This window comes from Nesoenas mayeri, assembly GCF_963082525.1.
Source record: "Nesoenas mayeri genome assembly, chromosome: 7".
In the NCBI taxonomy this organism is placed as follows: domain Eukaryota; kingdom Metazoa; phylum Chordata; class Aves; order Columbiformes; family Columbidae; genus Nesoenas; species Nesoenas mayeri.
The window spans coordinates 31,678,786-32,745,167 of record NC_137551.1 but is presented as its reverse complement, the minus strand read 5'-3'; the positions used below and the strand labels follow the sequence as shown (position 1 = coordinate 32,745,167).

The 1,066,382-nt window shown below is 37.7% G+C and overlaps 9 protein-coding genes and 1 long non-coding RNA gene across 10 annotated transcripts; 3 read left to right on the top strand and 7 right to left on the bottom strand.

Moving 5' to 3' along the window:
* Positions 1-33,918: 33,918 nt before the first annotated feature.
* On the top strand, positions 33,919-81,736 carry HSPA12A (heat shock protein family A (Hsp70) member 12A; the record flags this gene model as incomplete). Its single annotated transcript, XM_080348267.1, has 13 exons — positions 33,919-33,949; positions 35,187-35,294; positions 42,971-43,056; positions 45,318-45,445; positions 51,959-52,145; positions 53,049-53,153; positions 55,706-55,822; positions 73,390-73,561; positions 76,156-76,242; positions 76,800-76,904; positions 77,919-78,177; positions 79,864-79,967; positions 81,102-81,736. The coding sequence occupies 13 exons, from the start codon at positions 33,919-33,921 to the stop codon at positions 81,734-81,736; spliced, it is 2,124 nt and encodes a 707-aa protein (XP_080204393.1).
* An 18,114-nt stretch (positions 81,737-99,850) lies between these two features.
* Positions 99,851-112,997, bottom strand: LOC308042670 (inactive pancreatic lipase-related protein 1-like; the record flags this gene model as incomplete). The annotated part of the gene is made up of 11 exons (XM_080348256.1): positions 99,851-100,022; positions 101,758-101,869; positions 102,992-103,121; positions 104,148-104,266; positions 105,669-105,788; positions 106,019-106,138; positions 108,296-108,404; positions 109,430-109,564; positions 111,412-111,537; positions 111,988-112,142; positions 112,949-112,997. 11 exons carry the CDS (start codon positions 112,995-112,997, stop codon positions 99,851-99,853), a joined length of 1,347 nt encoding a protein of 448 aa, XP_080204382.1.
* A 3,331-nt stretch (positions 112,998-116,328) lies between these two features.
* Positions 116,329-131,754, bottom strand: LOC308042669 (pancreatic lipase-related protein 2-like; the record flags this gene model as incomplete). The annotated part of the gene is made up of 13 exons (XM_080348255.1): positions 116,329-116,392; positions 117,279-117,446; positions 118,455-118,566; positions 118,852-118,981; positions 119,734-119,852; positions 120,974-121,096; positions 121,179-121,295; positions 121,915-122,023; positions 123,695-123,829; positions 125,256-125,381; positions 126,929-127,083; positions 127,888-127,936; positions 131,749-131,754. The coding sequence occupies 13 exons, from the start codon at positions 131,752-131,754 to the stop codon at positions 116,329-116,331; spliced, it is 1,413 nt and encodes a 470-aa protein (XP_080204381.1).
* Positions 131,755-143,260: 11,506 nt separating this feature from the next.
* LOC308042668 (pancreatic lipase-related protein 2-like) lies at positions 143,261-159,057 on the bottom strand (the record flags this gene model as incomplete). Its single annotated transcript, XM_080348254.1, has 12 exons — positions 143,261-143,473; positions 144,256-144,412; positions 146,202-146,313; positions 147,210-147,339; positions 148,836-148,951; positions 151,274-151,396; positions 151,486-151,605; positions 152,732-152,840; positions 154,202-154,336; positions 155,199-155,324; positions 157,457-157,611; positions 159,009-159,057. The coding sequence occupies 12 exons, from the start codon at positions 159,055-159,057 to the stop codon at positions 143,261-143,263; spliced, it is 1,545 nt and encodes a 514-aa protein (XP_080204380.1).
* Positions 159,058-179,834: 20,777 nt separating this feature from the next.
* Positions 179,835-200,920, bottom strand: CCDC172 (coiled-coil domain containing 172; the record flags this gene model as incomplete). The annotated part of the gene is made up of 8 exons (XM_080348253.1): positions 179,835-179,903; positions 181,077-181,164; positions 192,542-192,644; positions 193,614-193,715; positions 195,669-195,834; positions 197,209-197,325; positions 200,561-200,646; positions 200,842-200,920. The coding sequence occupies 8 exons, from the start codon at positions 200,918-200,920 to the stop codon at positions 179,835-179,837; spliced, it is 810 nt and encodes a 269-aa protein (XP_080204379.1).
* A 23,543-nt stretch (positions 200,921-224,463) lies between these two features.
* Positions 224,464-367,020, top strand: GFRA1 (GDNF family receptor alpha 1; the record flags this gene model as incomplete). Its single annotated transcript, XM_080348218.1, has 9 exons — positions 224,464-224,503; positions 225,585-225,887; positions 227,188-227,271; positions 312,530-312,869; positions 329,843-329,952; positions 335,102-335,236; positions 339,711-339,889; positions 365,206-365,262; positions 366,871-367,020. 9 exons carry the CDS (start codon positions 224,464-224,466, stop codon positions 367,018-367,020), a joined length of 1,398 nt encoding a protein of 465 aa, XP_080204344.1.
* Positions 367,021-427,665: 60,645 nt separating this feature from the next.
* On the bottom strand, positions 427,666-912,582 carry ATRNL1 (attractin like 1; the record flags this gene model as incomplete). Its single annotated transcript, XM_080348357.1, has 29 exons — positions 427,666-427,790; positions 478,168-478,282; positions 549,028-549,135; positions 645,887-645,965; positions 662,747-662,808; positions 713,791-713,948; positions 715,187-715,265; positions 715,880-715,974; positions 740,861-740,913; positions 768,501-768,594; positions 791,032-791,169; positions 793,851-794,069; positions 796,542-796,730; positions 798,801-799,014; positions 807,158-807,339; positions 808,632-808,764; positions 814,758-814,876; positions 817,067-817,275; positions 819,180-819,264; positions 829,222-829,376; positions 832,932-833,115; positions 838,580-838,835; positions 850,494-850,581; positions 851,550-851,724; positions 864,438-864,646; positions 867,683-867,811; positions 868,670-868,783; positions 870,755-870,838; positions 912,281-912,582. The coding sequence occupies 29 exons, from the start codon at positions 912,580-912,582 to the stop codon at positions 427,666-427,668; spliced, it is 4,152 nt and encodes a 1,383-aa protein (XP_080204483.1).
* Positions 912,583-972,922: 60,340 nt separating this feature from the next.
* Positions 972,923-1,002,427, bottom strand: TRUB1 (TruB pseudouridine synthase family member 1; the record flags this gene model as incomplete). The annotated part of the gene is made up of 8 exons (XM_080348005.1): positions 972,923-973,335; positions 974,707-974,763; positions 975,874-976,013; positions 977,240-977,312; positions 982,898-982,979; positions 996,081-996,136; positions 999,806-999,898; positions 1,002,283-1,002,427. The coding sequence occupies 8 exons, from the start codon at positions 1,002,425-1,002,427 to the stop codon at positions 973,121-973,123; spliced, it is 861 nt and encodes a 286-aa protein (XP_080204131.1). The 3' UTR covers positions 972,923-973,120.
* Positions 1,002,428-1,030,640: 28,213 nt separating this feature from the next.
* On the bottom strand, positions 1,030,641-1,064,005 carry FHIP2A (FHF complex subunit HOOK interacting protein 2A). The gene is made up of 17 exons (XM_080348034.1): positions 1,063,802-1,064,005; positions 1,057,062-1,057,140; positions 1,054,970-1,055,139; positions 1,052,752-1,052,856; positions 1,052,285-1,052,407; positions 1,047,701-1,047,994; positions 1,046,690-1,046,886; positions 1,045,409-1,045,523; positions 1,045,227-1,045,303; positions 1,044,929-1,045,121; positions 1,043,539-1,043,708; positions 1,042,525-1,042,668; positions 1,040,725-1,040,815; positions 1,038,953-1,039,096; positions 1,036,131-1,036,271; positions 1,034,961-1,035,064; positions 1,030,641-1,034,864 (listed from the first exon to the last, which is right to left on the bottom strand). Exons 1-17 carry the CDS (start codon positions 1,063,844-1,063,846, stop codon positions 1,034,759-1,034,761), a joined length of 2,298 nt encoding a protein of 765 aa, XP_080204160.1. The 5' UTR covers positions 1,063,847-1,064,005; the 3' UTR covers positions 1,030,641-1,034,758.
* Positions 1,063,796-1,066,045, top strand: LOC308042532. Its single transcript, XR_013922371.1, has 3 exons — positions 1,063,796-1,063,919; positions 1,065,252-1,065,390; positions 1,065,994-1,066,045. It is a non-coding gene; the product is annotated as an uncharacterized lncRNA (long non-coding RNA).
* Positions 1,066,046-1,066,382: the final 337 nt, after the last annotated feature.

Sequence of the window (1,066,382 nt, the reverse complement as noted above, 5' to 3'; positions counted from 1 at the left end):
TAATGGTGGGACATGTGTTTCTTTCAGGAGAAAATTTAACTAGAAAATATAATGAATAACATTAATCCATATTTTCACTGCTCTGCTTTCTGGCTCTGTAGTGTACATCCAATGGTCATTATATTGTCATAAAAAGAACTTGGCATGCAGGACAGTTGCTGGCTAGGTGGTAAGGTGGTAAGCCCACAGGGTAATTTCCAGAGGAGGCTTTTTGAGGTGATTTTCTTTGAAAAAGTAGTGTTCCTAGTATTATGAATGTAGAGCTATTTCATTGCTACTTGGAGTCAAAGAGCATGAAGCAGAATGCTTGCTGTTTCTGTATTTCTAATTTCTGCAGCCTAAAAGAATTTTAGCATTCTTTTAGTAATATTGACTGGTTTTGGAAAGTTGTTGACAATGACAATACACGGACTTTTTGCCAGATTGTTCCAATAGGAGTATTATGATTAGGCAAATGTGGACTGCTAATACCATAAATACCAATTACCAATCTGATAGTATCAGATCATAATTTTCTGCATTCTGTCCTCTGTATATTTGACTTGGTGTCTGTTGTCATAAAATACGCAGATTCTCAGCAAGTTTCAGAAGTGAACGTATGTCTGAAAAAGTAGGTGACTAGTTTCTGTTGCAAGCTGAAAAATTTTATTTGCTCTTCATGTTATAACACACAAATTAACTATTGAAAAAATTTATGCCTCAAAGATACATTTTAAACATCTTAAACTGCAGTTCCTGGAAAGGTGGAGCTGTGATGAGGAGTTATTCAAACGATGAAAAAAGTAATATAATGCAGAAGATCATGAAGGTAATTTTTAAAGACAGTTACTGAAATCAGTCTCGGTTTCCCTGTTTTATTGTATCCACATATTGCAGCACATCAAATAGCCTAAAATGTATAATTCATGAATCTTAAGAAGGATGCTTGGGGAGAAGAAGCCGCTCTACTAGCACATTTCCTCTGCTCTGTGCTGTTCTGGGAATATGCCCAGAAACTCATGCTGCTGTAGCCTACTCCACACTGTGTAGGGTTATATTAACCTGCAGTATACATCAATCCAAGCATCCTGCCTTGTCATTTTAAGCAAAGTGAACTGAACCAAGGATAGAGAATCAAGTTTTGCTCTGAATTTCCTCTTCATTTCTGAGACTCAGAAATGTTTCTTCACCAGTTTACTCCTTAAGCATAAAATGCATGCTCGAGCTGAATATTCCTGTTGCGAAAGTTTAGTTGCTTCCTTTCGTTGTGACTGGCTGATTGATGTGCATGTTGTTCTGAGAAGTTCTTTTGTTATTTCTTATTGATTGTTTTAATTTTTTCCAGCATTTTTTTTTTATGGAAGAAGCGTAAACACTTTTATTGAAGTGTTTTGTATATAAATCTGCAAGAAAGTTATGATTGATTTATTCAGTCTGGCCAGCAACTGGAAGAAAAGCCATGCACAAATAGGAAGAATTCTGCTCTTCAGCAGAAAGCCTCACTGCTCAGAGCAATTGCTTTTGCTTCCACAAGGTAGATCTCAGTGTCGCTCAGCACTGGAACTTATTTTAGGCTATAGCTGTCTGTTAGGAATAGTCATGACCTTGGAGATACAGTGTGTTTTAGCAGTCCTTCTTGCTCTTACCGACTTGTGCATTACAGGAGGGTAGTACCAGTCACCTTCTTAATAGAGTCTTTTTAATTCTTTTGCAGTTTAGGACAGGAACAAACTGTGAGGCCTGATCAATGACCCATGAATCCAGTGAAGATTCACCCACTGACCTGCAGTTAGCAACAATTCAAGCCTTTAATGATTCTGTATTTTTCCACTCTTTTCTTGTTTTCAATCTTTTATTACTATCTCTGTATCAGATCTGTAGAATCCATCTGTTAAAGCTAAATACAGTGGCATGAGGTCTGAAAAGGTCAGGAGCAGAACAGATTTCTTTCCTCCAGATGGAAGCTTTAAAACAACAGGGCATAATTACATATAAATGCGAGAATGCTCAGGTAACTGATCGGATTTTATCTGCCTGATCCTTGCATGATGCGAATAGAAGATCGACCTGTCCCTGAACTCTCTTGGCAGCTTCACGGAATGACTTAAACGAGATCAGCTAAAACGATTATACTAGATGGGTTTTAATGATCAGTCAAACCAATTTATCAGCTTGTTTCTCATTGGTACTTTCATTCTACCACAATACACAGGCTGACTTTACAGACTGGCTGTATCTTGTTGACAAAACAGTTAAAAATTTTAGAGGTACATCTTTTGAGTTTAATTGATAAGTTCCTTCATAAAATACCTGTGCATGTGACATGCATGTTGTGATATATCAGCAGTAGGCAATCATTGAGTTAAGCTGCCAGAATGCTTCTTGACTTCTTAAAAATGATTTTTTGACAACGTTAGGTTAGAATGTTAGAACACTGACAAACAGGTTGATGCCTTCCAAGCTCATTAAAACATCCATTGTAGTAAAGACAGAATTAAATATGAAAAATCTATTATAAAATCGGTTTAAATATTCCCATCCTGATCTTAAGTATCTGGAAAGATGAGAATGAAAAACGCAGAGTGCTTTATTGTCTTCATTTAAACTTTGAGGGGTCTGTTGAGGAAAGAGGATATTCCAGCTGAACATAATAGAGTAAATTCCAGAATGATTAGAGACTGTGATGTCTAATTAATTAGCTCTTGTGGTAGTTAATTAAGTGGTCAAGAGTAGTATATGAGGCAATAAAGTCTGCTTTTAGCATTTACCAGAGCCAGCCTTTATTTATAGGGTAGTGATAGTGATGTAATTCTCTTATATTGTAAAATGTGCATAGAAATGTGTTCATTAATACAGTTTAAGATTTGTAACATTTTAAAACATGAGAATAATGGTTAAGCCCATGGAAAAATCTTGTAGTTGGGCAAAATCATTACCTATAGACCTATGTTCTGAACTACTCTCACAGAAATATATGCTTGGGATTTAAAATTCCACTTCCCATCAGTAAAATGAGCAGGACTTAGCCTAGAGGCAGAAAATCTTCTATCTCATAAGGAAAAAAGATGGGAATTTTATGTTATTTTTAATAGCTTTCATGTTATATATAAGAATAATAATTTTAAAAAGTCAACAGGCTTGTCTCTAGGATTGCTTCCTACATTTCTTAATCTAAAATTCTGTTTAGTTTGGTTTAGTTGTTTGGTTGTGTTTTTGTTGTTGTTGTTTGGTTTGGTTTTGTTGTTTGTTTGTTTGTTTTTTTAGTGAGTCCCTAATGTTTAAAGCTGCAAAGGCAATTAAATCTGTGAATAGAAACTGACATAGCATCTCCAGGACTTTTTTTAAGATTGCTTGGGATATCACTGTAAAATCCTTGACATAAGTTTTAAATTTCTTGCATGCATTCAGGAAGCTGAAAATACTGAATATTACTGATAGCAATTTAGATGTCACTGTTGATTAGGTATCTTTCAATTTTTATTTTTGTGGGATGATAGCATGAAGATTGTATAACTTCCTGTGAGTGCCATCTTATTTGACAATAGGATTGGTCATAGGTACACAGTCTTGGCATCTAATTTCAGTCTCCTTATAAATAAATGGAAAAAGGGAGATTCTGACCTAGGTGTGCTTCATCCTCCAACATTGCGAAGGACAGCCAGATCAGATACTTAAGGCCCCCTCATCTCTCCAGAAGAGTCTCGGGCTGTAGAACAACAGATTGCACCAGTGTTTAGTGTCTTCACGTTTGGACCTGTGTGAAGCGTGCAGCCATCATGTAGTTAGGACCCAATCGGGAGTGGGCTGAGTACACACGCTTTGCCAGCCCACGTGCGATGCTATAATGCTGGCTTGCTTAATTGGGTTGCACATCAGATGGCACACTTGGGTCCTTCAGGGACAGAAGGCAGAGGTCTACAGGGAGAAAAAACAGGAAGAAATGAAGTGGGTGGAAAGAGCAAATCAGGTGCCCATCACCCTACAATGACTTGTATGGAATGGGTAAGTGCTAATAGGTGATACCAATCCTGTACCTTTTCCATATAAAGACTTTCCCAAATATGTGTGGTTTTTCCATTTCTCTATCCAATACAGAAACTGCACAATGTTCCCTTTTCACTTATCTTTTTATTGAGATCTTCTGCAGCTTGTGGTAATACACTTCTTTTCTTTCTTCTTTTTCTATTATTCGCAGTTAAAGACTTGTACTGTATCTCCAAACCTTTCTGATAGATTCCATAGAAAAGAAAATGATTCAGGGGAAAATCTTTGAATGCTTTTTTTTTTTTTTGAAAAATATTAGGACTAAAGCTACCTTAAAACTCCCTGCAGTTTTAATGAGAGTGCCTGTTAAATTTTCTGAGTATAGAAGAATAATTTGCTAAACAAAATCCCTGCAATTGTACCTTGGTTGCCTATCTTTTTTTTTCTTTTAAACTTCAGAATAAATGAAAAATTGATCTGTATGGTCACTGAAACATTAAATTGTCTTATCTGTCACTTGTTCAACATTGGCTTCTTAAAAGGGAAAACAACAATCACAATCAGCAGTTTCTCAGTGCCTAGAAGAAAATAGAAGCTATAAATGGACAGATGAATTATGTGCTTCCAGTGGTTTTCAAGGGAAGCATTTACTGAGGGAGAAAATTGTTTTAATCTTATAACAAGTAAGGAGTGTAGAGTTTGTAAAAACATGGAACACCTACACATAAACTTAATTTTTGTTGCATAGGAACATATACAAAGTAGCTTTCAACAAAAATGGTTGGGGAAACAAGCTCTTTCATTGTCTGGTATGCTATTTTATATCTTTAACAAATCTCTGTGAAGCACTCAGGGAAACCTAAACACAGTGGGTTAGTTGAGTGTTCAGCCCTTACAGTATTCAAACAAAATAGGAGTGAATCTTCTTTTAAAATGGAAATAAGTATAAATTTGAGTCATGCGGTGTGTATCTTTCCTTATTTTATAGAGTAGAGGAAAAGAATAGGAGGAAGCCAGAATCAAACCCAAACATAAAACAGCCTCCACATTCTTGTTTTTCATTTCCTTGTCTTCTTTCTATTTCTAGATTTTGCTGAGGATCCACTGAAGGAAAATACATGGTTGCAAACCTGCCAGTAGGAGGCATGGATATCCTCTTTCTTTGATTAATTAATCCTGGCGATTAGAGCACCCTCTGCCTCATATTTTTTTTTTCTCTTGTCCAACTGTTTTACATTCAATAGCAGAATGAAACCAAATAGATTTTGGGGAGCGAAAAACTCAGAAAGCTTTCAAGAATTAAATTTTTCATTTTCTCTTGGAGAAACTAAGTACATAAAATACAGGACATCCAAAATAAAATAAACTATCTGTTAATAAAGGCAAATGCAGCATTTGAATCCTTTGTTATGATGGGAAGGTAATAAGAATCATAATCTGATCATTAAAATTAAACTGTTTTTTGACTGCAAATCTAGAAGTTAACTTTTTAATCACCATTGTGATAATGTAGTGCCCAGTGTAGTAAAGAGATTTTCTTATGGCTGCCCTCTGTGCTGGTGGGGAAGAACTGATTAATCTACTAGAAATACTGGGGGGAGAGTGGAGGAAGAAGAGAGACGATTTTGGCACAAGATGACTTATCTGCCAAATATTTCCAATAACATTTTCCCTTCTAAGTGGAAGCATGTGGATGCATTACTCAAAGGTGGACTGGAAATGCAGATCCCATTCCTTCTTCCCCAGATGTTAAAGTAGGTGCATAAGACCAACTATTGGTAGAGCTGTGAGGAAAACCTAAGAAAGGAGAAGTGAACTGGTGGGAATGTTTTTAGAAGAGGAGTTTTGTTTCAGAGAAGTCATAAAGGTTTCCTAAGCCCTTCTTGCATGCAAGATGCAACTTTACAGACAGCCAAATGCCAAGCTGGTTCACATCTGTTTTGTTTTGGTGAAGTAGCATTGTGAGAGGTGCCTGAGACTCCACTCATATAATCACTTTGAAGACCAAGTTCAGTTCCTTAAGCGTTAGTGAAATAACTGTAGCAAAAGCTGCTGGTAGCTGGTGATAGCACATGTGAAAGTGTTTGCACTGTTCCAGAGGCAGTGAGTGGAACATTATGGGCAAAATGTGAATAAAATCAAAGAGTTATGGGAACAGGAAAGCTCAAGTTCTCCAGTGAAAACTGATAACTAGAGATTCAGACCTCGTGTGGAATTTTGACAGCTGCTATTATTCCTGAATGCCTGGGTTCATTTGACCATAGGAAAAACGAAAGGGTAAACAACATCTGTAGGGGGTAATTTTTATTTCACTTTGATCAGAAGCAGCAGTCAACAGCAGTAGTTGAAAATGCTGTAACTAGAGAGGAAACCACTTTTTGAAAGCAGATACATGTTCTGGTTTGCAGAACAGTATTGCCTATAGACTGCTGTAGAAGCTTAAGCATGGACTTAATTCATTACCTCTCTGAATAGTCCTACAGTTTTCTCACACACTGTGTGTGTTGGGCAGTTATTGATATCTACCTGTTATTGAAATTTACTTTGACTTGTTAAAATATTTTATTCTTCTCATTTTCATCTCTTTTCTAGGACACATTTGCACTGCTTAGTACCTTATATGATGAACAGCAAAACTTATACATTTCATTTAAAAGGTTTTACCATCAATGAGTACTTTAAGTTTGAAACAGAATGTCTGTTTGAGATTTATCCACTGTCACATGCGAAATAACTATTATTTAAATTGTATTTGATTACTTGAGATAGGGTGGACTGTATATGTTTCATATGTTTTTTTTTGTTTGCACCTCTAGATGTAATGAAATTAAAAAAAAAAAAAAAAAAGCACAAAGATTTTCCAGCCTGGCAGATGTTTAGGGTTCAGTACCTAAAGAATAAATGTCATTGTGCATTACTAATAGAGAGCCAAGCAATGTAATAGAAATGGCCAGTCTTTAAGATCAGAAGTCTTCCTTTACTTGTAAGGACTGTGGTTTTCTTGTGTAGTAGAAGATTTAAAGCCTTAAAGAACAGATGTCTGTGTTCCAACAAATATGGTACTCTAAAAAAAATGTGGTTGTCAGTGAGATTCTGCCAAAGGGAGTTCTATCAAATAAACCATAAGATCCTGATTATTGTAAAGGCACAGCCTATCTTATTTTTTTCCTCAGCCTTGTTTTACTGTTTTTGGGATGTATATTTGTGAGGAAAATTGCTAAAATATGCTCATTTATTATGCCTCTGTTTTTTTCAGTGCTATTCTTGGTTTTATGGAAATCCCACAGAGGATCATGTGCATTGGTGGAAGCCTGCTGCATCTGTCGGTGTGGAATAAATGGTACACAGGACCACACGGAAGCTCTCTGCACAGAGGTATTTCTCAGTTATTGGTCTTCCTTGACATAGTTCTAAAGGTGTTGAAAAATAAGGCCAGAGAAAGAAATGTTAAGAATAACCAGAATTGTTGTTATCGTGCCTGTCAGTGAAATGCAGTGGGAAGGTTGATGATGAGGATGGGAATTAAACTTGTGGAAGAATCTAGAAAGTCAGAGTTTATAAATAACTGCAGCCTTGAGGTTTTTAATGTCAGTCACTGAGAGTGGCTAAAATGTTTACAATGCTTTTTTTGGGTGGATGACATTTAAAACCTCAGCAATGAAATAGCCGCCTTTTTCATTTTAAGTAACTGCATACAAACAGGTATTTATGAAATGTAATTTTTGATTGCCACAAAGAGAGACTTGTAAGTAGGCATAAATTAGTTCGCAAGTGTTACCTTCACCATAAGTACTTCCTTGTTGCCTTTATATTCTGTAAATTGAGAAAAAAAAAAATCAGAATTCATATGGTTATTTCCACGTCTTCAAGACCTGACCAATAATAGCATAACTGAAATGATAAGGTCAACAAAATGTTTCTTGAGGAAATATCAGCCAGGTCTCTGAGTTCTCATCATATCTCTTGCAGAAATTTAATAAGAAAGCTAAGTCTAGAAATACAGACTTCTTAAGTCTCTGCTCTTCAGACACGTGAGATTGCACATGCTAGGGCACACATTTCTGTGCAAGGCTAGGTGATAAGTGTATGTCCAGTCATTAAAGAGCTGAATCCTGCAGCACACAGCCTTCAGAGGGGAGCAGGGCTCCTGTCAGCACTGGGGCCTGCTAAGCAGCACATTCTCCAGCTGCCATGCCAGTACTGTGACCTTTCTTTTGCTCCTTGACCCACACATCAGATGCAGCTGTTCAGATAATCACAGATCAGAGTGACCACCTGCATCTGATGTGTGAGATCCAAAACTGGGAGAGAAGCCATGGTACTGCCATATAGAAATATGCAATGCCAGCAGTGACAGAGTGGGATACAAAAGAATGAGTCAGTGCATGAGACTTGACAGGTCTGCTTTGTAGCACAGCTGGGGATTCACCAGATCCCACAGCACAGAGAGTGGGAAGGGAAGTGCTCTGTGTGCTACCAATTCCCCCTCTTTGCAGAACAATCCTTAGAAGTCTGTTTCTGCGTGCATAACTTACCAGCCTACCTAATGAGATTTGCACTGCAAACACCACAGCTAAATTTGTCTTACAGATAGTGTGGAAAGCACTTCAGCCTAAGAAAACATGATTGTTAGCCTCTTCCTCTTTTATTTCATAGAGAGCTCTTGCTAAGTGTTCAGGTTTTGAGTCAATGTTATCAAAGCTACATGTTTTGACAGGTTCTCTCCTGTGTGTGTGTATATGGAAAGGTTCTTCATGTACCTCCTAAGTTGAGAGATATAATTTGAACAGAGAAAATTATGGTTCATAAAGTGCTCTTGTTAGGTGACATGACTATGCTTAGTCCACTGCAGGACAGCCTACACAGAGAAATGCATATTTCCATACAAATTACAGTATACTGCAGCCAAGAGATCAATTAGAATGTCTGCGACCAAGAACTCTCAAGTGTCTCCATTCAGTCTGCCATTCAAATGAGACGAGAAATGCGTTCAATTGGTGTAAAGAATTTGAACTCTTTCAGGGAATGTGTAGAGACTGCTGGAAAGTGGCATTCCCTGCGGGGTGGGACTTGCAGATTCTGTGAGATCCAGCAGGGAATTTTAAGGGTTCTGTAACCTAACATTTTGTCTCCCATTGAGAGAAAAATTGCAGAACCTGCTGAATATTGTGGAAAGGATGAGGATTTTTCATTGGTCAAATATAAATGACTGCGCTGGCTCTGTCATGTGTTACATTGGTCAGCTTGATAATCTCAAATCTGTGCTATATTTCATTTGAAAGGAACTCAAAGCACTTTGCAAGCTACTTTTGCAAATACAGCACCAGAATCTCTGCTTGTTGAAATGCAGATCTGCTGGAATGAAACGTCACAGGAGTGAAACGTCATAACTGTTTAACTATGCACTGTAACAGTTCACAGATTAAGGTGGGAAATTCAGGTTTAACAAACCTTGAAAATGTAGAAGTATTTTCAGGGCAGCAGAGTGTGATATTCTTTACTCTTTTGATAACTGCCTCCAGAAATTAATTTGACCTGAAGTTGTCAAAACCTGTGTTTAGCCATTCGAAATGCCTGCCTTTCATCAAGATGTTCTAAGATCCCTCCCTTCAACTAGAGCTGTAAAGTCCAATTCTTACTGAAGTCAATGAAAAAACTCCCATGGTCTTCAGTAATACAGCAGCAGAATGCAGTAGAGGACGTGAAAACTACGACAGCTTTCACTCAATAAAAATACTTACCAAATGCAGTCATTAAAATGTAATGTAATTTAAATGTTAAAAATACCTCTAATAGTTATTTCTCTGTAATATAGTTATATGGCAGTTAATAATATCATAAATAGTTTATACTTAAAATAGTGTGACTTTCATATACATTATAATTTTCTTTAAATATATATATTTATTTTTTTTTTTTTTCATTTTCATCACTGAGGAATTTGAAATATTTTTGCTCCATTTTGAGCAAATGTGCTTCTCCCAGCAGCTGGTGAAGCATTTTTTTCATGGCTAGCTTTTCCCATTTAAAAATATTTTTTGACTGTAGAAAACATGTTAAACTTAATAGAAAAATTTCCTGTTATAAATGTACGGAATAGAAGAGAACTACTATTCAGAGGCAGGATTTGCTTCATTTGTGATTTATTAAGGGTTTCCCTAGATGCAGAATCAGTAAAGTAAGTCTCAGAAATTGTTGAGAAGGGGCAGAGTTCCCAGGTGTTATCCTTTGGAAGTTAGATGTCAAATGCTCTGATAAGCTTTTTGTGTTGGTTGCCATCCCCAAAGTTTCATAATATTTTAGAATGCCTCTTCTTGCTCATTTTGGTAGCCATTTACAAAATAGCTGGGTTTAAAAATGGCATGATTTCTTGAGGTCTGATTTTGAACAATCTTCTACATAAGGGATCTTGGAGCTATTTTCTGGTAGGAACTGGCTCAGGTTTAATATTAAACATAGGTTTGCAGTGAGTTCAGCCTAAACTTCTTGGAAACAATGGCTGTTTAGCAGTTCAGACAAATAACTGGGGTCAAAATCTTCAGCATTCACTCCAGACCTTTCATGCTACAAAAAGTTGTCAAAATCTTCTAAGAGCTATGGATTGGTTTTCTTGGAGAAGTCGGAAAAGAGTGAGTGAAAGACTGCGGGCATCTGTCTCCCAGAGCTGAAGGTGTATAGTGAGCACCTAGATTTACCCAGTAGATGGTGTATGCAGGATGTCTTAGCTTGGTGTGCTCACCCATCTCCTGGTACATGTAGGTGGTACCTGCACGGCTGATTTTACGCCGTTGTAAAGTAGTGCCTCAGTGCTGTCCCCTCCCCACGGCTGCCCGGGCTCGGCTCCAGGAGACCGGGCCATTATACAAAGCCATAGGACGCCCTCCTCTGGATTGCTGTGTCCAGCTGCACGGACTGCATTCAAAAAGGGACACAGAAACACAGAATAAGGGAGAGGTGAAGGAGAGTCTTTGAAAGACTGCTTCATAAATTGTATTTTTTTTGACATAATAGAAAGTGATGTAATACAGTACATATGGCATAACATACTAAATAACCTATGAAATATTCCAGTGTATCTGTCCTCCCAGTATGACAGCTAAGGGCTACATGATGAAAAAGGATACTGAGTATAAAATGTAAATTGATATGTTGGTGTATCTATAAATTTATGCATATAAATGAGTTTTACAAATTTATATATAGGTGTATATATAAGTGCAAGAAGGAAAGCAGATTTTATTTTTACTAGATCAGGAAGATATGTATTAGTGCATTCCAGGACATAACGTAACTGCACTAATGATTTGGTCAGGAAGACCTTTTCCATAGACATGCAATAACAAATACCTGGTATGAGCTTTGAATTCTGTCTTCTCCAAACAAGTTGCTTATTTGAAAGTAACAACTGAGTGTGTCCCTTAGAGTTGCTGCTGTAATGCTTGTGAATAAAAATAAAGACAGGCTCTTAAAACAAGCTATTGCTTGTTCACTGTGCAGTAACAGCTAGGAGTCTATATCTCAGTTGAATTCCGAAAAAGGTACCACACCAGTGGGATACAGAACACCAGGAGTGTTCCTCGGGGCTCAATTCTAGAGCCAGTTCTGATCAATACACTTATGAGTCATCTGGATGCCGGAATGGAATGCACTATTAGCAAGTTTGCTGATGATACCAAATTGTTGATTCTTTTTGAGGGACAAGATGCCTTGCAGAGGGAATCTAGATAGATTAGAGCACTGGGCAGTGATTAATTGCATGAAATTTAACAAGTCTGAATGCCAGATTTTCATCAAGGATGGAGTAACGCTGGGCACAAGCATAAATTGAGAGAGGAGTGGCTGGAGACCAGTCCTGCAGAAAAAGATCTGGGGCTCCTGGCTGACAGCAGGCACAATAGGAGCCCACAGTGTATCCTGACAGCCAAGAGGGCAATCTACATCCTGAGGTGCATCAAACACAGCATAACTAGCTGATCAAAGGAGGTGATTATCCTGCTGTATTCAGCGTTGGTGTGGCCTCGCTCTGAGTATTGTGTGCCATTCTGGGCCCTGCAGTTTAAGAAGGATGTTTAGGTCCTTGAATGCATCCAGAGTAGCTGAGGACATCGGCTTGTTTGGAGGGAGGGAGGCTGAGGGGTGAGCTCATGGCTCTCTACAGCTCTTTGAGGAAGGGAAGCAGAGATGGAGGTGCTGAGCTCTTCTGCCTGGGATCCAGTGACAGGACATATGGGAATGGTTCAAAGCTGTGCCAGGGAAGGTTTAGGTTGGACATGAGGAAGCATTTCTTTACCAAGATGGTGGTCAAATGCTGGAACAGGCTTCTTGAAGAGGTGGTTGATGTCCCAAGCCTGTCAGGGTTTAAGAGACATTTGCACAATGCCCTTTATAACATGTTTTAACTTTTGGTCAGGCAATTGGACTAGATGATTATAAGTCCCTTCCAGCTGAAATAGTCTGTTCTCTTCCATTCTATTATACCGTCCTAGATAAAGTGCTACCTACTGCTCTTCACTTTCTTGGCCAGCATTGACTTCATTGCACTATGAAGCCAGATGAATTTTTTTTTTTTTTTTTAAAACAGCGTTTTCTATTAAAAACAAGATTCCAGGGAAGAAAAAGAAACAGTGAGTTTCTTCTGTCAACTGCTTATCATTGGATTAGTCAGGACCTTGTAGGAACGTTTCAAAGAGAGGGAATGACTGGCCCCCTGTGAATGTTATGCTCACAGTAATCATGTTGTGTTGTGGGTGTTTGTTTGTTTGTTTGTTTTCTGTAGTAGAGTAAGCAAGGCATTGTCTCACTGTTATGTATGTTGAAAGATCAACCAGCAAATGCACTAAGTGTTTTATTTCACTCCTTTCCGCTAAAGTTAAGATTCTGAAGAGCTTACCTTTTCTCTGAGCAAAGCAACAGAAGGTTGTGAGATGCTTTCAGTGGGTGAGCCCACTGGGATCCATAGCTGAATACTTAGGGGTAGGACAGCAATGTATTGTTAGAAGATATAGGATTGAGAGAATGACTAGAAAGCCATTTGCTCTTTCTCAAGTCTAAAAAGCAACTGAACATGAGATTGATGAAGTTATATTCATAAACACACATGTATAATAATATAGTTATTCCAAGAACTCACTCCTGTTGGATTAACTAAAGACAATGGAAGGGTGGCAGTGGTCTGCATTAGATACAGTCCACTATTCAAATAATGCAACCAAAATATGGTTCGTTTTGAGTGATGTTATTGAACATTTTTTAACTCTTACAATTTGAAGGGGGAAATCACATGATTTGTTTCTTTTTTAAAAAACTTTCAATAAATACCCTGAAAGCATAAAGTTGGTACATTATTAGCGTAATAAAAATTAAAGCTATGAAAGATCTGTGAAAATATCCTAGGAGTAGTGCATTAGTATCGTAATAACTGTTGTCGTTGCTATACTGAGCCACACGATGGCAGTGTACTGTTGGATAAAGACGAGGAAGCTGCTAAACTAGTCTGAAAACCAACTTCACAGATTATACTTTTACCTAGTGTTACAGAAACTTTCGTCTTTTGGGGTCATGAAATCCTAATTTTAGCACAAGAACGGTTTTCCCAAGGGTCTGGTTTAATATATCTACAAAGAAACTCATTGGGAAACAACACAAGCTCCTTTCCAAAACCCTAGAGCACGAGAGTAAATTGGAGTTAAAGCTTCTTCTCAATTCCAGACACCATGACCTTGTGAACAGTAGATCATCTTTGGATTCCAAATATAATTCCATGTCCCTGCTCCTACTGAAGCCAATATTAAAATAATTGTTGTATTTAGTGAGAATTGGATTAGCCTTATAATCAGAGACAACAAAGAAAGATGACAATTTTAATGTGTTTTGTAAGAAGCACCACAAAATGGCCTTTGAAAGGTCACTTGGATAAGTCTGGCTTGATGCATGTGACTCTTTCAAAAGTTGGGCACTTTGGATTTGTCAGTGGCTGGTGGCTCTCTCGAGGTGGAGAAAGAGGCAACAATTAACTTACTGACAGATAAGAAGGAGAAATGGAGTGTCTGAGCGGTTGGAGTTTGATCTTTCCTCAGTGTCAATTAATGATAACTACTAAACTGAGTGTTTCTTGGAAGCTAAGTTTTTGTACCTGACCTTTTGCCTTGGTCATTAACTGCCAAGTCAAGCACCCTCTGCATTAGTTCCGGATGTTCCTGTAAAGCAAAAGAAGTCTGTGTGGGGGAGAATGATACTGCAAAATTGCTCTGTCCCATTTATTTACTTATTCTTAAGTATTCCTATCCATAATCCACACCATAGTTGTAAAACAATTTCAGAACAAAGTAAGTAAAAAGTGGAACAAGGTTTTAAATGGGAGACAGTCCATCCTTCCCAGCCCACATTTGTTGAAATTTAACTTGCTTCCAGTGTGTAAAGAAGGAGTGTCATGGTGTGGTCTGATAGTCAGTTGAGTTCTGGTAGATCAAGGGCAAAACAAATTCCAGAATTAGGACTCCTTCCCTTCCCCCTTCTGAATGGAGAGCTGTTAACTTAGTGCCTGCTCAGTCTTGGCTGTCACACAGCTAAGTGAGAGGGGCTATTCCTAAGGAAACCAAACTGATCATTTTCGCTGAGATTTCCGAAGGTGGGTAAAATGTTTGAGCTTTATACCCTGTCGGGTTTTGGAGCTTGGCTTTCTTTAGAAGCCATAGAAAAAAAACCAGTTTTGTGGTTTTACAAACAATTCTGTAAACACAGATGGTAATCACAGTTGCAGTCAATATTAGGTGTGTGTGGAATATCTTACAGTGAACACCAATTGCTGATTTTCAGATCAGTTGTGCAGTTCATAAAGTTGGTGACCTGCTTGGGCCATGCCTTTTCCTGATAGAGCCTTAGGCACAGGCTGCAGACTGGATGAATAGTTGACAATAGCAGCTCACTTCTATCTGCTATTATTTCCTAGGTGATATCCCACTGTTTCATAAGGTGCATGATAGGCAAGCTCAAGATCTTCCAGAAAAAATGGTTTCAGGAGAAAGCTGCCACACTGGAACAATTCGGAGATGTGCCTGTTTAATCTAGCCTTGTTTCTGAGATGTAATTTTAAAATTCTGTTCCTCTGTGCTTCTTAAACTTTTGCTTATTTCTTGATAGCTGCTGAATGCTCTATTCACCAATGACAGCAAGCGTTTTGGTTGAGATTGCTTTAAAATTTAGTGATGTTAACAGGATATTCAAATTATTCTTTCTAAAGCTACTTCGCATTTGTTTTCCTTGTGTGATGCTGGGAAGTTGTTGCTAATCTAAAATGCAATCTTTCTGCAATACTAGTGTCTGATTTTAGATATGCATCATATTTCATGGTGCTATTCATCCAAAATACTGTCTTGTGTTTCTGTAACGCTGGGAATAGAACAATGAACTTGCTTCAGATTTTCACTATTGTAATTGTAAGCAGAACTTGATTGATTTTCTCTGCAAAGTTAAGCTTGCATATTAACTTGGCTGAAGAGAAAGGTCACATCAAAGGGCACAAATTAATCAGCTGGGACAGCGTCATTAGTTATGCAGTAAGCACTGGTTGTGTGTTTCTGGAGCTCCTGTCATGACATTTTTTTAATACATTGTATGTCATGCATGGGGATCCTCAAAAAAACAGGTACGATGCAAATAACGCTGAAAAGGTATGAATATTTCGTCTGTGATTGAGTGCTTATGGGTTTTGTAGAGAGCACCAAATTAAGCCTCCAGGCAACTTGATTTAGGCCTAAGAAGAAAAGATAAGCTAAGGATAAAAATTTATTGTAAAATTCAAGCTTTGGAATACACAAGATTTGGTCTGATCTTTTGTTGTCCTTTTGAAATGTCAGGACACATTCACAGTCTTATGTTTTCTCAGATGGGTTCAGCTTTTATTTTAGAGTTTTGTTGATTGTTCTTGTATTTGGCTGCTGTGTGTGGCTTTGTTTCTAAGATTTTTCCAGTTCATTGCCAACATGTTGGCAATTGTGGTTTTGATTCCTTATTGGATCTATGGTATCTGTTTGGGCCTGAAGGGGCAAATCAAAGTGATATTTACCCAAATATGGTACTGAGTTCAGGCTTGTCTGTCAATTCCAAGCCTGGGTATGGTTGTTTTGTAAGGAACTGATTTCCATTTTGTTCTTGCCCAAGTGCGTTTAACTTCCATTTGTGTTAAAGAGGGTCATGCAAGGTTGTTGAAGGACAGAACAAGCACTGCACAAACAAAACAGATAATGAGACTGGAGTTCCTGAAGATGATATTGTGCCATTCTGAAGATGTCCTTGGCTGTTCCAGAATACTTAGATAGCAACAACCACCAGGAATGCTTTTATCATCTGTGTTTGCCTAAGAGTCTGCAACCTTTCCTTTGAGATGCCAGCCTTACACAGTTTTCTGTGCCTCCATCACCTCTTGAGTAGATTAGTGTAGTACATGGTATCTTGAGTAATACCCTGCAATTGCTGGAAACTTTGGCTGCCATGAAAAGTGGTTGCTGCCTTACTTAAAGAGAATGATTCAAGTGTTCAAAGTCCTGAACACTTTGAATCTAGCGTGATTTTGAAATCAGCTGTCTGGATGTCTGCAGAAGTTGATATAATGGTAGGAGTACAGGCTTATAGCCTCACCTTTCCTCCCTTCCCTATTTTGGACCTTGAGGGAGTTGGATACAAGGAGTTAGGGAACCTTGACCCAATGGACATGTATTTAACTTGCATCTTTTGAGTTTTTGAGTGTAATATTTTTCTGTTCGTATAGATTTTCCTGCAGAAATGATTTATTTCAGTAGGAAGGAGGGAGGAACCTCTACTGGGGAAACAAAATTCTGCGAAGAGTTGAATTTGGGCCATTTTGGCAGCAGCTTGTAGGTTTGTGGGAGTGGTGTGCCTGCTGGGTTGTGGAAATGGCTGTCAGGCAAACAACTACCAACTTGTGGTCAACTTTTTTGTCTTGTACTGCAAAAGTACACACTTTAGGGCCCCCCTTGGTTACTTTTAAACTTAAATCCACATTGGGCTTCAGCTTTGTATCATAAGCCTGTTTAATTTAGGCATATAAATTAAATCTGGCATCTATGCAGTACCATGGTGTATATTTCAAATTATACTATGCTGCAGAACTGAGCAGTGGAGACAGCCTGGCTAGCAGTTTACCTGAAACCAAAGACACTCGGCAAATATGGATCCCTCAGCGGGTTCATACTGTTATATCTCTCTTTTAAAATTCAAGGTGGGTGTCTCATATGGCCACTGACAAACTTTTTTGAATTCTCAATAGATTTTGTATATTAGAGAGATTTGAGATCTCTCTCTTAAATATTTTTAATGTTTAATGCTTTCCAGGCTTATCTTTTTGCTCTTCTGTGACAAATGATATCACTCACATTAAGATATTTAAGAGACCTCTTGCTGCGCTAAAAAGAAATCCAACTGGCTCAGGCCTAGACTTTTCAAGGTATTTGAACACTTCAGTGCTTGGCCTTGCTTGTCTCCAATGAGCCTTGTAGCTAAATGCAGTTATCAGCTCTAGGATTGCTCCAAGCAGTTTACAGAGAAGAGCTGGGGAACCCAGAGCAGCCCCAGAGGTGTCAGCTGTGTGGAGAGAAAATTTTACTACCTAAGACAGGAACATCAAGAACCATGATGGGACTAAGACGGTCTTCGAGGAAGTAGGCTCTTCCTTTGGGATTCCTAAACATGAAATTTCTTCTGGAGTTAGAGGCATGTCTAAATCACCATCATGAGTGTATGAAGAAGAGATGTGAAGAAGGTGGTAGATATGCCTGCAGAATGCTGATACCCCCTGAATATGGTTTGGAAAGATCCTGTACCTGCATTTCTTATTGAAAGAAAAAGTTAAAGTCTCCTTGTTAGAGCACCAGAACACCTGTTTGTTTGAGAGAAGGGAAAAGCAAGCATCTCTCTCTTCCACCATATATATCTGGATAGCCAGTCAGGCTTAGGCATGCTCAAACCCTCTGAAAGAATCAGAAAGCGCTAGCAGTGAAAACACAGAAAGTCATACTTCAAAAATCCTGCTTCAGATTCTGAGGCAGCTTATTAGCTGTGAAAGAATATCAGCATCTGCCAGTTAGCAGTAACACAGGTACATACAGGCTTAGAAATATGCTCCAGTAGGACTTGGAGAAAGCAGTGGTCCCTAACTGGTGAACAAGCGCCTAGAAAGAAACCAGTCCATACCTCTTGTCTAGTGCCCCTGCTCAGATGTACAGGTTCAGAAGCACCAGCCAAATTACAAACAGAAGAAGCTGTAAGAAGATTTAGCAGTGAATGGAAAGGAGTTCTGATTATAATTACTCATATAAATTTTATTTTTGTCTAGAAACTGTACCACATTGAGAGGAAATTCTGCTATGTATCCATGTAAAACTTGTTCATACATAACATGCAAGAAGATTTCACATGTAAGTACAACTACTTCTCTTTTTTTGTCTGTGCGACCTGTATGTATTCAGTCATTTCAAGTCTTTGAAATTTCAAAGTGCCTCTAGGAAGGCACAGTTTTGAGAGAACTACCTCAAGGCAAAGTTAATTTTCTTTCCAGCAGAAAAAGAAATCCTTGTAATTGCATAGAGAGTTTAAAATCTTGCAAAAACATGGATACACAGAAACATCTATTACAGGGGAAAATACTTGTGCCAGTAAGGTTGTCAAAGGATGTAGAAATTGAGGTAGCTTTTCGGCTGGCTCTGAAAAGCAATTTTATAATTATCTCCTGTGATTTTCACTGAGGATTAGGTGCCTCTGTGAATTTGAAAATCATGATAGGCATCTAGCTATTTCTGAGTGCTCTAAATGCTGGACATTTGCTCTTTCTGATGTTGAGCAGCTGCATCTCAGAAAAAGCAGCAGTAAGTTAGACTCTTTGAAAATCTAAAATTAACCATTCAGAATTAGTGAGTGCTTCTAAACTATTTTTTCCCCCACCTTAAGTCTTGAGAGATACTGAGCCTTCACAATACTCATGCAGTGCTATGGAAAATGAGTTATGAATGCCTGTGAAAGTTATCTCCGGTGCAAAATCAAGATGATGACAGTTAAGTGTGCTGCTTTTGTATTGATTAAATACCCAGCACCGAAGAGTCTGAAGAAGGAAGGGTGACTATAAATATTCATGGCAGTGTTTGGATTGCTTACATGTCCATTGTCTGCATGGTCCGTTTATGATTGGGAAAACAATTTTAAATTAATGCCATTCCAAACTCATGTATTAGTAGAAAGTGCCCCTCAGATCTTGCATCAGTGAACAGGAGGATCTGTTTGATACAAGCTCCCTGTTTTCCCTGTAGCTAAGTACAGTATTTCATGTCTTATTAACATAATCTATCTCCAGTGAAGTTTATAGGCCTTGACAGATTAGCACCTCGGGTGAGAAAAAGGATGACAGAGAAAATTTACTTTTACAAAGTCAGGCTTTCTGGAGCTGTTCTTGGACAGCTTGACACTGAAGGCTATAAACATAGACTGGAATCTGAAACCTTTTCTGCAATGACCTTGTTTTAGAAAATACTATTCTTATCTGCTCATGCTTATTCTTCTCTCAGCAGTCACCCCTCACAGTACACTCCTCACCATGAGCTCCTTTTGTTTCTTGAGCAGTACCTTCCTATTTACGTTTTGTTTACTACCCTTTTTTATTTAAGTCATGCATCTGAAGACCTACTTTATGCTAGTACCAGAATTATGTTAGTGAACCATTTGATTTGATACAGGCTTGTCATCTCTGACTGCTTCTTTTCCATGTTTTTGGAAGAAGGCTTTTCCAGGAGGAGCACTGCTCCTGCATTGAGCACTGCATTAAATTACACTTTAATGGCAGTAGTTTTGTGCATTCAAATTTAAAATTGCCCATTCTTTATATTAGTAAAAGAAGGTCACTACTTTCTAAATAACAGAGCAGTCATATGCAAGCTTAAGATAAAGGATTGAAAATACAGACTCAGCCAAAAGTACAGTCCTTTGGAAGAGAGATGTCAAATGGATCTGAACAGTATTTTTACACATATTTCACTGTTTATAAACAGTGTCAAGTACTTCTTTTTGTATGAAATTTTATGCTGCCATTCTAAACAAACCAAATGCAGCTTCCTGTGGTGATGGCATTTTTTATTGCGCTTGCACCCTGCTCATATGACACACATTTTCTGCCAAGCTGATTTTAAAGAATCACCTACATTTGCTTCCACTGTCCTGTGTTTCAAAACTAGGAGACCTTGGATGAACAAAGATCATCTGAGCAGTGGACACATTAATCTCAGTGCATTTGCTCTATTTGGGTTTCCAAATGTCCTTGCTGAGATCTGCTGGTATTGCAAGATCACCAAAGCAATCTAGTCTCCTTTTCAGCATGTTCTGTCCCCGCACCCCCCCCCCCCCCCCCTTTTTTTTTTTAGTAAAACACAACGAAAACCAAAACCACAAAAAACTCCGAACAACCAAACAATAAAAAAACCCAACAATGTCTCAAACTCCTATTGTGTAGCAGATACCTTAAAACATCTGAATCCAGAGTCTATGACGATCATTCTGGTGATGGAGTCAGTCACAGTTTCTGTGTAACAGCACAGATGAATGAAGTGCTAGCTAAAGAATATCTGTATTAGAAACATTGGCATATGTTACATCCTCTATTATATAGTCCCTAGATACCAAGGCAGTTGTCACTTCACCTCAGTGTTTCAGGGCCTGAATTAAAAGTATTGAAAGTGTTGGGAGATTTTCCATTGATTTGAGTAGATTTTGAACCCAGCTGAAAGAAGCTGCAACCAGAGTTTGCCATCCTGTCTGAAATACAAAAAGGCATGGAATATTTTTGTGGTCAGTGACAGTCCTGGTTTTATAAGGTACACATGCATACACAGTATACTAAAATAATCAGCTGTGTCTTTTTCTAAATGGTAATCTTCACCAAGAAATAAAAATCAGATCTTTTATTGCAACTGATAGGGTCAATATTATGTGATTCTTCTTTTGTCAATGAAAAAGCAAATTAGTATGATTTCATTACGTTTCTTCAAAGGATTAAAGCATCATTCTTATGGTAGTTAAGAGTGACAGCATTTAAAGGAGTATTAGTTTTTCTCCTGAACAAATTCTTGGTTTATTGAATTACCAGACTTGGGCAGTTAAGTAATAATTTAGGCTGAACACTTAAAGGAATGTCACTGACATTCTTTTCTTCTGGCAAAAAAGACTAAAATAATAAATCATTATTGAAAATACCACAGGCAAATCCAACAGATTTAATAAGAGGAAAGGTGTTCCTTGTGTTGTATGTGCCAATTTAAAGATTTTGGTTCAATTTTTTCTGTTTAAATGAGGATGGACAGATAACAGACTTCCCCAACTCACAGCTTTATGCTTCATCAAAGCAAGAGTTGAATCATGGTTTCTGATTTCAATTACATTTTAAGTCAGTAGAGTTCTTCCATATTCTTTTTATTTTTTTCTTTATCTATTATTGAATTCTGAAGTCAGGGACAAACTGTAATCTCATTTACATTTGTGCAAACACAGGAAATAGCTTATTTTTGCTTCTATTTTTGATGTAGCTGTTGTAATTAATTCAGTATTTCTTCATAGAAGCCAAACGTATTACATATTACAGTGATGATAATCCCGTTTAAGATTAATTTATTTTCTTTAAAATAGTCATGTCTTTGTTAGATGACTGTTGGATTGTTACTTTGATTTTTTAATTACTTTCTAGTGCTCATGGAAATTCCTCACCTTTGTAGGAATAATATGAGTTACTGATTCATAGCCTTTATTTTAGTACACTAGACATCACGTTTAGAAATCTTCAAAAACTTTTTTTGATGACTTTCTTCGGGAAGATTTCACAGTAAGTGATAAGAGTGATATAATCGTATTGAATTGGCATCCCTTTAGTGACTAGGGAGAAAAAAAATGATCAAAGATCTTATGCAACCTGTGGTGAGATAAATTAGATATTGAGCAGAAAACCTCACTCTGTTCATTTGGGATATTATGTACTTTCACATATATGTGTGTGCCCTAATTAATGATTGCAAAAATAGAAGTATGTGGTAGTTAACAAAGAATGTACAGAGAGGAGTGGCACATTTAAGATTCTGAGAAAATGTTGGTGATACTTAAGACACCATTCATTTCAGGCATTTTAACCAAAAAGTTTTTTTCTTCTTCTGTGTGATTTACTATGCTTTGTTTACCCATGATTGCATATATGGTACCATTTGATCTTGTAAATATAATTTCTTATCAAGTATTCATTTTTAAAAAGTTACGCTTTGAAAAAACTCATGTCACTTATATTTGCAGATAGATGTTTCAAGAACATTTCTAAGGCATATCTGTATAAAACACCTTTTACAACAGTTTAACCTTTTTGAATAATATTCTTAGAAGTAAAAATCAAATCATATAATGTTCATATGCATGAAATGTTGAAGGTTATAAAACCTATCAAAATATGTTTAAAATGTTAAGAACATTGTCAGTCATCACCAGGCACTTCTTATGAGTGTCAGAGGGCTTTTGGTCATTTTTCATTTCTCTTCAAAATCTAAGTGTCTCAGTCCCGCTACACTGTTAAATGTTGAATGGAAGTTGGAGGTCAGTGGAATTCATTAAAATTTACTCCAGTAAGTAATCAGTTTGTTCAGCCTTAGGTGGAGGTATAGATTCCTCTGCATACTGCAAGTAGTTTCTTGTAAAACTGATCATCATCTTCTTTCTCTCATTTACTCTATGACTTTGCTGGCTACATTTCTTCACTTGGCCTTCAAGCTTCTTTCATTCCTCTGTAGATGTGTCTCAGTGTGACCGCTTCTACCTCCTAGATACAGAGTGAGGTGGATGAAATCTAATGTGCATTATAGTGCCCACTCTTCCAATTGATTCCCTACTAATCTGGAGGATCTGAGTTGACATCTTTATTATATTTGTATATTCTCTACACAGTTTCTCAAACATCTTAGGAAAAAAACCCTTAAGCTACCATGTACCTACATGAAACATAAATGACTGTTTCCTATGAGTAATCAGTCTGTGGAAACTGCATATAATTCTAGTTTTAAAATTTTCCCCTTGGATGTAATTTGTTTTGAGTATCGTGTCAATCATCTGTTGCTTATCTTTCAGCATGCTGCCTCTTCTTTTTAGTATTTAATTGGACCACAGGAAGCTTCAGAAAGCAGGCAGGTAGGAGTGTGGTAACTGTCATATGTTCTATGTATTTCTGTGATGACATTTTTACATATCACAGGTGCACGATGAGAGAATATACTCCTATGCCTCTTGTTGAGTCTGATTATTTTTTGAGTCCTTTCCCTGTGACATTGTCAAGTTCAGTATACTCAGGCTAGTACAGGATATTTTTAAGGAACATAATTATTACTTGCCCTGCAATTAACATTGCAATTTTGGTAATGCTACCTAATTCAGTGAAGCAGTCTGCAGAGCACAGGTATGAACAAGAATACCTAAACATGCCATCTGGGGAGTACAATATATTCTCTGGAACAGAGGCCATAAGAAATAAGGTGGGCAGAATTTTGTCCCGACCACCTGTGGTTCCTTGGTTTTAGATGTGACTGAGCCATCTGCCACTTTTATTGACTTCAGTGGGTGATAATGTGCTCATCACTTACTTAAGCAGTGTGTATGTTCATGTAAAAAAACTAAGTTCATTGTTCGATGCATATGCAGCTTTGTTTCTTTTGGAAGCAATAAGAAATGTGTGGTAAAAGGGGCCACTAAGGATGCACAATCTGGTTGATATTTTAAAAATGCCTTGACAGCGTAGTATTTTTTTACTATATATATAGATGGATGCATATTTGGAGAGTAATATTCAGATGATGGCGTGATCACATCGTGTTACATAATAAATCTGTTTTCTTCTTTTTTTGTTGTTGTTTGGTTGTGGGTTTAAAATAATCCAGAGTAGAGGAAGGACAGTGAATTTAAGGAAGAAAGGAGTTCAGGACATACAGTATGAGTGGAAACTTTTGGGGACTGAATTCATCTTTTGGTTCTGTGCACACAGAGCCTCATGCAATCCATTGGGATCCCAGAGAAGAGTCTTGAACATTATGCTGAGGGGACTGTTGGACACACTGTTCAGTGTTCAACATATCTACACAGTATAGTTTGTAGAAGAAGTGGGGAAAAAAAAACCAACAGTATGAGCACTGGGCTGCCATTTCTGCATTTGAAAGTGCTCTCCAGTGAGTGAGTTGCCAGAGATTTGTGAGCACCAGAACCACTGTCCACAGCCCAACACATTTGCTGAAAAAACATCCTGCTGTGAAATGCTGGAGAATTCTATGCAGACTCTGTTCCGAGAATGATGCACTTCCAGTAAATGCTGGGATACCAGGAATGAGAAATGTATAAAAGACAGGTGAAAACTTTATAATCTGTTCATTTGGAAGAAACCCTATATATTCTTATGTGCTCAGTAAGCTGCTTTATTGAAAGGGTATGACAGTGATGAATAGTTGTTCATTGTTCTTGTCTTTAGAGAGATTTTTTGAGTATTAATATAAAAGGCTGTTTTTAGGAAAGGGAAAGATAGCAACTGCATCTAGGGGAACAGATTGGCAGTTGACTCTGTAGTAAAAATAATTTTGAAGTTTTTAGTACATGAACCAATAAGCAGAACTAGAGAGGTTAAAATGCATTAAGCTGACAAACTATACAGCTGTAATGAGGGAGGAGACTGCAATAACAATTATGCAGGCTACAAACCAAATTCAGGTATTGTATGTTTAATGATCTTCCAGAAGGTGCATAAGAGGAAACTTTGAAGTATGAAACCATTACCCTAGGAATTTTATTGGGCAGATGGACATAGTGCTTGATGAGTGATTCCTGAGCTGCCAAGATATAGGGCATGCTTACCTTCTTTCTCTTGTTTTCAGTGTGGTGTGTTTTTTAAAGGTACAACAACTCCCTGGCACCAGTATTGGGCTGGGTGTTGGGCTTCAGTGACACACTGATCTCTGTGTCTCTAATCACATCTGTACATCTTGCTGTCAGGTGCACTGATGACAATACTCACACGCCTATATTCCCTCCAGATCTCTGAGCCTAGTGTTTACAGCTCAGTGATTCTCAGTGCTACCCCATCAGCTAGACCTTCATAATCACATATGAGAAGCACATCACTCTTTTCACTGACTAGCCACAGTTTTGGATAGCTCTCACAACATGTGAATATGGCCCTGAGAGGGCACTGTGGTGATCTTCAATTTTCTCATGAAATTTTGATTGATGCCAATGGATGACATAAACATGGGAGCTCTGCTAAAATCAGAACTGGGTTAGACAGCTATTTTTATTCTACTCTCAGTTTATGCAAGTTATCTGAACCCCTTGTGTGGTGAATTGAATAGTGAGGCTGCAGCTTTCTAGGGATCACCTAGGATAAGAAGTGTTCTGCAGATGCAAAATACAGTATATTAAATCACTGTTCTTGATTGTGCATGAGAGGGGTTCAGTCCCAACTAGATGCTTGAGACGGATCTTAAAGCAGGCACCTGCTCCAGGCTGCTGCAGAAATCGTACTTCTACCCATAGTCAGGGTAATACCATAACAAGTGCTGGGTTTGGTGCTTGGATATAACACTGATGGGTGCCTTGGTTGTCTGAGAGAATAATACTTGGATGTTTCAGAGTCTATAAAAGTTTCTTATTTTCTGCTACTACTCCCTTGCAGTGTACTAAGTCAGCTGATGTTAGTTCACTGAGTAAGAAAAAAATCCTTTACAGATCCACACTAAAATTGATTATTGTGTAGAGGACAAGCTAATTAGCTTTCCTAGGTGTTGGTAAGAACAGATATTCGGAGAATGTAGGTGACCTGACTTGTGCCATCCTTTCCAAATCTGTCTGTCTGCAGTATTTTTACATTTTAATAATTATATTTAGACTCATTTCCTGTTATGCTTATAAAATCTCAACCTTTAAATCCACAGATTCCAAACAACCTATCAAAATGACCATAAAAAATGACACTCTTCTTAATCAGCAAGTAAAAAAAATAAAGTCTCTTTGGTGCTGGAGCACACTCATTTGATATGGTGACCTTTTCTAAAAGTTTTTGTTTTCTTTCATATGAAATACACTTTTTTAACTTGTTTCTAAGTGAGAGCTGTGACAAGGGGAAAAAAGCATTTTTGTATTTTCTATAATTTATTTTTGTCTGTATAATTTATTTTGATCTATATAAAACAACACAAAATTCATGGTGCCTCAGCCCATCATTTCATTAGTCCTTTGTTTCATATTTCAGATTGAGAATCTAATTTTACTTCAAATGCATTTTTTTACTTGGTTCATCATTAGGTGCTCAGCTTTCTGAGAAAGGGTCTTATTTCTGAAACCTGCAGTCACATGCGTTCAGATATTCTCCTTCTGCATTATTCAAGACACCTACAGCTGAGTGTGTAACTTAGGCAACCTGGCTTGATATTGAATAACGTAGTCACTGCCTTGACATTCGGAAAGATGTCTGTACCCACCAAATGCTATTTTTACGTGCGTTGCCTTGTTGCTTGAGGGATCATGGAAAATTAGCCTGCATGAAGCATTTTTTTCCTGAAAGTAAACAATTTGGATGTGTATTTGTTTTTGTTGATTGTTTTTTTTCCCTTTGCTTTTGTTAATTATATCAATACATTTTAAAATTATTGCTATTGAAGTCCATTTAATTTGAAGCAAAAGTTTCTGCTATTTAAGTCTCTTGTCAGGAAACCAAGTATTAGAGTTGTTTGGTTTCTTATTTCCGAGTCTGATTAATGACAGCATAAATATTCAGCCTGACTCTAAATACGTAATTAAAGCTGACTATTGCCCAGATGTTCCCCTTTGTTGCCTGGCGTGGAGCAGAGGGAAGAGCAGGAAGCAGCAAGCCCAGTGCTGGCTGTTCCAGTGCACGCTGGCCTCGGGTTTTGGCAGATCGTGTGAGCGATCCCTGTGTCACAGAGTTTTTGCAAGGATATGAGCTTTCAGCTGATGTGAATGGTAGAGTGAGCTGCTGTTCCACTGTTCCTACATGTTCTTTCCCTGTCTTCTCAACAGTTTAGAAATTCCTTTTGTGCTGCACCTTTTGGGAGGTGGAGAGCTGAGGAGTTCAACTTTTCCCTTGGACAAGACAGTGGATTTCAGGGAGAGGTCATCTTTTTAAAGTGTACAGGATTGGTGAAGACCTTTGAGATTGGTCAAGTGTGTAGATGTGAAGCAGTTTACTGCTTTAATTTTAACTTTTGTGCCACACCTTCTGTCCTTAAAGGGAATAAAACTATGGAGAACAGAGCTGATGGCATGAGAGAAGGAAATCAGAGAACAAATAGAGGCAGGTTGCTGAGTAAGCACCTGCAATCTGGATGTTTTGCTTCAACATTCCCCAGTCCTTGGACCTTTCAAAGGGATCATGCCTTGTGTGAGCAAGAGCTTTGGTGAGAGAACTCAGGATAAACTGTCTGGATTTTACATGGTGATGAATGTTCGAGTGACCTCCTGAGCCTCAGAGTTAGCAAGGAACTGAGACTGTGCTTGGAGTTGATACCCTTAGTTATTCTATGTGAGCTGCTGGCAGAGCTGTCAAACGTGAATGGCTGCTGAGACTGGAAAGCAGAGTCAGACCATGAAGCATAGGAGGAAAACAGGAAAACGTTTTTTCTCCTCCAGAGTTGTTCATGGGAGGATACTAGCCTTGCTTTTATTCTGGAGTTTGTAATGCCTTCTTATTTAGTTTGGTAAACTCTGAAGTGACAATAGGAGTGTCTCTCTCCCAGGTCCTGGAGAGAAGTTAATTAGCTAGATTCTGGCACTGATGGCACTGCAGAACGACACGGGAGAGTTCCCTCTCAAGGCAAATAAAAAGCACCCCATTCTCTAAAAGTTACCCCGTGATTCATGGTTTGGGGGGACTCGTTAATGTTTTCTGACTGTTAAGGTTAGCTGTACCTACACCCTCCTGACAACCCAAAGGCAAACAACCAGCATAACCTTTGCAAACCACATCATCATCGCTCTGTCCCCAGCAGGACTCCAGAACCCTTTTTCTGCCGCACACGGATGAGGCAGGGTGTCACTTTCGGCCAGGGAGGGGGTGCTCTTTTTATAGCTGTCACCGTGAGGGGTTTTCTGCTTCAGTAGCCTTGAAATCCGCAGCTGGGGCTGGGCGGGGCTGCCCTCAGCCCCCCTCCCCGCGGAGCGCCCCACCGCCTTCGAGCTGCAGCCGCAGCCCGGGCTCCCTTGTGCGGCTGCGGGGAGCGGGCGGGGAGGGGCTGCGCAGCCCCGCAGCCTGGGCGGGAAAGCTGTCAGCGCCGGCCCGAGCGCGGAGGCTTTCCCTTGGCTCTCTGCACCATCTGCAGGAAGGCGCGGCGGGGTGGGGACGAGAGGAAGGAGCGGAGCCTCCCCCGGGTTGGATAGCGCAGCTCCGCCGCCGGCCCATGCCTCGGCGAGCGCAGTGAGCGGGGCGCGGAAGGCAGAGAGCCGCGGGGCGGCGGCGGGCGGCCGGGCCATGTCGGAGACGGAGAGCGGTGCTGCAGGTAAGGGCGAGCGGCCGTGCTGCGCGGCCGAGCGCGGCTCCGCGCCTGCCGGGCCCCCGTCGCAATGCAGGAGCGTTGCCGGCGGCAGGCGCGACATAGCCCGGGCGCTCCTCTGGCACGGCCCGGCGGGGCGGCCCCGGCTTATCGGGGGAAGTGATCTGGAGCCAGAGCCCCGTCCGGAGGGGGGGGAGGCGGGGAGACTGCAGACAATGTCCTGGCGTCTGAGCCGGCCCCGCCGCCCCGGCTCTGTTCGCGCTCGCCGGGCGGTTGCGGCATGGGGCAGGGCCGCTAGCGCCCTGGTTTCCCCGCCGGGGTGTGGGGGTGCCCGTGCGGGGCTTCGCGGGCAGGGACAGCTGCGGCAGCGGGGGGTGGCTTGCTGCAGAGCTCAACCCGGCGAAGCCCGCCGCCTGCTGCGGAGCAGCCGCGGCTCATCACGTGTTGTCCCTGGGGGGAGCCGATGCAGCAGAGCGGGAGGGGATCCAGGTGAAAAAACAATGCGGAGGCATCGCTGGGGCGGGGGCGGGCGCCCTGCCCGGGCACCGGTGCTCTGCGGCGAGCGCGGCCCGGAGGCGCAGCATCGCTCCTGGCGGGGGGGGGAGAGCCTTTGTGGATCCGCCCTCCTCGCGGGTCGGGGTCTCCCTTTCCCAGCAACGGCCCCGGAGACGGGGATGAGGGCTTGCGCTGGAAAACAGGGGCTACTGCTGCAATAAAGGAAGGCACCATTTTTATCAAGTAGCCTGATGCACTGGCAGCTCGGTGGGAGAGACAGCGCTATCTGGGATAGGAGACTAGCTTTAGCATCCTGGCGCAGCCTCGGGGACCAGAGAGCGCCCAGTGAAGCACAGGGATGGGATAAAACCCGAGTGGTTCGGTGTTACTGTATTAACGGGTGTGCGACTCTCTGACTTTGCAAACTTGACGTATGAGTTGAGGCGATCTGAAGCTTGTTTTGCTTGAAATAATGATTCAGAGGTTTTGGTCCTTTTGTGATTACACTATGCCTGATAAAAATAACATAGCCTTTGGAGGACAGGGGTGGTCTCTCCTTGTGTGGGAAGGGAGCTGAGGGAGGGAGGAGGGTTCCTTGGATACAAATGATATGGGTGACTAACCCTAAGGGAACTGCAGACAGCCTGATTTCATTTGATCTCTCCATCCCTTTCTCACTGACTGGTTCAAAGATTTGAGAAAACTGTAATATTGAGCCTAAAGTGCTAGCAGTAACGTATGGAGAAACTTAAAAGGTTGAGTTTATACAGATCATAATGGGTTTTGGAGAATATTTTGCATAAAATAGCTTAATTTTCAGTGCAAGCAGAGTAAGAGAGTCATAAAGTATGCATAAAAAAACCCCATAAAAGAATACTTTGAAACTAGTTGAATCTTTAAGACAACCGGCTCTACTGGATTCCATCCCCCACTCCAATCTAAATATTTTCGCAGTGCTTCCTAAATAAACTCTCTAATGTCTGTTTGTTTTGAAGTAACCTGTAACAATTTTCTAGCATGCAGCTGACAAGAACAGACTGACAGGTTCGTTTGTCTTTAGATGACAAGTTATCATGTGTTTTGTTTTCTGCAAAGTTGCAAGGTTAGTCCGCTGCAATACTGAAATTAAATAACTTGTGACATAGGGAAAATCTTTGCAGGAGGGGTTTTGTTAGAAGGCACAAGACCGTGTAGTAAAGCAATGATCTGTTATGCCAGAAATCTTTATGTTCTTTCCATGCACTAGAAAGTTAAAGCTGTCAGAGAAAAAAAGGCTTCAGGGATAAACTGTGATTTACTGAGTGTTGTTGATTTGACAGTATTGAAGCTACAGTCACTTATTGCAGCATAGCACAATGCGTAAAATAAATGTCTATATGTAAAACAGCGACGTGTTGTATGCAGTGCCTGTCAATCATTTTTATAGCTTCAGCTAGCACAGCATTGCGGTATCTGCAGCTTGGTTATTATGAGCCTGGATTAAGTTGTTCATACCCAGGAGCTGTTGCATATAAAGCTTCTAATTATACTGACTTCTAGCATTTTTAAAGCCATTGGCTCGTAACTGGGTGACACTGATTCAACCAACAAGTTTTGCTTCATGGTACTGTCAGCCTAGGAGCTGTTGGTCTGAATATTTAGTTCATTCCCACTGGGACAGCAGTTGATGTTCAACGGAGCTGCCCTGCTCTGTACCTGCAAAGCTTCCCCAAAGCTGCAGTCAGCTGTGGTGAGGCTGCAAGAGGTCTGGTCTGTCCAGAGGCTGATTTAGCTGATGTATGTATGGTGAAAGGTGGCTCTGTCCTAGTCTAGAGGGTGTGACTGGTTGGTCTCTCAAGTGCAACTTCCATCAGGAGCTGGGAGAGGCTGCCGTGGTCTTGGATGGCGGCTCAAGTTAGAGCAGCCTTCAGGAGGCCAGTTCTGTGCACGAGGACTAGAGTGCTGCCTCAGCAAAAAAGACCTGGTTCCTGCAAGCAAATGTCAAGATTTAGGATCTATTTCGCATTCTGACCTTGTCACTGGTGGTTAAGGTTATATATGAGTTGACTGATGTCTTGTCTTGTGCTCTTTTCTGCCAAGTGGTGTGATTTTTTATTTTTTTTTTTTTTTCCCTTAAAGCTACAGGTCTGATCAAATATTTTTAAATTTCCAGTTCCTTATTCTTCTAAGCTGTTCTGGGTGATTAGTTACCTTTTTGCTGTCCTCTACTACAATTTCACATATTCTATCTATAATTGCACCAAAGAACCATCCCTTTAAAAAAAAAAGATACACTTTTTGTTTTAGAACAGTAACAGCCAAAGGATCCCATCACCTCCATTTTTTGTACCTGAGTTGGTTCTGCCTTTTGATGATGTGTCAGATGGGATTTCATGACTGTTGACTTGAAACAGCACACCATTTATGATTTTAGAAACTTCTCTTTATGGCTGTTCTAATCTGTAGGTATTGTGAAGGAGGAAATTGGCTTTTCTGGATATTTAAGAAAGCTGCGCTGGCTCTCAGTAAATGATAAGGGAAAATGTGAAAGGAATGAAAACCAGTGCACTCACATGATGCCCTTCTGTGTAGGAGAACGAGAACAATCATGACTTTAATTAGGTATGAAGCAACATGACCTTTTGGGGAAATTTGGATGTATTCCTTTTTTTGTTTTTTTGAGTACAGTAGATGTTGACATTTTTCATATGCAACTTAGTTAAATCTTTAGAATATTTTCCCTATACATAAATGGCTTTGGTTGCTTACATATTCACCTTCTAAATGGCACTTGTCACTTTTCTGTTTAGCAGCCTTGCTAGTTGAAAATAGAAATGGGTGAAACACTAGGTTGCATCGCTATTATGCAGGCTTGTTTAGCTCTATTGCTTCAATGATGAAAGAGGGAGGTACCAGGAGGGCTTGGAATCTGCTTCAGGAATGAGCTCTGAAGTTCATCAGTTGTGATTGTAAATGGTATGTTTGGTTCACAGATGTTTTACTGAAGAGTGTGCAGCTGTTTGGTGATGTAAGGTCACAGATGTTGGTGTTGTGCTGAGGTAATGTTGCTGCCAAGTATTAACTTCAGTGATCTGAAACACCTGTGACATACCTGCACACTTCATCTTCTTCACTGTGACAAGTGTCCTGGGTCATTAAACTGAAACTGCCTCTTCTCAGTGACCAGGCACATTTGGTCTTAACATTCCATACCTCTCATTGCTCAAAATATGTCAACTACAGCCCATGTGCTGTGCTGTTAAGAAACATAGTGATATGCATTTTAAGTAAACAAATGCAAGTTATAAATTTTGCCATAACTGCTAGTAAAGCAATGATGTTTCAGTGTTTTAAAATTAGCATGGCAGTGATAAACTGTGTAAGTAATCGTTATTAAAACAGGAAATTCCTTTAAAATCTGTCTCAGAGGGATTTGAGAAAGGTTTTCATGTAAATGAAAATGCAGACAATTCTAGTGAAGTAAGCAAATAAATAAACTATAAACTAAATACTCAGAAGATGGAGGGCAGCACTCAGGCTAGAAAGCCTTTGTTCTTTACTAAGGACTTAACTAAATATCCTTACTCAGGCCTGCGTCAGGGTGTGTCAAGGACATCCAAGAGCGGCTTTATGAGCTGCATTGATGTGCCCCATCATAGGCACGCTGCTGTGATCTGGTTGTGTGTGAGAGGCATTTGATGCTCGCTGGCCCACATCGGTAGCTCTGTTGTGATTGATTTGCTGGGCTCTGGGCACATGGATCGCTTCTAAAGGCATCTTAATTTACAAGAACAGGAGACCTGGTGAGGGCTTTCCTTCTAGCTGTTTTTTTCTGTCACTAGTTCTTCAGTGTCTGAGTCAAGACTCTCAGGACATGCTCTGCAGATGCAGTTTCCGAGGAATGTTGAGAGTGATTTCTAGTAATTGTTATCAGTTGGAGTCCAGAAAGGAGTGTCTATGTGAATGGAGTTTCAGAGTAGTGATTTCATGTCATTTGAGGGAGTTTATTCACTTACTCTGAAGAAAAACTGTCTCTGTTGCAGGAGCCTACCCAACCGGCACTAGTTTCCTTGGGGAGGGAGGCAGAGAGAAAATATTCTCCTTATGCTACTTCATTCTCCTGTATGAAATTATCTGGGAATGCTGCTTTGATTTGTCAATTTCTGGATACATTTTCTGTTCCTAGTGCTCTTCAGGACCACTTGAAGCAGTTTCTCTTGAAGGGTTTTACAGTCTCGAGTGCTCCATGTCCACCTCTCCTGCACAGCCTTTCGTCGCAAGGTTCTGTGCATTTACATTTACACTTTCTTTTTTCTTGTTCCCTGGGAAGCCTGAAGAGTGAGTATTTGGGTGTCTCTCTCCTCCTAACAGTGATTGGACTATTTTTCTCTTTTAAGGGATAATAACATTAAAATCACAGTTTCTTTATTGTGTTCATGCCACCTCCTAGTCATTGCTTGGGAAAGGAATTCCCATGGAAATTCAGTCTTGTGGATTTCAGCATTATTTAAGGACTCTTGATGCTTAAAGCTCCATGCTTAAAGATCAAAATACCTGTGGTTCCACTAGGCTGACTGGAAACTAGCCTCATTCCCTGGTGCCAAACACATCTAACAAATTTAACATCTCTTTCTCAAGTTTCCATGGATACCTTAGTAGAGCACATGCTGTAATCAGAACGGCAGGACATGCCATTTACAAAAGCGTTCAGTATTGTCATTATGGAACCGCTGCATTAAAAAAATCAACCTTTTGTGTTAGTTTTGGTGCTTACTCAGCTATGCTTCTGTTATGATTTTAGCCACAGGAACTCCTTTGCAGGCCGTACCATTTGCTTGTCACCTTGACACTGTAACTTTTCAGTTGGTTATCTGACTGGTTGGTGTTGATCTCTGTGCAATGTGTATGCATAGTCATGGCGTTTGAATGTGAGCGGATGAATGCTTGTATAAAAACCTCTGGAAATGGATTTTGGTCAGCGACTGCATGATTTTATGACCCATTCTTCAAATACTAAGTATCTGCTTTTTTCTCTCCATAGCTTCTCTGCTCACAAGGTGTTTTCTTTTAAGCCAGATAGCTGATCTGTTTTCTAGATCATTAAATAAAAAGAATAAAGAAACACAAAGTTATTTTTGATGTAGCTATGAAGTGTCACTCAGAAGTTAAATCAATAGCCATAGATTATGGATTCACAGATGACTTTGCCAATGAATTATCAAATTTGGCCCCATCTTTTGCAGTTTTGTAACAACTAATATTCTCTTATTTTCCTGTCTTTGAACAAAACCAGATTTAATATCCTTGAGAAATATAAAGGCATTATATGTAACATCACTAATGCTGACTGCTATGTAAAGCAATAGTTATTCTAGCTTGGCTATTCTTTTTATCCCGTCTCCATCTTTCTGTGGGTCTTTTTTGGGGAGGAGAAAGAATCGGGGGCAGATTTGTTTTCTGTTCTTGTCAAGACTCTAAAAATGTTTGAATCATATTTTGGATTCCTGAAGATTGTCAAAATGAAGAAGACAAACATTATCAGCTGGTTTTCCCAATTCATGTTTCAAGAAAAAGGAGTCACTGCGTTCATCCAGCTTGATGCATTGCACGATTCTTCATGAATCTAGCAATACTTAATAATTAAATTAGTGTATTGCCTTCTAAATAAACCAAGTGCCCCCAAATTGTTATCATGTGTGCTGGATGCACAATCTAGAAAACCTCAATGGTATTTTTTTTTCACTCTTTGAATAATATTCCTTTGAATATCTTGATCTAGAAAGGTAAACCTAGGATTGTATTGCTTTCAGGATACAATTGCATTTTGAGATCGTTCTTAAATAGAAACTTGCAGTAAAATAGGGGTTTGTATAACTCTAATATTATGATCTTACTTTTTTGAAAGAAAAAAACCCAACCAACCAGCCCACTCTCAGCTAGTAAACGGTGTTTTTCTCAAAGAAAGTGATTAGCATCAGACATGTTCTGGTTTATGAGTGTGGTCCTGGGAATTAGAGCATAATCTTATTAGTGCCATTTCTGACAACCTTGCAGTGAGCCATGTAGATGAAGTAGATGGTGACAGATGTAATGGTGAAGGAGAAGCAGCAGGAAGCCTTTTCTAGGAAGGTATCTTCACGTCTGTATTTTGTTTTCTGTTCTTTATGTCTTCCTTTTTGGAAGCAAGAAGGGAGGAGATGAGAGATACAAGAAAATATTGCACAGAGGCAATTCGTGCAAGACAGTCTGAAGGAAGCAAGTTAGTAGAAGAGCTTGTTGAAGCAAGAGAAGGTTAGTTAGTGCATACTAAAGGTGTCTGTTACAGAACTATATTTGTGGAATATTTAGAAAGATCCCGGAGGGTTGTTTTCTGCCACTTCAAGCGTCAAAATCTGTTGTTAACCCACCTGTCTGATAACATGCAGCCTGCCCTCTCTGACATGTAAACCGGGCTCAGTTTTGTCTCTCCTGGCAGTGATGCCTGTGGAAGAGCTGGAATCTAGGAAGAGAGTGATCCCTGCAAGATGCTGCTGCTGAGTTCCCCAGACCCCAGGCTCTGGGATGTGAGCAGGTTCTGAGCAAGTGGGAACCATGTCAGGACTGGGAGGGAAGAGGGAGCTGACTGATGGCAAAAACTGGAAAGCTCTCAGGTTATTCAATATAGAACTGGATTTAAGACTTTACAGTGTAGATGGTGAATGGATTTGAGTTTAAGGCATCTTTAAGGTCAGATTTAGCTATTGGTAAGGACTTGGCTGACGCTTTACAGGCCCAGTTGTGAAGTAGCATGGAAGTGTTAATAGGTCTGTTTTAGTCCAGCTTACCAAGCATTAGAGAGGTCGGATCAAATTTAGGTAAAACAGTTTCGCTTGCATTCTGTCAAAAAGAGGAGAAGTAAACATAACCCATTTGGCATTTTCAGAAGGTTATAGCAGGTTCTTCTGTTTTTTCTCTCATCTTAAGGTCACAGAAAATAAGTGGTGTCTCTTGGTTTCCCTTTGCTGGTGAGGTGCAGGAAAATTAATATTATCCACAAAGTGAGTGTTGGGATGAACCTGGTGTTGTTTTTTCATGCTCTTAACAATAATATTAAAAACTTAAATTATCTCAGAAATCTTGGAAACATAGCGAAAAAGTAATTCCTCCAGCCAACCTATAGTCATTAGCGGAGGCGATGTAAAAACATAAATGAAAAGGGTCAAAGTTGTAATGAGAAACATGTCTTGCTTTTAGGATTTTATCCAAAGGATTGGGAAATTACTTAGGAAATCACTGCGCTCTAGTTGGTATCAATGCAATGAATACCAGCTCTATGTATGACCAATTATTATGAAAGGGTATCAGGAAACTTGGATTTGTGTCAGAGATTAGCTATGGCTGTATTCATAGAAGGGAAGTGTACTGCAGTCTTCTACAAACCAGCTGGATGCCTACTGGCATTTTAAAACAAAGAACTCTGATTCCATTGATGGTAATAGTAGTGGTATCATTGATTTCAGTAGAAACAGAAGGTTCTTCTGATATGAAATGTGAGATCTTTTTATTAAGAATAAGAATATTTTAAGTGTTTTTTTGTATTTGCTTCTTTCTGTCTCTTCTTGTTGTTGTTGCTCTAAAATTATTTTCAAAGGCCATCTTTGTATTTGCAGTAAAATGCTCTAGGTTGTCAAATTACATTTGGAAGCTGTGACCTTTTGTTCTTAATGCAAAGCAAAACCTCAGCAATAGGAAAAGCTGAATAAGGTTTTCATCAACAATGCAGCAGTTGTCAGCTAATAGCAATATGGTAAACCCTTCCTTTCCTGTTGTGTGAACATCATTAGCAAACTTTACTTGCAGCAAAATTATTATCGATGCTCAAAATGATATACAACATTTTGAATAAAAACCCAGTGTTTTTAATCCCACTGTTTTATTGCTTGATGGCTACCCCTATACCCATATTTCACTTGGCACTTGGTACATCATCTTTTTTTTTTTAAATCCAGAGATATTGCCTGAATGGAAAATGAAGAATTTGGCAAAGATTTTAGTATGACCAGCAGCCTGAGATCATAGCTACATATAGCAATCACTCTCACCAGCTGCTGGATGGCTGGAAATTCCAGAAAAATGGCCATCAGATATGTACCAGTGTTTGATCTGTGAAAATGATCAGTATGTGCACAGTAAATTCAGTCAACTTGGATTTATTGGACCCATAAAGATCGGCTGCAATTGTGGCATTTTTAGTAGGTCTAATGCATCCTGACTTACCCTGTGCATCTGGTTCCTCCGCCTACAAATAACTGAGAGGCTGAACAGATTTGGCAGATGGAACAGTGGATATGCATTATAGAAATCAAAAAGAGTTATTGCAGCTTTTCTTTTGAGGCAAGGGTGTTGTACTGCTGGAATACTCGGTGGGAAGTTTGGGAGAGCCTGGAAAAGAGTGTGATATCCAGCTCTTCTCAGTCTCTTCTTCTTCTTGTTGTGAAAGCACTTCTTAAATGCTAGAAGTATGATCTGAAATAAGGAATAGTAGTGATCCTGTTTCTGATTCAGAAAATCATGAGAAGAGTTTAATTAGCAAGAGTTTGTTTTGTGGCCACTCTGACAGGATAAAAATGAACTTAAGATATGTTAATTTGGATATGACATACGTATTAGTGTTCAGGCATGTTCTACAGAGAGTTGATTTCATGGTGATGCTGCCTATTTTTTGTTTTGCAAAACAGCTGTAAGGGATACAGACCACGACGTGTCCCTTTCACCATCACTTGGGCGTGAGGTCTGCGAAGTTTCAAGAGGAGTACTTCTCTCCAGCCAAGCCTTCTCTTTTGTAGGCATGATTGTAAGGTACTTCAAGATGTGCCTGAAAAAGTCCATGCTGGAGTTTCTGATGGCAGACTTGGGGCTTTCTACCTTTTTATTTATTTATTTATTTAAATTTTTAAGGGTTTTTTTTTCCATACGATAAATTGGTGACATGAGGCATATTCAAAAATTTCTTCCCTTTTCTCCCCTGACTGCATTTCTGCGCTTTGTGCTGTTGAGCAGCATATCCTGCTACCTAAATTCCTGCTTTTACTTGTTTTGTTAAATTCTTACTTAGAGACAATTCACAGTTAAAGAAACTTTAGTTTAGCTGCTGCCTTTGTTACTTGGGCTACAGGGATCCTTCTGTAAGCAGAGTATCCACTGCCATGGCATGGTGCTTCACCATTGAAATGAACAATTTCCCTAATATGAAGCAGAAAATTTGCTGATTCCTGATGTAGCTGAATTTCATAAGGCTAAATACTTAAGAAAAGCTGAAGAAAAAGTGATAAATTTTATAGAAAATGATTAATTTAATAGAAAAGAGAAGGTTTTGTGTAGCTACTGAAAAAAAGATTTTAGTACCAGCTTAGTGACTTGTGGCAGCAACGTTTAGCAGTCGTCTTTCTTAAAGCAGGTTTAAGCCTGCTGTCTTAAAACTGATTATCTGGGACTATAGGGTTCCATGTCTGATACTTTCAGTGGTTCACTAAAACTCATTTATCTGATCCTGAATAGGGTTACATGACAGGGGCTCCCAAACAGTCAGAACAGACTGGTAGTCTTCCAGAGGAGATCACCTTCTGTTAACTGATCTTTCTAATTAAACAGTGAGCTTGGTCCTGCTCTCTGGATCTCATAGAAAATCAGATTCAGCTGAAAATACTATTTTTGAAATGCTCACAGTACATCAGCTAAGGTTTTATAAATGCTGTGGACTTTGCTTTTACTCTGTGTTCTGTGACACTTAAAAGTTAATCCTTCATTGCATTTTGTCATCAGTGAAGTTGGAAATCTAGATTGTGGTTGATCATTTACTGAAAACCAGAAAAAGCTAAACTGATTAGCCCTTGCAGCAAACTACAGAAAATAAACTCTTGCATGTGTTTAGATGAAAAGAAGTAATTTAAATTAAATCTGCTAAACCAGCAATTGCAGCTAATATGATAATGGACATGATTCATTACTAATACAGTATTTGCTGATTTTGTAATTTAACCAGTTCTGTAATTGTTTGGGAATTTGCAAATAACCCTTTGAATGTAAAGAAACAAAACCAAAACAAACAAACAAACAAAAAACTGAAGAAGAGTCTTCTCTATTTTTCCTTTCTCTTTTTGTCACCTTGAAAATGCACAAGGTGTTCTTTGGCAATTGCTTACATTAGCACTAAAGTCAGAAATTGTAACAATGTGGTCAGATTCATTCTATACACATTTAGTTAGATTATCAGAATCCTTGAGATAGCCAGTTATATTTCAGGTTAATGGTTATAAGCATCGATGTGCTCATAATGTTATACATAAGTAGATGAAGGGATTTATATTCAAATAATTTGCGTTAAAGATAGAAGATTAATTTAAATATTGATGTCTTTGAGGACTTACTATTATTTGGATTCTAAATCAGATTCCTTCATTTGTTTTGGCATGCAGATTGTCAATAATCAAATGTTTATTTAACGCATGCTGTTTAGCTCTGTTTTTTTCATAGTGTGTAGTTTGACACAGATAGAGATCGTTGGTAAACATGGGAGATAAAGCTGGAACTTGAGCTATGTGGGACACAACTTGATTGTGTTTTTTCATTACAGAAGACTTAATAAATCATCCTGGTTTTAAGAACTGTTTAAATGCCATGATGCTATCCAGAGCATCTTTTAAAATTGTTAAGAAGCGGAATTTACTCCCAAAGGCTAGTCATCACTTTTTGTTGCATGATTGCAAATCAAGTTCTTTGCAACAGTTTTCCCATTCTCTGGCTTGTAACAGATGCTTATTTTCATCAGTCCTTTAGAAATATGAGATTTTTATATATCCAGCTCTTCCTGGAATATCCATGCATTTACTGCTCTTCAGAACAGAGCTGTAGAAATTGTGACACATGCATGTTTTTCTTCCCCAAGCAAACGCTAGCTCAACAAAATATAAAAGCTCCCATATGCACGAGTGTATTTTAACGCCTTTCAATTTAGATAGGGTAGATAGTAGAATGTTACAAATTTCCTAATTTCATTTGTTTTTAAGAATGATTTCACTGCTTGTTAGAAGAACTCTTGGCAGTAAATCCAGGGTGACTGGCTTGCAAGCCATTTTCTGTAAATGCCAACTGCACTGATAAATACCTTTTTAACTTCCCAGCATTCTGCACTACACTCATTCATTTATTAGTTCTGCAAACTCTCTGGTAGTGTCAGGGCCTCTTTTAACAGCTGAGTTGCAATGTAACAATTATGGCTGCCCCATTATTGCACATGATAAGTTAGTAGTCTCATAAAGTGAGTTGCAATGTAGTGCAACTGCTGCTTGTGCCAACATGATAGCAACTCTCCAGAATCACTGCAACAGGACATGTTGGTTAAAATTTTGGTTTGCTACAGAGGCTGTAGTATTGCCTGCTATGGTTTCCTTCTCTTGATCCAACAAAGCTCTAGGCTGGTGGCACATAGGACTCATTGTAGAATTCTTTTGCTTAGCTGGCTATTTGCAGGAGCTGCAGTGAATACAGTGCAGAGTGGTCATGGGTTTAGAAGGATTTTTTTTCCTCTGGTCAAAAAATACTGGTAGATCGCAAAGAACTTAACCTTCTAGCAGAGTTGAGCAAGTTGATGAGAATTAGAAAAAGTTAAACCTTCCACAAACCCAGCATTTATGCCCAAGTTTTCAAGACCATTCTGAAACGGACAACTTATTTTAAAAATTTTGGATGAAAATGTCTAAATCCATTTTCTGTTTTCAGCAATATTTTTTAACGGGTAGTTAACACAGACCTGGTCTCTGCTTAGCACTGTTAGCAAATATTTTTATACTTGTGCATACAGTAAGTGTCCATGTACACATTTGATACCTGTGAATAATCAGAAGTTAACTGAGTCAAATAAATTACTGATAGAACACCAGCCAAGTTAGCTCAGTTCCATTGGATGAATATGCATATTGCGTGGGTTATTTAAGGACTGTTCTCTCTCTGAGAGACAAAAATTGTGTATGCTGTAACACAGGATTTTCTGAGTTGCATATAGAGCTATAAATAACCTCTCAAGGTACACCCAGGCTGATAACTGAAGACAGGTTGGAAAACAGATCGCTGATACATGAGTGCTGAAGCAGGTAATGAAAAGAATTGGTAACAAAGAGAAACAGTGAAACATATAGATAGTGATTGGAAGTCTACGCTTTTGTGTTTCAAATCCAGCATCAGAAGTGAGGGAAATGTACCGGTTTCCAAAGGTGTTGAGTCAGGATTGCCATGTTCTGGTCTGCCCAGGAAGTATTGAGGCTGGTCCAGTCAGGAATCACAGCAGGATGCAGGAACCTGCTTTGTTACTAATTACTTTTTTTTTCCTATGCTGAAATACTGTTCTTTAATTTTATGAAAAACACCATGTTGATGGTACAAAAATTAATCTGTTTTGAAAAGAGGAGGAAATTGCACAGAGGGGGCTGATAACAGCATCTGAGGCTGATAACAGCATCTGATCCAAATATATCTTAACGAACCGAGCAGATTCTGTGCCTGGCACACTTGGCCTATGGCTTTTTGTACTTCACCACAAGAGGAGTAACATAATATATTCTTGAAGAACTTGTATAGGAAATGTGAATATTTTCCTTCTGCAAGTGCTTCTGAAGAGCAGGGTGAACATGCATGTTATAACTTGAACAGAAATTAATGTTGTTACAAGAGCAATATTAAGATTTGGAGGAAGATTTTTTCCTGTGGGCAGATTATCCCATAGTTGCCTGCTGCAGAGGTTTTGCATCTTCTGTGGGAAACAACATATACTTGATTACCAGGAACAACAGGATTCTTCACTAAGTAGTTCTAAGGTCTTTTCTTGGAGAGCAGCTCCTGTGTCATCTTAGTGCTCTGACTTGTCAGTCATGTCTAGGAATTAGATGTGATACATAAATATGCATTTTATTGTGCAGTACATCCAAGTAAGTGAGAAAAATGTTTAAATGTATGTAATATTTATTATGGATATTAATCTTGAGAGACTTATTAAATAATTCTGCTTTTCATCTAATGAGGTTATGTTCTGCAGTAGAGAATTCGGTAAACTCAAGGCTTAAATTTGGGGGCAGAGGGGCATGACCATGTACGGGGGCTGTGGTATCTTTTCTATGTTGCGTTTTGATAAACTGTGGCACTTTTCGTAAGAGAATATATTATGTATAAATCCTTCTGAGTCATCAGTGCTTAATTGTTTTAATAAGCTATTTCCTTACCTATCATCAGTGGGGTAAATATAAGAAGGATAAATATAAATAGTGCATTACAGTATTTGCAACTTTTTTGGTATATTCCTTTAAATGAAACTTCACTATTGAATGCAGGGTAGAAATATTTCTTCAATGATTGGTTAATAATACTTTTGTTTTTCTCAGCTGGATTCTGTCCTGCAGTAATATTAACAGCTGCAAGATGTTTCAGTCCAGCCTGCATTGAAGAATAAAAACAGAGACAGTATTGGGAAAGTTTCATAATAAAGGTTCATGATGGAATAATTGCAATTTATTCCTTACTGTGTTGTCAAATTGATATCAACTCCTCTTTTTCTCTTCAAATGAGTGGGTTTTTGATCTCACAACTTCTGTTTAGTTTCTACATTCACACATTTAAGTCTTAGGCTGTTAATTTGCTGCTTGCATCAGGTATGAGTTCTGATTATATCTAGGAAGACTTTAAAAATTATGGATGGTAATGTAATAGAAGAATGGAAGCTAGTCATTAAGGTCAGACAAACACTTTAAAACCAGAACTACAGTTATTGTGTCATAGTGTGTTTTAAGGGCAAAAATTATATTTTATGTGGCAGTTGTGGAATTAATTTTCTTTTTTAGCATATTTTTTACAACAGGAAAATAGTGTAGCAGTATGCAAAGCAACTGGTCTATCCTGTACATTCTGCTGGCTGACATTGACGAATTTTTGTTTCCTTTCAGATGCAGTTTCCTCATCTACGTACTCATCACCAGCCAAAAGTTTGGGAGACCCTGGAATAACTCCACTGTCTCCATCACATATTGTGGTAAGAAATGTACTCTTAATATACAGTATGTGGACGTTATTTTCTCTTGAGTGTTTGGTGGGACATAACTTCTTTAGAAAGTTGTCATTTCCTTGCACAGTAGTCCTTTTTATGCTATCCACAGTCTTAAGGGAAATTTTGATCACGCTGAAGTAGCTGACAAAGCTCTCGTTCATTTTACTGGAGTCCTGGTTTTGCCTTTATTTTTTTATTTTTCCTGTGTGCTGAGCTGATAAATTTGCTCCTGCACATTTTTATATCAAATGTGGAGGCTTCTTGATCCTCAGGGTTCACAAATTCTGTCCCTGTGTTTATCACTGATTTAGGCAGCCCCTGAAAGGTCTCATTCTATTCAGAAGAAAAGAAGGATATATATGATATTCAACAGTAAAATATAGTAAAATATAACTGTTTTAGTTTCTTAAGGAAAACAGCCACCTCTGTAGGTTTTTAGAAGCAAGCAAATGTCCCATAAAGATAGTGTGTTTTAATCCTTAATACATCATGTTCATTTCATTGACAAGCTACCATTAAAACTAAGTTCCATCTGTTTTTCAGATCATCTGCATCATCTATAACACAGTATATACACAGTGTATTTCTTGATATTGCAAGGGGTCACGTTCAGAACACATTGCTACCCTTGTCAAATTTATTCCCTAGCTTTCTGAATCAAGTTCAGAGTTGTATGACATCCGTCTTAAAGATTTCCAGAGTTCTCTCTCATAAATGTTTTGTTTTATTCCCTTCTTTTCCATATAGTCTAGAACTTACCCCTTTTTCTTCTGTCATACTGATGAATTTATATCCTCTTTCAGTTAGACTTGCTCCTTAAACTATTTGAGGAAGACATGTAAATAACATATTGCTCTAGTTGAAAAGATTACTTAGGAGAATCCAGACAAGTCTTTCATTATTTGAGACCAAACCTTATTACTCTCATTTCTCCATTTTAAGTAGTGGGCCTATGGCCATGAAAAAATGCAGGGAAACTACAGAAAAGTGCTGGAATTAGCAGGCACAGAGATAATGGAGGTATGTGAGGAAGATGATGGAGCGCTGCATGTAAAGAGAGGATGTTTGGCAGTTCCTCTGTAAAAGACAATAAAGGTTGCTTCAAAATGTTATTGGGAGTACAGGCTGAGCAGCAGTGGTGGATTACTCAGACATGACCTGGTTAATAGTAGGTCAACAGGTCTGTTCCACGGTGAGTTTGCCAAAATGCTGTGTGTGCAGACGGGTGTGTTGTCTCCCTTCACCACCTCCACCCCTGTAGCATGTGGCCCTTTTGCCAGTGTTCCCAGCTTGTTCTCTTCCTGTCCTGCTAAGCTGTTCATGCCACAGCCACCATCAGCATGGGAACAGTAGTTCCTTGCTATTCATTACCTATTTAGTCCTGTAGACAGGATTTGTGATAGGCAACAGAATACTAGAGAGTGGTACAATTCCTTTTTTATTCACATTGTGCTCCATATCACATTATTATGATTTGAGCCATAACCCTTCTACCACCTCTAGTTTATGTTCCCATGTTGTCCTTGACTCTGCTTTTCAGGGGTTGCAGGTTTGCAGGTAAAAGACTGGGAAAAGGATTCAAATTCACTAGAAGCATCTGAACAGCTTTCCACATTCTAGCATAGGCAGGAGGAAAGAATGCATATAGTGCTTACAAAATAAGTGTTATGTAAATTCTTCATAAATAAATAATTATCATGGGTTATAACACTTATTGCTGTATTTTGGGTGGTTCTGTCTCCACTAGTTTCAAATGGTGGAAGTACCTTATGTTCAAGGTTACGTACGTAACTCCTAAAACCACCAAATAAGTCCCAAATATTGATGGATAGAAACATATACTTCAGTTGGTCAATGTAAGAAAAACAAACAAACAAACCCACAAAAACAAAAAAACACCACAAACAAAACCATCAAACAAACAACAATCACAAAAACCAAACTAACAAACAAAAACAAATCACAAAAAAACGAACCACACCAGTTCCAACACAAATAACCTAGTGTTTGAAGGAAACTCTTGATTCAGAAGTTTATGTACAAAAGGATCCAGCAAATATATTGAGTTGTATTTTAAATTTCTGCTTTCTTTTAACAACTTTGGGCACAAATGCAGCTTTAGGGAAGTCCTTATTTCCACTGAAGAGATCTGCATGTCTCAGAGAGCAGAAATGCTGAAGTGTAAGACAGGTTACAGTTACTCTAATTAGTGACTCAGTGTCTGTTTTGTTTCTGCTGTTTAACAGAAGGACTCTGATGCAGATGATGCTGTAGAACAGTTATTTCTTGTTGTTGTGGCTATTGATTTTGGCACAACATCCAGTGGCTACGCCTACAGCTTCACCAAGGAACCAGAATGTATTCATGTAATGAGGTAAGGGCTGCAATGCAGCATTTAGTTTTCAATCGTGATAACATGGATTGTCTGCAGTAGCTATAGATGTTTTCTACAGGAGCCTAAAGTGTCTAGATTTGTCTAGTGTTGCCACAGTGTACATCCTCTCATGGTTTCATGGTTATAGATTTTTGTTGCATCTTATTGTATTCTAATTTATTTAATAATCATGAACACAGCCACTTTCTGTATTCTGCTGAGTTTACAAGATGACGTGAGTAAAAGGAGGTATCAGTGAGTATTTAGAATTGTTCAGGGAGCAATAATAATTATTAAGTTAGGATGCCCTAATCTCAGTGATCGAGAGAAACTACACATTTATTAAGGGTCATGGCATTTCCTAGGAGTTGCCATGGAGTTGCCGTCCCCTGGAATCATGATTGTATGCAGTTGTGTGTATGATGCTTAGTTATTTGCACCCAGTAACTGGTAGCTCTTGTGGCTGATTTAAGCTTTTCAGCACTAGTTTGAATGAAATATCTCATAATGAACTAGTGGTGCTGGTAAATAAGCAATCAAAAGGCATGAATGTGAAAATTAAGGTTTTATGTGAAATCTGTTCTGTATTATATGTATGTAAGAGACAGATTTTAGATGCTGTTATGTAGGGGGGTTTATTTTTTATTTCTTGATTAAATCAATGCAATATAAAGCTATGCATATAAATCTTATGTAATCCCATGTAAAAACTATTAAGGCAGGTACATGAAAGGTTTGCCATACAAACCATTTTTATAGTGTTTTTTTTTTTAAGTTTTTTATAACTAGAGACCTATGCAGTTCTTATTAAACTACCTTTAAAATGACTATATTGTAACAAGACCAAGCTACAGATAATTTCAGAGATAAACAAGGTATGCATGAAAAGCTTAGAATTTCTTCTAAATAAAGCTGCTGTTACAGCATTAGGTAATGTACTGTTTGTAGCACTGTAATGCTGAGAACGAAAGGGCAAAATGAGTAACTTGCTGCAATGCAGTGTGATACAGGGTTATTTTTCTAATCAAAGGTGCTAGCTGAATGCAGCTCTCTAAATCTCAGCAGACAGTACTGATTGTGCAGTCAGCCTGCAGAGTTGGGTTGTGTACAGTTTCAAAGTATTTTGGAGCTCTAGTGCAACTGGGTGATGTGAAATACTATCTAAAGGAATGTAAATTTTGGAATGGTATTAGGCCATCCAGTTACAAACACACCATTTTCGGTACTGACAAGTGATGCTTCAAGGCCTTTTCTGCATCCCATTCACCTACTGTTCAGTGAACAGCACAGCTACATGAGGCTAGAAGTCAAAGGACAAACTGTGTGTTTCTGTCTCAGACACATTACAGGGTTGTGGAGTCAGAACCCATGTTTATCAATTCCTATTCTCTTTTGACAACAATCAATCAGATTTCTTAAAGAAGTTCGATAAAATGAGGGAAGACATCTCTGAAGCTCTGCCTGATCACATACTGTGGTGTTCTTATAATCTCCCTGAAGCTGTTAGTGTGTGAAATCCCTGCTGGTTTTAGGGATGTCCTTTAAGCCATTCAGACTCAAAATTTGATTTTAGGACTTGATTTGTCATTGGATTTGCACTATACAGCAACAAGTGACAGACTAGTTTCTCCTTCCAGAGTACTAGACTTCCTGCTGTAGATTACTGAGACACTGAAATCTGGGTGCTGTGTGGGCGGCTGAGAGTGTTGCAGATCCTAAATGACATTTTACTTCTTATGGTTCAAAATGCCACATTTTATTCCTTATGCAATAATGGTAGCATGTTTGTGATTTCAGACCTGTGTAGATATTATATGAGATCCTGAAGTAAAAGGAGATAAACTAATTTACTTACTTCCAGAAATAAGGGAGGAACATATTTTGGGATGGGAATGTATTCAGTTTTCCAACTGAAATACCAACAGGTATTTCAAACAATGGAAAATATTTTAATACCAGAATTATTATTTCCTCTCTCTCCCAAATAAATATTTCTTGCAAGGAAGGATTTTGAGGAAGATGTACTTTAAAACTGAATTATGAAATTTTATATATATATATATACACTCTCTCTATATATATATTTTTTTTAATATATATACTTTATATATATATACACACTGTATATATATACAGTATATATATATATGACTGCACATGAAATAATGAAATTGAATGAAAAGAGTGGTATATGAAGAAAAATAAGGCTTAGGTAGTTCAGAAGATATTAAGAAGTTTGAACTTTGTATATAATGAGGCTTACATGTAGGATAATTTACAAACATTTCAGCAGAGTAAATGTAACGTCCCGCATGCACTGGAGAATGTTTACATTAAAATAAAGCATACCAGTGATGCATGGTCCTCTTTGCTTCCTAACATTTTTTCCACCTTCCCTCCTTAGAGTTGATCCTTTCCAGACATTTAGATTTCTGACTGCCTTTTAACAAGGTTACTTTTCTGTAAATGTCTCCATGAAGGGTAAGATGGTTTTATTTAGAAGGTCCTACTTCAGGGAAGAGTGAACACACAGGGCTATAGTACCAAGTTTGTAGTAACTGCAAAGTCATGATTCTATTTGTGTAATTAGTAGACGAACAGAGTTTTGGTTTTGACTGTGTGTGTTTATTTGCTGTGATGCTCAGTAGTTAAAAAAACAAACAAACAAAAAAGGATTTACAAGTGTTGACCAAACAGAGTTCTTTAAGCATGTACCTAGTTTTAAATGTGTGAGTAGCCTCACTTCAGTAGATTAAAGCATGTGTTTGGAGGTGGTTGTGTGTTTCTAGATGATCAACTTTACCTTGATTGTCTGACATTAGTTACTTTTTTATCAATTTTAGTCCCTGCTTCACACCTGTCATCTCTTACTAGTTCCCCATGGCTTCTGTAAAGATAGTTGTGGTTACCTTCAGACTCCTGTTGCAGTGTTGCAGAATAGAAGTGTATGTTACAGTGAGTGCTAGTTTCTGTGTACCTTGAGACTGTGAGTAAGTGTATATGAACAGCATTGCCATGAGTTCAGCAACCACTTTGGCAGGCAAGCAGTGCCAGAACCCTAATAAAATACAGTTTGATGCTGTAGAATGAGTTAATAAAGTCTCCTTTGAGGGGAATACACGGGTTCTTACACAGTTTTGAAAAACTATTGATTGATATGCACTTAGGTGAAGTCATAAATGTTTTGGCTGCTGGTTAAATGGCAACAAACTGAATGTATGTATTTCACAAATGGAGGAAAAAAAAAAGGAAAACGCATGTGGTTATGATACAAATCGCAGCCTGTCTTTAGAAGGAGGGAGCATCTGGTATTTTTTCAGTGTAACTTTGCTTCAACCTTCAGGTTTTTCCTTTTCCTTCTCTTCCCTGTTTGGTTCGAATTCTTGGCAAACACATGCTTGCCTTTCTTCTGCATACACACTCTAGCAGCGTTCAGCTGCATTTTGATGACCCCACTGCTTCATTTCCTGGACTGTTATGCTACAGCTCTGGATCAAATTCTCATCACTCTGCATGGATCACTCTCTTCGCTCTGTCTGTCAGCCAGATTACTGTGCAAGGAAGGACATTTCTCTCACCTTCATGTAACCTTGTGAGCCTTTCCACACTAACTTTCCTCTTGTCTCTATTTTCACTTTTAGTGTACAGTCAGATCCTCTGTGCCTGTCAATGAGTCTATACTGCTCTGTTGATCTACTCTACTTTATATCAGCCTAGGAACTGCTCCCATGCAGAAATCTACCTTGGGTTCTGCTTGAATAGATTTTTAGCTCTGACTCTGCTTTGAGAAAGTACCTAAAGCATGCATTTAAAATTATTCAGGTTGGAAAAAGACCCTAGAGATCATTGAGCCTACCACTGCCACTACCATTAGAGAGTACTGCTGGCTTGTATGAGGCCATGCTCTTAGTAGGCATTTCAATTTTTTTTCCCTTAGGAGCAGCATTATTACCATCATTTTGCCTGTGTTGGGACCATGAAGGAAAACTGCAAACAAAGGTGTTGAAATCCTAGCTCTGCCTACTAGAAGCCTTCACTAACAAGTGAGGCTGGGGCTTCACCTGAGAAAGTGTCCCAGTCAGGAGTTACCATGCACACACCTTTGTCTGCAGCTGCTTCTCTCTAGAAAAGATGTCACACAGGAATAGTTTTAAAACTCTGATTGCAAATGGTAAAATCGGGCTTCCCCTTCTGTTTCCTTCTTGCTCTTTCTGTGACAGAACAGTAATACAGGCTGAGAACTTTAGAACTTACTGAGCAATTACTGTGTCTAGTTTCCATCAGAAACTCATCAGGAGGTGAACGTCCATTTCTCTAGGTGGCTTTGAAAATTTCAGCCCATACCACTGAGCATCAATTTGTCTTCATTTGAACTGCACTTTAAGTGTAGTTATTCTGAAAAGATAAAATGTGCCTAGCTATAATGAAAAATAAAGAAGTATTGTTATAGCCACATCCTATTTATGGAATTTCTCACTGGTGACTCAGAATGAATCATTAATGATTCCAAGCAAAAATGATACCAGTCTGTCTCCTCTCTGCTTGCAGCGGGTGTGTGGGATTTAACATTCTGATGAAATAACCTGTGTTTTCTGTTCCTGGGCTCTGGGACCCCAGCCTGTTCACATTGGAACCATATGTTTGCTATAACACTTACTCAAAGACTTTGGAGTTGACCAAGTATGTTCCTAGGAGCAGGCTGGAAGAAATGACCTGGAGCAGAGCCCTTGCCAGCTGATAATAGCTCAGGGGCTGAGCAGCTGGACTAAGGAGATTTATGAAAGCTTTTTTTCCGAGTGGATGAAGGTGGAAGTCATTCCACTTCTCATTACTGTTTCTGCTTTCAGAGCTGTGGAATTGCCCTCTATACTGAATTAAATTCATAGACGTGTGGTTATTCCCAGCCATCACTTCTGCTGGTGCAAAAAGGGGCAGATTTTACTCTGTTTGATTTAGCTGAATGATCTGAATGGTTCCCAGCACTTTAGAAGATCTTTTTCCTTGTTCCTTTGCCAAGTATTAACCCCTTAGATTTAAATTCTCCATGTCAGTTGCCTCCCTAGGTCTGGGGGTCGATTAATTTTCAGTTGGTTCAACTGTTTCCGAGACTGAAATGGAAAAGAAGATATTTTTTTCTTCCTACATAATCTTTCTATGTCACATAAACAAGTACCACAGAACAAAGCAATCGTTTTGTGCTTCCGAACAAGACATTGGCAGTAGTGTATTATGGAAGTGTGTTTTGCTATCTTTAGAAAAAAACAATCAACATGTGGTTTAATAATGAGTGCAGTTGCCTTTGTGATTTTAACTTGGCTCCTGTTTGAGCTGCATTATGATTATGGCTAATAGCATAAAGTAGATTTTCCACTGATGCTTTTTTAAGAAAATGTTCTTCAGTGTTTGTTTCCCATGCTGAAAGTACTTGTACGTGGGGTGAGTGGAACAGAAATGTGAATTTCTTGTTCTTCCGTTGTGCTTTTTTTTGTGATGGAGAAGACAAGAATGCTCACAGCTATCTCTGTGGTACAACTTTCTACTGTCTGACCTTGTCAGCTCCACATGCCCCCTCCAGTTCCTGCTGCATGTAATGGTTGTTTCTATAATGGATGTTCTCACTAATTTCCTTATCCATTATGTGAAAGAAGCCTTGTGTTGCTTTCATCTTCATACCATTGAGCTTCTTGGATCTTCCTGAAGATACCTTTACAATCCTGATAAGATAGGATAGTTTTATTGACTGTTTTAGTGGATGGTGGTGAAGAAAATGTTTTGGTGCCTATAAGATACCTGGTGGTTGGGGGAGTCTGCTTTCCTTTTGACAGACTAAAATTTTTACAGCATTTTGGGCATTTAAGACACAAAATTCATTCTTTTCAGGTGAGTAGAAAGTGCAATGCAGAGAGCCCAATATCTGCAGTCATGTCTTCAGAGTTTCAGGTGTCCAGGAAATTAGGCACGTGAAGAGTGTTGGTTGAACTGGCTTGTCTTGCTTCAGGGAGGATTCTGTGACAGAGACAGGGATTTAGTCGACTTCTCCACAGTGGCATTCAGCTGATTTAAACAGGTCTCTATTTCAAAATGGCCATTTTGAGGATCTGGGTTTTCATTTGTAGTATTCTTGCATAGTTACTTGATTTTTTTCTTTCCTCTGCAATAGTTATTACAAATGTATGTTTAGTTTTAAAATATAAATGTAATATTGTTTCCTCGTTAATTGTGTGTGGCTTACTTTAAGGAATCTGTGTTCTTATCAAAGACAATATGATTATCTCCTTAAAAATAATACAACTAACTGCAAAATTTATTGAATTGTCTGAAATTAAACTTACAGTCCTCTTTTCTTGGATGTGAATAAAACCACTTGATATTGTAAGGATCGAAATTAGTATCTTTGGAGGGGAGAGCAGTGTGTAGAATCTGCCACCAGATTGTTTTTCTCATGATACACAATTTTTTCTGCTGCTCTTAACTTTAATGTAATTCACTGAAACTGTTTCACTTTTTGGATAGACGATGGGAAGGTGGAGATCCAGGTGTATCGAATCAGAAGACACCAACAACTATCCTCCTGACACCAGAGAGAAAATTCCATAGCTTTGGGTATGCAGCAAGAGATTTCTACCATGACTTGGATCCCACTGAATCAAAGCACTGGTTGTATTTTGAAAAGTTTAAGATGAAGCTACATACCACCAGTGTAAGTAATAACCAGCTCTCCTGAATAATTGTGCATCTACTACTCAAATCATCTTCTAGTGCTAGATTTTGCCTAAAGATTGTGAACTAGATGTAAAGCAGCTCTCTTTCTGAGTTTAGAGAGTAAATAAGGTAAATTGAACTTCTCGGTTAACATTATGATTCATTTTGCTGCTCACTCCATTTGGCAAGTATATTTTGCCAGCCTTCTTTCTAGATCTTAAAAGTTCAATATCTGCTTTGCTTAGATCTCCATGTCCTAATTTTCCTGAGTGAGATTCATACCTGTCTAGGGAGTCTCCATGAGGTTCGTTTGTTCTATTAATTTACTCAGAAAACAGAAGTAGAATAAAAGAGCCATACTGTTCTCTAGTGCAGACGAGCAAATTTACCCAGAGATCATTTTCACAACTGCAGGTGCAAATCATGCTGAAATTTGACATTATTCCTACTGATTATATTTTAGTCTTTAAACTAAGCTATTCGTGAGTTTTGGGACTTGGCCAGTACTTTCTGTATTGAGTTATTTTCTTGTTTCGTGTGTTGGTGGGAAGCCAAAAATCTATGCTTTTAACCCCTTAACTTGGATTAAATTTCTTACATATGCAGCTTTGTTGCAATTAATTACCAATACATTTGTTGTAATTATTTAATATTTAGTCCATATTTCTCTTTCTGCTTGCAGTTATTTGTAGACATGCTAGGTATTTCAAAACAAAGTCTAAAATAAGCAGCAAATGTCATAGTCCAGGAAATACAAGTGATTATTTAGATCCTCTTCTGAACAATTTTGTCACTTTTTCCTAGCCAGGTGGATAAAGAATTCCCCTTCTTCAAGCAGTGGGAACTGATTTCATGTTTACCTTTTCCTTTTAATAACATCCAGTTATTTTCTTTCACGTAGAATCTTTCCATGGAGACAGACCTGACAGCTGCAAATGGCAAAAAAGTCAAAGCACTTGAGATATTTGCTTACGCTCTGCAATTCTTTAAAGAACAGGCATTAAAGGTAGAGTAATGCTTCCTTATCTTGATTTTCTATATTTATAACTGGTATAAATGTGAGCTTAACACATCTAACCTTGCCAAGCTTTGACCTCAGCAGTATTTGATGTAAACAAAGCAAGGCAGCTGTAGAAACTAGGCAGGCTGTGGACTCTGGAGAGCTCACAATAGCCTGAAGTGATTTCCCCTTGTACAGAGAAAGCTCAATTCAATAATATTAAGTATATCACTGTGATGCATAGTGCTGAGTATCTTCTTACTAGCTTAAATATTTTTTTTTTACTGTTTTTTTTTCATGAAAAAACATTCATTCGAAAAGAGAATTTAAAAGTGCAGGAGCTTAAGCTCAGGAATTAAATTTGAGACTAGGTCCTGTCCTCATCCCTTACACTCTGCTGCTGGGATAGTGGGTTGTTCTGTGTTCACTCAAGGTTCTCTCATGTTCCAGAGTTGGCCCTGTGAAATGCAGTAGCCTGGGCACCTACTAATGTCTCCTGCCCTAACCTGACTTTGTCTACACTGATTAAGCAAAGAGAAGACAGATGAGCTGGATTTATTTTGTAATAAAAAGATTATTAAAAGGTCATTTTTTAATTTGATGACTGGAATCTCACTATAAATCGGAGGTGTACAAGCTGGCTAACCTGGTGGAAATGGTGTAATTATGCCAATGCGATGCTCTGTACAGGCTCCTTGGTTGCACTGAGCGGTTCAGTATATTACCATATGCCAAATTCTGCACTAGCACAGATATATAGCCTCCATTACCTGAACCAACTCAGGTACCTTTCCACAATGCTCCCTTTATTCTGTTCTACAGTGTTAAACTGTGCTGTGTGTGCCGAAGAGCCACAATTAGACTATGGTATGTTGCCCTGATCCTGAATGCATGTTTATGCAGAAAATCTAGCAAGCAATAGGCAGAAACAAAAAGACATGTTTTGGGGTTTCATTTGTGAATGTGTTGTGATGGACTGCCTCCATTTATCTTGCCTTTTTTAAAATTTTCTTTGTGATTTTTTTTTTTCTTTTTTCCCTAGTGTGGTTGGTGTTGGTGGGAAAAATGCATTCTATTTTCCATTTCCCATTTGAAAAGTTGCAATACTAGTATCTTGTAATATTCTTCTTGGGTCACAAGGTTGTTTTGCATATTCTCCTGTGAAGTACATGTCCCCAGTAAACAGTTGTTGGGATTTAAATTATCATATAAACAGTCAAATGTCAGGTAAACACACATTGCCTCCAAATGGGCCGCTATAATGTCAACATAAGCATACTATCATAGTTGCTAAGTCAAATCGGAATATTTATCCATGCAAGCATTATTTAAAATAGCCTTGTTGTTAAGAACTAACCTACTTTTTTGAATGGGTTTAACTTATTCTCTGTGAGCTGTCAGTGTATTCTTTATGGCTACAGAGAAACAATCCTACCATTACAACTCAGATGCCTCATCTTGTCTCAGAGACTTAGTTAATTAGATTTTAGAGTCGATTGTGGAGTCACAGACTTGAACCTGTGTGTAGTCTGGGGAAATTCTTAGTGAATATGAATGCTTTTGGGTACATTCCCATGTATTTGCTGTGCCGCCTGTTCAGGACTACATCCTTTCCTGATGGTAATAAATAAATCCCTGTGATTTGTGAGTGTATGCTGAAACTAATTAGACGAGCAATGTAAATGAACTGTTACTAGGACTATAATTTGTCCATTCCTAGTGCCCTGTGCAGTATAAAGGTGCTACTTTTCTAGCATGGATTTTTGAACTGCAGCATAGCTAAACAAACACAACACCTTGGCACATTCTGAAGGCCCGTTGTTCACCTTTCTAAATTTCCATCCAAACAGGGAAAGGTTCAGATAGGACATATGGTAATGACATTTCACTTGGAACCTTTCCCAAAACATGTCAGTATATCACCTAATTTGCAAATTCAATACAGACTTTCTTCTTTTTAAGGAAAAAAAAAAGGCACAATAAAAGAACTAAACTAGGCTTGAATGTTTGCTTAAAGTAAAATTTTCAAGGACCAATCAGTCATATTTTTTAAAGGGTTTAACTGTAACTTCCCCTTGCTAACTGAGTTGTAAAAATTTGATTTAAAGGTAAGTGGTATATAAAGAAGTCATTGAAAAGTCTGGATTGTAAAACACAATGTTCATCAGTGATACCTCAGATATTTTCCTGTGTATTAATCCAGATGCAAGTGTGAATTATTCAATCTAACAGTAAATCCCACACTATGGGTAAGAATGTACATAAATGTTCTGCAATATTCAGCAGTGCATGAGCTGCTTTTGGAAAAACTAACTTCTACTTCATGTTGAGCAGTAAACTTTTCTATAGGCCTCCTTGAGCAGGCATCAACCCTAATCCCAGTTTTTGGCATAGCAAAGCATTCTTGACAGGTTGGCAATAATTCTGATTTGTAGCATAGATGTAGCAGGAAAAAAATTGAAAGGAAAAGTTTGTTACTGGAGCTAGCAGAAAAGAATGTTTTCTGATAAACCTGACAACCATCATTTTGCATTCACCTCTATTTTCCTTTTATTTAGGAGCTTAGTGACCAAGGAGGCTCAGACTTTGAAAACACTGAAGTAAGATGGGTCATTACAGTGCCTGCTATTTGGAAGCAGCCTGCAAAACAGTTTATGAGACAAGCTGCCTACAAGGTAAGGTTATAGGCTGAATGTAGAAATGCTTCTCTAAAGCCCTAGTTGATAGGCTAAATGATAAAATGTATTTGGGACAATTAGCTCTAGTATAAACTGTATAGAAATGATATAAAAGGAGTCAGACTAGAAACATTGAAAGAGAAGTTGACTCTACCAAGCAGTAGCTATAAGTCAAATATATTCACCTCTTAAATGCCTTTTTCTTTCTATTTACTTTTATATATTGTTGTCCCCCGCAGACTGATGGTTTAGTCATCTTGTACACTGTATTTCTGCTGAATCCAGTGCACATGCAACAGATGCAGTTTTGAGACCCAAGGGAAAGCTGATTTTAAAACACTGGACACAGTTTTGTTTTCTTACTTTTTTTGGGTCATCACAGACTTTTAAAGTTAAAAAAAAAAAAAAAAAAAAAAAGAAAAGAAGAGGAGGGAAAGCAAAGAACCTCCTTGGTGGGACTTTTTTCCAGTTCTCAGTTTCCCACAGTAGGAATGAAAGGACTGTGAACCGGATAGTCTGAATGTAAAATTAAATTCAAATGCTATTTTCACCAGTAAGAGGTTTGTCTGCATTTAACTCTTTCTCCATCCCTCCCCTCCCCCCATCCCCCCAATTATGTGCACTTTCCATATGCATATCCTTTATTTCCAATTCAGTTTGCATCTTTGATACACGAGATGTACACATTCTTTTAATCAGGATATTCATTTTCTGGTGTGTTTTATTTATTTTTGGTCAGAGACTTGCGTAACCCATTGGCAGCAGCTATGTGATGCACAGTTTGTAGAATATCTTGTAGTTCATGAGTAATTTGCAGAGTGCTCCTGGGAAGTCCCCAGATATTTCTAACTCTGTTTCTAACTATCTCTAATGTTGAGCAACATTTTTCTCAACAGTCTTTGTTGTGGGATTGCTTATGCTAGTGCCAGAAGCAAAACACTCTTAAAGTTCTGATGGAAGGACACATTTGTAGGTAAATCTGAAACACTAGAGACCCGTTCATTATCTTTGTATATTGTTGTCTGCCTGCTGTCTGTGTGCATGTGTGCTCGTGAACCGGGAGCTGTGTAAGGAGCAGGGCAGGATAAGGTAGATCTCTTGGCATTTCTCATTTGTGGCACAATGGAATGTTGTTGATTAGTGTCTGTGTCTGTTTCTGTGATCGTGTACTTTTATCGGCAGGGTTGATAAATAGTGAGGACTGACAAGGCTTTTAACTTCGGCTGTGTGATCAATTGCAGCAAAACCTAAGAGTTTAGGGAAATGGCTGATGTTTACTTGACACACATGGTTGTTTGTTGTTTTTTTTTTAAGTCATGGGGATGAATAAAGAAGCACAAAAACTGAGAGTTCTGCATTGCCATTCAGTCTTTCAGATTCCTATTGCTGGATCCAACATCTTCCTCAAACCAGTATGTACAGACGGATCAGAAGTTGCAGCCCTTGTTGCTAGCTATTGGGACATCCAAACATCATGAAAATGAGAGCTCTTGTAAGAGTAATCAGGGCATCGAGTAAAGTGTGAAAAGGCAGTGGTAGAAATTTTGTTACTGGAAACACACTGAGGTATAACCACTAGTGTAAACTGAGAGTTAACTGGTAGAAAATCTTTATGAGCTGTGGAAATCTGCTTGAATTATCTGTGGCAAGCTCTAAGAGAACAAAAATATTAATGGCTTCAGTTATTGGATCATAATCATAATCCAGCCTTTCTGGAATGGTCAAGTGGTTATGTAGGCAAAGGTAAATATTACATGGAATTACTAAAATAAAATAAAAAGTGTTGTAGGTCTGCATCTTCATTCAACATCCATGAGCTTTTGTACAGCCTACAATCTTAATGCCTCTCTGACATCCCCCATCTCTGTTTTTCCTTAAAACATTGCTAACCTGGAAAATTTAATCTGCCCAAGGGCTTTTGCAATTCCTGCTTCTAGCTGCGGTGCTGCTTTCTCATTTGAATGAGTAATCTGGGTGTTCCCTTCAGCTCACAGTTCTTCCTCTCTCTTTCAAAATCCTAATTCTGTCTGCATGACAGCTTTTCTGTCTGTACATACTGCTGAGCTTTCATCAAAGCTGTCGCTGATTTTGCATCTTGGTTACTGCAACATCATTTCCTTGGCTTTGGAAACCTGGCCTGTTCTAAAGTCTCACATTTGACAGGGAATCAACCTATATTTGACTCCATCAGTGTTATCTCAGGCATAAGCTGCATGTCCTGGACGTGAACATCTGTAATGCTAACTCATTTTCCTTCTCTGAGACCCTCTCTAAAATGCCATTTTTTTCATGCATACAAAAGTTTGACCATGATTGACCTACTGATACGTGAAAACTACTCCTTGTTGCTTCTTGCTGTTACCCTGCCTGCCCCATCTGTATTCATCTGCTGTACTTTTTGCATCCTTAACTCTTTTTATATTTGAGCTGTTACCTTATAAAGCAGGTTTATTCCCATTTGTCTTCCTCTCTGGGGCCTCCTGAGAGACTAAGTCTGATAGGATGTAGAGAGCTGCATGTCCTTAGAACCTTACTTTGCCGAATCAAAATTACTCCCCTCCTGAATAACAGTCCACAGGTGCTTCTTCCTGTCCCTCATGCTAAAGTCCTATGTATCCAGAGATTGTTCTAAAGCTGTGTACACATGTGGAGGTCTGGTCACATTTAGAGAAAGCTCTGTGGCAAGAGCAGAGGATCATCTCTGCAGGACCCATTTTGACTAAAGTTTCCTTTCCCAAAGCTTGTCTGCTGGGATTACTGTACGTTGCATCTGTGTTTGTTACATCCTAAATAATGAGTCTTAGGATGCGTCTGTCAGGTTTCTCATTTCCCTCACCAGTGAAATACAAGGCATCACAAATAGTGTTAACTTTTCTTGTTGCTGTGTCCTAGTTGTTCCCTTTCAAATTCTTTGCTTTGGTGAAGTTCTGTCAGAAGTGCTGTGTTTACCAGTCTCGGAAGGACTCCCTTTCTCATGAAGAACTCTCATTGTGAGTAACAAATTCAAGTTGCTGATACCTTTTCTTATTTTAGAGACCTTGGCAGAGTGGTATGGTTGGACAGCCTGTGGGAGGACTCCATCCCACTCATGTGGGTGGGACCTGCCCTTGTCCTTGCAAAAGCAGCCAAATGCAACATGTGCTGGGCCCAGGGTTTAGACCCCAACATGAAAAGATGGCTTAGGTGTGGAGACAAGCCACTTCAAGCTCATGAACCTGGCCCAGAGCTTACAGCCTCATCAGAGTGACATGTAAGCATGGACACAAAACCAGGATCCCACCTCTGAGGTTGTCCTGACACAAGAAAACACATTGTTTTGTTAGTCTTGTATTACTGCTGAAAAAAAGAAAATCTAAAATAAAGTATGTGTCCTCTAATGGACAGGTGAAACTCGAAAAGTACTCAAGAACATTTTTGTAGAAATCCATTGGATCTAGGTAGGCATGAATTGTTGGTTCAGTCTTAACAGCACTTTGCTGTCTTAATATATTACTATGACCGGTAGTTTTAATCCCTTATCCAAATGAAATTCAGGCACTGTAGATTGTTTATTAGAGGAACACAAGATCCGATATTCTTGGCAGAGGGTTTCTTTTTAGTAAAGGCATTCTTCCAGCTCATCTTTCAATACAAATTCTTCAGGCACACTAAGTGCAGAGCAGAATCTGCAGGCTGGAATTCCATGAACATGCCAATAAGAATAAGGTTTTAAGAAAGAGTTTGGAGTGTGACAGGAATATGTGAATGCAGAAGCTATAAAATAAGAAAGCAAAACATGGCATATGAAGAATACGTAGGGCAGAGCAAAGGAAAGGGAAAGATAGTGCATTTTCATAAACTTGCCCAAAACATTCTGTAATCTTAAAAACACCAATTAGCTGGGGATATTGAGGTTTCTTTTCTTTTAATATGAACTATTGGTTTTGAAATGGAGTTCTGCATCTCTGAAGTAGATTTGTATTCCAATTACAAATAGCAAATACAAATGTTTGCATGGTAAGCTTATATAAATAAACATAGAGGCAGTCTAGGTTATAGGGTTAAGCATGTGAGCCTGGAATTCCACAGGCTTTCTTTAACCATCTCTGAATCTTTATTAATGTTTTCACATCAATTTTGTCATGGAATGCTTGTCATGAGAATTGTTTAACACATTGTGTTCTGGGGTTACATTACATTACATTGATCAGTACTACCCTGCTCTGTAGAAACCTGCAGAGAAAAGTAAACAATCTGGTCAAAGAGTCATGTGATGGCACATAAAAACTCTTGCTAATAAAAATATGACATGAAGTACATTTGATTTTAAAAAGATGACAAGAGAGTTTTAACTAGATTGTTACCTGTGAAGGTGAACTATTCTTATTCCTTTTCAATAATTTTCTTTGGCATGTAAAACACATGCAACTGAAGTTTATTTCTCTAGGCACATGTAACAGACTTCTGCTATAAACTACTTTAGGCAATAATGTTCAGGCATAAGCAACACTGGAAAGCTGGTGATTTTTTTGAAATGGTACTTTTTAGTGGAGGCATACAAGGCAGAAGTGTGTTAATATATCAACCATCCTGGTTATTTGTAGCTTCTGGGGTTCTCTTGAGTCCATGTTTTCACTTTTGTGATATTAAGGTCTTTTTAATCATAAGGAATAAAATGTTTATGAAATGATATGTTGGGGAGGATTCTGCATCATGTAGCTGTGTTTAATTAGGAAAGGATAACTAACTGAGGAGTGAAGATTACAGAGTGGGAACTCAGCACAGTGGGAAATGTGTACTAATGGATCTTGATTACACATTTCAGTTACCTAGCCAGGTTCACATGAAAGCACAGGTGTTTGACAAAGCCATCTGCTCATCCAGTTTTGTGCATTTCTGTTTGTCCACTTCCATTGCACAAACTGGAATATTTGGAGGCTTTATTTTTCTAAGCAAGTAAACCAGGAGATTTTCATAGCATTTTAGATAGGAGTAGGTAGATGGATCTGTGCCTGTCTTATGAAGCTGTAGAACATGTTTCTCAGGATCTTAGAAATTACCTGAAAGGGCACTGGATCTAATAGAAGTAGCCAAAAATCAGAATCTTCCCTCTGCCTGGAGGGAAAACTGTGCTGGATGGGTGTTTCCAGATAAAAGAAGAAAACAGTCTGAAAGGCTTTAAACTACAATCAGGAGGAGTCGGGGGAGTGATAGACGTCTGCGAACACATATAAATCAGGATGGACAAGATATAAAGCTGGGTAGGACTGTTTGTAATAAATTCCTACAAAGGACAACGAAGGAGGGTAATAGGTTGGCTGAAAAAGCATCTTAGGTGCCAGTATTCAGTTACAAAGACAAATAAAGGAAATACAAGCTGGAAATAGAACTATAGTGAAAAATATTAAGGCTAACTGAGAAAGACCAAGGCATAAAATAAGATGTAACTAACGATAAATAGAAAGCATATAATTTTCTCGATGAAACTGCTGTCAGTCAGGGCCACTTATGTGTCTCTAATAAAATCACCCTGAGCCATGAGGACCTACAATGAGGATATTTTGAAACAAAGCGAAGGGGAGAGCCTGAGACACTAAGAGGTTGCTTAAATAGGAGGAGAGTCAGGCTTTGCTGTTATGGTAACTGGTGCATGCCCATGGTACAAAAAGCATTTCTACAATAATGTAACATGAAAAATTGAAAAGCTTATGAGAATTTAATGGCTCCATTTTTCTAATGTGTGCTAGTCATAAAACTTGCAACTAATGTCCTCTTGCACCTTGGGGGATATAGTGTAATGCAGAAAAAAAGATCTTGGTAATGCCATTCGGAGCTAAGCTTTCATTTACTGCACAAATGGGATCTGTGGCAACAACCACTTGGGAGCAAGCTGCAGCAACATCACAGTGGTGGAGGTATGGATTCAATGGCACTGTGATCCCATTTATCATCAAAATGCCAACACAGCCTCTCCCTTAGCAAGTTATCATTCAGCAATATGTGAGTCAGCTTTAATAATGCTGGTTTGGAGTTATTTGTGGGCCAAATACTGGTGAAAATTTTGGAGGAATGAAAGGGCAGAGGTTCTGAGTTCACATCCTATTGATGTAGGTTTCAGTACAGGGGAGGAGAGAGAAGGGGGCTTATGGCAGACATATAGTCTCTGTGACTGCATCAAAAAGCATTCTCAGAGTGGTGTGTTTGGGCTTTTGGGTGCTGTCTTGTGCTGCTGGGAGATGTGGCAGCCCTTGCCCATCTCTGCACAGTCTGTTGAAAATAGATGTGAACTCCCAGTGAGCCAGCACTGTGGCTGTGGTTGGTGCAGGTCTGAGCCCAAGCGCTGGAGCTTGCTGAAGTATGTGCGTGAAGAGGGGAGTCAGAGACTGAGGGGCAGAATAGGCAGTGGGATGTGGCAGTTCCTCCTGACCCTCTTCCCAGACCTTTCCACAGGTGCAATATACACTCCTTCACACTCTTTTATCTCTTTGATTTCTGTCTCTCGCCTGTGCCAAGATAGAATGCTGATTTTGTCCTTCCACATTAGCTCTCAGATCTGCAGAGCTCTGTAAAACCTGAAATCACCTCCATGGGAAGTTCAGCACGAATAGACTTTTCCTTTGAGAGGTGAAAAAATGACCAGCAGTCCCTCAGAAAATAACTATGTATTGTTTTCAGTGAGAGCATAAGTTTAGAATAAACAGCTTGTACACATTTCTGGGCGGTCTTCTGTGTGGGCAGCGTGACAGTTGTAAAATAGTTCAAGATTGTCCCAAGGACCTTTTTCTTTGAGTCATAGAATGTGTCTGCTAGGTTTAGGGTAGGCTGGCATTCACCTGTCAGGGCTGTCACAGTACAGTTTGAAATTATAAACTTTCTGGGGTTTTTGAACTAAGACAAACCAATTAAAGGACTTCTCTGACTGAGAGAGGATGATATTTTGGAAAGCTAGACAGGAAGAAGCCCTTTTTGACAGCATTGTTTTCTGCAGGAAACCTTACGTACTTTAGCATGTGGACTAGAAGTATAATGTTAATCCTGGTATCACTTATGTAGTGAATACTGTATTCTTTCAATGTTCTGCAATTCTGTTAGTGTCACATGTAGGGATTTGACAATATTTCAGATTCTCTGTGCTCTCATTGCTCGTACTGCACAGGAGAGCCTTGTTTCCCTGAGCACAGAGCTCAGAAGCCCTTGAGATTATCTGCTGCTCTTCCTTCTCTGGATGACATTATGCATTTTAGGAGTTTCAAAGGTTTGTATTATATGTTATATTTAGTAAGTTTTATTGTTTTATAAATTAAAAAAGGGAAATTATAATACAAAATCCGGAAGACCCGATGAGTATGGGTTTTAATAATAGAATCAAACAGTGCTTACAGTCCCAAATAATTTCAAGTTCAGGTTGAAAATACAAATAATAGGTTATAAAAATAATGTATAAAATATAAAGTATAGTAATGCACTAGTAAAGCAATCCGTACTCTTAGCTTTGTAACAGCAACCCCAGGAAGAATAAATTTAGGCAGTCTGACCATGCTTAGCAAAGGCATTTATCTTAATAAGACAGCCTAGTCATCTATAACAAATTGGTTCATCTAATCAGTGACCACACAGATGTTGCAGTTCTGACTGTAGCCAATGCAGCTCCACAAAATTCATTATTCAGAGTGTGCTGAAAGTGAAAGTCGCACTTCATTACAGTTCCAGATGCCCTGTTTATCTTCTTGCTTTTCAGAATGGGATAATGCCATCATTTCTCAACAGCCATTAGGAGTGAGCAGTGTTACAAACTGCACTTTTTTTCTTATCATAGGAGAAGCTTTATTGATAGGTTAGTAAACAGAAATGAAATACCAAATCAGTTCTGCTTTGGTCCAAAGCAGCTTGCTGAGTAGCAAGATCAGGTATGTACATGACTGATAGCCAGTGTGGTTATTCAGAATCCAAGCACGCCTCATCCCAGCAAACTTCAGCAACAGCTCCATTGTAAACCTCGATATTGAGCTGATTACTAGAAATTGATACCTTTGCTTTAGTGAACTGTTTCACAAAGTTTGGTCTAAGTAACTTGCAAAATGTTATATGGGAAGCTTGTAGCAAAGCTGAATGCAAAAGAATTGAGCTTCAAATCTAGGTCTGCTATTTTATTCTCGCATTTTTAAGCAGAAAACCATTTTTTCTCTATAACCAAACATAGGAAAATGAATTAAGACATTGGACTGAGGCAGATTTTTGTGGGTTTTTTTGGTGCAGATTGTATTAAAGTAGTAAACTCAACTTATGCATCCTTGATGCATTAAACTAATTGCTTTCCATATATTGGACCACTTTGTAAAGTGAAGGATGGGCTGGTGTTTAAGGCTAAATGGCTGCTTAGGACTGTCATGCTCTTTATATTTTCAGATTTTAGAAGTGTAGTTTTCAGATTAAAAAAGAAAAGGATACAGTGACAAATGTTTCCTTTTGATCTCAAGACACTTAAATAGAAGTTCTAATTGCAAAGATGGCTGAACTCCATAGGGAAACCTGTGAGGCCCTGACTAACTGGAGGCTTGTTATGGTGAGTCTGGTACTGCTGTCAAACTGTCAGACACGATGGGCTTCCTCTCGCTCATACAGGCAAGAATTTGACATGGCATTCACAAAGACAAGGAATGAGAAAGTGTGTAAGTCTTTGGTGTTTGGGAAAGATTCCTACCAGCAGTTCTGGTCTTTCTTAGTGTATAATATCTGCACCATTTTAGAATCATGGATGTATTCATTGGAAGTGTTTGGGGATCATCTACTCTGACCTTCCACTCAAAGCAGGGTTATTGCCAACACCTGGTCAGCAGTGGCTTTGTTCAGCTAAGAATCTCCAAGGACAGAGATGCCTCTTCTGAGCAGCTGTTCCAGTGCTACATCACCTTCCTAGTAAAAAGAGGTTTTCATAATACCCAATTGGAACTTTACAAGCTGCAATATGTGGCTGTTGCCCCTTGTTATATCTCCTGGAAAGACTGAGAACAGTTGTACTCTGCTGTCTTTGTAACTGCCCTTCAGATAGCTGCAGGCACCTATTACGTTGCTTCTTGGCTGCCTCTTTACCAGACTAAACAAACCCAGCTCCCTCAGGCTCTCCTTACCAAACATCTTCCCTGGTAGCCCTGCTTGAACCCTCTCCACTTTCTTCATATCCCTCTTGAACTGAGGGGTGCAAGAGTCTTCATTTTAGAACTTTTACAGAGCTCGTTCTGTAGCCATTACTCATGGAATTTAGCAGTCATGAGTACTCACATCTTTGTTATTTCTCAGTGTAAGTGCTGTAGTAGAGGGCTGTGATTCTAGTGGTTTCTTTGGAATTAATAATAGTTTACACAATGATTACATATTTTCATCCTAGCTTTTTGAAGTTGCTATCCAAGAGTTTTTTCCACCATAAAACTAAGTCTAATTATAAATAAAATGCTAATCTAAATCTCTTGCCCCTTCAACACAGATGTTCATGCGCAAACTCTTAAATGGGAACTAGCGTCACTATTACCTGGAATTAATTTATATCTTGTCTCGTGAAATTAACCAAACCAGCTATATAGATGCAAGTGTGAAGTACGTTATTATTGTCATCTATCATTTCACTTACAAACTCTCTTTACGGGAGTTCATAGCTTGAGAGTTCTGCCTTTGAAGTGTGAGCAGCACTAAGTGCAGCCTACGGGAAGCCTGTGGGAAGACTGTTTATTATCTGTGGATTAGTTACTTTGTATGAGCTGCTGGTATAGGTGAGCCTGGAAATTCAAAAAGCACTGCAAAGCCTACACTCTGGTATTTTAAAAGCAAGGAAAATTATGTAAAATGTATAGTAACAGTATCTACTTCATCGTGGCAGAAGGCAAGATACTTGGGGTCTCAGAGACATGTCTTGGGATAAACTCCAAATCCTAAGGACAATTTAAAGGCTCACTTTTACACTGGGGTTCATCCTTGTATTGACATTCCTGTTATTTAATCACTTATGCTAGTGCAAAGTGAATATATGAAAATTGTTACAGGGGTCTCTTAACTTCCAGTTTTGTGCCCCCTTGCCTTCCACTTGTCATAATTCAAAATATATGTTTCCTTTGTCTACAAAATATAGTTACTAGTATTTCACTGTAGTCTGAGATTTCATTTATGCTCTCTTAAGCAGTTTTCTTGCAGAAAGATGGGTGTCTTTGTCCTGTCATTTAACTGTACAGATGGGGAAGCTGACACTGAAGGAATTCTGCAGCTGTGATAATTATCCACTATGTTCTCACTTGTGAAATGCAAAATATCATCAGTGGCACCTGATCAGAATAGGATGAAGGACAGCCTATGCCACAAACTTGATTTTATCTCAACAGGACACAACAGTGTGAGAATGTATGCATTTATGTATGTGTGTTATATATATGCATGTATGTATAGCGAATGTTGTTTAAAAGAAAGCAAAAAACTCATGGTTCTGTAAAGCAGAAAGTACTTCTGTGACAGTGTAAATGTCAAGTCTTTGCAGGATCAACCACCACCCGAGCATTGTCGTGACTAGATTTTAAAAAAGAAGGAAAATTCTTGGTTTTTGTCTAGGCTCTTAAATCCTGAGGATGAATATTCCAAAGGAGGGGAGCACCCAGCAGCTCTTCCTCTTGCCTTTGGCAAACCCAGCCTCTTCACATGGTCTCTAAGAGGAACCTGGGTGCCTTTGAAAATTCTGTTTGTTTTGTGGCTGTTGAGCAGTTTTAAGAACCTGTCTTTGAACTGATAAGTGGACTGAGCTAAATGGGCTGTCTGACCTCACTCTGTTCTGTTTATTCACTATGCTTATTGTACTGTGGTACTCTTCATCACTCCGAAGACTAACAGCAGAGCATGAAAGTACATGAAGGCATAGTGATTTTCAAACTTTTTTGTGAAGGCTTCTGAAGTCTCAAGACTTAAGATGTAGCAAAACTGCATGTGCTGTGCTTTTCATGCAGCTTTGTGATATCCACTAGCCCCACTCCCTGCCAACCCAGTTCCCCCTTATGTGCCTCTTTGTGATAATGCTGAGAGTCCTTTCCCATGTTGCTCATCTTCTTTCCTGGCATGCTCTGCCTCTGTAATTAGATGTCAGTTGTTTATTTGTGAGATCCCAGTTTGATGCCATAGAACTGGAGAAAGTGCTAGCTAGTGAAAAAAGGAGAGGATTAGAGAAGAGCTCACTTACCAAGGCACTAACTGATGGTGTTATCATGAATCCCTTGACACAATGAACTGATTAGTTTAAACAGTGTAAATTCCACAATGCACTTAATTTCCAACTGCTGTTTTGTGTTGCCTTGATTCAGTCGCACAATACTTTCTTCATGGAGGCTGTGCGGTGCTTAACTTGCAATCATGGCTTTCTTATTGTTACTAATTATAATAAATATATCGGAAAATAAAAAAATGTTAATGTTAATTCACAGCTTCTGTTTTCTTGGATGAATTATGTTGTCCTGCAGGGCTTTGTTTCTTAATGAACTACATTATCTTTACAGAGCTATTTCATGGAATCCAACTTTTAAAATTTATCACTGGTGCCTACAAAGGTGGCTTCAGTGGTAGAACAAGTTTAAAAGGTTCTTCCTGCCACTCAGAAGAATGGATCATTCCACTCATCTCATCTGCAGTGTTGCTTCAGAGGTGATTAAAGTAATGTAGTTGGTGGAGGTGGCAAACTGCAAAGCAGAATGGGCCCCCGAGGCTGGGATGTAGCTGGTGCTGAAGCTTTTTGCACTTGTTAGGTGTCTCATGCAGAAGTTGAAGCTTGCTGTTTGGTGAAGAGGAGCGTTTGACTGGGACACTGAACTAGAGTTCTGGGATTGTGGAATTCCTGCCTTATTGTGGGTTTCTGTGCAGCATTAACCAAGGCTTTTAGTCTCTATGCCTTGTTTTTCCAACTGTCTGATGAAGGTGGTTCTTCTCTTGCACGTTTATTTATGTAGTCTATTTATGCTACATTTTTGTATCTGGAAATGTGAATTTGTGAATGCAGTGCCTATGGCACTGAGGCAGTACTGAACCAGGTCTTATTTGCCTACAGAGTTTATCAAAGCAGCAAACTAGAATTCATCCAATCAGACCTCATTCTTGGTTTGTTTTTCTTTCTGAAAGATCAAATTTAACTGCCATGAAAGTAATATACTATGTTACTCTATATTTAGTTTACAAAATGTTTTCCTTTGGTGGCTTTCAGTGTATAAAGGACAAAGGCACTAGTATACATATTTTACAGATTGGTAATCTGAGCTAGTAAGGAATACAGAATCTGCCAGGATCATCTTACTGGTTAATAGTGCAACAGAAAGTAAAATTCACTTCTGAGTGTAAGCACAGCTCTTAACCAGAGAAAATGCACTATTTAAAATTTGTGAATATACATTGGAATAACTTACTTGTTACATTTGACCCTGAAAGTGATGTATCAAATGTTACTAAATGGGTAAAAAGTGGGTCCCTGGACCAAAGGGGAATTGAGGTGTCAAGAGTGGGCTCTGTGCTCCTCTTGCAGTGGTGAACAGCACCATACTGCAAGTTAACGTGAGCGTTAGAACTGAAGTAGACCCAGCTGCAGTTTGCTCTGACCCTGACTCGAGACTCTAGTGAAACAGAGATCAAGACCAAACTGCCATCACAGATCTGATTAACCCTAATCTGTGCAGTGCTCCTTTGCACCTCCATTATTTCTAGTATGTACTGACTTTTAGCCATTTCTCTTATTTTTTGGACCTTTTTCAGAGGCTGTGTTAAGATGTATTTTCACTGTTTTTTTGCCGTAAGGAAGATTCTGAGTTTATAATATTATGTAGAGTGGCACTAAATGCTGACACTTCTAAATGTGGTGGCTTTCAGAGATGGGAGCTTGTCATCTAGGTCTACGTCGTGGCTTTTATTGCCTTTTAAAAAAGCTCAAACTGTGTGGAATATTGTACTATAGTGCTGTCTTTAAGGCCCTGTACATTATAATAATAAAAAAAAAAAGTACGTTGCTTTTTTCATAGTGCATCATGGCATGTGAGGCTGGGTTTTAAAAGTAGCATCTTTTAATCTGTCGTAAAGATGATTCTGCATGTGGTGAGGATCATTTAGTTCTCTGGAAATGCTCAAACTGCTTTACTGAGCCGCACTCCAGACCTCAATATTTGCTAATGATGAATTAGTCTAACACTTGGCATAGGATGCTGTTCAGGGAATCAAGAGTGCATTTGTGGTCAGCTGTGGCTCTTGTCTGGTGACACAGCTCTGGCTGTAAAGCAGAGCTAGTGCGCCAGGTTGAGAATTCACCTGCATCTGGATGGTAAAGTTATTTGTGCTCCAGTACGTGAGGCTTTGACGCACTTTGAGGTTTGCTGTGAGCAGTGCATCTTGGTGAATGAGCAGCAATGCATTGGCTCACAGACCTGTTTTACTGGGGTGAGTGAAAATCTGAGAGTTCTCTTGTCAAAGCATTAAATCCTAGTCCTCAGGCATATGAGCAAAGGGAGTTTGGGGCAATCTTTTAGCATAGTTCTTTTCATAGTGTTCTTTGCTTCTGCCAGGTAGATAAGTGCAACAATATCCTGCAAATAAACTCATTTTTTAAGAACTTTCTGATGCTCAAAGGATTTTTGTAATTCCATGATGGATTTTCCTCATTTGCGTTTTTGGGAAAGCTGCTGTGTGCTACCTTTGTGTTTCATAAGTGCTGACTGGGTTTATGCTGCTAGGGAGTAAATGGCAGAAAATCTCCTTACCAGACTCGAGTCAAGACATGGCTCTGTTATGAAGCCAGCTACAACTCCCCTAGGCAAAAGCAACGTGACACATCTGTCCCACTGCCAGAATGATCTATATGACATGGTGTTGAATACAGAGACATCGTTTAGATCTGTCCCGTGAACTTGTGAGTCTCTCATCTTAGTTACAGCACTACTTGGGCAGCAGTGCGTGAGGACATGGAGTGAGGCAGATAGACAGGAACAAATGTAAAATATAGAAAATTCACAAACTTATACAGTTAATGTTTTTAGTGAGTGCATCGCTTTTTTGTGTTGACCTCCTGCTGTTCTCACTGTTCTTTCTCTGCACACTTGATATTTTTTTCCCATCTGTCCATTTCTCCTTGGCTGTAGTGATGCAACAGAGGTACTGGCTCCCAAGTCTTCATCTTCCGAGAGCTTGTATTAAAGCAGCCTCATTGCTCCATTCCTCCCTAGCAGTATGTGTGTGTTCATGTTTCTTTCTCATCTCCCCATTTTCTCTATGCTATATGTAGATATATATATTTGTACAGTAGTGTGCTACCTGTGATCTGAGTAGAAATACTGCATACACAAAGTATGAAATAGGGTCAGTAGTGATCCATACATATATATGTAAGTATAAAAAAATATATGTATGTTGGATATATATGTTGGATGTCTGCTACCATTCACTGTACAAGATTCTTTGTATGTTGTTTTTATGATGTGAAATAACACATTCTTCATTGCAACTGGCCCTTCAAACTCTGTCAGAAAACCTTCTTAACAAAAAAATACCAATGTTTTCTTCATGAAATTCTTTTAGGATCAGCTGTGCTTTGAAATGTTAAAAACTGTCATTTCTCTTGAATGTTTTCCTCAGGAGATATTTTGAGCATGTTAAAATAATATCTAGACAGAAAAAGTAGCAAGAATAGCATCTGCTATACTTGGAGGGTCTGAGAACATGGGTCTGAGTCCATCCACTGCAGGTCACTGCCTTTCCCCCCTGACATGCAGGCTGCAATGTGAAAAGTTCATGGTACAGACTACTGCTGGAGGAGGGGAGGAAGCAAATGTTGTTGTTAATGGTTTACTGTTTTCTTTTAGATGAACCCTTGGAAATTTGTACCAAAATAGCCCCCAGAACAGATGACTTTGCAATTAATACAATCTTTTTGCCCCTCAGTGTATTCTCTGTATGTGTAACTGAGTTCTCATCACCTCTGCAAATACCTTATAATGTAGCCTTTGGATTTTAATATCCTTAGCAACAAACTATATTTTTTCCCTAAAATATAATTTTCTCTCTTAGTGCATAGGTTAGACTCAAGAGTAGGATTTGCTTTGTCTGTGCTACTAGCATATGCCCAGTACATGGAGCAGATTGAGCATCCACATCACTGGACATTAAAAACCCCTACATTTGCTGCTCAGATTCAGAGCTCTCACAGGATGTGATAATGGTTTTAATGTATGTGAAAGCTGCAGCAGGGTAGTAGGGAGCTATTTGTTCTATTTGTTCTCTGTGCTCTTGCTGGATAGGGCAAGAGGTGCTGGCCTTAAAATTGCAGCAAGAAAGATTCAGATTAGGCTTTTAGGAAAAACTTTCCAAAGGCAAAAACAGTAAAGGGCTGAGATAGTTCATGTGCAGAGACCATACATTTTTTGAATTCTTTAGCAGATTAGATAAATATCTGTCAGGGATCAAGTATTGATTCGTATCTTGAATGTTTTCCTTTCAAAAGCAACAAATTATAGCTTTGTGTGCAGAAGAGCTCAGCTGGCAATAAGTGATGTTTAAGTAAGCTGGCAGGAAACCAGCCCTGATTGTGCCTAGTACATCAAGAGAGTCGGGGTTATTCAGCCTGGAGAAGGCTCCAAGGAGACCTTTTTGCTGCTTTTCAGTACTTAAAAGGGGCCTATAAGAAAGATGGGGACAGATGTTTTAGCAGGCCCTGTTGTGACAGGACAAGGGGTGAGAGTTTCAAACTAAAAGAGGAGAGAGTGAGGTTAGACATGCAGAAGAAATTTTTTATGCTGAGGGTGGTGAGAGCCTGGCCCAGGTTGCCCAGAGAGGTGGTGGATGAACCATCCCTGGAGACATCCCAGGCCAGGCTGGACGGGGCTCTGAACAACCTGATCTGGGTGAAGATGTCCCTGCTCATGGCAGGGGTGGCACTGGGGGAGCTTTGAAGGTCCTTTCCAACCCAAACTATGGTATGATCCGGAGCAGCTGAAGGAAGGATTGGGTTTATACTATGGCACAATGCAAGAACTTGATCCCCAGCCTGTACCTGCCAACATGGTTGCATGCAAGTGGTGTGATGGCAGGAGAGTCTGGCTTGGACCTGTGCTGAAGCACAGGATTTTGCCCAGCAGCAATAAAGGATATAAAGTGACCGTAATTCCAGTCTTGAGGTATACTTTCAAAATAATAAGCAACCATGATTAGTTTAACTCTTACTTTATTATTTTGGAATTTATTTGTTGTTAGTTTTCCCTTTTCATTATTAAAGGAAGATGCTTTGTATGAAAGATGGTTTTTGTTATTTATTAAAATGAAGAGGGTAAAAGGAGTCAGTAAATGTGAAGGACAATTTTGTTTCTCCAAGTTTTACCCCAGTATTGCTTTTTCAACAAGCCTTACTTTCCGTATCTAGCTGCAGGTGTAAACTAGCCAGCAATTCCCACAGGGTGGCTGTGTAAAGGAAGCCAAATTCCAGTCCTGGTCCACAGTCTTTCCATGCAAGTCTGCCTTCTTTTCGGGACATGTTGGAGCCACCACAGTGCCCATGTATGAGCTGAAGTGAGGGTTTGCTGGAATACTGACCATAGAATGAGAAAAATGTTCATTTACTTGTTTGCTAGCATGATTTAGTGCTCAGGCACTTAACAACAGCAGGTAAACCAAAAGCTGGCCAGAAAGAGTTGAAGGATATTTCTATCTGTTTTAACAGAAAGTTGTACAGTAGGGAGAAGTACAGAACAAAAGGAATGAAAACACAGTTTTAGCGACTGCTCTTTGATATTTTTCTCGAAGCCCAGCTCTAAGAAAGATGCGGTTACATGAGAACTTGTGGCTTCGTGAAAGTCTGTGTGTCTGGAGGCTGAAAATCTATAAAGAAAATAGAAAGAATGGCAAATGTTGCTTTTATACTGTGAGATTATTTTTAGGCTTGTTCTCGTTACATTTTAGGAAACCTGCCCCTTTGTATTTTGAGTCCTTGAATATGCTGAGCATTTTGAAGATTGTTATAAAAGTGACTGTGCTTAAAAGCAATGGATTTTGAAATAGCAAATGTTGGTTTTGAGTCAAAAGATGCATTACTGGCAAAGTGAATCGTATATTTCTACTAAGCTACACAGTGTGAGGAGTCCCATTTCAGCAAGGACTGTGTATATCTGGCATATAAAGAAAGGCACACTTAAAATAGCTTTGTGGGGAGAGGAGGCCAAAGGTATTCCTTCATTTCTTAAAGGAGACTACAGCCCCTCTGAGCAGGTAGATTCACGGGTTAATCAGGAATTCAGGGTTTAGGCCATTCATTACAGGTTTAAAACCAACTTTCTTCCTTTCTCCACTTGTCATGCACACAGCTGCTCAGTTAGACATTGGCATGGTAAGTGCATGCGTACTTCCCTCTTACAGCCTGTGAAGTTGTGCTGTACATTGTGGCAGAACGATTCCCAGATCAAGACCTTTAGGAAATAGCGTTGAACTCAGAGGGCTGACCTAAAATGAAACCCCGAGCTACGGAAAAGCTTGTTCACTTGCTTAAGTGTCTGATAGGCTGCAGTATTTCCCACCCCACTTCTCTGATTGATTCTCTCTCGCAGGCAGGAATGGCATCTCCTGAAAATCCTGAGCAGTTGATCATTGCCCTGGAGCCTGAGGCTGCCTCCATCTACTGCCGAAAGCTCCGCCTGCACCAGATGATAGACCTGAGCAGTAGAGCGCCTGTCAATGGTTACAGCCCAAGTGACACCATTGGAACTGGATTTACACAGGGTACTTCTATTGACTCAGTTCTTTAGATTCTTGTGCCTAGGTTCGCTTTGTCCATGAGGGCTGTTTTCTTACCATTTCTTGTTGTCTTTGCTCTCTTGAAATGTTTCAAGCCAGCATCAGTTTGCTTTTATAAACTGTTTTGCTGGTTACTGTAATTAGGCTAGTTTAGGCATTGATCCAGCAGACATGTTTGCACACACTTGAATTTTAGCACACAGGTAGCTCTGTTGCCTTGCCTTGTCATTGAGAGTGTTTTAGGAGAGGTGTAGTATTTTCACAGCAGTGTTTCTCTGGCTTAATTAAAATCAGTGCTTCATGTTGAATCGTTTTTTTAAATTTAATTTGTTGAAAACAATTATGTGTTTAATTAGCTACATAATTGAAGCAATGATAAATAACTGGATCTGCAATGAGACTTTTAGTCTGAGGCATTCCAGAGTTTTGGCAAATGCTTTTTGATGCCATCTTTAGGAAATATAATCAATTATTTTCAGTACTCAAGGGAATACAAAGTACTGAAATACAGCGATGAATTTACTTATAGAAAAGCAACTGGATACAGCACTTCTGATTTTTTGACCTAGAATTTGTTGCTAGTATCAGTGTTTGAAGACTGACTTACAATAAGGGACAGAGATCGGACCACAGTGTAAGTCACTTGCCAAAAGATTCTTCATTACCAAAGATTTTTGAGCTTGGTATGCTGCGTGAGAACAGAGGAAGATAGGAAAAAAAATAGGAAAACAAAGGAGTAAGGTGTGATTGCTACATGATGGATCAGATTTCCAGCCTGTGTGAATTGTAGCAGTTGCACTGATATTGGTGGTAGTGTGTCAGTCTCTCCCAAAAGGAATTTTTCAGAAGAATTTGTATTTTATCACATTTACTAGGTCAAAACAGTACAGGCAAATGGGAGATGTAAGCTAGTAAAGCTATTTCTGTACTTACCAGAGGGTATTTTTTTTAGTTAGACAGAGTCATCATCTCTCAAATCCATGCCTCTCCTAGCCAGCACTTGTCAGATGTGTTCAGTGTTATGGAGGCCCATGCAGAGCACAGGACACAATCCCTTTACAGGACACAGTCCCTTCAGGGCCCTTTTGCCATCTGTCCCCCTTGTTCATGTCCTGAACCCATTCCAGTTCTATGTGATTTTATATGAACTTGCTTTCAGGCTACACAGGGATTTGCTGCTGGGAAAATAATAAAAGAAAAGAGTTTCTCTGTTCAGCTAAGGTTTTGAAGCTGGGCAGAACTGGCAGATCATGGATTTCTGCTGACAGGCTTATACTTTGACAAGGGGGTACCGTTCTCCTTCTTGTCTTTGTATAATAAAAGCTATAGGGGATGAGAAAGGTTTCATGTCAAAATTAATGAAAACAAAGTTTGGAGTGAATTAACTTGGGCTTCAAATTAAAATTTCATAAAGGCATGGCAGGCACCCAAGACAAGCTGAGAACAGATTAAGGAGAAAAACCCTTTAAATATAAACAGAGAGAAGTGCTCCAAGGACCATGTTGTTGCTGTGAAGTCAAACCAAGAATGTTACTGTTCATAGCAGCCAGGATAACATTACTTCAGTTGTAGTTAAAGGCAGGGTCTTGTGTTCACTTCTGGCCCACAGGTGTGAATGACAGGACTCCCATTGACTTCTATGGGCTCTGTGTCAGGCCCTTACTTAGACCTAGTGCTTTTTCTACCCTTGAATGCTTCATCGATTAAGGTCTTGCTGTGTTCTGCTAAGTCAGCACAGCAAGGCTGACACAGCTTGGCTGCATCATGGGGTCTTCACAGGGAGGATATGGGTGCCGGGGGATGCTGGTCTTTTTCCAGTGATGGGCACTGTAGAAACAAGAAGGAAAAGGCATTCAGTGATTTGCGTGCTGGTGCTTTCAGAAGGAAATATTTTAACACAGGATGCCTCTCTTCCTCTGTAGTGTTTTACAGAAATGCCTTTGAAGGTGAGCGAAGGTTACACAGGGAATGTAGGGGTTGATTAAGAAGCTTAAAAGCAAAGGTTCTCACTACTCTGTTTTATTTTCATGGACAGTTCTGCATCTTTTAAATGTATAAGTAACAATTAAGTCTTATAAGTTAACTTATTGTTATCATATCATAGCTAGGTTATGCTTAATGTTTTGTTGGTGTATATTTGAAATATTATGTGCACCTGCCTTGGTGATCATTGTGACCTTAAGAATTTGTAAATCTATGAAGCAGAGATTTTGGCTGCTTGTTTTGAGACAGACTGATGTCCTGAAAGGCTCAAGAGACGTCTTGACCTGAGCACCCAGAATCAGTAGGGGCTTTTGGAGATTTGAGGATTGTCTCCCTGGTCCTGGGGCTGCCGCCTGGTTTTTATTGAAGTGCTGTTTGGTTCCAGGTGGTGCTTTAAAAAACAGAAAATATAAAAAGAAAGGAATAAGACCTGTTTGTAGCTTTCATGTTAGGTTATTGGTTTTAATCCAGTTACTATCAAGGAAGATTAATGTGGCTGAAAAACATATCAGTCTACTTGCTCTTGTTTTCTGCAGCTGATGATACCACCTTCATGCTTTCTTAAACTCTGTCATTTTTACTCTTTCAATGACTAGCTAAGGAACTCGTCCGTCGTAATCGACAGAGTCGTACCTTCATGGTGGAAAATGTCATAGGAGAGATCTGGTCCGAACTGGAGGAAGGTAGTGTCCTTTCTTGAATAAACTTTGCTCTCACTGTTTTTTTATTGTAGGTGAGCATTGTGTTTCTTACAAATATGCTGTGCACTGTGTCGTTCTCAGAGTGATTGTAAGTAGGAAAAGAAAAAAAATGCAAGTTGATGTGCTGCTCTTAGTTATTGCAATTCTGTATGCTGTAGCAAAAGGCGGTTTATTAAGGAGATGATAGAGAGGAATCCAGCTTTTAAAATGCAACCAGAATATTTTCCTCTGAATAGACCTTATGAATATGTTATCGTATTAATTTGGTAACCCACTAGAATGTACACCAGCAGCATGAATGATTCCACTGATCTACTTTTCATACAGGCTACATGAATAGCTTTTGACGTCTGAATTTCATGTTATCAATTGTCACATTATAGTTATTAATAAAGATCAGGTCTTCAGTGTAGACATTCATGACTTTCTGTAAGTCATTCTCTCTCATGGTGATAATGCCTCTGTGAAGCTTTCATTGCAATATGCTGTTGTGGTAATGCTGATGTAAATATAATTTACCTCTTCCTTTGGCAAACTAGGAGACCGTTACATCGTTGTTGACAGTGGAGGAGGCACAGTGGATATAACTGTCCATCAGATCAGGCTCCCTGAAGGACATCTTAAGGAGCTATACAAGGCAACAGGTAATGTCACTTTCACTCTTTGCTTTATTTATGCAATATTTTGGCTTGTCCTGAAGGAAATATATACCTTTATTATTCCCCATATTTTCCTAACAGTTCTTCCTGAAACAAGACCAGCATTCCAAATTAATATAACCTAGGTATGCATCAGCAGACATGGGGAAATCACTTAATGCTTCTGGTGCTTTTGTATGGTAAACCTCATGCTGGGAGGGTAAGAAACTGCTATCTCCTGTGTTATTCATTCCCATTCAGGCCATGACCTCCTGCCATGGTCCCGGTCTGACTTCTACTAGTAGAGTTGTCATCTTCCTCCTTTGAGAGGTCTCCTGTGTATTGCTGCTCTGTTCAGCATCCAGAGATGTACTGTGAGAGTAGCTCAGTGTCACAACAAGATCCTTGTGAAGTGACTGTTGGCAGAAGTTTACCTGGATTTAAGGGGAATCTTATGTATTCCACTAATTTCACAGGAGGTGTAACAAAGAGGGTCTATCATCCCCTGGGAAAAAATGTACAATAATTGGTTTGCAACAAAGATACCACTCATGGAGCTGCACTTTGTATTTGCTTCCTGAACTCAGTTCCCTTTGGCTTTGTCCTATGGCTAAACTGTTAAGCACCCAACTCAGCCTATTATGTGTTGCTGTGTCTCTATGTTAAGTTATTCTTCATCTATATAATTCATCACTGAGCCTTCTCAGTCTTGGTGGCTATAGGATTACCTCAAGAAACAACCTAGTAAGAGCATATGGGACAGTTTCCTCTGCTTTTAATAAGCATGTTTCTGGTTTATAGCGATAGTATTACAGTGGCCATGAGGGTATAGGAATAAAAGTGAGACAAAGGTAAGATTGTGTTCTGTATTAGACCAACTGATATATTTAGAAAAGAGACCTCTTTCTGTAGACCTTCTACTATAGCAATCCTAGTAGTGTCAATCTGATGTGTATTGGGTCAACTTGAAATCTAGTAAACAGTTCAGAATATTAAAGCTGTGTTTTGTTTGCAATACAGGTGGACCATATGGTTCTCTAGGTGTGGACTATGAATTTGAAAAGCTCCTGTGTAAAATATTTGGAGAAGATTTTATTGAACAATTTAAAATCAAGCGTCCTGCTGCCTGGGTAGATCTGATGATAGCATTTGAATCACGTAAACGGGCAGCAGCTCCAGATAGGACCAATCCTCTAAACATCACCCTGCCTTTCTCCTTCATTGACTATTACAAGAAGTTTCGAGGCCACAGTGTAGAACATGCCTTGAGGAAAAGCAAGTGAGTAGACAATTGAACCCAAATGGATGCTGAATTAACTACTGATAGCAAAGACAAAGAATTAAAATTAATTAAATGTAGACAGAAAGATAATTATGTAAAAATGTAATATACAGATGAGAAAATGGGATTGCCTGAAGTGCAGTTTCCAGAATGAAAAGTTCTGATTAATCTCTAGCAAAAGCTTTTCTATACAAGATTTGCACCCTCCTGTGCTTTCTATGACTTTTGTTAGGCCACCACTGCGTCGGTTTCTGGAGTTTTACCATATATTTTAAGTCCCTTGCATGTTAATTAGGAAGGTTAGATGAAATACAAAATTTGATGTTTAAAAGTAAGTTACCTGGAACCTTATTTTTTATAGACCTGGGCCCTGGAACAAATCCAGGATGTTAAGTGAGCTGTGTAACTGTATTCATGGCTTCAGGAAACTTATTAACAATAGAAAGTCATGGGTGAAAACATATACTACTACATAGAGCTGTGCAAAGGGAAAGCATTCTTTTGAAGTGATGGCAGGCTTTCTTTTCTTCTAGTATTTTACCAGTTAAATAATTTGCTTGATAGGTGGGGAGACATAATCCCCCTCAGAGATTTTAATTCATGATAGTCTGTATCAAGAAGTCACCCTAAATAACAAGATCACAGGCTGCTATAGAAAAGGAAGTGAGGAGAAAGTGGAAGTGGGCTTATTGCACCTTTTGAAACCATATACTACAAGAGACCTGGAGTTTAATGGCATCTAAGGCAGTGAACAAGAGAGCCTGCAATTCTGGGGCAGAATGCTTGGGACCTGGGTGCAGAAGATGTGATATCTAGTACCTGTACTTTGGGTTCATTCTGCATTTTTTTAATCCTGTGAATGTTGAATGTAGCATGCAGGCTGAAATTTCTGCATCTCTTCCTAAAGTTATTGGCAAATGCACTTTTAAGCCTAAATGACATGGAATCTAGCTCAAAGTCACTTCCTAAATGAGCCTGAGGTTCTGAAATAATTAAAAATTTCTAGAAATAGTCCCCTTCACAAGATCATCTTCTTATTAATAGTCTTAATGGTGAATCTTAGAGGGAATGCTAAATGTTCCCTTCAAATAAAATTAAATTAATTGGATAATGGGATAGAAAGAGTATAAAGGTAATGTCTAATGTGCATGAATAAAAGGAGATTACTGAGCTGTATGGATGTGTATCACTGATGGAATAACATAATGCCTGTATTCACTTAACAAATGTTATGCCTCATTAAAAATGCTCTGCTCCCTTTTGCCTCCTGAGGCTTCCCATCCTTGCTTGTTTTCTTTGTGTGTTTCCAGTGGCTTTGGCCTTCTGCTGCTATAATCTAAATGTTGCCCTTCTGGGGATGAACCAGTGCTGTTTCAGATGAGTGGGCACTGGATTGACTGCCAGCTGTTGCAGGAAGCAGCTGAACATTGGTAATGCTACAGAAGGCAATCAGGCAAAGAAAACAACAATTATACAAGCAAAAATAACAATTCTCCCTTGAAATATTACATTGCTGCAGTTGGTATGGGGTTAGAGTGAGGTGAGGCACTTTTTTCCATGCAAAATGCATGCAGATTCTGTAAACTCATTCATTCATTTATTTAGTGTGTCTTCTGAGTGCTTGACTGTTTCTTACATCTCGACAATAATGTTTTAATGTCCTTCTTAACTGTTCTTTTCCAGTGTGGACTTTGTGAAGTGGTCCTCCCAGGGAATGCTGAGGATGAGCCCAGATGCAATGAATGCTCTTTTCAAACCTACAATTGACCAAATCGTTCAGCACCTCAGTACGTATCTGCATGTAATTTCACTTTATGGCTGAGCTAAAACTGAAGCTTTGCTTACCTGTTTCAAACCAGTAACTGGAATTAAAGTCAAACACCTCCCTAGTACCCACAAAACATGGGCAAGGAATTTAGTTCACCTTAACCTGTATTCCTACCTATTATAAAGTTACATTTGTTCATGGCTGTCCAAATCGCTGACATCTCTAAACTACAAATAATAAATGATGCATCTTGGTAAAAGTACTTCCAGGCATGGTTTAGAAGCACTGAATTTATTTATCCAGTAACTGGAAGTGACATAAGTTTATTGGGAAATTTATTATTTAAAGTCTTCCTTGTGGAAGACTGGATTTGTATCAAGTATAAAGTATGTACAAAGGAAAGTATTACTGTTCTACATGTTAAAAAGCACTAATTGAATTTTATTTGGAGTGGAGTATCCAGGTTTACTGAATATATATGAAGGATTATTAGATAAATTTGAGAGTCACAACTTAGCTAGTACAGAACAGTCTGTATCTGAGCAGGGAGGCAGAGGTCTAGAATCAGTTGAAATAAGGGTGAGCTTACAACTGAACTGTATGATTTTCTTGAAAGTAGGGGATGTGAGCTTAAGCTAAGAAGGAACATCTGTAAAAATGTAAGGAGGTATTATTTTGCAGATGGTACATATTGTGGTTAAGATGTTAGGATCAGAAATAATAAGTGAATTTAAAACGTGGTGACTTATCTGGAATGCAATGAAGGGTATATGAATTGGTTAGGTTTGGGAATATCTCAGTGGTACTCCAAGTGGCAAGATGATCTCAATTTCCTTACCACCCATAATGCAACTGGCAGGATTTCTTTGCAATAAATTTGTGTCTCCCTTTACTGGTAGAAGCTAAATAAAAATTCTGGTTTAAATGCCACTTCAGAAATGTTGTATTCTGTGAGGTAAGTTTCCATTCACAGTGAAACCAAGTATAGAAGAGGCTGCAGAAATGAAACTGGCATATGTGGCTATGTGGGCATAGATGTGACAGTTTCAGATCTTGTGCATGTGCATGGGACATTCAATGCATTCAGACATTAGGAGTTTCACCTGCATTGCCTTGTCACATTCCCTATTGAATGGGCTCTGTTTCTGTTTAGGTGATGTGTTTGATAAGCCAGAAGTGACCAATGTCAAGTTTCTCTTCCTGGTGGGTGGCTTCGCTGAATCCCCCTTACTCCAACAAGCTGTCCAGAGTGCTTTTGGTTCAAGATGTCGGGTCATCATTCCTCAGGATGTGGGGCTCACTATCCTCAAAGGAGCGGTTCTCTTTGGTCTAGACCCTGCTGTCATCAAAGTGCGGCGCTCACCTCTCACCTATGGTGTGGGCGTGCTCAATCGCTTTGTGGAAGGGAAGCATCCACCAGAGAAGCTGCTAATTAAAGATGGCACACGCTGGTGCACTGATGTCTTCGACAAATTTATCTCAGCCGACCAATCTGTAGCCCTTGGAGAAACTGTGACACGCAGTTACACACCTGCCAAGCCTTCTCAGTTAGTAATAGTGATCAATATCTATAGCTCAGAACAAGATAATGTCAGCTTCATCACTGAATCTGGAGTGAAAAAGTGTGGCACCCTTCGCTTGGATCTCACGGAAACTGATGCTTCAGTGCCAAACCGGCGGGAGATCAAAACAGTTATGCAGTTTGGGGACACTGAAATCAAAGCCATGGCCATTGATGTTGCCACCTCTAAAAGTGTCAAAGTCGGTATTGATTTCTTAAACTACTAGCAGCCCATTTTCCCCACCACAGCCTGTTTGTGAGACTGATCTTCCACTGTTCCATTTTTTGACTTTCACATATGGTGTAATCAACTTGAATTTCAGCAGGCTATGTGAGAACAGCTAGTAAGGTGGGGTATGTCATGTGTGTGCCCTTTGATGACCAAAGACTGGATTTTGAAAGACCCTTAAAAAGTTTTGAGAGCAGAAGTTCCAGAGGTAGTAGAAGTTCCCAAGTTACTCAAGCATGCTTAAAGATCTACCTTTATTAAATAAATACTGATTATTGTTGGATCTTGAAGATTAGTTAAAAAGATAAAAAATCGTAATCTCTTTACATTGTTCTCGTTCTTCTTCCTCTTCCTCCCAAGAAAAACTCTCTAACCTATGTGGTTGTTTTAGCAAATGTATCAGTGGAGTATCTGTTTAAACAGCACCATCCTCTGGCAATGGGAACAAATGAGTCTACAGTATTCTTTTGTATGTTTGATTTTGCCCTGTGCTTTCAAAATTTTAAGTGCTGAAAATCAATGACTTAAAGAAAGGGGAACCGAGTTTCTTAAATTCTGACACCACTGAAAAGAAAATCCTCAGAAATCCTTAAAATTAGATTTAGGAAAAATGCATATTTTAGGAGCCTAATATTGATTGTTCCAGGTTGAAAACAAGGCCTTTATTGTCAAAACTCTTAGAACTAGCAGTTGGATTAAATAGCTAGCATTGCCTTTATTATACTTTGGAATATTTTTAAGAAAAAAGCTATTTCCCGTTTTGGGTCTTCTAAACTTATTATTCTCCATTTGAAATTATAGAATCACAGGATAGTTGAGTTTGGAGAGGACATCTACTGACTGTCTGGTCCAACTGCTCAGCTCTAAGCAGTGTCAACTAGAGCAGAATTCTCTGTATGGTTTTGAATATCTCAAAAAATCAAGATGCCTAAACTTCTCTGGGCAACCTGTTCCAGTATTTGACAACCCTCACTGCAAAAAAAAAGGTTTTTTTGTTATGTTTAAAGGGATTGAGTTTTAATTTGTGCCCATTGCCTCTTGTTCCTTTACTGGGCCCATCTTCTTGACCGTGTTTTATCAGGCATTCATACACATTCTAGCATGCCCCGAGCCTTCTGGAGGCTGAACAGTCTCAGCTCTCTCCTCTTCTCCTCATGCGACAGATACTCCAGTCCCTTAGTCATCCTCCTGACCCTTTGCTGGACTCAGTCCAGTATGTCTGTGTCTCTGTTGTACTGAAAAGCACAGAACTGGACCCAGCACTCCAGATGTGGTCTCACCAAGGCTGATAGAAGGGGAATAATCACTTTCTTTGACCTGCTGGCAATGCTCTTCCTAGTGCACCCCAGGAGGCTATTCAAGTTCTTTGTTGAAAGGGCATGTTGCTGGCTCACACTCAACTTTGTGTCTACCGAGATCCTGAGGTGTTTTTCCACCAACCTGCTTCCCAGCCAGTTGGCCCACAGCATGTACTGGTACACAGGGTTGTTCCTTTCCAGGTTCAGGACTTTGCACTTCCCCCTTTGTTGAACTTTGAGGTTCCTGCCTGCACATTTCTCCAGCCTGTTGAGGTCCCTCTGACCCATCTGGTTTATGAAGCACTTCTCCAAGTGATTACATTTCATTTCTTGTTAATCCTTGTGTTAAGATTTTGAAGTACGATTAGATAATGGCTGTCCAGGAAGATTTAAACAACTTAAAAGAGAGAAAATGTCCAGATCAAAAGTACCATAATATATTTAGAGTAACAAACATTCTAATTGTGTAAAATATATTTCTGGGCTGAGTTGAATGGCCAGTGAAGTGGAAGGCAGAAGTCAAGAGAATGAAACTACAAATAGCATTAAATAAAGCATTCCTTACATGGCTATGAGCACAGAATTCTAATGCAGGTGAAATGCAATGATGGTCATGGTAGCATTATTTTTTCTAAATACTAACTTTCTGGAAATGTCTTCCTAAGCATATTCACCTGGAAGATACCTTCTGCAACCAAAACAGTTTTTATTTTGCAAAATGTTACAACTGGATAATTTCTGAAACCTGCAGTCTGTATCTGCCGTGAATTGACAACTTCAGATGCAAATCCAAATCCCACTCCATACTGGCAGACTGATATTAATCTGTAGAATCACCCTAAGATGCTGATACTTTCAGAACATCTATGCATAGATGCCTGGTTACCTGCTGGAATTCATTTAACTTTGAAACTTTGCAATGTTAATTGTTAAACTAAACCTTCCTTTCTTTAAAAAAAAAAAAAAAAAAGTTGAGCAAGAGTTAAGTCCATTACTGGGACTTTTCGAAAAATGAAAGCTTATCAATTATTTCACTAATTTACATTCCAATCCTGTGTTTAAGCATTCTGTGTTTAGCCCGGAGTTCTCCCACAGGAAAGAGCTGCAGAACTCATCTACTGCATTTTGCCATTGAGTTTTCCGTGTCTTCTGCAGGATTCCCTGGTTGAGTGTGAAATCTATTCTGCATTCAGCTTTAAAAAGAAAAAAGACTATGGAGAATGCGAGTCACAGTATCTGGCTGGAGACTTTCTATAATTACAAAGTGTGCTTGCTGGCATTCAGTTTCCTGCTGCCTGCTAAATGCTTTAAAAGCTAAATACTGGGATTTTTTTGTGTGTTGCTTTCCATGGTTTACAAACAAGAGAAACTTTAAGATGAGTTATGAACAACATAATTTTATGTATATACAATATTTAAATATTGTACAGACTCTTTCTTTCTACAGTGCTATTTTCTTGTATAAAAATGCTCTTTGCCTCTGTTGATTTCATTCAGCTCTTAATTTTAAATAACATAGTTTCTCAATCAGCTTCTGTAATTATAGGCTTTTAAAGATGGTAAGATATGAAATGTAAAAGGCTGATCTTATAATAATAGGAAAGAAATATTGATGTGTCAGAATACAACATCCTTCCTACAATGTAAGTCATAACCAGTTAAGCATATTACACAGATGCTCTAGTATGTTGCTGGGATTTTAATTTCTTTGTTTCAGATGGTGACCGTTCCATCTCCAACAGTTCATAATAATGGATGAATCCTCCTGTAAAACCAAGCTAAAACTTTGACTGTGATCTGGAGATACAGCTTTGCTAGGTTTTGGAGTTTTATTAAGAATCTTCCTAGTTTAAAATAAACACAAAACTACTTTCTAAAGCCAGGCAACACTGATTTATAGTAGCTGCAGGTAAGACCCCATCTCTATCTACCACTACCACTTCAAAATTCATAAAGAAAAGTAGGCTTTGGTGTCTTTGCATGCTGCGTTAAACTGAATGGGTCCAATTCTGCACAGATTTGTTTCTGATGGCCTTAAGTTAACACAGAATTTCATCTAATAAATGGCTGCAACTTCCCCCTCTTCCCACACAAGAGGAAAACTGCAAGATCAGGTGGTGCATGATTTTTGAACCGTTTTTAGCTTGTCTGCGGGGAATGCTGAGGGTAGTTTCTGCATCTCTTCCAAAGCATAGTTACCTGCACAGTAGTGATTCTCTGTCCTTTCTTATTCCCCTTCTGTAAGATTTCATCTGGATCCAAGCAGAGGTTTGTTGCTGAAATGACTTTACTAGAAATGTAAAATATGAAGTTTGCATATTTTTGCACTTCCTCCTTCAGTCTGATGAAAGCACTATGAAGCTTATCTTTGCAGAGCACTGAACTACTAAATAAACTCTCAGCTGTCCTTGTTGCCCCTGTTCAATCTAAGAATGGAAAATTAGTTTGTCTCCGTAAGGGATTAGAATAGTGAGTATTATGCTGTGATCTGTAGTCTATAAACCAGTTAAACAACTTTACATTGTAAGTGGCATGTGGACGCCCACTTTGATAAAGGATGTTAGGCTGTAAAAATAATATGAAATTTACTAGGAAACGAGTCATTTTTAGAATTGTAGTTCTGATATGTTTGCAGGAGACTCCCTGAAGAGCATTTTCTTGGTAGGGGTTTCAGATGACATTGTGCAAATTGATGCTGAAAAGACAAGGCCTGCTATCCTTAGGAAAAACAGAAGATCTTGGCAGAAGTTTTTTTCTAAGCAGCAACTTGCAAGTTCAGGTCCAAGTTACTTAAATCTAGGCTGAAAGTTAGCAGCCAATTGTGATAGAATGATTAATTGTGCTAGAATATGCTGAATGTGCAGTGATGGTTAGGACAGTTTACATTGGTATGGATATACCAATATTTATATACAGGAGTTTTAATGCATTATTATGAGAAGGCTAATTATATATTGCAGAGATGTAATCGCCAAGATAAACTGCATATTTATGATACGAAGTGGCTTAAGCGGATTAATAGTATAAAAGTTGTTGGGCATAACGTCACAGTACTCACCTGCTTGAAATAATCTTCAACTATATTATAAAACCAACCATTGTGGTCTTGTTCACCTCTGTGCAAGATAAATTCAGATTTCACTGATGTTTGGAGCTGTTCACAACTTGTTTGGATTGTATCTTGAGTGTTGTGTCTTCAATCATGTCAAATAAAATAGAGTAAAACTAACTTTTCATTTTGGGTGTTACTACTTTTAAGAAAATTACTATTAAAAGGAACCAAATTTATGCTGAAACTTTTTGAAGCTTTTTGACAAGAGGCTGCTTCATTTTTAGTTCACTTGTGCATTTTCTAGGGGAACTCCATATGTGTCTGAAGTAGAAGTCCACTTCTGGGGATTACTCAACTTCACCAAAATTGGTATAGCTCTGAGTAGGGCATCTGTTGGAGTTAAGATCGAAAGACTATGAGCAATACCAAAAGCAGATTAGGTATTTTCTGTAGTGAAGCTCAAATATAAAAATTAATATATCAAAAAATGTCTCTTAGGCCTTGTCAGCGGCTGGTTTATTGCTAAAATTGTAGCATCAGGCCAACAAGCTAGCCAATAACCAGGTACATTTGCATGAGCGTACAGGTTTATTGTGTGTATATCTAGATCTAGGAATGTTTAGTAAGGTCTTGCTGCACTGGAAAAAACTCTTATAACTGTTTGTGCGAGATTATATTTCTGTGCTAACCGTTGCGGGTCACGTCCCTCTAAAATTTGGCAGTGTGTATGTGACCTACAGTGCTGCTCAGATGCCAAAATTCAGAGGATGAACTGAGATGCATAGCAGCCACTACACCCCAAGTATTTGCTGCAATGAAGATGTTTTACAAGTGCTTTATGACTATAATTATAAACACCATCCTAATAGGCTAGGTACTGTATTTAACTTGTAATGAACTTGATTTCAGCTAAACATTCAATTAATGTTACTAGTACAATGGGAAATATAATTACAGTCTTCAGGGACACATTAAGAACCAAATTTTTCTTTCAATGTTCTAACACATTGCTCTGGTTTCTAGGGGAGTTTCATGTGTGTGAAGTTTGTATAAAACCTTCATTGGTTCTACTAAGATCACATAAATCCTTACTGAAATTTGCAGACGGTGTTTTCATGTTAATAGCCATGGAATAAAACAACTTATAAAACAATCTCTGAGACAGCACTGTCCAAATTCCCCTAGGAGGTTCTCTCAGTTTCCTAGGCAGCTCCATGAAGCATCACCCAGACATCTGTCTTAAGGAGAATGGATTCAGAGTCCCCTTAGTGCTGCCTGATTTTTCAAGAGATGCAGCTGGGGTAAATCGGTGAGAACTGCAGATGCTTTGTGTAACTGGGATTCAGGCCTGTTGTTTGCCAGTCTCATTAGGTAGTGATGGTGGAAAATGTACTTACTTTTTTAGGAATAAATTCTGGTTTACTTGTTCTCATTCATCCCTTGCTCTGTCCTAATGTTTTTGTGGTGGGACTGCCATAGAGTGACAACAAGGTGTTGGAGGGACAGAATTTTGTGGTTCTCTTCCTTCAAATTAGAGAACTGGACATGGATATTCAAACAAAGGAAGACGTGTGCTCCAGCCTGTGCAGTTTCACAGATCCAAGGAGCAATTTCTTGAAGGAAAAACTGTCTTATGACATCTTGAAAATGCATCACAGCAAATGTCAGTAGTGCTGAGTAGCCTCTAGGGAGGTGATGTATTTGTGATTACAAGTTCATGACAATTCTATTTTCATACCTGTGACTTAACACATGGATGTGCTCATGGATAGGCCTTGTTTAAACACACAAACGGCTTCATTGACTTCCTTAGCTATATGCTCAGAAATCTGGCACAAATTCTGCTATACTGCTACATTGAGGTATGCAGGCAATGCAGGAAGCATATTCCTCATATCTTGGAAAAGCTAAACACAGAAGCTGTAAAACAGCTACAGCAGCACCAGTAGTTTTCCTAATGTGTAATGCAGCTTTAAAATGTGAGTCAGTGTCTAAGATTTTTCTTCTGGAGTTCCATTAATCTGAATTTAGAGCTCTTAGGAAACAAACTGATCATTCAAAGGAAACATTAAAGTCTAAATTCCCAGAGAATACACTTTTCATTTCTTTTGAATTTCACTGCACTAAACGTTTATGTTTTAATTGTCGAGAATGTGAAATCACTGTTCTAATAGTAAATACATAGTAGTAGTAAATTGTATCATGTCTATTACATGGGAATTTAACTCCTACCTTTACAACAAACTGCACTGCAAACTTAACTACTAGCTAGTGATGAACACATGACATCCCTCATATTTTAATTAATCTTAAATTGTAACTTTTCTATACCTTTCCTCCCAGTTCTTTGGACTCCTATGAAATTCAAGACCCTGGTTTCCATATTTGAAGTTCATTTTTTCAGACTCCTCCATTGAAATAAGTTCAAACGATTGAATATCTTTTCTTGGAAACATAATGTCAAAATTCAGACATGCCTTGATTCTGGAATGCATCAACTCAAGCTGAACTGCAGTCTGGGTTTTTTTTCTTCCTCCATGTTAACCAAAGGTTGTCTTGCGCTGAGATTTTTCATTGCATTTCAGTCTTTAAAAGGATGTCTCAGAACCCCATTCTGCATCGATAACCTTTCAGTGCTATAAATCATTCCTTAGTTACAGCTCTTAATTCTGTGGCTATTCCTTTTCTTCCTAGGTTGCTTCATGGACCCCTTCCCAGCAGCCAGCATCAGTGTCTGAACACAACAGCTATTTTCACAGACCGGCAGTTTGAAACAAGACTTCACCTGTGTCCTGTTGTAACTCTTGTTAGGCAGCCAGGAGGCAATTTCCTGTGTGTGAATTTTGACAGCGCAGTGGAAATGACATGAACACTTACGTGAGGAGCCTTTCCACTGTTTAGGAACTGGTTAGGATCTCATTAAATTCAATAGAAAGGTTCAGGCTGACTTCAGGGGAGCTTTGGGTCTGGCTGCTAGTCAAGCCCTCAAATCCTTTGTAGCCAGAGAAATACACATTCAAAAGTAAATAGGTTCTGAGGAGCTAGCGAGATAAAAAAAAATATTAGCATCATGAAGGGGTTTATCTAAAGTGTCTGAGCACATACCTCACTGATACAAAGGGGCTAAGTACAGTATATTAAGTTAGATAACTGCAAACTTTTTCCTGCAAACCAAGAAATTCTGTGTCATCTTTGTTTAACATACAGTTGTGTAGGTGCTGGCTGTAATTTTGAAGTAGTATCTATTTCCTCATTTTTCAGGGACTGTAATAATAGGGAAAAGTTTACCATATATGCTGTATCCCAGGAGAACTGCCTTTGTGCCCTGTGCAGAACTCATTGAACTAGGACATAGTGTTCACTAGCATCTGATGGCAAATAATTGTTTGAAGAACTTGGTAGACTGCAACCACTGTGATCCTTCTATCAGTATCCACAGGTGAGCTTACCTAAACATGGAGGAATGAAAAATACCATATAGGCTTACTCTGGGAATGTTGTGTGCTGGAGCAGAGCCAACAAGTGAAATGAGGGTAATACTGCATTGAGTGTAAGGAAACCAGAGAAGCTGGCTGAAGAGGTGCGTTACCAGTGTTTGGATGTGGGAGGACGGAGGCATTGGTGTGCTCGAGCAGCAACGGAAGACTGGGGAGGGTTTCAAAGTAGAAAGGAGTGGTGAGGCTGACAGCTGTGAATGCCAGAGTTTGCTAAACCATAGTAATCTAAGGAGTTAGAAAGGTGACTCTCCCTTTCCTAAGGACAACAAGGAGTATTTCCTTCCCTCTGAGGAATAAGGTCTGCACCTCTTGTAGGAACTTCTGTTTGCCACCAGCTGATGAGAGCAAACACCAGACTGAACATATCCTCTTCCTCTGTAGTACAAAGAACAACCCCAACACTGACCTGATGTTTCCCCCAGAGAAGCACACTGCACCATACACATGCCATTGCTGTGTATTTCCAAACACGTACCAAGGTTGCAGCTAGAGCACTGCAGTATAATGTATTGTTCACAGAGCTCTTACTTTTGATCTAGTGACAATCATAATGGATCTGTTCTCTCAGCCCATTCCCCACTCTGATGCACACACTGGACGCCTATTGACTCTTCAAAATTAGTGCAGTTGAAGGAAGTTAACTGTGAGCACAGCTGAATGCAGCAGAAAAGATGCTGGTCCTCCATGACGTCTGCAGGGTTTCCTGTATTTAAGCGTGTTTCTTTGCAAGCAACATTCTGGCATCTTCCTTCAGTTAATTTTCTCCCTATATTCCTCATGTAAGCAGAGGCCCCAGGTGGCAGTAGCATCTGCAGGCTGCTGGGAACACATGGGTAGCTGCCTTGTTCATGAAAAAGCCCTTGGCAAATATTACACAGGTGGGCAGGAGGATGGATAATTTGTCAGCTCATGGCAACAAGGTCAGTATTTAAGTCTCATAATTGTGTAAGGCATTTAAAGAATCAGGTAATACGACCGAAGGTGTACTAAGACACTTTTAAATTATTTTGGTAGATATTTTATTTTGTCTTAGGGGTGAGACATATGAGACAGAAGTTCAAAAAGTACTCCATGCTTATCAAAGATTCTACAGGACTGAGAGGAAGTGCAATACACTGATCGTATCCCACGGAAGCATTTATAATTTCTCTCCTTCAGAGTCAGGTAATATATAGCACTAATTGTGACTTTAGATTTCTCTACCTCTCTGCAGTTCCATCCACTATTTTTTGCTGATTGCAATTTCAGCTCTCTCAGAGCATCCCAGGAGATGCATGTACCTAGAAAGGACCTCAGACAACAACTACCTCACCTTACTGTGGCAGAACAGTGTTAGTTCTGCCTAAGATACTCATGACTTTCTGTTTAATCTGGTTTTAAACCTTCTGATGCTGCAATGGTGCTGCCTACCAAGGAAGTTTGTGTTTTGCTGTCCTCCCCTTTCTAAAGTTTTATATAATGTCAGCTCTGACTCTGAGGCTGTTTTACATGGGAACATTTCATCCTGTTCCTACTTCTGACAGCTTTTGACATATCTGAAGACTAGTGTCATGCTTGCCCTGAATCTAATTCTGTAATTAAACCCCAGCTCTTACAGTCACGTTTTGTAGACCTGTGGTTTGTTTTTTTTTTTATGGCTCTGTTGGCAGCTTTGAGGGTTACATAGTAGATGCTGGTTTCTTTCAGATAAACATCTTGTTGTTGGAAGGACATTTGGAAACGGATGCAGAAGTCGTTCTTTGTGCACACACATGGAGGACTTGTGTTGTGTATAGCCCACTACAGCCCTGGTGAAGCATCAACAAACAGCGAAATATGATGTGAGTAGTTGAGGCACGTTGTGTTTTTGACTTTTGCAAACATTGGTTAAAGGCCTTCTTGCGTGCAGTCTGAGAGGTGAGTGTTTAAACCATGGGAGCTTGTTACAGTAGTTAATATTATATTAGCTGGGCGTGTTTTTGATAAATTGCAATTATGAGGTAATCACAAATCATGGTTATGAAACATACTGCAAGTTTTATACTCATTTTGCTTTTAGAATTTGCATTGTTAAAGCATTTTCCTTGAACTCCTGTACTGTTGAAGTTCTGGTAAACTACTTGTGGTTTACTGATCTGGTGCATCACACTTTTTAGCTACATGAAAAACGTTTCAATGAAAACTTCAAAGAGGATGAGACATCTCTAACTTCCTGAATGACTTGCTAGGGAAGTTTAGGTGGGATACATTGAGCTTTTAACTGTGAATATAAAATACAATAAAATACTCCAACTGCAGAGAACCGAGCTCCACTCTGAGATTACAAACTAATCTCATCTCATACTCACCTCGACTTTTGACTAGGCGTCAGCACTTCTGGTCTTAAAGTTTCCCTTACACACCCCCATCATTAAAATTCCCAGCTCTTCTTAAGCAGCTGTTACAGGACATACTGTATTTGGAAAATGAGGATCTAAATGAAGAACATTGGAAGACGGCATTTTACACTCGGTCTTTTAATTGCTATTTTAGTCTAAATTGATGGATGTGGAAGAATCACATGCTCTCTTAGTAGATTCTCAAAGCTTCATCTCCTAAATCTATATGACTGGTATGATGCCAGCAATATATGGGAAACCCTATGTAGCACTATTTCCTCTCTGTTCTACTGATGGAGAAAGCAGAAGTGCTGTAAACAATAAAACAGCTCACTGTAGTGTAAACTCTGTAATACGAGGTTTGTTTCATTTGCCCTGTTCTGCTCCTCCACAAAGGTGAAATGAAGAATTTTTCACATTGTCTCCATACCCAGAAACCATCACAGGAACAAGAAGATTATCAGATCAGTATGAGCATCTTGGTGTGCTCAGAAGTTCTGCCCTATGGATATGTGGGGTCTGCAAATGGCCTAGTTGGGAGTGACAGAACAGCTGGACCTGTTTTGGACACCAAAGCAGAGTAAAAACAACTGGTGAAACTCCCCAGGTTTCTTGAACCCTTCTGAGGGCTTTTTGCATGTTAAGTTATATTCATCTTCCCAGAGTACTATTAGCATATTCACCTACATTTAAATAGTTGATTTTCTTGTTAAACGCCAAGTCTTAATTTTTTATTCTTTCAAAATTATTGAAATCTGTGACAAGAGGTAGTGATCTGAGGAAACGTTTGGTTTCTGGTTTGTTAATCAATTCCATAATATCTCATTCTTCACAATTGCTTTATTTAATAGCACCAATTTCTGCTTTCAGGTCTTGACTTCCCTGTTAAGCATTTAAGTTTCAGAATTTTTTTTAATCTTTTAACCTTTATCCCTTTGAATTTTTTTTTCTCAGCCTATAATTTATTATACAGTCTGCTGTCAGAGGAGGAGGTAGACTAGGTGATTTTTACTGTACTGCAAATTATAATTATTATCGTTATTTGCATTAGTAATGGGTTCATTCTTATCACTGAAAACAATTCCATTATCTGATCAGACAGTTATCTTCACACTGTCCGTGATCATATATTTTCACTAAGCACCTCTTTCTCTGTGGGTCAAAAGGAGAATTATTCTTTAGTGCAGTCACTTCTCTCTTCACTTTTAACATTTTCCTCAGTTAAGAAGAAGTTGTTAATCCCCTACAATCCCCTACATTTGCAACAAAAATATGCCCCTTTCTGCTACCATGTCACCATCCCTTCAGACCCAGCAAGGAATGGCACTTTGCTGCTATGAACTGCCCTTCAGTGTCCTTTCTGTCACAGCCACAGGGTTTGTAAGTCTGGTCCAGTGGGAGGAACTGAGGCTGATTCTCGTGACCCAGTGAAGACATTTTGACTCTGTTTTGAATTAAAGCAACAGCTTAAGGATCTACAGTCCCTCTTTAATGAAGTGGAGAAACCTCCTTTCCCAAACTTGCCCTCCCTACAATCTCTGGGAGACGGTTTGGAGATGGTTGATTGTGGACTGAGGTTGAAGGGAGGTAAAGCACATCCTCGTCTCTGACTCCCTGCTGAATTTACCCCTCTGCAGAGATGTAAAATGGTCAGATGGCACTAATTTCCAAACTGCAAGCAGAGGGGAGATGAGAAAGGTTGAGACATGAGGTCGGGCCACAGACCATCCCAAGGGACTGACAGCAGCCTTGATGAGAACTGGAGGTGGGGGAGAACCTCTTGCATGTTTCCTTCCTGTTGATTTTTATTGCCTCATCAATTGAGAGATGGTTGGTGTTTGAATAAGGAATTAAGGACTGTAAGAGAAAGGTTGGCAGCCTAAAACAAGAGTTTGGGGTTATTTTTAAGCAGCTCCCTTGGAAGTTTCTATAGCCTGACTCAAGCTGCCATCAGCAAACAGTGCTCAGTGTTCAGAGGAGGGGATGGCTTCTGCTCTTCCATCGTCTCGGGCAAATCATAGACATGCTCATTGTGTGTTTCGTGTCGCACATAATTAAGATGATTACTATATTCCTCTGCCACGAAGAACGCCTTCTGAGTGAGAAATGGTACCGCTCTCACGGGAGACCTCACTTTCCAAAGAGGATAATCAACACTCCCAGGGGAATCCAAACCCTGAAGCTGCACACCCCAAACTGAGGCACCCAAGCCGCCAGTATTGTTCATTGTTGTTATTTTTAATGAGAGTGAGACTTAACGCTTATGCAAAATTATATGTAAAATTACAGTAATGCAAATTATTATGTGAAAAAGTGAATTGCTTTGGATGTTTAGATCCCTTTTTTTTCCCCCTTCACCTCCCTAATTGGTTTCATGTGAAGCAATTATCCACATAATGCAATTAAAGGTAAGATTTTTCACAGGACATGTACTGCAACAATAATTACATGGACCACAGTGCAAAGAGGGCCCTGAATGCAACTTTTGTCTTTGGGTCTCACTTAATATGTGTCTTCAATATGCTAACAAATGTAGTAGCCACTCAATTGTTATTGTGTAATTGAATACAACATTTAGACTGATTTAAGGAGTACTTTGCTTCTTGTTTCTGATTGTATAGAGGCACAATTTAGAAGTAAGTGGCATGTAGGCCGCTATTAGTATTTTTTTCATTTAGGGCTGTGGGAGGATCACATCCATCTTCTCCTTTCTGCCTCTGCCCCCTACTGAAGCCTTCTGTTTTGACCAGTTATAAATACTGAGACAATTTACCCTTCTATTGTCTTCAAATTTGAGAGGCTTTGCAGAGGATAAAATTGATTTTTACACTTTTTTTTTTTTTTTTTTTTTGCAAAAGACAGCGTTTTCTTGAAGTAATACCTCTTTTGTTGAATACATTGTTTCCAATTTTTAAAAGGAAACAGATTTTAATAAGTTTGGCCTTGTTTTTTTTTTTTTTCGATTAAATACAGCTATACACACTATATATTTCTGAAGTGTGAGGGTGTGGCTAAATAGCTTGTGATTTACACTCAAATTAAGAACAGAATACATTTCAGACATATCATAAAATTCTGTTTGCAACCTCAAATTCTATTTGAGGACACATGCCAGAAAGGTATGGAAGTAAATATGTGCACATAAACACTGTCAGCTGTGGCGAGGTGATGAAAGCTCTAATATGACAAACTAAATCAAAAAAGACCTCAAGAGGTTCAGGAAGGCCAATTCATCAATGCCAAATTAAGATATGCTCAGATATTTCTTGAAAGATAGAACCTCATTATCCTACTGATTTATGGAGCAAAGTAATGACTATAGACAGCATTGTCTAAAGACAACAATAGGCACTGCTATGTCTCAGTAATAATTAGTCACATGAAATCTTCAAATTTTTTTTATTGTTCTCAGATGATGTGTAATATAGGAGAGAAACGCATTGCACATGGCAATCTAAAATGTAATGAAAATATGTGGCCCAAGTTGCTCCCATATTTAAAATTCTGATTGCAATGCTGCCCACCAACAAAATAATAGTAATTTCTGGCAGGAATTAGAAAACCTCAACTACAGCACAAAGTGTTGTTCACCAAATGACTAATTCCATACCTACAATTATACCCCATTTGTTTTCTTATGCTGACAACAAAAGATACATTTTAAGATATGCGCTGTGCTACTCTTCCTTTATTTATTAAAGTGAGCTTTTTAAAAGCTACAAAATGATGCAGATAAAAATCAAAACATTTTTACATTTAAAGATTCAATCAAAGACTTGCCATGAATGGTGTGATATTAAAGTTAAAAAAATAATCAATTTAGTGTGTATTTTTGAACGAGATTTGTCACAAATAGCATTCCCAATAGATAAGAATGATTATATGGTAAAGAGCGTAATTTCTATATCTCAGGCACTATGCTTTTGTCACCGGCATCGTTAAGGAATTTGACACGTTTGCAGGAGAACAATATATGTCAACTGAAATATATACCAATTAGCCATAAATGGGACACCAAAATGAATGATGCATGTGCATGCTATACTTACAAGTAATAACATGTGGTTTAAAGTCGCTTGCGTTTTCAAACAAGAATTCTTTTTATGTTGTCATTTAAAAAATATAATATTTCAAAAGGTCAGGAATGAATAGCGCCATTAGCATTAAAAGCTAGCTAAGGGAAAGTAATTTGTTGTTCATTTAACATTGCATTTTATGTAATAGCTTTGTAAAGTGTTTTGGTGGGGGGAGAGATTTTACTCTGCTAAAACAAGATGACGGCAGCTCCAGTTCATTATTAAAAGGAGATTTTTTTTTTTATTATTATGCTATTGTCAACTTTAATGTCTTGATTCTGTTAGGTGTTTGTTAAAATTACATGGGCTGCTGAAGCGGCTATGGCAAAGGATAATGCCGAGAATATCTTGACTGTCAAAACAATTGTGGAGACAAGAATCTGCTTATGCTAAGGTAAAGGAACAAAAGACAAAGGAGAAACTCTTCTCCTGTGTTAGGAAGTTAATAGCCCTGTTGAGGTTTCCTCAGCAGGAGTTACTTAGATCAGGAAGCCAAATTCCAGAAGAGACAAATAGTCAAGGCAGAAGGAACGAGTCAACGTCAAATGGACGTGGGATACGTGGAAACCCAACATCAGACGCTGGCTCTCCTGTCTGTGCTTATGCATGCTGTGGGTAAACCCGTAACTTTATCTTGTGGAGAGAGGATCTGTGTTCCTCCTTGGACTGAATGACTTGAATCGAGTGTGAAAACCTGCAGATTCTTGCAGCCGGATTCTCTACCTCCTGCACAGCTGCGACCCTGCAGCTGCTGAGAGCAGAGAAGGATGGGCTTTGCAGGACTGACCCAAAACTGGGCTTACTGCAGGACAAACAGTTCACATCCTTGAATTTATCAGGCCTTACCTTCTTATTCTACCACTGCAAGGTTGACTATGGATGGGAAAAAACGGAGCCAAAATAAACATTAGCCTATACCCATCATGGACAGCACAGGCTGGAAACAAAACACACAGAGCAAATTGTTCTGCTCTGCACTTGCTGCTGCCATAAGGAGCTGCACAGAGCCGGAAGCAGTTTCGTGGGGGGGAAGACACAAGTAGTATCATCAGGGTGGAAAACATTTGTTTTTCCCTCTTGAGCTGGACAAGACATTGGCTTGACATTTTAATACCCCACACATCTGTGACAGCATAGCAAGGCATGTCCCATTTACCAATTCAGATACTTATTCCCTATATCTTCCCTAAGGCAATGTTTCATGGACTCAGGAAATAGTGGTTATTCAGGTGAAAATTTGGTTCATACAATGCTTTTGGGCACCACAATTGGGTAGTGCCTTTTAATCTGGGCAAGAAGCACAAGTGCAATATAGAAGGTTTTTAAGCATAAAAGCAAGCCTGCACATCTCTGACTAAAACTGAAATTGCTGGGGGATATTCTCTTCTCTTGAGTTAGACTAAGGAATAGTTTGGTTTTCACATAAGGAATTTACTCCAGCTCTGGGGATGGCCATAGGCTGCCAATCTTCCATCTTTTTCTAGTCTTCACAGCCCACTCTCCCACCTGTCACCCTGCAAGAGTTGGCAGAATGCACTGAATAAATTAAACTGCTTTTTCTCCTGTATTAGAAGAGTAGTGCTCCAACACAGAATAAATTAGTTTCAACCTCCACCATTGCAAGTGGAATCTGAAGTCTTGCTAAAGTGTTGGTGCCCTTCAGGACAAGATATTCTGGGGGAAGAAAGGTCACACAGAGAGGCAGAAAGAGTGAAGTGTCCCACTTTGGGTGACCTCAAGAGAAACTGCTGAAAAGGTCCCAAGGAGTGGTAGATCTCCAGGCCCCAGCAGCTCTTTGGGTTCTTCATGGAGGATGGAGTTCCTCTGGGAGCAGAGGAGATGCTCACCGCTTCTCCAGAAGCAGCCTGTAGGAGCTGATACACGATTATGTCGGGAGAGAAATGAATTTGTGGACTATCCACACTTCAGCTGAATGTGTTTATCAAAAAGCAAAGAAAGAAGCAACTCCCTCATTACATTTCCTGTTTTGCAACTTAAATACATCATCTGGCAGTCTTGTCCAACATATGGAATTTCAGGACACTTTGGTGATTGTTGTAATTATAAGCACGTTAGTGAAATTTCACTAACAATTGAAATTTGCTATGCAGCTTTCTCGAATTAGTTCTGTCCAGATCACCTGGTCTAAGCTTAGTTCAGCATTAACACACCAAAACACGTTATTGGTTCTCCATCATGTCCACTGTTCCATCTCTCACAGGTAATTAAAACTAAACTTCCAGCCTCATTTTGTAACCACTCCCCCTGCTCTCTGTTTCATCTTTATTTCACCCTATATCTGGTTTTAGCCTTCAGTCTGAAATTATTTTGAAATTAGGGGAATTTTTCAATGGGTTTTTGCTCATGCACTCCTAAATCTGCTCTAAAAATTCTGTCTATAAACAAGTATCTACAGACACCTCCCTCCCCCACCCCAAACCAGCAAAAAAGCCCAACACTCCAGTATCATAACTGCAGTGAATGCAGACTCCAGTGTTTAATGCATGACTAGCTTTTATTGGTAATAAGGTTTGGGGCATCCATGTGTGCTGTTAGCAAGAATCGAGAGTCAGCAGAACATCCTCCCTCACCTTACTGGAACTGCAGAAACGGAATCTGAAAAAAAGGCAAAAATATATCAGTGCCTTGAGTTCTCAAGTTTTGTTGGCAGTATACAAGCAGTTTTGGTTTAATATGTCAACCTAATTAGTCAATTGATACAACTGAACACAACATACTTCAAGCTCCTAAGTTTGAAATATTACTGCTGAGGAAAGTATTGATGGACTGTATTAATTCTGATTGACTGCATTATTTGCTTTTGGTTTACAGGTTTCTTTGGTTGGTTGGGGTTTTTTGTTTGTTTGTTTTGTTTGTTTGTTTGTTTTCTTCATATTTTGTGCTACCATCACTATTTGGATGATCACAACTACTTGTGCAAAGGGCATGAGTCAATAGAAGAGTGAGTTCACATGTATGGGAACACAATCAGCAACATGCTTTGGTGAAAAGGAACTACAGCAGGACTTAAGAGCTCTGCTTAACAGTAACACTGCTGGGCTATGAGCATTTTGCTTTGCTTGAAACTGTTTCTGTCTCCTATGTTGTCTTGTAAGCAATGACATTTTAACTATGAGTTTGTATATGGGCCTAAAACATACCGTACCTCCTCTTCTATATACCCAAATATAGGGTGAATAAAATAACATAACTGATCAAGCAAATGAGAGTTTGTTCTAAAAAGTCCAGGAAAATGAGTAGCACTGGCTGAGTAAATCATGCTTTTATAATCTGAACATCCACATTCAAAGTCTAGAGAAATACATTCTAGACTTTTTCCCTTAACATTAGGTGTAGCCTCTTAGGCACAGCTTCCAAGTATTAGTCCTGCTGATTGGAAGAGTAGGCTTATTATCACTGTTCTCTTTTGACAAGCATGATCTCAAGTGACCATCAATATCAATGGAAAACCAACATCCTAATGCAAGCTCAGACACAGATAACCTGTTCTTGTAGACAGTAGGAGCTTGGCAAGAATGCTGCTGATAATCTAAGCCAGCACTAATTTTTCTCATCCAAAGGGTCATACAGGAAGTTGGCTCTTCTGAAGCCTGTATATATTTTAGGTTTTCCTTTGAAGCTATTTAAGGCAAAGGGTTGAAGTAGTAATGAATTGAACTATGGATGAACAGTGTCTTGAAGGAAATAAAAGCTTTTCTTGATAGTTTTTGAATGCTTTAAATAGATTTTCTCATGAAAATGCTTTTACACCACATGTAATTTTGCCACCTATCCTCCCAAGTAGCTTTCAAGATTTTCACAAAGGATATACTTACTGTGCTGAATTTTCTCCAGATTGTACTGTGATAGTTGCAGCTCCTATTTTAGGAAAAGCTGGATTTATCACGTTGTTGTTCCAGAGAAATTTAACCCTTGTAATTGTTCCAACGTTGATTTCTACATCAATGAAGCTTGTGTAAGTTTTGTCTGGTTTGAGGGTTCCCCTGTAAAAAATAACATTTTATGGATGTGAGACATGCTGGCATTTAATATGAATTACTAGTCCTGTCAACTGAGTGGCTGTGAGTTATAAAATCATAACGTTATTGCCAATTTTCTAACATTATTTAGCCTGAAACAGTGTTTGTCAGAAGAAGCAAAGGCGGATAGGCCTGATGTGCTGCAGTCACACTTCACAATGAAGAACCAATTACAGGATGAACCCTGTGGAGAAGGAAGAGCTTGCTCACTGTTACTTATGTAGGCACCTTTTTTTGTTTTGCTTTGGGTTTTTTTTCCACATAAATGAAATTTTCATTATAATGTTAATTAATTTATATGATGCAGATATTGGGTCTGTTTAGGATGGCTGAAAGGATTATCCAGCAGCTGCTCAGCCCGGCTCTGTAGCAGAAATTCCCACACTTGCAGCACTGTGACCAATGCAAATGTGCATCTGCTTTTGCATAACTGCAGTTTATAATATGGCTACTTATTTCATATCATATCAATACAGCAAGCTCTAAATGGCAGCAGTTTGAGACTGATAATGACTTCATTACAACATCTCACTGAATATGAGCCAGTGCTTCTCCGATCCTCTCCTTTGCCCCCTCTCACCCCTGTGCTCTGAAGGTAAAAGGCTACTTTCCTAAATTTACCCCTGCTCTATAAATTCAAGAGGTATTTGAATGTGTGATGCATTTATCACTGCAGAACTATTATTGTAGACATGACCTGAGAGACACAGGAGTGAGGGAGGGGAAAAAAAGCAGTGGACTCAGCAGAACCACCCAGAAGAAACCTCTACAGTTTTAACAATCTTCATGAGAAAGAGAGGATTTTTATTCCTTCCCCTGGTTTTGCACTTTCTCATTCATCTGCTTTCAGAGGAGCATGTTTATTCTTCTCTGTATTATAAAGCTTATGGTAGTAGAAGTAATGAGAGACAGGACAAAATTCCTTTGCATTTTAGTTTCTTTGCCAGATCCACAGTGGTGCCTGATAGGTTAGAGCAAGATTTGCTGGGGGAAAAGAAAAGAAGTTCCTTTCCAGCAATTGAATTGACACAGGCCCTGCAAACAGCAACTAGACAGTGCTGGAGTGCATTTAGTGCGGGCAGACTGATCTCTGGTGAATGCATGGATTCCTGCAAATGGGGATCAACTCATAGCAGGCACCTACCACCAAGGATGAAGATGGAAAGTCCTTCTTGGAAAACTGAAAGTGACATAGTTGTCAATAAACAAAAACCCAAACCAAAAAATTACCTCCAAAACCCACATCAAAATGCCTTCTGTGTATTTTTTCATCATTTCAGATATTTTGGTTGAAACAAACAAGAAAAATGCACATGAAGCAAGCAAGCATCATAAGTGCAAGCAGGTGGTTATGAGCCACGAAAACCTAGTAGTAAAACATGAGGTAGCTTTAGCAGCAACATTTTATAAGCTTGTGAAAGACAAAGAGGTCTGAACTCTGCTAGAGTAGATCCAAGCAAGACTTTGGTGGTACAGCAATCAAGTGATATCAGATTCTAATATTTTAAAATCCTGCATGCTAAACTTTTGCTTTCAAATCCAGAGTGAGTGAACTGCCACTGCGTTTACATCAGGGAGCTGTATCTGGGGCTAGAATGTGATCTGTAAAATAGGACCAGTTTAAACAGAAACATTAATTGAAAATTTAATTAATATGTTCTAGAATTGAAGGGTTTTTTCTATTGATATTTGAACTTACTTGATGACCTGATACTGCCTTGTGTTCCCACCACTTCCATACAGGGCAACTTTTGCATATCCTGAAACTTGATGGCTTCCAGAGAGTGTCATGGTTACTTTGTACCTCCAAACTACATAGAAGAAATACAGTAAGTTAGATTGCACCCAGGAAGAAAGAGTCTCCAAAATATCAAGATTTAGTTTTTTTGGTCTATACAGTGTGTTTGACAGCAAAATAAAATTATCACTGCCTTGCCCTTTCAGCTCAAGGCTGCATCACAGACTGTGTGTACTGAAAGAAATTCACACGATGCTCCCTCATACCCAAATCTTTGTGCTTCCTACTCTTCCTTGGGTTATAACCATGCAAAACAAATACAAAACACCTGTGAGTCAGATCTGTTATTGTGTCCTAATGAGATCAACCTAGGAAATGGGTGTTACACTCTGGGAGGGGAAAAAAATATACATATATAGTTCATAACATGGTAAACACGGTATAGATCTCTGCATTTTGACCACAAAGTTTTTTTATATACAGTGAAGTTAGAAAGAAGATGATGTTATGAGTAAATACTAATACAAAGCAGAATGTGAACCGTGTAAAAGGGGCATAAAAAAATTCTGAAGCTCAAGGAAAATAATTTTTGTGGAAATTTTCTTTTAGTGCACAGTTTGCAGAAGCAGCTCTTCTCCCTCTGAGTCTTGTTTACAAAGGCAAAGGAAGAACCATCTCATGAGAGATGACATTTAGGATAACCTGGGTTGTAAAGGAGGTCATCTGGTCCATCCACATCTCAAAGCAGGGCCAGCTGTGATCAGCTTGCTTTTGGACTTTGTCAAACCAAGTTTTAAACATCTCCAAAGATGGGGATTTCACAGCCTCTCCAGACACCTCTTCCTGCATTTAGCCACTGTCCTTGTGACAGTAGTTTTCATACTATTTAATAAAAATTTTCCTTGCTGCAACTTCTGTGCATTGCCTCTCCCCCTTTCTCCATGCACCTTGTAGCTCAGTCCACTAAACATCTCAGTGACCTCCTTGGACTCTGTAATTTTTCAGCATCTTTCTTGTACTGGAGGGCCCAAAACTGGGCAATACTATTGGAGCAGAAATAGGAAAAGGCATGAAGGACTCAAGAGCCATTGCACTATTATCAGGTCTGTTCATCTGCTAAAATTAAGTGGAAAACAGGAAAATAAAAAGGTTTGTTTATAAGGAGTAGGAAGCAATAGAAGCAATTGAAACTCACGAGGAAAGTCCTTGACATCTCCAGTATTCAGATAAAGTTTGGTGATATCATTTGTAACTTGCGATTTGAATCTATCTGCATAGTGACCCATATTAGGGCATCCACCATGTGGGCATGGGAAGCAGTTTCCCTAGTGAAAACAAATGTATCTATTAATAACATTATCCAGACAGCCAAGGAAAAAAAATAGTTACAGGACTTATTTTAATATACCCACCTGACTGACCCTGTATCAAAGCAACAACAAATTTCAAGTAACCCTGACAGTTGAGAAAGATCACATAAGCTAGCCAGCTTTCTCAAACATTCTGATTTTTCAGGGCTATATGTTTTTTTCTCATGCCATTTAGCTCAATCCTGCTACATCCGTGATGTCCTTGAGTAGTCTTGAACTGGAACAGGGAGGAGATGTCCTTCCCAGCATCTGAAGATCGTTATCTCCTCATACCTTCATGTGGGGTCAAGAAAGGCTTTGTCTTGAAAATGAAGCTCATTTTGGTAGCAAAAGCTGATTTCCACTATGGTGACAGAAGCAGTTAGTTACCTTCTCCCAAAGTGATCTGAGAAGTGGGATCTCTATGACCTGCTCAGAATACATAAAGGTCAATCTGAGCACTATGTAAGGTTATACCTCTGTCTGTAGGATGTGACAAACCTGTTCCATAAACCATTGCACTTTGTCCCCAAGGCCATCTTAAGCCACCAAAGTATTTGACCGTGAGGTGATCCCATCATGCTATCCCATAATATTTTATTTGTTCTGAAAATAAGATATTTAAGCTATGTTTGAAAGCTCACCTGCTACAGTGTGGGATTCCACTCATTTCTATTTGATAAATACATTTGGTGATTGTGAGGGCAGGTTCTCCTCCTGACCTTTTCCTCAGGTGATGCAGTAAAGCAGTCCTGGGGAAGCCTCACCAGCTCCAGTAGCAGCTCCGGGCTCTCACATCGTCACAGAACCAGGGATGACCCTGTTTTGTTGTTACTTTTTCCTACTTTGACCCATGAGCTGTAATACTTTAGGATGGCTGACACTTCCCTTACAGATGCACTCACTGTCTGTAAGCTAGCATAAATACACTGAATTGTAGATGTATAGATAAGAGCTGCCTTCTTTGATATGGTCCACCCAAAGGCTCTAAGAAATACTTACTGCTTCAAAAGTATCATATGAAGCACAAGCATAGCCTAGAAATCCATCAGGGTAAACAATACTGTCAGAGTAATACTTGTAACTCCGCAGATGATTGCAAGCCATAAAGTCCCGAGTTCCTGTGAAAAGATGCTTCCAGGTTAGTTCTTTCTTTATGTTACCATTCTAGAAAACATACTGGCACAGTCCTTGCCATGGCATTGAGATGCATCTTTCTTCCTCAAAAGCCTCATCACAATTCTTGTAGTATCAAACAGAAGGTTTGAAGCTTACTTTTGCAATGAATTGATGCTCTAAGGGATGTCACTGAGTCAACAGGTATAAAATACAAATTTGAAATGCTTTGAGGAGACCAACTGTGCAGTTCAGCCCAGGCCTCCCCTCCCAAACACTTACTCAAGCCATCTGACCGAGTTTCACAATGGAAACGAGAACTGCATAAAGCAGGTCTTTTGTAAGCAACAGTTGCATTACCATAACAAAAGAAAACCAAATGAAAAGTATTTAACACTGAACTTCCTAGGGAAACGTTGATTTGCTCCAGCTGAGGACTTCAAAACAAAATTATTATGATTTTGGGGGTGCTTAAGGAAGAGAGACTCTTGAAATTAAAATAATGAATATATTATTTTCCTTTGTGTTGCCTTTATTATCCTGACTTTAGGTTAAAAAGAAGATCATATACAACACAGTTGTTCCTTTGTGCTTTAATTGCCCATTATTGATAACAAGTTTACTCTATCAAAAAAAGGTAGTGCCTCCAGCTGCATTGAATAAAACCTGGAGAAAATGGCTAGTTATCACAAATAAGTTCTCGGGTTCCTAGAGCTTAAGGTCTTTGCAGTAATGTAAGAAAGAGCTCAGATAATATACTAAAAAATCTCTACAGCATAAATATTCTTGTTTTTTTTTAATGTTATGTTAGATTTAACTTTATAAAGACACAAAGAAATTTTGTAACAGGGCTTTTATTGGAACCATGTAAAATAACAAAAAACAGTGTGCTTGAGCAGCTTTGTGCCAATCTTTTTTTAGCTGACTAAAAATAGACACAATGACATTGCTCTAGTGCAATGCAGACTGTAATAGGTAATTAAAAAAAAATAATTGCTCTATCTCGGAAGAATTGCAGCTGAAGATCTGCTAACAGAAGTAGCTGTCAGCATCAACACCCCGCTCCACCCAGTACTGCTGCTGGGCAACTAAACAGAAACAAAGTGAAATGTGTTGTTACAGATCCTTCAAAATTTTTGGCACAGTTTCAGTAACTTTTGTTTTTGCTCTTAGATACTTTAAAGGAGGCGTATTTAGCAGAGGCAAACCCTTTGACATGTTTATTTTTGAATAAGCTCTGGAAAATGGCATGTTTTGAGCTTATTAACAGTTTCATTGCAGTCTACAGCTGCCATTGCTGATGAACGCATTAAAAGCTAATGTAAACCACCTGAATTAAGAGAAGTTAAGTGGTTACATTTTGAGGGTGACCTTTCTCTGAATTTGTAATGTAATCAGCCTACTTACCTTCCCAGATGCCATCGAGATCCACGATCTGTGAAATAGGGTTCTTATCACAGCCTGGCATTTCCCTCCCTCCATTTGGATAAAAGTCAAGATGTCCTATAGGTGTGCTCATGCCAAAACCTGAAACATTTAAAGCAGGGGTAAGCACATTTTAAATTAACGTTATCTCATACCTATAGCTGCTGGCTTGAAGTTTATGTGTTTGGTGTTTTAGAATGTGAGTTGTTAGTGACCAGTGTGGCACATCTGTTCTGTATCTATGCGTCACCCAGCATAACAGAGTCTTTATGAATGATCAGAATACTTGAGTGTTAATAATGTGTATTACTACAGTAAAGCTGAATAGTTACCTAAGTAGGGGACTGTGGGAGCTGTATCTGTGTGGATAACATCCACAAACTCAGCATCAGATCTGTCCAGTCTGACTTCAATTGGTGTGTCTTGAAAATAAGGTTGAGCAGGGTCCAGTCCTGAAAGAAAAAGACTAGTATTATATCATGTATCATTCTACATAATACTATGATTGTATATAATGAACACCACATATATAGTTGCCTCTGGTTCATTGTATCTAAGTAGTATAGACGTTAATAAAATAACAATATATGCTCTCTCTTACCAAGTGACTTTTCTCCCAGGAAAAAGGATTACTTGCGTGAAGTCTGTCATGTTTTACTGCTGTACATAAATATTGAATACTCTTCTTAGTTTTGTTCTCTGGGAGAGTATTAGAGGCTTTAAAATATTGAAAATGGTGTCTCTGCTTTGTGAGGTCTCTGGATTTTTTTTTTTTCTTTTAGAAATTAATACATATAGCAAACAATATGCCTCTTGGTATTTGAAGAGTCAGTTAAACAATTGAAGAAAGATGAGGTATTTTCCTTGAAGAACAGCACAGGGATGTGTGGATGGTTGTGCAGTGGCCGTATTGCATTGATGCTCCTGCTGCAGGCAGAGGGCTGAGACAACCTGTGCTTCTATGGAGCTTTGCATTGCTTCTTGGCCATCTGCATTTTCACTATTTAAGTCTTGCAGTGTTGCAAAATGGTTCCTTCAAGAGTCATTTGCTTTCAGCTAGTGTGGGTAGACTGCAGGTTACAAGCCAAATAACATTAAAAAGGAAACCTTGCTATTGGATGAAAGGGAAGATGAGAATGTTTCTGGCAAATAGTCACAGAGGCTTGCTCCATTGTATCTTGTGAGACACAGATGCTATTTATGGGACCAGTGGAGAACTTCCACGGTCTGCGTACTCAGAGCAACATGTAGACAGCTATAAAACAAACAAGAACCGAAAACTCTCTCTCTGACAGAACTGAACAGGAAAACCTGGTTCAGCAATAGCGAGAGGTTTCCTTAATTTCTCAGGGCATAGAGTAACTCACAACAGGGAGACAACAGAGCAATTAGTTGCCTGGGAGGCCGAACTGAATCAGTACAGCTGACTGAAAATTAAGAGAACAACATCATATTACTTAAAGACATTTAAACTTGGAAATGTGGAAGCACTTGAAAGAGAGAGGCTGTTACGTAGAAACACAGTGAAAATGGGGAGGGGGAGGCAGGGTGCTTTCTGATCAGCCAGCTCTGATGTTACGTAGAAAGTAAGAGTGACTTAATGTAGCTCAAACTAATACAGGGTGTATAAATATAATGCCTGTGGCCTCCCTCAGAAAGAAAAAGGGGATTAAGTTGAAATCTGACTGTTTAAGTATGAGTGCACTTTCCTAATAAGTCTGTTTGAATCTGTACAGACAATATAATCCTATATGACTCAGTTTTTGCTGCCAAGGAAATACAGGTTTTTAGTGTATTGACAGTTAGGTGAAGAAATTAAACTTTCTGAAGTTTACTGGAAATAATAATAATAATAAATCATAGTTTAATTACTGTTAATGTACTCTAGCAGGTGAAAAGTTTATATAGACATAGCAAAGCAAGGTGATAATGGGAGATACATCAGGAAGGTTAGCATACTGCTTCTGAAATGTCAGGTTTAACCCATCCTTTTCTAGAAAATGATAGTTGTTGGCAAAACTACAGTACAAAATCACTAACTGCTCACTGTTGTGCTGCTTCTAGCATTCTTTGTAGGGACCTGCAAGCAGTGGGTGATGTGCATCAAATGGGCTACTGTGTAACAGGCTAGATCAATGAAATACGAAAATGGCAGTAGAAAGCTGCTATTAAAAAGAAGGTAGGAATTATAATCCTGATCTGTTTTATTACATTAGTGCTGGACAAATCCTTATGAAAAACAGTCATGGCAGCTAAAGCTCATTCTGGTTGTATGTTACTTATTGTGAGTTCATTTGTAGCAGTGACAATGAGATATCATTACGTCAAAGCATCGTTCCCATCTTGCTCCAAAAGAGCGCTGGTCTGGGTAGTAACACTGTTTAGTTGAAGCACCAGAGAGCAAGCTCTGTAGATATTGCCACAACTGTCAGTGTATATCAGCAAGTCAGCTGATGTATTTATTACAGGTGGCCGCAAGTTCTATATTGCCCAAATTACCCTTGACTAAACTACAGCAGTCAGATATGATTGTAAGAGAAAATGAACAGCAACCTTTTGTTAAGCAGTGGCGCTTTTAGTTTGAGCTGTGACTTAAGTCACTGACTTACCAGTTATTCTTCCGATTCCTGGCCGCCTCTTGCCAGCCTCACCTGCCGCATGTGCTCCAAGGCTGTGGCCAATTATGTGAATATTGGATAGGGAGGCTCCATATTTTTCCTAAGAAAACAGGAATATAAAAAATTACTTTATTTTCATTAATATTGGGAAGAGTAAAAAGGGGCTGAAAAACTACTTTTAATTTGACTACAGACTCAAGAACTCCTATGGGATTTCAGCATCTGTTTGCCAGTTTAGGTACTGATGTCCCAAACAGAGATTTTTCAAAACTCCTTATTCAGCTACTGTCCTCATTTGGACAGTCTTAGAACTCTGTATAGCTCTGCCTAGAGAGCCCTGTGAGGCTCGGTATCCACTGTACATCCTAGACCCATTGAGATTCAAAGGATGCTTATCTGGCTTGCAAGATTCAGCCAGGCAGGAACCCCTGACAGATCAGGCACTATGAGCAGCTGGAGAAGGACATGAGAAGAGATGTCTTCAGCCTTTTTGGAGAGGAATTCAGTGGCTGTGCCACAGATGTAGGGTGTGAGACACAGGTCAGAGCACTCCTAGCACCAGAGTGCTATCCATTTGAGTATTTTAGAGTTCTCTTATCAGAAAATGTGTGTTGAAAAGACTTAGGTTAAAAGACTGCTTCAAACCAAGGGCAGCTTTTGTAGCTTTAGGCACTGTGCACACTGCCTTTCCTCTGAGGTCCTCTTTGTCCCCAGCTATTGTTACTGGAGAGCAGTTTGTCCTTCAGCCGCTGTTGGCTACCAGCTGTTTTTCTGGCATTCCTCAGGTTGTTTTGTGGGATTTGTCACAGTGAAAGGACAGTTTGCTGTGTCCATTATTTCTGAATATTTAAAACTACACATCACTTTACATCTGTTAACATCTATGGAATAACCGTTTGGTTGTACTATGGGAAGGTCTTGTAGCACTTCATATTCCTAAATTGGCTAACCCTGCTTTTATGACATAGTTCTCTAACCTTAAAAGTCTTTTTTTCAGCACAACTTCTAAAATAATCAGTGAATATAAGAAAATGTTTTTACCTGATTATATTAATGAAAGTTCCTGAGTTGTATTTCTTTCAAATCAGCATTATGACTATAGCTTTATAACCAGAGGATTCTTACCATGAGAACATTGATAAAATAAGCTATTTCCGCGCCTACAACACGGATGTTGTTTGATGCCTGAGTGTATTGACATCTTGAACCTTTTTTCCAGTCTACGCAGATGCAGTTCACATCTTCCGCACTGAGCAACCTCTGTTTTGTAAAACAAAAGTGAAAACCAAAGAGTCCCATAGTAAATACATTCTGGAATTGATTCATGTTGTTTATTACAGCTCAACTCATAAATGTTTCAGGAATTTGTATGAGAACATTTTAAGAAGCAAAACCTCAGCATAAACTTGTGCTCATGCCTGCACACAGGTATATGAGCACTCACCCAATATTGAAATAGGGTAATATCCTGTGATATTGGCCACACCATCATTTCGAAAACCCATAGCAGTATTTTTTTTTCAGAAGGGAAAACAATATGCTGATACTTTCAAGTTTTTCATTTCAATCAATACTTGCATGCAGCACGAAATTACAGCTCTACTCATATACTCATTGACTTAAGTGATTTAAAAGTGCTTCTTAAATTCAAATTCAGATACAATTAATACTTGATGATAAAAATCAGAAGTGTTTTTCTGATACCAATTTGTGAGAAAGAGTGTCTGTGTTTTTATGAGAGAGTGCATAAATTGCTGGTATCACTGAACATGCATTTCAGATTTATGGCTTTATTTGGGAATATGGGAATGTTTGGCAGATACTTTGCCATAGAATCTGAAGTTTTCTTTCCTCTGAGATAGATTGTTTGGCTAAGGGTATGTTGCTTTATCAGCTTTGTTGTATTTATTCTTTGTTTGTGTTCAGAAATTATAAAGCATCTAAAACAAGATATGACTGGCAAAGGACATAAAAGGCAATGAAAGCATCTGTGGCTGTATGTCAGAAGTTGTAAAATTAAATGTGTGGATACAATTATTACTTAATGGGAAAGTAAATAAAAGGTAGGTATAGGAGGGCTGATGTAGTCACAATACCATTTGCTCCAGTCTTTACTGAAAAGATTCACTAAGACCATACTTATGTAACAAATTGGAGTATTGTGATAAAACACAGGCCACTGTAATAGAGAAAGAATTTAAAGATTTATCTCGTGTCTCTACATCCTTGTGATAATTGATCAGAAGGGCTTGAGGGACTAGCTGAAGCAAAATGCGAGCTATCTTGTTGATTGTGAGGGTCTAGAACAAAAAAAAAATCTCTAAGGAAGGAAAAAGGGATATGAGAATTATAAAAACATCCATCTGCTTCTGATACATCGAAAAAAAATAACTAACAAATCCAACAATCATTCCTCAATGTTCATAAGGTGATAATCCCAACAAGAAACTGCCAAATAAATTTATTTTCTTTTGACCTAATAGCAAAGAGAAGCAGCTAAAGGGATGCAATAAATGTGAAATAACTTGATTTTTAGTGACTTTCAGATTGTTTCTCGTAGTATTCTCATAAATAAAATAGGAATATAGAATGTGAACAAAATTCTAGTTGTGTGAATAGTTAGTTGAAAGACCATATTCTAGAAGTGTCATGTGCCGTCAGCTGGTACTTTGCTCTATGCGCTGTGTGCCTTGCAGCTTCCATTAGCTGCTACTGCAATTAAAAGCTTTTTTTTATAGGATTTGAAAAGACCATAAGCGGGATTTGCAACTTTGTATGGGAGCAAGATCATGAAATAACTTGGAATTAGTGCAAAAATCAATAAAGCAGAGCACTTTACTTCATTCATGGTTCCTAGCAAGTCCTAGATTGAAAGTTTTGCCACTCACTTCACTAAAGAGATGAATTTGATGCATTTTACTTCATGTTTTCCTCAAGGTACAGAGCTATGTATTTAAGTTGCTAACCATTTTAAAATAAGCAGCCTTTCTTCCCCTTTTCCCCACGAGAGAAATAGGTTAGAAAGAGAAAACAGACTATTTATAGGAAGGTCTTTATAAAAGCAAACTAAAGAACTTAACAGGACAGGATTTTCCTGTGGTACCTACCTGACACATGTCGTACAGCCAGTTTTCATCTCCTTTATCTATAAATCCGTGTACAATAAATCTGGTCATCCTGTTTGCATTGAAATTCGAGAAGCCAATTGTTCTGTCATCAATTGCAGAGATCTCCTGTTGTAAATATTAAATTAATAAACATTTAAATCTGCTTCCTGTAAGGAGTTTATCAAAATTGCTAAGACCTGAACTATGCTCATCTGTACAGGTGTTTAATGTTATGCAATATTAAACTCATCTGCAAGTGTTCACATGACTATGGATGAAGTCTCTATCTCCATTCAAACAAGCTTTGACACTTATCTTAGAGCAGCCAAGACTTGACTCTGTGTGTTTTCATCTTATCTATAGAAAAAAATACCCATTGTTTTTAACAACACACAGTTTCCCAGTACTTCTCAGTGGCCATACAGAAAACATGGGAGAGTGCTGCTTTGTGAGGGCAGGAGGAGAAAGAGAATTTTGCCCCAGAGACCCTGCCAAGGAACTGTAAGAGGTTTTTTCTCTTGAAAAAAAGGTGGAGATTTGATCCTTTCTGGCACCTTAAAGGAAGATAGCTCTTACCTGATAGTCTTGAGGATTTTGTCTTGTGTACAGGAGGAAGCGAGGGCTTATCTTTTCTGGACTCCAGGGTAACTTATAGATTGGTCTTTCCAGAGTCCCAGACCATGGTACATCATCTGAGAAACATCCAATCCTATCATAACAAACTTCGTCACCTGTAGCACACGGATCAGATCAAGAATATGTGAATTAGCAAAGAAGTGGAGCACATTACTCATAACTCACAGTGTCTCTTCTCTGGAGGTCTCTTGAAAATCCTGTGGTTTACAGAAAGCAAAGACCAGCAGTTGCTGTCTCTCAGATCTTCAAAGGCTATATTTTACCCCAAGGAAAGAAGTCATGCTGTTGCTCCTCAACAAAATACGCAGTGGAGTTCCTCTGCGGCTACCCTGTCCCATAACTTCAGTATCTTTACCCAGCTGTGTTTTGCCCAAGGAAAAGACAGCTGATGAGTTTCTCCTAATTACAAGCCAAGATGTTGAAAAAAAATCAGCAATAACTCAAGACTCTGCTCAACAGCTGACTACACTGTACACAAGAAGTCTTCTACTATACAAGCCAGTGGCTTCTGCTGAACATAAAGCTATCCTGCCATTTGCCTGTCCCCACCTTACTGCTTCCACATTTTGTCTACTCACTCGTCTACTCACTCGTCTACTCACTCGTCTACTCACTCGTCTACTCACTCGTCTACTCACTCGTCTACTCACTCGTCTACTCACTCGTCTACTCACTCGTCTACTCACTCACTCTTCCTTTGCTTTGAGATAGGAAACACAGGACTTCTTGCATACTCCTGGGGTGGGTTTTCGAGAATGGAGAAGAGGAAAGAAAACATGCAAAGACACTCATCTCACTGTAATCTCAGTCAGTGGGTTTTGAGGAACCGTGGTGTAGAATAATATCCCACAAAATATAGCAGCATAGAAAGGCTAAATAAATATTAACTCCATATACTTACCTTCTGCTGCATTGAGCAGAAATAGTGCAAGTATCCAAATTCCAAGCATCTGGAAGAGTAGAAAAAGAAGCAATTAGGATTTTCTAACTTGCTGGATTACCAAATGCTTTCTGGTGCTGAAATTTCTCGAGGTGAACAGAATGCTACAGCTGTCTTCTCTACAATAGGTATCTATGACTGCTGCATATGTGAGACATGTATGACCCAGCTTGATGTTTGCTCATCCCCCTAGAGATTGTGGGGCTTCTAAAACTACTAAAGTGTAGCTTAAGTTCAGAGTGATTTTTGTCCTGTTGAAGCTGTGTAGTAGCTACTTTAGAGCTAGCATAAAGATACCTATGTGACCTGCCATTCCCCTTCGTACTGCTGTATCTTGGGAAGCCCCATACCTGATGAGGTAAAAGAAAACCACCAAAGCCTGAACTACTCACAGTGCAGCCTTGGAGCTCCCTGCACTAATGTATGAACTTTACATGTACTTTTATAGTCTGCTTTGTCCTTGGAATTGTTCCCAGAAAGATAGGAAGGTTAATTTCAGATTATGTAGCTGAAAAACAACTTCAATGAGAAATTTCTTTGAGAACTCCGAAAATCCATGGACACAGATTTATTGAATTGGTGTGCTGGAGCCCAAAATAGGATATTTGGTCCGGAGGTAGGGTAATTCACAGGCAGCAACACATCACGAGGGGGACATTAAAGAGAATTATGTAGGTCTGTGTGGCAGGACATTTAGAGGCTTGTCTTGGCTGAGAAGGCTTTTGTTTCTAGGGTTGTCTAGCTGGAATGTAGGAGGTCTACTGGGGGAATTAATAGGGAACCTCATCACCTTCAAGTCCCCTTCCAAGTGACTTTAGATCTGATCTCCTGGTGTCCCTTTAATTTTCTTGTTGAAATAAGAGGATGTAGAGCAAGGGTGTCAAACTAATTTTTACTGGGGGCCACATCAGCCTCCTGGTTGCCTTCAAAGGGCCAAATGTAGTTCTATGATTGTACAAATGTAGGATTCGTTACATTTTATACAGTTCTGAAATTACATTTAGCCCTTTAAAGGCAACCATGAAGCTGATGTGGCCCCTGGTGAAAAGGAGTTTGACACCTCTGATGTAGAGGGACAGTTGTCTATCCCTTTGGATCCTTTTTATTCTACCCATGTAACCCAAGTTTTGAGAAAGCCCTTCTAAGTGATGAACAAACATGCTGGACATGCAAATATTAATAACATACAAAGAAATAGCAACATGGCTGCTTTGTGTAGTGATGTTACAGAACTCAATAGGTTGTTCTACCAGACACATTAACTAAAAGGTGAAGAACAGCCTGTGCAAATGAACAGGACCAGGTCTGGGAGCCCTTGATCCTGTTCATCTCTACAAGTCTCTAAGGGAATTCCAGAAGAAAGGAGTATTCATTTAACTTTTCACCTAGAAAGCTTTGCCAGCTTGGTTATGCTTTTTGGCTGTGGCCACACATCTTTCCAGAGTTGATATGCCTTAATCTCCACTTCTGAGAATGGCCAAATGGATACCAGCTGTGTGTATAGGTAATATCACACTGCTATCCTCCATGCTGTTGGGGTTTACTTCTTTAAATGTCAGGGAAATTTTTTTGATTTCTTCCAGAACATCACCTTGGATAATAATTTAGAGCTCAGTGCTCCTCTTCTTAATTCAAGTAGCATTGTAGTTTGTAAATATGCTCCTTTCAGTGATACAGGAGAATAAGTACATGCCCTAGTACCCTGGCAAGCTTTAATACTTACTTAAAATGAGGGGGAAAGAGTCTTTCCCATTTAATTTAAGTGCTGGTGAAAAAGATTGGAGTTAGGATTTTATCACAGTCTGCTGCTCTTATTCAACACTGTAATAGCACAGAGCACACTGATTAACTAGACAATTCCTTAGGCTGTGGTCAGATGGGTCTCAGCTCCTTGCTTCTCCTTTGGGCTGGGATGCATGTCCTTCAGTATGATGCAGGCTGCTCACTATGCCTGGAAGAGCCAGTCTGCTCCATATGGCCTCGCAGTCAAGGGCTGTTGAAAGAAAGATGGCTTTCAAGAAAGCAAGCAACAAATGAAGGTCTAGCTGTGTTTCAGCTGTCCTGAAGAAGCTGTAGTCTGGAATAGGAAGCAGACAGAGGTGAGGACTGGATTTCCCATGCTGCAGGATGCCGTGGCTCTCTCCTGGGACGTGGCATGATGCTTCCCAGCATTGTTCATGCTTCTCTGGCCACCTGTCAAGTCCCTGGGGGGACCTACAGTACTCAGGATTGCAGATCTCTCTTGGCTGAACCTCAGACTTGTGTTTAATTATGCTTCTAATTTCATACAGGCTTGGTTAGTGTTTAGTCAAGCATTTGACACTGACTGTTATTCTCTTGTAAAAATATTTCATTTAGCTATTTATGTTCATTATAAATATGTTCTTAATATTGTATTTCTGCTTCTAATTCTTAGAAGTTCATCTGCCCAAGTGCTTGTACGTCATTTATCAAACATGGGGAGACACAAGTGAATAAATTACTAACTCTTTCATCCTGTTCATTAACTTATAGTTTGTTTTTTATACATAGAAAAATATCCACTGCCTTGGTCATTTAAAACTTTAGGTGGCTCATTTGTGCCATGCTTTGCAGAGCTGTAGTGTTTGTTTTAATGTGAAATAGTTAATTCCAGGTTTTGCAAAGCCTGGAGTTATTCCAAGTCAGGGTTTCTCTCCAGGATTGTCGGCAGCCGCAGCAAAGGTATGTGTTTGAAATTATGCAATAGGCAGGTGCTATGATTTAGCCTTTTAGTTTGTTCTGAAGTGGGGAACACTTGAGGTTTGGCTTTGCCTGTTGTTTCTCTAATGTGCAGTGTACAAAGGGCTGTGCTGACCTCCTGAAGAAATACCCTGTTCTTGTCCTGTTCCTGCCTCATCCTACAGCATCTTCTGAGGGCAGTGCTCTTGTGTGGGCTTGGAAAGTTTTTAGCAATAGCCTAGGCTGTGGAAAAAAGGCTTTTGGGACCATTCCCAGCAATGTGTGGACATAATGTGCCACCTTGAGAATGTTTGACAGACAGAAAATTTGGCAAAGTATCTGTGTGGTGGGAAACGGTTCTTACCGGCTGTTCTTGAGGCACTGGTAGAGTAAGACTGTGTGGTGTTATAAATGGATGTTACCACATGTGATTTTTAAAATTGCTTCTATAGTTACAAGCACAATACATTTGGTTCAAACATGGAAAACATGGACAAGTGTGTTTGCAAATAATTGAAAAAATAAAGGAAGCAACAGGCAGTTTGAGTTTTGCTTTAATAACTTTGTGTACCAACATTCCCATGCACAGGATTGATGGTTTGCTCAGCTGCTGTGTACAGGACAGTTGTATTTGGTGACCTCTAGCAAGGTGTAAGTAACTGGGGAACTCCATATGTGACAGTCCCACGGCCACAGAAAGTTGACCTGGGAAGAAAAAGAAACCTTGAATCAAGATTTGTTTATTTTTTTTTCACCAAAGAAAAATGAAAGATTGTCAGCTGTCACCTTGGAGGTTGTTAATTCGATCCATAATCCCACTTAAGCCTTCCTAAAAGCCTGCTGTATAGAATATTAGCACCTGCATGTTAGCAGCAACAAGGTGAATTTCTGTTTCTTGGGGACCAGCTGTAAAATTTGAGTTTTAATACATGAATTCAAGTAAGCTTTAGATTCACAACTACAGAGCTCTAGGACCTCACCCTGAAAGGGATTTCACCATCTTCTCTAAATAATCCATAACAATGCCAAACTATAAGGAATTTTCTTTTCTAATAGCTAATCAATATTTCTGCTATTGTAAAATACATCAATTAAACCTTGACTTAAACCCAGTGGATATGTGGATTAGTTGGCTGTGATCCCTTCTAAATATTTTCTGCTGTTTTTGTGGAGTTAAGGCTGTGTGCATTGTTCCTGAATTATACTCTCCAAACTCAAAAATGACCCTACTTCTGGTTACAGTCTCACCCCAGTTATTCAGATTAGAATAGTTATTCCCTGGATCTTCTATACAATAGTCCTGGTAATGCATCTGGGAAGGAGACTTGCTTTATCTTGGTTTGTAGTTGTTTTGCTGTGGCATGGTACACACCCCGAATTATTTACTGTTGTATTCTTTTCCAGAGTTATTCCCTTCTTTGCATTCGAACATTTGTCCCAAGCATAATGTCTTGTCCTTGTAATTATGGCAATTTACATTGTTGATTGCAAACCGTACCTCCTATTTTCATGACCATTTTTTCAATCCTGTCTCCCAGAGTTTCTGCACTTGCTTTCCCATCCCTTCTGACCTATAAAAGGGTATACTTACGTATGTCCATCTTCTCCATGAATTATATTGACTGTTTCTGCTCCCAGCCTTGCCCAGAGCAGAGTATATACAGTTTTATTCCAGAAAAAATCCATCTTATTAGTATTTTTTGGGTTAACTTCAACATCAAGGTATTTTGTGTAAACTTGATCTTGAGAGAGGACTCCACTGCAAATAAAGTGAAGACATCAGTGCTAAATGTTTAGAGGTTACTGAGCTAAATCATGTTGTCCGCAGGTTTGGGGGTTTTCCCTTTGTTACAACAGAAATTTGCACATTAGCTGTGCTTTGCAAAAGCAGAGGACACTGGACCAGGACTCTGGGGTGTTCTCAATGGGGAGAGGGTGAAAAACTAGACTAAAACTTCAAGTGTGCCTGTGGCAGGAGACCACCAGGAGATAAGGGGGAGGCTGGGGCTGCCTCCAGTGCCCAAGGGTGTGGAGTTTTGCAAGTATCGCTGCCAGGAGAGCTCCAGGTGACGCTATTGAGAAGGATTTTACAGATGAGCTGGGAACTTCTATGGGGCTTTGGTTTGCCCATGCATGGAGGATGGTGGGAGAAGACATGGAAGCACTTGTTTCAGAGCAGGTACAGAAGACAGTGAGAGCTGCTACTTTCATAGTCAACTGGAGACAATGAGCTGAGAATGAAGCCCACTGGCCAGACCCTATAAATGTGCCGTTTATATAGTAGTGATGGCTTTTAATATATCCTAGGGAGGAAGACAAGTATCTACTTTGCAAATTTGATAAGCTCAGGCACAGGATTGCCTTGCATGAGATCATACAGCAAGTCATTGTCAGAACAGGGAGACTTGTCAGCATGTGGAGTATGTGACGTGTGTTGCTGTGCTAGTGTGCGAGCAGTTGTGCTAATGCAGATATTAAATGGGTAAGAGCTGTATGAAATACATGCATTCCAGAGGTGTATGTTTATTTTGTGAAGAGTAACTCAGAGAAACACAGAACTCATAAAAAGGAAGTTACTTTCATTTCCTTTTCATAAACATCCATCTCCCCTCATGGATCTTATCTATGTGATAACTTTTTTCATATCTGACATTAAGTGGAATGTCTGCAACAAAGAATAAGTGTTTGTACCACCTAAATATGTGGAAAACGTGTAGATTAAGGTTAGCAGCATTAAATGCTGTAGGGAAATATTAGTTTCTCTTACCTGGCAATTTCATATTCCTTTGTGTTGCCCTCTGTGTCATGGAAAGCTAGATATATGCTCCCCCTTGTTTTCTTGACACCAGACAGTTTGATAAATACTTTTTGTCTCCAAGCTGCATAAAGAAAAGCAAAATAAAACTAGATTGTCATTGGTATGAGAGATCAAAATATGCTAGTACACTGGAAAGTTTGTTTGTTTGTTTGTTTCCTAACTGGTATTCATTCATCTTAGCAAATGAAAGATGCGGTAAGCCTGAGTTTTGATAACAAATGTAGAATTTTTGGTCAGAGATGTTAGCCATTATTAATAGAAGCAATGGCAATGCATGGCTGTAAATCATGTAAAGGCAATCACTTTTCAAACATATGATTGACTACAACAAGCCTCCTTCACTTACTAGTAAAAGGTGGGTTTGCTGCTGTATTTAAAAAATACTTTTGGTTTACCATCTTCAATCTATCTGGGAATCTGTCGGCATAATACCCCATCATTGGACATCTCTCCTGGGAACATGGGAAGCAGTGTCCCTGGGGAAAATAAGATCATCAGTTAATGAGGAGAATTATTTTTCATCTTAGCTCCAACAAAATGAAGGCTCAAGATGTTGTCTTGATCTTGTTTCTGAGAACAGCTCCTGCACCCATACGTACCAAGCAGGTGTGGAATGAGCAGGTTTGATATCTATTTGGATGATGGCCTGAAACTCCCTAGTTCAAGTGTATTTTGGCTTGCGTCTAGGACAAAATGTAAGCCCATTTTACCCTCTGAGTGGAAGGGAACTTGCCTGTATCCACTTTGCAAGGCAATATGGAGGGGGAAAAAAGGAACATAATTCATCAGTGCATTTAATTAGGTGCTCAAATCAGTACCCAGTCTAAATTAAAGAAGAGTCAATGATTTTGGAGACTCCAAATGTCTCTTCAGCCAGGAATTAGTAGTGTAGATACATCTAACTTATGTGCTCTTTGCATAAAGATTTAGGCTGAGAATTTTATGAGGTGTGTGGTGGTGGGTGGTTGTTGTTGGGGTTTTTTGTTGTTGTTTTGGTTGGTTTTTCATCCTATTTGGTGATATTACCTGTGCTTCAGAATTGATTTTCCAGAGCAGAATAGCTGATGGAACCACTGTGCCTCACCATGTGCATCCTCCTACCAAACCACACCACGAGCGCCCAGCCACCAGCATCCAAGTGCTCTGTGCACATAGCAGGACCTACCATGAGTGTAGAGACTTGGATTATTTTCTTTAGAGCTCACAATTCCAGGGCTGATATACTTACTGCCTTAAAGAATTCGTATGATTCACAGAGATATCCAAGGTATCCGGTGGGATGGAGGATACTTTGACAATAAAACTCATGGCTGCGTGAGTGATGACACCCCCCAATGACTGTAGCGTCTGCTGGAAGAAAGTTTATGAGCATCTGTGAAATAACCTCCTGTTATCATATATAGGAGTTGTGCTTGCCTCACCATGGAAACGACTGAGGCATGGAACAGCAGTAAGGTCTTATAATAATTTTCCATCTGAATTTCCACATTTCTAGTTCCAGTAGAATTTACTGTTTTATTTGGAGAACCTTGTGTCAGTCACCCCAAGATTTAAGGTGAGATGGATAAATCTGCTATGGCATAATAGTTCCTTATAAGACAGCCATATGTATGTATATATAGGAGATGTCCTGGCAAGATGACGTTAATTACAGTTTTAAAAGGCTTAACAGAGCAAAGAGGATCCACCAGCCTTCTGCCAACCTCTCCAAAGCCTGCAAAGAGGGAGAAGTCTCAGGTGGAGAGGTGAGCCATATACTTTCCCTGGAAATACTGAGAGCTTTTGCCTAATTCATGCCTTAAAAGTGTCAGATGCTCTTTGCAGCATTGGCAGGAAAACAAAGGTGGTGGTGTCATGCAACATGTTTGGTCATGCAACATGTTTGGTCATGCAACATGTTTGGTCATGCAACATGTTTGGTCATGCAACATGTTTGGTCATGCAACATGTTTGGTCATGACACTGGCCTACCTCAGCCTAGAAAGCTTCCTGCTGGGGTTGTTGGGGTGTTAGATTTGCAGGCTCCCTGCCTTTTTGTGTTCTGCAGGTCCAGTTTCAAACTACAGAACAAAGCTTAGGCCTCTGATGAGGACAGGTTGAAAGAGTTGGGCTTGTTTAGCCTGGAGGAGGATCTAGGGAGACTTTATAACAAGCCACTTCCCAGTAGCCTTTGGGTACAGGAAGGCTGCTACAAGGGTATATAGTGATAGGACAAGGGGTAATGGCTTTAAACTGAAAGAGGGTAAATTTAGATGAGATATGAGGACGAGATCCTTCCCCATGAGGGTGGTGAGGCACTGCAACAGGGTGTTCTGATCCAACCTTTTATTGTGTCTTATTTTCTTTCTTATGAGTAAATAGGCAAACCCCAATTTTGTTTTGCTGTTGTCTCCCGAATGGACAGTTGCTTTCACAGTTCACTTCCAGGTTTGAACAAAGTACTATGTGTGTTGGAAATATATGTTTACCTGCAATGATAGCTTCCAATTCACTTGGTTTCATGTCTGGAATTAAATCAGTGCATCCAGGCATGAAAGTTCCTCCGTTTGGGTAAAAGTCCAGGTGACCACTGGTGTTATAGATTCCAAACCCTGAGGTGATACACATGATGATGTCAGTGTCTCAGTGACATACCCATCCCTGCAGATATTTTACTGACATGTGAACACATACCGAAGGCAGGAAAGTGAGCAGCATTACTGTGAATAACATCCACAAAATCTGCATCTGAAGGATCCAGTCTCACCTCAGGAGGAGTACCTTCAAAATAGGGCCCGGCAGGGTCTAAGCCTAAAAAACCCCACATTTATTGGTTGAGAGAGGGAGAGAAGTGTTGCACAGATTAATGTGTCTTTTGCCAAAGTAACAGCCGACATTCAATATTGCATGAGGCATGTTTAATAATAATGATGTGAATATTAAGCTAAACTGAAAAAATGTGCAATAATATGGTTTTGTGAGCCTTTCTGCAACCGTATTCCAACAGAAATAAAATATTTTCCAATAGACTATATAATGGCATCATATTACTATGAAGGAGGCATTTTATTACTTGTTAGCTTATTACTGGCCTGTAAAGCATTATGAATAGGAAAAACCTACGATTCTTGATAAGTTGCTTTGTCATTCTGTAGTGCTTGATGTAACCCAGTGAATGGCAGTAATGTTACAAACATACTAACTGTTTGTCCTTTCACTAAAGTCTTCCACAGAAGAGTTTTTAACCTAACTAGAGAAAGAAGATGTAATAATTACGCTTGTTTCTGAGAAGCATAAAGTTTACCTACTCTCATGCAAAGTGTCTGCAGCTCTGCCAATAACTTAATTCCAGTCTACAGACCAGTGTGTTGCAAGTTTCTTGCCTTTAGAAATGTGCTGTGTTATCTCTGTGCCTTGGTGAACAACCTACCTGTTATCCGTCTGATGCCTGGGATCCTTCTTCCCGCCTCTCCTGCAGCATGTGCTCCCAGACTGTGGCCAATTAGATGGATGTTGCCAAAGGAGTATCTGAACTCTTCCTGATCATTAAGGTGGTGATGGAGGGGACAAGAACACAGGCTTTAAACAGCAAGCAAAGAGGGTGTCTTACATTAATGGCCTTTGGGAACATCTGGACTGACTTCCTGCATAGTGAACAGGGTGAGAGTTCCTTGAGTTAATTATTGTTTAAATCACACTGAGACTTGATAGACCATGATCCAATCTAGAATTTAAATGTGATGATGGATTCACTGTTGTCGTGTTGGCATATGGTTACTGTATTCAGTTACCCTTGGTGACAAAATATGAACCTTCTTTATCAATTGGATCAAGCCCTAATTTCATATTTCATCGATATGATCTATTTTTTCTTTAATTACTCTTATGGAACCCTTTTAAATCCCATCTGTTCTCCATGTGTCTCTTAGAAAATGTGATTGTACCACTCAATAATACTTTCACTGACGAGCCTAGGTGGGATGACATTCATTCTCCTCTTTGCCAAGTGTCACCTGTACAAGACCTGCGCTGCTGAGATATCACACATTCCCACACAGGTGGGAATGGAATTTATTCGGCGTATGTCACTTGCATGCAGTCTATGTCCCAACCATGGTTTTGTTGGGTTTTGTAATGACCAAAGACAACCAGGATTGGTTGCTAATTGCTTGAGGTTTTTACACTGTTTTGTTTTGTAATGTGTTTTACTGCAGTACTTACATTTACAGCACAGCTTAACTTTTCCTTATGTCAAACTCCAAAAGTTTGCCAATTGAGGGAAAGAGCAGAAAGTCTAAGGATCATTTATACATTTTTGTAACAGAATAAAGAGAGACCTCGACTGCAAATGATGCAGTAACAGACACTCAATGGGAAACTGAACACATCTTCAAGTGATCCAAGATTTGTACACAGAAAGTACAAAAATAAATGTGTGAGGCTCAATATGAATCTCCTAAGTGGAAACAGGAGCTTGTATCCCAGCAGATTCTGGCAAAGTGGTTCTTTGGTATCTGAGCGCTTGTGAAGTTGGCACTTAGCTTTGGCTTTGAACTCTGTCTTGCAACACTTACAACGAACACCTACTGATCAGGATCAAGTTTGTAGCCAGGCAGGGTTCTGATTTTTCTGCAGTTCTAAGTATGTATGAGTCTTTCTGAAGTCAGTGGGAAAAGCTGATACTCAAACTTTGCAACCAAGTTCTATGCTACATGTGTAAATGTGAACACTTGCCTTGAGGAATATGAAGTTCACGACTTGAAGGCAACTGGGTAGTTCATCATGTCTGTACACAGCAAATATGACACTATCGAGTGAGCTTGCTCATCTCCGTGGTGCTAAACTGAGAGGCTAATTTAGTCCTAGCACATGTATGTAACTCTGGCACAACTCTGGAAAGCACTGAACTCATATGCCTTGCCTCATGTCCATTACTGTATCATCATAAGGAAATGTTGCCACCTACTGGTCTATAATGAGTTGGCACCTCTCTCCGACCACATTAGCTTAATTTGCGTCTTTTGTGGCTGTGAGAAGTCCTTACAGAGTTCACAATTAGTATAATTAACAGGGTCTCAACTGCATGTACTGCACAGCTCTTCCAGAAGCACTGGCTGACCATATTGGACAGGGTTCAAAACCAAAGCAACAGCGTTATAAACCCACTACATTCACTTAGTAACTATAGGTGGTAAAGCTGTGGTATTTACCTGTAAAATTTTTATGAAATAAGCAACCTCAGCCCCGATCACGCGGATGTTGTTCACTGCACTGACATAGTTGCCTTTTGCACCATCTTTCCAGTCAACAGCAATGCAGTTGGTATTTTCCACTTCTAGTAACACCTGATGTGGGAATACATAAAGCAAAGTAATTAAGGAAACAAAGTAGCCGAGATTCAACTTAAAGCAGAATAAGCATTAACAGATAATATAATAATGGAATTTTTCATTCTTTACTAAACAGGGCTCTTAAAACATGCATCTGCTTACAAAACAGAATGTAACAAGCCATTCATCCAAAAAGTATAAATTATAAAAGACAACAAAAATGTTTTTGTTTATATACATATTTGAAATAATTTAGAAAACGCACAGTAGTTTCTGTGTGCACTATGTGAGTTCCCTTGAGGGATGCTGGTAGTTTAACTGGTTAGCATAAGAAGCAGACTTAGTTGCCAGGTGCCTTTAGAACTCATAAAGTCACATCAGAATGGAAAGGTTGGATATAGCTGAAAGTTTCTATTTCATCAAAAAAACTAATGCATTGGTTACTTTGGTACTTGTCACAGTCTTGCAGAGATCAGTTTTAGCTTTCTGTGACTAAGGGTCACTCAAGGTTTGAGAAATAACAAGGAGTGGAAATGAAAATTAATCTATGATAAGCAGGTAAGTGACAAGGAAAACAGAAGCTTGAAGCAATAGTGTTGAATCCTGGACTCCCTTCTCTCCTGTAGGCACAATAACTTTGCACTGTGGAGAGGCAGATAGAATTGCTGTTTCTTTTCCGTGGAAAAAATTAGAAACCTAATATTCTAGATTAAGAGTTTTCATAGATGTATGAACAAAATAATGCTGCAAGTCTGTGACTGAGTATTCACTGGTGGCCTTTTTCTAGCTTGTCCTCTTCCCTGCCAGTGTGGAAGAAGCAGAAATATAGTAGATTTTGCTTCTCTATTAGAGTCAAGCCTGTTGCTGACACAGGATTGTTTTTTGTGGTAGTTTCCATGTTTCGTATTTGAAATCTTTTTTCACTGCGCTCTGTAATCAAATGAAAACGGTTCGTGGTTTTGTTGTTGTTTTGTTGTATTTATGGGTTGCTTTTATTTTTATTTTTTTTTTCTTTTTAGGACCTGAGTAGTGGTGAATCAGAGTACTATTTGTAGACTGAGGCTTGACTTTTACTACTCAGGAAAGATTATTGGCTGAAGGATGGTTCAGTTGCTCCTAATGGGAGAAACAGTGAACTGGTGTGTCTAATCAGATATTCTGATAGCAGTGTTGATGCTGGTATCATCTGCATTTGGTTTGTTGCTTTGATCTGATCTGCAGGGTTTGGGGGTGGAGACTCTCTAGAGAAGCATAATCTGAGAGATGACCAAGAAGCCTTGACTATGCTGCATCTTCCAGAGTGGGAACGTTTTGACCAACTCTTGATTGATATCTGTTGCTACCTAATGAAGTGTAAAATGGAAGGTGAACATTAGCGCCTAAAGGATACTGACAGGTTGTAGTTACAACTGCTGATGGAAACCAGAGGATACTCTCATACCAAGCACATCACTACCACCCAGCCTTTTTTTCCAGTGCTGCCAAATCCATGAATGATGAAAGAGGTATTTCTACGTGTGGAAAAATGTGAGTTCTTGATGGTTGAGGGGTTTATTGCTGAGATCACCTGTGTGGTTTGAAAAAAAAAAGAAAAGCTTTATTCATACTTTCAAACATTTTAAAAAAACTGAGCTAGGTTATTTGCTCTGTAGGAATCAAGGGGCTACTTTGAATGGACAAACTGTGATTTTTTTTTTTTGAAACCCAGGAACCCCTGTATCCCACCTTTCTCAGTTCTACTATGGTTTCCAACGAAGTGGTGCTCGTGTGGTTTCTGCAGCTCCTATCTATTTTGCTTAATGCAGCAAGACACCCCTCCCACCATCACATAGAATATGAAAGAACCTAAAAGGGCCACTGAGTTGCAGGATGCCTGCTGGCCTGAGCTGGATGAGTTCCTTCAGAGAACAGCCCATCAGCTCCACATCTACTGGTTCAGCTTCCCTTTTACTGACCTGACCTTTGGCTTCAATGTGTTACTCTGCATCTAAGCTTTTTTTTTTCTGGATATGTCATGTTTTAGTGCCTGTTTTTTTTTGTCATTAGCTACTCCAGCAAGGCTGAAAGAATTTCATGTAAGAACTGAGTACAGTAAGGGTGAAGCTGATCTTCACACATTGCTGTAAGATGCTTAATTATGTGTTTTCCTTATTCTCTGAGAACATCTGAATGTCTGGTTTGTTTTCAGACACATATAGGGTCTGTGACGCGAGCAAGGGAGTTCGGGTGCGGAAAGGCTATGCCCTGGATCACAGATACATTTAAGTTCAATGGCTGGGAAGTAGTGCAAGGTTTGTTTTGACTTGTACCAACAACAGAGGTGTTGAGTAACCTGCTGTTGGATGTATCTTGTGTGCTCACATGACCTTGCTCTGCAGATCATAAAAGGTTATTACATGTATAACCTTCTTAGAGAGCCTGAGTTGGATTCTCAGCGTGGCAATCAGGATTGCTGTAAAGCGATGATGCCTGTAATGGCAGTGATGGTATCGTAGCTCATGCCAGAGGAATCCTAAGCATCCCAGTACAGCTCAGGGGATGCTGGGTTTGGGAGCCTGAAAGGGACTTAGCAGCTTCATAAGCATTTGCTGAAGTGGTATGGACCCAGCTCCTGATCTTACAGGTTCCTTTGCATTACTCTCCTCAGTATTTCTGGGCGTAAGCAATTTGAGTAATTCTGTCTTATTTTCAGAGTGCAGAGAGACAAGTAAGAATGTCAAATCATTCAGATGTCAAGGTGGAATGTGGGTTTGGAAACTGCATAAAATCAATTTTCTTCACGTTCTTATTTTTGAAAGTCACAATACCTTCCTAGCTCAGCTTCCCTTTAAGATGGCAGTAATTGCTCTCCTATCTGAATACTCACAAGGCTATTTATTTGAACAAGTCTTCAGGTTTCCTCAGAGACCTAAACTGCATGCGAAAGGTAGTCTGCCATAACCCATACCCTTGCACAGGAAAATGCCAGGAAAGCTGTTGTGTCCTACAGTTCATTCACTTTCAACCGTACTGTTGAACCATCTTCTTATTCTGACTTGTTTGCCTGAGGTGGATTTTTTAACAAGACAAAAAACATTTGTAGATTTAGTTCTTGATTTTAAAAATAAACGTCACCTGTGAGTTATTTCCTGTTTCTCTGGTGTAGAGAGAGAAGCTGATGTTCATTTTTTCTGGTGGGTCAGGCAAACCTGTCAGATGTCTCCCTGGTACCCCAGACCAGGGTGGACCATCTGAAAAACAGCCAAGCCTGGCGTAGCAAACCTCTTCACCTAGAGTAGAAAAAACAACTTGTTTATGTGTCGGACTCTCTTGTTGTAGTCTCAAATACATCGTCAAGCATATTATGAAGAGCAGAAAAGTAAGGATTTCATTTTATGATTAATTTTGAAACTGAGATTCATTCTTATTTGCTTTATGGATATTGCCTGAAACAGGTAATAAAGGGGAGCTAAATAATTTGAGGATAAACCAGGTAAAGACTCAGACATTGTTTTGACACCATTTTATAGGGTTGCAAAGGGTTAATTCAATTTCTTTAAAAAAACCAAATGTTTTAAGTACTCGTTAGAATTGCTCCTGCATACTTCTTCCTCCAAAACATCGTGTCTCTGCCCATAGGAATGAAGGATATCTATGTGGTAACCTTGTACTGTGAGTTAAATGATAATTTATTTCAATATAGTAGCTTTTTCTAGATCAAACAGGTCTCTTGCTCACTTACACTCACCTTCCATGTTTTAGCACTGTCTGTTGGGTTAAGCACCCTGTTGCTGAGTGGTTTTTTGTATACAGTAGTCATGTAAAGGCAGCTTGTGCTTGATAGAAGTAGGACACATGACTGAATTCCTCTGTGATTTTTCAGGATAAACCTATGCCTCTTGTATTCTTAATAATAAAATTTTAACATGGGGGATCCTTTTAGCCTTAGTTCTATCCACAATAATAGACATTGTCATACAATAATGTGCAAATCATACCACAACTTCAATATAAAGAAAAATACCAACCATCATCTATGTATTATTTTGTCTGAATTTACCTTCTAGTGGTAATTCTTATAGGTATTGTCTCACCTGCTACTGTGCCAAGGAGATAAAGTACGATAATCCATATTCCAACCACCTAAAACAAATTGAGTATTACAGGTTAAGCATTTCATTTAGAGCCATTTGTCCTTTTTAAAAGAGCATAATACAAAGAGACACCAAGGGACCATAAGCCAGCAACATGCCCTTGCAGCAGAGGCAGCCGGCAGCATCCTGGACTACATTGGGAGGAGTGTTGCGGCAGGACGAGGGAGCTGAACCTTCCCCTCAGCTCAGTTTTGCTGTTCATCATGTTTCTTGCACAGCTAATACTGCATGAAGGTGGCTGAGGGAGTGAATTTGATCGTGAGGTCCTGACTTTTGCCAGTATGAGGAGGCAGGCATGAAGTCTTGTGCAACAAAGACAACGATACCTGTAACGTGGTAAAGCCTGCACGCTTGACAGAAACTTCAGGCTGTTTGTGCTGCTTTTGCTCAGGGCTCTTCGCATTTCTGTACCTTCTTATCCCTGACTTTTATTTAGATTCCTTTCCTCATTTGGCTTTTCCATGGAAGGGATTCCACGTATTTCACTGTTCTCCTCATTTGCCTCATTCGCTGCTCTCAATCTCCTCCTCTTCTAGGTGTTACGGCATCTGCCTCCCATTTTCCACATACTGCTTTTCATGTAAAGCAAACTTTTCAACCTGTCACCCCTGGCCACTGAGATAGCTTATTAGAAGTAGTTAAGAAAAAAAGTGTTAAGTTTAGTAGGTATGATTTTGCTTTGTGGGAAGCTGTCTCCAAGGGATATTTTTAGAGCTTTCATGATGTGAGAAATCTAGAAAGCCAACGCTTCAAAGGTCATGGATGCTACCAAATGCTCTTAGAAACAAAAAAAAACCAAACCAAAACAAAAAAACATTTGAGAGTTTCAAAGAATTTGTCCTTGAAGGTTGCATGTCAAATGATAGACATGAGCGGCATATGTGATCCATGTATATGCTTTTTTTGATGGAAGTTTGATTACTTGGCTGTAATGATGTGATTTCCTAACCAAGCCAAATGGGATAGGTCAGAATGCAGAGAGCGTCTCTGAGCACTCTCTAATCAGCTCTGAGGTTCCTGTGTGGTAATAGCTCATTATTTATGTGGTAGGGTAGAGGAGCAAGGCTGAATATCTGAGCAGTGAGCTGGAGTTGCAAAGTGCAGAGCTGCGAGCAATTGCGAAATTTCCTTGGAAATACAATTCTATTTCCAGTTCTAATATATCCATTGCTAAAGTCAATACAGAAGAAAACTAGTTGCTCAGGGGAAGTGGAGAGGAAGTCTGGAAAAGGATCAGGATTTATTCTAAGCAGCTGGTGACAGATGAGAACTGAGAAGTCCTGTTAGCCAAGAGGAGCACCTCTGTTCAGCTGGAATATCTGTCAAGAAATACCCATCATCATGATGAGAACCTGATGACAGTGTGGGAAAATCTCAGATGATGTCGCTCACCAATGGAATTGGAGAGCTCAGAGGGATTTGTTGATGTTTAATGGAGAGCTCTCATACTCAGGAGTTGTATAGTCCATGTTGGGAATATTACAGCAGGAAGGACACTATCATTTCTTTTCAGACCCAAAATCTGAATGGCAGCTAATGAGTAATGAGTTCAGAAAATGTGGGAGGTTGTTGCCAAATAAGTGATCAGTAGTTTCCTTTCAGAGCTTCTTCCTTTGAAGGCATAAAATAGAAATGAATGTGTAGCTAGGTAAGCCATGAAAAAATAGAAATTAATGTGTAGCTAGGTAAGCCATAAAAAATACAGATTTGTGTGTGTGTGTAATGTTGATTCATCCTGTTATTAAGAGTTGTAGTTTGGGTAGGAGACAATTTTTTAGTGGGTAGGTTTTCTATATTGGTCTATGTTCGCTTAATGACAAAGATTGCAAATAGATTAATTATGTATTTGTAAAAAGAGTTGAGGCAGCATGCTATTTGATGGGGGAAAATTCTTTCACTGGGCATTTGAGAGGCTTAGTGCTGAGCAAGAGAAACTGGAATGACTTGTTTGTGAATGTGATCTCAGCCCTGCCAGTATTGCGGGCAGGACAGCTGCTAAATGCTGAGCTCAGTAGTTATACTCAATGGACGAAGGGCATGCACTTCTGAAGCAAAGCCAGCACTAAATATTTCTAAATTGCTGTGCAGCTTAGGGGGGGGAAAAAATACATTAGGATGTCAGTCTAACAATATCTGCAATTTTATTTTTAAAACCTACACTGGAGCGGTATTTGTCCTTTACCATAAGCCATCAAGTAACCTTCTGGACTCTTGCTCAGTCTGTGATACATGGGCCACTAGTGAATGGTTTGTGAGTTACGAGAAAATCTGCGTAAGGACTGTCAGCAGAGCATTTCTAAGTCTCACACATGTACCCCTACACCCTGCTCAGGACATGCACACAAACATGCACTCACAGTCTATTCAAGAGGAGCAAGCCCAGATCTCAGGGTTTTTAACTATTAGCATTTTTAACCTAATAACCTCACTGCAGTAAACAGTTTAATTTTTTTTTAACGTAAACCCAGATATGTTATTTATGTAATTTTTAAGAATTTTACCCACCATTCTTTTATCACCCTTCTTATAACTTTCTCTGGTGAGCAGTAACAGGATACAAAACAGCCACTGTTTTCCTTAATGAAGATGGGGTAGCTTTATGCTGAAAAAAAAATAATAGAGAAGAGATTAAAAACCAACAGGCCAACTTGCTAAAGTGAAAGAAACTGGAAGCATATGAGAGGATGCAAAAGGGTAATATTGGTAACTGGGAACTGATAGCTAGAAGTCACACAGATTTCATAAGGAAAACACAATCCCACCATGTACGTAATAGCCAGTAGAATTAAGACATGAATTAAGAAGGAATATTACATGCATGGGAGAACTAAAAAAACGCAATGGTTTTGGTCCATTACTACATGAAGTGGAGCAAAAGGCAATGACGCAGCTGAAGTGAAACATTTACACTTTTTGTTTCTGCATTTACCAAAACAAGCTTATGTTGTTCACATCAGAAAAAAATTCATGTTGATTCTTTGTTGGGACAATAATTCTAGATCTGCTGTAGAATAGCTGCTGGAACTACATATCTTAAAATCATTGGACTTTGGTATCTTATAGGTGAGATCCTTAAAAAAAACCCCACAACTATTAAAAAAAACTATTGCAATCTTTTTGTTATTGATTAGTAAGGAAATTCCAGAGATGCAGTTGAAGAAAACTGATGTGCTAACAGGTAAGAAAAAAAAGAAGGATGAGTCACCTGAGGAATTTCAGACCCGTGGAGTTTCAGTCCAGTGTCAGCCTGAGGCAGAATAATGAAACTCTCCCCAGGGTACTCAGTCATGAAAGGAAAATTGTGGAAAAACTGTTAAAAGATTAAGTTGTGTAATTGAATTTAGTTACACGATGTGACAAACTAGCATGACGCTCTTATAAGATCAACATTGCAAGTCTCATCGTACTCCTATTTGATAAGATCTGCTCTATTACTTGATAGTTTAGTTAAGAAATTAAAATTATGTACGTGCACTATTGCAACAGTTAAATAGATTAAAAATTTTATGCATGGATTAAGTAGATTAAAAATTGAGTAATTATTTCATCTCAGACTATAACGGCAAAGAACTAGAAGGCAACTCCTGGATTTACGAATACAGGTCTTGCTACTGTGCATCATATCATGATCGAACTCTGATTGTGTTTCTTTCAGCTTTTTTTGACCCTATAGTTACTCACTACTCATAGTGGATCATCACTGATTAGGGTTTCAGAGGAATCAGTTCCTGGTATCACGCTGCGTGCCAGCTTGCAACACTGGTATTGCTTGCTGGCAATGAGCACATACTGAAAAAATACCGACATTTAGACTAAGAGATTAGTAAATACAAAGTACAGGTCATAAATGTTAGATTTCTTTCCCAAGCAATAAGAAATAAATGCTGTCACACTGCATATCCTGCCTACAGAATGGAGGTGAACATCTGAGGAAGCAATAACTGAAAAGGCCTTTGAAGGCTTGCTAATGTATTATGAGTGATTTCTGAAGTGTCAAGGAACTTGTTAGTCTTTGTTTCCACATATCAAGATGGAAGAATAGTATTTTCAGTATATATAGCATGCAATATATAGATGGGGGTATTATTTAAAGACTATGGAGGTTTCATTGGTGCTACATGCACAGTTGAAGGAGGATACTGAGGAAATGGAGAAGGTGATTCTTGGATCATCATAAGGATGGAGAAGAGGGAGTGAAGACAAAGAAGTGAAGAGAGGACTTTTTAGCATTGTAGTATGAAGTAAATACAGAGTGTTTCAAAAAGATGGACCAAATTGTGTTCTGCAATTGGTTTGAAACTGGGTCCATCTTTTTGAAACACTCTGTGTAACTGAGACCAGAAGAGGACAAGTGATACTTTAAAGGGTAATGGTAGAACAAGAACTGGCCTTGAAAAAACTGAAGTCTAGTGTGTTGTCCTGAAATAGCTGTCCAGCTGGAGTCACAGGACAAAAAACACCACTAGTTTTAATAAGTAGTTTTATCATGTTTTAATGTGACTGTGAGAAGTGGCATGGATGAGGCTCAGTGACCTAGATGGTGCCTTCCACTTCTTCATCCTGTGTTGCAAAGAGGCCAAACGGGAAGTTAAAGGGCCACCTCAGCAACCTATGCCAAGGTGGGGAATGTTAATGTCATTATGTTCCAAATGAGCAGTGGTAGAGCAGGAACAGAGCATTTTGCAGAAGCAATCCCCAGTGCTAGCTCATTTTCCTCTGTTGCCAGAGCTGAGCGTGGCATCTTCTGTCTCAGTCTTTTGTGGTCTTTCCAGTTTTCACATCTCCCGTTCCCTTCTATATTGACATTTAGTTCTTTATCTTCTCAAGTCTTTTCCACCCCCACCTCCACCATTTGTGGGATATTTTTTCCATCTTTTCTTGCCTTACCAGTCCATCCTTCCTATATTTCCTGTATTGGCACTGTCCTTAAACTGAGAATATTTTTGTCAATTCTGTCTTTCCAGTGTTTTATTTTAGCCTTTCATATTTTTCAGTAGTTTGACACAGCCCTGGTTAACAGTGTAAAGGCAACACAAAGGAGAAGAAACCATTTAGAATTCAGTGTATAAGCCTTGGGTATAGAAGTTAAAGATTCGGTTACCTGTTCTGTCAGCAAATTCTTGCATGGCTTTGAGCCTGAGGTATTTAGAGAACACTTGGTGATTGCACACTCAAGCATCGTAACATTAACCAAAATTGTAGAAGAAACTAAGGTAAAAATATTGCAATTATATCCTTATGCCTCATAAAGGGGATCACGTACATATTTACCAATAAGCAAATACCTGAAAGTACCTTATAATTGTTTTGTTTGTTTTCTTTGAATGTAATTTTGTAGAGGTTGTCCAGCCCATTCTTCACACATATACAAATAAAACCATATTTTCCAGGGAAAATCCCCATTCAGTAGCTTAGACACAACTTTTGTTTGGACTATCGAATACTGAAAATTGGTAGCCCAGTACTGGACAAAGTGCTGCTGATATGGTGTGCTAATTCAAGTAGCAGAGTAGTTGGCATAACTGATAAATGACTTAATCTCATCTCCAGCTTCTCCCCATAAATAACCCATAGTAAGGTGCTGATAACAAATGAAGGCTCTTTGGCACTTCTTCAGTACAAATGAGTAATAATAATAAAAGAGCATCTTGGCATTAGCCCATGTCCTTTCCTGCTAGTTCAGCAGCTTTTAGGTACATTTTTTTCCAGAAGAAAACTGATCTGGAATAGCTCTGAAACCCATAAATTTATCATCAGATAAATCAGTTTTGTAGTGAAGCAAAGATGTCCTGAACCTTTCGCAGATTTTCTTCTCCAAACCACCCAATAAGAATTAATTACCAAGGCAAGGCAGGACTCAAATATATTGTCTGGTCTGGGTAATTGAGTTTTCTGAGCATCTACTGACCTCTTAAACTGAATGGGAGACAGTGAACTAGGGCATTAACTTGAAGTAATGACTCAGAATAGTGATGCAAATTATTTTCTTTAGGTGTTTAATGTGGGAAGCACTCCAATAAATGTTAGTAAGTATGCAGAGTTGTGCATATATTTGTTTGTCATTGGTGGACGCAGTAAAATTTGGGCTTTTAAGGTATTTAGGTCAGTTGCTTAAAGGTGGTGAACAACTGAAAAAATTGTGAGGAAAATCTATTAAGTATCAAGTTTTTGGCTTCCCATTTCAGGACTTTGTGCAGTGTCTGCTCTGGCTTCTGAAGTAATATGATTCTCAGCTTGACCCTACACAGGTATTCATAAATTTGCATTTATGTTTATGGGGACAATTATAATTTAATCTGACTACAAGCATCATAAAAAGCCAAGAAATGTGGTTCAGTTTTGGGAGGTGACTGTGCCAATTCTGGGCTAACTAGGGAGCCTTCAGCTGACCTGCAGCCTCTGTCTGGCCACTTGTCTGTCCTTCCAGGAGGACCTTCACTGTTCCTCTTCAAGATTAGGATACTGTCAAATGCAGTCAACTCTAAGACCAACACTATATTCCTTTTGCCATTTCTGAAGTGCAGAATAACCCTTGCTGATAACTAGTTCAAGTTCCTCTGTATATTGTAGTCTACCAAAAGACATCTCATTTGACACATTCTTCCCTATAACAGCTCTGTAATTCTTCCTAACATATATTCTCCCTTTAAATTTGCAGTACCACTAATAATGCTTAATTTTGTAACCTAATTTATCCTCCTTTTACATATCAGTTATTTGTCTTCTCATGCATTTTCTCCTTTTTTAAAACAAACAAAAAAAAAGAATCCAGATTCTATCTGCACATGCTGTCATTATTTACTTCCTTTGTAAACACAGGGATGTATTCAGTCTTAAATTACTTTAACCTCACTGAATCCAGCCTGTTTTCCTAGCTGCATTACATTATCACAACCCAGAAATTCTCATCTCCTAATGGAATTTCCTGGAATTGAACAGTTTCAAGCCTTGTAGCTGCTGCCAGAGTCTCCTCAGGATCCCTCTGAGACCTGCTGTTCGCTTTCTGCCTGTTGACTCAGACCAAGCCTATCTTGTTTTAATCAGGAGTCCTTACAGACCTTCAGCCCCAACCAGCAGTTAATAAGGACACTTGCCCAAAAACTCAACCAAGTTTTCAGCCACTTACCGCTCTGAATGCAGAAGGGGCTGTTGCTTTGTGAGCTCCGTTCAGATCAACTCCCTGTCAAATCCTGGTTGCTACCGGCTCTTTTCTCTTGGAATCAGTCCCACGACGGTGGGTGCGGACCTGCCCACATGGTGTCTAATTATAGGCTTCATGTGGGTGAGTGAGAACCTTTGTAAGAATGATACCCTTATTGCTGGATGTAACAAATGTTGCCTTTTCTTGTCTCTTGTCATAACTAATTAATCAAAATTTTCACCTCTTAAAGTTTTGTTATGGATTTGTAGAAAACCAAAATGAGGGCACTTCAGCCCTCAGAGGGGTTATTTTATGTGACATTCACAACAGTCAACATGAAACTCTTAGCTGAGTTAGCTGGTTGTTGTAAGCTCCTGTTACAGGCAATGGGCTAAGCCTCCTCCGCAGGGAAGTTCAGAACAGTAGCTTAATTTCACTGCTCTGTGTCACCCTCTGGAAGTCACCAGCTATCTGTTTGTTATCTGTCTGACGTGTGTGCCCTGTGAAGCAAAATCTTGTACATTTTCATTTAATCAAGGCTGTTTATATCTTTTACAGAGAATAGGCCAGCTTCTTTTAAAATGGGGGGAGTAACAAAAAATTTTGTTACCACTTAGGGAGAATATAAGTGTCTGAGCATTTATTATCTTTTTCTAGTGAAGTTATTCAAGCTCTGTCTGCCCATTACCATTTTTACTAATCTACATCATCTTAGGCCATGTAGGATTCACAGATGAGGTCTCTCTGTACCAAGCTTTCTCATCAGTTGGCACACTCTGAATATAACTGACATCTGCTGACAATATTGTGATCCACTTAGAGCAGAGAAACCGCCGGCGCTTTCATTCAAAACTGTGTCAGGAGGAGAAGAATAGGATGCTGATAATCACATCATTCATCTTTTTATCTGTAATGGCTTTGTGACTTGTCCATCATGTAAATCCCAGGTTCTTTTCCGTGCTCTGAAGGTTGTGGGGCACAACTGTGTCACAACCCAGGTCTTTCAGTTCCTGGGCAAGACCTCAAGTCACTGCACTGCTATCTACAGGATGGGTGCTGTCATAATCACCTGTTCAGGCAGCTGCATGAGAGTGACTGTAATCCTTGTACATGGAGTGATTCAAGTGCCTAAGGGAAGGAAGTAACAGGGGTTGAATCTACTGTTCATATATGAAGACAATTTGTGGTCTTGAGATACATACATTGCCTGAGAGAAGACGTAATTTCAGAAATAACACCAAAAAATGTTGTTTCTGTATGCTGAGCTGTATGTAACACACGTGGCCAGCTAGCTGTTTTAAAAAGCTAGTCAAGAGTATCTGTCACTCCTTGTGGCATGTGGCACCTACATGAGTGTTTGGATCTGGGTCTGATTCTGTTGGTAGAGTGATGAACACCTGTGCCACGTATGATGATAATCATTAGAAAGAAATCTCGGAGGAATCTGGAGGGAGCAGTGGCTGCTCAGCAGCTGGATCTTATCTTTAATTACTGCTTACCCTCAAGACATGTATGTAACTTCAGATAAGACAGAACAGAGCTACAGTCTAGTCTATGTTCACCGACTGGCAGACAGAAATTTAGCAGCAGTTATGGGACCTGTATTTCCTCAGAATGATGTAGCTCAGTAGATAATTCTGGGGAGGAATGATGTTGGAGGACCCATGGAAAAGACATAAGGAATGTCATGTGCCACATTTGTCAAAATATTGGCGTGTAAGTTAAATGGAAAGCAGCCAGTGCTTCTATTAATAATGAAACGTCTTCGGAAATCGCTGAACATCTTTGTGTGAAAATCAGAACCCTTTGAAATATTTTGGGTTTGGTGTTTTGTTTTGTTTGTTTGTTTTTAGTGGGACTGGGATTGCTGGTTATGCTCCAATATTTTGCTGTACTTTCCACAGAGATAGTTCTTTGAGTGTTAAAACAGTGCCACCAAGGCCCCCTGCCCTGCAACCAGTGCAGTTACAAGCTGAAACAGAAGTACTTGCTTGCAATAGTACCTTTGGGGACAAATGTATACAAATAGATGAAAGCTGCATTTGGCAAGAATATAAGATTACTGACTTCTGCAGTTTGCTTTTTGATCTGCTCTGTATGTTGATAAGTGGCAATCTGGTTGCTATAGGGTGACCATCCACATTTTTAACACAGAGATTCACTGTCGGTGTATTTCAGAGAGAATACACAGCAGTGCAGATTAATGTAGGCCAGTACGACAAGTTGGAATTAACAGTAAATTAATTTCTAGCCCATGGCATAGAGTTTTTGAGGTCTGTCTAGCTCTTTTAGGAATGGTCAGTTTTTCTGAGTCTGATTTTATGTTCTAAGAAGAATGGTTGGTTTTTATGGACAATAAGAGAATGTTGGCCTTTGCTGTTGATTCTGAGAATATACAAGTGAACACATATAGGTAGTTTTACAAATGGCAACTTGAGAATTATCAAGGACATAAATGCGTTCTGACAGTAGTGGCCTTCACATAGGTAGGAAAAAGAGGATCAAAACACTCACTGAGAATCATGTTCTCCAAACGAATCTCAGCAACTGTGTTTCAAGTGCAGCAGTATATAAATTACCAAGGCTTTCATAGCAATATGAATTAATAAAATCGTAAAAGCAACATTTTTCTCATTTCAGTTTTACATTGAGGATGGTTAATGAATTTCTTAGCTTGGATGGAGGTCATCTGGAAGTAGCTTTGTGTATTCTGTCCCCATGAGAATTACTAATGCGTGTAGACAAAGACCACTCACCTTCTTGAAGGATCCTACCTTTAGTGGCAGAGCTATGAATAAAAGACTTTCTTGATATTTCTATTGTCTAACTCTAATGTGTTTATTCTGGTAAGGGAAAAAAATCTTACACTGAATAGAGGCAAACCCAAATATCATTTCCAGGATTGCACAACAGCAATAGAAGGAATATTTTGGAAGTGATAAATATTTATGACCTTCCATGATACATGCTGTCTGCTAATTAAATCGGTCAGAGCAAGCAAAGTTAATGATAACTTGTTGTTCTGTGAGCTAGGGACTTATGGAGCATTGTATCATTTTAAGGAAATAACACTTAGGCAGAATTTTAGAGCAGATGATGACAGTAATGGAAGATAAAAGAGTCAGTAGGGACAGCCAGGCTTTATTTATAAGGAATGGGCAGAATTAAAGGCAAGAGGACAAAGTCAGTTATTCCGAATGCTTGATCTCCTATTAATGCTAGAATATTAAACTTATTTGAAAGAAGCAGCTGATATAAAAGAGAATAACTGTAAATTTTGCCTTGGAGAGTGAAAGGCAAATGCAAATCTTCTGAAATATTTAAAACAAAAGAACGTCTCCAAACAGCTCAGCTACAGACCAGTGGCTCAGAACAAAGCCATTGAGGGCTCTGAACATCTCCCAGGTGGGATGAAAAGGGGACTGTCACCAACGCCAGCCTGTATGTTCACATACTGCTTATGTTTCCGGTGTTGCAAGGCACTTGCACATCCAGATCCAGCCCTGCGGGAGCTGGGAGGAGAGCTCTGTTTTGCTGCAGCACAGCGATGTAGGCGGGCGCTGTTTGTGCCAAGGCTGGCGAGGATGGGTGTTCTTTCCGGAAGTTTTTAGATCCTTGATAGTTAAAGATCAAATCCTTGGCTCTGTTTTATCTTGGAAATATGCCATAAAAATAGATTTGGCATGATATTGTCTTCTGCTTCCTATTTATTGGAAACAGAATAACTTAAAGCAGCTTGGAGACTACTTGAAATTACGAAGTCGCTGATACTATGTTACTGCAGAAGAAGAATAAGAGCGACACAAGTTTTGTGGAGAGGACCTGTAGATAGTTTTGCTGAAAGCTCAATGTTTGCTCTCCCAGTGGTAATTCACCTTTGGTTTTTAAAGAATAACTCAAATAAATGTTGGGAATGCACAAAGATTTCATTTTTACTTCTGTCCCAGGAGCATGCTAAACATAAATGTTAGAGCCAGGGGTTACATAGAATAACCCAACTGCATGAAGGTCTCAGCAAAATCACTTTCTAAAGATTCCATTTTACCTTCTGTATAACAGTCACACATTTGAGAATTGGAGCCTGCTGTATGAAATACCAGTTATTTTCACTAAGGGAACTAGATGGGACTGTAGGTAAATAATTTCACTATAAAAATGTCTGGGAGGAAATGCAGGAGAAGGAAGTGAGGTGATGCCCCTGCAAGGATGCTGACTGGGAAAATAGACTTGCTTGCAGGAGATATGATCTTACAGGTGTGTTAGTAACTGGTATGACACAACTGTGGACTAGAAAAAACTAAAACTAGATCTCAGATCTACCAGAAGAATCTTCAGGATGCATATTCTCAGGCATTGAGCCACTACAATAATTCACTTACTTCTGGTATAGCAAAGATAAAGACTCTGATCCAAAATAAGGGTAAAGGGAGAAGTCAGAAAAACTTATCTAAATACAACTATGTAGAAAAGAATTAGTGCTGCTTGGAGAAATAGAAGCCTGAAGTGAGAAACAAAAACCGATGAAAAATCATGTGCAAACATAGGAAATACAGATTATCTGGAGAAGATAAAAAAGCCTGATGTATTTTGCCTGGAGAAAAAGATAGTTCCCATGGAGTTTCTATAAGGAAAGATGCTGTCAAGTGTCTGGGCTGTAAAATGATATAATTGGAAAGACGATAATCTTAAAGGCAGAATGAAGATAATGAGGAGCTTTTCTGTATAGGAGCCTTGTCAAGCTTCGTATCTAATGAAGATGAAAGATCAAAAGGACTTGGTAGGCTTATTCCTGAAAATCTGTGGTTCATTTACAAGGATTTTATCAATATGTTCTAGGGTATCAGAGTAGCATGGAAAAAAAATCTGAGAAGTCACAGAAATAAGATAGATAGGATCAAAAGTGGGAAGAGAGATGATTGCGTAAACTGTTGAGGTATCTGCTTATTAGTTCTATTGAATTAATTTTAATTATTCTCATGCTGTTGGTTCTGGGCTCACAAATAGTTATGAGGAACATTTTGTGCTTTTTTGATAAGAAGAAAGTCTGCTGTGCAATGCTATATTTATTCTTTTATTCTTTTTAATGAAGAACTCTGACAAAAATGTTCCTTGCTTACTGCATTAGTATACCTGCATTTATCACTTTATACCAAGAATATGTTTTCCCCTAAAGCTATTTTTCTGACCTTACATATAAAGTAAATACAGATGTTGTAAGTGGAGAAGAGAGGTAGCATTTTGGATTACTATTATTGCTGTTCACTTGTTCTAGAAAAGATTTAAGGGGTTTGTTTTTATGTGTGTTTGTTTTACTTTGCTGACTTGCCAAAAGAGTGTCATGAGAAAGAAAAGGGACTGAGGCTGAGTGCTTCGTAATGGCTTTGTGAGTAATTTACCTTTGGCATAATTTTTGCCATGAACAAAAGCTTAAAGAGTAATAAATGAAATTTGTATTATAATTTTGAACCACTCGTAGTGTTGCAGAATATTTAAATAATGTAAAAGACTGAATGCAAATCATAATATGTCATTACATACTCTACACAAATAAAGTATAATTGATTTTAAAAAAACCCCTACTTTTCAACGTGACAGCCCAACATATAAAATGGTGCATCTCACTTGACTTTTTATAGATGCAATTTAAGCTGCTCTAAAAAGCTGGCTTACCTTGTTGTGAAGATAGGAAAGGATTACCTGTTCCAGTTTTTGTCAAAGGCAGATTGTGTTGTGAAATATCAAACCCTCACAGTGTTTGGACTGGCACCATTGATACAAAGTGATAGTATCCAAAGGTTTCATACAAGTATTGATTTTCATTTTTAAACACAGAAGGAAACAGGAGGAAGATTATTTGCCACCAGCAATAGGGAGCTGCTGTCGATGTGCTGGGTGGTGGTGGTGGTGTTGTTTTTCATCTTGAGCTCTTAAAAGTAAACGTCTCACTCTATCTACAGATGTATTAGCATAGAACTGCAGTGCTGATGTTTACTATATGAAAGAATGAAAATTAACTCAAAAAAACAGTATATGGCAAAAATGCAAAACAGGACAATGTAAGGGGAAGAAATTAGTGCAATCTTTTATTTTTAGCTGAAGTGACTGGGTGCAAAAGTTGATATTTTTAAGTGATCTAATGAGCTGAACCACTTTTGTAGCAGAAATCATCAGCCCCTATGAGCTGCTATGTTTTGTCGGAATGCTGTTGAAATCAATAGGTTAAAATGAAACAAAACGAAAGCTTGTATTTTTTTAAAGTAAGACTTATTTATTATTCATTAAAAAATCAAATTAATATTTAGAATTCCAGAAGTGGCACACCAAGCATGGGAGGCAGGAGATGGGCTTTAAAGAAGTTTTGAGTTCAACAGGACATTGCATCTGTCTTGTGAGAAGCGATGGCCTGGATTGCACTGCTCACACTGCTGTCTCATGTCATCAAATCCGATGATCCAACCAGGGCCTGGCTCTGCTGAACGCTTTTTCCTAACCCCGAGGAAAAATATTTACAATTCTTTTGTCTCAGTTCCTGACTGTAAGAAAGGGAAAATAACTCTTCCTTTCCCCCTCCCAGAGTCTCCTTTATTTGTGCAACTCTGGGGCAGAGAGCCATGCCTGATTTACGGAGAATATTTAATATGATATAATTATGAGATACAGATATTTCCTAAATGTGTAGAAGTACCTGGGGGGTTGTTTGTACTTCCCCTGTGTAGCACAGAACAGAGGAGTCCCTACACACTCAGGAAGGGGTCTTGCCAAAGGAGTTTCCTTAAGGGGTAGAGGAGGATGAGTTCCCTGCTCGGGATGGTTTCTGGATCCTGTTTCGCATGGGTGGGGTTGCTGAGGGTACCGAAGCGGTGAGTCTGAGGAGTTAGAGAGCTGATTTGTCAACTTTGCTGCAAACCTCCCAAGCAAGCTCCTCTGGCAAACTTCATAAGAGGTGACTGGATTCTGACATCTCAAAATTATTGCTGCGTAATTTGAAACACACCTGTTCCTCACTTGCATTTGGCCTTGTGTAATGCATCTCATTAGTACTTTGTGGTAAACCTCACTGGAAGTATTCTAGAATAGCAAGTTGTTAGGATGGGACAGAACGGAATTGCCCAACATGATTCACACACAGGGTTTCTGAGGTCAAATGATAAACTTCACATTAGATTGAAAAATTAGCTGTATATCTTAGTGCACAATGGGCAACTAAAACTGTAAGGATTTTTTTGTGGAGCTTGCACTGAAACAAAACCAGTCTTATCTTATTTTTGCTGATGCTGATAACTTCTAGTAGTCTGTTTTTATTAACCAGTATAATCAAAAAGCTGCCAGATTTGGGAGGAACAATGCTATATAGTAATGTAAACAATGCAGCTCAGGTGTGACTTCAGTGGCTTCAGAAAGGCAAGGCAGAGGTGGAAAACTCAGCTTCACTGGTAAAGAGAAAATAGTTACTTTGAAGGCTGCCAGGAAATTGAACATTCTCAATAGTGCAACATAGTTTTGATAAATATGATGCCTGTTTCAGGTATAGAGAGAATCCCAGGCCACCAGTGTTCAGCAGAGCTGAAGAGACCACATCAACCAGTTCTTCCCCAGGAAAAAGGCAATAGTCAAATGTTTTCCTGTGCATGACCTGTACTGCTTGACACACAGTGAGCTTTGGTGGTGGAGTTTCTCAGGGTATACTGTACAGCTCAGTACACAGTCCCAGCTCCTCAGCAGTCTTTGGATGTGCTGCTAAAATACTGTTTGACTGGGATCTTCAACAAGGAAGAACATGTCAGGCAATGCTGTTCAAGTTCAGATTATTTTTATTTTTAAAATTATTCCTTGGACTCCTGACAGAATTAGATGCTCCTGAAAACATCAAAGTGTCCTTTTTTGTGAACAAGTAAGCAGGCACTATTAAAGAATTTGGCTGTCTGTCCCCCTTTTTTATATCCCACCCTTTTTCTTTTATCTTATTTTTCTTCTTTCTTTTTTCTGTGTCGTTGTTGTTTCTTTTTGGGTGCTCCTCCTAAGGTAATTATGTTTTGAAGGAGAACTGTCTGGAACCTTTTTTTCTGTTTTAGTATTTTTCCCCTTGAAATACAATCCCGCTGCATGAGTGTGCTACTAGTAAAATACTTGTTAGCTGTCATTGTAACTGGAATTCACGGAAGTGTAACTTCTCTATATGGATAAAAGCTGATAAGACCAATTTGGAAGCAGAGCTTTTGTAGAGAGCTGGGCAAGTGTTTCCTGTTGCTGGTGGAAGAACTGTGCTCTTGCAGATGCTGAGGGTTGCCACAGTGGATAAGCATAATGTTCCTCTCCAAGCCTCAGCAAAGCTCCAGGGTTTGCCACGTGCTCGGCCGCACGGTCCCACGGCCACAGAACACAGACCTGGTGAGGGAGGAAGAGTTTAAGGAAACGTTCTTTAGTTCAATGGAGCATTTTCTAAGCAGCAGTGCAAGACAATCAATATAAATCCTATTTTTATTTCATGTTAGGTCAAAGCATTCTAGTAGACTGAGAACATAAAGTATGCGTTATCAATTTTTTTTAAGAAGAATTACTAGTTAGTTAGTAATTATTAAATGTTAAGATATTTGCCTTTATGCTCAGACTCCGTTAACATTTTAATTTGGACCAGGAGTGAGCTTTCGAAGGGAATCTCTCACTTAATTTTCCCCACTAACCACAGTTTACATGACAGAGTGGTGTGCGGGCATATCAGCTGGATTCATTTCGATTAAAACTAAAGTGAGGGCTGTGCTCCAGAAGGGTGTAACTAATGTACTGCACATGCCCACGGGTGCCCAGTTCAGTCAGGTTGGAGTCAGCCTAAAACACCCTGCTAAGGCAAGGGCACAGTTGCACTATGCAGAGTTGTTTTTGATGTGCTGCAATTTAGAAGGAAAACTTGTACCTTTCTTGCAAGCACAGGGTTACACCCCCTTAGAAATTGAGATTTGTTATCTCTGTTCCTTGAGGAAGTCTGGCTGCAGTGCTGAGCTGGTGGGAGTGACTGGAGTCAGCCAAACACCCAGGTAATGCTGTGAAATTTGGATTAGGCTCTTATTTTTAATACTTAAACCCACTTGCTTTCAGGGGCATGCAAGGATTCGTTTTCCTTTTTTTCGCAGACCCACAGAATAGCACACCATTAGACTGCATACTCACACATTTCCATTTTCCCCAGATATTATTGTGACTTTTTCAGCTCCCATGTAGCCTCTGTGACCTACGTGCTTCTTCCAGAGAAACTCAACCTTTGAAATGTTCCCAGAAACTTCTGCATCGATGTAGTTCAAGTATGTGGTGCCTGGTTTGAAAGTTCCCCTGTCAAAACAAAAGCACAGAAGTGATACTCTGTGTTGTCTACAAATGAGGAAAAAAATGCTACAGTTTAGGCAGAAAGAGAGATGAGGTGATGGGATGCTATGTGAGTTGAAGCTTTGAAAACTATAGTTATAATTTTTTTTTGGAGGCCAGGCAAAATTTTAGCTCAGAACATGTTCTTGGATAATATGTTCCTTGAGGAATGCAGAAGTGCAGAGGGCTCTTGATGCAGACACTCATGTAGATCTGAGGCTTTCAGCTCAGACAGTAGGGGATCGATCATGTCTGGGGTCCAAAACCACCAAGTTTTGTCCTCTCTGCTGAGTAGTTATTCAAGCTATGTGGCAAAATCCTATCTAAAGTCCTTGGAGCTTAGGTTTTTGGGGTTTTTTGTACATAAAATATATATGTATTTTGGACAAAGATTGTAATGGGCTACAATTAAGGGAAGATTAAAAAAAAACAAACAAAAAAACCCACCAAACCAAAACCACATAACAAGTATACATATGCACTTTTCATTCAACCTTTTTTTAAGGATTGGGAAGGATCATTTCATTGACATTTTGGTTGATTTCTTCCTCCAAATCAGTATTGCATTGTTTTGCTTTCTGCGAAGCTGTGGTGGTGTTGAGGCCAACCTCATCTCTGTGTGATTCATCCTGAATAGCTGGAGGAAGTTCTGAGGACTAAGTATCTTCTTTTTTTTCTGTGGTGCAGTTGCCAGCAAGACAAGTTGGTGAAAGCCACAGAGTGTCTGAATTAACCCTACTCAAGAAAGCTGAGAAAACATAATTCCTACTTATACAGGGAGGTAATTCTGGATTCTGTTACATGCTTTCAGCCCATCAACCCAATGGATGGGCTTGTTGGGACCTAAGAGATAGCTACTCAGAGAAATATATAGAAATATACAAATGACTTAGTTGCTTAGGTTTCTGTGCCCTTCAGGATGATAACACTAGTTTAGTTAGCCCAGCCTTTGTTAGTATTACCATGGGTTTATCCTAGTCTGTTGTTGTTGGTGGTAAATGGAATCTGTCTTCAAGTAAGTGCACATCAGAAAGTTCTCTTAGTGTTTCTGCTTGCTTTCAACCACGAAGAAAATGGTAAATTATAGTTTGCATTCCTGCCTTCTGCGGTATCAGGGTTCATTATAACAGAATGCACATTACAGTGTGACATTAACATAGAAATTACCTGTAGGTGTTTCGCTACAGTAGTGTATTTGCAACCAAAGGTAACCCAGGTAAAAACCTATAACAGGGCTGTGGTCAAACACAGCAGAGGGTGGTTTTGCAGTATTTAAACTGTGATCTTGACAAGGTTCAGTTTATGAGATCTGAATTCACATCTACTCGAAAAAGCCAGGTTGAGGGGACAGGAATCCCACACTTCAGCACAGTTCATAAACAAGCTGCAACTGTGTTATATATTCCCTTGAGGAGGGAATGATTAAATGACCATACATCACACAGCTCTTGGTCTTCTCAGAGAAGATCACCAAATGATGTTTGAGCCCAGCAGTAGCCACAGAGCTGTTTGCTGTTGCCCACTTTGCTATGTTAACCATCATCCTCAGAAAAGAAAATACAGAGCAGGAGACCAGCAAGCAGATTTTGACCACAATTTGTAGCATGGGTGACTTCAACCACTTAACAGCTACTTGTATTACCAGTGTAAATCACAGATCACATAGAGCAAGATGAGACATGTACAAATACTTGTGTATAAATTCAACATGATAACAATGATAAGGCCATTTTTTCAACAGATGTGTTAGGCTTACTTGTCAATTGTATATTCTTTCCTGATTCCATTAGTTCCAGTCAAGGCTACATCGATATTTCCCTTCATGATCTCTGTTGCAGATACTCTGACATGTATCTCTTTTCTCCAGCCTTTGAAAATAAAAATAGATTATGTTTGTAGGGAGATTCCTTTACTAACGGTTAAACTCCTCATATGTTTCAATGTCTTTCAGGTAGAAGATTGCACAAATGTGCTTATAAACAAACAAAACGTCACTCTTTATTAAGGCATATGCTAGTTCTGTGTGATTCTAGTAGCATTAATTTCCTTGACAAGCGGTCTAAGTCAGCAGTTTGTGGATGTTGAAATGAGAGTATTCATTCAGATTTAAGAAAGGACAAGTTTGTCTATACTTATTTTTTAAGATTTTTGTTCTTCTAGAATGTTAAAGAAGTTTTGTTTGTTCTTGATTTTTACTTTCATACTTTAATGCCTAGTGAATAACGACCTCCAAGACTCTCTCTCTTTATTGCCCTGGCAGTCATCACATGTAATGGATTACATTTTATATATGAATTTTCTTCTTTCCTAGTTCTGTGGTTGCTTCTACGTTAATCACAATTAAAACTATGCTTATTACTACCTGCCATTTTAACTTGATGAAATTTTCAAAAATACACTGAAATCATCTAGTTTTATAATTTTTCGTCATTAACAATCTAAGTTTTTCATTTGGAATTTTGAACTTTCAGCACAACATTCCTTCAACCTTCAGCCTGATAGAATTTTTCAAGCTATCATCTAATTTAAAAAAAATACAACAGGGTCTCTAGGTCAGAGATCAGCATCAGCTGAGCTGTTTCTATGATTATCTCAGCCTTTCCCAGATAACTCTTGTACTGCATATCCCTAACACACCTGAAACTCTGCATTTTATACTGAGTGCCACTCATTAGCTCCAGCTGCTCTCTGTAGAAGTGAAAGATATCTGTTCACACATAATTCATTGCCAGTTCAGAATTCACCATCCAAAAGAAGCACTTACGAGCATACGGAGGGCAGGCCCCTGTGTTCAAATAAATCTTTTGCTCTTCTTTTTCAGTTTTATTTGAAAACCTATCAGCATAATGACCCATCAGTGGGCATCCTTCCTTTGGACATGGGAAGCACTTGCCCTGGGGAAAAATAACAGTGTGTGTTACAAGATGTTTTAATCTCACTCCTTAAATTTTAAGAAATTAGGGTTTTTTATCTTTTTCCTAGCTTTTTTTGGAAAGGGTACTTGCTTCTGAGTTCAGATCATGCCTTCAGCATTTATCAGTGTGGTGAAAAAAGGAGCTGAGATGGTCAGTCAGCTTATTTCTTCTAGTTGAAAATCAGAGATAAACAGGTTGGAAATTTGGCCTCATATCTCACGCTTTTGCAGAGACCATAAGCAAATACCTTAATGCATGTTTTACCTTACTGCCTGATCCATAAAATACAGGTAATATATCCATTTTTCATAGGTCCATTGAAAAGTTGTCTGCTAATTATTATAGGCTGGGTAACCATATTTGCAAGGAGGTCTAGCTGGATTATCAGACTTGTATAGTACATATATTTAAGCTTAGGAATACTGAAGTTTCTGGGTTGTGTTCGATCTGTTTTTCAGCCTTTACTCCCATGCAGAACCTTAATGAAATTAATCTATCTACACAGAGCAAACGTTCAGATCAAGGCTTTGACATCCACTAAAACAAAAAGCCAAAAAAGTGTGCATATTTTCATTGAAAGTGATTTAGTTGCAGCTGGAAAAAATAGTGTTGTTATATTTAGATTAATGTTGGTATTTGGGAAGTTCTATAGGAACTAGCATTTGTGGATCGGGCTATTTTGGTGTCAGGCAAATAAAAGGCTAAATGATCATCATCACTTGTTTATTATGACATTGAAAAAAACTTTCCCTTGCATCACTAAATTGCACAAGCTTTAGGTTTTCAAGTCCTGAATTACAAACTTCCAAGTTACATGGCAACATTGCTACAAACATTAACAACTTATCTGCAGTATTGTAATTGTTTGTTTTGGGAGTATGTGGAAATAAATTCAGACTTGTCTTCCTTCTTGACCAGTCCTCAGTTGCTTTGCCAGAATTAGTCCACTAGAAGTCCAGCCATGCCAGGCATGAAACACCAGGACAGGATGGCACCTCTTGCTTGTGTCACCCAAGGGTTGTGTGGGCAATTCTGTGCTGTAGAAATAGCTCCCCTGCAAATGTTTATTGTTTATAATGATGTTTTATGATTTCTGAAATCCAGAGTCTGGCCTCTTGATGATAGGTTTCACCAGCTTAAGATGGAATTCCTTCAAGCAGACTTGGTGTCCCTTATTACTACTGACCTATGCAAAAGGTGAACCCAGCCAGTGCCTTTCATTACCCTCTTACTCAACTCTTCATCTCTCCCTTCATAACTCTTTTTGGTGTTTATATTTACTGCCTTATTTTCTTTGTTTGGAGTTTGCTGCTTTTATGTTTTGCCTATTTTTTGAGTGTGGTCTGCATGAGGGCAGTCAGTGGGTCTGCACAGGCTCCCTGTATCCTGGATCTAGCATATAGAAGTTGTCCCAGAAAATATTAAGAGAAAGGCAGGGCTATAATCCCTCAGATAAATATGTACCCAAAACTTACCAATACAAAAGCTCGATATGTTTTGCACTGATACCCAACAAATCCATTGGGAGTGATAATACTCTCAGCATAATAGCGGAGACTTCTTTTATGTCCACATGCAATAGACCGATATTCTGGGGAAAAAGCCAAAGTAAAAAAGATTAAAGCTACATATTAACATAAAGACTATGTCAAAACACTTGTGGGTCCTTTTGCTCAAAAGCATTTATACATACAGTGAAGTCACAGATTTTTAAAAAAAGTTTTAAGTGTGAATTATTTGATTTTATAGTAAAACATGTTCTTATGGCTACATATATATTTTTTGATGGGAAAAAGCAAAGTTCTTCTGTGTGCCTTGTGTTCATGCTGAAGTTCACAGATGTGGAGATGCACCAAGGCGGACCTTGTTCAGCCTCCTGTCCTGCTGTGTGTACTTAACTGCTTTTATTTTAGCATGAGGACCAAGGAGGATCTGGGAGATTTGCCTTTGATATTTCAAATACTGGAATAATTCATAGCTACAGTGTTTGAAAAGCATATAGTAGTTACTATGAATTAGTTTTCATTTGCTTACCATTATTACAACATAGTGTTTTGTAAAACCACAGTTTCTACTCATTTCTAGGATGAAAGATAATTGTAGTAATTATTTCAACTTCAGTGGCTTTCAGTGTTTTTAAGCTCTAGAAAATCTGTGGTCGTTTGACAGTGGTGATTCTGCGAAATGCTCTGAAAAGCAAGATGTTTGCCAGCGTGTCCTTGATTTTGTCAGAAATATTTGAAACAAGTACATTTTCCCATCAGAGTGATGTTTATAAGCAGTCAGTGCAGGAAAGAAGAAAGTGCTATTTCAGTTATATTTACAGGTCTCTAGTAACAAGTGCTGTCGTCTTTGGCTCTGGAGTCTCTCCATTATCAAAGTACAATATACCAAAGGTAGGTTGTATAAAAATAGGCTTTGCTCTGCTTCAGCATGTGTCCGGGCTCACCTAATCACAGGAGATATCTTGGAAGGACCGAAGTGATTAGAAGCTGACAGAGTTTATAGTGAAATTAGAATTTCACCTGCTGTTCATATATATGCGTCTTAAAGACAGTAGTTGTTATTGATGAGGTGGCACACATTGTTCTTTATTAAAAAAAAAAAAAAAAAGAAAAAGTATAGCAAAATACCTCTGAAAAGTATTTCTGTCTGTTTTTCTTGAAAATAATGTCCATCACTAAGGCTTCTTGAGTATGTTTTCTTTATAATTCCTTTCTCAAATCTAATTCAGAAGGGTCTGTGCTTTCAACTTTAAAATCTCAGCTCTTACTGTTGGCTTGCTTTGTGCTAGTTCCAAATTCACCTAACATCTATATAATGGGAACATAATACTCTTCTCACTACTGCATCAAAAGCTGAAGAAATAAGTTACTAAGTAGCATTTCTAAAGCACTCCATAAATGAAACCACTACATTACATAAATGTAAATATTATCAAACAGAAGAGATATGCACAAAGGAAGGTTTAAACAAAAGGCAGGAGTTGAGGCCTCAATTTTTGGCAGCTGTATGAACAACCGACTCCAGCAGCTCATGTTCAACAGAGCTGAGCTTCTTCTCCACAAAACATGGCAAAGAGCCACATGAAATGCCTGTGGATTTATTTTTTTCTAAAAATGAATACATTTTTATGGAGCCTGATTGGAAAGTGTTTTACTTCCAAGTGACTTTGTGCACAACCAGCTTTCAGCCCTCTTTGTTACTGAGTTCTCCAACCAGTTCTAAGACAGAGCATCTTTGAAAGCCAATTGCTTAACTAGCAGTAGGAATTTCAAAATGTTCAGCTGTGAATAACAGATATTCTTATTTTTGTAGGTTAGGCACAGAAGACAGGATTTTGGGGACCTATTGTACTGGATCCCAGGGTAATTCTGATTAACTGCCCCACTTTCTTTGAAGAAGATGAACTGTCAGTGCAGCAGTAATTTTATCATCTTCTACATTTTTAACCTTGTGCTGTTCCCTTTGAAGACACTAAAGCTGTTAATGGCATGGATGAGTAAGTCTAACCCCAGTAATACTGGGACTGATGTCTTCCTAGGGACAAGGGAAGCTTAGATTTTAATATACTAACTTTTGGATTATCCTTGAATGAAATTTTACTGGTCCTTCATGTGTGGAATTCCCACTGAGGTCAGTCTGTCATCACAGGTTGTTATAACAGGTTGTGATGAACAAGTCTGTATGCTTTAACTGAAGTTTCTACCTGGAATTTGCCTCGGTTAGTATATAAAAGAACTGGAGGGTATTTCACAGGCAGCTTTAAATGTTCTATTTTTGAGCATTCTCTTTCTGTTCCAAATCTCAGCTATAGAAATAATATATACATTCAAAAGGCTTTTAACTTAGCCTGGCCTGTATTTCTAACTGTAGCTTATAATGAGGTATTACTTCTTCAAAATACATTTACCTCTCATTAGGTCATTGATATCCCGAGTTGCAGGAGGTACACGAAGCTGCTTGCATCCTGGCATCTTCTTCCCTCCATTTGGGTAAAAATCCAGGTGGCCAGAGGTCTGAAGAATCCCTGGAGCTGAAATGTACCATGAATTGAGGCTGATTACCCTCTGACATGCTGTAGCCATCCCCTATGTTGGTGTTAACCTTTGTGTAAAAACTTACCAAAGTCAAAGAACAGATGACCAGCGTGAGTATGAATTATATCAACAAATTTTGCATCTGAAGGATCCAGCCTAACCATAGTGGGAGTATACTGGAAAAGAGGCCCAGCTGGATCCAAACCTAAATAAATGGAGATAAGTCTGATTGAGTAAATAATACTGTATGTCACTGCATTTCTACCTTTACTCTATGTATGAACATCCATTTTGTGGTCCATGACAACCAGCAAAACAAGCAGGGTTTTGCAGAAAGATGGCTAGAGGCACTGCAGTGCAGTAAAAGGGTGGTGTGTCTTTGGCTTTTGGGGAACAATGGCTTTTGACTTTTGGGGAACAATGTTATAAGAAGTAGTCTGGGTTTTTTTCTGCATGTTAGTGAATGATATGCTACTGTGTAGATTTGTCTGAGGATTTTATTTGGCTAAAGATCTATTTTTATTTCCAAAAGTGTTTGGTTAAAGATGTTACCCCTTTGCTGCAGTGTCAGTGAGCTCTCTTTGGGGCTAAAACAAGACAGTTCTGACCCCAGATTCTCTGAATAGCTTCTGTGACTTCTTACTGTGTACACAGCTTAGTAAAAGCAACGTCTGTGCAGAGAAAAGAACTGACTGGAGGGGGAAGGAAAAGAGAAAATAGCCTTTAAAAAAAGTGATGTCTGAGTGTGTCATGATGCTGTGTCTCTGTGTAGCTATGCAACTAAAAGCTTTCTGCCTTCTCAGGGTGTCCATGGCTATTTACTGTCTCTTCCTGACATACTAGATCTAGGGGTTTTTATATTTTCATTTCAGATTTTTCAATCTTTTGAACAGCTGAAAAGTCACGTTAGAGTGGGCTTTTAAAACCGAATATGACAATGAGTTGCTAATGTTTTGCAAGTCTGTTATTCCACATCTAATACAATATTTTGTTCCTGTTCTTTCATATCATTAAAAATCATAACCAAGTGCTCCCTGGGACTTGTGACCGGTGAAAAGTGGTCTCTATTTAGCCACAGTTGGGACAGTTAAGCCTTTCTTATCTGTTGCAGCTGAGCCTTTCTCAGGGCTATGGATATTGACATGTGAATTACATGGCATGTAACAGGACATGGCTTCATTTGTGTGCCGTCATGCCAGCTGTATACTGTTAATGGTGACCAAGCAGTCCACTGCAGTCTGTACTATGTGTTTATAAGGCAGCAGTGATTCTTCAGTTCTCTTAAGCCACACAAAAATGTAAAGTCTCATCAGTTGGAATAACCTCAGTACCTGTTATCCTTCCAATGCCGGGTTTCCTTCTCCCTGCCTCCCCGGCGGCGTGTGCTCCAAGACTATGGCCGATGAAATGAATGTTGGCAGGAGAGTAGCCATAATCTTTCTGTGAAGATGTATGGAAAGGAAAACAAAATAAAACCAAAAAGAGTGTTAAGTGGGGGATACAAGCCTGTGGAACTGCATCATAGCCCCATGCTGAGAGGACATGATGGCGGGAGGTGGAGGGGAGTGCCTCAGGTAGGAAGTTTCTATTGCAGATGGTGGGATCTGTACCAAAAGAGGACCAGGTCCCAACTCATCCCATCCCCTCTTGTATCATGTCTGCAGAAGGGAGTAACCTCTGTCAGGAATTGTCCCTCATGGCAGAAAAGAAGGAAAAAGGAATTTCTGCACATAGCTCCTCTGCATTTGTACTGATTCCTTATCCAAAAGGTGCCTCACCCCTGAATCTGTCTATCCAGTTAGGATAACAGTCTGTGGTGGAGTTTTCAGTGCCTTTGCTGGCAGCAAACCCTGTGTGTGAATCAAGCGGCTGTCCTGCCATGGAGATCACAGTATCACATTATCACAGTATGTTTGGGATTGGAAGGGACCTCAAAAGATCATCTAGTCCAATCCCCCTGCTGGGCAGGAACGCCTAGGTGAGGTCGCACAGGAACATGTCCAGGCGGGTTTTGAATGTCTCCAGAGAAGGAGACTCCACAACCCCCTTGGGCAGCCTGTTCCAGTGTCTGTCACCCTTAATGAGAAGTTTTTTCTCAAATTTAAGTGGAACCTCTTGTGTTCCAGCTTGATCCCATTACCCCTTGTCCTATCATTGTTCGCCGCCGAGAAGATCCTGCCTCCATCCTCATGGCACTCACCCTTTATATATTTATAAACATTAATAAGGTCACCCCTCAGTCTCCTCTTCTCCAAACTAAAGAGACCCAACTCCCTCAGCCTTTCCTCATAAGGGAGATGCTCCACTCCCTTCATCATCTTCGTTGCTCCACCAGGCAGCTCCTGCAGGATGGGGAGGACCACGCCAGGAGTGCTGCAGGAAGCCTGACACTGGTGGCTGCAGGAGTGTCACTTCTCTGTGCTGTGACTTTGCTCTTGCAGGATGCAGTGTGCGTGACCTGCAGATGAATGTTTTAACCATACTGGCTTTCGATTGCTTCTCTTTACCAATTTTTCTGGACAGTCTCTAATCTGATGTTTTAGCCAGTAAAAAGCCGATCGTGAGCAAAACTTTCAGAAACTGTGGCCTGTAAGCCTTTAGGGACCTGTGTATCTGTGGTCTGACACTAAAGTCAGTATTTCCATTTGTGCAGGATTAGAAACTTTATGATGTTTTCAGCTGTGTTGTTGAGTACCTCTCTATTCCTGACTCTCTTACATCAAACTTAAAGGTGCCACCCTGAACGCAGCCTTTACCATGCAAACTATGTGCCGGCGTTCATGTTCCACGGGTATTTTTACCTCAAGAAAGTTCACCAGATAGACCAGCTCAGCCCCCACAATGCGGACGTTGTTAACGGCTGTGGTGTACAAGCCACTGGAGCCACCTGTCCAGTCAGCCAAAATGCAGTTCACATCTTCAGTGAGAAGCATCAGCTGGTGGAAAACACAAAACCAGAATGAAACAGGCCTTAATAACTATTGTGGTGGGGTATATGCAAACAAAGTTTTGTTTTGTTGTAGTTGAGGACTCACTTTTTTAATGTGACTGGTAAAGACACATCTTTAGTGTCTTAATTCCTACTAATACTGAAGAATGAACACAAGGAGGCAGAGTGGAGGCAGTGATTTGAACGCTGTAGCAAGACACACAGTAGCCTGCTTCAGATCTGTTTTCCATTCCAGATGCCCTGGTCAGCTTTAGAGTGTCAACATATTTTAATGACAGTACGCCAGTTAGAAAAAGAGCACAGTGTGACCTCTTTTTTATTGTCTAAGCTTATTATTATATTATCAATATTTATATGCTTGGGTCATCTGAAATGATTCACAAATCTGTGATCATGTGCTTGAATTTTTCAGCCCCAACATTCATATATTTTAACTAAAATATTCTATTTATAGACTTCTGGCAATGGAACAAAACAATTATGTTTTTGAAATGTGCCTAAATAAAATGAAAACAATCTGCTGAACAAAGCATTTTGTTTTTATTGGATCAAATGCCTCGCTCAAATTGAAGTGTTTATTTTGACCTTTTGCTGAGGTGAGAAAAGTGACTTTTTTTTTTCCCCTTTATTATTGCCAAGGAATTGAAAAATCAATTCATTATAGCTTTCCCTGTGGAGGTGAATGCAGCAAAAGGTCACTTAACAGAAGGCTGAAGTGTGCTATATTCCCCTGAATTAGCAAGAGAACAGAGGTGTAAATTTTATGTGGGGATTTTAAGGCAGTTAATGGGGGGAAGTGGATATTCGCAATTTCAAACACAAGTGAAGTGACAGTAGTTGTACCATACCCTGCACATATTTGCTATCCAGGGGAGGTCCGGTCCAGCAAGGTGGCCATGTATAATGAAGCGAGTTTTCCTGTGTGGTCGGAAATTTGTAGTTTTGATAGTTGAAGGATTTGTAGCAGAAATTTTCTGTATTAAAACAAAAAATAAATAAATAACCAACAACCAACACAACAAGACTGTGACTGCTCCTGCCTGTGTACATTTTGATTCAGGGTCCCAGTGGTTAAGGCACAATTCTGGACTCTAAAGAGATGGGTCTTGTTCCTCAATCTTAAACTGTCTTGCTAGAGGATATCAATTAGTTGCTTCAACAAATTATTCACTGCCTCTAGTTAATCAAACTCATGATATTCGTATTCTTTGCACAATGCTTTAAGATCTGCTGATACAACATGCCATGTAAATACAAGATTTTATCAATCAACCATGGAGATAGAAAGATAGAAGCTTCTGCAAGGTATTATGTGGTTGACTTGGAATCCATGCCTATTTTTCTTTCTTTTTTCTTTGAAGACCTTAATCATTAAGCTTGTTTATATTTTATCCTAAAGATATTTGAGATAGCATGAAAAAGCCCACCAAGCTTACAACAGCAGAGGCTGGAGGCATTTTGAGGCATTATTTTCTTTTGAAAAAATCTGAATACTGGGTTGTTTTAAAAATTGGTTCTTATTTTTTTTTGTTGTGGTTTCATAAGCTTAAAAGGAGATGCCATGCACTAGTTAGCATATATCTCACCTTCAGTGAAAAACTGATTAAATTTAAAACCTTATAGGCACTCTCAGCTAGAGATGTCAGACTTGTTTTGATGTGCCTCAAACAGGAGAAATCATTGAACATCTCTGTTTGTGACTGCCATTTGTATATGTATATGTATAAAATAAACTTTTTTCATGTGCTGTAAGCCAACAACAGCAACAAATTGTACACCTCACCTCATATTTATTGGCTTCATTTTTCTTGTCCAAGGAGCAAGAAAAATGAAGCCAGTTAACACTTTCTAATGGTCATTTCTTTCACCAGACAAGTCCATGGCTCCACAAAACTGCTTCGTGCTATGGACGAGCCCAGCCCAGACACTTCCAAGGGCTCCAGCATCCTGCTGGGAGCTTTCCCCAGTACTTGCTTGGTCCTCAGAGGAAAGGGCTGACTCACTGCAGGTGTCTTCAGGGTGTTCCCATTTGATCCACTTAGCTCCCTTTAGCTACTTCCATTTGTTCCTCTGCCACAGTCAAGAGCTTCCTCTTGCTGCAAATACTTTGCAGACATTGTAGATAACCGCACCTTTTTACTTCTTTTCTTCCATACAGCTCCAGAGTCTGCTGGCTCTATGCTTCTCTACCTGATGTGTTTTCATGCGGGACAACAGGATTCAGATCTCTGTAAGAGAAGCCTCCAGGCTTTCTCCATGCTATATCTTACCAAATCTTTTTATTTATTTAGCTTTTTAGTTTGCATTTTCCCTAAGTCCTATTCTTCAAAAAACTGTTTAATATTTGGTTGTATGTTTCTTTTTTTCTTTTTTTCTTTTTTTTTAATTTAATCCCCATTTCATTCTCTTTTTGGTCGTTTCCTTCTTTTTCCATATATGGTTTCATTTTTTTCCTTTGTTTTTTTTCTTTAATCTCCAGTTTCCCTTTTTAAGCTTTCCTTTCACTTTTCATCCTGTTTTCCTTTCCTTGTCTGGTGAAAACACACACTTGCTCTCCTGATCACTCTTAACTATCTGCTTGCTCTTAGGGCTCAGTGTTGGCCACCACATAAGCAGAGCCTCTAAGGGCAACTGTCTGTAGTTCAGATGACCAAATAATCACATCTGTGAATAACATTCCTGAGTTGTGTATATGGGCCTGAAACTTGTTTTTAGTCTGGAGGCACACAGGAACCAAAACTGAGCTTTCTTTTTCTATTGTCTTCCCTACCTTTGGCTTCATAAAGCTAAACCTGAAACTGAATTTGGGTCATTTACTTTAGAGAGGTATTGATATATAAAATATATCTGAAATATCTCAGATGACTTGTGTTAGAAGGCTGCAATTACTATGTTGTAAATATACCTGGCTCATCAGAAAGCTGAAAGGAGGAAAAATATATGAGGTGGAAGAAAGTTAGAATGGACTGTTCTTGGAGTCTGTAATGTAGAACTGGGGCTTTTCCTGGGAGACTTGTGAGCAAAAACACAGGTGAAAAAAACCTGTATGTATAATTTGTTGAATGCGTAGTATACCATCAGTTATTAAAACAAAGCGGTTTCTTACTTGATAGTTAATGATGTTGTCTTTAGTGAAAAGGAAAAAACTGGTGTTCACATCTTCTGGAGAGCTGGGCAAGCCTGCCAGTTGTCTCTCTGGGATCCCAGACCAAGGAGGAATATCTGTAAAGCATCCAAGCCTTTCATAGCAAACTTGCCTTCCTGGAGTATGCAAAGAAAAATGTCAGTGTTCTGGCAACGTAGCAGGTTAGGCTGCTACCACTTTACAAGAAGCTGGCGGAATAGTGTTTGTACCAGGGAAGCAGAAAATGGCTATTTCAGATTAGGATGGCAAATGTGTTCATTTTTGGTTAAAGGGCTCAGTTATGCCCTGTGCATGTAGCAGCGACTTGAACTTCAAGACCAATTCCTGTTGCAAACATAGGGTAGAGCTCAGTTTGGTGAACTCATGACTTATTTTGTTAAACATATTGTTGGTCATCAGAAAAAGACAACAAAATCTTGATCCTTTATGGATCCAGAGAACAAAAGAGCTTTTGCTCCCAGAGCAGAGCAGTCCTTCAAATTAACGCTAATACTCCAGGGATTATCTAAATTGTTGTTTGTTGTGCAATGATTCATGAAGGAGTAAAACAAAACCAAAACATTAAAAAAGCTACCTCTGGTTTCGCCACAATGTGCATTAAATATCTCCCATATTTTTTTTATCACCATGAGATTTTAGTGGAAGCAATGAAGTAGAATTTGAGTGGAAGTCTAGAGGAAAGCACAGCCTCAGGAAGTGTGCTCTGTGACTGAAGGGCTAGAGTTTCCCAATTTCTGTTGTGGCTTTAATACAGTAATGGTGAAATATGACATATGGGTGTTGCCGTTAAATAGACTTACCAACTATTATATCACAATGATTGCAAAATTCCATATAAGTTTTATTGCTATTAAAAATATACTGAAAACAACGAGAAACGGGTTTTACCCAGAGTAGGTGGCAGATTCGTACATCATGAGACTCTGACTTTTCTATTCATTACTCTAAGAAACTCAGTGGTAAAGTGATATATACTGGAAATACATCTAGAGAAAGAGAAGATTTAATTGTGGAGTTATAGCTAGAGACTCTGCAAGTGTTGCAGTGATTTCACAGGGGTGTTTACTCCGATACAAGCAATCATTTAGATTGTGGATTTTTGTTCCTCTCTGCTCTTTCTGTCCCTGTTGAATTATTCTTTCCTATGAGGAAAAAGGTTTTTTGGACCAGGAGTATTTTCGCATTCTGTGCATAGAGCTGTGAAGAGTATGTGCCTAGGCTGGCATTACAAGTGCTGTACCTACCAAAAATGTTTTTTAGAAACAGTTACTATGTAAAAATACCTTTCTAATTCCCATTCTGTTTGCTACCTGTGGTACCTGCAAAAACATCTACAGAATTAAATAGGAACAGGTTAAATGTGGGAAAGATATGGAGTAACTCAGTGTTCGTAACAAACAATTGTGTTAAATCTGTTCCAAAGCACATTCTTTTTCTAAAACACAGATATTCTAATGTAAGCTGCACACAGTAATTGTTACTGTTTATAGGTTTTATCAGTTATGCGTCTCACCTCTGGCTGCATTGAGAAGAAGAAGAGTGGTGATCCATACTACAAACATCTAAAACAGGTAAGAACAAAATTCAAATATAATTAAAAATGGAACCTGAAATTCACCTAAGGGTTTCCCTGACCCGTTAAAAGTCTCAGTGGCCATAGGATTACTTCAGTCATTTACTAAGTTGGATCCAAAAGAAACAATATTTCCTTAAAGAAGCAAAGTTTCAAGAAAATACCTTTGGCATTCTTTCTGTTCGCCCAGGAGATTTGGCATAAGTAGGATACCTTCTAAACATCTCTTGAAGATTGTCCTCCTGACCTTGTCAAACGGAAGCTTTTGCAAACAAATGAAATTCTTAAAGGATTTGCAACAACATATTTTTACAGAGTGAAGTTTCTTCTAGCATTTAGTAGAAAAGTTACTCATAGAACTGCTGTTCAGTGATTGTATTTAAAAGAACCCAGGAAAAAAACATAATTTGTGTTTCTCAGTCATATAGATAGGCTTGAAAACTCATTTTTATCATTGCTATCAGCCATATATGATTATCAGCCCTGATCTGCTTGATCACTCAATCACCAGCTGATAAGTAAGCATTGGAGAAAATGGACTAGTAATTTATTTCGAGGTGAAGTAGGGAAAGTCTTTTAAGTGTAGTCTCACTGGTACTACTGGTAACTTACCTTCAAAGGGAAGAAGATCATTCTTAGAAAACCCTAATATCAGGCCCTACTCCTCCAGTGAGTCCTGCACAGGCAGAGCCCTGCATCCCCTTCCTGCTCTTCCCACTCCCAGTCTTCCCAGCGCTCCCAGTCCTCTGAAGTCCATAAAACACTCTTAGGAAGAAAGAGTTCACTGCAGGGTCAAGCATGTCCTGCCTCCATCTCCTCTCCTCCAGCCACTCACCAAATACCCCACACCTTATCACGATAAACCTTATTTCAGTTCCTTAGATGTTAGCTCCAGTGAATCCCATTTTACCTTGGCAAAGCTCCGAGCAAGTTCTTTGGGTCCACCTCTCAGTTGATTGCACCAAGCCTTGCAGAAGTCCTCTGAAGAGCCTGGGAGGAAGCAGGACAGCACTTTGTCTGCCCTCTGAGGACATGTGGCGGAGGGACGCTCACCCCACTGCTGATCCTCAGCACTTGGGTTCCCAGCTGCATCTGTGACTTTATTGGTTAGTGCCAAAAGAGATCTTCTGTCAGGTATGCTTCACCTGAGATAACATGAACCAGGTCAGACCAGTTGCTGCACGACTCCACCTGTTTAAATGCAAAGTGTCAAATAGGGTGTTATTTTCATCCATTGGTAATTATTTTTAAAGCCAAAAAGTACTGGGAAGTATGATGTAAATACTGAACAAACACGCAGACTTTCAGGATTAGGAACAAGGCTCTTGCCATTGTCTGGGCTGCTTGTTTCTGTGTGATACTGAGCCGGGATTCAAGTGTCTTAGCATCAAACCAGACAGCAAAATCATCCTTCCTGGAGCTGATCCCTTCCTTAAATAATTTACAGTCTTAAGCAAAATTCTTAAATTTTTGTTTGATAGTTAAGTCTACTGTTACAACATCAAGACATAAACAAGGTGTTTTGGGATGAGCTAGCATGTATGTTTGCAAGGTTTAAGCTGTTACCTGAGAAAAGGGTAGAAAGAAGAGAGAAAGATGAAAAATTGTATAAAAATTTAATTGATCAGTCATCTGTAATTTGTTCTTCTTTGAGTTCTCTGATCTGTAATTTTGTTAGTGGATGAATTACCTGAGTTCTTTGAAAATATGACATAAATGCTTTTCAACAGGGGGAACAGTTTCTTGGGCAGACTGTTACAACATCCAATCATCACTAATTGAATCTTCATAATTAAATCATATTAATTGTGGTAATTTTAGTTTTTAGTGTTTTGATAATGATGTCTTTTCACTTTGTACTGTATTGTTGTCATACTATTATGTTAGCATTTCTGATTAGGCTTTCCTTGAAATCTGTGTTCTTGTATTGTAGGTCTTTCCAATGTAGATGATTCTATGTAGATCCAAATGAGAAACTTGCATCTCAACATTTCAACGTTAAACCCTTTAAGTACATTGAGTAACTCTTGGCACCTCCTAAGCCAAGGATGTACAGAAAGGGGAGACTCCTTTTTGGTATAAACTCTTCCGCTGGCTGATGACTTATCTCACATCTAGCACATGCAAGGATGAACTCGGTTAAAGTGACTTTTAAGAGTGCTAGGTACAAAACTCATTGGTTTTGTTTGTTTGTTTTCTTAGCTAGCCTTGAAAGCTTAATTTCTTCAGATGCAAATTGTAGAAGCAAATAGATCTTCCATCTCTGTGTTCCAGAAATGTAGCAGAAAATTAGGAAGGAGGGTTAGTACGTAGGTGAGGGAGTTTGTACTTTTCATTTCTTCAGGACTAAGTCCAGTAAAGTGTTGAATTCTTCACATTAAAATGAATTTGAGTTATCTTCTGCTCACATAATTAAAGACTTTTGTTAGGGTGCAAATTGGTCAGTTAACCAGTCAGCGACAGAATTCAGCAAACCAAAGTCCTGACCATGTGTTCAGAAGAAATGGTTAAAAGAAGCACACACATAAAGATCTTCTTCAAGGTTATCCTAGGTCATCCTGGCCAGAACTGGATTCAGTGATGGCTAATAGGTGCTCAGAACTATGATACTACAGCATATGCTCAGATCTGGTGATCAGGAGCTCAGAGAGTGAAGTTTCTGGACAGGGACCTACCGACCTACCTACCTCTGCATGTTGTGGGCAGTGTAATTCAGTTTTGGGTAGTGTATGCATAATTTTTATTATAAATAGTAATGATAATGTAAAGGTCTAATTTTCCAGCACATCAGTTGTAAGGCCCTGCCTGAGGATAACACTTCTGAATAAAAAAACCTTAGATACCAGCAAGTATTCTTCTATTTTTTTTCCAGTCTGTTTGTCTGCTGAAATAGATGTGAAGAGATCCAGCACCTAATGCTTTTATTTATGCCAGTCTCAATGGGAACACTCATAGAATAAAATACTTCTTAGCTAAAGAAAGAACACCAAATGTTAAGTTCTACTTGCTTTCCATTTTAATACCTTTTAAATTGACAGCTGTTACATGACTTATTAATACCTCCCATGGAAGACCATGTCTTTTTCCTGTACTTCTTGAGGTGAGCCTGGAGATTTAATGAGATTTGATCTGTAATGCTCCTGACCACGTATGGTCCCAGAAATTAAAATAGAGTGAAGAAGCCATTTGAGAGTATTTACTCCTACCTGCTCTCCTCATAGCAATTACATGCATAATTAGCCATCCTTCAATCACTGGGATAGCTGAGTAGGTCTGAAACATCCCACTACCATACTACGAAGTTATTTAATTCAGTATCAGTTTAACGCTTCTGAAGATCCATATCCTGTCAACATAAGATAGCAGAGATAAACACCCTCTTTCAGCCATATTCCATAACACCAACATTAGATTGGAAAAAAATGGGGGAAAACCAATATTTTCATAGTGCTTAAGTTTGATAAAATATCCCTCTCCCTGGAACAGTTTAGAGGAGAAAAGCCTTCAAGTAATAATAGTGAGTTAAGGCTTTCAAGCTTGAAGATGTATTTTATTATGGTCACATAATAATGGCACAATTGCTAGTAACCATCTGGTTAGTAATAGATTATGCTTGTCTCTACAGCAGCTACTTGCAGACTGTAAGAATCTCAGCTGCATATTCGAAACAGATACAGTAGCTCAGAGTCACTGATTGAATTCAAGAGAGTTAGACTGATTTACACCAGGTAAGATCTGGAATTTGTGCTTTAAAAAAACAAAATCAATTTATTCCTGTGGTTATGTCTTAGTTTGTATCAAACAGAATTCCAAGTTGGTTTTCATAATTTCTGTGATAAAACACTCTTGTGCTTGATGCATATTCTGAGGACAGCATTGAATTTAAAAGTACAAAATAAGGAACAGAAGAATGTGTTATAAGCAGAAAAATTTGAATCTCCAGCAAGGTATTTTAAGGCCTATGGACACTATGTGTGTTCCTCTAAACTTCCAGATGTAAATTAGTTAACTACAGTGCAAAAACAAATGAAAGAAATAAGTAAATATTTGGACTTTTTCCTAAGCAATTACCATTTCTTTCTCTCTCTCATCAGCCATCTAGCATGAAATGGTTGCTTTTGTACTTTTGACAAGTTAGAAATTATTTTAAGGCAATTAAATACCATATAATATAGATTTCACAGATTAATGAGAGAGCATGGAATAAAGAGTCTAATCATTGCTGTTTTACACAGCCCTATAGAAGGCTGTGGCAAATGAATTGTAATTGTTCAGGATGAATTTGGTTATATGATTTAAAGATTATTTGAAGTGATGGGATAGAAAATCTGCCTGAAGGCCTTTGATTTTATATTTCTGAATTCTAAAGCTAGTAGTTATTAGTAAAAGGGGAAGCCATCCTTTATGAGGTAATTGGGACAAAGCCCTATCTGATAGCATTATTAATGAACTGCAGTGCGCCTTTAGAAGCACTATATGTATTTATATAGATATATCAGTTGCTGCTTCTGTCTGAAATTAAAGAAGACATTTAATATTAAAAAGGTAATATCAGCTTGCAGGGTGGCTGAATTATTTTCTGCATGTTGATAAAATCATTTTATGTATTTATTTGGGAAAGATAATACTAAAGATAGACACACTCTACAAATTCTAGTCCCTCGCCAGATTTCCTCTGTATTTCAGTCTTAATCAGGTTTTTAATATTTTCATATCTCATTTTTCTCAAGCCGTTAAATGGCTGTAATTGTCAGAGCAGAACACTCCATGTTTAAAAATGGATGATAAAATCAATAGAATGATTTTAATTTATGCAAGCTATTAGCTGCTCTTAAATAAAAACAACTAATAAAATAATTAAGTGACTTCGTATTGGGCGTTTGATGTGATATGTGCCTGGTTTCTGTGGGTTTGATTGTAATGTTGCAAGTGCTGCTTCTGTTCCGTCACATTTCCTTTAACTTCAGTTGAGTACAGGAGGTTTCTGTCAAGGTGCTGTTATGTTTGAGTCACTATCTTTAGGTTCTTAACTATTTGTGGTGTGGTAACTCATGTAATGGTTTAATACAAGTGCGTATTGTTTTTATAGTATCCTCTACGCTTGCAGCCTGAGCATGGCTTTGAGTTTGTCGCTGATTTGTGTCTTGTCTGGAGGGGACGTTTGGATTTGGAGCTGTGCACATAAGGCACATGGTGATCTATAGATGTTTTCCTCAGGAGGACCCGTGGAAGGGGCTGAAATAAGCAGCAGCAGTTCATGGATGCTTCCTGAGGTCTGCTTGGTGCCTCTCATGGGCTTTTCCACTCCCTGTACAAAGGGGTGATTTACACCTTTTATCATATTTGCTTGTGATACAAAAATTCCTGTAAACAGAAAGGCTTCTTTATTATGCTTTTGAATACTACTGTTTCTTCAGGCAGTTTGGTTTTCAGTGTAATTTGAGAATACTGTCAGATTTTTATTGATTTGTGGGCCACTATTGGAATTAAATAAGGTTTTAATAAAAGCACTACCTTGGCCCTTACCTGTTTTCTGAAAGTCCCTCAATACTCGTTAGAGAGGGGCCAGCCGATACAGCATGGGTTATTAAGAAAATTAAATAATTTATAGCATCTTCCTATAAATTAAGTAACAAAAAGGCTGCAGGATCTCATCCATTTATTTTGCAGGCCAGCTAAATCAGTATGACTTACAATATGATCTCAGAAAAAATGAGCATTGCCATTTCAATTTTAAGCCTTTTGGCTTTGCAGTTACAAAAATGCAGATAATTTTGGAACAATGTGAAGAAAGCAGTCGTGAGGAACAGAGAAAACTCTTTAAGTGGCTATCCCAAATAAGAGTTACGAGGCAGGGTTGCGAAGCACAAAGTCATTTTAAGGCAAAGGAATGTGGGAGGGGGATGTTGCAATCGGCACAGCCTGTAATGTATAAAGACATTACCACACCAATTAGGCCTAGTAAGTGTAACTCGAGTATTTCATAATGTGAGTCCAACCCAGCCTCTTTTTAAGTCATCTGAAATTATTGCCATTGTTTTCAATTAGCAAGGGTAGAAGCCGTCATTGCAGTATTGATTTCCGTGTATATATAGCTATGGCTTGTATTTCAGGTGCATATAGATGTCTGAAAAAAAATGTCAGATTTCAGTAACATTTCAGTGATCTGTTGCTGGATGGGCACTAAATGCCAAGTGTGAAGAACCAGAGAGTAAAAAGCTTTAGGACAGGTTTGTGTGAGGGGTCATGCTTCTGAAAACCAGTTGGGAGGTCTGTGAACACGTCAGTTGTGGCTGATGGTAGCATGCAGACCTTGGGTATTCATGGACCTGTGCCTGTTTTGGGATTATTTAATAGATAAAGCTTATGAAAATAAATGGCTATTTAGGCATCCTTCTAAACTGCATTGCGTGCAGATGCGTTGCTCACATCAAATGTGCTCTGTATACATCCTTGTCTCCTCTCTGAGAGAGAGGATGCTGGGACTCTGCTCTGGACCTGTGAACCATGGACTGGTTTGAGCAATGCTGGTATATGCAATAGAGATGGCACTGATTGTTCTTGTCATTTGAAATGCTACGCAATATATGTAAATGGCAGGTTTTAAACAACCATTATCTGATTTCTGTGACTACCAATCAGACTACAGTTTGAGTTGATTGAGATCAATGTAAAACATCTAACGATCAAAGCTAGAATTGTCAACAGCTACAAGAGGGAGAGAGCCACACGATGTCTGGGCTGCAGGCAGGATCAGCCCTGGTAACTTGGGGGTAACTGCTGGGGTTTATGTGCTGGACACATAGTCTCAGCAATGTGGACGTGCTAAGACTGGCTCTGTGCCCAGGCAAAGGGGAGCATTCATTGGGGATGAGAATTCACCATCAGCCAGGCAGGTCAGGTTTGGGAGATGCAGTTTTCAAAGTCCTCAGTGCTACTGGTGGTAGGAACAGCAGTCAGAGCCTGCATCAGATGTGATAAAAAGTCAGGGGTCTCCAGACAAACTGCTCCATCACCTCCAGCGGCTGGAGACCTGAGCCCAGTGATCTCACTGGCATCAGAGCCTGGCTGGAGAAGATGGACCGTTTGGCCAAGAAATCAAAGGCCATCCTCATCGCGGGCAGTTTCATGGGTTCTAAGAGAACAAGCTCTTTTGTTTCTCTGAAAGACTTCCTGCGAGCCTCAAAAACACACTTCAAAGGGATTGTTTTTCATGGCCTTCATCTAGCTGCTGTCACTCCTTAAAGTAAAATAAGTAAAATTTACCAGGTAGGGTAGGTAGTGCTTTCTCTCTCTTTTTTTTTTTTTTTTAATTTGCCATTTATAACACAAAATCAAGCCAATAAGGAAGCTAAAGGCCTTTTTAACCTCTTTAGTATAACATTTCTTATAATAACTGCAAGTGCATTCACTGGCATAAAATATTAAATATAGTGGAAATGGCACTTCAGGAGTCCTCTGTTTTGTTTTTATAGATCTTCTGTGCTGCACCCTTTATTGCAGTAGGGTTTCATCATTGAAACATTTCTCATATTCTGCAGTAATACCTTACAAACTCCTAAAATTGAATAATCTAAATTATTATTTCTTATGCACTATGCACCTGTGTGCCTTTTAACATATTTACTGAACAATGTGTGAGTCTGTGTGATATATGAGTGAGATATTTATTGGGCATAATTTTTAATGCCATTGAAATAAAGTAATTCAAGTGATATTATAAAGATAGAGAGTTGTCTTCAGACAAGTTTGGAGTCTGTAGACAGAGAGTGATTTAAGTATCTGTTGTCAAGATTTACACAATCCTTCTCTCCATTATATAAATGTTGATTACAGGGAACTCTGGGACCCAATGAGAAGCAATTACAGCCCTCCCAGTCTGCAAGGAGCATGTGCGAGACTGCCACTCACAACGGGCAAAAAACTCATGGCATGTTTGGTATTTCATTACAAGATAAACCGATTTCTTTCATTAATGAACTATTCCCCATGCCCTGCCCATAAAGAAAAAGTACTATCAGTGAACAACTTCAGAACAGTGAGCTGCAGAGGCGTAAAAGTCCTGGTGACTGAAACTGTCTGTGCTAAAAATGTTCACATACCTCCATTTGATGAAATATATATGTACATATATATATATACATGAGAATTCATCTAGATTACCAGCTGCAGGAATGCTTTCTGGTTCTCAGGCTCAGTGCTCTGGCAATGCTCTCGTTGTACACAGAGGTGAGACCCAACATGTCCCCTTCCTGTCACAGAGAAGCCTCCATAGCCACAGGGAGACAGAAACTGGAGTACCTGCAGTCAGCTGGGAGAGAACAGTACGGTGCATCTCAGACTGCCTCAGTCTTTAAACCTAAAGACAAAAAACCAACAGCTTTAATTGCATCACTGACTAGCACCACTAGTTCATTATTGCCTTAAATAGTATAGCTTCTAAACAATTCATTAATTATTAGCTTGCCTCGTTAGTTAATCCCATTAGACTGATATATGCAGGCATTTTATCGGTAATATTGAAAGTAAATTACAAGGAACGCCGCTTTTCCAGTTGCATTTTAGATTGCGTAGCAGATCAATAGGTGACTTGAAAACACTCTTGCTTTAGTGTAGTGCAGACTTGGCCTCCTAATTTGTTGTGTTCAGATGAGAGGGCATTTGGTGATTGAGAATGATTCTTTTGCCAAATGACTTTTTGGGGAAGAATAAATTAAGCAAATAAAATGGTAGTACTGGGAATACACTGTTTTTATTACCCGTTTGCGATATTGATGTTGTTATGAAGCTTAGCTTGAAGCAGGAGTGCAAAATGCCAGGTGCTGCATGAGTATTGTCAAGATATTGCAGATAGTCACTATTGCTTTAATTTAGGGAGATTAAGTCAGCGTTTCTTATCTCTGGAATTTGCATTAACCCAAAGCTTTATACCTGAGACATGATAGGACTTCACGGGGTTCACAGTCTGTGAAACACTGGGAAAGGGACATGGAATTATCATTCTATTAATACTGTCATTTTCAGACCAATTCATTAGGTGCCTAAAGGGAAAATAATTGAAAATGTCTACTTAAAAATAATTTGCAAGTAGCTTTTATTATCAGATAATTTCAGAACATTATCTAAGGGCCTGAAGTACTGAAACACTTAATGAAGGTTTAGGAAAGATAAAATGTAACGAGCATGTATTAATCAGAGCAAGATGCTCTTGTGAATTGAACTTGATGGTTTGGATCTGGAAATGTATTTGGAGTTTCCCATGAAGCCAATAAGCTAATTACAGTTGTAGAACACCTCCACAGCACAAGCATTCTGCTATTCAGGACAGGATCAGCAACCATCTGTACATACCTTATGCAGAAGAAAAAAGCTCAGAAGTTAATAGAGAGGGTCATGAAATTAAGCACAATTTTGCATACACCTTTAAACTTCATTTTATAGTGTCATTTCCATCATCCTTATTGCCAGTTACTTGGGTCAGAGCAGCACCTAGAGGTTAGTGCTACACAGACATGAAAGGGAAAGATCTTGATCCTGGTGCAGCAAACAGCTGAAATAACAGGAGGGATGGAGGAAGCAGAGACTGACAGGGATGAACCAAAGTAAGTATGAGCTGGCTGACAGCTGTCATTGCTGCCTGCCCTGTGACCTGACAGGACTCAATGGGACTCTCTAGGTAAAACGGTGCTGCAGTGTCTCTTACAAGGATTTAAAGGAATCAGAGATGACAACTGCTCTGGTATTTTTGTCTCTTCATATTTACTGCTTAGTTACATTTTTTCCGTGAAATTTATTCTAGTTTATACCTGTGTTTTCACATATGAGAAGTTAGAGCTGGTTGAATTTTTTGAGAACTGGAATTAAGCCTTAAATTACATGAGCTACACTTTCCTGCTACCCATGAATGATAAAATGGTGATGTCTGACTCCCTTGTGGAAAATACAGTGAGAGAAACTGTATGCTCACTTGCTTAAAAGAAAAAGTCCCTGAAAACTACCATCCTGATAGTGAAGCAGATCCTGTTTGGAAAAAAAAAATTTAAAAACGTGCTATTCAATGGAGTTCGCTTTCCACTGAAACACATTCTGCTTTCTATTTGAAACAAAATAAAAGCTGGGAATTTTGGCAAGTGGATAGCAATATTTGCACACAACCATGTGTTATATATACACAAGTTACTGATGCATGTTTTTACTAGAGTTTAGGATCTAAGTTTGTATCAGCACATTTAAGATCTTTGAAGTGGCATATACTGGGATCTTCTGTCAGAGTAGAGAATTACAATTTGTGTAATTTATACAATTTATTTATAATTTATACAATTATGTAATTTATACAATTTATTACAATTTATGTAATTTATAATTTATGTATCCAGCAGGGGGATTGGACTAGATGATCTTTTGAGGTCCCTTCCAATCCCAAACATACTGTGATACTGTGATGTTATTTGAATCCTCAAAAGGTGTGAAAAGCTCTGTGCATTCAGTTCAACAGGAACAAATCAGACCTAGTGTCATATGCCCTTCAGTTATGTCTGATTTCTTACGTCATATTTGAGTATTTTCTGAGAAGCACTAGTATGAACCATTTGGTTTAAATAATTATACTGAAGATATATTATAGTTAGAGACAACTGTGTTAAAAGGGTTTTCACTGATCTGTTGGTTGAGGTAGTTTCCCTGGAAACTTGAGAAGGATCCTTCTCACTGCAGTCTTTTTTTTAAAAAACAATAATTATTATTTATTTGTGCTATTTTGTTTGATAAATAACATATACCAATTGAACAAGCGTTGATTTTCACTGTTTCTGGCATAGTTACAGTCAGGAACCAGAGTTATGGTTTCAATTTCTGAGTGTGAGAGACAGATGACAGCTGATACTCATAAATATCCTCCAGTGAGAGTCTGCAGGTTTTTTTTTAATTGAAGATTTTTCTTTACAGCTGGTTACCTAAGGAAAGCAAATTAACATAACTCTTTCACACAGCTTCACAACTTTGTTGTGTTCTGAGCCAATACCAGTGTTGACGTTTGCTCCCTTCTCCTGTGATGCACGTCCACTTACTAAAGCCACTCCTAGTCCTAGAACTTGAGTTCAGTGTCTTCTCTGATCACCTATCCCCTTCCTACCCATCACCTGCAGAACATTCCTTTGCTTCAGTTCATGTGTAGGTGTCCTAACAACGCACTCAGCTCTTTTTGCTTGTTCTCCCCTCACCATGCACTTGGGCTTCCTGCTCGTGACTGAAATTAGATTTTTAGCTCTTCTGTGATGCCGTGTAATCTGTCTGTGCCATGAGGCCCCAGTTCACTTCCAGGTGCCATAAATAAATACGAATGCTCTAAATCCTCGTGCATGTGGGGTGGCGCCAAGGGACCTGCTTTAAAGTCTCTGAACCTCAATGGGAAATGCTGCAATGGAATGTTGGAACTGAGCCACCAGAAGAGAGCTAAATCTGAGCCATTTTGGTGACAATATAGATTTTTGAAATCTAGTATGTTCTTCTGAGCTTGATGGTGATGATGTTCTCTAGTGGAAAAGTTTGAAAAATCAGTTAGTGGGAGCATTTGAAAGATGCCTAAAAAACCCTGGTGCTGAGGATACAGGTAGGTAAGGCAAACAAACAGAAAAAGAAAAGATCCCTAGAAGAAGTGAGGAAATTAAGAAAACTCAGAATCAAAAATTATTTTTGAAGGAGCCAAAAAGGATCAAGGGACTGGAAAAATAGGATTAGAATCCATTTATGTTTTTGTCTCCTTCTTGTGGTAGGGATCAGGTTAGGGAAAGCTAAAGCCCTGACAGAATTAAACCTGGCCAGGGACATTGAGGGCAACAAGAGAATCTTCTATACATACACCATATATGTTTAGTTACAGAAGTTCAAGCGTGCATATGAGACAAGGCTGAGTTGTATTTGTTTTTTGGAAGTTAATTTCTGAAAAACCTCTCCACTCCTCAGAATTTCCTGCTGCACTCAGCTTAGTAGCTTCTCCTACGTAAAGTATTTCTGGTTAAAGGGAAAAGCATGGCAGATTTTTTAATGAGTGTCACAACTGTTACTGTTAATCTCAGACCATTTTCTCATGAGGCGCAAGTTCGTACTACCACCTAGTGCAATTCATGTTTCAATGCAACAGCATTATACAGTATGATGTCTTTATTATTAATTAATTCTTCTGAATAATTAATCTAGCTGATATTGACTACAGTAATAACTCTAAAATAATGGAAGAAACAGAACATCATGATCGTTCTACCTCTAAGCCCTCAGTAAATAGTACACTGACTTCCATGCTTCATCTGCCTGTTTTCTCACATGCATATGGTAATTTCAAAATCGTAATCATTCCCTAGCACAACAATACACACCCACACTCCTGCCAAGTTTACAGCTGTGGGTTTAGATGAATGAACAGTGGTTGGTTTGTACAAGCACCCTGATAATATTTGAAGTGTGATTTGGAAAAGGAGAGTAGATTGTCTTGATCTCACGTGCTGTGGTATGTAAAACCACAGTAAGTTCGTTCTTAGGTATTGGAGTTCCGATCTTAGCAAAGAATGGTATAATACCTAGTGTGTGGCTATGACTTTGGTGCCATTCTACTTCTCTTATGAAATAGTCCTTTCTTTTTCAAAGCTATGTCCAATAAACATCCTCAAATGATACACAGATTATTTAAATAAAATTCTGAAAGGTTGTAAGGTTGGTCCTTAGTATACTATTTAATAACGAATATAGAGAAAAACATTGTTCATTTACAAAGGGCTTGGGTGTTTTTTTTAATATCAGAATCTTCATTTTGTCCGTATTAATAAATTATTTCAGTCAAAGGTAGATATTATAATCTTTTTGTTTTTTTTTTAAAAAAGGAGTGAGCCAAGTTTATGTTTTATTATGTTTAATTCCCCAGCCCTGTTTTAATGCTGTGTCAATAGGGAAAATATACATATAGTTAACTTAGCGTGCAACAGAACTTTCTCTAATAGTAATTGTATTTGCCCTTGCTCGAAAGTAAATAATGTATACTTATTTCATGTAAAGAAGTAATACAAATATATTAATAGCAGTCCTCTTCATGGGCTAGCTAAACTCCAAAAGAACTAAATACATTTTCATTTCAATAAGCAAGTGTTTTTTCCAGGCCTTTTCTTTTTCTGTATTTCCTTCATTTGAAAGATTCAGAGCTAAAGAGACAGGAGGGATCAAACTCCCTATAAACACATAAACAACTGAGGAGTTCCACTCATTTGGAATTCCAATGTGATTTTAGTAAAGGGATCTTACCTACATGAAAAGCCACATGTTTAAAGCTTCGAGAACAGACTTAGAGGATCAGATTTGTGGTTGATGGATAATTTCTTCAACTTCAGTGAGACTGGGAAGTGCTTGAATATGAGCAGAATGCAAATCAGTTTATTTAATATTTATATACTTAACATACTACAACTTATTGTTATAAGCTGTATGTACCTTTTCTGACAGAGTAAATTCTTTTAAGAGAAACATCAAATACGGTGTTACAGTTTGTCTGTCATACCAGCAATGGCTCTTTCTATAAGGTTTTAACCTTGTTATCGTGCTTACCTGGAAGGTAGGAGCAGGTAGAGATTTATCACAGGAGCTGTAGAGGAGTGAAAGATTATGACTGATGGTCTTAGAGCTTTGGGTGAATTTTCTTTAAGATTTTGGGCATTGCTTCCAAATTTCAAATGGAACCTGCAGTTAGACGACTATTACAGCTATTTAGAATGGTGCAGAAAGGGCAAAGATTCTCAACATGTTCTTTCCCTTTTGCATTTGGAAAGAAGCATGCTAATGGACTTATTACAATGAATTCATTGATAAGCAAGGAAGAAATTAGCCATCTGCTACTGAGAAGGTTTTTTATAAATTATCAAGTCTGGATCATCCACACCTGGAAGTCCATAAAGAAAAGAGCTTTTACTGAGGCATTTCACATGGACTAGTCAGCTCTTGAAATGAATTTTGCAGTGCTGGGGAAATTGCAGAAGGAAGAAAGCTGTGAATAGCTTACAAGTATTTGAAAAGGACTTGTAGCTAAATGGGCTGTTAACCTGACTTGAGCTCCAGGTGAAACAGCGGGAAATGGCGCAAAGGATTTCAGTGATAGAATTAAATGCTAGGAATACAATTAATGCTAGTCAGCATGATTGGATAGAAAATAGGCCTGATTTAACTCTTCAAGAGGTTACAGGTGTAACCAGACCGTGTAGATATCATATGCTTTAACTGCTGGAAGCCATTCAGCTAACACAATACACTACTGGTCATTTAAAATAGTTGGCCCTGTAGCACATACAATCTATAAGGAAAGAATTAAAATCGGAAACTGTTAATTGTCCAGTGAAGCTGTTTACAATTGCGTCTTCCAAGGAAGAGTGCTCAAACCAAAGTGATGCTACCATTTAATGTGTAACCTGGACTGAAATATAAAATCACCACTCATAAAATATACAGATGACACAGGGGCTGACAGCGTGATAGATAATGATGCTGAACTCACACAAAGTAACAGAGGTAGTTCGGTAAGCACAACCCATGCAATTAGCTACTGTTTTGATATATTAATATGCAAGCTCTATATCTGAAAAACTGCAGTTTATAATTATAGAGGGGAGGACAGCATCCTTGAAAACAGCAACTTTGAAAAGTTCTTATAAATCATCTTGAACAACTGAGTCAACACACACTTAATGTGATGTCTGAAGTAAAAAGGATTAACAAGAATTTGTAAATCTATGTGTGGGAGCAGGAAGGCAATTTTATGTTTTATGTAAGCACTGATGAAGCCAGTACTAGAACATTGCTTGCAAGTCAGGTGTCAGTATCTCTAACGGTGCAAGAAATAGAGAAGGTATGAGAAGGAAACCACAAAGATTATCTGAGCACTGAAAAAACACCTTACTTTGAAGGGCAGAAAGAATACAATTTGTTAAGCTTATCAAAAAAGGGCCTGAATGGTAACTTGTCTGCAGCACAGAAGCACTAATACAAGAAGAATATACTATGTATTAAAAGGCTTTTTAATTTCAGGGAAGAAAGCATAAGAAGAAACAAAGACTAGAAGCTACAGCCAACACATTCAAACTGTTAATTAGACCAAGATTAGCGTGCCAATTCGTCAGCAGAACAGGTCTGATACTTCTCCCCTCTTGAAATCTTCCAGCTGAAGCTGAGTTCCTTTTAAAAAGATGGATTTTATCCTGGCTAGATTAGTGGTGTCAGCCTCACAATATGATGCTTCCTCCTTGTATATAATATAGTCGATATATTCCCACACTACGTGATATTCTATTTCTGCACATAAATTGTATGTCCTTAGAGCCAACAGAAGCGTTTTAAAGGTAGTGTACAACATAATTAGGTATAAAATTGAGGAAAAATAAAACATATAGTATTAGCGAAAAGGTGGTTTCTGATTACAATTGTAAAATGCAAATTGTCATGCAAGAGGGAACATTTTGTATTAATATGGCAAAATCCCACTAGATGGCACTGCAACATCCCTTTAAAATGCTCTCACTTTGCTAGACTGATTATCTATATTTTTTAATCAAGACTGAAAGGAATTTATGAAGCATAGCATGAAGAATCCAAGGAACATAAAATTCTGCCATTAAACAGGATGAATTTTCTTTGTTTATTGTACACAACGTACTGTTCACTGTTTAGTTTATGATTATCTGATTTGTCTTTATGCACTTACATGTTCGGAGGCTTTGTTTACGGGAACTTAATCAGCACCAAATTATATCAAATGATCCTTAGAATATGGAATCGAACATCATTCCAAACTATAGTTTGATTGCTGGCTAGATCTTGTTCATTTCCTGCTAGAGTAAAAGTAGTTGAATTACAGTAATTCTCTATTTTAAAGTGAAATAGAAGTTATGGGCTCCTCTCTCACTAGGATGTGGCATCAAGACTGCTTCGAAGTCTGTCAGTACATAATAGTAGGAATTATTATTTCAGAAAAAACCCAAGAAACATGCTGTTTATTTTTATAGACTCTTTTCTGGCATTTCAGCTACTTAATAAATTATTTACATGTAAAATTGATCACTGTAAAACCATTCCTTCCAAACAAGTAGCTGTTAACTTTGAATACTGAAGACATTAGGTGGAAAGAAAGGAATCAAGTCCCACTTCATATTTCCAAAGGAATTTTTAAGCTCCTCAGCTATTAAGGCTGAGAGACTTGTACTGCTTGGAGTGACCAGTGGTGAAACTGGTAATATCTGGGAATTACTGTATAGATCTGGTTGAAGAAATGCAGAAGGTATAGAGTTCAATATAATACCGTCTGGTATTTTAAAATTGAAAGTGATGTAGTATTATACTTTCTGATACAATTTTAGTCAAAAAAATAGAAGAAATATAAGCTTTGCGCCGATGAGAATCTCATGCTGAAAACACATTCAAACCCTACATATATCAGCAGGGTGACTGGAGGAGACTGCGAACATATGGATGTGCCTTGAGTTTGACCCTTCAGAGAATCAGAACTAGCATGTCCCCTGCTTGGAACTCGAAGTCTGTGAGTGTTTTTGACAGTTTGGGCTTTAGGAGGTTCACCAGTGAGCCAGGTGAGAATTGTCCTCCTGTAGATGAGGATTTTATTAAATATAATTGTTTTTCAGCCAAGAGTATAGACATCTGAATTTACTCTGACTTCATATTATGGTATCAATTAGACCAGAAAGCAGGTACACACACAAGGGAGAAGCTCATAGAACTCTTCAAAATTATAATGTACTTAACCCCCATTATATAGTAAGATCTAACACTGCATTTCAGTGAATATGGAGCAGAAATGTAGTGAATGGCAAATCCAATGGCAGTACTGTGTATTCTATTGAAGGACAAGGAGGATTTGCTACAGATAGTAGTGGTGCTGGTCAGGCATGGCATCCTTAACTGGGGAGACAGTGCTGGAACATCTTCTCGTTCTGGTCTTCCCTCATTATCATTCTTGTAGGATGTGTGCTCTCAGATTCCCCACTAGACCTTGGTAGCAGGGATTGACCTTGCAGTTACTTTTCCAGTCCATTTTCGATGTATACATGTAATTTGGTCACAGGTTTTAAAAACAAATGTTGTTTTTCCTTGGGGTCTATTTTTTCTAAACTGGTCAGCTGCCAAACTGTCAAGCTCTACACAGGCAACCAGCCCTGTAGCTGGGGACTGACACTTGCCTCTGTGACTGAGGACCCCGTAAGCTGGATCAGCTCAATGGGGATGTGTGACCTGAATTGATATTTTGCCCCTTGTGTCACACATACGGAATTTTTCTCACTGACTCAGTCTGTCATTCTGTTACAGACACATTTTTTTGTGTGTGGGGGGGACTTATTCTCTATTTCTTTTCTTCTTTATTTTATAGTGTTAATTTGGGACCATCACAGATTCAATCACATTTATGTCAACCAGTTAGAAATAATTTGTGTGGGTACTGTTGCATTAGCTAACTATCATTTTATTCTATGGTCAGATATTGTAGTGGTTTTCTTGGTACTCTTTGAATTGGCTACTAATAATAAATACCACGAAAATGTGGTAGCTTAACTAATTTGATTCTTTTTATTTCTCCTAGTTGTAGCTGTTTCTTGCTTCAAGAATAGGTACACACCTGGGTAAGCAACTTGAGGTCATAGGAGGGCTTTTTACATAGTTAAGTCATATCTCCATATCTGCTGGTTTGTTGGCTGTTTCGATTCTTGGGTCTTTTCCTCCTCAGCATGGCCTCTGACCATCACTTTGGCTTAGTACATCTTCCAGTTTCTTTGACTCCTGATCTTGGCTTGTCCTTGCTCTACCTCCAAACTGATTTGTAAACCCATAATAGGTTTAACATGCTTTTTCTTTTGGGCTTCTGTGGCCAGATCTTACTCATCCTGGCTGGTAAACTCTTTTTGAAAGTTCAGTGATTTTTCCCTGAGCCTTCTCAGGCCCATGGCCTGGCTTAATTATATTTCTGTTAGTTTTTTTTCAAAGGGATCTTGGAGTCTCCTTTGCAATAATTTGTTTATGTTAGGCTGCTATTGAGAAGTGTCTTTTACAGAGCACGGCTGGGAGCTGAGATTTGATGATAAAACCCCCAGCTGCTCAGCTGTGTCTCAGGTTCATGGTCACAGCAGAGGTGCTGTGGTGTTGGTGTGTAAGCCTGAGACAAAACTGCAGTTCATCAAGTCTTTGCGTTTGGCAAATAACATTCCTTACCAGGTAAATTTAGTAATCTTAAGTGTTTCTCTGGGTCTCTGCAAAAATGAGTTGTTTTTTCTATTGATCCTAAAATGAAACTGTTCCCAGGTCCAATACAGAAGCATGGCTAGTTTTCCGTACAGCTTTTTTTCTCAAGAATAACAACTTTTTTCTTGGCTCATCTTCCTCTATCTCACTGACTGTTTCAATTATTTCAATGTGTCTAATTAATCATTTTTTGGCCATAAATAGGGACAACTACTTCCTCTGGCCTCAGAAGTTCTGTTAGACTCTCATATGTAAGGCATATAATATCACAGAATCACAGAATGTTAGGGGTTGGAAGGGACCATCTAGTCCAATCCCCCTGTCAGAGCAGGAACACCCAGATGAGGTTACAATACATAATCTTTAATTTTAAAAAAACATTATTTACTATGTCACCTGTGAAATAATTTATTTATTCATAACAAGTATGTGTGCATTTTCATGGCAATTTCACAATGTTCTGTTCCTTTAACATATTTATTATATATGGCAAAAAAATTGGTTCTTTTGCACTCATTTTTTAAAAGATTAATCATCCCTGGTTTGGGAATTTTGAAGAAAACCCACAAAACACAAACTTTTGCTTCATTTTTAGTTTCAGTCTTCCAAAGAGAACTGTTACATTGGTCTCAAATTACGTTAGTCATAAGACAATGGTGACAAATGTATTTTTATGCTTGGAGAAATTAGCGTGTTTTACATTCACTCTGCAGCAGCTGGTTTAGTCTGGCATTATATTCTTTTCAGAGCTGTTGAGGGATTTGTTTAGCCCAATAGGATTTGTATTGATTTCTGTTTCACTTTTTTTTGGTGAACTTTATTCTTATTTTGTTGTTATATTGATTTTGAGAGCTTTAGCCATTTGAGTTATTACAAATTTTGCTATATTTATGTTGTAATTCTACTACAATAATCAAGAACTTAGACCTTTATGGCTATTAAATACAAAACATGCCCCTAATTAAAAAACAACTTCCCCCTCTGCCAAAACTGAAGGTGCAGCAAATTTCCTGGAATCTGAAGTATCTCTGAAAATTACTTACCATATTTCTTTTTCCCAGATGTTTTTTCAGGACACTCAGGGACATTAATTTATATTATTTATTGATAGTTATTGGATGCTATTGTTCATAGCAATAGCTGAAATGTAAATGTAGAATGCTGGTATAAGCCAATGAGTTCTGTTTTATGTCATGTCTAAGTATTTAATATACACAACGATATAATATTTAATATACACAACTATATAAATATGAGACCGTGGCAAAAGAGATGCAAGGATTCCTGTAAATTAAAGCACCTATAAGTGGATAAACCCAAAGCTTAAAAGTAAGTTTTCCCTGGTTGATTAACGAACACACTTAACCGTAGCAAGCTCCCATAAATGAGTAAAATGATCAGGATAAACTCAGCCATCCTAGCAAATCCCCAATTTATATCTGTTTCCAGCAATTAAGCCTAGAAATAGCACTGCTTTAGCTGTCTGTAGACACTCTGATATGCAACTGTATCGTGTCACAATATGCTCTGAATTTGATCAAAGCCCACAGGCAGTGGTTGCCTCACTTTTAAAGAGTCAGATGGTCCCAGAGAAGTCAGAGGGAGTAAGTTCTTTGAAATTAAGCACAACCTAAGAGGATCTCTCTTAAGGAAGAGACAAAAAAGCCTTACAAGGATGTCAGCTCCAACAGCTCTGGTTATTAAAAATGACAGTTCCAACCTCTTGGAATTATCCCACTTAAGCCAGTGGATCGGAATACTCTTTGGTACCAGTGCTGCAGACCAAACCTTGCCAGACTTCAAACTGCAGCTGTGTCCCAAGAGGAAGAGCTTTCTTCATCACAGGCAGAATTTGGTCAGCTCCCAAAAGTAATTGATTTCTCCCTTCTTAATAAAACATCTTTTGCAGTTTTATGTGTGGCAGATACCCTCTGTAGTTTGGAGAGCTCTGGGTGTAAACAAAGTAGTGAAGAACAATTATCCATCCCACACCCCCGGGTGGAAATCAGATTGAAAATTATTTGCTCACACAGTTGGATGTGATGAGACAATGACCAGAGCAGACTGCAACTGGGAATGTTTTCATGTGGTCTCATTGTATGCACTTAAATCATAAAGTCAGTTCCTACTAGTGGGCTGGGAACTGCTGCAGCAGTTGTCTGTCCTACATGCTTGAATGAATAGGGTTCCTTATTCAATGGGAATTCTGCCCCAGTTCTCTAGAAATGTGAACTTTTCATTTACAATACAGTTTTATCTTTGCTGTCAAGTGCTGAAGATAGAACTCAGTATTCTGTGCGTTGTGGGAGAAGAAGAAAAGAAGATTTCTGATGATCAGAATGCAAGTGTTAAGTAATGGACTGGCTTAACCAGCACTGGAGGCATCTGCTGCTCAGGAGATTTGGAAACTCTTCTGGACTATTAAACAGCATTGCTGGAATTGAGCTGGTTCATAGAGCTTGTTACAGGATTGCATTGTCAAGTTATAAACTAAATAGCCACAGCTCCTGTTAAGTATTTCTTGATGGTAATAGCAGTCTGTCTCTCAAGACCACAGCACTACATTAAAAATAGGAGAGCGTTCATTGTAAAAAACAGGACAGAGAACAGAGCCAGTAATATAGGAACTCGCCTGTACGTGTAGCAGACTATGTACTGTCCATTCATAGACACAAAGAGGAAACTAAAGATGGATGGCGGCTGAATTTGTAGGAAAAACATAAAAATCTCACCCCTTTAAAATCAACAAAATTTTATTTTAATGAAAAGCAAAGGCAGATACAAACTGTGGTTTAATGAAACAAGCAAACAAACAAAAAAAATAGAAGCAAACCTGATAGAGCCTGAGTAAAATGGTTTAAATATACTCAAAGACTAGCTTCTGATACTCCATATCATAAGTGACATACTCTTCACTTGTTTGAAGACCTTTTTTGTGATAGATTCTGGAAAAGAGAAATAATTTAATTCTAGAAAATGAAATCTGAGTTCACTGTGTTCTTTACAGTGATATTATTACATATATATATGTATATTAAAAATATATAAAATATTTTTAATATATAAAAACATATATATATATAAAAATATATATTTTTATATATATATATTTGATAATTATATTGTATCACTTATACTCCTCTAACAGAAACTTGAAACTGATCTTGAAAGTGAGTAATACAGATTTCCCATGACTGTTATTCTGGTACGGATGTGAATAACAGCTACACCTTCACACAGCTCAATCAGAGGGTCTGAAATGAACCTTAAAAAGCCTTTTATTTTCCCCAAAAATGGGACTGGAAAATATTTTTTATCTTTATATTGTTACACAGACTGGCAATCAAGAAATTGAAGTTAGCGCTGACATTTAGAGAAAAAACAAATTTTAATAAGTTTTTGTAAAGAATTTAGCTCCTAGATGTGTAATCTTTTGCAGCTTTCAAGAAGTTAATGATTAGTACTTGTCCCCCAAATATGGCTTTCTTGTGCTAAAAATGTATCTTTAAATTATATTCTGTGCTTCCCTCTTCTGTGAGAAATTATATTCCTGGATATTTGGAAATAATAGACTAAAACAAATAAGAATTGGAGTGCACCTGCAATGCAAAGATATTTGTCTGTGTGTATAGTATAAAAACCTGCTTATCTAAACCATTGCTGAACATCTTAAATTCCACCTTTAAAACTAAAATTATCAAAAATTTAAAATCCTTCATTAAAATGGCATACCATCTGCAGAATTTCAATTTCTGTTCGAAGAGTCTCACAGATACTTTCCCAATCATCATCTTTGCAATTTTCCAATTCTTTCTTAAGCCTGTGTCCAAAAACAAAATAAGTTTTGGGGTTAGAGAATTGGTGCTTGCGAAACTATTTTTTTCAGCTTTGGTCCCAATTGTCCACTTGTCATATGCGAGAAAACCCTCACTGATCTATCTGCATGATCAGCATTTTGGTTTGCTGGTTTTGTATTATAATTGGCACTTCACCCTGCTGCTCTCCCACAATATAGTGCGATTTCATTTGGCACCAGCAGTTGTGAATGCAACGTGAGTAACCAGAAAACGACAATTTGGGTTTTTGCAAAGTGTATCTTGACTAAATACTTTGTTAGACAAATTTCTGGACCATGTTGTTTTCATAAACCATGAAAGATTTATGGCCTCATTAGTCATCATTTCCCTTATTAAACAAGTGAATTTAAACGTTGATACTTAGGAAGGGCCATATGTTACTATTACTACTCTCCCTCAGTATCTGCTTGTAGCCGCTGGTGCAGACAGAATGTTGGATTAGATGGATCTTCTGCCTGACCCTGTGCAATGTTGCTCCGAACCCCTCTGCAGATTTCTTTGCTGTTGTTGTCTCCCCATTTCTCCCATTACTCTTCAGCATTAACTGACTGTTTCCCAATAGTCCCAGCCAGGAATTCTCCAACTTTGCTACAATAAGGACTAACGTTAAAATAGTGATTACTGCATTAAAAAGAGCATCGACTTTTTCTCAGTTCTTTCAAGATTATATCATAGCCCAAATGAAACTAGTAGCAATTTTCTGTAAAAATACTATTTAAAATTATTTTTAATGTAAATTACTAGTAGCTTAATTATAAAATCTGTTAGGAAATCAGACAGCATGGGGAGCAATCTCTGCATCCATGGGAAGTGAACAGCAAAAACAATTGTAGCGTGCAGTTTGCTCTTCCTAAATGAGTGGAGATGTTCACTGCAGCAGTGCTTGCAGGGCTAGAACTTCCTTTGGCTCTTTGAGGCATAAAGCAGTTTTTACAAACAGCTCTTGGCTAAATTTTGCTGTATGGAAACAATTAACAAAACAAACCTTAGCAACAGGATTCTCAACTGCTACAGCTCCTGAAACACTGCAGCTCCTCTCCAAATGTTTTCATAGAATGAAAAGAGGCAGAAGACTTGACTTACCTAACACTGTCTACAAACCAGGCTCACAAATTCAGAGTTTTGAGACCCAGAAAAAAATGCAGTTTAATTGGGAAAAAACCTTCTGTAGAAAAACACTTTCCAAGGGGAATATCAGTGTTTGGGAAACATATAAGACATTGGTCCTGCAAAAAGTAGACACCTAAACTTTGTGCACCAATGACTGTAGTAGTTGACGTTAATATAATACTTGGTAGACCAAGAGAAATCTCTGCCAGACCTTTAGTAGTCTAATGAATACAAGGTGATGAGATTATACTGAGTCTTTGTATGGCTGTCAGAAGAAAAGCACAATGAGAAAGCTGAAGTTGCTTACCCTTAATTCAGTTTCAGCAAACAAGGTGAATATTGTGGGACATACATATAGACCGGAAAAAAGGAGAAAAACTATATATTCTGCTTCTAATTAAACAGCTAAACTGATGCATCGCAGCAGGATCCTGTTTATTCTGAAGTTGAAAGAGCAGATAGCAACCATTTTTTCTTTTATATGAGGAAATAAATAATTTAACCCAATTATATAGATAATGCACCTCTTTAGCTGTACTACTGCAGACGGAGTTTGTTCTCTACACAAGCAGATAGCTTTATTAAGAGTAAAAGGTATAGCTTCATATTAGAGGAATAGCATAATCACTATGTGTGGCATTAGAATAGTAGTATAAGACTGGACCTTAAGTTAATTTTGCTGTTCCTGTGGAAAATGTAAATATCTTACCATCAATATGGACACAGTATGAGTTCTGTGTGTTTGTATTATAAAGGAGTAAATCTTTCAGAAGTAATTCTCCTGCATTCATAGCACAGACAAGCATTCAAACAAAAGGAAATTTTGAACCACACTTTAATAAATGAAATATTCACTGTACCAGAGTACAGTGCTAGTTTACAGACCATTTTCATTGAGAGAAGTTCAATTCAAGGTCTAAGATCAGCTTTTGATCTTGATTAAATCAACTTAACTTTGTTGCCTTGCCTCCTCACTTTTTCCTTCCCGTGTTCTCTTGTCAGTATGATACTAGAACCCAAGTTTGTTTAAAATAAAGTCCTACTTTGACCAATTTACTTCAGCAAAGGACACAGTCTGTTAATCTCAGAGAAAATGCTCTCCCATTGTCTTCCACATTGTAAAATTGATGCACAGTCTGTCTGCAGGTTGTCAGGCTAAGGATGATACCAGTCTGTGTTAGGTGTACACTAAGGATAGAACAACCAGAAGATAAGCAGTAAGTGTTGCTCATCTGTGTCTTGGGATTGTGAATTAAATACTGTTGATGATGTGCTTTGAAATGGCAATGCCTATGAATTTTAAAATTTTATTTAAAATATTTTCTAAAACTTTCAAATGTGGTGACAGCACAGCTCCTTACATAGCATGGGGTAGTGGTGATAAAAGATATTCATTCTGATGTGGTGTTTAATTTTCACATTAATCAATTGATTCTGCTTTCAGGTCTTCCTTCTTTCTTATTTAGAAGCTAGATAATTACAGTATGTGCCAGGAATATTATACTCACAAAACAAGGTCTGTCTGTTAGGTTATAGTCTACACAATTAATGCATTGGAGACGCCTGAGTTACTGAATAAATGATGAAGTTTTACCAGAAGGAATGTGAGACAATGGAACTATTCAAAAAATGTTTAACGTGTAAGCAGATTTAGCTTTTTCATTTTACATTTAAGATAAGGAGGATATTCATATTCATCCTTCCACTATCAGATTGAATGTGCAAACCAAGTATTCATTAAACTATACTGTCTAGATGGAGGACAAGTTTTCTGTCACCTTTGGAAGTGAAAGAGATGTACCTTTTGCCAGAACAAGGATTAATTTGACAATTATACCCTCCTTATGACTATGATAAAAAGCAGATCTCTTAATAAATATTCGGGAAAAATGACATCAGTATTTGTCTCTCCTTGTCCATTGTTTTTGTCTTATTTTTAGAATGTTGGTCTCCTTGATGGCAATAAGTGTATATTTTAAAAATGTCATTGCACTGGATTAACGGTTTATTGGTAGTTTACAGCATTACAGGTAACAAGCTCTGATGAACAACTGGAGTTGGAATGCCTTGTTTGTGAAAAGAGGTTTGACTATTCCTTTGACAAACATCCAAGATAAATGGCAACAGTAAACCTGAGCCTTATATCAAGTAGATGGGACCACAGCATCAGCATTTTTGGATGCTAGCTTGCCTTAGACTGAGCTCTCAGTGGTCCATTTTCCATTACTTTTGAATGGCGCAAGTGACAAAGAGATGAAGGAGGAGGAGATCACAGAAAATGATTGATTTTGCAGCTTTGAAATGAGCACAGCTATTAAATATCATTGGCATTTGTGGCTGAAACGCACTCTTCTTGATTTTCAGCTGTATATGCAGAAGGCAAATAGGAAAAATAATTGTGAAATCAATACATGCTGGTATTATGAATTGAGCTATGATGAAAATAATGTTATTGTCGAACAGGTTTCTCTGAAATCTTTGAATGTTCAGATTCAAATTACTGGATCAAGAGTTCAGTAGCCAGGATGTGCATTCCAAGAATAATTTTAGGTAAAGAGGCCTCAAAGAAGAAATAGTTTGTGCAGAAGGCAGGGTGAATATTATGGTCTTCTATAGAGTCCTAACCCTATCTGGTTATTGGGGCTGCATTCATTCTTGTTTGCCTTGTTTATGACCACTCTTTGATTTATTTTTTTTTTAACCATAAATATGAGGAGAAACACTAGAGCATGCTATAAAACAGAATTGCTTGACACTGATATACAGGGCATAGAATTTATGGTATGAAGTGAAGTTCTGTAAGAAGTTATATATGAACTTGAGGGTATGTATGTTGATTTTCCTGGATTTTGTCATAAAGATCAGGAGAAACATTTATCGAGACTTTATTGAGTCTGAAGAAAAGTATAGAAGACTTTGGCTTCTTGTCTCACACCAACGTAGAGCTAATGCATTGAGGTCATTCAGTCTCAGTTCAGTACCAGTACTGATTTAATGTCTATGTTTCTATAGTGAGAGCAAGATTTTGCTGGCTATTTACAATTTACTGACACTACTAAACAGAAAATGCTATTGACACAGCTGAAGAAGTCAATAAATTTCAGATTATTATCAATTGATTGAGGAAGGGAGAAAATGAGTCTTAAATGGAGTTCAGTATCTCAAAACAAATTCAAGCACTTGAGCTGAACAAATAAATTATAAAAGCCTGTGCTTCATGGAGCAGAAATAGAATAAAAATTAAGAAAGTGATCTAGTAGTGATAATAAATGCTAGCAAGAAGATGAAACATGCAAGTGCACAGGGTACTAGGCTACATAACAAGGGTAATTAAATGTAAATTAAAATAAATAGAAATACCTTAGGTAAAATAAGAAAATTTCAGCTTTTAATGTTTTGGATCAGATCAAATGCTGATTGTAAAATGCATCACTATCCTTGATTAAAGCCTGCATTCTGCAGATGTTTTCAGGCAACTGTTTATAAAAGTAGTTCTAGGTCTTGGGTTTTTTTGTTATTGTTTGGTGTTTGGTTTGTTTGTTTAATTTCTGTTCCCCAAACACATAAAACATTACAAGAAGTTTTAAGTAATATATTATTATGGTTGAATAAGCATGGAAAGGTTAAGGCACACTGAATTAAATTGCACATTTAGAGTGCGATTTGCTTTTGTGCAGATAGAAAAACAAAGTTAACTGGACTGCTTTGCATGGGAACTGTAAGTACAAGTTACATACGAAAAAATTTAGAAGCATCAGAGACATCAAATTGTTTTTAGGGGTCAATAAGATTCCTATTGAAAGTCAGGGAAAATAAATATGGGATAAATATGGGTCAATGATCCTTCTTTTTCAAATATATTGATTTTTCTGTTGTACAGGCAAAATTAGATCTCAATCTGGATTTATTAATACGTCTACCATATTGCCAAAATTAGTATCTCTGGTCTCTACTGCTTTGCTTCATGTGAACTATATAATTTTCGCAGAGCTAGAAAGGATTTTATAATGTCCTTGTTTCCATCTGCATTGTGGGCTCTCCATTCTCCGGTCATCTTCCATGCTGAATGCATCCTTCTTGAAAAGTAGGTGAGAGATTTGTTCGGAGTATTCTTACACCCTTCTGGTTTTTGTTGGAAATACCTCTTGCTTTTTTCCACAGCTATATTTACTTTTCATGTTTATAGTTGTCTTTTGATAAGGTGGCATGCTCAGGCCTCTCTTCTCTGCTTCCAGATACCTATTATTGAAGTCCCCAGTTGTGTACAAGTACATAACCTGTATATAATTATATTCATCCTCTTTTTCAGTGAATCCAGCTTACAAGGTCTAGAGTTTTTAAATTGTTTTACACTATTATCTTAAACCACTATTTCAGAGTAATTTTTTGAGTCATTAAGCAAGACCAGCTGTAAGTGTAGTTCCTTTTCCAGCCCCAGAATTTCCTTTTTTCAGACCTATCAGTATTGTTACTATTAGTAATTTCCTTAATTAATTTTAATATGTCTTCCCCAGGTTAACTAGTAGTTTCCCATGTGGGATAACATCAAATACTTTAGTAATGTCTAGATGGATGGCATTTGCATTTTCTTTGTCTAACCAATGGGCTGTCTTATCAAAGGAAGATATCATTAGTCAGATTTGATCAATTTTTTTGTAAATCCATACTGCAATTTACAATGGAAACCTATTTTAACTACTATTAAAAACTACTACTACTACACTACTATTAAAAAGCAAATCTTAAAAAAATCGATGAAGAGATTGTCATTAAAAAACTCATTTTGAACCCCATATATTACTCCAGAGATTGATATTTCTTGATTATAAAATTTAACATAAAATTAAATTGCAAGTAGTTTTTAAGCCACCAGAAACATGCACAGCCTTAGGCAGTCTGCTGTTAGCATGAAACATTTGTTCAGCTCTAATGAACATATTTCCTGTATGATGTTTTCCTTCCTAATTTTGGTGATGAAGTTTATTTTTCTGTATTTTGAAGTATAAGAAACAACACTATATTTTTAGGAATTAAGCAAGTATATAAAGCCTTGAATTATTTACAAAGTAAGCTGACTTCATGCATTTCCCTTTTGTTACTGCTTTTCTGAAGTAGAACATAAATTCAGGTTTCAAAGATACAATTTATCTTTAGACTATCTTTAGTGTGAAAAATATCATTTTTAGGTAGAAACTGACTGTTCTTAGTCTGAATAAACTGTAATTAAAATTACTTCTAGGTTGCTTTACATAAGGCAACACATAAATTTAAAATTAAACTTTGAAAGAAGATAATTAATATAGTAAGTAATTAGAATGAATATAATAGTGAAATGACATAGCTAGGAATTCGCTGGTATCTGTTAGTCTCTGCTGGAGTCCTGTATTGTTCCACTGAAGTGATGCTACTTGCCAGGGAAATGTGACTCAAGAGAGTTGATGCCAAAGCTCTTTCCTGCTGTTTTGTGTTTGGGGTTGGCTTTGGCAGAGCAGACGATTAAAATGAAGCTTTTGATTTTAATTGTAGCTCTTTTCTGAAAAAAAGCCCTCTTTTCTTAATATTTCTCTGAATTATGCACCTGTATAATGAAACACAATTTCCAGGGTGCCTGCTTCGAAGAAGAGGGTACACTGTCATATCCATAATTGTATCTGTGCTTAACATTCAAATTTTGGTTAGCTTTTTCCTGTATCTGATATGTGCTACTACGAGCCTATAACAGCAGCACCGACAGCTGTTGGAATTACTGATGTATGATTCTCATGACCTTACGTAATTCTTTGATGGATTTGAGAGAAATTTTATGAAACTGCAGACATAGTATAGGGCATTTCTCTCAGATCAAAGATGAATTGCTGTAATTTGAATTAGCTGGCTACACTCTTCAGCTGAAATGCAATTTACTTTAAGATATATACTTAATTGTAATGAAGATTCTTGCCTTACCAGCTACTTTTGATATTGATTTTTAAGCTGGGACTAGGTATGTGATACAATAACAGACTTACAGGGTGATCTGGGAGCTACATATGTCAGGTTATTGATGCTGACTGTTTCTCACATTTGTTCTAAGGAAGCATTAAAAACATCAGTATTTTTACTGTGTAAAGAGTGGTGTGATTTCCTGCTCTGTAAGAAAAAGAATCATATTTTGTGCTTATTTCCTAGGAAAAATATGTATTTTTGATCCACATTACTTGTGCCAAAATATTATTGTCTTTATACATACTAAATATTATTTTAAGTATAAAGTAAAATTATTTTCTTGCAATACATTCCATATGGGGGAAAAAAGCTTATCTTGCTAGGTAAAAAGGGTTGTTTCTCAAACACAGTGTGTTCAATCACATTGATTTTAGCGAGACCAAAGCTATTAAGAGATACACTAGTGTATGTAAGATCGCATTAATTGGTACTTGGCTACAAAAGGTCCTTTGCAAGTGCCAAAGGCATATCTAGACTGTCAGGAGGGCTTCCTGGTTCACCCCAAGTGCCCAGTTTTTCTCACTGACACTGACTGATTCTTTACTGTCAGATTCCTTCAGAAGGCACCCATAGGAGTGGCCAGGATAGTTTGCTCAAGATCTGCTCCAGAGAGACTATTGTGCTCTGCTGTGGCAGCTGTGGTCCCTCAAACGCTCCTGTGGCACCTCATAGGGGCTGCGACACATGGGGCAGCTGTTGTCATTTTGAGCCATCACTCTGTGGCGCTGGGTGTAACTCTTTGAAGGATTTAATGCATTTTGAATGGAAAGTATGTGTATAGACATGACATTATATCTTAATGTTGCAAAGACACTACAAAGGGACTAGAGTAGACATGATCTCACCAAATGCTAGGAAGTGCGGAGATGATGTTTGTTGCAAATAATGCTGCCTCTGAGCAGTGTAGGCACAAGCCAGTTCATATGTATTGATCTATGGGCTGTTTTCTCCCCTTGTGCATTCCACAGTGATAATTGGTTCATTGGATACTTCAGACTGGAAGAGATGTCAGGAGGTCACCTAGCCCAACGTCCTTCTCAAAGCAGGGTCAGCTACAAGGTCAGAGTAGATTACTCAGGGCTTTATCCAGTCAAGTCTGAAAACCTTCAAGGATTAAAATGATGCAACCCCTCTGGGCAACCTTTTCCTTTGCTATTCTATCCTCATGATAAAAAAGTATTTCCTTAGATTAATTCTAAATCCCTCTTATCTCTTCTGCTTTTTGCCTTTTCTTCTCCCACTGTGCAGAGTTGTGCACATCCTTACTCCATATTCTTGATGACTTCTTTGTAGGGACTGGAGGGTGATCAGGTACCACCAGAGGATACCTGCACTATTTATAGCACATAATACTTTAAATTCCCTTTGATTGTCTTAATTCAGTAGTCCAAATCAAAAAGTCATTAGTAGGTTTTGTTAAAAAAAAATAAATAAATTGATAGAGTTGTATGAATCTGATAAGGTTTGGGATAATTCTAAACACCACAGTGCTATGACATGCAGAAGTAGACAAATGAGGATTGCCTGCGTGGCTCTACTGAAAAGCAGAATCTATTAGTGCTGACATGGAAGTACAGTAACACAGCTACATTGCTTCTGGCATCCAAGATAATTTGTTCAGGGCTATCTCTCTCTATAAAGCATTGAGGTTTTCTGAGCCTACATGAGCTCAAAAGCAAGTTCAAGATAGAAGTATGATCTAGGAAAATTTGTCCTAGATTTTGTCCAGTATCTGAAATGAAGAATATTTCCATGTGAAGAAAATGTCTTCAACATATTATTACACGTCAAGGAGAAGTTGCTTTTTGTGATGGTAACGTCAGCTGTAGGAGCACTTTACATTTTGCAGTACATGCAATTATCAAATCATAGAATCAATTTGGTTGGAAGAGACGCTTAAGATGACAGAATCACAGAATGTCAGGGATTGGAAGGGACCTCGAAAGCTCATCCAGTCCAATCCCACCGCCGGAGCAGGAACACACCAAGATGAGATTACACAGGAAGGTGTCCAGGCGGGTTTTGAATGTCTCCAGAGTAGGAGACTCCACAACCTTGCCTGGGCAGCCTGTTCCAGTGCTCTGTCACCTTCACTGTGATGAAGTTTCTTATCATATTTAAGTGGAACCTCCTGTGTTCCAGTTTGTACACATTGCACCTTGTCCTATCATTGGTTGTCACTGAGAAGAGCCTGGCTCCAGCTTTGTGACACTTACCTTTTACATATTTATAAACATTAATGAGGTCACCCCTTCAGTCTCCTCTTCTCCAAGCTAAAGAGACCCAGCTCCCTCAGCGTTTCCTCATAAGGGAGACGCTCCACTCCTTTAATCATTGTGGACCATCAAGTCCAACCATAACCTAACTCTAGCACTAAACCATGTCCCTAAGAGCCTCATCTTTTCACTTGGTTTGTTCAGCCTGGAGAAGAGGAGAACTCATCATGGTCTACAGCTTCCTCACAAGGGGAGGAGGGGCAGGTGCTGAACTCTTCTCTTTAGTGACCAATGACAGAACCCAAGAGAATGGCAGGAAGATGTGCCAGGGGAGGTTTAGGTTGGACATGAGGAAAAAGTTCTTCACCCAGAGGGTGCTGGAGCACTGGAACAGGCTCCCCCAGGGAGGTGTCACGGCGCCAAGCCTGACAGCATCCAAGAAGAGACTGGACAATGCCCTCAGACACATGGTGTGAACTCTGGGGTTGTCATGTGCAGGGACAGGAGTTGGACTTGATGCTTGTGGGTCCCTTCCAACTCAGGACATTCTATGATTCTATGATCTATACGCCTTTTAAACCCCTCTAGGGATGGTGGCTCAACCGCTGCCCTGGGCAGCCTGTTCCAGTGCTTCATAACCCTTTCCATGAGGAAGTTTTTCCTAATATCCCATCTGAACCTTCCCTAGCATAACTTGAGGCCATTTTCCCTTGTCCTAATCTAAGCTTATATTGGCCACAAAATGATGCATTTTATGAAGTTGAAAAATCTCCTAGTTCTTCTTGCTTTGGTGGTAAATGACACATACTAGTTTTGTAGTTAGTGGAATTTAACATATTTTATCCACTGTTGTGTTTTCCCCTGGATAAAACCAAAGTATTGTTCCACAAAACTGTGAGTTAATTTCACTACATAGAAAGACAGATATACATGGATTCAAATGATTTGCCTAGGATCTCATAGCAATGAGGGGCAGAGCTGGGCATTTAGAGTAATATAATGTTTGCTACTTCTATAACAGGAAACCTGTTATGGAAAACTAATTACACCAATTTAAACATTAAGCAGTATCATGGCAGTAAACTACTCCAAGGGCAGTATGTTATTTAGAAGGTAGCTGACAACCTCAGGTATCACAAAACCCAATATATCACGATGGAATGAATAATGTAAAAGACTGAATTATAGCATGCTGTCTTACAGAATTGCTGATGTTATTGTTATTTACACTGTGCCTTCTATGTATATGTTGAATACAAAATTTTTGCTGCTGTGTGCAGAGTTGTGAGCTAACTAATTTTTATGTTGAAGGAATTTTGGCCATGTCTCAACACCATGTAAGAAGTTGTAGAGAGTTAGTAATAGGGCTGATATATAATTTTCTTTCAAAAAATGATATTCAGCAAAAAATGGGCCATTACCAAATCGTCTCTCAGAAAAATGCTCAGGGTTCTCTGCAAAATTTGATTTTTCTATTGAAAGCTTTCAGAAAAAAAATAAATTATACTTATTTTAGTCAAAACCTGAGAAATAAATGTACAGAAAAGAAAACATTACGTGTTTTCTCTAATGATCTTTGTTAGAGAATAGTTTGGGCCAGCTTTTCTAGGAGAATTTCCTTTGTGTTTTCTTTTAAATATTTTTAAATATCCACAGGCACTTTCATCTGGGTCACGATAAAATAGGAGAAAGATGGTTAATTTGGTGATATGGGGCTTTCTGCGTGGGAAGTTATTTTGTTGAAAACATTACATTATTTGCTGTATAGTGAAAACATATACATGAGATGAGCAAAATGACAAGAAATGAGTGGTTACCACTTAGTTCCTAGGAAACAATATTTGCAAGGTCTTCTGTCTTGGTTAAATCTTCAAAATTTTATTCTAAACTAGCTTAATTAGAAGGCAAACTAGGACTGATGGGAAGGGTCGCAGAGGAAACAAATCTATGTTTAGTAGTTTCAGTACAAGGCCACCTGACACAAGGAGGTTCCTGTGGCAAATCCACCCCATTGCAATGAGATTTTTACCTTAAACATTCCGGATCATTCTGAGGTTTTTCAGTGACTTGGACTTTTTCTGCTTCTAAATCCTTTGTCATTCTTTCGGCTTCCCTGATTACTTTCTCAAGGTCTAAACAGAAAATAACAATTACCTTATAAATATATATTAATCATCCATATTCAAAGACTTACTACATTTTCTAAATTTATCTTTTCTAATGCCTCTTTGTGAAGCTGTTCATAGGGTAAAGACATCCAAATAAAGACATGAATCATTTTGTTATTGTAATTGGTATGCATATTGCAATCTTCTAGAAAATTTTATTCCTTTTCCTAAATAATTTATGACCAAATTTATGGTCTTTCTTAGCTTTCTTACTGTCACATGTTAATTAAACATTTGTAAAAAAGTTACTAAACCACTTCTAGGTGACATTTTTATCCAAATTTCAAAATCATCCTTATGGCCTGTGATCACCTTTGACACAGAATCTTTCTTGATTCCCTCTATATCCATCTAGTTGTTTCTTTTATGTGGTTTCCTGCATATTCAACAAAACTTTATCGTGTAGACTTCCTTATTTTATTTTTTTTTAATGCACAGACTTTCATATACTAACACATAAATATCAGTTAAGAGATGACAGTTGAATTTACTAGTCAGAGGTTTAGCACCTAGGCCAAATCTGTCTTTATCAGTCCAAGCCATGTTGCTTGTTACACATTTAAATTTTAATTACATTCTTTATTTATAAGTTAATGAGTTTTAAACAATATTTATATTGATTTTAAGTTCACTTTGAAACACTAAATTATCCATTTAAGTATATGTCTTACCAGCAAAAGTAAAAATTCACTTCTCAGTTACAGGTTATGATTCAGCACATCTGTAGACCTCAGTATCACTAACATTTAAAATAATTCATATTGAAATCCATAATATTTGTTATAACCATGTCTATAACAATATATAACAATATATTAAAGTCATCTTTCCATTGCTTCCTTTTTTTCAGAAAAATAACTTGTCAGAAAACATTTTTCAGAAGCATTTGCCAAGCCACAAATAATCATCATAACAAGTGATTATCAGGCACACCTTTGAGTTCACTTTGGAGGGTAAATAAATACTGCTTTAATTCGTTCTTCTCCAGCTGGAGTGCATTTAGCTGAACATTTTTATGTTCCATTGACTCCATTTCTAAGAAAAAGATATATTTTCAATTAAAATGCATTGCAGTCCTAGCTTTCAAGATATAATCTTAAATATTCTTAACTACTTCTACCAATCTAGTAAAAAATAACCTTAAACATAAAACTAAAATCTGTTGTGTAAAATCCAGTTCACAGGAAATTATATGTCCTATAATGAATACATATCTATGAAAGAATGTTTTTTTTAATGTTATCAAGGTGTTTGACGTACTTTTTGACTGGGCACAAAAAGAATTTAAAATGTTTTGCTTTAGGGTTAATTCAGCTATAAAGGAAGATGATTTATGGAACAGGTGATGAACAAACACCTCTCAGCAGGACTAAAAAGAGTGTATTTTATTTAGTGTTATGGACATTTGAACCTGACCATTGACAACATCTGGAATTAATTTTAATTGTTTCCCTGACAACTGGAGGTCCTCATGTAATTTTCTTGTTATGAGTTAAACTTGTCTAGTGTCATCAGTGTGCTCGAGAATATAGCAGATAGACAGACAAATTGTACTTTAAAAAAGATGCGATTTAAAAGGGTGGAATCAAGACAGTAAAAAATCCAGAGAAGAACATTAGTCACCTTTCATGTCCTATTGCTCTAACCTTTCAGAGACCATTTGACTAATGAGATCTGCCTGAATATGTAAAAATTAATCCTTAAAAGTATCAAGTGCCTCCCAATACAGGCTTGTTTTTCAGTTGTAGATGAGAATCAGAGCCACAGGAAACACAGAAAGAAGGTACCACCAAGAAACTCAAATGGACAGTCAGAGTTCAGTAACTTTACACCAGAAATAGGGAATTCAAAGTACTGGCACTTGACTTGTAGAATCACGAGACTGGAAAGGACTCTGAGTGGTCATCTACTGCATTCCTCCTCCCAGAGGCAGGATCAGCTGTTCCTCTGGGATTTCTGACAGATGCTTGTCTAACCTGTTCTTAAAAACCTTTGGTACTGCAGACTCCTATTTCCTTTGGTGATGGAACCTCCTAAGGCAGAGTGTTTCAACTGTTCACTGTTCTTCCTGGAAAGATTTCTGAACAACCAGCCAGACTCTCCCTTACTGTGGTTTGCACTTTTAACTTTGTATTCAGCTCACTATAGGTGTGGAGAATATATTAATTTCCTTTTTACAGAGGGCTTTAAATATTTAAAACTGATATCCATCTTCCATCAGTCTTTTCCTCCATAGGTTAAATGGTCTGCATTCTTTAATTTCTTTTTCTTCTCTTGTTCTCCAGATCTCTGATCACCCTCACTGGTCCCATGTGGATTCTCTCAAGCTGGTCCACATTTTTTCTTGAAGTGCAACATCCAAAACTAGATGTATAGTACTCCAGCTAAGAGCTTAACTGCCCTAAATAGAGTGAAGGATTATTTTGCACGTCTCAGAGGTCGGAGTTATGTTTATATCTCAGTATGGTGTTGTCATTCTGATGTCATTGACTCATGTTCAGCTTGTGATCTATGATGACTCCTATTTCCTTGCTGAAGGATTGCTTTTCAGTCTGGCTCTCTGTTCTGAGAAATCTCATATTCTCTATCTTAACTCAAAGATATAGTTATACTGTAGCAATAAAAGACCAATCTTACAAGGCATCTGTGCAGATAATTCTTTTGAGGCTAAGGAAGCTTGCGTAGTTCAACCATTGGTGAATATAAGTATTGCAAATCAAATACAGTACATTATGTATGACAGTGCACCCATGCGCTTGTCGACACTAGACATTGGGAGCCACTTGTGCAGTTTTGCACAAGGACAGCCTTTAATTTTGCTTGTGTAATGTGGTATTTCAGACAATGTTCTCTCGATTTTTATTGCTAAGAGGAAATTCCAGACAGCAAGGGAATGGAATTAAAATGATTGTTTTGCACAGCTATGTTTTACTGATTTGTATTCATTCTCAGGTAATCAAAGATAAAATAGTTTGATATAAGACTTACCATTTTTCAACAGAGCTGCCTCTTTCTCTAAGTCATTTATTTCAGTCTTGACTTTTTTTTTAATCAGAAGATCTCTATTACTTGTTAGACCATACTCATTGGTAAACTCTGTTACTTCTTTAGTAAAATTATCTTCCTCTTCAGCTACTTTTCTCTTTGCATCTGTCTGGGAAAAAAAGAAAAAAAAAAAGGAAAATTTAATGTTTATGTGAAAAAAAGAAAAGAAAGTCTTTGTTAGCTACACAGACTGAAAGGCACTGTGTTTGTTTAGACTTAAACTTGTACTATAAATATATTTACTTCTTGTGACTTAGGAGGACATGAACATGGTCTACAGCTCTATAATTTTGTCTGCTTTAAGCTTTTTTTTTTTTAAGCGAAGGATGTATTCTTAATAATAATACATTTTAAAAAAAAATCAATAAATTACATTACAGACTTGTGCCGGCGGTTTTTCTATTGAACTCTTTATTGAAATTAGTAGAAAGTTCTGTTTAAAGTCAGTAGCATAGTGTGGCCAGTCTTTTTTTAGATTGGTATTAAAAGAAATAAAGGTGTTCATTCCTCTGCAGAATGTAGACTTTACCTCCCTCAGTAAACTACCAAGAAAGCTATAATTGATAGGAAGTGACTGTTTCATTTTCTGAAAAAAAATATTCAATAGAGCAACACAATATTAAATTCCTTTAAAAATATTAATTGATTGCTAAATTAAATAAAAAGAAATCACCCCTATGTACAGGAAGACAGAAATGATAACCTATATATCCAACTTGACTGGTTACAATTAATAGAAACTCCACACTTCTTCAAAGGATATTTAGCTTTTATAGCTAAATATTTTTTTCTGCGATTCTTAATAATATTTATTTTTCTTTCTTTCTCTGTATACTTAGGTTGGGAATGCGTTGGATGCTGAAGAAATGCTGAGAAGACTAGTCATCTGTGGCATTTCTGAGTATCTACAGATCCAAGGATCCACAGTGAAGTAAGAGGAAGCCAATATTCAGGTTAGCACAAGGGAGAACTGTAAAGCTTGTTGTCTGCATCTCTTTATCAAGATCCCTAAAATGTGGTGTTGGCCTCCCTGAGTTTTTCCTTTGATCCTTCTCAACATGTTTTATTGCGGATGAGGCTGTCCAATTTAAGGTGAGACTTTCCTAGTTTTCTAAAGGAAATAATGTGTCAGAATTGGAGTAGAGTCATATAACAGCAGGCATTAGATAAGGAAATCAAGAATGTGAAATCAGCTTTTTAGAGAAAATGCAGCATATGTTGGTTACCTTTGATCATGGTTTAAATTAAAAGTAAGAATTTACATTGCTAAGTATGCTACAGTAAAACCAACTAACTAAACAAAAAACTCCAACAAACCACAAAACCACTACAACAAAATCTGAAAACCCAAACAAACAAAAAACTAAACAACAACTGGTTTTCCAGATTTAAAACATTACTTTTTCCATATTTTCAAATGTTAAAACTGTCTAGGCTCCTACAGCAGAAAAGAGCTGTCTGAATACCGTAGCTGGAAACGTACAAAGATTTTAAGAAGGCTGGTTTTTTGATTGATAAGTTCAGCTTTCTGTTTTTCTAAGCTGTCTTCACGTTTCTTCAGAACTTCTGCATAGAACCGTTTTTCAGACAGACGCTGAACCTTTCAAGAGGGAAAAAAAATGTTATAAAGATTATTGTTTTATTGTTTCATATACAGGATATGTACAATTAATGATGTTGCACGTAAGGATCTTGGTCCAGTTGAAACACAGCTGGCATATCTGCTGGATTAGTAAAAGCAATATTCTTCCAATATATCACTAAGCTTTTGAAAAGTATCCTTTCTTTAAACAATATATTTAGTGGTGGTCCACCTATCTAAAACTGCTTTTTCAAGTCTTTTCAGTTTAGGAGACATTTTTTTCAGGTTAAACCCAGGAAAAATATTGAGCACATGGGACATTTTAGCCAACATAGTACAGTGTCCTCCATCTAACTGTGTAAAGCTCATCATGTACTAAATCAGAGAACAATATCTGGAGGGCAGGGGTCCAACATCATTGTTCCAACTGAATGGCTGTGCACATTGTCAACTCTGCAACGCTACTGTTGCATAGGAGAAGGAGGGAGGGATATGCTCGTATTTTTCTGAGAACAATTTCTGGAATTCTTAGCCAACAAAGTCTCATGGAGATCAGCGTATTGGTTAAAGACAGTTTGACCATAACCCACCCAACCCTCAAACTTCTATTTTATGTATAGTTTTATTTTTATTACTTTGAAACAGTAATTTATCTGGTAGAAGGGAATACTGTTCGACCATTTAATTTTCAAAATTTTCTGAAGACCACCTCTCAATTTTCCAGTGCATTTACTGTATCATTATCTAACCTAGGTTAAGTTATATGGTGGGATAAACTGTAAGAGCAGATAAATAGGGAACAGCTGAGCGTTGAAGAGTATTAAAGGATGAGAATAATTCATCTGATGAAGTGGAGAAAAGGAGGTCAAGAGAATGACTCAGACCGTAATACTCAGAACAAGGAGGAGGGAAAGTCAAGTCAGTGGAGTGGCCCAGACTGGAAAGGCACAGGGCAAAGTAGCAGGAAGGAAATTGAATAGTCAGGCTGATCCATGACCATTTGTGTGTGCAGAAGCAGAAGAGACCAAATAATAGTGATATGACAGAGGTTAAAGTGAAAAGATTGTTAAATGAAATAACGTAGATGATTTTGGAGACAGTGTAGATGAAGTGCGTCTGATAAAAAAGGGGAAGGATAGTGGAATCAAGTGTCTTAAGACTAGAATGTGACAGCTGGAAAAAAATAAAAAAGACCAGATTTTTTTCCTCATCCCTGATATTTCCAGTATGCTAAGTGTTCAGGAAGTGTAGATGTCCTTATACTGTACTGATATTACTGAACATAACTAACTGCAGTGTAGTTTCTCCATCCGTAAGATACCAACTTAACCTATGCATTTGCAACAGATTTTTTTTCAAGAAACCATTAAGCCATGAAAAGCAAAACGCTATAATTCAGGTTCTAATTACATGCTACCTGATTTTACAGAATGGAGGAAAAAAATAGCGTTTCTTAGGAACCTTTGATTTGCCACAGGTAGTCTGTGTGAAATAGATGTCAAACCACTTTTGAACTCGGTCTCATCTGCTTGGTCAGGCTGCTGTGTATGCACGTGCTTGGATATGTGCGCTTATACAGAAATGTACTTATTTGGTGTGGGACAAACTGAACAGCATTAGCTGAACAGAATTATATTAACTATCGTAGACATATGTAAACTTAATTCATGCACTGAAAAATAAATTACTTCAAATAATTTCAATAGCTGTATAATCTTTAAACCTGAATATAGTCTGATTGAAATGCATTTTCCCATTCCACTGTTTTCTGTACAAATTCCTATCTATAAATGGATAAATGTCAGACTAAGCAAGCAAGTAAAATATATTTTTGTGGATGTCAGTGAGAATATTATTAATCCTGGTGGGTAAAGCACATAAGATTTAATTAGAACTAGTACTTCAGCTCTTCCCATTAGTCATTTACAATAATGGCTCTGCTCCTGGGACCTTCTATACCTACCACATAAACCCTGATTATAAATCACAATACATCAATAACAAATTAGTAGTATAAACATAAAATTGTGATGCTCATAAATAAATTTATGAGCATGACTACGAAGGGCTTTACCTAACATGCAACTCCCAGATATAATCTGTGTTGGTTAAATAAGTTATTATTTTAAAGCGCTTTTGGGCTCTGAGATTGTGGCATGCATAAATGCAAGCACGTAAATAACTGCTTGCATGATTATAAACTTAATTTGAAACAAGTAAATATTTGTAAATGAGTTAACTTTTATTCTGACCCCTTACAGTAATGTTGGTATTTATTATGTATATTACTTAGTCTTTTACAGAAGGTAGAAGAGCTGCTTTTTGAAGGATGAAAATCATTCCCCAAACATTTAATTTCACAACTAGGTGAGGTAATGCCCCAAAGATTCTTGAAGATATTTATTTAAGTGATAGGATACAACAGTTCTGCCTTCAAATGAACCTTGATGTGCTTTCCTGTTGTGCATACACATCCTGCTAGTGCAGATACTTAAGAGCACAGGGGATGATATTTAGACTTTGTTTTCAGGCACAAGCAAATGGATTTTTAAATCATTTGTAACCACAGGTGTTAATGGTGAAAAGTTCAGCAAAACCGGAAGCTTAATCTAAAAATGTTTGCAGTTTGGTTAAAGGCAAAGCACAGCAAAGTCTTAAAAACTTTAGATTCAGAAACTTTTCTCTGTCTTCAGCATCCCTAGAAAAGCTCTTCGGCCTTGTGAGCCCTAACTGTGAGCCCAGGCTTGCAGGAAGGTCTTTAGTATATGAATCAAGATCCTGTGAAGTAAACAAAGGGAATGTTTCCATATATTTTCTGTGAAAGGCCCTTAGTGAACAGCAGCGGGCAACGAAGGAGTGATTTTGGGGCCTCTGAAGAAACGTGCTGTAAGAAGGTACAGGATTGTTAGGACAGGGCTGCTCACACACACTGAACAGTTTGCCTGGCATCTGGTGGCCGTGTCTCACAGCTTTTTGGAAGTGTTATCTGGAAATATTCCTACCCCTGAGGTGAGCTGCTCCCTGGACACAGCCAGAGGCCAGCCCGAAAGGTGAGATTTGTGGGAAGAAAGCTGTTGATAAACCTTTTTTCACTACAGAAATGCATAGTATAAGTTTTCTCAGTGCTGTATTATTCAGCAGGCGAAGTTTACTCATTTAAAGGGTTTATGAATCTGTTCCTGAAAGAACAGGTCATCTGTTTGTAAATATAATGTATTTAATTATTATGTATACTATAAACATGCCTGCTTACCTTAGTTTCTAATTTCATTTTTGCAGTGCTCAGCTCTTCTTTTATTTGGTTAATTTTTTCATAACTTCTATTTATGTCGGATTTAGCTGCAACACAACAAAAACCTGTAAAAATGTGTGCTCAGTTTGTAAAAGTTACATTCTTACAAAAACATGGCTTTGGCAAGAAGCAGCCGGACAAGATTTCATGGACAAAACTCCCCTCATGACAGCGGAGTGGGGCCATTTTTGTCCCCCCAAGAAATGGAGACGCCATTAAGTGTGGTCAGCGCTGCCACAGACCTTGTTGGATGAGGCGCCTTTTCTCTCCCGCCTGCTTCTCTGTGAGCTGTATTTGCTGGAACAAAGCATCCAGGTTCATTTCCTTTCTTTTTGAGGAGCCTGTGGGCTCTCCAGGTCTTGCTGTCTTTGTGAAGAGCTGGGTGGTTAAAGCTGGGTTGCCCTGGAGGAAGGTCAGGCTGGACCTGGGCACAGCCCTTCCCTCAGGGCTCTGCGCCCTACCAGACCTTGGCTATTCCCTCTGTCCGGTCCCTCCCTGTGTTTGGGAAGGAAACTCCAGACCACAGAGGGAAGCAACAATGGTAGGTGGGATGCAGCTGAGGAGGAAGAGGTGACAGAGCGGGACGTGTGGACTGCAGAATATGGCAGGGCAAGAGTGAACCTTGGGCAGAGGGGGAGCCCGCATGGGAAACACGGGAGATGGAAATGAGGAGGAGGAGAAGCAGCGCAGTAGATTGCAGGAGAAAGGAGGTACTTGGCCAGGCAAAAGGCAGCTGATGCTCTGAACCTCGTCAACCTTGAGCACTTTTGTGAAACGTTGGTTCTGACTCGGGTCTGAGCAGTTTTGATCAAACAGATCTGACTTTATTTCTCTGGGACAACATGCTTTATATTGGCTTTGTGTTGTTTTTTAGCCCTTCCTTTTTCTATGGAGTGATCACCATCCTGCTTACATTTGTTTTTCTTTTGAAGATGGATGCCTAACCTTACTAGCTAAGAAAATAGGCTAAAATCTGCTATCATACAAAAGAAGATGGTAAATCCAACTGCATAAAACTTAAGTAACAGTGATCAGACTCCCCTCAGCTGCATTTCACTGTTAATATAAAATGACAGTGTTTCTGTTCCAGTTGGTCTCAGTAAGCAAAGATCATAACGTAGCCCGTTGTATGTTCTTCTGGAGCACATTTTTGTATGAGTTTACTATGCTCTGAGCTTCTGCAACTTTCTGGTTTGTACATTACTGAGTGGTATACCTGGAAATGTAAATACCCAGTTGGAAATACAACTCATATTCCTACATCTTGACAAGGATGAACTACATTCCCTGCAGGGAATACCTATGGGAAGCTGGCCTCTTTGCTTTGAGGCAGAAAAAGCTTGGAGGAATGGAACTTTATACCCTTCTAGCCTTTTTAACATTGAAAAATATTAGGATTATTGACAATCCTGTCTTGTTAAAGAGTTTTCCTCAGAGGAGGTACTACCTTAGAACATACTGCAGCAGCAAAATTAAAAAGAGAAAATCTTTGACAGCAAAAAGCAAAACAATATACGTGAGAGTACAAATGTCTTATTGGTGAAAAAGCTGTTCTAAGTTAGTAGAATGAAACTGAGAGTTCTGGAAAAATGTTATCTCATAGCATTTGCTGCCATTTTATAACCCATAGTGTGCTATAACATGGTGCTTTTTAAAGAAAAGACATTGCTCTAAGAGAGAAATTCTGGCTTCTGATGAAATTTTCAATCCTGAAACTAGCACATTATGTTGCAGGAAATGCAATTATTTTTTAAAATGGAACAAAGGGCAACTGAGGGAGAAGAGTTCACAAAAGTGAATTTAGAAAATGTTTCGAATGTGAAACTTCCTACCCAAAGGCCAAAGAAAAGCGGATGAGTCAAACGGGAAATTCGGTGATTGAGACAGTGATTCGTTACACAGGTCTGATGAGTGAAAAAGTCATTTTACAAAATTCAGGAAAATGAACTGCTCTATCAGTGGATCAAGGAGAAAATAAAATGAAAAGCTTTCTTTGAAGTTTTTGAGACTTGACTGCTTTTGTGTTTCAGACTGAGAAAGCTGCTGTAGGCTGAGATAGTGTCCAGTGTCACTTATTAAAGAAACGACTGTGTTTTGTGGAGGGTGCTTCAGTGCCTCTAATTATGGCAAAGGAGCTGCTCTCCCTAGAAAGAAGAGTCTGGCTCCAACTGCACTTCTCACTGTCTGAGAATGACCATTCAGTGCGATTGACAGTTCTGTAAAAGATTCCTTCAGAGACTGAAAAAATTCAAAGTGGGACAAGTATTTGACATTAAGCTTCCTGCAGATATTTACCATGTGCTTGATTTTTACATGGTAAATAACTCATAATAATAACTCATTATTGTACGTAGTGAACCATGCATGTGAAACTTCTACAAGTGCTTTCAGAATCAGGATCAAGGCCATTACTTCAAACGTGTGTAGTTGCCTGGCTCCCATGGAAATGGATGAGATGGAATGAGCCTAAATGCTTTGGAGTAAAAGTAAAATGTGAATTATCTTTGCTCAACTCCAGCTTTCGCAAAGTATAAGATCTTTTGTAAATCACTAGCTGTTAGAAAGGTGACTTTAATTTTATTTTGTTGGTCATATCAGTACATCCTAATCTTAATCTTTATCTGTATCTTAATCACTGTGCTGTAATCAGGTCATGTCTTTGTAGTGTACTTCAAAATTAGTAATTGCCCTTTGTAATCAGGCTGCTGTGCTAATAGTGAAGTTTCTTCTACAAGTTTATTCTCTGTTTTTTGTAGGAAGAAAAAACAAGGTTTTGTTTGTAATTTCAAGTCACTATAAAATACTTATTAGTGTGTTTTATTAGTGCAAACACATTTATTAGTGTAATTTATTTCTAAATCATATATGCTCAGATTGTTTCAAAATTGTTTTTCCTGAAAGCCAAAAATGAAAGAGGTGAAGGTAAAGAAGTATCAAGGTAAAGATTAGATGATATGGTCTTTACCATCAAAAATATATAGTAGAAGCTAGAAATTATAGGATTACAGTTACAAATAGATTTCTTCTTTTGTTCTTAAGCACTGTTAGGATTATTTTTTTCCATATACAAACTATACTGCTTACTTTTGAAATGTTGTATTTATAGCAAAACTTCTTCCTGAACTACATCTTTTTGATCTTCCTTTGCTCTTGGTGGTCTTTATATTTGCCATCTATTTTTGCAGTTTTTCTACCCTAGATGAAGGAATAAAGCCAAAGTATTCTGTGGCCTAAATTCACAGCTATAATTTTGTGTTTAGTGCTGAAGTCTTAGCCATCCTTTACCAGGAAATTGCATATTTGTGTGTGTGTATATGTATATATCTATATATATATATATAAATATATATATATATGAAGAAAGACAAGTAACCACTAGGAATGCAGCATTGAGCAGCAACGCTGATGGAGAGAGACCACAAACAGTGAGAAACCCAGTGGTTATTTGGCATAAGCATAAAAACCAGCAGACTTATTAAAAATTAATTTTATAATGTGGCTTTTATAATCAGAGCTTTAGCCCTACTATTTAAAACTTCATTGTTAAAACACAGCAAGCAGTGCGAAGCGGTAATATAATAAAGTGGTTTTAATGCAAATCAAGAACACTTTGTGTGGTTGTTCTCCCCCTCTCGCTGGCCACCCATTGCACCGCAGGGGATGGTGGAGCTGTTCTGCCTCTTTCATCGCACAGGACCAGCAGACTTGGTGGTCTCTGCATGAATATATTTAAGTTCCAAGTAATAAAAGGGAAAAAAAGGCAAAAAAGAAAAAGGGAACTACTTCTGAGAAGCTGGAGCATGAGAGCAGAGGAGTATTAAAATGCAGTAATAATCTATAATTTACAACCTATCTCTCATTTCCTGAAGAACTCAGGTTAAGCACAGACTAGTTATTATCTCTGGAAGGGTGAGAGCGAACCGCTCACCCACAGGCTGGAAGCTCTTCATTTCAAGTAGGCTGCTCAGCAAGGGACTTGTGAACAGACACTGTTTCCTCCTTGTAATGAGAAGGATATAAACTACAAAAATCTATATGACAAAATATGAAATAATGGAAAATATAGAAATAAATCCCTGGCAAATTATATGCAAACAAATACAGAGTGTTTCTCTGCGCCCCAAATCCCTGTTTATCTGTTTTTTTCAGGTGACAAAATTGTGAGTTAGTGAAAAGCTGTGTGTATTTATAATGTATTAAAAACCGCACTAAGAAGTAACTTTGTCCTTCCCCTGACACGTCTGGCTGCAATGGAGAATTAGCTGTACTCTTTTCCATTTTGGTAGGAATGTAAACAACTTCATAACAGATGTTCTTTATAAGGACAGAGCCTGCTATTTGCATTGCGATATCTCCGTTTGAGTCTTATATCCAAGATTTTGTTTAATTCCATCTGGAAAGTCTTCACTGGATCCCTTTAGATTCCAAATGTAGATTACTCTCTTAGATTTTTAAAGTTTTCTGTTGTCTTTGGTTATAATCACACAGCACTTGCTTTCTTTGCTGACTGGTAACTGTGCTGTTATATGGGTATACACATGGTTCCTCTGTAGTGTTTTGGAATCTTAAATACATTTCAGTTGTCTCTTTTACTGGATCTAGGAGTCTACCCTAAACTCTGTTATTCTGTAGTATTTGGATAAGCAACAAGTGTTCTCATTTTGAAACATTTATCTCAGCTCTTATTTATCTTGGCATAATGGTAGTAACTTTTCTAATGGAGAAAGAATTTTTCAGATCTGGAGTACATCTAAGAGTACAAAATACTGCCTTGCTTTGCATTACCATAGTCAATTTCCTTAGGTTTTTGGCGAGAAAAGTGCAGTTTGCTTGACATGAATATTGTTTATCACAAGGTTGGTACCCAGTGGAAGTCACAACAGAAAGAGTGAAAAAATGCTTTCTGGATTTTAATTATGTGTATCTTCCATTTATAAAAGAGATCGGCTTTTTTATTTTTTATTAGCAGAAATTTAAATGAATTATCCCTTATATTATAATGTCCTATGAGAAGATGGGTGGCAATCAATCTTCTGAATAAAGGACTGCTAAAGAAATGTTTTGAGGAATGGGACTTTCATGCAATAGATGTAGTCTTGGATTGAAATGCACTAAACAATCTGTTGAAAACACTTCATTTTAATCAATTAAGTATGGTGTGTTTCCTATAACCATATAATGCCAGTGTGCTAGCTTATCTCTTTTTGTCACATAAATTTGATCTTAATCACAGAAAAATCCTAATGAACACTGAAACATAGAAAGTAATAATTTTACAGTTAGTTCATAAAAGAAAAACAAACCTTTTTAAAAAATTCCAGTTGATTCTCAGAAGTTCATATACAATGCTGCTAAATTACCAGATAAGCAGCTGTCATCATTTCTTCTAAAATATATCAGAAAACTTTAACATGTTCACATTTGTTCTTTATTTTTACTTGATGCTGCAATTACAGGAAAAATAATGATAGATGACTGAAATTAAACTTCTCTATTTTCTTTATTCACAACAGGAACATTATTTAGTGCTAGATTAGATAACTGCTATACTTCTGCTGTATATATTAAAATCAAATGAGTTTCTCTGCATGCTGAAAATAACCCTCATGTGAAACCAAGGGTTGTCTGTTGCACTTTTAGGTTTCTCTGCTAATAGTTTGCATAAGATGAATTTTATGGCTCCATCCGTATTACTGCTTAAAAATATGACAGTTTCCTTAGACATTTGGAAGACTTGGATACATCCCTATGGTCTGAATTTAGGCAGCAGCAGGGATTATTCCACATTCCATGTAAGTGCCCAAACCAAGGCAGCACTGCCTGTTTGTGGAACGTCTATATTAGTTTGACTAAAACATATATCCTGCTCTTAACATAACTATTGAAACTGCATGGTCTCATAAAACCTCTCACCAAAATTGAGCCAGATGGTATTTTTTAGTGACAAACTGTTCTGTAAGAAATTTACTAAGAAATTATTTATTCAGAAAAAAAGCTGTTGTCCCTACACCTTCAAAATGATTTGAAGTTTTCAGAATACTTCTTTCCTTCAGAATATTGTAAAACTGTGCTCTCTGTTTTCCGTACAGCCCTTAATGAAGACTTAACAATGATAAATAATACTATATAAACCGAACAGCCTATTGATACAGATGTTATGCTGTGATTTCATCATTTTTAAAGATACATTAAAACCCCCTAACCTATAGCTGTGTTTCTATCCCTTCCATGTTACTTCCCACTGATTCTTCTGGGGCATTAGCAATCTTTAATCCTGAAACGTTCAAAGGCTTCGTGGCACACATCTGCAAACATATGCCTTGACTCGGTGCATAGGCAGGATAATAAAAGCATTAAATTCAAGTAGAGTAGAAAATCACAGATGCGGTAAGCCTGTATTATCAATTGTGCCACATTCATAAATTAATAATTTGCATTGTATTACAGTGACTTATTTTCAGAAGCATTAAACATGTCTATTCACAGAATGTGTGAAAAGTATGTAAATAATTCTTGAGGGTTGGTCTTTTTGCAGCTTGTCTTTTCAAAAAGAAGATAACAGAAGGAAAGTGAATTAGAATAAATAGGAAAAATGTTCCTTCCTTTAAAATAATTACATTTTTTCCTATTTTGAGAATGAAATCAGAATATTTAAAATACCCTCAGTAAGTTCTTTGAATACAAAATTATTATCCATAGTTGAGGCTGCAGAGTTTATGAAAGTGAATTACACTTTGTGTTCATGTGTATTCTCACATATGTTTTGACCTGTTCCTCAGAACTATGCTGCTCTTAATGAAGTTTTTATCCTTCTTTTCCTTTGCTAACAGAAATAAACATAGCTTAAATACCAGTTCAGAAGCAATTGTTATTGATTGTGGATGCTGTTAGGTCTTCCAAGACTGGAAAGAGAAATAAATGAAAAGTTCTTTAATCAAAGGATTTAATGATGGAGACCCTGAAGCACACACAGAGATTTGTAATCTTTATTTATAGGAATAATCCAGTAAGACAAGCTGAGCAGATGACGCTAGAACCCTGGGCATGGAGGGCTGGAAAGCAGAGCAGGAGATTGTTGGGTTGAACTCCCCAGTCAGGACAGCAGCGCCACGCTGGGGCTGGGTGACCCCTGGGGACAGGGAGCTGCTGCATGGGCACAACTTCTCAGGAGATCCCAGCAGATCATGTCCTGCCTGGCTCTCCCTGTCCCATCTTTATTATGTAGAGTAAGCACATCCAATTCCTCCACCCTTTCTGCATCTGTTGTATTTTCTTGTCTTTGTTTCCTTCCTCATATGCTCCATTTTTGGTGCTCTCAGATCCTTTTCTGCTGGGCAGCTTCTTGGCCAGACACTCTTTGTCCTGCATGTGTGCATTAGATTTACTCTAATTAAATGTACTGTGTTGCTCTTGTCCTTAGTGAATATTTCACACAATTTTTTCCCATTTGTCACAATATTCTGAATTCTGATTCTTTCCTCCGAAACAGTCTCCTTTCCCCTCTCCAGCCTTGGTCCCCTCCTCAAGACTATACATCAAGTTGCACACATTAGTACACTCTCTATTCCATCTTCCAAGATGTTAAAACTACTGAATAAAATTGTAGCTGGCTCAGGCTTCTGTGGGATCCCTTTTGTGAAGTCCTGAAGAGTAAATATTTGAAAGCTATTCACTGAGAGCAAGTTTTCCAACTGTAGACCACGTGGAAGTCACCACCCCTGGAGGTGTTTAAAAGACATATATATGAGGCTCTTATGGACATGGTTTAGTGCTAGAGTTAGGTTGAGGTTGGACTTGCTGATCTTAACAGTCTCTTGCAACCAAAATGATTCTATGATTCTATTATCTATGGAGATCCGGATCCCAGTTATGCCGGCTCAGACCAGAGGAGTAACAAGCTTCTCTGTAACAATGGCCAGCAGTAGAATCCTAAAGAATGTACGCAGAAAATAGGTACAAGATGACTCTTTGCCCAGTATGACCTTCTACTTCGCAGCAATTCAGATTTAGAAAATAGTTTGCTTATGAGAATATAAGATGGTGTGAAAATCCAGTGTTACTGTCAAAAGCCTTTATTAAAGTCAAGGTACAACACATTTGCTGTTTCACTTTAATCCTTCTGGCCAGCTGCCACATCAGGGAGGAAGTTAAATAGTGTGACGTGATTTGTTCATGATAAACCAAGGCTGACTGGTGGTTTATATACCTTTATTTTTCTTCCCGGTAGCTGCAGTTTAATTGTTTAATAATTTTTCCTAGGACTTTTCTTAAAGTTTAATCTTTCTGGTGCAAAATTCTGCCAAAGAATAAAGACAAATACTGAGTTTAGTCTGTTGTATTTCTCTGGGAACTTCCCAGTCCTCTGGAAATTCTTTAAGACAGGCTTTAGCAATTCAGAAATATCTTTGAATGTTTCCTGCAACTTATAAGCTGAAGAGGATGAGGTCCTATCAGCATGAACACACCTAAATGTTTAGTAAGTTCTTTCTGTATTGTGGTCAATACTCCGTACGCCTTGTTGAGTTGGTGTAATTACGCCTCAAGGCACAATTCACTTTTCTGGGGAGCGCTGAAGGAAATGTAGGATAGAAATGTATTGGTGTTCTCAGTATCATGTTCCACACCCTTTTCTAGTTCATAATGGATCTTCTCAAGAGTGACACAAAAATATCAGCATGGCCAAGAATTTCTCTGAGCTGCACAATTAAACCAAATAAGAAATGATTCTTCAGACACATTAGTAAAAAAGAGAACAGAAGTAAGAAGTAAGGAAACACAGAATAACAGGAATGAAATGGAGATTAACTACAATCTAGGTATGACTGAAGAAGTAAATTAATACTTTGTCTCATTTTTCAGTGGGGATAATATAGTGACTAAGAATAGCAAAAAGGGGCTTAAAGGAAGGAAGACAGAGCAATGGAAGTTTCCACTAGTGCGTTATCAGCTTAATATACCCACCTTACTGTGACTGAATGGAGAGGGTTGAACAATACTCCTTTCAGGGCACTGAAAGTATTTGCAAACGCAAATGCTGGTTTGCACAGAACACATTTGCAGGGATTTACATGTGTCTGTTCAATCCAGGGGTAGCTCAATACAGCTAAAGAATAATAAAGTTATTTTCTGTTTTCATAAAAGGGAAAAGAGGTGGTCAAATAAAATGCAGGCATAGTAGTTTGACCACAACACCAAGCAAGGTCTTAGAGTAGATTTTGAAGGAAAAAAATTATCAAGGAAGTGGAGGTAAATGGAAAGTGGAAAAAACTACAACATGGTTTTATCAAGGGCAGATCATATCACACTAACTTAATATCTTTCTTTGATAAGATAATTGTCCCAGAGAAGAGTAATGCAGTAGACCTAATCTACCTTGATCAAAATAAAGCATATCGTTCCTTTTGGGAAGTTATTTAAGGTGGAGAAGATGTGCTTTAATGCAAGAATTGTAGGGTGGATGAGGAACTGAGTAAAGGGTTACAATAAAAGAGGGTTCTGTTAAAAAAGGAAATATCAAAATGAAAGGTTTTTGCTAGTAGAATTCTTCTGGAACTGATCTTGGGACAGATTTAAGTAGTATTTTTGAACTTTGTAAAAGCAGAATAGATATGGCATTAAGAGATGACACAAAATTGGAATAGGGCTAGCATATCAGAAAAAAATAAATGACCTTATGGACTGACAAAATGGAAATGAAATAGTATAGAAAGCAGAAGTGGGTGCTTGGGTATTAACATGATGTTCTTTTAGTATAAGCTGGTGTCTTGATCATTTTTGGTGATAGGAAAGGGAAGAGGTTTAACACATTAGTTGGCTATAGGGTGACTATGAGCCATCATTATGTCACGGCCATGAAGCAGTTCAGGGTGTATTAGATGAAGGATTTTCAGTTAAGATAATAAAGTGTTAATATTACTTTACAAGACACTGGTAAGACAACTCTCAGAATATTGTTTAGAGTTCTCATGACCCACATCGATTCACAGCAGGTGCAGAGTGGGATGTTCAGGGGAAAGGAGTACCTATTTTCTCAGCTGAGATGAAAATAGCTCATCTGGCAAAACAAAGCTTGAAAGGGCATATGGTTATATCTTTATAAGTACATGTGGGGGTAGATGTGAGGGAAGAAGACTTTTATGTTAACGGATAACACTATTTCAAGATCAGATACATACAAACAATTATGAATAGATGGGGAATTTAAAATAAAGTTCTTGGCAATCTGTGCAAAGCTCTGGAGCTGCTTTCCAGACAAGGTCGTGGAGGCAGGGACCTGAACTACTTTCAGATGGAAATTTATAAATTAATGAAAGGATGTGTGTGACATGGTGAAGTGATCATGAGTCAGAATAAAAAGTTTGTGATGCAAAGCTTTGGATACTTACTGACATTGCCAGAGAAGTTTAAAGGGAAACTTATTTTTGTATTTTCCTTACATGGTCCCTAAACAGGAATGTTTTTAATGGGTCCATGTGTCAGTTCTCCTGCATGTACCAGGACTTTTATGTTCCTTCTTGGTGTGTAGTATAGGAGATAGGGGCTGCTCTTTCTTAAATGATAAGATTGGCAGCAGGTGAAAATGGGGCAGTTCGTTAAGATTTCAGGTGTTAACTAGGTATAACTTTATTAAATGCTCAGGGTTAAACTGATCACCTGATTGTAATCAGGAGGTAATTTTTCCCCTAAGTCATATTGGCTGGGGTTACGGAGGGTATTGCTTTCCTCTCCAACATAAACTGTCTAGAATGGGATGTGAATTTTTACCTTGGGAAGTTCCTGCTCTTGCAGAATGCTCAGATGTGGCTTGTCAGGAAATCTTGTGACTTTAATGTCTTGTTCTGTACTCTGGCACACTGGTGGTTTTCAGCCTTATTCTCCTGAGGTACAAGGGGATGTGATTATAATGTAGGACATTATTTCGGTGTGCTACAAGACTTGATTCTACCTTTGCTTCTTCAGATCTTTCAAGAATTTCCTCTGAATAAGAACTCCAGCATGGAGCTGAAGAAGAGGCAGTCAAGGAGACTTCATACGTATTGGTAAGTTTTGAAAAACAAAAGGTTGACCATTTTTGTGGTCCAGATATTTCCAAGACCTTACAGCAGAAAAAGTCATGTAACTGGTGATTCTAGTTCAAAGAATATTTTAAACTATGTAGAGGATATAATGTTTTGTTAAGTGGGATTCCCAGGGTTTTCTAGCTTAGGTGTTCCAGTAACACACAGATGCTTCATTTTATTAAATGATGGAGGTTCTTCAGACTTTATAAAGTCCATTCTAGAGCAACTGCAGACATTTTTTTTTCCTCCAATTTGGTTTCTTGACTGCTACTACCTGAAAAGGAATACTCAAAAAGTTAAAGTGACAGTGCTATATCTCATTAAGTGTATAAGGAGTCTATGGTAGTTAGGCTCCTAATTCACCTGTCATAGTTAAGGATGTAAACATACTGTATTTATAATGCTGAGTTCTAAAGATTGGTTTTTACCCGAATATGGATCCTCGGACTAGAGGCCATGAAAGACATAATGGTATTAAGAATCTACTAGGTAATTCAATGTGAATTACTGGTATACCTATGCTTGTAGTGGCTATGCTGACATCTCTCTTGCCACTGGTAAAACCAAGACACTCCATTTATCTCTGTATTTTTTCTTGAATTCTGAATAAGCGTACTCTGAAACTGTGAAGTTTATTTCTCATAACCTGTATGGTGATATCAATGTATCAGTTCTGTGGTGTGGTTTATCTCTTGCAAACCAGGAAGCTGGAGTTTGGAAGTTTTTTCCTAAACACGGATTACTAAATGGCAGTATACTCTATTGCTACTCAGTCTGTTGCTCTTCTTACATTTCTTGTCAGAGAAATAAAATAGCAAATTCATAAGTCAGGTCAAATCTAGTCTGTATCCATTTTCTCAAGTCCTATCTTGACATATTCAGATAAATTATTCTTTAGCGAAGAGATGGCCTGAAACATGTTTAGAAAACTAACGTCTCATAACTTGCCAGTCCTCCAAAATCCTCATGCGGTATTTGCTTTGAATTAAGCAAATGCTTAGTTTGTTCTTCATGTCGTTGTCTTTGTGGACCCCAGTGCTACAAGCCATGGAACCTTTTAAGAAATAGTTGGCAGTTGCACGGCATACATGACTTTCTAAATTCAGACCCCTTCTGGATGGAGAATGGTTACTCCCATATTTTTCAGTCCCTTTTGGTTACTATCTGAATCAGCAATAAAATAAAACTCTTTTTATTATCATTTTAGATGCATAAATCCAGCTGAAAATATTTTTTTCTAACAAATTGTGTGATTAAATTTTAGCTGAAAAGTTTATGGTGAGTCATTTTAAGTTAAATGTCAGATTGTTTTCATTTTAGCAGTTTAGGTAGCATAATACTATTCTATCCTACCTGTTCCCGATTATTGTTGTCATCTAAGCTACTGTTATCAGAAAGGGTGAGGGTGCCAGAGCCTGGCCCAGCCTGCCCAGGGGGGTTGTGGGGTCTCCTTCTCTGCAGACATTCCAACCCGCCTGGACACCTTCCTGTGTAACCTCATCTGGGTGTTCCTGCTCCGGTGGGGGGATTGGACTGGATGAGCTTTTGAGGTCCCTTCCAATCCCTGACATTCTGTGATTCTGTGAAATTTATTTTCCTTTGATGCCACACGAAAACTTTGATACCTAAATCGGGATTTGGGCAGCCTTTTATTAGGTCCCTGATATTAAAAAAAGAAAAAAGGTCCTTCTCCTAAACAGATGCCAGTATCTGTTGGCAGAATTTAGTTACTTCCTTGTCCTTTTACTGGTGTGCTGTGCACGTGTCCCAGGTCGCCTCAGCCTGAGTAGCAGAGCGTCTGGCCATCTCCTTTCAGCGTCCCTGTAATTTATATTTAAAAGTTCACCCACATCATGGAAAATGAGCTCTGCTATGTATAACTGAAGTCAGTACAATATTTCAGTGTTTATTTAAAAAAAAAAAAAAAGTACCATTCAAATGATTAAAAAAGTAAAAAGTCTTTAACAGGCAGCTCTGATAGTCCAGTCACATGATTTTTCAAACCATGAAGACCACTCTATTAGTTCTTTATCACAAAGCTCAAAGTGTAATAGGACCTTTTTAGCCCCCAGCGACTGGAAGATTTCTGGGCATATTCCAAATTTATTGGCCAAGTCTGGGCAAACATTGCAAGCCATGTTCAGTAAAGTAGCCAGGGAGTCAGTGTCCCCTCTCTGACTGACCAGTACTTGTCACCTTGGCCACCAAGTAGGCAGCTGGACATATTTAGACCTCCCTGTCATGTATTCATGTTCTGGTAAGCATGTTCCTGTCTCCATATGTCACAAGATTTTGGATACCAACATCTTGGCTGGATTCAGAACCATGACTAAGTCTTTTTTACTGATCTCTTCAGCGATTATGTTTCACTTTCACTTTAGGATTTATGTACTTGGGACTCCTCTTAGTTGAAATTATCACTTAAAGATGTTCAAGGGAGTTAAATAGACTGAGGGGAAACTTCTGTCTGCTTGACACTTCTTTTAAACACTTTTAGTCAATATTGATCAAGTGGGACATTCCATATAATGTGGAAATCTTACAGAAAGAGTTTGTGGTTATTTATGGAAATCTTGCAGGAAGAACACTTTTGGTTATTCCTCTAGGAGTAAAGAAAAAATATTACATTATCTTCCTGCAGGGATTACTTGTTGCCTTTTTTTTTTTTTTTCCATGGGATAACAGATGATTGAAAAATTAATTTTTTTCCTTTAAGAAAAGTTCTAAACCTCAATTTTAAATTAATATTGACTGGGCAGTCAGCACATTTTCATCTTTCCTTCAGTACAGTGTCTCTTTACTGAAGCGAGCTATTTCAGATGTCTGAGAAAGTATTGCTTAATGCCTGCGAGCACTGGCAGAAATCAATAACTTTTTGAAATTTGCACTATTTGTAGTTTGTTTGGTATATCACTTTAATTCAGTCTGTTTACAGTAGAATAAACGTGGGCATGTACAACTGCCACAAAGCACATAAATGTGTTGAATAATATTCCTTTAAATTGTAGAAAGAATATAATTTTGATATTTGTAATATTAACTGTATCTTTATTAAAGCTCTACAAAAGGGGGCAAATACAAAGTGTCACAAGAAATAGCATTGTTTTGGTGGTTATATACAACCTGCAGATAGTGACCACAATCACACTAAAAGAAGTTGTTCATATTGAAGATTTTTAAAAATAATTTATTAAATATACCATATATTGAAAAATGTGGTTTTTAGTTCATTAATTTTAGTTGGGCAAACAATTAGGAAAGCACTGCTGTCAGTAACATGAGCTTTTAATATTAAGAGCAGCAACACGAAAGGATTCCAAATTGTGTTTTGAGAAGAAAAAAAGGATGCTGAATTTGAGTGTTGCATTTTCCAGTAGACAGAGGCAGCTCTGAAGTTCAGTTTTCGTATTGCACAGGTATCTGCATCTCAAAGATGAAATTTATTTACTGTTGTTATAGAAATGTATGGACAACTCTTTGATCATCTATCTTCAGAGTCTATTTAGTGATAATGAGTGAAATAATAGTGAAATAATAGTGAAAATGTAACCATTTTCAACAAGTAAAATTTGAAGAAGTTTAAGCATCCCAATGTGAGAATTAAATTAAAACGTAACTGTATTCTATCTGAATGGGAACTATAAAAGGCTGAGTTACACTGATTATCTAGACATTTTAACATATTCCACCAAAAAGTGCAAAGTATGCATTTTCAACTAAAACTGTGGTGATGCAGGGGACTCGATACCCTGAGATGAACAGCTTGCTTCTTTCTGTTTCCCCTTGTGTTCTACAGGTCTCCATAAACTACTATGGCCCAGCTAACTACCCCAAAAGTAAATAATTTAATATGCCATCACCTACCAGTTTAGTCTGACATTTAGAATTAAGTTCTCTCTCTCAAAATGTTTTCACCAAAACTGTTTGATTCTAACGTTATAGTTCTAGCCAAGGCTGGAGCCTCCTTTCTAACTCTCTGTGACAGTGCAGAAGTAGCACCTGCTTCAAAGCATTTACAACATATGTAGTAAAGACCAAACTGGAAGGCAATTGTGATTAAGCAGTTTGCGAAGACAAAATCTGCATCTCAACGACCTAAGGATATATTCCAGGGAAATGAAAAGGTTTCTGTTCATGAGGATGTCATAGTTTAGGTCAGGATAAACTAAATGCATGCATGAGTTACCACATGATAGATGAAACTACGTGAGGTATTGTTCTGTTTGTTAACTGTGACTCTACTACAGAGTTTACCATGAATATCCAGAGTTACAGGAATGTGGTGAGCTCTGTTTCCCTTTGTCTTGCTGACAGGAGCAGTGGTTATCTACAGTATGAAGGACCAGGGTGTTATGTGCGGTGGTTGTGAGCTTGGTCCCAGCCAGCCCAGAAGGTCCTCCACAGTCAGGTATCCCTGAAAGTGCAGTTGCGCTCCCTTTTCTTGATGAATAAAGTAGGAAAAAGAACTCAAATGCGCTGTGCTGGCATCTGTCAGGATGCTCTGACTAGCTCAAGTCTCACGTTAGACAGAGTAGAATGTAATCAAGCTCAGAAATAATTATATTAATCACAGTTGCTTTGGATTTTTGTAATTCCGGGAGCATCATGCGTACATTTCATTCTGGCAAGGTGCCATTATTGTTCATGTTTGTGAGAAGCTTGCATTATTTTGTTTATAAATAGTGATCTACTGGATAATTAGCTAGGTCAGAAATGTTGAGGGGTCGCACTGTGAGCATGTAAGTAATTTGTTACAGCTTTGAATTTATTACGAAGTATTTACATTTTATCTTGACGTTTTGTCTGCAGTTTTTTTCTTTCATAAATTAATAACTCAGAAATTCCTATGAGAATAAGTTCATCAGAAACTTCCTTACTTGGGACTGCAAATTCCCAGCCTTTTTGCCATTTATAAAATAAATTGCATGGCTGAATTACTCATATGTACATCTACTGCTGTGTTCAGAAGTATGGCTTTAGAAATATTTTCAGGTATGGCAACCAAATAGACATTTGACAATCTTGTGTGCTGGATGCTCTTCCAATTTATATCACAGGATGAGCCATTAACCATTTCTAGGGTCAGGACACTGTCCTTTCAAGTGCTTTATAGACAGAGTATAGATTAACCTTCATGCTCTGGAGCATGTTATTCCCCTTAGTGGACCAATAGTTACTCATCAGAGTCCAGGAATACCTGAGCTAGTGTGATTTAAATGAAGTAAAATTGAAGCAAGGTGTAAATTAAAATAGGTGCTTATTTAACCTGCGGTTTTTTTCAAAGAAACTGCTAATCTCAAACTTTATGGCAAGTGTCAGAAAGGTGTCCCAGGACAACAGAAAAGATGCCTGTGTGTTCTCTTTAGTCTGGCTCCTGCATCCTGGCCATCTAGAGGGAGGAGGAACAAGAAGCTTCTGCAGTGGATGGTGAGGCAGGCAGGACAAAGTCAGCAAGGGCTGGAGAGATGGGTGCTGAGGGTTTCTCAGAAGCACTGAAGCTCCTCTGAATGTCTGACCAGACCCAAAGGCAAGCTTTGGAGGTCATGACAAAAGAGACTTCAGTAACTCCAGGAAAATCTGTGTAAACTTCTTCCAAATCAGGAAACCACTTGGAGAAAAAGACTCTTATTCCATCCATGCAATAGTGGTGAAAAGACTTGTTTTCAAACCTTGTATTTAGGGAGGCCCGCTCAGCTAAAATGAATTTTCTCCCTACTAAAATGGAAATCTCAGTCTAATCAGTTATTTTCTGTTCCAACAAAATATGGGTTTGAGATTAGAAGGCTCTGGTGTGTCTGCTTAAATAAAATGGCAAATTCACCTTCATATCCCTCACAGATGGACAATAGTGTGGAGTCCTTTATATTTGGTTACTTTTACTGCCAAGTTAGGATACAGTTCATTCAGGAATATTTGGGATGCAGTTACATGTAAATAAGCTGAGCAAGGATCAAGTTTAAACAGCATCCAGGAAGTGTGAATAGTTCATAATTTAAAAGTATGCGTTGTTGTTTTTCAACTGAATTATGTCTGCTAGTAAAACTGCAGGACAGAGGCAGGCATGCCATTGTAAAAGCTTTTTTACTGGTGTTACCAGCAGGTAACTATCCATCTAAAGAAAGTGCTGTAGATTTAACTGTGCACCACACGATTAAACCAGGAAAATTTATTTAACAGATAGAGCTGGAGTTGATGTAATGAACACTTGCAGAAAGGTGTGGAGGGAAGAAACTGCAAGTAACATCAGTTACGACTCTGTCTTTCAGAGTTGCCTTTCAGACCGGTCTGTTGTGTTCACTTTTCTGGTGTGTACAGTGCCCAGTGGGTATTCTGCTGCCATCAGAATTTTACAGAAGCAGTAGCAGAGAAGCCACATAATGAGATTATCTGGTATTTTAGTAGAACGCACAGGTCTTGATTTTCAACACTGTTTCCAGCTGATAATCAACTGGGTTACAGGAAAATTATCTATCTTGTCATAAGGTTCTTCCTAAGCAAAATAAAAATGCATCTGTTGATTAAGGAGCTGTTCTTCCTGACTCAAGAAATATCTTTTCATCCCATATTTATTGAATAGATTTTACGACTAAAGGTATAATTTTGAATTGTATTCTGGGCATTTATTTTTCCTGAAGTGTTTGCAGCTCTTCAGGAAACTGTGTAACCAAACCAATGATCACTTCGCCCACCCCCTCACATAATAAAGAAATCCAACACAACAACATACCAAATAAAAAAGCCCATGAAAACACTAAACACACAGTCTGTCCCCCAGCCCAAAGCCCAACAATGCAAACAAATCCCACCCCCCCAAAAACCCAACAAAAAATCCCAAACAAAAACCCAACAAAATCCACAAAGAAACAATAAAACCCCAATATCACCATACCTTTAGCAGAGAGACTGCTGCATGAAGCTGATGGCAGATATCTGAGAACAGTCAGTTTTGCTTTCTCTGTGGGACAAATTCTTAAGGCATTTACAACACTAGTTTCTACCACTTCCATTTTTCTCTTGATCTTCTTTCACCTCAAATATAAATCTCTTGAGACTTTTTGTACCCTAAACTTCTCACCTCAGAGACTGTAGAAATTAATACTGACAGAGTCACTAACCTTTTGAGAAACTTCCAATAATATTACAATTTTGGTGATATTCACCATCAGGAAAAAAAAAATCTATTTTACTTGTCAGGGCTAGTCAAGCAAATGTACAGAAAATACAGTTTCGAAAATTGAAGATGATATAACTTTGCCTTTGGTCACTAAATTCTAAAGTGACTTTAACCTCTATGCATCTTTTTTGACTTCCCTACAGAGGGCAGGAGTCTGGGCAGATTGAGTCCTACAGTTTAGAATAAGATATGTACAGTAAGTGAAAGCAAGATGTTCCTCGGTGACTTAATATTCTTTGCTTTGTAAATGAACAGCGAAAGGTGAATACCCCTCATTATCTAGAGCTGTGCACATCTGAAAATAAAATCTCTCTGCATTTTACACATCATTGTATACACAGACATTTTATCTCTTTCAATTAAACATGGAGGGATCAACCTACCTGTAGGTGAAGGACTGTGCAAATGCAAGATACCAGCATTTTCATTTTTTACATGGTTTTTCTCAGACGCTCTGATTTCAATGTTCTGAAACGTTAATGCCTTCTACAATTATGGTTTTAAAACTGCCTGGATGTTTTACTCCTACAGCAACAGACAATTAGAACAAGTAATTTTCTAGAGCTTTAGTTTTTCTGCAAAGACTATTAGGTTGACCAACATAAATATATTTTACACAGTATAAGGTTGGGTTTCCTGTCCTGTGTTTCCAGACTGAGTATTTTTGACAGGACCAAGTTGCAAATTTAAAAAGATAAAAGCGAAGTTTCAAGTTAACAAATTGAATTATGATCTTGGTTGAATCACATTAGTTGCTAATGCCCATGGGATGCTAAAGGTTGATACGGCTGGCATATGGTTTAGAAGCTCAAGTTTCAAATGATGCTGTTCCAGCATCTGAAATGTATTGCTCTAGATTTTATATGCACTTGAATTACTGCTACTTAATAAAATATATATATTTTTTTCATCCTTTATACTTTTACCTGTGTCACATCAAGTTCCTTTGCTGACTGTATCCTCTTGTGCTGTGGAACTGAGCGCGTAGTTTTGCTGCAGAGGCCGGGATCACGTCTCCCACAGCAGCATGAGTTGCCTCTGCAGACAGCTAGAGGGCTGTGTTATCCCATTTTTAAAGCAAAAATACATAAATGGATGGATACAACCGTTCTCAGTTTGTCTTAACAACTTTTTCCTTACCAGTTTGGGCAAACATCAGCGTCTATGCCTGTATTCATTTGCATAAGATACAGAACTTCACAAGTGGCTGCAGTTTTGTCCTGAGTTTTGAATCTTTAAGTGTACCTAGTATGTTGTGCTTCTTAACTACAAGCTCTCTGAATTGCATTGTACAGTTTCAGTGTTTATGTATCTATCCTACTGAAATCATAATCAGGTCACATGTTAGATAGAAGGAATTTTGCAGCTTTATTTATTTTTTTTGCCCCAGGTGGTCTGTGTTACAGAAACACAACCGCTAGTTTGGACAGGGAAGCAAGAGTTCAGCACAAACTTCCTGGCCAAGAACAGCTGTGGGAATTCACTACCAGGTCAGATCAAACCGGAGCTGGGAGGACACACGGGACTTTCTTTTCTTATACTTTCGCATCAATTAAGTCACTCAGTGATCTAGATTGTACTTCCACATGGTTTTTATTTGATTACTGTGTGAATTCTTGTTGCTTACTTTGCTTTTGTTTTATGTTTTTCCTGATACTTACCCAAAGCTCTAAACCCAAATAAATGACAGGTTCAGTAAAAACTCAATCTTGCTTTTGTGCTGCAAAAACCCATTCAAGGCTTCATAAGCCCCTCAAAATTGATTTTTGGAGCACTGTTATTTAATCTGTCTTTTACAAAACTTTAATGCCTTGAGCAAATCCTTCTTGCCTTATTCCCACCACTAGGCGCTTTGACTTCATGGTAAGCAGATAAACGTAAGACAAAAAAATGCAATTCAGATTGTTCCCCCAGTCCCTAGTAATTCTCTAACTTGTATATTCTCCCTTTCTCATTATTGATTAAAGCCTCCTGTGTAAACAGTACTTTTTGTGCTCCCATGGCACACAGACTTTTTCCCATCAGCTGCTTGCTCCCCCCCACCTGCTATATCTCACTCATTAGTTCAGCTTCAGCTTTGCTTCACCTATTTAATCCCCAAAGAATTATATTTAAAGTTCATGGCACTGCTCTTATTCTCAGCATACTTTCTCTTCACATATCTACTGGGCCTGCAGATAATATTGTGTAACTTTCCCTGGGCTCACTGTCTCCAACTTCAATATTTTCTTGCCAGGTTCAGTCTTTAAAAGGAGGTCTATGGCAGAAAGGGCAAAGGGAATCTGTGGGCTTGGTACCACACAGCCCTGACTGCAAGTGTGGTTTGATGCTGTATTCAGAGCATTTGGGTCCAGCCAAGGGGACAGCAAACTTAAAAGTGTCCATAGTTAGGGGTTCACTTATCTTGACCTACTCTGAAAAAGCAGTGTTTGAAACACTGGTTTTTTTTAAAGAAGTTTTAGTATGAGATAACCCCTCTATCCTGATTACTTCATCTTTTCTTTATTAAAGGTTTTCCATGAAAGAATACTGGCTCAAGTAGATAACTAGAAAGAAGCAACTAACATTACATAAAGACTGAAGTACTAGCAGTTAATGCTGGCAGCAAGTAGCTTGAAGTAGTTAGTACTGTCTTCCACATTATTTATATTGTAATGGCCTTTAAACAATAACTCAGTGGTGATTATGTTGTCATCTGTCTTCTAAGGAAATGTTTGCCCCTACCAGCTGTAACTTATATATTAGATTAATTGTTCTGGAACTTCTTTATAAAATTTGTATCAACAGAGTAGAAAACCAGCTTAAATATCTTTAAAATGTTCATGTTAAGGTCCTCTGTATGATTTGGTTTTTTAATTATTAATTTTGATTGTCTTATGTAGTGATTGTCAGATACAAATTGTAAGGTGGACCTTAGTTTGACTGAAATCAACAGCAAAGCATCTATTGACTTAATTTTACCCCAAAGGAAGTAAAAGGCAATTGGAAAAAAATGGGTGAAGAGCAGAAGGATCGACTCCAGCCACAGAGTGGCTTATGGATGTTGTTTGCCAACTTTAAAAATTCTTTAAAAAACCTGAAAATGACCTGTAGCAATGATTTGTGGCAGGGTATACTCTGTCTGGTAAGCAATACTAATACAACATGGCACTACAGTTCAGGAAAGCTGCCTGCCTTGAGTGTTAATGTGACACTTCGAGCAACTGTAGGTAGCATGGACTTTCCCCTTGATAGTTTTTTTTTTTTCAGAACATGGTTGCATTTGGAAACTTTTTTGGATTAAGACATTTTAACGTTTTTTTCACTTTGGGTGATAGTTTTCCAGAGGTGAGCCAAAATACTGGGGGGAGGAGTGCTTAGTGACAATATTCAGAATTTTGGATGCATGGTTTCCAGCTGTCTTGTTATTTCTGAACTGTCAATAACTTCTTTTTTAACACTTCAAACATGACTTCAGTTTCACTGTAATAGTAAACACCCCACAAAAGCTGTATTTTATAACAGTGAAAGTACCTATTAATATAGAGCTTTGCAAAGTGTTGCTTTTATATACAAATAATACTGTGTGTGTGCGTGTGTGTATATGTATGTATTTCGGACGTGGATGCTTGAATGGTTTTGTAAATAGTGTCCTGGTTTTCAGTCTTATTTTCACTTGCTCTGCTGTGAATGTTGTAGCTATTCCTGACTTGTAAATAACAGGAGAATAATGCTACTTGTGTATTACACATACAAATAACTTCCATACAAAGCTTATCATGTGCCATAATCGTGTCAAAATTATCAGTAAAGAAGTTATCTCTCTACATCACCCAGTTCAATTTGTACTGCAGTGTTCGGAAGGCCGACTTGTTTCACTAAATACCAGCTACTTCAAAAAAGTGGCAGGAGAGGAAAAAACAGATAACAAAAAAAAGCTTCCACTTGGGTCCTGTGAATGTCGTATTCTCTGTATATCCTGGCATATGCTGAGCTTTTAAATAAGTGTTTCTGAAGTACCTTACAACAGTTTAGCTCCATCTGCCATCCAGCTTTTGCTGTAAAAGTGGCCAGCCTGATCATCTTCCATCTCATGAGGCGAGGCAAACTCCTTTAGGCAAAATTTATTGTGAGAATTCCTTAAGTCAAATGGGCCAAATAGCTTGTTGACAAAATTGCCAAGTAAAGTATATACTGTTTTTACTGGTTTTTTTGGTCTTTTTTTTTTTTTTTAAACTTAATCAAATACATTCGGTTGCAGCTAAAACATAAAAACACCTGAATCAATCTCCCACATACGAAAACACGGAAATCTGGAAACTGATGCTATTTTAGGCTAATTGCATTTTGTTGGGTTTCGGGGAAGTGCTCCATAGTAGCAACTGTGGGAAAACCACTAAATAGTTCTCTGTTTGAACCATCTGTCACGAAGATGGGACATATGTTCGCTTTGTTTATTCAGGAGCCAAGTGGAAGCCGATACACTCGGCTCAGCCCCGGTCCAGGGCCGCTCCGCGCCGAGCTCCGCGGGGACGCGCGTCCCGCCTCCCGCCTCCCGCGGCCGGCGGGGCTCAACCCGCGCCGGGCGGCGCTTCTTCCGCAGGGCTCCGCGGGCGCGGGGCCTGCCCGAGCAGGGCTGCGGGGAACACACGGGCGCTCGTCCCGCCTCGCCGCTCCCCGGGGTGGCAGCAGGACGCCCCGGTACCCCATGGGGAGGCCGTGGCCGCCGAGCCCCGGTGGAAGGCGGGAGCGAGCGGGAAGCGGGGTCACCCCCGCCGGGCGCGGGCAGCGGCTCCCGCCGCGCTGCATCTCCCGGTGCTCGGTCAGTTGGTGGCGGCTTCCGCTCGGAAACGTCCCCGCCGCGCCGAGCGCCCCTGGGCGCTGTGCTCGGGGCGCTCCCGGAGCCGCGGCGGCTCCTCTCCGGTCGGCGCCCTCCCCGCCCCGTCCCAATTTTCCCCGCCAAAGTTTGGCAGCCGCTGCCGGCAGCGCGGCACCTGCCCCCACCGCGCCCCGACCCGGCGGCGGAGGCGAGCGCACCGCGCAAAACTGCGCGGCGCCCCATCTCTTCGCCCCGCCGCAAGCCAATAAATAAAGTTGCGGATTAAGAGGCGGAAGAGGCGAATTCCCCCGGGGGGGAGGAGAGATCGGGCAGCCCTGGGGAGCCGCAGCCAAAGGCTGTAAGTGCCTCCGGGGCTGCCAGCGGCTCGCCCCGGCTGCGCGGCCGGGGGCGGGCGGGCGCCTCGGATCTCGTCCCCCCCCCACCCTCGTGTGTGCTCTCGGTCCCTCCCTGGGAACAGGCGCTGCCCACCCAAGGAGGCGACCGGCGCTCCTGCCCCGCTGCCGCTTGCTCACTCGCACACACATATACCCGTGCGTGCGCCTCTCCCTCCCTCACTGAAATCAGTGCTTGTGTTTTCAGGTTGCTCAGACCTGAAATCTAAGGGAAAAGCTCAGCGTTTGCATCGCCGCTCCTGCCGCTGCTGGTGGTAGCGGTGAAGAGGAGAGAGGGATTTTTTTATTTTTTTTTTTCCTTTGAATTCAATGGATCTGAACTTGGAGTCTTCGGACCTCGGCGGTTTTGGAATATCTACATGCTGATTGTCTTTGTTGTGTCGTATCAGCTCGTTTGGGGAAACCATCCGGACACCAAGATGTTTCTCGCTATCTTGTACTTGGCTTTGCCCTTAGTGGGTAAGTTGCTGGCGTCTGATTTCTGTCTGTACATCGCTTCATAAAGCAAAGCATAGGGTTTATGGGATCAGATGCCTGACGGTTGTCAGTCTATTGTTTAGGGAGAACAGTGAAGTTTCCAGTAGTTTTAACAGCTCTGCTTCACATCAGTTAACCCCCGTCTACATTTAAAGCTCTGGGAGAGAACAGACTTAGATACTTGTTTGCATAGCTTCTTGTTAAATTGAATTCTCACAAGTTACAGGCAAACTTTTGGTTTTAATAAAATAAGGCTGCTTGGGGAGGGTTGGAGGGGTGACAAGAGCCAGCTGAAGGATTGTATCTTCACCTGAGCCTGGCAGGCTGCCCGGATGCGAGTGGTTTGCAGCCTGAACTGGTTTCCCTTCCACAGGAGAAGGTTGCGTTTCCATTTGTGCGTTTCTGAGGGAGCGTGACAGGGGGCACGATGGAGAGGAAAGAGTTAATGTAATTTGCTTTGTTCTCCTGCAAAAGCATCATACGTGGAGAGAAATGGAAGGGGGAGTTATAAATTCTACCTTTATGCGTATAGAATAAGCAAAAATGTGCACAGCCTTTAAAAAGTGACTGACGCAAAAAGAGGCTAATATCAATCAGTGAGGATACTTATCTATCTGAGCGGGTTGTTTGTGGATGTAATTGAAATTACAGCAAAGCTCTTGTGGAAAGTGAGGAAGAATATTTAACCCCTCAGTTAAACACTCAAATGGGAAGGTTATTTGTTTCACCAAAGCGGATCTAAGGAATAATGTATGCTCGTTTTGTCGGGCACATTAACCCTTGTGGGTTTTCTTTCCTTTTTGTGTTTTCTCATAAATCAACCAGCAGGCTTAAAAGATGCTGTTTTCTTGGGCTTCCACAAAAGTGGATCTAAAACAGTGAAAACCCCATGGGCCTTTTCCTAAGGTGTAGTCGCATGAAGCCAGGAGCTTTGCAAGGTGCTGACCTGGCGCTGGCTGCATGAAGAGGTGCCTTGTGCTTCCCAGATGTCTGCCCCGGAGCCCTGGTTAAATCAGCCTCATCCCTCAACGAGAGTTTCTTGGTTTGTGTCTCCTCTCTCTAGATGTACTTCTGTCCACAGAAGTGAGCGGGCTGCCTGGCGGGGACCGCCTGGACTGCGTGAAAGCCAGCGATCAGTGTCTGAAGGAGCAGAGCTGTAGTACTAAATACAGGACACTGAGGCAGTGTGTAGCCGGCAAAGAGAGCAACTTCAGCCGGGCGACAGGCCTGGAGGCAAAGGACGAGTGCAAAAGCGCCATGGAAGCTCTCAAGCAGAAGTCTCTGTACAACTGCCGCTGTAAGAGGGGCATGAAAAAGGAGAAAAACTGCCTGCGCATTTACTGGAGCATGTACCAGAGCTTACAGGGTACGTTGCAAAACACATAAACGTTACACTCCCCTAATGCAGTGTGTGATTTTGCTGCCCCTCACATCCGCAGCTAGTTACTGCCACTGAGGCTAAACCGAGGGTCTGACCCCATAATTCACATTCTGCTCTTCAGCTGCAAACTGAGGACCTTTCATCCGACTCAAGAACAGCTGCTGCTCGGTCTCCTGTTGTTGGGAAATCCACAATGAGGGTTTCCTCCAGGGGACCCAGCTGACCTTTCTAAACCCAAGTCAAAAGATAAGGGCACTAGCAAGTGCAAAAGCTACAAAAACAATCATTTGGAGACTTTTTCCTAAGAATATTTAAACTCCTTAATTAGGACTCACCTAACGAGATCACAGGACACTGGAACTAGATTCTTAGCTGTGTTGAAAGTTAAATGTAACATGAAGAGGAGCTGTATTTTAAGGCAAAGTTGATTCTTTTGTGTATTTGCTAGAAATATTCCCTTGGCATGCTGAGGTAGAAAAAAAGAAGTTTGTGCTTCCTAGAGCATGTAGAAGTCCCAGTTAGAAGAGATATGACAGTGATTGACTTGGGACTTCTGTTCTTGATGTCACTGGCAAATTTCCCATAGTCTACTGAGAACAGTCAGTTAGGTCCTTATATGAGATATATCATTTTTAGCTCTGCTTTGCTCTGGCCCTGGAACTGAAGATGCAATTTTTCACTTCAGTGTGGTCCCCATTTTAACCATTTTCTGTAGCTACTTCTGCCAAAAGGGAAGTAATCCCTTTTTGTTCATTTATCCAAGCATCACCTGGAATGTTTTAATGAGTCTATATGTATTTTTGTTCTGGCTTTCGTGATAAATTACCCTACATTTGGATGTTTTCTGCATCATAAAAAGTTTCCCTTCTGACAGCATCTTGTTAGGAGTGTTTTATTCCAAAGATGTTATGTTTTGGCTATTACCTGCGCTGCTCCTCCTCTGAAAAAAAAGCTGTGCTGTTAGTGTGAATGAAGAGGAACACCCCTGCTACAGCTTCTCTCCTGCTGGTGTGAGGTGGGACAGTCCCTGTGATGTCACAGGCTGTCTCTGCAAATTATGACCTTATCCATGGAGGAAGGAGAGAAAAGAACTATTGAGAGGGATAAACAACTTGCTTCTTTCAGATGTTTTTATAGATAATGCTTTGAGAACTAATAGTCACACAAATTAGAGGGGAGCACCTTCTGCGGTGGCAGAGTGGTTTCATTTCTGAGTGAAAGTAAACAACTGAATCTTATCTCGAATTCTTGTATTAAAAAAAATTCAAATATTTTTTGTCTTTAGGAAATGACTTGCTTGAAGATTCCCCTTATGAACCAGTTAACAGCAGACTATCAGACATATTCAGGTTAGCACCAATTGTATCAGGTAAGCAGACTTAAAATTCTTTAACTGAAACATGATTATAATCTGCTGCTTTGTAGCTGAATGATGTGACTTTCAAGCAATACTCTCAACTAAAAAGAAATGGTAATGGCTTTCTGGATTTAGAAAGTTCATGATATAGTTGGACCAAAGAAAACACTAATTGGTTTTGAAATAATAACTAAACCTGAAAGCGTGCTTGGCAGGATGGCAATTTGTATTCTTTTAGAGTCATTCTTGACAATAAATGCTAAATTTTCCTGTAGGTGGCAATCTGATTCCCTGCGTTCCTAATTTACAAATCAGTTCCTTTTTGGGAATGTGGTCAGTGCAAGTTACCTCCCATTGACATTAAAGAAGATCAGAAGATAAATCTTTCAAATGTTTGCATAAGGGAATGCTTTATAGTTTCATACATTTTTGTTTAAAAAAGAGATTTCAGAATTAAGGCTTGTCTTCTTCTCTGGAACTGCTGCCTGTTTAAAGAGCCTGTTCACAACTTCCTTCTTTTTCTAATTTTGCTCTGAATATTTTTTTGTTGCTGTGTGGCTGTCTTTCAGAACTTGTTTATAGTAATTTGAATATGTTGCTCTCTAATTAAACTATGCTGCTTGTTTTCTATAAACCCAAATTACACTAATTTCAGATCATATTTATTGAAGCAATGAATTTTGGGCACTGATAGGGGCTACATGTTGGAATTAGATCTCTTCTTTTGGAGCTTCAGAAAGTCTTATAAGGATGCAGTTTGCACTCAGGACCTTTGTTTAGTTACATGAAAACTGAATGTGTATAGTTCGATGTGTAAATCTGACAGTGTTGAAGCTATAGGTGACTGGCATGCCATGGATAAGCATTAGTAGATTGCCCTTTAAAAAAAAGAAGAAAAGAGCAAAGAGAGTGGCTTGACCAATTTTCAGAAGTACTTAGACTTTTTAGGACCTTAAGTCTCATTAAAGCCAGGAGGACTAAGGTTGTTAAGTATTTAATGGTACAGATTTTCAAAGGCATATAGACACATAAAATGTAGATAACTGCCCATTGGGATTTTCAGAGAGGACTAAGTGATTTAAATAGGTGTTAGATGCCCAGGCAGTTTTAAAAATTCTAAGTGCTTAATGCATCTTTAGATATCTTAATGCCTTTGAAAAATCAGCCGTTTAGTCACTTTTCAAAATGTGACTTCAGATCTTTTGAAAGCATTATCCTAGTTTGGTGAGCAAGTCTGTTGGAGATATAGTAGAGAACAAAGATTAATTTCTGAAGAATCTTTATTTTATTTTGTATTGCTTAAATACCCCAACTTAATACAAAGCGAAGACAAAATCAGTGCAGAGGAATTTCGGGCTGTTTTCTTAAAGAGTATGTTCAGCCTGCTGAGGGCTAAATTCTAACCTACCTTAGCAGTTTTATCATATCCATAGGAATACTCTATGAATGCTCTGCCTTTCTGTTATTTTTTTAGATTCCTTATTTGCTTGCAAAGTAATTATCTTTAAAATGCATTTTTTTTTTCTGTTTGTTCCATGCAACAATGAAATAAGATGTATTTGCCAACAAGCGATGTCCATCCTACCACAGTCATTTAGGGTGCTACTAGACCGGTTAGGATTCATTCTGTGTTACTAGTGCACTCCAAATTGCTTTTGACTTGGTCAGAAGTTTAAGGTTTACTGAGATGGGAAGCCTAGATTCACGGGGAGAGTCAAACAGAAGTTGTAATACAGCGGAAAACCACCCATATTTGGAAGTGTTGTCATCTGAAAGAAAAAGATGAGCAAAAGCATTTTTCTTATCGTCATGGTTACTACTGCATGTTACATTCTCTAAAGCTGTCTAGTCTTACAGGTTTTTTGCAGGGCTCTGCAAACACCCCAAACAGCAGAACTTGGTAAAATTTTTATATCTTGATTGGAACAAACAAAAAAAACCCACCCAAAAACCTGTACAAGCAGTGTTTGCAAAGGTTTCATAACTGGTGTTCTGCTAATGTGGTCATTGCTGTTTATAGATGTTGGTACAGTATTCACTCTCATTAAAGTTACTTGGGTGTAATTAAAAGGAGCGATTAACCTTCTCATCTCTTGATGTCATTGTGATATTGTGTGACTTGTTATATGTCAGGTGTAATGCTTTTGCCATCTTTTAAGTTTGTTTTTGAAACAGTATAGGAAATCACAGTAGTTGTCTTTTATGGTACATGGAAAAGGGAAAAATATTGGCTAAGACGACTGTTTTGTGTGTTACATAAACCTTTTGTAGTGTAAGTCAGTCTAAGAAATGGAGGACAGTTTTAAAAGTTGATCTAATTCTATACTGAAAGATATTCAAAATTGCATCCAGTATGGAAACAGGATGCCACTTTCTCATTAATTGTTCAAGAGTCAATATGTTGATTTAAAACAAAAATCAGGAAGATATTGGTAAACCTGTTCCTATGTGTGCAATTTTTCTTCAGTTCCCATTATGTTCATGGAACAAGAGATGCCGTTGTGTTAGTAAAGCGAAGCTTTGTTTTATATTTTCAAGTGTTCTGTGTTATTCTGGGACTAGCAGTATAGTTAGTCTAGAACTAGAGTGACAAGCTAAATGTTTTATATAAAATTCAAAATGATCAACAACACAGAAAAATTTAAACCCACAAAATTATTTATCATAATACTAGCTGTTGAGGTCACGTTATTGTCTATTTAGATGCTAAACTCCACGAATTTTGCATTTGAATCTCTACTAAATTTAGAAGGACAGTATAATTTTTGGAAAGTGGCTAAAATAAGAATGCAAGTTCAGTGTTTCATTTACTTGTGATGATGTATCCTGAGTATTTAAGGGTCTGATCTTCCTTTCTGTCTGCACTTTACTTTCCTAATCCATCTCCTCTAATAAAGTTAGTCCTCTGACACCTCACATGGTCAAATCCAGGACAGCAGTCTTTCTGGTTGAGTACAAGGCTGTCTTGTTTTTTAGTTTGGGCATGTCTACATCTGAATTTTCTGTAGAACTGCAATGTCTAATGTGGTGCTTCTGCCTCAAGGGTGTGAATTTCTTACTGGTAGGCAGCTCTTCAAATTCCTGAAGACTTGTGTGTGTATTTTAGAGAGTAACAGATTTGGGTTAGTTATTATGATGTAAAGATTTTGCTTAAACCTTAACAACTTCTGAGAGGTGAAAACATTTTAAGGCCATTGACTTCCGTCACAACTACAGTAAATGCAAAATCTGTTGATTTGATTTCAGAGGTGAGTTTCACACCAAATTAAGGATAGATGCTTGACTTAGTCACTTGTTAAAGCTACCAAGGCTTCTTACTACCTGGGGAGCAGTTTGCCTCTTGAAGTTTTATTGCATTTGACATTGACCCTTGCAACTGGAAGATATCTTATTATTTCAGTATCAACTGATACAGCAGAGTGGCCGTCTCTGTGGTATGTTGTAAGAAAATACTCTGCATAAAAACTGTAGCTTCACGTACCTGTGGAAATACAAAATAAACACTTCCGAAATCTGTCATTCATTTCAACACAAAATTGAGAGCCACTGAAGCTGAATAAAATGCCTTAAGCCATATCTGTGAAGTGGTGTAAGTAGAATACTTAATGTTTAAAAGAGTTGACTATTTAGATCAACGTATTTAGGATGACAAAATGCGCTCCTCCCATGGATTCACTTTTTTAAGTTACTTAGTCACAGGCTTATTATCCCGTTGTTCAGCTTTGTGTATCTTTTCTTCTTTCTTTTACATCTATTATGTTCAGAAATAATCTTAAAGCACAGGCCGCATAAATCACAATATTTCTTGCAACATACAGGTTTTGCTGGTAATCTGTGGAGAATTGGTCGGTTACTTGCTGCTAGTTATGGCTTGTTTCTAGTTGCTAAAGTGCAAGACAGGTAGAAATTAATTATTTTGCCAATATTTCTTTTTAGTGTAGTAAACTGTTTTTGCAAAGTGTCTTTTGTATCATTAACAAATGAGAGGAAGAAACCGGCTTGTATGGTTACATATCAAACGGAATATTTCGTGACTCTGCTCTTATGAGAGGCTGTTTACTCTTCAAAAAAATCTGGGAATGTTCTGTTGCAGGAGGTATATGGAAGCTGATATGTAGAAAAGGATGTATTTAATATTTATTATGATAAATTAGTTTATTAAAACCAAGAGTTCAGTAGACAGCACAACATGCAGGGCTTCTTACTGGGGTGTGACATTCCACACTAGAACATGGGTAGTACAGCACCATGAAGTTTAGCGTGTTCGAGTTGCATACTGAAGAAGCTTTATGGTCAATTACAATGGAACAATTATGGTCAGTAGGTGGCTTTCTACTGTGTTTAAAATGTTGAGACTACAGAAAGTTAGCAGTGCTGGAGTTCTCAGAAGGGTGTGTGCGCTGGTGAGGTTTAATGTAGGCAGTCTTATGTTCTGTAGGATTTCATGAAGTTGGGTCTGGGTCTCCCTCTAGGAACTCTGCATTTTTTAGGATAGAGTGGGTTAGTTGGTGGTTTTCCTTTCTTCCTCTGGGTTTTTCAAAGTCTTGGAGGCATCCTGTATCAATTGTGTTCACAAATCGAAAAGTCGATGCTGGGAAAAAACGAAGTCCGGTATGCAAAACTCTTCCTTCAACGTTTGACAGACTTTTATAAGGGGGGAGCTTCCCTTTCCCTGGCATGAAACTGGCTCCAAGTTTTGATGACAGCTGGGTGGTCCCTCCCTGTTGTTTTATCCTTCCTAGGCATGGGGTAGAGACATCAACGGAGAATGGACTGCAAGTGTTTCCTTTGCAGAAGGTGCTATCAGCAAAGGTGGGGGAGGAAGGTTGGGGTTTTCAACATGAATTCTCAGGGTCCAGAGAGACAGAACTTCCTTGGCTATGTGCGGAGGATTCTTTGTATCTTCTCTTTCTGCAACTTCTATAAAGAGAGGCTGTAGAACTAGAAAATACCATGTCATAGTGGATTAATTTCACCCAAACTTTCATCATCCCAAAATTCTTTTACTCAATAATTGAATGTTTTCCCACTCGTTCTTTGCAATTCTTGAACTAATGTAGGAGCTGTGTTCTGGTTAGCAGGTCCCTGACACTTTAATTATCATTTGCTTCTTTTTTTTTCCTACCTGGTAAATTACTTTTCTGTTGTAGCATCCATGTATAGTGTTTTAAAAATTTTTCATCAAAAAGATAAGTTAGAGCCTCTGTCCTCGCCAGCAGATTCACTGCTTTTTCCTTTGGGGTTTAAGGCATGTGAATTAGTGGCTTCTCCCATGAATTAATACTATATGACATACCCAATTCCTACTGCCTGAGGCCTCTAATCCTGGATCTGTTCCTAAGTCTGTGTATCTTTCAAATGGTACATACTATTCTAATTTAACACTATGTCTTTTTCGGACATTTCTGTAAGAATATTTGAGATGCTACTATTTACAATGCTTTTATTAGCTCTTACCTCCCATATTGTTGCAGTTTGTTTGAAAAAAAAAATGAGATACTTCATGTGAGTTACATTGCACATTCACCCGATTTCATAAACAATAAACCAGATCTTATTAAGTTAATAGGAGTCTTGCAATCTGATTCTGTTCCCATTGAAGTAAGCATAACACATCAAAATCTTTTTATTTGATTATGATGTATTCTGTTTCCTGTTGTGATTTATTTGGCTTAGTTCTGGTTTTCTGATGTGAGGTAGAGCTGTTTGATAACAGAAAAGTAAAAACATTGTTAATTTAGCCTACACTAGATTGTCACATACATAACTGTATTTTCCTTTGTAAAGTAATACATTAAAACAATAACCTTTGGACCAACATTTAATATTGGTTTTACAGTTACAAATCCAGACTAAATTTTTTTTCCCCAATAAGAATTTGTGGCCCTTTGCCTGTTGCAAGAAAAAAACCCCAAACAACACAGGCATCTATTTTAGCTGCATTTAACAAAATAGAAATAGTTTGACCAAAAAAAAAACAAAGTCTAATACGAGCATGTACAATGTTTGTGTTCTTTGACATTTCTGTCTGCAGATTTTCTTTGCAGAGACAACTAGGCTGGCTTCCAGTCAGATAACGAGTTATCAAGGGTGCATAGATACTAGTTGCTGATTTCCACTTCTGCATTTTCATAATCAGATTGGACTTGGTACAAAAGAAAATCACTTTGGTGACTGTTGGCTAGCAGTAGCTCTTTGAATTTCCTATTTTCTCCATTTCTTGAAGCTAGATCTGATTATGAGAGGGGAATTAAGTACTTTGCTGAAGTAACTGATTGACTAGCTTATAAAGGCAGTGCTTACGCACTTTACCTTCATCAGGAACATGAACAGGCCTTGAAACCCCAAACAGGAATATGCAAATATCCTCAATCTAGTCCACATTTCCTTCCTTGGTGAGATTATTTGAACTGTTTTTCTAATTTATTTGAAGATCTGTAAAACAGAAGAAAAGGTCTTTCTTCCTCAAGTATTTAAAAAGCGTAGCTTGGAGCAAATGTAGAGTTTCTGTTTGTCCCAACAGTCTGGGCAGGCTTTGTCAACCTGTTTCAACATGAGAAACAAGAAGAAATCCATTCCATGGAAGGATGAAGCATCTAATCATACAACACAGGGCATTTATGCATGAATATTCCACGTCTCCTTGAATGCTGGGAGTAGTAAGAGAGAATATTTAGGAGTCTTGAAGGAAACTCAAAGGAGAACAGTATTCTGAAGCCTCAGAGGAAAGTGTTGGGAGGTGGCTAGTTGAATAAGCACGGCCGGGCATTTTGCTTACAATATATAATGTATACAGTGAGCTACGTCTTTGTCTAGAGTAGCACCTTTGGAGAGTGGAATTGCTATCCCTCTAACCCGTGTTTTTGCAGGAGAGCCTCAGTTATGTTGTGGTGGGCCAGATATCAAATGCATAAATGCGTACGTGTTTTTGAGCAGCAAATTGTATAATATATTATTGTTTCCCATTACAGGCCAGCTTTATGGTTCGCATAAGTGCCACGCGACTTCCTCTGAAGTAGGAGCAAAAGTACATAGGTACTGCTAGTGATACTGGTGGGATTACAAGGAAAGATCAGGTACTTACTGGTCACTGAGTAGAGAAGCAGAATCTGCTTACCTATGGGGAGAGGTACCGCCATTTGGAGGACACGATGAGCAGGAATGAGCACCTACAGCTACCTGAAAGGAGGTTGTAGCATGGGGGGTGTTGGTCTCCTCCCAAGTAACAAGCGACAGGGTAAGAGGAAATGGCCTCAAGTTGCATCCGGTAAGGTTTAGGTTGGATGTTAGGAAAAAATTCTTCAAGGAAAGGGTTGTTGGGCATTGGAACAGGCTGCCCAGGGAAGTGGTGGAGTCACCATCCCTGAAGGGGTTTGAAAGACACATAGATGAGGTTCTTAGGGACATGGTTTAGTGACAGGGTTGGGTTAATGGTTGGATTTGATGATCCTGAGGGTCTCTTCAAACCAAAAAGATTCTGTGGGCTGCCAGGGGGCCTTAGAAACACAGAACTTGCCAGGAAGCTCCCAGTTTTGTCACCTATCTACAGACTTGGGTGTGTTGCAAGAGTAAGCAGTTGGACACACGGTAAAAATGAGAAAAAGCCCCCTCCGTGGTTCATATGGCAGAGTTTTGGTGCTGAGAGCAGTGTTGGGAATACTGTGGTGATGTAGGTGGTGTAAGGGCTGGTGTAGAAGAGAAACCTCTGCTGAGTAGGCGTATTTTTATGACAGTCTTCCTCAGAGGGCTCCTGAAGTGCCTTGTCTGTAAGCTGTGTCCACTGGTAATGTGCAGGGAGTGGTGCCCAAAAGAGCAGCATCCTGCAGCTTTCTGTCTCTCGATGGCACAGCAAGGCACAATTTATGGCAGGTGATTCGCACTCTGGCTCTTTATGTAAAAAACCGACCAACCAAACACCAAACTTTATTTTTATAACCTTGTTTGTGTTTGATTCTCAGCAATAACTTTGGCAGTGTTGGAAGAGCCAGTGGTATCTGTCAGGAGCTGACAGTATGTTAAAAACGTTAAGAGTAAAATGCCTGTGTGTGATGAAAAGAAATAAGAATTTCTGGATTGTAAGGCAGAACTTATTTGTGAGAAGTATCTGACATTTCTGATTCTAAGATGTACATTGTATTATTTTAACCTTAGAAAGGAATGTGTTTAAGGCTTTGATTTTTATAAATGTGAACGTTTTTAAATGAAAACTAATTCTGTAATTTATTTTATTTTAGTTTTTTGGTATTATTTTTATATTATTGCATTTTCTGTGGATGAAACTAATGCAGCAACAATGCTATCAGTATAGTTTGGACATCAGCACAATTATTTTTGTAATAGTTCTTTACTTACTATGATGCTTTGACAATTTTTGTAAGTGTCAGGCTGTTGTCCTGTACAATCTGCACTTGCCTGAAATTCAACATGAGAGACGCATGACACAAAGTGTAATGGCATAGAGATAGCTCTTCCTGCATAGAAATTTGCAGAAATGATGGGTTGTAGAGACAGCTGAAGATATCAAACAATTTGAGTAGGAACCTATAAATAAAGATGAATTTCTGCATTCATTGGTTATACGATTTTATAACTGTCTGGTGTCCGTAAAATGCATCTTCCCATTAAAGTTTTGTCATGCAGCCGATGAGGTTCAGAAATGTTAAAAGCTTCCACTCTCTTCAATTCTGCACCCTAAATGCAGTACTAAAGCTCAGTTCAGCAAAGCCAGAAATCATGGTTTCCCTGTTCCGCCTCCGCAGCAGCAGACAGCACCGTGATTCTCCCAGCCCCGCAGCCCCGCTGCTGACCCTGGGTACGTTTAACCCCCACAGTCATTCTGGTGCTGGCTGCTGGCGCTTCCTCGAGCTCATAACCACAACTCATTCCTGCCCTCATGTACCTTTTCCATCTACCACTGTCCCTTCTTTGATTGTCGGCTTTGCTGTCTCGGAACTGTGACTCCTCCACCAAATCACCTCTGGCTGTAGGACTTTGGTGGTTTCTTTCTCTGTCACTCAGCTTTCCACCTCAGCTACTCATTTATGTGAAATCTGACTAGAGTTTTTACCTTTCCTTTTTACAACAGGCTTGTCTTTGCTCTCCTGTCTTTGCTTTGTGGTCTGCCTCTCCCTTTCTTCATTGCCCCAACACCTCCCTGTCCTCCTTTGGTGAGGCAACGCCTTCTCTGTGCCTTCAAAGCTTTGCTTAGACTCTGCTTTTTTCCAGCATCCTCCAAATTGTTCTCTCACCCTCCCTGTAAAATGCTTGAGATGTGGCCTAATAAAAGGAATTGTTCCTGAGTAATGGAACTAATAAGGCTGGATGCCCCCCCTCTGCACAGACTCCCTCCCTCTTCTCTCCCTGTGCTGTCCCCTCTCCTTTGTAACTTCACCAGTCCTTAACTCTGCCCTTGTCCTCAGCAGGCAGGTCTGCTTGGGTCTAAAAACTGCAGTTTTTCATAAAAATTGTACGAACTTAATATCTGTTCCTCTGTGGAATTTATTCAAATATGTCCTACGGGTTAAAAAATCACTGGGAGCAGCAGGGGTGTGGAGAAGATAGAGGAGCTAATATTCAATTTACCTACATTTCCTTGAAAAATTAGGGTTAAAAAAGCAAATGTGGTTGCTCTCATGTCATTCAGCATTAGACTGTGACATATCTTATTCTAGTCTCATGAAGTATCTAGTGTGTTGTGCAAGTGGTATAAATAAACAAGCAGTGGACTTGAAACATACCGACAATTAAGTACAGTTGATGGCCGACAGTTGTATTAGATAATTGAGCATCTCAGGATTCTCAAAATGGGAAATAATTCATGCATTTAGGTTAGTTGGCATGAAGATTATTCATGCACATTTAGAAATGAAACAAGAAAGAGAGGACCCATCCAAAAGCTGTTATATATGAACACATATATCGTATTTGACTATTTGGATGATACCACATGGTATTTATAAGTGACGCTGCATTTTTTGGGTCATTGTCTTTTTCAGATGGAATATTTTTAGGATTAAGGATTAAGTTTGATTGATGTTTGTTGTGATAAGGCCATAAACAAAAATAAGAAAGGCAATGTTAGCGTTTGGTGGTAGTTTCAAAGAATTCACGTCCAAATATTCGGACTTCCTCAGGCTTGCCGCTTGCAAATAGAGGGAAATGTATTCTGCACAGCAATGGCTTTGCATTAATGAACGCTTAAGCAGCAGATTAAAATGTCTGTTTAAAAAAAAATAGGTTAGGATTATATAATAACACAAGTCAGGGATACTAATAACAGTGAAGATAATTTTATTGAGCAGATTAACTGCAATTAGATCTCAACTACAGAATATTTAAATACAGTACCAGATCAAAACCCAGTCCCTGCAGGTTTCCTTATGTTCCTTCACACCTCCAGGATCAGCCTCTGACAGCAAAGTAAATTATCCTTTTTATTGTTGTTCATTTTTTATTGCCATGGGAATGTATGTCATGTTATCCATTAGGTCTTTTCTCCTCATACGGAGTCATGAAACAAGGCATGATTGAAGACAGCAAGGTGTCTGCATTATTTGAAATTATATTAGAAATTGATAAATTTGCTTGTCAGATTTCTTTAAAGGATTGCATAGATAAGAACTCACTATAGTAGTCTCGTATGAAAAGTCATGAAAATTACAGCTTTATAATAAACACATATAGACTGAGAAATTGTGTCAGTTCTTTCTGTTGTAATCTATTTACTTTGTTTTAGGCTCCAAAATAGTGAAATGGAGACGCAAACTTGCAGTGGTTGATAACACTTATGACCTGATGAAGTAACCAGCTTTGATCCTTTGAGAGGTCAAACTGTGTGTGTTTCTAAGCAAACATTCCCCAAGGCTGCTGATGCATGAGGTGTCTCTTCCCCTTGCCAAATGTCCCACCTTTGCAATAGAAAATTAAAGGAGACTTGCAAAGAAATGTGGTGTGTTAGTGTATTTCATCTTGTCTATAGAGTGGCGTGAGAATTGTTGAACGCAGGATTTGGTGGTGGTGTTTTTTTATGTTATTTTTGTTTTTGCATGGTTTAAAAATATCTAGACAGTTCTGGGTTGGGTGGAGAGCGAATGTATTAAGTCGAACTGTGTTAATGTTTAGGGAGAAAGGCATACAATGTTTTTTAATTTTGTAAATAGAGAATAATTTGAATCTGACTTGGAGGTTCATTTAGCTTTTTAATACATTTCTGCTGTATAGCTAAAAATATCCTATCTTCATGCCCTTGACCTTTCTCTAAGAGCTGTGGGAAGATTAAAAAGCATAAATGAGAATAAATTTAGAATTAGCCTGTTTGAAGAAAAATGGTAGCAAATGCTTTAGCTATCCACAAAATGGTATTAAGTTGTTAGTTCTTCATGTCCAGCCTGGCAGAGCTGAGCAAAGCAACCTACTACTCCAGTAGGCTCTAGCAGTCCTAGAAATGGAAAGGTCATTCATTTTTGTTCCCACTCAGTCCTCCTCCTCCTTGCAGAAGCTGCCAGCAAAGGTGCCAATTATCATGATGATTTCTGTAGCTCCGATATCTCTGAACATACTCCTTTCCCCCTGGCTTGTGCTTGTGGTTCACTGTGTAGCTGTGTAAATACCTTTGGTCATTACCCTTTTGGACTGTATTTAACCTAGTGACTAAAGGTGAGGTGATCAATATATTAAAGACATCGTTAATGGTGCAACCACAGCCATAAACAGTGAATAATTGTGATGGCTGGGCTTTATTTATTAATTTTAAAAAGTGTCGGCATCTGGGCATCTGTTAGGTTATAGGGATACTTCAGAAAATAGATGATGTTTAGTGATATCCACTGCAAGCAGCCACTCTGCAGTGTTCTTAATTACCTACTTTAAATTATTCACTTAACAAGACAGAGAATGGTTGCACTTGTGAATCTGCCATCTTTAGGGCTTAGGTGCTGCATTGCTGTGCAATAATTATACAGTCTTTCATTTATGCTAATTGCAAGTAAGCTTATAAATTCCTCAGATTATTGAAAAGAGAGTTATTTCCTTCCTGCGTTTAGTCAAGGTTTTAAGTGTTTCATACTGCTTTAAAGAGAAAGTGGTAGCATAGAAATCATTCACCTATCAATACTTTGCCAAGCTAAGAAAACAAATGTTATTCTATTTTGCCTTTCAAAATTGTATTTGTAGCATTGCTACTGCATATACTAGTTTTTAATCATTATTTTAAATTAATTTGGTCATTTAAACATGTATTTAATCGTACACAGACAGACATAATGAAACTGAAACCCTACCTAAAAGATAATCAATAAGTGACTATACCTAGGATAGTAACAGGAGGCAAAAGAAATTGATTTTGTAAATGGCAGTGTTTTCTCTAAAGCTGTTCTCGGTAGGATCTTTAGGAAAAGAATCACAGATTTATGTAATGCAGGCCATTTGCAATATCTGGTCTAGACTGTGAAGAGAAATGTAATTTACACGTTACAGAATGAAGTATTTTGTCACAAAAAGAATAGAATAGAGCCAGTAGTTAGCCACCCTTGAGCAGTAATATGTGCTAATTGAAGGACTCAGGATTGCTTTGTAAGAGTCAATATTCAAGCTTGTAGAATACTTAAAGTGAGTAGTTTCTGTCTTTAACTGGAATGAGAAGCAGACTAAATGATTCTGGAGCTGGACTGTGGTGAGAAGAGCTGCTTCCCGGTGCATCTATTGGAGCTGTGCAACGTGCTGGGAACAGATAGCAGCTCCTGTATCGACGGAGCAGGTTGTGCTCCCCGGGCAAAGAGAGCGCTGCTGATAGATTGGGGTGACAATTCTTCATGTTCTGAGCGTGAATGCTGCGTGTTGAACAAGATCAGAGTCTCAAGGAGCGTGTCGTAAAGAATTTAAGGTTTATTACTTATCCTTCCTTGTGGTTTTCAGAATTTTAAAAGGATTTATAACATTTGAAATATGTTTAAGCTCAGAAAACCTTGATATTTCAGAGTAATACTTTACAAATCATCTTTTGCCCAGATTGTAGCTGAGTGCAGTGGTCTAAATCTGGGTAATGACTTTTTGGTGTGTGACATGATACAATAATAGAAAAGCATTTTAATAACATTCTAGAAATTACTGTGCATATTAGTAATGATTTACTAGACTCTATAACAGGAAAGCTAGAAAGGATTTTTAAAGGTGTTAACTTTTCAGATGTATACTATTAGTGTGCATTAAATGTATTATTTTGAACTAGTTATTTTTAAAGAGTTGCAAAAGTATTAAAATACTTCTCTGAATCACTCTACAGCTGTTTAGAGACAAGGTTTTGGATAGCTGCCCAAAATACTGTATAGTAGGTATTTGGGAAGAGAAAAGGGTTTCTTTGAGGTATTTTTACCACTGGGGGACTCCTGCTGTTCACATTTCTTCTGTGCAGTTTGGAGTACCCCAGATTTGCTTTAAATGATTGAGTTCACCTAAAAGGTGTATGTGCAGGTACTGGTATTGGAGGAGGTGCAGCCAGTGTATTTGTCATAGAAGGTTATGTTAATTTTATTTGGCAAATGAAGTGTTTATTTGTTTCACATTATAAAACGTGTTAACCCAGGCTGTTTCTCTTTGCATCTAGTGCTGCATGGTTTGTAGAAGATGTGGCTGAGTTCATTCTTTTGACTCTTTTATCCTTACTTGTTTTAAGGCTTGAGTGAATAGGTGCTGGCAGGACTCTAGCTTTTTTTCGTATGAAATGTAAAAGCTGAGCTAATGTATATTTGGCAGACACAAGCACTTGGAGGTCAGGAAACTTGTGACTTCAGCTTTTTCTCTCTTGTACAATTAGTTTCTGACACAGGCTTGAAATTACATTCAAACACTCCTTTTCCAGGATGTGATATGAATCAATGTTGTACCAGTGCCTAAGATCACCTTTGCTGATGTACTTAAAATCTGACTAATACATATATTAAAGGGAGAGCTAAAGTGCAGAGACATCTCTAATTCTGGGCTTGTCTCACTGCAAAGTTTCTTTTCATAAATCATTCAACAGGAGGTTTACTGAAAGGAAGGTTAAGAGGCTCATTTGTGTAAACTTCCAGACCTTTCCCCAAAAATAGCTCTTTTCCATTGGAAAAAATGCAGTTATCCCGATTTCCTGACTGTACTTTAGGTTGGTCATTCTGTGAGACTGCATTTTTCTTCCTGTTGGGAATTTTCAGAACTTTTACAGGTGGCATCAAAAGGGCCACCAGTTTGTGCCACAGTGCTTTTTAGAAAGGACTGTACAGAAGAGAGACGTGTCTGTACGTATCTGTTCATACAGCTGAACAACAGTGTGCAATTTGTAAAGAGCAGAACCTTCCTGCGTGTAACACAATGTGGTGGTGTCCTTAAACCATAGCTTATTAGGTCAGCGTGGTAAGATCAAATATTCTCAAAGCAGAACTTGTTGCCATTGGGCTGCAAGCTACATCACAGTTTATTTCCTTGTTCTAATTCTTCTGTCTGTACCTGCTGCATCACAGTGAAATGAGTTCAAAGGTATTGGTTGGTAGGAAAGCATCTGGCTTTCAGACCTCATTTGTTTTATTAAAGTTAATAAAGTGAACTGTTCTTCCAATAGACAGGCCACTGTTTTATTTGATAAAACAACCAAGGAAGAACCAAGTTGCATTTGTTTCATAAGGAAAATCTGTCTTTTGTTGTTTAGAGAATGCAGCCTGTGAGGACTGTCATACGGCGCTAATTTTTATGCTGTACTTAGAATCTAAGTACCTGAATTCTAGCAGTTTCTTTTCTTCATTGCTGACAACTAAATATTGAATAATAAATTGAAATATATTTTTTAACAAGTAACAACTGAAATGAAGCAGAGTAGTAGAAGGGAAGACGGCAATGTTTTGTGTGTGGATAAAACTAAAGTGTTTGTCAAACTCTAAACTAGAGAACTTCAGGTAGTGTAAAAGGCATATTTAAACAGAAAATCCTCTGATCATTTTCATGTGTATTCAAAAGCTAAGTACCAAAACTTGAGATTTGCCAACATTTTCCTGGGGGGAGAATGTGTATTGACTCTATTTGGTGTTGGAGAGGAAGAAATGACCGGTTTGCTTTCTAACATGGTAGAATTCCATAAACTCCGATATTATGTTATAGTCCAATATGATCAATACTAACGTGTAGTGAAGCATAAACATTATTCTAATTGTTGCTATTTTCAGTAGTTGTCAGTTGATCACTGATGGGAAACCTAAAGATACGTTATGGAGAAATTTAGTTCTATGCAGACCAGTCAAACTGCAGCATCCATTTTGCAAGCAAAATGATAATACTTAAGGACACTTGGCAGAGGACGAGAAGCGATATTTGCATGTGTAAACCTCTTTATTTAATCAGGCCACATTGTTCTTTGAAGAATATGTATTGCAGTAATTATACTAGTATGCCACTTCTTTTAATTACAGATCTTTTTTTTTTTTTTAATGTGGGAGTTATAATAGATCAGCTCCTGTGAAATTTGCTTCTCATTGTTTCTCCATTCATGTATGGTGGAAACAGTGGGGCAAAGTATATTTTGCATTATTTTGTCTATTCATACGGAAAGAATTTATTTTAATCTGGAGAATCTATATTCATAGCATTAAATTATGACAAATATTAATTGTAGACTATGTTTTATAGCTGACTGCAGAGAGTGTTTTATCTTGCTTTTCGTCCCAGGGTATGCATTTACATCCTACTATCAGGGTGTCATTATGAGTACTGAAGGCCCTCAGCTACCATTGAATCTCCAGTTGTTTTCCATCAGAGTTGGATGAAAATCAGCTTCAGTAGATCAGATTTTTAGTCCCTCCTTGGGCAAAATTTTTGTTAAGAGCAAATGAAGCTTTCCCAAGCTGCAGAATATAACCGCTGTCAACAATGACGTTTCTCTGTATATTCTGGATTGCAAATACACCTTGTCTATGTGACCTCAGGGTGTTTTGATTAATTGCATCTTTTAGAACTCCGTATGTGTGTTTTCTCTGCTTTATTCACGCATTAAAAGAACACAGCTATTCCGTTCCCTCTAAGTTATGTGAGGAAAGAGGATTGTGTTTACCCTCTATGGTATGTTTCTAAGCTCCATAACGTTTAAAAACATATTTTTTCATGCCTTTGGTCTAGTTCTAAATGTTATTTTTCATTAGTCATAAACATGTGGGTTAAATACTCTCAGAGGCTTTATGTAGGCTTTTATGCAGTAGACTGATGCCTCTGACAGATAATCCTAGAAAGATCTCTTCCACAAAACAGGACTTGTTCTTGATAATTATTCTCATACTACGACTACTGTGTCTTTGCTTTGAGCAATCTGAGAAGGAGACTACATCACACAGAGTCAGGGAAATTCCTTCCAAGTAGAGAAGATTTATCATGTGGGCAGCTCTTGAAATTAAAGATCTGTAGTTATTTACAATGCATAGGACTGCTGAAAGTCCTTAAAGACCCTCTTAGTGACAAAGTAGGTTTTTGTGGAGCACTTTAATGTCCTGTTTGTGAGGCTTTTCTTGCATCTTCTATGGACTTTAAGCACTGCGGTCATCATCTGACTCTTAAAATTGGTATTCACTTCAGGAAAGCAAGCAAGCTATAGACAGTTATTGTGTAAAAGCTATAAGCCTTGCTGTATCAGGAACAAATAGTACTGAGACCTTGTATAAAATTAATTCACAAAGATGATACCTGCATTTTACAGAACAGAATTGGTGGCTTTATGTTTTTCCCCTAAACTTCATGCTACAGATGGAGAGAATTATTTATGTAGAAAACTCAGTTTATAGCTCAGCAATCAGATAGCAGCTGTATTTTCCTCCATTGCCAGATCCTCAGCAACATCTTGTCCTGTTTGTAATGCCATCTAGTTTATGAAAGTTAGAAGGCTTCCAAACAGAACAAGCTGCTCGTATTTGTAACGTATACAGCTGCTAGATCCAGAGATGATGCACTGGGAGAACAGAATTCCCATCTTTGTTTAATTGATAATGTTGGCGCTTTTCACGCCACCACTCTGAAAAGACTGCAGCTTAGCAGTCACTCTTGCCTGGCTTTATGCTGGCGTGCACCCAAAGAAAAATAAGATAGCTCTCCTACGGCCGCTTCAGTTCTTCAAGATGCTGTAGTCAGTTGAAGTACATTGCTAACAAAAGATTTGAATTACAAGGAAAAGGAGAGTAACTGCTACTCCACCTTCTAGCAGTCTGGGTAGAAGCATTGAAAGTTAGAGCTTGTATTTGGAGCAATAGACAGTGCAAGGCATAGACCAGTTAGCCCCATTGACCACAATATTGAAAAAAATCACAGATACATATGAGGCGAACGTTATTTTTGATATGGTGAGGCAAATTTTGGTATATTTGTCGCAAATAAACTTTTTAAGTCCCTCAAATTTCCAGTATATAAATGCTATTTATAATATATTTCTCTTTGATAGTGGTCATTCGTGTCATTATAAAACTTGCCTTCATAATTTAAAAATAGATTGTGTAAAACTTTGATAATTTTTCAATGTTTGATTTAAATTGCAAAGTTCCATAAGCTTTCATTGCCCAGCTTATCTGTAGAAAATATATGCTTTATAAGTACCCAGTACTCCAGTATTTAAAAGGCCATGTGTAATCTGAGAAAACTCATGCAGGGAATCAACGGCTCTACCATAGGAATCAATCAGCATAGCACTGCAAACAAGGGACCTTTTGTATGTCTACAAGTGCAGAACAGCATGAATTTTACAACTGCTGAGTGTACTCCTAAGTTAATTACCATTCAGAGTTAAACAAAAAATAATTCTCTGTTAAAAATTTTGTTGAAAAAAGTTTAGTGGCATATAGCATCCTATTTATTATTTATTCAACTATAACCGAAAATGTAAGGAGAGTCAGATTTGAATTCCTGTGGCTAGAAGTTCATCTTTTCAATGGGACTAATTAGCTTGAGTAGAACAAAGTGCTAATGCAGCTCTCTGGAACCTGAGTTATTTTATTCAACCTATATTTGTGCTACATAGACACACCCTATGATGCCACAGTCTTGCATTTAATAGAATATCCATAGAATTGTTTTGGTTGGAAGAGACCCTCAGGACCATCAAGTCCAACCATAACCTGACTCTAGCACTAACCCATGTCCCTAAGAACCTCGTCTAAATGCCTTTTAAACCGCTCCAGGGATGGTGACTCCACCACAGCCCTGGGCAGCCTGTTCCAGTGCTCGACAACCCTTTCCAGGAAGAATTTTTTCCTAATATCCAGGAAATAATAAATTAATCCATTAATAATAAAGGGGTTGAGGGCAACACAAGACATTCATCGAAAAGAAGCAGTACTGTTGCTTAAGAGTTGTTTAAAAGAGTGCAGAATATAGTGTGCACAGCGCTTTTTTAGAGTGTATATTTAGTGTATAGTGTATATAGACTATATGGTAAATGGTATATCGTGTATATAATTTACATGACCTGTAGGAATTATACTCTAGTGGTGAACACAAGATTCCAAATTTAACTTGTTGAGTAAGAAAAGGTGCCGTAGGTGGAAGAAAGATTCTTCATGAAGTCCTGAACTGAGCGGATGGATTGCAAGGAGAAGGTGCTGCGTTTCTCCCTGTAGTTCACAGACCATCCAGCGAACCTACACTATGCTGACTCTTGCTGTGCAAACCTCAGCACCTCCAGCATCTTTGGTTGTGTTCAGGCTTGATTGAGATTGAATTTTCCAAATGTAAGGACAGAGGTGTTCTTTCTGTGAGGTATCTGACAATTCCATTTCCTTCCTCCATTGACTTTTAATTATGATTATATTTTTGCCAATATTATCGAGCTTTCAAATATTTTGCATTGTTTCAAAGGAAGTTTGCTTCTATATTAAGCTAAATAAAGCCTGTCAATAGCGTGCTCGATTTTTATTTCTCTTTGCAATCACTGCTATAGACTCAATTGAATTTTTACTACTCTCAAATTCTCTCTTTCAAAGTACCAGCTCCTCTCAGTCAGTGTCTGTTGTCTCCCTTACAGAGTTGTGTCTTGTTTTTTAACTAAAATCTTTAGAAATACTTTTGTTGCTCTTTCACTTTCTCATACCTACTTTGGAATTAGTTCTGTTTTTCTCAAGCATTTAACGGTCGTCTTGTGTAGTTATGCACACTGTATTATGTCTTGCCTTGTAAAGCCAGGAAACATAACCGATATGGACAAACCGAGCACATTACAATCACTAGGGCAGTGATATTGGGATACATATTACTTTCAAGATAAAGAATTGCTTTTTAAAGTCTATAAAATGGCTGTGCTTAATATTTTACTTTTCCCTAGATTTAACAAAAAAAAAAATCTATGTTTTCAAGGTAGAGAAATTAGTATCTGCATTATTTTAGGAAGAACTTGACCACAAAAAGTCTTTCTTTGACATAGACTGGAAAACAGATGGAATATGGGAAGGGTGCATGGATAATTTCCATTCCTTTTCTTTCCTTCTGTTCTGTTTCCAGTGCCAAGACATTTCGGTGTTTCTTTGTGTTTGGATGTTTATGAGTATTGTATTGCAGTGCTCAAGGGGCTTGACTGGGCATATCTTGAATTTAATGTCATTATTACTGTTACTAACAAATCCTTGAGTTTCCAAAGTTTCAGAAAGATAGCATGTTTTAGGATGTGAACACCTAAGAATGGAAAATAAAGAGGCAAGGAAAACTAACTTAATCGTAACTATCAGCACCTGAGGGGGACTGAAGGAGCTTTAGTCTTTGCTGAATTTGGTATTTCCTTGCTCAGGAAAAGCTGATTAAAAACTGTTGGGGTATCTTCTTCCCACAGTCTTACTGAAACCAGTTGCATCTCATGATATTACTGGACATGTAATTCATTTATTACCATTCAACAGAAAAAAAATTGCAGTTCCTCATAGGTTCTGCTAAATTTTTTAAACTTTCCAAGAATTTGTATTTCCCAAATCTTTGTGAAATCTGCCTTTGTGTCATGTCAAAATTAAGATTTTCCTGTCTTTCTTTAGAAATCTTCCACCTGCATTTTGCACAACAGTCTTCATTTTTAGGCCTGTTGCTGCATGTCGTCTGTATCCTGTTAAATATGTTTGGGTACTAGTGATGTATAAATTGATTCTCCCATTAAACGTCATGTGTTTGATAAAATATTGAGAATTTTTCTGAAGGAGAGTTGAGATATAAGTGTAAAATCATTATCAATGCAGTTACCACTCATACCAGTGTAACTTTCTGGATGTTGATTGGGGCTGGAGCTTGCCAACAAGAATTCAATACTAGAACTGACTCAGTATCTACGCTTTTATTGCATTTCACACCCAGAGATTCTGATTGCGCAATATTTTTTTTGCCAATTTAGCATAGTAATCATTATTTGTGTTCTTATAGATTTATTTTAAAAATAGAATGTTGAAATAAAAGCTAAGTAAGAACAAGACAGTATGTGCAGTTGGTGTCAATCACCATTGTATTTGAATTCAAACCTTGCTTGCTGTAAACATTAAATAGGACCTCTGAAATACTTCAAGTATTCTCCATAGGGAATACATAGATGTCACTTAATTGTCAGTTGTCTTGTAAATAGAGCTGAAAGAGCATTTCTCAGAAAGTTAGAAAAAAGATCTGTAAAGTTTAGCACCTTGAATACGTTGTTGACTTGGGATGTATCAGTTGTACTGGAGAACTATTTCTCTCTGACCTGTGAATTTGGAGAAAGAAATGGAAGATCCATTTTAAAGAAGAGGGTGCTTAAACAAGGTGGTCTTGTTACAAATGTGTATTTATATCTGCTTGGCTTTTTATTTTCATAGAGGATATAATATTGTAGTTTATCATTTAATGAAACACTTATATCTTTTTCAGTGACCTAACTTAGAGTAGTGCATGTTTTGGAAAAGATCTTATTCACAATACTTGCCTTTTTGAGGACAAATTGCATGAGAATCCGTACTGGTGTGCTGCATCTGTTATACTAGTGAAATTCGTACTGGTTCTCAAGTAGTGTTTGACTGTTGTGGATAGCTGCATTTACAGAAGCTCTTTTCATGACAGAAACTATAAACTATTGCCTTTCTGTCTGATGTGCAGCTGCTTCACATCTTCTTTGTTGGGTGTTTCTTTGATGCAGTTTCAACAATGATCGAATTTGTTGGTGACACAAAACCAGATGGGCCAAGAATGCTCTTGTGGCCAGGACAAAATGCAATGACCTTGAGACATTGGAGTGGCAGAGGCCATAGGGAGCAAAGGGAGATTAGCTGCTTAATAAATACAAAGTTCTGTAAGGCAAGGGGGAAGCAGGGTGAAGGATTGGCAACGGGAGGGTCTGGCCATATTTGCCACATTGAGAGAAACTCATTTTCCAGATTGTTGTCTCAGTTCTGTCCTGACACATCTTTTTTATGAAAACAAACATTTCAGACTTTGCAATCCTAAAATAGCACAGATGGAGTGAGAGGGAGCAGGGAGAGAACTAATCCACAAGATGAAAACTTTCGAGGATACTGCTGTAATATAAGTAATTTACATTTCAACTCTCAAAAAAAGTGACCTTGCCAAGGTATTTGGGGAAAAAAAAGTAATTTATATTGCTTTTTTAGACTCAGATAAGTCATCAATATCTGCTAGAGGGATGTAGTTTAATATATTTTTATATCCCAGAGAGTTTAACAGTACAGCCTAAATATTTGTACTTTAATTCCTTATGCCTGAGTTTCATGTACTGTAATTAAAAAATAATTCAATTTAAGAAAATCTAAACAGATATAAATTGTGTTATTCACATACTTCTACTAATAACATGCCCTGTTCCAAATTTGGCTTTTAGTTATGAACAGAAAAAGAATATTGCACTTCAAAGCACGCATTTAAAAACATCGCTACTAAATAGGGCTGTCTTGTAAATTTAATATGATCCATAACAATGACAGCCTTCCATAAATATTGTAAATGTATTACTAGTTCAAGGCTATTTTTTTTTTTTAACGTATATAATCTGTTAACAAATCAAACCTATAAGCATTGTAGCAAAAAGCAGTCCATCCAAATACAAGCAAGTGTACGTGGATTTTCTTTCTGTTTTCTCCATGATTCTTTGAGAGCACAGCTAGCATTTATAGCTTTTGTAAGAGATAGTCAGACTTTAAAGATTTAAAGAAGGAAAAGATAAAATTATGGCAGAATGGACTTGTGTTTTGCATTGTATTGGAAATGGGAAATGATCGAGGTCTGATGTCCTGAAACCTGTAAATTTCAAGGGATGCTGGAAAAAGTTTAGAAAATGAGTTCTGACAGTACTCGACTGAAATAGTGGAAAAATCTTCAATTGTATGTACTAATTAGAGGTAGAATAGACACTGAAGCAAAGAAAATAGCAAGTAGAGGCTTGTTCCTAATCATAAAAACTGAAGGGAGTCCAAAAGCAGTAAAAATGGCAAATCATTTTACAGCATGTATCGAAAAGCATGATAATTCAGTGGAGCAAAAATAGAACAATACTGTCGTAATTGCTTTCCATGAGGCAGAAAAAAGGAGACCTGAAGACCTAGAGAAATGAATTATACTTTTCTGTGCAGAAACTTTAATGTTACCAAGAAACACAGGCAGCTTCCTCAGAAGAAAGATATTTAGGAACCATTGAAAATCAGAGATATTTATTTGCAAACTAGCAGCCCAATAAATACAAATTAGCCTGATTAGTCTGATTTTTGACTACAGGTATTTTTAAAACCTTACTTATTTTTTCCAAATGTCTCAAAAGTTCTGCATTCTGAACTTTGAAGTATGACCTTAAACTTTAAACTAAGACTCTAAATTAAGAGACGTTAAACTTCCTCACTTTGCTACTGACTTCTGGTGTCCCTGTCAAGAAATCGTACAACCCTAATGGTTCGATATTCTCAGTAATGACATGTGGGTATATGGGAGCAATCTTTTGAAAATTTTGATGGGCACCTCAAGTGACAGACAAAGTCTTTTGTCAGTCCTTTTCTGCAGCAATAGTTATGCGACAGGATGAGATTGAACACTGATTTTTGTTTTAACTAGATCCGCAGTGAGATATCCTGCTTCGTCCTTTCTTCATTCAGATATGTTTTGTGTTTTCTCCCAAAGAAAATAATATCTATATATCAGTATATAAGCAAGTGCCATAGGCAAGGAGGGTTGCAGACAGTGGGGTGTAACAGTGTGGGGCCCTTTGCTTCACAGCGGTTTTGTCTGAGCTTACCTGACCCTCTTCGCAGTTAAACCGCTCGGTTTGCTCCTTTCCAGACCAGGCAGGAGTGGGGTCAGGGCAGGAGTTGGCTGTGTGGATCAGAACTTGATAAAACATGCTCATCTTCTCTTCTGGTGAGTTAATGTTGAGTATCATAAGCACTCGTGATCCTACATGAGCAAAATTATTCCTCTTCCTTGTTCACAGCCTTTATCCCTCATACCTAAATTACGTCACTACAAATGAATTCTATTTAATGTAACTAATTTCTGACAGGAACACCATAAAGTCATAGTGTAACAATCTGCAACAGGCTTATCATTCTTCTGTTGTGTCTTATTGTATTGTTTCCTTCTGAGTCTTATTTCCTAAAATGAACTGAAAAAGTGCTTGTCTTTTGGGGTTTATATTTGTATTATTTTGTTTATAAATGCATCCTGCTCCATAATCTTTCTTAAGAATGTTCTTGTGGGTGGAAAAATAGTTCAACATACTTATTAAGAAAAGATGAAGCAGCTTTATCAGTTGCCTAAAATGTTTATAATGTCTGGATATTCTATCCTGTCTTCTTAATTAGTTTTACAAATGACACCAATTTGCACACTGAGTTTGTCTGGATATTAGAAAGTATTCAAGTGTAAAATAAGCATTAGGCTGATGCTCCCATTCTATTATTTTAGAAATACCTTTCAGTTGATTCTAAGAAAAGTAGTTTGTGTGGGCTTCTTTATCTTAAGTTACAGCCTTTCTATCCCTGCACTCTATGATATGATTTACCATCAGGTTAAGTGGATTAGCTAAATTAATGCCCTAATGAGTGTAGTTTATTTTGGAAGATGGGTTATTGTCCGGTTTTGTTACCTTTCTAGATGATTTCCCATATTGCAATCCAATCATTACCCAGTTTTGAGGGACTTTTGAAATAGATTTAACGTGTATTGTGTTTGCCTTCATACATTTGAGCAATGTGTTCCTTTTTCCCCCCAGATTAAGTAGAGAAGCAATATAAGCATTCATTCTCATACAGCCTTTAAACGTAAGAATGGCCGCATTCATGCCAAATCAGGTTTTGGCCTTTCTGTGGAGACAATCAATAAAGTGATGGGATTCTCCTTTTGTTGCGTGCTATTAGCATTAGAAATTCACCCAAGGATACAGCTTAATGCTTGCTTACTTGGCAAATGTGATTAAACTCTGAGTTAGATAAAAGGAGAATGAGAATAATTGTATGGTAGAGGGAACAAGGCATAGTATGAACTACACAGGTCCTGTAAAAGAGCATGTGGAACTGTGAAATATGTGAAAGCTCAAAATAGGGCAGAGCTTGACATCAAGTACTACGGGAAAGCTTAGTCCAGGATTCATGTTGCTTTGGAGATAGAGGAAAGTTTTGTTCCCTTGTCCGATTTGCTTGCCCTTGTTTATGAGGTAGAAGGTTGATCTGTGCTTGGTTGAGGAAGAAGATAGTGTCTCAGTATGGAAGGCGGAGATACTCCTTAAGCAAGGAAGTTTCCTCCTAGTTCACCTGGTGAGTTCATCTGATCTATGAATGAACTGGTTGTACTACTCCAGCATCTTGTATCTCGTGGCTTAAGACAGAGATCTTGATACCCAAATATGTATCTAACCAGTTAATGGGGATTTTCTTAAAACTGGTGAGAAATTTTTTCTCTTTGGTTGAGATCATGTGGGTATTCTTTTCTGAGCTACCACATAAGGATACATGCCTAGAACATGTAGGGTGTGTGGTGGTTATGTTTTGGTTTTTTTTCCCCAATATTACAGTTGAACAGATGAGGTGTATTTCATGGAGAGCTGCAGCTCTGTTCCCAAATGTGAATGACTTCTGAGATTTTTTTCATGGTAAATCTCAGTTTTGTTAAATAAAGCAGTTTTAAATGTTTGCGTGTTCTCTTGGTCCTTATGGGAATGAACAGAGCTTGGGTGAGAGTGGAAATTAATTGCTTAGAGACAGAATGGGAATGTGTGAAGGTGGAAGCTCTTGCAGAAAATGGAAATTATTATCCTTCATGAAAATTGTACAGAGGTGTTATAAATATCCCATATAAATTTCTGCAGATGACACATGTCTGGGACAGATGAAGGAAATAAAACAAACAAACAAACAAACCAGCACAGCAAACACAAAACCAAACCAAAACAAACACCAACCAACCAAAACAAAAACCCCAAAACAACAACAGAAGAACACACAGAGAACTCTTTTAAAAATCTTGTGACTGTGTTGTATACGGCTGTCTGTGGTTTACTGAGCATGTATAAAGAAAGAGTTATTGAAATAACTTCAGTACCGTGACTTTGGGAAGGAGTCCAGGAATGGCTGTTTTGTCTTCAGCCATGTCCCTAGGCCTAGCATTCATCTTTGATATAGAGTGACCTATGGTTACTTGCTGCTAAGATCATCAAATTTCACATAGCCAGCATTTGTTTTAGAGAAAAACATTTTCAAAAGCTTTATTCAACATGCAGAACCCTTGTGCTGATGCTTTCAAAGTGTCCTCTTTGTTTTGAGACCAATAGCTTTATTGATATAGTAATAGATTTTTGGCCAAATTAATCTTAACTGTTTTATTTGTTCTAGTGATATTACTATTGTATGAGAACGAAGGAAAATATTTCATAGATTGGAGTTAGTTCAGTGCCCACTTCAAGGAAGGTACAGAGAGAAAAAATGGTATTTTTGGTTAGTTCTTGGGTAAGGCTCCTTCACTTGTTTGATCACAATTAAAATTTGAGGATAGTGTTGTAAATAGGAGGATATTTTTATAAAAACAGAAATGTACTTTTGTAGCACGAGTGGTGGTTGTACTCCAATATGTGATTTTTGATTTTTATTTTTTTTTTTATAAGACACATCTTTGCTTTCTGAGGGGTGATTGGTGGCGATGTACAGCAAAAGCTGTCTTGATTTACACAGAAGATTGAGACAACCTTTAGAGCTCATAGAACACGCAAGGCCAAATCTCCCAAAGATGGGAGGTGTACCTGGCTGTTAAGAAGGAAGCCGGCCTTGTGGACAAAGGACCAAATTAAACTCCCCAGCTATACTGCCAAACGTATCTCCTGGCTCGCATCCGATAAAGTGCTCGTTAAGCCAGTTGCACAGGTTGTCTCTTTGCTTACCTTCGTGCATGCTGATTATAAAATGTATGAAGTCCACTCTCCACCTTCGGTGGTTTCAAAACCAGTCTGGATAAGCCCTGAGCAACTTGGTCTGATACTGCAGCTGACCCTGCTTTTAGCAGTACTTTGTAGAGACCTCTTGAGAGCCCTTCCAACCTAAATTATTCTATGATTTTATGAACGAACAATCAACAACATTTGAGAATACGTGTATATTGCATTTGTTAAATAAGGCAAAACTGAGTTTTTCCTAAATGGTATCTGGAAATAATGTAAAGATCTCATTATGCTGTGATATGGCATTACTCTGTGTATGAATAACAGATTGTAATAGAAGGCCAATTCTTTGTGGGTAAAAGTCATTGAAAGTTTTGCCATCCACAGAGGGGAGGTTGAGGATTCTCATTCACAATTCATGAGTCATATTCTCTATTGCCTTCTGCTTTATGGAGTCACTGTCCCTGGGCACAATGGGCAGAAAACATTTTATCAAATCAGATTGGGCCTGAATGTTTTTCACTGTGCCTTCCAAGGACATTGCGGCTAAGAGGCACAGAGAAGAATGACTCATGTTTCTCCTCTTCTCACTGATTTGCTTTGTTTCAGAGACCCTTCAAAGAAGGGTAAATGCTGTGGTGGGAAGAACTGACCCACCAAATGGGTGGTGTTGACTTCAGTGTCTCCTTGCTGCTATTGTAGATCCTTGACATCCATTTCCGACATCCTTTTAAGATTAATAAATGAAATACCTAACTTTGGCAGTAGGCTATAGGCATGTTGATGTTTTTCCAACGGTTTGGGAAACTGGTGCATTAATTAAATTAATTAACTAGTGAATACACTTTTCATTTATATAGCCATCAAAATGCAGGCCGTAGTCGTCTATTTATTTACACAGTTGTCTGTGAACATGAACATCAGGATGTACTAATGATTACTGGGGACATGTGGTATGGGAAAGAAGATGCTTACTGTTTGTAGTCTATCCATTATTTATTTCCAGAGGCTATATTATCTTTTTTTTTTTTCCCCTACAGAGACTTTCTGTGTAATGCGTATAACCCAACATGCTGTAAGTTGCATTAGGGGTTATATTTAGTTGAGGTTGAACAAACAAAACTGAAAAGGAGATGAGGCTAGTTTTTTAAAGAGATATCTGTTGTGGGAATGCATATCTATTGGGATTCTTTCTAATTGGCTTGAGCCATCTCGACAGCTTTGGCTGTAATATATTTTATAAATTAGAAATAACCACAACCAAGAGTATAGACTGTATTTCTCATATTATCACAGTATCTATTTGTACTGTGAAACCATCTTTCTGAGTGCGAAACACAAGATATTTATCAATTTTGATGATGAAATCTAAGTGCTCTGCTGGTGAGCACCATTGAAGTGCAAAGAATAAATTTAGGTTTATTACTAAATGGCTTGCCGTGCTTTGCAAAATTTGCCATTCTGTTGGTAGTATTTCCCAGTCAGTAACACGATATGCTGTTAAGCATAATCTTATGAAAATTTCTCATAATTGGAAAGTCAGTAGGTTTGGGTTTGTTTTTTTTTTTTTAAAGACTGGAGCAGTTGTTATACTGTTATTTCCTCACATTATTATATGAGAACAGTTTTCTTATTGAGAGGAGTTACTAACATTGCAAACACTATAGTACTAAAATAATTTCCAAAATTTTTACTCTGTACAAGGCAGTGCTTTAAAAGTCCTGGCATAAAGGCAAGAAATTCTGTGTTTATAGCTTTCTTCTGCTGTTAGATGTAAGGCAGTTAGAGTGGTTGAGCTTAATATGTGGTTTATTGCTCTCACTATTTTAATTCAATCTTTGCTTAGAACATTGAATAAAAACCAAATAAAGTTGGTGTTTGGTTCAGCAAGTGTAATTGAAAAGTTATAAATACAATTGGTTTCTGAATGACACATTGTATAGTAGTGTGCTGGATGTTTGGCAGTATCATATAAAATCCAAACTTTGTATATAGTGATAGATTAATTCTGAACTTCTGAGTGAAGAAATTAAAAAGCAAGGCAGAGTGGTAATGTAGCTTGTGTCAGAATGAAAGGGCCATAGCCAGGCCCCTGAATGCTGAAATGCTTGCACATACATCTGCATATACATCAAATTATGACAGACCCAACAGCTGGTATTTTTAAGAAGTTTGCAATGTTGAGACACAAATAACTTTTTAGATGAGTTGTGGTTATTTGTTGTGGTTCATTTTCAACAAACACTGAGGAAACACTTTGAGAAACTTAAGAATTTTGAAAATTTTCTGTATTTGTCAATATATGCATAATTGCTTCAGTTACGTAGCCCTCGTTCCCAAAATATCTAATTGTCTCTTAAATCTGTAGTAAATATTTTTTGTTGCTTTCATTCCTTTTATCCTTCTTATTTGCTTGTCTGATAAGTTTTGGGAAGGAGTGGATTGATAATTGGAATGTCTGAGTTCTGAAATTTCTCAATGGATTAGTAAAAGTATCAGAAGTACTCTTAGATGTGATAAAACCTCCCAAGAAGTGACAACTTGGGCAGTCCTGAAACCCCTGTGGGTGCACGTTGCACACATGATTTGCAAGGTCCGCTGTCTCCCTTTCCTCATGGCATTTGGTACAAGTTAGATATTAGCAGGTCCAGCTCAACACTTTACTGTAGGAAGTTTTCCCAAGCTTTGCTGCATCACCTGCACTGCAGCTTTTCAGGGTTAGGCGGCCAGCAGTGTGAAGGTCACATCAAGAGTTTTCTCAGGCTGTAAATGGAGTAACAAAAATTTAACAATATAGAAGATGGCCGTAGCCTGAAGAATAGTAAAATCGATGTTCCTGTTACCTAAAAGTGCATATACCAGTTTCAACTGCAATATCTACTTCATTCTTACTTTAGAGACAAGGCAGTGATTGAGCTTTCGTAACTCTGGCCACTGAAGACAGAGTTCTCTGGGCCCATGACTCGATTTCTGCTTGAAGGTTAGTATGAGAAAGGAATCAAATTACAGAGGGGAGTTCCTAATGCCAGTAAAAAATCTTCAATTAGACAATATTGTCAGAAGGCTACGGAAGACCATGTAAACCCATGTGCAAACTCAATTTCTTGTTAATGACCTCTTGCACAATGGCTGTCAAGTGGACAGAGTCCAGATGGGCTTGTGCTTCCCCTGAATCTGAAAGCTCCATGAAACTTCTTTTGTCCCCGACTCTCTGAGTGTCTCCTCCTCATACTCCTAGACCTGTACGAAAGAACCAACCTACTTTGGTACCTATTTTTACCTTAAAACCTGTCTTCAGAGGATCAGCAGGACACCATTTGCTTACTCTGTTTCAATAGACTGCTCAGAAAAAGGTTGTACTCTCAAGTGTCAACAGGAAATGTTGTGTTGGATTTTTGCTGCAGCTCTGTAGGCCAAACTGTGCCTGTTACAGAAATACAGTAACAAGTATGTTGATATGAATGAACATTTTTGGTATCGGCCTCTGCCAAAGATCTGACAGATTTGAAACCTGTGATTCCAGAGTCTCCTAATGTATGGCTGCTTCAGTATCCTGCGTTTATAGGTGAAGGAAGGACTGAGAAAATTGTTAGTAACTCTTACACTCAACATATGTGCATCTCTTTGGGTTGGTTGCCCACCTATGGTGAATGAGAGTCAATTTGTAGTCTTGTATTTAAAGAATGGACAGATAAATGCTGCAACAGTATTGCAGAAGGGTTGGGAGTAGGTAACCTTTGATAAAACATGGTAAAAAGTTTCCCTTGAGTAATCAATATGTATTTACTGCCTTAATTTTGTCTCAAGTTTGGGTTTTTTTTTTTGGCACATCTCCAAAAGTTCAGCTCCTCTCATTTTTCAGATCCCCTTTATTTCCCAAATGCCTGTCTGATTTATATTGAACAGTTTTGGGGGAAAAAAAAAAAAGAAAAGAATCCCAAGTTCATATGCCACAAATGAAAAATTTAAGACAAAAGATTTTACTGAAGGAGGGAGGGAGGAAGGAAAGGAGAGTTTTAGTAATATGGCAAGGGGAAAAAAATTGAATTTATAAACCATTTCAAACTTAGTGGTGTAGGAATACATTTATTAATTTACTGTCAAATTGTTACTTGGAGTGTTATATCAGTGTTGGGACCAAGGAGGAAGAGTGAGGCTAATGGCATCACCGCGGTGCCACGGGGAGCAGAGCCGGGTTGGTGCAGCGGGCCCGCGGCGGGAGGGGGAGCTGCCCTGGATGGGAGCTCATGCATCTCGCTCCCCGCCGGAGGCAGGGACTGAAGCGTGACTCTCCTGAGGCAGCCTATCTTGCTTTGCTGCCAAATCTACTGCTTTTGGCAGTAGTCTAACACTTTTATGAGTCATCTATCATCCTACCATTTTTTTCAGTTTTTCTATCGCCACTGTAAAACAACAGATTTTCCCCTCCTCCTTTTTCTAATCCTGCCCTTGCTGTCTGTTTCAGACTGCTATATGAGCAACATGCATGTGCTCATCTGTTGCTGCCCAGTGATGGGAACTTCTCCCTTTGATACCTTCCCTAAATGCTGGATGGGGTCCATTCTGCTCAGCTTCTTCCCCATCCTTTTTCTGAGGAAAATAGCCAGCAGGTTCGTGTGCTGGAGCATGTGTTAGGGTATAGGTTAACTTGTACTGCAGTGAAATGTATCCTAGTCTATATGTGTGTATCATCCATTCAGCAGGGAAGGGGGCCATGGCGAGGGCAGACTGGCACATTGCCTACTGTTCGAATTTTGAATATTACTAGGTAGGAGCATGACTACTCAATGTCTTTTACGCACGTCTCTGGCTAAAGCCATGATCTAGCCCTTAAGCATTACGGGAAGCTACCAGCGTTCCTGCAATTGTCTGCGAAACTCTTGTTTTGATGTACATACCATATTCTTGTAAAACATTGAGATACAAGTTCAGTATTCATTTCAGCAAACAGGAGAATTGAATTCTCTCTTCGTTAGCAGTGCGTGAAACAGTGTCTGCTGGTTGGTTCAGGGCTTTGATTTTTATTCTAAACCCAGATGGAAATACTTGCATAAGTCCTACAGTAGTCCTTTGTGGGGGCTTCTTAGTTTTTGTCACCCCAGTTAATATTGCAAATTTAAGAAATCCTCTAAAATTAATCTCTTCCATTACTCCTGTTACTGAGTGTTACAAATATGACAGAAAGATCTAGAAAGCGCAGCTAGTGCTGCTTTCCAACAGGCTGTGAAGCTGCAGCGATTATTTGTGTGTCGCGTGTGTGTGTTTATCTCTTTTGGCTAGTGAGACCTTCCATGTTTCCCCATTTTTATTTCCCTTTTCCACACACTCCTTCCCAGCTGCCGTAACCAGCGCAGCGCTCGCCCTCTGGCCAGTACGCGGAATAAGCTGTTTGTGAGGCTGCTGGTAATGCCTCTCTGTGCGGCACTAGACAGGACACACGCAGAGACGCTTGGCATCATCTGCGCTCCGACTCGCTGTCTAGCAGCCTGGTACCACCTGGTACCCTCTGGTCCAGAGTTTGCTGCTGTAGCTGGTCCCCAGCACTCCGCAAAGAAACCCTCCCTGGGCCAAATGCATCCCCAGAGCAGCTTCTGCTACGCTGTTGTAAAAAGGGTACGTTTGGCTGGTTTATGCTTCGCGCTACTGGAAGAGCAGGACGTTGGATAGTATTTGTTGTTGGTGCATTGAAATTCTTCTTACAGCTGTAGCTACAGCTCTTGGCCTGCATGGAAAACAACAGTGATTTCTTAGGTTTTCTTTGCTCAACACAGCAGATCCCCCTGCCTGAAAGCCACCACGCTTGGGGTTGCCATGTCTCCTTCTACTCTCAGTATGATAGAGGAGTCTATGTGTGCCTAGTGCCCCGTACAAGGGGTAGAAACAGTTACCGAGACAAGACCTGAATGATACGGAGGTTGAAAAGGGAGATTTTTTACTCAACACGCTCGATTTTATGGGAATTGGAATCTATTTTACTTGTAAAACATAAATGAATTCCCTTTTCACTGTTGCCTCTCTTTACCCTACCAATGATTTACTCTCCATTTCAATGTTAAGTTGTATGATGCCTGTATTTATTTTTAATTATGCGTTTGTATGTGTTTTACTGCTGAACATGTATAACAGCCCAGTGTCTCCCCAGCTTAGAAATTCTGCCATCCAGGCTGTCACAGAGGTCCTTTCATGAGCCGTATCCTTCTCAAACTCCCTGCAATGGGTTTTTAAATGCTGGGGCCAGTGGACCGTAAGTTTGCGTTTGTTAGAGATGCCATTTTGCATTCACTGAGAAAGTGCTCTTGCGTTTTGACACCATTTCCTGTTGCCCTGTCTCCTGTTTTAAACCAGTGTGGAATATATTAAAAGATGTGTTTTCTGAAGTGTAATAATAGGTATATAATAGCCTAAATTACCAGGCTGCTTGGCTCTGTACACATGTGTGTCCATGTGTTTCATGAGCAAAGTGTGTATTCATCCTGAGATGCTTTCTGCTTTACAACAGCACAGCAATCAGCATAAAATTAATAAAGGAGTAGATTAGCACTGTGTATGCAGTAGTCAGTGGATTTTGAGTTCATTTCCAGTTGTCACACGTGTACCTGGTTTTAATATCTTTTGGTGACAGCTTTTATATTAGAGGTCAGAGTGAAATTGTTATCTGTTTCATCCTTCTAAAAGCATATACATGTAACATCCTTTGGACCAAATCCATTCTCTCTTTCCCATGGAGTGCAAGTGTTGAGAGTGTGAAAAACATCACAGCTGCAGCGTTTAGCTGTATAGGATAGATGCAAACAGTAGTGAGCTGGTGACTTCCATGGTAGCTACGTTCACAATGGTGAGGTGAAGATGTTGAGAAGGTTAGCAGTAGCAGTTAGTGAGCCTGAAAGCATACAAATTACTGGCCAGTGCCCCAGTACAGCATCCACATAGCACACATAGATATGTCATAGCTGCACAGCTGTTCCACCCCTCCTGTGCCATTACATGTGGTGAATGAAGCCTATGTAATCTTTGCATTGAGCTTTTCTTCCTCAGGGGAGTATCATTGGGCTCTCTGACCTAGCAGCCTCAGTATATACATTTTTTTTCTCAGCATTAACAATGCCCTGATGTCACATTTGATAATTCTGTGATTTTGGACTAGAGGCTGAGTGATAACAGTTGATGTCCTTTCTTTTTGCACCTACTTGACACCACAGTCCTTCCTTTGCCCATTACTTACCTTTCTCCTTCCTTCACATTTTTGTTTCTCAGTATACTTTAAAAAAAAGAAAAAAAAAAATCTACCCAAACTAAGAAGTCATAGGTACTTGCTATTTTTCTTTGGATTTTCCTGTTACTGGTATTATCCACACCTGGAGTATTGTGTTCAGTTCTGGGCCCCTCAGCTCAGGAAAGAGATTGAAGTGCTGGAGCGGGTCCAGAGAAGAGCAACAAGACTGGTGAAGGGACTTGAACACAGGACCTATGGGGAGAGGCTGAGGGAGCTGGGCTTGTTTAGTCTGGAGAAGAGGAGGCTTAGAGGTGAGCTCATCACTCTCTAGAACTACCTGAAGGGCAGTTCTAGCCAGGTGGGGATTGGTCTCTTCTCCCAGGCAGTCAGCAATAGGACAAGGGGGCATAGGCTTCAACTCTGCCAGGGAAAATTTAGGCTGGATATTAGAAAGAAATTCTTCACAGAGTGGTCAGGCATTGGAATGGCTGCCCAGGGAGGTGCTGGACTCACCATCCCTGGAGGTTTTTAAACTGAGATTGGACATGGCACTTAGTGCCATGATCTAGTCAATGGACTGGAGTGGGACCAAGGGTTGGACTTGATGATCTCTGAGGTCTTTTCCAACCCAGTCGATTCTGTGATTCTGTGATCCAAATGAGGCTACCCAGCTGGAAGATGGATTATAGGAAAGCACATCTCTGAGTGGAAGAAGGTGATGATACCAATGCAAAGTAGTTAGTAGCCATAGAGTGCTAGAAACAATTCTTTCAAAGGCCTGAGAGGTTGTTCTCACTTGTATTTGTTTGATTCTCAACTGAAAAAAGGAAATTCCTGCACTTCTCTTTAAATAAACTTTTTATCTGGAATGTCGTGGCTGCATGTCAGCCACTATAGCTAGATTTGTCTAACTTCTTGTCAAGTCAGGGTTTATTTGTACAAACCTAATTTTAGGGTTTTCTTTTCTACATAAAATGTAGGGGTTGTTTTTTCGCTTTGATTTAATTTGTCAGTATCATGTAGCATTTCTGCCTCCATCCCTGTATCCATCTCTAGTCAGTTTGTGGATGATGGCACAGATTTGACATTTGGGTTTTTTCATGGCTTTTAGGGAACTAAAAAAGGCTGACAGTCACTGGCTGATTGGTATGATAGAAGAGGTCAAATTTAGGACCAACATCACTTTGTGTAAAAGTAAATAAAGCATGGCTGAATTTGTCGCTGTTTGTGTTTTACTGAATTTGGACTTTGGTATACAAACTAATTAGAGGTAGAAATGCTTGATAAAGAATATGAATTGAACTCAAATATAACCCATATCAATTTTTATGGAAGTGCGGAAGTGATTTTTTTTTCATAGTTATGGATGCAAAAAGTGAATGCATAACAATGTGGGGTCCCAGCAGGAGCATAATTACTGAAAGTCTTGCAAAAAGAATTATTTTCAAATTGCGATAATTCTACCAATCCGACAGCATGAAAATGCTGTCATTTATTTTCCATAAATGTGAGATAAGAAAACTGATGGTTTTAATCTCCAAATTCCATGGTTTGAATCTCCAAGTAGAGTTCGTACCAGCGATTTAAAAACAATATCTGAGGTTTGTATTTTTACAGGGAAATTTATACTATGTTCTACCACAGAGCCAGAAACTCTCTTACACTGTGTTATTGTGGGTAAGTGGAATGTACATCACTCAAAAGAGAGAAGCGGCAATATATTTTATGGAGGTAAAATAATAATTTGACAGAGTTCAGTGGTTTCAATGGAATTTAACAAGGTTTAACAGTGGTTCAGTAAGTTCGTTGGCAAGGTTCATCTTATTAATTACTGCATGGAAGAAACATACAAAGGAAGATTGAGTTATTCTTGACTTAGAATGATTCACACAGAGACCAGAGATGCAAAAGGGTAAGGAAGACCCTGCTGTTGGGTGGCGAGGTTCAGAGTGGACCTCCTTGCTTTCTAAGTCCTTTGGGAGCTGATGGTGCAGCTAGGTCCAGTCTCCATTTCAGACTTGGAGAATGGTTTATGTCTAATGGAATTATCTGTACAATGTTTATTATAATTAATATTGAGTAGCTACATGGATTAGTAATGTTAATTAGTATTAATTCAGCATGCTATCGGTCTCTTATGGAGGATCTGTTGTGATTAAGGGATTTCTTCACCTTGGGCAAGGAAGGATCTCTTGGTCTCAGGTAAGGAATCTCTAACCTTGAGATGTGTCCCTGCTGAAGGGGAGAGTCATCTGGCATGCAATCCAGCTGCAGTTCAGATGGAGCTCAAATTGTGCCCACCCTGATGGTAATATTTATAGAATGAAGTAGTTGCCTATTAGTCAATACTACAGACAAGATATATGTCTTTGTTTTAATTCTGGTATCTTGTTCTATACTTTCCTGCATTTTGGGGATTCAAAACAAGCTTTCGAGGCACCTTAAGTCCTTTGTATGTGAGCCAGGAGCTTTCCAGCTTGCAGGTTCACCACAGGGCATGAGGCTTGTTGGTCTGTAGTGAGCCTGAACCAAAGTACAGCTGGGGTCAAGTGTATTTGTCACATGTGTGAGCAGATTTTAACCTTAGTCTGGCATCAGACAATGATTTTTGTCTTTCTTTTAAATAAATTTAAAATATGACGTGCACAAGTGTAATTTGGTTTAAAGATCAGAGGCCAATTTATGTTTGAAGTACTGGGGTAAATAGTTCTGTTTGCTTTATGAGTTACACGGAACCCTTTTACAGTTGTCACAAGGATAAATCAAGCTAATGTAAAATAATCCTTTACTTATACTGAATAACACTTTTTACTGTTTAACTTTATGGTAGTCAAGTCTTGGAGAGGAACTTTCTAAGTTATCCTTTAAAGGAAGGGAGCTAGTGAGAAAACTGAATTCTCTCTGGATTTAGGAATTCATCATTAGATGGTCTGTATTCATTTTTGTAGGAAGAGTAGTAATTTCTGGAGGAAAAGGTAGAAAGTGAATTAAAAAAAAGAAAAAAACAAACCACCAAAAAACCAACCAACCAACCAAACAGAAAACCAAAACCACAAAACACAAAAAACCACCATCACACACTTTGGGTCCCTAGTGATGACACTGAACTGTGAAGGCTTTCCACACATTGTGGGTAAGTGAACAAATAGATGACTGAAATTGTTGCAAAACCAGCGGCTTTTGCCTTAGAATTGGTCCAGAAAGATAAGAAAAGGTGTAAAAAGCACCTTATTTTGAAGTAGCATATTAATAAACTCTTGCCTGTTGATTACAGGGTAGAATCACTTTAAATCCAGTTTCACTTGAAGACACTGGCTGATTCTTAGAAAAGCAAACCACAAATGGTATTTTCTTGAATCACTCAATGATACCAAAACACAGATCAGAATTCCAATTTCTCTTTGTCAGTAACAGATAATATAGAGATAAAAGCTGTTGTAGAATGTGAATATTAATTTGTTAACTGTATTGAAAAAGCCCTTCTGACCACTTAGCCCTGTGTTTTTGAAGCAGTATTCTGGGAAGTAGCCGATTGAATCCCATTAATTTAAATGAGAGTCAAATGACAGTCTGTATGGACCTCTTTGAAATTTTGAGATTTGGTTCCTTGTGCTTATTTCTTTCAAACTTTGTTGAAGACTTTCATGTATTTAGTGGACTTTCAAAGGCAGACATATATAGTGCAGTTAAAATACTACAATTTAGTACTTGGACCGCCTAAGTTGTCATTTCCTGCAGAGTAAAAGAGTATAGTTAAAACATGTTGTTTTATTTGATGTTGCAAGATTTAAGGCTTCTACTCATTCACAGTGTAACTGGTGAAAACTTTATTGCCCATTGTCAAAAAAATCATTTTAATTTAATTTTTGAAACTTGAATCTAAATCTCAGATCATACTTCCTTTATAATTACACACACTTACTGGAACAGCATATGGTGAAAATACAGAGAACTTTGCAATATAAAAGAAAAGAAGATAAATGCTAGGCTTTTATGTTGATTGCATCTGTATGGGGGCTTTATAAGCTTACAATTTGAATCATTTATAGATACAGACTCGACATAGCTCTAACATAACTAGTACTGCAAGACTTGGGGTTTTTTTCCTTTCTGCTGACTAAATGACAGGCAAAGCAATTTTCAACAAATGTCTCCCAGGAGGCCGTCGTCATGGAAGCCTTGGAAAGTTGCATTTTAACCTTAGCACTGATGGCTATCCAGAAATTAGTTTGTTCGTGCCAAACGGTTCTGCACAAGGCACTTGCTCTTTTACTATGTGAGAAGAGAATACACGTTAAAACTTAACGTTCCCTCCATCTTCCTGGTTTTTTATCAGCTCTTTTTCATCCTTGTTCTTCTATGCTTACAAAGATGTAGCAAAGATGAAACAGCAACATATCCCTTTTTTTTTGGGGTGGGTGATCTCAGTTTCATTGTGGAAGGAGAAATTTGAAAACTCCCAAATGACTTCATTGTCTAATTGCCATTTGTACCTCTCAGAACGTCAGAATTTGATCGTTACGAGAATAAATTCTTCTTCATTATATCTAAGCTGTTCTCTCTTTAGTAGTTTGGTTTCTTTTAAAACTCTTATATATACCCTAGTGCACAACTCAGGTTGTAATGTTACTGCCTTCTGTAAAATCTTTTTTTAGTTGTTGTTTTATATATATCCATCAATCCTTTAGTGAAGGCTAAGAGCTTAAAAAAACCCCAAACAACAAAAACCAAAACCAAACCCCAGAAGATAAATGATCCCTTAAATTAAGCCTGAATCTAGATTTTATTCAGGATCAAGTTATGAATTATATGGTGTATGGGTCTGGTAGCTATAAAGTCTCATAGATTTTCTATGTCCTATTTGCTGAGACTTGTACTCCTAAAATTCTGGCAGGCAAAGTAATTTGGAACTGAAGGTGTAGCTTTTAGCTAATCTCTATTGTGAAGTGTAGTTAGAGATGGAAGATACATTTTGCATTAAATTAGTGAAATCTCCTTGAATTAATCTTCCCATGTGATCTGCATTACTTTCTCGGTAAACATTGTAATAACTTATAGGTAGAGATAAGCAGGAATTTGCACATTTTGTTATCCCATACATATGAAGTCTATGGTGATAGACTTGTCAGTTCTCCACATTATTTGTCACAAAATGAAAACGCAGTTTTGAGTTATTCCACAACTCAAAAAAATTGTTTCCATGCTCTTCACAAACGGCCTCTTGCTCTGTCCTGTGCAAGACAGTACATGGTACAAATAATGGCTTCAGAGAAGACTATGCTGGTTACTGCTTTCATCGTTCCCGTTGCAAGGAGTTTGTGTCTGTGTTCTTGCTGATCTTCTCACAGATGGTATTCAGAGGAAAGATCTTACCTACAAATAATGTTTTATGTTGGAAATTGATCCACTCCTTGAAATTGTTGACATATCACGTTGGCTCAGGAAGCTGATATTTTAAGATACTACTGCTGTTTTTTTTTCCTTAACCTCTCTCATTCCATGAGAGGAACTTTCAGTCATTCATCGTGGTTAGACATTGCTTTACCACAGATAAGACATTGGCCTCAGACTCACCAGACTAGATTCTTTTCTGAATTTGGCTATTAACAAACAATCTGCAAATTATAATTAGATCCATTTTAAGTATAGGTCAAAGTTGTTGCAGAAGAGCCAACCACTGTTTGCTTAAGTATTTAAATATGGATAAAGAAGTCTAATTTGAAGCTTCCTGCTTCAAACTAGAAGTCTTGACCTCTGTGGTTTCTTTGGTTTTATTTCCTTTTCTTCTTTCCAGTGTTCAGAGATTCAGCTACACATAATTTGCCCTCCGTAAAGTCAAATATTTTCAATTAGTCAGTTTACTTACTAAGGTTACTGATGCCCTTTTGACCAGTATTTTTTCTCGTTGGAGTAGTGCAAACATAAAATTGTCTCAAGAACAAGGGCGTTTTATAAGGATCAAAGCAGTGGCCTCTGTTGCCAGAATCTTGAATGATACAGGTTAAAAAGCAAAACCAACAAACAGCACACAAAACAAACACACAAAACCACAACCCGTGAACAACCATGGTATTGCAGCGACTGAGACCTTATGCTAACAGTTCACAGAAAGACTCCTTCACATGTCTGAAAGGTTGTAACAAAGTGATTAAGAACATAATTCACAAGCACCCAAATTCTCCAGGGATGACCACCAGAGAATTTCCCTTTCAGTTTGTTTCTTTTAACATCAATGTGTTTGTTTCCTGTACATGGTTTCTACCACCTGAAGAGTATAATTCACCAAATATGGTTGGGGAAAAAGGCAAAGTTTTGCTAATAAGAATATCACATAGACTATTAACTTAAAACTTCCAGGAGACATTATTAGTTGCAGGGATAAGGGTCAGGTCTCTTAGTGGATATATCTTCTGTTGGCTTTCAGCCTAACAGCTTTAGGGGACATTAGCTTGGAACTGAGCAATATAAGCAGAAACAAGTCTGTTGCTGCTGCCTGGTGGGAGCTCGCAGATGCTTGTAATAAAAATTGTTAAAAATTGTTTCATTAGTTTGCAAAAACAGATTTCTTGGAATATGGTATCTTCTTTTGCCAGGAATACTTTATTTCTTTTATGTTCTATATGTGACAAACACAAGTAGAAGCTAGCATACAATTAATTATGATGATTTATAGGCGTTAAAGTAAGCACTCAGCGTTTTTCCATGTGCATGCTGAAAACAGAAGATAATTGGGTAGAAAACAATATGGCTTTTAATACAACTATTCCTTTAAGTGGCACATTTTTCCAAAAGATAAAGAGATATAAACATTCTAGAATTACATAATATCACAGATATATAAGTAAAACTAATCAGATATGCCACGTGCCCTAATTTTGTAAGTGCAATAGCTCATTTAGCTGTTAGCAAAACCTTGCTTAGTGATGCATCAATAATTAGAAACTGTCACTATCTGTATATGAATAACACTTTTTCTCCCCCTTGTTATTTTGCTATTTGGAAAAAAAAAAATATCACGTATCACATTTCATCTGTCCTGGAGTACAAACATAACTGGACACTTTAGGGTGTCTATATAAAATCGTTGAAATATCAAAAAGTGTAGAGTTTTTATACTTAGAATAAAAAATGTGTTTTTATGCAGTGGGCATATGTGGAGGTTTGCTCTTGAGGTAACACATCTGCAAAGCACTCTAGTGTTTAATTAATATACTTAGTTTTCATGCAATTGTGGACATGTATTTTAGCACTGAAAAATATGTTGTTTTCTTGTTTGAAAGGAATATTTGTACTAAAACCTGCTTAGAAGGTCAATGGCAAGCCATTTACTGGTGATTTTTTAGCAGAGAGGCTTTTCTGAGCTCACAGCCGTTCATCCATCAGGGGGAATGGGCACAACGAAGGGCATGGTGAAGTTATGTCTGTCAGTAACCAAACTGCCAGAAATCATTAAACCACTGTAAGCATGGGCTGCAAACAAGATGAACAATCTTGCTAGAGGATAGTGTTTCAGTATCCTTTTCTCTGCACATCAAAAGAGTGTCTTTGCGAACCTACCCTGTTACAGATCACCTTTTATGAGGACACAATTCCTCTGTTCTCCAAAGCATGTGTTTTATGTGCAACAGCACTTTGTGCGGACCCTTCTTCACTGATTCTGTTGCTGCCTTTCAACTGAGCAGCAAAAGAGGGACATTGTATCTACATGTACAGATTTGGGGTCAGGTACACTGCATGAAACTAGTTTTAATTCATGTTTGGAAGACTATCCTGTTCCTTTTAAAATCTGTTACATGTAGAAAATAATTTCAACTAAACTGTTATTAAATTGGGGACATTTAAACCAAAGTTTACAGTAAACTTTCCAGCAGCTCTGTTACAGTGACCTACAGGTTTTAGTGACCTGCCTGTGGGCTCCAGGTGGAGTAGGTATGAGAGTTTCCTTTTTTCTTTGAGGACATGTGTAAGTGGATAGTGCTGAATGTTGTTTCATCCGTTTTTAATGCCTGGCTGGGCCATGATCATTCATTGGTGGGTTCCATACGCATCTGTGTAAAAATGGGGGAAGGAGTAAGATTTAACCTGAATGGCATTATGTGGATGACTCTGAGCCATAGTCTTCCTCTAAAAATGGTGGTGGTGCAATGACCTGCTTGCCCAAAGTCTACACATGTCAAAACCTGAGTGACAATTAGATAACTTGGGTAAATGGAGATAAAACCATTTATCTGGGAGGCACATAGAGCCTTGTGAACCCTCCAGGCTGGGAGGAAGGACAATGCAGAGCTGATTTAGCATATCTACATCTATCCAGATTTGTAAACAAAAACACTTAAAAAGAGTTCATTGATACTGTTTTTTTTCAGTCTACTCACTGTGGCTGTGTCTCTATGAACCAGTTTATTTATACCTGTATGAATCCCACATTTTGGTATTGCAGTGCACCAAAATGTACTGGGATAACTCCACGGTTTACTTGGAAGCTCAGAGCTAGTCCTCAGTGTAACCATTCTCATGACTTAATGCTTGTGCATTCAGAGAGTATATTGCACTACTTCTCTGAAGGAAGAATCAGCTCCCTATTCACTGATGTGCCACTCAGGTCGCTCCTACAAATATAGAAAGTCCTCCTTGAGAGACAGCCAGATAGTGCTATAGAAATACGGATCACCTAAGGTATGTATCAGCCAGTGTTTAGCTGTAAATATCTGGGGACTGCACAAATACTAGCTGGCACCAAACCAACACTTAAAGATTTGAGTTTAGTATGTAAACTAACTATTTCTAATTCTTTTTAAATGGAAATCTAAAATAATGAAATAATAGTGTAGGACTTGAGAAATTCCCAGTGCAGCTTACTCACCTGCTCCAAATTCCTACTGTCTTCAGGCTGGTGGGATTTCAAAACTTGATTCAAAGACCAGCTGCCTGAATTTGTAGGAAATGTACTAAAGGTGCGTGATGTCATGGACTCACATGCACACATATATATGTGAGTAATTGGATGACTGTAAGAATATGGACATAGCGCCTTTGTCTCAAGTGGTTCCATGACACACAGTGCCAAGACATTCACTCCCACTCATGGGCTCTGGAGAGGAAATTTCCTTTTCCTCCTGCTGTATGTATTGTATTTTTAAGCAGCGCTATTTGCTATTCACAATCTGTAAATATTTATGGGCTGTCAGAAAATACACCTGCTACTTATTGCTCCATGTGAAACAAAAGCACAGAAAAGAAAATGCTATAAAACAAAGGAGATGCTGAAACATATTTTATCAATTACTGATAAGTATTACACTAAAAGTTAGAATGAATTTTTTCAGAGGCAAGATTAAAAACAGATAGCAGGTAAGTTAAACTATGCCATCAAAGAGCCTGGCTCCGAAGGCTTTACTTAGAAGAAGTCACAAAGAATGACTGCAATATTCCTAAAAATGGATGACAGTTGAGTGGATTAGAAAAAAAACTCTTCTCAGCATGTTTTCAGGTATGATTATAGGTAATCCATGCAGACAAACCTGCTTGAGAAATCCGTTTTATTACAAGGCTAAGGGGATTTTGTGATCAAGTTCATATGAATTGGCCTATGACTGTGCACTGCTTTCTGTATTAATCTCAGTGATCTCTTTGTTTAGGTGGGCTGTGTCTACATTGTGTTCAGTGTGCAAACATTTGAATTAAGTTTGCATTTCAGTGTCGTGTAGCCTCAGTGGCTAGGAAAAATAGTCCAAACTGCAAAAGTACACGTGGAAATTTGGAGAAAAACCTTTTCTGAATGCTAAATTTGTCCTGTCTAGGCTACATAATTCTCCATACCAAAACTAGCTATTTAAGGCATTCAGGAGAAAATGTGCTTCTTTTTATTAATGAAATGCCTACATTAAGAATTCATAATGTTTACTAGGATGAAAATAGTTAGGTAAAATCAAGATACAATATTTTAAAAGGTATCTTCTCAGCTGGGAGTCTCATAAAAGAAACCTTTTTTCCTCCCCAGATGTTAACACGACCCATAGGTCAGAGACAGCTGTTTGCAGCCTCTGAAGTAAACACAGTCATTTCCTACGTGGGTCTTCTATAGAGGGAGCTGCTGGAGTGCCATTTTCTTGCAGTTGTTGGCATTTCTACTAGATACGGATAGTCCTGCTTGTGTTTTGTGAATAGCAGGAGACAATACCGTGTGTATCTTGTATCTCTTCCAATGGGAACATGAATGATTGCACTATTTCAAAATCTATTGTGCAGTAAAGGAGCAACAGTATGTTGTGATTATCACTTTCCATTGCCAGGAGCACCGTATAAACTGATTTGAAAACTTGCTTGAGTTGTTCTTGTCTCGGCTTGTAAGTGATTGCAGCGGCATCTAATAGCTTTACAGTAGTGCAGTGCTTCTGAAATGGCAAACTCCAGTCCAGGTCCACACCACCGGCAAATTTTGCTTGGAACTGCCTCTGTTACAAGTTTAGGATATCTGTGATTTTCCCATGAGGAATCATTGCCCGTGACGTGGGGAGAAGCTCATGCACAGTGCTGAAAGCTTTGATGTCACTTGATGTTTTTATTAATATTAGCAGGTCTGGTAATGTTGGACCTGGCTCATTGCTTCCCGCTGGGCAGACTGTGGTAAGGTCTGATCAAACCTTGGTAAAAATTAGTGGAGGCTGGTAAAATTAGCTTGTGGGCACTGAAAAATATTAATTGAGTAGTCTTCTAATAGTACATTGTAATTCAGCTTAAAGAGCTTAATCAGAATCTATTACATGCTGCTAAAGTTGCTCAATAATGGAGGGCTGATTCATAACCATCATAACCACTTCATTGCACTTTTAGTTTAGATCTGTTTTTCTTCTTGCTTTAGTGCTCAATAGAGTCTTCATAGCTAGAAAAACCTTTGAATTAAATGTTTATAATATTAAAATTCGGCATTTTACCTATGAAATAATGAAATAGTAAAAAACTTAGTTGAAGAGCATTGCACTTTAAGTCTTATTACTTGCATTTGTGCTGTAAAGAGGCTTTCTGACCAGTGTACTGACATATTCAAATCTTTTCTATGATCATGGAAAATCCTGGAGTTGGAATTTTTGGGAGAAGTATATTTCATGTTTAAGAATGTTTTGCTTACTGTATGGCTCTAAAAACACTGGCTTCCAGTAGTGTCTGAGGTATCAGGAGTTTGAAAACACTGCTAAATTTGTAGATTATAAAAATACTCATTTAGCTCCTTTGCAGAAAATCTTTTGGCCCAAATGAGGTGTGACAACAATCAGAAGTGTAGCTGGAGATCCCTCTGATGTCTCCTGGGGAGCTGCTGCTGAAGCTTAAGAAACTGCTGGGTTCAATTATTCTTATTGCTCCTTTGCTAGCTTTTACCTTTCCCCATAGTTGAGCTTCTGTAATAGGTCATGGGATGATTCTGATTCTTTTTCTGTTGACCTAATTTTGAATTACTCTTGCAGGGTGATTTGATATGAAAGACACATAATACATTAAAATGTCTCTTCTGTAGGGGGCATGTCAAGTGCCTTGTGGGTGACAGACTGTTAAGTCACTCTAGCTGCTTCTGGAATTATTATATATCCATGCTCAAATAATTTATATGGCAAATGATGATTATGTGGTATCGAAGTTGGCCTATTCCTGTAGTCCTTGCTCAAGTTTCACATCTTCAATTATTGGCTCAGTAGCAATGTCCAAATGGGCAGTCAAAAGACATCATCTTCAAGGGGTCTCAAGTGATGACCATGACCCTTGTTCTTTAGGGGAGACAGAGCTGTCTGATTAGCAGACCTTAGTTCAAGGCTTTAGATATGCCACTGATTTACTGACTGATTTCTCTATCTCAGCTTGTCCATCTGTTTTGTGGGAATAAAATAACTTAAGCTTTCCTCCAGATCAAATTGTGTGTGCAACTTTTTATAAAGAACTTTGAACATATGCAGTGCTATATAAGTAATGTACTGTACTACAGTATTACACTGTGCTGGAATAGATTAATTTAATTAATATTTATTTAAATTGTGGCTTAAAAGTAACCTCTATTTGCATAATTGATTTAAATTTTGCTTTGTGTGTTACTGTCATGATTTTTCTAAAGAAAGATTTATTTTTAGTTGTTAGTCAACATTGATTTTCAATGAAATACACAGTGAATTAAGCTGATTATTTCTGTTTAAGAGGAGAGGCTTGTGGGGGTTTTGTGTGTTTGTTTGCTTGAGGATTTTTTGGAATCTTTGAAGATGTCAGTCTTGTGGAATGATTTGCTTGTACTAGCTTAAAAGAAATAACTCTAGGCAGGAGCAGCAGGACCACGCTGGACGGAACAAGAAGTGCTTCAATTATGATGCTTACTTCCTTTTTCAAAATAAAGGCAAGCATAATGTTCCACTGTTTAACTGCAGGTGAAAGGAAGCAGAGAATTTTAAGAGGAGAAACCTGAGTATGTGTGACAGAGAGTTGTGTTTTGGAAGGGAAGAAACACAGATATTTTGTATATTCAGCATTGTGGTGGCATGTATGAGGTTTTCATAGAAGCAGAAAAACAATAAGTGGTAAGACAGTTTGTAGGAAACAGAAAGGAGCAGAAAAGGAGGGAGAAATGGTGGAAAAAATAAAGAGTGGGGATGTATAAGAGTTTGGAAATAAGAGTCAGGACCTTGAGCTTAGTACAGAAAGTAATGGATAACTTCATGTAACTTTTTTTAATGGGTGACCATAGTGATACAGTCAATGCGGGCAAGGAGGGTAATTATTTTAGCAGCTAAATTTTACATGGGAAAAAGACCTTAAATAGGAATTTACTGTAACTGATGCAAGTAATGTAAAGTCTCCGACAAAGATTTTAGTGGAAGGGGTGGAAAGGACAGGGTGGGTATTGGAGAAAAGTACTGATAGGATTTGATGATGGCTTGAGCTGTGATCAAGTGATGGAGAAAAGAGTTGAATGGGCCATGAAATTTGAAATCTAGAGAATTGAGAAAGAGAGTGGTATTGTCAACAGTAATGGCAAGGAGGTGAAAATTGGAAGAAAAGATAAGAAGTTCAATTTTCAGGAGGCTGACTTTGACATCAGAATTGTGTATTTGAGAAGCAGGTAAAGAAGTGAGATAGCCTGCAACACAAGGGAAATGAAAGATGCAAGTGAAGATTCATCAGTGTCGGAATGATGTGGAAGCTGAGGGCAGGTGAACTTGCTGAGAAAGGAGCAGAGCAGAGGACTGGGTGAAATTTTGCACTGGAGATCAATGAAAGCAAAAAGAAAAAGAAAGTGCTGAACTGTCAAATCCCCCAGTGGACAACCATGGTAGGAAAGAGGCGTGAACACTGAGCATTATATAGCTGCACAACAAATCAAATACACAAATGAAAACTTTATCAAATATGGAGTTTGGAAGGAGATTGTAAATGGCATATTTAGAATAATTATGAAGCCTGAAGACAAAAAGCCCCAGAAGTGCATATGCAAGATGAGAAGTATTTTATAAGTAGAAGACCTTCCCCATTACATATGTAACTAAAATGCTGGTTTCTGATATTTAGGAGAAGGAATCTATATTAATTAGTGGAAACCCAAATGGGATGTCCTGACATTCCATTCTTGTTGCTTAGAAGTGTCCTTAGATTTTGATATAGTTATTCTATGCAATGCATAGGGTTCATTCTTCAGGTCAAGTCTAACTTCATTCAAATTATTATCATTGTGTGAGCAGAAAAAGATGTCACATGTTGCTATCAACAAGCAGATTTAGAACTTCTGAATTTTCTTTCTGTGATTCAACCCCTTTATTTTCAAATACAAGATAGTATCAAATCTTGTATTCTACACTAGAATAAATCAGGACTCTCACTTAGCAATGTTATGATGATGTAAGAATTGAACGCTAAGGTTTCCAAATGTGAGTAGAGACTTTTTATGTTTCAAGTTCAGGATATCTTTTAAAATATATTTTAAAAGGTCCTTCACTTCTATAATGAGAAAATACTGATACTGAGAAAATCATGCTTCTTCGTCAGTGTCTATTAGGCACTTTTTGCTCTGCATAACACAGCCCACATCGCTATGTTTTAAAAACTCTTCCTGTGCTTTCAAAATATAAAAGCCTTTCTTTTCCTGATAGTTTACCATATTGGAGGGAGCAGCGCTGCAGTGCTGAGCTGAGATCAGGTGCTGCACTGGGTGTTGTGAATGAAAGTTGGGATTCTTTTGCTTTGCTGTGCAAACACAATGTTGGTGCATATGCTTGTGTGTCCTGGGTGCCGAGTTCCTCCATCAGTTCCTTTTCTCTGGCAGCACAGACGAGTTCCTGGGATTTGTAATAAATTGCAGTCAGTCTCCAGCTCCTTACATGCATAAGAATAATGTCATTACAGGCCTCTGAGAGAAATGTACATGTAATTTATGGAGCAAGTATATCTTAAAGAGCATTTAGATGATCACTTCCCGTAAGTCTCAGATACCTTATGGCAGAACTTTTGAACAAATCTAATAAATCCATAATTCCTTCTGAGATTCTAAATATTATTTTTAGTTTAAACATTGGGAAATAAATCATTATTTAAAGCTTATTAAAATGTTATATGAATATTTTTCAAATATAATTTATATTATCACTGGTGCATAACCTTTCAAATGAATAATTCACAGCAGCCAGTAGTCACTTTTGATAATCTATAGTGGTATATTATGTTGGTTCTGCTAAGAGATTAACACTTATGGCCTAAGGAATAAAACCGAAGAATTTAATCCATTTGTTTGCCTATTCACAGTGACAGATATGTTCTTAAATTAAAACCTATTAGTTTGAATTCTGAATCTTAAAATTGAATCTGTTTTAGCTCATTTTAGACTCTTATAAAACAGGATTATGATATATAACATATTGCAGGCGAAGAAGTATGAAGACTATTGATTTTCAGCACAGTTTTCCTATCACAGACCATGAAGAATGTTCCTAACAAAAATTTATAGGATATTAAGCAGAGAAGTGGTTTCAAAAGGCTACTGGAAGATGCAGGAAATAGGATAGACCCTGTCTGTTAATAACTGTATTATTTCAACTGCACTTAAAATGGTTTTCCCATCACACATTATGATGGCTCATCTAATACAAAAACAACCAAAAATGTAAATGCTATTTTAGTAGTATTAGTTGGACCCGATCCACATCATGTAATAAAAGTATGCATTTAACTATAAATAGTGATGTAGTGCCGAATTTAAGGAATATGCAGATGCTTCTGTGTGAGGGGACAGTGAGGTACTTAGGTCACTGAACCAAAAGGTCATTGAGGAAGCACAGTTCAGCGATTAGGAGGAGGCTTAGGGAAAGCTTTTCTTTCTGTTTAGATGTTAAGGAAGCTGCCTCATGTGAATTAAACCCCTTGTTTATAAACTCCTTCCTCCTCACCTTATGTTGTGGGCAATGAAAGCAACCCAGACATGCAAATATTGATTTGCTTGACAAAGTATCAAGGTGGATGGAGAGTCTTGCAGAAGGGACATGTTCAGAAGACATGGATGTTGATTAAGGTACATAAACTAATCATTAAACTGACTGCTTATTGATCTAAAAAGAGCTCAACAAACCAAAACAAAAACCTACAACCCAAACACTTATTTTCTTGAATTATGCACTTTTGAACAGACAAAGCTCTATGGTTTTCACTAGGAGGTAGCCTGTCTAATCTGTATTGTAATTAGCCCTCAAAGCAATTGCTTCAAACACTTCTGGTTCCAACAGTTAAGTGGCAAATTAGAGAAAAATACAAGACGATATAGTTAGTGGAGCTGCATCTACCAAAATTGGGTGTGAATTTCGTAAGTGAACTTGATCAGACATTTGGGGAGAGGGAACCTTTTAGGACATGCTCCCAGAATACAAGTAACTTTTAAGCGTAAGGGGAAAAAATGCAACTCTTTTTAGGCAATAGTGGCTATTAAACCCACAGACCGACAAATTATATGAAATGTGGTTTTGAGTTAACTCGTGGTGAAAAATGTTGCCCCTTTTTGGGACCTTACTGTGGAAACTATGGTACCTGATAGAAGATATATTAGCTTTATTTTAAACCTTTAATTTGAAAAAGGTGTGCTGCTTATATTCTGCAGCATAGAATTTGCATGTCAGTTTAGTTTTGGACAGAGTAGGTGGCCAAGTCACAGAAGAACCAGTTAGCTGCATCAGTATTGGAATTGATACACTGTGTGGTTCAGCAAAAGATCTTGTTATTAATTTATCTCTTCCTTTGTTAGAAATGCTTTGAACAACCTCAGAAACAGCCTGCTACAACAGGCTCCCACTTTTATTCAGTGAACAGGGAACAATCCCTGAAAGTTCCTTTGTATAGTATGTAGTGCAGCTATTACGTGACCCTGGGTAAAACGCCAGGATTGTACTTAAGGATTAGAGCCTGCTAATATTAATAAATCATTCAAAATGTAGGGGTTTGTTGTTGTTTTTTCATTTCAAGTAAATGCTGTGATTTAATTACAATAAAATATTTCATAAATGAATACATTTTCTTCTGTAAGTTATTACTTTAATAAGCAATTAAAAGGTTATTAAACAAGTTGAATATGTTTTCTGAACCAGAATTGGTATTAAATGTATACTTGAAAACTGCTTGCAGAATAGATGAAGCAGATACTGTTGCAAGTTTTTCATAAAGAACAAAAGCTGAAGTTTTTGTAAACTGGATCAGGTTAATTGGAATTACCATTGGATCTTGTCATTGTCCTGCCCCTGCAAATCCCCCTTCCCCAACCTGATACGATTTTGGAGCTGGTTGTATTCTAAAAGAGGAGGATTTCTCTTTAAAACAAACCAAAACTGTATTATTTGTGAATCTGGTCTAATGTGCCTAAATCAGAAGTAAATGTATAATTAACCTTTTTTTCATGTTAAATTAACATTAATTTTCTTAGGATTAGTGGGAAATATTATAATATAGGGCAGTTTTAGCATTCACAGTAACTGTCACTTGGGACCTTTAACACTCTTACAGGATTAGTGCAGCCAGTGATTTATCCTGTTACCATGCACACAGAAATAGTGTGCAGCTTCTGACCATCAAAGAGGTTTTCCTAATTATCAGCTTTTACAAGTGAGCATAGAAAGATTAGAATATAAATATGAGGAAGATGGCTTCAGAGTTCTTGAGGGAACAAGATAAAATGCACTCTTTCCCCAGTGAGTAGTTTGATTTTGAATGAAATTTTGCGGTATTGTTTGAGAATCCATCATTAGGAAGATAATTAATGAAAAGGCCTGTTGTTAGGCCTAAGTGAGTATGGTGTCTGTATGTCTATCTCTTTCTTTTTTCTTTTACAAGGGCATTTCTTCCTTGTCTTATTATTCTGAGCATTCTTTATGCAAGGAAGAAGATGAATAATTTTTGAAGAGTGAGAAAGACCAGTCGAACTTGAAAAGCACTGGTTGAATGTACACAGCTTTGATGATACTGAGAAACAGGCCAGCTCTGTTTAGGTACTGAAGTACAGATTCAGTGCTTAATTTTTGGAATCCAAGAGCCCAGAAACAGAATTCTTTTGCTTAAACACTTGAACCAAAATAGGAAACGAGAAAACAGATGCTTTAGAAGCATCATTCTGGTAAGTGATATCAGCTGCCAGAAACTCCTCCCCCAGCTGTGCTGTGATCTGTGTTTCTCTGAAGCCTGGCACAGAAAATTGTGGGTCAGAAGTTAACGATGGACATAGTTTGGCCGATCTGATGCTGCTCCCGCAGAACATCAATGCAGACAGCAACTATGGCTCAGCAGAGGGAATGTGCTGAAATCTTGTCTACTGTGTCACTTGATTGTCCATCCGAGTCCGTAGATGAGATGGAAATTTTTCAAACAACTGCACCTTTTTTTCTTACCTTTATTCTTTACTGGACATGCAGCAACTTATTGTCCATAATATACCAACCCTGACCTGCTCAGCTGGGGCTCCTTTGTGCCTCTTTACCTAAATATCAGCCCACAGAGGAGGAAATGTGGAACTGCACCACCCGAGCAGTACCTCAGGAAGACAAAACATGCTGACAGCCAATATGCTGTTAATATATCAAATATACCCTTTTACAAGCTGGTGAGCTCTGCTTCGTAACGCAGAAAGGAAAAATGAGTGGGGATCATGGCTGCTTCTTAGATGTGAAACTGTAGATTGTTTGGGCTGTTAATCCATGTCAGCCACCAGTCATCTGCATTCTCCTGGACACATTCCCTTTGGCATGCAGAGTTCTTGTCCGTGTAGATTTCAAGAATTTAACAGATTAGTCTGGGTTTTGTGGATGTCCTAGAAGTTTAGATGCTACTGTGTAGGCTGCCATATGTCTATAAATCTCAGACATCTGGCCGCCCAGCTGGAACTGGTGTGCACTAAGATCTTGTAGAACCACGCACAGCAAACACTGGGAGGAGCTGGATTCCCTCCCTCCACATGTGCTGCACAGTTGCCTTGTGCACAGAAATGTCCCGAGCTGCTGGACTGGTTCATTACACATGGCCAGGAGTACCTGCACTCTTGTTTTTCTTCATGCTTGTTTCGTTCTCTAAACCCTGCTCTTTTGTGCAGGACAGCCTGGATAAATTGAAATGGATAAGGTGAAAATGTTTATTCATATGTTATATATATATATATATGTGGGCTCAGGCCTTTGTACATGTAGGGGCTGGATTCTGATTTTTACAAGCGGACTGAATTCAGAGCAACTTTTGGATCTCCGTGCAGTTTTTCTAGATTTACATCTTAGCAGCAGCCATCAACCTAGGAACTGCTCAGTGGGACGTTTTTTCTATCCTGAACATTCATGTTTACCAGGAAAACTAAGAAGGCTGAACTTGTATGATGTGTGTTGAAAATAAGCCTTTTTGTGCTTAATGTGTATTGTAAAAATTGTTCAGAAGCAATTTATCTGTAGATTATCACTGCAGTGCTTTCAAGGACAGTTTCGTCTTGGGTTATCGGCTGTTGAAAGTGCCAGTTGCACAAAGGCAGTTTCGACTTGTGCACTCAGTTTGCTTTATAGTTGGATTTTGCACTGATGAACAGATACAATTTGCTTATTGTTTGAAACAGTTCCTTTTATGTAAATTTTTCATCTTCTCTTAGACTACCATTACATGCCAAACGAGAACTTGATCATAGGGCAAGATATCAAGATGTGAACTTGAAATTGAGTGTAGGGCAGCTGGGTTCCATTGTCTTTTAAATTACAAATTACATGGAAACCCAAAAGTGTTCAGCATGTATGTTCTGCTAGAAAAAGGCTGTAAAACCATATCTTTCTAGACAGATCCTCTCTGAATTCTGCACAAGGTAAAACCTACATGTAACTATGAATCCTGACAATAGGAAGCTGTTTCATATGCACAGAAAGTGTTTATAATTAATAATCTGTTTGATGGATTATTTAGTGCCAGACTGGATTGGCATCTGCACTTTGGACATGATGTACCTGATTGTACTAGCAAGTTATAACAACATGTATCAGCTACTCTAATTATCATATTGCCACTGTTTTCTACAGATGTAAAGATAAATAATTCAAGCTGACAAGCCCAAAGATTTTATTGGAATGACCTATGATATCCTAACTTCTCATTAATATACAGCCAAATGCACAATATCAATTAAGTATAAAATACAACCTCAGGGCTTCTTAACAGTAGCAGTTAAAATTAATAATGCAACAGGAGTTCTTACTATTTTATTTTCTGACCATGTTGAAGTGGAGAACTTTGCAGCATAAAAGCTTTCTTAAAATGTGTGTTTTTAAATAGTCAGTTCTTTTTTGTGTTTTTGATTTTTACATTAGTATGGAGTAGGAGTAAATAGCATTTAAAATGAAGCCATTGTTTATTCACAAATCAAATAAGCTACCGACAGCTGCCCCAGTGGCTTCCTCATTCACTTAAATTAATGCCTGAGGCCTTGGGGTGAATAGTCTTCTGGGGAGAATGTGGGCATTTATTTTCGATTTCCATTCAATGTTGGGTCTTTTAATGCCAAATCCTATTTAATGTGCACATGTTATGTTGAACTGCGTGCAAATTTATTCTATGGACCACTTGACAGAATTCATACTATTAAAGTCACATACAATTTGTACTCAAAAAATAAGGTCTTTACGTCTCTTTTGAACAAGCAGTGTACAATTCTGTCTTTATTGTAGTTTAAGATCTACATGGCACTGAGAGTAAGTCCTACACAATAGTACGTACTTTTTAACTCAGCTTGAGGTTTGATGTTTTGGATTTCTTCCAAGCCCTGTCCATTTAATCAGGATTTTCCTGTGCCCTCAAGTGTTGAGACAGTGCTGTGATGGATGATGATGCAGTTCAAGAACTTGAGGGGAAAGGCAGTTTTGCTAGCTTAAAGTAGCCTCCTTTTTTTCCCCTCCCCACTTCCCTTCCTTTGGTTTGAAACTGCTTAAATCTATTTGGATGCTCACATTATGTCAGGTTTGCAAAATTAATTAGGCCTTGTGTCCACATGAGGACTTAACACCCCATGACAAACAGGAGATGAGAGGATATAAGAGTGATAATGGTTCTGTAACCTATACATCAGCCTTCTCCTGAGGAAGTGGAGCACAGTTCCAGTTCTGCTCCAAGGGTTGCTTATGCATTTAACAGAAATAATTGAATCGCATGACTGTCACTATCCCGTTTTCTATCCTGGCCCCGTGTTAAAATGACCGCATTTTTTGCAGCATCCAGTTTATTAAGCAAGTTCAAATAAACTCCAGTAGGCTTTAAGCTTCTTAGGTCTGAGAGAGAGAACATTTCCTCTGCGGATCTTGAGGGACTTTGTTATCAGCTAAATGGAAAACTGCTCTGCCCAGTAGCAGTGCGGTTATGGACAACTGCCTAATAGTTTAGAAACATCAGAGTGGCAATATGGCCACGACCAAAAGTCCCAGGTCTAACCTCAAATATATGGAAACTTCAGGGCTGTAAATAAAGTGCTTATAGACTTTTTGTATCTCTCTTTTGTAGCAGCTCAGCAAAGGCCTGGAAATTCATAATTTTGGATTAAGTGCTTAGTTTCCAGCTAAGATCCAGCACAGATATGTTTGAAACATTACTGCAAGCTGGTTCTAGATGGCTGCTAGCAGAGAATTACATTTAAAGGTGATAAAGAAACCAAGGGCCAGAAGTCTGACCTTTAGACAGCCTCTCAGAGGGAATGTAATTTTTGTTCTTTGCACTTACAACTTTCACCAGCTTTTGTTTCAGAGCTTAGTCTAAAGCCTAGATTTGACACAAACTTTGAACTGGTAAATCTCAGATAGATTACTCCTTTTTTTGCTGCTCTTTTGCTTCTTTCTCCTATCTTCCATCTATGCAAATGCTCGAATTGCATAACCATGTCTGAAGTGGAAGGTGAAGTGTCCTTTTTAGGCTATTTCTCTGCCTTCCAATTTCTACCTTTTATCTGGTCCTTTTGGCATAGCTAGAGGTCGTATCTGCTCTACTGTTTAATGCTCAGTCCTGCTTTATTTTCTGGATTTAAAAAGGAGGAGTCTCAACCATTGTAATACTCCTCTGGCTCAAATTCTGTGTGCTTTTTTCCTTAAAAAAGTGAAGTTGGTGCTCACCTGTGCTTCAGTTCTCAGATTTCCCAGTTTACAGCAGCATCAAAATTATATGACTTTCGAAACCTTTGCAGAAGCCCTGCATAGTTCTTAACAGCATCCATGTTATGACAGGAGTGTTGTCAATTTTAGGGGTTTTTGCCACATTAGAAAGCTGTAAGTAGCAGCTGAGAGGTGGAGGTTGTGTTGTTTCCTCAGTTAGTTTTTGGTTTGGGGTTTTGATTTGTGTCAAACGCTTCCACCCCAGCAGCTTCAACAGGACAATTCCTCAGTTGCTTTATGTGCACTTCACTTTTGGAAGGTGATCTTTGTAACCATAAGGGCTGGGAAACAGTGGACAAATTTGTCAAGCCTGCATACGTGTAGGTGTGCATTTGAGCTCCTCTGGAGGTACTCAGATCAAAGAGATTTTAGGAGTTGCCACATTTCCCCAGCTACTCAGGATGAGCTTAGTTTCTTGACTATCTCTAGAAAAACCATTGCTTTTGTTGGGAAGTATGACACGAGATAACCTGGTATACCATTTTGCTCTTAATGTGCTTTTTATTTTCGTAAAAGCTTATATTCTGAAAGAATTATTGGTTGCAATTCCTCTCTTCCCAAAGAGAATTTCTAGCTCAGCCTGTAGTTGGAGATTTGTATGTACTTGCTAGAATATCAGTTATCCTTGTTTGCTTTTTTAATATTGTAACTGTGTCCAGGAAAACAGTAAAAGTGGGCAATATACAGTAAAAATCTGTACCTGTAAGAAAAGGGAGGAAAAAATAGTATGTTTGAAAAACTTTTTTAATGCATGTTTTGTAAATCATATTTGCGTATCAGCATGCTACGTGTAAAAAATCAGTTTGTAGTCTTTTAAGATATTTTTCTTTTAAGCAGTTTTTTCCATATATTATATGAATACTTATCTAAACATTTTATTGAGTGATCTGTTACCTGTTCATTGTCTTCTGTTTCTGTGTTTAGCTCGGTATACATTTACACATGCCATTTTCTACTTTAATCGCCTCTCCTCTGTTACTCCATTGCAAAAAACTCCATTCTTCAAAGCTTACCTGATTTGTACTTGAATTTAAGGCACCCTTTCTATTCTCGAAAGTTACTCTGTCAGCAGTACAGAGTTTTGGAACATAAATGTAAGAATAGTTACATTTATACAGTCCTAAAATGACATTCAGCCCTCCAGAGGCCACAGCAAGGCTGATGTGGCCCCCGGTGAAAATGAGTTTGACACCCCTGCTCTAACAGAATCAATGATATAGTGACGTTGTGCCCTTTGCTGGTGGTGTCTGCCACTGGGGGCACGTCTTCGGTGTTTGGTAGCTGAGCTGTGAGCTGCTGCCTTTGCAGTGGCCTTTGTGTCATTGTCCTGAAGGAAACCATAGTCTTCTGGTGGTTAAAGTTGATCTTTCTCTGCTTCCCTGGAGGACAGAGCTGTTTCCTTCAGGTGTGCCAGCTAGAAATATTTCCCACCTTAGATGGAAATCAGTAGAAATATTAAACAGTCTTTTATGGAAAGTGAGAAAAAAATACAAGTTGATGACACACCAGTGTTTTTACCCATAAAATCTATGGAATTATTCTTGACTTTAGTGAGGATTGGATAAACTCCAGGGCCTCAGTTGAAGTGCCTGTACACCTAGTTACTGTTTCAGCCCCTACATTTTCATCCTCTTTGAATCTGGAAAAAGAAAATTATTTATAACTATAAATCTCAAATAAGAAGAATCTTTCCGTACGTTGAAAAGATGTTTTCAGGATATGAAGTGACCGGCTTCCATTGGAGCTGGTTTCAGTGTCAGATCTGTAGTACATCTGGCTGGTACCATCATTTTGTGGCACTCAGTCCAGTCCTGAGTATGCCTAATTAAGGATAGACCAGATGATCTTGCAAGGTCGCTTCCAACTGTTCTTTTATCCCAGATAAATTCCAAAAGGAATTTACACAAACTTTTCTCTTCCTTGGGAGTACATTACTTATTTTCTGGGCTAGAGAGAGAGAGAATCTCTCTCTATTTGGCCCTTAGCCTTCTGTTCCCCAACCAGATGGCCTCTGCACCATGTGGGGATTCACTACCTCTCACCTGCTTCTTTGCTTGGGGGCTTCTCATGAGACAGGTCTTGTATCAGTTCACCATAGTATGCTGAAATTTAAAGTATCCGAATGGACTAGACTACAAAAAGAATAAGAAATTTATATTAGCTCATATCCTAATTGCCCCCTCATTTATGTGCACAAATGATAAATTCTGTCGTTTCTATTGCCTGGGATATTGATTTTCTTTTTAAATTCCTCTTTCAGGATACATATCTATTTTTCCTTCATTTCTCTTTTATTCACCTGTTTAAACACGACACCAAGAACCCCTAGGCTTGATACATGGAAAACAAATCCTTTGTGAATTTTTAATTAACCTGTCTATATGATTTGAACTGAATAAACAAAATTTTCCACGTGTATTTCCATTAACTGGCCTTTTGTATTCTCATAGATTTAAGCAAAACCTTTCTGGGAGAAGACTCAATTAGCAGTTCGATCTCTGTTTCACTTGAGCAGTTCAGCCATGTACTTCTAGAATGAAGTGCCACACACTGGCACTTTTGAGTTTAAGTGGTCAGGCTGCAAGGAGAAAACATGCTCCATAGGTAATGTCTGTACCATCTGTACCACACGTACAGATGTTGCACCTGTCCAATTTGAATTTAGTTTACATATTAGGTTGGATTTTAATTCTGTGTTTATCTGCAGACAAAAGATTTCATTCTAGAAGTACCACAAGAAATGTGTCTGTGGGTCCTTGGGTACACGGGAGAAAATGGGAGCGTATGTTGAACTTCCCTTATGCAGGAATAGTCCCTTCCAATCTGTATACCTTTTTCTGTTTGTCCCCTTTCTGAGGACATTGACATAAAAGAGAGAAGTCTATAAGCAGATGAAAACCCATAGGTGTTCTTCTTGGAAACACCTTTGTGTCAGGTAGAAATTGGCTTGTACAATTCTATGCAATAATAGATTGAAATGAAAACACGAATTTCTGTGAACACAGACTATGTATGCTGGTGTTAAACAGTCCTCTCCAATACACAGTTATATTCTTGCAACAGAGTGTAACACCTCATTTACTCAAGCGTAAATGTTATTTTATAATGGCAATAGGTGTAATTCATTCCAGTGTTCCTGTGTACAGATGTAAACAGATCTATTAATTTTGGTTTTTAATTCATCTTATGTTTTCTCTGCTGTATTATAATTTAAAAGCAATAATTGAGTAAAGATGTTGCTCTGTATTATTTTAACAGGCTGAGGGAAATAGCCTTAATTCCCAAGTTCCATATTCAAACAACATAGTGATAAATATGGTGGCAATATAATGAACACCAGTTGTTTTTTCTACTAAACATGATTCCAGCAGCGTTCCTGGACTGCAGTTAGCCTTTGGGTCTACAAATAAACATCCCACATCTACTTCAGATGTAGGCAAAATGCAGTTGACTAATTCTGCAGGCAGCTTATAAACATATTTTGATAGGTGTGTCCTTCTAAATCTTATATCAAATCAAATGTGTGTCACACAGCATGACCTAACATAGCTCCAAGCAAACTAGCACATGCAGAATTCACATATGCGTTCGCAGGAGAAATAGTGTCTTTGTTTGTACCTTGTCTGCCATTCTCTATCTTTTCATCTTTACCATAATGCTGAAGATGTTTACACTAGCAGTCCAAAACACTTCACCAATGTTGTTGGTAATCAAAGAGCTTTTGACCTTTCCAAAACTACTGTGGTTCACTTGTTTGTTTGTTTTAGGCGCTTTTAAATTCAACGTGAAGTGCACGTATTCACAGATGAATGGAGTTTGAATCTTGAGGCCCTTAACTAATTCAGAGTTCCCACTAACCTTGAATGCCTTTAGAAGATGTTTTTTGGAGTAAAGATTTTCTTAAGTAAACTGGGACCTGCTTTTTGCTAGACCTCTGAAAAGAAAGACTTCCTTTTATATATGAAGTGTTTTTCAAATGCCACATCACTAAAATTCCTACTGCTGTCCTTTGCTGCTTTTTCAAGCCTCTTGCTTAGCTGGAATGTAGTTACCATGATGAGAATCTATAAAAGCAGTACTTCGACGTGGCTTTTTTTGGCCCAGGAGAGGCTATTGTTGTACTAATCACCCTAGAACTGTGTCTGAGACTTTCAACCTCTTTGGCTGGTATTAAGCTGCTTTGCTTCTGTGAGCATCCCTTTTGGCGGGGAGTACCTCCACGTGAGCATCCCTGTGGGGTTACTGGGTCTGGTGGCTCTCAGTATCCAACACGCAGCTGTAAAACCTGCAGCCACTCTGCTGTGTAAACAGCATTACATAGTCGTTTCTGAACACTTCAGTTTATAACCTTTCTTTGAAAACCAACTCCCTTAATGATATTTAAACATGGATTGCAGATGTGTCAGTTAAATATAACCACCCCTTGGGAAATTAACAGTGGTTTTTTTCTTTATTCATTACTAAGTGCCCTCTGCCATTTTTCACGCTCTCCCTCCCATTGTCTCTTGGTCTCTCTGTATACTCCACACTGCAGCACAGACTGCTGTGTTTTGGTACTTACATTCTCATGAGGTCACAGAAGAAAAGCATTATCAGCTTACTTACTGTAGCAGCTGAACAATGTAAAGTCTCACTGCACCTAATCCTAGTTACCAAATGTTACTATACAGCAGTATGTTGAGTTTCGTGTTCCACTGTAGTGTTTGTGTATGTGAGTGTTTCCATGAGTTGAAGCATTTATGCACAATAAGAACTTGACCTGTTAAATGTCCTTTTGGTAAAAGTGTGCAAAGTTTCTTTTCTTCTTCTTTTCATTCCAAGTCAATGAGACCTCAACTGAGCAGTCTTAAAAATAAGTGGCAGCTGTGTAACCGTGAGTTTTGATCATGGCTGGAAATATGTTATGTCCTATTTTCAAAGTGGTTTGCCTTAGTTTTCAGAGCAGTTTTGTTTGAAAGACTGTGCTGGAAAGTAACACATCATGCAAATGAGAATATTGACTAGCATGCTAAGGGAGTTTTCAAATAATATTACCATAGAAGAATACTAGTGACAAATAGGATTCCGATTAACTTCTTAGGGTTTGTTGTAGGATCCAGAGGTACTGAAATGGCTTTCCCAGTTGCTAATGAACTTTGAGTATCTTTATACTATTAAGGCCATATTTCACTCATCAGGCACTCAGTTCTATATGTCTCTAGTTGACTGGGGCACAGACTGTTCCCTCAGTGCTGGAGCTGCTATATAAAAACATACAGAGTAGACCTGATGCCATCAGACCTTTTGGCAGCGTGTTGCCATCTGCAGATGCTGCATTTTGGCTTCACAAACCTTTGCCTATAGATATCCTTCCCCTGACTCCTCCTTCCCTTGAGTTCTCTCACTACAATGCATGGAAGGAGCTCATCTTTTTGGAGGTCTGTTCTGTTCAAATAGATTTCACCTGTTTTTTCAGAAGCCCTCTTAGATTACAGGCCATTGAGATTGCTTCTGGGCAATGCAGTGCAAAGCTGAATCTCATCGATCTCTGTTTTCTTCAGTGTCCTTTCATCTTTTTCAATCTATACTTCACGGAACCACATTTTAATAATGAAAAACATCACTTTGTTTATCAAATTAATGTAGACAGTGACCTGGCCCTCTTAACATTTGTGATATACTTAGGGCTCATCTTAGACAAATTCATGTTGCCTGCTTAGTAAATTAAGATTCTATAAAAGAAGAATTAATCATTCATAGTTGTTACTGACATATGCCTTTGTGCTTTCAAAAAGAACATGTTAAAATAATTCCTAATTAAAAAAAGTATCCATAAGAATATCATAAATCTATGTATGGCTAAATGCCTAGTGGTCCATACTACTTTGAAATATTTTAAATATATGGTGGCTAAAAGATAATATATGTATTCTCTAAACTGTACATTGGTCATTGATCTTTAACCCATTTTGAATTATAACTCCTACTGCAAAGTAGACTTAAAGGGTCTTTGTCCTGCTGTATAATATGTATTGGTTTACGGTTTATGAATCATTATTTTACCACTGGCTAGTGAAGCGTTTGTCCTTTTCAAGTTTGTTTCCTGAAAAACTGTTATGGCCATTTTAAGAAGAAAAGACTTAGCTGAGGTAAGAGCTCGTTTCAACTGTCCACATTTGAACAAAATTAATCTTGTTTTCCTCTGGAAATGTTACTGGGAAGTCTTTCAGACTTGGAACGTAGCTTTGACTGATGAATCACTAAGTGGATGAAAATATAAGTTTCAAATTTACTTGGGAAATCATTCAAGACTTTTTTTGGATTTCTTCTCTAAAATGCATGAAAAGGATTTTTTTAACCATGCATAAAGTTACCTTAAAAGCTTCATTACAATTTAGATTTTGGGACCCACAAAAGAATCGTCCTTTTAATACTACTTGGAAAAATGCCTAGGTCTGTTTACTTGGAATGTTAACTAAGACCTTAGGATATATCAAAATTCAAAATTTTGTATGGAAAGATTCTGTTATGATTAAGAAATTACTGGAGGACCTAAGAATTCTGGTCAAGTTATCTCTTAAATCCCTTGTGAATACACAGATTTCACGTGTGGTCTGAACAAGTCAAATACTTTTTCTGTGCCTAGATTCCATAGCTCTAAATTGTAAGTATAATGCTGCTCCTCTGAGCTATTAGGGGGATAAGTGATTAATTTATTAATATTTTGAGGTAGTAGGAAGAAATATGCAATGATTAAAAAAGCAGACTTGCTCAAACATCAAATATAAAAATCTGTATTTGGATCTGTTGATTTGAACTGTGATTTGCCTGGTTCAAATCAAATGTAAACCAGATTTTGCAAAAATCCATGGTGGACTCTCATCTTCAACTTGCTGGATATCATTAGCTTTTTTTTTTTTTGCCTTTTTTTTTTTCAGTAGTTTGTGTCAAGAGCAGATTTGATTTTACTTTAAAACAACTGTGGGTAGTTGGGCAAAATAATGACACAGGAAGACTCCAAAACTCCATGTCCTCATACTGAAACCTGCCTGCATTTGGTGATGCTCTGCGGGGCAGGAAGGTTGCAGAGTGTGCAAAGCAGCTACTCCAAGTGCTCAGATGTTCAGTGTACCGACATGGTGTCATCTGACTTGGTTTAACTGACATATTCCTTTTGCACTGTGACTTGAGATGACTGGATTGAGATAGCCATGGATTTATAGAAGTCTTGCTTTATGCCTTCCTGTGTTTGCTAAAGATAAAGTAGTAGGTCCCCTCTCTGCCCCCAAACGAAAGCGGTTAGAAGGGTGTATATGAATAGATGTCATCTTTCTCCATCTGCTACTGTCTTCTGGAGCATCCTCTGTGCCTCTGGTGATTCCATACTTCCCCCTCTTTATATTAATGTTCTCCGTCATCCTCAGTAGAGGGGAGAATCTCATTCCTTGCATCTAGTTAATTTTTTAAAAACTCTTTGAGTAGAAACATATGCAATTATTCATTTTTTGGCAGGCTAGTTGTTTATTTGCTTTTGTAAGTTTTCTGCACCCTTTAGATCTTATTTTACCAGATCACATTCATGTTCTTAGTCTCTATCTTTAAGCCTCAATTGCTCTCACTCTCCCCTACATACATATTCTGCCCAAACTGCCTCTCCCCGTGTTATCGCATCCTTCTGTTTTGCTTTTCATCATGTTCTTTTATATTGTGCTTTCCCCAAGCTGCCTCCTCTGCCTCCAAAAATCTTCATTTTCATCCTCTAGACTCTTATGCCTTGTCTTGCTTGTCATTTTTTGTTTGTATCTCCAAGGCAAAAAACCTAACTGTATGTTTACTAAAAATCAGTGGTTAAAAAAAGGGACTCGTGTGTATAACGCATTAATGAATTATTTTTCATAGTAGATTCATAAGTTGTTTTTTTTTTTAAAAAAAAAAAAATTCTAATCAATCCAGATGTTGTATAATAAGTGTGTTACATCTCACGCTTCTTGGTTTCTGAGTTAAAAGTGGTTGGAGGCAAGAAGAATGGTGTGAGATTTTAAAGATTAAACATAAGCTATTTGAAGAAAAATATTTGATAGATTCTTAACAAAATTAAGAAAATCATTCAAATAACATCATTTTAACTTAACCTAGCGACCTGTAATTTCCTTCCTCTGAAATGTGGCCCCATTACATTAATCAAATTGACATTGTCGTGATATATGGCACTCATTAAAAGGATGATTCTTTTATTCTAGTTGGTCTACAATTCAGTATCCATGCTATATATCTAGTGACAGTGCTGTACAGAAAATTAGAATTTTGTAGGGTTTTTTGTTTTCATGTTTGGCTGAGCCAAAAAAGCTTTTGTTGAGATTTCTCATTAATGTGTCGTTTCAATAACTAAATGGAGCAATTTTTGAACAAGACATATAAAACTGTGCCTACTACAAAATATTTAAAATATATCAAATAGTACTAGATCAAGCACCAATTTATTGTACTGTCTGTTGCTTGCTTTCAGCTATTGTGCTGGAAACTGATTTGAATAAATGTTTCTTTCTCCCTTTCTTTCTATGGGCCAGATTCATAAACCAAAGTTGATCTTTATAGCAATTTCCTTTACCAACTCAATAAAGCTTGATAGATCTGTTCCAGTGAGTAATTCAAGTATGTATCCAGGATGATTACTGTGGCACGTGATACCCATACCATCTTACATTCAAGCAACCACGCTTTAAAATTTTCACAGGCCACTACCTGAATTGTTGTTGAATCAAGAAATCCAACACATTTATCATTTTCAAAGCAACAGATTTGTCTATCTGTTATTGTATTTCTGTGACTGAAAACAGGACTTAATAAATATATTACAGAAAATCAGCAAAGATTAGGGCAAGTTTTAGAAGTCTTTCTGGTGAAGGTTTTGACCAAGTTTATTTTCCACTAAAAAGAAAAAAAAATCATAATGTTCAGATATAGAGTAATAGCTCTGTTCAGCCTCTTATGATTTATGCATGTGTTAGGAATTTAGGAATAGAACAATTTCTGCAGTGAATCAGAACTGATGCCCATCTATCCCTGTCTGACAGCAGCCGATAACAGCTGCTCTCCAGGACATTTTAGAACCTTTTTCTTCTTCGTTAAACTCCACTGTAGCAAGATAGGTGAGTATGTGGCATGGTGTCATTTAATTTGCCATTTGTACAGGTAGGGGCAAGGCAGGAAATGTTAATTAAGAACTAAATCTTGAATTCTGCTTATAGATTTAGTGTTTGTGTTTGTGTAGGGGCTACTCCATGGGTGCTAGAACATACTTTTTCCCCAACTGAATAGATAGATTTCTGTTAGACATTATTCATGTAAAGAAAAAATAAATATCAACCTCGTTTTTTCTGTGTGACGCTTTAAGATCTGTAGATTAGATTTTTTTGTCCTGTGTTGGTCTCTTCTGAAGATGGGAGAAGGCTATTAAATGGGACAGAGCTTGACGTCTTTCGATGAAGCAACAAAGTTACTCTGGATTTTTGAGAGTCCAATCACAAGCAGAGACTATAGTTCATTGTATACTCCAATTACACAGAGTGTTTTACCCTCAAAATTAATGGAAAACTCCAGGACCGGAATTTTACCATAAGTGTACACCATTGCTGCACACTGAAGTGTTGAAAGCGATTCCTTCAAAAGGCATTATCTTCCGTCACTCTTTGTAAGAATGATGGAGATGATGCACGTATGAATCATGTTTATTGCATAACGGTCAAGAGCCATTTGGGAACAAGGTACCGTTCTGCCAGGCTGTACACAAACACGGAATACAAGATAAACCCTATCCTGATGAACTTACAAAGTAAATCACTAGTATAGACAGAAGGACAAAGCATGCAAGCAGTGAAGAGTGTGATAACTGCAAACACTATTTTAGCTCTATGATTGATTGATTTAATTTTATTAAACTTGCATGTTAGTGAAGACTTGTTTTTCCTCTCTTAAATGTCCACTATAAATATGTTTAATCAAGGAGAGGGGAAGTAGAATGAGAAGACAAGTGTACCTGACATTGATAGAAATCCTGTCTGGAGAAATTGTTCAGGCACAGTTCATCTATGTAAAAATATGATCCTTGTAAGACTGCCAAGGTCATCGAGGCCTGTGGTGATCTGATGAGTAAATGCTGCTCACGCCTGGAGGCAGCTTTAGCTTCTGAACTCAGTTCTTCAAAAAATGTAAAACAGTTTTACATAAAAGAATGTTTGTCATTAGCCTGTCAAGGCCTTTTGCTCCTTGTTTTCTTGATGCCCTTTTCAACAACCGTATGCCCTTTTATGTACCTGTCAGCTGTCCTAGAGATGTACAGATGGCAGAAGGGCTGGTACCGGTTTGCATTCTGCCGTTTGGGAGGTAGCTCAGCTGCCCCATGGGATGTGAAGATGGGCAGACATAGCCCTTTTTAATGGCAGGTCATCAGCAGTCTTTTGTACTAGTCCGTTGTGGTTGGTACACCCATGCTAATGGTTACTCCCAGTAGATCACAGCAGTGTGGTCACCTTAATGAGATATGCCATCCTGATGCCTGTATGAAAATACATTGTAGCTCTAGATATTCATACATTCATGTAGAAACAGGACAAAGTCCATAATGACAGGTTATTAGAAAGATTAATCCTTTCATTGCTGGTCTTCCACCATCCCTGCTGATTTGCCATCAACCGTTAATATATGGAAATCCCCAGAATATTTGGTGTAACTTGAATGAATCTGTTTCTCTCCCAAACACACTAGGCACAGCCAAACAGTTCATGAAGAACATTTTGTTCACCATAACTTCTGGAAAACCTTACTGCACGCACTTTAGTGCAAATGTGTCTTCATTCTGTAGTACACCTTGATGTTTGAATTTGCACATGATTTAACATCCCTTCAGCATTCATATTTTCTTTGATCCCCTTGCTTATTAAAAAATGCAAATCTAAATTGTATCTTATTAATGTGCTTCTTTGTGCTAAAGCTGTGGGGGGTTAAAATCCCAGCTTTGGTAACGTATTTGGATTCTTAATGTGCAAAGTGCAAAGAGAGCTAGATTTTCTGCAGGCCATATTTTCTAATCAACTGTTATGAAAAAGATTTTTATTGTGCTTCTATTTCTTGCTCCCATGGAATTTACAGAAATAAAAAGAGTAATGACTTCATTGTTATACAAAAAATATTTTCAACCATAGATAGAGATCCCCATTAATTTGCTGCAATTTCTCAAAAATGACAATGAGGAATCTTGGATGAAAAGTCAGAAAAATGTGTATTTTAAATACATGAAAGCCTTTTAGCTGGTTGATTTGAAGTAAACAGTCATTTTTTGTCATGGACCTACGGCCTGGATTTTGTAGTAGTAAACAGTGGTCACTCATTTTTCCAGTTAAATATAGTAGCTTTTAGGTACTGAGTACATCCTTTCACTTTAAAAAAAAAAGCAAATGCTGTAAAATTACTGATGCATTTAAGGCCATTAAACTGCTCCTTGTATTTCCTTTTTGCACAACTTGACCTATCTCTTTGCCCTGGTAAAAGCTTTCTCGGTATCTTTAATGGCTTTTTTCCTTAGTCTTACTGCTTGTTTTTTGAATTACTTCTTATGCATCTGCTTAACTTATTGAGAATTTGGGGGACTGTTGTGCCTTAGAATTCTGCATTGCATAAAAATATAGCAAAATGTAAAGCACCTGTGAGATTGGTTAAAAGAAAGTAGGAAAATGTTAAACTTCATTTGATATAGTGCCAAGTTGCTCTTGACAACTTACTTTGCAGGACGCTTTACATACAAATTGAGCTTTTCCAGAAGCAGTCCGATCATTAATGAGTTTTACAGAAATATTTGGGTGAAGACAAACTAGAAAACTTGCTTAATTTTTTTTACAGAAAGGCAAAGCTGACCTTACAATTATGCATAGGAAACAAATAAAATACAAACATTTTATGCAAGTTGTGTATTTGTTGAAGCAGCTAATTATTTTGTTGATTCACCAGTAGCTGCCATTTTAGGACATGTAGATCCACAGCAAATTTTTTATTATAATAAACTGTGTTGCTTCTACTTTTCCTTCCTGCCCTTGTTGCTTCAGAAGCCTGAGAGATCTCGCTGTGGAATCCAGTTTACATGGTCTACCGTAATGTGGAGTGGATATGCTGTTATTGAGGTTATTCTAAGCTTTTGTAGACTCAGCGGGGAAGGGAAGTCTAAGAGCCATTCTAACATAGTAGTAGCTCTATCCCAACACTTTAATTTACCTTGAATAGAATTGCTGATCAGGGAACAACAAAGTCCTTAATCCAGGAACTTCTACTTACAGCAGGGCTTTCCATAGTTTTGCACTTGGGGGATCATTTAATGGCTGTGGCACTCATCTGAAGGCGAGGGGTTACATTTGATTTGATGTGGTATTCTCTGATCCCATCTCTTTTCAGCTCCCTGTGACTTGGGGGCTAAATGCTGAGCAAACTGACACTTCTTCCAGGATCCCTTCAGAAATGGAAACTGATGCCCCTGGCACTGTCCCTTCACTGCCTTAGTGTGATTTGATGGATTAGGAAATGCTGAGAGAGTGGGTTTGAGCTCCCCAGGCTCTGACTGACTGACGGCTCTGTGGGAATAGGGCTTTGGGGCACTGATTAGCTCCTCTAGTCCAGTTGTTTTCATTACTTACCTGAACAGATAGAAGAGGCCCTATTATTTGTAAGGCTCAAGAAGTCATCTAGTTTTGTTGAGGACAGATGCTATGAAAAGGTCCATTACTGATCCAACCGCAAAGTTCACATTGTAGTAGTCCTTGACTTTCTGGATCCACAACCATGTACCGCTGGGGATCATGACTCAAGTACCATCTTTGCTGTGGGCAGTGAGTGATCATGTTGGTGCTGTCCTGCTTCCCACTGTTGAGACTCTGGATTTGCTGAGTTTCTTCAGCTGTATCGCATTCTTTATAGCAGTAGCCTTAGCCACCGTTTTCCTAGCTCAAATAGTTTGCCCATATTTTGGCCAGAAGAGAGATCAAGAGGGGTTCCAGCTTCCAGCTTGGGTAAATAGGAAGGAAGGTAAGCAGTTTCATGCATTTGAGATTCAAGAGGTCCTTATTTTATTCCTCCTGATGATTGCATACAAGTTTAAGAGGGTGATGGGGCAACTGGATAGGTTGTCCTAGCCTGGTGGCTTTGTGGTCTCTTTTGAATAAGGACACTTTGCTATTAGCTTGGGGCTTTGAAGCTCTGGAGATGTGAGTGCACATTGGAAGATCCTGCTTTTGCTGTAGGTGGCTTTAATTTGAATAGAAAGGCTATCCATTTATATGTTCTATCATAAATGAAACAACAGTGATAAAATTTTGGCCAACTTTGCTCTGTTTCAGAGTGTGATTTATCAGAATATTTCTATAATACTTATCTGGGCTACTGTGTTGAGAAATAGTCACCAGAAATATGGTTGAACTTCCCAGTTGGGATGAAAGTTTGTTTTCCTTCTCCAGAGTAGCAAAAAACCAACCAGAGAGTGTCAACACCTTAGGCCTCGCTTCCTGCGTCTGTTTATTCCTTGATGATCTGTGTGTATTGGAGGTGAAAAACCAGATTTCTATCTTTGAGAACAACTGTTCTCTGTTGATAAAGGATCATCTAAGAATTATTCAACGTAACTTGACAAGCAATTTAGGAAGGCAGTTTTAAGATGCTTGACTTGTAACATATGGTATGTTTTCTATCACATGACTTGGCACTAAAACCAAAAATGTTAAGGGTTTATATTTCCATTTTAGTTTCAAGTGAAATTGTGTCTTGAGTAGAAAGGAAGAAAAACACACAGGAAATGTTAGGGATTTTCTTCTGAAAATGCTCCAAATGCCTGGTGAAATTAATTTTAGAGTACTAATCAAGCCAAAATTGTAGCTATACCATTAGCAATGTTTTTTGAGAACTCACAGAAGACAGAGGGGATACCAGGGGTCTGGGAAAGGACTAACATAGTACCTGCCTTATTAAAAAGATAAATTTTATGTGTATATATATATATATATATACACACACACACACACACACCCCTCCCATAAATAAAATAAAACTAGGAAAAAGAGTGGCCCAGGGAATTATGATCCAGTTCCCAAATCAGTGCTTGGAAGGATGATAGAATAGGATATTAAAAAAATTGATTTAAAAGCATCCAGGGGATGTAAGGTGATAAGGAGGGTCAGTGCAGATTCATTAAGAACAAATGTCAAAGCAGTCTAATATGCTTTATGACAGGGTAATTGTCAGTTGGTCTGAATTGTAGCATGGGATGTTTAAGTTAGATATTAGGGAAAAGAAATACAAATTTAAGAATAACGAGGCACTGTATGAAATACCTTGGAGACTGTAGCATCACCTCCACTGGTAGATATAGGTGGATATTTTGCAAAGGATGTGCTCAGTTTGGCTTGTCACAGGGCAATGAACAAGATAGCCGCTACAGTTCCTTCCAGCCTTGAATTCCTCTGATCTTGTTAAAATTTCACAGCACAATACAGGTTGTGAAATGGCTCAGTAAAATACTTGACAGTTGGGCTTTCCTGAATTTATTCATTAGTGTTTGCAGCAGGAAGGCACAACACTCCTCCGTCTGCCATTTCCTATGGAAATTAAGTATTTTTTTTTTTCTCACATATTTACATATAGTGTGTGAATGTACACTGTAGTCTCGGGTAGATAACTTTCATCTGCAAGCAGCTTGTCATGTTCAGCTATATAGTTCTGTGGTGGGTGACCACATGCAAGCCAGGGTATTATTTTCAGATATCTCTTTAAATCGGCAAATCTCTGTGTCCTTATGGAGCCTGTTGGGTGACAGTGAGATGAGTGTGACTGGAAAAGCTCTGCCTACGTGGATTAGATTACAAGATCATTTACTAGTTTAATCCATTTTTAACTGGATTTAAAAAAAAAAAGTCCTTTGTACCATATGTTTCATTTTGTCCAGCATTTGAGCAAAAGGCCCCAAAATACAAAACTACTGTGTCACAGATTCCCACAGGTGGGAGTTTTGCTTTTACGTCCTTTACTTATGCATTCTGCAAGAGCACAAAAATATGAACTTCATCCATTGTATGCAGCTAAAATATAAAACCAAGTTTTGCTTTAATCTTCACTGTTACAGTTGTCTCTCATCTCTTGTAAAATAAGGAGTGAATGAGCCCCATTTGGCTTAAAGTAGCAGATCTGTATCCAGTTAATTTGTGGATAAATATGCCTTTCTGCTATTGATGTTTCTTGATCCACACAAAGTGGTTATATTAATACTGAAACATTATTAATCAACAGGTAGCTCTTTAAAAATACATCACTAAGACTAGCCAATTACCTTTAAGTATATATCAAAGACGACAGAGCAATTTGACTTACTCTCATGGTCCATTAGAGAGTTTCAAAAAGTTTAATTATAAATATATTTTTATCTGCAGTGAAACTTACGAAGCTAATTTAAATTTCTCTTTCTGACCTCAAAAAATTTTAAAAAAACAAACTGATTCTTTAGTTTTTCAGTACAAAATATGCTTAAATCCATTTTAGTCTCTTGAATTAAAACTAAATAAACAGTTATGTCATACTATTTTTAAGATAGTCTACTCTGTAAGATCACAAAAGCAAGCTATGAAGGCAGATTATAGCATTGAAGTGTATAGTTCTGTTTGGTTTTATAACACTAATTAACTATTGACTTTCAATGAAATTGCATTATTTCCCCCTCTACCAAAGGAAAATCTGACCAAAGCATAAAGTCAATCTGTAGATTCTCAAAAATATGCTCTTTATTCAAAGGATATAGGCTGTAGTTTTGGGAAGCATACAGTGTATTTTTTATACTTTGCTGAAAGTTTAAATAGCTGTTTGAAAGATAAAACCCACTCTGACCTATTTGTGGAATCACTCCTGATGCTTCTGCTTCAGGAGAGGAATGTGTTGGCTGAAGTAGAGTATTGCATTGTGTTTTACAGTCAGATGAGAAACTGTGTATTTTCCTTTGAGATTATTGTACCATTCTTCATAAAAAATTTCTTATTTAAGTAGACTATTTCCCCTCTGGCTCATGTCCCTTGACAATTACCCAGCATAAGCATTCTACAGAGAATAGTGCGAGGTGTAAGCTGATTGTCATTCAATGCAAGTGAAATCTTTAGGTGAACATTAGTCACTCTTTTAGACATGCTAGCTTGAAGTGGAAGCAGTCAATTACAGAGTAGAGGCTTTATGGCTACATTATTACCATCATACTATTACGTTTTCGGCAGTAGCATTCTGTTTGATCGATCCGTGCCAAGGCATTGATGGATAGTTTTGTTCTTCAAATGTCAGATATGTGGGACTTCTGTACTTTATTTATTTACTGGTGCACTACTGTAGTGTGGCTCTCTCTCCTTTCTGCATCATTCTAGCTTTAACAACTTGTCGTGATTAATTTTATTTGAAGGTTTGGTGTTGATTTCAATAGTGTTTTTAATCTTTCTCATGCTTTTGAATTGCAGAGGAAGCTATAGAATTGTGTTGGATGTATATTTAATCAGATGTGAAAGTTTCAGAGTTGTATGAGGGCCTTGCAGAGCAGCAGTTCTTGCTGATTGAGAAACGCATGTGTAGTGAATGCTGAGATTCTGTTCTCAGTGCTTCTGTCTGTTGTCCTTGTTTGGGGGGCTTGGGCTCTTTATTATTTTATGTCTTTTTCGTATATCACAATAATTTTAGAACATCACTAGCTTCAAGATGCAGGTTTAGATTAGGTCACAGACTTTGATCTGAGTACTATTTTTTAACTAAATATATGCATTTGTAAGCATATTTAAAAGTAAAAATACTGCTATTGATACTAATCAATAGGTGTATATAAGCAAACTCTTTTTTGGTTTTGATGGGGATGAAGAAGTATTTAAATAGGAGCAGATATACATAGGGTGCTGTTAATCTCCTATGTCCAACAGGACTGAGAAGAAACTCCTCATCAGCCTGTTTGTGAGGGACACGGGTTCTAAGTACTTCAACTTTCTGCCAGGATTTTCCTAACAGTGTTACAGAATCCATTCTTCAAGAAAAAGAAGTAGAGAAAAATGGGAAACTGAGACTCACCAATGTTTTCTGCTCAGTTCGGTATACCTCAAGGTTTACAGGCAGAAATTAGCAATACAAACACTCCGCACCCATCCTACATCCATGGCTTTGGTGACATAGAAAGTCAGAACAATGTCATAAATTCGAGCTGCGTTTATGCAAGGAGGTTCAGGGAGCTCTAGTCTGCATGTTACCAGATCCCATAGTGATCAGTGTTTTGTGCCAGAGAATGACTCTACCACCGTACAGCTATGGTGCACTGTACAGTTGCTGTCTCTGCAACACTGTACTGGCTGCACCTGTAATGAAGGGAAAGTGATTAATATTGTTAATAGTTGTGAATTACTATTTCAAAACCATCCATTTAGGTCAATACTGCACAAGTGTCCAAACAGAATATGAGTTGGGATGTCAGTCTCATGATTTGCGTTCCTGGCAGCAGTAACACTTTTTACCTGATCAGGAGTGTTTATGTTAGGAAAAACAAACAAAAAACACAAACAAACAAAACACAAACAAAAAGCCTTGATTTTGGTAAATGTTATAGTTTTGATTACAGGAGTGCTAGACACTCTTAGTTTACCTCTCACCCGTGTCCCTCCAGTGCCTCTTGAACAGTGTTACTGGTGCTGGGTAGCTATTATATAATTTGCTACTCCAGAACTGGCTGCAGTTAAGTAGTGTGTGTGTATATGAAGTGGCTCTGAATAAAACAGACTATTTAAATGTAAATAATGTAGTCGTTTTACTTAGTGAGGATCATTCCTCACTAATTAGGAGGACATTCATTTTACTTTAGTGTTGAAACAATAATTATTTTTAGTGTAACACTAGTTGTTTCTCTCAGTTTTTTTCATTTTACTCCTACATAAGTGTGCATTCACATATTTGTAAACATGTACACTAAAGAAAAGCCAATACGTGCCATAGGTATTTTACATTTTAAAATGGAGCCAAGAAGAGTGCAAGCTGGTGCCCAGTTCGTCATAGCACTTAATGAAATGCTTAAGTTGATTTAAATGAATTAAGGCATAAAAACCTGTATCCAGGGTTTATTGAAGCAAATTGAAGTCAAAATACTTTTGTCAGTGGGCTTCAGATCAGATTCTAACAATCAGCTGAGACATGCAGGCAGAAATGCAAAGAGAGGCACAAGTGCTATGTAGTTAACAGTGAAGTCAAAATAATTTGATATCCTGCTTGCCTTTTTTTCAGGAAAACCTACATTTTTACATGTGGAAAACAGGAGAAATTGGGTGTTTATAAGACATGAGTAAAGGTAAACCAGACTAGTTTGGGGAAGCGGAATTAGCAAAGAACAGGACAAAGACCAGAACAGAAATAAGTTTTGTGTCTATTGCTACATGTCGTATGTGGCATAAGTGGAAGTGAAAGGGGATTTACGGTAGACAGTGGTCTAATTATTATTATGGTGTAACTTATTAAATAACATAATTATCTCAAGTTAATAAACAGCCAGTTGCATGTAGGTGACATATATGAAACACAGCTGTCTTACCTTCATTTTGTACTTTATCTTCTGCACACACAGTAGGATAGTGACTAGTGTAATAATTATTAAATGTCTAAGTCAGTATCATTTAAGTTACTTACTTCCCTTGTCCCATTACGTGCACCTGCCTCAATGCACACATCTCCATGATTGTTGGTGTTTGAAGCCTCAACAACGAGTCTTTAGATGAAGAGAGCAGGAACACGGGCTGCAGCTCACCTGAGCCTCCTGAAGCAGATCCATAGCAAAGCCATAAGCAGAACAAGAGTTACCAGTGCTGCCCTCTTCACATTATGGTGCATTCATTTCTATTCAGTGGGATTGCACTGGGACCAACTGATGGAGAAAAGAAGAGCAGCTGGTGGCAGATTAATGGAATGAGTCTCTTATTGTTTGTTAGATAGGCCAGATAACTGCCCCAAATGGTTTTCACTACCAGCAGGGAAAGGGGGGGTGATTCGGTGCCTCCACAGCTGCTGTGCCTTTTGCCATTCTCTGACTCTATTGCTCTCTCTGCTGCCATGATGGCAACCGTCACCCCACGCCTACTGCTGCTGTCACTAATTGAGCATCTGCCCTGATTCTGTTGCTGCTGCTTTCACTGTGATTTTAGTCTCTTTTTTATTTGTGCTAATGTACTTTTGTCATGACCACAGAGACATCTGTGGCTACCTGATAGGAGTTGCAGGAGAGCTTTAGAGAAGCTTTAGAGAAGGTAGAGCTTTCCTCTCCTTCTGCTGGAGAGAGTATCTCTCCCCACTCTCTGCTTTCAGATGTTTCCTGATTTATCTCATCAGCTGCTGTTGTCAGGCTCAATTCACAATCATTTCTCCAGCCCTCTGTCCTCTCTTGATTTTCCTTCCAAAAGAGTAATACCACAGAATAAGCAGGATAATTTTTCTACTGAGGTTTTATATACTTTGACTCTTTTTTTCAGGTTATAGCCATCAGGAGCAAGCTGCTGTCATAGATAAGCAAACATATACTCATGCAGTAGACAGTCAATGCGTGTAAACCATCCCTACCTACACTGGTATGGCTTGAGGCTAGAGTAAGCTATGCTTCAGCAGCTGTTGAATTAACAGGTTTTGTCTGTCTGTAGCGATCTCCTGAGTACAACTCCTATTCTTGGTCAATGGATTTTTTTGTGATCTCCATTTTTTTTTTTCAAATCTGAGAATAAAATAGTGTAAGTTTAGATATCTACAAAACATGACTTATGTTACAAAGAATTAGTAGATGGTATAGGACTAGCTTAAGAATAGATTGATGGGAGGAAGAGTTTTCAAGAAGTTAAAAAGCCATTGCTAAATGGAAGAGAGTAGTTAGGAAGGAAATAGGGGACTTAGGTTGCAGGAAGTGATAGATTAGATACCAGGAAAAAAAATTAGTAGAATGTATAGGGAATACTGGGTAGCTATTTGGAGAGGCCATGGAGTTACTGAAAAACACCTTAGGGCATAGATTAGGCAGATAATTAAGGTGGGAAGAGACCTTTGGAGGGCATTGAGATCTCACTCAAAGCAGCGCCAGTTTCCACGCTGTGTCTTCAACAAGGACACAGACATTGGGATTGAGTGCCCAAGTGGTGCAGTTGACACGTCTGAGGGACAGGGTGCCATCCACAGGGACCTGGACAAGGACCTTCTCAACTGAGAAGTGGGCCCATGTGAATGTCATGAGGTTCAACAAGTCCTGCACCAGGGTTAGGGCAACCCCCAGTAGCAGTACAAACTGGGGGATGAAGGGATTGAGAACAGCCCTGCCAAGAAGGACTTGGGGGTGCTGGTGGATGAAAGACTGAACATGAGCCAGCAATGTGCGCTTGTAGCCCACACGTCCAACCATATTTTGGGCTGCATCAAAAGGAGCGTGGCCAGCAGGTCAAGGGAAGTGATTCTGCCCTTTTGCTCTGGTGAGACCCCACCTGGAGTGCTGCATCCAGCTCTGGAGCCCTCACGTTCCCACCTTTGAGCTTTTTCCCTTTAGTTGACCTATTACTCTTTCTTTTGATGTTGAGAAAAAGTGTGATTCTCTGTATGGAAAAGCACCACTTTATTTTTTTTTAATATATCCCAAGACTTCTTTATGTGTTCACTTCCCACATTTTAACAGCTTTATTTTTTAATGATTTGGAAAAAAGTAAACCAGAAAAATACAACTTTATTGACAAACCAATTCTTGGCATGTAGTTGAAACACTAAAATAGCATTGGAAAATTTCAAAATATTAAACATCAAAACAGACCTTATGTTTACATTTCATCACTTACATCATGGCTAAGATTAAAGTAGGAGCAGGTGCAAAAAATAGTAATGAGGAGCTTAATATTTCGCCTAGACAAAAATATATAGGTTGTTAAAATGCTGTAAAAATCCTTCTTACTCATTCAAAATTCAGTTAAGAGTTCTAAAATTTTACTGAAAAATGTTTGAATTTTTTTGCGGAGCCTTTGTGAAAGTTCATTTATTTTAAGTGTCTTTCCTCCTTCCATTAGACTTATCGTCAATATCACACTGAGCTCAGGTATCTTAAAATCCGCCTTAAGTTAGACAAAAAACATCTGCATTATTTCTCATGCTTATTAATAAATATATAAGCAGTTATCTTGTGAAACGAGACATGAAGCCAAATAGTATTCAAACATTCTATGTACATATACACCTGTGTGTACAAATGTGTCTGTATGCATATATATATATTTGAGAAAGATCTAGGCCATTTTAAAGTAAGACTATACTGTGCTGTCAGTGTATATAATTGTAGAACACCTCTGATTTTGGTGCACCAATGTGAAGTAAGCAAAATCTCACATTGAATTTCGTTTCAACAACAGGAAGCTAGTGTGGTTAGAAAAAAAATACTATATTCAGAGCCAGAAACCTGTCTGCATTTGAAATCTGTGGTTATTTCAGGTTTCGATGTCATGGCTAAGAGCATATCTGGCCCCTTCTTTTCTATAACTGGCATGACTTCAGGAATAAAGCAGTTGTTAGCGAGCAGAGAAGGGACTTTGGAATTTCCTGCACTCCTGCTGTGCAGATTCAAATGCTAAGTTTAAATAATGGATGAAGCTAAGATTATTATAATTGATCATTGTATGATTTATATGGAGTAATTATAACTAGGTTGAGAAAGAATTTTCAAAAGCTAGTTTCCTGGTACCCGGAGCCATTAAATAACAGTGTGCTGCCAAAACAAAAATTAGGTGGGAACGTAGCCACCGAGTTCAGAATGTCTGTCCTCCACCTGATTTATAACTACCCTTATGATGACAGTATCAGTGGTATTTTCTTATTAGGAACCGTCAGAGCTGTTTGAATTGTTTTTCTTATCTTTCTAAGAGACCTCTGCGTTATTTTAAGCTTAGTCAAGCATAATAACTGGAAAACTGCAAAAATCTAATGTATAACAAAACTAAAAGGTGCAAGAGGTTGAAAAGGTTAATTAAAAGTGTAATGATCGCATTTACTGAGACAGTCCAATTAATCACTTTATTCCAGTGGTCATGTGATACAGAAACCATTGCTACAGATGATAAGTGATTTCTAGTGCCGGCATACATGGTCTGTGTTCACTAAAATGCCTATTTTTCTACAAATGGAAATGTAAATTTTTGATTTTAAGCTGCTTTTATTTATTTGAAAATAGTTTAAAATGGTAGCTAATGTCTAACCCTGTATCCTCACAGAATACTTCCTCCAGCTGTACTCCCTCTGAGCAGTATGGGAGCATTGCCCCCTTGATACTTGTCTTACAGCCTCATGGGAGGTTTGCTTACAGCTTAATGGGGTTGTAGGTATAGAAGAAATAAAGCACTAGAAATACATCATTATGTAATGTGATCTCTCTGAAACAGTCTATATGACCAACAAAGTGAATTCTCAAGTGTCAACAAGCACATCTAAATGTAATTTTACCACGTCAACTCGAAAAAGGAAAAAAAGAACCTTGAAGGATCAATTACGAGGGTCATAACCTTGTATTATCTGATTTGCTATAGTATTCACACAAGCTTTATTGGAATGGAATATAAATTTGAAAAATAGTGAGATTAGAAAGGATTGCAGTGCTAGAGCAAAGAGCTGGAAGCTTTATCCTGGTTTATTTTGCTGGGGCAGCACTTTAGAGGGAGCCCATTATAAGCAGGAGAACAGTAGTTATGTTAACACGGTAATTAATCAAGTCTGAGGAAAAGAGGAAACAAGTTGTGAATTCAATTCTGCAGTAATAAAAAGAAATGCTGAAAGTTGCCCTGTAAATTGGCATGACTTTGGTAAACAGTCTCTCACTGTGTCTTGAGAACTTGCATGCAGTAAATCACTTCTCATGGCAACCGTGTAGGTTTGAATATTTTCGCAGGTTTATTCCGTACTTCTATGTGTGCTAGTTCTTTCTCAATTCTGTTGACTTAGTATTTAGCTAATAATAAAATACCGAACTGTGTAACATGAGAGCATAGGCAGCAACACATTTCCACTTTGAATATTTTAAGGGGAAATTAATTAGAAGAACTCAGCTGAAACCGTGGCAATAGCCTTCCACATCACAAAACCAGCCTCTGACTCAGTACAGAGCATGAATTGTATGGAGAATGACTAAGATCTCTCCCTCAGAAAAAAAATATATTCTGTATATGGTCCCAGTCATGCGTAATCCATCCCTAACGCTAGTGCAGTGCAGATACGTTAAAATGACCTTTACGCCCTAAAACTCTTTAGGGTAGAACTGAAGTCATTGGTGCAGTAATGTGAGAAACAGTGACTGGATCAGTTTGCAATAATTGGAAGTTACTTTGTTTACCAGTCTCTGATTTTATTCATACATTTCTGCCTCCTATGTGAGATACCTTGGACAGCAGAAGTAAAGGCAGAATTAAAGAGCCAAATTCTTGAATTCAGATTACTGAAAATTCAAAATAACTTTAGTGAATAAGATTGATTTAACTACGCTGGCGTGAATATAATGTAAAACTGCTGTCCTCAGTGCCGTGTGGAAAATAAGGGACCCTGGCATAATCTTTCATTAGATTTGTAGCAGAAATGAAAGGTGATAGATCAGGATATTTGTGTAAGTGAAGACAGAAGGAATTTCAGCAGCAGACCACAATGTTGTTAACACTGAGGAGCAGGGTTTCCTTTTCCTCCCTGCTCTCATGGAACGGAAATGTTAACCAGTTCACTGTAGGGTTATAAGACTTTCCTCTCACATAACCTGTAAGTCGAGCAGATGTCTCTGAGCCAACCCACAGGGCTCAGCCACCTCTGAGTTTTATACTCAGTCTTTCCCCATTCCTCCCCAGAAAAGACTGAAAATATCAAAGGAAATCTTAAGACATAATTTCTCCCCATTTTCATCAACGTGAATCCAGCACAGGAGTCTTCCCTTGCAATTTTTATCTACAGTGTCTATGAAATGCACTCAGAAATGGTCAACTGAAGGTAGCAGGACCTAACTCTAAATGAAGAAAAGAGTTATGCCAAGTATTAGAGCCCAGATCCAGTGGTGAACCTGGGTAATGCAAAATGCAGCATGTAGGGCATGCGGCCCTCTTAGTAGAATTAAACTTCCAGGAACAGACCAAGAAATAGATTTATCCACCTAGAAGTCAGGAGCCTGCTTCCAGGTGACATCCTAAATCCTTAAAAAGATGCTCAGAATCCTTAGAAAATACACAGAGGATACTGTATTAAACAAACAATCAAACCCCAACAAAAAACCTTGCACAATAAATGTCAAGACGAACAAAATGAAATACAGAAACTGAGATTTCTTGAAAGACTTTGGACCTGAAGACCCAAATTCACAGCCCCAGGCAGGTGCATTTGTCCACACAGCAATCCGTATATGTTCCTGGGAGTAGACAGACACACTTCTTTTAATGCGCACCTAGAAGAAGATGTCATGGTGCTTTAGTCATTAAGTTAGTGATCAGAATAGAAGTGGGATGCCTCCGCTCTCTGCTGTTTGCTAGGGCTTTTCACAAAGCCTGGGTTAGGCAGTAGCTTGGTCTGGAGGGAAGGGGAGGAGCTGTGGTATAGAAAAGGTTATGTTTTTCTTTAAAAGGGATTAGAAAACACAAGGGGGATCACGCCTCTGCAGGCTTAAAATTAAGGGAGTCATCTTCAGGAAGGGAATCCTGGTTTCCAGTCATTGCTCTTGTAAGAGAAATAACTCCCCTTCCTGGGTGCCAGCCAGAACCCTGCAATCTACCTCCCAGGGAGAGCGCTCATCCTTGGGCTGAAGAATCATGCTCTCTCTTGTGTTTTGCAATATGCACCATTTCCTGTGCATGTTCTTGAGAGCACTCTACAGTGAGATGGTTGGAGAATGATTCTGGGAAATGAGAGCAGTGGTTCTGAGTCTCCGGGTTAAAGGAGGCATTGAACCAAAGCCTGCTAGATCCTGACTGATGATTCACCAGTGGAGCCTCATAAGAACAAAGGCCAGGGTGTTTCACAACAGACTTTAAGCATAGCAGTTGTGAAAAGCATGGTAGCTGAGTGATGCACACTTCCAAATTATGTCAGCTGGTTCACAATAAGCAATGTAAATGTTCTTTATAGGGCTCGGACAGGACACAGTCTTTACCTCCTCAAGCAGATTTGTAGGTGTATTCAGAAAAGAATTCTAGGGACCTTTGGAATTTGTGTTATCAGAGACTTACAAGATTGACCAGGAATGTAAAATGTTCCAGCTTTTATCTCAAGAACCTAAAGTCTTAGTTTAGGCAGTGTTGTTTGTTTAGGTCCTTTTGTTGCTGTAGCTCTGGCTGTGCCCTTCTGCACACAGGAGTCAGTCTCAACATCCTTGTCACCTGGTGTACCTACTGCTGCCATCAGTTGTAATTTTAGCATGCATCTTGTCATATTTGCTGGTACTCTGAAGACTCTGGATATTGTTGATAATGTAATAGCTTTAATTTTAAAAGGAAAGCACCTGCCTATTACAATTACAGAAAAGGTTTGAAGTATATCTGACTGTTCTCTAAATGCTGAGTAGAAGACAACTAGAACCTCAGAATAACATGTACGTGTATCAGTCTCATGACTTATTTTTTCTCTGCCATTTGGGATTAGAAATAATTTGTCCAGGAAAATGGTAGTTTTTTTTTAAATCCATTAAGATGCAGATGACAATATTTCCTATGTCTGCGTTATTTTTTAATCTGCTCTTCTTACAGAGCAGAAGTACTTTGATGAACCCCGTAGCAGCACTTTTATTAAAGTGGGATCACGGTTCTCCTCCTTATTCTGGTCGGTTTTTGGTTCCTGTCTGCCATATTCTACGCCTGTGTTGGAGTAGGTCCATACCCATGTGGTCACCTCTATCACTTTGTAATTTTGCCTTTCATCACATTAACATTTACCACTCTCTTTATAGCATTCCCTTCACTAAAACCCCTAGAAAAACTACTAATGCTAATTACTTGCAAATAGTAATTGTGATTTTAATGGCAACCTCAGTAAATTGCTTTTTATGTGCTGCAAGAAAATTGAACACTAAGTGTCCATTTTGCTGTTTAATAAGAATCTTATAGAACAAGTAATAGTTCTCTTGCTCCTTCCATCTAGTGGGAGCACGAATAAGAAGATCCAAGTATCCACTGAGAATCCCTTTTTGTGCACTGTGGGGTTAACAGCCAAAGGCTTGGTTGGTGCAGAAATGAAATAGAAATGGAAATGCAGGGAAGATGAAAGATTAAGGTGAAGAGACTGCGAAAGAGGGTGAAGCATACGGAAGATCACACAGGGCAGAGGAAACCCTATTAAAACTTTAGAAACATCCCTGGATAGAAGACTAGAGTGTTTGACTGGCTTCTTTCTTCTGTCATATGGAGCTTGAGTCCAGAACCGTTGCAGTTGTGACAGAATTGGGCCAGGGTCGTGCAGGTTCAGGAGATAAATGTCCAAGTGGTAACACCTGATATTATAATACAAGGCCTGTTGTTTCATCAGTAAAATTTATCAGAAAAAACCTCTCATTTTGTATGAACATGTTACATGTGCAGGAGAAGAGCTGTTAACTGGTGATCCACGTAGAGGTAATTTAGTGTCAGTGAGCTAATTATTGCCGTCCCAGAGTTTTTGTGCATGGTGTACAGCAAACTGCCTGGCAGGAGGACGTTTTTAGGTATCCTAACCCTATGGAAGCTGGGAGCTGCTGGTGCAGTTGCTGGTGACTTCTGATGGGACATCCTGGTGTTTGTGGATCTGCTCTGCTGTGGCTGGGAACCAGTGCCTTGGACATGAGGCATCACTTACCACCTGCCTGGAAGTACCTTCCCTTGGAGCCTGCAGTGATTTGGCAGAAGTGGAAAGCTGCGTGGTTTGGCTGAGATTGCCAGAGTGGGTCCAAGGCAAAGTGGGCTTGGGAGAGAGGAAGCGCTGGGTGGGGAAATGGTGGTGGGAAGGAATCGTTACTTCTCCCAGGGTGCTGCTCTGACCCCCCCGATCCATATCCAAGCGCCTCAAGAGAGAAGGGAACTGAAGAAGAATCTCCTTACACAGACCTTTCTCAAAGGATGCTGGCAGGAAAAGTAGCTCTGGGTTAGATCTATTTGCTCTTAACGTAGTCAGTACCTAGTTAGAGCCAAACTCCTGCCTGTCTTAATAATTCAAGCTTTGCAGAACAGAAGCAGGGTGAATTGTTGACCTTATGTATTACTGCTGCGTAAGTAATCCTCAGAAACATTCTCAGTATTGTTGACTGTTTGTAGTTACCACAGGACTTAGGAATAATGATGTTGTACTTTTGCAATAAAAATAAAGCATGAAGTGTGTTCTGGATTGTAAATTTTGCATTAAAACATGATTTAAAAGCTTGGGAGAAGCTGGCATTAATGAGAAGAGTTGGTTCAGACAGTCTTGTTTAATTCAAATTCAGTTGATGCATATCTTTTATGTGCTGTATTTTAGGCTTGGTTTTAAAAGGTAGAAATAATTTGTGTAATGTGGTGATAAATATGCCAGGAGCAATAGCTGGAGACATATGTATCAAAATAGAAAAGGCAAGTGGCAGGTTACAGCCAGGGGTAGTTCTGGAAAGAAAAATAAACACTAAAAGACCTGGTCCATGGTCAGAGTTGACATGTAGAAGAATCTGAATCTTGGGTAGGTACAAATTATATGAATGAGCGTAACTACTGTTTATGAACAATTTGCACTTAATTCAACTTTCATCCAAGATAATTTTCACTGCTGCTTGCGTGGTCAGTGAGTTGGCTTATGCTCTATTTTTAAAAAGATTGATTAACCTGTCCCTTTGGTTTTTGAGATGTTCATATTTACAGTGCTTTTTAGTTCTATATCAACATTTACTACATTTTGGACCCTTAATGGAAGATGTGGGTATGATTATCAGCAAAGAGGTGCTTTATTACATCTTGGATTTTCTTTTAAACAATGTTTTATAATACATCATACAGTAAGCTGGTGTCTGTTTGTATTAAAATGCCCCATTCAGAACTCTTCCACAGAATCTTGTTTTGAAGAGTGGAATTCAGCAGTTGACTCCCAGGCACAAATAACCATGTAATTACTCTGCAATCACATAGTAATTAGCATGTACTATTCATATATTGCATAATTATATGCCCTGCAGATTACATAGTAATTATATTTGTGTTAAACATATAATTCTATATACTGTATAGTTAAGATTATCATTGTATATTAATGTAGTACAACATTTTATATAAAAATGTTACCATTTAATGAGAGGGTTGTATTTTGGATATCTCATCTCTTCTGCATCTGGTGTTGCTTAAACTGTGGTAGGCTGCTATTATAAGAAATGCTTAGCTCTGTTAATTTATAGTCAAATGTTGCATGTTTCTAATTTTGTAATATGTGAAGAAGCAAAAGTTGCAGATTTTTTTGCAAGAAACTGGGATTGGGAAGGACTTGGGAGTGTGAATGTTAAATGTACAAAGGTTAAATGTATGAACCCACTGAACATAGTTCCAGTGTATCACTAGAGCGGAAAACAAATCTAATGCTACTTATGCATTGCATTATTTCTGGATAGGTAAGATAGGTGGGATAGTAGCAGGTGATGTGTTTGGGCACCAAGGCCCATCTTGGGCACAGCCAGTTTAGGCAGTTGTGGTACCTCAGTCCAGCACATTAGCCAAGCTGCAGCATCATTTCCTACCATGGAGAAAGATAAAATGTTGATGTCCTGATCCAGGAATAGGAGGCAAAGTGGTAGGAGAATGGAGAAGAGTGGCACTGAATTTTAGAAGGGCCTTGGACTGAGTTTTTGGGAAAAAGTGGAAGATCTAGGAAAAAAAAAAAAAAATATATATATATATATATATACACACACATATATATATTTTAAAGAGGAGCTTAGAGCTTTAGATCATTTGAGATGTTTTCTCTTTGGCCAGCCCCGCTCAGAGGTCACTGCACACTTTTAGAGATTTGCAAAAATTTTTGTTAAGCTTGCAAAGTCTTTAACAACGGGGAGTTAATGTATTTTCTTGAATCTGTGATGTTGGCAGTCCTAATATCCAAAGCAGCATTACAATTATTCTTAATTGAATTTTGCTTTCTAATGCCAGTTGCCTTCATTTTTAAGCAAAGCATCTGTTGGATTTTAATGTCTGGATAATATATTGCAAAATTGAATGTATAGTTATAGTCTTAACTTTTATCCGAGTTTATTTTTTTCTATAATTCCTTGTAGTGTGTGTGTGGAAGAGAGACATACTCCTTGTTTTAAAATGTTTCTTTCACAGTCACTTGTTAATTCTACATCAGCTTCTTCAATGCTTGTAAACTTCGTAAAACTTCCAGGGTTCAGGTGGCATCTATAGATCTTACAGAAGTGTCTTTAACTAAGCATGGAGTTTACAGGTGGCCTTAGCTCACAGTCGTGGGGCTGCATCTGCTTTTCTTTCTGTCTGGGTTGGCTGTTTTTATACCTCAAAAACTGTAGTAACAAGCATATGGCTTTTATATTCTGCAGAGTTCACAAATTACCTTTAAATGTTGTTACCTGCTGTAGACACTGGAGTGTCATTTATACTATTAAAGAAAAAAAAAAACAACAAAAACGTCAGAGCTTTACAAAACCAGAGTTAGGAGCCCATGTTCTCACTGTGTTCTTGTGCAGTCGGCCAAATGTATGGCTTCCCATTTACCAGTGATTTTTAATAGCTTTTTAGTGAGGCCAAGTCTTACCCAATGTTCATCCTGCATGTCTGCTACAAAGAAGGTCAAATACAGCCTGCCTGGTGTAATCATCGTTTATTTGCCAGCATGTTTGTGCTCTTGTTCACTTGTTAAACCATTAGTCTAAGAAACAGAAGGACTGGTCACAGTTTCTGGCACTGAAAGTTTTGTATGTAACAAATAATGTAATCAGGATCTCATTGACAGTGAAATAAACACAAAACATCTAAACACAATATAAATGTGACACATTTCTTACTGCTGTTGTGTTGTTTTTTCTAGTGGAGCCAGTACTTTCAAAGGGGAACAATTGCTTGGATGCAGCAAAAGCTTGTAACCTAAATGATACCTGCAAGAGGTTCAGATCTGCTTACATTACCCCCTGCACCAGCAGCACGTCTAATGAAATCTGTAACAAGCGGAAGTGTCATAAGGCCCTCCGGCTATTTTTTGACAAAGTTCCCCCAAAGCACAGCTACGGGATGCTCTTCTGCTCCTGTCGAGACGTAGCCTGTACAGAAAGGAGACGGCAGACTATTGTTCCTGTGTGTTCATATGAGGACAGGGAGAAACCAAACTGCCTGAATTTACAAGAATCCTGCAAGAAGAATTACATCTGCAGGTAAGATAGCACATGGCAGGGGAGTGATTAATGAGGTACCAGAGAGAACTTTTTGGTACTGCTGGATTTGCCAGGACTAAGGGTCAGAATATCTGCTTAGGGAAAAGGATGAGTCAAAGAATAAAGCAAACGCTTCTGACATCCTTAACAGAATAACAAAAGCCTGCATCTGGTTACAGTGTGTGCCTTCTCCAAACTGTTCACAGCTACTCCCTCGCATTAGGGAGGAATCTTTAAAATCCCCCATTTAATTTTTACAGATTTTTGTTGGAAACATTTTCATTAGGTGTCTCTGTGAATGGTATCTCAGAATGATTTTATGTCCCATTAGTGACCAGGTGAAAATAGAATCATTCATTATAATGGGATTTATTTTCATTGTAATCTTACATGTGAGCACTAATAACTGTGAATGCGAGCCACATGTTGGACTTTATAAATGATCACAATACACAGGCTATTCATGGGTTTTATCTTCACTGGGAAAAAAGGAGTCCATGTTTGTAGACTAGATCCCATGGTCTTTGTAGAGCTGTTTTAGCCTCAAAATTGGTTTATCATCTCTGCCCTGACACAGGTGCGGGGCCAATACAACGGGAGGGTCATTGATTCACTGACCTAATTCACAGTCTCTTTGCTCTGGGTGTTCGTCCTGGAGAGGCAGCGCAGATGCTGCTTCACAGGACAAACTCCATCCTTTTGCCTTCAGCATACACAACAGTGGCATATAGCACCTCCCCTGCCCTTAGGAAATGCTTTATTCCTACTTAGCATTGTGTATGTTTATACAAGAATGTTATTGTGTTAATGCCCTATTTATGAAGTCATGCCCAAGAATCTTGCTCGTTTCTAATGTGTAAATTTGTTGTAGATTATCCCGTTCTCTGAATTAGCAAGTAAGGAAATAAACACTATTGTAAAATGTCAAGGACACTGAAGACGTGATATAAATCTTAATAAGTACTTACATATGCCTGCTAAAACATTTACTTTGAAGTTTTTTGTGAGATCTACACTGCTGATCTTAAACATTTGGCCATAGCAACTCAGGTGTGCCTGAGTATTTTTCACAGGTGAGGAGGCAGCACCCTCACCTCCATGGCTCAGGGGAAACCTGGAGCCAGTTTCCTGCTGACTCAAATTAGAGCAGATTTAAATCAGAGCAGGGTTCTTCTTTCAGTCCAGTGAGTTGCATTTAGCACCTTTGGAGCTGATACTATGGCAATTTATGAAAGCTGGATACATGTAGTCTCAGAACCACCTGTTTTCCATTTCCCTGTTGTGCCATTAGTCTTTTTGATTGTGTATATTGTCTTCACGATACACAGGCCCCGTTAATAGAGTTACAGTATCTTTATTGTGTTTTCTGCCAAACACCCAGTGTGTTATAATGCCAATGAAATGGGAGAGAGGATTTTATAAGGACTGTTATTCAGGCTTTAGGAATTACTTAGTTAAATGAATGCCATTACTTCCCTCATGACTATGTTTTCCTTTGGTCAGCTTTGATATAATGTTGTCACAGCAGCTCAGTTTTTAGTGGCATTTTGTTTAATTTGACTTCACGAGTCTGGTGTTGTGCATTCTCCACTGCAACACTGCAGAGGAAGGCTTGGTAGAATCTGTGCTCCTGTTGCCCCAAGTCACAGCTGGCACTGGGGTGAGTGGATTTCTTTACAGGTGGCTTATTTGCTTTAAAATACCAAAATGAAAAGTCTGGACTCTTCCAAGGCTCAATGAGACCTGGCTGTGAGGGGGAAGGGCAGCACTGGCAAAAAGGGAACAGGTGGCCAAATGCCTGTGGGGTCTTGGGCAGAGTCAGCAAGTGCAGCACTTGAGTCGTTGTGTCTTATGCCTGGAGGTAAAACAAACCTGTTGTGTTCCTGAGAGTCATCTCTCATGGGTGTTTTTACCTCCTGGGCTGTCTGAATTGCTAGTGTTCCGTCTCTACTGCCATGGAAAGGAGGAATCAGCAGCAAAGCTATTCCAGCCTATCCATAATACGGCAAAAAGCATTTTGTCTCTGTGACTTGTGCGCTTAAAGGGAGTTCGCGTAATTTGTTACCCTTGTCTTATGGGAAAACATGGACTTGGGCGGAGAGGAAAGAAAAGGGAGATGATCTCCTCCCTGCTATTGAAAGTATCGACACTGATAAATATCAGTCTACATAATAATTGCATATAAGTTTAGAATAATTAAAAGCAGTAATCAGTAGGCATATAATTCTAGATCTGATAACTTCTATTTAATTTTGAAATCAGAAAGTGTATCTAAATTGGAGAACAATTTGAGAATATGGTCTGCCTACTGTGAAACAGAGTCATTTAGAAACTATTATTTGCGTGCATATTGTATCTATTAAATCTTCCTAATGCTAGTTAAGACAAGGGGGACAAGTTCTAAAATGTTTCTGAAAGTTCCTTGTTTTACAAATGCTGCTTACTCAGAAGTGCAAGGTTTGAATCTGCCCATATTCTCGATAAAATATCAACTTGGTCTGTGCAAATAAGTATTTTAACATACGATTTGGACAGTCTTTAAAAGCTTTGTCCTGGATACATATATCACTGAATCTGTTTTTGAAACAGAGTTGAGAGAGGGGAAGCAGTTTGGCCAAACTGCAGGTACCACTATAACTGAGATGGAAGGATGCTCTGCTTATTTTTTTCTTTTTTTTTAATTTATTAATCTATCTGTTATAAAACATAAACTCTCAGTCAAGGGAAAAGAGAACAGAAATGTCAAGAAATGCAAACAAGTTCTGATTTATGTAAATGGTCCTAATTTTTCAACTTCTTCAGAATACTGAATGGTTCGTTTTCATTGTAATTTCTCTGCTGCCTCTGCTTGTATCTCAGTCTGTATCCAGCTTTGAAAGCAATTGGAGTCTCCCAGGCCTGCCAGTCAATGCTCACTGAAAAGAAAAGCAAAAAAACCCTAAAGAACAAAAAGAAGCCATTAGAATTCCTTTTTAATATGAACATAAACAAAACTTCTAAGGAAAATCAGTGTACGGTCAAAGACTTTCACCAATGATGTTGTGTTGAAATAGCTCAAACCTCTGAGGAACCTCCTGTTCTGATCAGTTCAGCCACCAATTAAACTTCAGAAAGGTGACTGGCATGTTTTAAAAATATCAGTCTGCCGTAAATGCAGCACAGTGTGCTTCACTTTTCCCACTATCACATTTGACAGTATTTCAAATATTTTTTTTCTTTGAATAATGTTAGTGAGAGTCATTAGTTTGGTCTTTTTAAAGATCTGTGTTTTGAATTTGCATCCTTCCTCTGTCTCCTGGATGCGTTCATATGCACTGACCAGAATGATAATGATTACAGACACATTATTTATTAAAAGATCACTATCAATCCAGTCATGTGCCGCAAACATCTGAAAAGAGGGTGGCATTAAATGAGGCATTTTTTGTTAAAATAAGAGTCTAGTAACATGTTTCCTGTCCTACACAATTACTATATTCAAAATGGTTCGTCAAATCATTGAGGCTCATTTTTAAGTCAAAATAGACAGAAAGTAGTTCTTGACTAATTTCAGAAGACAGGCTCTAAAATAAATATTATTCTTAATGTTTTGCCTTTGGTTCTGTAAAAAGAACATTTTGCTGTCTACAGCTATTTGATACTGAAAAAAAAAAATGGCTGCATAATGTATTGAAATAACTTTTCTGTGTGGGATGTCTGAGAGATAATAATGAAATGTCCAATTAGGTTTCAGTAGATAGGTCATCTCCCTGAAAATGTAATTAAGATTTTTTTTTGCAGTGTGTATTCAGAGAACTAAATCTTTATAAATGTGCTTTCATTGGCGTGTTCTTGCCTTTTGACTGGTTTCTGGTCACCTGTTCTATCCAGTCTTAATTTTGTTGGAACCACCCGTTCAATTCTGTATGAAAGATACCTGCATCTGCAGCTAGAGGATCGTTCTGTGAAAATATGCAGACTTTTTCATCAGTGCATAAAAGTTCATCCACAGTAAAAGCTAAAACAAAAGCTCAACTGCTTGCTACGTTTCCTGAAAACGTAAGAAACTTGCCAAGAAATTAATTTTCCTTCTTTATATTTTGTTGAACGTTTTTAATGATAATTTACCATGGGAAGGAAGGCACTGTATCTGTGCTTCTTCTCCTTAAAGCATGTGCAAATTTACAAGAGCTTTACACCTGTGGCTTCTCTGCATAAGACTTAAGGGCTGTTCCTGCAACATGTACCACTACTGACTGCAAACCCTACACCCTCATGGATAAGACTGGCCAGAGGAAGGGATGGTTCAACACTGCAGGCAAGTCTGTCATGAGATGTCAATGTGCAGTCAGCCCTTTTTGTCCTGCTGTAGCAGAAGGGGAGCCCAGCGGCTTGTGTTGGATGGGAACCTTCTTCAGTTACAGCGTTAAGAATAGCAAGGAGTGTGCTAAAGGGATGTGTGAGGAGAGAGAGGAAGAAGAAATATGCCCTTTTCCTCAAATTTTCTATTCCTTAGACATATTTTCATTTCTTCTCACTTTCTCCCTTGCTTTTTTCTCACGCCTCTTCCCATTGCTTGCTCTCCTTTCATCTCCTCTTTCCAGATCTCCCAGTCATTACCTGACTTTCACCATCTCTCTGCTGCATTTGAGTTCTCTCTATTACTGGCACGTACTCCTCCATGTGTTGTTCTTTTCCTCCCTCACTATCCTGCCACAGTCCAGTGATCATCTGTAATTTAGTAAATAAGAGAAAACATAGGTGCTTCCTCCCTTTCAGAGCCTTGTAGCTTATACTGGTTACAATTCAGTTGTCCAGCTACTAAGCCTGACTCCTCAGTCTCAGGCTGCCTCTAACTTTACGTACTCTAAGGACATTTAGTGGCTATTTTCATGAAGGACACAGCCGCATTATACAGTTCTTTGTAACAGACTTGGATTTGCATCCCTCCAGGGTATTTATATCAGTTTGGCACTCAAAGCTCTCTGGCAGCTCCTTGAGATGATTGTTTTGCTGTGGTTATGCAAAACCAGGACAACAACATAGTTTTTGTAATGCTGTTAAGGACATGAAAACAGGGACACTCTTGATTTCTACAGACTTTTAGGCTATGCCTGTATTGTATGTTTGGAAACTCGAGTCAGGGAGTTGGTGAAAAACCTCATGTGCTGCCTGACTCACCCTGCACTAGATGCAGGATGTCTGCAGTGTAATAGGGTTAGTCTGAGCTCAGGCTACCTGCAAATCCTCCCAGATCTCTCTGTGTGTGACACTAATGCTTTGCCAGGAAAGGGCCTGTGTCTGCACAATAGCAAGTGGGATAGGAAAAAATTTAAAGCTGCCTTTTGGCCCCTATACTGCAGCATGCCCAAAAGCTCACCTCACATCTATAAGCATAGCCTTTATTTGAAGAATGATTTTTATATGTGTATATACAAGTGTATATATAGATATGCATACGTGCATATTATATTGCTAGAGGCATCATATTTATTTAAGGTGTTAATTCATTTTAATAAATTAATAATGAAAAATGATCACAGTTGAGAAAATTCAAAAAATGGGATCTGGGGGGAGGTGGGACCAAAGCTGTTCTGTAGAGGACACATGATGGTGTAGTGGGGTATGTATGTGGGAAATTGCTAGCCCGGAAGAAAAAATATTAATGCAGTCTCTGCAAAATAAGCAAAAACCCTCTCAAGTCAAGGCAAAGATAGAAAGTGCTGCAATACTGTATTATTTTCTTCCCTTCTTGTCCCTCACATGATCCATTACATTGATGTATTTCTTTAGCAGAGTGAAATAGGCAGAGTATTACTCTCCCCTCCACCCCCCATAAACAAAGGTAATTTTAAATTTCTTCAGTCTGAGTAAAACTCTGAATGAATCAAGCGGTTCCTCCTTAAAACATATATATAAATCCCTTTGGAATCCAAAAATCACAACACCCAGCAAAACAAGAGTGCTTTGTCCCTGTTAGAGTGTAGACGGATCTCATTCTGCAGTCCCAGGATCTGGTTGGCCAGTCCTTATTTATACTCTCTCTTTTCTACTTAAGAGGGTCTTGAAGATTAAACACTTGCCGGGTGATTGGCATTTCTTCAAGGGAAGCAAAGTTGCAAGGATATAGTAGTTAGAAAAATGGCCCAGCTTTATTCCTGCACCCAACTTTCCCATCACTTTGTGCTTTAACAGCGAAGAGAGCCTCAGCACAGGGGGTTTATGCTCCAAGAAGCAGTAACTAGACAGTATCTTTATGCTGAGCTCCCTTGTCAGGCGAGCTCAAAACTGCAAGCGGCTCCCTTCAGTCAGCCAGAACCTCTGCTGATTCCTGAAACGCAGCCCCCACGGCAAGGGAGCGTAATTCTTCCGTGCCCATTATCTGTAAAACACAAGTTATGCCTCAACATTGTCAGAGCTGTTTGGTTCAGCCGACTTCTGTTTTGCATGGTGAAGCTTTGGCAGGATCGCTGACGTGGCTGAGGTCCTGATAGTCCTTTCTGGTTACTGTTAAGGATACGAACAACCTGTGGCACTGAATATTTATTATTACCTCTCTACAGGGTTGAAAAAGTGAAAGAGAGAATAAAGTATGTGTGTGTGAACATACAGCAATCATAAAGTTGGATACAAATAGGCCATATTTAGGTACCCTGCCTTCCATATCAGTCAGTGGGCTGAAGTTCGTTCAGCCACCACTAAACTCTAGCTCTAAGAACATGCGGGAATTTATATCACGCAGATGTGGTCCCTCATCATCATTTTGTCTGGAAAGGCTTGTTTTGGTATTCTAAGAGAGAAAAGAAAACTATACTATAAGAAATATGACAACTACAGATTAGAAACACAAACCAGGAAGGCAAATGTGACCTGTTTTGTGTTTATATCAGGGGAAAAGATTAAACTGCATATGTTAGTAGTATGTTTGGTCAAAAATGTTGAAATCCGGGAAAGTTAAATTCATCATTAAACTTTAACAGAGATCTAAATTTGGAGCTACTTGTGTCCGTACGGTTAAGCAAGCACTTAATTGCTTTGCTGGATGAGGTTCTAGTAGGAATACTGCTACCACTGATTCGTTCAGTTGTTAGTTGAGATATTTTTGTAGGGAGCAGTTTAGCATCCACGGGCTTGCATGAGGAGTTTCTACCCACTAATCTGTTAAGTCTGGTGAAGAAAAGATTTTTTTTTTGATCCCTTTTAATGTACATCCAGTCATATTTGGCTAGCTTGCTGTTTCTGGAGCAAAGAAAGTGTGTATATGTTACAGAACAGCATTTTCTTTAATAAATCAAAACGTTTTCTCATTTACCTCAAAACATATATAAGCTATAGGCAAGAAGCTGCTGTATGTTTAATGTGAATAACAGAGCTATTATATCAAGTCCATTCCCACTGTATTTCCTCTGACATCAGTGCCTTCAGTGGATTTATTCCAGGTACGAATCTGGCTATTCCTGTTCTATGTAGGTAAATCTTCAGACAGTGCTAATTAAAAGAATGTCAACTGATTTTACCATTCCATTATGCTGGACTTTGTAAAGGTTATTTATATCATTCTACATCAGGTCTCAGTGAGAGAATATTTCTGGTGGCAGTTCGTCTATTAAAATAGCTGCAAGAAAATGTAAGCACTGCAACTAAAAATAAAACTTTGTTTCTCAACAGAGCAAGTGACAGCCACACGCATATTTTCAGATTTTAGCATTTTAATGTTTACTGCATAGAAATTGCATTGCTTTCATTATGTTTTAAGCACTACCATGTTACTAATAGGGTAACTACTGTTAAGTGGAAGCCAGATGTAAATGTATGAGTATCTGTAAAAACTGCTGGGCAGAGGTGGTGGTTGTTTCCTATGCTTGATTATCTGCTGGCTTTAAAGTATGTGACACAGAAAACATTTTCTAGTGTGTATTTACTGTTGAATATGGATTTTCTGTGTGAGCTGACTGTGACCCCTGCCTAAGATTATTAATAGATGACCTTACATTCACATGTTTGTGCTTACACTATATTTGTTCAAGCACACTCTATAAACCATTACAGCAAGTTTTTCTATTAAAAAGCACATATGACTAAGACCTCTGTTAAATTAAAGCCATATTGTTTGTATACTCAGTTCACTTTCTTTTGTAATTCAAGCATAAATTACAGTAATTGTCCTCTCTGTTGCAATGCTCCCATTTCTAATTAGGCATTGTGAAATGCTGGAGATACATCTCAGTAACCAACCATGATGCCAGTTGAGAACTGTCATTCTTCAGAATGGACAGTATCTTTCAGAGCAACTTCTGTAAACATCTGGATATATCACAGGCTGTCAGCTCAGGCTCAGTGGCTATGTTCAGGTTCTTTTGACAGTGGAGACAAAAAAACCCCTCTTAAGACAGCCACATCATCCCTAACTGGTAAAAATGGTTTATTTTGCAATATTGTACTACAAATCACTGGGTTTTGTACTAGCGTTATATATCCGTATAGCTTATAAAACCAAGTAAAATATGTTGAATAAGATCAGTGCTATATTGGTTTGCTGGTGCCAGAACATTTCTAGTTGCTGTTTGATAGGGTTATTTTGTGTATGGCAAAGAAAAGGTTCACGTAAAAAGAGACTCTAATCTGATTTTATCTGCTGTAGTTCTCATTTTATATTTGTTGTCTTACTCCTGAAGTCAGAACAGTTTTTAGAGTAGCTTCAAGATGAGTTTCAGCTATGCTGGCTGCCCACAGACCCTGCATGATTGAGTGCAAGGACACACTGGGCGCCCCTTGTTTCCTTCAGCCAGGTCTCTGACAAGGGGACACAGAGCTGCTCCCTTCAGGAATGTCACCCCACACATCACAGTACTACTGTGGGATTTTCCTGTGCAAAAAGCATCATAGAATTATAGAATCATTTTGGTTGGAAGAGACCCTCAGTGTCATTGAGTCCAACCATAACCTAACTCTGGCACTAAACCATGTCCCTAAGAACCTCGTCTGAATGCCTTTTAAACACCTTCAGGGATGGTGACTCCACCGCTGCCCTGGGCAGCCTGTTCCAATGTCTGTCAACCCTTTCCGGGAAGAATTTTTTCCCAATATCCAGTCTGAACCTCCCTGCATAACCTTAGGAAACCTGATGATCCAGTCATCTGCCAACAGAAACTTTTCTCATGAAGACATAACGCGTATTGGACTTCTAAGATTATTCTCTGTCTCCAAACTTTTCATGCTTGAGCCAGCAATATTCTATTATCGTTTATTCAAGTGATTACAGAGAATATTATTGGCATGGATGTCTTTCTCAGGTACTTGGAACCACATCCTTTCAGTGTGCACTCATGATACAGTTGTTAATAAACACCTAACCATCTAGTGGCACACTTAAGGACCTGCAGTGGCACTAATTTATTTGGCTTGCTTTTCAAGAGTGACAATGATTTTCTTATGTTTCCAGCCTGTAATTCAAAGACACTCCTGTCTGCCCAGCTAATGAAGTGAGAACAACTCTATCCGTAATGCACTAGTTCTTTCCTGAGTAACACGCTATCAAGAGACACTCTGAGGCTTGGACATCTTTAAACATGACCATCATTTATATTTAGAAGCTACAAATTAAACAGCATAAAGGAAATGAAATAAAATGGAAATATACAAAGACATGGTACTCAGAAGGCAGCTAGTGGATTTGTTCATGTTATTGGAGAGCTTTGGTACAGAGACAGACTAAATAGAAATCTTAGCAGGCTCCTCTGATAGAAATCACAGACTGACGGTTCAGCCTGTCATTTTGTAGAAGACTCTCAGAGAAGTATTTTCTTTGCAGCTGAGAAGACAGAAACACATTATGCATGCTTAAAGTCAATGGAAGGAAACAGAGCCCCGCAAAACATCTTTAATATAAGTTTGATTTCCTGTGGAATGCTTTCCAGATGTTCTCTCAAACAGACCTCTAAAAAATGGCCTGAGGTTTTGGGTTTTTTTTTTTTGCAAACAGAAAGAGAAAATTCTGTTTTGTGTCACTGCATCTGAGAATCCCTGTTCTAATTATTTATTGCATTATCTTATGCTCAGGATTTGCACCATAGTTTTTAAAATTGTTTTTATTACATAAAAGGTCAGTAGTGTAAAAATATTTATATTACCCCATTGCAAATAAATCATAGTTGTTTAGAATCACATTGAGCCTTTTCCTTAAATCCAAAGAACCCCTAATAAGTTAAATTAAAATTACTCTCATGCACGATCTTGAGTCAGCTAAAGGATTTAACTAACATTGATAAACTATGAGCTTAGTGTTTTGTTAAGTTATTTTGATTTTCTGTAGTAGATATTACGTAAAAAGGTCTCTAGTAGATGACACGAGCGATGGGAAAGGATAACATTAACAGAAAATAGTAGATTATTTATTTTGCTTTGCATGCAGTAATAAAATGTATATGTGGGGTATGTTTATTTTAGAACATTTGTTACTCAGAAAAATTAGTTTTGTTAATAGAATAATAGAAAGAATACTATGTTTGTACTGGTAATATCTTGCATTTTGCACAACTGAATTTCTAATAGTTTCGTCTCCATTTTCTGGGGTACTAGATGTTGAGAAGGGCTCTGGTAAACAAAAAGCCTGGATAATATAAGTACTGGCAGATATGGTGGGAAACACAGTACAGACAGTCAGCCACCAGTTTGGGCTGAGTGTGGGTGCTCAGCTGGAGGAACCAGCTTTGGGAGCTGTTGTGTCCATGCTTGATGCTCTGAGCAAGCGTTTGTGATGCTGAGACACATCAGAATGAATCTTGTGTGGCCTCTGGTTGTTTCTGTATCCAGTTATTCCACAATCCAAATTGGCTGCTTGTACATAATTGGGGATTGTCTGTATTTTACTTCCAGATGAACAACGATTTTTAGAGATAAATCGAATCCAGAATCAAATATTTGCATGGGCTTGGGTTGCCAGTCATTTAAAATAGCAAAACAGAAGCAAAACCAGATAAAAACTAGCTTCTTTCAGTGAGTAGCTGGTAGTGTCCAAGATACTGTAATGGTTTCTGCCGGTGTTGCAAAAAGATTTCAATATTCACATCTTGGGAGCCCAATGGTCTGCCATCGGATCTTGACTTCTTTACCCTTCCTTCGCACCTCCAGAAGGTACGAATGCTGAGCTGTGTTTCAGGGCGCAGCAGGAGCCAGGGGCTCCCTGGGGTCCATGGGGACCCCACTGGGACAGGCAGGGCTGGTCCCACCACACCAGCCAGGGAGAGAGGCAGCTCTGGGCATTGACACCTCCCTGGGGACAACCTGGGACATTGGCCCATGGGTGGACCTGGCTCAGCGGGGCCAATGGCCAGGCAGGGCCATGGGGGGCTGGTGACTGAGGTCCTACAGCATCACTGGGGCAGGGACTGAAGTTTGGGGGGCTGGGATGGGGTCATGGGCCATAGGCTGGGTAGGGGAAACCCCATGGTGGGCAAGGACATCAGTGACCTCAGGGCACAAACACTGTCATTGTTTGAGAAGGAGGGGAGCAACCAAAGAAAACTAAGCGTTGCTGTTTAATAAACATATGTAAAAATGGCCATTTAAAAAAACTGTCAAAATTCATACTTGCTCGCAGGTGCTCAGTAGCATGTGTACATAACTAAGGAGGTCTGAGATGAATTAGTATTACACAGCTCTGGTGCCTTTTAATAATAAGAAAAAGGGTCAAAGCTATATTACTAAGTGCTGGGAGGATCATCTGTCTTGTGGTAGAGCTGCTCAGAGGCTTTTTTTGGCTCATTGGTTGATAAGAGTTTCTTATGTAGCCTTTACTTCATTTTCTTGCTGCCCACTCACTGTGTGTTTATGAAATGAAGAGAAAATGAAAAGTTCCTCCAACAATGAAACTATTAGCTTGGCCACATACCAACCCCTCTTGCCACTGTTGCATCCCAGCAGAAATTGTACCACCCCAGCTATACAGGAGCTATTTGTAGCTACAGAGGAGGGTGCTGCATTTGACCCCCACAGAAGAAGAACAAGTTTTTTGGCTTGTTTTTTTTCGTATAATGGTGTCATTTGTCACTATGACACATATTCATTGACTTAGTCTGAATTTTTTCAGTGTCAGATTTATGCCTCTTTGCTGTTTTGAATATTGATGCAGCACTTCCCTTACGTGACTGTACTGTGTCTGCCAAATGATGTCTAGACCCTAGAGCAGCTTTGACTAATTAGTGTAGTCACCCCAGTCACTCAGCTTTGGCATTTACGTACTGTTTATATTGCTGCTATTGAGCCATAAATAGGTACCTAAACAACAAGCAGCAATGTAAAGAGAGGTGGGAGCGAGCATGTCCAGCTTTCACCTAACATCACTCAGGTGAGCACCGAGGAGCAGCAGCCGTCACTCCCTGCATTCGATAACAGGTCAAGGAGTTGTAACCACTCACTTGGACATTGCAGCCCAGATGTGTGTGGTCAGCAGGAGATTTGGATTCAGTGTCTCTCTTGGTCTGAAGATAGAATCATAGAATCATTTTGGTTGGAAGAGACCCGTAAGATCATCGAGTCCAACCATAACCTAACTCTGGTACTAAACCATGTCCCTAAGAACTTCATCTACATGTCTCTTAAACCCCTCCAGGGCTGGTGACTCACCCACTGCCCTGGGCAGACTGTTCCAGTGCCTGACAACCCTTTCCATGAAGAATTTTTTCCTAATATCCAAACTGAACCTTCCCTGGAGCAACTTGAGGCCATTTTGCCTTGTCCTAAATTGTGCCCACTGCAAAAGGAAGGCTAAGAGAGAAGATTTCTCTCTCTCGAGGCTCAGCCCCTGGGTACCAGCAACTGAAGATGCAAACAGATAGAAGAAAAGAAACCAGGGAACTCACCTCCGGCCTGCCCAGAAGTAGGGGGTGATTCTTGAGGAGGACTCATGTGTCTGGTTCCTAGATCTGCTTTCCAGTAGGCCACAATTTACACCAGATCCAAACTAAAAATGCAGTTTTAGAAATCTTCTGCAACTTCGCTATTCTATCATCAATTGAAATATTGCACCAGTACTGAAGCTGAATTGACCAACTTTTAAGAGGCAGAACTGATAAATATCAAAGATAGTTTCAGAACATCAAAGAACTTTTACAAAACCTTGAGGATAAAAAATAGTGAAGACCTAATCAATGTTTCGTATGCAATAGACTGTGCTAATATAAAACTAAATTGCCTCAAAAATTATATGCAGATAAAACACAATACTTCTATTAACAAAGCTTATTTGTAAGCAAATTTTGAAAGTTTTGATTTATCCTGCTGAGTATTCGAAGAACCACTGTCATAAGGAAAACAAATTAACTCTGCCTTCTTTGTATTTTTAACTGTTACAAATGATTTTACTGGTGCTAATACAAAGCATCAGAGAATAGCAGGTTTGGTATTTTTTGCTCTTCTTCTCAAAGAGACTGATTATTGTTTGAGCAGGTTTTCTTTGAATTTCCCAATAGGATTATTCCAATTTTTTTCCATCAGGGGTATACAAAATATTTAAAGTAATCTTTCCAGAAGATCTGCAGTTTACTTTGAGGAGATTTTCCAGGCCTAAGATAGGACCCATTTAATTTGTGGGTTTTCTGCCCTACAAAGAGACTTGTGGTTTTGGTTTTGGTTGTGTTCTTTTTCTTCCAAGGAAGAAGATTTCTTTGTGGTTCTATGCAATGAAAGGAAAAAAAAATCATTAATGCCGCTGTTCACAAAGAGGATTTTTGATTCTTCAACAGACAAAGAAATTAATAGTTCCTTTCAAAAGTGGTCCTGCTACATGCTGTGTACAATACAAAACTGCCTGTCTCTATCCAGCCATCTAGCAATTAGATGCACGTATGTACATTGCACATGTAAAATCGGGCACCCTTAAGGCACAGACGTTGCAAGTTCTGTTTGTCCTCTCCATAAATTAATACCCACAAACTGCTTCCTGCTGAAGGAACGCGAAGTTAACAGAGTATGAATATTTTTTATAGGACTGCTATCAGCTGATTCCTCTTTGTCAGCATCCCTAAAAGGATCTTCTTTTTTACCTAAACAGCCCACATGCAATACTTTAGGATACATGATCCTGTGGTTCCTAATTAGGCTAATTCTCTCTCCCTAGATAAATAGTAGGACCACTGCTTTGGTATTGCTGATGAGCACAATTTTATCAGTGCCAACTCTACTGGAAGTGTTTGGCGCTAGATCTTCAGTGAGTGTTAATCAGCAAATCTTCACTGAAAATGATGGAGTTATTTTGTGGCTGATGGAGGTCTGTCTCTGTTTTTATTTGCTGGCCTTAACTTTATCTCCACTGAAAATGAATCCAGATAAATATCAGGTGTAGTTAACAGCTCAGGAGAGAGTGAGAACTTTGATAGCATGAAGTTTGGATGACTCACTAGGGAGGAAGTGTGTGATGATGTCCAGTAATGCTAGGACCAGAGCTATCCGAACTGTATTTGGCTTATGAAAACTTAAATGTGCAACATTGTCAGATCATTACCTTTTATGACCACAAAAATTCTTCAGAAATTAACATAGAAATCAAGCTGTATGCAAAAGGGATCGGCAGAGCAATTTTTAGCCTCCTTTAGGGTTTACAAATAATAAACTCTTTAAGTAGACTGGGTAGTAAATGACTGGTATTATTCCATAGTTATCAGTCCTTAAAAACATTTAGAGAAGAGGAAGGTATTAAATGATCTCTGGACCAATGCACCTAATAATCTAAGGGAGAACTAGATGTTTAAGAATCGTGAAATGATTGCAAAAATTGTTTTCAGGATTATCAAGATCCTGACCTGACTGTATCTCCAAAAAGAATTATTTATGGTCATATAAATAATGAAATTTTAATCTGAGAAGCTACTTTGTTTTAGATATGCAAAAATACTGCACATACACCAGGCTTGCTCTTTCCACCAGTTTTTCATACTAGAGAGCTGTAACAGGCTCTCTTCTGTCCGAAAACAGACTTCATTGGAGTCGTAGTAGAATTTGTAGAAACCATAGAAACTGTCAACCGTCTTTGTTCATAATTGCTCAGAAGGCTGGATCTGAGCCACTATCTTAATAATTGACTCAGAGAGGAATCACTGCAGTGACATAGGGTTTCCTTGTCCAGATTTTGTTTATGGTGCTGCTACTTATCTCTTCCCATGCCTTGGAATCCATTTCTTGTCAGCCTGTCTCCTGGTAGATACAGTATTAGTTCACCAGCAAAGTAGAGATTTTATGGAAATTTAGAAGTTTATATACAAATATAGGGCATCTTGAAGGATTGGTAGAGAGCTTGGCTTTTTAAAGATATTAAAGGCAACTGGGTACAGATGTCCATCTCAAGGTTAAATGGTTAAATAAAGGAATGGAGGGAGTGAAAAGCTTGCAGTTGACTGTGATTTGAAGGCAATAATGGGTTTCCTGGTGTCAGTACAGTTAGTGAGGGATGTAACTAAAAAGAGGTAATGAGAACAGCTCAGATAAATTCAGGTACAGTTTGCATGCAGTCTATTTATAGGTTGCTTTCTCAAAGTAAGGCTGTGAACCTTTTGAAGTTTGCCCATCATTACTTCCAGGCCAATTAATGATGTACATCCAATCCCATTCTGAGATAGGTAAAACAATAAAGCAAAGAAAGATAATTAGTCTCTGGAGCATGTAAACAAATAAAGTAAATCACTTGCAAATCACTTGTTTCTGCTAACTTTTGTGTTTTCGTTGCAAAACTAAAAAAGAGCATTTATATTGCAAATCTACATAATGCTAGGGCAGTGCAGAAAAGGCATTGATTATAGTATTCTGATTTTGAGAGGGCTTTGCAAAGATTAAGCACCTGATCCTGAAACATCACTGTGAGTTGTTATATGGAAGAGAACGTTTTCATCCCTTTTTCATAGAAATATGGAATAGGGAGGTTAAATGATTTTGTTTGTGGAGATAAAGATCTAAATGAGACTTCATAAATAAACAAAAGTCACTGCTCCAAGTTTACAAGCCAAAGTGAAAGCACTAACGGAGCTGAGGAGAGCAGGACAAGATGGGCAGGAGAGAGGCTGTGGGATGTGGGACCTTGGCCCACCTCAGTGATGCCTCTCAGATTTATAGACCTGAACAGAAGCATTATTTGGCCTTTAAAGTGCAAATAACAAGAAGAGTTCCTGGCTGCTAGTTCCTTTGTTTTTCATTTTCCAACATAGTAGTAATCTGTTAATTGCAATACAGCTTCCCTCCTAGTCTTAAAGCACTTTCCATAAGATACCCGTCTTGCACATGGGGTATCTGAGGTAAGTGAAGATAATATGACCATTCAGCAGCAGAAGTCGATGCAGAGCACACACTCCCTTCTTCTCAGCCCTGGGCTGAATACTGTAGACTTCGGATAAATGCACATTTTACAGGAACAAATAGATTCTCAGTACCGTGGCTCCAGGGGTCTGTGGAGACCATGCCAGCTGGATCTGCCTGCTCCCCCAGTTCAGCCAGCTGGTTCTGCAGACCAGTCCAGAGCAGGAGCCCATCCCCTGGAAACCGCGGGCAGTAGCAAAGCAGGTCCTGCCTCAAGTCATGTAGTAAGAAGACTCTGTGAGCACAAACATACAGTTTTGTGTAATCAGTGAAACAGCAGACACTGTGTTCTGCCCCTGTAGAATGATTCCAGTATGAGTTCAGATCCAGGCAAAATGACTGCTCATATGATAAAATTGCTCTTTGTCTTCTTTTTGGCATGAAAAGGCAGAGCATTTCTTTTAATAAAGGGCAGGCATGTCCCTGTTTCGCTGTCCTTTTTTACTGTTTTCTTACACTTTTTTGTTCTGCCTTCAAAATATGGATTCTGGAAAGAGATGCGTCTTAGAAAGGAACTCTCATCAGCTGAAATGTGTCCAATATATATTTAAGTTAAAGAGTATTAAGCCTTGTCCAAAAATAAAAAGAGTGTAAAAGGTAAGAATGCCCGCAGGCTTGATTTTTAAAGATATGCATTTTTCTTCATGTTGCAGATCTCGCCTTGCAGATTTCTTCACAAACTGCCAGCCCGAGTCACGGTCTGTTAGTAGCTGTCTGAAGGAGAACTATGCTGACTGCCTCCTCGCTTACTCGGGGCTTATTGGTAAGAACACAGGGAAGGGTGGGGGTTTGCTTGGCCTAAGAAAAACACCCAAATGATATTTTGAAGGCCCAGGTGAAATAAAAGCTGTGGAATGTAATACTGTACAACATGATACTAAGCAAAATTCTCCACCTAAGTCCATTGGCCCTGTTTTACCTTAGAGAGGTTCCTGCAGTAAATTTTATATTGCAAGGAAATTAGGACGAAAGATAAGGAGAGAAAGGTGCTTGAATTTGAAATAAACAAATATAAGCTAAGCTTACAAAGTAAATCTTATGAAGGTTGTTGAATTTGATCAGGAGCATGAATCAGGAAGTTAAAAGGAACAAGTGAAACCACAGCTTGGTTGTGTTTGGTGTTATCTTCACAAGGTTGGGTAATTTAGCTCTTGGTCTTTTGGGAAAGTTTACAAGACATTTGAGAAATGAGACAATAGACCAGCCGAGCCTGGTTTCGCTTCCAGCTGCTGTTCTTTCCATGATGTCCACTCTAAATGTCTTCTGAGATGCCTGTCAATGGAGGTGAACCGAGACCATATTCTGAAATCCTCTTCCCTCCCCAGCATAATTCATTTTGTTTGCTGTCACCTTGCTGGCTGTCAACCGGCACAAAGATGCCTTAATGCAAGCCATCTTCCATATCCCGCATGTGGTATTTGATTTCTGGAAGAAGGATACCATCTCAGGAAGGTGACTTGTTGTAGAAATACCATGGTTGGGCAATAAAGAATAAGTGAATGTCAAAACTCTGAAACAAACAAATTTAAAGGCCACCAGATAAGATGTTTTTAAGCTTACAGCCTGCACCTGCTGCTATGCAGTAATATCCCTTTCTGTTGGCCGTGAAGGTCCCAGCTGAGGCCCTGAAGCAGATCCTGCTGTTAAATAAATGTCTCTGGAGATAATATCCAAAATAAAATATTTCTAAAATAGGCTGGGTTTGCTGAAAAATGACTGAAAGCTATATTCACTGGCTTATTGTTATTATTCTTATTACTCTAGCAGCTAGCAAGTGAAGTAAGTCCATGTGGCAACTGGTAAAATAAGATGTGATGGGTACAAAGGATATGCTTTTATGACTTAAGAGATGAAGACAGTATGCAAAGGGTATAACATATGAACAGTTATGACAGAATGTCATTTGACTGTAAAACAAAGAATTGAATAGCCTTGAAATCTGATCTAGTCAATGAGATTAAGAAGTCTCGCTGCTGGCAAACAGTAACTGTTACTAATAGATACTTCTGGCTAAGAGCTGCCAAGAAGTTCTTCCTGGACCTAGTGAATTTTGCTGGCAGTTTCGTTGGATCCATTTTTCAATTTAACCCCAAGGATGACCCAGTTCATACAGTCACATGTTTTTGTGTTGCTGTGGATGACCGTGATGCAAAACGCTGTCACACATCGCAAATGTGGAATGGATCCCTAAGGAGCTGAAATCAAAAGGAGATCTAATTTTCAAAGAGAAAAACAAACATTTTTCTTCCTGCTAGCCCCTAGACACATGCAAAAAGATAGGAACTGCCTAGTGTTACAAGACATTTTACTTCTGGTAGTAATTCTGATAAACCAAGACAATTACCAAAACAAAACTTCCACGTGCTAAAGCAGTAAATTCCTGCTTCTGGTACTAAGCTGATATACAAGTGGAGTAAATTATGTGAAGACTATCAAATTTGTAAGATGCTGAGACAGAAAGCAGAGGCACAATCTTTCAGATGTCTGCTTAATATATGTAAAACACAGGAATAAGAGACAGACTATGGGTAAAAGCTGTTACAGATCCATTCATTTATCAGAGCTTCAGGATCTTCAGGTGTTTTAATTAAGGTAAAATATTGTTCATTAAAATAAAATATTATTTCATTTAGCCATTTCATTAAATGTAGCAAAAATTGCACTTCCATAGAGTTTGTTCAGGAAATTGAGGATTCTCTGTGGAAGGTACAGTCAATGTGATTCTGCTGTCACATACAGTGATGTAAATCAGCGTTAACTTCACTGAAATTAGTGTAATCCCACCTGAAATGAATGACTGAAGTGGAAATAGAGTCAGGCACATTTTTGTATGAGGTGCTTTACCAGTTAAATGAAGAACAGTCTGTATAATAGGGTATTTTTAGGTTTGCATCAGTGTTATATATATAATTTTAAATACGTGCATATTTTACAGGAATTTTGAAAATCTTCATTCATCTCTTTAGGCTCCTTGTTGTAGCAATAGGGACAAATTAATATTAAAAAATAAAGGAAAAATATTAAAATTATTAAATGTAGAATAAGAGTGGAGATACCCACGTTGAGATTCAGTGCTTTGGTTCCAGCCTAGTTAAACTATCTGGACCTGTCTACATTCCCCTGTCCATTAGGTATTGCTCTATCTGCTGACTTCCAGATCTTCTGTAGGATTCACTTTCTGACACGTTTTCCCTTGTCTCAATAAATTCAGTTTCCCTGGGATTCCCAGGAATTCCGTGAGAGTTCATAGGAATAAATCGAGTCATTTCGAGCCAAAGGAACTTCAGTCACATGCCGCTTTTCCTGGACTCACCATCCACCTCCTTATTCTTAACTGACCCAAATTTGGGCAGCCTCTTGGCAGCTTCAGGTTAATTCTGCTTTTGTCTAAAATATGGAGATCTGACTGCCTGCTACTGAGACCACCACACAACTATTTGATAGAACAAGGAAAACCAAGCATGTCCGATTTTACTGCCAACCACTATGGTTTCTCTGATCCTTTAGTGTCCTTCAGCAGAATTTCCAAGATGCCAGCTAGCGGCGGGAAGGGGGGAAGGGGAGAGCACACACATTGCAGGGAAAAAAGAAAATCCACCCCAGGAAACTAAGCATATAATCCGCTTGGGTTCACATCTGCCCCCGGGTTTAAATGACAGGCTGATTTTCTACTAGCTGCTCTTTCAGCCACTCTGTTTTTGCTGGATATACAGTTCATGTGCTGTGTATACACTTTCCTTGTCCTGTCTTTCCTGTGTTCATCAACTCTGATCATAGCTTGATATCTGTTAAACTTTTAGCCCTTGTCTTGGCCCATTTTAATTCCTTCATTACCTCGCAGAGATAAGAAAGTCTTACCCCAGCGGCATTTTTAATTTCCTCAATACCTTTTTGGTATTTTAACCCTTCACTAAGCATTTGCTACTTAACTTTTTTTTCTTTTGAAGCCCACTCTTTTCTTTCCATTTGCAAAAATCCTCTTGATTTTCATTTCTCTCACTTCTTTTCAGATCATGTCACATGGTTGAAATAGTGTACTGAACCATCAAACCAATAATGGACAGATATTTTAATTTGTTTTATTTTAATTTGACATCATTCCTCTTCTATTTATCTACTTTCAAGTTTTCATTAACGGTGCAAATGATATTTGCCTATTCTACTAAATTCTCTACCTCCATTTAATAAATTTTGAACTGTGCTATTTACGCATGTGCTAATCTCATGTAGAGTTTGAGTGGTTATTACTGCAACTATCTGGTAAAAGCTGGAAATAGATAAAGGTACAGGATTACATTATAATTTTAAAACATCCCAAAACAAGACAAAAGATGCTTTTTGTGAGTTTGGCAGTGGAACTGCATTCATTTTCACATACATTACTGCCTTTCTCAGGCCAGCCCTTAATGTCTGTTCTCCTTTGTCCCCCGTGTCATGTATGAAGCATTTTGCATGTTGATTTGTTCAGTTCCCAGCACTGCCTGGTGACTGAAAGGCTTTTTGACGTCATTCTGTGATTTGTGTTATTTCTAATGTTCCTGTTTTGTAGCTTGGTGTTTGATAGCCCTTTCCTGTGTTACTGCAGACTCTTAGACTCTGGACCTATGGACCAAATTTTCTCTGCTAGTCTACATTTTGGGTCTCTAATACTTATCCTTCATCTATTCCATCTTCTTAATGACTACCTTGATGTCAGTTTTGAAGAGATGTGACCGCATTTCCACATGATATATAGCCTGTCCTAGAACTGTAGATTACAAAGGAACGTGTTTCCTGAAACAACTGTCATCAGTACAAGTCTGGGGTACCTGCCATTTTTTATTCCATTTTTCCTGTTTGGTCAGACAAATAAAATAAATGCTCAAGCTTCTCTATCCTTAGGGAAGTTTGAGATCTTTGACCTGCTGGGGCGATGCTTTCAGTGAGATACTGGTTTGAATAAGTGCTGATCATATAACTTGCCTGATCCAGATGAATGATAAACAGTTGCTGTATATCTTTTAGGAGACAAAATGCATTCTTTGGTTTCATTGCATTCTTGATAGCCTGGAGTTGACATATAAATGTGAGAGTATTTACCCAATGAAGTTAGAAAGAACCTTGTGGTTTTAAGTTGTTGACAATGCTTAGGAAAAAATCACTCTACAGAAAAAAGTAGTGGCACAGCAAGATTAATAGTAATTTATTATCTGCAAAGAATGTACTGTACCATTTTGTGCATGCTGGTTATGTTTTTGCTTTGTACATTGCCATAACCCACTCTCTTGGCAGGTCCCTAATGAGCACTCAGGGGTTAACACACTCCCAAGATGTATTAGGGCTCCTCTCAGCGTGATTTGTGTTCTCCTTGCATTCTAGGCTGGCTGCAGACTCAAGGAGGACACTCAGGTCTTGATGTCTAGTTTCAGCCATTTATTTACAGATAGGATGAAAAAGATTAAAAACACAACCAAGGAAGAAAAACTGGACTTTTAGAGTGCAGCTCTAAGGGCGCAGGTCTGCATATGTTTGATTTGGCAGCAGAGCCCTTTTAAGAGGTTCCCTCCTTCTCACAATCCATCCCTCCCTGTGCCGTGGTTTCCCACCTGTCAGTTCTGCTGATGCAGCTCTCTGTGGGAATGCAATGTCAACATATTTGGAGGAAAGTAACGGGTCTTCTATGTGTGTCATGTTACAGTCCCTCAAGTGGTCGCACTCAAACCATGCGAGGGTGTGAAGTGTGGCACAGCGCTGGGTGGCAAAGGGAGCCAGGAGCTGTTAATTCTGGAAGTCAGAGCCCTGCCAGGGCTCTGCATTGTGAATCCAGCTCTGAATACATGATTTACCAAGGGCTGTTTGCTGTCTTCTTCTTATGGAGAGAATATTTCAGTACAAAGGCTGCTCACGGTACTTTACTTCACCCTTGTTAACAGGTACAGTGATGACACCAAACTACATAGACTCAAACAGTCTCAGCGTTGCCCCATGGTGTGACTGCAGCAACAGCGGTAACGACATAGACGAATGCGAGAAATTTCTGAATTTCTTCCAGGACAATATATGCCTTAGTGAGTACAATATTAGAAGTCTTTAAGTGTGTTTTACTATGTTTTCTGGAATTTCTTTACTGTTTAAATACGTTATGATACATCAAGACCATCTCTTGCAGTCTGTAAGCATGGTTTTGCTGTAGGTGTAGGAATTAAACAAAGAAGCAAATATACCCGATACTGTGGTTTATGGCCAAGATTGCAAATGTGAGAAGCTCTTGGAAAAGAAATACAAATAGTAAAGTTGTATCATATAGATATTTGTTTACATCACAGATCATGCTTGGACCCTAACAGTCAGGCGGCAGCTGTACCAAAAAATTGCAGCACCTAAGGGGCTTCTGTATAATTTAAGAACTTCATATAAAAAAAGACATGTAGTTTATGATATGAAGGATTTGCTGTAGGTAAGTATAAATTGGATTGTGCTTTCAATTTATAGCCAAGCTTCAGGTTTTGTAGGCTACTTGATCTCAGATGCCTGGTTTTAACATAGGTCTGGATGGTACCTAATTTCAAGATTTTGTTAAATTATTGATTTTTTTTCAGTCAAACTCACTTCAAAATTAGAGACTGTTATAAATTCCAGAATAGCTCAGTGGAGTCGATTTTGGCAGGTTCTCCTTTCAAATTTCCTGTCTGCCTGGAGCAGCGTAATTGGATGATGTGGAGTGTGCATCAGAGTTTTAATTTTGGACAAATGAGGAGACCAAAAGAGCCTTGCGTCCCCAGCCTAGCAGAACAGAAGTTGAAAAGATACGTGATTGTCCTCTGAAATTGCATTAGAGGGGCAAGCCCAGGGAGGGAAAAAGATTACTTAACCTAGAGGACAAAGTTGGCAGAAGATCAAAAAGGGAGATATTTGCCATACATATTTAGGTTCAAAATTGGAAAAATGTTAACCATCAAACTAAAGTTAAGAAATAGGCTTCCAGCAGGGGTTTTGGGGGTAAAAAAATCTTATCGGTTTTAAAGGTCATATTTCATCAGCTAATTAAAAGAAGCATACATCATTGCTTTTCTCAAAAACAACAAAGGCACTTGATGATCCAGACTATCCCATCCAGCCTTATGTATTTGAGATAATGCTAATGCAGGGTTTAGTCTGTATTTTAGTATAATGCAGGGCTTAGTCTGTATTTTAGTGTAGTGATCTGAAAATTTCCATTGGTAGCTTCCCAACGGGCAGCATGTTGTGAAGACGTGGGGAGCTTTGCATACAAAGAGTGATTTCAGTTGCTATTTGATACACTGTTTCTTAAGCTTTGGAAGAATGAATCCATCACTCAATATCATGTAACTAAAAAACCCAACAACAACAACCAACCAAACAACAAACAAACAAAACAAAAAATAAAACAACACTCCCCCCCCCAAACCAAACCAAACCAACCAAACAACAACAACAACAAAACCAACAGGAAACAGGTCAGACTGTTATTGGGTAAAAGTTAGCAATATAGCATCAGACCATCTTCAAACCTAATGCGGCTGCCATTTACTGTAATAGATCAGATTTTATTCATTTTTGAATGTAGTAATTGCTAGAATGTTACAGGTTCTTTTTAGAACATGAAGTCCTTTCTTTTGCTATTGGTGTGAAAGCATTAATGAAAATAAATCAAAGACATTAGGGGTTACTGTGAGACAAATTATAGTCATCCTTGCTGTTAAAGATGTCTTCATGAAGAAATTGAAGATGTCTCTGATTTATAAAAAGTTTTTTCTCTTACAGAGAATGGGAAAAGTTCCAGTTATTTTTTCTAATTGTTATTGTCATTAATGGGCCTTGCAGTGCCTGAAGAAAATGTCATTTGTTTATCGGATGATATAAATGTCCCTCCCATTTCTTTTAGACAAAACGAAAATCCTTTTTTCATAGTGAGATCAAACTACGAATTTCTTGTTTGTCTGTTTTGCTAAAGTATACTTGCCATTCAAACTGGAAAACAAATCAGTGATTTGGGGCATTTACAGAAGATGTGGGAAACCTAGCTGAAATATTTATTCAAAACCCCAGTTTGTTTTTTATGTGAAGTGGAATAGCTGAGACTGCACCCTGAGGGCAGGAAACATAGGGTGACATTCACACCTGAAGCTGAGTTTGCCGTGTCCTACGTACACACCTGAAATCCTGGTCTTTCTCGCACCTCTGTATGCACTTGCCCTGAAATTCCACTCTAGAGCTGAAAAGCCTTTTGCAAAAGATGTTAAGTTGAAACTAGAGGGGATATTGTGATTTCAAAAGGTGGGTGTGAAAATTCCAGTCTGTTTTAAAAATTAGTCCTAACAAAGACAAACATTGCATTGTTTTATTTTTACATGTATTAGATAGTTTCTTTAGCTTGGCAGTTTTCCTGCAGAATATGTGTTTATATCGGAACTGTGAAATCGGACCAATCTCAAGAAAGCTAAACATCCCAATTAATATGCCCTAAATAAGATATATTCCACCCTAAAATTTGGGGCTGTGTATTACCTTTCTTATACTTTTATCATCTTTATTGGAATATGCAGGTTTATGGGAAATATTGCAGTGATCCAAATTGCTGCCTGTCCAATTAAGATTTGGCCCATTTTAAATTCTGGAAATCCATCTTAAGACTTTTTTTTTAGCTGCTCTGTGAATGTCATGGCATACTCTAGAATTCCTACTGAACTGTATGGGATTCAGTATATTTATCTATCTGTTCAAAGGATTTGTTTGCACCTGCTTTATACTGCAGTAAAAAGAACTGGTAAGTGGGAGGAAAAGCATAAAACAATGAGTTAGTTAATAAAAATTATTGAAAGAATCTTTACTAGAGCAGTTAAACACCTTTTGGTCATTATGTTTTTTGAAATATGTATGGCAACAAAATATAAAATGCATATTTATAATATAATTTGTATGTTTGGAGTATTACAAAAAATATGAGGAGGAATGGAACACCTCTATGAGGACAGGCTGAGGGAGTTCGGGTTCTTTAGGCTGGAGAAGAGGAGGCTCCGAGGAGACCTTAGAGCGACTTTTCAATGCTTAAAGGGGGCTTAGATGGGGACAGATGTTTTTGTAGGGTCTGTTATTATAGGACAAGGGGTAATGGTTTTAAACCAAAAGAGTGGAGATTCAGGCTGGACATGAGGAAGAAATTTTTCACCATGAGGGTGGTGAGAGCCTGGCCCAGGTTGCCCAAAGAGGTGGTGGATGAGCCGCCCCTGGAGACATCCCAGGCCAGGCTGGATGGGTCTCTGAGCAACCTGAGCTGGTGAAGATGTCCCTGCTCATGCAGGGGTGGCACTGGATGGGCTTTGAAGGTCCCTTTCAGCCAAACCATTGTATGATTCTATCATAGAATAGATAGGTTAAAAAGGACCCATAAGGATCGAGTATGATTTTATGAAATAACTGAAGACAACAAATTGTGAAGACTTCTATTACTTAGAAAACTAGAAGGACTGCATCTGTTCCTGTAATCCTCTTTGCAATAATGGAAGCAAAGAGTTACCGTTACTTTAGGAAATCATAGGAAAATATTGCTTTATGAATTGCCTTATTCAGGTGAAACCAAGAAAAATATCATTCCACTCTTCCCTCTTTTTCTCCATCAACTCAGCTGATTTTGGTGCTGATTTTGGTTACAAATTCTTCTATTTGCACATTGGAGTTCTGAGACCTAATATCAGAATAAAATACATCTTCTTTTCAGATGAGAATTAAATGTAAATTATTTTATAAGGCAAGGAATACTACTGAGAAGAAGTATTAATAACTTCCACATATTAGTCCCCAGTGAAATTGTTTGATTTCTTGTACAAAGAATTTGAAATAAGAAATCCCTAAATCCATGTTGAATCCCCAAAGACCTGATTAAAAACTGTTTTTCTATTTGTTTATAAAAAGCCCCAACCAATTTACTCTTGCTATAAACACACTCTTTAATCCCATGAAACTATGATAAGCTTTTTAACTTTTATATTCCAAAGTTTTAGTTTAAGCATACTTCCCTCACCTAATTATGCAGATTTTGATTGAAAACTGTAAGGAAAAGATTGTCTCAGTTAAACCATTTTGTAGTTACAGGCATATTAGTTTTACTACAACAAGCTGTAGAAATGAATTAATATTTTCCCTGCTCTCTGTTTTTATTTTGCTGTTACACCACCTGCCTGAATTAGGATATAACATTCAAGCTGTATTTTAAATCTTGAAAGTAAATTTTTGAGGCTTTTGGATGTTAACCAACGTGATTACAGTAAGTTCTAGAGCTGCTGTCAAGAATTACTGGGCACATTACAAAGAAGAGGCTGCACCAGGTAATTATATGACCCCAGACACTTAGTTCATGTTTCTGATATGTTCAAAATTAAGACACGTTTTTCAGCACAAAAAATGAGTTTCTATAAATACACATTTTCAGTGGAATAATAATAATCATCGTGATTAAAAAGTCAGTTCTGCTTTCTGCCATTTGTTTAGAAATAGAAAATTACCTGTAATCTATTTTTACAGAAAATGCAATTCAGGCCTTCGGCAATGGTACCGATGTGAATGTGTGGCAGCCAATCTTACCAGTACAGACCACGACAGCCACAACTACAACAGCTTCCAGACTTAAAAACACAGGTTCAGAGACCACCAACAATGAAATACCCACCCACAACGATTCACCAGCATGTGCAAACCTGCAGGTAAGAGCCTTGTACTTGTTGCAGTGCATAGATGAAAGTTTTTCATAGGAATGTGTACAGAGTAATCTCCTGCTGCATAAAGAGATTCCTGCTTAAATTGGCATGTCGGTTTGTTCCCATGTTGTAGTTATAAGCCAAATATATTGTAAAATATCAGATACTCTCGTTTTAAATCAGAAACATGCGTATTTCAAAGTTGACTGTATTGCATTTCTGACACAGAAACAGGGTGTAGTATTTAATTTGTTATCACAGGTTTGGATATGAATGTGGCACTCTCCAAACCCTGCCAGGATATGTCAGATTAAATTAATCCCCTGAGTAATCCAAATTCAGAGGGAACTCTTAATGTCAGCTAGTATGTACTGCTGCCGTCTTTCTTATGTTATTGGCAGTAAACTTTAGAGGTTTTCTGGCTGAGTAGGTCTGTGTATTCGAGAATATGTGGTGCTGCAAACTACATGGTGAAAAAGCTGGACAGAGATGGAAGCTATTTTGAATCAGGAACTTTCCTGAACTGGGGTCAAGGTCACACACAATGTGATTTTGGCCAATGGCTGTAGTGATTTTCTTTGACACATCAATTAGGCTATTCATGGTGCGTCATTGATTCTGGATTTAAAGAGGCTCATTGCTTGCTGAAGGCAGTAGATGCAGCTCTTAGAAAGTTTGAAGAACTTGGGCAGGAGACAACAGCAAAATCAAGGCAGGAAAGAGGTAACAGGAAATATAAACCGAAAACATCCTTAGGCCAGATTAGAATCTGGGATTATAAACATTTCTGATGTTTTAAATGCAAAACTAGGTCAGGGATAGATCAGATTGGCCTATTTATTTTTGCCTTTATAGAAGGAAAATTGCTACGTAGCGCAAATTAAAATGTCCGAGTTTTAAGGTCTCATCTGGTATTAAGATGCTTTTTTTTTCTGGATTCCTCAACTCTTCCACACTTGTAGCATTCACATTTCACTTAGTTATAAAAAATTGATTTTGTATTCTTCATATTAAACTGTATCAAAGTTTCCATGTTCACGAAGATGGACGGTTTGTATCTCTCAGAAACGTTGTACGTAATTTTTCCTGCACCACTCTCTCACCTTCTGTCCTTTTCTAGTTTCTCCATTTATTTTGCATTGGCAAATTGCATGTGAATTAACATTTCTTAGAGTCATTACAGAGTCACAAAGTATATCAGGTTAATGGTAGGTAGTGTTGAGTTTAGGTCCTTCTGTTTTAATTCTATTTTTCATATCTGTGCCTTCATTATTAGTTAAGATTTGTAAGTTATTGACAAGAGGGAGATAGTTTTTGGAATGTATTTCTATACGCAGTAGTCATTTTAGCAGATAGAATGTGCTAAAGAGTAAATGTAATCTTTCAAACCTGAAACTTGGAATATCTTGCATTTAAAGCAGGACCTTGATAGGCTATTATTAATTCACTTCATGTTATATTAAAATGTTGTTTTATGGGAGAGATCACATTTTACTTCAGTGTTTATAGAGTCCCCTACGGAGTAAGGCCTCCAGATGCTACCAAAGTACACATGATTAATAATGAACTGAAGAAATGGCAAGTGATCACAAATCCCATTGGATTTGGTTTGATTTGCAAATGTTGCTCAAGCCTGAGTGGATGTTCCAGTGTTTTGAAAATGAATTAAATTCTTCCCTGTCCTTACTTCTGTTACTCTGGCATATTGAAGTCACATCACACATGGGTTTATCAGCACGAGTTTAAAGCTGTTATGACTTCAAGTGCACCCCTGATATACTTGACACAAGAACTAAAGGTCTATAGGGAAAATGATCTCTGCTGTTTTGTAGAAGCTACAGATAAGTCTGCACCGAAAGGTCACTAAGTTATGTGAATCAAGCAGTTTTATTCTTGTGAAGTACATCATTCTGGTGCTCACTACTTACTTGTGTCAGAACTGAAGCACAGAGAACAAAGCTCTTACATTTTAATGCATTTAAAAAAAAAATAGCTTACAAATAGAGGAAAACCAAGCCCGCACTTTTTTAAAAAGAAACCTGTGTGTGTTGGACAGTATGGTGCCACTTTGCATGTGAGACTTAAACCTCAGTGCAAATTTTACAAAAGAACTGGAGGCATTCATATCGCACTTGGAGAAGGGTATTCATTCCAAGGCTCTCCTCCCATGAAAAATATGCCTTTGTAGTATTTTCAAAACATGAACCAGTGCGACCAAAAGCAATCTCAAGGGCTTTGTTATACACTTAGCAGTTGAGCTGAAAGGTTTCAAAAAGGCAATATAGCCTAAACAGTGTGAAAAGTAGAGTTAAAAGCATTAGTCTCAGCACAAGAAGACAATGGCAGAGAGGGGATAAGGAAATGATCATTGAGATGCCACAAGGCTGCACATCCTAGTTAGTGGGTTTCAACCTATAGTGGAGGAAGAAAGAGCAGGAAGTGACTGATTAGTATAAATTGCCATAGAAATAAATACAGTAAGGGAAGAAAGAGCAGGAAGTGATTGATTAGTATAAATTGCCATAGAAATGCGCAAATACTAACCTCCCGGGCTTGTAAAATACAGAGCACTAACCCAGTCTGCCAAGAGTGTCACCAGCTGAGCAATTTTTGATACATTTTTTCTGACTTGTTCAGAATGGTTGTATGAAAAGCCCGAATGGTTTTGTCACTGTGCCATGTTCTTCTGTACACATGTAAACCTGGGAATGGGAAGGGTTGTGGATGCTTAAAGAAACTATTAAATACTCTTTGTTTTCTTGTACTCAGTATTTATTTCAAATACCTGTTAAAGGTAGTTTTGTTTCAGTGATGCTGTTTAGAAATTGTTCTTCATTTCAACTTAGCATTGCTACAAGAATTTACAGTTCTCCCATTATGGTGGTATTTTCTTATTTCTTGTTGGTACAGAGAAATGTTGATTTCTGATGTATGCTTGTTTTATGTTTACATATGCATGGATTTGTGTAACATACTCTCTTTTTCTATGCTTAAATTAAATCAGGACTCCATCTTTGCCAGAAAGATGCTTAACTTTGTCAAGCACCCTGTGAATTATTTTATAAACCTGGCTTCTAACAAAGTTTGCTAAACACAGAGAGTAAATAGTAGTTAGTTTTATATAAAATGCTATATTCAAGTATTTTTTGAGGTGCTTGACATCTTGCAAAGTGTTCTCAGCACCACATAAAAATAATTTATAAATACTGTGATCAAAAAGGTGGACGAATGCCAACAGCATGTTCCTTATACAGGTGTATTTTATTAAGTAATTGCCGTTCCAGTCTTTTTTTTTTCTGATAGCTCCACTTTAACGTTTTCTATTTAACTGACATATTTGTTTATCCTTCATTCTGAATCGTAACTCGTTTTCAGTACACCAGTCAAAAAATGGTTATGGTCTTTCAGTCTCACGTTCTTGTGTATGACCACTGCTTGAACCGTCATGTTGGATTATTTGAAAGGGATAAAAGAATGAGCTTGGATGTGTGCTCACACCATGTATTCTTCAAGAAAAAAAGCTGCTTCTGCATTTAGGAGAGATGCATGGAACTGAAAAGATGATAATGAAATAAACTTAAAGTGATAGATTAGTCTAGATTAGTCCAATTGTTACTACATCAGCAGCAGAGATAAAGAAAAAAACTAAGACTTTCATACTGGGATTGCTATAATATTTTAGAGGACATTTTGGGCAAGACAGAAATGATGGAAGTCAAGCTAGTTAAGGACATTTAAGTCTGAATTTATGCATCAAAATCTATCAACTCCCTAGCTAGCTCTATACTTTTTTCCCCCCATGTTTATTATGATTGTCATGCTCTAGTTAACCTTATTTTAGCATTCAGATGGAATTTAAGGTTTTTGTGCTTTTGAAGAAGTGTAAGCAGCGGACGTACATAATTGAGATACATGGCCCTTCAGAGTCCAGTACATTAATGTCTTTGTACTCTCAGCAGCAAAATTAAAAAATGATGAGATAGGAATTTAAAAGCTCAAATATTTTGTGGGGAACAAGGAGAAAATGAGAAATCTAGATACTTAAATTTGTCGTTTCTTTCTATTTGCGTGTAAGGTTAGTGAGTGATGAGAACAGACATGGGTCATATGGCGAGCTGTTCTTCCACAAATTCACATAATGCCCTATAAACTTGGAATTTAAAAAAATACCTATTATGGTAAGCCTTAGGACAAAAAAAGAAGACAGGGCCCACAGTTCTCTGAGGAGACCAGGACTTAAACATGACTCAGACTGAAAATGGCTTTGCTTTGCATTTGTAGATCCATCTGCTGCAGATCTTCAGCACTGTGTAAGGATCTGCTAATCTGGTGTTTGAAGTCCTATCTGTAATTATTTAATGTAGCTTCCCGTGTGCTAAATATTATTATAAAGCTTTGTGTAGGTGTTTGGAGAGAGTTAAAAGCTTCAGTGCAGTGTTCTGAGGATCAAGATACAGCAGGTGTGGAGCTTCATGGACAGGTAATTGGGTGGTGGGTGAATATAAGCAGGAAACACGGGCAACGTGTAGGAGTGTTGTTGATGAGGGGATAATGCAACTGCTGAGACGGTTCACTGGGATAGGGACAAAAGGAACTTGATTTATCCCCTGAGCACCAGTATTAATTTGCCCGTATGCCTGGCACCCTCTTTCCCTCATCCCTTTCACACAGCCCAAGATCTTTCTGTTTCTTCTTGTTTTGTGAAAAAACAAGCACTGTCCTTTTCAAATGCTGTGCCTGCTCTGTCTCTCTTGAGAAGTCACATTGGACCTCTTCTTCTGGGCATTGCAGCAATGCAGAAAGTAATAGTCTTGGGCAAAAGATGGATAGGAATATAAAACTCCCAGTGCTGTGCCAGAAAAAGAATAATATTGACTAGATGTTTCATATGAAAAGATTTAAATTTACCTCCTGTATTTCCAGGATTAGCTCACATAATGGGGTCAGCCTGCTGGTACAAGTGATTTAGAGAACACCTATTGGCAGCTTTTCTTCTGAAAAAGCAACATCTTTAATTTGCTCTGGTAGCAATTCTGTTGTACCTAAAGAAGTCTTGTGTGCTTTACATGTTCAGATTAAAATCTGACTGACAGGGATAATTTCAAGTTTCATCTTTAATTTTATATTTCTAATTTGGGGAGCACTGAACAGCACTTCCTGTGTTTTACCAGAATGGAGAGTGCTTGATTTCACTGCCATTGATTTCAGTGGGGTTAATCCTTGTTTGCTTCAGCACCGTGCTGGAACAGGTGCTCAAAAACTGTAGATGCATGGAATTCCCTGAGACTGTATTAATTTTCTTCATGACTCTTGCACCTTTTGGACAGAATCAGAGAAGGTGAGGTCATCACGAGCAAGGGACAAGTTTGACTTTTCAGTCTGTATAACAATCTCAGTGTTCAAAGGCAGGAAAGTGGTCGGCAGTCCAGCTGATTACTGTGCAAACAGTGGACCTCAGTGCCAAAAGGCAGCTTTGCAGAGAACGTATGCATACATATATGCAAATGGAATCATAGACTGCTCCCACTTGGAGCAAGGCTGTGCATGGGTTCTTCACCATCTTTGCCAAAGATTTTCAGGACCACACATGATAGATTATTTTCAAGCTTATGGAAATCCTGCTGAAGTTAAAGATCTGATTGACTGGTGCAAAAGTAGTTGCAGTTTTGGACCATGAATTTTAAATCATTATAACTACGCTCAATCACATCATTATTAATCAAAATGGGAACCATTACAATCAACACATTTTCACCAATGAAAAGTAAGTTTGTTTATTCCTGTAGCATAAAAATCTGTGCTTCAGGATTCAACAAACTCTTGGAAAGCATTTTCTGCATCCTGCTGATTGTGGAACTGTTTTACCTGCAAAAAGTTGTTGAGGTGCTCAAAGAAGTGGTAGTCAGTTGGTGGGAGGTCAGGTGAATATGGCGGATGGGCAAAACTTTGTAGCCCAATTTGTTCAACTTTTGAAGCATCGGTTGTGCGATGTGCAGTTGGGTCTTGTCATGGGGAAGAATTGAGCCCTTTCTGTTGACCAATGCCAGCTGCAGGTGTTGCAGTTTTTGGTGCATCTCATCAATTTGCTGAGCATGCTTCTCAGTGTAATGGTTTTGATGGGATTCAGAAAGCCATAGTGGATCAGACTGGCAGCAGACCACCAAACAGTGACTATGGCATTCTTTTGGTGCAAGTTTGGCTTTGAGAAGTCCTTTGGAGGTTCTTCTTGGTGTAACCACTGAGCTGGTTGTCACTGGTTCATATGAAATCCACTTTTCATCGCACGTTGCAATCTGATCTAGAAATGGTTCATTGTTGTTGTGTAGAATATGAGAAGACAACACTTCAAAATGACTGGTTTTTTCATTTTTCAGTCAGCTCATGAGGAACCCATTTATCTAGCTTTTTCACCTTTCCAATTTGCTTCAAATGCTGAATGACTGTAGAATGGTCGACGTTGAGTTCTTTGGCAACTTCTCATGTGGCTGTTAAGAGAGTCATCTTCAATGATTGCTCTCAGTTGGTCATTGTTAGCTTGCAATGGCTGGCCACTGTGCTTGTCTTCAAGGCTCTCGTCACCTCTGTGAAGCTTCTTGAACCACCATTGTGCTGTACGTTCATTAGCAGTTCCTGGGCCAAACGCGTTGTTGATGTTGCGAGTTGTCTCTGCTGCTTTGTGTCAAATTTGAACTCGAACAAGAAAATCACTCTAATTTGCTTTTTGTCTAACATCATTTCCATAGTCTAAAATAGATATAAAATAAACAACAAGTAATAAGTCAGTAGCAAAAAACCATAAATTGAGAAAGCCCGTTAAGGTGATGTATAACATAACCACATTTATTGAAGAATGTATTCCAATCTCAAATGGCAAATTTCAGCAGTGCAAAAACCACAGTTACTTTTGCACCAACGTAATAGCTGATTAATTTCTAAGTACAGGGAGTCTTTGGCCTCTCTTTTGAACATCAGAGGAAGAGTTTGAGGATGTAGCCAAATATCACACTTTATAGGCTCAGATGCATCATCTTAGTGACAGCATTGTGATGAGACATCAGCCATCAGTAGTCAGTAGAAAATTGTTCTCATTTACCAGCCTTGGTTGAACTTCATAGTTGAACATCAGGCCCCCTTGCAAGATCAGTCACAATTTAAGGACTAAAATACAGGGTAAAATTCTCTGATAGTGTAAGTCAGCACATCTCTGTTGTTATTATCAGAGCTACACAGATGTACACTGGTTAACATTCAGTCTCTTTGGCATGTAGAGCTGCCCATAGGACTGGACCTTACAATTAATGCTCAATACTCCAATGAAACATTTTTAATGTTGGAAGTCAGGTGTAATAAACTTATGTTATTGAAAGACAGCAAAATGTGTTATTTTGCATATTAAAATTACAGTTTAAATTACGGTTTTTTGATTAGCATACTTTTCATTCTACAAAAATATTGTGCATGTATACTGCTGGAGAGAATAATACTTTAGAATTATTTCATCAATGATAAAATATTTTACAGTTCATTAAAAAAAACTTTTAATAGTCTGAGCATCTTTAGTGTATTATTATAATAATATGGCGCTTTATAGCAGACTGTAAAACTCCAGACTACCATTTTAGGAATCATGCAATTTTGTTTTATAGTTTAATAATTGTTCAATTGAAAATGAGTATGAAGTTACTAAAAACCAATTTAATGACTTACAAAAATACAGCTTTATTAAAATGTACTACACACCTTTACAGAAAATGGAAATTTCTATGGACACATTATAGTTCTTATCCTCAGAAAGAATTTTAGAAATTATTGCTACTGAAGGCAGATGTAGCATTTGCAGTGTTCCCCCAAGCCACAGTTGTTTCTGTGTTTCACATCAATATCCTCTTATAGGAATACCCCCCAAAAAAAGGAAAATTGCTAGAATAAACCTGAATGAGAAAATTGGATCACATCAGATAAGCCAAATCAAACTATTCATAGCCCATGTTATTACTTTATGTGGTTCTTCATCATATTAAATGAATTCCTAGTGTCAGCCAACTTTAGTTCTCAATCAAATATCTAGTCAATCATGTATTTCCCTTTTAAAACAGAGAGCTCACTATAGCCTGCAAAAAACAGCCATAAAATGGAGTACAGTACTGTAATTTAATTTTAAGGCATAACTACTACTAATAAAAATTCTAGGTCATTGCATTGTGATGGTAGATGTTTAATCATATTGTCTTTGGAAGTATAGTTCCTAATATATTGTGCATTTATGGGACTTGACAAAGTGCTTTGTTTAAGACATATTGCTTGCTAACAGCAAATATTGGGTTTTAGCTGTGACTCTGCTTCCATTTATACTTGTTCAAGTGAAAGTAGCTCTGGTTCTGCCAGCCGGCTGATCTGGTTGTGAAGCAAGTACAGGCAAAAGCGATCATGCCACCAGGTTTCTAATGGTATGGAGAACAAGAACAGAATCCTTGAAATCGTTAGTGCTTTTTTGGTTTAGCTTGCAGAAGTCATACTTACAGACCAGAATCCCATCATACTAGCTGTTTCACGGGCTCATAATGAAAAGGTACTCTGGAGCTTAAAAACTCAATGAATTACAGTGAACTTCGGTGAAGCTAAGATATCACCTCATAGCCTTTATTCTGAAAACCACACAGTGTATTTGAGTGCTCTAGAAACAATAAATATTTTACTATTATAAACTATGTTAATGGACTATGTTATTCTCAAAAACGTGTATCCACAGGGATACATGAAGAAAATCAAAGTAAGACTGGTACTATCTCAGATAATTAATACAATTGTCAAAACAGAGATTTTTCTTTTTTAAAGTCTGAAAATAGCCCAGCAGTTGTCAGAATAGCTCAAAATTTAACAAAAAAATCTTGATCAATTCTACCATTTTTGCAAAGAATTGTTATTTTCTAGGCAAGCAAAAGGATTTAGCGAGACTTTTATAAACTGAGGAGGTGTGGTCTGGACGATCGGGTAGTGAGGTGGACTGTGAACTGGCTGAAGGAAAGAAGCCAGAGAGTCGTGGTCAATGGGGCAGAGTCCGGTTGGAGGACTGTATCTAGTAGAGTGCCTCAAGAGTCGGTGCTGGGGCCAGTACTGTTCTATATATTCCTCAATTACTTGGATAAAGGACTAGAGTGAATTTAATGAAATATAACAAGGGCAAATGTAGAGTATTGCATCTGGGCAGGAACAACCCCAGCTTCCAGTGTAAGTTGGGGAATGATCCGTTAGAGAGCAGTGTAGGGGAGGGGCACCTGGGGATCCTGGTGGACAGCAGGATGACCATGAGCCAGCACTGGGCCCTTGTGGCCAGGAAGGCCAGTGGCATCCTGGGGTGTATTAGAAGTGGGGGGGTTAGTAGGTCGAGAGAGGTCCTCCTTCCTTTCTACTCTGCCCTGGTGAGACCACACCTGGAATATTGTGTCCAGTTCTGGGCCCCTCAGTTCAAGAAGGACAGGGAACTGCTGGAGAGGGTCCAGCGTAGGGCAACAAAGATGATTAAGGGAGTGGAGCATCTCCCTTATGAGGAAAGGCTGAGGGAGCTGGGTCTCTTTAGTTTGGAGGAGACTGAGGAGTGACCTCATTAATGTTTATCGATATACAAAGGGTGTCACGAGGATGGAACCAGGCTCTTCTCGGTGACAGACAATGATAGGACAAGGGGTAATGGGTTTAAACTGGAACATAAGAGATTCCACTTAAACTTGAGAAGAAACTTCTTCTCAATGAGGCTGACAGAGCACTGGAACAGGCTGCCCAGGGGGACTGTGGAGTCTTCTACTCTGGAGACATTCAAAACCCGCCTGGACATGTTCCTGTGTAGCCTCATGTAGGTGTTCCTGCTCCATGGGGGAATTGGACTAGATGATCTTTCAAGGTCCCTTCCAATCACTAGCATTCTATGATTCTATGAACTGAAATGTATTTTTAAACACTCTTATTGAAGCAGGTATTGGTGGTTTTGTTTTGTAGTGTGATGGTTTAAGACAAATTACAGTGTGGGAGGCTCACTCCAGGAGGGGGACCATGGTGTGTTGTGCACAGACATGAAGTTTGTCTCTTGTCCTGCTCCCTGAAATCCCCAGAGAATGGACAGATGGTCCCAGATCCTGGAGCAGGGTTGTGGGGCTGCCCACCCCAGTGTCTTTTCCCAACATCTTTTTTTATGAGTCCTTGAGTATATGAGTGGGTAGAAAAGAGCTCATAGATGACTACTGCATTCAAATCATGCTATAATTCTCTGATTTGCTGTCACTCTTGCTGGCTCTTACAGTCTTCTTGTTGCAGACATTTCTGAACATTTTTGCACTTCTTAATAATCAACAGGTTGTTTGCATAAAATAGCTATTTATTTCCTAGAGCACACCAAACCCATGCTGTTGTTTGGGACAAGCTGTTGATTGTTATTTTGCCTACTGCTACATCAAAGTGTTGATTAAAGTTCACTGTCTTATACTCACAGCTCTGATTTATTTTCAGTCCAAAATAATTTTAAAAAATATAAGAATTGGGTAGGATGTAGAAGCCACTGCCCTGTTGTGGCAGGTCCTGAGCAGTTATCAAGCAGAGTTCTCAACAAGCCTTGGGAACCTTGTGCAAATGTTTAATTGTCTATTTCTTAGTAGTTTCAAGTGCTCAGATTGTTTTGTTGCTGGTTTTAGCTGAATCATTGTGAAGAACATAGTAGAGTTAAAGCATTTGAGGAAGGTGTATGAATTTGAGTACTACAGTGCTCGGAGAAAAAAAGAAAGGATAACCTGATGTTATCCACTGGATGAAAATGGGCTTGGAGGCATTTACCATATTCTCTCCTTTTATGCATCTCAGAGAACTTGCCAATTGTGGAAGTGGATGTGGCAGCTTTGTTCATCCTCTTACCCTCAGTCTCATGGGAACATTACTTTCCCTGGCACAGAACTGTAACCTTTCCTCAGGAGGTGTAAACATCTCTGCAGCACCAGCAAAGAAGATCACACTGCTTTTGGAGAGATAGATTCCCTTAAATTCATACACAGATAGCAGCTCTAAGCATCTTTTTTAAACACCTTCCTGTACTCTTGGAAACGCTCCCTATTGGAAATAATAGAAATTGAAGAAATGCACTATTTTATCATGGAGGAAAGTTCTCCTTCAGGAAATAATAACTAAGACTAGTTCTGCCTATTTGTGTGACGTGAGTTGTTAGACTATTAGTCTCAATTTACTGGCATATCTACTCCATCTCTGAAACCTCACTTCCAGTTAACCATTAGCCTTTATTACATCCTTTTTCTAGCTTTTCTTTTTTTTTGGTCCTTTCTTCTTGCAGATCCGTTCTGTCATCTTTGAGCACTCAACTGCCTCATAGACTTTTTCTGATAGGAGATCATCAGTATACATTTTTCTGTATTCCTTCTAATGATGTTATGGATAAATGCAGATTTGCGGGGGGACAGAAAGCCTGCTCAAGCTTAACAGGAGTGACACTGGGCCCGTATGGCACAGGGGGAGTCACCATGCCACCGCTGGCTTGGCTGCCTTGGGAGCTACAGTGGGGAAGGGGGAAGGAGCTGGGGGCTGTGGCCATACTGGGGTGCAGGTAAGAGATTGGAGTAGTCCTGTATTTTGATTATGGAAAAAATGTATGAGGCAACCCCACTTCCTTATCCTTGATTAAAGAAGATACGTTGCCTTCCTGTGCCAACAGCACACCCAAGTACATGAAATATGTTTATTCATATAAAGTCATTTCAGTCTAAAGAGGCAATCACACGACGTAATGAAACTCTGCTTTTGTTTATACACTTGTAAAAATGGAATAACTCCACAGTTGTGTACATTGCAATTATCCTTAAGTGTACGTTGTAATTATCAGTTACTCCTTAGGTATCTAGACATCATTCTTTGATATTTCTATGTCACCCATAAACTAATGTTCTTAAAAAATAAGCTACTCAGACTGACAGTTATCTTGTGGCAGATGTAATCAAAAGCATTTCAGTAATAATAAAGAAGATTTTTTTAGGAATCATTTCTTCCTTGTAACCAGCAGCAAATTAAATATAGAAAAGCCCAATGGAAATTAGAATACAATAATAAGTAATCAATCTAAATCATACATTGGTGACAAGGCAGCATAGCTGCAAAAATAATATACTGTTGAAGAGCTAAAATTTGGACCATGTTCCGTAGCATGCCTAAATTTTTCAAGTAGTCAAAGCAAGTTTATAGGACAGAAAATGAAGCACAGCCTTCTAACCAAATTGGTTAACATATACTCTTAATTTTTAAAAAAATATTATTACAAAACTTCTGAATATAAGCATATTTTTGGTTCTGCTTTTAACCTTTCTGCTCATTTTACTTAAAGTCGTCACTGTACGTTGGTAATCAAACACAGGAAATAAATCACACCCTGTATCTCCTATCTTACTTTTTATCCCGATGACTTCTAATCAGCTGTTTGACCTGCATAATAGATCTATACATTACCTTCAAACCATCTACTCCACAACATTTTTCAACTTGCTGTTGAGTTCTAGAACATGAGATGTTGTTCCATTTCAGTTGCTTGCCTTCAAAATCAATAGCAGTTCAAAATGTTTATTGTAGTCTGTACTTTGGAGAATGAGAGCCTAACTATTTCGCACCAAATTGTAGTTCTGATCAGTGGGCTTGGCTTTATAATCCCACCTGAGGTTAAGCCCTCCTGCGTGCTTAGCTCTTTCTGTGAGCCACAAGTAAACAGACTCACTGTTGTCCATAATGCAGGATATTTTTTCATAGCTTCACTCAGCGTGTGTCCTAAAGAATTATAGGATTATCCTCCCTCATGTCTTTCTTAAAAAAGAATTAGGTATTCAGGGAAGTAATTTACTAAATACTGCATTACATGGTAGTACTTTATTTTTCCAGATTGGCATTTTCAGAAGCCTCAAGTTGTCCCTAATTCAAGGCTTGACATGCATTACCACATGCACATAAACATTTGGATGTACTGAATTCATGCTCAGATTTGAAATGTGTGCATTCACATTTGTTATGTACATGGTAGGTAAGACATGTACCAGGCAGGATCTAAATAGCTACCTGCAGTCATAAGTACTTAATTTGTGCAAACAGTTGGATTGTAAGTGGGCATGTAAATTAAGTGTGCACAGATGAAAGCAAAGCAGTTACAAGTATCTGGGAAAACTCATTCCTAAATTTGTGTCTGCACAAATGTAGAAAAGTAGTTTGCTCAGAACTTTCCTGATCAACAGTGTTTAGCATGTTTTTTTACAAGCGCTTGTCCTCCTCTAGACAAAGGTGTGCATTAAAAGTTGCATGTATCCAAATTAAATGGTTGAAGACCATTATATAATGAATTATATGTCAGTATGCTATTCTGCACACTTCAGTCACGTATGCACTGTAGTTATCTGGTTCTGAGGGCAAATTTAGGGATCTGTTCCTGCAGGCAACTGCCTGGATACAATTTCAGAAGTCAAATGCGAATTCAGAAAGAAAAAATGTCCCTTTTTTTAAATAATGATTTTGAACTTAATTAGTTCAACAAATTCTGGCAACCTTTTGTGGAATCATGCTCTCATCAAGGGTTGGTCTAGCCCTTTTTACTTTTAATTAAGATTTCCTGATTATTCCTAAGGATTCAGTCACGCTTATTTGCAGATGAGAAATTCAGATTGTTACAGGCACAACTGAAAATGCTTAGATAAAAAACACACCCTGTCTATACCCAGAGAGCAGCTTAGTGAGAATACTTAGGAATCATTAATTAAGGAGAGACTTTTCACCTTCAGGCTGATGGCTCAGATACAACATTGTGTTTAGTAGCAATACAACTCTTTGGTAAGTGCACTTAGTGGGAGAGCTCCGCTCTTTGGGAGCTGAACTGGTCACCCTGAGTCCACATCACAGAGATAGCCTCTGAAATACAAGTCGCGCTGGCTCATGTCGGTGTAACAGGAGACGGGACTCTGGTGTTTCATGAACATTTAAAGAGAGCAACTGGCAAAATTGCAGCTCCAAATAATCTCCAAGCCAGTGAGATGCATCTGCTCATATATGCTCTGTGAGTCCTCATTCATCATCTGTTGTTCTTTGTTATGTACAAAGCCTGTTGTAGTGCAATTACGTTCATCCATGCACAGCACATCAGAAATGCGATGTCCTCTGCTGTTCAAGTGGTCACTGAATGTGAGCAGCATAGTGATATTCCAGATCCCTTTTGAGGTTGCTGTTCTCAAATACCGGAGAGGCTAATCCCATCTTGGCCACTGAACATGGCATCTCTTCACCCCGTTATATTCCCTTCTCACTGGGACAGCTCAATACATGGTATCAGTGCTGGTGTGCATATGTGCATATACAATATGCATATATTAATATACAAAAGACACAGGCTGCATTATACTCATCCCTAATCTCTAGTAATGCTGGTTTACTGCTGACTTTCCACCCACTGGTCTGGAGTTTGGACTAACACAAGAAGCCATATTGTTGCTGTAGCTGACACACACCCAGATGTATTTTTTGGAATGCTTCTTCTCTGCAACTTGATGACAATGTATTGACGCTGAAACTTGCTAGTAAGACAAAGCTGATGCTTGTGAGTATTAGACGCATGAGTAGGTAGATCACACCCCCCCCCCCCATCATTTGGTGCTGTTTTCTACTTGCCTTAGCTCAGTCCAGAGCTATTCATAAAACCGTTATGCACTTGGGGGAAGTATTTGCTGCCAACTATCATCAATCGAGATTCACTTCAGATACCACTCTCTAGATGTTTTTTTAGGTGAAACCTTCCCATTTCTTGAGTCCCACTAAAGGATGTTAAAATTCAGTAGTGCAGGACACCTGCAAGTTTTCTCTTGTAGGGTTGACAATGAAATTAGAAAAATCTGAGGATATAGGACTGTCCGTTTTTAACAGAGCAGCTCATCTCACAGAAAGGGAAATGGAGGGCATGGGGAAACATCCTGAGTGCTTTGTGATGTTATAAACATGTATCCCATTAATTCCTCAGTCTCTTTGATAAAGTGCACAGGCTGAGGTGCAACTTAGTGCCGCTTTTGTGCATTGAACCTGTCGTCTTAAGAGAAGAAGTGCTCCAGAACCACCTCCTTATTTCAAAAAATACTACAGAATAGTTGTCAGTATTGACCTGAACTAGATTAAACTAGCTACCTTGGAACATAAGGCTGTGTATCCCATTAATAATCCCCTGAACCATCCAGTCTGCCACAACATAATGCTTCAAAAACTAGGCAAACTAATCACTATAAATCTTGAAAAGCTTCTTCCAGTTTAGTACGGAAACCTTACATAATACACCCAAAGTGATCCCGTTGATCTCCATTACTTGCATTAATTAGCATTCATCTATTTGTATTTTCTCGCTTATTATAATAAATGTAAACATAAATGAAAGCCTTCTGTCCTTCTGTGAATGATTTGTGTGATGAAGCAAAGCAGGATCCTGTGAATACAGTTTTGCATAATCTGATAATTATTTGCATAATCTGGTTATTATAGGCTCATATTTGTTTTAATAGGGTAATAATTGTTAGACATTTAACATTCGCAATACTTTTTGTGTCCAAGAAATTGTTTCAGTGCTGGAATAAAGTTCTCAGAACTTCTTGCTGAGCCCAAAGTTAAGGCCATGTATGCAGATGATATCGGGAGGTTACTTTTCATTTTCACATGTGCTGCTGCCTGGCCAGTGGAAGAATTCCCATTGGTGTGGTGAGATCAGGGCAGTAAAGAATAAGGCACCTTTCTAAGGTCAGGATTCTGCAGACTCCTCTTACACAAGAGTTTCTCTGCTTATTTGAATAGCTTCACTAACTACAGTGTAACTGTTGTGTGTGAGAGCATCATTCATGTGTAAATAATGGACATGAGGAAAGCCACTGTAATATCATCCATTTAAGTATAGTTCACTATAGTATAGTCCATTAGAATTAGTGTTAGGATTTAACTCCTGGTATTTTTGAAAAGGGATGATTTTTCTCTCCTTCACTCACTTCAGGGGGTGGAATGAATGTAGGATGCTACATCAAAGTCTCTCGCAAGTCTGGAGTTTTAAGATCCATACTGCAAGGGCCTTTTAATAATGTTTAGGAAGCTGGCAGGACAAACCAAGGTCTAGCTTAGCTAATGGAAATCTGAGGACAAGACCAACTGGCTTTTTTTTTCATTGATGAATTAAATCTGTTGAAACATATGCTTGTCACAGAAAATAAAATGACGACAATCAAAATTGTATGATATTAATTCACTTTTAGAAAGTAAAATGCTATCAGAATTTATTAACAAGGAATATTAACAGTGAATTTTTATACCTTTCTACAAAAGTATAAAGGCATGTATTCTAATGAAAAGAATATAGACAGAGCTTGCAACTATGCTTGAAGTTGTCTTACATTTAGCATTTTAAAAAATCCTGTGTTCAATGACTTTGAGCTTTGCCAAAACATTAACTATTTGGGTAAAATTTTTTATGTGTTATGTGTGGCTCTGGCTGAATTCTCAGGGAATAACTGCCTGTCAAAACTGTGGTATGCCATAATCTGGGTTTTTTTATAGACTCACCTTGTTAAATTTGATTGCATTATTTTTAAAAGTCTTTTTGATATTTTTATTCTGCATAGTCTTTTCAGTGCTAGAAAGGAACATGAATACTGAGGCAAGTGCTGCAGTAAGTTCACTGAAGTTTCAGCCCTGCCAGTTCTTAGGATACATCTGTGTACCTGCAGGTTTCAACTGCAGGATTAAAGGAACAAGGAGAAAATGATTTAGATTTTTATTTCAGTGGCACTTCTGGAGAGCAGCTTGTGCCAAAAATGCAAAATTTAACCAATTAATCCAAATCACAGATGTTCAGGATTGAATTACTTTAAAAGAAAAACAGTCTCTAAATCACGTCATGATTTAATGGGACTCGGGTACAGGCATAGCCACAATACTGCGGATGTAAGGAAATTAATACATTGGGCTTGAAATGCATAAACAAGACTGAGGAGGGGAGGGCAGAGCTGTATGATGGGTGCTCAACTAAGTGGCTAGTTTCTTCTACCTTTCTGTGCAAGGTTTCTTTAGTATTTGTAGTCTTCGCTTTTTCCTCCCTGTAATTGGAGCCAAGTCGCTTGTTATCTACAGTGTTTTCGAAACCCTTTTAATGCTTTCAGTGTTTTCTTTCTCTGCGTAACCATGCCAGTGCTCACAACACAAACACACATACGTATACGGCTAATAAAAAGTCGTGAACATTTTTAGTCACTTAACTAAAAGCAGATGTTCATGGTCATTCTCTTCCCTTCCCTTTTAGAACGTATGAGTGAACGCCGTGCTCAATAAACCAGCAATAATACCAGTTGCTTAAGGTTGGCATAGCACGAACGGCAGGTTCCTATACTGCTCAGTGCTCAAGCCCTGGTGCAAGCTGGTGTTCAGGCAAGCTTGCCTGATCTTTCCTCCCAGCTGCAGAACCAGAGGACAGCACCCCTGATCCTGCTGTCCGAGTGCAGAAGCAATGTGTAATATTGGTTTCTTAATCCTTTCCACCTACTGACAGCTCAGAGCTGGGGTCTCCTGAGGCCACGTGATGTGAGCATCCCCACTGAGCTCTCTCCCTGCAACTCTGCTTTCGGCTTGGGAGACCCCCAAGTTTTTCTGAGCAGTGGGTCTCAGCCACAGACTGTCCTGTCATCTGCTCGGTGTGACAGAGAACTCGCAGGTGAGCGACAGGCGCTGTGCACAGAGCAGCACATCGCAGCCACCTCCAGCTGGCAGCTGCCAAGGCTCACGGGGAGGTGTGAGATGCGGGGTGGAGGCATGGTAGCTGCCGAAGTCTGGTGCCTCTTTTCAAGGCTCATTAGTGCAATGCAGGGCTGGGCTGTTCTGGCTGAGCTGGTTTTAGTCCCTGAGTAGCCATGGCTGACAGCTGCTCAGGAGTGTTTACAGCACACTCCAGTGCACCACGTAGCCCAGGCTAATAGGGGAGGTAGGTACTTCTCCTGCTGCCAAGCAGAACAACTTTGTTTGCATATTTGGACATGCAAGGACACACACTCCAGCCTGGAGAAGTGTTGTGGGATCTGTAGTTCTTCAGCGACTTATCTTTGTTTCAAAATTAAAAGCTGAGTATGTCTTTTAATTGGGATTGTAATGGCTTTGTGTTCATGCTGCTTTTCTTTAGATGCTGTTCAGTGTGCAACAGCCAGATGCTACCTGTAGCTGCTCTGTATGGCACTGGGTTGGTAGCTGTGGTGAATCACTAGGGAAATGGGTTTGAATATTAAAATTCTAAACAACTTGACTTTGGATCACGTGGCTGTTCAGTTTCATAACTAAAGGAAAAAAAAAAAGAAAACCTGGGCAGTCTAAGCCATTGAGATATTAACCTAACAGAACTTATTCCATCTGTGCTTTTTAGTATTCTGTTTTCTCCTCTTCCCTTCTTAAGGCAAAAAAATTTGCTTGAGGCAAATCCATAAAAAGATCATATTAGGAGAATTGCATAATATCCCCTAAAAATAGGAAGCAAGAATCTAGGACTATAGAAATTCATTTTATGCAGATAAATAAATGACTGAACATGAAAACAAAATTGTTAGCAAGTTACTGTGCTGCCATGAAAGGTAAGTCAGTCAGTTCCGTTGCCTTGGCTGGGTGTCATATTTTGTGCTGTGCTCACTGGGAGACTAATTGCTTGAAATAAATATTTGAAGATCTCTGTGTCTGGTCCTTGTAAGCTGTTTGATCAGTTTGGTGTTTCTGACAGGATCTGTTTTTTATAAAACCTTTAAGATTGGTGTTAGGCAGTTTTTATGTCATGTTGTCCCAGCCATATAAGTGCAGTGAGAGATGAGCCTTAATTAAGCTTCATCTTTACTAACATAAGGATCTGGGACTGGTCTAGCAGGAATTCCTACAGTACAACCCATCTTTCCTTCTTTCCACACTTGTTTTGGAAGGATTAATCTCAGCTTCACCCCCAATCTAATTTTCTCTTAATTTTAAGATTGAAGAGGTTGGAGTGAGGAGGCTTTTCTCTATTTATATTGCACTTTATCAGCCTTTAGGACCACTTCTCAGAAGTGATATCTGCTGCTAAGTGTGTTTCCATCTACAGCTATCAAGAGACTGAAGTCTCTGCCCTGGACACCTGTTGGACCAGAGCTAATTAATTCCATCACTGCCCAGTGGTCTGGGCAAGAGACACTATTCCCATCCCACCTGGCCCTGTCCAGAAGAGACAGGGCAGTGCTACCTCATTGGTGACCAAAGAGCTGGAAGCAAAACAGGGACCTATATGTGTCCCAACCTTTCTTCCCAGAGGATTCCTCTTGCCTGCCCTGTGGTGAAGCCTTTTCGTTTCAACTCCCTTTCCTTCTGAAGGAATGAGTGGAGATGATCTCAGGAGACCCACCATCCCTTTTTCCATTTTCTGACTAGAAAACAAGAATCTCGGCTTTGAGGTTGCCCTCTAGCCCTTGTTTCTGATGCTCAAGTACTCAAAACCACCAAGAATCTATTGCCGACTAAACAGGTCTCTGCTGATTTGGATGGGGATTTCTGAGCGCTTGAACCTGTAAAACCAGAGGGTGGCTGGGCACGAAGGCAGCCCCTGTAGGAAAATGGGGACAAACTGTGTGATTTTAGGACAGGTTCAAAGCTACGGGAGACAGGAGCTTAGGGCTGATGGGATCTGAAGGGACTCACTGATAAACTGTTTATTGCCTGCACTGCAGCCTGTAATTCTCTGTGTGTGTTTCCCCAGTGCATATTTGGGCACAAGGGGATAATTGGTTTGTTTCATTTAATGTCTTCCAGCTGAAAGTACTTGTGATATGATTCTTACTGTACTGGGTGTTGTCTACATAGCTTCAGAAACTAGTGCCAGTAGTGTCTTGTTTTTAAAAGATACTTTCTTCAGTCTGCAAAGTGGGATGACAGCACTGTAATGCTTTTGTGCAGAATGACGACCGATAATTTCATGCCCCAAGCTTGTATCTTGAGGGCTGATTCAGCACGGAAAAAAAAAAGGCAGAAAAAAAGATCAGACTTCTTTTTTTATAGGATTGTGCAAAGCTGAGTGTTTTTATAGCTTAAATAGCTTTGCACCCTGGCTGGACAGTATGGAGTTCAAAATTACTCTGTGCTGAATTGGATCCTTATTTTAGTGGCCCGTGTCTCTGACCCACACTTTGCTTACCTTCCCTGTTGAAAGTAATTTATATTCCAGCGTGGCACAGTACTCCCGTGCTAATAAGAAAATACAATTGACAGTTGTGGTAGATAACACTCACTGCTTAGTGAGCACGGAAGAGTTAAAGTGATTGCATTTTTACAGTCTGTATATTGCTCTGCTTATTGTTTGTGTCCTGCTGCTGGAAAAAACAGGTTAGTTGCATAGTAAATCTCTCTAATCAACACAAGAGAAGAACAAAAAGAACAAGCACCCTCATTTCTTATAGCTACTTCAGAAGTGTGGTCATTCAAAGGATGTATTCTGGGAGATTTGTATCTCTTCTTCAGAAAGGCTTGTTAACATGGACATAACTAACCAGGCATCTCAGGAGAGGACAAAGCAAACTCATTAAAATTAGCTGAGAAAACAGCCCACATAGCAGGTATCTATTGTAATGATACTTGTGTTGTCTCTCACTGTGATATCTAATTCCATAAAGTACATAAGGCCCAAAGTGTCTAGCGAACAGAAAGGGATGGTTTCTGAGTTCAGATGCTCACCCTGTGCCTTTTTGAATTCAGGTCCAAGTTATTCCATTCCCTTTATGTGATTCCCCTTCCTTCCTCTCCCTCCGAATTACAGCTCACCTCTGTCTGGAGCCGTCCCCAGTCAGACCTTTCCTTGCTGTGAGTACATAGATATGCATGCTGTAGTGGATATATAAAAATATTGCTGGATGACAAGCCATAAATAATGTGTGTTCTGACTGCTGGTGAGATACCACTGCAGTGTTTAATGCATTGATTAACCATGTAGTGCTGTGATTTGTAGAAGCTGAATGCATAATTGCAAGGTAACATTTTGGGGAATATATCCGGGGCTATAGGGTCTGCAAAGGATGGAGGTAGAAGGATTTGGGGAATGGGAAGCACAGTTACTAGGTTTGGGAGGATCTTATGATGGTTATGAGATGCAGGACAAGAGAAGACTTGGTTAGGGTGTGTTTGAACAAGGACATATGATTGAACTCATCTAGGAGCCAGTGGGATTAGAAGGATTAGAGGTCCTTAGAGTCCTGTATCTGGAGGAGAAATATCTCTATCAGCAATATTCCTTTCTCCTTTCTCCACTTGCTCCTCTGCTGGCCCCAATTCTTCTTTCTTTCCCAGAAGTACATAAGTAATACTCTGCTTCTGATCATGAGAGTTTTTTTCTTTTTGGGACATGCGGTTGGTTTGTCTACCAGCTCTTGACTAAGTTGAACATTTCAGTTTGAATATTAAAAGCTAAAGTTTGCAAAGACCAAAACAAGGCTTGTGTGACTAACATACAGGATACTGAAAAGCTCATCAGGAGGTGCATGAATATGATTATCTCCAAATATCATCTGTTGCTTGTGCTACCACAGTGATAAGATTCTCAGTAAAAGCAGATATTCATTTTTACAGAATATAAAAGCTTAAGTAAGTGCAAGGTTGTTGGCAGTATGGGGGCAGCTGCTTCGAAGTAGCCCACATTACTGAATTATAGTTCCCTGCGAAGCCGGGTGAGTGTCAACCCGTCCTACATAACTTTGTTTTACAGGCAGAGGCATGTCACAGCTGAGTGTATAAGTCATTAGCAAATGCTATTTTACCTCAGTAGAAAAGATCTCATTGCTCTTTCCATATGTTTAACCAGTTATTTTAAGCTGCCTTTCTTTTACTGTTTGTTTTTTATTATTATTATATCTTTTATCAGCCTAGTGCTGCTTGCATTTTTATTTAATGATGAAATTCCCATAGATCTTTTCATCACCACATAAGAGCTTTACATTAAAATTCAATTAAAAAATAGAAGTTTGAATACGGGCTTATTAGCCATTTGTGTGGGCTATTTTACTCCTGTAGAATTAGGTCCTTCTAGCAGCTTTGAAGGTACCTCCTTGCCTGTACGTTAGACATGTAGGAGACCTGAGATGGAGGGTGGCAGTGAATCTTTGGCATCTTGCATAACGGACAGCTCTCATTTCCCAAATTTGTTGATGGCATAGATGTTCCATCAGGATTGTCTGCAGCTGTATGTGATGGGCACACATTTCTATAATGTAATCTTTTCTGACAATGGAAGCTGTTGTATGGTAAATATCTGATGGCTGAGGGTATCCTTCATAATTCAAATACATGTCTCCCAGCCTGGGTATGTTTCCACCAAAGCTACCAGCATAACCTCCAAGCCCTGATTTTTTACCTCTAATAAGGTATTTGCTCATTGTAGCACAAAACCAGCAGTTCTGCTGCACACAGAGTCCTTTCTACCTAAGAGTAGGGCAGGAAGAATTTTCCCCTTGTAATTACAGGACATACACTTTCTATAGCACTTTCTTCACACATAGGTGTTTGGGGTTTTTTTTTCCATTACTTGTGATTTAGTGATGCACTGTTGTATTATAGTAGTGCAGCCTATGCCAGCATTTCCATTATAACCCGTTTTTACAGGTTTATAACTCAACAGTAAAAACGTACTTTTCCAGTTTGAAACTTGGCATATAATGTCTCATCTCATCCTCAAAATGCTATTTTTTTCTTTCCCTCTGCCTTCCACCCCCACCAAAAGAGGCTGCATTTTTGCTGTGTTTTTAAATGGAAGATATTGTCCCTTCTGTTTTGATAAGAGAAAAGCCTGCCTGTTTACTAAAATTACTCTTGAATCCTAAGAAAGGACGACTTTATAATAGAGGATGCCTGTGAGTAAGTGTTGTTGATGTTAGAATGACTACGTTAAGTATATGGATACAGAGAGGTATTGCCTTCCAAATGAAAGCTAGGGAATATTGATCAAAATGATTGAAAAGCTTTTTTTTTTTTTTGTTTAAATGTTGATTTTGTTTCTAGCTGTTGATTTTACCCTTAAAATAGTGTTCTCAAAGGTAAGCATGTTTTAGCTGCTGCACTCTATTGCTTATCAGGCTGAATGAAGTAAAGGAATACTTTACTGCACATAGACGAAATAATGATATTTTTCCCTTTTTTACATTTGAGAGTACAGAAGGAACATAAATTCTAACTTTGGTGTTGAGACCAACTACCAAGAGTAGACTTGTAGTTAGCACACTGTTATGAATCCAGAGCAGGCATAAGCAGCAAAGCACAGTATTTCCAACAGATACTTGTGTAAACTAAGAAATATGAGGCTTGCATGGTCCTTACGGTTCAGACTGTCAAGATCTGAAGTTCTGAACCTGAGGCATCCTATGAAGCTTCACGTTCCAACGCAATGCAGTGTTTAGGCTATAAGAAAATCAGGATTGAAATTCCGTTTATCCTTCTTTACCTATCTTTTTGGAGCCATCCATTTAGGAGTTAAAATCTGCCCAGCTGCCATTAAAAGGAGTTTTCTAACCTCTGTGAATGCCACCAGCACTGCAGTCACAGCAGGAAGGCTTCACTGGCTTGCTGCTTCTTGTAGCAAATTTACTCCAGGCATTTCTATTTCCATTTAGATAGTTAAATTTATGCTTACCATAACCACTTTAATGTTACTAATTAGAAGAAAGGGTATGTAAGAGAGAAATTTCACAGAAGGCGTTTATTAATGAATTGAGCTATTATTTTGTCATATATTTGAAAACTATCAACATAGATACAGTATGCATTCTTCCCATAGCTAAACTGTCTTCCTCTTAAGTCCCAGCTTTTTAGTTTTTCAGTTGTCTCTAATAGATCTATTTAGAAATACAAAAGTATCATGAAAAGCAGGGAATGTGCTTCCTCATGAGAAGTTCAGTCCCCTCATTTGGATTCTAAAATCAGTAATTAGGTCGAAGACTATTTTGTATCCATAGGCAGCACCGGTGGCTCTCAGATATCAAGTAAAATAGCCGTACATGGAACTAAATTTTTGAGAGTATAAAATCATAATGCTCAGCACTTCCTCACATCAGCTCTTCCAAAACCAGTGGAATTCCACGGTGTAAAATGAATGCAACACAGTGAGATTCAGATCCTCATTTTTTGCAGGAAATAAATTGCAAGTCCAGCAAAACTTCCAGGAAGTGTCGGATGTGCTCAGTGCAGTCAGTAGGTTTGGTGGGTAAATCCAAGTTTTCTATGACTTGATTGTACATTAATTATTAGTAGCTCCTGTAAAAGTGCTGTTTGAGTTTCTGGAATATACAAAGAAAAAAATGATTCTGAGAATCACTGAAATACTTAAATCACCCACAGCACCATTTACTGCAGGTATCTTCGGCACCACGGGGATTGCTATTGCTATTATAGAAAAGCAGAAAACTCCCAGCCCAGTCATGTTCATTTCAGCAATGGAAATACTAAACACCTTCTGATGTTAAGACAGAGTGCATTCTGCTGTTTTCCTTTTCTATGATGCTGCCACCAGAAATGCTTCTTACTTGTGTCAGTGTGGAGAGCACCCAGTAATAGCAACAGGTGGATGGTCATCATAAGACATGGCTGAAGATATAGCAGATTCATTTTTTCAGGCTTTGATCACCTTAGATATTCCTGCATTTAATAATATTCTATGTATAATAATCAGTGAATGCAATGTAAACAAGCAGTTCAAGTTGACTTACAGGTAGATATGTTAAGAAGACATTAAATATTCTTTTTTGGTGACTTTTTAGAATTTACTCTGGAAGCCATGCAATATGTTAAATTTATATTTGTATTTTCGTAATGATACTTGGAGAAATTGCAAGAATCAGTAAGGTTAAAATACTCCTGTGTTGTACATTTTCCTGAAACTGAGGAATATGGTAGATTTTTTGTTAATATGCAGTGGTATTATGATAAGTATTAACTGTCATATTTCCCGTCTTCTCTTGAACATCCAGCACCACTTTTAAGGGGCCACAGAACATAACGGTCTCTGCAGATGATGGCACTCGTCATTGTAATTACTAAGTACCCTTAGCTGACTGTTTGAAGTTTTGCTGTGAATTCAAATCAGAATGTGAATGTTATTGGAAAACATGCAGTTATATTTATGGAATTTATTTGCTAATCATGTGCAAAACACTGTCAAAATTACAGGAGTATGACATCTCATGTAAATTTATCTAATTGTTTTGTGCTGCAGTAGGTATAAATTTTACAGGGAATAATTTTGTATTTGTTCATAGGCACAGAAGAAGCGGAAATCCAATGAATCTGTAGATACGGAGCTGTGTCTTAATGAGGTAAGAGTGTGGATCCTGTATGTTTCACAGCACAGGTGGCTCCCCAAAATATAGAATGTTCAAAGTCTGTCAAGATTATAATGGGTTTACCTCACACTAAAGTCTTGTTGTGTTTAAATAGCACAATGTAGTAAAGAATTATTTTACTCTGAAATCCAGAGCTGGGCTCAAAGTGGCCTCTCCTAACTTTATATTTTAATAGCTGTGTAATACATATGTAGGCAGGTCCTATGTCAATTACCATTGCACCTAGCAAATACAGTTAGTTAGTTAATAATCTGCAGGAATACAACATGATATGGCTTTTAACAAATACAGAGAAACATACTGCACATCATTCCGTGGCTAACAAAAATGACCAATTTAAGGCATGAGGTGATGTTCACAGCAGGAGATGTGATGCTCACACATCAGGAGACAGACTGTCAGCCCCAAGAGACATGAACCTCCCAGTGCTGTTTGAGTAGTCTGCTCAGCTTGGTGCCCTTCAGATGCAAACATTACATCAGTTTCCATGTCTGTCAGTCCAGATCCTTTGTATTGAGTCTCTCAGGAAGCTTAATAATTAGTGATGTACATAAATTATTTTTTGCAATGTGGAAGCATGTAACCTAGTCATTGAAGCAAGACCAGCTGTGCAACAGTAAAGCACCAAAAGGATGTGACCATATCGTTCAGGGTCTCGTTCACCATGCCAGATTTGCCCAGTTCTTCTATAAAAAGACAGTTATATAGTCAGTTCCTAGTTCTTTAGGTTCTATTACAAATTTCCTGTAGATACTAGAATGAAGCCTAATAGCATGAGGGAACAATGCAGTGAGGGTAACAGATCCATTGACATCTTGTGCTGGCCAAAAGGCCTTAAACAAGGAGGCCCTTGTAACTGTAGCCCAGGAACTGCTGGTCCATCTTATCCTGTACTCGCTTCTAGTTTAAATTGTTCTACTTCTGTGATTATACCTGTTTTGTTTTTTTTAACTGAAGATGATAACAATGACAAATATTCCTGCTACTCTGCATATGCAAGTTGTGTACTTGCATATGCATGCTGTTTAATTATTGGGCGCAAAGAAGAAAACAAATGTAAATAATGCAGCAATTAAGAGGAAAAAAAAAAACCACATGAAAAAAAACACATGAGAAAATTTTCATAATCTGGAAATTCTGTCTCTTCTGTTCCCATGGATTCAAATTTATTTATTGTTATCCAGAAGCAATGAATTGTCAAACAAATAGTTCTGTTGACTGTGCAGAAGTTGCGGTTTCTTTCCAGGCCCTGCGTTTGCTTTTAGAAATGAACAGGCATGATAAACACAAATCGCTTTAAAAAAAAAATTGCTGTAGGTTTTACACATGGAACCATTGCTAAAGTAGGGATTTTGAATTGTGCTGCACTGGTGGTTTTATCCTTGAAAGTAATTTTAAAATACTGTCATTTTGACATCTATTTTCTTATGCCTTTTGTATCTTCCAACCTGTGACAGTGATATATAGGTAACGGTGGAGGGTGGGACATGAACAAACAAAAGATGAATTTCAGTGTGTGGATTTAAATATTTTGCAATGACAATGTGTAATGGTGACCAAGGAAAGTATTGTGTCTTGCAGAATGCTATTGGGAAAGACAACACTGCAGGAGTCTCCACCAGTCACATATCTTCGGAGAATTCACTCGCTGTTCCTACAAGCACACCCCTCACGCTGATGGCACTCGCACTCTCACTCTGTCTGTCCCTAAGCTCATCAGTCTTCTTGTAGCTGCATAGAAAAGGACGTGTTAAAAAAAATATCTGTTTCCTGTCCTCTGTTCTTTATCTGGAATTCCAGGTCTGGGAGCTAAGCTGAGGTATTCCTGCTAGAACAGTTTCAGTCAGCTGGAATTTGTTTTTTCTCTCTCTAAAAAAAAGCTTCTTGTGATATTTAGAGGCTTTGTGAAATACTTGGTGCAGTGCTACATTCCAAACCCAAAAGGCTTTTGGGCATGCAGTGTTCTAAAGAGACAGTGTGTAAATTTGCCTGTGAAGCGACCTGGTTGGATTGTTTTAATACTAATTATTTTAATTCTGGCTTTTACCTGAGAAGGAGGATGGCAGTTTTCTTAAGATCCTGTTTATCTCATTGAATGGTTTTGTTTTTAAAATTGATTGAACTTCAGACTATCAAGGATGTCTAACAGTGAATGTTCTCCCAGAGAGTGGACTTTATGAAACTTCTTCATTTGATAAATTGCTACTGATGTTAAACTCTTTCAGTGTATTAGCATTTTCCTCTTTAAATGTTTATGTACTGTAAGTGATTCTGCGTTCCCTGCTGAGAAGCCATTATAATTCACATACAGGTATAATGTATGTCTTTCAGTTAAATTCTCATAGAGTGTGGCATAGAACTTTCTAACTGTACATTTATCTTTTAATTATAATCATCTAGCCTTAACAAGGGTGAAGATTATTTAAATTAACAAGAAGTGGCCATTGTGAAAGCTTGATAAAGATACATTTCTTTAAATTTGAGGATAAGCAGTAGAAACAAGTTTTGCTACAGGGTTTCAGCTGTACAGTCTATGGTCTTCTATGCTTCCCGTGATAATATAGTCCACTTATTATACTGTTTGTTTAATAAAAAATGACATACAATTTATTTGCTCTACTAAAACAGCATTATCTGTTTATACATAGCTGATAATGTCAGCTCAGAATGTTACAGGAACTCCATGCCTTCCCTTATCACAACATTGTAGAGGGAAAAGAGGTAGCAGGGTATCATTTAAACTGTGTTTTATTTCTCAGACTGCCAAAATCAACACAAAAGGATGGCTGATCCAATTACAAGGCAGCGTCATGCACACTCGCCCATGTGACAGGCTTTTCTCACCCTGGTAGTTCCTGCTGCAGACCTTGGCAACCTTGGCCCTGCTGACATGATGAACTGTTCGCAAGACCAGTTCCACAAATAGTTTTAATAGTTTGGATGGCAATATTGCCATTGGTTTTCATTCAGTGACACTGACAGCTTGTGCTGGCTCATGGTGATTTTCTGCGGTATCTAGAAGGAATTCTTTAAAGCTTTAAATGTCATCAAATAGGCAGCATTTCTCCTAAGGGCTGTCTTTATACCTTACTGTGATGGCTTGTTGACTGTTACAAGCAGTTATGTCTAAATCACCAACAGCAATCAGTTTTTGTTTCTGTTGAAAGCAGAAGAAAACTTCACCAAGCAAGGAGTTCATCATGTGGAATTTACAGATTTACACTGCGACTCACACAATTATGCCCTGTCCTGCTCTGAAATGTCCAGATCACTTATTTGCAATACAGCTATAAAGTGCAAATTACTGTTTTATAAACTGCAATGACGTTTGGGAGTCTGCAAGATACACGTCTTACTAAGAGATTATTAAACCTATTGACAAATTCATCTTTTGAGCTTTTTCTTACTTAATAATAAACATTTTCATAAATTTTGAAATTAATTTACGGACTCTTGGTTATGGTCTCATAATATAGGTTTCAAAGCACTGTGTATGTGATAGACTTCTACGATACTCTGTGCCACTGAACATAACAAATTAGACAATATTACTCTTTAATTCTGTGCTGATAAGAAACTGCAAATTACTTTCAAAGGCAGCAGAGCTGCTTTCAGAGAAGAAATATATGGCACATCATTACCAGCAAAGCCCATGTGGTTCCTGTTGCTCTTCTTGTAGAAGCTAATCAAATTATTGAAAACTAGTGACAACAGAAGAAAGATGACGAGATTCATGATTTTAAAAATAAATCAAATTCTTTTATGTCAAAAGGAGCTGATAGTATAACCTATTGAAATGCTAATGAACACAGCATTATAATTCAAAAGTCTGACATTATCCAATTAAAAATATTTTCAAAACAAATTCATAAACATTACAATTATTAAATCTCTCTTTGATCCACAAAGCTTTCTTTAAAATATCATTTGTATTCAGCACATTAAATATTTTAAGCAGTATCGGGAATTTTAATAACCTCCCAGTATAGTACACACTTTTTGAAGATTTTTCACATTTGGTTTGATTACAGCATCTCTGTTATATTTAATACCAATTATTAGATCTTTGACACTGTGTGATCCATAATAAAAGCTATTGATCACTTATACTGTAAACAACAACCTAATTAGGTTCTGATTATAAAATAAATTGCTAGTTATCAGTTTCAATGAGAGTTACCTTTGGAAATACAATTATGTGTGTAATAGAGGAAGAAATGATGTTTTATACAGCTAACCATGTTACCACAGGAAAAAAAACACACAGCACTCAAGCATTTTTTCCTGTGTAAATTAAAAGCACACTGAATTCTTAATTTAAAAGAGTAAATTGCTTATTAAGCAGGCAAGAGAGAAAAAAAGCTTAAGATTCTGACACTTAATACGGTTTTTACAGGAATCACCATGCAAATACTGGAAGATTTTTAGAAGCTGGATGTGGTGGGGATGGTGTCAATTTAGCATGGTGACCTTGTCAATGCAGTCATTTGCTACAGTACTGAAGTGTGCAAATTGTTCAATTTTTTGCCCCTTTTAGTCACTAAAATGCCATGTGTTGAGTGCCCATTGAAAAACTTTAGGCTGGGCTTTATATATTCTTTTAATACATTCAGTTTTTCAGTGTAACAATAATACAGGAACTGTCCAAATACAGGATGTACATATGGATGACCTATGTTTAAATTGTAAGTTTAACCAACTCAGTTGTGTGTAAATTAAATCATGGGCTATATATACATATATAAGTAATTTTTTCATTTAACATAATGGAGCAGACATTGCCATCAGTATTATTAGGAGTGTGTATACTCCACCATGTTAAATAATCTGATGTTTAAATTTCTTCTTCTTAAAAGTAATACACACAAAGATAAAATCCAGATTAACTGAAATATATGGTGAAGGTTTTGCAGTATTGAACATATTGAACTAATTCCACAAGCTAGTCTAGTGAAAGAGGTACTGAAGATGAACCTTTCACATTAGTAGTAAAAATCACAGCAATTGCTGCAATGCAGGGGAGCCAGTGCTGGGAGTGACACCCACCCATGGCAGCAGCGCCACAGGAGTGTCTGCGCAGTGATTTTGGTCACCAATGAGGGGTCCAGCCCCCATTTCACTTACTCAGCTCCATGAGATCCCGGCTGCTCCAAGAGAATTTGGAGGGAGGTCCCAAGCACTGAGCAGGAGCCGCTCGTCCATCTTCACTGGGCACCAGCTACTTCCCACCAAACAGCATCATTCCCACTGTGTCATTAGGAAGAATGAGGAGGAACAGGAATTCTTAATCATTTCAAAGTATTACGTAGACAGACTCTGTGTGGAGACCTATTCCCAGCTTTTTTTTTTTTTTAAATGAAATTATGTCCCAACCTTTTGAATATGAAGCTGTTCACAAATTGAGGGATGTTGCAGTTTGAATCAGCAGACTGAAAACACGAAAGTATATACCTTTGCTAAGCCTGTGCAGTGAGGTTGGAGATGAAGAAAACAGAAGGAATCACCTTGAAATCTCAATCTAGTTTTAATGTGTGATTGTTGGCTTAATCACAACGTCATTTCCATGGAGGAGAGATGGTGAGAAACCAGTGAAGGAGAAGAGCAAAACTCGGAACAGCTCCCTGAAGGGACATACAGCTTGTGTACATCAAGAGTCAGGAGTATCTAACACTTGGCTTGTAGTAAAAGAGCTGGATTCTGCTAGGAACAGCAGCTCCTTCAGAGCAAGCAGTAAGAGAGGGAGGAATTAGCAGTTATTTGTACAGCAGTTATAACTTTCATAAAATGCAACTGTCTTCAACACAAAGGTGGATGCACCTCACTGGAAAACAAATGTTCACTGACAGAATTTCTGCATTAAAACTATTCTGAGCTAAAGAGGCTTCTATGGTTCTTTTGTGCCCATAAGGTTAATCAGATTCTACCTGATGTCCCTGACATCAAATAGAAATATATTTGCCTGTGATGAACTTGGCAGAGAAATTAATCCAGTGACTTGTTAAATATTTCTCATCTTTAAATATTTGCTTTTTCTTACCAGCTCAGTCTCTCCTATGACATTTCAATTATCAGCTATTTCAGCTTCTCCTTTAACTTTGGAAGGTCATTTTCTCCATACTCTACCGTAATCCACTTTTATAGATTTGCCTCAGTGTTATTTTTTCTTCTTTAATTACAGCCTTCACTTCTGTGAAAAAAAATAAAAATGTGATCACAAAAATATCTGTACTGAACAACCAACACCTTTACAGGGGGAGGAAATTGCAAGTTCCTATTTTATCTGCTTAGCACTGGTTTGACTAGAACAAGCTGAAACATGATGTCCGTATTTCCCAGATGGAATTTGAAATTTAGTTTGGTACTGAATAAGGATATAAAAGCTTTAAACTCTCACAGTCTTTTAGAAATATTTAAATACTTATAATGTATTTTTCCAGTTAGAATTTAAGTCAAACAGCTGAAGTCTCACCAAGTAGTATTATTTTTCCAAGAGTAAGGAGTTTCAATGGCAAATTTTGATGGGTCCATTTTTAAGGTAAAATCAGGGAAGGTGGCAAATTCACATTTTTTGACTCAGTGTTATCTTGACTTTCATACACCCTTGTTCCATGTTCTCTTCGAGTATGTTTGCCTTACGGGAACAGTTACGCTTAATAGATGCATGTTAGATATTGTCATCTCAATAATCAGAAGCCAAGTCCTGCAACTCCTAATGAGATGCTCCATCTCTTTTATCATTCATAAAAGCCAGAGCAACAAATTCAAGATGTAGCCTAAAGATTATCTGAAGTTTAAAAGAGCAGAAAGTCAACCAATTTCTCAGTAGCACTTCTTATCAAGATAAATTGTGGTATTATAAATTGGTGCCATCTAGACTACTCAATAAAGTTCTCTGAGGACATTTAACCTGAGCAGCTGCAGTTTCTGCTGTTATATCTTTGCCAGGTGCCAATAGCTGGACTTTGCCATGGATCCACTTAGAACTAATTGCTGCCTAGGTTACAGGAGCCAAACCCAACCCCACTTCAGCAAGAGTTCCCCTTAGCCCATTCCCCCTGATCTAATGATTCCAACACACTTTAAATCTTTTGTGCTACTTTTTAATCTGTCAAAGGGAGAATTTCCTAGAATCCAGGAGAAAATGAGTCATAGATTTAAGGGCAATTCACTTCAAACTCCTCCTGCCAAAATATCACAATAATGGACCTCTTACAGACTAATGTTCTCCAAAGCATTGAATAGCCCCTATCCAGAGCCTTCAGTACTTAGGAAACTGAACAGGAGCTTTGAGGATTCAGCTTCCAGTATGTGAGACAATGTTTGTTTTCAGGCTTCTTCAAGCCACTCATTCTATAAATTGATGTTATAGGTAAACATAAGTAATTAGAGATGGTGGTGTGGCACTACACTACTCCTTCATGTCAGGCAGCTCATGTCAAGCAATTTTCCAGTATTGGTAACGATGCAGAGTTCCTTGGGACTCCTTCAGCTGGACATTGCTTTGACAAGAGATGACATTCAAAGTCCTGCTGCTGTTCTAAGTGGAAAAATATTGTGTCTTTTTATTTCAGACAAGAAAAAAAAACAGTAAAGCCCCCATTCCACCCTTTTCTGAGTTCATTCGCTTGATCTGCTTGCAAGCACCAAAGAGCTGGAATTAGTTGACTAATGCCACCCAGTTCTTGCTGCCGATCTCAATAACCTACAAGTCCATCACATGTCAGTAACCTGCATATTGGCACTAGCTGGTCCATATTGTACCTACTCTCTTTCATCACCCAGGTCTGTCTAGCCAGTACACAGTTCACTTAGACCACACTAATAAACATTTTCAGAGCTACAAGCAGATCATGCCAGCTCCAACTATTTAGCTGGTCTGCACAGAGTAAGAAGCTGATTTGGCCACTGCGCTTGTCCTTAGGTACGAAAGCTAAACCCCATAGATTTACTGATCCACAGGGAGATGTAAATGCTTTCAAGCACAGAAGCCAGCAAGTCTGCTGAAACTCTGGAGTAATTTTCAAAATAAAATTAAAACATCATTGTCCTCTCCTGATAATGTTTATGGAATAGGATATACTTGACAGAAGGCTGCTTCTGTTAAAAACAGGAGAAAGCCTGAAGATGCAAGAGTTCCTATTTAGGGAACCACCACTTATTGTAGCAGGTGATACTGCAGGGAGAACACTGCTGAGAAATGTAAATGTATGTCCTGATAGGTAGAAGACTTTTTAACTTTATGAATTGGCCCATTCTGTTCCCCCTTTTGAGAGGTGAAGCAATTCTCTCAGGAGTGTGCTAACCAAAATGCAGCTGATGGGAGCACAGCATCTCCTTCCCGCATCCCCAAGCCTAATTATTAATGACATCCTCTGCATGCTTTGAGGTGGGAAAAATACCCTTACATGGCCGTTAATTCAGGAAGAGTGTTGGTAAGGACTGTTAGAGGTGGAACAAAGCCCCACAAAGGATTGCATCCAGCAACAGGGAGTGCATAACCTGGACCGAGCTGAGTCACACACCATTTATAAAGAAAAGTGGTGGTAAAAATTGAAATAAAAACTATGGTCTTGGATTTTACATTACCTGCTCTCTGGGAGGGTCACAGTAGAAATAAGGCATAAACCCAGCCTCTAACTCTTCCCCGTATCCTTCATTGTTTCTGAATAAGAATAAAAATATAATATAATATAAAACGTAGGTAACAGAAGAAATTGCCTCAAAGCACTGCAACACTTGGGAAACTTAACTGGTGGCAATTATTAATCTCTGTGTTCTCCCCTCCCCCAAAATTATTGCTACTGAGTCTGCTTAACAGGGTTTGTATGATGTTTTGTGTAGCATTACTTAGTGCTGAAATTGTTAGCTATGATTAATACCACTCATGCTGGGAAGGTTTACATGTCTTTCACCTGAGGGTATGTCTAAATTTGCACTTCTTTTTGTGTGTAAAGTGCAGGCTGACAAGAGCTGCAGCAAAGAGGAAATAGCAGAGGAAGGCTCAGATAAAAATAATGTTTGTTACATCACATAATAAAGGGATTAATTGAAGGTATGCAGAATGATGCAGATAAAGGTAACAGCATTTGGACCCAGGAAGACTGGCATTCACTGTGAGCTGAGGATATCCAATGTTCGCCTTTTTTTTTTTTTAATTCTGTTTTCCATTTTCCAAAACTGTCCAGAACATGCTTCCATTTTCTGGAGTAAATTCTTACACAAATAATTATCTTCTTGTGTAAATTCTATGTTGTCTTATGGATTTCTGTACATGTTACTGCAGGTTATTATGTGTCAGGTCTTCAGTCATAATGGCTGGTAATTTGTTGTTAAAAAAAATAAAACCACTGTTCACTTGTTCCTCTTGACTTACTTAGACATCGCTCTAAGGACATTGCTCTTTGGACCGTCCACACTTTAGAAGTCAATTCACCATGTTTGGCATTTTCTGTTAGCATAATCCTCCTGCATTAGTATTGTACATATACAGAAAAAAATCCCTCTCAATAAATATTATTCTCTTTTTTTATTAAAAAGCATGGTTTTGTGAGAAAAATTTCCTGGTTGGTTGTTCTGGTTTGATTTATGCAAAAGGAAAAGGAAGCTTGCCTGGCAAAAAAAAAAAAAAAAGGGAAAACAAGCTTATTGAAGGTTGATCTCATTGTTCCATTTTACAGTCCACTATGAATTAAGAAAATAAGAAATAAAGCTTTTTCCCTTTAAATATCCATGCATTTGCTTGCTCCCCAGTTTCTTTGTGTTAGTGAACGTGGCCTGCAAAATGACAATGAGCAGGGAATATCAGATGGAAATGATAGAAAGACGAGCACAAGAGTGGCCAGCTGGCCCTATTCATACTTGTTCGCTCTCTGGCGCGCAAACGCCTCCACACCCATCCCACCCCTTCATCCTGCCAGGACAGAAAGAAAAGGCTCGCTCCTGTTTTCACACAATGGGAGCAAAAGAGCTGCAAAGGCCTCGAAGACAAAAGGGTCTGAGGGAAGGGCTATTTTAGGAAATGCAGCATCTGCTGGAAGGGGAAAGGGAAAGGTGGATGAACAAGCCTTCATGATGCATTTGCTCATGTTGACTAGAAAACCAGGAAAATTATTTCAGCACTTACTCATTCAAACTGAGACTTAACCAATGAATACATCCATCATGGGCAAAGAGCAGTCACACCTGCCTATGGAAAACTGCTGCACAGCAAAGGGCAGGCCAGAGCCTCCGACCACTTTAAGGTGAAACAGGTTCAGTTGCTGTTGTCTCAAAGAGGAGAAGCAACATCTGGGGGCAGGATGCAAGAAGAGAAAATCGGAGTGGTAGAAATGCACATTAACCCAAGATGAAAGGGCTGCTCTTTTAGGGCTGAAAAACACATTCCCAACTAACAAAGCAGCAGGTCACCATCCTACACACTGATCATGTTCTGGCAGCCCAGAAAGGGCTAGGGTTGCATGGGGTGACACAAGCTGGAGGAGATGTTCAGCTGTCCTGGCAGTGTTTCCTGCTCAGATGATATGTGTCCTTGGAGGTGGGAGAGAAAGGCAAGAGAATCTGGGAGCATTCAACAGCTCCATTTGGGTTCCTGGGCCACTTACGGAGGCTGTTTGGATTTAGGCGTCACTCTGCTGCTATTATGATCCTGTCCATGAAGTGCTGCAGGTACTTCAGCTCCTCAGTGCCAACTCAAGTGTCTAACCATTTGCAAGACACAAAGTTGGGGAATAGGAGGCACAAAAGCAATCAAAATATTTGACAGTGCAAACTAGCATTAGGCTTTCCTTCCATTTGTCTTATTTTTCTGTGCTGCCACAGCAAAAGCACTGCTAAAGAGGAGTGGAGAGAGAGAGGGATAGCAGTGAAGCCTCCATTCAGGAGCTCCAGCTCCACAACAAACTCACTGAGCAGCAGCCTCTGCGGGGACAGATGAAACCAAGCTGTGTTCGACAGCACTAAGCAGCCAGCTATGCATGACCAGATGGGTTCTTTTGTGTGCATCATCTGTGGGTTTGATTTTCAGGTTTTGTTTTGCTGATTTGTTTTTTCTTTACTTATAATTGTAACTATTCACATGTAGGTTCCTGTTGACAATTTCCCTCTGGGCTGAGAGATAATGGCAACAAGGCCACTTTTCTGGACAAAGCCCAAGTGGGTCAGTACCCGGAGTCTGCCTAGAGAGTGCACAAATATAAGCTATTATGCCACATTGCTATTCTTCTGCATGTATATGTAATAGTATCAATAGCATCACTCTCTTGTGACAGAGAGGACCAGTGTCCTCATGAGGAAACTGCATTTCCTCCCTGCTGGCCAGGAGGCAAGGTGTTAAACCAACACCACCCATCACATGTGGCAATTCAGCTGACTTTTGCAAGGTCACATTGTGCTTTAGTGATGCCCAGACCAGTAGGATTAACTACTTTTAAAGACATTTATAGAATAATTTCCATTAAATGGTTCTAGTTATATAGAAACACTATAAATTACACCCTGGTAAGAAGATAAAGCAAGCAGGTTGACATCTTCAAAGCAGGCATGGGCTGGATATGATAGTGGGGCAAATCGGCCAGCTGCCCAGTAGGAGTTCTCTTAGCGATGCACTTCCACTGTGCCATTAAACCAGTAGAGGGTCTCAGCTGTCTTGGACATGGAATTTGAAAGGTGGTGCTAACCATTTTCTAAGCATGATCCTCCAGCTCTCCCAACCGCTCTGCCCAAGCAATCGGCCAGCCCCAACACTTGATAGCTCCTGTGTGTTGGCAACAAAAGCTGCCTGTGTTATTGCCTATTTCATGCTGGATTCTGTTTTACATTCAGAGACAGGAGTATGATTTCCTGAAACAGTATTTTGGTAACAATAACTCAGCTGTTTTGGTGATACACACATCTTTTTTGGCCCAAAATACAAATTACACCCCCTAATTCTGCATCACTATATTTTTTAACCTGTATTAATTACAGGAAACTGCAAAGCAACAGCCAGAAACAAGCCAAAAATCAGGACTGGGAAATACTGCTCCAAATTGTGCAGAAGGTTCTGGGTGTTGTTGTGGGGTTTTTTTTGCTTGCTTGCTTGCTTTTTCCAAAGAGGATTCTAGAAAATATGTTGCATTGATGTAGAAAGCATAATATGCACAGTATTTAATAACCCATTTCTGTTTCGTAGCATTATAAAAAAAAAAAGGACTAGTAGTCAATTGCTTTGGAAAGACCTGGCATTCAAGCCTCAGAATTGCTATTGTATATGTTTTTTTCTTAAAAAAAGAACAACATTCTACCAAGATTCTCAGTGAGGTTAACTAAGCAGATGGTATTTCTCTCCGGCTTTGCTAGAGTGCCACATCTCTCTTGCTTTCAAAAGAGACGTTAACACAAAAATCTTAAAAGAGAGGCAGTTCCAAAAGTATGTCACAAAGTACACACACAGAGCTATACAGGCGTAAAAAACAAAAATTAAAATATAAATCTACATTTGTCAGTCCACTGCTGGCTTCTTTCTGGATTGGAGGGGCCTCAAAGGTAGTATTAACCTGGCTGAGCAGTGATATTTCCCTGCTCGGCAGAGGTCAGAATCTGGTGGTTATAAATACAGTTTAGCTTTTATTTGTCTCCAAAACAATATTTGTCAATACCACAACGCTGAGTTTTGAGCAGATCAATGGCTGTACACAACTCTCTGCCTGAGGGCTTTATTATTAATACAAATGTAGGTAGGCTAAATATTGAGTGACGTTATTAGAAAGGGCTTGTCCTTCCCTCTGTGACTTTGACTAATGTCAAATGAGCTTACAGCTCACATAGCCAGGATTCTGATCCTACTTGCAATAAACTGTCTCTCCCACTCTGCTCGTCATGGGAGTTGTTGAATAATCTAAGCAACATTATTCAAACCGAGTTTTGGAGTGCCAACAACCTGAGTTAGTGTATAGGAAGAAGTTTGCCTTCTCGAGTGAAAGGCTGAGTCATCTGCCTTCAACCTCTTCAGTGGGATGGTTTTAGACTAATTTGTGAGAGGCTCCAAAACTTCATTCTCCTTAAATGCAGCACATGGGGCTGCAGCATAATTAAGAACTAGCATGTCCTGGTGACTCTGATTTACATTAATGTCTCATTTCAAAGAAAAAAAAACCATCAAATATTAAAAGAAAAAAAAAATACTGCTGAAGCAGAAGGCTTTTCCACTTACAGCCTGGTACCTGTGTGACCTCAGACACAGCAACTCTTGCACACTGGGCTCTATGCAGATGTTATACTGGCACATTACCCTGGCTTGAGGTCAGTACACAAGACATCTTAGTGCAGCCCAGAACCTGCTGCACCGCAAATGCCACCACTTGCTACAGCCTCGTGGGCGTCAGCAGCAGCCAGATGTTAAGCTAAGGATGATGCTTTCCAGGCACACAGCTGGCTGTAGAAACAGTTGTCCTGTCAGGTCTGGTGGTGCCCAAGTATCTGATATGTGATTAGGCAACTGGCTGGTGAGCTCTGCTGTGTTATTCCTTTGAATAATATTTAACCTGAGCTCATAAAAGGAATCCTGTTGACCAAAAAAGAGATGAACAGCAGCATATAATGCCCACAGGTTGCTAGCACATTAAGTATTGCTGTGAGATTTCTTCCTGGAGCATACATAGATATATATGTGTGCGTGTGTGTGTATGTATATATATATATATATATGTGCATGTGTTTAGATAACTTTTTAAAACTGATTTTTATGATAAATGAATCAGTCTTCTGCTTGAAATGTAGCAGTGAGATTTTTTTATAAAAATGCCACTCAGTGTAGAAAAGGAATATTATTCTGCTGAAGAACACAACATTTTTGTAGTTGAGGAGTTTCTCTTATGATTAGAGACTTTCTACACTTGACAATAACTTAACTTTCAACACCCAGTGACATTAATTTCACTTTACTTCCTGTCTTAAGGTCAAAAACATTAATCAGGACTTCTATCATTAGCTCAGTTTCCTTTTCTATTAAGCGATTAGATTATGATCACTTACTATTAATGAGTCGTGAAGTTTTAATAAATTTTTGCTAGTGTGAAATTACTAAACAGTAATTATGGCATATCCTGTATGGATGGTTTGTTCCACAATGTACATTTTGCTTAATGTTAGTTAGAAACATCTACAAAAAACAACACAAAATAATTAACTAGTTACAGCTGAGGATGTGAAATGGCTTTTTTTCCACCACATTTATAGTCAATAAAAAGACAAAGCAAGTAATTTTTGTTGCCATTGCTGGAACTACTTTATTTCTGGACCTTATTATTTTTGCAGTTCTTTATATGAAATGGCACTACCAAGGCTGCTTACTAAACAGGAGATGAAAGGAAGTATCACATCTTTTAAGAGCTATTGTTTTAACTTGTGTTATATTTCTACTGTTCTGGCATTGAAACAACAAGGTTAAAAAACAAAAACCAGACCCTTTCCGTTTAGTACAGATGAAAAATAACACAGCAAGTCCCATTGCCAAAAAGTAATGTCTGAATACTGGCTTGGCTTTCCTGTAGCTTGCTGTTACTCACAGGCACATCTCAACAATCAGTGCCAGATGCTCATCTGGAGCTTGGCTGAGGTTTTTATTGGTTAACTGGCTTTTTTAAACACGCGACAACCAGAAACTGGACTAACAGTGGCTGACGAACTGGAAGGTAACTCTGAATATGGAACATAGCAAGAGGGTACATTAAAGAGAACAGAGGAGGTTGCAGTGATCACATTTTCTCTACTAACTGCCCCTGTTCCAAATTTTCTGGTTTACTGACATCAGTGCAATTCACTGAGAAGACTATATCTGATAGAGCCACTGCAGATGTACTCCCTCTTGTATTGAAGCCAAATTTTCTGAACCACCCAAATGGAGGAACAGAGTCAATTGAGGCACACTGGCTTCGTTGTGCAGTATTTCTGCAACACTGTACCCCCTCGCAGCAGTCAGGTCCTTAAAAATGTAAGATTAAATAGTTTGTTGCTATACTGATAGTAGCATTCATGGAATGGAAGTTGTGTTGTCTGTTGTGAAAGCCCTGACTTGGAAGCCATCTGGGTCAGTATCATCACTTTTCAGGAAATCTTAAACTGGTGCTGAAAAATTGAAGATGGATCCAAGATGAGCCAAAAGGATGAGTCTAAGACTCTGTGAAAAACATGGCTAATAATAAATCTCTAACAGTGCAATCTCATCACAAAAACAATACGTGTTGTCTCGAAGACTGACTCTAAGTACCTAGCAAGGGATGGAAAGTAGGAAGCTTTCCATCCGATAGACAAAGCTTTGAAAAGACTGGCTGGATGTTAAATTTAGATCAGTTCAGAATAGAGAAGTGTTGCATTTTCAGCAGAGAAGGTAAGTAAACGTAGAAAGAAGCACACAAGGTCTGTACAGTGCTCTCCACCATTGAACAAAATGTTCAGGAAAGTCCTACATCTTGCATAGTGCCATAAGACAATCTCTTAGCCTGTTATGGATAAATCCATTCCTCTTAGTTCTATCGTGTCTCTATTCTGACATCTCAAAGTGGCAGACCCAGTCTTTGTGCTGACTTTGAAGATTCTTCATATTCTAAAACACAAGAACAAGACACTGTTCCTCTGGTGGTTTCAACCACAGAGCAAGCACAGCAGATCTCAATGGAGAGAACAGGTGTATGTGTGGTAAGGCCAGCGTCGTGTAGGTCTGCAAAATGTCTCAGACTGCTTGATTCCTGTACCAGAGAAGGAAAACACCAGCAGGCCACAGGCAGAGACATCACTCCAACAAGAATTCTGTCATACCACTGTAGAACCACCTGACACGATTCACAGCTGCATTTCAGTTCCAATCAGTGTTACTCTCTCAGAAACTGAATCAGTCCTCGTTTTCCATTATGAAAATGGTGACTGCCCTGGATTAGTAGAAAAGAATGCTTTGCATAGGATTAAACGGAAGTAAAATCAAACCAAATCAGCTTCCTTTGTATTCGGCAAAAGCTGCGGCATTGTCAATAGCAGTTCTGACCAAAGTACATAGTGGCACCATACTGCTAGGACAAGGTCATAACTTTATTGGTAGCTGAGTGACCATCTGCCCTTGCAGATGTTAGAGTATCATCTCCTTGGAGAGTTATAAAGCAATTATCAGTCCATACTGGGAAAGCTGTTCGGCACCAGCAGTTACTGGGATCCCTGCCTGTGTGACTTCTAATCTGAGGAAGATTATTAAAACATTAATTCATATCTCTTGTCTTCATCTTCCTGGCCTGATTCTCACTATGTTCATTACTAGGTAATGTGCAGCTATATCATCTAAGTTTTATAACTCTCCGAGGATATTTTGGGTCAAAAATGAGGTTGAGATTCCAGGGCACAAGAGAAATATAATTTTTATCTGAAGAAACAACAGACTGTAGGGAGAATTATGACCAGCAAAAGTCGTCATAGCCAAATATCTACTGAAAGCAATTTTACTTTCATTATACCTGAAACTGAAAATTCATGAATATGCAGAAAGATCAGTAATTGCTTTGTTGGGATTTGCAAGGAGCCAGTGAACAGTGACTTGGATACACGCACTGTATGGGATTACTAGGAAAGCCCAGCCACGCATATGTGGACATCCAGTTAACTTCAAACACACAGTAATTCCTAGAATCAAATTTGTCATATAAAGATTAAGCAATCTCAGAAATGAGTGGGTGATTGGATCGTTATTAGCACCTTTCATTCACTAATTAAGGGTGCAAGAACTCCTTAATAAGTGTGACTGATGCTGTTACAACACAGCAGATGCCTTGAGACTTGAGGTACATGTCAGAACATTTGTATTTCTTTAGCCAGGCTCCGAAAAGGCCCCTTAGTTAAGTGGACGTCATGGAGGCACCCCAAAAATCAATCTAGGAAGCTCAAAACAGACTTTATTCTAACCAGAACTGTTTAGCAAAAAAACAACTAGAAATAGGGTTTATCAAAAATCAGCACTCCGACACAAATTCAGATATCAGTTAGGACTACACAGCCAATTCAGGCTCCAGGGATACCAAAACTCCAGAATGATGATTCAAAATGCACACCTTTCCACTTGTAAGAAGTGAGGACTCTCAAAAAGATCACTTACCAGTAAGGCAAGGTGTCTTAATCCTTGAAGGAGAACAGTCTTCTACTGCAGAGCTGCTGCTCCAAAGACCAGCAGCTTTATAGGGGTCTCCATTTATACCCTAGTTGAATCTGAGCTGTGGTCATTTATGGTAGTGGTCCAGAAACTTATCTCAACTGAGGCATTTCATTGGTCAAGGGCCCTGTCTGTCAACCAAGATGTGTGTACCTGACCATTGTAATCCATTGGCTGGTGCTTTTGGGGGGGGTGGTGCATCTGCATCAAAGCAGGTGCAGCAACAGGTGGGGCTTGGGTCAACTCCACAATGCCTTTTTCATCAGAGTCAAGACTTGAGCTCTAAGTTTCTCCTCAAACCATCTTGTGGTACCTAGAGACTGCTGGAAATGCAGACTTGGTCCAGTTCTCAGGGCTGTCAGTCACTGAGCAGGGGTTCAAAACACTAAAACTGGGCTTGGAAACTTAAAGCACCAAGGATGAGGGCGAGTCTAGGTACACACCTCCTTTCAAAGAAGGACAGACACCTCTCAGAGGCAACAGGCAGAACACATGTGAAAGATGATAAACACGACAGGCCTTTAATGGACAGTAGTCACCAGCCATATGGTGACATCTGGCCTGGGGGGGTGAGATTGTTCGACCAAGTAAGTGATGCTAAAGCAAAGTCAGAGCTCGTTTCAAAGCTCATTCCTCACATTTGACAAGGGTTTCTGTTGCCAACTTCATTGTTTTCCCTCCAAACACTAGTTTCTGTCTACTCCTTGGAAGGCTTTGTGCTCAATTACTTGATGGCAGAGTATCTCAAGGTTTAAAATAACAGAATATATGCTGTAAATTCACATTTTAAAACAGATTTCAAGTTTATAATATTCCCTGCACTTACTCAGAGAAAAAGCTCTATATTTTAGTCCTTTTCAGTTTTGAAACACTTTCAGTCCATTAGAGCCACATAAATACAAGGCACAAAACAATAACAGGCTACAAATCAATACATTTACCCAGCCAGACCTAAATAAATATGATCCAATTGCTGACTCAGAAAGCTGAGAACAGTCCAAAGTTTCCAGAGTAAAATGCCGATGATGAAATAATGTTCAAACGCGTGCAAAGAACCCTGACTCTCTTGTCGGGTGGCACCCTCAGTACAAAGTATTTATTGACAAGAAAGGCCAATCTTTTGATAAAGAAATTGAATGGTTAAAATTTACCCCAGTGTGAAGTGGGCATGGTTCTTCATTATTCTGGACAGTATGCTGATATGCTTGTTAAGAAGCATGAGACACGTTCAGTTCAGATACTCAACAGTGATTTCTCATGAAGCTAGCATTAGGCCTGGCAGGAACTTTATAAATAATACACAATAAAATCATAGTCTTCGCCTTGGAAATTGGTACTAAGCACACAGACATAAACATGCTCACTGTAATCACATATGATTGGTATCGCTGCAAGGGAACCTCAGAAAGCCTATAGGAAGAGACAAACCAGAAAGAATGACAACCTCTATTCATTTTGCCTTGTACAGCTTACATGTTTCTGCTCTGCAGCTGGTTTTCTGATAAACAGCAGAGGATGATTTGAAATATTATATTTCAAACACCTGGGAAAAAATACCGAGAAGAGAGTGTTTTGTTCCATTTCAAATTGTAAGCAATAAAGTCCGTTGGATTCAAGCCCCAAGTAGCAATTTAAAGTTCAAGTCATTTTATGCCATGATTTTCCTCTCTTGCTTAGAGTTATCGCTTCCTGATCCTGACAAAAATTAACATTTTATTGCATCGGCCATTAGTAATGGGCACAAGCATAGGATGGGATACACACATGAGTAAAGGACAAGAGGCAAAGCAGGCATAAGAGGAATAGTTCCTCTGTACCTTTGGGCAAGCAGGTACAGTCTGCTCATACCTATGCAGTTCATACTCATGTCTGCCCCTTCTTCTACACAATAAAATAATCAGATAGAGTAGATATTTCGCACTAGTCAAAGTCTATAAGCACATATCATAATAATTGGTGGATTTGGATTACATAATTCATCTGTGAAACAATGATTTTTTTTTTTCTCTCATTTGACCCTTTGTTTCCATGAGAAACGGAGGGCTGAAAGGGCTAGGAATTTTTCCATCACTTTTGGGGTTTAGAGCCCAAAGGCAGTGATCTGAAGCATCAGATCTCTCTCTAATGTAGTTGCCCCTACTCAAGTCTTGTGTTGTGGAAAAAAAAGAAGAAAAAACAAACCTAATCCAACCAACCACCACCAACAACAACAATGAAGGGGGAGGGTGGGGGGGTGTGTTCCCCAGGGTGCAAATATTGGACTGCTCTATGCATATTTGTGGATATACCTCCACATTTGATGTGGTCTGACCCCACTGTTTTCCCCACAAAATACAAAGGTTTTTCTCTGAGATACCCTGTCAGAAGTGGTCTTAGTAATTCAGTTATTTTCAGCAAAATAAAGACCTCTAGCTTTTTAATCTAGAGTATACTCATTTACAGTATTCATAAGATCTCATTCGTGCTAAAGCACACCACCACCTTTATGTGCTTATTCAGCTGTCTTGAGAGGCAGCCAAATGCTGTTAAATCCATTTTATGGATGAGGACATAAAGATTCAAACAGTCTAAATAGGGATTAAATTGAAGTTAGAAGCCAGCCTCTCAGAAGGTGATGTACAGTATTTGCTCTCCACCCTGCCTAGTCCCAAAGATGACTTAATTCAGGCAGCACCTTCATGCCGGACTCCAAAGCTCATTAAGCACTTTTGCAGGGTGGGAGGCTGCCTGGGTGGAGCAGAAAGGCGCCTGTCTCCCATCTAAAGTGCTATCACACCTCAGGGATACATGGAAAAACACATAAATTATGCCCAGGATCTCAATGGAAAACACTGCTTGAGCAGGGTGCTGTGCTGGTGCTGCCTCCTACTGCTAATTTCTGTTTCGCAAAGACCTCTACAAAATGTGGGAAACCCAGAAATCAGGCTCTGCTTGTCCCAAAAAGAGTTCAATTTCATACTATGCCCTTCAGAGGTGCCCAAACCACAAGGCTGTAGCCAAAGCGAGGTCCAGTGATGTTACATTCCTGTGCTGAAGCTGGTTTGGAAAGCAATGCTTGTTGAACTAGTTGTTGTTTCCTTATAGCTTGTAACCTTCAATGAATTTCTCATCTGAGGGTTTCCAGATTCACAGAAACCACATAGATTTTCCACTGAAATCAGGGAGAACATACGTACAAGTGTTAATCACTGTTGTAAATGGTGTACAAGCTACAACAGTGATTATGATCACTGTCTTTCTGCCTTCTCCTGGGAGAAAGAATTTGGATACATTCAAAGACAACTGACGCCTTCGTTCTTAATTTGTTTTATTTCCTTTTGCGTGACTATGCATAAGACATGGATTGTCTGCAGTGAATTGTGTCTCTGAAAGATTCCCTGAGTGGCTACATCGTACAGAAGATGCAGTTAAAGCATATTCTAAAATCATAGAACATAACTATCATCAGTGCATACTGCAACCACTTCAGGAAAATTAATTGGTAGCATATAATTCATGTTACATGACAGCATTTTGAAAAGGACAAGATAAAAGGTTAACTTGTGAAAATCCATTGCTAACAGCCCATTTTTGACTTCTCAGAGAAGTCTGCAGGCATTCTGGAGCCTGACCCAGCGACTGTCACTGAGTACGTACTATCCTTCTAAGCTTTGTACACCACAGACTCTCCTAAGCTAGTCATATCTCTTAAACACAGTAGATGAAATATGGCCCTATTGATCTTAATAATAACTTGAAAATCTTCACAAGCCTACATGTCTTTTGTCAAGACCGCGGCTGATGCCATCACAGCTTTAGGAAGGCGCACTGTGTCTATTGATGCAGTTCAGATCAGCGTATAGCAGCAATACTCCAATTATCTTGGAAAGAAATATACTGGGTGCTCTGTAACTAACGTGCAGCACCCCAAAATAGTCAAATACTGCATTTTCTTGTACAAATATTCTCCTAATGACCCAGAGGCACTAAGATTTTGGCTCTGCATCCATGATCTTTCTTCACAGGGAAATTCTCCTAGTTCTGGTGAACCATTGTGACCACACCAGGACAATTCCCACTATGAACAATGGAAGGCACTGAACTAGTGGAGTTCATCTGGATTTCAACAAAGCAGGGGTGTAGCATCATGCCTAAATCATCCACATCAGTGTGTGGAAGACAACACATTATGGGTCTGGGAACTTCTCAACATTGCGGAAGGCTGCCCTTTTAGTCATAGGATCTCAAATTCGCTATCCCTCTCCTCTGCAACACAGAAGGTTATTAGAACAATTTCCCTTCTGTTCATTTAATGAAACCACTCATCAGGAATAGTTAATTAAAAATCCATCCTTTGAACTCTCAATTTGGAAAAAGAAAAGAATTCCAAGTAGTTTAGCTCTCTCAGGAAATGAGGCGAGATGAAAGGAGTACGGGCACGATATGGAAATGCATTGATAAAGGACCTGTGGGACAAATGAAGTCATCAGCCCAAAGAGAGAAGAATCAGTGAGCAAACTCCAGAGTGAAGATGATTTTGGCTCAGGTTTGAGACATCTTAAATGCTTCTAATCTTCAGAGGTTAGGCATTCAAAGCTAGCTGAAAGCCAGATCTAGGCACCTGTTATCATTAGTCACTTCTGAGAATCCAGCCTTTTTCTGCCCTCTCCAGCCTGTACTTTCTTCTAGGCTTTGATTCTGTCATTTTTAAGGCTGCATGTTCCACCTGCGAGAATGTAACTGTGTGTTATGCACACCATTTGTCAGAAAGCTCGCCAATTTTTCTGTGGAAGAAAACCATGGATATAATAATTTTCAAATAGATTCTGGAAGTGACGCTAGTCACAAGAGTCAAATCAAGCCTAGAAGTCAAGGATAACTGACAGAAAATTCTTTCTACCATTGTTAATGGAAGTAAGTAGACAAATAGGCATAAAGGTCTATATAATTTGTAAGAGATTCAAAGCTTTCTTAAACTTTGCAGCTAAGAAAGAGAAAAATAATGCTAAGAGAAGCAGAAACAGAAGGTTGTTAATGGGTTTATCTCTACAATTTCTTACAGGAAGATTACATTTACCAATATTCTCCTTGTGAATTTAATTCCTTTCCCTGCCAGTAATTTTCATGGTATCTATCCCCAGGTATGGCTTTTTTTCCTGATTAAAAAAGTGCTTGCTGACATTGGCCAGTCTGTTGATCAATAGATGTATCCTTGTTAGCTCTCAGTTGTTACCCTCTTGTCCTGCCTGGAATCTGAGGTTCCATCGTTCAGCCATTCATTCTGATTCAAAGCAGCCCCAAATCTCAGCCAATTTACCTACAGATACAGAACAAATGGATCTAAAAAGATGTGACCTTCATCTATCAAAACAGCTACCATCTGGAGACCATAAATGTTGTGATCCTACCTAGCACAGACTACTGCAAAAGCATGCAAATTGAAATCAGTTTTGGTAACTCAGGTGTAATGAGATTCAACAATGTTTTAGTGAGATCACTGTTAAAATTACAGGTTACAAGATGGAAACTGAGCCATCATCTCCATTCACCCTCTGAAACAGAATAAAAGAAAAAATAAAAATTCAAGACAAGTCAATCTATACAATTATTCTTTCTATTTTACTCCTCTGTTTGTGATCTCAGGCTCTGTGTTTGGTGCCCCTGCTCTGTCACAGTGTGTCCAGATGTCTTATGTTTCCTAGCAATGCCTCCAACTCCTAGAAACCATGAGGTGAACATTTGAATTAGCACAGGTATTCTCCCAAGGAATGCCATGCCATGAATAGCCTTAGGAATCCGCGATGCACCCAGCTTAGGAAGGCGCGTATGCTTATTCACATGCAGCCGGCAGGGTGACATCAGGGTGACATCAGGCTGTGTGCAGTGAGACATGGGTCGACACACTGCGTGCTGGCTCAGCAGCAATCCCAGCCTTAGAAGTCCCCGCTTCCCAGCTGCTCGTTCTGCACGTCCCCTCCTGACCCCCTATTTGATACGCCTCATTGGTGTCACCGTGATTGTTTGCAGAGCTGAGCTGTAACCTGGATTCCTGAAATGAACAGCCCGAAAATAACTGTTAATAATAAACTGTTGGATCAACACAGCTGAGGGGTGATGAACTGCAGGAAGGTAGGTGGGAATTGGCCAGGGGGAAAGTGCATCTTTGGCCACCTTTGCTGTGGAAACCCGTTATCTCCCTGATTGCTCCTCTCAGTTACAGCAGGGGTGTGAGTGAAGTAGCATTGATGGGATATTAAGATATTAATATCCACACAGATATTAAGAAGCTGGTTCATGGGGACATTTAAACCTTTTATTGCTGTTACTGCTGTGAATTTAAATAGCGTAGCACTTTCTGCCACACTTTCTTATAGTACCTTTGAGGATGACAGGGAATTCAATGCCAGATGAGCCTGTGATCTCTGTAGTCCAGTGACTTCTTGTAAACACTGGCCAGCAAGACATTTCAAAAGAAAGTCCATACAGATCAAAGCTGCACTTAAAAATGAACCGGTCACCTGGGAGGTTTCTTACAAGCATCAGTGGTCTGAAAGTATCTTAAGATTATCACAAACACCATGATCTTTAAAGAAGGGCTCATACCTATTTTACCTTTTTTAAAAGCATGTGTTGTAACCGATACAAAGAATATAAATAATAATAAAACTATCAGTAACACTGAGGCCACATAAACTGGGATATTTCAGCTAATTTCAGATATTGAAGCTCAGGGACAGTCTTATGTAGTTGTATTCCCATCATTTTTCTTTGAAAACCATGGCTGTGGATGTGTTTGCATCCACACCTAACACCAAGGCTTAAAGAGCTAACAGTCCAAATAGACTAGAGAAAAGAGAAGAAATACGCTTATCCTTATTTTACAGATAGAGATCTAAGACAGGGAGAAATGAGGCACCTACCTCAGGTCATACAAAGAGTCAATAGCAGGAATTTAGCAAAGATTGTTTGAATCATGCCAGTGTGCTAATATCTTGACCTTTATACCAAGGCATTTACACTTCCATAGGAAAGAGTTATACAGACAGATGAGGAAAAGCAGTGTACAAATAATTATGTTTTACCTGCCCTTTCTTTCCTTGTCCCCAGTTACTTCTTGGACCCACAGCTTGAATCATGAATTCTCAAAGAATTTTCCTCATTCATGGAATTTGTACATAGAAGATAAAGAGAAGCTGGAAGAAAAAATGCCAAGATGATTGAGTAGGTGGAGGAGGTTTTCTGTGCTACTAATGTATTTCAATATACTCCTCATCTGAGTTCTGTATAGCTACTCTGAAGAAAGAAAGAAAAAGGCTGAATACTTGGCTTTTTCTCTAGGTCACAACTGCAGATGATAGGTGATAAAGAGAGAATACCCCAGCTCTTTAAACAGTGGCTGATAAAGAGATGGTTTTGTTAAAAATAACAGAAGAAAAACACTCTGGTTTATTTCTTGCCCTGAGAACTTCCAGATATTCCCCAGTAAGTGCAAAAGACCTCAGGAGACGTTGGCAGTGGTGACTGCAATGGCTGAGGGAGCCAGTGAGGATTTTTTAAAAGGCTTATTGGATTTAGGAGCAAAAGTCCCACTGGCAGGTATTGCATACGTTAAGTTTTCCTGAAATGCTGCACCGCAATTAACACCTGGAACAGCAGATTTTGTGCATTATCCTTCATAATTGTAGGTGATATTGGATTAGATTTAAGTTTTTGTTGCACTAAGATATTTTTTTACTTGTGCTGGGAACAAAGTTCTGCTCTCTCAGCTCTTCAGAGTCATGGTGTCGTGTTTCTAAGGGTATCAGGTGTGGGATAGCTGTGACTTGAACTGTGAACTCACCACAAACTCCCACTTCCAGCCTACCTTCAGTCTCTCTTTCTGGTAATACAATCTCTCCAGTGTCTCCTCAAAAGACAGTGAACTGAATAACAACATATTTAGCCCTCAGTATCAGGTAGACTGAATTATGTTGGATGCTGCTCTTTGATTCACAACTTTGCGTAGAGAAATTCAGCACTGGTTTTAGCCTGCACAATCTCTTTGTGCTCTCACTTGTGTGGATGGAAACCAGGAGATGTACAAAGGCAATCACAAGTGCCACTGGTTTGAATGGCTTGTTAAAAAGCTTACATCTGGCACAAAGGCACACGTGGAGGTGCGAACTGTACTGTCTGCTTCTTATAGAAAGCACATTTGGGAAAAGCGAAACCGATTGTAACAGCAGAGTGGCTGCTTAGTCGGTGTCTTGCCCTTCACGTGGGGAGCCATGGCTCTTTCTTGCCAGCAGTAATCTGTACACTGGAGAAAGCTTTGAATAGCTCCAATTCAGACACTGATCCTGCTAATCCCACTAATCCCGTGCCCTGATGTGCTACATTAGCCTATGAAAGGCAGACTTGGACTTTGACAACTGGTGGCACTCTGTGCTTCAGGGAAGGGGCTCATAAATCTCCCTAGACCCAGCCAAAAGGGGAACCGAGAGGTTGCAGCCGAAGCTATTGTGCCAACCTGTGAAACGAGCTCTCTGAAGGCCCCTGGAGATTGGTTTTGTTTGCATCCGTGCACCAAAAGTCGCCTCCAGTGTCTTTGGCAGCTCCTCATTTACATTGAAGAAACATTATTTCATGACACTGTTAAGAACAGTGAACCAGCACTGTCACTGGAGTAAGTATCCACTGGTGCACAGACGCTATCTCCATCCTTTGCTGCTTTTACATGGAGATGCACAACCAATGTGGACCAGGTGCAGTGGCTACAGTAGTGGACTAAGAAAAACATTTTCCTTTCTCTTTAGGCCCTCAATTGGCACTGCTAAGCACAAGTATGTATCACCTTAGCCCACAAATGCGGCGAGCTTCCAGTTAAAGATGGCAACGTCTGTGTGGGAACAGTATGTGAAAGAATCATTTAATCCTAAGGAAACTTCTGGGTAGCTAAAAGTAGTGGAAAGATGCTGTGCGTGGATGCACGTGTGTATGTCTGAGAAACAGCACAGTCTTCATACTGATAAACTTTAAAATAAGATTTACTCTGTGCAGGCAGCAGTCTCAGACATCAAAGCTTCAGGCTCGGTGCAGTGTCAAAAAACCATGAAGCTTTAAGACCCGACCAAGCATCAACACCAAGCTGAGGCAAAAGCTTTTACTCTCGATACCACTAACTGAACGGATTAGATTAAAAAACCTTCACAACTCTCTAAAACTGCTGGTAGAAAAATAAATGACTAAATGTATGTCTTCTCAAGTACGTCTTTATTTATCCTGCTGCACTCTACACATCAGTATTTAAACTCACTGCCTTTTAAGTGGAGGCTAAAAACAGCTGTATATGCACTAGTCAATGAAATAATGATAACAAATGCATCCAGTGAAGGAGACAAAGGTTTGCTTTTAATCAGAGAAACAAAACAAAGACCAAGGTAACAGTGTATTAGGCATTTTCTCTCACACTGCAGAGTGAGTTGGCCTAGAGCCAAGCAACAAGATGCAGCTCTTTCCTTCATGCATGTATTTTTTGCAGAACCATTGATGATCCACTCAGGGTTCTTTTACCAGATGTGTAACCACGATTGGAGAGGGAAGGTGTTCTCCTTCAAGCACTGTGCTAGAGCCTCATAACTCAAGGGCTACAGATCACTTAGGCTCTTCTGTCTGTATAGTTGAGCTGTGCCTAACGCTACTGTGATGCCAAAAGGTGGGATCCTTGTGCCAAACTCCGTATGTGGCTGGGAGAATCTCATTCAGCAATGAACATAAAGATCTAAATGGGAAATATACATAAATGGGGAAGGAGGGAAACCCTGGAAATGTTATAATTTCTCTTTTATACATCAATAATAAAACATGGCAAAGCTCCTAAAATGTTATTTAAGGTCTTTGCCTTAATTTCAGTGGGAGTTACATACCTCAGTGGCTTACAGAAACCGTGCCAGATGCCCACCCAAGCCTTTTATACAGTCTGTGAAACAGCTGGGAAATTACTACAAAGCCATCTTGTAGGCATTACAGTCATATATTCTCCTCCTTAAAGCTGCTTGTTTTCATCCTTAGATTTTGCCACCAAGTGAACACTTGAGGAAGACATGACCAGAGAACCTCAGTTGAGTGTTTTGAGCTTGGGACACACTTTGCTTCTAATGTTTCTCCGGAAAAGGGAGTGAAATCAGCTTTACCTGGATTCCATACACTTGTATGAGAAGGTGACTGAACTGCTAATGGGGGACACTGCCTTGCTTTCAGCAGCATACTCAGGTTTACAAAAAGCCTGCACCAGCTGGTGGACTGCAACTGAAATGATAGTTGGCATTAATGCTGCTTGTACAGCTTATCTACAGGTTATACTTTGAGAGGGGTTCATTATTTGGACTAGAATTGGGCTCCTAGTATTCTGCACATAAAAGGATTTCCTGCTTTCCATCAAGATTTTGCAGACTGATTTCACGTTAAGGGACACTAGTTACTCTTTCCCACAGATTCTTCCTCCCCTCCATGTGCTCACAGATAGCAGCCTCTCTCTGTGTACCTTTGTGGCAAATTTGCACACTTCAGTGCTTTGCACCCCCAACCTGCCCAGGGGAAATATGCAAAAATAAACCCCAAAACCAAAAAAAACAAAACAAAACAAAACACATCAAACCACCACACAGCAAAAAAAAAAGGGGGGGGGTGGCAAACAACAGCAAAAATTGATTTCATACAATAGAAAAGAAAACTGAATCTCTTCCTGTTGGTACATAAGCTCTGCTGCTCACCCAGAACAAGACAGAAGGGCAAACAAAGAGAGAGGGAAACAATTGAGTGAAGATCCCAGGTAGGAGGCTGGCAGCCTGCAAAAGTGTATCTCTCCTGCCACTTGTTAACACAAAGACCATTTAAGAGACACTGCATTGTTATTTCAGTAGTACGGCAGAAAACCAGGCTTAGTGACATGGAACAAGTTGTCAATAGGCCTACAGATCTGCAGGAGGACTTTAATTGGGTAAGAACACGTGTCAGGAGGGGTGGAGGCTGGGTGCTTTTTATTAGCAAAAGATGTTACTAGGCATGGTAGATTTTGAGAAGGAAAAACTTTTATTCCTTTGTCTTTTCTATCATAATAAGAAAAATTTACTAAACCACAAACAGTTCAGCTTTACAATGAAAGTGTGCCTTTTGTGTCATTTATACTACCCTACTGTGCTCTTATTATTAACAGTTTTGTGCTTAAGAACAGCACTTGGAAAAACATGCTCTTAAGAGCTTGAAAACACTCCCTGCAAAGCTTTCTTCCTTTGCTCCCTTCCCAGAATCCCAGTCAACAAGCGGATTTTGTATTCAGGTTTCTCCTTCCACCCACCCAGTCACTTTTGTAAAATATTAATTCCTCCTCGGGTTCCAAAAAAAAGCTATTGAAAACCAGCTTGAGACACTTTACTCCCTCTGGGAAATGCCATCCAAGACCCTTAGGGTGTCTGGAGAGCAGGAAGGCTAGGTGGTGAGAGGTAGGAGAAGCTATTGCCCTTTGTGAAGGAATGGTGAACCTGAGAGACTGTCGAGAAAATACTGTCAGGACATGCAAATTTGCCTCACTACACTGAAGTCTCTTGTCTCTAAGAAAAGCTGAGGAAATACAGAAGTCCTGACTCTCAGGAAAGGAGGAGCTTGCCTGAGCAGTTCACAGATCTCGTGCAGCTGAGGAACGATGAGTTGTCAGAAGCTCTAGATTACAGACCAGAGTAGGCATATTTTGACCTTCAGCCCACTATCCTGCTGCATGTCACGATAAGCATCTCTTCTCTGCCTTTTTCCTTTTTTCACCTTAAGTTAAATTACTTCCATCAGTGAAAAGTGCGGGCCTATCTGAACATCATGGGATGGACCAAATCTGGGAGATCTACCCTCCTCCCAAAAAGAGTGGCAGAAGTGCCCGGACTGGGAGTTGATGATCTCTGCCTATTTAAGATACAAGCAATAACAGTGGAAAGTTTTCCACTGCCATCCTACAAAGTACTCACAAGCAAGATTGTTTTGTTCAGCAGAGTGGTGCAGTTCTGTGCTCGTTCAGTTTGTGCAGCAGTTTTGGTGCACACCAGCTTTTGGAGGCTATTAAGCCTGAAACTCCAGTCCGGGTATGTACCAAATGTGTGACCACCATTAATGGGGATGTGATGGTTGCACCAACAACTGGGCCTTTGAAGAGCTTTTAACAAAGTGGCTGGTGGGGAAGTCGAGTCTAGGGGACCACAGAAGCTACATCCAAAGTAAAGCTTTCAAGCTGCACACTGTGTAGGTGTACAGGTTTCAGTCTACCTGATTCTGAGCTTGCCTGATAGATCATCTGACTGATCTGCCATAAGGATGCAAATCATTAGTTTACATAAAGCCACAACAAGTCTCTGGTGACACAAAGGAAGCCTGAGAAAGGATTTGAGGACTATGTAGTTTCCAAGTTATGTTATGTTTTGTTTTCTTTTCTTTTCAGACTACAGACAGGGAAGTCAGATGCTTCCAGTGCCACTTGAAATGCCAAGGAATGGTTGGTCTTGCTATGGTCTCCTCAGAGACTTGACTGAGTATGCCAGAAATTAACATGAGAATCTTAAAGTAAGACGAGCTAAGACGACTGCAATGAAAACACGGAATGGGCAAAGGACTGATGTTTTGGGGATCTTTCTTTTGATATTGTCCATCTCTCACAGAGAATTTCATAGTAAATGGTTCTTAATTTCCCAGATGTACAGTCATTTCCCATGAGTGTGTCTTTTCAGAGACTCAGATAATAAAAGTTCATATGCATGTCTGGGTAACGTTTTTCCCTTTTTAGAAAGGACTTTGGACATGGAGCTCTGAAGTTAAAATTGCGTGCAACTGATCAATGTTCATGGTTAAATATAATGAAATAAGACATTTCTCCTCTGATTAATTTCAAGTGCATTGTTAAAGGTGGTACAGATAATATCAAATTCACATTGCAAGGCAAAAGATGCAGCAGGATGTCTCTGTACTTTTCAGCTGTCTCGTTTGATGAGAGGGTAAGGATTGTTCCCCTCTCGGCAGGGAGGAGCACATCTCACATACATACAAAAAAAGAAGAAGGTGGTATTCTTCATGGTTCACCAATAGGGGACAGCCTTTCGCATATTTGTCAGATTAACATATTCTCGGATGGCATTTCCTGGAGGCACTAAAGTGTCTCAAGTTGTTTTTCAAGCTCCTGTGCACTGTCTGAACAGATAGTTATGAAATTGCATTGCTAATGCTTACAGTGGAGAGGCTTTCTATTATATGCTATAATGAAATCATTCAAGACACAGCTACAGATACTCACTGTTTGTAAAGGTACAGAACAGCTTGGTCTGTCCTAAGCAGAATGCCATGCTCTTAAATGATGGGGCAGCAACCAGAGAATATTTCATGTGATGGAGGAGCCAAATTTCATTGTGAAAGCACATGCCAGCTCACCTCAGCCGAACTGGTTATGGTGCACTCTACTTACAGCACATCAGAAGTATATCTGCCCTGTCTCCTCTAGCAATTTTCAAATCACCGTCTCTGGCCATGTCCCAATCCTTTTTCACTGTCTCCTTCCTATTTCCCCCAAAATGTCACTTGCCAGCCTTTTGCCAAGTATTGTAATACTGTACCCAGAGAAAGAGAAATGTTTTAGTCTCTCCTAAACTACTTCCCTCTCCTTCTGCTGTTTCTTCCCCTCCTCCTGAGAGGAGGAAAATACTCTAAAGACTCTAAGATGGTGATCTTAAAGCATGTGTGCTTGAGTTTAACAGCCTTAATCTGTCCCAAACTCAGAAGCTAATAGGGTTACAAATGTACACAATCTGCCAGATCAAGCTACTCAATAGGCAATTTCTCCTTCTCCCTTCCTCCAACCATTTAGCTATGTCCAAAGTCACCATTTGCCACTACTGGGTAACATGGTTCTTTCATTACAGCCATCCGTTTCTATTTGTAAGGTCACAGTTCTGCCTGGGAGCCGCTTACAGGCTCAAGGTGAATTTAAAGGGAGAAGGCTTATTGCTTCAATTTTGTATATATTTTTATGAAACCTATATGTCAGTAACAGTTGGTGCTTTGACTGATTAGACAGTCTCTAAGTACAATGATTAAATATGAATATCATGGGATATTTATTCAGACTTAATCTCCCTCTCTCAATCCTCAAGACATTATCTGTAGAGAGCTGCTAATGCAGAAAATGTTGTTGCTATCATCCCGTTAGCAATCTGAGCTATCCCATGTAAAATTTGATGGATATACTTTCTAACAATGGGGTGGGAGGTGGGCAGAGGGCAGGGTTTCCAAAAAGCAGGTTTGAAACTCCATGCATCAGAGTTGTCAGCTAACTGTATCAGATTTACTAACAAGCCTTACTGGGGCAGGGATTTCTAATTTATCACTGTCTTACACTGGAAGGGATGCTTAAAATACATGGACTGGGCTATTTTAGGTAAGACCTGCAAATTAATCTCCATCTTGTTGCAGTCTCTGAATCTTTACAGTGAGAACACCTGCAATGACTGTAGTTGACAACAGGCTGCCCGCTGGAGATTGGCAAATAGCAAATAGTGCAACACTTATTGCAAGGGAAAAAAACATGCAAGGTAATATCCCACTCCTGTAGTTCCAACCTATCTTAATTTCATAATGAAAAATACCCAGAATTTTAAATAATAAGTATCCACATCTATGATAGGTGGTCCACTACCTTTTTCAATGTAGTTCAGTTCAGCACCTACCAGTCCATTTCTCAGACAGGCTAAAATCTTTTCAAGTCTCTTTATTTGCCTAAAGACTTCCTACGGAAGGGCCAGAAACATTACCCAGAAAACTCCCTCTGGCCAGAAGTTTTGCCCCATCTGTGAAGAGCTGGTTTCATGGTTCCTCTCCGAGTGTTCTCCATCAGAAACCTGGAGCTGGCCAATGTGCATTTAGGGTTTTGCAGACACTTGCTTCCTTCCAGCCCCCAAACTCATTCATCAGGAATAAGTACCTATTCTGCACTGATGGAGAAACAGAAAAGATGGCCCCCAAACACCAAAAATGCCTTAAAGTTATCCTCAACTTATTTCCCCGAGTGCATTAGATGAGATTCAGGCTTTAAGTGCAGCACAAGCGCCAGTTCTCCTGTTCCTTCTCATCGCATTTCATCAGCAGAGCTTGGTGTTTGATCTGTTGTTGAGTGATTGAAGGCGGAAACAGTGTGGTCACCCTTGTGTTATTTAATGCTGTTTTTCCTCAGTTTAGCAATTAGCACAGTCACTGAGCTGTTTTACAGGAGGTGTTGCTATGCTGAATTGTTCTACAGCTGCACAGGATCAAAGAGTCACAAAGGGAGCCCAGTGCGTAGCTCTGCCACATGTTCCTTTAACTCAGCTTCAGTTGATGTTAATAGTTACGACTGTGGTCATTAACTCTCTTTCTGTCTAAGATTTTTTATTTCTTGCAACATGTCTGAGAGCTTTGTTCCGGACTAGCAAGCCATGACAGTGAGCCAGGGAAGATGAGACTGATGGAATATAGCCAGGGCTGTGGCATTGTCCTGCAGAAGTATTTTACCCAAGAAAGGAAAGATCTCTCACTGTTTCAGTTATCATTATTGCTAGTGTTCTTAAGAGCCCTTAAGGATGTCTTGCTTGTTTTCAAAAATCTAAATATGACTACATAGCTAGTGAGCCTTAACAATTATAGTTTTATAGGTGTATCCTAGGGAAGCATTAGCAGAATGGACCCAGCGAGGAGAAAACAAGTCAAAACTGAAAGCGAAAAGCTGAGAAAAGCAACACAAACCTCCTCCCTCCTCCCAGAAATATTATAGCCATACTCATGCCCATATTTTATCAAGTTTAAAGCTTCCTCCCATAATAAAGGTTTTGCATCAACAGCTCTCTCTCAAATTGCTGTAAACTTTCAAAGCCAACAATGATAAATATGATATCCCACTAGCTTTGGTGAAAGGGCTTTCCAGAGCTTTATGAGTAGGTGCTGCTGCTTGTCTCTCTCTACCCTCTCATAACTAGAGATCCAAAACACAACACCCTGGATAGTCTATGGCAGAAGGCAGGGGGGAGCATAATGCAGTGCTGGGGGTAGAGTAAGGAGAAGGAAAGGAAAACACTGTCTACTGTTACAAGAAGGACAAGGAAAGTGGGAGAGGGGTGATCTGACAGCACCAGTACATGGAGAGGATAAAGAAAATACATCAAAGTTGGATAAGATAATATACAACAGATAATATGTGAGTACAGCTATGAGCTACTGTTTTAATTGTTTTATTCTGTCAACATAAGAATGAATATATCTTTTACCCATTTAAATGGCACTATGAAGATTTTACAGAATTCTGGGCCTTCCTCAATTAACCCTATAAGGCAATATACATTCCAACAGCAGCTTTGAAGGTATGGCTTTTTCACTCTAATAAACTCTATTAAGCTTGTACAGGTCATGGAACTGTAAACATGACAACCCAATTATCATTCATTTTATCTTTCTCCTTCCTGTGTTTTCACCGAAGTCTATAGTCACTATTCCTTTACTCTTGTGTTGTGCCACTGGACATGATAAGCTTTGCTCTATTACTTCAAGGTCTGATTTCCCTTTTAAAGACACTGTATAGTCCTGAACACCTTGATAAGACTGGAAAGCCCAAAGTCTATGGCTGGGACTTAAAGAAGGAAGGTGTCTCCTTGCAGTCTGTAGTCTCATGCAGCTCATGAGGCCTCTCTTTGAGAAACTGTACTCCATTTCCTTAAATCTGAACAGTAATGCAAATAAAAAAGGGTTGAGGTTTTCTGGGGATGGTGCTAAATTCTCCCAGCAATAAGGCAGAATGTAAATGAGAGATTTTAGGGATAAATATTATTTGTTTTAGTAAAGTGATTCTTGCTCTTGCTCCATACCACTGTTTCTCCCACAGATTGTGTTAGTAGTGAGACTCATCCCTTCCTTGGGGATAACTTGTCACAGAGGATATGGATATGGAGACTATCACTTTTCCTCACTATAAGGACAGATGTTTGCTCTGACTGGCAGATATGAAAAATGAATTATTCTCCTCTCTGCTAAGATAGATATACTCCCTAGATAAATTTGAGTGTGATCAACAGATATCTTCTTTAGAAGATTGACACAGAACTTGAAAAATGGTGCAAATGTCCCCTGACATGAACGTCCTCTCTGCAAAGCAGTGACATAGAACAGGAAACAAATTATCTATATTCCTTGCCCATTCCATCATTTTTTTCTCTGCTCTACACTTTTATCAAGGCAATCATAAGATGAAGGCTTGAGACAAAGTAAAAACATGATATATTGCCAAATAGTTTCTGATAGTATTTTTGGCTTCTCCATTGTTCATTATTCCTTAGGAGGATCTTTGCTCCTTGGCAACTAGATGTTGAGAGTTACTTCTTTGCCATGCAGGGAATGAAGACTTCTGTTCGTAACCTCTTCTTACCTCCACAGTACTGGTGCAGCTCAGGGAATGGTGCTTCTTATTTAGCAGAAGCGCGAGAGGAAGACAAAAAGTGATCTGAATCCTGTTACGCCACTTGTGAGCCAGGAGAGCTTGTCAGAGCCCCACAGCCACCCAGGTTCTGCTCCTGAAGATAAGTGATCTTCTAAAACTATCTCAGGGGCTCCTCCATGGTCAGCATCCTCCACCAAACAGGAGGAGGCCAAAAGGTTACATGGGAAATGTCACCACAGCCATTCAAGCACTAACACCTCCTTCTGGCCTGAAACAGGACAGAACTTCCCCCTCCTACTGCTATATGAAGGAAGGAAATGTAATAAATGAAAGCTAAAAAAACAGGACATGTCAGACACCCCACAAAATCTGCTCAACTACAACAGTGGACATAATTATAAACCCTAAAAAAAAGAAGGGAGGGAGAGAGGAAAACCCAGTCAGATAATGGACCAATAACTCACCATTACTAAAAGTATATATACCATCTTGTTATTCAGTGCTCATTCTGCTTTTTCTCCAGCCTTCTAATGATTTGTCAGGTGGACCATCCACTGTGCAAGCAACTATATGTGCAGCTAGAGCTTCTTCAAAATGATATTTGAATCTTTTTTAATTTTGGCTTGATTTCTTGTCTGTATTATGATAGCCCCACTTCAATCCTAAATAGTTGTGGAAAAGTCTGCCCAGCATTTAGACACAGAATCCTATTTAAATTGAGTGTAACACAGGATACTGAAAACTGTTTAAATACTTTTTATGTTCCTTTGCTGCTTGAAACAAGACCTAACGTGAGTCTTTTTGAGTTTTAAACAGTTTTAAACTTATCTCATTAATGAGATGCATAACAGATGTGGTACTTGTTTGCACTCTCTGGATAGAGCTGTAACTAAGCACTGGTCTGCATAGCACCAAAACTTCCCCAAAATCTCATCTAAGTGGTGAAATTCTCCATCCCAAATGTGAAACCCTGTGAATGATACACCAGGGGAGCACTCAGTTCTTGGAGAGCAATATCCTACTCCTCTTCAGAGCTCTCTCAAGAACATACCTATCTGCAGCCTTCTTACCTCAGTGGCCGATGAGAGGAAAATCAGGCACTCAAGAGACGTAAAGGTTGAAGAGAGTGTGTTGGATTCACCAAGCTGCCAGGAGGGGTATTAATGTGAATCAACTCCACAAGAGCTTTTGAAGCAACTTGTTCTCTGACAGGCTGTGTACATCCTGAAATGACTGTGGCCTGAGTGTCTAAATTAGATCAGCTAATTCAAAGATTTGAGGGCATCAGGTTATTATAATTTTGTGAGGAGAAAGCTTGAGTACCACCTCCAGCAAAGCTGCATTGTGGAGATGCAGCAATACCACAGCAACTTGCACACTTAAAATAGTCTCATTGAAGTGCTGGAGCACTACCAAAACTCTGACTTAACAACCTCTCTCTCGTATTTTGTTTGCTCATCATTTCCATTCACTGTGCCCTGTTTCAATTCAGATTGCAAATACTCCTGAACATAAACTATGTCTTTATTTGTTTCTGACACTCACTGGGTGCCCAGGACTAATGATCACCACAGCTATTAACAACTCAGAGGATACTGAGTTCTGGCTGCACTTAAAAGAACCTCAGTATCTCAAAGTATGGAAATTCATAGTTGGGGCTTTCAAAATACTAATTAATATGTACCCTACTGCTACCTCCAGTCCCCATCTTTGTTCCATTCACACTTACTTTGTAAGGTGTGTTTATTTTTTCTAATCAGTCACTTTTCTCTGGTTGTGTAGGAAGGCTGTAGCAATACACTAAGGATATATTCCACACGGAAGATCCACTGTAGTTGTACCAATTATTTGTGCACCACAGAGCTTTCCTTTTATAATTGACTTCATGCATTCATGTCTTCAATGCTAAGTGCACAGCTTCATCACCATGCTAATCTTTGTTGTGTTTGGAAAGCAAGTGCAATAATTTCCCGATCTGGGCCTGGGAGGTTTATTTATGCAGACATACTGAGTCCTATATCTAATGACATTTGTATAATTGGTGATCCATACAGAGGGAGCATTACAGTTGTTGGAGCCCTGCATGGTAGCTTAGGCATGAGCTCCTCCCTGTCTCACTCACTATTTGCAGGGCTCCCAAACTTCACCAGTTTCCTCCAGTTCTCTCTCCTCCATGACTGGAAAGCCTCAGGAATTGCCCCAATATCTCCCTCTCATTCTGTTCTGTACAGACAAAAATCTGAGTGGGAAAGGAAAAATTGCCAAGCCCCTTATTTTCCTGATTGTGAATGTGGAGTATATGGTACTTATTTTTCTTTGGTCTGCATCTGGCCATAAAGAAAATTAGGTTTGGCAGAACTCTACTATGAGATTTAATGTAAGTCACCGGTAAAACAAACCTGTTTGTAAAAGAAATATGAGACGTAAAGTACATCACTGATAGATAAAATAAGCCTGTTTGTAATGGAGATAAAAGCTATTTATATTGCTGTGGTGCTGGGTAAACATATTTTGTTCAGTCAATAATAAAGTCACCAAACAATGCATTTCTGAATTCAGGTCAAATTTCCTAATGGTTCCATCTGAGAAAAAAAACAATATTGAGGCAGGACTCCCAGAAGAGTTGGTAGATTGTTTTGTTATCTTTTACCCAACACTTTAGCACAGATCCACTCAATTAATTTTTACTGAGGTCCACCTCCTCTGAGCACAAAGCAGTGTGCCATCTCCTGCCCTGCCAGGGTTTGCGCGCTGTTTTTTCAGGCAAGATGGATAGTTGCAGCTGTTCCCTTGTTTCCCCACCTTCCCACTAGATAGAATGCAAGATGTTAGAGAATGGTGAGGAGCAGGACATTTGGGGTCTCTTGCTTGAATCATATACCTGGAACTACGGTAATGCCTAAGGGAAATGTGCACAGGATCTGATTCAACCCATCCTGGCATGACCTCGCTTTAAGGGTTCATACACCCCTCCTGGGACATGAGGTAGTTTGTCCTCTGACAGTGTCCATGCATATGTTAATTCGAGCAAGACCTGCAAGGCAATTCCACATCCAGCTGAAAATCCTTGGTTTTCCACAGAGATTCACATGCTTTCCCTTCTTTCCTCACTCTTTCCAGGAGCACTAAAGTGTTTCACACAAGAGAGACAGGCTCAGTTCATGGTGTCCAGCTGCAGCTTCTCCTGGAAGGTGGTTTCTATGTCCATCGCACAAGGAAAGAGGTTAAATCCAGATCTCCATCTTGTGGTGACTATTTCTAATCAATGACCTACTGAATGAGAGGCAGATGGTATCTAAATCCCTCCTACCTCTATTAGTTAGCCAATACTTGCTTTCTGTAATCATTGTTTAAGGAATGACAGATTTTCATTTATATTCCATAGAATTAAAAAAATAACTAAATTTTATAAATTTTGATGATTTCTCACACTATTTGGTTCAATATTTCAATTTTGAAACAGCCTTAAATTGCACTCATCTTGACTTTTCACAGCACTTCTATTTATACAAGGCTAGATGCATTATAGAGATGCTTATAATAGCAATTTGCACACTTGTAGTTTCTGAATTTTGGAAGTATTCCTGTGAAATTAGCCTTACCTTTGAATTTTCTGGTTTTACTGATAGCTGAAAGCTTAAAAAAAAACCCCAAAAACTCTATACAAAAATCTGAGAATGTTTTCTAAAACAACCTTGGCAAAAGGAAAAACATATCCTAAAGGAACACTAGGACAAGTTGCAGGGATACTCAGGAGTTGCAAAAGCTTGTATTACTTTAATAATAATAATAATGATAAAGCTTCCTAACAAAATCCACTCCCCTACATTGACCAAAATCATAAGAAGTTTTGCTCTCCCCCTTTAGGTGCAATTTTCCAAAGTCTGTTTACTTGAAACATTTCTCCCAGCTTTGATCAAATGCCTGAGAAAGGGAGAGGCTGAGAGCTGAGATAGGCAGCAAGATCTCAGGGGTGCCCAACTTTGGCTTTGCAGGTTTGAACATTATCGTTGTCAGAATATTAATTAAGGACATTTCTGGAGAGCCCAAGTGGCCATCTGAGGTCTGGGGCTGGGCTGAGCATCAGCTGCACTACTAAACCCTTTGTGTCCATTAGCCTGGAGCTGCAAATGAAGAATACACTGGGCAAAACACTGACCTCAGGGAAGCAGGAGGGAAAACTCCCTTTTTCCTCTGAAGGGGAAAGGGCAGGTTGCAGGAGTTCACCTGGGATATTGTATTGCCTCTGGTTGTGAGATGGGAGGCCCCTTTTTCAAAGACAAATGTGCAATAGTTGAAATTGAGCTGGCAGAACCTGCCTGGGGAACAAACTCACCTTTTATTAAAACAAAAGAAAACTTGCCAGAGCTGCTAGGCTCAACACAGCTTGATTAAAGCCATTGGGGGATTTACCAATCAAGGAAAGGGCAGAGCATGGAAAAAATAAGAAGTGCTAGATCAGTTAAAAGCAGCTAGACAAAACCCTGAGGCTCTGCAGCTGGTCATTACTGATGCAGGAGATAGACTGCCTCATGGAGAAGGGATATAATGGGAGAAGTGCAACATATTAATCTGCAGACTTCAGCATTAGGGCTGACTAATCACACACAGCGCTGGCAGCTGTAGACTACAGACCACCTTCTCAGAGTAGGAGCATCGATATGGATCCCTGTTTGTCATCAAAACTACACATATTACACCATGTCTGCACGCCTTAAGCAATGCAGCTCACTACTACCTTTCCATGCCAAAGAAGATTAGTGAGAAAAGCAACTCAAGACTGTGTCCACACTAAGTGCAAATTGAACATACTGCAGTGAGCTGCTAATCGAAGCATTGCTCAGTACTTCGGCGGCAGGTTATCACTGGCCTTGCTGGGCAGGCAGCCCTGCTGGAAATCATTATCACTGGAGAGGCTTCAGCTAACAAATCTCTTCTAAAGGCACTTCAGTGAAACAATGTTAATCGCTAATTCTGATTGCCTGCTTCCCACAAGTCCACAGGACAGTGATGGTAAAAGGAGGATGCACAAGTGAGCTCCCTGAGGCAGGAAAGCAAAGGGTGTGAACACTTACCTAGGCACAGATAAAGGGATAAAAACATAGCTCTCTAATTCCTTTTCACGCTCTCATCAGTGGCACTGGGATAAGGAATTCAAGGATTCACCACACAGAATCCTTTTCTGCCTTATTGAAGAACTACCTGGCTCCCATTCAGGCTATAAATTAACACTGATTAATAAAAGCGCTTTAAGGCACTTGGCCACACACCTGGTCAGACCACAAGCTTTTGCCAGGATCCTGTACTTGCTATATAAGAGGGATGTAACTGAAGCCACCAGGTCCTCATACAGTCCAGATCGCTTTGTCCGTGCCTTTCATGAAGATGGAGTTATGCGATCTCCATAGACGCATTTTCAGGCCTCTCCTCTACCAGCAAGGACATGTGCCGCACTCAGTGTTACCTGCCTCCTAATCACGTCCAAGGCGCTCTAAACCTGTACTAGAAAGCTATTATTTTGTATTTGCCAGCATAACAATACAAAAGAATGGCGACAAGTCTTTTTTGCCCTGCCGCATTCATTTCGCAGCATTTTCTCCCCCCATTCACTTCTCCTTCTGCCTGCCATAAGAAGTGTCAGAAGACATCACATTCCAATGTCTAAATTAAATGTAGTAATCTGATCAGGATGAAATGCCAAATGAGTCACCTCCTTCCACAACAGCCTCTATGTCACCTGCCCTTTGCTCTGCTTCTTGGCTTTGGTAGTTTGCTGCTCAGCACAGTGTCCAAGATAATATAAAATGGACCTGATAAGAAGGGGCTAATGGATAAAAACTTCATGAGAGCTTTCAGGTAGAAGACTTTACAGTATAAGCAGATTTAAGTGATGACATTTGTGGGGAACCTGCCCTATACTCTTCTTTTTTAATGGGAAGAGTAAAGTAGAGTTGATAGGATAATTCTGAATTTTTCACTTTCTCTCTTCCAAATGGCACGTCAGTGAGACACTGACAATGTTCTCACCATTAAACCTGACAGAGAAATATATATTCCCTGATTCCAGAAGGCCGCAATAATATAAAAAGCAGTATGAATCTGAACCAGATGACCAGGTGGGGACCTGAACATAGAACAATGTGGGATCAATAGCTTTTAATAAACTTGCTGAATTTGGCACCGGTTGCTCCTGAGCATCAAAGAAGAAACTAATTTAAAGAAGGGATCTGGAAAACTTTTTAAAAAAAGAGAATAACATGACCTTTTTTTTCTGTATCTTGTTTGGGTTTACAGAAGTATATGGAATACTGGTGTGTGAATCAAGATATTTTAGCTATTCTTTACTTGCCCCCTATCTGAGGGCAGAGCTCAATTTCTATATGGGCAAGATAGCTTTTTGTAACCATTCATCTATTGCATAAGCTAAGTAAAGGTATATATATATTTTATATACATGTATATGTAATATATATTTTATATCTATACACCTATACATAATATATGTATTTATAATTCCTTCTCATGAACTAGCCAAAAGAAATAATTCTGCACTAAAATTTAATAAAGCTCAAAAAAGAAAAAGACCCCATCTCCCTACACACCTACTTTTTCTCTTCTTTTTTTGCACTGTATTAAGTTCAGCATAACTCACTGCTTAGGGTTTACCTTAGTAAGATACTACTGTACCCACCCCCCCCCCCCACCCCAGGGTATCCTGAAAAGTAGACGAGACCTTTTCCTCTTCTAAACCAAGATGTCCCCAAAATAAAACAGGCAAAAAAGCTCCCAAATCCTACCCCCTTAAGCATCAGGTTTTCTTGCTTCACCTACCTGTTCCACATGCAGCTACAAGTTCTCAAGTCAGTAATAAATATTAGCTGCTCTCAAGGCTAAAGAAAAAGGTAAAACTAGAGAAGGACTAGATGGTTGGGAAGTCTGATGAGAGAAAAGACTGACCCAGCAGAAAAATGGGACATTCAAGGGGAAGACAAGCCTTTCACACCGAATACAGGAGTTTGCCTTCGCTCTGTTCTTTGTTTTTTTCCCTGTATCTGACTGGCTTCCTAAGGGTTAAGCCATCTTTGGTAGCAGGAAGGTAAAACTGTCCTAAATGTCTTCAGAAATCTGCTTGCCTATTAGTAATTCCCCGGTGACAATGTAAAGAAAATCAAACACCAGACTTCACATCCTGAGCAAGCCTTGTTATGCATATTTAATAAAAGGAAACATACTATAAGATAAAAATGTGTGTCCATGGAAACTGCATATCTAGCTTTTTTTTGGAAAAAAAACCCCACACTAAACCAAAAACAACAACCCCCATTAAATTTTACATGTGACTTCCTTTCACATACACTCTCCCTCTACCAGTTTTGTGTTATGTATTGACTGTCAGAGATCTTCACTGCCTGACTGTTATTTTCACATCCCAGGGACGATCTCAGCATTGTACAGCTCTGAGATCTGTCACGTACTGTACACAGCCTGAGCTACACACAGGCTTTTCTGCACTAAGCAAACATGGGCTGCAACAAAGCACTGAGCAGGATGGCTTGCCCCTAGGATTTAGAATTCTTGAGTAATTTTTTGGTAAGGGGTCAGATGAGGGGAAAACCAAACAAACCAAAATTGCATGGGCAAGCCAGAAGCAGTCTGTGCTCTGCGAGGAGGGGAGAGGGAGCTGTGGTGCCAGCTCTCACTCCTGCCTGTCCTCACACTCTGCATGTACAGGAGAGACAAGAAACATGAGTATATACCTCCCCTGCAGACATAGGGATCATCCATGGGTGATTTTTGGAAGCTAGCTTGAGCCCACGATGCTGTAACCGTTGAAAGCTACAACCAGCAGCTGTCCCAGTGCTTTCTAGGGGATAGCTGAACTGCAGCTCTGAAAGCTGGGGTTCAAGCTCAGGATAGAGAACACAATAGGGGGATCAACAAACACTGAATCATCTTGTGGTTCTCTCACCTAAAGCCACCAGAGCAGTGCCCAGCATCACGAAACACTCAATAAGCTGCTATGTTTGCAGCACCAGCTGCTAGGCACTGTGAAGAGAGTTGCAGTAAGTAGTGGTTTGCAAGAGATGCATGTGCAGAGACAGACAGCTAAAGAGCTCTGTTACAATTAGCATAGGATGTACAACCACATTTTTATCAAAATGAAAACAATAGTTGGTTTCCTCAACGTTTTCCTTTTAGCAAACCGGCATATATGCCAACTCTACCAGTTGGCTGTAGTACGGCTCTGGGAGAACGGTGAGATGTACACAGTGGGCCATACTGAGTGATACACGGAGCAAAGGCCATCATGGAAAACTTGACCTTCTCCAATCTGTTTCCACATAGAGTTCCACTGTATAGACCACATCATCACTCAGCAACTCTGAGGATCAGGACCCTACCAAAGAAAAGCCTGTGGCAGGATCATGAGCTATCACCTTATTACCATTGTTTCCAATAGGGTCGCCATTTTCTCCTCTTCAGTAACTAGGCAATTAAATTTGGTTCCCACTGTATTTTTTTTGTAATAGCAGTGAAGAATTTCCACAGCAAGATCAGACTTTTAAACAAAGAGCATTAGTTTCCTACCTCGCTCCACAGAACACTGACAAACCCAACCTCCTCCTCCCCTCCACACCTCTGCACACATCTATTCTGTAACTGCTGCCTTTCATTTAACTTGCTCTTAGGGAAAGACTTCCCAAAGATTTTACTTGCCCAATTACTAGATGAACATAACCACACACAGCTAGCCTAATGCAAATAGATTCTCTGCTCCTTCATCCAGTACACTTGCTTCAGGCTTTACTACACATTCATAAGCAAATTCTGTTTCCTCCCTCCTTCCCTCCTGTGTTCGTCTTGAACTAGAGAAAAGCTTTTATCCTGTTCTCTTGTTATCATACCAAGCATCCATAAATTCATTGCACTACTTGATTCTCCTCACATTCCTGAAACTAAGCACCTGCGAAGTCTGCACATTGGAAATTGACTCCTGCAGGAAGAGTCATTCAGGAACAGACCTGCAAGCCCAGGCAGCAATACAGAGGCTACCTGTTATTATCTACATCATTCTGTTGTGCATTTCAGATCTCAGACCTCCCGCAGTCCTATTCCATCCTACTCTAAGGCTTTATGTCCTGGTAGAGAAGAAGACCTGGCCAACGTATGCATGTTCCGTACTGTAAGGTTTTCGTGCCCGATATCCACCACCAGATATCTGACAAGGCTGATTAACAAGGCCTGCATAAGTGAAGCACACACTGCTAGTAGCATGTGTTTTCATGTACTCCATAGTACAAGCAGGGCACATACTCTTCTCACTTCTAATAGGATGATTCCAGCATACTAAAGCAGCCACCCTGGCAGCTTACAGCCTGCAGCCCCAGATCAGTCCTCTGAAAGACTGATTGCACAAGTGCAGGGGTGTCCAAGAATGAGAAGTACCCAACCAACCAGGCTCAAGTGCAAGATTCACAGGTCACAGTCACTATCCACAGCATTTTGAGTCTAAAGATAGGGTGTGCTCCTAGGCCAGAGTTTCACAGGCGGTACTTTTTCAACATGTGTGGGAATTTGAGTGCATGAGTAGATTACTCACGGTTCTCCTCCTGCCAAGCAGAGCATGCTGTGGACTCACCAGAGAACAACAGCCTTGCTCCATGGTCTTGCCCCAGAGTTTGCATGGCCTGAGGGTTGTCAACAGTGCACTGATTTACAGGGAGGCCCATAAAGTACAGGAATGCTGGTAAAGTGGGCTGACACGACGACAGTTGGGTCCTGGGGGCAATGGTGCAGGGGCCACCAGCCAGCCAGATGTGTGTGCCAGGAAACCTTCCAGAGGAACGCCAACATGGGCCCTCAGTGAGGACAGCGTTTCTGACCACAGAAGTAAATTATGTGTCAGCAAAGGTAAGAGCACAAGCACATTTTTTATGAGAACTAGCAGTCTTCCTCTCCTGGCTATTCCTTCCCAGCTCTAGGTGGTCCCATGCCTAGTGCATGGACCACCCACAGGCCATACATGCTGGGCTATCCCAGAGCCACAGGCTTGATGAGTTCTGTCAACCTGTGGGAAAGAGATGACCAAATGCTTCCACGATGCTTGCAATAACAGTTATGCTCAAGTAAATCCGATCAATAAGGAGCATGTAGAGCAGGAGGAAGGGAAGAATGGTATTACACTGTCAGCAGCAAGGCTACAATGACACACATGAAGCTGCTGGGAACCCAGAATTTGGGACTATGGCTCAGCCAGGACACCTCATTCCACTTACTATTTCATTTGCTCTTTTTTTGCTATCTGTTTTGTTCCCAGCAACAAACCCTTCCTATGTGACTTGCCAAGTGTACATGCTAAACATATTTCTTCCTGTCAGGGTAAGAAATGGGTTAAGTAAGTTTAGAAGTGGGTTTGTTCTCCAGCTAGCATCTGTGTGCCCTAATAAAGTTGGATAACTGTATTACTGGGGTAGCTTGAAAACAGATAAAATCTGCTTTCTGTTTTTGCTAAATCCACGGCTAAATTATTTTTGAGGGGGATGTTTTCATGGGAGATAAAAGACTGAAATCAATGATAGCACTGTCTGAAGACTGAAGTTTCATTTTATCTCCACAAAAAAATCAGGAGTCAGCTATTCTAGTCGCTCTCTATTAAGTTTTGGTTCAAAAATGTCAGTTGTACTCACAGCAGTGCTGAAAAGACTATTTATCTGAATCTAACTGTAGCATAAAGATTCTCTTGGAATCTTTTGTTTATTGAATTAGATAAGCATACATAAGTAATGCTGTTTATTACAAGAAAAGACTTGTAGGTGATATGAAACCCAAACTATGATGTGTGACAAAGATTAATAACAGTAATCATAAATCGTTATGAGAATGGCATGAGGCCTAAAGTTAACACATACATACAATTAGATATCAGTCTGGTTTTTAGGTAATTGAGGAGAAAAGTGCCTGACAGTTGAAAAAGGAAAATTAACATCTCTTCCAAACACTTTTCGAGAACTGCAACAACAGCTTAATCCACTAAAATAATGAACTTCTGTGTCCAACCGTGGTGATGGGTTTGCATTACATCAAAATCTAATAAGAACTCTGAGAAGCAACAGAGCAGTACAAGATGGAAGTTAAAGATTTCACACTCTAAAGGATGCTTATTACATTGTTTTACCTTCCTGATTGTACTCTATGGTGACATCTTTTCCAGAAATACTAGCTTCTACAAAATGCCACCAAAGACTTGGTTTTGGCCCAGGTAACCAAACAGGCATCTGGCAATGGTTTCTCAGTTCTGGATCTATCTGGCCACTAGAGCCAAAGAAGATCGAGCAAGCATTAGGCAACATGGTTATCTGCAGTAATTGGGTGACTAGAATTGAATGGTCCTGGATTTGCTAGTCCTAAAATCCTAATTTTCCAATCAGTCTTCCTTTGCAGTTGGCTCTGTCTAGAGACTTCTGCAAGAGGAATTAGGATTAACTATTTTTTTTTTCATAGGCACTACACTCTTTAAATACAGATCTAGCTGCAAAGCGCAGTTGAGTAGAAATGAACCCCTGCTCATTTTCTCTTTGCAACTAACTTCTTTTATAAAGAGCTTAGACTCCAGTTCAGCTAAGCCTTTAATTGTGTGCTTAAAGTTAAGTATGTGCTTAATGTCAATGGGACATATGGGTAAGTATGAAACTGTGTGTTTTGTTGAATAGAATAAGTTGCTTCAAAGATTTAAATGTTTTGCGGAACTGAGGCCCTGGCAAAAAGAAAAAGCATTTAATGGGGTATTGAAAAGAAATAGGTTCCTAGTATCAGTTGGTAAAACTAGCATTTTAAAGTTCTTTCTCCTCATTGGTATAATTATGTCAATAACTCATTTCTGTTCATCCTAGAAGGAAAGATTTATTTGAACGTTAATTGAAATGTGGCAGCTTAAACTAAATAACTTAACTTTTTGCTTTTGGGTGTCTTTGATCAGAATGTCAAGGATATTTGGATAATTATTTCTATTACATCAGTGTTTAAGACCTTGCCATTAAAATACATATACATATCCTCTCATCTTCACTGCATATTTAGAATTACTACATTCCTGTAGATGTTCAGCCAGAAAAAATGATGAGGTGAGTATCATGCATAACAATGCTATAAAACCAACACATGCAGTCACTAGGATTTGAGGGCTATTGTGATGGTATCCTGCTGAGATCCTTGCCCCTGGTTTATATACACTCGTTACACAGCAGTGTTAATAATGGTTCTAAAGCAAGAGGAAAGGTATGAAATTATAAAATTCCTCTTGTTGCTGCTCTTGTTCTGGGAAATTTATCTTCCATGAGTTTCTGTACTTAAGCACTTTCTTTCACAAGTAGTTTGGTCATTGCCTTTACCATCATTTGCTCTGAAAGAAACATGACCCTGAATCAACTGAGGTGAGCAGTTTTTGAAAAGCTATACCTGGTAGACAAAAGTAGTCTGCCTTTTGGCAGCTCTCTTTCCTTTTCTGTCCCTGAGCTCAGCCTGTAGCAGAATGAGGTGTTACCCTGTAAAAAAGAATAAATGCTACATGCAGGGAGAGTGTTTCTTTCTTGCCTTATCCAAATGTGTTCTACTCTTGTCTGCCCTACAGCCATTGCATCATATTCAGCCTCTACTTGTCCTCTAAATCTTGCCAGAATCTACGTTTTTGCCTCTTTGACTGAAATTAATGACCACACCTATTCATCCTTCTGACATGTCTGTTCTCATTACTTCTTCATACTTTGACCCTTCCTGGTGTCATTATCATACTAATGTCTTTTACCTTGTGTGTCTCCAGCAATGGGAGCAGTTCTTTCACATGACTTAGTACAGAGTATTACTAGAGGGTCAAACATTTTCTAATGCCTCACTAATATTTTTCTTCATTCCCTCACACGATGAGCCAGAGAAATATGGAGCAGTGATACCAATATTTCAAGAAATGTCTCATCAAGACTCTTTCATTTAATGGCTATAGTTTTATGTCACAATCCTGGCTACATTTCAGTGGTAAAAAGAGAAAGTCAGTGGCAAGTTAAAAAGGGCAATAAACAAGATGTATCATAAGCAATACGCTGATAATTACGCTATTACTATATTCAATTCTTAGTGCCGCACTTTCCTAGCTTGTTATTTTCCTTCAGCATTTTGGGACAGCTGAGACAGTTAACAGATACTCATGTCACTGATTTTCTGGTTTCTCTTTTAAATTCTGATGAATAATATTTGGATTGCAGCTAACACTGGAGGTTTCTTATTTCTTTTAAACACTTCTCTTGGAGATTTAAAATGAATCAAGCACATATTCCTATAGGTCTTTCATTTTGTAAACATTTTCTCCTTCAAATAAAAATCTGCATTCCGGGTCATATTTGGAGATTTGTAATGTCTCTTTAATAGATTGTAAAACCAAAGGGATTGTTACAATAATCTATTTTAAATTAACTTCTATTTAGACAATAGTACATTTTTCAAAAAGATAATCAGAGGGGAGAAATTAATTCTGATAGTAGATAAATTGTTCTTGTAATCAATTACCCTCAGTTTTAAAACACTGTGTGGTTTAAGTCCATATTTGTTTAGCTTCAGCTTCCATCCGCTAGATACTGTTACCCATTTTAGTATTGCATTCACACTTCTTCACAAGCATAAAATAGCTCTTTTATGTAGATATTGAAGACTGCTATCAATTCAACTACTAACCTACTCTTAGATAAATTAGGTATACTAATTTTCTTAAGTTGCATGTTATTGGCATTTTTTTGTCCACAGGCTCAGAATAATTCTTTTGTTCCTCTCGGTACGTTTTCTGTTTTTCCAAAGTTTTTCTTAATGGGTGAAAACAAGACCTGGACAGAGAATGCTAGCAATTATCTCAGTCGTACCATGAACTCATCTCCCTCCTGCTTGACATTCGCTGCTTACCCATTCAAAGCTAATGTTTTTCTCTTAGCCATTATATTGAACAGGGAGCTCATATTCAGACACTACCTATCACAAATGTCTGAATCTTCATCAGTACCACTGTATTTCAAGGGTATTTTTCTGCCATTCTGTACGTGTGACTGGAATTCTTTGTTCCCAGGCATATGACTTTGTATTTGATGGTATTAAAATGCATATTGTTCAGATGAGCTCACCTTACGGAACGATGCAAATCTAGAATATAGAAATGATCTGTCCTGTCATTATTTACCACTCCACTAATTTTTATGTCATCTGCAATATTTACCAGCAGACATTTTGTATTTCCTTCCAGATCATTGCTAAAGAATAACTAGCATTAGGCCAAGAACAGATTACTGCAAATGGCTCCACAGGATGCAGATTTTCAATCACAGGGCATTTGAAATCTATCTACTAAATACATCTTTCAATCAAAGCATAAAAGGGTTTGGAATAAGCTCTATATATGCTATAACATGGTAGGGAAAGGTTAAGCTGTTTTAAACAACAAAAATCTGGCTGACCAGGCAATAGATTGTTACCATCTAGTAACATTTTAGACTATCCAGTCGTAAAGTTTGAACATCATCATGGGAATAAATACAAAACCACATTGTGTAAATCGAATATATCCAGTCCCTTTGAAATAATGCAAGACAGCTTTCTCCTTCAAGTGAATCTGAGTAGCTTTATGATAAATACAACATGATAATATTCGGTATAAGAGGTATTAATATTCTGAATAAAGGCATCTGCCTACTTTGTACCCAAAATACAAGAAAACCTTGGAGACCACTTTGACTCTGGAAGGGATACACAAAGGCAGCAGTATATATGCATCGCTCGTCTCAGCAATGGCCTAATATATATGGTAGCATCACAATAACCTAATTCTGTCCTTTCTTTTTCTTAGTCAGCACAGTACACAGTAATCTCACATGAGCCTGCATCTTGCAAGTTATGTTGGGTTTTGGCAGAACTGTCACTTCCCTTACAATACAATGCATTTTGGGCTTGGCTTCATTATTAAAGAAATAGTATTTGTCTAGGATTAGTCAGTCCAAATGCAACACTTTAGGTTATATTTTTAGTGATTTATCTGGGTCGTATATCAGTATGTGATATAGAACAAAACTGTAGCTTTATCTAATCTTGTAGTAGGAGGGATACAATTATTATTGCAATATGGGAATAAATCTAACAAATCATGTTCCCTCTGGCTTGGACATGGCTATTTAGAAATAATATTCACCTGAAAAAAATAATTGTCAAAGGTTTTTTATGGATTTCAGAAGTTCTTGCCAAGAAACTCCTCTATTTCTACTCCTCCAGCCTTCCAAGACCAAGACTCCATTCTCATCTTATTATTCAAGCAAGATTCTTATTGCCTTTTATTTTTGGCACTTCAAATGGGCAAAAAAATATTTTTTCACTTTTTTGCTCTGCGGTAGTTTAGTCAAACAGTTGTAATCTGTCTTGCCACAAACCAGAAATATTGGATGCTATCACATTACTGTTAAAGTAGAGGTCAAAACTTGCTCTTTGTGTTGGCCATCTGCATTGGTGTAGGGCTCTGTCATAATGCATACTAAATGGGGGTTGAAAGTCTAAGTCTTTGTACCTTATCACCATTGTTTGGTTCAGAAACACCTAAAGTCTTAACAGGTTAGATATATGCAATATTTCTTGCTTCTATTTTTACAGGTGTTACAGAATTCAATAATCTATATAGTAAAAAGGGGAATATCGCATTTGCAAGAATTCCTTCCCATATGGTGTACATCTAAAGAAAATTAATATCAGGAATAAAAACATTTTAAATGTGACTTCAGAATCTCCTGGTTTTAAGTGTTACAGACTTACTGCCAATAACACAATGTAGGTATTTAAGTATTCTTCAACTTTACAAGCTTTTACTATGTTAAATATTTTTACTTAAAGGCATAATATATATTTTAAAAACTCCAGCATGGGCAAACCATTTTATAGCTCTGAGCTTCATGGAATTAATAGAGGTTTAAAGGTAATAAGGCTCATCTGTTTTATGAAAGGGATGAGCTACCTTGACATACATGCTCATATACTGCAGGTACTAGAGTTTCCAGGTTCAAATAGAATTAGACAGATGGGGTGGAATTGGTAAGAAAACTGACTGAGTTTAGTCACATGAATTGAATTTTCTAAAAGTGGAAACATGAAATCACCCCTTCATTATCCTTGCGTCTGACAAAATACATTATCATATGTTTTTCCTTGAACAGTGTAAAGATCATTCAAAACAGATACAATTGCAAATCAGGAAAGATCACACTTACGTGGAGCCCTGACAATGTGATCTCATCAAGCTAGGACTTGAAATTGCAAGTGTCACTTCAGATAAGATCAGAGAATGCTTCCTGTCCCAATGATGTGACATTATCAGGTTTGAGACTGTAGCAAAGGCACATGCACAATTTTGTGAACTAACAAGGCAGATTGAGAACACACTGGTTGGCAGGATATTTTAGATCCTGAGATTGCCTTGAGCTGGGCATAATTACAGCTCATTTTTTGCACATGGGAAAGCCATCTCGAAGACGAAAAGAGCAGGGTACTCACTGAAGAAAGGAAAATGTTGAACTCTCAATTAGCTTAAGTTCAAGCACCCAAACTGTGTTTCACAGCGTATGGACAGCTTTTGGGTGAAAAAAGCAATCTTCTATAGAAAACGCTTCAAAACCTGTGCTTCTATTTGTACAGGAATCATTTAACATGTAGAATTCTACTTTTAGTTGTGGTGTATTTAAGCTTGCTTTAAAAAAAAAAAAAGTAGAAAATTGAGAGTTTATAGTTCATGTATTGCATCCTTAAGACAGGTCATTAGGAAATTATTAGTAGGATTTTTCTGTTCATTTGGACTCCTGAACTACAAAGTAAACACGGTGGTTCACAGTCATAAAGAATGAAGGACAAAGTGGCAGGAAGCCATCTTGGCTCTCTGTGTATTTTTGGCGCTGTTTAGAGCTTAGTACACAGCAATTTGCCAGGAACTGATTCAGAACTCGACGTTAGGTACCTATCCAAAACAGGATTTGTGCATTAAAAGCAGTAACTGGGAAGATGCTGGAGGTCACATGAGAATTTGCAATCTGAGGATGTTTCCTAACACTAAAAACCTCAAAGCAATTAAATGCCACTCCTGATCTGGAAATTCCTTAGCACCTACAATTTGCCTTTAAGCGAACAGATGCCAACTTACTGCTTATTCAGGAACATCTACTATTTGGAGTTAGATGTCCTTCATGGCTTTAACTCTGTCAGTTGGCTGAAGACCCCTGGAAGCCAGGGCTTAGGAGCACACCCCTCCGTAGAAACCATGGGAGTAGAAGATGCAAATTGGTACTATTTTCATTGTGGAAGACTTGACGTCTATCATGGGAAAGCAGCTGGAGGAGGCAAAACTGTGAAGTGCTTTTGCCTCAGTGGTATAAATAAATGTACTTAAGAATAAAACATTATTTAATCAAGCGTATACATGGTCTACTCAGAAACCACGTGATTTCACATAGCATGGGCTGCAGCATTTGAAATACTAATTTCTTGTGAAGAAGAATACGAAAGGTCACTTTGCCCAACGTATGCATGTAGTGTGATACCAAAATGATTTAAAAATTAACATTTAAATGGAGAGCATCCTATCCCCCACAAAACCAGCATTTTTTTCCAGTGACTGCCTAGCATATTAAGACCACAATGACTGACACCTTTCCATATGATGTCTGACCAAAACGTGAAACTATAATTTTAGTGTGTAACTAAGATCTAGTGGTGAATGCTGTTTAATATCATAGCTCTTGTTCCAGCTCCCTGTTTTTGCACAAATGTTCACATCAACTGGAGGAAAAAAATACTACATGTTCTTAACAAACTTTCTTGCATTGATTAACACAGTGTTTTATCAGACCTGAAAGAACAAAGTTAAATGAACAAGAAGTGAAAACTTATGATGGATGTGTCCCTCATAGCATTTAGATCTTTTCCACTTGATTAAAAATTCCTAGTTCCTCTTCACTGAATTGTTTAGTTTTTTAGCGTCTCTGTCCTGATTAAAACAAATTAGCATCAAAGATCCCCAGCTGAATGAGGAATCATTAATTGAGAAACATGCAATGCTCCTTAATTACCTTAGAACAGTCAGAGAACAAATAATCTTAGGTTTCAAAGGGGTTTGCACGCACCGTGCACCGTGGGCTTATTCTCTGTGTCTGCTGGAATAAAAGTAGACTTGCCTATACCATTGAGGGATATCAGTACAAGCCTCAGTAAACACATTGTAGATTGTTTATCTAAAGTGAAAAAAAAAATAGCAAGGTAATGGCTGACTGGAAGAGATAGATGTTTCAGTTTATTATGTTGATCATAGCTTTCAATTTGCTTTGCGTATGCCAACATTGACTGAAAAAGAATGAAAGCTGTTCATTATTGATACAAATTTAAATACTCCTAGAGGTAGAGAGTTTTACTCAGAAGTACGTAACAAAATGTCAGACATGTGGGTACAGAGAGCAACTGTGCAGCTTCAAATAGCAAACAAAAAGGCAACAAACTTTCATAAAAACTGGCTCAAAAGGAATCCAAGGAATATTTGCTATTCCTTAGCTGCTTGTTCTTTGGTACACAGTTCTTCTGACTGTTGTTTTTTCTAAGCTATGACTCAGATTCCACAGATCAGCACAGCCAGTGCCAGCCTTGATAGGAGAAGGAGTAACTGACTTTTTTAAGGGCACAATATACTTACTGATACAAATATCTTAACATTTGTTTTGCTCCACCAGCTCATAGAAGAAATCCTGCAGAAAAATGTCATTCAATAGCACTGAGTGTATTCCCGGGGTAGGGCTGTTATTTAAATCGCTTTGGCACTAAGACTAATCCAGTGAGTGTTGCTAGCTTAGAAACTAGACAGCAAAATTAAATGCTGTGCAGGACTACCTGAGCTAGCTGGGAACAAGCTGGCTTGTACCAGCGCCAGTATCCTGTGCTCTCTCACTGTGCTAATTAGCTCTGCAGAGCAGTAAGTGATTAGCAGGGGTGCAGTACAGTGCTGATGCAGCTATGCCCTTCTGGTACCCAGACTAACTCTTCTAGAGTCAGCTGGTGAGATCTGCACTGTACTCTGGTATGTGATATAGGTATATCTTTACAGTCTTGGGCATACAAAAGCCTGATGCAACGTAATAGAATGTACATAGTTGACAGAATGATAAGATGATAAATATAAAGGATAAATATAAAGGATAAACATCATAGTAATAAATTAAATGAGTTCCTACACCACAGGAAAGCTTTGGGCTCGCTGCCAGTTCCTATAAACCTGTGCCATTCTTCTGACATCATCAATGAATTTCTCCTAACGTACCTCAAAAGGGTAATCTTAAAATCTGTTAAAGAACTTGAGTTAAATGTTACTTTCGGCCTTAGTATTGTAGCACCTGAAGGACAAGAGTGGCATAGCCAACCTCTTACACTAAATCCACTTTGCTTAATCCTTCTTTGGTCCATAGCCATGAATTTCTGTCTAACTGGAAGCCTGAAGATTTCACAGATTTCATCTGGGCTCATTCTTCTCCTAGATAAGTAAGGATGGTATCCACTCATAAAGCAAAACCCCTTTTTAGCTACAGACTATGTAAAACTGGAAAGTCAGAAAAATCCTCAGCCCCCAGGAGGACGCTGCTCTCTTTTTGTAGGAAGATACCATATGGATTCTAAAGCAAAAACACAGACCTTGAGCCAAACTAACACTTCTCTAGGTAAAGCACATATATAAATATGTGTGTGTGTCAGTTTAGCACTTTGTCTCTCCTCCTGTGAAACAGAACTGCATCTGTATATCACACTCTTAACAATCAAGTGAGAAGACAGAAAGCAAAATGTCATGTTGTTTACTGGTTTAAGTTTTACTTATTTAGAGTTTAGTGATGCTGTTTTTGTTGTTGTTGAAATCATAATTTGTATGGGTACAGCCACTGATGCCCTTCCTCTTGGCCTTCATTTTTAGAGTCTATAAACAAAAAAGTTGACCTTCCCAGACAGCAAAACTACTGCTTGCACACTGCACTGTCACAAGAACACAAATAAAGAATCTTTTGCAATTGTTTGCCATCAAAGCAAGGTTTTGCAAAGCAGGCAAAAGCCAACCAAGCTTCAAAGCACTGCTTTTGGGGTGGTAATTTTTATAACAAAGGCAGTTTGTTGTAACAGAAGCTTGAGCAAAGACTGGGTAAATCACAAGTTCTAAATGCCTCAATTTTGAGTGACCATTAAGCCATACAATTTTAAAGGGTCCTTTGGAAAAATTGATTAGCTTATGAAATAAACTAAATAATAACATAAAGCCTACCATTAGTAATATCAGTGGCTTACTGGTGAGGAGACCATAAAGCTGCATGTTTTCCTTTTGATGGGACTGGGAGAGGCACAGTGGGAGGCAAGCCACGTAAAATGGCAATCAAGTTATGTAAGACAAGAACACTTATACAGTAGTATGATTAATTCACTTAAAATAACTACATTTCTCAAACCCTTGCCCATCCAACTATTGCACAAACAACTCCCAGATCTACAGTACTACAGAAATTAGGTGATGTAACGCTTGCTCTGGCTGGGGTTACCTGGATCTTGAAAAAACACAATACCTTGGATACATGTGTGACTCTGAGACCTCTGCTGACCATAAAAACCTGGACAGGCTAAAGGAGTGGGGTCATATTAAAGTAATATTTCTTGGATTTGAAGGCTTGCTCTTCACAAATAAGCACTAAAGCTTTGAAAACACTTGAATGAGGCTTGGGAAAGCAGGTAAAACTGCAGAGGTCTAAGGAAAAGATGGAAACTAAGGACACAATGTTTTGAGGGCATATGGTGCAAAAGAAGACAAAATACATAGTGGGGAAATGGGAACAAATGGTTGGATATAAAAACTTTCAAGGCCTGTACAGGAGACAGCTTTGTCCCATCAGAGTCAAATTTAACATATATACTACAAATATTAATGAAACTTACAAACTGTAATGGATTCAGGAATCACTGAGCAGCAGCTAAGGACAGGTTTGAAGCTTTAGAAGATTCCTGTGTGAAGTGAGCAGATGATACTACGTGTATGATGATTGTAGACACCTTAGGATTGCTAAAGAAACCAACCGCATAATTCCAAGAAGAAAGATAAAATGATTTGCAAAGGAATCAGGATCAGCCTGCAGCTGGAGTGGTTTCATTATGCAATTAAATCAAAAGAAAACGGAGAGAAAAAACAATGCAAAAAACATTATTTGAATGGCATGGTGGAGAGAATGGAGCAGAGGAGGAAAGTTAATGCCTGAGAAGGCAGAATCTATATCTGGAGGAACATTTTCTTGCAAATCTGCTGAAAAATTAGAATATTTTGTTTTCAAAGAAGGAAGTTACAGAGTGATGGACCTGAGTTGTTTGTGGAGCTGAGTTCTGAGGAGATCCAAGAGGCACTTACAACCCTTTGAGCTCAGCACCATGTGCTGACAGAGTTGCCATTAAATTATTAAAAGCGGAAAGAGGTAAATGAAGCCAAAGGCTGTGCAGAGTAATTCTGTTGATTTCAGATATATGAAAAAGTTTCAGAGCAATGGAAGGTGGTTTTCATAAACTCAATATAAAAGCTAGTGCAGTGCCTGTCTTAAACTCTATAAAACTCTCTCAAAAGGCTTTACTTTATTTTTTATAAAGGAGGAACAGTTGAGTAACACTGGTGGGAATTCTGGAAAAGTGTCCTACCAAATATTAAATATATTCATGAAATATTTGATAATACATAGCACTATAATCACAATGAATACACAATCACAGATTTTAAGAAATCTTATGATGCTATACCATGGACTCTGAGCTACATTGGAAGAATTTATAACTTCATAAAACATTTTTTAAAAGGCATAGTCATTATTTGCAGTGAAGAAGATGGAGCATGAACAGTGTGCAAAATCTCTGACCCACTTAATATAAATAAGGGATTAAGGCATGGAAATGAGTTATCCCTGATATGCCTCAACATGGTTAAAATGGTACAATCACTGACATTTTCAGACTACAATGAACATCAACATAGTGGAGCACCTTTGGGATCCTATGGTCTGGGCAACTGTGAATGAAGCAGAAGGTACTGTACAAAGAATGGCTACTTGGAGGAGAAAAAGCACAAATAAGGTAAAATCAGACATCTGAGAAGCCTGATTAATCAAAGATGTCAGCCGTAATCATTTAATATCTGCCAGGAAATGTTTACTTTTTTTTTAAAGTTATACTCCAAGTTGTGGAATAAAAATCTGCAACATCTATCACTATTAAATAAATCTGATACTAAATAACTTAATATCTAAAATATACTTAGCATTCAGACAGTGACTGTTATTTTTAGACCACTAAAGAGCTCTGAGTACTCTCTAAACATTAATTAATTAATCTTTGATATTCCCATGCCATTAGTAAGGTTAATTTTATCATTTCTAAGTATTCAGTTATGGAACTTCAAGCAGAAAAAATGATTTGCCATATTCTAACCATCTCTTCAGAAGCAGAAACAAAATTATCTATATTAATATATTTAGAAAGATTTTTGTACCCAACCATTTGGCTTTTTGTGCTTTGCAGAGCAGGAAAGAGGAGACTTTAGGACACAGACAGTTTGGGTAGAGTTCGGTCATAAGAACATTCATAGTGCTTATCCTAAACATTAAGTTTCAAAACTGTATTTATATTTCCTCAGGTATATTTTGTAGCTGAAATAATGAAAGAGCTTTAGGACTTCACATGAAAAAATAATTTATCCTTTATGTTAACCACCAGAAATCATGTCATAACAGTGACTTTTGGTAAATGCTCACCTGAAAAGGGATGTTAAAAAGACTCACACCTTCAGTAGAATTAGTTGTTAAAGATGTCTTCTAGATCTGGAAGTGTTTATAAAGAGCTTCAATTTATTCTTTTCTTGCGTCTTGACTAATAAAAGGTCTTTAAGAAAAAAGCATTTGCTAAAGTTGGAAAAGAATATAGCTAAGCACTGTTTGATGGTAACATAGAAAGGTAAATGGTTATTGTTAAATGAGTAACGATTCTCTCAAACTCCAAATACTTATAAGCTTTCTGTGGAATTCACTATGGCCTTAGTATATAAAAACTGTTACAGAAAAATACACTACAAAATAAATTATATAATAGGATGGAAGACACTTGCCTCACTTCATGCACTCAGTCTCAGACATGCTGAAAATACTGATAGCCAATTGATAATAATTGTTAACAGCTGATAATTGATCACATTCTCTATACAGTGTTTCAAACAGACTTCTATATCCTCATTCGGAAGAATAAATACATTTAAGGTTTTATTTCTTTAGAAATGGCGATTAGTATACACACGAATAACCACTCATTCTTTTAAAGTCTTCATACTATTCAATCTGTGAGAACATGTAAGGAAACTGAGAAAATGTTGTGATTTAGATCACCTGTGAAACCAATTACATCATTCCATACATATATATATGCTTCCTGTATGTTTTAAACAGGGTTTTTTTGTTGTTTTTTTCACCTTTGTTAATAATTTCCAACCTTGCTTTATTATTTTAGAGAATAAGAAGTTTTAACATCTCTGAAGAGGTGCAAAGAGATGGTTTTTACCAAAACATGGCTCACCTTCAATGCACACAACCAAGGAAGTATCAATGAAAGAAAGCCTGGGGTAATAACAGCCCTCTTTTATTTTTTTACAGATTTGTTCTTCTTCATTAGTATTTAACAAGCAAGAACAGCTGAAGAAAATATGGGAAGCTCTGGCCACCTGTAGAAAACATTAGTTTTGCTATTATTTGCTATAAGCACCTGAAACAGCCTCAGGTATTCCATACTTTACTCTAGAGAAGATCTGAAATAAATATCAGTAAAGTACAGCTTTTCAGGTAATGTGGCACCTTAGAGACAGAAAAAAATAAAGTTCATTTATTTCATTTTCCCCAGTAGTGTCAAGCGTTCTGGAAAGGTCAGCTTTGCTTAAGAAAACAGAGAAATTATTAATTACCTTTAACAGAGACTTTTCCTTTATTTTCAAGAAACCTTTCAGATGATTTTTTTAAAAAATGGTAATGAAATTAGATACATAATGATTTTATATTTTAGATTAATATTATGAAAGTTATTATGCATAAAGACTGAGCATCTGTTGAAGTGATCCCAAACTAAAATTCTTACCATCAGGATTCCAACTCTCTACATTGGATTATTTAGAAAATAATTACTGCTGCAGATTTTACACAACAAATTACACGTCCTGATCTGAACTTGTCCAAATGTTTTTGATTTCGGAAAATGAGAGGGGACTCAACTATAGAGACAGCAGTCAGCTATTAAAATTTCAAATTAGATGAATCTGAATGTTCCTAATTAATGGCATCTTCATGCCTTAACATATCTAGAATTTGTTGTTTGGTTTATTTTTTTAATAAAATTTTAATAGTGGCAACATATAGATAAGCATTTTTGTATACGTAAAATAGCATTTTATAGGAATGCAATGAATAGAAGTGAGTATTCTAAAGTGTTATGTATTTGTGTACAAATTTGATTTGTTTCAGGACTTTATATAAATATACAAGTACAGAGGGGAACTAAAGTACCTGCAAACTCATGCTACCATGGACAGTCTATCTTGTATTTTGAGCAGTAATTATTAGCTTCTGAATTTCCCTCAGCAGAATCCATGGAGTGGAGGTGGAATCCTGACAATCAGAACTTTACTGGGCCTTACTTTCCAGAACAGTGCTTAGTCGTTCATTTTTCATCCAACATAAATCACATCAATGGTAAAACAGGCCATTCAACATTTTCTGACTCTAAGAAAGAGTTCAAAAGTTAAACTGGAGAACAGAGTTTTTTAAAAATTGGCTTTTTCATGAAGCAATCATAACGTGACAGTTGATAAAACATCTCATCTGATGTACAGTAGTCATTATCAAAAAGTTTGCATTTGCCAAGAACTAACAAAATGTAGTTATCAGATACAGGATGCTATTTTTATACCTTTAAAATATAGAAAGCTGTAACAGTTACTCTGCAGCTTTGGTTTGAGGTGTGTTGGCAAACTTCTGGTATTTAAGTGTGGCCATTATATAAGTAATTTTATTTATTTATTTTATTATTATATGTCTTTACCATTTGCATGCAATCAGGGACCCTGGGAGAAGAAAGATAATTTAGGAAAAAGACATTCTCAGAGTGAATGAAAATGCTGAATGATCCCATGACAAACATGCTTTTCTTGTATAATAAAATAATGTTTTTAACTGTTAACACAATAAAATGGCTGATAGTTATTTGCCCATCTTCAAGGTTGTTATAAAATATTTTATTCCCTTTAAAACTCATACCTGCTTTTCAAGTAATTGCCAGACTCTGGTTGAGATATGGAGGAATATATTCCTTCATGGGTGAGTACAGTCAGAGGCTACATGGTCCTTCTGTGTACAGGGTTTCCAGTACATTCACAAAGCACACACTGTATACTTCTTATGTGAAATGTTTAGTCTGAGGATAATACAGAGTTTGAAATATATTCTAGAGAAGTGGTTCTTTCCTTTTCATAAGTGTATGCATCATATAAACTGGTTCCATTGGTTTATATTCACTTGAACAGGTCAACATTAAAACTGACAGAAAGGTTCGTTTTCGTTTTCAAAAGATCATGTTTTTCACTATGCTAAGTAGCACTGATTGAAAGTTGCCAACAGAAGCTTCAAAAAGGAATTTTGAAAGTTTAAGAGACTGAGGTCAGAATAGGCAATAAAAGTCACAAGATCATAATGGCATTATTTTAGGATAATCATCTTATTTTGAGATATGAAAATACTGAAACAATCATGCCAGCATAAGAAATAATTATACCATAATTCATGAGTGCATAATTTATCAAAACAATAGAGCAGTCATGGTTAGACACAACCTAATATTCCTGTATAAGATATAACTACATACTGTACAATCGTTCCTTTTTATAGTTATTTTTACATTTAGTCCTCATCCAAATTAAGCTGAGTACTTCTATGTATGAAAGGCGTTACAAAATAAACACAACTCACAACAGGGATTTATTATCGCTACCGCACCACCATGGCATGCAAGTAACTAAGTAGTCAACTATAAACAGTAAAATGTCATCATCTTCCTGAAATAAAAAGAACATGAAAAATACAGATATAGTAGTAAACATCAATTATCTTTTTATATCTTTCATATTTACCAAAAGTCTGTCATTACATGAGGTATCTATACCTCGGTATCACTCTCCTGCACTAGTATGGTGGCAAATTTGGAGTTGAGAAACTGTACTTTCAACAAGCTCATACAAAACTACTAGTTTCATATTATACTGCTGTCAACATGTAATGTGTAAATGAGAATATGACACATCTGCTACGTACCCCTTAGCGTTCCCTTACTCCTTACTATATTAATGAATTTTGCACAAATAAAAAGACTGAGAGTCATTGAAGCTGTTTGCTAGGTTATCTGTTGTGGTGACTGAGCCCCCAAAAACTAATGTCCTATAGAAAGGAAACTCTTTAATTGGATTTTTCTTGTTAAGTACTGATTGTTTGAGGTTCCATAGTGGATGCTGGATTTGAGAACCACTGTTGGAAGCAACTTGGATATCTAAATATTTATTTATATCATTTTTGTTATGCAGGGTAATTCCTTAAATGGTGTGAAAGTGAGAATAAGATGAAATTCTGCAGCTAGGGAAAAAAAAATTATCAGCCATCCATACTTCGTTATAAAAAGATGGGTCAAAGTGCTGACTAGGATTCATTTCTTCTGCTTGGAGGTCAGTACAATATATAGATACCAGCAAATTTCAATACTGAAATGGGAGCAGTAGAAAAACAGGAAGTTAAACCTTCCTTAGTTTCAACTTTCCTTGCAATTTTGGAGACTGTCTTGGAAGAAAAAGCAAACTTTATTGCAGAAGAAGCTTTTCCATGCTCAATTAACAGTGCTAATCAGTTAGTTGGCATGGAGGACCCACATGCACTCTTTGTAAAATACATAATTCAGAATAGACTCTTACATACAGAACCATGAAAGCCCAGCCATCACTCTGCTGCAGTTTCTGAGGATTTTGCATGGTAAAGTAAAATAATCATGAAAGGCTCAAATCAATGTTTTTAAGGAATTATCTTTCAAATGTTACGTGTGGTCTTCTCAGTTTATACCCATGATAAATTCAAAAGCTGCATACCTATTTCCGGCAATGACAAAAGAGCACCTAAATCCAAATGATCCTATTGAGTTCCTGCTTGCTGCAAAGATATCTTAATGCTGATTACAGGGAAAAATCTGTACAATTTTCATTGGTACATTAAGCTATAAAAAAATGTCCTTTAGTTCCCTGGAATTTGCTTAATTTTCAATCATACAATTTCCTTCTACATTACAAAACGATGTACAGTTTTTCTGAGTTCTGTTCAAGGACTTTCCCTGCTCTGATATGTTCAGGGTTAAGAATACTAGGTATTTTATTTAATATTTTGTTGATATTAGAATCCACTCTTTTTATTAAAGCTCATCAAACATACTCGTACTGCTTTGGGGTATAGTAGGCTGCGTGACTACAACAGAGCACAGCACCTCATATGTTCATTCATAGATTTGCCTCCATAAAAACTGAGGCTGTAGTATAGCTTTCAATGGAAGCCATTTAAAAAGAAAACATTACAGAATATACAATAGTAGTTTTTGAATCTCAGACACAAGTTCCTTGACGTGTTGAAAGATGATGTTTCCGATTTCTGACTCCTGAGCTCTTATCTTTACAGTCTGCAGGCTTCTGTTGTGAAATGTCTATCAGTGCACTTGCAATTGCAAGACCTGTAAGATAAATAAAGGGAAAACAAAATTTAATGCCCAGCTTTCCTGAGAAAGAGTTCCAAAGCAGTGTGCTGGTTCCTTTCATGCCAAGTTTTTGTACTTTCCCAGAAGTGATCAGCTTTATTTCAGAGTTAGATAACAAGTTAACACCCTCTAAAATGCTACCTGGTCGCAATGAAGAAATGGAAAAAAAACGTGAGTAAAGACAGTAGACTGGAAATCAGGATTAAGTCTCTTATTGATTTTTTGTGTGATCTTAACATCACCTCTCTTTATCACCATTTTCCTGGTTATATGGACCTGCAGCTCACTGACATTGATCTTCTCTTATTAAATGTTTGTGAGTTGCATTTAGAAATCGGTGAAACTATCCAATCAGAAATCTCCAGAGAAAGACAAAGTTAAGACAAAATTGTATCCTTGAATATTTCCCCTTGCTATATACACGGCTCCCTAATTCAGAAACATTCAGAGGTTAATATTTACCATGAATTAAAAGCTATGAAAATATCTTTCCAGAATGCCTGGATGTGTCAACAGACAGTGACTCATCATGGTGTTGGCCTGGGTAAATTCAAAATGTTTTCAACTCTTCTTTTTCAAACTCTGGTTAGATTGTCGATACTTTTGACCTGTTATAATCTTAGCAGAGTATTACAGAGGTCATAGACAGGCACGCTTAGGAAATTAGCAGTTTAAGAATTTACTTTTATATTTGATTGTTACTGCATACTTGCTAGAAATTACTGACTTGTGCTGAAATGCTGTGATTGACAACATATTTAATAAATGGTAGTTCTGAATTTTTAAATTCACAGATGCAATATCGCAATTAAATGGATCAGGAGCATTCACATCATTCATATCTTCTACTCCATCACAGTTGCAACAAAGGCATGACACTTGTATCTGCAAAAACACATCTATGTGTACCCATAACGCGGGTAGAGATGGTGCTGGTTCTCCATACTGCCCCATACATCTCAATCTCCAACCAGTAACAGTACTACTCCCCAAAGAAACCTTTGAAAATAATTTTCACTGTGTTTAACAGGCAGTCTCCATTTTTTAACTCAGGTCAATAGTACAGAACCCAATTTTGGCAATATCATTAATGCAATTCCTTGTTACAACACTTATCTAACTAAGGAATGGTGCAAAAAATATTTTTCACTTCCAAGTATTTCTACAGGCTTCTTTCTTGGTATATGATATACTGTCAGATTCGGTTCAGGTTTCCGGTATCCTGAAAACATCTATGCTATTGCACACTGTAACACTACCTTTTTTACTTCACAAAAATGTCACAGGAGTTAATTAATGTGCATACAGCTTTTTGAAAACGCATGTCACTATGGTGTAAAATGCTAAGTGCAATTATCATTGCTACATTTCAGGATATGTAAGAGCCAAGATTAATTAAGTTGTTTTTCTCACAGACACATATATTTACTGGCATGAGCTAGTGATGCCTTAAATTGAACTTCGATAAATTAAACTTTTGAAATCTTTGAGGCACCTTTAAAGTACCAGCAGTATCTGGTATCAGCAGGTTCAGGGATAAAACCTAAATGACATTTTGATGGTTGCTTACATATGATCCTGCCTTTAACAGCTAGGCTTAGGGAATATGCTAAATGGAATTAATATTATTAGGAAAAGCGGTTTTCCATTTTTATAAGATATTTTAAAATACACTTGGATGTATGATGTTAACTTCACTTTACATAACAATTAACAAAAAGGAAGAACTATTTCTTTCAAATCTAATGCTGCCTACTGGGATATACTGGCATGCTGTTAGAGTTCCATTAAAATCGGGTCACTACAGAAGATAATTTTTCAAAATGTCACACATATCATCTGATGAAATTCATTTATTATGTTTTCTACGCCCAGCACAGTTCCTTGTTATCAAAGCAATACAATTAACTGGGGGAATAATTCATTATTTCAGACTGGCAGTCTAAAGGAATTTCATTTACCAAGTCAAGCTGATGCACAGACACTGCAAGCAAGAAGAATTTACATCAAAATACAACAGAAGATTTGATAAAAATGCTGCAGCTTAAATATTCATTAAAAGCAAAAAAAAACCCCAAAACATTCCCTTTATTTTACAGGTTTAGTATCCAAACAACAAATGTGAATACATTTATAGTCATTACAGTTGGAGCTGTAAATTGTATAGTGCTCTATATCTGTTACCTTAGTTCATAAGCAATGTCATTTACCCGTCTTCCCTGAATGTTGCCACTTAAATATTCTTCCTACATCCAAACTGGCATTTTCCAAACAAGTTCATGGTCTCTGGTTGATTCTGACTCTTGAGTAAGGTGGCAAAAATCAGCAGTGGAATCAGTAAGTGTCCACATGAAGAATCAATGGGTCACCTCTAATAGTCTAATTTCTGGAAATTCAAGCCTAGCTGCATAACTGGACCTATTTTTAAGTTTATTTTGTTTCTCTACTAAATGTTATAGAAATAACCTGACCTAGTTCTATGCAGCAAAAACAATCTCTAGCTTGTTTTCAGGATATGTAGGGAAAGATCATTAAGAAGTGAGCCCAGTCAAATACATAAGTGGAAAGTATATATTTGTAAGAAATAATTGTATCCACAATGAGAAAAATACCAGAGAAAGCAATATGAACTTGGTTATCTTTAGCAGAACTATTGTCTTTCCTAATGAGAGTTAAATGGTAATAGTTTATTCTCAGGAAGTAAGTGGCTAATCATAAAATTACTGGTGTGTGAATTTTTTGTGTATTTTTTTTTTATACAATTATGCAAAACAATTAATAAGTACAGGAATAAAATACAGCACATCAAATGAGATTGCCTTGAAAAGCGCATTCCCGATTTATATACAAACAGCTCTTCAATTCTGCATTCAAACAAAAGCATGTGAAAAAGTCATTCATTTCGAGATGCTCTCCTCCCAGTCTCTGTAAAAACAGGCAGTACTATATATTTTAATTTTGCAGAAAAACAGCTTCATTAGGCGTGAAAGGTTAATTGCAGGTTTAAGTGCAGTTCAGGGAACAGTGCACGGGTCTGTAGTGAATAGCACAGGCTGCTACAGGAAGGCTGAGTGCTATAAACTGTTTGCCCTGCTGAAATGTTTTACTACCTCATTTACTAACTGTCTTCTTTTACTGCTTGTATTTGTAGTTCTTCTAAACCTTTAATAGCTACAGTTTTATTTCACTGTAATCAGATTTAAATGGAAATACCCATGCTGGGATATTTAAACGTTTTTCCGCTGATTGTATACAGCTACATTTGAACTGATGTAAGGCTACACTATCTCTCAAAGTAGAGAAAAAACGTACATTGAAAAAGTTAGTCTTACATGCTGTCGTGCATATTTAAAACTGTTTTTTCCTCCTCTATTGTTCATTTTAATGAGAAATGAATTGAGTTCTTACCACCCCTTTTGTTAAAAGTAAGGGAACAAAGAATGACCTCAGATTCATGGTTAGGCAGGTAACTGGAAATGCTTTTTTCAATTTAAATTCAATTTTAAAAGATATCATTTGGATAGATGTCTTCATTTGATTACATTCTACACATTTTCATTGTTATGCAGAATCAGAACATTCCGAAAGCTGAAGACAATAAAATAACTACAACTCAGGCAGATGAATTGGATCTGTTTGATATTTTAACCAAAATTATAGTAATTGCTTAAGGTGACCTTAAGCAATGAAAATAAAATGACAGCTGCCATACAGAGACACTTAAACAGAAAAGACCGGGTACACACTATACTTTTAAAGTAATAGCTTCACCCTTCAGCACCCAGCAGTCTTTGTGTCACTGCCATTTGTTGATTCTTGCTCGCCTAATAGTAGACAGAGTCCTTTTATCATAAAGGATCAGATATTTGAAGTCTTTCCATTGACATTCCATAAATATCTGTACAAAAGGATCTAAGCAGTTTGAAGACGTACTGAGTAAGTGATGAGAATTACAGACCAGTGCCTCATGAAACTGACCATAGCACACAGTGAAGCCAGTGAAGACAATTTCATGCTCGCCAATAAAACTACCAGTTATTATGTAGGGAATTTTAATGAAATCTGTCAGTTATCATTATTTCAAGTCTACAAAGAATTATAAAGAACTGTAAATCCACAAGGTGTATTATGTGTGTATAAATGACATTTCTATACAAAACTACTGTGTTAATAATGCAATTTGTACTATATATTCCTTAATTTGATGAAACAGATCACATTCACCATAACCTTTATGGATGCCAGAACTGCATACACTTATTCTTCATAGGAAATACGTATGTTAGCTATAGCACCTACAATGGCGGAAGAACATAACTTTCAAGAAGGTTGCTACTAGGGAAGTGTTTTTGAGTACCCACTGAAAAAAAATTACCTCACTTTCTATGACATATTTTGCTACAAATATTCTTATTCAGTTTAATTGTTTGGTAAAATTTTCAGGACTGTCTCGTACTTCCTATATTTTCCTGTGTTCCTAAGCAAGCTTCTTCCAAGTGGACTAACTCAAGATTGATTTTCGTGAATGAAAAGGCCAGAATGTTGTTTGTGCTACACACTCCTGTGCCATAGATCAAGTCATGTTGGGAGACATCCAAAAGGCACATAAAATGGACCAGAAGAAAATTTGGGATTCAAAGGCATGATCCACAAAACCTTCTCCTAACCACATATAAACCTGATACTCAAGTGCCTGCTTTCCAGGAGGAAAAATAAGAGTCATCTGAAGTTCAAGACTGTACATGGTCAGAGGAACCACTGTATCTCACAATAGGGCTAAGTTCATTTCAAAGTCAGAAAATAGTCAAATTCTTCATGTGTATCTGAGGGTCCTGAGCTGGCAGGTGTCCTTATACAATATCCAGAGATCACAGGCATAGTCACAGAGAAAAACAATCATAAGCAACTGCCAAGAAGAATAATTATCTTCATGATGTCTTCATCGTATAGAATGTTTTTTTATTTGAATTAGATTTGTTTTTTAATAAGGACAAGCTGACAGCACCGCAAAACAGGCTTCTCTTCCTTTTTGTTGCATGGATGTATATTTTAAGTTGACACCACTTTTACTATGAGAAAGATACATTAAACAAACTAAACTAACTAGGAAATTACTTTGGGCAAGTAACCCCATCATTTTTTTTCAGTAATAATGTTTTGCTAGATGGGAAGACAGCCAAGACTCCAGGAGGTATGTTTTCCTTTTCTTATACATATAACTTAATTAAATTAGTAAAATATGAGACAGAGCTTAAACCATAACAATAGCAAACTAAATAATAACAGTGTGGAATTAAATAGCCACACACTAGAAGAGAGGAGATGTCATGCTCCTTTGTATTATACCCTTGGTATTTAGTAATAACAGCTATCTACAAGGGGCTAAGAAACTCCTATTCCCAGAATAGAGTTATGAATTACTTGCTGTCAGTTTGTGGGAAATGCAGACTACACAATAAAGGATCCTTTACGAAATGTTCAGCCTTTTGCAATTTTTCTCATTTTGAAAAGGAAATGGCCCTACATATTTGTGTGAAATATTTGTCCTTAGAGGGGCCAGTAGTGATTTTTTTTCTTTTTTTTAATACAGTCCGGCAGTTTCCCCATCCCTTTCAGTGTGAGATATCTTTAGTTTAGTCTATAATCCAGGTCTGTACAATATCTGGTGCTCTCAACTATCCTGTCTGCCAGTGGCCAAAAGATAGCATGGGCTGTTTGGTCTCTGTGGCTATGGACAAGTGTGGATTGACTATTCACTTTGGGATGGCTCTTTTCTGCTCCACAGAGCAAACAAACACCCTGCCGACGACAGGAGTAATCCTCCCCTGGTCCAATTTGAGGCCATTTCCTCTTATCCTATCTCTTGTCACTTGGGAAAAGAGATTCACACCAACCTCACTACAACCTCCTTTCAGATAGTTGTAGAGAGTGAGGAGGTCTCCCCTCAGCCTCCTTTTCTCCAGGCTGAACAGCCCCACTTCCCTCAGCTTCTCCTTCACTGACTACTTTTAAAAGGAGCTAATACAAGATTATTGCATTCAGCTGGACTGTATCATGAAACCTGTACACCAATCCAACCTGTGTGGCTTGCCCAGGGAAGGCAGCAAAGACAGGAGTAGAAATGCACTTAACAAGTGGGAGAGGAAGATTGAGATAATTGCTGACCTGAGCTGGGAGACAACCTCTCATCTCAAACCACATAAGAGATGACAAGCAGGGAACGGTAAGTCATGGTGGGTCTTGAAGATGAATAGTGATATTTGAGGCAATAAAAAAAGGGAATGTGAGGAGCTACTAAATGTGATTTCTGTGATTAAAAGAAGTCAAGAAAAAGGCCTGAAATAAACATGGTAAAGACAGCAGTTGTTCAGCGTGGCAGTAATTCAGAAACTCGCTGCAGAGATCCTGGGCAAGGGCTTTTGTTTGGGCTATGCAGAGGGAAGATGGTGCTTTGGAGAGGCTGTAGCAACCGAATTCAGGAAAATGATGCAGTCCGGTGGTGAGGAAGCAGAGGAATGACAGTCAAAGAATACTTGGGCAAGAGTGGAGGGACAGCAAGGGTAATGTCATTAACATAGACTCAAGGGAAAATAATGGAATACAAATCAATATGAAGAAATGCAAAACATCGTGGAAATGAAAAGTAAATTACATAAAACTGGTTTGTAACCTATCCTGATGGTGAAGGGTAATCAGGTGTATGGAATACAGACTTCCATTACAGTCAAATACATACATTTTCTATAAATAAAGGAGAAAATTGCACTACAGATACTGACACATTATTTTGTAAAAAAAAAAAAATCTTTAAATTTAAAGAGTAAAGCACACCTTAAGCCATGATTGTTAAACAACATTACTAGGTATATTAGTTATTGCACCCTATTCCTTGGGGCTCCCTGGTAAAGTTTGTCACAGATTTGTCCAGTGATATTAAGAATATGATTGACTCCAAGGACCAAACAAAAACAATAATAAAAAAAAGAATTGCAGTTGACTACTGAGTCTGAAGATAAAACATTCTTCCCAAAACCTCTTACTAACTCACTTTAGATATTACATTAGGCTTAGGAAATGGTTACATTTGGACTAGTTTAGTAACAACTCCTAAAGCTGCAATACTCACCAGTACTAAATTACAATTAATAAAGTAGGCTTCACATTTAGTCAGGAACTATGTTCTTCTCACAGAATAGCAGAGATAAGAGAATTAAAGCATCTTCGTACTTTTATCTAAGAAGTTTTACCCTGACAGTAGTTACAAAAAAGTGATCTATTGTTAGACCATTATTTTATTCCATTACTGTAATTTTTGGACATTGGACCACAAAGGGTAATTACAGAAAACTGAGAATGCCCCTAACTATTCCATTGTCTTTCTCAACATGGCTTATTTTATCCAAAAATAGTGGCAGATTGTGTGATTTTTTTTTTTTACATTAAAAAATAAGCAACAAATAATAATTGCATGAATAATCATGTATGGGATCAGACTTTCTCTATCCTCTACTTCTTGCACATTCTCAAACAGGTGTATCAGTAGCAAAATACGTTTACATGTTTAGGGAAAAAAAGCAAATTTATAGGTTAACTAACATTTTCAGAAAGCTATCAATCAATGTACAAATGGCAAGTCACCTGTAATTCACAAAATAATTGTTTTTTTACGTTATTAGCAAAACAAGGGGTTTGGGTTTTAACTGACAGCTATTAAAAACACCTAAAAATGAAGAGTCAGCATAGAAGATGTGCAAACCTCATGCAGCTTAATTCTTTGATGCTCTCCCACTCCTTATTGCACATCACATATTAAAATCCAAGAAATTACACATGTTTCTAAAGTGGACAGTAATAATTTGAAACATTTGGATTATTTTTTTGCACAAACTATTACATTCTCAGTTTGATTACATCTCCTTTCCATTGAATCATTTATCCATATGTTATGAAAAACATCTCTATTCTTGTGATGTTGTGCAGCCATTTAATTTGTTTTCAGGAAAATCACTATAAACTAATTTGCTACTCTGCAAGAATTTGGTGTGATGCATTAATCATGCCAGAATCTAATTCAATCTTGTAAACCCATTTCTGCAGAAGAGAAAAAAATCTACTTGGGGTACTGAAGAAGCACTGCTTTCACTTACTTTTAGCAATACCTGGATAAATACAAACAGAATTATAATTGGTTTTGTTTAGAAGTCAGTATCCCAGTTGTGACCCAGTTTGGGTTAGTTTATGAACCTCTCTATAGTGATTAGGCACATTTGGATTGCCTTGTCCACACCGGTACACTTCAGGTTATTTGTACAGCACTATTTTTGTCTCTGTCTTCAGCAATCTCCTTTTATTGAGATGGCATATGCCAATCAGAGAAAAGTGAAGATATGAAAACTGTAAAAAACTGTGAGCTTCAGTTACAACATTTTTAAAGCTTTTTACCCAAATCCATTCCTGCAGGTTAGTCTGTCTACCCACTGTAATGCAAGCTAAACCCTTACTAAACATTGTGAGTAGGACGAACACCTGTGAAACAGAGATTTGTCATTTGTATACAGAGTGTGATCAGCACTCCACGAATACAATGCTGAACTATCATTTCATGCAATCAAACAATTAGAATGTTGGCACGTGTGTGTGCATATATGTGCATGAGCATCAAGGAAACAGAAGGTTCAAACACAAACAGGGAATCAGGAGAACATCTAGAAGGAGACAAGGCAGAGTTATTCACTGGGGTTCGCTTCTCTCCAGAGGGGCCTTACTTGCAGGGGGTGATTTAGAGCAGATCTCTTCCTGTCTTCAAAGGAAATCTGGGGTGATTAACCTCGCCAGGTGAAATTCAGCTTTTGTGAATAACTCCCTAATGTTCCATCTGGGTGATAACATATTGTCAGATTTACAGTTTTACTACTCTTCTCCTCAAGACAAAACACACAACCTTAAAGACAATAGGTTTAAGGGCCCAAGAGGGACCAATTCTACCCCCACTGGAGATAAACCAGTACTACCTACATCATCATTTATTTTTAAGGAAGAAGATCAGAGCAATAATCCTCAAAGATGCTGTTTCTTACTCTTGCACCTTTATTTTGCAGGTGCTGGATTTTTTTCCACTGTCAAAAATGTTATTTAAACCAGAAAGTGATGAAAATGTTCATACACACAAATGATTACAGTTGACCAGAAATTCAATAGCACGGCATCTTAATCAGAAGTGGGAATGGTATCTGCCGTGCTTTCCCATAATGCATTCTCACAAGTTTTGCTTTCCAAGGCTGACAAAGTACTGGACCTGTTTTCCATTTGCAATGTACTGCTGCAATATATCATTGCTCTAACAACTGTTCGGCTTGTAATTTGGTTCTGGCCAAATAACAATGCCAGTTTTTCAATAATCTGCTGATTTCCACAATTAGACATTCAGTATGTCCCCAGCTACATAGCCAGCAGACACTGTGATGAAAGAAACTTGGGAGTGTAACACAAAAGTCAATAGGACAGAAAGCGTACTGAGAATTTTGAACCATATTCTGAAATATTACTAAAGTGTCACTAAAGTGACAACTTCAGGGTCCTCAGGATCTCTAACCTAAGGGTATTTGTAGTTTAAGTACTTTTTAATGCCCTCAATTAGGAAAAATAAAAAGTCATGCATGCCTTGCTGTCCATATTAGGGTGGCTCCATCAGCAAAGCTACCATCAGCTTATTACAGAACATTGATTTTTATTAATTCTGGCAGAAAAGCTTGATTAAACTCTGAAAAGTTCAAACCATTAAAAAATAAACAAATAAACCAACCAAAAACCAAACCAACCAACAACAGAAAACCCCACACATTTAAAAACCCAAAGACATTATACAAATAGCCCTAACAGAATCCTGTTCAGCACTGAAAGGGAATAATTCTGAATGGGATTCCAGTATATACAGGCAAGCTATATAGCTACTCATTTATTCTTTCCTGAATCTTCTATATTATACTGAATTCACTATATTATGACTTTAACAGGCAAAATGACACACTTAGACCTAGAGACTGTCAAATGTATGGAAATAAGGTTCCATTTCAAACACTGGATGATCATAATTAATTACATACTTGGTCCTGAACAGTCAATATAGATAAATATCAGTAAAATTATACTAGCAGAGAAGCATTTCTATTTGTGTGATACACGCAGGTAGAAGAAATGCCTGAAACTGTGAGACAGTCATACTATGATTGCATATCACTACATATCACATTATATGCCCTAGGCACGCTTCCTAGTTCAGAGAGGAAAAACTAGAAAACTGACAGTAGATAGTCACAGTTGTTACCTACCTCTATGTGTACTCACACTTCAACAAGTAGCAATCATTGTCTCATTTATCAATCCCATTATAAAATTTGAAAGAACTATTTGGCTACAAAGATTACTGAACTATAACTTTTGTCATTTAAAGCATTCCTCTGGATGCCCCTTTTCATCTAGAGGATTCAACTGGAAAAACCTGAGAAAGATCCTCCTGATGCACCAAATTTAAGTTCGGTGTCTCTCTTTTTAGGAACCACATCCACAAGATATACAGGGGCTGTGAAATATTCCTCTCTTGGGATCAGATTTGGCATAAATCTCAGCCTGATGTGCACACTACCTTTTTATACAACAAAGTAAAATGTCAGTCATTTCCTTTTGAACAAGACATATGTTACTAGATGGATGTGAAAGTAAAAGGTAGAAACCAAGACAAAAATACAGTCCAAAAATTCTCATAAAGTCCATTTCCCAGCAACGTCAGCTCACAGAAGATGCACTCAGAATAAACCTTCAGATACTGAAGAGCTACTACAGCAGCCCTACCTCATCACTAGTCATGGGAGCAAGATGTGGCAGAACTGAAACAAAGGAGATGATGTGGCAAGAGATGCACTCTGCTTGGAGTTTTCCAGTGCCAGGATGGTTCTTGGAGGCAAAACTTAGAGCAATTCTGTGTAATGTTCTTTGCAATATTTTTATTAAAAACTGACATACTTTATGAAGCGCCACGCTGGCTTCATACTTCCAGGATGTGATTAGGACCTAGTTTTCACTTAGGTATTTTCAAAAAGTTTTTACTATGTGATGAAGGAGAAACAAACCTTCAGCAGGACATTAGAATTCTCTTACTGCAATTTTGTTAAATCTCCCATCTGTTTTTTAAAAGCAGGAATTATGTTGAGTCTTCTATTTTCTATTAACTGCTGACCTTTTCCCCCTCTGCTTTTTCCCCATATGCTTTTTGATCACATGTGAAAAACTTGGCTTCAGTTCTCTCATTTCCTGATTTTCTATATTTCAATTATACTTTAATGGCTATATATACAGTGATGATGATACAAGAGTGTGTTGTGAATGAAATCTGTTTTGTACTATCCCAGCTTCTGAGAACTGCTACAATTTGAGTTGCTTTCTTCTGTCGCCTCTGAACTGCCTTCTAGAATATAAAAATATAATAAACCCTGAATCCTCTCTTCCCTTTGCAGTGCAATCCAGCATTCTGTTTCCCATAATGCTGCTACATTATCATTTGCAACTATAAATAATTATCCTAAGTTATAAAGATAAAATATAAAACTTTAAAGCAATACCATTAGACACCACACACTTGAGACTCTGAAGCAGCCATAAACAAACATTTTCATACAGAACAGAAAAGAAGGTGATAATGAAAAGCATGGTTCCTGCTTAGAATTAGTTCATCAAAAGCTTTCTGCAATCTTGGATGCAAAGAATTGAAACAGTAGGTAATCAGTGGCAAACTGGACTTTGTTTCTAGTATGTGGGGCACCACATTTTATAATCTCTATCTCAAAAGCTGGTGGTGCAGGAAACAGTTGTGGGAATGGGATTTGGCAACATGTGAGGCTCAGTAGTAGAAGGTATTTTCCCCTCAAAGAGAAAGTGTCAGAGGGACTTCTCTAAACTTCTGTAAGGCCTGTGTTCAGATATGTAAACTTGTGAGTTTGTTTGTTCTGTCTCATCTGGACAAGCATTCAACAGAATGACATCAGAATACATAGGATTCCCAGCTTTTTCCTACACAATTTTTCATTGTCTTCCTTCCAAACAACTCTCCATTTTCCATTTTTATTTTTGCTTCTTGTTCCATTAAGCTTGAGTGGTCACTTTATTTAACTGCCTTTAGAAAGTACTTATTTTTCTCTACCTAGACTTCCAATAATCAGGAATTCTCTTTGTGAATCTGATGTCAGTTACTAAGACTACTCTAATAACCTTCCACATTCTTTCATCTCTTTGGGTGGTAATAATGTGAGGAGGTGGTGGTATGGCAGATTTTAAAAGCTGCAAACATCATTTATATTATCTACCCTTCTCCTGACTTCTCATTTTAGTGGGCAATTCTTTTCCAAGAAAAATACAAACATCTAGAATTCACAAAGAGAGATAGAAACAACTGTTCACATTTGAACTGTGGTGTAATTATTTCTTTACAAGTGATGAAGTAGATTGTGAATAGCCTAAATACAACCAGCCTTATTTCATTATTAGCTTCTGACGTGCTTTAAGAATTTACTTTCAAGAGCTTAAAAGCTGTTTGCTAACTAGCACACATTTTTTTGCAACTTTTCATTTTTCATGTGTTTAACTGTACTTTAATCATTCTGCAAAAATGACAGAAATACGTTTTTCTCACAGGAATGGCCTCAAGGATACAGCTCTCCTTTGTGCCAGTGTGAGATGTGCATGAAGTTGCTGAAGGTCCACAGAGGCTGAGACAGTGTTTTTAAAGTCCTCTCCAGATCCACCAGGGTGAAATTCAAGGAGAGGAACGTAGGGCCAGAAGGCTATTGCAGGAACAAACAGCCCTTAGGGTCAGGTACGTCACTGCTGTGTTCTACTGAAGCTGCATATGCTCCATAATTTAGACAACCTGGTACTTCATCTAGGATGAAGTCATGATGCAGTCTTCACCTGGCTTCCTACTCTTTGCCTTGCTGTTTACCCAGATAAAATCAACATATTGACAAGAGATGTGTCCAGGGAGGGAAAAATACTATTAAAATACTGAGCTTCTTATCTCCAAAGTGCTACACACAAATTAACTAATGCATGCTAATATAGTGATTAGCTTGTTTGCCTAGGTTTAATGCAATGACTATGTTTCTTAATGCCATCATTCAATGAGAGACGGTTTGGTATCACAACAAAGCCAGGACAGCTCTTCTTAAAGCATAATGAGCTTAACATTTTTGTATTCCCCACTGAAAATAATATAGGTCTATTTACAGTACTGAGATTATTTGCAAAAGACAACTACTTTTGGTGAAACATTTTGCGATCATGATGTGCTTTGAGTTACTGGAAGACTGTGATACTAGGCAAAACCATAATGGATTGTTCGCGATTTGGGATGAGGATGGAGCTACAGACATTTCACCTGAGATGACTACTGTGTTCTACATAAATGTCATAGGTATTGACCCCTCACAGCACCTTCTCAGGAGCAAACAGCATAGAAAGCCCCTAGAGAAAAGTGCTGTCTGCTCCATGGGGCTGTCCTTTCCCTTTGGGGAAAAAAGTAACAGACCAAACAGGCTTTGCTTGTGAGCTTCCCAGAGGACCACACTCCAGGGACAGGTACATGGCATGTACCACTCAAGGGTTTGGTGAACACATTCAGTATATGTTTGTACCCCTCTACATGTAAGGAGATCCCAAAGCACAGTGAGGCCACTGAAAGCCTCAAGAATATAAATAAGTTAAGAAAAATAGTAATAAATAAAAACAAAACTAGTAGCATCACAGGTATTTGTGGAGCTTTGGAATGACCACAAGAAAGCTGGCACAACATCTCTGGTATGATGTATGCTGAAACAGCTTGGAAAAAGCAATCTGGAAAAAAACTCAATACGAATAAAATGAATGAGCCTTTATTCCACATATGAAAGTGCTTCTGATACTGACAAAAGAAGGTACAATATTTATCATTCTAGGATTGCAGGGGACAAAACAACAATATTAAATCATGAGAGGTTTTATTTGTGAATTGGCATTGTTTTCCGTCCCTTGTGTTACCAGCATGATAAATGCTTTCCTTTGTGTAGGAAAGAAAAGGTTTGATACTGGCTGTACATTCAATATATTCATGCTACAATTTCCTGAGAGAGTTGCTTCAATCCTCATCTATAGCAATATTTACATTAAAAGTGCTAATAAGCATTTTGGCAGGGTTGTTGTTTTCCATTTTTGTTTTATCCTCATCCACAGTTTTATTTGAGAGTCCACTTCGTGCTATTTTATTTTCTAGGGTAGATGATACGAGATTCAGTTATCAGAGTTCTAAGGATAATGGGTGGGAATATTGCAGGAGCACAATGTGATCAAAGCAGATGGAAAAGCAATCCCCAAGTGACTAAGGGCAAAACTGTGCCAGTCCCAGAATTACAGAAAGAGCTGATGTGTATGAGACATATTAAACACTTGCATTTGAATTTTTAATATAAAAAAAAAATGTCAGAGCAGTGTCATGAAGAATCTGTTTGTCTTGGACGCAGCTCATCTGCTGGTCCTTGCTATGGATTGTAACTTTTACTTTTTATCCATCTTTAACTCCTGCTGAACACTCTAGCAGTTGCAGCGTCTGATATGAGGTTATGGATTTTTTCATCTTTTTCTTACATTTTATGTTTTCAAAAGCTAGCACAGAGCATTCCAGTGATCACATGACAGTTAACATACTTTGCTGCCAATATTTTCAAATGGAAGCAATATCTTTTGGTTTGCACAATTCAAGATGAATATGGCGCATCACTGTGACTCACCTTTGAGAGCTTCAAGGCTTGGCTCTGCCTTCAGTGCCCTAAGTACACATGGCTGAATTTTTTGAGCCAATATATACTGCACGTGTAAATAAATAAATAACTAGTAATTTGATTTCCAAAGATATAAAAGTATGACCCCAAGAAAGGATTATTTTACAATGGTATAACTCTGTGCATGCCCTGAGTGCTAGGGAAAAATTCCTAGAACACAGCCAATTTTATCACACAGGTTTCAAATATTAGGTTAGGTGCACTTAAGAATAATATTTAAAATCACACAGAAATGTATTTTATGTATGCTACATATTACAGTATGCATGGATAGAATGGCACTTCAAAATAGTGTAATGGGTTTTCATTTTCTTTTTCAGTGCAATTGCTATTACTGTTACTTGGAAATCTTCCTGTAACCTCTTCTCAGCCCAGCCAGGGATACAGCTCCCACTGTGTTGGGTGTAATGTGTGACCACTGCACCAAAGAGCTTTCAGCCTCAACAACTTTTTCACTGTGCTTCAATTTTCACGTTAAAATAAACATATTCACAGATCTCCTTAACTCACAGACTTTTAAAGTCGAGCCAAACATGAAAATTTAGCTAGACTTTTCTTTTATGCAATAACCTACTAGGTAATAAAAGTTCTGCAAATCAGCTCTTGGTTACCCTGTGTAGTTCAGAGGCTTCAAATTATATTTCTGACATCCTGTTACACAGCTACTGCTGAGCAGACCTTTGTAAATAGCTATATTAATGAGGTACAAGAAAGAACACAATCTACCTCACTCCTGCCTACCTACATTGGCCTTGCAGTTCTAACACAAGTATAAAAATACTATTTTACATTAAAAACTGTCAATATAAATACTGCATAGATCCATGGAGCAATAAGACTACATTAATCAAGATTTTTTTCAGAGAGAACTGGACTAAGTAATTGTGAAAACTAATACATAAGCTGAAAAATTCAGTGACTTGTATGGTTAATATTGATATCAGAATAAGTAAACGAGTTTATTTAAAAATAGATTATGCACAGAGTAAAGCAGAGAATACCGAGGTAAAAAAGATTTGTAGTTTTGAACAGATTGTAACATCAGCACAAAATTTCTGGGAAACTTTTAGGACTTGTGCAAACAAAGATTTGTGTAGAAAATCACACATACAGAAGTTGCAATGAAAAGTCAAGAAGTTTCCAGATTTTGATAGATTTAAGGCTTGATGTGTCAAAAGATAAGCCCTGACACTGGCAGGCCATCTCCCTTGAAAATTTAGATTCCATATACGGAGATCTTCAGGTAAACCAATTTCTACTTTCACCTCTGCCTCCAAATGCTGGTCTCAAAGGACTTCATTTCAGCCAAGACCTGTCAAAACCCCCAAATGCTTTTCATTACTGAATTCCTTCTGTATGTTCTCTGTCAACTGTGTTAAAATACCAAATTCACAACCAATTGATTTTCAAAAAGGGAGAACCACTTGACTCACCCACTGATTTTGTTATTTCAACATAGATGATTGGGGGCATATTTAAAACTGTTGTTTGAAGTCTTTGCTTCCTGTGCCACTCATGGGGTTTAAAGTAACAACAGGTTCAGAAGAAGTTATAATAAAAATCATGCTCAGGAAGATGACTATGAGATAGTAGAGGTGTGTCTTTTAAATCACTAATATTAAATTAAAATTAAATTAATATTAAATCATTAATAATGGTATTTCACTCATAAACATCCAGCACAGGCTAGGTGACCTGTTGTTCTTAATCGGTGCTATGAAATAATAAAATTATTCTTTATATTCTGATGTATCTGGGGGAATTCAGGACATTTGTACGATTCCTTTGAGAGGTCAGCATCGAGAGAGTAAAATACACAAAAACATAATGCTGGATTAAGGAGGTAACAATGGTTATATTACCTATAAAGTAGAAAAGAACCTTTTCAAATTGCCTATGTGGACAAGGAGCTCAGTTTGGATGAAGCAATTGCAAGAACACCTTAATGGGGGACAAGAAAGCAATTAACAATGAAAAGTCACTGATGCAAAAGATAGTCCTAGAGATTAAAATCTTATTGAAACAAATGCTTCTCCATTTGATCATAATGAATTGAGCTGAAAGAACTGCAAAATTCGTTCACCAAACACATCAGAATAAAATAATAATTTGTTACTCAATTACAGTACAAAGCTTTCTGACCAACACACTGCTGTACAGCATTAGATAAATAGAAATAAGAATCTTGGGTAAACTGAATAACACAATAGGAGAATTAGGCATAGTATTATTTGAAAGTGCAATGTGATAATTATGAAAATATATAGAGATATATCCATTTGTACAGTGCTTCAAAACACAGGAAGAATATGCTTTATCCCAAATGGATAAACAAAACATTCAGTGAACAGAGATGAAATGGATGTACCAGGAAGGACAGGGCAGGGGCGGATGATGCTAATAGTGCAGGGAAGAAAGGTGCTGCGGTGGAGCTAAGCCGGGCATGGGGCAACAGGGGAATATTCTGAAATGAGAGAAATTGCAGAGATGGAAGCATGAAAGAGCGAGAGAACATTAAGAGGTGAGGATTGAGAGAGGCACACTACATGTGTGGGAACAGACTGCTTAAATTAGAGAAATCCATCAGATCAAGGTTGATCGGGTCTTTGTAGTGGGGACAAAGGTCTCAAATTCATTCCATCTTCCTTGAGACACCTAGCTGAGGCATCCAAATCTGGAAGGTATCACATCAGATTTGAAAACTCAGTGTAAAGCATGTCCAAAGAGGAATCAAGATTGAACACAGTCTGAATTGGCCTTTGACAGAAGCTTTAAGAAAGAAACATAAGTGATCGATTTAGTAACACATCTAAAAATCATATACATAGATGATGTGAAACCATTGGATTAGATAGGACATCTAGAAATAAGATCAAAGAACAGAACAATAAACATAAATACCTTCAAAAATAGCTGTCATGGGGAATAGTTATTGAACACTTATTTTTCCCAATGCACCCTTAACAGGTCCTGTGTTTTTCACTGTTGCCATTTATAATAAAATGTAGTGATGACAAACGTAGACACAAGAATAGTCAGCAGTGGTGAAGATGGCACCCATAGGAAAAACAAATAAACAAAACCTAAACCAAGCCAAAAAAACCAAACACCTCTTTGTTTTTAAATGGGTTCTATTTAAATATTTTTTATTTATAGTTGCTTTGCCACTATAGCTAAATATGAAATTATACATTTGGAAGAAATATATACCAAAATAAAGCAGTGGCTTCAGAAAAGCTGTCCAATTAATAAGTCAGGTAAGGGGAAATTATTTGATTACATTTTGGAAGTTCTAAGGAAGGAAAGATCATGTCCTAAAAGGGCCCTTTAACCCTTTCAGCAAGAAAGATTTAACATTCACGTCTAAAGCCTGAACTCAGGGAACTTAAATAAGGTGAAATTAAAGGAACTTTGATAAACAAATGCTCAAAGTAGGTAAGTCAATGATTCATGTCTTCAACTCTCTGAAAATCAGGAATCAAGCAAATAGCCTGAAAGGTCAACAGACCTGGAGGCAGACCATCAGAAGAACCATGACAATAAAGCACGGGAAGGAAGACATAAATAGGAGCAATTACAGAAAAGCCAAAGTGCCTTGTCATGTATCAGTTATATGTACACAAATATATATATACACATATATAAAATTATCCAAATTGAACATATTTCACTAATAATTTGCTGACAATTTATACTGTCAACATTACAAACTGAAGAAGTAAGAAAAGATATTTCAGTACTTTCAGGGTGAAACAAATTATCTGAAAATATGGATTTCTACACTGTCTGGTATACAAAACTTTTTTAGCAAATGATAACAAACCCATGAAAAAAGCTTCCAGATGAGAAAAACAAAATAGAAGTCATCAAACTATCAACACATTTGGTGTTTGTCAGTTTGTAAGCAATCAACACAAATTCCACCTAAAATTAATCTGTAAATATCATACATTTTCAGGTCACCATCACCATCTACTTGCACTTCAGTCACAAAAATTTTGAAGAAACTCAGCTGTGTGTCCACACTGCAATAATGTTTTCTAACACTCCTAGTGATGTGCTACAAGCTGTATGTAATTAGGCCTGATGAACCTTGTCCCTTAACAGGGACAAAGCCAATGCTTAAAACTTAAATATGAACAGAAGACAGAAAAAAAGGAAGAAGAAAATATATTGCCTACAGAAAGGTCTTCCTAGGTTACGGACAGAGGTTTACAAGCACCAAAAGATACTAAAAAAGTTATGATTCTCATTAAAAAAAAAAAAGGGACTGTAGCCCTTCAGAGATACCTTCTCCATATCCAGTGATGTGCTGTTAAAAAAGCCCTGTACTCCATGCCAGGAGCACAAACCCTCTACAGAAACCAGACAGCGAACATATAGTATTACATTGTGGTTCTTACTGTGATAATGAAATTTTTAGACATTTTCTGCATGACTAATCTCTCTTGATTACATTTTGAAGTTTTTCAGTGAATGGCTAATTAATGATGCACAAGGCATCCTCTTTGAGGTTCTGCTGTCTCCTGTATGAAACGATTGCTGGACCTTGGTGCACAGGCCTGCACTGTCCAGGCTCATCCCTATTAGACCATTCCTGGCCTTCCCTTGGAGATGTGTGATAGAGATACAGTGAACCTCAACAGTGGACTCAGCACCCTGTGGAGCCATCAGCAGATGAACTCCCTTTCCTCCTCTTGAAAAAGGAGTTTTGAGAGGAATTGTTTCTTTCCAAGAACAGCAGCTTCCCCCGGAACCTAGATCAAAAAGGGAAGAGAAATGGGTGTTCAGTGCTGAAGGACAGGCTCTGCATGGATTTCCTATCTGTTGGACTTTGTTGCTCTTGATTTAAGAAATATTCCTCATATTGTCAATTTCTTCCTGGAGATATGTACACAAATGCTTACCATCAAGTCAACGCACCCATTGGATGCTTCAACTTCTACACAGGCATTTTGATCAGGACTTTAGAGACCTATCCTGTCAATGGGGGAAGTATCTAACCCTTAATGGAAGCATCTAATAACAGTTCTAGAAGATTCATATGCTTTCTTCCTTTCCTACAGTTGTCTCCCTCAAAAATTTTTGTGGAAAGAGATGATCTGCCCACAGGTTTCAGGACGCTTAACATCAGAACTGCAGAATGACCCTCAAGCATAGCCTGCATCTGTTTCAAAGCAATTTTCCATCAGCCTTGATGCAACTGTGGACACAGCAACATTTTCTTTGAAAATCTCTTTCACAAACTGAGAGTAATAACTAGACTGTCTAGACCAGAAATGCACAAAAAGGATGCGAAGCTCTTTATAAAATTTGACTGAAGGGAAATCAATATTCCAAACACACCCATAACAAAGGATCCATTACTGCTGCAATATATAAAACAGCATTGTGCTATCCAGCAAGCACTTGTAAGGCATGTATCAGGAGTGGGAAATGCTTTTTTTTCGACTTTCTGGGAATATACAGTGATAAAATAACACTGAAAATGTAAAATACTATAAAAGCACATCCATATGTTCTAAACCTTAAACAGAGTTATCCAACGTAGTATATTCTGACAGTATATTCTCCTGCGCTTTGGTCCCAGTGTGGTAAGATTTACTTCAGGCTTTTAATCTCATCATGCATACCCCTAATTGTTTAAACTACAATTATACATGTTAAATTGTTTTGCTTTCTACGAAAAATGTGCTTTGAAGAGACCAAATCAGAAATCATACACATGTAAAATAATAGAACTATTTCAATGGCACTAATTCCGAAAAAAAATTAAAAATAATCTTTTAATTAAATATTTTTTTTATTTATACAATATACTTAGGTTTACCCATTATAAACAATTCAGCTTTTAGCATTAAAATAATTCCATGTGTAATGTTTCCCACACTTTATTTGAGAACGTAAGTAAAATAAGAATATAAATCACTACAAAAGGACATGAAAACAAAACAAAAGGAAACACGATGATCTCTCAACATATAGCAGGGTACTTTCATAGTACATTGTTAATGCATATAGCTAAATGCAAACAGGCAATTCATGAACTGCCTAGGAGAAACCCTAATGCTGGGGCATTAGTAGTGGTGAGAACAAACCTTAGTTTGTTCAGAAACAGCATTTGCCCACAGAGGGCTCTGAGTGGAGCTCAGGAAGGTCCTTCCCGTTGTAGGACTGCAACAAGGCAGGTCTTGTGGCAGGGCCTTTGCTCAGTGAAGTCCTTGTCAAGGACAAGGTTCCCATGACTGCCTGCCTTAAACTCACAGATTCATAGACGGTTCATTACAAAACCAAAATGAGATGCTTCTTGATTGCACACTGTGGCAGACCACAAATTCACCGTGGTGCATTGTCTCAAGAAAAGATAAATGCAATAATTCATGTTTACATGGCAGCAACTTTCCACTGAGTTGGCCTTAAAGTTTTCTTTGGGGGTGAGACACCTAGAAAAGTTGTTAAAAATCAAATACTGTGGCTTGGAAAATGTATTCAATAAAATTGCTATTAAGGATAATTGAATGATATACCCAGCCAAATACTTCAAATTTGGTATTGTCTCTATTGTTGGGTGGCTACAGACATAGTAAATGTTTTGTGACACTTGGTAGGAAGGGGAGGGAAAAGGAGATATTCATGATACAGAATGAATGTGGAAACGAGTTGTTAGCAACACATTCCACACGTAGACATGCTCTGGCAGAACTGCAAACATTTTTACAGCTCTAAAACACTCAGATCTCTTCTCAGTTTAAAAATATGGCTGTAAACAACTACTTTACATTATTCTGTGAAACAACTACTGTAACAACTGCTTGGATTCTCACTGCCGGCAAAAGCTCAAGACACAGCGGTGAGGAGGTTCCTGCTTCAGTAAAAATCACAGTATTGCTCTTATGGAATTTCACAACTACCGCTCCTTCACAAAATGAAGAAAAGTCTTTCTATACTCTCACTGCTGAATCAGTTAGTGTAAATAGAGCAAAACCAGGGGAACTGCTTGGCAGGATTTTAAATAGTCTCTTATCTCTACACTGCATTCTCGCTTGTACTGCACCTCAGTGCATGTACAATGCTTTCGTGTCAGTCTTGCTCTCACTTTGTAATACACAAGTCAAACTGGTTGAAGGAGCCTAACGTATCTGTTTAAACTTTCCCATCTGGTAATTGCATTTCAACTTCTTTTCTAGCTGAAGAATTTATCTCATTGAACTTTTTTTTGTGAGGAATGTTATTTTAAATAGCACTAAATAGCATTACTGATTAATTCATATTTTCAACTCATTGAATTTCCATACTGCCCTTGAAATTTGTTCCATTATGAGGAAAAAAAAATCTTCTACAACATATTTTATTATGAAAGATAAAGTTGCAACGTTCAGAACAGCTATGTGTCGTATCTTCAGCAGATAATAATGGATGCTCTCTACTACTGGCAATGCGTTAATCCCAAATTTTGCTTGCTAGGATTCTGCTTCTCTCTCTGTCTAGCTAGCAAACAAACCATGAAGTCCTAATTGTTGTTACTTTCATTTCTTAGGTGTTGGAAATATATATACACACACAAACATAAATATATATTTCTGCAATTTTCAGAACAAACTTTGATTTAAAAGGATACCACTACTGTCTTATGTAAGGATTATAATTTCAGGAAATTTGTGCTCCTCAGCTGCAAAAGTGTTATTTTTTGATTTTTTATTGTTTGTAAAATGTTCCTTTCCTGGAATATATTACGTAACACTGACCAAAATCATGCAATAAAAATGTTCGTAAAGAAAAATATCATAAGATTGACACAATCTCTTTACATAGACAGAGGCATCTGGCCATTGTGGGGCATATTTTCATCAATAACAGAAGTTTACTGGCTGCATCTTTAAAACTGACAGTGTCTTTCAGGATCTATCAAATGTATCATGACATAAGCTATCAAAATGAATAAAATATAAAGTGTACACTTCTTAGAGACATCATTTCCAAGAACATAAACTTTTATCTTACTTTTGAAAGAATGTCAAATCACTTGGAGAAACACTTTAAAAAACATGATTTATAAAAAAGGCTTATTTTACAAGCCCAGAGAACTACATAAAAGTCCTTCAAACAGTAGGGCTATCACAACTTTTAACAGAGAAAGTAGTGAAACAGGGGACAGATAGGAGCAGGTAAGACAGAATCACAGTTCGTGTACTCAAAGGCATCTACATTTAGTAAATACTGTAAGAATTAAATATGTTACGGGTGATGAAACACTCTTGCAAGTTCCCAATTTTCATTCAACAGATCAGATGTCTGCAGCATAATAGATGTTGCCACACTAAGGTGCCAGCAGTAATCTAGTCTGCAGAACAGTGCTCTGAGGGTTCAGACAGGTTAAGACCTCCTGGCTGAACACATTGGTATGAGAACAGTCCAGTCATGCAAAACCACGTTGCTCTTTTAAGTAAATCCTTTTCATAATGTAGGAATCAGTGTACGATATTATCATTTACACAGTACTCAATATATGACATTGTTCTTACATTACCTCAAACATTAGAGCTTCTCAAGGTGATTTCCTATTAAAATTAGTAGTCACTACTAAGCCTGGACTTCCTTCTACTTGTATAACATCCAGGTTAACTAATACAAGCTGTGCTACCCTGGCTCTAAACAGTATCTTCTTCCATTCTTCCTATATTTGCTGGTCAAAGATACGTCTGCTAACTTCATTTTGCATTTGACAAGCTGAAAGAAAAGACAATTCACCTCAGTTTCAAAGGTTGTTTTTAATCTCATCCAACTTCAGCTGCCTAAAGTGAGGTGACCAGACTAAGCCAATCAGCTAGGGTCACTCTTGCAGACATCAGAGGAGCAGGGCCACCTTAAGAGTACAATTTAAAAGACAATCTTATTTCAAGATCATGTAGCAGAATAGGACAAGATGTCCTCTCCAAGTGTTTCATTCTTGCTGTTGACTGTTGAGGAAACTTAGATAACTTAGATTAGAAACCAAACTTCTAGATGAATGTAAGTGAAACAGATCCTGGTTATTTTGATATAGAATTGGTTAAGAACAGCTGTGAGAGCAGCCTTATAGAGACAGCATTAAAGATAATTCTTGCTTCAGGCAATTCACAAATTAAGCTAAACTGAAATCCCATTTCAGTTATAGAAGTACTTTAAAAGATACTTCTTGGGTTCATAATATACATTTTAATGGGAGAAGGGTGCCATGTGGAAAGACTTCATTTTGTTAAGAGATACTCAGTGCTCTTATCTTCGCTATGTACAATGCGGAAATTGAAAGCAAACATAAAGCTTATCATGTATTTTTGCAAGCAATTGTCATTTTAAATACAGAGAACTTTTTTAATATAATGATGGGATACAGAAATATTAAAGTAAGAGATCTCCAAGTAAAGGTTCTTTTAACTCAGTTAACGCCATCTAGCTGTATGTAGTTATCTTGCATTTATTGCTTTGCGTATATGGATCACAGCTCTTTAAAATGTCATGTATTATTTTCCAAAGAAATTGTAATTTGCCAAATACAACTGGCATATAAAATAATAGCTAATGTAATGGTATGATGAAATTGCTGTCAAGTTGTTTACCAACTGTCCAGTACAATCAAACATGGTCTTGTGATTATTTTCCTGTTCTACTTGAAAAAATAAATTTATTTGACTTCCAAATCCAGGCTTCTGTTCCAGTAGCCTTTGAAATTCTGGGAGTACAGAAGTATTTCGTAAGCTCCTTGGCCAAACAAAGGATTTCATGCCCTCAAAAGTGAATCTCATCAAAGTCTCCATGGCCAAGAAGTATCTGCTGATATGATGGGGGAGAAATCCTTCACGAGGATGAGAAGAAGGAGCATTATTCAGAGGGTGGCTCCACACTTACAGAGTAAATCAAGGGCATGCAGCTTTAGCTCACTCCTACTTAGACAGAACGCTGATGCAAAAAAACATGTACTCATCTAAAAATTTTGGTGATATTGTCACTATCTGTATGCTTTCTTCGGTGCCCTAAAAAATGAGATGTCTGGCTTTACTTTCAAAACTCTTCTCCATCAAGCTGACTCGTTCTTAGGAGTTCCCTACAGTCATCTGCAAAGCTGTCTTAATTATCTCATTTCAGATCCTGTCTTTGATATATTGCTTATAGAAAATTCATAGCTGGCCTGCTGCTCTCCTTTGAACACTGACTTTTTGGCTGACCAGTGCTGTCACATTGCTTCCTTATGCCACCCTGCCTGTCTAGCCCCATCTGTTGTCTCGTTTTAGACTTAGATTATAAGCTCTATGGCAGAGGATCTGCCTTTTCATTCTGAGTTCATTCAGTGCCTAAAACAATGCAGGCTTGACCCATGATTAGGGCTTCCGAGCACTAGAATAATACAAACAAGCAAACATTCTCATAAATAACCCAGCTGGAGTGCTGGATGCAGACGCTGCCACACAGACACCACAACATGGAAGAATCAAATTCCATCAAAACTAAATTATCCAACAATACTAGTCCATTTAGTCACCACAGTAAAATGTCCTTCATGTTTCTCTTGTTTTTCCATCTAGCTCACAGTTGTGCCTTTTAGCTAAATAATCTCTCCTCTGAATAAAACTTGTCAAGTTGCTGCATTTTGCTGTTTAGGTATTGGGGCTCTGCTTCCTGTGCCTTAAGGTAAGCAGGCTCAGAATGTCCCTTTCTCCATTTTACCTGAAGAAGTTGGAGTTTGAAACCAACTCCCTTAAAGCGAACTTGGATGTAAGGAGATGTTCACAACTTCCCTGTTTTAAGGTATCGCTGCCTTCTAGTGTGTGTTTCCATTCCTTGGCCCATACTTTGTTCAAAAAAGAGACAGAGGAACAGCATGTGTGAGTGCTTGACAGCTGCTCTGTGCAAAGTCTGGGACCTTTAATTTGAGCTACTTCCTGTGGTAGTTTTAAAATTCAGCCTTCCTTTCCTCCTTCTGTCTGCCTTGGTCTTGCCTGGGTACTTCTCTCTTAGCTACCTTGCTCATGGTTTCTGTCCAGGCCTGGCCAGGTTGGATTCCAAGTCTAGCTCCTCAGGCTTTTCTGCCGAGATCCTCACAACAGTGCATGGAACACACGTGGCCATCCAGTCAAACATCTACTATGTCGGGAAGACATAAAGATAATTAAGCCACTGCAAGCACATCCCAGAAGAGAATAGAAACAAAACACCATAAGCATGTCTCTGGATGCAAAAATTGATGAGTTCTAGAACATCTCCAAAACTCCAGGAATGCAGAAGCTGAGTCCATCGGGACTGATAGACACAACTGGGGAAGTTCACACCACTTACAGCTGTCCTTACAAGTTGCCTGCAGATTCTGGCAAGGGATGTGGCATGGTGATATTCTCATTCCCATTTTCAAGACTGCCTGTATACAGATGAGCAAAATTTGGGACAGGATTTCTCTTGTGGTTTTTAAAGTGCTGATTAGTTTAATTAACTTTTTCATGAAAGTAAAATAGGGAATAAATTTTAGCTTTATTCCTATGAGATCAGATTATTAATGGGTCTCACAAACTTAGATTTCTTCAAGCACCTCTCTTTCATATTGTCAGTATTTTGCTGATTTGATTACATAGAAGTGGCAGCATGATGACTGCTAATTAGAACTGAACTCTCAACTTATTACTAGACTGCTTTTTTTCTAGGTTTCATATTAGCAGGTCAGTACAAATAGATAATGTGCGTACAGCTGTGTTTACCTCTATTAATGAAATCACTCTAGTTCATACATGTCTCCTGTAAAATCTTTTAGCCTGAAGGATTGATATGGAAAAAAAAATGAAAATAGGGAAATCCAAAAGCTCAGTGGTAGAAGGAGGTTTTGTTGCAAATAATGTTCTATAATTCTGGTGATCAGTAATGTCCTTGAGCTCAGAATATTTGATGACATCATTAACAAGCAGTGGCATTACTTGTGTGCACGCATCAGCTGTAAATTGTGCTTTATGTACAGTCACTATGTTCCTCAGGATTCAGGACATGATCCAGGAGGTTTCAGACATACTCAGGACCAATCAACTTTAACACCAGCTGAGAAAGTTTGGCAGCCTGCACTACTATGACCACAAAACACAACTGTGCAGTGCATGCTGAAATAATCATGAGGTAAATACCTGCTAACTTCTCTTTTCTAGCCAAATACACATTACACATTAATTACAGTTAAGCCACCTAAACACAATTATCAAGTATTCTACAAAACCATGTAATTTCTATGCAGATGGTATTTGGCAAGGAAGTTCCATGAATCCACTGAGTTATTCTGTGTTGCCAGATATATGTGGACAATGCAAACCAAGCTATTAATAAACCAAATAACCCTGAAAGAAAATTTAATATTTTGATATTTATTGCTGCCACAGACTCACCTTCTAAGAATGCCATAGTAGTTCAAAGCATGGAAAAGAGTAGATTATGAAGGACATATTTCTTTATCTGGCATGCAGAATGCCTAAAGAAGCTAAGTCCAGTACTCTGGCTTCTCATAGTTTGCTTCTGAATTTTATAAAAAACCAATAATGATATGTCCAGGTGGCAAAAATTCTGTTTAACAGCTGCATCAACTGCATAAAACTCAAAAGCAGCATCTTAACAGATTAACAGTCTTCCATAATGTTATCTTTGTAGCATGCCATTTGTTCCCAATGATAATTAGGTATTTAGAGACACACATAATTAGAGAGAAATGACTGGATGATTTTTTCATTTGCTGAGAAATCTACTGTCAGGAAAGGAGATCCACTACGGGGACTAATGTGATTCTTGTGCTAGAATTAGTGTCAGAAGGATATGAAAAAATGTGGTTTAAACTACCTACATGGTAAAATAATGTACCAGTACAGACCTACACAGTTAATTTGTGCATGATACTTTTTTCTCCAAATGGAAAAATTCTGTTCCTAACATGTATTTCTTAAGTGCAGGGAACATACAAGATTTAGTAAAAGATTAACTAGAATATTTTATTTTGTTAATTAGATCTTTCCTAGTCTAACTTGGCATAACAGATAAAAACATTCAAGGGACCATAAGTTCTAGAAGGCATTTGTTTCTTCTTATTTTTGCATACCTACTGCAGGGCTCTCTTTCTGTTTGCCTTTGCTGCTGCATTGCCTGCACTAAAACACATCTTTACCTGTATATCATTTTTCCTCTGGATTTTATTTACCATGTCACTCACCAGCTAGCTTCACATAAGTACACCTCAAGCTACTGGAAAAGAGCATTCTCCACATTCACCACTAATATCATCCCATAGACTGAGTGGAGTGCCTTATGAGAGATGCTGCTATCATCCAAAGACAAATCATCTCTCTGACATATTCAGTTGGCTTTTACCCAGGGCTTAAAATCATACATCTACAGCACTAAAATGTTTAAGCTGGCCCTGCAGCATCCTTCTTCTGATAAATTGATAGCTCTTTTTGTTCAGCAACAAAAAACTCCACATTTCCTCAGTTACAGGTGCATGTGTAGCCACACACACATACCCCCACCCTTATAAGTATGTGTGTGTCTAACAGTATCCACACTCAGAAGAATACATTAAAACATGTGTAAGTAGTAATACCAACCATTCGAACATTGCAGCTGTTTGTACAAACATAGTTTTGTCCTTTCTTATGTCCAACCTAAGCAATGAACGTTGCAGGTGTTCTGCAGAAACATAAGGCAATATTACATTACTGAAGGCTGTACCACAATGCACTCACACAGGGGAAAAGAGCGATGGCTACAGAGCCAAATCTGGCAAAACATTCTTCCAAGAACTTGGCTTACCAGTTTCAATGATCTCCCTTTAAAGCAAACTCTGAAGGATTTTTTCCTGGCTTTTGCTGTTTGTTTGTTTTAAGGGAAAAAGGCTTTAAAAGTCTTCTAGCCTAATTGCAATGTTCTCCCCCAAACCCCAGTAATTGATGCTGGACCTATCAGCTGCATCACATAACTCTTCAATTTTACATTCAGGACCAAATATATGAATTGTCAACAATAACCCCATGGGTGAAAATTATCTTTTCTGTGATGTCCCAGATGGGGCAAATAAAACAATAAGGCTCCATGGCAGGAAAGCAGGGAAGGGGAAAAGGAAAAGAAGAAACAAATAGTTGTAGAGTGGGGAGCCTTGACTGGCCCTGCTCCTTCCTCCCCAGTGCTCCAGCAGCTCCAATGCTTTACAGTGCAGCCTGGGCTGCTGCAGCTGCGCTGGCAGCAATGTGAACCTGAATCTTTAAAAATGTTTGAGTTCAGTTATTATTTTGGCCTGTTACCATTTTTTTTTTTTCCCTATGAAATGCATCTAAAAGAAAGAAAACTGTGATGTTCTACAGTTTATGATTCCACTAAACTGGACTGAATTCAGGGAACAAAGAAATGGCACTTCTTTAGTTCATGGGGTTTTTTTTCCATGACCAAATTTAAAAGTCTTCTGTGAATAACAGAAGTGTTAGAAATTGCCTTTGAAAGCAACCATTTTTTTTTCTGCAAAAATCTTTCATTCCAATGTGCTGGGAAACTTAGCAGATAGCCCTAAGTTTGTCTAAATACATGTTTCATGTGTAACTACAAAAGCACTTCACAAACAAATCTTTTAACATGATAAAATAGGCAGCCATGTGACAGCAGTTGCATTTAAACTTGTTAATTGCTTCAAATAGCCAGCTTCAGCTACAGACAACCTTACATATAGTTACTTATGCCTTCTACACACCCCGAGTGAATCAGTAATAGAATTAGAAAATAAACGTCTGTTTAGTGTCTAAGAAGTCAGCATAAGTACAAGCAGTGTATTTAGAAATACACTCAAATGCTGAACATTTCTAAAATAGTACAGGTTATTTTTGTTTGTGTGTTTGTGGTTTGTTTTTGTATTTGTTAAACATCTGCTTAAGAGCACTTATAATTTCATAACTATTTTTTTTTATTAGCCAAGTTCACACAAAAAAAGTCCTTTATCTTACAGTGCCATACGTTCTGTCATGTTCTCCAATAATGTATATGCAGGTATGCGTAAACGAAAGTTAAATACGTGGAAAGAAGAGCTAACTTACCAATACCAAATAATATTGTCTTGTCTTTTTCCATTAAAATAAGAAAAATAACTGTTTCCATAAACAAAACATAGCAAATTACTTTTTTTTTTCCATATGTGTAGGGATGATTATGTGCAGCAATATCTACCTTCTCGGCAAAGTAGTCATTTTCTTGTCATTTCGAAGTAATATGTCATAACGTGCTCAGTCTGTTGAATGCTGCTTTCTATAATCACACCTTGAAGTGTCCTAAAAGTCTGGCAGAAGTCAGAATATTTTGTTCTGTGATATCGACACACCGCTCTACATGCAGCCAAAGAAGAATTAAAGTTGCTCATGAAAGAGTGGTATGTGTTGTTAAGGTTGATTTCATTTTCCATTTCTGCTTCTGTTGTTGTTCATAAGGAGAAGGCATTAGCGTGAAATATATTTGTAAGTACAGGACAGTGACAGAAGTTTCTTCTCAATTAAATATTTTTCCATACAAAGATCACATTTAATTTGAAAAAGAAAAAAAAGCTACTATTTTTTGTTGTACTACTACACCCATGTTGAACATCACAATTAAAAAAAGCTGTCTACTATAACAATTTGATTCCATGTTGGCATTTCAGTTTACAAATGGGGTATTTAACTTTACAGCCTCGTCTAACAATGCCTTCTCATTTAGTCAAGGAGAGACCCAGGAAATCGAACTGTACCATATCTCTCTTTCTTTGTGCAGTCAATATACATAAGACTGGATGCTTTTTTTTCTTCTTCGATAATGGGAAATAAAATTGGTTTCAATTGCATCTAAAATGAAGCAAACTACAAGCAGACCTGTAACTTCAAGCAGGTTCACTTCTTCCCATTTTAACCTTACCAGTCTGGGACAAGAAAATGGCATTAAAACATACACAGAGTTTGCAAGAAAGGCACATAACTATGGAGTCAAAATCAGCCAGCCCTTTAATTTGTGACAGGTCAGGTCACAAAATGAGCATAATTCATAGCCTTGCTTTCAAAACAAAGAATACGTTAAAGTAAGATTCCAGATGCAATAACAAGTAGTTCGCTTCTATTTCTTTAAACAGAGATCTATTTCTTTACCTAAATTTTTTGGCTAGAAATGCTGAAAATGTTTGGAACAGGAAAAAAAATGTTTCCTTTTCAGGCTCTGGCAGAACAGCTTTCCAATTCAAGAGTGGTAGAGTCATGCTACAAGTGGCATCCAAAAGCAAAGAAGATCAGAATGCACTTCATGAAGCGTTGCCAATGAGGTAATTCACCCCATATTTTAAAGCTGTTTCATTTTCTAATATATGATTTTGTGAGAAATCAATATTCCATTCTCTTCCTTGTACTTTGGAGAGTGCTTAGAACTACTGATTTGAAGGTGAGGCTTTTACTCATTACTGACTATTCAATGGGTCTCTAGTATTGCAATCCAAAAGATATAAATAATACCAAAAGAAACCCCAACTAACAGTTAAGAGCTCATAACTTCAAGTTATGCTTAGTTCAATCTTGCAAATATGAAGCAGGTTAAGTGCTCAGATGTGGTCGTCTTCTTCCACTACAGATTATTACTACTATGACCTGATTATTCTTTGGTGCTCTCTGTGACATAAATGTGGTATTTTTTTTCCACTTCATTCTATAAGAAAAAATTACAAGAACCTCAATAGCCCTTACAAACCTCCATATTTGCTGGCAACTTCTCCAGGAGCATTAAGGAATAAGTGGAAACAGCTTCCTTCAAAGTGAAGGACCAGACAGATCAGTGAGCCCTGCTGGAAAAACTGCACCAGGACTGCCAGTGCTCAGCTGAATAAACAAAGGTTTCAGCTCTCAAAGCGAGAAATGCAGCATTAAAACTCATACATGCAATTCGATATCAAAAGAAAAAATAATTTGGGCAAGTAAAGTCTCTTAGCTTTTGCTTGTCAAAAGGGAAAACAAAATGCATACAGCAGCTATTGTCATTAGGCAGGGAAATTGGAAGAGGAGAATGTAGAAGCGTCTTACCAAAAGCACCCAAGCAATGCAACACCACGTAAAGAAGTCTGATCAGGCACTGCACAACAATGGTTTTAGTCAAAACATGGAACAAACACCAAAAGGAAAGTACAAGCTGGTTAATTTGACTGTTTACAGAAATTGTTTCGTGAAATTTCTTGGGAGTTTTCTGAGGGTTTTTTATTTAAAAAACTAAATCTTTGCTGGCACTGATACCACTATAGTGATACAATTCCTCATGTGTAAAAGGTTCTGGAGATGTATCTATAGGTGTAAAGGCAGTCATAGCAGCATGTCGTGGTTCTGAAAGAGAAAGGTAGTACTTTGTCTCAAAATATTGTGCATTTGCTTACTTCAACTCTGTCCATACCAGCTGCACTGTGTGAGCACAAATCTTTTGGTTGTAACTCATCTTTTTAAACATAATTACTTTGCTAGTTTACTAACAGTGAGCATGTCAAGCTGTCATTTACATTATTTTTGTACTATCGGTGAATGTGTAAATAAATAAATTTATCATTAAAATTTTACCGCAATAATCATTATGTTTTGTCCCTTAGTCAATTATAGGACATAATGGGTTGCAGGGAGATAAACTTTTACTAGAACACCTGAAATATGCTAGAAAAAAAGTATACAAGTATATCCATAAAAAATGTTTAGAACCTGCTGAGTGAGATTTGATGGTGTAATTCCTCCTGTCTGGAGGAGAACACTGGGTGTTCCTCGAGCTTTGTGTAGCACAATGTCAGGATGTTGTCTGTTGTTGGCTGGTGTAGTTTCTTGGATAGCTGGGATATAATGGTGGAGTGGGACCGATTATTAACGCGGTCGTATTTGTTTATTATTTTTTTTACATTTTAGTCCACTGTAGGGATTTGTCTGGTTTGGGATATGAAATCCAATATGTCTTGCATTTTTCATAGAGACCGTCACAGCAGGGAAGAAGTGCAAAGTGGCCTCCTGTAAGTGTAGAAAAATTATTTGTGCTGAAGTTGGAAAAAAACAAATTCTAAATCTAATGCAGAAACTGAGCCTTAAATGCTTGACATGATTTCTGGTTTTTCATTTGACTATCTGGAGTATTTTCATATATCTAGTACAGAAGAAAAAAAACCCCAATAATTTATGATAAGAAAATGCAGGAGAATGGTGCTTTCTAAAAAAAATTCTTTTCATATCACTACTTTTGATCAATGGAGAAAAATCACAGAAAGCATCACTGAAGCATAATATTAATATTGGGGAAATGCCATTCGAATAAAGCTCTAGTTGCCTAATAATTGTTGAAAGTTCATCACAGAATTTCTTAGCTCTATACTGATACAACAAATTACCAGATTATACAGCTATATGTGAATCTTAAGAGACAATATTTATCCCACAAGTAAGGATTACCTGAATAATTTACAAATTCCCTTGTGAAGGAATTGCACATCCTTGTAAACAAAATGCACATCATACGATAATTCCTAAATTGCCATGCACCACTCTGCTGGGACTTCAGTCACACTTGCTTCCTAAGACAAATTCCTCTTCATTAAATGTAATTTTCATTGCACCTTGCTACAAAGTGCCATAATGCTGCAGAAATAACTGATCCCTGCTGGCTGATGGTACCAGACATGAATCATTGACTCTGCTGTGTATGGCAAGAGATGGGCATGTTTGTAGGAAGAAGGAATTAAAGCCTAAGGCCAAGATCTCTGCAGGAAATCCTAAAAAAAAGCCCAACTTGGGAAGAAGTGTGGAGTTAGCTTTCTGGTTTCAGTGTCAAGTCGTTTAGTAAAACTAAGATTTGGGAAGTAGAAAACAAGAATGAGGTACAGCCTTGATTTTCCTGTTACTCTGTAGTTCCTACATATTGCCCAACTTCAGATTTACAATGTCACATACCACAAACCTCTGATTTTAGATACACCAGTCTTTCAGCAAATAATTTTAGCTGTATCAGGCATCACTAATGAACAATGTAAGGAGGCTGGAAGTTCAGCATGTGAAAAGGGCACATTGAAGAAGAAACTGAAAGATAAACTGGTGTTCTTGCAGAAACGGTATTCAATGCTTGGTATCATTTTAGGAATATTTCCTTTCAAAATCCTCGATTTTTCCCTCCAGTACTCAGTATTCTATGCTCTTGCTGTACATGTCTTTGCATAAGCATAATGTACAGGACTAATTCAAACCCATCATGTCTAGAAAGCATGACCTTGACCAGCCTGGAGGAAGTGGGATTATTTTGATATAGAGAAAGGTGATAGAGGGGAAATATAAAAATATAAAAGGCTGCATAGAAGAGGAAGGAAGGAAATAATCTTTTTTCATGCTCATTTTAGGCATGATAAGAAGTAATGGGCTTAAATCGTAGCAGAAGAAATTTAGGTTAACCATTAGGAAAAAGTTCTAACAGCACAGGAAAAAAATTTCCTAGGTAAGAAGCAGAAACTCCTTTTTTGCACGCTTTTATGAACAGGTTAGACAAACATCTGCCAGGAATTGTTTACATGCAGCTGATACTGCCTTGAAGAGGGGAGATGGGACTGAATGATCTCTAAAAGTCCTTTCCAGCCTTATTTTTTTATGATTCTGTAATCAACATTGAAAGGAGCTTGGCATCAGTCCTGTTGAAAATAATGGGAGTTAGCAAAGTGTTCTGAAATGGCATTCCAGATTACCTCCAGTACAAACCAAGGTGGAACCGTGTGTGTTTTAGTGGAGGAAAGTGGGACCTCGAGCTCTAGTAGCTCCAAGAAGAAAAGGGGATAATTTATGCCTAGCTGTATTTGTCACACTCAGTATCTTGCATTACTAAGCTCTTTACAAAGCAGAAGAAATTCGATGCCTCTTTTGGGACATTCTTTAGATTCTGTTCCGATTAAAGCTGATGGGTAGCTGATAATGGTTTTTAGGTGGATGATTAACTTCTTTTAATGCATTGTTTCACACAAATTAGAGCTTTCTCTATTCCAAATATCTTTCTGAGCAACTATTCTTAAATCATCAGAAACCAGCAAATCAAAGGATATATTTTAATTTCAGTCTAACACACCATATAAAGCTACACACAACTCTTCTCCTGTGCCAGTCTGAACAATCCTCTAATGCAGCTCAGGATGTGGCTCAGTGTGCTGCCAGCCATGGTTTGCTGTTTTCCAGAAAAAAACACCCCATTATTTTCTTCCTCTCCATATAGAACTGCAAATAGAATTTATTCAAATGATATTTTTCAGTAGTTGGTATTTAGAATTTAATAATTACAATCTCTTGTATATCTCCCTTTTAAAGAAAATCCCATCTGAAGTTCACAATTATGCTTAGATCATCTTGCACTTTATGGCCAACATTCCTTTACTGCTTCCCCAGGAAAAGATGCGGTCTCCTCTTGAATGTAATGTGTTATGCTCTGATGGTTTGTTATGCTTTTTGCATATTGATACATTTTCAGTTAACCAAAATATATCTACAAAAAACTTCATCTCAGCTGCAATGTGCTATCTAAGATCATTTATCTATTTTCCTTTATGATGACTAATCAGTATTTCTCTACTGTGGACAAAGATTCCTGCATGTGAGTATATTTGATAGGAATCATTTATCTAAAGGAAGAATAATGGATTAATCTGCGTTTCCCTGGAAAACAAAATAAAACAGAATATCTTAGACATTGAGATACTGATTCGAAAATTCGTCAGCAAATACTGAAGAAGAATTAACTCCATCCTTAATTCAAACTTTCCTGCTGAGGCAATACAAGGAATGTGGAAATTAATGAATGATGTTATGCACTATACCATTATATGATTTTTTTTTTCTATGACACAACAATGTATCTGTAAACATTTTAAACATTAATTCAGTTGTTCCCACAACATCCTCACAAAGTAGTACTCCCATTTTACAGAGAGCATAAACACCATCCATCCACAAACAGATGGGGTCCGGTAAATCTACTTTAGATACAAGTTCCACTAGATGCAAGTCCTAGCAAGTATTTTCTTCTTTTTTTTGATATGATTAACTACAATCAGCCATCTAAAACTTCTGTGCTTACCACTAGTCACATGAAACATTTCACTACAGAGCAAGTTCTCCTGAATCCACTGTTGTGTGAATTTGAACTGAAGGGATGAGACACAGTGGCAGATACAGCTGCAAATACATAGGAAGGGCAAGGGTTGATGGGGAAAAGACAGCACAAGCCTGAAGTAGTCATGTATTGGAAAAGTGCCCTGAATGATGCTAACAGGGACAGGTCCAAAGCCTTGAACTGCAGTTGTGGATATCATGCTGGTATATCACTCTCAGAGGACAAGGATAATGATCACTGATATCCAAGTATAGTGCCTTAGTGCGTTTTCCTATGGCAAGGTCTAGGTATTTTAACTCCCACCTACAATCAGTTGCATTCAAAGCAAGCTGAGAACACCAATTACTTCACAGAAGATACTCAAGACTGTGTATAATTGAATCCTGAATTATAAGTAATAAATATGTGTATAAATAGTAGCAATTAAGCACAGAATGGGTGAAAAGGGTAGATACATTGTCATCATAAGTTTTCCATGATTGTGTCATGTTGAGTCACTCTCAATCCTAAATATAGTTTGCCATGGTGATTTTCTTTGTAATCTTTCATTTACACCCTAGCATGTTTTGAGCACTTAAGACAACGTTATTGAAATGAACGACTTAAAAGTGACAAGAGTGGTCTTTTTGTGCTACTGTTCAGATTCATGCTTTATGCTTAGCAACTGGGAAAATTCACTTAATATCAGCATTTTTCAGATGTTGGGGAGATTCTGATTAGACATGGGGGAAAATTTTTCACTGTGAGAACAGCCAGAGAATTGGTGGATTCCCCATAATTGGACACTTTCAAGATACAGCTGGACAGGGTGCTCAGTCATCTTGTCTAGACAGTGCTTTTGCCAAGAAAGGTTGGACAAGATGATCCTCGAAATCCCTTCCAACCTGGTATTCTGTAATCCAAGAATTTTAGAAAGATTGGATTTATAAAAAGGGATCCTTTTAAAAGTTATTCACATACAGGTGCTAGTTTAAAACAGTCCTCTTTTGGATGGATTATTTTGCCTACCAGTTTTCCATATTAACTACCTCTCAGTCATTTTCAAGCTCATCTTCTCCAGTACAAAAAATATATGCATTTTGCTGTGTGACTTACTTGCCAGGTCCAGTAATATTTATAGAAACTGAGCTTCATCTCATTTTATATTTTCCTTATCTTCATTTTTTTGTATTTAACTGTTCCTTGGATTTTTGTACTGAAAAAAACCCAAACAAATCAAACAAACAAAAAACAAAAATACAACACAATATTTTAAACAGGTTGTTTTAATTTTAGGGACCCTCTAATTCTGTATGCCTAAACTTATCCCTTGTTGTTTCAGCAGACCTTTGTCTTTGCTGCATTTTGTAAAGAAGAGAAGAAAAATCACCTTCCAACTTCCCTTCAAAATTTCAGACAGGAATAGCCCTTACATCAGGAAAGCCTGTCCACCTAGTGCAAGTACTACAGAATGTGTAGTGGTGCATCCCACAGAAATTCTCGAGCAGTTCTGCACTTAGATATGAATCATCAGGGTGTACGAGTTCTGACAGCCTTGCTGAGCTCAAACTCATTCCAAGAAGCAACATTTGCTGGGTTCTATACTCTTTCACATTTCATGTTCCACAAGACATCTGGATGTCCTGTTTAGCTGGTTGTATGTGTAAGCACAGTGCCACACCGAGATGCCCAGAAAGGACAGTGCAAAGAGATGCAGAACTCAGCCCTTGTCTTGTACACATAGTACTAACCTGGATCTACTATATTCCTACAGGACATGAGCTGACACATGAGATGTCTCTCAACAATACTCCCTATACCTCTCGGTTCCAGAATTATGAAGCAGAACTATCCAAGCCACACAAATAGGAGAAAGTGAGAAGCTGTCGCAGTAAAGGAAGATGTCAGAACAAGCAACCTCTCTAACAACCATGAGCTTATTAACATCAACCCTGCGCTTTCAGCTATGTGTAGGTGGTTTGAGTCAACATCTTTGCTGGATCCAAACTAGATCCTTCAGAAGGACATTTCTAGTGATTTCATAATTACGGGACAGTTAATCCACAACCAGAAAGGATGTGGGAAATAACTGAGTTCACTGATACAAAACAAGAAAGTAAGTATCCCATTAGGATTTCCTCAGTCTGCTATTCAATTTTATTAACAGAAAGTTTGGAACTTTAAACCCTACATCTTTTCCTTTCTACTGACAATAGGAATTGAATAGATAGAGCACTGGGAGTAGTTCATCTCCCATCATCCATCTTAGAAGTTTTTTACTTAATGATAGTGATATTAATTTATTTGTGTCCAGAAGCTTTAAACTCCCACAGCAGTTGCACAATATTGATTGAAAGGGGTTGGATCAAATTATTCTAGAAATTGAGCAGCTCCAAACTTTTAAGAGCTACTTTTAAGTAAGAACTGTCCCTATCATGCTTTTAAACTGCTAACAACAGAAAGCCCTGACATCCTTCTGTCAACATTTTTCTGAACCACAGATTGCTCATGCATTAGAAATTCACTTGAAATGGCATAAAAAGTCTGTGAAGTAAATGTATTCCTGAAGTCTGGGTCTGCAAGACAGTGTAATTTCAGAAAACATCATACAGGCTGAAAAGACAGCAGATGCAAGGACTGAATTTAACTACAGATGATAATTTATTTTCTCTGTAGTCTAGTAACTCAATAAGTCTTTAATGCTTTTGTAAATAAACAGATGGATGCCATCAAATGCCACAGAATGATAAATCTGATTGCTCTCTGTATAATTTTGGATAGCTTTATCCCAAAAATAGACAGTAGAAGCACCTTACCCTAGAGTGTGATAAAATAAATGTGAGAAGGTACATTATGGGCAATTGTATTGTCCCGGTGATGAATGAAACTTTCTGTGATGGTATGACTAGAGAATCAGGACAGGTCTCAATGCAACTCCTTCTAGTGGTAGATTTGAACAGATTTGACTTCTTTTGATTAAAAAAAAAAGATGATTCTTTTTAAGGAATTCAAAGTTAGAGGAAGGCAAAATAGGTGATGGGGCCCTTGATAAAATATTTAAATCACATATAACTTCATTTTTGAAAGGTTTATGGTTTTAATTTAACTGTAAGCCATCTGCTCCACCTAGTATGTGTTGACTGAATATAAAACCAGACCACCAATTTCAAATAGGAAGGACATTTATCATCCATTGGGTCACCTGCACAGTGATTTGTTCACTTTACCTAATTTTGTAACTCTAACTAGACATCTGTTGAATCCTCAAAAGTTTAACAGTACAAAATTAAAATCATCTGCTTGTTTTTCAGGTGGAACATGGCTGAATAAGATGCTCTGTTAAGGTGAATCTGTACATTTATTTGGGCTGAATGCAGATAAGACAAGCCCTATTAATGCATGTTTTCTATGCAAGAAACACTGGGTCTCTGTGTCAATATCAAGAGAGTGGAACAAAACACTGCTTAATAGCATTATCACCAATGTTGCCATTTGTGTAAAGTAAATCATACTGGTGAAAGATTATTTTTCCATTAGGTTTCTATTAAAAATGACATAAGTATCACATAACATCTCTCAGCAAAATTCTCAATTGAAAACTTCATATTTGTTAGTTGCTTTTATAACTTTTTTTTTTTCTTTTTCTTTCCTTCATTGACATCTGTATAGTAAATATCAACAGAAGAAAAGCACACTACAATTTCTTTCAACTATGGAAATCTTAGCCTTGCAGAGTGCCTAAGGGTCTGCCTGGGAGACAATAAAATTTGAAGACCTAACTTTACAGAATATTTTCTTCTTCCTGTTCATGAATTACTTTTCTTTGTATACCCTGTACTCTGACTTTCCAAATCCTACTAATCCTGTAGCCTTTAAGATCACCGAATATGTGAAAAGGAAAAAAAAAAAAAAACCACATCCAACAATACAAGTCTTCACAGCCTAAAAAAGAAAATAAAACCAAATGTTGTAAACTGCCATTTTGTTCAGAGGAAGTGATTATGGTGAGGATCTGTGAGTTGAAGCGGGCAAAATATTCCAGGACAGCAGTTCCCTACCCCTTCACATGGATTCATTGTGAGATCCCTCGGCTGCCCCTGCCATTTGACAAGGTAATGATCACAAGGTCCTGGCTACCATTAATCTCGTCCAGACCCTCAAAGGGACAAATCACTGCTACAAATCTGTCCCATTCCACATCAACACGAAAGCAATTGTGCAAGGTTACTGTTGATCTGCAATACATTAATCAAGAAAAATTCTTGACTATTACAGTGTAACTGTGCTACATGGAAGCCAATGAACTTCTAAAGGAAGGAAGTTATGCACATGTTTTAAATTTGGAAAGCCTATGAAAATGGATGAAAAAGTATCAAGCAACCAAGAAGGATGTGTTTCAGAGGTATAGACAGGTAAAAGTGAAATAAGAATTGCCAAAAGTCAAGCTGAGTTAGATCTTGCAAAAATTTATTATAGCATTATTATAGCAAACATCTAGATTTTCACTGTATAAATAAATAAGAAGGGGGAAAAAAAGGAAGACTAATTATGTAGGAATAATGAGGCAGACATAAAGTGTTTTCTAGATATTATCCCAGGAGTGAACTATTTGGTGGTTTTCAAGGAGGGAGATAATGTTTATCAAAGAAGTTACCCATCAACACTGATAATGGAATGAGGATATGGAAATAGAAACAACAAAAATTTTATGGATTGACATTAGAGTAATCAGAACACTAGTTCTGTAAGAAGAAAATGAAGGCTGGTAACACGGAAATTTAATGATCTGTCATGTCAAATGCAGTGGAATACAAATTGAGAACAGTAAGTATTGTTTATTTCATACTAAAAATTATATAGATTCAAGAAAGAAAAAATATTCAGTTATTTACTGCTCTATTAATCAGACTCAGCTATATGATACTTGGTGAGAAAGAATAATTAAAGGCAAGTAAATTTAAAATGGGTCAAAATGCATCAACACTCCATCAAAGATTGTGCCAGATGAACCTAATATGTTTCTACAGTAAATTAACTGATTTTCTGGGTAAGAACATACAGAAGATTATCTAGATTTCTGAAACCTATCTTATACTGTGGGAAGTTGTCATCAGACACAAAAGATGTGAAATTAGTACAGGAGTTATGGAAGGTGGACAATTGCATGAAGGAGCATGAACAAAGAGTGGTTTTGAAGAGAAAGAAGGTGGCTGCTGAAGGTATAGCATAGCAACAAGAATTAATCTTTTGACCATTTTTTTTAGTATTTTCATTAAAAAGCTTGGCATAAGAGTAGGAGCATGCTGTTGAAATTCAATCATGACAAGCATTGGTATGTATCATCGATACAGAGAAGGAGCAGAATATAAACCAGAAAGAGATGCATGACCACAAGAACTTGAGGAATACAAATGCACTCAGATTCAACAGCGCAAAATTCAAAGCTGTGCATTTTGGGAACAAGCAGAAACTTATACCATAGAAGTTCATTGCTTGAGGAAGAGAAGAAGGGCAGGGATGTAAGAAATTGGCTACAGAATGACCAACATGGAAGGGGGAAAAATGGTTCTTTTAAAAATAAGTGTTAAGAGACATAAAGCAAGGAAATGTTAGTGCCATTGGGCAAGGCCAGATGGGATTTCACATGGCACTCTGAGTAAAACCTGGTCATGCAAGGTAAAAAACCAGCTGAACTGAAGCTGAAACTGAGACAGTGCTACAAAGGTGTTCAGAAGACTGAAGAACATGTTTAAAGCAGACCTCATTTGCCTTAGCCTGGCAAAATGAAGGTGGAAAAGAGAGATGATTGTTATGTTAAAACATTGTGGGTGATAGATGCCAACAAGAAAACAGGAAAACTCCTGAGGACTTCAGCTGATGGTCAGCGGGCAAGTATGGCTGAAGGATGAGGTTTCTTTCAGGTTAGAGCCTTTCATTTCAAGGTTTGGCTTCTAGAGCATCTGTTCACAGCCAGAAGTTTAGAATATCAAATATCCATCATTGCCATGATGAGGGAGGAAGAAAATCACCAAATTTTCGCCTGAACACAACCTGAAAATGGTTCAAACAACCCCTGGGAAAAGTGGGGGAGATGTACATGACTGTACCAATATTTCACAGTGTTCAGAGCTTTTACAGCCTCGTGAGGTGCTCTTCATGCAACTGAAGCTGCAAAAGCCTCCAAAAGAAAATAAAACCCCTATTTCTGATACTCTGGAGAAACAGTGACAGTTTTGTTTTGAAGAATGAATAACTAGTCATCAAAGAAATGTTCACAGTATTTAACAGTTTTTAGTAATATGTCTCATTTTATTGAGTCTCTCTAGGGCAGGGAATATAGTGATAAAGTTTTAAAACAATAAGCTCTGCCTCTTCAGTTCTACTTTTTTTTCTGTTCTACTTTTTCTTTTTTTTCCTCCAGTTGATAACTTTTTTTGTATGCAGCGTTTACTGTCCAATCAATAAGTTATTTTTGCCAAGATTTGTGGAAGACACATTGCTAACATTATACTGCATGTTCTTCATATTAAAGTGCTTATGGCCTTTTCAAAAACATTATTCAGAATATAAACGAATTGAGGTTCTATGGCTAGAATGATGTAAAAACTAATTCATAACAGAACTACCTAAAAAGCTTTAAAAGACCAGACAAAATCAATACTCACCTCATTCTTCATCACTTACAAGGCTTACTATGCTAAAAACCTCAGTGCTATTCAAGTAGACTTTACCCCATGGGTTGCAATAATGATTTGGGTTTGGGCTGGAGAAGGGGTGGTGGTGGCTACTGGGTCTTATTTTCTACTTTGTGTTTGCTATTGCCATAAATATTTTTAAAGTAATCATCAGCACCATCTGCCACTTACCACTGTGTTCTTTTCCCAGTGTCAATACTATAAACACAGTCTGCTCCCTCATTTGATGCAGTGCAGAAGAATGGAATTAAGCCAAAAATAGGCACTCCAAAAATAGGCCTTACTCTTTAAAAGCAAGCAACTCCTTCAGTAAAATGGTCTTCAGAATAGATCCTGGGGTGTATTACAAGGGGAGTGGTTAGTAGATCGAGAGAGGTCCTCCTTCCCCTCTACTCCACCCTGGTGAGACCACATCTGGAATATTGTGTCCAGTTTTGGGCCCCTCAGTTCAAGAAGGACAGGGAACTGCTGGAGAGGGTCCAGCATAGGGCAATGAAGATGATTAAGGGAGTAGAGCACCTCCCTTATGAAGAAAGGCTGAGGGAGCTGGGTCTCTTTAGTTTGTAGAAGAGGAGACTGAGGGGGAACCTTATTAATGTTTATAAATATATAAAGGGTGAGCGCCATGAGGATGGAGCCAGGATCTTCTCGGTGGCAAACAATGGTAGGACAAGGGGTAATGGGATCAAGCTGGAACACAAGAGGTTCCACTTAAATTTGAGAAAAAACTGCTTCTCAGTAAGGGTGACAGACACTGGAACAGGCTGCCCAGGGGGGTTGTGGAGTCTCCTTCTCTGGAGACATTCAAACCCGCCTGGACATGTTCCTGTGCGACCTCACTTAGGCGTTCCTGCTCCAGCAGGGGGATTGGACTGGATGATCTTTTGAGGTCCCTTCCAATCCCAAACATACTGTGATACTGTGATTTCAGTTTCCCCCAAGTACTAAAGAGCTACTTTGCTAAGCACCTCCAGTTAACTAAAGAGAACTCCAGATTTTACTTCTTTGGAGACCATGGCACTGGACAAACCAGTCTCTCAGTGTCAATAAGTTGAAGTTACTGCTTAATATACTCTATAGTAGCTTAGTTTTAGTTACAGTCATTAAACTATTACAACAAACTTTTGATTTTCTCATATGATTTTAACTTTATTTTTTTGACCATTCAACTGGCAAGATATTGGTAAATAATATGGAGTATCCCTCAATTCAATTATGAAAATTACATTTCTATACTTGTTTCTATGTTTAGGAGTCTAAATAACCTACCAGTTATTAATATCTTCCTGTTTCTACCTCTACCCCCACTTTTCTTCTCCCAGCACTGATTACTCATAGCCTTTCTTCACTAAAGCCTGCTATATATAAGAATAATTAGAAATCCCACTTCTAAATGAAAGAACAAGAGAAATAAAGCATTTTTAGATAACTTCAGTACATCTTCTCTAGGTTAAGCTCTTCTCTTTCCCTGTTTCCCTTTTGCTCAGCTGAAGGCTTCTTTGTCAATAGGCATTAGTCCATATATGCCTTCAAAATGCTGCATGCAATACTCTGTATCATAAATACTTAACACCACATTTTATATAGCATGAAGTACATACTTAGTGTAAGTACTATTCCAAAAGATACCTTGCCAACACTTCTCTCTACCAGCTACTTGACATTATACCATACATACAGCTCTTGAACTTGTGAGTTGTTGTCTTCCATTTTGAACAGAGACCACACAAAGGACAAACAAGATTAATGATCTGGCCTAGTCCTCCGCTCTAAACACAAGTAAGCTTCAAGCCTTTTTTCTCTCATCTTTCTGAGTATAAGAAAAGGTCTACAAAGAGGTGAAATACTGTACCAGAATACATAAGTATGAGAAGACAAGAGGTTTAAGTGGACCTTAGCAAATGAGCCTCTGAAGTTCCCCCTTGACTCTTCAGCCTTGCTTCTACGGAGAGGCAGGAGCTTTTCACTAGGCACATGGATATACTTGCTAATGCAGGATCAGATTCAGGTATTTCCCTGTATTTCTCTTCTCTTTTCCCTTTGAATATATGAGAAATGCCTGACCCCTCAACATGCACATGTAGGCCCTTAATAATGAGTGTTCCATATATCACACTGTACTACTGAGTTTATATTCTCTTTTAACTTTTTCATTAATTAATACTTTCACTTCTATAGTATTCTTTAAATATGCCCCAACATGAGAAAAGGCCATAGGGGATTCAACACTAAGATACATAATATATGTGCTCACAGTAACCACCTTCTGTACATCGTAATGGCAGTATATTTTCATCAACGTCTTGAACATTTTTCTGCAAGAATATCTTCACTCATCCCTATAGTCCTACTGAATTTATTCTGCAAGTATGAAAGGACTGTGCAAGTAATGTTTTTGTAGCAGATAAAAATTTATGGGATTTACTCACCCCTGGTGTATGTCTGCAACTATTCCATGGCATACTGAGATAAGTACACGTAAGAACTCATTCCACATATGGAAAGTCCTAACCTATGGTTTTGTTTCCAACGGCCAGAACAACTGAGCAATATAATTAAATATAATGCTCTATTAAAACTACTCATTATTTCATGTTTATTTTAATGTGCCTCTTATGATATGTATTACCTTTTTTGTATTTTAATCTGAGAAAATTAGAAATAGAATGAAGAGAGCCTTGTTACTGAAAACCCCCATCCAGAGCTAATTGTCTTGTAGAACACTTAATGAGTCGTTATTCATTATGATGGTGAGTACAGGGAAGGCAGATGGCATGGTAATTTTATTGATTCTGTGATCCTACTGTAGCTTGCTGATTAAGTAGGACTGAATACCACAGTTAGTGTGGCCAGAATTATATGAAATTCTGTTTTGATTCAAGGATATTAGAAAGTAACTTTCAGATAGCACTGTTGGAGAGGGCTGCCTACCACGAAATTTTGCTGTCTTCATCTATCTTTTTAGGAACAGAATATTGCTTAGTCTTCCAGGATGTACATTCCACAACCTCCATTGTGAAATTATTTCCACTGAAGATGCTCTATTAAGTACTATATTTTATTTAGTTCTCGATTTTAATTTGCAAGTCTTATTTTTAACTATTAAGTTAGATTCACCTCACCTAGTCATAGCCATCCAGATGTCAGATGTCTACTACAGTTTAATACATATACATACACCTACAGAGACCATTCAGCTCACTGTCTTAATAGGGAAGCACATTTGCTGGGTTTTCTACCACTTTTACCTGCTTGGTAGATAAGGAAATTTTGCTGTGTGAAAGTAACATAACCTAAAAATAATTCACAAATTACATCCCTTGATTCTGAACTGTTTTGAAAAGTTCTAATCTTCTCATTTCTCCTTGTGCTTCAAAGCATTTACTGGCCTTATCCAAGAACAAAGCAAACATGCTTGAGTTTTATAAATATATTGTACAACACCTTGATACCTCAAAGTGTGGGATTTAGTTGGCTTTAATAATAATCATGACATAATCATAGTTATTGTAACAGAATTTATCATACCACCAAGCTATTATTTCTGTATAGCCCAATATATCACCAGAGCCGTATGAAGACCTTGATGGAGTTATTCTTGGTCTTTTCACTGCTGGTAATTCATTGGCACCTTTTTCTGCACTAAGTAATTTATATATTATCCTCTTATTCATTTTTTTTTCCTTTTTTTTTTTTTTTTTGTTTTGTTAGCTCTTGTTTCTTTTCAATAACCTTTGAGATATATAATTTAGTTCTTCCTAGAGAACTGGTTGCAGCTGCTCTCCTTTATATTAAATAAGTTTAAGTGATTTGAAGCATGGGGTCAGACGCTACAGCAATAACACATGAACTCTCACTTCCAGTGTGTGTCATAAAATCTGTAAGACATGTATGCACATTGTATATTATAATCTGCCCACTGGTGATTCAACAAGTGATTTTTTTCTGCTATGCACATACGATGATGCATGCATATTGATATACACATTAATCGTACAGAGATTTACTATTCTTTTTCAACCTTTGAACTTTGATTTGAAGCCTGTCAAGGTCCCTCCTGATGGTTTCCCTTCCCTTCAGCCTGCTGACCACACCAGCCACACACAGCTTGATGTCATCAGCAAACTTGCTGAGAGTGTGCTCAGTCCTACTGTCTGTGTCACTGATAAAGATGTTAAACAGCACCAGTCCCAACATTGACCTCTGAGGAACATCACTCATCACTGGTCTCTACTTGGACATTTGGCCATTGACCACAACTCTTTAAGTGTCAATTCCTTAACCACTTAGTGGTCCATCTGTCTAATCCATGTTTCTCCAATTCAGAGACAAAGATATCATGCAGGATGGTGTCAAAGGCTTTGTAAAAGTCCAGGTAGGCTATGTCAGTTGCCCTTCTCTTATCCACCAATGCTGTAAAACTGTTGTAGAAGAGGCCACCAAATTTGTCAGGCACAATTTGTCCTTAGTGGAACCATGTTTGTTGTCACCAATCACCACCTCCATCCACTTCCTTAAGGTCATTCTAATCTATAATGTTGTTCTAGTTTCTGCCTTAATCTAACAAAATTTCATTTAAATACAGTTGCTACTCTGGAGAAGTATAACTGAACTGTAGGATCCTCTTTAAGTTACACCTAAAAGAGGATATAAGGTCTATTGTGCTACACCTAATCTAGTACAACAGTAACATGTATTGACTTCTAGATTTTTGGGATGCTTAATTCTACAAATCGTTCCTTCATTGGAAAAGTGTCACAATGAATAGAAGTGTTTTGTTTTGTTTTTTTCAGTAAATACATTGTTATCAATATTTCATCCAAATCTACATGACCAATCTGTACAAAACGTATCTTAAACCACATATTAATTTTAAGCCATTTAATTGTGTCAGTCTAGCTGTTACTTGTATATTTATAGGCTTAGCACTTAGAACTAAATGCTGTTGAAAGCCTGTAAAGTTCTGAGTATTTTCTGCAGGAAGCAGAGAGCACTCAGATCTCCACTGGGACATATGGTCTCTCCTAGAGAAGTTTTTGCCTTGCATAGCCTTTGGCCAAAGCCCACCATCTGTGGTTTCAACTTTTCTTCCAGCTGCCAATAAAGGTGAAGTATAGAACATATGCTGCAGAAAGAGTAACCTTTTCATTAGTTTGTTGGTTTTAATATTCAGAGAAATTTTCCAGTAAAATATTGTTTAATGTAAATCTTGGAAACAAGTAAAACTCATGTTTGATTAAATTCAGATCTTAAAAATACAGGATTACAACTCTAACAACTTCAGTAGAGCACAGACTAGTTATTTGTGGAGAGAATTAGCTTTCTTGATTTTGGAGAAAGTGTAATGCAGAACAATACAAGCATTTCCTTCCTGTATTTCAGACATATGTATATAAAAAATAAACACATAGTATCTCATTATGAACTGATAACCAGTACCACTGATGTATCGTTTAAACAAATGCTTGATACACTGTCAGTGTTATCCTAGAATGATCCTAATGAGCTTGAAAATGCAAGTACCAGAGGATTCTAAAATTACTTTGCAAGACATAATTACTGAATACACCACCTTCATCCAGCTAAATATCATTGTTTTAACCTAGCTTAGGTCATAAGGGAAACCAACTGCACAGCAAACATATGTCTGCTGCACAAAGCTTCCACATAATTTCAAATAACTTGGCACAGTTCACAGCATCTGCTCCCAGGAAGCCCAGGAAAGCAGCAGCGGGTAGTGCTGCAGGACAGGAATGAAGTGAATTAGTAGAGCTACAGGTATGCCAACAAACTTGCATAATCACTTCTGCCTAGACTATGCATGGTTACATACAGTGAAAGCAGTCCATGAGTACCAAAATTCATTACACACAAGAAAAAATGATTATAGCAATATAATCTAATACAACCTAATGGTTGAATCAGCATGCTGCACACCTCAAGCATTTATTTTTGCGTTTGACCCTGAACAAAATGAAAGTTGTGAGACTAAAAATTTTAGATATTTTTGAAATACTAAATGGTGTATTTTATCTTATGTTGAGAAACATTCAAAATGACACATCTGCTGGGTTGTTGCACCCAAATCCTATTTCAAAAAGCCTATTCCCTCCATATTTTACATACAGCAAAGAACAGCAATTACTTTAAAAAAACCTTGTATATACTAAACAGAAGCTGACTATGAAGTAAATAGATAAATACATTTTTATTGTCGAAAAGCACATCATAGGTAAATTTGAAAACAGAAAAAAAAACCTTTAATCTTCAATTTCAACAATTACTTTTGATTGCTTTCTATAAAGTTTTTCCTTGTAAGACTATAAACACCTTTGTTTCTCTTTCTTTCCCTTAAAACATAGCAGAGAGTAGGCTAAACATCCTTCCTCTCTCATTGCTCTCTTCAGAGCACTTACATCTATATACTTCTTCCAGGAAATGTATTTGACAAGCATCAGTAACACTTTTATTATCATAGCACTTCCAGAAATGATATTCCAAGCCATAAAGAGCATTTTAAGAACAAAGTCCTCATCTCAGAATGCAGGGAAAACAACTAAATGCATAAATAAATAAATAAATGCCTCTCCCCACCCAAAACCAAACTAAAAAACCCAAGTAAATAACAGATAGTCATCAGGCCAAACGAAAAAGAAAGGACACTCAGCTGAGTTTATTTCCAACATAAGTCAACTGAGTTTGCCCTCATCATCATTACTCAATACCTTTTAATCTCTTAAATGGATTATTGAAGGTTAAATGGATTTTTTTTGGCTTTTAATAATAAAAGTTAGCCTTAAAGTATATTTTCTGGCTCATTTTGGGCACATTGTTCATTACAAACATGTTCGTTTTGGCAACAACTCCAACAAATTCTGAAATGGTAAACTGCTCACCTGTGCAGTGCCACGTTACTGTCTAATCTTTGTTGTCATGACCATTTTGTATCATATCATTGTAGGTAATGATTTAAAGTATTAAAAACATGTATTTAGGTACTTCCTGTCTAGGAAGTATTTTATATCAGCGGTTGTAATGGTTTTGTACAACAACCTAGCATAGATCAGATAAGATAGAGTGCCACGACAAGTGCTTCCAGATAATGCAAATGCTGTTCTAAAATGGGCTGGGATCATCTCCAAAGTGAGCACCTTCCTAGTGAAGCAGACACTCAAAAAATCCCAGGTTTCATCAGGCAGGCATTCTGGGAAATGCTAATATTTTAATTGAATCCTGGACAGCACAGCATTGGGATTCAAGGTGCAAAGGAATTTAACTGGAAGTTAGTGCATCAAACATTAACTTGGTCTGAGAATGCTCAATTCCTTATACGGCTTTATTTATAACAACTTGAACTGAAACCATAGAAGTGGCTGCATATATATTTTTTTTTTTCCCAACAAGGTATGCACTTATTGTTTCAGGAAGTGCTAATGAGATATGTCATGGTACACTAGCCTAGTTTGATCACTAGACTTTTATTTGGGATACCACATCAAATTTCAAAAAACAATTCCTCAATAAATATTGTCCCTAAACTTAACATCACCTTGACTGAGTAGCCACTCATGTTCACCTGATGTGCCATTATTTTGGAGCTGTGCGGGTGCATTTGTCCAAGTGGACTGCACTGCATTGCATGAGGACAGATGTGATGCTCACCAACATGAGCCTTACCTGACTGACCAGGCGGTGGGACTCCTGATGGTCCTCTGGGCAGACATAAAAACACCGTGAGGACTGCTGCTCTGTTTCCTGAACATGGCTCAATGGCAATCGGTTTAGGAGCACCCTGGAAAAGGAAGATACCCATGTAACATGTGAAGATTCCATTATATTTTTACTCATACATCTTTAATTTAAGGTTCACTGTAACAGTAGGAAAATATTTTTCTCAATTAGTTCTTTGCATTTGAACAGGTTGTCCTACCCATGTTAATTGACTTAAAAATGGGCTTCAACAGCCCACACTGAAAACCTAACCAAACAGAAAATATGAAATTATCACAAAGACAACAAAATTATAGTTTTATACTTACTAACTGTAGCATTATCAATTTCTTAAAGCTTAGAAAATGGCAAAATCTTATGGTATACACACTGGTAGCTCAGACTACCAGAATTTCCCCCAATCTAATAGGAAGCACCCATGTGAAAGAATTGTGCTTCAACAGGAATCATTACCTACTTTTTCTAATGCCAGAACCATAAAATGAAAGCAAATCTATATTATATACAGATACGCAAAGATAGCAAATCCCTCTTGAGTTTCTCACACCAGTAAGTCTGCCTTCTCTGTGTCTGCCCTGGTAAGCAAATTATTTCTGTGAGGCAGGACGTTCCTGAGTCTTTTTGCATGTGCAGAAAACAGGTGTAGTGTTACTATACATAAACAAGCTTAAAAACTCTAAAAACATTGTTTGTGCCACTATCATCTTACTTTGTCTTGTAAAAAGCTACAATTGTAGAGTTTTCACTGGTGGAAGGTATGTGCTATTACCAAGCATCGGCCTCTTAGTAGCTACACACATCTCTTAATTTGCAGTTAGCTCTTGATTAAATGGTTGCTGCCACATTGTTCTCAAGTTAACAACACTGAGGACAGTAGGAGCTCCAAAACAGAAAAGCAGTCTACAAAGCCATAGAGAAATAAGTCTCTAATATGACAATTTACAATATTTCCATATTTCCATGTTTCTATGTTTTGTGCTCACTAATAGATAGGCATTTTACTTCTGCGAGCTTAAACATTTAGTCAAGCATTAAAGATACTTCTAAAACACATCAGGTCAAACTCAGCATAAGCTTTTGTTTTGTGTGTTTGGTGTGGTCTTTTTTTTTTGTTTGCAACTTTTTAGAATGTCTGTCATGTTCCAAGGCAAAATAACAGTTTGATGTTTTGATTCAAAATTCAAAGCCATAAAACTTACAATTTTCACGCAAAATGCAATGTATATGTAAATGTCAACTGATTCAAGTATACCAAGAAAAATGGTAGTTTAGCCAAGTTAAATACACTGCAAAGTACTAGATATAAGGAAAACAAAGGCTTTTCCATCATGTAAAACAATTATAATTTTCTGGTTTTCTGCCTCCAAGTAACCAACATTTATTACTGCTCAGTGAAGATAAGGAAACAGAGAATACAGCAATAAATTGAACAATAGATAAATATAATAATTTTTTACTTTATGGTCGTATTTGAAAGGCATTTCTGTAGATTTATTTGAGGCGATAGCATTAAAAATAACTTGGGTGAGGAATGTCATCTAATTTAAAATTTCCATGACATAATGAATGACAACTTATATTCACTGAATCTTACCAAAAGATAAAACAGAAAAGCAGAACTCCAAAAGCCTCAGCTAAATAAAAACCAAAACAAAAAAAACCCTTTGTAAAAAAACAACATAAGAAAAATGTTCTCAACTGGGTGCACTGGATTTGTAGCATTTAATTTTTGTTTTGGTTTGGTTTTTTGTTGGTAATATGTTGGCTCAATGTAAGGCAAAAGAACAGATGAAGAGAACAGATTCTGAACTTGTGTAAGCTGGTGTATATCTGTTGGCTGCCATGGATCTATTATCAGCAAAACATTTAGACAGGCATTGCTGTATGATATGATTCTATACTAAAATCAATGCAGAAAAGAGGGAAAACAAAATAAGGACCTTACTAATATTAGCAGCATTGATTGCACATGCACAAAAATAACACCAGGGTAATTCTTCTGATCATGACATTTAATATAGAAAAGGGTCTTGATGGGATCATTCAGATTAGCAGCTAGTCTGTTCTCTAGGCTGTTTCAATCTAATCTGACAAGCATAGGCATGAAATAATACAACCCAGCCCCGACAGCAGTCTGGTGTAGACCTCTCTGCTTACTTCTCCCACTACTACACACTTTCATTCACTCCTACCTATCAAAATCCAAGACTTTCAAACTGTCACACACACATCACATCTCCCCTTGGACTTAAATACGTGCCTCTTCATTCCAGTACTTAGAACTATCATAGAATCATAGAATGTCCTGAGTTGGAAGGGACCCACAAGGTTCATCAAGTCCAACTCCTGTCCCTGCACAGGACAACCTCACAGTTCACACCATGTGTCTGAGGGCATTCTCCAGTCTCTTCTTGAACACTGTCAGGCTTGGGGCCATGACACCTCCCTGGGGAGCCTGTTCCAGTGCTTCACCACTCTCTGGGTGAAGAACCTTTTCCTAATGTTCATCCTTCATGCCAGTTCAGTTCATCTCACTTCGACCCCTGTGCTTTGGCCATGCTCCTGCACCTTCCATGCAAAACAGACTGTCCAGCTCGAGGGAAGTTCCTGCAGCAGGAGCTGTGGACAGAGCAGACCAGGTGCTCTTCACGTCCATGGACAGAATGCTGTAACTTGAGGTAGTGGTCAGTCAGTGACTCCTATCCACTCACTAATATGGTAAATAGAATTCACAAATAAATACCTTTGCATGGGGTGTCACAGATCATCTTCCACTACATGCTAGAAAAACAGTACCTGAATCCTTACACATTTGCCATTAAAATAGATGGTATTACTAATGCAACCGATAGAGCATTTAAGTCCTTTTTCCTGATTTTTCACATCAGCAAATTAAATAATGATTCTTTTCTATTTGAAAAGGCAGGCAAGATGAAATCTTCATTTTAAACTGTAATTTAGAATACAGTTTATGTAGATACACAACTGAAACAAACAGATTTACCATTATGTTTTTTAATTTGATGAATAATTACTTTATTATAAATCAAAATAATGATACTTCCTATTGCTGTGTAATATAAAACCTTTCATTAACAGACCCTGTCCTTTTCTGTTTGAAGTTTACACTAATGCTTTTCAAAACACAAGTGAAGGAAATTATTTCTGATAAATATTTTTCAGAGGACCTCATCCAAAAACTAAACACAGTAAGAATTTTCTGTTTGTGCTTAAAAAAAATGAGGATTCTTTACAGAACATTATGACTGAAAAAGCAGATGTATTATCTTACCTCACATCATTCAGATTCACTAGCAAAAACCCCCATGGAAGCATAGAGCAAATGATAATAACTTAGATACCCTGAGGTTTGTCAGTTGTTTAAAGATAAATACATAACCATGAATCAAAGTTATTTCACAGTGACATAACATGTTCTCTGAAATGTGCCATTTATCATGCATTTTCCACAGGTTTTTTGGAAGAGATAAGGCACATGTTTGTTTGCCCAAAGCACTTAGCTACCATGATTTACTTGCTAGAGTTATCTTCTCCCCCCCCCCCCCCCCCCCGTACAGAAAATGACTTACATTTTTGCCAAAAAACACAAATGACAATCACAAAGTTAATAAAACTTTATCAGTGAAAGACAGTATAAACACACACTTTTTTAAAAACATCTTTTATATTCTCTTTCTTGCACACAATATGACAGACAGAAAAGATGTATGTCAGTTGGGAAGGTGAAATAGAAAGGGGAAGAAAACCAGGAAGGAATAAAATGGTGAAAGAATATATATTATTATTGATAGCAAGAGGAGTAAATCTGTGGATGTAGAAAGAAGAAAAAAAGTGGAATGAGTAGGAAATACATACAAGAATAATAATAAAATTAAATTAGATTTTTTTAAAAAAAAGAAAGAGAGAAGGTTTTACCCAGAATTTAAATGTGTAGCCATATATTTATTCACACAAAACAAGCAACAGAAGTCATCTTCCTGGGGTCCCATATTTTTATCAGAAAAAATGTTCTCCATTGTCCAATTTTTTGTTATTTTCTTGAAAATCCTATAATCCTACAAAGACCTCGCAAAAGTCCAGCTGCCTGGATAAGTTTGTGAGGAATTACCAAGCTTTGGGAAGATTCTTTGCTCATCCCAATCTCTTTCTATAACAAATAAATTTTGGCTGGATTGCCGCCCCTAAGCCCCCACCCCATAACAACATACAGATGACAATACTACCATCATTGGCATTACAAAACATATGTCAGTATATGCCATATTAATACCTGTAGTAGAAATATTTGTAAGCAATTTAGCACACCTGCTTCATAATGACAAGAATAACCAACTGCATTGTGTTCTCTGGCTGTTTATGAATAACACAAATGAGCAGCTTTAAGAGTTCAGAGCCAGAAGACGCTGGGAAGTGATTCTGTCATTCTGGCAGGGCAGGAGGGGCACCAGAAGGCGGCAGCACAAAGAGGTGAGAAGAGCAGGAGAGCGCAATGATGACTAAGGGGACATTCATGGATCCCCTAAAGGGGTTCAGAGCCTTTTTGGGGGAAATTCACTGAAACTTTAGCATCAATACAAACCTATCAATGAAAATATTTAATACTGAGAATACAGAAAGATGAAAAGCATAAAGTGTTTTGGCTTTATCTGTATTCCAAGAAGTGGTGTCTCACAGAAGTGCTACAAAAGTTTAGATTTTCATACTAAGTAATATATCTCCGTGTATTTTCTGCTCAACATTCTAAGCTAGGTGCATCCAATTTTTAAAAGTGCATTATTATACTATAAGACAAATAGATCACGTAAGACTAAATGGCTCCAAACTCATGCCAAAAAAGCAATTAGAAAATTGAATCAAGGAATTAAGGATTAATGTGAGCGTGTTACACCTGTCAGCAGTAATAAGTATTTTGACAAGAAGAGAATAAAGTTTGACAGTGTGCACAAATACAGATCTGATATATAAATCAAGTATTAAAATGCAAACAACTATGCATTAATCATTGTAATGATTCCTAACTAATATGGTCTTAGTACTACTTACAAGAATTAATTATGAATAAAAATTCATCTCTTAAAAAAAAGCTTGACTTATACTTTTTTGTTTTAACAATGATGAGGCCAATATAAACTTAGTTTTTTAATCACATTATTAAAATAGAATTAATCTGATGAATTCCACATAAACCAAGCTTGATGGCATGGCAAACAAACAACCAAATCTGTTGTTGTGACAGAATGAGTAGCAGACTCAGAATGTAAATAGCCACATTTCTAGAGTTCAATGTGCAAGACTTCAGAGAGGAGAAAAGAAATACGACTGTGTCCTCTGAAGAGGTAAGGAATGTAGAAAAGGAGGAAACAAAATTTAGCCTGTTCTATTACAAATATGAACATCTTCATTTTCTTTTAGCTTCAGGTTCTTTTATTGAATTCTCTAGTCATTTTCTGAGTTTCTCGATTTGTTTGTGGTAAGCAAGTCTCAGATTCAGAAAAGCACTCAAGTACCTGTAATCAGTACTGCTGTTTTCTCAGACTATCAGTGCTATACCACATTGCTCTTCTAAATGTTAACATATTAACTAACTCTCATTAACATACTTTTGAGCATGAGCTTCCCAGACACCCAAAAGTTTTGATTATTTTCTCCACAGAGTTATGCAATGAGTAATGAGCCTTAATGACAGTGCAACAGGGGGGGGGAAGTTTTTAAAAAAAAAAGCTTTCCCCAAACATCATTTATGTGCCAGGAGAAATATACTGCAGGAAATATCACAACAGAATAAACACCTTTGGAGTTCTGAACTTTGCTTTGTGGATGGCAAAGGAAACACTCTTGGGTTTTACTGAAATTATAAGCATCCACTAAAGATTTTCATTTAATCCCTCCTGTAAAGAGCCTTTTTTGTAATTACTGAGTGGAAAGCTTCACCTCATCTAAACCTAGAAGGCTGGATCAGAGACGGAATGTTCTCAACGCTTTGGGATTCTACACTGCACCTTCTTTGACTGAGGATTTCTCAGTGTTTTCTAACTTTGGTTAAGGAGGTCCCACTAACCCATGCAAGGTACATAAGCATGTTACCTACGGCAGTAAATGCTGGAGACCATTTTGGAATATGTTACAGTTCTTCCAACTATACTGCAAGAGACTTGAGGTAACAGCCTTGCTTCTACAACTGAGTCATTCAGCTAGCACTGATTTACTGGGACTCTACCAACTCTACTCGACCTTCAGAATGAAATTTTGTCCCATTGTTTTAGCAGAATATAAATACCAGTCAATTTCCATGTTTCAAAACAGCCATCAAAATCTTAAAATATATTGGTACATTATTTTCCATATGAAAAACAGTGGGAATCAATAATAAAATGAACACATTATGATTACCAAGTGGAGATTATGGCCCCAGTGAGCAAAAATGCATTGTTACCTTTCAATTTATTGTCTTAGCTCTCTATCTCAACTCAATATGCAGTGATAGGCTGCATTCATTTTTGCAGTCTTCTGAGAAGAATGTAATTGTTAGTTATCAAGGGTTATGTACTAATGTTAAATTTATGTATTAATCTGAAAATGTTTATGCTCAGAAGAGCCATATTTTTATTATAAGAACTATATTTATCTGCAACAAAGTTACTCTCAGTTAATCTAGTAAGAGACTTCATTTCAAAACCTAATACTATGTCATATAGCATTTCATTAGCAAGAGAGTTATGAATTGACATTCTGATTAAAACTGATTTATTAAGACAAAGCTATAAGAGAGACCTGCAGATGCATTTATTTTCAACGGGGTTTCCAGAAAAACTTCCAGTTTGGTTTCCTATTCAGCTTTTATGCTACTGCCTAGAGGTTGCTGCTTCTGAACTGTGACACTGGTGTGAACCATCCTGCAGTTTTCTTGACTTTCACAAGTGGTTGAACAGAACACAAGACATGGCAGTTAAATCAAAATATCATGTAGCTGCAAGGCAGGTTGCATTTAATTTCTTTTTCTGTGTGCCCATGTATGCAGTTTCCTGTCTCTTCATACTGTTAAATGAACTTGGTTTTACTTTACTGTTCCATCTTGCCCACTAATAAGAGTAATTTCAGGTTAATCTGTGAAATATTGAACATAGCGTACAGCGGATGGTGTGTGTAGTAGCTGTACTGGCTCACTGCCAGGGGTATCCCCAAGAGCCTCCAGAACATTCCCCTATTAAGCTGTATGCGTCTGATTAAAGGCTGGCAATGCTAGCGTCCAGCTTGTGAAAAGACATTTATCTTGGCAGGAGCTAGCTAGATCCTGTTGGGAAAAGCACCTGAGACCCTATGTCTGTGGCATATACCAAGCATCATGTCTCCCCAGATACCTTCCTGTAAATTGTTCCTGCTGCCGTCTCAAATTCTGTAAGTCAAAGCGGTGCTGTGCAGTGAAGTGATGCTAATGGACATTTGTTTCCCAGATGGGTATATCTGTTGTCTCTCCAAGGATTAAAAACATGAAGAGAAGAATTCTGTTATTCCTTCACAAATTTATTTTAAAGGCTTTTGTCTATGAACATTGACATTTCATTGGTGACAAATTACTGATAGTCCATCACTGTTTGAACTTGGGCTGATCATTTAAGACCAAAGTTTCACTGCCATATGTCACAGCCAGTTAACTTAGACTGCAGAGAGCCTGTCAAAAGAGGACATGGTCCCTCCAGAGCCACTGCAAGCTTTTCAGGGCGGGAAAGATGAAGTACTAGGGGCAGTTTAAGTTCTGTCTAACTTGCAGAGTAACAAGAGGGGCTACAGTGGCAGGCAGGGGCATGTTGAGCTAAGGATGAGCACAGTAGAGGTTACTTTTGTCAAGGGCAAGCAAACCAAGTCAGCTACAGATTTCTGAAATGTCCTTTGCTCAAGATGGATCATAAAATTTCAATTGGTCATTGTGACAATGAATCTCGGCCAGAAGTTCTGACTAGCAGGTGGCTTTTGTAACCACAGAGACCTCATCTTTGTAGCTCTGCAGCATCCCAGCATCATTAAATAAAAGGTTTGATTGTTATTTAGGAGATCTAGGCCAGACTTGAGGGTTAGGAAAGGCAAGTGTTCTGAAATTATTATGCTGTATTTTGCATTTCTTGCAAAGCTGGAAAGAAAATATAGTACAGCATATGTCATCCAAAATACACTTTCAGTGAACTTTTCTTCAGCAATGCCTTTTAAAGTTCTCTTGTAACCTCCTGGCCATATGCAGGATGTCTAGTGAATGATAAATTAAAGCGCTTATACCTGGAATTGTAATAATAAAAAAGAGAACTAAATCAAGATGCATTGTGAAAACTAGCTGTCAGCAGAACGGATTAAAGTGCAAACTTGGCAATATTCTTAATACAGGAAAAAAAAATGCTAATGGCACCAGAATAACAAATTACTTGATATCGTGACAGCTTCCACAGATCACAGCCTACTGAATGCAGAGAAGACACGAACCAAATGTTCAAAAGCATGACGTATCTTTTATTTTGATTGTCCTTGATATGGTCCAAGGACAGCTGTAAAATGTGTACACAATAGCTAAAAAAATTCTGAGACAAATCATCCTACTACTTAAGACTTGTAAGTCTATGGAAGTTTTCATCCTAGTGTGTGGATATTGCGGATGAGATCGTAGCTGCTCCAGCAGTAGGAAGAAACAGCAACAAAAGACTTCTCTATCACAAGGAAAAGGTACGAGACAGCAGCAAAAGTAGGGAATGTAGTTTCACGCTATTACAGAGTAGTAGCAACTGCATATACTAAGCTGACTAGCAGTTTTGGCAGTAGTTACTGTCAACGAGGTGGAAATGGAGAGGGCACCTGGCAGGCTTGTGAAAGCACAAGCCAGAGCTTTGCAAAGGTGTTGCAAGAGGCATCTCTCACTTCCCTCTCTTGAGGACCTCCATCACCCACTCTGCCCGTTCATCAATTTGAGAGCATAATTGAGTATAGTCTTTCCCTTGAATCTTATGAATTAATTCAAATCTCAAATATCTTCGTGATAACCTTCCAGCTGCCTAAATCAACACAATACTTGAGTAACAGAACAATGCTGATTTACACCAGCTGCAAATCTGACACTATGTTATTGTTCCTTAACGGTCTCCTTGAAAAATCCTGCAAATAAATTCAAACTCAAGTATTATCACTTAATGTTACTTTCCAAGATGCTTCCCATCAAGATTGTTAGTGCTTGCAGTGGTCACAAACATATTAGGAACTTCACTGAAAATGCACAATAAATGAAACTTACAGGATCTAATCTGACAAACAATTAGACACATGAGAATTACTGCTTGGAGAAACTGTTGCATTAAAGCAAACAGGATTACTCGCATGAATGAAATTATTTATCCGTGTTACTCATGTTAGCTTAACATAACTGATGGAATATTTTTCAAAAAGAGACTTTTTTTAGTGTAAGAAAATCAGAAAAAGAGTGCTCCCTTAAAACATTACAAAAATCTGCATCATTTTAACTAAATCAGCAAAGATTTAATGTATAAAGTATTTGCTGAACTTGGATTTGCTGAATCTCACTTACTTACTCAACTTACATGGAAAGTAAATGTTATTTTTTAAAAAAAGAAGGACGGTATTGCAAGCCTGCTCAGCCCCTAGAGCACTGCTAACTGGAAAGCAGTAATATGGAAACATAGTCTAGCTCAGTTTACACTTCTGTTCCATAAGTGTCTCCCAGAGCACAGTAGGAACTTCTAATTATTTTATTTTAAATGTTATATTCTTATTATTTTCTTCACTAAGATGGTACACAGTCACCACCAACAAAAAAATCACTATTCACTTTGAATTCAAGTCTCCATCCTTACTGCATCAAAGTACAGAAAAACTTGTTATTTTGCTTCAGGAAGTGTTTTCACCTTAAATTTTATATTGTACAATTTAGCAGCAGAGATAACACTTTAGAGATCTTTTCTTAAAAAAAAAAAAAAAACAACAACCAAACCTAAACCAACATTTTCACAGCAAATTGACCTCTATTTTAAAGAGTTTCCTTGAAAATTCACAGATTTGTAAACCTTTCATTGGAGTTCACTTCAAATCCTTGCATTCCATGAAGCTTTGTACTACATTTCATGTATTTTTTCACATCTAACCAAATTATTCCTCTTCCCTCAGTTTTCTGCAGCTTAATCCACTGCCAACAGTAGAACAGAGGAGCGTTTGTCCTGTACTTCAGTCACAAGAGTGGTACAACACATTTACTTTTGTCCTATATGGAAACTCTCACTTATTTTAGCAGTCACCACTATTAGGCTAATAATCTTCTATTTCACCCTTATCTTCTGGTTCCTCTTCTCTTTTCCTACACCTTCCCAATATTTTTCCCAGTCTTAGGGTGCTCTTCCCATGGAAATAAATGCCACTGACTACTTCAATAAGCAGAAGGAGCAGGATCTTATTTACTTGAACAAGGGTTGAGATTTGAGATCAGGCAGATGTTATTTCTGAAGCTGAAAGTATTCATGATGATTGTTACTATAGAAACCAAGCTTTGTAAAATATTCCAAACAAACACTTCATTATTAGCCTGCGCTGTAACTACAGCACTCAGCATTACGCTGCACCCCACAGTAAAGTTATCAACCACGCATGTTTTCTTTCTGGTTATTTGCTTTCAATAGTAACTACAAGACAGGATTTCTATAGGTCTTAAAAGATAATGTATCACAATACCAGCCATCCATAAAATGACACACACTGTACTTATTCAGCACTAAACTCGCATCTCTTCCATCTCCCCCCTCCTGTGGGCAGCCACTCAAATCAGTGTTTCCCTGTTCAGCAACAGTGAAAAACAGGAACCCAGTCCTAATTCCTGTGGCTAGATCAGCAGCACAAAACCAGCAGTGGTTACTAAATGCCAACCCCAGCCTCTATAGCAATTAAACCATTCTTCATTCTTAGCAGACTTTGTGAAGCACGTGCGTCACTCAGAAAGCATCTTTCCATGGCCTGCCATATCATAACCAGAGGTTTCAGACTCGTTGTTTTATTTGTTAATCATACAAGAAGAGGAGTAAAGATTTGAATCTTGGCTCCAGTGAAGCCTGTGGGACTTCAGCAGTGTGAGGTCCCTGTCCCTGAGCACATCCCCAGGGATGGAGCAGGTCACAGCTGTCACTGCCAGGTGACTTAAAACACAACAGCCTGCACCATGGGCAGGTAAAGTCCCCTTAGCTCAACCTGTGCCTGGTACTTTAGCCACCTCTCTCTCTTGCTACAATTAAACTGCCCATAGACAGACAACAGGGCAATCTTCTAGTTGAAGTTAAGCAGGTGAAAGCTGTCTTATTATACCATACGGAAATGAAAACCATATTTAAGACTTCATAAGCAATTATTCCTTCTCTGAAGCCTTTCCATCTGCTTTCACAAAGAAACCCCTAAAAAGGCTAAAATGCTACTAATATTTCAAAATATAGAGACCTTCAAGACAGGTATGGTAGCACATTCTGATTATACTTAAAATTACAAAGCTGTTTTCATTCTCAACTTATTGTCACATGCTCATAACCTCCTTCAAATTTATATACTGTGTTTCTGGTCAAACAGGACATTTTTTCTCAAGTCTTTCAGAATCTTCTCAGCTATCTTTGAGATGTGGGACAATTCACATTTTTTTCCTAATTTCAGTCCTATTTGAGGCTTAAAATTTAATTTAAAACTTGGCCTTGTCTCAGGTTACATTGAAGATTCCTGCCTTTCATTTTTGTAAAACAAAAGTGTTTTAAAATATAACTATACAATCAGAGCACAATTAGATTTCCATAAGAATATACAGAAGTATTGAACTACATGTGCCACATCTATTTTAGTGTACAATACTGCCATAGTGAGGAAAAGTATTAAGCAAAAGAGCACAGCTAAGGAACCAGTTAAAAAGTTCTAGTTGTGCTGATTTGTTCTGTTTGCAACTGTATGCTGAAGGTGATAAAATATCTATAAAATATTTTAAGTGTGAGAAATGTGTGGGGCAAAGGATATTCTAGAAATGGGTCACAGACAAAGCGGGCATGTTTTATGAAGACAGAGCTACAATTCAGAAGTGTCTGACCACCTCCTTAACTGAGCAACTTAACATTTACAGCTGCACTGATTTAAGGCAATCTTCAGCACCTGCCTACAGCAAACCAAACCCATTTCCCTTTACATGTAGCAACAACTTAGCTTTTTCTTGTTTAATTTTTCTTAGTTTTTTTCTTGCTATATTCCATGTAGACAGGACATGTTTTATATGTGTGTATATACATATATATATATAAGGGCATTTATACACACATGCAGATAGACTACACACAAAAGTACATGCCATTATTTCTAATAATGCTATCAGAAATCTCTGGAATGTTATGCTGAAGCAAACATGTAAACATAATTATGTCAAAGACCTTGAAAGATAAATCCTCCTCATTCCCATACAGAGAATTTTCTCATAATTCCCCAAATATCGATGGAAATTAGTTGCACTAAGATGTGCTGGAGCCATCAATGTATTTAAGAATTTAATAGATGTCTTCTAGTTCTCTTTGATCATAAATTGCCAGAATGGTTTCTACTGGCTCCAGTTTCCTTGTCCCTGATTCTTCTGCTGCAACATTTCTGGATGACTTCCAGTTCAGATTGTTGCAAAGTCCTTGTTTTTTGCAGAATCACCTAGTGTTGAAATTTGCAATTCCAAACACTATCTTTTTTGGTCTGTTTATCAGCTAACACTCTTTGCTTAAGCAATCTTTGCCCTTCACATTCCAATTGGTTTTGTCCCTATTCAAACTTCTATGAATTTACCATAAGTAATATAACTTAATATATGAATATTTTTCTTCATTTAAGAAAAATCTTATATCTGTGTAACCTTCAGTTATGGGAAGTATCTGAACACACAGATAATTACAAGCTTAATTTGGTGGATTAACATGTCATACATTTGATCTTTATATTTTTGAATTTTATTTTTACATTTTCTTTATATATTTAAAACATTTTTTCATGTCCACATTAAAGTTCTCTTTGCATAGTGGTAATTTTCCTCCAGTTTGCCTGGTTTTAGTCATTAGAGTTTCCTAATTTTCAGTGAACTGCTGAGTAAGCTGAAGATGTTAATTGGATATATCACTTTATTTTGTCTTGTAAGAGCTTCTTATTAATGGCTGCTCATGTAGATGATATAGAAGTTAATCAATTTCCATCTGTCCTTCTAAAAGATTCAGTTAGATCCCTAATTGACCATCTGTAAACAAACCCTTGTTCAGTAACAGGGTCCAGCCATTTATTGTGAGCTAGTGAAGGCTGGTAAGGGTCTTACGCTACCACTCAGTCCTGCTGTAAAATCTTGACTTCCCCGAAAATACAGAAAGTAACTGGAAAAAGACAAGTGACTAAAAATCTAGACTGTGGATCACTGGTTTCACTCTAATTGAGTCATTGTTATTGTGAGAAAACACCAACAATTACAGGTATCTGTTGCTCCTTTGAAGTGTCAGGTAGTTTAGCAATAGTAAGGGATAGCATAGCTATCAGAAGTGAGGATAATGAAGATCATACACTCCTACAATGAAAGTAATAGAGAGAGTCTCCTTAAAATTAAAATTACTTCCTCAGTAGGCATCACTCATTTTTACCAAACAGAAGCAGCTCAAGGGTGCTGCTCTTGGGGAAGGGAATACAGCTCCTCTGAGGCACTGTCAGTCCTGTCATCACAGCTATTTCTTATCCTTCCCTGTTCTGTTTGGTACCTTGCTACAACTATTGAAAATTACGGGTATTACTTACATTCCTGTTAATCCATACCAAAGAAGATTTTGTGTGATGACCACAAAGACTGGACCATCTGCACAAAACATGTACATGGAAGTGGCTGCTTTTACATAGCGCGTCACGTGAGCAGAAAACACAACAGAATCCATGTAACTTGGCATTATATGACTTTAGAGGCAATATTCACATTTTCATTTAGTGCTAATATCTCGGTGATAATATTTTATGCTTTCCACCAATATTTCAACAAGGGATCATTGTGACTCTTATGTTCAAACCACTTTATTTTGTCTTTGATTCTCCAACTATTAGAACTGTTTTCTGGACAGCACTTCTATGTAACTGGATCCCTACTACACAGTCTTCAGTTGTTAATCAGGATCATTAGGAAATGAAAAGAAAATAATGACATAAAATGAACTTGTTAATCACCAAAGCCTAGGAAAAAAAAAAATCCATTAAGGAAGAAAGCAGAGCCACAAATCAGAGATCTACCCTGAGAACTTTCATCTTCCTTTTTCTGCAGTTCTACTTTTCTCTGACTCAGTGATCTCCCTCAAAATCCAGTTTTGTTATAACACATCTATTTCATATTGACTGCAACAGATTGGATAACATGAGACATCAAATCTTCACAATTTTCCAGATTTTTCTGAAAGTAAACTCATCAAATCCTCTAAAAACATGTTACCAGGATATATAAATATGGCACCTACTGCTGTCTTTCCTTTTCATTACTATGCACATGCAAATTATTAATATTCTCCCGTATCCCACATAGGACATTATTATAACTTGCACACCTCTGTTTGCTTGTTCCATACTTAGAAGAAAACCAAACCAAACCAAAACACTCTTTTGGAGACCTAGCCTCACTTAAAACTGACTTAAAAATATCTAAACATATTTTGCAATAGTTTTTCCTAACTCAAAATGCCAAGTCTTTTTTCTGTTCTTAAGATCTGGGATTCACGTAAAAACTCATGATATATATGCTTGATATTCAATTTAGCACCAGTGAGCACTTTTGGGTCTGCTATATCCTGTGATCCTAGGAGCTGGAAATTAAGGGGTTGGATAACCTAAACTGGGAGATTCACACCTTTCCAATAAGAGACACAGCACCTAATTCAGGACTTCAAATTTAGACTAATACAAATGAAGGAACTGTCTTTACAATCTAAGAACAGGAGAACTAAACCCATAACAGAGTTTTTAATTTCTATCTTTTTTCTGCTGTGAAACATGTGTCGTATGCATAATGTATGGCAATGCGATCTAGAGAGATTTTATTGATGGTTGTTTGGAGTGATCTATATAACTCTTATATTGCTCATTTATGAGTAATGCAGTCCTCCCAAACTCTTGCTCACACGCATATAAAAGATGAAAACATTCAATGAATACCACTTTAGGAAGGCCACATTATTCTTGAATGTCAGAGCTTATGCAAGTCATGCTGAAGAAGGCATAACACTAACTGACATCACATGATTACACACTCTAAATACATTATGCATTTTAGAAAAGAAGCAATTTAGAGAAGAAATGTGAAATTTTTCCTCTTATGCTAGTTTTTGTATACTTTGAATCTAAAACTGGTGCCATAGCTTCCATCAATTCAACTGCATAATGCTGAAAAATAGAAAACCGGACTTTAAAATTTTCTGAGTTTATAATTTCATCTAGCAAGGACTATTTTTACTGTCTGTTTTGCATTTAATAAGAGGGATTTTTATAACATATATTTGCAGTTCCTATTCTTTTTGACTGTACCAAGCTTCTAAAACAGGTATCTAAGTCCTTCACCATCAACATCTCTGCAACATGTAATACTTAGAGGCAAATTTTTATATGCTCAGCTTTTTGAATATTGAAGAACTAAGGATAAAAGGTTATGTGTGGTTTGTGATTGTTTTTTTCTTAAATTTGTTTGTTTGTTTAGTCAGTCACTACAATTTCTCTAAAAATTATAAATATCCCCAATTTAAAGAAGCTGTATTACGCTGTTTCCAAAGGCCTTCTATGTTCTTATTTAAATATAACTTATTTGATGTACGGGAATATAACTATATATTCAATAGTTAAGTATTCACCGTGAAACATTCAGAAATAAATCAATGTCTATTATTTCATTAAAGATATGTTTTCAGTATGTTAAATACCAAATAGAAAATTTCAAATATTGATTCATTAAGTCTCTAAATTACCTATAGACCTTTCGGTTTCTTCACAGGATATGGTTTGTAAATCTTTGGGATATACATCTTAAATTATTCATAATCAATACTAAAATCAAAGACTTGGCAGATAGCTCATTCTAAAACCTGTAGCCATGCAATTCATGTTCTGCCGTAGTGGTCAGGTCAGAGTAAGAAAACAAAAATGAACCGATGTAGCTAATTACAACCTAATTCCCGCTTCCCAAACTGAAACAAATGATTGAACCGTATCTGCCACATTGAACTTAACATCACCCAACCACATGAAGTTGCACCAGCACAATGACCTGTAAGAAAACAGACACTGATTATGAATAAGCCCCTGGAGAAGTGTTTTACAGGTTTGAGACCTGCCTATTGCATTATTTTGGGCAGCTCTTAGGAAAGATTTGAAGGTACGCAAGCACAGGACGGTATTCTTTTAGATATGTGTGGTTTAACACTTCAAAATCCTGAAAGTAATTTCTCTCGTTGATGGAGATTTCCTGTCTCTACATTCAATCTCATGATGATACCTATTGCAATACAAATCAGACAGGTTTTCTCCCAATCAGCTCATTTACATGCACAAACAGATCATCACAAGTATGTAGCGTGGCTAGTAAAATAAAAATTATATATTTATATAAATTAGTTTTGTCTTGAGAATGGAGTAAGACTGAAGATAGAGGCAAGGCCAAATAATTGCATGAATGTTTCTACCAAGAATGTAAGAAATAAGGATAAAAGTCCTACTTCATTTGTTTAAAAATAACAAATAGTGCCCAGGTTTCCCACACATCGTACCACCATATGACGGACAAACATTAACTGTTAATGAATATTTAATTCCTTCCAAGTGGGATGGATCACCTGTTATACACTAATGTATAGAATGTTAGTGGAGGTTCTTTCCTAGAGGTTATAAAACTACTGCTACAGGGATAAGATCTTCCATGGTTCCCTGTTGCCTCAGACTTTATCAGAATTTAATTTAAGCAACAGAATTTCCTTGCCTATATTTCTGTGCTGCTTTATCTTGGAGGATCCATAAACTCACTGAGCTTCTCCACCTGGGTCAGAAACCATTCCAATCACTTAACTGACTCCATGCAGAGAAGTCCTCACTTGGAGCTACGTGTTCAGTTACTACCTACACTCTGCTGAAACTGGAGTCTCTTAAGAGGGGCAGCTCATCTTCATCTAAATCCCACACAGGGGTCTGATTTGTTAAAAATTTGTGTTACCTCATGTTAAAAATGGACTTTTGTATAACAATCTTTTAAGTTAAAGTACTCATCCAGGACGTGGATCTATTTTCCCATTAACTGGGGGCACTCAAAAACAACTTCACCAATTTTTTGGAGACAGCTTTCCCACAAGGGTATGCCAAGGGTATGGCACTGGGGAAGCTTATCATTCTAGCAGCAGGACACACAGACCGACACGGTAATCACGACTGCTTGCAAGATTTACATTAGACATCAAGATAAAAATTAGCCTCTTTTCCTACTTTTTTTCTTTGGAATGCTGACATTATTGTAATTATTTAATGGCCCACATTCAATCTCTATTTTTTTAATTAAATAATGACTTCTAATGACTTGAAGTCAACTTTTCGTACCAGTTGCCACTGCTACTGATAGTTTTTGACTGCTCATTCATCTGTAGGCACACAGAGGTGCATATGGAACCCTTAAATGAGCAGCCAATAGTAAACTTAGCTCAAAAATTATTTGAGGGGCTGGGAGGTAGGGGTGCTTTTCCACTAGTCCTGATCAAATGCAGAACGCAGAAATCAAAGAATAGATGAAAAAAATACAGTTAGCTCTTTGGTACTAAGCAAAATTAAACCTAAACTAACACCTTCATTATACTACATCCATTACAAAGACCAAAATGATGAAACGTCGCTTTCATTCAGCGCCTATGTTCAGCATGAATTAAAGATAGTACTTTAATATCATTTACAAGTATAGGTTAGCTATTATAACATAATTTGTTTAAGTCACTCATTACTAATAATTAAATACAAAGTAATAGTTCAACAACTCCATTGACAGCATGATAAATTACAAGAAACCAAATGAGTAAAAGGTACTATACATGCTCTCACACAACTAGGAAGATTGTAAAAATAACAGAAATCTTTAATTAACTCAGGAAATTAAAAGGTGACTTTAATAAAGAAGCCTAATAACAAGACACAATCAGATGAACTCACTAGCACATGTTAATCAAGAACAAGAAATAATTCCAGGTACACAAATGACTAGATGCTGATACATAGCCTAAATTAAACAAAAGACACATTTTTAACTGGTTTTCACATAAATGATGAATGTATGATATCAAAGACTACAAACACATGCATTGACCATTGGTGTCTAATAAATAACTGGAAGGTGATTCCTTAACGAGCAAATGTTAAATGACAGTGAAACTACATCGACTGATTCTGCAGTCTGTGCCATATAAAACATACTATAGTTTCAGAGCCAAAAGTCCTATGTTTACATGTATATAATAAAAAAAAAAATCTTACAGACATTTTCTGGTATGTTGGTTGGTTGTTTTTTATGTTTGGCTGGTGGGTTTTTTTGTGTGTTCTGATAGTTGTCTAATCATAATTCCTTTGGTTTCAGCAAGCATATTTACTGAATGTTCAACACAAGAAACTAGTATTTGTGGAAAACTCACTGTACATATTCAAATAGGTATTTTTGTAGAAACAGAAGCATGACTCTCTCCTATCCAAACATACCTAAAAATACTAATATTTGCAATAAATGTAGGTCCTGCAATACTGATAGAAAATTTTACAGTCATTGAGGTGTTTGAACACATGACATTGCTACTTCAGTGGTATTCTTACTTGATAATGATGGAAAACAAGATATTTCAATTAAGGGTCCCTACAATTAATTGAAATTAGAGCATTTAAAACACAGATTCAAAATATAGGTATACTGAATTTAACGGGCAAAACTATGACTAAACTACTCATTGAATAACATTAAATATTAGTATTGTCCTTCTTCATCCACATGGAAAATGTTTGGAAAAGATCAGACTCTCTAGTTTTAACGCAACTATCAGTTTTGAGCAGTTTACACTTCCATGGTAGATTTCCAGTTCCAAACAAAGGTAACTTTTTAAAATTTAGCCCAAACCTTATGAAATTTTTAAGAGCTGGAGCAGTCCAGTAGCTACTTTCAGTGTCAAAATGCAAATTCAATGAAAGTAATAGAGATTATATTTCAAAAAGTGAATTATATGTGAAATATGTTTCAATATCATACGTAAATATGGCATTGATAGTGATAAACTTCCAAGTGAATTTTAATATTAGAATATTATTTTAATGAACAGTTACAAATGATCCCTTGGTTTTCCTAATCTCAATCCTTATCCAATTTAAAAATTCTTCTGCTTTTGTTCTTCCTGCAAAACGTGTTGCGTGAGCTATGGAATTAAACTTACTCAATTTATAAACCATGTTTGTTAACTCATTCAAATGAATTTGGCAATGTACAGTGGTACCACATTTACTCTCAGCAGCCATGCCTTGTCCCCCCCACCCCCCCAGTTTATTCATTTCCTAAAGGAAATTGCAAGTTAATAGAAAAAGCAGCACTGGAACTGCCTCACATCCTATAGTTATTAATTAAGTAAAGTCTGGTTCAGTAACTCTAGATACTAAAAATACAGAGTTAAACAAAGCTCGGTGCTTCTTGAAATGAAGTTTCAACTTCAGCAGTCATTCTACAAAATTTATGCATTAAGATCTATATCTCTCTTTTAAGGAATTTTTCACAAAATCTCTGAGTAAAAAAATAACAACTCTTGACCATATTTTCTAAAGGACCCATGTACAAAACACAATACAGAAGGGTCAAAATATGTTACTGTTGTGTAGAAGCCATTAAAAATATGTTACTGTTGTGTAGAAGCCATTAGCTCTATAATTCTCCTTTATTCCAATATGCAGATTATTACCTTGCAATTAATAAAACAAGAAGGTGCACTACTTGCTTCATTGATAATATACAGTAGTCAGTAAAGCTTAAAATGCACTAATGTGATCTGATATCTGTAGATATTACAGTAAAATTTATAGTTGCATTTGATATTGAATGTTAAGTGAGTAGGTAGCATGCTGAGAAAAATACACATAAACTCAGATTATAGCAAGTCTATTCCTTCATAGTGAACCTCTTCTTAAAAGTGAACAGGTTATTATTAAAGTGATTTTTTGGAATCGAGGACAATAACAGGTTCAACAACTATGTCGAATACGTTTCAAACTCTGAATGGAATTAAATGTATAAAGAACTTATTGTAAGTTTCAAAGTTGGAAACAAATGATGTCAGAAATGTTAGACAAAGTAGGAAATATTGCTGAATTTAATCTGTGAACAGGTACTTTACAGGCAACATTTGAAAGTAAATCTTTTTGTATCCTACGGAGAAATTGAGTTCCCTGTTCCTTCAGGCACCTTAATGGATGGGAGCATCTAACTGAAAACCAATGAGAAGGAACGAGAAACACCCCAACAGCCTGGATTTTATGAGATTAAATGAAACTGCTTGTTACAGATGGACTGGCATTCACCTCTGATTAGGCAGTAAATATTTAGCTTGTTTTGCTCTCATATCTGCTTTTTATACTCAAAATATTTGTGTCCCATGAGAGGACATTATTCAACGTTAAACAACAAGTGATGTTTGCAATGACCTGTCTTCAGAGAATGAACTGTGCCCTCAGCATCACAGCTGACACCTTGAGAAGGGAAGAGGAGAAGCGATTATAGAGAAAGGAGAACACTCCTTATGGGAGCACAGAGGAACAAAATACCTGGCAAGTGAGCACAAGACAGACACAAGGCAAATCCCCTGCATTTGCCCCTGAAGTCAGAAAAGCTGCCTGGGCAGCACCAGCACTTCCCCTGTTCAAAAAGAGCTGCCAGCTTGTGCTCCTCATCTTCAGCTAGAGGGTTTTGGGTCTTTTATTATTATTATTATAATTTTCTTCTTCCTGAGCAGATCACTCTCTCCAACCTTCTCTCTAGCTATCAGCACCTCCATCTGTCGGTTTCTGTAATAACCAAGAATCTGTGCTTTGGCAGGCCAGCTCCTGCAGAAACACAGCCCATGCTGCTGCCAACCTCACAGGCAGTAACACACATGGGACTGCACTAATGACACCAGCTCAGGGTTTATGGCAAGAAAGAAAAAAATGGAGAATGAAAGATCACTCGTAACAATAAAGCACAGAATTTACATGATTGCCAGCATCAAGATTTCCATAACTATTCTCTTAAATGGAAAAAAAACTCCAAAGAAACAACACAACCACAACAATCTCTAAGCCATTAAATATAAAACTAAAGCAATAAAAAGTATTGTATTATTAGCAAGTTTTCTTGTAGAAGTTTAAAACCTAGTCCATCAACTTGGCTATACCTAATTTGTGTGTGTTTATGAAAAGGGATGAGCAATGAATCACCACATTTGAGATTTGCTGTTGCTTTTCTTGTACTGAGAGTTTTAGCTCCCTCCCCCTTTTTCCTTCCCCTCAAGCAGATGCAAACAAAAATGCTGTGTATCTGCAACTCTTCCCGTAATTTATATGGTCACCTATGGTAACAGTGTACAGCAATTATGAGGCCTTTTTGCTCGCTTTCTTTTATAGAAAAGCTCTTTTAATGAGCAGCAGATATACTGAATAGCTCAAATAGTACAAGAGTAAGTCCATTAGCCCAAATTAATTTCCATTTTTTCATTTCTTACAGACACATTCGCTCTACTGCACCTGAGCTCCAGTTCCCTTCTCCCCCGTCACACATATTCAGATCCTTAGGATACTTTTGAAATTATTTTTAATGACAGCGCTGAAATTCTTGTTTGAAGGCTAAAGGATATATCCCTGTCTGCAATGCGTGCTGTGCCATCCTGCGTGTGCTGCTGGTTCTTCACTGTAAAAACGACTGAAAATTTTGTCATACAAAATCTCATACATTTAAGAGAGTCATTTTAGAGCACAGTATCTCCTTTAAAATTCCAAGTGCCCTAACTGCTGGGCTCTTGGGCTGGGAACTGATGTCACCTTCTCATCTCTGCATCGCAGCCCACTGCCCTGCTGGGTTACCCAGCACAACTCGTTGTGTAGTCATACCCTGAGAGCTGGACTGCTGAAATGATCTACCTTAAAAACAACCCCAAAAAGTAACAGCAAGATTTTTAAAGTAGGATAACTCTTTCCTGATTCATTTAACAGAGTGACTGTTTTGGGGAACACAAGCAGAAGTGTTCAGATAAAGGGGGTAATAGGGACCTGATGCAAAGGTCCGAGAGTGCAGAGTACTGCCACTAAGCAGCTGAGAACATCAAACTATATATTCCTTTGCTAGCGTGCCTCTTTGCTCACAGGAGCTAGCTTCTCTCAAACTAACCATTTATGTTGGTTATACTAATCAAACTTAGAGTAATCATTTACGACTTGAAGACTGCCATTTCTTTCTTCAGACTGAAAGAGGGGCTTGTTTGCCTGAAAGCTTGCCTGATTTTCATTGCAGAAATATATTAGTTAGTCAATAAATGGCTTTTCTGGGAAATCTCATTTTCCTGCAGAGTATGAGATTAACAGGCTGGTGAGTTAAATTTTATGTAAGCAGGATATGTTTCTCCTACCTCTTAACCATCTTGTCCCAGTTCTCTCTAGAAGACTAGGTCCGTTGCCGGAAAAATGAGTACTATTTCTCTCCCAAAGTGAGGTTGTTTGTTTGTTTGTATTTGTTTTTTCCTTTACATTTTTTAATCAGTTCTTTGTCTTCCTTGACCTAAAAAACCCCTCAACTTTACCAGTGAAGAAAACCAGAACTCAGAAGTAACTCCTCTCAGTACTTGCTTACAGAAAGGTATAAAGCACTACAAGCTTCAAAGCCTCTTGGCATTCCCTCACTTTTTCACTCTTCTGCAATTAGAAGCAGGTTCCTAGGTAGTGCTGTTTTGGCAGTGATTGCATAATGCAGACACATTTAAGTAAGGAAATAAATTAGGCACAGTCTGTCATAATAACCTTCAGTTATGAGTGAAATAATTAAGTTTTTATTGGTCCGGGACATGCTGGAACAGAAAATGTAGAAATGGAAAGGTATCACTATCCATGAGGTTTTTGGAATCATAAAGCCTTCTACAATGTCATCTCATTGAAGTTTCATTATTTTTTAAGACATTCTAAGAAATCAAGTGTCTCCACCTTTTTTTTTTCCCCAATTCCTTAAAAAGTTTAAAGGTTAATTTCTGTCCCTCCCCATGAATGTTCAGGAATCTATGTACATGACTCCGAAAAAGAATAAATGCCTAATTCTTCCTTCTTTGATGAGATATAACCCCCAGTCTTACCTTTCTTATAATTTTGAAGGGAACGATAAGAGAAGTCAAACAGCTAGAGTAGATTAATAAACAAATTATTTACCATGATGGGAAGGTTCACATTCTCAGACCCTCCTATTTACACTGCTCATGCTACATGTATGTGTATAATGATACAGTGGGTATTTCTACCTGAACTTTATAGATCATGAAAGAGGAAGGATAAAACTGTTACTCAGCGTCAATACCTGCTGCATAATACAACTGCTTTTGCCAATAGAACAAAGCGTAACAGTTTGTTAGTGCAAGTTGTAACCAAGAGTCAAGAAAAACAAATACAATTTCAATCTGTATATAAGTCAGTAGGTTGCTCAGTTTTACTAGCGCCAGACCTAGGAAAACAAGCGTATGTACAAGGGAAAGCCCATACATACTGATGGGTAAACCTGTCATCGAAGGGACAGATGTTCATCAAGGATATTCAGATACTACAGTGATTGTGAATGAAGATTTGCAGCAGAAATGAGGCAGTGCTTAAAAGGAACAAGATTATCAGTCACAGAGGCAGCAAGAGGTAGATGGGAGCTGGGGGAAACTGCTCAAGAAGAGCTATGTGGTAGGGCAGGAAAAAGTCTTGAGAGGAACTACTCTCATTGATGAGGACATGTTTAATCACAGCGATGGTTGACAAAGAAGCAGCTTGGACACCAGGCTACCAAATATGGTGAAAGAACCAATGCAGTGAGTAGAATAAGGCAAAAAATGGATGCTGAGGAGATAAACCCAGGTGAATAGCCTTTATCCACCAGTTAAAAAAAAAAGCAACCCAGTACAATTAAAAGCATTCAGTCCTTTAACTTGCTTATTACATCTACAATATGCCCCAACAGGTTAATGCACTTCCTCTCAGTAAGTGTATTAAAGCAAAAGAAAAGGAAGATGGAACAATAAATTCACTCATATAGATATGATACAAAATTACTTAAAACAGCTGCTGATGTACTTGTGGAAATGACTGTTGCCATGCTATAGAGTAATTAAAAGAAGAAAGGAAGAAGGTGCTACCAAAATTTTGCATTTCTTGCAAGGTCATTTCTGAAAATTGCTACTATAATCCAGGTAAGATTACAGTCCTTAATTTTGTTTTTGTTGGTTTTATTTTGTTGTTTGTTTGTTTGGGTTTTTTTTGTTTGTTTTGCTAGTTTGTTCACCTTTTCTTATTTATGGACAATACTCAGATCAGTTTTATTTAACTCTTTCTCTCAGACAAAATGATGTGCCATCTAAACATATTAACATAAATTTCACTGTAAGAGGATTAAAACCAAAGTATTTTTAACCAAATTAATTTAGGTAAGTACATGAGATAAATAAATCAGCACCCTTCAACTCTCAGAAAGCACTTCAAGCAATTTCTAGTCATTAAAAATACTTTTAGTTCCAACATTTTGGCTCTTAGAACAGTCTTAATGGTTATATGACAGTATGTTCTACTACTGGCTGCATGGCTTTTATTGCATGCCCCGATCTATTTGATGATCATGGCAGCTTTTTAGAGAACTACAAAGAAAAGCTGAAATAATGAATTATTTTTTCAGACAAGTCTAATAAATGCATTAATCAAAAATACCATAAATGCCAGAAGCTCTCATAAATCCTACATTTTACATATTCCTCTTTCTGAACATTAAGCCAATGGAAGAATAATCCTGAAAGGGGGAAAAAAAAAGTGCATAATCCAAAAAAGAGAACTAAAGCACTGCACATGCATTTACAAAATCTCACCAAATTATTTATCTGATCTCATCTACTGATTTACAAACTATTACTATTCTCCCATGACTTGTTTTCTGACAGCTTGTAAACATCTCATATAGATAAATATGATTATATTTGATTTCTGGTTAGATTATAAGGTGTTCTCATATGACAAGATACAGTCAATTATTTTTCTGTTGTGCTACTATTATGAAATATTAGTAGGTTTTAATAAACTTCTATCAGAATAAGAATCACTCCCCAATCTGTTTTCCAGTGACTTGCAAATGACTGATCCTGAGACAACAAGGAGATGTTTCAGAGTACAACTTGAAATGTATCTATTAAACTTACAATAATTTTCCTTTTTCTGGTGATATTTTTTAAGAATAAAAGTGATTTGACCTGCTTTCCATCAACTTCTAAAGCTTCCTTGAAGAAAAAAGTCCTCATTGGTAAGTGTGGAGAATATAACTACACATAACATTGTAGATTCGTTAGCAAGAACTCATTATGCATTTTTATGAGGTTCCAAGAATATTACGTCGGAAGGTGAAATTATAGAGCTGTCAGTTTATGTCTGTTGGATCTTGTACTGATGTTAGTATGATGTTATGAAGTTTCAGGAATTCTTTGTGGGGTTTCCATAGAGCTGTGCCAAAGCTTTGTTCTACCTATGGTGCACATGCCTGCTAATTTGCTTCACTTTCTAACTGAAAGCACTGAATTAAATAAATAAAAAAATTAATAATAAACCAGTAAAAGATGTTAGATTCATAATACACAATTAAAAAGTTGGAGCTTTGTAGCACAAATCAGAGAAAGATTTCCAGAACCCTTGGTAACAGTGGTGCATTAGATTGCCATAAGTTACCAATTGACTGGAGCATAGAGTAGCTATTGTTTCTCTTACAGTATGTTCCTCCTGCAAATATATATGTATATACATATATATAAGTATGTGTGTATATATACACGTGTGTATATATGTATATACACACATATATATATATATAAATATAGACAGATAGTTATTTTAAACCTTAGAGATTTCACAGAATTCTTCAATGACTTTCATACTCAGAGAAGAGTTTAGTAATTTTAAATGCATGATTCTTGGTGTAAAATGTGAAATCTATAAAAAAAATTCCTTGGAGTACTTTTAGGAGTACCAGTGTAACACTTCTTACAGTGCTATTCTAGTACAATAGCATCAAAAGATATCCCCAGTCCTTCCATTTCAAAAGAGTGATAATGAATGCTTCTTTACAGTTCCCTGTTTTGTAGAATAACCAATGGCAGAAATTGTCACCATACACTTGATGCTTCATCAAACTTCCAACAGAGCTCATTTTATATACTTGTACTTTTTTTTCAAAATGTGTAAATTTCATAATTTTACTTTTAATTAACAATTGAAAGTTCATGAAGTTCAACAAGGCCAAGTACAAGGTCCTGCACATGAGTGATGGCAATGTCAAGTAGAAATACAGGCTGGGTGGAGAATGGATTTAGAGCCACCTTGAGTAGAGCTTGGGGTAGTGTTTGATAAAAATCAGAATGAAGCAGCAATGTGCACTTGCACTCCAGAAAGCCAACTGCATTTTGGGCTTCATCGAAGGAAACATGACCAGCCGGTCAAGGGAGGTGATTCTCCCCCTCTACTTTGCTCTCATGAGACCCCAGCTAGAGTATTGCCTTCAGCTCTGGGGTCCCCAGCATAAGAAAGACATAGACCTGTTGGATCAAGTCCAGAGAAGGCCACGAATATGATCAGAGGGATGGAAAAGCTCTCCTGTGAAAATAGGCTGCGAGAGTTGGGGTTGTTCAGTCTGGAGGAGAGAACACTCTGAGAAGACCTTATAGCAACCTTCCAGAATCTAAAGGGGATGTACAAGAAAGCTGGAGAGGGATTTTTTACAAGGGCATGTAGTAATAGGACAAGGGGTAACGGCTTTAACCTGGAAGAGGGTAGATTTAGATGAGATATAAGGAACAAAGTCTTCCCCATGAAGATGGTAAAGCACTGGAACAGGCTGCCCAGAGAAGCTGTAGATGCCCCATCCCTGGCAGTATCCAAGACCAGGCTGGACGGGGCTTTGAGCAACCTGGTCTAGTGGAAGGTGTCCCTGCCCATGACAGGGGGTTGAAACTAGATGATCTTTAAGGTCCCTTCCAACCCAAACCATTTTACAATTAATTCATTTCCCTATATATTTCCCACTATTAATATAACAAATAAAAAGGAAAATTTCCCCCAACCAGCCTTTTTCATTAGTATAGGTTTAATCTTCTAACAAGCAACTCTGATAAGGCAAATTTTTAGCTAGTCTTTGAAAAGAAACACAGCATCTATCGAATTTTACTTTTTTTTCCCCACATTTTGTTGAAGCATCAGTATGGAAGATTAGGGTCTGAGAATTCAGGGAATACTGTAATTTGACTATTGCATTATGTTCTCAAGTTAAAAAGTGTGTATTCATTACTTGAACAGTTGCATCCATACTTTATTAAGATTTGATGGATTTAGAGTGACAGGATCAATATGTCAGGAGAAATTCATGCATCAAGGGGCAATTTCAAACAAAAATTTGCCTCTGGATTCATTACAATCTTGAGCATGATGTTTTTTCCCAATGTATGTCCAACTGCATGTTTTTCTGAGGAACAATAACTAACCAGAAAAGCAGCTTGGCTTCACAGATCAAACTCGGGGCCTCTGTCAGTTGAGAGATGAAATGTTGTACTTTCGGTCAGTACAACCTATGTTTATAGGGACTTTTCAACTCAAGCTTCAACTCCTGTATCTGCTACAACAGCAGTTCCAATGGGACACAATCCTTTCAAGCTGAGATTTATTTCACTTCATTCTAATTAACTGGATTGCTATCTATTCATACACATCTGGTAACATAAGACACCAAAAAAATAAAAGAGAAGAGGTTTCTGTCATCGTATCGTCATCTGCAGAAAAAGCCGTGATGCTGTCTAAACATAGTGTGCTGTCAAAGATTTAAAATGTCAGAGGAAGATGGTGAATCAGACTATCAGATTGAAAGAGAGTGACATGAATTAGGAAAAGGGGATTAATGTACATTGCAGAGTTAACTGAACTCTGCTTAGATTATCAGAGAGAATCTAGCATTTAATTTTGAATAATACCATACAAATAGATAGTAGACAAGCTCATATATAGAGAGAGAGACTGCGGCATTAGCCTGAAGAGCAAAGCATACACTTAAGAACATAAATCACTACTCTAGATGCAATATTGACCAAATTACTATGAAAATTCAGTTTCAATTTCCAATGAAATGAACAAATTAAGTGGCTTTTTATGTTATTGTCAAACTTGGAGGAGGAACACATAATGAAGTGTGTTATAATATTACTTGTAATTTTGTAATATTTTTTTCCAACAGCATTGCAGGGAAGAACAGGGTAAATTTTTATACCAATTTCATTGATCTTGGAAGAAAAATAAAAAGGCAGCAGTATCATAGGGTTATCACTAATTACTTTAAATCTCAGGAGGTGCAGGGCAAGAATTAGAAGCAGCCTATCATAATCCCATTGTAACTTCTAATATGTATGGAGCAACTTTATATATAAAAGCAATATGCGAATCTTAAAAAGAAAAGGAAAATTGAGGAAGAGAGGAACAAAGAGAGAGATTTTGGTTTTTACTTAAAATGAGTCAGTATTTTGCTCTGATGTCAGCTTATTTTGTTCTAACAGATCTCTAGCTAATGCAGGGGGAAAAGTTTCACACTACTGAGTTTACTATCACCTGACTGGATCAATCTCAGTAAATTTTGCTCAAAAAAGTCTCTGCTCTGCCACTTAATTATTCTGTGACCCTCACCAAGTAACCTCACCTCTGTGTGTTGCTATTTCCTTCCTCATTTCTACTCAACTATAAAGCAAACATTTTAGTGTAAAGAATCTTCTTACGACAAGCTTGCACTGCGTAGCCCAGTGGAAATTCTGATTTGACTTGGGACTGCAATGTGTGTAATAACTCGAAAAAAGAATAACCAGAGTTCATGGAATTACACAGCCACAAAGATACAAAAAAGCAATGAGAGAAAAGAACTACTACATTAATCTGATTTTAAAAATCAAATGACAAAATCTGGATTGTGCTGTAAGTGGTGCTGAATAAATGCACTTTGCTGAAAAACTAATTTATTATTCGATTATTCCTATAAGCAGGCATGCAGGTTCTTAATGATCATGTCCTTCCAAGATGACACAGGATAACTTGACTTTTTTTTCATTCTAAGGACATTAGCCTCACCAATATCTGTCCCAGATGGAGGTCTGGTGGCAGATGTCTGCTTGTATGCAGAGATTATTGATCTCTGAAATCTGAGCTCCATATTAAAGACATTGAAGATTAACCTTTCTTTTTGGGTGAGAAAATAAGCTCTCTTTCAGAAACAGAAAAAAAAAGAAAAAAGGAAAGAGAAAAAAAGATAAAAGACCACCAAACAAACACAAGCAGCAACAACAAAACCCCACAAAACAAAACCAAGAAACACCACCAACAAGACTTTAAACTACTGTGGCCCTAATGCTCAATAGAACTTACTCTACCAACTTCCCTTTGATAATAAAAAGCTTCACTGTCATCTTACAGAGGGTTCAGGCTAAAGAGTACCATTTTTTACCTGAAACCTTAGGAAAGCTTTACTTAAAATTTGTGTTTTCATAAACAGATTCCCAGCAGGATCAGAGTTACAGTTTTCTGCCTTGGACCTCTTGAAATTTAGCAAATCTAAAAGGTCTGCTGTTCCTTACAGCAACATTTCTAACTCATCGCTCCTTATTTTACTCATCCTATCTTTAAATCTGGCACACATCAGGTTGCTGTGAAGGGGCTGCCATGAGATCATGCAAAACGCACCAGTGATGCTTAATGCGTGCAATGGCAGAGGTACAGGAAATAGCTAATTTCTCATTTTCTGCCTCTTCCTCTCTTTCCTGTTAAAATTCTAATTATATGGAAAAAATTGCATTTTACTGACATTGTGTCAAGTAGTCATAACTGTTACCCAATGTACGTGTTTGACTCTGGTTCCCAAATAATAATGTTAATGAGATAACACAAAGCAGAGGGAGCGTGGGCTGCCAAGCCTGTGCAGCAAGCTAGAGCAAAATTTCTAATGCAAATGATTTCTTCCTGGACACAACTGCATTTGATTTAAAGATTTCTTAGCAGCCTCATTTTCAAGCTATATCGTCCAACACACTGCTTATGTCATCAGCATTTTGCACAAACTTGCTTTCTGCCAATGAAAGCCTCTCTTTGAAATGTTATTACAAGAACTAATCCTATTTGCACCTACGACTGTAAAACTCTGCCTCGTGATAGAAATACATGGAGAGACCCAAATAGACAAAATGCTGAGTACTAGGGAGGTCAGCACTGAACTGGGTAGCATCTCTGAAAGTAATTTCACACTACTGGGGAAAAAAAAAGTTTTAAAAATAACGGCGTCATGATAGGAATTAAACTCATATCAACAGGCCACTTCACATGTTCCTTCAACACTGACTTGTGCCAGACTCCATATTTTCAAACATCATTTTCAACTACTCACCTCTCTCAAACAGCAGCGCTTATATTAGTTATCTTGGGAAGTTATTCTACCATATTGCACTATTATATCCAACGTGCACCTTTCCTCCTCAATAAGAGTGTGATTTGCCCTTTTAACGTCTTTGGATTTAACTGTAGCATCATCCTCTGTTCTTTCACTGAGGAAAATAACTGAAGTAGATCTTACTGGACAAAACTAAACTCACATCAGAGTTTAATTTCTAAAATAAACACAAAAAATTATATTGCTTCTTATTCTACTTTAATCATATCCACACCAAATGCCTTCAGGTTAACTAGTTTAAGGAAAAACAAAAAAAGGATTTATAGTAATTGCACAATCTGCTGGGCTCTTTGTAATTCTGTCTCTAATGGCACTTGGAGGTCCCTTGGCTCCTAGAATTCTGTGCAGACATCAGGGACGAGATTAAGGGACGTAGTCCTGTTGGTGAGAATGCAAAACTGAACGGAATCAGCTACTTGCCATCCTTTTCAGTTGTTTTATACATGGAGGGTCAAAAGAACAAACTGCAAGTTGCATAGTATTTGCATTCTATAATGAACTGCTGGAGGCAATTGGGATGTTGTAATGGTGAAGACAACCTAAACAAAACATAATTTAAAAACCTTTTTTGATTGTGTTGTTTTAATACTGCAGTTAACCCCAGAGACACAGAATACAGACCTGTTCTGACAATGCCTTTCCAACGGCCTTTTCATCCTCGAAGATGCATACTGTGTGTCAGGCAGTTTGTTAGTATCTATGTTCTCTTTTCTGATTTACAATTAATTTATTTTCTCTCCAGGTAGGTTAATGTATTAATAACAGGCCTTATGATGTTCTATATCCTCTTCTTCCTCTTGCTATATGATCCATTTCAACATTCGGTAACCACTGGGATTTTCCAACCACTGTCTCTGGGGTTCCTTCTATCAAACTTTGCATTACATAGGCAGGAGCTGCACCCCTTTGTGTAGGGTAAAATTCAGCATTAAAAGCAGAAATTACATTTGTTTCTTACACATGAATAATAAAAAAATAATTATATCATTAATATTGCAGTGCTTTTCCTTCTACTATGGTTGAATTTTCCCAGATTCAATGATTACTTTGGAGATAAAGTGAATTTAGCTAAAATAAAAACCAACCAAACAAAAGCCACAAACAACCAACCGAAACACACCACACCTCAAACAATTATCACCCTCCACACCCCAAACAAAAATGGATGAGCTAAACAAAACAAACTCCCCCTCACTCCCCCAAGCTGTATAATTTAGAATTTTCAGTATTGTGCTTTATTTCACTTTTGAGTAGGTTTCTCTGGAAGCAACAGTGATTTCCCTCCAGAAGTCTTTACTACCAATTTTTGTTTGTTTTCAGTATTGCCAAATAATCGTATTCTATTCCAGAATTTCCGTGAGGAACTGCTCTGGACAAAATACTTACCTTTCACTGCTCTCCCTGGAAATGAAACAAGATGCTGCCTACAAGTGGCCACTTCCATCTCCTGCAGTTCTCAGTGAACCTGTTTCCCCCTCTCTTCAAAGCACAGGAGACCACCAGCTAAGGGCAATGCAAGAAAAATCGAAGGTACCAACCTTTCTAAAGGAGGACAAATCCTCATGAGCTTTCAGACAGGCCAGATTTTTTTATATTTCAGCCTTTCCTGACATATTTCTGACTCATCTGTTTAAGACTGACATGACTGCTGAGCACAGGAAGCATTCCTGATTTGCCTATCAGGAACTTGACAATAAAAGGAATTAAAATGCAGGATTGAACAGAGCTGGTGAAAAAGGGAATGACACACTAGAAATACTCTGTAAGGCACTAAGAACATAAACCCACATTTTACATGTAGATATAATTTTTGTATTGCAAGATGAATGCAATACACAGAATGCGAAACTATTTTTCTTTGATTGAAGTTATTAACAATAATTCTGTATCAGCTTTTATTTTTAGCAATGATGACCTCAGAACCTTAATCTTCTTTTTTTTTCTGCAGCTTTATAGTGTAAGCCAAGACAATTGAACCTTTTTAGTAGTAGCGCTGGGTGCTCAGAGAGGAACTCTCAAGTACTATTATCCCCGATACCATCAAACACACTATAATTTGTGCTGTGTGTAGCAGTTTTGAAATGTGTCATGGAGATGGAGTGATTCATACTTTTTACTTTTCTTGACAATAGATGTTAATATTTTCTGGTATTTAGAGTGTCAGCTTTTTGACAACTTACATTGCATTTTGGCTTTTGAGTTTTTTTTTGTGTTATCTGAAAACTAAATTGTATGACTTGGTACAAAATAAAGCCTATCACTTGACTACCACTTCTAGCCCCTCTTCTTGTGGATACTTTTCACAAAGTGAATACCTTGTGAGGAGACAATGAAAACCTGGGGGGAGAGAAGGAAGGGAAGGGGGTGAAGGAGAAAAATGGCAAAAAATTAGGATCATGAAAACATCTGGATCTCAACATGAACAATGAATTTTGAAGATTATGTTCTTGGGGGGGGCGGAGGGGAGGGAATATCTAATTTGTGATCATTTAAAAACATTAAACGTCTTGTTTTCAGAGATATTCACATCTATGACAATCCTGCTAAGCAAGCGCTAGATACAAGCTAAATCATAAAACAACAAAAGGTCTTCCTCTGGCATCCTACTTGAGAATATTCAATATTAATGCTGAAATTGCTGGAGTAATACCCAAAAATTTGGTAGAAGCTTCAATGGAATGGAATTTCTGTAGATACACAATTTCCCCAGTCAACTTCAGAGTACCTTTGAAGGACCCATGCAAAGCCTCCAGGTAGCCTGGACTATATTTCAAAAAGAAAAATTAAACAAAATCACAATATTCATGTCTTAGTTCTGGTCTTTTAAAAATTATGTTTTACCCTCTTGCTCGGAAGCGTCAGTATGGAACAACTCAGGTTTTAGGCTCTGAAGCATATAGCTTTTTGGAAGCATTTTTGAAGAGCAACAGAATACAGAAGTTCATACAAAGGAGGAAGTATCAAAACGTGACACTTCTAATACAGAGGAAGTAGCATGGCGTGTTATAAAGCTCAACACACAAAGAATTAGAGACTTATTTCAGAACTACAGGATGGCCTCATATACCCTAACAGGAATCCAGCTTCAAAGCTGCCTGTGACATGCCAAGTGCATGTTGGACAACAGAAGAAAGGGACAATGAAACCAGCTGAACCACTGTGTTTGGTACCAGTGTCAAGATTGTTTTATGGTTAAAGCTTTCCCTCTATAAAGTGTCTAGGAGCAAATCACCTCTTTCAGGCTCTTAAAAAACTGTTACTCTGATGAAGGAAAATAATTTCCCAAGTCCCAAAGGAAAATTATCCTCTTTATCCCATATCATGCAGCAACAGCAATTAATGTAAGCATAATGGTTCTACCTATCAGAAGCAGGAATATTGGACATTTATGAATAAAAGGTAATAATGTGACCACATTTACAGTAACAGATTTCCACAATAAATACACAACAAGGTAAAAAAACAGACCAAACATTCTCAGGAAGGGAGACAGACATAATAGGAGAAAAGAATAATTACTACAATCAAAATTGTCACCTGATAATTTCTCTGATACCTGCTATCTAACAAGTGAGGTTGTAAAAGTGAAGCTAAAGAGATGAGGCATAAGCAATAGCACTGCTTGGAAGAACAACCCACAGATATTCATTAGACAAGGTCAAAATCACAGGATAGGGCTAAACAAAAGGCCTAGATTTCCCAGAAAGATAAAAGTGGGTTGAGCATGCAGTTCCAGATACAGGGGGAGAGGTAAAAAAACAAAGTTTAGTAAGATCTGGTGGATCAGTGACTACCACATAGCTCCAAGAATTTAAAGGTATTACTGCCCAGAGCAGAAAAAACCTCTAGACCATTGCTGAAAGTATAGAAAACAACTGAAAATTTATGTAGTTAAAGCGTGTCCTTGTGTCTGGAAGAGTGCCTGTAAAACATGCAGCAATTTGAAAACAGCCTCATGTCTGACAATAGCAGGGTCTGTAGCACTTGAAGATTTTATTAACCATGTCCACTAACAAGAACTCTGAAGAATAAGATGTTACAACAGAAATACTGATGGTACATTAACATTCTTAGACACCTAACTCTGCAAAATCAATTCTGTAATTTGTCTAATTTACAGAAAAATCCCTAGAATTGCCCAAGGGAGTTGTTCTGTCCAGGTTTAAGCTCACTCAGGGGCTGACATTCTATGTTTGTAATTCAGCAGTGGTGGAGATGATGCTGTAGGTACCATGCCAGCTTCATGCAATAGTGGAGTTCTACCTAGTGAAAATCCTGTGAACACACATGATTATTTGGGCACAGATGCCAAAGGGAAGGCAGCTGGAGGAAGGGGAAAGGGAAGAGAGAGGAAAGAACTGAGCCTTTTAAGAGGTCTTAAGTAATTATAGAATCAGCCAGGAGAATTAAGTACCTGCAAAGGCTACAGGGGTTGATCCATTCCACCTAACTTAGATATCTTCCTCTTTCTGGTGATTAAGGAGTACCCAATAGAAAACAAAGCTTCATGTACCTACTTGAAATCCAGGCAAATTAGCCTTTTTTTGAGCACGGGTGGCACTGCTGTAGATCTGGCTCTCAGCTGTCACCTCACAAAGAGCATGTCCCAGACACCAGCCTGGGGACCACCGTCCACACCACCGCCAAGCCCTGGACGGCAGGAGGCAAGGCTTGGTTCAGCTGAGAGGAAACTAGGGGTTTGCTCCATGCACGTATGTTCCAGCATCTTAGAATTTTATTTGTCTCTCATTAAATAAAACAAACAAAAACCAACTGACCAACCAAAAAAAGGCCCAGAAGCGAAAAATGTGACTCTTTTCTTGCCAGCAAAATTTACCACCCTAACTTATACCAGGAGATTCTCTGCTGCTGCTGGGCTTCTGTGCACTGGCAATTACAGTGGCCCAGCATCAAATAAGGGAATATATCACGCTCATACAACATAATATATTGACATGATAGCTGTAGCCCTTTCCTGACACCTAGAGTTAAACCCATCAGACTGAAAGGGACCTAGAACCCAAATATTTCTGTGTAAATGTTTTAACAATTAAAGACAAAAGTCCAAAGTAACATCACACCTTGGAACTTATAGTTCTGACCTGTAAAGCTAAAAACTGCTGCAGTTTTTTTCTAACAGTCTCCCACCTACACAAAAGCACCCATCTGCCTCAAAAGGCATTTCTGAAATCCCACAGACACAAGGTTACCTATAACAAAGTTAACTATAACATTTGTCATACATGTCCTCTGATGCCAGCAGCTTGAGCTGCAGTTGCTTTAGGCTCCATTTTCATAATTTTCTTCAAGTGCCACTTCTGCAGCAAAGTCTAATCTCACTTTTCTACAATAACTACTACTATTTGTGGTATTATGGTCTCCATATCTGACTCATCCTGCATTAAAAAAGGGCAAAACTTCCTCATTCAATAATTCTTACAACAGGCTCAGCTGCTTGCTCTTGAGGCAGCTCTTCTTTCAGAAAGATATGCAGTTTTGATCAAAGACTTCCACTAATGGAAAATCTATCATATTCCCTGAATGATGCATTCCAATAATAAAATACTTTGGCTTCTTAAAATGGGCATCATCTTTCCTGATCAAATTCCTTGACTTTCAGGCTCAGCATCTTGTTATGCTTTGTCTTCATGATAAATGAATCCCCAATACCAAGCATCTACTCTCTGTGGAGTAGATATGTCACCCTTTACACTTTTCTTTGACAAAGAAAAACAAACAGAAGAAAACAGAAGTGAAAAGAAAGCCCCCATATGAATCTGTTTAAGGCTGGCTCAATGTTTTTAACAAAAGATGAGTTCAGGTCTTATCTTGAATACAAAATAGAATTTTTCTACATCCAAATCAAAAGTCAAGCACAGAGGCTTGGATTTGAAGGAAGACATTCCCTACACCACCCCTCTAAAAGAAAATAAGAGGGAAGACTACCTAATAGAGGTTGTTTCCCATGTCCTTTCTACATTAAGATAGACCTGTCAGAGGTGATTGAAGTAAAGAACTTCTATGAACATGCACAAAACGGAAAACCCTCACACAGCTTTAAAACTAGAAATTACCCTCTAAAGTTCTTTTATATCATAAATTCATAGTGCATTTAATTAGTTGAGTATTAGTAAATAAGCATGGTGAATTTCTACCCAAGTTAGAGGAAACCACACTAGTGACCAAGGAAGTGAAACACACAACATTTTCCCCATTGAGGATTTACCAACAAAGCAGTGATACTGATGCTTAACATGCAATGAAAAAAAATGTGTAAGAGGAATTCCTAGGATCTTGTGGTTTAATCCTGACTTTTTGGGTGCAGCAACAGATCTTTAATAGAGTGTGGTAGCTCTAGCAACAGAACAAAGCACTAAGCTGAACTGAAAGCCACATAGCTAACCAGAAAAGTTTGCTGGTTTATATTATATCTTCTGTGAAGCATCTCAAACAATCACATAGAAAACAAAATGGCTCTGCAATAACAGCATGTACTTTCCTGCTGACCCAGAAATAGATGTAGCCCCAAACTTAGCGAGACTTGCACAACCACACTCTATGTGACATGGAAGAAATATAAAAATCAGAAATGCTGATCAACTTTAATGGTGGCCAAAGGAGAGGAAAAAAAACTGACTTGATCTCATTTGGGGGCACAACCACTGAAAAAACACATTGTTTTGGTCAAGCCAGATATGTCTTTTGGTTCTTTGTCTCTCACTAGAGAAATACCCAGGGCCTCTTTGCCATACACACTACTCAATAGCAAAGCATTGGTAAAGGTTTCATTTATTAGGGCAGTAACAAAACACCATTAGTACATTAATAATCAATTGTAAACAATGGAGTTGAACTGTCCAGCGTATAGATATCTGAAGTTCTAGTCATAGCTTTGTTAAGGTATACACACATTTCAATAGTCTCAATATATTATTTTCTAGTTGGAAGCAGGTTATATTAACACCGCGCACACACACATACATATCTCAATATGGATTATTTTATATTCATCAGCTCAGCACAGAGACCCTGCAGTACCTGACACTTCCAACAGTCATGCACAATTTTTACCATCAATTAAGGCCAAGTAAGGAGTCGGGGGAGGCGGGGGGGGGGAAGAAGAGACACAGGGAGATGCGAGGACAAAATACAAGCAAGCAAAATCATTGAAGACAAGCTAGTGTCTCCCAGTTCTTCAGGTCAAAAGCTAATTGTTGTTGAGACAGTGTCCATATTATCATTCAGAAAAGTCTATTTCTTGGCTAGAAACAGCTTATAGAACTATGTTTGTAAAGCTAAATGGGGTGGGAGGGCAAGAGGAAATAACTGTTGAAGAAAAACTTTCAGAAGTCATAGAGGACATTTAGGAGTAAACTAATATATCCTCATCTGATAAGGCTAGGCTTACCTAGGCTGCCCTGGTGCAGGATGCTTTTTTTTGATTAAATAGTTTCTGTTCAAGTCTGTCCTTTGAGAAGTCTGTCTGGTGTCTATACAGAAATATTGTAAATGTCTGAATTCTGACACACCTACTGAGTAAGCATAGTTGGCACAAAAGGTTCTAAGGTGTGGAAGTGGGTATGAAAACAAGAATTACAGAATTCTAACCAGGACAGTGAAAATCACTATGCCTCCCTCCATGTGGATTGATTCCAGGAGAGATAAAAGCAAAGTAAGCCCTTGAACTTTGTTACAGAATTTCTCTCTGTGTAGTCATCATTTTTTGACAGAATTACTTAGGTAATTTTGGTAGAATTACTTAAGTAACGAATGTTAGCTAATGTGTCTGTGTACAGACATGCTTTGAAGGCCAGCCTTACCAAACACTGTTACATGAAATCTGTGGTTCAAATCATATTCTAAAAGGCTAAGCAGACTCAGTCTAGCAGAACTACATTTTATTACAAAGTGAAAATAAGGACACTTCAAGAAGTGAAATAGTTAAATGTATAATCAAGTTTCAAGTATATTGAATATTTAGTAAGGAAACTTACAAAGTCACTAGATGTCTTCCTATTGACTTCACATAGTTCAATATGTTAGACTAAGAAATCCATCCGAATGCCCACGTAGCCATGGTTGACCTTATTGCGAATGTCAGTTCATTGACTCACTTAGCGAACTCTTGCCATTTTAAACTTAGACAAGTCATTACCCATGAAGAAAAACAAAGATTATTACTTAACTACCTGTTCAGCTGCAAGTACAAGCATCATATTATAATCTGATGAACCAAGCATAAATATTCTCTTTTTAGCTACACATGGTATACAAAAATCCCAGAGGTGCTAATTTCACTACAGAAAGTACGCAATGCAAATTTGCTAATATAATTTGCAAATAGAAAGCAGAAAAATATAAAATTGTGTGAGAGGCTTTTGGGAAACCGTAGGAGACTGGTAATGGGTACAAGGCATGTGACATCCCGCAGTAATGAGGCAGGCTGGCTGCGTGCCAGTGTCAGCCACTGGAACCGCACCCTGCAAGAATTCAGCTGCAAATCTTTGTTTCCTTTATGTCTTTCATATCTTTGCAATTCTCAAGGCAAAAGGCAAAGACAAAGTCTTTCAGCTGGAGTTCTTTCATCCAAGAACATTCTTCATCCAAGGCCAAAGGTTCACCACATCCTAAAAGGCCTTTGGATCTGCATGTTCAGTCATCTTCATCCAAACGTATTTCTTTGGGAGCATTATTCAGTCCTTGTGATCGATCCTAAAAGAACACCAATAAAAACTATCTTCATTCCTTCAAATACAATCTTCAATGGTTTTATCTCTAGGACCACTGTATGAGAGTATTGTGTCAAAAATTTCAAAATGGTGATTCAGAGACACTCAATTAAAACCACAGCACATTGAAACCCTTCTCCTATAGTTTTTGAGGTTTTGGTCAATCCTTTAGGTTTCCAAGATGAAATAGAGTTTCTAGAAAACCACACACATATGAACACAATATTTTTCACTTGTGTTTCCAGCAGTTTAGGAAGACTACCTTCTAGCTTTCCATGAACAATATATCTAAAGTGATAAAAAACTGTGATGGAACACCCTGCCTGTATACTACAGTGCTACAAAGTGTTTTAAATATGAAATTCTAGAATATGAGGAGGTTCCTGTATCTACTGAAATTGCTTTACTGGAGTAGGGAAAAGCAGAGTTTCCTCTGTGAGGAAACAAGACAGTTATTTAACAGTGCATGATAATGTAACAGGAAGTAAAAGATAACCCCTCCAATTGCAACTTACGATTGCCTAAAAAAAAACTAAAAAAAGAAAATAAAAGGGAAAACTGTCAGCTAATCTTGGTTTCAAAACCAATCCCACCACTCTCTAACTTGGTCATCAGTATTCCACGTCATCTATCTTGCTTAACTTTCCTCCATCTCTTTTCTTTCTCTTCTGGTAGCCTCTCTTCAGGTCATCAATCCCCTCTATGATTTTAGCCTTTGCCTTTCTCCTTCTGAATCATTCACAACTCCATTTTGGTCTCCGTAGTCTCTCTACCAGTTTTGGGTCTCCTGTCCCTTTTCAACCCACTGCTCCACAGTCACTTCCAGTTCCTCTTTGCCTTCGTTATTTTGCAGTATTTGCTTTGCATCTTGCTTTCACCTAAAAACTAGCCCTTTCCTATCTTCTCAACTGTTTTTTTTTGGCATGCTCCCAAATTTCTGCTATTGCACCATCCTGCTGAACAACTGGGTCACAAACTGTTTCTAGAATAAGAGACCAATCCTGTCTTGCTTCAATATTGTAACAAGACTAAGTTGGAGGTGCACTGATCTTCAGCATAATTTTAAAAGCACAAAACCTTCTCTCTGCAAGCAGTGCTGTCAGTTCTCATCATTTTATTACAGTACTTGAAATAAATTTATTACTAACAAATCTGCAGCTTCTGAAGGAAATACATAAGAAACCTCTCTCAAAAGAAAGTATCAAGTTTTGATGGTTACAAGCAAAGCATGAAAAACGTTCCTGTCTTAACTTAGTGAATCACACGTGAGAAAGGGTATAATTCAACCCTAATATTTTAGTCTTACTATTTTTAAGCCAGCTGTATAACTACTAGCATTCTGACTCACAGGAACAGGCATAAACCCCATCTGAACAGAAGAGCAGACTGTGTAACAGCTTCAGTCCACACCTGATTTGAACTGTTCCAAGTTAATACTACACACTGTAAGATCAGAATATTAAAGGAAGGGAAGAAAAAAAAAGGAGAGCTAATCTCAAGCAGTTGCCACATGAATGCCGTTAAAATGTCACTCATCACACTGAAGTTGTAATGGTGTCTCAGTAACTTCTATTCAATTTTGGATAGAAATGGCCAGAAGTGACAAGTGTTTGGTACTTAGCAGATTTGAAACCAGTAGCAAATGGAGGAAAAGCTCAATTTTCCTCATCAGTTTGAGAGATTTGTTCCTATCAAAGTAATTTCTTGATCTCAAATTAGTAGCTGTTTCCCCTGTAATGGGAAATGGACAGGTCAGATAAAGGATACTAATGAGGATTACTTTTTCCTTGGATGGAATGTAATCAATATTCCTCCTTAATTATCTCAAAGCAATATGATGGGAAAGGAAAAGGGGTTGTGGCTCTTTTACTCCACTCAGCCTCCAAAAAATCTTTAATTGCTATGTTTTGTATTTTCTAGAATTAATATAGTTAAATTGCCCTCAGGACTTTTCTGTGACGGTCCTATCTAGTTTTTCAATGTAAGAGTAGATAGGATTAAAATTTTGGCTAAAAATTCTTTGACATCCATCTTCTAATGTAAATTATACCCCCCCTCCTCCCATTAGGCTAAGTTTGCACAACTGGCTTAATTACTTAAATGAGATATTTCTCCATCAGTTCTGTGTTGAGGTAAATGCAAAGATACTGATAGATTTAGAAATCAAATCCTTTATAATATTAACTTTTTGAAAGATGTTAACAAGACATATTAGCTGAAACAGAAGCTTCCTATTGACTCTCTATTCTGCCTCCAAGGCCTGACCAAAGCAGATCTCAGACTTTAAATCTGATAAAACTCAGAAGGGATTTGGTTTGTAAGAAAAAAAACAAAAAACAAAAACCAAACACTCTAGGCATCAAAGTTTATTAATTCTTTAGTGTCCTCTGTTCTTTAGCTTTTAATGTGTAAACTAGATTTCTGTGCACCAGAGTCAATAAACAACTTCTAGCTGAAAGGGGACAATGAAACAAGGTACCATGTATCTTCTTGAAAAAGCAAACATCAAACTTGTTTTAACATCAAGAAAAACGTTAAAAGAGAAATTAAGGTAGAGTGTGCCAGCAACAGCCTGGAGGAAGACTGAAAGCAAAATGAGGGAGTGTGCTCTTAGGTCAATTTTTCCTAACAAAGTTCATGTCTATCAGATCTTGGACCTAGTATATTATGCAATTAAGGATCATTTTCTGGATGTTCAGGCCTTCCCAAATTTATTCATAAACAGAACTAAGATATTACTTTCTGTTCTGGCACCTGACAGTAGGCAGTCCTAGTTTTCCCCTGCTGACTTCTGAAAAATGCAGTACAAAAAAAATAATAACGTACCAGCAGTGAGCTTGGTGTTGGTTCAATGTTTTCCCTGCAGTGGCAAAATACCATGAAGTGCTTGGAAGCACTCAAGCAATTTTCTCAGTGTTCAGTTCTCAGCACTGAAGCTCGCTGTGGGTCAAGTCAATGCTAAGACAAATCTAAGCTGTACAGCTGTTGAAATACTTAAGCCACACCGGATTTTAAAGTGATGTCATAGCAATGCAGTTATTACTTGCCTGCCACAGGATCTGCTGATGGCAGTTGAAGTTCTTATTCATCAAGGGGCCCCTATAATTGAAACAATCCATCTGCTCTATGTACTTTTTCTGCCTCTACTGTGATTACTTACTGCCTTATGATATTTGCCAGTGATGTCAGGCTTACCAAGCAATCGGTGGCCTGTTAGATCTCCTGAGAACTGCACTGTACTCCTCTGATGGTGCATAGGTAACTAAAATAATCCACCTGTTCTAAGCTTTCCCTTTGCAAAACCTGATGGGACATGATATTTGGCAGTGACTGTCATAACCAATCAAGCAATAGCCAGACTCGTGCATATTTCCTGAAAGCTGCTGCTGTTTTTCATCACAAATTCCAGATAATTGAAATAATTGACCTGCTCTAGGGCCCTGCTTTGACTCTAGCACTTTCTACAATGGGACATTTGCCTGTTGTCATATTTGTTTAAGGGCTGCAGCAGAAAGAGGTTTTGATTACTTTTTCACAAGATGTCATAGCATCACAAAGTGACATTATTTACACAGTTCGTATTACTGAACTTCCAGATACTCTGCTTTCTGTGTTCACTCCACAACTCACAAGTACATGTGCTGTGCTGCATCTGTCCAAGGGCTGGAAAGGTACAAGAAGAGTTAATGAGGGAAAGCATGCAAGCTAAAGTTTTGCAACCAGGCTGATAATGGGAGTCTTATTACTGCTCCCATATAATGAGTGCCATATAATTCAAACACTCCAGTGCTCTGCTAGTTAAATGGACTTCTATTAAGTTTTTTTTTCGCAGTTAAGGAGCCTACAAATGTTTTACAGAGGGCCAGGTACCCTGACTTAGGTTTTTTACCACTTATTACATAGTTAAAGGACAGACTTGCCTGTTGATTGATATAAAGATTTTTAGAATAGTTCAATTAAGTGTACTAGCCATAAAAAGCTTTTATGTGTTCATCTACTGTTGTGAGAATAGGGGTATAGATCTTACTTGCAGTCAGATTATATTGCTCCTTTTTATTTGAGACGCACAAAAATACCACATTCACTCACAAGATCACATGCCGCTCCTGAATTTACAGTATTCATCTCAAGGATGGACATTATGCTGTGTTCATCGCTCTGCTTAGCATCTGAGCAGGTCACAGAGTGACTGACAGTGACTGTAGAAGTCTAGCACATCCACAATAATCTTGCAAGTGTCAGTCAGATTTTCAGCACTTTCATTAAGATCTAACATTTCTGCAACTGCACTTTAAGGGATTCTATATTTTGCCCTGCACAAAGTACAGCATACAGAAGTACTTTTAAAAGACCTCTTATAACATACCATCCACCTCTAAAAAATGCCAAACTTTCCTAAAGTCCGAGCCTTTCTTTGTCTGTAGCTTTTTATTTTCAGCTCTTTATCTTCAAATGGATAACACTGAAACGACTGAAGAGAAATGCTGTTTTTAAAGGGAGAAAGCCAATTAAATAAAATTTTGGATTTTATTTATTTTTTCTTTAATTTGGATGAAAACAAAACCAACCCAGAAAACTGAAGTGAACTGCTAAGAATAACAGAGTTTGCATGTGATAAAAGGAATACATATTTTCATTTTACACCAAGCTCCCCTTAGGAAAGAAAGTGCTAAGTGTCTCTTGATGAGAAAGGTTTGATGTGTACTAGTATAAAGATAAAGTCAATTCTTGACATTCCAAAGAGATTTATGTTTCCATCAAAAATGAGAGCCAGCACCTGCATATAGAAATATAGTGCATGTAGTCCCTTCCAGCCTTTATGTCTCAGTAGAATCACAGCACATGCAGCCCAAGCCCTATAGCACTACTTGCACACTCTCCCCTCACTGAGAAATATCTTAATTATAAGCAGGAAGTAATTTAGTTGTAAAGTTTTAATTTCCACTTTATAGGGGAAAGTTTATGTAGGAAGACTTGATATACTACTCTGGTGAGTGAGTGAGTGTCAATCAACGCTTACTCAAAGTAAAGAGTCTACAGAAAGGACACTCCTGTATATGTCCACACAACTGTGGGGTAGTGGAAATCAACTTTTTGCTTTTTGATGAAATAGCTTTTTTTTTTTTTTACATGCATAGATGATAATTGAATGTAGGGAATTCAAAAGGGTGACTTTACAGATAATTAGCCCTGACTAACAAAAGAAAACAATGGAGCTTTTTGTCAGCAGTGGGGTATAATAATGCATCATTAATTATACTGGCAAGTCAATGAAAGGTCAGAAAACACAACATAAAGGAGGAAGAAAGTAGTCTGATACCCTGACAATGTTGCTGTTAGAAAATGTAGTGCTTACATAGCACTCTTGGGATGAAGGAAATAATTTTTCATTTAAATCAGGTGAAAATATGGGCTCAGATTCAGATGCGACTTAAAACCACGAACATGAAATAAAACAAGGTGATGGGCCCTGATTGCTCCCAGTGCCAGGTCTTCTAGGAGGTAGATTTGCCATTTGTGATGCTGCGCCCCACTGTGAATAAAGATGCTTTATTTGTACATTCTTATTTAACCCACCATTAAGAAAAAAAGGAAATCTTAGCTTTGTTAGCAGCAAATAACATTTTTTCTTAAGAGAATTCACTTTTAGCTAGATTCTTCCCTGTCCACCAATTTGCTTTCCCCCCCATTGCTATATTCACAGACCAATTTACCAGCGAATGATAAATAGGAGCGAGTTTTGTGGCTTTTTACATGCATTTCAAATACCCTAGTAAATAAAAGACAGAATAACTTACATGATGTAATCTCTGCATGCAATATATACTGTTTTTCCTAATTCTTTCCATTTTTTCTTAATTGATTAGAAATACACAGCCAACCTCCAAGGCCAAAAGCTTCTGAAGTAAAAAGCATGCAGCGTTCTAATGTTTATCACTAATGGAGTCAACCATGCCTCTTTGCCAGGATGAAAGAGGCTTGCAAATACATTTCAATACTGCTGTTTCCTTTTCCAAAGCAGGGCTGAGACTTGGCAATGGGTGCAGATGGGGGAAGTTGTGCCAAAGAACATCTCAGGGATGCACCTTCTCATTTGCAGGCTGGAACTGGCTGAGGTGATCTATTGGAAGGGGAATATCATGGTCTAAGTTGACAACATGTACTTTCTCAAGTTCAGGCTGCTCCTTCCACATGGGAAGGCTTGGGGTCTTGGAGACAGGAAGTGTGTCATTAAAAAACAATTTACCCCCATCTCCTCATACTCAGATATATTCCTTTTCACTGCAAAAAGGAACACAAAATTCAGTTAAATATTGAAGTGATTAGAATGTTGACAAAGAACAGAAATACACTGGGGAAAAAATATTTTCATTTTTCTTTCCAGCTCAGTTGTGTACACACACAAACCTCCCTTGAAATACTAAATTCAAAGCCTGAAACTGTCTCCATTCCTCATGTTGTTTTATCTTTTCACATAATTACAGAGAAATTGCTAATGGTCACACTGAACACTTAAATTAGATTTATCGATAGGGCAAATCAAACATTAACAGCAAGTTATGCTATGCAGGATACATAGTTCAATATGGCACTACACCAACACAATTGGTAGCTTAAAGGTGAGCATTTAATTACATTAACATTTTGGAGAGGAGGTGAGTGGAAGAGCTGCAATGAGACTGTTTTTGAACAAACACTGATAAAAATATGAAGGAAATAATGTTGGAAGTTATATTAAACCAGAATAAGGAAATTTCCAACTCCTGGATTTTAACTTGGTGCAAATGTAAGCAGAAGTCAACTTGAAAACTATGTTAACCTCTCTTTTACTTTATGTTTCTTTTTACAAATTAAGTTGTGGGTGTTGTGGTTTTTTTTTTTTTAACCTGTGGTTTTGTCTAACTGCACACCTCTTCTAATGGCTAATGCATCTTTCTTTTCAAGCCTCTCCAAGCTGCTACAGAAAAAGTTAGATACCATTCACTGTTTCCAGCCTTCTGCTTAGGCAGCAAATGCTAGTCTTAGACAATGGTTATCTTGAGTAGCTATAGCATCATTAACTTGTCCCAAATGCCCCATTTTTAAAGATTGTTCTTGTTAGGAACAATTTCAGAAGAGAACAGAAGAGCTGAAAAGGGCTGAGTGTTTTAGATGAGTCTATTATAGTAAAATTGAGCATCCCAATCAAGTTCCCTGGTATCTAAACTGATTTATTGCATTCTAGCTCTTCTGCGTTAAAAGACATTTGACAAAAGGTATACATCTGAAATTTTGTAGTAGCTTTTCATGCTAAACCTCCCCCATCTCCACAGGTCAGATTTCAATTTAGATTACACTATTTACTAGAAAAATAAAAAAATCTTCTACCTTAGTTCTATAAATATATATCAATGAGATGTGTCGAATATCTTACACATTCGATCTGCTAGATGGTAATTAATAGACAGTGGAGGCCATTTTGAGATAATCCTGTTTCTGAGGGGCAGAGCCCCCGTCTTCCCTCCAGCTTCTACTCACAGTATCTCAGTTTACAGGGAGAAAACAGGGACCTGGATGACTTCAATGTACCTTACACCTCCCTGAAGCAATGACTCATAAGATGAAAGTGATCTTATTTAATCAGTAAAATTCTTGTACTGTATTCAGTTATTTAGTGACCAAATAAAGAAGGCACCTCCCACATCACATATATAATTATAAACATTGAAAAAGTTTTCAAAAAAAAAAAATTCTTTCAGTACAAACTGCTGAAGAGAACTGGAGGTAACCAGAAGAATTCACAAGTGCTACTCAGGGACCTAAATAAAAGATACAATCCTCTTGATTGCCACCTAGACAAGACTAGAATTAGTTTTTAATTCTACAATTCTCTCAGAAGCAACAAGTTCTACTTCTTTCCATGAATAAAGTATCCCTGGCTTGACAGCAAAAGCCAAATGTCTAGCCATGCTAATATAGGATAAGGTGCAAAATTACAGTTCCATGGCCTTCATTCCACTAAAGAATTTACTTAAATAGATGCTTTCAGTGTCAATCAATGTTATGTTTTCAGGATCAGATTCTTTCAGACAGACATAGCAGCTTTCTACTTCCAAAAGAATACATGAAATGGAGATGAGATCAGAGCTTCTTTATATACACCGCCTTGTTGCCACAAGATTCACAGAGGCGGGAGATGCAGATTCAGCTGCCTCTGACAAAGAGTTAATAAACTTTATGTCCCCACAAGTCGTCAATATCAACTAGACCATGGCCTAGTCTAAAAGGACATGCTTGCCATCAATTTCCCAACCCCCTCACAACAACAAGAATTTAAATTGAACGCATTGACTTGAGGCAAGTCATTGCTTACTGCACTGTAAAACCCAGAGAAATCTGCATGACATCCAGCTTTGTCCATATATCACTCTGCCAGCCATGGACACATGAAGTCCTCTCCAAATATCAACAGCTACAAAATCCAGCAGTGCAGCACCCTCCTCTAGGCTCCCAGATCTACTCTGGAAAAGGGGATTGAACACTGTCACCCTGGTTAGTCCTGTTCCCCTCCTTCCCTGTCCCTCCACGGGTTGCCCAACTCAAAAAGTGATTAATTTTCACTACAGAGTTGGTTATAGTCACCTTTTTAAAGTAAAATTCTGATGAATTTTGTGGTTATTGCTTTTAGGTGTTCGAGAATCCAGACAAACCCAGCTCTACATCCCTGTAACTGATCTATATAAGACTCAATATTCATTTTTAATTTCATATTTTCAGCTTCAGTCCAATTCTTAAAAATACTCCAAAAGATACTTGGTGACAATGAGAACCCTGAAGAGAGCAAGACAGACATGGAAGAATACAGAGAATTCATTCTTTTGGAAGATGGTTATTGATTCTGGTTCAGTCCATTCCAAAGGTCTCCTATCACAGTGGTCTTCAGGAATACACCCGTTAAAGGACTGGATTTGTTCATAAAATTCAGTATTTTTGTTTTAAGTATTTCATGAAAAAAAACTTTTAATATATTTACAAAGCAATAATTACATTTTCCTGATAAATTAGTGTATTAATGAAAGCCTAATTTACACTTATTCTAAGAAAACTGTCACTTGACAAACTTTATCCAAGACACAGAATGACTGGCAGGTTTTATTTTACCAAGCTGCGCTAGGAAAAGGAAGTCATACAAGTTTTTCAAAGGACAAATAAAATATAACCTAAATTTACATTTTAAAATATTTCCCCGATTATATGAGTTAGCGAATAAGTTTGTCAGTATTACTAGATTACTTTGCATTTTGTAAAGTCTACAGCCAGTGTTGTTACTGTTTATTCAAACAAAGGTGATCAAGGCCATTCTCCTAATTTGTAAGAGCAATGCTGTGCCTACATGGGCAAAGTAGGGCTCAGGGCCAGGACTCATGTTTATTGAGAGGAGAGCTCATTTAATGTTTTAATTTTATGTAATTAAATTTATGTCAACACAAATCGAAATACATAATATAGGTTCTGTTACTGCAGTCAGAGACAGGTGAGTTGATCCTTGCTTTCCAGGGAAGCCCTTTGGACCCGAAGGGCCCTCCAAACTGATGAATCTGTGCACAGTCACTGTAGTCAGTAGAGTTCACCTATTCAGAGCATCTGTCCAGAATGACCTGGCAGGAGGAAGGAATTACTTCTTGCAACTTTGACATTTAAGAAAGCCTTATTTAAATGTGAAGAAAGATGCAAAGATGTATTAGATGGTCTTAGAAGTACATTATCTGATGGTGCTTTTCATCATAATATTGTTGATAATTACTACCTCAAGTCTTTTCAGAAGTGGCTACATATTCCTGCATGCACCCAAATAGCTTTCAAGAGGGAACACAAGACTAAACATTTTATTTAGAAATACTGATAACTTATGCATAATGATAAGTTTAATAGAATTAGGATATGTTGTACGTTTTGCAATTTAGCATACATAATTTTCAGTTTTGCTGGTAATTCAGAAAGCTTTAACTCTTATTTAATTAGTCTAAGCTTGGTAATTCAGCCACTGAAACTAGAATGTTTGAGTTATTTTAATAGAAAGTTAACAGTTAATTCTCTGAACAATAGAGCAATATAAAAACAAACTTGAGTAACACTATGATTAATTAATTGATTAGCTAGTTCCTGTTGAGAAATTATATTCAATAAGAGTCTGTAAATACAAATGGCTATCAATTGCCACTTTATGAAGTGCCAAGAATAATGGGTTCAGGTGCATATTAGAACTAGTTGTCATGAATGCCAATTTACAGCAGAAAAATAGTTTGTTTATCACCTAATTTAATTTCAGACAGCTAACTTACTTGTAATAACTCATTTTAGTATTGAATTTTCAATAACTTGAGTGTTGTTAAAAGCAGCAGCTTGTTGTAATAAGTTTGCAAATTCAAATTCTTCTGTAAATAATTTAAAGGAGCCTATAACTCAATTTCACCATTGATTACTTAGAAAATATTTAGCAATTGTATTCAACATCCAGAAAACCCCATTCCTCCCACTGGCATAATCTTTCGTTCCAAATGCTTTCCTACTACTGCAGGATTAGACTTGACTCTGAGCTTTTAATAACATGGAAAGTTGCAGTGTCCAATGCTGCTCAGGCCAAATCAATCAAAATACTTTGTGGGGTCTCTTAGGTCATGCAGGCTAGCAAATAAACTACACATACATTTAACCACACTTTGTTTTAGCACATCTGGAAAGTTTGATGCCCAGGTGCTGAAGAAGAAAATGCAGGGAACAGAAGGTTCATAAGCACAGTGAAAAGACAAAGTTGCTCTAGTTTGGGGCAAGGAAGAAGTTTAGTTTATCCTATACTTTCTCCATCCTATTTGTAAAGTCTTTCAGGTTATATGACAGTAATTGTGAACAAGGATATTTTTAGGAAAAAGCAATCTATCTGGAGCCTTTGAAAAACAATGCAAAACGTCAATTTCTTACTGGGTCCTAGGAAGCCGTCAGCTGCAAACTATTTAACACTTACCCTTTCAGATTTCAAAACTGAAACTTCATTAAGCATTACCCAAGTATAAATATGCAGTTACATTATAACAATAAACTAAGATGACATAATTAAGAGTTTATTAATCTGCATAAAGCTTTACATCTAGGAATCACGCAAATCTACGTCTACAATTGTAATATATGTTCTTGCAACAGTTTGCAGTTTCCAGAAATCGATATACTATCAGCCTTTTTCTTTACTTCGGAAACAAGGCATAGAAACCAATCATGTTTCAGCATGTTTGCCATAGGCATCTGACAACGTCCCCCAACTTGTGTTCGTATCTAACACCAGCGAGCATAAAACTTACCGCCAGTTTCATTCAACTGCAGTTGCCTCACACCAGCATGCAGTATGTTCATTAGCTGATGCAGATCACTTTATTTCTAAATAAATGTTGTATTAACACTCACCTGCAGCCTGTGACTTCAAGAAAGATCAACCATAGTCGCAAACAAGCAGCAATAAACTAAAAGGTTTCAAAAGCCTTTTCAACTTTCCTTTAATAACATGAATTGATTTAATAAAGAAAAAAGTTGAACAGCAAAGTCTTTGAAATGTCACCTCAAATACAGGTCAGATTCCTACTTACTACTTTCTCCTTTACAGCATGAAAGGCTGGCTGTGTTTAGCCTCATGACTTTTCTCCTTATGGGAGCTCCCATGGATCATTTCTGTTGGCAAAAAGGAATCCATTGACTAAGCCTATCCTATAGCTAAGAGACTGAACTTCCGCTGGGACAACACTGCAGGCTGAACACAGATATTGACCAACCTAGTTAAAAATAAAAGAGCACACAACCAACACTACACTAACATCATTGCTTATTAGATCTCACACAAAACTTTTTCATAAGTGAGGAAGTATTCTAGCTTTAGCTTCAAGTCAGACTAATGGCAGAACATTCTACTTCGAGTCAAACATTTTTATTTTCTACTCCCTGAGAACATTTAACTGTTTTTTTCTGAAATCCATTTGTTCTTACTGTTGCAGGAACAGCTTAGCATGACCAGCTTCAGGAAGTCACTGTGTTCTCTACACAACCATTTTGGAACACCCTAAACTGCTGTCAGCGCATAGCGGTACAAGGACAGATCACATAAACCCATTTTGGAAGCAGAACAGTGCAGAATAGGTACGGCTGAACACTTTAACACTGCAGACATATAACTGAATCTTCTAAAAATTCAATTCAAAAATGCCATCAAATAGAGAGTTATTTAGACCATGTTCAAGGAACCTTTGGTAATAACAGAAATAACCCTTTGCCTGGAGGATAAACTTTGGAACCAGATTGTTGCAGTGTTTTACCGTATTGATCCACAGTGATATCGACACAAATTAAGAGGCAATCAGAGATGGGAACTTCTCAATCTACTTTCATTACCAAAGCTAACACCTTGCATACATATGCTGTCAGGAATCAAACCATTATTTCCAACCCTGGCAGCAAGTATTTGATACCTGAAAGGCAGGGGGGAAATACGGCATTTGAGTTTTTCCATTTAGAGGGAGGGAAGGAAAGTATTCTCAACTGAGAGTTTATATGTTTATTATAACCACACTTGGAAGGTTCAAAACCTATCTATTTTCATTGAATCAAGATAACAGGGTAGCAGACTTAAAAACCTCACCCCCAGTATGTCATAGACTTTATAAAACACACTTAATGCTTCAATTTTTAAAAAGAAATTGTTTGGAAGAACACTTCCATAAAGAAACATGGCCGTACTTAATTCAGTTGAAGTCTGTGCCTCATCTTAAATCCTTACAAAATTAGAACTACAGGAATCTGCAATTACATCAGAATAAAAAAGGTAGTATTCCAAAGGTTGCAAGGTATTACCACGTAACTGAAAAACCACAAGTGGAACTTACTTTCAGTTCAACACCAGAATTGCTTGATTCAAGTAATAGCATATGTTAAAATATAGGCAGCTTATAATAAATTGTACTTCTGATGAAGTAGCAACTACTATTTCTATTGGCATCCTATAACAACTGATATTTGACTCCATACAATCCATTACTTTAATCATTACATGGTAATAAAGCCTTTCTATAAAACTTTCAGATGATAAATAAGAAATTGTTATTTATCATTAAGAGACACTATGTAGCAAGACAACTTTAAGGAAGATGTATGCATCACAGTACAGCTAAATGGAAGGTCCTACCTAGACTCAGGATGTTATTCATCCTTAAGGGGGAACTGGGAAACAGTAACAGATGAGTGCAGTGATGCTTTTATACAACACATGTACACATGGCTCTGGATTCAGTTCTGAGTCAGGCATCTAAAAATGGATTACAACAGCAATGGGCATTATAATAGCAAAATCTTTTGGGAGAAATTTATCCCAACGTCTCTTTGGCATTTTTAAATTGACAACATATTTCTGAATGAGTTCTAGTTAAGCCTTGTATTTTTAGGTGAAGCTATAGCAATTACTGGGCTATATTGTATGGCTTCTGTTATGCTGAAGGACACATCTAGATTGAAGACAGAAAGGGCCAATATAAATACTGTCGTTTACAAGTAGGTCACTGGATGGGCAGCAAAAAAATCCTGGGCTTGCTTCCAATGCTTTCTTGTCAGTTTTCCTGTGTGTAAAGGGGGATGAATATCTGCTGTTACACGAGAAGCATTTTTATACCTAAAGATGTAAATAAACATCATTTACTAATAGACTGTTTCAAATAGCTACAAGGCTACTGAAATATTGAATTACTATAATATTTGTCTTCCCCCAAAAGTTCTCATCTGCATTGTACACAATTTGCTATTTAAATAATGCAAAACTATGTACCAGCAGAAGGACACTCACACTTCAAAGAGCATGACTCCATACCCCACAAATACCACTTACATTATACCAATAACTCTTCAATAATATTGCAATAACCTCACTTTGTTAATTGAGACACTTAAACCCAAGATAAACAGGAGCCTTGCCAGCTTTTTAAAAAACACGTTGTGTCGCATCATTAGTACGGTAATAACTCAGCTTCATGTTCTAAGGAAGGAAACAAACTATAATAGTGTTGATTTTCTCTGAACACGCAAACACATCAACAGAACACTTCAGGTAGTGCTCATACAATAGAAATACGTGTTCCACTACAAAGAATACCTTTAATTCATTTGAAGTCACTCCTTTTAATTTTGATCTGTGCTCACTTCATGTAACATACATATTTGTACTATTACCTGAATATGTCACATATAAATACCTAATACAACACTGCAAGTAATCCTAAAGAGAAATCAAACAGGGCAGTACTATAGTTTTCTTATGAGTGAACCTAGATTGTGTGTGTCACCAGAGATGTCGTCTCAGTCCTGCACTAAGCAGCATAAACTGGTTTGTGTCCGTCTTTTTCAAGCTGATGGCCCTTTGTAACAGTAGACGGCACCCGTTCTACACTTCATTTGTGTGTACGTTCCCAGCACTGTAACAACAGTTGCTCCACAGCTTTCTTACCACCACTCCCCTCCAAAAATGCACCACCTGTCTCACTCACCTGTTTCACATGCATTTTGTGATCACACAGGTATGCTTTGCATAAAGGGCACGTACATTTATGTTTCCCCCTTTGATACTTTGCAACAGTTGTATAGATATGTTACTTATTGCAGCTACTGCAGTGGGCAGGACTTGGCTTATGTCATAGCTTTAAATCACTCCATCACTTGCCATTTCTCTTTGCATAACTTTCTACCCTTTTATTTATGGCAGGTAAATGGAATCAAATGTATTTACCAGCTACTCAACCTATTCACGGTTTTAGAGACTGGGACCTTGCAGTATTAATCAGCTATTTGTTATTGACCCTCAGACCACTGTAGTCTTGAAAGGGAAAGATTTTGATCTTTGCTCAATGTGTGAAGTCTCATTCCCATTGCACAGATAGTTTCCAAGGCCCCTATATCATAAGGTCAGTGATGCATACAAGGCTTTATAAGCAACAAAGAACTTTTAGATACCTGAGAACAATTGTTTTATTTGCAGTCTATTTAAAAAGACAAAGCTGTTCCTGTTTGAGTCACTGTGGAAGTGACCAAATCAAACTGCCAGTCCCTTACTGACAGCGGGAAGGACAACACAACAAGAATGCACAGGCTTGCTTTAACTCCCATGAGCATTCCTTTAGTCCTTATCAAAGTAAAAACTAATGCAGACTGCCCACTAAAGCCATCAATTTTCAAGAGTTTCCTCTGCCTTAAAACTTATTTTACAAGCAGCATTTTAGTCTAACATTCTGTGACAGAAGAGCTTATAAAGGAGCGTAACATGAGAGTTCATTTGGCCTTACATCTCTGGTAATAGGCACTGTATGAAATATGAACTTTCTTATCTGTGCTATCTTATCTTTTGCTTGAAATATGGCTAATTACTGTCATTTGTTAAAGATGAGACAGTTGAGTACCCTTCCTTGTGTCACATTGACTTTAACTTGCTTATGATCGCGTGAAATTAGTGACAGTGAATTTCTGAATATAAATTTTAGAAGATTCACTATGTACCTCATAATTGTTAATACTCTGCCTTCACTGAAACTTCCAACTGAGGAAAAGGTTACCAATACTAATGCTTAATAAATCTGTTATCACATTCATTGAAGATTAAAATATCCAAAGTAGATCAGTGGTCTATATTAGTAAGATCCAATCACATACAGAGGACAGTTTCTCAATTTGCAAGTTGAGTAATTAATTACTTTTGTTTTAAGTATTTGTACTTAACACTAGAGAGTCACTTTCCAAAATAAACATTTCTCCATTTTCCAAAGCAGTTTGATATCATGTGATCAAGAGTTTGCTCCCAAGATACAGATACAATAATCACACAAGTAATTCTGTTTGTAAATTATATCAAAGTGCAACTGAGTATAAAATCGATCCTGCTAAATTTTATGAACATACTTAAAAGGAAGTAGGCAGGCGCAGTTAAGTCAGATGGACTACTTTTAGAAGGACTGCACGTGAATCTGTTTGAAAGATTAGGACATGCATTACAGTATTCACAGCTGCAAGTTAATATATAGCAATGATTGACTTACAGATAGCAATTTATCTGTAAGATGAGTTGAAAAAGACGTGATGCTAGTTACATGTGAACAAACACAAAGTGATTGCTAAAACTAATCAGAAGACAGATTAGAAGGATACTACTAAACATAGGTGCAGACTCCATGACCACATCTTTTGTGAAAGCAATTAGAACATCCTTTTAACACAGTGACTCTTTTGTTCATATAGCTTAGTGATCCAACATGCTTAGGAGAAAGGTATTTGGGATGACTCACACCACAGTACCCAAAAGTACAAAATGCCACAATCTGTGCTTGACAACTGGAGCCAGTAATAATATACAGTTTATGCTATTCGGATGTTTGTCTGTATCAATTATATTTGTTAAGAGACCCATTGACCTTAAATATGCAGTCTAGACGCTTAAAGGACTAAAAGATGTTAATAAACCACTGAAAGAAGATGATACCTTTATGATGCGGCAGAGATGAGCACACCTATTCCAAAAAGCAGATACTACCTATTAAAGTGAAACTTTAACGTGATTAAGATGAGTGGCCAGCCTATTTCCTGAAAACCGAAATAAAACAAAACAAAATACCACAGTGGGGAGAAAAGTTACATCTACCTGGAAAGCTTCAGAGGAGACACTAGCAAAAGAGTCCTAACACACATGAAAGAGAGATGACTTTTAATAGTGGGCTCTCTTAAAGTGCTGTTGGCACACACAAATAAGAAAAACTATGATTGACATATTACCAAGAAAAAGAAGAAAGAAGGAAAAACCTAGCAGACAAAATCAGACATGAAAAGAAAAACATTTTCCTCATTTACTCTTAGTAATAGGTACTTGAAATCTATTTTTCTTTTGTTTCCTCTTTGAAGAACTAAAACAGAATTGCCAATTTGTACAGCAAGCAGCTTTAGTACAATTCACTTTAACTTCACTGAACTCCGGCCAGACCACTCTGTGCTAAAGAAGAAAAAGGGGGATTTTTATTTCCACAGCTCACCAAGTTTCCAGGGCTGCTTTCCATGGGCAACCATTACTCTCCACACAAAGTTCTTCAGAATCTCTCAGCACAACTCCACAGCTTTTTTAGAAGAGCCTGCAAATTTGTTATTTATTTGCACCTTTTACAGCTGCTGTTTCTAATTGGCTAATTGGTCAAAGCTGAGGATAAGTAAAAGCCTGTGAGTGGGATCTTCATTAACCCTTTCAGGTTTGTTATTCTGAGAACTCATTTTACCACAAAGCCTCTTAAAAAAAAAAAAAGCCTCAAAAAAATGAACTAATCTCACCATACATGAGCTGCAAACTCATAACTGTATTTTGTAACTGCACATGCACTGCCAAAATTTAAACATAATCTTAAAAAAATACTGTGCATAGCATACAAAAGTATTCATTGCACCTACTAAAATGTAGAATTTGGGAAAAAATACGGAATTTACAGGATGACTCAGGAAGAAAAAACTCAAAAATTATGTCTCACCAATAAATAGCAGCAGAAAAGCAGACACTGACCAGTCTTAAATGCTTCTACTGAAGGAAGTACCTTCACTGCACTTTTTTGATTAAATTAATGTCACAGCTGCTCTAGTTTATGTGAGAACTTCATATCCAATATTCTATGCACACAGAAAAAGCCTGAAATCCTGAGCAACACAGACTTTGGTTTTTGCTAATGATTTTCACCTGGTTGAGTTAGTAGGGAGTACACATACTACCCATAGTAAAGAAATAATGAGCTGAGGACCACTTAAGCAAACGTAAACACGTCCACAGGACCAGATAGGATACTGAGGGAACTGACCAATGCCATTGAGAAAAAGCTATCAACTTCAGTCATGGTGATCAGAGGAGGTTCCTGATCTCTGTAAAAAGGCAAATGTTACAGACATCTTTAAGAAGGGGAAGAAGGAAGACCTGCGGATATTCAGCCTGGCCAGCCTGCTTCCCTGGGAAAACTATAAAGGAAATCCTCCTAGAAGCCCTGTCCTGGCTTATGAAGGATAAGAATTTTGTTAGGAACAGCCAGTATGGATTTATGAAAGGCAAAGCTTGCCACATCAACCTGGTTACTTTTAGTGATGGTATGACTGGCTCAGTGGGATACAGCAGTGGGTGGCATTAATCTCAACTTTAGCAAGACTGTTGTCAAAACAGTGAGATACAGGAGGCCTGGAAGTTAGGAGGAAAGCCTGACAGCACAGGATTTGTTCAGTCTTAAGAGCAGATGGCGAAGGTGGGATCTTATTGCTGACTCCAATTATACAATGCTTTTCTCACAGGGGTAAGAAAACGAGCAGCAGAAAGAAGCTGCAAGAAAGCAGATTCTGATGAGATAGTAAGAAAAAGCTTTTCACAATGAGGGCAGTCAAACATTTGAACAGGGGCCAGTGAGTTTGTGGAATCCTCTTCCTTAGAAATATTCAAACAGAATGGTGCTTGGAGAATATTTGCGTACTGATTAAAAGCTGGTCAGAGTTAAAGCTGGGCAAGCAGAGGTGAGTAGGGAAAAGCATTCAGAAGACCCTACAGTTACACAGAAGATGTACCAAACAATGACCAATATAACCCATTGTACAGAAGAGCTTTTGAATTTCTTATTCAGGTCCAGCACTCATTAAGCAGCATTTTTGAGTAATGCTTTCTGCCTCTCTCCGTTGATTTAAAGTTGTTGCCCCACATTCTGGAAGATAATGAGTTGATTTATACTATTTTCACCTCTCACATAAGCTACAGTTCTATGATACACTTGGACGTTTTAAGCCCTTTGAAAAACTATCTGAAACAGTAACAGTGCACCTCAGTAGCAAAGGCTGTTGCAGAGATTGCTGTAAAAACATCAGACCACCCTTTGCTTTCTGTGCTGGGTTTCTAAAGAATATAAATTCCAGGTTTCAGACCTTGTCCTCAAAATACTCATTGGCTAAGACTGTACATCTAAAACACTGCATAAAGGTCTGTGATTAAACTTTTTCCTTTTCTCATCTTGCACAATGAACTCTTTGGAACAAGACCAATTCTAAGTATCACAGGAAACATAAGTTCCTTAGGATTATGTAAAAAATGTTACTGAAATATTACTTGGTCTGCAAACTTTCACAAACCTCCTTATCATTTACCCCAAATTCTAGACAAGTTTCTCTGACTCCGCCCGCTCTCACATAAATGCAAGGCAAAACAAATACATCAAACGAAAGAAAGCCTGACATCACCCACTCCTGCACTAAATGCACTGGTATTATGCCATTTCCTCTTGTGAATATCAATGGCCATATGCAGTGCATATGCAAATTCTAGCACTATGTCTAAGAGGCTTTGCAAAATATGGTTTGGGTTGCATGCAAATTTTATCAACATGTTACTCAGCGCAGAGTTCACATTAGGAGAAATACAGGAGCAGTTTTGTGCCATTTTCTGGATGTGTATTTTGTGCGTTTTCTGGATATTTAACTGTTGCTCCTAATGCTTCTTCCTGTATGGCCCCACATTACTTATTGCTTTTCTTCGGGGCCCTATATTGTTCGTGCACCCCTTCCAGGTCTCCTCTTGCTTCCTTTTCACCTTGATCTGTTACATCTTCATATAATTTAAAGAAAGTCACTAATAAGACAGACATCTGGGTTAGAGAAGATTATTTAAAATCTTCTTTAGCTATTTATTTTGCAAAATAGTGGCAAACTGTTTATAAACTGTTGTTAGATCATAACAACACTGCATTTTGCACTCACTTCAATGGATATTGTCCATGAAAGTTTCCTACTAGAACAGAAAGAGATGCTGTAACTATCTTGGTGAAAAAGCAAATTAAATATTCAGATTGTAGTACTACTTCTACCACTTAATTGTACTGGGAAATGAGAAAAATAAAACTTGTTTTCAACTTAAAAAAATATATACTCCTGCAATTACTCTGCATTTAAGCATACACACAAATTCACTATTCCTCAATAAATCCATTAGAATAGGTGTACTATTTCAGTAGCCTAGTTTGTATCTGCTCTAGCAGATACAAAGATCTGCTCAAGCAGATACAAACTGAGCTGGATTTGGATCTGGTGCATCTCTACCTTCCCTGAGTTCAGCAAGTGAGTGATGGGAGAATGTCATTCAAATAACATTCATGATTAAGCCCTGAAGGTACATAGAAGCAAACGACAGTAAGTTTTGCAGATCTTTTTAATGCATATTCAATTTATGATGTTTGGCTGGTGCTGTTTATATAATGGCAATATATTTTATTTCTTTTAATATTCTTCACGCAAAAAATTGAAATATGTACTTTACGGCATCCATGTACCCAGAGGAAAATGATCTCACCGGATCTCATTGCCAAAGTCATGTCAGTGCCTCTTGGTATATTTAGTGGTGATCTTAGAGTGTCCTACACTTGTGTGTTTTGTGCTGCAAAACACAAATTATGTTTGTGAGTCACTGGATAATGCCTTCCTTGTCTGCACATAAACTGATATTAAAGTGTGTTCAGAAGGGTACATTTGATTCCTCCTGATCCTTACCATTTGAAAAAACTTCTCAGCATAAAATAGATTGCTTGTCTACTTTTCCAAAAACCCAGTGGCTTTTCCTTTAACAACCAGTAAGTTTCTTGTAGAACAGAATAACTTTATTAACTCCAGCTGGTTCAATATTGATACATCTTTTTCAAAGGCCTAAAGAGTTGAGACAAGAAGCTGACAGCAAGTGCCTTCAAACTTTTCAGGTTCTTACTGAAAGCTGGATAATAAAGATAAGAAAAAGGTCATCTTGCCAAGGATATAATGTAAGGAATAGCAAGATTCTACCCTAAAACATAATTCCAATGACCTGAATATATACCAAAGATTAAAAAAGGAAAATTGTATTTCATTCATATCTGTTAAAAAACTTTACTACTTCACACTAATGAACAATAACATTTTACAGTCTTTGTTATAGGAAGCTCTAATAGATTTGTAAAGTACACTACATTTTTAACTGGAAGTGATCACATATCACAAATATTGCTTACTTTTAAAAGGAATTCCTTTGTGAAGATGGGTCTGATAAAATCTTACTGATGTTCCCAACTTCAACTGCAGTCTAGCTGCCTTTGTAACTTCTGCTTTACTGCAGCTTCTACTTTACTGCAGTATACCATTCATAATCTTTTGATTTCCAAAAGACAATGTACATGGACAAGGCTCTTTCAGGACTGTTAAAAGAATCATACTATTGGGCCCTAAATCCTGATGGAGCCCCCTCATTTTGAAGTTCTAATATTACAGTATTTTCTATGATAAGAAAATTCTTGAGATTATTACTGAAACTAACACTGAAAGCTTTTTGTTTCTACCTCTGCTTTGCCAGTGAATGGAATCCATCCTTTATAACTTACATACCCAGCCTCCTCATAGCCTCTTGGAAATTTTGGGTTCCTCACACCAAAGAAGTAATCTAATCTACCTGCAATTACTACCATAGCTTTCCAAACAATCTGTGAAAGAGTAAACTGTGAAAAATAGGCCTCCTCCTCTTCCACTGAGAACACAGGGAACAAGAAGGAATGCTATGCAGCACACATATTAAATTCCCTCAGCTCTGATAATGGGTACATAATAAGAGTGGGACCCACATGTGCCTTTGGTACAGTAGAGCAGACATCAGAACAGTGATCTTGATCCAGGTAAGGAGAAAGCCATGCTTCAGGCTCTACTCAGTCTAGTAGGCTCATCATCTCCCTAAACAGGAACATGCTCCATCCGTCTTCTAATTGAGCCACAACGCAACCAGAAATTCAAGAGCCATGATACCCGAAGCACAGCAGGCAGAACGAAAGTTAGACAATGAGATGGAAAGAGAACATTCTGGAGCTCTGGATCCTACCCATAAGGAACATTTCACATTTGCCCCTTTCCAGAGAAGCGCCCAGGTCACATGAGCAGATTCCCTCTATTCTGTTCTCCTTTCACCACCCGATTAATCCCACAGGATACCTGGGGTTACTTGGGTATAGTCCCCCGCAGGCTTAGGGCTTTCTTACCTCATGGATAAATGCTATTTTAATTATATTTTTGTGCAAGATTTTGCCATCATTGAAATTAAGTTGTTGTCCTGACCAGACATAATATTTCAGCCTTTTCTGCAGACTCAAGCAAAATTTAATTAATAGCTCTCTGAAAGCTGAGTCTGTAGACCAAGTAGGAAAGTGCCTGTTGAGTTGAACAGTCTTGGAAAGCAAGCACATTGGATGTCTCTCTGGAGTTTAGGTGAGGTTTAAGCACCTGCTGACCAGGGCAGGTGCATTGCCTTCGATACAATTAATTAATGAGTATGAATTCAGACTCAATTTAGTTTGTCAGAAATTATGGAACAAGAAAACTTCAGTGAAAACTGCCAGAACCTGTTAGATTGTCCAACACTACATGCAGGCCATCAAGTTCTATGAAGCAAAGAAAGAAGCATCCTGTCTTCTCTGGTTTCAAATATATATTGTTGTTGGCAGGAAGAACTAAAGCTCAAGTACGGAGCTAGGGAATGGCACACAGTTAGACTCTCTAAAGCAAAGCCAAGGACTACAGGTTGCCAAATATCTAACACTATACAGTAGCCAATTCCAGCTAGAAACATGGGAAATAGCTGATGAAATAATACAGTTTCTGTATCTATTTTTTTTTCTTATTCTCCTTTCCTTTTAAAGAGAGAACTGTCCTACTTTAAAGATGAGAAGTAACTTTTGAGCTAAAACCAAAAGAAATACTAAGAAAATATATACACAACGAGAAAGAGTAGCCTGTTAGAAAATGGCATGTGCAAATCAGGTGCACGGAAAAGCCCAGTCAATCAAACTGAGGAAATACTCACTCTATGTGCTTTTTAGTTATGTTCAGTTTAAACAATTCTGGAAAGAATCTCATTATCATGGATTTGCTATCCAAAGGAAAGATTCCCATAAGCAAGCATTGCTCAAAGACAAAATTAGAGGTACATACTATATGTTTTGCATTCACTAAATTTTGTATCTATCTACTTTATGAAATAGGATGTTGGAAAAATTGTATTTATTAATTTTTATGAAGATAAGACCTGTACAGTGTCATTCAGACACAACTAAACACTTCTGCTTGAAAACAACCAGAATATTTATTTTGATACTTTCAATTTGCAACTATGTGCAACACAATAATTTAACAATTTCTATTCACAGCATGCCAATACCACTGAAACACCTACATTTAGCTAGTCAGCCAAAATTCCTGCTAATTGTTCCAATTGAGCATTAAATTTGTTGGCAATTTTGTTCAACACAAATCATATATTTATATCCACACAATTTCTATAGTCATCTGATTATGCAGCATATGTGCCAAATAAATTTTGTGAAGTGGAAAGACACATTTTTGTCAAAAGAACTTAACAAAATCAGGTTTTCAGAACTAATTGTGAATACACAGATCTTAGAGCTCATAAGCTAATAAGCAAAGGCTTTACACGCTTATTAGTACGAAATACTAGGACATCAAGCTGCATGTAGAAAAATCTCCTATACATCATGCGCATTCTTAAAATGTTTGTTTGCTCATGAAGGTAAATTAACTCAACAGAAATAAGCAAGCAAACAAGAGAATATGGGGAATAAAAATGTGTTTTCTGTAAATGTAGAGACTGGCACTTTCCAGAACCAATTTAGAATATTTTTCAAAACTTTCTTGAATTTAAGGACTATGTCAAAACATCAAAAAGTTTTGAGGTGTTAGAATACATTTTAGCAATAAACATACACAAAAATATTTGGTCTAAATGAAAAAATGGTGTGGCTATTCCCAGGCATCACTTCTAAGACTATTTTAGATCTTCCATATGCCGAAGTAGAAGACTATTACTTATAAATCTTAAAACATTGTTTACTCGATTCTGTGCAAGAAATTGAACATTGAATACACTTTACATTGAATAGAGTTAGTATACATAACACACACAAAAAATCATAGCTGTGACCAGTCTGCATGAGCAACTAGACTAAGTATTTGTTCAGAATCACAGGCTCAGAACATTCACAGATTGCTAGACATAAATCTAGAGAGAAGCAACAAAAATCTTATGCAAATGTAAAGACATTTAATTGGGTAGAGCTACACTGTTGCACAGGACCACTGAAAGAGGAATTAAATAGTGTGAAATCTAAAATTCTTACTGAATGAAAAACAGTTCATTATATGAGGAATAAGTTACTGAAGGGACCAAACAAGGCTGCTTTCAGATAAATGCTTTTCTCTAATGGAAGAACTACCAAATGCAAATTTTCTGTATGAAATAACATCCCTCACACATGATATCACAAAAGGATACCCAGGGTGAATAGATCATTTGCAAAGAAGAAAACAGATTTGAAGGTAGGATTTAAAATACAGTGGCTCAATAGTTTAGGAGAAAGTTTTCCAGATGAATGGGACTGAAGGAATGGGCAAAGAATGGAGTGAGCCATCAAGGTCAAAGTGTAGCAAAAATATTGGAGTTCTTGAGGCACTGGACTGCAATGATGTTTGAGTAATACAGAAAAATAGAAAATCTGATCCAATACAGATTCTTCTCTTCAGTGTCAGGTGTATCATCAGACTACATTTCTCTGAGATCTAGTAGGGTAGGATGCATGGATTTCAAAAGACTATAAAAATGGTAATGCACTGGTTAAGATAAAAATAGTTGCACCCATGAATACAGACTTCAAGGAGAATATTGAAGCTATTCTGGAATGGATTGTAGATCCTATTAGGCAGACCTAAAGTCACAGAGATACTGGGGGTCAGAGATGACTTAGCAGTTTCTGAACTTGGAAGAAAACTGAGGATGTGAATCATGAAAACAGCAAAAGTGAAAAGAAGCGTCAGAAATATTCAGTAACAGAAAACTAATGGTGCAGTGAAGGTAATTAAGATGTTCACCCAACAGAAATGGAAAATTTTCAGAGAATATGCAGAAGGGAGAGCTAGGTGGCAATCAGAATAATAATAAAGACAGCTGAAAGGAGAGAAGCTAATGGAGCTATAGGTACATGGTACCTGAGAAATGTTTGTTAACCTGTTCTAAAGAGCTTCCAATAAAAGAAATTCCACCACCTCCCCAGGCAATTGCTTTCAGTGATTCAGTTTTATTATGGGAAGAGTTTCCTGATATCCAGCCTAAATCTCCTCTACTACAATTTAAGTCCATTACACCTTTGCTGCCTACAGTGCACACAAAGAAAAGATTGTTGCCCTCCTGATTGCTACTAACCTTTTGCATATTTGAAGGTTATTATTTTGACTCCTTTCAATAGTCTGCTCCAATTTCCTTGACTTTTCCTTGTAGTTACATTTTCTAAGTCTGATTGCTCACATTGTTCTCATCTAGATTCTTTCTCCTCTGGTCCTTCTTGAGCTGCAGTGCCACAGACCAGACAGTTCTTTATGAAGACCTTCCCAATGCCAAGCAGAGTTTGGCTTACAGACATAACATATGGACAATATTGCTAATCCAAACTTGGAATTAGCAAGGGGTAAAAAAACTCAGCTTTGCTAGGATAGAAAAATATTAGTTAGGAAAGTTACAAACTCAGTGTTGAAAGTTCTAAAAACAGCAACTCCTCACATGTATATCCAAAGCTTTCTAAGGGACAGGTTACAAAAAATGGTGCAGTCTTTGTTTCTGAATGACATTGAAAAGCATGAATGGGGCAGGTTTCTCTAAATTATGTTTCTGGTCCCTTGAGTCCAGCTACAGCTTTTGCAGTCCCTGGAATCATGCAGAACACCCTGCAACTTGTTCAATGTGACTATGACTGAACAGGTTCACAGGTTTATACTACACTTGGCATTACACCTTCCTCAGCCCTAACCATGACAAAGATGGAAACATCGATTAGCCAGTGAAATAATCCTTCCACATTCAGGAGAATGTCTGGCTTTCCCACAAGTCACGTGGGATAATGTCTAGTTACCCCAGCATAACAATAAATAATCAGATTTGACTACATCTTCAACAAAAATTATAATAAGTTATTAATATTGGACACAAATAACTTCTCTGAAGTTCCCAGAGTTCAGTTCCCCAATAAGCCTGTGTGAGCATCACCTGTAACTTTGTAAATTATATAGCATTACTTCTTAAGTAAGCAAGAAGTGCAAGTATACTGGTCTTCAATAGATCCTGTTGCCAAATATGTATTGCCTTTACGGTCACCAAAATCAAGATAGGTACAGTTTCGTCATTCTCCTCAATAAATTATTACTTTCTTAAGAGGGGACTGAATTTATCCTCTGACATTGAGACCAAAATTAGAAAACAAGAATATCAAAGGGCAATGTGATGACCTGTAACAAAGAGCTGGGGAGAGTCTGTTCCTTGGTATTAGACATTATGTCATCAAAATAATGCAGGTGTAATGCTGATGATGCACACAACTAGTTTCCTTTTGTACAAAATAATAAAGTATGCTTAGGCTGCAGTTTCAAGAAATACTCACTGCATTATTCAAATTAAACAAAAAATGAACACAACTTAACAGACTTTATTTGTAAAGCAAGCTAAAAGATCCTGAAATCTTATTGGCAGGAGAAACCAGCAACACAGCTGATTGGTATAAACACAAACATCTGGTACAGGATTTTAAATTGTTTTAATAAGTCACTCTCATTTCCAATAGCCATTCTCGGTATAACAATAGCTACTGGTGTCAGTTCATATCTTCCAATTCCTTTAATCAAATAAATGAGAAATGATGGCCTTATCTTTACTTCGTAATTATCAGAAGTGCCTGAAAATCAAAACTTATTTAAGGTACCCTAAATATTACTGCTTGCTAGAGAAACAAAGTTAGATTTCATTTTTAATTCAAAAATCTTTAGATCATCTTACCTTGTCGGAAGTAGAGAACAATCTAGTATCTTTGACAATTCTAAAGGAAACACAGTAACTTGATGGAAAAATGATTGAAAGACTTACTGCATGTTTTTCTGCAGAAATAATTATTAAAGCACATCGATTTGAAAAAAAAAACAAAAACAAAAACAAAAAACAAACAACCCACATCCAAGTTATACTGTAAAGATACCATAAGAGGAAATCTGCACTTGGTTTTTATGCAGGCAATAACACATCTGCCTCTACTCCAGCAGATGTAACCCAGTAGACGCTGCTGTCCAGAGATGTAGCATAACCACACATTAGAGTTTACAGTAGTGCCCACTTTATCTCACAGGCCTAAAGAAAAAATCTGTCCATGTTTCACAAAAATTCATGGGCTCTGAATGAGCTGAAAAATACCCAGAAGTTAGACAAAGCAGGACAGAAAAAAACATTTTCATTATTTTTCACTCAACATATAGATTAACTAAAATGACTGTCAGCAGTGCAGTGGAAGTGAATTTTCAAGAGTGATTTATATTGTGTGGAAAAAAAATTTGCCTAAAGGAGCCTTAGAATATGAAGATAGCCTAAATGATTTAGCTTTTGGGATATACTGAGCAGCAAAAAGCAACCAAGTCTGGAAATGGCTTAGATGTCTAGAAAAAAATAAATTAAAGGAATAAAAAGCATTTTAACATTGAGGGCATTGAGTGATAAGAAGCATTGTTTCTGTTGATCTATGATCCTACTTTAGTTTTTTATGTTTCTGATATTGAAAAAATTATGGTGGTATCACCAAATATCTCTCTTGTCAGGGTCATATAATCATAGAATCATAGAAGAGTTTGGTGTGGAAGGGACGCTCGAAGGTCATCTAGTCCAACTCCCTGCAACAAGCAGGGACATATTCAACTAAATCAAGTTGCTCCTTCTGGTATTTTCTTACTCTGCTCCTTAACAGCCTGTGCTATGTGAAACTGCTCGTGGGAGGACCAGCCTCTTCTCTGTATCCATCCTTGCCCGTTCTGCTCTTGGGACACAGAGGTTCTCTGCCTTCCCGACTTCCCTTCCTCTCCTCCACTGGAGGAACTTTCAGCTGCTCTTTTTTCTTCCCAAGACTGAGAAAGAAGAGTGAGGGGTGGGTTCCTCATTCCTGAGTAGGGAAATGGCAACCGTAAAGGAAGCAGAAGAAGACGCAGATTAGGGCTGGCATGGGTTAAATAGGACAACTGTGTATCATGAATATCATGCCACAGCAGGAATAGGTTTTGCTTCACAAATACAGATTTAGGATACTACCATGCTATCAATATCATTAGCAAGACAGTCATTGATGTGATACCAAGAGGGAAGGAGAGCAGCGGAAAAACTAAGTTTGATTTCTTCCATGTTAAATTTAAACTGACAATAAGGTACTTAGTAGTTGATATGAGGCCAACATGACAAAATGGATGACAAGATGAGATTTGTTAATGTCATGTTGTGAATCAGTTACATAGAAAGGCAGCCTGAAGAGGTAAAGATTGATGAACAATATGGTTTAAATTGGGAAGAGCAAAGGCTATTGCCAATGCTTGAAAACCCACTAAGACAGCAGGAAATAGGAGCAATATGATGCAGATTAAGGTTTTTTGAAGGAGTTAATATCAAGACAGAGTTATTTTGTTGGCAAAATATTAAGAAAGATAGTCTGGCTGGTAATGACTCCAAAGCAGAAAAAGAGCCCAAAATAACAGAGATTCAACTCTCTGTTTTCAGGATTTTATTTTAATCTGTTGCAAATTACAGCTAACTGAAAATAGACCCAAATATTATCAGTTGCATTATAAGTGTCTTAGCTAGGCTATCATTTCAAGTACTGCAAGCATACTCTTACCTTTTTTAGATATGTTCTCCAAACAATGGGCAAAAAAATGCCTTACTACTGCAAACTAAAACTCCACAGTGAAACAGTTGCTCTGGATATTTACAAATAAATGCAAATAATAAACCAAAAGCTAACCAAATGGCATACTGGAATTACCATGTAGATACTCATATGAATATTGACATGTATCAGCCTATCAGTATTAATGTAGAACACCAGCTGTACAAAACCACCATTATGTAAGCCAGATTACATCAACGAACAGCAGTCTTACAGTTCAATGACACTACACTGTGCCCAAAGGACCCGTGGATCAATATAATGTCATTGGAAGTGCCGGAGTTATTACAATGTCAACAGAAGTATGAGGTGAGGGGATGCAATGCACCACCATTGAAACTGGAACCCCTGGTATATCAGTGCAAGATCTCTGTAACGGTGGTGGAACATTCTGAAGAGAATTACTGCCTGTTGCTCATTTTTACCAAAAGACCTCTAACTTTAAAAGATCGCAATGGGCATCGAATATCACAGAATTATTAAAATTATTTAACGATTCTAACTTACTACAACAAAATTAAGTTATAGCTACATCATACTATCCTATTGTTTAAGCATTGTATCCTGGAAGTACATGTGTGATCCAAATTCCCTTCAACCTGAAAGAGAGCTGAGTATGAAGAAGAGAATGCCAACTAGAACTTTTAGTGTCCTTTTGCAAGTGGAGGAGAGACCTGGGATAGATGATAATATAGCTCTTTCTTACAGAATGTACATCAAAGGACAATCAATACCCTCAATCACATTCATTTAATCCTCAGCACAATGCTTTGTTTTGATATAGATCAGTATATTGTAATTCCAAGGAAACTCTGAATGGACTTCATTCTGTGTATAACTATGTATTAATTAGGAAAAAAAAACCACTATGGATACTGAATACTAAACAATTACTAGAAAATGCTAGGCTAGGAAGAAAAAGCTAATAAAAACTGTAAAATAGAATTAAAATATTTTAGCATCTACTTATTTTAGTGCTAAATGAAAGATATGAGAAAAGAAAATGTGGCAGTTAACTTGTGATGTTTACTTCTAAAGTGTAATTAAATAATCAGTATGTGCAGAATTAGAGGTTGGATGCCTGAGCTCCCACTCATTGCCTCCCTCTGAAAAGACAACAGAGAAATTGCTCCCAGATATCAGCATAGAAACAATGAAATCACATTCAAAGAAAGTTAACTTTTAACTACAGTGCATTGTGTCCCCAGCCTGAGGAGCTCAAGAGGTCTTCTGTTCCAATGTAAAAGGAGACAGAAAAATGGTGATATTGGTGAAGAATGTGAGGTTCTAGGATTTGATCAGAAAATAACAAAGCTTGAAATAGATATGGCATTTTTATGCATTATCTTTCCAAGTATTTAAATTACGTCAGCACGAACAGTTGTGATTGCTTCCTATACAGTAGCAGGACAGAGCGCTTCAATTTGCTAAGTACTCCAGAGCTGATTCTTTTTCTTTCTGCTATGAATCTGTTTTTCACATTGCTCACTTCTCCATGAACCTTAGAGATTTGATAGAGTGTATTTAATCTTCCTTTGAAAGAGGCTATTGAGAAAAGTAAGAGAAGCTTTGAATTTAAGAGGAATTGGCAGCAATGAAAAGAAAAGTACAATCTTGAAAGATTTCAGAGCTATCACACCTCATTCTCAGGTCCCACCATAAATAAGATAAAGTAATAACTGTAAACACAATATTGTAAATAAAAGTAAAGGAATAGAGGATTATGAGCTACCAAAAGCCCAACCTAGATTAGATATTCATTATTATCCACATATTGTAATTCGTCCTCTATTTTCAGGTGAAACTTCCAGAATCCATTTCATGCATTATTACACCATTCCAATATCACATTGCCTTGCATATTATTATTTCTTTCCCAATGTACTGCAATTACAATAAAAGAATGCAGTAATGTATAATAGCCATTATCTACAAATGAAAATATGCAGTGTACTCTGTATTCTTTAAACCTGCACATATAAAATACAACACTGAAATACAACTCACAGCTGCCTTATTTATTTGTTTGTTTGCTGTAATCTCTGTTAATTAAGACAGATGTTAACTAGGGGGCATTGTGTACCTGAAGGATTGAGCATGAGGTTTGCTCCCTCCTTAATGCCTGCATCTTACAATCCTTCAGCTCACATCCATCAGAGAAGGACCGCCAGGTGAGCTGACTGTCACTCCAGCCCAGGCTAATAGATTCTCCAGTGGCTTTTGTTACAGCTCATGTCATGCTATTAAAACTATGCACCTTGAAAATGGCATAACATATGTAGCTGAAACTTGTCAGCTCCAGGTAATCAGATGCTGTTTGGTTTCAGAAGCAGATGCAGATGAGACTAGCAATATAAATATGCAAATCACAATGGTCCCTTGTCAGCACCACTGTTCCTACCTCTAATGGCCTTCGTAGAAAGTCTGTTTGCTCAGCTCCTACTTCCAGTGCTACATCGACAGAAGCAAAGGGGCGGCTGGCCATCTGCTGTCGCTCCCGCATAAGTTGCTGATGAGGAAAAAATGATGTTTTAACAAAACATTAAAAAACGCACCAGATATTAGTCTGCCCTGCTATACCTCCCATTAAAACATAAGAATGCAAATAGCATGCAAATAGTCATACTTGTAATTTTAAAATTGAGAAAGTTATACTAAATTATCATCACCTATATTTACTCAAGAATGGAGCCTGAAGGGCTTATGTTGCCCAGAAATGGTCTTTCAGCTTGAACTCTGATGAAATCTCCAAATGAAAGCTTCCCTAACTGACTGTTCACTCTAAATAACTTTGCTATTTGTGCAAGTTGCAAGCAAATATGCGAAATGGTTGGTAAAAATGGCTGAATTCTAATTCCACAGATAATGCATGCATTAGAACACCTGCCAAGTTCAAGTCCACTTGGCCTTCAAATTTTCATACTTCACTGCTAAACCAGATGGAGTTAATAGTGTCAGGACTCATAATTTTATGCAGTATCTTTTCTGCAGTTACTTATATATGAAGAATAATGTGTCAGAATTGGGAAGCCTGCATCAGTGTATTTGAATACGATCAGCTATGCTCACAGAGCTTGCATAACCCTTTCCAATCATACCGGCGTGCACAGGAGTCCCAAGCAAAACCACAAAGCTAACTCATATTTCTTCCTCAATCTGTAATTATAATGCTTATTAAACCATGATGAATAAAAATGATGACCAGCACTAGATATTGCGGATCTTACTTCACCGGTTCAGTGCAACTAATAAAAGCGTTATTAAATATTTAAAGTGAATGAGTTGTGCAATTAAAGTCGTGTGCTCCTTCAACTGGGCAGGATGTCACAGCATCTTGAAGAGACAAAATGCTCACAAAAACGTTTTATTAGAAAAGATCTAAGTTTCATTTTCTTAGCATTTTTTCCCTATTATTTCTCTGAAAACTTGAAACATTAGAAACTGGCATTTGAATGTAATTCACACTAGCACTGTGACATACTGTTCATAAAAACCTTTGAAAGAATAAAAGGTATTTGCTGGTAGCTTACTAATAGACACTCTTGATTTAGGGTCTGTTACAAAGCAACAAACTTGTTTTGTAATACTTTTCATGCATTTTTTCTTCACTTGCACTTTCAGATAGTCTATAGAAATCTAAAGAAGCACTCATAATCTTAAAATTAAAATCATTACAGTAGTTTCCTAATGCATACCCACTACATCCCTAAGGCCTGGTTTTTATAAGCATGCAGCATATTTGTGACTAAGTGCCTGCACAAATGGGCTCCCAGTATATCATACCAAGAGGATAATTGATATCTCTCTGGGTGAAACTGTATGTTTTACATACAGAATAAATAAAAGCCTAGTATGAATATCTAGATGGTTAAAAATGCATCTTTAACCCTTCATTTAAAAATGAAACTGATGCTCTCTGTATACTTACTTACTTACATCAGTACTGATTTGCATCAATATGATATATTCATAGATTTTACAGCCAGAAAGAACTACTATGACCCTCCAGTCTCACCAACTTGACAAAGACCACAAAAATTTAAAGCATAAAATACTGAGTCACTACATGCTAGAATTACTATATCTAGCTCCTTTTCTTCCTAAAATAATAAAATTGAAAGAAAACAATGTTATTAGAGTGATCCTGCCATATGGAACTCATTAGAGTATTGTACGTCTACAGAGCTATTGGCAAATGCTTACTTTTTAATGGGAAACCAAACATTGTTTTAAACAAACAGAACTGCTTGGGGAAAGTACTTAAATGAGCAGAATAAGCTATGCTGCAAATGAACAAACCATTATTTAAAATATTTACTTAATACAGACTATAAAGGAATGTGTATTCAATATGCTCTCTGTTTCTTAAGGCTAGCAGTTTTCTTCACCTCTGCTCCTGGTCAGGCATTCAGTAAAACCCTTTCATTCACAAGGCAGTCACTGTAATTTTGATACCCTGTCATTTCAGAAAACTACTATGAAGATTCTTAATTAGCTCTGTAAACAAGAATGAAATCTTTAAAATGGTCGGCTGCCCATGAAGCGCTGCTGAGTTTGGCAGCTGAGCACTTGCTCATCAAAGACAAGTTCCCTATGCAAATACTGCTTCTTTCTGTTCAGCATTTTAAAGCTCCCTGTAAGGTGCAGAACAGGAAATATAAGATGCAATGAGGAGAAATGCAGGAAGACATGATGATGTTTAAAATCAGTTTTGTGGCTGGAAAAGGTCACTGAATCACACTATCTGCAACTGTCCACAGATCAAGACTGGGACGAAGGAAAAGTTCCAGCTATAGAAAATCTGGTGAGTTAGATTATGGCATGGCAGGTGACACTGAGGTGTGACATCCTCTGCTCCAGTCACATGCTGCTTTATGTAGCCCATACAGGTATGGGGGAATTCCCGTAATTCAGCCATAGGCCAAAAAACAAGGAAACTCTCTGATCATGGGCATTATGGGAAGAGTGAAAAAGCTCCTCCTTACCTTTTTCTCAGCAGTCAAAGAGATTAAAAAAACTACACAGATTTAACAATAGCTGAGGCAGAACAAACATAGGATAGGCAGAATAAACATAGGATAGTGGGAAGTGAAACTACGTTGGTGTTACTTATGTAGTCATACAAAAAAAATACTTCATTTAAAAATCATACAAACAAAAAAGAAATACATACTTCTTCGGTAATTAGGAATATTTACTTTGAGAAAAGAATAGATGAAGACTATTAACATGCGATATTTGAATATTTCATGACAAATTTAACCTATAATATTAATCTTCATATTCAAATATTAAGCACACGCCTAAATATTCACTTAAAACTATGGGAAATTCAAAACATCACTTTCTCAGCATAGGACTGAAAATGTATTTGTTGCAAAGTTCTTATTGAAGTAGAAAAGTTTCAATTTTGTTAATTTTGGATCATAACACTTAGACTTATTTTCAAAGTATTTTAATGTCCATATTGTATTCATTTAAAATAAAACATTCAATGCAAAATACATATTACAATGATTCAACATTAACAGAATACAACATTTCAGAAATCCCAGGCTGCCATGTTTCAAATCTTTTCTATTTTAGAAAGTGTTACCATTTTGCTTCTTTTTGCTATTTAGAATACCTTTTTTTTTTATTACTTGGTCTCTCATGTGGAATAGAATACTGTTTTTCTGACTTTTCAGTGCTTTTTCTATGCTTTTCTCTTCACCTTCCAGTATAAATGTCCTAGAAAAGCCCTAACTGCAAAAAATGTAATAAAGTACATGAGAGGGTAGGAACTAGGACAGGTGTACTTCCTCTTTGTTATACAGTAGTAGACATTCTTGAGGGACTGATAGATTAGGAAAGCTGAAAAGGATGAGAGCATTTTAGTGCCATAATAGGATGAACAGAAAAATCCTTTGGAAGCTCTTTCAATTGCTGTTTGGCACCTTTCCGGGCTGATTTAGCCCACTGGCAAGCAATGTGCCTGCTGGAGTGCGCCAGAAAACATGCACAGACAAGTGTGGATGCCCAGGTTCGTGGGGGTTAGAGTAAGCATCAAGGGTGGCAAACATTTTTAGAAACGTTAGGAAGACTTTTGACCACCAGATCAAGAAAGTTTTCCTTTTGGTTGTTCAGAGCCAAGCAGTCTCAGTGCACCATTTCAGAAATAATGAAGGATATGGCAGTGGAAATGGGGCCCACTATTTTAACTACAGCAAAAACTGTCTAAGTTTTCCAGGTTTTCTTCCTTCACATCGATTTTCTTTTTTGTTGTTGTCTTTTTTTTTTCCTAGATCAGATCACTACCAACATTGTACCAGGATATCCATGACTGTGCTAAGGTGAGTATTCAAAACCATGAAGAATGGTAATTCTACAATCTCTCTGGTAACTCCTCTACAGTCCTGTGCTGCACCACCCTCCTAGTGATGAAGATTTTCCGAAAGTCTAAACTGAAATTCCATTTCTGCTTATTCATCATTGAGCTCTGAAACTGCAGTTACAAATTGGTCTCCTCCTCTCCTGTTTCTATGCTGGCAACTGATGATGTGAATAATACCACTAACAAAACTGTTAGTAATGCCACGCATTAAATCTGAGTTTTATAGGAAAAGTGTGTGCAATGAGGAAAAAGGTCAAAATCTAATAGAGAACTGCTGACTAATTTCTGATCACATTGCATTTGATGAACTCCAAGCATTAAATATATGTGTGTATGTATATATGTAGACGGACAGCCCTGCAAAAAGAGTCTCTGTAAGCAGTGCAATTCAGTCATTCATTGGATATTTTTGAGGTTTCTTATTGCCATAACTAACCAACAGAAGAAATCTAAATGGGTTTAAATAACTATACAGATCTGAGTTTACCACAGGCATTTTAGTTAGAAACACATTTTAAATCTCTTCAAAAATCTTAAATTCTCATTCTCATAGCAATATTTCAGTGAAGCTCTGATTATTTGCTTTAATTTGCACAATACAAAGATTGCCTTCTCTGTAACTTTTCTCATCATAACTCTTGGTGTTACAAATCTCTTCAAATTAAATTAGCTTTTTACATAGCTAGAAAGGAGAGCAATTTCTCGTTTACATGTTGAATAACCTATTTGACTAGGTTAATTTCCAAATCAGCTGATTTCACTGGAAAGGCATTTCATAGTCCTTTATTTGGGGTGGTTTTTAGGTGAAAAAAGCTCACCATTCCATGATCGCAGGAGACAGAGCAACTTTAAGAGATGGACAAAAGCCAGATTAGGAAACCGAGGATCAGGAATAACCATACCCGCGACAGTGGTCTGACAATCTGGATTCATTCATTCTCTCCCATCAGGAGAGAACAATCCTAAATAATCCTGGCTACTTGCTTTCTTTGTGTCTCATTTCCCACTCTGTTAAGTGGAAAGTGCCCTAGACAAGAGCACATTCAGGTCGGCAATGAGATTTTACAATAACGGACATAGTCTAACACGCTATTTGCACTGCAGAACAGATTCTATGGAAACTTCCTAAGATATTAGGGCCTATTGTATGCCACTTTCTTTTAAAATTGCCTGAAGAAAAAGTGCTCTCAGGTGTGTGCAAAGGTCTGTCATGGGAAAAAATGAGAAGAGTTATACTTCTTGTCCTAGCTTTATACTAAATAAAATGAAGGGTTATTTAAACTAGACATAGTCCAGCAAACAACAGCTAAGACATACTTAAAATACAGTGTACACATCCCAAAAAATAACAGTTCCAAAAGGTCAAGTTTTTATGTATCCCTTTTGGAAACCAAATACCAGTCGTCTGTAATTTCCCTTGAACAAATCAAAAATGAGAAAAAAAGATGAGCCCTGAAAAGGTCATTTTGTTGCTAGATCCAAGGAACAGACATTTAATGTATTGCACATTAGCAAGCGAAGAGAAAAATGTGAATCTACTGTGACTTCAGGTTTTGGACTTTTTTGATTCTGGCATAGAATTCCCATCTCTAAAGCACTCAGAATATGAAAAACTACTTATTACAATGGAAATGACACACTGGTTTCTGCTTATTTGCCAGTAATTTATGGAGCCTCGTGTTACAATAAAGTTGTGATCAATTCTTCAGAATTTTTCCCTAAAGATTAATTTAGCATGGGAAGATTTTTTTTTTTGGGTGCTAAGAATCAACAATAAGCTTGGGATTCAATTCACTGCTTTCAAATTTAAGTGCTAAACAAGACCTAATCCTATTATCTCTTTCACTTAGATCACTATGAATCCAGGCTGCACATTTACACCGTTCTGTAACTATAATCATTTTAAAGGTTCCTCTTGAGGTACTCAAGTCTTTCTGTAGGCCTTGCTAACCCCAGAACTGTACTATTTTTCCTAATCAAGTGGGTTTTAAAAATCGTTTCAGCAAACTGCTGATTATTTTGCTGTCAGCTGGCAGAGCCACTTTCAATTAACAGAAAATTTCTAAAAGTACTTATTCTGCAAACGAATTCTGTGTACAGAGGAAAGGAGAACCAGATCCACTTATTATATATGTTAAAATGTTTCCACATAAGACATTCTACTGTATTTGCCCAAGGACAGTTATTTATAAATGAATATATTAAAATATGTGTTAAAATAAATTATTTCAGAATATGAGAGATACAGGTATTTCATTATGCAAACTGCTCCTTGGGACTCTTTCATTTACAATTGTGTCACGCAAATAATACTTTTCAAATGTCTTCTAAAGAATTACTAACACTGATAGTATAGCACATTCAATGTAAGTGCCATCTTTGTAACTTGAATAGACTCAGTATGAAGCTACCTTACATTAACGAAATCTTAGTGCATCCTATCCACATTATTAAGCTACTGCTTTTGAAAAGAGCAATCATGGATATTATCCATTATTATCACATTCGTTAAAAACGGCTTTATTTAGTTACTTTAGACAACAGATGTCAAGCTGATAATTCCCAGCTCTGAAGTAAAGTTTTAAGCTGTTCCTATAGCAATTCAGATTGCTTTAAAGATAGTAAACACAGTCTAATAAAAGAAACCGGGAAAAAGTGGTACTTCATGAGATCACTTTGTCCACCTCTGTGCATCGGTCTTACACAAAGGCAGGGTGCAGTGTGATTATGATCCTTATAGCAGATGTATATGCTTCTTAAAAAGGCCCCAGTGATGGAGGTTCCATAGTCACTCCAGAAGTCTGGAGTGCCTGATGATCCTCTTACCAGAAAGGTCTTTTCTAAACTCTAAATTAAATCCCCGTGCTGACTGTGAAGCCAATTTCTTCTTGTCCTGTCTACGCTGGCGAACATTTCTTGTTCACAACTGAGAGGAAACCCCCACCAAAACTCTCTTCTCCTTTACAGGAGTTCTTTATAAATTTCAAGTTTTCCTTTAACCTTCTCAACCATAAACAAATGTGGGTATGTAAATATTCTCTCCCCACTCCTGCTCTGGTTTTCAGTGCTCCCCTCCACACTCTCCAAGTGCCAGACACTTCTGCCGAAAGGCGGTGCATGAACTGTACACAGCAGAATAGAAGGGTCACTGTGCAGTCCTTACAGATCTTTTTGTTGATAGTATTATGCCAGCATCTTTGCTACAACAGAAGTATGTTGGCTTATATTCATTTCTGATTCATGATCACTTCATTTTTTAATATTACCAAGCTCATTGCCCATTTCCTCCTACCATTTTTTTGTTGTTTTTTTTTTTTTTTGCAGAGGTTACTTCTTTCTCAGTGCAGAATTGTGTATTGGCCAATTAAAGAATTGTGGAATTGTAGCTTTCCAGACAACTGCTTCAAATTCTCTCATTTTCTTTTGTACAAATTATAATTCTCTCCTATAGTTTGTTTGCAGCCTCTCTTACTTCATCGACAGTTACATGTGCAATAGCCATGGTCCACCTCTTAAACAACACCTGAATCAGATTCCAGCAGAAGCCCACTTGATGTACTTTTGCCTTTTCACAATGAAAACTTATAACTAACTACTCCAAGAATACAATTTTACGTTCAATTCCTTTTTGTCTAAAAGGTCTGCTAGTCTGGTGTATCAAGAAATTAAGTTTGGCTTTACATGATTTCTACCTGAAAAAACAGCACTGATGGCCACTCACATCTTTGCTTTCTTCTAAATTCTTATAGATTATTTTTAAAAATTGTCTATTCCAGTACTTTCCTATGAATTAGTGATAAATTTGCTGGTGTCTGGTTGCCCAGCTCTTCCTTTTTCCCCTAATTTTCAAGACAGGAATTACAATTACCCCTTTCTTCAACCCCACTTATCCCAGCTGAAGTCTCAGAGATAACCCTTTCAGGCTCTGGGATCACATACATGCTTACCCAGTTCTCTATATGTTCTAGAATAAATGTAATCAGGTTATCCAGTCTGAAAACCTTTAGCAAGTATTCTCCAACCCATCTTTCTACATTACTGCTTGATATTGTATCCCTTTTTCATTGCAGTACTAGCAGTACTACAGTACTAAAGTACTAAGAGACTTCTACAGAAGCCTTGATTTAAGTGCTTTTTTAAAAAAGACTATTTTCCTAGCACATAAAGAGTTAGAAAGATTTGGTGTACATACTATTAAAGAGAGGTTCAGGTGCAGGACAATTGTATTTTCATTGGCAAATAATGTCAATGCATCTTTTAACCTGCAAGACAACAAAAAGGGTAGACCCTGGATTTGTTTCCTATGTGAACTAATGTGAAAACGTATGGTCCAAATTAGAATGACTGAATTGAAGCTATTTGTTTCTGAAACATATCTGGATGCTACACCACATACACTTCAGATTCTCAAAATCTTAAGAATTTTTTTCAGATAACATTGCATCCAAGGTTTATATTTATTTCTCTTCACTATTTTCTTTCTACTTTTCAAAATTCAGTCGTAATATATAAAAGTAAAAAAAAAAATATGAAAGAAGAGAAATAAAAAATACTGAGCAAGAAAATGGGGCTGTATTCCAACAAAGGTGAAGTTTGTTTTTATTATTACGTTGAATTCTTTAAAATAACCTATTATTTGAGACTACTAGTAGACTGATAAAGTGACAATATTAAAAAAAAAAAAAAAACAACTTTTAAGTGCAACATCATTGCCAATTATACAGCTATTCTGAAGCGGTATTTTAAAAGCTACTTACAGCACAAAATGACATTACCATTAAGGAAGGTAAACTGGTGATGTACCACGACTGACTGATTTATAGCTTTAAATGCTTTCAACCATTATTTCTTTAAGTATTAAGCAGAATAACCATCATTTTCACTGCCTGGCAAAGAGGACCAAAAAGATGTACACTTACAGCAGTCCTGCCTGTCTCACAGTGGAAATGCCCTGATCTACATGGATCCTCAGCATAAGGAGCTGAACAGCATTGCTGCAACTTGCACAGGCACGCCCCGCTGCCTTCTGCTACTGCAGTGGGGGAATAAAGCTCTTCTAGACACTCCTTGCAAAAGCAAAACCTGTGTTACTTGGTTACCTGCCTTCCTTTTCAGGAAAAAATGAGCCTCATCCTGCCACTGATAGCCTTTGTTTTTCAATAGCCTCATCCGGGAGCTCAAAAAAACAGCACTTTTCACATCAACAATCCAATTATGAATCATGAGTAAAGCCATAGTTTTAAGTGATAACAAGGACCAGGAAGTGTGAAAAAAAAGTCTTGTTACTCAGAAAGTACAGAAAACCCTTATAACAGATCCTGTCTATTTGGCATTTTCAGTGAAAATTGTTTTAGTCCATCAACATAAAACTAGGATACTGATCTGAAATCTGGGTGCTTGACAAAGAGATACTCCAAACTTCACAGATTTGTGCAGCACACCTAGTGCTTTCCAGTCAGCAAGAACATGGCACACGCTGCTGGTTGGAATGGCCTGTGGCCACAGCCAACTTGTTTTGTGCCGGGAAGAGAACGGCTTTGGAACAGATGCAGTTCTGCTCCCTGATCAGAGTAATCATGTGAATTAATGCAGCTCTCCTTTCTTCACATTGTTTTTAAGTTTGAAACAACTGTTTTAGCAGATAGAATCACATGTAAGATGTTACACCGTTTAATGGTGGTTGCCCAAGAATACTTGAACAATAAGTTGAGCGCAAAGCTTTCCACTCCTGCTATAGACCTAAGAAAGCAACGCCAATGACCATCCCTTACTTTTGAAAGAAACCAGGAAACTAAGGCAGTTTGCACTGAATTCAAGTGTCTTAAACAGAAAAACATCAGTAACAGGTAACTGCAGAGATAAGGAAGTCTGAAGCTTGTAACATTCTAATGGAGAATTATTTTAAGAGTTGAACTGCTACCTAATAAGCTACAGCTACTGAAGGGACCAGAACCTGTCTAATCTCCTAAAATATTTAAACTACATGAGAATTTCAGAAATAGAGGGCTTTCACACATTAAGCACCATAATCCTACAGTCTAAAATTCAGTTCTGAAATAAGAAGCACAACACTAATTCCAAGAGACTATCTTGGAAATATCCGCAGTAGCAGAAGTCAGGTTGTTATTCCCTTTATCTTGATAATAATTTTATGCACAATCCATCTGCCAACAATACAATCAGATTTTCCCAGTAGTGTTCCTACAAGGAACAGTCTGTGTGTGTACATACTATACAGATCAGAAAAAAATACAGAGAAGAAGTTAATCCTTCACTGCTGCCACACTGAGACTTTCAATGTAAGTGACAGAGAGCGTAAATCAAAGTACTCTGGCATTTTGAGCTCCAGTAAGACTGTTTCAAGAGGGAGAAGTGGGACGCTTTAGAGTTCATCAATTATATCACATCAAATTAGCCTCCATCACTGGCTTGGCTCGACAGCTTTCATCTATTCTAATTTACAACAGAGAGGACAGCCAAGTACAGCATTGTGGCAATGACACAGGTAAAGGGAAGCACAGCACTTTGGCTTCGCAGGAGTGGCAGGTTTTTCTGGACAGCCACTTTGGCTGGATCAAAATCTCCAGCCACGTTTAGTTTCCTTCATTTGCTTTGATCTCAAAACCCTCATTCTCATTTAAGGAGGCAATGCGCTAAACATGTTTTTAGCAGTCCTGCAGTCCCTGCCTTTCTACAGACATTATTCTGTATATACCTACCTTACATAGTGATCTATGCTTGCAGTTAGATCCTTAAAATAGATGAGTACTGGAATGCCATTGTAACTGTAGGTGGTTAGGACATAGGTTGGCAATTTTAAAGGAATATCACTATCAGTAAATTGTTAGCGGTTTCCTTCTGACTGACAGACTTTAAATTTGAATTTGCCATGGTTATTTCAAGACAATGACAGTGTAGTAACTTAAATCACAGTGCAGCAGAAAATCATTGAAGAATCTTACATAGATATCACTTTACAAAATATTTTGTATTAAGAATTTATCCCTTTGCTATGGATGCAATCACAAGCCTTCTCCATCATTTAAATTGAACTTCACAGGCTCAGGTGGATTCAAATGCAAAACAGGGCTTGTGCTGGTCCTCTGCATAGTGGTGAATTTACTCAACAGGGATAAAAAGCCCATTTTAGTATTTCTACCATAATAAATACTAAGAAAGAAACCAAAAGAACAAAAAGACTGTTTTCTATATAGCATCCAGATTCCCTCTTCTCCCAAAGAAAATTTTCTTAATACAGATAAATGAAAATAGGTATTTAAAAATTCACATATTGCAATGATTACTTGACCAGAATGAGCAGACTTTCAAAAGTATATTTCCAGACTCTTCCATCAGAGTTTCCGTGCACATTGGCATTATGTGCAAATCGCCTTTACCTGTTTTCTTCCAATATGGCCCATTTCCAAATTAAATACTGCAAGCTTTAGGCAAGTCAAGGTCATCTTTCTCATTCGTTTACTTCCTCTCCAAGATTGACTTTGCTGGTAGGATTTTTAGTGAACTACTAATAGGCTTTTTATGGCAGTCTTAAGTTGTTTTCATAATTGTATAAGATTGAAATGCTTAGTGACAAGTAAATTATTGGAATACCTGACTGCTAATTTTTAGAGACCCTCACATGATGCCAGGAGTGATAAATACTAAGTAAAAACTTAGAGAAAGAATTGTCTTTTACCTGGAATCTTATACAGTTTGTATAAAGAGCCAATTAATATAACAAAATGTATTCATTAATTTCCTCTTGCAAACCTGAAAACAAGAGACATTTTTATATTCTTCCACAATATGCCCCTTTTTGCAAAGGAATCTTTTACCTACATTAGAGAGCACCATAAATTTTTCAAGAGTGTGGACTTGTTTTCTGTTATTTGTTCCAGCTGGAGTCATATTGGTTTAAAATGTCAGGGAACCTGCTATGTGTTAATGGATTTTTATATGGGCATCTGCTAAATGCTTTAAAATTTACACCACCATAATGTATGAGACAGCTGGAATTTCATTAATTGAAATTTATTTACCAAGAAAAAAAACAACACCATCCTTAATTGGGAGACAAAAGAAAACAAAGATATGATCTATGAGTCAAAGGTGCCACACATCTCAGTGATTTTCCTCTACAGACCTAAATTTATCACAGTGCAAGCAAAGCAAGGACTCACCCTCAGGAGCTTCTTAAAAAGAGCACGACAACTATGATTTGGCTAATTAATTTTCCCTACTTATTTGCAGTTGAGGGAAATAATCTAGTATATAATGTTCAAACCCTTCAACATAAGTTTTTATTTTCTTACTTGGGGCTGTGGTGGTTGCTTGAATTTTAAGATGGAAAAAGTAATGTCTTGATTACATGAACTATTGTTATTAAAATAGGTGTATTTTAAAAACACACATGACTTAAATATGATAATAACCACTACAGAGATACATTTATATTCCCTTTCTCACCCAAAGGGGACCAACAAACCTATCTTCATATCTGGGTAAGTATCACACTCACCATCAGATCTAGCACGGTTTCTATACGTCAAATAACATCAGGTAAGTCTAACGCACTGCAGAGGAGGGAATTATTTTCTCTGAAGCAAAGATCTGACACCTGTCAGCAAAGGTGAACTGAATGACCACAAATATGTGAAGTGTAACAGTGGTGGAGGGGTGTGATGATCTGAAAGGATTCTCTGATCCTTCCCTGCCAGACATGAATAGAGGTGAGTACAGCAGTCATTAAAGGTACTGCAAGAAAAACTTCTGGAGAATGCCTCCATTCCAGTTTCCCTGCCTTGGTGCAGAACTCTTTCTTCATCAGTGTTCATTACTTCGGACAGTGCTTGAGAAAAACTATCCGGATTTACACTGCGAGTTGGGTACACTGCCAAAAGGTGCCTATGACCTCAGCTAATGCCATGAGGAGACAAGAAATACGTTTTTCTTTACTGGGTTAGATTGAGTTATAATATAGGGGGTTTTTTTTGAAGCTTCTCATCCAGTAGGAAGCCTGGCTTTGGTTGCTCAATACGGTTGTTCCTCATGCCCCAACTGCAAGAGAAGTGCCGTGTGGGGCACTGATTTGGAAAGCCCAGACTGGAATCAGAGACCAGACATCAGTACAGGCAGCTTGGCATTGTTGCGAGATGAGTCTGAAAGACTGGCATCAGTTATACCTCCAAAGAGGTCCTAACAAATAATTTGGTAATTGGTGGTATGGTATGTGGTATGTGGTAATTGATTATATTATTTTTTAAACTTATACATGGTTCAAAGTGGCAAGAATTATATTGTCCACAGATTATTTCTCTAACATGATATGAATACTCAAATGGAGTAGGAAAAAATTTAATACTTTTGTTTTCTGACAATATACATGTTTAGAATCAAGTTACAATTGCCAATATCTGTAAATCAAATACAAAAATCTACCCTATATAAGTACTCCAAAATGGCTATTTAACATACACTGGTTTGGACATGCTCCAACACAAAAGGTGGGCAAATATAACATTACTAACTTTAATTTCATATAGGGATACTCTTGTACCTACAAATAGTTTCTTTTAAGACTACTTATCAGAAAAGAAAAATGAATAATTTTTAAAATGTATTTGAATATTTGCCTTGTTTTATAATTTATCAGGATTTTGATCCTCTTCCATTTCAGTTCGGATGAATGAATCTTATGATTTCAACAGTAAAGATTTGCTTGCAGTTATATTTCACTGGCCTTTAAACTAACATGCATTCATTCCTGTCCTACAGGCAAAAGTCATTTTTGAATTCCTCAGTCTTTGATGGAGGGAAATTTTGACCTAATTCTCTGCAGCTTTCAAGGCAAAAGATGTCAACGAATTTAAACATGACTTTCAAAATGAAAGTGCCATAAAATGTGCTCCAATACAAATAAACAAATGATAATAAATAAAAATAAATACATTAAAATGTGGTGGATGAAATTATTTTATTTGAACGTGTAACCAGCCACACCCCATATATGTAATCTTCCATCTACTGTACCAACAATTTAGATACATAGTGACTATACCAATTAAAGCAATTTGAGAGTATATCTGTTTTCCTGTGTTATATAAGGTGGTACCAGAGTCCTCATGTTTTATTGAGATAGGCAAAAATTTATAAAATTTATAAAATATAGTCTATCATCCGGTGTTGAAAATAAAATAGCTCCTGTTGACCTGTTGAGCACCCTGTATTTCTTACAAGCAGTTTTTGTATGCTCCAGCATGGATTTTAGAAGTGGTTTTATTATAAAAACTCTGGCTTCTTTGATTGCACAAGTACAAGTTGTACGATTTAGTGCTCAACTCAGAAATGAATCGTGTTTGTATCTGAATTAGTCCAGAAGAAAAATATCATTGGAATTCACAGATGCAGGAGCACAGATTCATATACACTAAATACTCCAGCTACTTAGGCCTCTTTTCTTCATTTATATTCAATGAGTCAAGGCTTACTGAAGATGAGTGTCTCTACTTTTTATGTCCCTGCATTCTAACCACATTAGGTACACAGCAGAGATCAGGTCCTTCCCTAATCACATCCTACCCAATTTTCAGAAAATGAAACATGAAACATACAAGGTGAACTACACCGATAGTGAGAGTTCGTGTCACTCAGATTGACGAGGCCCAGGATCTGCTAAACCAGAATCACATACGTGAGAAAGAAAATTAACGATGAAAAGCAGAGTCAAGGAAAATGCTCAGTAGAAGCCATGAAAATCTAACATTTTTTTCTCAGATATTTACTTCCTAGATCACAAAAAAAAATATGTGATGGTGTTTCCCCATATGATCTATGAAAAATAACCATTTCTAAATTCCCAGTTAATGACAATTCCTGATTTTCTTCTTCCTGATAAATTGTAACTTCTGTTTCTGCAATTATTTTTGCATTCAATTACACACAGACAACATGGGGACCTGGATATTATTTTTGAGTTTGATTCACCTTGTCTTGAGTATTAACGTAATAAAATGCTATTAACTAGTTACAGGGCTTTGTGTAAAGGAACACTCTCCAGTATCTAGAAGTAAATAAACCACAATGAAACCTCAAAGAATAAAAATGTAGCCTTGATATTTTCATCCACTACCTATATTGTGCATCTAAATAGGATTTTTTTGTTGTTTCATTAGATAATAAAAACCCTTTCATATTCATCTTTAAAGTAAAGCATACATTGAATATTCACAATATGTAGGAAACTATATACAGTTACATAGATGGCCACACCAGCAAATGTAATAATTACACCAGCATTTGCTTCAAGTACAAGTAGGAAAGAATGGCAGGATATCATTATTTCTTTTTCCCCATGGTGTAAAATGGGTTGTTTCAAACACGGAAGTTGAATATATTTAACATGACTTTTTTTTAGTAAGTGAAAGTAAGGCTTTACACAAAATGAATGCAAACAATTTACATACATATAGATGTCCCAAATTCCATGTATTCTATTTAATTCCACTGCATATTAGGCTTTCACTGCTGAGTGAACAAGACTTTGTAATACAGCTGGAAAGTCAACAGAAGAATCATGTTGGCTACAGTCTGCTAGACAAGCCAAGATACCTGTAAGCCAGTTTCTTCTGGAAAAAGAATTGCCAGGTCACTCAGTGATACACAATGGAGAGCAAAGATAGACATGGAAAGCTGGAGCTAAACCCTATACCACGTTCTTGTGTGGTGCATGACAGTGGGTAGGAATGTCAAGCTTTCAGCCAGCTAGCCTGTAATAAGTAGAAATGCACTCTTTTGGACGGAGGGATCACATTTGCTCTACACCGTACAGAACTGGCAATTGAACTGCTGGAAGATATTGTAGTGGGATGTAACCCAGGTTTGGAGCTGGACACAGATAATGGCAAACAGCACTTCATGCTACCTGGAATTACAGCTTTCAGAAGGTATAGCAGCCTTCTGAACGTTTCAGAGATCACTGTTCACCTGACCTGAAAGAAAATAATTCAATTTTTCATTCACTCATTAGAAATCTTTCCTGAAATCTCTCCTCACACAAAGCTGACATTTAGATAAAGTAATATTTTTGAAAAGAAAAACACACTATTTAACCTTAGTAACAAATAATGAGGAACATTTTGAAGTCATTCAGAAACATTTCTGATCCTAATGTACATCACGGAATAACACAAACTGATAAGCACAAAATAAACAAATCTGAACTGTGTGGCATAATACTTAGCTGAGAGGTGACACCCTGTCTGCTGAATTTACTCTTAGATTTTTTTGCTAATCTTGTATTTCCAGACAATGTTTTGGCCCTTTTTCATACACACTGCAGATTGGCAGCTGTGACTCAGCTGGACAAAACAGCTCTCATATTTTCTTCTCCTGGGGCACTTCTTCTCCAGAAGCAAACTCATTTAATGTCAACTCAGTTGCCACTGGCAAACTCACCAGCAGTGCAGAAGAATCAAGCTGTGATGTGATGAGATCTAGCACTCCCTGAGCACGTCATTTATTTTTGTGATGAGGCAAAAATAGAGGCTGGACGTACAGTTTACTGTATGCGAAAAGGACATCTAACGCCACTTCACCCGGACATAAATTACATTTACTTTTCAGAGAGTAAACCTCTATGCAAAACCTTGCTGTGTGCAATGCATTGTGTTCTGTCAGCTGCATTTCTCAAAGTAAATTTACTTGTTTAAAAGAAACGTCATCAGCAATGGTACCTTAAATATATGTGACTCAATACAGACTGCTCTTTTACTACTTTCGTATGATTTCTTATTAAAGGTCCAATTATTAGCCATATTAACAAACCAACCTGCATACCACATTGACACAAACACCTCAAAACAACTTGGCATATCACTATTTCTGGTAAAACTATACAAATCTTTGATGCAAAAGTTTTCAGACATCAACCAGTCTTGTTAAATATCTGCCACAGAGGTAGTTTTGGAGAGTTGTGTTTAAACCTGATACTGCAGACCGTTGTGTGCTGTTAGTCTAAAAGTACCAGTGCATAACACGGAGCTTGGCCACTGTGTTTCTTAATGCAAAATGACATGGAACATTATTTGCCACATCAGGAAAAGCTGAAACTATGCCCTAAGGCAAAACATACTGAGTTATAATTATTCAATTATGATGTTTAAGATCATCCACTGTTGTATGAGCACTGTGAAAATGAGGCATAATGAAGTGGGTTACGCCAGGTCTGACATTTCACTCTTCTTTCTGATCATGCTGACTTTGGGGATTTAGCTCAGCTCTGATGTATGGTTCTATGTGGCTTATTATTATTATTTCCATTTTGATATTAAACTAGAAAATGTCTGAATCTGTTATGGAAGTGTTTCATGCTATAATAAAAAATATAATAACAATCTACCCAAAAGAAACACACCTATACTTAAAAAATATTTAAAACCTAGGGAGCTAGAAAATTAGAAAAAATGTTCATTCATTATTACTGTCAATAAAACTAGCACAATACTGATACATACAAGACTGTCCAGTTTCTTCTTATCATGCAGTACTATGTATAAGATCATTGGGAATGCTACCAGGAAAGAGATTATAACCACAAGAATGTTTGTGCGAAACAAAAGCAATAACAAATAAAAACTGGATGGAAAATGTTTACAAGATTCTCTCTCAGCTGCCCAGCTCTCTTGTAGCCCCTTTAAAATGTATTTAATGTTGTATGTAGCAGAACTCATAAGCAGCAAGATGCCTTTCAGCTAATCGCTCTTACAAAATGGATTTGGGGAGGGCAAAGTCTCCCCCAGCTGGGGCGAGGACCCGGCTCTGCCGCCCGGGCACAGACCTGCAGGTGTGGGGAGCTTGGGGGGTGCAGGAGCGATCCCCCCACTCCTCGCTGGAACCCACACTGTCCCTCCTGTCCTACTCTTCCTGCAGATAATACAGTAACTTGAGTTTCTGCCATGATGCCCCTTGCCTTTCTCTTCTCCCTCAGACAGGGCAGACTAGGGATGGTTTTGCTCTTCCCTTCAGAAACAGAACCTGCCCTGTGCAGGTTTTCTTTGCTCTGCTTCCTTGGAAATCAGTTATTGTGAGTTTTCAGCAGCCAAGAAGAGGTGTGAGGAACACCTCTTCCCGTGCTCCTTCACATTGCCTCCTCCCCAATGGCCTCCTAGAGCCACAATGAGAGGCAGCAGTGGTACAAGGAGACCAAGCTGCCCCCTCAGGAGTGGGAGGGTGTTTGAGTTGGTCCACCAACTACTCCCTCAATTTAGGAATACAGACAAGAAGAGCATCCTTTGTTTGACCCCACTTGGAAGATGTGTGTTGAACAGTGATGATAGTGTATTCAGAGAGAAAAAAAGGAGAGAAGGAGGGGAGGAAGGAGGGGAGGAAGGAGGGGAGGAAGGAAAAAAATGGGGGGAAAGGGGGGGAAAGGGGGGAAAAGGGGAGGGAAAGAAAGAGGAAAAGGCAAAATGTGAAAGAGGAAAAAGGAAAAAAAAAAAATCAACAGAACAAAAAGAGATTTAATCACCAATGTAACAATGGCTTGACTAGCAAAAAGAGAAAAGCTAAAATTTACCATTCTTCTCCTGCAACTATTGTGAGGGGAAAAGGGAAAAAAAAAAAAAGAAAAAAGGCACACATTCATAATAATCTTTTCCTCCTCATGGATAATGCTCAAATAGGAAATAATTACACTGCAAATATACAGACGATTTCTGGAATTATAAGCTTTTCCCAGGACCCATACATAGGCCATGCCACAGCAGTAAACATTGCTCAATCCATACAGATGCACACACAGAGCAGTAACTCAGTAACTCTCCAAAGAAAATAACATTTTAGAAAATTTAATCTGGTTTCTTCTTAGCTGTGGGGCAAAAATTATGTGGATTTTATTAGAACGGTGAGATAAATTAAAACTACAATAAATACTAGTAGGTGTCTCTTATTGAAGTAGCACATAAAGGGTGAGGCCAAAAAGGGGGCTAAAAAGCAATTTAGCTGAAGAACAATGATTTCAGGTATTAATTTACTGCTGCAGATACGAGCCTACAACTAGCATGAGCACAGAACACTTCCTATGCAAACAGGCAAGACAAGCTAGTCCTATTTTCCTTGGACATGTTCAATAAAAGGCAAACATAATATCACGGGATGAGTAAAAATCTACTCACCAATTTTTATACCCTAATGTTTTAGAAAACTACAAGCATTCAAAATCTAGCACTTATGGTACAGAGAAACCAACTGAGACGTGTTCTTAAACATGACAAAATACTTCCCTCTGACATTATCCTGTGAAACATTTATTCAGGGTCTGCGGCTTTTGATAACAGCTCAGCATACTGCTGCCGTTCTCCGATTTATTCTTCAAGTTTTTGATCTGCCTGCCGATTATCTCTGAGCCAGTGGTTCAGGATCTTAGTTTTTCCATCCTGCACCTTACCATCAACCAGTTCCTTAAAGGAGAGAGGTCTCAGTGGATGATCCCAGATGATCCCACCATCCTAGATGTTTTTAGTAGGACCAAGGCTGCTACAGTAACACAACAAATGAAAGCTGTTATGTTAGAATGCACTGCTTTCAGGGATGGAAATATTATTTTGTTTTTATATGCAAGCAAGAAATAAGAATCTCCTAACTTCCACCAGAGCTTTTAACCATAGAATGAAACACAGTGTACTTATTGATGGACTGTGCTACACAGAGTATCATTAAACAAAAGTGTTGCAAGCAACTTGAATGCCTCCTTATTTTGGCATTTGTTATGCAAAAGCAGGGGACTGATTAAATCCCTGACTTTGAGAAAAAGATTAATTTGCATCTGCTTTCACTTTGGGAATGTGCACAAACTCTGCCATGAAGAAGGTGTGGATGGCCCCCATGTTAAGGAGGAGTGAGCTGAAAAGAACACAGAAACACTGGAATTCCATTCACATCCTGGTGTTGTGTAAAGAACTAAAATGGCAGTAGCACAGATGGTGTGTCCTTGTACTATCCATTTTGTGAGACAATCAGTATCTTTTTGGAAAGACTTGCAGACTCCAGAGGAATTTGTATGAAGTGTAGCAATTCTAAAGTAATTAGACCAATAAAGGACAAATAATAATCCACAGAGGCAGTCCTCCCTCACATCTTTGTAACTAAGAAAAAACCAAACAAACAAACAGAACCAATGAAAAAAATCCCACAAAACACACCAACAAAAAACCCTAACATATGAATATGTGTAAAACTAGCATAAAAATCAGCATCGGGGCCTCCTTATTTTGAAAAGCTAGAGTACTAATGCAATGGCAGGCATCAGAAAAAGGAGTAGATTAAGACTCTAATAATAGATCTGTAATTTTTATTTTGGTAAAACCAAACGATTAAAATTTCATTTGAACTCCACTGTAAAATATCATTTGTTCTTTTTCATTAGCTTTGCCTCAACAGCAGCAGCAGAATGGGAAACACCATGTGAAGGCAAATTTCAAGAAAGAGAAATTCAATCCTTCTAATAAAACCAAAGTAACTACCATTTCAACTAACATGTCTGTTAACAGAGGCAGAGCCCCTCGTCACGGATGTTGACTGCACATAATCTATTCACTTTAAAGCTGAATTAAATTGTATTACTATTTTTATATACAGTATATTGCCTAAATGAGCCAGGACTTCTCTGCATTAACTGCTGTGCACACAAAGGAAAGAGGGAGTATATGGTCCAGAGAGTTTATAATATAATTTGTTAATTTTTGATGAAGAGCAAAAGATAATCTGAATGAGGCATACACACATTCAAAAACAGAAAGCATTTAGCTATATAATGCAACTCCTATTACAATTCTCAGTCTGCCTTCAGAAAACACCATTACCAGATACACTGAACATTGCTATAAACTGACAGTAAAGAGGATAAAATTCTCTTTAGGTATAAATGCCTGCACTACTACTAATGTCAATGGAATCGTGCCCATTTACAAGGGGATTTCAATCCACTGTCAAAAAAAATGGTGGCAGCAGAAAAAAAAACACAGCCAAACAAAAACCACACATACAAGCAACAGACTGTAAATTACTGATATCCATTAAAAGAATGTTTTTTTCATATAACTGCAAAACTGCTTTTACTTCAAAATAAAGTAGTAATTACAATTACTGCTAAACTGCTATTTTCTGGACTTCAAGTCTCACTGAAGGTTCTGTGTCTATAAAATCTGTGATGCTTACTCATCCATCTGTGCTGAACACTGGGGCACTCTAAGAAAAAACAACTATTTAAAGCATAAGAATGTATGATTTTGTCCTCTGTGAAACTAAAGAAACACAAATAAAGGTATTTAATTACTATAAATTAATAAAATACTTATTTCCCTCATGCATGATATGCATACGTATGCTTACTACAAAGATTTATAACTAGAAATGTTTTAAGCTGCAAATCAAAACATTACTTACGAGTAGAAATACTGAGTCATGTCCCTTTGCCCTATTGAGATCTTTATCTGCTCGCTTTGAAGGACATCTCTGAATTCAAACCACAATAATCTAGCCATATACCAGTCATTTCCTAAGTTACTAAGCACATAATCAGGCAAAAGACATTGTCTCGAGTTCCATATCCCAACACGCTACATTTATATCATGTATTGAAAACACTGAGAACAAAAGGTAGATATTACTTAATATTGAAGCTTAGCACTTGATAGTAACTATTACCGAATTGTATTTATTGTAATGCCAAAGCTAAACAAGGATTCATCACTATTGAATTTTAAATTTAATACTAGACTTGAACTCTCTCATAACTCAATAATCAGATTCCCAAATGAACAACTAACGCAGGAAGGGAATTGTAACCACTACAGAAACCTTGTAACTACTGAGATTGTCAAAATTTCAAAATCTGATGAAATATTTTTGAAACCGAATCTGGGTTTTAAAAGTAACTCCATTATTAAATGAAAACGTTGCTGGTCTGGTTCTACTCCCTCATGGCAAATAGCAATATTTCTTTCAACTGACTAAAATATATTCTCAAGATGAATTGTAAGAAGTACTAAGTTGCTTACATGGTCATTATTCCCACTAAGTAATCTCATTTGAGCAAAAGAGGAAAACATTATATTTTCAAGAACTGCAAAAGTAACAGAAATTTTTAAAACTATGAAAGATAGAATTGGATCTAGTACAAAAATATTATTTTAATAATAAAGCAACCATTCTTTCAGCATGTGCATATGATAGTTTTGAAATTTATCTTTAAAATTACTTTAAGATTTAATAATTATATGTAAGTGAAAATGAATGTGCAGTGTGCTGTGATAATGCTACCACTGGGTGATATCATCTGAGTCTATTATTCAGCAGAGCAGAGAAATATCAAGAAATAATTGGCCTGAAAACTTTCATTTTAATTGCTCTGCACAGTCCTGGAAAGCAAGTTTGATGCCTCTAATATCAAGGAACATATCCAGTTCTGAAAACAAAGCAAAATGGATCAGGCTGGTCATAAAGAAATTGGACATACTGAGCCAGGGTATGCTAAACCACCTTAAAGACAAATGGGAAGAATTTAGTATACCAAATGACAATAAAAGAAACAGCTCACACAGTCTTGTTTAGCATTAAAAGAAAATTTAGACTTGGGTTGAATACGGGGGAGTTGTTCGAGGTTGGAATTCAAGGCTGGAGTAAATCAGGGCAGCCATGAGATATGGGAGAAGAAGCTTGTGGTGAGGAAAAGCACGAGAGACTGGAGGCTTTCAGTCTACGCAGCAAAGGATCAGTATTCTGCTGCCTTCTGAACCACACGAGTGACTACACATAACCGAATGTGTTGTTATATACAGATGCATCTTTCCTAGTAGCCCCTTTGTCACATTTTTCCCCCATCTCCAATTAACTTTCCACTTTAGAAAACCAACTAGAGTTAAAATATGCAAAATCTACATACACACAAGCTTCGTTTTATGTTCTTAAAAACATCCTGTGAACTTTTCAAGATACATTTTTAAGTGTCTCTTTAGTCCAAGCTACGGAACAAAACATTTTTCTCCTTTTTTCAGCTGTAATTTTGTAGATATCATCACTGCCCACCTCCCCCAGGATCAGACTGATTTAAAGATATACCACAATCTAACTGCAGACTGCTCAAGTTTTAAAATTCTTTGTGTTAGTTCTATCAAACTTCTCATCAAATGTCTAGTCTGTGGGAAGAAAAAAAAAGTACTTGGCCAATTTTCAGAAGCTTAATGTCTCTGGGGTAATAAAGAGATGTTTAAGTCAATCAGTTCAATAATAAAGAGCTAGCATCAATGAGAACTTCAAGAGTGACTCTTGTCTCTTCATTATAAATACCAGATCTGTCTAGAGACATAATTTTATTTCATTATATGTTGTTTGCTATGTCAGAATAAAAGCATTAGCTTCAAAATACTAAATGTGGGACTGAGTGATTAATAAATGTGCTTTAGGTTTCACTGTGTGAAAAGTATTGTTGCAATTGTTTTTTCATCTCAGAGTGCCTGTTGTGTGAAAGCTTGTTTTGTGTGTCTAGAACCACTTATACAAAATGCATTTTTAACTACCACAGTTGATCATAAAGGGAAAGAGGGAGAAATAAAACGATACATTATGCAGACAACTTAGAGATTTCTTTTTCTTAATACAAAAGAAAACAATGTTTCTTTGCTCGCTCACTGAATTCTACAAAATGGCATACGGTTGATTTGAGAAACTTAATTTTAAACTAGTAACCATTTCACATTCTAAATGAAAGGATAGGTATTTTTTTAAGCCTACTGGACAAAATATATTGGTTTTGATGCCTTGGAAAAGTGGATCCTGCCAGGAACACCAGATAACATCTGGGGTTAACTGCCAAATACAATGCAATGCTTATTAGTATCCAACTCAAAATCTCATCCCCTGTCCCGGGCCACATTATTCATTTGCTTAAGCCAAACAGGCTCTTCATCAGCTTCTGTCTTGCCTTATGTTCTCATTTCCCTGGAAAGGTATGGTAATAAAGGTCCTTCTAACAGATGTTCCTTTAGACTCATTAACTTCTGAATCTTGTCGTTCATTTTATCCACCAAAAGTTGCTTTATTACAACAAACAACTATGGGAAAATAGAAAATCACAAAGAGCTTTCATCATGACACTTAATGCCAGATACCAATACCAAGTGAATGTGTGCAGATGCTAATAATTATAAAGTACGATAATTAGAGATTGTTTTAAGTGATGAGGGAGTTCCCCACTCCCCACGTCCCAAGGGACAAAGATATCCTGTGTGACTTCAAGCAAAACACCATAAATCATTGCTTACCAAAGATTCAAATAGCAACTGTCCTGGTTACTTACAATAACTAAAGGCGCCAAGCACTTTGATCCTACTTGCTGGAGGGAAAGTTATTTAGCGAGTTAAAATAACACTATAGGACTATACAAATAGTACTATAGGAACCAGCTTCAAGGAAAACACTGAAGTCTTGATGATTTCATGAAAAATGCATGAAATAAAGCCCTAAGAAGAAAGAAACACAACTATGAACAGGATTTACTTTATGATACATAGAAAATGATAAATGGAAGACTTTAGATAATATAGATAAAATTATTATAATGTTTTGCTTCTGTGGCAGACCAGTTAATTTAGATTTAGCTGTTGAATTACTATATGAATTTCTGGTACTGAGGGACAGTACACTTCATTTAAAAAAAAAAAAGTAACATCACTGTAAAGTTATGTCACTACTCTTCGTTATCATGTGCAAACTCTAAACAGTTCAGTGTTAACAAAAGTCCTGTGAACTTTCTAATATTTTAACATAATAAATGAGGTTTAAGGAAATGTAAAATATCTTCCTAGCATAAAGACCTCTAAAATCACATTTGTACTATTAAATCTCAGATTAAGAAAAAGCCACGTAATTTTGTTTGAAGAGAGACAGAACATGAAGCCAATACTTACATAAAAAAAAACAACAAACACCACAAACACCACAATGGTATATTTTCTGACTAATCTACATAGTAGATTTGGAAAAGTTATTACTTGAAAAACAAAAAAAGTTTTAAAATGCAATATGCCAACAGATGAAATGCAGCTACAAAAGTAATATCTGTAAATTGCTTCAGCTCTTCTCATTAAAATCAACACTAATCACAGTTTAAAAGTTCTAGTTCTGAAAGCACATACTGTCAACCAGTATTCTTGGGATTGTGCTCCGTAAGAGACTTTGATGAGATGGGAAGAACAGTGTCAGGCTATATCAGCAGAGATAAACTATGACCTCTGGTGAAACTATTCCATGGACTATTGAATTGATTGTGAGTCTGAGATTTTACCTGGAAACACAGAACGAAATAAAAAAAAGTCTTTTCAGCATGTGATTTTAGTAACTTCCTTTTCTACCATGTGCTTTGGTTTTATTTACTATCTGGAATATCTTCCAACTGTAGGTACCTGATAGTTTTCTAATAGTTTAATATAACAAATGAGTTTTGTGAAAATCCATCCTTAAGCTTGGAAGAAGCTACAGCATACACTTGGTACACCAGTGGGACTATTGCATTTCTTTCAGAAGCAAATGAAAGTCTGTTGAAAGTAAGAAACAGTTTTATGGATATTTGATAATTATGAGTAAAAGTGGAAAATACCATGTAGGCAAACGTCTGTGATGCATTTTGGAGTCATACAGTCACTTCTGTATGCTGATGTCTTACTAAACAATCAGCTTACAGTTTGATTTACGCATTTACATCAGCTGAGCATTCTTGCAATGAGCAAGGCAGTACTGAATTATCCTGTTACTAAGAATCACATGCAGTAGCATTTCTCACTTGACTGAGGTAGAAGGAGATTGTGAGCCAGTTCCTTTCCTTTGTAACATACACACTCATCATACAAAAATCCAAACTCTTTTTATATCTTGGTTGATCATCAGATAGCTGGTAAGACCATTTGGTAGAGTTAAGATAAGCAAGACAAATGAGTACTATGTCCTAGGGGTAACTCACACTCTCTCAAGAGATCAAGTTCATGGAATTACAAAAATGTTATGCCTGTCAATGACACTATTGTATGTGAATAGTGCTAAGAGAAAGACTGAAATAACCCATTCTTTCACTATTCCTGCAAAATATCTGACAGTTGCATTCACTACACAGATGCGTACTTGGTCATATACAGCTGGGTTTATTTTTTTGTTATTATTTTGCAGGGAGAGTATAAGGATGACTTATTTCTAAGTATTTTGTCCTACCTTCATTTCAATTAAAATACAACGCATTCAATTTTCCTAGCCAAGAAAAAGATCTTCAATCATTAAAAATCTAACAGATCTCGCTTTAAGGACATTTTCATACTATTTAGTCTACTTTCCTTAAATCAACGTATAGTAATTACTTATAGTTATTTCCTCCTAGAATCATTCCAAGCAATGCTCTGCCTTTCTTCATGAGTTGAAGGGTATGAAAACAAGGAACTAGGAAATCAAACACTCTATAGTATGTGGAAATTAGATAATTACTTGAGCTTCTACTTAACTGTATTCACTAATTCTATGTATCACTTGCTATAACTAAACCCTGATTTTCAAAGATGGACTTCTGCTCCCATTCTAAAACCTTAATTCACTTCAACGTGCATTACAGACATTCTGCATTTTGCAGTATCTAACCTTCAGATCCAGAATCCCACCTTCCCACCTGCATCTCATGTCATGATTATGAATTTTTGATTTATTTTTTTTCCAAGAAACATAACTGACTATCTTTACAAATGAATATTCATATCCACAGCCATACACAATGCTTCAGAATACATGGGCAAAGAAATGAAGCTGTGTCAGGAAATAAAGAAAAGGTGTTCAGATACAACCAGACAAAATTACTACCAATTTGATTCAATTAATATACCGAAAATGTTTTTCTTGGTGGCGCTTATGGACAGTTGCTACAAAATAACTTTCTAGTTAGGAACCAAACTTTTAGGAATTATTTTGTGAGTGAAAACAATGGAAACATACCAGCCGGACTGCGACCTTGAATATAAAATGTTCACAAACTAAAACATCCCTAGCAAGGCACTGTGTTGTAAATGGCAGCACCTAGCTAATGGTAACATCTTTGAGTAGCATTTAAAAGCCCCAAATTTATTCTCTCATCACTAGGTGTCTTACAAATAGAAGAGCAAGCTTGCCATATAGGCATAAATCAAAGAGAACAGGTGAATAACACAGGATCAAAAGTAGGTCAGTCATGGTTGGTAAATGGACAGCAGGTCGGCAGTTTTACCAGAACTGAGTCATGAAGGAATCAAAGTAAAGCAGAGCTGAAAAAGTATATATAATATAGAACAACAATGTGACCGAGGGGTTGTTCAATAGAGACTCCTTCTTATGGTAGGATAATTGTAGAGACTAAGAAAACATAATAAATGTACATAAATATATGGAATTCTTATTCTACTCAAAATTTCCTGCTCTTTGCTTAAATGTAAGGGTCACTGATCAGTCCCCAGTCTTACACATACACAAAATAACAATTTAAAACAGCAAGACTAACTACTATTCAGTATGTATATTGGTACACAAAAAGGAAAAGAAAAACAGCTGTCTACGTTTTTTCACTTTAGCATCATCTTTTCATGCTGTGTTACATATAGGGCAAATGTGTGTGTTAAATTTCATTTTCAGGGATAAATGCGTAATACCAGTCATTGGGCTGTTATCTTCACTGCCTTAAAAAAACCCAAAACATAACTCACTGATGGGCCAAAAAAAAATCTAAGACACTGTTAAAAATCAGGCTGTGAAAAATCACAGAAATTTCCTTTAGAGCACACTATATTTTGTAGCAGTAGGTACTATGTTTGGTAAAATTCCAGAAACTTAGTCCATCTGCATAATTTCTTTTCCCAGTTACAGACTGCTTAAATAGAAATATACATTCTAGCTTCCAAAACAAAAAGGCAGAGATTTTCTCAACTAGCCCATTAAGCCAAAAACCTTGTAGAAGAATTTATCCAAGGAAGTCATTTTAATGACAAAAGCAACCTTACAGACCAGTTCAGGTATTTTAAGGGCTAATTTTGAACTATTTCTGATATTTGCATAAAACAAAAAAAAATTCAGTAATAAATGATTGCTATGCCAAGGGAGAAATTATTTCAGAGTAAGGTCATTCTATTTATTAAACAAATCATTTGGACTGTATTGACCAAAAAAAAGGCGGCTTTTGCTGCAACTCATTTTCTTATTGTTTTAAAACTGGCTGCTAAACAGGTATGGCAGTAATAGGATTAAACTATATTTGGCTATCCCTAATCACAGCTAAATCTTACTCCCCACTCATCTACTTGTCATGGGTGCACACATATTAATCTCTCAGATTAGTTGTCTGAGGAGTCTAGGTGCCTAATTTCAGAAAATTAGGATCATACTGTTAGAGGTTGGTATATAATCTGTGATATTATGTTGCCTGATATAGGCAGAAGCCAAAGTACCACAGTGCTGGCCCTGGGATAATTGCAACCAACAGTAAAGATTCTAAGAATAAAATAGAAAAACTAATAGAAATCAACATGAATACAAGTTAAAACATATTCCAAAAAGTATATTATCTCACAGTGTGCCATACCAGCAAGTAGCAGCACATTATGTGATGCGTTATAGTGATATTAAGCGCTACCAAGTCCTTCTATCAAATAATATTGCTACAAGTTCACAAGATAAATCACAAAAATTAAGCATTAAAATGAACATATCAAATCATACATATTTGAAAATAAAGTTTAATAATTTTATAAAGTAAATATTTAGTAAATATTTACTTGGGTAAAACTAATTGTTGACTAATGCTAAAGAAAATATTAATGACATCTTTCAAACCAGGTGGCTGAACTCCAAGACCATTACAGAAACGTAGGTTACTTAAAATGAAAGATGATAGTATTAAAAGTATACATGAAGACAATTCCATTAGCTTCAAAGAAGTAACTTCTGTGGTGTGTCAGTTTTCATTCAACAGTTAATATTTGACTACATTAAATTAAATTGCAGGATGATAATGCACTCGCAGATCTTAAAGCTGTATCTTTCATGACAGTGAAAGCAAACAATTATTTGTTTATAGTTCAATCTCTACTTTGTATATGCTCTTTATAATGCCAGTTCCTTATGAAACACAGTGTGGACAGCAGCTAAACAGATCTTCCCCTTTTCTGACAAATGAGTTGAAGACCCTATGATAAAACAATGTCACTCCTGAACATATAGCTATTTCAAATATTTCTTCAAATATCTGTATATTCTATAAAGCAGATAGGAATTAGGTGACAGCTGTTACAAAAAGTAGCTCTGCTACTATTTTTTGCATTTCTCTTTGCCACGTATAGGCAAGATCCATTGATGTAACCACTGGTTTGTAGGAACTGGGAATGAAAATGCTTATCCTCACAGTAACTGGTTTCCATGCTGCAGAGCACACCTTCAGTGCAGTAAAGAGCTTGTACTGAAGTCTTTAAGTCCATGCAAGTTTAGGTTATACGCATCTTAAGCCTGAAACAATGTTCTATGTTTGACACTGTTTTTATCCCATGAACTGGGATCTGTACTTTAGAAATGGGAGGGGAAAAATAAAAAAAAAGGAGGAAAAAAAAAAGTATTTTTTTAATAGCAGCCCAGGTGGATTATGGAAAGGAAGAGAACAAGACACTGCCTTGAAGAAAAAATAACAACATAATATGACCCAGTAATCCATTCTCATTGCTGACTTTGTAAAATGAGATGAGTAATTTGGCCATAAGTACATGAAGAGATTTTGGGCCTGGTGCTACTGTAACTGAAGTGTATATTTAGAGATATTGTGCTCAAACAGAATACGCTCTAGAGAAAAAAGTTTCCAGTTGGGAAATGTTTATTCCATGTAACTTTACATAATCACCAAAAATCATGGAACAGATTACCTGTATAGTTTTGGATGGTCTTTACTTTCTGTGAGGTGTTGGCTTGAACTACCGACTATAAATCGAGATGCCTCCCAGCTATTCTGCTGCTAGGGCAAAGTGAAAAAAAAACAACCCTTAAGTCTGTAAAATTATTTTTTTTCTTTTATTAAAATATAAACCAACAAAGACCCTTAATAAAACAAAACAGAAGAACAAACCACAAAAAACCAACAACAACTGAGTCTGTTACAAACTTCTTTTCTGAAGGAAGTGAAGGAAGAGAAGCAGCTTTATCTTCATAAGAGAAGAGACAGATGATTTATGTCTCAGAAGATCATTGTTCTTCCACTGAGAATGTTCACTTGCCACAACAAAGATGAAGTGCAACCAGTTGGATCATCAGTCTGCAAAGATCTGTATAGTTATCAGGATTTAATCATGTAAGCCTATTAAGAACCACTGCAGCCTCTGCACTTCTGCAAAAAAATAACTGAAAAGCCAAGGGACTGGCCAAAGACCCAACATCAGACAACATCCCTAACATGCCCGACTCCGCCTTTGCAGCAGGACCCAAGTGCTCTCTGTGGTTTCATGAAGAACAGCAAATAAGGTCACTGCAATAATCAAACTATCATGTACATAAACTTGGATTAGTGTGACAAAGTACAAATCCCAGTGTAAAAAGTTTCAGATGCCTACCCAAATGCATGTCAAAAAGCCATTCTTGTCCACCAAGCCCATTAGATCTCAATGAACAAAAGGAACCTTTGGTGAAGCTCCCTACAGGTAAGGACGAATCTCAAGTTCCCAAACGAGCAGTGTCTGCTTTTCCTAGCCAGAGCATTAGCCAGCTTATTGTCACCCAAATCCAATTTCACAGAAACTCTGTGAAGGCGGAGACAAAGGAGACCTTTCACTGATGATATCTAATGAAAATAAATCACAGAGCCCTAAGTCATCAGCATATTGACGGCAGAGAAGTCTACACTGTGTGCTCCCTTTCCTGGTGACATCATATTTTGTCTATGATAGGTTCCACTGGACCCTTGTGAAAAATCAATCTTTGGAGTGCAAGAAATCCTTCCAAAATTACCCTTAAAATCTCAAAGAGAAACTAAGGATATCTATTTAAAGAAAACAATGTAACCCAGACTGGACCACGGCCAGATAGTGGGAAGAATAAATATTACGGTTATGTCTAGTGAATGGGTCACTGCTTCAGAACAGCAAGATCTGGATTCATGACCCTGTTCTTCTAAGGACATGTGGTATAGAATCATTGATTATAAAAAAACACAGTGAAAGAGACTTCAAAAATACTGTTCTCTGGGTTCTCTAAAGCCAGAGAGCACTTTGAATTCCAGGGCTCAGGACTTAACATAGGACTCAAAGGAAACATTGCTCAAACCAAGCAGAGTGGAAAAGTACTTCATGCCTTTCACAGACCTCATTCATCAATATAGATCTTGTTTTCTGTCCCCCACCCCACCCACCACTTTATTTTTGAATCCTGATCAGTTTGATATCCACTGCAGCCAGACATCAATATATATTTCTCTAGTTTTCCAAGACTGTTTTGCAATGTAGCTTCTGCCCCCTCTCCAACTTTGACAGTTTCCTGAAGACAATATTCTCCATATCTATTGCTTCCCCCATATCCACAATGTCTCTTAATCTCTTACAGGAGATGAACAGTTTAATATGACCATGGGTCCAGTAGGACTTGTGTCTAGAAGAAGGCCAATACTTAAACACTTTTGAGAACTTCAGTCTTTCCAAATCTCAGTTTTCCATTTATATGTATAGCAATACTTTCCAAAAGGTTTTTGAAGTTACAACCATTTAATATTATCAAGTGGTCACGTAATATAGTAATGGAAAAACATTTTAAAGGTATAACCAAGCAATACAGACAATAATATAAAAAACTGCTGCCAGGTAACTTTCTGTAAACAACCCTTATAATCATCCAAATATAAACAATGCTTTATTCAGACATGAATCAAATAAGTAACTGTCAGAACATTAAACTATGCTTGAACATAATGATTTTAAAATATTCCATAATCCTTGATATTTTTTTTAAAAAATAGACTTTCATATAAAAAGTGACATTGGTTCTGAACAAGAGTACAGGTACCCTATCTACTTCCTTGTGTTCCTGAGAAGTGGGCAGCCCGTGAAGAGGACAGTGCTTTCCCACCACTCCCTAAAGCCATCAAATGGGTAAAAAAGAGACAGAAATCAGAAATAGCATGAACAAATATGAAAGAAAAACTCAACAGCTGTATAATAAGTTATACATCTTGCACATATAGATATATATATATATAAAATACAAATGAGCAGGTGAAATTGGATTAGATCTTAAGGAAATAGATGATGAGGAGATGATGAGGTTACCTCACAACCAGATGGCCTATACTCCATTGCCAGCAATGGGAGATAGAAAGTTTTTGCAGAAATCCTCATATTAATGATAAAATTCTACTTTAGGAAGAGAATGTTTGAGGTCTCAAGTGCCTATGGCTACAACTTCTAAAGCATAATGCAAAAGGTTCAGATATGGATCACGTGGTCCAATGATCAACTTCCTTATTCATGATTAATCTATTTATGTGACAGGTTAAAGACTGAGTGAAAAGTACATATCTTTAAATGTTTAATTACAATACTTGAAGGAATTTTATGGATATTTATATAAAGCGATTATTCATTATCATAGTTATCATCATCAATTTCCTCATAAGTCTTAAAACAAATATAAGTAACATTAAAAAGCCACATAATTCATTTTCAAACTCAGCAGCAAAGCTCTTTCTTTATTCATGGGAAATGTAATTGTATCATTTCTCATTCTTGTTTAAATGGAAAACTTATGCTATTCTTTTTTAAAGGAAATTACTTTTAGAAGTGTCAGTACTTAATGAATGCTGACAAACCTTTGAAATAATAGTGCAAAAGTATTTTTGTATAGTATGATATGATTTTAAACAACTGATGGTGTTTCCATTGATATTTAAGATTAACCAGAAGTCCCTGACACTGACGACTAAGCAAATGTAACAGTTTGCCTAAACACTAGAGCAGGGTAATCTTCAAAGTTCATTTCAGTATTACAGATACATAAACCAGTTTGGTTTTCTTTATACATTGTTATTAAAAACAAACTAACAAACAGCAACCACAAAACACCAGCAAAACCGCAGGTGAATCAGATTCAGGGAATGTTGCAGTTACGTGCAGTCACATGGCTTTCCCAAAGAAAACCTGAAGTCCTTATTCAATTTGATTAGTCCTCACCCTTGTAAACCTTCCTGTGTTGGTCACTGCAACCTCAGGATTTCAAATTCTATTTGTAAGTAAGCAGCTATTATAAAAGAATTTATGCGTTCTGTAAACCACACCATCTGTCGCTAAGAAAGAAAGAGAAAAGGTAGGATGCCTATTGGTGAAGACTACGTAACTGAAAACCTGAAACTGAAGGTTTGGGTTTCTTTTTAAATATCATGCTTCACTATTTGCACTGAATATGACTTCATTTTTCCTAAGTCATCACTATTCATTTCTTATTGCATTTACATCATCATATTTCCTACAGACATTAGGAAATACATTCAATTCTAGTGCAGCTATAACAGAAAAACGTGGAGAGTCAGCAAAAAGAGGACAGGGGAAAGGCTGTGCTGTTCCATACAGTTTACTTAAACTAAGTGAAGTCAATGCACTCCACTCATGTCACAGAAAGGATACAGGCCAGAAGGAATAAGGGCTGTCTGCAAATAATCATCTTTTTCTGTCAACTGGAAACTAGATGTTAACCTAAAATGTCACATGACATACTGTCATGTTCAAAAGTAACTCAACTTCTTCAATTTCTGTTTAACTGAATTGTTGCAACATATGACAGCTAACTACATCAGTCTTATGCATGTTTATGAATTTAGCATAGAACCTTCTTTAAAAAAAACCCATATTTAGTTCCAATATTCGTCTTTAAGTCATTCCAATTTATATCTATAATTAACTATTTGGAGAAAAAAGAACCTAGTATCTCCCCCAGCCGATGAAGGTGTTTGTCACCCTTTCCTTCTATTTGATCCAATTAACATTTATCCTCAGTGAGAAATGTTAACAAGACAGGCTCAGGGGGTATGGTGCTCTAGAACAGAGGGTACGGTGCTTAGGAGCCAGGGCACACTTAAGAAATTGAAAGTTTTATTTCTATCGCACTGCTCCAGATAAATCAAAGGAATAATTCTAATTGTGTTTCCAATCCCACATGTACGTGAGTGCCTTAACAATTGAACCAGGCACATCATTTGGATGAAAGCTTGTCCTCCACTGGTCTATGAATGGCATCTAAGTCTAAGATTATAATCTTTCATTTCAAAGTTTTCTTTGCACTTATTAAAAGTACACGTTACGTTAAACTTACCATTTAATTTCTCCTGATATTTTATAAAAGTGAGAATCCTAGAGAAAAAAAAAATCACTTGCGTTGACCCAAAAAAGTTTCTGCTCCATTTCTAGGACTATCAGTAAACAACAAAATTAACAATTTCAGTATTTCACAAAACTGTAGTTAAAAAGGACTGGAAAGATTAGTTCATCTGACTGAGTTGTGGCTTTGCAAACACCACCAATAACACATATTAAGATGCAACCACAGAACAGTGTGAGCACATTTAATAACTCACAAAATTCTGTTTCTTACTCGCGTGGTCATCAGCTTTTACCTCGACCACTGCAGCCCTCTCACCAGCCTTGCCAAATGCAATCCTGGCCCACTTATGTCTATTCACAGCATTTCTAGAGAGATCATTATCTTGTCATCACTTTGATCATATCATCCCTTGCTTAACATCCCTTCCCTGGCTCCTTGGTTTCCCTATCATATCACATATCTTTTACTTCAAAATTCTTTGCAATTTATTATCTCCTATCTAGCACTTCTCATATGCTATCTTCGCAGCTCCTGAATCATTAATCTTCCTTAGATTAGAAGGCCATTTGTACCTTCTCCTATATCCACTCTTAGGCTACCCAAAAACTTAGGCCATAGTGAGCCTTCCCATCAGTCCTTAAAATCCAGTTCTAACACTACGTTGCCAGAAAACTGGGCTAAACTAGGCCACTGAGCTGAATGGGTAGTATGGGCTTTCACAGCATCACACTCTTATCTGATCAACCATCTCTGAGCGTGTTTCCATCTGTTTTGGTTTGTGTTTTTGTTTACTTAAGAAGTCCAAAAACTAATCAGTTTAAAAGCTCTGCCAGACACAAACCAAGTTAATGCTGCAGATTCCTATTTAAAATAACCTAACACAGTGAGTATTGACCACTCAGGAATCCCAGATACTAAGACTTCTTTGACCCCAGAACCTCCCCAGTCTTTAAATTCCTTTAGTATCTTAAATTCATTGGCATGATTCAAGAATCGGCACAAAATGTATGCAGGTTAGAATGCTTACGCAGAGATTATTCTGAATTTTGTTTTTATTTTAGCATGATGTCTGTACGTTAGCTCTGATGAATTTACCATGAAGAATTAATGATTTTATGCAAAAATAGTAAATTACAAGCAAGCTGAAACACAAAGTGAAAGCACTTATTTTCTAGTACCTGTAATTGTACTGAAGGGCAGGACTTCCAGTCCACTAAGAGAAATTCATTTAGACACATTGCAACCACAAGTTCCCATGACAGAACCTGCCCTTTAATAAAATCAAGTTATTCATTTTAAATGTTATTGGCATTTTATAGGCTGATAAAAGGAACAGAGCTCAGAATGTTTATATTGCTCTGAGTCTCCCTGATTGTGTCTTATTCTGATAACCACCTGTCTGATGAAGCCTGGACGGGGTATGCATCTTCTGCAAATAATTCAATAGGAAACACACATGTTACTGTTGTATTAAAAACAGAATGTGTACTGGGACCTCAGATTATTGGTCAGTGCAGGAATTTTCCAGGCATCTGGTCTGTAGCTCACATTGCATGCAGTGAATTATATCCCAGTAATTGAGAATGATGAATGATTTGACCCTCTTAAATATATAATGAGAGAAAAAACAGCACAGTGAGAGCCAAGATTTAGGCAATTTTAGCCTCCAGGAAAAAACAGTTGTAACCCAACACCACCTACAAATCTCAGCAGATGCTTTGGCTGGGTGCTATGTCATGTACCTTGGGTAATACATCTTGCATTGTGGGCAAGAAGAAACACTAATATTGATCTTCCGCACCATGAAAAAACATATGTAATGTCAAAGAATGCAGAGGTTTACACAATAAGGTTAAAAAACCCCAAACAAACACTTAATCTTTTACTTGGGAATTCTTTTTCTGCACAGGAGTTTTGTAAATCCCTATAGAAGGCAGGAGCATTAAAGTAAGTGTTACAGAAGACTGCTAAATTACTCTGATACAAATTAATATCACAATGGTAAATTAATACCTCTTTCTGCACATATCTCTGTAATACTATGGTGACTTTACAAAAATACAAAGTTAGCAGGCATATCCCGAAGTTAAAAAGCATGAAAATTCATAATTTCATGTTGGCATTTCACACTGGGAAAACCTGCTGTGGCAAGAGACCACCCGGGGCCAATCTCTCATTCATACAGATACTGAAGTCAGAGGTCAGCTCACTTCTGTTACGATTTGTGTCCCTTCCCAGCTGACCACCCTCCTTCCTGCTGCACCGAGTGGAAACAGCAAAATGCAGAACCTCTGCTGAGGCTTCGGAAAAGACGCTGTCTACACAGCAGCAGAATCAAGTACAGTGACTACAAGGCAGCCATGGAACTTACAGGCATTGCCCTTGATTTATTAATTTGCAACACTATATAGAAGAGAGGGAAGAGGAGTGAAGGAAGTTCATACACTGTCCTAAAATTTTTATTTAAAAATACCAGGCAATATTGTTGGGGGAGATTTGGTTTATAGAGTGAGGGAGGGAAGTGAAAAGCAGATAAATGATGAATTGATAAAAAGAAGAAAGCTAAAAGTGAAAAGAGTTGAAAGCACCTTGGTATTCTTGCTTCTTTTACTTATTTTGCTTATGTAGGTAACCACGTGCTCAAAGCAGTTACTGATCAGCTTAACGAGTTGTTAAAGAAATTCTGGGATCTCTTTCATCTGTGGTTCAGACATGAATGTTTAACACTGTACGATGAGCATGTGAACAGTCTGTATTTCTGTTCTGGCACACAGACTAGATTTAAATATGAAAGGGGAGATCTCCTGCAGCTGACAGAAGTGCTCACTCACTCCACCACCGCTGCAGAGATGTTACCACCAGCTCCAGGGTCCCATTTTTCAGAGCAGCAATTCAGATAATGCATATTTATAACGTTTTTTACAGCCGAATGAGTTAACAAATCACAAAGCACTTGAATTACACAGGAAGTAGCAAAAACCAATCGGGTAGAGCCTTAATTTGATACATCTGTATTGTGTGATGGGCTCCATTGTATGGATTCCATTCTGCTCCATGGCAGAGTGTGCATTGAAAACCTACATTTCTGCTCTGAAAGACAGCAGCTGCTTCCCTTCTTCCATAGCTTCTGAAGAGAGTTTGACACTCAGAGTACTCCCAAGCCACGAACACGTATCTCTGACCGAGGCTGAGGGAGAGAATATTCTATTCCTCCAAGTACTCAGACTCTATCTGCTGCTCAGGAAAACTACATATGGCAAATAAAGGAGGATTTGCCAAGGAAATACATTGAGCTGTTAAATACGTACTCCAATAGAAAAAGACAACACAACATGTTAAGAGTATTTCTGAACGTTGTAATAGATTTGTGAAACGTTATATAGGACACCCATATTTTCAACACTGGGAGGCAATTTCCACAACTGAAGTGACAGTTTTCTTCCAGAGCATTATCTACTGTGCTAATAAAATCATAACACACACACAAAAATTAAAAAAAAAGGAAATTCATCTTCTCTAAAACTATTCTTATTCAACAACCTCTTATTATCCATTCTTGTGGTAAGCTTTTTCTTATAAATTCTAATTTTTAGTTGATTTACATTTTCTTCATAGTGCATTTTACCTAAGTCTACCGCAGTATTGAGCTATTAGTGAGACAAAAATACATTTCACTTTTTATTTTCTATATGAGAATTTTTATTTTCTGATTTTGAACCTTTGCCTCAATACCTTTCTTGTTTATCCATTGACCGATTTCCTACACAAACATCTCAGTTCTTTCTTCCCAGCTACCCCTGACACATGTATCTGTAAAACATATTCAATATGTTCTTTCATGTTGGTTTTAGGACTGTAAACTCTTCTCCATTTCCCAAAACTCATCTTGCAATGATTATAGAAAAATGGTGAAAACAATGGTTTGGAAAGACAGAAAAGAAATACAATAAATATTTTATGTACACTTCCAGAACAAAATTACACATTAGTAAAGTATCATATACCATTCTTCCACTTATTCCCTATTATATTTTTGAACATGTATGTTTATGTGTTGCTATACAGAACCTGATGCCATGGAACTTTCAAAGAATAAGTGGGATAGTTATTTACTAGTATAACACAAACAATGTTGATGAAAACCTGCCTGGACGCATTCTTGTGCAATCTACTTTAGGTGAACATGCTTTAGCAGGTGGCTTGGACTAGATCATCTCCATAGGTCCCTTCCAACACCAGCCATTCTGTGATTCTGTGTGATTGCTTAAAACAAAACATGTAGTTTTCTGTAAATGCTGTTTTTACATTCATTTTCCAAAATTTCCTATCTCCCAGTGTTGAACTTAACCCTTTCAGAAACTAGCATTCCTGAGATATTATTTCCCAAAGGTAGCCACATAATATCCCCACAATAAGAGTGCTACTATGCTTTCATCACATTATTTTGTCTAGTGTAAATGTACCCTATTATAAGCACAAAAGCAATATTGTCTAGATATGAGAAAAGTAAGTCAGATGCTAACAAACAACACCAAACAAAAGCCAAAACAAAACCAACCACCTGGTAATTTATCCATTTGTGCATTTTACCCAGAAGATTTTGTAATTCATAAATGAATGAGAAGCTACCAGAGTTCTCTTTTCTAAAGGCTTTTATGTTAATTGAGTTTGCTCTAAACATTTTCATATATCACATCAAGTACTCGATGAGGTGCCAAAGCACTTTGTTAACAAACTTATTTCCCAGATGTGGCTAAAGCAGGGACAGAAGGCTTGAATGTTCCAACATACCTAACAATTCAATTACAGTTATCTTATGGTGCCATCACATATTTTTCTTCAACAATCAAACAACCTCAGCTGGAAACTCCAAGCAATAACATAAATAAAGGACCATCTGGCAAGAATAATTAAGGAAGGCTGGAAATAAAACATTAATTAGTGCAGTAGTTCAAACGACCTTCAAAGGCCTTATTATGAAATTATATCCAAAACAGATAATCATTTATTTCATGTTACAGTTATATTTAACTAAGCATGAATAAATAATAATATCATTTTAGGATGCTATTACACTGTTATTGACTCAAACTGATTTTGAAACTGTCTTATTTTTCTATAACAATAAAATTAGAATGGAAAACAACCTACATCAGTTTAGAATGGCAGCCTTGGTTTTCCCCTGTTTCACATCAATGAGTCAGATGAATCAACCTTGCCTCAAAATTTAGATACTAGAAAGGAATAGAATGGTTTGCCAGGACAATATGTCTGCAACTAATTGCTTCTAAATCATTTACATTTGTTTTCTCATTTTTGGAAGGAAAAGAATGGAAGTCTAGAATTACTTGCTTTCTGATCTATGAAATGAAATGCCAAAAACTAAGGTTTATTAAAATCTCTTCTGTATAGAAATATACAGTGCTATCACAAACTCAGGGAAGATTTCTTCTCATGACTTCCAAATCTTTGTTACTTTTACTGATGATATTACGTTAGTTGCAATTAAAAGAAATCAATGCATTTCAATGTAATCCACAGATAGGTAATGGTGGTCTCAAATGCCTTCTTTATCTCCAAAGCAATACAATGGGAAAAAGTTTCCTTGAAAATATAATATAATGAGGTTGTTCAAAAGGGGAAGAAAAAAAAAAACCCAAAGAGCTCAGTAATTCTTGTGTTTCCGTGCCTTTTTCAAACTGCATTTAAAATGTATGTATGAATTATTAACAAAGTTACATCTGTATATTTTCTGAGTTTGTTTTTTCAGTCGAGCATTATTGGAAAAATATGCTAAGGCAAAGGATTTTTAAGAGGACTATAATTAAAATACATTCATTATTTTCTTTTATTATTGTACAGAATTGCCATCCAGGCAATAAGACTAGAGTCTTCATTATTCGGTGGAGTCACCTTCTCCTTATCCCCAGGCTACAGGACATCAAGCAACAGAATGAATTATCTTGGACCACAGCCAACAGCACGTCCTTTAGCTACAAGTCAGACAATGACAAAGCTCCTGAAACTCTCAGACATCATCTGGATAAGCAGGCACAGGGGACAAAAGCTTCCTTAGGGAATCTGAAGACCAGATCCACTTACGAAGATCCATTACTAACAAAAGAACTGCAGGAGTCCCCAATGACACTCAAGGCCAAGGGAGGCTGGATGAATTGTTCCTGTTATGTTACTGTTTCCACTATTGACTTGTGCCTAACACAGCATGTTGTTCACAACACCAAAGGTTTGCTTTTATCTGTCTTGAAGTCTACATGCTCAACCCCACAAAACTTATTTGGATCACATATATGTTGCTGACAAGATGATGTTGCTTTTTAGACTGAGGAATTACCATGGGATAAGCTATCATGTGAGCTCAGCACTGCACCAACAATTTAGGAGGTAAATTACTATTAAAACCTGATGCTATTCTGTTTTAAAAATAAACTATTGCAAAACTTGGGCCCACACAGTAGGAATGAAAAAGAGAAAAAAACAAACAACAAAACCAACCAAAAAACAAACAAACACAAAACACAGAGATAAATAGCTGGCCCTGTATTACTGATCAGCATAAATCAGTGGGACATTAGAGAGGCAGACTGACAACAGCTGATGAGTAACTTTGTTGAGAGGAAGTGGAACCTGGACAATACCCAGCCATAGGGAAAGGTACTGAAAAGAACGAAGAAAGCTCAGTGATTGGGGAAAACAGGAGAGAGAAGGATCTAAAAATACAAAGTTCATAGGCAGGCAGAACTTACCTAAGGCACAGAAGGCAGAAATTACTAGGGAGAAGAAGGAGGTGAAGGGCTATTGGGGCAGACTGTAAGAACTCATAGACAAAAAGGGAAGAGGTCTGGACTGAACAGTAACATGAGCTATTAACCAGTTGCAAGCTAGTGAGTGGGGAACAAACTTGTAACGAGGCAGAGAATACAGATCTGGAAAGTGAACCCATTTCTCCATTAGAGGCCTCACCTAGTTATCACAGAGATCTCCATGGAGTTCTCTGGTCACCTTCCTGTGCTAGCTGTAGATGTGCTTCTCTAGTTAGGATGCTTTAGACACTATGATTCTGCATATGGATGGGGAAGGCACATGGTCTGACAGCCTGTGCAAAGGTCTGAATGAGTCCAAGTTTCAAAATCAAGCAAAGGATAGCGAACTGGAGAGAGACTAGTGCTCTGCTGTTCCTAGTTCCTGGCCCTGCCCTTTTTATTTCCTGTGCGAGAATGTAAGAAAAGTTTGGTGCACAATATTCAAGCTTATGAAAGAAAATATTTCTTTAAAAAAAAAAAAGCTACACTAAAAACAAAATAAACAAATAAACATTCAAGATGAGCCAACATAACCATAAATATTTTTTAGTTATTCTGATAAACTGGTAATGGCATTGCTTCCATTGTTAATCTTACTAGGTTTTATGAAACATACAGTATTCTTTGTAGGAAATATATTTGGAAGAAGACAAAACCAGCTTTTTCTTATTTTCAGTAGGTATTTTGGGATGGTGTTTTGGTACTTTTGTGGCCCTCCTAGTGAAAAAGGTAGAAGGAACCTTCTCTTGGAAGAAATCTGTAAAGGCCAATGCAGAGTTGAAGCTTCTGACTTTTTCAGAGATTTGTCAGAGGCAGGAAAAAAGCATATATTATTTTCTTAAAAGTGATAGCTTAGCAAAACTGTACATTTTTTTCATGTGAAATAAGGACTTGTACAGTGAAAGGTTGCTTTTCAAATCTCTCTGGCTTAAACAAAATAAACAGCTTGAGTATCCATCGTTAACAGGTATAATAGCTCTGCCGGAGATACAGCTTGAAACTTGGAGAGATATGCTCTCCAATTAAAGCTAAGAAAATGCAGGAAAAACAGAAAAACTATTCCTTTAAGGAACTTTTGTATGAAAAACTATTAAAACCAATTTTCAGTAATAGTAATTTATACATATCTGACTCATGGAAGAAAGAGTATGGTTGGAACAACACCTTTGGCCACACATACCAAGAAAACAGTGAAAAATACCCTTAAGATTTCACTTCTCTTTCTCTTCCTACTCAAGGTGAACAACTACTGGTTTTCATGATTATGATTGTGAACCACATAGGAAAATGATGTCATCAAACTACTTTTTTCCTCTGTCACACAACAGACGTTACTGACAATTCTAAGTTCCCTGTTGCACATTTATCTTCGTATCTTTAAAACACAATTATGAAAACAGAAACTTAAAAAAGAATCTTACTAATATATATAAAAAAATCCTATTAATCCTATGATCATCTTGGGGGTTTTTATGTTTATAACACAATGCAAAGTTATTAAATTCTGAGCCATATAAAATATTTGGAACTAAATATTTTTATAAACACATCATTTGGTTATGTCTGAAAAAGACAAGGAAAATATATACAAATGAAGCCACAATTCTCTACAAGCAAAATCAAACAAAACTATTAAGAGATATGACAATGACTGTGTGTAGAATTATGACCTAACTTCACAACGAACAGGATGTACATCAGCAGAACTAGGGTTCTAAAGCAAAACTTTCAATCACTGATCCCTCATGAGTCTACACCATTCCTAGGAGAAGGAACAGATTCCTCGCTCTGGAAAGATTGTACATCTAGCTTTTCAATGAACGACAAAATAAATCCTTTATACAGAAGATAGATAATTTTCCCTTTATCAAAATTAAATAAACCCAATAGGAAACAATGGGCTTCTAAAACAGCCACACAGCAGGAAACACTATACATAACTAGACAATTGACAACATACTGTCAATCTAATTGTAGTGAATAAGTAATGTAAATTAAAAGCATTAAAAAGCCCAAACAAACAAAACCCCAACCAACCAACCAACAAAACCCAACACGACAACCCACAAAAAAAAAAAATATCTTTCTTTATTCCCTGAAAAATAAACATCAAGCATAAATACGAAGCAAATTTTCATCTTCAGTTTGATCACAAAGATGAACTATAACGTCTTCAGGTATCCTAGAAATATGTCCATTTACTCTTAAAATTTCTTTCTCTGCAGTCATCTCTATATAAGGAGGGCAAATAGAATGGAGTGTTCTAACATGACACCAATAAAATTTAAACATATTAATTCACAGAATCACAGAATGTTAAGGATTGGAAGTGACCTCAAAACATCATGTAGTCCAATCCCCCTGCCGGAGCAGGAACACCCAGATGAGGTTACACAGGAAGGTGTCCAGGTGGCTTTTGAATGTCTCCAGAGTAGAAGACTCCACAACCCCACTGGGCAGCCTGTTACAGTGTTCTGTCACCCTTACTGAGAAGTTTCTTCTCAAACTTAAGTGGAACCTCTTGTGTTCCAATTTGAACCCATCACCCCTTGTCCTACCATTGGTTGTCACCGAGAAGAGCCTGGCTCCATCCTCATGACACTCACCCTTTATATATTTGTAAACATTAATGAGGTCACCCCTCAATCTCCTCTTCTCCAAGCTCAAGAGCCCCAGCTCCCTCAGCCTTTTCTCATAAGGGAGATGCTCCACTCCCTTAATCATCTTCATTGCCCTGCACTGGACTCTCTCCAGCAGTTCCCTGTCCTTCTGGAACTGAGGGGCCCAGAACTGGACACAATATTCCAGGTGTGGTCTCACCAGGGCAGAGTAGAAAGGAAGAACCTCTCTCGACCTACTAACCACCCCCCTTCTAATACACCCCAGGATGCCATTGGCTTTCTTGACCACAAGGGCACAGTGCTGGCTCATAGTCATCCTGCTGTTCACCAGGACCCCCCAGTCCCTTTTCCCTATGCTGCTCTCTAATAAGTCATTCCTCAACTTATACTGGAACCTGGGGTTGTTCCTGCCCAGATGCAGTACTCTACACTTTCCCTTGTTATATTTCATTAAATTTTTCCCCGTCCAACTCTCCAGCCTGTCCAGGTCTCTGGATGGCAGCACAGCCTTCTGGCATGTCAGCCACTCCTCCCAGCTTGGTGTCATCAGCAAACTTGCTGATAATAAGTTCCCTCAATTCCCTCATCCAAATCATCGATGAATATATTGAATAATACTGGCCCCAGTACTGACCCCTGAGGCACTCCACTAGATACAGGCATCCAACTGGACTCTGCCCCATTGACCACTACTCTCTGACTTCTTTCCTTCAGCCAGTTCACAGTCCACCTCACTACCCGATCGTCCAGACCACACTTCCTCAGTTTAGCTGTAAGGATGCTGTGGAAGACTGTGTCAAATGCTTTACTGAAGTCAAGGTAGACCACATCCACCACTCTGCCATCATTCATCCACCCCGTTATGTCCTCATAAAAGGCGATGAGGTTGGTTAAACATGACTTCCCCTCGGTGAAGTCATGTTGACTGCCCCTAATGACCCTCTTGTCCTTGATATGCTTTGAGATGGCACCAAGAATAAGCTGTTCCATCAGTTTCCCAGGGATGGAGGTGAGGCTGACTGGTCTATAGTTACCCAGGTCCTCCTTCTTGCCCTTTTTGAAGACTGGAGTGACATTTGCCTTCCTCCAGTCCTCAGGCACCTCCCCCGTTTCCCAAGACTTGGCAAAGATGATTTTTCTTTTACAAAAGATGATGATTTGTGAAAATGCTAACATAAGCATTTTACAATACTCATGCATTTCTGTTAGAAAAATATGAACCAGTAAACCAAAGCTTGATGACTGGTCCTAAAATATGATACAGCTAAGGATTCCTTAGTATGAGGACAGTAAGTCCATTAGGATTAAAGATACTCAAATATACTAGTTTTCTACATACTCTTTGCTTACTAACCAGTACTCAATTAAAGTCATTGTTCCAAGATGATTTCTAGGAGCTAGAAAAGACTGAGTTTAACCTCTAGGACAGTGGAAGTCAACCTAAATCCAAACACATGTATCTCTAAGCCTTTGAACCATCCTGTTAATAGGTCATTGCTTAATATGGTGATTGAATGCAAGCACTGTTCTAGGAACTAATGAACTGCTTTTTTTGTTGCATGAAACGGAAAAATCTGCCTAGGTGAAGTCATTCAGAGAACAGCAATGATCATTTGCCAAAGATAATAAAAGTTGATAGTAATTATGGCATAACATGCATCAAAAATTTGGATTTGTTAAATATGCTTTAATAGTTGAACTATTTCAATAAAAAGTACAAAGTGGTTTATGCATAACTTTTTCCTGACCAAAAAAAAAGAAAAACCTATTAAGCATTTTTCACACTTTCATTTAACATCTACATTTCAAATATCATTAGCCATGACCTAGTGACAGGAATACGCTAAAGCTGGCATTTGTCAGAGCTGACAGTAGACTGGAGAGCAGAGAAGCAGTGTGCTCCCATCTCTGCCCAGGTTTAACCTGTGAACCACAGTGTGTTATTTAACAACCCAGACCTTTTTTTCTCCAGTTGTTAAATTGGAATGATAGTCCTCATTTCTGTGAAGTACTTTGATATATTTGAATAAAAAGTAAGGCATACAAAATTATTTTTCTTCATCTCTATATGATCTTATAACTTAGCTGGGAAAACAGAAAATCCTCTTTCATATAAGAAATGTATATACATTGATGCAGATATAGGCACACGCTATACTGTCATTACAAATTATTTTGCCTCTACTGCTTCTGTCAGAGCTCCTCAACATACACCAGTGTTCTGGTTTTTAAACATTTTTCTCCTTTTCTTAACCCTGCAAAAAGAAAGGAGATCCAAAATGAAACCAAAACGTACCGGCAATATTCCCTCTATTTACTATCAATATTAAAGACGTTGATTTTTGAACTTCTGTAATAAAAAAACCCAAATCTGTAAATATTTTCATGTTACTTTGATTCTGAGAGAATAATATAAGTCTCTCAAATGACCAATATTTCAATGTTCTTAAATATTTTAATATTCTAAAATAAGAACTCGGCATCTCTTCTTCAGTAATAAGTCAAACAGAGGTATCAGTAAAGTAACACACAAAGGATAACACTACGCATATATGTCAACCTATTCCTAAAGTATACTTTTAAAATACTGTAAGTGAACTGAAACCATTGTACTCTAAAATAACAAAGGTCACGTAATTATCTACTACCCTAGCATAATATTTCTTGCTTATGTTGTTGCATAATTTCAAGTCTTTCTTTGCATTTTTTTTACCCTGGAAAACAGTGATGTGAAAATGGGGACTCTTTCACTCGCATGCCAAAGGTCTTAAAAATCAAAGAAGTTGCTCGAAATGGAAAATAATATAATTCTATATTCTATCCACACTCAAAATGTCAAGATTTTTTTAGTTTGAAAGGGTCCAGCATCCACTAATGGTAGAAAAATATTTTAGAGGAATTAATTATGCAGACCACAGCTACACAATACTGAGAAATTTAAAAAAATTAACTCAAGGGCAGATGCTTAAATAGAATACAATCCAAAAACAAATAGCTTGGGCCAGGTCCCTGTTAACTGTAAGTATTCTAATTACTGAAACAGATGATGTTTCAAAAATGAATGTAAGCCATTTTGGCTGGGGCACAATTGCTAAATGTTTCATAATTTTATTATGCCTTTTCAAATTTACAACAAACAATGAACACTGAGGAAAATTCTACCAGAAGTAATATAAAGTATTCAGTAATGTAAAGCATTCCCATTGCAAAACCCATAGCATAAATACGACTTGTGATACCTGAAGCACTGTCTTCAGTTTTGGACAAAAAGGCAAGGTTATTCTTCTCTCTAACTCACCACTTTTTTTCCAAAGTCTACATTTTCTGGCCAAACAATATACCATAATGAGTAATTCAAAAGGTAGATAGTACGGCCTCATTTAGAGGGTCAACCTGGGATTCCAGGTTGTCCCTCATACAGTCACAGTGTCCAGCACAACTGGTTTTGATCACAGAGGGCAGAGTCTGCTCCCACTCAGTGCCTCGTGATTCTTTGAAAGGCTCAGGATTCTTCCTCCTGGTCACATATATTATTGTTCGCCATTTCGATATCAGTCAGTAAAATCTTTCTCACCCACAGACACAGTATCAACTGGTTAGACAATCAACAAGAAAATTCTTATAAATACCCTGAGAAGCAACTATTCCCAGCAATTTCCACTCAAACCATAAACTCTGGACACCACAGAAATGCATTTTTCTGCCACAGGCAGGCAGTTATTACAGACTTCACTTATAAATGAATAGGTAATATGGTAAATGTTGGTCACAACAGTAGAACTGGCATAGCAACTACACATATGTCCATCTTATGAACTGTCACTTTGCCTTTTCCCAGTGAGAACAGACTGGAGATAACCATAGATTTCAACAGCAGCAAGACTGACAGAGAAAGAAATCACTTTCAGGGCTGGCGTGCAAAGATGCTGTGATCTCACTCTGGAATGTCATCTGCCAGTCCATTAACTTATTAACTTGAATGGAATCCATTCTTGAAGAAGTTACTATTTCCTAAGATCTTGGAGTATCTTGGGTTTAGGGTGCTTTTATTTCTGGGTCCTAATGGAATGCTTGTGTTCAAAGTAAACTTCTTAAAAAATGCTTTACAAGTGTTAAAGAATTATTTTTAATAACAGTGAAGTATTCTATATGGAGCTGAAAAAAAAAAAAAAAAGGAAAGAAAAAAGAAAATTACTATTCAGGAAGAAAAATTAATAGTGGGCACATTACCAGAAAGCCCACTGCAGGATTTGTAAATGCGTGATTTGGGTGGAAGAGTCAATGGGCTCTCTCACATTAAGGAAGGTATATGGATGGTGTGGTACATTTCAAAGAATTCTGTACTGACAGAAAACTGTAAGTCAATAAACCATCCTAAAATTTGAAATTCACACTTCAGTCTTCACATTATCCCCTTTGTGGAACTTTTCAGAGTGGAGTAGTAGCCAGATTCTGGTCTACCTCAACTCACTTCCTATAGGGATTAAATCACTTATTCTAGTGATTCATTTTATTTTCAAGTATCAACTCAAAGATGGTTCAGTCTTTTTAAAAGGGTATGAGTATATATATATATTATAAGAGAGTAATCATATCACAACATCCACAAATTTGATTCAGGTTTCTTACATTATTTGTCTGCATCAGAATTTGACATTGTCTCTTCTCATAACAAATAATCGGCAATTATTTCAAAAACTGGAAACAGAATGTATTTCATTAATTTTGTAGAAAACCTACATTCAGGACTTCTTAACTTTTGAATAATGTTGTTTGAAACTTTTGAGGCCTTCCAACATATGGGTCTATATTAAACTCTTCCTATTTAGCACCTATGCTTAGCAATAGAACAGTGGTAGAGTGTCATGACTTTCATGCCATGACAATTTCTCTTTGGTTAGACTTAATTTCACAGAACAAAATAGTGACTACTTCACTCATCTGTTACAAATAGTACTTACTTTCGTCTTTCACCCAACTTTCTCTCCAGAAAGGTGTGCCAAAAGACTCTCAAATCTGTATACTGGGGATAATACATCATCTTGTAGAAATCAACACATATTCCAGTTGACTTTGTTACTATATTGCTGTAAAATTCTATTACTAAGAGATTTTTATTTTCTTTGACTTGTATTAACACCACATGTCACCAGAAAGAGTAAAATTTGCACTTTTTGAATGCACAATACTTGGAGACAATCAAGACCAGGGTAGCAGACGTTTCCCTCAGATAAGATCAATAGCAAGGATCCTCCAGAGCCCTGGCAGTATTTTAAAATGTCTCTATTAATGGTTGCCAAGAAAAATACAAGGAGAGCATTCTCTTGCAGAGTAAATTCAGAGCAGCACACAATTCACTCTCCTGGTGTCTGCAGAATATTTTGCCCTCACTCAGAGCCAGGATCAACATGAATAAACAAGTGGGGTAACACAGAGAATGCGTGATAGTATCTGAAGCTGGAAAGTGAGGAAAAAAACCTTACTCTTAAAAGACTTTCCTGAATACCACGTTTTATTATGAATGTAATTATTTATACTGTAGAATACCTTTCTGATGGAGATATTCATACGAATGTTTTTAAAGTCACAATTTCATCTGATTTATGCAAAATACACATGCTTGATTTTGATAAATTAATGAACTAATTCTAATAGTTGAAGAGCTGCTGTCATTTCATTTGACTTTACTAGTGACATCTCTGGAATCCTGTTATGATGAGGAATCAATTCTGATTTTTTGTTTCTTTATGTTTGCTGGCTATAAAGACACAAAAAAATGAACACTAAAAATTGGCTTTTATTGTTCAATACTTCTTTTTTGGAAATATATTTTAAAGAATTATTTTTATGCAATTGATTTTATTTTATAACTTTGCACTGTAATTGAATTTGAAGATATGCACAAGTTTCAGTGTGACTTACAGTACAAGAAATCACATCCAATGGTCCTAAAGAGTAGCTACAGACAGAACTACCTTCTCATAATAGGGTGCATCCCCCGTACTTTATATTCTGACAAAATAAATTCACATCATTAGTCTGTCTAGTGCACCATGAATATTTAAATTCATCCCATTCTGACTCTAAAACTTCATTACCACAAACACCAATGCCAACAAATTAAATCATCTCATGTCCACTGTTAGCACTACGAAGAATCAATTTATCTTTTACAGTGCATTGGTAAAATACTAATTACAATGAGACACATCCTCCTTGGTGTAAAACCACAGAAGCTTTTCTTTTAACTTCGAATCCTGCAGAGTTTGCACTTGCAGATCATTTTCATTACTGCATGCTTGTTATTGCTGGCAGATTTCAATACGATGATTTCATGAAACAGGTGTTTTCATTATTAACAGAAATCAAATTACATATTGTGTATGTTGGTCTACAAAGGGACACTTCTGAAGAAATTTGTAAGTGTTAATTCACATTAAGTAAGTCACTCTTATGGCAGACATCCCATGTCAATTATCGTAAATCCAAAATACTCTGTAGCTTCTCAAAACATCTTACTTAGTTCACCATGAAACAGTGCAGTAGAGATCATTTCATCAAATCAGCCATTTAGAAATCTGCGTTTCTAAAATTTAGTCAATATTGGTCCCAGGGGAATCCTTTTTTAATGCTCAAGTGATACTTCAGCTGAAGTTAATTATCTTTTATGCTTGCTTCCCTTCACTGTTCAATGAAGAACTAAACACTACATAAACACTTCATGGTGAACTACTTTTCAGCCTTTTTTTCTCACAACCATCTATCAGTTCACTCCTAATGCAGCCCAAATTACAAAAAGAGAGATTCACAATGTTACATGTCCTGTGCAAAAAAAAAGTCTTTAGGAAAATACCATTTAGTTATCACTTGCTCATGATAGCCTTATAATGTTGCTTTCCTATTTGAAGACAAAACAAAAAACAAACAAACAAACAAAACACATACAGAGCCCAAGCTAAACAAAACCACAAAACAACCTTTTAAGAAACTTTTCTTTTTCCTATGGTGCTCTCAAGCTTGCTTTATTTGGGTTAACTTAAATGGAATGGTCATGTCTGAATATAACGCTTGTAAATGATAATATCAACTGAACACCTATAGGACCAGTGTTATTACATAACATTTCAGTACCCTAAGTGTAAAAAGTGAAAGCTTTACTCAGTTATAAAATTATTTTTGGAGAGGGAAAAATGATCATGTGAGGGCAAGTGGTGTCACTTATATACTCCAGACTTCTGAAAACATAACAAAGAGGCACTGAGGTCCACTTCGCCATTTAGGAAGGAAACCTTAATCTAACTTTTGCCAAAGACGCTCATTTCAGACAAGCATACAGCTTTGGAGAATGAGAAATCTACCTTCTTAGAGAAAAAAATATTGTATAAGACACATGGAAGATATGGATCTGACCCTTGCTCTACAAGATGTGTATGTAATAAAGAGAAATTACCTTAGGCTGAAATCAGTATCATTCCCTGTGTACTCCATACATGCCTGAGCATGGACGATGAAGAATAAAATCTTACATTTACTTTGTTATAAGCATGTCAGTGATCCCAGCTGCCTTCTTCATCTGCCTTGTTCATTATCAATGGTACTTTAGCGAGATTATTTCTTATGATGGCACAGAGCTATATGAGAGACTTATCTCAAGGCAAAAACCAGACTACCATGACCCGTGCAATATATGTGGTACTATGTGTCCTTAACTACACTGCAGTGGCTCTGGCCAATTACAGTGTACACAATATGCAGTTCATACAGATTCCCCTTGCACAAATAATGGACTATCAGACTACCAGAAGTATCATCAACTCTTAACCTGTAAAATGATCTAATGTTTTTAAGTTTATCCAGTTTATTACCTGAAATTCTGTGGTGCCTACAGAAAGCAGAGAATCTGGCTTAGAACCAAGATAAATCAAATATATTCATTTATAGCTCCCAACTCATCTCATTTACATGTAAACAAATTAAGGCAAGAATCATAGATGCTTTTGTTCAGTTACTGTACAGTCTTCTCCAATGAACAGTAACCCCCAACTTCTTCATGGACTACATATATACAATTGCAAAAATATTTTTGGGGATCCCTCCACACCCCCATCCCACTGCCAAACTTCTCATTGGTATATGCCAGCTTGGTCAGTGCCAGCAGAGTTAAAGGAAAGTCTCACCTCAGTACAACATCCAGCTGCTGTCCAGGATCATCTTGAGGAATTACTGAGTTGGATGGGATAACCAAATAACTAGAAAACAAAGGCTGCAGACACGTATCTTTTCCCACACATGGTGACAGCCAACTCAGTCACTTGTCATCCTCTTTACCAAAGATAATTAGCCCCAGGTTATCTTAAATGATTTAAACCATGTATCTTTGCTAGCCCAGACTGAAATGGGCTAATTGAGCCTGGCAATTCATTCAGCACAGCTGGGAGCACAATAACTTTCAGCAGATGGCAGTGATGAGCAGCTGGGGTTAGAAACAGGATTATAACTTTTTCTACTGGCACAGGTGGATTAGGAAGAACAGATTAATTTACATCTGAAAGAAAGACCATCATACTTGAATGAAAAATCAACACTCTGTGCATTCCTGATCTGAACATCTAATTATCAGTCAGTCACTCATTCTGTGTCCTCGTGAAATATGATCACCAATGCATCCTAAACTTTTCTCTGTTACACCTTCCAGGTGTCAAACAGCATCTCAATCCATGAATTCTTGGATATGTACCTGTGAGAAATTCCAGTATTGGTAAACAACATTTATTTTGCTTCCTTCAACAAAGACATTAAATGTAAGCTTTCAAGCACACAGCACTGAGTGTAGAACACTATAATTAAGAACTATACATTAGAAAGAAAATTATTTTTGTGATCTCTTATTCTCTTTCTTCTGTTACTCAGTTTATACTAGTCTGCTTATTTAACAACCCAATCTCATGGACAATTAAACAATACTCACAGAGGTATACAAATGTCCAACCCAATCAGTTCCACCTTATTAAACTTTTCTTTCACTGTTTTGTTTCATCCTGAATTACACAGTCAATACAGGCTCCCCAACAGGGCCACGCTTCTGAATACATCTTAGAAATAAAGTCTTAGACTTGACAGATTTCACTATCAGATTAACTGCATTTGCTCTTTTAAATGTAAAATGAAAGTTGTAGGGGTGTTTTTACAAGAACTTCCACAGTCTTTACTTACTTTACTTACTGCAGGGATTTAAAAAATGAAGCACTAGAGATTTTGAAATCACTGCTGTCACTTTAGATGCTATCAGAGTTTATGGTAACATACAAACTCACAGTTTTCCCAGCATCAGTTACAATGGCAAAGTTATTTACTGCACTAATCTTGTTTTCCATATTCCTATTGAAAACAGCTGACACTCATTATCTTATCAACCATGATGGCAGGACATGCAAGTCAGCCTAAAAGCCATGTCATGATAGCACGACAGTAACATTAGCATTGATTCTTTCCAAAGGTAACAGCAGACAGAGACTAGAGAAGGCAACTTCTGCTTTCCTTCAGGAAAGCAATAATTTCTTTTAGTTTGTGTCATTTCTATGGCAGACACAGACACTTATCATATATTTATTTTGGCATGCTACATTTCTTTTCCGAATTAAGCTTCTAAGAATAAACTACATATACATCTGAAAACGTTATTTCAAATGAAATACTTCAGACCATCATTAAAAACCAAAACATAACAAAACACAAACAAAAGCCACCCCAATAACAAACAAACAAACAAAAGACCAAGAAGCTTCAAAGCTACTTTTTCTTTTCATTGTGAGTAAAGGGGTAAAGTGTTGTTTGTTTAAATTAAAATAAAAAATATACTTAGTCTTCTGATGTTTCTTATTTTGAGGAGTATCACCTGAATTTTTGGAATAAAAACCAGCCAGCAAAGTGGTGAATTAAGTTCTTAATAACTTATCCTACATTCCTCTCATTTTGTACAGTAGATGAGTGAACTGAAATTTGTCAAAGGAAAGGGATAACTCTCATATTTTGTTATAGCAGCATACATCAGTGACAGGTCATGCCTCTTTGCCGTAGAGACCTTTAAGTGATACTAAATGAAACTATTATATACATACCATATTTCAAGTGACTGCCAACATTAATGCATTGTTTCAGTAATAACCATGAATCTACTGTGACATATTTGGGCTATTTCTCTGTGTGGTTATAATAAACTTTTGTCCAAAAGCATTTAAGTCTGTAGCACTCATTATCCTTGTTGTGTGACCTAGAATGGTCCTTGGCAATCAAAATTCTGACATAGAAGTTCACAGTTCAAATCTGCCTTTCAAGTTATCCCTTGAGACGACTTGTACTGATCCCAAGACTTTTTCTGACAGCTGTGTGGAGGTTTCCTGATTATAAATTCCCATCTTCTAATCTTTTCACTGGAAAGTGCAGCTGCAAGTAATGGCAAGTTAATTGCAGCATATGACATAGACTCTAGTAAATGCTTTAAAATATTTGCAATCTGTGTTTTAAATAAATAAATAAATAAATAATTGGTGGCAATTATTTCAATGTAAATCTCCAAGTGTCTAAGAGGTCTAAGTTGCTCCTGAGCACTGCAGAGGAAGAAAAAAAATAAAGTACATTTTATGGGATATAGGTCTCAGCAACTGTCATTGCATGGTAGGGTTTTATGTTGCACCAGTGACAACAAAATTGTTCCACACATAACTTGGCAGCCAATACATAGTTCACTGACAAAAGGAGATCAACTCAAACTAATGACAACCTACTGTTAATATATTCCAATATTTTCCCATGCTGCATGGCTGCAGAAATTTGCAATGTTTAAAGCAGAATAGGTTATAAGGTGGGACAATAAAGCAGAACAACAGAAAAATACTTACCTGTATTGACTATAAACAGAAGACATACAAACTAATTGTAGTTATTTGGCACTTGCCATTATTTTCAAGTAAGCTATGACAGCTATAATACAGACCTGTCAGCAGCTGTCCTACCTCATGATGAGACACATCAGATCTCATAAACTAAGAAATGAAAGAATAGATCAGTATGTGCATAAAAGAAGAATGGTGCTTTCTTTTGGAGAAGGTGACATTCTAATGCTTACGTAAGGACCAGACCAATGGCCCACCAAGGAGATATTATGACCATCCAGTCTGACTTGATCCGTAACATACTTGAAATAATTGCCCTCAGTAGTTTATGTACCAACTGTACAACATTTATTTAGTGATAGAGAAGTCCTGAAATCTTTGAAAAGTTCTATTTCTCTTTATAGGATCTTGCCATACCATTTCCTGCCATATTAAAGAACTCACCTTAAAGAAGGTAATTTTCCCCCTAAAGAGGAAATAAACTCTAATCACGTCATCTCTTAACCTTCATTCTGCTAACTACATTGAGATATTCAGTCCTTGTCTGTATAAGCATTTTTACAAACCTCAAATAAATTCTTGTCTCTCTTCTCTTGTTCCTTTTACAATTATGCAGCTGGAGGTATTTCTCATACATATTTAAGGAAAGGAGCAAATGCAGTAAATAGATTAATGTATTATAATAAAAGTAATTGCAAGTTATTGGTATACTCTCTAAATGGTATATATATATTGATATACTCTTTAAATGATTGTAAGCTTTACTGTAGGGCTTCAGGCCTAATATCACACTTCAGTTCATACCTGTATATTAAAAGTTCTTTAGTATTTTCTGTTTTAACATCAAATAGCAAAATGCATAATTGACATTGGTTTGCTTTTCAATAAGCAAGATAAAAGTTGAGGATAAGGGTAAAGTTTTCAGGGCTTAAAGCAGTTTAGTTCTTCAGCAAAATTTATAGCTTCAACTAATCCTTGTAATCTCTGTAGCATACTTTCAAGCTATTCAGAAACTTCTGATGTCAACATCAATTGATGTGTAGGTGAACAAACCTACATTACAACCAAAAGCAAAAACACATCAAAATCAGTCAATCTTACTATTGAGACCTTCACAGGTCTCCATAGGAATCCATGCTTCCTTCTGTGACATAAGCAAGAAATATATACCATTTTTTTCCCCTCAAATCTGTGAAGGGACCCTTTGTTGGAAGCTGAAGTCCTGCTCACATCTCAGTCCTGGTACATCATTGCCCTGGAGGTTAAAGTGATAAAAGAGGAGCCAAAACCTGCAGTAAGTAAGGGCATATTTCCTTGTTCTTGTGCCCAGAAAACAAATTGACCAAGCAAGTTGCTGACTTTATGAGTCTCAGGTAGACTCTTTTTAAACTAGCATATGTACTAGAGTATAGATCATGTTTCAGTCGGGTCTCACTTCTCCTCCTTTATACTCAGTACAGTTAAAAAAAAAAAGGCAAACAAAGAGGAAAAAGCCCCATCCCAAAACAGAGCAAAAAATATGATGTCTTTCAAATGTTGAAATAAAAGGCAAAAGACAGATGATGAGTAAAGATATCAGGAGAGTCAAAACCCCTCACTGCCCCAAGAAATGCTACAGCGTTTAATACTTGGAAGTAAGAAGGATTCACGGGGGTAGAGAGTCTACTCAAAGGCTCTCGCCCAGCTCAGCCCCAGTGGCACCAGCACGTCTGTGCTGCACTGGTCCAGGTTTGGAGAGATGCTACTGGGAGCCTGGTGAATGCTGCTACTGCTGCTCTGGGACGACTCACAACCCACCGACACAATTTAATGAGATCTTGAGATGTATACTCTTCAGAAAATACACCAAGCTTTTTCATCCTTATTGTGATTTAAAGCTGTTTTTGTAACCATTTTATCTCAGATTTTCAAAACTGCTTTCTACCTGAAACTGTTTTGTGTAAAGGATTTTTTCTATTGTATGATTTAAACAGCATTTTTTTAAAACATAAAATGTTACTCAAGCTTGCAGAGCTGTAGATCTTTAACAGAAGATGGAAATATTTGTATGTATTTATTTAGATTTAAAAATATCTCAAAAGAAGCTTTTCCAAAGATATAAACCACCTCAATATGCCATTAATAATGCAATTAGTCACACCTCCTTTATGGCTTTATGATTTCAAGGGAATAGTATAGAGGAAAAAAATATTTCAGGACAATAGTGCAGGAACAGAACATCTGTAAATTAGCAAGTCTTTTTATTAGATAATTAGCAAGTGGAAAAGTAGCACATGCAAGTATTCTAATAGAATAACTCACACTAGCATGTGTTTAAATGGCATTCACAAAACAAGTTGAGCACCTAAGGTGTTAAAGCCCTAAAGCTGCATATTTTAGCAAAATAGAAGAATAAGGCTAATGAGTTAGTTGTATATTATTCTTATATGCTTATAATAATCCCTTAGCTAGCAAGTTTTAATTTTTTCCAAGGTGTTATAAAATTACCAGAATAAGTATTAGTCAGAGGTACCCCTTCAGTTATATCTTCAAATACCAGCAGGACTAATCCTCAGGTAAAATAGCAAAAGCTTAATGCTATCGTATTTCATTTCAAAGGATTTGAACAAAGAAATAATTTCAGATGATTAAATCAGTTCATTTTGAAAGAGAAATTGTAGGGAAAAATTGCACTTGTTATAAAAGTTTGTTGTGTTTCTCATAAATACCCAGGAATATTTCCATAAAATTATAGACATATTAAAGAAATTGGCCTTGTGTTCTAGAATTAGTAAGTGAGTTGTTGAACAATACAGATGAGTTTCCTCATACTGACCTTGAACAAGGAGTCATTGTGAAGTATTATCACTGCATTTATACCTTTAGTAGTGTAGGAAAACTATGTCCCTCACACTTCATCATGCATCACTGAACTGTAACAAACTCTGACAGGTATAGAGCATCTCTCTAAATATTATGACACTTTGCTAGTGACAGCTGGAAAAGAAAAGCTGGACACAATCACAGTTCTCACATTTACTGGAAAAGATGAGCTGCCATCCATAGTAACCATATTTCAGGAAACACTAGCTAATAAATTTTAAATATATTTAAATGTATAATTTCCTGACATATTGAAAAGTAGAAAAGCATCAGTTACAATTGGAGAGGCTTTTACTGTCAGCAATTAGTCTTTGCATCTTATGTATAACACTGTCACAGAAATCACTGCTAAAACAACAGCCAAAACCTTAAAAATCCACAGTATTCAATAACCTTGCTCAATTATAAAACAACCCATGCCAAAGGTCATTACCAAAGCAACAAGATTTGCATAATAATTACATATGAGGAAACAAGTTTGGAACATCAGAAAAGTATTCCAAGAGCACACTGTCTGCAAATTGAGTTTTCTCATTAACCGTTATTTCTAAAGTAATTTACTTAAATATATATTTTAAAATCAGAAAAGTTCATTCATGTGCTGCACCTTATATAGATGACAAGTACACAAAGGAGGACTGCATCTTTCCTTCTTAGTTAATTTGATGACTGTGCATTGAATTCAAAGTATATAATATAGCATTACAAATTCAAGCACTCTGTTCAAATATATATGCTTTGAGGTATACAACTACCTACTCTTCTGCAGTTTAACAGAAGGACAGTTTAGCTTTGCTACCCAAAGAAATACTTTAATCTGTGTCCAAAATAACATTAAAATCTTAGACATTATAACTTTCTGTGCAGCCAACCAGGTATCTATAACACTAGAGAGAGAGAGACAGAAAGATGTTGAACTCCATGTTCTCTTAAAAGCTGCTTTTTTTCTTTCTTACTTAGCAAAATACAGATCACTTCTTTCATAAAGAAGAGTGTTTATTTCTGAAAGGTACTATAAACCCACAATTTGATTCAGAAACACAAGTTTCAATGCAGCTGTGCGATACGATATGCGATACTCCCAGGAATACCCAGCATTCTAGAACAAACCAAATTCTTAATCATTACAAAATGAGAAATGAGCATTCAAAAGGCCTCTATTTATGGTTTGGTTTTATTTTTTTTTTTTTTAATAAATGAATTTGTACATGTATGTAGGTACACTTATAAACACATTATTCAGAAGTGACAGTAATTATGGCTGTGTCAATGCTTTAACTGATCTTTGTACCATCAGAAACAGCTTGGTTATTTAATATTATCAATTAACTCATAATATTTATTGCTTTAAACTATTTTGGTAAAAAAGTTTCATCTCATGTATGTGACTACACTTTTGTTCCATCTTACCGAAAACATTGTCCTGCAATTTATAACTATAGTATACTAAACATTTTGCCAAAATGATACCTTTAATGCTTCATTCAAGTTTATTTTATTCAGAAATTCCTCAAAAAAATATTTTAGGATATCTTCTATTTCGTGAAATGTTTTGAAAAAAAGGAGGAGTTTAACTGCTGCAGTTTTTCCTTTGATTATTATGTATATAAAAGGAGATACATTTCCTGAATCTTTTCGCTCTCTCTCAGAGATGTTGAAGATAAACACTTCAAACTCAAATCTGACTTACTGACCTTGCCAAGAATGGCAAACGAGCTCAAATTTCAAGAAAATAATTCTGATTTTATTAGCTTACAAACATTTCCAGCCAGCACACCAGAATATGTTGACAGTACATTTCATGCTACTTGCAGTATGTGGTGCTTTTACCTATACCTATTTAAAATGCTGATCTGGATGCAGGAAAAGAAAAAATGGGATGCTTCATTTGATATTCTCAGCAAAAATGATGTCTTAAAGGATATTTGTTGGGAATGCTTCATCTAAGGTTTTCTGAATATCCATTTGATTTCATCCTTCCTTTTTTTTTTCCTCCTTTCCCCTTTTTGCACCAAGTCTTCCTTACTCCTTGGCAAATTAGGTAGGGAGGGAAGTAATAGCAAAGTAACAGAGAGACAAATAAATGAAGTGTAGAGTAGAGGCAGTTGATCACCAAATCTTTTTCAAGACCTTTCACTTTCTTTAAGTTAGTAATGCTAAACTTAAAATTCCTAACACAAGGGTTTCAAAAGTGTTCAGAATTCACCGAGTTGAACAAATAGAGGTAGCTTAAAGTGAAAGAGAAGTACAGTAGAACAGTAAAAGAGTGGAGAAAGACAGAAGGAGGTAAAATGTGTAGCACAGAGACCACACAAGGAAACAAGGTTCAGTAGATAGCAGTAAGATCTTTACAAAACTTCCTCACTGTATATGCCATTTCATCTAAGACTTACTAGTGTCATATCTCCGTCTTAATCTGTAAAATGATATGACACCTACCTACTGCTGTAGAGTGCTTCGAGTCTTACAGTTTAAAAGTTCCTAAAGGAACATTAATCATTGAGCCAACAGGAGATGATGAACTATACACCACACAGTTAAAAGCCCCTAATTTTCAACTGCCAATTTATGTTTTCTATATGGACTAAACACTAAATGAGGAAGCTACAAACTTGTTGAGTGAATTCCTAATAATTCAACAAAAAGCAGTAGAACATCAACAGAGTTGAATTTTTTGAGACTCCATATGATAAATCTATGTGCTCGGCTGCTTGGTCTGTAACAATGCTCTTGGCAATTAGATGACCACACTCTTTAAGCAGATGGAACAGAGCTTAATGATACTTGAAACTGCCATATTAAAGGCATTTTTACGGTGACCACTTCTTTTTCTTCAGTTAGTGCAGTGGAAAATGGAGTTTGACAGAGATAACAGGTGATGTGAGGTTCATTTGAAAGCTGTAGTTAGTATTGTGTGTTCTTGGTTTTCACTTCTGAGTGCTTCTCGCGGACAAGAGGTCTTCAGAAGGGGAGAAAATCTGGGTCATAAATGAGTTTAGAATTCTATCATGGCAAAGAAAAAAATAAGATGGCTCCATTTCCTTCTGAGGTTTCTAAAAAATCCAGCCTCTTAAAATTCACATCACTGTATACTGAAACTTTCTAAAAGGCGAGATCTGTATGACATTAAAGCTACGCTTGATACTACCCCTATAGTTAATCGTCTGTTAGATACTCTTTTATGTCCCTATTTCAGAGGGTTTATAACTTCAGGACAAAATTTTCTGCAATCTGAAACTAAGCATATAGGACAGCAGTCCAGAAAGAATTTTATTAGGCACATACTCAAACCTTCTGTAAAACAGATTTTTAAAAAAGACTTCTTTTTGTGCTCTTTGCTAAAAGCAAAGATTAAAAAGATTTTTTTGGCACCCATCTATAATATTTTTTTCACACTAAAATGATTTTTAAAATAGAAGATGACACTGTAGAATAAAAAAGAAACAGTGTTTTCGCTACAAATAACTCAGTATGTATTGGTCTTTATTATTACTATTTAATTAAATATTACAGCAGTGCTGAAAACTACAAAACAGAAATACAGTTCATATCCCAAATAATTTCTAACTCAAAAGAGGCACAGATGACACATTCAAGATTTTTACTGTAGGTCCAGCTGTGAATAAGTATCTTGGATGGAAGTGTTGCAGAACATTTTTCAGAAGCTGAGCAGAAAGGGGTTGGCAAGACAGGAGAGAGGGGAATATATAATGTAAATAAAGTACCATTAGCATTTTTGTCAAATACAGTAGTGCTGTTTTGAAGCTAAACCCCTGTCATTCCCTCCTGTCTTTGGCTAGGTTCACAGAGAAGTTTTTCTGCACTAAACTCTTTTTGGATTAAGCCAAACACAAAACTGTTTCAGCTAAGTACCATAAATACTACAATCCCAATAGGCCTGTGAGTGTCCTGAGCTACATATGAGTGATCCCTTGGAAAACTGAGCCAAACAGAGGATAGGAATGCCCAGTTGATCTTCCCAAATAAATATTTAAACAAATTTGATCACCACCATTGAACAAATATAGAAAGCATTTGCTAGTAAACCTCTATGTCATACTGGAAAGTGTAACTTTTTTTTTAATTTGTCTGCAATTAGAAATATTTATGAAACAACCTGATCTTTTGAGTCACATAATGAAAGCGTAAACATTAATAAGATCTATGGAGTTCAACCTACATAAACAGCTAGTTGATGTACCCATCATTAGTTCAAAGAGTGTTTATTTTAATTGGATGGAATTTAATGCGCCCTAAGGTGATGGAGTGGGCACAGGCTGGTCTTCTGAACATAAGTTTCAGTAGGACACAAGGATCTTTTTTTGCTTTACTGAAGAACAATAAGTCTAAAACATATTTATATTTTCTTGAACTGAAGCCTGAGAATGCTCCAAGCCTCTACTAAACATTTTTTCATCAGAGACACAGAACTACATCTCTGGAAACAATAACAGCAGCTATTACTGTCATCCCTGTGGCTTAGAAGAGGGGAGTCCTCCAGTGGGAGGACCAGAGTTCTCTCAGCTTTGCTACTGACTGGTATTGATTACTCTGTCAGCTTAGAGCCCTTAATATTGAAGAGATCTGATTTCTCTTACCTTACAAAACAGAAAGTTCTGGTTGCACAGTGTTCACTTCTGGCAATGCTAGGATTACAGCCTCAATTTCCAGTACAGCAGGCCAAGTTTTATTCACTTAGCCACTCAGAAGGAACATTCCTTATTTATGAAATTGTATTTAAAGGCACTTGGATCACAGTCCAGATAGTTCCCTTTTTCTACTAGTCAGAGTCTTCCTACACAATGCAAGGAAAGACATATTAATGTAGATGCAAAATTAGAAAAACAAAACAAAACAAAACAGGTTGTTCAGTTAAATGTGAGTTTAGGAAGTCCCAGAGATGCTGATTTGGCAATTATTTTTGTGTACGTTGTTAATTTTAAGCTGACAAGCAGTACTGAAACTTCAAGTGGCAAACATTTGCAAAGCAGTATTTCTTTGTGTAGGTTTAATGGGTATCTAACACTTTGCTTTGCCATCTTTTGGAGACCTGAGCCCCACTTCAGGAAAATGAAATTAATCATGTATCCATTTAGACCTCAACATAAACTGTTCAATTAGGTTCAATTAGGCTAGTGCATAAAGCTTCCTTTCCTTCTCTTTCACTTCATTCCATCCCTCTAACTTGTACTTCTTCACATGAAAAAAGAACTAACCTATAGCTCCTTTCTTCCCCACACAAAGATTTTTAAATAATTCCTTGTTAATAAACATATTGTTCATTATGCTCAACCAAACATTTCTTTCAAGTTATTTTCCAAGAAGTGGAATGCACATTAGAAACCACGACATTATCGATTTCTATAGATATAATATAAATCTGAACACTTCTGGGTACAAAACAAAGCTTTTGGATTCTTCATTCCTATGTCATAAAGTCCCACCTTATTTACACAGAGATATAAAAATATCTCTTGCTTGTAGTCCCCAGAGAAACAGAAATGGAAGAAAGGGAGATGAAAGATACACTAACAGATTTTTTTTTCCACTCCTCTCATATCCTCTACATCTTCATCTCTATTAAGCCTTCCTCAAATCCACAGGCCTTCCAACACTTCTAGATGCCCACCTGATAAGGCCTCCCCCGTGTGCCCCTCACACCTCCCAGGAAAACTCCTCCTCCTCCCTCCTGCGTTCCTCACCTCTTGAGTTGGGTAAATGGCCCGGACCACAGCCAGCATGTGGTTGTGTTGGGTGACTGGTGGTGGGGTCATGCTGATGGTTGTTTTGGGTAACACATGTCCCCTAACCGAGGGGCTGGTTGGGGCACAAAACCAGTTAAATTCTCAGCTCTCTTGGCTTTGCTCTCACAAATCTGGTCTTCCTTCCTCTAAACAGTTGTCAGTTTTCATGAGACTTGGGAGAAATTGAGGACTTTTGGACATTGTGTCTAAGTAATCCAGTTGCAGTTGGCAACTGGGTTCAGAAATTATTACTGACATTCAGCAGACAGAGCATTTGCACAAGTGTATTTTTCAGGCCACTAAGCTAAAATGTGATATTGGAAGCTCTGGAACTGTTTTAAAGGACGGAAAATGAGCACGGTTATGAACTGTGGTGGTTTTCAATATTGTGACAATGAAACTAAGTGCCAGTTTTCTGTCTTTGTATTGCATTCAAAACTGCTCAGCTGAAAAGTGAACTTAGCAGTGGATGGCAAGCTGCTGTAATAGAAACCTCACACTGTGCAAAAACTGTTGTTACTTTTTTGATGTTTCAGTTGTCTATCCAAATAAAATCATCCGGTGTGAATGTGCATGAGGAAGCATATGGTATGTAAATAAATAGCAGGAGGCTTATGCTAAGCAAACTTCTACTTTCTCTCTTCCAACCTTTCTTCCTGTCTTTCCAAGTTGACCTTAAACATACTTGGAAGGAGAAAGTGTTTCTCAACTATGTCTTTATACATTAGAAGAAAAAATAAGGTCTAATCCAGTGAGGCAAAGATCTCAATTGTTTTTACAAGTGATAGTTAACATAAATAATACTTCCAGCTTCCTTAGCTGCATATATCTTTTCCTAGGATGTAGACGACAGGAATGTGTTTCATTAAATGAGGAGAGACAAAAGAGGGCATACAGCACTGTAGGATTACAAGATTTCTCAGAGAGTCCTTTCTTTGCTATCTGATTGCTAGCAGTCAGGGAAAAACTTAGACTTAGTGGATTCTTTTCATCTACACAACTGACTGACAGCCAGGAAACTGTACAGGACTGAGAGGTTCTCTTAACTCTTTTAAGTCAGCTGAAGGAGAAAAAGAGCTAAAACAGAGTTTCACCAACTCTTCTGTGATCATTCTTCAGTGCACCAAGACCATAAGTGATCCCAGTTCAGTAAAGCATATCCATATCTTCATTTGCATGGTTAAGTTCTATGCATGGACTAGAGATACTGAGAAAGATTATTCCTGTCCTTCATATGCCACAAAGTATTAGTGCTAAAGCAAGCTCCATAGTGATGTGGCTGAGAGTTCAATGACTCAGAGAGACCTGAGATCTGTATTTGACTGCCTACTATACTGTACCCTTGAGGGAGTTCGTTCTATTATCATTTTCTTTAGGCAGTGTGGTGGTTGAGATATATGTCAACTGTAGGTACCTTAACAGTGATGCCTCACATTTCATATACGATATTGCTGCAAGCTGAAAAGCTTTACAGGTTTGAGCTCAAGTAAAACATCAACTTCTGCATTACCCCAATGCCAAATCTGAGCCAGGATAAGAAGTACTACGTTATGTCACTCTATGGATGAGAGGGTCAATGCCGAATTAGCCTCTTGCTGCTCTGTCCTTTAAAAAAAAAGGAGGAGAAAGACTGTGTGCTGGGATGGAGAGCTGGAGGTGTCCCCAGAGAGTAAAGCCTCCTGCCACCCAGGCAGAATCTGGTACCAAATCTACGCACGTACGCTCACCCCTCATTTGGCAGCAGGTACCCTTAGGCTTCCCAGGGCTCTGAACGGGTACGGTGAGCAGCAGAAATTCTGCCATGCAGCTGATTGTTGGCTCAAATATAAATCTCTATGTTAAAGATGTTTAATGCCAGTATCTAAAAAAAAAAACCTGTATCTTTCTGAATCTCCCAAATATTTAACTTTGGAGACTATGACTTAAAATCAGCCTTTCTTATCAGGAAAGTGCCAAATACTGATATTAACACATGCTCACTAGCCCATCAGGTGGATTTTTTTTAAGGAAGATATTTTGCTTTTCTCAGTGTTCAGCCTTTCCTATCAGTCTAAAGGGAGACATGTAGACAAATAAACCAAATCAAAACAAACGCAAAACAGAAATAATAAAAAACCCTAGTAGTACATCTGATTAAAAGTCATTTCATTACACTTTACAAATGAAGATGGGTAAATCACCTCTGCAACCATTACAGAATAGTTTGAAAAAACAGCTGAGGTTATAGCTCATCCAAGTAATACAGACAGTTAGCTTTGAAGTTAATAACCAAATCTTTCAAAACACTATAGGTCAGCAGTATGGAAATGAAGTGAGCTGATATAGGTAGCTGATATTTAGGTAAATATTTTGGTAGCTATTCTTAATGAACATCGCAAGGCAGCAGCTCTTTGGTTTGAAGACTCAGCTTATCTCCTCTAACTTAGCATAGGATTTGAGAAGGAAAAAGGCAGAGATAAGTTTTTAACAATGTTCTGCACAAAGGAAGAATTCACTCCCACTTTCTAACTTACTAATAACTTGGAGTATCAAAACTAGAAAAACAGTAAGTTTTATCTGAGTATATAACCTCATGGCAAGAATAAAAATTTTTTAGAAGTCCAAGAATGTAATGAGCTACTGACTTACTCATGCTGACAGATTCTTTTTTACATGTAATGATAAGAAAATGTGATCTTAGGTGGCCACAAAGGACGGTGCTTAATCACATCATTGCACTTCCTAGTCTGAGCCACCCAAGAATGCATACATATGCATTCAAGCTTCCAAAACCCAGACAGTTCTTCATCCACTCAAGCTTCTCAATACAAGCAATACACTTCAAGATAACTGTGTTCTACATTAATTATGTGAATTAGAAATCTATCAGTAAATTCTTGAAATAATTTAATGTACAAGAAACAAGATTAATTAATTCACAGAAAATGTGAATCATAAATGTCACCTGTGGAAAAACACTGACAAATCTGATGTTTCTACTCAAGCTAGAAAAGATCCTGCTTAGGTTTACATCTTGGTGATTCATTTTGTAGAAGGAAAAATAATTGATTCCACTCTTTCACAGAAATGCAGTATGTGCAGTGTCATCAGTACGTCAACAATTTACATTTGTTTTACTGCACAAAGGAGTTTCAAATCAATTTCAAAGGCTGTACATTTGAAAAGCAGCCAGCTGGTTATTCAGAACTTTGAATGTGGTTGCCTTTATGTTACGAAGCAAGTAGATAAGACAACCAAACATAAAGGAAATTTGCAGCAGTTAATTAGCAAATGCTATTGTCGTGCTAAACAATAATTATTTCCACATAATTGGATACCACTCCCCTTAACAGACCCTCTTCATGATACTCCTTTCATTAAAAAGTCTACGTATTTTTGTACCCTTTTAACATATTTGTTTGTTGAAAATCTGGCTTTAGATGGCTATCTGAATGTGTCACGATGGGCAACACAAGGCAATAAAATTCTTATTTTCTTTCAAATGCTGTAATAAGGCATTTGCTCAAGCCTGGCAAAAGATTCAAATACATTTTATTCTGCAAGACATGCTTATGGTAAAGTGGAGCTTAACAAAAAGCAAACCATTCAGTCTCAAATCAGTAGACCCATGTCAGCGTGGGGCTACACCAAAATTAATAAGCTGTGTCCCTTACTGCAGCTGTCTGATCTCCAGCTTTCATGATCACTTTGTTACGGCCAGCTCTGAATAACGGAGGACATTTTTGTTAATTCCTTTGAAAATCTCACCTGGGTAAGGATGCTGCCAAGGATCAAGGAGGCATACAATATGAGGGAAAGAAAAAACAATCTGAAGATCTACTAGAATGATATCTCTCTTCTTGCTGCTCTTCATTCACTGTAACTGACCCAGGCTTTGACTACCAGGTGCATCAAACAGCAGCGATATGTCCGAGAGCTATTCCAGGCTGGCTTTGAATCCCTTGGAGGTTTCATCTTCAGTCACTTACGTGCCTATACATTTTTCTACATGACAAACAGCGTGTTGGATCTCAATCAAAACAATATAGAGGAAACTTGAAGAAAGTATAGGTTTTTAAAGCTGCTCTTGCAGTTATTTTTCATCTTTTGCATTGTATTCAGCTTGCACTGTCTCCTATTCTTCTCTGAGTTATCCAATCTCCCATAGTCCAAGGACAAACAGCATGTTTTTTCTAGTCAAGAGAGGAACAGATTTCTGCAATCGTTTTCTCACTGACACCACATATGAAAACCCATTCACCTGCACAGAAAGCGATAGTACTATTAATACAAGGGGACGGATTTCTGGCCTCATCTGAAATTTGAATACCTGAGTTCAGATCTCACATTGGAAGGCCCGGTGTGTGACTTTGTGATACTGAGACTGAAGAGCTGCTGTGGCTAACAGGGATGTGGAATTACTCACAAATCTGTTTTATCAGCTGCATCTTCATGAGAGACAAGTTTTATTCCTTGGATATGCTGATACTTGTATATAAAAACCTCAAGAATGAAGTCAATAAACATTGTGCCTTGCTAATAATGGATAAAATAATTAATAAATCAAGCCACAAGGCTATAAAACTTCATCTCAACTGCTGTCCTTTACTCAGACAGCACCTCATCTCAAAATCTAGCTTGACTGGATTTTGAGTTTTGTTTCTTCTGAAGACCCTTTGGAAGACTCATATAAATGCAGAATGAAGCAACTTTTCCTAATACATAAAGCTAATTTGAGCATGGCTAGGGCAATACAGTGCCATACTCTAGGATGCTCACATTGGTTATAATGTATAGTCATGTTACACATAGTCCATATGTATAGGCATCTGGCCTCTTCTTAAACCTGTCAGAGTAGCTCTGATGAGATGAGATGCGGCATTCATCAGTTTCTAAACCTGTTCTCAGATGGGCTACCAGGCAGCTGCTGTCTCAAAAATCTGTACTCGCAATTTGCCGCTTTTTCTGCTTCATGAGGAATGGAACATGACATGTATCACAGAAGACCTCACCATACAATTAATAAACCAGTCTAGTTCTTGGCTGTCAAAGATCAAATTGATAGGGAGGGTTTCCACTGCAGAGACTGAAAACTGATTTCTCAAGAAAGCTGATGAACATGAAATTTTTTCTATCTAGGTCCTGAAAAAGATGTCCAATGTCATGTTAAACCACATTCACATAAAACAAGAATGTTGGTCAGACTCTTCATTAATGTGTCCTTTCTAGACTACAGAAAGTATTTGAGAGTCAAAACTGAAGCAATTTTTCTGAGGCTGATCTAAGATTGACTGTTAGATGTTATTGTCCCCCTTTTTGTTACTATTTTTAATACTGTTTCCAAGATTCATGTTTAATTTTTACCTTACTTATTTCCCTCTTTATTTTCTCTTGTATTATCTAGCCAACTTGCTTCTTCCTTTATGTTTCTTCTAACGTGCAAGATTTAAACTTTCAAAGTTTGGCTGAATGACAAAGGAGGAACTGAGTCTATAGCAATAATAAAAACAAGGCTAAAGAACAGGAGGTTTCCAGGGCATTCAAGATTTCAAATTGTGTTCAAATAATACAGTCAAATGTAATCAGATTAAACTAATGCAAAATTAATATTATATTATGCAGTGTAAATACTATTAATAACTGTTATCAAGTTATTGCAATAATATGAACATGCAGCACAGAAACCTTCTAACATATGAAGTTTTTCATAAAAATTGGGGTTAGTAAGCTTTATTACTGTTCCCTTTGTATATAAAGTCCATGAAATTTTAAATAATGTAATAAAATTATTTGTCATTTTTCTAGGGGAAAAAAACAAAAGGAAACTCAGCAGAAAAATGCACATGTGGGCACACACACTTTCATACCCTGAGGTTTATACAAGGGGCTTGGAAAACAGCATGCCCTGTGTAAAGCAACTATCAGAGTGAAGCCTTGCTTAGGTTCTAGATACTAAAGTTCACATTGATGACCACTATTGCTACTATTAAAAGTATATGCAAGGTGGTAAGAATACAAAGTGACAAAAAAAACCCACTAGCTACCTATATCCTTACTGATCTGGGATTAAGTTATTAAACAAATGGGTGTTTTCAAGATCTATTAAAAAAAATGAACTTTCCAACTCCTGTGAGGTGACGCACAACATGTACTAGTCCTGAATTTGAAGGTGAGGTACAAACTGCAAAAGTTAAAAATAAGGAAATGAAGAACCACCCGAATTTGTCCAAACCAAAATTCTGTTTAGCTCCCTTAAAAATCTATTGATGCACAATATAACAGAAAATTTTTATTCCATCTAAAATGACATGGGTATTAATGGTTTTTCAGCCAGGTTGCTTCATAAAACAAAGAAATACATGTGTTTGATCTTAGAAGCTGAAGAAATTTCAGAAGAATTTTTTTATATATATTTGCAGTAATCTAGTAATTTTAAATATTTCACTATTAACCAACATATGAAATTAATCTTTACTTCCATTACAGGAAAATAACTGTTGCTTGCTTAATTGCTGTAGAAACAGTGGCTGTCCTAATAGCACCACTGAGGTTGTAGGGATATAGCATATTCCAAAACAAAGAAAATGCTGTAAAAAATGGATCATTTCCATTCTTTTCATTCTTTCGTTAACACAGTGTTACTAAACTATGACGTTATTCTCCATTATGCACAGAGTTTTTAGGAGAAAAATATGTTCAAAATAAAGAAACATAAGCATAGAAAATGAAGAATTCAAACTGAGGACAAATAGCAAAAGGTCTGCATGAAAACAGGCAAAACCTCAGAGATCTTAGTGCTACAATAATGAGACAGAGGAAAAACATGGACTGAAAGTACAGGCCTGATTGAGACCATGATAAGCTCTGAGTGAGTCTGATGATACAAGCTTGTTTAACACGAAGAACAGAAGTGCAATTCATACGCCTGAATAAGCCAGCTAATCTTGTTAGGATATGCATTCATGTAAAATTAGTCTCTGCATCTCTGTCTGAAAGAAGCACTTAGACCTTTTTAATTTTTATAGCCTATGGCAGTAAACGATTGCAATCACTTAACAATCAGACTCTTTGCAATTCAGATCTGTTCTTGAGGCTGCTGCAGTCCACACTTCCAACCCAACAATGGTCAAACTGAACTCATTTGTTTTGACTCCCTATGTGCTATGTTTCATGTTATCAGAATACATTTCTCTGTTAAAGTTCCCTGACAGAGATCTAACACACACATTGTGTCAGCTACAATTCTGTCCATTGCGTAAAAAAGCCTGATAAACTGTGGCAACATAGACAGCCTGCTGCCTGAAGTAGCAACACGATCACATAATTATTGACCACGTTCTCTTGACCTTTCTATTGCTAGTTCAGGGCCTTGTCTTATGATTATTCGATGATTCGGTTATAAAAGGCTTCAGTACAGATTACACATTTTAAATAAAAACATTTATTCAAGAGCAGAGTGTGTCACAGTAACTTAAAATAAAATCTGACTGGGGAATCTAAGTGTTTATAATCACAGTAGCTATGCTGCTGGGCTTTTGTAGGTTATCTGGCCCATGAGATTTCAGCAATGGGATGGGAAAAAAGGAAGAAGCTGAGTAAGCAAAATCTATCTTAAGTTTTCAGAGAAACTTAAAGCTAATCATAGCAAAACAAACTAAAACCTTGCAAATTTTTATTAAACTAGGTTACTTTGCGTGTTTGCAAGACATTAAGTAAATCTTACTTGCCATTAGAACAGATAATATTTCCTAACAGGAATGAAACAAATTATGAATAGAAATCTGTATTAATCCAAGAGTTATAAGTACTCTTTTGTATGCTCACTGTGGATACTAAGATACAGATAATTAGGATGTGCAGGTTGATGTTGCTGCTGATTTTAAAAAGGAGGATGATACAATGTACATTCCCACTAGTATTTCAAAGGGATAAATTTTTTTAAACTGATATACTATATATATACACACATATATATATACACACAAATACATATACATCCAACTGCTATACAATCTCTTTACTAAACAAAAAGAGGGCCAGGCGGGTATCTCTCACAACATTGGCCCCACTGGAAACCCAGGACAATCTATGAACACAGAAGTCAATGAAGGGATTCCTCAGTGAATTAGTGAGATAAGTCAATATTCCAACACAACAGAAATATAAGAATTGTTCACAGAATATCTATACTTCCTTCGTCTACCCCCACTGTACTGAACCGTGCTTCTTTATCCTCTACCCCACTTGTGTATGAACCATCTGTCAACCTGTCCCAATACCGCTCAACTATTGACTTAAAGATCTGGTCAGAGAGAAGTAACACAAATTTAATCTCCCTTAAATCCAAATGAACCACAACAACTACATGACATTTTCCATGTGCAACAGTTCCATTTGGTGGTTGTCTTTGGTCTGCTCTTGAACTTTTGACTCTTTTCCACTGTTTGTTGAGGAAAATTTTAACAAATGTAAAATTGCTGCAGTGAGAGAGGAAGGGAGAATAAAACTGAAGCTCCAAGCATTTAGGAAAATCTGACTGCATGGCAAATGGATGTATGATCAATAACAGAGAAAGAGAGAGAAACACATTATACAAACACATAGAGAAATATTCCAGATGTCAGCAACACTAAGCCTCAGACGTCAGATAACAAATGCAAGAGTACGCTCGCGCTTTGATGTTCAGCTCTACTTTGGGCTGAGGGTTGTTACTATTCTCTTTTTAGCAAATAATATTTGTTACTACAAATTTGAATACTGTGTTTTTTCCTATGGTGTTTTGCTAGTGACACAGAAAGATAACTAAGTTAAAATTGGATTTTTTCCTCACAAGTTTTTATTCCTGAAGGTAAAATTGAGTTGAATGTGGCATAATTTTACATTTGCATACTTCATATTTCTAAAGTATGTATTATTTACAAGGCTTATATTTCATTTAGATACCTCTTTCAAAATTTTGCTTGTGTAGGTTATAATGTGTTTTAGCTAGAAAATAAAATGTATCTATAAAATCATCATTACAATATTTTATGGAAGCAGAATTAAAGAGATCAAAAAATAGTAAAAAATTTTATCAGAAAATGCAAAGCTATTCAATCAGATGAATATTAAAAAAGAACAAGTGAAAATTATGAAAAGCATTGTACAATATTTTAATAACAGAGCCTGATGAATTTACATACCCACATAAATGTTTCAAAAATGTATTATGCCACTTTACTCAGCAGTTTGATTTAATTTCAGATTCCTTCTGATCTTTCAGAGAAATAAGGGATGTCCCATATGAATAAGCAAAAGGATGTCCTAGAACCTTGATGTATGCAAGGAAATCACAGCAGCAAGTTAAACTATCTGTGATGGCTTTGATGCTGACAATGCCTTTCAGCAAAGGACTATCAAGACCACCAAGGAAATGTAGACTAAGACCAATTCACAGCATTTGAAACCCTGAAGTAAACCAGATTATGATGTCTCTACTACGACGAGATGAAATTTTTAGCATGCATTTCTATTAAAAACAGATTAAGAATTTTTGTACAGCAGTTAAAGCACAAAATAATCCGCCTCATTCCAAGTCCTCTCTACTTATTTCAAGTGAAAAAGCTATTAACACAGAAGTCATTGCCATGCACGTTGTGAGATGGACATTAAACACCTATGAACAAGGTCTGGTTTTTTCATTTTCAGGAATATATATTCTACCAAAAGCCACAATAACCTGTATGATTAAGACCTTGGTACCTGGGCAGAATAAAAGGTGTAATTAGATTAAATTAGGTGTAAAAAGATTAAAGGTGTAAAAGATTAAATTAAAGCAGAACTAATGAAGCTTTGATTCTTAAAGATTTGTGAGCTTTGTCCCCTGACTCTTCACCTTCATTTGCTCATAAGGATACCAGGTTTCCCAGAGTCCTCTGTGTCTGTCCTGCTGCGCTTACTCACCCGTTACTGCATCTATGCACAGAGCAGTTTGTTGGTTACTGACAAACACAACACATGTAGGTGTGCTGGTCCCTCCCTCAATGAAAGAACTAGGATGGGTCTCTGTCCTTGATCTGCCCATTGATTTTCCTGATGTCTGCTGAAGTTAATTATCTTTGCAAATTCTCCTTTTTTGTCCATTCACCAAAGGATAACCAATTCTAGGAGGATAAGGAGCATGGAGAAAAATCACATAGCCTCTATGTCCTTAGGCAAAAATTTGCGAGAAGGTTCTCTGAAGTCATACATTAGACAATATTCCTTGAAGTAGTCCTAGCTCCCCTCTCAGTTTAGCAGTGATATTCCAGAGTTGGTCATTCAGAGTGACAGGAAAGCCCACAGAGTTTGAGCCTTGGCACCGACAGCCTGTGCAATGCTACCAGCTCACGTCTGCAGAACAGCAAAGGTCTGAACCGACAGTTCCTGACTCCTACCACCCCTGGGCTGCATGAAACTACAAAACAGCTGGAACAGTCCCCAGGTACATAAAAGCCTCTCAGCACAAATCAGTTGTTTTGTGCAAAAAAGACCACTTTTTGGCTCTAATTATAAATGGAAATGTCTTCTGCTTGTATCTCTGCTACATGCATATTCTGCAGAAGACCTATGGAAATCACAGAATGGAAACATTTACTTTATTACCAAATACATTTGATGTTAACATTTGATATTTAACACGTGAAACACCTTCATCCAGCAATTTGTGTTCTAATCTCACTGGCCTTTGTTGCTCAAAAAGGGTAGAATTTCCAGATTTTGCTTTAACCATAAGAAACACCATATCCTAGACTTTCTGCCACCAGCATTCTTCTGCCTGTCCGGATTTATCAAAGAATGCAAGCTGGTAGCAATATTCCACATATGTTCACTTTGTATAATCCTCAAAAAAAAACAAAGTAGCTGAGATGTGCAAACAAAGCAAATATAATCCTTGCATAGACCATTTGCAGTGTTTCCTCTTTGTGGGTAGTAGGAGGAAACATGGGCTTTGCTTACAGAATTTTTACAATCTTCAGTGAAATTTTAATCAAAATCTTATACTTCTTGTATATTTAAAGCATGTTTCCAATCATCACAACTACAGAAAATAACAAAAGCAGTATTCCCAGCACAAGATATACAGATATAGAGTGATAAATTAATCCTCCGTTTTTCTCGACCTGAGACAACAGAATTCAAGGATAAGCTGACACAGTGTGTATATAAATCTCCATACTCTGTGTTTCTAAAAACAAGAGGTACTAGAAGTTCTGTCCTAAAACACATGAAATGTGCTATACATAAATGAAAGGCAATTATTTATGTCTATGAAATTACTAATGAAAAATAAATAAATTTCAGAATCACTCTGGTGCAATTAGTGTTACCTGATACAGTCACTAAAAGAACAGGAGCAGCACAGAGACAGCCACATAGGCATATGCCAGCTGGGGAGGGACACAGGAAAGGTGAGAGTGCACCTGTGTGAGCATGAAAGAATTGGCAAGGCACGCTGGCTGTGAGAGAAATAATCTGATTCCTGCAAAATATAATTGGGTAGGTTTGCTTTACATAACACTGAGCAAAAAATGGTAGCTGCCTCTCTAATAATTCAAACGATGCATAAAATATAACTTTCCATGAGCAAATAGTGAAAGTGAGTATTTAGCTATGAGTACACAAAATTTATCAACAAGTTTTCAACTAAAATACATTGGAAAAAATGCACCTTTGTATAATATATGAAATGTGAATCACAAGTCTGGATAAAAAAAAAATCAAAGCAACATCACTGAAAATAACAACCATTTTATCCTAACAGATGGCCAGGTGGCAATATAATGCTTTGTTAACTTTGTAGCAAGGGCATAAAACGTTTTTGCCTTTTTAATCACCTGAAAAACCAACCCTTTCCCACAAACCCAAAATCTATGAGTTATTTGTATATTGGTGCTCCTCTACTGGGTAGAATTGTTGTTATTCACACATCTCTTATTAAGGTCCATTTTGTGAAACTTAGATGATGATATTTCATTCAGCCATAATAAAGGCATGGAGAGTACTGTAACAGTTATTGTCTTGCCTAACAATGAAAAATGCAATCATTTGCAATGATGCCAGTGTTCTGTTCTTACAGTGTTGTTATCTAAAGTATGTCTGGTATGGATGCGAAAGGTGATGAGGACATCAGTCTAGATAACGGGGCAGAATCCAACTCTCACTGAAGTCACCAGGACCTCAGAAATTGATTTTAATTAATTTCTGATCGAAAGTATTATACAAAAAATTCAAACAAACTTGGTACAGTTGTGGACAATTGATAAGAGAAACTGAATACAGGGATGTGAACACTGATTGCAAAGCAAATTCACCGGGAACGGTGGATAAGTATCTCTCCTACCTTTCGCACATCCCATTTTAAGAGTAAACAGGTCCTTAGTTTTCAGTGATGTCAAGCTTGGAAGGTTTAAAGATTGTGTATCCAAAACTGTTCATTTTAATAGATACAACCCAAAATATTATCTGACACTGATTAATATGTTTCTCCATACTGAAAGAAAAATGCCAATTAGTACTGAATAGAAAATGTTAAGTACCTCAAAATACCTGCAAGTTGTGAAATATGTAACAAATATGCACAGATTTCATTCTAAACATTTAAAATCAGAACAAACATATGCCAAAAGTAATACAGAACAGTACAAAATATTGCTTCAGGTACTAAAATGCCTGCTGCAGTGGTAACTTTAATTTACCCTCTTTTAAAAATGGCATGCTATGAAAACAAACAAACAAACACAGATCTGCAAGGTGCATTGTAGAAACATTCTGTACCCCTGCATCACCAGATAAAAGTTCTAAAAGATACAAAATATCCCAACAGCTTAAAGCAAGACCAGTGATCATTGCTGTCTGTTTCCTTTGTGTAACCTACAATAAAATTCAACATATAAAGACTGGGAATCATAAAAAAAATAGATAAAATAGATAAGGTATGTATGGCTATAGTTGTAAAATTAAACACTTTAAATATTAAGACTTTTCAGACTTTATTAGTTATACTGATGAAAACAATTATTCTACAGTGGTACAATTTGCCACAGAACTTACTCCCATGACATAAAGTTGTGTTCCAGACCCACATTCCCAAAATTAGTTTTAAAAAAAGGATAAGAAAATACACACAAGATGAAAAAATATTAATAGCATTAAAGTAGCAAATGGCAACTTTAAAACCTAATTTGAAGGGGGAGCTAACTCTCTCTGAAGCCATGGAATATTTATGGGATAAAATATGCATTGAAATGGAATCAACCTTGATGCTAAATTCAGAATATAATCCGGTTTTGGATATTAATACTCTCTTCCAAGAAAAACAAATGAGCATATGGAAGAGAGAAAGTTCTAAGGATATGGGTGTAAAAGAGCGAACCCTGCAGCACTCAATTTACCATGTCATCTAATGCAGCCAACTAATATCCCCAAGAACCAAAATCTTTCAGTAGTTCCTATCACAGAGGCAGAAGCTGAAAGTTGCATGAGCATTGACATTTTTTGCAGCCCTTCAGTCCGCTCCTTTTGTGGATGTCTTTTTTTTAGGGCGTGAAGGATTTATTTTGTGGGTTGTGGGTTTTTTGACATATGGAATACACATATATGTAGAGAGATAAAAAGGTGAGCAATTATGATTAAAAACTTGCATCACATATTACTTTCAGTTTATGCTACTTGTTATAATTCAGGGAATTCTGTAATTTTAGGAATCCCAATCAAGTTTCAGGCCCCAGTGGAGATACAATGCAAGTCTCCTGACAGCCTCAGCTGGTCCTTCACTTTTGCAAATGCACTTTTTCTATGTGTAGGACAGTCTCTGAGACACTGCAATGGCCGATACATTTATACATTCAAGTGGCTTAAGCTGCAGAAGCAAATAACTGTGGAAAACAAATATGTAGGTAATGACCTATAAATTCATCCCTAACATCAAACAAAACGATGGAATGAGAGCTTTCTGCATTTTCTCCTTCACCTGTACTCCTCCAGAAAATGCACTGACTTGAAAGAAACAATCTTAACTTGTTAACTGTGTCGGAAATTCACAATGCCGGTTGTTTTTTTCTGATTTAAACCATGTATTACAGCTTGTGTTTTCAATTTCTGCATTGCTTCACATACTGCTGTACGTGTACCACTAATGAGGAGACAACTTTTTAAATTAAAAACATTAATAAAATGCTGCTTGTAGATATTTTTAAATTAAAAAAAATGTCAAATGTAAATAACCATCTGGGAATCTGAATAGTTATTCCTTTTATTTCAGAAAGCTTCCAGCAAATGAACTATTTCTGGAGAATTAAAAATATAACCCTCTACCAATGCACTGATAGATACCTTATGATGTTTGTGCTATATAGACACCCGATGCCTTTTTTGATAGTATGTGCTTTTAAACCATTCATACCCCTGATATAAGATAATTACACCCATCTGATCTAAATCTCTTCCTATTGGAACTTGTTTATATTTCCTTTTATTCTCACCCTTTGAGCGGATGCTAAACCATGGTCTTGTCTAACTGCTTAGCATGAATGAAACTTGGAAATACCATTGCTAGTGGTAATACTCAACCTTTAGGTTGATCCCTGTGGAAAAGGAGAGCCCTAAATGTTCATGTCCAAATTGAGAGAGGTTGAGAGTCCTCATTTTCCCATTTCCCTTCCTGCATTGGCCCTGGGTAGTGAAGCAAGTGCTCTCCTGGCACAAGACAATAATAATACACTGCTGCATCATCTCTTCATTGTTATACTAAGTTGCCCTTCTGTCCTCTTAAACCTTTTGTATGGTGATTTTGACAGTCAAGAGGTAGTTTAGTCTTTAATGATTATTATGTACCAGCAATGCACTCAGCCAAAAGCACTGCTTTCCCTAAAGAGTCATCAATCTACAGAAATCATTTTGACAATTGAGTTCAAGTACAACAGCCAAAAGGCAGAGGTCTAACCTTTTAGAAGTGCCAATTTTAACAAATACACAACACAGCTTAGATGTGTTTCATAAGAGCATATTCAAGTACTAGTAAAATAGAAAAGACAAGTAATAATGACTAACAGAAAGCAGAAACTGATGTATGTGATCTGAGAGGAAATGAGAACAGGAGAAAAATCAAAGATAACAACTAGACAATCAAACTCAGGAGGAGAAAGGGAAGAAAGATGTAAGATTAATTAATATGCTTATTATAACCTCTTCCCATATTTTCTGGCAGAGACTAATGTAATAAAACGAATATAACTGAACAAGTTTGTCACTTACTTGCAGAGGCTTCTCATGCAAACCTTTGCCATGGCTATTTTTTCCTTCTGGAAGCTCTCTAAGCAAGTGGCAGATAGAGGGTGCATTTGTATATTTGTATAACAAAATAGTAGGCATAACTGAATTTCAGATCAACATGAAAGAAGTGTTGCTGTAGCACGATACAAATGAAGTTAGCTTTTCTAGGGAAAGCTAACATTATTTTTGAAAGAACTCACAAAACTATGTAGTTGAAAACTCACATTATTCCTCTTGTCTAAAATTATAGCAACAACCTTCAGGGTAAGCGTCAGGACTCTGAGGGTGCTAAGAGGTCTTAATTGCCATAACCATACTGACTGGATGGTTTTGGACCCATTTTTTAAGCTGTGATTCAAGCCCCATGTCTGCTTCTGCAGTGTTTTTCACTTATCTGGGCACCCTGGATGGCCCTTGGATTTGGCTCATCACCAGGGCCATTTTGATGGACCCCATTTCCACCACCTGGCTCAGGCCCTGCAAGGCGGTGCTATGTGGGAGAGGACAGTGCCCATGCTGGGGTCACCCCTGGCTCCCCTTTTCCTTGGGCGTTGCTGGTGTTTGCAGCTCCCTGGCACTAAGTCAGTGGCCAACTGTTCTCATTTTGTGCCAACTTGTTTTTTTTTTTCCAGGAACCCTCTTCATCCCAGCCTTCAGATAAGCCCCATCTGAGCCTAACTAGCTGTCAAAGACATCTCCTATGCAGCAAGAAACACTGATAATGTCAGAATAATGTACACGTATAAACGTTACTGAGACCATAACAAATGCCCTCAGATACCTTTAACCTTTTCCCTTGAATGTCTAACTGATTATTCATGCAAAACTCAGAACCATCATCCTTAGCCTGCTTTTACCTGTGAGGTTGCCACTTCTTTTTCAAGAGAACTTGTATGTGCCAAAACCTGCCCATGCTTTCCAGCAGCTGAGTAGTAAAGCACATCATTTAAGCACAAATATTAAGGCAGCAACACAGCTGCGTCTCCAGAGCTGGGAGAATGTCATTGGATGCCAATACCATGGAAAAACAATAAACATATAATTTTTTAAAACTGATTTTAGTATTATTTTCTCTTTATTAAAAGATCAATTCCAAATAGAACACCACTCTGTAAAGGATGAGTTTCCACTTTGAATAAAAGTATTATTATAACCTCCCTAAAACACCAAGAAGACAGGTTTTTTCCTTATCTAACCAGTGGGTCCCAATGTATATCTCTTCAGAGACTCATACTATGTATGCTGGCCTCACACACATAGAACAATGACCTGCTGCAAGACATGACTGTACTTGAATTTGCACAAGTTACTCTGTTGTTATCACAGCCACAAGCCATTCAACATCAAAGGCACCTTCACTTAGGATTCAACAAACATCTATCTTGAAGAAGAAATTCTACAAGTACATTAATGAGTCACATTAAATATGCTCAACAGCTAAAATGGGAATGAAACTCTTCAGAAATTAGTTTGTTATTATCAAAAGCACATGAGCACCACTTGACAAACTTCTGTGTGAGTACAGGGAGGCAGTGTCACAGTGTAATTTTTTTGAGCCAAAACATTCTAATTTAGTCAGACAAAAAAAACCCTACATATCATTTGATTCACTATCTTTCATAAACAATTTTACTTTCTTACCTTTTCCCTTTGTTCCTTTAATTACTGGATTGTTTTAAGAATGTATGGAGATCAAAAGCTGATTTTATGGCACTTTGAGGTGTGAAAATCAAAGACAATAATAAATAAAAGATGATAAAAAATTAGCTTTTTTCCTCAAAAAAAAAAATTATATTTTTAGAACATGTTTTTTCCCTGCTTAAAATAAAATGAGTGTTTGGGAATGGTGCAAAGTACAAACTGTGTTGGCTTCTTCAAAGCAATCATAGCAGAGGTAGGTTCAGAACAGCTACAATATGAACTCACCATGCACATTTCACCATCTTGCGGCACTTGCACGTCTCAACTGTTTTTGAAGGCTAGAAGGCTTATATGCACGATGGGGAACAGTCCCATCTAGACTAGAGCAACTCACGTTATTTTAAAGTGCTAAATTTTAACCCCACTGAATCAATAGGAAATCTGATCATAGCATCTATAGGATTTCCCTTCTACAAGTTTATCTATTCAAAATTTTGTCTGCCTCCTAGAACATCTAGAAAAAGTACTAAATGCAGATGGAGTTATGTCTGCATATTCCTTATTTGCTCATTATCCCTTTATGCCATGTTATTATGGTAAACTAGAGAAAGACGTATACTTTCTGTTCATCATATTCTAGGCTACCTCATCCTACAAGGCAGAACTAACTGGCCATAACTAACAGGTTATTCAGAAGCCTGTTTACTTATAGTTTGAAAATCTTTATTGTATCTGATTTATTTTTGACAGCAATATGAGGGCACAGATTAGTAGATGAACCTAGCTCTTAATGTGAACTCTGGGGAAAACACCGCCCTGAGTAAAATAGGAAAGAGTTTTCATATAGAAACAAATGTGTGAACGAAATCAATATTTTTCATATGAAATGTAAAAAATGCTGACATTCTACCAATACCACTAACAGATCTTTGACAGACTTCAGCTTCAAGCAGGTTCTTCAACTGGTGGGTAGCAGTCCAGTAAATCCTGCTTTTGAAATTAAGTACATCCCAAACTGTTAACAGAAGGTCAAGTCCCATTAAGGGACTAAGGCTACCAGGAGCTGAGTCTCTGATCAGACAAACATTTTGTGAACATTTACACTGCCTTCCCACCTGGAGGACATTGAGCAAAATAGTACGGAAGCTTTGCATGACAGCTTGTTGCCTGAGGCCTCCCTGCATCATGGGGAGAAAACCAAAGCTAGTATTTTCAGACAGATACATCCCACAGCTTATCTTGGAAAGAATCAAACAAAAGAAGAAAGGAGTTTAAAAACAAAAACAAATTAAAAAAAAAACAAGCAAACAAACAAAAATAACAACAAGAACAACAAAAACCCCAACAAAACACATACAGCATAATATTTCCCTTGTTCTTGAAGTGAGAAGTCCAATAAATTATGAATATCTGTACTGGATGTAGGAATGCTGTAGGACTGAGCAGTAAATGGGCACTTACAGAGCTACAATGAAAAAACGAAGCCAGTGCTCAAGATGGTAACAGAAATAGCATCCCGTAAAATATTTGGATTAGAGAAATATCCTTCAAAGATAGTGGAAACTTTTTCAAAAATATGATGTCAGGCTGAGCTACGCTGAGATGTTTGCAAAACAGACGGATATAATCCCTTCTTCATAAGTCTTAGCTATGAATGAGAATTTTATATGGGTTGACAGTGAATTCTTGACTGTATCAACTACTAGAAAAACCTATTTAGAGCTGGGATGCTAGACTATATTTCTCAATATTCTATTTTGCTAGCAATCCAGCTAAATCACCTCATTTCTTTATGTTAGAAATATATACTTACTTTCCTCTTCCATCAAAAAAGTTTAATCTAAATGAAGCTGCTTACCTTCCACTAAAAGTGAGATTTTCAGCATGTAGATACATATCTTTGTCAAAAAGGTGTTTGGCAATAGCTTCTATGCCACAGTATTACTTCCAATTAATAACAGCCTTGTAAGTAGAAATAGAAAACAACAAAATAAAAAGCAAATTGTAGGTGTGTTATTCACTTTCTATTTGCATGCATTTCAATTGGGAAAACAATTTAAAACAATTTAATAAGCCGTAATTTTGTTCTTGTGTCACACTGTGTCAATCCAAATTTTTTACTGACAACCACTTTTTAGACACAAATAACACAGAAAAACTAATGCCATATTCAAGTACTGATGATGTCCCAAACACTGTATTTCAACAACACAAATGTCCTAAATTACCATTATATTCATTTTAATTAGAATTTGCATTTCAAAGCATTTTTGAAAAAAAATGTGTGATTTTATGTAATTTGTATCAATGGTTCAAGATGAAGAGGAAAGCCAAAGGTTATATATAAGTTATTAATTACATAAAGGAAGAAGCTATGCTTAAATTATTGTAGTTTCATGTGAGCAAACAAGTCATTCTGAAAGTAGTAGAAATATAAGATACTGTCCATCTACAGTATAGATAAATCATCTGTCACGGAATACAGGAAAGCAAAAAGAATGACTCACAAAGATGCAGTATTCTACCTTTTATAAGAATTCTCTACATGTGCTAAACGGTGCTGCTGTAAAAAAAAAGTATACGTGAATTTTAAAAGACCAGTGAAACTGGTTCAGCTACTGGAGAACTAGAACACAAATATATGTGTTACAGAAAACAAACAAACAAACATAAAAAAAAATAACAACAAACACAAACAAAAAACCCCACAACCAAACAACAAAAAACCCCACAACACATAAACTTGCTCCATTTCTGATCTGTGCGTGGTTTTCAATGTCAATCTCAAATAAGCTACCCTGCCTTGCTTGCAACTCTCACACAGAAGCCAGTAGGACTGCACAATGAAAGGGAAGTCAGGTCCAGAACAATTAATCCAGCTCAAATCGCAAAAATGTAAATAGTAGTTAAAGTTAGAAAAACAAATTATAGGCTGGTTCAATTAGCCAGCTGGATGGACATGAACTGAAATGGTATAAAATAGTATAAAAGGTAAGGGTGTGGTTTTGACCCTAATTTTCTACTCTTTGAGATTTTGCAATTTTTTAACCACACTACACGACATCAATAACATCAAAGACTGCATTTATGCATATGAGATTTACAAAGAAGAAAGCTGCCACTTAAAAGCCTTTTCAATGGAAAAAAAACCCTGAACTTCAGGATAATTACTTGCCTTTATCCTCATTTGGGACACAGTTTCGCAATAAAAGTATAAATATCTAATTCATGTAGATTTTAAAGTAGTCTTTAATGAGGAAGTGCAGGTACTATTACTGCACTTGCCAGCACTTTCAACATTTCAAAGTTGCTATCTTTCAAGAACCTGTGAGATGTTTAGTCATGCTGAATTAAAAAACAAACAAACAAACCAAAAAACCCACCAAACCACCAAAGACAGTTCATGATCTAGAGATTACTTGATAAAAAGGTCAACAAAAATTATGAAATCAGATATATGCGGCTGTAATTTCATATTACTGAGCAGTAAGCAGTCTAAGAGAAGTTGTGGATGCCTCATCCCTGGAAGTGTTCAAGGGCAGGTTGGACTGGTCTTTGAACAACCTGATCTAGTGAAAAATATCCCTGCCCATGTCACCAGGCATCAGACTAAGTGATTTTAAAGGTCCCCTCCAACCAAAAATATTCTGTGATTCTATAATACGTAAAAATACCTTTACCTGACTTCAGCATAAAGTTGACTTTTTTAAACATAAGATCATATGGTTAAAAGAGACTTCATGAGACTGTCAAGTGATCATTCACTCCCCTGCAAAGACATATCTATGTCTTCCAATTTCTGTCGTATATTTGTCTAGCCTACTTTAAAATGCTTTCAAAGATAGAGAGTCTCTGGAATCCCTAAGACAATCTACTCCAGAAATACACTACCCAAGTCATTATACTTTATTATTTTTCATTTTGTCACTTGAATGTTCTTTGCTACAGCACAGGTGCCTCACATCTTGTATTTCTACGACATATACAACAAATGCATATTTCCATTTCCTACCTTCAAGGCTGTTATCACATCTTCCCATGTTCTTCTTTTACACCATACAACTAAAGAAAGCCATACTTTACAGGAGCTCTCCTCTGAACATTTCCAAATGTTCCATACACTTTTTGAACTGGAGGATCAAAGCTGGACATAATGCTCCAGTTGAGGCCATACAAGCACAAGAATTAGATGCCTTAGAATTACTACTTCTACCAATGCAAATCAGTAACATATTCTTTTTTTTGTAACTAGGTTGCTGTTGAATTAACATTCAGCTTGTGAACCTTTCTAAGCCATCGATCAGTTCTGGAGAATTGTAGCAGTGTCAGCTTCTTTCTTAGGCTGTTTCTGTGAAGATGATTATTTCTACCAGGTAAAAAACTTGAATTCACCACTATGGATATTCTCTTCCATATGTAGAGATTCTATTGAAGTATAATCCTTCCCTCTACACACTTGCAACCCAGCTCCTAGTATCTGCAAATTTAATATATGTATGCTCTAATTGCGTAACTTAGGTCATTAATGAAAACACTGACGAGTTCTAGAGCTAGGCCAAATCTCTGAAGTTAACCCATAGTTAATGCAGTTAGCCACAGTCAACATGTAGCTAACACCTTATTTTACTGGTAATTAACATCAAAGTATGTCTTTCTGACCAGTTTGGCATCTACTCCACGTCTACATGATCATGACAATGCTTCCTTGCCTTACCTATTGAAGTATCACATGGTAGATTTTTTAAAGCCTTTATAATGCCAAACTGTACAAGCATCAGATGCTTTCCCCTACATTCAAAAAGACTTTTATCCTATCTTGGAAGAAATTAATATGATTCTCATATGATTTTGTTCATGAAAAAACACCTGGGCTTTTAATTTCCCCACTCCGCCCCCCTATAGGTGCTTGCAAACAGCTTCCTTTTTTTGAAAATATTTTTCCTTAACTTTCTGAAGGCATAAATTATTATAGTAGGTAAAAAGTAGTCCAGAATCAGTATTGTAAATCATTAGAATACCCATAAAGGATAAATTCCTAATAAACGGGTGATTGATTTTAATTATGCTGAAAATGAAATACATATGAGTTATTTCGTACTTTAATACTGTATATTATCAAATATTTAAACAAATATAATACACTAAAATTATAGACTGTATTTCACAACTTACAGTCCTTGTATCTCTGATTAGTAGTGAGGCACCCAGAAAACAATTAAGAGAGCAATCCAGTTTCCATTTCCCAAATAGATAGATGTTTAAACAAATTTCCTAGGGACAAACAGAATTACTAGGGAATAAAGTAAAAAACTCATGGAAATAAGCTTCCCAAATAACAGCAACAACATCTTTAAAGAAAAGCATATAAAGAAGACCTGTACAACTGATGTCGTTCAGATGGGGAAACTGATGGCCTAGGTAGCGAAGCAATGTGCACAATGGTACCCATAACACCAGGAAGCAAACGAGAGTCTCCAAACTCAAATATCTCATCCAGTAGCATTTCTGATAGTGGCTGAACAAATATAAAAGACTAAGAAACTACAGCTAATTAGATATGCTAAGTCTAATTAACTGGGATTTTCAAAGTGTATGTGGAGCACAAAAAGCTGAAAAAGCTCAAGCTACAGGTTTATTGTGGTTTCATTTTTGTTAATTAGACATGGGTCAATTGATTGTTAAAGCAGTCTAGTGTAATTTATTGATGTTACAATGTAACTGCCACGGTGCACTCAATCCAATAAATTCCAACCAAAATATCAAGTGGTATTCTGTTTTCCAGAAGTTACTTGTGCATAAATTGAACGGCATGGATAAAAATAATAGTCTGTTCATATATTCATATTCCCTGTAGTACTTTTGCTACTATACAACTGTCCTAAAACAACATTACATTAATTTTAATTAAATTTTGCACTTCAAAGCATTTTTTCCACACATAGTGTATTTTTATGCGACTTCTGCCAATACTTGAAGATAAAAGGAAAGCCAAAGGTTATATGTTAATTATTAATTATCTGTTGAAATTGAATGCAATGAGCTTAGTTTATATCAGGTCACACTAACTCTCAACTATTGTTTATGAACTATTGGAGCAATAGAAACTGTGGCTCCAGGAAGGACAGACATTGCATCATTATATCCTTAAGAAAGAATAACTACCTTTTTGTAGACTGTGTCACACACCCATACTTTCTTCTGAAGGGTTTTATTGTGTTTTTTCTTTGTTTGGTTATTTTTTTCCAGCCTAAGATTCCACTGTTACTTTGTATTCCCAGTTTCCTCAAGAAACAAACATACATATGCAAATTTTGTCACTGTGAACCTACTATTATTTCCTTCTACCCAGAGAAGGGGAAGAAGCCTTGAAGGTGCCCAGATGAACTGCACAGTTGCCATTTGCTCAGGGGGATCACACCAAAGAATGTCTGTACAAATATCTACAGAAAGTGGAGAAGTTCCCCATGAAGTTTGTTGATAAGCAACAATACTGACATTAACAGCACTGAACACATTCTGCTGAGACAGTAAATCAATTAATTGTGCAGGCACTGAAATAATAGCTTGGTGAGGTTAACTAATTTCCAGTTGCATTGATCATTGCATTTGCTTTGCATCAAAAATTATTAAAGCACTGACTGTAGCGAGGAGCCATCCACATATAAGAAACTTCAGTGCCTTCAAACAATTTTTTTTTAAATAAAGAAAGAATAATTGTGCATATTATCAACACTGACTTTAAGAAAGAAAAAGGTCAGTGTGTTTCTTTTAGAAGGTATTATCCATGCTGGGCAATGCGAAATGCAAACACTTTGGAATAGATTCAGTCATGACATTAATCCCTCTTTACTGCAACACAATGGCACACACACACAGAAATGTACCTAAAATCAGCTCTGAAAAAAATAACATATTTGCAAGGAGCAGTGAATATTTGTGGAAGCAGAGGTATTTCTGAAAAAGTATCAAAAATATTAACATCAGCTGTCTACAGATCAGTAGCAAATGTTACAGACATTATAAGAAACCAAAATTATTGTTACCATGATTTAATAATTTTAGAAGACACGATTAACATTCAGTTGTAAATAAACAGAACTTTAGGTAGAAAGAAGAAGCAGAGAGAGGAACTATATATATCTTCTAGGCTTGGACTTTGGTTTGCTTCCCTGCTCTTTGGACAAATAACCATTCTGACTTGGTTTCCTTTATACTTCCACCATTGCATTTCACCTGGCCCAAAGTTGTCTACTCAGTGCCACTAAAATTGCCCCAAACTCTGAGAATAGCTAAGGAGGAACTAAAGAGGAGAATTTGCACTTCCCTCAAAGAGCTCCTAACGTAAATCCTCAAACCTGTTCACTCTCTCTTCACAGCAGAGCTCTTCCAAGTTTCTGAGCATTTTTGTCATTTGCAACTAAATCCACTTACTTCTTTCTCATAGGGCTTTGGGGAACAGGAGGTTTGTTCGTGTTTTAAGAAGAGACAAAAAATTGACACTATACAGCAAACAAAGAGGGAATACAAATGTGAAGAAGAGTCCTACAACTTTGGGCCAATATTCGACACCTGCTCTTTTGTTTTTGTAAAGACGACAAAAATGAACCATCTATTTTGGTGCAATCCTCTTTATTTACATAGAACATATTCACCATCCTCATTCCTTTAACACTGTGGAAACAAATCCAAGTGACTTTGCCTCTCAGAAATTCAAAAGAAGCTAGCTGGCTTCTTCCCAGGCCCCCACTAAGGATTGCCTTTCTCACTGTCTGCTGCTTTTGCTGACAGGTAGTTTGCTAAAAATTCTCCTAATGCTCTTATGTTTACAACTAGTCCCATGGAAACCTCTCAAACCATAGAGCTCGAAAGCTCCTTAGGCTCTGCCAAGTGGCCAGTTGCCTCAGGCAGCCTTTTTCATTTTGGCCAGTTCGCTCATTCCCTTAAAAAAACTTCAATTTTGCCTTCCTATCAGCTTGAAAACTTAACCTAGTACACTTGTAAGATCTGTTGTCTGTGACAGACAGTAGGAATTAATACAGTCTATTATAACATTAGTATCCCCAGCAGTATTTTATACTAATATTTAGAAATCTCAACTTTGATACTAAATTCTACTCAACACAACTATGAATTTTAAAATACTGCTATCATCACTAATAACTACATCCAAGCTTCCTTCTATGCATACACCCAGGAATCATATATAATGAATTTAATTTGTTTTAATTATTGCCTTTTGGGATTCTTCAGGCTAACTACACTATGCAAATTTAAGGAACTGTGGTTATTATGTTAAGAAAAGCAAACAATTTTCTTTACCTGGTCATACATAGAAACAACTAAAAGATCTACCTGTTTTCCATGTTTTCCATAATTTATTTGTTGTTGTTGTTGTTTTTTTTTTTAAGAAAGAGAAGTAGCCCACAATTTTCCTTGCAAAATCTATTCTCATTTGTTATCTTCTTTATCTTCTGAATTCTCATGGAATGAAGAAACAAACCAAGCTCTTAGCAAGCTTTCATAAGTGTCTTGTGTTAGCTGAAAGCGGATGTTTTATCTGCACACATACACTGATTTCCAGTGTTTTTTACATTTACTTTTAAAAACAAAACAAAACAAAAGCCAACAAAACAACAAAAACAAGCACCAAAACAAAACCCACACGTTTATGTGTACTTGTTTTAAGAAAAATGGACTAGAGTTACCAGAAGCAGGAACAAATTTTCACAGCTCCGGTGTACATGTTTGAATAGCTGATTTGGCTTTGTTTCTGTTCCAGACACGGTCACCAGAAAAAGTAAAGACAAAAGCCAGCTCTCTACTTCCAACTTATAGATTTTTTTTTTTTCAGCATTAATTAAAGCAAAACAGCAACAAAATAAAACCATGTTCTTCAGTTCTCCTTCGGACAGGCTGATTTATTTAAGATGAAACTGAGAAACTTGTGGAAAGCAAGGTCTGCAAAGGAGACTACATCACTACTTTTTGCCTTACACATATTCACCCCATGCTTCAATGTTTCCATTGCCTACCTGTAGTGTTTTCAAAGGAATATTTTCACTTCATGCATAATTTAGCTTCTGTTTTTATTTCTACCTCCATGGTGATTTTCTTAGTATAGTTAATTTCCTCCGGTCTACATACTACTTCAACACCTTTCCAACAGACTTCTGCCTCTGTAGGCTGTGCCAGCCCCATAAAGGGCACAGAACTTTAGAAATGTGTGTGGGTCAAACAAAATTTGGGTCAACTCTATGCAGTCACATCGTGGTGGATTTCTGCTGAAAATGGGAGACCTGACACAAGACAGATAGCTGTCAATCTGGCAGGAGACAGACAGATGTCAACTAAAATGGGTGCTTCAATCTCATGCCCCTAGTCTTAGGATACTTGTTCATGGAAGACTCTTAACACTGTATGATGTTTTGATATCTGCATTAGATCAACTTTGTTTAACTCACCCTCCAAAAGAAATCTTTCCAATATAATAATAAGTCTGTCACTAGTACCATTTAATACTTCTCTTTACAGGAAATAAGCCTGATGTGAGCATAGGAATCAATCAGACACTTATTTTTATTAAGTGACATTATTAGAAATACAACCTCAGTTTAACAAAATTAAAGCAAAGGCTAACTCTCAGTATAGGAAACCTGATTCATTGGATTATTTACATTGCTAATAACAAACCAGCCCCCTACAAGTATCAAAGTGAACACTGTGAAAATTGGGTGGGACAAGTCAGTTGGAGGTGTCTCCATGCTGACTGCAGAAGGAGTCCTGAGACAAGACCTAGTGTCAACTGACAAGGCATATCACTTGAAAGGTTCATTCACAGAGGATCCTAAATTTTAGGTTGGAAAGAACACAGAAAATGTCAGCCTGAAATAAATGCCCCAGTTATCCTCAATAAAACTAGATCCATAGTTGAAATAAGCAGTCATAGCTCTATTGATTTCAGAAGAGCTTGAGCAATATAACAAGTTGAGATTCTGCTCATATGAATAGCTCCTTTGACTTCAGCAGGATTACTCACAAAGTCTACAAGAAAGTACGTAGACATGTAAGATATTTGCCAAGCAACAGACACGAAGTTACCAAAAATAAAGGTAACCTGTGAGGTTAACTGTTTTTAAACATAAAGCATATAAGCCTGTAGGACCTACACACATTAATAATATTACACATTGGGATACTTTATGTATTAATATTTCGTGGATTCCTTACATCTCCTAGTTCCTTGCCCACATTAAAACATACAGATGAACCAAAGTATTCCTTTTGCTACTTTGGTTGTTGTTCAAGAGTACGCCATATTTTATGCATATTGATATTGCTAAACCAAACATGTTCACTCCATTAACAGTATTACATCCACCAAGAGCCATAATTGCCTTTTCTAAAGGAATACTTTAAAAATTAAAGTGTCATTACAATATAAAGTAAAAAAAGCTCTAGCTGAAATTAACATGTTGCCTACATTCATTAGTACTATCAACATAACTGAACTTTCTTGTTCTTACTAGGGTTACCACAGAAATGACCCTAAAGCTATTACATGAAATATTTAAAAAAATATTCTATTTCAGTTTTATTTGTGTTTTTTTTAAGAATCTTCAAATATTCAAGAGAATAAAACTACCTTAATATTAAGGGTAGAGAGGTGGGGTTTTTTTAAACATAAGCTTATTTAATAAAATTAAGTAATAAGTTGTGTGGCACCCACACACTGTAGAAAGCAAGAATTTTCTGTAATTCCATGTTTCTACGCTTGTATATGCTATTCTTTCAGACATGCAAATGGTACACAGCTGACTGTATAATGAAATGCTATATATAAATATGAAAATTCCAATAAAGGAATGATATTAACCTTTAAAGTTAGGCAAGCACTTTACACTTATAATAACATGCTTTCAAACATTTTTACATAAATGTGCAATGATGTGTTAATTCCTCCTTTCTCAAGAGACTTATCATGTATTACATGAGGAAATAAGATTCTAAGTCATCCTTTTAAGATATGTAAGCCCTTTCTGATGTGTAATTACAATAATACGTAAAAAATACGTTTTCATGTAAAACTGCATTTGCACTAATTCACAGAATCACACAATGTCAGGGACTGGAAGGGACCTCAAAAGCTCATCTAGTCCAATCCTCCTGCCAGAGCAGGAACACCCAGATGAGGTTACACAGGAACGTGTCCAGGCGGGTTTGAATGTCTCCAGAGAAGGAAACCCCACAACTCCCCTGGGCAGCCTATAATTGACTGATCCAATATAAACAAATGTATGTAACAATACACAACATATTGTGCGTGTCTGTTATGGGAGAGGAAGAGTACGTCTGTATGTCCATCAGTGACTGCATGCTTCTTTAAAACATCTGGCTGAATGAATAGCACAAAGGGCATCTGAGCAGCAACTGCTTTACTTTATGAAGGACAAACACGTTGCTAAAACGCCTCAAATAGAAGTTGTGTCGTTTGTAATCTCATCTGTATGAGCTTTGTTAGTGACCTCGACCTTGTCAGCAAAAAGAAAAGTTCGACACACTATTAATAAGAAATCATTTGGATGCAAATTTTATCTGCAGTGTGGTGCCTTTCAATCAGGAGAAGTTCATGAGAGAAAAGCTTCGAGCCACTACAGAACTGGCAGGCAACCTATCAAGCTTTTCAGTAAAATGATGTATGAATAGATTCTCTTGTACCCATTCTCAACAGAAGATTGAATGAATACTTGAGATATGAAACATGCAGAGACAACAAATAATACTCTCTTCAATTTTCTTATTTAGTAAATCTGGGTGATATATATTTTATTTTTCTATAAAGAAGGAAAACAGATTCAGATTGAAACTGCATGGATGGGCTCTTGGGTGAATTCCAGGTAAAAAATGCAAGAGGCCTAACAAATCTTTTGGGAAAAAATGACAGGTCTCAGTTTTTCATCCAGCGAACCAACAAGTGAAATTTCACCGAGAAAGGCACTGGTAGAAAGATTTGTGAGTCTTCAGAGGAAAAAGAAGGATGAGAGATTAAAACCTAGAGTACACACCTGATCTTTTTATGTGGTATATGACTCTTCTAAAAATGTTTTTGCTGCTCCTAAACTTTGCAATACTTAGAAACTCCTTTAACTTATTTGACAAATATATCTTGCCCTTTGTCTACTCCCACGTGAATTTCCATGCTTGCCTGCAAATGTTATCCTGCTCTGTAGGCAGGAATTTGAGGTTTGGTATCCAAGAGAATGTTCCCATTTCCTTCTGGTTTGTTTATCAAGAAAGACAGTGCCATGAGTATAATGATTTGGAAATCATCATATTCTATAATATTCCTTTCAAGGCTAAAGCTCTCTCAGATGAGCAATATTTCACTATCTTACTTGAGCCTTCCTTAAAAGCCCTTTTTTAAGTGTCACAGATCCACAGGAGGGATGGGTGGGAGAAGGTGTCAAGGGATGCCAGGCAGGAGGTTGTTCATGTTCTCCTGCTCAAAGTTTCATTGATCTTTTTGGAACTATGAAATAAAAGTATGATGCTTCCCATTTTCTTTCAATGCAGAAGATGAATAACTTTGATGGTATAAGGTGAGAGTCTATCTGCTGTTTCTTGCTCTTTCAGAAAGCAGGGAAGAAGAGAAGCTCGGCCAGGAGTTAAAGTATAAATATAGATGTTCAAAAAGCCTTAGATAAAGTATATATTAAGAGGCATCTATGTAAGTAGGAAAAAGATGAGAAGAAAAATTTTGTCATGAGTACAAAATATTACCAAAACTCAAGGGCTTGACTTAGGGAAAAATTGTTTCAACTAACTAAATCAAAAGACCAATAGATACGGGGAAAGGAAAGTGAAATTCAGTGTTGACAAACATCATTTAAAATCTTTCAAAAGACACTATTTATTTATTTGTCTGTTTTCGTATACATATAATAGTTTCTTGCATGTACATGTAACAGAGCCTAAATTCAAATGAACGGCTCAGTAAGATTTGGGCAGTGCTCTGAGCAGTGGAAAGCAAATATTTGCTCAATGAGCAATAAATTGGGAAAGGAACTCGAGAGAAGATTTCTAAATTCATGGCAAAATTAAGACATTCCCACTACACAATGCAAACAACTTGCTCTTGCTTTTCATCGGATTGATGCCATGCTACATTCAAACTGGAATCAATAATGACCCAATTTAGCTAAGCATTAAATTCAAAAGGTAAAGAGGACAAAGTTCTGAATTTTCAGCTACCCGTAGAAGTCTATGAAAACTTTTTTAAAATGTTTGCTTACCTCAACACCCTGATAAAATTAATTACTAAAAGATCACAAGAACTAGATAGTGATGTTTCTCCTCCTCTAGGGGAAGAGAGATTGGGATGAACAATAAATGGATGAATAGCTATTAACAGCATGCTTTTTCATATTTATTTTTGTTCTTGTTATGTTTCACTTCTTACTGTAGTTTATGTCTACATTGAAGGTAACATCTAAAGAGTGAAAAATTTCTTTCAAGAATAATGAAAGAGATAGAAAGCTCATCAGACTAAACGGGTGGGCTTTAAAAGTAGGTACTCCAGAATTCTTTTCAGCAAGAGATCGCCTTCTACTTGTATGTTATTCGTGTAATTTATTTGTAACACTTCATTCTAAAACATTACAAAAATGCTATCTATAAAAACATGTTCTCTGATCCAGATTAAAGGAAAATATTACATGGAGCATTACCAAAAACTTGTATTTGACATGAACTGCTGCTGATGTGCCTTAGTAGATTGAAAACATAAGACATTTGCTTAAACATTTAAAATTCTTCTTGCTACCACACTCTAGGTACTGTTTCATACCTCTTAAAATAGGAAAAAATACATATGTAATTTTGAAATTAAACAAGGAACATTTCTGAATGGGACACAACTAAGTTTATCCAGTTGCACACAAGGAAAAGCAAGGATCAGAACTGGAGCATGGATCTCTGAAAGTTTTAATCCAGTTGCCAAGTATTTCTTTCTATTTTGCTCTTCCAATTAAGCTGATTTACGTTTATGTTGTATTTGTCAGTCAGCTTATATAAGCTTTCATACAGTCTCAGAAATGTTTTTAATGACATTCTGAAAATAAAACTTGGAAAACTTCAAAAACGTTTTATATGAGAATGTGTTTTTTATGGGATGATGCCTACACACTACCTTACAATTACTACAGGGTATTTCAAAAAGATGGACCCAATTTCAAAGCAGTGTACTTCACAATGGCAACATGTTACACATGTTAACAAAGATTATAATTCAGAGAGTTTAATGAGTTATAAAATTTGAGTAAGCTTTTCAAGTTGTAGTAATGCTTTCAAGTGGTAAGAGTTTCATTCATGGGTTGTTTGTGGTTGCAGAGATATAGATTTCAAATTGGGTCTGTGTTTTTGAAACACACGGTATATTTCAAACACCTAGGAGAGTAACCATGGAAAACAGACTAGAACCCTTAGATATGTAAACTCCTATCTTCATATTTGCTCTTAAACATGTCAATAAAACAACATTATTAACATGAGAAATGAAATAACTGCTACATTCCATCACAATATAATGTTGCACAGAACTATTAACAAAGTATTCTGATGAATTCAAACAAAATATTAATAAGCTGGATAGAATACAGTGGTTTAAAGTAACTTCCATCTGTATTTTGCAAACTAATAACAAATATATGAGCACTTGCCCTTAGAGGAAGAATATGGCTAATAATATTCAGCTGAATAAAAAACTACCTAAATGAAATAAGTACAATAATATACATTTTTTCTTCATAGCACCAGTTCAAAGCTAAGCCTGGGCATCAGTATGCCATAATTTCAGTGAAGGAAAATTGTAAGTGCTCTAGTTACCTGGCACTTTTAAAGCATATATAAACTCACTGTAGATCTACAGTAAAAAAAAAAAAAAAAAAAGTTATTTAAACATTCATTGTGCCAGTATATTAAGAAAAATTAATTAATTGGAAAAAGTCTTGCCTGTAAAAACAAAACAAAACAAACAAAAAAAAAAAAACCCCAAACTAGATTACAGTACCATTAAGTAGGTGCTGTTTTCAAAAACTATCAAGATGAGAAGCTCCAAGGTGGGGTGGAAATCACTGTCTAAAAAGATACATCTTATTTATAAGAACACAATGAAATATTGCAATTATTAATATACATCATCTGAACCATGCTATATACATGTAGCAGTATATATAGCCTAAGTTTAATCTCATCTAAATTTAATAATTTGTTTAACGGGTAAGAACAAACATTTGGGCCAAATTTTCCAATATGGGCATAACAATTTAGACAACAAAAGAACAAGGTGACTTTATGCATCAGCATTTATGGAAAAGCTTCAATTGTGCCATGGTTTTAATGACAGAACTACCGACATTAATAGAGATAAAATTTTGCTTAGACTTAAAAAAATAGTAAGAAAATAATAAGAAAATATAAGGTCTTTGCAGAGACAGTTGTCTCCTACTGTATGTTCCGATGACTTCTACAGTCTAAGTCCCAGCATCAAACTGCTTCATAGAAAGTATGAGATGCTACACAATGATCCTCTGTATTCACTCAACTTACCAAGGTTTTCACACTATTGTTTTGAAACTATTAGGAGCATTGAGATGCACTGAACACAGTATAAGCAGCTGGTCAAAGGAGGTGATCATCCCTCTGTATTCAGCCTTGGCGCAGCCTCACCTCAAGCACTGTGTGCAGCTCAGTTCCCCACAATTTGAAAAGGATGTTCAGGTACTTGAATGTGTCCAGAGCAGGACAACAGAGCTGGCGAAAGGCTGGAAAGCATGTCCTGTGAGGAGTGGCTGAGGACTCTGAGGTTCTCTGGTTTGGAGAAAAGGAGGCAGAGGGGCAACCTCATCGCACTCTGAGTTCCATGAGGAGGGGACATGGATAGGGATGCACTGAGCTCTTCCACCTGCCATCCACTTACAGCATGTGTGGGAATGTTTAAAGCTGCACATTAGGACATTAGGAAGCATTTCTGTACCAAGAACATGGTCAAACACTGGAACAGGCTTCCTGGAGAGGTGGTTGATGCCCCGAGCCTGTCAGTGTTTAAGAGACATTTGGACAATGCTCTTAACACTGTGCTTTAACTTCTGGCCAGCCCTGAAGTGGTCAGGCTAGATCAGTGGTGTCACACTCATTTTCACCAGGAGCCACATCAGCCTCGCGGTTGCTGTCAAAGGGCCAGATGTGATTTGAGGACTGTATAAATGTAACTACTCCTACATTTCTTCAGTCCTCAAATTACATTCATCCCTTGGACGGCAACCATGAGGCTGATGTGGCCCCTGGTGAATGATCCTTGTAGGTCTCTTCCAGCTGAAAGATTTTATTCTCTTCTATCCTATATATTCTAAATATTCCACCATATGGAAAACTTAGCTTTCTGCAACCCAGTGCTGCAATTTCTATCATTCTTGACAGGAGGAAGAAACAAAGTTTTATTCTTCAGTATAAAAAAGTCAAGGGTAAAAATAAAAATGTTTAGAGGGATATTTAAGTTGTGTATACAGGATAAAGTGGAGGTGTGATCGTTCATCAAAACTGTCAATTTATTCTGAAATACAAGGCTACCATAACAATCTTAAAGTTATTGATACCTCTCTCCGTCGAGAAGCCCAACAGGTTTGTTTGATTTTCCAAACGACAGCGGCTACCAGCAGTAAGGATAAGAAACAACTGCAATTACAAAAAAAAAATAAAAAAGAAAGTAATTGTAACATAATGGTCTGAAAAAGCTTATGGTTTTAGGCTATTCAAGGTAATAAAAATACATCTAAGCTTGGAAAAAAAAAAAACACAAAAATAGACAAAAACTAAACTCTACCAGGATGACAAACAACAGTCAACCACCCAAGTTCAAAGTCAAAAGAGAATATACACTTCTGACGCTGTGGTTGCCTCCATAAAATGTTATGACTATCTCCATTAGCATGATATAAGCTCCATTACAACCATCCACATACCCACAACAGTCCCAACAAATATGCAATGTATGTCCCACATCCAGCAGATGGAAAAAGAGGATGAACTACAGCAAAAATATTTATACTGATTTATACTTCTCCCAGTTTGTAAATCCTGAAAAATTTCCTGGGATGCTGATAAATATTCAGGGTGTATGATTAGTTTCAGGAATCAGGTTTGTGCATGACAATAGGTCTGTTTTATCATATTGAGTATTTCTATAGCGAATTGCTCAGGGAAATCATCCCAAAGAACATCACTATGTTACAGTCCAAAAGACACAACAGAAGAAAAAAAAACAGCAAAAAAACCCCAACAAAATTATTAAACTTCTGCAGTTCACAGTGGGAGTATTTATCTTCTCTCTTGCTCCAATATTTTTGTCTTTGGAAGATTTAGTCCATAAAGGATTTTGGTCGAAAGATGATTGAACTTTCAACCTCTTTGAGTGAATTTCTGGATACTGACAAAAGGCTTCTAAAGTTGACACTTAATGTAAGCAGTCAGAAGATATGTTAACTTTTTAGACAGTTTTTTAATAAAAATATCTGGCTTTTCTAGCTGTGTGAAAAACTTTCAGTCATGTGTGTGAAAAACTTTCAGTCACGTTAGCACACCTGCTATACATACTGTTTGCAGTTAATAGAACCCTGTACCTACTGAATTATACAAGTCATCTGTAGGGTTTTTTTGCCAAAATGCTTCAAAATCTATTCTTTAACTAATATAGGAAATACCAAGAATTCTCTGAAGTTCAGAGGACAACTGTGCATAAATGCAAAATATAATCATTATCCATGCAGTAACAACGTTTCCCTGTATCATGCTGTAAACAGAACTTATGACCTAGAAGATAAGAAGATAGTTCTCCAGCAGTATCAGCTCATGGCATTCAATACTTATCCCTAATATGGAGACTATTGGAAAACTGTTCATGGCAACTGTAGTTTAATGTCACTATTAAGGTAATAGAATGATAGCACCCAATCATTCCTTGGTCTGAGGACAATAGAATCAGCTATACTGCTGAATATTTAACAATAACAAAAAAATACCATTGTTCTGAGTATGTTCAAAGGCACTTTCCAGAACAGAAGCTCTCCTTGATGTTTATATAATACAAATTGATACGGCTTTCTATCACTATCTTATTCAACCAAAGCTCTTTTCACTACAAGCTTTCAAAATTCTTTTTTATCAATTTCTTCTTTGAATATCCTTGAGAAATCCTGCCAGAGTGAAGCCAAGTTTCAGAGAGAAAAGTATCAAATATATAATGTGGTTTGTGTGTAGAAAACACAATTAACAGCTTGGTTTTTTACATAAGAAACTTAATTCTGCCTGTTTAGCTCCAAGAAGGCTGATTATTCTGAACCTTAAAGTAAAAATATGGTTAAAGAATCATTTCTAGATGCAAAGTCTGACTTTCCCTTTAACAGCCAATGTCAACTACCAGCAGTTTTTTAGCAGTTTTTAAATGTTCTTTGGGACTTGGGGATTTTTATGGAAAGGAAGATATATTCTCCTTCTCTCCTTGTAGGATCATTTTAAATACTGTGTTGAGCTTTTATTGGTTCTTGGCACAGATCCTTTTAAAAACAAGAGTACGTGGAATTTTGATTGGTTCTGATCAATGGATCAGAACAGTTCAGCATATCTAAGAACCATTCTGCTAATAGAAAATTGCTGGAAGAGTCAAGGATCTGTAATAAAAGGATGCGAGAGGGCAAGTGCTAGTTCAAGAACCATGGGGAATTCAGAAGAGAAATCTCAGCCTTACACTTTAATGAGTCTTGGCGTAAATCATCTTTCTAGAGGCATCTTCACTGAAAGAAACTAAGGAACTAATGCAGTAAGAATATTTTAATTGATACACCATCTTATTAACACATTATTTCTTACTGGAAGAGTTTATATTAAGTGGGTTTTTACAACATAATATCTAAGTAACACAAAGAAAGTAATGACAGAAACTGATCACCAGAGAACTTCCACTGTTTTGTTTAATGCATCACACCACTTGATGCACTGCTTTCACTCTGTAAAATTTATCTTTGCCTGTCTCCCTTTCTCCAGGCTCCTTTCAAAGCAAGTACAAGCTGACTGTCAATTTATATTTGGCACCTAGGGAAAAGCAGACCTTAACCCCTGCCCACTGACCACCAGAACAGATTCAGTTTCGCAGCAGTATCTTTTAAGCTTTTTACACCAATAGCTACTTACAAATACTATTTCCTAGAAATGTTTTCCCTATCATATTCTCTATTGTCTAGCTAGTAACTGCAACAGATGCTTCAGGGCAACATCGGAGAACGGATATGTTGCTACAAATTGGCATGCTGCGCATGAAATAAGGGCAAGCCATCTCACTTGCTTTTCTCCTCCTCTACAGTCCTTCCAAACACCTAAATTTGGGAAACACCAGCAGCTCTGTTTAAAATGAACTCAAAGCTACTGAAACTTGAAAAACATGAATATAATCAAGACAGCTGGCCACAAGAAACTAAGAGAGCCTTGCCCTGTGCTACTGCTTCATTATGACCAGGAACTGAATCCCTTTCCTTAGAAAATTCTGCCCTTCACATTTATTAATTCCTTGAACAAGTCTCTTAAGCAGAAGAAAAAAAGTTGGAGAGTTCTGGCTGGAAACTCTGGCCAAATTGCTTCTGTGCTCTGTACAATGATGGAGCTGGGTCACACATTAAACTTTCCTGTCAGATAAAACACCATTTAGCTCCTGTGCAAAGTAAAAATCAGAGACAAGTGTTTCAAAGACACACCCATAAAAAAATAGAAATCATTGGAAATTACAGCTTTGATAGTGTGAAATGTTAAGTAAACACTTTTGTATTATTTTTTTCTTTGCAATATTTGACTTTCTTCTCTGGTTTTTAATATAAGAAATCAGAAGGAAAAAAATACCAAAATTCACGTTAACAAAGAGAATACAGACAGGGAAAACAGATTTTGTCAAACTAACCTGGTTCCAGGCTGTGGTGAGATAATAGCCTTCATTTATTTAGGACAATAAAAATTAAAGCTGACTGCAAAGGATCTCACAATACTGAGTGACTTGGCAGTAAAATCAGAGAATGAAATTCAGTGCCAATGAGCTGAAGGCAATGTGAACAAGAAAAAAAGTCTAGCTACAAATACACAATGATAGGTTCTAAATTAGCAATTACCATTCAGGAAAATGGTCTTGAAGTCATTGAAGATAGTTCTTTGAACATACCAACTGAATGTTTAGTGGTAGTCAAACAGCAAATAGGATTTTAGGAGAGTTTAGAAAACGAATAAGGAACAAAACAGAGAGCATGGGGATGCCAGTGCACACATCTATAGTATGTTTGTATCTTGAAGCAGCCATCACTGCATCTCAAAAACAGTCAAGTTAAAAAGGTATAAAGAAATACAGTCAGCTTGGCTAGGGGAATGGAATGGCAGCAGAAAAAAATCCTCTTTTTGTTTTTGAGTAAATAGACAGTTGAAAGGAGACACAATAGAGACACTAACATCACAGAGAAACAGTATAACAGCAGGACAACTATAGATGGATGCTCTCCAATCCCCCAGTACACTTGTTAGCTCCATCTTAAGACAGACATGGAAGAAAAGAAAGCACAATCACAAATAATATGGCAAAACAGAAATCTGTGCAGTGCAAAATGAATTAATTAAAAATTGGCCAGCTGATATCTCTGAAAGAAATTCTCAGAAGGGGATCAACATCAGAAACAGAAAGTTCTAGACAGGTTTGCAAGGTTCCCACAATATCAGATCCAGTCAGTTTTGATGAGATCTGATATAGAATAGCTGAGAGGTCCATACATGATACAAAGACTGAAAAAAAATTATTAATGGTAATAAAGACAAAGAAATCACACAGTGTGCCAACTGGTCAATTGCACCTATTTTAGCTTTTTTTTTTTTTTTTTTTTTTTTTAACGCAATGACCGCTAAGTTGTACTTATAAGGACAAGGAATCTAGGCCCCACTTACAGAGCAAAGGATACATATACCCCTTGAAATGAAGAATTCCCAAAATAATTTAGAGATCAGTGTGAATGACCAAATCAGTATGAATTGCTGCAGGGATACTGAAGAAAAAAGGGTTAAAACAAACTTAAATACTCAGGTGTGCAGTAGTTAGCATTTGGGAGATGAATTTTTCATTCTACAAGATATTGCCAAAACATACTGTCAGACGTGTTCTTGATACTCTGGTCTTTGCATTATTCTAAAGGAGGTTGGAAACACAGAGAGAATAAAGAGAAGAATCACAAAAAGTATTCAAAGGTTGGAGAAAATATTTTACTGACAATGATTTAACAAGCTCAGTCATTTCACTTTTCAAAAAGGTTAAGTGGTGACTTGCCTACGGAGTGCATGAGTTTCCATGGGGAGAAAATACCAAGGCTCTCATTCATCTAGCACAGAAATGCATGGTAGGAAACAATGGCTGGAAGCAGACACATTTGAATTTAACTCAGACATTATGATGATTTATTTTCTCTATCATAAAATGATGTTATATATACTGGAAAAGAATATTTGACTATGCTGCAATCACCAGATAATCTAAGATACACAAAATGACGGATGGTAAACAGGGAGTACAAAAAATAAGTGTGCTTACACAGACTTGTTCGTATGGTCAGAGACTGGGTCCATCACTTCTGACCCTCTAGTCCAGACTCTGAATGACACTGAATAAACAGACAACTTTGCAATGCAGATGGCTTATGAAACGTTGAGCCAGAGTACAGACAGAGTGAATGACTTTCTGCACTTTTGAATGTAAATCCTCCCAACAAGACAATTATCATGCTAAGACACACTTAAAATCACAGCAGCCCAAGCATTATCAGGATTTCGTAGTCTCCAGAAAAAGAAATTATCTGCCAGAAGATAATGATGCAGCTTTGCACAGTTGCCCCTTCAAACCATGTGGAACAAAATAAGGGGAAACACTAAAAAAGAATGCTTGAAAATGAGCAATTCATCACCAGTGGTGTGTATCAAAGGCTGATTGAAAGGTATCATCTCAGTATTGAGTAGGAGACAAGAAACAATTAGAGAATGGGAAGCCCTGGACATAAGTATAATAGTTTAGGTCCAGCTCAGCAGAGGACAGTGGCCAAGGAAGGGCTGCAAGAGGACGGCAGGGTCCAGCAGCAGGGGCTCAGCTGGACAGCTGGTCTTCCTGGAAGGGCTCTAGGTAGTGTGAAAAGAGTAATATTGATTTCACAGAACACTGAAAACTGTAAGGAATAATGGCTACCTGCATAACTATTTATGCAATGTATGGAGTAAAGTTTTTCACTTACAGAGGTCATATTTGGACATATTTAGTGAGGTTCACAGACCTGGCAGAGGAGCGAGAGGGCAGTTTTCCATAACTGAGAAACAATTTTGTGTGTTTAGTAGGCAGACTGAAAACTAAGATTAATCTCTAGCACAAACTGTAAAGGGAATTAGTGGATATGTTGCTGTTCGGTCTCTGCAAATGAAAACAAAACCTGTAGATCATCTTTAAACAAAATCAAATTACAGGGATAAATACAGGGGAAAATCTGTGAAATGTAATGGTCAGAGTGGTTGGACCGGGGGAATTAATGACACATTCCTGCCTTAAACTCTATGAATGCATTATAAACATACTATAGAACTCCTTTTTTCATTAAATACTAATGCCTGTAAGTTACATATTGCATCAAAAGAGTACTTTCATTAAAATGAAATAATTTACTTAGTTTTGTAGTGGTGTAAAATGAACTAATGAATTAAATATAAATATTTTAATGACCAATATTGTAAATGGAAGGCAAACAGAACAAAACAAAAATTTCCATCCTTCACTATTTCTTTTCCCATTCTCTTATTATTTAACATGCAAAGAGAAAATAAAATGTCCAAAAATGTATGTAAACATTCATGCACAAATAATTGTTTCTTCTATGATTTTACTCAAGCCACTTATTTGCATAATAATTCATTATAAATTTACATGTTAGATGAAAACAAGGACTTTTTCAAACTTTACCTTAAGCCTAGTACAGTTATAATTCTATTAACATTAAAAATTGTGTGGGGTCCTACTTTGAGCACCCATGACATTTATTCTTGACAAGGAACAAAGCTCAGTGGCAAAAAAGCTCAGTGGCTTTTTAATGTAGATACATGCAAAGGAAAAGTTTCACATCTAAGTTAATGTTTCTAAATTATTATTGCAGAAGTTTCCCAAGAGATCACAAATACTGTTTTACTAAGAATTGTTTTTCTGACATATTGTTTACTATATTTTTATTGGCAAATAGAGCACATTTTAATTGATATGTTATAAAGTAAGCACAATTCTAAAATAAAAATAACTGAACAATTATTTTTCTAAAACCATGACTTCGAATAGTAATTATTGTCACAGCAATTGATTTCTCTCATTGCACTTGACAAGAACATTGTGTTTATGATTATGATGTGCTTGGCTCAGCCATCCTTACTCGTGTTAACTAATATACACATGACAAGGAGCCCCAAAGATTTCAACAGGATTATCTGAAGTACAAAGCACTTTAAACATAATATTAGGAGTCTGATATGTATGAGAGCAGTATAACTTTTTTGTATGTTTTTAATGATTAATTAAATTGCTCTGAATCACACAGCTTTACAAACACTGTTATAAGTAGGAATATTTCAATGATTAGCAGTTCTGAATGATTCTGGGAATTAAGTGTTATGTTTGCAAATTAAAACATGTGAAGACATAGAGGGAAAGTGGCCGTAGCTGGCGATGGAGTAGACTATGCAGCTTCCAAGTTCATGGAAATGCATGTGTTGGGTCAGCAAAATAAATCTTTCCTGACCTTGCAGAGCCAAGACCTATCAGCCACCAGCATTTGCTGCCTGGTCTAAGGGAGCTTTGGCTGCCACAGTCAGGGAAAGATGGTACCAACTAAGCCAGGATTACCATCCAGGTGATACGGGACTGTCCTCCTCTTATTCTTGCTGGTCCTGAGAAATCCTAACAGGACCAGCAGCTCTGTGCAATGGCTACACTCCATTTTCTGGAACCTATCAACTAATAGCTGGGCAACCCTTTTCTCTTCACCTACATACATTTTATTGTTGTACATACTTAAATATGGCTGTTGCTTTGTATTTTTCCATTAGCCTAGATCTATGTCCCATTCTGAGTCAGATTTGACTTGCCAACTCCACGAAGGCAGCACCTACTTTTAGATGCTTCTTGAACAACTCTAATGAAATGATGCCATCCATCTGCTACCACTGGAGTCTATTGCATAGTTCATAAGGTTTTTATTTTTTGAAGGATTCTCATTAACTGTCTCTCAGACCACCTCTAGCTGCTCATCCAAACAACAACCAAAAAGGAAGGACGCGCATGATCCAAGCTCACTGTTACTTCCACAAGGTAAGTCTGAATTATCCCAATAATACTATTTTCTAAAATATTTTAGAAGTCTGCACCACAACCACCTGGACCACTTATGTATGTACACAGCGACTCCACTTGAAAAAAAATTTAAGTATACGTGTATGAAATATATGTGAATATATATATTTTATATACAAAAATAAAATTAAAATATGTAGGTATTATGAGAGAAGAATGCTGTTATAGAATGTGATTGTTTTACTGCTTAGATAAATAGCAATATAAATAACAACAACAATACCTCAGAAAAGTCTATGAGCTGCCTCTACTCAAGTACTGCTACCCAGAGCACCTGTACTGAGTGGGGCAGCACAGTACAGGCATCCACTGTAATAGTTTAAATAGACTCCCATACTAGTTTAAATAATCCTCACAATTGCCTCTACAAAGCCTGGGTTTATTGGTCTTTGCTGTGCAATGAAACAGCAAAATAATTCTTGGAGGTAAGGCAGAAAGAAATGTGTTTGAGTGAAGCATTTATTATTTGCAGTAAGGCTAATATGGAAAAAAAAAAAGGTATTGATTTTTTCAATTACGTATATGTGCTGAAATGTGATAGAGGATGTAGGGGGTTTTAAATAACTTTATTAAATAATTATTTAAAGGTAACTCTATAATGTATACATGTACACATATTTTATATTTATATTTTCCTACATACATAATTCATGTATATATACATAAAGATGTCTTTTCACATTAAATATACCACAAGCCATACCAGAAACTACTAAAGTATAAATGAATGACCAATTATGTGAACAGTGTTTATATACAACTAAAAAGGGAAAATGGATATGGTGCACATCAGAATGCTATTTGGAAGATCAACTTTCACATTTCATTCAGCCAATACAATATCAAACAAAAGCGAACCATTTAAAAGGACTCTGAAATATATTACACAATAAAGCTCTAGATGTGAACTTTAACTCTCAGCAGTTCTTCCCTTCACCTCTTTGAAGCAGCAAATAAAGAAGATTTACAATCAAAGGGGCTTAATCTAACATAAACTGATATTAATCTCCATAGAATAAATAGAGCATCACACCCATAAAGTGTGATTATGTTTCTTTTACTCATGGAAAATACTTTCATATTTCATAGAATTTTATGGTTTTACCCTTCATGGGTGAAATACTCTATATTTCTCTCAACAAGTGATGTTGTATATAAAAAACACAGATCTAAGAAGAAAGAAAAAAAAACTATGCCATTAAATTTGCAGAAAAATTATGAAATACAGAATGTAATATTTCCTGCAGTAATATTCAAGAATTAGAAATTGAATATATTGTTTCTATTTAAAAATAATTGTGCTTTTACTTCAACTTTTTTCCAATATTTTGCTGTTACATAAAAATTTAAGATTAAAAACTAAGGGGGGGAAATACTCATTTATTCTAATCAAGCTGAATTAGTGAATTTGGGAAAGAAGGGCTTCCGACCAATGTCACATTCCAGCAGCCTTTCAAATAAAAGGACTCTCATTATTTTTGTTGTTTTTCCCTCATTCTTTTCTTTTGCTGCACTTTTTCTCTAGTACAGATGTTATAGTTTGATAATAAATCACAGAAATATAAAATACATTTAGAGACTCACCAAGCTGCGTCAGCAATATTTAATCTATTAGACTCAAATATAATCCAGAGAATTAACACATTTCCCTTCATTATGTGACATTTCCAATGCCTTATCCAAATAGGTGAATATATTTGAAGTGGTAGGTGTAAAAAAAGGCATAGCTCTCCTAATTAAAAACCCCATAAACAAGAAATTTTCCCGAAGACAGAGTAAGGATTTTTAGATTTCCAGGCCAAAGCAGCATCATTATTCTTCTGTAATTGTACTGTATAAATAAAACAAATCCCCTGTTAACCCTCAACATGATATTTAGAATTTCAACTTAAAAGACTCAAGACACATAAGGAAAGAAATATAATTTTGAAACTGTATAGTGATTTCCTAAAATATGACTAAAAAAAATTGAACACATGGAAACACAATATAGAATATAATTGGGTCACATATGCAGAGAGAATTCAAATTTTGCAATATAAAGACATGATGTAGCTACTTTTGAATGCTCAATTTTTAGTGCAGCTTTTGGAGTCCACAACAGGGGTTCCATGATTTTGCTTCTTATTGACAAAATGTAGCCCCCCTCTGTTGAAGCCCAATAAATAAGTTTAAAAGAAAACAAAATCTTCCACAAAAAATGCTTCATCTTGTATCAGGAAATTTTACTGGAACATTGTTATTAATATTCCATTTAAAAAAAGCTCATTAAGTGCTTTCAATTCAGATGTCTCTTCTGAAAAGTAATAATTAGATTTAATATTTTAGTATCTCTGAAATCCACAGCATAACACACCAGTCTAGTACTTTTCTCTCTTTCTGTGATTTATTACAACTGAACACATGGACTCCGAATAGTTCTCTACTGCCATAAACAGATTGCTCATTTCTCCGATGTCACTCACTTCACAGCACGCGACATCAACTGTGTCTGCAAAGACAGAATGGCAGAGTGCGGCAGAAAGCTGCTTGTCACTTGCTGTAATGGACAATGACATTATTGCCCAACGGAAAACCCTAATATTTTTTACTTCCTTTATTTTTTGTGATTGTTTTTCTTCATCAGTCCTTTCCCCACTTCACTATATACTTATATGGAACAAAATTCTGAAGTTGACTTTGCAACTGGTACATATACCCTGTCATAAGAAGACACAATTTCTTCTCTTTTGAATTAAAATAACAAAAGCAAAATCTCTAATCCATTCATCACAGATTAAATCCTGTTCTAGTTCTTTTGTTTAAACTACACCAAACTGGGGTTTCATAAAAAATGATCAGGATTAAGCAGTCTAGAAGACAAATAGGTGTGAGCGCCAATGTTGTTTTAGTCTAAGAAAACAATTAAATAATTGGACTTAAGAAAATATCATATAAAATGCAGGAAAACAAATCACAGGCAAATTATGAATAATCTATATGATCCTTCTTAGGAAACAAAATACAATGCAGCTGTAAAAAGACACATCCCCGATAGGAGAACATTACAGAATGGCCTCAGAGTAAGGGAGGCTGCAAAGTATCGAGCCTTCAAAAAAAGACAGACTTTCTTCAGAAGTCTTGGGAAGGGTATTTCAGGTGCCACCTTCAGAGACCTCTGGGCTGAACACCACTACAGAAGTGGCAGCTTTTATAAAAATCTCACTGGAATCAAAGCAGAAGAAGTGACAAAATTGTTTTTTGGAGTGTTAGGCTACAGCACTATACAAAATGAAGAGTGCAATTTAAGATTTTTTTTTTTTCCTAAAAAAAGACTAGAAATAAAAGAAATCTCTTAAATCCTGTTACCGCCTGCAACTCCCCTCTGCACTTAACCATCTCCAGAACTTATTTCTAGTTATTACGAACTGAGCAGAAACTGAATTAAGCACTTCATCAGGCACAACCAACAGCTTTCAATTACTCTATTTGATACCTACAGGAAGTGAGAAATGCAAAATTTTAAATGCACCTACTTGAAGGAAAAGCCCATATCTGCTGTATATCAAGCAAGTACATACGTCACCTTCAGATATCAAGCTGAGCAACTATTTTTTGCTTTGAGGAACAGGCAATATGGAAAGCACTAGTGCATTCACCTGCACTTCCCAACGACTCAAAGGACAAAGACGGAAAGAATAAAAACAAGAATGAAATAATGGGAAACAGTTCTGTTTACCAATTGACTCAATGACTCATCCATTGTTTTGAAGACCAACCAGTGCAGTGGCACTGGGGAACCTCCTTTGCCTGCAGATCAATAACAAGTGACTGCCTTCTCAGGAAATATGAATATATCAAATAACTCTACAGTGATGACAAAGTTTCCAGGTGATTCAGAGAGTAAAAAGACACAAAGCTACATTCCACATTTCAAAACAAACATTTTAAACAAAGAACAACAACAATAACAAAAACCTCCGATTGCTCACTGCAGTATAGACGTGCTTGGCCCAGTAGAAGTCCAACAACTATTTGCTGCTAAGTGAGGTGAAAACTGCTTAATGCATCACTAAGGAAAAATCAATTTTATTTTAGCCCCAAATGTAAAATCCATTTTGCTAAGATAACTTGATTTTCATGTTACCAGAAAATATTCTAATTTAGATTTATAAGACTTACCAATTTTCTGAGAACCTAGCCATTGTGGATGTGATCTGATCTTGACACATCGTGTTTTGTCTTCCTTACAGAGATCAATAATCAATCTCATAAAGCCAAGCATGCCAAAATGGAATATTAATAACACAAAGCCAGGCAGACACACCAATGGATACTGGTAAAGCGAAGGAATTAACACATTGCTAATTAACACAGAGGATGGCAGATCAAGGATCTGAAGCTCTCAAGAGCTCTGGTACAACCCACTGACGTGCAGCCATCCACTCCCACAGCTTGAAATGCAGCTGAGGGGACTGTTCTGAGATTTTGGCACATGCAGACATGCACATTGGGGTGATAAAGTTGGTTCTTCAGTAACCACTGGATTCCCTATTGTAGCTCATGCTACCAGTCATACTATAAATGTCCAGCCCTTCCTCCTGCAATAAACACTGGGCAAATTTTGAATATTGTTTTCTCTTGCCCAGAGTGCTCACGGAAAGATTAGTACCCCTGATCCTAAACAACCATAGTTTTTCACAGAATTTCCTAAAGTACACACCAAAAAAAAGATTTTCCAACTTTCAAAGTTGGAAATCCATCTGTATACTTAATATTGCTCTACCTATTACAAATTGGAAATTCTGTAATTCGTAGTAGTAAGGAGCCGTTATAACAGTGACTAGAGTACACCGGCTGGCAGCTCTACCCCAAGAACCAAAGACAATGGAAGGAATTGTTCTGAGAGCAAAAAGAAGATGTATGCTCAGAGAAAGTCCCTGATTAGTTAGTGGGTGGTATTAGGTATTTCAAACAGGCTTTAAAAAATAGTTATGACAGTAGTAGTTGCCTATCATTACCTATCACAAAAATACTAATAGCTAACATTTGTTGCCTGTACCAATTTCATGTTTGCCTGTTTTTTTATTATTAGAGAAAACCACATTTTTTACCAGAACACCTGTTGCATATACAAATAGTTTTCTGAGAAATGCATGAATACTGTTATAAGTTAATTACCATTTTATTTAAAAGTAGGTTTAGAAATCAAGAGTTTGTTTGCTCTCAATCCTGGATTTGCTTAAATCATATACAATAAAAACTAACAAATATTCAATATTGTCAATTTTTATGCATGATAAAATATGATCTAAAGAAAAACATAAATAATGTTTTAAGAAACTAAAGATACTTCATTTCACATTATGAAATGCATAAAATGTCCTGGCTACGTACTCAGCTAAAACAACATAATAATGTAAGATTTGAAAATGCTGAAAACACCGTTATCACTTACAGTTTAGAAAAAAGTCAGGCTTTAGCTTATTGAGTGTTTTACTGGGCAGGGTAATACAGGAATAGACTTTCTTTAACTGTGGGGACTGAATTTCTTCAGCATAAGAATAAAGATGATTCACATTTGCTGCCTGTGAAATTTTCTAATGAGATCTGTACTGCTTCAAAGCAGGTGGGGAAAAAAAAAGTCACACACTTCTCAATTTGTGTGACGGTTAAAAGTCTTCAAGGCATGAGCTAAAAAGCACGGAGTAAAGCAACACAAATGTGACAGTTTCTATACGACTGTTAGAAATCTGTTACTACTCTTACATATTTCATTCCTACTCTTAGAGAAAAGGTCACTGAACCAGTTTGTTTTGTTTTGGTTTTGTGTTTTGGGGTTTTTTTCACTATGAATATCATAGTGTGGAGCACTACAGTTTCTGCAATATTTAGCTTATATATTTCAAAAGAGCTTTTATTTCTAAACCTTACAGAAAAATAGTTTTAAATTGTTGATCTTGATACATCAGGAAAATTCTAAAAATGCTTTACTTGTTTTTGATTCAAGCAGTAAAATGTGGATTTCATCTTTTATTCTGGAACGCTCACCATATAAAAGAACAGTTTTAAGCTATACTTTTGAATGCTTCTTAAAAATACCTGCTATTACCAAATAAATCTATTTACCAGTTTGGCTAGGCAGACAGGGTGAACAGGGTTTTGCCATGTGCTCAGAAATAAGGCAAATATAATACTAGATAGGAGACATGCAAATGCATTTTTATCAAAGCAGGTTGAAACGTTTTCTTATCAAGCACATAAAAATTGTATTTAAACACAATTATTTTCTCTGTCAATAAAGCTAGCAAATATGGCCTGGGTTATTACAACATAATTTGCTACTTTTTCATATACTGCATTCCCATAAAGTAAAAAACAAACCAAAAAAAGGAACCTCAACCAAACAAACCAAGCCTTATTAAAATAATTTTATTAGGCTACGAACTGTTGACACTAAATTTTCAGATAAAGCCACTTTGGAGAGGACATATTGATGATGTCTTTGGGTATAACTGACCATACCCACTAGAGGGGGTCGGGGAAGAGTTATTGCAACATTTTCCTATTAGAAATATTCTATAGCTTGCTTAAGTAAGTGATCCCGTAGAAATAACATCCAAATCAATAGCTACTGAAAGTTTTAATGGTGTCTAAACTGGAAACTTTTCATTCTAGATTTCTCGGTCTGGTTTTCCATAAAGGACACACTAAGTAGCTTTCCTACATTTATTTACAACACATTGCAACTCCTAGTCCATTGACAAGCAACCAGACAGTTTCTTCTTTGGATCATTTCCATGGACTGATCGTTTGCCAGCTCTGATGTCAGTGAGGATGCTGCACTCGCAGCAGTTTTGAGTCAGGAGCATCGCTGTGATGTTACGCATGATTGTTTTGGTTCTGTGATAAGAAAACAATGGACTTCTAACACCTATGAAAACTCCAATGCCTCTGTGCATTGAAAAAAAACCACACAGAAAGTACTGTTTGTGTCTTGGAAAGAGCCAATTGATCAAGCAATAGGTTAATTTTCCTAGCAGAGTTAATCAACTTGGAAACATAGTGCAATTAAACAACTTTTTTTAGGCAGTCATTTCATTCAGAACCAACTCAAGCTTCTCCTCTCCTCTCCTCTCCTCTCTTCTCCTCTCCTCTCCTCTCCTCTCCTCTCCTCTCCTCTCCTCTCCTCTCCTCTCCTCTCCTCTCCTCTCCTCTCCTCTCCTCGGTTCTGCCTTGCAAAGTATGAATCTACTGTGTGCCATTCTTTCACAATATGAGAGCTCCAACTCCCAGACACGCTGCCTATGTCTACAGGCACCTTAAGACCATTTCAGTTGTAGAAGAATACCATACAATCTTACATCAGAATTTTAAAATCATTTTGATAAACACTATTTTGCATCATAACCATCAAAACTTGGCTTAATTTATATGTGCCTTTGGAGGATGCCCTATCATTACTTTTTGTACCTTGCTTGGATTACCACAATGCACTAACTCAAGCATTTCCTGATTTCTTCACAGATTTCTGCAACTAGGTTCCTCAGGTTGATTATTAACATTACACTGCAGATCGCTGCAAGACCCTCGTGATCTGAGTACCAGCTGAAAGCCTTGGTAAAACACTTAAACTGGGACTAAGTCAATGCAGTGGTAGGGTAGCTGCCATCTATCCTACAACCTTTCTCTCTGTAAGAGGGATTACATTGGTCTTGGCTCCCAGCTAGCTTATAGTTTAGGCAGAGTGAGCTATTCTCTCATCAGGATCACGGTGATTTTGCATTTACCCAGAATAAACAATATCAGATACACCACCACACCAGAAGAGCTAATGCAATATATCTATAGAGAAGGCTTCACCATCAAACAGCCTACAGTTCACCTTTTTTAAACCAGCATTAGGGCACAGAACAGAAACAAATTGGTTTTAGTCTACCTCTGCTACTTTTCACAGGGTCCCGCTGATTGTACTTGGACCGAATTTGCTTTCTTTTATAGGGGTTTGCCTTCTTAAGGTTTTCAGGAGCATCATCGTTTTTTAGATCTTGCTGACTTCCCAGGAGAAAAAAACCATACACTAAAATCCCAAAACATTATGCTGATCTTCAGGGAACCAGCATTTCATTGCTTTGTTTGTGGTGATCAAGGAGAAATAACGCTTTGCATCAGCTGCTAAACCACTCTCTACTAGCCAATACATTGGGTACAGAAGACTTCAGTGTTTGCTCATTTTTGGTGGTAGCAATTAACAGAAGTCAGCCTGTTCATAGAACTCTTCAAGTAAAGTTCCTCAGAGCTATACAGAAAGGCTATACTGTGAACTTGTGAAAAAAAATGCATGGTGGTACTAGAAATACAGAAAGTCTGATGAACATAGTTGTCTGTCACTGTTCACATTTTGCATACACTTCACGGTTATTGGGGAATATCTTCACAGGAAGATTTAAAAGCACCGTAACTAATTACGTATATTCGACTTTGTGACATTTTATAAGACAGCTGAACTTTTAAGAAGTCTTTCAGTGGGGTTTTGTTTAGATCCTAGAATAGTGTCCATTTGCAGTTAAAGCTCATTCCTGCACTGCTGCCACAACCAAGTCTCAGGCATCACCTATTGCTTTTCACAATCAATACATGAAAGCATTATAGTGACTTGGGGAGTTTTGCTAAAGGTAACAAGCTATTGAACAGAAACATTATTTTTAAAAATTCTTCAAAAGAGTTTACAAAAAAATCACACACATAAATTATTAGTTTAAGTCAGTATAGCTGTTTTTCTCTTAATCACTATAATAAACAGTACATATCTAGCTAATCTTTGTGAAGACTATGTCACTGAACATATGAAAGATTCTAGCAGGTGCCTGTAGTTACAGCGCAATGGCCTGGATCTTCCACTGGTGCAAATTAGATAAAACAGCTTAAAGGCTTGCTTGAAGGCATTTCTTAAGATAAATGAGCTGGTTAAGATATTGGTTTGATAGAAAAGAATCAACATGATTTCACTCAGAAAACAGAAAATGCAATTTACCTGAAGAAAGTGACAAAGAACTGCACCAGATCCATGATAGTATTGTGCTGGGAGAAGGCAATCTGTAAATAAAATAGAAGTAAATTACATTATTTTCAGAGTCAACAGCTCTTTTTACGCTAGGGCTTTATGGTTTCACGGATGACTAGTTTCAAGTGTAATTTCAGTCTAGAGCACATACACCTGCATTTACCATAAAGTGAGATGAGCTTCTAACTCCCATGTCTTTCCCTATATCAAAATACAAACAGTGGAATATAGTCCCTCTCTTGAAGTAAAGTTATTAGCAATATCCATGTAAAACTTGATTGATACAAACAATGAAAACAATGTGCAAAATATTAAGAAATCATATCAATAAAAATTGTCTACTTGATAGCCAACTATCAAAATTTCCATTTTAATGAAAATACTGAAACAAAGTTTTAAAAATGACAGAAAACATCTTGTCCTTAAAACTAATACATTTAAAATATTTTAATGACATCATATTAAAATAAATGCATATGTTAATTTAAAAAAAAGTTTCAAAGCAAATTACTTTAAAGACAAATTAACAAATATTCTTTTAGGCTACATTTGTACAGAACGTGCTTTAGTTCAACTCCTTACTGAAATTTTTCACAAAGATTTAATAATTATCTCTAAGACAGCATATACACGCAGACACACATTCACGCTTGCATGCAATAGAGCCTACAATTATCATTATAATTACTTTTTGCTAATGTTAAGAACAGTGCTTAATATTTAAGTTATATCTGCAAATATCCCTAAGTCCCTGTCTTCTTCAGTTTTTCCTAGTGTATAATTATCAAACTGAAGATATACAGAATCTTCTACTTGAATTACACAAGTGTTTATCTAACTATATTCCTAGCCTATTCAAATAATTGTTGTCGTTGTGCATTTGATATATTTGTGCATATTGCTGTGCATTTGAGATCTGATGTTGACTATTAATTACACATAATTACTCTAGTTCCCTTTAACAGTTGATTCATGAACTTTTGAAATGATAAGTCATGATACTTCAGAAATGGGGGGGGGGGTGGGGGGGTGTGCAAAAATATAATGTAAACTTCAGTAATATAATGGTATGACTGTGCCTTGTGTCAGCTAACATAGGCCAGATTACTTAAGATCTAAGGACAGAAAAGCATGTAAACTGCATTATTCCAGAAATAGGGCGCACCACCATTCAAACACATCTCTGAAATGTAACTTCTGCCTTCTCTTCAGCAATAATGCACAATTGCAAGCAATGCCAACAATTTTAAGAATTCTGGAATTGGATACAAGAAGCAGATATTTCAAATTTCTCAGCCCAAAATATCAGGCAAGATACTTGATAAATGAAGCGGAATACAATTTAGTGTACTAAACTTCTTGAGTGCTATTGTCTGTCTCCTCTCTAAAGAGGAAATCTAAATGTGCCCATCTTCAGCTGATTGCTGTGGCTGGATCAGGACAAAAGATACCTTCTGGCCTGGGAGCCTGTGGAAAGACAAGTTGAAGGCCACATGGGAACAGGGTAGGAGAGAGAAAGAACTCTCTTGCTGATTACTCAATTTTAATCAACAAATGTTTTCACATTTGGTAAATATAGACAGAAATTTGAAATTCTCAGGAACTCTAATTTAGGGTACTGTCAGGATGAACACTGTATCAAAATGAAAAGAGGTTGGAGCAAGAATATGAAAAATTGAAGAGAAATTACAGAGTGGACAAAATTGTCAAAGTTAATGCAAATGTAACCTTTATTTCACTACGAGAAGCTAAAACCTGAGAAAAGATTTATTTAGGCCAATATAAAGTGCATCCCAAGCATAAACAATTATTTAAAGCTACCATGTACCAAAATCAAAAAGCTTCCTGTATTCAATCTGTATTTTAAATGCTGGCTGGATTCCCTTCAAATAATATTTAGTATTCAAATTAACTGCCAGCTTTTCTAGAATGTTTTTTTACAAGTACTATACTTCAGGTTATGAATACAAAGAGAAAAAAACATGCCAGTTTCAACAAAGTTCACCTTTTGTGACACTGTGAAAAAGCTATTAGTTGAAGGAGAATTTATATTTCGCATTACTTCAATTCTTTCATTCAAGGTGTCAGTATTCATTAACAGCGTACATTAGTCCAGCAATAACTACAGTCAGGGGAAAGTCGTGCAGTCAAAAACTGCAATCTCATCATAATCATATCAGGAAAGTTTTACATCCAATATTTATAACAAACTGTAGTGCCTTTATTTATCTTTTACGACACACAGCAACTATGAAGTACGCAGTTTTATAAACATTTAATGATTTCACATCCTTAGTAATGATTTCCATATCCCTAAGCACAAGATGAGATAGATCATTTTTGCACAAAAACCAGACACAAAAGGAATGACTTTACATTTTCCACCTTCTATTAAACAAATAATCTAATTAAGACAATTGTGATGTTCTTTTGCTAGAATGCAGGTCTACAAGCCCATGTAAGAACTTCTGTCTGTAAAAGTTACTTGCTTGTGTATGGATTATTCTTGGAAGTATTCATACTTTAGAACAAAAACATAGTAAAATATGAAGTTCCATCCCAGAAGTAATTTCAAATTTTAATCAAATATTGTCTTCCTAATGATTACATTAGAGTTCATGGTTCAAAGATTAACTACACTATTTTCCAAAGAACCAGTGCCACATATCTTAAACTAATTTTAACATAAAATATTAACAAAAGAATACATATTTTAATTTTAAGTAGAGCATGAAGGAGCAAGTAAATGTCGTGAATCTAAGCCTGACCCAGAGAACCATAATACAATTAAAGAGATTTATTTCCATAGGATTTTCATCTAGATATGAATACTATTGTCTTTTTTCTTGTGCCTACACAGACAAGGAAAATTCTTTCAACCTCAGATTTTTACTTTGGACTTAAAAATAGTAGAGATTAATATTATGCCAAAGTAGCTCTAACTTTCACAAAAATGTCTCATAAGACTATGAATACCATAAATATTATTTCTATCTTCTTTTATAAATATGGCTAGAGATGCAGGTATATTTCAGTAATTGTCCATGATCTATGCTCCTCTTCAAAGGCAAGCTTCTAGACATAATACCAAACAGTTTTCTCATTTTTACAGAAACCACTAGAAAACTTCTCATCAATTGAAGTTCTTTTCCCTATTTAGCTAGGGCTAAAAGCTTAAAAGACTTTATGATCCAATACTGCTGCAGATAAACGCAACACAAACAGTGACAAGTTTTACAGAAATCTACAAAATGGATGCTTATTTCAATTAAATAGTCTGCAATTGACAGCAAAGAAATTAAAATAAATCAATTAGAAAATGTAAACTGAGTCTGAAGTTATCATTTTCACAAGACACGCAAAACTGTACCTAAAAGAAAAAATAACCATGTTGTGAGCCCTTCAAGATATGCAACAAAATCTTTAGTCTGATTTCATAACATTACTCCATTTTATTTTCTTTAGAAATTGGTTATAGTATTGGAATATCCCTTGCATGCAACCAATGCCGTTTGATTTGTAGCGGACCTAAAGTCTTGCCATTTGCTGCTGAAAACCTACTATCAGATGGTTATTAGATTACCAAGCTAAAAATGAATTCGCTAAAACAAAAACATTACAGGACGTAGAAATTCCTAGCTTTGTACTGCAGCAAGGCAAAGTCTAATCTCAATATCTCATTAACAGAAAAACTTAAAAGTTGCTTAGCTTTCCTTTAGCTTTGTGTGTTTAATAAGAAAAAAAAATTGAGAGACACCTCCATCACTAATGAAAGCTGCCTTATGATTAGACGATCTGTACCAAATTTTTGTGGGGTAGTTTGGAATGTTCTAATGGTGGTGAAGCTCTAGCTATGAGGATCTACAATAACAAGTTGTATGCATCAATATTATTTTCCACAAGACAAAATTGAGTCAAGTTCTTGAGCACACAAGCTCTATTTGATGTTCAGAACAGAGGACTTCAAACTAAAATAGAATTTGGGAAGACTTCTCATTTAAGTATATTAGATCATAAAACGTATCTCTATTTCGTAGTTCTCATGGGTGGAGTATAGGGGACAGGTGAGGTAGGAGAAGAGTTGATAAAGTAGGCAAGTTGAAGTAGATAGCTTATAACCTGGGAAAAACGAAAAGAGAAACATGTGCAAAGAAACTCTAACGTGACATAAAACTGATGCTTCTGCTAAAGTCCAAGCTTTCTGTATCCTAGACTCAAGGTTCATCCTGTGAAGGAGTTGTGAGGAGCAGGACCTGGAGGTAAGAGCCACAGTGACAGTTTTATGAAAAATGCTCTATAATAAACTCTGAGCAACTGCTTTCAACTTGGATTTAGCTTTGAAGTCTGATGCATCTGTATCAGATGTGAGAAAGAACTTGTGCATCTGAAAGTTTGTCTAACTTTTCCAGGTATCCAGCTGGCTTAATAAAGGATACAACCTTCTGCCTACAAAAGCTGTCTTCCCATTTTAACTTTAGGAATAGTCTTAACAGAGGTGCTTTTTCTATCAGTATTTCTGCTTGGGTTTTTATCCGGATGAACTAAAATATTAAAATTTAATTTCCATGTACAATCTTATAGTGCGCTACATTTGTATTCCATTAGATCAAAGTAATATCAATAAAACAAATGCAGATACATTCTGAAATCCAGAGTCATAAAAATCACAATGACAGAATGAAAAGATTGCAAAGAAAACTGTGTTTTATATATATATATATATATATATATATATATATATATATATATGTATGTTACAGATCACAGTCTTTAAGAGACAAAAAGGTATATAAAGAAAAAGCTGATGGGTGATAAATGTGCTGTGGTGATTACTCCAACAACCATTACTGATATGTCTCTTTTCTCTGCCATGTTCAACATTTTGAAAACAATGTCTTTTTAAAAAACAAACATAAAACCCGAAGAATGCACTTAAGATTCTTTACATCACAAGACCTAATTGGAAGACAAGGCATTGTGACTGCTGATAAATCTTTTATATCAGCTGAGGATTCCAAAGTCAGATATCCAGTAGAGTACACCAGAGAGCACTACATACAAGGATGCATTATAACCAGCATATAAATGTATGGTATTTCTTAATTTTTGATGTTTTGGTTACATGCATGATGTAGGAAATATAATTTTCACCAAATTATGATGGATGGAATAGGACTGTTGAAATAGAAGCAACTTTTGAACACAGAGTTTTTTTCCAACCTTCAAAAGTTAATGTCTGCAGGACCAGATTTTTTTTCTCCACTGCTCTAGATACTCCATTTAATGTTCACCTTGAGTACCACATACAGCAAAAATACAATCCTACAGAACAAAAGGTCAATATCTGTTCCACCACAAAAATGAGACAACCTTGAAAGTCTAACTTATGGACATATTTCATAAGAAAATAGTAAGTCTGGCCTCAGAATTGCATTTTAGTTCGAAAAATATAGGTGTTTAGAAGCTGTCTCTGCAATTCTAAAGAAACCAATCTAGGAAAAATAAAAACAAACAAAACAACAACAACAACAAAAACCAGGAAAAAAGGAAAATTAGGCACAACAGGAGTGAATTAAATCACAGTTCCACATCTGCAGTAAACATTAACCTAATCCATGAAATGGTTCATATATTCAAATAATGTACACACAAAGCAATTTTAAGCTATGCTCCATTTCATGACATTATCCACTAATGTAAACTTCTGTCTACTTAAGCTCTCAGACAATGAACAAATACTTCTGTTAATGCAAATCTTCCACTGTTAATAAACTAAGAATGAACAAATAAGAGAAACTAAAATAAATACACGGTAAAACTATGGTAGATGGTCTCATTATTAAAGCTGGAAATATAATACAATAAGGTCAGACATAACTCAAACTAAACTGCCTGGACTGTGTGAATTATACACACTTCAACTCTACGGAAGTATTACTTTCTTCAGTATCATCAAAACCGTGATTTAATTTCTTTTTGGATAAAACTATTACACATTCCCACACTGGTAATATGTATGTTTTGAAGCAGAAGTGGATACTGACTGAATAAAAATAACACATTTTGTTGTCCATCCTCTTTTAAACTTTCTCATGGAACACTTTTTAACTGAGGTGACTTTAGATAACAAATATGACTTTAGAGAGATGAGGAAAATATTTGCAGAGATGGGCACACTTTTGTGTATAACATTTTTATCAGGAAAATGGGAAAGATCAAATACTGTGATAATTTGAAACAGGACCTTGGAAAATTTAGATACAAAATAAATTTTCACAATTACTATTTGTTGTTGGAAGTGAAGTTTAGATGCACACTGTGCAGAGACCCAAGTAAAAACTATTTTAAACACACTATTATATAATCTATAATAATTGGTTGGAAAAAAAACAAACCAAATCAACAAAAACCACACACTTACGGATATATTTAAACTCAGGAAATACATGATTAGTGAATAATCAGCAATTACATAACAAAAGATCAGCTACTCTGATTTTTTTGCTTCAATATAACTACAATTATGTGGGGTTTTTTTAGAGATGGTAAAAAATGGTAGACTGTTCTTTCACATTTGACTTCGAATATGAAGACTGACCTGCACAAGTGAAATGTAGATGGTAGGAAACCTAAACCAAATTGATCCTGACGAATTTAGAGAATTATGAAACACTTTCACATGGAGGCTAAAAATGCCACACATTTATTCTATATAATGGCTTTCCTAGAACTTGAAAAAGAAATTTTAAAGAAAATATATCTGAATTTTGCCATGTGGAACATGTCTAATCTAGTCAAATGTTCAAATCCTGTCAAAATTAGTCAGCTAGTTTATAATAATCAGCAGAGTTAGGAAGTCACTTCATAGGTGAGTGACTGTAAAACAGATGTGGGACTCTCATAACGTGGAATAAATTACCCTATGGAGCTGCCATTTCTCTCTGCTAACAACACAGGGAGTCTATGATAAGTTTAGACTATAGATCTAATGCCAGATTTAGAATATAAATAGCATTAGGTGAGATAAATTTCTCCCATGGTTTCTAAGTACTGATTGGGTACTTCTGCAAATTACCATAGTATCAAAACAGGAAGAATAAATATTTCTTCTTGCTGGGATGAAACGATCAGGGAAGCAATACGGAGCTAAGTGCCTGCTGGCAGAATGTGTTGATGCCAATAAAGAATTTAGTCTTGATGTTGACAAACAGTCCTACCAGATGATGAGAATTAGTGATAGCAAAACTTTCATACCCTGTCATGGTTTAACTCCAGAGGGCAACTTAACCCCACGCAGCCAATCGCTCACCAGAACCGGAAGAGTAAAAGTGAGAAAACTTGTGGGTTGAGATTAAGACAGTTTAATAGGTAAAGCAAGACACGCACACACAAGCAAAGTGAATCAAAGAACTCATTCACCGCTTCCTGTCATCAGGTGAGTGTCCAACCATACCCAGGAAAGCCAGGCTCCATCACGCATAACAGTTACCCAGGAACACAAACATCATCACTCCAAATATCCCCCCTTCCATCGCCTTCCCCCCTTTATATGCTGAGCATGACATCATATGGTATGGAATATCCCTTTGGTCACCCGAGGTTGGCTGTCCCAGTCCTGTCCCATTCCAACTTACTGTGCATGCCAGCCTCCTCGCTCGTGGGTGCTGTGAGGAGCAGGAAAGGCCTTGGCTCTGGGCAAACACTACTCAGCAGTAACTGAAACATCTCTGGGTTATCAACACTGGTCTCAACACAAATCCAAGACATCGTCCCATGCTAGCTACTATGGAAAAAATTAACTCTATCCCAGCCCAAACCAGCACATACTGATAACATAAATAGAAAATGAAAGATAACTTAGAGAAAATCAGACTTGGAATCACGTCAGCATTTGGCAAACAGCTTCCAGAGATGACCTCTGCATGCTGAAGTCCTGTCTCTCATGATGGCATACACTAGATTATCCAAATAGCCAACCCTTTCTTTCTCAAATAATTTAATAATTACAGGATATTATTTCCACTATTCGGAGACATAAGAGGCTAAAAGACAATCCAGATTTATATTCAAGTTAGATTAATGACATTCTTAAAAAAGGTTTTCATAGCTGATTTTTTTCCTATCTTGCACTTTGTCTATTAAATTCAAATGTGCATATACCAGTATTTTATTGCTTTATTTAATTTTGTGTATATGCACACAGAAGAACAAATGCACATCACACAGAGAAAACCTCAGTTAATAACCTCCAAGACCATGAGCCAGCACTGTGCCCTTGTGGCCAGGAAGGCCAATGGCATACTGGGGTGGATTAGAAGCAGGGTGGTTAGTAGGTCAGAGAGGTTCTCCAGCCCCTCTACTCTGCCCTGGTGAGACCACATCTGGAATATTGTGTCCAGTTCTGGGCCCCTTAGTTCAAGAAGGACAGGGAACTGCTGGAGAGAGTCCAGTGTAGTGCAAGGCAACAAAGATGATGAAGGGAGTGGAGCATCTCCCTTATGAGGAAAGACTGAGGGAGCTGGGGCTCTTGAGCTTGGAGAAGAGGAGACTGAGGGTTGACCTCATTAATGTTTACAGATATATGAAGGGTGAGTGTCAGGAGGATGGAGCCAGGCTCTTCTCAGTGACAACCAATGGTACGACCAGCGGTAATGGGTTCAAACTGGAACACGAGAGGTTCCACTTAAATTTGAGAAGAAAGTTCTTCTCAGTAAGGGTAACAGACACTGGAACAGGTTGCCCAGGGGGGTTATGGAGTCTCCTGCTCCAGAGACATTCAAAAGCCACCTGGACACATTCCTGTGTAACCTCATCTGGGTGTTCCTGCTCCAGCGGGGGAATTGCACTGGATGATCTTTTGAGGTCCCTTCCAATCCCTGACATTCTGTGATTCTGTGAAGAAGAAAATCTGGGGGAGGGGAACTGTTTTCTAAATTACAGTTTTATTCAGTATGCAAAATATCTTCATAATGATTAATGCAGACATTATAAAGAAATTGAAAATTTGAGTATTAAAGTCAATGAGAGAATGAAAGAAAACTAAAATGCAACAAGGGAGAAACAACGTGTTTCAAAACTAAATTTTAAAAAAGCTGACAATTAATTGACTCAAAGACCTATAGTACCAGAAGTTATTTTAGCCACAGATCTTTGCGGGATTGAGTTCTCCTCTAAACTGTGTGCAAAACAGCAGATTTCTAGATAACATCTTCCAAAACTCTGATTTTTAAAAGCCTGGCTAGATTAAATGTGCAGGCAGAAAAATTAAATAGAGAAGTGAATGGAATGGAGTAAGGGAATTTGTCAAGCAGAGTTGAATAACTAAATTCTGCTACAAGGAGTAGCATTGTATGATGATATGGATTTCTTTGTCAAACCACATTAAGGAAAAGCCATTTCTGCTACTTGCTAGAATTGGATTTCTATCTCTCTTCAGCTTTCTTGTTATGATTTCTTATGACATCTCATTAAGACTTGTTAAATTAAAGTCTCCCACTAGGAACTCTACACTTGTTATGGAGTGAGCTCTTACATGTTAGCAACATAGACATGGAAAGGTAGACTGGAAGAAATATCTCAAGATCATATTGTTCAAATTGCCACTCAAAGCCAGGCTACTGTCAACACCAAATCAGGTCAAAAGTGTATTTTTCCAGCTAAGTTTTGAAAACCTCAAATGAGGGATATTCAACAGCCGCTCTGGGAAACTTGTTTCAATGCAGCATTGATAACTTTTTTCTCATGTTCATTCTGAATTTCCCAAGGTGCAGCTTGTGACCACTTCCCATTGTTTTACCACCTGCTACTACAGAGAAAAACTTAGCCTCATCATAACTATAACTCCTCCACAAGCAATTGTAAGCCTAATATTGGAGGCTCTTTGCCAGACTAAACAAGGCCAAGCTCCACAGCTTCAAACTAGTTTGTGTGATTCAGGCCCCTAAAAATCTTTGTAGCACTTCTCCCTGACCCACTCAGCTTCCCAATACCTTTTTTTCTGAACTGAGACACCAAAAAGGGGAGTCTCATTCCACATGCAGCCTCACCAGAGCTGAGTAAAAGGGGGTAATTCTCTCCTACTGAGGCCACCCACTTGGCTGTTGCCTGAATCGGAATGAGAGCATACTGTTGGCTGATATTCCAGTTGAAGTTAGGTAATTCCAAGCTGGTTAGGGCTTTGCAGTTCTTGTTCAACTTCATGAGGTTTCTGTTGGCCCAACTCTCAAATTTCCTAAGGTCATCCTGAATCAAAGCTCTGTTGTTTGACATATCAAACCCTGTTACTCTCAACATCAAGCCATCCTGGTCTTCTGATAAACAAAAAATGTTTAATGTTGACATTGACATTTTTCAAAGTAAAATAGATTCTTCACCCTTTTCAGATCCTTGATGCATCACTTTTTTTTTATCTGAGGAAGCTGGCATCAATAAGTCACACTATGGATAAAACTATGACAACTGCATGCTTGTCTTCAATTATCTTAAAAAAATTCCATGATCCTCTGACCTAAATTGCTAACCTTACAATTCATGTTCGAAGAAGCCTGTTTGTAAGTCCCTTTCCAATTCACTCCTATTGAAAAAACAATCTCCATTCTGACAATGTAATTTAGATTTTTTTCCTGTCAAACCTAAATTAGCTCAAGCACAGACTGGTGACATTGCATCTAAACAGTGTGAGAAACTATCTGGATGCTGCATAGTAATACCTTCATTCTTATGTAGTGTAGCATGATCGATGGGCTTGCAAAACATCAGGAATCCTTTCCCATAACAGAGAATCCTATTCAAACAACTGGCAGACTTCTGTGGCTCTAGGATACCAGAATAAGTCAAAATTGTATGTTATATTTATTCAAAAAATAAACGTAGGAAATCTCCAACTTTATACATTGTTTATGATTCTAAACAAACCAGTTGCCCACACAGATTAATTGCACTCCTCAAAGTGCTGCATATTTCCAAGAAAAACTGGTTCAATAAAAATATTGCATTAACAAAACAGTAACATGACTCTGATTTAACACAGGAAAACTGAAGTGCTGTCTCTTCATATAAGACAGTCTAGAAGATATTCCCTCAAATCCAAAAGGCCCATATGATGTTTCCATCAATGTCAGAATGGAAGTAGTGGTGCACATTTAGATCTACTGGTGCTGGCACACTACTATCGTGTTACTCTGTCAAACTGTGGCTAAAAGTTGATGAAGCAATTTGGACTTCATCCAGGGTTCTTATATCCAGGAAAATGCCTAGGCCTAGCCATTACCACTAAGCAGCAAATTTTTAAGTCACATTTCTGTAATTGTTGACACAATGGTGTGGGGGGCTATGGTGGGCCCATGGATTCCCTGATGGAGGGCATGGGAACAGAAATTAGCCTTGAAGATATGAAGGCCTACCCATGAGAAAGATGAGAGTAAAGAAGTATCCGGAGATGTTAAGGATGTACCCGTGAGAGAGAAGGGGGTAAAAGAGTAACATCAATGATGGCAAAATAGCCAATGAGATGTTACTGCTGTAACTTGTAACCAATAGTGAAGAGACACATGAATTGGTAAAACTGTATAAAAATGCACTTGTGGCAATAAATGGCATCTACTACTTTCATCCTGGAAGAACTTGGTCTATGTTGTTTGTCCGTCTCAACCACAACACAATGGCATGGCTATTTGAAATATATATTTTATAGAATCCACATAGAACGTTAAAAGAAAAAAATTCCTGGAGGATCAAGTCAGAATCCCAGGGTCACTGCTACTGTGTCAGGGTATATTTAACTTTATAAAGTTGTCTCATGAACCTGAGAACATGTCACTGAGGTGAAAGGGTCACTTCACAGCAGTTACTCTAAGGTGCAGAGGGTGGCTCAAAAGCCTTTCCCACATGAAGAGTTAAAAAAAACAAAACAAAAAAAACCCTCTGAAATTCAAGAAATACAAAGTTCTAGAACACATCAGTCAGCACTACAAGGTCTGAGCTCTCCTCTAGTGAACCTCAGACAGAGCACTGCAGCACAACTAGAAAAGCCACCACGTTGTATCTTGCACTAAGCCACTTCACCTGCACTTAACATGTCAACCTGAAACCACCTGGTCACTGACCCTTGACTCAGGGAATCCTCCTGCAACATCATGTGGGTCTACCAACATCCTGCTGTACAGTACATGCGGAGCCAGATTTTTTACAAGAAAAAGCTGTTGTGCTCCTTAGTTTGCACAATCCACAAAAGTCCGTGTTGAATCAAATCATCTACATGTTTTGAATGGAAATGTTCACAGACTGGGCAGAAGCAACCTGTGGGAAGTGAGTGCAAATGAAAGGGCAAACATCATTCTACAGCACACAAAATGTCTCATAAAATAGCACACTTAGGTAGTCATTCCCCTGACTATTGTAATGCACATCTGCTGGAAATACGATTACATTAAATCCCTCACTTGCTTCTTACAGCCTACAGGAGAAAATCAACAGTTTGGGGATCAGACTACAGACATCGTAACTCTGGTAAATCTGTATATCCTGCTCTTCTGACACAAGTAAGTGGTACTTGATATTGTGGAAGGATCCACAAGCGTCAAAATGTGAAACTTATTCCAACTTGTATGCAGTTCATAATCTTGTACTTGGCTCTACTAAAATGCATATTGTTCAAATGAGTTTAATTTACAAAGCTATCCAGACCACTTAGCATAACTGACCTTTTATTATTTATCAATATGTAATTTGTTTACTGTTGTGGACTATTAAACAAAATAAAATTCAAAAGTAATCAGATCAAACTGGAAAGCAAGAAGAGCTTTTCAGGGGCAGGGAGCTCCCTTAAGAGTGGTCAAAGAGCAACTAATTCTGGGATTTCATCTTTCATGACTGGATTTCAGTTTTACTACTGTAAGTAGTTCAGAAGTACTGTTACTCTGTCTAGAAATATAAACATGGTACTGTAACACACCAGATGTACTTAAAGACTATCTGAGATTCAAGGTAAAATGTCTAAAGGAATTAGAAGTCAACATGTATTGAATTATTTTCTGTATTTAAAGAGGCTAATAACAGTTGTTTCTACAAAATGCCACATTTAAATCTAAAACCAAAATATAACCCTGCTTTCTGAAGAGTGAATTAGTTGTTTGTGTGAGTGTCAGCTCACCAAAAATTGGACCCTGATTTTATATTAAAAAAAAAAACCACAACCAAAACAACCAAATCACCCCCACCAAAAAAACCCACATACATATGCAAAGAGTTATATCTACATTGTAGAGTTAATCTGGCAAGCACAAACCTAACACCCTGGAAAACAGTTTATTGTTCAAATTACCAGTCTTCAGATTTCAGTCCTTCAGGCACCTAAAACCAAATCATAATTACTGATTTCAGAAGCTGGAAAATAACCATTTTTGACAGGTATTTCATACGAACTAAGGAATAAATTATTTGAGAAGTGACTCATTTTTTCTTCCTTTTTTAAAGTAACTCAGTCTTCTTTAGACACGAATTAGAAATGGGATTACTCAAAACAAGCAAAGTAAATATTAGAATTGCAATGTCTGGTAAGTGAAATATCAAGTCAAGAAAACTGTTGTTTATTTCTTAAAAAAATAAATAAACACTACTGTTTTTAAAAACAGCATTCAATGAAGATTTATTAGGACACAGAAAATGCACCCCCAAAGAACACCAGAGTTCTTGAATTCTGAAGTTTATAAACATGAAAAATGTCCCGTTTTCTTTCCTACATGGAAAATATTTTTCATCTTTCCTGAAAAAAAATGCAATTATAATCTACACTGAACCATCTGAATGGCTGTAGAACCTAATGTGATAGCTATAGCATCTAAATTTCATGCCCATGTATGTGTAGAAATACATAGGCAGGAAATATGTGCTACTAAAAAGGATAAGATTTTTTCAAAATCCGCTAAGTCTTTATCTTCTTAAATATACAGTAGGGCTGGTTTTGCCAGACAATCTACTATTTAACCCACTGGTTGGTCTCCAGTCTAAAAAAAAAATAATAATAATTTTTTTTTATAGGGCTACAAAAGCTGAATTATTAAAATTTATGCAATATTTTGTTCATTTTAGAAATCAAATACTTGGTTAGAAAAGGCAAAACATGCACTGAATTTTGCATAAAGATCATGTAATTCAAAATAACATATGTAAAACTCACTGGGTAAGATGCCAAGAAAAGGGCAATGCATTTTCTTAAACATGAAGAGAGTAATTTCCCAAAGTTTATTGTTATAAATGTAGAGCATGCTATAAAGCTGTTGGAACTGTGGAATAAAAATTTTGTATTTGCAAGAGCACTTCTCTTGATTACAGTGGATTAGCATATTTATGAGGTTACTCAGCCTCAGGTTTAAACCCACAAATCAAAGGTTTATATCAGCATGGGTAATGGATTACACAGAAGTCTACAGCCTACGATATCCCAAAGGTATCTGTCTTTCAGAAGATTTATGTATATAATAGCACTTTGTAGAAATTACATTTTCTGATCTTTTGCGTGTTGCTTGGTGATTCCTCTCTCTAATGTGTAACACAACAATAACAAAAAAAAGCATTCCCATTCAGCAGAGAAATTCACTGATGCATTTTCTCATTCCCCTCCCCACCTATTGATAAGGCCACAAAAGACAGTGTCTTCAATTCCTTGATGTAAATAGCACTAGTACAATGAGAGCAGAAGTCATTGTGAACATATTTGATGCAATTAAACTTCTGAAAAGAGGAAGGAAACTGTATTCCAGCAGCTGTCCAGAGAACAAATACTTGAATTTTGTTCATCCTACACATAGTGCTATCACAGAATAAAACTAGAATTAAAAAAAAAAGTCTCACTTTTTTCTGCAGAGGTGAATACTGACTACATTACTATTAATAGTAAACACCTACTGACTTCTCTTTGGTTTCAGAAAGACCAGGATGTCAGACCAGAATGGTAAGACAAGAAATTGAAATGTTTGGTCCTGCCTCTCTTGAAATTTAGTAACTCACTAAATAAATAGGAATAACTAGTTGAAAGATAGGTCAGGAAGGTGAAACATACCCAAGTGAAACTTTTTTTGCTATCATTGTTAAATGATGACAAATTATAACACAGAAACCTCATTAAACTGTACAGGGGAAAAGTCCATCTGCTTTATTATTATTTCAGTTTGTAACTGAAGATCCACATTGAATAGCAAGAGAAACTGAAGGGCACAACAAAGGGCCTGGGAGTCAGATGTTTGTACATGAGAGTGAAGATAAGTGGACACATAGTAATCAATACAATTTAGAATATCCAACTTAAAAAGAAATGAGGAAAAAGCAAAACAGATGAAATTTCAGTTCTGTATGTATGTTCCACTGGAGGAAAAGTCTGTGGTTTTGCATGGAACGCATGATGTCCACTTATCTATACAAGGACAAGACCATTCTAACAGATCTGCTGTTGAAAGAACAGGTCACAGCAGTGTGAAAATATTAATTGATTCAAATAAAGTAGAAGTGGTTAAGTGACCTAAAAAACCCTTAGCATAATAAAAAGGAAAGGATATAACATGTAAAGGGAGAAAATGAGTTTAATGTTCTTCCTTGAAAAGGTGATCAAAATCCAGAAAGTGGCAACTGAGACTTTTACAAGATAAAATGAAAATTAAATTATGAGAATTAACAGAACACATTGTGATCCAATTTTGTTATGTTAATTTTACTCTCTTTCATTTAATTTTATCCCTCATTTGAAACTGCTATTATATTGCAAGCTAAAATAGATTTGAAAAAAAAAAAGCAGAGATAACTGACAGCTCTAGATTTTACTTAACCTTGTAGTACATCCTGTAGAGTCAGGGTGATAAATTGTTGATACATCACATATCGTATCACTGACTGTATGCTGTCAAATCCAGGAGAGCATTTGTAAAAGATGCAGAGAAATGAGTAATGCTAGTAAGCAGGAACCTTTGATATTATTTTTTTTTATAACTTGCAGTAATTAAGTGAGGAAAGGTGGATGAGTAAATGGGTTTCAGAGAGATTCAGAATGATGTAAACCAAAGAGAAGAGCAGGGCCTGCTCAGCTGAAACTGTTTTCCAAGAAACTAGCCTAGCGGCACTAGCATATTGGAAATGACACCATGAACTACCCTGTTAGGCCCTGGCAACAGTCATTTCCATGAAAGAACAATCTTTGTAGCAAAAGCTCTATAACTGAAATACAGAAATGGCAGTGTAATCCATGAGAAGTATCACCTAGAACTGTGACCTGGGAGGCTACCTGTAAATTTCAGAATGGGCTGTTCCCACCTTATGGACATATGGCAAGGCACTTCATTAACATTCACTTGAACTCCTAGGGGCCTCAGCCATTTAGGAGAAAAAAAATACTCAAAGTTGTCAGCACTGAGATTACTTTTTATTCTCACTTTTTTAAATCTGTATTTTCGAGAAGCTCTAATTGTTTAATTAGGCATGTGCAAACAAACAGTAACCATTCAGGTGTTGAAGAGCTTAAACAAAATCCAAAACCAAAGAAAACAAATAGATTGTTTTTCTGCTTTCAGAGAGCAAAGGAAAATACTTTTCAAGAGCCCTACATGATCATCACGCTGGCCTGAAATATGTTGAAACACAGGTAGTGCCTTTTCCATTCTCAAACTTCATACTGACTTAAGGCAGAAATATTGAGATATCTGATTTTAGGGGTACCTATTCAGCTATCTAGATTCTTTTCAATAGGAGCAGAGAGGGTGTCTACAGAGCAGAATTTGATCCCAAAATAATGAGTAACATCTTCTGAACAAAACAAGTACACGAATCAGGGCAAAGATCATGCATGAAAAAACATATAATGAATTCACTTTCTGTTACACAAATATACACTTTAGAATTTCAAAATACCTCATTTGCTGTGCTGAATCTATATGTCAGGGGAGTTAGGCAATGAGTAAGAAACCTATTTGGAAGCATAAGTCAAGTAAAGTTTGGGTATCTTCCAGCCTTCCTCTATACTTCAAAAAAATTATTTCTGCTTTTAACTAGGGACATCTTTCAAAGTGCAATACACTAGTTTGTAAGAAATCCTTTCACAAAACTTTGCTTCCTAAGAATCAAAGCTACAGAACCTAGCTCTGCCTGTCCTGCATGAGTAGCTTTGGACTCAAAGACTGATTTTAAACACACTGCACAGAAGATTAAGGGTCTTAAAAATCCAGTGCCTGCAAGATTCCTAACAAGATTACAAGAGAAATGGCCTTAAATTTACTGACTGAAGGAAAGACACTTACAGTAGTGCACACATTATTAGACACCACAAAAGCAAATGGAAGAAAATACTTCAAAAAGCATCAATTATTCACATTAATTTTAGACAGAATGTCAGGACTAAGTATCAGGTTTTCTGTAGAAACCTGGGAAACTTGAAGTTGCTACTTGTTCCCATAGCTACTAGTTTGGACAAGGTTATTGGCTGAGGTGACCACCAAAGTGGTAAAACACTTTTGAACAGCCTTTATAAGGAAAAATTAATTTTATGAAATAAGAAAACTGAAGAAGTTTCGCACTTTAAGTGAAAACATAGGTTTTAATCCTGAAATCTTTTCCTTAAAATTTTTAGATATAAAAAAGCAATTTTCCCTCAAATTTTTCTTGTAAAATCATCATATTTGACAAACTGCAATTATAGTACTCTATAAGCCTCTGTAGGCTCTTGTAAGACTAGTATTGAAGAGGGCACAGAGGAACAAATATTAACAGTGCCCTCATCAATGAGCGGAATACCTTAAAAGACAATCCAAACTTTTCGGCTTCAGGCATAGGAAGGTGTTGAAAAATACCATGAAGACATTAAAAATATACTGTTTAATCCCTGCAGGGTGAACTTTCTCACATACAGATTTTAAAGGTATCATTCTTGCCAACAGCCATGTGGAACAGATATCCTCAGAGTATTCCAGCAAAGCTTTTTCAACATGCTTTCAGAATGCTGCAGAAGATATCTTCAACTAAATGCATTGACTACACTAAAAAAGAAGGGCTGTTGCTTCCCCCCAGTGCTTCCAGAAATCTCCAAGATCACTCCATTGTACCCAACGCCTTTCTGTCCAAATTAGAACTTACTCATGGTTTTCACTGAGACAAAAACACAGAAAATTAGAGAAGATTTTGAATTTTTTTTTTTTTTTCTGAGAACTAATGTTTAATTGCTTTCTAGCTGAAAGTGAGTTTGTTTTGTAATTATTTTATGTATCTGTAGAGGGCTTAATGCTGATTTATGTTGTTTACTGAAATCTTGACTTCGCCTGTTGGGAAACAGTTCAATGAAAATAAACCATGTGACCATATTCAAAGATTACAGGGGATTTTCACAAATGAGATATTCTATACAACAACAGACAGTAAAAATACATTCTCAATAATATTTTTTAAATGGCAAGTTCAAGTGCTTTATATACTAATTGCTTTTTTTAACTTATTTAAACCAAAATCAGATCAACTAGAAATACATGAAATTCCATTAAAAAAATAGGATTCTGGTTTTTTTACTGCAAGGATGACCAAAGAGTGGAATAGGCTGCTAAGACAGGTTGGGTATTGATTCTCCATCCTTGGAGATGTTCAAAACCTGACTGGACAAAGCCCCTGCTTGGGGTCAGAAATCTCCAGATAGTCCTTTCCAACCACAGTCATTCGGTGATTCTGTGATTATTTCCCTTCTCACAAATTGTTACTATGGGTTATTAAGCCCCTGTGTAAGTAACAGGAGGCAAGAAAGGAAAAGGATTTCTGATAGATTCAATTTTGTCTCCATTCTACCAAAGCTGACAAGTACAGAGACATCCACACTAAAAGTGTTAATTTAAAACAATACTATCTAATCCAAACACAACTTAACTTTCTCCCATGTATTTTACCAAAGAAACCTATGTTCTCTATTAATTTCAAAGCAATTTTATAAAATAAGGGACATCTTGTGAATGTCTATTGATATCATAAAAGAAAAAAAAAGTGCCAACTGATATTCTGATAGAAACAGAGTAATCATTCAAAGTTTGTTATATCAAAAGTTCCTGAAAAAAAAATGCCCTGATTCCAGTAAGGACAACAAATGCTTAACACTACATGTAATCTAATATATATTTACTGCCTTATGCTATTGGAGAAGCACCAATATAGTGCTTATAGTTTGTAAACAGCATTTCTATGCTTTTTCATGATTGATCTGAAGAACTGCATTGTGAAGCTATATCTACTCCATGACTCAATCTGTGTACAATAACATTCATTTAATTTCAACCTACCTAAGAAACTAAAATTGTTTTTCCTAATAGACAAGCTGGAAAGCTGATCACATTTTATGACAATTAATTGTGCCCACAAACCTGACTGCACCCTTTTGGCCCCTTTTGCTGTTCCTTGATTAGGGTTTTATTAAATTGCTTATGATTATAATACAACAAAACTGTTGTAATTTAGAACATTAACAACAGCTGTGTGCAGTAATTGAATGTTAAATAAGTCCTTTACATGAATTAGGTGAATGTGATGTTGAGTCTAATTTAACAGACAGAAAAGTTAGAATGACCCAATTTAGATGATACAGGAAAACAAGAATGTGGAACAGGGTGATCAGAGGTACTCTCCCACAGTGAAAGGCATTCCATTATAACGGGACCAGACTCCTTTCAGTGGTGCCCAATGACAGGATGAGGGTCAACGGACACAGACTGAAGCACAGGAGGTTCCATCTGAATATGAGGAAAAACCTTCCTTTGAGGGTGTCACAGCCCTGGAACAGGCTGCCCAGAGAGGCTGTGGAGCCTTCTTCGCTGGAGACATTCAAATCCACCTTAACACATTCATGTGTGATCTGCTCTGGTGACCCTGCTTTAGCACGTGGGTTGAACTAGATGATCTCCTGAGGTCCCTTACAGCTGCAACCATTCTGTGATTCTATGGCTGGTTTACAGAGGTCTGCAGAGCTCTCAAGACTATTACTGTAACTCATAGACAAACTGCATTTTCTGGTATTGCAAAATAAAATGTTACATGGGAGCCATTAGGGAGGAAAGACACCAGATAGATGTCCTTGGAGATCTTAAAAATCTATCTGGACATGGTGTTGGGCAATCTGTTCTACCTGACCCTGCCTGAGAAGAGGGGTTGGATGAGATGACCTCCAGAGGTCACTTCAAACTGCAACCACTGTGTGATTCTGAGATACTAATAAAATTAAGAGACAACAGCTGAAATTGCTGTAGTAAGACTGTCTTTTCCTATCCTGATTCCTGGTATACATAAAATCTTAACTACAGTATTAAAATTCTTTGCACTTAATTTAGAAGCTCAATAGCTGCAAAATTCGATACCAAATGGTAATGAAAAATAATAGAGATTGATATATGCTATGCACATACACACATGAGTTGCTTGAAATGTCCCAGGTATCAATATCTCTACAACTGGATCTACGGTAAAAATCTATTAATAAGGCTGTGACCAGCATAAACTTTCAAGAAGCTACTACATTAGAATTCAAAAAAAGGAGTTGAAGATAAAATGCAATGGCAGTCACCAGCACACTCTTCATGTGAGTCACAGCCATGGAACATCAAACCATCTGATTTGCACAACTAATCCCTGCTGATTTATAGTTTTTACATTCTATCAAATTTAGAAGTTTAATAAAGTACAGGAAAATAAAAATCCTTTCACATGTCTGCATTTGTACTGCACCAGATTTAGCCAAAATTTTTCTTTACTAAAAAGACGAGTCTTTATTCCATCATCATCAGTATTTAATGTCTCGTGCCAGTTAAAATAGTGGATTAAAAAAATAGGATAGAGAATGTACTGACTAAAATAAACAATTACTACAGAAAAAGCAGAAGAGATAACACATTAGGTCCGCTTTATATTGAGAGTCTTCATATATAGATAGACATATATTCTCTTTTCAAATAAAGGATATTTATGAATGATAGTCAAATTAAAATTGAAGGAAAATGTACATATTGTGTATCAGCATTCAAGAAACTAATTATTTTCAGACCTAGAATTTGATTTTTTATGGCTATGAAGTCTCAAGTTAAATCCTGAAATGTCTAGAAGGTGAAGTATCTAGAACTATGCTTTATTTCTCAAAATTAATAGTAAAAATGAGAAATTCTAAGAAAAACAAATACTTTGTGGGGTTTTGTTTGTTTGTGGTTTTTTTAATTTATACTGTAAATTATCTGAACCAGGATTGCCTTATCCTTCCATGGCAATTCAGGACCTTGCCTTTTGGTACTCTGATGTTGTAAATCCATATTGACTTTCAATTTCCAATAATACTAATATAATAATAAGCCATAGGCATTAAAGCTTTAAAACTCTTCAAAATTATTTTTTTTAAAAAAATGATAAATGGATACATTTCCAATGTTAGTCTTAAAAAAAAAAGTTAATCAATTCTGCTCACTATCCTTCCAAAAATCAATCAATTCAGATGACAGATTTCAAGTATTCTGAAATTAAAGATTAATGGATGCATTGCAAATCTTTGTGTATTTTTCAGTCAAAACTATATAAATTACAAACCACTGCTCTGTTGCAATCTCTATGTTCTTTGCTTATTTTTTAATAATTTATTAGCTTTTTCTTAATTATGAAAAAATAAAATCTTAATGCCAAGGGTGAACACATCTCCATACAGAACATCTACACCATGAAAATTTCTGATGCCTTATTCGCATTAAAGGAAGAATTTCTCTTTATTTTCCTTTGCATCTTATCTACTAAAATTCTATCTATAAATTTTACTGACTCTTTAAGGTCTCTAAATACTCATTGTGTTATAATTTAAAAGGCTGACAGGAATCAAAGATACTGGAACTCAAGTGCAATCTCAGGTCAACTCCTTCCTTATTGAATGTTGATAGGCTTTGATCTGTTTCCTAGGCGAAGTCATTATACCAGTATTCCAGCTGACACATCTGTTAAAGATGACTAAAGTGACAGGCAAGTCACAGCTCTCAAACCAATCCAAAATATTCATCATTTTCCATAATTCCTTCAACATGACTTATCACAACTTTTTTAAACTCCAAACTGCGCATGGGTTTCAAGATCAAATATTTAAGCAACAACTCATTTGTTCTTCGGCATAGGTAACTTCAAAGAGAGAAGACAATGATCTTAAATTTTATTCAAAGGAGTTCTAATAAAATTGCACAATACACTCCTTAAAAAAACAAACAAACAAAACAAAACAAACAAAAACCACAAACAAACCACACAAACGTAACGTGTTATCTTATGCAATAAGTGATATTTCCAATTTCACCTTTTTACTCTACTACCCCGAGCTTCTTTGCTGCATTATATGTTATATCTTGAATGTGTAAAACCTCATACTTAACTGTGGATTGTGACCAATTACTGTTATCTATGTGTCTTTCTATGGACTCCCAATTCCAGTTCGTTGTCTCAGTACCGTAGAGAGAGTAAACAAGTATACACACTGGTCTTTCAAGAGGAGAGAGAATAAGATCTGAATCACCAGAGAGGAGACAGAAGAAAACGTAGGTAACGGTGGCAACATGAAGAGTGAAACACTATGGAATGAATATTCACTGGCAGCTTCAGAAGATGAGAACCAGAAGACATGATTCTGCACCAAAAAAAAGGATAAACTATGATGCTAAATGGACTTATCAAATTTGCTAGTTTTGAGGAAACCAGGTTTTTGGGGCCTATGGTCCAAGTATTCATTTGTCCACAGACCTCAGTATTTGTAGTTCATTCATAGTTGAGATTGATCTATCTACTAAAGAATAGAAAATCTCTCCGAAACATTTATTACTGTGGATTGGACTATCATACATGAAAAAGCTGATTGTCTAGGTGGAGTAGATCTCCCACAACATTCAAATTACAATTGGAGATGTGTTATTAGAGGCAAAGCCTGACTTCAAAGATGAGACTGCAGTCTCTAAGCAGATCAACAATTACAAACTGAGGCTAAAGTTAAAACTCAAGTTCCAGAACAGTCAGAAGGTGACTTTTTGAACCCACAGTTTGCATAACCTCCAGAGCATCATTAGCTCTATCAGACTGGAAGAATCAGAAACTGCATCAGACGGGCCAAGAGTAGACCTTTCATCCATCTGTTTGGGAGTAAAAGTCACACTTGATGGGTCAAGAAACACCTTATGACTCCATACCTATTTCAGATGCAAAATTGTTGGGTTTATATACGTTCTTCAATTATATGTCTACAGAAGCAGCTCACTGTTTTATAAAGAATAAAGATAATAGCTATGTAAATGTTACAATATTTAATTTGTTGCAAGGAAATTACACTTATAGTTTTTGAAGTCTGTTCCAATGCTGCACTCAGATGTCATATAACAGCACTTGGTTTAAAATATAAGTATCCATAAAAAGGTGATATGATAATATCTTGCACTAATGGTGCCATTATCAAGCTATAAAATGATGCCATTATTTTGCCCAACTGTGTGGCTTCATGCCCAAGGCCGTTGTTCCAGCTAGGAAGAACAACTCACAGTAATATGGCATGTTATGAAATCGCCCTAAATACGTAAGAGGTTTCATAAATGGAGTGCATTTATGGAAGCCACGCTATTACATAATAAAATAGTCTCCCAATTTATATCTTAGAGTAGGAAATAGTGTAAAACCATCCCTTCTTAAGATTCAAAAAAATAAAATGTATTTTTTGAAGCAGGACAACTAAAATGAAAAAAAAAAGTTGATATGGACCCCATCCTCAAATACCTCTTTTAAAAATAATTTCCCACATATCTGCAAGCCAGCAGTCAGAATGGAGGGTGATAAATCATAAGCAAGTCAGTGGTCAAAAGCTTAAAATTCCTTAAAGCTCACAAGACAGTGTTTAATATATATAAAAACAATAATTATAAATACAACTAAATACGACATCTGCAACATTTCCCCTACATCTTCAATCTGCTGTTTTTACATACATGAACCATAATACAGCTCTTACTTTGAGTATTCTTGAGAATCACTGAGATCCAACTTTGTCTCTCGATAAAAGCCGAAAGACCTGTAATGGCATCTTAACATGTTCATTATTAGCATATGCTCGGTTCCTAGTTTTGTACTTCAAGCATGACCATTAGCAAAAGCACATTCCTCTTCACACTCAAATTGAAGCTGCAAAGGGAGGAATAATTCTTGGCATCATTCTCACATAAGGAGCAAGTCTAAATTATGACATCAGTTGCAGATTGACTCAATAGTAAATTACCAAATCCAATTTACTCAGGACCTTGTAATTCAGTTTCAATCTAATTTAATTCAATTTTAGCTGTGATAGATAAATGTTGATTAGTAGGCAATTGCATAAGAATATGAAGTACTAAAGTTTCTTAAGTGACTGCTCTTTAACCTGCAGTGGTTCTAGTCTGGTGGGGTGGGTTTTTTGTTTGCTTATTGTTGCGGTTTTTTTGTTCCTTCAAAGATAGAACTGAAAAGTATTAGGAATCATAAAAATAATTGTTACTAAAAGTAAATCTGGAATCCATGCCAAATAACTCTACAGCATAATTTTCTAGCACGTAGAAAAAAATATCTTCCTTTGCAAACGAACTGAGCTACAAATGTGCTCCGTATTTTATACATGTCACACTGGTACGGACTTATCCTTGTGAAAGATACAGCTACAACCACTGCTCTTCAAAAATGCAGTACACTAATGTTTGAAATTTACATTTTTTTATCTTGTGGCCATAAAACATACTTTCCAACTTAATTTGAAGAAAATATTTAATGTATTTTACTTTTTTATCAAAATAAAAATTTAAAGGAATAAAAGAATCTTTCAAATTATTAAAAAATATAGGAGATTTTTGAAATAAAATAGAACAGGGGTCCAAAGTAACAACCCAGTTTTTGTAGCCTACCTCCCAGGAAGATTAATTTGCCAAAGTTTTTTCAAAAGCCTTTTCCTTCCAAAGATGAATAAATAAAAACTACTCTCAGCTCTAAATTTATCTTTTAAAATAATACAAAAAAAATTGGATTCATTTTACTTGGACAAGGTTTTAGATGCCCACCTTCAGGTGAAAAATAAAGAATTAAGTTAATTCAAGCACTTAATAATGATCCACTATAGTTAGAAAAGAATAAGATGAAGAGGGAAAGCTATTCATCTGGAGTCGAGAATCTCAGCTGAATGAAATCAGCAGCAAAAAACCTCCTTGTTTCCATTATGGTAATATGCTTTAGTACTCTATAAATGTCTGGCTAATGCAATGATGTTTGCTGCCTTTATAGTCTGGAGCCTTGTCACAGAAAGTCTGAACAACTTATGTTCTTCTCTACTGCGTAAAACTCAAAAAATAGGTAAAGCTTGGATCTCCCAACTATGTACTATCTTGAGAAGCAAAGACAATGGAAATCAAAGGCTTCAAAGACACTAGAAAATCAATAGGACCTTCTGGATCACAATTCTTTGTTGAATTTCATCACAAACTCTGAATACGCAGGGTTGCAATACAAGTACACACCTTCACCGCCTACTCTTTAGTTTACAGCACAAAATAAAATAAAAAAAAATAAAACACAAACAAAATACTGTTTCAGCCCTAACCCGTTCTATTCAACAGTGTCTGAAAAGAACATGTTGCAGTTCTTGCTCTGCAATAGTGGAACAGTACCGAGGTATAATGGTATATTATACTTCTGTGCAGGCTTCAGAATAGTGACCCAATGACCTCCCACTGACACAATTTTCAATAAATCTACAAGTATTAAAATGCAGAGTCCAACCTGCACACACAGTTTTCATACTTAATCTGCTTGAAAACATCGACACAAGACAATGTGCATCTTGGATGCCAGCCATAGCAACCGTAATGTCACCAGACCATAACAGTATATATGAATATCCTGTTATACAGCAATTTTGCTAATTCTCACTGATGACAACTATTTATCAGTATATGCACAAGATGTAACTTCTAGTTTATTCAGACTAAATGTTTTTATTTGTGTCTGAGTTTTGTTGCTAACCAGTTACTTCCTCAACATGCTTTGAAGGAAACAGACAGAAACAACTTCACTGTGACTATTCAGAAACAGACAAGAAGGATTTTTTAGGAGAGATCTGAGGCTTCTGCTGAAACCACCCCCTTGGGAACTCTATGCAATCAAGCAGCTCTCCCAGGCTTGGTGCTGGCCAGAGGGCCTCCTGGTTATCCAGAGACCATGAAAGAGCATCTTATTCCTCTCAGATCCAGAATACCAGCTGTCCCTCTGGACAATAAGAATGTGTTTGAACTCTGAGATCTTCAGAGAGACACTCACAGTGACCTTAGAGTTCTCCGATCTTCTCCTTTTGAGATCTTCTAATACTACAAGTGAAAGTACAACGAAAGGACACTTTAAAGAACAATACAGACATCCGCCAAATTGTCAGCATGTTTTCACCCACAGTATTGTACTTACTGGTCTTTACCTCAAGACAGGTGAACATCAGTAAAAAATAAGCTGTAACAATCTGTATTTAACACATTTTCACAAATAGAAGTATGTAATAAGCAAGGATAAGCCCATCAGTAACTGTCATTTGCTATTTACATACCTGTATTTAGGCTAAATCCATAAAGGGCAATTAAAATATTTAATTAGAATTTCATTTTGCAATATTCACTGAAAATTTAAAAAATGCCATGATAATACTCAAGATACATGATAAGAAGCTCTACCTCCAGGATACAAAATAATCACAAAATGTATCTACACAATAACATATTGTACAATTTAAAGGTTTTTTTCAGTTTCTGCATTAAGTGTATTAAACATTTGATGCTTAAGGATATAATTCCCTGCATTGTTTTGCTCACTGTTTGACAAAATATTTTACCCTCAAGCAATGATACTTTTGTCTGCAACATATTTGTAGCATTTTGAAAATAGCTGCTTTACTTCTTGAAATACATTAAACTAAAAAAAAAAAAAAAGAGTGAAGAATTTTATTATAAAAGCAGTGAGGTGTAAGGGACAGTTAAAGAGTCTGTAATGGGGTGATTATTTTTCCCCTTTTACCACTTAATTGTTTTGGATTATATGATAGCTGGATTTTTTAGAGGCAATATGGAAGGACAAAAATCTGGGCATCTCCTCTTAACATTATTTTTACTGTATTCAAATTTTAATCTGCTCAAATCTTTATATATATATATATATATACATATATCAGGGTTTCACAGAGTAGTTTTGGTTGGAAGGGACCTCTGGAATTGTCCGCCCCCCCTGCAAAGCAGGGCCACCTAGAGCATGTTACCCAGGACATCCAGGCAAGTTTTGAATCTCTCCAAGGTGGGAGACTTTACAACCTCCCCAGACAACCTGTGCCAGGACTCGGTCCTCACAGTAAGAAAAATATATATATATATGTTTCCCTATGTTCAGATGGAACCTCCTGTGTGTCAGTTTGTGCCACTGCCTCTGGTGCTGTCACTAGTCACCACTGAAAATAATCTGGCTGTGGCTCAGCACCCTCCCTTCTGGTATTTCTATACATTTATGAGATCCTCCTGTCCTTTCTTCTCTTCTCCAGCCCAGCCTGAACAGCCCCAGCTCTCTCAGCATTCCCTCAAAAAAGAGATATTCGAGTCTCTCTATCATCTTAGAGAGCCCTTGCTGGACTCTCTCCTGTACCTCTTGCACTGTGGAGCCCAGAACTGGACACACTTCTCCAGATGTAGCCTGGCCTCACCAGTGCTGAGGAGAGGGGATGGATTGCCTCCCTTGACCTACCAGCAACACTCCACTTATTTCAACCCAGGATACCATTCTCTGCCTTTGTCACAAGAACGTGTTACTGGCTCAAGGTTGGCTTGGTGTCCAAGAGAACTCCAAGAGCTGTTTCTGTGAAGCTGCTCTCCAACTGAGCAGCACCCCCCAGCAGGTTCTGGTATACAGGGTTGTTCCTCTCCAGGTGCAGAACTTTCTAATTCCCTTTGCTGAACTTCATGAGGTTCCTGTCAGCCCATTTCTCCTGCCTTTCCAGGTCCTATTGGACAGCAGCACAACCACGTGGTATATCAGCCACTCTTCCCAGTTTTGTGTCAATAGCAAACTGGCTGAGGGTTCGCTCTACCCCATCATCCAGATTAATACATTAAAACCCAAAACGTTATTCCATAAATGATTTCACTAACAAAGTGTACCATAATGAACAGCCTAAATGGGCAGATTTTAGTTTAATCTCAGGATAAACAGGATTGTAACAATATACACTTCTGACACTAAAGTAATTCTGACTTGTGTATGGAAATGAATATGGAAGTGTATGGAAAATAATTATGCCAAGGAACATACATATATATTCCTTATATTGAGATATATATTTAATATATGTATTTAAATGAAAAGTAGAAGGCACCAGGAAAATGTACCCATCAGGCTACATACAGCTTTAGAAATCTGTATCTCCCATTCACTGTATCTCTTCTCAATTTAGTATCTTCTTATGCCTATCACCAACATACTTTATTTCTAGTACAACAGAATATGCAAGCGGAAGATATTAAATAAAATTGAGTTAATATTGCTGAACAAGTTTATTTGAATACTGATGCAGAACTCAGGAAAAATTAGTTTCAGGCTTATAGTTTAAATATGTTTTGTGACTGAATGAAATCTGTATCTGGTGAAAGGAGGATTAGCAAATTCTGAGTGCAGAAAACTGATGCTGCTTTGCAGAAAACTGTTATGGTTGTGAGTGTGACAAGGAAAAATAGCTTTAAATCTGAAACTAAGTTTTGATGTCATGTGAATCTAATTTTTCTGGCAGTCTCACACAAGGTCAGAAAAAAAGCTTTTCTGGAAATGCTTCACAATGTCCTGTAGGCTTCATAACCTGTACAGTTTAGCTTTTCCTAACTGAAAAAGCACTTCCCATCTTTGTTTCTTGAGAGAATAAAAAGATCAGTAATTCCTTATACCATTTTCTCTATTAACTACACTCATTTCTTTATAAAAGATAATATATCTTGTTTAGCCAATCACAAAGCAAAAATAGGGAGTTCATATATAAAGCAATTTGTGACCAATCAACATGCAATATTCAGGCTGTTCATCACAGCCCCCAACCACAGGAAGAATTTGTTTTCATTGAGACGTGAATGCTGAGTTAATAATAGAGGTTTGAAAAAACTGTATGGAAGAGACGTCAGAAAAATTACCCTAAACTAACAAAAGAAGACATCTGACTAATTCTGAAGCTAAGTTTTCTACAAAAACTGAGCTTAATACTTACAGTAATGTTTTTAAAACTGATTTAGAAGGTTTGCATTACACATTTCTTAAATGAAAGTATTTCTACTCAAATTTAAAGAGAATTATTAAAAAAAGCTCTTCAAACATTAAGGTGGAGAAACTGAAGACCCAGGGATCCAGTGACATTGCAACAGAAGCCTAAACAGAACAGACCGTCACACAGCTACTGCCAATGATGTACCTGCTGCCACCACGACAAGTGACACTGCTGATGGGACAGCCACCATCCAGGACAGCAGCTGGTAAAAGGCATTTTGGATTCTTGACATCAAAGAAATATGAGAAGGAGGAAATATTCTCATTTTGTTCTTGGTTTACAGAGCCCACCATAACGAGGTTTTGATTCAGGACTGGCACTACATTGCAATTATTCTTATTATCAGAATAGCAGTAATAAATGCCCACATTTACCCCCTATTGCTTGTGCAAAAATTGATGTTTTTAAGGAAAATGGATGGAAAGACAGCGAGACTCTTGACAGAGTAGCAACAGACATAGAGAAACAGGAAAAAAACCTACTCTCCTAGCATGCTCACAAACACTGCTTGTTTTCTTTAGAAAAGTTTAGCACATGATAACTATCAGATTAGAAAAAGGAGATATGTAACTACAAGGAGTGTAATGAAGCTTAAACCAGAGCAATTACCAACAGTGTGTTTGTAGAGTAAAGGGACAATTCAAAGGAAAACAAAATAATCAAAAAGGATATTTTTCACACTAAACTTCTACCAACTTCTACACAGAAGATTAAAGAGACCTTCATTTTGGAAGCTGAAATGACTGATGAAGACAGAAAATTCTTTTGTTCTTTCTGCTTCTGAATAATGGAATGCTTCACTCAGGGAAGTAATGTGTACAGAAATATGAGACTGTATTATTACAGAAAACTGGAATTGCAACATAGAATTTAAACTGATTAAACTTTTCTTTAAAAATTCCTTTGATGACTATGAGGTGCCAACAGATCATTCTGACTACTTTGCAAGATGGAACTCAATGGTACAAGCATCTTTACATTTGGCATATCTGAAGCAAAAATAAAAGCACAGCCCTAATCAGGCTTAAAGTCCTAAATTCCATTTTTTCAATTTACCATCCTCAATCATATAAAAAATAATATCTATGTTCTTGATCTCAAAGACTTTTGGCCCAGTTGAAGGCTCTTCACAAGGTATTTTATGTGCATTTCATCTCAGCTATCCTAGGAGAAAGAAGAATGACAGCAAGAGTTCACACTGTCAGGCAGTAGAATTGCTAACATGTGTGAAAATCAAAGTAGATAAGGACATAATAAGAAGAATGTTCTGTTTGAAAGTCGTATTTGGTAGAAACCCGATGCTCCTTAGCTTATTAAGCACTTTGTTCAAAGATGCAATTTTACTAACTTCAAAATTTTAATTTGATGATTGCATAGTTCAATAGTTAAAATGAAATTGATTTCTAACATAGTTCAATAAAAAAATGCAATCAAACAAATCATAATACTTCACATCAACCTTTATAATACTTTTTTGATATTTCAATGCCTTCACACGCATTAGTTTCTTCAGTACAAAAGTAATCTCAGTGTACAACCTGAAGAGTCTCCACTTCAGTTCTCCTCTTGAAACGTCTTGGCTCTAACCTCAGTAGGAGTTTTTGGTTCTCTTTTGAGTTCCAGCATGCAGTTCTGAATCTCCTTCAACAAGGTTCTTATCTTGGAGCACTGCAACAGTCTAATGCTGCAAAGGTTTTCAAGGCACGTTGTCCTCCTGCACTTCCAGGCTACCAGGTTGTGAAAACAGAGCAAACTGCTTCAGAGCTTTAGTGACTTTTCTACCTGGAAATATTCATGCCTGTTTTAAAGCAGAGCAATCTTTCTTGTATGCTACTTACTACTATTTGGGATAAAAATACAAAAACAAAAAAATTCCAAGACCTTCTAACAGCATCAAACATCAAGCTACATCCACAGTGCTTGTTTCAGGCATATAACTCAATGTACTAATAGGACAAAAATAGAAAAGCTTTGTGATTAAACTCTATAAAACCAGGGAGATAATTAAAAATATATCACACATTGTTTGACTGAATAATATTCAGTTGATTGATTTAATCTTCTCCTCTATTCACATGAGGAATGAAATGAGGGCCCATCTCTTAGTAAGAGATGGATGATCACCGCCATGAGAAAGACAGAAAATACTTCTAGTACGTCTCCCAGAACAAGGTAATTCAACATACACACAAAAATGGCAAATATCTAAGCAGTGTTCTGGCTCACAGAAAAGAGCCCATTAACTGAGCAGCTCTACAATCACAGCTATAGATGCTGTGTGTTATTATTTACTCTACTCCAGCATCCTTCAGAAGCTTTTATACTCAGTTGAGACCACAGTGTGCCCTTAACTAATAAAATACACAGAACTGAAATAAAACTATATGGAACACTTATCTGATTTTGCCATGACGACCAAAAGCTCAGCTTCAGTATTACTTGAAGAAAAAGGAGAAAAACCTCTGAGGAACTAATATAGCTTATAAAAATAAATGGAAAACTCACCTCTTGCATTAGTAATGCAAACTACAGTAAGTTAACCATGTCTTCAAATCCTAGTAGCAATTTTGATTAACCCTTGGGCTATGATTTATTTTATTTCACTGATAGAGGGGTAAATTCAACAACAACAACAACCAAAAAAAAAAGGGTGTTGTGCTTATCTGAGCATTTGCTGAGCATCTTCTCACACTTCTGGGAAATATTTTAACTGATCTTCTGTATATCCTGATGGATACAGTTATCTTTGGTTGAGGGTTAATCAAACATTATCTCTTGCAGCAGTGAGATATTTGGAAGTTAAGTCCCCAAAATGTCTGGGGCCTTGTAAAAGCACAAGGGCAGTACAACTGTTTAAAATAAATAAAATAGGACACCCTTCCAGGATATACAGAGTACAATGCATCTGCTGAAGGTCACATGAGTGTTTAACATTGTTTCAAGTGGAAGGTATAAAAACACATTTTTAGTGCATTTCCTAAAGTAATTATAATCATGAGTAATGTCAAACACAAATCAAATGAAAAAGCATATAAAACCCACCCATAAACTTCCCAACTACAGCATAATGATTCACTTTTCTTTCTATATTAGTAAGAACTGTAATCTGTCCAGAATAAAACAAGTTTCAGCTTTTCCTCATATCAGATAGCCATGGTGGTCCCATTGTATGAGTGGAGAAACGTGTACCCACTCCACAACAGGGAATCAAATGACTTGAGGAAAGGACATGAAATGGATAAAAATTAAGTACCTACAACAATTCCTCTTGAGCAGACATTACATGTATTTTCTCTCTTCTCCTCCCGCTTCTCTGCTCTCTTTAATGTGCTTCAAGAATAAAAGGTTGCCACTTAAGAATTATTTACTGCCCCTTATAATTCTTTAGTATGTGGATCCACCCGTATTTCCCAAATGTATGTCTTCAGATAAAGCAACCCCTTGAATTCCCTCAATTCCTTCATAATAACTAGAGAGAACCTATTTGTTACAGGATATGAAATAAAAATCAGATAAATAACGGCTGATATTTCTAAAGTCATCCACAGTATGCCAGATGCCCCAGCCTCCCCAAAGAATGTGCATCCAAACATCTAGATGACTTAAAAGATGTTACTAAGCTGTGATCTGGGACTTAGAGTCTAACTTGAGAAGTGGGAAATGTGTCTGTGAAGAAGGAGGAAGAACACTAGCAATTATCAATAAAATAATGATTTGGCTAAAAAAAAATGCTTCCTGTCATATCTTCTTGATGAAATAATAACTTTGGAAACTTCTGTTAACCTGCTTAATAATAACATGTCATTCAGATTGTGTCTGCAGGTCAAGAGCCTTTTCCAAAAACAACATTAATGTTCACCTTATGAAGTCAAGAAAAACATTCCCCCTAACAATGTTTTCAGGTGAAAGAAATAACTTTGCTGGTGGAAGTTCAAAACAGTTATATGCTCCCAGTAGTGCCATACTGAATATAAAAGTTTATTTTACCTACATGATTAAACCAGAAACAGAAATGACAGCAAACACTGATTAATTCCTAAAATATTTCACAGAACTAAGACTGCAATGATATAATTAGTCAAAACAAATTCAGTGATGACTTTAACCAATTCTTAATGCTATTTTTCATCCTTTCTATTCCTAAGACAAAAGACAAAAAACCCTACCAACTTTCAGAACAGAAGGCTGTAGCAATTTATCAATTCTCTGAGCAGCAGCGCAAAATAGTCAATTCAATTGAAGAGTATGTACTAGACCAATTGTATTATCGTTCCTTGTGGAGCAAAGGGCTCTAAGTGTCAACAAACTGTCAGTGAAAGAAGAGTCAATTGGCAAAAGACCAATTTCATTTGTTTTTAAAACATTCACACAAAACTTACAAAGCTGAAAAATGGACCAGTTTTTCTGAAGCCCATTAACTGCTTTCTAGTAATCACTGCTTAGCTCTATGATTTTTTTGTTTTGTTTTCAAATCGTGAATTATGGGTCCTCCTTAACTTCAGAGACAACAGTAAACACTCTTCGTCCCCACCACTGTTTTCCCTCTACAGTTCCTGAGAATAACTAGTAGGGCACCTGCCTGTCACATCATGAAAAGGATGATTTAATTCCTTCATTAAGATGAAATTAATGGAGTCACTTCACTTTTGTTGTTACAAACTATTCACATCAAAAGAGAAGAACTGTGGAATACTGAAAAAAAGAAAATTACATCACAGAAAGCATAATAAAAGCACAGCAAGTACAGCAGATGGGACATACCAGCCTGCCCAAAGTAGAAACAAATCTGTTGAGAAAGATGGTTATATAATTTTGTTTTAAAACCCCTAATTTTACAGATTTCAGAAACTACCTCTGACATCTTTTCTTTTAGCATGTCTAAACTAAATATATCTCACCAGTATTTAGGCTCATTTCTTCTTCCAGCCCTCTTTGTCCATCTCCTTGCCCCACCATCAGTCAGACATCGTCAGCTGCTTGTCTGCTGTATCACCCTTTAAATTTTCCCTTCATGAGATTAACAAGTGAAATCATTTCAGTATTTCAAGTCATTTTTATTAGACCGCTTTGTATTTTTTACTGTCCTCTGAACCTTTAAGTTGAAACCAGAAAAAGCTGAGTAGAGCAAAGGATTGCTTTATAGGTTTCACTTAAAACACTGTTCTTCAAGGTAACTAATTCTGGTTTATGTCTTTGTATTCATTTTCATTTTCTTCCCTTTGTATCCTGAGTTACTGTCTGAACAATATTAGCACAAGAAGTGTCAGCTTAGCAATAGAATTTTAAAAGTGCAATATTACTTATTATGATCATTTAAATAACAACTTGCTTTCATTACATTTTAAGTTTAAAATTCCTTTCAAAACTTTATTAATATTATATATCATTATTAAAAATTGAATTTCTTTCCCTCTGTGAACTCTAGAAATGTTCTTGCACTGATGTACCGTTTACCATTAAGTTTCTTCTGATAGAAAACAAAATTAACCTTAGAACACTCGCTATTATCTAGCCAGTAAATTGTGACTACTGTACCTTGTATATTCATCAATTTAAATTGAAAACATCAAAATTTTAAAAAATCTTCTCCATAGTTTGCTTGATTTTACCACATTGACTGAGGTTAAATAAAGGTAATGTTAAACAAAGTTTATGTTGAAATATCGTGAAAATCAGTTTAAAAAAATATGAACAAGAACTTAAGCAGTAGGGTATTTCATAAAAATAAAAACTCACACCAAGCAATTCATCCATAGTGAGTACAACCCCAGTAAATCAGTATTCATGCTGATGGAGAGAGCACATAAGTGGACCTGAACAGAACCAACAGTTTAATACCATAGTATCACACAGTTTAGGACTGTGAATGATAAACTATGTGAAAGCATCCCACAGATGAAACTCCATTTAACGATCTGATTGAACACTTGTAAGTTTGCGAGCATTCATTCGTATTAGTAGTAGTATGATAAGGAGTCTACGCATTTCAATTATGCACACAGATTTTCACTGATTGCTCTAAAAGACTAATTTTGCTCTAAAAGACTAATACTGGAATATCATTTGAGTTTGTCACTTCAAATGAGTTCAGTTCATTAAATATGTTACAGTATTATGCCTTTTATTTTTCCCAAAAATCAGAAGTCTTGCTCTTTTACATTTGGCTACTACACCAGGTGTAGAATAATCACCACTAAAGCAACTTGCTCAAACTGCAACCAAACGTGAAGAAAAACACAAACGGAAAGTGCGGCATCTTAATGGAGTAACCGAAATTGTGACAATGGTACTGGGCAATTTAATTGTCTAACTGCAGAACAATGTCTTGACAGACTAATGACTATACACTGCACTGTCACTCTGTTCAAAGATGGATTCAAACCGAAGCTGAAGAACCATTAGGGCAGCCAGGAGGGGAACAGAAAATGAATCTTATCAAGAGCAAAGAACAGAGTGTGCTGAGCTGGGTAAATCAAAGGCTGATAGGGAATATGATTGCCATGGATAAATACACAAAAGGGAGTAAACACCAGGAAGAATAAAGAGCTATTGAAGTAACAGAAGATGGCTGTACAATAACAAACATGTAGAAAATGAATTATTAAGTTCATGGACATAACAGAGCTTTGTGGAAATACTTTAAGTTCAATAGTGAGGAAATCTGCTTTTAAAAACAGATAGATAAGGTTATGAACATGTTTGCTTGCAACATCAGCTAACATCACCTTGATGACAGAAAAGGTTCCTGCCAGCCCTAAGCTTATGTTCCTATTAATGAGGTGACAGAAGATGACTTCAATGTTCCATGTGTGTTTGCAAGCTCTGGAGCCCAGCACATAAAACTTGCAGCCTTTCACTTCCTGTAAATTACTAAATACATTGGCAGTTAGTGAAAATTAAGTAAAATTTATTTTAATGAAAAGATTAATAATAGAATCAAATCTTGGAGAGAATAACGCTTAGTATGCATGAAAACCAAGGACTGAGAAGTTACTGTATGTTTCCTTTCTAAATTTACTTTGCACACATCATTTGAGACATTGTACAGGTCACAATAATTAACACAGAAGATTAATGCAACATTTAAATATGCCCAGCTCATAAGAAGAGCCAAAATAAAACCAAATAAGACAAAGGATTGTCAAAAGAACAGGGTGATCACATCTATGTTCAAGATGTTTTCAAGTAGCCTTTATTTATATGAATTCTAAATAAAATTCAAAGGAAGCAGATGTAAAGAGATCAGTATCAGGCTTTACAATGAAACAAAGGCAAGATCAAGCATATCAGATGAGTGTAACTTTTCCAGCTCTTCAGGATGCCTCTTCTAGTTAGAATGGAGAAGTGAATTGATTACTTTGCAAATAATACAGCTGCAATCGATTTTTTACTACCACTAGCCTGACCACAGATGAATAGAGCTTTAAAAAGGATTTTCCAAACAAATGAAGTTCTGTGGTTAATGCCCACAGAATATAAATGAAGTATTATTAGTTAGGGAAAAGAAAAAAAAAAAATCAGTGTAATCATTTTACAAAAAAAGCATTATCAGCTTACAGTAGTTAATACAGGTGTGATGCAAATGAAATAGTTCTTCACCTTTCCTAATGCCTAAAGAGAAAGCAACAGCTAAGGAAAAATCTATTCTTACTTATACACATGGGATTTAACCACAAGAGTGCTAATATAGCTGTTACTTAGGGAAGAACACACATCTTTTGTTATATTCCCACTGAAGAGCTGACATAAGCACTTCAAAGAATGCCACTGAATGCCTTCGATTTGGCGTGGATGCAGTGATACAGCTACACCACAGTCATGTTAATGAGCAATGCTCATCCCCAACAGGAAAGCAGAGCCAAAGGTTTCCTTTTAAACCTTTTGAATATACATATTATGAATACTTTCTCCACTGACATCTCGCCACCAACTTTGCAAAGATTAACAATTAAAAACTGTAAAGCTTCCACCCTTCTATTTCAGTTTAAATATTGCTTTACTCTATATTTTGCCTTCTTTATCGTTGCTGCTACTGGAGATGTATCCTTTATCCTTTTTCTTTCTGATCCTTTTTGTGTACACACAAGCACTGTTAAATTTTCCATAAAGGAATGTATATTTAAATAATCATATGCCCAAAATGGGGTGGGAATGCACCACAAGTTGAATAAGGACAATGATTATGCTACACAGGAAAGATATCATTTGAAAAGAAAGATCAAATTGGAAAGGCAGTTCATATGTTATGCTCTATACAATGGATGTGGCTTGTAACTACCAGTATCACAAAGTCCCCTCCATGGTAAGAGTTACAAGTTTCTCAGGTGGTTTTGGGAAAGGAACATCTGACCACATCACCTTCGAGCATTACATGTTAATACACCTACACAGGCATAATAAGAAGCTTATAGTCTTGAAAGCAGCTACTCGGTGGAACAGTAACTACAAAAGGGAAAAATAAAGATCTGTCAGGATAAAATTTAAAACTAGATTTATCTCAGAAAATAGTGTTCACACATTTTGTTTTGATGATGATTGGAATTATTGTCCACAACAACCACATCTCATTCTGTCTTAGGAGGCTATCCAGATGCCATTTGAGTAATATTTTTTTCTTCAAGAAGGCAGATATAAATATGGAGGTAAAAAGGCCTAACAACTGGATAAATACCAAAATAAACCATCTTCTATTTCTTCTAAATAATTACCTCAAGATTTATAACCATTTTCATTATTTTTAAATCCTTGGGGTTAGAAGGACTTAAAAGGACAACGCACTGAATTGCACTGAATTCATGGGATTCATCTTAATGTTCTCTTTAAATTCACTGAGCTCACATTTTACCACATAGTAATGTCATTAATTTTGAATGTCTTTAGCAGAGTGCAAAGAAAGGACCTTATCGTCGTATCCAACTACCAAATGGGTAGAATGCAGAGAAAGCAGAGTCAGAGCCTTCTCAGGAGTGCACACAAAAAGGGTTAGATACAATGGACATAAACTGTAAGAGGAGATACAAAGGAAAAAACTGACTGGACAAGGATGTGAGCAATCAGATGTAACTTTGGAGTTGGCCCTGCTCTGAGCAGGGAGTTGGACTGGAAACCTTCAGAGGTTCTTCCAACATAAACGATTCTGTGTTTCCTGAACTCAGGACTTCTGTATCCACAGCAAGTGCATTTTGTGCTGTATCTATAGTAATTTGATGAAGAAACTCAATATGAACCACTTCTGTTAGAGGTAACTAATATAGAACTTGGTTATCAGTGAAAATTAGTCATTTCTGTAAAACTCTCATTTGTACATAGCAGAGAATTTCTCAGACACTACCACTGGGAATACAATAAAAATAAAATTACCTTAAATGAAAACAATTCAAAGCCTGCACAAAGACGGTATTATGAGACAAAGGAGTAATGATGATTCCATATACATACAAACAGCTTTTATTTCACTCATTTGAGAATATCTGACAGCTTGAATGGTTTTTCGCTACCTGGACTGCTAGTTAATACGGCAATTTTAACAAGATTGCAATCTGTAACAACAGCAGACTTGCATATTTTTCTTGTCACAGTAAAGAATAATAATAAAAGGAAAAGACAAGAAAGTAAAATGAGGACATCACAGAACAAGAAGAAAAAAGGAAGCAAAGGCAGAAGATTCACCTTCCCCCAGTTGTGTGTAAACTGTGTTCATCGGGGGGTAACAGAATAAAAGAACTACAAATGAAATTCAAGTAAGATAAATAATAACGTAGGAATAGAGTAAAAATTGATTTTATCAATTTTAAGAATATATGCATTCAAAATAAGTATTATATAATCAGTAGTTCTTACACGTTTTCACAGGAGATTACTACTCACCTATTCACATCTACACAGACCATCCCCATCAACATACACAGCGATACAATACAAGTAAACAGAACCTCGACTTCTGGATATTTTTCTGTTTGTACATACAAAGTGATTGTATTAATTCTTCTGGCAAAAGCGCCACTTTGAGAAATTTGAATAATACAAATACACCATGGCATGTATTAAACTTTAGTTAAAGCAACATGTAATTGCCAATAGATATACACATTTGAGCAAAAGTATTTCTAATGCAAGGCACAGTGAGATACTTGGATCTTTGTTTTCTAGTGTTATTTAGAGCTTTTGTTAATAAGTGGCAAGAAAACACTATCATTATTAATATATATGTTATTTGGCATGCTGAGAGAAGGAAATGAGAATAATAGGTCACTTTTACAAGCCATTTGAATGGGAGAATAAGGGGAAGGTAAAAAAAATAAACCTGCCTTTGATAGCATAAACGTGGAATCATAGAATGAAGATCATTCTCAAGGATGCTATTCTGGACTCAGTGACACTGAAAACCATTTGAGGTTATGATAGATTATCATTAAATTCCCAATGCTGTGGTGAAAGGGCTACAGTAACCCCTGAAGGTAGAGAGGAAAATACTGAATGTATAGAAAAGGTTGGACTGGAGTCACAAGAAGGAAGAGCTGGAAAGGTGGTGCTGAGGTTGCTTTACTTCCTTCAGGAGTGCAATGTGGTCCATGGGGGAGCTGCTGAAAACTACCTTCTTCTGCCCCCTCAAGCACATCATGCACCCCGTATGTGAAACAGATGTAATCATGCTTGGAAAAGCACATCCAGTTCCAGCATCCATAATTCCCAAGGGATACTGATATACTGGAGGGTTCAAGGAAAAGCCACAAGAATGACAGTAAGACTGGAGAAAAGCTGAAGAAAAGGTGATGGAGTATTCTATTTACAACATCAGCATATATTTTATAGAAAGAAGCTCTTCTTTCTAACATAAAATTATGTTTCAAGAGCAGCCTGTGGAAAGCTACACCTACCATGAATCACGTGGCGATAATTAACAGTCAGAACTATTCAGTAGGAGTCTAGTGTGTATCTGATTTCTACATTTCTAGAAAAGTCAAGACTGCATTTTTTATTTTTTTTTTTTTAATATAAAGTGTAGTTCAAACAGCAATTAATTTGTGAAAACCTATGCTTTAGTTCATGCCTCATTTTGGATTATGATCACAGCAGCCCCTTCTGGATTTATCATCTATGAGATATAACACCAAGGTAGCAATAAAATCAGGTGCTTACATGAAGAAGTAATGACAAATAACTCATGTACTTAAAGCTAGATTTCAGAAAAAGCACATGACCTGCAAGCTCTCCACCCTCTTGTTTAATATGCTTATCTGGCTATCTTATGCCTGATAGCTGTGTGTACTGCCTGCCTGAAGGCACAAAATACATTTGTATAATATAGACCAAGCAGTTTGGTGGCTGGTGGCGTTTTTTTGTTTGTTGTTTTCTTTCTATTTCTTCAAAATATATGCAGTTAGCCTTCTGATAATAAAGAATTCAAGAATTTTTAAAATAACATCATTACCACAATTTAAAAGGCCTTAAAGCATTTCAAAATCAAAATTAACAAACACTTTGTAATGAAGACAAACAGACTAAAGAAGTGAGTGTTCACACTGTAATCTAACAAAGAGCACAGTAGCTCCCCATTATCTGCCCAATTAACAGTCAAGTTTGCAGGTCAGAGCTTCTTGCTAAACAAAGAGCTTGTGATTCCACCCAACTTCATGCTATTATTTTCTGTTTTGCAGGAATTACATTTGTCATCTTTCACCTCCTCATGTCTTCACATTGGTTAGCTCAGCTCAAAAGACGTAAGCATTAGTTAATCCATGAAGAACCACAGAACGGCTCTGGATTTCAAAATCCTGGAGTCTCACTAAATAATATTTTCATTTCATTATTTCATCACAGAAATTGTTACATTGCCCATATGCTTAAAATATTAACATCTAGTTTTGCAAAAAAAATAGAGAGACTTTACAACGCCCTCAGACACATGGTGTGAACTGTGGGATTACCATATGCTGGGACAGGAGCTTGACTTGATGATCCTTGTGGGTCCCTTCCAACTCAGGACATTCTATCATTCTATGATCCCATAACATCAAAAATACTTCAGAAGAGGTCTCAAAGACCAATATAAGACAGCTATGTTCCATTCTCAACGATTGTCTTCTAGTAGCATATATAAAGTTTAACTATCTGCATCTGTCACTGCAGTAACTACTACACATTAGTGCCATCAAAAATACTGATTCATTAAAATAAACATTCTTGAACATGAATGTCTGCTTAATCTAAAGGAGGCCCCCTTGTGCTAAGGATGCTAATGGCCCCTTAGCTCGCTCCTGCAAATGATCTTGCAGATGAATGTGGGAGATTTGAGGGATTTTCTTGAAGTTAATGTGTGGATGGGATTCTATTAGATGGAGATTTGTTATTAAACTAGCCAGGCCCAAAAGAATTTCAAGGCCACCATGGAAAGCTGAAAATACAACGTAAATCAACAGACCTATTAGCAGTGAGACTCAGGTACACAGACAGCTCATGAACATAGACAATATCCAATCAGCTAATGCATGCCTGGAGCGTGGACGCGTGATCAGGAAATAACTGCATATATAAGGATGCTTGTTTCTGTAATAAATGGCTTTGCTTGAATTTATATTGGATTGTGCGGAGTCTATGAGTTTTTGCCCTTGCAGATGAACAGCCTCAACTTTTGAAGTTTCAGTGCTTTTGGAAAGCTGGGAGATAAAGCCCTCTGCATATTCATCTGTAAGGACCCTACAGTTTCTAGTTAGTTTGTCATGGCCTGAGGAATTAAGATGTGAAGTCCTAAACAAAATCCCAGAGCTGCATTTCCAGTCACTGCTGTCAAGTTTACCTAGAGCTGGAAACTACAGGGTCGCTGGCTCAGAGACAGTTCACCATGACACATCTTGTGAGTTCAGTGCTCCAAGGTCAGATTTATAGCCTTCAGTTCATGACCATGTGCTGCTGCAGAAGGACAACCCTATGATGTAAATGAGCTCTAGTTTGTATTTTTAGACAGGGGATCCAGTTAGCCCAAGTACCTTGTAGCTCTGAGTGACAGTTCAGAGTAGCTTGAGCAGCAAAAACATCTGTAAGAAAATGACCCCTGGAAACCCAAGAGCTGCTCTGATTTGAAAACCTGAAATTCCTGTCAGTGTCAGGACCGTCACCATGTTGGTGAGGCTGACAAAATTGTCATCACTACTCAGCAGATGTGTGGTTCCCGGGAAGCCTACTTCACAAACACCTTATGTTGGAATTTTTAAGTTGATTTTGGTCCTCTGTCATTTTGTTTACTCAGAAAAGTTGAAAAACATCTATTTGGTCTAGTTTAGCACAAATGCAACTTTAAACAAAAATACGAGAAACAGAAATCCTGCACATTGTTCACATCTACAAAATCCTGGACGGAGAGGGTAACTAAGGTTTCTAGAATGGACAGTCATAATAAATAGGATGAAAATATCTATTCCCTACCACTATCTTCCTATTTCCATTCTGATTCCCTATGAGCCAAACATTTACTTTCAAATTATTCTGTGTGGGAGCCACTGTATATGACCTTTATAGGCTGACGCAGTTCAACAAGGCATGGATGTTCTCCTCAGAGAGAATCTTAATCTTTGAAGAGTTTTTTCTTATTATTTAAAAAAAAAAAAACTGGTTTCTATACCCTTTCACATGTTCCCTCCCAAAATCCCAAGATGAGTAATTGATTTATTTTCCTATAGATAATAAAAAATCCTGAGCAAATAAAAGCTATCTTCAAGAAATACCTTCTATTTCATTCTAAGTGTTCCAACCACAATTTACTTAATTAAGTAGATAAAGGAAATGGAAATTAGAGAAAAAAAATTCAATATCTACTTACTAAACATCACAGGGAGATAATTTTTACTAGCAAATACTGTATCTATACATCTCTATTGTGTTACAGAGCTACCAGTAGATGGTACCTTGGTCTGTCTGGAAAAGAAAACCCTATACAATTGGCACATCAGTTACATGAGTTCTTATCTCAGATATTTGAATTATACACCAATTAAAACTACGCATCATTGAGGACTAATTATGTCTTACTTAGGTGTTTCAGTTCTCTTAAATCATCAGCTGAACTACTAAGCACTGTATCTGCTTTCTGAGAAATATACCAACTATGTTAAGTATTTACAGATATTCTGGTGGCTCATATTAAACCTTTCCAAAGGGAACTAGAAAAAGAAATGTACCAGGGAGAGTCAAGAAATTAACATTTTCATTTAGAAGAGTAGAGTGGAGTAAAGCAGAGTAGAGCAGAAGTTGGCACAATATAGTTGGCAAACTTCTTCCGGTGTGTTTTAAGACAATTGTTAACAGCTCTATTGTTATTTCTAAAGAAAAAAGGTATAACCTAATCATCAGAAAACACCTCATTTTAGCAATACTTTAGGATTCATGGGAAGCATTTTGGAAAATGCTACGTTGCATTTGGGGAGATTAAATTTTGGGGAATATTATACAATCTTATGGTTTATTATCCACTGAATTGGTCTTGCAGCTACAAGGAAATAAATTATAGGTACCACAGAGAGTCAATTTTCCAAGGTAAGAACCCACAGGTTTCTGGTATTATATTTGATTACCCCAGAAAGAAAAAAAGGTAATCATAATTACTGTAACAGTCCACATTTGGGTAGTAATTTTCAACCACTTTAGAGAATGCAATAATTACATGTGTAACAGATACACTTGTAATAATACAACTACGACACAGGATTTTTAATAATGGTATTTAATGTGTTGAAAAACAGAATGAAGTTTAGTTTAAAAATCTATTGCTGAAAGAACTGAATCTTTACCTTCATGCTGCTGTCCCACTGATTTCAATTTTAAAATTATTCTGAACTCCTTCACTTAGTGGCTATAGAGCAAAACCTCTGCTTACACTGAATTGAGAAATAATGAAAACATCTTTTCATGTTTTAATCAGATAGAAGAAACAACTCTATGCAAGATACAAATCTGAATTTTCAGATTTTTTTTCTGTCAAACAAACTAAATGTTTCCACTCTGCCACACCCAGAAAGTTAATTAGATAAGCCACTTTGGCAGATTATTGAAGTGCAAATGTATCATGTGTAGCCATGTAATCTGTTACCAAAATCTCTGGTTTTTTAGATATCCATTCTCCTACATTACAATCATCAGCTAATTCCCTTGCTGTCCATTTAATGTCTACAGTCAATGCATATGGCCTGGCAAAATACTAAATACTATAACGTTCCTTCAGAGTCTTTTCCAAAGCACTGTATACAACTAAATCTGTTGTTTACCTGAATCACTTCTTCGCTATGTTCAAACTTCTGTTTGTTTTTCTGCAGTCTCGTCGTCCTAGTAACCTCCTGCTTTTGGCCCAGCAATTTCACATCGCTTCCTTCGGATTCTAGTACAGATGTTACCTGGTGCCTAACCTGAGCACATTAAGCTTGAGTTTTGCGTCCAACTCTGCTGAGGATAATTTTCATAAATATATGCCAATTATTATTATTATCAAGCCTGACTTTATCAATATCATCATGCCTACTGAAAACTAAAGCTAAGTATAAATTTACATTTTGGGTTATACCTGAAGTCATCCATAAACTAACCCACCCTCTACTTTTTTCCATTCCAAAAAAATGTAATGATGCTTGCAGAACTGTAACTACATGGCGGTTTGGTGGATTTCCCAGGTTTTTGTTCTCTACCTTCAAAACTCTTTTCAAGAGGGATTTTATATTTACATCAAAACATCAAAGTCATTTTGGAAGGTAACGTATCCACTTCATCATCAATACCTATTTAGTGTTTCAAGAGTTATAGTGTCTTCACACATAGCTATATGCAGTTACTCAGCAGCCTCCATGAAAACCATTAAGGCACTTAGAAATTGAATCATTCACCATAAATCAGAGATTAGATTTAGGTGTAGTGATCACTGACAGGAGGAGGCTCTGTACAAGCACAGCTACATGTGGATAAATACACATTTTCCAACCAAAGACTCCAGAATCATGACCTTTGTAATATTTGGTAAGGTTTTAAAAATAAAAAAGCTCTGATCTTTATTTGTTAATTTAATAATTAGGTTTGTGCTGCTGTTGTAACTTCTAATGGCAGTGACTGACAAGTTTTTACTTTTTGGAGCTTTTACAACATAAGTCATTCACAAATATGAAAAATTCAAAACGAACTCCAAAACAACAACAACAACAAAAAGCTGTAATAAATTATGCTGCACAGTAAATTTTATTACAAGGATAGATATGTTTCTTGATTTACATTACACTCCTTCTTCAGTTGCTACAGGCAGGCTATTAACAGGGGAAAGAAAATCAATTCTGAAACAGGAGCCACTAAGCTGAAAGAACACTAGTTTCCCTTTAAAGAAAATCCCATGAAAATTTATATATGAAGTAGTTTTGATTAATTGTTGTCCTACATACAAATAAAATGTAAATCTTACCATAATTCATTATACTGTTCTGGCATACAAACTAATACAGGGTGTCAAAGACAGTTTTCCTCAGAAAAAAACAGTGCAGAAAAAAAAAAGAACCCAACAATATGCTACTAAAGCTTGTAGTAGACTTGTTCAAGAATAATTAAATTCCTTCTTTCCAACACAACTGGGCATTCTACATGTGCACTAACATCACTTCTAACTTCACTGTAACAATAATTGTTCTATGCTATGGAAACTTGTAAGGGATTAACTATTCTCTGATCAAAAGTTAATAACATGATTTTTTTTTCATTAAATACAAACCTCATTTTGTGAAGTAGTGCTTTGCTGAGGTTGAACTTTGTAATTTAAACTGGCCCTCCCAATTAAAACTCAGACACTTGTGATCCTTTCATTTACACTTTAGGGAGGAAAGGAAATAACTGGTAGAACAGTTATTATTATCTCCAGATATGGGGTTAAAATTGGTAGAAAATTTGTCTGCTCAGGCACAAGTTGAGATCAGACTTACAAGTTTGACAGATATAAAGAGATATAGGTGCATGAAAGCAGCTGATCCGGAAGCAGAAATGCTATTGTTTTCCTTAGGGACACAGTACGTCAACCAGATAGCCAGGACAGCATTTTAAGGGTATTTGCTTGTTTTGTATGCACTTGCTGCTTCTCAGAATATGGCAGGAACTGATTTAAAAAAAAAAAAAAAAAAAAAAAGAATAAAAAAGGAAAGACATCTGTTACCAGCTTCAATGACAAAAATCCCCTGCCGTAAAATTAGTTTTCTGAGACTAAAGAACATGTTGTTACCGCCGGTATTAATATTTGCATAGTTGTCAGAAGCCCATGCTTTATGACTGCTTCAGGGACCACTGACCATTATTTGAGGTGCTGGCTACAGTATGAGTTACTGCTTTTCAATAAATGTTAAAGCCTTCAAATTCCATTACCAGTGGAGTCTGAATTACATCTACTCTCAAAATAAAATAAAAATAAACAGAAACAAGTTATGGGGCTTTGCCACATACTCTGTTCAAAAATCCAGCCTATTTTAAACAACAGCATCTGCTCATGGATTCCTATTTAACAGATATATAAGACGTGGTACAGTAAAAGGATTGGGACTACGTCTCAGTCAAATGTAGGGATCATAATTCTGGATGATAAATAATGTCCTTTTACTTGGACATTTGAGCCCTCTAATAACAATGACATCTTATAAAGACTTCCTTCGAGAAAATGCATAAACTACTGTTGCCTGTTAAAGTCTGGAACAACTAAGCTTATCGGTCTATATTCATCCTTACTTTCCAGTCAACTCTGCATTACAGGACATGAAAGTGTGATATAAACTTTTCTAGTAATTCAACCGGAAGATATCCGATATTTGTGTGTCAATGTATAACTATTACATACTTCCAAGAAAAACTGGTAGCTCTCTACGTTACACCTGATAACAGGTCTATTTGTGGAAACAGCTCTAAGCTGAAGATGTCCTATATCACCACCTCTTTAATGACCCCTTATGCAACTATGCCATGTTTCTGCTTCTCCTTTGATGTCACGGAAGAAGAGATCTTATAGCTAAATAAAATGCTTTTAGCATCAGGAAATTTAAATTCAGCATTTTCCCCTGAGGGTTGCAGAGCCCTCTTACTGACTGAGCACCCAGCTGTGCGCCCATGGCCATTACAGATAGAAGAAGGGTGCTGAGTAATGGCAACCTAGAGTGCAGTTTTCTAAAGAGAGCAGGTTTTCATCTGAAACCGAAAATGTCCTACATAGTTTCTATGATTGGTAAGTAATTCACTGCTATCCAGTGCTGAAGAACTTGTATTCTGAGGTCATTAGGCTCATCAGTAGTTGCTGGCAAAGAGTTACCACAGACCATCTTCAGGAAATTGTTGTATGGACACAACCATCACATATCCTTTTTTCAAAGTCAGGAAATCACATTTCAAAAGAGGTTATTTTGTGTTAGAATCACCGGGGATTTCTCTTAAGATTTAGGAAAAAAAACTCCAAGCTTGCTGAATAGGTAACATGCATAATAAAAGTACTTGAGGAAACAACTGTGAGCCACTGATTGAAATAAACAATCACCTGCTGAGATGTAGAGTTTTCCTGGTAGTCATGAAAACCTTGGAGAACTAAAGGTAAAAATAGATACAATAAAGGCAACTGACAGAAAATGAAACTAAATGCCTTGTATAATGAGTGCTCTTCCCTTTCCCATAGAAATTGAAACTGTAAGAGCAGTAACTCCAGATCCAACAGCCAAACATTCCCAATGAAAGACACAAGTGATCGCAGCTCCAGTGCCAGCATCACAGGAGGCATAAAAGGAGAGTGATGAAATGCATATCAACAACACAACTGGAAATACCCAATACAAGGGAAGTAAGGTCACTATTTTTGCTTCCTTAGGATCTCATTCATTATATAATCTATCCTTGACAATTCACAATGAATAATGTAAATACTGGAGACTGGTATTCAGATTGTATTTGAAAAATGTTATATGTGCTGAAATGAGTATTTAGTCCTCTAGAAAATATTGCATAAAAGGCATGTGCCAAATTTCATGTTGCTATCTTACTTATTCCTATGAACAGCATACCTCCCAAGGAAGCCGCAGCAATTTCCTTAGCTCTAACAAGATTAAAAGAAACCTTCAGTGCAGAGATGATATAAAATATCACTACGTTTTTAACCAACATGATCTGACCAATGCAGCATGACTGCATTAGTGGACAGGACCACGATGCAAACAGTTTGGTATCTAAGACCATTTGTGCACCGGCCAGCTGCTGTGACATTCAAAGCCCTGCACTAGAACACCAAGCTAACTTCCTAATCACCACAGAAAGGGAAAGGCAGCTAATTTCAGGAGATTAATGTCTAGACTATTTGAAAATTAATCCAGAGCCCATCTAGAATAGTTCCCCATTCCGAACCAAAACTGAAATCCATCATCAATATCTTGACTCTCCTGAAGAGGCCTTTCACTAGTATAACAGTAACATCATTTTTGTAAGAATTATTGTATTTTAAATGGATATTCTCTGATATAGTAACAGACTGATATAAACCACATTTGTATATTGTGAAGGTGAAAGCTGGCATGCTAAGAGATGTAGGTGTAGAAAATCACAAATATTAGAACCGCGAGCCTTGGAAACATAAGCCTCTGCATAGTGATGAACCATGACTTACCTCTCTTAATCCTAAGTCCTAGGAAGGCTCATATATTTTTAAAATTCTTATTATATAGAGAAGCGTAAAGTTTATTTATTTATTTATTTATTTATTTTTAAATCAACTTGTTTTCTCTAAAAAGCTCCCTACTCCATTTATCATTTGAAGATCTCATTTATTGCTAGAGCATCAAACATCAGAAATCTATACAGGTAATGTTGAACTTCAAATATTTCCTTGAAAAAGAACAAATCACAGCATTAAAAAGTTGAGAGCTAAATATAGTCTTGTTGATTTAGAAAGGCAAATACAGAGAACAATATAAACATCCTGAAACAGTTTCTATAATCAAATCTTAGCATTCCTTTTCCACTGCATAAAATTGGAGTGACTGCATCTCTAGATGGAAGAAGCTTTCTATGAAAAATTAGCAGGAGAGGAAAGGAATGCAATACTCAAGCACCATCATCTTTGAGAGAGAACTGTGTAGACAGATGAATTTTAATGTGCCTCAAAAATAATACAACTGTGGCACATAAGGAAAAGTCTGATTAAGGAAAGAAAGGAAAGAAAGGAAAGAAAGGAAAGAAAGGAAAGAAAGGAAAGAAAGGAAAGAAAGGAGATGTAACCAATGATCAGGGATTCCATTCATCAAGCATTAAACATATTGCCATTCAGGTGTTACACCACAGTGGAAACAGCACAGGAAGGAGACGCAATCTGCCGACATCTGACAAAGAGTTGCACGTCTTAGGAATACGTCACCTTAATAACATTTTTCTTATAATGATGACATAGGTACCTTCCAATCTGAAAGGTGAAGGGAATGCGTAATGTATTTACAGCCTAAATTGCTTCATGGATTTGTTTAGGAAAGCTATTTGGCAATTGAGGTTGTTCTGTCTTTAGAAAGTGGGAATGGTGACTGTAAAAAATACTGCTAATATGAAGAGTTAAAAAAAGCAGTTAACCTTCAGGGTTATTTTATATGAAATACTACATGCATAAATTTTAATAAGTTCCACAAATTAATCCTTCAACACTCTGTAACACTTTTATTTACAGTTAACATTCATTTATTATTAAGAAATGTCTAGCTTTACTTAACACAGTGATAGTATTTCTCCATCAGTTTATTTAGAATATGACTGCTTTAACCCAGGAGACTCCTTAGAAAATGACTTTGTTGTATCTATATCTATCAATCTGTACAATATATATATAAAACAGGCTCTGGATCTTATAAAAACAGGGGGTTTTTTTTCCCCCACGAAAACAGAAATCTGTACAATACTTGTAATTATGGATAACTGGCAAGAATCTTGAGCTTGTTGCAGTGTCCTGAGCAAATCACTACGAATGATGAAATTTTGTTATCATTTTAACAAAACAATTTTTAAGAATCAATTTTGTAAGGGAGCTATAGGTGAAAGCTGGTCATCCACATTAAGAGCTCCTTGATTGGTGCAGGAGACTGTTGTAGTAATGGTAAGTATCAATATTGCTGAAACCTGGGGGGGAAGGGGTGTTTAGGGAGAGGAAAACAAAACAAAACAGCACAAAACAACCATCACTGCATTGATTGTTTTTTTTCAGTTTACCATTGCACAGTGACTATTTCAGAAAACAGTCAGTTAAATTGATTGCAATGAATTCAAATAATATAAATTCTAACCAAATACACTTAACGTTCACTGAAGTCTGTCAAATTGCAATATGATATAGACATTCAACCTAAGAAAGGTTATACACAGATAGCTAAGTACATACATATTTGTATGCCCTCTTTTACATATACGTCAAAATGCGTATGATACATTACAAATAAACATTTATGTTCAATAATTTTAATTTCAGATTTGAAAATCAACAGTCTGAAGTCTGAGTTGCTAGGGAAAGCACAAGCATCATCATACAACTCTTATACACAGAAAATACAGCATACAAATAATAATATTTGCATACTTTCTGTGTGAGTGAAAATGTGAAATTCAATGTAAAGCTAAGACATCAACATCTTTATAAGCACAAAACAGTCATACTAACCTGTATTTTGATTGGCCAGGAGAAATTGCTGACATAGACATAGAAAGTGATGTTTGGGTTGCTCCGAAAATTAAATTTTTCACAGGAAAAGCTATCTCTGTATTCCTTAATATTAGCCTTAGAAACAACAGGAATCTCTTCTCCAGATATTGTTCCAGCTAAAGAAGAAACAAAACAAAAGAAAAAACAACACACACACCATGTGTAGATATATATTTATAAATTTATGTCATCATTAATTATCATTAAATATGCCAAAGTAAATCTGCATAACAAATTTAAATTCTTGAATTACTTTTGGTGTCTTCATTCTACAACTTTAATAATCCTTTATTATGGAATGTATTCCACATACACAATGAGAATTCACAGAAACTCTTACTCTGGTTTCAAATGGTTATGAGTGAACCATAAAACAGGTAGAAGTTTCACTAATTTTAGAAGAAAGTTGTTATGGTCAACTAGGTAGATATGCTTCCCTCTAGTACTTTACATTCCACTTCAATAAAAACTCATAGGTTAATAAAGCATAGAAGTGTATTTATCTACCTCTTACATTACTTATGTAGAGTTTTAATTGTTCATGAAATCTCTAATAACATACTTTCTAATAAACACATCAGTTTTTGCAAATATATAAGTGACTGTGCTAAGTTAAAGGAATAGATAGAATTTATTAACTATGGTACATTAAAATACTTCAGAATTACATTGATGAAGAAATTCATGAGTTTATGTAAGACAAAGTCTGAACCTTGTCTAAAAAGACTTTTGTTTGTTTGGTTCTTTTTTCAGGACAATTTCATTTTAAGCATCATGCTTCTCCTTGGATGTGTTTTCAGAAAGTCAATAGAATCAATTCAGAGAAACTGTCTAAATAAAGATTTTCTTCTTATTAAAACAAAGAAGAGTAATGGGGTTCAAAGTTGGAGGAAAATAGATAAGCGGCTCCTTTTATCAGCATACACAGAAGAACTTTATTGTTTGATATCAATGTTAAGGTTAATGATTAAAAATTTAGCTTGAACACTGGAACAAAGAAATTAAAATCTCAGTCTCTGCAGTAGTTAAGGCAGCAATTTATCTTAATTAAAATCACAGCATTTCATAACGCTATTATTTTTAAAATTTAAATAGACTACAAGCTTTTACTACCAAAGTGATTTTAATTGAATAGGAGAGAAAGTTAACATATTAATGAAGCTTTGTTCAGATTGCAAATTATCATCTGAGGTTTAAATAATATAATTAATAAGAGCATAATGATAATGGCAAAAGAACACATTTGGAAAGTTTTATTATCAAAATTAGCAACAAAGAGACAATCAGGTTAAAATAGCTTAAAGGATCATGAAATCACATGGGAACAAGTCATCATACCAAAGTTCACCCTCACCTGTAGAACCAATGGACCATGTAATATTGAGGTTGAAGTTGTTTGATGCATTAATTGATATATCCAGATTTTTATTTGACTGGATAAAAAAAAAGAAAGAAAGTATATTGAAGTTAACAAAATATACCGAGTGTATTGAATATACCACATAATTGAATACAGCCTTTTAATCGCCTTCTCTTTTTCATTTTAAACATAAATGGCAATAATTCAGAGCCAAAGGCAATTCTCTGTTTTGCTTCAGTAAGAACAGGGTACAAGTAAGCATATTACTACACTAGTCATCTGTTCAGATTGTGATAAAAATAATGAAATAATTTTCTTCATAAACTCAAGAAAATACATGGCAAATGGCTACATTTTAATTAAAATTCAAAAACTACTTCTCATCTGTTAATAAAGATTTCTTAACTGAAGTTATACTCCTTCAATTAAGCTCAGAAAGATACCAAAACTTGTTAACCATGAGAACAAAAATAAAACACTTATAAAATGCTAATATTTTTTTTATTATTAGTTGATCTGAAGTACATCTACCATTTAGAAAGTTTCTCAATGAATACACTGAAATAATTTCTAGTTTTCAAAAGACTCAAAAATATAGGCACTTGGCAAACCTTTCATCATAGTCAAATCCAATGGAAATCTTGATCATGACTCTCCAAAGCTTATCTAAAGCTAGTATTTTCTTACCTGTTCTGGATTTGCTATAAAGTTTATGGCAGTGTGATGGCGATCATCCTCTTGTAATAAACTGAAGGTAAACTGGTAATCAATCAAAAGGCTGTCTGTGGGCAAAACAGGAATTAAAACTAAAATAGATTCAAGTGTATCCATATTAATGAGACGTTATGTAAGCAGCTAAAAAATTACCATTCACTTTTATTTTAAAAAGCATGGAGTCATCTACAAGTCAGAATTATTCACATGCATCCCACTGTTTAAGTATTTGCACTATAATATCTTGAAGTAATTAAAAAAAAAAAACTCAAGTGGAGCAGTAACAACAACAAAACCAATGTAAGAAACAGATTCTATCAGTCAGAGCAGCAATTACACATAACTTGAGTCATTCTTTGTAATTATTCCAAAATACAATATCAAGTATTGGTAGTGTTATCAGGTCCCTAATTTTACTCTGAAATAATTATTCAAATATTCTGTTCAAAATTCATTTAAATATTTTAATTCTACAGGCAAACACTTTACTGTGTTATATAAAAGGTTTACACATTCCTGTAACACATCTTAGAATTACCAGGTTTAAAGTTCTGGAAAAAAGTTGCCTCTATAGCAAAATTATATAGTATGAAGGCATGATGCTATAGTAAATAACATTGCTAATTATAAAACACCACAGTGGAATTTTGAACGGAAATTATGTGGCCAACAAGCATGTCCTTTCTAAGAGATTTAATAAGCGACACGTAATAAAAACTTCATACAAGAGAAATAAGTGGTGGTTTAGTATTGACCCAAAAAGATGACATTTCCCTCCCAAATGACATTTGTTTTGCTCCATTTTCTTTCACCCTGTGTCAGGAATGGAGTCTGGCAGGCAGGTCCTGCCATTTCTGGTCCCACACACCAACCAGCAATGCCCTGGTGGCCACCTGAAGTTGGCAAAGGTGCGGAAAGAAAAGGGCCAACCTCAGATGATTCAAACCACACTTAACCCTGCCTGGATGGAGCAGAAAATTATTGGGACAAGTCAGAAGACCTAAGTTTTGAGCCATCCCATTGTGTTCCTGAAGTTAAGGAATTGGATTAACCCTTAGCTGGGTGATAGCACCAGGAATGACTGAAAAGGAACTTTTCTGTAGGGGCAAGGCCTGGATTTGTCAGGGTGAAGCAGGTTCCCAGTACATCCATAATGTAAGAAAAAGACCCGGTCACCAGAGATGGGTATTGCTGTAATTCATAGAGACTGCCATGGAGAATCCCAGCAGGTAATGTTCAGTGCAGTCAGTCAAGAAACAGCAGAGCCCTCAGAGATGTAAACTGTGTCAGCAGATTCATTATCCTTGTGCAACAGACAGTTGTGAAACAGAGATGGGTGCGGTGGAGTGATTTGATTGCTGCGTTTACAGGGCCAGATTTAACAGAACAAATCTTCTAACTCTTTGACCATTATAGCTCTACGGGGATCAAAAGCTTCTGTTTTTCCTTCTGTGACAGGAAATACTGAGGTGACTCAATCCAGATTATTCTTCTGTGCAAATTAAAACAGGGTTAAGATGCAAGTCATCTTTGATGCTACATCCTATCAAATAGTTTTGAAGACCCATTTTGATCCCTCTCTTGATGACACTCTACTAGTCACCTACATCATACAAGTTGTGCGTTACAAGTAAAAAATATGTGATCATAACAACAAACTCAGTAAATACAAAGAAAGTAAAGGATTAAGTCAAAGCAGGAAAAAGCTGTGTCAGCCTTTTTGGGACTTAGTTCGCATAGTGCTGACAATCAACTTTTCTGCAGCAACACATTATCTGAAAAAAATACACTCTGTTGTGTCTCATGGGAAGCCTGACACAGAAGGAGGGGAAAACAAAGCTTACTCGTCAATGGAGTATGAATTCAGCCCACTGTACTGTCTTAACAGTTAAATAAAATGGTTGTTATTTTTTTGTTTGGTTGGTTTTTTTACACTGAGTGTGGAAAGAAAATTAAGAAGTTACATGAATGGAATTACCATATACCCCAAAGCTGAAAAGTTCACATCCTCTATTATTAGCCACGACAGTTCCATTATTCAAATAAGTTGATCTCGATGTCTTAGATAATGAGTTGTGATCAGGTTTTTGCAAGCAGATGCAGGTAAAAGATGAATAAATATTAAAAGACCCCATTTATTTATTAATACTACTCTACACTTCTAGAACTATGCAAATCTAATTAATGAAGTCTCATTTACTCCATTAGTAACAGCGTGACATATCAACATATTTAAAAGTGAAATTATCATCACACCAGAACACATTTAAAGGTAGCAGGACGGCAAAAGATGGCAAGTAGAGATTGACCTCCTATTAAAGGAATTATAAATCCTTTAATAATCATGAGTAACAAGGCCAAAAGGCTAGGAATTATGTATAGATATTCTAAATCTCCTGATCTGGTCAGCTTGGGGTCCCAAAAAATACAAGTAACTGCTTTAGCAAATAGAGTTATTGCAAATGTGTGATGGACAAGCACCACAGCATGCACTCCCATGGAAATTCTGGCTACAGGATGCAAGAAGCAGTGCCTTCTGGGCAAGATATTGTCAATGTGCTCAAAATATATGGAAAAAGGCTATTTTATAATGCCATAGTCATCTTCTAAGCCCAGATTTTGCCCTCTCAGAGATGCAGAGTATCAATCAAAGACCAGCACTGATATAAATTAACATCATAAGGCAAAATGGGGAACAGACACGGGACTCTTGTCTTTCCATCATATGAACAGCTTTTCACTTTCATACTTTCTGGTTGGCCAGCCTATTCTGGTTGCCTGGACCTATTCCTAAACTACACATCCCAAATCTCTGGAAGGCTCTAAAGCTAGATTTTATTAGAATATAAATTAGTAGAACTAATTTAAGCAGAAATTTAAAGTGAGACGGGAAATTAAAAGAGATTGTAAAGAAGTCTCTCCTTTATCTTTTGGATCCTGCTGCTGTCTGTCTCACTCTCTATCCTCCTTCTCTCCATGTGTTTCAGCATATACCTCAGGAAACTCTTTCCCAAAGTGTAATTGCAGCTCTCAGGGAAAACACCACATCCCTGTTCTCCGGAGGCTTCACCTGCTACAGATTGCAGTCAAACAGCTTTTCCATCCCAAACATAACCCTAAAACATTATCTGTGCCAAGAGACTGTAAGTGCACATAAACAAACTAAGCATTACACAGCACATCGCACCGTATTTCCCAGTTCATATTGTCATTCAGCCTCAACAGCTTAGCCTGGAATTAAGTACAAAATTTAAAGTAAAATTCAGTTGTAAGAGCACAACCTCTTCTGAATAGTTAAATGTATAAAGAGACAAATGTATAACAGCTAAATGTAGAAATAGCTATTTTAAGTATATTCAGTATATTCTGTTGATAACTATCGCTGTGTATATTTACAATCATGAATTTAGAAAAGCCTGAGATTTCTCTGTATGTATTTTTGTTTCTACTGTAAACCTTTAACAAGCCACCACAAGTATTTTTACTCTTTACATAAACACATGAGATTTTTCATAACTGCTTCTGTTTATAGAGACACACAGAACACATTGCTTCAATTAGGAAAGAAATTTGGATAACATATAAACAGAATTTTTTAAAAAAATCTTACTGCATTTATATTGTAGTATAGGATGACAATGAAAGCACAAAAATAAAAAATACTAAACATAATCATCAAACTGCTGTATGAGCAAGGCCTGATAAAAGCAATTTTATAATTTTCATCTGGCTGATGTATATAAACAAGATTTCAAAACTGTCTTCAAAATCTGGCAAACTCTGAAAATAAAATGACAACACTTCTATAGCAGCAAGAAAAATATTATCAACAGCCATTATCATCCAAAATTTAAATATAAAAATGTATAAAATTATTTTTGGTGAATTATAGAAGAAAATGCTTGATTGTCTAGAATTACCACTGATGTACTCTGTGTTTCATTTTGGTGAATCCCTCATTTTTGTGTAAGAACAAAAAAGATCTAGAATATGAATCCCACCTTTTTTCAAAACACATTTCCTCAATCTACAGTTAATTCTCAACACATTTTAAATTCACAGTGTCAATTAACCATAATGATTTTCCAAAGAGACTAGGTAGATAGCTACCTTGAACACTATGGAAAAAATGTAAATGACATTACAGAATGACTGTTGCATTCTTTTATTTTTAAAAAAGCTAACTGAAAAATAATTTCCCGGAATCACACCATTTTTTTAACTATTACTTGCTCTTCTAAATAACCCAAATCTTTCTGAAATATGCAGAATACAGGTTCACCACAGAATCACAGACTGTCAGGGAATGGAAGGGACCTCGAAAGATCATCTAGTCCAATCTCCCTGCCAGAGCAGGAACACCTGGATGAGGTTACACAGGGAAGTGTCCAGGTGGGTTTTGAATATCTCCAGAGTAGAAGACTCCACAACCCCCGTGGGCAGCCTGTTCCAGTGTCTGTTACCCTCACCGATAAGAAGTTTCTTCTCAAATTTAAGTGGAACAACTTGTGTTCCAATTTGAACCCATTGCCCCTTGTCCTACCATTGGTTGTCACTGAGAAGAGCCTGGCTCCATCCTCCTGACACTCACCCTTCATGTATTTGTAAACATTAATAAGGTCAACCCTCAGTCTCCTCCTCTCCAAGCTAAAGAGCCCCAGCTCCCTCAGCCTTTCCTCATAAGGGAGATGCTCTACTCCCTTCATCAACTTAATTGCCCTGCACTGGACTCTCTCCAGCAGTTCCCTGTCCTTCTGGAACTGAGGGGCCCAGAACTGGACACAATATTCCAGATGTGGTCTCACCAGGGCAGAGTAGAGGGGCAGGAGAACCTCTCTGGACATACTAACCACCCCGCTTCTAATCCACCCCAGTATGCCATTGGCCTTCCTGGCCACAAGAGCACAGTTCTGGCTCATGGTCATCCTGCTGTCCACCAGGACCCCCAGGTCCCTTTCCCCTACACTGCTCTCTAATAGGTCATTCCCCAACTTACACTGGAACCTGAGGTTGTTCCTGCCTAGATGCAAAACTCATCTTAGTTTCAGATCGTTTCAGCAAAATCTTAATATCCAGCAATTAATATTTTTACACCATCAGTATCCTCCATGTTAACATTTTCTCACTTAACATGTTTGAAATATATATATATTTTTAAAATTTTGTTCAGAGTTTTCCTAAATCAATGAGTGAGAGAAAGAGACAGAAGCACCGTCGCATTACAACAGCAATAATCCCATCCTACTTTGTGCTGGCACAAATGACTCTAAAATGTCTAGTGTGTCACTGGATCAGATACGCAGCCCAGACCTTCATCTCAAATCTGATAAAAGATATACGTGACTAAAGTGGTGGCCAGACAGAATTTAAACAACCACACACTAGAGCACAATCTATAAACTCCCTGAGCTTTTATGTCTAAAGTTTCACAGGAAAAGTTCTTGAGGACACAGAAATAACGTACACACACTCCAAGTCCAAAGCTCAGATCTTAATTTCCCACCACACATAGTATTTGGAATCCAAAAGCTGAGTATTTTTGAGCCAAAGCTGCTCCAGGAGTCAGCCCAGTGCATCCCAAGCACAGCTGCTACAGAGTTCAGCAAAAATATCAGCCGCCACAGTCTCCTCTTCAGAGAGGGAGGGCAACAAAGATGATTAAGGGAGTGGAGCACCTCCCTTATGAGGACAGGCTGAGGGAGCTGGGTCTCTTTGGTTTGGAGAAGAGGAGACTGAGGGGTGACCTTATTAATGTTTATAAATATATAAAGGGTGAGTGCCACGAGGACGGAGCCAGGCTCTTCTCGGTGGCAAACAATGATAGGACAAGGGGTAATGGGATCAAGCTGGAACACAAGAGGTTCCACTTAAATCTGAGAAAAAACTTCTTCTCAGTGAGGGTGACAGACACTGGAACAGGCTGCCCAGGGGGGTTGTGGAGTCTCCTTCTCTGGAGACATTCAAAACCCACCTGGACATGTTTCTGTACGACCTCACCTGGGCGTTCCTGCTCCAGCAGGAGGATTGGACTAGATGATCTTTTGAGGTCCCTTCCAATCCCAAACATACTGTGATACTGTGTGATACTGTGATACTGTGATCTCACCAGGAAAACACGTTACAGGCGGCCTTCTTTTTGACAATATTAAACCAAACACCTTCTATTTTTGCCTACCAGGGTCTGTGCCCCTGCTACTTTAGCACAGGCAAGGGAAAAGCAGCAGAATTATTCACACCAAAGGAAAAAAGATTCAAACTGCTCAGAGAGACAGAGACCAGGGGAAGTCAAATGACCCAGGGACTCAGCAGGGAAAGGGGAGACCCACACACTAATTTCTGTTCCCAGGCATGTTGCTTTAGCTTGCATTAAAATTCACTGAATAAAGTAGAAAAAGAACGTTGGGAGGTAAGACCACAATACCATCCTGACACCATCGACGGTCAAATATAACAGAGAATTATGGTTATTGACTCTTTTCACATCTCTATTTTTTCAAAACCCTGACTCTTTCACAGTCAAAAGGAGTCATTAAAATCAATTCAAAATGTCAGTAATGAACACATATGATAACACAACAATAATTACGCAAAGAAAACCATTTAATTAAATGAGGAGAATAAATTTCAAAGCAATCCTTTAATTCAAGTATTGTTGTTACTTTTTCAAGAAACTGTTCTCTTTCTTTAATAAAGAGTCATTACTTTTTATATGGTTAACATGGCTTAATATGAGAGTTTTATACTCATATCCAACAAGGAACAGACCTATTCCCATACTCAAGCTTTTGTATTAAAAGAAAACTTCACATTTTCTAAAATGTCAGAATGTTCCCAAAAGAATAAAGGCCAGGCAGAACTCTTGAAAGATTTGAAATTCTACTTTAGCATTTCTGAGTACCACTACAACTCTCTAAGAATATATAATTACATTGGTAATTATTGTTAAAAATATTTTTTAATTGGAGATGATTAGTATGAATTAGTGATAAAGCTAAATAGAAAAAGGCATGTTAAAGAGGAATATTAAGACTGCAAAATGAACGACTACAGTCAGAGGTGCCTGGGAATTATTTTTGGGTGAGTGCTCACCTAATGGGCAGCCATTCAACACTTCATTCTATGTTCAGCACTCAGTGTTGGGCCCATGCTTCATTTGCTACATACTACACAAACCCTTTTCTAAAGACGGAATTAATTTCTAATGTGGTTTTCTATAGTATTCATCACTATCATTTTCTAGAGTTCTTCAGAAAAGTTAATGAATTTATTACAACATTACTGTAAGATGAGCAGACATTATTAGTCTCATTTTATAGGACGGGAAATGAAACAAAGAGACCAAAGACAAAAAACATCCATTAGTCATGAGTAGCCAATCTGAACTACCTACAGTTTGATACTTCATAATATTTTGAATTATATAACACTACATACAATCATTCTTATTTTGCAGCTCCTTCCATCATTGTAATTCTTTCCACTTCTACAACCAAACGGGAAAGGAACATACATTCATCTTTCCATTACATGATCACTGATTCATCCTCCACAAATTCATTCAGTGCATTGCAGAGGGAAAGTTCCCTGGGAAATAGTGTGTAGGCATGTTATTAAAAAATGTGCAATTGTGTCCTAATAAAAAAGCAAATTAAAAATTATTGTGCCAGCAACCACTTTCCTGGCACCCACTGCCTAAAAAAAAAAAAAAAAAAAGAATGTCAACAAAGGGGTTTTATCAAGTAATTTTACAACTCAGGCTGGAGTAAATTCTAGAGAATCACCTTACTTTTGAGCTGGCTTCTCCCTTTCCCCAAATCTTTCTAGTAGAGCATCTCAGTTGACTACATCTTTTGGCAGAGAGGGAAGAATGAAGCTCAGTTCCCAGAAAGGGAACAAGAACATACATAACTGGACATCAAGGATTTTCTAGCTTTGGCCACTGGCCATTCTCCCATGGCTCCTGTCACGTAGTTTCTTAATATACATTTCTCAGACTGAACAACATACCGAATATTTTCATACACATCAAGAATTTCTGAGAAAAGCCTAGCATTTTGCCTCCAAAAGTTAAGGTTTACCAGAAGTACTAAATCAAAATTACTGCAATATATGTCAGACAACCATGAGAACAGAGCATGCAACCAGACCTATTCACAATACTCATTCCAAACTACATCCTAATTATCACATTTTATAAATGTATGATCTTTACCCAAACAATGACTAAAGTGTTTTTTCCACTTGTTTTTCTGATAACTAGTAATAGTAATTAAATTACACTGAAATCTAGTGTAATGGATAAAATAATATGTTAGCATGTGCTAACCGAAAAGGGAATCCTTTTGGACACCTTGCAATGGTGATGGATGGGTAATCACTAAATCTGAAGGAAGAGATGGCATAGTCTTAGAGTACTAGCCATAAAACAGAAAACTAAAATATTTAATAGCAAAGGATGGGTAGGAAAAGGTGAAAAGCTTTTTCATTCACTGAATAAATGGCTGTCCTTTTGTACAACTACATACATGTTAATAAAAAGTTTTAAGACTACAGTTAAGAATTTATATTTCAACCATTCACTTCCACCAGTAACATTATTTTAATATCTTCATTACACTAAAAGGCAAACAGACAATTACGTGCCCGAGCTGGTACATTTTCATCATAATTTTGCACTACCGAGCTACAAGAACTAATTTTGTGAATAGAAACCTCATAAAATTGTGCTGGTCTATTTTTACTTCTTGAAATCACTTTTCAAGTAAGAGTAGAAACCTCCTTCACAATTGCAACATCAGACCCACCACAATCAGTCTTCCCACATCCTTCTATTCTGGGAACTCTCTATTCATGCTGATTCTAAAATTCATACTCTCCCCTCGTCATTGCACAGGCAGTTTGTCTCTCTCCTGCTCTTTCCTGTGATTGTTCTCTATTTCCAGTAAGAGTTTGTTGAGAACAGTCCTATTCATATTCCTCTCTATCAGCAAAAATGTTGCTTTTGACACCAGGCTCTATTATCAAATGCTATAAATCATATTCATTTGTGACCGAAATAAATTTTGCTTGTATTACAAAGTTAGGGGGTTACCACCAGACTTATTTTAGTCAGGATAATTATTTTGAACTTTCAGAGCAGCTGTCTGATTCATTCCCCTGTTGTCTGTATCTAACAGTCATCCACTGCCTCATTTGCATTGTTATATTGAAATATGTTGGTGTCCAACATTACTTGCCCATTGTGACAAAACAAAAAGTTATTTACTGTGAAGTCTTTACTATCAACTAGCAAAACTTGCATTTTTGCTAAATGTAATGAGAGCAGAATAAGCTACAAAATAATTCACTTACTATTTATATGCCTGTTTCCATATAAAGAAAGAGCATGCGAGAATGAATTTCACAGAAGTCCAAAGTTTTTAAAAAACATTTGGCAATAACAATTCATTGTTTCTTTTACTGCACTTTAAAAAACAAAACAAAACACATACTAGTCTAAAACGCCCACAAAAAGACATAGGGATTAGTGTCATAATGAGCAAATAGAGTAAGTAAATTTTATTTAAAACAGAAATCTTTTCTCTTATGAAATTTTCAGTTGCTATTTTGAAAGGTCTAATAAGTCGTCAATTTTGAACCTAAGGGAGAGCCAGATACTGTAAAATCTGAGCAGTATTAAAACTAATAATCTAGGCTTAGTCCATATTGACTAAAACTTTCTGAAGATGACAGATCTTTTTCTAAGACAGATATGCACCGAGGTCAGATAAGCAATCCTTGATTCTCTCTACTGACTAGAGAAAGAGCTAGAAGGTTAATTAAGGCTGGACACATAAGTTTTAAAAAGCTAATTAGATGAGATGCACCTCACTGTAACTTTCATAGAAGTAAATATATAGGAATGTAAACCTTATGGTAAGCAAAGGACGACTTGTTGCTGAGATTTGAAAACTAAGGAATATATATAACTACCGGGTTTCTTTTAAGAATACAGTCTAAAGATCATATTCCTAAAGTTTTAATACCGTAGACCACAGCCAGATCTCTTTTTTTTTTCCATAGATTTTTCACCAAACTCTTAATTGAAAACACTGTATCAATTGATGGGCTTCCTGTGACAGTTGCAGACCCTTTACAAGTTCTGCACAGGACCATGGTCCATAAACAGAGTTTGGAAACCAATGAACTAGAAAATTATGAAGAAAATATTAGTTAAAAAAAACAAACAAACAAACAAACAAAGTGAGTGCACCAACTGGCAGTTATTTAAACATCAATTTTAGAAAAAAGGTCTAGATTTTGCTGATGATGGAGCATTTTGAAGCGCATGGCATGGGCATTATAATTAGTCAAAAATAAGTGTTATTACTTGATAGTAAGGACCGCTCAGTAAATGAACTGTTGTCACAGTGGACAATCTTTGTAATATCTTATTCTTTTTAATATTCTTGAAGTATTAGGAAAGATGGAGAAAAGTTTAAACAAAAACAAGAAAAAAAAAAAACTCATTAAATATTATGACAGAAATTCAAATTTATCTCTCCATGAAATTTCCTTCATAATGATCTAGATGCACCGCCAGCTTTACAACACTCATATTAATGTTACAACTCTAACATGTAACAGCATTTTACAATATACTAGCATCAATACCCATTAACCTGAGTCTATTTTTTCTTTAGTTATATAGTCTATACACACAGAAGAAATCTCCTATTTGCTTGTCCTGACAACTGAAATGGCACATCTAAGAAATAACAAAATGAAGTTACTGTTTGAGTTCATGTGCCAAAGAAAGATGTTTCTTGTCATATAGTTAATAAGAGCAGTCAAAATTTAATGAATTAAGGAATTGATTTTTATTTCTGAAATACGTCAGTGCCCATAAAATGGCACTGGGCATGAGAAAAATATAAATACTAATTTTAAAACTGTTTATACTTTTACACATGTATATGCTCAAGTTTCCAGAGAAATTCAGAATATTTAGGAGCTCTTCACACAGTAAGTACTGCATGGATTGTTGGCAGAGCATTGGTCCTGGTTCTTGGATAATTCAACATGGATCTCAACAATTAAAGAGGCAACCTCTGATTGATCAGGCCTTACAAGGAGACAGAATATGCACTTTGTAAATTGGCTATAAATACACACAGATAAGTAGGTGCTTCTGTAATATCTCAAGATTTTCAAAATTCTCTTCCTTCATTTTTCTCATTATTTAGTTGAACTTTGCTTAAGAAACCTTGAATCTACAGGGCAAATGTCAGATCTTGCCCCACGTTGCTTGATGCCACGTGATTGGTATAAAATACACAACGTAAGCTGAAGTTGAGATGTTTTACCTTTGCTGGTATTTTTTTGCCATTTCTCAAACAATTTTAACATGTTAGATCTGAGAAGTAAAATTTCTTACAGCAAATAAATCCAGAACACTTTCAGCAAAACTGCACTTCATACTGGACAGAAATTATGCATGTCGTATACCTCACTATGCAGTCTCCTATTTTCAAGTCATGAATTGCAATAGATACTTGTATTGTAAAAAATACGATATGCTAAATCACCATACTTGTACAATGGATAGTAGAACACCTTTGCATTACAAGTTTGAAAAGTAACACAAGCACCTTTTCTTGTAAAATATCATCATGTACATTTAAAGTTCATTTAAATGATAAGATTCTCACTGGTTTTTTGCTCATGCTGAGAATTGAATGCCAATTCTGGAACAAAACATTGATGTTATATTAAAATTCCAAACATTCACAAATGGGATTACATACCTATAATATTGCATAATTCAGCCTACCAGCCTTTAAAACAGAGAGGAGGAAAAACCTCAACCCTTAGCAGAGACGAAACTACAAAGCGATAAGCTTGAGAAAAAAATAAATCCAGATTCTTTTCCCCAATTCCCACAAGTTTAGCTCATAGCGCTGCCAGTTAAGCACAGAAAATCATAAACTGTTTGGTTAAACTAAGCAAATGGAAATAAAAGAGAAAGGAAAAATGGAGCCCAAAAAGCTGGTTTTGTCAACCTCAAAGCAGTTGCCCACTCTTTGGAGGAGATTTATTCTTTGCCTGAGAGAGGGAACATTGCCCATTATGGCAAGACTCACTGACTCCTTTCTGAAAGTGACATGAAATACTCAGTTTCCACCTCAAACAGCTGACAGAGACTAAAAGAAATTAGTTTTCTTAGCACTGTTTTTTCTGTAAACCAAGAACTAGATACATCTGTACTTTCATTAATTCATTACTTTTTTGGCCATGGAAAGCACTGCTAACTGAAATGTACCAACAGAATAAACCTCTTCCTCCTGCGTGTTTTACTTGAGTTTTGTTTGTTTGTGTTTTTGTAGGGGTTTGTTGGTTTGGTTTTGGGTTTGTTGTTCTTGGGGTTTTTTTGGGGGGTGTTCTGTTCGTGTTTTTGTGTGTGTGTGATTTGGTTTGTTTTTTTTCAGATGATTTGCTTAATACAGAACAATTGATAGATATCACTACTTTTTGATATATATCATACACAAACGTTTTGACATAGTTTTGCTATGAAATAGATTACTATGTAACAAGGAGCAGGAAACTGTACTGAATACTGACAGTGTGTTTGGTCTCCGTATTTGAAAACCACTGATTGTTTGTATAATCTAAACTCAATCCTCACAGACCATATATTGCAGCAGCCAATCCCTGACAATCAACATGAAGATAATGATGCATTTGCACGATGAAGTTGTACATTGTCTTCCCTAGATTAAATTAGTTTTACACTTTCCAGCATTTCATCTACTGCTCATTATAATAATGACCCGTCTTCATCTTAGGGAGCAATTAGGCAATCTGGACATCCATAAATCCATGGGTCTGGATGTGATGCACTCATGGGTGCTGAGGGAGCTGGCTGAGGTCATTGCTGGACCACTCTCCATCATCTTTGCCAAGTTTCAGGAAACGAGAGAGGTGCCCGAGGATTGGAGGAAAGCAAATGTCACTCCAGTCTTCAAAAAGGGCAAGAAGGAGGACCCGGGTACCTATAGACCAGTCAGCCTCACCACTGTCCCTGGGGAAGTGACGGAACAACTTATCCTCGGTGCCACCTCAAGGCATATTAGGGATAAGAGGGTCATTAGGGGCAGTCAGCATGGCTTCACCAAGAGGAAGTCATGCTTGACCAACCTCATTGACTTTTATGAGGACATAACAAGATGGATGAATGATGGCAGGGCAGTGCATGTGGTCTACCTTGACCTGAGTAAGGCATTTGACACAGTCTCCCACAGCATCCTCACAGCTAAACTGAGGGAGTGTGGTCTGTACGATCGAGTAGTGAGGTGGACTGTGAACTGGCTGAAGGGAAGAAGCCAGAAAGTTGTGGTCAATGGGGTAGAGTCCAGTCGGATGCCTGTATCTAGTGGGGTCAGTACTGGGGCCTGTATTAATCAATATATTCATCAACGATTTGGATGAGGGAATAGAGTGTACTATCACCATTTGCTGATGACACCAAGCTGGGAGGAGTGGCTGACACACCAGAAGGCTGTGCTGCCATCTTGCCAGATCTGGACAGGCTGGAGAGTTGGGCGGGGAAAAATTTAATGAAATATAACAAGGGCAAATGTAGAGTATTGCATCTGGGTAGGAACAACCCCAGGTTCCAGTGTAAGTTGGGGAATGACCTATTAGAGAGCAGCGTAGGGGAAAGGGACCTGGGGGTCCTGGTGGACAGCAGGATGACCATGAGCCAGAACTGTGCTCTTGTGGCCAGGAAGGCCAATGGCATCCTGGGGTGTATTAGAAGGGGGGTGGTCAGTAGGTCAGAGAGGTTCTCCTGCCCCTCTACTCTGCCCTGGTGAGACCACATCTGGAATATTGTGTCCAGTTCTGGGCCCCTCAGTTCCAGAAGGACAGGGAACTGCTGGAGAGAGTCCAGTGCTGGGCAATTAAGTTGATGAAGGGAGTAGAGCATCTCCCTTATGAGGAAAGGCTGAGGGAGCTGGGGCTCTTTAGCTTGGAGAAGAGGAGACTGAGAGTTGACCTCATTAATGTTTACAAATATATGAAGGGTGAGTGTCAGGAGGATGGAGCCAGGCTCTTCTCGGTGACAACCAATGGTAGGACAAGGGGCAATGGGTTCAAATTGGAACACAAGTTGTTCCACTTAAATTTGAGAAGAAACTTCTTCTCAGTGAGGGTAACAGACACTGGAACAGGCTGCCCAGGGGGGTTGTAGAGTCTTCTACTCTGGAGATATTCAAAACCCACTTGGACACTTTCCTGTGTAACCTCATCTAGGTGTTCCTGCTCTGGCAGGGAGATTGGACTGGATGATCTTTCAAGGTCCCTTCCATTTCCTAACATTCTGTGATTCTCTTTAATTACCATTCCTAGTGCCATGAACGGCTCTAACACTTGAGAATCTGTCTAGCTATAGTTTCCACAAAGCCATCCAGAAGTGGTACCTATTTCTACTCAATAAGAGTAGAATTCTAAAATTCTAATTTAATTGATGAGGAGGAAAAAAAAAAAAAAAAAAAAGTGAGATTTTTGCCCTTTAAAGATTTTTATGTCCACATTTTGCATAGTATGTTATTTTTCCATATATATTCTGATGGATGTGGCATTTCCTTAAGGGGGTAACACAGTAAAGCATATTTATTTACTCATAACATAACAGACAAAGAGATATATATTATAGATATAGATATATTACTTCTCTACCAATGTATCTTCCTACTCCTTGACAGATACATTTTTCAAATTTTCCTTAATGTCTTGTTTGCCAATGTATCTATTTTGCTAATGTATACTCCCGCTTTTTGACCTCACACAATCTGCTCTTCCATTTTATATCAGCATTACCCTTTGTATCAAGTGACTAGCAAATTATATTTTGCTGTCAATAGGTTATATTTCTGGAACATAGTTTAAAGCAAAATTCACAAGCTAAGAAAAAAATGACAATTAATTAATATCAAGGACTCATGGACTACTTAACAATATGCTGAAACTGAGCTGAATTAGCCCATCAGAAAGCTGAACTTGAAAATACCCACATTTAACTTAAGATTTCCTAAAGTTTATATAATCTAAGGTTTTATCATCATCCTGAGATATAAATGACCCTCAATTTATTTAAACAATCTTACAGAGTCTCTCACTCAAATACTCTGCAAAAGCTTCACAAAACTAATTCTGAAGCTGAAAACACTACAGACAACTCTTCGCTCCTACAAATACCTGTGCTAAGATTAGGTGGCTCAGGACCCAAGACACCAGAATTGTGTATCTTACAATTACAAGACAGCTGTGTTAGGTGTTCAGCCTGTATCAACAGAAGAAGCTGAACTATCCTCAAGTGCTTCATATTTGCCAGTGGAGAAAAGTACCCCAGCCGACATGGAATAGTTTGTCTAAGAACTCCCAGTCAAAGGAAATAACACAAATTCTCCCACAAACCATAAGTCATTTATTTACAAAATAAAAAAAATGCAAACTGACTTCAGTTTTGTTTTCCCATTCAATTGGTTCAATATTTCACTACCGATCTTTCCTTGAATTCCTACTGATCAAGAATTCTCTCTTTTCCCTTGGAAGCCAGCAAGGGAGGCAAAGAAACTCTAAAGCCACCACAAAGGTTTTCCCTTCACTGTCAGAAGGTAAAGGGACACTGATGGATCCTTTCCTATTCCATCTGCTTCTTACAGCTCCAGTCTTGGGGAGGTCTAAGGCCTCCCAGGGGTTTGAAGAGTGGCAGCTCCTGTCTTTGTGGACATGTTAGGGAAACAAACACATCCACAGCACATTGTATACACAGCACAAGGATTCAAAAAGTACTCATTCCTATGAACCCCAGCTTAAAGTACGAACAAAATATTAATAAAATATAGTATATATGTAAATATCTGCATCAGTTTCCTTCTCATTTAAAAAAATGCTTCACATATAAGCGAGAGTCCCCTATAAAGCAAAGTATTTCTTGCGAATGAGTTCTCCTAGTCATTGAATATCTCTCATTCTTCCTTGTCCATGTTTTCAAAATTTATACTTCTATAAATAACCATACTTTATACTGTTTTATATTTTATACTAACAGGTATTTTACTGTCAGATGACATATTTGCGAAATAAATAATAATATAAAAATAATTATGGGATCTGCAGAACAGTCTGTCAGGTGATGAAGGCCTCTAATTCAGACTCCTATTTGCATATATTATAATGTATGTTTATTATTCTCTTCTCCTTCAGAATTAAAAAGCTAGTTTGTCCAGGGTAGTAAATACATACATGAACACATTCTCCAATTCACAGTAAAGTCTGAAAATTATTGGCAGCAAAATTGTTTCTTCAGCCTGCCCAGGAAAGCTGCAAGCCAACCTGGCATTTGGCAAATGAGTTCACAAGAGCCTGGGGTTAGATCATTATACTTTATTAGGAGCTTCAGATTCTTGGTGTGGTTATTGCTTTAATTCTCTGGAAGGCAACAATTGGTTTGTGGTTATTTTAGCTCACGGCAAAGACTCTTTTGTCTGTTGTTCTTTATAGGTTCTGAGTTGGTGGGTTTGTTGAGATTAATCTTTTCTCAAACCATTCTAGAATTGTCTGATTCAAACTATAATCTGTTCCACTAGGCTCTTTAAACGCTAACATTTCTTTCTAAATAGAATTTATTTGTATAAGCCCATATATTCAAAAGACAGTGCGAGTCATTATTTCTACCCTATTTATAAATAATAAAAATTGTTTCAGTCTGTATCAAAGTCAATCAGTGTTAGATATAATTGGTGGAACTCATTATTTTATAATAATTCAAGCATGACAGTTTTACAGTTACAATATGTATTTAGCTCAAATTAATGCTGTCCCAAAAGGAAACATGAATTTTACAAATCAGTAACAAAGCATCTATCTGCTGGTATACATCTCACAGCTCAACTAAAACAAACACCTTTTCAATAGCTAAAATGTATTGTTTACGCCCTTTAAGCTTCAACATAATTTTTAAATATCTGGAAAATCTCTGCTAATACTTTTATTAAAAGTGTTACTTGCTATTCATCTTCTAAAATACTCTCCTTGGAATGTTCTTGAGTTTAATTTTTGTCTAAGAATAGCAAGTCTGCCACCTAGTGCTTTATGGTCACCTCTAATACATGTTTCAGTGTTGATTTTTTGTTTTGGTTTTATTTTTAGCAAAAATGTCATGCTCTAAGTCCATGAATGCATACATTAATACATGCATGTTTGCCGACAGAGAGAGTACTTAAAAAAAACATTGTATCCTCTTGCTGAGAGGTTGTATTGCATGTTTCAACAGCTATTAGACCATACATGCATTTCTTGACTAGTGTAAAATCCTCTTGTAACTGTGCTCTATCTGCTGTGAGATCTCATGGGTACAAGTGGAAAAGACAACATCTGTAATTCCTTTAATTTAAAATATACATATATATATATATATATACACACATATATATATATATACACATATATATATATATACACACCATGTCAGTGTAGTATGGGAAATAGTAGGGAAGTCAATCTTTTTTTGTCCCAGTGCATACAGAGTTCCCAATTCAGGGAGGAGGCCACCACAGTACGATGGTACCACTGACAACAGGCAAACATTGCAATAGGCTGTGAACTAAACCCTGCTGAAATCACCTGCTTGGCACCTAGGGGCAACAACTCTATGGGAGCAGCAAAATAGTAGTGACATCCCACATGGAGGACAAAAGCTGGAGAATTATGAGGAAAACCGATTATAGCAGATTCTCTTCAACAACAACAACAAAAATATCCAAGCAGCAGGGCTGAAGTAGCCCCAGAAGTGATTTATGGCAGATTCCAGTGTGCCACTCACAAACTCACAGCAACCAGAGCAAAGTGTTATTCCAGAGCCAGCACCCATCAACCTCTAGAACAATTCCCTTCAGGGAGGTCACTTATGTCCGATTATGTCCGCTCTTCTGTGAGGATAACGATGCCCCTTCATCCTGCTGGATTATTGCAAGGCAATAGATCACAAGAGAAAATTTGGCAGAGTATTTACAGAGATTTCTTTTATTGGTTTTAATTCCTTCTTTTTCATGAAATTATAACATTAGCAATATAACAACAGTTACTGAAAACTGGTTTATATCATAACTTTGATGAAGAATATTCCTAGAAAAAAAGCAAAACTATATATGTCCAAATTATAAGGAAACACCAGGTAGAATGAACTATCAGACAACATCAATAGGTCAGATTAAGCCTAAACTGTATTTTGACAACATAAATAAGGATATATTATCTGACACTTTTGCTCTGAGGCAGTATTGAACCAATGTCTCTACAAAGTGGTTAGAGGTACTACGTTGTCATAAATTATCTACTTTTAATCTGTCCAGTATTAAATCATCTTTCTGGTTGAGTATTGCTGCAGACAAACAAAAGGTCAGAAAGGAAAAATACAAAGTAACACCTTTAAAGGAGTACCAGAGCCTTTAGTCCAAAGCCCAGACATCAAAAGGTAATTAAGACTTCTTAATTTTTATCAGGCAATTTTTTATCAGATGAATTTTAAATAAATCTGATACAAGAAATTAGTGTTTGTTTTTGTTTCAGGTGCCATAAATATTGCATAAAATGTAACTTAAAGGTTTAGAATTATAATAAAAAATTACTATAAGAAATGGTAAGGATTATAGGTAAGGACTAGAACTTCCCTTTACTTTGTCCTTTTTTGAAGATCTGGTGTGTCAGTAGTAATGGGGCTAATGCAGCCCCAGGACTGGACTAGAATCCTTACAAGGTTCTGCAACTAGAAGCAAAATTACCTCTTCCTCAGCTCCTTGCACAGATACCAGATATTATCTTGAGATATCAGATATTATCTTGAGTCTCATCACTGAATGTACATTTCATGCTTCCTTACCAATTTTGGATATGAAAGTATCATTCTTCATCTTCACGAGTTGCTGACATACTGAGAGAATTGCTTATTGCTACCCTTTCTGTATGTATGCCAACAAAATAAGCAATAGTGTTATGACTTATAATGATTTTTATGGCTCAGAGTTTAGAATGGGATGGTAACGCCATAAACCAATTACTGAACTCACTCCCCAAGAAAGTTGCTGCAAAATATTTAGTAGCTCACATATGCAGTATACTTAAGTAGAGGAAAAACAAAACAAAACATACCTCCCCCCCTCCAAAAAAAAACCACCCTAATTAAATTTATCCAAAGACAATTAAAAAAAATAGGAATATTATTTTCCTACTAGTCAAAATATTGGATTTTTTCAACGTAAACCTCTGAGAACAATGCTTTCTCTGGCTTTCCATTTCCTTCCTCTATGCCCACAAGGTTGACCAGAAATGTTCAGTGGTGCTGGTGTTTTGTAATACACCTGACCCTTAAGACTTCTCCAGACGGGTGCACCACCTTCCTTTTTTGCATGCTTCATCTTAGACAACATTTGAAATAGTGGCTGATGAGTCACTGATGAGGCCATCCACAAAAGACATTTCATATAACATTGAGGTGAGAGAAAGATTAGAAAGAAGGAAACACAGTGAACCTAGGAAAACAGTTAAAATATGCACATTCTTTCAGTCTCTCTTATGTACAGACATTTGTGCCTCCTTTTTTTTAAAGGCTGTAAATCCAACAAATACCTCCATCAGCGGCATATATTCTTGTGAAGATGTGGAATAAATGATCGATAAATTGGCTTTTTACTTCTACAAAAAGCTATGAATCATTCAGCCCCTCCATGTTTTAACTGTTTGTAAATGACCCACCCCTCCCAACCTCTGTTTATTCCTTGATTCTCTAATCCTTCTCAAAGGTCACGATCTACTGATCTCTAACAAATTTAAAAGCGGGCTTGCTCTACAGCACAGTAAACTCTACAGTATACCCTGGATACATTAATGCACTTCTGAATGCAAAAGACAAGCTTCTGCTTTTCTGAGTTCACAGATTGCCACAGACCCACTAAACTGTCTGTCCAACCCAAAGATAAGCACCAGATCAATCAAAATTCCTAATTTATTGCAATTTTACTGCAGTATTACTGCATTCTTGCTTTGCTGAGAAAATCTTCTTGAATGTATGAAAGTTTCATACTCTTAAGTGTGCCGCCATGTAACCCACTACCACTGTCTCTTTTACAAGAGCAACCAATTTGCAGAATCAAATGGACAAGCTACTTGTTCGTTGTTGATGGTAGTACCCAGAAATCAGAAAAAAATGCTTCTAAACATTTTTTAAAGTGTAAAAGTGGATAAGAAACTAAGGTATGTAAATCTATGTACATTTTTTCAACTACGTTTTCTTAGTTGGCTCCTAGACTGGTCTTACTATAGCTACAAATTCTCTTGGTGGAACGGGTAACTCTTGAGAGCTCAACACATCTGGACATTCTAAATACTATGTGAGCAAACAATACAATTTACACTCACAGTACTGATTTGTTGTAAGCTTTTACATTTCTGCATGTAGTAGTATTAGAATATACCAGTTGTACTTCTCATTTGAAATGTAGCATTGGAACGATGACACTCAAAGTAATGTACATGAAACAGACATTTCGGAAAGTTTTTGACCTTGGAAATATGGATATCTAGAAGAGGCTTATGAAGAAGAGTATCACATCCTTTCAAAACAAGTCATTGTTAGCAAGCCTGAAATCCACCCTCTGTATAGTAACATATCAGGAATTATAAATGGAAACTTTTTTCTCTAGAACAATGGTTTAACTATTTTTCAAATTTATGATTTAAACTTTGTGTCTGTACGTAACCCAGGTCAGAATCACAGAAGTGGCATTTGTCCCAGCAATTCTTCCCAATCAGTCTAAAACCATCTGGTTTTGCTGCACCCAGGAGCACTGATTCTGACAACAATGTATTTCTAATGTTGATGTGCAAAGAACTAATCCAGCAATTCGGATTCATACTTTGCTATCTAGGTGTCACCATTATGCATCACACTGGCCGAGATACCGAAGAACAATAACAACAAGACGTATGAATGTAACATGACAAAGCATTCTATTTATGGTTTGTGTACATGCATAAGTCAGCTGCACAACCATCTCTGGCCTCCAATCAGAATTCATTTATATAGATTGATCATTCAAAGAAAGATTGTCTTCTAACAGAAAGGCCTAGTGATATAGAGCCTCTCTCCCAGAAACAGAGAGATACAATCCAGAAGCAGACTTGCACTCAACCTACAAAAATATTTACATAGACAAAACTATGGCTTTTACATTCATGAAGCTTTCTTTTGTATTCATATTCTTTTTTTATTTCATACAAGAAATCTTTGATAAAACTTCCTCTGATATTCCTAAACAACGGCATGCCAAAGGCTTTTGGCTCAAGAAATCCTTCCTCTTAAAAAGTTCCTGAGCTGCGTATCGTTGGATCTAAATAAATAAATATCACTGCATGTTTGCCTGTTTTCTATATTCTTCCCCGGCAATTCATTTTCAGCCACTACTAACAGCAGGGTACAAGAATAGATAGACCATCATGCAGCTGCTCAGGCATTCTTATACATTCAATATTTTTCTGACTTCTATATCTGTGAGGCTTGTTCTCATTCTCTTACTCTCAGAGAAGCTGGTTCTCTCTGGTTTGCTTTTTCTATCATACAGTGAAGTCATGAAGAATTAAATGTAAATAATTTTAATAGAAGCAATGGGCAACAACTGTCACACGATAATCATACACTATTGCATGTCCCATCTACTATGCATTTTCTACTCTACTTTTATGAAGTTTTGATAAGTAGAAGAACTGCTCATGTCCAGCGCTGCAATTTTTTGAAATGCCATATTAGACTGAAATCTGATGTTTTAACAAACTGATCCTGTTACCTCTAGGATTTGCTGGCTTTGCTACTACCTGTGTTTATCCTTTTGGCATAGTACCTGTATTCACATTAAGTTCCTGCAATGTTTCAGCATCTTACTCATTATCATTCTTTTTGATCATGCTACACATATCTGTAATTTTCCTGTGTTTTTATTCGTGTTCAGATTACTTCTCCAATCACAACACAATCCATGTACAGCATTAATATTCTGCTTACTCTCCTACATCACTATGAAAGGAAACAAATAAGGAAGAAACTAAAACAACCTGTGCTATCCCAGGATCTAACTCTATTAAGTTTAGAGTTTACTTACTACTTTAAACAATCTATTGATGTTAATATAGGATCTACATCAACAGTCTGTTACCCCTTCCTATGTCGAGAATAGCAAGAGGGAGGAGAGGACTAGGTAAAGACCAGATAAGATGGGCAGAGAGCCGAAAGACATTAGAACAGCTGAACTTTTATAGTGCAGTGGGCATTCACAATATCACAAGTTGCGGAAAGTTCCTCTAAGGCAACAAGTACTCTCAGTCTACATCCTGCTGTTAAGGAGAAATTGAGGTCACCCAATATCAGACAAAAGTTACCCATATGCTCAGGATTGAATTCTAAGGTTTTGGCTTAGAAAAGCATTCCAATTTAGGATAGTATTTGTTGCCAGTGGAGGTGGGAAGGATTCAATTTGAAACTTAAAACTGGTCATTGTGAAGATGGCTAAGCTCAAGCATGTGACTAAAAGCTTTCCTGAAGAAAATCCCAACCAAATTACAACTTGTGTTCCCATTTTGTTACCATTCACTGAATTTTATTCTAAATGTTATAAACAAATACACCCAGAATTTTTCTTTTTCTTAAATTTCTGCTGCTCATAATTATATAAAATTTCTTTTTCCTCAGTGTTTTCCTTCCTCCTGAGGAACAACTATTCCTGTGCTGTACAAAAATAAGAATATTCTTCACTTCAAAGAGAACCAAACCAGCAATATAAGTGTCAAAGGAGAAAGTTTCTTAAAGAGTAGTGAAATAAGCAGAGAAAAATACCATTCAAATGCCTGTCCTGTACAAACTGAAACATTCTTATACAGTCCATTGTAAGGCTATATTTTAAAATACTTACACAGATGATAAATAGGAGCATGTCTATGACATATCAATATTTTAATACATGATTTAGCAGGTAATGAACAGTGCTGATAAGCTATTGTCATTGAAATCTTAGGTCAGTTATCCACAAATTTAAAAATTATTTCCCATTATGATGCATCAGCCACTAAATGTAGAAAATACAGAATTTCACAATGTTAAATTAGCACTGGCTCCTTATTACCTCCAGGTAAAATAACTCCAAAAATCATTTATATGTGTTGTTTTAAATGATTGAAAGTATTAAAAGAAAATTTATCATTCCAGAATAACAAGATCTTTAAAATATTTTGAAATGTGAGAGAAGACAAATAATAGAAGTGAGTTAAAGGTGAAAGGGTATCTTGAATACAGTAAAGTTTGTCTCCAACGTGATTTATAGACCCAACCTGCAACATGATAGCAACCAAATAAGGTTTTTCATGGAGGTGCCTGAGGTCTACAAATCTCATCACCGTCATTACTCTTCCAACTCTTAAGTGTAATAATATTTATTTATAAAGAACAAGTCAGTTGTTAATAATATGCATATCCAAAATAGTCTATAGAGCACTTTTTTCATAGTATGAATTTCTTATATATTCATTATCTAGTTCTAGGTCTACAAAATGTATAAAATGCATAGATACAAAAACTCATTCTTCCAAATTCTGACATTTGTTTTGAAATAATGAAAATTTCTCATGCGACAGACAACAAATGGAATTGAATATATTTGATTAACAGTGTCTTTAGAAGATAGTTTTAGATAGTATTTTCAAATTGGTCTCTTTTATGTAAACTGTCAACAATGTTAACAGTCTCTTCAAAATACAATATTTAATCATTATCTTCACGTTTAAGGAGCGGAAAAAAAAAACAAACAACACTGACACCAAATTTCTTTAATAACTGGAAAGAGGAATAAATGTTTCAGGCCCAAGGATATGTCAGCATCTGTAATGTAGTACGTGTCAATTTTGTTCCACAAAACATACCTTGCAGATGCAGACAATTTAAGGTAGAAAAGAAACATTAGCAAAAAAAAGAAACATTTGTTTCTTAGGTAAACGATGCCTTAAGGAGACTCTAAAACAAAGCTTTTGTGTGCATTCTAAAATGAAACGCTAAAAACCAAGGCCAAAGATCAGAATGGATGCTATAAGTATATTCAGATATATGCATTTATGTAAATTTAAGTTTGAGGTAGGGATGATGTTAGGAAACAATAGACAAATGGATCCAATTGCCTGACATTGAGCAGGTATGTACAAAAGTTAAGAGTTCTCCACCATCACATGCACTTCTATGATGATTAAAATTACTACTTAACATCAACATTGGCACAGTAAAATTGGCAGAGTTCACTAAGGGATTTCTGCACATGGGTAATAAGCATTCTCATCCCTTCAGGTCTTTCACTATGGCTATCAAAAATGTAATGCTTTAAAATAAATTTACCAGAGGCACCTTTTCTATAACAAAAAGAACATGTAGACAACACACAGTATCATTTTACGACACTCAAGAGAGCAGCTGTGTATGGTGTCCCCGGGAGGCAGACCGGCTAAATCACTCCGTCCCCATAGGCTGCTGTTCAGCCTCTTTGTATTTCCCTACCACAAATTCTGTCTTTTAAACAATAACACAATTACTTATTCCTTTTGTCCACATATGTTGAGATACAGAGAACATCCCAATGGCTTGGTCAGTCCCTCTAATGCAGACATAAGGAATCAACTTTTAGTAGACTTTAATTTGCATTCTTGTGGACAAATTAACAAACAGAGAATCCCAGTAGGGCTTTTTATTTTTCAGTCAAAATACCAATATGCCCGGCTTCAGGAGATCTTAAGAAAAATATTTTGGTTTTCCAAGGAAATTAAATTATCACATAATATGTAAACAGCTTTTAAGTACTGAACATTAAAACCATAGGTACTCACAGTAGCATGTTCCCCTAAGCGGATTTCCAAGATACCTATTTTCAGAGTCACAGCTGCAGGGGGAGAAAGAAAGACAAAATCAAACATTCCCATTAAACACAGTATAGTTTTAAGAAAAATGCAGCCAGAATATTTATTCCAAATAGCATGAGTTTCATTAACAGTCACACAAATACATGAAAATATAAAGTATTTTATATGGTTCTTAATTAGGATGTGCCACTATCAGAGGCACCTCTCCTTATAAATGAAACCCAGAGTGACTTGAGCTGTTGAACAAGGAATTTCAGTCATGTGTGTAAAGTCGCTGCCTACTGTAGGACTTGTGGCAGGTTGTAGGTCTCCATTACTGAACAACAGAGAGACAGGCAGGGAGACCAAGCACTGGTTCTCTCGTTCTGCAGGTCACCTCAGCAATAGCTGTCTCCCTGGGTGGGTTTTGATCTGGCGCTCTCCAAGACAACAGCTAATCATCAGGATGATCATCCATCTATTGACTGCAGAAAACATTCCCAAATACATCTTCCTCCAACATGCAGAATTCTAAAATGATACAAGACCAGGCTGTGCACACTCAGACAGCTTCCACATCTTCATGCCATTGCTTCAGCAACAGAACATACACTCTTCATTTTTTAGCCACACACACACCACTAGTGGGCTGCAAAACAGCCTTCATACTATCTCCAACTGTTTAAATGAAAAAAAAAAGACCTCAACAACAACAGAAAAACCAAAACCCCCAAAATACTCCTAAACATAAAATAACGATTACATTTTCACAGCACCAGAGGACCTCGAGATGACCCAAAGCCACCCTGTCTCCTCTAGAAAGACACATCCTAAGCTGTGTGGCTTCAGCTAGACCATGGGAACTGGCTCTGGGGACACAAATTGCAGCCATATACGTAGCTCTGTAAGCACAGCAGTGTCTCAGCTACTCAACTTCAACAAAGAGAAGCAGTTGCCTCTGAACGTCTAAGGCACCAGGTGAAATTTAGTCTAAATACAATGTATTGTTGCTGCTGATGTGTGCATGATAAGAGCCAGAGAAATATCTTAGTTATTTTCATATACATTAAATATTCTACAGAACTTCGCAGTGATCAAATTGAGTTATATAATATTCCCCTAAAAAAGCCAAGTACCTTAATAGAAAATTATTATTATTATGCTTTCAGTTTTCTTGGCTATTCCACAGAAGTCTTTGGCAAGATTATAATTTCCTATTAAATATAGAGAATAATTCATAAAACAAAGAGAAAGTTTAGCACTGCCTATTAAATTCCATATAAATATTTTTCCCAGTGGACACTTGGATCATTCAATAGCTTGGACCACCTTTCCGTTACTTCTTTCTTAGAAACTTAAATTGCAAGGGGATTTTTTGGTGTTATTTTATTTGTAAGTATCATTTAAAAAAACCTTTTAACTTGCATGTCATATCATCTAATAAGTGGCAGACTACAGAATGTTTGTATTTCTGTTGGTCTCTTCTATAGTTACCAATGATAGTCTCCTTTCTCACTCCTGCTCTTTAAAGGGTCAGCTAAACAGAAATTCAACTGTTTTTTTCATATAGAAAGCTTTTGTTTAAACTCAAGAAACCAAAAAACCATATGCTTCAAGTTTAAGTGCAGCACACAACTCATGGTCCTGACCACACAGACACTCTTGCCCTACCATCCTTTCCACAAAATTTAGAGAAGAGGGGTTGATGCTGAAATATCTCTTGCATGCACTTGGAAAGAAGAAAATAATCTCAAATAATAATTTTGGTCTATCTGACATCCTTTCTTCTAAACATCACAAAATAACTAAATTATTGAAAGAGCAGCTCACTACTTAAACAGATTACCCTCGTACAAAATAGACTCGTGTCTGAAAGTGTCTTTAGGTTGACAAGTCTGAAGAAAGAGTTAAGGGAAAAGGATCATTTTTGAATGAAGAGTTTAAAAGAATTTTCTTTTATTTCCTTGTAAGACTGTCAAACAAATGAGACAGTCTATCTTCTCACAAATTATAATAACATGACAGAGATTATTCTAAGAGAAATTTTTTCTTCTTTCTGAATTGTTTCAAAGGCAAAGTAGAATATTAAATGCAGGCAGTATTCAGAATATGCCGAGCTTTTATACCACAAGACAAAAACATTTTATACAAATAACTGTGTATTCAGAGTTTGAGGAAGAAGGCAAGAAACCTACCCTGCTGCTGACTGATAATAGCACTAATTTATGTATGACATGGAAGAGGAACATCCAACCACAAGCAAGAATAAGCTCTACAACATTCCATCAGGAGAGTAAAATTCTGCTGCAAACTCTTCCCAGCCACAGAACTCACCTGTGGTGATCTGACCCAGGGTCTAAAAGAAGCTTAGTTGGCCCCAACACAAAACAGAACTTTAAAATAACAGAAAAAAAATCCTGAAAATCTTTATGAAAAGGAAAGCTGCTTCCATACAGCTTCCTTACTCCATTCAGCCACCCTCCTAATCAGATGAAACCATCTCCCGTGGAGAGAGCAGCATCACATCTACCTTTCTGGTATTTACATTGTTACTTATATTACAGAAATAACACAAGAATACATAAAATAAAAATATGTATAAAATCTGTCGAATGCACCACAGGTTTCACCACTTAAAAGAACACACAAAAGAATACTTAATACAAAAATTACTAGGTACGGAATATTTTGCAATATGCAAGTATTCTTAAGTATTCATTCAAATCCAAATAATTACTAATTTCCTGTCAATTATAGAAGTGACCTTCAAGAATCTTGAAAAGAAAGAGGCAATGCAATTTTACAGCCATCCATTTCAGTTGTTTCAGCATAATGCATGATGAAATGATAAAATATGCATAACATAATAGAAAAAGAACAGTGAATTACACCACAGCAAAGTGTTTTGATATATTATCATATATATTATACTTTCTGTATTGGGAGCCCTGCAAAAAGACATTGAACTCAAGGAGCCAGTGATCTTGGGCAACACGTGTCTGATGTGCTGGTCCTTGTTCGTGAGGCTGGAGAAGCCCATCCAGAGCAGGAGCAGTCACTGCTGGGAAGGTGCTGGGAGGCCCCGTGCCAGCTCTTGTCACAGACAACCTTCCAGCTTGCCAGGGGGGAATATATGATTTTGCTTTGGCACAAGATAAAAGGCAGCACAGTATGGGAGGGAGGAGGAACCTCTCCACAGATGGGATGCACATAGCACATCAGGAGAAAATCCACACTGGGTCCACCCCATGCTGCATGGACATCAGGTTACCAGCAACCAAAGGGGCATAAGATTTACCTGCTGTTTGTATTCCTCTTTTTATTCCATCTTATCAGAACAGTTAGTTTACTATGCCATTTGTTGCCAGCCCTTATCAAGATACAGAAAGAACCCTGGACCACCACTCTTACGCTTCCTCCGTTCCCTGGTGCAGAACACGTTCATAATGTATATTAGGAACAGGATGAGGTGAAGTTCTTACTAGTTAGGGCAGCCTACTTTAATTCAAATGAAAGATGCTATTTAAACACTTAGTGGAGTGAAAAGATGAAACTAATAGGATTAGGAATACATCTAAGATTATTCACATGAGCATGTAGGCTAGCTTCTGAATAAATTTAGTTTTAACTTTTAATCCTATCCTATTTCATTAAGTATATGTATTGCTCTGCATTAGTCACTAATTATACTTCCAATTACAAAATTTTCTATTTGCTGAATTATTTCCTTATGAGTTTTACTCATTGTAGTAATTTTTGTACCTTTTCCAAAAGCCAGCACACATTAGACCATATGTGAAGCATAATATATGCCTCATATCTGTGAAATGGGAGCTACACTCATTATTTTATGTGCCATAGGGCTATGATCATTTGCTTTAAGTGGTAATAATGAATGAGCAGTTCCACTCTGGCATGTCTCCAAAGACACAGCTCCCATTTACAAGGACAAATGGAGGAAGGCTCTTACCAGGTTATGTATAACTTCTACAGCTTGTTCCAATACAAAAGTATTCAATTCATCAAGCTCACTGACCTGCTGATGGCCTGCTATTAGGAGTTATTCCCCAACCTCTCTCTCAATTATTCTTTCAAAACTGAACCACTTTCTTTTACTTTCTTTTTTTTCCCCCTCCCCATATTTCCTGGTAGTTCAAAATAAATAGTATGGACAAATGCATTAAAAAAAAATTATCATGTTTACGACCAAGTGATTGATAACTTCTGGCTTTCTCTTTAAATACCATAAATGTATCCAAGAGTATATGTTTAAATTAATATTCACAGGGGTTTTATTCAATGAATGGAAGCCTTTTTTGTAACACAGAGCCTACAAATAACCCTGCATTGAAGCTTAGCAACTTGTATGATCTTGTGCACAATATCTACATCTTCCAACCTAAAGAAAGCTAAGGAACTGGCAGAAGGGGAACATGTGTCTAATTGTCTTGTGCTTACTGGTATCTCCCTTAAGGAAGGATATACCTTCAAGCTCCTCACCTGAACTGTAAGAATATACCATCAACCTAGATCTACAGCTTTCTAGACTAGTGATTTGATCAGCTGGAAACCTTCTGGTAACAGTTCATGCAAGCTTTGATCATGAAGGTAGGATTTTCTGCTGTTCTGCTGCCACCACTAATTGGTAAACCTTTACTTTCAATTAAAAGTGAAGCAAAAAAAGAGAAACAGGGAAAGAGTAACCTAAGTAGATCTGGTGTTTCCTCTAGTTGAGTTTGTTTCTAGTGCCAAACTCTCAAGAAGACAAAAATGTATGTCAGACCACTCTAAAAGACAATATTTTATTCAACTGATTCCCTGCTGAGGCAACTGTATCTTGTTCTGGCCCAGGCGCAATGTTGCCAACTATACTGAGTAGAGATTTATGATCCTTATCTCACATTTTGTCCATCAGAATATGATATTAGTAATAGGTGCAAATTAAAACAGGCAACTTTCACAGAGTCTGGGGAAAAGCCGTGATCTTTCTGATCTGCAGCTGGTCGTAGACAGGTCAGGGATTTTGCTTGGGTTCTCCGCATTGCATCTACAAGAGGTTGCTGAAAAATAAAGACTAATGGCCTTAGCAGACTATTCTCGAGCCCTGAGCAGTGACTTGCCCCAGTTTTTAGATAAGTAATATCTTCTAGGATGACTGTTCAACTTTTACTCATCTTTTACTCTGTTCTAGCCTTTACATTTCGTTCTGTCCCCTGTGTAGCCAGTGGTCTGGGCTTTTCTGTCCTCCATCACTGATTCCTGCTTCTGATCTACTTCTTCCAGTTCTTGATCTTGTAGGACATTCCCGATACTACAGCTCTATGATGCTATGGGATTTTTGAATAGTGGAATACTATTTAAGATAATTTAGTTACCTGCAACACATCATAACCAAAGTTCAAACAGCTTTTGTAAAGCCAAATTTAAGGCTTCTCTAGTCATATAGTTAGTCCTGGGGCATCATAAGTGGACTATGAAGCATTACTACATACTACTACATATTACTACATCTCCAGCATTAAAAATATGCCCATGGTGCTATGACTACAGCTTTTACAGATACTTAAACACAGCTGACAAACCTTTAGTAATAACAGTGTAGTAACACAAGCTCAGCAGAGATTCACACAAGGGTATTAACCCTGCTTGTTGGGTACCCATTCTGGAAAGTCATGTAAGACTTCATATTCAAAAAGCACCTGTCCAGCAATGAGAAAATTAGCCAAAGTATGTGCTTAACTGTAATCAATAACTGTAACTGGCTGCAATTCATAACATTTTGGAAGTGATGCATAGAAACTGCAGATTTTCAGCTCAAGAGTGGTGGATCATGGATGAAAGCACCAACCTCAGCTGCTCATGAGTGAACAGCTGGTCCAGAATAGCGAGTGACTGACACCAAGAATCCTGATTCACACTTGTATGTAGATGCAAGAGAACAAAAATCCCCAGGGCTTGACTTAGGCCTGTTTGTTTTCAGTAGCTTTTACACATAAGTACCAAAGAACGGGCACATCTTCTAACCATCAACACAGGCAAACAGCTGTGCTCAGTAGCAATGAACATGAGCAACCGCACAACCAGCACAGTTTTCCTACACCAGCGTGTCTCATGCATGTTTAAAAGATTCAGTAGTGGCATCATTCTTCCACAGAAATGCTAAGATTGCTGCAGTGAAATGCACAAAGTAAGAATATAAAAATGCAAATATATCCCTCACAGTTAAGGGTCTCCTTCTTGACCATATTGACATTGCGCTACATTGTCCCAATCTTTTTCAGTAATACTGAATTATGAGAATAGTCCTCTCAATTTATTTTTGAGCTACAACAAAGCATCTTTGGTTCTAATGCAAAATCTGGACACTTTCACTTCTCTCAGTGCCAAGATCCTTCCAGTCATGAGCAATCTTAGATATAAAGAATTATCAGCCTACCTCTTAAGATAATGATAACCTAAAAGGGTAAAAGGTACCTCAGATTTCTGTTTCCAGTTAGGACTTTTTAATAATGTGGGGAAATGATTTATTTGTTTTTTTCTTGTAAGTGCACATAAGGATGTCTTGAGACAATGTTTTCTCTGCAGATTAATTTGTCTCCTCTTTATCTAATGAAAAAGGCCTATGCCAGCAATACTTTTTTTTAAATCTAGGCTGATCTCACCAAAAGAAAAACTAAAATATTTTCACTTCATAAGTGCATCTTTCATCTCCAGATTTTTCTCATGCTATTCAAACCCTTCTTCCCTGCAAGACCAAGAATAATATTATAGGGGTTTCATATACCCTTTGAAATAATGCTGTTTCAAATCACTGAATGTATTGTACTACTGGAGAAAAAAAAACTTTCAAAGAGGTGACAAACATCAGAGATTTATATAATTAAGATAAATTAGTTAAGAAATAAGATTTTCTAATAAACTCTAGATTATCCTTTGATCTCTTCTTCTATATAAGACTGAAGTAACCTATAGCCATCATTTAGAACTATCTGGACAAAAAAATATCTTTGTAAATCTTCATGAATCAGACTGAATAGATTTCATGTGCCAATGATTCGATGCTGCTTTCTCTGAACCAGAAAATCTCATGTCCATGGCCTTACCCTCTAGCTCTGGCACTCTCCTTTTTCTATGAATGACCATATTTTTGGCAGTGAAGCACACAAACTTTTATGTATGTAAAAGGGTGAACTTGGAAAAGTAGAATTCCTGCCTAGCAGAACTGTTCTTTCAAAACAGGGAAGAAGAAATACATATGTTTCTTCTCCCTCATTTTGACCTATTTCAGAATTTCTCCAGCCCTTGGAAACTAAATGTTAGAAATATAGACAGCTCAAAATAAGACACTAGTTTTACACTGAACCATATCTCCAAGAAATATTAGCACAGTTTTCTCAACTATTTCACTTCTTTCAGCTAGAAAAAACTGAAGCAGCAATGGGAAAATAATCATCCACAGTTTATGAATACTTATTACTGCTTGAAGTGAAATGTAGCTCCTCCTGAATTTTTCCATTGCAAAAATCAGTGAACAGTTCACAAAATTTACATATGTTTCATTATTTTAAAAGATTATATATATATATATATATATATAAAAATGAAAAGTTAACAACAGAGTATTCATAAATCTGTACCCCTAAGCACAAGCAGTTTGTAAACAGTTTCTTTTGCAATTCTTTTAAATATAAAGTTCTCCTCAGTGGAACACTGATTTTATTTTCACTAAGATTTAATGAAAAGAATATTCATACAACCACAGAAACAAGAAGCATAGCTCTTTGGTTAAAATAACTAAATTTCTTCAGTTTTCAAAATCTTCCCGTTCAAATAACACTGTTAACTGCATTTCAAAATTCATGTTCATAGGTATTAACTCTTCTGCCAGTAATTTCAAAATGAAAAAGGTGTCCTGAAAACAAATAGGAAGGACATTAAAAAAAACAACTTTCATACAAACATCTCTCATGCTATTCATTGCTGCTGATGTTCTCAGACTTTCCAGGGCTGTTTGTCTATTTTCGTTATTCAGAAACAAGTCCTCAAAAGCAGAAGAGGTAGCTTTTCAGCAACATTAAATATTCTGACAGGCCCTGACAGTTGGAGTGAATGTATTGTAAATGTCCACAGCAATTAGACTGTATTTTAAATATACATATATATAAATCTCAAGTGCTTTATTGTATTTTTATTAGCCATCACTGAATTGTAAAATGCTGTATCAATATTGGCAGGAAGTGTATTTAACTATTAAACAGCTTACATCTTGTTTTTTAAAAAAAAAAAAAAAAGTGTGTTAATACAATTATTTTATTATGGTGAAATTTAACTTGTAGTCAATTACTGAGGGAAATGATTGCAAAGAAATATTCAGTTACAATCTTCATGCAGAAAGTTCAGTGCTATAGTATTATAGAGTACCATAGTGTTCTCATCTGTTTTCATTTGATCTGCCTTGAAACCATTTTACTTTGTTTTCAAGATTTTGGGTTGGGTTTTGTGGTTTGGTTTTGATTTGTTGCTTTGGGGTGGCATTTTTTGTTTGCTTTTAATAAAACCACTATTTATATAAGACTAGTAAATTTTGAGGCAATTTAAGGAAAAGGCAATTTAAGAAACATATATTTCAAGATGCAGTATATACGCCATAATTTCCAGAAGATCAATGAAGACAGGCAAGTTACTTTTTCTCTTTCTACTTCAAATTATGTAAGGTAACTTTGCTGTTTTTCTTGTCATTTAAGTCTAAAATTTATTACAATATGGCAATTAATACTTAAAAAAATATGATAAATTCTGACTAAGCCAAGATAAAAACGGCCATTAAGAAGCAAAGCACATCACTTCTTTGGGAGTGGAGATTGCAGCTTAGCCATGTCCAAATGCTACTCATATATTAAATGTTCAAGAATATTAAATGCAAAATGAAGGCAAAAGTATGAATAAATCGGGGTGTAACAATTTTCTCTAGCCTGTCAGTGCTACAGTACTAGGAAATTTTACAAAATAGTGATGTTATCTGGATTATTCATCTATCTCCAACAACAACTTCTGCAGTGTTAGTGACGTTATAATATGAACATAAAGCATAAATATTAGAGGTTTAAGTAAAATGCAACTGGCAAGCTATCATTCTTACTTTTAGGAGGCCAAAACTCTAGCTACTGCATGATATTTTCAAACTACTTTCAATAACCTAGATGACTAAGGAGTTTCTATCTAGATATTCAGAAAGCATATTCAGAATATTGACTTAGCATCCTTATTTCATACAGCGTTTACAGAAATGTCAGAGAATCATTCCTCCTCCTTGAACAACGAGTGGTCAGCTCACCTCCAAAAACACTCCACAAGTGACCCATGGGAGAGTGACAATTTTAAACCAAATATGGAGGCATGGCAGCTTGCAGACTCCTGGCTTCCTTCTTGTCCTTCTGGTCTTTATAACTACAGTTTTGTCCTTCAGACCATTCCAGCATCTATAAATCTATCCCATATGTCCTGACAAGTTCTTTTCCTGAGCTTTATCTACCCTCCTGCATGGCAATATCCATCATATTCATGCCTTATTGCCTACCATTGTTCCATCATAACCACATCTGGCCTCTTTTTTAAGTCATTTTTAATATCTAGGATATCGACCCCATCTAGCCTGCACCAGCTTTGATTTTACTTTATTAAAAAAGATACCAATCCAAGAGATACAGAAATATCTATGAAAAGCAGAACATATAAAAGAGTATAGGTGGGTGAAGAAAGTGTGAAGATAAATACACACATTTGCTTTATTCTGGTCCCTCTCCTGTGAAGAGCCCCAGTCTCCATTAGTCCATTACAGCACATAATCTCATGAATTTCCTGGAGCAGAGATAACACTGATACTTCTGTATGAAGTACCAAATAAGTGGGAATGTATGTTACTGTTTATGTTGCAACAACACTACTTTATCTGCCAACACGTCCAGTCTTGGCTGACTCTCCCCTTCAAGAAGAAAACTTTAAAACAAAGGCTGTAAAAAAGGAAAGAAAAGTTAACTGAAATGACACAATAGCCTCATGGCAGGAGACTCTGAAGTATTTCGTAACAGGAGTCCTGGTCCTGTTCAAACCCTGTGTACATTGGGTTTGGCAGGCAGGTTGCAGATACAACCATGGAAAGCAACATTTGCTCCTGTGTGAGCATAGTGCAGAATAGAGACTTCACTCTGCGAGTAATCCCAGCCACCTCCCAAAGGGCAAAGCACAGGATGAAGTGTTTTTCAGAATAACAGGCACAAAATCTCACCCTAAACAATGACAAAATAAGGAGAAAAAAGAAAAAAAAAAAAAAAAAAAGAAAAAAAAAAAAAAAAAAAAGAAAAGAAAAGAAAATTTGATTTAGCTACCATAAAAGCTCCGGTGATATAACTTGCAATGGATGAGAGAATTCTTGCATCCCAGCTGGAACTGTCTGGGAAAGTCAAAGCCAACACTCCTCAAAATGCTATTTTATCATCCCAGTTGTGCACCTCGAAGATTCAATCCCTCTACAAAGAGGCTATAAGACAGCAACTTTAGTTGGACTTCTGATTCATATGTGATCTTGTAAACATCACACTAGATGCTTAAACTAGTTACTGCTAGAATTATGGGAGATGTATGTGTTGGACTAGGTATAATCAGTCATTTTACAGGAAAGAAGGTGCTTTCTTAGCTCCCTGGGCAACATGCCTGTCCAAATATTTGACACAGTCTCCCACAGCATCCTTACAGCTAAACAAAATAGCCATTCTTACAGTTGAAAGCCTGAGAGCTGATTATTATTTACTATTTTCTAACTGACTACTGTAGTAAAAATAATAGTTTCTTACTAGCAATGAGCCCCACAGACGTGCTTAGGATCAAAGACAAACTATGTGACCGACCACTTCCCCCAGTGTGATAGCAAACTAAAAAAGACAAAAAGGTGCTGCAGCAGCAGGCTTTACCACAACCCAAGGACTGACGAACGTGGTAGATTAAGAGCAAAATAAAATCAGGATTACAGAGTACCTAAATTTACTTAACGAGGATATCTTGACGTCAAAAAAGAAATAAAGAGAACCCAAGAGGCATACAACGATCTTGTTTACTAATCCAAACATACCGTAGAGGTGGGATATTAGTGATGCAGAAACTGTGTGGGAACAGTTATGGCATAATCCCTTCACAAGTCTCTTATTTCACCAGCCTTGAGCATTTCTATTTTCTATCCATCATTTTCTGACTGTCTGTTGGTTTGTTTCTTAACTCGAGCCTGCATAGGATAATAGGCTACAATTACATTAACCGCCTTTCATCTCAGTTTGAATTAAATTTGTTCTGCGTGCCAGCATGAAAATCTGTCCCAAGTTATTTTGCTTAAGTCAAAGAATAATAAACTCCCTCAGAACAAGTATTTAGCCAATCGTTTTAATATTGCGATTTTTTTTTTAAGTGAAAGATAATCTCAAAATTGGTACTTAAGAGGAAAAATTCAGTTACAATACTTACCAGTAGAACATATATTCTGTATTACTATAGTGATTTTAAAATGATTTAAAATACAGTCATCTCTTCAATTGTTCTCACATTCCTAGGGTCTTTTTTCTCACTTGTTTTCACATCATTTTTCTAATTTATGCAAAATTAATGCTATAATTTGTAACATGATCCTCAACTTAGAAATGTACAATATTTTAATGTCACTTGAAACACAATTCTGGTGACTGAAATTGTCCATCACGTCAGAAAAACAAAGTAGTTGTCACATTTTCCATAAATAAGAGAGAAATCAACTGAGAGCAGAGGGCAGAGATGCACTCTGAGCTGAATGCTCTTTTGGGAAGATGAGAGTGGAAAAAATCCAAGAATTCACTCTATGATTATTTTATGTTTGCAGAGCAACCTAATGCATTATAGCAAACATTTCACTCTTGGATCAAAACTAAAGGTTTAATTTTAAAATTCCCCAGCAACCATCAAAAGATAGGCTTAAAAAATGGCACTTTCTGTACAACAATTTTAAGCTTTCCATCTTCTTTCTTTCACTTTTTGTGACCTTTTGGATTGTTATTTTTCAAGAAAATAGAACTGAAACAACTCCGTGATTTCAGAGTTCTACTTCAAAAGTGGCTTTGGAGAAGCATCTTAAGCACCACATAGTTTTTGAAATGGTAGAATATTTTATGAGCAATCTTGGATTCATTTATTTGTTTACTATCAAGAAGAATGAGCACTATGCAGAAGACAAAATGTCAAATTCGCATAAACTACTCATAAGAAATATCTAAGAACTCAAGAGAAATATTCATAACGCCTACTTATGACTAAAATTTGCAGAAGAAAATACTCACAAAACATATTACCAGGTGGCTTTAATTAGAGTTTGTTAATAGAAGGTATGACCGTCTACTATATTATAAGCAGGCAGAAAAGTAGATACAATATACAATTTAGAAACACATAAAGCTAGATATATCTGGTGTATAGCTCGATATATCCACTACGAAAGACGATGTATCACACGAATATTTGGGTTCACACTAATATTAACTGAATTAATTTAGTTTGAACTTCTATAACATTTATAACAAAGCAACACTAGCCACCATTTCTTTCATTCTTTTTTCCCCAATGAAAGAAATACTGTTTGCTGAACATTCAGTACTTAAATGACATCCATGTTGCAGAAAATTTCATATGATAGAAACATAATAAAGACAAGAGATTTCTAGGTTGCAGAAATTAAGCGTCAAATGTAAAATCTGAGGACAGGTATTGAGTAAGCATGCATTCAAATATTTCAATTAAAAGAATAAACATCCTGTGGCATAAGAATTAAGTCTCAAAACAATCTGCAATGTTATAATAGCTTTTAGTGCACAGGAATAGTTAAGAACATTGAGTAGATGATGAAAAATGGGCAGATACAATTCTACAAAACTGAGCACAGAGAAAGCTCTAATCAAAGCTTCTGAAGGGTAAATGTCCAACCATTTATTACACCATGCAGTAACCACTTTTCAAAAAAGCAACTATTTTCAAAAAAAAAAAAAAGCAGAACAAATTCAACAAACTAATGGTACCAAAAAGGTTTTGTTAAAGTCAATGACAAAAAGACAAGAGCATTAAGAAAAAAGCATAATGAAGTTTTATCCTTTTTCAACCCTAAAAGCAAGGCTGGAAAATGCATTTGATTTTATACATGTCAGGGTGGTTTAAATACAACAGGAAAAGGTTAAAAAAATCCTTAAGTACAATTCAGCAATAAATGCAATTTCTTTTTAAAAAATAATAAGAATAATAATGCGCATCTTCCCCAAATAATGTATTTAAATAATTCCCACTTAGAACCTTAAAAGTATTTTACTTTTATCTGGACAGCATTGAACAGCAGTAAAGTTGTTAATTTGTTTCAGTGTGTTGTTATTTCTTCTTTTATTCATAAATTCAGAGGAGACAAGCTTTCTGTTCAACATGAAGCACTCTTTATGTATTTTTTCATTACCTTACCTCAAAAAGCCTTACCTTTACCAAGTCTAGAAAACAACAAATAATATTAACGAAAAGGAAAAAAAATTAAGACAAAGTATTAAGAGTGGATGGGAACAACTTTGTGACTAGTTCTGTGAAACTCTTGTTGATACATGATAATATACAATTACATGACATATACATGTGTATATATATATACGTATATATTACATATACATATATTACATTATATATAATATACAATATACATGATCATCTACAATTAACCTCCTAAGAGCAGGAAAAAGTCAGAAGTAAAAGTAAACCATACATTCCCCAATTTGTACCAAAGAGGGGAAATACAAACTCAAACTTAAGTAACAAGGTATTATTGTGTACTTAAATATTTATCTGAACCAGGGCCCAAATCTGTGATTATGTCAAGACTATACGTAAGAAAGGATAAAATGATCTAAACAAGAACAGGATTAGAAAGTCATTTTGAAGCATCTGTTAAAAAGTAATTGCTGCTCCCATCTCTTTCCAGATCCTGTTCCAGATCTTCATTTCCAGGCCAAATTTTTTTAAAAAAATTAAACCTTCTTTCTGAAATCTGATTTATTAAATCTCCTTTAGCATATCTGACTGTTCCTTTACCTTTTAATTCCTGTCACATCACTGTAAGCAGCCCAACAACTTTGCTTCCAGGACAGTGTGACAGTCTGGACACATTTCTTATGTTAGTTTGGCAATTTCACTGTTCTTCCTTTGGCCTCCTGCTGAAATTCAGTATTCCTAAATTTATCATTGCTCTGTGTAACAGTGAGTGAAAGAAAAGCGTTGTGGAAAATTTTCAGAACTGATTGTAAGTTTGTTTTGATTCTAAATCAGACTCCCATCAGTATTTAAAACAGCTTTTCTAGCCAAGTATTTACTTTGACTTCTAGTATTTTGTTCTTTTTCTAAATTGCTGAAAAATTCCTTTTCTTGTAATATAAAAATAATAGATGGAGATGGAAAACTGAAGCTGTAAATCAATCTTTCTGAAGTGATAATCTAATAAACCACTCAGGCTTCAGTGCTGAAGTTTTGGATATCATCAGGGCTCTCAGATTGCTTTATGCCTTTATAATCAAGCTCCCCAGCCCCATTATCTAGTAAGCTAGATAAAGAACATTGCTTACTTTTCAACACATCCATCAAAAAAAACATGCAAATGTTATACAGCTCAATTTCTATTTTATACTTTCTAAAGGTGATTCTTCAGTACAAAAGAAGAGGAGAATAAGGGAGCATGTCTAATATTAAGACATTATTATCTTTCAGCTGGGGACTACAGATAGGGTTGGTCCTACACTATTTGTTGATGTCCTCTCTTATCATTCCCTGAATGAATCCCTTGCATATGACAGAGTCATGCTTTTCATGTCAAATTTTGTTGGTTTATATTATAAAAGGCAAAATTTAAAGACACTTTTCAGCAATACTGTTTAACTTAATGCTTTTTCATATTTTGTTTATGTCATTCACATTATAATCCAGGCTAAGAATGAAAAGGCAAAGAAAAAAGGTTGTTTATCTAAGCATGTGTGCTTACATATGATCAGCCCGCAGAATACATTATATCAAGTATTCTATCTCTAGATTTGTAAACAGGAGTGAAACACATTCATCTTATATAGACAAATCTGCAGCAAGAAAGAATAATAAGTGATCAACAGACTAGGACTTTATTCCATTTCTGAAACAAACTAGTTTTTATAGCCCCCTATTTTTCTTAATGTTACTTGTTAAACTATTAGACAAACAGCCAACATTTTCTAAGCGGCTCTTTAAAATGTTGCATGTAGTACCCTTATCTGCATAACAGAATAAAAAGAATCTCTAATTATAGTTAGCCCATCAATAAAACAGAAGCTACATAAAGTTTTTCTACCACTGCCTGTACTGGGGACATGGGGAAGGATGAAAACAACAGAAAAGCATAAGAAAACCTGCCCGACTTGAAGGTGTCTGCACATACAGCTGCAGAAGAACACAAGTTTGTTGTAACTGCAAGATTCCCCACATGGAGGGTTCTTAAAGCATGATTTAGCACTGTGTGATTGATGGGCTTAGTCCACACAATAATGAGCAGCTTCATGGAAAAAAAAGGAATAAGTAGGGCATTTCTCACTCCCATGTCTCAATACTAAAATATATTTCTTAGTGCTATCTATACATAATTTTAACCCTTTGTGTGTAAACTTCTTGTAACACTTTCAGCAACTACTGAAGGAATTAATAACTAGTAACTGGCAACAAAGTTAAAAATAATATCTGTAAAGGTACACAATTGAGAAAAAAAGAAAACAGAAAATAAAAACGGCAGTAGGAAGATGCATATTACCTCTATTAGAGACCATAAAGAAAAGCAATCTTTCCATCACCAGGAGATTGCTAAAAAATACTGTCACCACTACCCATCTGCCTCAGCATTTCCTTGTTGCTGTGTAAAAACTATTTTTTCTTCCCCTTTCTTAGTGAATAAAATGAATAAACATCACAAGGCAAAGCCAATAGACATACTCATTTCTATCAATGGAGTTTTTATCATACTGTATTATAATTTAATTTCTTTTACTTGTAAGATTTTGAAAAGAAAATAGAACATGGTATTTTGTGTTAGTTGAGTACTGAGCGCTCCCTATCAAGTAACATAAACAGGTACTACTTTAATTTCAACCTTAGGTATGTGTCGATAGAGACATAGAGAGCTATGAGCTATCACACTGGTATTTTCTTTTCCCACTGCTACCTATATACTTGTACTAGCTTAATGACAAATTGATTAAAGCAGATGTTTATTTCAACTCTAACAACTCTTGTGACAATTACTAATTACCAAATTAATAGCCTATCAGATATATATTATAAGCCCAGATCTATACTTCACAGTGGATAATATTTTATTTGAGGGTTAAGATTTGAGAACATGGAAACAATTTTAAAGAGCTGAGAAAAGCCAAAAGGACCGTAGATCTATTAAGATGAAATTAAGATTCACCGAATCTGTTTTGTTAAATTCACAATTCATTTCATTAAAAAAGAATCAAATGTTTGGATTACTATCAAAATTAAGTTTGTACACTGAAAATAAGTAAAACATGGATGTTCAGGACAGGTTTACCTATAAAACTGCTTTCCCATGAAACTTACATGCAGATCTCTTCTCATTTCATAAGACAAAATAATTGCATAGGTCAACTGTTTATCATCAAAATATTCTTCCTGCTCTAAATATGCAAAATATCCTGTTACAGAGTATTTAAAGTCTAATAGTACATAATGAAATCTTATTTTTGCATATTTAAATCAATATATGTATTTAAATCCTAATGCTTTTTACAATATTACTCTACTCTTTTCAGACAGTCTTCCAAAACTCATTTCTGTTGCTAATAATTTAATGAAAATGGATCAATTCCCCCTTCCCCCTAATACAATACTTTAAGAAGTCTTGCTAGCTCCCCAGTATAGTGCCACCACAAATGATTCAGGGGAAAGAATTTCATGAAAAGTTCTTGACTATAATGTTTTAATGCACTTCTACCAGAAAACATTAAGTATCTATTTTATCCTTGGTGGAAACCACAGGAGAAAAGTTAAGCTATACAAAGATCATAAACAATAAATGCATCTCCAGATGTAGTAATCAAAACAGTCTATCAGCATCTGCTACTTAACATCTCACATCGGTGCCCATTTGTAAGCAACGAGCAGTTGCATCACGCAGGGGCAAGAAGCAGCTGGTTAATCCGAAGTGCTGGCGGGCGGTAGGAGCCAACGTGACCAACACCAGCAGGACACCTCAGGATGGAGCTGCTTGGCCAACACATCATCTCCTCTCGCAGTGTAGAAGTGGGGTTCCTGGGGAGCCAGGGGAGGGGAAGGTTTCTCGGAAATATTCACAAAGTTTTCACCTCCCACGAGGTTCTTTGCCACGTGAACATTTGGGTGTCTGATTCCTAAAATCTCACAGACATTCTGCCTTATCTCCTGTTTAGATTCTTGCTGATGCTGTCATCACTGTCATGATCCAATATCACTCTAAGCACTTTCAGGCACAGTTTTGGAAGTTTTCATTGATTCATCTTATCCTAAATTGAAAACTAATAAAAAGAACCTGTTTATGAAACACGTCAAAACTGGTGGCTTTACACAACCAGAACTGTATTTTTTAAATACAGTTTTGATTTAGGAGACAACAACTCTGCTGTCAGCCCTTCTTCTGCCTTATTTCCCTTCTTCTTCCCTCTCCCTACAACTGACAAACTGCCTTTGTCTAAGATACTGATATGGACTATGAGCAATAGCAAGGAAGTGGGCATGATAGCAAAATCCTGGGCTCTCCTCCTCAGCTCTTTTCCAGCACAAAAGACCAATCATGAAACATAAAACTGATAAGCCATTCTTAAGGCTGATCTGTATCTCACATAACTAGTCAAGATCTTCCTTAGAAAGACTAAAGTTAAAATCACTCTGATAGCATCAATTTCTCAAATGCTTATATATACACTAAAGCTAACTAGTGTTTGTGTTTCATGCAGGGAAAAATAATGTTTCTAAAATTCTCTATTCTAGATAAAAGGCCCATGAAAAACTCTACAAGTAACATTTGTTTTCAGGAAGATGCTGACCTTGAAAATGTTTTGTCCTCCATAAAGTTTTGTAGGAGTGTTCACTCTTGAATCTTTGAAAAAAAATTCTCTGTAAATATTCCCCTTCCACAAAAGAAATATCACTTTCCTCCCTTCTGCTCCATAGTTAATTGTCCAAAGCTGGCTCCAGTACCAGTAGTCAGCAATAAAAATACTGATGCAGAGGGTTGTTACTATAACATAGCACACAATGAATTTAATCAGTTATGATATCGCAGTATATACTAGAATTTCTAAAAGAGCTCCTTTAAATATCTCATTTTGTTAGTCACAACTCAGCTGAAGGGGTTTTTTTTCTGATGACAGCAGGATGAGTAGCCAGAAGAGCCAGCAATTACTTTCTTTTCCTTCTATAATGAGAACCTCTTTAACCAAAGCAGTGGGAAGTCCCAAACAACTTTATGCTCCACTGGAAATCTGTGTTATTTTTTCTCCCCTGCCTGCAGCAAATATTCTAACTTTTAAAAATTGAAGTGGGGGTTTGGGTTAGGAAGAGATGGAGGATTAAGCTTTGTCTTTGAGATTTAGAAAAAAATAAGCTCTCTTTTTAACTGTTAAAAAAAAAAAAAATCTTCAGGAGTTAATTTTATGGCATAAAGTCTGAAACAAAAGATTTAACAGACTTCAAAGAAGGACAACTACCCAGAGAGAAGAATCCATCTGCACTGTTTCCTTAAGCAAGACATATTGGAACAAGAAGAGCATGAAAACCGCATGGATCAGAGGACAAATCCACAAAAAGACGTATGCACTGTAACGCTTCTTATCTCACAACCAACTTGTTAGATGCCCAGTGCTCAAGTTGAATTCCCAGATCCAGAAGGACCACCACAACTGCACACACAGATAACAGGTTACAGTTAGATGCCCAAGGACAACACAGCTGGAGTCCTTCTCAGCTACCTGCACTCTCACCTACATGTGTTTTTAATGACTGGGACTTGCCAATCAAAACCATTTACAGGCCTAGGAGTATACACAGCTTCTCTGGACAGAAATGGCTGGATCAGAATATTCACCAGGAAGGTGTGAGACACACAGGACACCAGGCAGACAAGCTGTTACTATCTGAAAAAAACTGGAATCTAACAGCAGATAGAGTGAATAGTGAAGATGCAAAATGGTTAGGTCAGGCACACAGTGTCTGGCTATATTTAGGCATGGGAGTTTATTAATAAGGAGTAGTAAGAAGTATTCTACTAAAGTAATTCAAAGATTTTATCCTATACATAACAATTTATGATCTGTGAGATTTTTTTTACAACGACACTTCATAATCCAACCATAGCAGCATGAAAAGAACAGAATAATTATATTAATGGTGAACAGAGTTATCAACCATGATACTCAGGTTGGATGTATTTATGATGTGTGGAGACCACAGAATCTTATCTGGACAGAAATAAAAGAGTATGGGGCTATTGATTCATGCAGATTAGGAGAGAAAGCTGGTTGGTAGAATTGGAAAGAAGGTGGTCTCCACTGTCAGCAACCTTCTACAAGGTTTTTCTGGAATTTGAACAACACTATGTTGGCTGCCATACAAGAAACACTCCACTCTCCTTTTACAACCTCTCAAAGCAGCAGTGCCAAGAATTGGTGTTACTGCATGCACCTCTCCCACTGGGCTGGTTGCGTTATAAGAAGAGTTGTTTCACACTGATTTTTGGCTTATGTTACTTTTCATAAGCCTCAGCCTTGCTAGCTCTGAACGGCAGTTCTAGTCCTGGGCACAGAGAAGCAGTTGAGGCGCCCTCATGGCAGACCCTAAAGGATGCAATGCAGCACAGCCCCCGTATCATTTTCAAAAGCTTGAACTGGAGGGAAAAACAACAACAGCAAATCTCAAATTGTAGGACTTAGCAACCTATTGTAAACCTGTCTGAGACTAAGGCAAAGTGTTGTGCTAGACAGATATGTGCAATCCTGCTTTAAAGTTAGCCCAAGGCAAGATGTAAGCCAGCCTGAGCCACAAGGCCCTTCGCCCCCTCATTAGCTGTACAGGAACAGCTTCAAAACTTCCCAAATGCTTTCTAAAAACAAGCACAGAAGAGAGAAGGCACAACTTCACTGGATAACAAAAAAAATCAGCCTCAATAACAAAGCAGGTTTATAGCAGTCATAACCTCCCTCTCCTTTCCCAGGAACTCTTGCACATGGCACAGGCTACTCCTGCTTCTCTTTTTCCTGTATGAAAGGAGCCATCAGCCTCACTCCCACTCCTAAATTCATCCCAGTCCAGACTCAATACCTACCTAATTAAAGGAAGAATAATTGCCTTCAGCTTATATTTATCCTTGAATCTTTATGGATCTATTTCAGACCTAAAGAACTTGCACACTTGTCTATTCTTGCCAGCTATGCTACTCTGTCATAATAAAAATAATACTAAAAAAACATTACCTTACCTACACATCCTTAGACAATCGGGACCATAGCAACACTAGCACTTCCTATAAAAGTAGTTTGCTTTATAGCAGACACGTCCTAAGCACTGGAATTCAAAGCAGGTCTCACTGGCATGTCACTGGGGAAAGACTTGGGCAGCCTGTTCCACTGCTCCACTGATACATCCTGCACTAAGCAAAACAGATTATTCAAATGCCAATCACTGAATGGCATGGCCATGGCACAGGAGGAACAATTTTTAAAAACAAAAGTATTTTGTATTTTGATTCACTTATTTTGAAAGAAAATCCAGCAGCAAATATTTTTTCAAATAGGAAACCAAAAAGGTATTACTTAATTAAATCCATATCCAGCAAAAATACTAACACCAGGCAGTTGGGTACAAGAGACAGGCACACTGCTTGCATTTCTATTTTACAGGCAGGAGTGTCAGGAAAGTTGTAAAGAAAGTCTGTTTTACTCTGCAGTTTGTATTTTTGGAGGTAGGCTGGAGAGGAAATAATGAATATAAAAAACCTCCAAGGACAACTGAAGCCCAGTGGTTCTTATGTTCTGCTCTGTTGAGCTTGCCAAACCAAAAGACATCCTTATATATGTGCATACAATACGCCATGGAAGAGCCTAACTTAGAAACCAAGAGCAAAATTACTTTATCCTTATCAAAGAGAAACCCTCACGCTCAAAATGTTTCCCATTTTCCAGACAATTAGTACTGAACTCAGAAAGATAAAAGGCATATTTCATCAGAACAGAACACCTAAGAAAATTAAATATGCCGGTTTTAATGCATCCCTTGGCAAGAAGCATCTTGCTAACATAACTAGTTTTACATTGCAATATCAATACTGCAGCGTTTTTCAGTTTTAACACATTCACAACTGGCCTGCAATAAAATAACAATGTACAAAGCTCTCAGCTAAGTGCTTGCAGCTGCTCACTTTGCCATTGGCTCCTTCTCTTTTCTTTCCCGAGAACACTGCCTTCTAGGAACAATACACGACATTCAGACTCCAGTTCTTCTCTATTTTTACGAAGTCGGGCAATTTCCTGAATAAAATGTAATGCTTGCAAGTAACAATAATTCTGCAAAGTGTTGATTCACATTTACAGAGAGCCTGCAACTCTGAGAAATCCCAGAGAACCTCATGAACTTTACATATCGTATACTGAATATACCAAAGAGCGGAGTGTGAACCTACCACAGTATGAAAAATAAAATCAACAAAAAGGCTGATAGTGACACACGGTATTGCCAAAATCCATTTTAAAAACCTCCGCAACAAGGCCCATTGCGAATCACAACAAGGTTTTAATTTAAAATTTGAAGAAAAAAAAACATCTCAAGTGTGTTCTGAGGGTTCAAGCCATTAGAGTGCATTTGGGTCATGTTCTGAATATTTCCTATTAGATATATTGTTTAAATGAAAGCTGCAATTTAGGCAAATGTAATTGATGCCAGAAACATGAACTAAAGAAAAAAAAAAAAAAAACAACACACTATCTCAAGTCCTTGATAGATCTGGCAATAATTACTATACGTTGAGTAGAAAATTAGTACATTGGAAACATATATTTAATGTTGAAGCGAGAGTTTTATTTTATTGTTCTCCTCAGCAACCCAACAATCCAGGTCTTTGAGAACCAGCTGAGGGCTCGAACCTACCCTTACTGAAGCAAGCTACAATTTTCTGGCCGTTCAATAAGAACAGAAGCAGTCACTAAACCCACCTAGATCTCCATGCCAGGTTTTCCTGGAATTCTCCTTGAAACTTCATCGCTAATGGAGAAACATGCAGAGACTGCCAGAGTTCTCTGTTAAACAGAAAACTCAAGAACTGGACTCAGCATGAACTAGAAAACACCTCATGTCACATACATCAAATATGTAAAACCAATGGTGGAATATGACTAAAATGACAGAAAAATGAAAACAAAATCTTGGGGAAAAAAAAAAAAAAGAAAAAGAAAAAGTAGTTTTCTCTAGTATTTTAAAACATTAAATATACTATTTAACTTCACTTTGGAAAAATCACAGATCACCACAGTAACTAGTATTAAATGGATTCTACTCTCTATCAGAAAAAAGTAGTTATTCAAAGAATAAGATTTTTAATAATCCTCCATCAACTAGAATGCCCCAGGTTGTTTTTGTTTGTTTGTTTGGGGTTTTTATGCACATGTGTTTCTTTGATAAAGGAAACTCTAATGAAGTGAATTCGTTATATGATTGCTGTCAATTTTTCCCCTACCAGAAAGCAAAAAATGAAGCTCTGAGAGGAAGCAACAGGGAACAGATTTACCCTGCTATCTGCAAATAAAGCTGCGATGATATCATTAGAATAGTGAATTTGACTAATAAACCAGTATATTTTTACCTGTTTTTCCATCCAGTAAGAGGAATTATACCATTCTGTGGAGGGGAATTATATACAAGAGGACAGCTGGATATTTTAAGATTTTATTCTTATGTAAATCAGACTATCAATAAGTGCTTATTATTTATGCACGGATACTTACATTATTAAACAGCTCTTTAAAGCCTGCATACATTGAAGATTTTACCAAATAACTAGGGTATATTTTTATAAATTAAACAGAATTTCATCCAGCTCTCCAGAAGAAATAACAGTATGGCTAAGAAATGAATAGTCTGAATATCTATCAAAATTATAATGAGCAAAACATCACTTTTTCATTCCAGAATACCATGAATTTACACGCTTTATACTCTTGAATTTATCCTTCTTACAATTACATAAAATATACTACTAAATATTATGTTAATAAAATAAAGATTTTTTTTCTCAACATCTTATTTCCACCTAGTTGTTCTTCATTGCAGAAGTCTCGAAGCCCAGTTTTTGCCCAGTTCTTACACGGTTTTCTGGTAGCTCTTCTTTTTCCATACCACAGCAGACATTCTCAACATTTTAATGTTTCCCAGGTAGGTAAAACAACTCTTATTCTGAATTATGCCTGGGAAGTTACATACACTAACACGAGATCCAATCTGCCCATCACTCAAAGATACAGTTTCAACACCAACAGGATACGTCCAATGGCCTAAAATGTGCCCCAGTGGAAAGTATTAAACAAAAGAGATTGATTTGCTTTCCCCAAAACAACAGCAATGGCTGTAACTGGGAAGTACAGTGCCATAAATGTTACAGCACATCCAGTAAAACCTGACAATTTGAAAAATTCACCATGAAACCCTATTTTCACCGAGCATTTGTAACTCTGGAATCTTTCCAGAAGCTCAGAATTTGTCCAGATTTGCAAAGATTGACAAGGGATGACAAAAACTACAGATGCATCTCCAGGGGAAAGGTGTCTCCTGGAAAAGCCCAGAAATACTGAAACTGCTCAATAAATGATTTAACTCCTCAGTTCTGTAATTTTCAGATTTTTCTTCCTTGAAACCAGTAAAACTTCTCTTGTTTAATATCACAATTCGAACTTTGAAAAGTCCCCTTAGCATATTCCTTACATTTCCATAGGCCTATTCCTGAAAACTTATAGATGTATAATAACCCTGCATCTTGATACACTGAAACCTATGGAAACTTTGAAACATCTGTGAACAAAATTCTATGAGGAAATAAAATGAACAGTTATCAAATCAAATAGTACAGAAAATGAAATAAAATTACATTAAAGTAATAGTTTTCACTCCAAAATATGTTTTAAGTCTATATGATCTTCCTGTTACTATCAACGGCACATTTCATTATGAAATTAAGGGGAAAGAAGCCTAAGTATTTTTATTTGTATCTGGTTTTATTGTTTTACAGGCTAGTCGCTTCAAATAATCCAACCATTCTAATGGAAATGTATGCTCAAAGCTGCATTAGAACACTAATTTTGATTTAAAATGCCTCTGTGATTCATGCTATCCAATAGCACATTTCAGAAATCAACATAACTGAGAGATGGATACACTCAAACAAATTCTAAATAAATATAAAAATAAGAAAAAAGGGGAGAAAAATCCTCCATAAAAACACAAATAACCAGACCATCTTGTGCTAGGGAGGAGAAAATAAATAAATAAATAGAAAGGGTTGCAAAGTTTCCTTTATTTCCTAAAAACTCAGCCCCAAGGCATGTTGTGTATTGCACGTGATGAGCAGATATAAAAGTATCAGGGAGGAAAAGGCAGAGGGAGGGGGAGCAGGAGATAACACACAACCCTGCAGCTATGACTTTCTAATCAATAGGATTCTTGACAGGAATATAAATCTTACTTTCACACCAAACAGTAAGAGTTCAGAATTTTCACAGAAATCCTTATTTTAGAAATCACAGGGTTATAGATTTGCTGCTGAGACTGCACAACAATCTATCTAATGGGTGGAAAAAAAATATATCCGGAGTTACAGAAAACAGTATTCACACTTTGAATCAAATTCCAGATGATTTATGCAGAGTATAATAAAGTAATAAAAACAAGTAATGCATTTAGCTGATTTAAAATAATACTTTATCTTCTAGAAAACTACTATGTATGTATATGACATTACGATACTTTCAATGCAGGTTTCAAGTGTAAGGATAATTTCTACAAAGAAAATAGTTTTATATTTTTTCAAACGTAACACAAATCTGATCAAGTTCACATTCTTCATATGAATTTTACAAATTAGATGGCAGTATGGGACTGGATTCAGTGACTCAGGAGTGACTTTTTTATGTTCTTCATCTCCTGATGTTTTAAGGGACATAATTAAAACACATTTAACTAAAACTTCCATACGTGAATGGATCACGCTCGCAAACCAAGCAGCAGAGTAAAATGACAAATCATAAGTGTATCATCTGATGACAAAACTCTAAATCTCTGGTTATCAGTTTTGCTCTCGGTATCCAGTGATCTTAACAATGAGTCTCCCGTACTGAAATTTTATCCTAGATATAGTCTGCTAATATGTTCAAAGTGTCTCTAAGTGGAACTGGTCTCTTTCTACATGTGCATCATAAACTAGACAGCTTAAATAACTTTTTTTAATTGTTATTTTAAAGACCAGAGTTAGGAAAGGACTAAGAGCAAAAACTCAATTTTTATGCTAATATTTGTGTCTATGAATCCAGCAGATGTGAGGCTCACAATCTGAAATGTGAGCACAGCCAAAAACAATTTGAAAGTGGCTGCTCTGCAGAGTTTATTTCATCCAAAAGAAAGCATTTGGAATACTAAATACTTTAACACCAGAGCTTGCCTTGGATAAGCTTTTAGTCTTTATAAGAATCTAAGAAGGCGACTGTATGAAATGTGACCAAATCGGGGATTTTCAGTCTGAAACTGTAATTTAAAGTTGACTCCGGAAAAGTTAAAATTCAAATCCCCATTTCCTCCATTTGCTGGCATTGATGTAAATCTTGACTAGGACAGGAAAATCTACCACCAGAACTTTTTCAGTTCAGGTAAATGGAATAAAACATCCTTTTATGAAAGACAAACTCAAGACAGTAGAGTGACAGAGCCGAGCAGCACAACCCACCGTATAAGACAAAAGTTCCAAGTCAGGGCAGAGAAAACGGTGATGAAATAGACACAAGACAAAGGAAAAGCAATAGCAAAATAGGCATGTGAGGTACAGACTGGAGAATCGGAATGTGAAGAGTGCCTTAGGCTGAACAGTTGTTGGCAGAGGATTGGAGCTATGAGCAAAGAAATAGCTTCCATTAGTTAGAGTGGTACAATGCACAGATTAGTAGATCTATTTTTTTCCCCCTGTTCTTTGTAAATAGGTGTTATAGAATGATATCAACATGTGTCCGTACTGCATACTGGTAATCAAACCACTCATCAGCATCTAGAACTCATTAAATGTTCGGACACAGAAAAAGGAAAAAAATAACTTCTCAGTGAAGACTTAATTCAGAGTTTAAAGATATTATCACTCTTGAGCTTTTGTCATGATAAAAATTCATCGTTTAGTCCTAACCTTGGTTTCCCATCTCATCGTGAGAGTCTCCAGTTGGCTACACAAGAAGTCCCAGGGGTACCACTGCAGCAGCACACCTGCCAGCACAGCTCTTTCTCACCAATATACACAGCACCTCTGCAACAGATATTTTTCTTTCTGGACTATTTATCAAGCAAAGCACTAAGGGGAGGATTCAAGCCAGTTCATTAAGTGCAAAGATGAATCCACAAATTCAGTGAAAGAATGTGTGCCATGCCAAGCAGAACATCACCTTCTGGCACCTCTCTCTGCTGGAGAGGAACAAGTTGTATTTACGTCTTTTCCCCAGTTCCAAACAACATTGCTAAGACAATTCTGGGGCCAGATACTATTTAAAATAAATATAATTGTGAAGGGAATAAGGCTCCTATTAGATAGGGCAGGATAGGATGAATTGAAAGAAACAACTTTGAATATGTCTATTCATAGTTAACTTTAACATGCGATTTCTCCTACTCGACAAGTTATTCCAGTAGTTCGTTGTTCTTAGTTCACCCAGTCGTTATGCACTATTTTAAGCTGCAAGCTCTTCCTCTAAACAAAGACAATAAGCTATTCCAGTAAAACCACAATGCACTAATTGTACTTTACAGGACAGAGCTCCTCCATTCTATAGTTAATATGGGAAAATATCTAAAACACTGTGCATCTTACTATGTTTCCAAACCTCTCAAAGTCTAATCACTGTAGATTCTGATCAAGAGACATGACAAATGTACTCAATATAATTACCAATTTCACAAATATTTTTTACTTATTATAAGTTTAAAAAATACTGAATAAAAAAGACAACTATCGGTATTATCAATTCTCCAGTTACTTCTTTTTACAGGGTAATTTTAATCTGTAGTGTCTGCAAAGTATTACTCATATTTGTGATGTGATTCTTCGGCAAAAGACTAAATAATATTGACATTTCCCAAGAAATGTAGGTAATAATACTAGATGCATCACTAAAACATTGCCTGGTCAATCGGGAAATCAAAAAAAAAAAAAAGCAAAACACAGAAAGGAAAAATGTAATTATACAGTAGACATGAATTGCAATAACTTTGAACTACATTTAACTGTACTCACAGTTGACACTGGTCTCCTTTGATTCCCTTAGTTGTGCAGAAACATTTTCCTGTTTGCATGTGGCAAATGTTTGCATGTCCGCTGCATGTGCAAGCTATAAAATCAAAAAGGAAAAGTGAGATTTAGTCAACCATGTTTTACTTTAAAACTAAAGGAATTTTCATTGATTTTATACTTCATCTTAAATACATTTCCTACAAGCTACTTTAATTATGAACTTCTTTAAAGAAAACTTCACTAGCACATCATCTAGTTTATTTTTGGCAGAGTTAAGACTATTCATGTGTCATTAGGGGATTTCCTCCACACCTTAACTAACAGCAGTTTGAGAATAGCTGTTAAAGTCTATCATTTCAATGAGCAAAACAGAAAATTACTAACAATACATCTTTACTATACAAGGTGAAGCACTGGTGGCAAAAGCAAAAGACAAAATTCCATTAGTTTCAAATGTCTAATTAGAGAATGTATTATTGCAGATGTTTGGTAAAAGTTCTATTATAACTCGAACTGTTGCTTTGGACAAAAGCAAACAAGTATATTCTAGAAGTAAAACCAGGCACCTTTAAAAGTTCCTGAAACTTGAACTGGAAGAGAGTCACAGAAATAAGATCGTCACCCCTCTCCTTTTTAAACTTGGTGGCTAAAATAAACCTCTCCACAGCCATCTGCTGACTCTTGTGGCCTGATTGATTCTCATCTCTAGACAAACCTTTATGTTTCAAGTTCCTGTACTTTCTTTCCACTTTTCCTTCCCATGTTTAGGTAAATGACTGTCTTGTTCAGGCAGTCCTCCCTTTTCTAACCAAGCATACAAAACTTACGGTGTATCAAGAAGTTCTCATATTATACTGGAATACTTACTTGCTAATATTCACACTACATTTAAAGTCTTTCTTTAATACAAAGTAACTGAACCTAGTGTAATAATCATATTGTGCTTTCACTGAAGTTTTAAATATGATTAAGATAAAAGATTTATTATGTATACGTATATTATTTATTGTGTATATTCTATATAATAAAAGTTTATTTTCCACTTTACAATCATAATACTGAATTTCTATCAGATGGATTCAGTTTTAAAGTTTCTGTTCTACTGATAAGGAATATTACACAACAAATACTTCTGTGATGGTGTTCTGTACTATTCACACTCCAGATACCAGAAATGTCTATGCAGCATATAGTGATGCATGATGTTCTTGCCTTTCATAATAGGGCTTGTAAGCATATTTCTGAACAACACCTACAGTTACCACAGAGTGCTAAATTTAGTAATTTTGCTATGATCTTGACTCTCTACAACAAATGTTCATTGAAGTACTGCTTCTATATAGTCTGTTTTGTTTTCCTAAATCCATTAATGTTTTCCACTCTACAGTTATAAAATGATTTAGACACCTTAAGATGGAAAATCCACCCCTCAAAAGTCAATTTTAATTGTGTAAAACTCTGCTAAACTTTCAGTGAAAAACAAAGGAACATATTCTTAACAGCTTATTCTGCTTATGGGTAACTGCTCTTAACAGTGATGGACCGTCACAAGACAGCATGAAAGCTATAAAGGAGTTAAAAGGCTGCATTCCAAGTCATATTCCAAAAGCTGTCAATATACTGGCAAATACAGAAGCTATTACGAATCAGTTTGAATTGATTGCTCCCCTAGTTAGTGCTCATTTAATAGATTGCAAATGTGAAAGCAGAATTTCCTTTAGGAGTTTTTATTTACTAAACACTAAAATATAAAAGCCTTTGGACACCACGCATCTTTATCACCCTTCCTGAGGAAAAAAAAAAAAGGGAGGGGGGGAGGTTAAAATGAAATATACAGTAAAAGTAACAGACATAGCCACATGCGACTTTGTGGAAGAGTGAAAGAGTTTCTAGTGGGAGCTCAGATCCACTCCATGAAATTACTGACAAAGAAAACACTTTAGTACCCAAGGACAGCATAACCAAACCAGCACTTACATGTGAATATATGCTATCAAACAAGTGCAATGGCAGAAACAGGATGATATTATTATAGAATCATTTCAGCGGCAAGAGACCCTCAGGGTCATCAAGTCCAACCATAACGTAACTCTAGCACTAAACCATGTCCTTAAGAGTATTGTCTAAACACCTTTTAAACCCCTCCAGGGCTGGTGACTCCACCACTTCCCTGGGCAGCCTGTTCCAATGCCCGACAATCCTTTCTGTGAAGATTTTTTTCCTAATATCCAATTTGAACCTCCCCAGTGCAACCTGAGGCCATTTCTTCTTGTCCTATCACTTGCTACTTGGGAGAAGAGACCAACACTCTCCATGCTACAACCTCCTTTCAGGCAGTTGCCTCACTTTCTCCAGGCTATACAGCCCCAGTTCCCTCAACCGCCCCTCATCACTCTTGTGCTCCAGGCCCCTCACCAGCTCTGTTCCCTCCTCTGCACTCTCTGTAGTATTTCAATGTCCTTCTTATGATGAGGGGTCCAAAAATGAACACAGGATTCAAGGTGCAGCCTCACCAGTGCCGAGTACAGTGGCACAACCACTCCTCTAGTCCTGCTGGTCACACTATTCCTGATACAAGCCAAGATGGTATTGGCCTTTTTGGCCACCTGGGCACACTGCTGGCTCATATTCAGCTGGCTGTCAATCAACAGTCCCAGATCCCTCTCTGCAAGGCAGCTTTCTAGACAATCTTCCCCGAGCCTGTAGCGTTGCCTGGGGTTGTTTTGACCCAAATGCAGGACCTGGCACTTAGCCTTGTTAGAGCTCATAGAACTGGCCTCAGCCCAACAACCTAGCTGGTCCAGATCCCTCTGTATGGCCATCCTACCCTCCAGCAGATCAACACTCCCACCCAATTTGGTGTCATCTGCAAACTTACCAAGAGTGCACTCAATCCCTTCATCCAGATCATTGATAAAGAGGTTAAACAGAACTGGCCCCAAACTGAGCCCTGGGGAACACCACTCATGACTGGCCAACAACTGGATTTGGCTTTGTTCACCACAATATTTTGGGTCCAGCCATCCAGCCAGTTCGTTGGCCATCACAGATACACCCATCCTGGCCAGGAGCTGCAGCTTCTCCAGGAGAATGCTGTGGGATGCATTGTCAAAGGCCTTACTGAAGTCTAAGTACACAACATCCACAGCCTTTCCCTCATCTACTATCACCATTATAGTACATTCAGTGGAAAAAAAAATTAGATGCTATTATTTTTTTGCCTCACTGCAGGTTTTTTCCACTGGCCTACTTCCAAATAATACAAAAGAAATTATGAGCTTTGAATCTGAATTATGTTTGCTAATTAATAAACAGCAACCTGAAGCTATATTTGATGTCAAAGTAAGACAAGACTTAAATTATGCGTTACCTCAACATTTCCATACTCCTCTTTCCATATTTTCTTTAATATTTTCTGCTTGTTTTTCTCTCCTTAACCATTCTGAGGGAATGGTTTATCTTCTGATAACACTGCAAGTAAACAGATTTTACTGCAGCTACAACAGCATCTTTCTTAGTCTAATGCTAGCAGAATTATGCCAAATCTTGGAATCAGCTTTAAAAGTATATTTTCTACCAATCATTCTTAGCTGGTAGAATTCAGCACAACAGACACAATTTATATTTTCCATATTTTTTGAGGTCCCAGCCCTCTCCACTGCCATGCATTTGTTTTCAAGGTATGAGCCTTAAGTTCCAGCAGCAGCTGCAGCTCAAACCTGTATTAAGTAACTTTTTTTTCCTTCTTCCAAAAAGACAGTTCTCTTTAATGTTGATCTAAAGAAATGCTTAACATTATTTTTCTTTGTAAGAACTCCCTAAAGCTGAAGGAGAAGGAAATAAAAGTTAAAATGAAAGCTATACTTAATACTTCACATTTCAAATGCTTCTCTCTTATTTTCCTGTATATTTAATAAAAGGTTTAAGAGTTCGAGTAGAACCGCAGGGTGGTAAGCAGAGATTTCTGATTGAAAATCCCAGGCTCAGACTATTTAATGCTAGCTGGTGGGAGGATCACATTATCGCTTTTGATTTTCTGGGCCTGTCTGCCCCATCTTAATTAATGTATTTGAGACACTGTCAAGAAAAATTTCTGAGATCCCATATTTGTGCCTTAGTGCTCTCCTAACAACCTCCTATTTTCTGTGGCTGTGTATGCAGTCAGGTAAGGCATCCTAGCAAGATTCTCAGCCAATAAAGACAGTCAGTTTCAGCTTCTGTCACACTCGAGCATTTTACCAAGTTTCAGCATCCCTTAACTGATTTCCTTTCTCCAATTTGGTTCCTACATCCTTCAGTGTGGATTTTTGAAAGCCACAATTCTTCCACATGTCTGGTTAGGCACAGTGTGAACCTTTTGTCTTGTCACCTCTCAAGTGATTTTAGCTTCACAGTAATATACTCTTTATCATGATTATGCTTCAAATAATGTCCAATTCTTAACATGAATTATTTTATTTGGGACAAAGACAGTGGGCTTAAAATTAGAGGATGAAGCAGACTGACACAGATTTTCTGGATTAAGAGAAATTAAATGTAAGGAGAAACAACCTGTACACTTATGGATAGGGATATTGGATCCATAACTGAAAGATACAAACAAATAGAAAGATAACACCACTTACAAGTCTACAAGCCCAACAGGGAAAGGTTCTCTAAGTCTATTTTTTTACTTTATTTTAAAAATACTCTTAAAAAAAAAAAAAAAAAAAGAAAAATAAAAAGAAATTTAAAAACAAACAAACAAAAAAATAAGTCTAGACTCAACTTTAACTAGTCTCACCAGTGCGGTTATATCTTTTACGGCCATGCAAACAGCAGTACAAGACTGTTAGAGAAGAGACAACTATCTACAGGGTACATCAGATTCAGATTCTACTGCTAGATGACATTCTAGTACTTATAGCAGCATCATACTCAGACACTTTAACACTTCCAGAAGGTTATGATGACACTAATCTTCTCTCAAATCTTCCCTGACAGTCATCAATGCAGCAAATGGCTTGAAATTCTGCTTTAACTTCATAGCAAGTTTAATACGTACTTTATTACATTCTAACAGTCTTAATAACTTCTGTTCCCATTCCCTGTTTCCTCCAAATTTAAGCACTCGTATCCAGTATTCAAAATACAGAAATGAATTTTTGCAAACCAACTGGTCAAAGTGAAATATACAGAATTTTCTTCTCTAAAAAAAAAAAAAAATAAAAATAAAAATTAAAAACTGCATCCCAACTTTATATAATAACAGTAATTTAATTCCAAATGATGTAATTTCCATGAGATAATCATACCTGCATGATATAACATGGATTTATAGGATAGGATAGCATGTCTCCCTTCTCCTCATGGGAAAAAAGTACATCTGTCATTCTCTATTTCATAATTCACACAGAGCTAACTGTTTTTAATTGTAAGACTAAGCTTAAGACTCAAATGCCTGGATTTCAGAACTTTCTATTAGGCAAAAATTATTATTAGCTTTATGCCTTCCAAAGTAAATTTCAGCACACAAAACACAAAAAACTTCTTACCGATGCTCATATTTCACATGAAGATACAAGAAAAGACTTCTCATGACATGTCTCATTAACATCAAGTACTTTGGCACAGATGAGTTAACTTTTGTAACAAATCTCCCAGTCATCCCCCTCCTACTGTGTTTTGCTTTATATTATACTTGATGTCCCTGAACATAATTTCACGGGAACGAAGCCAAACCAGATGATGGTCACAGGATCACCAAGGTGATTAAGGGACTGGAGCATCTTTAATATTAGAAGTTGAGAGAGCTGGGATTCAGCCCGGAAAAGTCTCATGGGGATCTTATTGATAATGTATAAATAGCCAATGGGAGGGAACCAGACTCTTAGAACCCACTAATAGAGGAAGAGGCAATGGCCACAAATGAAAAGACAGGATATTCCATCAAAACACAATAAAACATATGGGGGTGACCTACTGCACTGCTGTAGGTGCTCATGTACTTTGTGCTGCACCTTTGGATAGAAACAGTGAGTTCAGCCCAACTTCAAGAGTCTTCCCATACTACTGTGTGTACTCGTCTCCATCTTGGGTTTATATTATACACATACACTTTTGGGTAAAGAGTTATTTTAAACCCTTAATTACCATACAAACATTTTATTTATCATTAAATATTTAAAATAAACAACTTATGGCTTACAATAATTAAACTGCTTACATAATATAATTTTAATCTATTTTAGTCATTATCTTCCCATATTAATGGAAATGATGACATTAGAGTGTTAAAAACAAATCCCTCCACCCTGGCAATCTCTAGTCTATTTTTAGGGAAACAGCACTTCACAGTACTCTTCTGTACAACATGCAGGTTCCAAGTGGAACAGAAAGATTATATGAAAACAATATAATCCAGTAGAGCAAATCCATGCTGCAAAATCACAAGCCTATAGAATTTATTAAACAGTAAAACCACAGTATGATTGATTCCGAGTTGCTAGCTCAGCATATAAATGTTCTTGCTGATGCTGACAACAAAAGAATACCCATCACTATTTCCATGAAGCATACATTTTAGACAATTGAATTTAGAAACACTTATTGCTCAGCCCCCGTCTCCAACATACAACTGCAAGAGCAATTTTTCTCTCAAATAGAGCTCACTACGAATGGTACTTTAATTTAATATGTTTGCTTACTTCAAAGATTACTAAACCAGTAACTGCACATGGATCATTCCTTTAAGACACCTTGCTGATTTTTTTAAAGGAAACCTATGACAATGCTATTATATATTGAGGTGCACTATTTTGTTAATTTTAGTAACAGGTAAGGCATAAATTGCATCAATAAACATATACGTTGCATAAAAAAATAGTATTTTGCACACAACTAGGCAAAGTAAGAAATAGCAAGTGTAAACATATATGAGATGTAAAATGGTAATGCTCAATTTCACTGTAAGTGTTCATTTATATAATCCATTAGTCTACTCATATGAGAACTGCCCTTCTGAGACAATTTCCTACATTAGTAATATCACAAAATTCTCTAGTCACTTATTATTCTAGAAATAGATATTTAGCTGGAAGCCCTTGATACCCTTTTACCATTCAGCAGTTACTTTTATAGCAAATACATTCATTCAACGTCTCAGACAATGTAAAAGTAAACACATTTGCCCAACAACACTTATGTGATGTCACTAATTCAGTATCATTATAATTAAGCTAAAGAACTTCTGTGAAGCAATAAGTAATAAAAATTGTAAACAATAAGTGTACAAAAGAAAGTGGACAGTATTAGAAAGGACTGCTGCATGTGCAGGTCAAATGCAACTGTCATTTTATAGTGACATAATTAACCTTCATTAAATCAGTCTTATTAGAGTCATTGGCACATATATAACTACTTAGTTTATCTTGTGATTTACCTTTGGGCTCAAATCTATTTTTATAGCACAATAACAGTACAGAAAATACAAAAATCCTGTGTGTATCGACACAGTATTAAGGGCTGTGAGACACTACATTTGCCAGAGAGAAAAGGTATAAGCAACAGATACAGTTTTAGGTTTTGTATAGGCAGGATATGGACTCTGTATACAGGATATACAGTAATTCTGCAGCTACCCAAATCTTTTATATATATATAGATATATATATCATATACGTATCGTGCAAAGCAAGGTCAGCTATTCGCAATATTCATAAAAATTAGATAATAATTTTACTAGAACAATACCAGATAAAAAATGTGTTTTTCAAAAGGCAAACGTACCAAATCACCCAGACAGCCATTTTTGTAGAATTAGACACTTCCTCACAACACTGCAGCTTTTTCAATAGGCACCAAATTTGTTGTCTGGGACTGGGCTGCCACCTGCCCGCTGCTCTGCCTTTAGAGGCCAACCTGGGGGTCACAGAAATGCTCTTGTCCTTGACCACTTCCCATTCCAAAACCACAATTCACCCAGGCCCGAAGGGGATTTTAACATTTTTCTGGAATTTCTAGTCAGCAAAACACAGACAATTTCACTTGACCCTGACCTACACCTACTGAAATCATTTAACTACTAGTAAGGCAATTACTTTTTTTGCTGAAAAGCACCACAGTGTCACACAGTCAAATAATTTGGAAATTTTAAGTGAATTTTCCTTAGCTTTTTGAACTGATACATAGATTCCAGAAGTAGGATATTTCTTTTCAAAAACCCAGAATAAATATGGGAAACAACAAAAAGGTTGATTTTCTGTTGCAGAAAACAAAATTTAGTTTGGTTACACCAACACAATCCTATGGCAACCTTCTCCACTTAAAAGCTTGTCTTTTTCCTTAAACCATTTTTATACTGGAAAAATAGCTCTGCACTGTTTGTATTTCATTATTTCTTCCATTTAAAGCATTCATCCTGAAAAGTGAATTGATTTTTTTGTTTATAATAAATACCTCTGAAGCAATCACACTAAATTTGTCTTTAATCACCAGTAACTAACATGACAAAGACAGCTTGGAAAAAAAACACAATTTTGTTTTATATAAGTAGATAATGAAAATGCAACACAGAAGATTAACATTGAAAGACAGGATATTTTTTCTTATTTTGAACTGAACAAAATCTTAAACAATTAACAGGAGTCTTGCTGTGCCTGAATCTTTCATGCCAATACTGAAATACCCTACAGAATTTTTATAGCTTCCTCTTGGGATACTTTAGGATAACATGGTGGACAGTACTTTCTACCACTAAAAATGCCAAATCAGAATATTTCCATGAGAGCTCATTAACTACAGTAGCACCAATTTTCTTTTCTCCATGTTAAACCGTGTGAAAAAACCAAAACTTTTACACTTACTTTGAACATGTAAAAATAAAAAATTCCAGGTGAAAACGTTGAGCTTTTCATTTGGAGATAAGCTTAACATGCCCTATTGATCAATTTCCTTTGCATTCTTTCACTAACTCTTTTCATTTCTAAATATAATATGTTATTAAGAAATAAATAGCCTACAGATTTTCCAGTGGGTTAAGTTGCTGGTTTTATAGAGTTTAGTTTTTGACTTGAACTCACATGTGATGTATAATATAGTTCTTTAAACATGCAAGTATTTAAAGAGATGTTGCTTTCACATACCTACAAGATTAAAAATATTATTCCTTAAATTATTCTTAGTTTTCTTGCTTGTGAAGGGGCTTCTTATGTGAAAACACAAGAGAAAATTAGAATAACTGAAAAACAAGTCACTTCTACAAGGTTTAGTAAAAACTAAAACAGGCGTTGTTTTGTTTGGTTTGGGTTTTTGTAAAGGAAATACAGAAACTGATGACTTTGCACACATCCACCTTTGCACGTCTAATCTGAGATGCGTTTAATATGACTTTTTCAGACACCAAAGACTTAGTACATTTTTTTAAAAGCCTTTTCTTTTAAATTTTCTTGAAAAGACAGTAGGTTGTCTACCGGCTATTTTGCAAATTTTGGCCAAAAAACCTCCCTTCAGAAGGTTGTTAGTTTTTCCCCCCCTCTATAAAGAGAATGTATAACTTTTTAAATATAACAGCAGAAAAAAAAAATAAATCAAAGATTATTATAAGGCAGTATGAAAACAAAACAATTTAAAACCACTCAGTAGCTATTCATAGAGGCTTTAAATGTCAAAATAAATTCCCATCTAAGGTGAAAAACAACTGAAATCAACAATTGGTGACTGCAACTCTCTGTGTGTATCTGGTCATTCAGAGTAAAAGCCCGAAGAAGAGAAATGCCTTGCACAATTTATCAGACAAGAGCACCACAAAATGTAAAGAAGTCAGCAAATAATTTTCCTATTTAGCTATGAGGAGGTACAAAATATGACTGATTTTTAATGCGTTCAACTATGAATGAAGCTTTTTTTCCCCTCAATAACTAATGCAGCCTGCCATTATAATGTATTGAGTTTACTACTCAGAAAATGAAGGCGGAATCACCTGCAATCAAACAAACGCCTTTACAGGAGTTTTTTTGAAAATCTTCATTCTACCAGTTGGAAAGTGATTTGCACGGTGCCTCAAAAGCTATTTTCACAAGAGGCTGCAGGGGGACTCCAAGACCCCTTTAGAAAGAGGGATGATCATTTCAATGCAAAATGACACTTCTTGACTCTTCTGTCCTGGTGGCACATTCATGTGTAGGGATTCAAACAAGTGACTCCATGGTCTCCTGTGACACTGGGAGGTTCAGTCATGGCCCATGGATCTAATTTAAACTGATGGGTACACAACCAAATTTAAAATAAAATAATTTGTTATTATTATTTTAGGCTCTAAAACTGCAGTGAATGACAGAAGATACCATGCTGCATGTTACGCATCTTGGGGAAGGATTATGGACTGAGGTGCTGGAATTTCTGACTGACTGCAGATGTCTCTATTTAAATTTCTGAGAATAATAAGGAAACTGTGGGTGGACACAGTAATGAGAATGAGAACTGCTCAGCACCTAGAAACATCTAAAAGGGCAGATTCAAAAATTACAAACAAACAAACAAAATGAATGCATTGTTTTTTTAATCTCTACTGTATTTGGGACGAGAAGACTCTGGCTGTAGCCGAATGCTTATTTGAGGATCCAGTAACAGTGATTTAAGAAAATGTCACCTTCAACTTACAACTTCCAACCCTCAATCGGAGGCTGGCACCTTCTCAGCTTAGACACAGTGGTTACATAAGCTCTTGACATCTCTTTCAACACAAGGTAAAATATGTTTGCTTATAAAAAGCAGACAATAATCACTGTTTCTGGACAGCTGAGAGTTTCTAAATCATGCTCTGCCTATCTCCTCATGAAACATCTTTTGGAAACCAATGACTCTACAGTTTCATTAGTAAGGTGAACATACTGATTCACAGCTCAGACAGCACATCAGAAATATATTTTATAAGTATTCCTTATTCCATAAAGTAAATGTATGGCATGTAAATCTGAAAAACACAAAAACAGGAATGGACAGAAACTCATTCATCACTGCCAAGAGCTGTGTTACACAATAACATGCAGGAGGATATGATCACCAAAATCAGTGAAAACAATGGAATTGTCCTTAATCCTTGCGAAAAGATAAAATAAGCAGAGAGAGAAAGGAATATAATATAAATCAAATCGCTGTATCTCTTCAATAACTAAAAAAGTAATAAGTGGTGATGGATTAAAGGATGTCTGAATTCTTAGATGTCAGGCTAAGATGCTGAATTAGCACAAAATGCCTGCTATTTAAACAGGTTAAGATAGCACAAGTTGTTGCTATTCTTTTTAGTATTTCAGATATTTTGGTTGCATGATAGACCTAAAGTAAGTTTAGATTAAGTTTATTTAAAATGCAGTATTCATTGTACATCCGTAAAATTTCAGAAATAGATTTACCTTCTTTTATTTTTCTTTAAAGAAGCTACCTTGTTCTCACTTCACTTCTGTAAATTAGAATCAGTTTCACTGGATGGTGAAGTTACATTTATGCAAAGCAACATACTGTAGCAATCAAGCTTAAGGAACGAAACCATAGTCGATAAAATTGGTTACTAGACATATAGTTACATATAATTACACAGTTATAACTACACAGTTACATTGTGGTTGTGCAGGATGGAAAGAAAACTTATACAAGAAAAAAAAAATCTCTTTCAAAGGAATCAAAAATATACTTCAACTAACCTATTTTAATCTTCATTATGAATAATAAAAGGAATTTTAATGGTCAGGAACTGCTAGGCTGGGTTGAACTTTACTTATTACCTTTTCATTATGGTGACAATAAAACAAAACACTACGTAAATTGGCTTGAAGGGTATGCCGTCTTGGACAGCTGATTTGAATTGATCAAAAGAATATTCCATGCCATATAATGTCATGCTCAGCAATAAAGATCTGGAGGCGGGTAATGGTCTGGGAGACAGCCGTCACTCAGAGACTAGCTGGGCATCGGTCTGCTTGTGGGAAGGTGGTGACTCCAATCACTTGGTTTGTTTTTACTCCCTGTCTCCTTCACTTGTTGCTCTCTCTTTATCTCAACCCATGAGTTTCCTTGCTTTTGCTCTTCCTATTTTCTCTCCACCCTGCTGGGGGAGGGCAGCGAGGGAGCAAATGGCTGAGGGATGCTCAGCTGCTGGTCAGGGTCAACCCACTGAGCTGTTTAGCCTAAACACTGACTTCTTCAATAGCACATCCTAGGCTGATGCTTGAACCACTAGCTTCCCATGATTGCTGTTCCTAAAATCAGACCACTCTGCGATGAACACACATATCCTGACGAGTAAGTACCATCAAGCAGTAGCTTCAAAAAGTTGTGCTTGAAAAGAGGTTTATAAAAGTCTTCTGTATGCAATCAAAGAAAATCATTCAAAAAGACACCTTGGCAAAACTTTATGAAATCCCACAGCCACCCAAATAATCTCTCTCTGGAGGTTAATCATGAGGAATGTTACATTCAAGAGTTTCTTCTTCTTTTATTCTCATGTAAAATTACAGACATATAAACACATCTTGACAACGGCACTTTCCTTGCAGTGTAACTCCAGGTCCTTTACCTAGGATTAGTCTAAGTAGGTTATGGAATAAAGGTGTATCTATAAAAAGGTTCCTAGCTTTAGGTGAGCTTTTGCTTTTAATTCACAATTAAATCATACTTTATAATACAGGTCTAATCTACAACAAAGCAAAAAGAAAACTGTATATATACACAACAATTAATAGCACACTGAAAAGTTTGCCTAGCATGTTTTGCTTGGCAGTTGAAAAAAAACTAGAACAGCAATTTATTAAAGATTATTTTTTCCAAGTTCCTCAACTAACCTGTTCTTATGGCAATCCACTTCAGCTTTCATAGCACAGGACTTAGTTGGAACACATTCTTATATGAGTGAATTTAATTTAAATTCATAACTAAACCCAAGTACAGGCATTTTATTCACTCAGTATTCAGGCTGTCTTGAACACTATTCAATAAACAGCATTCACTAAAGGAAGCAAAATAAATTTTCAAATCACTTTTGGGGAAAAAGGTCTTCTTAAAAAAAAAAAAGTGCTTATTCTAACGGTCTCTGCAAAATGCAATATGAAGCTTGTCTTCAATACCTTATTGTGATATGATCTCTTTATATTTCACATGTACTCTGAAACTCGCTACCTACTACTGAACAAAAAATCCAGCATTTTAGTTAATATTAAGAGTTTTTATTCTATAATAAGGTATTGTATAAAAATGAGCAATTGGTGTCATCATTTCTATTCAACACTTAAAAAAGAAAAAAAAAACCCATAGAAACAATCCACTACCATTACTGCAAAATGGGATTTCTTGACAGGCCCCTTGTTTGTCGAAACCTTTAGTTATTTTGTTTGTATAGCATAAACAAAGTAATGTTTTCTGTTGGAATTTAGCACCATGTGAGCTTTTCTTTTTCTGAATAATCTTAAATTACAGCCTTTTATCAGAGTTTTACTATGAACTCGTGACCCAGAGTTTGTTAGAAACTGAGGTAAAAGACAAACAGTGGAAGTGATTTTTTTTTTTTTAATTTAGTTCCATATTCTAGTACCTGAAGACAGCATGAAGCATTCCATACTCTCTTTTTGACCGATCTCCAACATTTATCCACTCTTATATAAAATATCTTTTTGCACATAGACTCCTGGGGTCTCTATCATAAGTTTCCAGTCCATTGAATATCTGTTATTTATGTGAATAACCAAAAAGTGCCTGGACTTAAAGATGCTTTTGACTTTCAACTACACAGACTTAGCCACTGTGAAAAGAAAACTTCTAGAACATAATATTTAAGCCTATTTAAAATTTCCCCTAAAATTTTAGACATCTAATGATGGAATCCCCAAACCCACAGTCTTTAATGCATAAGTAAATTCCATACACACTAGACACTGAAGCAGCTAAACAGGACCACTGCGTAAAAACTCTGTATCCCAAACTGTCATGTCATCCTCTGAGAGTCATAGCTCCTATCAATTCATGTTCATTCTCAGTTCAACTTCAAAAAGGTGCAGAAGAAAATTATCTTGCTGCCAGTTGAGGATGCTTTGTTCCTTTATGCTTTCCACATGTCTTAGTCTTTCTTGCAGATGGCAGTTAAATGCTCTTTGTCGTTATTCTTAGTCCTACCCAACACATGACTTGAGGACCTTGAATATAAGCTTTTGGACCAGAAACATTTTCCAAATACAATTCCCCTATAGAAGATCAAAGACCAAATTTATGGCTGTCTACAATAGTAGTAGAATTCACTTGCTTTTTTCTGATATCAAGTGAACACTGAACAGCCCTCTAATATTTCTATTAAAAACTTATAAACCAAGCTCTACATATTGATATATTTTAATTAGTGCCCTTCTCATTAGTTTCACATCAGTGTGGGTGCCAACCTCTATGGACAACAGCATCCAGACTCCATGTGTTGCGGCACAGGCAGAGTCTGGATGTCAGAGTCAGCACAAGAACGAACATCTTGAAGAGTAAAATATAATTGCAAACAGGGGTGAAAATTGATCCCCATTAGAACTTTGTAGCTCCCAGTAAGCTGCTTGTGCCAAATGCACTACCAGGTGTAAAGAAAGCTACAGGGTCCCATTTTCCAACTACTAGCAACTAAGTATTCTCGGTTTGTTACTGTCATCTTGACAATTAATATTTTTTACTACTGCTATACAATATTTTCCTCTTAGGCCTGCACTGCATTCTAGGGACGTGTCTGCACGCACCTGTCTACTGCAAAAGTTGCTGCTGTCGCCACCCGCTGAAAAGCATGAGGGACACCAATGATTGCAAGACAGCTTAAACTTGATCAAAAACTATGAGACTTCTATGAGTACCAGCTAGACTCGTGTGGCTGAACACATCCCAATATCTATTTTGAAAATTTAGATACAAGAGAGGAATCATGTTTAAAAATGCAGAAACTTGTGGGGTGTTTTGAAGTCTCTTAGAAACAGTCTTTACACCATTTATTACAAAACTAAACATAGTACTCCAGCTTGGTTTTAATTTACCTGACTGCAATAACCAAATTTATCCGACTGCCGGACTCAATGGGAAGATTAATGATCGCCTGAGAGCCAAAATTTAGATGTTGTATTTTAAATTTCTACCTTCTTAATATAATTATCTCATACAGAAATGCATTATGTTAGATTAATTTGGACTGTGAACATCTGTCTTTTGTTTCTAAATAATATGTGATACGACCAAAACATCAGGTCATTGCCCACTGAAGGTGAACAGCTAAGACCAGCAGCTTTTGTGCCATTAAAACCAACTATTATTACGGCTAATAAAAACATGCTTGTGGACACGTGTCAGCACTTCATGGTCATGCCAGCAGAAAAGGTTAATGCAAATAAAATAAAATAAACAAATGAATACACTAAACTAGTTGTTCTCACTAGAAGCATATAATTTTCTAGAGGTTACAAAAACAATCAATTAAATCTCTTTAACATGGAGCTTTACGGAGCTCGGGTATTTTTTGTTTCCTTGGTTATCACTGTTTATAATAATGCATACATATTTTCATCAAAATGACAGTCTGTATGACTGTTCCCCACAGAGAACTGCTATTAACAGATGTTGGAAGTGATACCAGCAATGGATATCAGAGGCTGGGAAAGCTGCAATAGCAGGTTATCAAATGAGATTTCAGTACAAAGGCATCTGGCTTCCAGCTTTGGAAGTTTGACACCTTGGAAGTTTACAAGTTTGACACCTACATTCCCCAAAGAACAAATTATTTCATCTGTTCTGACTACTGAAGGTTTACTCTATGCTAAGGAAGTACAGTTTTGGATCAACTGAGTATCAGGATGGAAATGAAAAGCTGATGCTCCTTCCAGCACCTTGATTTTAAACAAAATTAACTATAGTTCATGTGCTCTTACATAATCTTAGTACTGGCCTTATATGTGGATATATTCTAAGCATACTATGCACAGAATTCAGGCAATGCGCACAGAATGCCTCATTTCAGAGCACAAATATCTGCTTTGATGTGTTAGTTCATCATGATGGTGCTTTGATGATTAGTTCATCAAAAACAATAGCTAGGAGCATGTAGGTAGTAAAAACTATTAGATGCCTCAATCTTCCGGAAAAAAGTTTACTTACTCATTGATTCAAAAGGAAGCATTTGGGTCACTTAGGTCAGGTGTAAATGCATGTGCAAAAAAAAAAAAGGGGTACAACCATAAAACCATATTATAAAGGTAAAAAAACCAATGAAAGGTTACTGGACTATAAAAATTAGCACAAGCATTTATGCTAAGAATTGTAATGAACAATCAGGCAAGGGATTTTTGTTGTAGGTTGGGGTTTTGAGGGGCTTTTTTTTTGTTTGTGCATTTGAGGGGGGGTTGACTCTTCTTTTTGATTTGCCTATGTAATGTTTGACAGAACTGCACAGTCATCAAATGCTATTTTGGGTCTCACGGTGTGAATTCAATACTGTGATCCTCTTACAGCTGCTAGTTTATAGTCCATCTAGCATTTACAACTTTTCAGTCCACTGAATGTGTTTTGAGGAGAAAAGCTAAGCATATCATTCTACTAGCATTAGATCTGGATTTTGCAAGGCTATGAGCCAGCAAAAGCAGGGATAGCTGCCGTGTGACAGGAAAGGCATGAGGACCCAAGCACTGGATCAACCCTCCCACGTTGTAAGTCAAGGCATGGATTTGCAGAGCCACTCAAAGCCAGCAGCACGTCTCCTCCCTGTCCAGCTGTGTTAATTCCGCTTTACAAAAGACACAGAATTGAAAACTAGTGGGTGAAACAACATAAAGAGCACCTTACTGAAGCAGAGAGTAATTACTGTACAAAGCTTCCTGGGCTGCTTGTATGATGGATGTAGGTTTTGCATGCATTTCTAAAGAAATATAGAATCATAAAACACTATGGTGAATGGAGCAAAAAAAAAAGAGCTACAGCTAGACAAGAATAGCAAGAATAGTCATACCAGCTGAAGTCAACTCATAATCAATCCTCTGAAAAAGAAAAATTACTTGGGTCAAGGTATTATAAGACACTACTCTAACTCTGCACACTGAAAATCTTCAACCAGCCAATGAATATAAAGAAAAAGGAGAGATCCCGTGTAAATCACTATTTAAACATGGCAAGACAGAGCTTAGTGGTAGAAGATCCGCAGCCTCTCTGGACAACCTGCTGCATTGCTTAGCCATGCTCACAGATGGGAAAAAAAATAAAAAGCACATTAAAATACCCTTCCAAAATACCTTTCCTTTGTTTCTAAAACAAAATTATCACTTTCCTACTGCTCAGACTGCTGGCATGAAGAGAACAAATCCCCCAGTTCTACAGCCATTTGTGAAAGCCCTGAAAAGTAATTAACGTATATCTCCAACAGCAGTCGCTGGTGGGACTTCCCTGACAGACACCATCTTCAGTTCCCATTTCAGCTGAAAAATTTACTAAGGCTGGGACTGCTATAGACAGTAAAGTTCTGAAACACAATAGAACAAAATTACTTGAGGTTACTGAAAAAAAATCCCTTGATGAGGTTTTAAATGTAAAATTTTATTTCTCCTTTCAAAAAGTATTGCTCAGCCCAACAGCATCTGCCTAGTTTTGCCTGTTTAAAGCAGCATCATACAGATCCTAATACTATGTTATATTAGCATCTGGGTGTTTTGAGGCTAAAATTCCAATATAATGTCATTGTGCTATGATATTTACTAAACAAAATGATTCTTTGGGAATAATTTTTTCCACTTTTAAGCTTATGTCATAAATACAGTAATAAAATATTTATATTCAGAATATTTAGTTTGATGCTTCACTACACCTGCCCTATACAATCCCAAACTACAGGTAATTTAAAAGATACGTAGTGATAGTGTTGAAGTGAAAAATTAAGACTGCTGCTTTCTGTTCCCTCATTGCTTGTATAACTTCCTGAAACCTTAGAAAATAAGCCTAGAGGGAAATTACCAGCCATCTTTCTATCAACTAAGACAAGAGCATATTTTAGCTCAAAAAAAGAAAAAGAGCATTGAATTGTTTTCCTTGTCACACTATGAACTTTTTCCTTTATGAAAGACAGGTTGCTTTCCGTAATATGTGAAATTCTGTAATCCGCTGTATTACAATTTAATATACAAATCTGTGCACAGTGTATGTATACACACATATATATGTGCATGCGTTAATACATATATTCTAAGAATATGGCTGGGGTGCAAGCAAAAAGACTGCCTGATTACACTGCCCTAGGCACCAAGGGTTCCTTTGTACTCTCTGGATGGGAGAGGAAACTGCTTCTTCCTTGGATACAAATGAAAATTTCAAACTTGGCAAAAATTATGGGGAACAGCAGGCAGGGTTGAGAGAGAAGATGACAAGAAGTAGAAAACCTCAAGCAGGAGTAGAAACTAGGAGTTGTTTCAGAAAAGAAGAGGCCTCTCTATATTAAAGAGCAGAATGCAAAGAAACTGGAGGAGAGGGGAAAAAAGAGACTTTCCTAAGATCTAATGTGGACTGTATGGAGTCTGATTCAGCTTGGACACAGCAAGAAGTTGTTGGATTGAAAAGAAAATTTGGAATAAAAGACATCCACCTTGAAATAATTTGGTAGCAAAAGGCAGAGCTGTTTCCAACTGGTTTTCTTTAGTACATCTCCCCTAGTTTTCCATAGATAATCGTGTTCAAATTGACATTTGTGTTCTAATAAATCAGACTACAGTTTACTTCAAAGTGACTGCAATAAGATGTGCTGTGCACATGTGCTCCTTTCAAATGAAACTGAATTTTGCTTTCAAATACCTAGCACACTGATTGCCCTCTGTGCTCTGTAGGAACAGGGCTCTGTTCTTGATGGTGCCCATGGTAGCTTTCAACAATATTTCTTTGGGAGAGACATGGAAGGAAGGAAATTGGTGTCAGCTCCTCCATGAACTGGCATCACAAACACCTGCTACGAAGGCTGCTGCTGCTGCTGCTGAATAGGTAAACATGTTAGAAACGGTGCCAGAGACAAACAATCTGTAACTCTACACAGTAGACATCTTTCAAAGTTAGACAGAACCTAAAAACCAAGGCAACAATTTTCAATTAGCTGCCACAAGGAGCTTAACATCTTTTATGTCTCTCTTTCATAGACACAAGAAGAAATGACTTTTGCTATCCTCAGCCTCTTGTCTCAAAACCTCCACATCTCAGATGTCAGTTACTCAGCAGAATAATCACATTCTTCGAGCAGCATAATTTGTACACCATGGATTTTCCCTCTGTTACTGAAGATATATCTTAGGTATCAACAAGTCACAAGTATTATTATTTCTTCTTTTCACCAACAGAAATCATCACAAACATACCTAGGTAGCTATTTTATTACTGAGGTCAATTTCACTTAAGTCAAGGTGCTGTAAAGATAGGCTTTTATTGAGGTTTTTTTTTTTGTAGTTTTGGTTGGCTAGTTGGTTTTTTAATCTCCTGAGGCAGTTATTGTAGACATAGGTACATTGGATGGCTAACACATACATGCCAAGTTCATGTGGAACTAATTCAGAGAGTAGTACGTGTAGATGTACCCATATGTATATAAACATAGGCAAAAAGTACCAAGGTACACAAAATGGAAGAAAAGCAGATACTGCAACAGGTATGTTCTTACTGAGGTGGATGCTCTGAAAGAACAGCAGAAAAGCTCGGATTTATTCTGTCCTTCACACCCTATGTACTGGAATAACAAAAGAGCCAGCCAGACCTCTCACCTGGCTGTAAAAGATGCTGCTGACTTGATGCACACATGGTGTACACTCAGAAATATGTTCACTTTTGCTAATAGGTTGAAGATTGGGTAAAAAGTACACATTTCCAGTAAACAATTAACTTCACACTTTCAAACAGAATTATTACAAATCAAAAGTGGTGGGAAGCTGTCACCTTTAGCACTGAAAATGTCCAATTGTGTGATAGCAAGGAAGGTGATAGTTCTATAAAGGCAATAGAAACAACACAGAATTGCGCTAAAAACTTGATGCATAGAGGCTGTGTGGTAGGAAGCTTTTACAGAATGGTCACCAGTGTCCTAAACACCATGACCTTTGAGGCTGCTTAAAGAGCAAGCAGTGTAAGCTAAAACACAATCTTCAGCTGTGCTGGTACTCAGACTCCTATTCCTACTGCAAAAGCAACACCAATGGTACTACATTTATGGGAGAACTGAACGCTGTTTGGGATGTTGTTATCACTTCATAAAAAAGTGACAATCCAGCAAAGTGCTTACATTACCTTATTATTAAATGTATTATACACTCACAGTGTGTCTTAAGTTACCATAAAGAATTCTCTCCTGGCATCTCATACATTTTGAGAATAATTTTTTAAAATACCATCCATAAAGAAAATGACAAGATGATAAGCAGGTGGAGTAACTTTTCTTCTTTTTTTTTAACATTGACACCTAAGTAGATGATTAGTAAGTTTGAAAATAATGCTAAAAAACGCAGTACGTGCTCTGGCAATCTCAACCCTCGTACAGATGGATAAGACTGAGTAGAAAAGAAATTTTGGTTGTGTCCAGCCAGAAACTCATCCAGCAGCAGCAGCAAAGTAGACACAAGACAGGACCAGGAGGATGATGGCTCTTTTCTCAATTTGCCACGTTTTCTTTTGTCTGATTGGCTATTCCACAACATTTCCATGTCTCATCTTCTAATTATTTCAGTCACACTCAAGTTCAGCTTCTCAGCAGGTTGTCCTTTCTTCTGCTTAAGATTTTTCCCTATGCTTTTACTTTAATTATGGTCTTCATTTTCAGCTATTTTCTAATTTTTCTGTGTTACCAAAAGCATTACCAGAATGAAGGAAAACAACAACACACAAGACCATAATACAAAACAGAACTCTCTCTTTTCTTCATATTTGTGCACTGCCTGATCTCAACTATGGTTCCAAAATCCTCCTAAATGCAAGTAAAATTAATTCGACTTATCTATGGATCGCGGGTATTTTTTCTTGCAGGGATCCCTGGCTACAATTTGGGCACCTCTATGACAGGAACAAAAATCATGATACTGAAGAAAATCCAACAGATCATAATTACCACATTCATCAAAATGTCTTAAAGACTTTAACAGATTTATGAGCTCTATGCTACAAAATATAATAAACTAATGCAGATAAAGAATTCAAAATAATTACCATCTTCATTTTTCAAAGCATTCTTTAGTCTAAATAGCTCCTGTTAAAATCATGTCTACCAATAAAAAATATGTACTGTTACAGACTTGGGTTGAAAAAACAAGTAGTAAAATGTATAATTTTACTAGTCTTATAAATTGATTTTAGCCATTATTGCACTACACATAATTCACTAAAGGTGATGGAATGCTTATTTGGTTGAAAGCTAATGTATCCCTGAAGAGCAAATGCTGTATTAATATATCATTTTGCCATAAAGGTGATATAGACAGCAAAAGAACATTTTGTCAACTTCAGGAAATAAGAGAACTATTAAGAATTATTTAAAGCATCATAAAGCACCAGTAAAATGTGCAATTGTCAATAGGGGTAGACATTAATCTTTCCATCCCCTTGAACACATTTTCTACATATTGTGCTTGAGTTTACCAGATGTGCAGCTTTATGCATTGACTACTGCATGTTAAAGTGCTGAGGAACAAGTGAACCCTTTAAACAAATAAATATTCCTTGAGAAGAAAAGGTCCAGTTAAAGAAACATCAATAATAGGCAAGAAAAATTTATGGGACAAAACTTTCTAGCACCCTCCTAGATTCAATCTCGACTTTTCATAATGAATACAACCCCCTGCCCCCATTTGGTTATAAGGGAAGAAGTTACTGTCAACTTTAAAATCACCCGTGCAAGTAAAAAAGCAGCCCTACGGCAATATACAAAAACCATCTGGAGTATTGGATTTCATTCTCTCTTTCACTTCAAGGAGAATCCTCCAGCGTAGCAATTACAAACCTAAACAGATTGAATAGGTGAAGGTACATTCAATCCGCAGTGTATCAGGCTTTTCTGGTTAAATTATGCGTTATTAAGACTTGTTGGACTGTTAAATGCATAATTTTCCACTAGCATCACACATTTATATAAATCAGTGCTATGAGTCATTATGGTAGATACTGAACTTCACCCAGAAGTACCTTCTCACTGCTTTAAAGAGGATTGTTTACACAGACTGAAGTGATGCCTCTCTGAAACACCAGGATTTTACATGCTGTGTCCCACAGGAGTTTCTTCCTCCTCCTTGCCCCAAGAGAGCATCTTGAAATTACCATCTTGTTCAGCATCCGGACCAAACAACAACCGCAAAATTATTATTCTGAATGCACAGTTTCTCTTAAAAATATTAAATTTATTTTGAATCATTAATTTAGCTGATCAACACATCTGTATTACTGAATAAACATTTAACCTTTAAAGAAGAGTTAACTTCATCTTACAATAAAAAAGTTCAATTCACATTACATAAAATGCCATTTCAATCTTTTTTTTCCTCCCACCAGAACGACTTACCTGTACACTGTCCTCCATTTGTGGGATCTCCATAATATCCTGGCATGCACGTTTCACACTGCTTTCCTGTTGTTAAGTTTTTACACTGATCACAGACATTACTGTTGATGCAGGTGCTGTGGCCATTACACTGGCAAGCTAGAATAAAACATTTAAAAACCTATTAATGAATTGCTCCTAAGAATAAAATAATTCTTTTGTGATTAAAAAATTGCAGTAGAATGTAATTCTGAGGAGTTTAATCCTGACTAATAACCCACATATATATTTGTACTTTGACACAGAACCTCTTTAAAACAGCATTGTGACACAACTTGAATTCACACAAGACCACAGAAGTTGACTGTGTGACGTGTGGGTTTAAGTTATGCGAGAAAGTATTTTTTGCCATTGTGAGTGACTGAATCTGGTCCTCATAGATTTAAAATGCTGCCCAGTCACTTAAGAAACCTTTAAGTGGCTGTAAGTCACCAACCGAGAGCAAATTAAACCCCCACACCTACAAGCAATTTGTTATGACACATCTGAAAAGCAGTTGTGATGGAGAATAGCTCACACTCAAACTTCTACCTACTGGGGAGAGAGAACTTTAAAAGTCTTATTTTTAATAGTTCTGATCCTTGCATTTAGCATTTGGATTTTGGATCTAAATGTCACAGTGACTGGCATCTTGGCTGGCCAAGAAAGAGGCGGCAAGAAAGAGGCGGCAAGAAAGAGGCGGCAAGAAAGAGGCGGCAAGAAAGAGGCGGCAAGAAAGAGGCGGCAAGAAAGAGGCGGCAAGAAAGAGGCGGCAAGAAAGAGGCGGCAAGAAAGAGGCGGCAAGAAAGAGGCGGCAAGAAAGAGGCGGCAAGAAAGAGGCGGCAAGAAAGAGGCGGCAAGAAAGAGGCGGCAAGAAAGAGGCGGCAAGAAAGAGGCGGCAAGAAAGAGGCGGCAAGAAAGAAGACCAATATAATCTTCAATTGACATGGCACACCATGTAAAAATGAAACTATTGCTGATTTTCCTAAACATACATATCTCACTGAAAAAAGAGAAACTCCAGAACTGCACAATTCAATAACTTTCCATGATATGGATGAGTCCAATCGAACTGGACATATCATTATTAAATAATTTTTAAAATAATTAAAATAATGAGATGCTGTAATAATCATTTAAATGAGAACTAGGAGGTAAATTCACTATAGGCTCCTTTTTATTAGAATATTTGGGGGGGGGCTGTTTTTAATTTAGACAATTTGGTCGTGTTCACTTGGTTTAAAGTTTCACTTATCTATTCTAATGAAAAAAAAAAAAATATCTATTCTTTACCTATGTACTTTTTTTAAAAATGAAAAACTTTCTTCAGAGATCCCACTTTTTAAATAACATAGCAATACACACACATTTAAGTATATACATACACACATATATATGCATATACACAAAGAATATGCTGCTGAAAAAAGTACCCAGGAGACCAAGCAAACATAGCTGCACATATCCATAGAAGTTTGATCCTAGAGAAGTGCCAGCTTCCAAACTTACGAGTAACAGGAACACTTGCTGGAAAAATAACTTTAGCACAATTACACCATTTATTCTAAAAAAAAAAAAAAAAAAAAAAAAGTTTCAAAGCTGTCTTGTAAAGTGTATTATTTATTGCAAATTACCAGTGAAGGTCTGTCAAACTCCCCAGTGTGCTTTTCATTTGCCTGCATTACTACAGGGCTGCAACGAGGCAGCTTTCAGGATTTGAGTATTTCCACACAGGAGGCCGTACCAGCTCAGCTTCCGCTGTCTTAAAGCACCTGATGCCCTCCTTACTTTTCCAATGAAAATTATAATAAAATACTATAATCATATGGGAAAGATTTAAATTTAGACTTCAAAGTTTCTCTATGATTACAAAAGCATACATTCTATTTACTCGAAACGTCTCAAAGATAGAGGGGAGGCACAGCTCAGAGGTTTAGCAGCCCCCATTCTCAGTCAGCTGGATTTGCGTGAGCAGGTGAGCCACAGGACCTGCCTGCAGCTGGCCAGCCAGAGCTGCCTAATTTCTCAACTGTGCTCTTTAATGGAAGCAGAAGGCAGAAGAAAGCTGGTGAGGGGCCTGGAGCACAAGTCTGATGAGGAGCAGTTGAGAGAACTGGGGCTGTTCAGCCTGGAGAAAGTGAGGCTGAAGGGAGACCTTACCACTCTCTGCAACTGCCTGAAGGAGGCTGGAGCATGGAGGGGGTTGGTCTCTTCTCCCAAGTAGCAAGTGTTAGAACAAGAGGAAATGGCCTCAAGTTGCGCCGGGGGAAGTTCAGATTGGATATTAGGAAAAAAAAATCTTCACAGAAAGGGTTGTCAGGTATTGAAACAGGCTGCCCAGGGCAGTGGTGGAGTCACCATCCCTGGATGCGTTTAAAAGGCGTTTAGATGAGGTTCTTAGGGACATGGTTTAGTGCTAGAGTTAGATTAGGTTATGGTTGGACTCTGCGATCCTGAGGGTCTCTTGCAACTGAAATGATTCTATGAAAACCTGAAGCAAATTCATATAGTTGGATTTGAAAAAGTACGAGGATAGGATAGGTGAAAACTTATTTACAAAAAAATGACAACTTGGGTTAAACTATTTGCATTAAATTTCATATGTTACCCTGCATGATAGCGAGCACATTTGTCTTCAGTAGACAGAGACTACCAAACTATATACTTAGGAAACACTTTGGAAAAACAAACATCACGCAAATATTATTTGTATTACTCAAAATAATTATGTTCATTTGGTGTGCTTAAACAAAGAAACATCTCTTTTATCACAGATAAGAATGAATGGAAAGAGATCTTACCTGGACACTGGATGAAAGACCACTCATAGTTTTTCTCTTTTGGACAAAGGCTGGTATCGAGCACCATTTCATTAGAGTTCATGCCAATGGGCTTCATCGGGCCTCTTGATGATCCTTCCAAACATTGTCCTTTTCCAGTGTTAGTGGGATCGTTGCACCATCCACACCCCGGCTGTTCTAAACACTGTCCACAGGTCCTCAGTCCTGAGCAGTTTTGAGCTTCATTTTATGGAACAAAATATTAATGCAAGGGCTTTTATTTGTTTGGTCTGCATTCTGATTCACGTTTGTTTGTTTCATTAAATAAGATGCTAGGACTTTACAAAAATTGATGAAGAAATAATTTTGCATTTCTGTTTCCTCATGCAAATCGGAAAAATTCACTAACATTAGGAATAATATCTTAGTTTTCTTCAAAAGTTGTACTTCAAAGATCACAAAATACACAGCAGGTGTTTGTTACACCACAGTGCAGCAATAAATATTTCAAATAAACAAAGATAATGAAGCAAAACAATAATATTACACATCATAATTAAATCCCATTATAAAATATATATTCAGTGCTTATTATTAATATGTATTATGGGATGCATATATTACTAGTTTTATTGATATAAGCAGCCCTTCCAACAGAAAAACTCTAGAATTCAGGACAAAGTCAATAATCTAAATAACAGTGATAATTATAATCCAAAAATTGTGATAATTCAAATTCAAACAAAAAATTTACTTGGGTACAAAGTATCTCAGGATCATACCTGAGTATTCATCTACAAACATGACTCAGTCTTCTTATATAGAACTTTTAAAACAAGCTAGCATATTATACATCTTTCAAAAAAAATCTTCTTAAACAAAACTTCATAATTCAATCCCATTTAATTGAACTGTATCTTAAGAGTCTCATCTGTTAGAGCAAATCAGGTTTCATTTTTTAATTCGCATACTAACAATCAAATTTTCTAGTTTTTACACTCTACTAGTTTTATTTAATTTTAATTTCTTATAGAAATGGTCTTCCTCATATTTTAAGAAATCTGTTTAGAACCAAATAAAATTCATATTCTGAAGTTACTGCCATTTCTTATTGATAACGAATTAGCAATTTAGTATCTTGAGGAACATCATTAGAGATCACGAGTATGAGCTTTTTCCGCGACACCTTAAATTTTTAAAATTAATGCTGTAACACTGAATCAAATTAACATCAGAATCATTTGAATATTGATCACTATGGGTCCCTGTCTCTTCTCATATTATCTTTGTAGACACCTAAAATAAATTACAAAACCATACATGAACTTCAAGAAAGATCCTACTAGGAAGCCAGAAATAGTCTCTCTTCTTTTTAAAAAGTATTTTAAAGGTTTGTGGGGTTTTTTTTCTGGAGGGCACTCAAATGGCTTCTAAATGAGAGTAACCTCTCAATTGGTTCAGCTGCAGCAAGGACACTATATCCAACTAATACTTGTGTTCACAGCTACCTGGACCACATTACTCAATAAGGGTAATACCTGAATCTATGCTATAGAGGTTATGCCTAAGCAGAGCAATTTCATTTTTAATTAAATAAATTGACAGCAGAATAAGTCTAGCTACTCTGACCTCAGCAACTATTAATATCACTTAAAAGTAATGAAAGTTGTCAGAGAAAAAACCTGCCACCAGTCTGAGGATACACAGAGTTATCAAGAAAACAGACAGTTAAGAATCTGAATGAAATCTCAAAACAACTTTAATAGGGCAGAAAGCTGGAGTATGAACTCTCTTATCATTAGACCTGGAAAAATCCAAATAGGAGGTACTGTCTCAAGTTTCCCAAATACGGAAAAAGAGGGGGAGGGGGAAGAAAAAGTGCTCACATGTTCTTGGAAATCAACGCAAATCATGTGACACAAAATCAGTTTTAAACCAGACCTCATTAATCAAATCTTGAAGGACACTGAAGACACTAAGAACCAGTCATCTCTAGGGCACCAGCTTTTCTAAACAAACCATGACTGAGACAAGAATCTAAGGCACCAGGCAGCTTGCTCCGGCATCTATAGGAATTACAGCACCAATTTACATTGGAAGTGCATGGTGCTGATCTTAAGGTGCTTGGAAAGCAGCAGCTTCAGGTAAACGGTTTACTGTTCATTAAGTAGGTTCCCTGTTCTCCTGTAGAGGCATTGTATCAACTTCTGATGAAACGTGCTCCCAGAGGGGACACCTGGGGAGCACCTTCGCTGCTTGGCAAGAACTCTCCTGCCTTGTTTAACTCGGCATGCAGGAAAACAGACGACTTTGATTCTAGTGACAAAATAAACCAGAATCTTAAAAACCCTGAATCCAACTCACCTCCTTTTTTTAACAACTAGATGTGATAGAAGTCTAAGGTCTTTATATTTTTTCCTGAATTTTAACAGTATTTTGTTCTAACTCATGGTCATTGTTTGATACACTAATGCTAGTTACACAAATAACCATGGTATTTTTCCTTTATCCAAAAATAATAAATGTTTTTTACTATCTGTTTTAACAGAATAAGTATGTTTCATCATAAAAGAATTACTAATATTTTATCTGTATCTAGAAAATAACATAGTACTGACTGCTCACATTAGTAGCTAGATGATCTTACAAGTGGAAAAAACAAACAAACCTAACAGTATATTTAATAGGATGGATGTTCACTAAGATACTCACGGGAGCATGTGGCAGTTTGCCATTCTAGACACTGTCCATATGGGAAGGAGATTATATAGGCGTTTGAGTCAACACATCGTTTGGTACTGCTGCACCACATACATTCCATACCATTACTCGTGCAGTTAGAACACGTTGTTCGCAGGGAGCACGGCTTTTTGCAGGGTCTGGCATTCTGGTTGGGACTAACTGGAAAGGAATCACAAACATTTATAATTTTGAACACAAGTTCCACCTTCTTTTTCTTTAATTATATTTTCCATTAGAAAAATTGTGTTGAAGCAAAAGTGGTTGCTTCCTTAATTAGCTATAAATAATTTGTCTAAAGTTATAGTGCAGTGTATAAATACAGTAATATTTTATAAAAATCATTAAGCAATATTCAGCATGAGTCATTCTATAGTTCTAAATAATCCATTTAAAAATTTTGCAGCAATTTTAGCTATATACTGAAATAGTAAATGTAATATTAATTACCTGGTAATGTCAATTAAGTTATTTTTTACTTGCACATATATGACATAAAATAAGTCACATTCTTCTATAGGAAGTACATTGGAGTTCTGGGTCTATTGTTCTCATCAGTTTAACAGTGTATAAGTAACAAATATTCTACTTAAAACTTATTCCCTAAAATTTTTTCTTATAGTGTACATATGAAAGTAACTAGAATCCAAAGGGAAAGTAACACACATTTTTCAATGCAAAGCTGCTTTAGGACTTTTTTGTTGGTGGTTAGTTGGTTTGGGGGTTTTCTTTTTCCTCTACTAGTAACTGCATTTTTTACTAGTTTAGTGGTTTATGTCATCTCAAAGAGTTGTAACACACAAAAACAACTTGCATATCCTAACTCCTCACCCTTGCTTTGACTTCAAATAAAAATATGAAGTGTACAGGAACAAGAGAAGAGTAACTCTTAGGTAGGAACACAAAAGCATAGACAGCACTATATTTTCCATACAGAAGTACCTTGTGCAACATCAGGATTAAGTCCTCCTGTGTATTGCCTTGGTTTTGTATAATAATGATTCATATTCAATACAACCCAAGTTCTCAAACCATTCTTCACCTGCTAATACAGTACGGCCAAATCACGCTGTTCCTAGATTTGACCTAGTATGTATGTATCCAATCTGCAGTTTGTAATTAATAAAAATAAAAAGAAAAAACTAACAAAAATCAGCTGAACTATAAAGGTATTCTCATAAGGCTGAAGTATGTTGACTTCTATAGTCACTTAAGCACCTCAAGATCAAAAAAGCCCTAAAACAAGACATTAGTAACAGATGCATATAATGTTGATCTAATTGTAAAATAATTCATCTTAATAATGTCATTTGTGTTCCACCTAGTGTATCCTTTACATTTTGAGATGTCTCTCCCACTCTGACTATATATTTTACTATTCTGAGAAACATTTGGTAAATAATGAACTACTAACTCAAAATTAAGAACATGGTGAAAGATGACATTTTTAGGAAATGTTGATGTCAGTATCAACAAGCGTACAATATTTACTTTGTGAATACACTACTATTTGGAATTGCTTATAAGAAAATAAAGGATTGGTAAAATCACGCCCTGGTTATGCAAGTTAACAACTCTGACAATTTCACAACAAGACCATCAGATTGACTGGCAGTGATCCCAACACACCAACAATGCAGCTGTTTTCCAGTTTTGCACAGCAAACGCACAAAATAAACGTGAAGGACAAATTTGAAGAACTTAATATGCTCCACCTCAGAGTTATGAAGAAAAACACAGGACAATCGGAGCACAAAAATGTCAATTTGAATTGTCACATGACTGTTTGCCACAGTAATCTCTACATGTAAACAAACCTAAAAGATGGAAACAAGAATTTTGGCTTTTTCAGTCTTCTAGACCATTCAAATATTCATTGATGTCTAGCAATATTCAGAAAGAAAACATCAGCCTTGTTGAACACCTTCACAGACACTGTCACGCTACAATCACTGTTGTCACTGGCTACTACTAATATAGAAGCAACTTAAAGTATTTCTGGTGTAATGCAAATTAAGCCATGGAAACGAATTCTCTAATAGACACACACTGCTTTAGAAATAGTATTTGTTTTACAGATTAAATGTCCCTATATTGCAAAAAATTTTAAAAGTAACTTTTTTTTGTAATTATTTAATCCAAATTGTCCAAAAATCCCTCTTAGCCAAACAAAAACCCAAACAGCTTGCTAATCATGACACTGACAGTAACTCAGGGTAAGAGGCTGCTTACCAACAGGTTTTTCACACACGAGACCATCTGCCATTGCAGTGCATGGATTCGCTTTCAGACCCGCCACCTCGGCTCTCTCTAGATACGCGCAGAAGCCAGAGTCATTGGGCTCGCCAGGAAGCCACTGCAGAGTTGTATTCGTAAAAGGAGACATGTCATCCCATCCCCAGTAGGAGATGTTGATCTTGCGTAAACCTACCCAAGGTGAAATTTTCTGTGAATCAGAATGAAAGAAATGCGAGATTACTTAAAATGCCTTTTTTCGGGTTGAAATTTCAAACAACAGCTCAGCAGCAACCACTTCAAATTTTGAGAGAATTTATCATGTCCTTTTCTCACTTTATCATCTCGGTTGTTGTCCATACCATTTTTCTCTTAATTGTTCTACCTTGTTGAATTCTAACCACTCCCAAAAAAACAAACCAAAAGAAAAATAACAACTCAGACACACAAACCACCACCATCTGATTCTGTTCTACTAAAAAAAATGTATGAATTTGTGTTTGTTCTGTTCAAAGTCAATTCAGGTTACTATTACTTGATGCAGTCATAAACCAGGCCAAATAGTCATATTGAAATTGTGGTTTGTTTTTTTTTTTCCAGTGGCTGCTATACTGATTATTAATTGCTAGATGAATGTGGGTAATAAAATACACATAAGTTAACAGCAAGCCACAGAAATCAAAGTTCATGAAAAAAGTAGGATAAATATTCCATTCTTTAAAATCTGGACTGTTGACACTGATCAACATCTTTAGGCAATTCAGAGACAGACATGAAAGTGGCACAACCACAACTCTAATGCCATTAAATACACATTGAATATACTCTTTATTATTGACTTACAAGTTATAAAAGAAACTAGACTAAAAAACATAAAAAGCATTCTCAAAAGATATTTAGGATGTATCCCTAAAATCACATCACACAAATTCTACTTATTTTTATAATTTTGTCTTTATGTGATTACCAAGAGACAAAGCAGATTTTGAGAAAAAAAGCCCTTTGCCTGTTCCAGGATAAATCTACATACATTTCTTACTCCCATCACCGTAAAAATCTCAAGATACCAAAACCAAACATTTCCTCATGTAATCTCTGCGCAGGTAGTTTTCACTAACCCCAGTTTAAATATACAGAACAGAGATACATAGAGACGATGGCTGTGACAGGTATGTGGTGGCAGGGACTACCAGAGCACCAACCACCACAGCTGTCTGCACCAGGCAAAGGACACATGTCAGCTCCAAAGCTGAGATGATCTGATTGTGAATTAGGTTCTCAACTGATGTGATTTACAGGCCAAGGTAAGTAAACCATTATAAAATACCACAAAGGAACCTATCGTGGTTCAAGATCTATGTGCTATTGCACAAGTGAACCAAGAGTCACTGCCATCATCTCTCAGATACATCTTTCATCTTTGATCTCACATCTTTCTTTGGCCAATCAGGTTTAATCCATGGCTGAAAAATCTTTGAGCTCTTAAATTTATACCTGATCAGAGCATTCCTCTTTATCCCCTGCCCCATTATACCAAACTGAAATAAGGATTATTAATTTTTCTTTAGAAATACTAGTGGTAATTACTTTAAAAAAAATTAATACACAGTAGGTAGATAATCAGTATTCCTGACCTTTCTAAAACGTATTCCCTATGGTGTCTTCTTCGTCTGTCCTATCAGTTGTTTGGAGCATGATCAAACAAAAATTGCTACAGCAACTAACAGAATTACAGGTGCAAGAACAGACTTTAGTAAACCAAAAAATGACTAAGAAATCAACCCATAAGCACTCTGGGAGACTCTAATGGCAATTAAAACATCCAGAAAAAATGCCACCACCCATTCTTGCTCCTTACTTCTGTAGTTACTTCATAACTTCATTTGTTACCCCAGGTGACCAACTTTCCAGGTGCCTGTGAGAGGTCCCTCCCACATTCTGGGTACTAGAAAGTACATGATGTAAGTAGTACAAGTGGAGATTGAACATCTGGAAAGAGGTAGATAATACCTCTGTTGTCTTATTTGTTATTTAGTTGCCTAGATTGCTGTATATGTATGTGGTCCACATGCATCAGAAAACCTTAGATATATATGCGTGTCTTTAGACATGTGTCTGTAAAATGCTAAGCAAGCAAGCCAGGCACGTACAAAAAATGTCAGGAGCTTAGGCTTAGGTGGATAAATTGCTTACAAACGCAGGCCTAAAATAAGCCAAAAAATGCCTGCTTTCAGCCTGAGGAATTCTAGTTAAGACAACCTTCAATATACTACAGACTGTTTCGATTGCACTGCCAAATAATTTGGCCTCGGCATCAGTATACAGAACACTGAGATCCTATTCCAGCTATGGTGAAAAGCATGTCAGGCAAATAATGAAAACTGACACTGCAGCAGTAACACTTGGAGAGAAATTCTTCTACTTAAGCAGTGTCTCAGGACCCCTTTAATGCTGACAAAGTCCCTGGGAGAACCAGGAAAGTCAGAGCAGCCTTAGGAAATAAAAGCAGCACACCTGAAATAAAAGACTTCAAGCAAAAGCAACACATATCATAGTCATAATCGTTCTTAATAGCTGTAATATCTGGACAACTTATGGTCATCATGTGAGGTATCTCAAATTCCATATGAACCATCTTTGGCTCTTTGCTAGTGTAACACAGCAAAATACAGATCTGCACATGGATTAGCATGCTATCGAATACACACCATCGAAGCTACTGCCTTGCAGGATCTTATGCTTCTCTGGGCATGTTGTTTGGATAATCTGTTTTCGGCATCCTAAACATGTTTTTAACATCCGATTAAAATATGGTAAATAGCTGAGAACTAGGCCACCAAAATGCTCCAAGTATACGCTTAAAGCAAATGTTTAATTATGTAGTATTAAATCCATGATGTGGTGGACTACAGCTGAAGAATGCTGGTGACAGCAGAGATTGTGTGTTGATATCACTAAGGCTTATCACTAAAAATGACTTCTGCTGCACTGCACAAAAGCCAATAGGAATAAACAAAGAGTGAATAAAGAATTCAGGGAGTTTCACTTTTGACACCTGCAGCTACCAGTATGCTGTGCTTATCAAACCAATTTCTTCACCAGAAAAAAGTATAAATCTAGTCCTTATCTCCTAAACTCCAAGATTCAGTCATTACAGCTAAGAGTCTCAAAGTACTTGAAGCAATTCAGGGATTTCAAAGATCTGAATGAGAATGTCAATCCAGTTTCTTCCTCCAGTTTAAGAAATAATGAGAGTTAAACACCCTTCACTTGAACTTTATGGTTGTTTTGTTTAATGTAAAATGAATGTAGGAAACTGATTCCTTTTCTTCAAATATTTTGCCAGAGGTGCTTCTAAAGAGGACAGGCAGGAAGGAAACCAGACGGCCTGTTCTCCATACCCAGAACCCACTGATGTAAGATTCTAGTTTCTGGGCATCTTGAAAAATATTTTTCACCCAGGTGGGTGAAAAACACAGTACAAATCAACTCTTCAGAAAAACACTTGCTGACATGAAAGCAGCCCCAAATATGTCTAAATTTTTCTTCTCAAGAATACCAGCTTCTTTATTGGAAGGTCAAATTATCTTGGTTCAACACATAAGTGGGAAGAAAGTTACTCCTCAGAGAAAGTTTGTTCTTTATTCCTCAAGGCTTTGATGGATGCATATTTTCAAGATGTCGAAAAAAACACAACCAAAAAAACCCATGCTGTCCTCACTGCATTTGGGACTAAGTTGTTCAGATTCAGAGTTGAAGAAGAACCTGCAACTGAATCAGAATCTATCCATGAAGAAATGTGCTCTTATTCTAAACCACTCATATTTAATTTTCTTTTAAGCAGAAATTATGGAACTATGTTAAAAAATAAAAATGTGTAACCTTAACTAGAGACCTGATACTTCATGTTAAATCCACTATTTACTCAGAAAATTTAAGTTGGACTAAGTTGCTTTGTGATCTACAGTGAATGTGATCATTTATAGGCATGACACATTTTTGGGGCAATACTGCTGCCTCAGCATCTATTTAATGAAGGATGAATAATTTGCAGATGAGTGAAGTGAGCAAGTCAACCTTTACTGAACAGCCAGTTACTACCGAGGTTCAAAATCCTCCTCTGTTTCTTAATTATGCAAATTGCTGAGGAATTATATATCTCTTCAGAAATTTATCCCCACCTTTACTTAAATCCCTTCCATTTTGGATCTTAAATTGCCCTGGAAGTGTACTATACACTTCTAACTCATTTTCTAATGTGTGCATCGCAGTGGTCCCTTAGTGATACCAATATTCAGAGTTTTGAGAAGGGACTGCAGTTAGTTTGCCTACTTTCTGAGTCATTATGAACAAAACACCTCCTTACTAAAAAAGGAGTTATATGATGAGAAACCACCCATTCTGTTTACTGCCTCACTGTGCAGTTTCTGTTCTTAACTGAATTATAATAATGCTAGATATCTACACATTTTGTATTTCATTTACCCAGTGAACGACATATTAAAAGTACTGGAAGCAAACTACATGCTTTTTAAGGGTCTCAGTCTTTATTAGACATGTATGATGAAATCTAGACATAATTAGTAGTAAGAGTCATAGATTAGGTCATAATAGCACTTATTTCTTCTACTCTTTTCAAATTTTGCTGGTGTGGAATTGGTTTTAAAAACAATACTCTTGAATTTTCTTCTTTCTGGGGGACAATTGTTTTTTCAATTCAGGTTCTCTTCTCAGGAAAAGGGAGTTGAGCTCTGAACTTCCTAGAAGTCGGAAGAAAATGCTACAACTTCAACATGGAGATGAACTGCTGAAGTAATTTGTTAGACTTTTCAAACCGCAATAGTAAAGTGGGACTGATAGACACTGTAGTGAAGTGGGACTAATTCAGGAAAAGCCAAAAAAAAGGTAGATGTCAGCTTCTCTACAGCCAAACATATGATAAAACCATAAAATAATACAGCCCTCTGAGAATACTTTGAGCTAACAAGGAATAACACTGCCATGCAAAGCTCACTAATTAACGGCAACCTACACTCAAGTGTAATTTAAAAAGGATGTTGAACCCTGAGAAGAACAAGGTAAAGAAAAGTTGCAAACAGTTTATATAATGAAAGGCATTGTTTAAAAACTGTTCTCATCTTTGTTTATGCTTACTACACCAAAACTAAATCTCAGAATTTATTGCATGCTAACAAGAATATTATTATTTTTAGTTAAATCCCACAGTTGGGAGCAAACTCCCAAGAGAACTAATTGTACTTTTAAATGAGTATACAACATTTGAATATTAGCAGGAACAGTTAATTAACCTCATACTGCTGTTGTTTTATCTACTTTGCAAAAAAAACCTCCCATCTTCTCTTTCATAATTTGCTTACTAGGTCAACAAAACAGCATATACGAAAAAACATCGTGTCATTTTGCACTAATACAAGAATCTGTAGTCTAGCCACTGTGTTTACTTTGTCATTCGCTTAAAGAATTTCATTTATTTTCAATGAAAAAGACATTAAATTATTGGTGATTAGAATACATGTACAAATTCAACATCATTTTGACTTCACACTACAAAGGTCTTCTTTTTGTCCCTTACTTTAGTACCAAATGAACCTTCTCCTTATCCTTTAAAACAAAATCTATTCATTTCCAATTTGGTATTGGAATTAAGAGAAATTATTGATACACAATGAGGTCTGGAACAGGTGTGGAGACAGTGACAGCCTCTTCCCAAAGCATCAGTGTTTTGTATTATCCTAAACCTGATGAAGAAATGGTCCTGATTTTGTACCAGAACAGGGACTTAGTGTATTAGAATACAACTTACAAAGTCCCACATTGTTTCTATGAACAATAAAGAATTCCTAAGTCCTTCCAGGTTGCAGTATTTACCAATACTATTTTAACAGTTTGTAAAATACACAACAGTTGACAGAGTTGTTTTCCTTTTCTCAGTACAAGAACATCAAATAAAGCAGATAAAACCAGACCTATAGTCTTATTTCCAAATGTTGCTCTGACACATTCACTAATCCTGAAAACCTTTGTTTCACACAGGCAGAAGATTTTAAAGCCGCTGATATTAAGTACACAAGTCAAAACTCCACCATAAATAATACAGACTGAAGGCATAGGTTTACCTTACAGTTGCTCTGACTACATTGTGAACTCCACATAACCACCTGTTAGGAAAACAACTAAAATGAAATACCTCAAATCATTATGATTGCAGTTTGAGAGGTAACAGCAGACAAGAGAAAATCAAGCCAAGTTTCAGGGAGCCTCTGTCATTCATTCAGGCCACCCCATACAGAGTTACTGGAACTGGACTGACACATATGAGTTTAAACAAATTTATTTTTCTAAATGCCATCATAAAACCATACCATAAAACCATCATAAGTCATGATAGCATTTCATTAGAGATTCTGAAAACTAAATGATCATTTAACCCAAAATATACTTTTAAAGTACATACATTTGCCTATAATTGCATAAACTCTATGTGAGGTATCTCAAATTCACATCACATTGGCTCATGATGCACTTCATGTAAATAAAGACATGCTCAGCAGGATGTCACCTTGTAGAAATTCTAAGCTCTAAAATACAAGGAAAATCTAGCTTCCAAACACTTAAAAAAGCCATTTCTCACCTACCCCTCAAGCCAGTCAGGTAATATCAGTACTCTATCACACACTATTAGATTTGAAGGCCTCCTGTGCAGTGTTTTAACAGGAGTTGGGAAAGAGAAAAAAAAAATAAAGAAAAAAAAAAAAGCAGCAATATAAATAACTAGAGAAATCATTGCCACATTGCCATTTGTGATTTCGTTATTTTGGTTTCAATTACATTTTCAACATTATCTCATATCAAAGAGGGGACAGACAGAATGTGTTTCAAGGCTGTGGTAAGTACAATATCGGGGAGATCTTCTGACATAGAAGAATTACTTTTCTCTCTCCTTTATTAGCAAATAATAGAAAATCCATGTGTTTCTAGTAAAACAATTTTGCTTTGTCCAGGTCCTATATTTACTGGGGAAATAAACAACCAAAGAAAGAACGCTTGAGCACATAACCTATGTTTGCATCTCCTCCTTGAAATGGAACAATAAAAAGGATAACAGAATATTTTGATTCACATGATACACCTTTAAACTCTTGCATCCAGATCTACTATAACACAAAATCAAACCTTAATTTCCACTTCCTTTGTAGGCATCTCAATTCATCTGCAACACAACTTTGTAGATGACACATCAGCTTGATATAAGCCTTAAATATTATTCATAATTATAATTTTCCTGTAACTGTAAAATCCTAAGCTCCTTAAAAATTAGGAGTTTTATACAAAGAAATGCTGCATGTTCTACAAACCAAAAAGCACACTTTCTAAAATGTCCTTTGCAGAGATGAACTGATTTTCTTGTAATGGAATCTTGCTCTGCTAAGGCATCCTGCCTGAATGTACAACTATGGTGTTTGACATATTTTCAGCATACATATATTTCATATATGTGTACCAATGACGTAGGAAGCTTTCCAACAGTTTAAACAAAGTAATAATCATTTGAATATTTGACTGCTAAAAAAATGAACCTGACTACCCATGGAAAGGTAATTAATCTCCAACTTCCCTTCTCTTGTCCCACAGTTAAGAAATTAAGATGGATCACTTTCCTAAGGAATATTCTGATGGCAGGTTCCTGTATTTGCCAGAGGCATGTAAGAATTTTCAGCCCTCTCCCATCATTATCACAGAAAGCTAATTAGCTCCTGGCTCATTCCGGTGCTGCTCTACAGGGAATTTCTACATGCTTCACATACTAGTGCAGTTTCTCTGTGACCCTTTGATCCCATATACCAGTTATATGGGGTTTTCTGGGGAAGTATCCACCTTATTACTGCTCCGTCATCACTGCTGCAGCCCAGCTATTCACCACCCAAAACCAACCCCGTGAGCAGTTTTACGCAGACTGATGTGAAAGCCAGGATGTTTTCTCTGTTACAGTGAAAATTATTTTGTCTTGTTTTGATTCCTGCTGTCACAGCGTATTGAAAAGGGCTGGGATTTCCCAGGTGACTGTTCCAACCCTTCTCTCGAGTCACATCTTGAATGTAAACAGGAACCTGTAACAGTTAAATCTGGTAAGGAGAAACACCTGGTAACTGCTGTGTCATTAGCTTCAAACAAGAGACTTCCTTACCGCCCTGCACACCACTTACGTCAGTCTTTAGCACCATGCTACATATCTTTGAAGGCATAATCTTTCCTCTCTTTGGGCAAATCGCTGAAATAGATTTCTCAAAGCAAATTTAGTTCACATAAGCATCAATTACTGTTACTCAAGTTACCTGAAGTGTATACTTCTGTATTTCATCCAGAACAAATTCCACTTCTTTTGAGGTTGTTAATGAGGCAAGATTCCCACTTAAATTGTAGCAATACAGTTTGGCATTGTCATAGCTTTCACGACTAGAATTTATGCGGAGGCAGGCATCTCCAATGTGACTCCATCCTTCCCCACACAGATGAGCTAGTGTAAAAAGCATATGATTAAAGCTGATTTGAAAAGAGATTTTCAAAACCTAAGGGAGTCTGAATTTTATCTTCCTGAGATCATAATTCAGACTACATCCCACACTCAATTTCCCTTGTCATGTCACATAAACTCTAAAACACCAAGTAGTAACATATTGAGTAGTGTAATTTTATTAAAAGAAACTTTTAACAACTTATAAAATATTTATAAGGTATATCCTGAGTTTCAGTGAAACAATATAATTTTGACATTATTTCTTCCCTGTATTCAGATTTGTGCACAACTAAATATTAAAGATTAGATTATGTATATACTCAATAGCACTTTAAACAATCACATTACCTAACATGTTATATTTAAAATCTGAAAACAATTGTCTCAGAATTAAGAGATCACATCTTTCCCCTATCTTTGCTTTATCATCCTGCCTTTGCATTTAGATTTGCTTAAGTAGGAATGTAATCAAAATGATAAGAAATTCAGATAAGATCTCAGAAAATATTTCCTCTTCAACATATTTCAGCATTACTCAGATTCAGATAACTATTAAAAGATTAATAATTCAGAGCTGTTAACTGTTATAGTTAATCTTTAAAAAGATAACACAAATGCAGTTTTAAGCTGTATAGAACAAATTTATTTATGTTATTTAATGAATAATTTGTGCGAAAAAAACCTGGTCCTTCATCCCATCTGGACATAAAGATCAAGTGGAAAAGGTTCTGATATCTCACTGCATATATGTAGTTACGATTATGAATTACAGTATAAATATTATTTCAGAATGTTAGCAGTCACCTTCTGAAAATATTTTGTATTAACATTTTAAAATTCACTGCTTTCATAGTATTACCAACATCAGACAATCAAGAAACTAGATCTTAGGCTCTATGTGCACAGGAAAAATCTAAGTATAATTGAAGTATAACTTCGAAGATAATACCTCAGCTAGCAAAAGTAACAGTGTCAGTTAATATGTAACAGTAAGGGACTCAGGATGGCAATTCAGCTCTGCTCTCACTGATCTCCCACAGGTTAGAACTCATCGCTGGCTTAGGCAGAGGTACATCCCATTATGCCTTCGCTAATAATATTAGCTCTCCTAACAAGATTAAAGGCAGCATTGATATATCGAACAGTTCCCAGGCACAGTCAGGTGAGGAGAGTCAGCACGAGTAAAACAAACCCAGCTCTACCCATCGAACAAACATTCTTTGGCAATAACACCAGAGATTTACTCAGTTGTGAAAGCTATAAAAGCGGCATCGCGGTCCCACAGCCCTTACCGGGTAGCGCCTGGCACTCCTGCTGCCGCTGGTCCCACTGGCAGTTCAGGTGCAGCGAGCAGCTTTTGCAGCTGGTCAGTTTGTTGCAGATCTGTTCATTCCTCACGTGACATTTGGTGTAGTTTTTAACTGACTATAAAAAACAAAATGGACAAAACACAATCTCAAATACTTGTCAAACTACCCACAAACCAGAAGTCAAAACTGAAATGTAAGTGGATGCCTCCCAGAAAAATCACAGCCACCTAAAAGCTACAGTGAATTTAAGATCTTTATCTAGATTCCCTTATCAGTTGGCAGAGAGTACAAAATGCATCTTCAGAGCAGAGATCACCCCACCTGTCCTACACAACTGATTCGAGTGAGTCAAGCAGTACTTTGAAGATGTTACTTCCCTGTACATAACACAGGAATAACTAAATAACTAAACTAAATCTCTGTTTCTTAGAAAGATCAAGGATATGCACCCACTAAATTATTTCATTCTATGCGGCTTAAAGTAAAATAATCAAACAGAATACAAAAAATGGTGCAAGATAAAGGTGTAAAATAATTACACATCATTGACTGAAGGTGCAAGAATATCCTCTACTTTGTTTTATCTAGATTAAATGAAAAAAAATAGGAGCTCTAGACCAGTAGTCACAAAACACAAGAAGAATTTGTCAAAAATTCCAAACATGCTATTTTACAGATCTAAACTTGCATGCAACATAGCTAGTATAGAATTTACAGAACCTACAGGAAACCATTCTGTCAAAGAGTGACCAAAAAACCAGGAATGACATTATTCATTTGGTACCTTAGTATACAAGAAAAGGAGTAAACACTGAAGGTATTTTACATGGGGTTTTTTGTTGGGTTTGGGTTTTGTTTCCCCTGAAAATTGGGGTCTTCCCTTCCAAGTTAGTCTTCTTCCTCTACCACAGAGTACTTTTAATTAAGACACAATAAAATCTCATGAGGTTGTCCATACTAACTTCATTTCAAGTTAATAATTAAAACTAAGTCGTCATACAAGACAGCCTTACACTCTCAGTATCACAGAATGGTGGAAGTTGGAAGGGACCTTGAGATGTCACCTTGTCCAATCCTAACAACTCTTGTCTCTCTCTAACAACAAAAGATACGTTCATACATAGTAGCAAAACCAGATTGCGCTTAAATAGCAAATATATGGTTTACATTACAGTTGTGGTTGCTTTCCTTTCTGGAGTGTGATAAAGCACATCTAAAGGGGCAATATGACAGTAAGTTACACAGTTGTTGGTATTGGAGTAATAGCGATGACAGGACATCAACCTACTGCAGTCAGAAGGGCAGGGCAGACAACCAGCCTCCTTTTATGTTGTTCGGATTATTTTTTTTAAGTCCCAAAATAATGCAATTGTTAAAATGAATTTTCTATCTCACACAGGACTAGTTTCATTCCTGCTGAAGAACACTGCTGTTTAGGGATTTGATTGCTGCCTTTATTGTATCAGATGCTCATCAGTGAGCTTATTATAAAAGGTACTTAGTATTTTTCTGGCCTACAAGAAAGGCTACTGTGAAGCAGAAAGAAGCTGAGAAGCAGTTCTAGGAGGAGGCATCTACACCACAGTATGAAACAGAGCAAAAGGCAATGATAAAGTAAAAGAAAGTCTATCTAGGCCAAGAAATGCATACAAACAGTAAAGCACAAAAGAAAGAAATCTTTGGTACAAATCTACATTTATAGTTTCACTCAGTCATGATGCATATTCACAAAACTGCCTGAGAGATGCTTTACAGTGAATTTTAGAGGACCAGTGACCACCACCTGCTCATTTACAATACGGCATCTAATACTCACTTTTAACACTTCATGATGACATATTCAAAATCTTTAAGCCTTCAGATTGTTTTTGAAAATTATATACTTTTTAGTGATATTACATATAGATTTTGATCTTCCAACAAAATCAATATATTTGTTCTATTACTTTCTAATCATGAAGCTTGTTGTCTACTGGTTATTTAATGTTTAAAATAAAATTCAAAGTACTAGTGACTATTCTGTAATAATGTTCTCTGCTCTATTCCCTTATTCCCAGCACTTATTTCCCTTAAATCCAATTTAAACATTGCTTGCCTGAAAATCTCATTAGTTCAATGTAGATGTGAATCCAATAGGTAATTTGTATTAACACATTATTAAGGTTATAACTTAAGCTACCAAACCCAAAAAAAAAGTCGGAAATATGACAACCCATCTGCTACTGAAGTTCTCTAATGCTCTAGGATATTTATAATGTTTACATACCAAAGTATGAGTAAATCATGTTATAGATAAAGTTTCCCTGTTATGTATGATTTAGGTTTTCTCAGTACTGATCTTGATATAGTGGTATACAGACAGACTTATGAACTGCAGTGATTTTCTGCAGAGCTACTGTAGAACGAAAATATTACAGTAGTTTATCTTGGAATTTCGGAAATTGCTATTAAATAACGTACTTCTCTTCTCCTCCTGGATTTTTCAAGTTAATGGTATAATCTTGTCCAGTTTGCCTAGTCTAACCATAAATAATTAATCTAATAGGTTTGCTACTATTTCTCTGAAGCTACTCCCAGATCTTACTATTGGGTACTCCTTAGTCTTATACTTTCTTTTTTTTTCCTCCAAGATAAATTTAATTATATTCGCAATTCCTTCTACTACTTTATATATTTCCCCTTGACTATTTTTTTAATTCCTCAAATGTGGGCAGATTGCTATGATTATTATAATTATTATTGGTATTAGTGTAGCATCCAAGGACTCCCATCATGAAACAGGATGTTAACTTTCTGGAAGCAGTGCAGGCATTACAAAAAGACACAAATTCTTCTCTTTAAGGCACTGTGTAAAAATATTTAACAATGTAGGACTATAGCTCTCTTTGAAGCATCCTCTCATACCCGATATCCTGTAGCAAGATGCTCTTTATCATACCCTTCATGTGTTCGACAATGTTTAGTTTATGTTGCCACACTTAGATATAAAACACTCTTAATTACATAGCAATTTGGGCTGTATTTAGGTTACTTACATCAACTGGGGCTCTATCATATTGCATGTGTGGAGACCAACACACAAGAAATCCAGAGGCTGCTACTGGAGATAAGGGGGTGGTTGGTCACAGTTACAGAAGCAACACATTCCCCTTGTAGCTTTTAAAAACAACGAGGCTTTCAAAAATGCACCACAGACTGCATGCAGGAATACTTCAGCTGTGTTTCTTCCCATCACAGTCTCTCCAAACAAAAAAGCACATGCATTTCACTTGAAAAGACACATCAGAGTCCATATTGTCACCGAGGAAGTGTTACATTCATGTGCTATTGCCTCATGTTCTTGATCCCAATTTCTTTATTCTTCCCTACCATATGTTTGCTGTTTGTTACAGTAAAACTAAAGGTATTTCAATAAGTGAAGATTCAGAATACGAGCTGAAATTTCATAAGGAAAGTGGGTTTATTTCAATTTTTTTTCCAAGCATTTGTATGGTCTTGAAAATAAAACATTCTCTCAATCAACATTTTTCAGGCAAAGATTAGTACTATATTACTGCTGCATTTCAAGCCTTCAAAATACTTTCCTTAGGTAATATGGGAATAAGTTACTTTATTTGCAGACTTTTAGTGTGTGCAGCTAACATTTCTATAAACTGAAGGATTACGGGCCAACACTGTAGACAGCCAGTGGAGCATATTATTACAGCTACCCTAACTTCAGTGATTCCTTCCATTTTTCCGGTAGAGGAGTAAATCAACAGAAGAGGAGAAGGAAGCCATTTCTTGTTAATTCCTGACGCTTGCCTTTCAGGTCTGCTTTTCGGATATGAAATTGAGTTTGGTGTGGAGCCAGGAAACTGGAAGAGTTATTTTGAAGATATAAAGAATCAAAACCATTGGGATCAACTAAAACCAGACTACAGAAGTATCCCACTTAAGTTTTTATGGGACATAAAGAAGACAGCTCACTAGTGCTGAAATGAGCCAGACCTCCAAAACAACCTGGCTCTGCAAGCCTGCGCTTGCAATTGCATCAGATACGAATACGATATATACCTTGATGATCCATGAGTCTGCAGAGCAGGGGAAAACAGTGTGCTGTTAATTGCTGACTCACATCAGCTGGTGAGCATGGGCAGGTATATGTGTATCATCAGTGCATCAGTACTACTTATGAAGTACATCTGTCCAAGCAGAGTTATTTCAGGGATATTTCTGCATTTTACAGCCCTTCCAATCGGCAGAGCAGCCACTGCTTTGCAAATAGCCATGACCATGAGGCCAATGCCAAACTGATTGCCAACATATCTTTAGTATGCTGGCCAGTTTCCATGATGTGAAAGCAACAGATTCTAAAACATTATTGTCTGTCTCATCCAGATGTTCTATGATCTAAGTAACAGATCAAGGTCTTTGCAGAACTGCAAAAATGGGGCTTTCTCCTTGTGACGTTTCTAAAACTACACCTTGTTATCCCGTATCACCATCACAGTACTGTCACAACATTTTCATTTTGTGGGCCTAGTCCAGAAGTAGCAGTCTATGAAAATGGATAATCAGCCTGATCCATTCCATTTCTCCACATGGTGCCATTCTGTTGATGCTATTTTGGTAGGTTTATGTCGATAGCTGCAAAATTCTGTCTACATCATCCCCCAGCCAACATACTCATTTTGCAATAGGCACCTTTAGCTTATAATAACTCTTTTCAGAAATCTTTTCTATTAATTTTCACTATCCCATTCTTTAGTAACTGCACTAACAGTCTTTGCTATCCACTTCAAACCCTGAATAAAAGACAGGCAATGATACAGAGATGACTGGCACATCAGTTGCTAATTATGTCAATAATCTTGGCCATGAAAGGTTGTCAAAGAAGAATACTGAACAGAGAACCTTCTGCTAAAATACCCAATGTTCCACATTTACTAGGAATGAGGATGGTCTGCTCCTTAGCAACTGTTCCTTGCTCAAAAGCTGAAAAACACAGTTAGAAAATTGGCACCTAATATAGTACAATGTGTTAGGAAAGGAAGAGCCCCTGAAGATCACAAAGGAAACTAACTATTAGTGCCTGGAATGTGAAATTCCTCTGAGAGACTTATAACGTGGCTGCTGATGAATTTGTGTCTGCATTGCTTTTATTAGTAGTGACTAGCTACAAATGCCAGTGATTAGAGCTGGCTGTGCTCACTCTGAACAGGCAAAATTTGAGTTAAGAGTCAATTCAACTCACACCTTAATTTGTCTGGAGAACAAGATCGATTTGCATCAGGTTCAAACCAGAGAGCAAGCTACTTTTACTAATGGAAGAGTGTAAAGAAAGGATTTTGAACTCAAGTACAGCCAGTTGTCTGTGGCTAGCTGAAAAATATAAGGAGATAAAATTTATAAAGCTCAAATACTATTATAAGCTTGTCGAAAATCAAATTAAAAAGCAAGAGATGCAGCAGCTGGTAGACAACAATGTAAAATAAAAGCAACGTTAAAAATAGAAAAAAACAAGCTTATATGAATCAATATGTTCTTATTCCTTGTAATTACAAAGATCAGAACAATCTTACCAAATCATCACAAGCCAGTTAATCTCATGGTGATTGAGGCTCATATTCCTTTAATAAGATGACAAGTAACTATGCAACTTAAAGCAAAACATTTCTATGATGATCAACGATCAGAATACCAAGACAAATGAGACTAACATGGCCTTGTTTGAAAGGGGAAAAAAACAAACAGCCACCCTTACCCTTCAAGGGATTCCATGGTTTCTGCCTGCATTCTGTACACAGTACATGCACAAAATCCAAGTTGATAATGACTCTGGGACATTCCAAATGTCATTAATTAGGACATAATATTTGTCCCAAGAGACAGAAAGTAGGGTAATGCAATCCTGAACAATACTTTTTTTCTTCCCTGGAATAGATAGCTTTGCTGCAGCCCTCTGCAACATTTTTCCTGCAAAAGCCAGGAAAACATGCTTATGTTTGTCTTCAAAACAATCTACTATTAGTCCACTGTTCCCCTTTCATTTTCTAAATCAGGCCTCTGCTTTAGCTAGAAAAGAAAGAGCATTAATAACATGATGATAGATTTGCAGAGACTCACCATGCTACAGTTGCTATTCGCTGAAATGCACTTCTTGTCATCGCACCACTGGCAGCCGTTTGTGTTGGCAGTGCAGCTCGCACAGTCCGCGTATCGGTAACATCTGTCATCTGCAGCCGCTGTAACACACATGAAAGTCAAAGAGAAACATCACACAGAAGGAGAATAATACCACATTTTAAACACTTGCTTCGAGTATTTTCAGATACATCCTTTTATTGGTCTCCAGCCATTAATAAAGGTTTAAGTTACTGTAGGAAATCAATTTTATTCAGTTAATAAGATTTACTCCCTTAGTAACAACTATATTTGAAGGTTCATAAGCCTCATATCAACTAAAGGAACATTCACCGATTTGCAGCATACAAGCTTTCTTAGCATACCACATAAGAGCATCAGAAAGTTTCTTAAACTATTCATTCTTCACTCGTTTAACACAGATTTTTTTAATTCTTTTTTTATTCACTACATTTACCATCGCCTTCTTGCATAGCAATCAACCTGCACCTGAAGAAAACCTGAAATGGATATTAGCAACACACAAACACTTTAAGTCTTTCTAACTCAAGTTATAAACTTCAGAAGGACTGTTAAGTTACAGTTCTGCTCTTTCTCTTGCCAGGGAAGCCTTACTATCCAAGAACTGATCTTTTCAAAACCCACTAAGATCTCTGCTTATCCTTTAATATTGACCCTCGGTGTTTTTTCACGATACCCTCAACCATATAACAATAGAGTGGTAAAAAAGAATATATGAAACATTGTGTTTTGGCAGAATATTACCACCTGAAACTGGAAGGATTCCCCAACAGCAAAGTGGCACCATCCATACAGCTTCTTCAGAACTGGAATTCTGCACACCTCATCTCTTTTAAGTTCAGTTGTTTATTCCCGCTGCAGCAGCTGTACTTTAGAAACCGTTCTTTTTGATTTTCCTTCAGCCTGTCTGTGCTTTATTTTGTTTAGTTTTTTAAACAGCTGCTGATACGATCAGTTTTTGCAGGATCCACTTTCATCTGTATTACCTTTGAATTTAGTGTCTCAAGATTTTTCTTTCTATAAAGAGCTGCAACTTTCTAAACTCTAGATCTCTAAACGTTATGAAACTGTACAAAAGCAGTTCTTCAGAAAGTTACCTAGGTAACATTTTTGTTATATAATGCACCTTTTCTCCAAGTTTGGAACTTTATATCCAGTTCAGAAACGAATAAAAGCTAACAGATAAACAAACTGGTCTTGAAGCATCAAATAATAGCAGAGCTAATAATTTTTTAACAAACATGCAAAGTAGACTGGCAGGGTAATTATATTGTAGTTCATACATGTAGCACACAGCAAAAGTTTGGTTAGGAATTTTATGCTGTGCTACAAGGAAAGGAGCACAGAAAAAATACCAGGTTTATGTAGCAGGGACGCATACTCTGTTCATGTGAAGGATAAGAACACCACTTTCACAAGCAATTTATTTGTGACAAGCCAAAATACTTAGGAATAGGGTGCAACAGTTATTCATAGCACTAAATTGCTGTTTCAAACAATATACTTATCACAATGCTGCACAGAAATTCACATGACAAACTTGAACCCATTCTGACAAACTGCAAAGGGCTCGTTTGCCTCTAGTTTGTTTCCAGCTGTGACTGTACTATTTTCTACTACACAAATACTCCTGTTCGATAGGTAATCGACCGAAAGCAGGAATGCTTTCCCTCTCGGATACTGGTACATACAGACATGAGAGTGCCATATGCCTGTAATGCCAATATCACTTGCAGTGCCCATCTGTGCTCTGATTGCTATTATGCTTTCTTGGAATCAGAAAAATACAAAGGCTTATATATATGTGTGTGTGTGTGTATGTATACATACATATATATATACACACACTGACATCCTTAAACAGGAGAAGGTAGAGAAATAGAAAAATTAACTCAGTTACAATATTTCAAAGATCAACCTTTTATAAATGCTTCAAACACACTAAGCCAAATCCAATCTAAAGTCACTTTATGCTTTAGCTCCCCAGGGAAATAAAATCTTCTCTTTGAAACCTCCTATGTTTTGTATCCCTTAGGACCTTAAACTTGCACTCTTCTTTCCTATTGCCCTGTATTTAAAACAAAAAAAATCCAGAATTGAGTGACTTAAAAGATTGATCCATAAATCTCTTGCCTTGGGTATTCTCAGAGAGGAACAGTCCAATCACTAGTTCCACCTGGTTGTTTTTCTGTGGGGCATTTTGGTTTTTCCCTCCACTATCTCCTACATCACGTTGCAAATTTGACACTGTAAGACTAGAATTCACTTACCTGTTTTCTTAGGACATTTTGCTCTAAGGATGTTATTAGCATGGCCAGATTCCCAGGATTCACAGTGTTTCTTGTTCCACAGACACCTTATCCCTGGACGAGCATTTTTACACAGCTCTTCATCTCTGAACGCTTCACAGTTTGGAGGCTTATACACAAGGATGTCATTCAAAAGAACACTCGAAAAACCCCCAAATATATACATGGACCTAATAGAAAAATGCAAGTAAATATAACTGTTATGGTAGCTTTATATATATATTTCTTTAGCTGTCTTGATATACAATAAAAACCAACACACACAATATTATAAAAAGCATTCTTCATCCCTGTCTAATAAAGACTGTCAGCGGTTCCATTATAAAGACTGTCAAATTTTTAATGTATTTCTCCATGGTAGTTTAGACTAATAAAAAAATTGCCTAAAGTGTACTGTGCTATACGTATTAGTGAGTGACACATACCAAGTGTCTGGTAAGAGCAGCTATGGAGGAAACTACTCATTTTTGTAGTTAGATAATGAGAACAGAGTGAAATAATGGCTTGCAGGAAAGGAGAACATTTTTCTTCAAGAGGATTTCAAAGACAGCCAGCAATAACTGGCACATGGATATTTCTCTCTGTAACATTTACGGTGCAGAAGCTGGTAACATGAGAACTGGAAGACGAGATTTGAGACCGTACCCTTCCTATTTAAATTTAAGATTAGTCTTAGTTAAAAGATAATAAGAAAGACTCAGTTGTATCATATACTCTTAAGACAGAATTAATCATACAGTTACCAACGGCAGAAATCTTTGGAGAGTATCTCACATTACACTTTTTGGAACATATAACTCTACTAAAAATAGAATTAAGTTCAGGAAGAAAAAAAAACACACACACAAACCACACCACAAACAACACATGGGCTTTTCCACCTTGAATCTAATTCATTGGAAGTGACAGTTCTCAAAATATCAGACATAGCTTAGATGTCTTAAAACAACACAAATCAGGATGAAAAACTACCAGTTGCAGAATTCATTAATTCCAAGCAATCTTCTCTCAACAAAGTAACCTGTTCATTGGATAAGTTCAAGTGCTCTGTGTCCAGAGCTATAACTTACTACTCTTTTAAAATCTGTCCAACTCTTATTTGTAGTATTACTTATCACCACCATAACTTCTGACCTAAGCAATATCCACATATAGAGGATCTGCAAGTTGCCCACATTTACTTAAATAACGAATTTATTAGGGTGATCAATAACATAGAAAAGATCAGTAATACACATTAAGACAGTCACCTGTCATACTGCAACTGTCAGACATTAGGCCACTTGGCAACCAGCAGTAGTAAAAATCAGACAAGTAAACAGTAAAAATTTCTTTAAACCTGACTACAGTTTTCTACAGCTTTTCCACCAAAAGGAGAGATTTGTCCTACAATTTTATCTTTGGGAGTTGGGGTGAGGGAAGCATCTAAGTTCAACCATCAAATCTAGCAAACTCCAGATCCACTCCATCTGCTCCTTCTAGATGATGAAGCTCTACTGAGCTCCTCTACTCAGCAAACAACATGCAAATAACGCTACATTTTCTAGAGGAGATGCAATATACTTAATATAGTCTAGATGCTGCCAGGCTTTTCTTCCTGCAAGTGGTTAATGATGATCACTGTATCAGTATCTCCAAAATCATGCTGTTTCTAATTAAGTCAGTATCTTTTCAAAATCTTGCTTTTTCCAAGCAAATTTTAGTTATGTATTTTAATGTTATGTTTGTAGAAAAACAAGGAATTATAGCATGCTGTAAAGAGAAAAAGATTTCTCACATTTAAGTGAGGATTATAGCTGGTACTGAATTTCAAATTCAGTGTAGTTCACAATACTAAGGAAGCACCTCGGTAACACTACAAGGTTCACACAAAAAGCCACTGAACAGATTCCAGCGCACAACAAATTGATGATTAGCTGTACTGATTACCAAGCCCCTGATAAGCACTACTTTTCATGTTAACAAATTGTATCAGCTGTGTGACACTAAACCATACTTCACACAGCTGTAATTTCTGCCGTGGTTTTCTCATTCAGAAAAACAGTCAGGAAAATGTAAAATACACTTCATTTACCCATTACTGACAACAGCAGTGTGACCAAATCTGTTGACATCTCGATGTAGATTAGGTTTTGGTAAAATCTTCCATTCATCACAAGCTGGAAGACAAAACAAAAGCATATGAAAACATTTATAAAATAATTCATAACATTTATACAATAGTTTTATTCACATATAGGACCAATGCATGCCCAAAAATCTCACCTCTTTCTCAATTTCTGCCTTCTGTCACTATAATTGTTAACACTGTATTGTAATAAAATTCATATATTATTAAAAGACTTCATCTCTCACAATTGTCCTTTTGTTATTTCCTCTACTTAAATAGAATGGTGAAAGTACATACAGGCCAGGGAGATTTTCTTGAAAGAGTTTCAATGAAAGACATCACAGTACTGGGGCACCAATTAATGATTATTAGGATCACAGGCTTCAGATGAAGTTTATGATCACAGGGTCGAGACAAAGGTAGGAGTAGTATTATATGTAAAAGTTGTGTATCCCCTAGCATAATACTGTTATTTGATGTCTCTAAGGTGTTTGAATTATATTAGAAATTCAGACTAGAAGCAATATCATTTAATGGACAATAAGTGATCAACAATCCTGAATTTCTATTTCAAGAAAATATCGCCCTTTTAAAATATCTAAAAAGCAAGCATTTTAATGATACAACTGAACAGCAAAATCTTGCTGTTATACCCTGAAATCAAGTCCTTGCTGCTGTAAGTCATTGAACATTAAGAGAAACAGCATGTTTGGGCTCGTGTGCCTTTGATGGTGAAGGAAACTATTTTTTAAAACCCACACTAAACTTTCATTTGATCTTGGAAAGTGTTGCATGTTATTTGTTGTATGTTTACAAACATACATACAAATCCGTAGTGTCTCCTATAATTTGAAATTTATTTAAGAAAAAGAGGGATTTAATGCCAAAGGAAAACCATAAAACCATAATAAAGGCCAGTTTTGAGATAAGAAACCCCTGAGGGCTGGAGATATAATAATTCCTTTCTTGCTGACGGTATTTATCAAACTGGCAGGTCTTTTCAATAAAGTACAAGAAAAAAAGGGAGAAGGAAGCACGTTACAAATAGCCTTCTCTCTTATCTCCTCCCAGCCTTCTCAGTGACTACTGAACAGAGCTTTGTGCAAGAATAATACTTCTGCTCACCTTTAAATTCCTGATCTGAGTTTCTCTGTACAGATTGGTTAATACAAAATACAGATAATTAACCAACTGACTCCAATAGGCTTCATCTCTGCCTGTCATCTTTAGAATTCTTTTAAGTATTTCCAAGTACTCAAATTTCCAGACTTACTGTACAGTTTCAAGAAGAAAGTAACAAGCAGCCAACACAGTATGAATTTCAACATTGCTTATTGATACTACAGCCTTGTACGCATTATATTAGTTGGATGATGTCTACTAATGAAGGTAAGCTCTAAGTAGTAAAGAATAACGTACTTTTCTCTGTAAAATGTCATGCACTCTTGAAGTATTATACGGATAGTAAGTGGAAGATATATACTGGTTGTACTTACTGTATTCTCTCAATGTACCTAGGTACAATACATAGCACATAGAAGCATATACTGCTTTTAATAGACGCCGTTATAAGCAGATGAAGGAGTGATACTGCTCATTCCAAACTAACTAGCAGAATTTTTAGTCACTGAAAAGCACAAGGAGGAATACATGGACTTTTTGTTGTGTTAGTCGGGCTTCAACTTCAAGATCAAGTTCTACTGCGTTATAAGAAAAAGATCCATAGTCCTCCCTGGTGTTGATTCAATGTGGTTACCAGATGATACAGAATTGTCTCTGAGAGTGAATTCATCAACCACACAAATTATTTACATGATGAAACACACCACAAAAATGCACAGGATTTGATGTGATCCAGTTGATGGTGGCAGAGAAAAAACCCAGATGAATTTCGAATAGGGCAGCGCACTCCAGGGTCCCCCTTCCACCAGGACAGGCCTCAACACGCTGCACTTAGTCCAGTCATCCATATCCTTCTCATCTACACCTGGCTGGTAATATTGCATTAGAGCATCAGAGCACAGGACCAATGCATTTTATAGAAAAGTTCTCAATGTTGCAACGGTAAGGAAAATTTCAGAGAACTTGAACTTGGATGGGAGTTCAGGCTGTCTACAAGGGACATAAAGACATGCCCTGAGAATACGCTATGGCTCAGATTACTAAAAATACAACCAGTTACAGCAATACAATGGCATTATAATAGCATATCTATGATTTTATAGAAAAATAAGGCCACATTTCTAATCAACATAGTCACATGAGTAAAATACTCCAATATAGATTTGCTTTAAAATATTTAAGATCAGATTTAACAAAATGTGACTGAAGGAAAAACAAGGGAAATATAACATCCTAGTTCTATCCTCTTAGCCCTGCAAGTCTTTACGAGTGACTTTTGCTTTTCAGACATACAGTTGAAGATATCATTAAAAATCTGTTTAGGAGCAAAAAGCAGTATAAAGTTTGCATTTGCCACTCACATCTGATTTTGAACAATGTATTTCTTAAAAGTTAGGGCAAAACTGGAGCAGACAAGTTAACACATTCCATTAAATTCATGTCTGAATGTAGTTAACAAAAGAGTTTTGAAAATTATACACGTTGAGTATCCAAATACATCCTATTTAAATTTTATTTATGAGAACCACACATCTACAAGCTGTTTTAAAGGTGATCACTCTCCCCTTTCTTCCTGTGATTTATTAAATGTACTATAGACATCTCAATTATTTTCAATAACTAAAAAAGACTCAGAATGACCCTGAAAGTCTTGACAACTCACTCCCAAATCTACAAAATTTTGTAGAGAATGTAAGAGAACATCAACCAACTGAAATATTTCCATTGCAGAAAACACTCTAGAAACTCAGATGAAAAACTGTAAGCATTGAACCAAAGAGAAGATGATTTATACCTCCTCTTCACTTTCCTCCCCCTCTTTGTAATGCCCAATACTGCACTCAAGACTGAGCAGAAGCACCATGTCCACTCAGAACTTGCAGGTGGAACCTCTCAAACCTTTAAAGAATGAAAGGGTTCATGCTTCCAAAATATGATAAAAGGAAAATAATACTTATTTTATATAGTTTAATAGCAGTTACAGTAACAATCCAAGATGTAGGAGAAATGGGTTAATTTCCTACCCTACGGGATTTAAACCTACAGCTGACATCTCTAAGGAAAACACCCTGACTGTTCAAGTCAGGTAACTCTCCACTACTCCAAGTTAATGTTGTTCCACTGAACAGAGGAGGAAAACCAAAATAGCAATAGGGAGCAAAAGTTGTTAGGACACACTCAAAACAGACCAACCACTGTTCAATACTTCCAGGATCACATTTGTAACTCTGCACTGGCAGGAAGGCTTAGTGACAAACTCTTACTACATTTGGAGCTAACCTTTAAGAAAAGATATATGAGACTGCATACTTTAGAATTGAGAAATAATTTTGTAAGGTAAACAAAGTATTTTAATATATTTGAAATGGCAATGTATTGGTTTCTGCTTACGCACACTTTCTGTAACACTCACAGCCTTATATACTATGTAGAATCCAGTGTCACATTATACTTGTATGTTCTCTATACATATCTCTAATAACTACTCAGTTTTATTCTGGTAAAAGAAGAAACGCTGATTCACAAAGTACAGACACACATGATACTTCTGTCCAGTTCTCTTTTTTCTGTGACTCTGGACAACTAAACACCATAATCAACTAAAATACCAAGAAAGTTAGGTACGACCAAAAACTTATTTTCCAATTCAATCCACACTGCATAAATATTTTTCTTTATTCAGATAATAAAAATCTCATCTTCATGAAAACATAAAGGAAAACTGTTTTAAATAGCATGAATTTAAGATATAGATCTAACATCTATAGCAGAGTCTATATACATAACAGTGACTCCCTAAGCAATATTAAAAAAAACAACCTTGGGCTTTACTAGTAAATGGAGCAATTAGTGCCTTGTATTATTATGGTTTTGCTCTTCTAATAGTACAGTGATATGGAGGTAATTGCTACTACAGACTGAATCAGAATTACATTTATGACTTAAGTGCTCAGGAATGCATAAAACTTAATCTATCACAGCCGCTGCTTTACATTTTCTTTGTGATAGCAGATTGATAATCCATTTGTTACTCCAGAAGGAGGGAGAATTGTAAAAAAATAGATGGTTTTGCAGTGAAAAAGAACAAATCTTGACATTTAAACTTATTCATTTTGTTGGTGACAAAGACTAGAGTCGAAACAACTTATTTTACAAGCAATTTATGAGTAACCAATTTATTTTATTACAAAATACAAGTAATATGTTTGATTACAAGCAAAACAAAAGTTTTGTCTCATAAGATAATCTTGAAGTTTCTTCTCCAAACAGGGAAGTTTTTAAGCTTTGTTTGAATACCCTAGAAGAGACTTAACATTTCACATTCAATATTGTCTTTCGTAAGCAATTCAATTTGTATATTATTTAATCCATATTAATAATAAATTGAAACCCAGACAGTAACAAGTCTTATAAAAAGAAACATTACAAACTATATCATTATCTTAAATGTGTAAGATACTACAGTTCTTCCATAGATACAGAAAATTGTGAAATAACTACCACTATGAAGCATGCAAGCAGCATTCCAATTATTTCAGATTTTTGGCTCTTATAGAGGATCCCTGTCAGTCATTCTGTGCACATTCCCAGGGTATCCAGATACCTTAGCAATTGGCACACGTGAAACAGAAGGACAGAGACCGAATATTTCATGCACTGAAACTACAGGAACTGCCTTAGGCATATATAAATATATTTACAAACATTAACATTTGGACAGAAACTAAAATCAATATCCTTAGTAAACGTCTTTTGTTTCTTTGGTTTTTGGGGGGTTTGTTTGTTTGTTTGGGTTTTTGTTTGTTTGTTTTTAATACTAGTCAGAGTAGTTAGATTATCTGATTCTCCGTTTTAAATGCTGATTCCGTATGTCCAATTAATCAATGTTTAGCTGCCAAGTTTGTGCCTGAATACTCAAAATACAATCTAAACTAAGCGGGGCGGGGGCATGCAGAGCTCCTGAATCACGGTTTCACAAAATAAAAAGAAGAAAAGGTCATATTAATACCAAACTAATACTTCAAAAATCCATCCTAAAGTTTTACAATACAGCTCTGAAATTTTTAATCTACACTTGGGCTGAAAACAAGTTCTTCAACATGCGCACTTGCGTGCATTTGTTTATACATATATACATAAATATTTCTCTCACACTATGTAGGCAGTGGTGAGACATGAGGCCAACAGTAACAGTAACTGACTTGTGTGATTTTGCTCCTGAAGGACAAAAAGCAGACTGAACTAATGTCAAACTTTGTACCAAGAAGAAAACATAAGCAAAACATCCATACTGATGTGTGTCACACTTCCCCTCTAGTTCTATTACATGTTTATTTAAACTAATGTCTGCAGGATCTGAGCACTTTGTAGAATTTTAAGTCAGTGGTGATAAGCAGTTATTCGATATTACAAAGTAGTGCTAAGGAACTGGAAGAACTCAGGGTACAGCTCCTAACATATAGTTCCTCAGTTACACAGCACTAAGAAAAAGATAGTATCTTATTTTGAAAGATAAATCCCTTTTAATTAATTACAATTATGTAACCAGATTTTTCAGACATGCACATCCCAGTTTGTATAGTATTAACTGTCATTATTTTGTATGATGACTGTACACAAACTGTCCTCTGTGTATATAACTTCCTGATTTCCAAAGAGCCGTCACAAAGCATAAATTTGCAGAAGCACTCCATATATGTTTTTGCTATATACACCTACACAAAACCTTTTTCTAAGTGAGAAAACTGCTACAAGTATCTTTCAAAATGCTATAATGGAATAATTTAATAAAGCACCTAGTTTGAACACCAACAGTAACACCTGTAGCAGGCAGGATCTCACCAGCTGAGGCCCCTCAGGTTCTTTCTATGCACTGAACAGGTAGCTATGACACTTTGGTGAGAATTGGATAAAGAAATATCACAACCAACATTGGTTAGAAAACTGCAAGTCAACTGGAGCATCTGAGCCCAACGGCAACCCTGTCCCCATTGCCAAGGTTCCCCTTGCAGCGTAATGTAAGCAGCCACAGTATGGTCAGAAAATACCTCATCTCTATGAGGACAACCATTTGTAGATCTTCAAGGAGTTACCAGAGCAACCTGGCAGCAAGTCTGGTGGTAAAACATCAGAGGTTTCTAATATATCAGAGGTTTCTAAAGCTCACTTTATGCAGCAGGTTTATCATATGTTTACTGCCATTTAAGTAAACACACCAAGCAATATGAAACTGTGAAAATTAGGGCATCATAATGGTTTTTATAACATCTCCAGACCTCCAAGTCTTCAGCTTTAACACATTCAGATGCAGTAAGCTTTTCAAATAACTGAGCTGAGCTCTTGGATAACAACACTCATGTCTAACTGGCTCAAACTTACGCATGTAGACTAGTTCAGTACCTGGACAGCAAATATCGATTCCAGAAAAAGAAGAAGAAAAAAAGCAGCTCTATCCTGTCTTGATAAAATTAATTGCTCTCTGGAGATCCCCATCTCCCTACATTGACCAGAGAAGGAGTCTGGATTACCAGACTGTATTAGAAGCCAACCTCTTCAACAGCTAAACTTAACTGAGATTAAACCTCCCAAATAGTTATTCCACATTAATACGAAAAACAGTCAGTGTTTTCATGGATAATAAAAAGCTGAAGCAATCTATCCATAAAACTATGCCACATATACTAAGAGATATAATCAGAAGTACTCTACAGCCCGACTTGAACGTAAATAGTATAGGCTCTATCTCTAGGATTCAGCTGGTTTCCAGAAAGCACCCATTTTTTACAAGAAAGAGCATAACACTCCATCATTTGCAAGGTATCTAGGAAACATACTGATGGAATCATATATTTTGTCTTCCAAGCATTGTTCAAAAACTCGTGATACAAGGTAAATAAAATTCTAAAATGTATCTATTCCATAATTATCTATTTCTTAGTAAAAGAAGCACTTACTATTATCTGAAAAACTATATCGGTATCTAATGTGTGCTGTGAGACTTTTTAATTCTGCAACACGAATAATAGAGAAAATTAAGTTTGTATTAAATCAATCTTCATAGATTTAATTTTTTAAAAGAGTAATTACTACATCTGTTTCTTTTGTACTTCAGTGATTTGATAAACATGGAGGATGTGACTTGCAAGAAAATACAAATACTGTACTAAAAATCATAAGCAACTAGAAGAATTAAAATATTGTTCCACCTTAAGAAAACAACAGCAACAACACAGCATACAACATTTTTATGAAATAGGACAAAAAACTCTTGGTGTGTGAAAGTCAGAAAGTTACACTTAATCAGATCTTGGGACATATACTATTGATTTTCAAGTGCGCACACTACAAATAAATGTAGAACAATAAGTAATATTATCCTCTAAAATGAAGAGGGACCTCTGTTTCATTAAAAATTAAAACCAGATGTAAACTGAAATGAGAATAAAATCGATCGCTCACACCACCAGATGCCTACGAGCAGCTACAGAACGTGTAATGCAGGGATACAGTCAATTGCACACTTGGTGATACTGGCAGGAACTAAACACATATATGGTTCCATGTATTCAATTTACTGATTATTTTCACATGAAAGCAAACATATTGTGTTTGTATCTATACAGAAAGCCATAAAGAGCCATCAGCTAGTCCTGTAAAAATGATCATGTCTCACTCTCTTCTAGACCATAATCAGCTGATAAACGCTTCCCCAAGATGGTTCCTGCCACTATCCCCAAGCTTTTCACAACAGGATTGTGCACAAGTCCATTTCCCAGACTATTCCAATAATATTTCCCAATTTTTAGCTCCCAGGACAAGGGGCTGTGCTTTTTGGCCCAAATACGACCTGTGTGTTTATCTTTGTAACCTATGCATAAAATATGGTCATGAAAAAGTTAGGGAAGGGGAAAAAACTATGTATGGGAAGAACAGCAGTGGCAATAAACAAGACAGGAACCAGATTATGGACTCATTAAATTCGCTTAAATTTACAGTTTTCACAATCCTATAGGGAGGCTTTTCCATAACTGCACAGCTCTAATGGTTGGAACCATTCTACAGACTGAAAACTTACACCCATCTAGTCTTGTCACAATACTGTGTTTACCTTAAGCAGCTTCCCTCCAAAGTGTATTCTTATCATATATTTATAAACAACAATCTTTTCTGCTCTCAAGCACTCTCTAGCAAAACTAAATATACCACATCCTTTTATCATCTCCCAAAGGCTCCTCATGCTTCAAGTCAGCCTTAATACCACTTGCTCTGTTTGAGTTTGTCTTTCTTAAATCTGTGTTGCCAAAATTCTACTAAAATATCCAGGGCCTTGAGAACAGCTTCAATGCTTTATTTTCTTCTTATCATTAGGACTGCATAGGCAACTTCCACAGCCACATGCCACTCCTGACTTGGGCACACCAGCCACTCTCATTTCCATCAACATGCCTTCAGTTTGCAGGAGGAAATTTGTATTTCCTAAGGGTATGACTTGCACCCTGTTCCATTAAACATTATCTCATGTCAGCTGCCATTTCCAATCATCTCACTCTCCCTGAACGACAGCCCAACCTCCTCCCAGCTGCTTGTCACTCAAGTTTTGTGGGGTTCTTTTGTTACTGTTCGCTTCTACCTTTGAACTCCTATAACTGGGAATGAATTCTGTATTTTGACATTTGTACTGCATACTAGCGAGTTTTGGTGCTTCCAAAGTAAATATCTTTTATGCACCATCCTCCTGAGATTTCTGGCCCATGAAACTAAACACAACTAGCTCAAACATTTTCATTGTGATGTTGTCCATGGAAACAGAGTTTATCCTTAACATGACGGTGCAGAAGTACTCCATAGTCTATTATTGCCCTGATTCATTTAATGTAGTTATCCCATTAGTCTATATAGGTGGGGAGCACACCCCAGAATTTTCCTCCCACTCAGCAAGGCTGCTCATGGTAGACTGTGGGTGGGGTGTTGCTCCATGCGAACAGATACACACTGGGGCGGTTATTCTGATCAAGTCATGTCTTTCAGTCTCCAAGGCAGGAACCTTCTAAATAACATTCTAATCCGAAATGCACAGGAAGAGGCAGGAGGAGGGGAAGAAACCTGTCAGAGGAAAATTTCCAGCAAAATCCATACATCTCTGTCAACAGCCCCAACCTGTGCCTGTTGGCTACAAACAGCTGCCTACCACAAGCAGTCTCCAAGAGGCTCTTCCCTATCACTCTGCTTCATGTGCTGTGGAGTTCCTGCATTTTCAAATTACTCTTCACCTTGTGGCAGCTACAGCTTTCAGAGCTTCCTGAGCATCACCCCCTACCATCCCGGCCTCATGTCTCCGTGCTGCCAACCCTGACCTCACCATCCCACTGTGGTGAGCTGAGCAATACCTCCAATTCCAAACCTTTTCAGGAAACTCTCAAGGATTATTTGTGGAAAAATATTTTAGTTTGTGTTTTAGGTTTTCTGTGTGGGTTTCTGTGTTGTTTGTTTTCAAATTTCAGCATCATATTTTATTAGTACTACATATATATTCAATATGAAAAATAAATCAACATTTGGTGGTAATAACCACTAGGGTCTCTGTTCAGTACATATTCATAACACCAAAATGCAATTCTTTAGTTAACATATCCAGTATTGATATTCTAAGACAGTATCATGTCATGCACATTTTTATAAACTGAGCATTTCAACTACTGTGCTTTGTCCCACAAACCAAAAACTTAAGACTATTATGGAACAAAAGCCTGCCTTTAATTTACAATATAAATTATACATAACTTCAAGGTGTTTGGAATCAAGACTTTAAAGGACCACATTAGCTGGACTTGAGAAAGCCACATGGTGATATTTAAAACTCCAATGAGAAAAATACAATACATACCTATATCATATGCAAGAAAGTCAGCAGAGAAGCACTTTGCACCGTTACTCAGGGAAGTATCATTATGAGTGTTTCCACCAAAAACGAGGATAGCTCCATTGATTAAGACAGCTGAATGAAGATATCTTGCAAAGCCACTCTCTTTCAAAATAGTCCTGCAAAATATAAGAATTAATACATACTAACATGTGAAAAACTATATATGTGCATCAAGAGAATGTATAGATTAATACAATACAAAATACAAGGAAAATGCTACACTAAAGGTATTACTCAGTAAATATGATAAAATGTATTCTGATGTTTCTAAGATTATTAATTTTCTCATGTTACAAGAAGTATATTTAGCACTCATTTAAAATGCCATGCTTTTTCCTAATTAATAAAAAGTCTGTCAAATAATTCACAGAAATAAATTACATCATGTTTACATTCTTCAGAACTGACTAATGATATGGTAAATTTTACTCAAAACTGAATGAAAACCCATTCATATTATTAATACCTATTCTTGCCTATCCTTAGCCAAGTTGTTTATTTTCAATCCAGAAATCCAATAAAGAATTCTTTAGAAGAGTAAAATAATTTTTAGACCATCCCAAGTACTGGAAAAGGAGACAACTTTATTATTATTATTATAATTAAGTGAACACAGAGCTGGAAAATAACTGGTAGAAGTTGTTTGAGGTATGATGAAGAACACTTGCACTGCTTCATAAATATATTCAGGCTGGCAAACTCAAACATACAGAATTTCAGTACAAAAAACAATAAAATAGTCCCCTCACATTGAGTCTTTGCTGTTTCCTCATTTATTTCAGCCTATCTGTGCAGTTTGCTTTGTGCCAGACCAACACCACCAGCCCAAGAGTAGCCAAGAGCTTTCAACAGCACATTTTAAAAGTGGCAGGTGGGGCTGAGTAGAACAGAACACAAACTTGATTCAAGCATAGCAGATAAATCTTAGCAAGGGAGAGAGTAACAATTTGTGGGTTTTGCCAGCTTCAATTAGGTAAGTAGATCAACTTGTGAAGAGCTGATTATTACTTACATTCCCCTAATAATCTTTTATTTGCCTAAGTAATCCAGCAGTTTTCAAGTTTAAGCTCTCACTTTCACTGGTGTTACTGCACACTGCTCACACCTGAAATTAAACTGTTTTGTAATTTATTTCCTGTAACAAACATACTGACTTTACGATCTCTTCTTCTGATGTCTCTCTTGAATTGCACTGATAACATTTGTTCAAGATTTTCACATCATCACTGGGTTTGGGTAAGCTGAGAGGAAGGCATTAAACCTAAGTTCTCCTACTGTCATTTAAATAGATTCCCCCCATTCCTTAGAAGGAATGTCAAAGGAAACACCAAAGATTAAATGCAAGTAAATGAGATATTTTTTTTAATTGCTTAAAAATACGGTAATTCCCTCAAGCCACCAGCAGAGCACCAGTGTGCTTCTGGTTTTAACCCCTTTTTTTGGTTCTCTTAAGTGACTTGCACTTTTGTTGTGTATTTCTGCTTAATTTACATTGAAAACAGAGCACCATGTAAGTGTAGTTTTCTAACCAGGAAGTAGCTCCATACAGAATACTTATGGTATCTATCTAAAACAACATGATATTTGGGTTCTACTTAGCAGTTAGCAACATACAAAATGAAGAGTGACATGTAAACAGAACTAGACATTATTTTCAACAGTTATTTTCAACTAGTAATGGAGGAATATTGCTGCTATGAGTTGAAAGAATTATAATATACTAAGAACAAGTTGTCCTTATCATTTGGACTACAGATTTCTTCCTGTCTTTTGGTTTAGCAGTTTTCTACAGCTCCAACCTCCTAATTTACATTAACTGCTATACACTAGGCTCTGTCTTGATTATCCTGCCTTGCAGCTGTCTGCAAATAGTTGTCTTGATCACTAAAAGCCTAAAGAGCTGTAGACTGTTCCACAGAAAACTAAGGACTCTCTCCTCTCCACAATGAGCAACCCTCACATTTTTCCTTTGGGCTACTCACTTTTCCACTTGTCAACCATGTGTATTGCCCCAGAGCTGATCCACATGTTGTACAGGGTTAGTTTTTCCTCTCATTTTTGCACATTGCATGCCAAGTTTCATCCTTCCTGACAAGAGTAAATTTTCCCCAAGATTCAGCAGAAGTGGAAGCATAATACTGATCAGGCCTGCTAATTTGTCCATGATTTTCACTATTCATTAGCATCACTGATGAGAGCAATCTTCAGAACTCTCCAACACATACCCTCCCCATGCAAATTATGTGAGAGTCTCAGCACACTTTACATTAAATTCATTATTTATGCACAGATATGTGTATCTGCAAACATCAGTCCATGTTAACTATACCGATGCCAAGTGCTGCATACAGCAGCACAATATTATAATGGTAACAGAAATACCCAGGAGCCGGCAGGTGCTTCCATTTTCAGGCCATTATCTAAGCCCAGCATCACATTGCCCACAGTTGCCAGCTGCAGCAATATGCAAGTAGTGCAAAGCAGTGCTGGTATTACACATGCTATAGTTCTCCATCATGTGTCAGAAATAATGTTCACACTAGGAATTAAGATATTACCCCCTCACATTCCAAGAAACATAAAGCTTCTGCCTAATTGATATGAAGAAATGAAAACCCATGTCCCACTGAATAAAACAAGTCATCAGCTTTGTATGCCAAGACTTAGTGACAGGTATGAACCTCAGCCAGATGAGGCAGAGAAACAGAGCGAGCGAGTGCGAGAGAAAAACAGAGTGAGGGACAAGCAAATGCAAGTGTGAAAAAAGCCACAGACATGGGTGTGAGAAAGCCATCGTGATCCCAGCTCTTCCTAGTTCATAGCACATTCGGGCTCAGTTGCCTCACTGAGTGCTTTGGACACTGATTATGTCACAGACAGAGTAAATAAGGATTTTTTACTACATGTCATTATCCCATCCTCAGCCAGGTTTCAGTCCCATAGTACAACTCATTTCCAGTGTAACTTTCACAAAATGAGTAAAATAGTTAAGTTCTCTACAAGCTAGAGAGAACGCCACACTAGTATAGAGTTGATAGAAGCATTCATTATTAGTTTTTATATGAATAATGAATAAAAATTTTCCAATAATTATTACATGGTTAAACAGACCTTTAAAGGACACAATATCACTCTGTTCCAAGAGCAAAGTATAATAAGAGAGCATTTAAATCCCAGCAAATTAAAAATAAATTAAAAGGGACAAAAAATTCTTGTAATAATGTTTCCAATAACCGTGCTTTAGTGGCATTCAAAATCAAGAACCTCCATGAAATCAAACCCATATGTTTCCAAGATCTGAGAGTACGTGTTGCGTGCTTAAAGTTAAGCCATTAGTGCTCAATACAAATATTTAATTGCAAGAATAAAATGTGCTGAGAAGTACTTCTTGATCTCAATTCATCTCTAAGGCAAGAAAAAACACTTAACATCAATTTCTATACATAACATATATGAAGCATTCATAAGCCGCAATAAACTTGAGGGACAAGGAACTGACAAAATATTAATAACTAACCACAATTCTTCCATTTTGTTGCAGAGAATGTGCTGTTCTGCAATGTGCAAAGGATACGGAGGCATCTACATTATTTTTCTAGAACCTTACTTTATGTTTATGTTTTCTTTTTCAGTTACAAAAAATTGTTTCTTACATTATAAACCCCGCTTACCATGTCCGAGTATTAACTTCATATCTGTAAAGATCATCCACCAATCCATACTTATTGCCAGGTAATGCTTTGTATCCACCATGGACATAAACAGATTTTGTCAGTTCATCATAGACACTAGTATGGCCATATCCACCTTGCACAATTGCTCCTTTTGTTTCTGGTACTAGCCAAGAATTAGACCCTGGAACAGATGTACAAAACATATAGGTTGAAGGCTTACTATTACTAACACAAAATACTAAAAGTATTAAATATATTAATTCATTTTCACTATAATTATAAATACAACAATAAGAAGATACTTGCTTTAAGAAGTAATTTTATACCAACGACTCAAAATACCTGCAATTGGATAATGTTATTAGACTATTATTTGCTATTGTAAATTAAATCACAAATACAACACTGTTACAGGTATCAGGCAGTATCTTACACTCTCCAATGTGAGTTCATTACACACAAACAAACAAAAAAAAGCCCAGACCTTTTGGAAAACAAGAAATTACAAGTTACAATTAATTCTCTCCTCTGTCCCACGAGAGAGGGCTGATGAGAATTCAGAGCTCCAGCTGCTTCAACTGCATGAGGAATCCCTGTGCCCAGCCATGGCGAAACTGTCTGGAGAAGTCTGGCTCAAACTGAACTGCTGTGAGTAGTCAGAAGCTTAATGTAAGGTAGCTCAAAAGTACATGTGGATACAGACAGACACTTTGCTAGTAAAATGTAAAATTATAAGGCTAAAATCAGTTTCCAATGACTGTTTCTTAGTTATTTAACTGCAAATGTACCTGCTCAGTTGCTCAAAACCCCACAGCAAGATAATTTGATTGCAGCTTATTAAACCGACATTTAAATCCACATTTCACATCACATCATTAATGACTGCAAGGAGACACCAAATAAAACCCTTCACAACAGCTGTTATGACCAAAGAATAAAACACAACTGGAAATATTTTACAATAGAAATACAATAGACAGAGAGGTTAAGTTAATTCTTGTTGCTTGTGGCCCTGAAATGTCTTCCCCACCTCCCGCCACTCCATCATCCCATCTGATGACAAAAGTCACAAGAGCAGCAAGGCAGGAGGTATCTCCTGCAGAAGCCAGTCCATTCAGAAGAGCCTATGATGTTCTACAGCCAGTTCTACAGATGGGAAATGGAAGAAATTATTCACTAACAGCCTCTTGAAGATTATGTCAGAAGAACAGAAAATGTGGACAAGGACTTCCAGAATAGAACTGTCTCATAATTCTGAACTTAAACTAGCTATCCTCGTGAAGTTATTTATCAACATCTAGCACACATCATACACCGTGCTTCATACGAAAGTTAGTTTAAACGTCATTTCAGTTTTTATCTGTTATGTGGCTAGTTTGAGATTACCTCTTTTTCCTATGGATTCTTCTCTTCAGTGAAAAGAGTCGTGACATTCCATTATTACCGTCGCTATTCTACTTTCATTAAATGGTTTTCAGGCACTGCATCTATGAACTGGTCACATTTTTTTCAGTAACAAGTGCTTATAGCAAGTTATGAATTATGGATTAAATTTTAATGCCTGTGCTGATTTTTTGTGTATACGAATATTTGTGTAATACACTATCTCTGACACTGTATATTTACATTATTTATAGGTAGTGTAATGTAACTAGTATTTTATTCCAATCTCTACGTTGGATATTATTACGCTATTAAGAACTGCAACTCTGAACACCAACATCAAATTTGTACCAATAATACTGTATTTTACATACATATTTCCTTGCTAACAAATAGATTTACTTGATAAAATTTATGTAAGAGGGATGGCGAGGACTCAACCGGTAGATACCTATCACCAAAACCATCCTCATTTTTTCATTTAAAGAGCAATCTGTCCTAAAGATCAATATATATGCTTTTCGGAGAAAAATTACTCTTCTTCCACATAAACTTACACAATGGTATTGATCATATGCATAATAGAATATTTTGCATTTATATCTGACTGGTTCATGTAGCATTTAGAAGACTGTCACAGTCAAATTGTATATTGCATAGCTTTAGATGGGTTGGGCAGGAATATGAATAGCTCTTCTTTCTTGCATAATAAAAATCATGTTCATTGGATAACTACTTAAATGTGAGATTCATTACATCTATCTGAAATAAAAGTCAAAAGTGGCATTACAGGTTCTCCTTCTATTTCCCTTTCTAAAATTTAGCTGAGCTGCCTGAATTTTGAATATTGAAACGTATATATTCATTTTTGACTTTTTCATGCTTCTTCAGCATCTTAAATATTGCATCATTCAGACATAAAATACACTTCTGTCTGAATTTAAAGACAATATGCATATGATCTGCCTTTAAAAGAAAATCATTGATATAGATCTTCACCCATTTTTTTAAACAGAAACCCATTTTTTTTACTGAAGGTATTTACATAACTTCTCATAATCAGAGATCACACTCTTTCTATCAACAGATTAGATAAAGTATTCGATCGACCAAACGAGTCACGTGAAACTCCTCAAAGTGATCTGCTGCTAATCCAAACAAATCTGTCTTCTAAAAAATATTAATAAAAAATACCATAGAAGACTTACCCAGAAGTTTCTTAATATAGAAGGAGCTTTTATATACCTCAGCTGAAACAAAACACCATTATTATATTCACCTTGAGACTCACACTGAGATTCTTAGAAGGTTTATGAGGTACTTCTAACCTAAAGGGAAATAAATTTCCCTGGGGAGTAACCCAGAAAAGCTTTATGGTTCAAGTTAGTAAAATCAGTCACATAATTCCCATACCAGGATTTATTGGTTCCTCAAAAGTCGTAAGTCTAGGTATAGCGATAAAGGACAATAGGAAGCCCTGTTTACTGCAACAACCACCATACCTTAGGAGTATAAATTAATTCCTCTGCTTTTGTATGGTGAAAATCTGCCTGCAAACCATGTCTGATTTTTCCAGAATTTATTTGACGTTGACAGAAATTACTTTCTTCACTAATCAGAAAATGCCAGCGAAGTGTTCAGACCACACATGCATTTGATTCGCATGTTTTATTATTAAGAACTACGTACCTAGGTGAAAAGCAAGGGAATCCACAAATAATTAAATCTTCTTCAGATGTTGCTTGACACAGACCCCATGGAAATCAGGGTCACAGTAACTAAAGAAGGTCTTCCACATATCAAGTTCATTAACAGAACTGGATCACTAGATGTTTCAATTCATATGAACGAAAGGGTAAGTTGCCTCTTTCTTTCAGTAGGCTTCCAGGTATTTAGGTAATTTAGTCATTAGGACTAAAAGCCATGGCTGATAACATTTAGAAAGAATAAAGCAGTAAAATTTGAAATGTTAGGACAATGTATGTTTTAAAAGCAAGCAGAGAGAGAGAAAATTTGACTCTAATTTTTCTTTCCATAATGTCAGAAGCCTTTTTATAACAAGTTTTCTTTCCTTCTCAGGTGGTTCACAGCAATATGTCCATCACTTCACTGCCAGGCTGGACAGGACTCTGAGCAACCTGATCTGGGTGAAGATGTCCCTGCTCATGGCAGGGGTGGCACTGGATGAGCTTTGAAAGTCCCTTCCAATTCAAACTATTCTATGATTGTATGTCTTTTAAGTTTGGATTCTGAGATACTGAAGTCCCAAAACAGCTAGTCATTCTTAGGTGAACCCACTATCTGGAACATTATGGTTAAAAATGATCCTACAGCTGCAAAACTGTGGATAAATGATACAGCTGATACAGAATTCAGGAAAATTTGCCACAAAATTAATTTAACTCATAGGGAAGGGGAAGGAGGGAGATGAAATGAGGTAAAATGAAACATGAGAATTATCCACAGCAAAAATGGTTCAGTTACAGCATACAGACCATGTTTCACAAAGCACCGTATGTGTCAGTAATCCTTTGTCATGTGAGTAGACTCAATGAAATCAATGGGCGTCCAAAGAAATACCCTATTTTGTTACAGTGTACTTTATATTTGATGCAAGTAAAGCATGTTTTGTCTAATAAACTACACTCATCACTAGAATGTGATAAAATTAACTCAGAAAGGAGACAAAAACTTGAGAATAATTCAGACCCATAATAGCTACCAAAGAAAGAAGTGTTTTCTCCTGTTCTAAGCTTATCATCATCGTATGAAAGGTGTTTTTTTCTTTATTTGTTTTATACAAGCTTAGTTATAGTCTGTTTTATTAATCATCCACAAACATAGCTTTAATATTAAAAAGAATTAAAACAGGAACAAGTTGTACTTTTCAACCTTAAGGCCAGCAATAAAAGCCAGCAGACAGAAAATTTTACATTATGAAGTGAGTCATGTACCCCTCTTCATAATTAAACTAAGCACAATAAGTGAGAATAATATTGGTACTTCTGCTCCAGACTAAATAATCAGCATGTGAAAAAGCAAATAATTCAACATTCTAACAGACATTACAAGAAATGGGCAACCTATTTTTGTCTTCAAGAAAAACATATCTCTAATAGGTTAAAACAAAACTTGCAGAAATTAAGTTTTTCAAAAAGCTGGCCTCCAATACTCAAATCTTACAATTTTGTTGTGAAACACCATTCTAAGACCAGGGTCTTACAGTAGCTTTATGCAGTTAAATCAAATTTTTCAGTGTGTTCTCCTTCTTATTCCTGTTCTCTTTTATCTTTGCTCAATATTATTAAAAAATTTCAAGGCAATCAACAGAAATAATATGCCAGGAAGCATAAGAATCCTCTGAGTATTGAAGGGATTTCCTCAGCCCACAAATCTGCTTAAATAGTGTTTAAATACACATGCATACGTGCAAAAGAAGTTAAACTGAACTATTAAAAATTATTTTGCCTTAACATATAAATATTGCTTTGAAAATTTTTATTATGCCTTCTGTGATTGCTTAAATAACTGAGGAACTCAGATCAATTCTATAGACAACTAGGATCATATCTTTTGAATTAGTGGATATATAAATATTCCTAAAATGTATCAAGTGTTGTAGATTTTCCATGTTTATGCTATTGAAATAATATCTTGTACAAAATATAAGACTAAAAAAAAAAAGCCCTCTTGGTTTATTTAATTCTAGCATTTAAAATCATCCCTAGGAAAAGCTCACAGTTCACAAAGGGAATCCCACACAGGCATTAATTCATCTAGTAGCAACACATATACACTTCAGAGAGAACCCTATATACAATGATGAAGTTATTACATTCTGAAAATTAAAATATAGCATCATAGCAACATTAAAGAACCTTCAAACTAAATTACTGTAGTAAGCACTGTTCATTGTATTCTGGTTTTCCTTTTATTTTTTTGCTCTATTTATTCTTTCTTACTCTATCTACTTGTGGTAAAAACAATAAGACTGGGGTAAAAAAGTAAGGTTTCTGGTTTCAGGCTTTACCCCTCTTGAGTACCACAGCCATGCACACAATAACACAGCCAGAGCCATTATACCCTAAACATGTATGAAATGCTACTGCTTGACAAGGAATCTGATCTACACAGCTTGAAGGAAAAAAGATGAGGTTTTATTTATTTTGCAAAATACATATTTTTCTTTCTGCTTTAAAAAAGAAATAGGGATTATTTTTCTTTAATCAGTATGCAGTAAAAATGATTTGAAAGGTACTTACTGATGTAGTATTCCTGCACAATGCTTGTGTAACCATATATGGCAGAATATCCAAAAATTATAATCATAACCACATCTCTGCTGTCCAGCTCCACTATGTGTGCAGAATGACCTTCCACAGCATATTGTTGGCCATGTACAAGTACTGCGGGAGTCCTGGTACTCCATGTTTGACTGTGTATGTTGAAAATCCACAGCTCATCAGTAACATTGCCATTATTTGCTTCTATTTTGCCTCCATACATGTAGATATCTTCCTGCAAAAATTGGGAGAGAAGAGAAAGCAAATAATGGATTACAGAAATATAACGTCTGAACTGTGTACTTCTGTGCTGAACAATCTGATTTAAATCTTCACGTTTAATCTTACAGTAACCAGCTCAATATCAGACTCTAATCCCAGAAAATTATATTTAAACTAAATCAACAATGATGATAAGGAGACTGTTTCTCTGAAAAATAAGCTCAGCTGCGAAAATGACACCAAAATGAATCTCAACCAGATTACTTCAAGCAGAAAAGCTTTAATTACATGGCTCTTCTAATTCATACTGCAGCATTCTAAGGAAAAAGAAAAAAATAAAAAGCAGAAAGGATAGAGCTTTTTCTCAAGGAAGGAAGGAAGGAACAACTCTTTCTTGTCTCCTAAGGAACAGTTCAAAGAACTAAAATGTGATTTTCCACACACACAGTGTATGGGGATTTCATTCAGCACGTGCATAAAAGAGCACATTGTTTCTTCATAGCAAAGTAACTTATGCCATCAGAACCCAAAGAAAAGGGATAACGTATGTATAGCATCCTCTTGGGCACATTTACTAAAATTGAATCCCATAGTGAAGTATTCTGAGTTCTTTTAAAGGGATGCAAAACACACTTTCCAGTCTTCATGAACCACATACCTCAAACAGCAATGCCATCTGTTTTGATAAGTAACGAATTATTTACTTAAATATTGACCAAAAACAAATCCTACTGTATCTCAGACTTCACCTAGAGTTGCAAATCAACGCACATGGCACAAGCTTCTTGGCTTCACAGACTAACTCAAAGAGCAGTTTATCCCGGGTAGAAAAAAAATCTCTAGATCAGAAAATGACACTTAGTCTCTGTTAGAAGAACCACAGACATGCCACATCCCACCTGCATGGGGTTTGTACAGTTGGCAGTTGTCTCCTGTATACTTCAATGTCATATTTGAGGGTCTAGGACAGGCCTAGGACACTTGGTAAAGTTTTGCTTGGTAGGGACTACTGAGCCTCAGAAAAAGAAACTAGAAGACAAAGGAATTACCCAATAAAAGACATTTGGATGAACCATGAGGAAATTTCAGACTTACTGCTCAAGGACCTGATGGGATCTAAACAGAAATGTAAACTGCATGCTACTATCATCATACATGTCAGAAAGGTTAACTCAAACTGGCAGGCATGTAAAAGATAAATCATCAATAGAATGACAGTCTGTTCAGTCCATCAAAACAGAGTATTGAGAGGGTGATAATGCTGCCTACATACCTGTGGTTAATGGTAAACAGAGTCCAGGACCACATGAAAAACTTCCTCACTACTCAGAGATTATTCAGTAAATGACTGACCAAACTGCCTGACCTGTCTTTAAGAGGACACTTGAGATTTCTCCAACATTCTCACCTATTTTTTCATTCAAGGCAGGTAAATTTATCTTGATTGGGAACTTAAAATCACTCTTATGCAGTGATACTTTGTGTTACCAATTAGTTTGGACTGGTGGCATTTGAACAAAAGATGTTCACATCCTTCAATAAGAATTTGTAGCAGGATTAGATACATCTATGGGAATCCATTCTCTTCCTTTGAGATAAAACAATTCAAAGAGCTTGGTGAAGACTCACAAATGCTGTAAGAAGGTTCTGATCCAAAGGAGTGCCTTGAACGAATATTCATTACACTGCCACATAGATCTCAAAAGGCAAATCAGCATCACTAACATAGTGGGCAATTTAATCATTTATTTTTAAATGCGGTTAACAGACTATGGCAGAACAAGGAAGCTAACTAGGGAGTTGTAGGTGCTGTATAACAGTATTTGAAAAGAAATATTTCTGACACTGAGGAAAGACAATACACAAAAAAAGGTGACCTAAAGAGCTGCATGAACTTTGAAACAATTACTCAGCCAGTTAGCAGTGAGAAAAGTCCTCCTCTCAGTTCTGCTCAAATGATTCAAAGTTCAGATAAAAGAACACTTCTGTGAGGAGCAATCTTTATAAATGACACAGCAGATCCTGTACACAAGACTATTCGCAGAGAAAAAGACATGAAGGTCATGACAACTGCTTTATCAACCACAAAGACAGATTTAACTAAGCTTTGCTCAGGGCTGTTTCTGAGATTAAGAAGCTCCTAGTGCTGCTGAAAAAACACTTGAAAAAAGTTAGTGATTATCAGCTGAACATGGAGAAAGGCTCACAGACCAAAGTCAGCAGAAGAAATACAGAATAAATAAAGTTACATGCAGAGTTGCACAGGAAAAAAACCCAACATCCTAGGCACGTGAATGTAAATATCTATATGGAAAGCCTAATAAGGAAGAGATTGTAGTATGCATGCAAGTACAAATGGTCCTAAACAGCCTCAGGAACTGTCAAATAAAAGAACGAATCCTCTTATAAACTTATAGTACCTTTATAACTTATAAACTAAGTATAAATCAAGCTATATGCTAAAGGTGAGGCTTTCTGGCAGAGACAATACAAGATACTGAGTTTCAAGAGTACCAGTACAAAAAGAACAGCTGACCTTTAAATGAATAAAGCTTACTAGATCTTTGCTTATAAAAAGGTAGCATACTACAACAGGAATAGGATTAGAAACAACAACAGAAGGATAAAACAGAGTCCTTGTGAAATTAGTGAGGAAAAGCTTGTCAAGAATCTGGCCAAGATGGAAGGTGTTAAAAACTCCTCAGCCTGGAGACGGTAAAGACCAAGAAGCACAATGTCCAAGGAGCAGATAACAAAACAGGCAAATAAGGACCAAGAAAATACAAGGCCTCCAACAGACTCATATTTTAAAGCTTTGATATTACTTTAATCAGAGTGGCAGATAGCGAGGGTGAGCATTTACTCAATAAATTACCCTTGTAATTTTATATATATATATTAGTTCACATTAATAACATTATCTAAGAAGTTATAGAAACCTTTAAAGACCTAGTGCTTTTTCAATGAAAATTTCTTACAAATATTACCACATGCAAATTGAATTATATAAAATTACACTGTACATTGAACTTGTAATTTAGAGTTCGTGTTCAGCAGGGAATTTCAGCACAAATAAGAATTCTTTTGCTGTAGACCGAGCAGGTAGGCAGCTCACTTATTCATGACATTCTTACTTAAAGATCGCATCAGTTGATTTCTTGGCACCTGTTCAGGTTCCAGCCAAGAAAACAGACAGTTATAGCTCCTGGTAGCTTCAATGGAACCAAAATTGTTCAATAGATGTTTGCATTTTCTCAAATTTTTTTTTTTTTTCCCTGAGAAAATTATTTCAGTAGAAATTTTTGATGAACCATAGCAATAAAGATGACAAAAGGTATATGATCTGTAAATAGTTGACCGTGCACATTGGGCAAAGAGAATGGCAGCAGAAGGCAGGAATCATAAGAACAAAGACAGGACTTGAACGAAACACTTAAATCCCATTTATCAAGAGAAGAAGAAAATACGCATTTAATCTAGCATTTTTCTTACTGAGTAATGATAGACACACACATTTCAACTAGCCAAAACGGAAACAAAAAGATAACTCAAATACAGGAAAAAAGTATTAATAAAAAGTATTAATAATAAACTATTTTAATTTGGAAGAATTAAGAAAAATTGAGACAGTAAAATTCCTCTTAATTTCTTTGTCATACTGATAGCATAATCATCATCTTTGCAGAATGTGTTTTTAAAATAACTAAATAATTCAAATAAAATTAAATGCCTGTTAGGAAAAGGTAAGAAAGAGGGAGCCAAACTCTTCTCAGTGTTATCCAGTGAACACACCAGAGTTGCTGGGCACAAATTCGATTCCAAGAAATCCAATGTAAATGTAAGTAAAGACATTTCTTTTTATAGAGAAGATGGTCAAAGACTGGAATAGGTTGTCAGAGACATTGTGGAATCGAATATCCTTGGAAATGTTCAAAATTCAACTAGATAATGTTTGGAGCAACCTGCTGTAACTGTCCCTGCTTTGAGCAGAGAGGCTGGTCAAGGTGATCTCCAGAGGACCTTTCCAACCTCAGCTATTCTTTGTGATTCCATTAAAACACAGTTTCAGTACAGGTACATCTCTGGAAAGCCTCTTCCTTGCTTGATTTTAGATTATAAACAATAACAAAAATAATCCATTGGATGATCATGAACAACATCCAAATGGAAAAGTAAAATATATTTTTTAAAACAAACAAAATGCACAAACGTAAAAATAGAAACTTTGAAAAGCCACTTACGTTGTGTGACTAAACAGATGACACAGGAAAAACTCTGAGTTCTGGTAATCAAATAGCAATCAGTTTAGCAGTCTGAACTTTATAATTTGAGGGCAAAATTCTTTTAGAAGCCCGAAAAATAATAAAGTCTTTCAATGTTCATTTATCCTTAAGAGTTACAGTGACAAAGAAAGTCAGGATCTACGTGAAAGCACTGATTTCTGCAAATTAATAAAGGCTGCAAATTCAAAAATAAATCCTCCTTTAAGCGCGCATTCATAAATCAACATGGTGATTTGTGCATTCAAAGTTTCATAAAAACTGACAAAGTAACCCACAGAATTTCCACCAAATATGCAGATGAATCCTGGTTTTTAATAGAGATTAAAAGATTAAAAACCAGTGACACAGTATGCTTTACTTCAGCTCTCCCATGTTCCTGATTTCCATGGCTATGTCAACTCCTGAAAAATCATGCCCTAACACTATCATCTAGCTTTTCTGTGGTAGTTTTAACAAGACTTCAAATCCATTCACCAAGGAGCATTTTACAGTGAGAAAGTACTGAAACAAAGCCACTAAGTTATGCACCAAAAGAGCAAGTAAGAGCATCCACTTGTCCCAGTCAGACCACAGAGCAGACCAGAGTCATTCTTCTACATACTCCACATTGAATCCTTTGACCTTGGACAGGGTCTCTTCCCTACACCACATCTCAGTGTTAACATCAATTTTAAACTCCATATAACTGCAACAATTCAAGACTTTTCTAAAACTTATCATATTTTAATCCTTTAGACTTTACAATTTTCTTTCCTAAAAGAACAATACTTATCAGGTCCTCTGACTGTAGCTCAGAACACTACACTGTTATGCAAATCCTGCCTGCATTCTGAAAGAATCTTATCTAGTAGTTACCAAAAGAAAAAAGAAGTGTAAAGGAAATGCAATAACGGGGTAATATATAATGCATTTCCAACAAATTGAAAGTAAATTAATCATGTTAAAATAACAAAATTTTTATTTTGTATTTCTTAACTGTACCATGGCTGCGCAGAAGTTTCTGTCTCAGAACCAAGTCTTAATCATTATAGAAATCCTATCCATTGCTGAAAATTTGGCGAAAGAAATACTATTCGCAAACCATACGAAGAACAGTCATTCTTCATTTTCTCAAAACGATACTATCAATCTGTTCTCCTCCCACAGACTGTACCCATGCATTAGTATATAAATTAACTTCATGTAAACTAATGGGACTCAAAAATTCATCAGAACTCATGTTCTCTACACTTACCTGAAATTTCTAAGTGTTTAGTCTAATCTGTACATCATTAAGAAATTCCTGGATATTTTCAAGCAAAATATAAGTGAAACTCAAAGTCATCTGGCAATAACTCATCCATCACAAGCCTGGTTTCCGCATTCAACACGAGTCACCTGGTTTAGGACTGTCTAACACCTCTTCCTTTCACCGGACCACTATCACCTCCTTCAATACAGTAACAACATGAAGAACATTCTTTTATATGTGATATCAAAAGAAATACAATTAATAATCAACAGCTCCACCTGATCCCACAGTCCTCCCACTAGATCAGGACTAATAGACTGGAAAACCATCTTCACTTCCTCCTGCAACCTACTTCATTATTCTTAGCTTATTGTGGAACTATATCCTCGCTGAATAGAAACCTGCTAAATGACACAAGGAGCATGTTATAACCTAAGCTTCCCAACAGGGTCAAAGTCAAATTCAAGACAGCACATCCTGCAGTGATTTGTATGTCAGAACATTGAGCTGTCACTTTACTTCTTCATAGTTTCAAGTTTTTCCATAGTGTTGCTGGCTATATTTAAAGGGATTAATTCATTGAAGGATTCAATGTTTCTTTTATATATATATGTATATAAAAAGCCTGGACTACAGTGGCATTCCAAATATAGGACAGGAAGGTCAGGTAGCACGCTTTTGGGAGGAAAAAAACAAGGAAATTTGCTTCCTGTTTGTGTGAACATTCCTACATTTAGAGAAGACGAGGCTGAAGAAAAACACACAAATAAGACTATGTGATCAGAGCTTTAAAACTGATGGAATTTTAGCAGAGAGTTGGTCTGATCTTTCGCATGTTCAATATTTAGATTGAACATATTGGAAAGGAGGAGTAAGTAATGGAGAGCGCATAGGAAAGCATTAACTAGGCATCTGCTTTTAGATATGCCAGACATAAAAGCTAATCATGCTTAGACTCCAAAATTCATACTGATTGGAATACAACGTTGAAATCAGCAATGGAAAATATCGCACTTTTACATACAGGAGCCAATCTCTTGATGAGTAAGGTCCACTTAATTGAAACAGAACTCTGAATAAGGTTCTATCTAGACTACATATGAAAGCATGAAAGCTCATCCTACCCACTTCTCAGACTTCTGAGGTCTGCAAATCAGAATTATTATAGAAAGCAAGGTGTGCATGAGATAGAATTGGAAGTCATAAAATACTTGGCAGTACTATCTGCTAATAATTACTAATAAAATAGCTGGAAGAGACTTTCACATTTATAGTGCTGTTACAAATTATAGTACAATAGTCAACAAAAATAGGCATATAAAAGAATACAATAAAGCAAGTGGTGAAAGATTTTATCTCATATAAAAGCTGAAAAAGTTTTTACTCTCTTTTGTTTTGTTAACGCTAGCTTTTGATTAGACTAATAAAAAAATAGAAGAACAGATATACGGACTCAATACCAATACCAATTAATTTGGAAAACCAATAAAAACAATTACCCTTTTTTAATAAAGCTTTGGAACTGGAAGTAACATTCATAACACTTAAATGAGTTCAAATTAAATTTGACTACATATAAAATGGTCCGTATAGTGGAAAACATCTTTACGATTACTACTATGTTAGCCTGCCCGCTTATTTAATTCCTGTTGTCAATCTCAAAGGAAGCAAAACTCAATGCCCAGTCATCCTTCCACCGTCTTGAGACTACCAGCAACAGTTTAATTACAAAGTCAAGCTCTGTAACACAACCACAAGCCCACTACCGAGGAAAATCCCAGCAATGAGCATAAACTCACTCCATATGCAACGCCCCTTCTAACTTTATTATAAGGACCTAGTATTTTCCAAATTACTGTGCAACTCCCTATATGTACCTACCTTAAAAACTTCACAAGCCATTTCCTCCAGTCTCTTTATAATCCTGTTTCTTACATGAATTATTTCAAAGTATGTTGCCATCTTTCACTATCAAGATGCCAGGAACTATATATAATCTTTAAGACACAGGAGAACCAATTGCTAATAGATGTAGGTAGCACCTCTCCAATAACCGGTCTGAAGAGGCACTGAAGGTAATATTGTCTAACAGTTTAGCTGGTCTAAAAGCAAGAACACTTTCATAGTCTCTCCTCTATAAATGCATAAAAAGTTCTAGTCACTTGTTATAACTATACATCAGTGGGAGTCTTTTTGATCTTTTTTCCTTCAGAATAAAGAAGTACAGTACTTCAATATTTTTTTTTTTAAAAAAAAAAGAAGCTTTCTGAGGGAAATGGGCACAGTAACTTGTTTCATTCTCTACAGAGTCAATTATATAGCTTCAATTTGCCTTGCACCACAATCAGGCAATACCAGCTTTGTGCTCTCACTCGGGTCTAGTGCTAAGCTTGGAAATCTCGGGAGCTCAAGTCAAAAACTTAATCTAATTTCTTCTCTGTGGATATTTTTTCTCTCAAGTATAAAGGAAACATTACACAATGACTAATACACAGCTCAAAACACAGCTCAAAGCTGCCATCTCTAGGTATTATGTTCTACTACTCTTCACACTAAATTATTTTTGTTTTTACAAGAGACTAAAGGTCTGAATGGAAAAATGACAGAAGTTTATCTTAAGTTAATTTTAGAATTTAATTCAGAATTATGGACTTTTTCACTTGAAATTTCTTCAGCTTACATGATCAGCTCCTTTTGGCCCACGTAATATTTGATATTTGACATGATCACCAGTACAAGCAACGTTATTACTTGACATGAGCGGTGCTGTGTTCATTATTAGTGAATCCTGATTACTAGTTAACATGTGCCTTTGACAACAGCAACAGCTTTTTCACATGTGTAGTGAAGTACACTTGCTTTTAGCTTTCACTAATATTAAAAAGAGTTGCATTTCCTCACAGAGATCTGAAAAGATCTCTGAATCAACACAGATTATATTAAATATTTGCTGGTAAAAGTATCTCTAAAATATTAGCACTGTCAAATAAAAAGGTTAAATTATATTTAAGCCTTTATTCTGAACTGCTAAATGATACATTACTTGAATGTTTCCCCACTAAAAGGTCCACATTCTACAAGAACTGTAATAGCTAAAGGTACCGGTCAGAAAGATGTGACCTTTCAAAGAACAGCTAATACATGAGTTATGAATCAGAGAACTGATGAGAAGAAAAGCGATCTTTGAGTTCATCTTAGGGCACGCACAGAATCTAGTTCATGTTACTATTGAAAAGCACCTCTGCAATATTAACCATGCCAGCTACAGATTCTACATCTTTGGAAGAGCAGCAGATGCTGAGAAGAAGGAAAAAAACACAAAACACACACAACACACACACACAATTCTGTTTAACTTCAAAAGCAGCACTAGATAAAAGGAAATAAAATCATAAAAATAAACTAAAACGTACAACTAAAAGGATAAAATCTGTAATGACAATATGAAGAATTTTAAGGACATCTGCTCAGATCACATGTACCACATGTATGCTTCCTACTACAAAAATAATTCCCATTCCGAATAAAATAAAGCCTAACTTAACAGGAGGATAATGGAGACTGTTAGAAGAAAAAGTCTATTTCAAAATAAAGGTTCAAAAACTCCATGGATTAAAACGCAGAGATATATAAAGAGAAGCAATGAAACAGTTTAATGAGTTACCTACAATATTACATATAAAGTACTAGCACATCATTTTACAAATGCATTAGAAATACAGACAGCTAAATAATTTGTGGTGCCCACAGACAGTCTGAAGGGGTATTCTGAGGAGATAAAGCCACAGCAATAAAATGAAGTTAATTTTCCCCGTGAGCTCTTCATGGTAGACTTTATAGGTATTTCCACAGTAGAAATTAATAACAGAAAGCTATAGTAAAAAAAAAATAAAAAATAAAACTGACAAAATAATCAGTAACAAGTCACCAGGATGAGTTCTGAAGGAATTTAAGAACAAAACAGCTGACCCATGTCTGTACTGTGCAACTCCCTCCTTAAAAATGTGTCAGCAGTAGGAGGCTGAAAAGCAACAGGCAGAGAGAACTCAGTGAACACACGGATAAGACAGACAGATTGTGGGAAAGTATAACTTCTGTTTTCAGAAGTTGTTGGATCTTTCAAATCACTGCATTCCCCTGAAAGAATCAAAGGTCTGGTTGATAACGGTTACCTGCAGTTTCCAAAATATGCTTGACAAGGTTCCTCATGACCTAAAGAAACTGAGATGCTCTGAGACAATCAAGGCAGGTAACACAAGGGTAAATAATCCAATAAAGAAAAGTATAGGGAAAAAATTGTCACTTCTTAAATGAATAAGGGTCATTTGCGGTGTCCCACACAGATCTAAAATTGGGATTTGTTTGTTCACAATACTCAGAAATAAATCTGGCACAGAGGTGAATGGAAAAATGACAATTATTTTTGACAATATTATGTTACTCAAAATAGCTGAGACAACGGTCAGAAGAAAACAATTGGAGAAGAATCTCATAACACCTAATGTGCAACACTTGGACAAATAAAAGGGTAAACAAAAGTTCAGAGATAGGCCTAAAGTGATGCACATGAATAATAAGCAATTTTAATTCTGTATATATGGTAGAGGGTTTTGAACTGACTCAAATGAGCTCTTGAAGTTATAATCAATAGTTCTGTGAAAATATTTGTTCAAAGCCAACAGTAGATTTTCAAAAAGCTAAAATACCGTCAAGTATCAAAAGGACAAAAAAAATAGATCATTAATTCTATTACATCAATCTTTGAGGTATCAATATACTAAAGACTGTGATTCCCCTGATCTCAGAAGGGATATAACAGAACTAGAAGAGGTAGCAACAATGACAACATGAAATTGCTGCCTGCTATGAGATTATTAAAAATGCAAGAAACTTTTAGCATTGAAAATAAGTGGTAGAGGATATGACAGACTTACAGAAAATCATAAGTGGTACAGAGAAAATAAATGGAAAATACTATAAGAATTGGGGATTATCAAAATTAAATAGCGAGTATCAGTTTCTCAAAATATGGTATTTCTTCACAAAATACACTGGAATTCTTGGGCACAGGATGGTATCAATGCTAAAATAAATATACGGCCTGAAAAGTTGGAAAAAGTAGAACATGGATTCATAATCTTTCCACAAAAATACTATTGTAACTTTGAAAATCCCAGCTTCACACTAGGACAGTACTCTGAGCATGCTTCTATATGTTCTTGTCATTTCTTCTTATATTCCTCCTTAGGAATTCACTGTTACCCATTATTCAAGACATGTTATCAGGCTAGATGAACGCTTTGGTCTGACTTGACACAATCTCTTTTGTTCTTTCCAGCTGGAGGTGTCTTATACAAACAAATGAAAATTTGGAATACAAATTCTGTATTTCTCTGCCACTTTTAACAAGTTTGCTGTCATCTGTACAAAGCTAAAGCATACACCACATTCACTTGGGTTCTTTCTATTTTGGTGACATGACTACAACTAGCCAAAAATTAGCAAATTAACAAAACATTTATTTTTTTTTTTTAACAAATATAAATTCTCTCTATATATTCTATCAGTACAAAGATTCCTTTTAGTCTTTTTGTATTTGTGTGAAATAAGTCTTTAAAAGCGCTGTCAATAAAACAGCAAGCAGACTACATGATACCAGTAGAAGCAAAACTGCCAGTAACTCATATTTATTTGAACTTACAGCAGTACGATTTGTATTTTAATATGGTCTTTACTAATAATAAAACAAAAAAAAATTATGTCTTGCTGTCCTTAGGGCATTAACAGACCTTAATGGCCCTGACCAGCCTCATCCAGGACTGATCCCCTGGGGACGGTGCCTGGTCAGTAAGGGCACTGCCCATGTGGGGTCTCTCCCTCCCTTATCAAAACAATTCCAATTACATAAAGCTCCTTTTATTGATGGATTTAGCTCTGAATGTTTACAGTCAGCTAATAAGTGACTTAGATCTATTGCACAATCTTGTTCCAAAAATTGTGCAATACATCTAAGTACTGAAGATGACACTTAATACAAAATACTTAGGGACTAGAAATTACATTATCTTCCAAAATTTGCATTTATGATGAATCATTTTAAGATAGCTAACAGCACATACAAAGAAATTAATTAAATAGCATGCTGAAGAGTTCAAACCTGATATAAAGCAAGAGTGTGTCCATATCTCTGGAGCGGCCCTTTGGATACAGGTACTACGTTCCATATACTGCTTTCCAAATTGTAGCTAGAAGAGCGAGAAAAAAGTAAACATTTTCTACGTGCAGAGAAATAAAGACTTTTGTATGTTTGAACTAACTTCTCTTTGGCAAAGTATTAACACTTCATCAGTCACTGTTGCTTATGTGACATGGTCATTCGTTAACAGCAATAATATGACCACTTCTAAGTGTTAGAGCAAACACCCACACACAACCAACGCTTATCTGCTTATACCACAATCTTCTGCACCGCTTTGAAAACTTATTGTTGAGCACTCTCTCAGTTGTATGGTTGGTTCTAATTTCCATTAAATTTTCATTAACAATTAATTCATTAATGGATTAAAAGACAATAAGATGGAAGAGAGGTAAAAAATAAGATGACATAGAAACGGAAATCACCAAAGATGACGGGATTTGGTTTGGATGATTGCAAAGATGTGGAAGAAAACAAGAGCTACACAAAACCAAAACAAATTGGCTAATAAATGTATCCTATTCCTTTCACGTACCACATTAGGGCCTGTATATATATACAAGTCACTATACAAACAATAAGAAGTGAAATATGTATGACTTGTCTAACCCTACCGACTGGTCACTAACAGGCTAAGTGCATATAAGTCTCCTATAATTATAAATTTCCTTCAATAATGCAAATAGTATTCTAGATGTACTATTTGAAAAATATCAGCACACGGATTTCTTTTGCTTTTTATCACTACAAACATTTTAATGTTTTGGAGCAAAGCACATCACAAGTTTTCACAAACCTAAGAAATTACACGTTAGTATCACAAATAGATCGACGCTACCTATATTTTAACTTATTTTAATCACAAGAAGATTGCAAGCAGAAAATAACCCTGTTAATAAAGAATCTAAAGACACATAAAACTTTCCATTAAATTGCAGGATAGAGGCTGCCTCCATGGTAAGATCTGTTTTCCCTAAGCCACATCAGAAGGAATATGAGCAAGGAGAAATCACTTACTTCAACACCATTTGGAAGGAGCTGTAGTTGAAAGTGTATCCGCCAATCACCCACATGAATTTCCCGTGCAGAACCGCCTTGTGGGACGCCCGGCCCACGGAAGGGCTGAAGGGCTTGACGTTGGGTAGAATCCAATAAGACTCCGTGGAAGGGACGTTCAAAGAACAATCTGGGCCTGTTTTGCAAACAAATGTGCAATTTGTACAATCTGTTAGAAGGGGATGTTAAAGCCAATAAAGCAGAAACAGGGGAGGCTTAATTACAGATGTCAGGATTGCTCATTCTGATAAAATACAGTATAGAGTTTTATGTTTAGCACATGCTCAATGAAAAAGCAACTGACAACAAGGGATGTCAGTCAAATTGAAAGCGTTAGAATAGCTCAAATAATAATGATACATTTCTGCACTCTTCTCAGAAAACAAACTGTATGAGTCACAAATTGAAAGAAAGGCATAATGCATCATATTTTTACATGCTGTATAGGTCTAAAGTGTGTAGCACAGTATACACTGTGTGTTACCTCTGGAGAAAAACTAGCCTGCATTTGAACTAACCAGAGTAAGCTTATATCAAAGCAAATAACACTACAGTAAATAAAGTTACAATATAGATTATACTATAATAAGTCTTGGGAATCAAAATTTCCCCTTTGCCAAAATCATTCTGGTTTGGTTTTTTGAGAGTAAAATACACTATAGAGTGCTATCTAAAAAGATTGATTTGAATATTTAAACTTTCTAAAATTCTACAGATCCCTCCACCTACAAAGCTACTAAACTCCACAACTATATATTATTTTTGGAAGAAATTTTACGCCATGATTTTTGCTAAATATGGAAAAGTCAGCAAAGTGTGTCATTTTTAAGGTACATGATTATTAAAATAATGAATAGCAGAAATAATTCTTTTTCATTTGTTCTGTAATAACCAAAATGTGATCTCTTCATCATTAGTTCATGTTCTAGATGTGGTATGAGCTTTAAGATCTTGTTAAAACCTGAATATATTCAGAAATTTGCTTAAAAATAAAAAAAGACAACAGCATATGCACTATTTGCCTCTTGTCAGAGACTGTACAGCATTACTAACTGGTGTTATTTCTAAGTGGGGAACACTGAATTTTTAGGACACCAATATGTTCCACCTTCAGCATTATCAATCACAGAACTGAAATTTTTATCACCAGTGATGGCATACAGACATTGGATGACAGCTAAATTATTTCTGTAATTTGACTTTGATACTCAATGTTATGTCCCCCTCAGCTGGCCTGACTGGGATAAATCCTTCCCTCAAGCTATTATAAGACATTACTAAAAGCAAAGGCTGTTGAAGTCAGACTGGGCATGACCTTCTTCAGAAATGCAGTGATAACATACTAAAAAAAGAAAAAGCAAACACACACAAAAAACATAGCAACTAGTCTGTAACCCAAATATCACACCTGATATCAAATTTTTAAAAAGGTTCCAGGGAAGATCTGGAAAACTACTGGCCTGCTATCCTTCTGTTTCCACCAGACAAATCAGCAGAAACTCTAAGAATGGACAGAATTAGTAGATAGATAATTGCCATCTACTTGTGAAAATCAGTGTAGCTTTAGTAAAGAGAAGGCCTGTCTTCTGATGCTATTGAACGCCTTTGAAGATATCAGGATGAGGTGATCCAATCAATACACTGATATGGATTTCCGTAAGGCTTTTAACAAAATTCTTCACCAAAGACTTACAAGGAAACTGTTTTCAAATACTGTTGTAGCAAGAGAACGAAGGTCTTTGCATGGCTAAATAATTGACTGTAAGATACAGTAAGAAATAGTAGACAGGAGTAAATGGCCACTTCTTAGAGTGAGGGAGGTCGCCCATGGAGTCCCACAAGGATTCAATGTATACATTACTGATCCTGGAAGAGGATGAGCAATGAAGAAAGTCTGCTGATAAAGGAAAGTACTGGAAAGCAGAAAGAGTAAGATGAGGTTTGAAGAACAACAGAACAAGTTCTTGTCTGACCATGTGACTGAGCAATAAGATTACACATTAAATTCAACACAGATAAATTTAAAACTATGTAATGTATGTTCTATTTTGACTGAAAAGAAAGTAGCCTCTCAACTAACCATCGCTAGTAAGTAGTAAAGTCTCACCTTAAGAGAACAAATGAAAATACCACCTCAACATACAGCAGTGGTCAAAAAAGCAAATCATATATTAGGAACAGAGAACACTTTTGCCTCACTGTATATATCAGTGGTTTGCTACAATTAGAAAACTGTGTGCTCTATTCAAAAGAAAAGACAAATAAGAGCTGGAGACTATTTACACAAGAGTAATAAGGATGTTCAAATTAATTAAATGGCTTCTGCGATTGTAGTTACTAAGTTAGCAGAGACTTTTTCTCTTGGAAAAAAAGAAAATTTGGAATTTATTGGAATTTTGAATGAATGATGTCTATAAAGTGACACTGAGGATGGATAGGAAGAGTCTATGGTTTCACTGATTGTAACAGCTGAGACTTATCAAATGCAGCTTGAAGAAGCCACATTCGAAACAAACAAGAGGGGGTAGTTCTTCATGTAGAAAGTATCAGATCTCCTTGGCAAGGATGCTCCCTTGACAAAGGATGCTCTGGAGACAAAGTTTTCCACTGAGTCAAGGAAAGACTGGACAAGCATCCAGAAGGGAGAGCTATTGAGGTTTACCAAATAAGCTAAATAGGTAATTTACATCCAGTTTGTAACTTTAAAACATTATCCTTGGGGGGCAGCAGTAGGGAAGATTACATTTTTCCAATGTGTATTATCAGTTTTGGGGCAACTTGTTACAATTAATTCTTACACACAATGACAAATAATCTGTATTTAACCAGTTATCAACTTTTCTTGCACTCTACAGAAGAATCATGTCCACTTGTATCCAAATTACCTTCCATTCATTAAATGATGGAGACACTCCATGTCCATTCTACCCAGAAAAGATTAATGGTATTTGAATGAGGTCTAATGAGAGTATGAACAATTCAGTATATTATTTCTTAAGCGTTAATAATAGATACTGTAATAAAATTGTAACTTCAGCAAGATTCTGGTTTGGTAAATCACTGCAGGAAACACTTGACTTGAATCTAAAAGTGCCTAAAAATAAACAATTGATTAAATATTATTTGATCAGAGAAGAGCTCAGAATTATGAAAACAATGCCTCCAGTCAGTCAGAAAATAAAAACACATTGATGTCTCTCATTTCAGCTACCAGTCTTGCACAGAAATGTAGCAGTCAACAGTGTCCCCTAGTGGCAAATAAAGAATAAAACACACAAACTACTCAGGCCAATCGATTTGAGATTTTCGTTTCTAGAGTCAGGGAACCACAAGAATTCATACAGGAAATACAAAATATTATTCTTATCTATTCTGTATTTAGACAACAATGACCACATTAAAATGAGCACAAACTAATATTTCATGTAAAAAGTTAACAATGTAGAAGTCTTAACTATGCCGCTAACCAGATCGGTGATTAAAATAATGTCATATAACTTTCTTACAACCTCAGTGCTTCATTCCTGGTCTCCATTGAATGACTAGCAAGGTGAGGGAGAGGTAAGAAACACCATGAACCCACATCCTGTTCTGGCCTGGAAGAAGAACACAGTCTAAGGAGACACACCTGAACTCAGGAGCTTGAAAGCAGTAGGTCCCCCCCTCGGTTTCTTCAGACAACACATTAATAGCCTGTGCATGACACACACGCATGCATTAAAGTGCCATCAGTTGACACTGCCACTGGAAGAGGCAACCCTGGCTGCCTCTCACTACATACTCTCCAGCTCACATCGCTGCTGGCACTGGTTCTCACATGGCTGCGCCATAAACCAGACAAGGGGAAGCATCCAGGTTAAAACTTGGCTTTTATTTTAGCCAGTTTAGCTTTTCATCTGGATGTGTTCTTGTGTAGGATTCACCTTGCCCACCACACATGACTGTGCCACCACAAGTAAGACTGCATGGCCAGGACAGCCTCTTGAGTGAAAGTGTAAAACATTCATGGAGTTATCACTGTATGTATCAATAAACACAAAAATGGAATATCTAGTTGAAAAAACCCAAACTCACTTCTATTGAAACATCATTTAAAGAGCAAATGCTCATACGTGACTACTGCCTTATGAAGACAAGTTAAGTGTACAACTTATAAATATCATTTACAAGCTTTCCCTTCTTAAGTACATACACCATGAAACACCACGATCATTTTAGCATAATTATGTTCTCAGAAACACCACATTGATTAAATAAATGCCCTTTGTGCAACAGAGAGCACTACACCTGTAGGACAAAGATAATCTCAAAAATGTTTTATTCTTTTCTATACAAATAGAATTTTTCTCCATTTCTTTAAAATTTTATTTCTTTCTTATCTTCCTAATGTGTCACTCAATCCACTGTGGAGGGAAAGGGCAAAAAAATAAAGCAACAGCAAACAACAGCAAACAACTTTATAAATCTGAATTGGAAGTCAATTATAATTCTATACATTCAAAAGAGAGATTTACCCACACAACATATGAGAAGGAATCTAATGTCTATTTATTGAGGAGTTTCATGAACTGCCAAAGGACCAATCTGTTCCAGTAGTTCAAGTCGTAAGATCAATTTCCACCTAATGAGAAAACATCATCTACCATCTTCAACTCTAATTTTTTCCCTTGAGATCACAGGAAAAAAAAGTATTGATGCATTGAACATAAACGTCACAGTCCTGTTTTGCATACAGTCTAAAAAAGCATTCAAATAAAGTAGTAGTTGTTGTGTATCCCATAGTTTGTGTGATATCTGATCATTTGAGTGGAGAATTATTGCTTTAACATAATTTTTTAACCACCACAAATACAAATCAAATATCACTATTCTCAAGTACCCAATAAAATCTTCATATGATAATGAATTTGAGATTACAAAAATATTTTTGAGAAAAGATAATATATCTGACTATACTTTCAACAAAAATTCTCTTGGAAGTTTCACCAAACAGTCAGTCATCCTCACAGGAAAGTGATGGGGTAGTACTTACATAAAAATACAAAGTTGCTACCTGAATTAAAAGATAAATGTCATTCAGGAATGGCTCACCAGCACTCTAGTAGTAGCTGCAGTTCATGTACCTGCACACTGGCAGTGACCAGCTCCACAGCATCCATATGGGATGTAATTATCTCCCCTCCCCCCTTTTGCAGGTAGTCCAGCTCCAAAGGAGACTTAATGGCAGACGGCAAGATCCTGGGTAGGTGTCCAACTAAAGCAGCACTGTAGCAAGCTGTGCCAGGACAGCCTCCTCTGTGCAGCATGGAACAGTCAGAAATCCTAATGTACACAAGCTGATGCAGTTCTTGAAATGCCATCTGGTTGCTATTATCCAGTCCCATTTCTTCCCTCAGCCAGGAAGGGTGGATCGTCCAAGGGTGACCTGGCCTTGGGGAATCTGCAGGGTAAGTCTGACAAGCCAAAGGGCTGCACTGCCTGCCAGTGATACAAGCCAACAGTGTGTCCTGGCAGCTAAGAGGGACAACTGTGTCCTGGGCTGCGTCAAGCACAGCATGGTCAGTCGGGCAAGGGAGGAGATTGTCCCGCTCTGCTCCGCACTGCTGCAGCCTCACCTGGAGCACTGCGTGCAGGTCTGGGCAACACAGTATTAAATGGACATAAAGCCACTGGAGAGCGTCCAGAAGAGGGCTATGAAGTTGGTGAAGTGTTTGGAAAGGAAGCCATATGAGGAAAGGCTAAAGTCACTTTGTTTGTTCAGCGTGGACAAGAGGCACCTCATGGTGACTACAGCTTCCTCACAAGGGCAGGAGGAGGGGCAGGCACTGAGCTCTTCTCTCTGGCAACTAACAACAAAACCCAAGGGGATGGTAAGAGGATGTGCCAGGGGAGGCTTAGGTTGGACAGCAGGAAAAGCTTCTTCACCCAGAGGGTGGTGGAGCACTGGAACAGGCTCTCCAAGGAGGTGTCACGGCCCCAAGCCTGATAGTGTTCAAGAAGAGACTGGACAATGCCCTCAGACACTTGGTGTGAACTGTGGAATTGTCATTGCAGGGACAGGAGTCGGACTCAATGAACCTTGTGGATCCCTTCCAACTCAGGACATTCTGTAATTCTATGGTGTATGTTGCCCAACAGCACCCTTTACTGCTTGACTTTAGGTTTAAACCTCGAGATCAGCTAGGCTGGTGCAGAAGAATAAGGCCTGACGCCACAACAGTCTTTACCAGCAGCACACTGCATGGAAAGCCTTCCCAGTCTTCCATGACTGAGCACGAGTTATAGTCTTGTATATGTCTCTGCATGGGATTTGTCATCTTAAACAAAAATTGTTTTGCTTATTACTGTCCTATAAAAGAAGCATGACAGCACCCACTGGATTTCAGATTTTGAGATTCCATGCTAATGTCAGCAGGATATCAAGTCCTAATATCTCTGCTAACAACTTTTAGAAAACTTCACAGCTCTAATAGTCAAAAGCCTCCTTCCAGTTTTCAAACTACATGTACTGATGAGCAGTTTACCCCAATTAACCTTCTACCAGTGTTGATACCACTAAAATTAAAGAGCTGGTCTATCTTTTAAATCTATACACCTCACATTTGTTTATAAACAGCAAGGCTATTCCCTCCCAACCTCTGTTTTACTAGTTTAAACAAACTACATTCTGTATCTCCCATAGATCTGATCATCCTAATGGTTCTACCTCTGTGCCTGTTTCAATTTGTATTCATAAAAGCGTAGCAACAAAAGGCAAATATAGTACTAATGTTTTCACCTATTTAACTGTAGATCCTGTGACTAATCATCCTTCTAGTGTACTTGACACTTTACAGCCTATAGTTCATAGAGTATATAAAATTAAGAATATTAATTAGTTCATATTCTAATGGAGATAGACAAGCAAGTTTTCTTACATGTAACATTCCACACTTAAATCCAAGATTATAAAAGAAATTCTTAATAATCTTAGTCCCTAAATGTATTAATTTACAATTTATACTGAAGTAATTACATCCCACACATTACTCTAACCCTTTTTTGCAAGATATTCGGGTCCTCCTTCATATTTAAAGTAACTCCCACCTTTCTATTACCAGATTCCATCAGTGGTCTTATGAGTAGATTATAAAAAGTTATGTAACAAGATCAGCCCCAAGATCAGTCTTTAAGTAGTACTGATACCTCTCCATCCTAAGTTACTTGTTCAGCATACCCACTCACATTTCACAATTAACAAGCTGTGTTTCCTTTACTGTTCCCTTGTGTATTCCCTGACTTCTTCAATTTCAACAATTTCCTATCATCAAATGCTGAGGTTCAGATAAAACAGTACATTTTCTTGTCACTTTTCTAACAAATAATTTCAGTATGAACTACACTGATAAATCTGCATTTCAACTGTTTCACTGTTCAATCACACTTTATGTTAAATTATTTCTTTCTTCATATTATGGTCTAAATCTTTACACACTGCTGAAATCAGGCTAATAAGTTTTGAGCTGCCTGAATCACTTTCTTCCTGTTCTTAATTAAAGGTGCCACAGATAATGAGCTAAATTTAGTATCTTCCCTTACCAGGGAAATCAGCACAATCTATCCCCTTCTTGTGTTCAGGATATAGTACTGCATTCGTTCATCAGTTTAATCAAGTGTTTGTATGTTCTACCTTGCGATATTTACATGCAAACATTTTAAATAAATATTTAGGAAGTCATGGATCTATTTTAAATGGATTGCATTTTTCATTAAAACTCACAAATATTAGGGGATTCCCTAAATCTCAGCTTAATTGCACACGGAGAGCATTATCAACAACTTTAATGCATCCAACCATTTATTGAAATGAATTAGATAATTTCTACAAAACCTGCTTTCACTAATCATCAGATGACACCACATAGGTATTTAAAACTGAAGCTGGCTCTTCACTTATCTGTGATGTTCTTTCTTTTGCAATAAGGATATTTAATTTTCTCAGCCAGAATTTTCAGACACTAAATTTCTAATTATAATAGCTATATTTTGCTTACAAATAGCACAAAGTCCTCCAAAGATGCTTGACAGATTATTAACTTCAATCTGAACACAAAACTGAAGAACGTGTTTCCAGTACATATATCAAATAACCATTCATGTTAAGTCAATTCCTTCCTATAAATTCTGTATATGCAAAATTTTATCAGACAACTCTCATTTCTACGAGACACATAATGCAATTTACAATTATGGTGTGCAGAAACTGGATTTTAACATAAAACTGAAAGAGCAAAGAATTACTTGGGTTTGTGGTTTCATGTGTATATATAGCATTTAACAGGACTATAAGAATGTTTCTTATGCTGAACTGATCCTTGGCCAGTAGAAAACCTGAAAAGGAAAATCTAGACACATAGGGGATTACCACGGGTCAGAACAGTTATAAGACACCTGCTTTGATATCTTTTTTCCTTCTGAAAACAGGTTTGTCCAAAGCAAATGTTATCTCATAGGCCCTCTTCTCTGAAAATACTTACTTGTGTGCTTTCTGTTCAAGAACATCCAGACACAACTGGCCAAAATCGCAGTTTTCAGACCTCTCAGAATTTGTCACGAGCTCTTTCCAGTGCTGCACTTCAACTGTCACTGCATGGGCTCATATCTCAGACCTTTTCCACTGGTTTCAATGAATCAATGCCACACAAGCACAGCTTTGCTAAACCTCAGCAGTGAGTAATAAGGCTGGCCAAGAGTGTACAACCTCAAAGCCTTCCAACTGAAACAGTCGTAATGAACTCAACACCAGTTCATCCTTTCAAGATAATTTAAGTCGAGTATAGACACACATCAACATAGTAGTTCTAGCCATACTCAAGATGCTTTTAGAATAAATGCTGTAGTAATGAGCAAAGCAAAATACTGATTTTTACAGTGCAGTAGTCATAGAACTCCTTTTACCCTTTCATTGTTTGTTTTCCTCCTTACAAAAAGGCTCATTTTTCCCTACAGAGATGTTATAAAATTCAAGCTGCCTAAATTGCCAATAGACTTGTTTCAAAGTTAATTAGTTTAATTTCAGAATCTGGTCTTCTGCTACATCTCTACCTGCGAGGAGCAGATCTATAGAGAGGAACAACTGACTATACACATTCTACAATTTTTATTGGTGTTTTAACTTCGGCCTAGATCTGATCCTCAGGACTGAGTGCCTGTTTATGGCTGGTGTGCATTATGTAGAAACCTGGAGCTCATCTTCTGGTGTAGTTTCATCTAAAAGAATCCAATTCCTCTGTTTTCAAACCACCTGACGATGCAAGTCAAAACACAGTAAACTTGTGAGGATGCAATTTGGTTTGAAGATACCCTACTGATCTTCTTAAAGACTAGTGTAAACACACCTAACTCCTCCCTATTAGATCCCCTTGTCACTTGCAGTACTCATGGTCAATGATCAAAGCACCAATAAAGTTTCTCTTAAGTTCAATAGCGCCTTCAACTCTTTTTGCACTGCGTGCAGAAAGAAAAAAGATACCAGCACCAAGCGTATCTCCACATCCCACTGGATCAGGGAGATACCATGACCGTGCAGGAGCTCATAGGAAGAACTTCCACTACGTGTTACAATCACCACTAACTCCTTCACCTTCCCACCCCAGGACTGTTTCCCAGGAAGCAAACACCAGTTTTGTGCCATGACTTGAATTCTCACTGGTATTTACACTCCTCCCTGAAGTGACAATCCTCAAACTGGGCACTAGAATACAATGTTATCCCCAAAATGCCTATCTCAGAGAAAGGGTCACTTGCTCCCCACCCAAAATTCCTCATGTTAAAATTGTTACCTATAGTGATTTGCAAGTCTTTTAACAATCTCTTTCTCGGACAGTGTTTGTTTGCCAATCCAGCTTGCAGGTTTTATTCCTAGATCATTTTATATTAAGCGATATTAAGACAATTTTCTAAATTATGACTTTGAACTGGATGATTTAGAGCTCCTTAAAATGAAACTATCTTCCTTTGTTTACCACACAGTGAATCCTATTTACCTTACCCCAACATTTTATCAGGAAAAATTATTTTTAGTAATTGAGATATTTTATAAAATGTTGTTTAACATCAGGCAAAAACTGGTCACTGGAAAATTCTCCAATTAATTACTTGGCTATTGCACATTTTATAGATAGCCATATTTTTAATTCCTTCTGTCAAACATTTTTTAGCCTATTAAATATGTGACAGGTTAGTTATTTCCTTTCCATGGCATTAAATCAAGCTGCTTCAGGAAAACAAAGAGCATCTCTATCAACAAGACCCATAATGTAACTTGTAATCAGCATACAATCCATTCATAGTAGTTAATATCTTCAGCATCTCCAAAGATCGTCCATCTAACCCTTTCCTCCCCCCGAGTTACATCCACAGCCTGTATCAGTCAACATAGGCACATGCTACTTCAGAATATCAAGACACATTAACCAGTAATAGGACAACATAACATGATGCAGAATCACTCTTCAGGAAAAACTTCAGCCTCCTTTATGTTGCGTGAGTATTTTAAATTAACCAGATTTCAAGTAAACACTAAATTCTCTTCCTGTACTTCTGAGACCAGCTATCTCTGAAATATTTAACATCATTAAAAATAAACATATTATTTTTAATAATGTTTACCAAAAAGCACATTTAACAAGTACATTCTTGTTAAATGTGCTTTTTGTTAAAAATAAAATTGTTATTATATCTGCTTTCCAAGCCTAGAAGTTTTTATTGTCACAGCATTATTCAATATTTCTATGACGAGCAGCTAACTGCAAACCCCTACAACAACCTTCTACCAAATTTTTCTATTAACAAGAGGACCCTATTTTTTACTCAAAACAATTATTCTACCAAAGAACGGTGTTGTTCTCTTTTCTCAGCATACTTGTTTTAAATGTGAAATTTTGTTCAGAGATGCTCCTTCCAAAGCATCCACAAGATGTCATCATTGCAAAAAGAAACAAACTACACATGTGCACATGTTGCAAAATATGAAATACTCTTTATGTTATGAACCATGGTTTTTATTTATTGTACATTTCAACCAATGCAGTTAAATGTTGTTTTTTTTCAATATAGGGAGTAAACATATTCAAAAAAAAGAAAGACAACACAACATAAAAAGACCCTGTTTGAGCCAGTTGGCTTGAATTACCAAACACAAGGAAAACCTGACAGCAAGAGTACTAATAGAAGTAGAAATATTTATGGTTCTTTTACTGCAAATAACCTACATAGAAGATACTGTCAGCATAGAAAGTCTAGAGCATATAGATGCAAATAAATAGAACAGAGAAGCAAGTAGTCTCTCAGAGAGCTTAAGGAAAAATTGATATTTTTGTATTGAATAAGGAAAAACAACTATGTATGTGAGTCAGCTCATCTGGCACAGGACAAAAAAATAATTGAAAACTATGTAAGTTTGGCAAAAACCCAAGGAACAGCTAAGCAAATTATCTCTATGTAATCCTACTCACTGTAGAAAAGGAAGATGGTATGTACGGAAATGCTACACGTGAAGAGGTAGTAATAGTGAAAGTTAGAATTTTATTTCCTCCTAAAAACTTCTAATGAAGATTTTAGCACTGTAAATGAAGGCATAGACTAAAAAGCGTTTCCGAAGATTTGGGATTTTTTTCCCCATTTTGTACATAGCGATCTGAAACTGCAAGGAAACTACACACAAATAAAAGGGTGATGTTCTTGCTGCAAATTCTGTTCATGGCTTTCTTACAGAGATGAAGCTTCCAGGATCTTTTTTTGTGCACGACAATCGTGACCGGTTCTGCGGGACTCAGTAACACGGCTGCAATGTTTCCACTCTAACACCATTTTGCTAACTCGCTTCCTTTCTGTGGGTGCGCTGACTGCCTTTTAATGAACAACTTCATTAATTATTAACAAGAGAAATGTATTAAATCTCATCATGTCTTCGGTCTAAGAGGTGCAACAGCTAATAGAAGTAAAAAATGTCATTTCCTCTGACAAAGAGCAATAAAACAAAAGTAGAGACAGGAAGTAATGGGAAGGGGGCATGTCAGCTAAGTAATCTTTAATAGTTCTTTTAAGAGAAGAATGGCAATTTCAATTGGATTCACTTGCTCTGTGTTGAGACTTCTAACAAAAATGATAAAGGATTAAAAAAAAAAAAAATCACAAACATCTAGCACAATTACAGTAAGTTAATCAAACATTTAGGACCTTAAATAACTGACCTTTAATAAGAAACAATTATTTATGGTGCTGGGAATAAAACTACAGCAATGCTTACAGTACATTCCTTACTCCATAGTACATGTTCACATCCACATTTTTGTACCATCATTAACAAAGCTGCTTAACTTCCTTTTTCATTGAGACTATAAAAATAACATACAACTAAAAATCAGACAGTGAATACCTACTTCATGAAGCACTAAAAATATGATGTGACATTAGGAAAGGGGGGAAGAAAACCAAATTCATCTAGACATTAAAATTATTAATAGAATAGGAAATTAAGCTATGGAGGAACAGTCTCCGGAAGCCCTCACAGTTCTTGTGTAGTTACTGCCATTAGTTTTTCAAATTAATAACCCAGAAAGAAGAAAGCCCACCACAAGAAAGCTTAGGTCAGATATTTCCGCAGTATCTTCAGCGAGAAAACATCAAAGCTGTAAGACGTTTACGTCATTCAAGTACAAACATCTAGGTCCACATTAAAATTAACTCCAGAAATTATCTTTTCAATTATGCATATTCTTTATATATGCTAATTCGTGTAGTAGACAGGATTCATTAAGAGCAATTCTTCGTTAAAGATGAACTTCATTCCAAAGAACAAAACCTTACCTTGCCAGCTATCATTGCACACACACAGCTTCTCCCCTGTCAGGTCACAGTACCCATGATCAGGGCTGCCGCAGTTGGCTTTACAATAGGGAATATCACAGGCTTCTCCTTTCCAATACTTGTCACACTCGCAGTACACGCGGCTTGGAACGGACATGCTGGTCGTACACTTTCCATGTTCTGAGCAGTTATTAGGACAAGAATTAATTCTGAAAAAAAAAAATATGTAAAAATAAGGGAAATGACAAACCAAGAGTTCATGATAGTGGTTTTATCTGAGAGTATTCCAAGAGTATTTGTTAGATAAATTACTTTGCTTTCCCCCGCCCAACAAGTTCCTATGTAGTGATAAAACAAAAGTTTAATTATGATTTTACAGGCAAGTGACCTGAAAAGGTTTTAATCCAGGCTTACATACAAAGTCTGTGATGCAGTCAGGATCACAAACATCTTGTACTTGGACAGGCCCTACCTGGACAGATCACCACCTATCTTTTCTATGTTTCAGCTAAAGCACTCTAGTCAGTCATTTCAAATGCTTCTTACTTACAATACTTCAAATGCTTATTATTATTGTATGTCTAGGGACACCCACACTGGAAAGGACTGTGAGCAGTAACCGTTAAATTCCCCACCATACAGTTAAAGGGTTTTTCTGAGTGGCTTTTGTCCATGCTATAAAACAGTATGTCTAACATCCAAAGAGAATAAAAATCGGGAAAACCAAGAAAGGAAAAAAGATGGCTAATATCCTGAAACCAGTTACAGGTAGCACTTCATGCTTTGACACCTTAACAATAAAGCCGCCTTAATCTAGCCTCCTTAACTTCGGAGTCAGAGATGCAAAAAGATGAACAATTGGGCTGGAAGAAGCCTGTTGGTGCTAAGGGAGTTAAGCATTTCTGCGAAACACCCTACTAAACACTGAGATCACAAGCAACCGGACTGCAAAACTATGCAAACTGGTTCCAGAAATGCAGGCAGTTTCTTGGAAACAAGGAGGGATGGAGGACATTGAAGTATGGGGGTCCAAGATTTTCTAGGAACTGAATATGGAAGTCAGGCACCATGTACCTAGTGAAGTCCAAAAGAAGATTTCAAACCCTTTTTGGTGACTCACAGCAAAGGGTGGTGTTGAAACTCAGAATAAATCATTACTACTTGTTCTGACTAAAGAAAAAGAACTGAAAACATCAGAGCCTTTGGCCAAATGTACTTGTGGTAGGACAGTCAGGAGATGTGTTTTCATTTCCTAAAGACTCACACCGCAGAGAACTGATTGTGTTACACTAAAGAAAAAAACCAAAACACCTCTGCCCTGACTTCACTCTCCCGCAGAGAATGTTCTGCAGGAAGGCAAACAGTTAAGTCTTTCCAGTAATAGAGATACCAGTTTAAAAGTAGACATAATTCCACTCCAAAGAGTTGGATGCATGTTGCCCGACCACAAGGAACATAACATTTACTCAGAGTTCTGGAGTAACTTGTACAGTGTTTGCAACTGGTATGGTGCTTTAGTCAACTGTTGCAATGCTGCTGTCTTGCCCAAAATAAAGGAACACAAGTGGTCCATCAAGATGCAGTAAAAGATGAAGTCAAAAACTGCTTTGGGTTATCAAACCAAGGAAGAAAGAAGGTAACAGAAGCAGAGTGCAGCAGATCCATTAAAAGTTAATGCAGCCATAAAAAGTAATTGTAGGTACTACTTTTAGCACATAAAAAATTACTATTGTTGGCTCACAAAAAAAAAAAGAAGTATCCATTGCAATAGAATAAACAGAAGAAAAGAGTACATAAAATTTTGTGAGTTATATATGTAATGGAATTCCAAATTTGGCAGTTTTTTCATTTTAACTCTTCCAAAAAATTAGGTAATGATATGTAGCACGCAACACATTACCAAGTCAGAAAAGAATGCAGAGCACATACACTCATTTCTTAAGAATGCCATGTCATATTGCCATTTGCTCCCAAGATAAACAAAAATTGCAATAAAAGCTTCAGGGATAACTGAAAAATGTATCTAATTACAGTAGAGAAGTCTGCCAGGTGATTGCATTTTACTGATATCAACTGACAATTAAAAATGCCCAGGCTTCTAGACTGCCCTTTCCAGTACAACATAGTTGGTGAGGTTTCCCAACCTCTGAATAGCTATCTATTACCTGGTAAAAGGTAGGCAAACTGCTGCAAACTACAAAAGCCATCTTTCCACAGACAATTTAACAAAGACCTCTTCCAAGAGTATAACTATGGTCAAAAGCACAAATATGTATGTTAAATTAATAAAGAATATGACAAAAATATTACATGTACTTCCACATTTGAAGTGCAGTGCTGGCCACCACATCCCAAAAAATCGTATTTCAGAATCCAAAGGAATTGCAAGAAATGAACAAGAATATCTTGAATCATGGGAAAATTATCACATCAAGAAATGGGTCCAACGGGACTAAGCAATCCCCTCTTCAACTAAAGCGTCCAGTATGGAGAGACACCACATCATGTGTCACAAGCATGTCCCAAATGAGAGAGAAGCTGCAATCAACAGCTGGTGCATGTAAGAAGGAAAAGGCTCAGGCCCACTGGATTCATCTTTAGAGCTGCTGACCCACAAAAACAGACTGGAGGAGAAGCAGCACATACCAGATTAGACTTTGCCAGAGAAACTAAAAGTTACAGTGTCCAGATAAGAACTATGAAGGCAGAATTCAGACTGAGGTGGACAATACAAGGGGAAAGTACTCCAAAAGTAGAGAAAAAAATGGAATAAAACCCTTGTGGCTGGCACAAAAATAGAAGTAGGACTTGGGTGAAGGTGTCAAAAGCCATAAAAGTATACTCATCAAGAAAAATCAAGCAAAAGATTATCCTAGTTCAAGAGAAGAGAATCAACAGCAGATGTAATCTTCCTTCTATAGCTTATGACAACTACAAGTGTTAGATAAATATGGAAAGGGATACATTCTAGTTCCATGTTGCACAGGAAAAACACACTCTTGGAATAGTCATGTGGCTTTACTCAGAACAACATACTTTATCTCTTTTTTTTCCCTTTTTTTATTTCATACCTTAATGACAACTCGTTACCGCCCCAGCTCCCTGGCTTTACAAACATAACTCAAAGTCTAACTCTTATGCTATTAATAAAAATCAATACATAAACACTTTCCCTAGATCTGTCATTCTGCTGAAAGAAATATTAGGCTTATTAACAAAGTAATTACTTATTAAAAAATACTTACGAGTAAAAAATGTTAAATCCAGTTAGGTTATAAGCAGCATCACTAAAAAAGTGCAGCAATGCATAGCCAGATGTTGTAACTACTTCAGGAACAGTTTCATTTCCACGCACTTCAGGGACTATTAAACCACTGGGAAAGAAAACGAGAATAATGGTTTTAATCAGTCTTTGGGAGAGGAGGGAAAAAAAGTCTTCACTCAGTATCAGTCATTATGCTCATTGGTTATTATTGCTGATTGTATGCTTATTTCTAAACCTTGCTACAAACTAATACTGTGATTCTAGACAACAAACATGAACCTGAAAAAATATTCAGTTGTGGAGCAATTCTCATAAGCTAATGATAGTATAACAAAAAGGAAAGAAATGCTGTCATTTCAGATGACAGCAAATTTGAGGTCTCCTCCAGGGCTTTGAAGAATTTGATAATTTTACCCACTAAGACTTAGTCACAATCTTAGTTTAGCAACCTAAGGAAACGTGTACAAAATTACTGCCGTAAGACAGCTTTTTGTATCAAATGGCCCCAAAAAGTCTCTTCCTTCTCCATACAGAAATGAAGGAGGCCTTTAGCAACCAGTTTATATACCTTACACACAGTGCAGCATTACCCGAGTCACAGATTGCAAAATTGTCCCTAAAGTGCGATCAGATACTGACACTGTTGGCCAGTGCCACATTTAATTTAACTCAGGAGTCAGTACTGGAAGCCTACTGGAAAATAGATTTTCTGATTGACCGTCTATGAGCATTAACACTCCATGTAATGTCAGCATTAAGTACAAACCACACAACGGATTTATGCCTAAACAAAAATGTAGTGTGTTGCAATTAATTCTAACATAACTCCACATACATGCTCTCAAGATATTAACAACAGAAAGCAAGCAAGATATTTAAGAAATTAAACCCTCTAATGGTATTTTTTTCCCCACAAAATAAAATCAACCATATAGTACCAGTTAGACTAAAAAGCAAATACACTCACCTAAATACAGCTATTAAAGGTGCATATATTGAATCTCCATCATATACATACATATGGTCCCAACTACATTCTGTGGCAAAGTGATTAAATCTTAATCTTAGTATTGCATTTGGGCTGAAAAAAATAATAAAAAAATATGTAAAACAAAAATATTGAGCTCATGAAGAACTTACAACAAAATGGATCATGCCAGCAGAACTCTATTAAAACCCTGAGTACTAACTAAACATTTCAAGGAGTTCAATAACAAAATTCAGGGCAGGCACATATTTCACTTTATCTCAGAGAGCTTTAAAAATAACATCTTTGGTCCAAGTCTAATAATCCCTGAAGCTAAAGGGACTTAAATTCACCAAGTTGTATCATATTCAGAAACACAAATTTAGGGCAAATAAAATATTCCATTTTAGTATACTCACTTTACTTTACAATGTCAGGAATATGAAGTTTAAAGTGCCTTTCAAGACCTAAAATCCCCTACATGTCATCGTTCCAGTATTGTACTAGTGACTGAAAATAAAAATCTTAAAATACAAATTTAAAACAGCAAGCAATATCAATGTAAGATACTTTTTTTCTCTCCTCCACCCCACACACACATATAACTAGGGATCAGATTTCACCAGTTTTTGGTAGAGATTCAGGTGGGGGCTGTAAGATTTCCGAAGCAGAGATTTTCTTATATGACAAAATTGACAGAATTGCTAAATGTATTCCATGCAACATATTGATGATTTAATTTTTTTACTTCCCCCCCACTACTGACAGGTTCGAGTACAGTTTGACATTTTTGAAAAACATATAGGATTTTTTGTATGTGTGAGAGATCATTTGGAGAGAGCTCTTTGTTCATTTAAGAGGGAGTATTTTATACATATGTGACTTCGTGCAAAATGTCAACACACACAATGTTACTGGGTTGCATTACTCTTCCACATACTGTGCAGCATATTGTTTCCCCCTCTCTCTACCATCTCCTGAGAAGAGGCGGAACAGAGCAAAGTCCAACTCCAAAGCAGGGTTTGTACACAGTCCTGCACCACGTTTCCTCTTCAGCACAGCATAGTGCAGCGCAAATATTCCTGAGCCAGCTTGAGTAAATAGACAAGCCTGGCTATGTCAGAAAGATATTCAGCTATACCCTAGTCCCCTACATATTGAAGCTCCTACTGAAATGATTTTGCAAACTATCTGCTTCATTGCTGATGTGCTTTAATTACTATCTGCATATAAGCAGACTAAATTAGATCAGATAGATCATTACTGAACTGCAGCACAGAGCAGATATCCAGGGTAACTGAGCTTATGACAATATGGCAATAGAGAAGGGTGTAATTTCCTTCTAGAACATTAGGAGAACTCAGACCTAGCTAAGTTCTTCAGCAAAATCCTGAACAACAGCCTGGGGGGAAAAAAGTCCCATTGAAATTAAACAAATTTGTGCAGTTCACAGTTCACCATACCAGTGCATATGTCTCATTATTTCTTTGTAGACATCTGTGTGTTTCTGTGCTGCATAAACTGAAAAATTAGCAAGATATGTGACATCTTTGCTGTATGAAACTGTGGACACCATATGACTTTAAAATTAAATACATGAGGAAAACTAGAGTGCAAAAGAAAGACTTTATAGAAGCACTCGCTTTTGAGCAACACATAGCTGCATAATTATCATTAGACTGGAAGCACTCTGTACTTCAAGCTATCCCTGATTTATCACTGCAGAGTAAGATAATGAGTTAAATAATAGCATCCTGTAACCACATTTGGAACTTATGTAAAGGTACTCAAACAGGCAACAATTTTATCATAGAGTTTTGAGAGCTTGAAGCACTGGACAAATTCCAACATCAGCCTAACTTGCCAGCAATTTGAATGGGAATGGAATTTGGCCAACTCTAAGCAATCCTGAAAATTCAGCTTCAACTTTTTTTTTCATCTTTATAACATTAAAGGACAAAAAACCCCACAAAGACCACATACACTCCATGTGTTTGTATTGTGCTCAGATGCCGTTTCAACTTCTCTAAAATACACAGTACCAAGAACTGTCAGAAAGTTTAAGCTATTAAAATAAATACTTACTATCCTTCAATTAACCATGTACATTTAGTTTTATATTTATAATTTATTGGTCCATCTGTTAAATATCCAGAAGGTTCTGTTAACCTACAAGAGAAAAAACAGTGCTGTAATAAACCAGAGAAAACACAATAGAACAGACATCGTCATTATGCCAATAGTTTCTTCCCAGATTGAAAGAAAACTGAAGGTGAAGGAAAGAGTTAAGACGCTCTTCGTATTTCTTGTCGCACTATTCTTGCTTATAAAAACTAGAATTCTGGTTATTCTATCTCATTGATTTGCCTTTTTCCCTTAGGCAATAACAAGACTTCTAATTTTTCTATTCAGTAGCAAGCAAATACTACACATAATTTAAATTATCCTTCACACCAAATGCATCCAAGCCAATGTAAATTTTTGTTTTGGTTTGGGTTTTTTGTTTGTTTGTTTGTTTAAGAGTGATTTGATTTGGTTTGGTTTGCTTGTTTTGTCATTGCCTTACATCTGAAGTTAGAGCACAGCAGCAGTGGGGAAAACGTCCTAGATCTAGAGAAATCAGGATATAAACTATAAATTGAAATAAGCATATCTGCCAGTTTGTCCCTCGCTTGTTCCTGGTCAGTGACAAGACATGGGAAAACAGAACACTGATACTGAATGAGAGGATGAACAAGTGTACCCTGTTCACATACTTTATCCTCCTCAAAATGTAACAATCTTTGTTGTTTCTCTCCCTTCTCTCCACTGTCCCTTTTCCAACCAGAAAAATCCTTGCTCACTTACACTTAGTTGTTTCTCATACAGAATAACTACATTTGATCATCCCCACTGCCTTTATTTAACACAGCTTTTCTATTCTCCCATACCCTTTTCTGAGGTGCAACACAGAAATCAGCATATTATATTCTAGACACAAGTGAATCTGGACAGTAGCATAATAATGATTTCCACTTTGGTCTCTATTCCCATCTTACCATTTTATTCACTCTTGTAACAACTACTATGCTGACATTTTAAGCACAACTAGCTGCTATAACTTCTTTCTGAGTAATAATGGACAGTTCAAGATCCATTACATACAGAAACTCATTTAATGTAGAAATAGAACCTTTTTCCTCCGTTCATATATATTACTTCACATTAATCTATGCAGTGATAAAATAGCAGATGAAATTCAATAATCTATTATCATAAAAGCTTTCTGAAAGAGCTTATTATCTTCAGCACACAGTAACTTCACTATTTACTCCATTTTCTGCATCCTTTATGATTATGTTATATAGTTCAGGCTTTAACAGACATCACTGGTGGCCTCACTCCACTGGGAAAACTGACCATCCTATTATTTTAAATGTTACAATGATAATGAATATAAATACATACTTAGAAATGCTCACTTCTTTCACTATAGCATGGAAAGATAATAATGAAGAATAAATATCACTGAATGATAAAAAAGCAGATGGGGTTTTATGTTTTGGTTCAGTTTTTTTAATGAACAAATAGACTAGATCAAAGTCCAGAAGAAATGCTGAACAAACTGACCAAGTGGCAGTTAAATTTTCTCACCAGGAGCCTCACTGAACAGAATTCAGCATCTGCCATCCTCCTTTCTTCGAAGCTGTATACTCCAATTTTAAAAACATTCACTACCACATCTACTGCAACCCATTTACATTTGAACTCATATCAAACACTAATTACATACTTATTAACAAAGGTTTGTATTTACAAACATAAAACTACAAACATGTGGAAAGGAAGTAATAACACGGGCACAAGAAAGAATTTAAGACACGGTCCATGTAAATGCTTAAATTTTCAAACAGGTTCTTTCACCTGTCCTGTAAGAACTAGTGTCAGTTTGTTAGGCACATTTTAAGACACTCAGTTCCAATTGCTGGTGGTTTGAGTGAAGATGTTCACCCACACTTTACTTCTGATGAAATGGCACAAAGCTCTGTAATATGGGGAGCTGTCCCAGTAATTATACTGCAAAACATTTTCAAGGCATGAATGCAGTATCAATGATGTATTTCGTGTTTCTGAATAAGAAGAAGAAAAGCAGAGGAACAGCTGGTAACATGAGCGACAGACTACGAGGGGGAACAAAAAAACACACACCAAAACAAAACACACCACAAACATCAACCACATAGTTCAGCCAGCTGAGAGCTGAGAGAACATTTCTCTAATAAAGCCCAACGCACTGAGCTGCTCTGAACACTGCAGGTCACAACTCCCCAAAAGCAATGGTTGCTGGTAAGCACTCTACAGACACCGGGTGATCTCATGAGCAAAGCAATGAATGATGAGGCTGGTAACTCCCATCGCTCCCTTGCTGCAGAAGCTGCAGTGATGGCCATGGAGAACGGCTGCCCGTGCTCCGGCCAGGTGCTCTCACATCCATCAGTGTCTGGACACAGAAAACTTTTGCTTGAAGAAAGCAAAAGACACATGGAGCTTAAATTTACAATATTTCTTTTTGTTGAGAAATATCAGCTTTTCCTAAAGGTATACTTTCATGTTTATATACATGGCAAATAGTTTTTTCAGGGTTATTTCTTGTTTCTTTACATATTAATTACATCCTTTGGACAATGCTGAACATGATATCAACTTATAATTTAGTGGTCTAAGTTGCACATTACTGATTTATAAATCAAGCCAATATTGACACTTGGCCCCTAGCAGAACCTTAGCAAAGGTGATTACAGGGGCAGATCCCATGTTTAAGTGTATGCTGGGCATTGTTTTTGTTTGAAAAAAAAGGCAGTAACGCATAAAATTCCAATCAAAATAATTTTAGCGCTGTCATATGGTTGATATACAGATGCAAATCTTCTATAGCATGCCACAGAACACTTACTTTGCTGCAAGAAGTGTGAAATATCACAAGTATTCAATGGCAGTGAAAGGTTATAAAATCCCAGATCGCACAAATGGCACATAGATAAGCAGTACAACTTTCAGGTAACCTCTTACCGAATCAAAGACAGTATTTTCTATTATGTAACGCTGGGTATTTGTGGACATAGTTTGTTTGCTCTGCAACAAGCAGTGATCCTGTCAAAAACTAATCAAAATCCAGATGAGCCAACAGGACTCCACACTCTTGAATCACAGAAATGGAACAGTCAGAATGATGCCTAAATACTGCACCCCGCTCCAGCTCTTTGCTGAGAAAGCTTCAGGGATGAGGGGACAGCCAGAACAACAAGTTCGAGCACCACTGGTTGATCAAACCCTGACTCTAGCTTTTGAAACACAAAGCACAGGGCAGCAGCAGATGTTGTAGATTGTCATGTTAAACTGCATGCCAGCTTCCATAAACATAACAATATATTTTTCGTTGGCAGGGTTATAATCAGAACCTATAAAGAATTAGAGACACAGGCCAAGAGAACATTTGCCGTCTCTGTATAGTGTAACACGGAGCTACCAAATTATAGTAAGGAGTCAGGATGCTGCACAGCAGAGTTAAAGACATCCAGAAGCATCAGTGACAGAGCAGTCACTCACCAGGCTGATCAGTCAGTAATGGTTTACATGATAGATACAAGGCACTGGAGGTTGTTTCCCCAAGAAGAGAGACATATACCAGAAACGCAAGGGCTAAAGGCTGAAGTCAACAGAGAGCAATCGAAACATGCAGCAAAGGGCTATCTATATTCCCCTGGAATACTGCCACTGTTATAAAATAATGGCAAATATAATTGAGCTGGAATTCATGTTTATATTTACCATTGCAGAGATTTTAAAATAAGATGGATGCATTTCAAGCAGAGGCTAAAATGAAGGAGGAGCCAGAATAAATCTGTTGCCTGCAATACATAAGACGTCAGAGCAAGCTATTAAAATGGCCCTTCCTGGCTGTAATATGTATAGATGTGTGAAAAATGCAGTTATGTCATCCCCTGTATCTTCTTGTAAAAGAATCATATTGTCAAATCTTTCAGAAAGGGGCACTAAATTAAACCAGAAGTCACTGGGTATTTTCTGTCATCAGCAAAACATGAAGATCCACAAAACTGCTGGTTGATGGACGGCAGAGGTCTGGTTTATAGTACAGGTGCATTAAGAGACATAAAGCATAAGGTACATTCATAATATTACAAATATGCACTGTCAAATAAAAGGAGCTATGAAGAGGTTAATTTATCTCTGTATTTATAAGCGTCACATTTCTATTCAGAATGTTATGAAATGTTGGATTACTTTGCAATTCTTATTTCAGATATATCTGAATATAAGATACAGAGCATATTTTGCTATGTGGATTCAACTCAACATCAGTATTTGTGCATCAGTCATGGACTATTCTCTTTACTCTTGCAAAATTTTACTTCATCTCCTTTTCTTCTTCTATGAAAATTTGTTTTATTAAAAAAATAAAAATTAATAACTGTGCCTAAATGTTAGAAGATCGAATCCTTCATAAAAACAAGTTGAGGTAATCTTTCTAGTTCAAGATCTTGTGCTTAACCTTTATATTGGAGAAAGAGGCTCTTCACGTATTCCAGACAAGATCACATGAATATGTTAAGAAAGAAGGGAAAAAAATACTGGGCCACATTACAGAACAAACCAGATCGAGGAAGCACTGTGATATCCAAAAGAAATCCAGAAGAGAATGCTGAGTAAGAGAGTAAGAAGGTTTTTTGTTTGTTTGGGTTTTTGTTTGTTTATTTGTTTGGGTTTGATTTTTAGTGAGTTTTGGATTGTTGTTGTTTTAGTTTGTTTCTTTTGACCTAAAGAACAACATGTTCTGAAAAGCCAAAAATGCCACGTTTTAATTTCCAGGCATAAAGCATTGATTGGCACCTGACAAAAATCCTAAGAATTTTCATTTGTTTTTCCTACATTTTAACTTTTATTGCAGAACCCTACTGTTGGTGATTATTTTTTCATAATGTATATTAAAACAGAATATACTGAACGTGCTGTAGTTTTTCTTTTTCTTCAGTGACTAATCAAGAGGAATAAATATTTAATACATTAAGAAAATATTTGCATATGCCAGTCACACTCCTATACTTGTTACATATGGCTCTGCATTAATAGAAAAATGTATATTTAGAAACAGTAGGGACATTCACAACAACTTTTCACATGCCAGCTAATCAAAGGCTCGCTCTTCAATAGGCCCCACTTTATCCATTGACAAAGTCACAGTTTCTTCTGTAAAGTGTCTCTATTGCTTAACTCAAGTATTCAGTTCCTCCCCTCTGACTTATTTTAAACAAAACCAGGCTCCAAAACAATTCAGAAATCCCAGAAAATATGAAGACTACAATACAACAATATTTTTCCCAATAACAATATATTCTGTATTTCAAGAAGTTTAACACTGTGTAACATGAATCTATTTTTTCCTTGAGTGTTTAGTTTTTACTTTGTGGATTTTGGTCGTTCTTTGGAGAGGGAATTTTTGGGGTTTGGGGGCTTTTGTGTTTCTTATTAATAAATTTAGCAGGGCTATAATCTTAGATTGGTGCAAACCATTAATTTAAAGGTTTAACTCCAACAGGTGATTTGTTTCCTCATTTACTATTTATAAAAAAGGCTACTATTCTATAGTACATTTTTGTAACAGTCCCCCAAACTGCTGAAAGAATACTGCATAGAAGTAGATATTCCTTTCAAAGTACAAACTTACACAGCATCTTATTTAAGCAATCTATTGTCATTTACATAAACGTTTCAAAATATCTGTTCCCTTCCTTAGGCTGCATAATATTATATGAATTCGCAGAACATAGACCATGACAGGTCATTTAGAATAAGTTGCCTGAATCTGCAACTGTCAGACTTAAAAGGGAATCTATAAAGTGACTAGAAATAAGCAAATGTGAGCACAATCTTATGAAGACCCGATAGGCAAACCAGGTGCAGAAAAGAAAAGTAATATAGTAACATTAAAGGTAATCGCAATACTTATTCTATTGTAAATTAAAATTACTGTGGAAACACTGTATGAGACTATTTAAGGATTTTCTTCTATCTCTTCACAGTGCTAGGTAGTATTTGGCTTCCTTCCCCCCCCTAAATAAAAACAACCTTAAATTGCCATTCAGTTACAACACAACCTAATACCTACCACAAGTCCAAATCAAACCTACTGAACTCTTTCTTCACAGCTGTGTTTAATCAATTCTTAACAATTCTAATTACAGAAGTCTACAATCTTCTTAGGCAATCTAATTCAGCACTGGCCCTTACTATTAGAAAGTTTTTCTAAATGTCTAACCTAATGTTTTGTTACTTCAACTTCAATATATTATTTCTTGTCCTACTCAAAGCAGGCCTGGAAAACAGGTAATTCCTTTCCTCTTTCTGCTTACCGATCACAAACATCTACCTTCAGACTTCTCTGAATTAAGCAATTTAATCCAGCATTCCTTATACATAATTTTCTAGACTTTGCTCCTCCAGAGCTTTTCCAATTCACCAATGTGGTACCCTCTGCTCCAGCTGTAGCCTGACCAGCATAGCAACCAGAGCAGAATTAAATAATGCCCTTAATGTAGCCAGTTCTCCTGAACGTAAGTATGAGAATAACTCCCTTTATGCATGCTGATTTGTATACAATCTGGAATTCTCTGACTCTAAAATTCCTCCACAGAAGGAACTAAACGATATTACTCTGGTTCATCTTACTGGGGTTAATTATGTCTACTGAAGTGTAGAAATTCTAATCCAATTCCATCAGTGCGACTTTTTCAGGTAGTATTACATGAGTTCAATGCAGCTTGTTGAATGGGAAGTTTCGTTTCTAATCACTTTCTCAGCAGGGAAAGCTATTTTTGTTTCTGTGATATAAGCATTCACTTAAAAGATGGTAACTCCTGGCCACACTGCATAGTGAGAAATCCTGCTTAAAAATCAATGGACTCTACAAGAAAATATGAAATTCCATTTGTGTATATTTATCATAAAGATATTTATAAAACATTTTCCATAACAGCCAATTTTCTATTACCGAGCTATGTCAGTTTTTGAATTATTATTCATTATTCATTCACCGTACAAAGCAATAACATAAGGTCAGTAATAACAAAAATTAAAATTAAAACTCAAGTGCCTATATGTAGAAGGTCCCCATCATGACAGCTGCATTAATTTTGTATACTATAATGGAAGTCATTCAACCAATTACAACACAGAGCCATTTTTTTTCATTGGTTAAAACTATGCAGACATCAGCATTGTGAATTAGAGGCACAAACACATGAGGTTTTCCTCTTCCTCACAGTTCTAATATTAAGTGCAAGGAAAAATGCATATAGAAAAGAGCTTTCTATTTTTTCGGCACATAGAGAAATTTTCCCATAGGTCTCCAGCAACTGTGTACATCAAAATGCTCTATTTAAAGATTTTTTTGACAAACTGAATAACAGAATTTTGGATGAACACAGGCCAAGAGATGAGGTGAAGAACAGGCACAGTAATCTCTCTCACTGCACAAATGACTGGACTCATTTCATTTAACAGTTTGATATGTAAATGGAGCAAATAATGCTACTGAAAGTGGAGCTTCATAGCATGGGTCTTGAAAAAGTCAGGATGGCTTCTATCTTCAGATTGTTCTTCAGAGTACATATGTGTATTCTTGAAAATATTCAAGTATAAGCCATATCTTTAGTATTATTATTATTAACACCTACATGGTGATTGCCTTGAACCTAAGCAAACAAACACCATTTTCTCTACTAGTGTCAAGTATTTATTTTTGTAACTATGTAAATGAAGCCAGATTTGGGAATAACAGAACTTCTCCAAGAAGAGAAACAACTTTTTCAGAAGGCTCAGGTCTAGGAAAAAAAATAAGAAAGACAGCAAGATCTGACAAAATCGGCTCTGCCAAGACACTAATACAGTATGAGGGAGAAGAGCAGAGTGCAGCCAGCATGAGAAACACCGACTGAAGAGAGGCAGCAAGGCAAAGTACACCAGCACTCAAATCTGTCATTAAATGCATTATTGCTCTTCAATGGATACTTAGCCTTTTGAATGGTGAAATTCACATAATGTAACAAGAAGAAAGCCACACACAATGATTTTTAACAAATTGGATTATCTTCAGAAATGCTGTTCCTTCCCCATAGCTCTCATTGTGCCTCTAGTTCTCCTCTAATGAGCACAGTAGATATCCATCAGGAAATAATCTTCTTTTTAATAAGACTACAAAAGCACCTGAATCTGTATCTGTGACATGAACAAAAACAAATTCTTAGACAATATAGCTTAATCATTTCACACAAGTGCACAAGTATACATATTTTACTGAAAAATGGTTGACCTGATTTCCTGAGGTTTAACCTGAAGTCAGAAAATACTTTCTAAATGCAAACCTTTCCATTTGGGGGGAGGGAGGAGGGTTTTCATGCTACATTTTAAGAAACCCAAACTACTAAATAGTGTATCCCCTCCACTCATTTAGAAGTTATCAACAACTAAAAAAGTTTTTATTCTATCTGCTTGTATCCAGACGGATTTACATGTAATATTTATATGGAAGGTTTCTATAAAATTGAGTGGAGTTGAGTCAGTCCACAGAGTTTAACTGAACTACATTCTTTCTACAGAATTGCTACACCAATTAACAGTTCAAATCTTGCCAATATTTCCAGGTGGCAGTGGTCCTCTTCGCCTCAACTGTGAAATCAGTGCCTTTTCAAATATACTGCAAATAGCACAATATCCTTGACTGACCTGGAAAAAAACTTCCTCTATTGGGAATAATACACACATTTGGTATCTCCTATTTTAACATCATGGTTGGACAAAATCATATGAGACGACCATCTACGGTATTAGAACTGCCCACGCTAGTTCATAGATGTCATCCGAAAGTCAGTTAATTCCTGTTTTAAGAGGCAGATCGTCGACCCAAGTCACTGACTGAACATCTTGCACTCATGGTTATTCATTTGCTCAGAAAAAGAGTAAGGTTTAAAATATTCAAAATTCTGACTTTTCCATCTTGATTCAGAATATTAACAGCAGCCCTGAAGTTTTCTCATGTATTCATCCAGATAGCTACTATTTGGAGCAAGTAGAAATAACAATATCTGTCACGAAGCAAGGAGACACCTCAATGCTCTAACATTTCATAATGTTCCTTTCAGACAAGAGTTATTTTTACAGTCAATCGTTGCCAAAATAATGAAGAAATAAATAACGGGGTGGGGAGGGGGAACCACACAAAACCACACTCTGCCAACTCTGCCTGATTGAAGTGGTCTTATTACTTACGTTTTTCCTACCACATTAACATTGTTATTATTTAATTTAGAAAAGTTCTGTATCTGAATAGATTATGTTACTTTAAGATTACACAGAAGTAACATGTTATTCTTTTTGTCCCTAGGGTAAGTTACAGTTTAAGCACTAGAGCTCTTTTCTGTAGGCTTCATTTTCTACAAGGCAGCCCCTCTATTTCCAAAAGTAACATGGTTGAGCATATTTTATAACATATTTTAATATTATTTTGTTAACATCTCTAACTTCATTCTGCTGCCTAAAATAGATTTCAATCCAAGCATGTTCTAAGTTAAAGTAAGATTGCCTACATGTTTCAACTTAACCACAAGATTAACTTGAGTGAAGGATAAGTTACTTACTAATTTTTAGGTATTCATATATATACTTTAAACACATGTATGTATATATTTATTCTATATATGGCTCAGTGTATAAGACTTCTACAATTAATCAAACATGCTACAGTATCTTAAAATGTGGGGCACAAAGGATATAGACAATGCAGACCGAGGTACTTGGCAAAAAGGTAATGCGCTGTGCCACTGTTTCACTGTACATCACTATAAATCTCATTTTCATTTGTGACCTAGTTCAGGGTTTTAACTTAAGCTTCCTGAGGTAACAGCCAAATGCTCCAAATCCAGCACGTCACCTAAATTTCTCATTGTCTATTTAAGACAAGTTTCTAACAAACACCTTTGCTATTTCTACCTTTCACTTATTTATATCAATCAATACTTCACCATTAAATTTTATGTTTCCATAAAGTCCTCCTGGTAGGAAACTACCTCCTTGCAAAAAGCTGCAAGCACCAGCTCCCACCAGCTTTATTAATTCTGAAACTATCCAAATGTAATAAACTTTGACATACACATACTCCAAAGAAAAACAAAACCAAAGACATCACATATCTCTCAGCAGCCCTAAGACCACACTAGCAGAAGTTTGTTTCACCTTATATTATTATTTGTTTGGTTTTCAACTCTTTTTTAAAAATTCAGCATCCTCATTCTCTTTTAATTTTAGATCTATATTTTTATATAAACAGCAACTCCTTTTCTCCCTCCCACCAGCACACACGCTGCTTCACAAGAGGTTCCCAGTCCCTGAATACAAACCTCAAACAGTACAAATGTTGAGATCAGAGATAACAGTTCCTTTAAAAATTTAATTGATTAATAAATTCAAAGGGATGACTAGGTTTCAAGTACTGTCTTAGATGATTATACAGATAATCACTTTCCAGCTTCTGTGGCTATAGTGATTATCAGGACATTATATATTTGCCTTAAATACAAAGCACATCCCACTATTTGCTGTAGAAATATGGAATAATAGCATTCATGTCTCTGGGATATTACAAGGCATTCCTGTTTGGGGATATAGAAGATTCTTACCAATAATTAAAAAGTGTCATTTTAGAACACATCATTTTTGGCAGGTGTCATTTCACTCATATTTTCTGCTTGACTTTTTAATTCATGGGGAAGTCATAACACTGTTAGCAACTTCCAATACTCCGTCTAGAAATGGATGAAGATATATCAGAAACAAAAGACTACGATATTTTGGGTCCTAACTATTCCAGTAGCCAGTTTCACAGAATCAAACATTTCACACATTGGTAGAGGAGTCTGGGGTATTTTTTGTTTGGATGGATTTTATAGTTTTGAGGTTTCTTGGTGCAACACCTCCACAACTAATGAAATACTGAAGTCAAGTTTAAAATTACAAAAGAAACTCACTAGCAACTTTAGCTTTGAGCTCATAGGTTCTCAATTGAAATGAAACACCAAGAACAATTTGCGGATAGTGATGAGAAGTGTTAGGAAACAGGGGCATATGCAGAACTCTATGTTATATCCATCAGTTACCGAACTAAAAATAACTTCCCATTTACTGAGTTGTTAACAGATGACCTGCTAATGCAATAATTTTGCATCTCCAGAGCTGGTGGTGTGAAATATCCTGACAAATTCAGATCTATACAAGTCTTACACCCTTCTGAAATAAGACTTAGGCTGCACCACACACATTCAGAAAAATTTTGTTTGGTTTTGGCAGAAGATATTGCTGTTATTTTTATTGTCCACAGAAGCATAAAAGAATACAAGACAAAAATTAATCATGCTATTTAAATGATAATAGCTTCAATTTTTCCAGGATTTTCTCTCTTACCTTTTATTTTATTTGCAATGAAGCACAAAACATGAAAAACTACCAATATACAATGCAGAACTAATGGGAATCTCTGAAAGGTGGCATATACATTTTTAAAACTTCACACTGAAAAAGACACATCCAGGAAAATGAAAAGGCTCCATTCTGCAAACTGCCCCTTGTATTTGCATTCCTGTGGTTTCAATGAAAAAACTCAACTGAGAATGCACATTATTGCATTCGCAGAGTCTTATATAGGCTTAGGGTTTAAATGAGGCACAACATCAGTATAATTATGAAAGCTACAACTCTGAAGTTATTCAACGGAACACTCCATGGTTTTACTTACCACGCAAGCGTTTAGAATTTCTTTCTGCTAAGCTTAAAAATTACAATAAACTGGGTCTTTCAAAACCTGTCTTGATAAAGATATTGCCAATTCAATGAACAAAACCATACAAATTTCTGCTGAGATTTCCAAAACGCCCCTGCTCTGGCTTGCCAAGGCACTGAGCAACATCAGCCAGTTGCTCAAAAGACAGAGCTGAAGCTGGATAGGGGGCAAGGGGACATCTAGAATTTGTCACAGGGACTGTTGCCACCAGTCTCCCATGAAAGGAGAATACAGGACAGGGGAACACTGTTTGGAATGCCTCGCTTTCCCTCTAGCAGAGTACAACAGCAGGATGCACACCTACAAGACCAGAGCTTTTAGGAGCCTGTTCACACTGTCCTTACAGGGATATGGCACAGCACATGGGACACACAGCCAGCCTGTCCCGTCTTATCAGTGAGAGGATATAGAAAGTGTAGGGCCATCTTCCACGAGCAGAAATTCTTAGGATTGCTCCTAGGATAACAGGCTGCACCCACTTCCCTCTTGGAGAATGATGATCCAACTTGTGCTATGAAAAGCATTCAGAGCTACTGCTGATCTTTTCTCACTCAGTTCAAACAAAGCAGAACAGATTAGAAACAAAGACCCACTCTTGATCAAAACAGTATCAACAGAAGCTACACCTGTCCACAGGGAGGAGCTTCTGATACACAGCATAGTGCCCAAAAGCCAGCAGAGTCAATGAAGCCATATGCTGAAGTCTAAAGCCAGTAAATTAGGCTTTTGGAAACAAGTAGAGGAAAAGAAATGAGAAGGCAAGCAATCACTCTGCAATAGGGTCAGTTAAAAGCAGTGACCCTAACACTCAGAGAAGTGAGGATGCAGGTAGCAAAATGCACTAGAGCAGAGAATTGCATCAACACAGCTGAATGGTCAAGGAGAATGAGAAGGATGGGTTGATGCCGCCCTTCTGGGATTTCACAAACCGGAAGCCAAAGGAGAAGCAGCAGCAGCACCCCTGCATGGGTCGTGCTGTGAGAGAAGCTGCCCCAACTCTGAGCAGCTGCAGACTGAAACAGAGATACTTCTGTTATTTAACACACCAACTTACAAACATGCCATCAAGTACGCCCTTCTGCATTTAGCTGCTTTTTAATTTAGTATCAAACCAGAAATCTAAAACTGCCCCGGTCACCTCACTTACCGAGTCATTGAACAGTCAAGCTTGAACAGTCAAGCTCTGAGTAAATTTCTTAGCATTGACAGAAATTATACAAAAGGGCTTTTGAAAGATACATCAAAAGATAGTAACCATTGTTTGATTTGATTGGCTTAAACAGAACTGGAATACATAGCAAATTGAGAAAGTGCACTGGTTTGCATAAAGAAGAGACAGACACCTGAAAGGGAAGTATTTAGGCTGAAGGAAGATTATTGCAGCAAGGATGACAGCTGAAACCAATCCTGTTTTAAATAAAATCAACTTTCCTTGCCTGCATAACCTTATCTGCTCTACTAGATGGTTTCCTGAGTACCTTTCCAGTCCGCTATTCCAAACAACACACATGTTGACATAATACGTTCTCTATTATGAATAACCCAATTACAAAAAACATCTTGCAGGTGTTATGTTTGATTGATTTTGTTTTGGTTTCGGGGGTTTGTTTTAGTTAGGAGTACAGATAATTTATTTTTAAATGTTTGGGATGCTTGGTTTTGCTTTTCAAAGTTTCACTACAGGTAAAAATAAGTGAGCAGAGATGACAAACCAACAACTTGGTCTGAAAGCACTATTCATCCAGAATTTCAAAATTGGTTTCGAATCTGGATCAAAAGGAACCTCTCACAACAGCAAAAGGAAGTTGTAATATTGCTTTTATTCAGTTCCCAGCTTGTGGACTAAAATTTGGCATTTGTGATACTACCTTTAATAACTCAAGTCTCTGAAGTTCCTGCTGATCAGGTAACATTGATGCAAAACTGATTGAATGTTTATCAATAGAAAAACAATTTATATTTTAAAGAAAATACTACCAAGAATGAATTCATGCAAGCTTAATAGCTTAATAACAGCAACAAGTCACAGGGAATTTAACTTTCACTTAAACATGCCATTGACCTTAAACCTTTTTAATACTTTTGCAACATGTAACATAATAATCTTTTCAACATCTGATTGTTTCCAAACCAAAGTCTTGCCAGAACCAAAATGTCAGAAATTGAGACAGGTCCACATGGAGTTACAGACAAAAGAACGTTCAATGCTGCTTCAGGAAAAAAGCTACATCACCTAAACCCAGAGCTGGTTATTGCGTCTCTTTTGTTAGTTCTTACCCAGCACAAGCACCTGCTCAGCAATGCTCACAAACAAGAGAAAAGATTAAGAGGTAGGGATGAGGTGAGGGGAAGAGGTTCTAGAGTGGAAAGGCTGAAAAGTATAATACAACATTGCACGTTCTCCTATACAAAACATACCAAATCTGTTTTCAGGATATACTTCTGGGAAGTGTTTATAAACACATGCCCCATAGTCAAAACAAGCACTTTCTTGGCCTCTCATTAATCACCAGAAGGTGCTCTTAAATCATTCATCCGAGCTGCAATCACTCCTGATCTCAGCTCTGAGGGCAGAATTATGCACAGGAATGTTAGTAGGTCATTTAACTGGAACATAGCATCAAGCAAAACTCCAACTAATTCTAGCAGGGCTTGTCTGTCAGTAAGGAAGCTGAAGGGTTATCAGCAGCCTAAAAAGAGCCAGAGGATTTGCTGAATCATCCCCAAAATAAGCTTTTATTCAAAACTGCAGAAATCTAACACACATTTCTATGGATGCATACTCTTTATAAAAAAAGAAAAATAAAATAGCCACAGAAAATTGCAAAGAGAGGAAAGTTACTTCAAGATTAGATATATTTTACAGCATCTGAAAATATACAATTAGGAAGTTGATATTTTCTTCACTGCTTTAAGAGACAAAATTTTAAGATTTGTTTATTGAAAGAGACATTTTTAAATACCAACTAATTTAGGAAAAAAAAAGGAAGGAAAATATAAACGTTCATCAAAACGTGGTAATTTAGCTCCAGTAACTACATAAATTACGGCAAATGAAGTATAATAAGTAAATAAATTACATACTTGTGGAAAGAGTTTTATTCTGATCTGTGAATTTGCTCACTTTTGCCTGCTGTTCATAAATTCCACACTTGCATTTTTACTTTAGCGTGTGTATTCCCCAAAAACAGGTGCCAGATGTGAAGCAGTCTGCAAAGGTAGAACAAGCCACCATCTCCTACAGAGGTTCTGCTCCATCTCTGCATCTCATCTAACCAAAAATTAACCCAACCACCTTGGGGAGCTTGGCATCAGATCCAGAGTGATACTGGATTAGGTTCATCTCCTGACCAAGGGAGACACTCCGGATCAGTTTGATTTTTATCTCATTTTCTCCCACTCAAATGACTAGTATAGTAAACTAGCTACTTTTTAAACACTAAATCCAAAAGACTGAGATGGCTTCTTCAACCTGGATTTTGGGAATTGCCAGCCTAATGTCAGCTTTTGCATTTAGTTAGAAAATAAGCTAAATCATTGCTTACAAAGTCACTGGGAATACAAGTTTTTAATCCTTTTACATTTTAAAATGCTGCTTCTTCAACCAGCCTAGGGCTCCAAGTGTTCTGATTCATAGAAGTTCTTAGGCTGCAAATCCATTTACTAAGCATAGGATTATACAGCATACGTGCATCATTTTACATGTGATACTTTTAGGGAGTTTAAACTGAAAAGGCTGCTTTAAAAAGCTTTCACTTTCACATTGGTAAGTCAGCTTTATGGAAGTATTTACTCATATTTCCTGAATCTCAATGCATACCCTGTACTGTCTCAAAAAACTTGGAGATCTAAGAACTTTTCTAAGCTTGAAAATTGAAGTAGTCCTTGCCTCAGTTACTTCGGTACAAATCTGCAATAGTCACATGTTGTTGCAAAGAAGATACAAATACTATATTGTTTCCAGCGCATATTAATGATAAAAAAAAATATTAAACACAGCAGAACATATCCACTCTTCACACAATAAAATCTCACTTTAGAATCATATTCAGGCAAAGATCATTGTGTGGAAGAAGACTAAGTCCAGCAGGTACTTGCATAAGTGAGCTTTTCCTGTACGGATAATCTATAAACACCAGACTCAATATGTATTCTCTGTAAATTTACCATTCACACAGAGCCACCCTTCCTTCTCTCCATCCCTAGCAATGCCCTGAGCATGTTACCTCTGGCATGGGTTTGCAGCCACACAGAATATGGTCTGATGGGCAAGACAGGGCAAAGCCCAGCTTCAGAAACCTGTTAAAAGGCGCTCAGCACTTTCGAGCTCTAGTTCCAAACATTCTTCTCACTAGTGTTTCTACTATTCATTAGAGAAGAGTGCTGTAAACATACAAGAAACTTTACACATGTCCAACAAGGAAAGAGGGATCCCTTTAGGTAGCAGCTGAGAAACCTGGAAAAAGTCAGGCCAAGTGACTTGTCTCTTAAGTTGGTGGCTAAATTGTAAATACTTAGGACAGAAAGCATCAGTCTTCAGAAGTAGATTTAAACTACTAGGCACACAATACAACTAGGGAGGGCAAGGAACATGCTTTCAGTAAGCTTCTGGAGTAATTATGCATTTGTATAGATTAGTAGTTCCACATCATCTTCCATTTATCCAGCTTTTTTATTTTTTGCATGCTAGACACAGCCATTCAGATCTGTGCTGCTCACCTGTGTCTGGATTTCCCCAGTACCACACTGCAGCTTAGTTTGCATAAAACATTGATACATTCACTGCATATATGAGATAAGGTAACAGCCCAAATGAGGTCAATAACATCTGCCTGCTTCAAAATAGGAAAGAACCCTCTTTAGTAATGCATTTAATAAGTTGACACAAGCAAATACTGGGACACATGAATAAGTCATAAGGAAGCTCTGAGTAGCCACTTGCTATTCTGTCAGAAAATGGGATGGCTTCATATTGTTTGGTCACAGGTTACCTTGCATAAATGCCTTCATAAAAAGAATATAACAGTCTCAAGCAGCTCCTGGTGATGGACAAGACCAGAATGTAGAGTCGTGTCTTTTATTCGTAAGGTTGAATAGAGTCCCTTTCCACACATTGATCTTAAAACAAAAGTTATATATGTATATATATTCCAAGTCTTAGAGTTCTGGAAAGGTCTTTAAATGCTCAGCACTGACATGAGCATTCTAAAACATCACAACAACTCAGCTGTCCAACATGCTACATTAGCAAAAGAAAAATAAATCACAATGTTGAATTCAGAAATAATTTAACTTGAAGATTCTGGACAATATGATAATACAAAGAAATACAGAAAAAAAATATGGCAAGAATTGTGGACCAAAATAATCTTGAAAACAGATGTAGTTTACAGAAAAATCCTCTATACAAAGTATACCTCATATATAATAACATTCAAATAATCCTGACTGACATGACATATCCTGAAAGTACCTTTTCATTGATACATTGATCAATTATTGTGTTAAATATGAAACATGATCCAATTGCTATAGGAAAATTCAGATATGAGAACAACATAAAAATTATTTTAGAATCAATTACAAAAGAACACTCTAGCACATCCCAGATGTTAAACAAAACATTCCACAAAAGTTATGCTGTACTACAATGGTAGGTACTCAATAGAATCTATTAGGTCACACTCTTGTTCTCAATAGCCATGCTCTTGAGATTATGTCTATTAATCAACAGGATGTCTAGCACCACAGTTTTTTAGGCATATCAGCTTTTGGAAATTCATTAAAATTCAGACATTCAAAAATTCAGTGAAAGCGAGTCCACAGAAGCACTGCAAACCTATGTCAGCATATTCTACTCTTTGAGGCAACCAAAATACACAAGTCATGGCCATAGCCACTTTTACATTTAATAATAATGTTAACGCAAACTGCTCAGAAGAATTCGGTTACACAGCTTATAATTTCTGTGAAAAATATAATGAAAAACAGTTAACACGGATCGTGAGGTCTTTCTTTTAAAAGAGTATCTGAAAGACTGGTTTCCCGTGTCTACTTGCAGATTTTTGACTCTTGAACTATGGATTCGGTCGTAAGAGCTTAAGATAAAAAAAATTGTTACCTTAAAGGTGTGGGAGTTGGATAAATTTACAGGTCAAACAATGTCCAAAGATTGTATCTTAACGCCATCAGAGAGATTTGCAACGAATGCTAATTACACTAGTGAGCTGTTGGACATTTAGAGTTCAGACAGTTCTAAAACCGATTACCTCAGTAGATGAATAGGCATGATTATTTAAAGAAATAAAATGGGCTGAGTTGGAAGAACATATTTTAAAATCAGCAGCAAGAGACAGAGTATACAGACAAGCAAACAAGCAGAGAATGATGGCTAAAAAAAAGGATGGAGTAGTTGTTTCGATTTTTTTTTTTAAGACTTGGTAAGAAAAATAATCCAACAAGACACTGAAGGAGCAGTAACAGTAGATGAGAGTCTCAGGTCAAGAGAGACTTCTATCCTGAAAGTCCAGAGAAAAACAAATTTCAAGGGAACCGCATGTGAGAGCTGGTCCGAAGATGGAGCAGTATTTGCCTGAACATCGCCATCAAGAACTTAGAGAACTGAGGCTGAGATCAAAAGAACAGATGGACAATGACTTGGAGAGAGGCCCGAGGAGAAGCATTGCGTTGAACTGTTTTCTCCGATACAGGGGTGGCTCCTGCTAACAATGGCTGTTGTGTGGACTTTGCCTGCTTCTTCAGCCAAACCAGCCCCCGCCTCCTGAAAGCTATTGTTATGAGGGTCTCTTTGACCCAGGGGGACAATAGCTGCCATCCAGAAGAACGTGTTCTCACCTGCAGCCTCAGCTACACATGTCCCTCACCTGCTCCCTCAAACACTGGCCAACAAAAAGGAGCATGCCCAGAAGCTTGCCAAGGGTCCTGAGGTCACCCAATGGACCAGAGAAAGACCCCTGAATGCTGGACACGTAAGCGTTGGCAAAAGAAAGCATGAATCTCTCGAGCCTGTGCAGTACAAGCCTGGGTTGCGAAGTCTAGGCGGAGACTGGCCTCAAACAATGGGAGCAAGGTGGGCTGGGGGTGGTGAAGAAGCATAAAAGATGACTCCAGAATGAACATCATTGAAGATCCTCCCGCCAGAGGATCCCGAACCACAACGGAGGACAGGCAGGACTCCACGGGACCAGAGACCAGAGGGACGCCTTTGGAACTCGACTGGTAATAAACGCAACCTCATTTCTCATCTTTACTTTTACTTTTTCCCCGTTTCTTTTCCCTTTTCTTTTTCTTTCTCTCTCTCTCTCTATCGCATGCTGCTTTATGGGCAAATTAATAAAGTAACACTGCTTGATTGAATTATAACCCCTTGGCATTTTGGTCGCCTTAATTTTGCACTCTGAGATCAAGGTAAAAGAACCATCACAAGCCCATCGCCGAATGGACCATGACACCGCACACGCAACAGTGAAGGCACAAGACTAAATAAAACTTTTAAAAATAATTTTAAAAAAAAGACCCACAACCACACACCCTGAAGGAGACTTCTTTTCAAAGAGCAGCAATGTCAAAGACAAATTAAACAGAAGTCAGATTAATAGAGGATGGATGGTAAAATTTAGGTCAACATTGAAAAGTCCCCATTGCAACGCTGTCACATAGACATAGAGGCCAAAAAGTTGCATTGTCTTTTCTCGTTTTAAAACCAGAGCCTTCCTAAACACTTGTAAGATCAAAATAATTATAAAAATAACTTAAGTATAAAATAAGATCACAGAGATCTTCAAGTATTACTTGTCTGGATCTGTTTTTACATGCAGATTGTGTCACAGATCACTTGCAGGCTCCAAGCTTTGCAAGAGCTGTTGATTCCAGCTTAATATGGCAATATTTAACAAGGATCAATGCACCCTCTGTACCCAATGATACTGCAAACACAGATTTCTGCACAGGAAGCATGTTGATATGGGGAAAAAAAATCCACCATTGAATCAGTTAAATGAGTCCCCGAAGGATCCAGAAAGCAAAGTCACCCCTTAATTAAAGCAAAAAGGTACAGTCAGCCTAGCCCTCTCATCTCAGGAAAAAGATGGACATTCTTCCTAATATTTCATTATGTTGATCATGTAGTGTTACTTTATCAAACCAGACATGTGACAATAAATCCAGATATTTTCTGGTAGCCCTCTATTCAAAAAGAAATCAAGACTCAAAAAGCTAAGTTCCCAGAGGATGCTCAGCTGCTGTATTTACTTTGGTTATCAGGAACAGCCATTCCCCTGGCTCACTCACGCGTTCAGTAGCAGGGGTCAGCCCTCACAAACACCATCAGCATAGTATCCTAGTCTTCTCTGTATTGTTTGGGCTTTCTTCTTGAAAAGTAAGGTAAAAATATCAGGAGGACCAACATCTTAGGACTCATGACACTGCTAGTGAACCAAACACATAGAAGTCATCCAGAAAGTTGCCTGCTATATACTGCTCTACACGACACGCGATTTATTGCATGTCTCAAATGAGTAAAGAAAGAAAAAATACCCACAAAACCTGGAAGATTTACAGTGTTTATACTGGGTTTATCTGCTATGTCTGTCAACTTTTCTAGTTAGATGTTTCCATTGCCTTGAAAATATATTTAATCCACTGATCTTAGTGCCACAGTTAATGAGCATGTAAAATACATCAACAGCCAAGTTTAAAAACTCTCCAAAGCCAATTTATTTTCTTCTTACAAGTGTGGGTGGTGAGTTCCTTCTGTAGTAATAAGATGTATCTCTTTGCTTTTGACAAGAAACATGGATTGAAATATAAACCAACAGAAACACACAGAAGCAGCAATAAGTTAGCTTATATTTCAGCTGTAAACTGACAAAAAAACCATCCATTTTCAATGGATTACAGAGCAGATTGTTTTCTTGGGGTTTTTCGTTGGGTTTTTTTTTTTGTGGGTTAGTTGTTTTTTCTTTGGTTTTGTTGTGGGGTTTTTTGGGTTTTGTTTGTTTGTTTGGATTTTCTTCTTGTTCTGGTTTTTGTTGGGTTTTTCCTAATGATTTGTGAGTAAACACAAAAGAACCTGTCTTGAAAAACTGCACAGTTTGAGTCATCATACCTGGAAGCATTTAAAAGACATAGAGATGAGGTTCTTAGGGACATGGTTTAGTGCTAGATTTAGGTTATAGTTGGACTCGATGACCTTGAGGGTCTCTTCCAACCTAAATGATTTTATCTAAAAGTGAGGTGTGGATAAATAATGCACATTTCTTGTTGTTTATCAAACTCAGGTATCTGTGAACAGCATTGCTGGACACATGTATACTTTAATACCTTCTCCTGTATAAACATTATTGTTGCTCAGGGAAGGATTTCGTAAAATTCATGTAATTAATTATAAATCTCTTGTCCACCACACAATTCCAAAACAAATCTTACTTGACAATAGAACAACCAGACAAACTAAAGCAGATCTTAGAGGTGCATAAGTACTTAGCAATAGGACCATTACTGGAACGTGTAACAGCACCAAAGCTTTTCACATCAGACAAATTACTGTAAGTATCAAATGTAAGTAATTAGCACTTTTTAAACCAGTATGTGTGATCCTTAAGTCTTAGATATTCCCATTTAAATTTACCATCAGTGGATGTTTTTCTAGTGCAGGGAAAAAAAGAACAAAGAAGATGGCAGAGTGTTATACACACAGATGATGTACCAGTATTAATTTGGGTATCCATGTAGACATAAAAGTCAAAGCAGCTGTACATACGTATTAGCACTCCAGCTGTAATCTGAGATGAAGATTAGTCAAATACACTGATTGCTACCTTTAATAACTAAACAAGCACCAAAATAATTCAGCTTTACAAACTACTTTGCAAAATACATGCCATGGGATTATAAATTTGTTATAAGTAGATATTATTTCTTTTTTATTGCCAGTTCGAACTTGCTCTCCAGCTGACAGCTAGTGTTCGATCACTTCATAGCACCTTATGATGTATTTCATAGTCTCAATTATACAATTAGTAATTAAGATAATTGATGGAGAGCAAATAGGGAAGCAATATGGAATGTCTGTATTTCTAGTAGTACTCAGCACAATTAATTTTCTATTCCAAAGAATCAAAGATTATGGAGCAATGGAGATGAACCTTGTGCTATTTACCTTATAGCCACCATGAAAATTGCTTTATGAGGTGGAAGTTCATGTCAGAACTAAAATATTGCCCAAATTCCAAGTGAAACTAAAATCATCATATCTAATTAAGAACTCTAAAGAAGCCTTGAATTACTTATTATCTAATTACATCTTAAAACAAACTGGGATGCTGTGATTATAATCTGTAACTTTGTCAGCATTACCTCCTGTTCTAATTCCACCTTTTTATTTTATTAAGGAATGGATACATGACAAGGCAACCAACCATAAAACCAAAACATCTGAGCTTTAATGTGTAGCACTAATAATCCTAGAAGAACCAATTATTGCCCAAATTTTTAAAAATTAGGTTCATGGCTAAGGAAAATTCATTAGATTATGTGTTTGTATGAGTATGTGTGTGTGTGTGTGTATATACATATATATGTTGCAAACTTGTCAACAATTGGCAAAAACATCAGGAAGCGTGAGGCAACAGAAATTAAAGACAACCCAAAACACATGTTTGACAGTTTTCACTCAGGATGATGATATAAAGTATTATCTTGCAAAAGCAAGACATTTCATAGAAATAAGTGTATAGAATTGATTAATATCACAATTTTAGTAGTAACACAACTCAAACTCATTGTCTTACCAGAACAGAGACAAGGATCTCTACACAAGAATACTGGGAAACAAAAGACCCAAGACATGAACTTGCAAGTTACGCAGCAGGCACTTTATTAAATATATTCCATTATACCATTTCTCATATTCTAGCAAATGCTGTACCTAAATTTAATGCAAAAAGGGAAGGAATTGCTCAGAATTAATAGAACTATTAGTCTAGCTTCTCATTATTCTATATTCATAGTTTAATCTAAAAATATGAATGTGAGGGGAAAGTAGAATAAAAAGCCTCATAAATTTATTAAAATCACACACTTTATCTTTGATAAAGCAACCATAAAGAAAATTACCATTATATGAAGACTCAATAATAAGCTTTGCAGTAAGATAAACCTGGAGATCAAGTTAATATGAGAACCATAATGCAAATAACAAGCTGGATAGAAATGGGACCAACAGGTTTCCCACAAGCAAAAATCTCAGCCTTTATGGGTATTAACACCGGATAAGGGAGGCAGCCAAAAGTTGATCTTAAAAGGATACTAAAGCAATTTATTAATAGCAGAAAGTTGTTCATATTGTTAGAGATTAATATACCCCATGCATAGAGCTAGGTGATGTTGATGCTTAACTAACAGAAGAGATTAAATATAGGAATTTAGCCTGTAAAGTCATGCACTTAGAAGTGAGGGGAATACTTTTTAAATTAATCCACCTGGAGAAGAAATAAGACCTTGAAAACAGCAGCAGAATAACTGTATGTCAGCAATGAGATAGAGCCAGAAAGAGAAATGATCCTCCAGTGGGGGATTTCCAGAGGAGATCAGGCAATGATCCAGAGGTGGGATTTCCAGAAGCGGTCGGGCAGAAATAGTGTCAAAGTACAGGAGACAGGCAAAGTCATACCCAGGAAACAGAACTGGGAAGATTAAACCAGAACATGAACAGAGAACACTATTTGAGTGACTATAAGAAATCAGAGCCTACTAACAAGACACTCGCTTAACCTAGCATGGCATCCAAGGTAAAAATATGACACACTCCGTATAGACAAAGAGGACAAAAGGAAAAGCCGATGGAGAGAGAACAGCTCTTTTGGCTAAGTGACTATATGCACACAGAACTAGGCACATACCAAGGAGATAGCGTGAACAAATCTAGAGTAAAAGGCTAAATTAAATCAAAAAAGAATGATTCCAGAACCTCTGAACATGATTATGGCCTATTTAGTTAGAAAATACTGCCATTTCACTCCACAGAGTTTGGGACTAGGGCATAAGAGTTCTTTTATCTAAAACATATACACAAAGTTGTAAAGGCAGACGTTTACAAAATTATTTGTTCATGTGTCAAGTTTTTCTGCTGGAGTTGTTTGCAGGGGCCTGTGGTGGGGTTTTTGTTCTTTATTTTTTTTAAACACATAACATCAGCTCCATGTAACATGTCCCTGAGTATAGTATGATAAGGAAAAATATGCCACTTACAGGTAATAGGTATAGTAAGGCATAGGTATAGTAAAACAAGGCTTTATTTTACTGCAATAATTAAAAAAACATAGGCATTACATTTTGTTTTCACACACATTTTAGGTCCCTGCAAACAACTGATACCTTTGCCCCTGAGATAGTGTAGGTGGACTAGTGCACTAATCCTGCAAGGGTGGGGGAACAGAAAGAGGACCAAAAAAAATAGGCGAGATGAATGCTTTGCAGAGATGTCAACAGCCGACAATTTCGAACTCTCTGGCTGGTAATACCAGACAGAAATCTAGAGGAAAAGGAAGAGAATTGCTTGTAGACTGAAGTGGGATAAAAGCAGTATTCAAGCCCAAATTGCAACTGAAAATGCTTAGCCTTGCTGCCCAGTCCTGAAGACAGCTATTCTTAACAGCCATCTCATTTCTTTCCAGGTTGCAGCTTGTGAACTCTTCAACAGTGATGCTTCCAGGCATTCATAAAAGGACATAACTGGTTGTATGAAGCTGGCTGTCATGTCCACCCTGACATATGAATCCACCAACCTAACTTCTCCGATATCTTGATAGGCAATCTGGGAACACAGCTCACCGAAATGCAATGGCAGTGATTTTATTTTAAAATACGAGCACGTAAGAATAAGATGAAAATCTTCTCTCTCCTCCTCCTCCTCCTCCTCCTCCTCCTCCCCACTCTCATTCAGCAGCACAATGATTAGAGGCACGAAGCCCAGGAAATAGAAGGTTTGCAGTACTCATGGAGCTGCTTCAAGCCAAAGAACCAACATCTGAACCAATCTGGATTTCCATGTAGACTCTAGAAAATTCTGTTTTCAAGTATATTTGTGTATATATATACATAGATATACAAGCAGATACATATACAGAGCTGGTTTAGAAATGCTTTGCTTTTATATGCAAGACTTCACCTTTAAACCCATACAAATCCCTGTTGCTTTACAGACAAGCCTTTTTAATTAATCCCAACTTGCTCACCTTCTTAATTAATCCCAATTTGCCAGAATGTTGAGAAGGCAGGCAAGTCATCAGAAAAATCAAAGCACTTATAAGAAAAAAGGAGACTACAAGACCTGAGGAACTAGGCATCATTGATAAGCTTCATGTTGTTATAACATAAAAATTCACAAGCTGAGGCAAAACCACCCAGCAATTTTTAAATCTTATATCTCAATAACAGAAAATTACAATGCTCTTCCAATAACTACTAGAAATTAACATATCATGAGGACCAAATAATTGTAATTTAGCCCACAACAAATACAATGTTAATTGCTGTTTGCAATTTCTAATGCAAGGCCCAAAAATGTCTTAGGAAAGCTGAACCATAACAGAAATAAGTTTCAATATTTATGTTCAAAGTTGACAGCTCTAGTATTTTATTCTCATTCTCAGTGTTGGTCACTTTTTTGATAAATTAAAACTCCCTGCTGCCTTGCTCCCTCCTCCATAGGTCTCTTAGTTACCTCTTTACCCCAGTCTTTTAGGTTATAACTTTTTCAGAGTTTCAAATAACTGCAACGTTCATCTAGAGAATAACTGGAGAATTATAAATTAAAAACATACTTTAGAAATCATACTTGTTTTCTCCTGTTAATAATTTAAATTGCTAGGTTTACCTTAAACTTACAATACTAGTTCAGTCATTATTTAAATACATTATTATGATGAAATAACTGTACACAGGTGGTGAAAGACGATCATCAGTGAGGTGGCATAAACTTGTATTCAGAGTTAGCATGCTCCAGCATCACTGACCTCCATTCATTAAAATAAATAAATAAACCACACCAAATACAAGACTTGTAGCTCCTGAATGAGATGTTAGAAACAGCCTAATTATTATTGTCAGTCTCCTAAATTGCAAGGAACTAAAATTACAATAGAGCTCTAGTGGGACTGCATAGTTTCTTTTCCTCACATTTACCAGAGACCTGAGGTGAGCAGGAGTCTTTAGGAGAGTTTCACAAGTGGCTGATAGAAATCTAAGCCATAAACAAAGTATTTTATTTCAACGCTGATACACACTGGAGATGAGCCAGCTCGAAAGAAAACAGAACTGAAGTAGCTGAAACAAGAAATAGCAAAACAGAGGTAAAAGGTTTTAGCTATGCTATGAAGTCCAAAGTCCCCTGACATTTAGACTTTTTTCTTTACTTGTACACTGTCATTTACAATCACTACTTAAGTTAAAGGAAAAACAAAACTATTTGGTTCTGTATTTTTTTAACTACTGCATTGCTTGTACAGCTTAGCTCTCCCTTTATCTGTTAATTTCTAATGCTATTTATGTTTTCTCCCTCTCTTCAGTCCACCTTCCCATTAGATTATGCAATTAAATCTATTTATGACATAATAAGCATTTTCCTCACAACACAGCAATATGAAATAAATCCATAACTTCTCTGCAGATTTATAAAGCAGTCAAAGATACAGGAAAAGAAAGCATATGATTTATTGTAAAGGCAATAAGGAAACCTCTAAAGCATTATTCATTGAAATTAAATTCTCAAACTCACTATCACATGGCAGTTTTTAAATAGGGACAACCCCTAAGTACTTATTTCAGAGCCTTCAGATTACCATTTTGCAAGTGAGGTTTTTTTATCATTGATTGTTCTACATTTTTCCCCTCTCAAAGTTTCATGATGATCTTAACATTTATTGATTGTTGGACATTTATTTGCTTTCAAATTGCTTTCCAGGAAGAAACAAAACCAGACTCTGCCATCAAACATTTAGTTTTAATTCATTCAGATCTCCCCACTCTCTCAGGCTCCACTTGGGAAAATTTGGTTATAATATAATCTACCTATTAACAGTTCATACTAGTTTGATACACTTGTTTGTGTATCCGGCCAAAGAAACACAAAAAAGCTGTATGAAAACTACTTGAAAATAAGAAATCTGCTCAGTCTGCAACAGTTAGCATTTATCCACAGGAATGTTAGATAAGAAATACAAGCATACAGCCCTGCAAACTCAGTGCCTCAGACAGACAAACAGAACAATTCTCTTTCAGATATGATCCTGACATCACTAATAGCACTTTGATCACATTTCTGGACACCTACAAAAGACTGTTTGATTCCTAGAACATCGGGTTATGTCTAGTACCAATAACAGAAAATATTAGTTGAGAAAATAAGGGTCTCCCATGACACCGATACCTTCAGACATTCCTGACAAATACAGATACCACGACTGAACAATACAGACACTGCCATTTATTACAAAGGTAAGGAGAATTAATAAGATAAGATGTTGCATTAGTCCAATGAAGCAACAGAACAGGCTTAAACTGCTACCAAATCAAATATTCATATTTCATACTAGTAAAAAAACCCCACACTTATTCAAAGATCTTTTTCTCCTACCTTCCAGCATTCACCCCTACACCAAAGAACAACATTCATCATGTTATCAGACTTGTGTGCTCTTTAGCATAATTCAGAAACCAACTACTCCAAAATAATGGTCACACACCATAGTCCAGTTATTGTTTTGTTTTTCAAGTGTCCATTCTGTTCCATGGTAAGATTCTAATTTCTCTTCTGTACTCAAACACAGTAAAGCTCCTAGAGATTTCACAATAGCAACTGTTATTTTTCTACAGAAGCTTCTGACAAGGATAAGTTAAAAATATTTCAAGAGAGGATCGGGAATTCCACTTGAACCGAAACTAGCATTTCCCTTTCTTCACATGCTTAAAATATGCTTAAGGAGAACTTTCTCTTAGACATCACTAACTCAATGAAAATATTTGGAACCACAATCCTAACTAAAAACACACCGTTAATAATTATTTTTCCTTCTGAGGGCAACACTAATATAATTAAATCACACCTACAACAACTGCTTGTATAATAAGCACATTCTTAGCATGGGACACCACCTTAACAACTTGATTCTAAAAGTACCAGGAAGATAAATACAGGCTCCAACAGCTCATTAGGTGAAAAGATTATTTCACCAACTTACTACTTATTTGTATCATTTAAAAATCCTTCTAAAAATGCCTGATTGCAGCCAGCCACACAAGCTTCAAGAGCATATGGTACAAAGTATAAAAAAATAGCAATTGTCAGTGGCATTCTTCCCTGCTGTTATCCTGGCATTCTTTTATTGGGAAATTTCATTTTCCTTCATTTTACTGTAATTAAAAAAAAATAAGATAAGTACAATATGTAAAGTAACTCAATATTCTACAATTTAACACGGTGATATATACATATATACTCATTATATATTAAAAAAAAAAATGCAGAATAAACATTTCATCACCTATATATAAAAGATGTACTACTGTCATACACACATAATTTGAAGAGTCTGATTCTCCCTTCCATTATATAAGTTTCCTGAAGTTTACCTTCAAATTAACAAACCCTAAAGAGATTAATTACATCATCTTGAGACTATAACAATTGAGGGTCAGGCCTGCAGTTTAACTGCAAGTGCAAAATTATGAACAGTATTACTATTCCTTGTTATATCATAAATATAAGTTTAATAGAAATTAAATTTAGAACTAAAATAAAAAAGTATTATTAAATATTAATATTAAATTATGCGGAATATTAAAATTTTATCCTACAACTATTGCTAAGTCCATTAATAATTTCTGATGATGTGTAAGTTGTCCCTAAAAACAAGAAATGCTTCCCAAAATCCTATTTTACAGAGGTGCTCAAATTCCACCTGTTTATACAACACTCCTGACTTAGCACAGCGTGACCTCCTTAGGGAGATTTTCAAATCCTGCCTCAAGCAAATACTCCTGCAAGTACGTGGAACCTCTGAACCATGTTCATTATCCACACAGCTCCTGAAAATTACTTTCTGAAGAAGCCTATTTTCTCCTCCCAAAACTTCAACGTGATTAATTAGATGAGCAAATACAGAGTATATCTGATACGCAGACATCGCACATATCCACACAGCTACACAATTTTCTCTTTGCTACCTCACTGAGTAACTTAGGAGTCATAAAGTATACATGCACATAAAATCTTAAAGAACCACACGGACCAATCTGGACTCAGTAAAATTCAACAATAGGGGAAAAACAAACAAACAAAACCACAAACAAATAAAACAAAACACAGACACAAGAAATATCCCTCTGACATTCTTAAGGACAGACAGTATCTTCCAAAACTCTCATACCTGTTATGAAAAAGTCCACCCCATCATGAAAAAAATCCACTCTTAAGATGCAGAGCAGCAAGCAGGCTGGATATACACAGCCTGTAACCCAAGTTACCATTGAAATCTAGTACAGAGATGCCTTGAACAATATTACTACCTTATGCTGTTGAGCACATGCACAAACAGAATCATGTAAAGCTAGTATGTATTAGCCAGAATATGCAACCTTTTCTTCACTGCAACATCCATACATACAAACCTGCTAACCTCGGTTCCACAATTCCCTTCAGATCCACAGTTTTCAGGCTTCCAGACGTTCCATCCCAATTTTTAAACGCATTTTCCACTTTTATACGGAAGCAATGACAAGATCTTTTAGACTAGAACATGTTTTAACTGTAAGGGAACTATATCCTACCAAGAGGAACATAACGAGCAAAGAGCAGAGAATGGAGGATGATCCGCTGTCCTTAAGAACAGAAACAACCACAAAATAAAGGCATCCTCTCATTTAAACTTTATCATCAGAATATGTATATTTCATAAATACACAAGGTACTGAAGATGAACTTGCATAATGTGCTGTCTTGACATCATCCCAGAAATCCTCCTGGTCTGTTAAAAACCAAACAAAGAGAGACAAAGTTCTCATCAGGGAGGAAAACCCTATAAGTTGCTGCTGCTTAAAAATGTGTAGACTTTTAGATATAGGATACTTGAGAATTTCCTTCATCAAACAGTGGGGTTTTCTTAATTCAAACTAGAATGCTTTCAAGTAACACCAAAATAAGTAATACGGTACACTGAAGCCTAAGTGTGCACCTGCATAACTATGGGGAAAAAAAAAGCACATTTCTTCTACTAAACATCTTGTGCAGCTATGCTCCTACCAACATTAGCATCTGGTAGTTTTGTCATTCTCCCAGACTTGAAGCACAATTATTTACCTTCATACCCAGTGAATTACATAAAGGCAAAAAGGAAATTGTAGATACAACATAAACTAGAATATCACACATTGCACAGTGCTTCCCTTGATCACAGAAAAACAAACTCTCAATTGCCGTATTTAAAAATAAGGAGTAAAACGAAGCATGTCATTCATCTGCTTTTGTTTTCATTAGCAGATGGAATTAAAGAGTCAAATTTATCAGAATGATAAAAAAAATAGCAACTGTGAAGAGCAACAAGTGATGTGTCAAAGAACTGTATAGCAGTCTGGAAGGAATCCCCTTAGTAGGCAAGAACTTTAACCACAGGGGTTTTTTTAAATAATAGTAGGTAAGGCTTTTGAAGATCTTTACTGAGCATGACTCAAAGCTATAAGATAATGAAAAGGGAAAATTCAGAGGAAGATGTTCTCAAATTCCATTTCAGTGCAACACTGCAAGCCTCTAGCATTCCAAAAGAATATAACATATGTTGGCTCTGCTTTCCAGTCCAATTGCTACTTCCAAACAGAGTCAATCTAAACCAGAAAACCTACGTCTAAAAGAATATTCTACTTAGGTTCAGCTGCCTGACACCTCATGATTTTACATTACAGAACAGACTTCAGGATGCATACAAAGCTCAAAAGCAGTAAGTGCACTTCAAGGACGTATATAAAATTGAAAATGAAATTATCCAGCAATGTTCCTGTTAATGAACAGCTTTTGTGAGTTCAATATATTAAGCTGTGCTTTGCTTGTTCCCCCATCTCCCTTCTGCCCCCTTTGAAAACAAGAAGACAGAAGTACAAACTCAGTCCAGCTTTGATGTCCTGGCTGGAGGACACCTTTCAAGATAATTCACTACATATTCATCAACCTCTAACATATATTAACATTTATACATATGTTAACAGAAGCATCCATACCCTCACTGAATGACATACAGTATGTGTTTGGAACATTGAGTCTAAAACATCATCACAAAACTCCTCAGCTATGGATCCTGAATTATAAGCTTCATATCCTCTCTTGTACCTGATTTTTTTTCTGAGACCTTTACTATGTAACATAAAAGCATGTCTATCTATACTGTATATTGGCAGAAAAAGAATGTACCATTTCAAAACAATTCAGTCTTCCTAAAATGAGGATTGAAACAGAATTAACAGCAAATTGTATAAACTCCCAAGTTTCCATTTAAAAATCAGTCACTTATTTGTTATTATTATTACCTTAGACAACCACACAGCTTCAGGTTTCCTACATGTAAAACAGCTCAAAAAAATAAGGCCATTGTGGCTACCTAGTGTTTAAATAAGACATCCTGACACAAAGTATGATACAGTTGTGTAGAGGCAAGCAGTTCCTTGAATATAGATATGGTTCCCCCCCACTAAAACTAAAATCGTATAAGCAATTTGCAAATTAAAGGCTCTAGAAAAATTGTATCATTTTAATTTTAAAACAGATGCCCACAGATTATTCCTACAAAGTGCTACACTTTTAAAAGTTTTAAATAAAAATATTCTGGATTTAATACTTATATCAGCATTAGGTTTAGGAAACATCTGCAAAAATATTTTCTAACACAGCTGTCTTAACATGACATTACAGCTGTGCACACAAGTGCAAATTCGTGTTTTCAAAAGCAGTCATTTGTCCAGTATTTGTCATTTTTTCCAAGAACACCTTGGAGCTCCTGTTCAATGTTTTAAGTTACCCATTAGAAAAGCCTCAGTTGACTTAAGAAGCAAACAGAACAGATCTGCTGATACGAGAGAACTACAGCACACAGCTTAATTTAATAACAGCAGCTCTGTGATACTTCCTATGAAACACATGGTTCATTTCGCTCTTCCCCATTAGTGCTTTGGTACATCTTGCATATATGAGAAACATATCTGATTATCAAGTATCCTCCAAAGTATATTGGTAAACTGTGTCTGCACACACAAACATGAATTATTTTGCATTTGTCTTGGTTTAATTGTTTTGAATTTTTTTGGTGAGAAGCAGATATTTTCACACACATACACACTCTAGATTCAGGAAAGAACTGAGTGAAAACTATCCTACAGTTTGATTACTCAGCATTTCACTTTTACTAATAAAGCTGGAACTATCAAGTATTCCTTTATATGTCAGGTACTAAAGTTTTAATGAGTTTTGGAAGCTGAGAAGAAAATTAACCTTAGCATATTTTATTCACCACTACTATCCATTACAAAAAGGAAAGTATTTTAAACTGCAGCATGACTAGCAAAATATTTTTCTGGTTAATTTATCTCTGTCCTTGGATTTGGGGCAAGGTCGGCAATCAATGGAGCACATCTGTCTTGTTCCATGACACCTGATTGTTTATTTGCACCTTGAACAGAAAGTTTCTACAAAGCTCACCAGAGTATTTAAAGACATTACTAACCGCAGCTCTCCTCCCAGGCTTTTGATCAAAATCACTGCTCCTCACACTTTACTGCCACAACTGGTAACATAGATAGTTAAGATCTGGTCCTTTTGTGATACTTCTGATCCTTCTTCAGTCCCAGCTCCTGTATCCCAGCAGTTACATGACACACTCAACATGATCCACTTTTTCATTGAAGACGCATTATTAGCCTTCAAGGTAACAGAGAACAAGCTGAAAACTCAAAAACGTGAGAATAAACACCTATCTATGCATAAAAGTGCATGTCTGTAATAAAAACCTACATTTAAAGACTGTGAATCCAGACTCACAATTCTGTAACAACATAATGCAATCATCCTGCAAATGCACAATGCATGGTCCTTTGATACCGATATAAGAATGTAATGACTAATATAGACCAGTGTATTCATACAAGTAAAGCAGCAAGTCTTCAAAGTATCTGTTAAGTATTACAGTTTATCACAATATTTGTTTATAAGATTTAATTCAACACTGAGAGTTGGGTCTTCTAGGGGGTGAGGGTTAACTTCTGAAATAAAATTTTATCAGTGACTTGGACAATGTACAATTTTTCCAAGGATTCTCTTAAATAAGAGAATAATTTATTCCTCAAGTATTCTGCAATGATACAGACTGCCTGCAAGTTTTAGATTCATCTGATCTAATAAGGAAGTAATTTTACTCTGAGATATAAGACATAGTTTGGACAAGGGGACTTTGTACCATTGTATTTATCACCTTCTAGGAAGAAATACTCTAAAACCGTACTTAGCTCATTAGCTGTCCCCCATCATTACAATCATGGGTCACCTCAAGTCTTTAACCTTACAGGAAGTGTTATTTCCTTTTTACAGATGAGACACTGAAGCACATAAATTATGGAATAAATACATAGGAAAATGTAGACGCTGAGTGCCATTTTATGTGTCTGCATCCAATCTTTAAGTACTTCAGTACTCATTCCATTGCCAGGTAACCCTAGAATATCCTTGTTTCAGAATTCCCTATGTAAATTATGATTCTCAGGTACATGCTGCTTAAAGCTTGTAAATATTCTACTGCTACCTTGTTTCTAAACACGAGCAAACTAGATATTTTGTCATCGTATGGTAGTAGTAGCAGCACATTTCCATCCTTAGCTAAGAAATATAAAATACTGATTCAAACAGATCCTGGAATCCATTTTCTCTAGATAAGTGACACAAGCTGTAAATTTGGGCAGAGACTTTACAGTTAATTGAGTTTTTGCCAAATGCTGTTACTTTAACCAAGTTTCAGATGTTTACCCTAGAATACTTAATAGAGTTGCTGGCTAAATTACTTTCCAGAGGTCTAAAAGCTTTAGGTTTTTCTGTCTGCAGGAGACGTCAAAGTTAAACTCAGTTCTTGCACCTTGTGAATGAACACTAAGCAACAGCACTGAGCTCAGCGCTGCCGCTTCTCTATAGGGTCTTACTCCACACAGAGTTCTGAAATTAATGCGACTCTTACATCTACTCAATGGGTTTTTAGTAATATAGATGGCAACCTATAATACTAGTTTGAAGATTCCTGCTGCTCACCCATCTCACACAAAAACACACATTTGCTCATAGTTTACTAATATTCCTTTATTAGCATTAAACGCTGCAGTTCACTGGAGTGCCCACCTTTTCAGGTATCATCATCATCATTTATTTCTCTTCACAGCAACTTTGTAGCATGTTTTATAAGACTAGACTATACAGCTAATAATTTCCATGGACACTGACAGATAGTTATTCTTCAATACTGCATGAGTTATTCAATGCATTTTTTTAGTTGCCTATATAGTAGTATTTTAAAGTAAGGTTCTTTTCACCAGCACTTTGGTTAGCATGTGTAAAAATATCCCAAAGATATTCCTGCAGCATCTTCTATTACATCCTACCTTTTCTGCCTACATTTTCATACAATTAAATCAATTTCTAGTGCAGTGTTATAGACTCAAAAACTACTCACAGTCATTTTTAAAAGATGACACGAAATATGGTAATGCCTTCCAAAATACAATCATCATGCCTTCTTTTTGGTTAAAGGAAGAGATACACTAGGATGAGACTATTTATTTGCCAAATTAAATTTCGTACATAATAAATATTAAATGCCATAACCTGTACAGCTATTTATACATCATTTATGGATAGATTTAAACATACATTCAATACCATTGAGGTTTTTTCATACCCATAGCAACAGCAACCAGCCTCTGGTGCTGTCTGTAGACCTGACAGGGTCATCAGCCATCTGTTCCCACACTTATTTGCTTAAGTAACGAACAGCTCAGTCTGCAAACAAACTAGACTCCAGAATCCACAAGCCCTTTGCTTAACTTGCATTTGGATTCAATCCTATAGATGGTCTCAGACTTACACACAGGAAGGGACTCTGTACGTTGTTAATTATATATTGCTTGGAGGGAAGAGGGGTGGGTTTTTTTGAAAAGAGGACTGCTCCATCCCAAACACATACATGTTTGCAGCACCACCGTTAAATATCACCCCAAGTAGAGGAGACCACGTTCAGTTTACAGACTAGTTTGAGAAAAGCAGGGCCACGCATCAATCACTTGGTACTGAGGATGCAGCAGCTCTGAGGAGACGTGAGGCAGAAAATAATGGACTGAGCTGCCAGCACAGGGCTCAGATTCACAATGTTCTCTGCAGCCACGCACAGCGGGACACGGAGCAGCAGGGGAGAGGTTGCTCTGCTTCTACAGGTCACCAGTACCACCATTACCAATAAACAAGTGTCTAGCTCTGGCATTCATTGCTCAGGAATGCAACAGGGAAGGCTGAAAACCAAGAGAGCAATTAAGGATGGAATAACTTGGTTTATCTCAAGACAACTCAAGGAACACACCTCCTCCATTCTCAGTGAGGACAAGGTGACAGTATTTTCACCTACACAGGAATATAAGCCTGACATACGGATGACTCTGCAATGAAGGCATGACTGGAAACACAAGAAAACAGGGCAACTCAGCGAGACAAAATGAGGTAGGGTAGATTTTCTAGAACAGGGGGATTAAGCATTTGTTTTTGCTGGTTATAGAAAACAGTGAGGATAACTAATTGATGGGAGAATTTCGGAAGCCTGTAATAGACTTTCAGCACTGGATGTGTTTTCAGACATGTACAGATGCTTTTCTAAAGCATGTGCAATTCCAACAGGAATTAATTCAAAGTGACCCTAGAGCCCGCATAAGGCAAGGTTTAAGAACAGCTAACCAGAGAGTCCATTTCTCGCCTTGCCTATGAAAACCCATAGAAGTAATTTAAATGGTGTACTGGTAGACTATGGTAGTGTTAGGTTAATGGTTGGATTCCATCTTAAGGGTCTTTTCCAACCTAAATGATTCTACATAGAAAGTATTAAACAACCACCAAAAAAAAAACACTTAAAAAACCCCAATTTTTTAAACTTTTCAGAAAGATTTCTTTTCTTTCAAAAAACACTTCTCAGTGCAGGCTGTTTAGCTCGTCAGAGGGGTTTAGGATGCTTGTATGGCTTGTGCTTCTACATTTCAAAAAATATTTTAATAAAAAATATATTCCTTATGAATTCAAAATCTATCATATGAACTATCACTGTATTTTAAAATTTTTTATAGATAGAGAATTACTCACATTGGAAGAAATACTTTTTCAAAGAATCACTACCAAAATCAATTTAAATAAAGGTCACATGTTATAATAATAAAATCATAATAAATGATCTTTCCACTACTTTAATTATATCAACATTCAAGCATTGACTTCTGAAAAGACAATTTGCAGGTGTAAAAATCTCACAATTCCATTGATGTCAATAAGAATACTTATGCATATGTCTTGAATCAGATATGGGCCACGCTGACGACAAAGGTAGTTTTGCCACGGATAGCCTGTATAATAGAAGTTGCATCAGTTTAATGGGAATGTTGTCTTACATTAAAGTTAAGGCAAACTAAGTCTGTCCCATTTCTAAACCAGACAATTTTATTTTCCCATCCACACCTGCTCATTCCTGCTACCTCCTCCGGGTCAGCAGGACACTTATGCAAATGGAGTAATATAAGGAAACTGAGCTGGCTTTTAAAAAGTTGGCTGGGAGATGGGGAGAGATGTTCCTGTTGATACTTTTCAAATTTCCACAGGAATATTAATGCTTACATAAGCAGCAGAAAGATGTAACCAAAGAGAAGCGTGAGGGATAATGTCACCCCTTTTCACAGTAGCATGAACTTCAACTGGCTGCAGATAAAATTAACTTCATTTTAAAGATCATTTCTTATACAACAATACTGGTTTTCTTAACTGTCATTTAAGGACACTTTCCTTGCACAAGTCATTCTGCTGACAGCAGAATTCAGAGTTTCGGATACAGATATGGATTTTGCCTGGAATAATAAAAGTTGACACCCTTTTAAGCTTTCAGTTGTGAAGGTTCTTGTACTTCGAAATTGTTTTGTCCATGAAGAAAGCAGAATCCTTATAGCAGCTTTAGAAATTAAGGAGAACATGCAGGAGGTAATTTAGAAGTACAGTAAGAACATCTGGAGATAAGGTCTAATAATCCAGTAGATCAATTGGCTCTTATTCTCTCCATAACAACCAGGTATCCAGGAGCAGGCAAAGCAGATTAACTGAAGCATAGGTATTCAAAGGTGCTCACCTATCCTGTACAGTCTGCTTCGTTACATATGCTAATCAGGACAAGTTATCAAATAAAAAATTGTAATAATTTGAAGACAATATCTACTTTTTTTTTTTTAAGACAGCATTTTAGAGATGGGATATTTCCAGTCATTCAGGTACTCAAAAACTTAAGAAGAAGGGCAGTTACATGCATTTTTTCCCCAATGCCCTTCTGCATGCCAGTGTACAAATCAGAGCTAGAACAGAGGTAACTTTTTGCTCCAACCTGAAGGAAACTGTTGGTGGTAGGTTGTTTTTTTTTCCTTTTTCTTCTACGAAGCCATTCTGTGAGTAGCAAAACAAATGAAAACTGTTTTCCTGTACTGCTGCATCTCAAGATTGATTGACTTTGACATCTGAATACACAGAAGCCATGACTGCAGTGTTTCCTGCAGTTGGGCCATTCATGTATTTTCTCCCTGAATTCTCTGAGCCTCAAAACACAACCGATTTGGACAGCCTCTCCCTCCTGCCCAAACATCATGAAAACTGTGACTGATCAACAAATACGAAGGCATAGGATAAGATAAGAAAGAGTGGCAGATGCAGCATGAAAAGTTTCATTTCCTTAATAAATCAATCTGTTAGAATAAAGCTGGACATTGTGCTTTTTAAGTCTGTGATTTTGTTCACCTCTTGGGAATTGTGCTGTTTGAAGTTCCCTGCTATAAAAACAGAACCTGCTCACCCTTTGGCTTCCTTATCTTTCACCTGTCTCCCACAGGCAGGCAGGCAGACAGATGGCCTTTCCCCTCCCTTTTTATAACAACACCACCACCACTTTAAGAGAGAAGTCAGAACTACATTCAAATATCCATCCTGAACAGAGAGTAAATAATTTTCTTGCCAGACAGAGACAAGGCCTAGATGATTCTAAAAAGTGACTGAGATGGATGTGAATGCAATGCAGTAAGAATAACAACACTTCCAACTGTATGAGTTACCATATGCTTTATAATACAAGGAGTAAAGACTTAAGTTGATAAACAAGAGTAATAAAAGAGAGCTAGAGGAGCTTTTTTCCCATTTCCCCCCCCATCCACCCTTCTTTCATCCAGTCCAGAGCAACATTTGCCATTAGTCTACTTACTCAGTAATTCTTCTAGAAAGAAAAAGCAAAGTTGCCATAGTTTGTCAGTTGACACTTGTTTAATAATATTGATTGATCGTTTATGTCTCTCTGCTATGTTGTTATTTCTCAGTCTAGAAAGAAAATAAAGTCAAAAATACTACACACCTCTCACCAAAGTATTAACGGACCCAAGTTACACCTAGGTAGATTATTTCTCTTATGATGATGTTTCTGATGCTTTCCAATGCAAGTCATTCGGTTCCAGAAGAGCAAAAATAACCACACTTCACTTACATGAAGAAAAATAAAGACCCTTTTGTTTTCAAGTGGTTTAAACCTGCCCTTAGAAATCTGACTCCTTAAACAATCTAGTGACAGAAAGCTGGCTTTACACATCTAATTTAGATCATTAGAAGTTCAATTTTAATCTTGCATAATAGGGATGCACCTAGGCACTTGTAACTGCTCAAACTTTGAAACAATGTGTTTGGAATAAGGTTCTGCTAACATTTGTATAGATCCTATCTACAACCCATAAATTAATAGTTAATACAGTTGTAATAGCCAAACACACTTCTCAATCTTCATGTCATTCTGAAACATGCTTCACAGTAACTCTTACTGACAGAAGCAACTGCTGCAGGAGTGATATACATCCAATATAAAGACAAATTAAAGCTCCACTGCTGCACAAGTCCAGCTATGGCTGCTGGTGTATAAAGCAGATACTTGGGCTCCACAGACAACCAGAAACAACATGCCAATGTTTCACAATAATAAATCAAGCCATCAATTGCCACAGAAGTCAGAAACATCTTAATCACCCCACCATAAGGCAGACTAACATTTTCCAGCTCTTCAGTGGAAATAGGTAGATTTGATTCATCACCCATTCAACACCCATCTGAATTTTCAGGATTCAAAATACAACTACTCCGTTGCTGCTTGCATTGCAACACACATTAACATATTTCATGCCATCCCCAATGCACAGGGCTTAAAGCTTTAGATCTTAGGATGCTTCTTTTCATTGCAGAGTATATTTTACTTCTAAGAATAAAGGCCACAGATGAGATATCAAATATACCGTCGTGAAAATATCCTCAGTAAAAATATGGGTATCGGCGGGGGGGGGGGGAAATAAAGTAGTAGAAACAGCTTACTCCCGTGATAAAAATCATAATGCAAGCATCACTGTCATTTCCAAAGATAAGCATGAAATAATACAGAGGAGTTAATAGGAAATCTGTTTCGATTTCACCAAAACTCCTAGCGGCACATCAATTAACCACTGTGTTAGCTCAGCTCAGATGAGGTGCCCGTTCAACATTCAGGCAGAACTTCCTCTAGGTGGGGATGGATTATTAACTTTCTACCAGAAGTGAAAAACGTAACCACTGTGTCTCCGCACCCAACAAATACAATCGAGGTAAAGAATCGTAAACGTTTAACAGATAATCAAGGAAATACCTTAAAGGGCTAGATAATGGCTCCAGTAACCATTCAGAGAATATACTCATTCACAACAAGCTTTGAAATTTAAGAAATGAAAATTTGCTTCAGCCCTTGCCGCGTTAGGGTCTGTTTGTGAGTGGCATCAAGACAAAGGATACAAGTAATCTCTTTAAAGCAAGGAAATAATAGCTCTGCAAGCCTGTCTCCTGCAGGTCATCACACACAAAGCAGATTCACCTGGGCCTCCTGACTCTCAATCACCGAGCAATTTGCCCCTTGTGCCATAGCACAGGGCAGGGCAAGCCCAAAATCTTCAATACCTACAGGCAACAAATGACCAACTTTAAAAATCTTGTTACCAAGTTCATACGTAGATAAGATGCATAATATTTGCCTTGTATTATCTTTATATCTCAGTTATAATCTCACTGATGGAATAACTCATCAGATACTATCAGAGAATTGTTTCTTTCTCTGCAGCATACACATCACTTCAGCCAACATGTCTGACTCCCAGCTACTCAACTTCCCAAAATAACAAGTTACTGGATTTATGTTTTGTTTATTTAGGGATGAGTGACCTCGGATTAAATATTTAAGAGATGTAAATTATATAGCTTAATTTTAGTAGTTCAAAGAGAAAAGTGAACTTAAACGCCATTTAAAACAGACAACTATTGATCCTTTTACCCAATAAAGTACTTCCCAAAGATAGAATTTGAATTCTGTAAGACACAGCCTCACCAATACATTGTTATTAGCTAGATATTATAACACTTTACAGCTGTATATGTCAATATAGTTAATAGAGTTCTAGCTTTTAAGGGGTGTTTTACAAGGGAATGAAATGAGATGTCCTGTCCAAGGTTATATAGCGAAATAACAGCAAACGTTTATTCTTCACAGGCAGTCTTTACACTGATACCAAAAGGGGCGTGGGGAGAAGTGACAGACCTATAAATTAAGTCTTCTTTTCCAGGCCATATAGAAAAGCAACTATCAGGCTGCGCTTCCTTCCCACCGATAAGTATCACATCCACTTTTGAGAACGTGAAGGTAGTTTTAACTTTACTGACCACTCACTTCTTTGCTAAAATGTTATTGTTTCAGGTTGACCACTCACACCTCTCCTGCAAGCCTTGTTGTGAGTGATGTACATTTCACCAAGCTATGTTTATGTTATCCTGGATCTGCCTGACTCAATGTTTGCTTAACTGAAACACTCAAAAGAAAGGAACGAGCAAAACACTTTCACTTTCCAGAAGGAAAAAGTCATTCAAATCCACTAGAAATTTGGGCTCTCTGGACAGCTCTATGAAGTGCACATGTCATTTCCATTACACTTCGCGAAGGGACAGCAGGGACACAGCTTTAGGCCAATCTCTCCCTGCCTCTCAGTTCCCATCAAGTTGAGCAGCCTATTTTCAGCAGCAAGTCAGCGGGTACAATTTTCCACCGGAGGACTGCACCCTGTGTGCTGAGAGGAAGGGGCCATGAGGTGGAGGAGCCTATTTCATCCTTAATTTGTGCAACATACTTCCACCACATATGAACAAAATCATACCAGACACGTGAAAAAAAAAATATATAGATAGAGATAGAAATTGATATAGATATACCACACAACAGCCAGGCACATGAAACAACAAGAAAATGGTATAACAGGGAGGAGAAAAAAAAAAAAAAGGAGAATCGTAATAAGCAGAGACTTACTTGAACCTGCCCTGGCAATGTTGGCACTGGTCTCCCACCCAGCCCTGGTCGCAGACACAGGTGGAATTGACACAATGACCCGAGAAGCAGGAGATTTTGTCGCAGGACTTGGACTGGGACACCTGGGCGTAGAGGGCCAGGTACAAGAAGCCGTAGAAGAGCAGCCAGCTGTTCACATCCAGGAGCGAGGAGAAGCAGCAGCAGCAGGAGGAAGGGAAAGGTCTCCAGGCACCCAGAGGCGCGGGGGCAGCTCCCGCTCTCCCGGCAGCGCTGCCCGGGTCCATCTTCGCCGCGGGGGCCATGGGCCGAGGAGCGGCCGGCAGCGATGGCAGCGCCGCCCGCGCACCCCGGGCAGGGGCAGCGTCCCCCGAGGAGAAATAATCCAGCCAGAGAGATTCAAACCCCCCGCTTCCTTCTCGTCGGCCTCTCCTCCCTCCCGACCCCAGCGCTGCCTCCTCCGCGCCCCGTCACTCCCGAGGGGAAGCCCGGCAGCCCTCAGCCATCCACCCCTTCTCTTCGTCGTCCTCCTCAGGGCTCATCGCTCCCGTCTTCTTCCATGGAGGAGGAGGAGGAGGAGAGCTGCTTCTTGACCTTGTGTTTCCTCCTCACCAGATATGCCCCCCACCGGCGTGTGCGCACATACACACACACCACCCTCCACCATGTAGCCCCCGACTCCCCCTTCTTCTTTGTAGTGCCTGTGCCCGCGGCTCTCACGCTCACTCTCACACACACGCAGGCGGCAGCGGGAGGAGCGCGGGGAGGCGGGGGCCGCTGCCGCCCTCTCGCCAGTCGGATGGGAAGTAAGGGCGGCCGGGCCGCGAAGCCGCTACGGCATCCCGCACCAGCGGGAAGAGGGGGACGCGGCGGCGAGGAGAGGGCTGAGGAGCCTTTATCCCCGCTCCGTTATTAACCCTACGGGGAAAAGAATCGAGGGGAGGGTTAACTGCCCCTCCGCGTCCCAGCTGACAGCTTCCAAGCAGCCATTTTTAAAGGCTAATTGTGATCTCTCAGAGCCGCCCGCTCGCTCTAACGCCCCCCGTCCGTTTGGATCCGTCCCTCCGCCCGTCCCCCAGCGGCTGAGGCGGGGGGGTCACCGGCCCGGCCTGGCCGGCGACGGGGGGAGGGCGGCGAACGCTCCTGCGCTCCGCCCGGCGCGGGGAAGGTGCAGCCGGGAGAAGCGCACACCGGCAGCTCACACGGCTCTCCCAGCGCTGCGCCCAGCGACAGCAACCTGCGCTCTGAGCTTCCGCACACAGCGCTCCCGCCCACACTTGAAACAAAAAAACAAACCCCATGCGGGGGGAGATGATACAGCACCGGGCCCACCCGGCGGAGCGCTGCAGCCGCCCGCAGCTTGGGGACCCTGCGAAAGGGGAGGCGGGCGGTGAATCCCCAGCGCCCGTTAGCGGGGGTCGGCGGAGCCCCCCGGCCGGGCGCTGCTGCGGGGAGAGCGGCCCGAGGCGCTGGGGTGTCCCGGGCTGCTCCCTTCAGCCCTTCTCCACAGGAGCCGGGCCGCTGTTTGCCCCAGGTCCTGCGAAGTTCAGAGGAGGTTTCCTATGGACTACATCTTAATGCTAGAAGAGATGCTGCAGCCTGTTCTGAAATCATTACCCTCCTAAGATTTACCCCTTCTTCTCTTTTCTCGGTTCATATCAGGACGTTGCCCTCCACTTACAGCCTGATGAGCGGTAACAAAAGTTCAAAGCTTTGTAAACTGAGCACTACAAAAGTAATCATTGTTATAGAGTTGCCTAAAATGTCCTTTTTTTTTTTTTTTTTGTCAAAACAAGCCACGCACATCCCATCCTTTTCAACTTAGTTATAACCCGTTTTCATGCTTCAATTTTTTTTCAAGAAAAAATAATGAGCCTTGCTGTCAAAGAAAGAAGAAAATAACAACAATCAAACCCTCTGAAAGTTTCTCCAGCACTGAAACTGAGAATTTATGACATGAAGTCTCTATTCCAAGAAGATAAAGAAAAGGCATTTAATCTCATCTCCCGATACCATCTCAAAACAGATAAATCCAAAGTGACCCGTGTTAGAGTCTGAAATCAGATCCAAATTGACACTTCTCCAGAATCTATCGTTCTTACCCTTGGAGTGCGTAAGAACTGTGTGGGTTTTGGTTTAACCTGTTTTCCCAGGCATCCCATTAAACCCTGCCTGAATTTAATTAATTAAAAAAAAAAAAAAAGGAAATAAAAAAAAAAGAAGTACATCAGCCCTACAGTAAGGAGCACAATAACATCCAGCAGTGTCCATATAGGATATGGGAATCCAACCAAGATCAGGATGGCAAAGCTAAGCACAACACAAACTCTTAAGGAGTCTGCAGTCTTTATGGAGGGAATACCTGAAAGTGTGTGGAGATAACAGAGGTGAAAGGTCATTTGTCCAGTTCCATTCCAGAGGGTGTCAGGAGGCCCAGGAGCTGCGCTCAGTCCGGGAGTCTGTACATTGTCCTCCTAACAGAGCTGAGATAATTTCATTGTTCTGGATCAGACACAATTCTCAGCTATTAGACAACTCTTTGTATGTGTTTTGTAATGAATTGGGGAGTTCGTGCAAAGAGCGGAAATGGAAATTGTGTTGCTGCTTTATATTTTATGAAAAAAAGCTGAGGCTGAAGCCTTTGTCAAACAGTCTGCTAATTGTACAATACTACATGTGATCAAGGCTGCTGAACAACTATCCTCTGTTAAATAACGTTATGAGACCAGAAATGCAGTTAATATGAGATTATAGTCCAAGACACAAAGTCAGTTCAGGTCTACTCTTTGAGCAATGGTTTTGCTTACCATGGCAGGGAGACACATTCCTCCTCCACCTTCCCAATTCTGATATACCAACCAAAAACATTCTAACGCCAGTACTATCTTTTTTTTTGTCAGACTGAAGGAAGATTTTGCTTCAAATCTACAGAAGTCAGCAGTGTGCATCATTTGCCCATTAAATGCCAACTTTCTTATTTGGTAACGAATGCAAAAAAAATAATAATAAATTACACTGGGCGAGCTTAAACAGCTTTTTTTAGGTAATTCTCTGAAGCTGCGTGAAAAACAAAAATAGGCCATCAGAAAATGTCCAGGATGGTTATAAGCAGAGCAGAGAATATGATGGTAGTACTTTTAGTGCATAAAGAATCATAACCCAAAGCCTAAACACAATTGTAAAGGTTTCTGGATTTAAAACAGCAAGGAGGAAACATTGGACAGCTATTTGCTGGCTGAAAGCTATGACCATGAAGAAATGCAAACCTCTTGGCTGCTGTATGTCCTGTCACTGCAGCAGATATTTCATATCCCTAGGAAATGAATGGTGTGCAAATGCCAATATTGGTTCTCTTCTATGCTGATTTGATGGGATATTTTTGGTGACAGATGAAGTTAACAGATCCGGCTGAGAGAAGTCAGATCTGCCAATCCTTTCATCATTACATGCGTATCTGTAAGTTCCACTTTTCTTGGAAGTGTAACATTTTACACCTTTCATCCTTTCGGTTCTTGACACAGAAATCACACTTTTGAAGGACTAATGTACTAAAATGCCTTGGGTAGAATCTACAACTTAGAAGCATTTGAATAACTTAGCAAAAGTTTTAAGTTACTGTATAAAAACAGATTACAGACTAGGCTAGTGATGTAGAAGGTTAGGTGAACAAAACCTTCCAAGAAAACACCCATTGTAGTAGGAAAGCAAACAAACAAACAAAAAGGGCAAGTATAAAGGCTTCTTAGCTACTGCTATCAAAACCCAAACACTAGTATACATTTGTGTTCACTCTGCAAAACAGCTTAAAGTTTATTTTAAGACCTATATGATTGCTGCTGCAGGGCAGAGTGGATAAAGGGAAACAACTCTCAGACTTCTTCGGTTCCTCAGAATTTTGGCAAGACCCTGAGGACAAGAATATAACAGAATCCATCCTCTCTTCCATACCCACCCTCCTCACACCCCCACCCCTCCCTGCTCTGCTGGCCCTCTCCTACAGCCTGATATCAGTCACACCTTGGTGCAGACAACACCATTCCTTTAGGATGCTAAGTCCTATTTAGGCTATCTAGTGCAGACACATTTTTGCAGTGATGTTAAGAAGAACAATGTAACTAGCTGAACAGAAGAGGAAGCAAAAAAAAAATATTATGGTTGACCTCTTTGCAAGGGTATCAAGAGAAACAAATGTTTTCCATGCCCTTTCCCTTCTCCTTGGGACAGTCATTACCAAACTCATAAAGTAAAAGGGGCTGAGCTCTGCACTGCTTCTGGGCAGGGATATATAGATTGGAGTTGGGTTTATGACATTTGGTAGAACTAGCATGTAGGCTGCTGCAGTGGGGGAATAGCTACAGAGTGATTTTATACGCTTTCAAGAGCCATTCTAGCTTAACACATCAGAGCAATGTACAGCCTTTCTGGTGTGCACTTTACAGGCTTCGTACTGAACTTTGCAAGTGTAAATTGGGTGTAACTTGGTTTTCTTCCCAAATACGCACACACCGCTTTGATGGAGGATGACATAAGACTTTTTTTTCCTGAATCCCATGCTAATTTTTCATTGGGTGACACTGAGTCACCTGAGCCATTCCATGTAACTATTTCTGATATTATGAAAACCATCAATCTCTTCCATGAAGTAAAAGAAACGTATCCCTACTCAGCAGATTCCAGTGCTAACAGAATACTGTGTGTTACAATTTTCTGTTCGTGTTTGTCTTATCTGGTAAGTCAACTCTTGGGAGGCATCAATTTGATAAGATTAAAAATAGAAGACTTCCCTTGCCTACTCTTCTTTTTATAATTATTTCTTTAATTTAGAAAAGTTCACCGAAGATTCACTGGCAGCCTTCTAAAATTAAACCTTGATAGAAAATCTTGCCTTTCTTAACACCTGTGCATAAGTTTTGCTACAGCAATAAGTCACGTGTGTCACCATCATCTCCAATAATATTGGCAAGCGAACTGCCGTACAATGAACACTGTAAATGCTGCAGGCAGTTTACAGAACTCAGGAAGAACTACAAAACAAAGGAGGGGGATATTAATGTTTATGTTACTTTATCAAAAACCAATATCTGGAGAAAAAAAAAGTTAGGGTCAGTTCTATATTTTTAATGCATGTGCATAAGCCAAAGTGTAAAATATGTTCTATGAAGAAAGAGTCAGACTTTTACCAAAATATTTGTTCCTTTGTAGATTTTTGTTGTCAGGAAAAAGAAAAAATAATTACATTTCTACACCCTGGAAGACTTCGGATCAAGAATAACACGATAAATTACAAGTTGGCTTCAGGTCCAAAAATGAAAAATGAAAGAGGTTTCAGAAAAACAAAGAGACGAGACAAAACAAAGTTCTCTCAGCACTGACAGTGACATTGTTATTATTTGAAACACCTGTCTCCTTTCAAATACAAGGTTACTGAACCAGGAAATAAAGTCATGTTATGCTTTTTATGTACTTTCTGTACACATACTAAAAATTAAATAGCCAAGCTATACCTGATAGCCTTGCCGTCTATGACAGAATGAATCTACTGACATTGATCTTGACTTAGTTTGATACTTTGAGGGTTTTTTTTAATCAATTTTTACATGTCTTTCCACTGAATAGATATGTAATTGGATGCCATGCCGAAACCTTGATGCATCCTGCAATCTATTACAAATTATCTGGAAAACACTGGCATTTTCCACTGCAAAGATCCCTTCTGCTGAGGATTTTCTGCATATTTTTTCTGCTGCATTTCATTTTCACTGCTATTCCTTCTGGAGTTTTTCACAATCCTGCTTAATCTTGACTAAGCTAGGGCATTTTTTCCTTGTCAGCAAAGCTCTGTCTCACAAGTCAACCTTTCTTACACATCATTAGTAGGTATCCTGAATTTATCCAATACCCTTAATGATCCCAAAGGGACAGAGCTATTAGACGTTTTCTAGCTGAGAAAGCATTTACTTGGAGTTATTTTCTCTCATTCATTTCTAAATCAGGAAATGATCTTTAGGATTCATACCACTGCAGCCTTTATTTCTGGATTTGTTCTTTTTATTAATAAATTTCAGCAAAATGCTGAAAAATGTATTTGATGGTAGTGAAATTCCATTGACCTCACTAGGATGACACCCCTTCTTCAGAATTTGGCAGAGGTTTCCACATTTTTCTGGATAAGGCTGGTTTGCCGAATTATGTCAAAAAAACCCACAAACAAAACCAAAACCAAACAAACTAAAACAACAACAAAATCACAACCAACCAAAATGAAAAAGGCAAGGAAAATATTGGACAACTGTTAAATCAACAGTACAATCAGCGTTTTGATTAATAACATTTCTATCTTTGTATCACACTTCAGCTCCTCTGGAGTGATATTACCTAGTCTTAGTGATTCTATTTCAATATAATCTCCTGATGATTTCTTACACTTATTTTAAAAAACATTTTAATAATGGCTACTGTAGTAACTCGTGTAATACTTAATTTCTCAATATTTTGTTTGAACACTATAAGGAAGAAAAATTTGCTTTTCCTAAAATCCCATTTTCCTTTCCAGTTACTACTTTTGGAGCCTAGTGAATTTTTCTGTTAGTTCTCTTTTACTTATTTTTAAAAATTACTCTTTCTTTTCTCAATTCATACTTGAGTAGTTGTGCCATTAAACTTTGGAAAGTGATACTTGCAAAAAAATGGACAAGCAATTACATCAAATAGGTTGCAACAAGGGTAATGAAACAATAATTGTACAAGGCATAATGGAATAAAGGAATAAAATGATGCTCTTTTTTTGCCCTTTGATTTGCATGAAATTGGCAAAAATGAGAGGCTATGCGTGCATTGACCCCTGTCTTGTCTACTATACAGATGTCAAAAAAAGAATTGAGTAGATTAAATTCTCCCCTCCGTATTAATGTCGAAACAGATATTATATGCCAGGAATGTAACTGGCATATTGTATTAATTCAATGAAATTGTTTTCAGTAACTTAAACAAATAATTCTCATGTAGAAATATAATATTTTGACAAGCACACAAGTGACTATTTAATTAGCTTAAGATATTAATTTTCCTGAAGATATGAAGTAATACCTTCCATATCTGCATTTTGAAATAATGATAGAAGTAATCACTATTAAAAATTATCTTATTTCCCTCAAGTAACAAGTTTCACGCATACAAAAGAGCAAAACATCCTCACGTGTGGCATCTCCTGTGTGTGTACTTGCGCACTGGTGTTCCTGCAGGTGTGAAATGAGTGAGGCTGAAGAAGCTCCGAGCAGAGATGCTGCTCTTGTCTGTGCCCTGAGTGCGGTGGCACAGGGGTAAAGGATCAGACCGTGCTGGGAGGAGCTGGCCAGCTGTCTGCTGAGAAGAACCTTTGTGCCAGCCTGATGAGCTGCTTTCCACGGGCAAAGCTTTGAACTGGTTTTAAAAGGCATCGGTGAAAACAATTCTGCGGGTTTTATCTCCTCCCCTTCTCAGGGTGCGGGTTCTGCATTTGTGTGGTCAGAGCCAAGGCAGGGAGGAGTGAGAGAAAACAAAGGAAAAAAACTGCAAGAAGAAAGGGAGAATGTGAAGTTGAGCCATCAAACATCGAATCATAGAATCATTTCGGTTGGAAGAGACCCTTAAGATCATCAAGTCCAACCATAACCTAATTTTAGCACTAAACCATATCCCTAAGAGCCTCATCTACACGTCTTTTAAACACCTCCAGGGATGGTGACTCAGCCACTGCTCTGGGCAGCCTGTTCTGCTGCTTCACAACCCTTTCTGTGAAAAAATGTTTCCTAATATCCAATCTAAACCTTCCCTGGTGCAACTTGAGGCCATTTCCTCTTGTCCTATCACTTGCAAGTCAGGAGAAGAGACCAACCCCCTTCATGCTACAACCTCCTTTCTGAAGCACAAATCCACAAGCACTGCAGGCTGAGATGTGCCAGACCTTATGTTATTATAATACCCCAGTGTGACCCAAATGGCACCGCAGAGGTGTGGCTGGGTAAACAGCAACACTGGGATGTAGTTATGGAAGGGCATAGCAAATTCTAGAAGAAAAGCCATAGGAAAAGTCAGGTGTTGTGGCTTGTAAAGGGCGTATTTACTTCTCCTGAAGTCTAGGAAAAAGGGACAGGAGGATATGTTGAATACCAATTGACATATGGGACAGAAAAAGAATAAGGTGCACATAATGACAGGTTTAACCCGAAGATTTTCTGATCAGGAGGCTTTTTCAATATAGCAACTGTTGGAGGTGTCCGAGAGACAGAATCTGGAAAGGCCCACATGACAGGACCTGGTGGTGAGATGGGGATACAAATATCTGAGGATCCGTTTGAAAAAGCAGTAAGGCAGACCACAAACTGTCTATTCAATTCTTCAAATGTGCTAGGGACCGCTTTTTCTTTTATGAAGTGGAGGAAATTACACAGAAACTAGCTATTTTAGATTTAATTCAAATTCTTTAGGAGGAAATGGTTGAGAATCTTAAAGTGGAAGTTAATTCAAGTGAAAAAGATCATAAAAATGATAAGTCTTCCATTCTTCCTTTAAATTGCGAATAACAAAATAAGGGTAATGGACTTCAAATAGCTCAGGGAAATGCAAGTATCTGAGAAGCGATAAGGAAAAAAGGAATGCAAGAGATAAAGGCACAACAGCAAATTATCCTAACATTGAGGAAAGATTAGAAGTACATCAAAAATTAACATGATTGCATCAAGAGCTCTTTCACTATCTGAAAATCTAAAATAAAATAATGAAAAATAGAAAAAAAGGACACATATATAATGATAAGAGTAAAGCAATAGAACAAGCAAGCCAGAATAAAATAAAAAATGCTGAAGCACAGAATGACTCACAAGCGGCATGATAATATTAATATTCAGTTCAAATGGGACAGATGTGTGCTTGAAATCGTAATAACTCCTATAGTGCTTTGTATCAGAAGACTGGTTTCCACAAGGATTATACCACATTACAATGGCTTGCCAATCGTTTTTGATCAGTTTTCCTCTCAAAATTCTCCGTCTCATTCTGATGGGTACTTCTTCAAGTCCTCTAAGAGCAATTTCACAAAACTGAAGCCAAGATGGGGGAGCTGCATTTTCTCAGGTGCTTTTCCCAGCCATATTGACTTCAACTGTCCACCATCATTACAAGACAAGGCGTACATCCAGCCCTCTGAAATTAATCCATGTATCACAGTTTACTTCTGTCAGAGTTGCACATGATCATACTAGTTATTAAAATGTCATTCAGAACAAGGTTATGAAATACAATTTTTTATTACATCTCCTGGAACGGATCTGTGGTTTCATCATTGCAAAGAAATGTTATTACTTGTGCATCAGTATCAAGACCGAGAACCCATCATCAAAAGTAACACTCTGCATGGGTTATACCACTAACTACAAATAATTTTGTTATGCCATAAAGGCAAATAGCTTCAGGCTCTAAGAAGTCTGAGAGCTGGAAGGTTTAATGAAATCTCATGGAAAAAAATTTGATGCAATGTATTCTTATTTCACAACACTCTTTTACATGGCAGTATAATTAAGTTTACTGTATGTCGTGCTTCTGTATTTTCTCCCTTTCCCTTGCTTTTCTAGATTATGGGAAGATTGCTTTGTTGTTTACCAAAAATACAAAGTGAAAAAAATCATAATTTGGGCTGAGCAACTTTCCATCTATTTCAATAATTCAAATGTCTAATTACATCAAGAAAAATAATTTGTCATAAACTTTGTCTACATCATTTACTGACTGAGGAGCTACCATAATGTAAGGCAAGTTATAAAGTTTTAACTTGATGTTAACGTAAAGCTTTAAGAGAATAATTTGATCTTACCTCTTTGCTTTCCTTGTTGTTTGCTTTTGGTTTTGTTTTTTTAGTTCACATACAATTAATTACATACACACCTTATTCTATAATAGAAGCTGCCCATAGGAAGAAGAAAGATCCTGGTGTTACTTCCCCAGCTGAAAGGGACTGTGTTCAGTAAGGCCCCAAATATTCCTCAACTAAAAACACTGTTTGATGTCCAGAGTTGTGTATGAACACCTGCCAAATATAAAATGAATGCCAATTTTATAAATAACAGGCAATACAGGGGTTTTCTGTAATTTGGGCAAAAATCAATGCCCACATCTCTGTAAAGAATGTCAGAAAATTATACCAGCAGAACAACAGCATGTCATGTGAAGGGTAGGTTTAGATCCTGAGCTTTCACAAGTTTATATGGTCTACAATTGAAGAGAATAAACTCAGGAACTACAGTCTGGGCCTCAAGGGAAAAGTAATTTATGTGCCTTTGATGCCTGTTTGCTGCATAACTAGAAGAAAACACTGGTAGTAGAGTTAGCTGCCTATAGGAAAGAAGGCAGAAACACCTTTGTGGGGCGATGGTAGCAGTTCACACCTGAGGACTTCTAACCAGCAAAGTATCATGTGGTTCAGCACTGGGTAACTCTGAGCAGTTGTTGCTGTCTTCACCTTCAGGAGTAGCATAAAAACAGAGGGGATGAAATGAATGTTGGAGAAAAAAATTATCTTCATGTTTAGTGACCTCAAAGGGAAGGTGAATATCAAGAAGCAAGACCTTATCTGAGCATGGAAATGCCATGATGTTGATTTTAGTGTGCATTGATGCAAATCTGTGAAACGCTTGAGCTTGGTTAGGCTACTCCCAAGATAGGGACTTTCATACACAAAATTGATTTGCAAACCCTAACAGTAAAAACATTAATTTAAGAAATTACTGCCTCTCATTTCTGTCTTTCTTGATTACCCATCTGGGATCAAGAATCACATAAGGAAATCCTCCTCCATGTTCAAGTATTTGGGTCAAAAGTTAAGATGTGATTATGAGCTGGACAGCAAGAGGATAGCTCTGGGGAAAAAAGAAAAAATAAAAGGAAATTTTGTGAAAAACCATTCTGGGGGGAAGAATGTATGTAAACAGATGAATATGTCATTTGAACTCTGGGCAAAAATAGAGCTCGCACTCCCCCAACCTCCAAAATAGGCTAGTTTTGCATATTTGATTATTTTCTTGCCTGATGACTGCTCTCTGGCCTTACTTCCAAACCTTTGGGTGTTGTGTCTATGCTGAGGTACCACATTACGTTTCCATTCAAGGGCTGTTTTCCACGTACCTGTGTCAGAGGACATCTGCATTATGGAGTGAGACCAGAACAGTCCCTAAATTAAGGGAGGAAGAGGGAGGGAAAGCAAAAGGGTCTGTCACACTCTCTATTATGGTAGCTGCTTTTCACATCTGCAGAGAAATATAAGTGTAAGTCAGATGACTTGTCAAGGGAAATATGATTGAATTATCTCTATGGCCCAGCTGAAAGGTGAAATGATGAGCAACTTGGAATTAAATTAAAAACCTAAACCCATTAAAGTATTCAGATTTCCCAGTCTAAGATAAAAGTGAAAACCTTTGAAATTAAGCCGTCTTCCTACCCTTATCTCAAGCTGAAGACGCTGCTGCTTTGGATAACACAAAGGGAGCCAGACTGGATTATTGCTCATTTGAACACTGGTTTTCAAATGCATCATATTTTCCTCAAGAAATGAACATTATTCATTTCAGCTTAGACTGGATATCAAAGTAACTGTAGGAAAGGACACAAAATAAATTACCACCCATCCTTTGATCCCAACACACTCCCACTGCTCCGCTTCCCCACTCCAGAGAACAGTGTGAAGGGATCAAATCTCTTCCTTATTCTCAGCACAATGCTGCACATCCTGAGTCTTTCAAAGCTCATGCCTTTTCTGAAGAATATCTATATTCTTAATAAATTTGAAACTCTGCATAAGATTTCCTCAAATGCCAGTTTTCTCACATGTTCTGTCCCTTGCCTTCAAAGTGATTGCTCTTAAAATGTAATTGATGAGTCCCACCTTGTCTGGCTTGAAGAGACAAACAAATAGTTCTCCTTAAGGAATTGAAGTCTATTCATCCATTCCTTCACAAGTAAGTACATTTCTGTACAGAACTGCTCCATTCTTATGTGCAATATAAACAAGAAAACAAACATGTTTTTCCGTTTAAACTGGTTTTCATTTTGAGGCAGTTACACTTTTATGGCATGTGAAATGAAACCTTACCTGCTTTCATAAAGGCATTTAGAGAATAATAATGATAAAACAACACCATTTCACCTTTATTATTGAAAATTCAGTTAAAGGTTGAATCACAGCCTGACAACTTAAATTACTACTGTAAAACCATACAATAAACTATATAATCTCACAAAGCTGTATTTCAAATAGAGCCAGGAGGAATCAAAATCAAACTTACTCAATGTATAACAAAGTGAGACCTGTGTTCCTGTGTATGTGGTTGTTCAGGTGATGCTCCCACATCGTTTTCCTTATGTCTGTTTATAAAGACTTCAGGTCGGGCATTTTTCACTGAAACTTGCATGGGATTGGAATTATGAAGCTTCAATGCCAACAAGGGTCAATGGAAAGAGCAGGAATAGAAATATTTAGTACTACTGTCACGGTTATTGAAAAAACAGCACTTTTCAGCTGCATTTTGAATACAAGGGCAATCGAAGGCAAAACTCGCTCATAGCTCCTGATCCCTTCTCTCTCCACAATGGAATCAATTCCATACTTCAGTGACTGAGGAGCAATAGCAAATGTCCCCTAACATGAACTGTACCAAAGGGCACAGAACGATCAGGAGGAAGCTAAGGGGAGAAATAATTATTATGATCAGGCTTCTACAATCAGAATTTTCTAATAATATTTATAAAGCCCTTAGAAACTCTTCAGTGGAGGAAAGTTATTATTGTGCTGTAGTATTATTCCTCAAGCATTTGCCTGTATGCCAGATAACAATGTAGATATCAGTGGACATTCCCTCAATAAATATTTTTTTAAATTAAACATAAAACCTTTAAAATGGTATCGCTCCTTCCATCATCAAAGTATTACACTGGTGTAGTTAAATTTCCCTTTAGCCTTGGGTTTGGATTCTACAGAATTAAATATTCCATTTCAAGCCCACATATGGTAGTTCAGTGATTTACACCTCATCTAATTTTGCTAGATGTCAGAAGCCCTTTTAATGAGTGCTTAGAGAGTTTCATTCCATTATAGTTCTAGAGAAGCTGATGCTGCATTTTCTTTCAAATTCAAAAATTTAGTTGGCTGACGTCCAATTTGCAATCAAATAATAATGAATTTTTAAAACCGCTCCTTCCCAAGCAGAATCTCAGGAATGAAATTTTTAAAATACAAGAACATATATGCCAGATTTATACAAGTCTCTGCAGCAATTGTCCACAAGACAAAGCACATAGCTATAATTTCTCAGAAATAGAACCATTAACCTTTGTAAAGTTTCTTTGTCTAATCAACTGAAAACATTAACAACGTCACACACTCAGTGTTCCTGCTGAAAAATAATCTAAATGTGAACACAATCTGAAAAAGCATCTATTTAAAACCTTTTATATGGCTAACACCCCATTGCATTGGACAGGTTGAAAGTGCAGAGGCAGAGGAGCAATCTACATATATAAGCACAGTCAAGGAAGAGAAACAGAATTGGTTTTGAGAAACCATGGCGGAGAGTAAACACTAAACAAGGCATCAAGAGACTTGAGTCCTTGGCTTGATTCTACCACTGGTTTTCTCTATGGGCAGGTCACAGCACTCTGTTTATCTCCCTTTAATTTCTAAACCAGGACCAGCCTTTGTAATGCACCCCCTCTTCCATCCATCTTCTCCCTCCTCAGCCTACCTGTTCTCACAGCACCATGTATGCAATATCCCACAACTCAAAAAGGCATCTCTGTGCTCCTGTAAGCAAGTCAAAAAAGGGCCCCATGAACGTTATCACAGACTATTTTTAGAACAGTGAACAGAGAAGAATTTCCCAATTAGTTTATATCAGTTTTCAATGGGTTCACTTTCCTCCACCTTTTATCTGATTGCTTGCAAGAGCAATTTCGATTTTATAAAGATGACTTTCATAAACTAAAAGACAGTTTTTTAACCCAGTGGAAAGTATATGGCCATATGGCATGTACTCCATGTATATTATTGATTAGGAGTCTTGCTAGAAATTTATGTTGTCAAGACCTGCTGAGGTGTCCAGGTGCTCCTTATGAAGACATTTGTAAATACATTTACAACGCACGGTTAAAAAACCACTTATTTACTGGTTTAATAACACATAATTCCAAACATCACCTGATGTTTTATCTAAATATTTATAAATAAAATAATAAAACAATAGACAAAGAGCACTCCAGCAAGAGCAAAAGTTTAATCAACACCCCACTCTCCTGCATATAAACAAAGTCTTGCCATCCCAGGCAAGATGCTTTCCTGCCTGTTCTGAGAGTAAGAGAACACTGATGTCCCCTTATTTCTTTATGTAAGTCTGTAGGGTAGGTGACAGTTCAACTTTTATACAGAAATCATTTTCATTTTCTGAAAGGTAGGATTATGTCTTTGGATGCAGTGATCCTCTTTCAGTTCCTTTTATTACCATAGAAATATAAAGCTGGAAGGGAGGTCACCGAGCCCTAACCTTCTCTTTTTTTAATCTAAAAGAGCCTCAGTTCACAGAGTCTTTCTTCAGAGATCATATTTTCTAGACCTCTGACTGGTCTCTACCATTTCTCACATCTCTGTTCCACAAGGCACTTTCACAGTTATTCCATCGTGCTGAAAGGGAATTGATTATTAGGCAAAATTATATCTGTTATATAACTTTCATTTTTCCTTCATATTTTTCCTCTTTTAAAAAAAGTCATCTATGGTAAATGCAACCATGGTGAAGATTCTCTTCCAATTAGAACATGTCCTCAGCATCATAAGATCTTCTTCCTCTGTGTTAAAGCAGGCTCCATTTTTATATGCCTGCATAATTTATCAGCACATAGCTGAGTAACAGACTTAAGAGTTTAACATTCATAAACACACTGATAATTAATTTTGTGAATAGCCCCAAACTGTGTTTTTCGTTATTTCAATGTGCACTCCTTTACTGTGCCCTGGGATTCCCTTGATATAAAGCATTCTGCATAGTGATTTTTCTGTATTACCACATGCACTAAAGAAGAAGAGGAAATTGAGCAATATAATTTTTATCATTGGATAACCGAGATAAATCTTTTCTTATGACTTGTTTAAGAGAGTAATGCACTGAATCAGTACATTTCTATTATTTTAATGAAATTAATATAGCAACCATCCCTGGAATCTTCATAAACATCCTAAAACATATGTACAAATTAGGATATCATGAATGATTCTGATCATTTCTATGCAAATGCTTTTTTGTTCTTTCTGATGTTTGCATTTTTTTAATAGAATGTCACCTTGAAATGTTCTTGAAAATATACCTCTTATGAAGATATGCAGGACCTAATGACTCTATAGACTCCTTGTTTTAGTGAACATTGAAATCGACAGTCCTGCAAAATCAGGATTGTTGTTGGTTTCAACTATATGGCTAAGTAGATATGAAGTCAATAAATGTTACTAAAATCTCAACAGAAGTCATTATTTCCTTACTATTCTCAACATCACTTAGCTCAGTTTCACTATTTCTTTATTATAGGTTTTACAGGCAAATTCTGAAATACAAACTATACAACTACATATTCCAGTGCCCATTTGGAATTAAAACAGGTAGCAAGATGATGTCACAAATTACTGCACTAACCTTATTGCAAGTCCAGGCTGAGGTCAGTAACATTCTTGCCTTTTCTAGCTCTGACACATTACCAGAGACTCACTTCTTCCCCAGCATGGATGTTCTCTTCAAGAGAAAGATTTATTAAAGAGAGCAACAAAGTGCAAACATAGACATTGAGAATCACTCATGCTGTACCACAGCAGCGTAGGAAGTACCATAACGGTGGACTTTCCCTGTTTTATTTTCAAAAAGCAATGACATTCTGGAAGCACAAGCACTGAAACTGGGGTTCTGCCTTCTAAAAAGACAGCACAACATCTTGTTCTCCTGGTTTTTATCCTGCGAGCTCAGTCCCTCAACTCATCGGCCTGATAACTGCAGATGAAATTAAAACCTCTGTTACCTGCCACTGTTTCAACACATATTTTACCAGTTAATAGCTAGTTAGCTGCTGAATTTAGCATTTGTTTTAATTTGTGCTGTTCATCAGTTTGTAAGAAAAGGAAGCAAAAGATAACAGATAAGCTAAGCACCTGGGTTTAAGGAGTGTTTGTAGACAAATGCCCTTGTGCTTCTAGAAAAGGTTCTTCCAGAGCAGCACATATTTGAGACCATGTCGAAGTTCACACTGCTGTCTGATGCTCTTCTCATTCTCTGGCTCACTGAAGGATTTTTGTCTCTAAGGCTCTCAAACTTCAGTCAGATTTTTCACCTTTATTTTTAATCAAAATGACATTGCTGAATTTTGCAGATAGCAGAACAATTTTTTCCAATATCACTGCATAAAGTTTGTCTTTTTCCTCTTCTTTAAAGTCATTTTTTAGCCTGAAAAATATATTTATTGAGACATTTTATCCCCCTCAAATTAATTACGATGAAAAATGGCAGCAAACCTAATGGTAGTGATTATTTTATTACACGTTACAAAAACGCCAAAGGTTTTATCATGTGGAAATGCCAATTTTTTTAATGAAAAGAAAGTATCTCAGAAAAATCCTGTAATGAAGTTACTCCTGGAAGTCTGAAGACTTCAGCTGCTTGTAAACCAGTTTTCGACATGTGAGGTCTGCCAGTTTTTCTTAGATTAAAGGTGTATGAACTTGTTATATCCTTCTTTCTGATGGCAAAGGAAAAAATATGGAAGTGGGATATTAAAAATGCAACCTACTGGTTTGAAAATGAAAACTGGATCTTCTGGAGATTTCTGTTTTTCCCTTCCAAACTGCTTTTCTTCTCTGTTTTCAAGAACACTGAAGCCAATGACCTTCCATCCTCTGGAATCACAGCTGAGGTATCTCACATGACAGCGTATTATAATAGATATAGGTATTGAAAAGAGGTGCCTGCTCTGAGTTTATAGTATCAAACCTCCACTTTCAGTGCAGTTTACAAGACATTCTTTTTAAGAAGGTACCTGTATATTTAGGCTCCTCCTTTCTAAGTACCAGACAATAAATGTTCACCACGAGCAGTTCGGCAATCAGAAGCATTGATGAAATTTGCCCATTTATCCCTTCGTGAGTCTCTGGACCTGGAATTCCTGCATCTGCTGTGTCGACAGATTCAGAGCCAGCAGTGTGGAACAAAGCCCGGCTCAATCACTTGGCTCAGAAATGTGCTACCAGGAAAAAATGAAAGAAAAAAGCAAAAAAAACCCAAACCACATCAACAAACAAACAAAAACCACAACACACGCACACACACAAACCCACACCACCTCTACATAATTCAGAAGATGGTTGAACTGTCTTTAGTAACGGAATTGCTAGAACCATCTAGTTACTCAGGCTCCTAAAGACCGCTAGGTAGCCTTGTTTGTTAAATATCCTGTATTCTCACTTTAGCACTGGACAAACTCGTTTCAGACACAAAACCAGTCGCACGTTTTCTAAATTGTTGGGAAATAACCCGAGTGAGATTACGAACAATGTAATCTGAGAAACTGGCTTGATGGCTTCGCAAAGGCTTTGATGGGGACTGCTGGCTCACTCCAGCATTTTGAAGACAGTTAAACATATTTTACTGGTAGCAATCCATGTTTTTCCATTGTTCTGCCTTCCCAGTGTGGTATCATAAAAGGCAGCATCTTTTTCTTGGCATAAAATAGAGATTGAGCAACCGAAAACTGCAGATAAGAGTGACAGGAGCCTGGGAAGAGGGGAAGAGGGAAAGTGTCAACCCCTGAGCATGATCAGAGGTAGGACATACACAGAGAAGGGTTAATGTCTTCTCCAGCACTGACTTGGACTGCTAGAGTAAGAAATCACTATTTTGAACAGTTGTGATGTTACCTGCTTAAATGACTGCATGCCTTTGGATTGAGAAATAAACTGTAAATTAAAGAGAGCCAAAGGCTGGAGCTCTGGAAAGGAACACGGGTACACATAATGGGTATCTTTAAGAGGAAGAATGCTTTGGGTCTGGGAGAAAAGTGGAATTTTCTGGATTATAGACTCCAAAAATACCGTAACAATTCAGAGGATTAAGGTGCCAATGCAGAGGAAAGGAGACTTCAATTAAATCTGAGCCTGGGCAATAAGCAGAGACTTAAATTGCTCCTTATTAAGCAGAGGGCCTAGCAATTTATTTAATTCATATCTAGTTAAAATGAAAGAAAATTCATCATAAGCTTAAATGCTTTTCTGGAAACTGATAAGGAATATCTACAACAGTGTAGACTTGCTGTAGCGTTTTTCCATATTTCAGTATAGTCACAGTTAGACAGCTACTAAATGCAGTCTTTGTCTACTTTTAAAAATTAATGCTCCCTGTGGGAGCTTTGTTAATAGTCAGAACTTAATTGCTTTACAATGCCTTTACAATTCCAATCAAGACTGTTTCTAGCAACTTACTGCATTGTAGAACTAACAAATCATTCATCCCAGCAGTGAGAATGATTATCCAAAACTGGTTTACAGAATGGGGGAAGGTTTCCCTCCAGCAGAGTCTAAATTGTGGATTTTGTTCCCATGTTTGTTTCTAGTGCACATCACTTTTGTGTATGAGAAAAACTGAGGTAAATCAATATTGTCGCTGGTTTGGATTTCTGAATTTAACTACTGCTTGACCTTTCTTGTCCTTGTCAGATCCATTCCGCTCAGTAAGAATGGATTTCACTTAATTGTTGCCTATGTGAAGGTAAAATTTGTAACTAGCTGAAAAAAAAACAACACAACAAAATAAAGCAGGCTTTTTGGTTTTTTTCACTAGATGGCCAGTTCTTTTTAAAATAGCCTGTCCTGGGTTTTACACATGTCCTGGTTTTGTTAAAAAACAAGTTTCTCTTTTAGTGAATTTGCCTGTCAGCTAAAGCTTCATATCAGCTGCATTTTCCTGGAGAACCAGACACATGTTTTGGTAAATCTAGCAATGGAATGCAAACTTATTGATAAGCATGGATGGACATCTCGCGAGAGGGGCGATGAGAAACAGGTGACCAAGAAACTGACCAACTGTGTGTAACATTCCATTCACGTGAATACTTCATATAAAAGTGGGAGATCACGAGGATCTCGTCCCTTTTCGTCCCTTTTGCTTATGGGCGACATTAGGAGAGGACCTTGCGAGTCGTCCCTGTGAACTGAGGCCTAGTGAGAGACTGAATCCAGCTCCGGTTGGCTGCAGAGTCCAGTCCAGGACTTTGGGTGCTGGCTCTGCAGTTGCTGAGACTTTCAAGATTGGTTTTGTATATTTTGTATTATTTTCTCTATTCTTATTAGTAGCACTAGTAAAACATTGGTAATTTTTCCATCTCTCTTCTCTCTGTCCTTCTTTCCCTCCCAATCGCCTGTCCTGAGTGGGAAGGGGGACAGGGAGGGGCAAAAGAGGGAAGGGGCCAGGAGAGGAGGTTAACAATACATCTGCCAGGGTTTTATTGTCACCCCGCAATCTAAACCCTTGACAACACAGTGAAATACTTGAAAAATCTGATCTACCGCTCACTGCGGTAATCAAGAATATTTTATTGATTTTGGTGGCCTCTGGATCAGAATCTCCATGAAACTGCAGCTTTGTGTTTTAAGACAAATAAGAAAACAGAATTTAAAGGGACACATTGTTTCAAGCAGACTCATTCAATTCCTTAGCAACAATTTAAGAAGTCACACGGGAAATGAGTTTATATGGTCTCATCATTTCTTTGATGTAAAAGTGCACATTCCATCTTTTTGGCGTTTTGTTCAACAGCGGAGCACATGAAAAAAGAGCCCCACTGTGCATAAAGAGAATAAAATATGTTCAAGAAGAGACAGGAAAAGAGATTCAGGTTAATACGAAGGTCAACCTCTTTCTGTGTTTCAAATCTGCACTTTGCTGAGATCTTAACGAGAAGTAAAAAAAGCTTTAATCTTCAGTGCTGTCATCCCTTCACTGGAGAAGAATTAAAATCCAAATAGAGACATTTTGGCTGATGTTAGGGTGGTAAATTGCTGTTAGATTTCAAATTATCCATCCCTGAAATACCAGACCTTATATGACACACATCGCGCTTTGTATTAAATAAAGCTAATGCCTCATTAAGGGCATTAACAACCTTCCAGACCATTTTTGTGTTCCCCTCACCTCTTTCTGCACAGCAGGGCACCAGCCCAGCCTGGGGAGCATCAACCCAAAACACAGACCTGGACCAATTTGTACAAACCGCCCGTGTCCCCAGCTGCTTTACCACTGTATCTGAACAGAATCCCATGAAGCAGCTGCAGTCAGATGTGGTCCCAAATGTGGAGACTGGAGTGTCCTTCCCCTCTCCGGTGTGCACTGGCTGGAGGTGACTGTGCTCCTTCCAACAGGCAGCAGGTACTGACCCAAAACACAAAACAAGCAAAGGAAGTCACTACTTAGAGCACGAGCCAACAGGATTGCTATAGAAATACTTCAGCTGCTTCGAGATTTAACTTAAAATGTGTTGTGTTTTTTTAATGCCAATATTTTATTCATCTACTCAGTTAACTCTGCAGCAGAACTGCTAGACAATCACAATGCCTTCAGTTTATAACTCAGCAAAGCTGAAAGGCAATTCTTTCAATCAAGTAACTTAAGTATGTTTTACCAATCATTGTGGAAAGAGTAAAAATTGCCTCATCTGCCTAGCTATATTCTTTTCCTCCTTAAAAGTGAAAAATATATTTATAAAAAAGGAGTGGTCAATTAAAAAAAACCCCACTCAAATCTGTCTTCCAACTATTGTACTATCCGGGATGTATTATATTAGATTAAAAAAGCAGGCAAGAATGTGTATTTGTAGTTACATGAGGATAAGGGGAAAAAAATTCACACAGACATAAGAATTTCCCTATTATTTAAAACTATGAACATGTAACTTGGACATGATTATTGGAAGTATGGGGGAAAAAAGAATAAATATTACCTGCAAAACTGTTTAATGGCTAAATGTTAATATAGGAGGAAGCTGTTTGACAGTTTCTTAGAGAAATGGCAATAAAACTCAGTAGATTTTACCATTTTCTTTGCATATTTACTTTAGGCAATGTTCCCTAGGAGTAGACTACCCAGCTGGGAAGCTGGATTTCCATGTTTCCTTTCTTCTCTGTGCCTACAAGCTGCTATTTTTCTTTTCCCTTTTTGTATCTTGGAGACCATTCATCTTTAGAAAATGAAGAGCCTCCAGTTTTGGTCTTATACTTTTCTTTCCTGCACTACAGTCTTCCAGTATAGTTCACCAGAGGACAAAATGGTCTATTTTCCCATTTTTTAACTGGGGGGGTTCCATAATTAACCAGTTTTTAAAAATTCAACTACTAGTGAAAGAACAGCTTAGGGTAACCCTGGGAAGAAAAAAAACCCCACACTTCATGGATGTATCTATTTTCCAACTCATAGAAGTAGCTGCGTCAGCTCCTAGTTATGGAGTAAGAACCACTTTAAATAGATCCGGGAAAGTGGCAAGAACAACCGTGTCTGCTTCTACCCCATGACTGCCTACTGTTGTGCCCCAAACAGTCCATCAGTAGTTAATTAAAAAGGTGACAGTGAATATCACTGTCTGATTCACTATGCTGAATACCAAGTGAATAGGAGTGAGACAACACAACTGTTCTGTTTTATGAAATCCTTCCTATAGGAATAGTGGTTACTGTATTTTTGCCATGTGTCCAGGTAAAAAAATCCCCAGAAACAATAGCAGTATTAAAATTCTACCAACTCTGATCCAGATGTAAAACATGTTTCATTTAGCATGCTTGCAGCCGACAGTTCTCTGCACGAGTACAGATCTCAGTGCCGTGTTACGTTAGCCTGGAGTATTTTTAAAATTTATTTCTGTTCCCTTTGATTTTTTTATTGTGTTATTCTTGCTTGTTTAAAATGGGGGTCTTTAACTGGGGGAATTCACCAGTTCAGGTGTTTGATGGGAAGATGCTCCCTATTTGGCATCATCTAGGAAAGAGGCTGATTAAATGCACCACTTGCTGCAGTGATTTTGAGAAGAGGGAATAAGCGATGTCACAGGTTGAGATAAAGAGCAGCATGAGATTGCAGCATCAGAAAAAAAAATATTTGGAATAGAAAACAAGGAATAAATATTTTTCTCTCCACTGTGAACAAACTTTACATTTCAATCCTCTGGCTTAGTGCCTTTAGCTCTCATTTTAGACTTCTTGTTCTACTGAATATTTTTGCATCTGATTCCTGCAGTCTAATGTCTTTTCGGTTTCCATTTAAAGCTTTTATTCACTCTTTCATCCTTTAGTAACAAGCGCAGACACAAACATACCTGTTCTACTTTTTGTTCCTCAGTAGCTCAAGTGCAATTTATACTTTTGCTTGTTCAATCTCCGGTCCCTCAAGCATATTTAAATGATGTAGCTGACCGTATTCTTTATGAAAAAATTGAGACTATTTCTGAGCAGAATATTTACTGAATGACTAGAGAAAACCTTTCCAATATTTGTATACAAAATATTTGCATGTGAAGGCGGCACATTTAAACTATTGAGAGATGACATCTCTCTAGTTAAAGAATTCATGCGTGCTCCACAAAAATATCAACAACTAGTATGTCTCTGTAGCTGTATTAGTTCTTTAATTAAATACATCTTGTGAGGATGCATAGGGCATATGAAGAATATGCCCTTTATAAGGCAGGCAGTACCCTGCAAATTGTGGACACCAGAACTAATGTGAATAATGGATTTATAAGTGGCTGCAGAATCTGCTGCCTCATCCTGGGAATGGCACCAGGATCGATATCCCACCCATGAACCTTCTCCCTTGCCCTTCAACCCACCTCCACAGCGGCTGCACTCCTGAAGTAAATCTGATTGAAACCACAGGGGAACACTCATGCAAATATCTTTTTCTCTCTTTTTCTTTTCCTAAGGAAAACTGCTTTTTAGGATAGCTGTTTTCCACATTCTCACTTTGCTTTGTCTTCGGACATCACAGGGAAGGTACAGATGCATTAGACATCCTGACAGGTTGTTACTCTACTGCAGAGGGAATGTTTCGTGGACCTTTTTGCCATTGATTCCCGGCCAAGTTTTGCAGAAGGTCGCGGCAAACTACCCCTTTGCTATTACATCATCACAAACTATGCTGGGTTTGGTTTTGAGACCCACTAGTGGAAGGCAATAGTTTGCCAAGTATCAGAGAAAGTCTATTTATTTAGAAACGACACTTGGCAACAACACAGTGAGTGCCAGAATTCCTCTGTAAAAATAAAGAAGACATCCTGTGAGTGGCTACAGTCAACAACACACAAGCAGCAACCACTGAAAAGAATTCCCCAAACAGACATCCCTGTTACAGTATATGGGCATTGCTTTTGCAAAACAGATGATAGCTCTTCTGATTCTTGTTAAGGAGAAAAATTGTTGAGAACCTACATAACAGTTCCTAATATATAAACTGCAATTCTACAATGTTTTAATAATGTTGATGAAAAATAGAGACACAGCTGGCACAGAAGAAAGAAAGAAAACCATCATCTTAAAAGTGAAATTGGTACAAAGCCAAAGAACAATATTATTTTTACAGTAATGAGGTATATCACTCTTTTAGAATTCTGTACAAATTATCTACCAGACTATTTAGGAATAGATGTCTTGTCTTAGCTAGAAATATGCATTCAGGGAAAAACAAACTAACCAGCTGCCAATCCCCTGACTTATTGTCAATCAAACTGCACTATAAATGAGAAAGAAATGATTGTCAGGCCGGTTAAAATGAGGAATTCAAATCACATATTGTCAGTCAAATTGTATTATAAACAAGAAAGATGTGACTGTCAAACAAGTTATAATAGGATGTCCTTTAATAAATAGTGCAGGAGAAAGGCAAAAATTATATCTAACCTATTATCAGAGAAATAGAAGATCATGCGAAACGAAGAAATATTGACATAACAATTTCCATTCTCCAGTCCTTTTGCTTGTGCGGTGTCCCCTCTCTCACACATTTAATAGCTGCAGAAAAAGGGAAACTTACCCCTGTAGCAGGAATCTCATCCACGTTAAGCTCTGTGGCAGAGTTATTTACATCTATTGCAACAGTAAATAGCATCACTAATCTGCACCCTGGGGATCCTTGGCAGGTGTTTTTTAGGCACCTGCAGGACTTACCTCCCTTTTAAATTCTTCCTATTCTGGTAGCATGCTGGCCAAATTCTTTCTCGCATGTATGTGAGCTGTCTGGAGAGGGACAGAGCATGATGGGGAGGTCAGGGAAGAGAAACACATAAGGACCTCTTGCTTCAGTAATTAGTTCTGAGCCTTGCCAAGCTAAGTAGAAATTGGGTGAGCAGGGGAGCGGAAGGAGCGTGGACCCAGACTGATGAAGCCCAAGTTGGGACCCAAAGAGAAAGAAGCAGCAAAAGCAAGATCACAGCCAGTGTCTCCATTCACAGTCCAAGCCATTCCATTTCCTGTAGTTGTCTTTTTCGTAGGCTTATGTAGGGTCCAGATTCCTTTGTGTCACTATTTCCCCCTCCCTCAATCCTTGTTTTTTTCTAAAATGTTATTTGGCTTGACTTATGTGACAGTAACACTGTGTTTAAAACATTAAGGTAATTGAACAAAGATGCCGTATCCTATCATTTGTACTTAACCTTTACAGGACACATTTATTTAAAAATACCTGGCAGAGCCCTCCTTTTGGCTCTCTGGCTGAATGCACCTGTAGGATTCTCCAAATTTATCATAAGTGTAATAAGGCAGGAATGAAAAATACGATAATGCTTAATTTGTTATTAGCTGAGAATGCAGTGCTTATTTTTGCAAAAATGTCAGGATACTTTTTAGGGTTTCTGTGTTCAGTGTCATGATATTCCCAGTTTCCTATATACTATTTATACAAAAGATGCAGTTTAACCTGCATTTCATCATGAAAGGGACCAAAGTCTGGCCTGTGAAACAAGAGTTTTAAGACTTGCTGGGCCAGGAGACCAACACTCATTTCTGCACAGGGAAAGTAGGAGCCATGTGGTTCTGGGAAGGGACATTTTTGATTAAAAAAAGATTTGGTCATGGGAAGAAATTGATTTTGAGGCTGACTGGGCAAAAGGACTGGAATTTTAAACTTACATTTATGGTGATACCATGGCTGCAGTGACTTCAGTATCGTGTTATCATCAGTCACGTAATTCATGAGTTTCTGAAGCAAAAGGAGATTGCTGGGATCAAGGAAAAACCTCTCTTGGTGTAATTGTCTCTTTCCCAATTAGTGTCCATCACCATCCCACAGGCAGGTCTGAATGACCCAGTCGGAGGCAGTGGGTGCTTTTCTGTTCCTGCTAAAGGCAGGCTGACTGATATTTGTAAACTCTTGGCAATCTGCTCGTGTCATTGCTACATATCAGCAGTTTAAATATTCAATATTTTAAGTAAATAGAGGATTGCGATGCTGCCAGCCTGATAAACACCAGAGAATTAAATTTGCTTAGAAAACTGAAGTAGTTGCAAATTAATTTAGTATATTTAATCTGCATCTAAGAGACGGAAAACCTCTTAATTTTAATATTGAAGCTCAGTGTAATTTTGATGTGTGTGCTGTTTCACTCCGTTCCTAAGTAAATAATAGGCAAATAATCATATTTCTTTGGGCAGATGGATACATTACTAAAAATGACAAGCCCATTAGATCAACAAGGACTATCTAATTATCATGGGGCAATAAAGCCAATACATCTATCTAGTATAAATTATAGGTTCATGAAGTCATACATAATGAAATAAATATTTAATTGTTCTAAAATCCAAAATGTCACTTTAGAAACAGGAATATTAAAAATTAATTTGCATTTCTGACAATGGGTACAGTGTGGCTGGCTGGTTTCAGCACGGGCATGTACTCCCAAGCACTTCTTGATCCTATTCCTGGTTCTGACATTGATTCACACCATAGTTCAAGACAAATCATTCAACCCCTCTGTACTCCTCTGCCCATCTGTAAAGCCGAGATAATGCTCACCTGCTTCACAGAATCATTAGGAGAATTAAGAAACATCTGTTCTGCATCTTGAAGATACGAAATGCTCTAAAAATGCAAAATAGCGTTATTCAAGAGATGGATAAAACCTTCCAGGGTTTGGAAATTTTTGCTTTGTCACCAGTTTTCATAGTACATGGCAGGAGCGATTTATCCTTCAATAATTTGGTCAGCTCCCTCTTTCTACAAGATTCGTTATTTCACTCTCCCAGCCAGGTCTCATCACCATTAAAAGAGAGATGTTTACTCTGTTGGTTCTTCCCTAAAAATAATTGGCAGCATGTTCCTTGCAGGGGCGCAGCACAGAGAGAATCCTCTGCAAAAGACTCAACCCCTGACAATGTCAGTCCTGCTCTACGAACAAGGATTCCAACAGTGTCTGCTTCCTAATTATAGAGAAAAGGTAGAGGAAAAAGGCTACCGAGGGACAGAAAATTATGCAATGGGAGAAGAAAATGCAAAAAGAAGAAAGGTTTAATGATTAGAACTTTTGCTTTATATCTGAATAGAAATGTCTTCTCTACAATGAAAGAAAAATATATTTATTTTCACCAAGAATTTTGCAAACCACATGTGATAGTGGGTAGCAAGCTATGAATAAGATTGCAAGATTTGTGTTTCAAAACAGAAGGACAATTGGTTTCCTTTTTTAAACAGTCATATTTTATGCTATCCTTTATATTAAATCTTCCCATTCTCTGCAGCACACTTCCAAAATCATTTGATTTCTTCGTCTGCCTGCCTACGCAGGCAGTATTTATTTATCTCACTGCAGTATTTATTTACTTTTCTAAAGTAAAAAGACAAGTGAACTTAGTGATATAATATTTTTTTAATGTTAAAGAAATGCAAGTCTTCATAAATACAATTTCAAGTAAATTCTATTTGTATACCTGAAACTCCAATAGAATAATTTGCATATGTAGGAATGGGCCTTGTATTGTAAAGCAGTCACTCTAAAAATAATCTGTACAGCTTACCAAAAAGAAGAAAAAAGAAAAAAATAGTAGTATAACACTTTCTAATTGACTAGGGAGAAAGATAAGATTTGCAACACATTTTTGTCAGAGGTGGTTTAGAGGTGGTTTTACATATTCTGCTGTGCTTGAGTGGCATTAGTAATGACCTTTGCATGATTAACTCGAAAGCCTCACCTGGAAAGCTAGCCAGCTAGGCTTTAGTTGTCATTATTATGGAATTCGCTTTGGCCTAGAAGTCTTTAGTAGGCTGCTGAAATACCGTCTATTCCAAAGAAGGTCTGTTCTCTAGTACCTGTCTCCTGTATATACAGTCGCAGATGACAAGGGCAGAAAGGATTGTTATCATCATACCTCCTCCTGCAGACTGACAGTTCTGATATCCTTGGTGGTAAATGTCCTTTAGCCCTGACCAAGCTGTGGTTTAGCTCAGTTCCTCCTTCTAGGAAGTCAATGGTCTTGATTTAAAGATTTCAAGTACCCATCCTGCTTTGGGTCAGTTACCTATCTAATTAGAAATATTGTTCCTTATTTTCAGGCACCAAGTAGTTTGACTGGATCTTGTTATGCTTTTGTGTGAGAAGGAAGCAGCTGTCACTAGAAACAACAAAATAAGTCTTTGTAGGCTGATGATAACACATCTTAATTTTCTGCTAAAGAGGAGTGAGCTAATTAAGCTTTTAAATACATGGCAGGTTTTCCAAACCTTGAATCATTTTTGTAGCCCTACAGTGAACCCTCTCGAGTTTGTCAGCTTAGTCTCTAAAAATTCCTATTTTAAAATGAATTTAATCATTTCACTGTGGTCTCAGCTAGAAGGTGAACGTTTCTTGAAATCATAATTCTTCACTGCTCTTTCTGTAGATATGTAAATCCATGCTCACAGGAGAAAGATAAAATGACAATACCTGAAATAACCAGGTTGCTGTACAGCCACCAAACGACCTCCCCAAAAGTAGTTGTGTCTGCTGCAGTAACATCCTTTCTTTCTGTGGCAAATCACAGCATTTCACAAACAACACCGTGGGATTTGTGTACTTGGGGCTCTTTAAATGGGCAAACAGACATTGTGCTTCGGAGTTGGGTGAAGGATCGTGGTGGCATGGCTCAGGGAGCTCAGTGTGGAGCGTTACTCTCAGTAGGGTCTGCAGAACAAGGTCAGAGGACATGTGGAAACCAGCAGCATCTGCAAAGGATGGGGACAACCCTCTGAAGCACACGTGTGGGCTCTCAGCCTTAGAGGCAAGAATGTAGCACTACAACAGCCTTCTGCTCCTGTACATTGAACATTTTGCATGCGAGTATACATACCCATTCCTCTATAGCTATTTATCTATATACTTCACTCATCCACATTGCCAACATAGTGCCCTAAATCTCTCATCATTTCTAAAATACAGCAGTGCCCCAGCTGACTTTATGAACAGCTATGAAATTGTAATGCAAGGGCTTGAAATCATACACAAAATAAGAGTTTCCGAGTTCTCCTTTTGTTTGTTCCCAGTTAAATTTAAATGAAACAAAACAAGGTATAATCTACTTTCTGTCAAGAAAAACAAACTTACAAACACACGCACACAAAAAACACACAAAAAACCACCACAACTGAAAAACATGAAGACAAAATATGTTTCCCAGAATGGATTTCAAAGCCCAGAGGATCTGGAGTTCATATGGTAGCCATTCCCAAATGCACTGTGAATGCTACCTACAAAATACGCTTTAGATAAATTTTGCAATTTCCTTTTGCCATAGCGTCTCAGAGTATTTTACATTCTGCCTTTGGCATAGATCTCGACACACAGGACTGGCTAATGCAGCCCCAGTTCATGTCGGAGTGTACTTATGCCGTGAAAAAAAACCTCGTTGCCTTCAAAGAGATATTGGTATATCTAAGGCATACTAATATGAGCAAGAGTTGATGACTAACATGAGCATCTGCTTCAAAAATACCACAGCTACAGCTGAGATATTATTATAGACAGTCTATTGTACTTGCAAAAGACAAGTAGAGAATTCTTGGTTGAGAATACATGTCAGAAAAATGACATGTTTTCATCACTTCCAGCCATAGTTAAAAGACTCTGAATACATTAACCAGCTGAAGGAAAAAGACTTTCAGCTTTTGTATCACAGTGGGAATCTGTAAATGCAAGTTACAATGTAACAGACAATTAGTGTGAATTCAACCGTTCATCATTTCTAAAAAGTTACTAATTTTTTTTTTTAATGTACACAGAGGAATGTAGTATTTTTCAGCGAGCCACAATGCTCCAATTTTGGGGATCTAAGCCAGTGAAAGGACTTAAGGGTGGGCAGGACTGACTCAGCCACTGTAGCTGAGTAGTTATTTTATACAAAGCTTCAGATGATTAGTTATTGCAACCCAAGCATACATTCCTGCATCCCACTTCAAAATGATCCAAACCCTTTTAATGAAAATCTGGTTGATTATTCCGCCTGCCAACTGGCATGGGATCCTGGGCTTTGCTTTCAATACCTTCTTGTCAGTACTAGCTATTTCTTCTGGTTTCTTTCCTAAATCAGACTTGTTAATTCCTTTATGCAGAAGGCTTCAGCCGTACTCCAGGGTCTGCATTCCAGACATTTATAGGGATAGCTCTAGGTGTGCATGGCATCCTTTCTGAAAGGGATTGCTTGTGCTGGCATTGGCAAGCGTCTGAGGATGGCTGTTTTGGCTGAAATTTTTCTCTTGTAATCAAGTAATGACTCAGAGCCATCCTTTTTTGAACTGGATCCACACGGATCAGCAGCACCGGCCCTCCTCCCTTTGCAACTCTGCATTTCTTATGCTGCCTTGGACACCTCTGAACCCGCACTGACAACTTCAGTCTGTTACACTCTTTGACAGGAGTACGCTACCATTTTACTAGTCAAGAGAATAGATACTTAGGGTCCAATCCTTAGTCAAATTAGACTTTCAAAGAAAATAAAGGTTTAAGAATTGAGTGCAAAATAGCAGATTCATTGCAAATAACACAGTTTGAAAAAAAAAAATACAGAAAATGACTTTCTGATGACTTGTAGGAAGCCCAGTTTTAGGAAAGGGGCGGCCACAGAGGCAAAAGGTGTGTGCATCCCTTGGGCTTCTGTCAGAGACATATCTACAGCCGGGAGCATTACTGAAATGGTTAAAAGGAAAAACATGGAGATTTGCATGACAAAAAGTCTGGAAACACAGGTATGTGTATCATTTTTACACAGAACGAAAACCAGCAATTTTTGAATGTATATATAAAGAGAAAGTAAAATGAAACCTTTATGCAGCCAGGTTTGTCAGTTCCATTTGAAATACGATGCTAAAAATGGGGAAGCAGAAAATGTTCCCATACCTGCGTAGGTTCTCATCCAGCCCATCCGTGTTGGTACAATCCTCTGCTGAGCTTTACCTTTCTGCCACAAATCTCATTTTCTCAACCATTTAGAGCAGAACCAATTTCACTATGACATATAAGCAGCAGCAGAAGAGTGTTAAATATGGGACTGTGAAGCAGGAGACCTGGTTATGATTCTCTGCTCCACTGGTGCTCCAGCAGAAAAGCACTTTCTGGCCAGAAAAGCCGCACTCCTGAGTATCTGTGAAATCCTCAGACAATGTGATACTGAAAGAAAGTATATGATAAGCAAAGAATTAGTATTAATTGTCATCAATCATCTTTTACAAATTTTATCACTGTATTTAGTTAGGGTTTTTTCCTTGCTTGAATTATTTCAAGCAGACCCCCATCTTTTCCTCTGCTGGCCAGCCTTTTCCCTTCTTTTACTTTATCTCCCTTAAAAAGGAGACAAAATTTAGTATGAATATTGAAATGGTCAAATTAACTGACATTTCCAGGCTGCCTCAGCTGTCAATGTCTGTGATGGCAGGAGATATTTTGCCAGCACTAATTTTATGATAATATATATATACATATATATATAGCCAAGAACAGTGTAGGAGCTGTTTCCCAAAAAAAAGTGTTGAAAGTCACTAGTGACATGAGAGTTATCAGTATATATCATTTCTACAGTGCCATAAGTGTACATGGCAGACAAATAAAAGAAAAGGCGCTTTCCCGGAAAGTAAATGTTATAAAGCTGTTTAATTAATATGATGGCTTAGTAGGTGCCATTAAGCACCTCTTTAGGTTAATTTTAGTCTCAGCAGGGGTGTGCATAAATAGGAAGTAATTTTACACCTTCTTACAGATAAAGCGTCATTTTATTAGATCAGAAGGGACTAGGCTTTTGCAGTCCTGCCATTGATCTTACTGTGCTATGAGGTGACAAATTCTCTCTCTGTTTTGAGCCTTACAACAGCCAGTTATTAAAAAAATTCTTAAAAAGTAATAATTGTGAGAATTTTGAGGCCAAACTTGAAGCTGAAATACACTGAAATGCACTGTCCAGTTCTGGAGTAGAACTATACTTTTGATCGCTCTTCTGCTCTTAGCCAAATCCAGATCAGGTCATTTCTATTTAAGTCCATAACATGGAAGAAAGGACATAAGAATACCCAACAATTCATCCAAACATTGTGTTTTCAGTGAAGAGCTCTGTCATTGCTAGTTGTCTCCAAAGAAAATTGTCTGTATATGAAACACAAAGCCACATCTATGGTAATACTTCTCCAATTATGCTCTCAGCATTTCCTAAATAAGCAAGCTTGATGTATTCCTGCTATTTCACAGTTAAACCCATGTCTCTAACTAAATCCTACAGACTTTTCTTTTTCCAGCATTTCTTAAATATGCAGAAACTAAGAGCTTGCTTTTCTTACAGATTGCCTTTATAGTGAGGAGACCTATTTTATATGAATTCGCATCAGTGAGATAATTAAATAAACACATTAAAACGATTCAGCAATTGATTTTGACAGAAGTAAAACACTGCACTGAAAGTGCAAAGGAAACGCTGTGGTATAACTACGTTACCTCACCTTACACACCGGCTGACAAACAGATTTCCAGGGCTTCACATTTACGCATTAATGTTCAGATACTTACAAGTTTAAATATTTAAATCTGGATTTACTTGTTATCCTAAGCAGCCTCCTGCAGGTTTACAGGTCTAAATTCTTCAGATTTGTCTAATTCGAGGCTGTCTTTGCGTGACACATCGGAGCAGGTTTTAGCCAACACACTTGGTCCTGAGTTGCTGCAAGAACCTTGACTTGTTCTGAAATCAAAGTGTGGCCACAGCCCTGGATGCTGCTCATCCTGGGCAATGCCAGGAAACCCATAGGGTACAAACCTCAGCTGCCCCGAGGCTCGTTAGTACGCAAGTTAAAACATAAATTGAGAAATACGGCCTGTAGCACATATTGCTCAGCATCTCCCTGCTCTCATCCCCAGCACCACAAGGAACTGAAAGAGAAAAGTAAAACAAACAAACAAAATACTAAAACAAACAAACAAACAAACCCAACAACAACAACAACACAAAAAAACAAGCAATCCTTAAAAAAGAAAAAAAGAAGCAAAAACCTCCCACCTTTTCAAAAGACGTTAATTCTCTTTAACTCCAGCACCTCCAAATTGAAACGTAACAGTATGTCAAGTCATCCTAATACATCAGAGAGAATAAACAGTATAATAATTTTAATAAGGCCTGCACTATAAGACACAATGAAGTGTCAGGAATTTGTTTATAACAATCAAAATAAAAAGAGGACAGAGATGAGGGCACAACCTGATACACGTTATTAGCATTATCTCCAGTCCATGCCAGGCTTAGTTCCACTGAATGGTTTTTCTTCTCACTTATTATCCGGCATTTTTCTGATATTTAAGTGTTGAAACTGCTGAGATCTTGTATTCCTTTCTTCACTGCAGTGGGAGAGCTTTAATACAGAAGATAATGTCAGTGTTCCAAGTCCTGATATGCTCTCTCTGGGTGCACCTGCTGTGATAAGGTGCTGGTTTCTGATTCTGAGAGCACACTGAAGATTGGACCATTTTCCACAGCGTCTTTACTTATTTATTCATTCTTATTACAAATAGTGCACATCGAAAACCAGTGCGCAGTCTGGACAGACAGTTAGAACAAGGCAGAATTTTCTTGCTCAACCTCAGTCACAAAGTGTGTGAGTGCATGGAGGGGCTACTTTATCAATTTGAAGGTGTATTTTCTTATATTAAAAACTTCCTAGTGTCTCACGACATTACAATATTTGGGAGGAGAAGTGAGGAGGCTAATTCCACACCCCATCCTACAGAGCTTTCTAAGTGTTTCTTTCTAAAAACAATAAATTCTTACTTTTTATCCTGAAGCCGGAGATGCCTGCAAGCCCATGCAATCAATACAGCAGCCAAAGATGCTTTTATTGAGCCACCCCTTCAGTGCAGCTTCATTCTTCAAACTTGAGCACTATTAAAAGAAACACTGAACTTACACCTGAACATAGATCATTCAGGTGTCTCTCTTCTCAGACTTAAATCTATTTTCATCTCATATGAACGTAGTGCTGGTTCCCAGTAGGGTTACTGGGGATAGCTTATTTGTACTGGAGGGAAATGACAGCTGAGGAAATGAAGATATGATGCAGAAAGCTATAAACGGTTTTAGCATCATTTTAAACTTCTTGCATTGACACTTCTGAAAATAAAAAGTCATCTTTGCCTTCTTTCCCCATCTTTTCTGTAGGACAGAGGGCAGTTTGTGACAGAACCTGAACTTTGCAAATACCAGATCACCGATGTTCCGGACCTGCCTCCTCCAGCACGTCACTTTGCTTTTGACGTCTGCATGAGATCCAAAGGCTGAAAGTTTCTGGAAAACCAGGACTGACCAGGGCATTTTAGGTCCCACCCTGTGCCTAAGCTGCCTGCATTTGTAAGAAAAGTGCCATAACATTCCCAAAATCATTCATCCTTAGCCATTCTAACATCTGTTGGGTGGTTTGCTCTTGCTACCGCCATTATAAAACGATTTGCAAAGCCAAAGTCTTTTAATCATTGAAAAAATGTCTAATTTCCAAACTAAATGTACTTGGGACAAGTGACTATTGATCTGCTCTCAAGCCAGTGTTACAATCTGTTCTACCTCAAATACTTTCTGTCATTCTTTTTATTCCTCTCCCCCACAATTTCTTTATGGCTATCAATACTAATATTTCTCTGACTTGACTTCACTAAGATGGACAATGCAAGTTCTCAGGTTTTTATTTGCTGGGTCCAGGTTTTATAGGACAGATATCTAGATCATGAATTTTTGAGGGCGAATCAATTCCAGCTTTTCAACCTAAAATCTTCCAGGCCAGTTTGCTGAACTGTAATACTATAATACTATCTGGGTGTCTCACTGAGGCCCCCCAAGTCCAGTAGAACTGGAGAAATGCAACAATCTCCTCCTTAAAAAAAAAAAAGGTTAAGTAAATATTTCTAATAGTGTCTTGAAATAAGTCCTTGAAATTTAGCTTTAGCCCCAAGGGGAACTCAAAACCTTCGGGAGTTACTTTAAAAATACTAATGGAGGAAAATGAAGAATTTAAATGAATATATGATTAATATCTTATGAGTTGAAGCACTTAAGATGCAATTGATGTCACCACAGTGGTGGAAAGTTAGGGAGCAGTGAGCACAGAGAATTAACATCAGATAAAAAGCTCAATACAGAATTACATTCTTTGTGTGTCACCAAAGCACTGAGAGGGTGTGAGAAGGCAATTTACATACAAAATTGGAGCCACATAGCTCATGTACTCTGTTTTTTCACTCAAACTACATTTCACTGTCAGAATGGCCTTTTTCTGTAGCCACACACTCAGCAAAAATGGGTGATTGTGTTTCTCATCCACTGTTCTTTTTTTCTATAGCACTGGAGCTTTTGTGTGTGTGTTTTCTGCTGAAAATTGTAAAGTAGTCTAGTGAAAATTGGCCAGCCCCTCTCTTCTCATCATTTCAAAACCTCTAAAAATACTATTTACAAAGTCTGCAACTGGAAGGCTAAACTGAATAATGTATAAAGAACACAATTCTTTGAATTTCATAGCTTTTTGATGGCGAAAAAATTGACAGACTGAAGGATGTTATTCTGCCATGTTGTAAGCTAGATGAAGAGCTCTGCAAAGTTTTCTTTCTTTCAAGCACATCCATCTCCTGGTAGTGGATACATGGGAGTGCAATTACGCTCCTTTTTTTTTAATACATACATTTGGTGGTAATTTTTTTTTCCAGAATTCTTCTCTGGAATGATAAATGACTGTGTAGAATCAGCCCTTTCTTCTCTATCATATGCAATCATTTCCTTGAGGACTCTTAGCCATTCATAGTTGACAGGACAACTCGCTGATCCTCTAAATTCATAAAAACTCTGCAATTTCTCCTTGGTGATTGCAATGCTCCATCACAACCACTCACCTGCAGCTCCTGGGTCCTGGTCTCCATAGCAAAGGGATTTCCCAGTGCTGGAGGCAAGGGAAAGTCTTCGCCTGCAGATGTGACCAGGGAAATGCAAGTGGATGACATCCTAGGTCTACCCTGTCTTTGAGAAGAACAGAATCATGGAATCATTTTGACTGGAAGAGACATTTAAGATCATCAAGTCCAACCATTAACCTGCAAAGGGACAGGGAGTGTTCGTCCCAGCACAACACCTGTGCTGGTTAAACAACAACTTCACTGTCTCATGGATTCAGTTGCCTTCCCCCCATTGCTCTCACAGCCACAAGGCAGGAGAATCAGTTCAGGATGAGCACATATTACAGCACATTTCATTCCACAATTTCAGGAAATTCCTCAACACTCCTCTCTGTTAATAGGCATATTATTACCTTTGTTTTATTCCCACTGTAAAAATTAGTCATAATATACCATCTGGTTTCCCCCTTAGTCAGCAGCTAGTATATAGTGTTATGTGCAAGAGCATCAGTGGATCATTCAGGGTGCACATATATTTTTAGTGATCATTTTGACTTTTTCCTTTGTAGAAAAGTAGAATTCTCCCTTTTCAAGGATGATTGTTCTATGGTGCTTTTTCTGAGAAAGCAGAATTATTAATTTAACCCCTGCAGCAGTCTCGGTTACAAAATGGACATTGCTTATAAGATATTTAACGTGCACAGCTGGTGTGACCATTTTAAAAAATTAGGGAGAAAATAGATTCTTGGTTTTCAATTTCCTCCCAAAAAGAAAGAAAAAAAAAAGGCACATTTTGTTCTGCTCTAATTAGTATGTGTGCCAGTGCATGACTTCCCAAGTAGGCAGATGCTTTGAATGAAGTGTAATGTAGATTTTCATTAATCTTCTTTGGCACAAGACTTTTCTTCTGCTATGTGTATGCAGGAAGAAATGACTAGAAAAGATGAGCAATCACAGGCAGTTCTAACCATCTTAAGCTGGCTTTTGTGAAGGGCAAGACAGGGTCATAAAAGAGTATGGTTACCTCAGTGTCTGACATCTCTCGGTTTCTGGTTTTTCATTATAATGAAGGGTTTGGGGTAATTCCTTTTTAATACAAAATATCAAATTCAGATATGGAAACTCTGAAGAAATTAAATATCAATGCACTGAAAAATGTATGCATTTCAATTAGTTATAATACATGACTGATCCAAGAGAAAACCACAGATATGTTTTCCTCACAGCAGGCAGGGAATTCAAAATTGTACTTCCTGAAAGTGCTTCCCTGTTTAAAAGGCAATAAGGAAAGTTTTCCCATCTCGCTGCAAATGAAAGCTTATCAATGAACAGTTTTACAGTAAAGTTGGAATTACTTTCATATTTTCCCACCTCAGTTTAGGTATATTCCAGATTTCTTTAGCTATGGCTAAGGAAGAAAAAAGCTTGGGGCAGAGATTGTGCATGTTTTCTCTCTTACAAAATAGCCTAGCTGGGTTATTCTGCCAAAGAGCTGGAGTTCACATGTGGTGAAAGTCCAAGAAGAACTGAAGGTGCTGCAGGCTCCTTTGCCAGCAGCAGAAAGTGATCTCTTGTCAGGAAAAGATTGACACAAAGAATGAAAGTCAAATATAAACCACCCTTCAGAGACACTGTCTTAATTATGAGGAGTGTATATGGAGGTTGTGAGTTTTCCACTGTTGTGTTCTTGCATTCAGCATATATATATATATATATTTTTAATCTCCTTTTGGGGATCACTGCTATTATTACCTTTGTTTTTCTGCAGTCTCTTCCATTTCTTGTCTTTTTCTTCCACAAGGCAGTTGCTGATTCCCTCTGCACTCCTTCCCTTCATTCATGAGCTTTGCATCTTCTGCTTTCCTACCCTTGTTAGAAGGGAGTTAACAGATTGCTGGTCTACACATCAGATTTGGGGATTAACTTCTAAATACGAGTAACGAGACCTGGAAGTTCATACACGCTCAGAGACACTGGCTTGGGCAAAAACTGTTGCTCAACTGATTTCCACTTCCAGAAGAAACCTTCTCGCAAGCATAAGGTCAAAAATGTAGCCTCTTACCTGAAAGCCTTGACTTTGTCTTGAGTAGGATGATGACCCCTAAACACATTATGTTGGGTAGTTCCAGGCTAAAGATGGCATGTTTGACATCCATGCATAAGAGAAATTAAATTGAAGGAAAAAAAGTTCCTGTAATAACAGAATCATTAATTACACAAATGGATTTCTATTTACAGTGCAAGCGAAATGATGACTTAAGAGGATTACAGAGCAATGTGCAGCACAGAGCATTGCTGTCAGGAAGAGCACAAGCCAAAAACAGAATGAAAAATGGATGCTATCATTTCAGATAATAAACAGGGGATACAGAAATAAGTTCTAAAAATTGAGCAGAAGGAAAGATAGTTCTTTCTGACCTCTGTAGAAAGAGACAAAACCATTAAGCAATCGTACAGGAGCATTAATGTGTCCTGACCAAGCATTAAAATGAAAAAGGGAGGAAAAAGTAGGTTTAATCTACTGTAAGTATTACCTTTGCCAAAAGCCATGCAGAATAAAACACTTCTTTTCTTTGTTTCCCCCCCAAAATGACATGTGTCTTAAATGGTCAATATTTCCAGGGGAAAAAATTAAAGCTACAGTATTTGGGAAACGTACCCGCTCTAGGATGCAGATGGTGGGACTAGGATACATGTCAAGTTTCCTAGAAGTAGTAGAATACAGAGATTTTATAATATACCTTTAATTTTCACTTTGAAGAGGAGAATCATTGCAGCTCAGTTTTCAGGTATTGTTTAATAACTAACTTACTGAAGACATCGGGTCCCATTCTGCTCTCAGGTTTCCAGCCTTCTGCATGGGAACCACCTACCAAAGGCTGACAAAACTGTCAGAGCCTCCTGTGAATGCTGTTGTCTGGATGCACATTTCTAAACTATAAAACATAGCAGGGTTCTTCACTTTTTGCTTTTTCTTCAACACGAGATTTTAGAGACTAGGGATAGAAAAGCTGATAAAGGGAAGAAAGCTGGCAAGCTGTCAGGCCTCGGATCTCATCTATTTCTGTATCTATTGGTCTAAAAACTTGGAAAAGATGCTACATCTCGCCACTGTTGGGTTGTGGGGTGTTTTTGGTACCGTTACAAGAACAGAGCTACCACAGCAACGCTGCTACAGGACCTGAAACGTCACTTACTGCCCAGATTTTGGAAAGGCCCTGGAACCTGCATTTTAGGTTAATTTCACTGTTTCATCAAGCAGTTTCTATAACGTGTGCTGAAGTTGGGCATGATACCCGTGTGCTTGATCAACTAAAGGATCTAAACTCTAAAGAAAATACATTCACAAGTTAAAACAAAGCCCACTGAAAGCAGTGTTTCTCTTGTTCATTCAAACACTACATATGGTCCCATTGTGACCTGCACTGGTTTGCAGTGGTGTGGCCTGGGCTACTGTAAATCTGGCCTTTTTGGCATCAGGACACTGTGGCAGAACAGAAAACAAGTTGGTCTCTACCCTTAAATGTTTTGTTAAGGGTTTCCTGGAGTTTTCTTTATAATTTTTCAGGATGTGATGTTATGTAAATCTATTAGCGGTTCATTTTCACCTGTATATCTGTATCTGTTCATCTGTGTGTATAAAGTAATGACAAATCCCTGAGTTCCATGGACACAAAATTTAACATTACATTCAGATACATAAATCACCATAAACTTACCTGAATCTGTAAAAATAAATCGACTGCTCAAGCTCAGGCTTGAATCTTATTTAAGATTTGAAGACCAAAAAAAGAATCCTCCATAGAAACGGCTCATAATTTTCCTGTGGGCACCTTCACTGAGATCACTCTACTCAAAAAATCATGGTAAATGAGCCCCATTTCATAATTTAGGCACTAAAACCCACTGGCTAATGGCAGCAGATCCATGACCGTGTACTTTAGCTTTAAAACTATTTATAGGAACAATTGATTCAGTAGATTATGCTGAAACAGAACACACTGAGGCTGGATTTCCTCTATTTGTATCTTATCACACGAAAAATGACCTAACCAACTAATCAAAGCCTCCTATGCTGTTATATTTCATAATAAATACAGATGTGGATGGACATACACTACTGTATTTCTAGGAGGATGTACTTCTAAAGGAAAAATCTTGCTTTTAAAGCTAACACTGTAAGTGTGGAGTGCTTCGTTGGCTCAGATGAATAATAAATATTTAGTTGCAGAAAAAGAACCACCCTAAAAATAACTCCCATTTCATAAAAGAAATATTCTATGAAACCTGACAGGCAAGAGAGAGATTCATGTGAGTTGAAAGCTCCAAGGCAAATAAATCAGGAAAGAAGGAGGGGGATGGTCAGGTTAAGTGGAAATGATACTCGAAAGCAGACGGTCAGTCTGACAGCTTACCTCTTGCAGGAATATTTTGAATGATTTCAGTTGTCATTACGTTAAGGAAGTTTTCATTGTGATAGCATAAATATTAAATATTTTTGAAGACGAAAGTGCCAGAGATTCTATCTTGAATTCTTTTCTTCCATACAAAAGCAGCCGTCATTAAATAAACTGCTCATGGGCTACAAAGAGATAAGTAAACCTGCCGTGATGTGACCTTAGAAATCACTAACTATGGATTTCATTAATGTAACTCAAAACGGAGTTTTTAGAATGGCAGCTTTGACCCTTTGTGAATTCAAATATTTTGGCTATAAAGCCTCCTTAGGCTGTTCCATGTATAAATATTGTTAATGTGCCAAGAAAAAGAACCAGTCGTAACTAGGCAAGCTATTAAGATTAACCAAACCACCACAACAAAAAAAGGCTTAGCATGTTATATGTTCATTTATCTATACTTAAAATTCCATTAGGGAAAACTCTTTTAAAGACTCAACATTGGCTTCACTTTTAAAGTCATATTTAGGCTATGCAATCACAGAGTGGCAAACGGTGCATGCTTAAGGGTGACATCAGAATAATGCACAGTATAAATTTATTATTATTACTATTATTATTATTTTCTGAAGTGTTCAGTATTTCAGTATCTCGGGGCTTTTTGCAAACAAGTGCGAGACTTAGCACCTGCATGCTATTTGAACATTATTTTCCACACGAAAGCCACAGAAATGAAAGAGTTAAGGTATTGCTTCAGCTCCTAAAATGAAGCTGGGGCAGAACTTAAAATAAACAATAGATAAAATAGCTCTCCTGAGAAGGAGAAGTGTGTGATTCATTCGCTGAGCACAGACCCTCCTGGACAGGAGGATCCTTCTCTGCACACATTGTGCAAGCTCAGCGCGATTCTGTGGGGCTAAACTGATGTTACAGCTCAGCTGTGACAAAGAGGAGAGTTCCTGAGGAGGGATATCCCATAAAACACAAAGGAGAGAGTGTGGCAAGTAGAGGACAGCCAAACAAATGAAGCTGCGAACACCACAACCAGGGGTAGGGCAGGCGTAAGGATGCAGCTTGGAAGGGAATCCTTGTCCTGTGGGGGAAAAAAGTAAGTCCAGACAGGACATAGGATGATCTTATATACAAACTCCAGCAGGATCACAGATTCACGGAATGTTAGGGATTGGAAGGGACCTGGAATGATCATTTAGTCCAATCCCCCTGCCGGAGCAGGAACACCCAGATGAGGTTACACAGCAAGGTGTCCAGGCGGGTTGGAATGTCTCCAGAGTAAGAGACTCCACAACCCCCCTGGGCAGCCTGGGCCAGTGTCTGTCACCCTCACTGAGAAGAAGTTTCTTCTCAAATTTAAGTGAAACCTCTTGTGTTCCAGTTTGAACCCATTGCTCCTTGTCCTACCATTGGTTGTCACCGAGAAGAGCCTGGATCCATGCTCCTGACACTCACCCTTCATATATCTGTAAACATTAATGAGGTCACCCCTCAGTCTCCTCCAAGCTCAAGAGCCCCAGCTCCCTCAGCCTTTCTTCACACGGGAGATGCTCCACTCCCTTAATCATCTTTGTTGCCTTGCGCTGGACTCTCTCCAGCAGTTCCCTGTCCTTCTGGAACTGAGGGACCCAGAACTGGACACAATATTCCAGATGTGGTCGCACCAGGGCAGGATCAGCTGCTATAGCCTCAATCTGCCTTCCCTGAATCATGCTGAGCACAACCTTAAAAGCTGATCCTGTTGCCTTAGTGGCGGAGGGGACTGTGACTGTGTCTGGCAGATTCAAGTGGTGCAGCCAAGACATTCCCCAGAAATAGCCCAGGGGCGGATGAGATGGGAAACGAGATCGGTGCTGGCGTCAGACCAGCCAGAACCAGGAGGAAGAAAGGATTCATTCCCACAGCTGCCAGTCACCACCTGAGCTTTGTTCCCCTGCAGAAACGCCAAGGCTCCTTTGCGCCGGCCAAGAATGGTTCTAGTTTGAGTGCAGCAACAAGAGGTCTGAGAAAACACTCCCACCAGAAATCTGAGCACAGAAATTAAATAAATAGAGGAGCGGGAAGAAATCACACACATGCAAGATGGATAGTCTTGTTTCTGCAGCCAGATCAGCTAGTAGAAACCCACAGATTTCAACAAAACCATGATTTTGCAAACACTGAAAAGGAACAGAAATTTGTGCTGTAAAATTGTTTAAAAAAGCGCAACCTGACAATATTTATTACTCAGAGGTAATAAAGTTATGTTTCAAAAATATGAAATGACAATTTATCAAAGCCTCGGCCCCAGCTGGAGAATTCATGACTTCTGGAATACAAACAGTAAAACCCTTAATGAGACAAGTACCGCAGATAAAACTGCTGCTTCAGAAACACCCTCAGCATCTGCAGTTACCCAATTAGTGATCTGGCAGGAATGTGAGCGCATTTCCCCATTCAGCTCTACAGAAGAAAAATAAATATTTAATGTATGTAAACTCAGACGCTGACTGATCATTAAACATTACCCTAAAGAAGCAGGAATATCTTATAATATACTCACTCACATTTTATCAACCTTTCTCTGCGTCTTTGTGAAGAGTAAAGAACAAAAATAGGATTTAAATTAAGGGCTCAAAGTTTTCATAAAATAGCTTTGTGTGTTTATTGTCTACACCAAATAACTATGCCTAAAATATAGTGTATGAGTGAGAATTATATGCATGTGATGCTGCACAACCCTACCTCTCCTGCAGAGTTTTGTGGGTAGCTAGGGAAAAATGGTCTTCACTTCTGTCTAGAAAGTGCAGTTTTGCTCCTCAGAGGAAAGGGACCATTTTGCTCTCATTGCCTGCACCCCACACCTAAGCAAGAAGACACCATGAGCAATGATGGCTCAGGAAGGTGTGGAGTTGGGTCACTGCTGGGCCACCCTGTCTTGTCCCACCCAGCAAACCACTGCAAACATCTGGAGAGCCAATGCCAGCTGGATGATCTGCCCCTTCCCCACCAGCTGTCAGCATGGCAGCCCACAGCTGGTTCAACCGAACGAAGAGCTGCTTTACATCTCATTAAATGTTCCTACAGCTTCTCAGAATTGCTGATCTCTGTGTCAGCTCTGCTCCTCGAGAAGGGAGATGCTGTATCACTAGTAGCTCTCTGCTATGGGAAAAAATGGAGGGGAGGGAGAGGGAGAGGAGACTGTAACACCCATTCAGCACACATGTGACTCAAAATGCTGAAGTTTTCAGGACAACATCTTCCCATATCAAGAACAAAAAATTTATTCCTGGTGAAACAATAGGAAGCACAAAGGAATGGTGTCAGGAAGTCGCTACATACTCCTGAAGTTCCTCCTACAACCACAAGCTGCTCTCGCTGTACCTCACCATCCATCTTCAGAGCCTTCCTCCTGCCTGCTCCGCACCACTAGACTTGCATAAATGTTCCCGGCCAGCAGATCCTGTCATGGTAAATCCTAAAACCACAAAATTTTGTGCAGGCAAAATTAAAATAGGGCTTGTTCTTTTACTGATAATTTTAAATTGGTATTATCTTCAAAGATCACCAAGTTTTAAAAGAAAAGTTACTCTCCTGTATCAGGGTATCCACGCTAAGCAAATCACCTTGTACTCCTACTCACCTACAGCAGCACTGTAAGGTGGAGCAGCTGGAATAACTTCCTCACAACTCCACAGGAATTTGCTTTTTGTTTCCTGCATAACATCTAGAGCATGATGAGCTTTTGATTAATTGCACTGTGATTAATTATTTGCATTCTTTATGGTTTGAAATCAGTACAGCAATCAGCTTCACACAGCAGCCTATTCCCAAATTCTGAAGTTGGCAAATTATCTGTCACTAGATGTATATGTAGCATATTCCTGTGTACATTCCTCATATGTTTAGATTATGTTCTTAGAGCACTTGCATGAAAGTGGTAAAAATTATCTTGTTAATACATCAATACGCTGCAGCCAGCACCGTGCAAGAAGAGATATTTTTAACATGTATTAAAATCTAACTGTAATTTCCACAGATGCTATTGAATCAAGAGGCTGATCCAACAACATTTGTTATCAGATAATAAATATGTGTGACTTACCTGACTAGAAAATATATTTTGAATGTAAAGTTGTCTTATATGTACAAACATCTATTTTAGTTAATAATGTGAAATATACACCTTTCTCCTTAGTATAGTTCATACCTTAAAGCAGACACTTTTATGAGTGGAGATAATAATAAAACGCACACAACTTAGACATGTAATATATGGGAAATATTATTTATTCCTTAAGACCAGGCATGGACAAATTCCCATTAGGCCAGTAGGTCCACAAGCACAGGACAACAGGCCGGTCCTTGCGAGGAGCGTTGGACTGGCAGCTCTGGGAAGGACAGATGTTTGTCCCTGTATAAACATGGCTGTGTCAGGTCAGACCCAAGACCATCCAGCCCAATGGACAACATTTTTCCATCCTCTGACAACAAAACAGAGCCAGGATAAGAAAAATATATAGCGATTAAAATATTACCCCAATCTTGTGGCTCAGAACTGCTCAACCAGAGAAGGTATAGCAGCGTTTAGCTAAAGAGATTGTTCAAGGGCAATTGGAGCTCCTCCTTTTACAGCTTTCTGACATTTGCTTTGATCCTAAAATTCTTTCTGATTAGCATGCATTTAAATATGCATGAATACATGTCTGTACTTTTTCCATGTCCGGGGGCTCAGGGGTGGCAGAGTGCAGGACATCTCCCATTCATTTCTAGTAACAACTTACAATTTTTGTGAATTACCTGTTAGAAACAACTCTTCTTAGCACTGAAAAACAAAACTGAAATTGGAGGTTAACAAATATTAAATGTCAAATCTGTTGTCTGTATCAAGTTTTAACAGAACCAATGCTTTTTACTTAATTTATGCTATTTTCCTGGTTTAGGGTTGCAGAGTTAGAGACGCTGTATCATCCTGCAGCTTTAGGGATTTTTATTTTACTGGTGTATAAAGTATCCCTGAGTCTCACATAGTGCTGCTTTCTCAATCTAAGCCTCTTCACTTGGTGCCATTTCCCAAAGATCTGATATAGTATTTGAGCAGCAACATTGCCAGTGCAATTTTAGAAGTTTCCCTGGTAACCGCTGCTGGCATCTCTAACTCAAAATTTAAGACTCCAGCTCTCTGTAACACCCTTATGTGGCAAACTGCCTTGCATCAGTTGAGATAGGGAACCTCACAAACCACAATTCAACTTCTGCTTTTCAGAGAGTTAAGGTACATACCCACAGACGTTTCTTTGGCTTAAAGAAAGCTGCCCCCACCTTCTCCGGTCTGCAAGGAGGGAAAAGGCACAGATAAAAACCTGGGAAAGTGATTCAAAGAAGGAAGATTGAGACTGGAAATAGGTAGATGCTGGAGCAGGTAAGAGAAGCATGAAAAGTGAAGATCTAGAAGTGACAGCATTTAGAAGGCAACAGGAACCCCTGGAAGAAGTACTGAGTTGTCAAGGAAGAACTGAAAACAAATGAATTTAAAGACATGAAGAAAACCAGGAGGAAAGGAGGAAATAGTATTCATCTTTAATTGATCCTCCAGAACACTTTTGGAGGATGCTCATCTCCCTCTCTAGATCTGGAAGGGAGGTAAAGTGAAAAGAGGGTCACGGTGAGATTTATTATTGGTCCCCTATGTTCCTCAGTGCTTTATCTCTGAGTCATCTTGTCTGTCGTTTCTCCTCATGACTCAGGTCTAAGCTGAAGAGGCAAATCTTTCTCCTTTATTCAAGCAAAATCACAGCCCAGTAGTGCACCACAGATTTCTAGCAATCCCTTCTGACTAAAACAGAGCTCAGCATTTCCCACTCAAACACTTCCCACGAGTTCCTCTCCTCTTCCCAGTGCCCACCAGTGCCTTCCCAGTGCCCACCTGAACCGTGCAGTCCCTTTCTGTGTCCTTACTACTGTCAGCTTTTCCCATTCCTGTTCACCCTTGACGCTCATCTTCATCTTCTGCCCTTAATCATGGCCTGGCAGTGACTCAGCCCTGGGAGCTCTCTGAGGCAGGGACTGCATTTTTGGTTTGAGTTTATCCAGCATCTCTCACTTTCAGATCCTGGTCCACATTGGGCTCTTACTGATACAGTGATCACAGGTAATGTTGAGACAAAGTAAAGAGTGGATAGTGAAAGACAGTAACAGAGAACCAGAAAAAAAAATCACTATGAATATTGCCTTGTCTTCATTTGTCATTTTCTCAGGTACATGGGTGGATATTGAAAGACACCTCTAAGAATATATTATATTTTCCTGCTCAACACATGTTATTACTTTTACTTTAAGTCCTCGGGGACTGGAGCACTACATATCTGCATACAGAGGTAAAAGGCACCAGGGCAGGTATCAGAAAATTTCCTTGGCACCACTGACCACTTCAACCCCACCGCTCTGGGCCCCATCTTTCCTCCCATTCTGCATCAGTCAAGTTCCAGCTTCTTTGGCATGGAGTCTCTCTCTGTAATACAAAGAGATATAAGAAAGGGGAGATTCAGCTGTTCAGGAAAAGAAAAAGATTGTGTATAGAAACAGTAGTTTCAGAAACAGAGTGAAAGGGAGGAGAGCTATAAACCGTTATAAATAGAAAGGAGGAGTTAAGTGCTGACTTAGGGAAATAACCCTACAGAATTCACCCTACAAAGGGTCAAAGATACTTATTGCTGAAACAGGTTAGCTACAATTCGTGCATGGGAACAGTTAGTAGAAGGACTGTGATGATTAATATTTAGGATTTTCAGAAGTATTCAGAAAGCTTTTTGTCCTTGACCGCTTGAAGCCCTTCATTGTCGTTGCATTCCAGGTTATTGATGCTTTCAACCGTAATTCTGAATACAGGAGCACAGAACTGATTGTGCTTTGCTGCTGTAGCTGAGCTCACCAGCTCTTCTGACTGAGAAGCAATGTCTTCACGGACGAACATCCCCCCCTAAAATATCCGAGCCATGTACTAGAGCAGCAAGCTGTCAGCACTCTTTCAGAATCTTTTACCACGTCTTTTCTTAGACGACTAGAAGGGAGAATGTGCTTTCCACTATTACTACATTACTGCGCCTCCTTTCCATCCCCTTCTCTGTTTTATAACTGCTTTAACATGTTTGAGAACAAGCAGGGCATGAAAGTGCAACTTGTACTTGAACAGACATTCATAAATTCAGATTTGAACTACACCACAGGACCATGCTGTGCAGCTGCTGGAAGGAAAGTAGGCCAGGATAGAGCTACTAACAGAAGAGATTTTTCTGGAACAGTAGCGTCAGGTACAATTGACAGGTCAGTATCTCCACTTTCTGAGTATCTATGAAGAGACATAAAACCCCTCAGCCTAGCTGCATTCTGATATCACATAAATGAAAACAAAATAAATTATCTCTCCCAGAAAATCTAGCCTCAACACCTGAACTTTATGTGATACAACTCCTATGGCTGCAAAATCAGAATCACACTCATCACCATACAAAAAATCCAAGTTGTACGTTCTGCGATCCATACACTGTTGGACTTTATTTCTTTCCTCCTGCATTGGCCTAGAACCAAGTGTAACCCTGCAGCAGCCCCCACCTCCAGGCATCTGACGGCAGGCTGAGGCAGCTGCAGGTTAGGACCTGAACTAAAGGAGATCTAAGCAAGACTGACCTTTGATCTCTGCTTGCAGATGGCATCAGTAGGGTCTAAATTTAGTCTTCCTAACAGAAGACACAATTCTGCAACCTGGCAGTGAACTCAGGAGGAATTTTGTCTTTTCCCCCAGGATAAGAGTCCAGTTGTGGCCCCTCAGTTCCAGCAGGACAGGGAACTGCTGGAGAGGGTCCAGCGTAGGGCAACAAAGATGATGAAGGGAGTGGAGCACCTCCCTTATGAGGAAAGGCTGAGGGAGCTGGGGCTCTTTAGTTTGGAGAAGAGGAGATTGAGGGGTGACCTTATTAATGTTTATAAATATATAAAGGGTGAGTGCCACGAGGATGGATCCAGGCCCTTCTCGGTGGCAAACAATGGTAGGACAAGGGGTAATGGGATCAAGCTGGAACACAAGAGGTTCCACTTAAATCTGAGAAAAAACTTCTTCTCAGTAAGGGTGACAGACACTGGAACAGGCTGCCCAGGGGGGTTGTGGAGTCTCCTTCTCTGGAGACATTCAAGACCCACCTGGACATGTTCCTGTGCAACCTCACCTGGGCGTTCCTGCTCCAGTAGGGGGATTGGACTAGATGATCTTTTGAGGTCCCTTCCAATCCCAAACATACTGTGATACTGTGATACTGTGATAATGCATAAACTTGTTGCAGGCCTTGAATCTCGGTCCATGGCAGGGAGAAGGCAGCAGAAGTTCCTCAGGGTGTCCAGATCAGGCCCCATTAGAAACCATCTATGAGGATTTTAGAGACCAAAGAACACATTTCCAGCCATGAAGTTTCTGCTCCACGTTCTGCTGGGTGAAAGCTGTAGCAGCTGATGGAACAGCTCTGAAGTTTACCCTTCACCACTCAAACATTCCCAGAGTTCTTCAGCCTTTTCTTACCCAGCCTGATGCTCCAGGGCATCGCTGCTCCTATGGGTCATAAGCGTCTTCTTCCACATTTCGTATGGTGCTGGTGACCACCGGGATCTGCACAGGCAGACGGTCTGATGGGTAGCGAGGGCTGGGTCACAGAGCTCTTCCCTGGTTCTTCTTCAGAGCTGGAAACTGTGTACTGTACTCCCATCCCAGGAGCCTGACACCCCAGGAACCTGCAGATTTGAGTTTCTCCTGCCTTTCACCTCTGCATGATGGCATTTTCTCTTGGCTGTATTGACCTAATGGTGGTGCAATGGTATAACCACACAGCTGGAGTGTGCAGGGACAGGACACCTTCATTTTAAATAAGACAGTCCCTCACTATTTTTCCTCGCTGCTCAGCAAAACTCACTACCTGCTAATCACAAGCTGATTACAAGCTTTTCCTTAGACTACTGATAAACAGAGCAGCAAGCAGCGTTAAATGGGTCATTTCTCAGGGCTTATTAGGCACGACAACAATGGAGCACCGTGCCAGCACACAAAGCAGAGCCAGGACTGCAGGCGCAGAGTTTGCAGCCGGCTGGAGACTCTTCCCCGGTAGCTGCAGAGCTGAGCGCTCTCCAGCCCAGCTGCTCAGAGTAGCATCCACCCAGTGCAAAGCTGTTTATTCTCTCCTCTCCAAAAGGGGAGAAGCGGGCTGTGTAGGCACCCGTGTGCACCTCAGAACCAAGTGTGGTGAATCTCAGCACCACGGAGGTGAAGACACGGGGCCATCCTGCCCTGAGGTCTGTCCTGCCCTCCTATTTGCACAGGAAACACAATGTAAAGCTCAGCCTAAGCTTTGCCGGCCCAAGAGCTGGTCCTTCTCAGAGATGCACCAGCAGCTACACTATGGCAAATCCACAAGCAACAATTAGTTTACGGTGTGCCTAAAATGAAAACAGGGCTTTATTGTGCATGCTGGGAAGTGATATTTGCCATAAATCACTTGAGACTGAAGAGGCAGGTAAAGGGAGGGCAGACACAGCACAATGAGGTGAGCTTAAGTAGGTTGGTAAGATAGTAACCAGCCTTCTCACCACATACTTGTACATCATCTGCCAACCATCAGCCATCTCCTAACTCATTTTTTTCCCAGGGAAGAATCTGTTGACATCTCACCACTTCACTGGGGTGGAATCCTTAATTAACATTTGCAAATTATTTTTATAACCCCAAGTAATAGGTGCAATACAAATATGTGACATGATAAAACAGTAGCATTTATGTCTGAACTCCTTTGGTAGTGCAGAGAAAAATGAATTACTTATGAAATAATATGCTCTTTAGCCAGGTCCTTCTTTAAAGAAAATAATAAAAGACAGAATTTAAATTTCATCTGCATTTTTGACCACAGAAACATTAAAGGATATTTAGCTGAAACATTAAATATAAAGAATGCCAAAGACTTTCCCTTTTAGCTTTACCTTTACTGAAAACAGGACAGAGGTCAATGTTGACTGTAGCAGAGGACGACTTGTTAAAGTGCAAAATCCTTCTCAGAAATGCAGCTTCAGAAAGCACTGCACTTTGAAATAATATCCTCAATTACGTTTTCAAGTTGCAAGTTAAACAGGATTGCAGATAACAGGTACTTCCAGCCAGCAAAGCCCAAGGACAGGCTGCTTTAAAACACCTCTGAATCTGCAGAGATCAGACCAGTGCTAGAAAGATATTCCTGGAGGCACTGGGCTTTCTTTTTGAACTGCTTTTGAACCAACAACTAATGGGGTAGCTTTCTGGCATTCCTCCTTTGTAACTAGATACAAGCAAATGGGAGACAATGACAAATGACATTCAACTTTAACATCTTTCTTTTGATATATATTATTATTTTTAAAACGGGTTTAGCAAATGCCTTTGGGGTTCCACATTCTCCAGAGCAGATTTCTGCTCTACATCAATATAAATCTGGAATAATGCCAGTGAAGTCAATGGAAATATTTGGGCATTTCATAGACAATTTTGAGCAGAACTGGTTAAAACTGATCTAATTACAAGAACTGGCAAGAAGGTCTTTTACAATTAGTTAATGGGCAAGAGGAGCACAGCAGTATGCTCTGGAAAGGCTGGAATTCTGATCACATCTGCCTTTATCACATGCAAGCTGGAGGCTTTAAAGCATGTAGCACTGAACTATAAAATAGTCCCAAAAATATTTTAAAAAATAGTTCTATACAAAAAAGTGCATTTGCTGCCCTAAGATACCAGGTTATATTTCCAATAACCAAATATAATGACTCCTAAATGACATTGCAAGTTGCATTTCAGTTTGGTGACAAGAGCCATTATCCAGGTAACTGCTAATCTCAGCCTGACTAAGAGATGTGTTGAGCTTAGCTGTTGTTAGGAGTCCACATCCATAAACATGGATGTTTATTTCCTCTCCTCATTATATGCCTGGCTTTCTATTTAACTGAGAAGCACATGGAGAGGTAAAAATTATCATCTGCTGTGATATGTACGTAGTCTAGGAAGGAACGCTAATGTTTCATATTAACACTGTCTCACATTCACATGCCAGATCCTGTTCTAAGTGAGCTAAATGCCTCAATAATTGCCTTAAAGCCCTGCCTGACACCCTGTGACCATGTGTCAACAGTCCTGCCTCTAGAGTTTGCTTCTAAAATTAAAGCATAATAATAATAATATCTTCATTTCCAGGGCTCAACCTTTGTGATACATACCTGGGCAGACAAGCAGATGAGTAGTAAGTAATACTCAGGCCTTTATATGACGCATGCTTATGACACTGACAAGTCTTAATCAACCGTCATAGTTTTGACTTGGAGAACTTCTGTGAATTTGCAGTTTCTTTTCATTTTGCCTTCAGCCTGCAAAAGACTGCACAGACTAGTGCAACGTTGATCAACCAAAGGCAGATTAGTTATAATAAAATCCATTTTTACAGCAAAAATAAACCTGCCCATCTCCTCACAGATTTCTTCCTCCATAGTACATCTTGTGCTCTTTGATAAGATGCATCTTTCCTGCAGAGTTAATTTTGATCACCTACACTCAGCCAGCTGTGAGGCAGCTTTCAAGCTTTGACACTTTAACAGACTGGCCAACACCGACAACGCAGCTGCCAGAAATGAGAAGCTCAAATTAAGTATTAGTGACTCAACAGGACCCCAGCGAGGAACAACCTCTTCACCAGCAGTCAAGCCCACAGAGCGAAAGTTCACTGAACCAAACGACCAGAATACTCAATGGCATGTCTAATAATCCTCCTCTCCAAACATACATTAACCTACACTTTGGAACAGTTCCCTGCTAACCCCGAGAGACTGCTGACAGGTTCATTTCACAAAGCAAAAGTTTCAAAATCCAAATATTTCTTTTTTCCTTTTAAAAACTATTCTTTGATATTCACTTTCTTTGATATTCACTTTCTTTTTAAGGCTTTTCATACTCGTCAAAATAAAAAAAAGGCAGCTGTGCTTGGTTGAAGTTCCCTGTATTTACCATTCAGCTCATCAGGTCAGATGCTTATGCTGTAGTCAGTACAGATTGTACATTTTAGGGTCAAGAACTGCGCCCCTCTCTGCACTCATACACTGCGACGCATATAGCAATGGGATCAAATTATAATTACGGCAATGAAGCAACTCCCCATAATAAGAAAACATTCTGTGGAATGAAACAAGCTGACACATCAGAAAATTTTATATTCCTTTATGCCAATAAATTCAGGTAAACGTACACCTGAAGGCAGGCTAAAATTTCTTCTGTAGTGGCTACACTTCTGGTGTTTTATCAGTTTTATGGAAGGCAAAGTGTTTTCTTCACTTGACAACAGCTCCTCATTGGTCTCTTTGGGTCAAATAAATCTCCAAAAAGCAAGAGGATGCATGTTGCTTGGCTTATATATAATTTAAAAGTTACTGAGTTGACCTTACTTAGAAATAAATACTGAAAAAACCATTTTCCTCACTGCATGATTAAACATACTAACATGGCGGCTGAAGATTGTTGTTTTTACACACAGCAATCCCCTTCCCTAAAATGCCCACGTCCTGAGCAATTCCCCTGCACCCCATCAAAGAGGCTGCAGGGGACCCCCAGGGTACTCACTGCTCTTGGAGCTGAGGTCTCTGGAAAGGGCACCAGTGCATGTGCAAGTTCGAATTTTCTGACTACCTAGTGCATTTAAGGATATACAAATACATAAAGGTTTGCCAGAAAATAAACAAACACTGCTTCCCAAAACCTGCAACTGGATTTGTCTTGATACCAACAAACCAGGTTTCTGAGAGCACTCTAACATTGTTAAGAAAGAACAAAGCTAAATGCCCTAAAACACCCCAGAAAGCCAAATCTCACTTGTTTTCCCAGCCTTGTGCCACACCAGTGTTTTCAGACACGAGCCATTTTTCTTGATTTACCAAGAATTCCCAGTTGTTTCTGCCACTCCACAATTCCTTGCTCCTGGCCAGTTTTTTCCTCTCTTCAGGAAAGAGCAGCATCCCCAGACTGTAACTTTGCTTCATAGCCTTGGGCTAGTTACGAAACCATTAGATTGTTGCAGTGAGATACAAATGATTCTTGGGTACCCAGGAGCAGAAGGGGTTGGGAAATGCTGTCCAGCTGAACAAAAACAAGCATGAACACCTTGTAGAAGGGACAAGAGAAAAGTGTGGGTTTTCTTACACAGGGTTCTTTCCCACGGCCGGCTTTGTCTCACACCAGAGCAGGCACAAAGCACAACATCTGTGCTGGTAACAAAAGAGATGCTGCCAGGTGTTCCCTCTTATATTTTTCCAAATGAAATGAGCTAAGAAAACCAAAAGGGAGTGTTGGAGGAGCTCTCCGAAACGAACCCGATGTGTGACAAAAACCTGCAGAAATTTCAACAGCTGATTGAGCAGCTCAAAAAACAGCCTTGCAATGCAAGTGTAAAACAGAATCAGTGAGCTCCTTCAGCAAAGGAGAGGTGGAAAGCTTACTCAATTATTTTGACACACAGAAAAATAGTGGGACCTTAACTCCTGTGATCCAAAGACTGAAAGCTCTTCTAAAAGATGCTCTTTCTTGGAAAAGCTGTCTGGTTTGGTGCCTTCAGGATCAGATTGCACATGCATGGGAAAGGCTACCCTGCTGGACTTTGTCTTCCTTTGCAGCCATAAAACATGCTCTGCTTCTAGATCAATGAAAGAAGAAAACTAGAGAGATTAAATCCTAATCAAATCCTAATCATATACTGCCTTCTCTGTGGCAGGATGGCTTATTTCTGGGTCGCTTCTATACAATTCTAAAGGATCAGCCTTGATTCATCAAGGTAAAGTGGGGATGAGTACACAGGATTTCCACTGGACCCTTTCCAGTAAGAAACATCTACAACACAGCGGAGGAGAACAGATCAAACTGGTGCAGGGAAATGGTGTAGAACTCAATACAAGTTACACATCCCTAAGTCTAGAAACAGATCACCAGCACACTCAATAAATAGGTTTCTCCATTCTGTGCAGCCTTTAATAGCACTCTCTAGAGAAATGCATTTGCAAGATAAACACATTTTTAAAAAACAACACTAATTCTATACTGACAATTTTTCTGTGTTTGTTTTTAAGTAGAAAATAGAACTGCTACATATTCATTAGACATGGAACAACTTGAAGTGTTGTGCCACACCATTACCATTTATTTTACCCGTTTTTTCTCCTGTAAAAATAAATACCAATTTTTTAATCCATTGGTTTGCATTACTAAAAAAAAAAGCAAAAAACAAACAAACAAACAAACAAACCCCAAACCAACAACCAAGACAGATGAAAATGAAATACATAAGGCCTTAATTCAGTGTGTAATAATTCACATAATTTAGTAAAGCAGGAAAGCAGTCATTTCATTGATGTCAAGAGAAATCATCACAGGTTTTAAGTTTGCTATGAACCCATAGACCTCGCTGAGGTTTTCCAATGACTCCTCCTGGGAGGGAGGAGGCCCAGGACGTCACTACCCCCTGTTGTCTCCTCCATCTTTTGCTGGAGGTTCACTGAGCAACACAACGAGACATACGGGCTGATCCTTACACAGTCTAGTTTATTTGCACAGAATTTGCACCATCAACACTTCACGTGCCAGTCCATGAAAGGGACAAATGAGGTGGACATGAGCTGCTTTGAGCCAGCGCTGCTGGCTGCTCTGGCAGAGACGCGGGGCACAGCACTAGGAAATCCTGACTAGTCAGTACAGAAGTTCAAGCCAGTAATTTCCCTGTGCATAAGCAGCCGCTGGGTGACATTAATCACCTGGACAAGTAAAAAATATTATCAACATTCTGCCAGTGCCCTTTGTCAAATTAGAGTATAAAAGTAAGAAGAAACTGTATCCAAAGCAATGCAGCAAAGCAGCTGCCAGGTTTAATGTGGCCTGGATAACATTTTACTAAAGGAGCAATCTGCATAACAAAGATTATAGAGAATTAATCTTGTTTTAAAATACATGTAGTGTGTGTATGCAATGTTCCATTTACAGTGGGAATGCGCATTGTGTACCTGCAGCACTTGAAGCAGTTTTGTTGACCCCTAGGAAAGCCAGCTGCAGGAAATGATTTAACATGAACCCACCACTCATGAAAGAATAACTTACGCTACGGATTTACAGCAATTCAATATAAGCAAGGTAAAACACTGCCTTTTGAAGGGCATCATAGGAGACTTATCTTTTCAACCACTGAAATGAAAATAAATGCTTTTTTTCACATCAACATACAGTAACAGCCTCTCATGCATTTCCACACAAAAGCTTCTTAAGCTTTGAAATGATGCATTTAAGCTAATTGGTTTATGTGCTAGAAGAAACAGAAAAGGTAGTAAAAATTGTGTCCTTTCTCTTTAGCTTTTCTCCATTAAAATACTTAATGTATTTTCTTACATGATTACCTAAAATAAGTTCATCTATTTCAAAAATGTAGCAACTGAAATATGCATTTACCTCTTGCAGTTCCTTTTCTACCCATCCCCCCTTTTAAGCTGTAAAATCATGTTTTGAAGGCACTAAAAGTAGAGTGACATCTGTGAAATGATGTATTTTGTTTTTAATGCATTCACTCAGCTGCAGATCTGACTTTGAAGTACTTAATTCTGAAATATCTAAAATAATCCTGGAGAAATGGTACTAAAGCATTCAGGACTATATCTTTCTTATGCAAAGTGGAGGGTAAGAAAGGGACCAGACACACCTCATCCTTTTCAGTTCTACTTTGTTATCAGCTTTCTTGTCCCCTCAGAAACTATGTGGTTTTGCTCTGTGCTTTCCCAAGGAGAGGATGAGAGGTTTAGGATGAACTGTCTCAGACAGCAGATAAGTTAATGGGATGCAAAGAGGAAAGGCCAGGCACAGAACTGTAACCTAAGATGAATACATCTGGGAAGAAGAAGGCTATTTTGTAAGCTCTAAAGACATTTGTGTGCTTATACTACAAATTCCATCACCTCATTCCTCATCCTGCTCATTCTGTTACTGTCAACTTCTGGGACAAGCCACATAAGCCCTTTTACAGCCCACAGTCTGAGCACAGGATTGTTTCAGCACCCACATCACACACTGCAATGAGACACAGGAGTCGAGGAGAAGCTGCTGCTTTGATTTAACCCCAGTTCTTTGAGCTAGAGGTGAGGAGGGAAGAGGATTAACGCCCAAGACATTCACACTCATAATAAAAACATTAGGCTTTTCTCAGGCAGCCATGCTAAAACATTCTCTGAGCCATGTCAGTGTCGCCAACACCTCCCCCAAAACAGAACTGGAAAAAAAGATATGGTTTTCTTCTTGCAGTATAGCCCATTTTTTGTCCTGAGCACTGAAACCATCCTCTCCCAATTACCAATTTCCTGCTTTGCCTGTTTAACACCTACACGATCTCAGCAGTTGATCCCTGAGACAGTAAGAAAAGATTTGCCATCTCATCACCCGCAGTGGAGACATCAGCATCCAGACGACAAACCTGCTTGTTCGACATGCTCTTAAGTACTGGAGATTTCCTTAACCAGGTCTCACAAAGAAGCAAATTAAACCCATGGCTATTAGAAACCCTGATGGCTTTCTAATAGGGACAGTAATTTTTCCAGGCTGGCTGAATCCATTCACCATCTCTATGACTTGCCTCTGGTTGAACATTGTGGTCACAGTCTCACGTGCACACACATGCTTTGTCTCTAAAGCCTTTTTAATAAAATTCTTACTGTTGCCAACTGATTTCTTGACTGCCGAGCAAACAGAATGACCCCAGCCGTTAAAATCTCAGTGACATCCCCGCTCAGAATAGAAATTTCACCATCTATTACACTAAAAAACAAAGTCCTAAGGTATCCCAGAATTCAAGGATAAAGTTTAACTTTATTTTCTTTCAATAAACATATAAATCAAAAACAGAACTGCAGGGTAAGATGCTAAATGCTTTGTTATTGACGAAGGCGCTCCTAGAATATTTTGCTAACGGCTCAGATTTTATTTATTTTTACATACATATAAAGATCGCATTGATTTTGCTTAGAAAGTATTAAAAAAGTGCTTAACATGCTGGCAGCAGAAATATATTATGAAGTGCACAGAAAAACTACCATTTAAATAAAGAAGAAAGAGAGCCAGCCAGGCAGAGGCATTAGGAGGAGCTAAATTATGAAGCCCTTGTCAATCTGCCTGAAGCAGCACCAGCAGCAGAGCCAGGGCCAGACCACATAAAATTTGCTACAGACTAAAGATCACAAGCCCAAATTCAAGAAGGACAATATTCAGATCAAAAAGCAGGACACGCTTTTCTACCAGGGATTTCTCCATGAAAAACACCCGTTAAAATAAGACAAATCTTTCAGTCTGTGTCAAGGATATATTCTAAACAGTAAATCACAGACACATTAAGATTTTCTGGCCAGAGTAGCATAAAATTCCTATTAACTACTGTTTGTCTCAGCTGGGCACTCAGTATTAAATCTTCTACTAGTCTCAGAAATACCGTACATACACTTTTCCTCTCACTCTAAATAGCCCTTAGTGTTGAGATATCATGACTGTCAGTAATCACGATCCAGGATATTTTATTCTTGAAAAAACTACGTTTTTCTGTTGCTGTAGCACAATTCTGAATTCTAGTATCTCAGGGACGTGCATGTTAGTAAGAATAAAACGGTTAAAATGAGTATTTCCCTAGGTTCCCATGGGAACACAACACTTATTTCCAGATCTGGATAGTTTCAAGATACCGGGTTAAACACTCATTAAAACATGTCTAAAAAAAGCTATTCCTAGATTTTTCAGTGGCTTGCCAGTTACTGTTCATTGGGACTAATGGATCTCTTACTCATTGGAGCATGGGGGTACCCAGGGCAGAGCATTCGAGCAGTCATAAAATGAGCTCTTGTTGCATAATTTGTTCACTTTGCGCACTCTTTAGCCTGTGTCTTCAAAGAACAGCTATTTGCTCTCTGCCATAGGTGTATGTGCTATCCACCCTTTTACAACTACAACCAAACATACTTGCTACCCATCCTGTAAGTAAAATGGTTTCTGTAGTGCAGTACAAGTTATGTGAGAAGTTGGTCATTGATTGGAGATAAAGTTGTTCTGCATTTATTTCTGGAGGTGACAGAACCTGGTGTTGGGGAAAATGAGAGGAATCCCAGGGAAAATAAGTTCTAGCTAGAGCTGGTGAAAGCCTCGACTTGCTTCAGAGGAATAAAACATTGAGGGAAGTTGCATTTGTAAATTGAAAGATACCTCCAGTCTTTAGAAACATGATCTACACACCTGAATGTGTACAACTGCCTTCCTCCTCTCCCTACACTTTCTATATGTATTAGGACTTACAGCCTAAGTTAAAATCTGCTGATGTCAACAAGACGCTTTCTTTCGATTGCCATTTCACTCTCTCGAGTGACTAGCCTATGGAACAGATCCTGTCTTCTCAGGATCACAGATGTGTTAGCAAAAATTGCAACAGACCAGTTGCAAGCTAACTGAAAGCTGATGAAAATACAATTCTCCTTTTGAAATTAAAAATAACAGGGGGTCTTACATGGAATAGCAAAAAAAACATGGTGAGCATTAAACAAACAGATGAGATAAAAAATGTGCTAGACACTTATAACACTGTATACAAATGTACCCTATTAATAGAAAGATTTCTAAATAGCACTAATCTTTGAAGAAACAAATCCCTGTGGATGAAACAAGAAAACTAACAGAGTTACATCTACTGGGCTACTTTTAAAAGAGCAGAAAGATAAATAAAGAAAATGAGAACTTAATCCAGAAGACCACTGGGATAACATAAATTAGGTTATTGGAAAAAACAGATTTAGACAATAAGAGAAGCTGTGTTTCAATCAAAGACTTTGATCATTCAAGACAAGTATACTGGAAAATGATGTTTTCTGCTTTATTTGATCTCTTTAGGAAATAATCTCTTTCTTCTCTGTTCCAATCCAAAGTACCAAAAAACCCACCCTGAAAAGAAACAACTAAAATCTCCCACTGTTCTCTTACTGAACACAATTCTTTTCTCCCACCTCCGAAACCAAAATTTCTTACAATGATTAGTTCATCCATATTGTACTTTAAATATGCTGCTACAGTGCTCTAACATTTCAATTTGCTCGTGGTACTTTCATCGTTTGCCTTAAGGTCTTTATAAGAACATACAAAAGAAGAAAACTGTCTGTTTACTGAACAATAAAACATTAACTCTATCTACACAAAAAGCTCCATTCATCTTGCATAGAGTTCAGTTTCTTATTTTATAGAAAACAAAAAGCTCTATAGATGTCTGGAAAGGTATTCTGCAATGAGAAACTTCAGGATATTTATTTCTTAGGTTGAAAGTAAGGTTAGAACTTGAGCATTTCACTTCATAAGAGCACACAGAGAAATTGCTTTTTGTAAGGTGCAGACAAAGACATAAAATGCAGCATGTGGAGATTCAAGTCAAGTTGGGAATAAACCACAACTTCTTTTAAGCAATAGAAATAATTAGCTACCAAGATAACTTACCGTGCAAAGTATCAAGTCCATTAACACAGAGTATTAAATGAAATTCTCACATCTCTTTCACAAAGTTACACCCTCACCCAAGCGCAAACTCTTGACTTTACAGCATTTGGTCACTCAGAGAGTCAAGTCCCTGCGCACCAGCATCAAACCCAAAGGTGGAGGAACTGTACAAAGCCCAGCAGGCCACAGGATAAACCTGCAGCAGCAGCCAGGCCACCCCACTTTGGTGACATTTCGGTGACAATTTCAAAAGCAGGACATTCTCTCAGATGTCACTCATGTTTCAACCACGTTTCCCATTACAAGAAGAGGAAAATAGAGCCGCTGCTAACATGTACGGGGACACAAAGGGAAGTCCTTTCAGGATAGTCCATTACACACAAGGAAACAAATTGAGGTGCCTTTTAGCATTCCCAAAGCACTGGCTTTTAGTCCTTTTGTAAATCCCAAGGGTAGCAGTGGTGAAAAATAATCAGTGCAATCAAATTCTTCTGTCTACACGAACTTTGGAACAGGCCCTCGCTGCCCCAGTGAATTAAAATGGTTTCAGCGAGGATCCTTGATGGCGGGTCCCTCTCCTGCCCAGTTAGGACCATATTCCGTCAAAGCCCAGAAGCGTGTCAGCCCTCACCCAAACCACAGAGACAGCTCGAGCAACGCACAGATGGCAAAAGTAAATTCCATAAGCCCTATGAAGGGCATAACAGTCAACTATACTTTAAATTGTGGATACTTTAAATTAAATTTTGATGTTGTACCAGAATAAGATACGTACACTTATAACGATGACTGCACTCTTCAGAGCAGTTGTTATCAAACTGTTATTTTCAGGGATTGTTTATACTTAAAACTATGCACTTACACCGATATTTCAGACAATGTAAAATATTAGCATCTACATTTAATGCACTCTAGATAACATTTGACTGAAAGAACAAGCTGCATAGGAAAAGCTACAGTTAAATTGACATTTCCTGAAATGGATTTCAAGAAAGCAAACTGCCACACCACCGTCTTGTATCCTCCAAGCTATCACGGTCTTGTCACCATGGTATTTCAGGGTTCAATTAACAGCTATAAAGAAAAATAAATATTTTAGAGCACATTTATCAAACCTGAAGGTTCATAACTTTTTTTATTGAGGAATCAGCAACGACAGCTTAGTTTATGAAGTTTATGAAGACTTGACATCAGTGGCAGACTCATTTACAGTGTGCAAGAAGGAAAACAAACAGATCAGGAAACAGCAAGCACTGGATATTTTCAGTGTATGTTCTAACCTCAGAAAACAAAAGAACCATTTTTCTTGCTCTGCAGTCTGTCACCCTCCCAGTACAGACTTGTAAATTTACACAGGAGGCAAGACAATCCAAATCCAATCTTAAAATGTCTCAATCATTCAGTCTTTTTCCTTGACCCAACTTATCACTTATCTTCACAGCTCACAGCAGTTTCACCAGGATGCTCTGTCTTCAATTTTTTATGAGATGGCTCTGCCGGGAGAAGAGACGTGCAATGCTCTAAGGATCGTGCAATTTCATCAATTGTCCATTTGTCTTCATGAAGGGCATGCTCCTCTAGCGTGAAAGGCCCCTGTTTGGTTCGGGTCAGCTCTTGCATAGTGGCACAGGTAGAGAGTTCTACAGTGAAGGAGAAAAGAGGATTTAGAAAAAGTGCATGGTCAGGTTTAACTATTTGCAACTCATTGAAAATACATTTTTACATGTAGCTTTCTACATTATTCTGCTTTATTTGAGAGGGAAGTTCATGAAGATTTATCGGTCAACTATAACTTAAATTTGAGCCAAGGAACTCTTTTAATTTCAATAGATCTCCAGTGTAGCAAAGGGTTCAAAATCTGAGAGAAAGTTGTCAAAACATTTTCCAGATTTAAATCAGAATGAAAAAGGGGAAATAATGACATTAGACATAAGCAGAACATTCTGTATTTGCAAGTGATTTAGGAGACCATGTACTATTTTTCCACAGACTTTGAGGCGTTAGCACTTTTTGCCTTCAAGGAGGATCTTGGACGTTTTTATCCTGTGCTGCCTATCAGGACAATATAAAGTAAGATAAGGAAAAATTAAAAGATACAAATAAATGCTCTGATACATTAAATAAATACCAGCAGGACAGAATTACATAATGAGGGATATAAAACATAACAGCAACCAGAGATGACTTGCAAGCACACAAGTATACTAATATATTCTCTCCTGTCCTTTCTGATGCAGGAAGATTTCTACTGCATTTTAAATATTTGAAAAGAAAGCAGCAGAGGACAGGCTTTATCTTGGTCTGCCATTTTGAAGGACTAAACATAAGCCAGTATGCTCAGAAGGCTGTAACAGCATCTTTGACTTGCCTAAGTACGAATAACACATTGAAATGCACAGGGTTATCCCACATCACTTGCATTTTTGATCTGCAAATGTATCGTTTTTAAAAAAAAATAAATGTATTATCTGTTCTCCATCATGCAGCTTGATAGATACAGAGCACAAGACAAACAACCCTGTGGGAAAGCAAAACCACAGTTCAGGCAAAGGAGAAAGAAAACACTAGAAAAATCATGAGAAATGTAGAAGTCTTTCCAGCAGATAGGGTTTATTATGTGCATGATAATGTTCTGTGCAATCTGTTTTCAAAATCTGATAAAAAACATTTAAAAAGATAGTATCTTTCCTCTTCTTCTCACTTTTAATCTGAATTAGATTTAACATACGGAGGAGATGAAAAAAAAATCCCCACCTTGCCTTGTTTTATCTTGCTCAGTGCTATTACTTGCTCAGTTTTTATCCCCCACCCCTCAAGGTCCTCTGGCAATTTAGCCTTCACTCCCTCAAGCTCCAGTGGAAAACAGTGTGTTATACAAAAGCAAGTGATACCACTACAATTCTGCAAAATAACACATAGGTCTGGTCACTGGAGATATAGAAAATGACAAAATTTTTCCTTCAAGAGACACATTCATTCCTTAAACCTTAATGAGTTTTTTTCATGCCTACCTTTGCCAATGTCACTGACCAGGCTCCTGACATAAAAGCCACCACCACATTCAACATCTGGAATGTTAACAGTGACATGGTAAATTGCCAATACAATGTAAAATCTACTTTACATAGAAAGCATGCCCCCACATAAATGTAAAAATGCGCTAAGCAAACAACCCAGTGATAAAATATTTATAGGATGCAACATCAATTATTCATCCTGTAACATATGTGCGGGTGAGATTGCTAACCCAGACAGGAGAGAAAGCAAATACAATAGCAACTGAACTAACTCACTAGAAATAAAGTACTTGCTGTGGTATGTTAACAAATGCTTCAGTGCTATTTATTTTAAAGGTTTCAGAAGGTTGATTCATATTTCTAACGAAGAAAACAAGTTATTTCAAGTAAAGTCTAAACTGGCTATCAGTGCTTTTAAGATACTGATCACAGGCAGCACCAATACAATTTTAAAATCTGCCTTTAACTTTCCCTGCTCTCTCAGCCCTTCCCTTCCCTCTCTGCCAGTGATCAGCTGCCAGTCACCCAACCATAAAGTAAGGGCTGAAGTAACAAAGCACTGAGTTCTGTCACTCATACCTGCTCATCATATAACATCTGGTCCATCAGAGGACTACGGGTCAGCTAGGCAGTTGATCAATGCAAGACATTATCCTGACCTCATGTAGCATCAAACATTTACAAGTCTTTTTGGTTTATTTATTCATGTGCTTCTTAATGTACTACCCACGCTTCTTCATTTATAACAGAAGGAAGGACAAGATCCTGCCTCTTCAACCAAGAAAGAGGCCTGACAGTAACTGATACTGAAGTGCACCCTGGGAGAGAAGCCAGCAGGTCTGGGCACCTGGGTAAAAGAATGGGCAAAGTAGACCTGAGAAAGGAGTGAGCTGGAGGTTGCAAGACCATGGACAGATGCAAATAATCCCCTGACCAGCCTCCCAGAGTTTTCCCTCACAGGAAGATTACATATAATCAGCTTAACCTAAAAACAGAATATGGTGCTTTTACTGCACAGTGAAAGTCTCTGCACATGGGCTCACACCAAAATAAGTAGCTGAGGGAAATGAAACTCATTTCACTATCTTAGTCCCATTCAGAGTGTAAATAAACACTAACAAGCTGGGGACATCACTCTATGTAACATTCTTTGGCCTTTACCCAGTGTGAACAGTGGTGGCTGAAACTGCTGGAGAGAGAGGTTGTACACTCGTACTGGCCGAGCAGGCTTTGCTTCGACTGCTTCTCCTCTCTTCATCAGAGTTGACAGCCTTTCTCCATCCTTCTTCAAAGCAGAATAGCTGATCAGATAGAGCACGAAAATTTGTGTCATACGGCTGTAACAGAACAAGCTTCCCATCCTCAAGATCCTGTTAATATTGTACTACAGCAGCATATATTTTACCCTTCTAATCCTCTCCAAGCGCTCACAAAAAAACCAAACAAACCACAACCTAGCAAGTGCTTCTGAAATCTCTTGGAGACAGAATCATCTAATTTGCCAGTAGCTACATAAACTGGAGAACAAGAGATGGTCCTGTATTTATCTGTTGCTGTAGAGATTTAAAAGTGTTTCATCACTCAATTGGTAGTTTATGAAAAGGAAGTATTTCTATAAGGGGTCCAACACTTGCAGCTGCCTCTGCCCCAGTGTCTTCCAGCAGTCTGCAGGGCATCCTCTCTGTCAGTGTTGTGCAGGCAACCCCTGGAATTCTGCCTTGCGCCTTTCCTCGGCTCACAACAGGGTCTTCCCTGAACAGCAACTGCCAAGTTATGTAGCCTTGTTCTAGGGTGTCTAGGGGACCACTATAGAGCAAAAAATTCATGTCACTGATTACATGGAATTTTATCCAAAGCTCCAACTGTGGTCTTGACAAGAAAGACGACTGCAGAAAAATCGAAAAAGATGTTGCTCATATTAGCAGAAGGTAATTTGAAACAGGTCACATGAAGCAGAACACTCACTGAATTACTGACCTTGCGGGGCTCACATTGGAACCACGGTAAGCGACCCATTGTAAATGCACAGGAAAGCCTGTTAGCTTAAATCACCATAAAAGCCACCTGTCACAAGTTAAAAGCTTGCACATCGCCAGCTACTATGGCTCACCTGACTAGAAGAAATCTGCTGAGCTACAGAAGCTCAGTCACTCATCACTCATTCATAGCCTAATTTTTCAGAAAACTAATTCAAAGTCATTTAAGGCACTTCCACACACATGTCAGTAAGCCTCTCCTTACCCCGCAGATAAAATTAAAGACTCGGAGCTTTGCTTTCTAACTGGAAGACAGGATAGAACTCACCAACCCCTCCTAAGCCATTTAAGACTGCTTCACTATTTTACATTTACCCCAGTAAACCACGGACTCCAAGTCACCATTTGTGCTTGATGTTCAAATGGGCATGACCTGCAAACGTTGAACTCCTCAGACTGCCTTGCCTCAAGCCTCTTGCCAAAATGTGTCTTTTTTTTTTTCCAACAGCTAAACATATGTGCCAAGAGTATCTGAATATTGTGGAACTTACAGTGGAGGAACCTGCATTATGTCCCCTATGAACTTTTGCAGTACATTTTCCAGATCTCCTTTTGTTATCTGGTCTGTAGAAAGAAAACAGTAAGTATGTTAGCACTGATTATTCCCATGGCTCTAATGGCATCAGTCATGTTCTGCAAATAGATATAATGAAGAGTTCCCTCCCATCGGAATTTAGATTGGGTGAAAAACACCAAAGAAAAGAGATAAAAACCAGAATGTAGGTAGGAGGGTAAATTGTCACCAAAAGAGTGGAACAAACTGTCCAAGGTGATTAAGACAGTCTGGACGCTTTCAGAAGGGCAGAAATCCCAATATACACAGTTTTCTTTTGCAATTTCTCTCTCTTGGGACTGCAAAATCATTTTTCTTGGGAACTACGCAAGAACTACAAAATTGTCCTACTCTCGTTTTTGTTAAAGAAGCAAAAAGAATAAAATGCTCATCTAACCTTGGACACTTCTCTTTAATAGTATCGAACTGCAGGGAAAAGAAAACAGATTATTACAGAACAAAAGCATTGTGGGGTTTGCTTTTTTTTTTCTAGTGAAGAAAACAACTGCATCTGGAACAACATATCAAATTTCCGTATCAAACAACTAACCTGAAAATGCATACCAGGATATTGTTATATATTAAGTAAAGCAATTTTACTGAAGAAATCCTGTAAAAGAAAAATAGCTGCTTTAGGCAATCTACTCTCTTTTAGAAGTACACGTACACATCTGTCCCTTTTTTATTAGACGGCTATAATCTAAGTAGCTGATTGCTTTGGTTCTTTGAAATACTATTCAATAGAGATGACATTCATCTCTAATTTGTTTAGAGAGTGAAAACATAAGATCTGTAATCACAATGCACTTCAGTGAATTTCTGCTGTCTAGGACTTGACTAGTCCTTTTTCTCATAAGTTATATTCAATTAGAGTCACCCTGCTAAGGCAACAGCATTCTGGAACATAAAACAACCAAATGGATTTATTGAGCCTTCATTATGTTTTGGAAGATCCCTTTACTTGCAAACCTTACAAAACAAATGTGTTTCTTGCTGTACGTAAAAAAGAAGAGGTTTCTTTCCACAGCAGCTTTGGAAGACGGCAAGGTGGTACCTCACTTTTGCCAAGCACACTTTGCAGCATCAAGAGCAGATGCTGTCCCAAGGCTCCAGCAGCTGTCCCAAGAAATGTCATTAACAGTGAGGTTGCAAGGCATGAAAGTCAGTCAGGGATGCTGAGAGACACTGAGGTACATCAGAATATGGGGTAGGAACAACAAAACAGTAAGTCTGGATATTCTGAAGAGCTTCTTATACGGTTATTTCAATCTTCTGTTTGTATTACTCTAGTTTAGCACCAAAATTATGTGGTGGAAAGTTAGCATGACCCAGCCCTATGCCGGTGATCCTGTCAGCCGTCTCGTGAACCCCAGGTTGCTTCATGCTAGAATTTAGTATTTAAGATCTAAGCATAAGTGTCACTTGGGGTTCTCTTTCAGTTTTCATACCACGAGCTGCATCTGTGGTCAGAGCATTTGATGAGCCACCTGATTCAGTTCCTGCTCTGATCTCATATTCCCCTAATTGAGAGGTTACATCTCACCCACGCTATAGGCAATCTCACCCACGCTATAGGCAATCTCACCCACGCTATAGGCAATCTCTACATCAGGAAAGGAAAAGAAAAAAAAAAACCAAAAACCAAAACATTCCCAATGCAAGAAAGGATGCATTAAGCCATTAAAAAATGAAGTTGTGTGATGTGTTGTCAAAGTAAATATTTACAGATGAGTTTGCTAAGCTTGAAAATAAATCATATTTGTCTTCTGCAATACATCATGGCACAAACTGGCACCTTGCCCTCTCCTAGAACACACAAGCTGGTGGAGCTTTCATCCAGTTCTCAGTTATAAAGAATGCACTATTAGTCTTGTCTCAAACAAGAAGTTTCACGATGTCTAAATTGTGTATTTGTCGCAGGCATTAGTTTGGCCTTATGGCTCTGCAGGCACACAGCCACACGGGAAACAGCTCCTTCACCGCCCCTCAGCAGCACAGGGGGGAACAGTCCTGCTGCCCAGGAGAACTGGCCCCTCAGCTCACTGGTCTCACTCACCCGGCTGCAGGCTTGAATTTAGCAGCTTAACAACTTGTCTGGTCAGCAAGTTTAGGGCAGCATCTGGACTCAACCCTCCACCAAGCATGGAATATGAACATACCCATAAAGGCTACTTGGCACCAACAGTTCCAAAACTTTTCCCATTTGACTTTCCTTCTCCAGTCCCTGAGACTAAGGGGCTGAGAGACATTTCTGCAGGACGCATCTGTCACTGAACTTGCCACCAAGAGTTCACTTGTTCCTCTCAATATCCTCATTGCAAATACCAAGTATCTGCTGTACTGCAGACCAGGAGTTTTTGCTAGAAGCTGGATTTAAACTGCAGCTCCGTGTGCTTCCCAGGAGGGGTACAGGCACTGCCACCCTGTTTCACAATGATTTCAGTGAGGATTGTCGAGGTTTGGCCCATGCGACAACCGCATCCAGTTCCCAGGAATAATGACAGCCTTAGCTTAGAACAAAATGATTGTACTGGCTCTGTGAGAACGCTATTTAGAATACATCCAATCCAATGCTGCTTTCTAAATTTCTTCCCAAGCCTTTAGATTGACAGCATGGTTCTGTGATTTCTGCATAGGCTCTGCATCTTCCAGTGGACCATTCCCTATAATTCTGAGCATCCCAAAGCACTCAAAAACTTCTGGCCTCCAATGCTTGCAAAAACACCTATTAGCTTTTAACAAGAAAATTTTAAAGAACAGTTGTGCTTCTGAACAGTGGTGACAGCTAATCAATTTTCCTGCTATAATCAGGAAGGAAGTTAAAGTTACAAAACCAAAAGGTGCCAATTATGCCATAACTTCAAGAAGCCTCCACTGAAGGGTGATACTGCCCTGCACTTGTTAATAAGTTACACCAAACGGAACACCAGAATTATCCAGGCCAGTTCAAAAGAACTAGAGCAGATGACCTTGACTCAGTCTGGCCCGGCACAAATTATTTGCAAACAAATAGACAAGCAGAATGCTGAAAGGACTACTTTTTCCAAATTATTCAGGTAGTGCTATTGAACACATACACCAGCATAATCAGGAGAGACCTGCAGAAAATCCTCATGAATTTTGTTCTCCATGTCTGGATATAGTCTGCAGGCAGCCAGAAGTGGGTTTCAGAATGTACATTCCTGTACATAGTTACAAACACTAAAAAAAGGGAAAAAAATGTTCATGTTCTCAATAAAGCAGAATGTGAAACACTACTTGCTTCCAAAGTCAGCATCAGATATACTGGGAGCTGTATGAAACCATAATCTTATTTCATGTGGAAATGTAAATTTGCTGTCTGATAAGAAACAAACAAAAAACCATGAGAATTTGTGGAGGGGGTTAAACCCAAGGAGCTCTCTTTAGTGCATCCTTTCATTGCAACTAACTGTAATACACAACTGTTTGCTTTCTAGATTGCTGTCTAGGGGCACTTTCGAGAACTACAATGTAAGACTTTCTTATAGTTAATATAGCAGGAAACTTTCTGCAAGCACTTTCCTCCAGAATGACTCCACTGGACCACAAGAAGTGTTGTATATATCCTGCAAGCTGGTTTTGTGCCCCTTCTCTGCACTAAGGCCCAATCCTGGATGCTGCTGGCACTGCAGGATTTCTGTTCCTTAGCAGATGCTCTCCTTCTCCCAGGATCCTTCTAGGTGTCAAAGGAAAGCTGACATTCAGCTCAAATATCTGGTTTGGCTGTTCTTGGAGTACCAAGTAGGATTATGGGTAGCAGGCTACCCAGAGAATCATGCAGAAAACAAGCTGCTTTGGAGAAGACACCGGAAAGATGAGAAATACCTGCTTGATCAGAAGAAGAAGAAGGAAATAAAAAAATATGTAGATAGCATGGAGAAAAGGATGCATGTTCCCTCTTTCTTCTTTCTGAAGAATCAAATCTGACTGATTCACACCAAAATGGAAAGCAACGGAGACCAATTTCATGAGCGTTTCTTTCAGCCATCAGCTTCAGCAAAAGGAAACTTCATCCAACACCCAAAACTGCACAGCCCCAGCAACACCAGTACTGCTCTTCATGAGACCGTATGATGAACTGGATCGTGCAACTGATCTCTGTTTAAAAAGATAAGCAACTCAAAAGGGGGTATTTTTAACCCAAAACAGTTTCCCAAGAACACAATCTAACAGAAAGCTAAGCCACCGTAACAGAGGAGGTGGTGCAGAGGTGGGAGTTACTACAACAAAAGCTACCAGTGGAAGAAACACACACAAAACCACCATTCTGTATTCTGTCTGCAGTAAGCAGTACAAAATAAAAAAGCAAGATCAGTGTTTCAAGAAGCAGATTTTTTTAAATTAATTGTTCATAGGAGTTGCATGTACTTTAATTGATATTTCACAGCTTATATGTGAGCAAGTATCTAAAACGAATCCTACTCGGTGCAGTAGAATCACAGCATTCCACTTTCTGGGAGGAATACATAAAAACCAAGGAAGTGTTTTCCAACCATCATGAAGTGTTGGCAACTCTAACACCATAGGGATGCTCAGTCCTTCAGAAGCTTAGAGAGAAACTTAGAACTTGATCCTGAAGCAGAAGCAAATGATCCAACATCTTTGAATAATATTAACTAGTAAATAATACTATTCAGAACAATCCATCAAGTTAATGTGGACAAGAAATTCACACTTGCCTGCCTCATGCAAAAAGAAAAACTGCAGGAGAAAGGAGACTGGAGGTGAGAGGTAGAATCCAGGCTACCATTTTCATCATGTTATTAACAAAAGAGATAATTTACTTCATGTAACTATTACCAGGCACGACAAACAGTGTGGGACCTATAAGAGTTGCTAAGCAACCAGTTACCTATTGTTTTTTTTTTACTTTTTTTCCCAGGCTATAAAAGAACTAATGGTAAATACATTTGGTGTGCCCCTGGTTAGTCCTCCATTTTTTCTAAGTTGCCCTGGGTATTGTGGAATGTCCACTCCAACAAAGCCACAGTCAGGATTAGCTTTGAGAACTTAAACTCCTGCATTTTGCTCTGTGGGTCAGAAAAGTTCATTTATTAAAGTTGCTAGGACACAGAATGCACAGACACAGAACAAGATCTGGTAGGGGAACATATGTAGAAAGTAGTTTATGCCACCCCCACTTTACATTGAGCAGTCTTAGCTAAAGAGGAGTCCTAGAGGGAAGATCTAATGATTTTATTCCTCCACTGGCCCAGAAGGGTGTTACTCAAAGAGCACTCATAAGACTGTACACTGAAAGAAAATTTTACTGGACACAACATGTCATTTGTCAGACTGTCAAAGATTTAAAATGGCATAGCCCAGCTCAATCCTATTTTCTCCCTCCTAATGTCTCCTTTGTTTTCTTCCAACAGAAATGAACACTTGTACTGGCCATAATTGCATGAGGCTGGTCTCCATTATATGAGCACTGGAGTTGAAGATGAAATAACCCTAGTTTGATTTCACATTTACATTTAATTCATAGACTTCCAAACGTCTCTTCTGCTTTTCTAAAATAGAGACCATTTGTGCCTTCAAATTATATCGAGTACACAGAAACATTTATGCTTACCATAAGGTTTTTCTTCAGTTACTTTTCCTGTAGCATCTAATGTATCAGTAGCTTTGCCCAGCAGTCCAATGGCAGTGTACTTCTGGGAAGGAAAAAGAGAGATTAGTGAGTCAGGTCTTCAAGGTTGTTTCTTTCCACTCCCCCCTTTTTTTTTAATAAAGACTGCAAGTACCAACTATTTCAAATCAGAACAGGAAGATTGCTGTCTGAATAGCCAATCCAGCAAGTTCGTTTAACTAAAAGCAAAGATGAAAAGACATTAAACAAAAATTAAATCCCGCATTACATGCACCTATGATTTTGGTTTTAGAAGCCCCAGGGAGAAGCAACATGGAATCTAATTTTTACTATAAATACATCAATACCACAAAGAAGATAATAGGGTGGTAAAATCAAAGTCTCTGTGGGGTGTCATATGTCACTGCTGAAGCACAGCACACAGAGTACCTTTCACACACAATTTTTCTGTTCCTTAAAAATTAAAGGAAAAAAAAGTCACAAAGACCTTTACTTGTGAAAGCAGAACCCCCACTTCCAAGGCAAAGCATTACAACAGTTCTGCCATGTGATGCACTGATATGCAATAGCGTAAAGCTGGAGTTTTGAACATCTGGAATCTGGTAAAGACCTTGTGATTAGCACGAGGAGAGCAAGCAAGGCCACCAAGTGACATCTCTGCTCATCACGAGTTCTCCAAATGTTTCTGTTTCACCACTCTTCCTAAAGAATTCTTCAGTGTATGTATTTGTATCTTGCAAGAAGGGATCAACCTGTTCCCAGGCCAGCAGGTCTTGTCCCTGCTGCATTATCAGCTGATGTCCTTCTCTTCCCCATTGCCACCCTCAGCACTGCCACGCTGTGGGTGTACGGCAGGAGCTGCTGGAGCTGACAGAATCTGCCCGTGAACCAGCTGCCCCATGTCTTTTCACTAGGCTGCCAACACATGAAGACTCACTCTGTAACATGAGTTTGGGTCAAGTCTGGAGATACCCTCAGGTATTAAAATCTGCAGTCTGACCCACTGCCTGGCCCATTCCATTCCAATTCTCTCAGCCCTATGTTAAATCCAGGGCCCTTCAAAGTAAAGCAGAGAGAGAGAGAAAGAGAGAGAGAGGGAGAGAACAATCAAAGTGTTCCAATGCCTAATTCCCAGTAAGGTTTCAATGAATTTACTCCAAACTGAGCTAACACAAATTTGAACCAAGTTGTAAAAGGATGCATCTACTAGAACCTGGTTGAGCAAATTCTACTGAAACACATCCAAACATGCAAAAGCACGAACATTTTACTCTTTAATGCGATGCATCCTTTTTCATGTACTTGAGAAGTACAGACAAGCTCAAGTAATAATAGTGTGGGCACATAAATGACACCTACAAAGAGGGACTACTAAGACATGCCTTGATTTTGTTCCATGTGACAACCTGCCACTTGAATGTATTTCTTCAAGCAACTGCTGCAAAATGGAAGCAGCAGGAATAATCAGACAAAAGGCAGTGGAGTGCCCACTTCAATATAAAAATAACTGTATTCTTTGCTTACCACACTAAGGCTATGTTTTTCCTAAATACTGCAGATGTCTGAACCTCCAGACAACTGCAAAATTAGGCATTTCGAAATCAAATTCTTGAAGTTTACATATTTTTGAATATATGGAAATAAACTAAAGGAAGAATGGATGAAGGCTGCTCCACAATAAATATTTAAACAAATTTTCAAGTAAGTTACCTGCTTTTAGGACCATAAAATTGCCTGCTTTCCAAGACATTCAGTGATCTAGTTCTTAACATGTAATAGCATAGCTAGAAAGAGACATTATTCAGTAACTATTCCAGAGGTTAACAAAAACATGTGAGCAGAACTTCATAAATTTAACATGATGAATTAACTTAGCAGTTCAATAAAACTCTAAATCTCAAAGTCTGAAGCCTCACACACAGTCTTCAGATGTTTCCAAATCAAAGTACTGATACTACTTCGGTTTGAACTACTTTCTTCCTCTTAATTCTGGTTTTGGCTATCTTGCTTCAGGCTGGCTGTTACAAAAACATGTTACAGTTGACCTCCCAGCAATGGAGAAATAGTACCATCTGTTTATATGTAAACACAAACTATATGAACAATACAATCCAAATCTCAACATTTGACTTACCCTTTAATTTCTGCAAAAATGGCAAAAAGCCCTCCTTAAACATTAGTCACAAATCCCCATTCCTAACAGAAGCCTTTATAGAGTCACAAAAGACTCAAGCCGGCAATGCAATAATCCACAAAGAAAGCTATAACAGGTCAGGAAATTAAGAATTACAGTTGTTTTATGATCAGTCTCTGGAGTGTCCTTAGGTATCTACAATTATATATCATAATTCTTACTAGCCATTTAATAGGGTTTATTTCCCCTTTGTTGGTGTGCAGGACCTGGAGCTTGTAGAAGATAATGTAAGAGTCCAGACTTAATCTATTGTTCCTCTTATTTTATGTCAAAATTCAGCATTAACTCTCTTTAGACTCTAAGTCATACTGCTCTCAGAAGCACCCAACAGATTCTGAGTCATTTAATAAGTCTTTGGTGACCTTTTCTCACCTGTGGTGGTGATCATTTACTTCTTCCAATTTTATAAAATACATCTAGGGGCATTCTTCCTCTACTCTTAAATTACAGATCACTGCAGGAACACAGACAGCAACTGCTCACAACCACACTGCCTGCAACCCACTCAACCTAAAACAAAAAACACAAGGTAGTAGGTGTTGCAAGCAGTGGAAAAGCATTAAAAGTGCAGACTGTGATGGGAAATGTCCCTATCTCAGCAGCTCATCAGAGAACGCTCTGCCTCTCAATAGCCCCTACATCCTTTTCCTCTACTCATCCTGAGACCCAGACCCAAACCACTGAAAGATCAAAAGCAGCACACCTCAGCTTCCCTTTGAGCCTCCACAATATGCAACTGTAGCGCACTAAAAGCCAAGATCAAGTACTCCCAGTGACAACTTGCAAGCACTGCTGCACCGAGCATTAACTCCAACTTCTGAGGGTGGTCTGCAGGCTCCCAAAGCAGCACCTCACAATTGTACAACAGTACAACAACCCTGAGGGCACAGCGACCTTCCCCCACCTATCTTGAATTAGGGAACAGCTGTCTCACAGCCCTATAGAAAACCACTTTCTTGACGTTACAGCAACTGAAACAAAAGGCAAAGTGATCAGAAGCCCTTGAGTATAAGTCACTCATTCACACTAGTGAGACATCCTGAAGATGATGCTCTACACAGACAAACCACTGCACTCTGTCAACGACAATGTAATGCAAAAGCTCTGTCACACAGCTGGGGACATGGATGGTGGGTGCAGTCTCTACAAGACCAGAAAGACAGGGAAGTGCCCCAGCAGCCATACATTTACCACCATATCTGTGACTAGAAAGAAACAAGCCATAAAAGCCAGAACTGGAGAAAGAAATGGATTACAGGAACCCTAAAGAAACAGATTACAAACCTTCTAATAAATCTGTCAGATTTTAGGAAGAGGAATTTGGGTTTAAAGTCACAACCACAGGGCACAGTCAAAATTCTCACAAGCAATAAACCATAGGATGCTTACAATAATGTTTTAGTAAGAGAATAGCCATAATCTGTTTTTTTACTTCATATCCAAATCCTTATACTAACACAGAAAGGGAAATCATATCTATAAAAAGCCAGAGAAAAAGGCCAGACTTTATAGGTGTATGTATTTAACTGTGAAAAGAGGAGGAGGAGGAGAAGGAAGAAGAATCCTCTCCTGTTAAGGGGCTGTAGAGCCAGCAGAGGTCCAGGCTGCACAGCCCAGCCGGGGCACTCCTGGAGGCTGCAGCCCCTGGGCTGAGCGCCAGGCATGTCTGCCCCACTTATCAGAGCAAATACCAGACAGCCCAGGGAACAGAGCTTCTCAGTTTTAACTGTTACTATATCAAAGTTGTATTTGGAAAGAAGCCAGAGGCTTGAAATCTTAAATTATCACATGTTTTAAAAGCTTTTTCAAACACGGAGAAGCAACACTTTGGAAGAGCTAGACAGAAACGTAAGAAATTACGAAATAAGGTCACTAGTAACTGTCAGGAAGATTTTAAGATGGCTCCCACTGCAAGAATTTCCCAGGCAAGCAAGCTCTCTGGAAGAGGCAGTTCATAAGAGTTCATCCAAGGATGACCCATTTTCTCATCACAGCAGCAAGTGAACATAGAAGTGTAAAGGAAAACAAATTTTAAAAGGCTACAGTCCCCTGTGCAAGAGGCTGAAAGCTGGGCAAGAGAAGTCACACTCGCAAGTCAATTTATGTAAACTGATGTCTGCCTGTGGCTGACATGTTTGAGGGAACATAAAACAAAACAAACAAACAAAAACCCAAGTGCTCTAGAGAACCTGAAGGAAAGGAGAGTGAACACGCAGCAGGCAAGCGCTGATCAGGATCAGTGCTCCTGTGCTGAACCCAATCAGTCTGCACGCCTGGGATGAGCACTTGCATTTTCGTAGACTTAGGTCACTGAGATAGTGACAAGGCCTTAAACCAGGCTTTCAAACTTGTTTTCAATGGGGGCCACATCAGCCTGGCGGTCGTCTTCAAAGGGCCGAATGCATTTTTAGGACTGTATTAATGTAACTACTCCTACGTTGATACAGTCCTAAAATTACATTTGGCCCTCTGAAGGCAACCGCCAGGCTGATGTGGCCCCCATTGAAAACAAGTTTGACAGCCCTGCCTTAAACTCTGAGTTTTACAGTAATATTCATTTTGTGTGTAATGATTTCTAAAGCACAACTAAGGAGCTCTGGATTTAGTATTCACAGAACTGATATTTGCTGTTTGTATAACAGCAGCAGCTACCAGTGGTTTCCAGTATGCTAATCATCCCCCAAACCAAAGAAGTACACTAGGTAGACAAATAAGCTGGAAAAAAAACAAGGGTTGCCATAGTTTCAATTATTTCCCAAAACAAAGCACTCTCACTAAGCAGATTCCAATATATTAAAAGCATAGAGCCCTAATCTCTTAAAAGCAGGTTGCACAGAGGCAAAATAAAGGCTGCAGGATGCTGGAGGAGTTCCATATTTTACGACAGAGCAAATTCCAAAAAAAAACAAACCAAAAAACCAAACCACAAACACCGAACACGTCCTCTTAACATATACAAACACTACAATTTCTCTTCTCTACCATTCATTTTTTTGGTCCTAAAAGAAAAAGCTGACTCTGTGCTAAGCCTGCACTAAATTTTATTTACTGCTAGATGCTGTAATTGTACTGTCATTGCTGAAGAACTATCTGATCTTTACTCTTGGATTAACAGGATTTTCTGACCTCTTATGTCAGCTTATTTTAAAAGCTCAAACATGTGGGGTGACTAGATTTTCAATGTGAAGGAATAGAACCACCTGTAACAGAGGAACCCACAGAAAATACTTTACCTGGAGTTCAGAGAAGCTTTAAGATGATAGCTAAAAACTGCAGCAAGTTTAAATTTTGGTGTGAGAGAGAGAGCAGGAACAGGGATGGGAGAGGATCAGTCTCACCAGTAACAGAAACACTAGGTCACCTGAGGTAGCATCACAGCCACATGTCACTTCTAAACACAATATAGGCTCAGAATATCCACGAGGGGATGCAGGTTAATGTGCAAAAGCAGCTGCTTGTAACCCACAGTCTCTTCATATACACCTTTTTGGACGCCTGCTCTCTGTTGAGACTTATCTTACCAATATGTCTCAGGCTGGCTCTCAGATTTCATCCTCAGCTGTAACACCTGTTCTGTACCTGCCTCTTCATTCTGTCTGGCAGCTACACCACAGATTATACAAAACAAACAAAGATGACCTTCAGCTTCTGTCAGAGAAACAGAGTTGTAAGGAAATTCTCTGCCCAGAAATATAAGATAGCCCTTCCAGAGGGGTAAGACTTTATAGGTATATACAAATTCATAGACAAAATTAAATGCATGAAAGCCTTTAGGTGAATTCGAAGCCATTGTTAACGTGGAGATGCAGTAAATTCTTGAAGGCAGTGGTAAGAGCATCTCAAAATTACTAGAATGGAACACTACATAAAACAATGGAGAATGGCTACTTTAAATCTGCTAACATCTTTTTTTTTCCTTGTGATTTTTAGTAAGAGAAAAATAGCTTTGTCATGTTGCAGTCTGGAGGGTTTTTTTTTAAAGAATGCGAGCAAGAACTAGCTGTACATGTAGCACAGACATATACACAATTATAGAAAGGTCAAGAGGAAAGAAGGTGACACTGACCTCATGAATGGAAGAACAGAAAAATCAGACTAGAGCATGCTCTTAAAATATCCTGCATTTTTGGAGGAAAGAGCTTCTGCAGCACAATAGGTGCAGTCTCCTCAAGATTTTCAACAGTTTAAAAAAAGTGTGAATATTAATAGAGCATGAAGCTGAGCTATTAATAGATTAGGCCTCTGGGGTGAGCATAAAAGAGACTCGAGCATGTTAAGCCAGCCTACTGAGGGCACCACTACAGGAAAGTAGCTACACTATTTAACAGCTGCTTCTTCTACAACTTTGTTTTGGGGATACTGGGCAGGGCAGGAAAGAGCACATACTCAAATCAGCCTCTTTTCTCCTTATGATTTGTTATCAAAAAAGAGGTCTAAAAAAAATGTATGTTTTGCAGTAACAGGTAATTAAAATGTTGACAATGTGTAACAGGCAAGGGGCACATTTAAGACCATTTTATCCAGCTAACGCTTTCCTGATTCCTGCATCCTCCACTGTGCGGGCTAAACATTCTCTTGGTGCGTCTTTTGTACAGACACCACTCCAAGCTTTGATAACACCTTCTACACATTCTCAAAACACATAACTGCCAACATCATTCATGCATTTTCCCAGCCTTCCTTTTATATAAGCATTTTCCTTGTGAGGAGGACAACCATACTTTCATAAAGTGACACTGATCTCTACTTAATATCTTGAGGCACTCAGGGAACAAGAAATCCGTTGTCAGTAATGTAAAATAATACACACGGATAGAAACCAACGCTACGTTTGCATAAATAACACTCTGAACCAACTTCCTCTGCTCTGGAAAGAGGTTGTGGAATTACAATAGAAAGTTCTGATTCTGCAAAAACTTTCTCAGGTGTCAGCAGCGGTTAAAAAAAAAAGGCAAACTATTACAGCAGTACTTGGATATAGCTGTTACAGACTACAGATGTAAGTAGGACAAGTTTTATTAATAGACTTGACATCTTTGCACTGTATTGTGCAAACATACAAGGAAATATTCCTTGAATGTTTGCACAATAAGAAAACAAATACCGCGTAATAGAAATGTCAAGATTTCTTTGTCTTATACCCATATTTGGGGAACGTAATAAAATTCATTTAACAAACAAAACAGTAACTAAATGCATGAAATTAAGCAACCACTACATGTCAGGAAGAATTCAGCTACCCATTCTACACATCCGTCTGCCCGTGGGTTAACATCTCTCATAAAACAATCACTCCATCTCCGATCTGCTAGTCCTATTCCTCAAGGGAAACATATAAAACACCTTTCAAAACAAGCCTAGGAACTAAAATTCATAACTTTGCTGGGTTCAGAAAAAACACAGGCTCAATAGAAGTTTTAGATTTATGGCACACTATAATGTTACCTCACACCAGCCCCTTCACATGCCACAATGTATAATCCACCAGGCTCTCTTTTTCCCCTAGGAGACGACCTTATCATCTCCTGCTTTGCTTTCCTACCTCCCTTGTAAGGAAACAATAATTTCTCTGGGCTTGAACAGAGGCAAAGTAATGACATTTTGTGTAGCTACAATTCATTTTGTTTAAATGAGCAGGTCACATACTGCACTCTTTCTTTGGTTACCTCTCCCATCTCACTTCAAAAAGAAACTGAGTCAGAGCCTTGGTAACTGTGGATGGGACACCACAAAGGTGTGAGAATGTAAAAGGGCATGAACCACAGAGTGAAAAACGAGAAGATGTTGCAGATGAAAAATTTCCTAGGGCAAGAGCTAAAGACAAAAACAAACCACTTTTACTTGGATTCCTGCAAGGCAAATATAGAGAGTTGGGTATGATATAAATGCAATTCGGAAGCCCAACTAAAACCACAGAAGAACACAAGCAAGATGGGATCTGAGAATCATCAGGTAGGCATGTACAGTCCCCCCTGCCTAATGACTGGAAGCTTGGCTAATCAGTTGTGAACAAAACCTTGCTACACCACACGGGAGATAAATTGTTTTCTTACATTATTATGTTAAAGTAGGTAATAAAATGCAGCCCATATGTGTCGAACAGTCTTGGGGTCCTACCTATAACTGCTTGCCCACAAAGAATTGTTGGTAATACTACAGACATAAGCATTAACTACTTTTTTGTTCAGAAATGGTCTAAAAGATACCTCCTTCACTGAACTCAAATCAAATCTAAAATACACTTAGTTTTCCAGTCTATTTTAGACCTAAGAAAGGGCTTGCATATCCAAATGCCTAGTTTTCTGTGCTATGCTGATTAGGCTAATAAAAAGTATTACCGCTACCGGCAAATCTTGCCCTTCTAAGAGAATATAAGAATATAAAAAAGAAAACAGAACATATCACTATGTACTTTATGAAATAAGTAGTTTTGGTTTTACCCAGCTCCAAAAGAAAGCAAGATGTGATACTGTGATGAAGCAAAGAGCTCAGCTGGTGATATTTTTAAGATTAAAAGCAAGAGCACACACAACCAAGAGGATCCTTCAAAAGGAAAAAGTCAACGCAATTTTCTTGCGCTGGTAACTCAAATATATCAACTGCAGCACAAGCTGCTTTTGAAATACATTTTAAAACAAAACCAAAACCAAACAAAAAACCACCAAAACACACACACAAAAACCACCATCTTTTTAAAAAGAAAATTAGGATTTCCAAAGGAATAGTGCTTACACCATCACGATGCGCATGTTAATGTTCAAATACACAAATGCTGGCAGAAGAATAGAGGTTGCAGAGATAGCAAGTTCTTATAAGCCTCCTGAAAACAGACCAATAGAGGAAATAAATCTGTTGTCGCTTCTACTAAGAAAAAGGCTCCAGAGGGAGCCCCACTGTATTACTGGAAACCAAAGAGTCCACATGGGGTTTCGGCATCTAACGAGCTGTAAATAAATGAAGTCACAAGAAAAGGCTTCATTAGTTCTGCTCCTTATAGAACTACTAGATGTACTTTTTAATGCATTATTAATTCATTTAACTCGTTGCCAAAAGATGGAAGCCAAGGACTTAATTCAAAAAAGTGAATTCATGGAGAAAGCTAGCAACCTTTCTGTATGAGAAGTTAAGGGATACAAATTACAGCCTAATTTTTAGGACAGTAAAATAATCACAGGAGGTAAAGAAATAACCTTTTTTTATGGACAGTCTTCTGCAGCATCTGGTGTCAACCCTCTAAAGCAGCAATTTTGCAACATACTAAGTCTAAGCCCAAATCACGGGATTTGAACCAATTCCTGCTTAGGCAAAGCCTCTCTCACAGGACACAAGTGTGACTGGCAAGTTTTGAGACCTGATCACTGAACCAACACTCATTTTCCATCCAGGATTCATAAGAAGTCAGATTTTAACAACTATACTAAATTGAAGTTGTCACGTATCAGGCCACTGATGCATCTTCATTGTGCCCGTATTCTCTTTCTAGTCTTTGTGTTTGGGTTTTACTCTATGTAGTTTGGGATTTATTTTTTTTAATTATTATTTCTGCATAGTGCTTTGTTCTGGAGAAGCCACAACCTTTGAGCCTGAATTTTCTATTTTAACTAGTCTCTGCCCAAGCTTGTGCAAGCAGGACAAAGTACTCAGACAATTCCCCTCACATCACCGAGTACTTGAGGATTCAGATTGTGTGTGGACCATGATGAGTTCCATCCTCAGATAAAACCAATATGCCAACGATTTTTACTCATTGAGAGACCAGCATTTCAAGCACCGTTTGGTTGATGTCCAAGTTCTGGCTTCACTCACATAGTATGACTCAAATTCTCATAGGGTGAACCCAGATGTTATCTCACTGAAAAATACACAAATTAAGCACAGAACTGAAGTCTGAAAATTTCAATTACCCTGTTTTATCCCACCTAAAAATAAAGGCTGTATGTCTCAGAAAACACATCTCCTCCAAATGCAAAGTATTAGAATAATGGAGAATTTCATTGCCTATTGCTCTTCCTTATTTTCTTCTCTGATGAGTCCCTGATCATTTACCTCATTGCTTCTATGTAACAGCACATTCTGATAGATGAGAGGCTTTAAAACAGGATTACCGCTTTGGAAACTGTGCTGCTAGCTAGCATTTTCTAACCCATTTCCCCCCTCAGAAATCACTTCTACATTGTGTTTGAGACAGACTAGTCACCCATAAGACTGAGTCATTTAGAAACAATTTACCATTAAAAAAAATGGGCCCACACCCATCATATTCATTTTACTGGTGAAGCAGGAAATATTTTCTCATTCTACTATCTTTATTTCGCAACCATGGTAAAACATTTTCCCCCAAAATAATGTAGTGCAAAAAGTCCAAGCAAGACCAAGTCCCAGAAAGCAAGAAGGAAAAGCAATTCTCCTATGGAATGTGTATTAAATACTCAATATTTAAATTCCAGATCCAAGAGTGTATTCTGCTTCTCACCCTCACTTGGAAACAAACAAAACCTAAGCCAGCTTGCACATATTTTTATTTCTGGATAAATATTAAGAATTCAATGAGAAATCTGGAACATTAAGTAGGTATTGCCCTTGGCTGCACATTTCTGTTTGTTTTGAGTTAATCCACAAGGAGGTCAAACCAACGGAGAACTAGATTTACACTGCAAGAGTAACATTCCTTGTATAATGTGTATGAGCTGTGAATCAAGTGATAATGTTCCGAGCTACCACACAGAGTCATGAAAGTTTCACACAATGTTGGGGAAAAAAAATCAGAAATAGTCCAATCTCTGGCAGAGCCACCATATGGAGTTTACTGCAGTAACATACGTTTTGGCCACTCAGCATAGCTCTGCTGCCAACAATGTTAGACTGAAATATTTCTTCACAAGATACATTCCTATAACCAAGCAGTAAATCCTAACCAGAGAGGCTCAGACAGTTCATCTGAATCTTTAGAGCAATCAAAGGAACAAAAGAAAAACATCACACTTCAGCAAACACTTTAGCATCAACAATGGTGAAACAAGATGAAGCAAGAGTATAAACTCCTAGCACATGCACAGGATACAAAACAATACCAAAATCTTCATGTCATAGATTTATCTGTATGAGATCTCTCACTACATTACGAGCCATTGTTGTCAGTGTAGTAAAAAAAAAGAAATAGACAGGTATCTGTGGAAGATCGTTCACCTTCTTTAAGACTCTCAAATTATTGCATGCCTAATTTATTCAAGTATAACTAGAAAATAGGAAAGCAGAGACAAGCTCCAAAGGAAGACTCACAACTGCCATGCCTCCTGGCAAGGACGGTACCTACCTCACACTCTCCATCACATCATAATACACAAACAGTTGCAGTGAAAAAGCTGATCTACTGTAAGGATGTAACTTCGCTTCATTGAATCAAGTTCCCCTCCCTTGTCCCTCAGTAGCAGCTATAATCCTTCTTGAGGTATCTGGGCACAACGTTTGGCTGGATAACACTCCTACTGCCTACAGGACTTCACAATGCCAAGGAGCTTGTGCATACTCTCTTCTGCCAAAAAGGCTGAAGCTATTTCATCCATCACAGCTGTTTCCACTGGGAACATCAGCTTAAGGGATAAAAACATGTAAAGCAATTTAATTAAGTCAACAATTTTCAAATATTTAGCTATGATGACTTTATCTATCTGAAGTATCCAAATGCCTTTTTTTAACTTAAAAGTTCTTCAGAAGGAGATGCCGGGTGGTAACTGCTTACACTTCAACTGCAAATCCAGCTCCAGCTGCTTACTGTATATTCAAAACACAGATGCTTCTGAAATCTGGTCCTACAAACCAACTGCAAACCCACTAGAGTTGCTGCAGAGACTTACACTGACTGCAGTAAATTCTGGATCAGACCCTACAGCTACAACTTTTTATCCTAGTTGTGTTCTCTTCTGTAACACTATAACACTATTTTCCTTTGAGTTGAACTGAAGCTTGTCAATGAAATTCTACCTCAGGTTACCAGTTCGACACCTGTAAAGAGCTGAAGTGTTCAGACTAGGAGAGAATGGGAAAAATAGCAGAATAAAATGCATTAGAAGGGCTTTCAATTTGCTGAGCTCACTATTGACTTTACCTGAATATAAGATGAAATCCAGAAAGCTTAATTGATTTCTGCATCTGCCATTCTTACCTAAACTTCTCATTTTAAAATAATGGATAAAACCTACTTGCAAATGAGGAATCAACACCACTAGATTATTCTTGGGAGTACATGAACTTGTTTGTGTATGTCACACCTACAATCTGGAGTGCACTCACCAAAGACATAGTACAACTAATCAAAAGCAGCAATGAACAAGATTGCCACCTGTGAACGCTCCAGTCTGGATTATCTCATGCAGCCACGGGGTTTTTGTTACCTTTGGCTTCTTACATGTGCCTGTCCATGTGCCTGTAGAGCACCAGTCTATAGGAGCTGCAATCTGGAACGATCGCTACTATCACGAACGCAAAACACTCATTAGGCCCCGTGGTATTTAAGAAGAGAAAAAAGAAATAAAGACCATCTGCTACTGCAAGCTAAATAACAATTATGTTATATACACATAAGGAAAACAACCAAAAAACTGAACTGTCATATACAATTACATCCTGAAAACATCATTTGGCTGCCGTCTTCATTACAGATTTTCTCCTTTTTTTGGTTGTTGTTGGTTAAAAACACTTAATATTATAGAAATTTTCCTGTAAAATAGGAACTTGGTCTTTATTAACATTTTGTACAAAAAACAAGACAAAGGTTTTAAAACAACCATTCTGGGCATAAAAGTCTTCATCAAATTTCTGACTAAATGCAAAAAGGAACTGAAATTCACATTGAAACTAAATATGCAGGATGGCTGAGATCTTCACATGTTGATGCAGCTCTTCCTTGGAAGAGAAAAAGAAAACAAAGAGACAAACAAACCCCACTAATCCAAGTCATTCAGCACTCCTCACCTTGGAACCCGCCAGCATCGTTCTCAGCATTTTTGTTCCTTTTCCAATACCAACCACTGCAAAGACAGAAGGAGAAATGACACTTCAAAACCAGCTCTGCAGTTCCCTTATTCAACACCATTCATTACTAAATGTTATGCTAGTCAGAAATACAGCCTTTCATGCTCTGTTAGCGCAGAATCAATGCTTATGAGAAAGTACATCTGATGTTCAAACAACACGAGACTAGTGAAAGGAAAAAAGTTTAAAGCAGAAGATAAATAAGCTCCATTTATTGTTAAAATGCTTTAATTCACCACTCAGATAAAGTTATCTTTGAATCACTAAAGAAATGGATAGTGCAATTAACGCTGCCTCTGGTTTGATGAAGGCTATGGCTCACCAATAATGAATCCAGCTTCCACTGTAACTAAATAGCCCTTTTAAAGGCTGATAGTGACCAAGAGTAATACAGCCAAGATAGTACAATGGAAGTGTTTATCACGCTTACAGCAAGAAAGTAAAATAATCAAAAGGTCCAACTGCCTCTATCAAAAATCTTCTATAACCAAACCCTCCTATTATTATGTATGTACAGACCACTGTCTTTTCAATCTTAAACCAGTATTCTGCAAAATAACAGTCAGCTTGTCATAAAAGCAGCAGATGGAAAAAGAGCTTTATTTTATTTTAAAGTTTTTTACAACAAGGTGCTTTCCTTGAATATGCTTTTCTATTTATTTTCTCTACGTAAAGTGATCCAAAAAAAAAAAACCATCGCAACAAAAGGAAGATGAGAAACAATGAAAATTTTAGAAGGAAATTAGTTTCATGTACCACTCATGGAATACGTAACAGCTTATGTCCTTGATTTCAATAAAACTACAGGACTTAAGGGAGCTTGCAGGAAATCAGCTTTGCATTAACCAGGAGCAAGTACCAAAAGCATCAAATCAGACAATGAACTTTATTTTTTTAAACAAACAAACAAACACAGGTACTCTACTGCTTCTCAGTCTTTATATTCTGAGAATTACTAGACTACTTGTTCTCGATTACTCCTCCTCTTGTTCCTGAGGGTTTCTAGTCACATATGCCCTTGTGCTTGGGTTTTTGTGCACCTTCAGTTCAGCCTGTTCCTTTCATAATCACCAGATAGGAAGGAGCTGCAACACAGCTGAGAAAAGGAGATAAGCACACAGATAAAACTTCTAAACCAAGCACTTTTCTTGCAATGCAATGGCATCACTGACACTTCAACATAACTCTTGAGTTGAAATTTTCTGAAGAGTGTAGAGATTCAACAGAATAATTTGAAACGGACACTGAATGATTTTACGAACAAGACACCAACAATCTTCCCATTTAATCATCAGCTTGTGTAGCATGTGCATTATTGAAAAGAAACAAAAACTAAACCTGCCAGACTACACAGAGTGTAACAAGGGTTAACTGATTTTTTTACTTTTAACATGCCAGCCTCTAAACCACTTCTTGAATGGCATTTGCTGTTTGGCTTAAATAATATCTACTTTAATTTTGAAAGAATTATCATTACTCAGCTCTACCTTTTCATAAATGGCTTTGATTCTCCTAGGCCAGAGGACCTCCAATCTTCCTTACATAACGCAGAGTGCACATTATGAAGCTGTGATCATTCTCAAAAGATGTAACCATAGTTCTCCTCGGAATCTTTACCACTAGGTTTTAATTTGTATACTTTTTCATCTTTTCTTCTACTATGGAAGCGCAGTTCATAACTGCCACATAGAAACAAGCCAAATATTTACAATTCCTATGGTACATCAAGAAAACACTAAACTGGAACCACAGCTCTAGATAGATATTAAAAGAAGATAGTCTCTAAGTCAACTCACTGAGACTTGACCTACAATTCCTTGATTCTTGTATCTAAATATGACACCAAATAGTGAGAAGGAGAAGCCGAGTCCCAGCTCCCACCACCTTCCAAATGCAATGGAGGCCACAGATGGGGACAGGCAAAAGACTGTGTCTCTCAGATAGCAGTCGCTCCAGGCTCCTACCAGCGTGGGGCCATCACATGCCACCTGGTCTCTAAGCTGCCTTTCACTCACACATACCATAGATCAGCTACCTCTGTCTTTAAAGTCCTTCCTTGCTTACACTTGGTTTCAGTAAGGAAAGAAAGACAAAAGCATACTTTCTGATGAAAAGTTATTTGCAGTATATACTTGGCACACTAAGAAAGACTCCGTACCAGCTAGTTCCCATGGACAACGTTATAGACATGCAGTACATCAGATCTGGGAAACAGCAGTATGGATCAAGAAAGGTTAGAGGTTTCAGAAAATAAATACTTCTATTGTGCTACTGAATCACTTGTTTCTGTTGTGTCCTCCCCTCCTCATTATAATACCTGAACCCACAAGAAATCCAGGCACATTCCCTTTCCCGCCCCTCTCCAATGTTGTTCTTTCTGATCCAGCTACCACTGATTTTTCTCTGTGTGTTTTAAATGGCAGTGGTATAAAAGATTCTGTGCCTTTTTTGATTGATCCATAGCATATTAAGGTGATGCACTTCTCTGTCTTTACCAGGCACATCAAGCCCAAGTACTTTTTGTCATGCCACAGGAGCAGGCTTTGGAGACTGCTGGGTATGAGAGAACAGTGGGAGAGGCCATTAAGAAGCACAAGCCATTTTTCTTTTCCTACAGATCAATGCTGTTGACTTCCCACCATGAGCAGTAGTATGGTCAACGGGAACATCTGTGTAAAAGAAAAATGTCCGCTTCAGCAACACACAAGGTATTTTCGAGTGAGTGGCCACATAGTACAGGAAATTGGAACAAAACGACTTTACTTCTAGCCCAAGAATGTTATATTTGCAATGTTCACAGGTGACTGAGAAAGACAATTACCAGCCTATAGACCTCTATGAGATACAGTCTCAGCAAACATCTCCTCCTCCTGAGAAGCCACCACATCAAAACGCAGGGGATTTACTTCCAATGTCTACTCATAGTCTGTACCTGTTGATTTTAAGTACCAAAAAGGCATTGCTGTTATTTCCTCTAGCCCAGTAGAGCTATAACACTACAATTTAAGCAAGCTGTGGTTTACGTGTTACTCATCAACAGAACTATCGGTGACAACGTATGACATGGAAATAATCCACACCCAAATAATCCACAGTGATTTACACATCCTGTTCCTTAATAAAATAATCTCTTTGACAAATCCAGTTTATTCAGCAAGACTCCAGTTTATTCAGCGTGAAGTGAAATATATTTCTATGCTGAGCCTCAAAAAAAGCAGCAGCTGAATTTCTCTTATACATCTTTCATTTGGGGAGTATTATAACCTCAAAGGCTCCCTCAAAATTCCAAAAATGCACTAGTTTTGGAACAAATACTTTAGAAAATTATGATGACTATAAAATCCCAGATTTGGTAATCTGAGGTAATCTAGAATTAATTACAGAAAAGTCTGTATTTTCATGCAGTAACCCACAAATTATTTCAGGATTTTGGGTGGGTGAAGGTGGAAATACACCCTCCTCTTAAGAAAGACATTATATGCATGTAAAAGTATATGGAGAGGAAATTAAACCCAGAGTGCTCCTCCACAGTAACCTACCCTTTCTGCAAAACCACAAAGCCCCCACTGTGTATCCCAAATTGTTACTCCACCTCTGATTTCACACAGGCCTGAAAATGTTTCCTGAAAAAATCCTTTGATGACTGTATTTATATTTTTCATTACCCAGAACTCCTGCTGCTGCACTGTCCAAAGTTCCACCATGTCCAATTTTCAAAACCTTGTTTCTTTTGTTCTCATTTGTTTGCACACCAGCTTCTGCAAATAGAAATGGAAAGGAAGCATTATAGGATGGCCTTAGAACACAGCAAAAAGCCCACATATTTCCAGATTGCTAAAGGAGATAAAAATCAATTATTTAAACTATGAATTAGTAGTGCAGAAATTGCTATACGGTATAAGACTAATGATTCATCTAGATCTATTCCCAAACTCAACCAATATTCAAGCTATTTTCAATTAGATTCTAATCAAGTCTTATGTACCATTACGAACAGATGTTCAGAAAAAAGAAAACTACTAGAAAACCTGGTGGACAGTCAACTTGTGACGTTTCATTAACAAAGCATTCACGAACTACCGGCAGAGTCCCCAAAATCATCTACTATACACGATTCTATGCTACATAGTCTGAGCAATTCTTGTATTTACTTCCATATAATGGACCACATTTGTTTGCATGTGGAAACTTGAAATGAACTGAACCTGCTCACTGCCACTTTCAAGCTGTTGGAACATCTCAACCCACCAGACTTCCTAGGCAGCTGATAACTCCAGGAATTTTGCAGATTCCTATTCTTCTTATTTATTAGTATTAAATACGACAAACGCTCTAAGCTCCCTTACCTGTTTCTATTATCTCTTCATTATGCCTTTCACATCAGGTAATCGGATATGATCCAGCTAAATCTCTTCCACGCAAAGCTGAATTGAAGTCAGTACCTACACTACAGTTCACTACAGAGTAAATCAGCCTAAACAAGCCTGTCTGAAAGCCCATGTTCTCACTTCATCAACAAGTGCCCAAAAGCCTATACTAGATAATCAAGTCCCCACATCCATTATAAAGATAGTCTAGGCCAGGGAAACTCCTTTTCACCGGGGGCCACATCAGCCTCACAGTTGCCATCAAAGGGCTGAATGTAATTTCAGAACTGTATGAATGTAACTACTCATACATTTATACAGTCCTGAAATTACATTCAGCCCTTTGAAGGCAACTGTGAGGCTGATGTGTCCCCTTTTGAAAAGGAGTTTGACAACCCTGGCCTAGGCCAGTCGCTCACACCTTTGCAATGATCACACTTTTTATTCCCCTAATATCTGACACCCATGCTTCCCTGTGTTCAGAAAAAGAAGTTTCTGCAGACTGTGCTCCCAGCTTTCAAACTCCTTGAAGCACTTTGTGGTTTCCACTCATTTGGTGATTTACTTCAGTTCCACTGCCTATTGCTATTAAAAGCAGAATATTCTGCCAGTGCTGCTTCGCAGCAATGCTGCTGACAGCGTTCTGGCAGGGGGGTGCACGTTGTCCCTGGGATCGTGCTCCACAGCTTGCCAAGCCGGGATCCCCTGCACTGCGCACTGCGGGACTGCAGCTTTCTGCTGGGGCAAATCTCATACCCGTTCAAAATGGAGGCTCACATCGTGCTGTACCTTAGGTGAGAATGAGTGCCTGCCCCACATAAGCAAGTGGTGAATATGGCCTTACAGCTCACCCTCCTGCATGACCCACATGCTGAGCCTCGCAGAGACCCAGCAGCTCCACAAAGTGAACCAGAACGTATTCAGGAATGGCTCTGCTCACAGAATCACAGCACGGCAGGGGCTGGAAGGGACCTCTGCTAAAGCAGGGTCACCAGAGCTGATTGCACAGGAATGTGTCCAGGTGAGCTTGAATGTCTCCAGAGAAGGAGACTCCACAGCCTCTGGGCAGCCTGTTCCAGGCTCTGGAACCCTCAAAAGAAAGAAGTTTTTCCTCATGTTCAGATGGATCCTCCTGTGCTTCAGTCTGCGCCTGCTGCCCCTCATCCTGTCACTGGGCACCACTGAAAGGAGTCTGGTCCATCCTCTCGACACCCACCCTGGAGATATTTATAAACACTGATGAGACCCCCTTTCAGCTTCTTTTCTCCAGGCTGAACAGCCTCGGCTTTCTCAGTGTCTCCTCATAAGAAAGGTGCTCTAGGCCCCTCATCAAGCTTTGTAGCTCTTCGCTGGATTCCCTCCAGTAATCCCTATCCTTCTTAAACCGGGGAGCCCACAACTCGATTCACTCCTCAGTCTGGGCCATGCAATGGCTGTGAACTACCATCAAATTAAAACAAAACAAAAAAAAACAAACTAAAACAAAACAAAACCACGAGGTCTCCTTTAGTTCGAGGTCTCCTTTAGTTTTCTGAGTGCAGAAGAGGGTGCAGCAGCTTGACAGAGCTTGTGGTTCTGGCACCCCAACCAACGCGCAGACACGACCTCCCCCACAGCCACGCCGGGAAGGGCTTTCCCGCCCCAAACACCCGGGGCTGAACGTCCGTTCCCTCCGGCCGGCCCGCTCCTGCCCCGGGACCCACCTCCCTGTCACCATGTCCCCGCTTCACCATCCAGCCCTCACCTCCGGGCCCAAGCCGGCTCCCCAGCCCTACCTGCCAGCAGCCGCTCCTTCAGGAGGTTGAGCACGCCGGCCGAGGTGGGGCCTTTGGGCTTGTACACCGCGAACAGCCCGCTTAGAGAGAACAGCTTCTCGGCCGACCTGCCGAGCACCGCGCCGCCCGCCTCCCGGGCAGCCATGCTCCCGGCAGCCCCCGGCCCGCCCGCCGCCTTCCGCCCCGCCCGGGCCGCTGGGACTTGTAGTCCGGCGGCGGGAGGGGAGCACGTTTGTCCTTTACCTTCATTGCGCAACTTGAAAGAATTATATTCTGCTGAGTAGTTGCTCAGTCCGTTAATCTTCCTGCCTTCCTATGTGTCGTATATATAGGAGTACAGGCAGGCTGCGCTCGGGTCTCTCGCCTCCATACAGCAGCACAGCAGGTGCGTTTTCCTCTCCAGGCCGATTTGTACAGATTCATTTCTCTGACAGTGCTCCCAAGGCACTTAAGCAAGCCATGCTGGAGCAAGACACCGAGAGCTTGGATGTTTAATCTCTGCGTTTCATTTATTCGGTTGTAACAGTCTGCAGATGAAACCACAAAGAGACAGTGTTATGGGTAAATAAACACATGGTTAGCTAAGGGATCTGCATGTTCCCAGTCCTTCCCAGAGCTTCAGAGAAACAAATCTTTCCTCTGAAGGCAATGGCTGCCACTGCACAGAGCAGGTTCGAGGTCCCCGTGTGGTTCTTCAGCGCGTACCATAGTCAGTGGATCACTTCATGCCTGCCTCAGGGCCTGGAGCTTCCAGCTGCCACCACCCTGTCCCTGTGATGGGCGATGGTTTCCTGCCACCAGCAACGCCAACCGGCCTCCCCTACATACCCTCTGGTGTGCTTAGATCTCTTATTTGCTTAGATCTCATCTACACAGAATCACAAAATTGTTGGTGTAGGAAGGGACCTCTGGAGATCATCCAGTCCAACCCACCTGCTAAAGCAGGTTCACATGGAGTAGATCGCACAGGAATGTGTCCAGGCGGGTTTGAATGTCTCCAGAGAAGGAGACTCCACAGCTTCTCTGGGCAGCCTGGGCCAGGACTCTGGAACCCTCAAAAGAAAGAAGTTTTTCCTCATGTTCAGATGGATCCTCCTGTGCTTCAGTCTGTGCCTGCTGCCCCTCATCCTGTCATGGGCACCACTGAAAGGAGTCTGGTCCATCCTCTTGACACCCACCCTGGAGATATTTATAAATATTTATGAGATCCCCTCTCAGCTTCTCTTCTCCAGGCTGAATAGCCCCATCTTTCTCAGTCTCTCCTCATAAAAAAGGTGCTCTAAGCTTCATATTCGTAGCTCTCCACAGGACTTCCTCCAGTAATTTCTTAAACTGGGGAGCCCAGAACTGGATGCAGAACTCCAGATGCAGCCTCAACAGGGCAGAGTAGAAGGGGAGGAACAACCTCCCTCGACCTGCTGGTCACACTTTTCCTAATGCACCCTGCTGTAATCTGGCTGTGGAAGTGTTTGCTGTTGCCGTGAGCTGCAAGGGTGGATTCCCTAGTGAATGGTGTAGGACATGGAAGCAAGGTGTTGGAGTCCTTCTGCAGAAGATGAAATGGCAAAGCCACAGTTGGGTAAAAGGTTGGTCAGAATATTGCTACTGATTTACATGGCGTTAAATTTTAAGCAGGGTTGTGGAAGGCATGTTGTAAACCATGGTGGGGTTTTTGGTGCAGACATGGTTTAGTCAGGCTAAGCATTTGAAAGCTGTTCTCACCAGCTCCCTGCTAAAAAGAGCTTAAACACGGATTGTTCTGTAAGGGAGCTCGAGCAAAACTATTTAAACATTGCTATTAAGAAATGGCGTTAGTAAGCTTCCAAGAAAGGAAATTGCAGCCCAAGGACTGAAATGCAAACCTGTCACACCATATGGCCAGCAGCACCCTTGGGTCAGCAGACCGCTCTGGAAACATTGCAAAGGATCAGAGGGACGTTATGGAAAAATGAGAGTTCCACTCATGGTATAAAGATGTCCTTAATGCAAAGAGCACCTCGGCTTTCCAATAATGCAGTGGCAGATGGGGCCTGTGAAAAAACTCCCGGTACTGACTTCCCAGGACTGACCTAAGCAGAGAATTGTCCAAAATTCCTGACACAGGCATAGGACAAGAGCTGAAGGTCAGTATCTGATCCCCAATACTGTTTCCACAAATTGCAGAAAGCTTTTTTTTTTAAAAAAAATGCCTTTTTTGGGGAGGGGGACAGGGTTTCAGGGTTTCACGTGTCTAAAGAAACTACTCCCTACTCTCATGTTTAGTATTGAGCAGGAGGTTCTAGTAGGTCTTCCAAACTTCGACATCAGCAATTAAAACATTTCATTACTGCAGCAGGTAGAGTCTTCAAAGGCTTATAAAGAAAATGTCTGCTTTGACTTCAGTGGGCATTGGATAAGGGCCCAAAATAAGAATTGCGAAAAACTATTAATGACTGTCAGTATTTTAGTGAGCTGGAAATAGATGTGTACGTAAATCACAAATGGCTCTCTTCGTGGGGCAAGGTTATTCAGCATTCGAAATGGTGGGAATGATATAGCAAACTGTTCATCTCAAGGGCATTATTTCAGATTTGCCTCATATTGCTTGTGATTAAAAGTCACTACCATCTGCTCAGTAGCCTATTTGAAATAGGATGTTTATCTCCAACGATTCCTAACCAAGCCAAGATCCACAACAACCAAAAGCGTGATTAGAGTTACTGACTATATTTGCAACCTTAGTAAAGGGGCTCCTTAAATGGCTGAAAGGGCAATGTTGCTTTTTGCATGGAACATGGTAGGTCTGGTAGAGGCAAGCCAAACCCTCACCTCAGGTCACTGGAACTGTGCAAAATAATGCCTCGAGGACCTGGTGCAATTACGCTTTATAGAGAAGAGATAATGGGTAGGATCTGTTGCATGTGCAAACAGCAGATGAGTGCTATTGCAGAAGAGGAGAAATCCATCACTTGCTTGTGCAGAGATGCAGCATTTCACTTGACCTTCTCCAGAAAGATGCTCACTTTTTTTGTGTGCTTTCAGGCTGTTTTTTCCTGAGGTAGTGCTCACAGACCACAATGCAGAAGGAAATGATGCCGCATTACAGCTCTCAAGTAGATTCAGTAGCAACAGGCCATTTCTGTATTGTGTTGACTTTATGATTCCAGCTTTATCGTCTGTATCCAAATCAGAGCAAATAATTCCAAGGGGGTCAATCATGCCTCATGTTCTTCCTGTAAAAACAGAGTTGTAGCTGTTTGAAAGTTTAGGTCCTAGATGTGTAAACTGCTCCCTTGTCAGCTAGTAGAATTTTGTCTGTAATAGGAACTATCAAAACCTGATATGTATAGATTTTTTTCCTCTGGCTGTTCCATCTCTTTGGATAATAAGGCCTAGATAAATAACTCTTCACCTTATTAGTTCCATTGGTCCCATTCATGTGGACACAGAGCATATAATTCAATGTGTTTGAGTGCTTCTTCTGAGCAAAAGTAGATTCTTCAGTATCTTGTTCAACTGCAGCAGTTTTGAAAAGAAAGAACATCAGTTATTGTGTGCAAGGGAAAGGTATAACTACCCATGACATACCCTGATCCTAGGTTTGGCAATTTTTGTTAGGTGTTCTCCCCATGAGAAAAGGTTCCTAAACTGCAAGTATGTCATGAACAGATTTTTGTATTTTGTTCAGAACAGGACTAGCAATTAAGGTTTACACCAATATGGATTTTGCATCTAGGATTTTGTTTAAGAATGTTTTCATTCTACCTTTCTTCTGGCTTCTCTGATGTTAGAGGGATTGTTTTAAATTGAGAATAGTTTAGACACGAAGAGGTTTTGGATGGCTGATTTAATACAGATTTATAGTGTCAATTTGCATTGAACTGGACAGAATAAAGTAGGATCCAAAAATTTTTAGCTGTACCTTCTTCATGTGAAACACAGTTCTGGCAGTTAGCTAAATAAGAGAATAGCAGTTTTTCCTGATCGCTGGTAGGTCACAAATGGTGTAGAGCTACAGAGAAATATGACACAGACATTATTTCAATTGTTCCTTATGGAACTTTTCTAAATACCTTGCATTAGTGAGGACAGATCTATATGGACTGGGAAGTTGCTTTTAGTCTCTGATACGTGCCCAGGGGTGTCTGTAGTGACAGACGACTGAGCATGGTCTGGAATAAGAAGATTCAGTGATGCTGAGGGAAAGAAAAACAAAATACATTTTGGAGATCTTTGATTTTGTTGCTAATAAAAGTCTCAGTGAGATTCTCAGTTCTCATTTAAATTTGCACAGTTTCTTGTTAGAGTTGCTGTCAAAGAACTAATTTCCCAAGAAGCTGCATCCTAATTAGGAACAATGAAGAGCTCTCTGACTGTGCATGTGAAATAAGGCATCGCATGAGGGACTGTTTATATGAACAACTCAAGTCCAGCCCGTCTCTCTGTAAATTCAGAACATAAGGTTAAAAGGACCTCGACACTGTTAAATCTGAGAAGCTACCAAATGCCACGGCTAGAAAATAAATTCAGCAGTATGAGTTGAACTGAAGTGTGTTTTCTTGAAAAACATTCAGTCTTGATTTGAAGATGCTCAGAGACAGGAAAACAAAATAGATCTGTAGGTTTACTAGTAGTTCAAATTTATACTTGTTTTCTCATCTGGCTTTGTATTATTTCAGATAAATGTGTTCTCATCAGCCCTATGGTGACTTGTTCACAGCTTGTGGGCTTACATAGAGACTCTAATTAATGGTTTGTGAGAAGGATGCTCAGCAAAGAGAATACCTGAGCTCCAGCACCTCAAATGACCTTCTTTCCTCACCTCCTCATTTGAGTGAAGGAACAGATTGTACCTCCAGAAAAAGTCACCTTCAACATCTAACATTAAAGCCATATCAAAGTTAAATAAATATTGTGTAATTTTCTTGACACATGAAAACCAAAGCCTATGAAGCCTCCATCTGTGGAGAGCTAAGAGCTTCTCTTCCAAACCATTCCTGAACTTCCAGATTCAAAGTGCTCTGGCTTCAGCAGTGGCAAAGGTGCACAAACAACTGGGTTGGTTCAGGTCCCCAGCCCACTGCTGGAAATCTGTAGCAAATGCTTAGGGAAAGCACAGGAACAAAGACTGCATGGAGTTGCCCTCCCAGCTTCTCGTTTTCATCAGTGGGAGGTATTTTTAGCCAAAGCTTCAGTGTGGACTATTAGATTTAACCATTATCAATATATCTTCCATCCGTTGTCTAATCTGCCTAATTGCTTTGAAGCCATATGTACATTCAGCTTTTACTCTCTGGCAATGACTTTCTCAAGTTAGTTGGAGGTTGTATGAAGGAGTCTTATTTATTTTGCCCTTTATTTTAAGCTACCTTGACTAGTACGAGATGCCTCTTGATTCTAATACAATGAAAAATGAAAAATTCACTCATTTATTTCCCCCATCTCTCATATTATTTTGAAGGCCTTAAATCATATCTCGCTCTCCCATCATCTATCTCTTCTCAATTTGAAGAATCCTATTAAGTCTTTCTGAAGCTTTCTATTTAGTCCCTCTTCAGACAGAGGCTATTTGTTGGCTATGATATTCATTATGATTCTAACTATCTTCTCCCTCTATTTTTAGATTTTGCAATAACCTTCTTGATATGGGGTGACCGGTATTTTACTCAGCAGTTAAAATATGGCCATGTTAGGGTTTTATAGGGTGGCATGACCAGACCTTCTGCTGTGCGTTCTGCTCCTTCCCGAAATTCTTAGCACTTAATTAATGTTTTTGATCTCTTTACAAGGTGCAAAGCTTGACCCAGTGGGCACAGTTGGGGCGCCTCAATCTACACGAGTTAGATCATGTAGTATCATTAAAAGAGCTGGGCATAGCTGTTAGCAGGTGTCCCAGGCCCTCACTGCACTTTCCTAACTGCCTGACACTTCACAAAGGAAAGAAGGGGAAGGGGAAGGGGAAGGGGAAGGGAAAGGGGAAGGGGAAGGGGAGGGGGAAGGGGAAGGGGAAGGGGAAGGGGAAGGGGAAGGGGAAGGGGAGGGGGAAGGGGAAGGGGAAGGGGAAGGGGAAGGGGAAGGGGAAGGGGAAGGGGAAGGGGAAGGGGAAGGGGAAGGGGAAGGGGAAGGGGAAGGGGAAGGGGAAGGAAAGGAAAGGGAAGGAAAGGAAAGGAAAGGAAAAAGAAAGCGAACAGCCAGCTGGAAATCATTTCTGCAAAAGGCAGTTAAAAGAAGCACAGAGGCAAATGTTCCCTGGACCTTAGTGTCTTTGAGTTACAGTCCAAAATGTAACAATTTCTTAAAAGCTCTGGTCTACCATATGTTCATAAGAAGAAAGAAATATCTCTCCTCGTACTGAAGAAGGGCTGTCCAGAACTGCTACAAAGGGCAATGGCTGAGCTCAGGTTCTTCCTGCCAAGAAGAGCGGGAACATCAGTGGATGACCACCCACCAGACATGACCTCAATAGCAAATCTCTCATCTAACTGGAGACATCCCCACAAGAGTCAGACCACACACAGGCACAGACTGGTTTTTCTCAACCTAACACTAACCTGACAGTTTTCTCCAAGCCACCTTTTTTATTTTATTCCCTGGAAAGATTCAGTTCTTTTGGCTTTAACTCTCAAAGACACAATCCCCATGTTGATCTTCCTACTGATTGCTCACCCCTTGCAGCTGCTCCTGAATACCCATGTAGCTTAACACCACTTTTGCTATGAGAGGCTTGTAAACATCACCAGCCCAAGCAAATACCTGTGCTAAGAAGCTGAAAACTGTGGGTTTGCCCTCCTTTGCCCTGGGAATGAAGCTGGAGGTGGAGAGGTGTTTGCTGTGTGCCCTGACCAGAGGTGTCAGTGACCATTCCATGTGTTCTGCCTGGAAGATAACCTGCTGGCACGAGAACAACCATAGCACGCCCCCTCCACCCTCTTTTATGGGCAGAATCTCACCCTAAATAAGCACAAGTAGCCACAGATTTGTTCCAATTAAATCAGAAGTGCAGGCAAAAAGCAGCCATGGCCCACGGGCCGGGGCTGCCGATTGCATCGCTAACGAGAACTCCCGAATCAATAATCACCCAGCTCCAGGCAGTGAAGTACATTTCTAATGCACATTGTAATACTGTTGACAGAAATTGTTCCATCTGCTGTCAAGTATTCAACTTTTAATTGTTTAGGCTTTGGAATCTGTAAAGATGCTAACTGCCAACTCTAAGATTAAACTTAGAGTGTCTTAGTTTTATGAAGTTGCACTTGAAATTGCAGAGAGAAGAAAGACTTGGATTTTACAGATACCTTGTTAATAATAAAGAGAGCAAAAAAAAATGATGAGTGTTCTGCTTTTTTTATTTTGGGCTGCAATCAATAAAATGGCATTCCATATTTACCTTGTCTGCCTGAATTCAGTAGTAAATATTTTGACCAGCACACAGACCTGGGTCGATATTCCACCCCATCTGGGTTATCCCATCCCATATCTTGATCATGGATAGTGAATGGCCCTCAGATGAGGCTATATTTTTGCACATCACATCTGAAGTCCTGTACTTTTCTTCGAAGCAAGAAAGTAAAATGGAGTTGAGCATTTGTCAGTTTTCTGACGTTTCTTGCAGGTTTTCATGTGTTTGTATCATTCTTTCATTGGCTGTTCATCTTCTGGGATTTGTAAAGATAGACAGATAGATGTAGAAGGAGAAAGTTTGCTTTTTAGAGTAATCACTATGGAGAAAAGATATTGAGAAGTTTATTCAGAAATATTGTTGCTTAGTAAAGAGACTGTTTGCTAGAACTACAAATCTGATGTCACCTAGGAAGTCAGTCTGGATTTTTCCACTTTAAACTGATTTAATTTAAATTGAACTTCTGTTCAAACTGCTTGATGAGGAAAGGAATTACTATTTGTGCTATCCTGGTTCGCATGCCACTTCCAAAAGGAACATCGGTACATCCAATCTCAAATGTCAAAGATAAAATAAACTAAAATAAAGAATTTTGCCCTGTGTTAGACATTGAAAACCCCTTCCTGGAAAGCTGAAAAAAAAAAAGGCCAAAGTATTTTTTCTTTTAGCTTAGAAGTTCACTTTGAAGCAGTATTTGCTTATACAGCTGAATAGCCTGATCCCAGGGGTGCTATCTGCTGAAGTCAGTGAGAGGTAAAGGATGCTCAACATCATGCCCTGATTGCTAACTTGGCTTGTAGGTTTGCTCTGTGTGCTGCTAAGAAGCCAGTTTACAGCAATCATGCTGTGCTGTAATAAAATCATGGGAGGCTGTGGTGGCTGGGACTACCAGTGTGTAAATGTAGCTTTGAAAAGGGGCACTAAATGGATGTACCACGGCAATGATATTTTGGCAAATGATAATCAAGAGGTGACCAGGGATGTGCGAAAGTTGATCTGCTTGAGTTACTGCTTCAATAAAGATACTCCGCTTGAGTATTCTCTTGGTTCAAGCCCTTTTGTTCATAGGAGGTCATTAAGTTACTTTGTTTCTGGAGTATATTTATTACTTGTAAATCCAGTGCAGTCTATTTAGTCTTTCTTGATGCTTCTTTGTGAAACATTAATGAGAAGCTCACGCACACAGTCATAGAATTTGCCTGATTACTCCATTCATATTTAATGAGCTTGCTGCTTACACTTCAGAGTAACAACAGAAATTAGATAACGCAATACTTTAGTCCTGCAGTGCCCCTATATTTGACTCTAAATTATTCATTTTACTGGCTGAGGGCAAGAGAGCTGTTGTAACCCTAAATTTATCTAAATCCTACATTGTCTAATTTGTGCCTCTGTTGTTATTCCCACTTTAAAAAAATAACTGATTTTTACTGAAACTCAGAACATCCAGTTTTTATCTGTGGCAGATTTATCATCATTGTCTGCAAAAGTACTGTGGTCAGCTAAACACAAAGGTAATTTAGTTGGACTTCAGCTGTATATACAAAATGTGAGCCCTGCAATCAAGTAAGACTGGGAAGATCTGTTTTGTTAGAGTAGTGATTGTATTTTCAAGCTAAGACAGTGTTTTTTTTAAATCTGTCAATTAGACAGGAACACAGATATTAACCAGCTGCACTCCCACATTTTTAGATTTTTATGGTTTCATTCTGTAAACTAAATGTCTCCTTCATATGGCTTCTATCTGGAAACACACTATCAATATAATATTTTTAGGGCCTTTAAAGGAAATGAAACTTGTAAGGTAAAAGGTCTAATCTAAGCCTAGGTGGCCCTTCAAGCAGAGTTTAAAATTATATCTCAAATGTTGGTGGACTCATAATCTATTTACCAAAACAGACAGAACCTTTCATACCTTCAGGTTCATTGCTGGGAACGTCCCTTTCTTAAAGGTTATATCTGGAAACAGGACCACGACATACAGCTCAGTTCAGATGTATTTCAGGTTTCATAGAGCAGCTCACTGAAGACTTGCATCCTCCGATCTGATCTTCTAGTAGAGATCCCCTGTTCATAAACCACTTCTGCGTTCAAACCTTTCATGGATTACATGCACATGCTCAGCATCAAACTGGATCAGGCACCCAGGGCAATGGCTCTAATGGTTATAATGGGCTAACCAGCTGTCTAACAACATGAGGCAAAGCCAGGCTCACCAGGAGATGTCATTGAAATAACCACCGCCTTCCAAAGCATCTCAGGGGAAAATACAGATGAAAGATGAAGTGGGGTGTAACTATATTGCACATAAGCAAGAGGAACCCAGAAGCAGTGCAGCTGCCTCCAATTTTTCCTCGTTGTCTGCGCTGCGGAATGAAATGACCCCACTGTGGAAAGCTCTGATCCAGATGAGTGGCAGCACAAAAACTTGTCACTCAACTTGACCAAACAACCTAGTCTAAACCACCAAAATGAGAAAATAGCATAGAAAATGCTGTTACACTGTTCCTAAAATACAATAAGTTCCCATTAAAAGTTTGGAACCTCTTTGTACTCATTGCATTTCAGGTGACGTGCATGGTAATGCATTATTATCATCACCTGTTATTAAGAAATAAAGTAACACATGTAAGAGTTGAAGGCATTTTACCACATCTCGAGCGGTGTCTCAGTGGAATGCTCACAGAGACAGATTGCATATCCTGACAGCACTCCAAAAGGGAAAAAAACAACTTTGGGAAGGCAACACAATCTACATTTTGTAGAGTTGAGCCAACAGACAGATGGCAGGAACTAAACGTCCTTAAAAAAAATCCCATGGCCGGGGCCGTCCTGGCATCAGTCTGATACTCTGCCAAACTCAGAGCCCTGATGAATGAACTACAAGGAGCTTATGGTTGTTTCAGTCCAAAAGAGCTTAAGGGGGAAAGAGTTGGAATGGATGAACTGCTGCAAATGATAGCAACTCAGAAAGTTAGTATGGGAATCTGCCCATTCAATACTGGCCGTGGGAGAGAGGCACTTTAAAAGGAATCTGTGATTTTGTAGTCAAATTAATAAGTTATTTTTCAGCAATAGCAGAACAGTTATTGTAACTGCTCCACAGCCAGCAGATCCAGCTGCTGGAAACTTACTTCTTGTGTGGAAAACAAGGGCAAGGCTTTCCCCCACTTAAATCCTCAAAAATAAAGCTTAGATTAGATTTGTCTGGGCCACGGCAGAGGCAGAGGGATGGAACAGCAGCCTCTCTGCTCTTCCCTCACCAGGGCTGTGTGCACAGCACACACTGCTGGGCAGGTACCAGCCGTGCAGCTCCCTCAGCCACCCACATTCCTTGTGCCATAGCAGAGTATAATGATTCCTCTTTCAGATAAATCCCATTAAATAACATCTTAGCTTTCCCCTGTGTTTTGGAGAGCAGGAAATACCAGCTGGGGGACGAATGAAACTTAGAATAGCAGCTTGTATTAGACAAGACTTGCAAGACTTTTCCCTCATTCTTTTAAGTACAGCGTAATGGTTCAGTCAACTTAAAGAGGAACTGCTTTCTTCTTCAGAAGCATTCATCCAGATTTAGCTTCAAAGTCCAATTGTTGTAACACTGAAAACTGTGGTTTTCATGACATTCAGCACCACAGTACACTTGCTTTTCCCCAGAAAGCTTTGCATTGTCTGACAAGCATAAAACGACAGTGGAGCCTGACCAGATGCTCTCAGAAAGATGCTTGCGTGTCAGAAAGTCACCATCATGTCTCCAAAATCAGCTTTGCTTTGTGCCTGGGGTTGGCAGCTGAAGCAACAGCCTTGTATGATGCTGGTAGGCCCAGCCTCAGTTCATAGGCTCCTAAATGCTTCTGAAAAATCTTCTGAGCTCGTTTCAGAGGTTCCATGGGGCAAGGAACAGACAGAAAGGCTGACCTTCCCTCAGAAGCCCTTCCCTCAAAGGCTGGAGTTGGCAACATCTACCACTCCTAATTAATATTTCCATCTGTCGTCCCATTGAATGATGAGGGTGAAAACATGCCTGGGGGAAGGCTGGCCATGCAGCTATTCTTGGTTTTCCCTCTATCATTGCTGTCCAAAGAGAAGGAGACATCCCAGCCGGTTACAGGCAGGCAGGAGGGGCTGCAAACGCTTATAAACCCCTGAGCTGATTAAACTTGCTTTGATCATCACAGTAATTCTGCATCAAAGGTGCTATGTGGCAAATCACTGCATTGCACAGATCGCTGCACTGGAACCATTCCTGGGTGAATGTTTTTCTCCCCAAAATCTGCAAAGGGGTTCTTTATTGCATGGTAAATAGTGAGAGACTGAAGCAAACTATTTGAGGAGGGAACAGGCCGCAGGGTCTTCTCCTTTCTGCTGGGTCCAGCCTTATACAGCCCGTCCTGCCTCAGGGAGCAAAGAGGACAGTCACACAGCCATTTTTCTACTTTCTGGTTTTGATTGCTGTGTGCTTCTTGCCTGCGGACCCAGGCCTTTGCCGTTCTATTTACCCTTCCCAGAAGTGCACTTAGCGATAAATGGAAGATACAAATTCAAGCATTCACTCTGGGGAAAAAGTAGGTTACAATAAATAACGGTCACAGGTTAAGTCATCCAGGTATTGTGTGTGCTCTTAATGGATATCAGAGAAAAAATATGCCATAATGCTTGCAAATAACTTCATTTTTTTCCCAACAACGTCCATTTTAAATTACATCTCATGAGAGACTTCAGCTATTTTCTTCACTTTCAAAGGCAGCTTCCCTCTCTTTCTCTGACTCTGAAGTAGAGAGCTGAATTTAAACTGCAGAGAAATTTGTTAGAAGATGCCTGGAGGTATATGTGGCACAAAGACAGAAATTTCATCTTATTTTCTGGCTGTTCTGAACTGATTGTGGGGATTAATGATTTATCACTTTTTAAAGAACTCCTTGGAGCTACATGGTCTCAAATCAGATAAAGTATATACCATTCCCTGACCAGGCACCTGTCAATTTAGGTTTAGCCTTTAATGAGGGCACTTCTAGTTTTACAAAGATTTGACTTAAAGGAAAGTTTCTTGAGAGTTATCAGTGTTCATCAGTTTTCCAAAACCTGTCTGATATTTCTTCTGAGAGGCCCGATAGCCTGGAGTTTTATTCAAGAAGAAAGGAGAAATAGCAGAAATTTACCTTTCTGCTGAGAACAATCCGATACCACCCTCTGTCCCGGGTGAATCCCTTGAACAGCATGTAGGGCTCGAGGTGGCTTCTGGCACAAGGGCAAAGTTTGCCTTGGGGAGTGTCACAGTCATATTTCATCCTGCCCTCAGGGTCCGTGTAGGTCGCCAGCAGGCACAGAGAAAGCAGCAGCCCCCTCATCGAACTAACATCTGTTCAAGTTCACTGCAAGCTTACTTATCTCTGCAAAAAGGGAGTGAAGGATTGCTCAGAAGCAGAAATACACACCACTGGTCCATAGACAAGTCTTTAAGAGGTCAATACGGATGTTTCTGAAAACGCACCAGACACGATGTGGCTCAGTGACATGAAATCTGATTATTGACCCACTTGTAACAAAGTCAATGGGAGTCATCTTGTTGAAAGCATGTTTGGACTAGATACTTGTCTGATTCATGTCCTTATTTATCTGAATCCAAAGTGGGGTTTGTTGTTTGAGGTAAAAAAGAAACCAAGCAATTCATTCACATATACAATAAAAAGGAATCCACACGCGGTCAGAATTCTGCCAAATGCAAGGCAGGTCCAGAGAAAAATGACATTGTAAACCACTTTGTAGCTTAAAAGAAAATAAGCTGGGCGTACAACAAGGTAGGAACCATCTGCTTGGCTTCAGTGGGAATTTCCCCAGAGTAATCATTGCAGGGGTGGATAGATCATGAAACAGAGGAATTTTTTCTCCTCTCATAATTAAATTTACTGGGTTTCTGCAGAACATTTCCTGGCACGGAGTATGACATGTATATGTAATTCCTTATCATTGTGAGGCTACATAATTACAGTGATAAACAAGCCCATTTAGTTTAGCAGAGTCTGACATTTCGTCTGATTGACAGAACTTCATTTGCTACACATCGTCAATCCATTTTTTGTCGCCATGTCAGATTTCCCATTCAGCCACTGCCTTTCCCTACCCACAGCATCCAAAATAAATATCTGTTTGATGTAGTACCGGATTTCTCTGGAAGCTGAAATTTGAAGGGGAGACCATATTCGCTTCATTCTTCTTCATAACATTCAGACTAAGCTGTTGCCCTTTACATGGGTCTCCTGTAAAGCTGGGAGCAGAGAACATGAATCAAGGAGGCAGAGGTCTAAATGACCTTGTAATAAATTAATATTGTCCTCTGACTCCATGCTTTTGGACCTGCACCATAAATTCTTGATCAGGATGTAAATTCAGAGCTACTCTTAGTTTGCTTCTGCTGCGCTATCTGGAATTAATATTGCAGGTAGTGATTCACTTCTAATGGAATTGGAGTTAAATATTGCTGTCAATCTAAGTACATTTAATTAAGTAATATTTACAGAGCAATCGGATGTTCTGCGAATTACAATATAGTGACCTGGAATTCTTCAAGTCTTCTTTTTCTTCATTTCCTATGTCAATACTTTATTTTGTGTTTCAGCTTCTTTCACACCAGTAATTTAACGGTGTGTCACAACCTCACAGTTGACCTTTAGAGGACAAGAAAGTGGGACCACTGTGTTGGTTCTGTTATTTTTCCCTTGCAGTTTCAAACAACACATATTAGATTTACATTTTCTATGTGAAATGAAGCCAGTCTCAAGAGTTACATAATGTCAGAAGAAACAATTTGTTGAATCTTTTTGAATACGCTAAGCTTTATTTTTCCAGTTCCCATGCTAAGTGGAAAAGATGAAAAAATAATTGTCCAGCATCATCTGTACTATTAATTAAAACTTAATAAATTACATGTAAACCCAAAGATGAATAGTTTATCTCCAAGCAGTGTGCTAGACAAAGAAAAGCCATATTCTGGCCATATTTTCTCAAGATAGATCAAGTAAAGAAACTAACTCCCACAAAGAAGTTTGAAATTATGTTGATTCTATATCATAAATATAGGCGTGAGTATCCAGAGGGAGGCAGACAGAGAATAAAATATAAATAAGGAAAGATTGTTATAATAGGCTTTCATTGTATCTTTTGCAATGTTTGGCTGACTTTCTAATGTCCTGTTTAGCACTATCGTTCCTCATAATCAGAAACAGAAGGAAAAACCTATCAATGAGCAAAGCAATCGAATCAGCATTTTCTTTCATACAGGGGTGAGCAGTGTTCAATATCAGACCCAGATGGAGACACTGGTCAATCAATGAAACCAGGCTCTTCAAGGGAAGGGCAGGAGCTTGTTTCGTTGATTGTGTCTGGACTCAAATTTTGGTCATTCTGTCTGCTGAACAGCTGGATGTTTCCTGATCTCTAATGTCTTACACTAAATGTACTAGCGAGCTTTACTAAAATGTTCCACGCTCCAGCAGCGAAGTGTCTGATGTCCAGATTCTGACAGCGTTTTTCCTTCCAGGAACCCCACGAGGGATTTTGTCTCCTGGCTGCAGGGCTGAGCTGCATCAGGGCTGGCTGAGCTCTCAAGGGCACGAGAGGAACCCGGGAGCCCTCAGATGAACCCAGAACTTGAGATTTTACTCTATTTTCCTTTCTCCAGGAAACCTGCTTGTCACACATTTAGAAAACATAAATGTTAGATGAAGCTGTGCTGGACTGTGAATAACCTTCTTATTTACAGGGCAGTCCTACTGTTTGAATCCATCCACCCATGGAAAGAATTCCCAAGTTGGCAGGTACCATAACTCGCACAGCTTGAGTGGTTTAAAGGTGCTTTTGAGTCCATAATATTTGGGCCCAATGTGACTTTTAGGGAGTGCATGGCTGCATGGTTTAGCCCACAGTCTTCAGTAGTTTCACAAGTTCTTTATCAATCTTTATAAACATGATATTTAGCACTACAGGCTACTTCAGAGGACGGGCATTCCAGCTTCCATTAAAATTAAGCAGGACAAAGATGTTCTCATCTTCTCAGCACAGCTGAAAGCTCAGGCTGACCATCCTGTTGTGCTACAGTTCTGCAGGATGTGGCAGATGATGCCTGGGAACCAGGGCTGGTGAGGAGCAGATGCATCATCCCCTTCTGCTTCCTCTGCTCTGGGGACAGATAAGCTGGGGGGACATGGAGGGACAGCAGCCTCTTGAACCAGCACAGCAGAAATCCCCAGGGCACTCTGAATCTGTGTTTTGGATCATTAGGGTAGAGTGTTACAGTTTTTCTATAATGCGTATTTTGAGACAGATACCAGTTCCAGTGAAGCGTTGTCTATGAAATAGTCTGCTAGAAAAGGGTCAAACTACTGATGTGCCAATTACCATTATAAACCACTGCTGGCGAGTGTCCACGCAGCCAGGCGGAACGTGGCTCACACAAACCCGTGCAATTACCATAAAACAGTCACATATACATCGGGCTGGATTTAATGGCTGCAGAAGTGCCTGGCAATGCACAGGGTTTGCAGCCTTTGACTGATGATGAACTGGATGTGTAAGTTTTAATTAGCCGGCGACAAGACAGAATGATAAGAACTGTTTTACCGGTGCAAAGTAAATACTTGCTCTCCTGCTTCCTCTATCCCTGAAATTTATGGATGTGTCCACATTGGAGAGCCAAGGAGGCAGACACTGGGGGAGTGAGGAAGAGGCTTTTGCAACCTGACCCCTCAGGAGGAATAGCTGCAGCAAAGCCTTTTATGCCGGCACATTTTTCTGAAATATTTATGCCCCATCATCCGCTGTTGTTTACCTCATGGTCTCCTCTCCCTGCTCACCCCGAGATGCCTTAGCAGACAGCCTCCACTATTTAGAAAGCACATAGAAAACAACAACAACAACAAAATTAGGAGTCTGAAATCAGAGAAAAACATTTTTGGCACACATTGAAGCATCCACTAAGAGAGCTGTGGAGAATTAAGCGGGCAGGCAGACAGGGCTGGAGAGGAGACCCACGGGCGCCCCAGCAGCATCACGCAAGCCTGTGAAGGGCAGTTCCCCTCGCTCCGGTCAGCCTGACTGCTGTGGATTTTAGGTGAACTGCTTTTCAGAACCAGTCATTAACCAGCCAGAGGCTGGTTGGTTGTTTCACGCAGTCCGTGCTGGATGTTTTCCCCTTGCCTGCTTGCAGAACAGGCAACCGCAGCCTCGGCAGCAGCTACAGCAGCCGCCTGCAGCGCGGACAAAGGGAAAAGCCTCAGAGCAAGCGGCAGAAAGTGGGTTAGTGCTGAACGGTGCGAGGGGAAGCAGTGCTTTCATAGACAGCTTTCTTATAGATTCCTGTATATTTACTTTGTAACAGCTCAGAAGCAGATGACACCGCTTTGCATCATTTTCAGTGAAGAGGGAGATAAATTCCCTCTCTTCATGCTCGCTCCTCTGACCTCTGTAATCACTGTAGAAGGGGAGCCCAAAGAAAGTCAATATGGAGAAAAACCTCTTGGATGCTGATATCAGTCCAGCTGCCTTCCTGAGGTCATAGATTTAGCTGAGAACAGCAGATTTGCCCTTTTCAACAGTTTTGCAAGGTGAGGGGCTTTTGCTGTGGGATTTTTGCTTTCCTTTGGTCAGTTGTTTCTTTTTTACTGTGTCTAGATCCAGGCTACCTGAAGGTAACGATGGTTGTGCCAGTGATTTTAGTGTAATAGGAATTTGATCTTGAAATACACTGAGTTCACAGGCCAATAATATTTTGTACATCTGCTCTGAATCCAGACAGCCAGAGGACCGAAGGGACATTTCCCTGCTGCAAACACATCTGCTGAAAAGCAAGAAATAGATCTTGATTTAAAGAGATCCACCATTGCTGATTGTGTGACACAGATCGGGAATGGAAGGAGAATCATGATCAAACACACTTTATTGACTTTGTTCCTTCCTTAACTAACAGGTGAAGTTCTGAAAATGTGCACAGTAGACATTTTATGAAATATGAAAGCAAGCGCTGAATTGCAATCCTCAAACCACCAACTCAGAGCCCTCAGAATTTATTTTTTTATCCATTTCTTCCACTATAATTTCCAGGCTGGAGCTCTAGCCATTAATAGCAGCTACATCATTACACTGCAGTGACACTTCAGCAGCACCCTCATCCATTTCAGTCATTGATCCACTAATGTGCGCCGGATGAAAAAGGAAAAGGTCCAGCTCATCCATCCTCCCCCTCCTTTCTCCTCCTCTCACCAGGTGGCAACCACTCACCCTTTGCTTTCAATCCCTATCAGATTTCAGATGCTCAGTGTTAATTGTCTCAGTACAAGGACTGACCCCGGACAGTGAAACTAAAATGAAAGTAGCAGGGCCACAAAAGTGGGTGTAAGAGCTGCCGAAGTGAAGGGATCTGCAGCTGCTTCCCTTGGCCTCAGTGTGCTGACAGCGCTGGATGGGGTAAGTTAGAGCTGGAGCCATAAAGCACACTTGGCAGGGCTGGATTCTTTCTGCAATATGAAGCCAAACCAAGGAAAGAGTGGGAGAAAGGTTAAAGAAATTAGACAATAAGATCAAACATACAGCAACGTGCTGCTGCAGGAATGGTACCTAAAGTATTATAGCATGAGTATTATAGCATCAACTGCATGAGTCATTCTGTGATTCCAGTTGCATATGAAGCAAAAAAATATCCTTCCTATGGACATCTGTGGTTAATCCATATTGCAACTCTGTGTTTAGGTGGTTTTCTGAGTTGCAAAGATACTGAACTGAATGATACCTGGTAGCTTGTTGGGGTTTTCAAATCCAGCAACCTGCTTAGTTTTTCTTTCTATCTATCTATCTATCTATCTATCTATCTATCTATCTATCTATCATCTATCTATCTATCTATCTATCTATGTATAAATCTATCTATCTATCTATCTATCTATCTATCTATTTTAATCTATCCAACTAACATATAGGCACATTCTTGCTTTCCCTTTTCACTCTTCACTTGGTACATCTGTTCTTTTGTTCTGCTTTTCCTTATCTTTATATTGCTCATTTTGGGGATCAAAGGATAAAGGAAATAAAAATCCTCTCAGTTTTCAAAGGTCCACACAGCAGTAGATAATTGGTTTCAAATCAAGCCCAGACTGTCTTTGATCTCCAAAGCCCTTGCAAAGAACATTTTACTAAGACACAAGTATATGTGGTCGGTAGCTCTACCAGGAGATCTAATTTTGAAAGTCTGCAATTACCTGTGCAGTGGCACTTATAAAGATGAGAAGGACTGATAACAATGCTGGGGTTGTACACCATCTTCCATCAAACTTGCATTAATGAGATGTAACTACACCCTTCTGAAGAGACACGTTCAGTAATATTTCTCTAACGCTGCAGTACCAGAGATGATGGGTCAAGGGACAGAAAACAGCTTCTTCCAGCCCCCCAGCCCATGGCTCAGCCACGTCACCAGCCTCCCGTGCCGCCCCTTCCTGTTCTTCTTGGTGAAGCCAAATTTAGGTCGAGAGAGGTTCTCTTTCCCCTCTACTCTGCCCTGGTGAGACCACACCTGGAATATTGTGTGCAGTTCTGAGCCCCTCAGTTCCAGAAGGGCAGGGAACTGCTGCAGAGAGTCCAGTGCAGGGCAACAAAGATGATCAAGGGAGTGGAGCATCTCCCTTATGAGGAAAGGCTGAGGGAGCTGGGGCTCTTGAACTTGGAGGAGACTGAGGGGTGACCTCATTAATGTTTACAGATACATAAAGGGTGAGTGTCAGAAGGATGGAGCCAGGCTCTTCTCGGTGACAACCAATGACAGGACGAGGAGTAATGGGTTCAAACTGGAACACAAAAGGTTCCACTTAAATTTGAGAAGAAGCTTCTTCTCAGTGAGGGTGGCAGAGCCTGGCCCAGGCTGCCCAGGGGAGTTGTGGAGTCTCCTTCTGTGCAGACATTCCAACCCGCCTGGACACCTTCCTGTGTAACCTCATCTGGGTGTTCCTGCTCCGGCGGGGGGATTGCACTGGATGAGCTTTCGAGGTCCCTTCCAGCCCCTGACATTCTGTGATTCTGTGAAATTTGCTGCCTGGACCCACCCTCGTCCATGTTTCCATCTCCATGCAGCAGTTTATAACCTTTGGCTGTGCTAGTTGAACTCTTTGGGCTGTGTTGCCATGAAATGAAATGTTATTGTTTATATATAACTTTCAGCAAGAACAAAACATGATGCCCGGCAGCTAAGGATAGAAATTTTTTTAAACCAGCTTTACCACTAGAGGAACTGTAATGTGAAACTATACCCTTGTTCATCTTTGCAAGCAGTTAATCTTTTCTGTCACTTGGAACCTTAATGCCCTTCACTTTACCTTTCTTGTTCACTAAATGTTCTTCTTTTCTCTTTCTGCCCATGCTTAATCCCACCAAAACATATGAAAAATCAAAGTGTGGTTATGCTAGAAAAACATGATACACTCAGGGTGAAATGACTTATCTTGAGTTTATAGGAATCTCTTTCTCCTTCTCCTCCTTCTCCTCCTTCCCCATCTTTTTCCTCTTCTTCTTCTTCTTCTTCAGAATTGTTTTGTGCAATCTGGAGAGGCACAAGTGCACAAGACACACAGGTATATACTTATGTGTGCATACCAAAATCTTTAACTGATTCTGCTTCTTTAAATAAACAGTATACATTAATTTAGCTTAAAATAGGACTACTGTCAAGCTCCTACCCTAGAGCAACTACCAATTGCACTGTCAAAATCACTCTCTGTGGTTCTGAATAGGTTTCTTAATGAAAGAGCAACATTAGCTCTTTAGAACATTTTGTCCCTGAAGGATGCAGCAGCAGCCACTGAATGATTTCTGGCTCAGACGTGCTTATAAATGGTAGGAAACATAATGGTTTAAAACGTATCAGCTCCCTGGAAATGCTTCGTAACAGTGATTTGGGAAACCATGAGACAAATGGATACTGAGAATGGCACCCACTGATGAGCACTTTGCTTCCCACATGCACACTGACCCCCTTAAGAATAAATATGGTGTGGGTATGTTGTCACTGAAACAATGCAATAATAGAGGATGAAATTATTTGGGACCCAATCCAAAGGAAAATATGTTCTGGTAAAATTAAATTTTAATGTTCGCTGGTTGCTGTATTAAGTAATGATGAGCATCCGAATGAAGTTCTGTGCTTCTATTCTTGCAGTCTGGTCATACTGACTGTTACAGTGGTAATTTTTTATTCGGATTAAACCTGAAGGCAGTAGCAGAGTAGAATTTGACTTGAGTAGAGATGTCTACAATCAAACCAAAGGCAAAGAGCTCTTGTTATAAAATGTTTGGTTGGAGGCAGGGCTCAGGTGTTCTCTTGTGTCTTTAATACGGATGTTATGGTTGCACTCAGCTAAAAGCTCCAAACTGGGGCTGCAGCACCATTTAAATGTTGAAGAATGATATTAACCACCAGCCTTGTGCACATCCCCAGTCCTGGTTTCAGACAGATTTCAGGTCAAATGTCACTGTTCTCATGCAGGAAAAACCCACAAGCAGCTTTTCCACAGAATGGAGGGTTTCAGGATCAAGAACAACAGTAAAACAGATGTTATTTTTCATCAGAAGACAAAAGTATCTGTCCCTGCTTTGTCAGAATCTTCTCCTTGGCAGCAAGAGAATGAATTTTTCCTGGTGTGATTGATCCTGTCATTTGCTCTCTTTCTTTTTATAGTTCTAAAATGTATTTGTCACTGTTTTGCCCCAAAATTTGTTAAAAGGCAGAGAGGAAACACACCTTATATATGAATCCAATAACTTATTACAAGTATAGTTGAAACCCTTGCAGTCTGTTCCAAGAGCCACTACCAGCCCAGATCTAATTATTACAGAAAGAAGCTGCTTTGATTGAGTATGAAAAATTTAAATGCCAATAGCAAACCAGTTAAAATTGCTTTTCCTATGTCCTGCCCCATTTCCTGACATCTCGGCCCCTTCCCCTGCTCCCTGGGGCTCTGTGGTTGGTGCTGGGGCTGCTGCAGGACTGTGATGGTCACACTGATGGTTTTGTCACCCTGACCCTAAGATCCACTTGGGTTTATTTTAATACGTTTCCTAACATGTTTTACACCTTTCCTCTTCACACATTGTTCTGCAGCTCTGTGTCACATCTGAATTTGCTATGTACAACCTCTTTTAAGTATGCTAGATGCTATTTCTTTGTTCTCCCTAGAAGTGGTTTTGTCCAAGACTGTGTGTTTTTAATGGGCTGTGTGTGAGTCCATCACCGTGGGGTGTCCAATGCCGAGCCCGTGCCCCACCACTCCTCACCCCATAGCAGTATTTCTCTGCTCTGATGCTCTCAAGGCCTCGGCCATCGTACCAGCCCCATTTTTATTTCTCTGTACTGTATCCATGACATTAGAGTGTAAAACCACAGCAGTACCATTGTGATGATAACCAAGGTAAAACAAATCAGGCACAGCCACCTGATCAGAGCAAAAATAGCTGATACAGCCAAATCAAATTAAAACAAGGCTGCAGGCAGGTCAATAAAAGTTCAGACAAAGGAAGCCTGGCGCCTCAGGCCTGAGGCCTTGCAAACTCAGCACAAAACCTGTGGCCTGTTACAAGCAATGGCAATATGATATAACAGGGCTACACGGCTGCATTATTATGCTATTCTTAATTTTATCATTTTGTTCCCATCCCACTCAGATACTGCTAATGCCCAGCTTCATCACCCAAAGTAGGGAGCTGCAGGTACAGGGATCAGCCCAACATCAAGAGTTTGCTGTTCACCTGCCTTAATGAAAAACAACTCATTAAATACTACATGCAGGATTGGTGCCTCCTTGGCTATGTTCATAAAATTTCAGGGAGCCACAGGATAAATGGTACTGAATGAATATAAACCTATAAATAGGTCAATGAGGTGGAATCTTCAGCTGCTGAAATAGTTGAGTTACACAATTATACTGACCTTGCTCATGACGATGCAAGTTTCCTTCACTGAATTTCAGTTTCAACCCAGAGATCTTCACCTGGCATCTGGGTCAGCTGGCTCTTGTTTTCTACTGAAGTAACAAACCACGAGGCCAATGTTGAAGCAATATCAGCAATATCTTCAGGGCTTCTGATAGTTGTTCGTAGAGCTGCTGAGCATAAAAAGTTTCTGTAGAAAACTGAGTCAAAACTAAGAAGCCAAACCCCTTCTGCCAAACATTTTAATACCTGAAAAGATGAATTGCATCTATATGGCCCGTACTTTAAAAAGTTAAATGAAGCCTGTATATGTAATTCCCCTGTGATAGCTTTCTCTATTAATAAAGTAACTCATTCAGCTGTCACATGGAATAAAAATGTATTTGTCACTCAAACCCACCAACAAAATTGCTCAGATGACTCAGCACCACCTTGGTGTGTGGATAGGAAGCAAGCTGCTTAAAAATAACTAAACATTAAGCAGGACAAGACACAGTGATTAAGGGTAAAAGGTAATATGTTCCTTGAAATGGCACCACTGGCCATTTCAGCACATGCTGGCTGGAATTATTTGCATCACATTGTTTACAGTTCTCACACCTTTGCTTCTTTCTGATATACAATGAAATAAGCAAATAAACAAAAGATAAGTATTTATACCATAATCCCAAACTATCCATCATAATGTACTGCCACTTGCTAGCTCAGAACCTGTGGTACTGTCCCACTGGTTGAACAGATCACTTTTCATCAGATCAAGGCATTTATTTATTCATTCTCAGTTTGGTTGATATTTAGAAACAAAAAAGAAACCCTATTTTAGAAAACTGGCAATTAGAATTATATTAGTAGATCAAATTGACATTTGGAATTAATTATAAAAGGGGAAAAAAGGGTTTGTGCTCACTTTTGATCTTTTAGAATGTAAAAATCAGGCCTGATATATCCAGTTTCCTGCATATTTTCCATATTGGAAACATCAAGCTTTATTGTGATTTGTTGGTCGATATTAAACCAACTCCTTATTTAATGATCCATGCTGAGATCACGGCTCCAGGGAAGCAGACATTTACTATATAGAGCATGAATCTGCTCACACAATTTTGATGCGTGATTTACCCAGTATTACTTTTCCTAAATTTCAGCAAAAAATCAGGGAACAGCAGAATTCTAAGCTGTTCATGCGAGGTCTTATTTACCAACAGCAAAGCTGTCTTCTGGCATACAGCTGTGAGAGGGGAACACTTCAGATAGCACTGGCCTAAATGTCTATCTTATATGATCCTGACAAGTTTTTGCCTGTGTAAGCAAGGCCAAGAGATTTTGGTGACTGAATTTTGATTTCAAATTCTTCAAGCTTCCATTCTGTAGGAATTTATGTTAGGTTATTTGAACAAAGAACCATCCAAACAATACAATTCTGAGCAATCAGAAATATGAAATATAGGAGGTATATATTTCCTATATGTAGGAAATAATATTCCTGTCCTTGGCTTATGTTTTACTTCTGTGGCCACGCTGTAAGTTCCTCTCTGCGGGTTACAAACTATTGCGCTTCCCTTGGTCCGAGACACCAGTTGTCCCCCACTCGCCTGAGCAGACATGGCTCCTCTGTCCCTGTGCTGAGCTGGTGCCAAACACGCTGTTGGGAGCTCAGAACTGTGGCCAGGGTGTGCAGACGCACTCTTTAAATCAATAGAATGTGTCTCCTTAAGCGTCTGTCTTTTAAACACGACCAAGCTATGCAGTTTTCTTCAGGCATCATAAGAAACTCATGAAACCCCAGATTCCAGTATAGATTGGGAAATTACGTATTAGAGAGCAGTGTAGGGGAAAGGGACCTGGGGATCCTGGTGGACAACAGGATGACCATGAGCCAGCACTGGGCCCTTGTGGCCAGGAAGGCCAATGGCATCCTGGGGTGTATTACAAGGGGGGTGGTTAGTAGGTCGAGAGAGGTCCTCCTTCCCCTCTACTCCGCCCTGGTGAGACCACATCTGGAATATTGTGTCCAGTTCTGGGCCCCTCAGTTCCACAAGGACAGGGAACTGCTGGAGAGGGTCCAGTGTAGGGCAACAAAGATGATGAAGGGAGTGGAGCATCTCCCTTATGAGGAAAGGCTGAGGGAGCTGGGTCTCTTTAGTTTGGAGAAGAGGAGACTGAGGGGTGACCTTATTAATGTTTATAAATATATAAAGGGTGAGTGTCAGGAGGATGGAGCCAGGCTCTTCTCGGTGACAATCAATGGTAGGACAAGGGGTAATGGGATCAAGCTGGAACACAAGAGGTTCCACTTAAATTAGAGAAGAAACTTCTTCTCAGTAAGGGTGACAGACACTGGAACAGGCTGCCCAGGGGGGTTGTGGAGTCTCCTTCTCTGGAGACATTCAAAACCCACCTGGACATGTTCCTGTGCGACCTCACCTGGGCGTTCCTGCTCCAGCAGAGGGATTGGACTAGATGATCTTTTGAGATCCCTTCCAATCCTAAATATACTGTGATACTGTGAAACCAGTTTTTTTCTTCTCTGATAGTTTTCATTCCTGTTTTCCTTCTGAAAGACATAAAACTTCATCAGAAATGCCAAATTGAATTTGTGAAGCAGTGTGGGAGACTATGGTGGGTCCGTGGATTCCCTGACGGAGGGTATGGGGACAGAAATTAGCCTTGAAGATACGAAGGCCTACCCGTGAGAAAGATGGGAGTAAAGAAGTATCCGGAGATGTTAAGGATGTACCCGTGAGAGAGAAGGGGGTAAAAGAGTAACATCAATGATAGCAAAATAGCCAATGAGATGTTACTGCTGTAACTTGTAACCAATAGTGAAGAGACACATGAACTGGTAAAACTGTATAAAAATGCACTTGTGGCAATAAATGGCATCTACTACTTTCATCCTGGAAGAACTTGGTCCATGTCGTTTGTCCGCCTCAACCACGACAAAGCAGAGAGTGCTCGACTTCATACCGTTTCTAATGATGGCAAAATTCCCACTGATTTTGGGGTGCTTGGGCTTTAATTCTGGTTCCACATTTGCTGTGTAGACAGGGTTTCCCACACAGCTGGTACAGCTGGAGCTGGGTGCAGAGAAGCAGCTCAGCTTCTGTCTGTATGGTCCCCAACACTCCCTGCCTGCTGCGCTGCACAAACTGCTGACGGCACAGCCCCCAAGGTGAAGGACAAGACAAGAAACGTTTTCAGGGCTTTGAAAGGATGGAATTAATAAGGCAGGAGAACGTGAGTCTCAAAGGGAGGATAAACAAGACAAAAGATTTCTTTCTTTCACAAGAAGCCGAAAGGAAAATTGGCTGGGAATACACAGAGTGTTGATGGACATCCTGCTAACGATGAAAATAGGAGCCTCTAAAAACATTAGGAAATAAAAATTCACGACCCAAATTAAGAAATATGAGCTTGACAGGTGCTTCCTGAAGAAGCGGAGATGAGGGAAGCAGAAGTGGGTTTCTCAAGTGAGGGCTAATGACGATGCAAAGAACAGGTGGTTTGTTCCTTGCATCCCAGGCAGCTCAGCATGGAGGATCCTGCCCCGCTCAGCAGCTGCACCACCCACTGCTGCAACGGGGGTCGCTTCTGCAAACAGGTTGTTATGGAAGCGAGTTGTATTTTGGGACGCTGAAAATTGCTTTTCTCAGATTGCAGTAACTTTCCTCATTTATAGGAGACGCTCAGGTGGATCAGCTATCTCACTGCTTTCTTGCAGAACAAATACAAATTATTCAGGAGCCATTAATTAGCTGGGAGACTGAGGATGTAAATGCATGTTTACTTAAATCTCCTCACCGACAGGCTGGTTTCCTCTTGAAACATTCAATGTTTTGTCCAGTTTGGTTTTTAAAGTGTGAGGTTCCAGCCTCCTTCCATTTCTCCTGGTCTAGCAGCATTCATGGCCAGAAGTTTTCACTGACATGGAATACCAGCTTTCCTCAAAGACATTACTTCATTCTTAATTGCGTTCTGATAGATTAGGCTCCGTAATTTCTCGAGTCTTGATGCTTAAGGCTTTCAAATCTTTTTATTGGGAAGTAATGTTCTTCTAACCCTAAGCCATAATTGCACTATGCTAAACTTCGTTACCTCTGTTGCCCTCCTCGCTTAAATCAGTTTAATATCTTTGGTTTTCTGCAGAACTTCCTGTGGTCACTTCAGAATATGGTGAGGTTCATCGTTTTTGAATATGAAAGTTGTGAAGAACATGCTTTTCTTCATGCTCCTACAGCCCAGCACTGCAATGAGATCCTTCCTTTCACATTCTCCTATTTTTCAGTACGTAAAATGTCTTTCCAGAGGGAGGGGACACACACAAATCTCTACTGAGTTACGATGAGCAGAAAGGTAAAGCCAGATGTATCTACTTCATCAAAGTTAGAAGACATGGACAAAGCTGTCAGTTCCACAGCACTATTCTAGCAGGTTTTATACTACCAGCAGGGATTTGATGAAAAATAGTTCAGAATATATATCCTAGTAAGATCAATTTAAATAGCCTGCTGATAGACCATGTTCCAAGATGCTTCTTTTTATCTTCATGGATCTGACTCCAAAGACAACGCCAGCAACTGGTCCAAAAATTTAACTGTACACATTTTGTTTCTTTTTTGGCATTCCCAAGAATCTTATGAGACCTGAAAACTTTAATCCACCACATGCTCTTTGCTTGAGTCCCAAATTGCTCTTCAGTTCTCTTTCTTATCCTTCAGAGGGAGCCTCAGCTGATAAAGGATGTCCCGGGAACATGTGGGTTTAGGCTGAAAGGGCTCATGCGAGTTCTGACAGATTCACTTCTCTGAGCGTTATTATTATTATTGTACTTTAATCCAATTAGATCACATACCAAACTGGCAAAATCCTTAGGGCTTCAACAGCATTGGTTCTGCTAATATCTGAAGGTTAACAAATTCGGTAGATCCTGCACTACTTGTATCTACGTTGAGAGCTTTGACTGTGAATCTGTAAAATGAGTTAACAAATATGAAGTAGAGACCACACACTGATAATACTCTGGTCTTTTGCCAGTAGAATGTAGAGCCCCAAAATCTTGCGTCAGAATGCAATTGCCATAACATTATCATGCTTCAATAATCCAGTCATTTCAAAGATATAAAAGTAAGAGAAAAGTACAAGAAGACACAAAATGTGCAATTTTGATACATCTTCCTCACTGCTTGAGGAAGCAAAAAGTCCCTAAATCTCAAAATGCCTCAAGCAAGGCACAGCAAATAAATGATCTGGGGTGGGAGATGACAATCTCTGAGACCCAAGAGGAGGAGGGGAAGATGCTGAGAGCTGTTAAAAAAGCTGTCAAGTGTATCATCTTGCTGTAGCTCTCTTGTAAAAGATGCAAGAGCACTTGCAGCTGCTAAATACTGAGAAGGAGAAGCAGCTTAACATCCAAGTGGAGCCCTCAGAGGGGATCTTACGATGCAATGAGATTTTTGAAAAGCTGAGGAAAACTTCAAGGACATCAAAACTAGATGAGATACTAAGAAAAGATACCCAACAAATACAATTTTAAAATATATAAAAACATATGTCTAAAAGCATTCCTCAAAGGGCCTGAAGGAAGAAACAATGCTTACTCACGTACATGACATTTCTATCCAATTCAATAAGCTCATGTTGTGACTGACACACTCTGCGCTCAAATGCAATAGAAAACCAAGGTCTTGACGAGCTGCAGCCTCGATAGGTATCAGGGTTTTCGGGAAGATCAGACGTGAATCTGCGTTAGGGTGACTCAAGTCTGGCCATTTCCTTTTGCTCCCACTGTTGATGGGCCAGAACGAGCTGATTCCCTCCCAGCCCCCGCCGTGAGCTGCAGCACCGTACAGGAATGAGGTTTATCCCAGCAGATGCTGCAGTGACAGACTCACAAGAAATGAAAGGACTTAAGGATCAAAGGCATGATGGAAAATGTTAACACATTTTCTGTCTCAAGGTCATCCATACAAAACCTATTATGGATTCTGTAATAACAGAAGCAGTGGCTTCATTGAAATTAATTTATTTTGAGAATATCCCTTTTAATCCTCCATGCATTTTTTTTGCACAAAAAGTTGGAATTGATCACAACCTCCTTCATAAAACTTATTATTGTACGTCTGGTAATGTGGCTGTTTCAACAATTCTTCATTGTTAATCCCAAACCCGCGAAACCTTGGCAACACGCTCAGTAAGTGACCTACACAAAGTTTAATAGAAAAATTTTACTGAATATCCTCTGTTTAATGTAAACAAGGCAGGAGGCAAAACAAGGATAGAGATTTTATATAGTTACACTATTTTACAGGGCACAGAAAGTACTGAGGATCATGGCTTGAAAACCTTGCATGATACACAATATCAGATATGGATTTTCCATGTAGCCCCAAGTCTATGACATAATCCTTCCATTTTACGTAGCACTTCGGTTTAGTATTTCTTACAGCAAGACAAATAGCACTAGTAAAACGTCATTTGTGAAATTACCCAGCAGGTTATGGTAGAAATTACCATGCATTTACAAAGCCATTCCATGATTACTTGTGCCCTGTAAAATCAAGTGCAACAATCCTTACACTAATCGTAGTGTAAGTAAGCTCGGGATTCTGGTCCTTATATATATATGTATATATATACATAGGTGATGTACAACCAGACTCAAGCTGTGTATCAAATCACAGCTTTTATATTGCACAGACAAATACATAGTAAGAACATTACACAGACAGGATCTGATTACCAGGAATATTACAATCATATGAGAAACTAAGGACAAACTTGTTCTACCAGAGTTAGCACATGGCTTATTACAAAATTTTCTATATTGGAGTCTAAATCAAATACATACTGTAAATGGAAAAGAAGTAAAAAATGTGCCTATTTACACACATGTGCATCAGGGTTAAAATGTGGTTTGGATCTGCTTTTTGAAATTAAAAAAAATACTCTAGTATTACCTCTCAAGTATTTCAATCTAATACTAATGGCCGTATTCTCTAAGGTGATAAGCACTTGCATTTCCCACTGACATCTGCGGGACATGCATATGCTGTGAACTTCAGGCCACGTCTTTTCTCAGGGTCCATTTCTGGGTAATAAATAACCACATACAAACACGCACACAGAAACAAAATGGGCACCTCAATGACATGCATAGATTGGAAAGGTGAAAACATGGACCTTGAACTAACTTCTAACCTTTTCTTTTTTTTTTGAAAAAAAGTGCATGAAAAATATCACCACAAAAAAATAATTAAACGAGTTGCATCTCTGAGGGAAGATTAAATCACTTTTACAAAAATAAAGGTCATTGTCATCATATACGGTAATTAAGGGCTTGTAGGCAGCACTCACAAAAGCCATTTAGGCCAAAACAACTTGGATTGCTTCACTTCCATCAGGATGGGTCCATGTCTTATCAACTAAATAACATTTAGTTTGCAAGAACATCAGCAGTGTTGCTGGAGACTGAACAATAATATGCTGAACTTAAGAGTGTTTATAGCTCTATCTACCTACTTTTTCTCATGGACAAGCATGAAGAAATTATGTTTCCAGCTCAGCAGACTGTTTTGCATTAAATGGCATAGAGGTTGCAGCAGTCTTTCCAGCAGCTGATTGATACAACTCCTCAGCGTCATGAGCTCAGGTATCACTGAAAACAACGACAAAAGCCGTGATGTTACTGCTTTCATTTGAGAACAGGCATCTCTTGAACGGCTTTATAAATTGTTGTATTACTTGGAGTACTCTTGCTGATTTCGTTTAATATTTCTCTCACTTTTGTTTATAGTAATAATATCACTTCCAGTTTCCACTGAAATTGAGACATTAGAAGTATTCTGGAACATACACTTTAAAAAAATAAATAATAAAGATAGAAAAATTTGAGGAAAAAGTAATGAAACTCAAGCAAAACCAACAAAGACCCAAATTCAGGAAAGCATCAACATTTGTGCTCAACAGCTTAGCTTTGTTCATGTAAGAAATTGTGATTTAGGAATAAAATTATTGAAATGAAGCTTAGGTTTAACTGCTTTGCTGAACCTGGACCTTATTTATAATAAATGTATGTATTCAACATCCTCTGCATAGACATTTACGTGTTCTAAACTATGTGTACATTAACAAAGCTTCTAATATGGACTGACTGCAATACACATTGCTAAAAATTATTTGCTACTTTCAAGTTACGTTTCTGAAGAACAAAAATGAAGCAAGTGTCACTTTTTAATCTTTATCCTACTATGCTACTTTGACCTGAAAACACTTTGGGGCTAAATTTCACAAAAAAAGGAGGTGAGGAAGTAAAACACGCTTTTGTTTGCCAGATAAATGCAACGCTTTGTACAAAAGCCTCCCAGTATAGGGAGCCAGTGAATACAAGATTTACCTGCCAGAATATTTCCCTGGTTCCAGAACTGCTCTCTCCAGCTGAACCTGTACTGGAAGCTTTTACAGCTGGACCCTCTTCACTGCTGTGATAGGAATAAATATAGCCCATTAACTGTGACACTGTTTTCATTAACCTGCTAAATTGAGGCTTCTCAACATCCAGGTTCCATAAATATTAAAAAAATAATAGAACCCTCAAAGGCATGGATTCAGAGCAGAATCTGTTTCATGTAAATCCAGAAAAATTCTAGTGACCAAGTAAATTAGTCCCTATTTGTGTATGAGCAATCACATCTGAAATGTGATTAGCGGTGCAAATGGGATGGTAGGAAAGACAAACGAATACAATATAAACACAAGGAGCTCAACTCCACCTTGCCTGCCTACGCTATGATATTTATAGGAGGGGAAAGAGGGACCACACATCTGTGTGGAGAGCAGGACAGGCCTCTCATCCAAGTCCCTCAGTGTCACCTGAAGGTTAAAGCGCGGACACCTGAACGTGCGGTGCAGAGGTGGCACTGGGGGAAGCGCAGGCTGCAGCACCCTTCACGCTGGAGGAATAGAAGCAAAGCACTCTGAAGTCCGAACATTTGCAATGCAAACGCCTGCCCTGGCTGATAGTATTCATATTGAAAAAGATTCACTGAGAGACATTTCTGCGTCCCAGCACTAGGAAAAGAAGGTGTAAATTTTGGTCCTATATATGGTATCAATGCTTTAACTGAATTGGCATCAGTCAATCTTTTGCTGAGCACTACTGCAATGGTTAGATAAGCAATCAAAACATTTCAAAAAATGACAGAATGTTTATGCTGCCAGTTTTCAAGGCACAAAAGATTCTTAAGCCAATTCAGGCTAAATATAAATTTAAAAGAAATTAAAAATACTGTTTCAACAACAACTACTAATGACCTACAATTAACTTCCCTGTAAAGGTGACATGAGCCAAAGCAACTGGAGTTCACAGGCAGAAACCTAAAGCAAATCTAGTTACACAGATGACCTGAAGAGCAATCACTTGGAATGACACAGACAAACATACCAGAAACACGTACACTTCAGATATATTTGTTATGGTTGTGATGCTGAATCAGGATTAATTCCATTAGTATTGATTTTATACTGATATATCTCCTGGAGTATTCCATTGGGGAATTAGTCTCAGAGTTGTCCTTAAGATTCACCAAAACAAATATGATCCCTCATTAATATATCCCACTGTTTATGGATTGATGGATTTTTTTTAACCTCTTCATTTTTAATAACATACATTGCAACTATAGTTGTGATTTCCTTTCCTGTATCCAACTGAAAAGAAAAAGAATTAAGACATAAAAATGTTAGAAAATTAATTTGCTTTTTAAAAGTAACATGGTCACAAAAAGCAAATTGGCGTGTGTGAGCCCCAGAACATACAAAAGACTCAACTCTCTAAACATTGTCATTATAACAGAATAACCAAGGTCTGATGTCTGTGGTTCTTCATGCAGCTTTTGCAGCTCTTCACACAGTGGCTAGAAATGCTATGTATTGGTTTATCCCCAAACACCTTCCATCATATTCTAGGTCCATTTGAATCCCTCTCTATTGCGATGTCAACACCTGGTGGGAGTAACTTCTCTTCCAATTCTGCCAACCGACACTTTGCCAGGAGGCATCACCTCCTTTTCTCTAGGTATTGTCAATAGTCTGAAACAGGCTGGGTGCTTTTACAGCCTGGCTACTCATCAAGGCTGCTCATGGTGTAGACGAGGCATGATACTTCACAAAGGCAATGGCTGCCAGCTCTTTGCAGAATTCTTCCAGCACAATCACGCCCTCTAGTAACGTCATGTGGTCAATGCTGAGAAAGAGAAACAAAAAAATCAGCAGAGAATCAAGACTGGCACACAGAAAAACCAGCCGCGAGTCTTGGAGAATATGCAGTGTATTTACTCACATGGGCCCTTCTGGCTCCAGGCCCAAAAGGCGTTTTCTGACCAGCAGAAGTTTGGGAGTGAAATCTGGGATGCGCTGGATTCTAATCATGAGGTCCCCAACGACCTGTGGAGCATAATGTCATCAACACACAAAGTTAACACCTTCGAAGTGTGCTCGGTAGCAAGGTGAACTGGCAGCCTCCAGTGCCCAGGATGCAGAGCCACGTCAGCATCCTCACAGGCTCACAAAACAACACGCAGAGTATCTGCTCTGCCCCAAAAAAGGGTAAGTGGGTGCAGAAAGTAAAGAGATCCAAATGGGCAGGAACTCTTGAGCCTTACTAGCTGTTGCCACAAATGGTATGACTTATTTTAATTATGCCAACAATTAATTTGTCTTAGTAAATGTTGATGTAGGCAATTGACCAGTAAATTCCTGGGTTTCGGGAAAGCACAAAGGGAGAGAGTGAAGATTATATTTTGAAATGGGGAGGACTGCTGGGAAAAAGGGAGGTAAGCCCTCCATTAGTACTGGGCAAGGACCATTAATAGGCTTCCGACCAGCTTAATAACAGCTGGTGCGTGGGGCAGGGAAGGGATCTCTGACTGAGAAGCCGCAGTGTGACAGGCACTCAGCCAGCACTTGTAGGATGCAGCTCTGGCAGGAAGAGATGGAATCCGAGAGGGAAAGGAAGGAAAGGGACTTCTGAAAAATCCAGGACGTCAGCATCAGAAACAGAAAGAAAAATAGGATGAACAGAGATACACATCACGGCACAAAATACTCAGGAGTGTCCTTTGCCTGTGTGTGAACCTGGTGCAAATCAGCACTTGGCCTGTTCTTACAGCACTACCTGACATCGCCTGCAAGTGACAACGATGTGACCGAATCCAGTTTAAAGCAATATCATTGCCAGAGGGGTGATTTTGCATATACACAATGAAACTAAGCAAACGAACAACTTTCAAGACACGCAGAATGAAAATAAATGCTGAGAAATACATTTTCCAATGTTTTTGGTAGAAAATCCATAATTCTGATGTTCAAATTAAGAGCATAAGTATCTATGTTCAGTGATAAGCCATTCGCCAACTTAAACTAGCCAGCAGCAACCACCACTGACTACAAAGTTAGTAAATACATCACTGCTGTACAGCCACATGTAAATATTAACTGTGTGTTTACTCACCCTGACAATGACAGAGAAGAGAGACCTGCAGCCAGACGCCAGGTTTACATAAGGATCCAAAAGGTATTCATGTATATGAGGATGGGGAAATAAGGACAGTTTGGACAACACTGACGTAACTTGTAAATTTACATCATAGGGCTGCAAAGAAAGGAAACACAGGGCTCAGTTACTTCATGCTGGCTTCTTTTCATCAAGCCAGTGTTTATTTAACTACCACAACCTTATGCACAGGGATATGAATATATAAAGATAAAAAGTTAGATTAGAAGACAAGCCCAAAACCTCTGCTTTCCACAACAGGACTGATGTGAATATGAAAGTTAGTCATTAAATGCTATTATCTCCGTAACTGCTACAACCACTTGAACTTCTTGCACACTTGTTTACTGTAGGATAAGTCCTCTTCCTTTAAGATATATCTTCAGCTCAGTAACTAAACAAACAGCACAAAATCAGCCTAGATTGAACATCTGCTTGCTTCTGCTGTATAACTGTGAAGTGTATGAGCTCAGGAAATTGAGACACACAAATCCATGTTTACAGCTAATGTGGCATTTCTCTCCACCTCTCCTACTTGCTTTTTTCTTGGAGAGAACCATTGCAGAAGGCCTGGTCATCTTGTGGCAGCATCCTATGCGAGATGAGACAGTCCTGAGAAGGCAGCATGAAATTCTGAGCTTCTTCTCTACCTCCTTCCCTAACCAACCACATGGGAGAGGCAACACTCAGATGCTGGAAGACGCTGATCAGTCATAAGGAAAAAAACACTACCTAACTTTCTAGGAAAAAAATAATGACTAGCTTAAAGGATTTTAATTCTACTGAGAAACTAATTTCCATAAAAGCAAGTATTTTCACCATAGCTTGTGTTCCGAGTACTTTTTTTTTTCCATCTTTGATTTTCTCATCACAGTGAAAACAAGCTGACATTTTAACTCGGCCCCAAGCTTGCAAACTAGTGGAATTTCCTTCTATCTGTTCAGTGGTGGAACAGATGACGTTGACAAGAGATGGACAGACATTCCCCTTGTACACACCTACATGGTTCTGAAGATGTTACCGACACCCAGATGGTTTAACTTAATCTTGTTTGTTTCACCTGAAGTGGATTACAAGGCCTTCACTTGATCCCTTTGACTGCACACCAGCAGTAACATCCTCAGTGGCATAATCACATCTAGAAGAGGATGATTTCTTGGCCTCAAATTATCATCTTAATGCTCAAAAGTTAGCATCCCGTTGAAGAATCAGAGAACAGATTCTTCCCTTTTCCAGACTGCAAGATTTGGAAGAATTCAGCTTCAGATTAAGACAGATACATTTAGATTGGTCTACATGTCTTTAAGCTCACATTAGCCTACTCAACAAAGATCTGACACTTCATACACTTGCCTACACACAACTATCTCATGTCATCTCAGGCTCTCAAGAGCATCTGCTGGTCTGTTGATGGTTCCACAGAGGGTGGATCCTGCAAGATCTCTGTTGTAACTACAAGCTTGTGGGAATATCTTGAGCACCACAAAAATGGCAACAGATAGCTCAGGCAACTGAGTCAAGCTTCCAGTCAACAGAGTCAAGGAAGCTGAGATGGTGATTCACTTCACAGTAAAACAGATTTGCTTTTCAGTCTAACAGCTCCAGAGATAGCGGGGCTGTTCTGACAAAATTTCCACTGACTAGAGGTGGGCACCTAACTAATATTTAGGTACCTCACTCCTGAATTCATCACCACACACTGTTGCATTGCAAAGGGAGTTGTCTTACAGATCTTATGAAGTGAAAGCACATATTTCCCCCAGTCAGTAGCGGTTACTTCTGCACTTGGTATTCCAGCAACAGATTCATTCCAATCTAACCCATGAAGCTCTCAGCCCCTGGACCGGAGATGTTAGAGGTAATAGAGATCACTACATCTTGAGTTATTGTGGAAAAGTTACTCTGCAGACAGAGACACAAATTCCTTCCATAAATCCATTCCACTGTCTACCTCGCTGAACTGTAGAAGGTTTTTAAAGTTGTCTGAGTCAGTCAATTCATTAGGAAGCTTTGAAGCCGTGAGCATTATTTGGTTTTCACAAGAAGAGAAGGAAAGCAACTAGTAACACGTGCTGCCTTGTTCAGACAGATTGCTGTTGTGATGTGAACTAATTGAGAGCATTAAGGAAAGCTGCTTCTTCACATAGAGCTTTTATTTCTGTCCATATGTCAGCAGACTCAGTTAGACAGCCTTCTATCAGATAACATCCTAAAAAATTCTCTGTAACTAAAAAGGTTTAAAACCAGCAAAATTTGCAGTTCAGAAAATTCTTACAAAATTCTTATGAAACATTCAGCTCCATAGAAGTGACACTGAAGTTCACTGAAATGTTGCACTAAGGAGCTGTACAATATGTTATTTGCTGAAAAATGTAGATGCTTTCTCAGTGTAAATGCCAGAAAATGAAGCAGAACCAGTGATGCTAGTACTGAAGGATTCCTCAGATACTATCTTATCTTCATCTTTTATCTTAAAGATACTATCTTGTTACTCATCAATTTAAATGATATTTCTGGTCAAGAAAACATGTGGTACACAAATGGTGGCTAACAAAGATAAGAGAGTTTTTGTTCTCTGCTTTTGTTGAATAACACTGATCACTGTAACATCCTGCAATCTACAGAGACCTGCTACCAAGCACTTGGGACATTACACAATAACATTCATATGATGCTCAATGGACATCTGTGTGATGAGAATACATGGGACCTTATGGAGATTAGTCCTTTAGTAGTGATGAAAGTATCAGAAATGGAACTCATAACCTGCTTTTTCTTACCTGATCAAGAATTCTGCCCATTCTTTCAAACAGGACTTTCAAGAAGTGTCCTTCAAAAAATGGTGCTTCTAAATTGCACTTTTCCAAAGATGTGGGATATCCAGGCCACTCCCACCGTAAACAGACGACACAATAATCCCGGAACTAAAAAGAGTAGTGAAGAAAAAAGACTCAAACCTCCATGGAAACAATTTAATTTCCTTTTAATAGTCATACACCTTAAAACCATAATCTGTAGCTAAATAATAACTCTAAGTTCAAAAAGAAATGTCACTCTAATGTAAATGCTATCCGTTTCTACGCAGGCACCTCATTTTCTTCTTGACATTCATGCTATTAGGGTAGCTTCAGAAACAATGAGTGGAGAACAAGAATTGCATTCGTATACATTCTTTTTCTCAGTCCATTACCCCACTTTCACTGTATTACGTGTAGTTTATCTCGCTATCCAATTGATACTGCTCCCTAATTCCCAGGAGATGAAAGGCAGGTGTATCTGCAGGAGATCCAAATGAAAACTACGTCAGGGCTTTCTCTCCCCTCTCTGTTTCCTATCACTCAAACCAGACTTTCTCAGGCTCTGCCTCTGGTTTGCTGTGGGCTGCCTGATGTCTCACTTTCCAGGAATTACACCTTGAAAGGAGCACAGGTTAGAGCAGTGAAAATACAGAACCCAGGAACAAACAGTAGCAAGAGAGAGACAAAACAGACCCAGAAATTCTGCACTGCATGTACATTACCTACTTGTGCAGGCTTCCAGGAATAGAAATATGGAAGCAGAACAGCTATTTGGATGTAATAGCAGCAATAGGCTGCTATTCTTAGGGGGGAAATATTTTAAGAGTAGCCATATCATTGTCAGGAACTGATAGAAACCAATTCTGTTCTCTAATAACTCCCAGAATACTCTTTTTCCCAAGGCACGAAAGAAATACAAAGATGATATGTGTTTTCTGGCATCCAAGAATAGAACACGGGAATTTTACATCAACCTTTGTCTCCCTATTTTCTATTTTCTTTCTCCTCAGACTACAGATAAAACGATATAATAAGTACTGAAATTCAAGCTTCCCACCTTAAACTGCTGATATTGTAAGTCAGAGGTTATGGAATATTTATGGAATATAATAGTGCCTACTAAATATAGCTCTCTCAGTTACTCTACTCCCTTGCATTATTTTTATTTTAGAAGGACAGGGCTTCAATAAGAAAGCTGCAAATATACGGTGATTGTCCTTTGACCAAGGAAACTTTAGATTGTTTGTAAGAACAAAACCTGCATTTATTTCAAAACTAGAAATCAAACACCTTTCTCTACCTACCAACACTCCCAACTTCAAACCTGAATGCCTTAGGCTGCGCATTCCCTGTGATGAGCCTTTATTTTTTAAGTCCCAGATTGCATAACTACTATGCAGCATTTTAATTTCCCTTTAGTCCTTTCAAACAGCTTGGCAGGCGATTCTCCAAGAGAATGCAGATAAATGCAAAAGCAAATTAAGAATCTATCTGCAGTTCAGATAGAATTCTGAACGTATTTGTTATATGAATATTAATGCATTTAATCTCATCCATCATTCCCACTGGAGTAATACAAGGTGGATTCACCGCCAAAAGATCTCCAAAGGTAAATTTTCATTAGAAAATAAAAATTGAATTTTCCTATCTTCCATTACCTAAAGATGCATTTAGTAGGACTATTTATAGAATCGTTCGTATATACTCATAGCATTTCAACTTCTCAAGGACTCAGGAAGACTTCACTGACTTACTTGTCTGTGGGCATCTCTGAGGTAAGTGTCATAACCTGTACCCTCCACGTGGTACGATGACTTCGCTTCATCAGGTACAAGACAGAGGAAACTAAAGAGAAAATAAGTACATTAATGAATATCTACAATCCACAGAGCACCAGATCAATACTTGCTCACCATTCGTAGCAGTGTACACAATACCGAATTGTCTGGCCAATTAATCCACAGATTCTACCGTAACTTTATGTGAAGAGCAGAGAATACATAAGTGCATCTATTCTAACTACTGCTCGTAATAACAAGATATATACTTCAGAACTTTCATATCTAGCACTAGAGGTAAAAATCTCAGTGGAAACATTTTCTGAGAATTAGCAGACAGAATGGAGATGAACAGGAATATTTATAACCAGGTCAAGTATTTGCTAAAGGTCACACTCAATCTTACTACAGTGCATAGAAAATCTACTGGGGAATAAATGAGCAAAAGGAGAAGGAGAATTGCAGTTAAAATTCCTCTTAACCTACTGCACAGGCAGTTTTATTTACCATAGTTTGTTCTGGTAAAAAACAAACATCTAGGAACATAAATATTTGCCTATAAATGTCCCAGTTACACATAACATTGCCTTTACCAGGTATGTAGTGCAAAAACTCTACGTTCTTATTACTTCACCAATATCAGACCTAAAAAGTGTCAGGAAATTCTGAATTTTATGACAGAGGAACTGTCTTTAAACAATAAAGCCCTAAAATTTCTGGACAGCAGAATAAAACTCAGTCTTTGGGCTCTGTTTCTAAATTTCAGCTTTCTCCACGCCCCAGGAACTGCTGGAAGCTCCCGAAATATTTATATGCAGAAATATGTAATAGGTGACTTTTCGTATGGAGTTCATCTTATCTGACAAAATACAAATTTGCAAAGCACTGCAGATGCTGAAAACATTTCTGTTCACTGAAGGAGATGACACGGGGTGAATTTAGGAGGCTGTTCTTTGCATCTCTGCTCCAAATCATGTCCACCATAACTATATATAACAGTACCAGAGGAAAAGGGCAAGAAGAGACAATGCCATCTTCTGCTGCCTGCCCTCAGGTTCCTTGCTTCCTTTGCCTAACACCTTCGATTATTTCTGGATAAGTAGATAGGTCAGCACTGAAATACCAGCGCTGCTTTGCTACCGTGTACTAACAGAGCAAACAGTGTTTGTCCTAATATTAGTCGCTAAGATAATTACATCACTAAGTTGCTTAGAGCGGAGCCGCTCCTCTTGGCAATATCCAATTTGCAGGATGTGCAACATGCACAGAGGTGTGTTACAGGTGACAGAGACGCCTCTTGATTTTCAGGGGAACAGAAGGTTATCTCTAGAATGGCAATTATTTACTTTTATATATGGGTTTAAGAAAGATTAGGAAGTTAGAGGGCTTTTTTCCCCAAAAACATTTATAGCAAGACTCCCCATACTTCTCCAGGAAGGTAAAGTCCTGTAACAGCAGATTAAACATAGCATTTTTTTTTTGAGAAAAGAAAGTTTTATAATCAATGAGGCTTTCACCATTAATTCTGAGTATTCAACTACACTATTAGCTATAAAGTTCTTCCTTTTTTCTCTTTAATGTTGAATTATTTTTACTCATTGTAAGCTCTTATCTTTCAGGAGTCGCTTGCTGATAAAATGCCACATAATTTCCTTCTGTGGAGTCATTTTACCAGCTGGCACAGAATAACACCAATTACAGAGTACATTTAATTTGCACAGTATGTGCAGACACCCACACATTCAGACTTTTCTTTAAGTGTTTGTTTCAACTTACCTATTTACAATTTTATGAACTTCAGTCTTCCCATCATTTCTTGGATGTTCTGGACTGGCAGGTGGAGAAGCACTGAGCCACTCCTGAGTTGACAACGTGTTGTCTGGAGACAGATCAGTAAATAACGGATCTTCCTCTAGGTCTCTGTAAGATTATAGTAGACAAAAACATAATCATGCACAGAATGTTATGGAAGGTATGTAAATCTCTGGGTCAAAAGGCATGCTTTCTATTTTTCTTCTCTGAGCAACTGGGATGTTTTCCAGAACACTATCACATGCACATCTCTTTATCTAACTAATATACAGAGACATGAACCTTTACAAACTTCATTTTGAAGAAAATCCTAACTTCTTGATCTGAACAACATATTGTAGTAGAGATTTTTGACTCCTACAAGATCACTGCATTATATCACTCAAACTCACATTTTTTACATGACAGAGAGTTACACTCCAGGAAACCTTATCATTATTTTATATAACTCAGAAATATCTAAATGAAGATGCCTAAAATAGCTGGTGTGACTAGTCCTTACCCCTCCATCAGTAAAAAAAACAGGAGTTACAAGAGTCACATAGGGTCTTTAAAAAGATTTTATGTAAAGTGTCCCAGAAAAGTTCTTCCATCAAAAAATTGTTCCAGAACATAAATATAAGCAAGAAACCCAAGTGACTGACTTTCAGGAATGATCTTATTGAAAATAATACAAGTATGTATAGACTTATGCTAGGTAGAGGCCTAAGTAAATTGATACATGAAGACCTTTGGGTGCCTATTGTTCAGGAAAGAGGCTTTTGATAATTTTAGCTTGCTGTTACAGTTCTACCAATTTCCATCAGTTGCTGATATAATAATTTCTGTATTACTTTATGTATATGGATTAATACATAGAGCAAAGTGCTATCTGTGCTCACTTTTCTTTCAATTACTGAAAAAAAGCCAACTGTTTTCTTCTAAAAATAAGGATCCAAGTTAGCTGTTGTGAACACTTCCCTTAAAAAAGAAACTTACACTGCTCCTGCAATCTGTCCATTCTCTACCACATCTTTATCTTCTTGACAGAGAGGCTTGTATTCCATATAGTTTCTTTCTTCTAAATTTCTCAGAACCAAATTATAAAGAATGTGCTCATTGGGTTTTTGCAAAAGGTGCTCAAACATTCGTAAAGTCATTATGCTGATCTGCAATATAAAAAGTGAAAATTCAGTAAGTGGAGGCACTGCTGCCTTATACTTTTTACCTTATACCTGGTTTGCACATCCTAGAATATCGCAATTACTTATTAACATTATGGAGGGAAGCAAAAATCCTAAGAGAAATGGGGAAATCGTTATGCTGAATGTGGTATAAACACGGATGAAGAGTTCACACACATTTGAAAATCCATATGTGGATGTATTGTTTTCCTGTAAAACAAGAATTGTTCCAAAATCTGCCAAAAGAACAATACAAAGAACATTCAGAGAACTTACAACTTAGCTTTCCATATTACAATGAGATCCATGCTGGAAGATGGTTATTGTTGTGCCAGTGAGACACAGAACATGACTGAATGTTAGTAATAAATACCCAGAATAAAATAAAGTAATAATGGGATACTGTGACTAGAACTACAGGCTAAGATTTTTACATGGAGATATAGGCTTTTAAAAATCGACTGACTTTAAGTAATACAGAGACAGTTTTTAAAGATGATTTTAGAGTGCTCAGCTTTGCAACGATCAACTAATTTATAAACAGAATTGATTTGGATGGGGTGAGCAGGTAAGCACACTGAAAAAAATGGATATGTGAAGGCATAGATCTGTATTTCAGGCAAACTTGATTTGATTTGAAAAAGCAGAGTGTGGAGGTTGTTTCATGGAAAAAATGAAACAAGCATCTCCTGAGGAGGGATTTTACTCAAGTCAGTTATTTTAACAATGTTCACTGTGTGTAAAGGGCTTGAAGTTACTATATCACCTTTCAATTAGCACTGCGTGTATTCTCTGATAACACTTACTTTATATAATAGAAGTTTTTAACTATACCTTATATGATAACACAACAGAATTGACACAACACGGAAAATAAGTGCGACGGAACATATAACAAAGCGCAAATTAAAACGCAATTACAGAAATTGATTTTCCCCTATCTTATCGATAAGCCAGCCCAACTACATATGCATAGGGGCAAGCAAATTTAGCAAAGAATCTTTATTGGTGGGAACAATGTGCTAGCTGGAAAAAACAGTGTCATTCTCTAAAGGGAATTTGCAGGGCTGGCAGTCAGAACTCTTTCCCTTGGCAAAACAAGTTAGCTGACATAAAGACGAGAAGACCCCACGATGATGTTTTTACAGCCTCTGCACAAGACAGAACTGACCAGCAGACATTATTATGTTGTAACCACTTCTCACCTCGTCAGAAATATGATCACAGTGCTCAATTAATCTGTGTCGCAATGGATGTCTGTTGATGTCTGTCAAAGTTTCCGGCTCTCTGTGTTCTCCAAGTATAAAATAAACTATTTCCTGCAGCAGTACGTCTGAATTCACTTGGCGAACAATGCGATGTAATAGTGCAGTCGATGTGAGGATTCCAATCTCTGAACTGCACAAAAAGTTTCATGTCAGATATGCAGTGGATTTCAGCTGAAAAAAGAAAATCAGCTTGATTCCAATTCTGTTGTGCTGTGTCTTGCAGGATGCTACTCACGTTTGCATCAGCTGGGGTTCCAAAACATCAATGAAAAATCGTTCCCGCATAGCTTTTGCCATAGCAACAGCCGCAGTCTGAAACAAAAGTACAAAATGGTGCGTCTCAAACTAAAAAGCTAAGAAACAACTGGAACTACTTATTTGCTGAATATATTTGTATCGTCGGTAAAAATTTCAAACCTTTTGTGCTTCTTTGATGAGTTGATCACAGTAGTCAAACCATGAAAGAAATGAAATCAACGCTCTTTTCCCTGGAAAAGCAGATGCATCTTCTTTGTGGCTATAGGAATCCAAACTAGACAACACAGGGAAAAAAACTTAGTCTGTAAATAACAGAAAAATCTTGGACTTTACTTTTATTAAACTTAACAGAACAAGTAAAGATCTACTTGCAACGAAGTGAACATGAAAAAAGCTTTTCTGACAGTGTCTACTCATCTGGCAGTGCTATCATCACACAGGTTTTCAGTGGAACGCTAAAGGACACACAATATAGACAGCAGAATAATTCTGGTTAAGCATTTCTTGAGTCAGAAGGGAAAACTGATCACCTAATCTGTTCTTCCAGGAAATAAAGACCACAGAAACGGAATCAGTAACTCCTGTAGTCAGAGAACCATAAAATGAAGGCAATTTTTCTTCTCTACTCTGTAAACAACCTCAATCAAGTCCACCACAGCCCCACAGTGTATACCTGAACTAGATTGCACCTTTCAGAAAAACACGTGTATCTCAATTTAAAGGCTCTATGGAATAATAAATTCACCATTGTCTTTGGTAAAGCAGTCCAACAGCTATTTATACCACCATTTAAAGTCGGTTTGTCTCTTCTATTTTCAAACTCCAACCATGGGAAACTTTGGTAGTTGTTTTGCATATACCTACTTTTTGCCTCACTACTGATATATCAGGAACAATTCATAATAATGAAGGCAGAGTAGGAAAGAGAAGTGTTTTGAGAATCTACCATGCAAGCAGTTAGGCTAGCAGGCATGTATTTTTTACTTCATGCCAGTAAGTTATGCAGTTACTCTTTCCTTCTTCTTTTTTACTGCAAAAATTTTGCAACAACAGCCTGTTATCAAATATACTCTTCCTGTCCCCTGCAGCAGCTTATGGTGCTGTGTGTACAGTATGTTTCCTAAATCCTAAACATCTGAACAAGAAAATATTTTGTACCTGATACTGCAGCTACACCACCACAAATTGTTAATGTAATTCAGTGGAAAGAACTGCCCCCTGAGGAATCTCTGCAAGGGACTGGCAGCCAAACCTGGCCCTGTGTCAGAAATCACATGTACCAAAGTCGTACCTTTACTCTGCAGCTGGGATTCCAGCTCTGCTCTTGAGACTTTAGCATGGGGATGTGAGTATTTTATATATCTTATCTACCTACAGAAAATTAGTTTCAGGGAGAGGTATAGTCACCTTGGGTATTAAATACAAAAATAAAATTCTTACCCCCAGTTAATTGCCTCCACTGTTTCAATGTCTAGGGGATCCAGTGACTGAGGGAGGGCTTTGTAGAGAGTGGCCAGCCTGTCTGTCAACAATTCACATAAACAAGTGCTTTGAGTCAGGCACTTGGCAGCTGCTGGTTCTGGCAAACTCACCAAAAGCATGAGACCCTCACAGGCCTTCACTGCTATCCGGCCATCCTGGCAGAAGGCATGGAAGAATTAATCAGAGGGTGAAAAAAGCTCACTTGAAACCAAGAAGCAAATGTCTCCCAAATAAAACCTCTCCATCCCCCCCCACCAGGGAGTGAATGCATCTATTTTTGTTGCCTTTTCAGTCATTAAAACTTAATTCTACTGAATTAAGTAAAACTGCAACCTTCAGGTTGACAGAACTAGTGCTGTAGGTCAGCTTAAGACCAAAATATTAGACGATGTAAACTATCACTTAACAATAACGAGATACATCATCAGGTTCAGTTTTCTGCTCTCAACAACGCTGTAGTGATTACAGGCTTACCCAACCCTTCTCTGAGTTTTCTGAAAGAACCCGAGTATGAATTCAAGGGTGGAGCTGGGTAAGACATACAGCAGTTGTTTTTAAAAGAAATCAAACCACCCCAGATAGCCCAGTGCCTTTACAAAAAAAGTGGGTTTGGTTAAATCAGTACAATTGAAAACATTTTTTTTTAATATTATCTTGTCGTATATTTAAACTAATAATTGTCCTATGCAGCCTGTCTGGGAAACATGCAGCATCCTATAAAACTTGCTCAAAAAACACCTATATTATCATCACCAAACTTAATATTAATTTTCTCAAATAGTATTTTTACTATAATCTGAACTGCCAATTTACAAAATCTGCCTGCAACACAAACCTCGTTTTGCTTTTGATAGTTGAAATACAGCGTGTACATACATGTATATTCACTTCTTCTGCCCACTTAACACAGCATCCGAACTATTTCATTTTATTACATTAAACGGAGAAAAAAAACACCCAACAACTCACGGGACTTTTAGTGAGGTTTAGTAGAGAATTCACTAAATTATAGTCTTGATTTGGACAAGCAGTGGAGGACTCGGGTGATGCTGTGACATTTAGTTCATCCAGACTGAACGAGAGATCATCTGCCTGTTGCAGGAGGTCGTCGTCCTTCTCCATTTGCTCCGCTCCAGCAGCAGCGGGTATTTCTTCAGGCTGAACAGTCTGTCCTGTGTCTGTTGTGAAAGAGTCTTGGCCTTTGAGCATGTCTTCTGTGATCACACCTGCTGATTCCTTGGAAGCCATTGCTTTTAACTTGCTCTGCAAAGCATTGTTGTTGCAATTACACAGTTGAAATTACTGTTTATTCTGAAACATAAATTTACTAAAGGCAGATTTTTGACACCAGCATTTGGAGCAGGTCTCTACAATGCCATAACCACGTAGAACGTAATGGGTTGTGGGAGTGTAGGGGTTTTTAAACTTAGAACATTTTTTAATCTGTTTATATTTCTCTTAAGCCTTGTACCATTCTGCTTCAAGTGCCATTTACAAAGAGATGACATCTTTTTCTGCCCACCAATGAAGGCACATATTCACTTGCTTTGCCTACTATTTGATAGAGGTTTTTCGTTGCCATTTCATGCACCTTTAGACTTCAGCACACACTATAAAACTTTCCTTCCTAGGTCAAGGCCTCAAATTCATCTAACATCTGAAACACTATTTCCAGTTGGCATCATACAACTAAATGCATTCTAAACTTCTTGAGATTTTATCTTCAACAGCAAAGGCAAAAAAACTCCAACTTTAATGACAGCAGAGTACTCTCAAGCTGTGTTTCTCATTAAGAAAAAACTCCATAGATTAAATGGAGAGGAGATACCAGAATTTAGCATTGGGCACTGAGTACTACAAGAGACCACAAAGAACCTTCTCAGAAGCTACAAAGCATCTCTATTTAGACCTGAAAGAAAGCAACCACCCTGTCTTCCCATAAATCTGTCTTCACAGAAAAAGACATTTAAATTTGTGCTCTGTGATACCAAGAAGCAGCTCACAGCAAGGCAAGAATTCAGTGTTCTTCTGGCATAAGCACGAGTGAATAATACTTTATTAGAACCATAAATTAGACTTCAGCACAAGGCATTTTTTCAAGTGAGTATAGTAGTGAGATAATAAATCCAAATGGTTTCCCTTCTCTATGACAACACCAAAATTATTACAAATATATCTCAAGCATTAATAATTTAAAAGAGTAACCATTTGGGGTTAATGGCGTTTAGTATATACAAACCAGCAGGGACATCACGATCTCAGGCAGCAAACTAGAGAACTGCTGTGAATTCTTGCTTGACTGACATGCATTCATTGTGGAGAATTTGTACAGAATGTTGCGATACACTCACAGAACCAATTCCCTGGAGAGGCAAGCCACTGGTAAAAGCAGCACACCACATGCTATAAAATAAGTATGATTTTTGACTATACTAGAAAAATTACTCCTTCAACATATATATGTATCTATTTTTACAGTGTGAAATGCATAATGCTGCCAAGCAACCAGAATGTGTCTGTCTGATCCATGCTTGTCTATCCCTAAATCTTTTAAAGTCCTCCAGCATCCTCTCATATATTTTATCAATACACAGGAATATCTGAATCACAACGATGAGCCTTGACCATAAAGCAGAACTAAAGGCTGGAACTGCATTTCACTCTTGGATTATACACTGTTGCTGGCACTACTCAAGTAGCAGGCAGGGTTGCCAAAGAGAAAAGCTACTTTTTTTCAAAAATTAGAAAATACTTTGTTTTACACCAGCCTATTACTTCATGTCTGCACTCTTCTGCCATTCGAAAGGCTGTTGTTTGTTTAGCTAAGGTGTCACTGAGATGACTTAACATATAGCAATGTATAAATGCCTTGTCCATAGCTCATTGCTCTTCCACTGGCAGGTGACACAAAGTGGTCCGTACATTGAACAACACACAGGCAGAGTTTTTGCGTGTATTTAAGCTTCTATTGCCTTATCATGCAATTCTGCAGCTTAGCTGCTCACCTGCCTCCTGTAAAGGTGCAAAACAGGATCCTGAATGACCTAACAGAAAAGGTGACATAAAACACACAGTCAATGGTCTCTAGACGAAGTACTTCTCTAATTGAATTCTGCACCAACAGAGAGCGGACAGCATTAAAATACATTTTTATATTTTCATGATATGTACCTATCAGAGTTTCAAAATCTGTGGTGGATGATGTTGTGTCTAAGTTCAGGTAGATTTAAAAAGAATTCTGTAAAAAAATGAAGTGCTATCACAGCTAATGAGAATCTCTACTTAATTCATGGTGAGAAATATAAAGCTGGTAATTTGTAGTAATGAAAGTAGATGCGAACAGTAAAACTACTGTTCAGTTTATGAAATGCAAGTACAACTTTTTAAAGGACACTATATTAGAACTTGTTTAATGTCTCAAGAGCAGAAACAGAAACACAGAGAACAAAGTGTCCCTTTGCATGGAACCAGTTGCAAGGAGAATCCTCCTGTAAGATGGGATGAGATGGGGCAAATGAGTAAGGAAAACCACGAGTTAACAAGTTCAGCATAAAATAATGACTGAAATAGAGGTGATAAGTCAAATATTCTTATGTATGTTCTTTCTACACAAAACCACGGAGAACTCAGTCTAAAGAAAATAATAAATTAAAGCCAAAATAAAATCAGTATACTGATTTTAAAGGTTCCTCCAGTGTTTATTTCCACAACAAAAGTAACTTGCCGAAGAGATACAGTTACGCCATATAGCCTTATTGGTTATGCAATATAGGTGAAAGAGCTTACTAAAATATAAAAAGCACTCTATCAACAAACTATTTGATACAGAAATGATATGAACAAAGGAAATAAAGGGTTTGTACATACTCCGCTTTTTATGTTCATAAAATACTGTAGAAACTGATCAGGAAAAGTCAAAGAACGAAGCAAAACTGGCAGATACAAACAGAATGCTTTGGAGAGACCTATCTGCATTTCAGTGTATGAAGTGCTGGGAGATTTGAGAGACAAATGCCATTTAATTCTGTAAATTTACCCTTTCGTGCATTTGAAGGTCAAAAACAACAACAGCACCTCGAAGTGGCATACACATGAACAACCAGAATATTCTGTTCTAATATAGGAGAACTCTGCACCCCAAATACCTTATCTGGAAACAACTATCAGATGTTGTGAAGACGTGTGCCTTAGGCTATGACATTTAGAGTAATGTTGTGAAGGACACAGGAGCTACAAGAAATGTTCTTCAGCTTGCCTGAACTCTATCACCAGCATTTTGTGAAACTAGAGATCTCTTTAAAATTTGGAATTATGTTTTTCCATGTCTGATTTTTAATACTGTAATCTTGCTATTTTGGGGAAGAACACTGATGTCTAACAAAACACTTGAGGTTCTTTTATGATTGAGGTTCTCAGGTTGGACTTCAAGGGCATTATTTGAGTACAAGAGTAATTCAGAGGGTTCTTTTCAAGCCATACAACGTACAAAAATGACAGTGAAAGTAATCCTGGTTTGGACTTCCACCATACTCTGAGTGTAAAATACCTAGTAGTTTGCTTCGGAGTGCTTCTCGTGTTCGAACACTAACTTTTCAATCCTTACACCATTTCTACTGCTTGTACAACTACAGTGGATGCAATGGCAATCAGGGTGCTATTTAATTAAGGTAAAAATAAACTCAAGATGGATTCTTTACCTTATAAGTGATATCCATATACTCAGTGGAAAATAATGTATCTTTGTGGTTTAGCAGCCTCTGCTGTTACAGATCTTGTTTGTGGAAAGCTTCTAAAATATTCCTGGAGGACACTGTATCTACATCTTTTCACCACAGGAAACATCAAAGTGGGAGCAGGAGGCTTTTCTAAATGGACTTTTATAAATTAAACTTTTATATGCTCCTTCTACAAGGGAACAGAAAGTCAGTCTAGAAATTATTTCTCCTTCCACTCTAATTTCATCAATGTCACATATTAAGTTCAAAGAGGGAGTAAAGATTTTTGGCTTTCTTACAGCCAGTAAATAATGTCATGTCGTAGATTGTGAGCTGGCACTGCAGCTACACCATATGCGCCGCTGCCAAATAAGGGCCCAGTCCTGCAGAACACTTTGCAACTTGCAAGGTTCCAATGCCTCATGCAATATGTCCCTTAGTCTTTATTGGGCTGAAGACAAAACAACATCAGAAATCCAAAGCCTCCCTCACCCAACGTTCTACACTACAATTCATATCCCTACTCCAAAAGTCCTTTCACTACAAAGGACAAGGACGTCAGGCAGGTATATTTGTGAGCTCTGAATGAAATTCTAGTAAAAATAACCAGATGTATCAAGTCTCTGGGAGAAAAACAAACAAACCAAAACAAACACCCCCCCCATCCCTCCTCCAACCCAACCAAACACCCCACACACACCTGTTTTCTAATATTGCAGAAAAAACTCACAGAGCGAATGAAAACTCAGTTATGAAGCACAATGTGATACCTCCAGCTCTCTATTAGATTTTGTCTGTGACACTGTAAATACACCTGGAAGTGACTGATTTGATTTACCTCAAGGAAGAAGTTGACCAGGTATGGATCCTGTTTCAGCTTTGCACATACTATACACAGAAACTGAATTTCTTCATTTTCTGTTGGTGTTGCCAGGACTTCACCACACAGCCTGATTAATTTCTGTCACATAAAGAAAAGTGAACAATTAGAGAGCAAGTTATAGCTTTTTCTGGGAATGATAGACTGAATTATTTTTCTGTGTACATACTAAAAAGATTTATGATCATTGACTTGAACATTTGCTCTAGATTTCAATTGCTATGAACAAGATTTCTTTATTACTTATGACTTGCATTGCAGGGGCAGTTCAAGGCTTTAATCGTCAATATGTTAAAACTGATACTGCACTCGAGCAGTTTCTTTAACTCACTTGACAATGGAAGAATTAAAGATACTATTAGATACAGCAGAATAAGAGAAACCTGTTATGCAAAAACATAGTTTACTTAAAATGTGAACAGTACCTGCACTGGTCTATGCACATTTATGTGGGGAAGAAGAGGTTGCCGTATTCTTCCAAGAAGTTTTGTATAAAAAGCCAAAACTTGCTGTTTCATTCCTGGAGGACACTGAAACAAAACCAGATTAACAATAACAAAAATACAACAAGTGCAGAGAGAAACATAGATGCAAATTTGTCACTCAAAATGGCTAAAGAAACAGTAATAATTTATCTGAAAATATTTTTTTAAATATCATCATCTGTTAACATATTCCTTTTATCAATATGCACAGAAATCAACAAAAAAAAAGTTGCATCTCATTACTGTTTTCTTTTTCAGATTACTCATACTTTCAGTTAATTGCTCTAGTGCAGACTTCTACTGGTCTTTCCAGGAAATATTCCCTATCAATACAGTGCTAAGGGGAAATCAACTGAATTAACTGGCTACAGATCAGCTGTCTTTTGCAGTACTGTGCCACAATATCCGGCAATTCAGTGAGTCAGCACGTGCAAATATACAATGATGAACTATAAACATCTTAATGTCTACAAAAGCTTTTTAAATTCATGTGCAATTAACCTTAACAGATAAAGTGTTTATAAATGCACAGATGTTCCAGGACAAGAGAAAGCTGTTGTTTTCCCTGAGATTCAGCAGAATATAAATCATAAATAAATGTCATTCTACTGTCCCTCATGCATATCACATGAAAGCACTTCTTTATCTCCATGAGATCTGATGGCTCATGGTCCTTTATGTACCTTTGTTTCTAGCTAAATCCCTCCTGACTCTAATGTGTTCTGCCATGTTAAAAAATGCTGTTATTCCATAGGTTAATTTTAAACCACATCAGTTCCCTCATCTGGTTCACTGCACAGGTGAATGGAGCATGGGTGGCAAGAGCCAGCAATGGCAGCTGCCTGACCCTGTTCTCCTTCCAAGGTAATTATCCTTAGATTGTTCATCCCTAATTGCCACTCAGTTGTCAAGCAATCCATTGAAAAGAACGGCCAACTGTGTACCATCAGGGTGCACCTACAATCACGTAGTAAGTCTAAGTGGTTGCTGTGAAAGGATATTATTCATTTTGCAACAGATCTTTGCAACATCTTGCAAGCACTGAACTGTGTGTTTACTTCAGATGTATCAACTCACAAGCGGTAAAGGATAAAGACAGGCTGTACAAGGATTGGTTGTGCAGGCGTATTTGCATGAGTGCAAAATGACTTCTCTCAACTCTTAGAAACACATTACTAATTACCCACTTCACATATGTCACCATTTCATCTCAGTTCCTTGGCAAAGTTTATAGATTATTGAAGGAGCTGTATTTCTGAGCAAGTATTTTCAATTCATCAGGTATCTCAGCCTGATCGTAGGACTGGTAGAGCAACAGAAATCGTAGAGTTTGCATCCTTCCAGAGCAAAGAACAATCCAGTCTCAGACAGCTAGTACCCTGCATTGTCTACATATGTAAAATCCAGCAGATTAAAAACTCACAACCTGTAAAAGACTGACTGAGAATCAAACAACAGAGAGCTCCATTTATACTTGGAACAGAATATACCATGATTTCTAACTGCATCTGTATCATGATACAAAAAGTTCTAGCACAAGGGCTGCCAAGCTATTTCACCCCATGATCCCACCAGCCCCACACATTTGAGCTCTTAAGTCTGCCAAGACACACACCAACAAGAATGCACCAAGACTACAAAGCTAATTTCCCATTTACCACAAAGCAGACCTGCGAAGAACCAGACAACACTGCCAAGGGCTGCACTCATACCAAAAACTCAGCTGTGAAAGCTGTCTGGGGATCAGCTTAAATTAATGTTTTCTGACACAGAAGTCTTTCCGAGCAGCAACTCATCACATTTAGAAAAATTAAACAAAATTAGTATTTAATACACCACTTTTCACCCAAGAATCTCCCAACACTGAACAAATGACAGGGAGGGACTGTCTTGTAGAAGCCAGAAAAATTCTAGACTAAAAAAAAACGTTTCATCTCCTTCTGGCTTCACAGTCAATATTAACAGTGGTGAGTAATGAATCTCAGAGCTCTGCCTTAGCGTCTCTCTGCTTGTCTCACTCTTGTAATAGTGTCAGTAACATAAGCAAACAGCTCTTTGCTAGAGTTCAGTGTCCCACACTACCACCTACTGTAGAACTTCAGTCCCTATTACAATCAAGAGCTGACACAAAAGATAATCTCTGCTGAGAAGTACGTACATCAGCTTTTCCTAGTGTGTAGAGTGTCTCCAAAATCTTGTGATGTAGCAAATATTCCATACATGGTCCTGTTTCTCCTGATTCCCTCTCATTTTCTTCTTGAACTAGAATATCCAACATTTGTTCCAGGTGAGAAGGAATATTGGTATCAGTCACAGGAGCTTTGTCATCTAAATAGAAGAGACGAGCAATTAAGAATGATTAAAATATTGTCCTCTCTTTTCTTAAGTTCAGTTCCAAATTTAAGATTCAAAACCATGACCACTCATTTAAAGAATCTTTTATATAGTATGTAAGTTTTTCAACATGTCTTAAATCAAATTTTCAGGACAGTATCTGGAAATGTAAACTGGAATATGCACCAGGCAGATAACTAACCTTGCAATGGGGAAAAGGTGAAATGCCAAATTTCAAAACATGCGTTAATTTAGACAGTTAAAAAGGAAAACTTTTAAAGCCAGAAACCAAGCTTAGGGAGAGAAACGTTCAATTCCCAATTTTCCAGCTAGTCTCCACCCTGTCCTCATAACTTCCTCTTACTCCTCACATGGAAATTCTGAAATCTATAAACAGCCTCTAACATCAGCTCAATTTGCAGCTGAGCAGTTCCTTTACAAACTAGATAATAAATAGTTTTTCTAATGTTAACAACAAAGAAAACCCAAACTCTATGCTGCTTATTCTTCCGAAGTTTATATATTTGTCTTTTATACTTTCTATATTAAGATAGCATTCTGTCAAACTTGATGCAGGAAAGGGTAATACTCTGATTTCATTACACCAAAGTCATGGAACTGTCATGGATTTATGCCAGTGGCAGTGGGAGCTGGCACTAACATGTTGTAGTGCACGTCCTCACATGGAGATTTTCCATCTTATTTTTTTCAGCAACACACTACTTGAAATATAGCCCACTAGGGAAATGGTTACTACTTCTTATGCAATAACCTAAAAATAACTGTCACTTGCATGCAAATGGCAACAAGATCACAAAGGAAAACTGCCATGTCAGAGCGATTTTGCTCTCTACCACAACCTTCAGTTAGCCTGGAGTGTTTTGCTTGAGCTTCCTGGGCATAATTCTGCTCCCACTGCAGAGGACAGAAGTACATCCACTGGGTGGAAACGTATTTTCCACCAGACTTTTGAAAGTCTGGGAGAGAGGTCAGCTTTTATTCCGCACCACATAATCGCAGGTATCGGTTTTCTCCTGCCACGCTGTCATTTCTACCTTGGGAAACATCACATAGTGTTCTGAAAGATGGGTGTTTAGAACCAAGGGTCGAGTTTCAGCTTCTAGGAGTAAATATTTATCTAAACAAGATCACCAGGCCCAGACACAAATACAGATTCAATAGCTAAGCTAGCAGAAATGCAGAACTTGAGGAAAGCATGGTAACATTCACTTTTAAAACTTAATAGTTTAATAACTAGGACTAAGAATTAAAAATCTAAATGTTGTGTAACTGTTGTAGGAAACCATGGAAAAGTTTAAGAAAAAGCAACTAAAGCCATATTTAATCAGAATACCCATTTTTAAGAAGAGCAAAGTAAGGGCTGGATAAGTTTTAACAAAATGTATTCTAAACCTTCTCATCAATTCACTTTTCAGAGCTATGTTATCAAAACGTTTTTCATGGCAACAAGACACTAAAGGAAATACACCTAATACCGAGCACACAGAGTTCAGATGGTCTGGTAAAATCTATGACCACAAAATAACTTCTGTTAAAATCTTGGAAAGAAGAAGAAAATCCCTGATGCAAAACAATAAAAAGGTCAACAGCAGAAATTACATTTCTGTAGTTGTCTGTTCAGATTAAATGGAATATGTGAAGACAGAAATTGGGTCAGATGTGAAAAGGTACAATTCTCTACATGGTCCTCAGAAAAGACCTTCCCTCAATCATTTTTTTTAACCTACTTTTTAAGGGTACACAATATTTTTAATTCCTAATAATTATTGTTGGCATTTTGAGAAGAGACACGACTCATTTTAGTATTCCTTAATCTTTACTTTTTAACAACACTGAAATTGGGAACTCAAATTTTCACAATAAAGAGACAAAATCAGAATGTTTTCTTCTTTTACCTGATGTCTCTATGTAGTAATGAGTGATTGCTTTCCAGTGGTAAACAAAATCTTCTTGTAATGGAAGGGAAGGTGCGAGCTATAGGGAAAAAAAAATAACAAAAAAACCCAATTAGGAATGAAATAAACATATTTCCTTAGAGATTAAATTGAATTTTATTTTATACTTGGAAGTAAACCGCTGCAGACTAGTGCTACAATTCTTACTCTATGCTCTTTTACCTTTAACAAGGACAACATACATTATTCATGGCAAAAGCCCCATGTCATATTGCCTAGACTGTGAATATCAGTAATAATCTCTGTGATGTCTCTATGATCAGACAACCTATTTGAAGCAACAAAAGCAATCGCTCATACAGCAAAGCAACAATAGAAACGTAGGTTAGAATTGTTTAGCTCTCAGTTTTGTCCTGTCGAAAAAAACATGTTCTTTTACATTTGCTCTTGGAGCCATCATCCCTTCCTGTACACTCTGTTCTCCTCTCTCCCTCAAAAATACTGAACAGCTGCTTCATATAGTTTTTGCCATGCTTTTTACTCCTGTTAACCACAACTTTTAAAAGAACTTTCTTTCTTCTTTTTTTTGCACATCAGGCTGATTGCCACAGCTTGATTGGTTGTTCCTTTTTTAAACAAATACACTTCTTATTTCCCTTCAGAACCTACAGATAGCACATTCTGAATTCCTTTAGTGTCTCCTCGTAGGACCTAAAAAGTGCTGAGTTGCCTCAGCTCTTGCACAAACAGAAGCACATAGTTCAGACATCTGTATAATCTTCACTGGGTACTGCTGGTCTCCATAAAAGCCTTGGAAGTTCTCCACATCAGCCTTTTATTCTACTTGAATTTAATGACAATAAAATTTATCTTGGCAAAGACATAAAGCTGAGTATGAACAGAGTGCCCTGCTGTGACAAGAAAGCGGAATGCTAATTGTTAACAATCCTTTGCATATAGAACTTTGAAATGTAAGACTTTAAAAAGGTAGCGATAAGTATCTACACCTGCATCCTGTGTGGAAATGTGTCCTTACAAACAGCAATGAGGAAATCAAGCTGACATTGCTTATCTATTCCCTGACAGTCTGTGGGCTCATTAAGTCTTCCATATTTCCAGGGCTGGGCACTGAGAGCAGCACTTCAGCTACCACAGAAGAAATATCAGGACACCGTGCACTGGACAAAACTAGTTTCTTTTACTAAGTTATTGAAATTCAGAAGAAAACCTGAACAAACTGAAGACTGAGCACATGATATTTTGTATCATGCTCCATATATCACACTTGCTGCTGTAGATGTGTATTTCAAGCAATGTAATGATCATTTTGCATCTTTCTGTAATAAAACTATACCTAAAACTCAAGGCGGGCTGATGAATGGCACAGAGATCACTTTTGAGGAATACCAGGTCTTTTAGACCACTCTACTTCCAAAGTAATACATAATAGATAACATTAAAGATTTATCCTTGACTGATGTGATTTTTCCTCTCTGCTGCTTCTAGCCTCATCTGCCTCGAGATGAATTTAGTGCCTCTGAGCAGTGCCAGGAAAAGGATTTCACTTCTCAGCACTGTCAATAATTTATCCACCGCAGAGAGAACTGTGCATACAGGCATTCTCCCTCCCATCAAACACCTCTATGGACTCCTCTCAGAGGTGAAAAGGTAACTCAGGGACAGGTCCTGCCATTTTTAATTAAAATATTCACTCATTTCAGAGTCTCCTCTGTCAAGGACTGCAAGACAGAGTTACCAAACAGAGATACCATTAGTGTACACGTGCACCTGTGCTTGTGTGTACATGTTCACCTATTGGGAACATTCAGTTGATCTTGACACCAATTGGACCTGGTGATACAGAGCTGTGGCAGCTTCGCCTACATTGAGCTACCAGACTCAACAACTCCTAATGATACAGAAAAATTGTATTTCTTTACTTGTTCAGTTAAAGTATTGCCGTCCCCAAATTCCTCTTCCCACTACAGATGCACCTAGATGGACATCTGCTTTTTACAGCACAGCTGTTCTCAGGAATATTTAACAGAGATGTAACTCCAGCAATGATATGTATCATTCTGAGAGAGGAATCCTACTGACACAAAAAAACCACAATCCTCTTAACTGAGTTAGTTATTCAGACACAAAATTAAGGTACAAACCAAGACTAAGGTACCAGCTTATACACAAACAAAGCCCAGCACTGGAAAGTATTAGAAAAATGTAAGGTCCCGAACACTTGGTTGACATGCTTTAACCCTACTAGGACAGGTAATTCTAGGATGAAGGTGTAGTTTCTATTTTAGGATGAATTATTAGCTACCAGCTGAAAAGAAATATGTCACAGTTGCCAACCTGAATAATCACTCTTTTTTAAAAGTGTACATAACTGTGAAGGCCATTAATTCCTGCTATTTGTCTAATTTGAAGGAATTACCTTGAAAGTGCAGTTATTTCTCACAGTTATATTAATTCATTTTGATGTAATTATGCATGTTCTTACTAATTTTGAACTATCAGTTCCTAATCTCAAAGTGAAGTTTTCCTCCTTTACGGGAAAAAAACCCGACATCTTAAAGATTGCAGCGTAGGTGTTGGTATATCAAACAGCCAAAACTCACTGAACACTCCTAAAAACCAGCCCATTTGAGCAGACATTGATTAGCTCTTCCATCTGGTCCCCAACTCCAGCAGTCCAGCTCCTGGGACTGAGCGAGTGTTCTCACTTACGAGCTAAATTTAACACATGCTGCCTTATCATTCTGGTGACAATGCGTTACTAATGATCAAACCCAGAAAAAGTGCTGTTCTCAGGAGAACTATCGATCTTTGACCAGAACTACAGTCTGCTCATTACAAAATACAATTCCACATAGTTTTCAGATGTATATGGAATTTGTGTTTAGGCAGGAAATAATTTCAAGAGCAAACAAACCTATAAATATTCAGTATTTAACAGCAATTCCTTGTGCATTTAAAAATTATTGTCCTATTTTTCACATATGTTTTTCAGAAGTGCGATTCACTACAAAAAGAATGGAAACAACCAAAGCTGTTGATAGCCTGCAATATCTTTTGGACTAGTCCATAAAGTAAAGAAAACACTGTATAAAAGAATAACAGGTAGTGTCTGGTCAGAAAAAGAAAGCAGAAATGAAGAAGTCCATACACAGTCCCCTGACTAAAACAAGGAAAACTGCAGCAGTCGCTTGATTTTCTTCTTCAGTCCTACTACTTTACTAGTGTGAAGGTTTGCCCCGAGGGAAATCTGAAAAAAGACTAATGCTTGAACACTTACTTTATTTCTTCAGCTGGGGAATGAACAGAGTTTATAATGGTCACTGCTTTCAAGTATAAAATTAAGACTGCACATGCTTGCAAGCCATGTATTAAATTTTGCCATCATAATTTGTTAATAGCAGCACAATATCAAAGCAATCGGTAATGGGAGGTCATTACATCTAGTAAAGTGGTTTCAAGAAGAATAAATCTTGCTCTGAGCAGTTATGCAGTTAATGATTTTGGACTAGTACCTGTAGCAAGTGACTCAGTTTCTTTCAAAGCTCAGCTTTGCCTCAAAACATGAACAGAAAAGAAACTACATATGAGCGTTTTAAGGTGCCAGTGTAAGAGACACAGTGGAATAACAGGTTGGTAGAGAGGGGTCCCAAAAACGTGCAACAGACACCAAAATCTAAATTCACTCCCAGATACTGAGAGAGTGACAGAATAATCTTGTTTGACAGCAAATTGCAAAATTCAAAAACAATCATATTTTTCCTGCTCAAGGTAGACAGCTCAAAAACATCCTTTTGAGGTCACTGTTAAGATGAAACATCTCCTGACAGCCCAAATCAAACACAAACAGAAGTCCTCTGAAGACTGAGTGACCACTTTACAGACAAGCTATTTTGTCTAGGTAAATATGAGTGAAGAGCACAAGATAAGAGAAAAAAAGAAGTCTAACTTGCTGCTTTGTTATTGTGCACTACATTTTGTACATTCCTGAGAATGTGGCACTCCTGGAATACATCTGGGATAAAAGTATATCAGAAATGCATAGCAAAAAGCAAACATCTTGGAGACAAGCTGTATATAAACTGTCACAGATTCATTAAGATTAACCTCATAAAATACTCCCATGTGTATAAGACCATCAACCTTTGGAACTCCTCGTCATAGTTCAGAGAGGTGGCATATTGAGGGGAAGATAATGATTATCTAGTAACACAGGAACTATTGTGATTTAAAAACATCTCTCAGTCTGCAGGCCCAGAGGCAGGACAGGAACATTTTTATAAGTGACATGCAGGAGAAAGGAGAGGTGAGATCCAACCATCCTGATTTAAAGTCACCCTCCCAGTGAAAGCCAAGCCTAGGCACTAGGCTTGTGTATTTAAGTGTCCAGCTCAGCTGAAACCTGTTCAGCTGCAGCTGAATTCCTCTGGGATGTAGAAACCTAAAATCTTTGAGAATTTATATCTTAGTTACCAGTTATGTTGTTAATATTGAGGGCTCAAACAGGGTCCAGTTGAGGTTGCATGAGCTATACTTGCTCCACTCCAAAATCTCTAGGTTCTGAAAACAGCAGGCAGCATCAAGATGGACTTCTCTAATATTTAGGATTTACACCAATTTTCAGATTTACGCCATCATTTTCAGAGTAGAAATGCTAAACAGCCCGCATACTTCAGTTAAAGAGAGAATGAAACTATGATCTGAAGTCACATACAGCCCCCAAACTGGTTAAAAGTTTCTATTTCTCAGTTCTATGCCTGAATTACTAGGTCAAACTTCGCAGCTGAAGTAAGAAACATTCTTAACATCCTCTTGCTTTTGTGATTCCATGCTTCTTTCCTAGCATGTGGTGCTTGGTATTTGTCACAACCCTGCAAATGCAATTTAGTGCAGTATTTATTATAAGGAGATCCATCACAGTGGTGTTAGCAGGATGAGGCAATTCTAAAAGGGACACCAGAGTTGAACAAGGATATACAGCATATTGTTTGATAGCTGTCACTTGCAGAGTGATGTTATCAAACTCTATTTCTCTTTGAGTTTTTTTTATTACCATTCTTAATAAAGATCATCTAGTCCCTACTAACTCTACTTTTCCCCTTTTTCATTCATTTTTCCAAGTTTTTTACGGATCTCAAATAAATGAAGGGGGGGTGTGTGTTTGTTTGTTGGGTTTGTTTTGTTTTGTACACATCACTAATCCAAACGTTCTTCTAGGAATAACTTTTATTAGCTATCTTGGATCAGTAAGCCTGAAAGAATAACTTCTCCTTTACTCCTGCATCTCTTAGTCATCCACTCTTATTCAAAAATGTGGCACATCTCACTATAACAAGATTTATTTAGTTAGGCAGCCACTCATTTCTGTTTCTCCTCCAGGGAAAGCACTGTCTATTGAAGGCATTCATATGTGGTCATTACTTAAAAGATTTATTTCCAATTGCCACTCTACCACTACGAGAGGAAACTAGGAACCTGCAATTAATTAATACATGCTTAACTTTAAACCCTGAACTGTCCCGCTAAAGACTGCAGAACCACAGGCAGAAATAAAGTCAACTGTATGCTCAAGTATATGCAGCATCAAAGCACACACTGATGCACAAAGGGTGCCCCTCACTTGAGGCAGGATTTGCCATGCAGGCTCTTTTTTCAACCATTTAAACCGTTTCCCTTCAACACTTTCCACCTTCCCTGCCAGCAGTATTCCACAACCAGTTTTTAGCACCTAACCAAACATACACCTCTTCTAACTCAGTCCCACAGGCGCCCTGGCTTACTGAGAAAGGTGCTGAATGCCCAGATATTACCACCAGGACCCACCTCACCGAAAAACAAACAAAAATAAATCGTGTAGACGGTAAACAGGCAATAAATAAGCGGGCAGCTGGACGCGGCCTACAGAAATGGCAGCAGCGTCAGAACCAAGCCCTGGTGCTTCCCTGTCCCCAGGGCAGCCCTGGGCTCAGCAGCGTGAGGCTCTGTGATGAAACCTGACCGAACATACACAACCCCAGGTCCTCTCGGCTTCCCCTTCCACCCCACCCAAATTAAAAAAAAAAAAGAAAAAAAGAAACCAGGGTGAAAACATGGGTTTGACATGGGTTTGGAAGAGACCAAAGCACACAAAAGCACCAGAGACAGCGACTGCCATTGTCTGCTGCCCACGACAAGAAGAAAATCCCCGTTAGTCTGCTGAATTCACCCCGTTTCTCAGCGGCCGTGCGGAAGGCGCCCAGCACGGCCGGGCCAGGGCCGCCCTCAGGCCCCGCGCAGCCTCCGGGCCTGCTCGGAAGAGCTTTGCCGGGCCAGCCCCGGGCTGCTCCCGCCGGGCCGGCCGCAGAGCCCGGGCTGCAGCCGCTCCCTCCCTCCCGGCAGCCCCGGCCCGCGCTGGGGCAACTCGCTGCCTTGGCGGGCACCGCTCGGGGCCGCCGCTGGCCGCGGCCTGTGCGGGCAGCTCGGCCTCCGCCTCCCTTCCCCGCGGCACGGGCGAGCCGGGATCGGCGGGGCCGCGGCTGCCGGCGGGTACGCCACTCGGCAAGGCCCCTGGGCCCGGCAGCGAGCCCCGGGGGAGGGAGGCGGCAGACCCGGGGCACCGCGCTTAGGGACCGGACCGGGCCGGGCCGCCCGCTCCGCGCCGCTGCTCCCCGCGGGGCCCGCTCGGCGGCTGGGCCCGGCTCGCATCCCCGGCGCGGCGTGGCCGGGCCCGCCGGCGGCCTTACCGCCTCCACGGCGTGCTGCAGGATGGAGGTGAACTTGGAGAACATCCTGTCCCGCGACTGCAGCAGCCGCTGCCGGGAGGACCGCGAGAGCTCCTCGATCCGCCGCCGCCGCTCCAGGGTGAGGGCTGCATGCGGGGGCCTGGCCGCGAGGATCGGGCGGGCGGCCGCCGGCTCTGCCTGTCGCTCGCCGGCGGACACCGTGGCACTGGCTCCGCCGGGCTGCGGCGCCGGCTGCCGAGGCTCCGGGTGTCCGCCCCGCCGCGGCCTGCAGGGGCCGCCACCCTCCGTACGCACCCGCCGCCCCGCGGGGAGGTCCCGGCCCAGCCCGCCCTAATCTGCCCGGCGCCGCCTGGCCCGGGGCCCGGGAAGCCTGGGACGCTTCCTCCCGCCCGCGCGGTGACGCCGCTCGCCGTGCCCCCGGCATTGCCGATCGCACCGGGCCGCTTGTGCCGGGGCTGCCCAGAACGGGGACCCTGTGCCGGATCCCCAGTGTGGGGCGCAGCCCGGGCTGCCCCAGGCCGCCCCCGGCTCTGCGGGCAGCGCCCGGGAAGGGGCGCCCAGCGCTGCGGGGTCAGGCTCCGGCCGGGGCCGTGTGTCTGCACAGGCCGCTCTGCTCCGTGCGCGCTGGCACAGCTCGGCCTCCCCGCGCTCCTGGCAGGGGCAGGTGGGGAGCGGCCCGGCGGGGGTGCCCGAAATGCCTGTCTGGCCGCTTGCTGGGACACTTGGGATGTGTCACCGTCTGCGCGGTCCTCAGGGACACGTTGCCATACCTGGCTTTCCACAGAGCAGCGATGGACTCAGAAAGTCAGTGACATGTTGCTGCTGGGCTGGTCCTGGCTGTGTCCCTGGGGCTCGCAGGGAACCACAGTGTGACAGCGCTTGTGGCTGTGCATATGTTGCCTGTTTCACTGCTGGCTCTTCCTCCAGAACTTTGAGAGGAAACTAAGGGGGATTTACTTCACCTCCAAGCCACCTACCTAAGAGAAAAAAAATCATCCCTGCCACTTTCGCCACGCTGCAGGGAAAGCAGAGCTGAGCTGAGCTGAGCAGAGGTTGAGGATGTGGCTCCTGGGCGCTGTGATGTTTTAGGAACAGCTGCCATTCATGGGATAGTGTTTGGACACTGTGCAAATGGATGTTGGGGAACAGGATTGATTCGGCACTGGGGGAGCAGAGTGAAACGTTGAGGATGTGACAGAGCAGTATGGGGAAGGGAAAAGGATCTGTTGTACCTAATGGAGGAAAACTTTGTAATCAATTTTTGGAGATGAATGAACATATGGGAGCAAGGAGAGACACACAAATCAAAAGACAGGACAAAGCTACTGTTTAACTGCTGTGTTTTAAATTGCGTCATCTAGGAAGTCTGACTATGACTGTTGATCCTATGATGAAGTCTTACTAATGATTCTGCTGTACTGACTGTTGTTACTACCCCTGTGCTTTGCAGGCTTGAAGAGCCACAGTCCAAGTACCATATGGAATTAAATGCCAGTTGTATGTCGACACCTTTGCTGAAGTTGCTAAGGAGCAGAGCTAGCTATTTCGTTCTCAAAATCCAGACATATCAAATAACATAAATTTATAAGGTAATTATGGTTTTGTATTTGTTTGGGGGTTTTGTGTTTGTTTTTTATTTTTTAATCTGCTTGTTGTGGGTTCTTTAAGTTATGTTCTATAGATGTTCTTAGGAAATGTAAATTTGCTATATGGGTGGTCATATGATGAAACATGTACCATCTCTGCATTTATGTAATTATTAACTGGACAGATTCTGCATTTGGAAGGTGCCTATCTTCTATGATTTAACTTTAAAAGTTCTGTTAGGCTTTTTAAGTGCTCTAGGAGGCAAACCCTTCTTCAGGTGAATTTAAGTGTTGTCTACTATAGTTTTGCAATGCATCAGGAGTATTATTAATATTTATGTATATTTTTATATGTAAATACTTGTATTTATTTTTATTTACGATAGTATTTTTATACTGTAAGTACACTTCAGGAGCTACATTCAGCCTGTTTATATGGTTCATATTGAAGATTTGTATTGATTTCAGTAAAAAAACCACAAACAAGTTGTACGTTTGAATGCAAATATGTTGTCAGCAATGGGCTGAGTAGCGGCACAGCTTTTCTGCTATCAATGTGAGGGTGTTTACCATATTAATGGGCACCTTCCCATTCTCTCACCATAGATACCGTTTTGGAGCCTGCATAATTTTTGAAGAAAATGTGGATTTAAGGCACGTGTGCTTGATTAAGGTATCCAAGAGAACATAGTAATTTAAAATGCTCTTTGCAATCCATTTGTTTTTGCAAAAATGCCTTTTGGGTGTGCCTGGGCCTCTTCATCTCTGTGCAGTGGAATGCATAAAGAAACAGTAAGATATCATGAAAATATAAAAGGAGACAGTTTTATAACAGTGAGAATATTCCTAAGCATACTTCACAATTTATGAAATCATAAGTCGCCTCCTCACAGATGGTGAGGTAAAGCTTTTCTAGTACTTAAGGGCCTCTTATTATTCTAAGAGTGCCTGATGTATATAAAAGCACTTTTTTAATACGGAACATTTCATTGTGA

Bases quoted from the DNA above. Each gene is read 5' to 3' on its own strand.
- FHIP2A (XM_080348034.1), bottom strand. From the start codon at position 1,063,846: ATGTTCTCCAAGTTCACCTCCATCCTGCAGCACGCCGTGGAGGCG. The intron at 1,055,140-1,057,061 runs GTAAAAGAAGAA...TCTTCTATTTAG, and splicing joins TTACTACATAGAGACATCAG to ATGACAAAGCTCCTGTGACT. The intron at 1,047,995-1,052,284 runs GTAAATCAAATC...AATGCTTTGCAG, and splicing joins TGGTCAACTTCTTCCTTGAG to AGCAAGTTAAAAGCAATGGC.